Source organism: Ovis canadensis, chromosome 13, assembly GCF_042477335.2.
Source record: "Ovis canadensis isolate MfBH-ARS-UI-01 breed Bighorn chromosome 13, ARS-UI_OviCan_v2, whole genome shotgun sequence".
Lineage (NCBI taxonomy): Eukaryota > Metazoa > Chordata > Mammalia > Artiodactyla > Bovidae > Ovis > Ovis canadensis.
Window position 1 is genome coordinate 69,939,969 of NC_091257.1, and position 1,149,533 is coordinate 71,089,501.

Sequence of the window (1,149,533 nt, forward strand, 5' to 3'; positions counted from 1 at the left end):
CTATGTCAGCAGGGTGGGGGCTCCCCTACACTGAGACACTGAGGCCGCAGGAGGGGATATACAAGCCAAACCCCAGACTCTGGACTCCTGCCTCATCCAGGCTCTCTGCTCACAGACAGCACACTGTCCAGCCTATGGGGGGGTCACAAAGCCTCACATTTCTGAGCATCCTGGATGTGTGTGCCTTCTAGAGAGACAGGCCTGGCCATCTAGGACACCAGTCCGGAAGGAGGTGAGCCGAGTGGGAGAAAGGAGCTTTGGGGAACTTCTGTGTAGAGCCCTGGACCTGGGGGCTGGCCAGCCCAGCCCATGGCACTGGGCACACGTAAGCGTGTCTGGACCCCCTCCAAGGTACAAACTGCCCACCAGGATGCCCAAGGGTCCGGCCTTCAGTGGGCACCCTGGAGACTGTGGCCTGTAGGCTGGGCACAGAGCAGGCAGAGGTGGACCCTCCAGAGCTCCAGGGACAGAATGCTCCTGGAGGAAGGCCCTTGGCTGGGCAGCACGGGGGTCAAAACCATCTGCTCCTCATTGGGGTCAACCCAAAGCCTGGTAGCCTCAGAGGTTTCCCAGAGCCCACGCCCTGGAGGCCTGGGGGAGCCCAAAGGTGGCCAGGCTGGGGTCACAGGCAGGAGACACCAGTCTGTCAGGGGCATCCAGGAACCTGTCCCCGGACCCTCCTCATCCGGGAATGAGGGGACTCCAGCCTGGCCCCACCCTTCTGGTGCCCTTTCAGGTCATCTGGCCTGTCCTCTGCCCTCCCAATGGACTGTGCCAGCCCACAGCCAGGGGAGGGCTCTGGACTGAGCAATGGCCCAGAGGCCAGGGAGCTCTCTCAGCCCCAGACCTGCTGGCTTTATAACCCTTTACAACCTCCTAATGAGGCCTCCCCTCAGCTGGTCTGGGTCCTACCCCGCAGGCCTGGGCTGGACCAGGGCTGCCAGCAGCAGCCAGCAGCAGCCAGCAGCCGCCTTGTCGTCTGCCCCACAGCCAGCCTGGATGGACAGGGTACATGTTTTGGCCAGCTGGGCTCTCCAGAAGGCATCAGGGCAGCCCTGAGGCAGGGAATATTCCAAACCACAGCCTAGCTTCTCCTGAAACCTCTTTCTGCCAAAGGGAGACAAACACTCCCAGCAAGGAGCAGAGAGCTCAGCTTCCTCCTCCCCACGGGACATTGCAGTTTCTCCTCCCCACCAGAGAAGCGGCGTCGGGGTGAGAGCTGGGATCCAGGACAGCGGTCAGGGTCAGGCACAGTCATCTGTTACCAACTATGATGTGATGATGCGGCTGAGTGTAATGAGGGGTGCCCCTCGCAGCTGCTCCTGGGGAGTTATAGTCATGGTTAGGACTCAGCTTGGGGTACGGCGGGTGTGCCCATGTGGCCTGGACTGTGGGCCCCACAGCTTCCCTGCAGATGGGGCTGAGCAGGGTTCCTGGGCATGACATCAAGGTGGGGGGAGCGCAGTCTTGAGGGTGGGCTCCCCTGGCCCAGGCCCCACTGCAGGGGTCTTATCCCAGGGCTTGGTGTGGGGGGGATCGGCTGGACCCCCTACCTGGGTTCAGAAGCACCTCTTTCCCACTTGTGTCCGACCTCCCACAGGTCCCGGGGCTCCAGTTACTATGGGGCTGGGTGGAGGAACTCTGCGTGTGGGGTCCTCCCGTGGGACATGGTCAGAGCCCAGCAGGACAGAGGGGGTCAGGTTGCCTCCACACCCCTTCCCGTGAGCTGCCTCCACACACCACCCACCTCCCAGGACTTGGTGTCCCTCTCCTGTGAACTTGGGACAGAAGGCTAAAGCAGCCTGTTTGGGGTGGGGGGAACTGCATTACGGACCTGTACCCAAAGGTGCCCAATACATCTGGGAGGAGAAAATGAATGCCAGTCCATCTTCTTCTCTCCCTTGCTAACCACATGCTCCTGACTGACCCCTGGGCCTTGGAAACTGACCCTCAGTTTTCCAATTCCTAAGTAGGAAAGGTGGCTGGGTGGCCCAGGAGTCAGAGCAAGACTGAACACCCTCGCTGGGCCAGCTGAAAATGACTTGCTGGAAATGTGCCTCGGGCATCAGGCATGAAGGTGGGCAGAGACGGGCCTCTCTCCCCTGCCCTGCTCCAGCTGGGGCACCTAAGTGGGCACAGGGTGGGGGCCAAGTGGGCACCTCACTCAGCTCCTTCCACCACATTGCCCTCTGCCCACTTCACCAGGCAACGTGCCTCCCCCCTCACCCCCAAGCCCAGGCCACCAGTTGCTCAGGGCAGCTGTCTCCCGGAAGCCGCTAGCCCACGATTAACCCTCCGCATGCTGGCCCGGCTGACTCAGCGCATTCTCAGGCGGCGGCCCCTCCCTCCTGGCTGCTCTGTGCCCTCTGGACAGCGGTGGCCTGGTTGCTGGGAGGTTCAGAGGGCTCCTGCCTCTCACCTCTGTCCCCGGGCCCCTCCATGGGTGTTGAGAAGCTGACATGGGGGGTGGCCTGGCTGGAGGGTTCCCAGCCCCAACCCCCAGGATGCCAGGCCACCAGAGCTAAGGGGGTGCTGGTGCCAGGGCCAGAGCGCACTGCTGTGATGTGTGTTACAGGGGCACCTCTGGGCAGTAGGGAGGGCGGGGCAAGGACAGGTCAAATCCCCCATCTGGAAACCCTGCTACTTCCCAGAGGCAGCGCTTCTCTCAAGGGGTCATAAATTAGCTGGTGAGCTGGCCTGTCAAGGCACTGGGGACTCTGGATTCCTTCCGGTCCACCTGCCCCTCCTCCATCTAGGCCAGGCCCTCTCCAACTCAGAGGGTCTCTGGGGAGGAACCACCTCTTCTCCCCCTCCCCCAGGTGGAGTTATAGAATAGCCTGGGAGCAGAGGGAGATGAGAGAGAAGGGAAAGGAGAGGGAGGGGAGGAGGGAGCCAGCCCACACTGCCTGCCTGTCTCAACTCTGCAGAGAAGCTGCCGTCCAGCCCCTGGGATTCAGGATTTGCAGGAGGCCAGGGACAGCCAGAAAGATGTGACCAGTGGTGTGACCTTCCGGGAACAACTACTGGGGCAGGACCCGCCAGAACCAGCTGGCTGCCACCCCACGCACTTACTCGACTCCCCAGGACTGTCCAAGGGGTCCCACGTGGGACAGACACCCAGCTGGCCTGGCTCATAGACTGGGGACCCTGCCAGCCCAGCAGCTGCGCCAGCCCCATCAGGGCTTCCCTTGAGGCGGATGTGGGCCAGGAGCTGAAGGAGGGGAGGAGACCCACTGGCAGAAGCCACCCGAGCGCAGAAACAGCTGGGACACGATCCTGAGACACAATCCTAAGCTCGGCCTCTCTTCCAGCCCCGTTTCCCCAGTGTCCTTGAGCACCTGCCCTGAGCCTGAAGGTTCCACTAGCAGACAGAGATGGTGGGGTCCACAGTGCCTCGCAGCAAGGAACCCCAGGCACCAGGGTGGGCTCACACTTGGTTCCTCCCTTCACACAGCAGGTGCTCAATGGATGCCCTCCTTTGCAGCCAGTCTTCCCGGCGCCTACGGGGCTCTGAGTATCCTCCCCTCACTGCAGAGGGCCCCACTTCCCCGTTCTAGAGAATTTTTAAACCATAACCTGCGCAGGCAGGAGTCAGATGGGCTTGAATCTGACCTGGCCCCTCGCCAGGGAGCACGGAGTCTCCCTCTGCAGATCGGATTGTCTCCGGGGCCACTGCCCACCGCTCACAGCCCTCAGAGCACCTTCCTGCACACCTGCTGGACGAGTCAGAATGGGGGCCAGCACCGTGCGCAAAACACCGAAAACCCGCCGGCGAGAGGCGGCCAGGATGCGTTGCGCTCCGCGCTTCACATCTCAATCCCAGGGACTCAGCGTTTGGGCTCCCGGGCTGCGGTCACTCGGCTCGCTCTGCCGGTTCTGGGGTCGCGGGTGGGGACGGGCTGGGCCCGGACTGGACCCGAGGCGAGCGGCGCCGAACCCGGGACCCCCGGGGACCCTCGGCCGCCTAGAGGTGCTCGAAGTTAGGGAAACAAAGAGCGGATCCGCTGGACCGAGAGGAGCGGGCCGGCGCGTCCCGGGCCGCGGTGCTGGAGGGCGCAGGGGGCCGCCAGGAACCAGGAGCCACGCCCCGGGGCCGCCTCGGCGTCGCGTTCCCACGGCCAGGCCGAGGTCAGCAGGTGTCTCCCTTCCAGGAGGCCGGCCGGGCCGGGGTCCCAAGGGTTAAGGCGGCCGGCCGCCCCTCCCCCCGGCCTCCCCCGCCCCCTCCCCGGGGCGCGGGGCCGAAGCTCCCGGGCGGGCCGGGGCGGGGCCTGACGTCCGCGGGCGGAGCGAGCCGAGCCCGGCCGGGCGCCGCAGACCCGCCGGGCTCCCGCCTCGCCCGCAGTCCCCGAGCTGGAAGATGGCGAAGCCCGGCGCGCGGCCCCGCGATTCCCGGGGCCCCGCGCCGCTGCTGCTGGCCGGACTGGCGTTGCTGGGCGCGACGCAGGCGCGGGCGCCGGGCGGTGGCTTCAGCCTGCACCCGCCCTACTTCAACCTGGCTGAGGGCGCTCGCATCGCCGCGTCGGCCACCTGCGGCGAGGAGGCCCCTGCGCGCGGTGCCCCGCGCCCCACCGAGGACCTCTACTGCAAGTTGGTGGGGGGCCCCGTGGCCGGCGGGGACCCCAACCAGACCATCCAGGTGAGCGAGGACCTGAGTTCGGGCGGGGGTGGTGGGGACGCCGGCTCGGGGCGAGCACCGGGCTCAGACTCCGAAATTCCAGCCCGACTAGCCGAAGAGCCCAGATACGCACCGCGGCTGCCGCCGCCCGTCCCAACGCCCCAATTCTGCATTTCGGGGGATGGAAGGAACCCCAACTCGGCCCTGCGGGTTCAGCCAGAGAAGTGCGCTTCCCGCTGGGAAGGCGGCACGCAACCGTCCCGGGCACGGCCAGCACCGGTCGAGTTCGGCAGCAGTGACGAGCTGGACGGGAGGGGCTGGTGCCTGGTCCCCGGAGGCCCCGAGTCCCGGGATCCCGGCGAGGGCGGGACTTGGCCTCCGTGGCCGGCTGCCTGTGGGGAGTGGGCCGACCGCGCCGCCTTCCTCTGGGACAGGCTGGAACCTGCTGGTGACGGGATGGGCCAGGGATGGGGGCGAGGGGGCCAGACACAAGGAGTGCTAACTCCGGCTGGAGGGTTGAAGCTCTCCCCCCGGGGTTTCTAGGGAGTCGGTAGGACCCTCGAGGTTGGAGGGGGACAGACCGGGGGTTTTTTAACTGGGGATGAGAGCTCGGAGCTGAGATCAGGGGCACCTCTCTGCCTGGGGGCGGGGTAGGGCCAGCTCCGGAGGTTCCCTGACACTCCATGCTGGGCCCTTCCTCCCATCCCTGCCCTACCTTAGGGAGAGTCTGGGGGCCCCAAGGCTGTTGTAACCTGAGCCTCAGCCTCCAGGGACTTGCTGCCACCTTCCTGGTAGGAGAGACTGGGGGAGGGGAGGAGCCGTGATGGGGGTGATGAATGAGGGAGGTATTGCTGGGGCCCCTTTATAGGGCCTGCCTGCCCATTCCCCTTGCCCCCCCAGTCCCATGGGGGTGGGTAGAAGTGAGAGGGGGGTCCTGGTGGGGCAGTGTTGTCTGGGACAGAGTGTCATCTCCCTTGGGCTCCTGAACACACCTTTCTGGACTCATGCTCTCCTGAAAGCCCTGCCCAGCTGAGGGTGGGGGGGGGTCTCAAGCCCACGTTTCAGGTGGGGAAACTGAGGCCTGTAAAGCCCCAAAGCAGACCAGGATCTGGCTAGGGTGAGCGGGGCCACCTGGACCCCTACCCTGGGCCCTTAGTGTCTTTGGGTGACATCAGAGGGGCCAGGTCAAGAGGAGGAGCTTGTGGGGGACTCCAAAGCTGCCCAGAGGGCCTGGCTAAGTGCCCGCCCCCAGATGCTCAGCTGGGATTCCACAGCTAATCAGCTCAGGCTCCAGGCCACCTCCCCCTGCCCACCTGTGCTGCCTGCCCAGGCCATTGAGGGAGGGCTGCTTATTACCTCCTCACAGTGTTTAAAGGAGCAGCCCAGGAGCTGGTAGCCTATGGCCCAAGGCCCTTTCCTTAGCTGTGTGGCTTCCCCCTATCCCAGTCTTAGGCTTCTCATCTATAAAATGGGTACATCACAAGGGCTGCCTCACCTGAAGCTATGAGCTTGGCCTGCCTGAGGAGCCTGGGAGGCGGTCTGTCACACAGTGACCGCTTGGCAAGTGGCTATGGCCGTGGCGTTGCAGGCAAGGGCCCTGAGCAAAACTTGAGTCCTGCGCTCCCAGTCTAGCAGGTTGGGGCTGAAGCCTCACTTTAAAAGTCTGCAGCGCTCAGCCATGGCAGCCCTGTTTGGAGGCTGCCAGCAAGGCCGGAAACACCAGTGAGCAGCCTCGGTCGAGTCACCGGACCTGCTTCCCCGTCCTCTTAGGGGACGAGGTCTGCTCACCACCCTGGCCTCTTGCTGGGTTGGTGAAGGGCCTTGTCTCCAAGCACCTTCTGGAGCTGAGTGATCAGGCCCACCTCTCCATCCCAAGAGCCCAGTTTTGTGGGTGGGTCAGGAGGGTTGTGTGGTCCACAGCTGCAAGCCAGCAGTTCCTCGGGTCCCCTGGGGGGAATGGGGCAGAAGCTGGCTGGGGGCATGCCACCCAGGGCACAGGATGAGCCCTGCTGTACATCAGGGCGAGGCAGTCCCTGTGGGCAGCTGGGGCAGGCAGAGGGTAACTTGGGGATCTGGCCCTGTGACTTCAGGTGGGCACGTGAGAAATTCTGGGCTGGCCCCAGCACTGCAGGGGAAGTCGGGGGCTCAGCTGCCAGCATGGTGACTCACTGGGAGGGGAAGTCCTTATCACTGCTCCTTGCTTCCTCGTTCCGTTCCCAGCAGGACCCTCTGCAGCGGAGGGGCGGAGGGAATCTTGTTTCCCCACCCCTCCACCCCTGGCTCCATCCACTGTGCGCCCACGTCAGGCGGCCCTGCTGTGGCCTCAACTCTCTGGGTGGACCTGAGCAGACATTTCCATTGTCTCCCTTGACCAAGGCAGTCTTCTTTGGAAGGCCCACCACCCCAGCCAGACGGCCCTACCCACCTCCTCTGAGAGCCCCACCAGGCCCAGACAGCTTGCACACATGTGCTCGGTGTTTCCCATGATCCTTTCTGAGCCCACCCTCTGGGAGCTCTCACAGTCTGGGACCCGGAGCCTGGGTTCCTCCATCTGAGCTGGTGGTACAGCTTGTACAGATGGTGCCCCTCTTTTGGGGCGCAGCCAGATAAATAAATAAAATAAATAGAAAAACAAGGCAGGTGCACCCCACCCCCTCGCCCCCTCTGCCCAGGGAGGCAGTAAATGAAGAATCGCCAACAGCCTCATGCAACAGAATAAATAAAGCAGAGTGGTGGGGGGTGGCAGGTGTCAGGTCAGCTTCTTGGGTGGTCCTACACAATGGGGCCCTGCTAAGGAGTGACAGCTGATCTGGAGATCAGGGTTCCAGGGCCATAGGGAGAGGGTAGAGGGGGGGTCTCCCCAAGCACCCAACACAGGGGGTCCTGCTGCTTGGCGGCTTGGCGCCTGGGCTGCCGCCTCTTGGTCTCACTGTCCTGGGTACACGGTGGAAGCTGTGAACCTGTGTGTCCAGGGGCGGCAGGGGCGCACCTTGCGTGGGTGGAGGCTGGGAGCTCTCAGGCTGCCAGGCCTGGGAGTGGGGACAGGGCATCTCCCACGCTCCCAACTCCTAGGAGGAGGTCTGGCCCCCTGGGAGGCTGGGAGGGGTGGAGTGGCCACATTTCCCAGACGCGGCCTCTCTGGGCCTCAATCAGTGCCAAGTCTCCGAGGGCCGCCTTTGTGTGCGAAGGGAGAGCAGGTCTGGTTTCCTCTGGGCTGGGGGGTTGGGCCTCCGCTGGGCCAGCAGCCAGGGCCCAGCGCTGCCCCCTACCCTAGCCTGGGCTTCCAGCACCTGCTCCTACCCCATGGGGACAGCAGGCCGGGATGGCGCTGGGAGCCCCTGTGTCCCCCGCCAGAGGACAGGGCCCCGGCAGGTGGCTGGACCGTGACAGAAGCAGCTGCCAGGGCCCGCGTGGGATCCATTAATCCTGCAGTGGCTGCAGCAGGTGCCAGCATTACGCCCACTCTTCAGACAGGGCAGTGAGGCTCAGCCGCTGCTAGGATCTGGCCGGGTCCCAGAGCTCGGAAATGGCAGAGCCAGCAGGTCCTGGCCTCGTCTGCCGGCTGCCCACGTGCCTGCCCTCTGGGGCCTCCCCACAGGCTGCCTCCCTGGAGACCCTGCTCCATGGCTTTGGGTGAGAGCCTGGCAGGGAGGTTTGAGGCATGGGCTGGTAGAGGTGGGGAGGGGCACACACTGGGCCTGGGCCTTCTGACTGTAGCCCCACCTTCCTCCCTCTTTAGGTTTCCACTGGGCCCCATCCTGTGCCAGCCCTTCTAAAGCCCCCTGCAGTGGCCAGTTTTGTGGGGGGGAATGACATGTGACTTGCCCCTTAACCAGCCCTTTGCCCTTCAGCTCGAGTTACACTGGCCTTCTTGCTGTTTGCTCCTAGTTTGCTCTTCCTGCCCCAGGGCCTTTGCACAGCCAGCCCTTCTGCCTGGAGCATACCCTCTCCTATGGTGTAGGACTTGGATGCCACCTCCTCAGGGAGGCCTACCATGATTTCCCCACCTGCACTGGGTGCCCCTCCCCGACCCGCTCTCCTGTTTCCTCTATGGCAGGTGTGATCGTCTCTCACATGAGCTGTGTTGGCACCCAATGTGTGTTTGCCAAGTGAAAGAGTGAAAGGCAGACAAGGCTCTGCAGGCTTGGGGTGGGCCCCATGGGCAGGGGTGGGAGTGACCAGAGAGGCAAAAGGTCACAGCACTCCTTGGCCATCTGACCACCTCTCCCCCACAGGGCCAGTACTGCGACATCTGCACGGCTGCCAGCAGCAACAGGGCTCACCCCGTGAGCAATGCCATTGATGGCACGGAGCGCTGGTGGCAGAGCCCACCATTGTCCCGGGGCCTGGAGTACAACGAGGTCAACGTCACCCTGGACCTGGGCCAGGTACAGTCCCTGTTGCATCTGCTGCAGCCCCACCCTGTGTCTCTGGCCGAAGGGCTCCCCTTGGGGCATGGACTGGAAGGCGGGGTCTCCACCTAGAGTGGGCTGGGAGGCTGAGCTGGACTGGGCACGGATGGACTGCTTGTAGCAAGCTCAGCACGGACACAGGCGTGGCAGTGGGCACCTTCTGTTGTTCTCTCAGCATCCTCATGGTTCACAGCAAGGCAGGAGGCCAGATGGGGGGGCTTCCCAGAGGTCACATGGAGAATTAGGGTGAGGGGCACTGGGGGGCTGACACGGAGGTGGGGCTGAAGGCTGTGGGCCCTGTATCCCTGGCCAAGCGCCCTGGTGTTTACTCAGAGGAATTCCTCCACAGGGAGCCAGGCCTGCTGGGGAGTGGGAGGGGCTGCAGGAATGCACAGGCCAGCGGAAGTGGACATTCCTAGGATACCTGTGCTTTGGGGGCCACCCAAGGGTTAGGTCTCCCCCACTCCCAGCCAGGCGGGCAGGAGGGTATCAGGCATTTCCCCCTTTGGTGGATCTGGGCTGGTTCAGGCTCACAGGCTGTGTCCCGCTCTCCACATGACATTGTTAGGTGTCTGGCCTTGGAATCCTGGCTTGGGAAATGGGCCAGCAGTCCCATCGCCTCCTTGGGTGGAGTGGGGCAGGGGTGGCAGGTCGATGAGGCTGAGCCCAGAAGCAGCCAGCTCTGGGCCTGCCTGGGCATCAGGCTCAGGGTTGATCCTGCTTGACCCCATGCTCACCCCTTCCCTGGTCACAGGGACTGGGGAAGGAGCACTGGACCATGAGGCCAGGGGCCTGAGTCCAGGCCGGCTTAGCCAGCATCCTGGTGCGTGACCTGGTGGGTCTCTGCTCCTCACTGGGGCTCCTTCCTGCTGTCACCTTGAGGGCATCCCAGGAGAGGCGGGGACACATCTCCTGGAAGCCTGTCTGGGTGGGAGGCAGGCCCTGCAGGCGGGTTTAGTGGGCAGTGTTGGTTGCCTCCTGCCCTCACCTGGAGGCCTGGTGGGCAGGGGGTAGTGAGGGGAATGGGTTTGAGTCCCAGGAAGTGGCTTGGGAGTTCCAGGGGAATGGAGGGGTGGGGTTAGCTGTTAGGCCCTGGAAGGGGCTCCCTTCCCAGGCCCTGCAGGAGGCCCCTGGGCTGCCAGTGCTGTCTGGCCCAGGTCTGGGGGGCGCCAGGCACACTGCTTTTCAGCTCACTGGGCCTTCACACCTGTGCTCTCATCCCTTCCGCCGGGAGCATGAGAGGGACCTCAGCGACCCTGTGTGCCCCAGGGTGCCCCTGTCTCTGGCACTGCCCTAGAGGGGGTGCCAGGGAGGGAGAGGGGTACATGGACTCTGCCCCTGCCCCGGGGTCAGCAGGGGAGCTTGTGCTGAGCCGCTGGGTCCTTCTTGCCCCTCCTCCTCTGTGGACAAGCCTGGCCAGGCTGGGGCAGGGCAGGGGTGCTCTCTGGGCACGCAGTGATCTGGCCTCCCGAAGCAGGTGGGCACAGTGCCCTCCCGAGGTGTGGTGGGTGGGGGCAAGGGGGAGCTCGGACAGTGCTCACACCACCCAACCCCCGCCCCGTCTTTGTGGCCCCCTGAGCCTCAGTGTCTATCTATGTGAGACAGGGATGCAGAGGCAGGCGGGACATTTGCCCTGCAGACTGGGCCTGCGCTGGGCCAGGGTTTCATTCTATGTGCGTCTTGCCCACCAAGACTCGGTTTCCCCAAATGTTAAAACGACACAAATGGAAAAGCGACCGTTTCCAGCCCTGCTTGGGGGGAGATCGACTCTCCCACCCGCCCACTGCTCTTCCCCTCTCTCTCCCCTATTCCCTCTTTTTGCCACTCTCCCACCCATCCATCTACCCACCCACCCACCAGCCCATCCACCTAACATCCATCTACCCGCCAACCCTTTGCTCTTCTCATGTCCCCACTCCTCCCTTCTTCCTTCTCCTTTTTATGACTTATGGAAGCCCCCATCTTGGTTAAGGGGATGCCAGCCTTGGTTGGGGCGGGGGCAGGGGAGCCTAGGACGTGCCCAGTTGTGTGCTTTGGAGTTGGGTGGAGTGGAAGCACCCAGTGTCCAGCTCCGTGACGAGAGAAAACCCTTTCCTGGGCATGTTCCTGAGCCACGGTGGAGTTCCAGAGATGACTGCCACATTCACCATCTTCCCTTTAGGAAAAGGAGCTTGTTACCTCTTCCTCCCCAATTCATTGCGTGATGACTGGGTCCCTTCGGCATGCCCTGCTCGTGGGGGTTGGGGACAGAGACCAGGCTCCTCATGGGCAGAGGTGCCCACGGGGGTAGGAAATGGGGGCTCTGGAGGATGGAGGGGGCACAGGCTGGAGTGCTGGGGGAAGGCGTTTTGGAGGCGCCCTCACAGCGACCCTGGGATCTACCTCCCCAAGTGCCCCCAGTGTGGTCACGGGAGCAGCTGGCCTGCAGCCAGACTGAGGGTGTCTCGGGCAGGACCCTCCAAGCACACTGGCTGTGCAGGGGGAGAGAGGCCAGTGGGAGGGGCCTGGGGGTTCCCTGGCTTGGGGACTGGGCCTTCCTTTGGGGCGCAGGTCCCCCTGGGGTGGGGCTGGGTCTTCTGTCGGAAGGCAGTGAATGGGCAGTGAGGTTGGGCCCTCCCCCTGTGGCGGCTGCCAGGGGCCTTTGTTCTGGGATGTGAAGCGGATGCCCCAGGAAAGCAGGTGGGGGCAGGGCAGCTGGCCCTGGGCATCAGGAGGACTTCCTGCCCTGGGAGGCCAGGGAGGACCGCTGGCAGCTCCTCTTCCTCCTCACCCCGGGGGTGGGGCTGCGGCTGGTGAGGCCTGGTCCCTGTAGCGTCCGTCTGTCCTGGGGCCTCGAGGAGTCTTCTCCCTGTCCCCTCATCGCCTCTGACCTTCCCCAGGATGGGGCAGGGGTTACTGCACTCTATTCCCCCCATTTTGCAGATGGAGAAAAGGCCCCAGGAGTGAGGGCCTGGCCAAGAAGGGCGTGGAGAGGTCCAGGCCTCCACTCCTGCCCTGCTGACCTTGGCCAGGACCCCAGATCTGAGAGGACAGTCTGTGGGGCTGAGCCTGTGAGATGCAAGCCTGAGAGGGTCTCTGTGGCTGGAGACCGAGGGGCCACTGTCCTGAGTCCCAGTAGTGGCCTGCCTGGGGGTCCTCCAGGGGCCAACGGGTTCTTGCTGTCTCCTTTCTCCCCCTCTTGCCTGCCTCAGGCTCCCTGTTCTGAGCCTCACCTCTGTGTTCCCAGGGGGTCTTAGGGAGCTGGGCAGGGTGAGTAAGGGCTGGTTCTGGGGGGAGTCCCCTCCCTCTCCAGACGCCCCCTGGTGGCCCAGCCGTTGGGGAGGGCCTCTCCCCAGCAACCCCCACCTGTGGGCTCAGCCCTCACTCCTCAGATGCAGAGGCAGGCGAGGAATAGAGGTCCCCTTCCAGCTGTGGGCTCTGTTCTCTGCTTGCGCCCTGGGCGGGATGGCCCTTTGTCCCAGCCCTGAAAGGCCAGGCCTGGAGGGGAGGAGACTGGAGACCAGGTGGACGGGTATAATGGAGGGAGGTCTGGGCTGGCAGTTGGGTGTAGGCGGGGGGGTTGGGTGGGAGGCCAAAAGTGTTGGTTGGGGGACTGACTGTTGGTGAGGGGTCTGCCCTCCCTGAGGAACAGTGGGGAGGCAAGGAGGGCACCAGCTGCCCCCCCACCCCTACCACAGGGGGGTTGGAGCACCAGTGTGGAGGAAAGGCTGGGCCGACTGCCTCGGGCCCTCCTCTGGACGTGGGCTGTGAGCACGTGCCTGGGCCTTGCTGCTCATGAGGGCCCCAGACGTGCTGGCTGCTTTGTGGTCAGGACACCCCATGCAGCTCTACCCTGCCCACCCTGGTCCCGGGCTGTACCCCTCTGAGCTGGTCAGTCCAGGGCTCCCTAGGCAGGCAGCCTGGCCTGCTGGGTTATGAGGTCATGGTCACTGGCCTGGCTGGCCAAGCCCAGCTGGGCTCTCAGCCATGTGGGCAGCGCCCCAGGAGGGTCAGCGGGGTTGCTCAAGGGAAGTGACCGGACGTGTGGCTGAGACCGGCCAGCCTCTGGTTACAGGTGCGGGGGGGTCTGGATCAGACACAGCCCCTTGGGATGGGCTCCCTGGGCGGGGTGAGAGCGTGGGGGTCTGGGACAGCCTCCCCACGGTGAGTCGTCAGGCCAGCAGGGGTCCCTTCTCTCCTTGTGGGAACTGGGAGACCCTGCTCAGCTTGTCCCTTGGCTTGAAGGACGCAGGGCCAGAGGGGCTGCCGGGGGCTGGGACTGGGGGCCATTTGTCCTCCGCCCCTGCTGCCAGTCTCCCCAGCCATCATGGCACGCAGCAACACTCCGGCCTCCTCATACTGAGCTCCCTAGGCTCTTTTCTTCTGTCTGTTTTTAAACAAACGCTGTGGCATTGGCGTTCAGCAACACAGCTCACACTGAAGTCTATAAACTGTTTGGGTGTTGGGGTCCTCTTGGGATAAACTCCACTTCCTATGGCCTGAGGCTGGCCATCTGGCCTGACCCGGGCCAGGCTGCGGGGGGGGTGTGGGACAGAGACAGGAGCTCTGGTGGGGGTGGGGTGGGCCTGAAACCCCTCCCTTCAAGGCAGGGGTCCCAAGATAGCATATGGGTTGGGGGGTGGTGTCTGAACTCCCTCCCAAGCCCAGCTGCATTGAGGTGTTTGCCCTTCATCTGGCTGGTGAGCTCCTATAGAGCTGTCAGATTGCCCAATTGCTGAAAATCCCCCTACTTGCTCCACTCTACACACCGGTGTGTTGGGTACCTGGCCCCACAGAGTCAGGGCTCCTGGGGCCTCTGCCTGCCCACTCTATATTTCCAGGTTTTATTTTTCTTTCCAGCACTGGCTTTTCCACTTCTGGAGTGGCAGCCATGTATGGCCTGTTTTCAGCTCCCCATTGTGTGTTGTGTGGATGGCCATTCTTATTTACCCAGCTGGGGGCCTGAGTTGACATTCCCACTAGGCTACCCCACTCCCCACCTCCCGCTGTGGCGTTTATGTTTATCAAGGTTTCCAGATGGGGTCTCCGGGGAGAGGGCAAACCCGGGGTGCTAGCTCAACTAGATTCAGCACACAGGGCCCTGAGGCCAGTCCAACAGTCTGGGGTGGTGGTCCAGGAGGTCTGGGTGCCCCTGGGAACAAAGTGGGGGCTGGTCCGGACGCCTGGTCTAGGAGGGGCTTCCTGCCCCACCCGGCCCGGCTGGGACCCTGGCCCATCCCTGGGAATCAGCATGGGGCCCTGCTTCCTGTGGGGTCAGGCTGAGTCACAGGCTGCCTGGTGATTCATGCTGGTGGCCCAGCGGGTGGGGGCAGGGTGCTCCCTACCCAGGACAGGGGCACAGGGCCTGGCTTGGGGCAAAGGTGGAGTATGCTGGCCCTGATGACCTTGTGCTTCCAGAGGCTCCAGCATCAGCCCTGTCCTTGGTACATGGGTGCCTGAGCCCAGGAGGCTTCCTGCCTGCTGTCCCCTCCTGCACCCCTGTCCCTCCTGGGGGTCTGCAGCAGCAGCTTCCTCTCTAGCCCTCCCTGTGTCTTCTGACTCCAGCCCATCCCTTGTTTGCCCTCCCCACCCCCCAATCTCTGCCTCTGGTGTGGCTCTGGGTGACCTCTGCTTGCCTGCAGGAACAGGTGGCCTCTTCTCTTTGGAGACTCTCCGAGCCTTCACAACCTTTCTTCAGGTCTTGCACCCTGACCCCTGGCCTCTGACCTCTGCTGTGTTTGTCCCACTACTCCCTGCCCACCCTGGACCATCTAGCCACTGAGGCCTGGGATGCACCCAGGCTCTCCAGGCTCCGCCACCCTCTCTAGGCAGCAGTCACAGGGCAGACCCCCTCCTGGCAAGCCTGGCCCTCCGAGGTCAGGCTGGGTAGGGGGGGCTGTGGCCAAGAGGCGGGTCCGGCTGCTGTCCTGGAGACGTGCCTGCCCCAGAATAGCCAGATTTTTAAAAATAACTCAGGAGGCTTTTGTTTGGCTTTTGCTTTAAAAGACTTTTTTCCTTTTGCGCAGAGCTCTGTAGCAGCAGGAAAGGTCAGGGGAGCTGGCAACTGAGCAGAGTGGAGCGGGTGGGGACGGCATGGGGAGGGCTGTGTCCAGGGAGGCCAGGGGTCTACACTCGCTCCGGGTCATGCCTGGGGCGGCTGTGCGGCTTCCCGAACTAGACTGGGGACAGATGGGCAAGCTGAACATATGCCGTCCCGTCCCTCCAGCCTGCTGTGACAGTGAGACAACCAGGTGGACAGATGGACAGAAGGCAGGGGTCTTCCTTGGAGCGCACCCAGAGGGCTGGGCCTTGCGCGGGGTCGGGGGGGTGGTTAGTTTTCATGCTGCCCCTGTCCTGCCTGATTAGCATCTTCGAGTCAATATTTGTGCAAGTGCTCTCAGCTGGGAAAAATGTGTGCAGCCCGCCGACCTGGGGGAGGGACCAAGCTGGCCACGGAGGGTGCAGCCTGGTGGCCTCGCTCAGGGAAAGGCGGGGGTGGGCCCCACGGGGCTCGGAGCAAGGCTTTAATCTCTCTGGGGGCTTTCTGTGGCAGCCATGCTGCCACCCCCAAAACAGCCTATGTCCAAGTCCAGTGCACACTGAGACCCCCACTCTTGCCGTGTCTCCCTTCCTCACGAAGATCCCTCCTGGCACAGGGGCCGTTTGCGGTCCCCAGGGCTTCCTGGAATGCCTGAGGGGTTGGCCAAGGTGCCTGCCAAGTGTAGGGTCTGTACCCCTAGAGGCTTGAGCCCTTCCCCTGACTGGGCAGGCCCAAGTGGAAGATGACCTCAAGGCCTGGCAATGGGTGAATAGGCCCTCACCCCCCTACACAAGCCCGGGGAAAGGCCTCTCCCTGCAAAAGCCAGGCCTTCCCGGAAGGGCAGGGTTAGGAATGGGCGTGTCTCAGGGTCCTGGGACCTCACAACCCAGGTCCCCTGCCCCACCCCCCACGCCTGGATTCTAGGCGCCTGGTCTCCTGTGGGCTGGGCCCTGAGGGGTCCGTGGTCCCCTCACTGTCCAAGGGGTTACCACAGCAGCTTCAGGCTGATCAGGGGAGGGGGTGACTGTGGGCACTGGGCAGCCCTGGAGGGGACCCCTGCTCTGTCCCTAGGTTTGGGGCCTGGCTGACTGACAGACCAGCTGGTTCCAGAGCAGTGGACACAGGAAGGGGCCTGTTCCCCTGGGCTGGGCAGGGCCTCACTGAGGGGACAGTGAGTGGCCTGAGGTGCGATGTTGCCCTTGAGGCTGGTGAGCAGTTCAGAGCCCACCTGTGAGCAGGTCTGGCATGGGGGTGTGACGGAGGGCCCCGAGGGGTGGGGAGGGCATCGTCCATGGGTGGGGTGCTCACTAGCTGTGTCTCTGCCCTTCATCTAGGGCCTCAGCTCTCCTCGTGTACAGACTGGGCACCGGGCTCTCCACTGGCCCTACCCAGGTCTCCTTGGAGCCCAGACTTTGCCCATAGAGAGCAGCTCAGAAAATGGCGCCTCATCTTTGGCTTTGGGGCAGAGGTGGGGGAGGAGGAGGGGTCATTGGCCCTCTAAGCTGAGGTCTGGGGCATGGGACAGGGGGATATCCAGGCATGCTGACCTCTGGCCCAGAGGAGAGAGAGAGAGGAGTGAGATCAGATCGAGACCCAGGGACGGAACAGTAGAGGTCAGCCTGGGTCACCTGGCGGGACCTTGTGGGGGTCTGGGTGCCTCTGGATGAACAGCCTCCCCTGTCCCCCTGGCCAGGTGCTGCCCTAACAGCTTGGCCCAGCAGAGCTCCAACTGCTGACTCCTGGGTTGGCAGGGTCTCCCTGGCCCAGCTTTGGGAGGGCCTGTTTGTCTGTCTCTCCTCTGAGGCTGCACACAAGCCTGTGCCAGTGGCCTTGTGTCAGTGACAGGCAGAGGCTGGGCCCTGGTGGATCCTCGCTGCCTGCCCCTGTGGCCGGTCAGTGGGTGAGATGGGCAGGTCCTGAGTTGGCTCTGAGGATGATGGGGTCACCAGGATGACTGTGACAGGGGCCCCCATCCTGGGGAGGGGTTCATCGGCCTGTTGTACAAGGAGGCCAGGCTCCTGGGAGCTTGGGACATCACCTGGCCACCTTCCCAGGCCAGCCACCAGAGCTCTGGGGACAGTGGGATGAGCTTCTGCCATCACTTTGCCCAGTCCCACTGCCTGGGGCCCTGTAGACAGGCTGCCTGCATGTGGGCCCTGTCTGACTTCAGCCCCCATCAGGCTTGTGTGCAGCCTCAGCTGGGGTGGGACTGGGGAGGGGGTGCGTCTGAGCCCTAAGTCACCCTCAGGCCCAAGAGGGGAGCCCTCCAGAAATGCTGGGTTCTGCTGGTCATCTCTATGTCCCTGGTGCAGGTCTCAGTGGCTCTGGGCTGGCCTGTAAGCCGAGGGGCTGCTCCCTGAGCCAGCTGGCCCTCTTACCTGGGGGTGTCTGGCCCCTGAGGGCAAGCCCACAGATATCCCTGGAACCTCACCTCACAGGGTGGGGGCGGCCCTCCAGGTGTTTGGGGGCCCCACATGGCATGGAAGGGGTCTCAGGGGTGTTCACCCACCATCCGGCAGGTTTTCCATGTGGCCTACGTGCTCATCAAGTTTGCCAATTCCCCTCGGCCAGACCTCTGGGTGCTGGAGCGGTCCACAGACTTTGGCCACACCTACCAGCCCTGGCAGTACTTTGCATGTGAGTCTCCCGGAATGAGGGGCGGGCAAGGGGGGATACCCTGGGTGAGTGGGCTGCCAGTATTGTGCTCTTAAGGCCTCTGGATACCAGGCCTGCCCTCACGCCCGGCTTCTAGGTGGGCCAGGCTGTGGGGTGCATATTCCTGAAGGCAGGTGGGGGTTCAGTGCCTTGCGTCCCTGACATGGCACTGCTGGGTCCATCTCCTAGTTCGCTGTGGACTGGCCTTATGCTCCAGCAACTCCGGAGGTGGCAAAAGCCACCAACTTAGCAGCCCCATCAGGAGAGCACGGGAGCCCTGCGCCCCTGCTCACTGGTTGGCCCTGCCGCTTGCCACCCTGACCAGTCATGTCCATGCAGCTCCAATTGGGTGGTCCTGGAACTTGTGTCCCTTTCAAGCTCCAAAGCCCAAGAGTGAGTGCAGGGCAGCCCTGGGAGGGACAGTCAGGATGGGTGCCCTAAGGGTGGGATTGGGGAGGGACACACAAGGGGACACTCTGCAGAGAGAAAGGCAAAGGCCTGGACGGTCAGCTCCTCAAGGTTGGGCAAGTTCAGAGCCTCGGGGCAGGGGCACCCTGGGTCCTGACGCGCCCTCTGGAGGAAGCTGCGATGTGCTCCACGCTCTGTTCAACGAAACCCCGAGGGTGGGCCGCCATCCTGCATTCCGGTTGATGCTTCCTCCTGGCTGAGGCCATGGGGCTCCGGGAAGACAGGGCGCTCAGGGCAGCAGGGCACTGCCTTCTCCCAGGACTTCCCCAGGGCGCCGAGCGCTCACCCTAGGCATTCCCGCAGCCTCCAAGAGGGACTGCCTGGAACGGTTCGGGCCAAGGACGCTGGAGCGCATCACGCAGGACGACGATGTCATCTGCAGCACGGAGTACTCGCGGATCGTGCCTCTGGAGAACGGCGAGGTGGGCCGAGCGAGACGGCGCGGGGCATGCGGCCTGGCGGTCAGTGCCGGCACCATGCCCCCGCCTGATCTGCGTCCATCTTCAGATCGTGGTGTCCCTGGTGAACGGCCGCCCAGGTGCTATGAACTTCTCCTACTCACCGCTGCTGCGTGACTTCACCAAAGCCACCAACATCCGCCTGCGCTTCCTGCGCACCAACACGCTGCTGGGCCACCTCATGGGCAAGGCGCTGCGGGACCCCACGGTCACCCGCCGGGTGAGCGGTTGGGCAGGCGGGGCTGCGGGGTTAGGTGTGGGCGGGGCCCCGTGGGGCTGGGGCTGCTGTGGGCGGGGCCACGGGGGCTGGGGCTGCTGTGGGCGGGGCCACGGGGGCTCGGGGCAGGAGTGGGAAGCCTCGCGCTTACGTTGCGGGCCCTGCACAGTACTATTACAGTATCAAGGACATCAGCATCGGCGGCCGCTGTGTCTGCCACGGGCATGCGGATGTCTGTGATGCCAAAGATCCCACAGACCCCTTCAGGTGAGACCTGCAGCTCCCTGCTCATCCCCCCATCTTGTGCTCAACCTGAGGGAGAGGAGGCCTGGTTTCATCGCCCCTACACTGGCCCCTCGCCCCGCCTTTCCCCATGGCCTCAGTTTCCCTATGTGCACAGTGAGGTAGAAGGGCAGGGCTTAGTGTCTGGCTTGGGCCTCTCTGCCCTGCTGCCCACAGAGGTGGAGCCTTACCTGGACCTGTGACCCAGCTGCCCCTCTGGTAGAAACCCCAGGGGAGTCTGAGGGAGGTAATTGCCTGAGGCTGCATGTTCCTGCCCTCTGGGGTGGGAGGAGCTCTCCCACCTTCCTTGAGGACACAGATTATACACTCCCTGCCGCCCCATCCTGACCTCCATCCTCGACACATGCAGGGGCAGAGGCGAAGCCCAGAGACCCCACTCTGACACGCTCAGCAGAGGCCCTGAGCTCAGCCAGTAAGGCAGGGCTCAGGAACCTGCGTCTTTAACAAGCTGCCACTGGTGCTGTGTGCCTAAGTGGCTCCAGCGCCGTGAATTCATCAGTGAGCGCTCAGCTAAATTATCAGCTGGAGCCTGGCACTAGGCCAGCTCTCCTCCGGGCTCGGCAGTGGATTCATCCGTGTGTTCACGCCTCCCTCCCTCCTTTTCCCTTCTCTCTTACCTCCCACCCTCCCTCTCTCCCATCCATCAGCAGCTGTGTGTGGAGTTAACACATGCTAGGCTGTGTTCCTGCTCCAGAGGCACAGGTGGGCTTCCCGCCCCACCCCAGCAGCCCCAGTTCTGGGCAGGCAGGAAATGGGAGGCCTGTGCCCAGCACAGGGGTCCTGGCAGGGCTGAGGGCTCTGGGATGTAAAGCAGGTCCAGGGCTGAACAGGCGGTGCTGGAAGAGGCAGCAGAGCCTGCCAAGGGAGCCTGAGGCCAGGCTCCTGCAGCCCCCACCCCCTGCCAGCCACCTCCTCCTGCTGCTTCCCTTGCCTTGACATCGTGCAGCCCCCTCAGTTCTGGGGTTTATCACTGTGTCCACATCCTAGTTGATAGGGAGGTGGATGAAGCCCAGACAGTGCAAAAGCTCACCCCTGTTCTCATAGTCAAAAAACACCAAGAGGTGAACCCTAGACCTCCTCAGGCATGGCTGATGGGTCTGCAGGGGGAGGGGTACGATCAGACTGGTGCAGGCCCCCAGGACCTGTGTGGCCCATGCAGCCTCAGTGTGGCCCTGGGCGAGGATTCCTGCCCACAGCTTCAGGTGCTGAACCCAGACGCAGTTGGTTGCTTTGGGAAATTAAGTGCCAAGTGGGACTCGTGATGGCTGGTTAGGGCGCCAGCTGGGCGGCCAGATCAGCCCCGGAGGAGGCAGGCCTGCCCATGCCTGCCGGGAGGGCGTCGGCATCCGCCCTGACTCACCTGCACCTGGGCATAAACAGAGCTCTGCTCACCCTGCAGAGCGTGTGGGGTGTCTCTCCCAGAACCGCAAGTGCCAACACCCCTTGCTCACCCATGCCCCGCAGCGTCAGCCCGTTGTGTCCTCCCTGCGTTGTGTCTGCTGCCTCTTCCACGAGGGCTCTGCCCTACCAGCTGCTTGTCTCTGCCCCTCAGCCTCTACCACCATCACCTCCACCCCCACCTGCTTCCTCTCTGCCCTCTCTACCACCATCATTCTGAGTGCCGACTACCTGCCCAGTCTGTGCCCAGCCCTCAGTCACTCTTCTCCACCCCTCGGTTTGGAAGTCACGTGTTTTGTTTCTGTTGTGTCTTAGTCTATTCAGGCTGACAGAATGCCAGAGGCTGGGTGGCTTATAAACCATGGAGACTTATTCCTTACAGTTCTGGAGGGAGCTGAGGCCCCCTCCCTAGTTCATAGGTAACTATCTTCCGGCTGTGTCCTTGTAATGTGGGAGGAGCAAGGGAGCTCTCTGGGGTCTTTTTATTTTTATTATTTTTTTAAGATTCCTTTTTGTTTTAAAGCATTTTATTTTTGGCCGCGCTGGGTCTTTGTAGTTTCTTGGGAGCTCTCTCTAGTTGCAGAAAGCGGGGTCTGTTCTTACTTGTGCTACTTGGGCTTCTCATTGTGGTGGCTTCTCTTGTTCCAGACCACAGGCTCTACGGCACACGGGCGCAGCAGTTGCTGTGCTGGCTGAGTTGCCCCACAGCATGTGTCCTTCCGGAACAGGGATTGAACCCGTGTCCCCTGCTTTGGCAGGCGGGCTGCCAACCATTGGCTCTCCAGGGAGGCGATAGTCATAGTTTAGCTGGCTGTAGAATTCCTGGTTGATGGCTATCTCTTTCAACACTTGAGAAATGTCATTTCACTGTCTTCTGGGTTATAATCTTTAAACACTCTCTTTTTATGGTTTCAACCTGATTGCTCCATGAAGTGAAGTTCCTGGGTTACAGCCCTGCTGTTGGTTGTATTGACTGACCCCACTGGGTTGTTGCTGTGCAGGTTTTCAATAGGGCTTCACCCGTGTGGTGACCATGTGCCCTAGATTGGGAAGAATCCCTCCAGCGTGGTTTTCCAAGGGCTTTTGACAGATGCCCTAATCTTTGTGTTAATTTCCTGGTTAAGGGGTACACTGACAGTGTTCAGTTCAGTTCAGTTGCTCAGTCATGTCCAGCTCTTTGCAACCCCATGAACCGCAGCATGCTAGGCCTCCCTGTCCATCACCAACTCCTGGAGTCCACCCAAAACCATGTCCATTGAGTCAGTGATGCCATCCAACCATCTCATCCTCTGTTGTCCCCTTCTCCTCCTGCCCTCAATCTTTCCCAGCATCAGGGTCTTTTCAAATGAGTCAGCTCTTCACATGAGGTGGCCAAAGTATTGGAGTTTCAGCTTTAACATTAGTCCTTCCAATGAACACCCAGGACTGATCTCCTTTAGGATGGACTGGTTGGATCTCCTTGTAGTCCAAGGGACTCTCAAGAGTCTTCTCCAACACCACAGTTCAAAAGCATCAATTCTTCAGCACTCAGCTTTCTTTATAGTCCAACTCTCACATCCATACATAACTACTGGAAAAACCATAGCCTTGACTAGACGGACCTTTGTTGACAAAGTAATGTCTCTGCTTTTTAATATGCTGTCTAGGTTGGTCATAACTTTTCTTCCAAGGAGTAAGCGTCTTTTAATTTCATGGCTGCAATCACCATCTGCAGTGATTTTGGAGCCCAGAAAAATAAAGTCAGCCACTGTTTCCACTGTTTCCCCATCTATTTGCCATGAAGTGATGGGACTGGATGCCATGATCTTAGTTTTCTGAATGTTGAGCTTTAAGCCAACTTTTTCACTCTCCTCTTTCACTTTCATCAAGAGGCTCTTTAGTTCTTCACTTTCTGCCATAGGGTGGTGTCATCTGCATATCTGAGATTATTGATATTTCTCCTGGCACTCTTGATTACAGCTTGTGTTTCTTCCAGTCCAGCGTTTCTCATGATGTACTCTGCATGTAAGTTAAATAAGCAGGGTGACAATATACAGCCTTGACGTACTCCTTTTCCTCTTTGGAACCAGTCTGTTGTTCCATGTCCAGTTCTAACTGTTGCTTCCTGACCTGCGTATAGGTTTCTCAAGTGTAGATTCTTGAAAAATCAAACACCAGCCACAGGGCCTTGGTTGCGGATCCTCAGTGCTGCCTCTCCAGGCTGTCTGTGCAGTCCCTGTGCAGGAAGGGAGGGGCTCAAGTGGATTTGGAGCTCTCAGTCTCTTCTTCTTGCACTGACTCCTGCGGCTGGCTCAGGACTTGCAAGCAGTGTGGTACTGGGCTGGATACGGCCCTGGGGTGGGGCTGTGCTTCCCCTTTGACTGAGTTGTGGAGGTGTGTGCTGAGGGGAAGGGTGGTTCTGTGCTCAGTCCTCAGCTGCAGCCAGCTGTCCCCCTGCCCACTGAACCAGCAGGAGCTGCTCTCCAGGACAGTAGGCTGGATTCCAGCCCTCTGACTGGAGTCCACCCTCAGCTGGAAGAGGAAGCAGTTCTTGGCCACTTGCCCCTGGGGAGGAGCCCTGGGTAATAGGGGTGTCTGGCTGAGCCCAGGGCTGCCTGCTGAGCAAGACCCAGACCTCAGAGTTGACCCAGGAAAGCTGCAGACTTGGCCTGGGTCCTGGCTGTGATGGGGAGGGTGTAGCTGGAACCTGAGGGGCCCAGGACTCAGGCTCACCTGTGGTCAGGGGCCACACGCACTGACCATGCCATGCTCTGCCCCAGCTTCCATCCTCCATGAAGTCCCAACACAGCCACTGCCTTTCTCCGGTCCCTCTGGGACCCCGCTGGGTCTGAGCCCTTCCTGTGCCCATGTGTCCCCTACAGGCTTCAGTGCGCCTGTCAACACAACACATGTGGGGGCTCCTGTGACCGCTGCTGCCCCGGCTTCAACCAGCAGCCATGGAGGCCAGCAACCACAGACAGTGCCAACGAATGCCAGTGTGAGTGCCCCTCCACACGCCCGCACAGTGCTCACACGTGCTCAGATGTACTCAGATCCACACAGTGTACTCTTGTACTCACATCACATTCTTAATACTCATGTACACACACGTTTGCACACGTGCTCACACAGTGCATACAGCATTCATACATATTCACACATGCTTATACACGCTCAGAAGAGTGCTGTTGGCACATTCAGGCAACATGGCACACTCCATCACCTGAGTCTGGGATCACCTGCGGTTTATGGGATGTGCCTGGGGGTCCCAGTCGGGTGGGGTCACAGAGGCCTGCCCACAGCTGAGCCCCTTGTTCTCCAGCCTGCAACTGCTATGGCCACGCCCACGACTGCTACTATGACCCGGAGGTGGATAGGCGCAACGCCAGCCAGAATCAGGACCAGGTCTACCAGGGCGGGGGCGTGTGCATCGATTGCCAGGTGGGTGGGGCTGTCGCCAGGTCTGTGGTGCGGGTCTCGGGTGGGCAGGGTCCGCACAAGGCTGGGGGCAGTGGGTTCCTGGACTCAGCGGCCCTGTCCTGTCACAGCATCACACCACGGGCATCAACTGTGAGCAGTGTCTGCCTGGCTTCTACCGTTCCCCAGACCACCCACTCGACTCACCCCATGCCTGCCGCCGTAAGTGGGGGTGACCAGGTATGGTCAGGGCGGGGGTGTCCCAAGGGTGTCCAGGAGCGGGGTGTGCCCAGATGGGAGCTCCTGGGGCCTTTGCAGCTATCTGGGAGGCTGTGGCTCTCATCCCACATCCCAGGTCTGAGGGGAGGGCAGATGCTGACCCTCCTTGGAGGCCTGAGAGCTTTGAGCTTGGGGTCCCCTGACTTGCCACGCCCATTTAGGCTGCAACTGTGAGTCGGACTTCACAGACGGGACGTGTGAGGACCTGACCGGCCGCTGCTACTGCCGACCAAACTTCACGGGGGCGCGATGCGACGCGTGTGCTGAAGGCTTCACTGACTTCCCACACTGCTACCGTGAGGGCGTAGCTGGGGTGGGGGGAGTGGGCAGGCACCTGAGTATCCCCCGATACTGGGCTGGAGCCAGTGGGGAGGGGTGGGAACCCTTTCATCCTGCCTGTACCACTGGTGATGTGGGGAGACCCTGGCAGCCAGGTGCTTACCCCACCTCGCTGACACATGCTGTATCCTCTCGCAGCGGTGCCTTCCTCCTCCCACAATGACACCGGGGAGCAGGTGTTGCCTGCCGGACATATCGTGAGTAAGTGTCCCTCAAGATCCCCATCTTGCCTGGGTGGGCCACACCCAGGCCCGCAGAGACGGGGGTGCAAAAGTAATTGTGGTTTTGCACTGTTGACCTTTGCTGTTTGATATTGGAATACATTTTTAAATGTAGTTATGCGGTGCGTCTTTTAATGCACATTTCTTACTTCATATTCTTTTTGCTAATGACTTATTGAAAGTTGAAAGTGTTAGTCGCTCAGTCACGTCTGACTCTTTGTGACCCCCATGGACTGTAGCCCACCATGCTTCTCTGTCCATGGGATTTTTCCAGGCAAGAATACTGGAGTGGGCTGCCATTTCCTTCTCCAGGGAATCCTCTTGACCCAGGGATTGAATTTGGGTCTCCTGCATTGCAGGCAGTTTCTTTACTGTCCCCAGGGAAGCCCTAATGAGTTATTACTTGCTGTTTGTGAAAGTGAACATTGCTAAGTCATGTCCGACTCTTTGCAACCCCAGTTTATTTTATATTTATTTTCGATTAGGGAAATGATATTAGGCAAAAATCAAATTTCAGCGATTTTCTTATTCGAGTTCAAAATGGGTTGTAAAGCAGTGGAGACAACCTGCAACATCAATACCACATTTGGCCCAGGAGCTGCTAATGAACATACAGTGTGGTGGTGGTTCAAGAGGTTTTTCAAAGGAGACAAGAGCCTTGAAGATGAGTACAGTGACCAGCCATCGGAGGTTAACAACAACCAAGAGAATCATCGAAGCTGATCCTCTTACAACTACATGAGAAGTTGCCAGCTAACTCAGTGCTGACCATTCTACAACTGTTCAGCATTTGAAGCAAATTGGAAATGTGAAAAAGCTCAGTAAGACAGTGCCTAATGAGCTGACTACAAATAAAAAAAAATCTTTAAGTATTGTCTTCTCTTGGTCTGTGCAACAACAGCAAACCATTTCTTCATCGGAATGTGACGTAAGACCAAATGTGGATTGTATACGACAGCCAGTGACAGCTAGTTCAGTGGTTGGACCCAGAAGAAGCTCCAGAGCCAAACTTGCACCAAAAAAGGTCATGGTCGCTGTCTGGTGGTCTTCTGCCAATCTGATCTACTCTAGTTTTCTTTGAATCCCAGCAGAACCATTACATCTGAGAAGTTTGCTCAACAAATCGATGAGATGCACCGAAAACTGCAATGCCTGCAGCCGGCATTGGTCAACAGAGAGGGTCCAATTCCTCTCCACGTCACACAACCAACACTTCAGAAATTGAATGAATTGGACTGAAGAGTTTTGTCTCACCTGCCATATTCACCTGATTTCTTGCTAATCAACTACCACTTTTTCAAGCATCTTGACAACTTTTTTCAGGGAAAAATGCTTCCAACAACCAGCAGGAGGCAAAAAATGCTTTTCAAGTGTTCATCAAATCCTGAAGCACAGATCTTTATGCTATCAGTTCAGTTCAGTTGCTCAGTCGTGTCCAACTCTTTGCAACCCAATGAATCGCAGCACGCCGGGCCTCCCTGTCCATCACCAACTCCCGGAATTCACTCAGACTCACGTCCGTCGAATCAGTGATGCCATCCAGCCATCTCATCCTCGGTCGTCCCCTTCTCCTCCTGCCCCCAATCCCTCCCACCATCAGAGTCTTTTCCAATGAGTCAAGTCTTCGCATGAGGTGGCCAAAGTACTGGAGTTTCAGCTTTAACATCATTCCTTCCAAAGAAATCCCAGGGCTGATCTCCTTCAGAATGGACTGGTTGAGTCTCCTTGCTATAGGAATAAGCAAACTTACTTGTATTGATTGTAACGGTTCCTGTTTTCATTAATAAAGATGTGTTTGAGCCTGGTTATAATGATTTAAAATTCACGGTCCCAAACCGCAGTTACATTGTCACCAACCTGATATTTCCATTTTGTTCACTTTTTCTTTGGTTCTTTTAATTTTGTGCAAATAATAGATATGCATTCTAGGAAACCTAAAATAATATAGGAAAGCAGAAGGTTAAAGAGAGTTATCCAGAGTTGCAACTCCTGCAAACACTGCCTCCTCCCTCTGCGTGTGTACTGTGTTCTTATAAACATCCACGTGCACTGTCTGCACTTTTGTGTAATTGCGCTTTCCACCCACAGCATCCTGTAAACACGTCATTTCACACTCTATGTTATGTACACAGATGTAGTTCTTGTTTGACCAACTCTCAATTCTTGGTAATTTAGGTTCTTTCCAGAGTTTTTAAAAATAACACCATAGTACACATCCTTGCAGCTAAAGCTTTCCATGAATTATTAACTATTTCTGCAGGACAGTTTCCTAGAAGAAGGTTTTGAAACATTTTTGGCTGCACATTGCCAAACTGCTCTCCTGGCAAAATCGTCTGCCTGGGTGGAGTGGCATCATTTGTGTCACTCGTGTCAGAACGCTGCTCTCTCTGCACGGCAACATTCATTATTACAGAAATCTTAAGTTTTCCTGGAGTTGGGGTGTACCTTCTGGTTGGGGGCTTAGCAATGTTGAATTGGCCAGTATTTTCCTTTCACAGCAGCTCAAGATAGTGGTGTGTCCTGTAACTGGCTCTTAGACCTGATGGCATTTGGTGTTTCCTTGGTCTTAGCCGTATTTCTTTGCCTCGTTTGAGTCTGAATCTTCTCTCGTGTTTCTGGGCTCTTCCTGTTCTTTTCACTTGTGAGTTTCCCTTTTGAGGTTGTGGCTCAGTGTTCCTTTCATCCGTTTGCTGCTATAAGCTCTTTCCACGTGGACTGTAGTATCTCTGCCTCACGAGTCACATGCTTTTCTCCCAGTATGGTAATTTGCCCTTGTTGTTATTTTCTTCATGGGAATCTCATTAGACCATGGACATCTTAGGTGATGGTTTTAATTTCTTTTATTCTGCAAGTTCATTTTCTACCTCATCTTAAGTCAGTTTTGGTTACTTATGTTTTCTTAGTAAATTTTATTTATATCATTTGGATTTTAAAAGGTGTTGGCATAAAGTTATACACAGTATTCTGTACGCGATTTTCAAATTTCCTTCCATTCCTTTTGTCTGTTTCTCTTTTCTTTCCTGCCTTCATGAGACAGAAGTTTGCTGAGTTTTTTAGTGTTTTTGAAGTGCAGCTTAAGGTTTATATTGATAAGATCTGCTGGAGTTTTTCTCTGGTTTGGGAGAGAGATTTTACTTCCTAATATAGAAAAATTTGAGCTAAAATCTATGTTTCTCTCTTCTCTCTTTTGTTGAACTAAATCAGTATGTTAATTTCAGGTATGTAACGCAAAGGTTAGGTATTTCTAGACATTGTGAAATGATCACCACAGAAGGTCTAGTTAACACCTGTCACCACACAGAATTATAATTTTTTTCTCATGATGAGAACTTTTAAAAAAAATTTGGCCAAGAACTTTTAATATCTACTCTCTTAGCTACTTTCAATTATGCAGTACGTTATTATTAACTATTGTTGCCATGCTGTGGGTCATATCCCCATGACTTATTTACATTTTATTTGGAAGTTTGCATCTTTTGACTCCCTTCACCCATTTTGCCCAACTCCCAATCCCCACCTCTGGCAATTATCAATCTTTTTTTTATATCCACAAGCTCAGGGTATTTTTAAAGAGTCAGTGTGTGTGTATTTTTTAAGATTCTACATATAAGAGAAATCATACAATATTTGTCTTTTTCTGCTTTCTTTTGACTTACTACCATTTTCATGGTTTTTTGAATTATTATTACTTTTAGTTTCTCTTAATTTTCCACAAAACGTTTAAAGCATTTTTTTCCTCAAGCAAGGCTGATTTTATTCTGCAGGAAAATGTCTGGAGACATCTTTGGTTATTATGACTGGGGGAATGCCACGGTCATCTAGTGGGTAGGGGCCAGGGATGATGCTTAATGTCCTGCAGAGCACAGGACGGACCCACCCCCACAATAGTCATCCAGCACAGAGTGGTACTGGTGCCAAGGTTGAGAAACCCAGGGGTAAAGCTATGAATTTGCTTCAGAATGTAGCTGTGGCTGGGTGTAGCCCATAGAGTTGATGTGCTGTGTCCTCACTGCTGATCCTTTCAAACTGTCTATCATTTCAGTTTTCGTTTCCCTTTTCACCCGAGTTGGTCAGAGCTGTGTCTGTCACTCCCGGTGGTTAGATTTCCGTTCTGTCCCTTCTTTTGATGGTTCTGTTCTGCTTTACTGCACCGTGGTTGGATTTGGTAGCCTGGAAATTTCTACTTTTTATCTTTGGGTTTTGAGGTTTTCTTTCTCACCTGGAATGTGACCCCTTTTAGACTGTCCAAGAATGTTTGACAGGAACTTGTGTTCTCTGTGGGAATAGATTTGTACACCTACGTTTATTAAAGGACATGTTAATTATGCTATTTAAACCCACTCTGTTCTTAGTTTTTGTCACGTTCTGGGAACAGTGTATTCAGTCTTTCTCTCTTTGACACTGGTTTGGCCACATTTCCCTCCCAATTTCAATAGTTAGTTTTCAGTACCTCTGGGCCGTGTTTATCCTCCTCTTAGAGCTTTGGGTTTTCAGCATCTCTTGGGGGGCAAGTCCATTTCTTCCACACACAACATCCTTCCTTGTCTCCATTAGTGCTCATGCCTGGGCTCACCACACTACGCGCTGTCCCTTCTGGAATCTCTTTATTTCTTATCCAAGTCCTTGGTTCAAGGTGCATTCTTTCAAAAGTGTGTGACCAGATTCTCCTTCAAGAGTCAAACTGATGCCTTTGGGTTTGTCTCATGAGAGGAGATGAGGTCTGGCAGAGGGACCGTGGCTGCTATTAGTTCGGGCTTGCCCCTGCCCCAACTGTATCATTTCTTTCATTCTGCTTAAATTTTTCCTTTCTTGACTTTTGCTGGATTGACCAGCAAAGCATGTTTTGGTTGGTTTGTGTTTTCTTCTCTGAGGGTTTGCAAGTTCTGTTTCTATCTTCTGGTCTGGGCCAAGATTACCTTTATGTTTTGACAGATAATGAACCATTATTTTGTACTGCAGTCACAGAATTAAAAGACAGTTGCTCCTTGGAAGAAAAGCTATGACAACCCTAGACAGCATTTGCTGACCAAAGTCCATATAGTCAAAACTCTGGTTTTTCTCGTAGTCATGTACGGGTGTGAGAGTTGGATCGTTATCAAGACTGAGCACTGAAGAACTGATGCTTTTGAATTGTGGTGCTGGAGAAGACTCTTGGGAGTCCTTTGGACAGCAAGATCAAAGTAGTCAGTCCTAAAGGACATCAACCCTGAATATTCATTGGAAGGACTGAAGCTGAAGCTGAAGCTTTAGTACTTTGGCCGTCTGATGTAAATTGCTGACTCACTGGGAAAGACCCTGGTGCCGGGAAAGATTGAGGGCAAGAGGAGAATGGGGCAACAGAGGATGAGACTGTTGAATGGCATCACCAACTCAATGGACATGAGTTTGGGCAAACTCCAAGAGACAGAGAAGGACAGGGAAACCTGGCATGCTGCAGTTCATGGGGTTGCAAAGAGTCGGACACAACTTAGCGACTGAACAACCAACCATTATTTATTTTATGTCAGTAACAAAAATAGCTTTAGTCCCTTTTTGTGCATCAGTTAAGACATCTAGCACATTTTTTCTTCCTTCTTCCTAATCTCCAGAATTATTTATAAAGAGTAGAATTTTCTCTCCGCTTTGTTAAGATTTTGTTTTTGCTTTTTCTCTGGTTATGTCAACACCTGCAGTTGACTTTGTGTCCATATTATAAATAACTAATTATGTGTATGTAAAATGCTCCTGATTTCATTGCATGCCACTGTTTTCCTAAAACATCCCCTTTCCCGTGTTGGCCTTTTTAAAGTCTTTTTCACTGTGCATGAGTGCAGTGTCAAAAGGCAAGGAAAGGAGTCTGTAGAGAAGGGAGGTTTTGAGCGGGGCAGCTGCAGGGCCTCTGAGACCCCCATCCCACCCCTGTCCCCCTCCAGACTGTGACTGTAGTGCCGCCGGGACCCAGGGCAATGCCTGCCGGAAGGACCCGCAGGTGGGACACTGCGTGTGCAAACCCAACTTCCAGGGCACCCACTGTGAGCTCTGCGCCCCTGGCTTCTACGGCCCAGGCTGCCAGCGTGAGTCCAGCCCTGGCCCTGGCAGCATCCCCTCGCAGGGCCCAGGAACCCGGCCCCTCTGTGACCTCCTCCTCCCTGCAGCCTGCCAGTGCTCCAGCCCCGGCGTGGTGGACGGAACCTGTGACCGTGACTCGGGCCAGTGCATGTGCCGGACAGGCTTCGAGGGGGCCACGTGTGACCGCTGTGCCCCCGGCTACTTCCACTTCCCCCTCTGCCAGTGTGAGTACGGCACCCCCAGTGGGCAGGCGGGAGTGGGGTTGGGTCTGGGCTGCCGGCTCAGGGCCCCTGCACTCTCGGTCTGCAGTGTGTGGCTGTAGCCCCGTGGGGACCCTCCCCGAGGGTTGTGATGCCACTGGCCGCTGCCTGTGCCGGCCAGAGTTCAACGGCGCCCACTGTGACCGCTGCCGCCTGGGCTACCACGGCTATCCCGAGTGCCACGGTGAGCGGGTGGCTTTGGTGGGGCTCTGGGCAGGGGGGAGGGCCACCGCAGGCGCCCAGAGCATGACCCCAAGTCCTCTGCAGCCTGCGCCTGTGACCCCCGGGGATCCATGGACCAGCTATGTGGGGCAGGCGGGCTATGCCGCTGCCGTCCTGGCTATGCGGGAGCCACCTGCCAGGAGTGCAGCCCCGGCTTCCACGGCTTCCCCGACTGTGCTCGTGAGTGCCCTGGTGGGGGGAGGGGGTGGGGGCAGGGAGGGGAGAACACATGCTCTCCACGTGCTGACACCCTGTCCTCCCCCTCCTCTAGCCTGCCACTGCTCCCCCGAAGGTTCCCTGCATGCAGCCTGCGATCCCCGCAGCGGGCAGTGCAGCTGCCGACCGCGAGTGACGGGACTGCGGTGCGACATGTGTGTGCCCGGGGCATACGACTTCCCCTATTGCGAAGGTGGGGCTGGCCCCGTGTGTGTGTGTGTGTGTGTGTGTGATGTGCTGCGTGTGTGTGTGTGTGTGTGTGTGATGTGCTGCATGTTCCCACGACTGTTGCAGTGCACTGTGTGCTCTCTGTTCACGCGCTGCATTCACGTGAGTGTCCATGTATTGTGCATGTGGTCACGTGCTGTCCATTTATTCATGCTTGTTTATGTGCTTTGTGCGAGTGAGTGCTCATTGTGTGTTCACAGCTGTGTGATGGGGGAGAGCACATACCTTCACAGCTATGGGGACTAGGGCATGAAGGCACGCATGGTTTCTTGCCTGTTCATACATGTGGAAGGCATGTGTGCCTGCTCCCATGGGGCCTCAGGTCCTGGCCAGGCCTGGGGAAGCCCTCGGCCGTCAGGTCAGTGGCTGAGTAATGACTGTGGCTTGGGCCTCTCTCCACAGCTGGCTCCTGCCATCCTGCTGGCCTGGCCCCAGCTGACCGTGTCCCTCCCGAGGTGAGCCCAGGGCAGCCCTCTGGTGCTGAGGCCTTCACTTCTAGAAACCATCACTCACCTGCTCGGTTGCCATGGCAACCTCAGAGCCCATTTGGTGCCCTGGCTGGGTGATGCTGGAGATGGGGCCAGGCTCCAGGGCTGAGGGTTTGTGCTAGGAGGGCAAGGACCTGCTCTGACCCTCAGTCTCATCCTCTCCCAGGCACAGGCCCCCTGTATGTGCCGGGCTCACGTGGAGGGGCCAAGCTGCGACCGCTGTAAACCTGGATTCTGGGGGCTGAGTCCTAGCAACCCTGAGGGCTGTACCCGTGAGTCTGCCTGGAGTGGTGTTAGGGTACTAGGGGAGACCCTGCGGAGGGGAGGGCTGGCTCCACAGTGGCCAGGGTGGAGATGGAGTCCAGCCCTCCTGCCCCTCGTCCCACTCTCAGCCCTGCTCTGCCTCTCCCCCAGGCTGCAACTGTGATCCCAGGGGCACGCTGGGTGGGGCTGCCCAGTGCCAGCCGGTAAGTCTGAGGGCAGAGGTGCCGGGGCCATGGGAACAGAGTGTAGGGACCCTCCCAGGCCTGGTCCCAGCTTCTCCCTCGACCTCCAGGGCAACGGCCAGTGCTTCTGCAAGCCCCACGTGTGTGGCCAGACCTGCGCGGCCTGCAAGGACGGCTTCTTCGGGCTGGACCAGGCTGACTACTTTGGCTGCCGTAGTAAGGCCCACTGCTTGGCCCTTGGACCACGTGCCAGGGAGGCAGAGGCCCAAGGAGGGACACATGGGACAAGGGCCAGCCAGGGTCTGGGTGTCACATGGCACTCACTGAGCCACTTTGGGTGCCTGACCAGACCTGGGCTGGTGTGGAGGGGCTGCAGATGTCACCCCATCCTTCTCCCCGTCCCATACCCTGGCAGGCGTCACTCACCAATCCCAGGGCCCTTGCCCTAAATCCTGACCCTCTGCTGTCCAGAGCCCCGGGCAGATCCTGGTGGCGGTAGCACTCGTCTTCTCAGCCTGGGTCACCCTTGACGGAGGGTGGATGGAGAGGAGTCCTAAGCGGGGGGCTGCGGGAGGAGCATGGAGGCCGTGGGGCTGGGCCTCACTCACTCGCTCCCCCATTGCAGGCTGCCGGTGTGATGTTGGCGGAGCGCTGGGGCAGAGCTGTGAGCTGAGGACGGGTGCCTGCATGTGCCGCCCCAACACCCAGGGCTCCACCTGCAGCGAGTGGGTACCATGCCCCAGCTGGGCTGGGGCAGCAGTTTGTCCACTGGCTTCTCCCTGGGGACTCTGGTGTGCGGTGCAGGGCCAGTACCTGTCCCGCCCTGACCGCCCCTGCTGTGGCCAGGCCTGCTCAGGACCACTATCTCCCTGACTTACACCACCTGCGCCTGGAGCTAGAGGAGGCGGCCACGCCTGAGGGCCACGCTGTGCGCTTCGGCTTCAACCCCCTGGAGTTCGAGAACTTCAGCTGGAGGGGCTATGCACAGATGACACCCATCCAGGTGCGGGTTCAGTGTTCCTGGCATGATGACTGGCAGAGGGTGGGTGCGCCTCTGAGCTCATAGATGTGGACTGAGCATGACCAGGAGGGGCCACCCTGACTTTCTGTGCCCTCCAACCCCACTGCAGCCCAGGATCGTGGCGAAGCTGAACCTGACCTCCCCTGACCTCTTCCGGCTCGTCTTCCGTTACGTCAACCGTGGGCCCACTAGTGTGAGCGGGCGGGTTTCCATGCGAGACGAGGGCAAATTCACCACATGTCCCAATTGTGAGTGCTGGGGCTGCCCCCTCCCCACCCAGCCCCTGCCACATCCCCCCTCCCCACCCAGCTCCCACCACATCCCCATGCGTGGGTGGGGAGGCCAGGCCTCTCCTGACCCTGGGGGGTTGGTGACCGTGGCCTGCAGTGGCCGTCTTACCCCTGCGTCCAGAAAGCCCACTGTCCCCACCCCCAGGCACAGAGCAGAGCCAGCCCGTGGCCTTCCCACCTAGCACCGAGCCTGCCTTTGTCACTGTGCCCCAGAGGGGCCTGGGGGAGCCCTTCGTGCTGAACCCTGGCGCCTGGACCCTGCTCGTGGAGGCCGAGGGGGTGCTCCTGGTGAGGCAGGGCTGAGAGGGCTGGGGTGGGGCCCGGCAGGGGCCACAACACCTAACCTCCCCCCTCCCCCCAAGGACTATGTGGTTCTGCTGCCTAGTGCCTACTATGAGGCGGCCCTGCTGCAGCTGAGAGTGACCGAGCCCTGCACGTTCCAGCCAAACACCCAGCGCTCTGGAGACAAGTGAGGGCCAGTCTGGCGGGGCTGGGGTAGACCTGTCCCTCCCGGTGCCCAGGCCACCTGCCCTGTGCTGACCAGACTGTGTGTCCCCAACCAGCTGCCTGCTCTACACCCACCTACCCCTGAACGGCTTCCCCTCCGCCGCTGGGCCCGATGCCCTGTGTCGCCATGACAACAGCCTACCCCGGCCCTGTCCCATGGAGCAGCTCAGCCCTGCACACCCGCCGCTTGTTGTCTGCTGGGGCACTGATGTGCGTGTCCCTGGGGCCCCTTGGGGACAAGTAGGATCAAGCCCTGGGGAGGCGTGCCCTTGGCCTGGAGGATGAGGGTCCGTGTTGCAGAAGGGACATGGGTACAGGGCAAAAGAGACGCAGGCATGGCACAGATAGTGGCTCAGGCAGTGCTTGCTGCCTTCTGGATTTTGACCTTGAGAGTCAGTGCCTGGGACCTCAGCTGTAAATGGGGTGAGGGTGGCCCAGTGCTCCAGCTTATCATGAGGGGGTGGCAGGTCCTTGGTTCACTTCAGGCACCAGACACTCTACAGTGATGAGGCTGCTGGGCCACGATGGGCAGGGGAGACTCAGGGTGAGCACAGGCTGGAAGGTCGAGTGGCCACAAGAGGAGTGCCTCCAGCAGCAGGAGTGGTGGGCACGCAGGCCCTGAGATGGGAGGACGAGGCTCTGGGCACAGAGCGTGGGAAGGGCCGTGTTTGGGAGCACCCTGTTCTCTTGGAGGGGCCTGGGATGGGGCCTCACATTGCCCTATCCCCCCAGGTGGACGTCCAGCTTCAGGTGGCAGTGCCTCAGCCAGGCCCCTATGCCCTGGTGATGGAGTATGCCAACAAGGACGCCCGCCAGGAGGTGGATGTGGCAGTGCACACCCCCCAGAGGGCCCCCCAGCAGGGGGTGCTCACCCTCCACCCCTGCTCATACAGGTGTGTAGGGAGCGGGTAGAGGGTGTGCGCTGAGCTGCCCTACCCACTAATCACCTCTGCCCACCCCCCCAGCACCCTGTGCCGAGGCACCGCCCTGGATGCCCAGCGCCACCTGGCCATCTTCCACCTGGACACGGAGGCCAGCATCCGGGTCACAGCCGAGCAGGCACGGTTCTTCCTGGTAAGGCCCTGACCCCTCACCTGCATGGGCTCCGGGACCCCACTGCAGAGCTCCATCTTTCCAAAGATTTAAACATGCACAGAAGTAGAGTGTGGTGAGCCTGGATGCCCATTGCAGGCACCGCCCTCAGCTTGTGCTGAGTCCAGGCTCTTCCAGAACCCCTCCCCTGCAGGTTTTTTCCTGTGGGTGTGAAACGTGTATTTATTTATAAAGAATGCCTGTAGTCAGTTAAGGGGAACTATGATGAGTTGGAGCCAGGGTAGAAAGAAATACCTTTGTAAATTTTTAATTTATTTTCGGCTGTGCGGGCTTTCTCTAGTTGCCGCGAGCGGGGGCGACTCTTTGTTGCCAGGCGTGGACTTCTCCCCGCAGTGGCGTCTCTTGTTGCAGAGCACGGGCTCTAGGGTGTGTGGGCTTCGCTTCAGCAATTGCGGAGTGTGGTCTCCGTAGTTGTGTCCACGGGCTTAGTTGCCCCACAGCATGTGGGATCTTTCCAAATCAGGGTGGCAAGCAGCTTCGTTACCACTGAGCCACTAGGGAAGCCCAGAAAGAACAATCTTAATGAAAGGCCGCTTTTTGGTGTAATTTACAAAAATGCCACACCGTGTGAGCATCTTAGGTCCTGAAGCTTGGGACTCACTAGCATCGAAGTAACTTGCTTCTGTGTCCTCCTCACAGAGTTGGAAACTAAATCCCAAGGTTAACTTGGGTTTGCAGGCCTGTTCTGCATCACTAAACTCCGTGCAGTGTTAACCCTTAGTTTGATGCCCAGAACCAAGCATACGTGTTTGTTCAGTAAGTGACGAAATAGATGACAATTTTTCTCATCAGAGTATTACACAGTTTCATCATTATGTTTCCCTAGGCTTTAACAGTTTTATCAGAGTAATATGTGCAGATTTTATAAAAGCTTCAAATATTGAAAAGACCTGCAACGAAAACCACAGTCCCACACCCCATCTGCCGTGTCTCATTCCTCCTTCCAGAGTCTGTGTGTCTCTTCCACGTTGCTGAGTGACTCATGTCACATAGCTTCCTCCTAAGTTTTTGATGCTGGAACCCCTGTGATTCCTTCCTCACACACACAGCCCTGCAGTCCTGGGCTGGGTTGCTGTAAACTTCCCATGGAGCTATACCCACCGCCCAAGCACGATTTTCCCGCAGCACCCAGGCCAGGAGGCAAGACAGCCCCACCCCAGATGCCCCTCGGCCCCCCCGCCTGTGGGCACCCTGGACACTGGTTGTGCGCCTAGTGTGCCTCTTCTGGAACCTGCCATACTGGAGTCACACGGATGTGCTGTCTTCTCTGCTGGCGCCGTGTCGGGGTGGACTGAGCTGTCGTTGTAGTCTCACAGTCTTCTCTCCGCTGTTTAGGGTTTTTCTAGACACACTGTGAGGTCGTGTTTTACCATACTTGTCACATGTGTTTCTACACCTTGGGGACAGCACAGGGCGGAGACGCCTGCTCACGAGCCCTGGCTTGCAGAACACCTGCCTGTGCTGGGTCCTGCCCTGGGACCACGGACGGTGGGGAGGGCGCAGGAAGAGGAGGTGTGGCCTGGGGTTGGGTGGGGCTGGAAGGCACTCCAGGGCCCAGAAACCTCGGTCGAGGGCTGGGGTCTGTGTGGCCAGAGGAGAGGCAGGCTGAGTGGGGATCAGGGGCTCAGTGCCAAGAGCCGGGCCAGCCTGGGCAGGTGTAGCTGGGTTTCACCTGCCTTCACACCCACACCATCTGCTGCCCACAGCACAGCGTCACCCTGGTACCCATGGACACCTTCAGCTCAGAGTTCGTGGAGCCCCGAGTCCACTGCATCAGCAGTCATGGTGCCTTTAGCCCCAGCAGGTAGTGGGGCTGGGGGCCTGGCGGGGGTGGCAGGGTGGTTTCGGGGACATGGGAGCTCACCGGTGTATCCCCTGCCCCAGTGCCGCCTGCCTGCCCTCCCGCTTCCTGAAGCCACCCCAGCCCGTGCTCCTCAGAGACTGCCAGGTGCTGCCGCTGCCGCCCGGCCTCCCGCTGACCCGCTCACAGGAGCTGACACCGGGCGCACCCCCACCTGGGCCCCAGCCCCGCCCCCCCACTGCTGCGGACCCCGATGCGGAGCCCACGCTGCTGCGCCACCCCCAGGTGAGGGCCTGGCCAGGACTCGCAGCCTCGTGGGCACACCGCCCCTCCTGGTGTGGGCTCACCGGAGCCTCTCCCCGCAGGGCACTGTGGTCTTCACCACCCATGTGCCCGCCCTGGGCCGCTACGCCTTCCTGCTGCACTGCTACCAGCCCGCTCACCCGACCTTTGCTGTGGAGGTCCTCATCAACGGGGGCCGCGTCTGGCAGGGTGAGCAGAGAAGGTGGACCCCTGGGTGAGAGGGCTGTCAGGGGTCCACACGGCTTATACAGGACGTGGATGGGGTGCAGCTGGGTCCACAGCTCACGTGGCCACAAAGCGGGGCCCATCCCTAGCTGTGAGTGACAGGGCCACACACCTTGTCCTGCCCTCGGTTTTCAAACGGGGTGCCCCAGCCCATATCAGGTGCAGCCCCTGCCCCTCACGTCTGTGTGGTAACTCAGAACTCCCCCACCACGTGCCAGGGTGACTGAAGGCTCCCTGGGGACACATGTCCATGTGTATTTGTTCCCTTCTGCTCTGTGGGGCCCAGAGACCTGCATCTCACCGGCCCTTGCACGTGACCACTGCCAATTCATGTTGCACGAGTGTGCCCGGCCTTTGGGCCTCTGGGCGGGTCACACATCCGTGTCTTGTTCACAGATACACAGTCCACAGTGGCACGTGCTGCCCGTGGGTGCCCCCTCCTCCGTGGTGACTGCAGGGGTCCCTGGACAAGGCCGTGGGGCAGGGGCGGTCTGCATGTGGTGGGTGTTGACCTACTGTTTCTCGCCTCCAGGCCACGCCAATGCCAGCTTCTGCCCCCATGGCTATGGCTGCCGCACGCTGGTGGTGTGTGAGGGCCGGGCCATCCTGGACGTGACTGACAGTGAACTCACTGTGACCGTGCGTGTGCCTGAGGGCCGGTGGCTCTGGCTGGTGAGTCGGAGGCTGGTGTCTGTCCTCCACCCATCATACCATTAGAGGTTACCCTGCCAGGGCGTGTTCCCTGCTCCTTACAGGCGACTCTGAGCCCAGTGCCAGGGCAGGAGCATCTGGGGACCTCCAGGCCCATCTTGAGAGGCCCTGGAGGTCCATGAGCCAAGATGACACCCACCAGCTCCTGGGGGCCCTGCTGGTCAGAGTGGCCTTCTTGGAGGAGGAGGCCTGGAAGGAGACGGGGGTGTCTGGCAGAAAGGGATGGGGGCACCAGGAGCCCAATTACCTCTTCATGACCTGTTCCTGAGCTTCTGTTTGGCAAAGGCCGGCCTCCCCTCTGAGTGACCAAGGGAGGGACCCATAACCTGGCAGCCTCGCTAGGGCCCAGGACAGGGTATGACGTTATCCGGCCGGATGCTGGCCTACGGGAGAGAAGCGCTGGGCCCACGGGAGGTGACTGGGCCTTGATGCTCTAGGAGTACGTACTGGTGGTCCCCGAGGAAGCCTATAGCTCCAGCTACCTGCGGGAGGAGCCCCTGGACAAGTCCTACGACTTCATCAGCCAGTGCGCCACCCACGGTTACCAGATCAGGTGGGCAGGGCTCGGGGCTGGGGGTGGCGGTGTGCAGAGGTGTGGCTGGCTGGCAGCTGGCCTCACCTCCTCCTCTCCCCCAGCCCCTCCAGCTCATCTGCCTTCTGCCGCAGCGCCGCCACCTCCCTCTCACTCTTCTACAACAATGGGGCTCGGCCGTGCGGCTGCCACGAGGTGGGCGCCATGAGCCCCACATGTGAGCCTTTTGGGGGCCAGTGTCCCTGCCACGCCCACGTCATTGGCCGCGACTGCTCCCGCTGTGCCACCGGCTACTGGGGCTTCCCCAATTGCAGGCGTGAGTACCCCAGTCCCGGGAGTGCCCAGGGGTGCCCGCCAGGCAACAGTGGTCAGGAGAATGTTCCGAAGCTGGTGGACTAGCGCTGCCTCCTCCTGTCTGCGAGAGTTGGGCCTTGTGCTGTTGTCTGGGAGGTCCTGGGGACCGGACAGCAGTTTTGAGCACCTGACTTCACATCAGAGGAGCTGCCTGGGACTTGGGGCCTGGAGTGGGTGGATCCAGGCTGGGGTAGGGTGGCCTCGCTCCCCACCCCATGTTCAGGGCCACCATCGGGCCTGCTGACCGGGGGCTGTGCCCGCACCCACAGCCTGTGACTGCAGCGGCCGCCTCTGTGACGAGCTCACAGGCCAGTGCATCTGCCCGCCGCGCACCATCCCGCCAGACTGCCTTGTCTGCCAGCCCCAGACCTTTGGCTGCCATCCCCTGGTGGGCTGTGAGGAGTGTAACTGCTCGGGGCCCGGTGTCCAGGAGCTCATGGACCCCACCTGCGATGTGGACAGTGGCCAGTGCAAGTGAGTACCTGCGCTGGGGGTCTCTGTGGCCTTGGAGCAGTCCCGGATCCCCTGCCAGCAAGCCCTGACTCCATCTCTGCCTGGCAGGGTCTCCTGGGGCTCAGCAGCGCCCTCCCCTCTGGCTCTTGAGGGTTCATCACCATGGTGGGGGGACACCTCTGGTCCCATCTCAATATGAAGGGCAGGTGGAGGGAGGCCCAGCCAGCTCCTGACCTCTCATGGCAGGTGCAGACCCAACGTGGCCGGACGCCGCTGTGACACCTGTGCTCCCGGGTTCCACGGCTTCCCCAGCTGCCGCCCCTGTGACTGCCACGAGGCAGGCTCTGCGCCCGGCATGTGTGACCCCCTCACAGGCCAGTGCTACTGCAAGGTGAGGGGTCCACTGGCCCGGCCTGCTCCTCACCCCATCCCTCATCTTGTTTTGTCAGCTGAAGTTCGTCCTTTCTGGGAGGCTGGGGCCTCCTGGAATACTTTGGGACAGCCAGCTCAGTTGCAGGGTGACAGGCAACACTGGCTGGACCCCCTGCACATGGCTGACTATCCTGCCCTGCCGTGGCCTCCCACCCTCAGGAGAACGTTCAGGGCCCGAGGTGTGACCAGTGCCGCCTGGGGACATTCTCACTGGATGCTGCCAGCCCCAAAGGCTGCACCCGCTGCTTCTGCTTCGGGGCCACTGACCGCTGCCGGAGCTCAACCTATGCCCGTCGTGAGGTGTGTAGGCAGGCAGGCAGGGACATGTCAGCCTGCGTGGATGTTGAACATGAGCCTGTGTGACCCATCTGTGTGCCCCACAGTTCGTGGACATGGAGGGCTGGACACTGCTGAGTGGTGACCGGCAGGTGGTACCCCACGAGCGGCAGGAGCCGCTGATGCTTCGCGCAGACCTGCAGCGTGTGCCCGAGGCCATCCCTGAGCTGTACTGGCAGGCCCCACCCTCCTACCTGGGGGACCGGGTGAGCAGCCAAGTGTCCCCTGGGAGGGCACCTCGAGAGGATCCAGGGCCTCCTGGAGGCTGAGGGCAAGCAGGGAGGGAGGAGGCTCTGTGAGGGTGCCCGGCCCCACCCGTACCCCCAGCCCCAGGGTGCCCAGAACCACTGCTGTCAATCGACTCCGGGGCCCCTGGCCTGAGTCTGGCCAAGTCGCATCTCTCTGTCTGGCCTCCAGGTGTCGTCCTATGGTGGGACCCTCCGCTATGAACTGCACTCGGAGACCCAGCGCGGGGACGTGTTCAACCCCATGGAAAGCAGGCCAGATGTGGTGCTACAGGTGGCCAACCAGGGGATCTTGGGGGGGTGGGCAGTGGGCACAGCCAAGCTGAGACTGTAGTCAGCCAGCTTCCTGGCCCTCATCCACCCACCTGCCTCTCCAGGGCAACCAGATGAGCATCACGTTCCTGGAGCCGGTGTACCCAGCGCCTGGCGATGTTCACCATGGGGAGCTGCAGCTGGTGGAGGTGAGCGGTCGTCCCTGGTCCCCAGGGCTGCAGGGCCTGCTCCCTGTGATATAGAACAGCGTCGAGGAGCAGGATGGGTCAGCTCCTCCAATGCGCTGCCCTTGTGGTTCCCTCTGCACACTGCCCACTCCTGTCTTTTTCACCTGTTTCTTTTCTGGCGGGGTTGTGTCATTCCTGATGCTCAGCCTGTGTCCTGACTTCAGAGCTGTGCTGTCTGCTCTCCGTCTGTAGCCTGTGCATCTTTTTCGCAGATCCCTTCAGGATCTTAGAAGTCTTATCCTCAGTAGCTCCAATCAATGCTTTTGTGTTTGCAGTCATTGTTTTTGTGAGTTGTCTTTGTCTCTCAGGTCAGGAGTCGCTCACCTGTACCACATGTCCCCCCGCCTCGCCTCATGTGCTCTGAGTGCCCCCGCCCCCATGGGAGGGTCTGTCCTGGGCTCCTGCTGTGCCCTCTTGTGGCCACCACAGCGATCCCTGTCATGGTTACGCAGGGGAACTTCCGACACATGGAGACCCACAGCGCCGTGTCCCGCGAGGAGCTCATGATGGTGCTAGCTGGCCTGGAGCAGCTGCATATCCGTGCCCTCTTCTCGCAGGCCTCCTCGGCCGTCTCCCTGCGCAGGGTGGCGCTGGAGGTGGCCAGTGAGATGGGTGGGGGGCCTCCAGCCAGCAATGTGGAGCTATGCATGTGCCCTGCCAACTACCGTGGGGACTCATGCCAGGTGAGGCAGTGGAGGTGGGCACCAGGGCCAAGTGGTCCCCCTCCCCGGCCCGCATGTCCCCGAGCATCCACACTTGGCCTCTGTCTCCATCTCACCCCACTACTCCTCTTATACCTCCTGGGCACCACCCTGCTAGCAGCCAGCCTTCCCGCCTCAGGCTGAGCCGGCTGCTTTTTCGACCATCTGCTCATCCACTGTCAGCTGCTTCCTGCCCGGCCCCTGTGTGCCCTAGCTGGTCTTCACTCATTTAGGGCCCAGTTCATCTTACATCCACAGTTCACCCAGACAGCATCCACTTCACCTCCTCCCCATCTCACCTGTGGGGCATCCCTCCACTCACTTGGAAGTGTCTAGAGGAGAATGGGGGTTGGGGGTGCCCTGAGCCAGGGCCTCTGTGTGGCTTTGTGGGCTCTGACTTCGTGCCTTCAGCCCGTCAGGGTCAGGACCCCTAGGGCTGACCTGTGAGCACGGTCCCTGCTCTGCCCCCGCGTCAGGCTGGCCCTGCCTCCTTCCCTGACCGCCAGTGCCCACCCACTCCAGGAGTGTGCCCCTGGCTATTACCGGGATATCAAAGGTCTCTTCCTGGGTCGCTGCATCCCCTGTCAGTGCCACGGCCACTCAGACCGCTGCCTCCCTGGCTCAGGCGTCTGTGTAGTAAGTGGGGCCCTGTGGCGGGCGGGAAGCAGGCACCAAAGGCACAGAGGAGGGAAGGCCAGGGCACCTTTGGGTCCCTGGTTGTGGGTATGCTGAGGTCTAGGCAGGGGTGGATGCCCTGGGCACAGACCCTGCAGGGCTGGGGGTGAAGCTGGTGGGAGTGAGGCCTCCACTGTGGGTGCTGAACTGTTCCCTCTGCCCAGGGCTGCCAGCACAACACTGAGGGTGACCACTGTGAGCGCTGCCAGGCCGGCTTCGTGCGCACTGGGTCCGAGGACCCTGCAGCCCCCTGCATCAGCTGCCCCTGCCCCCTGGCCGTGCCTTCCAACAAGTAAGCTGGGCCAGCCATCCCGGGTCCCGACTGTTGGTTGGTGGCCCAAAGTCTTTATAGACCCAGAACGGAATACTAGCCCCATACCTGGTTGAATCAACACTGCCCTCTGTAGAGGCCAGTGCAGCCAGATGGGCCCATGAGGTGGGGACCCCAGCACCTGATGCCCGGCCTGGCCTGAGTACACAGGTGCTTACCCAGAGAATGCCAGTGTGTGATGACCACTTCCATCTTTGCAGCTTTGCGACAGGCTGCATCCTGAGAGGGGGCCGCACCCAGTGTCTCTGCAAACCCGGCTACGCTGGGGCCTCTTGTGAGCGGTGAGCTGGGTGGCAGTGCCTGAGTGGGGCAGGGTCTGTTTGAGGGGCCCAGGGCACTGAGTGCCTGAGCCAGCGCCGCCCACTGACCACGCCTCCCCCCCAGGTGTGCACCGGGCTTCTTCGGGAACCCCCTGGTGCTGGGCAGCTCGTGCCAGCCCTGTGACTGTAGCGGGAATGGTGACCCCAACATGCTCTTCAGTGACTGCGACCCCCTAACAGGCGCCTGCCGCGGCTGCCTGCGCCACACCACCGGGCCCCGCTGCGAGAGCTGCGCCCCTGGCTTCTATGGCAACGCCCTACTGCCCGGCAACTGCACCCGTAAGCGGGGAGGTCAGGGATGAGGGGTGTCCTCCCCATGTCCTGGGCCGAGGCCAGCATGGATGGTGTGGACCTAACCAGGGTGCCTGAGCTCACGACCAGGCACCCCCATGGCCAGGCCAGAGGTTGTTTGGAGACTCTGGCCTCTCCTGAGGGTGGGGGTTCCCAGGAGGACTCTGGCAGGGCTCCCCAAAGGGCTCCTCTGGGGCTGAGCCTGGGCTGCAGCGAAGTTGGGCACAGTGGGACAGTGAGTAGGCAGCTGTGTGGTCTGGACCTGGATGGAGCAGGGAGGCTGTGAAAAGTAAGTGTCTGGGGGCTTCCTTTGGGGCAGGAAGAAGGTGCATGTGGAGTAGGAGCCTAGTAAGGGCTTCCGAGGGCTAGGAAGAAGCTAGGGTGATTTCCCAGGGTGACTTTCTGCAGGATGTGACTGCTCCCCATGCGGGACAGAGGCCTGTGACCCTCACAGTGGACGCTGCCTCTGCAAGGCCGGTGTGACTGGGCTGCGCTGTGACCGCTGTCAGGTAGCACTGCCTGGGAGGGGCGGGACCTTGATGTAGGGGCAGGGCTTGGTAGGAGGGGTGGAGTTTGTGGGTGGGGCTCAGGGTGATAGGGGCAGGGCTTGTTGTGGGTGGGGCCCGGTTGGAGGGGCGGGGCTTTGTGTGGGCGGGGCCTCATGGCTCCAGGGCTGAAGGAAGGTGGATTTTGAGGGCTGGGCAGAGCCGTGACTGCAGTCTGTGCCCCCAGGAAGGACACTTTGGCTTCGAGGCCTGCGAGGGCTGCCACCCATGCGCCTGTGGACCAGCCGCCGAGAGTTCCGAATGCCACCCCCAAAGTGGGCAGTGCCACTGCCGGCCAGGGACGGGGGGACCCCAGTGTCGCGAGTGTGCCCCCGGCCACTGGGGGCTCCCCGAGCAGGGCTGCAGGCGTGAGTGCGAGCAGGCGGGGTACCTTGGGATGGCGAGTACCCCCAGGGTCCTCAGCCAGCTACTCACCCTGCCTCTCCCACCCCTCCTACCCAAGGCTGCCAGTGCCAGGGGGGCCACTGTGACCTGCACACGGGCCGCTGCACGTGCCCTCCTGGGCTCAGTGGGGAACGCTGTGAGACCTGCAGCCACCAGCACCAGGTGCCCGTGCCAGGAGGACCTGGGGGCCACGGCGTGCACTGTGAAGGTGTGTCCCTGCCCTGGCCACCGGAACACACCTTGCTCACCCTGCCCTGGGGCAGTGCAGGTCCCAGCCCCCTGCTGACCTGGTGACCCTGACATTCATCTTGACTTCCAGAGCAGCCCTCTGGCCCTAGCTCTCTCTCTGTTTTCTGAGACCCCATAACTGTCCTCCTGTTGATCCTGAGACCCCCATGCTAACCTCTGACCTCCCACTCACCTCATCACCCTCAGCCCAGCTCAGTACCCCTGTTATATCTCTGTGAGCCCCAGTGACCATCTCTACCATGCTGACGCCCCTGTGACTCCCTGCTGGCCCCTGCCCTCCCTGCCCCCCTCACCCCACACCCACCTGCCCCCTGCCTACAGTGTGTGACCACTGTGTGGTCCTGCTCCTGGATGACCTGGAGCGGGCCGGCACCCTCCTCCCTGCCATCCGGGAGCAGCTGAGTGGCATCAACGCCAGCTCTGTGGCCTGGGCCAGGCTGCACAGGCTGAACGCCTCCATCACTGACCTGCAGGTACTGCCCTGCCCGACCCCCAGACACCCTCTCCTGGCCCCCAGCCTTCCTGGCCCCCAGCCTACCTGTCCTGGGTCACAGGCTCACCTTCTTCTCCCTTAGAGCCAGCTCCGGAGCCCCCCGGGCCCCCATTATGAGACCACACAGCAGCTGGAGGCACTGGAACGACAGATCTCAAGCCTTGGGCAGGACACTCAGCATCTGGATGGCCAGGCAGGCCCCTGGGGACTCCCGCCCCAGAACCCCTTGGAATAGTCCTCCAGAGATGCCCCCACTCCCTCTCAGCAAAACCCTCCCTGAGAAGTCTCTCTCCTCAGGCCCCAAACCACCCAGAATCACCCCTGACCTCGGCTCAGGCTCAAGGTCCCTCCCCAGGCTCCCAGGCTTTCCTCAGCCAGCAGGGGCTGAGGCCTGATGGGGCACTTTGTTCACAGGCCACCAAAGCCCGAGCCCAGGCCAGCCACCTACTGGACAGCACCGAGGCCACGCTGGGCTGGGCACGGACGCTGCTGGCAGCCGTCCGGGCTGTGGACCTTGCCCTGAACGGTAGGCACTGGCCCAGCTGGGCGGGTGGGGAGAGTTGAGCAGAGTGATGTTCTGAGCTGAGGGCAGAGGTGTGCCTCTGGGGGCTTGGCCTCTAAACACACTTTGGGGTGTTTAGATAGGGAGATGGCGCCCTGGTCACAGAAACAGCAGGTCCGAGTAGGGAGGGGAGAGGGGCAGCCCCCGTGGCCAGAACAAGAGGGCAGGTGGTCCCTGCAAAGTTGTAAAAGTGGTGGGTGAGCCTTAGTTAAAACCTGACACGTGTCACAAGAAGAGATCAGAAGGGACCAGGCCCAGGATAGGGTCTAGAAGATGAAATTGCGACTGAGCGCTGGGCTGGGAGGAGGGCTGGTTAAACCAGGGGACCAAGGAGTGGGCTGAGCAGAGGGAGTGGTGGGGGTGTTGCCGTGGGGGTTGCGGGAGGCGAGGCGACATGGACCGGAGGCCAGGCAGGCCTCAGAGTCAGGGCCTGCCAGCTCATGTGTGGGGTGTCTGAAGAGGCTTGGCCAGGGGCTTCTGGATGGAAGCTAGTGGGTAGAGTTCTGCCTGGCAGCAGGCTAGCCCTGGGCCCTGACAGCCCGTTCCCCAAACCCCCACAGAGCTGGAGTCCCAGACGGACCGCCTGGCACCAGCCAATGCCTCAATCCCATCGGGTGAGCAGCTGCGCCGGGTGCTGGCCGAAGTGGAACGGCTGCTCCAGGAGATGCGGGCACGTGACCTGGGGATTCCACGAGCAGCCGCTGAGGCCGAGCTGGGGGAGGCCCAGCGATGTGAGTGGGGTCCTCCCAGCAGGGCAGAGTGGGAAGGGCCCTGGGGCTGAGGCCAGTCCAGACTGGCGTCCCGTCAGCTTGGTAGGGCGGATGGGGGCTGGCAGGCACTGGGGGGCACCGCCCGAGTGACCATTCCTACCCTGGGCCTTGCCAGTGCTGGACCGTGTGCAGGAGCAGCTGACCAGACGCTGGGAGAGAAACCAGGCGCTGGTCACACACACCCGAGACCAGTTGGCCCGGCATGAGGCCGGACTCATGGACCTGCGGGAGGCCCTGAACCGGGCAGTGGGCACCACACGGGAGGCAGAGGAGCTCAACAGCCGCAACCAGGAGCGCCTGGAGGAAGCCCTGGTAGAGAGCTGGCCCTGCCCCCTCGGACTCGTCACCCCGTCACCCCTACCCCTTTACTTTCTCACCTCACCTCTGTTCTGTTACCTCCCATGCTCTCCCCATCATCTCCAGCAACGGAAGCAGGAGCTGTCCCGGGACAATGCCACTCTGGGGGCTACTCTGCAGGCTGCCAGAGACACCCTGGCCCGGGTCTCTGAGCTTCTGCGTGGCATGGACCAGGCCAGGGAGGTGAGCACCCCCCTCCCCAAGGGCTGCATACTCAGTGGGGGCGGGCACACCCAGATCAGGTTTGGGTGAGCAGGGATGGGGACGAGGGTCCCCCCTTACATACCCCTCACCCCAGGAGTATGAGCACCTTGCTGCCAGCCTGGACGGCGCCCGGACACCACTGCTTGAGAAGATGCATGCGTTCTCCCCAGCGAGCAGCAAACTAGAACTGGTAGAGGCTGCTGAGGCCCACGCATGGCAGCTGGACCAGCTGGCGCTCAACCTTTCCAGGTATGGGACCCAAACAGGATGCCGTGGGTGGGGCAGAGCTGGTTTGCAAGGGCTCTTCAGCGGAGCAGCTGTTGTTCCTGTAGGGCTGGGCAGAAGTTGGGGCCCAGGTTGGCAGATAGGAGCAGAAAAGGTACACTGGGCGGTGGAGGGTCATGACCTAGGCCGGGAGTCTGGGGCCAGCAGGCAGGCAGGCCTAGCAGCTGTGATGGGGAGGCCCGTGAGCTGGGCTGAGCCCCCACTCCAGCCTCAGACCTTCCCCGGCCTCCCCTCACAGCATCATCCAAGGAGTCAACCAGGACCGCTTTATCCAGAGGGCCATTGAGGCCGCCAACGCCTACAGCAGCATTCTGCAAGCTGTGCAGGCTGCCGAGGGCGCTGCTGACCAGGCCCGGCAGCAGGCGAGCCACACGTGGGCGGTGAGGCCCGGACCCTCCCACACCCACCCCCACCCGCAACCCTGGCTGCAGCCCCTGTTCCTGGCAGCCCCTCCAGGCAGGGCTAAACCATATCCTATCCCCGCGTCTGCAGATGGTGGTGCAGCGGGGCCTGGCGCCCCGGGCCCGGGAACTGCTGGCTAACAGCAGTGCCCTGGAGGAGGCCATCCTGGGGGAACAGCGAAGACTGGACCTCGGTGAGAGTCATGTCCCAAGGGGCATCCCAGCTCTGTGGGACTCTTGCCCTCCAGCTACGTTGTGTGGGGGTTCGTGGATTGTCACTGTGAGAGTCAGGCTGGCAGCTGCCATGGGTGTGAATTTTCTCCACTTCCCCGGGCGAGTCCGCTCCTGGAGCCCTGCAGAGGCCCACCCACCCTGACTTTGTGACCAGGCCCCAGGACGTGGAAGGGCCTGGGTAGAAGACACGAGGACCAGCTGATGGTTCTGCTGTCCTGGCTGAGGGCCGTGTGTGTGCCAGGCCAGGGGGGAGGGCCAGGCGGGGGTGAGCACCTCTGCTGTGAGCACCTCAGGGTGCTGGTTGCCATGCACAGTGGCTTAGCTTTTCTGAGTCTCCATTGTTTCACCTATAAAATGGGGACGGTTGCATTTACTGTGGGCCTAGGAGGCTGCTCTGAGACTTGGGGTGCAGTGCTTTCCCCCAAGCCGATGGCCCTTGTATCCAAGTGTCTCCCTCTGACTGTGTGTGTGTGAGCCTTAGCTCTCCCTGGTCAGGAGAACTGAAGTGGTGGTGCCTGTACTGTGGGGGCAGGGGCTCCTCAGGATTGAAGCTGTCTCCCCCACAGCACGGGCCACCCTCCAGGACACTGGGACCCAGCTCCGCGATGCCCGGGCCAGGAAGGAACAGCTGGCGGCCCGTGTCCGGGAGGTGCAAGCCATGCTGGCTATGGACACAGGTAGGGTGGGGCTCCTCCCTGCACTTCACCCACCTCTTGTCCCCAGAGCTGAAGGGGCACCTGCCCACACGGGCATCACCCCACCAGCCCTGCCTGTCCAGTGGGGTCACCATCCAGGAGGGAGGCCAGAGTGGTTCCAACCCTGGGGACTCTCCCCAATCCTAAGGACTTGCTTCTGGTCGGGAACCAGACACCAAACAAACGTCACCCCCAGCGTCAGCCTGGGTAGCAAGTGAAACCAGGAGGAAGGGGGAGCATTTGGAGAGAGAGGACACGGGGCGGGCGGGGAGGGTACAGGTGTTCAGTGGGCTCAGAGGTGGCAGCAGCAGCAGAGGTCAGTGTGGCTGGAGCTGGATGCCCAGGAGACACTTCAAGGGTCCGGGAGCGCTCAGAGCACAGGAAGGATCCCTGCTGACTCGAGAGGGACCCTGCCTACCTGGGGGCCATGGGGACTCTGGAAGGACCTCAGGAGAGATGGAGTGGCGGGGCGGGGGACCCACCAGGGGGAGATGAGGCGGAGCTGACTCAAGCAGGCCTCAGGGGACTCAACTCAGGCGTGTGGCTGGCACAGGAGGGCTGTCTATCTGGGAGAGGGTGGCAGGTGAGTCTCCACCACCCTGAGGTTCTCACAAGGCAGGGGGGTGGGGGTTAATTCCCTGTTGCTGGTTCTGTCAGGGGGTCTTAGTGGTCTCCCCAGATGGGGATGAGGGCCCCCCTCACTGAGCCTGCACACGGTCCACTGCAGACGAGACAAGCAAGAAGATAGCCCATGCCAAGGCTGTGGCCGCTGAGGCCCAGGACACAGCTGCCCGCGTGCAGGCCCGGCTTCAGGACATGCACCGGAATGTGGAGCAGTGGCAGGGCCAGTACAAGGGCCTGCAGAGCCAGGACCTGGGCCGTGTGGTGCTTGATGCTGGCCGCTCAGGTGCGTCCTGGGGCACAGTGCCCCGACAGTGGGTGGGCCAGGGTGGGCAGGCCAGGCACGCAGGACCTCCTTCCCCTCTGTTCCCTGCCTGCAGTGTCCACCCTGGAAAAGACGCTGCCACAGCTGCTGGCCAAGCTGAACCTCCTGCAGGACCGCGGGGTACACAACGCCAGCCTGGCTCTGTCAGCCAGTATCAGCCGTGTGCGGGAACTCATTGCCCAGGCCCGTGGTGCAGCCAGCAAGGTGGGTGCGAGTGCCAGGGCCAGGTGAGCATCTGGGAGACCAGGAGGCGGACACTGACAGGCCGTGTGTCGCCACAGGTCAAGGTGCCCATGAAGTTCAACGGGAGCTCAGGGGTGCAGCTGCGCACCCCTCGGGACCTCACCAACCTCGCCTCCTACACTGCCCTCAAGTTCTACCTGCAGAGCCCAGAGCCCACAGCTGGCCAGGTCACGGGGGACCAGTTTGTGCTGTACATGGGCGGCCGCCAGGTAGCAGGCAGGCCCTGCGGGCTGGGTGGAGCTGGGCCCCAGGCTGGCGCAGGTGGGGTGCCTGAGGCCCTGCCCCACTGGTCTCCTGTCCCCCAGGCCGCTGGAGACTACCTGGGTGTGGCTTTGCGGGGCCAGAGGGTACACTGGGTGTACCGCCTTGGTGGGGCAGGGCCTGCGACCCTCAGCATCGACGAGGACATTGGGGAGCAGTTCGCAGCCATCAGCATTGACAGGTAGGACGCCCAGTCCCCACAGCACTCCGCCACCTCCGAGTGTGGCCACGTGTCCACACCTCACCTCCCACCTCTGCCCTCAGGATCCTCCAGTTCGGCCGCATGTCTGTCACGGTGGAGAATCGGATGGTCCAAGAGACCAAGGGCGACACGGTGGCCCCTGGGGCTGAGGGGCTGCTCAATGTCCAGCCGGACGATTTCGTCTTCTACGTGGGGGGCTACCCCAGCAACTTCACGGTGAGCCTGGCCGGCCTGGGTGCGCAAGCCACCCTGCCCACCTGTCCCATGAAGTCCTACTTAATGTCTGGCCCGAGCTCCCCCTGGGGTCTGCCCTGACCGCGCACTGTGCCCACAGCCCCCCGAACCCCTACGCTTCCCCGGCTACCGGGGCTGCATTGAACTGGACACACTCAACGAGGAGGTGGTCAGTCTCTACAACTTCGAGAAAACCTTCCAGCTGGACACAGCTGTGGACAAGCCTTGTGCCCGGTACGTGTGGTCTGAGCCGACCCTCACTTTGACTCTGCCCACCCTCAGCTGACCCTCCCACTTCTGACCGGCAGCTCCAAGTCGACCGGGGACCCATGGCTCACAGATGGCTCCTACCTGGACGGCTCTGGTTTTGCCCGCATCAGCATGGAGAGCCAGCTCAGCAACACCAAGCGCTTCGACCAGGAGCTACGGCTCGTGTCCTACAGCGGCATCATCTTCTTCCTGCAGTATCAGGCATGTCTGCTGTCCATGCCCCTATCCTACCCCCACCATCCACGCCACCCGCCTGCCAGCTGTCCATGCCCCTGCCTGCCTGCTGCCTGCGACGTCTCCCCTGCCCACCTGGCTGTGCTGACCCTCCCCTTTCCCCAGGACCAGTTCCTGTGCCTGGCTGTGCAAGAAGGCAAACTAGCGCTCCTCTATGATTTTGGCGCGGGCCTGAAGGAGGCCGACCCGCTGCAGCGACCTCCGCCACAGCTGACTGCAACCAGCAAGGCGGTAAGGCCAGGTCCAGAGGAGGCCCTGGGTGGGGAGGGACAGTGGGGGTCGCAGCTCCTCTGAAGGTGCCCACCTATGCTGGCGCCTCCCAGATCCAGCTGTTCCTGCTGGGGGGCAACCGGAAGCGCGTGCTGGTGCGCGTGGAGAGGACCACAGTGTTCAGCGTGGAGCAGGAGAATGTGTTGGAGCTGGCCGACGCCTACTACCTGGGAGGCGTGCCGCCCAGCCAACTGCCTGCCAGGTGAGCACTGGCCTGGGGTGGGGGTGGGGCGGTAGGGCCTGGGGAGGCCACCACTGCGGCTCATCCCATGGACACTGGTGCCTGCAGCCTGCGGCAGCTCTTCCCCTCTGGAGGCTCCGTGCGAGGCTGCATCAAGGGCATCAAGGCCCTGGGCAAGTACGTGGATCTCAAGAGGCTGAACACCACAGGCATCAGCGCCGGCTGCACCACTGACCTGCTGGTGAGCCCCCTCCCGCCCCCGGCCGCGTGCATGCCCTTTCCGGCTGCCACCGCAGGCCCTCACGGTCGCCCTGCCCACAGGTGGGACGGGCCATGACTTTCCACGGCCACGGCTTCCTGCGCCTGGCACTCCCCAGCGATGCCGTGCCCCTCACGGGTGACGTCTACTCTGGCTTTGGCTTCCGCAGCAGCCAGGACAGCGCTCTGCTCTTCCAACGAGAGTCCCCGGTGCGTCTGCCCCACCTCCAGGGCACCAGGGTGGGGGCGTGTGGCCAGAGGGAGTCTGGGCCCCCAGCCTGGCTCACTGACCCAGCCGTGCTCCGTAGGGTGGGCCATGCGAGGTGACCCTGCAGCAGGGTCATGTGACCCTTCGGCTGGCCAGGACTGAGCTGAAGACACAAGAACGTTTTGATGATGGGGCCCCCCACTACGTCACTTTCTACAGCAACAGCACAGGGTGAGCCTGGCTTACCTGGCCTCTTTAGGGAGGGGGTGCAGAGCTGAGGGTTTAGGGACAATACTCTGCGGGTTGGGCGGCAGGGCGGGGAAATACCACTCTCCCCACCAGGGTCTGGCTCTACGTGGACGACCAGCTTCAGGAGATGAAGCCCTACCGGGGGCCACGGCCCCAGCCTCAGCCCGAGGGACCCCCTCAGCTCCTCCTCGGGGGCTCGCCCAAGTCCAGTGACATTCGTAACTTCAGTGGCTGCATCAGCAATGTTTTTGTGCTGCGGTGAGTGGAGTGGGCATGGGGCTGGGGGGGGGGGGGGCAGTGTTTGCTGGCAAGAACCTGCTGACTTGGCCCCAGCCACTGACCTGCACCCCTCACCCTCTGCAGGCTCCTGGGGCCTCAGCGCGTGTTTGACCTGCAGGAGAACCTGGGCAGCTTCAACGTGAGCTCAGGCTGCGCCCCAGCCCCTCACACCCAGCTCCTGGAGCAGGTCCCGCAAGGGCTGCGGGCCGCCGTGTCTCGGAAGGTAGGGTACAGGAGGGGTGTGGGCGGCGGGGCTGGGGTAGGCAGAAAGCCACCTCCTCATGTTCCTGCACCCCCATCCGACTCCCCCTAGGCTGCCCGCCGAAGCCGGCAGCCTGCCCAGGACTCTGCCTGCTTGCCACCTGGGTCCCTCAGGACCATCCAAGACGCCTACCAGTTTGGGGGTCCCCTGACCAGTTACTTGGAGTTTGCACATGTTCCAGCCTCCCCCAGTGACTGGTAAGCCTGGGTGGGGACCAGGGTTGGGGGTGCCACGGTGCGGTGGAGGTAGGTAGGGCACAAGGCTGATGCCCGTGCTTGGCTTCCAGGTCACAGCTCTCCATGCTCGTCCGCCCACATGCCCCCCGAGGGCTCCTGCTCCTTGCTGTCCCCCAGGCAGCCAGCAGCCCCTCCCTAGTTCTCTTCCTGAACCACAGACGTTTTGTAGCTCAGACCGAAGGCCCTGGGCCCCAGCTCCGAGTCCAGAGCCGCCAGCGTTCACGCACTGGCCAGTGGCATACGGTGAGGGACTGGGAGAGGGGACACGGGGCGGGAGGTAGGGGGGCATCTGGGAACTCCCACCCTGATGTGCCTCTCTCCACCCCCAGGTGTCCGTGCGCTGGGAGAAAAGTCGGATCCAGCTGGTGACAGACAGGGTCTGGGCCCAGAGCCAGGAGGGGCCAGGCTGGCAGCACCAGGGACAGCAGGGCCCCCAGCCACACACGCTCTTTGTGGGGGGCCTTCCTGCTGGCAGCCACAGCCCCAGGCTCCCAGTGAGCACCACCTCGCCCAGCCTCCCACCCCTCCCCAGCCAGATGCTATCCATCTTCCTAGCACCCCAAGGGCCTGACCCCAGCTCACTCTCTGTTCCCACAGGTGGCCATCAGCAGCCCTGGGTTCAGGGGTTGTGTGAAGAGGCTGAGGCTGGATGGGCGGCTCCTGGGGTCCCCCACGCGGATGGTGGGGGTCACACCCTGCTTCTCAGGGCCCCTGGAGAAGGGCCTGTTCTTCACAGGCAGCGGGGGAGCCGTCACTCTAGGTCTGTCCCTGATTGGTGCCCTCTCAGTCCTCTTGGGGTGGCCAGGGGGCAGAATAGTGACACCAGAAAGGGTGGGGCCTGGGACCGAAGCTCTCCCCCTCACGGCCCCTCCTTGCAGACACCCTGGGGGCCACACTGCCCGACGTGGCCCTGGAGCTGGAGGTACGGCCCCAGACAGCCACCGGCCTAGTTTTCCACTTGGGCCAGGGCCAGACGCCCCCATACCTAGAGCTGCAGGTGCTGGGGAAGCAGGTAAGACAGGTGTGAGCCGCAGCCTCAGGGTGGGATCGGGGCTGGCAGGGCCCTCCTGACTTCTCCCACCCTAGGTCCTGCTGTGGGCAAACGACGGCGCTGGTGAGTTCTCCACGCTGGTAACACGCCCCGCAGCACTGTGTGATGGGCGCTGGCACCGACTGGCAGGTGAGCCGGGGCCTCTCCCAGTGGGAGGTTGGAGACACTCCTGACCCCCACCTGCTGCAGAGTCAAGCCTGGAGGGACTCGGCAGGGGTCAGCCGCAGGCCCCCAGCGGGGAGGGTGGCAGGGATTTAAAGCCAAAGAAATAGGGTGAATACCCCTGGCCCTGTGGCTGGCAAGATCCTCCTGGCCTGGTCACAAGGAAGCTGTGCTTGCAGTGACCAAAGGCGGGAACGTGCTCCGGCTGGAGGTGGACCAGCAGAGCAACCACACCCTGGGCCCGGCGCCGGCCACCTGGGCCAACACCCTGGTGCCACTACATCTTGGGGGCCTGCCGGGTGAGTGCGGCCTCGGCCTGGGGGCAGGGAATGAGGAAGGCTGCCCTGGGCACCAGGCGCTGAGGTTGAGAGCGGGGAGCCCAGGCCTGATGAGACACGAGCCTCTGCTCCAACCAGGCCCTGTCCCTTCCCTCAGAACCCTGGAAACGGCCTCCCTACAACGGCTGCGTGCGGAATCTGGTGCTGAACCAGGTGTCAGTCACCTGGCCTCGAACTGCGGGCGTGCAGGGGGCAGTGGGGGCCAGCGGCTGCCCAGCCACGTAGCACAGCCACCCCCGGAACCCCAGCTGACAGCTCCAGCAGCCGCACGAGGGGGTCTTCTGGAGTCAACAGGCGGTCTGCCTCATCAGGCAGGGTCTTGTCCCCCAGAACCCTCAGCCCCTCCACCCAGCGTGCAGACACCACCACCCTCAGCTGGCTTCTTAGATGAAGTCTGTATTTATCTAGACTCCAGATTCTATGGGTAATAAAGTCTTATTTCTGGGAGTGGTTTTAAGTTATGTCTGACTTCCTAAAGGAAAGGGTAAATAACACTGTAAAATGGGGGTTTGTATTTTTTACCTTTCAATTTAATTATGAAATTTCCCTTCCACCAATATTCAATAATAGGAAAGCTATAAATCACTGGCCCCCCTGCTTCTTGAAACAAAGATTAAAAAGTAACTTGTGTAACTGAGTGTCGACTTTAAATGTAGAAAAAGAAAAGCAGCCCAGCGGGTCTGGAGGCCCGAGCCCAGCACGACTGTCCCTCTGAGTCGGAACGCAGGCCCAGAGGAGCTTCTTGCACCCAACTCCCGTCAGCCCACCCTGGCACGCAGACAATCCAGAGTTGGCAGATAAAAGAAAAGACTTTTACTGATTAGCACGTTGGGGCAGAGGTGAGAGGGTGTGATCACAAACGCCACTACTGAGGCCAAATGACCTGGGGGTTGAGCCCTCGTGGCTGCAGGCAGCCTAATCCAGGCTCATGTCCTCTTCTTCGTCCTTCTTGTCCTTCCCATCACCCTCCTGCTGCTCGGGGCTGGCGCTATTCTGCATGGCTTTGGCAAATGCTTCCACGTCTAAAACGCATTAAAAAGCCTGACGTGACCTTTCCAGCCCCGGGCCCAGCACTGCTGACCGGGGGACGGGAGGTGAAAGCTAGACAGAGGCCAGGGTCATCGGACTAGGCATCCTCTGCACATGGGGGAAGCCTTTCTTTTCAACTACAAGACGACAATCTCTGCCTCACCTGTGGCTGAGGGGTGGGGGCGCAGGTACTTACCACCCTTGTTGGCGGCCTCCACAGCCTCCGCGGGCAGCCCAAACTGGCACATGAGGGGGCCCAGCTGCCCTGAGGCCAAGGCCGCACTGAACATGCCGAGGGCCTGTGGGAAGAGCCAGGCACCTGAGTCCATGAGAGCGCTGAAGGGGACCTCAGGAACCAAGATGCTTGATGCCAGGGGCTGTGCTGCAGGCAGGCCAGTGTCCCCTACACCAAGCTTCCCGCAGGACACCTGGGCCATGTGTCTACCTGCTGGAACTGGGGTGAGGTCAGCGTGTTCTGGATCTCCTCCGCAGTCTGCGGCAGGGACTCCCCTGATGGCAGGTAGGGCAGCAGGCGCTCCTGGACATCCGCGTTGGCAAGGATGGGGGCCATGATCTCAGGTGTCAGCACACTGGCCAGGTCAACTAGGGCACAAGCAGTGGCCGTCAGCGGCTGGAGGCCAGCCAGGATGCCCATGAGGGAGGACAGTGACACTCAGATGTGGAACTTCCAGGCGTGGTGTGGTGAGGTGAGGTGAGGCGAGAGGCAGGGGCGGAGGCTCAGTGTTACCTTGTTGGCCGCCTCCTGGCCCAGCCGGCACACTCATGGTGGCCAGGATGCTCTGCAGGTCGCTGAGCTGGATGGGCTGGGCGGGGCTGGCTGCTGTGCTGGCTCCATCACCTGAGCTGGGTGCAGGGCTCGGGCTGGTCGCTGAGGCAGCTGCTGGAGCGGAAGGGGCTGGGGTGGCGCGAGTGGAGGAGGTGGTGGAGGACGGGGTAACCGCTGCTGACTGGCTCCGGGAGCTGGGGAGAGCGAGGGAACACTGGAGGGCGACATGCCCACAAACGTACCACAACACATCTATCCTGCCCCAGACCTCCTTGCGCTGCCAGGTCTCTGGGAGAAGTCTGAACCATGAAAAGGACAGAGCCTCCCCAGGTGCCTACTCTGTCCTTCAGCATCTCCTACGTCCAGCCTCTGTGAAGGAGGCAACACCTGGTGAAACCAGAGAGCCAGGGGTGAGGCTCACCTGGATGAAGAGCTGCTTGCCGGAGGCCCTCCGCTCCCCAGTAAGCTGGCCAGGCCCGGCCCGGTCAGGGCCCCCAGGCCACCTGCAAGGAGCAAGGACACGCAGTTCAACACTCACACCTGGCTGGAGGCCCCCTCCCCCACCACAGAGCAGACCCACCCAGCACTACAGCCCAGGGACAAGCAGGGGAAGGAGCAGAGAGAGCCTGTCTGCGGGGGCCCAGGGCCGGACTCCTCAGGCGTGTTCTGGCAGCTTAACCCACTAAATCTATCACTTCTCCATCCCATGACACTACCAACGCACACTCCCTGGTTCAAGGACAGAGTCCAAATTCAGTACAAAGTAACAAGCATTTCCCCAACAGACAAGCCAACCTGGGAGACCAGGGGGCCCAGGCAGGATCCCTGTAGCACATTCTTAGGCCCTGCTCCTCAGCCAGCTGTGCTCCCCTGAAGTATGGAATTGTGTCCTCCCTGGGGGCCCTGGAAGGCCTTGCCTGCCTGGTGCCAGGTCAATCCCTAAGGCAAACCAGGTCCCTGCCCAGGGAAGCCAGCACACAGACATGGCTCAGACAGAGCTGACTAGAAGCTGCAAGCTGCCCGACTCTGTTACTAAGAGGCTCCCAAGCCCGCGGCGTGTTACCCAGTCCTCCGAGGCCGGCGGGTCCGATGAGCTGCATGAGCTGGCTGTGGCTCATATTCCCCAGCAGGCTCTGCAGGCCACCCTCCCCTGCAGGACAGAAAGTGCTCAGATCGGGGCTGCGGTGGCCAGGGGCCTCCAGCTGGGTCTGCCCCCACCCCTCTGCCGCCACCAGGGTTCTGGGGGTGGCCCCCATCTCAGCTGCCCCTGAGCTGTGCGCTGAGTGTCTCCTGCCAGGAGCCAGCACAATAGGGTTCACAGATGGGTCACCAACTGAAGACAGGAGCAAGGACCAACTCCTGAACCGCCCCAGGGGGCTCCTAACCTGGATCCTCCACCTCCACTTAGCCACCGGCCCACACCACCCAGGGTCCACGTCAGCGGAAACCGACTCCAACCTCACAGCACATCCGGGAAGGTGACCATTACCGCCCAGCGCAGACAGCTCGTGGCCTCCGCTCCCACTCGCCCCCAGGGCTCCGGGCATCGGTGGGTTGTTCAGATATTCGTTGACTTTCCGGCAGTGCTCCTCATCCTGGTCCGTCTTGGGCTCCTGCAGGGAGGACACAGCAACAGGCACAACTGAGCAGCTCACCCATCTTACAGGGAGGAGACTGACGCTCTAGGAGCACTTGGCACACAAGTAACCCTATCTTCCAGGATGAGGCTCTTAGTGTGACTGTCTGAAACCACAAATCCCAGATGTCCCTGGTGGTCCAGTGGTTAGGACTTCACCTTCCACTGCAGGGAGTGAGGGTTCAAGCCCTAGTCAGGAACCTAAGATCCCACATGCCTCAGGGCCAAAAAAACAAAATATAAAACAGGAAGCAATATTGTAACAAATTCAATAAAGACTTTTAAAATGGTTGTCAAACTTTTTTTTAAATTAATTTATTTTTTACTGAAGGATAATTGCTTTACAGAGTTTTGCTGTTTTCTATCAAACCCCAAGTCAAAGTTTGTTTGTTTGTTTTTTTAAATAAAACCTCAAATCCTTCAATGCATGTAATGCTGTAAAATAACCGTTATCACACCACTGTCACCAACCAGCCCTGGCCTGCAGCCCTCCAGAGTTAGCTGGGTGCTGACGATGAGCACTTGGACATGCAGGGGGTCATCAGGCAGCATCCCCCTGAGGGCACCCCCAGAACTTCGAGACAGAGCACCCATGACGGGTGCACTGCCATCCAGAGAAGCTTCCAGCCTGGGCTTATGACCCTGGAGGGGGCACTGGGAGACCAGCAAACCACAGGCAGAGATGGGGCCCAGCCCAGAAATCACTCCTGTAAGTGACCCAGGGATTTGCAGCCTCGAAAAGGCCCCCAAAGCCAAGCTACACACTCTGTACTCTGGCAGAGCCCGCTACAACAACCCCCACCCCACACACGGTGACACTCTTGAATCTTTTGGTTCCATGGCAAGCAGGGTCAGCACCAGCTGGTAACTGAAAGCAAATTCTACCATTAGAACAGCTAATTCTGATAAGCTGGCACTTTTCAAAAATTGTGTTTGAAAATAAAGTAACATAGGTCAATCAAACAACAGTATTTTCTGGGTACCTACTATATGCTAAGCATTGAGCCTGGGTCTCCTGCATTGCAGGCAGATTCTTTAGCGCCTGTGCTACCAGGCAAATCCTTTATTTTATACACTGAATAGAATTAGAAAACAGACCTAATTACTGCCTTCGTGGAATACGACTTGTATATGAAGGGGTTTTGGGGAAAAAAACCCCACAGAAACCCAAAGGCCCCATGAGCAAATTTCTAACCTAATTTTATGACAAGATTTTAAGAGAAAAAGTAAACAAAACCTGCATACCTGCATCCAGAAGAAGAGTCGTTTGGACCCTGCCTTAAACTTGAGCACGTAGACCCTCCCGCTGGGGCACTGTGGCACGCGCTTGAACTCACAGTCATCGGGGAAGATGATCAGATCCTAAAGAGAGGCACTGCTGGGCCCCAGGACGTCCAGAAACACAGGCCAGGCCAGGGCCTGGGGCTGTGTGACGGGCTGGGCAGAGGCCCCGGGACACAGAGACCAAGCCTCTCACCAGCAGGGTCTGTGCAGGGCAGACAAACGAGGGTCACAGGCACCCCAGGAAGGTCGTGAGGGCCAGGAGAGGGGCCCGGTACTGAACAGGGAAGGGGGGTTTCCGGCTCCTGGAGGATTTTTGATAGAGATGTTTTGGGAGCAACATTCCAAGATGAGCTAAAAAGTCAGCCCTGACCTGCTCCTGAACTTAACAAAAGAAGATACTGTCTGAATAAAATGACCGCTAAAGAAAGCTTTCTAGAGGGCTGTGATCAAGGTCAGGATTTTTACACGATTTCTCCAATTTTAGGCACCCGATCATCAGAGCTTTACACATACACCCGGTGACAGACGAGATGGACATAATCGTTAAGACCAGAAAGCCCATAAACAGATCTACATACCCCACCAACACACTCCCAAGTTGTCAACCAGTGGTTTCAAGCCCAGAGTGCGGTGTCCTACTGTGAAGACCACGCTGCCCTGACCGTTGGGGGGCGGCGGGGGGGCGGGGTAGGTGTCCTCAAGACAAGGTTCACTCCCAGACACTTACATCTTCCACGTTCCCCGATGTCCTGTCTTTCCAGCAAAAGTGAATGAGGGAGTCATCCGTCTGCTGAATGTACACAAGCCCTTTCCGTTTATCTGGGGTGACGGTAGTTCCTTTTAATGACATTTTTCCGGCCCGAAACTCCACCAAATACTTGTTGGAGGACCCACGGGAGCCTGGCACCAGGCTTGGAAACAGAGCTCCTGAAGTCGTCATCCTAAAAGAAGCACCACCGCGCAGGCCCGGTCACGACCGCGGACACCCTAACGTCCTCCTCCAATGCTGCGCTCGAAGAGCAGAAGGAAAGCGCTTCTCGCAGCCGGGCCAGGCCTCAGACGCCCGACACCTGCAGCCAACTCATTCCGGGGTGGGCCGGCCCACAGGGCCAGGTTCTCAGCTTCTGCTCCCGTTTCTCAAACCCCGAAATTTACCTGTGTATCTAAAGCGCATGGCAGCTGGGGACCCTCGTCAACACCACGTTCCGTACATTTTAAATAATCTATTAACCTGCGGCTCCGAAAGATTTAAAACCTCGAGCTGGGCAGACAGGCCGCTAACACGCTGGATGGCAAGCCAGAACTAGGCCTAACCCTCGCTGCTACCGGACACACGGCCGGTAAACTGCAGCGCGGCAGGTTCGCTTCCCTCAGAGAGAAAACCCGAGCGAGCACCTGGGGAAACGCGAGCCCGGCGGCCGGCGAGGACTTTGCGCGGGTGAACACCCACTCCCACCCGCAGGCCCCACCGCCCGGCACTCTCGGCTGCGGGCGCCGCGGGCCCGGGGCGGCGGCCGGGGTGCCCGAGAGCCCCAGTCCGCGCTTGCCCCCGGCCTCTGCAGCCCCAGCCGACCCGGCGCCAGCCCGGGGACCGCCGACGTCGCAGGCCCCGCCCCCGACCACCCCCATAACCGTCCCCGCCCCCGACGACCCCGCACCTGGCCCGCGCCGAGACTCCGCCGAGAGGCGCCGTCCGGGTTCGCTCTTCCTCCTCAGCGCCTGCCGGGCCCCGCCGGAAGACCCTGCTCGCCCCGCCCCGCCCGCCGCTCTCGCCGCTGATTGGGCTCCGTCAGGAGAGGGGCGGGCGCTAGTCTGCGGGCGATTGGCGAGGGCCGCCGCCCGTCTCGCCACCAGGCCCGCCCCCGCGCCGGCGGCTCTCTTCCGGAGGAAGCGCGGGCCGGGGACCCGCGGGCCAGAGCGGCCCCTATTGTTGCTGTGTCATAGGGGAGCGGCGGCGGCCCCTGGCGGCGACGCCGGGAACGGCGAAGCGGTCGCAGGCAGAGCGGCTGGCGTTGGATCTGGGACCGCGAACGGGGCGGGGGCACCTGCGGGGCGCGGGGCAAGGTGTCTCAGGTGTGCTGACCGTGCGGGACGCCAGGTTCCTAGACCTGGGGAAGTAGTTGCCGGCTAAGGGGAGGGGATGTCATAGGACGGCGGGGCCGTGCGGTGTCTTCGCATCCCTGGGGGAAGGTGACTGCAGCCCTGGACTCAGGTGCGTGGTCCCAGCGTCCTCCCGACGAGCGATGGTCTCCTGGGAGCCCGTGCGACTCACAACGCCGCTGCTCTGCGCCCCCAGACCCTCTTGAGAACTACCTTCCACCCTCCCTGTGCCCTGGGGGGTCCCCCAGCCCCCGCAACAGTGAAGGCGTGACTGTGTCACCATCCTCCCCGACCCCCTATAATCTGCCGACAAGGCTGCTCCTTCATTCCTTGTCTGGTGTGTAATGTGTAAAGTCTGAACCGAATGAAATCAGCTGTCCTGCACACACTGGAGGAGGGGAACGGAAGCGCTGCCCTCCCATTGCCTTTACTCCCCTTCACTTACACTTTGTAGTTTCTGCAGAGCAGCACACACCTGGAGCCCATGCTACAGATGATGTGTGACTCCCCAGGTTACAGTCAATGGGGTTGCAAGAGCAGGACACGACTTAGCTGGCCCCTACCACCAGCACCGCAGAGGAACCTGGTGGGCTACAGTGGTCCATGGGGTCTCACAAGAGCTTGCCACCACTTAGCAACTAAACCACCACCATCATCAATACGTAAAATCCATTTTAAAGCTTTTTTTTTTAAAGGTATAAAAGTGAAAACTATTCTTTTATTCAACACTGTTTTAAGATGTATCCATGTTGACACATGCAGGTCTAACCTAGTCTATCTTACCTCCTGTGTAACATTCTGATGGATAAAACACCACATGTTCTGTACCCACTGCTTTGTGATCTAAAGAGTCTCTCTCTCTTTTTTTTTTTTTTTTGGTTTGGAAAAATAGAGCTGGTTTTCATTTTAAAATATTTATGTTGATAAAAAATGTGTTTTTTAAATTAATATTTTAAAATTTCTAATATGGTAAATATCCATAGATAAAACCCATGTATGCAAAAGCTCTATGGGGATCCTTGATAGTTTTTGAGAGTCTAAAGAGTTCCAGAGACCAAAGTGATGGGAACAGAGACCCGTGAAGAAATTCAGTGGCCTGTGACTGGGGTCATGACATCCGCAGCAGTACCATCCCGCGCACTCTGTGAAACCAGGAAGAAGACAGTAAGAAAACCACCTGGCTTCCCTGAGAAGGGACTGGCAGGCAGGGGTCAGTGTCCAAAGTCTTGGGAAGTGCAAAAGCTGCCAGCAGAGGCCACAGGGAAAGCAACTTTCTAGAACCTGAAGACACTTCTGGGAAGTGACTACAGTGGGGCCTCCAATGAGTACTTCCTTATACCAAACCAAGGGAGCTTGTGTCCTGGGAGGCTCAAAAGAGAAAGCTTTATACACTTTCACTGGTTTCTGTGAAAAACCAGTAAGGAGACAAGCTACCGGCAGATGGCCATCGTGGAGGCCAGTCCACGTGCCCCCACCCCCCACCCCTGCCCCAGTATGGACTCTGTGAACTGGGCCCTGCAGCAGAAAAGCAAACCAGTCCCTCTCCCTGAGCCTCGGCACCCTCCCCCAGGTGAAAGGCAAGGGGTGCAGTGACTGTGGGCACAGGGAGGGTCGACAAGGAAGCTGGCAAAGAAGTGCCCGGACATCTCCTAAGGAGGGTGTACAGATGGCCTGATGTGCAGGAAAGGATGGTGGACAGCATTATTCATAAGGGAAATGCAAATTAAAACACATTAATTCGGTTCAGTTCAGTTCAGTCACTCAGCTGTGTCCGACTCTTTGCGACCCCATGAATCACAGCATGTCAGGCCTCCCTGTCCATCACCAACTCCTGGAGTTCACTCAGACTTACGTCCATCGAGTCAGTGATGCCATCCAGCCATCTCATCCTCGGTCGTCCCCTTCTCCTCATGCCCCCAGTCCCTCCCAGCATCAGAGTCTTTTCCAATGAGTCAACTCTTTGCATGAGGTGGCCAAAGTACTGGAGTTTCAGCTTCATTCCCTCCAAAGAGATCCCAGGGCTGATCTCCTTGCAGTCCAAGGGACTCTCAAGAGTCTTCTCCAATGCCACAGTTCAAAAGCATCAATTCTTCGACGCTCCACTTTCTTTACAGTCCAACTCTAACATCCATACATGACCACAGGAAAAACCATAGTCTTGACTAGATGGACTTTTGTCGGCAAAGTAATGTAGCTTTTCAATATGCTATCTAGGTTGGTCATAACTTTTCTTCCAAGGAGTAAGCGTCTTTTAATTTCATGGCTGCAGTCACCATCTGCAGTGATTTTGGAGCCCCCCCAAAATAAAGTCTGACACTGTTTCCACTGTTTCCCCATCTATTTCCCATGAAGTGATGGGAGCAGATGCCATGATCTTAATTTTCTGAATGTTGAGCTTTAAGCCAACTTTTTCACTCTCCACTTTCACTTTCATCAAGAGGCTTTTTAGTTCCTCTTCACTTTCTGCCATAAGGGTGGTGTCATCTGCATATCTGAGGTTATTGATATTTCTCCCGGCAATCTTGATTCCTTCTTGTGCTTCTTCCAGCCCAGCGTTTCTCATGATGTACTCTGCATATACGTTAAATAAGCAGGGTGACAATATACAGCCTTGACGTACTCCTTTTCCTGTTTGGACCCAGTCTGTTGTTCCATGTCCAGTTCTAACTATTGCTTCCTGACCTGCATATAGGTTTCTCAAGAGGCAGGTCAGGTGGTCTGGTATTCCCATCTCTTTCAGAATTTGTACAGTACTTGTCTTTTTTGTGACTGACTTTTGTCACTCAGCATAATGTCCTCGAGTTTCATCCATGTTGCAGCACGTGTCGGAATCCCCTTCCTAAGGCTGAGTAATCTTCCGCTGTAAGTATGTCTGCATCACGTTTTGCTTATGCGTTCATCAGGGCAGGAATGCTTGGGTTGTTTCCACGCCTCAGCTACTGCGAATAATGCTGTTGCGAACGTGACTTCCCAGGTGGAGGCTGTGGTAAAGATCCTGCCTCCCAATGCAGGAGACATAAGAGACCCTGGTTTCATCCCTGGGTAAGGACAATCCCCTGGAGAAGGGAATGGCAACCCATTCCCGCATTCTTGCCTGGGAAATCCCACGGACAGGCTGCAGGCTGCAGTCCATGGGGTCGCAAAGTGCTGGACACGACTAAAGTGATTAAGCACACATGAACATGACTGAACAAACATCCCTTCAAGGCCCTGCTTTCAGTTCTTTGGGGGTAAATACTCAGAATGGAATTGCTGGATCATATGGTAATTCTATCTTTAATTTTTTGAGGAACTGCCATACTGTTTGCCACAGTGGCTGCACCATTTCATTCCTACTAACAGTGCACAAATCTTCCTGTTTCTCCACATCCCTGCCCAAACTCGTTTTCTGTTTGTTTGTTTTTTTTAATACTGGCCATCCTAATGGGTGTGGTATCTCATTGTAGCTTTGTTTTTCATTTCTCCAGTGATTAGTGATGTTGAGCATGTTTTCATGTGCTTATTGGCCATCTGTTTATCTTCTTTGGAAAAATGTTTATTCAAGTCCTTGCCTATTTTTAAATCAGCTTTTTTTTGTTGTTATTGAGTTTTAGGAGGTCTCTGTATAGTCTAGATATTAATCTGTTATCAGATGTTTGATTTGCAAATATTTTCTCCCACTCTTCGGGTTGCCTTTTTACTCTGATGTTAATGTCTGAGGCACAAAATATGTTTAAATTTTCATGAAGCACAACTTGCTTATTTTTCTTCTCTTGTTGCCCGTGGCTTTGGTTTTATAGCCAAGAAATAACTGCCACATCCAAAGTTGTGAGCTTAGTGTTCTATCTTTTCTTCTAAGAATTTATTGTTTAGGTCTCACATTTAGACCTTTGATACATTCTAACTTTTGTAAATGGTGTGAGGTCAGGGTCAACTCCATTCTTTTGCATATGACGATCCAGTTTTTCCAGCACCATGTGTTGAAAAGACAGTCCCTCCTCTCTTGAACCTTGCTATTAAACTGTGTATGTTGATAGTGTTGATGGTTACAAGATGGAATGTCAACTGTACACAAGGGTATCACTGTGTGTCAAGGTTTGAATTCCACTTCTTCCACTCACCTGCTGTGAAGCCTCAGGCAAGCCCATCTCCCTGCACCCCCTCTTCCTCCTCAGTGGGTGGGACTGGATGGTAATTTGGGGGCTAGGCACCCAGGACAGGAGGCTCAGGCTATGGCAGGCCTGGGTGCTCTGTGGTCCCCATCGTCAGACATGTTGGCCATGGTCGAGGCCCCACCTCTATGTACGTGGGCATTCCCAGGGCAGGCCCGGAACTCTTGTGGATACTGGATAGCTCACCCTTCTGGAAAGCACACAGCCACTGGGCACCTAGAGCAGTGGTCGGGCACAGGGACCACCAAGTCAAGCTGGCTGACACTGTGTTCTGGGTATTTCATTGCTTCTGGCAATGGGCTCCAGCCCCCGGAGAACCCAGACCCCTTCCTCCATCTTACGTGCCCCTTAGCCCCCTCTTCACTGTAACAAGTGTTTTCTGAAACAATGTTTGCTGGGTCAGTCCTACAGGACTACAGTCCAAACGTTTGTCGCCTGGTCTCCAGGACACGTCCACAGCCAATTTAGAGTCCTTTCCAGAGAGGCCAGAGCAGCAGACAGTGAAGAAGTCTTCAGTCCAAAACAAATGTCAGCTGCCACCCTTTGCAACGAATCTCTATTCAAAACCAGGGTTTAACATCTATCTCCACTGACCTGTCCAGTCCTCCCCCTAAATCTGCGAATGACTGATTCCGTTTACATGGATGAACACTGACAGTTACTACATATTATAAAATTATGACAATAAAGCTACTTCATTACGTGTTTCTTGCCTGACCTTTTCCTGCTGCATGGATAGGATGAACTGTGCCTGCAGCGATGGAGGGAGGACCCTGTGTGTTGTCACCCTCTGCAGAGACCAGGGAGCCCTTTGCCAAGCCTCTGGTCCAGGACAGCCAGTTCAGAGAGGGAGAGGAACAGGGCCTCCAGGCAAAGGCTGACTGTCCAGGAAGCTTGTACCAGGAGATTTTGAAATGGTGTCTTCACTTTGTGAAACCCTTATGCTGAGAACACACAGGACAGTGAAGCCCAAAGATGACGAAGATTGAGGGAAAGGCCCCCTAGTGTCCTGCAGCAGGTTATAGGCCCTGCTGTCAAGGGACCTGATCTTCATGCCCACTTTGGACACAGGAAGGTCCTTCAGAACATGAAACCAGGTTCAGCAGGAACTTTCTGTTGACTGGACTCTCCTGTGGGGCCAACAGCTCCCCTCCGGCCACAAGGCTTCACTGAGCCGGCCCTCCCCTCCTGGCACAAGGGTCGACAGGATGCGGGAGCTATCCTCGCTTCTGATTTTTGAAAGATTGTTAGCATTGTAAATGGCAACCCACTCCAGAATTCTTGTCTGAAGAACCCCATGGACAGAGGAGCCTCGCAGACTCCTGCGTCCGTAGGGTCACAGTGTCAGACAGGACTGAAGTGACTTAACATTAGGATTGCAAATGATGTCTTCCTGGTGGATGCTCGAGGCGCACTTGTTTTCCTCCTGAAAGAAAGCCACCTGCTGCGGCAACCTGAGGGGCTGGGTGGCTGGAAGATTCTGGGCCTTTCTCTCATTCTGTTCTGATTTCCTGGCCTTGGAGCCTGAGAAGGATGGCGACACCTCTGACTGGACACCTCCACACTCACTGCAACAGGTGGTGAGCAGCATCAGCAAGGGCTGTCCAGACACCCAGAGGCCATCAGCGCTGGGCTAGGTGCTTCTCCCCGAGTGTCGAGCAGGAGGATCCTTTCAGAAGCCCCAGCATCATCTCTGGGGACAAGGTCTGAAAGGGAGATGCTGCTGAGAACACAGTCAGAGCTGATCCTCGGGGCCCTGCTGGTGCCATTGCCAGCTCCGTTTGCCTGGGGAGGCTGTGATGACACCTGGTCATGTGTGGCCAATGCCCTGTACAGACCTGTGAGCCTATGAAGGAGCAGAGGTCAGCCTGGCACCTTCGTTTTCCCCTCACAAAGCCACCACACCGTGGAGTGGAGGGGCCTTGCCTTCACGGAAGCCTGCAGTGGCCAAACACAAGCACTGCCTATGAGGGCTGGGCCCGCTTCTCTGATGCCTTCTTGTGACTGGGGGCCATGCCCAGTGAGAAGCCTGCCAGTGCTGGGGCGGCCCTGAACCTTGACCCCACCAGGGGGAGTAGCACCCCACCTGGAAGGGACCAGCCTGTGTGGCTCAGGGACCCAGACACTGCATTGGCCCCAGCCCTGGATGGCCTGTGAAGTCTGGTCAGCTCCAGTGTGCATGCCGCAGGTCCATCAGCCACCATGTCGTCTGAGTGGCCAGCTCCCCAGTGGCTCTCAGAACCGTTCAGTGAATCAACAGACACAGAACTGAACCTTCAGAGGGAGCAGAATCAAAGCCTGAAGGTCTTTGGATGAACTGGGCCCTACTTTTCATCCCACAAGGACATTCCAAGGTATAAGGTTGCTCTGAAAACCACCCAGGCCCTCCATCCAAGCCACGATCACACACTGGGGGCCCACTACAAGGCCATGCCTTCCACACACTGGTCATGGGGGGTCGTCTCTAAAAAGCAAATCTCACGGAAACACTCTTTTATTAGAGAGACCCCTGACGTCCCAGTGCATCACAGTGGCCAAGCTGAGAGGCAGCTCTGGTGCGTGTTGAAAACTCGTGCCGCCCGCGCTTTAGGGTCCCAGGCCATCCTGCCCTTTCTCCTTCCACTTGAATCAAGCTTGAAGGAAGTGGTGGTGGGGACTACGTAGTGGGATCTGACCTCGGGGAGGACCCAGGGATGCAGATGAAAGTGTTGGTCGCTTAGTCATGTCCAAATCTGTGCGACCCCACAGACTGTGTAGCCTGCCAGGCTCCTCTGTCCATGGGATTCTCCAGGCAAAAATACAGAAGGGGGTCGCCATTCTCTTCTCCAGAGGATCCTCCTGACCCAGAGACTGAACCTGGGTCTCCTATACTGCAGGCAGATTCTTTACCATCTGGGCCTGCAGGGAAGTCCTCAGAGATGCAAACCTTGCAGCAAATTACCGGAGTGGTGAGAAACAGGACAATCCATGAAAGCTGTCAAACTGCCCTCAACACCACCACTCTAAAACGTGCCCCGGGTCCCCCAACCTTACACTCCCCAGAGGAGCAGTCTGTTTCAGTTGCCGGCCCCCACCAGGGGCCCAGGGCTCCTGATGCTAATGACCAGGTGTGCCAGCACCTCCTCTCTGCAGAACCTGACACCACACGTACCTGGGGCCTCTGTGTGGTCTGGGGGCCTCTGCACGCTCCAGGGACCCAGCTTGGGTCCCGCCAGGCAGATGCCCTGGAACTCGACCGTGGCATCATGCCTCCAGAGTCCAAAGCTACAGAATCAAGCCTTCAGAACAAGGGTTCACTTTTAAAAGTGTTTTAATTACAAATGTGGTTTTGAAGCCAGGACACACAATGCCGACACCCTCTTGCTGAGAACCCGCACTGTGTACAGCTGCGTGTGTGTGCACGCATGTGCTCGTGCACGCGTGCACACGGCAGATTGTCTTCGATTCAAAGAGCTCTGCCACGGCCAGTGGTGTTGGCATCTCTACAGAAAGTAAACAGTCACAGGGTGTAGATGTGTGCGGAGGCGGACACGCACAGCGGCGAGGACACCCCCGAGGCGGGCCACACATGCATGACAGGAACACGAGTGCTGCAGGGACAGGTCGACTGCCGTGCGTGCGGGACTCACTCTGTGTGAGGGCGTGGCCTGCAGCGAGGGGGAGCCCCAGGGACCAGAGGGCTAGGAGCCATCTGGGAACTACTGGTCAGAGTTTCTTGCCACCCTCGTTGTCATGGTAATGCTTCATTTTGGACAGTGTAAAGTGGTGATTAATGCCTATCTTGCTCTTCAGCGAAGTATTATTCAAGTAGTTTGAACTTAAATATTTTCAAAGTAATCTTTACATTATTGAAAATTGATAAAAAATACAAACTCTGACAACTTTTCATTTCATTCAATCGACTGCTTTGAAAACCTCCACTTCTGTGTTACTGTGATCTAGAAAGCAATTCCTGGCCTGTATAATGCTCCTGGTGGCACTTTTCTCAAGATCCATCTTTTCCTGTTACTGGTTCAGATTTAAAATACTTTCAGAAACCCTTTGCCACTGCATCACGAAGAGGAATATGGACCCTTCCCATTACTTCCTTTATTTGTAACTTTTTGTAATGAAGAGGGTGCTGTACTCTACACCAGCCCAGCTCGTCCTGTCACATAAAGGGAACTGTAAAGACGGTTCCTTCCCAAACCTTAATGGAAACATGATGATCCCAAGGGAAGTTTTATGAAGAGGCTGCAACAGTAGTAAAATGTTTGGCAATCAAAAGTTAATTAGAATTAAATCCTCAACCAGGGACGGTGCGATCTCCATGAACAGTCATGAGAAAAGCTGGTTTCTGTCGTGGCGGAAGCTCAGAGCAGCCGCTTGACGGAGTCCAGCCTCCAGGTCTCCGGGTCTGGGGGCCGGTCCGGCCTCTCAGTAGATGTCGGGGCAGCCTGAGAAATCCCGCTCGAAGTAGCCCCCCGCGTACAGCCAGTCGGGGGTCCCAGTGTAGGGGTTACTGCCTCGGTGAAACCACCTGTGACACAGAGCAGGCGGTCAGGAGGCCGGTTCTCCACTTGGGATCATGGCCCCTCCAGTTAGCATCGCCACCGTGCATGTCATCTCACGTGCAGCCCAGGCTGCAAGCCGCCGTCTCATGGGACACGGGGGAGCTTCCGCTCAGCCCCAGGAGGGCCTGCAGCCCCTCCTCACTGCCCCCAGGTGGGTGGGTCTGTGTCTCCCCCGCCCCATCCCCGTGGCCGCTGGGTGCCTCACCGCGTCTGCCACTCAGCCTCCTCCCGGGCCCGCTCCCTCCGGGCCTCCCTCTGCTTCTCCTCCAGCCGCTCCTTCTCCTGGCTTGCCAGATCTAGGTGCAAGCACGGGGCAGGTCAGGGACCAGGGCGACAGGCAGAGGTGAGGCTGAGAAAGTGGGTGAAGGACACCCCACACACCCCCCACCCAACCCCAGGGGGGAAGTCACACACAGGGAACCATAGGCAGTAAGTGTGTGGGAAGCCAGACCCAAGCCCATGGCCAGGCCCAGATCCCAGGGCAGCCAGCAGCCCACAGAGGGGCTGTGGGGTAGGACAGGCACTGGGGGGGACCCTCCACACCAGAGACTTCCAAATAACAACTTTTGAAATGTAACCTTACTGTCTGTTGAACCTAGTAAGAAAAGTGGGGACTTGTATAATATTTTGTATATATTGTCTTTCATTTCATTTTTCTAGTAACTTAATCTTATTTTATTTATAAAAGAAGTGGCCTGCAGCAAACTAGAAGCTTTACAACTCTTCCCCACAGACGGTTTGAGACGCACGCCGAGAAGATGTGACGTGTGTTCAGTTAACAAGGATATGTTCCTTCCCCGCACCACCCGCGTGGCCAGGGCTGGGCGCCCAGTCAGCCCCCGATGCGAACACGCACCCATGTTGCCGTTCTCCATGCCACGGATGTCGGGGCGTAGCCGGCAGTCGGTGGGGGCCAGGATCTTCTCCATGCCCGTCTCCAGTTCATTGAGACTCACTGTGAAGCTAGTGAAGTTGTACATCTGCGGGGCAGGCACAGAGGCGTTACTATAAATGATACTTTTTTCCACACTTGCCTGGGTCTCCTCGGGGGCTCATCCTCTCCACCCCTACAGGAGGCACCCAGATTCTCACTGTGACATCTGACCTGCACGTCTGTCTCCTCATGCCCCAGGGGTCCGAGAGGAATCTCTACCTCAACCCCCCTGTGGTGGGGTCTGCTGCCTCCTGATACCCAGACCTGGGGACTTGCCTCCCTCCAGCCACTTCTGCTCTGGCCGTGAAGCCTATGTCCACAAGTGGCTGGAGGGGCCCCTGGTCCTTCAAATGACCCCACGGGTCCCCATGTCATGCACAGTAAGAGAGGAGATTGGACCCTGGCTGCTCCCTGGCCCAAATGCGGCCCTATGGCCAATGGCCCTAGCTCCCTAGTCCTTGCTCCATGTACCCGTGTTCCCAGGAGGCCCACATCCAGCGCATCAGACCAGTCACTCTGCTGTGTGGGGCTGGGGTCCTTGCCCATCTGTCCTCAGGCTCTACTCCCAGGGACCTGGACCCACCTACTCCAATCCAGTAAATGTTCACTGAACCAAAGAAAAGAGTGTGATTTCTAGTTTTTACTGTGTGTGTGTGTATATGATTTTTAAACAGAAGCTTTTTCTCTATTATCTTATAATTTGTATTCCACTGAAACTGCAGCAGTGGCTGTGCTGAGATAATCTATTTATCGCTGAATGTTTGTTTATTTTGCACAGGCTGTGGCTTTGCTTAAAGGATGTGACAAAAAATTTTTAAAAATCTATGGTACACTGTATATATATTTTATATATAAATGATACAGAATTTATAATATAAATGAAATTTATAGTAAATGAAATTTACTATGTATTTATATTTTATATAAACATTACTATATGTAATATAATAATTTTACCACAGGTAACAAAATTATAAGCACAATTTTCAATTTTATCATAGGTAACAAAATTATAAGTGCAGTTTTCCAAAACAAATATCAAAATGCATTTAAGGACTGAAATTGACAAGTCAGAAAAATTCTCTCAAAACTGGTTTGGAAACCCTTTCGGTCAGACACAGCTGGTGTAGACACAGGGTTCTCAGTGTAACCAGGTCCTGAGGTATGTGTGGATGCCTGAGCTGAGTGCTGATGGGTGGGGGTCATAGGGGTCAGAGGGCAGGGTGCCCCGAGGGTGACAGGATGACTGGGAGCCTGGCTAGGGCCGGAGGCACAGACCTGAGCGGAGTTGGGGGGCCGGGTATTGACTCTCCAGAGTAGCTTGCTGCCTGGAATGACCTGCACCGTTTCCTGAGACTCGGGCACAGTGTCCGCCACATCGCCATCAGCCTTCTCGGGGCCGTCGTCCTGAAAGACACAGCACCCACTGCCCCCGGAGCCCTGGCAGACCCTCCCAAGCCCCCGAGAGGGCAGCAGGCACCATGCTCCTGGTAGGAGGGCCCGTGTGGCCTCCTGAGCATGACTGGATGGGACAGCACCTTCTCAGGCAGACAAGGGCGCCCCCAAGTGGCCCTCTCCCCCCACGCTGCCCTTCTGCGCACGTGGTGACTTCAGGGTGTCTCAGCGTCTCTAAACTAAGCCCTCGCATGGGGTCACTTCTCAATAGAAAAGTACAACTGCTACTTCCTTTTCAAAAGCAGTGGGACCTGGAGAAGAAGAGTGGCTTTCAGTTAGCTGTGAGGGAGATACTTAATTACAACAAGCACAGCCTGGCAGTCTTCCCTGCCTGCGGGTTATGCGGTGTGGCGCCAGAAGCTAAGTGAAGACACAGGGCAGCGGTCTGCACCCCCATGAAATGCTCCCTCCTTGGGATGCCACCCCGAGGGGCAACACAGGCAAGCAAACGTATTAAACATGTCAGCAAACAGATTTAACATCTGCTCTATGGTCTTCAAATGGAACTTTACTTTTTTTTTTTTTTCAGTTTAAAGGAGTATTTTTAGAAAAGATGTCTAATAGCACCTGTGAAATATTACAATATAAAAACCAACAGGGAAGTCCCAGGCAGTCCAGTGGCTAACACTCTAAGCTTCCCCTATAGGGGGCACAGGTGTGACCCCTGGTCAGGGAACTGAGTTCCCAGATGCCACATGCCTCGTGGCTTGGTCAAAAACAAAACAAGAAATAATAACAATCTCAGCAGAAGTTGAATATTCTATGAAACAGATATTGAACACCTCAGGTTTGGTACATTCTAATTCATCATCTAGAAAAACATGACACTTCTTTTGAACTATTGCCGCTAGTTTTAGGCTCAAGAAGAACTAGTCTTAAGATGATCATTCTTGGGTTTTATCACCTGGAACTCAGAACCAGAAATGCAGAAAGGACATCCACTTGCTCGTCTACTGGGTCTCAGCTAACAAGGTGCAGGGACAGGAGAGGTATCAAGAAATATCCAGAAGGAAATGGAGGCACCCTCTGATTCTGCCAGGTAGGGGGGTGGGTAGAGGTACCCCAGCGCCCGGCCATCCAGAATCAGGCGGACAAGCACCCTCGCTCTGAGAGACAGATTCTGTAATCTATCCCCTCCAGCTGGACCATAAAGGCACTGCCCAGCCAGGCCCCCTCACCCTTGCTGGGGACTTCCCCACTGCAGCCCCGTACCGGTTTCGTCTTCCGCAGGGAGTCCCCTCTTCTCTCCTGCTTCCTGAAGGACTCGTACGCGACAGGGTCTATGCCCCACAAGCACTCCGTCCACTTGCCATAGATCATGAAGAGCTTCTTTTTGCTGGAAGGAAAGGGAATTTTTAAAAGCAAGTAACGTGATCATTAACCATTCATCCAAACATGCAGCACCCTAACTTGACCCAGAATCAATCCTCATCGTCAGTCTTCTTGTAAACCCTAGGATACTGCTGGTGCAAACATGCAGACAGAAAGTTCCATTTCAGTATAGCCACTCACAGCTTTCAGACTAACTCTTCACACTCCTTTGCCAAAGCAGGACAGAGAAAACAAGGGTACAAGAACCTGAAGGGCTGCGGGAGGCAGATGGGGTGAGAACAAGTGTGTAACGTAATACCCTGTGAGCCTGATTGTCATTTTTAAAATACACTACATCTTTAAGTACCGCGTGTCCTGCAGCCCCTTCTCTATATGTCCTATAAACAACCCTCTGCACATACAGCTGCCGCTGCCTCTTCAGCTCCATAACCTGGAGTCAGACCCCCATCGCTGTCCGCCCACAGCCTCCAGAGAGGGCGCTCTGCATGATTCCCAAGGAACAACGCATGCTGTGCCTTGTTCTCCTTTCCTGCATCTTCCTGGGTGAGCAGGGAGTTGCCCATGTGCTCCTGGAAGGCTGTGCTGGCAGCCGAGGGCCATGCTGGGAGGGCACCTGTGCCTCAGAGGTTGGGCCTGGAGGGTGGCAGGTGGGGACACATGGCCGGTCCTGTGTGTCCAATTTGGGATGGAAAACCAGAAACTTGGAGCTGGGCTGGTGCAGGTGGGTGTCCACTGCTGCAGCCCATGTCTGTGAGCCAGCTGACTGTGGTCTATCTCTGGGCTGACTCCGCAGGGCTGGTCAATGCCAATCCCCCTAACAGGACTGCTGTCCTGTGAAGCCACATGCCAAGTCCCAAAAGATTTCAAGGGGAGAAGTGGTCAGGGTCCTAAGTCTAAGGGATTTGAACAGGTGAACATCTGCCACCCAACAGAGTGGGACAGAGCAAAAGCACCCACTGCTTTACACTAGGATTATTTCTACAGGAAAATGTACATATTTTAGGAGCTGAAAGGAATCTTATGGCTGTTATGTGGTCCAAGTTACTTGATGGAAAAAAAGAGAGAAACTGAGACCCAACACATAGTGTAACTAACCCAAAGCGGAGAAGAATCCCCCAAACTTGTTAAAATACTACTGGTCATTTCTCTGCTCACAGAAACTTGAACAAGTCCCACATTTCCCGACAGGAACAATAAAATCATGTGGAAAAGGATGCCCGTAAATGAGTGTTTGGGTTTTGCCTGACAACCATACTGAGCCCAGCAGAGAGAGTGAAACATGAGGTCAGATTCTAAAACCATGATTTCTGCAGAAGATGCATGCACGAACTGGGCACCTGTGACCTGACCTGCGCGGGGATCTACCTTTTGTCCTGAATGTACCCCTCCACTTTGTGAAGTTCTTTCCCAAACAGTCCACACGGTTTAAAGTGAAGCACACACTTATCTCCAGTCCTGCAGGGAAGACAAACACAGGCTTCTGTTGTGGATGGGAAATGTCCAAAAAAGGCGAATCAAGGGGGTAGGGAAAGAGAGAAGGAGAGAGAGATGGAGGGGGAGATAGAGAGGGAGAGACAGAGTGAGGGGAAGATGGGGAGATAGCAGGGGAGAGAAGGGAGCAAGCAAGAGCTCGTACAAGGGGCTCCCCAGGGGGAGGCAGCATCAGGACCGCATGGATGGCCCAGGGACCTTTCCAGGGGACAGAAAGCTTCGAGTACTGCCTGGTGCTGATGGTTACACAATTCGGTAGATTTACTAAAAGTCATTTACATGTCTACTTTAAATGGGTGGATTTTATGACATGTAAATTATATCTTAACAAAGCTGTTAAAAAACAAAGCAAACCAGCCATGAACTTCTAGGAATAAGGCCTGACAGACTGGACAGTGGCCACTGCTTTCACCGGAAAATCACACCATTCTTGAGTGTAGTTTAGAACTCCAAACCAAATCAACCATTGCAACTAAAAACACAAAAATAACAACACGGAGCACTGACGATGACTTTGACCAGTGCTGGCCAGAATCAGACCCAACTGCAACACGGGTGGTGTCTCACGGTCAGCATGGCCCGTCCGGAAGCCGAGCGCACTGGGGACCAGGGAGGGCATTAGGGAGCTGAGGGCGGCATGAATACACAGCTGAACGCCAGTGGCCAGTGCCCTGGGTGCCCCATCGCCACCCTGACTCGCAGCATCTCAGCATTGGGCCCGTTACCTGTGGTTTAAAATCTCCACTGTCCCATACTGCTCTATCCAGAGCTTGCCGATAATCACGTTGTGGACACAGCACGTAGGGTTGGTCCAGGTGTATGCCTCCTTATGTCTGAAATACGCCAGAGAACAGAGATACCGCGTGACCCTAGAAGCCAAGCCCAGACAGAATCACACCATAATAGACTGAAAGCTGCAGAAGGGCACAGCACAGCTTTGAACTCCCGAGCGGTGGCTACGTCTTTAGCATTCATTTGAAATGTCCTTTGTAGACAAGTTAATCAGCAATAAAAGGCTCCAACAAAGGCAAGAAGTTTCCTGTGAAGTTGTCAACAGAACAGCCCCCCTACCCATCCCCGCCCTGCCCTGTGGGAACCACAAGGTCCCTAGCGAGCCTGGGCCCTGGCCTTCTGGGGCCGATATGAGGCGGGGTGGGTGCTGGGGTGCAAATGCCTTTCCCATCAGTCAGGCCTCTTGCTCCCTAGGTGGGCTTCCTCAAGGAGAAAAGAAACCTCACAAACGGGCGGGGAGCGGAGGGCCAGACCCATGTCTCAAGGGAGGCTGTGTCAGAGCCACAGTTGAGGGCAAAAGCCGGCCCAGGGCACAAGCATTTCACGAGGAACACTGGGAACTTCTTGAATGTCCTGGAAACCCAAAGCGTTCACGGACAAGGCTTGCAACTCTGCAGGTCCCGGTGCCCTGCCCCTAAAAGTCAAGAGCGGGTGACCAGGAGGCGCTGCCCTGGTCTGCCCCGAGATGCAGGGGTCTGGGATGGAGACTGGGGAGCCCATACTCCTCTGGCCAAGTGGGGCTCACAGGAAACACAAATGCCATACAAAGCTCCCACAGAGCTGCAGGCAGCGAGGCTCGTGCTTCAGGGAGCCGGCTGTGCCCCTTGGCCTGGACCGTCCACAACGGGTTTGCAGTGCCAGGAGGCTGCTAGAGACTCGGTTTCTGCCTGGAGGGTCTTTGATCAATGTCAGATTGGGCATGTCTGGATTTAAATAGATTTAAAGGTATGCACACATCCTTGAAGATGGCCCCTCCATTCTCCTCCCCTCCTGGAGTTCAGACCCTCGACCAGCACATAGGCTGTGGTCACTTCTGAGGTCAGGTGATGAAGGACACGTCTATCCTGGGGCACCCCTCCTTGGTCCCTAGCTCTGGGGGGTGCCCATGTCCGGCTGTACAGCTGTGCAGAACAGGGGGGCGGCAAGCAACCCAGGCCTCCGCCAGTGGCCAGGGAAGGGAGTGCGGGAGCAGAGGCTCTACCTGGTTGTCTTCAGGGGTTCATCCAGCCCGCACCCCAGCTGCACCAGCACAGAACCCCAACAGAGCCCCCACATCACCCCCAACACCACACGAGGACAGGACTATTTCAGGCTCTGAGCTGGGCTGTCTCACAGCAGGGGATGACGACCACGACCAGGGATTGAACTGCAGAGACCAGGGGAGAAAAAACAGGACCCACCCAACCCTGTAAGGAGCACACCCTCTGCCCCAGGAACCACCGCCCCAGCGAGGCCTCCAGGCTCCCTGGAGGAGCGTCCTGCGCTGCAAGGCTGCCTGCCTGGCAGAACACCATGAACCCTGCACCGCACAGCTCCCCACTCACTTGAGCAGCTCCAGCGTGATGGTGCCACGGGGCTCTGCTTCCACGCTCTTCCCCCAGAACTTAAGCTTCGGATAGATGGAGCCATGAAATAGGAAGTCCTGGTGGAGGCCCTCTGAGTAGAAAGCACTGATCGGGGGGTGGTGGCTGACCTGCTCAGATATGAATCTGAACCCTAAGTCTTCCCTGGAAGCAAAAATGAGGAAAAGAAAAGAAGGGGAGGGAGAGACAGCCAAAGGACCTTGTGAGTGACAGCAAAGCCCATAAAATCAGTCCCGCACCTCCCTCCCCAGGGAAACCCACAGCTCAGCACCTGCATGTGGGGTGGAGGACCCACAGAGTCCCTGACCCCCACATCTGGGAGGGGTGCTGGGCTTGGCCTAATGCTGACCACACACACACACACACACATGCACACGCCGTGCCCCTGGGGCCATCATCAACACACAAAACAAGCAACTGTGCGGAGAGGCCTCCTGCCCTGACGCCCTGCCCACCCCTGTGCTCTTAGGACCAGCGACTCAGAGGCCTGACAGTAAACTGTCACCTGAGTTCTCGAGGGACACCCATTGCCCAGTAAACCCAGAGGAGGACTGTCAAGCCTCTTTTCAAGGCTCCCAGGATGTTTGTGATGAAATGTCTTATGCCCCAAGATATTCCTGGCCAGGAAATAGGATTTTTAGTACACTCTCTTTTTCAATAAAAATGTCAGTTTTTAATTGTTCCAGAACTCTGAATACACCTACAGCTATAGTCATTAAAAATTATAAAAGCTCAACCACATAATTACTAACTTAACTGGAATCAGAATTTCCAATCATTACAGAGGAAGGAAAGTTGAAAAATTAGATTTTAAAAGGTTGCCTACCAAGGTATGTAATTTACAAAATGAATACTTGTCTAAGAACAGAAAGTGTTATTTTTAGTTATCCATGAGCAAGCTCTAGGGACAAAACGATACTGGTGAGTGGCCAGTTTAGTTACATTGCCCAAACAGGAAGATGGCTGTCTCACACGCGTGGCATGCGGCAGACACTGGAAGCGTGACTGGGAAGTTGCAGCCTGACACAAGTGTAGAGAGTGTGTCAGTGTTCCCTACGAGTCTGTGAGGCTAGTTCAGCCCTGAACTATGCTCTGAAAGAGACGGACACTGGGCTGTTGCTACGTTCAGCGCCTTGGAGGGCTTGCATGCTTTTAATTCCCCTGCTTACTTTCCGTTGTCTGGACTCTTAATCTACTATCCTTTGATTTCTCTTTTCTGGTATTTCAATGATGCTTTTAATATGCACAAATGCCGAAAACTCTCTAATAGCTACATAAGGGCAGAATCTCAAATACTGGACCAGAGTATGCTGACCAGAGGGAGGAAGCTCTTGCTCGAGAGGAATATCTAAGGAACATCTACATGAATTCCAGATACAAGTGCCCCCCTGAGACTGACCCTCAGGCCAGCCTTCCCCTGCCTGGGCTTCAGCTTCCCTGTTTCTCAAAGGAGAGGGCTGTGCCTTAAGGTTCCTCTTGCTGTGACTTGCCGCAGCCCCAGACCACCTGCTGCACTCCTGTCGTTTACAAGGTCCCTGGCAGCACACAGCATGCTTTCTCCCAACTCATCTGGCTTTCTCGAAGAAAATGAGATGTGGAGAAGGGGTCCTCCAGCACCCAGTGCCAGCTAGCCTCTAAAGCACACTAAAACCCAGGAGGACCCCCACACAGGCCCTGTGCGCGGAGGGGCCGCTGCTGAGCCATCCAGGACGAGCCAGAAAAGGTGGAATCTGAAACTGGCATGAATGCTGCCTCCCCACCTGGGAAGAGATGTACGTGCAGGCTGCCTGCATCACTAAGATGACAACTCCTCCCCGGATGGTCTGAAAGCAGTGCTGACAGGCACACCTCCGCACACACTGTAAACTCTGACACGTCTGAAGGGCCCATTCTCAGCCGCCTAGCACCCCCACACCCCAGCATCATCTACTCACCACTGGAAAGACTCAACCATTAACAACACATGCACAGAAGGACCCAAGAACTACAGCCAGAAGTCTGTGGTTCTTTGAATCCAAGATTAGTCACACAATACACCACTGTTTTATAAAGATGCTGCAAATTACAGTAGGCCACGCCCACACACACAAGCACCCAGCAGCTCTACACCCCACCATCCCCTCTGTCCCTGAACCTAAGCTAAACGACATGTAGGTTAGATCCTGAGCCTAAGCCACACATTCTGGCCATCCCTTCTCCATTCCTGAGCCTAACGCAGTCTTCGGTTTTCAACTCGGTTTCTCACGAGAGTTCTGTTATGCCATTAACACAACACCTCTCTAAAGTGAACAATTTTTCCACCCACAGGAGCCCCTCAATTCAGCCAACTGGAGACATCCATGCTGCACAAGGACCCTCCTCATCCGTCACCAGAGTCCTGTGCCCAAGACACCGCAAGGGTCCCATCCGCTTACCTGATGAGCTCATACGTCTCCCCCAGAAGCGGGTTGAAGGGCTTGCCGGTCCTCTCCCACTGGGAAGCCACAGCCGAAACCGCAAAGGCCGCCACAGACTGGAAGCAACCACAGGCCAGTGAGGGGGTGGCACCCAGACACGCGCTTGGGGTGACTTCTCAGTCTCCCGCTGGTAACGCATGTGAAACCACAGAACTTCCGGGGAAATGCTGTTTATCACCCACCACTTCCTCAAAGCCACAGAAAGCAGGAACTCTGCCATCTCCCATCCCAGTTGGGGCCTGCCCTGCAGGCCGTCTATCACACATGTGTCCACACACTCACATGGGACAGTGGTGCTAAAAGGACCCAAGAGGGGCCAACTGCCAGCCCCACACCCCCCTGCAGCCCTACAGGCCCAACCGACAGGAGGCCAAGACGACACCCGTGGAGAATGTGCCTGTGGCAAACGCCTAGGACACTGGGCAGGACAGCTCCCCAAAGTCAGTATGAGCTGCTCTGGCCCTGCTCCCAGATGTCCCACTGCTGAGGGCCCGGGTCCCTGTCCCCATGTGGCCAGTCAGATTAAGCCACATTCTTAACTGTTATGGTCTGCATGCAACCAAGCACAGTGCCAGGTGCCCCCCGACGTGAGCTTGCCACCCACCTGCATCCTTTCCAGGGACTGGGGCTGGCGGGAGGCTCTGTGAATTAGGTACACATGTTCCATGTACTCTGTGATCCGCTGCAGGAAACTCAGGGGCTCATTGAAGGCTATGGGCATCGTGATCTTGGACAGCTCCTAGGAGGGGCCGGAGAGGACCCGCTCCATTAGCAGCAGGCTCTCCCTACACCCGCCCCTCCTCTGAGCACCGCTTCTTGGAGTCACAGCCATCTGCGCCGGACAAGATGGTGGAGGCCTCTGGCTCTCTGAACTTACCAAGCCGATGCACTTCTTCAATATGCTCCACACGCTGAAGTCGCTTCTGGTAAACATTGGGGCAGGCAGAGATGTCCTGCGGAGGAGCAACCAGGGCAACACGTGTGTTTCAACAATGTGAGAGTCACTTACAATGGATAGCTCTGCTCAGTGGCCCCTGTCCATCACCTTTCCGACTCTTTGCAACCCCATGGACTGTAGCCCACCATGCTTCTCCGTCCATGGGATTTTCCAGGCAAGAATATTGGAGTGGGTTGCCATTTCCTTCTCCAGGCGATCTTCCCGACCCAGGGATTGAACCCGGGTCTCCCACATTGTAGGCAGACACTTTACTGTCTGAGCCATCAGGGAAGTCCTCACTTTTTCCAAGCATTAGTGTTTCTCTATGCTGGCTCACTAGTGGAGGAAAAAAGGACCAGACTGCTGTGGAAGTCCCAGAGAAAGCTTTCTGTGCCGAATATTGGAGGGCCTCCTGGGAAATGATCACAGCCACACAGACGACCTTCCCCCATGGAGCTCGGGAGTCAGGTCGCCGCACCCCCACCCCAGGGCAGCCAGGCGCCAGCAGCCAGGAGCAGCTGCAGGACCATGGACAGAGGTCAGACAGGAAGGAGTCCCACTCAGAAAACATCTCAGAAGGAGGGGGTTCATGTTTGGGAACGCATGTACACCGGTGGTGGATTCATGTCAATGTATGGCAAAACCAATACAGTATTGTAAAGTAAAATAAAGTAAAAATAACTAAATAAATAAATAAATAAAAAGAAAAAAGAAACCAGCTCTTACACCGCTCTGAAGCCTGTGCTTGTCTTTCCTGAGGTCCTGCGTGGCCATGACATGACAGGCCCTGGCTGTGAAGGGCCACGAGGAGGGTGGGCAAAGCCCAAGGATGGCCCTGCATACAGACAGGAGTGACGGCAGGGGCCAACGAGATGGGGAGAAGAAGGCCCGGGCCTGGGGCACGGAGCAGACGGAGCCCTAACGAGGGAGAAGCCGGGGCGCCAAGGGCCCCACGAGGCTGGGAACTCTGACCATGGGCGGGGCCGCCCCCAGAGGGAGGCACAGGGGTCACCCTTAGAGGAGACCTTTACGGTTCATGGCCCAAACTAACACACTGGAGAGAGGAAGGGCTGCTGCACCCTCACTCAGGGCTGTGTTACCACCGCCTGGGAGCTCTAAGAAGGGGGAGGCACAGGATGGGACCTGTCCAGAAACAGTGAAATCTGGGCAAGGAGCAGGCAGAGGAGGTGCCCACAGGAGGCCCAGTGTAGGAGGACAGGCCGGAACACAGGAGCTGGCAAAGCTGAAGGCATCCAAGACACGTCTCCAGAGGCCAGCAAGTCAGGCTGGGGGACGGATATGGGAGGAAGAGGGGATGCGGCACTAGGGCCAGATTCCGGGGGATGGGGGATGGGGGGAGCTGATGGCTGAGCTCAGGCCGTGAGAGCAGGCAGGAGGTGCTCTGGCAGCTCAGGGTCCCGCTGGGTCCAGTACAGGGCAGAGGCTGGGGTGAAGGTGGGCTCCCTGGGTGGACAGAGGCCACTGCCACCATCCCAGGGGCTCACCTGCTTCCTGTCTGTCCCACCTGAGTCCTCCCTTCTGTTGGTGAACTCAGGTCAGTGTCACTGGAGTCTGCTCCCATCAGAACCCAGTGGTGGTGGAGAGAGAACAGAATGTGGTCTCGCTGCACCAAACAACCCTCAGAAACTCTCAGGGTCAGAGGTCAGTGTGACAGAAGGACATTCGGGTAACAGTGAGGGCAGGCTGTGTGCAAACATCAGGGCCCCCTGGAGCTCAGTCCCGCAACCCGGAGCAGGCACAGCTGCCCCGTCAGCTTATGGACGGGAGTCAAGTTGATCACCATCACTGATCTGTAGGGCCCACCCAGAGGCTGGCTGAACAGGCCCTCGATCTGCCCAGTGACGCTGGACAGGATGTTCTCAGCTCACAACTTGCACCCGCAGCATTTCTGGGGCAAGTGAGTACCAGTGTGCTGGGAGACACTAAGATGTACCCACGGGACAACCTACCTGTGCTTCTGAATCCCATTCTCCTGAGGAGGCCCGTCCCCAACTTTTCCGATCCCATTACTTTTGCTGGTGTCCACATGAATCACGCCAGTGAGTCTCTGATTCGCCTCTGAAAATTCCCCGGAAGAGTTATCAGAGTCAAAGCCTGTGTGAGACAAGCAGAGGATGATGTGGCAGGACTTCACCTCTACGGATTCTCATTGAAAGCAGAAAACCTGAAGCTCTAAAGTGTTTCTAATGGACACAGAGTAATTAATTCCACTTGCCAAGAGCTGCAGACGGAGGTGGAGAAAGAGGACTGCTCCCGGGGGCTCCCCAAGGAGGACCCCACCCTGCCACCGACACTGTACACTCCATGGTCCTTTCCATGTGGGGCGGCCACAGGGCATGAGAAGTTTTCTCCCATGGTCATCAATGACTCATGTCCTCCAGGGTGGTCACACCTAACTCAGGCCACAACATCCTCCTCCTCTGTCCAAGTTTGAGGTCAAACTCTGCATCATGTTCTGAAACATATCTGCTGTAGTATTTCTAAGACCAAGCATCGCGCCACCGCATCAGCAGAACCTAGCCAACCTATGAACAATAACCCAAACTGTGGATGATGGATGTGAACCCAGAGAATACACAGTACACGGAAAACTTGGGGAAAATGACCCATGAGGACTAATGCGAAACACAGGCAGCTGTCTCCTGGCCCGTCCAGTCCCTGAGGAAGGTCACAACCCTGGGCAGACTCCTGGGTCTTCTCCACCGGGAAGACTTTCTCCGAGTGGCCAGTGACCAGGGACAAGGGAAGTGTGTTTCCTTTTGCTCCAGGACAAGCCTGGAGGGAGCTGTGGCTGCCAGGTGAGCCATTCCAGCTGGAGCAGGGGCTCCTGACTGCTGACCCCCAGCAATGAGCCCACGAGGAGCACAGGGTGGGCTCCTGTAACAGCCCCTCATTTCTGAGTGGAAAGTGGGGCCCAGTGTGAAATACCTGGGTGGCTGCTGCTACACACAAAACATAAACCACCTTGCCACTGATAAGCTTCCTTGAGAAAATGCAAAAATACCTTCTTTCACATTCTTCTCTATTGACAGATCCCCAGCATGTAGTAGCACTGAAACCGATGACACAATGAATTTGAAAGGATATAATTTAAAATAATCAATACCTTCTGAAATAGCCTGTCACCTCTAGTTTTTGCTAACCATCCCCAAAGTGACACCTGTTGATCCCCAGCATAAATGTGGGTCTAAACAGAGCCTGAAACAGTCCCAGCTTAGGGTTGCTGAGTGCACAGGTATCCCTGTATCCCTCAGGGCCAAGAATCTAGGCCACCATTAAGTAGAAAGTTCGTTTAGATCACAGCCCTGGGGTGGGCCCCAAAAGACAAGGCAGCTTCTCCCTCACAAGTGCCTGAAGTCTCGTCTCTAGTGAAGCTGATGCTCCATAACAGCTTAATCATCTTAATACTTAATACACAACGTTTCTTGTTATTACACAAAGAGAAAATACAGCCAAGGTGCAAGCTTAAAGCATCTATAATCTGATCACTTAGAGATACCCATCTTCGACAGGTCGGTCTGACTTTTTACAGCCCTTCATCTGTACATATTCTCAAGTGCTTTATTTAAAAGCCTTTCAAATTGAAAGGTACTGATTCTTAGAGGGAATAATTGCCCACTGAAGTCATCCATTCAGCAACTGCTGGGTTTAAATATGTTTTAATAGAGTCACAAAGTAAGACAGACTCTAAGACAGGGAAGTACTTGCTGGGCATTTCCTTGCATTGGGAGACCTCAGACTTTTCATCTTCCTGTTGCTTGTTTGGGAATCAAAGGACAGTTTGGTTCAGTGAACCAAACTGCCTCCATCTAAGGGACTTGTGGAAGGTCCCACCGTGCAGAGAGGCGCTGATGGAGTCACACACACATGGCACCCCCAGAGCTCAGGGCCTCTCCAGGGAAAGCCCTTCAGGAGAGCCAGTCACACTGGTCCCAGTAAGAGGGCACCTCCAGGAGGCTCCTGGGTGAGAAGGCCTCACTGAGGTCGGGCTCTTTTGGTTGCAGACATGGTCCCTCTGCCGGGGCCAGGTGGACTAAGGGCGTGATTCCCCGACAACCAGCCGCTAGGTGGAATTCAGCTGCTAACAATCACTGATGAGCGGGTGGTTGAGTAGACAACACACTTCCCAGGAAAACATGTCTACTGGGAACATAGCAGCTATGAAATCTCGGGAGATGACTCAGTGGTTCAGCCTTTGAGAACAGCGAAGGGGAGCACAATGCCAGTTCCTCCTGGGGCTTCAGACGAGAGTAAGTCGATCACCTGAGGCTGCTGGCCCTCAACTGCTCCAGCCCTTCCCTCGGAGAAGTATGCAATGAACGCAGGCAGCGTGCGGCAGGGCTCCAGGGCTCCAGGTGTCCCAGCAGGGGCAGCACAGGTGTCTGGGGACAGCGACCACCACCAGGCAAGAGCCTCCTGTCGCGCTGGGCACCACACTCTCTTGAAACCAACCATGGCAGGGCCCCTCTGACAGCACTGGGGAGATTATCACTGAAGAACCTGGTGGCAGTAACATTTCAGAGCCGCTGTTTCTATGTCCCCACATCCAAGAGCAGGCCGTGGACTGGAAGAGTCCCCTGAAGTCCGTCTCCACCAATAAGAACCCTCAGCAAGAAAAGCAAAGTGATGCTCCCAGTGCTGACAAGTGGGTGGAGGGCAGGGGGGACATCTTGAACTTGAGTTTGGGGGCCCCTCAGGAGGTGACAGGAGGAGGAGCGGGTGCTCTAAGCAACTGTGGCCTGACCCAGCTTGGCCTCTCCTGCCCCCCACCCCCTGCCACCCCAGTCACTCACACATACACAGAACACCCACCCCACTAGCCTGGGTACCAGTGTTCACAATGGTGTTTGAAAAGCGAAACAGAACTGAACATTTTTTTTTAGAACTGAACTTTTAACACAGCAAGAGTTGCTGTGGAAGCAAATAATCTACTATTCCCTGGTAGACTTTAAGTGGTGCGAAACAAGATATAAGACAGGACAGTAAGGTTTTGATCATTATAAACAATATAAGGATGCTGACCATCTCATTCAGGAGCCAAATAAAAATATTTACACCTGAGGGCAACCCTTTCAAAGACTGAAACACACAGTTGCCCTTTCATGTTATCTCCTGCAGTCCGAAGTGGATGTTTTCCTCCAAACCTGGGCCAGGACAAGTGCTTTTCCTGGGAACACATCACCCTTCCCTCTACATGGCTCTCCCAGGCCACCCTCATGTCCCCAGGCTATGTCTGAGGCTGGGGTCTGAGGGCTTCGTGCTCACCATCTGGCCTCTGCACTGGCACCCTCTCCGCTCACCTGTGACGGCATCGAAGAACTCCTCCTCTCCGTTCATCCTTCAGCAGCCAGGCGCCCGCCGCCTGATCCAGAGGGTCCTCTACTCAATCATTGTACTGAATCTACATCGACAGTGTAAGAAATTTCAAGCTGCGAACTTTTTAAGGTAAAAATCCAATAGGCACTGGAGACCTACAGGGGAAAAAAAATTTTTTAGTGCATTTAGCTTTCAGAAGTTGTATTGTTTAGAAACATTTAAAAATACCCATTCACTATCCTTGAGTTCATCTTGATTACATCTGAGCAAAGAAGTAAAAGGAATGACCTCACACAAGAGGAAACAGTCACATCTCTGTCCATCAGTGGGCACCACTATCTGAAGTTACTTTAAAAGCCACTGTCCACTGAAATGACTAATCTGGGGTCACGTGAACAGTTCAAAAGGCCAATTAGTGAAAGTGAGGCGTCCACACATCAAGGCCCCAACACACCTTTGCCACTGTGTATTTTCACCAGAAGCTGGAACAAGTGGTTATAAATAATGCAAAGTTCTGTTAAAACATTCATTCCACAACAACCTGAAACCAATTTTCAATTCTGGAAAATTAAGACTGCTGTGTAAGTTCACTGTCCTCAGCATAAACTGTAATCAACTTAAATTTTTTCAAAATTATTTTAGCTCAATATTTTAGAACTCATGCATATTAACTTCTCCCTTATGAAGCACAGTGTTTCATTAATGGCAATAGACTGTCCCCACAGGTTTGATGTTCTAGGAAAATCAGCAGAGACCCACGGTTCATTCACTGTGTGAGGCAGGCACAGGACTGAGCGCTCCCCTCCAGTTCTGAGAGCAGTTCCAAAGGAACAGGTGGTCCCCCAGTCCTTGGAGCCGTCACATGGCACCTGGTGTCACCTCCAAAGCGTTCATCTCAGGCTCCATCCTGAGCACAGGTGAGCGTCTATGTCATACAACCAACTGGGGTTGGGTTTTCCATCCTTCCTTCCCCCCCAGGAAGCTCTTTCAGAGTTTCCTTTCCTTCCCCACCTTCCTAACCCGCAGGCATAACCACACCCGGGCAGCTTCAGGAAACAGCCATTCAAAGCCTCACTCAGTCATCCATGCTGGTTCTGATTTCCTTTTGGCAAATAAGAGAAGTTACTGCTCACTTCTGACTCTTCTCTGATGTGACAGGCCCCACCTACAATATCCAGCATCACACTTGGGCTCCAGAAGCCACAAAGCGGAACCAGGGTTCCCTGGAGGAGAAATGGCTGAGCCCAGAACTGGGGTCCCTCTAGAGGCAGCAGGAAGCTGGCAAGACTACTTGAGTCAGGTCAAAAGGCTCAGACGAACCTGCAGAGGCTCCACTGCGACCGCAGGTTCCTGTGAGCCCTGAGAACACCCAGAGTAGTCACCTCACACATTTAAGTCCCTGGGTTCACCGAGATGCTGAAAAAGAAATCGAATGGTCACCACTGGGTGGAGGACGCCAACACATTCTTCTGAAAACTAGGACATGCAGGAAAGCATCAAGCCTTTGAGTTGCCTTCCTGTGCAGGCTCTCTGCCCCACTTTTTAGAGGCGTTCCTGCTGATGCATGAAGGACCGGGCTATGTCGATTCTGTGTGCAACCCTGACGAATTCCCATGTCTGAGTACTGGCCACCCACGGCCATGCCATCACAGACCCACTTAGGCTACCTGCCTCCTCCTCGGGAGTCCTGCTAAGACAATGGACCCTCCTCCAACCTTAACTACCAACCTAAGGAACACAGAGAAGACATGAATATGCCAAACTCCACCAAACGGACATGGTGGGCAACATCCAGACCCTGGGAAAGCACACAGGATGAAGCCCAGCTTCTCCAACCAATAAATCACACACACACACAGTGGCAGGTAAAGGGACACTGCCCTATCTCGAGTGAGATGACAGTTTCAAGGGTACAGACAGATGTCAGAACCCATTGGGCGCTTTCAATATGTGCAATTTAGGGAACTCCTAGTGGTCCAGTGGTTACGACTCCATGCTTACACGGCTGAGGGTGCAGGTTTGATCCCTGCTGGAGGAACTAAGATTCTGCAAACTGTGCAGCATGGCCCAAAATAAAACTAAATAAATACCTGCAATTTACTGTATGTTAATTACACCCCCTAGTTCAGTTCAGTTCAATTTAGTCGCTCAGTTATGTCCAACTCTTTGCGACCCCACAGACTGCAGCACACCAGGCCTTCCTGTCCATCACCAACTCCCGGAGTCTACCCAAACCCATGTCCATTGAGTCAGTGATGCCATCCAACCATCTTATCCTCTGTCGTCCCCTTGTCCGCCTGCCCTCAATCCTTCCCAGAATATGGGTCTTTTCCAATGAGTTAGCTCTTCACATCAGGTGGCCAAAGTACTGGCGTTTCAGCTTCAACATCAGTCCTTCCAATGAACACCCAGGACTAATCTCCTTGAGGATGGACTGGTTGGATCTCCTTGCAGTCCAAGGGACTCTCAAGAGTCTTCTCCAACACCACAGTTCAAAAGCATCAATTCTTCGACGCTCCACTTTCTTTACAGTCCAACTCTCACATCCATACATGACTACTGGAAAAACAATAGCCTTGACTAGACGGACCTTTGTTGGCAAAGTAATGTCTCTGCTTTTCAATATGCTATCTAGGTTGGTCATAACTTTCCTTTCAAGGAGTAAGCGTCTTTTAATTTCACGGCTGCAGTCACCATCTGCAGTGATTTTGGAGCCCCCAAAAATAAAGTCTGACACTGTTTCCACTATTTCCCTATCTATTTGCCATAAAGTGATGGGACCGGATGCCATGATCTTTGTTTTCTGAATGTTGAGCTTTAAGCCAACTTTTTCACTCTCCTCTTTCACTTTCATCAAGAGGCTCTTTAGTAGTTCTTCACTTTCTGCCATAAGGGTAGTGTCATCTGTATATCTGAGGTTATTGATATTTCTCCCAGCAATCTTGATTCCAGCTTGTGCTTCTTCCAGCCCAGCGTTTCTCATGATGTACTCTGCATATAAGTTAAATAAGCAGGGTGACAATATACAGCCTTGACATACTCCTTTTCCTGTTTGGAACCAGTCTGTTGTTACATGTCCAGTTCTAACTATTGCTTCTTGACCTGCATACAGATTTCTCAAGAGGCAGGTCAGGTGGTCTGGTATTCCCATTTCTTTCAGAATTTTCCATAGTCTATTGTGATCCACACAGTCAAAGGCTTTGGCATAGTCAATAAAGCAGAAATAGATGTTTTTCTGGAACTCTTTTGCTTTTTCCATGATCCAGCGGATGTTGGCAATTTGATCTCTAGTTTCTCTGTCTTTTTTGAAACCAGTCTGAACATCTGGAAGTTCACGGTTCACGTATTGCTGAAGCCTGGCTTGGAGAATTTTGAGCATTACTTTGCTAGAATGTGAGATGAGTGCAATTGTGCGGTAGTTTGAACATTCTTTGGCATTGCCTTTCTTTGGGATTGGAATGAAAACTGACCTTTTCCAGTCCTGTGGCCACTGCTGAGTTTTCCAAATTTGCTGGCATATCGAGTGCAGCACTTTCACAGCATCTTTTAGGGTTTGAAATAGTTCAACTGGAATCCCATCACCTCCACCAGCTTTGTTTGTAGTGATGCTTCATAAGGCCCACTTGACTTCACATTCCAGGATGTCTGGCTCTAGGTGAGTGATCACACCATCGTGATTATCTGGGTTGTTAAGATCTTTTTTGTACAGTTCTTCTGTGTATTCCTGCCACCTCTTCTTAATATCTTCTGCTTGTTAGGTCCATACCATTTCTGTCCTTTATTGAGCCCATTTTTGCATGAAATGTTCCCTTAGTATCTCTAATTTTCTTGAAGAGATCTCTAGTCTTTCCCATTCTATTATTTTTCTCTATTTCTTTGCACTGATTGCCAAGGAAGGCTTTCTTATCTCTCCTTGCTATTCTTTGGAACGCTGCATTCAAATGGGTATATCTTTCCTTTTCTCCTTTGCTTTATGCTTCTCTTTTTTCACAGCTATTTGTAAGGCCTTCTCAGACAGCCATTTTGCTTTTTGCATTTCTTTTTCTTGGGGATGGTCTAGCTCCCTGTCTCCTGTACAATGTCACGAATCTCTGTCCATAGTTCATCAGGCACTCTGTCTATCAGATCTAGTCCCTTAAATCTATTTCTCACTTCCACTGTAATCATAAGGGACTTGGTTTAGGTCATACCTGAATGGTCTAGTGGTTTTCCCCACTTTCTTCAATTTAAGTCTGAATTTGGCAATAAAGAGTTCATGACCTGAGCCACAGTCAGCTCCTAGTCTTGTTTTCGCTGACTGTATAGAGCTTCTCCATCTTTGGCTGCAAAGAATATAATCAATCTGATTTCGGTGTTGGCCATCTGGTGATGTCCATGTGTAGAGTCTTCTCTTGTGTTGTTGGAAGAGGGTGTTTGCTATGACCAGTGCGTTCTCTTGGCAAAACTCTATTAGCCTTTGCCCTGCTTCATTCTGTACTCCAAGGCCAAATTTGCCTGTTACTCCAGGCGTTCCCTGACTTCTTACTTTTGCATTCGAGTCCCCTATAATGAAAAGGACATCTTTTTTGGGTGTCAGTTCTAAAAGGTCTTGTAGGTCTTCACAGAACCGTTCAACCTTAGCTTCTTCACACCCCCAAAAGATACTTAAAGGCACAGATATCATAACTGCATCTTTTAAACTGCTCTTATTTTTTAGAGCTATGCGCTGAAACACATCGGATAGAACGACAGCATGTCTGGGAGTTTCTTCAAAATGACCTGGGGAGAGGGCGGGGTGGTTAAGGGGATGAGATGTGCCAGGAGCTGGTGAACTGCTGGGTGTGGAGACAGGCTCATAGGGGACCATGGCGCTGTGCTGCCTGCTTCTCTGTACCTTTAATATCTCCCATAATAGAAGGCATGTTCAAAGCCGTGGTATTTTCTTTTTATATGCTCCCTTGCCCATAACAAAAGTCCCAATGTTAAAAGTAAATCAATCAAAACGCATGGAAAGTCTTTAAAATGAAGGTCAGGCTTAAAGTAAGATGTCAGGCTGGACAAACACTGAAGACAGGAGCTGAGCAAATAGCTGGGACCGTGACGTGGCTGCAGCCCTGTGACCCTGCCATGCAGATCTGTGGTCCAACTACCACCAGGTACCCGAGCCCCATATACGAGGCGCCACGCGTCAAGGCCAGAAGCCTCGCAGCCACCTCAGACCTGCACATACCCGCAGGTGCACAGCTAATCCCACCCAGCATCCAGGCCGTGCCTGGGGGTGTCGTCCTAAAAGCCACACACCTTGTACGGTCTTCACTGTGCCAGGAGAAACCAGCCACCACTATGGGATCAACACAAGACAGCAGTGATCTACCTCCTTCAGGACAGAGGACATGCCTGGGAGGGACAGCCCCCGAGGAAGGCCTCTCCTGAGTTTGGGGGGGACCAGGGGCAGGGAGAGTGGGGCCCCAGGGGCATGGGGGCAGGGCATCCTTGGTCCCACCTCAGTCTGGCTGCCCACCTGACCTCTTCTCAGAAGTCTTACGGCTGTGGGACCCTCCATACTCAGTCCCCTGCTGAGTGGCCTCTGACCCCAAGGTGGTCCTTGCCCCCGACCCAGCCCACACTCATGGAGGGACCCTAAGGTGGGCAGGGAGCCGAAAGCCTCCACTCCACTGTATCTGTTGGGCCTCAGAGAAGACAGGGTTTCAGGAAAGGACTTTCTTTTTCCAAATCAGCTGCTTCCTTTTCTAAGTCCAGGGAAAAACGCAGAAAGTAAGCTTCTGCTGGACGTCTCTGTGGGCCTCCAGGGACTCTCCCTCCGCAGCCCCTCCTCAAGCCCCGCAGTCAGCATTCCCTCCAGGTCCCGCCAAGGGACAGCCAGGGCACCCTACTGCTTTTAGGTCCCCACAAGGCGCCTGCCCCTCCACAGAGCCCCTCACCTCTCTTCAAGGTGCCCGCCCCCAGAGTGCTGCCCCGTGCCCCCAGGACCCGGCTCCAAATGCGGACTGTCCACCACCACATATACGAATACCCGCACTCAAGCCTTACAAACCCATCTTTACATTTTCTTAGAAAAACAGACCTAGTCACTGAGGAATAAGTGGCTGGCTTAGGGACCTGGTGGTTAATCTCCAAGGTCGACTCAGTAAAGAGTCAAACTGTGTGTTACTTCTCTGCTCAAAAATGAGCAAGGCAACCTAGATGCAATCTTCACAAAGAAAGAAAAGCTCACCAATAATTTGAAAATTTTAAAGCTACTTTTGCAGTTAAATGTCAATTCTGAATTTAAATTGTCCAAAATAATAAAAATTTTATTTAGTAATTTAAAAATACATTAGCAAGCATCAACCAGATGGAAGATAAGAAACAGACGACTTGAACAACACCATCAACCAATTAGATCTAACAGATGTATCCAGAACACTCCACCCAACAACAGGACACACCTTCTCAAGTGCATGTGGGACGTTCTCCAGGACAGACCATATGCTAGGCTGCAGACTATGTCTCAGTAGATTTTAAATGGTCTGTATCACACAAAGCATCTTCTCTGACTATAAAATAATGAATTAGAAATCACTAACAGAAGGAAAACTAGAAAATTCACAACGTTCGGAAATTAAGTAACATTCCTCTTAGGAATTCTCCGGTGGTCCAGTGGTTAGGACTCAGCTTTCACTCTCAATGGCCTGAGTTCAATCTGCCTGAGTTCAATCTCTGGCCAGGGAGCTAAGATCCCACAAGCTGCCTGGCACTGCCAAAACAAAATGAAAAACTATCTTAAACAACCAACAGATCAGAGAAAAAAAACTACAGGGGAAAAGTAGGAAATCCTTATAAACAAATGAAAATGAAAACACAACACACCAAAGTTTATGGAACGCAGCGACAATAGAGCTAAATGGAAACTATATAGCTACCAACACTTACACTAAAAAAATAAGATACCAGATCAATAACCTAACCTCACAACTTAAGGAAGGAGAAGAACAACAAACAAATGTCAAAGCTAGCCGAAGGAAGGAAATAATAAGAATAGGAAAACAGAGGAAATCAGTGAAACCAGAAGTCAGTTCTTTGAAAAGATCAACATAATCGATCAATCTTCAGTTAGATGGACCAATAAAAAAGAACAGTTAAAAAACTAAAATCATAAATTGAAATGGGGACATTACTCATTCTACAGAAACAAAAGGATTATAAGAAAGGGCTATGAACCCTGCAAAACTGGATAACCTAGATGAAACGACAAATTCCTAGAAACACATAAAGTACTAAGCCTAAATCAAACAGAAAATCTGAGCAGGCCAATCAGTAATCAAAAATCTCCCAACAAAGAAAAACCCTGGATCTGACAACTTCAAAATTCTACCAAACATTTAAAAAAGAACTAACATGAATTCTTCTCAAACTTTCTCCCAAATTAAGAATAGACACTTCCTAACCCCATCTATGTGATAAGGTAAAGACCCTACCAAAAAAAAAAACTACAAACCAATATCCCTTACAAACACAGATGCAAAAGTCCTCAACATACTAATAGATAGAACACACTGACACACATTTAGCAACATATTAAAGAGGATTACGTGTCATAACCAAATGGGATTTACTCGTGGAACAAAAGGATGATTCAATACGTGAAACTCAATTGATGTAATATATCACATTAATAGAATGAAGGGGGAAAAACCACATGATCATCCCAACTGATGCAAAATTCAACACCTTTTCATGATAGAAATACTTGACAAACTGCAATGGAAGGAGAACATAATAAGGGCCAGATAGGAAAAAACAACAGTAAATATCATACTCAGTGCTGAAAGCTTTTCCTCTAAGATCAGGAAACCACTGATGCCCACTTTCACCAGTTCTAGTCACCACAGTACTGAAAGTTCTAGGCCGAATAATTAGGCAAGAAAAAGAAAGAAAAGTCATCCAAATTGGAAAAGAAGAAGTGAAATTATGTTTGCAGATGATGTGATCTTATATAGAGAAAACACTAAAGATTCCACAAACACATACTAAAAAACTATTAGGATAAATTAATTCAGCAAGGTAGCAGGATACAAACTCGACGTAGAAGAATCAGTTGTATTTCTACACACTTACAGTGAACAGTCTGAAAAGGGAATCCCCAAAACAATCCTTTTTACAATGTCATCTAAAAGGATAAAGTTCTTAGGAATTAACCAAGGAGGCTAAAGACCATACGATGAAAACTATAAAACACTGCCAAAAGAAATGAAAAACATAAGCAAATGGAAACATATCCCACGTTCATGGATTGGACGACTGAGTATTAAGATGTTGATACAATTCAAATCCATCTATAGATTCAATACAATGCCTGTCAAGCAACAGGATGTTTTCTACAGAGATAGAAGAATCCATTCTAAAACTCATGTGGAATGTCAAGTGACCTTTAATAGCCAAAACAAACTGAAGAAAGGAGAACAAAGCCAGAAGACCACACTTCCTGATTTCACAACTTACTACAAAACTACAGTAATTAAAACAGTGTGGTACAAGCCCAGAGACCAATGGAAAAGAAGAGAGTCCAGGAATAAACCCTCACATATACAGTCAATTGACTTCTGACAAGCAAGTGTGCCAAGACCATTCAAGAAGGAAAAGACTATCTTTTCAACAAACGGTGCTGGGAAACTGGATATCCACAGGCAAATAAATGAAGTTGGACCCTATCTTATATCATACACAAAAATTAACTCAAAGTGGATCAAGGACCTAAATGTAAGATCTAAAACTAAAAAACTCTTAAGAGGAAGATATAGGGCAAAACCTCCATAACTTTGGATTTGGCAATGGTTTATTGGATAAGACACCAAGGTGAAAGTGAAAGCGGCTCAGTCACGTCCGACTCTGCGATCCCATGTACGATACAGTTCATGGAATTCTCCAGGCCAGAATATACTGGAGTGGGTAGCCTTTCCCTTCTCCAGGGGATCTTCCCAACCCAGGGACTGAACCCAGGTGTCCTGCAACTGCACCAAAGGCAGAGACAAAGAGAAATTAGACAAACTGACTTCATGAAAAAAATTTTAAATTTGTGCATTAGATACTATCAGAGTATAGAGGCAAGCCCCAGGATGGGAGAAAATATTTGCAAATCATACATCTGATAACAGATTAATATCATGACTATATAGAGAACTCCTAAAACATAATAACAAAAAACAAACAACCTGATTCAAAAATGGGCAAGAGTTGACCAGACATCTCACCAGAGAACACATCAGTTCAGTTCAGTTGCTCAGTCGTATCTGACTCTTTGCGACCCCATGAACCACAGCACGCCAGGCCTCCCTGTTCATCACCAACTCCCAGAGTCCACCCAAACCCATGTCCATCGAGTTGGTGATGCCGTCCAACCATCTCATCCTCTGTTGTCCCCTTCTCGTCCTGCCCTCAATCTTTCCCAGGTCAGGGTCTTTTCAAATGAGTCAGTTCTTCACATCAGGTGGCCATACCAATGGCCAATAAGCATATGAAAAGATGCTCAGCTCACTAATCATCAGGGCAATGCAATCAAAGCTATAGTGAGACACAACCTCACACCCTTTAGGATGGCTACCATCAGAAACAACAGAAACTGACAAGTCTCGGTGAGGGTGTGGAGAAAGAGGAACCCTTGCGCATGTTGCCAAGAATGTAAAATGGTACCGCCGCTGTGGCAAATAGTAGAGCAGTTCCTCAAAAAATTAAAAATAGAATTACCACATGATCCAGCAATTCCACTTCTAGGTATGTACCCAAAAGCACTGAAAGCAATTCTTTCAATTTTTTGCACGCCTATGTTCACAGCAGCTAAAATGTGGAAGCAACCCAAGTGTCCATCCACAGACAAAAGGAAAAGCAAAATGGGGTCCAGACACATGACAGAATATTATTCAGCCTTAGAAAGGAAGGAAGCCCTGCCACATGCTACAGCACTGAGGAACCTTGAGGACATTATGACCAGTGAAATACGCCAGACACGAAAAGACAATTACTGTGTGATCCCACTTACACGGGGACCGTAGAGGAGTCAAATTCATAGAGACGGGAAGAAGGTGGATGTCAGAGGCTGGCAGAGGGGAAATGGGGAGCTGGTGCTTAATGGGTCTTTACCATTTCACAGGATGAAAAGAGCTTTGGGGTGGTTGGTGGTGATGGCTGTATATACGACCACTGAACTGCACACTTAAAAATGGTCAGGATGGTAATTTTTATGCTATGTGTATTTTACTGCAACTTTCTAAACTGGAAAAAAAATACATTCGTAAGTAGGACAAACAAGAAATGAACAATTGTGCACAGAGCTCCACGCGCTGGGTGCCAGGCTCTGAAGCACTGCCCGGGAAAGGGAGAATTCCCCTGGGAACTGAAAGATTCTCATGCGAGACTCCCTCTGAGAAGGGTCCCAAACCCCATCCACACTCCAGCCTCAGGGGGTGCTGCTCCTTGTAACAGCTCACACGAACGCAGCCAAAGCCTTCCATCCGCGTTCCCGCTGGGAGAGGCAAGGAGCCAAGGGAGGCCAGGGGGCTAGAGCACCGGAGCCGGGGTGGGGAGCGGACTTGGGGATTGAAGAAGGGTACACAAGAACTGCCCAGAAGGCCTGGTCCCACCCCCCACTCCCACCTCCTGCTCCCCAGAGCTCACACCCCGAGGGTGGTCACGGAGCAGATGACCCCAAAGGAATTGCCGGTGAGACCCAGCCAGGGCCTCAGCCAGGGGGCACGCTTCCCTGATAGGACATGTGCTCAACCCATCAGATGCAAAAAACAGGATTTCCGTCAAGAATGAGTCAGAGACAGAAGCAAGGGAGCGGTAGCCGGCAAGAGCCCAGTCTGTCCGTAAGTCTCTCACCATCCCACAGCTATCAAGGTCAAGGTCAAACTTTTCCCGTGCACAGTGCAGAGGGCCACAGTCAGTCTCAGGCCAGTGATGGAACAGACCAGAGAGAGGTCCCAGTACTGCCCCAGGGCCTCCCCTTCCCGCGGGCCATCTGGCTGCGACCAACCTGGCCACACCCCTGAGGCTGTGCTGTCAGACCCCAGAGAGATGCTACAGAGACACTTCCACGTTACCAGAGCGCACAGGCTGGGACGACCACCAAGAGTGTGGAAGCCCCATCTCTCCTGAGTGTGAAAACCAGAGTTTAGCACATAATGGATTCCATCAGTATCTGGAGGAATTGAAGAGCCGAAGGATAGGGATGGGAAAATTAAATCTGGAAAAGGGGAACCGAGACTGCTGGGAGATGTCAACTCATTCTGGGGTGGCGCAAGTGTGCCCACAGGCTCTCCTGATCCGGCCACCCTCTGAGGAAGGAACAAGGCCCAGGGACACCACCAGTCCCAGGGCCTCCCGAGGTGTCATCCCCTCCATTGTGGCAGTGTCACTGTGGGTGAACAGTGACCTTTGTGGTCACTGACTGTTTCAGTTTTGAGATGTCCACTTTGTCAAGGAAGCCCACCTGTCTCCTGGATGCCTAACGGCTCCTACCTAGCCTCCTCCTGCCACCACGCCACAGCGCCCAGTTTCTTTCTTCTGTAAAAGAACAAGACTTAATGGATACAAGCACTCAGTTTGCACCAGTGCCGTGCTAGAAGTAGTCTCTCTAACCTACTCTGTCCGGAGCAGTGGCCACAGGGCCACAGGTGACTCTGAGCTCATGCAGAGAGGAAGCCAATGCTTACTTCTCTGTGACGCTACCCAGCTGAATCCCTTCCACTCCAGTGGCCAATGTGGCAGGTGGTGTCCCTCCCAGAGAGAGCGCTGCGGGGCCTCACTGGGTTGGGACAACATGGGGACCCAGGAAGTTCCGGTGGCCCCACTTGGCCTTTGCACACAAGTCAGGTGGTAGCAGCAGAGCTGGCCTGGTCCATGCAGGCTTCCCAACCAGCCACAGATGGAGCGCAGAGAAGAGTATCAGGCCAAGCCTGCCCTTTATTCTTATTTCCAAAGCTGTCCTGGTTTTCACCTGTTGAACTCACTGAAATGTGCACTTCGCTACCTGCTGAAGAATGATCAGGTTGTCACGCTCCTGAGGCTGGAAACGCTTGGTGGTGGAATAAGGTAAACACCCCACTCTGCTCCCAGCAAGGCCTCTCAAAAGGCTGGCTGTCATCTGCAGAGCACCTGTCCACATGCACCTCGGGGACCACAGGGAAGAACCGAGGGTGGCCTTTTGGACACTGGTTCCTTACACTCGATGGAATCTGATTGAGTCTAATTGTGCCTGAGGCTCTATCAGGGTGCTCTTTTAGGGCAAAATGAGTACGTGTGTATTTTCTGTCTGTGGACTTTCCACAACCCTGGCCTTCTGCAGGGTGGCGTGATCTTCAGCAAAAGATGAAGATGCTGCAGGGACCTCAAAATGTCTTCGTTGAGGGGTGAGAGTTAGGGCAAGGGGCCAGAGCAGCCTAGCCCCAGAGGCTCCCATCTTGTCCATGCCAGCGAGCAGTTTACAGTCAGCACACAACTAGCCGAGGTTGTTAGGGGTTCAGGCAAGAAACTGAAAGTTTCCAGACTCAGGAAGGTAAGCAAACCTCTCTGCTGTGTAAACAGCTGCATTAATCACCCACTGTTTACCATTCTCCACCCCACGGGGCAAACCAGTCCGGTCCCAGGAGCCACACTTCCTGCTGGGCCTCAGCAGCAGCTGAGACCCCCGTCCACGTACTTGTCCACGACAGACTCAGTCTAGTCCCATGCGCCCCCCACCCCCACCCCTGGGATCCAACTGCTCCCTGTGCAGTGGTGAGCACCAGGACAGTACGTCTTGGTAGGCACTTGGAGGACACACTGATGACCCAGCGCACAGCACTGCAGACGAGGACTGCACGGGATGAATGGATGCTCTTCTGTGCAAATGCGTTTGTTTGAATCAACACAGAGTGAAACAGAGTGGTGTGAACGCAGGCTGGGGGTGTGGGTGAGAGAGCTCTGGACAAGAAGCCCGTTCACAGCCTCCGGGGCTGTGTTCACACAAAACCACAAGAGCCGCAGCCACCGTGGAGGCAGCACACTGAGGGCCGGGAAAAATCAGGCCATGGCAGTGCCCCTCCTGCAGCAGGTCCATCTCTCATGAGCAGGACCACAGCCTGGACACGTTGTGGGGGAATGCTCCAGATGCCATATCCATCATGGGGCAGGGACCAGTCTGATAGCCTCGCCCTTTCGCCTCCTCCCTCTCCCACTCCAGGTCCTTCCCCATTAGCTCCCGCCCAAGTAGGACACACTTGCTCGCTCCCCTGACCGGTTTCACCTGCTAAGAAATTCACCATCCAAGTCACGCCTACCCCAGGCACTTCCTGAGCACTAACCAAGGTCAGGAAACTCCACAAATTTCTAACCACCCCACCCCTAGGAAAAAAAAGAGAGAAATGAAAAGGGAAAAATTGCAAAGTTCTGTTTGAGTTCATTCTTTTCCCCAGGAACCTGATTCAGACTCTTCATTCAGTTCTCAAAGCAGGGGCAGCAGGGGTGGGGAGTGGAGGTGGTCCCTGATCCTGATCCAAAATGCGTTAGGACCCTGTAGTTAGACCCTAACCCCTGGCAAGTACACCAGCCCCGCTGGAGTCACAGAAGTAGGGCATACACACGACCCAGGCCTCCCGCCTAGGAGCCCGAGGAGGTGAGGTCTGGGCCTGGAACCTCCAGCTTTTACACAGTTGCACAAGTTCTTCTGGTAAGAAGCCCTGCCATTGAACCCACAGCACCCTACCTCTAAGACGGACTTCAGGGCAGCCCTGGGCCCTCCAGCCCCTCCCTCATGTGCTGGAACATGCCCCGTAGTTAACAGAACACAGGCACTGGTGCCCAACTGGTACCAAGCTGGGCACAAGATGCACTGGCCCTCCCTGGTCACGGCCCCAGTTCACAACTGTCACTGCTGGAGCTCTCTCTGAGGTGCTCCTTTTCACCCACAAAGCTTCCCGCTTTGGCCGTCAGAGCACACACCTCCCTGGTTTAAGGCGACAGTGGAACTCACCTTTCAGCCAAGCATGGTGGCACAGGCGCTAGGTCACAGCTGATCTTTTCCCACAACCAGCATTTCATTTGTTCAGTAAAACACACACCCACCCCTGCCCCCCATGGCTGCCGTCGTCTTTTCTAGAACCTGGGTTCAGGAAGACTTCGCACAAGACCATGTCTCATGCCAGGCTCTCCCCCAAGAACCTGTGTACCAGCGTGGAACCGTGCTTCCCAGGCACCTGTCAAGGCTGGTGGGCCCACCGCTCAGATAAAGGTATAAGCTCAAGGTCAGACAGGTCTGCCTCACCCAGAGCCACACAGACCATTCCTCCTGCCATGACCCCAGAGCCCAGGGGTGAGCAGACTTCCTCCCCCCTAGGCCCCCAGGCTACAGGCCGGGCTGGTGCAGGGCTAACCGGGCCAGCATTGACTCAGGGTTTGCATATCAAAAGAAATCCTGCAAGAACTCCACCGATGAAATGAGAAAGCAAAGAAAGAGACACACAAACATCAGGCAGAGAGGTCTCCACACCTCCACGTCTCTAAACACAGTCCTTTCTGAAGGCTGACCTCCACTGTCCAGCTCTTCGCACAGGTTACCAGTTGAAAGATGGTGATGCTTTGAAACGCTGCCCAATGACCCCAAGTGCTTTTCTGAATTTGGAAAAAAGAGGAAATAAGAGCCACAAAGCTCCTGGATGGGTTACAGTGACCATTTCATTACATGTTTGTTAAGGGGAGCTACCGGTCTGAGTATTCCACACACGATTCCAGCCAGAGGGCAATATGGCTGCAATGCCAATGCCTGGGATTTATCAGCAAAAATGCTTTGACAAGTACACACTGCAGCAGAGACACAAATTAATCACTGTGCACAGAAACTGCATTGAAAGTCCCAAACTAAGACCTAAAATACTAATGATTCTTGGAATTTAAGTATTTGTAAATAATCAATTATGTTCAAATGCTAACTTCCTCCCAGTATCCATATCAATTCAATCTTAAAGTGCACTAAAGTTTCTGTCTGTGGGTATGAGCCCCAGGAGAGATACTGCTTGGGTCCAGGGGTTTTCCAAACAACTCCACCTGAATAGTCATATCTTAAAAGTGTTACTGTAGCTCATTTCAATAGAACTGCAGATCTACCTACCAACAATTTCCCTGGCTTCCCTTCACTGATAAGTTGCATTTGTCTGTCTGTGTCAGTGTCGGGAGAGGTCAATTTCAGTGCTCTCAGGTCTACGACAGAAAGTCTACTGAGAATCTACTACAGTGCCAGGTCCGCTCAGTTACACTTTCACATATAACCTACGCAATAGCCCACTTCACAGGCCAGCACCCTTGAGGCAAGAGCAGATGAGTAACTTTCCTCCCATCAAAGAGAGCCAGGGGGCCAGAACCCGAGAGCCTCCGGCCATGTCAGGGAAGATTCCTAACCTCTCAGACAGAACACTTTAGCCACCTGAGGACCAGCAACACAGCCCTTGCTCAAAGATGCAAGCCTTGCATGCCTTATACCCCACACAGCCAAACTCCTAGGAAAAGATGGGTGTTGGCTTTTCACAGGAATACTAAAGAAATCATTTGAAGACAGTATAAGAATAAATAAAATGTTTCCAACATTTCATAATTAGCTGAAGATTTTACCAAGATTTGTACCAAGATCTTTAAAATCAGGCTGGTTTTAAGTATTTATCCAAGACTCGTTTGCCAGCATTTCCTGGAGGGCCTAGATAAGATGCAGTGGGACAAAGGTCAAGTGGCACTTTTTAAACACTGAAATGACACTGCTTCTGAAAATGGTAGGCCAGAGCCTGACCCCTCTGAATACACCTGGGATGAAAAAGGAAAGCCCTCAGTGCACGGTTTACAGTCTTAAGTTCACCGCATCAAGCTCGCACAGAAATGAATTCAAAACCAAGGCTTGGGCCCAACAGCATATCCATCCATGTCACCCCCGTCCCCTCAACTTGCCCTCTCACAGAGTGAACGTTAGTGGCTTCCCCACTGACTGCAGAACTGGGCAGCAGGCAAGGTACTTGAGCAAAATCCTGGATAGCCAGTGGAGAATTTCTACTTTATTTCAGAAGAAATTAAATGGCTTCATAAACATTCACGCTCACCCCAAATGAAAATCTATCAGTTATGTGTGCTGCAAGAAACAAAGTTCTGACACACAGTAATGAGGCAATTAAACATTCCAAAGAAAAACGCTGAAGGGACCTTGAAAAAGAAAATGTTGGTTTTTAAAAGGCACTACAGAGAGGTATTTAAGGATGTGGACCCTGGAGCCAGACTGCCTCGGTTCAAATCCCTGCTCTATAACTTACTCCTATGTGATTCAGAGTAACTTACTTAGCCTCTCTGCTTCCCTGGTGGCTCAGACGGTAAAGAATCCACCTGCAACGCGAGAGACGTGGGTTCGATCTTTGGGTTGGGAAGATTCCCTGGAGGAGGGCCTGGCAACTCACTCCAGTATTCCTGCCTGGAGAATCCCCACGGACAGAGGAGCCAGTCCATGGGGTTTCAAAGAGTCAGACACGACTGAGCCGACTAAGTACACACACTTCACCTCTCTGTTCTTCAGCTTTCTCATGACTAGACACAGGAAAATGGAACTAAGGAAGAGTCTTGGAGGCTACTGTGAAAACCACATGAATCAAGTGAATATAATGTGCTTACAGCAGTCCTGGACAACACTTGTCAGGTATTACTGTCATCTTAGGTAAGAGCTTATTAACAGAAGGACAGGTGAAGCAAACAGACAAAGGAAGCTCTAAGGAGATTTCGGTTGTCCACGGACTGAACGACAGCACCCTGCCAGGCGCTGCGCAGGACAAGGAGCAAGTGCAGTCCATAAGGTTCCTGTCCCCAACCAAGGGGCAGAGAGTTAACAACCGTGCACCTGCCACATGTCAGAACTGCTGCAGACAAGCGTTTCTTCTGCTGTCTTATCAGCCCTGCCAGGAACATGGTTATGTGTCACAGAGGAAGGAACTGAGGCCAGGAGTGATGGGCAAACACTGCCCAGGGCACAGTCAGCAAGGGCCTTCGCTCTGCCACCAGGACAAGGAGCCACAATGCCAGGGTCCCAGGACACTGCTGCTCCCCAGCCCCACTGGATGGACAGCACCTGCAGCTCACAGCCAGGCATGCAGCGGGCACCCCAGAGACGTCTGCTGAACTGCACTGAGTGAGACCACGTCTCCTAATGTGCGAAGGCCACCCCAGCAAAGGGACTAAGGCACAGGATGCTGCTGCTGGGAGGTCCAAAACTTGTCCTAGACTGACCCCAAGGACAGGAACCCAGCTTCCTGGGAGGTGATCCTCACACTCAAGAGTGCCAGGAACATCCTAACACTACCCGGCTGCTTCTCCCAGAAAAACCTGGGAAGACTGATTACTGATTACCCAATAGTCTTGCTCTGGGCTTATTAAGTCTCAAGATTTATTCTGCTGATTACTGAAATGTAACTGCAGAGAGAAGGAAGCTTTTAAAATCAGATTACATATCTAATTTATCTAACATATGTGTTAGGTGGAGAGCTCTCTGCAGTAAGTACAGTCTGCTAAGTTGACAAATTAAAAACAAAAGGAAGAGCAGGGGAGGGGGTGGACATGGGCACAAAACCTCGCAGGGCCCAGACAAACCCACAGGTGGTCGCGAGGCAGGGGAGAGGAGGGCAGGAGAGGGAGGGCAGGAGAGGGAGGGCTGCACCATGAGCGGGGACACTGGCTCTTCATCCCGTGCCCTTCCAGACTGGTTGACCACAGACGCCGGCTACCTTAGACACAAGGGAAAGTCGGGGGTCCCGCCACCCCTGCCCAACGCGCCCCCCGACTCATCTCTGCCGCTGAGAGGGGCTGGAGGGCGCCCGAGCCCGCTCTCCAGTCCACTTCCGGGTGCGGCGGCCGGCTGTCCAGCACCGAGGCCGCAGTTGCCCGGAGACGCGGGGTCTGAGCGGCCGCCCGGGACCCAGGCCCGCCGCCCCCGCCCGCGGACCGTCCCAGCCGCCGGCCGCCAACTTTCCTCCCAAGTTTCCTCGGACCCAGGACGCGGCCGGCGGGCTGGCTGGCGGTGGGAAGCCGGGCGGGCCGGGGCTGGGGTCGAGGCCTGGCCAAGAGGCGGGGGGCGCGAGGCTCTGGCTCCCCCCTAGCCGGGCCCGGCCTCCCTGTCGCCCGAGGCCCAGGCCCGCCCGCCCGACGCCGGGCGCGGTTCCCGGGAGACGTCGGGGTCCCGACCAGGTCACTCACCTAGACTGCTGTCCCTCCGGCGCCCGCGGAGTCCCGCTGCCTGCCCCGCCCCCGCCCCGCAGGCCCGCGACCCACTGACACCGAGGCGGAAGTGCGGCCGGCCACCCCGCCGATTGACAGCCCGCGTTCGCCACTCGCTGCGCCCGGCGCCGTCGCGTCGGCCCCCGCCGGCCCAATCAACGCTCGACCCGAGGCGGCTCTGGAAGGCGGGAATATGCTAATTACGTCGCCAGAGAGGCCCCGCCTTCCGCCCCTCAGGAGTCCGGCCCTTGCGGAGGAGTGACGATGCAGAAGACCAATCAAAGAAGGGAAAGGCGGGATTATGCAGATATAGACGCGAAAAGGGTGGGCGAGAGGAAGGAAGGGGCGTGGCTGGGTGAGCTGAGTTTACAAACAGCGAGTCAGGTGGCCGGGTCGCTGCTGCTGCGCGCGCTCGGGCCTCTGCACCTGCCCCTCCCAACCCCCCGAGGACTGGCGGAACCGGGAGTCACCCTTCAAAAAACTGCCTTCCTCAGCAGCCATGCAGGGCTTCTCACCGTCCACCCTCCGTGCCATACCTTTCACCACTCACCAAAACCCGGCGCCAGTTTACCCTCCTGACTGTTCCCTCCTTTGTTTAAAACCTTTGGGGGCTCTTACTGACTGCTGTGGCTCCACGGTTAAGCCCATAAGCTCTGGAGTCAGATCCGAGCTTGCATCCTTACCAGCTGTGTGGCTGTGGGCAAGTAAACTAACGTCTCTGAGCCTATGAGTACCAAGATTTCCTTTGCAAACCAGGTTTCTCCTACCGAATCCCATCTAAGTCTTAGGTCTGATTTGGGGTGAGTGGGGTAACATGAATCAGGCTGACTGCTGAGAGTTACAGCAAGTGGTTCAGGGGTGAGCAGGTTACCCTGTCCTGGCCAGTGAGGGTCAGTACTGGGACTTTCACTGAGGGTCAGATAGCTCAGGCCAGAGAGAAAGCTGAGGTCAAATGACTCTCCCATCTACCCACAGACCTCCACAGAACTAGACTAGGTGAGAGAAAGATGTAAGTCTGGGGCTACTGATGGGCATCTTGTCACCGTGTGGGGAGGGGCCACCTGGGGATGAGACTAACCCAGAGGAAAGCAAGAGCAAACACCCCTGGCTCGCCTAGAACCAGCTGCCACCTTGGCAAGCTCTGTCTAGACTTTTCAGGCATGTGCGTGCTAAGTTGCTTCAGTTGTGTCTGACTTTTTGCCACGCTATGGACAGTAGCCCACCAGGCTCCTCTGTCCATGGGAATCTCTAGGCAAGAATTCAGACGTGTGAGTCACCACGTTTTCCTTTCTGCTTAAGCCAGTTTGAAGTGGGACCCTGGAGCCACAAGAGTGCTGACAGACCTCCCCAGTCGTGTGCTGGGCTCCTGCTCCTCACCGACTCCTCCACAGCACCAGCCCCCCTGGGCCTTTGCACTCCCTCCTCAAAACACTTCCCCACTTCCAGCTGGGGTGCCGTGAGGACAAGCCTCGGCTGCCTCTGCAGCCCCATGCATATGAAGGTGCCGCCTGTAAATAGTGGGGCACAAGCAAGTGCAGCACGACCAGGGCCTGAACTGCATTTCTGGGCCCAGAAAGCCAGTTGTCCCCATGCCAGGGTCTGGCCCTGGCTCACCGGTGGGCCCACTGTCAGTGGGTGCTGGAGACGTGCGGGGACTGAAAAGGAGCTCTCCCAGCCTCTGCTGAAGAGAAAAGCTGGGAGGGAGGCGGGGCTCAGCCTGGGAAACAAAGGCATTGCCATGGTTACCTCTGAAGAAACCGACTCCAGCCGAAGAGGGAAGGGTGCAGTGTGCAGGCTCCCAAGCCAGGACAAGGACAAGGCCGGTTGCCACGGAGATGCTCCACAGTTTCCCTCGTGGGCCTGGCCTGAGTCCAGCGCAAGGTCTGTTACTCTGACAAGCCTCTAAGACTCTGACCCCCAGGCAAAGGACATGCTCTTGAGGGGTTCGACCAACCAGCCCACTCCTCAGCCATGAACTCCAGGGGTGAGTGCACAAGGGAGTGCTCAGGCCAGGAGACAGGCTGGGGTTAAATGAGCCTCCTGTCTTCCCGTGGACCACACTAAGCATGGCCATCTCCGCCCTGGCCTTAGGAGTATGGGTGGGCTCCAATCCCAGGTGGGTCCCGTGGCTGGGGTATAGGTTCATCCCCTTCAAACAAATGCAGCAAACTGGGTTCTGAGTGTCAGCTGTTGCTTCCTCTTTCCTGTGCCTATGGGTTGGACAGGAATCCCCCCCCTAGCTAGAAGCTGCAAGGAGAGTGTCTTGGGACCAGTCAGGAACATTTTTCATGACCATCACTAGGTCAAGAGGCCAATTGCAGAGGCAAAATTCTCCAGGAATGGGCTGAAAACTAGGAGCAGGAAAGCAGACAAAGGGTGTGGGGCCAGACAGTGATGATGAAAGCTGACACTAGTTTCAGTTTGCAACAGCCAATCCAATAGATACTGTGGGTCATCATTCCCACTTCACAGATGAGCAAACTGAGCCTCAAGCAGGGAAGTGACTCACCCAGACCTGCAATGAGGAAGTGGCCCGACCCGGGGTGTTCCTGCTTGGCCCAGCCCCAGAGCTTGCCAGAAAGACAGAGCCCTGCCCAGACCTCCTGGACGAGGATCTACATCTGAAATAGGTGCCCAGGTGTTCCTGGAGCTTGAGGGGCATGGCTCGTGGCCAGGACATCAGCTGATTCCTCTCCCATGGTTGCAGGGGTTATCGTAGTGTCCCCCTTCATCCTGAGCACTCAGGCCTAGCTTGGCCCCAGTCTCTTCAGGACCCCAGGGTCCATCCTGTGTGTGCTCTCAGAGTTTGAGAAGTGCTGGGTGTCTGGTCCCACTGCAATTGCTCTGATTAGACCAAAATCAGACCAGCCCTGCAGTCATGTCTGCCTGTGACCTTCCTCTGACCCCAAGTTAACATGGCTGGAGCCTCCCTGTCCCAGCTCCTTCTGAATCAGGATCAGATGATATTGTGGCCCACAACTCCTCTCCCCTCAGTCGCCAACTGAACTTGTGGGCGCAAAGCCCTGCATCCTGGGCCCCAGAGGCCCCAGTGTGGGGGAGCATATGCCCTCACTTTGCCCTCAGGAGGCACATTTAAGTGCATCATCCTCCTTCCTTCCATCACTTCAGGAGGCAGAACAGAGATCATCGCTCCCCCTTCAGAGGTGAAACTGAGGCTCAGAGGCCACGAGCCATGCCCTCCAGGCTCCAGGAACACCTGGGCACCTATTTCAGATGCAGATCTGAAGGTCCAGGAGATCTGGGTCAGTGGTCACGCTGCCGAGCGGGCCAATGGAGCCAGCCCTGCCTGCAGCCCACTGCTCTGTCCCCAGCTTCATAGTTTCCTTTCCAGCAGGTTTCTGAGCCTGGGTGAATCTTTATCTCTATCTGTGGCCAGAGCAGCAACAGAGCTAGGCATCCAAGCATGCCAGGTGCCTGGGGTTGCCGACCTGGCCTTTGCCCTTGGGAAGGCCCCCTTGAGGTCACTCCTCTCCCTGCCCACTCTCCTGCTCCACGGAGTGGAAGTTTCCTCTCCCCTTCTGTGGAATGCTAGGAAATCTGTCTGGATGCATCCTGGGTGAGCAGAGGGCGACTGGCCCCTGCGGCGGGGCCCCAGCGCTCACGTGGCCCACGCAGAACCTTCCGCACACAGCTTTCAACTCTCCTTTGCAACGTGACAGCGCTCGGCTTCCCCACCGTCGGAGAAGAGTATTTTTAGTTTTGAACCCACCACGTGGAGAGAGACAAGTTATCAATAGCAGCGGCAAAGGGCTTTTTCTTTTTTTTCCCCATGGCTTTGGGACCTGAGCAATCTGCACCCATTAAATTCTGCCAAAACAGGAAAAAAAATGTATCCCTCTTATAAACTTTTTACCCCGTGCCTTCCTCGCTGCTGCAGCTTTGCAAACCAACTCTTCCCTAGGTGGATCCCACCCAGTTCCACAGTGCTCTGCCCCCATCCCCTGGGGCTCTGCAGCCCCACGTTGCCCCACAGAAACAGGAGAAAGGGCAGAGCAGAGGAGCTGGCCTGGAGCAGGCAGGAATGAGGGACCGGGTGGGGTTGGGGTGAATTCCGTGCTGAGAGTTGACATGGGCCCCACTTCCAGCTTCAGTAGGAGCCCTAGCACTTACTGAGCGTATACTGTGTACCCAACTGGGGGCCAAGTACCTTTGAGTGCGCTCTCAGTTAAATGCGCTGTTCCCCTTCTGAAGGGTTTCCCAAATGAGGTGCCATGGAATCCCAAATCTGGCTGCTATTAGGTGATTCGAGAGGAAAGTGTTCCTCCATCAGGCAGGTTTGGGAATGGTATTTAAACAAAGCCAACAAGTGTCCCTCTTCTCAGGGCCCTTCCCACTCTGTTGGGTGTGGATCCCCCAGGACTCAGGAGAGCCTACAACAGACCCAGGATTTACTTGAACTGAACTTTTTTTTCCCTATGGAATGCTTTGTATGACTCTGAAGTGGCCTTCTACCTTGTTGGGGGGACATTTGGGCCCACTTGGCACCTGCTTTTTAAGATTAGTTAGAGCTGCATATATGAGAAAACCCAGAATAATGGAGGTGCTAACAAAACAGAAATGTACTTCTTTTTCACATGACGCAAGCCTGGGCTGTCCAGGTTTGGCAGGTACTCAGTTCCTACCTTACTGTGTGCTGTGTGCTATGCTAAGATGCTTCAGTCGTGTTTGACTCTTCTGCAACGCCACGGACTCCTCCAGGGACTCCATGCAACTCCCACCAGGCTCCTCTGTCAATGGGATTTCCCAGGCAAGAACACTGGAGTGGGTGCGGGATCAAACCTGCATCTCTTACATCTCCTGCATTGGCAGGTGTGTTCTTTACCACTAGCACCACCTGGGAAAGCGCTTATTGTATCGCTCTTCTAATACCGGCTTCCAGCCTCAGTGTCACCTTACAACACAAAATGGCTGCTGGTGCTCCAGCCATCACATGCATACTTGACCAGGAGGAAGAAGTGAGGAAAAGAACTACGGCCCCACCAGGTGCATCGGCTCCCTTTGAGAACCTGTTCCTGAAGATAACACTAGGTACTTCTGTTCACATCTCACTAGCCAGAAATTTATCCCATGCCACTTGGTGGAACAGTAACATTCTAGCTAAGTGCATTTCCAGTCTGAATAAAACAAAGGGGCTGGGGAAGAATATTATATGTGGTCACTTGTCAGAGGACCTGTCTACTGGCCTTTCCTGACAGAGACCCCTGAGAACACCCAGAGGATCATGTGTGGCCAGGCCTGACTGTGGCCTGTAGGTCTCCTCCAACATCCTCTGCAGGCTCAGAAATGCAGGCAGATACCTGGCATGGTGTGGGCTCCCAATAGCTGCCCGGAAAGAAGGGGAAGTGCCAGCTGCAAAGAGGCACTCTCAGCTCACACCCTGTGTGCCTGCTGCATGCCCAGCCTGGTGCCAGGCAGGAGCCTCAGTGTTGTCCCTGGGCTGAGCCCTGGTTTCTGTCTTCCTGGCTGTGCCCTGACTGCTGAGCACTGCCTGCCCTGCTGGCCCTGCGCTGGGTGCTGGGTGCCATCATGAGCAGGCATGGGCCCAGGGACTATGGGGGACCTGCAGGCATGCAGGGTTGCTCGGGTCCTACTCTCCCCACCCTTCCCAGGGGCTCACGTGGAGTGGGAGAGGTGGAGGCGCATCTGTGTGCAGGGGACCAGTGGAGCGGGTGGAAGCGGGAGGAAGACAGCTTGGGCTGGGTTAAATTTAACTTGTCGGAGTGGCTGGCCCGGCCAGGGGAGCTCCAGGCACCGAGGTGGGAGGGGGCAAAGTGTAAACCTGCCCAGGAACAGGAATGGGGGTGAATCATTCTTCTGCCTGGGAGCAGCCAAGGCCAGTGGGGAGGGGGCAGGTGGCAGCTGCCCTGGCTCCCTTCCTGGCAGCCAGCGGTCGGTGGGGATGGATGGAGGCCTTGCATAAGGGCATTTGGGGACTTTTGGAGGTTTAGCGGTGCTGCCCCCATTCTATCCCTGGAGAGGAAGGCAGGGAAGGGGAGAGGAAGAGGCAGCTAGCAGTCTGTGCCAGGTGGTCACAGCGAGGGGGGAGCCTGCCCCTGGGGGTCGCAGCTGGAGGTGGGGGGAGAGGTGGCCACCGTGGTGGGGGCTCCGTCTCGGTTCCCTGCTAGCTTCTAAGGAGGGGACCACATTTTAGTCTTGCACTGGGACCCACACCTTCTGTAGCCATTCTGGGGAGGATTCGGGGCAGGAATTGGGGCCCATGGGGTGCTAGCTTTTCACTTCCGGGGCCACGGGACTTACAGGCAGCCAGCCTGGTGGCTCCGTGCCCTCCAGGCAAGGGGGCTGGCTGGGCAAGCAGGCCAGGTTTGTTCTGGGAAAGGGGCTGATAATAGGCCTCATGCTGGGCAATTGTCCAGCCCTGCCCCAGCCACTGGAAGGAGGTCTAGCCAAGAGTCCCACGGTCGGGGGGGGGCTTGGGCTTTCAGGACTGGGGCCCCCCTGAGGCCCCCCTGAAGACCGAGTTACCCTGGCACCTTCCGCCATTCACGGGCCTCGGGAACCCACGCTGCCTCCTGGGCTCCTAGCTGAGCTACACATGGCAGGTTCTCCACAGATAATCTGGAGGCCAGCAGGCAGTTGTGGGAGTGAGTTGGGCAACAGCAGTGGGCTGGGGTTGGGGAGGAACCTGCAGCCCCCAAGTCCAAGCTCAGCCACTTACTCACACAAGACCTCTCCAAGCAGCCTGTTTCCCCAGTGGTGAGGCCCTTGTAGGATCTGAAGGCATGGGCGTGGACCCCTGTGATGAGCATCCAATGCTCCCAACCCTGTATTCTAGCAAAGGCCCCAGAACCTCCCACATGTTGATCCCACCTCTGGCCCCATCAATGGCAGGATACTGGAACTGGAGACCTCACTACCTCATTTTGAGATAAGTAGTCAGGCCATGGCCTTGGGCAAGAGGCCCCCGCATCTGCTGCCAGGGCTGTGAGTGATGGGATTTCAGCCTGGAGGGGCCACACCAAGGGGAGAGCTGGGCTGGGAGACACAGGCTCATGAGAGTCGTTGTGCTCCTGGATCCAGCCAGGCCTGAAGGAGGACCACCACCAGAGAACCATCAGATGCATGCCCTACTGAGCCAAGATTTCCCCGCCCGCTTCTCCATGCGTGTCAGGGAGACCTCTGTCCATCTGGGTCTGTCCATTTGGGCTTCCCAGTGAAGAGCCTTACAGTGAACTTAGCTACTTGTTACATGAGCATTTCCAGCTCTGCATGAATCAGCTGGTCAAATTTAGAAAATGTGAGAGGATTATGCAATGCCAGGAAAAAGTGGACCCAAACTGAGGTCTGCCAGGGGCGTGGGAGAGGGGGCAGGGGTGTGAGGGAGTGGGGAGGAGTGTGAAGGAGTGGGCAGAGGTGGGAAGGTGGGCAGGAACTGGGACAATGGGCAGGGGTCCCACTGGGGTAACCAGCACCCAGGGCTGTGGGGAGGGCGCAGGTGGTCCCACTGTGCCCCTACAGACAGCAAGGCTCTGGTCGGGGGCTAGGACTTTGTGGTTCTGAGTCACAGCCCAACGTGGCCACTTTCTATTCGTGGCCCAAGTCAGGCCAGCCTCCCAGCGCAGCCACCGGCCAGCCGGGCCTAAGAAAAGCCAATGGCTTCTGAGCAAAGGCCCCCAGCTCCCAGGGCAAGACCCACAGGGTGCTGCTCCTGGGACCCCAGCCTGTGACCCTCCGGCCCCTCTGTCTGCTGAGCCCACTCCCCACCCCCACTCCCACCCTGGCAGAGGCTATCCGCTTGCTTCTGTGTTGCAATCTCTAGCTGTGGGTGAGTGTGTGCAGAAGTGCGCGTGTGTGTGTGTGTGTGTGTGTGTGTAGCCAATGAGTGACTGAGACTTGTGCCCAGGCTAGGGGAGGGGGCTGATTCTGGAGCAATCTCTTGACCCCATGACCCCTTCCCTGATCGAGAACCTGGTCCCACAGTCAGGACCACTGTGGAGAGAAGAGGACATTTCTCTGGCCTGTCCCTACAGGGTGGGATGGAGGAACCCCACCCCCGCTGGAGTCAGAAACACACCCACAGACACACACCTATGCACGTGTGCGCTCAGACACATACACTGACTCGTAGACACACAGCCAGGTCCCTATGCACACACATACACTGAAAAGCACCCAGACACATGTGTACAGAGACACATACACACATATAGTCACAGACACACATAGGCGTACACAAATGTACTTACACATACATACAGACACGTGTGTACACACCTCCTTGAGGACTCAGGGGACATCTTCATTAACTGCACCCCCCAGCACTGAGCCACTTGGTCAGTTATTTTCCTGACAGGCACAGGCTCCCCAAAGGGCTGCCAGAGCACCTGGGACTCAGGGAGTAAACAGAAGCGCCGCTCTGGGACTGGGCTTGTCTCCTGCAGGAAGAAGCTCCCAAAGTGGGTCTCGTCTTCTGAATCCACTGAAGGCTGCCTCGTGAGGAAGAGAGACCCAGGGCTTCCTGTCCCCCCGTCCCCTGTAGGGTCAGGGCACTGTGCTTGTGCCTGGGGCTCACACCACTCTTGCATGACATACCCACACACGCATGCACACACATACACTCATGCTCTCTGGACCCCAGTACACAGCAGTCGGGCCAGATGGGGAGACCTAGAGTAACCCTGGGGGTTTCTGGGAGGGGAAAGTGGCGTGGCGGGCAGGGATGCCTGTGCTGGGAAGAGAAAGAGGTGGCCTGTGGTTCCAGGGCAGGGCCCAGGGGCCCCTGATGGGTTCTGGGGAGGGGGCTGCCGGCCTCTCGGCCTCAACCCCAGAGCAGAGTAGGGCAGTAGCCAGGCAGGTGGTGCCTGCATGGGAGTCAGACCCCTATGATCCCAGAATGCCCAGCCCAGCAGTCACCCAGCCCCCTGCCCCAGACCAACTACCCTACCTGCACTGTGACCATCCCTGGGGAGGGCTTCGCTGGCCCATGAACGGGCGTGCTGCCCCAGCCCAGCACACCCAGCCTCAACCCCAGGCATGGGGCTGCAGAACAGACTGGGGTCACCTGGCCCAGGTCATCTCATCAGCATTGTTACCAGGGCCACCCCATCTGGTCACCCCAGGAGAGGCCCAGACTGGGGCAGGAACCCAGCAGGGCAGGCAAGCCAGAGTAAGGTCAGTCAGGATGATGCCTTTGGGCTCTGGGCTGCTGTGACAGTGGCACTGCTGGGCACAGGGTGCAGGGCGGGGACATGCTCTGTGGGGGCAGGGCCTCTGGGGGCAGGCAGATGGCAGCCAGCCAAACGTCCAGACAAAGCTGTGGCTCAGAACCCACCCCCAGCCCTTGCCTCACACTCAGACTGCAGGGCTGAGACCACAGCAGGAAACTTTGGGGTTGGGGTGCAGCTGTAGTGTGGGAGAGGATCTGGGGGTCAGGCTGGGCAGAGCTGGGCATCCCCTACTGCTTACACATGTGGGCCCACACACACCCACTGCCACAGCCCCTCATCAGAGCAGCCTGTCCCCCCTGGCCTGGCTCAGTGATCCCAGGGGTTTTGACACTTACTGTCCAAGTCTGATCAGGATCTGGTCTGCAGGCCCTGGAGAGTCTTGGCGGGACGCACGGCCTATGCTTGGCTCAGGCCCCCAGTCCCAGTGACACATGATGCTGCTGATTGGGGGCACGGGCGGCCCCATCAAACACTCCTGGGGCTGCAGGGGAAGATCCCAGGCTGGGACCAGCCCCCACAGCTGGATCTGGGGGCCTCCTGAAGCCACACGCCAGCCCACACCCAGCCCCACCCGGAGCTCTGGAGAAGGCACCCCAGAGAAAGGTCCCCCTTTGCCCTTCTTTCCTGTTTTCTCCTTGGTTTATGCATTTTTAGTGCATTGAGAGAACCTGCAGAGATGCAGCTGGTTTCATCCACTCCCTCAGCAAAGACTGGACGGCCAACCCTGGACAGGGGGAACGTCCAGAGCCACAGGCCTGGTCCCAGAGGGACTTCCAGAGGCACAGCACCTTGTCCTCGGAGAAGAGCGTCACTACCTCTTTGCCTCCCCCTGCACCTCCCCTGGGAGCTGTTCACATGCCCATAGATCACACCTCCTCCAGGGAGCCTTCCTGAGGTCCCTGCTCTTGTGCTAACATCTCTACGGGCGGGCACTGTCTGTAGGAGGAAAGGGCAGTGGGTGAGAAAATTCAGACTCAGGATCCGGTCCCCGCTCTGATCAGCTCCCCGGGCTTTCCATGCTCCCTCCAGCCTGAGCCATCTCCCCTCCCACCATGTGGAAATCAAGGCCCAAAAGCTCTGTTTTCTGGAGCCATTGATGGTAGACCTTGCCTCTGAGCTGGCAGCGCTGGCTACAGGAGGGCTGGGCACAGACTGGGTGCAGAGAGCTGTCAGCCTCCTTCCTGCAACCACTGCTGGGGAGGAGCCCAGCCCCTTCCTGCCCAGGCCCTGCAGTCCTGTGCAAGGAGCTGCCCCTCCTCCCTCAGTCCCTTGCCTCACTCCCCTCACCCTCTCACCTCACTCTTGCCCAGGACTCTGCACTCACAGCAACCAGGCACAAGAAGACACAGATGCCCAGGGAGAGCCATCGCTGCATTCCCTGGCCCAGCTACCCCATTCATGAACTTCATCTCAGGGGTCTCCCACTGGGCTCTCAGTGTCCAGGTCCACTGTTCCCCCAGGACCAGGCATGGGCTCCCTGGGCACTGCCAACAAAGACGCTGTCTGGGGAAGTGGCGGAGACACATGGGACCCCCAGGGGATGACCCCCGGGGGTGTGGTTCTAGTGACATTGACTATGTTGCTGTAAACACAAACAATGCTGCCGCAGCTGGCCACCAACACTATCCATGCCAAGCCAATGGGGCTAATTCTGGGGCTCTGTGGTCACCCCAGAGTAGACGAGAGCACAGGAGAGCAGCCTGGAGTTGCAGGGAAGAGTTCTCAGGGGAATGCTCACTCCTGGGAATGAGCTGAACACAGGGGAAAGACAGAAGTCGGTATTTGAGCTCCTAGATGCAACTCTGTTTGAAGCCCAGTTCCTGGACTTTTCAGCCTTGGCCAACAATAAATACTCCTTTTCCTTAGGCTTTTTTGAGTTGATTTGTGTCATTTGCAGCCAAACCACAACTATATCCTCGTTCTCCTGTCCTCTCCTCCTTCCTGCCACCAGGGCCCTGGGCCCAGTTCAGTCTTGTCCCCAGAGACAGAACACTCAGCTTTTCTTTCAAAGTGGTGGCCTCAGGAGCCATCCTGATCACACCCGGGTCCTGAGCTCATCAGGACACAGCCGGAGCTGGCTCAGAATGTCACCAGGAGAGAGAGGGGAAAAAAAAGGAAGATAAGGAGCAAAAAAAGAAAAATCTGCATTCCCATATTCAGATGAGCTTCTGCAGAATGAGTAAAAGCGAAGAGGAGTCACAGCACTCGGCCCCAGAGTGCTGACAAGCACCCTGGCAAATGTGCCCTGGCTGGAGAGCAGGACAGTTGCCCACAGCAGGTCGCTGGCGGCTCCACTGTCCTCATTATTTCTCATTAGCGGTCTGTGTCACCACGCAGCAGGGAAGGGCTCTGTGGGCACTAGCCCAGGGCAGGCGGTCCCCTGGAGAAAGGTCTTCCAGTGGGGCAGCTGGAAGCAGAGCCGCTGCCCGGGGACAGCGTGGGGCGGCCAGTGCAGTGAGACCCAGAGCAGAGACCGCACACACAGAAGTCTGCACCACGGCCACTGGGGAGATGCCTGAGAAGAGGCTGGTCTCGGTGGGGGCATCACCTGCCCTCTTCTCAGCAACATCCCTGTGGAGGGGCCTCTGAGCAGCTCACCTCTGTGCAGTGGTGGTGAGGCAGACAGCCCTGTGCCGCGGCTGGTCTCCGGGCCTCAGCTGATGCTCAGCCCCTCCAACCTCCACTCTCCAGCCCACAACCTCCTCGCTGTCACCTCTGCAGTTCTCAGAGGGCTTCCTGTGAGAGTTACCACAGTGCCAGGAGGGCCCTGATCCCGCATATCTCCCAGCCACTCTGTGTACCAGCAGCGCCACCTCCCCCTGCCAACTGGGGCCAATTAGCCCTAACAGAACCAAAAGTCCTCCTCCTGACAGTTGCTCCCTGGGTCCAAGGGTCTCAAAATGCCAGGGAGGCAGCGGTGGCCCCCCAGCCCCCTGTCCTGGCACCCTCCATCCCCTGCCTGGGGTCTTTTCTCTCCCTGGAGCGCACGGCTATCTGAGACACTCATCACTTAGCTCCTCTGTTATGCTTGTCTCCCTGCATCAGAATGCTTGATACTCTGATAGTCTGTTGTTGTTTAGTCGCTCAGTCGTGTCTGACTCTTTGCAACCCTATGGACTGTAGCCCACCAGGTTCCTTTAACTATGGGATTTTTCAGGCAAGAATACTGGAGTTGCCATTTCCTTCTCCAGAGGGATCTTCCAACTGAGGGATCAAACCCATATCTCCTGCATCTCCTGCATCAGTAGGTAGGTTCTTTACCACTGAGCCATCAGGGAAGTTCCCTGATATTAGTAAAAGCTCACTAAAGCCTAGGCTTCCCTGGTAGCTCAGCTGGTAAAGAATCCGCCTGCTATGCAGGAGACCTGGGTTCGATTCCTGAGTTGGGAAGATCCCCTGGAGAAGTGAACAGCTACCCACTCCAGTATTTTTGCCTGGAGAATGGGGTCGAAAAGAGTCAGACACGACTGCACGACTTTCATGGGGAAGGAAATGGCAACCCACTCCCGTATTCTTGCATGGACAGAGGAACCTGGTGGGCTACAGTCCATGGGATCGCAAAGAGTCAGACACGACTGAGCGACTAACACTTTCACTTTCAATAAAGCCTTGTTGGGTGAATGAATGAATGAATGAGGCAGTCAGTGGATAGGCTGCTCCTCTGTGAGGCCTTGCAGGGGGTCTGTTTCTCTGATCTAGGGCTTACATGGTCAGGACATTGCTTCCTTGTTGGACTGGACATTTTGAATCCCAAATGCTGGCTGTTTTGATAAATGGAGAAAACTCAAGCTGCAGGCCATAATCTCCGAGGATGTCCTGGTGAGCTGAGAAGAGGGGCCTATGTCTCCTACCCTCAGCCAGCCTTTCCCGTCGTCTTGGGGAGGGTTCCTTGCCATTCTGGGGTTTGAATACCCCTCCTTGGGACAGAGACCTCATGGCAGGAGGCTCCGTGGACAGCCACGTGGGGACCTGCCTCATTCATCCCAAATTGCCTTGGCCAAGTTGAACCCAGCACAGAGGACTCTAGGTTCCCGTCCACCCGAAGTCAAGGCCCCCAGAGTTGGTACCTTTGGTGACCTCAGAGGCCTTGATCTCAGGGCTGGGCCAGGAGTGTGGCCATCAAGAGAAGGGCCTCTGTTCTTGTGTGACTTGGGCTGGTGTCTTCCTGGGCTCTGTGCAGGCTGCTCGTCTTATCACCTTGTAGGGAGAATGTGGGGGCTCATGAGGTCATGCGTGTATATGCCCATAGGGGGCGCTCACCGCACACAGCCACGGCCAACCTCAAACCCCTGGGCCAGCTGTGGCCTTCCTGCTTCTGATGGCCTCCTTTCCAGGTCTCCACACTCTGAGTAACTCCCCCAGGGCACACAGCTGGGTCCCCAGTGCCAGGGTCTGAGCTGAGTCCACCTCCCCCGATTACATCGCTGCTCCAGCCGCTGCGGTGTGAGGCCACCAAGGAGAGCTGGAGAACACTGACAACATATGGAGCTTGGCTGAGACTGTAAAGGGGCTGCCCTCTGCTCAGCCCCTCTCCTTACACCCCCTGACTCAGCCCCCACCCAGGACAGCAGCTGAGGCTGGGGAACAGGCTCCCAGCTAGTGAGGAGATGGCCACAGCCCCTCTCCAAACCCCCATCCAACTCCATCTCCAGAGACCTGGGGAGGGGATGGGAGTGTGCCCACTACTAGCTAGAGCCAGCCCTGGGATGCCCATGGCTGAGCACAGGGACGCGAGGCCCTCACCCAGCACCAGTGATGCGGGAAGGCTTGGACGGTGGGAGCGCCTGGCTGCCCACTCTATGAGCTCTCTGCCTTGGCTTGTCTACCCACCAGCTGGTGCTTGCTCCTGGTGCAGCCTGGTCCACTGTGAAAGTCGGGGTGCAGTCAGGAGGAGCTGAGGGAGCCTGTAAGAGGGGCAAGACTGCTGGTAGTGGGGAGGTACTGAGAGAGGGCTTGGGTGTGGGGTGGTGAGCTGGAGTCTCAACAGCTCTCCCCCAGCACAAGTTGCAAGAAGCCATAGAATCATCATGCATCCTCTGGGGCTGGGATGAGGGGCGAGGGTCTCCTCCCTGCAGTCAGCCCTGGGGAGGGGGGACAGGGAGCCCAGCACCCCTCACTCCCCAAAGTTTCTAAAGCACCTCAGGGCTAGAGGAGGGATATGTCCCAGCTTGATCAGGAAGCTGATGTAAGTGTGGGGGTGCCCGTGTGTGCCAGCACCTGGGGTCCCTCTGCAGCCCCTCCCCCAGCCTCCCGTCCCTACCCCCACGCGCAGACGCGCCTTTCTGTTCTAAGGCTTCCGCGGATGTGCGCTGCTGGCAACTGAGCGGAGTCGCTGCTTCCCTCTCCCTCGGGCTGTGTTCCCTCGCTGTCTGCTGTCTGATGTGTGTGTGTCTAACTGCCGTTCGTGGGTCCCCCAGCCTGACGCTGGGTGGCTGTTTCCCCCGTCTGTGGGTGTCTGTGTGTCTGCCTACGGGCGTGTCTGTCTCGCTGTTTGTGTCTCGTCCTTGACCCTGTCTATCCGAACGCTTGTGCCTGGGGGAGGGGGCGCTCCCTCCTGCCTCTCTCCCCCCAGCCCCTCCCGCGGGCGCTAACGCAGCGCGCCGCCTTAGCTGCGCCCGGAGCGCAGTGACCTCGTCTGTCCCCGCATCAGCGACCTCACCACCGCGCTGTCCACCGGGGGGGACCCCGAGGCTGGGTGCCAGGCCGACGGTCGCTTTCCCCCAGCCTACGGCCCCCTGAGCTCAGGGTGGGCACGCTCCCTTCGCGGCTGGGTTCGTTGGTTCCCCATCTTCCCTTATGTAACTCCACATCTGTCTGCGCCTTGCAGGTCACCCTGGACCCTACCCTGGGTCCTGCCCAAGGGAGAGTGAGAGCCAGCGTCCCACCCATATGGGGGGTGGAGCAAACCCCTGACCAGGGCACCGGCTATCGGAGACCCCTCCCATCCTTTCTCCTCGGGAGATTCCTTTCTCCGAGTCCTGCTTGCTCGAAGGGTGAAACGAGGAGGGGGTCCCATGGGGGCAAGTTCCCCTGAGCGCGGATGCAGAAGTTTCCCCTCACTCCCACTCCGGACCCCCTCAGGCGCCCCAGATCCCGATGAGAGCCAGCCAGGGGTCACCGGGACGGAGGGCACGGGGCAGGTCAAGCGGCCCAGAGACTGGCTCCTGTGTGCGCGGGCGGTTGACCGCAGGTGAGCCCCCAGCTCGGGCGACCGCCGTGCCAGGCTCTTCGCCAGCCGGCGTGCGCACTCGGGCTGGGGCTCCGGCGGCCCGGCGGGCACGCGGCGCTGTCCGTGGTGCTGCCGGCGCCGGGCGGGGCGGGGGCGGGGCGAGGGCGGCAGCCAATGGCGGGGGCGCTGCGCGGGGCGCGGGGGGCCGCCGGCTGGCCTCGGGGCTCACTCAGCTGCGCGCGGCACTCCGGGCGCACGGACGCTCAGGCAGCGGCGCCGGCTCCAGCTCCGCCCCGGGTCCGCTCGGGCTGCAGTGGTCCTGCCGCTGGCCCGGTTCGGCTCAGATTCCGGGCCGGGCCCCCTGGGCGCGGCCCGCCCCGGCCCCCGTCTCGGCGCCCGCGGACCATGCGCCGGGCACCCAACGGGGAACCCGGCCGGGCCGAGAGCCCGCAAAGACCAGGCTCCCGGACCGGGGCCACTCCTGGCCGCCCGGCTGGCGGTCCGCACCCTGCCCCGCGCCCCCGCGCCCCGTGAGCCGGCGGGGCCATGGAGCGCTCATCGCCCGACGGGCCGCTGAACGCGTCGGGGGCGCTGGCTGGCGAGGCGGCGGCGGCGGCGGCGGCGGGCGGGGCGCGCGGCTTCTCCGCCGCCTGGACCGCGGTGCTGGCGGCGCTCATGGCGCTGCTCATCGTGGCCACGGTGCTGGGCAACGCGCTGGTCATGCTCGCCTTCGTGGCGGATTCGAGCCTCCGCACCCAAAACAACTTCTTTCTGCTCAACCTCGCCATCTCCGACTTCCTCGTGGGTAAAGCCCCCAGCCCCCTCCAGAGTCAGGGGCGCCCAGCCGGGTCGGATCAGCAGGGATTGGAATGTGGACCTAGGGTGCTTTTCCTCGGGGACACACCCCGCTAGGAAGCCAGGCCTGGGTAGGGGGTGTCCAGGACTTTGGGGAGGTGGGCACAGGCGAAGTTCCTTGCCTCCCGGGCCCCGGGACTGGGGCTGGGGAAGGACGTCCCCGGGGAAGGGGTCCGAGCGAGCGGACGCTCAGCAAGGCGCAAGGCTCTGCGGCCACTGTGCAGCGCGGGCTCCTGCGCCGTAGCCAAACAAAGGCTGCAGCGGACTCAGGACACGGGGAGGGTGCTGGGGGGAGGGTGTTGGGGGGAGGCTGGGGGGAGGGGACGTGGAAGGGAGATTTTTAGAGCCGTGTTGGGGGAGGAGGCCGCGGGGAAGGCGGGGTTGGGGAGATGCTCTGAAGCGCGCGCTCTCACGTGTCCGTGCGCTGCTGCCGGCTGTGACTGGGAGGGGGGGGGCGGGGGCGGGGCGCAAGGAGGGGGCCGGAGCGCCAGACACCTGTTGGGGCTGAGAGGAGCGTCTGCCAGCTGCTCAGAGCGGGGCTTGGCGTTGGGAGCCGCCCGCATGGTAGCAGTCAAGTGCCCTTTGAGTCCGGAGAAATGTTTTCTCGGCTTCCGAGCTGATGATGAGGAGCTGCCCAAAGGCCAGGATAGGAGCTGGGGTGCAGCGGGGCGGAGAGGAAGGAAATTCTTCCTTCCTTCAGGCACTGAGAGGACTAGCAAAAGGCCAGGAATGACGCTTTGGGTCTCCTTGTGCCCAGTGGGCCCTACCGCTGGAGCTTTTTCCTGCTCCCAAGTCCAGGAACACAGTGGGGCTGGGGGTGGGTCAAGGGTTGGAGGCCAGGTGCAGGGCTCAGAGCATGCCTAGGAAGGAGGCGGAGGGGGGATTGCTGGTCCCAGAAAGGGGCCCATTATGTGACCCCAGGTCCTGCTTATCTCCCAGCTGTGGGGGGGGGTCTGACCCCAGGCCCCTGCCCAGCCATGGCCCTCCTTTCCCACAGGGGCGTTCTGCATCCCACTCTATGTGCCCTACGTGCTGACTGGTCGCTGGCCCTTTGGCCGGGGCCTCTGCAAGCTGTGGTTGGTGGTGGACTACCTGCTCTGCACCTCCTCTGTCTTCAATATCGTTCTCATCAGCTATGACCGCTTCCTGTCGGTCACCCGAGCCGTGAGTCTGGGATGTGGGTGCCCATGTTCACTCTCAGGGGGCAGGGTGGCCAGAGGCGGCCGGGAGACGCAACAGGCAGGGGGTACGGCCACTTCTGAATGGGCGGTGCTGGGTGGGCTTGGGATCTGCTCACCTCAGGCACTCTGTAGCCACCTGCCTGCTCAGTAGCCATCTGCTGCCAGTAGGATGGGTCCTGGTTTGGGCAGAAGGGGCTGTCTGGACCTGAAGGAGGGGGTCACTCCAGCCTCCACCCTGGAGCAGGTCCAAAGTCCCTGGAACTAAGGGACTATCTGGGGCCGAGGGCCCTTGGTAGGACCTCCCCACGGGTGTGTGTGCCTCAGAAAGACAGGCTCCATGAGCTGCCCTGGGTGTGGGTGGCCACACTTAGGGACCCTGGACTGCCCACACTTCCCATGTCAGAGTCACGCAGGCACAGAGCTGGCGGCAGCACTGCCCCAGAGGTCAGTCTGGTGCCATCTCCTCTGACGGCTCTGCCAGGCTCCCTCTGCCAGGGCTGTGTGTGTCCTAGTCTAGGGAGGCAGTGGGTCAGGGTGCAGAGAGCATGGGTTTGGAGTCAGCTCTGCCCATGGAGCCCCTCCACCTGTGGTCTTTCCTGCCTGACCTGAACCATCAAGAATGTAGGGACCAGGGTGGAGCAGCTGTGAAGATTAAATGAGATGATATCAAAGATGCCGAGCACAGAGCAGGGCACACGATGGGTCCTCAAAGGACTGGACAGTGACGTGACTCCTAGGGAGCACACAGCTGGCAGGGGGATGGCTTGCAGGCAGCCTGGCACAATATTAGGATTCTGAGAGGCGGTTCCGAGCCCATGGGAGAGTCACAGGCCTCAGCCTACTGGGGGTTCGTGGAGGATAAGGGAAGGCGTCTTTGCTGAGGAGGGCCCTGCACAGAGGCCTGGAGGCTGCCCGGAGCTCTGGGCAGCACTGTGCCCTGGCTCAGTCCCCTTGCCTCCTGACCCAGCGTGTCCCGCCACAGGTCTCTTACCGGGCCCAGCAGGGTGACACGCGGCGGGCGGTGCAGAAGATGGTGCTGGTGTGGGTGCTGGCCTTCCTGCTCTATGGACCCGCCATCCTCAGCTGGGAGCACCTGTCTGGCGGCAGCTCCATCCCTGAGGGCCACTGCTACGCCGAGTTCTTCTACAACTGGTACTTCCTCATCACGGCCTCCACACTTGAGTTCTTCACCCCTTTCCTCAGTGTCACCTTCTTCAACCTCAGCATCTACCTGAACATCCAGAGGCGCACCCGTGTCCGGCTGGATGGAGTGCGCGAGGCGGCCACCACCGAGCTTCCACCCGAGGCCCAGCCCTCTCCACCGCCCACTGCACCCAGCTGCTGGGGATGCTGGCAGAAAGGGTGCGGGGAGGCTGTGCCGCTGCACAGGTACGGGGTGGGGGTCAGCGAGGTGACCCCGGGCCCTGAGGCCGGGGAGGTGGCCCTCGGGGGTGGTAGTGGTGGGGGTGCCGCGGCCTCACCCACCTCCAGCTCCGGCAGCTCCTCAAGGGGCACCGAGAGGCCTCGATCACTCAAGCGCGGCTCCAAGCCGTCCGCGTCCTCGGCGTCCCTCGAGAAGCGCATGAAGATGGTGTCCCAGAGCATCACCCAGCGCTTCCGGCTCTCGCGGGATAAGAAGGTAGCCAAGTCGCTGGCCGTCATCGTGAGCATCTTCGGGCTCTGCTGGGCCCCCTACACGCTCCTGATGATCATTCGGGCCGCCTGCCACGGCCACTGCATCCCCGACTACTGGTACGAGACGTCCTTCTGGCTGCTGTGGGCCAACTCGGCTGTCAACCCTGTCCTCTACCCGCTGTGCCACTATAGCTTCCGCCGGGCTTTCACCAAGCTACTCTGCCCCCAGAAGCTCAAGATCCAGCCCCACAGCTCCCTGGAGCACTGCTGGAAGTGAGCTGGCCTTCCATGGCACCCAGGATGCTTGAGGCCACTGCCATCCCCTCGAGGCCCTGGGTTCCTGGGCAGCTGGGCCTTCATGTACACCTGGCCGCCCTGCAGGCGTGTGCTCTGCCTTGTTTCTGGCCCACCCTAAATGCCATGGCAGCCTCTCAGACCATCCGCTGGCAGTGGAGGCAGGCTGGTGGGCAGCTGGAAGGGCCCCTGCTGCGTGAGCCAGAATGATGCCACCCAAGACCTGCTGTAGCCCAGGAGGGACAATCCAGGGCTCCCAGCCACTCTGTCCACCCCCACGGACAGTGTGATGGCTGGTCATGTCCTTGTTTCTCACAATTACTGCTCAGTGTTCTTCCCAAAGCAAGTGCTTGGCGTGTGCTCCAGGCCTCTGGGGCCAGCGCTCGGCCCCTGCACGCACACACACCTGCACACGCCTGCACACCTGTCCTGTCCCAGACAAGCCCTGGCTGCTGGCTTTGCTGCTGTCCGTCCCCTGCTTGAGGCCGGACCCGGTCCTTCATCCCTCCTCCCTCCAACTTTATCTGCTCCCAAAGTGCCGGGCGCTCCCCAGGAACCTTGCTCGCTGCAGGTCTCTGCGTCTCCATTCTGGGTGTTTCAGGAAGATGGAGAAGAAGAAAACACGTCCGTGAACTCGGTGTTCCTTAGATGTTTAATCAAAAGAGACAAAACTGCTGAGGAGCTTGGGGCTGGATTGGCAGGTGTGGGCTCCCACGTCCTCCTTCCTTGTGTGCCGCTTCTGGCTGAGCCGAGCCAGCTGCTCTGCCCACCGTGCCCCCAGCTCGGGTACTGGGCTCCGACTGGAGGCTCTGAGGGTGGCTGGAGCCCCAGACGCTCGATTGTCCAGAAGGCTGCCCCTCCCGCTCCATCTGCTCAACCAGAGTATCCCGGTTTGGGAGAGGGAAAGAGCCGAGCCCTGAGAGTCCTCTCAGGGCAGTCGGAGGAGCCCAGGGGCCAGGTGCCAAGCCCAGCAGAGTGGCTGCTTTGCCGAATCCTGTGCACTGGCTGGCGCTCTGCATGCTCTGCTCCCCGCACCTCTGCCGTGCTGCCCCTGCAGACCCTGCAGTCCACACAGTAAAGTGTATTTTTTTATTAGTGCTGATTCCTGAGGACTTCATGGGGGTGGCCAAGCATCAGTTGGAACCCACGGGGACACAGGAGCACCCAGGCGGGCATGAGATGCAGACCTGCCCCTCCCTCCCGCCTCAGTGTCTCTTCAAGCGGGGGAGGGGGAGAGAAGACAGCCGGCAGTCATACGAGGGTTTAACCCCAGTAAGGGACATGGTGCCCCAGCAGTGCTCTGCCCGCCACTCCCTCTCACTTCAGGCTTGAAAATAGACAGCACAGCCCCCACCTGCTGCAGCTTGTCTGCTCCAGGACAGAGGTTCTCACTGTTCTCAGCCATGGGGAGCTTTCAGGGGTGTAGGGGCTGGAGCCAAGCTCAAGAGGGTGACGGCCCAAGGTGGGGAGGCATCTCTGATAGAGTGGCTTCCTGGCCATGGCCTGGAGGTGGGATGAGTGTGATGGATGGGGACAGGGAGGAGATGATGAGGACGGTGCTGGGTCCGTTGGGCTCCACAGAGGGGCAGACACTGGCCCAGCTGCCCAGAGACCACTTGGAAAGAGGGCAAGACCAGCTCAACCTAGGGCGACATAAACATGGGTGGGTCAGATGCCACTGCCTCCAGGAAGCTTTCCCTCCTTTCCAGCCACGAGGGCCCTCCCTGCTCTGACCACGGACACCCCCTGCTGTGCCGGCACAGCGTCCACAGTCCTGACCATGTCCTCTCTTCCTCTGGCTGAGAGATGCTTGGCGGCCTCGGTGCCAGCCTTACGGCTGGGTGCCATGGCTCCCGAATCCAACAGTGAGGTCCAGACAGTGCTCCCACTACAGCAGGGGCGCAGCTATTCACAATGTTTAAAACCCACAATCTTCCTCTTCTAGACATTCTCTCACCAAGCTGTTACCCCTTCCCTTCCATGATCTCTGTCCTCCAGAGAGACCCCTCTGGTCCGGGCAGGGTAACAGTCTTCTTAGTGGCCCAAGGGAGGGCCAAGCCTCGGGTCCGCTCTGGGCCTGGGCACTGTCGGGAGCTGAGCACTGGGAGCGGGGAAGTGAGGCAGGGTCGGCAGAGGCCACCCGCTGCCTGTGGCTGGAGCTTGGGGAAGCTCTGGGCCCTGGGGTGAGGCTGGCCACTGACCTTCCCTGCAGCCCTGCAGACCCGCCTGGCCCCCAGTCTGTGGGCGTCATCTCGCAGCCCAGAGCTGTCTGGAGAAGGACAAAGAACCCATTCTCTGCAGCAGTGGGCGCCTCTGTGCTGCCCGCACAGCCAGAGCCCACACTGCCCCTCAGCCCGGCCCTGCTAAATGGCTACAAATTGGAGGATAAAAGTGCAGGCTTTCAAGCAATTTTGCCTTCAATCTCTGGCAACTGCCGCTCCCAGAGCTCCCTTGCAGGGGTGGAGCAGGAGAGAAGAAAGACAGAGTCTATTGGGTTGTGTCCCGCCACAAACAAACCCGCCAAGGGGGCCTTTCTCCTTGGATCCACTGCTGGGAGCAGAGACAAAGCTGAGCCCAGAGGCAGGAGCTGCCACCCTCGTGGGCACCACCCACATCGGCAGCTGCTGTTTATTGAGCACCTACTGTGTGCTGGGCTCTGAGCCAGCCATGGGCTGGTGGGAGGCAGGTAGACAAACAACTGGCCCATAAGTAGGGCTGTTCCCACGGGGGTGGAAGATGGGGTTGGGGGGACCAAGAGGAGGGGGCACCTGGCTCATCAGCCATGGGGACAGGGAGCCTGTCTGCAGAGCTGTTGTTTCATTTCTTTATTCCACAAACCTCCACTGAGCCTACTGGTGGGTTTGAGCCCATGGGCTGAAAGAAGGGCATGTAAGTGAAAGGGACCCAGATGGGCAGCAGTGATGCCCCGGGGCCTGGAAGCCGAGATAAGGAGGGTGACCTTGCTTCTGAGGACGAGGCCTCCAGAGAGTGAGCCTAAGGCCCTAGGATGGAGCGCAGTCTGGGTGGCCCGGCTGTGTCAGCCCAGCCCTAATAGTGGGTACCTGGGGAATTTGTAAGGACAAGTGCAGAGACTGGCAGAGCCACACAGCTGAAGAACTGGGCAAAGGCCTGAGGCAGGGTTCTGCCCTGGGCACTCATGGGTGACCTGGCTCCCCTCAGGGCCAGCCTTTGGCCCTCAGGGAAGCAGGGCGCAGGGCCAACAGATCTCAGGAACCCCCCTCTCCAGGCTGGCACTGGTTCCATCTGTTTGGCCACCCCTCCCACCACGGTGCTGGCTCTGGGAGAGCCCGCCTGGGAACTGGCTCTGTGCAGCTGCTGGGTGTGGGTCCTTCCCACCCTGGGGTGAAGTTCCCAGGAGCCCAGCAGGCAGCTCCCATCTTTCTACAAAAGGTCAAGTTACTCAGCAGTCCTTTGGGGCATCAGGGTCATGATGAGGGAAGCCTGGGATCAGCTGGCAGGACTTCTGGAGGTCTGAGCCATGGGGAGACCCAGCCTATCTAGCCCCTGCCTCCACCTCCCATTCTGACTCGTGGCTGGGCTCGGGGGTACGGGAACCTTTCTACCAACATTTATTGGAGCTTGTGTCCTCAGGGACTCCCCACAGAGAGGGGTGGGCTCAGCTCCACACTCAGTAGACCCTGAGAGCTGGCGCCCTGGAGGCTGGGCAACTGGCTCATATCCCACACTCAGCAGCCAGTAGGGGCCAAGACTCCATCCTCCTGCCCCCTGGGTCCCTCCGGGCACCAAGGGGGGTGTGGTATGTGAGTGGGTCTCCACCCCACTGTGTCCTCCTGGGACTCACCTGCATCCCTGGATGACAAGTACAGTGGAGAAACCTGCCTGGCAGTGCATCTGGGAAGGGCTCCCATGAGCCTTGGGAATGAACTCAACTGTGCTGATCTTAACCCAAAGCACACAGTGGTGTCTGCTCTATGTTCTGTGTGTGGTGCACAGGAGCTGGGAGAAGTTGCCCTTTTGGACCCAAGAAAGTGGGAGAGAGAAGGGAGAGTTAGGAAGGAGGGTGGAGGAACCTGGACCCAACCACCCAGGTCATGTGGAAAATGTGCTTCCACACATTGGGGAAGCTGAGGCCAGGGCAGGGGGCTGCCCCTCTGGAAGGCTAAGGGGACACCCCACACTCTCCCACCTTCTCTTCCTCTCCTAAGCCCTACTCTGGGCACCTGGAAACACACACACTCCTGAGCAAGTCCAAGGCCTCTCGCTGCCCAAGCCCAGTGCCTTCTTCTGGTGGCAGCAGCTCCTGCTTTTCCTTTGGGAACCATCCCCTCTTCACTCCAGTGGGTCTAGGGGCTGACACCATCCCTGGGCTCCAGGACAGCTGTGGGTCCCAGGTGTGGCTGCAAAGAACCACCGGGGGAAAGTTGGGGCAGTGCACATCCCCAGTGTGGCCAGACAGCAGCCGTCCTGGGACTTTGGGGGCCCTGGGAGGCCGATGCTCCCCTGCAACTGGGGTTGCTGGCCTGGTGGCCTCCAACACTGTTCTTTAGAGGCCTCTCCATGGAGGGAGCACGCCTGCTGCAACCAAGGCAGAAGAAAGCCACGGAGAACTGGCAGATGGCTTCTACCTGCTGCTCTCTGAGCACCTGGATCCAGCCTGGACTGAAGCTAGCCCCTTTCGGTTTCATGAGTCAACAAACGCCCCTTTTCCTAAAGCCAGCACAAAATAACATTTTGTAATGTGATGACCCAGCTTGGTATTCCTCTGTCTTGGGGTGGGGGAGGGGAAGGAAACATTCCTGCTCATGTCTTTAATAAAAAATGGGGAAGTGAGTTAATCATTTAGTAAATAATAATTAGTTGTTTGTGATGATTGTGGGCTTCCCAGGTGGTGCAGTTGGTAAAGAAGTTGCCTGCCGATGCAGGACACCTAAGAGACAAGAGTTCGATCCCTGGGTCGGGAAGATCCCCTGGAGGAGAAAATGGCAACTCACTCCAGTATTTCTGCCTGGAGGATCCCATGGTCAGAGGGTTCTGGTGGGCTGCAGTCCCCAGGGTCACGAAGAGTCAAACATGACCAAGCACACAACACAACAGCTGATTCACAGTGTTGTGTTACTTTTAGGTGTGCAACAAAGTGATTCAAAGATGTCGCGATTGTTGGTAGGAAACAATGACTGTTGGTATGTTCAGTGTAACATACCGGCTGTAAGGAAGGAAGGGCAGGATGCCAGGCTTTTGGCCTGTGACATCCTTCCCGTCCACAGGTCACCAGGAACTCTGCCTTGGCTTAAATTCCTTCTCCACTAAACAGGGCATCCCACACAGCACCTAGCGTCCTGTCCCCAGGGTGGCAGGCTCTGTGTCCAGAGGAGGTGCCTTGCTGTGGAGCTCGTCAGACACAAATCTCAGAGGGGCACAAAAATATCCTTCAAAAGAGAAAGAAGAAAGACAGGAGAGAAGGGAGGGGGAGGGAGGGGGAGGGAGGGTTTGGAGCAAGGGGAGGAGGGGGTGGTAGTGCTGGGCTAAAAATGCATCTGTGACATTCCAGAGTCACCGGCTTCCAAATTCAAACACGTCAAACTGGGTGATCTGTAAACGCTCTGCTTTAAATGCTGGACAGTCCTCAAAGAGCTCAGCAAGCCCTGCTTCTGAGCAGAGGTAGGTATAGGATAGGGACTGGCCTGCCCTCCGCCCTGGGCCCCAGTTTGGCAGAACCCCAGATTCCCGAGTAGCCACGGGGGTGGACCATTCCTTGCTGGCCCCTCCCTGATGCCCTTCAGGGCCCAGGGCCTTCTGTGTCAGCTGAGGCTCTGCTCTGCCTGGGAATTGTCTGCCCCTTGTCCCAGCTCCTCAAACCTATTAATTCATACTAAAGTGTGATAGGCTGACTACTCCAGAGAGGAGAGATGTGCATTTTAACAGAGAACCATCTTTAAATCGAAAGGAGTCAAATTCTAACCCAAGTGTTTCAGACTGCAAGACACCCCGGGTGGGGGAGGGCCGAGGATGGATGGTGTCTGCACACCGTCCTGAGCTCCCGTGGGGCCCTGAGTCAGAAGCTTATGTCACTGAGGATCCCAGATCATTGAAAGAAGTCAGTATCCCTCAGTCCAAGCTCCTGGATGGAACCCCCATGCTGGGTCAGCAGCTCTGTGGCCCACACAGAGGATTCCTGGGACCAGCGCTGGGTGGTCCCCGGAGGCCCCCTAAACAGCTATGGACTGCAGACAGCCCTCTGTGGTCCTAATGAGCCAGCTGGCCCGACCTCATTAGGGGAAAGCAGCCATGTGGGCCGGTGCCACCATCTGAGGGAGGGGGTCACTACTGCTGGGCCACCCAAGGACACCAGGGGGCAGCTGGCTGAAAGTAAACACTTCGTGCTGCCCTGGCATAGGTCATCAGGCTGGGCCCTCTGCCCCTCCAGGGATGGGAAGAAGGCAGGACCCTGGTGGGGTGGAGCCTCTCCCCCAGGTGGCCCAGTCCAAAGCCCCCCTTCCAGGGCCAGTGGCAACACGGATGTGTTTATGCAACCTCCCCCTGCTTCATCCCTTCACTCCCGCCGTCAGATAAAACAGTGCAACCTGGATTTCAGAGTCACAACAAATAATCTGGTGGCTAAGTACCGCATTCTTTGTTTCGAGTCTGAAATTCAAATCTCACGGAGGTGGTGACTCTCCCTGTCTTCGTGGACAATGTGGGGGAGGGGCTGAGCTCTGAGGACCCATCCAGCTCTTTGGAAGCTATGGGAAGGGCCTGCGGATGGGCAGCCGGTGGCTGCCTGTGGCCCAGACTTTAACAGAGGACCATCTTTGAATCGAAAGGAGTCTGAGCATGGATAGGCTTGGCCAGGGACAGTATGCTAGCATCTTGGGGGCATGGCCCTCTAGACTCCAAGGCTTGCTCTGTCCTTGGCCATGGGTCCCAGAAGATCCCACATGGGGAAGGGGCTGTGTACCCAGGGTGGGGCTGAAGTAAGCAAATTTAAGACCCCAGGCCAGACCACGGGTGTCCCTACTCTGTTGGACCTTACAGATGCGTCCCAGGCATATAGATGATAAAACCAGGCAATTAGGGGTGGGTGACAGGCATATCCCAGTGCCAAGTGTAGTGGGCTCCATGGGCTAGGCAGCCCACCCAGACCACAGTGAGGCAGAAAGCCTGCCCTTCACCCCCACCTCCACTCCAAGGCCACAGCAGAAAGTGGAGACATCTCGTGGCTCTGGAAAAATACCGACCCACTGCTGCCTGGTTACTTCTGACAAGGAAAAAAAATTTTTTTTCTCAAGAATTAAAGGTTTACAAGACAGAGAGACCCCTCCAGGTGGCCCTCTTTGGGTGCTCACACTCCTGTCGGCAGCTCTGGCTCCACCCAAGGCCTGTGTGTCCCCTCTGCTCTGTCTGCCCTGTTGCCCTTTCACAAGAGGAGACACCCTGGCCTTGGTGGGCCTGAGCATTAGAGCCACCCTGTGATGAGATGGATGGTGTCAACAGTGCCTAGCACATGCTCACCTGCACGTGTGCATGTAATTGCATGTGTGCACACAAATGCGTGTGCTTAGTTCTGCGTGTGTTTTTACTGTGGTCAAATATATGTAAAACTTACCCTTTTAAGTGCACAGCTCAGTGGCCTTAGGCACATTCACAGTCGTGCAACTATTCCCAACATCCACCTCCAGAACTTTCTCGCCTTCCCAGACTCTGAGTCCACCCATCAAACCTCAAGTTCTGTGCGACTTCGTCACATGATAACATGACCAGGCACCTCACGTGCTTTCAGAGCCATAGCCACCTCTCCACCCCCAAGCCTGATCACCACTGACCCGTCTGACAGAACCCTCAGGGGTGGTGCCCGCCTCTCCATGACCTTTAAATGTTCCCCCCCATCTGTAAACACACTGGTGTGTATCCCCACACACATGTTTTACCCAAACTACTATGGGCCCAGCAAGTCTGTCCTCCTGCCTCTGGTGTCCTGGCCCTGGGATGCAATGCAAACCAGTGAGCTGTGTCTCAAAGAGCCACGTGGTGGCCGATGAACATACCAAGGACCACGTACCCACAGGCCAGCATGGCCCAGGGCAGGGCCCATGTAGGTGAGTCTGGCTTTGATCAGATGGTTGCGGGGCCACCAGCTGGGAGGCACTCATAGGGTATCTGAGGAAGGGCACTGGCACACAGAAGCCTGGTTTCCCAGAGGATCCTTACTGGAGGGTCCCTGGTGTTGCAAGGAAACAGCTGGAGTGGTGGGGCAGGGAGCCCGGGGGCCAGGGGGAGTCAGGCCAGGCAAGGGAGAGGGTCGCCAAGCAGGGGTGGGGCAAGGATCTGTGCATACAAGGATAGGGCCGCTTAGGCTGCTGCATGGGGAGATGAGGGGGCATCAGCTCGGTATGAAACAGGGTGCTGATGGGGCTGAAGAGGACCCCAAATTCACATCAGTTGGAAACTCACAATATGACCCGATTTGGAATCAGGGTCTTTGCAGATGAATCGAGAGTAAAGCAGGAGGGAGGAGAGAGCAGGGAGGCGCTGAGCCCACTGTCATCCACGGGGGAACAGAAGGCCGAGGAAGTGGAGAGAAGACCTCAGGGGAGGCTGGTGGCTGAGCTCCGGGGAGATGGAACCAGTGGGAAGGGATGACGCTGGACAGACACCACCTGGAGGGAGAATGCTGCAAGAAAACCCAGGACCCCACAGCCCATGCCCCGATGGCCCGACACAGACCCAGGGAGGGTACAGGGATTAAGTGTGAGAAAGCAAGTCCCTGTTCAGGGCCAGAGATCAACAGGTGATGCTCCAGGTTGATCAAGGTAGTAAGAGCTGCTCAGACTTCAGAGCAGGTCACTAAGCAAAACAGCCAGAAGGGGCAGGTCTAGGGGAGCTGGGACGGGGGCTGTGGCTTGGGGTCCACCTGATCTTTTAAATGTCTTTAAAAGCAACCTAAAAGCACTGGATATCTGCCACCACACACTTGCTCATTCCACAAATGTACTGGTGCCCCTGATGGTCAGGTCCTGAGGCTCTGGGGGACACAGCGAGAACTGGACGAGCCCCTGCCCCTGCAGTGGGGTCCCTGGCGGGTCAGCTACACGGGCATCTTGAGCGTCTCCGCCTCTGAAGAGTGAGCGTGGCGGGGGCCCTGTGAGCAAGATGAAAGGCCGTTGATAATTAAATGCTACTCAGACCTGGCTTTTACTCTTTGTGGTGGCCTGAAAGAACAAACAGATGCAAAACCCATCTCTGGTTTCCAGAACACAAGGATCTCTGAAATTACAAGACATTAAAATAAAGCTTCGGGTAAAGAACTCTTGTTCTTGTCGCAGATTTGATGTTAGATCAAAATGGAATTGCTCCTGAAAGCTGAGGCGCTGGCTTATTGTTTGAGGTCTGCCCAGCCCCCATCATACAGAAACAATGTGGGTTTGAGTGATCCAGAGGCTCAGATGCCTTGAGACCCTGAGGCCAACTCCTAGAGGGCCTGTTCCTCTGCCCCTCCCTCACCCCTCAGGGACACGTCAGGGGCATCACACTTTAGCTGGGGGAAACAGATGTGTGGGCTTGTCTTCATTAGGGCATCTGCAGCTGGGGGACCCTGAGGTGTGGGTAAAGCTGCCAGTGACACCTAGCAACACAGACCTGCCCCTGGCCATCCTGGGGCTCAGGCTGCCGACACCCTGCCTGCAGCCTGCAGTTAATAACCCACCATGAGGCCCAGGTCGGACATTGGGAGCACTCAGTCGTGAAGCTCAGCTTCCACAGAGCACAGCACCGTCTGGGATGACAGAGCGGGCGTCACCCTCACTGATGCCCTGTTTCTTCACAGCTGGGCACCTGCAAAAGCTTCCTCACCCCCTGCCTCACGCAGCAGACGGAGCATCCCTGTGAAAGGGTGCCAACAGCTGTGGAATCAGAGGCCCACCTCTGCCTCAGCTGCCACCACCCGCGAGTCAGCGCTGCTGACGCTGGCTCCTGTCCACGTCCCATCTGGTGACGTCAGCCAGCATGTAATCCCTGCTATTAATAATTAGGGGCCAATTAACACAGATGAGCCCATTGCAGCACGTCACTCACACGCAGGTGGGTGTGGAAGCACTGGGGAGAGACTGGCAGGGGCAGGAGCGTCCGCTGCCGAAGGGGTCTTGTCCCAAGGCAGGGGGTGTGTTGGCTGGGAGTCCCAGGTTGGCAGGAAGGCCCCTGCACCAAGGCCTCCCAATTCCCTGGGGCTCCTTCCTCATCTCCAGTTGCAGCTGGCCTGCCAGGTGCGGCCTCCTCTGCTACCACCGCAGCGGCTGGCGGCCGTGCTCTAGCTCGGTGGCCACATGGCGGTCATGCAGTTCCTTCAGACGCAGCAGCAGCTCCTCCAGGTTTTCCCCGGTGGCTGCCGACAGGGCGATGGCCTCCTGGCCCAGACGGGCCTGCAGCTGGGGCAGCCGGGCCCTGGCCTGCGGGAGGTCGATCTTGTTTGCCACGACAGCGTAGGGTCTCTTGGACAGGCCTTCGTCGTATTGCTCCAGCTCATACTTCAGGTCGTCCAGCTGCGTCCAGGGCTCTGGCACCGAAAGGTCCACCAGGAACAGGAGGAAGGGGCAGCGCTCGATGTGCCTGAGGAAAGCCAGGCCCAGGCCCCGGTTTTGGTGGGCACCCCGGATGATGCCGGGGATGTCAGCCACTGTGGAGGAGACAAGCAGACAGTCAGGAGGGGAGCCCGGGGCCTCTGGGCACTGAGACTTTCCTTCCAAAAAGTATCTCATGAGTGAAGTCATTCAATTTTCCGCCTTGCTGATTCACCAGGCCGATTCCATCTGAGGCACTGCAGCTTCCAGTCTTGCTAATGCTTTGAAATATTTGGGTGACTGGCATGATGACAGATCAGTCTAATAAGAACTACTTAACACATTCCAATCTCTCTGGCTTCAAAAGTGATTCAAAAAAGGGGAAAACGGCTTCCTGTAATCTATTAATAATTTGATTACCGATAGAAATTATGATAGAGTCCTCTGCAAATATAAAGTGCTATACAAACCACGTTGCCAGCAGGCTTACTATTTTTAATGGGTACATTATCTTCTGGAAAAAGTTTTCTTCTCTCAAAATGGTACAGGGAAAGCTTTTAAAATCACATGTTGTCCACATGACTGATGCTGCCGAATTCCCCGTAGATGGAAAAGAAGAATAGAGGCGGTGAAAAGGAGTAATTTCCTCAGGTTTGAAATTTAAACTCAAATTCCCGAACTGCCACTAACAGATGCCTGGGGGAGGGGGTGGGAAGCAAATCTAAACCGATTTTGATAAAGAACTATAATTTTTCAAAGAAGAAAAACAAGGCTGCATGTAAGTTACATAAGCATGGCTCTGAATTCCACCATCACCCAATCCTCTGAGAGATCCTACCTGCTATCTGCTGGTGGTCCTCGTAGTGAACAATCCCCACGTGGGGGTTCAGGGTCGTGAATGGGTAGGAGGCCACAGCGGGCCTTGCATTTGAAATGGCCCGGAGAAGCGAGGACTTCCCGGCGTTGGGGAACCCAACCTGGAAGACAGTGAAGACTATCACCACAGAGTCTGTACCTGGTTGGGTAAGAGAGTCTCAGGTTGGGAACGGGGGACAAGCAAGAACAGGGCTCCTAATGAAGCCAAGAGGAACTGATAGGAGAAAGCGGGCTGCTCGGCCGCCATGATGCACAAACACCCACCAGTCCAGCGTGTGCCACCGTCTTGAGCTCCAGAAAGAGGATGCGCTCCTGGCCCGGCTGTCCGGGGGTGCAAGTTGTGGGTGCACGGTTGTCGTTAGCCAGGAAGAAGCGGTTACCCTTCCCCCCTGCCCCGCCCACTGCTGCAATGAACTCGTCTCCTGGGCGCGAGAGGTCAGCCAGGACTTCATTTCCCTCCTTCACCAAAGTGCCCACGGGGACCTGAAACACAACAAAGTGTTTTTAGGGGCTCCAGAGAAGGGGGTACTTCAAGCTCCCAGAGGGAAGAGGGCCCTCAGGGTTCTGTGGGGCAGGCTGCACAATGGCTTCTCCCAGTAGCGCTTCTATAGCATCAGGGTGAGCAGAGCATCTGCGAATGAGAGCGACGCTGAGGGTGTGAACCCACTGCTCACACGGAGATGCCCCAGGGGGTAGGGCAGGGGAGGCTTGCGGGGCTGCAGATAGGGACTACGGACCTGTGGGTCCCCCTCACTGGAAGACAGAATCGTCTCAGGACTGTGAACAGGTCATAGGTGCATATGGTATGAAATTGACACTGAGTCCCCGACTGGGGTTGCTCTGTGGAAGACAGGCCCCTCTGGGCCACTCGCAGGACCTGGGAACCCGACGGCCCACAGGGTGGACAGGGGACCCCACGCCTGGCCTACCCGAATGTAGAGGACAGCGCCATTCCGCCCAAAGCAGTTCTTCCTGCCGCCGTCCTCGCCGTCAAACCCTTGGTACTGCGACAGGACAGAGGACAGAGACTTGACCTGCTGGTCAACTGGAAGTCAAAGCGGGAAGCGTCACCGCCCTCTGTGTTAAAGGCAGACCCGTCTCATCTCGTAAAGTTTCTCTTGTTCAGATTAAGAATGCACACGGGATGAAGTCACAGCAAAAGTTACCAAACCAGCAATGAGACTTTTCGAAAAAGCTAAATTCTTATTTTCCTTTAAAAGATACTACAGTTTCCAAAAAATTCACAACTACCCACAATATCATTGTGATCTGAACAGCTGTACTTTATTATTATGCTGTGAATGGCTACTAACTCCAAGTGGACTGGTTTGCTAGGCCTTTGTGCTCCATGTGTTTAGGGGCGATCAACACCCTTTTAGCACTTGACTGATAGTAACAGTAACAGATTTAACCCTTGGACATATGGTACCAGAATGTTAGATTCTCTGATAGTCTTTATGTTCCTGAAACGTTAAAAAAACAACAAACCATCAAAGTTGGTTTGAAAGTTGGTTTGGGGTAAAATATCTAAATGTGAACATCCACGTAATTTAATAAAATGATGTCCACACATCGGTTTTGAATTCAAATTCCTGTTAGGGCAAGAAGGTGCAAACTCCCCATCCAGAGATGACAGACAAGAGTGAAGTTCCCCAGCTGCCCAAGGGCACCTGCCTCTCAGGATGACATGGCCCCCGTTGCCTCCATCACCACCGTCAGGGCCTCCAAACTCCTTCCGGGGTTCACTGTGAAAGCAGCTCACCCCATTGCCTCCACGTCCCCCTCGGACGAGCACTCGGCGATGATCCACAAAATGCCGTTTCTGCAGAGAGCACAGGGTGCCCTGATTGGTATTAACTCCGCAGTCCTTCCAAGGACCAAGCAGCCATTTGAAACGTACCTTTTCTACCTAGGAAGAGCTTTAAAATTAGATGCTAATGATACTAACATTGTTAATCTCTCCTAAAATGCAAATATAAGAAAGAGTTCCCGGAAGTCACTGCTATTTGTAGGCAAATGTAAATTCACGACGCAGATGTAAAGAGTGGTCAGCGTGGAATACACGCCCCAGAAACAAACAACACTAACGACCTAAATACAGCACAGCACAGGAGACACTCCTTAAATAAAGCATCTTCCTAGATTTTTTTCAAATAGAAACACACTACTGAAATAACAGACCTTTACTAACGAAGTTTCTGTTCTTCAGCATGAGACACTTGAGAGCGACGGTCCCTGGGCCATTGCCAGGCTTCCCGCTAAGAGCAGAAGTCTCTGGCCAACTGAGTAGGTCCACATTTTTAAATGTGGTGATGCAAACCGAGCTCCAATCTGTGAGCAAGTTCTTCTCCAGGTCCCTAAGGGAGCTACAACCGACCTCAAGAATTAGACCTAACCGACCAGGCTAATGTTTAATAAATGTTCACTGGCACAAGATGTCCAGCTGCCCAAGGTGCCAGGGTTCAAGTTGGGGCTACCACCCCAGCCCTGTCCCAAGAAGCCTGCCTGCTTCCCACAGGAGTGCACAGGCAGATGTGGCCGCCCACACAGCCCCTCCGTGGGGACCAAGGCATCTGCATTTCCATAAGCAGATCTTTTTTTAAAAAAGGAAAACACACAAATATTTTAAGATGCTCTGGCACCACCACATGGAAAAACCATGAATTACTATTCAAAAACACAATGCATAATTTTGAACACGAGGGAAAGCAACCTGATGGGAAAAAAGCATAACTGATGAGCACTGAACAGAAGATAAAACTCAGAATCAGTGCTTACATTCCAGGGAGGAGACATAACCATTGGAAACCTGATACATCTGAGTACACTTACTGACTGCCAAAGTAATTTTCCCACAGGAAGTACTCTCTGCCCTAATAAGCCTCATGTGGAACCCCCTACTTAGGAGAAAACAAAGTGGTCTTAAACACATACATTTCTTCAATTTGATTAAAGATCATTCATATTTTAAATAGGTTTTGGTAAACAGAAGAACAAAAAAGTGTAAGACTTTGAGAACTATAAAACTAAACATCTATGCGCCCCCTCTCCAATGTTATAAATTAAGAACTATTCACACATATTTAAGAATATGAAAGTGAAAAGTGAAAGTGTTAGTCACGCAGTTGTATCTGACTTTTGTGACCCCATGGACTGTAGCCTGCCAGGCTCTCCTGTCCATGGAATTCTCCAGGCAAGAATACTGGAGTGGGTAAGCCGTTCCCTTCTCCATGCATTTAAGAATATATGTAATACTTATCTCAGACACATAGGCTAGTGATACAGGAGTCTGGGCACCCTCCTGGTGAAGGCAGAGAATACCCAGAAGGGTCATCACTTCTACCACACTGGGTACCACCTTGGGGCCACCACAGTTTTGGCCCGCATGGTACTTGGTATCCACAGGCCTTCATCTCATGTCCTCATCTTCAAGGATAAATGAAGACAAGATAATGGGAGCTCAAAACAACACCCCATGACTTCCAATGAGGAAACTGGAGGCAAATCCCTTCAGGGTTTCTAGAAGTCTCACCAGTTTTTTCTCCGAGAGTGGCTGCTTCCTGGGTGGTTCCTGGTGCTTGGTGCAGTCCGCACAGCTGACTGAGAGCAGTCTGGGAGAAGCGCGCAGCAGAAGAAGGCGGCTGGGCCCATGGACCATGCGGGCTGCTAGCATCCAGCACCCCACACCCTCCAACACCGCTTGGGGTCTCACTGAGAAAAGCCTTGAAGGTATCATAACTCCTTAACAAAAGGCAAACTGGTAAAATAAGACATCTGGTTTAAACCTGAACATGAAATTGAAACTAAAGAAGTGTGGGTTCCTGGGCCAAAAAAATCCTGATCTACGTTTCTGAAATAAATGAGCCCACGAAGGAAGCTCTCACCTCACTCACCACTTTCCACAGGAGTCAGGCCCTCTTAGCCCATATGCCACTTGGAAGGAGTTCCCTGGTGGCCTAGTGGTTAGAATTCTGGGCTCTCACTGCCAGAAGCCTAGGCTCCCTCTGTGGCCAGGGAACTGAGAGCCCATAAATCTTGAGGACAACCCCCGCCCCCACGCCAAAACAAACCCATTTGTTTCTTACAACCCTACGAGAGATAACACCGCATACTGGATTTTCCCCATTTGCTTTTCTAGACTCCTTTCCCACGCTGCTGTTTCAAGAGAATACCCTGCAGGACCACCCTCAGTTGCCTTGCTGTTGGGCAATGGCTGGATGGAGTAGCAAGAGCTGGATATCGACTGAAGGCTGCACCACCAGCCAAGGAGGCCATGTCTACGCTCCTCTGTCCTGGTCCTTCTCCTTACCCTGCGGGCGTCCAGGAGCGGCAGCAACGCCATTGTCACCAGCTCCAGATAAAAACATCAACTCTGCTGTTTCCCTGAATGCTCCCCTTCAAATGGGGGCCTTTACACCCTCCTTAAATTGTCCTCAAGAGACCGTGCCAGGATTTCGGACCCTTACATTTTGCACGCCCATTTTAAAGCAGTGGAGGCTGAGACTCAAGAGAGGCTGTCACTTGCCCACTTCACGTAGTATCCTCACTGCACCAGTGATTCACAGCAGTGTTCTTCAAATGCGGGACACACACACGACCACCGTCCAGGGCACCAAGGCAAAGGTCATTTTTAAAGAATCAATGTTGTGTTTCTTAACTCTGGACACGTTTCCGCTGCTAAAATCTATGTGCCTGAGAACTATCATTTAAAAGCGTGTTCTCCTTTCCGCTCGTGTCTCGAGAAGGGTCCTCTACAGAAGGAAGCCCCCTCCTGACGGACCGGGGTGCCAGACCAGGACGAGTCTGAGAGGTCCAGCCTGCCCCGAGCTGCCCCCAGAGCAGGACGCTGCTTCTGCAGAACTCTACACCCGTGTTCACGCTCACACTGTTCTGTGCGACCGCGCCACCGCAAATACAGAACAACACCCGCGAGGACCTCGGCCCGAGGGCGTCTCCGGGCTGCCGGAGCGCGCCCACGCGGGCTAAAGGGAAGCAGGAAGCCCGGGCCAGGGACTCGAGGGCGCGCTCGGTCCCACTCCTGTGCCCTACCCTCTCCCACGGGTGCCCGGACGCTACCCACACTCACCACTCCGCGGGCACGTCACTTCCGGGGCCGCCTCCAGGGATCACTTCCGGGACCGGCCCCGCCTGCGCAGGGTTCCTCAGCGCGCATGTGCGAGAGGGGGCGGGGCTATGGGCGTCCTGGGAGAGCCGAGGAGGGTTTCCAGCAGGTGGGCGGGTGTTTCCTTTGAACCCAGGAACTCCGACACCGCCGGCCGGGCAACCCTCTCCCACCGCGGCTTGCGGCTCCCCATCACCTCACGGAAACTCAGTCTTCAGGTCGGTTCTCGAAGAGCCAGTTTATTAATCACACCAAAGGCATAAAACAAGACGCCAAAGTCCGACTGAAGAGAGAAACGGCGGATGAGGACGGTTGTCCGAGGACGGCCTGTGCTCGTGAACGAGACGGGGCGACCTGCCCGGTCACGGCCGAATGGTCAGACGCCCACCTCTGGCTCCGAGGTTGAGCGGCCGCCGGCGCTCAGCGACCGCCGAGGCGAGGCTCCGGCTGGGCGCGGGAGAGATGCTCGGTTGGCCGTGCCGGGCCGGAGATGCCGAGTCCAGACGCGGCCGGGGCGGGGTCGCCGCCCGGGCGCCCGCACCTCGGCCGGGAGACCAGGCGGCACCGACCGCGCCGCGCGGACAACTCGCTTCGGCCTGAGCTGCCGCGGACAGAAGAGACACGAGAGTGACGAGCCGCTGGCATCACTCCCCACATTACATAAAAATGGACGGCACGTTAAATAAACATTTTGTTATTAATCATTAAATATATTAACACCAACAATCATGTATAAATTAGGAAATAAATGTACAAACTATTTCACAAAGTGCTTTTTAAAATATATACACAACATTCAAGAAATTCTTAATGTAAGACATTTCAGATTGAAGTTTTGGGATAAGATTTTTTCAAGTGTCCTTTTCCTTCAAAAAGTATTAATACAGCACTTAAAAAAACACACACACACACAAAAGGCATATTCCCATATTGGCAAAGAATAAAAATAAACTATTTTCACAGTTCTCAAATGTTTTAACATTTTCAACAGGAAATTTTAATCCCCGATTGAGTTTGCAAATTACTTCTATGAAAATTGTCAGGAAAGAACAGAACAAAATGAAGGGAAATGACTCCCTAAATTGAAATTGCTAATGTCTGTGTCATTTAGCAATTAAGGGCTCTCACTTAAGTAATTTAATATAGAGATGTATTTTTTAAGCCCTTACTAGTATTAAGGGTTTCTAAAACCCGAGTCTACAAAATAAACATTTCTATCCCACTGTCCCTGTGATTCTGTCTCCACAGGAGAGGGCAGAACGTCCTAGAACAGGCCTTGTACTGGACCCCAGCTGTCCCTTCAATGAGCCCTGGTGCTTCACCTGTAAAACAGCAACAGTAACTGTCGCCATGCTCCCAGTGGGGACGGAATTCATCCTGCTAGAAACACATAAAAAATGTCTTCTAGACTGCAAAGCATCCAATTATGCATAAAGTACTACCTTAAAATTTTAAAACATAAGACTTCACTAAAACATCAACTTCAGTAGACTTGATATCAAGAATTGGATTTTTTTTTAAAATTTTTTGGTTCTTGGAAATATGTCAGCATTTACCCAAAGATGTTTTTAAAGGGACCATAATAAATATGGGTATTATTATCCAAGTAAAGGTTGATAAAATGTCTGTATGACTTACTAGTGAAATGTATAACTTTTCCTTTGACCTGACTTTTCCACATGAGCTATCTTTTTAACATTTGCGCAGAATTTAAATGGCATTTAATGTCCTAGGAATGTAAAAACGACTCAAATTTCTCTACGTTAGAGCTTTCCTTCTTTTTAGGAAGAACACAGTGAAATCAGTGGTGTTCTCTTTAAGATGTGAATTTCAGATATTCCTAAATGAAAAGGAATGCTCGCTTGGCGATCTGAATAAGCAGGTCCTGGAAGAAGTATAAAATAACTTGCCAACTCTTTGGAGAATTTGGTGTCACTATTTTAAATTATGAATTTAGAATTGAGCATATTACATATTAAAATTCCAGAAACGACTATCCGATAAACAAGGGTCAAACCCAAAGTAATTCCAGAGGACTACCCTCTCCTTCCTTCAGTTAACACCACTCTCCCTGGGTGAGGCTGATCACAGTTGCCTTCTTGGATTCCTACTTATTTGGAACAAAGTCATTGATCCCTCTTTACTTTGTAATACAAAAACGTGTAACTTTTTGGATAAACAGAACCAGTGACAGACACAGGTAAGGAACGAGGTCTGGAAATCAAGGTTCAAGGCCTCTCCAAGTGAAGCTTATTTATCCTTTCCATTGGGTAACAAAGACTAATGCAAACCACAGAAAATGCCTGCCCAACTCCCCTGCCTTGAGGCCCAGGAAGAAAGAGGCTGCCATCCAGGGGCAGTGCAGCCAGTGAGAGACAAGTTTACAACCCCCAGTACAAACATGAGAGGAGAGTCAGACCTCAGGTCTGTTCATAAGAACATGCGGACTGTGGCCTCTGGTAGGTTTGTCCCATCACTGGGCAGAGAAGACTCCAATGACAAAGGGACCCCTAAAGCTAGCTAGAAACATGGATGGGGGGACAAAAAGGGACAACCTCTCCGTTGTATGGACATACAATACTATACACAGCACCAAATATGTCACACCATCAAAGCGCCATCTGGCACCAGCGTGCACGCTCGGTGTCCTACCCCACATGAAAAGTGTGCGCTTCACAAGCAGACGCTGCGTGAGACGAGGGGCAGCCTACAGGTCACAGCCCCTCAGAACTGTCACTGGCCTGTCCATCCTGGGCGGACATGCCACCTCAGGATTCCTCATAGACACGGGTCCTTCACTGCTGGTAATTTCCGTACTGGCCCTGCAAGAGAGCAAGACACAGATTATACTCCGACAGGTGAGAGGGTTCACACCTGAGGATGAGACAGATCCCACCTCAGCCCACACCCAGGGTGAGAGGTGGATGGGGCATGGTTGGCCAGCGACCAAATGCCTCAGCCTGTGTCCATGAGGCAGGTGGGTAGCTAATGTTCTGGAAGCCACCATCCAGGCTGAGAGACTGATTTAGGTCAGTGGGTGGAAGAGGTTGGTCCACGTGGTCACACAGCAGCTGACCGCACTGGGCCTGGGCCAGGTACCCGCGTCACATCCCCACCTGACCCTGCTGTGAGCAGGTTTGGGATGGGCTCCCCAGGTACACTCCCCTTGGCACTGCTTCCTACATGCTCACCGGAACGTTCCAAATGCCAAAAAGGTTTGCTTCCCTAATAACTCTGCCCTGGGCTTGTTTACTTCTTGTTGAAAACTCGTTCTCTATGTATAACTGGCTCATTCTTTATCTCTCTTTAGGGAGCAGAGTGAGAAGTATTTAAATAATGAGATATAGGACCTTACCTATTCACGTACCAAGAGAAAAACATCCCTAATCCATACAGTGCCTTAAGGTTTTATTAGCCACGTAAATAGTCGTTGGTGCCTCTGACCTACCACATAGTCACTGACGGATAGTCACCTCTTGCCCGGGACTGTCCTCCAAGGAGACTCCAGAGTGCCCAGGACCCGTCTCCTCCCACCTACCACCCTGCTCCTGCCTGAGACAGGTCCAACTGTGACAGGCAAGATGCAAGCTCTACAATCTGCCTAGGTGCCATAACCTGCACTAGACAGACACTGCCAACTGGGGCAATCACGTGCGGCAACAGACACTGCCACTGCCAGGCATGAGGGAAACATCCGAGGTGAGAAAGGACGAGACTCTGGGCGAGTTTAGGACACAAAGAGCCAGCTGTGTCTGACTGAAGTGGCAATTTTTAAAAACCTTACAGGCTCAGAGAATTCATGTTCTGGAGGAACCTGGGGAGCCAGCCTGTCCCATTTTATTATTCCTCATGGCCATAGGGGAAACCTTTGTCATATGTGATGCACAAGGCGGGGTGTGGGTCTGGAAACGGGCAGAAGGCTTGCCTGCTCGTAGCCATAAGGCCGCTGCTGCTGGGCGGACGGGCCCGTCTGAGATGCACGGTAGCTTCCGTACTGCTGGCCTTGTCCCTGCTGGTAGCTGGAGTACTGTGAGGGGGCACCCTGGGCAGGTCCTAGAACACAGCAGGATCGTGAGATCACCCCCCAACACCCTCTCCCACAGGTCCTCCCAAGCCCCTGAGACGTGCATTCCTGCTAATTCAGTCGTGTCTGACTCTTTGCAACCCCATGGAATGTAGCCTGCCAATTGGAGTAGGTTGCCATGTCCTCTTCTAAGGAATCTCCCCGACCCAGGGATCCAACTTGCATCTACTGTGGCTCCTGCATTACAGGTGGATTCTTTACAGCTGAGCTACTGGGGAAGCCCCTGAGACATCAGCACCCATTTTTCTACCACATTAAACCTGAGTAGTGAAAGCACCACAGCTGGCGGCCAAACCTGCTATGCCCCCATGGCTCCAGCTATGCCTCCCCCACATCCAGACGGGGACTGGGGGCCACTGTCAGAGCGCTAGACCTGCTTCTTAGGACCAGTCTACACAGTCACAGTTATTACTGTAAACACGAGTTAAATGTACAGCAAATGGCGAGAACACAGGCAAGACAATGATGGTGCCTCGAAGCCTAAGTGGACAGGGAAGGCGGAACTGACAAAGGCTGAGGGGTTTTTCCAAAACCAGCCTGATGGAGGGTCTACAAAGTGCCTGCCTAGCCCTCTTCAAAGTGCCAAGGTCAGGAAAGACAAGGAAAGTGCGAGCAACTTGCAACCCAAGGAGTTGTGGAACCCCGGACAGTCCAGGACAGGAAAGGACATGTAGGTAGGCCCATGAGGTCTGAAGAAACGGGGTTCAGTCCACGGCCACACACCAGCGCTGGTTTCTTAGCTGTGACCATGGGGCGCTGGGAATAGAAGAGGTTAGCCATGGGGAACCATCAGCTTTCCCCATAGCTTTTCTGGAAACCTACAGCTGTTTCAAAATAAGACGTGCGCAGGCACCCATTGAATGACCATGCTCCTACAACCCCCACCGCCTTACCGTAGCCTTGCTGTTGTCCGGGGTAGCTCTGCTGGTTGGGGTACTGCTGTTGGGAGTACGTCTGCTGCTGGGCTGTTCCCTGCTGGTACCCTGTCTGCTGCTGGCTGTACTGTGAGTTTCCTGCAGAGGGAAGTAGACATGAACTTGTTTCCAGAGAGCAATGGCAGCTCCATTGTCCTCCAAGGTATGGGCTGCTTTGGGTTCCATAGATTGACTCTATTGCTCCAGCACCTTTTCTTTTCCACAACAATACAAATTATTTTACTATACTTCTCTCTTACTATCTGATAGAAATACAAATATACGGCCAAAATGAAAAGACTATTGCAGTTAAAACAAAGCCTGATACCAGGGCTTTGAGGTCCTGACCCTGGGGACCTGTGGCCTTATTTGGAAAGAGGGTCTTTGCAGATGTAATTGTTAAGGGGAAGCCATACTGGATCAAGCTGGGCCCTAATCCAGTGTTCCTATAAGAAGGAGATCTGGACACACACACAGGGAAAGGCTGTGTGACTCCCAGAGTCCAAAGGGACCCCACACGTTTCAATGCAATTTCGTTTTACAGGCAAATGTGCAAGCCAGTTCAGACCTGTAACGTGTTTTTCCTCTGACTTCATGGATGAAAAGATGTAGAAATTTGCCTCTGTGTTCTTCATCTATATGTGGGTATAGTCCCAGAGATGTTTTAGGTTCATTTTTTCTTTTTTTTTTTTTCCAAAGAAAATGCCTTAATTCTCATTTTCAAAACTCTTAACTAGCCAGCCAGCACCCATGCTAAAAGCCTCATTTTTGGAAGAAAGCTCACAGTAAAAGTTGAGAGAGTGGTAAGCATATTAACAAATAGTTATCAAGGGTTAAGAGCGAGTGTTAACAACCATTTAAAAATCCTACACCTACAATGGAAAAGAACCTAAGAAAAGTACATATGTAAATATATGTATATATGTATAACTGAATCACTTTGCTGAACACCTGAAACACAACTCTGTCAATCAACTATATTTAAATAAAATTTTAAAAATCAATAAAAATTAAAAATATTTCTACAAAGTCTTCCTAACGCAGGTCACAAGAGTTTTAGATTGGTGTAGAGATTAAATTCCATTCAGTTTTCATAGTGCCTTTATACAAAGACCAATTTAAGCCTAGTTGCATTGTTTTCTTTCAAATAGGGCTTTGCTCTTCACCACCACAGTGCCTGCCCTTTAACTTACAGTATGTCGGGTCCTACTTTGCATAAGACTCCATGCTCTAGCAGGAGCAGCTGGAGGCTCTAGCAGGAGCAGCTGGAGGCCGGGGGCCCAGGAGTGTTTACTCCTCTGTGGCATCAGAGAGCCAGTGAACAGCCTGCCCAGAAAGGAGAGCTGTTTGTTGTTTTGTTTTTGTTCTTTATTCAAAACATATTCTGGAAGTAAGAGACAGAGGCACCGTGACAAGAGGCCAGGTTATGAACAATGGAATCCAAATAACCCATTTTTCTACATTATTTTTCCAGTTGTAAATAACTTTCCTTAGAATAAAGTAAAAAAACAAAAAACAAAAAACAAAAAACTTTCCTCTTCTAGGAGTTATAAATTGTAAGTATTTAAAAACTGGGATCCTGATAATGTACATTTAAAAATAACAGCTTTATTGAGAGCAAATTCATGTGGAAAGGCTTAAAACCCCACTAGGAAGTCCATTTCCAGCTGCACACAAAGAAAAGGAACACACTGTAATATGGGCAAACTCTTCTCCAAGGTGGGCTCTGAGGAGCCTGTGGGTCTTTTTAAAAAATTATCTGTTTCTTATTTGGCTGAGCCAGCTCAGCTGTGCTGTGGCATGTGGGATCTTTAGTTGTGGCAGGTGGGATCTAGTCCCTTGACCAGGGATCGAACCCGTGTCTCCTGCACTGGGAGTGCGGAGTTTTAGCCACTGGACCACCAGGGAAATCTTTCCTCGGTCTTTCTGATTGATCACCATCTAAGGAAACACCTTGACCTCTGCTCCCTCCTCACAACCATGGCTGGTCCCAGCAATAATGGCCAATGGGACAGCTGATGGCCAAGGAGGTGTCAGCAACTGGTGGAGATGTGGGTTCACTGTCCTTGTGTCTCCTGAGAAGTGCACCAGAGACTTGGCAGGTTTCTCCAGGGTTGCAGAGTTTCGGGGCCCATCTGCACGTTCTCATGTCTTACAGTCCTGTTCTCCTTCTGTGGCAACAGGTAAAGGGGCTAATTCACAGCAGCAGCTGCTGAGGCCTGGACACAGCAGGTGTGCAGTGAGTGAGAATGCAGCGCAGCTCTCATGCACCCAGAAAAACCTTCCCTTGATCCAGGGCCAAACCCCAGGGGAAGATGGGCTGGTTTGGACAACTCTGAAACAAGAGGCAGGACTCTCTGAACATGCCTGAGGAGTTCTCAAGAGGGTCTTGTGGGAGCAGCAGAGCCAGGGAGCCCAGATTCTGCCCTTCCTGGAACAACCCAGGGCTTTCCCACCACTGGGGCAGAGACGACCACTTCCCTTGTTTTTCTGCTCCTTTTCATTTGTTTCTATCTTTAAGAATATTGTGACAGCCTATGACGTGGCCATGAAAAAAGGAAACACTCATTGGTTAAAGAAGAGGCTGGTGTTAATAAATGTGGTAGGAATGTGGCCACAAAACAAAGGAACAAACCCATGATGGTGACTTGTCTATAAAACCTTGTCGTCAAGCACAGATGAGCCTCGGGGCCTGAGTGGCACCGAATGCCCACCCACAGTCACCACTGCCGTCGGGAGAAACTGAGAATCGACCTGAGGACTGGGGGTCGGGGGCAGATCTGCACAGCCACAGGGTTAGCACTTTGAATTTCAACAACAGCCAATAATGTTTACTATTTCGAAGTTTGACTTCTAAATGGACAGATGCATTGATGCGATTTGAAATCTAAAAGCAAACCCAGTCCACCCGCCCGGCCTGGCCTTATCACCCCCGAGTCACTTCGATCGCTGTCTCCAGTATTTCTCGTCTGTTTATGGTGGGTGGGTGTGCTCTTAGCACTCATTGTTTTACACAGAAGGCAGCATCCAGATACTCTGGTGCTGCACACCTGGTATGACCCAGGGGACCTCCCACAGCAGTGCCCTGGACATGCCACAGTGGACACTGGCTGTGTCCAGCCTCTGCTCCTGCAAACCTCATGGAGAGAAAATGCCAGTGGGACGTCAAGGTTTCCATGGAGGGCTCTGCCGTGGCCCCGACAGCAACCCTGTCCCACCCATCTGGGTTTGCTGTGCCCCGGACCACTTCTCGGCCCTCTCACTCCAGGGAACCTGCAGGGTGCCTGTCTCCTGTGAACAATACCAGGACCAGCCACCTGTGTCTCTTGAGGTTCCTCGTTCCCTTGGGGGACAAAGCTAATTATGGGAAGGTTCTTTATGTCAGCTTCAAGCCACCCCTAATCACCCCCACCCAACACCCCTGCCTTTCTCAGGGCACTGACCACTCCTCTGAAAGAAACACCCCCACCTCCCAACCTAAAAAAGACCAGGCAGGCCACCCACTGAGGCGTGGCCAGTACCGTGTGTGGTCCTGTGCGAGGGTCACTAACCAGGTGGAACAAAACATTTCCAGATGCAGGAGGAAACCATGCTGTCTGCCACACCTGCCCTAAAAGAAGTCACTGGATGTTTTAGCAAAGTCCTCATCAATTATGGAGGGTGAGTGGTTGTAGCCCAAAGCGAGGGTACAAACTGCACTTGAGACTTCGACAAGCCCTCCCTGGTGAGCAGCGTGGGGGCTCTTCCTGAGGAGGAGGCTGAGCCCAGCTTTCCTGGAAAGGGTGGGGAAACGGAGGTAGTGTTTACTGGGGACAGATGGTCAGTTCAGGAAGACGAAGGCTCTGGGGACGACGCTGTGACGGTACAACGCGCACGTGCTTAGTGCCGCTGGAGTGTGCACTTAAAATGGCTAAAATGGTAATACTATGTGTTTTTACAATTAAAAACAGGTCACCTCAAAAGTCACATTTTCTAGTCACTTGTTCCACTCGTATCATCTGTCTTTTCTTTCCTGGGCCACTGGCAGCCCTGACATTGTCCCCACTCCTGACCAGCAGACTGGGGGCCCTGGATGCCATCACCCATGAGCTTATTAGTGGCCCCTCTCCTCTCAGGGTTTCCTGGGGGCAGCAGGAAGTCCTTTCCAGGGCCAGCTTGGTGCCATCACCTTGGCGGCTTTATCGGCACCCGCCCCATTTCTGCAGGCCCTGTGCACATTAGGCCTGGAGCTCACAGCCAGCTGCCTTACCGCCCTCATAGTAGTGCTGCGTGGAGTCCTCAAACGACCGGTCGTAGCTCTGCTCTGTGTAGGATGCCGGCTGGTAGGCGTAGTCGCCATGTCCTGCAAGGAAATGGGGCGCCGAGCAGTCAGCAGAAGTCCTGGCTTCCCAGACCCGGGGAAGACCACATGGACTCAGCCATCAGGTCGGGATGGCGTGCCCCTGGATGTGGGTCCCGTGTCCTAGATTGAGCCCGTGGGGGCTCTTCCTGCTGTCTGGCAGCCAAGGTTCCTTTAAAGTGCAGATGGCTACCTGCTCCTGGGGCCAACAAGCCAAGGTTTACAGAGCATACTTGGTGCCCCATGTCCGACACACACGTGTCCGTTAGCTCTTAAGGTTGCTATGTGGTCACCATCCCGTCGCCGACTCCCATTGGAGTGTGTGACCCCTCTGGTCTTGGCCACCTCCCCACCACCCACTGCCTGACCTGGTCACACATCCCTGCATGGGGTCCTCCCCAAATCCCACCTGTCCTCTGCAGTCACTTTAAGACATCTCCACAAATCCTGATTTTAAAGATGCCGGAACGGTGACACGGAAAAGGAAAATAACCTGCAGAAGGTGTAACTGAGCAGCTGGGAGGTGAATGTTACGAGACATACAGTTGGCTCGGGTTCATCACCTTCCTGAAGGCACTTCACCACGAGCTCATATCCATCCTTCGGATATTTGTGTCCATCCATTCAGAGGACTGTGCCCCCAAGCCCCAGGGAGCCCAGTGCCAGAAGCTTCTCTCAGCAGAGACCAGCCCCCACCCTCAAAGGGGACTCCGGGTGCTTTGCTGGCGGGGGCGCTGGGACTGAACTGGGAACAACTGGGGAGTGCGGACAGATGCCAAGGAAGTGGGCCTCACCATCGGGGTAGTACTGCTGGCTCATGGGCTCCGAAGCAGCCTGGCCGTGGCCGTATTGCTCACCGCCGTAGTACTCCTCCTGGCCCAAGTACTGCTGGGACGAACCTGGGGGGACAGTGCTGATGTCACCTCCCCGAGCCCCAGAACCTCCCAGACGGGCCCACTCAGAGGACACCCCACAGGCCCACCCAGGGGACCCGGGGCCCTGCCGCATGTCCAGCCCCCAGGAGCCGGGCTTCCCACAGCAGCCCTCCCCGCACTGGTTCCCTGTACCAAGGGCGGCCTCACCTTGCTGGGAGGGCCGGTAGGGCGCCATGGGCCGCTGCCCCATCACGCCGCCCCCCTGCCCGCTCTGGCCCATCATGGCCATGGACTGGCCCTGGTAGTGCTGGCTTCCGCCCTGGGCCGCGCTGTAGTGAGACGAGGCTGCCTGCTGGTGCATCATGGACACTGGGAAACACGACAGACCCCAGTAACCCAAGCAGTTCCCAGGTGGTGCCTCCCCCACCCCCAGCCCAGCCTGCACCCTCACCCCAGGCTGCGGCTTCCACAAGGCCCCCACAATGGGGCCACATCACCCTTCCTGCCAAAGTGCCTTTGGGTGACTCATAAAATGTGAAACGCGGCCCCCACCCGCTGGTCCCAGAGAAGTCTGTTGCCCTGCCCTCCCCAGACGGTAGCCTCAAAGGGCCCTGGGGGGCCCTGCCTGCCTGTCCTTTCCTTCCACCCTGCTCGGGACCCTCCAGGCAACGCTGTCCAGCACAAGGTATGTGAGCCACATCACGGAATGAAAAGAAACAGGTAAAATCTATTTCAGCAACATTTTATTTGACTCAATATATCCCAGACAGGTTGTTCTCAGTATGTAAGTAACATAACGAGAAGCAAGGAGTAATTTCACACCTGTTTCTGCTCGAAGCTTTGAAACTCACTGGGCACCCCAGTTTGGACCCAGCGCTTCCTGAGTGCTCAAGGCCCCAAGCTGTCAGGCAGGGCTCCTGCCACCCCTCAGCATGCCCTGCATGCCTTCTGCCTGTGGGAGCCCTTCCCTGTCCTCCCAGCACAGGGTGGGGGGGGCATGCCACCACCCTTCAGAGCCTCCCCTGAAGCTGCCGCAGGAGCAGCCAAGCCCCCTACCCACCGGGCCTGTACCCACCAGCCCCGCCCCTCAGGGAGCTGCCAGAGGAAGGGGCATGGGCCGAGCGGGGCGGTACCTGGGTTGGACTGCATGTTGATGTTGGCCCGGGACACGTAGTTGCTGATGGCGCCCTGGCTCTGCAGGGGTACACTCTGCGAGGCAGGGCCCGAGTGGCTGTAGCCGGGCCCCGAGCCGTGGCCACTGCCCGACATACTCATGGAGGTGGTGGGCAGCGTGCTCTGTGCCGTCTGCTGCAGGGACACGTGGTTTGGACCTGTGGGGGGTGAGGGGGTGTGAAACCCACAGAAGACCGGCTCTGAAAGACACCCCCCACGAGTTTCCTTCAGGTGACTGTGCAGGGGGGAGGCTGACCACGGTCAGCAACCAGAGAAGGACGCAACCAGAGAAGGAAATGGCCTGCTTCCCATCACATGAATCAACCGTCCCAGTGGCTGCTACCAACTCTCAACCCAAGGACAGGACACCTGTGCACTCAGGTGACCAGGTGACACACGCCGATCTGCAGGGTCACAGCCAATCTGGGGCTGCAACAAGGGCCCTACCCCCCTACCCCGTGTCACCCGCACACGTGTGCCCGCAGCAGGGCCTCCGGCAAAAGGGGGTCTCCACCGCAGCACCAGCCACTGGGGAGCCCAGTCGGTGACCCACTTGCTTCCCAGAACCAACCCAAGCCCGACACGCCGGGGCCACTCACCGTTGCCGATCTGGGCCTGCATGAGGGAGGAGGGTGGCAGGCCGGCCCCGATGGCATCGCTGAGGCTACCCTGCGAGTGCAGGCCCTGGGCTGAGCCGCTCTGGGACAGCCCTCCCGGGCCCAGCGTCATGCTCTGCGTTGGTGGCTGTGGCAACAGGAAGGTCAGCAGGAGGAGGGTTAATGCGGAGAATGGCCTCTAGACCATCTCATCCAGGGACTCAGCCATCCCAAGACCTGCAGCCACATTTGCTGGCTGCCTAGCAAATGTCTCTAAGACAGACCACCGCTCTCATATAGCTGGACAGCTCAGGCCAAGACAGAAATGCTACTCCAAGAGTTCCTTGAGCTTTTCAACACACACTTTGAAGTTCAAAGCTGGACCCCCCCCCATTCCTGGGACTCAGGGAGTTGCTTCACCAGCCCCAGTCATGTCCACCTCACCTTTTCCACACCCTTCCCCACCCGCCTTGGTCTCTCTGGTAGCCCTGAGCCCTTGCACAGCCTGTCCTGTGCTACAGTATCAGGCTGCCAGGCGCCCTGCTCCTCCTCCACCCCCAGGCCCACCTCTGATCACAGGACTGAAGATGGAGCTTCCAAGTGACCCCCTACCTATCCGGGCACCCTCATCTCCCAGATCTGAACCAGAGAGCAGCCCTGTAGCTTTGGACCAATGGTGTCTATACCTCCCCCTCCCCCAGCCTTGGTGGGCACTCACAGCAGGCAGCAAAGACTGCATGTTCTGGTTGGAGTCTGCGATCGTGGCCAGGTAGACCAGGTTCCGGTGTAGGATCTGCTGGTACCTGCAGACGGAGGCGTCGGTGAGGGGAGGAGCCTGCCCAGCCCTGCAGCCAAGCCCTGGGGTTGGGGGGAACAGGCAGGTGGCACAGCGCTCTGCAACCCAGAAAGGGCCAGGGGTGGGGAGGGATACCCTGACCTGGTACCACTGAGTCTGTTCAGAGGATGGAGGTGGAGGTGAGTCAGAGGGATGTGGGGGCCAGGGAGACACAGGAGGGTCTGCCAGGGGGCTAGCCTCATCGGTGGACCCTGGCACCGGGCTCACCTGGTACCCCAGCCCTCGAAGAGGCAACAGCATCCATGAGAGCAGCTCGTGAGCCCCCCTGCACCCAGTCCTGGGCCCCACAGTGATCCGCTCTCCCCTACACTCGCATTTCCCTCCAAACCCGCCCACCTCTCCGCGGGGAGCCACCCAGGGGGAGCCGACTCAGCAGCCTGGCTGACCCCGAGGCCCCACTCTCTCGGGCCACCGAGCCTGAGGCAGCTGGGAGGGGTGCAGGCGGTGTGGCCACTCACTGGGTGCACTCGGCCGTCTTGCCCTTGCTCTGATAGTCCAGGATGCACTGGATCAGGTGATGGTTCTCATCCAGCATCTGAAGGAGAAGCAGACGTGAGCGCGGGAACATGGTGTGTTTTCAGGTGGTCTTTCAGGGGGCTCAACGGTACCATCCCACAGCTCATGAGGCCCAGTGGTGCCATCAGCAGAGCTGCCCCCTCACGGCCCGAGCCACCAGGGCCCAGCACTTTCCACATCCCTGGGCCAAGCCCGCAGCCCCACAGGGCCAGGGTCCATCACACCCGGCCCCACCCAGACAGGTCCCAGGTTGTCAGTCTGCAGAGGAAAACCCACAGCCTGCAGGACCTGTTCTCCAGGGTCCTTGAGGGTGGACTGGAGTCTGGAGAATGTGAGACCCACAAGTAATGGCCGTGTGGGGGGGAACGCCTGGGGGAGGCATTCTCCAGAATGCCCCCACTTGGGGACAGCACCTGGGACAGCCTTGGAGACCAGGAGGCGACAGAGGCTGCAGAAAAGGTCACTGCGTGGGAGTGTGGGAGGGGCTCCCAGAGACGGACCAGGAGGCGGAGTGGACACTTCCCATCAGGACGTGGGGCAGAGATGGGGAACCCAAGCACTGAGGGCCTTGCCCTCCCTGCTCATCCCTTGAGCCTTTGGGCTTGGTTTCTCTTGCTTGGCTTTTTTAGTTACAACCTCCTCCTCTTTGCTGGGCTGTTTTCCCCACCGTAGAGATGATGCGCCAAATTCTGCCATTCCCACGCCGGCGGAGGGGCCGACCCGAGATGGGGAGCCACAAGGGGGCGCTGTGGGCCGGGGTTGCCTGCGGAGCCCAGCGCAGGCAGGCTATTAGACCAACGGGGACTGGGCATCCCTGCCATTTGCCCAGGAAGTCTTTCCCAGATTAATTAAGAAAGGAAAACAACCACAGAAGGCCATGTCCTCTCCCTCTCAGAGCTGCCCCTAAAAGGCACCCCAGGCTCTACCTCCTAGGCTCCTGATGCCAGGCAAGAATCCTCTCCCAAAGTCACATGCTTCGCATGAACCATAAATCCATTTCAGCATCCTTCCTGTCTGCTCAGAAAAGGGGGGACGCTAAGTGCTCAATGTTGCTATAACGAGCAATGACAGGAAAACCATAGGTTGAGACGTTAACCAGCTGTTACAAACATTTTTGTAGTTCTCATAACTATAAGAAAATGTTACACTGTTAGAATTTTTTAAAAACAAGGTACTATCTCACTTCATGGAAAGCAGAAGAGGAAAAAGTAGCAGCAGTGACAGATTTTATTTTCTTGGGCTCTAAAATCACTGTGCACGGTGACTGTAGCCATGAAATGAAAAGACATTTGCTCCTTGGAAGGAAAACTATGACAAACCTAGACAGTGTATTAAAAAGCAAAGACATCACTTTGCTGACAAAGGTCTGTATAGGCAAAGCTATGGTTTTTCCAGTAGTCATGTATGGATGTGAGAATTGGACCATGAAGAAGGCTGAGCACCAAAGAAGGCTCATGAAGAAGGCTGATGCTTTCTAACTGTGGTGCTAGAAAAGACTCACGAGAGTCCCTGTGATAGCAGGGAGATCAAACCAGTCAGTCCGAAAGGAAATCAACCCTGAATATTCATTGGAAAGACTGATGCTGAAGCTGAAGCTCCTATGCTTTGGTTACTCGATGAGAAGAGCTGACTCATTGGAAAAGACCCAGATACTGGGAAAGATTGAAGTCAAAAGAAGAGGGAGGCAGAGGATGAGATGGTTAGATAGCATCACCCACTAAATGGACATGAGTTTGAGCAAACTCCGGGATAGTGAAGGACAGGAAAGCCTGGTGCATTGCAGTCCATGGGGTTGCAAAGAAATGGGCTTCTTAACGGAGGCCACTGCATCTGTTGTTGCATCTCACAGGCTTAGCAGCTCCATCTTCCTGGATCAGGGATCAAACCCATGTCTCCTGCATTGGCAGGTGGATTCTTAGCCAGTGGCCCACCTGGGAAATCGCTGAAGGAGACTTTCTGAGAATAATCAGACTCTGGGAGAGACTTCCCCAAGGTAGATGACCCAGTTCTGACTGAGACGTTCTGAGGTATGACCTGATCCTGAGGTGGATGACACTCCCGAGGGGAGATGGCCCAATCCTAAGGGAGACTTCCTGAAGAGGAACGTCCCAAATCAGACAGAGATTCCCTAAGGAGAGACAGCCTGATCCATGAAAAGGATTTCTGAAGAGGGATTACCCAAATTCCAGGGAGACTTTCTGAAGAGAATGACCTGCTCTGAGGGAGATATTGGGGGAGGAATGACCTGATCCTCAGGGAGACTCTGAGCAAGGATGACCTAACCCTGAGGAAGACTATCTGAGGATGAGTGTCGGGATCCTGAGGGATACGGTCTCAGGAGGGATGACTGGATCCTCAGGGAGACTTTCAGAGCAGGAATGATCTGATCCAGGAGACCTTCTGATGAGGATAATCAGACCCAGGGAGAGACTTCCTGAGGTGGGATGACTCAGTTCTGACAGAGATCTTCTGAGGAGGAAAGACCTGATCTTTGAAACACTTCCTGTGGAGTGACGACCTGATCCTGGGTAAGCCTTTGGAGGAGAGATGATCTGATCCTTAGGGAGACTTGCAAGAGGAATGATCCGATCCTGTGGGAGACTTTGTGAGGAGGGATGACTGGATCCAGAGGGAGACCTTCTGAGGTGAATTATTTGGCCCTGAGGGAGACTTTTGGATGAGAAATGAGCCAATGGGGAGTCTTTCAAAGGAGGGGTGACTCAATCCTGAGGGAAGCACTCTCAGGAGGGATCAGCCCACCTGAAGGGAGACTTCCTGAGGACTGGAGACATCCTGAGGCATATTATCTGAGGGAGCTTATGAGTCCTAAGAGACTCTGTCAGAGGAAGAATGACCTGATCCTGAGGTATACGTTGTGAGACGGATTACCTGATCCTTAGGGAGACTTTCTGAAGAGAGACGACCAATTGCCTGGGAGACTTATAGAGGTGATGACCTAATCCTGACAGTGCCTGCCAGAGGAGGGACCACCTGGTCCTGAGGTGTGTCTTCTCAGGAGAGATAACTGGATGCTGAAGAGGAGCTTCTGAGAAGAAATGAGGCAATCCCAAAATATGCTGGGGAGCAACAACCCGATCCCGAGGGAGACTTAATACACTTTCTTAGCATAAACAGGAAAAGGCGTCTTCCACCCTAATTGAGTGCAGTGTGTCTGTGTTACTTGTATCCGACTCTTTGTGACCCCCATGGACTGTAGCCCGCCAGGCTCCTCTGTCCATAGGATTCTCCAGGCAAGAATACTAATGTGAGTTGACATTCCCTCCTCCAGAGGATCTTCCCAACCCAGGAATCGAATCCGGGTCTCCTGTACTGCAGGTGGATTCTTTACCATCTGAGCCGCCACAGAAGCCCTATTGAGTGCAACTGACCCATAATCTTCAAAATGTCAAAGTTTTAAAGGCGAAGATAGAAGAAGAATTCCTTACTGGGAAACTGAATACACACGACTTGGGATTTTCTTTTCCTATGAAGCACATTTTTGGCATAAATGGGGAATGAGAATTAGGTCTACAGACCAGATAACAGTCCTGTGTCCATGTCAGCTCCCACATGCCCATCTCTGTTCTGTGGTTATGTCTTTGTCTTTAGATAGTGGTGCTTGGACATTTGGACATTTGCAAAAGTCAGTTTGCAAATCTCAAACGATTCTGGCAAAAATAATATTTATACACAGGGCAGGGGGGCAGAGAGAGGAGGAGAGAGCAAATGAGGCAACATGTTAACTTGGGGAAATCAGCAGGAAGAGAATATGGGAATTCTTTTAAAGGTTCATGTCCCACAAACCTTTTTTCAGGAATCTGTAAAATGATGTGTTCCCATAAAACAAGGGAGCACATGGCAAAAGGGGAAGATCTCAGACCAACACAGAGGCCTAAAGAATGGGGACCACGGTGGAGGGAGACCCAAAGAGGCCCAAGAAGAGTAGCCCTGAGACCATGGACTTGACAGATTACCTGAGCTGAGCTTTCCATGACTGGGAGAAAGTCTAGGATAAAGTAGTGAGAGACGATTTAAAAGAAAGTGAGATTGCCAACTCCAGGGGAAAAAAAAAGACTGGACAGGAAAAATGATCACACACAAGATTGTGCATGGAACATTTACACTATCACAACCAGAGGTGGATCAACCACCAGGGGCCATCCTGGGGCAATAGGAGCACTTGTGTGTGGTGGAAGAGGGAGCATGAGAACGAGCCATGACCCCCTTTGCTTCATGTGAGAGCAAATGTTGGGGACTGAATATCTACTGTCCCCCTAAAACTCCTCTGTTGAAGCCCTAACTCCCAATGTGATGGTGTCTGGAGGCAGTACCTTTGGGAGGTGTTCAGGTTAGTATAAAGTCATGGGGGCAGAGCCCCCATAATGCGATCACTGCCCTGGTGAGAAGAAGACAACACCAGAGCTTCCTCTGGGATGAAGACGGCAAGAAGGTGGCCGTCCACAAATCAGGGGGCAGGTCCTCGCTGGGCATCAAATCTGCCACCACCTTCGTCTCAGACTTTCAGCCTCCAGGCTATGAGTGGACTGAGTCAACAGACAATCCTTAAAGCTAAAATCATTCAAGAAGCAGCCACTTGGTTTAGCAATGGTGAGGGCAAGTGGTGCTGCTGGGAGGTGGAAACCAGCATGGGGGTGGAAAAATGACCCTGAATTTCTAATACAAGCCCCACAGCACGATTTGATTCTTTATGTGCAGATGTGGTTTTGATGAGTGTAAAATCTAACCTTAAAACAAGAAGTAAATGACCAGAGGGAAACCCTGGCTCACTCCGGATTGGAGACTACAAACAGATTTTATTTCCTATGTAAGTGAAAGTCACCTCAGTCATGTCCGACTCTTTGTGACCCCATGGACTATATAGCTCATGGAATTCTCCAGGCCAGAAAACTGGAGTGGGTAGCCTTTCCCTTCTCCAGGGGATCTTTCCAACCCAGGGATCTAACCCAGGTCTCCCAAATTGCAGGCGGATTCTTTACCAGCTGAGCTACCAGGGAAGCCCAAGAATACTGGAGTGGGTAGCCTATCCCTTCTCCAGCGGATCTTCCCAACCCAGGAATCGAACCAGGGTCTCCTGCATTGCAGGTGGATTCTTTACCAACTGAGCTGTCAGGGAAGCCCTGATATTTTCTGATGGACTGGAAATCCATTGGGGTCTCCCTGCGCAGGTTCATATCCTGCCAACTACGTGGTGGTTATCTGTGAATCAGTTCCTTCTTATTCCCTATATGTGTTTATTAAAATTTCTAAGAGAGGCATCTGTTACTGTTACCATTTAAAAGATGATTCTATTATCTTTAAGCTTTTTTTCTTGATCTTTAAAATTTTTATTTAACTTTTTCTTTTTAAAATTTTTTCATTTTATATTAGAATATAAATGATTTACAACTTTGTGTAAAAGGTAATTTTAAAGAGTCTGGGACTGCCGGGGCTGGGTGGGTCCAGGGGTTCACTTGTTCTTTTTCCTACCAGTGTGCCCATGCTAAGTTGCTTCAGTTCTGTCTGACTCTTTGCAACCCTATGGACTGTTGCCTCCCCCCAGGCTTCTCAGTCCATGGACTTCTCCAGGCAAGAATACTGGAATGGGTTGCCATCTCCGGCTTCAGGGGATCTTCCTGACCCAGGTATCAAACGCTTGTCTCAGGCATCTCCTGCACTGGCAGGGGCATTCTTTACCACTAGTGCCACCTGGGAAGCCCCTTTCTCTACCAAGTGTGCATCTAAAAAGTGTGTATCCTTAATACAAAGTTGAAAAATAACGACAACACTTACACTGACAGGGAGATTAACAATCTATTTCACATATTTATTGCTGTCTTATGAGCTTTCTCACAGGAGATCCTGTGTCTTCCTGCACCAGAGGGCATGCCCCTTGCTCTCTGCCCTCTTGGGAAGCCTGGTTTTTCATAGGTTCAGGGGGATGGGGCAGGTGATGTCACAGAGAAAAGAGCTGGAGACTCATGAAGTATAAGAGCTGAAACCCAAGTGCCAGGTGTGGCCAGGGCCTCTGGAGGCAAGAATCCTGGGGTAGACAGTAGAGAAGGTGGCAACACCATTTGGAGAAGCTGGTGCTCAGCATTGAGGGCCACGACTACCAAGTGATGGTGAGATCCCATCTCTGAAGGCCTATCCTAGACCCAGGCAAGCATGACAAGGAGGTGGCCAGACCCCACCCTTGCTTGCGATGGAGTGGGCAGTAGGTGGCTGGAGTCAGGGCGAGTCGGCCACGGGCACATATCTGCTTGGTGCCACAGGCGGCTGTGTGTCAACTGTGATCTTGACAGCAGGGATCCAGGAGCACTCAGCAATGATGTCTGAGCCATGGCTGGAAAGCCGACCAGGCACACACAGGTGGAGTTGGAGGTAGGGCAGCCTGAGTGGCAGGGACGGCCCAGGCAAAGGTGCGGTAGAGCAGGGCACATCCGAAAGCAGAGACAGAAGTTTTAGGAAAGTGCAGAAGAGGATGTGGTGGAGATGGAGAACCATGGAGCGGCTGGGGGAGGGGGAGGCCTATGCCCAGCAGAGGGTGACCTGCTTAACCGCAGCCTGGATGGGCTGCAAAGGCCAATGCGACCAAGTTCATGGGACACAGGGCACAGCTGTTACTTGTTGCGTGTCACAAATGTCCCCATGCCCCATGGTGAAAACAGCGGCTTCTTAGTTCTCATGATTTGGGGCCGTCGGGGAGGTCTGCCGCAGGTCTCTCCTGGCCTCCGCTCTGGCATCGGTGGGGCTTCCTTGGCATGTGGTCACCCTGGTGGTCTCAGGCCCCAGTGGGCAGCCAGAGAGCACAGGTCTCATCAAGCCTCTGTTGTGCTGGCCGCTGTTTCAGTGGTCAGAGTACCGTGAAGCAAAGCCTGGGGCCACCGTGGGGGTGGGAACACAGGCTCAGAGCTGGGGTGGCCCCACTCAGCTGCTGTTTCTGTGACAATCCACCACAGGCTTTACCAGGGACTGGACCTGGCTTCCAGGGAGGTGGTGACCAACCTGGCACTCTGCTGCCCATGGGGCTGCCTGGAGGTGAGGACACAGGTGATGAGGCAGGGCCGGCTCAGGGGCCGCTGACGCCACACGTGGGGTCCTGACTGGGTGGGTGAGGGATTGAGGATACCAGAAATTTGTGAAGGGGAGGGACTAGGGGCCCTAGAGCCCACAAGAGGGTGGGGTACAGGGACTGGAGCCATCAGGGAACCCTGGAATAGGGGCACAGAGGGGCCTGGAGGCCCTGAAACTTGCTGCCGAGGGGGGATCAGGTCACCCCACAATGGGCAGAAAAACCCTTCACAATGTCCTTGTGCCTGTTCTTGTAATTAACAAAGGCTGTGCCCTCAAAATGGGAAGAAATTCACGGATGTGCTCAAGTGCCGGTGGGCCCAGGGGGAGGGTAGGCCTCCAAACCCCCACGCTTGGCTGCCACTCCAGCCAACCTCGGCTGTTCTGGAAGCATCTCCCTGTCCCCATTGTGACACATGGGGAACATTTCCGTCCCGCTGGTCTCCCACCGTCCCTGTCTCAGCCACAAAGGTCCCCCCTCGTTGTTTCCTAAGCACCAGAGAATTCCACAAAACAAACACATGGTACTCAGGGGCTTCTGTGGCTACAAAAGAGACCACAGTGCATGCCTGCACACGTGGGGTCAACTCCATGTGATAACTCCTGGGAGCCACCTGAGCTGTGGGAGGGATGACTAGAGAGCTGGGTAAGCGTCCCCGGGTGGCTGACCCCCCTCCCACCATGGTTCTCAGGGCAGACATTCTGCTAACCCATCAGGGCTCCTTCCTGCCAGCACACAGGCAGCTGCCACCCGCCAACTCAGAGGATAACTAGGAGCCCCAGGCCACAGACCCTGCCGATGAATGCTGACAGGACCCCTTCCAACAAACATCTGCCTGATGGGTGAATCTGTGAATGGGATGTGTGGGTTTCAAAAACCCCAAACCTTACTCCTATGGTGTCCTTGGGAGGGCTGGCCCCGCCCTATGGTCCTCCCTCTGTGTCTGACACGTGTGTTCAGACTCTAAGGACATGGTAAGGCATGTTAACATGGTTGTGGTTGTTCAGTGGCTCAGTTGTGTCAAATTCTTTGCAACCCCATGGAGTGTAGCATGCCAGGCTTTCTTGTCCTTCACCATCTCCTGGAGTTTGCTCAAACTCATGTCCATTGAGTCGATGATGACATCCAACCATCTCATCCTCTGTCATCCCCTTCTCCTGCCTTCTATCTTTCTCAGCATTAGGGTCTTTTCCAGTGAGTCGGCTCTTCACATCAGGTGGCTAAAGTACTGGAGCTTCACCTTCAGCATCAGTCCTTCCAATGAATATTCAGGGTTGATATCCTTTAGGATTGACTGAGTTGATTTCCTTGATGTCGAAGGGACTCCAAACAGTCTTCTCCAGCCTACAATTCAAAAGCATCAATTCTTTGGTGCTCAGCCTTCTTTACGGTGCAACTCTCACATCTGTACATGACTACTGGAAAAAACATAGCTTTCACTATACTGACCTTTATTAGCAAAGCGGTATCTCTGCTTTTTAATATACTGTCCAGGTTTGTCATAGCTTTTCTTCCAAGGAGGAAGCATCTTTCTATTTCATGGCTGCAGTGACTTCACTGTCCTCAGTAATTTTGGAGCCCAAGTAAGTAAAATCTGATCTATTTGCCATGAAGTAATGGGATGAATGCCATGATCTCAGTTTTTTGAGTGCTGAGTTTTAAGCCAGCTTTTTCACTCTCCTCTTTCACCTCATCAAGAGGCTCTTTAGTTCCTCTTCACTTTCTGTTATAAGGTTGGTATCATCTGCATTTCTGAGGTTATTGATATTTCTCCCAGAAGTCTTGATTCCAGCTTGTGCTTCATCCAGCTCAGCATTTCTCATGATGTACTCTGCATATAAGTTAAATAAGCAGGGTGACAATATACAGCCCTAAAGTATTCCTTTCCCAATTTGGAACCAGTCCGTTGTTCCATGTCTTGTTCTAACTGTTGCTTCTTGTCCTTCTTACAGATTTCTCAGGAGGCAGGCAAGGTGATCTGGTATTCCCATCTCTTTAAGAATTTTCCACAGTTTGTTGTGATCCATGTTAACATGCACGCAGCTGCAAACATATGTCCATCCTCCTCAAGGATGTGGGGCCCCCATATTATTCAGTCACTGTCACTCTGCCCCTGTGGGCCTGGCTCCCTTCCTTCTTCACAGGACCCTGGACTCCTGCAGTTTGGGATCACCTACCCTTCAGGATCTACTCATCGCTTTTGCTCAATGTCAAGAATACCATCAAAAGGCTGAGACCATCACTTACTTACAAGGTGGCTCGCCTTCCTGTACCAGGTGATCACGTGTTACCATAAGTGCAGTTGAAAGGATCCAACCATGTCATCTTCCTTAAAACAAGGGACCCGAGGCCTGGGGGTGGAAGTGGGGGTAGGGGGCGCTGGGCTGTGAGCTGCCATAGCTCCACCCTCACTGCAGACCCCACGGCCCACTGCCCATCCACCAGCCCTGCAGTCCCAGCACAGTCACCCATCTGCTCAGAAGCCGTGCTGGCCAAGGGGCTGGGGCCACATTTCAGGAGCCTCAGCTGCACAAACATATAGCATCTTTGCCCTGGGGCCTTCTGACTCCTGCCATGTTCACGCAGCAGGGCACACAGTCATGGTGCCTGCCACAGATGAGGCGGTCCAGACTGGCCCGACGTTGCCCAGGCCTTGCCACTTGTGGACACAAGAACTAGATCCCCTCACTGCGGGGTGGGAAGGTGGCTTCTGCTCAGAGCCTGGGGACTGCATGGATGCTGTCATCCAACTGCCAGCACAGGGCCCGCCGGCCCGGGGAGCAGGCTGGGGCAGAGGGCCGGGGCCCCGGGCAGGGCACAGTGGGGACACCAGTGAGTGAATGTCAGAGGGCCCCTAGCTGCCTCCCCCTCCCTCCCCCTCCCGGCTCTGCAAGAGAGACACAGCCCTGAGGAGGCGGGCTTGCAGAGGGGCGGGGGGTGTGGCCTGTACTTTATCCAGAGGCTTCCATCCTCCACCAGGGGGCTCCCAGGACAACACCTGGGTTGGGGCAGTGCCTGGGCAGAAGGGCAGAGGCTGGGTGGGGGCTGTTCCCTCCCTGAGAACACCCACAGGGGCTGCACTCAGAGCCTCCACAGCGCAGGTTCAAGTGCGCTCAGGGGCAGCACCCTGCCTCCCCACCCAGGGCTGGTCCCAGAGACCACAGTGAGGGGACACCACCACTTCCACCCCAGGAGACCCTTCCCAGGCCTCTGCTCACTGAGGAGAAAGTGCTTTCAGTAATTACTGCCTGAGATGATCAACAGCAAAGTTCACAGGAGGCTCCGAGTCCCCAAGACCCTCTCAGTTGCGAATTAAAATGGCCAATCTACCTCCCCCATGAATTAGCCTACATTGTTAAGGCAAGTTTCAGGTCTGAGAGAGTACAGGGCACCCTCCCCCGACAATGGGTCACCCCTTACCCCTGTGCCCCTACCCTGCCCCTGGGCACAGAGGTCCTTGGGGCCGGGCAGCCACCCTGCTGGTCTCTCTTCAGTGCCTGACCCGCATCAGCAAACACACAACTGCCCACCCCTCCATAAGCTCCACGGAGCCTGTCTCCCCAACACAAGGGGCTCGGGTGCAAAGGGACAAGATGCTATCCCTGCTCTTCAGCTGAGGAAACAAGCTAAGGAAACCAATATAAACAGTGATGATAAAATTCCCATTTATTAAGCAACTACTATGTGCCAAGCAACAAGGAGGCACCCACACGTAGGCCAAGGCAAAGCAGTCAAGGTCCCCTCCAACATGCCCCAGCCCAGCCACACAGGCTGCAGAGACAGCAGCACCCCAACCCCCACCAGTGACATCCAGAGTATGGTCTTGGGTCCCCAGCCGGAAAGAGCAGTTCAGGGCGGGTCCTGGCCTATAGGTCAGCTGGCCAGGTACAGAGTCACTGGCTTTTCCTGGGGACACTGCCCACCTCCAACTCAGACCCTCTGGTCAAATCATGTCCCCCATGGTTCTCATCTGCCCTCACACTACGCTTGGTCACTGCAAGCAAGACCACTGAGTGCATGACTGAGGCACCCCTAATCAGGCTGGCCCTTCTAGCCCCACCAGTTTTGGTGCTTGATGTGAAGAGCCATCCCATTGGAAAAGACCTTGATGCTGGGAAAGACTGAAGGCAGGCAGAGAAGGCAGCAACAGAGGATGAGATGGTTGGATGGCATCATCGACTCAATAGACATGAGCTTGAGCAAACTCTGGGAGATGGTGAAGGACAGGGAAGTCTGGCGTGTTGCCGTCCACGGGGTCACAAAGAGTCGGACATGACTGAGCCACTGAACAACACCTGCTCTACTCCCTGCAGACCACAGGCGGGACCACTGGTGACTCTCAACCATTGAGACCCTTCCTATCCCCACTCTTTGGTCCTCCTTATCTGATATGCCTCTGCCGCAAGTGTCCTCCTTTAGGAGCTGAACTGTGTCTCTCAAAATAACCTGGTCAAGTCCTATCTCCCAGTATCTGGGACCATGGCCTTATTTGGAAACTGGGGCCTTGGGAAAGTAATCAACTTATATTTGAGGTCACATGGATTAATGTGTTAGTTGCTCAGTCACGTCTGACTTTTTGTGACCCCATGGACTGTAGTCCATCAGGCTCCTCTGTCCATGGGATTCTCCAGGCAAAAATACTGGAGTGGGTTGCCATTCCCTTCTACAGGGGATCTTCCTGACCCAGGATTGACCTCAGATCTCCTGCATTGCTGGCGGATTCTTTACCATCTGAGTCAACAGGGAAGGATTAGGGTAGACCTTAAATCCCACACCTGGTGTCCTCATGAGAAGAGGGAGATTGGACATAGACACATAGGAAGGGGGCCAGGTGAAGATCGAGGCAGAGGTCAGGATTATGCATCTGCAGGCCAAGGAGCTCCAAGGCCCACCAGCAATCACCAGAAACTCAAGAGAAAAGCCTGGAATAGATCCTGGCCTGGAACCCCAGAAAGGAAGCAACACTGCCAACACCATGGCTTTGGGTTTCCAGCCCTTGGAACTGTAAGAAAATTAATTGCAGCTGTTTTAAATGACCCTGTTTGTGGTAATCTGTTATGACAGCCGTAGGAAGTGACTACTACTGCCTATCCCAAACACTTGACTGATGGAATCAGGGTCACAGATGTTCCAGCACATGCTAGGCACTGACACTGTGCCAGCCTGGGGACACAACAAGAACGGGTCAGCAACACAAAACTTGGGAGCCCAAGTGACATGTCAAAATGCTGCCCTTACCACATGACTGCCAAGGGTGCATAAGGAAGGGGCATTTCAGTGAGGCCTTGAAGGTTGAGTAGGAGTTTGCCTGGCAAGCTCCTATCCAAACATACTCTAAGGACAAGAGCGTACTCCCTGCTGTCTCACTACCAAGTAAGCTTCCAAGGAACCCCTGGCTTTTTCTCAACGCTCTGAGCATGAGCACATACTGTGGACACAGCTCATGAGTGCAGAACATGTATCTCTGATGCCCTCTCAGAATACCAGTAAGAGAGCTCTGCGTATATACACTGACAAAACACTAAGGTGACTACACAGACCCCTAGCCCTAAAAGGTCAAACCAGATGACAGCCTAAGCCGAAGACCCATCCCCAACGGTCAGCATGCAGACCTACCCTGCGATACAGTCTTTCTGATCTGATGTTTGGGAGCAGTGCTCAAACACACACTTCTGCCTAGAGACTTGCAAAGTGCAAAGAACTGGATAAATGCTGACGCCAAGGCAGCTTCAGGAACAGTGACTGCACTCGTCACACTTAACTCCAAAACCCAGGGTCCTCAGAGCCCCTTGGGCTGCCAACATCTGCATCTGGGTCACATGCTTGACTCTCTGCCCAACCAAGAGTCTGACACAGAGTGTCACTGTCAGGGAAGACCCTGGACCTGCTGTCCAGGTGTGACTCCTAGCTCTATCGTGTACCAGCAGGCACGCAGCCTCCCTATACCTGTCTCCTGATCTGTAAAATGGGGATGATAGTAACTTGAGACATTAAACGAGTTGAGACCTGCAAAGCCCTTAGAATAAGGCCAGTGAGCACCCCATAAGGGTTAACCAAACAAATAAGAATGCTCTACTTTTAAACCTGTATTTCTCCTGCTTCTTAAGTCCTCTCTTCCCCATTTAGCATTTATGAGGCTCCTCGTTTGTCAAAACCAGTCACGGCAAAAGTCGTCTCAAACAGTCAAGAGGCTGAGAAGTCCACCAGGTTCCCGCAGGTCATCAAGGAAGAAGGGCCACGGCCATTGAAGTGAATCCCTTCAGGGGAAAAACAGGCTCACAGAAAGCAAGGCATACTGCAGAGGACCGCAGGTTAGAAAAGAAAGTAACATAGCTGTCAAAAACACCAAAAAAATTCAAGCGGCAATGACTAACACTCTCTTTCTTCTGAGCTTATCTTCTAAGGAAAAACAGTAGGAAAACTGAAATCTTTATTTTCATAACTTAAGGCTTTGTTAAAGGTGCCCCCAAACCAACGGGGAGGTTATCTCTAGAAAACCACAAGGCCGAACTTAAAGAACGTGGGCAAGGCTGTAAAGCGAATGTGTAAAGTTTCTGTTAGGTGAGAGGCTAGCTAGCTGTCACACTGAAAGACAATTTGACACGCGAATAAGGGCAGCAAGATCTGGCCGGCAGGTCGGCCCCGGGGTGTAGCGCGCTCCTAGAAGGGCTGCGGGGCTGCTGAACTGCGTCCCACCCTCTGGATGCGCCCCTTTGTGCCTCCGAGTGCCAGCACTTAAGGGGGCGGTAGGGGCCGGCTGCTGGGACCTATTCCTGTCGCCCCGTGCGCCCCTCAACCAGTCAAGGTGCGCGTAGGGGCCAGGGCCGCCCACCACGCAGCGCCACCGCTTTCGCCAGCGAAGCGGATCCCCTGTGCACGCGGGGTGGCCGGCGGACACCACTCGGTGGGCGCCTGGTCCCACCGCCCTGCACCCCTGCCCATGGACTGTGGCCCCAAAGATGGTGAGTCACCACTGTGCCCGTGCGGCCCGCAGTCGATTCCGGGTTGGATCCGAGGATACCATCCCGCGAGCAGCATCTTTCGGACACCACCCCTTGGGCAGTCTGTTCCGCCACCCTGCGCCCCTGCCCGGGGCCCCTGGTCCCGAAAGCGGCGGGTCCCCACCGTGCCCGGCGTGGCCCAGGGTCATTCCCGGCTTGGATCCGCCGACACCACCCCGCGGGCGGCCCCGCGCCCTGCTGACGGCCCACGCTCGCCCCCGCCCAAGCTGGCGCACGTCGGCGGCTAAGCGCGCGCGGGGCCCCGGCGGGGTCGCTGCGGTCGCCTGCGCCCCGGCTTTGTTCGCTCCCCGCGTCCGCCGGCTACCTTCGACCCGCCGGGCGCCCGCCCGCACCCAGCGGCTCCCGGGCCCAGCCCGGGGCCCCCAGCCCACCTTCTGGATGGTTTGCTGCGTGACCTCGCCTTTGCCTCTCGGCCGGGCGGACGCGAAAGCCACCGACATGGTAGCGGGCGCGGGATCAGCCCTAGATCATCGGGGTTTATTCTCCGGCTGCTATCGGCAGCCGGAGGCGCTCATTCTCCGCAGTCGCTGGGGGGCGGGGGGCGCGGGGGAAGCTGCATTGTGGGCTCGTCCGCCCCGCCGCTGCCGCTTCGCCCTGAAGCCCTCCGCGCCCCTGTCTCGTGCGCCGCCTCAGGTTGAGGCAGAGCCCCGCACCGCGCCCCCGGGAGACCGCTCCGTGTCCCGCGCCCAGCCCGCGGCAGCCGCGCCACCCCCCGCGCCCGGCCGCCGGTGGTTCGGCCGGGCCCCGCCCCGTTGCGCGCGCACGTCAGCCCAGCACCGCCTGACGCCCCGGAACGCCGCCTTACGCCGCTAGCGTAATCGGGGGCGCCGGGGGCGGGCGGGCGCGCGCGGCGCCGGCGCAGCAACGTTGTGAATCGCCGGCTGCGCGGCCGTGAGTGTGCGCTTTTCCCGGGCCCGGTCGCGTCGTTCCGCAGGCATGAGCTACGACCGCGCAATCACCGTTTTCTCGCCCGACGGCCACCTTTTCCAAGTGGAGTACGCGCAGGAGGCCGTGAAGAAGGGCTCGACCGCGGTGAGCGGGGAGGCGGGGCGCGGGGGGCGGCAGAGGCCCGGGCGGCTGGGTGGGGCCCGGGCGCGTCTCGCCGACCCGCTTCCCCGGGGGCCACGCTGACGGGCGCGCAGTGGTTCGGGGCCCAGGGAGGCATGGTGGCCTGGGGCGCACACGGAAGCTGGGACTGGGGCGCCACTGCGAGAAAGGAGCGCCGCAAGCGGCGGTCGCGAGGGCAGGCCGGGCGGCTCTCCAGGAGCCGGCTTCCGCGTATGGCCGAGCGGGGCTGCTGGTGCCGAGACAAGGGCTCTGCTGGCTGCGGGCTTCGCTTCCCCGCGCCGTGTCCAGAGCCGAGCGCGCGCCTGCCGCCGACGCCATCTTGGCGGGAGCCCCTGCGCGGCCTGGGGGGCCTGGGGCGGTGCGAGGGCGCGGGGCTTAGAGAGGCAGGGCCCGGCCCTTGCTAGTTCCCAGGCGCTCCTTGAAGGAGTAGGTGGCTGGGGCGGACAGAGTCTGGACAGCTCCCAGGTAGCCGACTCCCCCCTCCCTGTCGTCCCCCGCCCCCAGAAAGTAGTTGCCCTCCAGACCCGGGGCGATCTCGAGAACAAAGGGCCGCCGGTGTCGCACCGGCGCTGCAGTTCCCGGGCCGCCGGCGCGGCGGGCAGGCTCCCTCCTGGGTCCGACTGCTGAGTCCTCCCACTTTGGACCCTGCCCCCGACTCGGGTCCTGTCGCACATGAGCGGTCTGTCATTTAGGCCGCTGCTTCAGGTGTGAATACCTGTTGTCTTTAGGATAACCTGTCAGTTTATCAGTCAAACTGGATGATGGGTTTTTGTGTTTTTTGTTTTCCTAATCATTTAGTGTTTCAGAGGCCTGAGTAGGCAGAGACGGTTGTGAATTTTGAAGTTTTTTTTATTTCGTGAATCTCGAAATTAAGGCCCCCAAATCCACTTTCTGACCTACCTCAGCTCAGCTTGAAGACTACTGGGGGAATGTCAGCGGACACCCCTCCACCGTGGGCCAGCCAGATGGCTGCCTCTGCTTGCCCTGACTGCTGCCTCTGGGCCTGGCCTTTGCAGACAGTTTATGAGAAAGCTCCTTGAAATCTGAAACGCTGCCACATGGTGCTTCTTTGCATGGGACATGGAAATTTCTAAGCATCCAACAGGGCTCGGACCTGGCTCCCCACATTGAAGAATTAGCTGGCCCAGGTGCCTGTAGGGCCAAGGCTGAGGTACCCTGTCCAAACTGAGAGAAGTTGCTTTTACAAGTGATTGTCTCATTTGTGTCTGCTGTGCTTTGAGTGGGTTAACTGGCAGCCAATGTGGTTTCCCCCCCATGTATTTAAAACATCTTTTTTTCTGCTATAGTGTCAGCCGTAAGCAGAGAGCCATGGGTCTCCCAGTAATAGTTGATGTGTTGTTCATCTGATACCATTTCAGGCACTTCTCCACCGCTGTGCACATTGATTTCAAAAGTGCAGGAGGGGAGTTCCTTGGTGGTCCAGTGGTTAGGACTCCGTACTTTCACTGCTGTGACCCAGGTTCAGTCCCTGGTCGGGGAGCTAGGATCCCTTGAGCCTGGTGGTATAATGAAAAAAGAGAAAAAACAAGTGCACAGGAGAGAGAGGGAAGGGTTCCGGTACAGTTTCATAATCACAGCAACACTGCTTTTGGAATACCTGACTTCACTGTTAGGGATTCATGCTCAAGCTTTACAGAGACTCTGATTCACTGGGTTGAAATGACACATGTTCACAAACATATGGATTATATAGCAGTTTTTCCTCAGTTGTGTTGTAACTGAAACTACACATCAGTATTTTAAGGCACAAGGCTAGGTGCCTAGATGGTGATGCCTGGGCTAGCTCTCCCAAAAGTGGATTAAGGCCCACAGTTTGCAGGGTGTGCGTGCCCCCACAGGGGTGTTCACAGGACCATGTTAACATCTGCTCTTAGTGCTGTGTCTCTGGTGGCAAAACCTCTGGTCAGTTTCATAAGTGCCCGGTTGATATTTATTGAAGGTCGGTGTTCGAGGAAAAGACATTGTTGTTCTTGGTGTGGAGAAGAAGTCAGTGGCTAAACTGCAGGATGAAAGGACAGTGCGGAAGATCTGTGCTCTGGATGATAATGTCTGCATGGCATTCGCTGGTGAGTCTGGGGCCAGCACTGTGTCCCTGTCTCTTGGAAGAACGGCCCTCTGGAGGTTAACCTAGTGAAAGGGGTATGGGGGGCATGTGATTGGGTAAACCGAAATCGTATAAGAGAAAGATTTGGCCTTGAAGAAAAGGGCTGGCCTCAGTTTCAGGGGTACGATCCTCCCCAGGAGGCTGAAGCAGAGGGGCTAAATGAATCAATGGTTCCAAAAAGAGGGGGTGTGCTGTCTCCTTATTGCTGCTGTCAGGAGAAAGGTCAGCTGTCCACAGTTAACCGTGTACCTATGAAGTGGGGCAAGCTGGACAGCGCCCTGCTCTCAGGATGTGCAGTGTTCTTGCACTTATGTGGTTTCACTCATTTCCTCCTTCAGCAGGAAGATCCCAGTTCTCATAGAGACTGACTTGTCAAAGACAGTGTGTGTGTAGCCTAGCACCCATAGCTCCTTACCCATGCAGCTTTCTCAGAGGATTTCACAGAGGCTGCTGGTTCCACTGTGGGGCTCAGAGTAACCTTGGTGCTGCCTGTCAGGACCAGTTTTAGAACATGCCTGAGGTTATCTCCTGTCCATTCATGTGATCTGCGCCATCCTTGACAATTGTCCAGATGAGGCATGGCTTAGGGGGCGTTGTCTTTGTGATCCTTGCAGGCCTTACTGCTGATGCAAGAATAGTCATCAACAGGGCCCGCGTGGAATGCCAGAGCCACCGACTGACTGTGGAGGACCCGGTCACCGTGGAGTACATCACCCGTTATATTGCCAGTCTGAAGCAGGTGGGTGTTCCTGCTGTGGCTCGGCTCTGGTGATGAGCTGTGTCCTGGAGCGTCCTGCCACGGGACATCACTGTGGGCAAATCGGGAGACTGCACTTGTTCCACAGGCACAGTCCTAACCTTGACTTCATCTGCAGTTTTACTATTGTGTATCCTTTTCAGTGGCATTTGTGGTGTTTTTATTTAGTGGCCTGGAGTAGTCCAGATTTATATTTCTAGAGGGACATGATGTAGTTTTTGTTTAGTTCTGAATGACCTGTCACCAAATAATTGTGAAGGGGCTAAAAGCCACCCCCGCTCTTGGTGAAATCTTAGTCACCTGTGAACCTGGTATGTAGCCAGATTGTGTTTGCTGTCAAAGTAACTCCAAGGAACCCCAGCTCCACGCGGCAGTTCTGTTCTTTCTAAGAATGAAAATGTAGCACAGGAAGGAGGAATGCTGAGAAACCATGGGCTCGTTTTATTTTTCATTTGAATTACAAGTAACCTAAACGTGGGCTTATTTTCATCCTTTTGTTAAAATGTGTGTTTGGAACACGGTGCGTTTTATTTGCTGTGGGTTCTGGGCAGCCTCCATGAGGAGGCTGCAGTGTCACTGCGTCTCTTTCTCCACTAGCGCTACACGCAGAGCAATGGGCGCCGGCCGTTTGGCATCTCTGCCCTCATTGTGGGTTTCGACTTTGATGGCACCCCCCGACTCTATCAGACAGACCCCTCGGGCACATACCATGCCTGGAAGGTGAGTCCCTGACAAAAAAAGGGCTTGGGGCCATCTTGCCTGTAGAAGCAGTTTTGGAGGCTGTTGGGACCTTGAGCTGGCTTCATCCTATAGAGGGATGTACGCATACACACGTTGCGTGCTCATGACACTTGTGATGTGGAAGCCGGGAAATTGTTCAGTGTTGATGTTTGGGAGCAAAGGATAGTGAGCTGTAAGGACACGTGGCGTATGCAAGACGGCCATGTGTCTTTCATTAGAATCCCATTGGTGGGCATGAGCACCAACTCCAAATAGCCCTTTGCAAAAAGAAGCCATGGGGCAGGGTCTCCCCCAGCCCGGCTGCCTCTCCACAGCACGCGGGAGCAGGGTGGCACTGGCTGTCTCTGGATCGTTGCATTCTGTGCCATGTAACACACACCCCTGTTCCAGGCCAATGCTATAGGCCGGGGTGCCAAGTCAGTGCGTGAATTCCTGGAGAAGAATTATACTGACGAAGCCATTGAAACAGATGATCTGACTATTAAGCTGGTTATCAAGGCCCTTCTGGAAGTAAGTTTGTATTTGAAACCTGGGCAAGATGAAGACACCCATGCTGTGGTGGTGATGGTACTTGACCTGGGGAATGGACAGCATGGGATGGAACAGCCTAATGTGTAGGCAACAAGGAGAGGCGCAGGCACTCACGGTACCACCAGGCACCACTTTGGTGCTGTCAACTCCTTTATACATCTGGGGCAGTCAGGGTACCAAGTGGCTAAGTTGGCCTAGAGTTCAGACTTTCTGAGGCTCAAGCTATTGCTAGAGTCAGAATTAGAAGAACTGGGAATAATGGATGGGAGCTGTGAGGTCTTAGAGTTTGTCAAGACCTTGGAGGTGCTGGGGGTGAAGCCAAAGAGGCGGAGGGGGATTACAGCTTTAAGGCTAGGCTGGGGCCCAGGCATCAGGCCTCGGTGATGGGGCAGGCTGCGAGCAGTTGGCAGGGCCCTGAGTCCATCTGCCCGCAGGAGGAGGGACAGCAAGCCTGCCCAAACCCAGCTGTGCCAAGATCAGAGGAGTGCAGATAGCTCACAAGGCCGCATCAGTGGGCAGCCGGGGCACCCCGTGTCCACCCCTCCCCTTGTGCAGCAGTTCTGGGTTCAGGTTCACGGGGCACCAAGTCTGGTTGAGGTGGGTGAGGTGTCTGACGCTCTTTTCTCCCCTCAAAGGTGGTTCAGTCAGGTGGCAAAAACATAGAGCTTGCTGTCATGAGGCGAGATCAACCCCTCAAGGTAATCACCAAGTTGGTTTGCTGTCCTTCTCTTTGGGTGTGTTCCCAGTGGTCAGGGCAGGGGGCAGTGCATGTTCAGAACCGCTCTAGCACCAAGAAATGTTCTTTCCAAGGGTCCCCACACACGTGGAAAAGAAAGCATTCCCACATTGACCATCTACACGTTGGTTCCACCTTGTCCCCTGGGTTGGCCACATGTGGCTTCGCTCTCCTGTAGAAGCAGCCAGAGGGGGCATCTGGGACTTAGGTTTGGGGGCACCTTGTGTGGCTAATCATATACTATTCCTTTGGTAGATTTTAAATCCTGAAGAGATTGAGAAATACGTTGCTGAGATTGAGAAAGAAAAAGAAGAAAATGAAAAGAAGAAACAAAAGAAAGCATCATGATGAAATGAAATTTTGCTTGTAACGATTTTTAAATTCAAATCATGGCTGATTTCCAAAAGGATACATATGCGTTTCCATTCCACTTATCCATACTGTCCAAGTGTCCTACAATAAATTTGCCTATTTTTTAACCTTTCTTTCAGAGGTGATTGCATCTTTAAGGTGTATGGCTAGCTTTTTAGGGAACTTGTTCACTTTGGGTCTCTGGAACATTCCTTTCTGCTCCTCACCAGGGTCTAAGACAAGGTGATGGTTGAGTGGATCCCTCCCTTGGGATTTGTGGAAAAGCTGTACAGGGCAGTAGACAAGAGGCACCATGGAGGCAGAAACTTGGGGTTTCTCCAGTTTAAGGGTTCTAGACACAGAATGACCATTTCTTCTCACACTTTGTTGTAGTCCTTGATGAATGTATGACATCAGGACACAAGGACAGACTGCGCTCAGTTTAAACCTGGAGCTCACTTAGCGCAGCTCCGGAACTGGTCTTGAATTTCTGGTTCTAGTAAATCAGGTCAGCGTTCCTGTTTTGATCCTTAAGACTTCTGGTTCCTACCCCCACCCCCTTTTTAACCAGAAAGATTATCCTTCTTTTAGCTTCCAGCCCACTTAGAGAGTAAGTGATGGTCCTAAACTTTGCCTGGGTAGAAGAACCCCTTCCATCCCCTTTGCCTGCATGGCTCTCTGCCTCTTGTGGGCTCTACTGCCAGCTTTAGCAATGGCATTGCCTTTTGGCTTCCATTGCCACAGGAGAACCCAGAGAGCTCTCTTGAGTCTCTGGGCTGGTGGTCTCTTCTGACTGCACTGGTAGTACTCCAGGGCTCTGCTCTGTCTCGTCTGTGGCTCTTCTTGAACTGAGTTCTCGGTTCAGTGGATTATATCCACCCATCAGACTCCCGAAGAGAACAGGGTGATCCAGGGGCAGGACTTGGCACTTTGACTGCTGAGGGACCCCCCCCATTCATTCATTCACTCCCTGATTGGGAACCTAAGATCCCATAAGCCACACAGCACAGCCAAAACAGTGAAAAGGCCTAGATACATTGTAAACTCAGCCTGAAGTGTCACAATGATTGTCAGTTTAAATTTTTAATAGCAAGGTTGGTCATAGGTGGTAAACTGACAACTATATTTAGAATCTCTAGCAGAGAAATACTTGTTGAGCTTGAGTGTGGAGTCACCTACCTAGTTTAGAACTAGTGTTTAGGCTGGTTGTATCCAGCAGGTCAACTGTGGAAGGTATTTATTTTTCACTGGTCAAAGGTGTCAGTCGCCCGAATGGAAAGTTGCCAAGAATTTGTTCAAATTCTGCAACTACCACCAGGGCTCAGGACCTGCTAGAAGTGGTGGACTGCCCAGAAGAGGACGTTGGCCAGAACACAAGGCTTGGTCCACCTGCTGCCTGGCCCTGCCCTGAGACTGCCTTTGAGAAACCACCTGCATGCCCATTAACAGTGATGTGAGGCGCTTCCACCTCGAAGCGGCCAGATCTCTGCTTTTCTCTGTGGTCCGAGGGTCCAGCCCTGTAACACGTTATAAAGCATCAACATGAAGTTCTGGGGGTGTGGAAGCTGCATTAAGGCAGCAAGCCTTCTGAAGCTGGTTCTTTAAACCAGTGTCCCAAGCGTCCAAAGAGCAGGATCACTCACCCTAAAAGGGCCTGGCTGACGGCCCACACCCAGACTGACCAGGTCTTGCTCACAGCACCAGGTGTCCCCAGAGATCTGACCAGCTCAAGGCCTGAACAGCACACGCACAGCATGCATGTGGGACAGGCATGTTAACCCTGATGTAATTTAGGCAACAGAATCAACAGGACTATTTCTAGAGCAAGAGAAGAGTTTTAAAGGTTTGCGTGTTTATTTATAATTACAAGTTTACATTACTCCAACAGAGCAACCCCATTGCTATGCTCTAATTCTTAGCCATGAAGTCCTACAAAAATAAACCTAAGCTTTTACAGTAACGTAATACAGAACTAAAACCTTTATGCCTACTTAAAGGGATTTAGTTACCAAGGTGCTTATGTTCACCACAATGCCCTGTCAGAGGGAACATGCTTCTACTAAAGGTCTCATGCAACGAATTTATATTCCCACCCTCCCCTCCACCTACCAGTAAAACAAAAACATGGAACTATTTACAACTGAGAAGAAATAATGCTCTCGGTCGATCGACCTCGCCAAAAAAAAAAGACTGGCTCATTTCCAAGTGGATGAGACACCGAACAGTGTTCGGCCTGAGTCCACCACTGACTGGCCCAGGTCAGGGACTGGCAAAGACAGGCACGCCACAGAGGGGCTTGTCCTGGGTGTTCACCCCCAACCCCGATTCCTACAGAACCACACTCCAAGTGACAGCTCACCACAGGAGCCCCCCACCCCAACCCCACCAGCCCCTACCTTGACATTGCCCCTTGGGATATCACGGTCATCTGCTTTGCTTAAACAACATGATCTGTGGGACACCGCACTTTTCCCTGCCCTAGGCCCACCCGCCCCCACATGCCCCCGTGCTGGCCGTGCCCAGCTCCTGGGCCCCACCTGTGGCAGTGGGGGTGCCAGGCCAACAGCATCCGCGGCCAGTTGAGTTACAGAGATGCATTTGGCTGCTGCATTTGCCAAATGAAATTTGGTTCCACCTTAAAGTCAAAGCTGTCCCAGAAAGGTCACAAAATGAGGATCACGCTTTCGCTCCAGAACCTTTCTACAGATCACCAAAACCTTACAATCAGGCTGTGCACAACTAAAAAGAAAAAATAGGCTAGGACACCTCAAAGCGGTCTCCCATATACACTTCCCCAAACAAGAGGTTCTAAGCCAGACCACATCCAAGTTCAGTCCAAAACTTAAGTAGTAGTGTGGAACTTTCCAAACTCAGTAAACGAAGTGACCATGTCTCTCCCAGTAAGTGCAGCGTTCTCCATCGTCCTCGTAGACACGGCCTGGCACCCGTGCCGCTTCAGCAAGAGCCTTCGAGAAGACATGACACCTGGTTAGTGTCTCACCAGGCAGCTCCCCAGCCCAAGCCCAGCACATCCTGGCTTCCAATGAAGAATGTGCTACTCAACCTTCCCCCAACCCCAAGTCAGCCAACACAACTTGAGGTCATTGCTTTTGTCCACACTGGGGGTCAGGAGGCAGCTCCAGGTCCCACCTGCAGCTCACGTACCATCCAGACCCCAAGGGGCACACGTGATCCCTCGACCTAGTTAAAGATGCAGACTTGGGGGCACTGCAGGGCCAGGCTGGGGCTAGCCCCAGCTTGTAATCATCTCTCCTGACTGACCACACTAGAGGAGGAAACACCCCACCCTTCTGTGCCTGGACCCTCACTTTGACAACCTGGGGCCTGAGTCCTACCGTCCCTGAGAGCCCCCCAAGTGATTCATTAAGATTAATGGGGCCCAGTTTGGCCACGATGCTAAAGGATCACGAAGCCCCCTCACTTACCTTTGGCTGCCTCGTTACACCCTGCCGGTCCCAGCTCTGTGGGAAGTCGGGTTACGGCGGGTTGCACCGTTGCCCCTGCCCCCTCGAAATCCACCCCGGAAACTACGGCCTCGGAGGAACCTCCCTGACACTCCGAAGGTCTCCGTGTTGAGCTTCCTCTCCTCAGCCCACGTCGTCCGCCTGGAACTGAACCACAAACAAAAAACGTGAAACTGACTGCAGCAGACAGCTCCTCACACAGCCTGGGGAGGAAGGACAGATGGTGACTCATCACTGGAGCCATGGGGGGCAGGGGGGTGGGGGCAGCGGCAATCCAGTCAGGACCGTGGAGCTGGAGCCTCTGCACTGCAAGAGTTCCCAGGCCTGTTTCCCACTGGACAGGTCTCTCACACCTGCAACCTCTTAAGGCCAGCACAAGGCCGCTATGTGCTCGGGGAGGGAAGACGAGCCTCTTCCTTTCCTTTCTGCTGCACCCCCAGCGCCCACTACTCGAGTAACGAAGGGACCTGAGTGTCCACACCATGCTCATCCTGCAGACTCCATTTACTGTCTAGCATGTTCCTGGGCAGCACCTAGGCATCAGCTGTTGGGTATTAAAAACAAAGCACATACGAGTTCCCGGCCTCAAGCCATCAGGTTTAAGAAAACCGTGGACACCCTTGCCAGCTGCCTAGGTGGCAAGGGCCTCAAGCCAGCAAGGTCAGACCAGGAAGCAGGCCCAGGCTAGGTGGTACAGAACTGAACATCAGCAGTACCAGCAGGGAGCACTTTCCACCCCCACCTTAATGGAGAAAGGGCAGCTAAGCAAAGAGGTGCCTGGACCTGGGTCAGATCACTCTAGCACCAGTGACCACCCGGGCTCCCAGGCCCCCACTTACTGCTGGTGCCACTGGGGCTACTGTATGCATGATGGTAAAACTGTGAATGGGGGCCCCAGAGATCTGCCCTGAACCTGAGATCTGGGTTTGGTCTCCATGGGAGCATGCCCTAGTCTCAAGAGCGCAGGTACACCAGCTCCACACCAGCTCCCCGAGGGCTTGCCTGGTCCCTCAGTCCCCCAACCTGGTTTTGAGTTCAGAGGAGATGTTGTCAAAGAAGGACTTGGACTTGTCGTAGTAGCAGTTGGGCCCCAAGTGGTCCTCCTCAGCAGGGGCCTCGTCACTCTGGGTCACCACAGCCAGGTCCTTCTCTTCCCCTTTCTCAGCTTTGTCATCTGCACAGAGAAGCGGAGCACTGAGATGCCAGGGAGCAAACCAAGCCCCTTCTGCCAGGACAGGTCCCCACTGCGCCACTCTGGCTGACTGAGGCTTTGGGAAATGCCCGGAGTGTTCTGCACTGAGTGAAAGCTCTTCTGCTCCTCAGGGCTGGTCTCTTTCACCCCACACTGTCCCAGGCCCTGCAGTCTGCTCTTGTCCCCCCTTCAGACTCCTCTCCTTGCCAGGAATTCCTTATATGACAGGCACGCCTTCCCACTGACCACCATTCCCAGCTGCCCCTCACCCCCAGCTATCTTTCCTTGACCCACGCTATGGACACTCCTGCGGGGAGGGCAAATTTTCAGACCTTTAAAATTCAGTTTCTTCTTAAATTCCTTGTCCAGCTCTTCTCGGTTGAACTGGGCATTTGCACTCTCAAAATCAAAGTCACCTTCAAACTTGATTGTGTTTTCCTTGATGTTAGTTGGACGGCTTTGCCCTCTGGAGCGGTTCCTTGTTCGTCTGTTCCCTGTGAGAAGAAAGGGTGGCCTTGGCTGGTAAGCCACTAACCCAACATTGCTCAGCGTGAAACAGTAGACCAAGAGGGACAGGATACATGGAAGCCACCTCTGAACCCGGCCCCCTTAAACTGTCGCCCACGGGAAGCAGGCAGGAGCAGAGAGCAGAGCAGGGCCCCCAGAACTCTAAGTGGTGACCACTGTTACCTGAGCGCCGCCTCTGAGGCCTTCTGTTCTCGTCGTTCACCTGCCCTTGCGTTTGCACAGCTGCTGGCTGAGCGACATCTAAGGCACAAAAGGGAAGAGTTTAAGGCCAGCGCCCGCAGAGGCAGAGCCCAGCAAGGGACGTGGGTGGCACCCCCAGGGGACACGTGGCAAGAGGCTGCCCTGCAAAGCCTATAGGGCTTGTGAGGTGTGGGGCCGGGGGGGTCTAGTTAAAAAAAGGGAGATCCCCCCAGGAAGCGCTGTGCCTATGAGAACATGAATAAAGACCAGGCGAGAAAGCAGTTAAGTACCAGTGGTGGCCTTGCTGCTGGGTGGGGCCGGGCGCCCATTGAGCTGCATGCCCACGGTGCCCTTGCCAGGTAACAGCTTCTTGGAGTTCAAGTTATCAAGAGATCCAGTTTGGACGGCCTGCTCCACCATGGGGCTCTTGCCAACTGAGACAGACGGAAAGCTGGCTCCTGAGTTGAGGAGAAGAAGATTTAAAAATGGAGAAAAGAAGCAAGCCTCACACCCCGCACCCTGATACTTGTCTCCCAAATGGTGAGTGAGGCAGGAGAGGAAGGCAACCGCCTTGAGAAATTCTACCAAACGCAGCACAGCCCCGACCTGTACCATCCCCTGCATTGAGTCTAGGCAGCAACAAAGCCAGCAGGCTCCCGTAGTTAGGGCACCCCGAGGGAAACCCGTACCACCACGAACACCTCTCAAGTGCCTTAGAAAACGCTTCCCCCAAACCACATAAGCTCTAACCCCGTGGGGGCTTGACAGTCCTGAGATGCTGGTGAATTCACAGTCTGAGAATGTGTTTCACTCTGGGCCCTGCTGGACAAGAACCATCTCAGTTTGGCATCTTCCACAAACAAAATGCAGTGGTCAGCCTTTGAAGTTAAAAATGCTAGAACACGGTCATTTTTGCTTAAGGCACAATAAAATCAAAAAGGATGAAGCGATGAGAGCTGACTATAGAGAAGTGACAGCCTGCGCTCCTCCCGTGAAGGGTCCTTGTTAAGAGCCCAGGGTTCCCAGGCTGCCCCTGGAGCAGGCACTGCAGGGGTCTTTCCCCACCCCGAGGCATCCCCAGGCCTGAGGGCAAGAGAGAAGCCCCGGAAGCCAATCTTGGCAGAATTCCCAGCTGGAAGGAGGGGCTCAGCCACAAGAGGAGGCCAGAGGGGAGGTCAGGCCGTCTCCCCTCCCGCGTTCCTGTGGGCACTATTCAACAGACGGCTGAAGACTAGGTGGAGGCGCACAGACTTCTGGGACAGAATGAGCCCTAACCATGGAATAGCCATGTTCGGAGGAGCAGCCCAGCACACATGAGCACAGGACAGTCTACCTTCTGCTCCACAAACAGAAACAACGGTAAGAAATTCCTGGTAAAGATCAGAAGTACTCAGAAGCCAGGCCCTACACACAGGTACTTTTTTTTATTTTGGCCACACCACAAAGCATGCAGTATCTTAGTTTCCCGACCAGGGATCGAACCTGTGCCTCCTTCAAGGGAAGCACGAATTCTTAACCATTGGACTACCAGGGAAGTCCCCACACTGGTACTTCTAAGTGTTCTCTGTGGTGGCATTAATTAACCTCGACCACTTCCTCTGACAATAGCGTCACTGAGCACGGCCTTCCCGCAACAAGACACAGCTGCGTCCTACCCACCCTGTAACCAGACTGGGCAAGAACCTTGGGCTTGTTTGCCTTTCACAAAAACAGACCAGTCAAACTATCTTGCCCTTAGAGCAGTTCTAAGTAAAGAGCTCTAAGAACCACCAACTATCTCAGGCAATTTTTAAGTGGGGAAAACCCATCACTACAGCCATAGCTCAGATCCTCTGGCATCCATGCAGGAAAGCAACACAAGCAGGTTAACAGACTGACAGTAGTTGTGGGCTGTAACAGAAGCCCCAGGCACCATTGTGGACCGAGTCTCTGCAGTGGTGAGGGCGGCGCACAGCACTCTCGTGTCAGATTGCTGGTGAAAGGAGAAGGCCCAGAAAGGTCAAGAAACTCCCCCAAGTGCAGGCACCCAGCAGACAGGTTGCACAAACCAGTGTTAATAAGCCAAGGATCAGGCCCACTGTTCACCTGGTCCACAGCTCAGGTTGGCCACCCAATTTTAATGGTGCTTCTTTCCCCAAAGATAGCTGAGGCCCCCGATTCCTCATGCCCTGGGTGGTGAGGAAAGTGCCACATGGATCCCAGAGCAGCAGGCGATCGCCCTGCAGTCTTCCCCACCAGAAACCCCAGAAAAGGGCCTTCTGAGCAGAGATAATTACGGTATAGGTGGCAACAGGCCCTGGACTCAGGACGAGTGAACAAAGTGCACTGCCGGTTCTTTCTAATCAGTCATTTAAAACTGTGGGAGTCATTACTCCAGGATCACGTGCAGAACCACACAGAAGCACTTGAACTGATCCATGGGCTCAGCAAGTTATTTGCTACAGCTACTGTCATTCTGGGCTACTGGTTTACCCCTCGCTCTTAGCTCGCAACACAGCATGCAGTTTTCCAAAACTGCTGTTACCCTTGGAAGTGAGCTGGTGTGGCTCTGAGGACATGTCAAGCTCTGAAACAGGTTGTGGAGATGGAGAAGAACTAGGGCTGGAAGCCGCGGCTGAGGCTGGAGGGCTTACCAACTTTTCTAAAAGAAGATAAAGGAGACAAGAGCAAACAAGAAAGCACACAGGTGAGTAAGGAGAGACTCTGCTCACACCCAGCAGGCTCTTTCACGGGGCACTCTGATCACACAAGCCTCATCTAGGAAAAGGGAGCCAGGTGAGAAGGGCTCCTGCACTGTGGGAGCAGTGGTCAAGACAGCAGGATTCTTACAAGCATGACTCATGAGCGAAGTAGGCAATGCCTGCAACTCTGTGGTCTGAATACACTGCAAACCTATGGCCAGGTAACCCTCAGTCTATGCGTGTAGAGGAGAATTTACTGAGCCGTGGGGGAAATTTCACTTTTGAGCAAAGCACTGACAGGAGAATGATAAAAGGATAGAATAGGTGGGTGTTGCATTTAACTTTTATATTTATAGGCTGACAAATGTGTAAGTGGTTAGAACTCATCTGTAATTACACATATCAGTTATTTCTTCCTTGAAGCAGACGTACCACCACTTCCACCCAGACACAGGCTATTTTAAAGGAATTCTGATTCGATTCATCTGTTTCAAAACTCATACTGCTGCCTCTCATTCATTTGAGGAATTACTAATTTCTCACTAGTTGAAGGGGCACTGAGAAAGGTACATTACGCAGTGTGCACTACAATCTGGATGTGACAAGAATACAGTGTCCCCACCACCAGGGTCTGTGCCCATCACCTGGATGTCAGCACAGGCAGTTCACAGGTGGCAAAGGTTACTCACCTAAACCCAAGGAAGCGGCATACTGCTGGCTAAGCAGGGAGCTGGCGGCCAGCTGGCTGTAGGGCGGCATCCCTCGGAAGGGGCTGTAAGGCACGTGTGGCTGGAAGGAGGAGGCCGAGCCCGAGCCCAGGGAAGACTGAGCAACGAGACACACAGGTGAGAGCAGCGCAAGGCCTCCCGTCACCCTGCCTGGAGAGCACCGTGCAGACCAGCAAAGGCAGCCAGGCTGTCGGCCTGTGTTCGCAGAGGCTGAAGTGGTACCGAGGCGCATGAGCCTCCAAGATGGTCTCAGGGAGCTCAGAACTGCCCTTTCCATACTTTATCCCCAGCTACACCAGTCTATGAAATTCTAACACGATCTTCTTCTAACACTATGAACCCCTCTAATGGCCCCCCGCTGCCTATGACTAAAAACTCAGAGGACCAGGGGCATCGACTAGGCCCTTCCCCCAACATTCAGGGGCCCAGCTGTGCCACTAGGGAACTGTCTTCACGCATCTCCTCTCTGGCTCCCCACCTTCAGGTAGACTGGTGCCTGGGCCCCGCTGTCTCTCAAGGACTTGCTCAGGTACTTCCTTCTTGTCAGCTTCCTAGGGACACTCATTCCAAACCTTTCCAAAGTCTGGCCTGGGGCTTCTTTACGGGCTCCACAGCCCAGAGTGCAAGCTCCTACCTCCCAGGGGGCACACTCAGCCCCAGAGCCTCCTGCAGTGTGAACCCCAACAGAGTCAGTGACTGTCGAAGTTTACAAGTCAAGAAAGTATCAGCCTGGGCTCCCTAGTAATCCAGGGCACATGCCCTAACGCAGCAGGCAGGCATGTGGCGTGAAACCTCCAACATCAATGTTCCACAACTCTGAATACAATTCCTGGACAGTGTGGAAAGAGCGAGTTCCACTGACCCAAGTCCCTCCAAGCATCTCTGCTGCTCATAGCACGCCACTGGGGCTTCAGGCTTTCCCAACCTGACACTAAGGACAAGCCCCCCAGGTGCATATCAGTAATTTCCCCTAGAAGCATCTCGCCCCAACCCCTCCCAGCACACCCACCTCCCTCTTCAGTACACCCCACTGCATGCTAGAGGAGCTTAAGACCTCCCACAGAACACCAACCGTCTAGACAAAAATTCAACTACTTTTCATGAAAAGATCATTTTTTGAGTTGAGCACTCTGGCCAGATGACACCAAGTTCCACTTGGAAACCAGCACCTCTTAGAAACAATGTCCACAACAGAAACACAGCGAGGCACTTACTTGAACGATAGCAGGATCCTGAGGGAGCGTGTGCTGAGCTTTCGGAGGTTCACACACAGTAATATCTTTGATATCACTTCCCCGGAAGATGATGTACTCATAAATCTCCTCTCTAGGGGGGGCAGGCCTATCTGTGGGACGGTCTTCAGTACCAAAGGACCTCACTTAGGGGTTGAGAAAAAGAAGGGTTAATTTGTTGTCCTCAACCAAGTGCATTCAATCAGTCCCCTCCTAGGAGCCATCCACAGCACCCAGTTTCCATGTTTCAACTAATACCCACCCACAATTATCAATGGAGAAGATGCCATTATCAACTGACAAGACCCCAGCTGTCGAAGCTCCAAAAAGTTCTAGGTCACAAAGGACAAGGAAAGATTCATGAAGCTCAATGTTCTCACTTTCAAATACAAGCCAGCACTCTCACAAAATGAGTCGTCTGGTTTGCAGAACCCCCGTTCACGTCTGACTTAGCAGGTTAAACGGCCCCAAAGCTGCTTTTTGATTGAAACTTCACGACACATCAGCCCTGGGGAGTCTGTTTTCAACTGAGAAAAGCTGTGGGTTGAGTGCTATCCCCACCCTTCTGTCCACAACCAGCCTGGGAGGAGCTGGTAGAGAAACAATGGGAGGGGGGGCCCTGAACATGGACGCCCACCAGCAGTGTCACGGTCTCCTAGAGGAACTTCCTAGGGGGTTAATCCTTAATGGCAGGGTTCAAGGAGCCCAAGCAAGTGTCTCCTGGGATCTCTGAGGCACAGATGGGCTTGAGGCTGCCTCTAATTTGAGCACACTGAGGACCAGGGACTACTCTGGGCCTCAGGTTTTCCAACCAGGGTCTCAGGCCAAATGCGGTCAAAAAGTACAAATAATTATAATCTTATAATACTAGTTAGTAATTAGTACTTATACTAACACAATACTAACAGTACTTGTATCAACACCTCCTGGAGCAACGCATCCATCAAAAAACTTAACAACTAGTCTTTGGAGGACCTATTCCCAGAGCTGGGAACTGACTGCGACCTAAAGGCCTGGGGCTCTAACACAGGAGCGTGCGCGCTACGCCTTGACCCTTGAAGTCCATGACAATGTCCTTAGCCTAACAAGACCCACCAACCACACGGGGCTTCTGTAGACCTGGCTGCACGCAGCACTTCTAGGAGGCAGGGGAACCACACTAGTTACCTTCCCGGAGGATGAAGACAAAGGAACTTTGGGGCCACCTCCTGCCTCAACACACTCAGAAAGACTCTGGGCTCCAGCAGAGGCACAATGCAGCCATCTTTTCCCTAGTCTCCCAGGACTTCAGTGGGGTTACCAGCACCCGCAGGGAGGAGTCTGTCACCAAAGGATAAACCCACACACCAAACGTCTGAATTAGAGTAGGAAGGCGCTTTCAAAAGGAGCACCTAGCCGCAAACCGATGCTCTTATCCTGGCAGGAGAATCCATTAAGACGTGGTATTTGTTCAGGCTCAAGGCCCCAGCTGCTTAATAGGTTCCAGAAGGGCTTGCAGGAGTCGTTTTCTCACCCCCTGCCCCCACAGCGTCCCGGAGAGGCCCGGCGAGACTCGGGTCTGCCCACCCCCCCCATCCCTCCCTTCCCCTCCCCTCCCGCCAGGGACCAGGTTTTCTCGGCTCCCGCGGCCCTCGGCCCTAGGGCAGGCAACCCCAGCAACGCCGAGCCCCCACCTACAGAGGTGGGCTACGCCACCGTGGAGAACGGGGGGCGGCGCCGCGGGAGCTGGACCCGCCCCCACCTCCCCACCCCAACTCCGGGCTGCGCGGGGCGGCCGCTCACAATTACGCCGCCTCCGGGGCCGGGGGAGCCCATTGTGCGGGTCGAGCCCCGGAGGGCTACAGCGGGACAGGGGCGGAGGCCGGGGGCGCCGCGGGGGCCGCGGACCGGATGCGGGGGCGCGCAGGGGGGCGGGGGGAGGGGCACCCCGGGCGGGTGAGGCGGGACTGGGGAAGGGGCGCGCTGGTGAGGTGGGGGTAGGGCGGAGGCGCGGACCCGGCTGTTGGCGGGGGTGGGGGCCGGACGGTTGGGGCGGCCGCGGGGCGCTACCTTTGGCGAGCGCCACGGTGGAGTTGTCCGTGTCGATGGTGTAGAGGATGCCCTCGTAGCGGATTTGTGCCTTGGAGATGAGGCTGATCTTGCTGCCCAGGTACGGGGTGCCCGAGGAGCCGCTCATGGCGGCGGCCGCCCGGCCGGGCTTGGCCCGCTCGCCTCCGCGCGGTCGCCTCGTCGCCCTCTCCTCGGCCTCGGCGCCGCCTCACCGCCGCGCGAGGGCCTGCGCGGGGACCAGCGAGCGAGCGGCGGAGGCGCGCAGCCGGGGGCTCTGAGGGGAGCGCGGGGGAGGAGGGGCCACAGCAGCCACATCCGGGGCCTGCGCCGCCACGCCCCGCCCCCACACGCTGGCCGCCCATTGGATCGCCTCGCCGGCATCCCTTTAAATATGGCCGTGCCGCCGGCCTGGGGGCGGGCCCGCGATCTGCTCCTGCGCAGCTCGCGCCACCAGCCCGGGCGGGCTTTTCCCTGCTTTCCGTCCCACTTCTCGGCTGGCTCCCGGCGGGCCCCGCGCAGGGTGGTAGCACGAGACGCGACTGGCAGGACTGGGGGAGGGGTGGGAATCGGCCGGGGCGGAGCGCGCGTGCGCGGGAGGGGCGGGACACATGTGTGGCGAAGGGGCGGGGCGCCAACTTCTGCCTGCGGCGCGTGCTAATCTTCTCGCCACCCAAGGGCAGGGAGCCAGTGGACAGTTCACGGTTCTCAGTTTCCTCTTTATAGCAGCTTGCAGGACATCTTTCCCCGGCCCTGGGCAGGAAGGCCAGCGTGCGCCTCAACTCTCCCGTTCCCCAGGGGTGAAGATTAGGGGCTCCCTTCCTCGGGGAGTGACGGGGGCCGAGGTCACTGACCAAGGAAGTCGGGGTCACTGCCCGTGGGGTGAAGGTGGGAGGCCGGGGAGGTCTCTTCCTTGAGGGTAGAAGGTAGGAGGCCAGGCCATAATCATTGCCTGCGGGGTGGAGGCGAAGGGTCGTGGGGGAGGGTCTCTTCCTCGGGCGGAAGAAGACAGGTGATCAAGGTCACTGCCTAGGAGGTTAGGGTGGGGGCTGCCCCTCGCGCGTGGGGCGCCGTAGTAACTGCGGGTAACGAGCGCTTCCGGCGAGTTGGCCGCTAAATATAACATGCTGAGCGCATCTTCTCCTTTAATCCCGCCCCTCCCCCTCTCCTGCGGTGGCGTTCCGTGTCCCTTAAAATAAATCCCAGCCGCGCCACCAGAGCCTCCGAGCCCCGCCTGACCTGGCCTGCGTGCCTCCTTGTCCGGCTCCTGCTGGAGGCCTCGCAGTGAGCTGGGGAACCGGTCTCCCCTCCTGTTCGCCAGACCCCTCTTTCCTGCACAGCCCTGTATTTTATGGGTGGTTACGTCTGCACTTGCTTTTTTTTTTTTTTGGTTGGTCTCTCTCTTGACATCAAATCAGAAGCCAGTATTGGGTCGTGTAAAAGCTTAATGAGTGGTGACCAGCATTTTATAAAAACGAAACAGAATGAGGTGGAGAGCATCTCAGGGAGAGTGCTCTGGCTCTGGGAACCGTTTATTTCAGGTACTCGTATTTAAGTGGGTACTTGACCAAGATGTAAAGTGCGTTGCTTGCAGTAAGTGCCCAATGAAAACGTGAGAGCCACCGCTGTGAACCCCTTACCACACCATGCACATCAGCTCTGACTCCCCATTTTACAGAAGAAACCGAGCCCGGGTGTGGGAGGGTCACGCGGCCCGCAGGTTGCAGATGCCACAGACTCCTGCCCTTGTGAACCCCCTGGTCCCACAGGCACCCTGCAACAGAACAGTATTGGGTTGGAGAAAAGGGAGCAGAGAAGAAGCAGAAGATAAGATGAAAAAGTCTTCAAAGTGTAACTGCTGAGATTTAGCTGTGCTTCTCTGCTCCTGGAAGTGCACTGGTGAGGTGACCCCTGGGTTAGCCCAGCTCAAGTAAGGTCTCCAGGCCTCCAAGCGTCTGCCCATAGGCGTGACACGGCTCTCCCTCAGCACAGCACCGTCTTCCCCAAGGCGTGCCTGTGTGCTACAGTGCCCCCCAGGTCTCCTGAGCACCTCAGTGACCATCTGGCCTGGGGTCCCCTGTGCAGCTGATGCCCCCCGGCCACTATCCAGGTCCAGAACATGACTTGCCCAGGTCACAGGTTCTGTGGCTCACACATCTTACCACAGCTGTGTGTGCGCGGGGCAGGAGGGCAGGTGTGGGGGGTTGGGTTCACCAGCTCCTGCGTTCACCAGCAGGAGCCGACTCAGCCGTGGACAGGGGCGCTAGGTCATGAGCTCCAGGGTCAGGGCAGGGGCAGTGCCCGAGACCTCAGAGAGACGACTGGGCTCCCAGTGTGCAACCGGCTGGTTCCTGGAGGACGTCAGTCACTGCAAATGGCAGGGCAGGGCCTAAAAATACACGTGGCGCACAGGTCCAGGGAGGCTGGCTGTGCCATTCATTCCTTGGCATCCTGCCCACAGTGGAGGGCACTTGCAAAAGGACTGAGAGGGGGAGCAGTTGTGTGGGGCCTACATGTATCTCAGGAGTCCATTAGTGTGGTCTGTTTCTCAAATGAGGACACACCCCTCCAGCCCCACCACCCTAAATAGAATTCCACAGTTCCCACCTGCTCAGTCATCACCAAGCCTTAGGCTCCCAAGCCTGGGGATGTAGTGCGTGCTAGGTCGCTTCAGTGGTGTCTGACTCTTTGCAACCCTGTGGACTGTATCCCGCCAGGCTCCTCTGTCCATGGGATTCTCCAGGCAGGAATACTGGAGTGGGTTGCTATATCAGGGGATGGTCCCAACCGAGGGATCGAACCCACATCTTTTATGTCTTCTGCATTGGCAGGTGGGTTCTTTAACCACTCGGGCTACCTGGGAAGCCTGGGATGTAGAGAGAGGAGCTTAGAACCCAGAAGACTCTGGGTAGATTAGACTCCCTACCTCAGTTCCTCCTTTTGCCAGATGGAAATGACAGCTGTCCTGCCCCTCTCACTGGGAGCATGTGAGGACCCCAGAAAATAATGTTTGTGATGGGCTTTTGATAGGTGCTGGGGCTCTGCATGGGAGGGGGGGCGGCATGCAGAGGACCACAGAAGTGGCTGGCTAGGTTTCGACTGCACCCACGAGCCACACACTAAGCCCTGGTGTTTGGAGGAGAGTGTCCCTTATTAAGGGCTTCCCAGGTGGTGCTAGGTAAAGAACCTGCCTGCCAATGCCCAAGAGAAGCAGGTTTGATCCCTGGGTCGGGAAGATCCCCTGGAGAAGGGCGTGGCAACCCACTCCAGTATTCTTGCTTAGAGAATCCCAGGGACAGAGGAACCTGGCGGGCTACAGTCCATAGGGTTGCAAAGAATCAGACATGACTGAAGAGACAGCATGCTCACACACATGTCCCTTACTAAGGATGAGTGTGAAGCTACACAGAACCCTGCCCAGGGTTCCATTGCTGCCTGTGTCCTGCAGCAGGTGAGGGGAAAGTTGCCACAGAAAGCCACTTTGTGACTGATAGGCAGCTGAGAAAGAATTCCTGGCCTGGCCACTGACCTCACAGGTATTATGGCTTAGTCTCAAAAGCAGAGACATTAACTTTGCCAACTAAGGTCCGTCTAGTCAAGGCTATGGTTTTTCCTGTGGTCATGTATGGATGTGAGAGTTGGACTGTGAAGAAGGCTGAGCGCCGAAGAATTGATGCATTTGAACTGTGGTGTTGGAGAAGACTCTTGGGAGTCCCTTGGACTGCAAGGAGATCCAACCAGTCCATTCTGAAGGAGATCAACCCTGGAATTTCTTTGGAAGGAATGATGCTAAAGCTGAAACTCCAGTACTTTGGCCACCTAGTGAGAAGAGTTGACTCATTGGAAAAGACTTTGATGCTGGGAGGGATTGGGGGCAGGAGAAGAAGGGGATGACAGAGGATGAGATGGCTGGATGGCATCACTGACTCGATGGACGTGAGTCTGAGTGAACTCCGGGAGTTGGTGATGAACGGGGAGGCCTGGCGTGCTGCGATTCATGGGGTTGCAAAGAGTCGGACACAACTGAGCGACTGAACTGAACTGAGGGACTTCCCCAGTGGCTCAGCGGTAAAAGAAGCTACCTGCAATATAGGAGCCACAGGAGACACAAGTTCAATCCCTGGTTGGGATGATTCCCTTGAGGAGGTCATGGCAACCCACTCCATTATTCTTGCCTGGAGAATCCCATGCACAAAGGAGCCTGGAGGACAGCAGTCCATGGAGTCACAGAGTCAGATAGGACTGAAGTGACTTAGCATGCATGTACATGGCTTAGTAGCAGCAAAACAGAACAGATGAGTTGTTAGTAATAGATAGGTGGTCATAGATAAAGCCGGAATCGAGTCTATGGTCTGAAGCTGGGAACGTGCCAGCAAGGCAGGACCTTGCCTGTCCCCTCCTCTCCTCCAGGACCTGATGCACGCATGGGAAGGGGAGATGTTCACCCTCTGAGAGGGAGACATTGCCCAGAGAGAGTGAGGAGCCAGGAGGGGGCTGAGGAGTTACAGGTGGGCTGGGTTGGGGGCAGGGGGCTGGCTTTGGGAGTTTTCCAATCTTACTGGGAGTCTTCCAGGCAGTCTTCCAGGGGTTGGGAGGCCCCGGACAGGTGTGCTCAGGGCCTCTGTGGTCTGGGAGTAAAGACAAGAGGAGCAGGGTTGATCCTGCACAGCCAGGCGTTCTCCTCAAGTTCTCATCTCTGTGAATCCAGTGGAAGTGCATTCCCTGCCCTGGGGCCTGCAGGGCTGTTTTCCCTGGAGGCTCCCAGAACTCTGGTGGGTTGAGGTTCATTCATCTTTGGACCCCCCTGCCCTCCTTTCCCTTCTCCATCCCTCCCTTCCTCTTCCATCTCCCTCTCTTCCCTCCCCCTGCCCCTTCCCCATCTCCTCTCCTCCTCTCGCAGCCCACCACCTACCCAGCTGAGTCTCCTGGTGATGAGGCATGCTGTGGGGAGTAAACAGAAGTGTACTTGGGGACTTCCCTTGTGGTCCAGTGGCTAAGATGCTGTGCTCCCAATGCAGGAGGCAGAGGTTCAATTCCTGGTCAAGGAATTATATTCCACAAGCTGCAACTTAGAGTTCACATAACCCAGTGAAGGTTGAAGATCCCTCCTGCTGCAAAGACTCAGTGCAGCCAAATACTGTGTTAAGAAGCAGACCTAGCTAAGCAGCCTTAGCCCGCCTTTCTAGGGCCAGCTGGGTGGGGCAGTGAGCAGAGCTGAGATCCTGGCAGACCCAGACACCTGGTCCCTGAGTATCAAGGGGCTTCGCTGGTGGCCCAGTGATTGGGAGTCCACCTGCCAGCGCAGGAGACATGGATTCGATTCCTGATCAGAGAGGATTCAACATGCCTCAGAGCAACTAAGCCCGTGTGGCACAGCTGCTGAAGCCTGCGTGCCTGGAGCCTCTTCTCGGTCACAAGAGAAGCCCTTGTGCACTGCAACTAAAAAAAGCGCGCACAAAGCAATGAAAACTCAGTGCAACCAAAAATAAATCTAAGAAAAAATAAAGAGCCCAGGAACAACTTAGGCAGTACATCCCGGGACCCCTTAGCCACCCTCACCACCCAGGGCTGATCAGGCAGACCTGGCTATGTTCTCCTAACCTCTCCGACTCCAGCATTCTAGAGGAAAGTGGGGACCAGGTTGTGGCTCATGTTCTGAGGATGGAAAGTGTGAGCACCAGGCCAGCAAGCAGGAGGGACCCTCTTAACACCTCATCCTGGGTCACTCTCGTCTGCTTGCATGCTCAGAGCCTCCCTGAGAAGGGTGATAGGAAGGGTCATTAGGGACCAGGGCCCACCATCACACAGGGACGGTGGAAGGAGGTTGAGGTCCCCGGGCCCCCTGCATCAGCAGCTGGGCCCACCCTACTCATTCCACAAGGCCTTCCCCACCCCTTCCATACACCTGGGCTCCCTCACAACCTTAAGGAAGAAGAGGTGTCCAGGCCGGAGAAGTCAGTGGTGAGCATTTGACTCCTGAGAGCAGGGTGGGAGGAAGACAGGTTTCAGAGTGGAGAAGGAACTTGCCCAGAAGCAGAGCCCTGGGGCACCATTCCTGGTGCCTCCCACCTCACCTCCTTCCTTGTGCCCTGGGCATCTTCTGCCCACATTCTCCTGGGGTAGTGAGCCACCGGCCACAGTGATGGGCAGGCCCACGGTTCAGGTGACCTGTCCCCACCCCCTAAGAGCCCCCATGCCAGGCTCTGGGTCCAGCGCAGGTTTGGCACGAGGCACATGCAACATTGCTGTTTGTCCGGCTCAGCTTGTAGGGAGGCTGCCAGTGCTCCATGCCAGCCACCCAGCCCTGGCCTCCTGGTGGTTCCCAAGGGGAGCTCAGAAAAGGGATGTGGGCAGTGGGGCAGGGGGCTGTAGGGAGGGTCCCCTGTGCTCCCCTGAGCACATGGCAAGGGTTGTTTTTATTTATCAGTAGGTCTCTAAGGGCCCAATGGTGATGCCTGTGTCTGCTAGCAGCAGGTGCTCTGGAGCGATCTCACAGCAGAGCTGGTGACTGGCTGGCAGGAGATTGGGTCAGTTTGGGCACCACACGTAAGCAGACCATGGTCGCATAGACGGGGCCATGAGAGAAAGAGACTCAAAGAACCCACGCTCTGATCCCCTGTATGGAGTCACAGGCCTGCACGATGCACACAGGCTGTTGGAGGTCAGGATGGGGTCCCCCAGCCTGGGGGTTGCCTAATGATGATGAACCCAGCCTGGGCTAGATGCTCAGCCAGGGTCACACGGCTAGTGAGTGGCCGGGCTGGGATTCTGATCTGAGCGTCCGGCTTCTGAATGTACACCCTGCCTCCTGGCGTTCCCGGTTCAGCCCCTGGGGGAGAGACCAGATGCCCTCTCCTCACTCAAGGAACCCTCCCTGTGCCTGCGCCCGTGCCCAGGGCAGGCTGTCCTGAGCTGAAGCTTGGCGGGGGGTGGGGGGTCATTCCTTCATCTTCCCTCTCTTGACCCCTTGCAAAGAGTGCAGGATGCCATCCCAGGACGTTGCCACAGTAACCCAGAGACCTCCCTGGAGCGTCCTAGAATGTGAACACCCCATCAGCTCCAAGGCTGGATGCCTGCTTTTCTTTGCACCTGCTGATGATACAGGAGTGCAGGCCTGACACAACCGCAGCTCCAGGAATGAAGTCGTGTAAATAAGCAGTAGAGGGCTTCCCAGGTGGCTTAGTGGTAAAGAATCCACCTGCCAACACAGAGCATGGGGGTGGGGTTTGATCTCTGGGCTGGAAGATCCCCTGGAGAAGGGAATGGCAATCTACTCCAGTATTCTTGCCTGGAGAATCCCACGGACAGAGGTGCCTGGCAGGTTAGAGTCCATGGGGTTGCCAAGAGTCAGTCTAGATAGAGCAACTGAGCACACGTGCAGAGACGGTCCAGCCCCTGAAGCCTGTGGTCACTGCAGAGCTTGGGAGCCAAGCTGAGGGCTTCTCAGCTGTGTGCTGACACCCTTACCCAGCGAGAGGCTGGAGTGTGGATGGGGAGCATCTTGCCGGGCCCATGGGTACTTTGGCTAGTGAAGGTCCAGTTTGTTAACACTACAAACCTTCTCTTCTGTGGCTGAGGAGGAAGCTTTCCCTAGGAAGATGCCTCCACCCAGAGCTGCTTCTGGGTTTTCCAGGAGGTCCCAGCACCTGGATGGGGTGTGTGATGCCAAAAACACACCCCCATGGCTGGAGTTGCTCACACAAGCCACTGCAGACGTCCACGAGTGTGTATTTGTCTTTCCCAAACAGCAAGCATGAGAACCGTGTTTGCCTTGGGAGTCTCCCTGGGTTCAGGGAAGTGTTTTCACAAATAGTGTTCACCATGCTCCCTGGAGCCTCAGGGCCAGCAGTCCAGAGTCTGGTCTCTCTCCACACTGGGCTATACTGAACTCACGTCTATTCATTTCTTTGTTTAGCAACATTATTGAGGTATTATTTACACACCATAATATTCACCCATTTAAGGTGTTCAGTTCAGAGATGTTTAGTATAGACACAGAGTGGTGCAGCCATCACCACTATATAATTCCAGAACATTCCAAACCGGGGTTTCCCTGGTGGTCCAGTGGTTAGGATGCTGAGCTTCCACTCCAGGGGCAGGGGTTAGATCTCTGGTCAGGGAACCCCGCATGCTGTGAGGTGCAGCCAAAGGGAAAAAAGAAAGGTCAACACAGCCGCCCCAAACACTGTAGCCATTAGGATCCACTTCCCACTGCACTGTCCCCCCCAGGGTGCAGGCAATCATTGTGGATTTGCCTGTTCTGGACATTTCCCATCCATGGAATCGTATACTGTGTAGGTTTCTGTGACTGGTTGCTTTCACTAGGCAAACGTTTATAAGTGTTTTCAAGGCTCATCCAGGTTGCAGTGTGTATGAGTACTTATTTATTTCTGTAACTGAATAACATTCTGTTGTAGGACAGTGCTTACGTGTTCACCCAGTTGATGGATATTTGGGTTGTGTCCACCTTTGAGCTACTGTGAATAATGCTGCTATAAACACTGTGTAGAGGGCTTTGTGTGGACATATGTTTTCATTTCCCGAGGTATATACCTCAGTAGAATTGCCTGGTCATATGGTGAGTCTATGTTTAACATTGTGAGAAACCACCAGACGGTTTTCCAAAGTGGCTGCACATCTTTCTGTTCCCACAGCAACGTGTGAGGGCAGCCGGTCCTTGTCTGATGCTATCTGGGGACAGGGTGTCCATGTCTCAGCAGGGCTATTCCTTCCATTTGGGGATGAAAGGCAGTTCCCTGCTCAGATGGGCGCCCCAGCACTGGGTGTCCACCCCTCTGTTAGCAGTCGCCGAAGGGGCAGATTCATGTTCAGATGGGCAGGACAAATAGAGGTTTCTTTTAGGACGAGCCTTGGGAGGGGACTGACAGCCTGCTCCTGGGAGAGCTGCCCTGGGGTTGCTGTGTATACAGCCCGCCTTTCATCCCAGTCAATCAGGTAGCACACGAATCATAGGCCTTTGGCCCAGAGTCCCCAGACCTTACAGCTCCAGGTCTTCAGGCCTGTGGGTCATCATCCCGACCATGGATATAAGCAGACCTCTGAGGTATTGTGGGTTCCTTGCCATGCCACTGGAATAAAGCAGACATCAGAATACAGGGAGTCGTGAATTTTTTTTTGATTTCCTAAAACTTATGTTTAGGGACTTTTCAGGACTGATGCTGAAGCTCCAATACTCTGGCCACCTGATGCAAAGAGGCAACTCATAACACTGGGAGATAACAAAGGACAGGGAAGCCTGGCATGCTGCAGTCCATCGGGTCACAAAGAGTTGGACATGACTCAGTGACTGAATAACGACTGGTAGTCTAGCAGCTAAGACTCCATGCTCCCAGTGCAGGGGGCCTAGGTTTGATCCCTGGTCAGGGAACTAGATCCCACATGCCACAACTAAGACCTGGTGTAGCCAAATAAATATTTTAAAAGTTATGTTTACACTATAGTCTATGAAGTGTGTAATAGCTTAATGTCTTAAGTGAAAGTGAAAGTGAAGTCGCTCAGTCGTGTCCAACTCTTTGCTACCCCATGAACTGTAGCCTACCAGGCTCCTACATTCATGGGATTTTCCAGGCAAGAGTACTGAAGTGGGTTGCAATTTCCTTCTCCAGGAGATCTTCCCAACCCAGGGATCGAACCCAGGTCTCCCACATTGCAAGCAGACGCTTTACCGTCTGAGCCACCAGGGAAGCTGGTGTCTAAAGAACAATGCATATATCTAATTTTAAAATAATGCTGTCTCAAAAATGGTGCTGATAGACTCGCTAGATGCAGGCTTTCCACAAAACTTCAGTTGGTGAAAAATGCAGTATCTGCGAAGTGCAATAAATCGAAGCATAATTAAGCAAGGTATGCTTGCAGGATGCAGACTGTGCACTCTGATTTCTGCACAGAAATGTAAGGTCCATGGAGCAAACACTTTGAAGGAGTGCTCAGAAAAAAGGACAGCAGCTGAAGTTCACATTTACTGAGTGTGTGGTGGCCAGTGTACCAAGCAGTCTCCATCTACACGTTTGATGTTTGAAGCAGTGCTCTGGGGGGTGGAGTGCTCTACAGTTATCCCATTTTATAGACAGGAGAGCGAGGATGAGGGCAGTTACAGAATGTACCTACCGTTCTAGCTATGTGTTAGTTGCTCAGTCCTGTCCCACTCTTTGTGACCCCATGGACTGTAACTCACCAGGCTCCTCTGTCCATGGGATTGTCCAGGCAAGAATACTGGAGTGGGTTGCCATTTCCTTCTCCAGGGGATCTTCCTGACCCAGGAATGGAACCTGAGTCTCCTGGATTGCAGACAGATTCTTGCTGAGCCAGGTGCAAACCCCAAACCTTTGCTGAATGAATAAACCAACCCTCCCCGGTCATCCTGCTTGTCATCACATAATGGCCAGGTGAGAGAGTCTCTGGGAAGCAGATGCTGAGATTAATGAGGGTTCAAAGGTTATGACTGGGGTGGGTAATGCCTCTTTGAGAGGAGAAGCGGAGGAAGTTGGCATAGGCTGGGACCTGACCAAGTCTCCCTGCTGAACAGAACTCTGGAGTGCAGGTGAGGAGTCCCATGTGGGCAGAAGTGACCAGGCCCTAGGAACACAGTCTCGCTCAGGGGCTGACTGCAGCCATTCTGAGAAAGGCACCACCTCTGTGAAATCTGAGGCAGACCCTAAGCCTCTAATGGCTGCGGGCAGTCTGCTGGCCCCACTCTATGGGGCAGGGCGTCTCTTTGGGAATGGAGATCTGTGTGACCACAGTCCACACTCTTGGGTGAACAGGTTCGCTCCCTGGCACACGGGGCTCCTCCAGGGGTTCTTCAGTCTCTCTTCCTGGGGATACTTGGGTGAGAGAGGGAGGTGGATGTGCCCCTACTGGTCTCGACCCCTCAGCTGGTGCTCAGCCCCTCTGGTCTCCACTCTCCAGCCCACACCCTCCTCGTTGTCACCTCTGCAGATCTTAGGGGTCTTCCTCGGGGAGTGACCCTCACCCTCATTCCAGAGGGTCTGAGCCTGAGTTTCTGTTCCTTCTCATGTTGGGGGCGCTGCTCTGTCCATTCATGGTAATGGTCATGCAGGGAGCACCATGGTGCCAGGGACACCACTCCCCAGCCCGCAGACTTCACAATATATGTCAGCCAAACCTTGCAGTCCCTCTTCTCCAGTATTGTCCCAGCTACATTTGTGACTTACTTCTGGTTACAGGCCTGGAGGCCTGGAAAGCATGTGGAACGGGCATCCGCTGTCTTGTGGGAGAGAGTTCCACATCCCTGCTGGGGAGGGGGCCACATCTGTAGGCTCAGGTGGCGGAAGACCTCTGAGGAGCCAAATTCTGCATGCACACATTCAGGTCCCCACCCCCACTCCCCAGAGTCCCAACCAGGGTCCTGATGTAGGCAGAACAGTCCTGCCTCGGGTGAGCACTCAACCATCTGAAGTACAGCCTCTCTGGCCACTACGTTTGAACTTGAGTGTTTTCTGCTCTTGGACCTGAGATGGGGATTGCTTTGAAGTTGCTAATGAGATTGCTGGCCCTCACACTCTGTTCTCAATTATTTAACTGCCCCCAGCCTGTCATTATCACCTTAATGTCAATGTCTCTTAAGTCAGCAAGTTAGTTAAGGAAGGTTCCATTCATTATTTCCTCCCTCCTCCGGATGAGGCAGTGCAGCCCCCTCCACCAGCCTCTTTCCCAGCCCCTTCCCTCAAGCCATCCCTGGGGTAAGTGTCCACAGCTGGGCCCCGGGCCAGGGATAGGGTTCTTCTCATTGCCCCAATAGTGCGTGGTCCCATCCACAAGTCCACCCTGCTGCCTTCTTTCCTGGACAGCTCCACTCCCAGTCCCAACTTCTCCAGGAAGCAGACACTGAAATGGAGTTGGGAGTGCAAAGGTTTCTTGGAAAGAAATACCTGTAGAGGGGAAAAGGGAGGCAGCAGGGTTGGGCAGGAGGGACCACCAGTGGTGATGTGCTAGCCCAGAGGGTGGCTTGCAAGCACTGGCCCATTGTAGGAGTCCCACGCTGAGCAGAAATAGCTGGCAGCGGCTGGGATCACCTGAGAAGAGAGTGACTTGGGTTTGCAGCTAATGGCTGGAGGTTCTAGGTTCACCCTGCTCCTTGCAGCTGGGCTGTGGTCCTTTCCCAGAGGGCTGTGAGCAGCGCATCTCTGCACCTGCACAGAGAGGGTGTCAAGAATCATCCCTTCCTGGGAAAACCCTCAGCATTGTCACTTTGGGCTGGCTTGTCAAGAGTAACATACTCCCTGTGGGAGACTGGCATGGTCCTGGCCGTTCTCTGTGAAATGCAGCCCCACCCAGATGTTTAGCATCTTTTCATGTTCTTATTGGTCTTTGTATATTTCCTTTGGAGAAATGTCTATTCACATCATTTGCTTGTTTTAAAATTGGGTTATTTGTCTTTTTGTTATTGAGTTGTGATAGTTCTTTATATATTCTAGATACAATTCTCCTCTAAGTGTGATTTAAACTTTTTCTGTCATTTTTTCCCCATTTTCTTGTCTTTTGAAGTGCAAAAGTTTTAAATTTTGATGATATCAAATTTATCTTTTTTTTTCTGTTGTTGTTTATACTTTTGCTGTCATATAAAAAAATCACCTAATCCAAGGTCTATATGTGTACTTCGCTCCAAGAGTTTTACAGTTTTTGCCCTTACATTTAGGTAGCTTAGATAGTAAAGAATGTGCTTGCAATGCAGGAGACTTGGGTTTGATCCCTGGGTCAGGAAGATCCCCTGGAGAAGGAAATGGCTACCCACTCCAGTATTCTTGCCTGGAGAATCCCATGGACAGAGGAGCCTGGTGGTGGGTTACAATTCATGGGGTCACAAAGAGTTGAACATGACCGAGCAACTAACACTTTCACTTTTTCTTTTTAAGGTCTTTGATCAATTTTGAGTTAATTTTTGTGTCTAGGGTGAAAGAGGGGTCTAGTTTTATTCCTTTGCATTGCATGTGGTATGCAGTTTTCCCAGGACATTTGTTTAAAAGACTGTCCTTTCCTCATTGAATTGTCATGGCACCCTTCTCAAAAATCATTCGATCGTTCATATGAGGACTTATTTCTGAGCTCTCTTTTCTGCTCCATTGGTCTCTCTCTCCATACCCCAGTTCTGCTCTGTCTTGATTACTGTGGTTTTGTAATAAATTTGAAATTAGGAAGTGTGAGTCCTCCAACCTTGTTCTTCTTTTCCAAGATGGTTTTGGCTATTCTGGGTCTCTTGAATTTCCATATGAATTTAAGTATTCCTTTGTTGATTTCTGAAGAGAAGTCACCTGGGAGTTTGATAAGGATTGTATTGCATCAGAAATACCAATGGTATCAGGGCAATGCAAATAAAAATCAGTCTGGGAGAGACTTCCCCGGTGGTCCAGTGGTTAAGGCTCTGTGTTTCCACTGCAGGGGACACAGGTACGATAGCTGGTTGGGGAACTAGGATCTTGCATGCTGCATGGCACAGCCTAAAAATTAATAAATACAATAAAAGATGCTGAGTGAAGGAAGACAGACACGAAGGAAGACATGTTTTGTATGATCCCATTTATGTGAGATGTCTAGACTAGGTAAATTCATAGGGAGAGAATCTGGATTAGTGGTTGCCAGAGGCTGAGAAAATAGGAGATGGGACTGACTGCTTACAGTTTTCCTTTGGGGTGAAGAAAATATTCTGGAACTGGGTAAGGGTGATGGTTGTACAACACTGTGAATGCATTAAATGCCACTAAATTTTACACTGTAACAGGTTGAAATAGTGAGTTTTATGTTATGTGAATTTTACCACAATAAAAAAAATTAACCTTCACACACAAAATAAAACATTGGGAAAAGAGAGAAGTCTGTAATTCCACTGGCCTCAGGTCCCCAACCTGGCTGCAGGAGTGCATGCTATGAGAACTCAGGTGGTGGTCACTTGGGGGAGGGGAGCCTGAGAGGGGGGTCTCCGGGGTGGTGGGCACCGTTTTGCTCCGTGATCTGCTGCTGGTGATGTGGGCGTGTCAGTGCGAGAAGTCACTGAGTTGTGCTTTTTTTTTTTAAGTCTGTGTCTTTTTCTTCAAGCACAAGTTAAATGATGAAAAATCAAGGAGTGCTTCTCTTTTGCTTTGTTGTTTTTTTGCTTCTCTCTTTTTAATGATAGAAGAACAATACATCCATTCGAGAAAATGTGGAAACTCCAGAAAAAGCACAGAGGAGAAGGGAACCAACCTTGAGCTCCTCGCCATCTTTCCAGTCTTTTTGCAGACAGCCCTGGGGCTCCAGGGCAGCGGGCAGCACAGTAGCCGGAAACTGGTGAAAACCAGCCCTCTGTGGTTTCTGGCGGATGGATCAAGCCCACTTGGACCTGGTGAGCTGTGTCTAGAGTTGGGGGCAGGCCTTCTCTCCTGGTCTCCAGGTCATGTCTTTTAGGTTTAAGTTCCTGCTTTGATTCTTTCTCACGCCCTCAGGTTCATCAGGGAGAGCCGATGGGGCATCAGGCTCCTAATGAAAAGATTCGACCTTTTGCACTCAAGAGTTGGGCTACCTTTTTGCTTTATAAGCTTCAAAAAAAATAGCACGTGGGTTCTTGGGGCGGGACATTCATTTTGCAAGTGGTTTCTGAATGACACAGTCCATTTTGATAAAAAAAATATGACTGGCAAAATAAATGCATCGTCATCGTTTAGTGGCTAAGTTGTGTCCGATTCTTTGTGACCCCGTGGACTGTAGCCCACCAGGCTCCTCTGACCATGGGATTTCCCAGGCATGAATACTGGAGTGGGTTGCCATTTCCTTCTCCAGGAGATCTTCCTGACCCAGGGATTGAACTCAGGTCTCCTGCATTGCAGGTGGATTCTTTACCATCTGAGCCACCAGGGAAGCCCAAATAAATGCATATTGGCATCAATTTGGGAAAGGCTTTAATGTGTGAGCCTCTCCCAAAGATGCAATTCGCTGGCTTGTTCTTGACCACTAACCTCATTCTGCATGTGCGACTCCCTTTCCTTCTCCCCAGAAAGGAGCCAGTGACTCATTTCGCTCATTCCCCGTTTTTAGGGAATCTGAGGGAAATGACGGGCATCCCGGACATCTTTTGTATGAGAGCAGCGGGTCTTAACTTCAGTGGGAAAGACCATCATTCGAATGATTTTTTTCAGAATGTAGGTGGCTGCATCCCACCCGAAGCCTGTGGACACACCCCCCACAGAGAGGCTGGATGCACCTGAATGCACACCTGTGCAGGTGCAGGCACCATGTGAGTCTGTGCGGGTGTTTGTTTTACCTTTTAAATGCTAAGTGTTTCATGCATATAAAAGAGTGTATATATCACAATGCAGGGCTTCCCAGGTGGCCCTAGTGGTAAAGAACCCACCTGCCAATGTAAGAGACTTAAGAGATATGGGGTTGATCCTTAGGTTAGGAAGACCCCCTGGAGGAGGGCATGGAAACTCACTCTAGTATTATTGCCTGGAGAATCCCCATGGACAGAGGATCCTGGAGGGCTATGGTCCATAGGGTCGCAAAGAGCTGGACACGACTGAAGCAACTTAGCACATATCACAATGCATCTTTTAACTAACAAGAAGAAAGTGAGCGCCCTTGTCCCCACCATCCAACCTAAGAAGTAGGGCAACATTAGCACCTCCAAGCTTGGGAACCTTTTTCAGTGGAAGGAATTTCATTCAATCCACCCCCTCTACCTTGCTGGGCTCCTGCCCCTGAGTCTGGGGTGTCTTTGGCTTCAATTCTTCAGGAATGAGGGGAGTGCTGCCTGGCCATGTAGGGCAGGGGTGGCAACTCATGGTCCCTCTGCTCTGGACACTGTCAAGCAGGGCCCAACTTCCAACACCAGGTCTGTACACTACAGTTGCTGGGCAATCACCACAAATTAGGGGTTCCCCTTTAGGAAGATGGCATTAAACACTCACGCTTGCGTGTGCTCACTCAGTTGTGTCCGACTCTTTGTAATTCCATCGACTCTAGCCCACCAGGCTCCTCTGTCCATGACATTTTCCAGGCAAGAATACTAGAGTGAGTTCAGTTCAGTTCACTTCAGTCGCTTAGTCATGTCCGACGCTTTGCGACCCCATGAATCGCAGCACGCCAGGCCTCCCTGTCCATCACCAACTCCCGGAGTTCCATCTCCAGTGGATCTTCCCGACCTAGGGATCAAACCTGTGTCTCCTGCATTGGCAGGTGGGTTCTTTACCACTGAGGCAATACTCACCAACACCTAACTGAATGATTGATCCTTGGCTTCTAGGACCTTCAGGTTAGTTGGTATAGTAAAACCTACAAGTATAAAATAATTAGAGAATGTTGATGAGGTCACTTCTGGGTAGTTTATCCAAAAGAACTGAAAGCAGGGGCTTGAAGAGATATTTGCACACCTGTCTTCATAGCAGCATTATTCACAGTAGCTAGGAGGTGGAAACAATGCAAGTGTCCACCAGAAATGGGGAGAAAGAAAGGGATTTGATGAGAGCAAATTGCTGTGTTGGGGACTGTCCTGGCCTGGGATTTAGGAACTTTGTGTTTCCTTCTATGTCTCCATTTCCTGGTGGCCTTAGGCAAGTCGGTTGCCGTTGCTGGGCTCTGGGTTTCTGTCTCTCAGAGAATGAGGGGTATGTTTAAATCTTTCCAGCTTGGAAAGCTGAGTACGCAAAGCCTGACACATTTCCTCATTGACTTTCACTCAAGTGTGACATTTACAAAAAAACTCCACACGTCAACACATTCTCTCAAACCAAACATGCCATGTAATGCCATTGAATGAGTGGACCGCCATTTGTTTATCCATTTCACTGGTGATGGAAATTTGGGTTGATTCCAGTTTGGGGTGAGTCCGAACAGTGCTGCTCAGACTGTTCTGGTTCTTCCACGGGACACATAGGACTTTCATCTATTGGGTGCAGGCAGAGACTTGCTGGGCCCCAGGCTGAATGCCTGCACGGCTTAAGCAGAAATTGCCAAACAATTTATAAGGTGGTTGAACCAATTCCTACTGTCACTTGCAGATCCTCCTCCTCCTCGCCAACTAGATGGTGTCGGTCCTATTGAGTATGGTCTTTCTGGCAGGTCTACAGTGGGTTTGGTTTGCATTTTCCTGGTGACCGATGAGGCTGGCCACTTTTTATATTCCAACCAGTCTTTTTATCCATCAGAAGTCCTATCCCATTTCTCTGTATTGCACATAACTTCTCCCACTCTGTGGGCTGCCTTTCCATTCTTTACTGGTGTCTTTTTAATAATTTATTTAGTTAGTGATTTGGGGTTGCACTGGGAGCAGGCTTTGTCTAGTTGTGCCGAATGGGGGTTACTCTTTGTTGCGGTGTTTGGGCTTCTCACTGTGGTGGCTTCTCTTGTTGCAGAACACTGGCTCCAGAATGCTGACTCAGCAGTTGTGGTACACAGGCTTACTTGCTTGGAGGCATATGGGATCTTCCTGGGACCAGGGATCGAACCAGTGTTCCCTGCATTCCAAGGCGGACTCTTTAATCACTGGACCACTAGGAAAGCCCCTTCATGATGTCTTTTGATGAGAAGCTCTTAATGTAGTCCAATTTATCAACTTTTTTCCTTTATAATGTTCAGGACTTTTCATACTTATTTTTTTAAAAAGACCTTCAACAAAATGAATGCCCTGGCAGTCCAGTGTTTAGCACTTGGTGCTTTTCCTGCTGTGGCCCAAGTTCAATCCCTGTTTGGGGAACTAAGGTCCCATAAGCTGCATACCACAGCCAAGAAACGGACAAAAACTTTACATGTTCTGAGGTTATAAGTCCGTTTCCTTCTATAAGTTTTATTATTTTACCTTTCACATTTAGCTCTTCAATTTACCTGGAGTTGATTTTTCTGTATGGTGTGAGGTTTGTTTTTCACCCTTATGGGGAGCCATTGTCCCAGGGCCACTGGGGGAAAAGACCATCCTTTCTCCGCTTCAAGGCATTGTCCGATATGTCATAAGTAGGTTGACTAAACACATTGTGAATTGTTTTGAGGCCTCTGTATTCATCTGGCCTATTCATCTATTCTTGCACCAACCCCTCGCTGTCTTAATTACTATCACAGTCATGATATCTGGTAGTGAAGGCCTTCTAGGGTTGTTCTTTAAGATTACCTTGGCTGTATTTGACTTTTTACATTGCCATATAAATTTTAGGGCTTCCCAGGTGGCACAGTGGTAAAGAATCTGTCTGCCAATGTAGGACAGATGGGTTCAGTCTGATTCAGGAATATCTCAGATGCCTTGGGGCAACTAAGCCTGTGCGCCACAGCTACTGAGCCTGTGCTCTAGAGCCCATGCTCGGCAACAAGAGAAGCCACTGCAATGAGAAGCCCACACACCACACCTAGGGAGAAGCCCAGGCTCGCCACAACTAGAGAAAAGTCCATGCAGGAATGAAGACCAGCACAGCCAAAAACAAACAAATAAATAAAATTATAAAAATTTGGAATTTGCATTTTTAAAATAAGTAATATAAACTAAATTCGTGCTATGCATTGCTTATCTTGCAGCCCACACATTTTGATATGCTATATTTTCAGTAAAATTCAGTTGGAAGTATTTTCAGAGTTCCCTTATGAATTTTTTTGACCCATGGTTAGTTAGATATTTCCAAATATTTGGAATTTTCACCATTTTGTTATTGATTTTCTTATTCTTATTGTTAGCTTATTTGTTTTTCTTTTTTGGCCACGCCATGAGGCGTGTGGGATCTTAGTATCCCGACCAGGGATTGAAACCACACTGCCTGCATTGGAAGAGCAGTCTTAACCACTGGGCCACCACTGAGCCAGGGAAGTCCCTGTTATTGATTTTAATTCCAATATAAACAGAAAACATATTCTTGCATGATTTCAACCTTTTAAAATTTGTTGGGATCTGTTTTATGGCCCAGCATTTGGTTTACCTTACTGAGTATACTATGTGCAATAGAAAGGAATGTGTTGGATGTAGTGTTGGATAAATAGCACATCAAGACAGTTCTATTCCTGGGTTGGGAAGATCCCCTGGAGAAGGGAAAGGATACCCACTCTAGTATTCTGGTCTGGAGAATTCCATGGACTATATAGTCCATGGGGTCGCAAAGAGTCAGACATGACTGAGCTACTTTCACTTTTACTTCGCAAGACAATTCAGTGTTGTTCAGATCACTAGTGTCTATCCTGAGATTTTTGCCCATTGATTCAATGGTTGTTATAATCTCCAACAATGGGGACTTCCCTGGTAGGACAGTGAAAAAGAATCTGCCTGCCAATGCAGAAGACACGGGTTCGATCCCTGGTCTGGGAAGATTCCACATGCCGTGGAGCAACTAAGCCCATGCAGGACAACTGTAGAGACTGTGATCTAGAACTGGGGAGCCACAGCTACTGAAGCCCGTGCAGCTAGAGCCTGTGCTCCCCAGGAGAGGCCACTGCAGTGAGAAGCCCCTGAAGACTCAGTGCAACCGAAACAACAAAACTCCGGCAATTGTTGAATTATCTATTTTTTGTTTTATTCTGTTAATTTTTGCTTCATATGTTTTGAAGCTATGAGGCACATCAATTATGATTTTTGTCTTCTTAATGAGTTAACCATTTTTCATTAGGGCAGTGTCTCTTTTTATCTCTGACAAGCACTGTGTTGAGGTCCATTTTATTTGACGTTAATACAGCCTCTCTAGCCTTGTTAACCTGTTAGCATGATACATGGTTCTGAAGTGTCTCTCAAAAAATAGCATATGGCTGAGTCTTCCTTTTCTGTCTTTTTAATTGAAGTGCTTAATGCCTACCATTTAATATGATGATGAAGTTGGTGAGATTTAGGTCTATTGTCTGTTTATATTCTTTCTAAAATGTGCTGTTTTGTTTTCTTTTAGATTATCTGAATATTTTCAACATTCTAATTTATTGATCAGATTTTTAACTGTGACTCTGAGTTAAACTTTTTAATGGTTGCTTTAGGTATGTCAAGACATATCGTTAACTTTTCAGTCTTCTTTGAGGTGACATTGCACCACATCACATAAAACACAGAACCCTTTCACTAGCATAGGTCCATGTTTTGCTATAGCTTTGCTATAGTATATTTAAATGCAGGAAAACCTCCCACAATTCAGTGTTACACTTTTGCTTTAAATAGACATGTATTTTAGAGAAATGAAGAGGAAAAATATTCTTTCATATTTATTCTGGTATTTACTGTTTCTGATGCTTGTCATTCTTTCCGGATGACCACTGTCTATCTGGTATCACTTTCCTTCAGTTTGAAGAATTTCTTTCAGCATTTCTTATAGTTTAGGTCTGCTGGTGATGAGTTCTCTTAATTTTCTTTTATAGTAAAATATCTTTATTTACCCTTATTCTGGACAGTTTGAAAATTTGATGTTCTACAAAAGGGTTCGTGGGCTTTCTTTCAATACTTGAAGGTGTTGGTCTACTTCCTTCTGGTCGCCATAGTTTCGGGGAGAAGTCCACAGTGTCATCTCACTGTTCCCTGCATGAGACGTGGTGTTTTCCAGAAGCTGTTGTTGTTTACTTGCTCAGTCGTGTCTGACTGTTTTGTGACCCCATGGACTGTAGTCTGCCAGACTCCTCTATCCATGGGATTTACCAGGCAAGGGTACAATATTGGAATGGGTTGCCATTTCCTTCTCCAGGGGGTCGTCCTGACTCAGGGATCGAACCCTCATCTCCCGGGAAGCCCTCTCCTGCAGCTGCTCCTTAGATTTTTCTCTTTACACCTGGCTGCCAGCTGTTTGTGCTGTGCTTGTGTATGGTTTTGATTCTTAGTTGGGGAATTCTGGAATTCTTCAAGTATATAAATTTATGCCTTTCACCAAATATAGAAAATTCTGGAAATTATTTCTTCAAATACTCTTTCTTGCCTTATCCTTTCCTCTGTTTTTGTGATTTTTGTTGCACAGATGTTGATATTTCAATACTACTCAGTATTACAGAGATCCCTTATGCTCTTTTAATTTATTCCTTTTTCAGATTGAAGAAATTCTATTGATATATCTTCAAGTTTACTGATTTATTTCCCTCCGTCACTCCACTCTTCTGTTTGGCTTATTCAGTTAACTGTATGTTTGTATATGTGTGTGCTAAGTCACTTCAACTGTGTTTGACTATGACCCCACGGACTGTAGCCTGCCAGGCTCCTCTGTCCATGGGATTCTCCAGGCAAGAATGGAGTGGGTTGCCATGCCCTCCTCCAGGGGATCTTCCCAACCCAGGGATGGAACCTGGGTGTCCCACATTGCAGTCAGATTCTTTATTGTCTGAGCCACCAGGGAAGCCCAACTTTATGTTTAGAAAATTTTAACTTTCAGTTATAGAATTTCCTTCAGTCCTCTGTTGTAATTTTTATTTTATTTAGTTTTGGCTTCACCACGTGGCATGTGGGATTCTAGTTCCTGACCAGGGATCGAGTCTGTGTCTCCTGCAGTGGAAACTCAGGAGTCTTGACCACCAGACCACCAGGGACGCCCCAAGTGTGTCGTTGAGTTTAAAAAATAATCTTTTCACTTGTTAAAGTATATTTTTCTTTACATGAGTGATTATAATACTTTAAAATTTTATTTTGCTAATTCTGTTATCTGGGTCATATCAGGATCAATTGCCTTTTTTTTTCAGGATGGCTTACATTCGCCTTCTCTTTATTTAGTAATTTCAGATTGTGTCCTGGATATTGTGTTATTTTGTGTTGACACTGGATTCTCCTACACTAACTCAGAGTGTTGATTTTATTATTTCTGTGTTTGTGTTAGCACACAGCAGATGACTTGGTGGGACTGACAGCAAACACTTTCCCTTGGACAGCAGCTCAGATCTCATCTCAGTTCTTTCATTCTTAGCCAAGATGCTTAGAGTCTGTCTTACGCCTGTGTTCTAATGTCACCTGGAGAGTTAGGCCCAGATTATAAGTAGAACTGGGGTCTCCCCTTCTCTCACTCCTTCCTTTCTGGGATGCCCCCAAATACTTTCCACAGGGTATCACTGCCCCAACTCTATCTCCTGGCTCTCTGGCCAGCAGGCCTGCAGGTGTTTCCTTGGTGTTTATCTGTTGAAGCTGAAGCTCCAACATTTTGGCCCCCTGATGGGAAGAGCTGACTTTTCGGAAAAGACCTTGATGCTGGAAAGACTGAAGACAAAAGGTGAAGGGGGCAGCAGAGGATGGGATGGTTAGATAACATCACTGACTCAATGGACATGAATTTGAGCACATTCCGGGAGATAGAAGAGGACAGGGAAGCCTGGAGTGCTGCAGTCCATGGGGTCACAGAGTTGGACATGACCTAGTGACTGAACAACAACAATCTGCAGTTAGACTAGAAGCTGTGAAAACAGGCAGCTCACCCTGCCATTCTCTTCTGAGTGTTAACTCCTCTCTAGCATCTGCCTGTGCTCATGACAGGGATTCCAGGTTAAGTGCTATTTTGTATTTTGTCCAGAGTTCATAGTGCGATGGGAGGTCAGTTCAGTAGTTTACATACTGGAAATGGAAACCTAGCTTGTCCATTTCTGTGAAATGATCTTGCCTGGGATCTTAAAATCCATTTGTATGGAATCTAGATTATCCTGGGGAGAAACAACATTTTTACAATATTGAGTCTTTCAATTCTTGAACTTAGTATATCCCTCCATGTATTTATTTTTTCTGTAATTTCTCTCAATCATGTTTTACAATTTTTTGGTCTGTAGGTCTTGTGCTCTTCCTTCTTAGTTCTGTATCAGGGTATTTGGTGATGCTGTTTCAAGCTAACAATGCCTGTGACCACCAGAAGCTGGAAGAGGCTGGAGATTCTTCCTCCATTCTCCAGAGTGTGGCCCTGCTGACACCTTGATTTTGGACTTCTGGTCTCTAGAATTGTGAGAACAAATTTCTATTGTTTTAGGCCCTCAAGTTTGTGATAATGTTACAGCGGCTGTAAGAGATTCATGGAGCTGCATTTACAATCAGTTATGTGTTACTGAGCTTGCCCCTGGGATGCGGATCCATTCTTGACCAGAGCACAGCCCACTGAGGCTGTGTTGCTGGTTGGGACCAGGGCCGGGTCACCAACTGCCACCGGGCTGTATGTCTTTTTTCAAAAAATTGTTTTATGGTGTGGTATTTTAGGCAGACAATAAAAGCATAGGTAACATGCTGTATATCTTTCACAAATATAGAACACTGAAATTAGACTTGTGATTATGTTTATTCTTATATTTAAGAGAACGTGTCTGATATCTTCTCTATTTTATTGAAAAGACAATATACCGCTTAATAAACCCGATAGTCCCACACAGCTGCCAGCCTGGGAGGTCTCCTTTTTGCTCATGGCTTTGGACGTTTGCACCGCTGTGGGTGGCAACGATATACTGTTTTGGGGTTCTGCCATTCTCACTTAACAGCAAACATTTTTCCATGTTTAAACCTGGTGTGTATATTGACACTCGTTTTCGGGCCCGTTTTTCTTTTCATGCTAGGTGGAATTTTTGTTTCAAACTACATAAGTCTTACGGAAGCTTCTTGTGGGAACAAAACCATGCAGAGATATTCAAAGAAAATGCTCCAGTCCCCAGGGTGGCCAAGGTTAACAGTCTGGCAGCATCTCCCCGCCCACCATAGGGAGGAGGGGAGGAGCCACGTGGCTACCGCCCCTCCCCCACTCTCCAGGGCAGGCAGGTCTCTGCAGGGTGTCCGAGACGTAAGAGCTGCCTAAGCTGTCGGTAGCCCCCACCTTCCGCTGGGGCGCAGAGACCCCGTCTGGAAGTGGAGTCGCGGCGGAGCGGGGTGGGGAGGGAAGACGGTGCACCGACGCTTCACCTCCCACTTCCTGCCGGACCGGAGGGCGCCCCGGAGGACGCTGGGGGTGATGTCAGCACCGCTGCGGCGCGGAGGCCTGGGCGGGGGAGGGGCCCCGGGGTTGGAGGGGTCCTGGCGGGCGGACCTCTATGGGAAAGCAGGAGGGGCCCGAGACGGTACCACCTGCTCCTTTCACTTTAGATCCCAGTAACTACAGGGGCGGGCGAGAGGGGACCCCCCGTCCCCCCCACCCCGGGCCTGACCGTCTCGCGTCAGTCAGTGGTTTGCCTCGTAGCACGGCTGTCACTCTTGTCCCGACTCCGATCTGGGTGTTCTGACTGCAGATCACGGTGTACCCCTCTGTTTCCCACTACGGCACCCGGGGCCTGCTTTTGTTTGGCTCACTTAACATTTTCTGATGAGTTGTCAACATTAAAGATCAGATTTTACACATATTCCCACATTTCTGCTCTTGCTCGCAAACCAGATCGTCGGCCCCCGCTGGGCTCAAAGCCCGGTGGGGATGGGACCCAGGCACCCCGAGTTCAAGGTACCCCCAGCCCAGGTTTGTTCCACCCTTTTCCTTTCCTGTGTTTTGAGTAGTCAGCTTCAGGTGCAAAATTCCTATTCTCTCTTTGCAGGGGTTCCCCGACGCGGTCGCCCGGGGAGGCCCCTTCGCAGGCTCCAACCCCCGCGCTCATTGTCTGAACCCGCCCCGGGAGCTGGGCTCGCGGGGGCCGCCGGCTCTTTTGTTAGGCGGGTAGAAAAGATCATTTGTGTGTCAACAGCTTCCCGCATTGTGCTGCGGGCCGTGTGACTGCGGTGTGGCCTGTTCTGCCGGAGGCGCTTCTCTGGGTCTACCCTCCTCCCTCCTCACCCCAAAAGAGAGAGGAAACCACTAGACATGTACTAGAATACCGTCTTTCGGTGAAAAAAACAAAAAACGCAGGCGAGAATTTCAGGTGAATTCTTCCTACAGAGAAGGTGCTCGTAAGGTTATTTTAAATAACTTACTTCGTCAAAAGGACAGAACGGGAGAGAAGGACCCCAGGAAAACCTCCAAGCTGGACGCTCCCTTTCCCTACGCGAGCTGCTGGTCCCGGCCGGCACCACCGTCTCACCCAGTGATTTACAGACACTCGCGGCCAGGGGCCGCGCAGCCGGAGGAGATGAGTCACCCTGGCGTGGCCTCGGGCGCCGACCCCTGCCCCGCCCCCGCCGCCCAAGCTGCGGACATCACGGCGCAAGACGCCCGGTCTCGGGCGGACCGAGGCGCCGGTCCGGGGGGCAGGCCCGCGCTCGCCCCGCCCGGTGCCCCGAGCTTCGGGGCCTGCGCCCGCCCGGGAGCAATGGCGACGACGCCCAGGCTACCTCGCTGACCCAGCCCCCAGGCAGTGCCCTCACGGGGTGCCGGGTTCCCGCGGGCTGCGGCGGCCTTAGCTCCGATATAGGCGTCCCCGCTCCCTCGCCCGCCCGCCCGCCCGCCCGGCGATCCCATCAGCTCCGGCCGCAGCCATTTTGGAGCAAGCGGAGACAAAGAGCCAGTCATTGCTGCCGCCCCCACCAGGCCCCAGCCGCGGTCCCCGCCCGTCTTGTCCTCCGGGTCGTCAGCCTCTGGCCCGTCCGGCAACCTGCACCCCACCATCCCCGCCAGACCAAGGACTCCCGGGCCCCCAGCCCACTAGCCCGCAAACCCCCGGCCGCCCGCCCGCGCCTCGGCTTCTGCCGCTCGCAGCCATTGGCCGCGCCTTTTAAGTGCACGGTACGGCCAATCACGGGACGCCGGGCAGCCGGGCGGGGGGGCGCCGCGGCCAATGGTGAGGCGCCGGGCGGCGGGCGGGGGCGGGCACGCCGCCGCGCCTGCGCACCGCGTTGCCACCGCCCTCCCCCCCGCCCGGCCGCCCGCGCCCCCCGCCCGGCCGCCGCCCCCGCCCCGCCCGGCGCGCGCCGCCCCCCGCCCGCCCCCGCGGCCGCCCGCCCGCCCGCCCGCCCGCCCGCGCGGAGCCTCCTCCCCGCCCAGCGCCGGCCGAGCGGCGGCGGCGGCGGGCCGAGGAGGAAAGATGGCGGCGGGCTCGGATCTGCTGGACGAGGTCTTCTTCAACAGCGAGGTGGACGAGAAAGTGGTGAGCGACCTGGTGGGCTCGCTCGAGTCGCAGCTGGCGGCCAGCGCGGCCCACCACCACCACCTCGCGCCCCGCGCGCCCGAGGCGCGGGCCGCGGCCGCCGGCGCGCTCGGGAACCATGTCGGAGCCGGAGCCGTGCCGGCCGAGGGCGCGCCCGCAGCGGCGCCGGAGCCGCCCCCCGCAGGTAGAGCGCGGCGCGGCCTGAGCGCGGGCGGCCGCCGGCCGGGCCCGCGTCCTCACCGCGCCGCCCCGCTTGTCTCCGCAGGGCCCGCCGCGAAGCTGAGCGCGCTCGAGGCCGGCGCGGGCGCCGGGGCCGGAGCCGGAGCGGGCGCCGCGGCCGGGGCCTGCCCGCCGGGGGCAGCGGCCGCTCCCGAGCCCGCCGCCAAGCCTGCCGCCCGCAACGGCCCGCCCGGCGGCCCCGGCGCCGCGCAAACTTTGAATGGGAGCGCCGCGCTGGGGAACTCGCTCCGCGCCGCCGCCGCACCTGCTGTCAGCCTGCTCCACAACGGGCCCGCGCCCGCGCCGCCGCCGCCCAAGCCCGCCGCCGCCACTGTCATCCAGACGCCGCCCTTCCTCGGCGCCCCCGCCGCGCCCGCGCCCCGCGTCCCCTCGCCCCCCGCGGCCCCTGCGCCCGCCGCGCCCCCTGCGCCCCCCGCGCCCGCCGCCGCCGCCCCGCCGCCGCCGCCGCCCGCGGCCGCCAGCCTGGCCCGGCCGCCCGGGCCCCCGGCCGGACCCCCGGCGGCCGCGCAGAACGGGGGCAGCGCTGCGCCCGCGCCCGCCCCCACGCCCGCCCCCACGCCCGCCCCGGCCCCCGCGCCCGCGCCCGCCCCGGCGCCCGCCGCCAACAGTCAGCCCGGGCCCGCCGCCGCGCCCGCGCAGGTGGCCAAGGCCGACTCGCCCAAGACCGCGCTGCAGCCGGCGCCCCCGCCGCCGCAGACCCTGGCGACCAGCTGCCCGGCCGGCGCGGGGTCCGGCATGATCCTCGGGCCAACTATGCAAGGGGCACTGCCCGCCGCCGCCGGCCTCCCGCCGCCGGCCCCGGGCACCCCCACCGGGCTGCCCAAGGGCTCGGCCAGCGCGGTGACCCAGAGCCTGCCCAGGACGCCCTCGGCCACCACCGGCGGGATCCGGGCCACGCTGACGCCCACGGTCCTCGCCCCACGCCTGCCGCAGCCGCCGCAGAACCCCACCAACATCCAGAACTTCCAGCTGCCCCCAGGTGAGTGGCCGCGCCGCCGAGCGGCTGTGTGTGTGCTCCCCAGCCGGGAGTCCAGGAAGTTGTCTGGCTGGCAGGACGCGGAGGTCATGAAGCCCTGCCGGTGCGTCTCTGCCCCGGTCCGGGCCGGTCCCGGGCCTGTATGTGCTCTAGTGTTGCGTGATGTGGCTGCTGGGGCCTCTTAGCTGTGCGGGGCTTGGCTTCTACTCTCCACTTTGGGTTGGGGAACTTTCTCTGTCGGGACTTCCGCCGAGTGGGCCCTCTTCTCTCCTCCTGGCCTTGTGTGTCCCTGCCCGGTGCCCCCACAGTGGACAGCAGTAGCAGCTGGCGCTCTCGGGACAACTTGCTGGGTTATTCAGTCTGGGCCGGTGACTTCCCCACGTTTGGCTGTTCTCTCCCTGGTTTCTGGGATCAGGCATATGGTTTGTGTCCTCACTGAACTCTTCTGCTCTGTTACTGGGCTGGTCTGTGATTGGTGTCCCCTTCTGGTGGTCTAGGGACCCCCTTTCCCGGTGAGGTCAGGGGAGTGACGCCCCCTCCGTGAGGCTGGGCAAGCCTGCGTGGAAAGCTTTTGCTCCCCTGCTGACACCAGGATGGCAGAGTTCCCAGGTGAGCTTGTAGGGATCCCGGGGCACACACCCTTCCTGGTCACAGCCCTTGCCTCACGCGGCTCCTGCAGTCGTTTTTCAGCACTTCCCGTAGTGGCCGTGTGGTTCTGCACGGAGTCCTCACTTGGAGGACGCCCGGTTACCTTGATTGTTACCAATGCAGTCAGCGGTGGGCTGGGGCTCCCCGTTCAGTGAGTCCTTTGGAGGTACAGATGGTGTAGGAGGACAGGCAGTGTCTCCAAACCTACACTCCATCTTCTGTTCTCTGGGCAGCTTTTTAAGGCTTTCTAGGTCCCCGTGGCATTAAGTGTGTCCCGCTGCTTTCTTTCGGGCTTGCTGGGCAGAGAGAAACCCCAGCGCTGGAGGCTCCCAGTCTCTGCTTCCATCCCCGGCCTGGCCTGCGTGGACGCAGAGCGCTCCTCCCCTGCCGTGTAGTAACGTGTGCTGGTGGCAGGAGCAGTGGAAGCAGCACCGCCTGTGTGTGCGTCCCCTCGTGCTTTCCGAAGCAGCCGTTGGTCACCTTGAGAGGATTTCAGCGTCTTAGAAGGAAGGTCTTGTTGTCACAGTGCCGTGAGGTTTGGCGCGGTGGCGGCACCTGGCAGGGATCTGATTTCACACCACAGAAGGGAGGAGGCAAGGTTCCAGCCAAGAGTGCTGTTTGGGGGTGGTCGTGAGGGCTGCCCTGATCCCAGGAGGAGGTGATGTGAAATAGGTACCTGAGAGGTGCAGGGTGCCTCTTACAACATGCTTTGTTTTTGAGTTTGTAGGAGGTTTTCATTAAAGGTTCTGTTTTGCACATTATGTGTATTTTGACCTTTTAGTGGAAAATATGTTTGATTTCTAGTGACGCTTAAAAAAGAGAAGTCATGGTGGTAACAGGTTATGTAAAACGTCAAAATACTTTTTAGTTACTCATTAAAGTATCCCCTCAGTGGTTCTCAGCCCCTGCCCCACTCCTGGCCAGGACAGTTCCCTGCATGACGCTTTTGTTCTGAAAACTGTCAGTGAAGTTTGTGAGTCAGTGGAGCTGGTGAGGCTGGCGCTGTGCCCGCGGAGGAGGCCCCCCGGGGCACTCGTGTGATGCCTGTAGGTGTGGCGGTTTGGGGCTGACTGGATCCCCTCGCCTCTGCATAGGTGCAGCCTTCACTGCCTGCCGCCTTCTGGGGGAGGAAGCTGTGGTTCTGAAAGGGCGCCTCTGTCAGCTTTGTCATGATTGACCCTGGACGCACTTTCATCTCCTGTTCTACCGGCGGTGTTAAGGATGTCTGCATGTGACAAGTAGGCGACTCCTTGAAGAAAACTGTAAAAGTGCTGACTCTTTGCATGAGTTCTCATGAGTCTTTGCGGTAGTCCCGTGTGTGTGTGTGTGCGCGTGCGCGTGCGTGTGTGTGTGTGTATGAGTAGAGAACAGCTCATGTTGACATTTGGGTGACAAATGCGGAGAGCTGTGCTTTAAAGGGGCCAAATGCTTTCTAGAAAATAAACTCACATCCATCTCTTCATGCTTCCCCTACCCCCACAGTCGATCCGCTCATTTGGAGCTCTGATTAATTCTGTTCCATCATTTTAATAAAAGCAGGAGCAGAAAAAGCATAGTTAAAACTACTATCAGTTCCCCACAACAAAGTACTTTCTTTTAAATAGTACAAATTAATTTTATAAATCAAAGTGACAGATTATGAATATTCTAGTTACCTCATGTAATTGATCGATTGGAAGACACTAAGTTCTACTTGAGGTCTCCTGTTCATTGAAAGCTCTCATCATAAAAATGTATAAAGCAGAGGTGGAATTAACTTGTGAAAATAGCTATCGCCTGGCTGATAATGCACTCTGGTTAGTACTCAGGGGTTAGGGGTGGGCAGGGTTTTCAAAGCTACACATAGGTGTCAAGTGAAATAACAGACTGTTGGCAATTGAGTACCGGTGAGAGAGGCCTGCCCCACTGTCGGTGGGTGGTGGTGATGGAAACAGAGGGACAGAGGCTTCACAGAGTCCCTGAGGGCCGCCAGGCCTTGCGTATTTCATCCTCCCAGCCCACTGTGAGCTCCTGTTGAATTTGGTTTCAGTAGATTCAGTTTTGATGTCTTTGTCAGGATGGTTTTGTAAAGAGACGTTGATGTTATTGTGATTAATTTACTTGTTTGAAGGAACCAGAGTCTCAGTTTTAATCTGCTGTGGGGAATATTGAGAACACGTGAGTCTTCAGAGAGATTGTTGCAGCAAAGGCGGTGGTCCCAAGAACAGTGAAGAGCACTAGTTAGTTCTATACAGCTTAGAGTAGTCATAACATAAAAGTAATATTATGATTGTAGTTGAAAGGAGAGAAAAGTGATATGACACCAAAATTAGCATGTGCGCAAATGGTTTTAAGAGATCTTTTCAGATAGGTGTTACGTTAGAGATGCTCATTTCTAAAGGTTATCTTTTGTTGGCAAGTTTGCATTTTCAGTAGTGTGTGTCTCTGTCTGCTCTGCTTTCATGGAGAATTTGTCCTCCTGTGATGCTCAGGTTTGGCTGAAGTACAGTTCTCATTCCAGGAGAGAACGCCTTTCCTCTATATCCTGGCTTCAGGACTGACTTGGCATGGGGCTGACTTAAGATGAATAGTCTTAAGGTGGCTGTGCTTGGAAAGACGGGGTCTAGGGTGGGGTTCCCATCCTCGGTGAATGGAACTGTTGGATGGTGGGGAAAGAGGAAGAAGAACCTGGGGGCCAGCTTCTGTGTAGACCGGGTTGAGTTCTGGGATGGTCGACTCTGAGCAGGATGGCAGGGCTTGGGGCTCAGGATGTTCTGGTGGCCGACTTCTGCAGAAGTGTTTGGCACAAGGGATAGCCTTAGGAGTTTATATGTTGTCACTTGAGGGCACTCTTCACCTGGGACAGAAGACATGGTTTCTGGGGCCTCAGTTTCCCCAGGTAGAGAGTGGGCTTGACCCTGTTGTGAAGGCTGTGAAACTGCATTGGGATGAACTGTGCACGACTGTCAAGTAGTGTTTATTCACATGCTGTCTCAGCTCCCTGGCCTTTGTCATCAGCTTCAAGCAGTACGTCCTGTGGATGTAGCCGAGTCTACAGGATGGCGTTATTCCCATCAAAACTGCGCCCAGATTGGATAGGTTCTCAGCACCCTGGGGAGCCTGGTTCTGTAGGTGAGAAAGTTGCTGAGGTTTCACAAGTGGGCTGCAGATCTGGGGGATGTGTCCTGACAGACATGGGGGACACAGAGTGCAACTCTCTGCGGAGAGAGTAGACCTGGGTAGGGGCTCACTTTAGGCCAAAGGCCTTGACCAAGTTTTCCTCTTGATGTACTTAGATAACAGTAGGATTTGAAAAGAAGGAAGAAAAATAACTTTGGGGCAGCTCTGCTCAGCGACAGATGAGGTGATGTCTCTGAGGTCACTTCTCCACTGTCAGCTTGGGGGAGGCCCTCAGTGGACAAGCAGGCGGTCCCTCCTCCTCGCTTTCTGCCCCACCTTCTGTCCTGACTGTCCCCGTCTCTTTAGTGTGGACATAGCTATCTTGGTGATGTGGCCTGGGATGATGTCCCATGCCCACATAGGTGTCTTTGGAACTGATGATCCTCACATTTTAGCAGCAACCAGGAAAGGCACCCCCAGGCCTTTTGGGGATGTCTCTTCTCACTGCTCACTATGCTCCAGGGCAGTGAACCCTGCCGTAGTGGTGGAGTCACTGGAGTTTGAGAAGTTTGAGAATAGTCAGTCCTGCTGCAGGAGGGGTCAGTCCTTATGTTAGGGCTCTGGAAGGAAGCAGATAGGAAGATGGTCTCCTGGCTGGTGGGTGGCCATCCTGTCTCCCTGGATGGTGGGGGTGGAGCCTGGACTCCTCAGATACCTTCAAAGTTGCTGACTGGTGGGCGCTGGGCCCCCAGCGGTGGGGTGGGATCAGAACAGGACTGGCCCGGTTCTGCCCTGCCCTAGCTTGGGAGGTGGCAGTGGGAAAGAGCAGTAGGGGCAGGCGCACCTGTTTGTTTCTTTGAAATCGTAATGAGATGACGGTGGTTCTGACATGCTTCTTGAGCCCATTGCAATGTGTAAATGTAAGCTTTCCTCGTCATAAGTGATACGTCTGAAGAAAGCTTTTTTTTATAAATCACTAGTTGTGTGTGAGTTGATCAAAACATAATTAAAACTGTTTTTGAAGATCTTGAAGCAGAGATTTGAAAGGACTCTGGAGAAACTTGCCTGAGCTTTGGGGTAATTTGCATCTTTCTCAAAAGCGCTTTTCCTTGTCTTCAAGTTGATAACAAGCAGGAGACTCAGGTTTTCAGATTGTCTTGATTGACTCTGTCGCTGCTTGGGGCTCTCACCTCTGAGATTTGTCTTTGGCTGGAGGTTGGCAGCCTATTGTTTAATCAGGCTTTTGATAGTAACAGGACAAACTGAGAAAGAAAAACAAGTGAGAGGGGAGCTGCACAGGACCCTCCGTCCTGGGTGTTGTGTGCCTGGCGGGTGACTGCATTGCGCTGTTTCCTTTCGGGCCTAAGGGGTCATGGCCCCTGGTCTGTAAATTACAAACACTGCACTTCAGACCATCTTAGAATAATTGCTCTTTAACGCCGAGTGAAGTAGATTAAGTGCTATAAAATTATGTTTGAAAGTTGGAAACTTTATATTTCTAGGATAGGGCCATGCAAGCTTTAAATTAACAGTTTTGAATTTTACATATTCTCAAATAGCTACACCAAGAAATAAAACCTTCGGAAGACAAAGTTGTCCACAATTTAGATTCCTCCCTTGCTCCCAGTTTGAGAAGCGCATGGATGCCACACCTGTTTCTTGTCTGGCTGCCCGCCTGGCTGCGCTGCTGCTCGGGGGTGGGTGGAGACTGTGTGTGGGTGGAGGGGGGAGCCCCCCACCCTCCCAGCGTGGGCTTCCTGATGGACATGACGCAGGCCTGTGAGCGCAGAGCCCCTCTGCAGCCCTGCAGGCCTGTGAAGCTGGGTCGGACGTTTGTCCTTCCCTCCCCAAGTTAGAGCCTGGATGGGACCTTTCTGTGTTTTCCATGTGGCCTGGGAGGACAGGACATGCCTGCTGATGTTGAGCCCCAAACTTGGGAGGTATGTGACCAGGTGAAGAGGAGGGTGCAGGGGGTCGGTGCTGATGCTGGGGAACTTGTGTCCTGGAGGGCTTGGTATTGTTTGAGTATCGTCCTGCTCCAGAGATGGGGAAATCCTAATACAGTTCTTCAAATTGGATGTTGGATTTCAGAACTTAGGGGCAAGTGGTAAGAAGGTTCTACCTTGTGAGTGACTTGTTTTGGGGGTCAGTGGCCTGAGTGAACACTGAATGGACAGGGCAGGACTCAGAGACCTCAGTCCCCTCCCCAGTGCTGGGTGGCTGGCCTGCTGGTCAGGCAGAAAGGGCCCGGTGGGGTCAGCAAGGAGGCCACGGGCTTTGGAGAGGAAGTGTATACTGTGCTTACACCTGAGTCTCGGGGTCGGGGGGAGAAGGCAGCTTTTCTGCTCTTTGTGCTGAAGTACGTGGACAGCCACTCAGGAAAGGTGTACAAAGGAGTTTGTACAGCTCTCACAGGGGGGCTCGTCTTCATGAAGTTTGTTCAGATGAACGCCAGGCGTTAGTGAGCTCAGCACGGAAGAGACAGGCCTGTGTCGAGCCTTTTTGATCTTGTAAAAATGCTGTAAAATAATAGCATCTTAAGTATCACGGTGACTATTCAAAGAGTTATAAAGGAATATGTTCTTGATTTTGTAAAAATAAAACTGTGTTATACAAATTGTTGGTCACTTGAAAATGATTTCTTTGCCCACTTGTTTTTTCTGATCATAAAATTAGTTTTATTCATTATAGGAAGTTTGGAAAGAGAGGAAAAGTGTAAGGAGGGAAAAGACATCACTTGTAACCTCACTTTGTTGGCCAGGTCTTATTTTGGTGATGTCATCTCAGCCCATGTCGGGTGCAGAAGTGTTTCTGACTTTTACCGAGTCGGGGTCACCCCATAAGGGCTGCCTTCTCCTAAGTTTTGGGTGTGGCTCCCACCCCTCAGTGGTCTTTGAAGTTCCCTTTGGTGCCCCTCTGCCTCGGGCCAGCACTTCATCTCAGCACCGTGACACCCTGCAGTGCTCATGTCCACTGGTCTGGCGTGGCTGTCCCGTGTCCACTCTGTGCGCCTGCTGTGCTGAACGTTTTCAAGTCTTTGATACTGGTGTCTTTTGAAGGACTCGTCTGTTTACGCTTTTAAAACCGTGGTGTTTAGAAACATGGCCAAAATGTGACTTTTTAGAAACCAGCAGTGTTCTAAAGATTTCCTTTAGCAAGTCGTATCTGGTTTCGCGTCTGGATTCTTAAACTTTGTGAGGGTAATTAGGCCTTTGGTTGATGGAGGTGTTGGTGGAGACTGTGTCCTGCTTTCCAGGCGTGGACTGAGCGAGTGAGCCAGGCTGCTGTGGATGCTAGCCTCCAGGCTGGGGCCCCAGACCCACAGAGCCCCTGCTGTTGGGGGCTTGGTTTTGCGGGTTTCTTACCCCAGGTTGATGAAGGAGTGGACAAGGGACCAGAAGCCCTTCCGAGCAGGCAGTTGAGGCCTGGGTGGTGAGAAGGGAGCTGCATGCTGCTGGGGACCTGGGTTCAGGAGAGAAAGGAGCCAGTGCGGGGACTTGAGAGCAGGTCAGGGAGGAGAGCCCAAGTTGGGGGAGCCATGGGGGCTGGCTGGGGGCCGGCTGGTCACAGAGCTGTGCATTCAGAAGTGCTGGGGGTTGAATTTATTCCAGGGTTCTCAGCAGGGCAGTGGTCAGATCTGAGCTGTGTTATGAGAGCACTTTGTGTGTGTGGAATACAGGGGTGAGGTAGGTAGAGGCAGGTTGGCCAGCAGGGGTTGGTGGTGGCCAGGGAAGCATCCAGGCATAGGCAGGCAGCTGGGCCTGGGATGCCAGTGTTGACATGGAGCATGGTGGGCCTACTGATAGGTTGGAGGTCAGGGGTAAGGACAGGGCCTCCTGGGGGCAGTGAGGTTGGGGACTGGGGTGACATGAAAGAAGGTGGAATATTCCCTGGGGGCCAGTGGGGGTGGGCACAAGTATGCTTGTTTGGAGATGTTAAATTTGAGATGTCTGTTTGTAGAGGAAATGGAGGGAGTTGAATATAAGCAGAAGATTGAAGGAGAGGTCGGAAGAGGTCAGAATTTGGGAGTTGTGGTGTTTGATGGAATTTTTCGTCGTGGGGTCACCCCCACGGGAGCCTCAGTGCAGATCCAGAGAGAGAAAGCTGCCTTCTGGGACAAGGTGGAAAAGGGCAGACCCTGCTGGGCAGAGGGTAAGGTGGAAGGGGGGAGTCTGAATGCTGCCAGTCCTTCTGGGTAGAGTATTTTGTGATGTTGGACGTTGTCACTGGGGAAGTGCTGTCCGCTGGCCTCTCTGCCTTGTTATGAAGACCCCCTAGAATGAATGTCAGTACTCTCCTTGTGGGGCTCGAAGTCAGCGAGCCCAGGTGTGTGCAGTCCTTGACTCCTGCCATGTGCCAGTGGGTAGGCATCTGTAGGTCTTCAGGGGCCTGTTGGTTTCTGGAGCTGATGGTTCCCTGCAGATGACCTCCTTTGAAGATGCTGAGACTGGAGGTGAGTCGCTTTTCAAGGACCTAATGGCCACTTACCAAGGGCCTGGGATGGGTGCTGCCCTCTTTCCGGTATGCCCTCTGGGCTGTGCCCACTGGAGCAGCTGGTGTTCAGGGACCAGGCTCTGCACAGGGAAAGCCTGCATGTGGAGAGGCTGTCCCAGGGAGCATGCTCGCTTCCTGTCTGGAGAGCAGGCGTGGCAGGGCATGGAGTGCCCGGCTGTGGGCTTCTCCTGGCGGCAGGAGCTGTGCTCCGTGGTCCTGGCTTTGAAAGGCCCTTCATGGCCCCTGCAAGCGCTCCGGTAGAGGCCACCCTGCTGACTGGGAGGGTGAGCTGTCAGGAGGCACCCTGGCCTCGAAGGGCAGAGGCCACGGCTCCTCCAGCTGGGCCCTGAAGGCACAGAGCTGTTTCGGTGGACAGTCAGTGGCCCTATTCGTGGCCCCACAGGCCAGGGCGGTGATTCCAGACCTTGGCTGCTCATTGATCAGCAAGCATGAACTGAGCACCAAGTTCAAGTCCGACCTGGTGCTGAAGCAGGACTGTCCTGCCCTCAGGGAGTGCCCTTCTGATGGGCGGGGCATGGCTGAACCTCTGCGGATCAGTGGGGGTGGGGCTAGTGGAATGTCATTTCTGAGTTGCCGTGTCATTAGTCACTCCCTCCCTTGGTGTAATTTCTCAAAATAGGCTTTCTGCCTGTTCTGTTCAGTTCTGGATGCTCCGCAGTTTCCTCTGCTGCTTTGGACTGATTAGATAACAAGTCAGGTTTCATGCCGCTTAGTGACGTGTTTTGCAGTTAAACTCAGTTCAGAATGTCCACCTTGAAAGTCCTCGGGTGATGAAGACAGCCTCCAGCTGGGCCATGGGGATGATGGGCAAAGAGCTCATTAGGGATCGTGTGGGTCCAGGCAAGGCTCCCAATCTCTGTGTGCCTTGGCAGCCTGGCCTGGGCCCTCGTGGGCCGACTCTGCTTTCCTTCCATGCTGAGCAGTTGGGAAACCACACGCCTCTGAGTGTCTCTGAGGCTGCGCTTGGGGGTAGTGTTGGCTTGGTGACCGTGGAGGCTGCCGGCTGCTGGGGACCTGCCACCCTAGAGAGAAGTGTCCTGTTCCGGCCTAGCCACCACAAGGTGGGGCAGGCCGTGCAGGGACGCGTGGGCACAGGCAGAGCTGTCAGAGCATCTGAGCCCCATTCCCTGGGTCAGCACAGCTGGCCAGCAGGAGTAACCTGTGTGCAGGGAGGGGGGGCCCAGGGTGAGCCCACTTTCATGGCTGTGCAGGGACACTACTGGGATCAGTGTGTTCCCACCTGTTTTGTGTCGTGTGTTCCTTCACTTGAGGGCAGTTGTCCAGAGGATGGGCTTGAACCCTCTGAAGGTGTGGCTTCAGAACCCATGGCCCCTGGCAGAACAGGCCCTTCCTCAGGACAATGGGTCTCTCCTGAGGCTTGTCTCCAGGAGCTCCAGACAGCAGGGCAGCTGTTCTGAGTCTGTGTAGGTGGGACTTTCTGGGAATTACCCGTTGGTCTCGATGGTGGTCTCATCAGTGAAGCAGGGCACCTGGGCCTTGCTCTGCCTTGACTTCTGTGTTGGCATGGTGCTCATGTGGGGAGTCCCGGAGACCTGGGGGTGTTTGTGGACAGTCCATCGTTTAGCAGACTGGCCGAAACTTCAGGAAGCATTGGTTGAGACGGAGGCCAGTGGAGGGCAGGGGGTGTTTGGATGTGAGGTGTGTAGAGTTGAATGAGTCACAGTCTCTGGTCATTTACCAGTTAAATAATCACCTGTGACACCCCTGGCAGGAGACCGGGGTCTCTGCCTGCCTCCCGTGTAACGGTTGGACCCTACCTCCCCAGCTGCGGCAGCCTGTGTCCCCACTTGTGGTCACCACACCCTCGTTTTCTGCTCCTACCCGCTCGGGGCATCTTGCTATACATAGCAGAACCATGTGTTGGATTTTGTTGTCCCTTTGTAGGGAGAGCTGTGCTGTGGGCCATTTTCTGGGGCCTTGGATGTTATGGTGCAGGGGTGCCCCTCCTGTAGGGTGGGTGGTGTTTTGTTGTGTGGGGATCCTTGCCCCAGTCTCCAGTGGGGGAGCAGGGGGCACAGACCTGTTGTGGGAGGAATTGTCATCCAGGAAGCGTTGCCACTTCCCAGCAGCGTGTGGGACATCCTGCGAGCAGGCCAGTGACTCCCTTAGGAAAGTCACATGCTTGGTTCTAGAAGTTTGAGTTTGGGTCGTCTACCCACATGAGTGTGAGTTAGGAAGTGGGTTCAGGGCTGGGACCTAGAAAGGGATTCTTAAAAGGGGGATTGCTCTTCACACCACAGGGACTGTGTGCTCACCTGGTTTGGGGGAGGGTAGGATAGCCGGGAGAATAGAAGCTGCCAGAGATGGGTTCTGGGTGTTGTGACCCCTAGAGGGTGGAACAGGTGGAGCCTGCGAAGGATGCTGTGGAGGAGAGAGGGCAGCGTGCGTCCCAGCCACCGGACTGCCAGGGGATTCCTGTCCATCTACTCTCTCCTCCTCTTGCGAGCTTAGTACCTCTTAGGTTCCTTTACTCTTGGTTTAGAGGGTCTTGGAGTGGGAGGAGATTGTTCCACTATCAGCCAGTCACTCAGAGGCTGTTTCTCAGGTGGGGTTTGGGGCTCTACCCTGGACTGTCCAGTTCAGTTCAGTCGCTCAGTCATGTCCGACTCTTCGTGACCCCATGAATCGCAGCACGCCAGGCCTCCCTGTCCATCACCAACACCTGGAGTTTACTCAAACTCACGTCCATCAAGTCAGTGATGCCATCCAGCCATCTCATCCTTTGTCGTCCCCTTCTCCTCCTGCCCCCAATCCCTCCCAGCATCAGAGTCTTTTCCAGTGAGTGAACTCTTTGCATAAGGTGGCCAAAGTATTGGACTTTCAGCTTTAATATCAGTCCTTCCAATGAACACCCAGGACTCATCTCCTTTAGAATGGACTGGTTGGATCTCCTTGCAGTCCAAGGGACTCTCAAGAGTCTTCTCCAACACCACAGTTCAAAAGCATCAATTCTTCGGCGCTCAGCCTTCTTCACAGTCCAACTCTCACATCCATACATGACCGCAGGAAAAACCATAGCCTTGACTAGACGGACCTTAGTTGGCAAAGTAATGTCTCTGCTTTTGAATATACTATTTAGGTTGGTCATAACTTTTCTTCCAAGGAGTAAGTGTCTTTTAATTTCATGGCTGCAGTCACCATCTGCAGTGATTTTGGAGCCCCCAAAAATAAAGTCTGACACTGTTTCCACTGTTTCCCATCTATTTCCCATGAAGTGATGGGACCAGATGTCATGATCTTCGTTTTCTGAATGTTGAGCTTTAAACCAGCTTTTCCACTCTCCTCTTTTACTTTCATCAAGAGGCGTTTTAGTTCCTCTTCACTTTCTGCCATAAGGGTGGTGTCATCTGCATATCTGAGGTTATTGATATTTTTCCCGCCAATCTTGAGTCCAGCTTGTGTTTCTTCCAGCCCAGCGTTTCTCATGATGTACTCTGCATATAAGTTAAATAAGCAGGGTGACAATATACAGCCTTGACAGACTCCTTTTCCTATTTGGAACCGGTCTGTTGTTCCATGTCCAGTTCTAACTGTTACTTCCTGACCTGCATATAGATTTCTCAAGAGGCAGGTCAGGTGGTCTGGTATTCTCATCTCTTGAAGAATTTTCCACAGTTTATTGTGATCCACACAGTCAAAGGCTTTGGCATAGTCAATAAAGCAGAAATAGATGTTTTTCTGGAACTCTCTTGCTTTTTCGATTATCCAGTGGATGTTGGCAATTTGATCTCTGGTTCCTCTGCCTTTTCTAAAACCAGCTTGAACATCTGGAAGTTTACGGTTCACATATTGCTGAAGCCTGGCTTGGAGAATTTTGAGCATTACTTTACTAGTGTGTGAGATGAGTGCAATTGTGCGGTAGTTTGAGCATTCTTTGGCATTGCCTTTCTTGGGTTTGGAATGAAAACTGACCTTTTCCAGTCCTGTGGCCACTGCTGGGTTTTCCAAATTTGCTGGCATATTGAGTGCAGCACTTAAACAGCATCATCTTTCAGGATTTGAAACAGCTCAACTGGAATTCCATACTAGCAAAAGTAGATTAAAAAATAATAATTTTTTAAAAAGCATTTTTAGTTTCACAACAATTTGAGGAAAATCTAGCGATTTTCTATACACCCCTGCCCCCAACACACACAATCTCCCTCAGCATCCACAACCCCCACCAGAAGATGCATTTGTTACAGCTGGTAAGCCTGCATTGGCGCATCGCCCACGGTTTCTAGCCGGGCTCGCTGCCGTGCTGTGCCTTCTGTGGGTCTGGACGAACGTGTCATGCTGCGTCTCCATCACGACAGCGTCACACAGAGTGCTTTACTGCCCACACAGTGCTTGGTGCTCCATCTTGTTGTCCTTCTTCAACCCCTGGCAATCACTCATCTTTTCACTCTCTCCATAGTTTTGTCTTTTCCAGAATGGCATATGCTACTGCTGCTAAGTCACTTCAGTTGTGTCCAACTCTGTGCGACCCCATAGACGGCAGCCCACCAGGCTCCCCCGTCTCTGGGATTCTCCGGGCAAAAACACTGGAGTGGGTTGCCATTTCCTTCTCCAATGCATGAAGTGAAAAGTGAAAGGGAAGTCGCTCAGTTGTGTCCAACTCTTAGTGACCCCATGGACTGCAGCCTACCAGGCTCCTTCGTCCATAGGATTTTCCAGGCAAGAGTACTGGAGTGGGGTGCCATTGCCTTCTCCGAGAATGGCATATAGTTGGAACCATACGCTATTGCTGTTTTCTCTGATTGGCTTCTTTCTTTGGTAATATGTACTCAGGGTTTCACCATGTCTTTGTCATGGCTTGATGGTTCATTTCTATTGATCACTCTGTGACGCTCCACCATCCGGGCGCTCTACTGTTTGTTTATCCATCACCTAGTGAAGGGCATCTTGGTTTCTTCCAAGTTTTGACACTTCCCCATACGGCTGCTGTAACGTCCATATGCGGGTTGTCATGTGGATGTAAGTTTCAGCTCTTTCGGGTAAATAGGAGCAAGAGTTGCTGCATTGTATGGTAAGAAACTGCCAAACTGTCTTCCCAAGTGACCGCACCGTTTCACATCCCCGCCAGCAGTGAACGAGTGTTCCTGTTGCCCCACACCCTCACCAGCACTCGGTGTTGTCAGTGTTCTGGGTTTCGGCCTTTCTATTTGGAGTGTGGTAGCATCTCGTTGCTTTTGGAGAAGGCAATGGCACCCCACTCCAGTACTCTTGCCTGGAAAATCCCATGGACAGAGGAGCCTGGTAGGCTGCAGTCCATGGGGTCGCTAAGAGTCGGACATGACTGAGCGACTTCCCTTTCACTTTTCACTTTGATGCATTGGAGAAGGAAATGGCAACCCACTCCAGTGTTCTTGCCTGGAGAACCCCAGGGATGGGGGAGCCTGGTGGGCTGCCGTCTGTGGGGTTGCACAGAGTCGGACACGACTGAAGTGACTTAGCAGCAGTAGTTGCAGCAGCAGCAGCATCTTGTTGCTTTAATTCGGGTTTCCCTGATGACATACTATGTGGAGCATCTCTCCGTGTGCTTGTTTGCCTTCTGTACTTTGCTGAGATACCTGTTTAGGTCTTTGGCCTATTTCCAATTAGGTTGTTTGTTTTCTTGATGAGTTTTAAGAGTTCTTTGCATATTTTGGATTACAGTTTATCGATGTGTCTTTTGCAAGTATTTTCTTCTCCCAGTCTATGACTTGTCTTCTCGTTCTCTTGATATTGTCTTTTGTTGAACAGATGTTTTCACTTTTGATGAAATTCAGCCTATCAGTTTTCTCTTTTATGGACTGTGCCTTTGGTGTTGTATCTGAAAAGGCATCACTGTGCCTGCATCACCTAGGTTTTTTTCTGTTATCTTCCAGGAGTTTCATAGTTTGCACCTTACATTTAGGTCTGTGATACATTTGAGTTCATTCCTGTGATGGGTGTAAGGTCTGTGTCTAGAGTCATCTTTTGCTGGTGGAGGGGTGTCCAATGGTTCCAGCACCATTTGTTGAAGAGACTGTCTTTGCTCTGTTGTGTTGCTTTGCTCCTTTGTCCACGATCGGTTAACTGTGTTTATGGGGGTCTGTTTCTGGGCTCTCTGCTTTGTTCCATTGATCTGTTTATTCTTTCCCTGAACCACTCTGTCTCCGCTACTGTAGCATTTTAGTAAGTGCTGAAGCCGGGTACTCACTCCTCCAGCTCTGTTCTCCTTCAGTGCTCTGGGGCCCGTGGTGGGTCTTTGGCCTCCTCTCCATGTGTACTTCAGAATCTGCTTGTTGATACTCATGAAATAATGCACTGGGATTTTGATTGGGAATGTGTTGAGTCTACAGATCAAGTTGGGAAGAACTAACATCTAGACAGTATCGAGCCTTTCTCTACATAAATGTGGAATATCCATTTCTTCGTTGATTTAGTTCTCCTTTGACTTAATTCATCATTGTAGGCATTATGTTAGATTTATAACAAGTCCTGAAAGATGATGCTGTGAAAGTGCTGCACTCATTATGCCAGCAAATTTGGAAAACTCAGCAGTGGCCACAGGACTGGAAAAGGTCAGTTTTCATTCCAATCCCAAAGAAAGGCAATGCCAAGAATACTCAAACTACTGCACAGTTGCACTCATCTCACACACTAGTAAAGTAATGCTCAAAATTCTCCAAGCCAGTCTTCAGCAATACGTGAACCGTGAACTTCTTGATGTTCAAGCTGGTTTTAGAAAAGGCAGAGGAACCAGAGATCAAACTGCCAACATCTGCTGGATCATGGAAAAAGCAAGAGAGTTCCAGAAAAACATCTATTTCTGCTTTATTGACTATGCCAAAGCCTTTGACTGTGTGGATTACAGTAAACTGTGGAAAATTCTTCAAGAGATGAGAATACCAGACCACCTGACCTGCCTCTTGAGAAATCTATATGCAGGTCAGGAAGTAACAGTTAGAACTGGACATGGAACAACAGACCGGTTCCAAATAGGAAAAGGAGTCTGTCAAGGCTGTATATTGTCACCCTGCTTATTTAACTTATATGCAGAGTACATCATGAGAAACGCTGGGCTGGAAGAAACACAAGCTGGACTCGAGATTGGCGGGAAAAATATCAATAACCTCAGATATGCAGATGACACCACCCTTATGGCAGAAAGTGAAGAACTAAAAAGCCTCTTGATGAAAGTAAAAGAGGAGAGTGGAAAAGCTGGTTTAAAGCTCAACATTCAGAAAACGAAGATCATGACATCTGGTCCCATCACTTCATAGGAAATAGATGGGAAACAGTGGAAACAGTGTCAGACTTTATTTTTGGGGGCTCCAAAATCACTGCAGATGGTGACTGCAGCCATGAAATTAAAAGACACTTACTCCTTGGAAGAAAAGTTATGACCAACCTAAATAGTATATTCAAAAGCAGAGACATTACTTTGCCAACTAAGGTCTGTCTAGTCAAGGCTATGGTTTTTCCTGCGGTCATGTATGGATGTGAGAGTTGGACTGTGAAGAAGGCTGAGCGCCGAAGAATTGATGCTTTTGAACTGTGGTGTTGGAGAAGACTCTTGAGAGTCCCTTGGACTGCAAGGAGATCCAACCAGTCCATTCTGAAGGAGATCAACACTGGGATTTCTTTGGAATGAATGATGCTAAAGCTGAAACTCCAATACTTTGGCCACCTCATGCGAAAAGTTGACTCATTGGAAAAGACTTTGATGCTGGGAGGGATTGGGGGCAGGAGAAGAAGGGGATGACAGAGGATGAGATGGCTGGATGGCATCACTGACTCGATGGACACGAGTCTGAATGAACTTCGGGAGTTGGTGATGGACAGGGAGGCCTGGCGTGCTGTGATTCATGGGGTCGCAAAGAGTCGGACATGACTAAGCGACTGAACTGAACTGATTTCATTTGTTTGATGCTAACATAAATGATATTGTGTTTTTAATTTCAAATTACATTTATTCATTGTTTGTTTATAGGAAAGCAATCGGATTTTATGTATTAACTTCGTATCCTGCAACCTTGCTATAACTGTTCATTAGTTCCAAGGAGTTGTTCGTTTTTTGGTCAGTTCTTCCGGATTTTCTGCATAGATGATCATATGATATGTGAACGAAGGCAGTTTTATTTTTTCTTTTCCAATCTGTATACTGTTTATTTCCTTTTATTGCCCTGGCCAGGACTTCCGGTTTAAAGCAGTGGTGAGAGGGGGGCATTTTTGCCCGCACCAGATCTTAGTGGAAAAGCTTTGAGTATTCAGTATGATGTTAGCTGTCAACTGTTTATAGATTATCAAGTTGAGGTAATTGATCTTTTTTCCTGTATTGAGACTTTTTACTATGAATGGGGATATTTGGGGAGCCTCCATGGGACGCTAGGGGCACACACTTGGCAGGGGAGGGCTGAGGGAGACCCCCTATCCTGTCCGGGTCTCTGTCCCTGAGCGAATCCAGGGTTCTGAGAAGGGCATTTCTGGAATGCGCGTCCCTTCCTTGGTCTGGGGTTCTGGTGGCAAGGGCCAGTGTTGCAGCCCGAGAGACCTGGCCCCACCTGAGCCCCAAAGGGCTTTTGGGACTTTCAAGGGTGAATTGGGTGTTTGTGTTAGAAAGTGACCCTCCCCACCCGGGGTGTCCTGCTCTGGGTTGGGGGTGGGCTGGTTCCCATACCCCATGGATAGTGAGGAGGGAGGTGGCTGCTGGGTGGCTGCGGGGTGGGGGTGGGGGCCAGCCTTGGTGAAGGGCTATGAGGTAGGTGGAAGAGTGAGTCTGGGGGATCCCAGGAAATAGTGGCGTGGGTGCTGCTTGTCCGTCAGGCAGCCACGTCTGAGTGTCTTGGTAAGGGAGTCCGGGCGCTGTGTTGAGACGATAGATCTCTGGTCCCCTTGACGTGTCGTTTTCCACAGGACTAGAATTTGATGGCGGATGCTTGTGTTCCCCACACGCTTGGTGTGGAGACCAGGGGTCACTTTTCTTACGGCAGAGCCCTGCTTGTGCAGGTTAAGCACTTTGCGGTTGAACGGTGTGAGTACTCCCTTTACAGAAGAGAGAAGGGCTTGTTTTCTCAGCGTCTTGTGCGATGTCACCACCCCCACTTGTGAGTCTGGTTCTTTACAACCAGGCTGTGCCTCTGGAGGTCTCCCTGAGGGCAGCAGCTTCACCAAGGATCCACCGACGACAGTGTCCTTTTTCTTTTGGGTAGGGTCTTCTCTACTTGTGCCTGAGTTTACAGTTTCCTGTTCACGTCTAGGGTTCCTGTTTTAGGGAATGTCAGGTTCCCTTGCTGGGAACAAGTGTGAATGCTCGTTATCTTTAGAAGTCCTGCTCTCAGTGCCTGCTGGCTTCACTCTGAGAAGGTGGTGCCTCAGGGCTGAGGACAGCAGTGAGGAGACAGCTCTGTTCAGAACGGCAGGAGTTTGCAATAGACATAAGACAGATCTTGAAAACGGCTGGCAAACACACGCGCAGTCGTCAGAGGAATTCTGAGGAAGGCCCCTGTGGGGTCCCCCACTCCGTCTGCTCCCACTGAGGCCGGTAGAGTGAAAAGGACTGAGCGCACCTCCAGTGGGCGGATGTGTGGGGGTCGTTTCAGAAGTGGCCTTGGTAAGGTACACGTTTCCTCGTCTTACAAACCAACCAGGTAAGATCTGGTCTCTCAGTTTATTTCCATTGTAGAAAATTCGGTGAACAGGGAAAAAGTGCGGGAAAAGAATGATTATTATTAATATGTACTATTATTTCTGTCACCAAGAGGTCATTATAATAATCTCTGACCCATTGTTTCTTGATGTCCAGGATTTCCCAGGTCCTTAACTATGCTCTGGTTAACATGATCTTAATGGGTGTGCATGTAAGTGACCCGTCATTCACTCTTCAGTACTAGTCTAGTGCCAGCTCTGGGCCAGGCCTGTTGTACATGATGGGACCCTGCGGAGAGGGAAGATGTGCTGTGGCGGGCAGGAGCGTGCGTGGGGTGAGTGGTGGAGGGTGGGTTCTTCACGTGCCTGTGTGGGCGGGCTCTTGCTCTGGGAACGACCCAGATGCTTACTGTGTCTTCTCGTGTGTGTTTCCTCATGGTCTTGGCTGTGTCTGGGATTGGTCTGTGTGTTGTAAGGCAAGTGGCTCACACCGCGTTTCTGGAGGTGCCTCCTTCTTGTTGTCCCCTGTCTCTGCACTGGGGGCCAGGTCGGGTGGGGATGGCTCTGCATTCTGTCCTGCTGGGCTGTGAGTGCTCACTGTGTCCTGTGCTCTCGGGGTCCCAGGCCTGGAGATGAACTTTTCCCAGCAAGATGGGGAATGGTCTTTAGAGGAAAATGGCTCTGGAAAAGCCAGGGGCTGGGCCTGGTCTCTGAGGGGAGGGGCTCCTCTTGGTGTTTCTAACATGGGTTACCCGCCAAGTCTTTGACACTGTGTGTGTATTTATAGTGTTAAGATTTCATTTATTTATGTCTGCGCTGGGTCTTCACTGATGCACAGAGGCTACGCTAGTTGCGGTGGCTTCTCTCGTGGAGCATGGCCTCAGTGGTCGTGGCGCATGGGCTGCAGAGCGGATTCTTATCCACTGTGCCACCAGGAAAGCCCTTCTTTGCAGTTGTTTATATGTTCAAGACTCCATTAAAATAATCTTTTCTTTTGTTCTGTGCTACCAATTTGATACATGGTTTACTTTTTTTCTATTTTTGTTTTACTTTGTTTTAAACGTTAGTTCCTATTTTTTTTGTTTGTTGTAATTTTGTATTTTGAATGTGTGAAACATTTTCAGACATTTCCATTGTATGAATGCTGAGCTTTTTAGAAGGACTTTCAACTCTAGTCCCGCTTTCTTCCGTTCCCCTAGAGGGATATATATTAGTCTGTGGGCCCTCTTTTCAAGTATGTCTTTTTGTAGAAATAAATATGCACACAGAGATAATATTCTTTCTCCTCTTTTTTCTGTAGGTGGCATATACATCGACTTGAATCTTGATTTTCTTTTTTTTAGCAAATCATCTAAAGAGATCATCATCTAGTGACGTTTTGATTGAAAAACTACATTTTATATCTAGGATACTCTGAGAAGAAATCATTTTTTGTAGTGATACCTTTCTGCATGTTCATACACTAAAACTTAAAAGTACATTTGGAGGGGGATAGTTGAAAATGACGTTTTTCATTTTTCAATGAAATGAATGATCAAAGGTATCCATCAGCATGGGTCTGCCGGCAAGTGTTGGGCTGGAGGTGGAGGGCAGTCCTGCCTGTGGAGGGCAAAAGCCCAGTGGTTCTGGTCCAGTCTGCTGTGCACTGGGAGTGGGGCCTCAGCTTCCAGGGTGACTTGGAAGTCTGGTCTGTGATGTTTTAGGGTTGACAGGGCTCGTCTTGAAACACTCATCAGCACACGTTAAAGTCTTTTTGGGGTATCTGCATGCAACAGAGTGGATCTGTTTTGAGAACACAGATGGAATTTTGGGAAGTGGATGCCCTGTCTGTCCCCCATCACAAGACGCAGGATTCTTGGTTACCCTAGGTCACCCTGGGCCCATGCAAATGTCCTTTTTGCTTTTCTGTCACTGCCGTCTGGTTTTGCCTTTCTAAAATTTCCTGTGTATAAAGTCATGTGCCATGTGCTTTCTGGTGTCAGTCGCTCTTCCCTCCATGCATGGTTTGAGTTCACCCATGTGGCTGTGTGTGCCAGTGATGCGTTGACCGTGCTGAGCAGCATTGCACGTTTGGACACACGCCGTACGTTCATCCGTTCGTGGTGGGTCACTTCCTGCTTTTGACTGTGACGATCGACACTGTAACATCAGTGCCCTGCCTTCATGTGGACATGTGCGTAGACACGCTCTCCTCCTGCATGAATGTTAGGAGTGGGATTGCTGAGTCGTATGGAAGTGCACGTCCAGTCTCATCAGAGGCCACCTCACTGCTTTCCTGAGTGGTTGTGTGAATTTCCGAGAGTTCCTGTTGCTCCATGTCCCAGCCAGGGCTTGGCATGGGAAGGCTGCTTCATCTAGCTGTTCCAGTGGATGTGCGGTGGTCTCTCACTGTGTTTATTTTTTAAAGTCTCTCTTATTGAGGCATAGTTTTCATACAGTAAAATTTACCCTTCTCAAGATATAGTTTTGTGAGTTTTAGCAAACATAAATTATGTAACGATCACCACAGTCAAGATAGAGAATTGTTCCACAGGCTGAAAAAGTTTTTCCTTTTGCCCCTTGCCTCGGTGGTTAGCTGGTCATCTGCCCAGTCTCTATGATTTTGCCTTTTCTAGAATTTTATATAAATGAACTTACACAGTGATAGTCTTTTCTGTCCGGCTTCTACTTAGCAGAATACTTGTGAAAATTTCCAAGCTGTTGTGTATATTGGTATATGGCTTTTTGTTGTAAAGCAGTGTTCCGTGCAGTGGATGGATATGGAGTTTTATTTGTCCAGTCACCATTTGGTGGGTATTTGGGTTTCCCGCTTTTGACTATTAAGGATGGTGCTTCTGTGAAGCTGAATAACTGAAACTAGCACAGTATTGTCAATTTGACACACATAAGAAAAAAATAATATGGCTTCTGTAAACTTTCTTGTCAATCTCTGTATGGACATGAGTTTTAACTTCTGCTGGGCAGATGCATAGGAGTGGGACTGTTGGATATTGTAAGTGAATGTTAACTTTTTAATCTGCCAAGCTCTTTTCCAGAGTGGCTGTCCTATTTTACATTACCACCAGCAATGTATGATGGTTGTTTCAAATCATTTCTGTTAGTATAGTATTTTAAATTTTGGCTGGTTTCTTGGGTATGTGATGCTATCTCATTATGGTTTTAATTTGCATTTCCCTAATGACTAATGTCGTTGAGCATCTTTTCGTGTGCTTATTTTTCATTTTCCTATCTTTCCTGAAGTGTGTATTCAGTTGTTTCACCTATAGTTTTTAATTGTGTTGTTTGTTTCGTTATTATTGGTTTGGTAAGAGTTTTAAAAACATAGATACAGTTGCTCTTCTATCAGAATTGTTTTATAAGTGTTTTTTCTTAATCTGTGTTTGCCTTTTTATTTAACAGTATATTCCAAAGAGCAAGTTTTTAGTTTTAATGAAGTCCAGCTTATCAATTTCTTTCAGTGTTCACATTCAGTTCAGTTCAGTTGCTCCGTCGTGTCCAACTCTTTGTGATCGCATGGACTGTAGCACGCCAGACTTCCCTGTCTGTCCATCACCAACTCCCGAAGCTTGCTCAGTCTCATGTCCATCGAGTCGGTGATGCCATCCAACCATGTCATCCTCTCTTGTCCCCTTCTCCTCCTTCCTTCAATCATTCCCAGCATTAGGGTCTTTTCCAGTGAGTTAGTTCTTTGCATCAGCTGGCCAAAATGTTGGCGCTCCAACTTCATCATCAGTCCTTCCAATGAATATTCAGTACTGATTTCCTTTAGGATTGACTGGTTTGATCTTGCAGTCCAAGGGACTCTCAAGAGTCTTCTCCAACACCGCAGTTCAAAAGCATCATTTCTGCGCTCAGCTTTCTTTATGGTCCAACTCTCACATCCATACATGACTACTGAAAAAACCATAGCTTTGACTAGACGGACCTTTATCGGCAAAGTAATGTCTCTGCTTTTTAATATACTGTCTAGGTTGGTCATAGCTTTTCTTCCAAGGAGCAAGCGTTTTTTAATTTCATGGCTGCAGTCACCATGTGCAGTGATTTGGGAGCCCAAGAAAATAAAGTCTCTCACTGTTTTCATTGTTTCCCCATCTGTCTGCCTTGAAGTGATGGGACTGGATGCCATGATCTTCGTTTTCTGAATGTTGAGTTTTAAGCCTACTTTTTCACTCTACTCTTTCACTTTCATCAAGAGGCTCTTTAGTTCTTCTTTGCTTTCTGCCATAAGGATGATATTATCTGTGTATCTGAGGTTATTGATACATCTCCCAGCAATCTTGATTCCAGCTTGTGCTCCATCCAGCTCAGCGTTTCTCATGATGTAGTCTGCATATAAGTTAAGTAAGCACAATGACAATATACAGCCTTGACGTACTTCTTTCCCAGTTTGGTACCAGTCTGTTGTTCCATGTCTGGTTTTAACTGTTGCTTCTTGACCTGCATACAGATTTCTCAAGAGGCAGGTCAGGTGGTCTGGTAGTCCCATCTCTTTAAGAATTTTCCAGTTTGTTGTGATCCACATAGTTAAAGGCTTTGGCATAGTCAATAAAGCAGGAGTAGATGTTTTCCTGGAACTCTCTCATTTTTTCTGTGATCCAGCAGATGTTGGCAATTTGATCTCTGGTTCTTCTGCCTTTTCTAAATCCAGCTTGAACATCTGGAGGTTCTTGGTTCACATACTGCTGAAGCCTCGATTGGAGAATTTTGAGCATTATTTTGCTAGCGTGTGAGATGAGTGCAATTGTGTGGTAGTTTGAACATTCTCTGGCATTGCCTTACTTTGGGATTGGAATGAAAACTGACCTTTTCCAGTCCTGCGGCCACTGCTGAGTTTTCCAAATTTGCTGGCATAATGAGTGCAGCACTTTAACAGCATCATCTTTTAGGACTTGAAATAGCTCATGTGGGAATTTACATTATGTCTTATCAAAGAAGTTTTTGCCTGACCCAGGGCACAAGGGTTTTCTCCCATGTATAGGATTTTTTTGTTTTTAGCTTTTACTCAATCCAATTCAAGTTCACTTTGGGATGTTGGTAAGGTAAGGGGTTGAGATTAATTTTCTCCCCATAGAATATTCAATGGTACCTATTTGATGTCTTTGTTTATGGATTGTATTCTGATCCCATTTGTTTATCCCTGTCTACAGTTCTTGATTAGCACTTACTCCTTCATAGTAAGCCCTTAGCTCAGGTAGCATCAATACTCTGAGTGCTCTTCTTTTTCAAAAATGTTTGGAGCTACTTGTTGTTGTTCAGTGGCCAAGTTGTGTCCGCCTCTTTGTGACCCCATGGACTGCAGCATGCCAGGGTCCTCTGTGTCCTTGGAGCTAGTTGAATTTCTTGTAGTTCCATGTAAGTTTTAAAATCAGCTTATCCATTTCCACAGATAAGTCTTCTGATATCTTGCCTGGGATTGTATTGAGTCTGTGAACCAGATTTATGATAATTGACATCTGAAAGACATTGATTTCTGATCTGTGAACATAGAATACCTCTCCGTCTATTTAGATCCTTATAAATGTTTCTCTCAGAATTATGGTTTTCAGTGTTTATGTCTCAAACATACTTTGTTAAATAAGCATATCTTTAAGCATTCATGTTTTTAAGCTACATAAATGGTACTTAAAAATTGCAGTTTCCAGTTACTTGTTATTAGTATTCAGAAATAAAATTGCTCATTTATTGACCTGTATCCTGTGGCTGTGCCTAACTCATATATTAGTTCTTCTGGCAATTTTATGGATTCTTTAGAGTTTTCTACAGAGACAACTGTTTTGTCTGTAACAGAGAGAGGTTTCCTTCTTCCTTTCTGATCTTCATACCTTTATTTTTCTTCTTGTTATATTGTACCAGCTGGGACCTCTGGTGTAATGTTGAATAGAAGCAATGGAAAGGGACATTTTTGCCTTGTTTCTGATTTGGGGGGGTCGTATTAGACTTCTTCATAGGTGTCCTTTAGTGGGTTGAGGGAATTCCCTTCTCTTCTTTGTTTGGTGAGAATTTTTGAATGGATGTTTAATTGGTAAATGCCTTCCATGTTCATGTGTTGAGATGTGTGTGTGTGGGTTTTTTTTTTTTTTTGGTCTGTTAATAAGGTGTTACATGGATTTAGTTTCGAATGTTAAGCCATGGTGCATCCCTAGGATAAACCCCACTTGGCCATGAAGGAGTATCATTTTGTGTACTGTTATATTTGATTTGCTGGGGCTTTTGTGTGAGTTTGTGAGGGCTGCTGGTGTTGCTTTCCTGCAGCATCGCTGTCTGGCGCTGGTACCTGAGGGATGCTGGCGACTCCGGTCTGCCTGCAACCACGCAGAGCTCCTGTGGGTCTTCATCCCTGACAGCACTTGGTGTTGTCAGGCTTTTCAGTTCTTCAGACCTAGTGCGTGTGAAGTGCTGCCACGCTATTGTTTTAGTTTTCATTTCCTTTTCCTCCAGGATTGAGGAAGTGGACATTATGTTGTACACTGCTGTTTGTGGGTATCCTTCTGTGAATGTCTGTTTATGTCTTTTTGCCCAGTTTTCTTTTGAATTTTTCTGTTAATCTGTAGGACTTCTGTCTGTATCGTGCTTACGATTCCTCTATAGGTCATGTAAGTGACCAGTTGTCCTTTCAGTTTACGGCTGGTCTTTTCACTTTCTTAATGGTATCTTCTGATGAACTGGAGTTCTTGATTTACTGTAGTGGAGTCTTTTTTTTTTCTTTATGTCAAATACCTTTTCCAGTCATATTTAAGAAGTTGTTTCAAACCCCAAGGTCATAGGTGTGGTCTCCTGTGTTTTCTTCTAAAACTTTAGTGTTTACTTACGCTTTTATGTCTGTCAACCTCCTGGAATCCGGTGTGCATATGGCACGTGAGAGTCAGTTGTCCTGGCACTGTTTGTTTGCAATGACCTTCCCTGTCTTGGTGATCTGCATGTCCCTTCTGTAGTATTTCTGTTTTTATGTTATGCAGGGGTCTGTCTCTGGACTGCCAGGATTTTCTCTTCATTTGTTTTTTCATCAGTGCCATCATGTCCATAAATCGTGTGGCTCATGCCGACTCTTGGTGTCCAGTGGAGCCAGTGTCTCACCAGGTTCTTCCTGAGAATTGTCTGTGCTTGTCTTGGTATTTTGATCTTGCGTATACATTTTTGAATCAACTCTTCGAGGCCCAGGTTATTTTGATCAGAATTGTATTAATCTGGCTATGGTTTTTCCTGTGGTCATGTATGGATGTGAGAGTTGGACGGTGAAGAAAGCTGAGCACCGAAGAATTGATGCTTTTGAACTGTGGTGTTGGAGGAGACTCTTGAGAGTCCCTTGGACTGCAAGGAGATCCAGCCAGTCCATTCTGAAGGAGATCAGCCCTGGGATTTCTTTGGAAGGAATGATGCTAAAGCTGAAACTCCAGTACTTTGGCCATCTCATGTGAAGAGTTGACTCATTAGAAAAGACTCTGATGCTGGGAGGGATTGGGGGCAGGGTGAGAAGGGGACGACAGAGGATGAGATGGCTGGATGGCATCACTGACTCGATGGACGTGAGTCTGGGTGAACTCCGGGAGATGGTGATGGACAGGGAGGCCTGGTGTGCTGCGATTGATGGGGTCGCAAAGAGTCGGGCACGACTGAGCGACTGAACTGACTGTGGGTCAATTTGGGGAGGATTGCCATCCACAAACAGTACATATGTATTCATGAATATGGCATATCACTCTACTTAGTTCTATATCTTTCAATCAAATTTTATCATTTTTTTTCTATTATAGGTCTTGTGCATGTTTGGTTGGATTCATTCTAGGACACGCTAAAGTTTATTCTGTTATCGTAAATAGTAGTTTTTAAAATGGCGTTTTTCTAATCCTTTATTGATGAAGTGTTGAACTGCAGTGGAGTTTCGGATACTGGTTTTAAATAAAGCAGTGGCACTGAGCCGTTTCTTCTAACCTGTATGTGCAGTGGCTTCCCTGGTGGTCCAGTGGCTAAGACTCCCGCTCCCAGTGCAGGGGGCCTGGGTTCGATCCCTGGTCAGGGAACTAAGTCCCTCTTGCTGCAACTAGGACTCAGCTCAACCAAATAAATGAGCAAATATTTCAAAAAATGCGTATGCAGGTTTTGGGGTAGGGGTGTTATATGTAGAGAATACTGTTGTATTCAGTTATGACAGGTTTATTTCATTCTCGTCCTCATGTTCCCTCTTCTCGACCCGTTCTCTGGTCTGTGGGGTTTGCTGGGATCGCTGGTATGGTGTTGGGTAGATGGGTACTGCTTCCACCCTTGAATTGTTCCTGATACCAAAGGAAATGCTCCTGAGGATTTACCACTGAGGGTGGGAGTTTGGAGGCTCATTTCAGAGAGTTAGTGAGGTTCCTTGTCTTCCAAGACTGTTTGTTTGCTGTTCCTGGCGGAGGATATTTATTTTCTAGTCCAGTGGATTTTGAGTTTATCAGATGCCTCTTCTCCTGCTGTGGGGTTCCTCATCAGCTCCTCACCTTCCTGGTCCTCTGGCTTCTCCTGCAGACCCATGACCCTCACCTGGGCCCAGGGCCCTCCTGACGGGTGGCCGCAGGTCTTGGACCTCAGCCCTCAGTCCCCTTGGCTCTCTTCTTGGCGTGCCCCTGGGTGGTCTTTGCCTGCCATGCTGCAGTGTGGGGTGCCCTGCCTTACCCCTCCTGACACTGACCCCCTCTCCTCCCTCCCGGGTCGTTTTGGGGCCCTTCAGTTTAGACCAGGAGTGTGCCCTGGTTGCACCGAGCACTGGACACCTTCCCCCTGTAGCATGGCCCTGGCATCGACGGATCAGTCACATTAATCGATAGATGGTTGTGTAGATGGGAGGCGGTGGGTTGTGGCTAGTGCCTGCCTCACCCCCTGTGTGGGAAGCCCCTGGCCAGTGTGCGTTTCTGGTTTTTCTCCAGGGCCCCACGCAGTCCAGCATGACTGGATCCTCCGTGAGTGTTGGCCGCAGTGAATGAACGAAGGTGGTTCAGTCTCTGGTTTTGATTCTTCCTCTCGGGCCCTCTGATGAGTGAGGGCAGGTGGCTAAAGTTTGCTGTGAATCCTGGACCGTGCACATTGTCTGCCACCTGACCTTGGTTCCCTGGAAACCGTGCCCGGTTCGCACTGTCCAGATGTCTTACAGCACGCAGACCCACCCTGGGCTTCAGTTGGCTGCCACAGACCCAGGCCCTGCGCCGGCCCTCGGTCTGGATGCTGGAGCCCAGGGTGGGGTGGGGTCGGGGCAGTGGGCCACGCGTCCCGCCTTCGGCTCTCAGATCAGAGCAGCCCCTCTGCTCTGGCCTCTTTGGCTGAAGGCTGACTTACTGAGCCCTTGAGCATGTGAGAGGGTGGAGATGGACACATCTGTGGCGTTCAGGCTGGAGAAGCTGGTACTGACGCGTCCTCAGAGTCAGAGCCTGCTGAGCACACTCTCTGGAAGAGGGGTTCTCATCCCTTATTGACCTTGAGAAGGGCCTGAAGGTTCCTCCAGAGCGTCCTGTGTGTTCCTCTCCTGCCGTGTCTCTGGAGCGGCTCTCGACATGCACAGCTTTGTGGAGAGAAGGGGGTGCTTCAGGTCCCTGCCTCCTGGCTGCACCCCCTCCCCTGTTCTGGGAGGAGCATCTGCTGGTTCTTTTACTTACTTACACACGTTCTTACCCCCAAGAAGGAACAGAAAGTGAATAATAAATACAGAAGATAAAATTAAGGGAAAGTTTGAGGAAAGGGAAGATAAAGGAAAGATAGGGTGGACTGGGTTGAGTGGAGAAGTGCCCACCTGGGGTCTCTCGGTGCTGTGTGGCGGGGGCTGGGGGCACAGACTGGCTGCTGCTAGTCAAAGCGAAGGGAGCAGAGATCTGCAGGCAAGAGGGATTGCGTTGAGTCACGCGTGGATGCAAGTTGTCTGCTAGCACGGAGTGTTCAGAACTCGGGACGTGGGTCGCAGTGAAGCATGTTCTGGCTTTCTTCCAGAAGTTCGGGGAGGCTGCAGGCAGAGGCCCCAGGCCCTTGGGATGCTGACTGACCTCTCATCATGGCCGCCCTGGCAGCCGATGGGCGCAGGCTTTCGGCACCAGCTCCAGGGTGCAGAGGGAGGTTCAGGGCCTCCAGAAGAGCTTGGGGAAGCCTCTGAGACCTGTGGGTTGCAGGACTCTTGAAAACCTGAGGGGCTGAGAACCGCTCTGGGCTGACTGAGGTGTGGACAGCAGAGAGGCAGAGGGGGATCCGGGCCAGCGGCACACTGCACAGAGGCGTCCTCCACAGGTGCGTGGAGAGGCCCGCCGGTCATACGGTGGTTTCCCGTTTGCTGTGCGTGGACGTGCGGGGGTGAGGGCACTGGGCCAAGGCACCTCGTCGGGTAGCTGCGTGGATGCGTGCCACCGTGTCGGGTGAGGCCTGTGTCAAAGCTGGAGGGAGACCTTCCCTCCGTCGTGCTGTGCCCCTAGGGGCACACACCATGTCCTTCTGTGGCATTGTGTTCCTTCTGTCACCCAGAAAGGAGCGAGGTGACAGGCACTTGGAGCCACAGAGCCGGCCCAGGACACAGGAGGCGAGTGCAGCGTCCGAGACGGGGCGGGGCAGCGCTGGCTGCTGAGGCTCGCGGGTGGCGTCCTCGGTGGTGGACCTCGTGGAGGAGGGCCTTGGGGAGGAGGGAAGTGGAGGCCGCCCCAAGGGTTGAGAGGACCTCTGGGCTGGGGGGCTCTGGCACCCCGGCACTTCTTGGGGTTGTCTTCCTTTATGGGGTGTCACTGAAGTGACAGGGCGGTCCCAGTGCTAGTCTAAACAACGGTGAACCTGGGTCTTTCCCTGGAGGACAATACCCTGAGGTGTCTAGACCGGGTTTTTGTCTCTCAGGTACATAACTGAGTGCACACACGTGACTTTTCCGTGAGCTGGTCACGTGTGTTGTGGTGCCATTGTCTTCTCACATCCCGTCCCATCGCACGTCCAAGGCACGCGTCCCTGCTGGCGCACAGGTGGGCTGCGTGTGGGCACGTGCAGCAGGGGTGTGGCTGCCTGAGCCCTGAAGGCGGGTGCCGCTGCACAGGGACCCCGCACTGCAGTGGCAGGGTCCAGGGGCATGCACCGCGGTGTTGGTACGTGCCCCACACCCCTGCCCGTGCCAGGGCTGAAGGTAGAAAGGACACTGAGCTGTGTCTGGGGGACGGTCCTTGCCTGAAACCTGCGAGGTTAAGCATCTGCTCTTTGGCCCTTTGTGTTGTTTTTGGGAATTGCTTGATGGACATTTTTATGGTCAATTTTTAAAGTAGGTAAGACAGTTGTGGTTACTGACTGTTTAGTCAAGTTTGGGGTAAAGTTTTGTTTTCAGAAATTGTACTCTAAGCAGGTCCATTTCTGAATTTCAGGCTGTGTGGACGTGCTTGGTGTGGGAAAGACCCCCTCCAGCCCTGACCCCCCACCGCCCACCTCGTCCTGGTACTTATTCTCCAGCCTGTCCTGTGGGGACAGCTCTGCTGCCGTGTGTGTGCACAGCAGTCAGCTTCTTTTCTTTCCTTATTTTTAATTGCAGGGTAGTTGCTTTACAGTGTCGTTTGCTTTCTGTTGTACAGCATGAATCAGCCGTAAGTACATGTATGTCCACCTGGGAGTGAGGTCCTGAGTGAGGCCTCTGAGGCCCAGTGATGCCTTACCTTACTTAGAGCCGATGCTTGGTTTCACAAAATTTTGAAATTTTGTGTGATGTGAAGTGAAAATCAGGTGTGGAGTCCTGAATCTCCAGCCGTGCTCTGCCATGACCCTGAGCCATGTTTGTGTGGGGGAAACCTGACTTGGAGCTGGAAGAAGTGGGTGGGGTCTGCCTGCCCAGGGCTTTTCTTGTTGTTTTTAGATTGTTTTATTTGCGCATTTACTTGTGGCTGTGCCGACTCATTGCCGCGTGGGCTTCGCGCTGGTTGCAGCGAGCAGGGGCTCCTCTCTAGTTCGGTGCGCAGGCTTCTCGTGGCGGGGCTTCTCTCGTGGCAGAGCACGGGCACTGAGGCTGGGGGCTTCGGGAGCTGCGGTTTCCGGGCTCTGTAGCACAAGCTCAGTAGCTGTGCTGCATGGGTGTAGTTGCTCCCAGGCATGTGGAATCTTCCAGACCAGGGATCGAACCCGTGTCTCCTGCATTGGCAGGTGGATTCTTTGGCACTGAGCCACCAGAGAAGCCCTGTTGTTGTTTGTTTTGATCAAAGGTTTCCTCACCTTCAGCTTTGAAAGCACTGACAGTGCAGGCAGGCAAACGCTTCTTTACGTTTGCAGCAGTCTTGCTCCGCCCTCAGTGCTCAGGTCCTGTGAGGCTGAGGTGAGGCCAGGACACAGGAGCCCCGCCTCCCACACGTCTGACCCGACCACCAGCCTTCCTGGAGTCTGAGCTCTGTGGGTTTAGGCACTTTCTTTTAGGTGGTTTAAAAGGCAGGCAGCCCTAAGAGTGAAAGAATGTTTAGGCTGTAATTAAGTCAGCGTCACTGGTATCTGTGCTGGTGTCTGGCTGAGTTTGCTTCCGGTAGAGTAGTTGGGGGACCCCGTCCCACAGGCACGTGGTAGAGGGGCCCCGGCAGGACTGCGGGTGGTGTGGCAGGAGGTCCCCGTCACACCCTGGCCGGTGGCTGTTCTCTTGGGCGTGGGTCTCAGAGATGCTCCACGAGGCTGGGCTCCTCTGCTGCTGCTGTGGCCTGGGGTCTGGATGGTCCAGACCTGAAGTCCCTCCCTGGTTCCCTGCATGACGCTCTCGTTCTCTGGCTGTGTCACGCCTCTCTGCATTCCTCTGCTTCTGGTCTGATTCTGGCTTCTTCAGCGTCCATGTCAGGGTTCAGGGGCAGTTTTATTTTGCATCTTGGTGATGGAGGGTCTGCTGTTCATCGCACCGTCTCTGCAGACTCTCCGAGCCATCTGGCCAGTGATGGTGCTAGCAGTGCTTGTTGGGGGTGGGTGGGAGGGCAGGGAAGGCTCTGGCCCCTCCAGCCCAACTGCTGTTCCCTGCTTGTGCCAGTGCAGCTGGGCCGTTCGCCAGGCCTGGGACCCCCCCCGCCCCCCCAGCTGAAGCCGAAGGACATGCCTGTGTCCTGGGGGAAAGGGCGGGGCTGAGCACTGAAGGCCATGCTAAGAATGTCTCCCCAGAAGTGGTGACTTCCAGGTGGAGGATCCCAGGTGGAGTGGAAAATGCCTATTTGTCGTGTAGCTCTGGCTGACCTACATTTTGGTTAAAAATACAGTGAAAAATGTTGGTATGAAAGGGATCAGGGAAACTGTAACCTTGGGTACAAATGCTGGAGTTGATCTTGAACTCTGGTTCTTGGAGGAGGGTGGGGCTCGTTTAGCCCTAAGGACTGTTGTTGTGCTCGGGCTGTGACGAGGATGTGCCCCAGCCCCACCCCACACCACAGAGCTCCCTGCATTCTGTGCCTGTGGGTGCCCAGCCTCCCAAACAGGTGGTGTTGTGTCTGTCTTAGGTATGAGTACACGCAGCACGGCCTTAACACGAGTGCTGTGGGTTTATGCTGCGTGTCTTTCTGTAAAATCCTGAGCTCTCACAATGACAAAAAGTATAAAATTGCCTGCCTTCATCAATAAAGAAATTATAAATACATTTTGGATGAAATACGTAGCCACTGAAAATTATGGTTTTGAAAAGAAAACACCAAGCTGAATATCAACAGAATTACCCCAATTTTCTTTACGGTTATCAAAACACATATGTTGTACACGTGCTCATAGAACAGAGGGTGGAAAGAAACTCAAAGTCTTGTAGCCAGAGGGGGCGGGCTCCTGAGAGTTCCGTCTTCCGGGTTCGTCTCTGCGTTTCTCAAGTCTGCCCTCATGAACGCTTGTCTCTGCACTAAGAAGGATGTTAGCATCATCTAACATGGAAGTTTGAGTGGCTTTCTGCTGTGTGAGCTCGCCGTGTCATGCTTGTCGCTTGTGCACACTGGCTGGTTTTGGTTCCAGAGCACTCTGAGTTGGGGGTGAGGGGTGCAGGGAGGGGCCTGGTGGGGTCCATGGTGCAGCCAGGCTGCCAGGGTGTGTGTGCGGGGGACCTGGGGGCTGTGTGTCTGTAGGGCGGGAGGGTGGCGCCTGCAGGGGCCCTTCCCTGACCGCTCCCAGAGCTGGCTTGGCGCCGGCAGAGGGATGACGGCTCAGATGGCCTCCTGGTCCTCCCTGGGGCCAGAGTGCTGGGAGTCCCAGACAGGGTGCTGCTGTTGTGAACAGAGACGGTTGCTTTTCTGTGATCTTTTATCTAAAGTTTGTTTAAGTTACATTTTGAGACAGTTGTGTTTCTTTGCCTTTGAGTGGTACTGCAGAGTCATCTGTTAGAAATGAGCATTATAACCATTTTATGAGGTCTAGAGAGTGTGATGATGTCATGACTGTGTGGCACATTCTCCCAGGTGTCATAGGCATGCCTGACTCCACTTCTTTCGGAGGCAGTGGCTGTATGCGTGGTACCCAGGGAAGCTGCCACGCCTCTGGAGCTGCCACCCATAGAGCTGCTGGCTGGTTCCACCTGTGGCCCTCATGCCCGGAACAGCTGTCCTGGTTCTCTCTTTCCCGGGTCTGTTCCCACTGGAGACGTTGTGATGCCGCCGAGAGGTCTCATCACTGTGAGAGTCCCACGTCACTCCTTGGCAGGAGCTTTGCCTCTGTCCTCAGCTTTCACTCTCGCTATCGGCACACTGCATGGCCCAGTCTGTTTTTTTTAGACTTTTGTGTCCAAAAGACCACTGTCACTTGATTGGCATATTAATCACATTGCTTTTCTCGAATGTTATTTAAATATTCCTTTGAATTTCTGCGAACATGATTTTTTAAGTAAATAAGCAAGTATTCGATAAAGTGTAGGCATCAGTTTGAAATTGGGGTGTCCAGCTGTGGAAACTGGGGGGCCTGCTGGGCTGCCCTGTTCCCTTGAGTCCCTGTGATGAAGGACTGGGGTCTCTGCATGGTGCCTGAGTGAACTGGTGAGTGAGTGGCTGGGAGTGTCACCAGGTCCCCTCTTTTGGGGCCCTCAGCACAAGCATGGGCCAGGGTTGATGACCGTGTAACCCCCTTGAGCTGCCCTGTGGCCTGAGCCTGTCCTGGGCATGGTGCAGACTTCTCAGGGCGTGGACATCAGTTTCGGCTGCCAGCCTGCCAGGCCTTTCTCTCCTCAGTGCTTTCACAAGCTCCCAGGTTTTAGAGATTTCAAAACAGTGAGTTATTTGCAGCAGCTGTGTTTTGTTTTGTTTTGTTTTGAAAATATGGCTTATTGTCTTTCAGTTCAGTTTAGTCGCTTGGTTGTGTCTGACTCTTTGTGATCTCATGGACTGCAGCACGCCAGGCTTCCCTGTCCATCACCAACTCCTGAAGCTTGCTCACACTCATGTCCATCGAGTTGGTGATGCCATCCAACCATCTCATCCTCTGTCGTCCCCTTCTCCTCTTGCCTTCAGTCTTTCCCAGCATCAGGGTCCTTTCCAGTGAGTCAGTTCTTTGCATCAGGTAGCCAAAGTATTGGAGTTTCAGCTTCATCATCAGTCCTTCCAATGAATATTCAGGACTGATTTCCTTTAGGATTGACTGGTTTGATCTTGCAGTCCAGGGGACTCTCAAGAGTCTTCTCTAACACCACAGTTCAGAAGCATCAATTCTTCAGCTTTCAGCTTTCTTTATAGTCCAACTCTCACATCCATACATGACTACTGAATAGCTTTGACTAGACGGACCTTTGTTGGCAAAGTAATGTCTCTGTTGTCTAGGTTGGTCATAGCTTTTCTTCCAAGGAGCAAGTGTCTTTTAATTTCATGGCTGCAGACACCATCTGCAGTGATTTGGGAGCCCAAGAAAATAAAGTCTCACTCTTTTCATTGTTTCCCTATCTGTTTGCCATTAAGTGATGGGACTGGAAACCATGATTTTAGTTTTCTGAATGTTGAGTTTTAAGCCAGTTTTTTCACTCTTCTCTTTTACTTTCATCAAGAGGTCTTTAGTTCTTCTTCACTTTCTGCCATAAGGCTGTTGTCATCTACATATCTGAGTTTATTGATATTTTCCCCAGCAATCTTGATTCCAGCTTGTGTTTCATCCAGCCTGGTATTTTGCATGATATACTCTGCATATAAATTAAATATGCATTATTGTCTTTATTTTAGTTTTATTTTAAAATTTATTACAAGTTTTAAAGTTTTATGTTGGAGTATAGCTGATTTACAATATTGTGTTGGTTTTGAGTATACAGCAGGGTGGTTCAGTTATGCATATATTCATTTGTCTAGGTTATCACAGAATATTGAGCAGGGTTCCCTGCACTGTACCGTAGATCCTTGGCACATTGTCTGTTTGAAAAGATTCAGTCATTTATCTGGCTGCTCCAGGTCTTAGTTGTAGCATTTGGATTCTTTGGGCTTTGCCAGTGTCTCCGTGGTAAAGAACTTGCCTGGCAATGCAGGAGACACAGGTTCGATTCCTGGGTCAGGAAGATACCCTGGAGGAGGAAATGGCAACCCACCCAGTATTCTTGCCTGGAGAATCCCCTGGACAGAGGAGCCTGGCTGGCGTGCTACGTTCCTTGGGGTTGCAGAGTCAGACACAACAGAGCATATTTATGTACACTTTAGAATTCTGTGGTTTTGGCATACAGACTCTTCAGCTGTGGCATGTGGGGTCTAGTTCCCCGACCAGAGGTTGAACCCGGGCCCCCTGCGTTGGGAGCTGAGATCTCTTAGCCACTGGACCACCAGGGAGGTCCCAGTTATCTATTTTTTGTGTAGCTGTGTGTATATGTTAAACCCAGTCTCCTAAATTACCTTTCCCCACTCCCACCTTCCCCTTTGGTAATGGTAAGTTTACTTTCTAAGTCTCTGAGTCTGTTTCTGTTTTGTCAATAAGTTCATTTGTATCAGTTCTTTAGATTCCATATACAAGTGATATGATATTTGTCTTTCTCTGACCTACTTCGCTTAGTGTGATCATCTCTAGGTCCATCCATGTTGCTGCATATGGCATTACTTTATTCTCTTTCATGGCTGAGTAATACCCCATTATACATATGTACCACGTCATCTTTATCCACTCATCTGTCAGTGGATACTGAGGTTGCTTCCTCGTCTTGCCTGTTGTAAATAGTGCTGCAGTGAGCATTGGGCTGTGTGTATCTTTTCAAAATACAGTTTTCTCCAGATATGTGCTCAGGAGTGGGATAGCAATCCCTAGATCATATGATAAATTTGTTTTTAGTTGTTTAAGGATCTCTGCTTAGATCTGCCCATTTTTAAATTTTTTGTTTGTTTTTTTTTGATATTGAGCTGCATGAGCTGTTTGTATATTTTAGAGAGTAATCCCTTGTGGGCTGCATCGTTAGGAAATATTTTCTCCCGTTCTGTGGGTTGTCTTTTTGTTTTGCTTTTTCTTTTGCTGCAACATGGCTCATTTGAAAGGGTTGTCTTGGAGGGTGCGCTCATAACGGGCAAACATACAAGTGGTTCTTCTGGATCGAGAGTTGCAGATGTGACCCTAGGGAAAGGCTGTATTTCCTGATGTGATGGTGGGTGTTGAAGGAGCCAGGACCAGCAGCTCCAAAGACTTCTCAGATGTGTACATTGGATGGAGCTCCCGTCTGGCTCAGCAGGGAACACCTGTTGTTGTGATGGCTGGCAGAAGGTTCTTGGCCTTGAGGTTTTCAGCTGTCCCTGTGGGGCTTCCCACTCAGCGGGCTCCTTGGGCCACACCCCTGTCCGGCTGAGTCCTTCTTCTGTGGGGTGCTTTGTGCCCACCCTCTGCGAGCCTGGGTTTGGGGCGAGGTGTTCATAGGATTCCCTTTCAGCCCCATCGCTAATCCGTCATGGGAAATTGTGTGAAAGTTGTGTTACTGTTTCTAATGGAATCTAGGATGTAATTGGTGCTGGTTTTAGAAGCTAGAATTAATGTCACACTGCCTGCTAGGATTTGGTTTCCAGTGATGTAGCTGGAGCCCCATGAAGGGTGAGTGGTCCTCCGTGTCTTGTGTCTCTGTTGGGGAGGGGGATCCCAGGTCACCATGGACACACAAGGGGTCCTGTTCCTGGAAGGAGTGTCTGGGCTTCGGGCACTCCAGGCACGGCCCCAGGCGTGTGAGTGGTGGGCAATGCTGTCTTGAGGTCCAGCCTAGTACCCAGGGATGGGGACCTGATGGGAGAAGAGGCCAGGCTGCCTCCCCCAGAGCCAGTGGCGGGCTTGGGATGTGACCTGCTCCTGGGCAGGACTCGGGTCTGAGGCTCCAGCTGCGACCTCTCCTGAGACACCTGGTGCCTTGTGCACTTGGCAGTCAGGCAGCCCATGTGGGGAGCACTCTTGGCCATGGGGGTTCTTGCCAGGCCCTGGCCTCCTGACCTGCAGGCCGGTGCGGGGTGCTGTGGGGTGGACGAGGTGTGAGGAGCTCCACTTGCCTGGGTGATGGCTACTCCTTGAATCGGTGAAAACTCCTCTCATGTCTCTGTCGTCCTGTGCGCCATCTCTGCTGGCAGGTGTGCTCAGAGCCCAGGGATGGGGTTCACAGCAGCTCCCTCTCCTCCTCAGGGCTGTTGGCTCCCTGTGGAGTCGGGCCCTGGGGCGCATTCCTGACACCAGCCCTCTCCCCCGCCCCCCAGGTATGGTCCTCGTGCGGAGCGAGAATGGGCAGCTGCTCATGATCCCTCAGCAGGCCCTGGCTCAGATGCAGGCCCAGGCCCATGCCCAGGCACAGCCGCAGACCACCATGGCGCCGCGCCCGGCCACCCCCACAAGTGCCCCTCCCGTGCAGATCTCCACCGTGCAGGTGAGCACGCGCCCAGCCTCCGGGGGGTTGTGGGGGGTGGGATGGCTTGGCTGCCCTGGGAGGAGCTCAGGTCTCCACCTGCACCCCTCCGCCACACCCCCTCCTGTGACACCCCTCCTGCGCCTCCGTTTCCTCCTCTGCAAAGTGCAGATCCTGCCGCCTGTAGGTCCATGACGGATGGTTAGGACACTTGAGCACGGGACCCAGTGAGTCCTGAGCCTCGTTAGCTGTTGTGACCAGGGGGTGCGCAGAGGAGCTTTGCAGAACTATGTTAAACAGCGCCCCCTACCACACATAGATGTGTGAGCCTTGGGGGCTACTCCCCCCACCCCCAGGCTGTGCCCCCTCACTGAGGCTGTGACAGGAGGACAGGTTCAGTGCCTGGGACTCTCCCCTCCCCCAGGTTCTGCCTCCTGGTGCCTTTCTGTCCCTTCCGAGCTGGTTGACTGGGCAGAGACCAACATGGAGACTAGAGTGGTCCTGACGGCTCTGTCGTCCTGTGACTACAGCCGCATCCCCTGGAGTTGGTGTCCTGCGCTGTAGACAGAGGGGCCCCTCCCTGAGCATCTGAAACAGCCCTGAGCAGCTCCCAGGGTCTGTGGAGGTCCGTTCCATCAGATGTTTATAAGATGTTCACTTTGACTGTTGTGTGATTACAGGAAATCAAAGTGTTGATTTCCCAGACACACGCTTCCCTTGAAGACCATGTGGGAGGCTCTGCTAAGGAGTGTGTTACAGTTATATGGTGACAGTTAGGGGGCTTCACTGACACTGGCGCCTACCCTGGGGGCCCAGGTGTGCTCTCTGTGCTGAAGAAAGGACCGTGTGGTGTGCTGCCTCTCACTTCCCAGCTTTTAGGCAACAACTCCTTGTTTTTCAGGCGCCCGGGACCCCCATTATTGCACGGCAGGTGACCCCAACGACCATAATCAAGCAGGTGTCTCAGGCCCAGACGACGGTACAGCCCAGCACCGCACTGCAGCGCTCGCCCGGGGTTCAGGTGAGCTGGGGGCTGGGTGGTGCCCTTGATGCTGGGGTCAGGGGTCGGGCCTCACGAGTTTGGGTGCTGGATGCCAGGGTTCGGGATTTGGGGCAGGAGATGCTTTGGAATAAAGTGCCTTTTCTCTGCCCACCGGTGCAGGAGAGGCCAGGCTTCTCTAAAACTACACAGAGTTTAGCACCAGCCGCACTTTCAGAAGCCTCTCACTGTGCCCGAAGCGCAATTAAAAAACGTCACCTGCTGACGTTTGATGGTGCAGTGTCTCTGGAGCAGAAACAGTCTACATAGTGTGTGTGTGTTGCACCGAGGAGGCTGTGTCCTCGCTGTGTGTGTGTTACTGTGTGTCGCTATTACAACACCCTCCCTGGTGGGTGCCGGCAGCTCGGTGTGGGGGCTTCTGGCCCTGATCCTGAGTGCAGCCAGCTTGGCCTCCTCACTCGCCTTGGTCTCCCCGCTTGGCCTGGTCTTGTCCTCATCTGTCTGTTGGTGCCCGCAGCCGTAACACTGCTTTCAGAGCAGCTGGAGGGCCAGTTGGTCCCAAGTAGACGAGCTCGGTGGTCTCTTCCTGCGACAGGAGCTGCATGGCAGTGGTGCTTCCTGGGGTTGGGAGTCGTCTGGCCGAGTTCAGCCTGGTTGGAGTGTCTGGGGCTTCAGTTGTAGAGAGAGGAGCCTTTTCTGAGAAGGTAGTGAAGCTCACAGTGAGCGTTTGCACCAGGCTTATCAGAACAGGTTGTCTGCCGTCTCAGTCTTGTCCAGGTGGAAGGTGTTTTCATGGGGCTAGTGGGAGCACGTGTGAGGGGAGCATCTTGACAGAAATGAAATGAAAACCTCCAAGAACGGGATGTGCCCTGGCTGTTTCTGATCGTCCAGAAGCAGCTCTGCTATGCCTTCTGGTCGGTTCTCTCCCTTTTCTTTCTCTGAAGTTTTTTATTTGCCATTTTCTTGTTACAAAAGTAGTAAGTGCTTAATGTTACAAGTGAAAGAAAACATCAATGATAAAGAAAGCCCACCATCTCTTCTGACTGACATTACTCGTGGGAAACCAGTGTTTACAGCCTGAGGTTGCAGACAGCTGCCTGCCCAGGGCCCCCCTGTCCCTTTGCCCGCCATGAGCAGCACCATCTGAGCACCTCCTGGAGGGCAGGCTCCAGGACCTGCTTTGCTGAGAGCAGCCGCACGCGAGTCATGCTCAGGGTTATACTGCCCCCTACTTTCCAAAGTCATAAGAAAGTTTGAAAAATTGGAGAAGTCTAGATTTTTACATTGGAAGAGTGCTAATTTACAATAAAGAAGCCGTGAACTTGTGTACGATTGCTCACATAGGGTTAGGAATTGCGAGAGTTTGACGAGCCCAGTTGTTGTTTGGTGTCTAGTTGTTCGTTTGTTTAAATGTATTTGTTTAGCAAAGTCACCCCTCCGTCTCAGCACCAACTACATTGAGCCCCTGCCTGGTCGAAAACCATTTCCAGAGCGTTTCTGGATGTGACTCGCTTTGGGGGAGCAGAGAAGGGTGTTGTGGCAGCGGAGGGGAGCCTGGGACCCCAGTGAGTCCCGGTGCTGCCCTGTGGGGGGAGGTCTGCCTGTGTGACACACTGGATTTCTTGTCGCCAGCCTCCCTGCACGAGCCAGGGGATGGGCTTTTCAGTCTGTGTCTCTGTTTTCTTTTTTTCCTTTTAATTTCTGAAATGTGATCTGGGTGGCTATGAAAAGGTTACTTGTCCTGGCCTCCCTGTGACACTCCGGATTGACTCCTGATAGCCAGGTTCCTTCTGGCCGTTGGCTTTGCTTCTGTCAGTTTTTGCTGCAGGTGCAAAGCGCTGCTTCCTTGGTGCTCAGGGTGGCAGCTCTTGGGGATACAGCAGTGGGGCTGAAATGGTCCCTTGAGGTCTCAGGTCCTGTGGGGCCTGCCCGCTGCGGGGAGTCTCACGGAGGCCATCTGTTTACCTCATGCTTTGGATTCTCGTAGCCTCAGCTTGTTTTGGGTGGCGCTGCTCAGACAACCTCACTTGGGACGGCGACAGCTGTTCAGACGGTGACACCTCAGCGGACGGTCCCAGGGGCCACCACCACCTCGACAGCTGCCACGGTGAGAGCCGCCTCGGGAGCCACGGGGCTGTGTGTGGTGGTCATGCTGCCCCAGCCTGCACGTGGGGAGCCATCGGGGTTTCCATGGCCCCGTACATGACGGGGTCTGAGGGCAGTGGCCTCTGCAGGGCCGCAGCGGGGCTCCAGCATCCTGCATCAGGCTTTCGGACTGTGGGAATGTCTGTTTGATGAAGCCCAGAGCAGCTGCATTCAGGGACGACGGGGCCTGCACAGCAGTTGTAGCCTGCCAGAGCAGTGGCATCATCCCCTTCAGGTTTATTTCCAGCAGTTTTCCTACATGTGGATGAGTGTTTAAACCAGTGGGATTGTGCTCTATTTGTGATTTAAAACTTTTTCATGTTTCTTTGCTGAGTGTTTTTCAGCATCTTTTTTAGTAGCTATGTCATGATTCTGTTCCTTTTATTGTGCACTTAGGTATTAGTTTTTCTTTATGATAAGCAACATCACAGTGAATGTCTTGTAGATTGTCTTTTTGCATTTATCAGTTACATTTCTGAAAGCATTGCTGGGCTAAGTGAGCTGTGAATTTGATCTGTGCCTTGGGAGCACATGTTTTGGCTTATACTCCCATCATCAGGCGATGAGAGTAACTGCATCTTTCTGAAAGACATTTTAGAGAAGAAATATACATTTCTTGTATGATACGCAACAACTTAGTTAAACCAAAGGCTATGATAACAGTCTGCTTTGTAAGAGTTTTTCACTTATACCTTCTTAATTTCTATCCAGGAAACTATGGAAAACGTGAAGAAATGTAAAAATTTTTTATCTACGTTAATAAAACTGGCTTCGTCTGGTAAACAGTCTACAGAGACGGCCGCTAATGTGAAAGAACTGGTACAGAATCTGCTGGTAAGAGCCCACACGCCGGCCCCTTCCTTAGAGTGCAGTACTTGGCTATTGGCGGGGGTGGCGGCGGCCGTAGTCTGGGCCCCTCTCCCCTTGTCCGGACACTCTCACCCCTGGCTTCTCGGAGCCTCGCACCTGGACAGCTCTCCTAGCATCTCCTTTTCCATGTCAGTCACTTGGTGTGCTGGCCACACAGGAGTGATGTGAATTCACCAAAGAGATGGTGGGTGTTTTAAGGGCTTTCCCTCTCATTCCTCCACGTCTTCTACGGAGGGTTTTGAGTGACTCGGAAGCGGAAGGCAGAGTGACGAGCTGTTGCGGGCCAGCTGAAGGCTTTGCGGGTCCTGAGTTCTTACCTGGCTTTGCATCTGCTGTGCCGTGTTGCTGCCCGCAGCCCCTCCCCAGTCTCATAGGTATTTAGTCCCGATTCCTGGACATAGCCTGGGAACCTGGAGACCCTTGCAGCCCCCAGGCTCCTGGAAGCTGAGTCCAGTGTCACCTGCAGGGCTTGGCCAGTCGTCAGGCTCACTTCTGGCTGCTGCCTCCGTGTCGCTGTTAACCTGGAGTCCCCTCCTTCCCCCTTTCCTTGCTCTCGGTTTCTTTGTCCAGGAAGCCTGGTGGTTTAGCACACGGGCTGATGGCCATTTCTGTCCTGCTGCCGCTGGGTTTGTCAGCGCTGACCCTCCGCTTGCAGCCTCCTTTCCATGCCATGGGCTCTAGCTGGAGGGCAGCTGCCCCTGTGCTGGACACGTGGGTTTGGGGCTGGAAGGGAGTGAAGTTGCGCTATCACAGCAGAAATGATCACTTCAGACACGCCTTACATATTTTCAGGAAACTAAGAGATTGAAAAACAGTCTCACCTCCTGAGAGGAGCAAGAACTCCCAGCTTTTTGTTTGTTTCAATTACAGTTTACCTTCTAATGAACCTTTGTAGTTAAAACATGCTGTTCGTTCTTCCCACGGCCCCTTGTCTGAAGCCCCTCCGGGGACTGGAAGCACGGGCTCATCTCACGTCTCTCTCACTTCCCAAAAGAGCCTGGCGCTGTCCCCCTGTGCTGCGCCCTTCTCAGGGTTCTGGGACCCCCATCCTGCCCTCTTTGCAGCCCTGACTGCTCCCTCCTTGACTTGGGCCCAGTCAGTCCCGGGCTTGGAGGCTGGTGGGAGGTGACCCTGCGTGAGAGGGTGCAGGTAGGCACCTTGTCTCATAGGACTCCTGGGTGTGGGCAGAGCCAGCCGGGTCGGTGCTCACGCCTCCAGGGCACCTGTGCTGCCCCGTCCCTGCCCACCTCTGGTCCTCCCGGGCTCATGCCCGCTTGCTGTGGCCCTTCTCATCTGGGCACGCGCTTCTCTCTCTGGCGCCCCAGCTACTCTGGGGTCTCAGTGTAGGTGTGGTCTCTCCAGGGAAGGGTGTCGCTGGCCTGCCTTACCTTCTAACTTGGTCTCAGGGGTACCTTTAGGCTTGTCTGTCTCCTGGCAGAATGCCTGATGTGCAGTGGTAGTAAGAAAGTTGAGGAATGGCACAGTTGAGCCCACAGCCAGGAGGGAGGAATAACTGTTTGTAAAACTTGAGACCTGGAGAAATACTGAATAAAGATACATGTGTGCAAATTTGTATTCACAGAGGAATTTTAATGTGAATTTTGTCTTTCAGGATGGAAAAATCGAAGCAGAAGATTTCACTAGTAGGTTATACCGAGAACTTAATTCTTCACCTCAACCTTACCTTGTGCCTTTCCTGAAGGTAATCCGAAGCCCGCTGCGGGCGCCCAGTGTTGGGTGGGGGTGGGCGGGCTCCTCTGGGGAGGGGTGGACTCGCACGGTTGTCACCCGTGCATCTGCAGCTTTCAAGCCCCTGAGGCAGGCTGTCAAGTTTTCTTTCTGGAGGCTTTCCTGTAAGTTTCGAGACCCCCACTGCTGCTACCACAATGTCGTGTTGCACCTGAGGATCCAGAAGGGCCCTGTCCCCTTAGAGGGCGGCCAGTATGCCCGAGGCTGAAGGGGGCCGCACTGCTGGGAGGCAGGTGTCGCTCAGACGCCTCTGCTGCCCTAAATGTGCTTTAACCGCCTGTCAGAAATGCCGCTTCTGGTTGGTGTTGAAACGTTTCCAGCCAGTCCTCACTGAGGGTGGCCCTGCCCAGCGGCAGTGACAGTGTGGGGTGCTGACCCTGGGCCCCTTGAAGCCCCACACCGACGCTGGGGCCTGTTCTCAGGGTCCTGCGTTTTTGGGTCAGAGGAAGGGGTCGTGCTGCCAGCCGACCCCATGTCTGTCTTTCCGCCCAGAGGAGCTTGCCCGCCTTGAGACAGCTGACCCCCGACTCCGCAGCCTTCATCCAGCAGAGCCAGCAGCAGCCACCGGCCTCACAGGCTACCACTGCGCTCACCGCCGTGGTGCTCAGTGGCTCGGTCCAGCGCACGGCCGGGAAGACGGCGGCCACCGTGACCAGCGCCCTCCAGCCCCCTGTCATCAGCCTCACGCAGCCCACACAGGTGGGCGTCGGCAAGCAGGGGCAGCCCACTCCTCTGGTATGAAGGCCGAGCCTTGCCCTGCTCCCCACCCGCCCACCTGCCCACGGCCCAGAGAAACTGGCAGGGGGAGTTTGGGGTGTTAAATCCTGAGCAGTGAACTGTCAGGTTGAGATGAGGGCCCTGCAGGTTCGTAGTTGATTTCTCAGTAAAGCAAAGTAAGCCTGTCGGTTTCTACCCTCTGGCATGTCCGTTATCTGTACGACGGTTCAGGGTGTCCCTGGGTTAAATGGACACAGCGTGTGTGTGGTGCATCTCAGCCGGGCGTTGTCTTCAATCAGGAGCCATGGCCCAAACACACGGAACCAACGCAAGTGCTGAGTGTTGGGCATGTCAGTTTTCATGGCTTAGGACCCAGCTCTGCAGCCATGGTTTGGGGCCTGGAGATTCCCAGGTTTGCAGCTGCTGATGGTGGATTGGTGTGTGGTTCCGATCCAGGTTCTGGCTGTGCAGCTGTGGAGAAGGCGTCTCTGCTTGAACCTGCTCCGGCAGGCAGGTGGAGTTCGCCAAGCATAGAGAGGCAGTTGCTGCTTTTTTTTTCTCTCCAGTTTCAAAGGGGTTTTGTTCCTAAGTTGCGTGTGTGTGCTCAGTCGTTGTGACCCCATGGACTGTAGCCCTCCAGGCTGCTCTGTCGATGGGGATTTCTGGGCAAGAATACTGGAGTGGCTAGCCACTACTCCTCTAGGGGATCTTCCTGACCCAGGGATCGAACCCGTGTCTCCTGGACTGAAGACAAATTCTTTACCTCTGCGTCACCTGGGAAGGTCCTTTGTTCCTACTGTTGTTTATCAGTTGCTCAGTGGTATCCAACTCTTTGCCACTCCGTGCACTGCTGCATGCCAGGCTTCTCTGTCCTTCAGCATCTCCCAGAACTTTCTCACATTCATGTCCATTGAGTCAGTGATGCCATTCAACCATCTCGTCCTCTGTTGTCCCCTTCTCCTTCTGCCTTCAGTCTTTCCCAGCATCAGGGTCTTTTCCAGTGAGTCGTCTCTCCACATCAGGTGGCCATAGTATTGGAGCTTCAGCTTCAGCATCAGTCCTTCCAATGGATATTCAAGGTTGATTTCCCTTAGGATTGACTGATTTGATCTCCTTGCAGTCCAGGGAACTCTCAAGAGTCTTCTCCAACACCACAGTTCAAAAGCATCACTTCTTCAGCTCTCAGCCTTCTTTATGGTCCAGCTCTCACATCTGTACATGACTCCTGGAAAAACTAGCTTTGACTATATGGACCTTTGTTGGCAAAGTGTGATGTCTTTGTTTTTTAGTACATTGTCTAGGTTTGTTATAGCTTTTTTCCCGAGGAGTAAGTGTCTTTTCATTTCATGGCTGTAATCATTGTCTGCAGTGATTTTGGAGCCCAAGAAAAGAAAATATGGTGCTGTTTCCACTTTTTCCCCATCTGTTGGCCATGAAGTGATGGGACCACATGCCATGATCTTAGATTTTTTTGAATGTTCCTATAGACAGTTAAAATATTTAATAAAACAATGGAGGTCTTTGTGTTACTTTCATAGGTTGTAGAGTGTGTATTTTATGATAACGCCCAACTGATACTCAGGTGGGTGATCAGAGTCATGAGCGGAGTCCTGGTTTCTCACCTGCTCAAGTTGAAATCTGTGTTACTTTCTGCCTTCGTTGATGGTGAGGGAGATGGGCTCCACAGAGATGGAGAAGTGTCTGCTGGCCACGGCTGGAGCCGGTGTGCCTTGGGCCAGTGTGAGGGCAGGGCTCCCTGAGCCCCTCTTCCAGAGGGGAGGGCTCTGCTTTAATCATGCTTCATTGCAGCAGAAAGATGAGACACAGCAGAGTCAGGCACTGCGATCATCACCTGCTGCCCTTGAAGCCTGTGGGGACAGGAAACCCTGAGGTTTTCCCTGAGCTTGTGCCAAAACGTGGCCTGCACCTCTGGGGGCCACCGTGTATCTGTTCTTCCGGATGTTGTGAATTTCCACAGGATTTATCGCAGAGATAATGTGGTCCAGGGCACCGCCCCCCCCAGCCTCCTCCTCGAGTGCTTGTAGCACAGGGCAAGCCCCCAGGTGACTGTTGTAAAACTCAGAAGCTGGGTTTTGAGCATCTGGCCTGAGGCTGTGGTGGGTCTCAGGCGGCCCTGGCACCCGTGCTGGCATCTGGGGAGAAGCTGCTTGTTCCCGCTGGTTCAGAAGCTCTCCGGACCGTGTCCCCTGGGTGCTGACCTCAGGGCCCCACATGCGGCTCTGCTCCAGGAGCTCGAGGTGGTGTGGAGGCACTAGACCTGGGGTACCATCCAACCTGCTTGGTCCCTTTGGACGGCCGGGACCCTGGGCTGGGGATGGGTGCCGGCAGCCCCCTTGGGGGTGGGGGTGTGTGCTCACGCGCCCCGCGGGCTCTCTCCAGGTGATCCAGCCACCACCCAAGCCTGGAGCGCTGATCCGGCCGCCGCAGGTGACACTGACGCAGACGCCCATGGTCGCGCTCCGGCAGCCCCACAACCGCATCGTGCTCACCACGCCCCAGCAGATCCAGCTGAACCAGCTGCAGCCAGGTGAGCGCCTGACCCTGTCCGCCTGGTCCTCATCACTGTGGCACTCACAGCTCAAGCTTGGCTGCTTCACATGTGCCCTTCAGTCCCCACCCTGGCAGCATGGTTTTTAGAGGACGGGATTCCTTACCAGCAGTCATTCTTACACCTCGAAAAGTTTGATGAAGTGCAGGAAAATAAGTGCTTGAGAGAGGCTCCCTGCATTTTTACTCTAGTTTAGAGTTAGTAACGGTGTTTCTTACGGTTTAGGAATCTTCCTCGTGGCGGGTTGGGGGTAATGGCCTCCCTCGGCCCACTCAGCCTTGGCGCGAGTCTGTGCAGGGGGTACACTCTTGCGTCTTGCTCTGCAGTCCCTGTGGTGAAACCTGCTGTGTTACCTGGAACCAAAGCTCTTTCTACTGTCTCCGCACAAGCTGCTGCTGCACAGAAAAATAAACTCAAGGAGCCCGGGGGAGGCTCGTTTCGGTAAGGAGTGTGCACTAGAGGCGCCAGAGGGAAGGCCACGTGGGTGCCGGCCTGTGCCTAGGAGCAACTGCTCTGTGGCACCTTTTGAAGCTGTGTTCCCTCCACGCTCAGCTCTGATCTCCATGCGTGTGTTTTCCCACTAAGCAACTCGGGGAGGTTTGCTGCAGACACAGGGTGGGAAGGCAAGCCAGCTGACTCTGTGCAAGCTGGCAGGAGGTTTGTTTCTGAGATACGACGGCTCAGCCTTCTGAGTGCATCTTGGTCCTCATAGAGGACCCATCCTGTGACCTCCCATCAGTTTCAGAGCCTTTAGAGGTTCTGCACTCTGGTTTCTTGACGGGCAGCTGGTCTGAGTGTTGCCCTAGGAATGGCTGTGTTATCTCCTCTGGTTTCAGTCTAGAGGTGGTGAAGTGTGCACATGTTGGGGGCCTGTTGGTCCTTCCCTTCACAGACGCTCCGGCCCCAAACGGTTAGGGAGCAGGCCTGGTGTTGGCAGCACTGGGAGCCTTCGGGGCCCACATTAGAGCTGGGCTCCAGGCAGGACGAGGAGGTGGGGGCCAGGCAGGGTGGGAAGGATGCTCATGAGGGTGAGGGAGGTTGTGGAGCTGGGAGACACGTCTACTGGTGGGTCAGAGAGGAAAGAAACGAGGGCTCCCAGAGGCCATGCTTCCTTCTGCAGGTGAGGGAGCCAGCTATGCAGAGCAGGTCAACCAGATGGGCCTGGTGGGGTTGGGTCCCTGCTGAACAGTCAGGTGACAGTTCTGGGAAAGCCACAGCTGGGGCTGCCCACCTGCCCTGGGGCCAGTGATACACAATGGCAGCAGCACGCCCAGCGCCCAGGTCTTGTTGTCTAGAACCAATTCTTCCACAGTGACCAGGTGCTTCGCGAGGCTGCAGGTTCCAGGCGGGGGTCAGGAGGATGCAGGATAAGTTAGTGCCTTTCCAGTGGTTAGAAAGTGGTGCTCGAGGGTCAGAGTTTCGCAGAGTTCTACCCCTCATTGAGTTAAAGAGTCGCTGCCTCTTGTTTCCTGAAGGGACGATGATGACATCAATGACGTAGCGTCCATGGCTGGAGTGAACCTGTCAGAAGAAAGCGCGAGGATATTGGCCACAAACTCTGAGTTGGTGGGCACCCTGACGAGGTCCTGCAAAGACGAGACCTTCCTACTCCCGGCACCTCTGCAGAGAAGGATATTAGAAATAGGTACAGCCCTGGGATGTCGGCCCCCCCGTGTGGGCTTGGCGAGGACCACAACTGCATGCTCAGTGTGGCGCTGTCCTGGGCTGGGGGACACACCTTGTTCCTGGTCACCTGTTTTGCCAGGGCTGTGCTTTCCATGGGGTGGAACAGTGGTGGTCTCAGGGAAGCAGGTGTAGACCCCCTCCCCTGCAGGCCTGCCTGGGGTGCCCTCGGGTTGCACAAAGCCATAACCAGTGAATAAGAGGAAGACAGTGAAGGGAAGAACAGAGCTCCAGTGATGGTAAAGTGCTGCCTGTCCCCAGGGAAGAAACATGGCATCACGGAGTTGCACCCAGACGTGGTGAGTTATGTGTCGCATGCCACGCAGCAGAGGCTGCAGAACCTGGTGGAGAAGATATCGGAGACGGCCCAGCAGAAGAACTTCTCTTACAAGGTAACTGCCGTTTCCCTGGGGGACACTCCCTGTTGTTAGGCAGCCAAGTGTCCAGCCTGTTTCGAGTTTTCCCAGAACTGGATTTGGGGAAGAGGCTACTGCTTTCAGCCTCATGGCACCCTTGGGTGCCATCCACCTGGCTGGGGAGGAGGATCCCGAGGGGACCTGGCCTCTGGGTTAAAGAGCTGATCTGCTGGTCCAGGCAGGGGCCTCTTCAGCTCTGCAGTGGGTGGAGTCTTCCACCCATTCTACCCACTCCCCCGGAATCCTTGCACCTGAGGCCCCAGCTGTCCCTGTAGAGCCGAGGGGATCCCGCCCACCTGTGACTTGGAACAGCACTCCGTTTTGTTCTGTGGAGGTCCACTTTCAGGGCACCGTGGAGCAGCCAGGTGCCTGCCGAGCCCTACCAGGCACTGCCTTCAGAACAGCGTTTGGAATAAAAGCGTGTAGCCGTTTGCTTTAAAAAAAATTTTTTTTATGTTACTATAAAAATTTCAGCTGTCACTTAAAAAAAAAAATCAAGTGATGTTCGGTCCTGGATTTTGGCACCAAAAAAAAAAAAGTGATGGCCAAAGTGTGTAAAATGGAAACTTCCCTGTGAGCCCCAAGGAGACTCACCTGTGATGGCATGTGAGCGTCCAGAGCACTTATCAGATGTGGAGCTGGGAGGTGGAGGGGGGACGTTGGAGTCTGTGCACCAGCCTGGGGATTGGGCCAAGGGAGGCCGGAAGTGGTACGCTGACTGTCTGGCTGGGCTCCCAAGTTTATGACAAACAGTGTTTTCACTTTTTTGTAGGATGATGACAGATACGAACAGGCAAGTGATGTCCGGGCTCAGCTCAAATTTTTTGAACAGCTTGATCAAATTGAAAAACAGAGAAAAGACGAACAGGAAAGAGAGATCTTAATGCGGGCAGCAAAGGCAAGTGCTTGCGGCTCACTCAGTTTTCCCATCTCCATCCTGAGTGCCCACACACACGCTCGGGGTGTCCGGGAGCCAGAGTGCTCACATACACACTCGGGGTATCTGGGAGCCTGAGCACTCACACACACGCTCGGGGTGTCCAGGAGCAGGAGCACTCACACACACGCTTGGGGTGTCCAGGAGCACTCACACACACGCTCGGGGTGTCCGGTAGCCGGAGCTCTCACACACACGCTCGGGGTGTCCGGGAGCCGGAGCTCTCACACACACGCTCGGGGTGTCCGGTAGCCTGAGCGTTCACACACATGCTCAGGGTGTCTGGGAGCCCGAGCGCTCACACACACGTTCGGGGTGTCCCGGAGCCTGAGCGCTCATACACATGCTTGGGGTGTCCCGGAGCCCGAGCAGTATTTGAGGGTGACCTCATGACACGGTGCATGCGACAGGGAGCATTCCAACAGCAGCGGCCACTCACTGTGTGGGCAGGTCCCCTAGCTGAGTGGAGCCCTGCAGCCACCATTCTCATGCCATATCACATCAGATTCTGCAGTTGGCAGACCTGCCACAGGCCACATGATGGTTCTTCTGTCCAAGTGGTATTGATTTTCTCAAAAATGTTTGTTTTTTGTGATGATAAATTTTCATCTTTTGGCCAGAAGCATTTAAAAAATTTGACATTCTCTGTTGTAAGACTTAGATTTTGTTATGTCACGAATAAGATAACATGTTTGTCAGGTGAGAAATGTTTAGGTCATAACTTATTTTTCTTTTTTACCTGTTTGAAAAAATAGTCTCGATCCAGACAAGAAGATCCAGAACAGTTAAGGTTGAAACAGAAGGCAAAGGAGGTAAGCTTTTCTAGTCCAGGAACCTGCATGGCACACTGGAAAGTGTGTTTGTATTCAGCCTGAACGCTGATGGGTAAGAGAGGGGCTGAGGAAGTGATGGCATACCTGCAGTGGGCCTCCACATAGTGACTGACACCTCTCCAGGTGTTTGCCTGTGCAAACCGTTTGTGTCCTGCTTTTACATTTCATGGTAATTTCTCATTCAGGGTATCCGATCTCTATACTCTCAAAATTTGCTCATGTTTTCTGAGCTTTAAAAAAATTTTTTTATTATTGCTTTACTACTTTTTTGATTGTAAAATATGCTTACTGTTTAAAAAAAAGTCAAACTAAAAGTTTAATTTAGAAAAATATGGAAAACCCTTTGGTGTCTGTAAGAAAGACAGACTTACTACTTTCTTCTTGTAGTAAGAAAAAGGTTCATGAAATGACAGTCTCTGTTTGCTTTTCAAAACAAAGATGCAGCAACAAGAACTGGCACAGATGAGGCAGCGAGATGCCAACCTCACAGCACTAGCCGCCATCGGGCCCCGGAAAAAGAGGAAAGTGGACTCCCCGGGACCGGGATCGGGACCAGAGGTACCACTCGGATGCAGGGACAGGGGCTGGAGGGCCTCGGGCATCAGCCTCCCGCTCACCCTCCAGGGAGTCAGGCTTTCGCACCATTTACATGTTGTCTCACCGCCCTCAGAATACGTTTTACATTCGATGCTTTATATCAAATCAGCCTATTTGTGGGTGTCACCTGAGCCATCCCTTTGCAGGAGGCGGTTTGAAATCTGTAGCTTATACAATGAGTTTTAGGCTGACTTTGGAGACCATGCGGGGCAGTCAGTCAGCAGAGTGACCTTCCTTGAGGTGTGGACGTGAGGTGAGCCCAGATCCCAGCACGAAGGAAAGCTGTGGCCTGGTTCTGTTGGTCCACATTTTGTTTGCTCTTGTATCTTTATATATAATTACAAACCCTCCTTTAAAGTATCATGATTTTCTTCTTTAAACTGCCAGTTGTGAGTCTCAGGACGAAAGAGAATGTTGTCTTTTATATTTACCTGCTGACTTGCCATTTCTGATGTTTTGTGTTCCTTCCTCGAGTTCCAGGTTTCCATCAGCAGTATTTCTCTTTGGCTTGAAGGACAGCATTTAGTGTTGCTGGTAGTGCAATCTGCTTGGTGATGGGATCTTTCAGCTTTTCTTTACTTGAAAGTGGTTGAATTTCCTCCTTAAAATTTTGAATGAAATTTTCCCTGAATAGTCACAGTTTTTTTCTTTCAACTCTGTTTTTTTAAAGTTAATTTCTCTCACCTTCTTGAATAGGCCAAGCAAATCCAGATACGTATAACTAAATTTAATAGAATGACAGATGAACAGGGATAAGCGATGCTGAGAATTTTAGCTGCCTTTACATTTTCCCTATTTCCTGAGGCCTGATTTAGTGCTGGTCTCTCTCTCTTTTCCGAGGGAGCTCCTATTCTCATTTAGCCGTGTTATCTTGCTCCAGGTCACCAAGAAGATGGGAGGTGTCCCAGTGTGCTCTGCAGAATTACAGAGCTCTTATTCTTTCCTACACCTGAACACAGCCATGAACGTGTGACCATCTGCATCCTGAAAGAAGTTGTTGCATAGTATTTGGGGTTCCACTGTGGTTTTCAGTCCTTGTTTCCTGTTGGTCATGAGTTTCAAGATGACGGTCTTGCTTCTTGGAAGTCTGCTGTCTTTATTTGTTTAGACTTGGTTCCCTTGCCCTCTGCTGGGGTTTCTCTGGGCTTCTTGGGTCAGTAGCTCACTGTTTCTCCTCAAATTTGCAGCACTTTGGCCGTTAGTTCTCAAACCTATCTCTGTTTCAGTCTTTTCCTGTGGGGTTTCCCAGGTATACCTCTGTTAGTTCTCCCGATATTGCCCTGTGGGTCTCAGTCTGTACCTGTTTTTCTGTAATCACTTTCTTCTCTGTTTGAGACCGGATAACCTCTGCTGATCTATCTTCAGATTCTCTGTCATCTTGCCTGTCCAGTGAAGTTTTCCTTTGTTGACGTATTTGCAGCTCTGGGATTTCTGCCTAGATCTTTTTTTTTTTTTTAATCATTGCTGATTCTTTGCTGAGATTTCCCTGTCTGCTCCTTATTGAGGCCAGATTTTCCCGTCATCCTTGGAGCCTCTTTGTAAAAGCTGCTCTGACGGTTTGTCACATGCAGCATCTGGGTCATCTTGTCTTGACCTCTGTTGACTGCCCTTCCCTGCAACTGTGGTGACAGCTTCCTGTCTCTCTGCATGTCTAGTCACTGCCACTTGCATGCTGGACGTTGTGAACGATGTATCATCATCCTCTGAAGAGTGTCAGTGCTTGTTTAAGTTCAGCAACTGGCTGCTCATCTTGAACATGAGTGTTTTGTGTCTTGCTTTGTTGTTCAGTAGGGTCTGTGGGAATCCACCCAGCGGGGCTCAGTCAGCACATTTGCCTTCCCTCTGAGGTCAGGGTGGGTCTTGCATAGGGTATGATCCTTACTCCTAGGAAAGGCCTTGGCATCTTGACTGGACACCGGGAGTGAGGACGTCGGGTGGGCTGTACTCCAGCAAGGACCGTCACTTGCGCGTGTTTTGGCTACGTCACACGGCTGTTTCATGGTAATCTTAGTTCCATAAGTAACTGGATGGTTAATACTGACTAGTGTGTGTGGGTATCTGTTTAGTCATTTGGTTTTCCAAATCTTATTCTCTGTTGGATTCTTTTGGGATGTTTCCTGGGGGCTGAGTTCCCCAGATTTGTGCATGTTGACGACAGTTTTGATAGCCATAAAATTCTTGGCTCACATTTTCTTTGCTTGAGACTCTTCCTTGAGTAAGTAGTTACACTAGATATTTTCCCCTGGTGTAAAAGGTATGCTGTCTGTCTGATGACTGCCTGGTTTTATTTCTCTTGTGTTTCATATGCTCTTCTTGCCTGAAGTTGCCCACAGAATTCTTTTCCCTCAAAAGGTGGTTGTTCTTGGGGAGAGGTTGTGTTTGTTCAGCATGCAGTTCGAACGTTTTTGTATTCGGGAACATCTTCTTGAATGCCGTTTTTGTTTTTGCTTTCCTCTTCAGAGATTCCTGTTATTTTTATGTTGTGTCTTTCATATCTCCCGTCAGTATTTGCCTGTTCCCTTAGATCGTTTTAATCTCTCTCTTAAAAAGTTTGGTGCTTTTTCCAATTAAAATAAATAAATTTATATTTAAAAAACAAAATTAAAATACTTTAAATTATAAAGTTTGGTGCTTTTTGTCATCCTCACTGTCTTCTTTCTTCCTTAGTGTCTTGTTTTATTTGCTCCTGGGCTCTTTTTTAGTGTAGTCTTCATTTCTCAACTGAAATTCTGTTCTGTTGCCAATTTTTCCTTGACTTTGTCAGCTTATTTCCAAGTTTTGCTGATTCGGATTTACGTTGTTCTTTCATGCATTGTATCATTTTCTCAGTGCCTCTGTTTGGAAATAGACATGACAGTTTTGATCTCTTCTTGTGTTTCTGGTGTGTTCCATTATCTCTCTGGGTGGTGTTCTGCTCCGTATTCTCATTTTTCCTTAGGGCAGCTTGTCTGGGGTTCAGCCTTTTCGTGGTTCACTTCCGTGTGAACTGTGCGGTCTTAAACCTCAGGAGGAGGCAGTTTGAAGATTTGCTGGCTTTGCCGAGCTCCTCTTCCACGTGGTGACAGATGTGCTGTCTGTGATTCTTGGCTCTGCCCCTCTCGACTCTCAGCTGGACCTTTTTGTCTCCTCTGTCCTGTCCTGCTCGGCTTCAGAGGAGTACACTCCTCACAGAGTCCCCTCTGTGTGGGCCCCTGGCTGGTCACAGGCAGAGTACCAGCCCGGTCTCGTGGCTGCTCTCTGGTGAACCTGCCCTTCTTCTTGGTGAAGACCCCATGGGTTTGAGACTGCATGGGTGCCCGGCAGCCTTCCGCACAGTTTTGAGGTAGTCTCCAGGCTTGTGGCTGCGTGCAGCTCGTCTCCACTGGTTTTGTTCTTTGTGTTGCTTCCTGGCGTTTGGTGTTGCTTCCTAGCTGCTCTGGATTTTCTTTGGCCTTTGGGAAGATTAAAAACCTCTGATGCCGCTGGCACCATCTTTCCAGAAAGTATTGATTAACGTTTTTCAATGTTTTCTTTTAATTTATAATAGTTTCAAATCTTTAGAAAATTGGAAAGAGCAGTGTGAGAATCTCCATATCCAGATCCTCGATTCTGAACACTTAGCACCGCTATTTCAGCACCTCTTCTCTATACACGCCTGTGCACTTGTGTATTATACATGATGTGTACAAGATCTTTTCCTGATGGATATCCCGTCACCCCTAAATGCTGATGATGCTGGACGTTACTGCTGCACCTGCTTCGTTACTACTGCACCCCCTCCCGCCTGCAATCAGGACATCACACCCTGATAGCCCAGGGTCCCCAGACCTGCTTGGGCTTCGCCACCTGTCCAGGGCGTGTGCAGTGTCCAGCTGGCATGTGCTCTGAGCCTGTGCCTGATGCCTGCATTCCTGACGGTGTTAGAGAGGACAGGCTTCTTGCTCTGTTGGGCGAGCCTCAATGTCATCAGGCCGACAGTATTGACTTCTTGTTGCTGGTGACCTTAGCCTTGATTATGTGACTGAGTGCTTGGTTAAGAAAGCAGCCTTCCCCACTGTGTAGCTGCCTAGTCCCTTGGTGTTTATTAGTGTTATGTGAGGAGGGGTCCAGAGTCACGCACTGCTCTGTCCCTGTCACCCCTCCCCTGGCCTCAGCACCCACGCATGGCTCCTGCTGCATCAGGACCTCCAGGGTAGGGGCCACGCTGTGGCGCTGTGTGTCCATCATGCCCCCACATTTACTGGTTGCCTTCTGCTGTGAAGAAGAGCCTCCCTCCCACCCTCCTCCATCCATCCATCCACTCATCACCGTGTGTGGACACATGGATCCTGCTGTGTTCAGGGGGTGTAATCAATGCTCTCGTTGTTTCTAGATTGATCAGTGGAAGCTTCTTCGAGCTGGTTCTATATCCTTTTGAAACGTTGCCCTCAACCTGTAAGCATGAGAGGTGTCCGGGTGACTGTGCCTCCCCTGCCCTCCCCACGTGGCACCTGGGAGCTTCCCTGCAGTGGAGGGTGATATTTGGAGACGAGTATCTGAGCTCTGTGCGTGCTGGTCGCCGCAGGGTCCCTGTCCCAGGCTCCGGAGGCCCCAGCAGTCAAGAGACTGGAACGTGTGTTTGTGCACAGTCGTGTGCGCGTGTGCGCCTCTGTCTATCTAGAAGGACCCTACGTGTTCCAGTGGATCCTGAAATTCTAGTCTAGGACCTCAGGGCTTCTTCCAGGCTCCTCCCCTTCCTTCCTTAGGAGTCCCTTCACAGGCAGTGAGACGTCAAGTTCCCATTCTTCTCAGAATATTTGGTTCTTTCTGTTTTTGTTCAATGTAACCAGTCCCACAACCACTCTGGCCGCTGGGTCCCTGTGCTGGCAGGGGAGGGCCTAGGGGAAGGGCATGTTGATTAAGTTCTGTCTTAGGCATTGAAATATCTACAAAGGAGACTAGCGGGGAGGAGAGTGGAGTTGGGAGGGATAGAGCACCTTGAGGAGACAGTGGAGACTTGTCACTGAAGGCCCAGGGGGCGTGGTTTCATGTATTGTTGGTGTGCCTGATTTTGGACTTTTGGAAAAGTGAGTTTTGTGTGTGATAACGAACACAAAATCTGGAGCTTAAAAAAGTCCTTCAAGTGCTTTTCTTCATCAGAGAGAATGCTTAATTTTTTCTTTTAGTTTAGGACTATATCCTTAAGGCTATGTCTTAAGAACGTTTATTATGAGCCAATTTTAGACTTGCAGAAAAGTTACATAAAGAGTAGAGTTTCCGTGTACCCCTTACTCAACTTCATGATGTGAAGTAGTGTAGTGCTGTGGTAACTGTGAACTCAAGACATTACTGGATTTTGTTTTTCAGAATCAATTTAAAATAAGTAAATTCATACTTTAGAGCAGTTTTCGGTTCACGGTCAAATTGAATGTACAGTACAGTTTTCCCGATGCCTCTGCTCCTCCGCCCACGTGCACAGCCTCCCCCATCAGCCACGCCCCCACCAGATGGTGCATTTGTTACAGCTGACTAACCTGCATTGACATGCCATCACCACTCAGAGTCCACAGTTTATATCAGGGCTCACTCTTGTGTTGTACACTCTGTGCTTTTGGACAAATGTATGTACTAATGTATCCACCTGCATAGCGTCACACACACAGTATTTTCACTGCCCTGAAAATCCTCTGTGCTCTGCCTCTTCATCCCTCCCTCCCCCACTCCCTGGAAACCCATGATCTTTTTACTGACTCCATAGTTCTATCTTTGCCCGTGTCATAGAGTTAAAACCAGACAGAATGTAACCTTTTCTTACTGGCATCTTTCATGTACTTGAATGTATTTTGGGTTCCTCCATGTCTTCTCATGGCTTGATAACACACTTCATTTTGGCGCTGTTTCATTGCCTAGATGCACATTTTACTTAAACGTCACCTACCAAAGGGCATCTTGGTTGCTGCTGAGTTTTGGCAGTTATGAATTCAGCTGCTGTAAACACCTGTGTACAGGTTTCTGTGGGTGTGAGTTTTGAACTTATTCAGATAAATACCAAGGGGCACAGTTTTGTGTAGTGAGTGTACATTTACTTTTGCTATAAACCGCCATACTGTCTGCCCAAGTGACTGCTCTGTTTCCCGTCCCCACCCAGCGCTGGATGAGCGTTCCTGCTGCTCCACACCCGCACCAGCGCTCGTGTTGTCGGTCTTCTGGGTTTCGGCCTTTCTCATGGTTGTGTGGTAGCGTCTCTCTGCTTTAATTTGCGTTTCTCTAATGACATATGATGCGGAGCATCTCTTCATGTGCTTATTTGCTATCTACATATCTTCTTGGTGAGGTGCCTTTTAAGATCGTCTTGTTATTGAGGTTTTAGGGTTCTTTGTGTAGTCTGGATTTTTTAAGTCAGATGTGGCTTTTGCACATTTTCTCTGTACTTGATGGCTCCTGCTCTCCACTGATGCTGCAGGGCCCTGTCTTGGTGTTCGGTCTCTGTAGCCCTCCGTGCTTCCTTGTCTTTCCTGACCTGACACTTTGAAGAGTGTGTGTCAGCTATTTGCTGGACAGTCTCCTGTTCTGGGTGCATTGTCAGTTTCCTCTCCGTGAAATCCAGGTGATGCATCGTGGCTGGGGTGCCGCCCCGGCCATGCTGTGCCCTCGGCGCGCCATCTCCGGAGCTGATGTCATCCGGGAGCTGGGCTTGCAGGTGTCCCTGCTGGAAAATCCGTCTCCTTTCCCCATGAGCGTCCTGTGGGGAGTTCTGTGGCTGTGCTCCCCCGACCACTGTTCCTTCCGGTCGGTGTCACTGCTCCCTGCTCGGGGCCGTGGGCGCTCCTTGGGCCTTTGTTGGGGGAATCTGCTAGCCCCACCTCTTCCATTCCTCACCTGCCTCTGTCCTGGCGGGGGCTGCAGTGGGGTCTCCTGTCCTGGCCCTGCTCAGTCACCACAGGCCCCTTGTGCTTGGCTTCTCTCTCCTCTCACTTAACCCGCCGCCCTTGGAAGGTTTCTCACCTTCCCGCAGCACAGACGTTCCAGGCTCACCTCACGTCTTCCTGCTCACCTCACGTCTTCCAGGGGTCGGCCGTGTCTCCCTGGAGCCGTGGTTCCTTTAGCTGGGACACGTGTGGGACCATGTGTTGGCATGCTGTTGAGTTTTGCAGACCTGCTGGGCAGCAGGGATACTCAGTGTTTGTGAACGCGCTGCGGGTGCTCGTTCTCAGGACAGGGTATCGGCTCTCATAGGGTTTACAGAACGTCATGGATTATACCAACTGTCTTGGCTTATCTTCATCCACCCGGTTTTGTGCTGGATGTGGAGCTCCACAGTTACCCTTGTCAGCATCTCGGTCTTCATCTACTCGCATCTCCTGCAGGTTTTGCTCTTCTGGGGGTTGCTGTGGTATTTGATATGTACATATCTGTAAGTGTTGTATCTTCATGGTCGGTTGCGATTTTTAGCATCACAGAGTGTCTGTCTGTGCCCCGTGGGCTTGGTGTCTCCTTGTCCTCAGGCCTGTTTCCCCTGCTCTTCTGTTCCCCTTGGTCTGGAGCCTCTGTTCCCCCTGGGCCTGTGGCCCCTCCTGTAGGTGCACCTCTGTGTAGTGTGCAGTGGGGTCCTGTCTTCTGAGTCGCGCTGGCAAGTGTTTTCCTATCACAGGCGAGTTAAGCCCGTCATCTGTGTTGATACAGCTGACGTGCGGGTTCAGACTCTGTCCCAGACTCTTAGGATTATGATGATGATTTTTGTTCACAGTTGCTGTGTTTTGGTGTGATGTGTAGTCTTTGCTCCCTAATTGAGATGATTGTGTTTAGGAAGGTTTGTGTCTCTGCTCTGGTGGTCGCTTCTGTATGTGTTTGGGTGTCTTTACCCCAGGTTTTCACGTGCGTCTCCTGTTGGGCGTCTTAGCTCATGTCCGCATTCTCCTCGGCCCCAGGCAGCCACACGGCCCCCCTGGAGGGTGCTGAGACCCCTTCCGTCTCACACTTTGTCACGTCCTTTCTATTTCGCCATGGCACATGGTGTCATCTGGCCACTGCCTCAGTTTTGCTGTCGCATCAGCTGTGCGTTTATATTATAAATGCTTATTTCTCCCTTCTGTGGATTCTCTGCTCTCTTTCATTGGGATGACCCTGACCTGTGGCCGAGCTCTCACCAAGCTCAGGTGCAGAGTCCCCCTCCGTATTGTGAGTTGAAACGGTTTTTCTGTGGCCTTGATGTGGAGGGCAGTCAGGTTGGATATAAAAATGTTGGTTCATGCTTGCTTTCAGTGATGTTTTTTATGCTTTTCCTTGCTTACTGTATATGGGCTTCCCTAGTGGCTCAGTTTGGAGAGAGCAACGGCACCCCACTCCTGTCCTCTTGCCTGGAAAATCCCATGGATGAAGGAGCCTGGTAGGCTGCAGTCCATGGGGTCGCTAAGAGTCGGACACGACTGAGCAACTTCACTTTCACTTTTCACTTTCATGCATTGGAGAAGGAAATGGCAACCCACTCCAGTGTTCTTGCCTGGAGAATCCCAGGGACGGGGGAGCCTGGTGGGCTGCCGTCTATGGGGTCTCACAGAGTTGGACATGACTGAAGCGACTTAGCAGCAGCAGCAGCAGCAGCATGGGTTTGGGAAAGCCTGATTCCAGGTTAATTTATCTTGGAAAACTGACAGTTTTATGAAGGCTTTGTCAAAGTTGATTTTATGGGTTAATTTTCCCAGGTGCCCACTTGCCTTGTCCATGTAGGTTTGGTTTTCTGGTTTCCATTTCTTGAAAGTTTCCTCAGATTATGGTTTAGTATAAACTCCTGCCCTCACGTTTGCCTCCCTCTCTGGGAGCTCCAATGGCTCAGTGCATGTCCCCCTTCCGTGTCTTCCTTTACCCTGTGTTTTCCTGGCCCTTTAATTTTTTTTTTTTCCTTTGTCCCCTTTCTATTCTGTTTTTCTGCTTTTCTTCTGAATTCTTACGAATTTTTATTCAAGATTTTTCTCCCCTGAGCACCTTACAGTTTATATTCTTGTATGAGATAGTTTTGTCTTTTTTTCTCATTTCTTTCTTGAGTCAGTCAACTCTCGTTTCTTTCTGGCTTTTAATTCATCTTGCCCTTATATTTTGAGGTTTTGATTCAAGGTGATTTTCATACTCTTAAATGTGTAAGTACACTTTTTTGTTGAAAGCATTGTCTTATAGTTGCTTACTTTTCCAGATTGCATTTGGCCCTGATAGGTGTGGGATTTCATTTTCTGACTTTTTGTGGTGGTTCTTGGTGGACTTGCTGATCTTCCTCTTGTTAATTTGTGGTATGGGTGTTGACAAGGTTTGTGGTCTGATGGCGCCCTCTCCTGACCGTTGTGCAGAGCCCAGTGACTTAGCTGGTGTCTGTCTTGATGAGGAGGGCTGAGGTCCTCTGGTGGCGTCCGCAGGATCCTGCATTCCCCCCCTCACTTCTTGGTGTGCACTTAGGCACCCCCCGGCCTGTTCTGGTGGAAGGAGGACTCTCTCGCTGCTGTGTCTGCTGCTTGGAGCCATGGGGGCACAGCCCCCCTCCTTGGTCTTCATGTTGTGCGGATGCTGTGTTCCCTCCCTGTTCTGGGTGGCCCTGGGGGAGATGATGGGAGATAACCGGGGTGACCTTGGCTCTCCTCAGCCAGGTGCCGGGGGTCCCTGCAGCCCTCCAGCTGCCTGTGCTCGGGTGTGGACAAGCTTGGGAATTGCACTGGTGTGAAGAGGACCAGAGTGAGCCAGGGGGTGTCTGTGCTCTTGGTACTTTGACCTATGTTACTCACCACCTAGCATATGGGGCATCCCTCAGACACCCTCTCATGGGTGTGGACCTCTTGATACTATTGTAGGGACTCTGCGGGGAGTGGTAGTAAGGCCCCCCACGTGAGTTCCCCCAGACAGTCCCCAAGAGGCTGGTGCTCTCTGCCACCTTGGTGAGGGCCCATGGCAGGTCCCTGCAGCTGCAGTCAGGTGCCATGGCCGGTTGTGCCTGGCTCTGGGGGCCTGAGGGAAGTGACCAGTGAGCCAGGCAGATTGGGGATAAGGTGATTGTTTCCACTTGGTTTCCACATTGAGTGCTTGTTGCCTGTCAAGGTGGTTGTGGCATTTTTGACAGAGTTAAGGTTACCTTCAAAGGAGACAGGAGGGGATAGCCTTTCATTGATCTCATGACAGTGTTGGAATGGGACAGGTTGAGCTCACACAGTGCTTTCAGGAGGGGAGCTGGGGTCCAAGGTTGCTGTGTTTGAACCCCACCACCTGCAAATGCGAAACAGAACAAACCTGTCACCCTCTGTGCTTGAGCCTCTTGATGAAAGTGGATGCTGGCATCTGCCGTGCAGTTTTCTGTCATCTGAGGTCACTGCTGACAACTCAGGGCCGCTTCCTGCAGGCTGGGCACTGGGTTTCTGTGGCCACCTTCTGTGGCCAGGACACCCCAGAGGCAGTCGGTCACAGGCTGGCACTCACCCCGTGACATCGGACTATATTTAGTGTCAGGCAGGAGGCCTCTGAGCACAGCCTTCTTGTTAAAGTCCATGAAAGAGTGACGTGTGGCCGCCTCATGACCACTGGAGCCTGAGACGTGATGAGTGTGGCCAGCACGGCCACGGAGTGGAGTCCCGCTGTGGGCTGTGCTAACGCCTGCTTGTCTTGTTTGAAGCCACTTTTGACTTCTGAAAAAGGTTTCATTAAAATGTCATTTACCTTGATTTCTGAGTTTTGGCATCCTCTACATTCTGTGCCTGAAGTGAGCCCTCACCCTTCTCCTAGCTGGTTTTGGTCGTTGAACTATTTTGAAAGTAAGAGCATCAAACATGGTCCAGAATTGTAACAAGTGTCACAGAAGACACCTGGCCCATGGTTTAGGTAGCGCTTTGTTCTCCGTGAGCCTCGAGGTCAGGTGGGGCCTCCCTGCCCTCCCAGCTGTCTCTCCAGACACTGGCCTCTGCCGGCTCCCCCATGTTGAGGATGCAGACCCACAGGGCCCCGGGCACAGGCCAGCTCCCATTTTCCTGGTTCCTCTCTGGCTGTGTGTTTTCATCATTGCCTTTTCAGGGGTGCTGTTTGTTTTGTACCCAAAATGCTCCTATAAGGCTGTTAGGGAGACTCAGGGAAAACTGGCAAAAAACCTAAGTAGTTGTTTCAAACACAGACAAGTAGTCACCAGAGGACTTGTCTGGAGGACGGACTGGTGATTAAGGTTCTGAAGTGGGGGGGGGGCGGGGTGTAAGGAACTCATAAATTAACAGAAGACGCATGGGATGCCTCGCCTGCCACCTGCTGGCCGCTTGCTGCACTGCGGCCTCCTCCAGCATCACAGGACTCATGGCTCCCACCTTCTTAAACTTTGAGAAAACACTGTAAAAGTTCCATTGTAAGTTTTGCACTTGAAATACACATGAGCAACTTTAACCATCAGAATACAGACACTTCCTGTTCATTCTGAATGGAAAACCAAGACTCGTCCAGTTGGAAGTTGTGTGGTTTGTGCCCACGAGTGTTGGATGGAGACGGTGACAGACGTGCTGAAATCATGGATGCTGCTGCTGCGGGGGCGGCGACGCGGCAGGAAGGCACCCAGTACCCCAGCTCTGCAAGCAGGCAGGCGCCAGAGCTCACACCTTCGGCTGGATCCCCCCGCAGGCTGACCAAACTGGGCGCCGAGCAATGCAGGCCGCTGTTAGCCCAAGGGAGTGGGGAGCATCCTCCAGGCTGCAGACGACATGGTGACCGAAAAGTCCTGCAACCCAGCTTGCTGACCGCCAGCCCGCCCAGCCCACGAGCCTGGACCTTGTGGCTTTGGGAATGTGCCTTTGTTGGCGAAGTGGGGGGTGACATGGCCACCGCAGGTGCAGTGCCAGCCCACCTGAGTCCTGGACACCGGCAATGCCAGCCACGAGCCCTGGAGCCGTTCTGCGACCCTTTGGGGCAGAGGAGCCGCCACGTTTTTCTTCTGTGCCCGGGGCCAGAGTCTGAGCTCTGTGGGGAGTCGCAGGGTTAGCATCTTCCAGTGTGTGCCTGAGCGCACCAGACCTGGAGGTGGGCGTGGGGTTGTGCCCCCTGCTCTCACCCCTTCTGTTAGGCACTGGCTGAGCACCACGGCTCCAGCAGTTGGCCTAAGCCTGTCCAGGCCTGGCTTCCTCCATAGCCGGGTTCCGTGGGACACCTATAGGGAAGCGTGCGCTGCCCCCAGGCCTGCGGTCCTGGGGTAGCACCTGGCGTTGCCCCTTCCTTCCAGCGCTGAGGGCCCTGCCTACCTCTGCGCTCCACTAACTCGGCTGTCTTCTCCTTTCTCGTCACCAGGGCTCGGGCCCAGGCTCGGCGGTCCCAGGCAGTTCCGGCGTCGGAACCCCCAGACAGTTCACGCGGCAAAGGATCACGCGGGTCAACCTCAGGGACCTCATATTTTGTTTAGAAAATGAACGCGAGACAAGCCATTCACTGTTGCTGTACAAAGCATTCCTTAAGTAGCACGGACGCGGCCTCTTAGCAGAGACGCCTGGGGACTTTTTATATATTTGCAGATTACGCCTTTTTGTAACGAGCAAATGGGATATTGTTTAAAAAACAGTCACCTCTTTACAATGGAACAGTTTTATATTCCTGTTTCTAAGTCAACTCTTCAGTATGGAGGAAAACATGTTTCTGTAACAGAGAACACAGAGGCCTGCGGGTACTCTTACAGGACAATTAAATCCTAACTCATCTTTGATTGAGTGGCCTTCTTGCCAAACAAGCCATATATAAAAACTGATGGAATCGTTTAGCAAATAACTAGCTGCCCTCTTGTCACCTCATAGCGGTTTCTACATCGTTTGTGCATTTGGTTTAGTTCAACCCGGCTTACTGCGTAGGTGTGTGTCTACAGCCAGTGACCTCATTTCACTTATTTTATTTTTGTATTAGTCAGTTGGCAAAGCAAACTGATTTTTTAGACTATTTATCTCCCTCCCTCCCCCGCCCCTCCGTTCAGGATCCTCGAGGAGCAGGCAGCCCACCGTCCGCCTGCGCCTCGGGGCTTGTCCCTCTCTGCTTCGTGGGGCCCCAGTGACGTGGCTCCTTCTGAATGTGTGGTCAGCATCTGTACAAATGCATTTTATTTGCTATTGTTTGTAAAGCTGTAAAGTTAAAAGAAATGAAAACCTTTTCAGCATAAATCTATTTTACTTGCACTGTGTTTTTTAGCTAAAAGTGAAAACTTAGATGAAATAAAATCAAAGTTGAGAAGAATCATCAAAAGACTGTTTCTCAGTGTGAATCAAGTGTTGAAAAATGGTTGGTGTATTTTGTCAGTAATTGTACATAATTTTTGGCACATAACATGAAGATGGCTATGTAACTATAATTATTTTGCTAAGAGACTGTATGCAAGCTGTGGGCCCACTTTACAGACGTCCAGAGCAAAAGCCCCTTCTTTGTACCTATTTTTTTATTACAAATATACTAATTGGTTCTTTATATTTTCAGAGGTTATTGTATTAAATTGTCTATTGATAGTACTTTTATGACTGTAAATACTTTGGCTTTCTCTGTGTGAATTCTCATGTTAGACTTTATTCGCGCGTGTGAACTGAATGCTGATCAGTATTTTTTATGGACACCTGAAAACTGTTACACCTTTTATTTTGTCTTTTAGGAAATCCCTGTCTTTCCATTTTTTCATGTAAATTTTGCACAGTTACTTGTTCATATGTAAATATTTTACTTTCAAAAATGAAGTTTTTAATTGCTATTGTTTTATATAGGATTGAAAGAAAATTAACTCCTTTATTAAAAACAAATTTATCTGTATCTGTTTTGCCTGTTTTTCCCAGTTTTCCGTTGTAGATTCTGCTGCCAGAGATTTAGCTCTGGCTCCGCTGAGGTGTGTCTTTATGAGCCACTTGTTAGGAGTCAGTGTCTATAACCCAGCGAGTCCAGTAGAAATAGCCTCACCTCCGAGGACAGGACCTGCCTCCAGAGTCAGACCTGGTGTCGCCTGTGAGGGCCCAGGAGCCGAGCTCAGGCCTTGCTCCCTGCTGGGCCACTCTTCCTTGGACACGGATGGACTCGTGCAGCGTGGACGCTGGGCTGTTGTCCGTGCAGAGGCCTGGGGCGCCCCTGGGAGTGGGAAGGTAAGGCGGGGGTGGGGACACGTGGGCGTCCTGGCCCCAGCCCTGATGCGGACCCACGGTGGTGGCGGTGGCGGTGGCGGTGGCGGCGGTGGGGGGGGGGGGGGGGGGGCTGTGGTCGCTGGAGGCCCCGCCCTGTCTGGCGGTGAGTGACAGCTTGGCCTCGATGCACTGTGGTTCCTGAGGGGGCCAGTGCACGATAGCGCAGGTCTCGCGAGAGCCGCCGCCGGCCTCGTCTGTTTGATAGCAGTTGCCGTACATGTCTCGTTGATTTTGACTGGTTTTTTGGGTCTCTCAAGATCCGTGGGGTTCTGTCAAGTTACAGCCTCAATCTGACCCATGTGTCGGTCTCCCCAGTGACGCAGCACTGCGGTTGGTCGTCTCCGTGCTGGAGGCTGAGGTCGAGACCCGGGTGCAGGCAGTGTGGTATGGAGGGCGCGCCCAGGCCTCCCCGGCTCCTGGCGGTTGTGCGCATGTCGCTGTTTCTTGGCTTGTGGAAGCGTCGCTCTTTGCCTGCTGGGCCGTTTTCTCTGTGTGCACATCTCTCTACATGATTAAATCCCTCCCTTTCATAAGATGCCAGTCGTTTGGGTGAGGGCCTGCCCTAGTCACCTCGTTTGAGCTTTGATGGCCTCTGTGAGGACCCGGTCACATTCCGAGGTCAAGTTCTGAGCTCCTGGGGCGTGCCCCAACGTGATCCTTTTTGGGCCGGGGAGGCAGTTCAGCCCATAACACCTGTGGTGCTGGCGATGAAAGGGTAGATGTGAATTTTTAGAGCCTTTTCCTGGTGGCTCAGACGGTAAAGAATCAGCCTGAGATGCAGGAGATCTGGGTTCGATCCTTGGGTTGGGAAGATCCCCTGGAGAAGGGAATGGCAACCCACTCCGGTATTCTTGGCTGGAGAATTCCATGGACAGAGGAGCCTGGCTGGCTACAAGCCCATGCGGTTACAAAAGGTCAGACAGGACTGAGTGACTAACACTTAGCAGGAAGCACCAGGGCATGATTTCCAATCTTCCCTGTGTACCAGAATGCCAGAGGTGGTTGAGTACTGAGGTCATACTTGGACTCTTCCCCCAAGACTAATACTTTGTTCTCACTAAGTTCTTGGCTGGGAAATATTGAGAGCAGGAGGTGAAGGGTGCAGTAGAGGATGAGACGGTTGGATGGCATCATTGACTCAACGGACATGAGGTTGAGCAAACTCCGGGAGATAGTGAAGGACAGGGAAGCCTGGCATGCTGTAGTCAATGGGTTGCAAAGAGTCTGACATGAATGAGCGGCTGAACAATGATAAGTTCTTGGCCCTGGGATAAACTAGTTTAGTCAGTGAAGGGCGGCAGTACTTGCGTTTCTGCTGGTGCAGCCTTGGTTCCAGCTTACCTGTACGTCTAATAGGGTCTGGTCGTCTTGCCCAGGGCCTCACCCAGGTGCAGACTGATGCTTCCTACCTAGGAATGACCCCTGAGAGAGGTGTGGCCGGCAGCTCAGAGGCAAACGTGTGTCTGTGTTTATGCCTCCTGTGAGCACTGGGTACTGCTCGGTGTCTCAACAGAATTGTTACCAGTTGTCTCAAGTCCGACTCTCATTCCTGTGTGGGCTTGGGATAGAAAGCTGTTGGGCTGGGCCAGTACCATGACCAGGATGTCTGTTCTGACCATGTGCATCTCGCAGGGAACTGCAGTGGCAGCTGGGCAGAAAGGCAGAGGAGAGAAAGCATGAGGTTTGAAGATGAAGAAGGTGAAGGCAGGGCTTTAGGCAACGCACTCACGGGCACAGAAATCCCTGAAGAATCTACAAACACATTGAAACTGAGCTGTGTATTTGGTAAGATATTGGAGTACAAGGTCAGTATCCAGAATAAAACATAATTCCCATGCACCAGAAGCAGAAAGGTAGAAAGTACAAAAGAGAACATTACCACCACCACTGAAAATATTGGGGTAGCTCAGAATATATGCAGTTAAAGATCTTTACATTGAAATTAGATGAAAGAGGACCTAAAGGGAGAAATAGAGCCCTTGGAGGGGACCCAGTATTGTGAAGACAGCAGTTCTGCCCAGACTGATTCAGTGCCATCCCAGTCAGAACCCAGCAGTTCTCATAGAAACTGAAATCTGAGTCCAGAAGCTGCAGAGGATAGAAGAGCCAAGACAGTTTGGAACAAAACTGGAGAATTTCCACCCCTGGATTTCGTGACTTTCTGGAGAGAGAAAATCATCAGGACAGCGCAGTATTGGTGTAAAGACAGATAGGATCCATGAACAAAATAGAGTCCAGAAATGCATCCGTGCGTTGTGGTCACTAGGCTTCTGCTGGTGTGAACCAGATCCCCGATGAGGGAGGCGCACCTCGACTCTACCCTCACACCGCATGCGTCGCTTCGAGATGGACCACAGGCCTGAAGATGGGTCTAACGCCACAAAGCTTCTGGGGAAAGATGTCACAGATCATTGTGACCTGGGCGTGGGCAGGGATTTCTAAGGGAACAGAAGGCACAAGCTGTAGAGAAATGACTGGAAAGTTGGAACTTATAGATCCACTCATCCAAAGGTGCTCTTGTGACAGAGAGAGGCCAAGCCAAGGACTTCCAGAAGACATTTGTGGTGTGTACTCCTGACAGGACTCGTGTCTAGAATACATTAATAGAATTTCACAACTGAGCAGTCGAAAGACAACTCATTAAGAAATGTGCGAGACCCTTGGACAGGTGTCAAGACATGCCAGTGAGCCAATACATGAATGGAACGGTGTTCACCATTACTGGTCATCTGAGAGGAGTACGTGAAAACCACAGCAAGTTGTCACCAGGTGCCCACGTTGGCTCAAACTGTAAAGATCAATGGTATCACATTGTGGGTGCCCTGGGCAGATGGAATTTCGTACGTGCTGTCATTGTGTGACATGGCGGGAACACCTGAGGAACTGTGTCACTCTTTCTGTGTAAACATACTCCATCAAGGTGAATGCATGCAAACCGGAGGGTATTTATTCAGTGAAAAAGCTGTGCTTCGTGTGTGCTTAGTCATGGTCGAATCTTTGTGACCCATGGACTGTAGCCTGCCGGGCTCCTCGGTGCATGGACTGCTCCAGGCAAGAATACTGAAGTTGGTTGCCATTTCCTACTCCAGGGGATCTTCCCAACCCAGGGATTAAACCCATATCTCCTGCATTGGCAGGTGAATTCTTTACCACTGCACCCCCTGGGAAGCCCTCAATGCAGTACTACCCGGGAGTAAAAGGAATGAACTACAGGAAGTCCCCTACATACAAACCCTCAAGTTGTGAACTTTCAAAGATGCTAATGTGCGTTCTGTCAGTGTCAGATGTGAGTGAAACTGCAGCTTACCCTCCATCTCCTATTGTTGACAATCTTTTGGCTCCACCATTTCCCACCTCCTTTCCTTCCTCCAGTTAGTAACTCTCCCTGCTTGCTCACTCGATGCCAGCCTCTATAGGCCAGCTGTAGTACTTTCAAGGTGCTGTCCTGTAAGATTAAAAGTTTTATTTTTTGTGTTTGTTTTTTTATGTGTTCTTTGTGTGAAAAGTGTTGTAAACCTATTACAGCGCAGTACTATATAGCTGATTGTATTAGCTGGGTACATAGGCTAATTTGAACAAATTGGGTTTATGAACGTGCTCTCGGAATGGGACTCATTCGTAAGTAGGGTACTTACTATACTGATGTGGTCAGTAACCTGGGGCATTAGCTCAGGTGAATAGAGGCTGGTGCTGGGGCTGAGGTGAGGAGCTGTCAGCAGAGGGAAGGCCGGGGAGGCCCACGGTGTCTGGGAGTGATGCCCAGGGCAGGGGCATGGCACAATTTTTGTGGCTGCAGAGTCACCAGTGCCACGTGAGGGTTCAGGCCAGCACACGGTTAATCATCAGGCCAGGGGCAAGGAGTGCCAGAGAGTGGTGAGCAGCTGCCCTGCCCCCAGGGATGCCCTGCAGGTGGGATGCTGCTGAGTAGGGGGTGATGGTGGAGAGAGGATGAGTTGGGGGTCGAGCTGGGTATATAAGCTTGGGAACAGACTGTGTGGGAAGAGGGGCAGGAGCTGAAGGAGGGCCTTTTAAAGATGGGAGATGACTCCTGAGGGACTGCTGGTGCTGGCAGCAGTAATTTCAGCCAGTGGTGGTGGGATGGCGCATGCTAAGGAAAAGAGAGGGTGTGAGGAGGGGGCAGATGGGGGATGTAGGGAGGGGAAGCAGAGGAGGTGAGAGGAGGGGAAGGGGTGCAGAGGGAGGGCTGTGGGCAATCTACAGAAAGGAGCTGTACGTGTTTGGGGGCGAGTAGGAAGTCAGCTCTGGCTGTTGCTTCTGGAGAGCATGGCTGAAACTGAGGCCATTACAGAGGCAAAGAGTGGTGCTCTTGGAGCACCTAGATCCAGCCATGCCTAAAGGCCCAGTAGTGAGCCTTTTTTGGAGGTGCTAGGGCAAGGTGGTGGCAAGAATTTCACTTGTCAATTCAACCAGGCCTGCAGAAGCAGCCAGGCCCTGATAACCAGCTCCTAGGAGGTTGGGGAAGGACCGAAGACCGCCCCAGTGTTACAGACCCCACCCTGGAAGGAGCCTGTCTTAAGTGTTTCTCACTCCCACCCTCCTGGTCCTTCCCCTCCTCCCCTTCCCAGGGCAAACTCAGTGAGGAAGCCAGGTACAGTCCCCAAGTCTGGCTGAGCCAAGGACCCTTCCCTCACTGAGAGGAGGGGAGGGACTGCCTCTTGGGAGGGGGTCCTCCACCAACTGTGGATGAGAGCCCACAGGGTTTTCTGGAAGAGATGGGCCTGAGGAAGAAGGGAGTCATGCAGGGAATGAGGTGGAGGGGGGTGGTGACAGCGCCAGACCCAGGCCCCTCGTTTGGGCACCTGCAGAAGGGGTGGGGTCCTCAGGCCTCACCCCACCTCATCTGCCCTCACTGGGCTCCTGGCAAGGTTGGCCTAGGGCCCCTGCTCCTGCAGCACAGAGTTGGGGCTCGCGTCCCTCCTCTGGATGCAGCTTTTTCACCTACTGGGCCTCAGTTTGTTCGTCTCTAAAGTGAAGACAGTAGTAACACCCCCACTCCCAACTCCAGGGTGGCTGAGAGGTTAACCAAGGCAGGTGTGAAGCCCACTTATTCAGAGTGTGGTTTCCATCTTCACTTCCCTGGGGAGGGTCGGAAACCTGGCTGGCGCCCTGGGTTTAGAGCCCAGAGGGCCCATTACTAAGCTGATTGCCCAAGGGGCAGCTGTGTGCCTGCCTCCCAGGTCTGTGGGAGTGGAGGACCTCTCCATTCCCCTAGAACATCTCAGTGAAGCTACCAAAATGTTATTAAAAAGCATGGGCATACAACTGTGTGTGTGAAAACACTGGTCAAGTCTGAGAAAGAAATGGGAAGTTTTTGTGCCAATCTACAGATTATAATCTAGGAGGCAGCTTCTCAAAGGGCTCTGAGGATGTCTCAGAGATGAGGGGAGGGTCAGCATAAGTGATCTTTTAAAAAATTATCTATTTTTGGTGGCACTGAGTTTTTGTTGATGCCCGTGGGCTGGTCTTTTCTTTAGGGTGGCTTCTCATCTCAGAGCATGGGCTTTAGTAGTTGTGGCTCAATGGCTTTAGAGCACAGGCTCAGTATTTGTGGCCCACGGGCTTAGTTGCTTTGTGGCATGTGCAGTCTTCCCAGACCAGGGATCGAACCTGTGTCCCCTGCATTAGCAGGCAGAGTCTTATCCTCTGTACTACCAGGGGCGTCCATGTATGTGACTTTGTTCGTGAGATGCAGGCAGCCAAGCACACAGCTTGGTGGGAGGTAACTGTTGTCTTTGAGTGGGTCTCTAGTTAATGGTTTTAGTGCTTTTCTCAGTATGGGAAGAGGCAAGAAACTGGGTTCCTAAGATTCTCTCCTAGAAATATCTGACTACCTGAAGCCCAGTCCTGCCAGTTTCCCCAGAGCACAAAGCGCCTTGCCCTGGTCTTTGTCGTGAATTCCTGTTGGGCTGTGCTGCAAGTCAGCAACTGTGGTGCTGGTGACTTGATTCTTGTAGGACTGGGTGGCGGGCAAGGGTCTTTGTGTACAGTCCCCTCCCTTTCGGCCTGGATTTCCACGCAGAGTTGGGATGCATTTCATGACCAGTTTGTCCCCCTGGGCTCATTCTCTGGTCAGGTGAGGATTTTGTTGCTGGGCACTCGATGTGCTGTTACTGGACCACACCCTGTTAACAGTAGTCAAGCCTTTGGGCCACCCAGAGGTCCTTCTCATGGTCCTCCTGGGTTCCCATGTGAGAAGTCCTAGGGCCCAAGCTGAGCAGGCAGAAAGCAGACACATGCCCTGAGATATGTCCTCAGGCCCTGAAATGGCCTGGTCCATCTCTTTTTACCACTTGAGGTTGACCAGCTGCCCTGGGTAACCAGGGACCCTCTTCCTGCTAACAGAATGGCGCAGGGCAGGGGCTGGCACCCACCATCCTGCAAAGGGCGTGTGAAAGACCTGCTGGATTGCTCCAGGCATAGTCACTGGGCCTTCATGTCCAGCATCCTCCCCCGACTTCCTCCATATCTGTAGCCTGGTCCCCAGCCCAGAGACAAGTCCTGTAACTTCCCAAGAGAGGCTGAGAATTCAGGTTTTCTTTCTTTCTGCAGAGTTGGAGGGGTGGGGTGTGGGTGACTGGCCCCGCGTGGCTGTAGGCCCAGCTGATCGGAGCCCAACTATGCCGTCTCCTCAGCTGCTCTTGACTGCCAGCCTCTAAGTTTCCATGGCAACCGTTCCAGAAATTTTAAAGGAAGGAAAAGTCTAAGCTGCCAGCACAGACCCACTCCTGGCTCCAGGTGCAGAGTGCTCACCTCCTACCCCCTGCCTGGCCACTGGGGCCAGCATGCTTCTGGAAGTTTCTTGCCCCCTCCCTAAGTCACCCCCAGAGTCTTCTACAGCGTTTGGTGGTGGGTGGAAGTCTCAGTCAATAGGGCCAGGATGCAGGGCCCACCAGCTGCCTGGTTGGTTGGTGAAGGGAGATGGTGCCTGTTTGGTGAGCAAACACCTGTGCACACCCTGTGCACACCCTGCTTGCGTGCTGACCATAGCACTCATCCCTGGGGGCTGGCCCTGCAGTGTGGGTCCCCTGGGTGCCTGTGCGCCCCTGGGCACTCTGAAATGCTCATGGACACTTGGATTTTATCTCCTCTCAGTTCATCTTCGTCTTCCCAGCCACCCACTGGGCAGGTGGTGTTGGCCCAGAGACCTTTAGGGAACTTATCCAAGGTCAGAAGCTCCAGGAGGAGCCAAGCTGGATTTTGGCCAGGCTCTGGCTACACACTCACTGCTGCCCCAGGGAGGCGGGGGGGCCTGGTTAACGAGTCTCGTCAGCTGGGGTGCCAGCTCCTTTGAGTCAGGCCATGCTTGCTGCTTGGAGCACAGTGGGGCCAGCCAGGGCGATCACTGCCCCGCCAAGATGTAGAGACAGATTGGGGGAAAACTCGCGGTAAAACCGCGAACATTCAGTAGTGAAGTTGTTGAAGGAATCCCATAAGGATGCAGACGGTGAGAACTGAAGGACCATCTTGTCTGGGGAGCTCTGTGCACAGAGGAATCCGAGGGTTGAGGACCATGAGAGCCTCCCAGGCATGCAAGGTGGCAGGCTGCTCACATGGAGCCCCGGCTGCTGGGCCCCCTCCCCACTGCCTGGCCCAGCAGGGGAGGGCTAGGAGAAGTGGTGTCCCCGTGGCAGGAGCTCAGGAGGGCCAGACCTCTCCTCTCTCTGCCGCAGTTCTTGTGTTTGAGGTAAGTTCCCAAGCAGGTGATTTATTTCCAAACAGGCAGAAGTTCCCATGGGCGCTTCCTGAGGCCACACGAGGCAGGGCCAGGCAGCTGAAAGTCAGCACCGCGGACAGCGCCCTTCAGCCGCATGTGAGTCAGGACAGCTGTGTGTGTGTGTGTGTGTGTGTGTGTGTGTGTGTGTGTGTGTGGTGGGGCGGGGTGGGGACAGGGTTGGTGGGCATTATTTGGGGTGGGGCGGAGATAGAGCATGTGGGTTGGGAGGGAGGGCAGAGGGAGTGGACATGACAGGCTGTGGGCAAGTGACCCGACACCCGGCCATCCCCTGCCCCTTTAGTGAGTATCCAGGGTCTCCTGCTTCCTCAGGGTCAACCGTGAGGACCCTTATTTGGTGAGGCCTGATGCTGTCCAGGTGAGTCAGTGTTTAGGAGGCCCCCAGGCTTCAGAGTGTCCCGCGCTCCAATCCAACGCCTGACGGCCTGGGTCAGGATGAGCTTATTGCCACTCAGGCTTCTGGGGAGCTGCTGGCCAGGGTGGCAGGTGTAGGGAGTGCAGGGTGGCCATCAGGCCCTCTCATTCCATCTCACCTCCCAAGGGGAATGACTGAACTACTCACCCCACTTTGCTCAGGGGCCCTTCCATCTCTGATGAGGCTGCTTCAAGCTGTGCTGTGGAGGGTCGAGAGAGAACTCTGCTTGTGCCCAGGCACTACCCCTCTTCCCCAGACTGAGGTGCTTCAGGGCTGTGCTTGAGAGGCCTGCCCTGGGCGCCATGGGGGTGGGTCCAGTGAGCTGGCAGCACCCCTGCCCTTGTGGATGGGCCTGCTGGGACAGATCTGTGGCAGCTGAGCCCTCCTTCACCTCCCTCACCTGGCTCTGGGCTGTTGGGATGGGGGCAGCTCCCGGGGGCATATCCCTGAGCAGATGGGGGAGGACTGTGTGCTGGGGGAGAGGGCGATTAGGGGTTGAGAGAGGATGGGAGAGCAGGAAGGGATAGCCAGGAGAGCTTAGGAGGGCTGAGAGTGCTCTGGGCTCTTGTGAGATAGCACCCAGCCTGTGTTTATCAGTTAAAATTGGGTTCAGGGTGAAAGTTTATTTTTTTCTTAAGTGAAAATTTTACCGAACTCAGGTCTGGCTGCTCACTGCTTAAAAATCAATACTGGAGTGGCACGTATTGGCAGGAATGGAAATGGTGCTTTCAATCAGGAAACCAGCAATCTGGGGAGGAGGGACTCTGTCCCCCAAAACGGAGTCCCAAGATTCTGCTTGGCCATGAGCGTTTTAAGGGGGAAAGAGGAAGTGAGGTCAGTTAATCATGGAGACGGGGGCCGGCCCCCACTGTCTGCAGGCTCGTTGGCTCCTTGTGATCTTTCCTTGGTTGCTGTCTTGTCCATGCACTTTGTTCATGAGATTACTGAAGGGGGAAGCTGGGATAGAGTCCCGGTCATCTATTAATTGCTTAGTCTTCCTTTCTGTGTCTTTGATCCATGGAGAGAACCAACAGGTTAGGCCAGGGGTTGTGTGATCAAAGATTTGAAAGGTGTGCTTGGGCCAGAGATGAGCAGAGCATGGGGGTGCCTGGTTTGAGATTAGTGACAATATAGATTTCTAAAGTGACAAGGCCAAAGGGCCTCCTGCAGAGAGTTCTTTCTTGCAAAGAGCTGCTTTCAAATCCCCACTTGTCGGAGAATTATTCCATTTCTGTGGGATCAGGGGTGAAGTCCATCTTGTGTAACTTCTGTATGTTGACATAGTGAAAGTGAAAGTTTCTCAGTCACGTCCCACTCTTTGCGACCCCATGGACTATACAGTCCATGGGATTCTCCAGGCCAGAATATTGGAGTGGATAGCCTTTCCCTTCTCCAGGGGATCTTTTCAACCCAGGTCTCCTGCATTGCCGGCAGATTCTTTACCAGTTGAGCCACAAGGGAAGCCCAAGAATACTGGAGTGGGTATCCTATCCCTTCTCCAGCGGATCTTCCCAACCCAGGAATTGAACCAGGGTCTCCTGCATTGCAGGTGGATTCTTTACCAACTGAGCTGTCAGGGAAGCCCTGCATGTTGACAGAGGGCGCCATACTCTCAGAGTGGAAGCTATTGACCTGGGTGTGTAGCATCTTTTTGCTGACGATTTTAGTCGTGTGTCGACACTGAGTCCATGACTATGTAGTATTCATTAGCTGCTGGAGCTACTCCTTTGTGACTCTGGGAGGCCTGGGAGACTCAGCTTTTCTGCAGAGAGAGGCAGGGGGTGTGGAGGGGCCTTTGTCTGTGTGTGTCGGGGGAAGGAGGGGTACAGGGTTCTGCTGGGTTCCAAAAGCAGCTCGCGGGGGTGCAGTTGCTCACCAGTCTGTCCATCCGTAGGCCCCGCCGGCATCAACCTGGGGTTCTCATTTAGTCCTGAGTCTCCGCTCAGTCCCTTATCACCCCCTCCTGGGACATGTGACTGCCTCCTCTCATGGTGTCTGCTTTCCACTGTGCCCTGATCACCCCCCGTCCGTCCCACTTGACCTCTCCCTGAGCTCCGGACCGTCTTGCTGCCAGCCCAGGGCATCCAGCCACAGGCCAGAGCTGAGTGCGGGTCCTCCCCACGCCTGGGCCGAGCTGGAACAGGGCCTTTGTGAGGGTCAGTCCACCGCCTGCCCCCCACACCCTGCCCTCACCCACACCCTGCCCTCACCCACACAGCCGTCTCCTCGTCTCTTGGCCCTGTTCTCTGTCACTCTCCGAGCCTTGGCTCCTCTTCTTCTCAGGCTCCTCTCTCGTCAAGGAAGCTTTCTCGTGGGTAGGCATCGGATTTGTGGTGGGGGGCTGCCATGTGGCTGGGGCATATGGAGGGCCAACCTGTATCACTGCCTCCTGTGGCCTCCTGTGAGCATCCCCCAGCACGTTGGTCCCAGAGTCTGCCCCTTCCCCCAACTGCTGGCTGAACCCGGCCTCCTTGATGGAGCAGCAGAGGCCCCAGGGGCTTTACCAGTGCTCACCTGTGAACTGACTTCTCTGACTGCCCTCCTGGGCCTGTATCCACATGTAGGCGAGGATAGTGACCTCTCTCTGGCAAAATGACCCAAGGAGAGGCCCTGGGGTCAGAGAAGGGGCTGCCTGGCTTCCAAGAGACCCCAGCCTGGCCTTTGTGGTTGTTCGAGCCAGGCCTTTGCTTTGGGGACAGCCAGGCCTCTGCCTCCAATCCCATGGATTGGGATTTCCCAAGCAAGAATACTGGAGTGGGTTGCCATTTCCTCCTCCAAGGTATTTTCCCCACCCAGGGATCAAACCCATGTCTAACCCTCATCTCCTGCTCGGGTCTCTTGCATTGTAGACAGATTCTTTACCTGCTGAGTAAAGAATCGGCTGAGCCACTTGGGGAGCTGGGAGGAGTGACCTTAAGCAGAATGATCCCACCCTGGGCATTGCCCCAGGGGTCTGATTACAAGGAGTTTGTGCCCCACCCCTCTTTGACTGCCTATCCCAGGCCCACAGCAGTTGCCTAATTGTGAATGTCATTTGCAGCAAGTGTTAACCGTGTCTGTGTGTGTCAGCTGCACCTGTGATTAGCTGTGATTTGAGCCCCAGAAAGGCCTGGTGGGGGTGGTTGGGGCTCCCTCTGCGGGTCTGACTGCATCACTTAGTTCTGGCTGAGCTGGGCACCCCTCAGCCTTTTGGAGCTGCTTTCCTGAGGCTGGCAGAGTCCCAGCGAGTCCAGCAGTGTCCCTGTGGGTCCCCTGGGTGGCTCTGTGACCAGCAAAGTGTGAGCCAGTGCAGCTCAGACTCAGGTCAGTAGTCAAGCGCAGGCTGCACTGTGAGAGCATCTGAGGACTGGACCCACTTGCCTTAGGGTTTCTGGCCGGCATGGGGCTGGGGCTGCAGTTTGGGCTGGAATGAAGAGCCCCTGTGGTGGGGAGAAGGTGCGGGGCGCACAGAGAATCAGAGGGGCAGGAGAATCCTAAAGCTGATGCAGGCCTTTCCTGCTGTTACGAAGGTATGTCTGCCAAGGCAGCAGGTGGGACGCACCTTGTTTAGCAGTTTGTTAGCTTGGTTTATACCTTCTAGGAACGTATATCTATCTAACCATTTTTAGATGCATGGCACTTGGGTCTTGTTTGTCCACACCCCTAGGCCTGACCCGTGTGAGGAGCCTGGTTCTGTTGAGGGCTGTGCTCGGAGCCCAGAATGGAGCCCGAGACACAGTGGGTGCTGAGATGTTTGCTGAGCGAGCAAGTCCCACTCCTGACACCAAAGCCCCTGTGTTCATCCATCTGCCGTTTACAGGGACACTCGAAGAAAAACCAGGGTGAGGCCGACTGCGTAAAAGGGGGGCTTTATTTACTCCCCTGCAGCAGCGTCCGCTCCCGCACATGACGACCCTGCGGAGCCACTGCTCAGTGTGGAACCAAGACCGCCTGGCACTAAAAACACATTGAAAACATCAACGCTCTTCCCTTTTTTTCCTTTTTTTTTTTTTTGGTACAAAATGATACAAACAACAATACAAAATAGTTGTGCTGTTGACAATTACAAAAAAAGTTGGAACATTTGTCTAACTGCGCGATGCTCAGTTGCAGTGAGAATACGTCATACTCCAGTATCTTTCCCCAGAACAACCACAGTCATGCGGGCTGCTACACATGTTGTCCATTGTCAAAAAGAAACATGCAAAAAAAAAAAAAAAGATCAGAATGGAAAAAGGAGAGAGAAAGGAAAAGCGAAACGCGTTCCAATTATACACAGAGGTGGTCCCCCCACGGATCCTGGCATCGTGGGGCCTGTCGTATATACACCACGTGGCCAGGGGCTGTCTCACAGGGCGCTCTTCGTGGGGGAGACTGTGTTTGCTTTTTTGGTGTTCCTTTCAGCCATGACAAAACCCAAGACTCCCCTCCCTGACATTTCCCCTCAGAGAGAACAGAGTTGTCTCGAAGGCCCGGATGGGTCAGTGGTGCTCACAGTAGGGAAGCCTGATGGCTGGCGGGTACCCTGACACTCTGGCTGTGGAAGGCCTGGCGCCTGGGTGTTCTAACACGTGAAACGGAAGGCCGGCTGGGCCTTGGGGAAGGGCTGCCAAGGCCTGATAGGCTTGGGGCTCCGGGCGGGGGATGCCTGCTGCCCGAGACTGGAGTGTCCTTGTAGGTGAGTCCTGGTCACAAGAACAGAAATCTCTGTGGGCACAGGACTTGCCCGAGCACCTCGCCAGCGCCGAGTCCAGGCCTCCTCTGGCTGCACCCCCTGGTCTGGACCCGTCGCATCTACAAGCTACATGAGAAACGTTTGACACTGACTGTGTAGCTAATGCTAACTGTTGGTTGGGACAGAGTTCCCGGATGCTTCTGGGAGAGGGTAGGGGTCTCCAGAGGCTGTCTGGGATGGCAGTGAGGAGGGGCTGCTCTCCAGCTGCCTGGGAGCAGGGATTGGGCCTGTGTAACACAGACAGATTGCAGGGTGGGGGCCTGGCAGTGATGAGAGGAGGAGGAGAGGAGCTGCAGGGAGGCTGGGGGGCTGGTGTTCAGGACAACGAGCTGTGGGCTGGGCCTGGCACCCCATCCCTGGGGTGAGCCCAGGACCCTGGGGACCCAAAGAGGCTTCAGGAGTCCAGTGGGGAGAGTCCACAGCTGTCTGGATCCCCTACCCCATATTCATACTTAGAACTTTGACTGCAAAAACAAACATGAGATTCCAGCTCACATCTCACCAACCCTGAGGACACTAGCAGTCCTCAAGTGGCCACGTCCCCAGGTGCTGGGACAGTCCTCATTGGCTGTCTGAACCCGAGCGATTTGCATAGCAGGTAGGGGGTATCCCCAACCTCGGCAGGCTACCCACTTAGGTCTATGAGATGGGCTGTCTGCCTGGGGGCATCAGCACATGACCCAAGCAGCCGCTGCCTCTGTCTACCTGTCCCTTCGTCCCTCCTTGGGCCATTGTGGACGAGGTCAGGATGGACCTGCCTTCCTCAGGCCACAAGCCGAGTTGCCTCCCCAGCTCAGCTCAGCCCTGGGAGAGTGGATGGAGTTAGCGAGGAGTTTGGTTTGGGGAAGACCCTGACGTCCAGTGGGGACACACCCAAGCGGATCACACACACGCACATGTGTACACTCAAGTTCATCCTCGAGGCTGAAGCTGTTTAGAAAAGAGGATGACCATGGCGTTGGGGGCAGGCCACGGGTAGGGGTGTGGACCAAAGACCCTCTCCGTGGAGAACACGGGGAGTATGTGCACCCCTGTCCCAGGTCCTCTGGAGGCCTGACCCCAGGAGCAGACCCAGGGTGGGGCTCCAGGGCAGGCCTGACGCCAAGTCCTGCTGGGGAGCCGAGAGCAGGTGAGGATTCCCCTGGAGGGGCCTCTCCAGCCAGCCCAGGTGCCTTCACACCAGACAGGCTATCCTTGGGTGATGCTTGGGGGAGAAGCTGCCCCAGGGCATTTTCTCACCCGTTTCCCTCTAGCTGCCCACCCCCTGCAACCCTGGCAAACACAGCAGGGGCTCCGGTGGGTCCTTGGGACGCAATGCCTCTTGCTGTCCTGTGGAACTGAGCCTGGAGTCTGGCTTGAGAGTCACACTGCCCATCAAGAGGGCACTTCCAGGTGTGAGAGCTTGAGCAGTTAACTGGTCCAGCAGCTGCTGGGGGCTCACACCAGTCCAAAGGAAAGGAGACTGTTCCGGCGGGCGTGGTGCAGACACGTGTGGGATGGACCGCACAGACGATGAGACTGTCCCGGCATTGGAGCAGACTTCTGCCATCCTCGTCAGCTCCCGGGCTCCAGAGACCAGTCCAGAGGGGCAGAGCTGGGGCAGACCCCAGAATCTCCCGCTGGCTGTGCTGGTTTCTGGACCCCAAGTGAGCATCAGCTGTCCCTGTGGTCGGTGCAGCCCTGCCAGTGGCCAGAGATATCCAGAGCCTTCAGGGGCTGGACTGGTGAGTGTCTGGGGGCTTTTGACATGGGGTCTCTTGGGAGTCTCATTGAGAGGGTGGAGGGCTCATGCCAGGGGTTGGTGGGATGGTGGCTGGTTTTGGTTGTGGCTTCTTGGGACACCATACTCTCTTGGACCAAAGATAGTGGGGACCTGGGTGTCTTTCAGGGTCATAGTTGGCCCTGGGGGAGGCCTAATGATTGACTGGGGGGCCCTGGGCAGCCATGGGGGACATCAGGGACGGCTCCAGCTGTTTCCAGCTTCTGGGAGTCAGGGCAAAAGTCAGAGTGCACAGTGGGTCTTGGGTCCACGGGCTTGGCCCACACCCAGGGGACTCGCTGCTGCAGAAGCTGAAGGTAGGTCTTTGAGCTGACCTGGGGACCCCATGGGATAGGAGACCCTAACTGGACAGCAAAGCATGAGGACTCAGAGGGGCTGATGGGGTTTGGACCCGTTGTTCTTCTTTGTCAATTGTCAAGCGAGTCACCCATTTGTTTTCTTGATAAAAGATCCAGAAAAAGAAAAAAGGACACATTCTTTCCAATTCCTTAATTGGTGCCTTCAGAGCTGGGACTAGCCAGGGCTGGGGGCGCTCAGGACCGGGTGGGGGGGCCTGTCTGCTTGCTTTTAGTCGCTCCTGAGTTTGAGGGAATCTGATACATGTACCAAAAGGCACTTTCATTTTTTTTTTTTTAAACAGTGCTTCTGTCCTAAGAAATTCAAGTTAAGACAGAGTGCCTCTTGCTCTCCTCAGTGCTGAGTCAGCCGCGGGTCAAGTGTTCATGCCAGACAGCTGGGGCGGGGGCAGGGCGGGGACCCCCACCACTAAGTGACATGGCCTTGGGGGTCGGGAAGGCCCGTTGCCTCCTCCAGTCCTGCTCCTCCCGTCCGTCCGTCCGTCCATCCATCCTTGCATCCAGCAGGGAGGCTCGTTAATCCTCCTCACCGCCTCCATACATGTCCGCCAGCTTCTTGAATCTGGGCCCCCAGTCATTCAGGTAGTCGTAGTCCTGGTCTCCGGAGCTGGAGGAGTCCAGGGAGCTGACGGAGCCCGCTGTGGAGCCGCTGCCCTCGTAGTCAAACACCAGCAGTGAGTCGTACGGGGGCGCCGTGGGATCATTGTCAGCTGCGCGCAGTCCCTGGGGCCACAGAAACGGGGTTAGAGTGCAGCCGGGGGACTGGAGATGTGGGGTGGGGCCCTGCAGTAGGTGCTCAGTAAGTGCTGCTCCTGCATGTCCGTGAAGGTGTCTCAGAGCTCAGAGTACAGCAAAGTTTACAGACTGGCCTGGCAGGGGAGGCGGGGTGTGGGGAGGTGGCCACACACTGGCTTCGCCGTCCCCCTCTTTCCCACAAAGGAAGATGCGGCAGAGGTGGGGCGCACCCTTGACGCCCGTGGACTTGTCAGGTGGGCACCTTGGGGTCAATATCAAGACTAGGGGGGATGAGCAAAGGCAGGGACCCTGTTGGCTGGAACTTCAAATCCCAGGTGTCAGGAGAGGGACTCAAGTGTGTGGTCAGATGGCTGCTCTGGATGAATGCCCACCTCCTAGGCCATTCCCAGTGAGGATCCTGAGGGGAGGGGCTTGACCTGCCTGCCCCTGCCACACCCCCAGGCAGGGCTCAGTGAACCCAGGTCTGACTCTGCCTCCTCATACCACCCCCTCCTCACAGAAAAGTGAGCTTTTCTGGTCCATGTGAGCAAGTGTGCCCATCCCACCCCCACACCGGACCACCCACCTCGTTGATGAAGTCGCCGATGTCTCCCGGGTGGGGCACCATGGGCCTGACTGGGTACTGGGGTTCGGCGCCCACGGGCCTCTCGTCCACCCGCCGCACCCCAGGGGCCTTGCTCAGCACATGCTCCATGGCTTCTGGCTGCTGTAGCTGGCTGAGGTCGTAGTCCTGGGGGGGGGGGGGTGGAGTCAATGAGGGGGCCCAGGTGGGGGTGGGGGTGGGGGACAGCAGGCAGGGACGCCAGGGAGGTCCATGGGGTGCATCCTTGCCTGGGTCTATCACCTGGTCTGTCCTTTCTGAAAAGCTTGCCTTGCCTCTGTCCATCAGATCCTGTCTGTCCTCAAGGCACACGTGGGGCCTGTGCCCCCAGCCCTCCCCAACCCGGGTCCACCCCTCACCTGCTCTGTACCACGTCCCTGACCTGGGACTGGTGTTACCCCACTTCGCAAGGGTCCCTGAGCTTTCCTGGGGTAAAGTGAAAGACGCTCAGTCTGACTCTTTGTGATCCCCATGGACTATACTGTCCATGGAATTCTCCAGGACAGAATACTGCACTGGGTAGCCTTTTCCTTCTCCAGGGAATCTTCCCAACCCAGGGATTGAACCCAGGTCTCCCACATTTCAGGCGGATTCTTGACCAGCTCAGCCTGGTAAGACTCACCCTAAATCCCCAGTGAGGCCCGCCCAGCAGCTCCCAGGTCCCCCTCAACGAGCCCTGGGATGCAGGGTGGCACCGGCCTGGGGTCAGTGGCTGAGGGAAGTGCGGGTGGGGGCACAGGGCCCCCCGTGGGTGTGCTTGGCGGGGCCGGGAGGGCCCCCACAGCCTCACCTGGTCCTCCTCGCCACCCCCTTCCTCGTCGTACTTGAGGATGTTGTCCCGCACATCGTCCTCGGGGTCGATGAGCAGCTGCTTGGTGTGCCGCTCCTTCTCCCGCCGCTTCATCCACACAACGAAGAGCAGGACCATGGCTGTGGGGTGGGGCTGCTGTGAGCAGGCTGTGTGTGTGTGCACACTCGGGGAGTGTGCGGAAGGCGGGCACGTGTGGCCACTAGGGCCCGTGTCTATTGCTGCGCCCCTAGTCTGGATCGGGCTTGTGGCAGACTCTGGTGGGTAGGATGCTGCGCCCCCCACCTCCCCCTGGGACCCGTCAGCCGCACTCACTGAGGAGCATGACGATGCAGATAAGGATGGCCACGATGGCACCCGTGCCCAGCCCGGCCGCTGCCACTGCGCCCACGGTGGTGCAGTCGCCGTTGTCGTCGCACGGGCACACCTTGACTTTGATGATGGACGTGTGGGACAGCGGCGGGTTCCCCGAGTCTGTGACAGTGATGGGGACGTCGTACACCCCGGCCTCCAGGTGCAGGACGCGCAGGCTGAGCTGGGCGTAGTCACCTGGGTGGGGGCGGGGTGCGCTTTGCTCAGTGGGCAGCCAGCCCTCCCTCCTGAGCGAGACGAACACAGGCAAATAGGCAAAGGCCCGGCCTGTCTGGCTAAGACACACGTAGACACACACGTACATGCGCACACACATACCACACACCATCTGTCGTCCTGTAAGGTTAAGAGACTTGGCGATTCAGGAATAGAGCAATTCCAACACGTAGGATGAAGGAATTGTTTCCTTAATAAGGAAAGCGTTCTATCAAGTCAATTAGGAAAAAAAAAAAACCCATTCCAAAGAAAAATAGTGAAGGACATTGACCAGCTAATTCACAGAAGCAAAAAACGGCAAATAGATGAAAAAATGTCCACTGGTAGTTATAAGATGCAAGTGGAAACAGGGATTTTGGCTAGGAAACTGGAAAAATGATTTTAAAACAATAATGTTGTGTTGGCAAGGGTTTGGGGAATGAGTAAATGCTATCAGAACTCCAGAACTCGGAAGCCCTATCCACCAAGGCCATGGCTAGGAAAGCGCCTCAGGGAACACGTGGTGGTGGTGGGGCCCATTGTTTGATGACTGGCTCGGGGAGTGGTCTCCATCACTTGGAGCTCTTTAAAGGACAAGGTTGGGGCCTGCCTTTGGGCCTCCTAGGTGGCTGAGCCCTGGAGCAGGCAGGGCCCCTGCCCTACAGAGAAGGCTGCGTGGCCCCTGTGAGACTGGCTCCCGACTCCACTGCTTCCCTGGAGACAGGCCGGGTGGGGCTGCCCTCCGGACTCGATCTGACTTTCTGGACGGCCGGGCAGCCAGTGGGCAGGTGCCTCAGGCGGGCTCACCATTAAGGCGGGTGACGGTCCAGTTGTTGCGCACACTCGCCGGGACAAAGGGCAGCTCGAAGACATAGGGCCCGATGTTGGGGTCCACGTCAGCATCAGCCGCTGTGATGTTGATGGCATTGAGGCTGGGCTTCTCACAGACCTGCGCCTCCTTGGGCAGCAGCTCGGGGGCGTTGTCGTTGATGTCGATAAGATAGATTTGGAGGGTCCCGGTACCACTGGCCGGGGGGATCCCTGTGGGTTGGACATGGGCAGTCACGTGGTCACTCCTGGGCCCCTGAGCCCAGGCCTGCCCAGGACACACCCCATGGCCCCACACACTGACCCTGCTGTGTGATATACACAGCGACTCAGTTGTAGACCATGTATGAGTGCACACGCCTGCTGACTACGGTCATCCTGGAGCTCCCAAGCCTAGCCCCTGCCTCAGTGCAGGCCCACGGTGTGGGTGGACTGGTGCTGGCTGGCCAGAGCTGCTCCCTCTGTCCTCTGTTTGCTGACCGTGGTCCTGCCTTTTGGTGGCATCTCCAACCTGACAGTAACAATCGTGTTTTTTGGCTGAGGTGGGCTTCAAATGGATGAGGGAGGGGCTCCGGGCACCAGTGGCCGAGGGGACCCAGCTCACAGCTCCCTACCCAGCACATCTCCCTGCCCCCTGGCGCACCGTTGTCAGCTGCCAGGAAAGTGGCCTCGTAGACGTTGTTCTTGATGTAGAGAGACTCGCGGTCAAGCACGGCTGCCGTGCTGATCTGGCCGTTGGTGGCGTTAATGTGTAGCCAGTTCGCTGGGTCCGAAAGCTTTGAGTATCTGCAGGGAGGAGGAAGGGTGAGGCGAGGGGCTGGGGGAGCCCCTCCTGCCCGCCCGCTTGCACCCTGAGCTCACCGGGGCCTCCCACTTGGGCTGGTGACAGCAGTGGCTGGAAGTCCCTGAGGAGGATGGGCTACTTAACCTCGCAAGAACCCTGGGAGGCAGATTCTCCTATCACCCCCCTTTACAGAGGGGAGACGGGGGAGCAGAGAGGCTGGTGACTTGCAAAGTCACAAAGCTTGGGAATGAGAGGTGGGATCCAGACCCAGTCTGATGCCAGATGTGGATGAATGTCCTTCAAGCTTTTCCCACCATCTTGTGGGAGGGCAGCCTGGCGGCTGGTGATCCAGCTGTCCCCGGACTGGGCCTCCCTGCCTGGGGGTGCCCCTAAGCACCCACCCAGGACTTTTCAGGTCTCAGGTTTCACTGGGCACTTTAGGCCTCTTCTCCGTGGAGCACAGGGCACCCCATTCTCAGAGCCCGAGGATGCTCTGCGGGCCCACCTCACAGCCTGCTGCATGAACCGGTCGGGGTCCACTGCTGAGAACGTGGTGAGCATAGTGCCAGTGGGCACGCCCTCCTCCAGGCGGATCAGCTTGTGGTTGGAAGGGAAGTAGGGGGCCTCGTTGATGTCCATGACAGAGATGGTCACCCCCGCCGTGGACTGGAAGGACATCTGGATTCCGCTGGCCAGGGGCGCCTGGTTGGACACCATCACAGTCAGCATGAATGCTCTGTTCAGCTCGTAGTCGACTGCCTGGAATGAGAGGCACCAAAGAGGGGCAGCCAGCTTAGTGCCCATGGGGCTGCTTGGTCTGCACCTGCTAGCTCTGGGCCCCAGAGGCCAGTGCCCAGGAATGCCGTCCCCCAGCGTCTGTATCTGGCTTCCTTCAGGGTTAGGGCAGTGGGAGGAGAGAGAGAGTGGGGTTGAAGGACCTCGTACCTCACCTTCCACCCCCATGTCATGGAGTGGCAGCAGTTGGGCTCCCTGGGGCCACAGTTTCCCCAGGTCCCCCCAAGCCAGGCCTCCAGCTCTCATCCTACATTGGGAGTATGGAGCCCCCACCCTGTTCCTGATGCCCTGGGGGGTTGTTGTCTGTCCAAGCTGCCCACATGCTATGGTAGCTGCAGGGGTAGCCCCCAAGGATGTGTCCACCTGGAACCTGTGAATGTGCTCTTTGGGCACATAGGGTCTTTGCAGGTGTGATGCAGGTGAAGGTCTTGAGAGATGTTGTCCTGGATTGAGGTGGCCGCAGTCCAAGCATTGGTGCCTGGAAGTCAGGGGAGGGAGACTTGAGATGCAGGGGGGGCCAGGTGAAGGCAGGGAGGCGGAGGTGGGGTGGTACGGATCCAGCCAAGGACAGCACCAGGAACCGGACGAGGCTGGGGGGACCCTCCCAGAGCTGTGAGAGGACGTCCTTCAGTTGTCACCCAGCGGGTCAGGGGTGAGTTATAGGACACCAGCCCCTGAGGGCATGTGGGCCCTTCATCTCTGTGGGCTTGCAGGCCCTTCACCTCTGTGTGGGCCCCTGCATGAACATTCTTTCCAGTTCACACACGTCTTGGGTGTCAGGACCCTGACTGATAAGTGCTGGTGTGGTCTGCAAGGTGTGGCTGGCCTGTGGGGTCATCTTCACCTGTTGAGGAAGACTAAAGCTGCACAGAACTACCTGGGGCCCCAAGACGTGTAATTATTTGTGGCAGAGCTCGCAGCAGTCTCACTGGACAACAAGCAGCACGTCACACTGCGACTGCACTTGAATAATTCTGCTTGGATGCATGTGAGGAAGCATGTGCCCAAGAACGTTCACCACAGCATCCTCAGTATCGTTCATGGAGGATGCCCCGGTTTCCACGGCACTGGTGGGTGGACGAGCCGTGTCGACACAGTGGGGACACTTGCAGCTGTAAGAACCAGGGCAATGCACACGGAAGTGGTGAGACCTCCAGGATGGGTTGGTGAGCAGGAAAGGCAATGTCCTCCGTTTGCTGCCTCATGTGTAAAAGGGGGAGAGGAGTGTGGATTTGTGTATGCACCTGCTTGTAGAAAGAAATGCTGAAAAGAGGGGGAAAAAACCTCGTAAAAATGGTCACCCCCGAGCAGAGGGAAGGACCCGATAGAGGGGAGTCTGGGGGCATGAGTTTGCTGCATGCTTTGCCATATAGCTTTGATTTTTGGAGCCACATAAAGTCTTGTTGTTGTGGTTCAGTGGCTAGGTCGTGTTCAACTCTTTGCAGCCCCTTGGACTGCAGCATGCCAGGTTCCTCTGTCCTCCATTGTCTCCCAGAGTTTGCTCAGATTCATGTCCATTGAGTCGTGATGCTCAATGGTAGTACAACTTCCAAGAAAATAATGACTTCTAGTGACTAGGACAGTATTAAGATTGTGAGTCCTTCATGGGATTTATTCTGAGGACAACAGTTATTGCAGAAAAGTCTTAAATTCATTTGGTCTTCCTGGTGTTAACAGTGATGTTTGGTTTGTTATTTTTAAAGCTTTTTATGTACAATCGGTTCTCTATATCCATGGGTTCCACATCTGTGGACTCAACCAACCACCAACTGGAAATATTTGAAAAAAATTCCAGAAATTTCTGAAAGGCAGACCCTGAATTTGCCACACACAGGCATCTATTTACACAGCGTTGGCATTGTATCAGGTATCATAAGTTAAAATATATGTGAGTGTGTGCAGGTTGTGTGCAAATACTGTGTCATTTAATATGAAAGACTTGAGCATCTGTGGATTTTGGTGTCTCCCTGAGCTGGAGGTCCTGGGACCAGTCATCCCATGGACGCTGAGGGACAACTGTGTGTTGTAGGTTCAAGTAAACTAACAATTAACATTGTTTGGAGCCAACCAAGAGTTTCAGTGTAAGAGAGATGAGATCAAGTATAAAACGCAATGGAGTTAAGTAAAACCATCCCACGTTCAGTTTGGATGAAGTGTTCATGTGAATGAATGGGTGAAAGATTCGAGATGGTCAGGAAGCACGTGCTCTGAAATGCGGGACCAGATGTGCCATGAGGAAGCCATCGACAGAGCTGGCACCACGGACCCCGAGTCTGTGATAGGTTGGCGTTTGGGGGGGATGTTCTAGGTGTTGAGAAATTCAAGAGATGATGCAACCGAACACAGCCTTGGGACCCTTTTGGGATCCAGACTTGAAAAACGGCACAGCAAAGAGACGGTTTTAGGAAAATGGAGAGAAGTTAGGTGTGGACACATGCTGGAGACTGCAGAGGTGTGGTTGGCCGTGCCAGGGGCCGTAGCAGTACATAGTTAGGAGAACAGAGGAGGGGATCCTAAGGTCTGGAAGCATGGATAGAGCGACACTAGTAACCAGGGAATTGCAGTGCCAGGCGCGGGCACTCCTGTCTCTCTCACGGCTAAGTGCCCTTGGAAACGTCTGTGATAAGTACTGCAACACATCTCTGTTTAGAGGGGAATTGATGGCCTCGTGGGGCCGGTGGTCCCGTGAGACCAGTGGGTGCTGGAGGTGGGCCCCCTGCGTGCCCAGCTGAGGTGCCCCTGCCCTATCTGGACTCCCACCGCAGCTCAGCCTTGGTTTCTGTGAGCATGTAGTCATAATGCCTGGTGCATCAAACTCATGCCTTCTCAGCCTCTGTTACTAAACAAGCTATGGAGCACAGGAAGGAGTTTAAGAAGGAATCTAACTGGGTGGGCGTGGAAAGGGGGCTTAGGGTGCCTGCCCACAGGAGGGCCTAGAGGTGGCGGCAGAGATCGAGGTTCTGGGGCCGACACCCTCATCTCCTCCCTACTGTCCCCTCACCACCCCTGATGACCTTGGGGGGACCCTTATCCTCTGCAGGCATGGTCTTACCTGCCAATAGAAGGGGTGTCTCCCAGACCCCCCCACCCAGAGCCCCCAGTAAGGCATTTCATCCCTCATGGCACTAACCTCTTCATGGCTGAGGCCCCCCTGCCCCCTCCCCCAAGACCTGTGCGGCTGCCAGGTCTCCACCTCCTCCCCCAGGGCCCCCCTGAGTAAAATGGGGGCCACTCCGCTTGAATACACTGTTCCATAGAATTACAGTGATTTCGTCTGTGAGCAAGTCACTGGAGGAAGTGATCTTTCTCGCATGTGTGTGTCAGGTCGTATTCCTGGAGGACGTGGCATAATGCTGCGTTTGTGTTAAAACTGTGCCACCATGTGAGCAAAGACGCCGTCCAGAGGACGGTCATGGCTGGTAAAGTCCACAGGAGGGAAAGAAAAGCGTATTTGTAATGGGGAATCAATAATTAATTGTAATGGGGAAATCAATAGGTGATTTGCTCCAACCCTTCAATCAGAGCCTGACACACTCAGCTGGTCTCTGGCCAACATGGCCACGACCCCTTGCTCAAAGCCCAGGGCCGGTCTATGCCCCGAGAGGGAGTGGCCTGGTGTGGGTGCAGGCTCTTGGGGAGGGGGCACTAGAGCCTGTGGGGTGCCCGGGAGCCGCACTGCCCCCATGGTCAGGAGGCTCCAGGGGAAGCTGCTCTGGGAGCTGCAGGGGGAGGAGGGACTGCAACCCCTGAGCTGGCCTGCTCCCTGGTGTTCCCTCCTCCCTGACCCTCCTCCGGGCACCGGGTCACAGCTTGCTCATTGCCCCTGACAAGGCTTGTTGCCTCCTGAGGGGACGCAGGAGGGGCCGATTCTCGGCTTTCGAGCTTCTGGAGCTTCAGGCCGGGTGTGGGGAGACAATGGGAGAGTTCTCTCGTGGCGGGGCAGGGAATGGCAGGTCAGGCTGGCAGCGTCCTGGGGGTCATGTGACCGGTCCTTGTGCGGCTGCCTCTGACCCTGGCTCTTGGGGGTTCATCCTTTCTGTTGCGTCTGTCTTGGGGCGGGAAGTGAGGGAGTACCCACCTTAACCACGGTGACCATGCCCTCGTTGGTGGCGGGGTCTGTGCGGATGCTGAAGTGGCCCGAGGGGTCCCCACTGATGATGCGGTAGACGGCATTCCAGTTTGGGGAGAGCGGCTGATCTCGGTCCATCACCGTGAGGTTCGCCACCACCATCTCCACGCGGTTTTCCGGGACTTCCCCTGCGTACTGTAGGGTGTCAGAAAAGACAGTGTGACGAACCCACGTGGAAGCCTGGAGAGGCTGGAGAGCCCTCTGCCCACCCTGGGGGCTGCTCTCTGCCCTCAGCTGCTTCCACATGGTGATCCCCAGGGGTCGGCCCGTCCCACGTCTCTGCCGACCCAGGGGCGTCCAGAGAGGCCCAGACTTCTTTGCATACTGAGCCCTGCCTGTGACACCCCCACACCAGGCTGTTCCCCTAAGTCCCCTCACGCTGCCCTGCTCCGTGCAGCTGGGGACCAGTGCTGGTACCTGGGGCTTATGAGAGAGTAAAATGTGGTTGTGAGACGGGAAATGAACAGGAGAGGGCAGCAGCTGCAAAGGGCGTCCTGAACTGAATTCATCGCCCCTGGGTCCCTGGGGCCTGCGGTCAGCGGCTGCGGCTGGGCAGGCGACCAGTCACGGAGCCTTGGCCCTTTTTCTTTCCTGTCACAGCTCAGTTAGGGCTTCGAGCCATCCCCGTCAGTGAGTGTGGTTCACGTGGCAGCAGTGGTGATGGGCAGGCAAAGTGCGTGTGAGTGTGCGTGGCTATTGGTGCTGGTGCTGAGGTGCTGATAGAAAGCTGAGTGCCTCTCACCAGTGAGAATCACTGCTGTGCAGACATGGCCCAGCTCAAGAGAGTCCTGGGCTGGATTTATGCTCTGCGTCAGTCTTGAAATTCTTCCTAATTTGTGAATGAGGGCCCTGCATTCTTACTTTACACTGGACCTGCAAGTCATGTGACTGTCCTTTGACCACACAGTGTGCTCTTGAGCCACAAAAGCTGGGCACAAACCTGGACAAATAGCCCTGGCTTCCTTGTGTTCACAGCAGCGCAGCCCTAACCGTGGTTACTGACTTCCAGGTGAAGTTTATTGGAAAAGGGTATTTTAATTCATGCAGGTTTAATAAAGGTTCACAAAGAAGGGCCTTAAGCTGGTAAGTCTGGTTTAGGATTTTCTTGTCAGACTTCCTCTAGCCATCATGAGGTTTTAATTTAATTTCTGGGGTTTTCAGGCACAGGGAAAGCCTCCCCCATGCCCCATGGGATACTAAGGCAGATATTTGGGAAGGGAAGGATTTAAGGAGCGTTGGAATGGGATTTCTTGCCTTGCTGATTGGTAATCCAGAACCACTCACACCTACCCACCCCAGAGGCAAGTGGACTTACTGTTCATGCCTGGGCCTTCCAGTACAGCCCCAACTCCTCTCAAGGGAGGGTCATGGTAGCACAAGAGTTGGGGGGAACAGGGAAGCCCAGCGACCCCTCAGCTGGGCTGAGCAGACGGAGATGACAGAGCTTGCCCTCCACTCCCTGGGGGGCGCCAAGCCCCCGAGATGTTGCTCTGTGCCCCCTATTCAAGCCACGACTGGTCCTATCTCAGCTCAGGTCTGAGGACCTGCCCCCTCCTGCCACCTTCTCCCAGGGCCCGGGAGCCTGGTATGGCCGAGGGTGTGAACTGCAAGGGGAGTGCCCTGACCTGGCCCCTGCCTGGGGATCTGTCCTGGCAGCCCTGTCCAGCCAGGATGTAGTGGAGCCCTGCCCGCCTTGGGGCCTGAGGGCCTGAGTTCGCTTCTGTTGGGAAGTGACATTCTAATAATTTTAATATATATTTTTTCAGTTTCTTTGTTATTTGCAGTTGGGGTTTCCAGTCTCTTCTCTCCTCTCCACCCCGCACTTTCAGGCTCCTCTCTCTTCTCTTCATTTTTCCACATGTGAGGCCCTGGGGGCTCCACAGGGAGGAAAGTCCCGGCTCGGGGATATGGGCCGAGGGGGATGGAGCTCTGGGTGGCTGGTGCAAGGGGTCAGAGGTGGGGGCGGCATAATGTCCTGGTGATTTTAATCTTTGAAGTTTAGTTTCCTGTCCGGTGAGACTGCAGCGATTTCTGTTGGCTGCCGAGCTTGGAATCGGGAGCTGACAGGTGGGAGCCATGGCTCATAATAACGGGGTGAGACTCGGGGGCTGACGTCCATCCTCCTCCACCCCTGGGAGGAGCCTGGGGCCAAGGGCCAGGTGGGACGCTGCAGCCTCGCCCCTCCTCGCAGTGCTGTGGTAGGAGCTCGTGAGTAATGCGGGGACATGCCCGTGACGCTGGCTCAGGGGAGGACCCGACCCTCAGCCATTAAGACACCTTGAAGTCCCTCCCTGGCTTTGTGGTTCACAGGTAGGCTTGGTCACCCCCTTTCCAGAAAAGGGGGTACTGGGGCTTGTCTTCTCTTCCATCTTCAGGGAACCCTGGGAACCCTGCCATAAGCTCACCCTCCATTTTAAAGATACGTGTTTTTTTTGGCTGTGCCAGGTCTTAGCTGCGGCACGTGGGCCCTTTTGTGTCACGTGGGATCTTTTAAGTTGTGGCATGGGAACTCTGAGTTGTGGCATGTGGGGTCTAGTTCCCTGACCAGGGATTGAACACAGGCCCCCTGCACTGGGAGTGTGGAATCTTAGTCACTGGACCACCAGGAAAGTCCCCCTTTTAAAAAATATTTAACCTAACTTTATTCACACTTGCCTTGGATGGGGAATAGTCATCCAGTCAAACACAGTGAAAACGAACCTATCACAGTCTACAGCTATGTACCTGCAGGACTCCTGGCCTCTTTTGGTATTTATATAATACAGTTTATTTACAAGGAAAGGATCGTTACACTCTTTACCTGTCCTGTCCACTGGCTTTCCAGTGATTGATCTATTTGGAGGATTTTCCACATTAGAATATGACAGGTCATGTCCTGTTTGTTTCAGGTGGTTCTGTTGTATTTTATTGTATGAACATATAAGAATTTCTCTGACCACCACCTTTACCACCCTCCTCCTTTTTTTTTTTTTAACAGATGAGGAAACTGGACTTGGGATGAACGTTCTTGTGCCTCCATCCTGACCTCTCCCCTGCTGAAGGCAGAGCTGGAACCCTGTCTGTTCAACTGCCAGGTCAGGCCCCTTGTGATGGAGGTCAGGTACCACCTGGTGGCATTTTTAGGGCAGAGAACAAACTTCCCTGTAGTTCAGTAGATGCTCCCAGCTTCACCCTGAGCTGTGTAACACTCAGGTGTAAAGAGGGGAAGACATTCCTGTGCTCAGAGAGGTCTGGCCACCAGCCCAAGGTCACACAACAGGAGAGACTCTGGGGGCAGAAGGGGTTTCCTGACTCCAGGAGACCCTCCTGTGGGCTTGTGTGTGGGTGGTGAGGAGGCTGGGTCTTGGGGCTTCGGTCCAGGACTGGGGCTTGGTGTGGGGGTGTGTTCTGGGGGCTCAGCCCTGCCCCCAGGGAGTGCTGAGGTCAGTGGCCTTCTCACAGCAGGAAAGCCATGCAGGGGCGGCAAGCGTAGAGCAGGCCCAGAGCAGGCAAAGGGAAAATGACTTTCAATTAACGTTTAGGAATCGGATCATGCAAATCCATCCTCCCATCTCTTCAGCTTCTGCTGATTGTTCTTGATTAAACTTGATAAAAATAGCCCAGCTGTGTGTGGGGTGTGAGCGGCCCCCACTGAGCCCAGCAGACCGTGTCCTGGGGTCCTGCTTGTCACTGGGCCCCAGGAACATGCTCCAGGGTGCCTCCTTGGTCATATGCAGCCCCTGGCCGGGGTCTCAGTGTAATTCCTGGGCTGCCCACTCTTCACAGGTGCGTATGGACCTGGGGATATCTTACTGGTCATCCCCCTGCCTTTGTGTAGATGCCCTGGTGCACACAGGGAGTCAGGATGGTTCTCCTCCCTCTCCTGTCCCCCTCCCCTTTGCTTCCTTGTGGGTCACCCAGGATTCAGCCTTTCTGGGGGCTCAGGGTGTTTGCAGTGTGGCTGGTGTGCAGAAGGGCAGATGAGGTTAAGATTAAAGGCATGAAGAGCCACAGGAGGCCAAGCTGTCAAAGCCAGACGGGGGCTCGGGACAGTGGACAGAAGTCGTCCCCCGTGGACCTTCCTTCCAGGAGCTTGGGTGTAGGGGCCATGTCGAGGCCCCCTCTGGAGCTGCAGAAGCCGGGGTGGGCGAGAGCTGGCAGGTGCAGAGGACACGGGAGCTGGGAGGGTCTCAGAGGACAGGGGTGTGGTGAGCAGGTGGCCGGGCGAGCAGGGGACCTCAGGTAGCCCAGAAGTAACCCTCTGGGTCTCAGGTGTCTCTGGTGGGAAAAGGGTAGCAGCCATTTCCCTGACGGAAAACCCTCCTCTTAGGACGAGGTGTTGGAACACGAGGCTTCACAACGTATGGCTGATTGTCCAGCCACTCCGAGGAATTCTGTGGGCAGGTCCACGGGGAGCAGCAGGTATGGAGGAAGGTGCTGGTGGGGTCGCGTGAGTGGCTGTTGTTTTTAACTGAGGTCTAGTTGATTGGCAGTGGCTGTTAGTTTCAGGTGTGCAGCAAAGTGGCTCAGTTATATGCATATACGTGTGTATTCCTTTTCAGATTCTTTCACCATATAGGTTAAAAGATGCTCAGTAGCGTTCCCTGTGGTATACAGTAGGTCCTCATGGACTATCTATTTCATCAATAGTAGTGTATATATATTCTATACTATTTATATATGGTAGTGTAGTTAGTCCAGAACTCCTCTCCCCGCTTCCCCTTTGACAACCATAAGCTTGTTTTCTAAGTCCCTTGAGTCTGTTTTCTGTTTCGTATATAAGTTCACTTGTATCATTTTTTGGATTTGACGTATAAGTGATATCATGCTGTGTGTGTCTTTCTCTGGCTGACTTCAAGGACTGTGATCATCTCTGTGATCACATACTATGGCTCATCATCCATCCCTGTGCTGTGCATGGTTATTTCACTCTTTATTATGGCTGGGTAATATTGAATCATACGTATGTCCCACACCTTTATCCATTCCCGTGTCAGTGGACACTTAGATTTCTCCCATGTCCTGTCTGTTGTAAACAGTGCGGCAGTGAACACTGGGGTATGTGCCTCTTCTCAAGTTATGGTTTCCTCCAGATATATATGCCCAGGAGTGGGATTGCTGGATAATATCTAGATCTGTGTTCAGTGTTTTTTAAGGAACCTCCATACTGTTCTCCATAGTGGCTGTACCAGTTTGCATTCCCACCAACAGTGTAGGAGGGCTCCCTTTCCTCCACAGCCTCTCCAGCATTTGTTTGTAGACTTTTAAATGATGGCCATTCTTACTGGTGGGAGGTGGTATCTCTTTGCAGTTTTGATTTACATTTCTCTACTAATTAGCATTGTTGACCATCTTTTCATGTGCCTTTTGGCTATTTCTATGTCTTCTCTGGAGAAATGTCTACTTAGGTTTTCTGCCCATATTTTGATTGGGTGGTTTTTTTTATATTGAGCCACATGAGCTATTTGTTAAGTCCTCGTCAGTTGCTTCATTTGCAAGTATTTCCTCCAGTTCCATAGGTTGTCCTTTTATTTATGGTTTTCTTTGCTGTGTAAAAACTCTAAAGTTTTATTAGGTCCCATTTTTAAAAAAAATTATTTGAAATATGTATTTATTTGGCTGCTCTGGGTCTTAGTTGAGGCATGTGGGATCTAGTTCCCTAACCAGGGATTGAACCTGGGCCCCCTGTATTGGGAGTGAGGAGTCTCAGCCACTGGACCACCAGGGAAGTCCCTATTTGTTTTTATTTTCAGTACTCTGGAAGATGGATCCAAAGATATATTGCTGTGATTTATGTCGAAGAGCGTCCTCCCTATGTTTTCCTCTAGAAGTTTACAGTGTCTGGTCTTCTATTTAAGTCTTTAATCCATTTTGAGGTTTTGTATGATGTTAGAGAATGTTCTAATTTCATTCTTCTACACATAGGTGTCCAGTTTTCCCAGCACCACTTACTGAAGAGACTGTCTTTTCTCCATTGCATATTCTTGCCTCCTTTGTCATAGATTAGGTGGCCATAGGTGTATGTGGGTTTCTTTCTTTCTGTCCGGCTCCACGGGTCTATATTTTTATTTTTGTCCCAGTATCACAGTGTGTTGATGACTGTAGCTTTGTAGTATGGTGTGAAGTCAGGGAGCCTGAGTCCTCCAGCTCCGTTTTTCTTTCTCATGATTTCTTTGGCTGTTTGGGGTCTTTTGTGTTTCCATACAAATTGTGAACTTTCTTGTTCTAGTTCTGTGAAGAATGCCGTTGGTAATTTGATCAAGATTGCGCTGGATCTGGAGATTGTCTTGGGTGGTATAGTCGTTTTGACAGTACTGATTCTTCCAGTCCACTTGGTGTCTCTCTCCATCTGTTTCTGTTGTCTTTAACTCCTTTCATCAGTGTCTCATAGTTTTCTGAGTACGGATTTTTTGTCTCCGTAGGTAGGTTTATTCCTAGGTATTTTATTCTTTTTGTTGTGATGTTAAGTGGGATTGTTCTCTTAATTTCCCTTCTGATCTTTCATTGTAAATTTGTAGAAATGCAACAGATTTCTATACATGAATTTTTTATACTACAGCTTCACCAAGTTCGTTGATGAGCTCTGGTAGTTTTCTGGTAGCATCTTTAGGATTTTCATGTAGAGGATCGTGTAATCTGCCAACACTGACAGTTTTACTTCTTCTCTTCCAGTTTGGATAAGTTTTATTTCTTTTTCTTTTATGATTGCCTTGGTTAGGGCTTCCAAAACTATGCCGAATAAAAGCGGCAAGAGTGGACATTCTTGTCTTGTTCTTACCTTAGAAGAAATGCTTTCACTTTCTCACAGCTGAGTATGATGTTAACTGTGGGTTTGTCATACATGGCCTTTATTATGTTGAAGTAGGTGTCCTCTATGCCCACTTTCTGGACAGTTTTTATCATAAATGGGTGTCGAATTTTTTCAAAAGTTTTTCTGCATCTACTGAGATGATCGTATGGTTTTTATTCTTCGATTTGTTAATGATTGATTTGCAGATGTTTACAAAGCCTTATATCCCTGGGATGAATTCTCCTTGTTCATGGCTGGAGGTCCCAGTCTTTTTTCAAATTGATTGATACTTTTAATGTGTTGTTGGATTCTTTTTACTAGTGTTTTGTTGAGGATTTTTGCATCTATGTTCATCAGTGATATTGGCCTGTAATTTTCTTCTTTTGAAGCATCTGCCTGATTTCGATATCAAGGTGATGGTAGCTTCATAGAATGAGTTGTTCCTTCATCTGAAAATTTTCAGAATAGTTTCAAAAAGATGTGTATTAACTCTTTTCTAAATGTTTGATAGAATTCACTTGTGAAGCCATCTGGTCTTGAACTTTTGTTTGTTGGGAGTTTTTAAATCACAGATTCGACTTCAGTACTTGTTATTGGTCTGGTCATATTTTCTGTTTCTTCATGGTTCAGTTTTGGGAGATGGTACCTTTCTAAGCATTTGTCCATTTTTTCTAGGTTGTCTAATTTATTGCCATATAGTTGCCTGTAGTAGTCTCAAAGAACCAATTTTTAGTTTAGCTGACCTTTCCTGTGATGGGATTTGATTACATTGTGAGAGTGCTCTCCTCCCATCGTGTTGTGGTTTCTTCTTTATATCCCTGGATGTAGAAAATCTCTTTTGGCAAGTCCCAGTCTTTTTTATGGATGACTGTTCAGCAGCTGTGATTTTGAGTTTTGTGGTAGGAGATGGGCTCGAGGCCTTCTACTCCACCATCCTGCCTTCTCTCCGTGAGGCTGTTCTATTCCCCATTCCTTTCTTGCAACCTTTCTGTGAACTTGAAATTATTTCTAAACACATGTTGAAAAAATTCCAAGGCCATTTGGAATCTGGATGTGGAAATGTCTTCAGGGCACATCATAAACAGAAAACTAGAAACGATGCAAGGGACAGAATTAAAACACCAGGGCCTCTTCCCCAGGGTAAGTCATTTTGTAACTTTAAGTTGCTGTGCTGTGTGTGTGAATGACCTAACCAAAATTCAAGTTAAAAGAGAATGATTAAGTCGGGAGACAGAATGAAAATTTGTTCCTGAAAGTTTCCAAAGATCCATGCTGAGAACAGAAAAACTCGGTAAGTGTGGGGGCTGCCTTGGGGATGGGCCTGGGGTTCTTGCAGGCTGGGGGGTATGTCTCACTTATGTCCAGACTCCCTGGATGTTGCCCCCTGGCCGTGGAGAGCCCACAGAATGAAAGCTATCCCACCCTGACCCCACAGGGCGATCTGCCATCTGCCCACCAGGTGGCACTGTGCCCTCATGGCTGGGACTGCCCTCCTCCCGCCTTGGTCCACCTGGACCTAGAGCCTGGGACTCTAGCACGGAGCACTGCGAGATTGGGATTGAAGAGTGTGGGGGCCGTGGGGAGGCAGGCTGAGGGGATGCTGACGTGGGCTCACTGCGAGGGGCTCCCCTCTCCATCCCCTGAGAGCTCAGCTTCTGGGGCCCACTCCCAGCTGCTTGCCTGGTGGACTCTGTGGCTCTGGGTAAGTGACTTAGCCTCTCTGAGCCTCAGCCTCCTCTCCCATGACTGGGTCCTGAGCCTCACGGGGTTGGTGGGGACCAAAGGTTGACCAGAGGCCCAGGCTGGTGCTGGGGGAGAGGGGCCTGGTGGTGCCCCGGGAACCCTCACTGACCACCCTCCCACCACCCACCACATTTCCGGCCAGGCAGCTGCAGGGTGGGTGTAGGTTCCTGTCCCGTCAGCACCTCCATGCCAGGGCGAGTGGACTGAAGGACACAGCTCCTTGGGAACCCAGAGGAATTGGGAGCCCGTGACTCCGTGATCCCATGGCTGTACCACTGGACCATTCCTGTGGGCACTTAGGTCTGCGGGCAACCTGGCTCGTGGCCTGGTCACAGCCCGCCGGCCGTGCCTGAAGGGGCAGGACACATTTTGTCCCCCACTGCCCTCCTGCTGATGGTGGGCTGTGGAGGGTCCTTCCAGAGGGACCTGGCATGTATGTCCCCCTGCAGCCCCCAGCCTGTCCCGCCGAGCACACCCCAAAGTGGCCGACGCTTCAGCCTCCCCCTGGAGTCTGAACGCCACCGGCCCACTCCTTCAGGAGGGGACACACACTCACTGTGCTGGCAGTGAACTCTGGCGGGTTGTCGTTTACATCCGTCACCGTGATGATGGCAGTGGCCGTGTTGGAGAGGCCGTAGTTCAGGTTCCCTTCCATGTCCGTGGCCTGAATGATGACCATGTACTGCTGGACTTTCTAGAAGGGACAAGGGGGAAGAACAGAGCAGCAGCTTGGGTATAGCTGTTTATACTTTGTTCAAAGAAACATATTCCTTGGATGGATTCAGCTGCTGCTGGGTCCCCTTCCTGCCCAGGGTATTGGCCGCAGGAAGAACATTTTCCTCACTCACAGTGGGTGGCAAGGTCTTTGCCTTCATCCCAGCACCTGGCTTTCACAGGTGTGGATCAAACTAGAAGGAAGGAAAAGGGGGCTTGGACTGTAAGACACTGAGTTTTGTAAAATTGGGGTGGAAGTTTGCAAAGAGAGGCGACCCCAGATGTGTGTCTGCAGCGACCTCATTTCTTTAGCATCTTCAGTGTCAGAAATTCAAACAAGAGAAGGAAAGTTGAGCCCCCGACCCCGTTACCTGCATACCAGCAGACTCTCTCTGCATGCTGCCTGGAAGGAGTGGTTAGTGTTCAGATACAGGTGTGGGTTTTAGGAGGCAAATAAAGCTGGATGGGGACAGTGGATTTCTGGGCACTGAAGGGGCTCCCCAAACCTTCTGCAGCCAGACCTTGCCAGGAGCCACCAGTGCAGCACCCCTGAGAGAGCAGTGCCTGGTAAGGTGTCTACACCTTCGTGGGTAGCTGCGAGTCATCAAGGGGCCTTTGAGGGTCAGTAAACTCTGGCCTGTGGATCAAATCTGTCTGCCACTGTCTGTTTTGTTGTAAATAAAGTTTTATTGGCACACAGCCAGATTCATTTATTTACACATTGTCTGTGGCTGATTTTGCACAACAGCTGAGCTAAGTGGCTGTGATGAGCTTACATTACTTGCAAAGCCTAAAACATTTGCTATCTGGCCCCTTTCAGAAGACGTTTGAGTCTCTTCAGCAAGTAGTGTTGGGAAAGCTAGACAGCCGCATGTAAATGAAGTTAGAACACTCGCTCACACCATACACAAAAAGAAACTCCAAAGAGCGTAAAGACTTAAATATAAGACATGACACCATAAAACTGTTACAAGAGAACATAGCAAAACATTCTCTGACATAAAACGTAGCAGTGTTTTTTTCCTTAGGTCAGTCTCCTAAGGCAATAGAAATAGAAGCACAAATAAACACAAGTTTTGCACACCAGAGTGAGAAAACCTACAGGTTGGGAAAAAATATTTGCAAATGATATAATCAACAAAGGATTAATTTCTGAAATATACAAACAGCTCATACAAATAAATAACAAAAAACCAAATAACCCAGTCAAAAAATGGGCAGAAGACCTAAATATACATGTCTCCAAAGAAGATATACAGGTGGCCAACAGGCATATGGAAAGATGCTCAACCTCATTAATGACTGTGCGTGCTAAGTTGCTTAGTCACATCTGACTCTTTCCAACCCCTGTAGCTCGCCAGGCTCCTCCGTCCATGGAATTCTCTAGGCACGAACACTGGAGTGGGTTGCCGTTTCCTCCTCCAAGGGATCTTCCCAACTAAGGGACCAAACCCAGGTCTCCTGCATTGCTGGGGGATTTTTTTACCGACTGAATCACCAGGGAAGCCCTTACTTATAGAGAAATACAAATCAAAACCACAATGAATTATCACCTCACACTGGTCAGAATGGCCATCATCAAAAATATCTACAAGCAATAAATGCTGGAGAGGATGTGGAAAAAGGGAACCATCTTCTGCTGTTAGTGGGAGTGTAAATTGGTACAGCCACCATGGAGAACAGTATGGAGGTTCCTTAAAAAGCTAAAAGTAGACTTACCATTTTTCTAGCAATCCCACTCCTAGGTGTATATCTAGAGAAAACTCTTAATTTGAAAAGACATATAGCCACAATGTTAACAGCTGCATTACTTACAATAGCCAAGGCATTGTGTCCATCAACAGATGAATAAAGATGTACATACATAACTGTGGAATATTACTCAGCCATAAAAATAATGAAATAATGTCATTTTTAGCAACATGGGAGCAACTAGAGATTATCATATTAAATGAAGTTAAGTCAGAGACAAATATATGATAGCACTTATATTGTGGAATCTAAAGTACAATACAAATGAGCTTAATTTATGAAAGACTCACAGAGAACAGACTTATGGTTACCAAAGGGGAAGGAGGTTGGCGAGGGAAGGATGGAGTGGGAGTTGGGATTAGCAGATACAAAGGACTACAAACAAACCGGATGAACAATAAGACCCTGCTGCAGAGCACAGGGGGCTGGATTCGATACCTGTGATAAACTGATGTTTCTCTAGCACTTCTGACCCCGACCCTCCAGGGCACCGCTGGCCTGAGGGCAGACTCAGGGCCCGATTGTCATGGCCTTGGGGTGGTTGTGGTGGGGGCTCCCCCTCTGGACACGCCGGTCACCCCCACCGTGCCCGCCCCCCCCCAGTTCTCTCTGCAGATTGTCCCTGACAGCAAACACATTCCTGTACTTCAGTAAGCACACTTAAAAGCAGTTTCCCAGACTCACAGACTTCAGAGAATGAACTTATGGTTGCCAGGGGGAAGGAGCGGCGGGGAAGGGATACTTATGGAGTTTGGGATGGACATGTACACACTGCTATATTCAAAATGGATAACCACAGGGAACTCTGCTTAATATTATGTGGCAGCCTGGATGGGAGGGGAGTTTGACAGGTGTATGTATGGCTGAGTCCCTTTGCTGTGTACCTGAAACTATCACAACTGTTAATTGGCTAACCCTCATAAAAAATAAAAAGCTTAAAAAAAAAGCAGTTTCTGCCACTGCTATAAATGGCAAACCAGCATCACCTGCTGTAAATAGAAATTAGTCCTAAACATGACAGTTTATTTCTAAAGTTCCATCTGTGAATATCTAGGCCCAGCCCACAAAGTATGGGGAAGGGGGGCCACCCAGGCCGACAGAGCCTAGAGCAGCCTCCTGTCACCTCCCATCGCACAGAGAAACGAAGGCTGAGACACACATGCAGGTGCCGAGAAGACCCTGCCCCTCTCACCTGGTGGGTCTGATTAACACAGAGCTGGGGGCTCACCTCTGCTCCGTGGGCAGGAGCCACGGGTCCCAGGAGCAGGTGGTGGCCTCAGCGGCCTCATTCTCTCCCCTCCTGCCTCGTCCACGTTGCTGTAACCACGGGGCCTCCTTGCTGCTCCTTAAACGCATGTTCCCCTCCCCCCCAGGGTCATGCAGGGCTGCTTTGCCTGCTCTGACACTGCGCCCATCAGCAAGACCTTCCCTCCTCAAATAAAATACAAGTGTGCACCTGCTCCCCCTGACAGACACCCATTCTCCTGAGACCCTGCTTTTCTTCTCAGCATCAGCACGGCGGCCCTCTGCATGTTCTTGCTCCAGAGCCCAGGACTTTGTGGTCAGAGCTCTCCCTCTGGCATCTAGAGCACGTGTACACACTGTCACTGGCGGAGGAGACCCTCCCCAGCATCCACGGTGACCATCTGCATCACAGCTTGGCTCTGCAGGCACTGGTCAGTTGCTAGTTGATTCCAGCTGTGCTAGACGCTGGCCTGGGCTGAGGATGGTGGCCAGGCCGGGGGCACACCTCGGACAGGCCTGTCCTATAGCATCTGGCACAGGAGGGGCATGGGCGTTGGGGACGCCCCTTGAGCTGACCCCCTCCACACGCCTGGCTGCAGAGATGCTTCTGGACCTCCCACAACATAAACCATGGCAGGCAGTCAGGAAGGGGGCTCCTGGAGTCAGTGTTAAATGGAGACTGCCTCACGGCTGGCGACGTTATGGGGCTGAGGCATCCAGAGTCCCATTGCGGGGCACCCCCAGGGCTCTGCCAACCCAACGTGGAAGCTCTGGCCACCTGGGGTCCTGAGGGATGAGGAGCAGGAAGGAGATGTGGGACCTCCCGTCTGACCTGCCCAGACCCTGCTCTGCATGAGCATCGTGGGGAAGATGACATGCAAGACCCGGCTCAGGAGCCCACTGTCCAGTGCAGGCAACTCCTCATTAAACAGGTCACACGTGGGCCACATGGCTGGCCGGAGACAGATGGCGCTTGGCTCCTGGTCCCCAGCTGCCCACCTCTGTTCCTACCCTGCTCTCAGTGGCCAGCAGAGGTCATTCTTCAGGGACAGTAAAGAGATGATAGGACAGCCTGGTGATTGGTTAAGTTGTGGTCCCAAGTCCATCATGAGCCTTTTAGATAAAGTGAAGGTCGAGATGGACCTGGGCCCTCTGGGTCAGGGCAGCCCAGTGCAACAACAGGTGTCCAGTAAGAGACGATGAGGGCAGAGGACACATGAGATGGGGCAGAGGCTGGAGCGACCACAAGCCAAGGATGCCAAGGGCTGCAGCGTGACTGGAAGCCAGCGGATGCACAGACCCTCCAGAAGGAGCCAGCACGGCCCAGCCTTGGTCTCGGACCCCTCCCCCCGACAGCTGGCATTTGACGGCACACAGTGTGTGGTCACCCCAGGAACCAAGGCCTCAAATTGCCCTTCCCAGGCCACTGGAGGGACCGAGGCCCCGGAAACAGCCCCATCCCCACGCTGGCCTTCCTTGAAGCAGATGGCGAGACCCTGCTGGGAGCGGCTGTGCTGCCCCTGTGACTGCCTGGTGGGAGGGAGGGAGGGAGACCCAGGCTGGAGGGCTGCGAGGAGGGACTTCACCCCACCTTGGCTCCGACCCCACAGCAAAGGGAGGGGCTTAACCAGAGCAGAGGAGGGAAGGTGCTCGCCCCGTGACACTGCTGTCGTGTGACTACAGCGAGAAGGCGCCCCTCCAGTCTTATCTTTAGTTGTGGAGTCACTGCCTCTACATTGCGACTATTATGGGCTGCGGCCCTAAGACGACACTGGAGAGCCAAACCATCTCAGAGACGCGGGGCAGTTCGTGTGTGTGTGTGCATGGGTGTATATGCGTGTGCAAGCTCGTGTTCCTGTGTGTATGCCTGTGTTTCTGGACCCATATGTATGCACGTGTATACCAGTGTGTGTGCACGTACATGTATGTGTATAGGCACGTGTATATGTGTATGTTTGTGTGTACGTGCAGTGTGTCTGTGTGTGCATGCCTGGGAGTGTGTGCACGTTGGTGCCTGTGCAAGTGTGTATTGTACAGACAACCACCACTAGACGGCATACCGGTCCTGCTTTTGGGAGCCAGGTGGTGGCAGTGGTGGGGTCCTTCTAGGCTGTGTGGTGCGGGGTGAGGGGAGTGCAGGGTGCAGAAAGAAAACCCAGAGGCCCCATGGGTGGGGCCTCTGAGATCCAGCCAGCCTTGCTGAGCTCAGACAGGTCATTGCGGGGGCACTAGGGGAATGCGGGCCAGCCTCTGCTGTGGCTTTAGCTTTAGGAAGTATACTTTACAGACTTCATAATGGTCACCTGAGGGTGGGTGGTGGGGCCCAGGTAGAACCTGGGAAACATCCCTGGACAGAAACCCTCTTCCAAATGTTCCAGCTTTACTTGTTGGGAGGGTCTAGCATGGGTAAGAGAATTGATGTTTTTATATAAAAAGCCTTCCTTGGGCCTTGCTTCGTGGCCTTAGCATGCTTGTCACCATTTGCATGAGGCCAGGGAGGGGCCCTGGAGTTGGTGGACTGCGTGGGGCTGTTTTCAGGGTGGTTCTAGTGCTTCCTGCTGGTGGATCCACAGACCACACACAGTATCCCCACCTGTCCTTCAGCCAGCCCTGGGGAATAGGGTGCAATACCATCCCCACTTTGCAGGTGATCAAACTGGATTCTCAGGTTGGAACTGGTGAGCCATGTGGCGACTGGATCCTGGACTCCAGCAACCCTCTTCTTGGGCCCCCCGGGACTCAGAGAGGACCCTGGGCCCAGCTCTGGACCAGTCAACGGCCAGCGTTCCTCCACCTCTGCTCTCCCTATGACACGCCCACCCCAGCGGAGCTGGAGGGAGGTGGGGGTGTGGGCCACCCGCTGAAGGATGGTTGTTGATAGCTGCGGCCACCAGGAGGCGTACTGAGCAGGTGCCCCTGCTGGTCAGCCTGGCAGCTGCCCAGCAGTCCCCCTGCTCCTGCCAGGTGCAGAGCCCTCAGAGCCGGGCAGCAGTAGGGCTGCAGTGAATTCATTAAAACGTGATCTGACCATTTCCAAGTTCAGGAGAAGGGAAGAAAACTGCAAGCCGGAGTCTCTGGGGTTTTCACTCACCGCCCCGTAGCTCAGCATTTAAATTTTGCAGAACATCCATCAATAATGCAGCCGGCTGGCCTGCCCCAGAAAAGCATCAAAGATTCTTGCACCCTCCACTCTCGGCCCTCTCCACTTGGGGCTTCCAGGGCACGCAGCTCGGACCCTGCTGCCCCGCTGCTCCTGGGACTGGGCCAGACTGTCCCTGGAGACAGTGCAGCCTAACCGCCTGCCTGTGTCTGGTTCTCATGTGCCCAGCCCGTGGGTGTCCTCAGGGCCTGAGAACACAACTGGGGACCCACTGGATGGGCCCTGGGTGTGGGATGAACCACAAGGCTGATGACCTGTTCACGCAAGCGCATTGAGACTTGTCCCAAAAGGGATGGAGAGTGTGGCCACCATGGAAAGTAGGCAGTGGGTCCTGGGAATTCACAGAGTCGCCTTTTGACCACAAGTCCATGTCTAGGCATATGCCCAAGAGGACGAGAACAGGCATCCAAGCAGGGGCTGATCTGTGATCACAGCAGCACCTGTCATGGGGAGTGGTCTGAACACCCACCAGTTAACGATGGGACTAGCAAATGTTTCTGTCCGCAGCAGAATACGATTCAGCCATGAAAAGGGGTGAAGCACTGACCCCAGCCACAGTGTGGACAGACCTTGAACGCTAGATGCTCAGTGAGAACAGCCAGACCTGCAAAGGCTAACGTTGTAGGAAATGCTCAAAGCAGGCTGCTCCACTGGGAGGGCCTAGCCTGGGGGGCTGAGGGTGGGGAGTCACTGCTGGCACCCAGGTATCCTTCAGGGCTAGAAAGGCCCTGAGGTAGACAGTGGTCCAGGGGGAGGGGAGGGAGCACAGTGCTGCAGAGGTGCCAAACGCCGCTGACCCACCCATGTGAACACAGTGGGCTTCACAGACCCAAATGACATTTCCAGGTGCCAACACTCCACTCCTGCCTGTGGGGTCCCCAGGCACCCACATCCCACGCTGGGCCTGCAGGCTGACCGCATGCTGAACAGCCTCACAGGGCACCCACTCCGCACCCACAGCTTCACCAGGTGGCACCACCCTGACCTGGATGGGAAGATGGCCTGTGCCTGGTGGGACCCCAGTCCATCTTCCTGGTGGCTCCAGACTCTAGGCCCAGGTCTGCTGCTGCTTCTCTTAAAAGCCACTGTCAAGAGCAAGAATCCAGGGCTTCCCTGGTGGCTCAGTGGTAAAGAATCTACCTACCAGTGCAGGAGACACAGGTTCAAATCCTGGTGTGGGAAGATTGCACATGCCTCGGGGCAGCTAAGCCCCAGAAACAGGTATGGGCCTGAGGGCTTGGGCCAATCCCGGCATGCTCTGTGGGCAGCTGCTCTGTGGCCTTGAGGGCTATGTCCCGCATGGAGAGAATCCATCAGAGATCTCAGCACAGACCCTGGCTTTTGTTTTGCATTTCTCATCTTTCTCTAAAGGAAGTGCTGTCATCTGCTTTCCCTGGGGCTGATTTCCCACTGTGACAACGTTAAGTGGAGGGAGGTGACATCTGGAAAACCCTGGGAACCCTGGGAACCAGCTGGACTCAGTGTGGCCAGGAGTGTGGTATTGAGGGTCCCCGTGAATACGAATGCATGGGCCGTGGGTCCTGGAGGGGTTGCCCTGCTCGCTGCCAGACCCCCACGTCTGCAGGACCATCCTGTGACTCAGCAGACTCTTGGACGGCACGGGTGAGGCCAGTCTCGGAGGCAAGCTGGAGCCCTGAGGCCCTCCTAGGATCACTATTCTTCTTCCCTCTGTTTTTTTTGGGGTGCAATGACTTCAGGGGTGAGGACCCAATGTGAGGGGGTCAGTGGATTCAATGGGCAATTTTTTTTTCTCTGAGACTACAGAGCCACATTCGGTGTCTTAAAAATAGTGTTTGGCAAAAATGATTCAAGGATTGCCAGTGGGATATATTGAACCCCCTTCATGGATCCCAGCCTTGTCATGATAAAGGGACTTGTGTAACTGAATGAAGCTATGGTAACTCAATGGTGCAGGGCTACACAGGATGGATGGATCACAGTGGAGAGTTCTGACAAAACACGATCCACTGGAGGGGGAAATGGCAATCCACTCCAGTATTCTTGCCTCAAGAACCCCATGAACATATGAGAAGGCAAAAAGACATGACATTGGAAGATAAGCCCCCCAGGCTGGTAGGTGTCCAATATGCTACCGGGGCAGAGTGAAGGGCAATTACTAATAGCTCCGGAAAGAATGAAGTGGCTGGGCCAAAGCAGAAACAATGCTCAGCTGTGGATGTGTCTGGTGATGAAAATCACATCCAATGCTGTAAAGAACAATATTGCATAGGAACCTGAAATGTTACGTCCATGAATCAAGGTAAATTGAGGTGGTCAAGCAGGAAATGGTAAGAGTGAACACTGACCTGTTAGGAATCAGTGAACTAAAATAGACATGAATGGGTGAATTTAATTCAGATGACCATTACATCTACTACTGTGGGCAAGAATCCCTTGGAAGAAATAGAGTAGCCCTCATAGTCAATAATGGAGAAGGCAATGGCACCCCACTCCAGTACTCTTGCCTGGAAAATCCCATGGACGGAGGAGCCTGGAAGGCTGCAGTCCATGGGGTCGCTGAGGGTCAGACACGACTGAGCGACTTCACTTTCACTTTTCACTTTGATGCATTGGAGAAGGAAATGGCAACCCACTCCAGTGTTCTTGCCTGGAGAATCCCAGGGATGAGGTAGCCTGGTGGGCTGCCGTCCATGGGGTCACACAGAGTTGGACATGACTGAAGTGACTTAGCAGCATAGTCAACAAAAGAGTCCAAAATGCGGTATTTGGGTGCAGTCTCAAAAATGAGAGAATGATCTCTGTTCACTTCTAAGGCAAACCATTCATCATCACAGTAATCCAAGTCTATGCCCCAACCACTAATGCCAAAGAGGCTGAAGTTGACCAGTTCTGTGAAGACCTACAAGACCTTCTAGAACTAACACCAAAAAAGATATCTTTTCATCACAGGGGACTGGAATGCAAAAGTAGGAAGTCAAGAGATACCTGGAGTAACAGGCAAGTTTGGCCTCGGAGTAAAAAATGAAGCAGGGCAAAGGTTAACAGAGTTTTGCCAAGAGAACACACTGGTCATAGCAAATACCCTTTTCCAACAAAAGAGGTGACTCTACACATGGACATCACCAAATGGTCAATACTGAAATCAGATTGATTATATTCTTTGCAGGTGAAGATGGAGAACTTCTATATAGTCAGCAAAAACAAGACCTGGAGTTGACTGTGGCTCAGGAGCCTGGTGGGCCACAGTCCACGGGGTCACAGAGTTGGACATGACTGTGTGACTAACACACACAGGGAAAACCACTAGGCCATTCAGATGTGACCTAAATCAAATCCCTTATGATTATACAGTGGAGGTGATAAATAGATTCAAGGGATTAGATCTAAGATCATGGCATCCAGTTCCATCACTTCATGGCAAATAGAAGGGGAAAAAGTAGAAGCAGTGACAGATTTATTTTCTTGGGCTCCAAAGTCACTGCAGATGGTGACTGCAGCCATGAAATTAAAAAACGTTTGCTCCTTGGAAGGAAAGCTATGACCAACCTAGACAGCATATTAAAAAGCAGAGACACTCCTTTGCCGACAAAGGTCTGTATGGTCAAAGCTATGGATTTTTCAGTAGTTATGTATAGATGTGAGCTGAACCATAAAGGAGGCTGAACACCAAAGAACTGATGCTTCGAACTGTGGTGCTGGAGAAGACTCTTGTGAGTCCCTCGGACAGCAAGGAGATCCAAGCAGTCAGTCCTAAAGGAAATCAACCCTGAATATTCATTGGAAGGACTGATGCTGAAGCTCCAATACTTTGGTCACCTGATGTGAAGAGCTGACTCATTGGAAAAGACCTTGATGCTGGGAAAGATTGAGGGCAGGAGGAGAAGAGGGCAACAGAGGATGAGATGGTTGGATGGCGTCACTGACTTAATGAACATGAGCTTGAGCAAACTTTGGGATTAGTGGACAGGGAAGCCTGGCACGCTACAGTCCATGGGGTCACAAAGAGTCAGACACAACTTAGTGACTAAATGACACACACCAAACTCTGCCTGGTCCAAGACCACCGCTGACCCCACTCCCCTTGATGCCTGCTATAGTCTTACAGGGAGCTCATTTTCCAGGAAAACAGATTTTTGGAATTTCCCATGTGGCCTGTCATGATGCTTCTTGTGAGTAAGGCGGGGATGCTGGTCTTGTCACTAAGAATGTTTTCCACCTGAGCTGAGTCTCATGAGTGAATTCGTAAAGTTAGTGGAGGTCACTATCATCATTGGCCCGGGGATAAGCCATCTTTATCACTCTGTGAAATCTCATCTGATGGCCACATAGGGTGGAGACGCTTGAAAAATATATGAACCATAATATGGTGAATTTGGCCCACCTTTGGGAGAAAGAAGTTTCAAGATGGTGAGCCACCCATGGTCAGCAGTTCAAGGATGGAGCTGGATGGGCAGATCACATAGCCCAGTGACTACCCTCCCTCCAGAGCACCACCTGCCTGGCTTATCAGGCCATAAATATTCTAATTAGGAGGGAGGCAGATGAGCAGGATTAGCAAGAGGGGCCCCTCCGATGATGGGGCTGCGAGAGACACTCAGCCGCTCCTGTGTCACCCCAGCTCTCCTGACATTTTAATCATGTAGAAATGCTCGATTTACATAGCTCTGCCTAATTAGACACAGTGGCAATTACGTTTGTGGATTTTCCTCCTTTCTAAAGACGGCTTACTCTGCAAACAGGAAGCCAGTTCTGAAAGAAGTATCTGCAGTGTTTCCCCACCAAGGGGAAACCTCTGTCCACAGGAGTGGGGTTGGGGATGGTCAGCATCCTTCAAAGAGAGCAGAAAGGCCCTGCCTGTGGTCCTTTGTACGTTTAAGCCACAGGTCGTGTTGGGAAACCACATGGGCAGGGCGTGGCAGGCTGAGTTCCCACCCAGCGTGGGTGCGCCCTCCACACACGTGCAGCCAAGGCCCTGCAAGGTCTGTTTCTAAGTGGAGACACACCGGCCACTGCCAGCCAGAGCATCCCACCCACAGCAGGCAAAGCGGACAGTGTAGTGGATGGTGCCCCCGGCAACCAGGCACTGGCTGCCCCAGGGGCTTGTCTTAGTGCAGTTGTATCGGGAGTGCATGGTACACAGGAGGTGCCCGGTGAACACCACCTTGCTCCCTCCCTCTCCCCACCGCCCACGTGAATGACCGTCTCTTTGGGGGAGGCTCAGAGCAAGCCCCCCAACCCTGTGTGCATTCTCTGACCCACTCCCTGTGTGGCTCCAAGCCCCAGGCCACCATCCTCGTTCCCCCAGCTCCCACTGGTCCCAGGTGCCTGTGTGGCCCCAGACAGGCTGGCTGTGGGCCCTCCCTCTGGGCCACCAAGCCTCCAGCTCACCCGTCCAGCCACACTGTGTCCTTATCCTGGCCTCACATGACCTGGGCCCTGGGGATGGAGCCTTCTTTTGGCCCCTCACCAAGTCTCTCCCTGTCCCTCCCTCACTGGAGCTGGGGACACTGGCCACCCCCTTGGGTCATGTCTTCTTGTGGGGACACTGCCCTGATGGTGGGGTACAGGGGTGCTGGGAGAGAGGCGCATGCATATGACATGGGTCATGCAGGCCCACAGGAGGGGACCCCCAGCAAAGAAGAAAAGTCCACAGAGTATCTGCCCCACACGGCTCTGTAGGAACTGCAGGTTCAGTGAGAGAAGAGGAGTCTGGGGAGCTTCCCTGAGGAGGTGACATCTGGTGAGAACATGGGAAGAACCAGATGGAAGAGGCCAGCGAGCCCGGTGGCAGGAGAGGGGAGGGGTGGAGACAGAGCCTGCGTGGTGGTGGTGGGGCCAGGCCGTGGGATACCAGGGCCGAGGAGCTCAGGGGCGGCGGGCCTCGGGTGCTGTCCTTCTGCCCTTATCCGGGTCCACCCTCCCCCTCCCTCTGTCTGCGGGGCTGCCCTTTCCTGGGCTGGGCCCTCCCAGGCTGCCCCCGCACACCTGAGGGCTCGCCCCGCAGTGGGGAAAGCGGCGGGAGGAGTGGCCAGCAGCTGTCTCAGGATAATCGCAGTGCTGGTCCGTGGATGCACTAATTAGTGCAGACAGCTTGTGCTTAATTATTTCACTTGACCCGCTTAAGATTCAGCAACTACCTGTTCTGGGGGGAGCTAGGGGGAGGAGATTTGGGTGGGGGGCAGCCAGTGAGGTGCCTATGACTGACCCAGGAGCGGCCCCAAAGGAGAGGCCGGCCTCAGGGGTGGGACTGAGCTGATCAGAGGCCAGAGGACATGAGGCCGGGCACCGCCCAGGCTGTTTCTTCCCATGTGGTTGGGTCTCTGAGAACTCGAAGCCAGGCTGGTCCCAGAACACCAGCTGGTCCATCACGTGCCGGGCAGCCAGCCGGGTGCTGCGGATCCCAAGGAGGGGGTATGCAGGAGGAGGTATGCACGCTGAACTCTCCAAGAGGTACTCCTGCCCCCACCTGGGCCCAGAGTGGGCAGCTGCTTCAGGGTCGGTTGCCAGAGCAAACAAAAACAGAGCCTGCTCAGTTAAAAGTGAACTTCAGACAACAATGGACAGTTTGTGGTATGGGGGCTGAGCTCTGAAACCCCATGGCCCTGGGCAGCTAAGAGCCCTGCAGCCTCGCCTTTCTCATCTGGAAAGAAACGCTGCTCCAGGAGTCCCCTCAGGGCAGTTTCAAGGACTAAGATGTGACGATGCGCGTAGTGCTTGGTCCGTGCTGAGGCCCCCGGGGCGCCCCACTGTCTGGAACAGGCCCTGCCACACATGAGCTCAGCACGCGCTTGCATGAGTAGCAGGCATGCCCACACCTCCTCCAGCTTCTGGCTGACCACCCGTCCTCCGTCTGTCCCATTCCACACCTGCCCGGTTATTCGTAGGTAAAGGCAAACCAGGGACAGCCCGCAGACCGCTCGCAGGGGAAAGCAGGGGCATGGTGTTCAGAGCTGCTCCGTGCCTTTGGAACCAGCAGCTTCCCCGAGCTTTCCCAGCTGGGGTCTCCCTGCTCTGCAGAAGGTCCCCTGGGTGCTGCCCTCTCTCCTTGGGACAGAGGCCCCAGAAACACCTCTTCTCTCCTCCAAGCCTGAAACTGCAGCCAGGCTCCCAGCAGGACTGCAGCAGGCTGCTCATTATCTCAAACAGGGCAGGTGATGGCTCAGCAGGCTGGGCGATTGGGGCCAAGGGCTGGTATCACCTGCTCTCGCCTCTCTGCTTCCTTCATCTGAAGTCCAGGCTCATCTAGCAATGAGCAGGGGCTCTTTAGAGGTGGTGGAGGCCCGCGAGGCTGTGCTGGGCGGGGGAGTGGATCTGCGCCCTGGGGGAGGTGGGTGGGACTCTCTGCTCTGCCAGGCTGGAGCCCAAAGTTGCCAGCATCTTGGACTCATGGTCTCCAGCACTGTGAGAGGACACACTTCCTTTGTCAGGACAGCCCTGGGACACTCATACGCACCCTTCCCGAGACCAGGACGGGGCCTCCGTGGACACCCCCGCCCCAGTCCTTTGTGGACGGCACATGATGCCATTCCCTTATAAGCCACGCCACTACCTGGACTCATTTATCTGGTGGGGATTGTCCCCCCTCACCCGCTCCTCCCTCCTGCGAAGTCAGCCCCACACAAGCAGTCACTGCCCACTACTCTCTGGCACCCTCGGTGGTTTCCAGCACAAAGTTGGTGCTCAGTGAAAATTTTTGGTTGCTCAGAACCAGTTAAACAGCTGGTGTGCAGTGTTCAGAAAAAGTGGGTCTTTAGTCCCAAAGGGGAGGAAATATAACTGATTATATGAACCTCCAAGGCTCAGAGCAAGGCCATCTCTTCTGGGAAGCCTCTGACTTCTTCATAGTCAGCTCTACCTCATCCATTCACAACAGCTTGTGGACACAGTCCACTGCCCATACGTGCAGCCCACTGCATATACACAGGGTCTACTCTATATGCATGTGCGATCCACCCCCACACGTGATCTGCTGCATATAAACACACGATCCACTGTACATAACGTGATCTTCTCCATATTCACATGCAATCCACTATATATATATGCGAAACCGACTACTTATACGTGTGATCCACTGAATATACACACAGTCCACTGTATATACACACAATCCACTTCATATCAATGTGATCCACCTCATATCAACACATGATCTACTTCATATAAACACACGATCCACATAATATACACACGTTGGAGAAGACTCTTGAGAGTCCCTTGGACTGCAAGGAGATCCACCAGTCCATTCTAAAGGAGATCAACCCTGGGTGTTCTTTGGAAGGAATGATGCTAAAGCTGAAACTCCAGTACTTTGGCCACCTCATGCAAAGAGGTGACTCATTTGAAAAGACTCTGAAGCTGGGAGGGATTGGGGGCAGGAGGAGAAGGGGATGACAGAAGATGAGATGGCTGGATGGCATCACTGACTCGATGGACGCAAGTCTGAGTGAACTCCGGGAGTTGGTGATGGACAGGGAGGCCTGGCGTGCTGCGATTCATGGGGTTGCAGAGTCGGACATGACTGAGTGACTGAACTGAACTTCATATAAGCATGTGATCCAATCATATAAACATGATCCACTTTACATAAATGTGACCCACATCATATAAACACACGATCCACACCATAAACATGTCATCCACTGCATGAACACATGACCCCCCCCTCCTCCATTCCTCTCGTGGCAGCAGCAGCGAACATCACCATTCCACGCAGGCCCGCAGTGAGCTCCCTCTGGGTCATCCTCTCCCACACAGACTGCAGGGGGAGGTCATGCCCCAGCCCCACGGCTCCCACCTCACCTCTCGGTCCAGGCCAGCAGCCACTGTCACGATGTCGCCGGTCTCACTGTTGATGGTGAACATGTTCTGGGAGGGGCTCTGCGGGGTCTGGGTCACGATCCGGTAGCGCACCATCCCGTTGGCTGTGGTGGCATCATCCGCGTCGTTGGCTGTGACTGTCATCACATAGGTGCCTGCAACAGAGATGGCAGCTCGTGTGGGACTCGCCTGCCACGCCCGCCGCTGCCCCTCGCACGCACCCCAGCAGATGTCTCCCGCAGTCATATCTTCCTGGAGGCTGGATGTGGTGCGTCTCATTCTTCACCTGTGGGCTGGACTGCTGCCAGGTCCTGGGGAATGTGTCTGTCCCTCCCCCCACCCCCATAACCCCCTGCAGAACCATGGGGGTGGGGCCTTCTTCCCAGGCTCAAGTCTGCTCTGAGGTCTCTGCTCTCTCTGACTTCATCAGGAGAGGGAGCCACCCAGGGTCAGCGCAGCCCACAATTCTGGCTCAAAACCCAGCACATTCCCTCCTGAGCCACACAGCCCAAGGCCCCAGCTGGCATGGAGGGGCTCAGCACATAGTAAGGAAACAGGGCTGTGTCCTGAAGGTGCCTAATAGGCACTGGAGGATGCTAAGTGAGAAGAGACCCTGCAGAGGGGATGCTCTGCACACGGATGCAGAGGCAGGTGGAGTAAATTCGGGGTGTGCAAGCCCAGAGGTGGTGAGTACCTACAGCCTCCCCCAGCTCAGTGCCCGTTCCCCACCAGGCGCCAGGGTCGAGGTCTGCAGAGGACACCCCGGGAGAGTTCCCTGCCTCCTGAGAGCAGGTGTGGCGTTCCTGTTGGTGTCTACCCTTCCCCACTGGGAGGCCCTGGCTAGATCAGCATACCCTCCACCCCTGGCCACAGTGATCAGGTCAGCAGTGGGCTGACCAGTCAGAGCTTGGGAGCAAGGGCATATGCTTTTTGGGGTTTCTAGGAATTCAGTGTTCCATCCCTGCCCCTGGACTTGGCTGGGCCAGCGTGTGAGGTTGGAGGCTGTCATTACTTTTTGGCAACAGAGATAGAAACTGAAGGACAGGGCCATCTCAGAGGAAACAAAGCCACGGCAGGCTCAAGTGACCACCTCTCACTGGGCAGCCCCTGGGTCAAGCTGCACCTGAAGCTCTTATCTGTATACAGAAAAAAATGAAGACTTTTCTTTATTAAGCAGTTTTAGGTTCACAGCAAGATTGAGGGGGAGGTCCCTTACGGATGCTTTGTACACCTGAACCAATATTAGAACATATTCCCCTCCTTGTCTTATGCTGTTTTAGGCTTCCCTGGGGGCTCAGATGGTAAAGAATCTGCCTGCAATGCAGGAGACCCAGGTTTGATCCCCAGGTCAGGAAAAAGGGAAGGGAAGGGAGAGGTCAGGAGAAGGGCATGGCAGCCCACTCCAGTATTCCTGCCTGGAGAATCCCATGGACAGAGGAGTCTGGCGGGCTACAGTCCACGGGGCCACAAACAGTCAGACACGACTGAACTAACACTATACTAACTTTGTTGCTTGCAACCTGGAGTTCTGACTGGCATGGGCTCCAGCCCTGCACCTGCCCCTGGGGCCTGGGGTACGCTGCCTTTGTCCTCATCTGCATGTTCTTGGTTCAGCTCCTTGTTCCCAGGTTGGAACAGTGTGCTGTCGAGGGCCCACAGGGGTGAGGGAGTGTGGACACCATCCTCCGCTGGGTCCTTCTTGAAGGTGCTGGCTTATGCTGAGGCTGAACTTGGCTTGGGGCTGGGGGCCTCCAGGCCTGTTGGGATCCAGGGTGGTAATGGGCAGGGGGCTTTATTCATCAGACACATGCTAGGCATTTGCTCTGGGCTATTGCTGCACGAGGAGCTGGGTGGACAGTGGTGTAGACACTTCCATGGTCGAGGCAGGGGTCTCTCCTGGATGCTCCTGGAGTCTCTCACTGCACAAGGTGTGTGCCCGGCAGGTCTTCTTGTGTGCCTGGCAGGTCTTCTTGCGTGCCTGTCCAGCCTCTCCTACCCCCCGTGCAGGGAGGGCCTGACACAGAGTCAGCTTTGCTGTCGACTTTAACTGAATAAAAGTTTCTCAAGGCAGATGCGTTTTATGGAAACAGAAAAGAAGGCAAACAGCAAGAGGAAGGCGGAAATCTGTTTTACAGGGCTCAGGTTTTTCTATCCTCATCCTCCAACCAGAGACTAATGGGCTCAGGACCTGCCTTTTCATGACTGAAAGACAGGACATCCTCGCTGGGTGGGGCTCGACGCTGTGGGAGGAAAGGCGCTCTAGGCCTGCAGCCCCTGCTGCCCACTCATAGAATCCTCAGATTTATAGTTTTTTTTAATCAACATGTAATCCACGCATCATAAAATTCACCCTTTTAAAGTGCACAAGTCCGTGTATTCTGGCATCTTCAGTTGTTAGGCCATTGTCAGCAGACAGTATATAGTTCCAGAGCATTCCGTCATCCCCCCAAAGAAATCTGTGCCCACTAAGAGTTTCCCCACATCCTCCTTCCCAGCCCCCGGAAACACGCGTCCACTTTCTGTTTCTATGGATTGGCCTCTTCTGAGCATGGCTTATCAATGAAATCATATACCATGTGGCCTTTGCATCTGGTGTCTTTCTCTGAGGCTAATGATTTCAGGGTTCATTCCTCTTTATGGCTGAATAATATTCCAGTGTATGGGGATGCTTAGCCCTCAATTTCCTGGTGGCTCAGCTCATAAAGAATCTGTCTGCAGGGCAGGAGACCCTGGTTCATTTCCTGGGTCGGGAAGATCCCTTGGAGAAGAAAACAGCTACCCAACTCCAGTACTCTTGCCTGGAGAATTCCATGGACAGAGAGCCTGGCAGGTTATAGCCCATGGGGTCACAAAGGGTTGGACATGACTGAGTGACTTTCACTTCACTTGCCCCTCAGTTACTGAGTTGAGCACTTGCTGTGTGCAGACTCTGGGCTCTGTGCTCAGTGTGTAGGGAAAAACCATATGGCTGTGGTCCCACCCCTAACAGGCCAGTGAAGATGGGCAGAACGCACAGGAGACAGATCCTTGGAGCTGGGGTGAGGGCTTTGGAGGGGGTAAGAATGCTTGTGTGAACGTGTAGAGTAACTAGGTGGGAGGAGACTACAGAGGAAGCAGGGCAGGCCTGAGAGATGAGGGCAGTGGGGTGGAGAAGCGGGGGCAGGACTCTAGGCAGGGGAGACAAAGGCCCTGGGGCAGAGAAGAGCTCTGGATGTTTGAGGAAAAGAGAGGTGGGGGCATGTGATGGGGCTGGAGGTAGGCTGGGCTCAAGGCAAGGATTTTGGACTTTCTTCTAAGATCACAGGGAGATGTTTTCATCAGGAGAGTGGGTCGAATGTATGTCTTAAAGACACACAGAGGGCTTCCCTAGTGGTCCAGTGGCTAGGAATCCACCTTGCAATGCAGGGCTGGGGACATCGGTTCAATCCCTGGTCCAGGAAGATCCCACGTGACGGAGGGCAACTAAGCCTGAGAGCCACAACTACTGAGCCCACACATTCCAACTGCTGAAGCCTGTGTGCCTAGAGCCTGTGCTTGGCAACAAGAAAAGCCACCGCCTTAGAAGCCTGGGCACCACAATGAGGAGTAGCTCCCGCTTGCCACAACCAGAGAAAGCTGACATGCAGCTCTGAAGACCCACCACGGTCAAAAAATTAAAAAAGTAAATAGATCAATCTTAAAAAAATATATCATTAAACAAAACAAAAGACATGCAGAGAACAGGCTGCAGGCAGCCGGAAGTGTGTGTAGGGGGGTGGCGAGGGTGGCAGGGACGACATGAACTCATTCGCTGGATTTCAGAGGGAATTGGCTGCAGTCAGACCAAGATGTTGCACACCCACTAGGATGTTTATTCCTTCATTCCACACATCTTTATCGAGTGTCTTCTAGGGGAAACATACAGAACTTCTGTGTTTTGAAAGCCATAGGAAGAAAGTCCATCGAACGCACCCACCTAGCTTCATGCAATGGCTTTTCTCAAAGAATTGTGTGTAAACCCAGTTTTAATGAATTTAATTATTAGTAGAATTTCCCCAGAGGCATTCAGTATTTAAAATAAATCCAGGAAGTCCTGTTTTTAGCAAACGGTGGACAATGTTTATTTTAAACCAGTCTTCCGAGGAAAATGAGAGAAGCTGGACCTCACATGCAATAAGAGCATCTCACTCAGGGCAGAGAGACACCAGAGGCACAGACTTGGAGGGGGCTGGCTGGAAAGGGGAGCCCAGGCCTGGGGCCGTCTTTCCCTTCGAGATGTTTGCTGATTCCAAATCTGACAGCCGAAGAGCTATATGGATCTTTCAACAGAGTAATGGGAATGGGGTGAAAATACTGAGCTTAGGGCTTGCCGTGGGTGTGTGGGGGTGAACACCTGGAAAATGCTTGAGTCTTTGGGCTAATCTGGAAGGGCAGTGCACTTCCAGGAGTGAGGGTGAATGGGAAAGAGATGGCCTCGCAGGAGCATGGCTCTAGTTAAGGTGACTTCGGTTACCAGCGTCCCAGGCAGGAGCAAAAGCACATCCTCCACAGAGACAGGTACCGTCTCACACAGCCTCAAGTCACTACGGCAACTGTTCACACGCAGGGCTCTGCCCATGATGAATGAGGCACACAGGAAGACAAAACCTGTCTGAAAACAGCAAAAGAACTGACCAGGACCAGACCAGGGGAGACTCTGATAACTGAGTCATCAGAGGCAGATTAAAAACAAATCAGCCAGGAACTTCGCTGGTGGTCCAGTGGTTGAGAATCTGCCTTGGAATGCAGGGAACACAGGAGCCAAGATCCCACATGCTGCAGGGCAACTAAGCTCGTGTGCTGCAAGTTCTGAGCCTGTGCTCTAAAGCCTGTGTGCCTCAATTAAGGTCCCATGCAGCCAAATAAAAACAAAACCCAAATCTGCTAGAAAAGATAGGATGCCCCACACTAGGCCCCTACTGCCAGTCCCCCAGCCCCCACTGGGGCATGCCCAAGGCCCTCTCCACGCCTTCTAGTCTGCCTGTGATGGTGGCTGGGACGCCCCACCCCCCCACCTCCCCGCCCCCTACCCTGCCCCACCACCCGGTGCTCTGAACACACAGCCTCTGCTGGTTCCCATCGGCCAGTCTTTATTTCCACATTACTGTCAGGGAAGGTGGATGTGGGCTCTGTGTGTGTTCTGTTGCACAAGTGCGTGTGCATCAACAATAGTCTCAAATAAAAGGAGAAAAATGTCCCTGACCTGTGAAGCTCACACCTAACAGTGCAAACAAGGAGCACAATTAATAAGTAATTGCGAACTTCCCTGGTGGCTCAATGGTAAAGAGTCTGCCTGCCAATGCAGGGGACAAGGATTCTATCCCTGGCTGGGAAGATTCCACATGCTGCCAAGCAACTAAGCCCGTTGCTGAAGGCTGCTGTTCTAGAGCCCACCAGCTGCAACTACTGAGCCCGCATGCCCTAGAGCCCGTGCTCTGCAACAAGAGAATCCACCGCAATGAGAAACCCGCACACCACGACGGTGAGTAGCCCCTGCTTGCTGCAACTAGAGAAAGCCCATGCAAAGTGGTGAAGACCCAGCAGAGCCAAAAATAAATAAATTAAAAAAAAATAATTGATGCTGAAAGTCTGACAACTGGCTGAATAAACTGGTACATTCCCACAATGGAAATCATTTAAAGCCAGAATATTTCGACACTTGAAGTGTTCATGATATACAGCAAAATTGAGAACAATCTAGTTTCTAAACTGTGTTCTTTAATATAACAATGTGTTCATGCAGAGAGGAGACCAGAGGGATCTTTGACAGACATGCTCACGGCAATCTGCATGGCAGGCAAGATGGGAGAAGGCGTTTTTTTCTTTGTGATTTTCTCTATATCTCCCAAGTTTCCTCCAAAGATTATTACTTGATGATCAGAAGGTAAAATGTTATTTTTGAAAAGGAAAACTGATGGGACTTTTTTCCAGCCTTAATCACAATTTGGTTTCCTTCAAAACAGATTCTGAAAACCTGGCAGATCCACGGCCACTGCTCTGTGGTCAGGTGACCCAGGCGTGCCCAAGTGCTCTGAGCCCAAAGGCCAAGGGCAGGGTTGCCATGGCAACAAACCCAGATGAAATATAAGTGTTTGGGGCCCTGGAACTGATCTAGGGCTCAGGGTTATTTTCGCTTCCTTCCTAGAAGAAGGGAGGGTCAGAGGTGGAAGGAGCTCCTTTCTGAAACCTGGAGAGCTGCCTGGGGGAGACAGCCTCTGCTTGTGGTCTGGGCACTCGTCCTAGCCCCCAGCGCCACCCCCAGTGGGCACTCAGAGATGGTTCCTGACTTGGGGGCCAGGCCTTGACCTGGGCAGCACCCTACCTCTGCCCCTGGCCCGTGTCCCGTGACTCACTCTCCTTACACTCGAGGGCGCCCCTTCCTAAACCCTCCAGCAAGTGTTCAGTGGCTACATCGCACCTTGGGTTGTGAGCAGGGCTGGCCCCCAGTGTCTGGGAAGGCGTGACCTGGCCATCAAGTCCCCGGCTAAGCCTGACCCTTCTCCAGTGGGGCAGGTCTGGTCCATGGGCAGCCATAAGCACCCAATAGCCCCAACGTCATGGTACACCTGCTGAGGCAGCCTGGGCCACCCATGGGAGGGAGCGGTTTGACCGTGGTACACAGCTGTGCGCTCTGCTGGGCCTGCTCACTGCAGCAGCCTCTGTTGTAACCTGGGAGTTAAGCCTCTCCCCACCAGCTGGGCTGTGAGATCCAGGAGGGAATCACCTTCTGTGGCTTTCTCCTTGGGTCTCCCTGCCTCCCAAGCAGAAAGGCCTGACTTCATCTTAACAAATGAAACTGAACATCGCTCTGCATTTTCATCTAAGAGGGCATGCCGTCTGCTGCCTGAGATGCTGGACATCTCTTTATTAATCAGGCCAACAGGAAAAGGGGGAGAAGACAGAGGTTGGGCTCTAGTGAGGAGTTCATGTACAAACGCTGCCATGCGCCTTAAAGGATTAATTTCACAAGCCTTAAATCGCAGTTTAATTTGAAAACTAATTCAGCCCCATAATTGGCTTTCTGCTCAAATCACTGAGGCTAAAGATTTAAATTCTTAATATTCGGATGACTTTCAAGTATCCGGTGCCATCTGTGCAATAGTCCGTGGCATTAGTCTCAGGGGGACCTCCACCGGCACAGAAATAAAATAAATAAATAAACAGGGCCAACTAATAGAATAATCTATTTAAGCAAAAACTCTGCGTTATATAGATGAAGGTTTCTTTGACTTCATTTGCGGCATGTAGATTTCTCTGCTATTTAATATTTTAAAGTGACATTAATTTCAAAATTTATAATATAGGTCCTCATCCAGTTACAAGGGGTTAGGAAAAGCAGAGATTCCAACTAGAGCTTTTTTTTTTTAGTAAAAATAATTGATAAGGAGGCATCTTTTCTTGGGAGGCTCGAGAGACGCCATGAGACCCGTCTGGCTGCCTCCAGGCAGGAGAGCACATGGCGACTCTGATTTCCACAGGGAAATGCTATTGTAAGGACATGGACCCCCAGCTGGCGCAGAGGGGAGAGGGGGGTCCAGGCTATGAGGATGGAGCTGTGAGGTCTGTCCTGAGCCCTGTGAGCTTATTTCCTGAAAAGTGGGGGCTGGGCAGGGTGGCAGGAAGTGTGAGACTGGAGGGTCAGCAGGATAAACCTGACCAGGGGTTGAGCCACATAGCATCAGACACCGCTGGCCGCTGGGGTACACCGCAGGCCTGGCCGCCTCCCTCTGCACAGGTGTGGACCCTCCAGGAGGCCTTCACAGAACTGATGTGCACCCTCCAGGGAGGGTGGGGGCCTGGGCACGGAGGTGCGGTCCCCACCCCCGAGCTGGCCGGTGAATCAGGATGAGCTGTCACTGAATCCCACCCTTGCTCAGGCACATGGTGGTGGAGGAGGTGATGGAACAGACAGGGTCTCTGCCCCGCAAAGGGGAAAAGCAGTGATGACAACAAACTAAGAAAATGCAGTAGTGATAGGACCAGAGTGTGCAGGGAGGGTCTCCTGGTGAGAGCAGTGGGGAAGACAGCTCTGGAGAAGCGAGGAGGAGCCAGTGTGTCAGCGGTCAGGGGGAGAATGGCCAGGCTGCGCGCGCAGCCCAGGCAGAGGCCCTGGGGCAGGAAAGACTCCTCCCATCCTAATGGCCTTTGCCCACGCATGCATCAGATACCCTCTGTAGGCCCCTACCTAGCACACCTGTCTTTTGGTTCCTCAACTGGACAATGGGCTTCCTGTAGGTGGCGCTCACGCTTTCCCACCCTGGAGAAGGGGCACCTCACACACAGCTTTTGTGTGTGCTTTTCCAGAGGGATGGTTCCCACGCTACATACTGCCCTTCTCTCCTGATAGTCGGTGTGACGCTTGGAGGTACAGCAGCCATATTGTGACATCGTAGTGAGAAATCAGAGGGAGGCAAAGGGCACAGAGATGGGGAGCCTGCCGGCTTCATGCACTCATCTAAAACGCCTCTAGTTTTAGCTGGGTTTTCTGAGACTTGCGTCCACAGTTATTCCTGACCCAGGCTGGGGAGGGGAGGCAGTTTAGCTCCATGATTAGAACTGCAGCTCACGAGCCAGATCACCTGGTTTAACTCTTGTCCCCACCTGAACCGTAGCAGGACACTCCGGGACCTCTGCCCCTACTTCCCCGCGCTGGCCCCGCCACCGCACTAGCCCCGCCCCTCACTAGCCCCGCCCTGCACAAGCTCCACTCTGAAATACCCTGATAACAGCATCTGATGCTAGTCTCTTGGGTGGTTTAACAAAGGCTGAGACCACCACCCCGTGGAGTACATTAACTACTTGATGACCATGAGTTCTGAGCACGTGTGGCCTGACCTACAGGCGCCTGAGAGTTGCGACCCCGCCCCACCCCGTGACCCCGCCAAGCAGAGATTTGTGCAGGAGCTAATCATCGCTCCCCCGCTCGCCCCCTACACCCTCACCCCCACCCCCGCAAGAAGGGTTTGGATCTCTTGAGCACGAACCGCCTGTCCTGGTTTGGAGCCGTTTCAGTGCCTGTCACGGGGCTGTACACGGTTCAGCAGGTTTCCTGTCTGGAGGCCCTAACATGGTGCCCAGCCCCCAGCGGCCCAGGCAGTGCTCTTTCCATGGTGGCCGCTAGTCAGAGCATCAGTGGCAAATGCGCCCACTGCAGGGGAGCCCGAGGCCTCCAGCAGAGACGGGGCCTCCCCGGCCAGGTTCGGGAGCCTGGGAAGTGGTTGGGCTCAGAAGCTGCAGGTCATGGGGCCCAGAGTTTTTTTATCTGTGCTTCTTAAAGAGGCCAAGTTCCAAGGAGCCGAACTTGACCTTTTAAAGTTGCGCCTGAACCCGGGAGGGGCACCCGGAGGTGCAGGAGAGCGCTTGCTTCCGGTGAAGAAAACAGTTGGCCTGGCCGAGGGCCTCCTAGGGTCTCAGCCTCTGCTCTGCAGTGCCACCCCCCCAACCAACCCCATGCAACTCTGGGAACAGGACTGGGGTCGGAGGGGTGAGTAGGGGGCCCGATGGGGAAGCCTGCTCGGCTGGAAGCCGGCGCTTACAGGGGTTCCTCCAGCTTCTTCTCCTGAACGCCCTCTGCTGCTGCCCACTGGCCAAGGCCCAGCTGTGGCCTCACCAAGGAGGGCGCCTTCCCGTCCCTCTCCTGCACATCCTCCTGAAGGGGCAGGGCCTGGAGGAGCACCTGGGCCCAATCCTCCCATCAGCTCTGGGACCAGGCCTCAGCTTGGCTCCGGCTGGCCCAGCCCAGGCTGCAAAACGGCCATCGTTCAGCCGTGGCCAATGGGGAGTCTGTGATAATTCAGAACGTCTGAGGTCTAGCTCGGCCATCAGGTGACCTGAGGGATGCAGGAACGTAATGTAGAAGACAGCTGGTTTTAAGCGAGTTTTATGGTTCAATCTGAGATTCCATCTGACAATGTAACTTGCTACCAGGGTTGTGAAAATGAACTGATATTTTGAGTAAGAACATTTAACAATAGTAATAAGTTAATACCCATTAATAGTAATCACACCATTAACAATAGCACAGGTGTCAGCTGCCTCAGGTGGACACCTTCAGCTGATTCCCCAAGGTCGGTGGTACTATCACCCCCATTCAACGATGAGACGGAGTGAGTGGCCGGCCGAGGCCTCGCCATGCCGCATGCTGGCCACAGCGGGCCACCGGGAGTCTAAGATGAGCGGCTGAGTGCCACGCGATGGCAGCTGCCAAGTGCACTGTCCCGCCCCGCGAGGATAAGGGTAGCTGGAGCCCGAAACAGCCTTTACCTCCGCTCCACTCAAGGTTTCCTGTGGAGCTCCCGGCATCCAGGGAGCAAGGGGCTGGCAGATCAGCGGATGGGAGCGGAAAACACAGAGCAAACCCGTAAACAAGCCACCTGACTTTTGAGAAAGGTACGCAAGCAGCTCAGTGAAATAGAGAAGCCTTTCCAACAGACAGCACAGGAACATCTGGGCATCCGTAAGCAAAAAATGAACCAGACTAAGTCTCACGCCTTCTATAAAAATCACACAGAAATTAACTCAGATAGAAAAGTCAATGTCCAAAAGTGAATTTCAACAGTCTATAGCATCCCTGAAATGTGAATATAATGGAGGGGGTGGGGAAAGCGCCTTTCTTGGTTAATAGATGAACAAATTTAAACATTAAGAAAAAAGAAATTAACTTGGAATGGACCAAGGACAAAAAACAAAATGTGAAACTTAAAACCTTTAGAATGCAGCCTAGAACATATTCAGGACCCAGGGTTTGGGAAGAGTTCTCAATATCCAACTCCAGTCCATCAGAGGAGAGTGAAAAATTGAACTTCATCAAAATGAAAAACTCTTGCTCCCAAAAGACCCCCTGAAGAGCATGAAAAGCATGAGTCCCAAAGTAGGAGGAATTATCTGCAGACCACACATCTGGCAAAGGGCTTGCATCTCAAATAAAGAATCCTCAAAACTCAGTGATTAAAAACGCAACCAATTAGAAGATGGACACAAGACATGAAGAGATGTCTCAGCAAGGAGAAGATGCAGATGGCAAGCACAGGAAGGGATCTCCACCATAGTTAGCATCAGGGAAAGAGAAATAAAAACCACAGTGAGGTACCACTGCACACCTATCAGAACAGCTAACACGACATGATGACACCACCAAATGCTGGTGAGGACACGGAGAGGCTGGACCACTCAGATGGTGGGACAGGAGATCGTATGGTCACCCCAGAAAAGTGTGTGGCACTTCCTGGCAGAGCTAAACACCTGGTGCCCGAACCACCCAGTGATTGAGTCCTCACGCATTTGTCCCAGAGAAATGACAATTCACATGGAAGTCCACATGTGAGTGAAAGCTCTTGGCAGCTTCATTACTGCCCCAAACTGGGACAACAAGAATGCCCTTCAAAGGGTGAATGAGGGCAGGGCATACACCCTGTGGACTTCTCAGCAATGAAAAGAAATGAGCTCAGGACACACAATTTGCCAGAGAATTATACTGAGTGGAAAAACCCAGCCCCCAAAGGTAACATGGGCTTCCCAGGTGGTGCTCAGTTTAGTTCAGTCACTCAGTCGTGTCTGACTCTTTGCGACCCCATGAACCACAGCACGCCAGGCCTCCCTGTCCATCACCAACTCCCAGAGTTCACCCAAACCCATGTACACTGAGTTGGTGATGCCATCCAACCATCTCATCCTCTGTTGTCCCCTTCTCCTCCTGCCCTCAATCTTTCCCAGCATCAGGGTCTTTTCAAATGAGTCAGCTCTTCACATCAGGTGGCCAAAGTATTGGAGTTTCAGCTTCAGCATCAGTCCTTCCAATGAATATTCAGGAATGATTTCCTTTAGGATGGACTGGTTGTGCTAGTGGGAAAGAATCCGCCTGCCAATGCAGGAGATGCAAGAGACATGAGTTTGATCCCCAGGGCAGGAAGATCCCTTGGAGGAGGGTATGGCAACCCACTCCAGTATTCTTGCCTGGAGAATCCCTCGGACAGAGGGGCCTGGCAGTCTACAGTCCATGGGGTCACAAAAGTCGGACACAACTGAGTAACTGAGAGCACACTCAAAGGTAACATACTGCTTTGGTCACAATTATATGAAAGTCTTAAAATGACAAAATCACAGATATGGAGAGCAGGTCAATGGTTGCAAGGGTAGGGATGGTGGGCAGATGGATTGGTGAGCGGGGAGCTGGGTGTTAGCCTTCTTAAATGTTGCTGTCTTGACCATGGGGGTCATGCGAATCTGCACGTGTGATAAACTGCGTGGACACACACACACTCACATACACACGCGTGCTGAAGTCTGAGTGAGGGCCAGGGCTTGCACCAATGTTACACCCTGGTGTGACCCTGCATCTTTGAGATGTTACCACCAGGGGAAGTCAGGGGAAGGGTCTGTGGGATGCCTGTATTACTTCTTACAACTGCATGTGCGTCTACAATCATGTCAAAGTGAAAAGATATCTTAAAAAGACATTTCTTCCAATGAGACCCTATCAGGAAGCACATTGAAGAACTGCCTGGAGCGGTGCTTGCCTAGGAGGTTCAAGGTTACCCAAAGCCTGGCCTTCCTGCTTCCTGCCCACCCAGGGCCAGAGATGCCTCTGTTACCCCAGGCCTCAGTAAGCACCAGGTCACAATCCTCTTGGGTTTCTTCTCGTCACATCTCAGTTGAACCTTTTTTCTGGGAAACTCTAATTTTGGTTCCACTTTCTGGTGCACTTGAAATAAATGAAACTCCATTTCTTTATGGAAAACATCTATATTACAGACATAATTTTTTATAATTATTATTAATCTGAACTCACAAGCACGGGGTCAATTTCAAAGCTAGGGAAAGAGGATTTGATGGAAAAGACTGCTTTCCTTAAGACCGGTTTTGCTGGACAGGGATGCACTCCCAGCGCCCACCTGTCCTGACTGACAGTGGGAGTGCAGAGCTGGTGAGCCTGCCCGCCTGCGTGCGCTATGCAGCCCCTCCTGCAGGTGCAGCTTCTGCCAAGAGGAATGAGGTGGTCCCCTCCAGGGGTGGGCCCAGCAGATTTGGGGGACACAGAACAGGGGGGCATCAAGGCGGGCTCTGCAGAAAGGGCAGAGTTTGGAAAGGCAGAGGTTGGATGTGTGCCTGGAAGTGGCGGGGCGCCCACCCAAGCAAAGCTCCGGTGGCGGGACATTCAGAGGGCGGCCAGCGGACGTGCCTCCCCTTCTCATCTGCAGTCTCGCATGCAGTCTCCCAGGTCTTGGTGGCCCCTGGCTAGTTCCCTCCAGGATTTGGGACCATGATCAGGAGGGGCCCGAAGGTCCCAGGCATGGGGAGGGACTGCTGCTGTGGCCCCATCTGGGTGGGGACTCAACACAGCAACCACTGCCCCCACGTGGCCATTTATATGGAATTACAATGAGAACTTCAGCTGCTCAGCTGGCTGTGAGAGTTGGACTGTGAAGAAAACTGAGCACCGAAGAATTGATGCTTTTGAACTGTGGTGTTGGAGAAGACCCTTGAGAGTCCCTTGGACTGTAAGGAGATCGAATCAGTCCACCCTAAAGGAAAGCAGTCCTGAATATTCATTGGAAGGACTGATGCTGAAGCTGAAACTCCAATACTTTGGCCACCTGATGCGAAGAACTGACTCATTGGAAAAGACCCTGATGCTGGGAAAGATTGAAGGCGGGAGGAAAAGGGGACAACAGAGGGTAAGATGGTTGGATGGCATCACTGACTCTATGGACACGAGTTTGAGTAAGCTCCGGGAGTTGGTGATGGATAGGGAAGCCCGGCGTGCTGCAGTCCATGGGGTTGCAAAGAGTCGGACATGACTGAGTGACTGAACTGAACTGAACAGCCATATGAACCAGAATTGTGTGTGAGGCCCCTGCGACTCAGCAAAGCCAGAGAGGGCTTCATGACATGGAGGGGCCTGGGGGTCAGGGAGGATGTGGGGTGACCTGGGATCTGGCCCCCAGCAGCTGGCTGACGTCCCTGCCGCAACTTCCCAGACCTTAGCTGACTCCTACCCGACTGAATCAATACTGAATATATCTTTTCACTTGTTTTCCATTAGAACATGCGTCTGAAACCCTTCATTAGCCTATCATTCTAGAGAATAATGACTAATTTCTGGCGGTAGTTTTTCCTTATCCCACAAAGGCACTGTGTAAAACCTTCTATTATTGTAATTTACTGGGGTGAGAAAAGGACTTATAGAGACTGTTTCCATATCCCGAGGAGCCTCTTGCGTCGAGGAGGTGGGCCCTGCTCTGTCTGGACATGGCCTCCTCGTCCTGGACCAGGGCGTCAAGCCAGGCCCAACGAGGTGCCGTGCAGCTCCATCCTGGCTTTGCACAAAGGGGTTGCATCTCTGGTCCCCTCTGACGGTTTTCCGGGACCAGAAATGGATCTGGGGGCACCCAGGGGCTCCGAAAGTCACCCAACATTTAGTGCAAACACTCTTGGAAAGGTGTTGAGTGCCCAGGGAATAAAGGGCCAGCCTTCAGCCCACCCAGGCCACGTCCAACGATCTGAGGATGCTCCAATGTCCTGGCTTAAAGGTTTATCAGGATTTTAGGGGAAGATAAAGCAGTTTGTTGTTTTTGTTATCCTAATGGGTAAAGGCAGTCATGCGTTTGGGAAAACTGTCTCATTGATTTGTTCGAAAATAAGATGTGGGAGGCTTGATTTTAGGCACCTTCACAGAGGGTCCTGGGTCTTGGGGAGAGAGGACCTGCCGCTTCTGTTAACAAGAAAGTCCCCCCGCCCCAACCCACCAAGCCCGACAGCCACTCTCCACCCTGCTCCTTAAAGAGCTGGCTGTCAGCAGTCCTTATTTGCTTTCTTTGGTTGTTTGTAGCTAATCTGGCCACCCACCTGCCCCTCGGGGGCCTGCAGGGGCCTGAAGAGCCCAGCCGCGGAGGTTTCTGCAGAAACAATGTCACATTGCTTTCCCTTTGCTGACACTGGGCTGGCCCGAGCCTTCTGATTCTGAGGACAATCAGTTGTAAATGCATTTCACCTTGTGGAAGCAGCAACCCCTGGAGACGGAGCTGTGACAGTTGCCTCCAGGGAGAAGAGATGACAAATGCTTGCTTTCCTGCCCCTCCGCCTGCTGACCCCTCCTCAGAGGCCCGGGAAGTCTTCCCAGGATGGGCACCCACCAGGGATGGGGAGGGCCAGCCTCTGTGATGTTCAGATGACAGGCCACACCTTTACTGTGCGTATGTTCCCAGTATTGCACAGGGCATCACTCATGAATCAAAATGGCCCTTAGTTTCTCTCAATTTCAAATGTTACCACAGTCTGAATTTTAGTGGCAGCTTCCAGCAGTCCTTAGTAGGGGCTTCAGCAGTGGTGCTTGGCTCAGCTCCACCCTGCCCCCTGCCCCTGCCTGCCCCAAACTGAGTAGTTGTCCTGAGGACAACTGCCCCCCACCCTCCCCCAAATCAGGAGACAGTGTGGGGCTGGGTTTCTCAAACCTTAGCAAGTGCAGAGTTACTTGGAGCTTGGCTGCCTCCTCGGGGCCCCACCTACAGAGTGAATCAGCGGGCGGCCACCAGCTATGCATTTATAACACATTCCCAGGTGATGCTGGGGGATCTCTGAGCTGTCGTGCCAGCATCTGCTGGGGATTAGTGCCCATGTCCACACTGAGGGGTTGGGACTGCTTGCTCCACCTCCTCAGGCCTTGAGTCCTGTCTGAGCTGAAGGGGGAGGGAGACGCCCACTTCTTGGTCTTCATGGGATCCAGAGACCAGACATTGTAAAGTGGTTGTTATCATTTATGCTGGACAGGAGTCCTTGGGAAGACGGGTCAGCTCTTGGGTCAGCTGTGAGGGGGACCAAGGGCTTCAGCCACACAGCTCACTTCTTCAGGCTGAGGGAGTCAGCCCTCTCAGGTGCTTCCCGCTATGCCCAAATGTACCCAGGAGGCCTCAGATGGCCAGCCTCCTCCCTGACCGGCCCCAGGACCTTTGCACATGCTCTCCCTGCCACCCAGACTCCTTCCCTGCCCTTCTGAGTGCTGCTTCTGATCACAAGTCAGCTCCTGGTCCACAGGTCACCTCTGCAGAGGAGCCTTCCCTAATCTACAGCCATTCCCATGACTTAGCGCCCAGAGGGCTCCTGAGCCAAATCGTTACCGCAGGGGCTCTGCTCCCTTGTTTTGGCTCCTCTGTCTGTGCCTGGCCTGGATTGTGAGGTATGTGGGGCAGGGATGCCCCTCCCTAGGGCATGCAGTGGGTGCTAAAATAAACCATAGGTGATGAGTCCCAGGTGTCATCATGGCGGCGGGGGCTGCGTGTCCCTCCTCGGGAATGTCCCTCCCTTGGGGCTCAGGGCTCACCTGGCTTGGAGCCTTCGTCCACGGACCCGTTGTACACCTGGTTGAGGAACTCGGGGCGGTTGTCGTTCATGTCAATGACGTAGATGTACAGGTCGATGGGGTTCTCCACCTTGTTGCCGTTCATGTCCACGGCATGTGCTCGGAGCTAGAAAGAGAGCAACACATGCTCTCAGGGCCAGCAGCTGCCCCCAGCGGGGATGCGCCTGACCCGAAGCCTTGTGGACCACCAAGAGCAGATCTCCCGCGACCTACAGCCCTGGGGTGGGGCGACAGAGCAGTTCAGGGACCCCTCAAGGAGCAGCCTGGGGAGTGTGGGGTGGGCTTGGGACATGTCACGAGTCTGGGTCCTCTCATCTGTGGAAATGGGAGGTGTCCTGGGAGGGTGAAACAGGGCGATGGGAGCTGGAGGCTGACCTGAGGGTCCACGCTGATGTCCATCCCTGCACCACTGATGCTGAGGACTCATGTCTACCTAGAGCAGCTGCAGAAAGGCCATGTGTGCTAACGGGGTGGGGGCTTAGGCCCCTTGCTGCCCGGAGGCCAGGCCTGGGGGAGACCCAGAGAGGAGACACAGCAGGTCCTTGAACTGGGGCATCCACTTCGAGTCTACCCTGTTGGCCATTTACACCCTGGCTTATCTTTCCTGGGGCAGCAGAGAGGAAATGGGTCCAGGGACCCTGGGGTGGAAGGCCCCACTCTGATGGGGAAGGGGCTCCAGGGAGCTCCATCTGGGAACAACTCAAGGTACAAAGGGTAGGTACCCCAACTGGGGCTGAAGGGCCCACAGGGGCTGCTCAGACTCCCCTCTTCGATTTTGGATTTTTATCTTTTATTCATTCATTCACTCATTAATTCATTCGCTCAATCAATATCTATTGAGGGCCCACCTGTGGCAGGCACTGGCTGTGCCCTAGTCCATGGCTCCATGAGATCCGGGGCTGCCCTGGGGCTTCTCACGCAGGAGATGGCCCCTGAGAAGGCACGTGACTGCAGTGACCCATGGGGTGGGGAGGAGGCCAGGCAGGCCTCTCCGAGGAGGTGATGCTGGAGCTGAGCCCTGGACGAGGGGCCCAGAGGACAGCAAGCATGGGGGATGCAGAGTGACTGAGCCACAGGCAGCAGAGAGGGCTGGAGTGGGGCCCTGGGCGCCCTGAGACTAGACGGGAGAACCACACTTGGAGGTGGAAGGGGCTGACCTGTTTCTCCAGACCAACACTGTGACTGTCACACAGCCGTGCCTTCACCTCTCTGTGGAAACCATGTCACCCTTGAAACCAAACACACTGGACTACAGGATCCTTATGCCAAGACAGTGCCAAGTCAAGGCTGCCCAGAGGAGCCTCCAGCAGGAGAGGTCTCTGAGCTGGGGGCCCCGCCCAGTTATCAGGCAATCCCCTTGGTGCCCTGTGCCCCCAGCCGCTCTGCCAGCCTTGGGGGAGGGGAGGGTGCCATCCATGACTGCAGGAGGGGCCTTGACCTATCTGCAGCCTCGGCAGACAGCCCTGTGTAGAATTTTCCCCTTGAAACCATGTGTTTGGGGGGAGCTCAAGGCGGGCTTCATGGAGGAGACGATCCGTGTCATCACAAGGAGACAAGTGAGCTCAGGTTCCTGGGACCTGCAGCCTGCAGAGCCATGCAGCTGCCCCTTCAAGACAGATCAGTTTGAAACATCACGTTTAAACATCTCAGGATGGGGTGCTGTGCGGTTGCTTCTCCTAGCCCACCGCTCCCCCAACCACCCCCGCCATCGGGCCCCTGCTCCTTGAGCCCAGTTTGCACCTCCCTGCTGTGGAAGTCCTCCTGTGGGCGGCCAGTATGTGCTTGCTAAGTCACTTCAGTCGTGTCTGACTCTCTGTGACCCCATCGACTGTAGCCCACCAGGCTCCTTTGTTCATGGGGATTCTCCAAGCAAGAATACTGGAGTGGGTTGCCATGCCCTCCTCCAGGGGATCTTCCCAACCCAGGGATTGAACCCAGGTCTCCCATGTTGCAGGCAGATTCTTTACTGTCTGAGCCACCAGGGAAGCCCAAGAATACTGGAGTGGGTTGCTGTGCCCTCCTCCAGGGGATCCTCCCACGGGCAGCTGGGCCATCCTTCATCTTGTCAGATGCGACCAGGCAATAAGGAGCCGAGCCAAAGGTTGAGGAGGCTTTGAAAAAAGTAATTCTGAGCTAAAATTAAAGTTATTATCTTCTAACTAAAGTGACACCCCGATTGGGCCGCTATCTTTAGCAGCAGGAGCAGGCCGAGTGGAGCTCTCGATGGAAAGTGGTTGGCAGGGTCTCCTCATCTCCCTCCAAAAGCTTAAAACATTTGATAGATTCTGTTGGAAATCTCTAAGAGCCCACCCACCCCTCCCTTCCATCTCTCAGGCTGGACACAGCTGCAGGCTTGGGGATGGGGGTCTGTCTTGGCGTTGGAGACAAGAAATGCTTTGTGACTTGGAGATAAGGAATGTCCTGAGACTTGCAAATCTGGGTGTCTTGTGCAGAGTAAATTTCCTGCGATGCGCTGTGCATGCCTGCTGTGTGCAGGGTCCTGTTGTCTTCCATCAGCCCTGCACTGGCTCTGGCTGGGAGTGCCCCGAGACCTCCACAGGCACTGCCTCACCTCATTGTTCACAAGAACCATGAGACGGGTCTGTTGGATCTCTGTTCACAGGCAGGGAAATGGAGGCTCAGGAAGATCCTGCCCAAGTTGATCACTCGTGGCCCCAACAGCAAGGCTTCCTAAGGAAGCCATGAAGGCGCCCTCTGGGGAATCGCCTTGCAGAGCAGACAGTGATGCTCGTCTGTCTCGTGATCACAGGCTTCACACAGTCACCTCCAGTGACCCGTGTCCACGGTCTGTCAACTCCCTCTCAGGTGGGAGATGCTGCCCTACCCCCTCAACAGCCATGATGACGGTGGGACTCAGGACAGGATTAAACAGCACCCATTGGGGGAGCACGGAGGACTCTGGGATGTAAGGCACAGGTTCCAGGTGGGAAGGTTACAGGGGTCACATCATGTGGGGGGTTGACTTTAGTGGCAAGGAGACAGTCTGGGTGGACAGAGGTAACTAAAATCAGAGCCCCACTAAAATCATGGACTTTAAACTCAAAGCGATTCCCTGGCCCACGGCAGGTGAGGAATTGGGGAGCTATCTCTCAGTCCACAGCCAAGTGGGTCTCCTTTTCCCAAATGTGTCTCCTGCCTTCCCAGGCTCTGGTTTGGGGGTGCAGGGAGAGGGGGTGTGGTGCTCTTGGGATCGAGCTGCTCTTGGGGTGCCCAGGGCTGGGGGGTCTTCAGAGTGGACAGTGACACCTGGGTGTGGCTCTGAGCCGTTTGCACCGAGGTGCAGAAGGGGCTGAGGAGGCCCAGACGGCCAGGGGATGAGGCTCACAAGTCCTCCAGCTTCAGCCTCCTGTCTGTTCCACTTCACAGGAGGCGAGTGTGTGACCCTCATAGTCATTCGGGCCTTGTACTCAGAAGGGTCTGTGTGTGGTTTAACGCTTAGCTGTCATCATCTTAAAACACGTAGTAAGCTCAGAGGGGCCCCCATTTCATCTTGTGCTGGACTCAGAAATTCTGCAGCCATCCTGAGTAGTTGAGAGAGGAAAGCCTGTGACTCAGAGAGGCCTGCCCACCCCCCAGTGGTGGGTTCTGTTCTCCGCCAGGGGATGTGGTATGGACAAGCCTGCCCGTTTGGAACCTCCCTTCTCAGGGTTCCCATCTGGCACTGCAGGCTGAAGCCAAGTGAGGTCAGTGCCGGTCCATAGATGACACAGGGCAGAGGCTGTGACTGTGTCCCCCTCACCTTTGTGAACACAATCTGGGAGCTGGGAGTTCCGATGCTCTGGCTATAGCCACAGAGGCAGCCTTACCACGTGCTGGGCTGTCCTGAACACCGCAGGGACGGTCACCCTGAGTCCTCAGAATACACGCTGAGGCAGCCTGACTGTTTCCCCTTTGCAGGAGAACATGGAGGTTGGAGGGGTTAAGGGCACAGGTCTCAGCTGCTGGGTGGGGCTGCCCACCCCTGCCCCCCAGGTCTGGCTCCAGCCCCCACCTCCCGCAGGTGCAAATGCTCATCCCACGAAGAGGAGACAGAGCCCAAAGGGGGTTGGACGCCAGGGTGGGTGGCGTGAGAGCCGTGCACCCACCGAGCTCTAGGGCCAATTGTGTGCCACCAGGCCAGGAGGCCAAGTGGAAAGTGGTGGACGGTCCCTTTAACTGAGCCTCACAGCCTTCACTTTCTCATGGTTTTTTCCTCTCCACTGGCAGCTCCCCATGAAAGCAACAGCGCTCGCTCAGAGCCGCCTTTCTGCTCTCAGAGGAAGGGGCAGAGGGGCTGGGGATGCGTGCCCAGAACTGGAGAGGTGGCAGTGACACGCCAGCTGCACGACCCCTTCCCCAGCAGAACTCCCAGCAGGTCACGTGGGTCCACGGCTTCTGACCAGTGGCTCCCCCGTTATGTCCCAGGCCCTCCCGGGATCGCCAGGGACATGTTACCAGAGCACATTCTCGGCCCATCTGCTCTGTGAATTGCACAGCCCGGGGAGGCACCCCGCAGGCAGGTGGGCTTTTCTGATGTGGACTTGGGTTTGCACTCCCCTCCAACCCCCCGCCCTTAGGAGCCCGAGTCCAGGGACACTCACGTGGTAGGAGGCTCGCTCCTCCCGGTCCATGGGCCGTGTGACGTACATCCGGCCGGACATGGAGTCGATGCTGAAGACCTCCATAGGGGGCTGGTCAGCGCCCACGCCTGTGATGCTGTATCGGATGGGGATGTCGTTGTCCTTGTCAGACCGGATCTGGAAGGGGGTGCAGACGGGGGCGAGGGAAGGTCAGGCTTCTTACCGGGACCTTACGCTCATCCCACTGGATGGCCTCACATGACGTCTCTCTCAGGGGCATGTGAGGCCACAGCCAGCGCTTGGTCCACTCTGGGGACCAGAAGGGCAGGTGAAGCCAGGGATTCACTGAGAGCCTGTACTACATGTCCGGTGAGCCCACCAGGTGACAGAGAGGAGGAGACACAGTATTCCAAGAGGAAAGGGTCTGCAGGGAGCTTGGCAGAGGTGAAGATGCCCACGGTAGAGCCTGAGTGATTGTCTGAGATGGCTGAGGACCTGGCACAAAGGGCCCTCATGTCAAACCTCCAGAAAGACAGGGGCGAGGACACAGCTCACTGCGTGGGGTTTTTAGGGAAAAGGTCAGGGCCCAAGACACTTGTGCCCCCGAGTGATCATCTGTGCAGAAAGGCAGTGGGCATGTTTGGATGTGCAAAGACACAGAGAATGTCCCCTGTTCCTGCTCTGGTCCTCCTGCCCTGCCCTGAGAGGGGGTCACAGCAAAGACTTCGAGAACAGGGCTTGCCTTGGAAATGCCCCCCCACACCAGCATCTGGACTCAGAAACACAGCCCTGAAAGATGTTGTCAATGTGGTTACAGAGCTGAGTACAGGCGCAGTGTTTATAGAAATGGTATATTGTGGAAAACAACAACTTAATAATGGTGAAAAGTGAAAATGATAGTCACTCAGTCGTGACTGACTCTTTGTGGCCACATGGACTGTAGCCCACCAGGCTCCTCTGTCCATGGGATTCTCCAGGCAAGAAGACTGGAGTGGGTTGCCATTTCCTCCTCTAGGAGGTCTTCTCTGCCCAGGGATCGAACCTGGGTCTCCTGCATTGCAGGCGGGTTCTGTATCATCTGAGCCACCAGGGAAACCCAAGAATCCTGGAGTGGGTAGCCGTTCCCTCCTCCAGAGGATCTTCCCGACCCAAGGATCAAATTTGGACCTTCTGCATTGTGGACAGACTCTTCATTGTCTGAGCTATCAGGGGAGCCCCCAGTAATGGTGATCTGGGTCCCACATCTAAAGTAAGCTAGCAAAGCCTGAGAGTTGGGTGAAGAAACGAAAGAACAGAGGGAAAAAATGCACAATTCTGTGCTTTATGTGGGTTGGAGGAGGACTATGTGGACAGCACCTCGCTTTTGACCAGATCGTTAGATAAATGCCCGACTATAGGAGACGGCAAGGACACCCGCAGAATTACACATAAGGTGCACGTCCTTCATTCAGGTGAAGCAGAGGTCCTGGGCATGCACGGGGCAGCTGGTGGGCAGGAGACCATGTAAGACAACAAGCTTCTCCGATGGCGAGAGATTGTAAATAAGCCACAGGGGCGTGAAAGCAATAGCTGATGGGGCCAAATTAAGATTAGCATAAACTCTGAATACACCTTTAGAAAAGACAATTTTAAAAAATCAAAGCCCAGGGGACCATGGCAATATTTTGCAAAAAAAATGGACCACAACAAAAACCTCAAAAAAATTCCACAAAGCAAAATTGACCAGGACTTCTTACTAGAGTAATATAATTAAAATTTAAAGATGATTTTTAAAGAGATATTTTAGAAAACATTCTGAAATAACCACAGGTTAAGAATCAAAACTGCATTTAGCTTCCCTTATGGCTCAGCTGGTAAAGAATCCGCCTGCAATGCGGAAGACCTGGGTTTGATCCCTGTGTTGAGAAGATACCCTGGAGAAGGGAAAGGCTACTCACTCCAGTATTCTGGCCTGGAGAATTCCATGGACTGTGTCCATGGGGTCACAAAGAGTCAGACACGACTGAGTGACTTTCACTTTCACTTAAAAATAGTAATGACAATGAAACAGCGAAGCCCAAGGAATTTGGCCAGAGACGGAGTCAAAACAAACCCTTAACTTCAAATATTTTCATCATTAAAACAGAATTACAGTGAATGAACTGAGCATTTATATCCAGAAGGAAAGGAATGACAAAGCAGGATATGGTGAACACCCGGGTAATTAAGACGAATGCAGAAATTTCTGAATCTGAAAACAGAAAAGTTGGAAGGGTTGATAAATAGATGCAAGAGCTGTACTCTGGGGAAAAAATTTCATAAGAAATAGATGTACCTTTGGCAAGCTTAAGAGGAAAAAATAAGACTTAAAACATCTATTTTATTCTTTATATTTTATGCGAGCCAAGTTGAAAATCCTGATGAACGGGTTATTTTTTGAGAAAATATAAAATTTCACAGTTGGCTGAAGGAAGAACAAACGTGAAGAGACTGCTAATTCTTTAGGAAATTCCTCGGCAAAGGGCTCGAGGGTCAGGGGAGCTCACCTAGGAGGTGTTTAAAGTCTTCCATAGAAGAGGACATATAGAGAAAACACCCGCCCTGGCTTTACAAATCCTCCCTGGTACCATTCTCCTAAGACCGCAAAGTAAGGTAACTGCAGAGCACTCCCCCAGGCCAGCGGAGGTGTGATGGTCAGCATGGAGACACCAGCGGGTGGGTCTACCCACCAGAGCCGCCTTCATCAGCTGAGCAGAAGGGCCTGGGTGACCAGAGAGAGTCCTGGCTAGGAGTGCCCAGTAACCTCCCAAGAGTCACGTCAAATGAGACCAGACTTCCTTTGCAAACAAATTGCTTTTACCATGATTATCTGATTATTTTAAAAATGGGGGTGATTATACAGAGAAAAATTAGGTTTTGGTAGAACTCTGTGCCTTAAGATTCTAGTCCTGTTTGTGGTATTTGAGGTTTTATTTTTTACCTTTAACTGTTAGAGCTCTTACCCGTAAGTGGACTGGATTTGACTTCTAGTTTCCTCAAATATCTGGCTACGTGGTTCCAGACCAATGCTTCCAATATCCTCCTGCCCTTCTGACTTGGAATCACTACGAACTGTGCTGCTGTGCTCAGTTGCTCCATTGTGTCCGACTCTTCGACCCCATGGACTGTAGCCCACCAGGCTCCTCTGTCTGTGGGATTTCCCAGGCAAGACTGCTGGAGTGGGTTGTTATTTCCTCCTCCAGGAGATCTTCCCAACCCAGGGATGGAACCCGAGTCTCCTGCATTGGTAGGCAGATTATTTTCCTGCTGAGCCAACTGGGAAACACTAAAAGTGAAGCTGCCCTTTTCCCAAAGCCCTGCAAACTAAGGCTGGATGAGTGGGAATGACCTTCAAGGAAGCACCTGAAAGAGCTCATGCACAGACAACCTGCATGCCTGCTGCCGTGCCAATGACCACTCAAGGTTCCCCAGACAAAACACGATCCCACCAGAGGCATCCAGACCACAAAGGTGCTGTGAGCTCGCCATCTAGAAATATTCTCGACGGGCTGCCTCCCACCCCGGGGCTCGGAAACAGGTCTGGTCTAACCAGTAAGTTTGGTTTTCTTTGGCTTTCCTAGAGATGCCTCCTATCATAACCTGATGGTATGCCTGCCCTGAAGCCTGCCCGCAACCCCGCCCCCTGAAATGAGACAACTGTTTACTGAACTGACTTCCTCTCAGGACTGAGATATAGGTTCAGGGAGATGGAGCAGCCTGCCAGCCCGGCTTCCAAGCCTAGAAACTGCTTGGGGGAGTGTCAAAGGCAGGGATGAGGGTTAGTGCGAGGCCCCTGCCATGTGCTGCTGGGTGTAGTGACGTTTGTGCTGACGTTTGGGCACTTGAGAACCACCAGCTGCAGGAGGGGCTTTCTCTGTGAGTTCCCTCATCTACCTGGAGAAGAGCCTCGGAGGGGCTCAGGTGTCACAGTGCCCCCTCCCCGGAGTGGGAATTATCCATCGAGGAACATCATTGCTACCAGTCCTGGAAGGGGGCCTGGAGGAGGGCAGACCTGTCACATGACCACACCTCCCAGCTCTCCTCCGAGGGCCATCATCTTTCCTGCAAGTCACTTCGTCTCCCCCTTTCTCTGGGTTGGGAAGATCCCCTGGAGAAGGAAATGGCTACCCACTCCAGTAGTCTTGCCTGGAGAATTCCAAGGACAGAGGAACCTGGCGGGCTATAGTCTATGGGGTCATAAAGAGTTGGACACAACTGGGTGACTAACACTTTCGCTTTTATTTCCTCTTAAACCTGAGTTCTAAGGCATCCTGGGGAGCTGCTCATTTTTCCCTGGGTCTCCCCGATGTGTACACGAGGCACACATGCTAACAAACTTCTGTTTTTCCTCCTTTTGTTTGCCTGTCTTTTATTACAGGGGTCTCAGCCAGGAGCTCAGAAAGGGGAGGGGAGTTGACTTTTCCTCCCCTACACGCCTAGTAGGAGTTACCTCAGAAACTAAGGGCAGCTTTTTCTTGGGCAGCTGATCTCTGTAGCTTGACAACCACCACAGGATGGTCCCTATGGAGGTGCCTCAGAGACTTGATAATGAACATCCTTTCCAACTGAATTTGGACCATTAGCACAAGCCATCCCCGAGAAAACTCCGCTTCTGAGAACATTCGGCTTAATAGAGAACCACTTTCCTAAACCAGCAGTGACTATTTACATATCAGAGGCGACCCCACCAGGGCAAGAGCGTGGGGGTAGGGACACTGGCCACCCTGACCATGATGGTGGCTTCCTACCGGATACACTGGAGGACGGGGAACAGAAAATGTCAGGAACAGTCGGCAAGAAGGAGGTGATGCCTCGTCACACAGGCGTCAGTGACCTGGGCTGCTTGGGTGTTGACCAGGGTCTCTGGGAGAGGAACGGGCACACATGGGCACGTACATGCGGGCCACGCACACATACGGTGTGCATGCATACGGGCACGCACGCACATACAGGCTTGCGCACGCCTGGGCCCGCACACAGGGCTCCTCGAAGTCCGTGAGGAATATCTTCGCTCTGGCTTTCTGGGCTCCTCCTCCCTCGCATCAGGTCAGGCTCCCCTGCCCCTTGTCTGCCCTAAGCAGGAGCACTGGCCACGGTCTAGCTGGATGCCTGTCTGCACCCCCAGGCTCCAAGGGGCTGCCCTCCCTCTATCAGTGCTGCCCACCTCCTGCTGGAGAGAGATGAGCGGTCCCGGCCGCCCGCCTCCTGCCAGCTCCTTGGCTCCCAGCGCTGTGCATCCCGGACACGAGGCTCTGGCCTGTCGGCATCACACATCCCCTCTCTGTCCGCCAGGGATGGTCCTTCAGGCAGAACAACATCTGACCAGCCCTGTCCAAGGCACTGAGCGGGGAGGAGTTTCGACCCAGCTCCATTCCCTGGAGTCAGTTTGTAGAAAGAGGGTCCTCTCTGGCCAAGTTCCCTCATCTCCAGATCTGGGGGGCAGGGAGCCTGATCGATTGAGGGCAGAAGGGAACTGAGAAACTGGGCAGAAACTCAAACCAGTTCTTGTTCCCAGGAGCTTGGAAGATTCTAGAAAGGCTGGTGAACTCAGAGGCTTGCTTTGAGTTTAGCTTAAGAGAAGAGGACGTAGGGTACACAGGAGGGCCCCCGAGGGTTGAGCTGAACTGGATGAAGGGGGGCATGTGAGCCCCTACAGTCCTGCAGAGACACCACCGGCCTGCACCCTCCCGGCCAGACTGCCCATCCTTCACAGGGAAATTTAATTATGAAACTGCTGAAAAGAACCCGCCACACATTTAAAGATTTTGATTTTTTGCAAAGGAATCTCATTACATCCTGACCATCAGGCCACATTCCCCTAATTCTCCAGGTGCTGTTCAGCGGCGCCTCCTGAAATACACGCTGAGTGAGCCCGGGGCTCTCAGGACGCCCTCAATTCTCCCATAGTTTACCGTGTTAAGAAGAAATACTGTGTGAATGAATTCACCAGATCAGGCGAGAGCGGTTTCTCCTTGATTTGTGGCTGGAAAATGAGAAAAACATCCCAGCGGCGTCCGGCAGGGCCATGAATAAAAAGTGGAGACGGCTTTTCCATCACCCGTCCTAGTTTTATGACGCCACCGAGGATCATGCTGTTTTGCATTTGTTATGAAAGGACAGAACAGATGGTAAAAGGTTAGTTTAAAGTGATGTCTACATTAAAATAACGTATGGTGCCTGGCCATTGTGCTCACCCAGGGACCTCGTTCTAGGGCCGGCTCCATCCTCCGGAAAGGCTGCCTGGATGGCAGGATTCCGGCAGAATCTCCCCCAAGGAGGAGGTATTTTCCTAATTTCAAATGAACTTGAAACTGGAGAAAAGTCACCCTGTGTGGTCTTGTGAATTGCAAAGGCCTTGGAGGTTTATCCCAAGAACTGAAGGAGTGGAGGGTCCTATGGATGCAGAGGAAACCTCGCCCCAGGAGGGAAAGGGACCTGTTATCCCTGGGAACCTCATTGTTGGCTGGGCACTCCCCACCCCAGTTGTTTCAACAGTGTCTTCACTTGGCCAGACAGCCTGTGCTGTGCGCCAGGCCCCCCTGCGCTGGATGGACATGGTCCTGCCCTCACGTGGTTCACGCACCAGACTGCATGTGAGCTCGGTTGCTCAGTCATGTCCTACTCTTTGTGGCCCCCTGGACTGAAGCACGCCAGGCTCCTCTGTCCATGGAGTTTCCCAGGCAAGAATACTGGAGTGGGTTGCCGTTTCTTCCAAGGTATCTTCCCAACCCAGGAATTGAACCCACATCTCCTGAGGCTCCTGCATTGGCAGGTGGATTCTTTACTACTAGCACCGCCTGGGAAGTCTCATGGACCAGAGGGATTAGATTTAAAAAGTGACAGCCAGTCAGTGCAGAATTATAAGGTGACAATTATGCAATGGGGAAAGAACAGGGTCTGTGAGAGACTCTGGAAGGACTTGAGGGCAGAGGGAATCTTTGAGAAAGTCAGGTTAGAATTGTGTGGTTTTGTCTACTGTGGTATGTGATTCCTGGACAGGCGCAGATAGAGTAACACACCCAAACATATGCACAAATAACACATGCATAAGTACACATACACACGCTGTCACACACACGTGTGTGCATGCATGCACATGACTGGGTGTCCCCGCCTTTCTGCGCTAAACCTCTTGGAAAGCGATGTTATTCTGCAGCTTAATGGCTTTGCCACTAACAAGGCCTCCCTGACCCCATCTCTGTGTCTTAAAAGATGCTCTCAAAACCCTTAGGATCAGGATCTTCCACGAGGATATAATTCTTTGGTGAAGCGTTTTAGCTCTTTCTCTTCGTGTGATATTAAACCCAGGGATCTTCCCAGGAAAGCAGATTGCAAGCTCTCATTTTCTTTACCTGGTGGGAGTTTCGAGTTGCCGGCAGCAGCAGAGTGAAAAGCCCTGAATCGTGACCGCAGACGCTTCGTTCCCCGCCTACCTCGGATTTGAGGCAGGCCAATCTGAACTTGGCCGTGACTACAGCCGGCCAGGAGAGGCAATTTCTTTTAAAATCTGACTCTCATGAGAGTCCAGAGGTAAGAACATAATTACACCTAAATGCATTTCAGCTTCTGTGGCCTCACTGGTCCCTACGTCAGCTCTCGACACTGGGACTCCTGGATTCTCATGCTGACAGAGAATCTGCATTTTCTCAGGTTCTCTGTCTGTCCTCTTGCTGCTTTGCCGGGATGGCTCCCTGTCTCCCATCTCCTCCTCCCCGTCCCCTACTGCCAAGCATTATGGCTGCCCCACACCCTCCTGGGCTGTGGGAACACAGACACCCTGCCTGACCCCAAGGATGGCAGGTGCAGGCCTAGCACCATGCACACAGTAATCACCGACTGAACAAATGAAACAAGGACATGCTGTCTGGGGGGCGGGGGCAGACATGCAAACCGACAGGCAGGGTCACAGCCAGGTGCTTTGGGAAACCAAAGTGGGTGGGAGGCCCTCTTCCTGGAGGAGAAACGTCTTCTCTGAGCCAGGAGGGAGGAGGCAGTGGGCGCAGAGGGACAGGTTGGGGGAGAGCCTGAGAGGGTGTCAGGAGTGGCAGGGTTCTAAGACCCTAGGTGGGAGGGAGAAGGACCAGCCAGTCCCATGCTTACTGTCTGACGGTGAAGAAATAGCAGGGAATTGTGGAGTGGGAGAGAAGTGGGAAGGAGAGTCAGGAGAGAAGTGATCACCCCTCCCCAGGCACCAATGAGGAGGGGAGGCCCACCCCAACTCCGTCCCCCTCCGGGGTTGGAGGAGGTGTCAGAATGGCTTTGCTCTAGAGACACCAGGGGGATGAGGGGCGTGGTGCCACCTGGTCCCCGCCTCTGGCAGGAGAGGGAGGTGTGTGTGTGTGAGGGGAGGTGGGGAGGTGGGGGGTGAGGAGGTGGTAGTGATGGGGCGAGTGGTGGGGGGTTGGGGTGGGCTGGGGTGAGCGGATAGGGTGGCAGCCTGCCCGCCACTGTGTTTATCTCTCATCCTCACTGTGTCTCGAACGCCTGCAGCGGGGATGAGCTCCCCTGTGAAGAGCAGGGCCCAGGAATCTCCCCTCCTCACCCCTGTGGCTCCTTAAGGACCAGTAAAGGGAAGTCCTAGGATGTCAGCCCCTGACCGTCAGGTCCAGTCCCTTCTGCAGATAGGGAGACCAAGGCCTGAGAGGCCGAGGACTGGACGAAGCTTTCACAAGCCATCAGGGTTCGAGGGCAGAGTTTCAGGTCTGGTCTTGGTCATGCTGCCTTCCTGGGAAGCTTCATGGGGCAGAAAGTGAGGCCGAGGAAGCTGTGCTCACTTGCACAGACAGGACACGGGGCCCAGGAGGTCTCTGTATCTCCCTAGGGTCACTTGACCCCTGATGCAGACTCAGACCCTGGGTGTTGTGCTCACTCTGGTCAGTTCTGCAAATCTGCTGGGATTGCTGAAATGCTCTGTGTTTTAAAAAGACACCACCTCACACCAGTCAGAATGGCCATCATCAAAAAGTCTACCAACAGTAAATGCTGGAGAGGGTGTGGAGAAAGGGGACCCTCTTGCACTGTTGGTGGGATGTGAACTGATACAGCCACTATGGAAGACGGTGGAGATTCCTTAAAAGACTAGGAATAAAACCTAGGATTAAAACCACCATATAATCCAGTAATCCCACTCCTAGATATATACCCTGAGGAAACCAAAACTGAAAAAGACACACATACCCCAGTGTTCACTGCAGCACCGTTTACAATAGCTAGAGTATGGAAGAAACCTAGATGTCCATCAACACATGACTGGATAAAGAAGCTGTGGTACATATATACAATGGAATATTACTCAGCCATAAAAAGGAACACATTTGAATCCATTCTAATGAGGTGGATGAACCTAGAGCCTATTATACAGAGTGAAGTAAGTCAGGAAGAGAAATATAAATATCACATACGGACGCATATGTATGGAATCTAGAAAGATGGTGCTGATGAACTTATTTTCAGGGCAGCAAAGGAGAAACAGACTTAGAGAACAGATTTGTGGACACGGGATGGGGGGAGGGTAGGAGGGAGAGGGTGAGATGTATGGAGAGAGTAACATGGAAACTTACGATACCATTTGTAAAATAGATAGCCAGTGGGAATATGCTGTATAACTCGGGAAACTCAAACAGGGGCTCTGTGACAGGCTGAAGGGTGGGATGGGGAGGGAGATGGGAGGGAGGGGATATGGGTGTACCTGTGGCTGATTTTTGTTGATGTAGGACAGAAAACCACAAAATTCTGTAAAGCAATTATCCTTCAATTAAAAAAAAGTCACCGTGGCTCTAAGGCCCAGGACTGGAACCTGATTTCAGCTGCTGTTGAAAGCAGTCATGAAACTGTAACTGAGTTCTGCATGAGGCACTGTTAGCTTGCAGCAAAGTTTAATTGAAAAGCCCTCTGCCCTGGCGCTGGGTGAGCAGTGAGATCTGGCCAGGATAAAACCGTTCCTGGTGCGTGATGGGACAGACCTGGGGCCGGGGGTGAGTGGGAGTCCAGATTCCCCCCACTCTGCACTCCTCCCTGATACATGAACATGACTTTAAGAGGCTTGACAATGTTTGTGTTTCTTGCATTTTACAAAATACTTTCCATGCACAGTGAAATTCAGCTTCCAATTATTTTCAATTAGGTTCTTGTAATGAGCAGAAAAACCCAGAATATGATGGGGAAAGGCATTTGTTGTGTAACATTGACACTGTTATACATTTCCATTCACAATTACTTGGAATTTTACAAATCATGAAAAAAATCCTCAAAGTCATATGAATATTAATAACAGCCATGAATATGTTCTTACAAAATTTGCCTGATGGGAAGAGTGAATTAGATGCTTCTCAAAAGTGTCCTTCAGGTTGTACCAAATTAACAAAGACAGGTAGCTTCTTAGTTCTGGGTATGGGACAACTAAGACATTATTGCTGAAGATGGGAGTGGGGCAGGGTCCACTCCCGGCTCTTCTGGCAACAGATTTTCTTTGGGGAGCATTGTTTCCCATTGTCTCGGTCAAGTCAAGGTGTCAGTCAAGTCAGGGGGTTGGTCAAGACTCCCTGCCCTCCCCTGGGCAACAGGCAGGCCCATGAGCTGAGTTGGCTGGTCAGCTTGGCTCTCAAGTGTGGACGCTAAGTTAAGAAAGAGTCGGGGCCAGGAAATGTGGCTGGAGCCCCCCACTGAGAGCCCTCTCCCTATTAAGACCAGAGCACTGGGCCACCTGCTGGCCAGCCTTCCCTTCCATTCGTGAGCAGCCCAGGCACTCCTGGCATGTTTCTTGGGGAGAGGGACCTGAATGGGTCCCCCCGTTGCGTTAGGTTAAACCTCTGCCTGACCCAGATGTAGACAGAGGGGCCGGGCAGGGAAGTGCTAAGCAGAGGGCAGCATCCCCGAGGTGCCAAGGCCCCCGCCTATGCCCCATCCCCTTGGAGGCCCACCTGACCATTCCATCCTGTTTGGGGTGGGGCTCCTTACAAGTAGAGATGGGGATGGGGTTCCCATCTGAGTGGTCGCCTGCGAAGAGCCAGGAGGAACAGCTTGGCCTGGGGTCTGGCTTCAGCCCCATCCCCTGGAGGACCCTGCAGTGTGGAGAGGTAAGCCTCGGGGAAGAGGTGGCCTCCGGGGGCTGCCCAGGTGAGGAGGGGTCTGTCCTCTCCTGAGGGGTCCAGCCAGTCATTAGGGAGGTTTACTGCGCCTCTTATGCCTGCCTCCTCACCTCCCCAGCCCCTACATGGCCAGCGTTTTCTCATCTATGTTTTTGCTGACCGGCCTCTTTCTGTCTCCCTCACTGGACTGTCCAGGAGGTGCTCAGGAGAGAGGGTCATGTGGCTTTCAGCAAACTGTAATTTAACACACATAGCACCCGGCCTCTAGTGGTGTTCAGTGGACGCAGGGCACCTGGACCACCTCCCGGAAGATCGAGGGCTCTGAACACAGTTTGGGCTTTCCTGCAGATTCTTGAACTTAACAGCTACCAAGGGCTGTCATTGCACAGAAGCCAGAGCGGGGACGGCTTTCCCTCTGAGCCCCCTGGCTGGAGCCCTGTGTGTCAGGGAACAGAGCCCTGGATGGGACTCTGCCTGGGCTGGAGAGGCGGGGTGCCCAGGGCAGACGGCACCCGTGGCTGGAGGGCGCTCTCAGGTCTGCCACCCACGTCCTGCCTGGTGTCACTTCTGGTCCCCATATGAGAAGTCAAATGTCTCGGGACGTCCCTGGGGGTCCAGTGGCTAAGACTGCGCTCCCAAAGCAGGTTCAATCCCAGGTTTGATCCCTGATCAGGCAATGAGATCCCACATACTGCCGCTTAGAGCTTGCATGCTGCAACTAAGACCTGAAGCAGCCTAATCAATCAATAAATGTTAAAAAGAGTCAAACGTCTTGCCAGGAATGCTTCCTCACTAATACATAATGCGTGTCCCTTCTCATTTCTGGAAGGCCCTGCACACACGGTCTCTGACAAGATGACCCCAGATGAGATCCAGTCTCTGGGATGGAGGCTATGGCAGCCAGACCACGGATGAGGCTGGGGAGAGGCCCAGATGGGAGCCCAAGGGTGAATTTTGAATGAGATCTTGTATGTGAAGCATGTGGACAGGGTTTTGTCCATAGTAAGCACTCAGAATTCTTATGAGTAAGCCTTGTAGTAAGGCAAGAGCCAGAGGCTGGATTTATAAAAACTTTTACTTTGCATCACATAGGTAATTTCTCAAGTCAGGCGACAAATGTATGAAGGAGGGAAGAAAGAAAAAAAATAGCCTCCAACTCTGGACTCCACAAGTCAAGTGAGAAAAATCTACTCTTAGGCTGTAAATGCAAACATTTTAAATGTAACTCTGAGATGAAAGAAATGGCTATTGGGTCCTAGGAGAAGCGTGGGGTTTGGAGAGACCCAATACTTAAACATCCTTCTCGAGGAATCTTTGTGTTTATGCTGCCGACACTCAGAAAATGTAGCTTCATCTTGTAATCTTACAAGGGTTAAGCCTGTTCTTACAATGCTCATGGCCCCAGTGTTATTGCACAATTTAATGGTTCTTTTATAGAATAAGAGAGAAGAGGCTCTAGATGAAGAAGGCCTTCGAATTAAAGGATTCTTTTTCTCCTTCTAAATATCCCTACAATTGGATTAAACTTGACCTGGATCTCTTGTTTGGCACTGGCTTACTATTTCTTATCAAGACCTCTTTTCTTGGAAGTTTTCATGCTGGTTAATTCCAAATAAATTAATGAGATCAGTATTAGAAATACGAACACGTGCACACACAGACTCTCATCACAGAGGCAGACAGCTCGGCACAGGAAAGAAATGAGGGGAGTTTTGCCTCCTTAGGTGAGACCCAGGACCCTGTGATGTTGCTCCCCAGGAGTCTCTCTGTTTTAATTCCTTCCACCTCTTTACATCATCAGTTCACTTAATTCACATCACAGAGGCAGGAGAGCATCTTTTGTGTATCCTTATCCACCTCTATGAGATTCTGGAGCTACTTTTCATGCTGAGTCATACCAGTTACCTGGGGATCCAGCTACCCAATGGCAACCCACACTTGCCAAGACAACATTCAGTGGAGATGCCTGTGGACACATGATGAGACCACCCTGAGGAGCCCAGATCTGAAAGCTGCAGAGGATCACGGGATTTCTCCCTAGGGGACCTGTGACTCCCAGACATCTGCTGGAAGATTATAATGAAAAGGAAAACAAGCTGATGTGTTCAACTGTGGCAAGCAGAGTAACGATTCTTAGAGACTTGCTTTCCTTGAGCAACTGCTTCCCCACCCCAAAGACACTGTGTCTTCCAATCTTTCCAATAAAACACACCATTTCTGCCTAAGAAAGCTGCCCCATAACGTGGCTCCACCGCAGAGTATTTATTGACTGAACCTCACTTTGACGTAAATTTCCTTCATGCAGAACAGCATGTCTTGTTTTCCTAAGACTTTGCATGAACTGGCAGCATAAATGTGCTACATGTATTTATTCTCATGGTGCCAAATAAATGATTTAAGTGGACATCAAGGCGTCTAGCAATTCAGCTGGGTACAAAACACACAAACTCATGGTAAAGATATTATATCGACAGTGACAAGCATGGGTTTTGGGTGAAATAGTTCTGGGTTCAAATCCTCATTCCATTATTAGTATCCACGTGGGTAGATGTGATCTCCTTTGGGTGTTTTTGTGAGGGCATTTTTGATGGAGATGATCATTAAATGAGTGGATTTTGAGGAAAGCAGATTGCCCTCTTTAACATTGGTGGGCCTCCTACAAACAGGTGACGGCCTGAACAGAACAAGAGACCGACTGACCCCAAGCAAGTGGGGATTCTCCAGCAGATGGCTTCAGACTTTTCTAGATGGGCAGCTCTCCTGAGTCCCCAGGCTGTGAGCCTACACTGCTGATTTTGGCGTGAGCCACTTCCTTATATCATAAGTCTCTTTCTTTTATATCCATCCATCTATCCATCCAAAAGGAAGTCAACCCTGCATATTCACTGGAGTGACTGGTGCTGAAGCTCCAATACTTCGGCCACCTGATGTGAACAGCCAACTCATTGAAAAAGACCCTGATGCTGGGAAAGACTGAGGGCAGGAGAGAAGGGATGACGGAAGATGAGGTGGTTGGATGGCATCACTGACTCGATGGACATGAGTCTGAGTAAACTCCAGAAGATAGTGAAGGACAGGGAATCCTGCTGAGCTGTGGTTCATGGGGTCACAAAGAGTCGGACTTAGCTGAACACAAAAATAAAGAGTACACTCTTTAGCAACTGAACAAGTTGCTAAATGAAGTCCCAGACCCTGGAATAGCTGAGATACCTTTAGGGTCCTGGCCAGGATATTGGGGACCCTGGGGCGGGCTCTGTGCCGAAGCATGTCGCCTTGGCCGGGTCATACCCCTAATGTGCCCAGGCTCCGGGAGATGGTGAAGATCAGGGAAGCCTAGCGTGCTGCGGTCCATGGAGTTGCAAAGAGTCAGACTCAGCTGAGCAACAAGAGCAACAACAATCCACCCTACTGGCCTTGTTTCTCTGAATAAGCCTGGTAAATACATCCCCTCCACTCCCACAGTGGATGGGCAGTTTGCACAGGGGGCCAGCAGCCGGCTGGGAGCATGCTGATCTTCAACCTGCTGCTCTGGCACTTCTCTGTCCAGAGATCACAGGTGGGACTTCTCTGGTGGATAAGAATCCACCTGCCAGTGAGGGGACACTGGTTTGATCCCAGGTCCAGGAAGATGCCGCATCGCAACTAAGCCCATGAGCCACAACTAACGAGCCCAAGGGCTGCAACTACTGAAGCCTGTGCGCCTAGAGCCCACGCTCCCGCAACGAGAAGTCGGGGCAATAAAGAATAGCCCCTACTCTCTGCAATCAGGGAAAGCCCACGTGCAGCAGTGAAGATCCAGTGCGGCCAAAATAAATAGATAAATTTTAAAAAGTTAGAACAAACTCACTAAAATTACAGGTGGTGCAGCCTCCTGTTATGTCCAGGGTCCAGCTGGGGGTAGTAAGCCCTTGTCACCAGGGAGAAGGAAAACTGGGCAGCTAGCTGATTTGACAAGTCCAGTGGCCTTTCGTCGGCCATGCTTGAAAACCCGTGAAGCCCAGTGACATCCTCTGTGGGGAAGGTGGGGGTTTGGGGGGGACACACCCTCTAGTGCTTCCTCAGAGAGCCTTCTACTCCCCAGCCCTCCCCACCCCGGGCCGTGCACAGGGTGTCACCACTGCCCACCTTGGTGAGTGATGGCTGAGGTACACCTCTGGGGTAGCCCTTTGCCTCCCAGGCCCTGGGAACTACAGGTATGTCAGCCCACTTTTTTGCTTTATCAGTTTTCATTTTAGCACCGTAATAAAAATTCTGATAATCTAAACATGGCAATAACTCTGCTCCATAAAACGACTGTCTCCTCATGTTACTGCCGTCATCAGAGGTGCCGTAATAACACTCACAACACGAGGGAAGATGGTTATTGTATTACAATGAATAAATGACAAAGGTTTTTATTACATGAGTGATTCTTCTAGGCATTGAGACGCTCTTTCTGCTTCACTCGCGTAATGAACACATAATTCACCAGCACATTAGAGCACTGGCCTTGCAGTCTGAAGGCACAGTCATGGCAAATAAGTAAATTATTAATGAGATGAAATCTAAAAATAAAATCGCAAAGCCCCACCATCCTCCATAAAGAAGGGAAAAAAATTTCTAGTAAGTCTTCAAGCTGGAGGAGCTGGGAAGGGACCTGCTGGCAGTGCCTCCTTGCTCTAGAACATGCGTGGGAGGGTAGCTGATCCCAGTCAGGGAGCTCCCTTCTCCCTCCCTGCCTCCTACTGCAGAGGCTGGGATTTACCACCATTTGCTGTCACAGCAGCCTTTGCAGTTCAGAGGGTCTTTGACAGTATCTGACGGGTGAGATATGAGGGAAAGTCTGGAAGGGAAATCCTGGGCTTTTTTTTTCTTTCCTTTCTTGACAATAAGCATGAAAAGATAGTTACTACTGTCATTTCTTGAAGTGGAGAACATTGCAGGAGCACTGGCAGCCCTTTTGCAACCATGAGGACACAAAACCAATAGCTAAGGGTGGCGGAGGAAGGAAATAGGAGGCTTGATTCCTTGAAGACATTGATGAGCCCATGAACTGGCACCAACTCACTTTGCTTCTCATAACATGAAATAAAGACTGTCCAGGCCACTGTAGATTGGGCACTGCTCCTTGCATGGAAAACGAGATCCTGCACACTGCAACTAAGAGGTCAAACACCTCAACTAGAAGATCTCACATGCCACAACTCAGACCCAGCACGGACAAGGAAATAAGTTAAAAATAAATATTCAAAAAACTGGGAAAAAAATTCTCAAAGGAAAAAAAAAAAAGGAATTCTGACCCATACTACAACATGGGCAAACCTTGAAGAGATTATGCTAAGTGAAATAAACCAGTCACAAAGTGAAACTCTATATGATTCCACTTTTATGAGGTCCCTAGACTAGGAGTCAAGTTCGCAGAGACAGAAAGCCAACCTGGAGGGTTTCCAGGGGCTGGAGGTTAGTGTTTAAGGGGGACTGAGTTTCAGGTTTGCCAGATGAGAAGAGTTCTGGAGAAGAAAGGTGATGGCTGTATGGCGTTATAAATGCATTTTCAAGCCACTGAAACGTGCATTTAAAAATGGCTATGACTGAGAATTTTATGTCATGTGTCTTTGACAACAGTAAAAAATTAGTTTCACATCTTCTTTTTTTCTCTTCTAAGTGTGACTGGTAGAAAATGTGAATTTCACGTGAGGTTTGCGTGTTATCTCTGGAGAGCAATGTTCTGAGCTGGGGGAGTGGCCCTGCAGCATCCTACATCTCTCCTCTGGCCCTAAGTTGCTGGGGCTGCTGGATTTGTGCTTGTTTCCTCTGGTTCTGGGGTGTTTTCTTCTCTGGGTCTCTCTTCAGGTACACTGTGCCCTGGTCAGAGAGGGCCTGCTAAATGTTGGCAAAATTGAACTGAATTACAATGATAAGATTCTTTCCTTTGCTGTTCCAAATTGCAAACCCATCCTAAAGATCACAGGGAGCACAGAGTGGGGCTGAATCACAGAGGAGGAGAAGGTGGAACTTGATGGGGGGAGGTGCAGTTTCTGGTTTTTTCACAACAGCTACTGCCTTATAAGCACAGCAAGGAGGTCAAACCAGTCAGTTCTGAAGGAAATCAATCCTGAATACTCACTGGAAGGACTGACACTGAATCTGAAGCTCCAATACTTTGGCCACACGATGTGAAGAGCTGACTCATTGAAAAAGATCCTGTTACTAGGAAAGATTGAGGCAGGAGGAGAACCGGGCAACAGAGGATGAGATGATCAGATGGTATCATCGACTCAATGGACATGAGTTGGAGCAAATTCCAGGAAACAGTGGAGGACAGAGGAGCCTGCCGTGCTGCAGTCCATGGGGTTGCAGAGAGTCAGACCCAACTTAGTGACGACGAAACAACTGCCCCACAAATCCTAGAATTTGCATTAGAGGCCAGCGCCGGGCACGTGGGATTCCCCGAGAAATGGCAGCTATTCCTAAGGCCCAGTGCCCTGGGAACCCTAAATGACCTTGGGGTTCTGTGGGGAAGGGAAGGCTTGGGGGAGGTGAGTGTGAAGACAGGATGGAGTTGGGAGAAGATGGGGCCCCCCAGTCTGGAACAAGGTGCAGCCAAGGGGAGGAAGAAGGAGGCAGTTGGTCAGAGATCTTCCCCAGAGGAAACCAGCAGATCTCGTGGGAGAAGCGGACCCCAGATTCCAGGAATCGGTGCCTGAGGACTTGACCCAAGACCTTTCAAAGCAGGTCTGCCACAGCTCAAGGTCACAGAGTCAAATTGGTAACGTGTGTCCCCACCCTGGCGTCCCATCTCTGAGAACCCAGCGTGCCTTGCAATAATAGCTAATTAACCCAGCCCCCTCGCCCCATAAATGAATATGCATTTCATCAGTACAACTAAAATAGCTCCTTTAGAAACATCTTTCCTCCTCAGAGTGCACAAAGCTGGGAGAAGGTTGGTAATTATACGTGTATCACAAGCAGTCCCAGCCCGGCAGGGGCTCATCGCTTCATATAAATTATACCAATCAGCAGCAGAGGGAAGAGACCCCACAAGGGGATGGAAAGTGGTGCTTTCCCTAACTGATGCACACAAGTACGGGATCCTGGCAGAACCGTGTGGGGCTGGGGCGGGGGTGTCATCGTAAAGTGAGAGTTGCGCTCCCACTTGGCTGCCGTCAGAAACGATGGAGATCCTCTTGATGGTGTGTTTGGAGGAGATGTGATCAACCAGAGTTAGGGGGTCTGCAGAATACAAATGCGTCTGCAGGTTTCCTTGGGCAGTGGGGGATGGATGATGTGTTTGACTGCATCTGAGAGGAACACTGGGTGCGAATACTGATACATGCTCTCACTCCTTCTGTGTCCCCCTTTCAGAAGGGGACAATTTCAAGGCTAATGCCATATTCCCTTGGTTGTCTCTGATGCTCCTTCAAGTTCACTTGGTCCCCAGTGGGCCTGGCCAAGATGCTCTTTGAGGGAAGGTCCTGCTGGGAGGTAGAAGACGAAGTCCTTGCAGGTGCAAAGACCCCGGACCTCAGGGATGGGGCTAAGAAGAGCAGAGGGAACCCAGAGGCCCACTGAGGCAGGAGAAGGCAGTGAGTGCCTTGGGGTGCAGCCACGAGGCTCCTGCTGCAATGCTAGCCTCGGGGAGTTCCAACGGGTCCCCTGACAGCTCTCCCTGGCTCATCCTAAGCAGACCCACTAGCGAGGGCTGTGAGCAAGAAGGAGAAGCTTAGAGAACCCACAGCTGTTTGTCATTAGTTGGGATGACACACAAGGTTTCTGCTTGGATGATTGGGAGGTCATGATGTGCAGAGAGCGGGTCTGGGCACCGTCTGGTCCTGGTTCCCCAGGAGATGCCACTGGGGTCTGAGACACTCCCTGGCCCCGCAGGACCTGTTCTGGGGTGACTCAGGGGCCTGTCTTGAACAAGCTGCTATGATGCAGAAGTCACTTATGGAAGCAAGTGCAGGTGGCAGAGACAGGCTCAGGAATGAGCCCAGACCCCGTGGTGAGAGTGGAAGGTGTGGGAACCAGGGGGCAGCCTGTGGGTGAGCGTCTAGTTGGCAAGATCACAGCCGTGTCTCCCGGGAGTGGCTGCACCTGCCGTCCTTTAGGAGAACTTATGTCTTTTGTCAACCTGAGATGACCACGATTGTCTCCTAAATTCTAGACTCCATCAGCTCCCATCTGCCTGTGGACAGATTTCCATGTTTCACCAACAGCTCACCAACTGCAGGAAACCCAGAGGTCACATTTGGCTTTAAATGCTCATTTGCATAAGTCCCGAAGAGCTGAGGGCAAGGTTTCCATCTATAATAGGGGCTACATTTTACGTTTCCGGTTGGCAAAACATGGCCTGTTATTATGAAAATTAACATCTCATAGGATAAAAGAAAATAAATTTGGTGTTTAAGGAAGTGGAAAATAGAATTTTCCATCCTCTCCCCCTGAGAATCTCAGCTTAATGTGGCCATCAGGATTGCTGCTTTTGTTTTTAGAAAGTCAGGGAGCCGCTGAGAGACCTGTTTGCTCAGCTGTGTATTTTTTAAAACAATTGTGTTTTTTTTGGCCATGCTGCCTGATGTGGAATCTTAGTTCTCTGACCAGGGACTGAACCTGTGTCCCCTGCACTGGAAGATGGGTTCCTAACCCCTGGACCACCAGGGAATCCCTCTGCTGCGTATTTTTACCCCTCTGAACACTGGGGAGATATTGCTACTAGGCAAACAACGATGAAAGCAAACTAACATGTTACGAGGGTTTTCAGGTCGGGAAAGTGGCTGCACCCCCTAAATGTTTCACCCCCCATGCCCCCATGCCCCCATGCCCCCACGCTCCTGTCTTCGAGTTTCCTTTCTTGCAAAGCTGCTGCAGGACAGACTTCCCCATCATACCTGGGCCTTCGACTGCCCTTGGGTGGATGTCTGCTCCAGAGTGAAGCTGTGACAGCCTCGGGAGGATCCCCAGGGGGCCGCCCTGGGAAGCTCCCATCTGCTCCCTAAATGGAGACACTCAGTTCCCAGGTTTTAGGTGACTTTAGATTCCTCTGTGCCAAGGCCAAGAGAAAGCGCTTGCTGAAAGCTCTTCTGTAAATGAGCGATGTGGGGGCTTAAAGTCAGCACAGAATTTCCAGGTAGTGCGAGACGACCCAGTTCCCGGCTCCAAACCTTCCTGTTGCGAGTGTCTCATTTGTGATCGGGGTGTATTTTGCATTCAGTAAGCTAGGATTAACAGTTTCAAAGACTTAGAAACAGAAAACCAGTGTTCCTTTGGTTTATTTTCATTCCAACTTGGAATTCCCTGGGCTGCGGCCTCCAAGGCCTGAGAACATAATCTCTGAGCTTTTTATGCCCCCTCCTCACCCCTTTACTGCAAAGATAAATCCCATTCTTGGGGGCTTCCTGGGGGTCTTCAGGACTCCTGAGTACCAAGGAGTTTGGATTCAGACTGTTTACCCTCCAGAAGTCCAAGATCAAGGCTAAATTCTGAACCTTCCTGGACTTATAGAGTCAGGGAACACCAGGTCAGGAACTCAGATTGCTCTGGAAGCAGCAGTGGGGTACCCTCCCAGCTCATGAGGGCAGAAGGTGCTGGAATTACTGCAGGGGCCACTCCTGGGTCTGGACAGACACTTCAGGGCCACAGAGGAGGACATGTGGCCCTACTTCCCGGGGCAGGAGGGCCAGGGTGGTGACCTGGGCACCACAACTCTCCCGGGAGGAGGTGTCAGGCCGGGACTGTGGTTTCGAGTCAGAAGGCTGCCTTGGGTTATGGGGCATACACCCTTTCTGCCCGCATCCTTCTCTAGCCCTTGACCTCCGCCTTGTACCCTAGGGCATGCACTCTGTCCAGCTCACACATCCCTGGAACTCAAGTGCACCCAGGTGCAGAACTTTCCAGCATCCTAGGAATACTTTCAGAGCTTGTGTTGCTGCAAAAGTAGGCAGGGGATTCTTGGTTTACAGATGGGAAGAAATTGAGTTTTTTTCAGGAACTGCCTCCCAACACCCACAACTGAGGTCACACAGGCATCACAAAGCCCTGTGCAGCGCCAAGGTGCCCCAGGCTGCTGGGCAGGGAGCACCGTGTGGGTAAGTAGGGGCAGAAAGGAGCATGACCTCCCTCAGGGCGCTTCCTGCAAAGAACTGTCAGCGTTAATCCCACCCCACCCAGCAAAGCCCCAGGGTGAGAATGTGCTTCCTTCAAAATGTTCACCTGGAAGGGGCTGCCTGTCCCGGAGGACTTGAGATGATGGCGATGAAGTGCTCATCACCCGCTAAGGAAGATGCTCAAGCACTGGAGTGAGTGGGAGCAGGAATTAATGAGGGACCACTTACAGACACCCCAACATCCTAGAGAGGTACTTATGAGTGTGGCGGTGGGGTGGGGAGAGCCCATTTTCCTATCACGTAAAGCAGGGTTTAATTGCTGTGAACATTCCCTCGGAATGGGGGGTTCTGCCTTGGGTCTCTCGCACCAGGGAGTTTTCTGCCAGTTGTTTTGGGAGGTGCCAGTTCACAGGCGAGAGGACAGCGGAAACCAAACCAAACGTCAGCAAGGATGTGGCTCCCAGGGCAGACCAGGTGCCTCCCTTGAACCCCTGGGGAAGGTCCGAAGGATTGCTTCGCCAGCCTAGGTTCCAGTTCTGCGCCTGTGTCCCGGCTGTGTGACCTCGGGTGACTTACTACATTCTCTGTGCCTTACTTTGCTTGTCCCTGAACTGAGGTGACAGTACAGATGAAAGCAGGTAACTCCTGGGATATTCTGGGTCGGGGGTCAGTCCTTGCCTACGGGCGTGGGGCACGTTTCAGATGCACGAGTGGCCCCAGAGGGGCAGGCCGGTGGCCCCCAGTCACATGCTGCAGGGAGACCCGATGTGAACCCAGAGCTCGAGCTCTAGAGGCTGGGCCCTCCCCTGGGGGGTTCTTCTGGGCCACTAGCCACAGGTGGTAGGGGCTGTGGTGGAGTGTCAGTGGTGACCGTCTCCCACCATTTTGGAGAGGACAGTGGACCAGATTCTTGGGGCCCCAGGTAGCCAGGGAGGGACGGGAGTCACACACTGGGTGGAGGAAATGAAACACAGGCTGGCTGGAGCTGGAAGAGGCTGGACGCTCTCTCTGCCCTTGTGGGCAGCTCTTCTGGCCCAGGTACTGGGGTGGGGGTGCTTGGAGGCAGGCGGGCCTGGAACTGCAGCTGCTGCCTTCGGTGTGGAACCCGGGTAGGTGACTAAGCCTCTCTGACCCTCAGTTTCCTCATCTGTGAAAAGAGAAGGATCACGAGTCCTCGTGGACACGCTCGCTCCATCCAGCCTTGGGAACCAGGAGAGAAGTGCAGCACGAAGCCCCTCAGGGCTTCCCTGGTGGCTCAGACGGTAAAGAATCCACCTGCAATGCAGGAGAACCTGGGTTTGAGCCCTGGGTCAGGAAGATCCCCTGGAGAAGGGCATGACAAACCACTCCAGTTTTCTTGCCTGGAGAATCCCATGGACAGAAGAGCCTGGTGGGCTACAGTCTATGGGGTTGCAAAGAGTTGGACACGACTGAGTGGTTAGCTTGCCCCCCGAGTGTCTCAGCAAGAGGGCGCAGTTGTCACCAGGCAAACCTGACGCGGGAGCCAGAAGCCGAGTGGGTCCCCAAGGGTGCGAGGCTTGGGAGGATGGATAAGAACTTACGGGCTCATTAGTGGATCAGCCAGAATGAGGGTGGGGGCCTCCAAAGTGCTGGAGGGAGCAGGAAGCACATTTTAAACATCCCCCTTGCAATCTTGTTTACTCTGTTAATTCTCAAAACTGAACGGGTTTGCCGAGGATGCTTAGAAATTCTGTTTGAAATCTGCGGCAGCAATAATTTAAGCTCTTTCTGTTGGAGAAGGGAGGCATACTGTGAATCTGGGTCGGCTCTAGTCTATGCAGTGCTTGCAGTCCCTGGAACCCGGACATCAGCGGCTGCAGTGGGATCCTGACTCAAGCCTTGGGCCGCAGGGCCGACCTGCTGGCCAGCACGTCAGGCCTGTTTGTTAGCAGGAGGCTGTGGTTTTTCTCGGTCTGTTTCTGCAAGTGCAGTTGACCTGCCTGAAGAGGCTCCTCTCTGAGCCTGGGGAGCAGAGCAGCTGCTCTGAAACCAAGCGCTTCTCTGACACATCTGGGGTGCAGTGGGTGGGGAGGTGGAGGAGGCTGCGTGCCTTCTGCACATGACGCAAACCCTGAGAAATTCACATGTCCGCGTCCTAACTCCTGGGATCCCCCCGGGGGCTTGGCCCAGTAATAGACCACCTTCTACAGAAATACAAAGATTATCTGTTTGTTGCTTCCCTGTTTCAGATGGTAAAGAATCTGTCCGCAGTGCAGGAGACCTGAGTTTGATCCCTGAGTGGGGAAGATTCCCTGGAGAAGGGAATGGCAACCCACTCTAGCATTCTTGCCTGGAAAATCCCGCGGACAGAAGAGCCTGGCGAGCAACAATCCGTGGGGTTGCAAAGACTCAGATACGACAGAGATTCACACGCACATCAGTTGGTTGGTGAGTGAATTATACATCAAGGGTGGGGAACATTCCTATCCAGTTTCAATACTATGTTTGGGATGGTTTGACTTAAGGTCTAGGCCATGTGGAGTAGGAGAAATCCTCTTAGGATGTTGGAAAACACACCAAAAAGAAGCAGATGTGCATGTGGCCAGGGCTCTGCCCAGACCCACCTCCCTGGGCAGCAGCCTCTCCTCCAGCTGCTGGGAGGGGGCTGAAGAGCTGCCCTTGGCCAAGTGAACCCCCTCCCATGGGAAGTTACTGCTCCCCGCCCAGCCAGCCATGGTCATGAAGGCTGTGGGCACAAGCGTGGGTGGGGCTGGGGGCCACTTTCCTCCTTGGCTCCCGGGACCAGTCTGAGGCTGGGTTCCAGTTGGATCCAACTCTCTGCTTGGCTTCTTCCCTGCTCATCCCACTTTCCTGCCTCTTCTCCTGATAACGCTACCCACCCCCCAACCTCCATACATGCACCTAAACCCCAGTCTCAGCTCTGCTTGCAGGAAAACTCAGCTAAGTGCAGGCAGCAACCCTTGAGAGCAGAATAACCGAGCAGGAGGGAAGCCACTTCTGGAGGCCCCCGGCCGGGGATACTGCTGAAGACACGCAGGTGGTGGATGGCAGAACCACTTGGGCTTCGATGCAGAGTGCAAGCTGAAAGTCAGCTGGCTGGGCTGCAGATTGCCGGGGAGGGGCCCCCGCTGGGCTTATCGCCAGGATGGTGGCGAGGCCAGGGCTCTAGGAATCCCAAGACCTCTTGGCTCAGGCAACAACCATTTCCCATTTTGCTTTTCCATTTTCAACTGGTTGATATCATCTGCTTTGCTCATGCCTGTATGGTGAGCATCCTTTTCTCACATCAAAGGAATGAAAGCTATTTATTTTTTTCTCCTTGCTTCAGATCGTTAAAGTTTGATCTTTATTACAGGCCATTGATGGTCACCGCTCTCCCTTCTGGGTGATTCTGTGTGACCCCAGCAGATGCGTTTAATGCACAGTCTTGATTAAGGCCTAACTGAGATGCTGGCATGCCAATCCTGCGTCTCAGGAAAACCTCATTTCTTAAGCCTGAGTCCTGTGGATCTTTCTTCCAGCAACTTCTCACTTCTACCTGGATCAGATCGTCAGCCTGGAGGGTATTTTTTTCTCCCTAAGAGTCTGGGGATGTTTGTGGTTTTTCGAAACGTGATTTCTGCTAGGTTCCTCCAGAGCAGTGTGCCTGACAGGCAGGAGCCGGCTGCTGATGAAGCAGCTGTCAGCGCATCACCAGCGCTTTTGCAGGGACAAGGTGCGCGTAAGCTCGTTTGATTGACTCCCTTCCAGCTCAGGTTACAAATCCCGTTACAAGAGTGGCATAATTTGCAGAGCAGGGTAATGTCAGGATCTCCAGCCTCCAGCAAGCCCAGCCTAGAAAGTGCAGAGGCCACATGCTCCTGCCAGTCCCACCCCAGGGAACAGTGGAGGGTCGGGGGCAGCGGAGGTGTAGGGGGCAGTAGCTTTGCTGAGAAGCTCTGAGACTTACAGGCTGACCAAGGGTCTGGGGTATGGAAGTTCTCAGGGACAGTGGCCTCCGATTGGTTCTGCAGAGAGCTGATGGGTTTATGACATTTGGGGTTGCTCTTGAATTGGCAGGGGGTAGGGGAGGGGGCTTGGCAGAGATGGAGGGGAACAGGGCAGGAGCTGGGCAGGGAACCTGGGGAACACAGGCAGACTTGGATCTCCAGTGGGAGAGGCTCCATTTTTCTGATTCTTGATAACTCTCCACATTGAGTGAACAGAGGAGGGATCCCGGGTGTCATGTGGGTCTGAGAATCCAGGGGGGCACATTCCTCGGGGCAGGTTGCATTCAATTTCTATTTGATTATGATCTTGACTGTGGGATTGTGGAGTGTCACTTACTTTCATTTAAAAAATGGGTCTTGAGTGAAAATAGGAATATAACAGGGTTTCCCAGGTGGCTCAGTGGTAAAGAATCCACCTGCCAGTGCAAAACACGCAGGAAGTGTGAGTTGGATCCTTAGGTTGGGAAGACCCCCTGGAGAAGGGAATGGCTACCCACTTCAGTATTCTTGCCTGGAAGATTCCATGGACCAAGGCGCCTGGCAGGCTGCAGTCTATGGGGTCACAAAGAGTCAGATATGACTGAGCAACTGAGCTCACAGTATAGCACAGGAATATAACGCTATAGCATCACTACAGGTCAGAGTCACGGTGGAATATACTCTGGAAAAACTCACCAAGTTAGGGAGAGAGCTCTGAGTCTGGCTCAGCATTTCTATTTAAATGACAAATTCTTTTTTTTTTTAATAAAGGGTTTTTAGATTTCACTTTATTTTATTGCTTTGCTTAGCTCTCTCTTATTGTGGTAAAAGATACACTATGTTAAATCTACTCTCCTAAATATTTCTACTTTTGCTGTTAAGCAGATTTGCACTGTTGGGCCACAGACCCCCAGAATTTTCCCATCTTGCAAAAGTGAAACTCTGTGCCCACTAAACACCAATCACTCCCCCTTCTCTCCCCGCTCTTGACTGGAGCTGGTTTTTACTGGCAAGAATTCTGGGAACCTACCCACAAGCAAAACCACTAAGCACACACAGGGGGCAGAAGGATGATAATAATAACCCCTGCAGCATAGCCTCATGCAGCTCCATGATGATGGGTGGATTTCAACCCAGTCTAAATCCTCTCCCCATGTCCTCCCCACACCCACCACCCTACCGTCTTCGCTGGGGTCAACCAGCGCCTCACTTGGCCAGCAGACTGTCAGTGACTGGTCTTGGCTGCCTTCTACTTCTCTGCTTCTGTCTGGAGAGCCAGCCTGGCTCCTGCTGGAGGATGGAGGCCTTCTGCTCAGCCCAACCCCCACCAAGCACCCAGGCTCGAGCAATAGTTGCTGGGGTGGTGAGGACTACTGCAGCAAGAGACACAGTGATCTTTTCAAATGAAACTCAGGTCACCCCTCCCTATAAAACTCCCACTGCCCCTGGGAATGCCCATATAACCTCCCTGTGGCCTCTGGGTTGAGCTGAAGGCTTCCCATCACCCCTCTCTGGTCTTGCCCCTCAGTCACTTGTCTGTCTTGTATGTAGGTTGTAATGTTTGCACTCAGCATTCTGTCTTTGTTCCTGAAGAACCAAGCCACGAAAAACAGCTCCAGCCAGAGATGGCCTGCTTTCCTTCACAAGTCCTCATGCATTAAAACCCAAGTTCCTGCCCTCGTCTCCTCATCCATCACCTCCAACTGGATAAGGTTGCACCTCCGCACGTGCCAGCTTTGCTTCCCCTCTTCCTTGCAAAAGCTAATTAGTCGAGGTGTCACGGACACGCGGCTATGATTACAGTCATCACTGGCTCTCAGGACCTTGATGGCTAACGAGAGGTCCCTCATTGCCAGGTGCCTCCGAGCTGGGGATCGGCTTTAGTTATGTAAACGGCGGAGATGACAGGTGAGCGTGTCTTCCTGGGTGTCATTTACAATTTGCCACAACACTGAAGATCCTAGATTAATTTGATTTCTGAATTGTGCTGACATGTCACACCCGTTGTTCATCCGGCCAGCCAACCCTGGAAAGACGGGCTGGTTGTGACAGCACACCAGTCTTAGAAACACTTCTGACCAGCCACAGAGAAAGGAGAAGCCTCCACTGGTGGAACTGGTCATCTACATTAATTCCGAGTTAAAGGTCTCAAGCCCACGGAGCACTCTCCCCGTGGCTGCCATCTCCCAAGCAGTAGCATGTGCCTTCCTGCTGGGGCTGCAGTTGGTTTTCAGGGGCAGATGGACAAACACAGGTTTTAAACAATCACATCATTTTGCTGCCGTTTTTTGGGGCGGGTCCGTTTTCCTTAGGCCTAGTTCTGGGGCTGTTCATTAAACAATGATTGCATAAAGTGGCCTTTAAGCTTATTTTGAGGGAGTGGTGATGGGGTAAATTGGGAGGTTAGGATCGACATATATACAGGCTTGCCTGGTGGCTGAGTGGTAAAGAATCCACCTGCAATGTAGGAGATGTGAGTTTGATCCCTGGGTTGGGAAAAATTCCCTGGAGAAGGAAATGGCAACCCACACCAGTATTCTTGCCTGGAAAATCCCATGGACAGAGGAGCCTGGAGGGCTATGGTCCATCGATCGGCCCACCGATCAAAATGAGTCAGACACAGCTTAGTGACTAAACAACAACATCAACAAAATAAAACAAAGAACAAATGAGAACCTACTGTATAGCACAGAGAATGCTACTCAGTGCTTTGCGGTGACCTAAATGGGAAGGAAATCCAAAAGGCAGAGATATATGTATACATATAGCTGTTTTACTTTGTTGTAGAGCAGAAACTAAAACATTGTAAAGCAAGTATACTCCAGCACAGATTAACTAAAAAATAAACTTAATTCATGGGGAAAGTGAGCTGATTAAAACAGCACCATCATAGCATATGCAGATTCCAACCGAAGGCAGAAAGTATGGAGGTGGGGTCATGAAATGCTCACCCCAGGGGCTTGACCCAGACCCCACCACCATCCTGACCCCACTGGTCCCCACAGGACGTGGTAGCACATTTGAAAGGCAAACGGGAGGCTGCAAACACTGGGAGGGAGGAGACAAAGCTGAGAAGCTGCTCTGAGGTGCAGAGTCGACGGCTCTTCTGTTGCTAATCATGGTAGGAAGGATCCTGCAAGTACCCCTTAATGTTCCGAGACGAGTTCGCTCTAGGAGGGGCAAAGCGGGGTGGAGGAAGCCCCACACATCATTAAGATCTAGAGCCAGGCCTTAATGTGCCCACGGTCTTGAAATGAGGTCTAAATGGAGCCTTTTTTCTGACTGCAGGGCACGGTGGTTATAAATGTGTCTTTGCACGGAGATTTAGCTGTATTTTTTGCAGCTGCCATTGCTGCATTTGAAACGAGGCCAAGAAAACAGATGTACCCTTTAGGTTTGCGATCAGAGTCACGGTTCTGGAAGTGCAGACTCTTGGGTGACCCAGAGCTTTGTGAGGAGGCAGTTCTCGCAGCCCTGCCCCCACCCATAGTGGTACCCGTCCCCTTGTCTGTCAGGGCAAGGTTTCCGAGTCACTGCGGCCCAGGTTCGTGCAGCCACAGATGACTTCCAGGTGCCTTGAACACGGCCAGAGTATGTCTCACCACCTTTGTCAGTCTCAGGCATAATTTTGTCTGGATTGGGGCATGCTGGTGGACCGGCCTTTTCTAGCCTCGGGTCTTGCCCAGCCCAGCCCAGCCCAGCTCAGCCCAGCCCAGTTAACCCAGCATGGTTTTGGAGCTCCTGGTGCCTACATCCCAGTGATGCCTGCCAGCCCACTGCTTGGCCGATATTATTTAAGGTAATAGTGATGATATCACTGGCTCTGAGTGTTCTGTCTTTGCTGAACAACCCCAGATACCCTGGGGGTTGATAAAGTGCTGTGGGAAAAATCCCAAGGTACTGGTTGCCCTCTTGATACAAGACACTTTCCCTGCTTGTTCCACCATGTCATTCGAGCCTGAAGAGTTGTCAGTAATTTCTCAGCTTGTCTTGTCCCCTTGCTTCTGCTTATTTTCCTGAGCACAATTACCGTGTGGCTGCTCCACACGGTTTATCACAGCGCACAAGACCTGCCCGAGGCTGCCCTCCCTTCCTGGATGGTGGGAGTTGCCAGACCTCCAGGCGGGGCCAGGATCCCAGGCTCCCTGCAGGCAGCAGAGGGAGTGGGGGGGAAGGAGGTTTCTGGACCCGATTGATTTAGCCTGAATAGCCCCAAACTCAGACACAGTAGGTATCCTGAACCCCTGTTATCAGGTGCTCAGAGAGAGGCCATAGAACAGATAGTCCTCTCAACATCCTGACTATTCTAAGGCCCCCAACCTCCACAAAGACACCAGCCAGGCAGAGCCACAGACTGGCCCACCCTGTGGTTTGGAATACAGCGACCGTGGGCTTGACAACACCCGTTGCTTCTTCCAACATCACTCACTTTCTTCCCATGGCAGCTTCTCCCCACCAGGCACCTCCTGAACCCTCCCAGAGGACCCTCCACGCCCCCCATAGCAGTGCGTCATCTGGGGCGGGCGTGTGTGTGGTGGGGGTGTTTCCATGGTCTCGGAAACTCATAGATCAGAACAAACGTCTCCTTCGTTTTCAAAATCGTCTACTGTGGTGGTTTCTTAGCAACCCATTATTAGAGGGCTTCTTGGCAGTTAAAATAAGCTCTGCCTCTCTCAGAAGTGTGGTTCTGGTTTCAAGAAGCCCAGATCCAATCTGTGCCAGGCATCCGCGTTACCTGGTGGAAGGTGGCCCTCAACCTTGTCCTCGGGGCCAGCTTGGCCCTGCGTTGCTCCCAGGGGTGGAGGGGTGGCAGATGGCCCCTCCATCACCCCACTTGGCCTCACGGAGTGCTGACGTGGACAGGTGCCACACATGCCTGCGGCTGAGATGGATGAGGCGGCGGTGGGGGTGAAGGGGCCTGCCTTCACTGTCTCCACTCTTCTCCACAAATTAAACACCTGTCAGAGGGAAAGGCTGTGCGGCGTTTCTCCAGCGGCCCCACCTCTGGCCTGGCCTGTGCCTAGACTCTGCTATGGTGGGGAACTTCTAACAGGAGTCTCCCTCAGCTCTGCAGGGGCCCGTGTGCGGGCGTCTGTGTGCATAGCTGTGTGCATGTGGGTGTACCTGCGCGTGCACATGTGCACGCACAACATATGCACACACGTGTAGGTGCACACCATATGTGTGCAGGTGGACACACACGTGTGCATGTATGTATGCACAGCACGGACACACATGTGCATATATGTATGCATAGCACGGACACACATGTGTATAGGTGTATGCACATGTGTGTGTGTGCCCATGTGCGTATATGCACGTGTGTGTGTGTGTGTGTGTGAGCATCTCTCTGGGGAAAGGGTCTGGAACTACCCTCAGATCCTCAAATGGGTGTGGATTGCCCCCAACCCCACATTATAGTTTTTCATGGCAGCAGAGTGCCTTCTGAATTATCGGGGTACAGACCCATGTGGGTGGGTTCTGGCACCCACCTTCAGGGGTGTAAACTGGCCTTGTGCTCTTCTAAACTATGGGTGTAAATGGAGCCTGGTCTCTGTTCTGGGCATGAGACTCAGGTGCACGCCTCAGCCCTGGGGAAGGAATGAGGACACCCCTCTTCCTGGCGCCTATGAAAAAATAAACAGGCCCTCTGGAGAGGGCCCTGCACCATGCTGGCCCCAGGTGGGTGCACTGGACATGGAGCCCCCTGCCCTCCCCAACCTCTGGGGCCTGGCTGAGCACAGGGGTGGTGGGGGTGGGGGTGGGAGAAGGGGAGCGGAATTCTGCTCCTTCATTTACTGAACGTCTGCTTCCCACAAACACACTGCCAAGGATTTTCAGCCTTTCTTCTTCACTGTGGATAAGAAACCAAAGGCTCAGAGTCCCATCAGAGCCCTGTGGTTCCCATGCAACTCCCTGTCCTCTGAGAGGGGTGGATCTCTGCCAGGATGATGGGAGGCTGGGGGCGGGGAGCTTGCCTGGCACCCTTGTCTTATTACAATGGGGACACGGCTCAGTGTGCAGGCGCTGGGACAGCCTGGGGATACCAGACCCTGGCCATGCACCAGGGTCACCTGGGCAGCTTCTGAACATCCCCAGGGCTCCAGCTGTCCCGAGACCAGTGCGAGCAGAGTCTATGGGGCAGTCACTGGGGCTTCCCTGAGAAACGAGCACAGTTAGGCCCATGCTGCCCACTGGTCTCCCTGCTGCTTCTAGAATTCAGCTGTGGCTCCTTAAAATGGCCTGGCCCTGTGCGGTCCCCAGGATCCAGCCCCATGCCCCTCGGCCTCATTCCTGCCCACGCTGCCCCCACGGAGCACACGTGCTCTGGGTGGCTTGTTTGGAGCCACTGGTCCCTCTGCCTAGGGGCTTTCTTGTGTCTTCTCACCTCATTGCTGGGTGGGTATAGGAGTTAATCAGATTCATGAACTGCTCCTGAGAATTTGCTGGAACCAGTGGGTGGAGAGAGACTCTCTCCTTCCATGGAACTGAGGATGTGGGGGTATGTGCTCTGTGCTGTTCACGCCTGGGGCTGAGGGGCGCTGCTGAGATGGGCTGATGTCAAGGATGGCAGATCCACAAGACGAGGAGAAAGCCACCTGATGACACAGACTTTGCCTGAGCGCCTAGATCCCTCCATTCCTGAAGCTGACACGGCTCGTCGTGTTTCACCTACAAGAGCCATAAGCCCTGAGTTTGAGAGTGGACTTCTGCCATTTGCAGGCAGAATCTTGACTCTTCTGCTGCAGACCTCCACCCCTGTCATTTCAAATTCAGGTGATGGTGGCTTCCACACTGGCCCCTCGACTTGAGATCCTTCCTCCCCCCTGAGTTTCTGAGTCTACTGCCCCTGCTCACCTGCTGGGCTCCACTCTGGGCCCCCCAGCTTGACCCCAATACATCAGAAGCTGAACTTGCCCCCAGGTGAGAGGTGGCCGGGTCTAAGCTCTTCTTATAATGAATTTTTATCTGGACAGTTTTATAATCCAGCGGCTTGGGAGGCTGGGGACACTGTTTTCTACAGATGGCCCTTCCTTTGTGGCCAAGCAGGGAGCTAGTGTGTCCCCCTCCTAGGACCACAGACAACACCCTGAAACCGTCGCCCCAGGATGCCCCACCTGGAGAATGCCTGGGTTGAACCTGGTCCATGCTTCCTCACAGCAGTGGCACGGAGGCCCCCATTTGGGTGGATTCCATCAGCAGGGGGATAAACTCAGAGGAGCAGAGACTTTGGCTGCAATCCCCCAGCCAAAGCTTCCTTAACATGTAATCAAGTTACCGTTTCACAGTTCCAAATAAATTTGAACAGGCGAACGCAAAGATCTCATTCGGGAGTCGAGCTTAAATTTAAATACCGCCTGCCTCCCGGAATTAGGGATTTTCAGGCTTTGAAATAACCAGCCCGGGGAAATTGGTTTGGACAGACTCTTTGCCTGCACGTCTCTCTCGGTGGCATTGGTAATTGCTGGCTGGACGGATTGCCACCGGCATGCCAAGTACCTGTGAGTTCCTCGCTGGCCCATAAGCACTGGGAGGTCAGAATCTGCTGGGGCCACCCGGAAGGGATCCCGCAGCACTTCACGGGCACACGGGTGAGGCAGATGCCATTGGACACCTCACTGAAGGGACTGGACGGCTCATGGATAGGTGGTTAATTAGCGGGTTGTTCTGTGAAGCATGGGGGTGGGGGTGGGGGTGAAAGAGGAGGCTCCTTGTGGTCCACAACTAGTCAGATTCCAACAGTGACATCACAGACACGATTGCCTCCCCATCTGCCCACATACAAGGATGCCAGACTCACTCCAAATAGATGACAAGGCAGAAATACCTGAGCCAGACCCAGTCTGTGAGCATTGTGCAAAGGTAGGTGGGGTGAGGAGTACAGGACCCAGCCTGCAGCACATAGGGTGCCCTCCCCCGACCAGTGGCCCCCAGTGATGAGGCTTGGGAGTCAGTGGAGGGCAGGCCTGGTCACCTGCCCCACCCACATCCACACCTGCGGCAGCATCTCTGCTCAGAAGGTCCTCAGCCCCTCGCTGCCCCGGGGCGTGCAAGGCATCTCCACGGATCTCACTTTGCTTTTCTTCAGTCGTTATCTTGTTTGCAGCCATCCTGGAGCTGGTATGGCTGACTAGTTTAAAGCAGCAAGTGAGAAACGCAAGCCATAGATTCCTATTTTTCCTTCCCTCCAACGGAGAAGCTTGTTTTTCTTTCCCCGAGTAAATTTTCCTTCAAAGAGATATTCTGCAGAAATAATGCCTTTACTGCTAATCCAGAGATGGTAAAAATGGGGATGATGGCCACCCCCAGACCTGGACACCCTGGGTTCCCAGTACACTTTGCCAGACTTTGTGGGTTCCCAGCCTAGCTCTGTGCTTTGAGCTGAGTGACCTCCAGTGAGAACCTTGGCCTCTCTGAGCCTGATGCCTCTGCTGGGAACAGACGTGGGTCAGAGTCCGCTCCTCCTCCAGGGCTCAGGGGTTGAACCGAGCAGGGGTGGTGTCGCCTGCATTCAGCCCCTAGGGAGGCTAGTAAAGGTGAGCTGCTGTGAACATCCTTGTTTCTGGGGGAGCAGGTGACACAGCCTGACGGGAAAGGGGGCAGAGACCAGACAGCACCTCCTCTCCCCCCACCTACGAGGCTCCCCACATCCTGCCTTGGGATTGACCGGCTGAACAGGGCCATGTGTCCTATTCAAAGACGTCTGGGTCTGGATCCCTGGAGTCCATGAGTGTCACCTCACAGGACAAATAAGAGTCTGTAGGCATGATTGCATTCAGGCGCTGGGGCTGGGAGATGATCCTGAATCAGCCAGGAGGCCCTAAGGTCCTTACATGGCAGAGGGAGAGAGAATTTGACTAAAGAGCAGCCAGGGGTGGGTGCTGTGATGCTGGCCTTGGAGACACAGGAGGGGCTGCTGGCCGAGCAATGCAGGTGCCTCCAGAGGCTGGAAACAGCCAGGATTCTCCCAGAGCTTGTGGACTGGCGGGAAGAAGAGGGGCCCCGCGCTCCTCGCATTCAGAGGTGCCAGAGCAGCATCAAGAGTTCACACGGATTGTCCTGAGCCTTGGAGGGTTCTGCTTCACAAGGGACATTGAGGACACACTCCTGGCCCCGAGACTTGACTGGGAAGGGCCAGAGGTGGCCCAGACCCCAAGGCTGACCCCCGATAGCCCTCAGTCTGGCTGCCCCCGAAGGAGCATTCCCTTGGGGTCCAGCTACAGACAAGGTGCTCTGAAAGAGGCCGCATGGTGAAGCTGTGTTACCTGGGAAATCCCTGACCTGAGTCAGGGTCCACTGGCCTCTGAGCACAGGATGCCCATAGAGGGGTCTCTCCAGGCACCCCTCCTAGGTGGTAGCTAAATGTCCCAGAGCCACTGCTGCCCCTCCCCCGTAGGCCTGTGACTGAACCCACCCCTCCCATGCCCACCTCTGCTGCCAGCAGCTCAAGAAGCCCCAGAAAGGCCTCTTTGGTCTGTCGTGTTCTGTCCCTGCTCCTGGCCGCCGAGCTGTGAAGCTGTCCAGCTGGGGCGCCTGAGTGTGGACGGCAGGCTGTTTTGGGCTTGTGAGGAGGTACGAGACACAGCACACCTTGCCCCCCAGGGCTGGCAGCGGGGTGGGAGCACGGCAGCCTGGGGGCGTCTGCTGCTACTGCGATGGGCCTCCTTCCACTCCAGGATGCTCCTGGATGGGGCGAGGGGCTGCAGGGAGAGGAGACAGTGTTGGGAGCGCCTTGCTGAGCTCAGCAGACATGTTTGCAGAAACCCTGCCGTCAGCCCCCAGCAGGACCCCCAAACCGAGCATCCTTGTCTCGGGAGGGGCCCACAGGTATCTCGTGGGGTGTGCCAGCCTGTGCCCCCCGAAACCATGAGGGTCAACGCAGAGAAAACTGGGGACCCAAGCTGAAGCTGCCAGGCACAAGTGCCAAATGTGAAAGCTGACTTTAAGGAAGGAGAGTCAGCCCGCAAAGTCCCTGCCAGCCTTAAGAGAATTTCGACCCAGGGCTGTTTATGGCTTACTCGAATTCTCCTGATATTCATGGGGCTATTTAAAAATAATCCTCTTACACTCTGAAACATATTAAACTGTTTTTTCCCCTGGAGTGCAACAGCTGGGTGTCAACCAACTCTCCACTTACAGCAGCCAGATGCATGGACCTGCCCCTGTAAAGTTCCCAATTTAAACGTGATTTCCCGATGGAAGCAAAAAGACAGCTATTTAGTTTATTTAAACTATTCAAATATTATCTGAGTATTTAGAAACATTTATAGGGGCTAATTATAAGAAACAGTTGATCAGGAATATAGAGGCTAGAAAATTAACCCTCAATAACTACAGCTCTGACGAGTAGCTGGTATGTACTTAATGTTACATTAAAAGCTTTTAAAATTTGCATTAAGAGGGGCTAGAGCTCAGCACAATCTCCAGGGGCCCGATTTCGAGGAAGGATCTGCCACCCTTCGACCTCTGGCTCCGAACGAGAGGGGTCAATAGGGCTAGTTTTTATTGGCTTCCCCAACCTGGGAGCCAAGCAAAAGGCTGGAAACAGCCTGGTTTTCTTCAGCAAACATTCTCCCGGTGTGAGAGTCCGCGGGGCCCACAGCTGGCCCCATGGGAGGTGTGTGTCCTGGTTCATAGCAACCTCCCCTCCTCATCCCAGAGGCTTGGCCTGGATCCCACCTGGACCTTCTTGATCCGAACCCTAGGCTCCTAGAGGCCTGGCACCAGCATCGTTATGAGCCCAGATGCACATTACTATTTCTAAACACAATCAGAGCTCCACATGAGGCAGAGCTTGCTTGATTTAAAAACCTCGGCTGGGACTTCGTGGTCCAGTGGCTAAGACTGTTCTCCCAATGCAAGGAGCCCGGGTTCGATCCTTGGTCGGGGAATTAGATCCCACATGCTGCATCTGAGAGCTCGAACGCTGCAACTAGAAAGATCCCATGTGCCTCAATGAAGCCTGAAGGCCCCTCATGCTGCAGCTAAGACCCGGTGCAGCTGAAACAAAACCAGACCTGGGCTGTGGACAGACACATTCTGCTGTCAGGCAAACGTTTACCTCTCTGTCATGATGCTTTAGGCTTTTTCGGTCATTTCTTGCCCTGGGCTTTGCCATGGTTCACAGGAAGAAAGGATGGTGTGAACCCTTCTAATTGGTGGTGACATTAGTGTCCCTTCAATGCTAGATGGAGGGGAGGGACCCATGTGGCTTCCTCACTGACTGGCCTTCTGGCCCCCAGGTACCAGGCTGCAGAGCAAAGCATGCCCCCCTCAGCCCTGGGCTGGGGCCCCGCTTCCCATGCAGCCAGGAGGGAGGCTGCCTTGTGGCAGTGTGTCCCCCCACCTTGGGGCAGGGTTAGGGGCATCCCATGGGCAGTCACCATTCACACCAGCCAGTCAGGAGGCTGCACTGTCCCAGTCCTCCTCTGTCTCCCCTCCTGTCCTGCCAGGCGCATGTCACCGTCCCTTGGGCTGAATCCCCCCATCCTGGAGCTCAGGTGCAGTTCCCGTCCTTAACTTTCCATCTCACATGCAGCCTGCTGCTGAAGGCATATCACAGAGGACAAATCAGCTTTCCTGGAGGGGATCACCTAGACCCGCCACCTGGTCTGAGGCCCTGAGGGACCTAGTTCCTGCTCTCCTCCCTGGTCAGCCTTCTTACCTCCTCCCCTTGCTGGCCACATTCTTACCGCACAGACTTCCATCCCTCTGTGCACCAAGCTCATTCCTGCTCCAGGGCCTTTGCGCTTGCTGTTCTCTCTGCCTGATCCTCGCACAGCTGGCTTCTGGCCCTATAGGAGCTCAAGGGCCTTGGGTGACACACCCCACCTGATGCACTGGTTCTGTCGCCAACTGGCCCATCCCCGCCCGTCTCATCCCTGTGCTTGATTTTATCATGGTTCCTTCCATGTTCTGAACCTCTCTCTTCTCTTGTCTGTCTCTACCACCAGCACGTAAGCTCTCCAGGACGGGATGGGACCACGACTATGGGTCTCAGTGCTGACCTCAGAGTCAATGCTGGATAGATGTCTTTGAAGTGATTGGCTAGGCCACTATTTCCTTCCAGCCTAAACTGGACTTCTCTCTAAAAAACCCTGAAATTTCCTCTAAGGAGGAATCTGGAGGAACAAACACACTTCTTTCTTATAAGCCTACTCTTTTTTGGCTGTTGATGATCTGAGAAAGCAATCAAGACGTCTTCTCTGGTCCTAAAGTCTTCCTCAGGGATTGGCGTCATCATCGAGCCCAATAGTTCTGTCATGTTCATAGTTAAGCCAAATGGATGGCTTGCCCCCAAACCTGGGGGGAATTTTCCACCACTGTCAAAAGTGTATTACCTTTGTCCTCAACGGGGAGCCTTCAAATGCTGAAAGGAATTTAATGATGCCAACTAATGATGTGGGGCTTTTGGCTTCTTCACTTTTTCCTTTACTTCGCAGGCCTTCTAAGCTTTGAAAAAGCAGCTGGAGTGTGTGTTGCTGTGGTCATGGCAGATTCTGTTTTACAGTGTGCAGGGCGCTGAGAGGGTGAGAGTCCTGGGTGGCCAGCACGGATGGCCAGATGCTGCTTAGACAAGCGGGTAGGTGGGCGGGGAGAGATGGATGGATGGACAGTCAAACGAGCGTATGGACGGATGAATGGACGGATGCGTGGGCAGACGGATAGGGGCATGGAAGGATGGAGAGAGAGGCGGACAGATAAATATACACAGGGATGGAGGAACAGGCGTACAGATGGACAGTCACTGGCCTGATAGGTTACTAGTCACCCCGACATCCTTTCCCACCAACCCTGTCCAAATCTACAGGGTAAGTTTGCAGCCCACGTTACCTTTGGATTCTCTTCTTTTTATTTACATGTTTGGCTGTGTTGGGTCTTAGCTGTGACACACGGATCTTCGATGCCTCACGCGTGTCTTTCATTGTGGCTCATGGACTTTCTAGTTGTGGTGAGCAGGTTTAGTTGCTCCCCAGCATGTGGGATCTTAGTTCCTCGACCAGGGACTGAACCCTGTCACCTGCATTGCAAGGCAGATTCTTAACCACTGCACCACCTGGGAAGTCCCAAGGATTCTATTCTTTTTAATAGGAAGCCTAAGTGTTGATTTGGGTGCTGATGTCTGGAGACAAAGTGCCCAGGCTTGGGCCCTCCCTGTTTGGCCATGGGTAACAAGCCTCTTCTCTCTCTTCTCTATCGGTTCCATCTGCTAGAGGCAATAGGTAAGTTGAAAACTCTGTGCTTCTGACCCCTGGCCAGCTCTGACCTGCATGCAGCTCCCTGGGCTGCGGGGATGATGTGCGGGGGACAGAGGTGGCCTCAGAACCCAGCGGAGCGTGGAGAGCAGGCTTCTGCCAACACATGGGACACACCACTGTGCCCTCTCCCTTAATTTGTTTCACATGTGTAGACCGTTCCTGAAGCCACGACTGAGGTAACCCGCTTCGTCCTCGTGATGCGCTGCTCAGGGATAGAGGAGGGGCGTGAGGGTGTGGGTCAGGCTGCTGGCATCTCTTCCTGGGGCGCATCCCTGCAACCTGGGGGGCTTAGGAGGGCCCAGGCCTCTGTGAGACACTGCTTAGTTGTCTACTTAAGTTTGCTTTTAACAAACAGACACTGAGGCTCCATGGCTTTTCTTGTTCTTAACGCCTCCTTCTTTGGGAAATGAAATCAGCTTTTTGACTTAAATAAGCGAGAGCCTCAACCCTGGGATTTCTTTGGAATGAATGATGCTAAAGCTGAAACTCTAGTACTTTGGCCACCTCATGAGAAGAGTTGACTCATTGGAAAAAACTCTGATGCTGGGAGGGGTTGGGGGCAGGAGGAGAAGGGGACGACCAAGGATGAGATGGCTGGATGGCATCATGGACTCGATGGACGTGAGTCTGAGTGAACTCCAGAAGATGGTGATGAACAGGGAGGCCTGGCGTGCTGCGAGTCATGGGGTCGCAAAGAGTCGGACACAACTGAGCTACTGAACTGAACTGAACTGAAGCCTTTATAGCTCAAGAAGCCCCAAAGCCCAAATCAAGCTGGTAACTCAATGGCCAAGGAGACTGGGAGGCTGAACACCTACGTGCAGGTGCAAATACCTCTTTGGACTTGGGTTTGATTAAGCAAGGGCCAGGGCTGAGGCTGTTTCCGATAGTCGAGATGCAGAGGGCCCTGTGCCCAGGGCCGTGGTGTCCTGAGACCCAGCCGCTCTTGGACGGGACTGTAGCCAGAAGTAAACAAAGCTCAGAGCAGTCTGGCTGCAAGTCCAGCCATCAACACAGCCTGTCTCTGGGGTGTCATTTTTAAGAATAACTTTGGAGATGTAGGCTTGACTGCTCCAGCATCACGGGGGCGGCTGAAACTGCAGCACCGTCTGCTGCTGTCTTCTGTAGGTTAGAGGCGGCCTGAGCTCCCTCCCCAGACGCTCTCTGTTCTGACTGGCTTTGCTTGTGAGCTGGCATCTCTGTTCTCTTGTTCCAGGGAGGGGAAGTCAGATCCTCAGCTGGGAGCTTTGTGGACACAGATTGCACCGCTCCCCCGCGGCTGCCGAGCCCCAGACCTGATTCTGTACAATTTGGAGGAAGAGTCTTCAAAATAAAATGTCTGTGGTTTGGGAGTGATTAACAGGAGACACTAAGTATCAGAAACAAATCTGTGCCTCCTGCAGGACCGCGTAACCAGGGGGGTGGGGGGTGGGGGGTGGGTGTTTCTTGTTGTCATCCCAGGATGGCAGGGGCCTATGGGCTTCTCCCCCTAGGCTCCAGGGAGCAGCTGGACAATCCCTGGACACTAGCAGTGGTGTCCTCTGCCATCTGCTCCCTCCTGAGCTTGGAGGCGTCTCAGAAAACAAAGACTGCACTGTGCGTTCTCCCTCCTCAGTGCCTGCAGGGACCCCCGTCTGTGACCACCCCAGGGTCATGTGTCCTTCTGGTGGTTGCCCTGCAACTGCTGCTCCCATCACATGCACACTGAGGGTCAGAAGCTCCAGGGCCGCCTGGCCACGGGATGGACTCAGAGTGACTAAAGGGAGCCCCTTATTCCCCGGGCATCATAAGCACCGTATTGGGTCATCCTGATGGGCAAGCCCCTTGGGACTGGGCCCTGGCACTCCTTGCCTCATCACCCTCACCCTCTTTCTGCCCATCCCATACAGCCAATCTGACCTCCTGGCTCTTCCTTCAAGACTGAGCTTTTATACTTGATGCCCCCTCTGTCTAGAATGCTCTTCCCCTTGGTATCACCCTGGTTCATCTGCTCCTGTGTTCGCTGTCATACCAGGGAAGGCTCTTGGGGCTGCCTTGTTTGATGGGAACACGCTCGCACCCCCCATCTCCTGGTCCCCCATACATAATCAGCAGTTTGCTTCTCCCTCTCCCTGAACATTAGACTCTGGGTGGCTGGGCTCTGTCTTTGTGCGTCCTCTGTGCCCGGAACAGCAGAGGGGATGCTCCGTGTGCATGTCTAGGCTTAACCTTCACCATGACCTGTCATCATTTCATACAAAAAAGGAGGCCAACACCACAGAATGAAGGGCTCCCCTTCCAGGAAAGGATGGCTGACAGCCCTTCCCAGAGGTACCCTCAAGTCTCTACATCCTCAAGCTTATCTGCAGGCCACCCACCCTGCAGCAGCCCCCCTGACTCCACTCATCAGTGTGGGAACGAGGGTCGGAAGTCAGTTTCCCTGGCAATGTCCACATAGTCCTGGAGGTGACTTAGGAGTATAAGAATAATGAACTAGTCTTGCCCACATGGGTTGGTGGGGGAGAGTGTGTGTGTGGGGAGAAGCAGGCTTCCCCCACATAGCCACCTCTTCCCTCAATTACTGGCCACTGCTCCCCGAGTTCTGGAATCTTCTGAGCTTTGATGAGCCCCACCTGGGCTCTTCCCTGGGGTCCACAGTGAGCCCCAACCATACATGTGGGTCGTGTCCATACTTATGGACATCTGGTCTGTGGACACGAGGCCTGAGGGCTGCAGCAGAACCCTGGCTGGTGGGAACGGTTGGGGAGGGGGAGGCCCTGGGAGCTGACCATTCTCAGCAGGTGCTCAGAGTCCACGTCCTAAACCCCATCCACCCAGGGTGATCCAGAGATTCTACGACTAAATTACATTTCTGAATATTAAATTAATGGTGGAAACCTAAAATATTAATATATTCTAATTGAATATTCTCCAATAAATTATCTGAGCATTTAGAGAAATTTGATTTTACTTTCATTTCTTAAGGAACTTTCAGCTGCATAAATATAGCCATTAAAGCAATTCAAGAAAGGGAACATTCTCTACTTAGATGAGGGAGCCGTAAATACAAAGGGACTTGCACGTGTCTTCTGCACGATTGATTAAACCACAGAGCCCACGGTGCAGAGGCATTCAACGGCGCTTTCTCCAGGTCCCTCTGGCTTTTGTGAGGGTAATGCATGCTCCCCTCAAGCAATTACAGGGAGGCCTGGAGGCTGTCTCGAAAGAGCTCCAAAGGCACGTTTGGTGGGGGCTGTGCTTTCAGAACTGACCTGGGGGCTGACGGTGCTGACCCTCCCCCCGCAGGGTTGAGCAGACGGTGGACCCCTCATTGCAGGTGCTGGGCACTCGTGCTGCCCCGCCTCAGCAGGAAAGGAGTGCTGCTATTTCTCTGAAACTGTTACTCCCAATATTTGAACATGTTCTTGTGGAGGGTGGAGGTGCGTCTCCTGGTGGGGACAAGCAGATGCCCAGTGGATTCTCTTCTTCAATCATTTCAACTCCTTTCATTCCAGCCCCTTCTGCTCCAGCTCCTTGCATTTCAGCGACCCATGAAACAGTGGAAAGTGTGGTGGAGGCAGAGGTGACACTTCTGCAATCTCTTCAGATCTATCTGCAAAGGAAATTCAGACACGAGCAAAATCCCGGAGCAACCCTGCTCTGTTTCTTCCCAGAGGCTGAGAAAGTCCACTTCACTCACCGATACGCATTTCTGGCTTTGATGAATAGGCCAGAAAGACCCACTACAGAGATTAGGAATTGGAGCATCTGAAGGCTCTGCCTCTTAGAAAGCAGCCCAGAAACTGCTCCCAGGTGACTCCTTGAAAGGGAGGTACACTGAGCTCGGAGGGCAACATCCACCTGGCAGAGGGTCCTGTGCGCTCAGAGGAGGGTCTTGTGCATCTGTAGAAGTTGCCTAGCCACAGGGGCAAGTTCCAGTTACACTGCTGTGTGCGTCAGACAATCACCCTGACCAGCAAGGCTGAGTCTAGAGCTCGGGCCACACTAGTTGTCTTTCCAGCAGGTCCTGTTATTGTCATATTTGTTATAACTATAGAAATTATAAACCCACAATATACTGCTATATGTTTGCTTTAAATAGTCAGCTGTCTTTTTAAATAAGAGAAAAAATAGTCTTTTATGTCAACCCACACATTTACTTTTTCCTGTATTCTCCATTTCTTCCTGTAGATCTGAATTTCCAACAGGTGTCATTTCTTTTCAGCCTAAAGGACATCATTTACTGCTTAATGTGGGCTCGCTGGTAAGGAGTTCCTTCAGTTTGTTCATCAGAAATGCCTTTATTTAACCTTTAATTTTGAGGGATATGTTTTTTCTGGATATAGGATTCTTGGTTGACAGTTTTATTTTCATTTAGCAATTTGAAAACATCATTGCCCAGAGACCTCCATCACTCCTAAAGAGAATCCAGCCCTTGCTCTCATTGTGGTCCTTGTTGTGCTTCATTTTTCCTCTTTTTCAACACTTTTCTCTCTAGTTTTAGAATTTCAGCAGTTTGACAGTAATTAAGGTATGGCTTTGTTTGTTTTTATCCTACTTAAGATTCACTGAATTTATCAGATCTGTAAGTTTGTCTCTCCACCAAATTTGGGGACATTTCAGGCATTTTTCTTATCACCTTTCTTCTCTTACTTCGGGATGCCAGTTACACACATTAGGCCACTTGATCTTGTCCTATCAAAACTCTGTGCATTTGAATCCTCTCTCTCCTGCCATTCTTCAGATTGAATAGTTTTTACTGATTGATGCACTGACCTTTCTTCTGCCCTCTACAATCTACTTTGTAAGCCCATCCAGTAAGTTTTTCATTAGAGATTTCATGCTCTCCAGTTTTATCATTTCCATTTGGTTGTAGTTTGGGAGTTTCTATTTTTCTGTTATGATTCTCAATGTATTCATTCATTCTGACCATATTTTCCTTTAAGTCCTTGAAGTATATTTGTGAGAGATATTTTAAAGGCCCGGTTGCTAATTCTGGTATCTGGGTTAGATTCTATGAGCAGTTTTTGCCTAATTATCAGTCACCTTTCCTTTATTGGCATGTCTAGTAATTTTTGATTGTATTCTGGTCATTGTAATCATTGTAGATGATACCCTGTAGAGAAGCTGGCTCTGCTGCCTTTTTCTAAAGAGTGTTAACTTGGCTGGACTGAAATTTAAATCTGTTTATCTTGCCTGGTAAGTCTCTTCTTGATTCTTTCAATCATCTAGCTGTTGCTTTTCTCTGGATTCTTTGGAATCTTCTGTGTGCATGTAAAGTTCAAGGGGCAGCTGAGGAACTGGACAGAATTTATGAGTATTTCTAGGAGTTTCCACCTATGGCTACATATTTTACAGGATTTATCCCCTCACATTCCAGCTGCTTTGTCAGTTCTAAATCCCATCTTCCAACTCCTCTGGCCAGTAAGACTGGTTTTCTAGGTGAGATCTAGCTACATTTTGATGCAAGGACAGATTGGGGTGCTCTTAAAGACACACAAACACAGGTCACACTCAGTTCTGTTTTCTTTTCAAGGGTGGAGTCCCCAACAGTTTCTGCCTACTATTGATCATTCTCAAGTAACTTCAAATAGTTTTTAGCAAAAAAATTTCCCCAAAGTTTACAACTGTTATTTGAGGAGTATTCGTCTGATATACACTACTCCTGCACTGCCAGAAACAGAAATTCCAGTTTCATTATTTCCAAGTATTGTTTATCTAACCCAACAATCTCCATAATGATCATGAAAAGTGGACTACTAGATCTGGGCACAATAGTTGAATCATTCATTCACTCAGTAAGTACTTAATGACATCTGTTCTGTCCTCATTGTTGTGTTTGACAGGTGAACTATCTCTCAAGTACCTGTGTGTTTACTGGGGAGACAGATTGATAATTACTGGAAAAAAACTGTCAAAAACTCTGCCACACAGGCAGACAATGGGTGAGGGCCTGTGTTAGTCCTGAGACATGGAGCATTCTCAGAGAACAGAGGAAGTAGGCAGGCTAGGGTGGCTAAAACACAGGGAAAACACAGGACTCCAGGCAACCAAGGATGTGACCAGAACTGGAAGCTGTGTGTGGCCCAGCATGGTGGGAGTTTGGTGCATGAAAGGCAGAGTCAGATCATGGGGTCCCATAGGACGTGCTTGGGGGTTAGGTTTTCTCCTGGTGATGACAGGGAAATGATGGGAGGGGGACAAGACATGCACACTGTGCTTTGACAGATAACCTGGCTTCCCTGAGGAGGTGTATAATGACCACATCCATCATTCATGAATGGATGGATGCCTTCAGAGTACCAGGTTCCGAGGTAGGCGCAGTGACGATTACATTGCTAGGCCACCGGCAAATGTTTTGTGGGATAACACAGAACTCATACATGTATAGGATAACACATGTATTCGTACATCTGATGAACATTTATGGAGAGTCTATCCTGGGCAGATCTGGGGTTATCTTCCATTTCCCTGTCACACATCTCATGATGCAGACCCAAGCCTGGGTACTTTTCATCCCACAACTGGCTCCTGAGCCCTTGTTCCCCAACCCCAGGTCATCCTCTGTTTACACAAAGGTCTGTAGACATCTGTGGGTGGACCTGAGGCTGTATGGTCCACAGGCACAAAATGGGAGCTAAACTGCCAAGAACACGTGAAGAAAACCTTTGACTTCAGTTGGCTGAAGCTCATTTGGGTTATCTGATGTCGAGGGGCTGGTTTTTATGACCCTTCCCAAGCCACCTGCAGCCCAGTTCTTGCTCTCCCTACTCTAGGCGAGTCTCTGGCTCATCTTCTCCACGTTGCCGTCTTTCACACAGAGCAATTATGTAAGGACTTCTTTCTGGAGCCTTCTATTCAGAGCTCCCTCTCCAGGCCGGCTCTTGGGCAAGGGCTCCGAGGATAGGTTTGGATGACTCGTTGTCTATTAAAATGCCAACTTCCAAAATTAAAGGACTTGTCTCCCAAGAGCATTGCCTGCCTCCTCGTCATCTTGAGCCGACTCCTACGGTTGCCCTGGACAACCTCTCAAGTTAACCAGTTCTGAATTTTTATTAGACTCAGCTAAGAAATGTGTCCTCTTTCTAAAAGTTTGATTTTACCCTCATTCTGAATCTTGCCAGAAGTCAAACCTAACATACACGCTAGAAAAGCGAGTGTCTTTTCAAAACCCTCCTCTAATCTACATGTGAAGGAGTCCTAACCGAGGTAGTAAAGGGACCAGACTCTGGATGACAAGTGGGAAATGGATGCCTGCTGCTTCTTGAGGCCACAAAAGGGCTGTGTATTTTCTCTCTTCTGACTCTCCAGCCTGCCTGGCACCCATAGGTGGCCCCAAACCGTTCAATCCAGAGCCCAGACAGAGCTGGAATTCAGGAGCAGGAAGGTCGCCTGTTACCCTTTGCCAGGGGGCCCCCTCCTGTGTTTTCCATGATCCTGGATAATGAAGAGCCTCTGTGCAGCTTCCTAGGGGGTTGGCTTAATGGCTGTGAACTGCTTCCTCCTTCCTTCTGAGAGGAAGCACAGCCTGGATCTTCCGAGTGGGATCTCCATGAAGTGGCTGCTTCTCCTCACTCACCACTTAATTTAGCTCGTGATTTAATTTGGGTGGGCACAGCCCCTGAGTTGTTCCATGCCTCGCCACGGCCATCACAGCTCCCGGCAGCCCCACCAGTCACAGCAACCCTCTCCTGGCCCAGGACTCCCCTCTGCCTACCTGTTATCTCTTCTCCCCTCGCAGCAGAAGGAAGGCTTGTAAAGAAACATGATATCCTTTCCAAGGAAAAAGCCTGTAATTAACGGAGGTTTTTTGGGAAGAACATTCTGCCTGCTCCTCTCCCTCCCACTTTTTCATTTAACATATTTTATCAGAATGAAATGCCTTAATGAGCACAGAATTGCAGCTGATCCCAGCTGCACCTCTATGGTCCGCAGCCGGCTTCCCGCTCCCATCAAGCTGTATTCACGCTCACTGTGACTGGGGGCTTCTTTCAGGAGCACCCCTCCCCCCTGAAAAAACACTGACAGCAAACTCACCGATTTCCTGTAGACAGAAATGGGTCAGAAAAGCACCCCAAACCCTTGTCTGTGCTACTTAAGGGTTTAAGGAGGAAACGGGGGAGGAGAGAGGGACAGAGGGCAGGAGGAGGCAGACAGTGAGCACGTGAGTGCATTTGTATGCATGAGTTTCTGGGCTGAGTTCTCGAGTAATGACTTGAAATCCATTGTGTGTGTGTTAGTCACTCAGTCGTGTCTGACTCCTTAAGACCCCGTGGACTGTAGCCTGCCAGACTCCTCTGTCCATGGGATTTCCTAGGCAAGAATACTGGAGTGGATTGCGATTTCCTTCTCGAGGGGATCTTCCCGATCCAGGGATTGAACCTGGGTCTCCTGCATTGCAGGTGGATTCTTTACCATCTGAGCCACCAGGAAAGCCTTTTGGAATCCATTGGGAAAACACAAATACTGTACAGAAACCATGACGGAGACTCTATTTTCCATCTGCTGAAGATTCATCTCCCCAAAACGATCAGCTCAGCTTGGATGCCTGACTCCGGTGGAAGCAGTCTGACCCCAAAGGAGCCAGGACAATAGTGCCAAGATCCCCCAGATGCCCTGTGTCTCGGCCACCGTGGGCGCCCAGGACAGTGTTCACCACTGGGGTGGCTTTGAGTGCTCGCTCATGCATTCATTCAGCACAGGCAGCGCCTACTGTTCGCAGCACTAGAGATGCAGGCAGGCCTGGCCTTCCGGAGGCCTGTCCTTAGATGAGTAAATAATGAGCATGATGCCGGAGCATACTGAGTATGGAGGACAAACAGCAGGACAGCAGGGTAAAGACAGCCCAGCTCAGAGAAGGGCAGTAAGTCAGGCCCCATCACTCACCTCTGCCGCCCTCTCCTCGGAGCAGAGGGACCCTTAGAGAGGAAAGGACATGCACCATTCTCATCTCGGGGAAACCTGCTGGGTCAGCGCCCTGTGCTTCCCCACACATAGCCCTCCTCCTGCGCTGGGCTGTGTACCCCAGTTCCCCTGCAATTTGGCCAGTGGGATTCTGGCCCAATTGGCATTTGCCACGTCCAGGCCTAGCCATCCTGTGCCCCTCCCTCTGGAGCTCTGAGTGACCACCCTCAAGTGACCGTTCCAGGAGCAAGAAATAAGCATGTATTGAGTTACATTTCTGAAATTGTGGGGAAGCTTGTCATAGCATCAGCCCACCCTAAGCCACCCTCTCTTCCTGCAGTCTGCGTCAGAGCCGACATCGACTTGGAGGTAGCCTCCCTCCAAGGGCTGCAGACACACTGGACGTCTGAGGAGCGGAGGACACTCTCTCTCCAAACCACAGCAACGCTTCAGACTAGAAAACAGGAGAGCTTGCCCCCAGTGACCCTGAACTGTGACCGCTGGATTCCAGCATGTGGAATGTGCAGCTCTGCTCACCTGACGCCGGACACCTCGCCTGGTCACCAGCAAGGCCCGCCATCGTCTACAAGGACCTGAGCGCCTCTGCCTGCTGCTGCTTGCCTGCCCCATGTGCAAGCTTTGTGTTAACCTGGGAGGGGCCATGTTTTCCCCCATTGGAGCGTGTAGACATCACTGTGGGTTGTGAGAAGATGTGTCCCCATCAACATGCCGGTGGGCCAGTGGGGTGGTGAGCCCCTGCCGGCCCTCCCCCTGCCATCACCAGCCACAACTTCTCTGTCCCTGGGACCCTGGAGGGGGTCAGGAGGAAAGCACACCCGTGTCTTTTCCTCCATCATCCAGCAGAGGACAGACAGCAGGACCAATGGACCCAGCAGGTCCTGGGGACCCTCGCAGGACAAGGCTCTGCCCGTGGAAGTCTCCTGCCCTTTCACAGGCCTGTGTGCAGCCTGTGAGACAGAGGAGGGAATGCCCATATGTCAGGTGGCAATATCATAACCTGGGAGACTGGGAACCAGGGCAGCAGAATATTCCAGCAGTGCTTTAGCCTGACTGGCTGTAAATCTGAGATTCCAACAATTCCTCTTCGGGTTCGGGTTGGATTAACATGCTAGAGCAGCTCACAGAATTCAGAAATGTGCACTCACTGGCCTGTCAGTTTATTATAAAGGCTGTGACTTGGGAACAATCGGATGGAAGAGGGGTGTGGGGTGAGGTGGAGAAGGGGCACCCCAGATCTCCATGTGCTCACCCCCGAGGCTCTCTGAATCCTGTCCTTTTTGGTTTTATGGAGGCTTCATCACGTCAGCATGATTGATTAAGTCCTGGCCATTGGTTCAACCTCCAGTCCCCTTTCCATCCTGGAGGTAGGGCAGAAGTATAGGTACCAGCCCTCCGGTCTCAGGGTTGGTCCCCCTGGTGACAAGGGTCCCCTGCTTTCCAAAAGTCCCCTTGTGCATAAACTCAGATGTGCTAGACAGGGTTTGCTATGAATGTCTGCAAACATCTTTTTCACTCTTATCTTTTAGGAAACTGCACAGGCTTTAGGAGTTCTGGTGAATAACGGGGATGAACACCAAACTATGTATTTCTTAAGTCACAGCATCACATGTGGAGAAGGCAGGATGATATTCATGACACGTCACTGTGGCTGTGATGTGTGTGCGGTGGGGTGTCTGACCTGGGGTCCCTGCAAAGTTTGTGGCTTCATCTGTGCGTATTAAACACCACCCTCCCTTTCTGCATCAAACATAATAGGAAACAAAACAGACAAATCAGGCCAAGGAATGAAGATGACGCCTTAATAACAGAGTGGGGCAAGGCACTCTCCATGGATGGCATTATCTACTGGAATTCTCACTAGCATTTTATCAAATTATTGCTCATATTGGGTTGCAATTTTCATTCAAAGGGAAGAAGAAAATGCTAGTTGATGGCCTTGATTATTGAAACATGAATTTGTGAAATGAGTCTTTCCCTCCTTCAGGAAAAGCAACCTCATGGTGGCTGTCAGGAGAAGATAACACCAAGGGAAGAGACACAGAACTGCCCCCCTGGCACCCCAGGCTCATTCTCAGGCCCTCTGACTTCACCAAGGTCACTGTCAGCACAGAGAAGCCATCATTCTCCATTTAGCATCTTAGTCATAATGGGGAAGAAGTGTGAACAAACAGATCAAAGGAAGATGTCAGAGGTCAAGGGCCATGACCCAAGTTCCGGTCCCATCTCCTCCCAAGCACCAGAATCGTCACTTGACAGTGACCGGAGAGAGAGGACCCAAAGCGAGCAGGCCTGTCCACCCTGGAGGATGCGACCGCCCTTATGATTTTTTTCTGTTCTGTGCGATACAGATCTTGTTACTGAAAAGGTGAAATGTTGATCTTCTCGGACACCCAGTGCAGAGCCATCCCAGGCTCTGGGAACATGCCTATCAGGCTCAATTCTTGACATCCTGGGAGGAGAAGCCTAGACGAAAGCTGAGAGCAGCCCCCTCGGCAGGAGGCCCTCCACTCACCCTCACCAGCTGCTGCGGGAAGGGCCCGCGCGAGTTCTCTGGCACGTTGATGGGCGGGATGACCCAGTCCCGTTTCTGCCTTCTCAGCCCGTTGGCGCTCTGGCGCTGTGGCCATGGCAGCAGCGTGTCTTTCGGAGGCTGGACGGGGTCCAGGACTGTGTCCTTCCTTCCTTTCTGCAGAAAGGGGGAACAGAGGCAGAGGAGCCTGGTCAGGCGTTGCAGAGGAAAAGGCATCACTCAGAATCTGTGTGTGTGTGTGTGTGTGTGTGTGTGTGTGTGTGTGATTTAATCACTAAGTCATGTTAGACTCTTTGCAAACCCACGGACTATAGGCTGCTAGACTCCTCTGTTCATAGGAGTTTCCAGGCAAGAATACTGGAGTGGGTTGCCATTTCCTTCTCCAGGGGAATCTTTCTGACCTGGGGATTGAACTCTGGTCTCCTGTATTGCAGGCTGATTCTTTACCATCTGAGCCACCAGGGAAACCCCTGGAATCTAGATCCAGGAAAAGGCTGGATGGTGTTGGGATAAGTGTGTGTGTGTGGGTATATGCTAGGGGGAAAAATTCTACCAAACCTGTCATCTGTACAAAGAAATGGACTACAGATTGAGTGGGATAGAGAAAATACAGCTGACTATTTAACAAGTAGATCAGGGCTTTTAAAGAGGAAAACAATGGGAAAAAAAGGACAAAGGAAAGTACTCATACATTTTAATTTAAAATCCTTATTTATGGGTGAATTTTACAACAAATATGCCCAGAGTTAATAACCTCACTACATAAAGAGTTCTTATAAATCAATAAAAATGGAACTTAATTATAACAGGAAAAAGACCACAAACAGATAATTACAGCAAAATAAATACAAAGGATTGATAAACTCATGAAAAATGTTCACATCTTCCAGTTATCAAACTAAACTAAAACAGTGTGTCTTCCTCACCCATCAGAGTGGCAGGAGTAAACAGAGTGAACCCTTTGCACTGAAGTGTATGCTGTGAGTCAGCAGGGGGTGATGGCTGGGGGTGTGGGATTTGGCATCACAGAGACCCTCATCCAAAGATTTGTGGACATGGGGAAAGGCCCTCAATCTCTCTAAGCTCCAGCTGCTTCTTTTATAAAGTAGGGATGGTATAACAGTACTGAATTCAGAGAGTTGCTATGGAAATTAGACTGATAAGAGCCCACGCCTGATGGGAACCACTGGGTCTGGATATCGGCTGCTCTGAAGTCATGGACCTCGTCACTGCTGGGACCAGCGTTTAGCCACTGACTTTCAAGGACCTCAGAAAAGGTCCTCGTTCTTAACCCCATAACTCCAGAGCTGAAACCTGTCCCAGTGAAACTGTGTGGACAAAACCCTACACATAAAGATGTTCATTGTAGTTGTCTTTATGATGATAGTGTGTATATATAAAAGAATAAAAATATCAGGAAAAAATTCTGGAATTCTGATAGTAGTAAATAGTAGTTAAAGGCATTGCACTGCATTCATATTTGGGGATATTACACGTCATTAGAAGTTACTCTTTGAAAACACAAAGAAATTCCATATGATAATAGTAAATGAAGAAACGGTGCCAAAGTTATAGGCGATATGAGTCCTATGATTTTTTAAAAAGTAGAGAAAAGGTTGGGAGGAAACACACAGAAATGTGAACCCTGGTCTTCTCTAGTCACCAGTGAGTTTTATTTTACTTTATTTCTTTTACCTTTCTGTATTTCAGGATGTTATAATGTGCATGAAATTCTATAAATAAGAACTCCTGTGTACATGTGGCACCTACATCTGTGTGGCCTCCAGGTTTACTCACGGCGCCCCATGTGGCTGCCTCTGCACTTTCCACAGTTCATGTCCATTTTACTCCAAGCCTCAGAGCCAGGAGGAGCACATGGGAACTCATGGTACGGAGACAGATCTTAGACCAGGATAGCCCAAGCCTGGCTGGAGGCACCTGGCCCTACATGGCCCTTCTCCAGCCACGGCATTGTCTCCACCCTCAACTGAGCTCTGGACCCAGTGAGAACCCGCTGGTCTTGGTCCGCTGTGGACAGAGAGCCTCCCTCACTCCCTTTTGCAAAAAAGTTGCATAGAAATGTTGGACACATGCAGACAAAACGAACTGATTAAAAAACAACAACAGCAACTTGTATCCTTCCTGAATGCCCAAACCTAATGTTGACTTTTCTGTTGTAGATTAGTCGCTCAGTGGTGTCTGACTCTTTGAGACCCAGTGAACTGCAGCACACCAGGCTTCCTTGTCCTTCACTATCTCCCGGAGCTTGCTCCGACTCATGTCCATTAAGTCGGTGATGCCATCCAGCTACCTTATCTTCTGTCATCCCCTTCTCCTCAGGCCCTCAATCTTTCCCAGCATCAGGATCTTTTCCAATGAGTTGGCTCTTCGCATCATGTGGCCAAAGGATTCATACTTAAGCTTCCGCATCAGTTCTTCCAATGAATACTCAGGGTTGATTTCCTTCAGGATTGACTGATTTGATATCCTTGCTGTCCAAGGGACTCTGAAGAGTCTTTTCCAGCACCACAGTTCAAAGGCATTAATTCTTTGGTATTCAGCCTTTTTTATTGTCCAGCTCTCACATCCATATACAACTACTGGAAAACCATAGCTTTGGCTGTACAGACCTTTGTAGGCAAAACCTAATGCTACATCAGCGGAAAAACCTATCTAGGCTAACCATATTCCACTGAGACCCCCACTGGGACTTTCCCTACCAGGGGCCCAGCTGTCTTCCGTGTTGAATTCCTGCATTTAAGAGTCTGCGGCAGTTAAAAATCAAAAGGTTCCCTATGTTGTGTCCCACCTTCATCAGAAGGATCTGTGCTAGGTGTGTGCATCCCGAGGTCTTGATTTCTACGGAAACCTGACATCCTCCCAGCCTTGTGACCAACCCTGTGTCTCTCATGATGATGGGCGGGGCTGTCTCTAGGCTCCTTGATGAGCATCACAGAACAGCTTTCAGGTTGGTCCTAGCTGCACGTTGCCCCTTCCCTGGCAGCCAGAAAGTGAAAGTGTTAGTGGTTCAGTTGTGTCCGACTCTTTTTGACCCCGTGGACTGTAGCCCACCAGGCTTCTCTGTCCATAGGATCTCCCAGGCAAGAATACTGGAGTGGGTTGCTATGCCCTCCTCATGAGAATCTTCCCGGGCCAGGGATTAAACCCAGGTCTTCTGCATTGCAGGCAGGTTCTTTATCGTCTGAGCCACTAGGGAAGTCCCTGGCAGCCAGGATGCAGATGACTGCTCTCCATGTGCCCTGGGCACTTCGTGGGCACGGAATGTTCTCCACCGTCTCTGCCTGCATCTTTCCTCCCTTCAAGGCCAGAGGAAGGTCATCCCTTCTCTACCAGGGGACCCAGAGAGGCCAAGTCGCTTCTGAAGTCCTCTTAGCTCATTAGGCAGAGGCAGGATCTGAATGCCGGAGGTCAGGCCTCAAGGTTGGAGCATCTGGCTGCATGCCACCCTCACTTCTGGGGTCTCTTCGTCAGGTCACATCCCCTCTAGGAGTCCTCATGTCAGCATGCGGTGGGTTGGTTAGACAGGGACATTCCCATCTAAGAGGCCCAAAGACATGGGTTTATCTCTGATTTCCCCGCAGGTCAGCTTGCAGGATAGAAATGCAAAGTGTGAGATCCCAGCCCAGACTCATGCCCTCTGGGGTGAGGCCTGCGGTGTGTGTTTACAGAGCCCTCCAGGGGACCAGGGGGCTGTCACCCTTCACAGACGTAAGATCTTGCCCCTCAGGAAATGAGGGTCACCTGTCCTAGCAACTGCCTCAGGAGACAGGAGGGAGACAGTGTTTGTTCTGAGCTTGTCGGCATGAGGGCAGCAGCTGGAATCAGCCAGAAGCACCTCGCACGATGGTGGGGGTTGGTGGGCCGGGGCAGGGGTCCCAGCCACAGGTACAACCTCTGGGAGGCGAGGACTGGACATCTGGGCTCCCCCGACGTCTCCCTGTGTGTGGTGCAGAGAACACAGGTCTACCTGGGCACCTGCTGAGGCTCACGTGAGCCTCTGAATCTCAGACTCAAGATTTGAAAGGTTTTCATCGAGCTGTTCTGTTCTCCTTTAGAAAATCTGCCTCATCCTCCTTTGCTGAGGCTACGCCTCCATGGCGTTAATTTCCCTAGTGTTGTTTAAATAAATTGCACATATTTGCTACTGTTTTAAAGCTGTGAGACAAATGTAATAACAAAATCTGGAGAAGATCGATGCCAGACCTGAGCTAGCTTCGCCGGGACGGGAAGACACACCCGCTCCTCTGGGGGAGGGACGGCAACGCCAACATGGACGAACCATCGCCCAAGGGCGAGTGCTCGCTTCTGGACCCGCAACGACCTCGGGCCGCTCAGATCATGGCTCGCAAACCCAGATGCACAGTCACACAGACGGGAAATAACGCCGTGGCCACTGTGGAGAGCATATCTGAGCAGATGACAGCAGGCATTTCCCCATGTGCCAAGGTCACCAGCGCTTCTGAGCCACGATGGTGGATGCCGGGTGAGACACAAATGTGGCCTCTGTGCTCCTGTTACTAAAAACCACACATGTGCGTGTTCATGTCCAGGCCTATATAGGCACATGCATGTATGGACACGGATACATATGTATATGTGTACATGTGTACATATGTGTGTGCTCTGTATGTCTCTCTCTCTGTATATAAGGTGTCACAACTTTCTCAGGACCAACAGCCCGGCCCTGATCCGGTGACCAAGCCCACATCCCTGGTTCCTTACAGACACTTCAGCTCAAGTCAGAGGCCTTGTAAGTGGTAGGGAGGGGCTTCTGACTGCTGGGCTGGCCTTGGATTCGGCCACACTTGTACCTGCAGGTCTGCAGAACGGTGAGCACTGAGGAAATTGCCTGGTGGTCTGGTCGGACCCTCGATCCAGCCCTCCTGCCTGCAGAGTTGGCGGCTGCGGGGATGGTGTGCAGCGGGGGGTGGCATTTGAAGCCTGACGCAGTTCCCCTGAATTCTGTACATCACTCCCTGCACCTCTGTCCTGTGAGTCTGGGTGGCTGCTGGCTCTGGGGACCCCTTGGAGCCCTGGACCCTAGGATGGGGTGGCAGGTGGGCTTCTATGGGGACACCTGGAGGGGCCAGGGCTGTCCTGCCCGCAGGTATGGCCTTTCCCCAAGAGGGCAGATGAGGGTGGGGACCATGGCTCCCAGGCATAGACGATGCAGAGACTGGACGCTCATTTGTGGAGCCCTGAGTCTGCCTGCTCCTTAATCGGCTCTTATTTACAAAGCGTCTCTCCTTTGAGATGGCCTCTCCCACTGAGTCCTAATCAATCGGTCTCAGCACTGGATTCTTCTGCTGAGGAGGCTCTGAAATGGCGAGCTGCCCAGAGGAGCTTCCCCGGGGGCAGGGAGAGGGGTGTCCTTGCACCAGGCCTGGGCCCTGAGTGAGTCTTTTACTTCCCCTGGGCCTCTTTCCCTCTCCAGGGGCCAGATGAGCTCTGGAGGCAGCTGGGCTGTGGGCCAGAGGTGGGGAGTGTCTGCCTCAGGTTACAATCGGGGGAGGTTAGGTGGTCTCATTCCCGAGTGATACAGGTGAACTACAGGGTCACATCCTCAACAGACATGCACTCTGTAAAGAAAACATCCAGTGTTTGTGTGGCTGCTTGGGCGGGTCCCCCGGGAGGGGTGTGCGCCCTGCTTTTCCTGTGGCTCTTGGGGGTCTGTGGTGCCCAGGACAGGGTCTAAGATCCTTCCAGGTCACCTTGTCTCTGGGCGCAGTGCTTCTCTCTTGGCAGGGTTTCTGGACAATCTCAGGTGTAGCATCCTCTGTCCAGGGATGAAGGGATGCACCCTCACACTCAGGAATACACTTCAATGAACTCAGGAGAGAAAGGGATGCAGGAGGACAAGGACTGTCCTCCTTTCTCAAGGGAAGGCCACGGCCCCAAGTCCGCAGACAAGCTGCACGATGCCCGCCGCTAAAATCATCACTTTTTACCCGCTCCCTGCACTGAGCCCAAACCTGGAGCCCAGCAGTGACCCTTGTGCCCATCTCCCCGAGGTGGCTTTCTCCCTAGCTCCTCACCGGGCACACAGTCTCGTTTTCTTAAGTTCCCGCAGCCCTGCGCCCGCCCAGCTCTGCTCTCCTTTCAACTAGGTTGTCCTCTGAGTCTGATTATGAGCGTAATTGAGAGCGACTCCCCGGTGAGGTCTTCAGGGACTCGCCGACATCAGGAAGAAGCTGGGTCATTTCCCTCCCATCATCGTTCACAAGTGAAAGATGAATAATGCAAAGCTATCCTGGGGCAGGTTTTAAATTATCGCTTCTTTTTTCCTTCCTATTTTTTCAAAAAGGAAAAAAAACAAGAGAGAGAAAAGTGTCAGGGGAGGACGATAGTCATACGCTCCTCCTCCGATCTATATGCAAAAACTTATAATTGGTTATATTTTCCTGTTATCCAACCACTCTCTGGTAGGAACACAGAACTATGAAGAGCTGAGTGTAAGCAAATAGGTGACTCAGAGAACACTCAGAAGTGAGCAGGGAATACAAACAACCCAGGCTCTGTCTCCAATGTAGAAACTCCTTGGCCATTCTGGATTGAGGAGGGTGTCAACTGGTTAGCAGTGGTAAGTGGGGAATATTCACCTCTCCCGGTGATGGGAGTGCAGGTGAGGGTTCCACCATGAGCCAGTCTGGGTCCTTGGGCTCTTGACTGTGCCTGAAGCAGGTGGACAGGGAGCAGGGCCCGGGACACAAGCCCAGGTCATTACACGTGGGTGCCCGACCCTTCAGCAAAGTGCAGTGAGCTCCACTGTCCTCCAGAGAAGATGGCTCCCCAGAGGCCTCTGCCCTCAGGGGATGACACGGAAGTGGCTTAAAAACTCCCAGACCACAGTGTGTTTCTTAAGAGCACCAGTCACCCCACCCTTCAAAGATGGGGTCACAGATGAAGCCTGACGCCCCCACAGCCATTGCACGAAGTTGTCGGGTCCCAGGCTGCTGTGCCTCAGTGCCGTAAATTTCCCCCACTAAAAAATTATTTATTTATTTTTGGCTGTGCTGGGTTTTCGTTGCTATGCAGGGTTTTCTCTAGATGCGGCAAGTGGAGGGGTACTCTCCAGTTGTGGTGCATGAGCTTCTCGTTGCAGAGACTTCTCTTCTTGGGGAGTACAGGCTCTAGGGTGCATGCCAGCTTCAGTAGTTAGGGCACATGAGCTCAGGAGTTGTGGCTTCCTGGCTCTAGAGCACAGGCTCAGTAGTTACGGCACATGGGCTTAGCGGCTCCGTGGCATGTGGGATCTTCACGGGCCAGAGATCGAATCTGTGTCTTCTGCATTGATAGGCGGATTCTTTACCACTGGGCTGTTAGCGAAGCCCTCCCCCCACTTTCGAGAGAATAGCATAAGCACAAGTCCACCCGATTCAATAAAAGCTAAATTTATTAGAAAATGTTCAAGCTAGCTCTCTGTGGGACCTGTCCACCAGGCGAGGTAACCCTGATGTCCACAAGGACGCTTCTTAATCAAGGGGTGCAGGGTGGGCTCCCTCCCCCCAGAGGTGATAGTGGGCTCTCACTACCCTGGGCAGCTTCTTCTGGGGAAGGTGCCCCACACATTCCATCGCCCTTGATGGGCAGTGCAACCCGGACCCTTAATGCTGAGAGACAAGGCTTCTGTGAGGCTGGAGCCTGTGACTGCAATTTGCATAAGCAGATAAGGGAGGGATGATGCAGGCAACAGGGAATCCTGTTCCTTAACCTGCTAGTCCTCCCTGCTCTCTGGTCCCTAGGCTGGCCATGTGCCTGGGAGCCATGTGCCAGCACCTCTCTGGGTGGTGGACGAGCAGCTGAGGGTCAGAGGTCTGGGACCAGGACCTGCACTGAATTTCCTGGGAGATGCGGGAAGAGGAAGTCCTCAGGTGGAAGGCCCTGGGAGGCCTGATTAGGCTGGGGCTGCTTCTCTTTCATCACAGAGGTCAACCTGTGCCTGTGAGTCTCACTCTACTACCATCTCTGGGTATCCACCCCTTTCCTTTAACCAGCGTCCAGCCCTGCCTGCTCCTGCACCTTCTTAAAGTGACCAAGATCGCTCCCAGTCTCACCGGACCCTCTTGAGGGCCTTGATATTGGGGAAGGGGGTGGCCTATCCCAGCAGAAACATGACTGATGTAGAGCTTGGTGCTCCCAGGTTACAGAATTTGTGGGTCTGTGCTCAGAATGAGACATGAGGGGATGACACGCTGTGTCTGCGTGTGGACTCACACTATGTGTGATGGATCGCAGGGGCATGAGAGTCACCCTCAACTATCAGTGTTATTTACGGCTCTCTCCCTGGTCTTTGATTCATCAGCCTTCCTGTTTCCATTGCTTCCTTACAGCTTTGGGTTAAACATGCTTCAAACAAGGAAAGAGCGTCCTACCCATCCCAACTCCCCCAAATGTCAGGTCTAGTACTGATTTTCACTGAGGATAATTAGATTTCATGAGAAAAAAAGAGAGGCACCAAAATCTATAAGATAGTTCATTCCTCTACCTCTGACTTCCCTTTCAATATACATTTAAAAAATGGTACATTTTGTTTGCCTGCAAGCATGTATATTTAAAATATTTAAGTAGGGTTCTGTCTGCAGCCTTCTGGCTGGTTTCCATGGCAGCTAAGGACCGACAGAATAAAATGGTATTTAACAAACACAAAATAAAACAACAGAAAGATAGCTCCCTTCTTTAACAAATAGAGCATGGGAGCCATTCTAAACAAACATTTGCATGAGTTTAGTTCTGAAAAAGCCCTTAGTGGAATTTTTTTTACATCCACAACACAATGGGGAAGACCAATGCCCTATCCTTGCCCCCCCAAAGCAACTATGGTATTTCTTACTTCCCATCTCTTCTAAGAAGGGGAGACTGTTTTGAGAATTCCCATAAAAGTCATGGAAAGAAAGGTCTCCTGCACGAAACAGCATGACTATTTCCTTGTGTATCCATATTTGGAAGGAAACACTTCTGTGCTCGCTGCCTGGTGTGCGGGGGATGCGGGGGTGGGGTGGAGTGGGGGATGGGATGGACTCCCCAACCCCCCGGCCTCATTCACTTGTACCCAGAACAACCCAGGAAGGGACGGGCTGACATGGTCGTCACTCATACTTGGGCAGAGGTCCAAGGACTGGCCAGGTTCATACAGCTGTGACGGCGGCTGGGGTCTGAACTCGGCCTCCCTGCTCCTCACTCGCAAGGTGAAGCCCTGACGCGGAGGGCGGATGTCGCCGGGCTGTGCCGTTCTGACACCACTGCCACTGTTGCCTAAGCAGACGGGTCAGGGACTGTCGGGGTGGGAGCATCCCTGGGGAACCACTGAGTCCTGGTTCTTCAGGCAACTTGTTTCCATCACCATCATCCTCAGGGAAGCTTTGTGTTCTCAAGTAGTTTGAAAACCTCATTTCTCTTAACAGACGCTTAAAGCACACCCCTTGCCCTCTCCAGCCTTGTGTCGCAAAATGAAGACACAAGATAATGTGTCTCCCAGGGCCTGAGAAGTTCCCCCTGATCCCACCTGGCTCTAAACCAGGCTCTCTGCACTGCCAACATGTGAAAGCAGGGCGTGCTCTGGGGGGCGTCCTGTGCACTTGTAGGGTGCTTGGGTCCACACGATGCCAGGAGCACCCCCAACCCTCTGTGACAACCCAAACTCCAGGCTTCTCCTCCTGGAGAAGACCCGAGCGCCCCACTGGGGGACCTGCTCTAGAGAGTTAGGACAATTATGTTTTGCCAGCAACGACGTAAATGAAATTACTCTTTAGTTTACAGAAAGAAGTACAATTACAGTAAGAGAAGATAAATAAATTAAATTAGCAAGTTAAGCCAAAATGTATGACTTTTTCCTGGAGTTGCAAGCAGTGGGACTGGTTGGGATCGCTCACATTGGTGTCAATTAGTGAGAAAAACGGTCTGTTTCGTCAGCGTGGATGATTCTGGAAGGCTTCGGTCAGGACGAGCATTTTGTGGGTGGGGAGGGAGGGTCTCTTCCTGTTTGTACTTGCATCTTGGCTCCTGCACAGCTGCAGGAGAGGCGATGAGGGATGCAGGGGTGTGTCCTGCAGAAGTGACGGGTGTCCCCTCATGGGAACAAGGAGGCAGAGTGGTGGACTTGGCTGGGTGGGGATGGCTTCCGCCCTCTGAGGCTTTCGTATTTTCAGGAAAAAGAGAAGCTGAGAGGGGGGAGGTGCTAGGATCCAGGTGGTGGGTACTGGGTGGTGGGACCTCCTGGAGCAGGGAACGGACAGTGGCCGGCCGGAGAACAGTGGTGAGACGCGATGGTCCCCATGGGGCGGGAGAGGCAGCCGGGCCAGCCCCTGGGAGCCTTCAGCCCACTTAGTAAACCAGCCCTGACCGGAGCCCACTCCTTGCCTCTCTCTCAGCAGAGATACAGCAGGAAGCAGGCCGGGCATGGTGCTGGCCCAGCCAGGGTTGCTGCAGAAAAAGCCTCACCCTCCCACCCTTACTCTCAGCTCCCCCCCTGGAACGTCGACACATCTTAGAATAGACACAAATACCTCTCGAAGGGCCACCTGACCTTGGCTCTGCCTAAGGGTGCTCCCCTAGCCTGAGGGTGCTCCCATCTCTATCTGCTTTTCCTATCTCCAGTCTCGACTCAGATGTTGCACTCCTGGCCCCCTGGACAGACCAGCAGCCTCTGCCTTCTACCGGCCCAGCCCTGGGCCATTCCGCACTCCCAAGACAGGCCAGGGAAAGTGACCAGTGATTGTCATGCATTTCTCCCTGGGCCTGGACCCTGGACACCTCTCCTCTGCAAAATGCAGACCCTGACACTCGTTCAAGGACGTCAGCAGCCTGAAACATGGTCCGAGTTGGCCCTTTTCCACCGTGTCACTCCTGCCCTCCCTGGGGCAGCCGGGAGCCCTCCAAAACTGCAGAAGGTGCAGCTTCCAGGGGCTAGAACTCACTCCTGCTTTCGCACTTGCAGAGTTAACAGCTGTGCCCCCACTGAGGTCTAAAACTGGCCACCCATCGCTGGGCAGGTCCACCCGGCTGTGGTCACTATGGATTTCCTTCCTGGCGGTCTGTGTGGGTCTGTGACATGGACACTCGGTTCTCGAATCCCCCAGGCAGTCAAGCCTGTCCCTGAAGCACCGAGCTCGCCATCACGCATGAATGTGGCTGCCACCCTCCAGAGAACAGGCGCATGGACAGCAGTGTGCTCGCTCGCCGGCCGTACTCTCATGTATTGGCCACACTGGGAGTCGCTGTTTCTGTCACGTGGAGGCCACCTTTTGGAAAAGCATAAAAGTACCGTCTTGCTACTTTCTGAAGGTGCATGCACACTCTGCTTCCAGGGCTCCACCTGATGACCTTTAGGTGACACTGCACGTGGCAGGCTCCACTGGCCCCCTTTGGTTAAGACTCCCAAGTGGGCAGCGTAGGGTTAAGGCATGGGTGCTGGTCCTTTGGCGCTCATGAAGGGCTGCTCGGGGGCCAGCCTTTCCTTAGAGCCTCATTGCTGGGGGGGGGCGGGGTGCGGTGTGTCTCAGAAACTGCTTCTCAGCCAGGTCCTCTCCATTCTGTGTCCTGTCACAGATCTGAGTGTCTGTGATACAGATGGGCTCCTTCTACTCATAGAGGCAGACCGTGGGGATGCGGCTTTAACACCTGTGGTCTTGGCAAGATGTCCTGCTGGGACTGGAGACCTGAGCAGCGGCAGGAAGAGGACTGGAAGCTCCGAACTCTCATCCGCCTTCAGGAGGCTACACGGACGGTGTGTGTCTCCACCCCTGGGGTCGGGTCTCCACCCGGCGACATCCCCAGTGACTGACTGTCCTGGGCCCACCACAGACAGGGGCTTCCACGGCAGACGCTTATGTCATGGTTCTGGAGGCCAGAGGCCAAGACCAGGTGTGGGAAGGGCAGTCCCTCCGCAGGGCCGAGTGAGAGGCTCGCTCCAGGCCCCTCTCCTGGAGCCTGGTGGTTGGCGGTGTCCTTGTTTTGCAGAAAGGTCACCTCCATCCTTGTCTTCATCTTCACACAGGTCCTGCCCGGGACTGTGCCGTTGTTCTGTGCTTAGTCACTCAGTCGCATCTGACTCTTTGTGACCCCATGGACGGTATCCTGCCAGGCTTCTCTGTCCCTGGGATTCTGCAGGCAAGAAGACTGGAGTGGGTTGCCATTTCTTCCTTCAGGGGATCTTCCTGGCCCAAGGATTGAACTTGCATCTCCTGCATTGGCAGGCAGATTCTTTACTGCTGCACCATAGGGGAAGCACCAAGGACTGTGTCTGTGTTGAAATTTCCTCTTTAATAAGTTTACCAGTCCCGTAGGATTAGGGTCCCTCTGCCCCAAGGACCTCACTGGAACTAATTACATCTGACAACCCGGTCCCATTCTGAGGAACTGTGGGCTAGGACTTCCCCACAGGAACTCTGGGGGCACAGTTCAGCCCAACACTTGGGGAGGTGTAAATCCCAGGGAAAGATGGCACTTTGGCATCTGGGCTTGGGCACGGGATAACGCGTGACTGAGTTTATCTTTCATAGATGCTGACACACTCTACAATCTAATATTAGTTTCATAAACAACAGTTTCCTTTTTTGCAAACTATACCCACAGGTCCTATTGACACTTTCAAGTGCTGCACAGCCAGCCAGATGACGAGGGTGCAAGAACTTGATCTCAGTATCGACTATGAGGCCGAACATCGCTCCAATTCCTTGGGGGCGATGCAGCTCTCCCGTGGGAAATATGTGACCTCATTTGCATTTTCTAATTGAATTGCTATCAGCTTTCCTGCAAGACTGCACACAAAAACCTTCTTCCAGCTTCCAGCCCTGCTGGTATTACCCACAAAAAGACGGCCTTTAAATGGTTGCTAAGAAGGGAGAGGAAAGGGAGAAGTTGCCAGGAGTTTATGGTTCACCTGACCATAAAGCTGCTTTTGCCCGCTCCCTGAGAGTCGCTGAAATAACGGACGAGGGAGACCGTGCTTGATGGGACCTGACGCGAGAGAGCAGGGATTTACGGAACCGGGAAATTAGGGGGTCCCTTTGCGCCCTCCTCCGGGGATTCGCCTCAAGTCTCCTTTCATGAGAGTTTCCTGGGACTTTTAACGCTGCAAATGGCTCCTTTGCGGCAGGCCTTTTGACTTCCCTGGTGGATCAGACCAGGGCATCTACCTGTAATGTAGGAGACCCAGGTTTGATCCCTGAGTGAGGAAGATCCCCTGGAGAAGGACATGGCTGACTCACTCCAGTATTCTTCCCCGGAGAATTCAACGGACAGTGGAGCCTGGCAGGCTACAGTCCATGGGGTCACAAAGAGTCGGACATGACTGAGTGATTAACACTTTCACTTTGTGTTTCTAGAACCTTCTACCAGCAGAACTCCCACTTGCAGAGTCCCCCTTGAACTCCCCACCTTTCCAAATCCAGCCAGAAAGCCCTCTGCATGCACTGAAAAGATGCTTTGAAATTGTGAAGTATAAAGGACCTGTGGGAAAGTGCTTGCAACTTCAGTAAACAAACACAGGAATGAACACCTGGCCCAGGTCCCCCCACTCATTCCTCAAAGCCCCCTAGGCCCGCCTCCTCCTGCTTCCTCTGTGAGGTTGTACACACACTCCATGTTGTCCACGTCTGGACCACAGTCTGCATTTCCTGGCCCTCTATCCCTCGATGCATGTCTGTGGGATTTGCCTTCCCTGTTCATTTTTGCTGCTACACAGAATTTCGCTGCATGAAGCCACCACCACGTTCTTAAACAACCTAGTGCTGATGAGCCTTTGGGTTCTTTTCAGGTTCATCAAATTCTGGTGCAGAGCTCTTGGTATGAATGGGCACATGCTTCCTCTGGGCTTGTACCTATAACCAGTGGCATGATGAAAAATACACACTTGGTCTCTGCTCCTCATTCCTGACACAGAGCTCTTGAAACCCCTGCAACCTCTGCAGTGATGGATTGACAGGGGCACCTTACCCATGGCTCCTAAATCCCTAGGAATTTCCTGGGTGATAGAGCATCTTTTGTTCTAGTGAAGTGATGCTGGGTGGGCTCCTGGAGGGGGCTGGTCACCAGAAAGTCTGAGTCATGATTAGAAACTTGGAGCCGTCAGCCCCCTGCCCACTGAATCCACTGGGGAGGGGAGAGGGGCTGAGTTGAGAAGCTGAGTTCGTGGATCCTGCCTGCGGGATGAAACATCCATAAAAGTCCCTGAGCTCTGGGGTGTGGAGAGCTTCTGGGTTGGTGAACACATCCATGTGGCAGGAGGGTGGTGCACCCATCACCACGGGGATAGAAGCCCTTGCATTTGAGACCCGTCTGGACGCCCCCTACGTAGTGCTTGACCTGGGCATTCCTTCATGATAAACCAGGAAGAGTAAGTGTGTGCTGCCCCCAGTTCTGGGAACCTTTGTAGCAAATGATTGACCAGAGGTGTGGGTGGTGAGAACTGAGTTGGACAGGAGCGAGTAATCAGGAGGAGACTCACCCCTTGTGGCCCACATGTGACGGGAAGTGGGCTTGTGGACGGAGCCCTGAGCCTTGCGGTCGGTGCTGACTCCGGGCTGCGAGGGTCAGAATTGAAATACACTAGAGAACACCCAGTTGGTGTCCATAGAAAGTCAGAGGATTGGCTGGGGTGGAAAACCTACAGCTTTTGTGTCAGAGGTGTGAGAAGAGGAAGTTTTCCTCTCAACTAGGCAAAGGTATATTCAGATTTAAATGGAAAATGCTGATTGTTATTGGAGAGGCTGTACCATAATGCATCCCCACCAAGCACATGGGAATGCCGTTTCTCCGTGTTCTAACCAATGTGAGAATTGGTACTGCCAGTCTTTTGAAGGCTAGTCATTCTGGTAGGTTTTGGCTTTTATCTGCATTGCCCTGCTGAGGTTGACATGTCTTCACACTGACCCAGCACCAGACTCTCCTCTTTCATGGACAGCTTGTTGTTTTTTAATTTTTCTCCTATCAGCTTATTTGTCTTTACATAGTGATTTGAGGCTCTCTCTATATTCAGGTGGATAAGGAAATGGCAACCCACTCCAGTATTCTTGCCTGGAAAACCCTATGAACTGAGGAGCCTGGTGGGCTACAGTCCACAGGGTCACAAAGAGTCGGACACGACCGAGCTTGCACACTCATCTATATTCAGGATGTGCCTCTTTGTCAATCATTAAAAAATTATTTATTTTTAATTGAAGGATAATTGCTTTACAGTCTTTCTGCTTTCTTAAGTAGTGATAAGTAGATTCTCATTTTTCATGAAGTCAAATCATCAACCTTTGCTGTAGTCTCTGTGCTTCATCACATATAAGAAAGCTTTCCTCACACGTCACTCCCAATTATCTTCTATTTGTCTGCTTTGTCTTGCACACTCAGAGTTACAATCCACCTGGAACTGATCGGGGTGTAGCATGGGGGTAGGGGTCAGTTGGGACTTCCCTGGTGACTCAGATGGTAAAGAATCCGCCTGTAATGAGGGAGATCTGGGTTGAGAAGATCCCCTGGAGGAGGGCACGGCAACCCACTTCAGTATTCTTGCCTGGAGAATCCCCAGGGACAGAGGAGCCTGGCAGGCTGCAGTCCATGGGGTTGCAAGGACTTGGACGTGACTGAGCGACTAAGCACAACAAAGGGGTCACTTGACTTTTCCCCTTTAGGGTACCCCATTAGCCCAGCATCACTTACGGAAAAGACAGTCCTCCTCCACTATTCTAAGCAGGCTTGGCAATTTTTTTTATTAAGGGGTCACACAGTTAAATATTTTAGACATTGCAGGTCAAGAAGCAAAGTCGAGGATATTAATTTAAGTGCTTATACAACCATTTGAAATTACAGAAACCATTCTTAGCTTGCAGGCCTCAGCAGGCAGGTGGCAGGTCAGATGTGACCTGTGAGCTGCAGTTTACTGGCCTCTGCCATCCAGCGCCACTCATAAAAAATCCAGTGTTGGCACCGTGTGTATTTGATGAGGTAAATCAAGTCATTTACGTGAAGCTGGCGAATTTTGTTGTATAAAAGTTAAACCTCCATGAAGATGAAAGTGAAAGTGAGTTGCTCAGTTGTGTCCCACTCATTGCGACTCCATGAACTATATAGTCTGTGGAATTCTCCAGGCCAGAATGCTGGAGTGGCCTTTCCCTTCTCCAGGGGATCTTCCCAACCTAGGGATCAAACCCAGGTCTCCTGCACTGGAGGCAGATTCTTTACCAGCTGAGCCTATCCCTTCTCAGAGGATCTTCCCGACCCAAGAATTGAACTGGGGTCTCCTGCATTGAAGACGGATTCTTTACCAACTGAGCTATCAGGGAAGCCTTCCATGAAGATAAGACTTTCCAAAATGTTAAATATTCTTTTCTGTACTGTTCTGTTCCATTTGTTTGATCTCAAACAGTGCCATCTAATGACTGTAGTTCTGTGGCTCTCAGATGGGGCTCCTGGGGAACATCTGAGGATGACATGAGACAGCTTTGTTGCAAACAGGGGTGGTGGGGTGCTGCTAGCATCTGGAGGGGGGCAAGGGATGCTGGCAAACATCCCACAGTGCACAGGGCTGCCCCACATCAGAGATGATCTGGCCTCAAATGCCAGCAGTGGTGAGGCTGAGAAACTGGTGTGGTTTATTCAGAGTCTTGATGTCTGAAGCACCCGGGCCTCCCATTTTTGTGTCATTCTAGGTTATTCCTGCAAGCGTGCTCAGTCGTTCAGTTGTGTCCAACTTTTTGAGGCCTCATGGACTGTAGCCCACCAGGCTTCTCTGTCCATGGGATTCTCCAGGCAAGAACACTGGAGTGGGTTGCCAAGCCCTCCTCCAGGGATCTTCCCAAACCAGGGATCGAACCTACATCTCCTGTGTCTCCTGAATTGCAGGCAGATTCTTTACCACTGAGCCACCAGGGAAGCCATTTGTATTTCTCTTTAAAAATTTAAGGTCAGCTCTTAGCCTTTCTATAGAAAAGCAAAGAAAAAACATGTTGGATTTTTGCTGAGATTGTGTTAAATCTATAGAAACCTTTGAGTAGAATTGACATCACCATAACATTAAGCCTCTTATGAACAGGGTGTATCCCTCTATTTTCAAAGATCTTTAAGTGTTCTCAGTAATACGTAGGGAATTCCCTGGTGATCCAGTGGTTAGGACTTCATGTTCTCACTGCCGAGGAGCTGGGTTCAATCCCTGGTGTGAGAACTAACATCCCACAAGCTGCAGAGTACAGCCAAAGAGAAAAAAATTGCTCTCAGTAATATGTAAGGGTCTTGTATAATTAATGCAGTTGTAATCAGTATCTGGTTCAGATTTTATTTTCTAACTATTCCTGGTCTGTTGTTAATGTTCAGTTGCTCAGCCGTGTCCAACTTTCGACCCCATGTACTGCAGCATGCCAGGCTTCCCTGTCTTTAACTATCTCCTGCAGTCTGTAGAGATGCAATTGCTTTTACATCCAGCATCCTTGCTAACATCATTCATTAATTCCAATAAATTAGCCACAGATTATTTTGGATTTTCTACATTCACAATTATATAAGCTACACATAATGCTAGTTCTGTTTATTCTGATTTCTTTTTCTTGCCTAAACTCACTGGCTTGCAGCTCTGGTGTGTGATGTAAGAGTGTCCGTGCCCTATTTTTGAAGTCAAGGAAGGCTTTGAGTATTCCAACTGTAGTTCAGATGTTTGTTATATATACTGTTTGTAAGATTAAGAATGGTTTCTTTTCCTCATTAGCTGAACAGTTTCATCTTGAATGGAAGTTAAATTTAATAATCACTCTTCAGATGATCATGTGATGTTTATTCTATTTTGGATTACTTGGATTAATGTTTAAGTGTTAAACCAAATCTTGATTTCTTGAAACAGATGAATGTGGCCATTGTTTATCCCATGTAAACATGGGGGGAATTCATGTGTGTTAAAATTTTGCTTAGGTTTTTTTCCCATCTATTCTGAGTGGACAGGCATGTAACGATCCTCTTTCTCATGGTTCTTTCAAGGTCCTTGCTGGCTTTGGGAAAAGTTCCTGTTGGTCTCAACATGGTCCCCATTTGGTTGGGGATGCCATCCCTCTTGTAGGATGAGGTTTAACTCCTTATAGCCTGGGTAAAACTTATCAGTGGAGCCATCATGGTGAGAGTAATTTTTTGTGTGTGATAAAAATCTGAACTAAAACTTTATTCACAATAATAAAACAGTTCAGATGTTCCTTTCATGTTAATTTTGGTAAATTTTATATTCTAGAATGCTATCTATTCCATCTTTGTTTTCAAATATATTGGTATAAATTGTATATAATGTCCTCAAGTGACCCTTCTAATGTCTGTGTGATTGGTCCTGAGGTTCTCTTGTCATTCTAGATAGGAATTATTTTCAGGTTTTTTCTTAGTCTAACTGAGCCGACTTCTGCCTTTGTTGATTCTATTATTTTCTGTTTCATTATATTCTCCTCTTTGTTTTATTATTCCCTTCTTTCTACTTTGTATTTCATTTCCCATTTTTATAATTTCTTGAGATGTGTTAAAATTGCTGATTTTTTGCAGTCTTTATCTTCTAATATATGTATTTAAGGCTAAACATTTCCATCTGGCATGACTTCAGTGATTAATACATCCCAACTAGTTTTATTACTCAGTTCAAAACAATCTCCCATTTCCATGTGATTTATTTTCTACCCAAGGGTTAAAAAGAAGGCATTTACTTAACTTCCAAATCTATGGGGATTTTTCAGTAATTTTCCTTTTTATCGATTTCTAGTTTAATTGTTCTGTGGTAAGAAGAACAGAAACTACACTTTGATTCTAAACTTCTGAAGCATTTTGACGTTTGCTTGACGTTTGGCTAATTTTTGTAGGTCTTCTGAGTATACTTGTAAACAATCTGTGTTTAGCAGCAGTTGGTTTCTGTGCTTTATGTACATCTCACCAAGGTCAGGCTTCTTAATTCTGTGCTTCTGATCTTCTGTCTCCTTACTGAGAGTCTGTCTGCATGTTCTATTGTTTACTCAGGGACGCTAGTTAAAATTTGCCATTGATTTCATACTTGTTTATTTGGCTGGTGTTTCCCCGCCTCATGCTCTTACGTCAAGCTTTCCTGTATCCTTACGCTTTCTAGATGTATCTTTTGCAAGCTGCCTGGTGGCGGTTTAGTCGCTAAGTCGTGTCCTACTCTTGCGACTCCATGGACTATAGACTCCTTAGACTGTGGCCTGCCAGGTACCCCTCTGTCCATGGGATTCTCCAGGCAAGAATACTGGAATGGGTTGCCATTTCCTTCTCCAGGGGATCTTCCTGACCCAGGAATTGAACCAAGGTCTCCTGCATTGCAGGCAAATTCTTTATTGACTGAGCTATAAGGGAAGCCCTGTAAGCTGTGTATGGATAGATTTTGAAAAATATATTGTCAGTTTGTTTTTTTCCAAGTACAAGAGTTAATCTATTTTTAATGATTACAATTAACAATATAATTGTAAATCTACCCCATGGGTCTTTGATTGTTATCTGCTTTTCCTCTTAATTTTTAGTTATCTTATCTTGTTCCTCCAGTCATTTTCGGTTGAGTGCTAGAAATTGTATACAAAAGAAGACAGATATAATTTGAGGTCTGGCATGATACCTTCCCCTGGAGAAGATTGACATTTGCTTCTGGCAAGTGACTAAGGACACCAGCCATCTGGATCACCTCAATCCATTTACACAGAGTGACATTGTTCAAAGGCCGTCCCTGCTTTGTAAGGGCACATCAGCCAGTGTCCCATACCGGTGCTCCTCCCTGTCCTCCCAGGCACCACCCTCGTGAGGACCCCATGGCCGAGGACCCCGTGGCCGAGACAAGCAAAGGACTCAGAGGGCTGGGACCATGCCAATGACAGCAAGAAGATCTACTATTTTTCACCTCTTTGGGGACGATGGTCTCATAGAGTCTGCACCCTGCCTGACCTCGCATCATCCCACATAATCCTCTTAACAACCCCTGGGTGGGATGTAGGCAGCATTGCCGTCCCATTTTCCAGAGTAACAAAGCTTCAGAGAGGTTGTATGCTTGTCCCAGAACATCAGCTGGTAAGCTGGAGGAGCTTGATCCAGACAGACAACCCAGGGCAGCCAGGCTCTGTTATGATGCTGGGCTCAGCTGTGCCTAGAAAGTCCCTTATTTACTCCTTTCCAGAACATCAGCTCTCCCATGTAGCAAGAGGCTGCAGTCACACAGCTCAGCTTCCCCACCTGTAAAGCAGGGACAGTGACTGTGTCCACTTTGGGAGATGTTGTGAGGATTGATGTGGACACACTTAGGGGAGGGTCCTAGAAAGTCAGGGCAAGGCTCTTTGGGTTTGAAGATAGGAAGCACGGAGCCCTTAGCAATGAAGCTGATGGGAAATAAACAAGGAAGGGCCGGCTCAGGTGGGTGGCAGGGGTGCGCCCACTGCCCACACGGTCGCGCGTCATCTGTTCAGGGTGCAGCCCCGTAGTCACCCCACGGATGCCCTTAACCTGGGACGTGGAATCTGCAGATCAGGTGCTTCTTGGCCCCGGCTGCCATGGGGTTGGAGGTGCACGCATCCTGGGGATTGTCTAATTGCAGTCACCTTCTTGGAAGATCAGGGGATTAACTGCCTCAGAAATCACTTCATTAACATGCTTGACAAACGGTGTCATTATGTTTTTAATTAGTGCCTTTTATCTGAGGCCATCCATGGGCTTTAGAGAGCCCTGCTCCTTGGCCACAAGGCACTGTTTCCGTTTCTGCATTGCCATTGCAATCGAGATGTGAGCCTTCTACTGCTGCCCTTGGCTCAGCCCTGGCAGGGAGGGGGCCTCCATGAGGGCCGTGTTGCCCACCATGGCGTGGCTGGTCATGATCACTCAGGAAGGGATGGAAAACCACATCCATCTCAGGATTTTCAACATCCTCAAGATGAGACTCATGGTCTGAGGGGCACCCCTGTTAGAAGTGTTTCAATACCTAGCTAGTTCAGCACACCCCCGAGGGCACCCAAGATGTCATCAGCAAAGGTGTCAGCCCACCTCCCAGGATAAGGCTAGCCACCGAGTCACTGATTTTCTAATCTAAATCACCTCCTGGTGGTTTAACCATATGGCTTAAAAATAAGACAAAAATGAAACACAGCCCCAGTTTTCCAAAGTGAGTTCCTCAGAACACCTGCCTTGAAAATTTTCCCATAAAGAAGGTTTCTTTGTCAAATAGGTTTGGGGAAACTTATAGACTGTGTCCCACTGGGGTTTGCTGAGCACTTTAGTTCTGTGAGGTTCTGGACAAATCTACAGAAAGGCATCTGGTCAATCTGGTCTAACCCTCCACTTCCTGTGGGCCCTTCCTGAAGGAATACCCCTGGATGCTGTCCTGACTGCCTGTCCTGCTTTACCTGCTGTGTGTCTTTTCTCTTGAACCACATGCATATCATAACACCAACGGCCACAAGGCCTCTCAAGGGTTCTCCCTCCCTATAGGTCCACCTTCATGTAGATGGACGTGCAGTTGGACCCACCATGCGGGTCCTCTGGGCCGCAATTTCTCTGCTGACCCAGCAGCCCCCAGCCTGAGGCCAACACAGCTGCTGAAACGCGGGCCAAGGTGAGCAGAGCTGGGCCCCGCAGACTCAGGAACCTAACGTGGGCATTTCTGGGGGCTGAGGAGTCTGGACCTGGAGTCCTGGGGCACACAGGGTGGAGAGGTCTTTCAGGATGTGGGGGCGGTGGGGGGAAGGTGAATTCACCCCTCCCATCCTATCAACACAGCCACGAAGCTAAGTTAGAGGGGAAGTCAGAGGGAGGGCTGGGGCCTGGGGACATGGGCTGGTGTGTTTATGTGAAGTGTGCCCTCCACCCCCGCCCTCCTCCCGTTCCTCCCCCTCCTCTCTCTCTGAATCAGTCTCACACCAGCTACCCTGCCTGCCTTGCCCGGCCAGCCATGTGGCCTCTGTCTTACTTCTCGTTCCTCTAGGCCTCGGGAGCCCCCAGGCTGAGGGGCTACAAGGTTAGGCAGGAGAGGTGTCCAGTGAGAAATGGAGCCATGAGGCTCTTGTTCGCAAAGGAACTGACCGTCAGGGTGCTGATGACCATGCCCCAAGCTGATGGGGGCCTGTGAGCAGCCCTGCTTGGGAAGGCGGGAGGTCAGAGGTCGCCCCCAAGCCTTGTGCCACCCACTCAGGTGTCTGCCTCTGCTAATCAGGCTCCGCTCAGCCACCTGAGGAGGAAGGACATGCGCCCAGGCCCTCCCTGCGTGCCGTCATGCTTCACCTTGTGTCCGGAGTGCGTGGACGAGGTCTGGGCCACCAGCAGCCTCACTGCAGCGTCCCAGCGCTCAGCCGTCTGGTGGTCCCACGCTGTCACGGTGAAGGCCACCTGCTCAGAGGGGATGCGCAGCTCCCGGGTGGCGAAGACCGTTCCGTCGGCCCCGACCTTGAAGTCCATGCTGTTGGTCTCATAGTGTGTCCCCTTGGTCCCCAGGCAGCTGCTGAACTTGACTGCAAGAGAAAGGGGATAAGGTCAGGGTGGGTGGGAAAGCCTGGTGGGCAGGTGTCTGCTCAGAGCTTATGTTCAGCTGCAGTCCTCGGTCTCTAATATGGGTGAGAAAGCGATTATTTAACTGATTGCTTGACCTTCAGGTACTGAGTTTTATCTCTGTGTGCGCTTAGCTGTGTCTGACTCCGCGACCCCATGGACTGTATGTAGCCCTCCAGGTTTCTCTGTCCAGGGGATTCTCCGAGCAAGAACACTGGAGTGGAAAGCCATTTCCTCTTCCAGGGATCCTCCCAACACAGGGATAGAACCTGCCTCTCTTTCATTGTAGGTATATTCTTTATCACTGAGCCTCCAGGGAGGTCCAGGGGTTTTTATCTCTACCTCCTGGGAATCAGCTGAGACCTTAGAAAAAGGAACAACAACAAAACCCAAGGAACTTGCTTCATTCTCTCTGAAGCATAGCTATTCTCATCTCTGCAAACTCATCCCCCTCTCCCCAACTTAACTACCACCTCTGGGCTCAGCTGGAGTCTGAGTTGACCGGGGTGGCATTCAGTGGATTCTCAAGTGACCTTGGGCAGCTGGAGCTTTCTCATGACCTGGAAGCAGGCGTGTAAGGTGGACGGTCTACTGACCCCAAACATCCATTAGGCACCTCCTGTGACTCCATCTCCGGACCACTTGTGCCCCCCTGCCCCCTCCTTGCAGGAGAAGACAGAGCGGAAGCTGCCTGTTGCCTGGGACTGCATCAGGGCCTTCTTATCCTGCACTTCTGTAGCTGCCACCTGAAGCCATGGTAAATTACGAGGCACCCACAGCCAGTGTCACATTCTGCTGATGAAAGTAACAGATAAAGTTACCTAACATTTATAAAAATGTGGGTATCTCAGCAATTATGGTGGGAGGATTGGTTTTTTAAGCAATTTCACTGTCACAGCTTACATGATTTAATTACTATTTATTCTAGAAACTAAAAAAAAGCTCCTTATTGTTAGTTCTGATAAAGTGTTTCCCCCAGGTTCACCTTTTATTGTTGGCTGCCTTGAAATAATAAATAACATGAACGTTCCCTCATTTCAAATACTTCACTCCAGACATCTCCCAGTCACCGACACCTCCCACTCATGGGTTTAATACAAAAATGCTCTTCAGTGTGATGGAGCCAGGCATCTCCGCATGTGCACAGACTCCAGGGTTCACAGACGAGGTCCTCGGGTGGAAGAGGACAATCCAGGTGACGAGTGGCTTGAGGCTCCAGGGAAATGCCCCCTGGGGAGGGAATAGTCACATTCTTTCCCAAGTGACAGGAGAATGCTAGGCTGCTTTCAGTGTACCATCGCCCAACAGTATACAAATTAAAGTCAGCAACAAACTGAATGGATCAATCATTTCTGATGCTCAATTGTCTTTGACAAAGATAAAATGACAATGCTGTGATTGCCAGAGATTAGCACAAAGTACAGAAATAAGCCCTTTGTTCTCTGAAAGCAAATTTCTAATATCACTAATGGGACTGGACAGCAGCAGGGAGTTTGCATTTCTTCCAGATTAAGTGACGGTGTTGCTGTATTTTTTTTTTTTTTTAAATTAGTGCAGAGCTTTGGCGGCATTTGAGGAAAGTGTGGACGCAGATGTCAGAAAAAAAAAATTACCTGCGTAGGCCCTGCCCCAATAGGAAGGTTGGGGCACCGTCCACAGGAGCAGGGACCTTGCAGGGGTTGGACATCCTCCATGGATGGGAGACCCTCAGAACATTGAAGATGGCACTACCAGACACGACCTACAATGATAAAGCCAGCCTTTCCATGCAGGCGCCTTTAAGACCATTTCAACCCCGGGGTCTGACTAGGACCCTCCAATCCTGAGGAGGCACAGGGGCTTTGGGACAACACAGAACTGGCCTCTGGCTTGTGTCACTGCAGGCCGGCTGATCAGCTCCACCCAATGGCTCATTTCACCACCTTGTCTGAGACTTCGAGCCCATGTCAGTGAGGAGGCGGGAGCTGGAATGTGTCTGTGGGAAGTTGGGGGCCATTCCAAGCGCACACAGAGTCGGGGAGCTGGCTTTTCAGAAGGAGGAGAGTTCAGGACAGTGCCTTCCTGGGCACTGCTGGGTGACCATCTCTCTGTCAAAGGGAAAGATCAGGAAGGCTTTTTCTTCGTGACACCAGGGGCATTCATGGCACTTCAGCTCTGATTAAGTGAGTGCCCATCTGAAACCCTAAGAAATGTGGGTTTAGATTTCTCAACATGCAAACATTGCTCAGAAGGTTACAGACACTACATCTTGTCATAAAAATGGGAAGTGAGCTCTTGGTGGGTGGGGGAGTGGGCAGACTCCCCGAGACACATCTGGGGTCTTGGGCAGGAGCTGACGCTTCACCCAGGAGCCCATTTGTATTTTCCTGGAGAGGTGTTCAAGGCAGTTGCCTCTTTATTGGTGGCTGGGAATCTCAGAGTTGGCGCTGTAGCCGGGGGCTAGCCAAGTGGAGGCTTTTACCACCCTCAGCGTATCCTGCCCAATTTTCTCTCTTTGCTTTCTCTTCAACCTACTTCCCTCCTCTTGTTCCTTTTCATTTTGGGGTCTACCTCCTCTCTGCAGGTAAAGTCCTTCTCTTTTAGGGGTCAGAAGCTGTCGGGCCGTGCACACCCATGGACTCCTCTTGGGCCAGGCCGGATGCTGTGACCCCAGCAAGAATGTCCTCCAGCCTCGTGGGAAGAAAACACCTATGCAGAGTTGCAGGCACTGGGGTCATGACCTCCTCCAGGCTCCACTGGAGAAAACTGCCTGGAGAGGTGACTGCATCTCCTTCCATCCGTGGCTGGGATGTGGACCCCCTGGTGTGCTTGCTCCCTGCAACCCAGATCGGCCACACGTCTCCGAGGCCTGCTAATTGCTTCCATTAGTTTTAAACAAACTTGACAAGAGGCAGAAGGATTCCTGAGAGAAATCAGGTCCAGTTGATGAAACACGCACAGTCACAGCCCGGGCTGCCTCTGTCCCCTTGGAGGTGTGGTGGGCTGTGAGAGGCCTGGTGGTCCTAGGGGGAGGACTCGGCCACCTGCCCAAGGACAGGGCCAGGGATAGGGGCTGATGTGTGTGCCCCTGCTGGGATGCCAGGGTGTGGAGGGCCTGTGCGGGGTGTAGCTGAACTCTGCAGTCATGCCCACCCTGGTATGCCTCCTGGGGATGCACCTGGGACCATGGGTCTGTGACCTGACCAGCAGCAGGTGCTCTGAGCACTGGCCTTTGGGAGCACCAGCAAAGGGTGAACCAGGGCTGGCGCAGGCAGAGGCTGGCTGGATGAACCCAGATCATCTTACACCCCGGCATGTCACCCATCCGAGGAGATGGGAAGCAAAGGCACTGGCCAAAGTCACACAAAGTCATTCACTGCACAAACATACTCATGGGCCCGTGGTGCCCGGCTCTGGGGATCTACCCAGGAAGACCTAGAGTGAAGGCTCCAGGTGGGAGGTGACTGGGAAATGGCAGTGTGGACGGTGGAATCTAATAGAGGGCTGGCCAAGCTGGGGGGTCCCCGGGTGGGGAGCCCTGTGGGAGGTGTGGGGTCAGCCAGCCCTTGACATTCTGACCGTCTTGCTCGACTGGGAGCCTAGGTCCCCTTCCCCAGCTGGCCTGGCCCCCCAGAGCCTGCCTCTCCCTTTAGACTGGATTCCATTTCCAAGCCCTATTTATTTTGAGAACAGACACCCGCCAGCATCCGCTCTGCTCCTGAAATGTAACTTGATGCTGAGAAGGCCCAGCGTTTACATCAGCAGCAGCACTGTCAATGGCTTGAGAAACACGTGCAAGAACCCAACACCCAGGAAACTGTCTAGATGGACACAACAGGAAAGGCTGAACACCAGGAAATTCAAGAAGAGCAGGATTTCATCTTCCAGGGGCCTCCCCTCTCTGACCCTCACCAGGAAGCCAGGAAAATGAAGTGGAGGCTGATGGGCACCCTGGGCTGGTTGTCCTCCGGCTGGGACCAAGGGCAGGGATGCACCCTGCCAGCCATCTGTCAGGGAGGTGTGTTTCCCTCTGTGCTGTGTACATGTTAGTCTCTGTCTGTCATCCTAGTGGTGTCCCCACCAACACGCCCAATGCGAACCCACTGAGTTATCGCTGGAATCTCTGTGGCCTCCCCCGCCCCAGGGCGTCCTGCATTCTGCCCACCCCTGGAAGGGCTTTGGCCCTTGGAGAAGGCAGCTGCACACACAGAGCTCCCATGGGAAGCGCCATCCATCCATCCGTTTGTGTGGATTTACAGATGCCACAGTCAGCAAGAAGCACGTCTCTGCCAGATGGAGCTCAGGGTGGGGCGGGTCATCACACGGGGTGTGGCTCCCAGGGGTGGTGGGGTGGGGGGCTCTGCATGAAGGAAGGAGCCCGGTTCTGAGAGAGCCCAACTGAGACGCACAGCGGGGAGTGTTTTCCTAGGATGAGGACCTGGTGCCTCGGCCAAGCTCCAGGGATATAAGGGTCTCCAGGAGGCCTGGGCTGGGGTGGGCTTCCAGGTGGGCAGCATGTGCAAAGATGGGGGAAGGGCGGAATCTCAAGGACTGAGAGCCGCTGTGGCGGGAGCTAGGCTGTCGGGTAAACCAGAGTCAGAGCAAACGCACAGGAAGGAGGTGCTCAGCCAGCGGGGTGACCTGTCAGTCGTAAAGAACCCACCTGCCAATGCATGAGACCTAAAAGAAGCGGGTTAGATCCCCGGGTCAGGAAGGTCCCCTGGAGGAGGGCATAGCAACCCACTCCAGTATTCTTGCCTGGAGAATCCCATGGACAGAGGGGACCTGTGGGTTACAGTCCATGGGGTCGCAAAGAGCTGGACACGACTGAAGTGACTGAGGGCACACTTAGTGCACCGGGAGGGAAGAACCACCCCCTGCCCAACTCTGGGGGTTTCTAGGAAGGTCCAGTGGCCTTTGAGGCTGAGGGGCTGTCTTGAGTGAACGTGACACCCTCTTCTGGAGCCAACGTTGAGAGAGGATCCCAGCCTTTCCCAGCCATAGAAACACCCAGTCAACTGAGTCAGAGGCCCACTGCTGTGACTTCAGAGGCGCGTCCTCAAAATTTAGCCACAGTGGATCATAGTACCCCCGATACCCACTTCACACATGTCTGCTTGCAGGAGAGGAACTCTAGAGCCAGGAAAAGATGGAGAAAAGGAAGAAAAAGAGAGGAATCCAGGAGAGGCTTCCACAAGTAGGTGGTTCACTACCCACCCAACAAGGATGCATCACCAGGGAGATGTGTAGGGATGCCCTCCGTGGTGGGGGCGGGGGACAGAGAGGAGACTGGCAGTGCCTGCACAACCTCAGGACTTCCTGCTCCCCTGTCCTGGGGGCCCCCGAGGGAGTCTCTCGTGGGTCATCCACTGAGCGTGGCTATGTCCCTGTGGGGTCTCCCATTATCCCTCAGAGTGCTGCCTGCTGACTGCGGGTCCCCGAGAGACCGTCACCATTGCCATCGCCCATTGGGAGGGCTGGAGCTGTAGCCACCAGACACAGATGCAGACGAGTGGTGGCTGGTGGCTGGGGAGTGTCTGCCAGGACATATGGGGTCTCCTTTGGGGGATGAGAAGTGTTGGAACTAGGGAGAGGCGATGACTGCTTCACACTCAAATGTACTGAATGCCGCTGGATTGTTGCTCACGTTAATGGTGAAATTTATGGTGTATGAATTCACTGAAAAGCAGTTTCCAGGGCCTTCTGGCTACTGGAAGGACAGGGAGAAGGATCTCTCTGCTTTCTGCCCCTGGAAACCCCAGTCCCCCAGGCCCCACATGCCCAGAGCTCTACAAAGCCTTCCTGTAAATAACCGCGCCCCAGGACCCCAGCTCCCCTCCTCAGGGCCCCTCCCTTCCTGGCCCAAGCACAGGTTGGAGAGAGAGGAGGGTAGGGTGAGGGGGTACTGCCCTCACTGGAGAAGTTGGGAGAAGGGGAGAGCACACCTAAGCCCTGGAGGGAGGCGAAGGCTTCAGGAAGGGGGCATCCAGGCTGCCCTCCTGGAAACAGCCTGTGTATATGAGCCACGTTCCGGGTACCATGCCCCCCTCCAAGAACCTGCGATGGCATCCCCATGTCGCCAGCATCTCCGAGGGGTGTCTCAGACCTCTAGGATGTCAGGATTGGAACACTCCCCAGAAGCCATCTATCCCACCTTTCATTTTATCAACAAGCAAACTACTCTTGCTGGGAGAAGATGACATTGTGGAATGCACTCATTCACTCCAGGAATTCCACAGATCCCCCCCGAGCCCAGTGCTACATGGGCCCCGAGTCGTTACGTACGCCAGCGTGTCCCATCCGGGCCCTGGGTACTTTTATAATGTAGCTAACCAACACCCCATATGCAAGGCATTTGTAATGTTTTAGCTGGTGCACATCTCACAGGTCAAAACCGCACATTCCGCAAGCTGGACTCAGCAGTGTGGGGCCCTGGCTCTGGTGAGTCCAAGTTGCTCCTTGTGTGCAGCCCCATAATTAAGCCCTGGGCTAAACAGCAGAGACCCGCTTCTTTTCTTTTTCCAGGACAGTGCAAAACCCTTTCTTAGGAGAATTTTCCATCCCCCATGCCCATCTTGCTAGCTCACAGCAGACAGGTGCAGCCATGCTTATCCACAGCATCTGCCAAGAATGCATGGCACCCACGAAAGGAGGCACGGCAGCCCCCCCAGCCAGGAGGATTTCATTTAACTCCCTACCCTCATCATTTTTCATTGCTCACTCCCTGAGAGGAAGGGGGCGCTAGTGTGCTGGGAACGGGCTACCCCCATCTGCTTCCTTGTCGGCACCGGCGTGCTGACATTTATGGGGGCAGCGGGCTGCGTCTGCGGTGCTGGAGACTTGAGCTACGGTCATGAAACCTCTAGTTTTATTATTTTTCTTATTAGTTGAGTTGAGAAAGATAAAATGAGCCAGAGGTGAGCTTGTAGCTGGGCCTGTGCTGAGGAGTAAATATGTTTGCCTCCCTCCTCTCTCCCTCCTTCCATCCATCACCTGCTGCACCTGCTCAAGTGGCTGCCAATCCTGAGGTGTCCTGTGTGTCCAAGTGTGTCCCCAGGGGCCACCTAAGCTGCCCCGTGGTCTCCCTCCTTGTGGTCCGAGGCTCAGTCACCAAGGCCTGTTCCATCCCACCCTGCACCCACTTCGCTTCCCCCCACTCTGTGTGCAGGAATGCTCTCTCCTGCCCAGGGATCACCCCCCTTCAGGGCTCCCTGTCCTCCAGGATATGGGGGACCATCCTTTGTTCCCCCAAGGCCACTGCCTTGCTCATGTGGCTCCAACCACTTAGGTCCAGTATGCTGGGCCCTCAGGAACGAGGCCTGCCTTCCTCACTGTGAATTCCAGCACCTGCCAAGGGGTTCCTCTAAATGCTATCGGAATAAATGCATGAGTTCTATTCCCCTTAGCTTCAAAAATGGGAATCCAGGGATACACCAAGTCATGACAAGACGTGGAGGAAATGTAAACACATGTTATAGTGAGAGCAGCCAATCGGAGCTGGCTGCAGACTATCTGAGTCCAGCGGCGCGGCACTCTGGAAAAGGAAGGGCTGTGGAGACAGTGAACAACCAGGGGCTGGAATTTACTGATGGTCCAGTGGTCAAGACTCTGCCTTCCAATACAGAGGGCGTGGGTTCAATCCCTGGCCAGGGGACTAGATCCCATATGCTACCGCTAAGAGTTCTCATGCAGCAACTAATACCTGGCACAGTCAAATACACACATAAATAAAAACAAATATTTTTTAAAAAAATCAGGGGGTGCCAGCAGTTGGAGCAAGAGAAGGATGAAAAGGAAAAGAGCACAGAGGATTTTTCACGTGGAGGAAATACTCTGATACTGTAATGGTGGATACATGTCATCACACATTGGTCCAAACCCAAAGAACGTACAGCACCAGGAAGGAACCCTAAAGTTGGCTGTCGGTTTTGGGTGGGTTTTGGGTGACGGAAGATGTCAGTGCAGGTCCATCCACTGTAACCATGTCTGGCACTAGTTGCAATAAGTGAAAGTGAAGGTGTTGTTGCTGTCGTGTCTGACTCTTTGTGACCCCATGGACTGTAGCCTGCCAAGCTCTGTCCATGGAATTCTCCAGGCAACCATACTAGAGCGGGTTGCCATTTCCTTCTCCAGGGGATCTTCCTGACCCAGGGATTGAACCCAGGTCTCCCACATTGCAGGCAGATTCTTTATCTTCAGAGCCACCAGGGAAACCCCTAGTTGTAACAATGTCCTGGGGAGGTGTTAATAGCAGGGGAGACTGCAGGGAGGAGGGGGCATCTGGAACTCTGTTTTCTGCTCTATTTTCCCATGAATCTAAAACTTCTCTAAAATATAAAGTCTACTAAAAAACGGATATTCACTCTCCATCAGACACGTCTTCTCCAGAGGAAACACTCTGTCTCAGAGATGTTAAAAATCCCATTTTAAAACAAAACACCAAAACCTCTCTGATGCCATTTCATCTATGGCAGGCAACGTGAAACCTGCCTCTGCCCCAGGTTTCTTTTATAATGAATCTAGCGCAGCGATCCAGCTACCCCAACTTCATATCCATTTTTCTCTCAAGGAAATATCAGTGGAAGTGGCAACAAGCATGCTCCCTGGTCTGGGTGACTGTGTTTTCCAGGGTGCCTCCACCCCAGTACTGCTTTGATGAGCTCCCGGGGTCCTAAGTGAGGATTCACACGCCCTGTGAATCCAGGGATGCTGCTGCGAGAGGCAGAGCTTGTCTCCCCACACACTGCCTACCACAGCTGGGACTGCATCACAAGGCTTCACTTTCAGAATGGTTCTGAGCCCAAGTAGGAGGGGTGTTTCTCCAGGTTGTGGGACTAATTAACAGTCCTTTGTTGAGGAAGATAGAGGTGCAGGTGTCTCAGGAGACAGAGGACTTGGAGAGGTGGGGAAAGGCAGCAACTCCAGCTCCCAGGAAGGTTATTTACACAGACCTTCCTTCTGCAGTGGTCGTCAGAACCGAGGTCTGAGCTCCTTGTTAGTAAATCCTACTGATGCCCCATCAGAATGGAGCCCGAGGCCCTTAAGTTGGGGGGATCCTCTGATGAAAGAGGCAGTCCCAACCCTGATGAAAGAGGAGGTTGGCGGTCCTTTTGTCTGCACTCACAGAGAGCCAGCAGGGGTAACGCTGGTGAATCTGGCTGCAGACCTGCCGACTGGCCTGCAGAGTGCCAGGTGTGGGAGATGCCCAGATCACAGCTGGAGGACAGCATGATGAGTGACTGACCACGCCCGTGTCATTCCCATGCTTAGAGATTTGGGCCATGAGGGATGTTCTTCCCCTAAGAGCCCGGTGTCACTGGAAGGGGGAAGGGGCCTGTGGTCCATATCTGATCTCAAGAATGTAGGAGACTTGCTAATAGCCAAGGATGATGGGGGGTGCTCCAGAAATTGGGAGTTGACCCTAGGGGCATGGCCCTGCCCAGATTTTTTGCTCTCTCATCAAGATTCCTGGAGTCCATTTGATTCTTTGGAAAAATGGAGGTGGTTTTTGACTGTTAAGGAGAGAAGTCTATGGGGACTTTGCCTGGTGGTCCACTGGCTAACAATCCTTGTTGTCAACGCAAGAGGCCTGGTTTGAACCCTGGTCAGGGAAACTAGACATCATATGCTGCAACTATGGGTTCGAATGCCACAACCAAAAATTCTGCATATTGCAATTATGACCTGGCACAGCCAAATAAATAAAGAAAAATAAGTAATACAGGATGCTTGGGGCTGTTGCCCTGGGGTGACCCAGAGGGATGGTATGGGGAGAGAGGTGGGAGGGGGGGTTCAGGATGGGGAACACGTGTATCGGATTTATGTCGATGTATGGCAAAACCAATACAATATTGTAAGGTAATTAGCCTCAAATTAAAATAAATTTAAATAAAAAAATAACAAAAGAAGTCTATGGGGACTTCCCTGGTGGTCTGTTGGCTAGCAGTCCATGCTCTCAATGCAAGGGTCCTGGGTCTGATCCCTGGTCAGGGAACTAGATCTCACAGGGTGCAACTGAGAGTTCTCATGCTGCAACCAAAGACTCCGCATTCTGCAACTAAGACCCAGTGCAGCCAAATAAATAAACAAAAATACACAATAAAAAAAGAAGTCTATCACCTTACTGGAGATCTGCACTCACATTCCCTGAACTAATGAACGTCCTGTGAGTTTTCCTGCGCTCGTCACTCAGGGGTCCCGCGAGGCACCTGGAGCTCACCGTTGCAGCGAATCTCACAGATCTGTCAGGACTCTGTGCTCCACACTGTCCAGGAGAGGAAACTGGGGCCCATGGCCAGCGAGCGGCAGAGCTCAGGGCTCATGGGGAGGGGCTCCTGGCTTCCAGCCTGTGCCGGAAGCGCCCTCTTCCTTCTGGGGTGTGAACATGACCGTGGTTGTCCCTGCCCTGGGGCCCTTCCCCAGGGACACAGACCAGCCAAGGGCATCATAGGCGTCATTTAAGAAGCACCACTCCTCAGTAATTTCCAAGGCTCCCCCGAGTCTTTCCATCAGCTCCTGCCACCAAGAGCTTGACATGTAAAACCACACCCAGGTGTCCATTCACAAACAGATGGTCATGACTACATTTTAAGACACCATGAGAGATATGGCTGCACGTGTATGGACAGTCTTGACCGTCTACAAGGGCAGTTCAGGCTTGTGGCTGTAATTCTGTGCACTATGGTGAGGCTGGCCTGGGGTAGACCTTTCCTGCTCTCCTGATGAGGATGGTCAGGAAGAAAGGATAAGGCTCAGGCGATCCTTAGACCCCAGGGAGGAGGTAGTGGGCTCTCTGAACAGGCTCTGCGACACCCAGGGCGGTGCCCAGGGGCTCCCTGTTCCATTTCAGGCGTGGGAACGTCATTGCCACTGGTGCTGCTGGCGATGAATGGCTATTGCTAAGCTGCACAAGGACAAGCTCACGTTCTCTTAGGGGCCCTGGTTACAGCTAACAAAGGTGATCATTGTAATAGTAAGGACTGCGGTTGCTTATAGAGATCTCAGCACCTGCCAGGCTCTGGGCCAAACTCCACACCCAGAGCACACAGCGTCCCCGCCATTTGGGAGGGACAGCTGTCACCTGTTTTACAAGTGGGGGTGGGGAGACAACCCTCACACTTGGCCTCTGTTTGGAGAGTGTCGGGGCGGGGGTTCCCAAGAGAAAATGGTGTGAGGTTGCTCCCCTGGTGGGGCTCAGGGGACAGCTGCTTGCCTGGCGGACACCCTGTAAGCTCCTGGCCGCTTTTATGCCTTAGTCTTCTTTGTGGGGCCACCCGGTGCCAGAGAAGCCTGTTGCGTGAGAACAGGGTGGGTTTGCAACGCCTTCCGTGGCCCCCTCCGTCCTCTAGCCTCGCCTTCTGCAGGCTCAGCTTCAGTGGTCTGGGGCCAGGCTCCATCCGCTCTACGGCTCCTAACACACCTGAACTGGGTGGGGGGCAAGGGGTAGGTGCTGGGGCAGACAGCAGGCTCGGGGCGGGGGCAGGGGCAGGGGCAGGCCAGAGGGCAGGCCATGGGGGACTCTTTACAACACAAGGAGCAGGACCGGCTATTTTTAGAACCATCATCCTCTGTCATTAGCTCCCGTGCATCAGGATGAAGCTAATGAAATCATTCACAATTAAGGCCCAGGTAGAGAGGAGGTGATTTCTGTCCTCTGGGGCCAACTCCCCTCCCCCTCCCCTTCTCTCCTCCTCCCCTCTCTATTCCCTTCTCCCCTCCCCACCTCCTTTGTCTCCCTTCCTTCACTCCCCTGACTGTCCTCTCTGCAGGTGAGGCCAACAGGAGGAAGGGGAGACCCTGGCTGGGCCCCAGACCTGGTTTCTGATTGTACTCCATTCTACCGAGGGGCAGTGGAAGGCTGTTTCGTGCTCTCTGTGTTTTAAAAGCACTTGTGAGCATTCCCGCTCCCCAGATCCATCCACTCACAGCTTCCTTCTCCTTTCCAAGCTCTCAGAGACTGTTCCTACCATCTAGGGAGGACGTGCCGTTTGAGGACGTGCTGTTTGAACCTGGGCTGAGGATCGGGAGGGCGGCTCCAGGTGGCACAGGGACCTCAGTCTGGTGGGTGACTCTGGAGACTCCAGCTCAGAGAGGTGGGATCAGCCTCCTGGCCATGGTCTCTCCCAGCTCCGGAGTACGGGGGCTCCTCACACACCCAGCACCATGAAGAGAGGAGCAGATACATGCTCCGCATCTGTCCATCTGTCTGTTCTGATCTGCGTCCATTCATCTGTCCAACTGTCCATCCACGTACTGACTGTCCTGGCTCACCCCTCATACGCTGCTCTCTGCTGGGCCCACCCCCTACCTCTTGAGGAGCCCCTGTTCTTCAAAGAGGGGAGACCCCTGGGCAGAACCAAGGAGATGCTCAGGTGGGGCTGCACCACAGAGCAGTTCTTTGGAAAGAGAGTGGCCACATGCTGCCCTCTGAACTTGCCAGGGTGGGCCTCCTTCCGACTCACTTTGGGCTCTGATGGTCGGGACCTGGAGACACATTCACCAGGCTCACAACGAGGAATGGTTGGTAAAGAATGAAATCAACCCGGACGTGGAAAGAAAGAGCGTGAGACACCTTGAGACACTTCTTCCTGTCACCTGTCTTTCTGGAGCACCTCATTCCTTAGCCAGGGACCATCCCAAGGAAGCAAAGGCCTGAGACATCTGTGTTGTTTCTGGTCCTAATCCCACGTCCGCATGTTCACAACATCACCGTCCACAGAATGCCCAGGACCACAGGTCCAGGAAGGAGGGGGGCAGGAATGTGGATTCACAATGTGGCTGCCATGCTCCCTGCTTCTCCCTCTGGCAATCTTCATTAGAGGCACAGGGGCCTGGGAAGTCTGTGAGGGTCAGGGGAATATAAGCCTAAGATGGTTGGACCCAAGGCTGAGAGGGGTGTCTCTGCTCCCATGATTGCTGAGCAAGGAGTACCTGCTGCTGAGAAACGGGACTCACTGGCTCCTGGGTCTCCTCCTGGGAGAACCTTGCTCTGGCTCCCAGTTCTGGGCAAAGCAGGGCACATGGTAACCGTCCAGGAGCAAGGGAGCCACACATGCCCTGCATCGGAGGGAAGAAGGATGGACTCTGTCAGTAACACGTGAACACGTACGTAGCGACCAAGTTAAGGACAGTGGCTCGGGGACACTTGTTCTGTGGACTCCTCATGACAAGTGTGACTTCTTTTCTACCGTAAATACAATGGCGATTAGAAGGATAAATGTCCAAAGCAAGTCCTGCATCTGAGGAAACTGTTGTAATAGATGCCTCCAAAACTGCTGCCGCTTCATCTCAGTCTGGGGCATGGGCTGGATGTGCCCCTGCAAGGGCTTCCTGACCTCCCTGCCTCTGTTTGCTCTTCCTCTCCTGTCAGCGGGGGTTCCTGTTGGTGGAATCTGTGATGCTGCTACTGTTCTCCCCTTGAGCAGAAAACTGAGGCTCCGGGAGGTTTGTCCATGCTTCTGCGCCCCGTTTCTCTGATGGAGGCCACTGGACAATTGTTGCTCTTGTTCCATAGCTCAGTCATGTGCTCTTTGCGACCCCATGGACTGCAGCATGCCAGGCCTCCCTGTGCCTTGCCATCTCCTGGAATTCACTCAAGTTCTTGTCCACTGAATCGGTGATACCATCCCACCGTCTCAGCCTCGTTTGCCCTCTTCTCCTGCCCTCAATCTTTCCCAGCATCAGCGTCTTTCCCAAGGAGTTGGCTCTTCGCATCAGGTGGCTGAAGTATTGGAGATCCAGCTTCAGCATCGGTTCCTTCCAGTGAGTATTCAGGGTTGATTTCCCTTAGGATTGCCTCATTTGATCTTCTTGCAGCCCGAGGGACTGTCAAGAGTCTTTTTCAGCACCACAATTCGAAACAGTGTGTTGGCCATTAAATCCCAAAGAGGAGGAGAGAGCTGTGTGCTGGGCTGGGTCTTGGAGGAATCTTTGCAGATTCCTCTCTCACTGCAGGGGCTTCACCCACCGCAGGGAGAACAGCCAGTTAATGAAGTTGATTTGGGGGTGATGGATCCTGGCCCTGCCCGCAGTCCTTGCCAGGCTCCCAATGCTCCCTCCCAGGCCTTGCCCGTGGATCTTTGTGCAAATGCAGCATTTATCCTGGGGTAATTACCCCTGGTGCAAATTTGACATGAAATCTTGATAAAGAATTGTTTTTTAACATAGCGGCAAAGAAGCTCAGCCAAATGCATAAAAATTATGTGACATTTTACTTCTGAGTGTAAATTAAAATTTGCAGAAAGGTCAATGAACCAGGGATGATTTCGTTTCAGATGATTTAGACCACGAGAACCGGGAAGGCTGGAGGCAGGGGGAGAGCTCCTGGTGTCATCCACACCTGCTGAGGGTTTGCCTGCAGGGGGCTGTCCTGCCATCCAGCCCACCACCCTGGCCCAAACTTGATTTGTTCCCTGCCCAGTGCATGTTAGAGGACTGTGAAAGAAGGTTCTGGACTTTCCTTGGAAAGCCATCTCTCAGAGAAATGCAGCCTTTGGACTAGATTCCTCTGGCTGCCAGAAAGAGAAAGTCACGTACAGGAGGCTGCAGTTCATCTCACTGAGTCCCTACTATGTGATCAGCACCTACTATGTGCACTGACTGTGGCAGGTGCGAAAGAGTGTGATGAGCTGTCTTGCCAAGAGCTGAGGCCTGGGAACCAGAGGCATGAGCTGTGTGGCCTTGGAGCACTTGCTAAACCTCTCTGATCATCACACCTGAGCCAGCACAATCACCTTCAAACCAGGGGGCACGCATCTGTACCCACAGTAAGATTTATGGACTCATTGCAGCAAAGGAGATGCCATGTTGAAATAACAACCTCTGCCTTGAAGGGTTTTGCTGTAATTCAATGAGGTGATGCACAGAACAAGCCCCACACAATTGTGCCCGGAGGCAGAAGGAAGCTGGTTAAGACTCCGTGCATCCTCCCACCCCTCCAGGGTCTGCTCTCCACTCCCAGCTCCTCTTCTGTGCTGGAGAAATGCAAGGAAGATGAAAGAGCGAGACAATAGCTTTTACAACAAGATGTGAAGGGGTAACTTTGTTTTCTAGGCTCTGCAAGTAACCAGCGCGCAAGGTCTTATCACTTTGCTTCCTTTTACAAAAGCAAGGTGCTTCCCCAGGAGCCACATCTTTATCTCAGCAGTCGGGGCTGCAAAGTGTATCTTAATTTAAAAAACAATTATGAGCGAAACACAAACTCCCAGGAATTATCCATTCTTCAGAAAGGAAGAACAAAGAGCCCGACAGAAAGACACGTGCCCCCACTTGTGGTACAACATTCCTGCGGATGTTCACAGACACTTGGGGGATGAAGATGCCTGCGTCCTGCCTGGTTCCTATTGTTTCTCTTTGGGGCGGGGGGCGGGCCATGATCTGGTGGCTTTGTAGGTGAGAACAGCCTAAACACAGCCCTGTGCATCCTGCATTCATGTCTCTAAAGGCTTTTGTGATTTAAAGCAGCAATTATATACAGGCCTGAGATAAAGACTCTGAGAACTTATCTCTCCTTGGGGTGGGAGGGGAGGGCAGCAGGCGAAGGTTAACGCTCTGGTGAAATATTTCCCCAGTTATTTCATGCAACCGTTCTGCAATATCCCTAATGTTTTCGCACATTACATGCTCTTCCGGGAGAGAAACAGCTTGTGTTTTTGAAAGCAAGGAATAAAAACCTAACAGGCCTGGTGGCTGACTTGTACCTTGGAAGCTTCTACAAGGAGTCAGCTTGCTGTTGTTCTTTTATATTCAGACACTGAAGATCTGGCTGTGTCTTTCTCTCAGTTAGTACTAAACAAAAATGGCCAATACTCAAAAGCAGTCTCTGATCAGAATGCCTCGAAGCTCCCTGTTTGGCTGCAGGCGACACTCAGGACGTGGGTACTGACCCTGATTTTGGCCTTTCCTATCATTAGGCCCTCCTCCACGTTCAATTTCTTCCCAGGGACTGTGTCTCACACCTTCGGAACTCGGGGTTCACGTGGGTCAGAGCCCAGATGGGACCGTGTGAGTCCTGGGGGGCGGGCAGCCCTTCACCACTTCACCTGCTGCCCAACTTGTTGTTCCCGTTGTTCAGTCCCCAGGTCGTGTCCAACTCTTTGTGACCCCACGGAATGTGGCACGTCAGGCTTCCTTGTCCTTCACTGTCTCCCTGAGTTTGCTCAAATTCATGTCCGCTGAGTCAGTGATGCCATTCAACCATCTTATCCTCTGTTTCCCCCTTGTTCTCCTGCCCTCAAGTTTCCCAGCATTCGAGTCTTTTCCAAGGAGTCAGCTCTTCACATCGGGTGGCCAGAGTACTGGAACTTCAGTTTTAGCATCAGTCCTTCCAGTGAATACTCAGGGTTGATTTCCTTTAAGATTGACTGGTTTGATCTCCTTGCAGTCCAAGGGACTCTCAAAAATCTTCCAGCACCACGATTCAAAATCATCAGTTCTTTGGTGCTCAGCTTTCTTTATGGCCCAGCTCTCACATCCGTATATGACGACTGGAAAAACCATAGCTTTGACTATACAGACCTTTGTCAACAAAATGATGCTTCTGCTTTTTAATATGCTGTCTAGGCTTGTCATAGCTTTTCTTCCAAGGAGCAAGTGCCTTTTAATTTCATGACTACAGTCTGCAGTGATTCTGGAGCCCAAGAAAATAAAATCTGTCACTGCTTCCACTTTTTCCTCTTTCATTTGCCACAAAGTGATGGGACCAGATGCCATGGTCTTGGCTTTTTTAATGTTGAGTTTCAAGCCAGCCTTTTCACTCTCCTCTTTCACCCTCAACAAGAGGCTCTTTAATTTCTCTTCACTTTCTGTCCAACTAGTAGGGGATGATGAGACAGAGGACGATGAAATCTGACCTCCACGGATGCTGCAGAGAGAGCAGAGAGGTGGGTGGTACATGGACTCCAGCATCAGACACCATTTGTCTAAATGGGGCAAATGGCACAGTGCTGGGTACCCGCTCTTGTTTGGATTAACTTGAATATTCTCTTGAGGTCCTGGGTCATCGGGCAACAGCCCTGCAGGTGACACAGCGGTGCTTCCATACCCGAGCGTGAGTGTCACAGTGCAGCCTGGGATATGGTGAGGTGTCTAAACATTGCCCCAGTTGAGCATTTGGTGGTCAACACAGAGAGGAGACTTCCTTTGGTCACACCGGAGCAGCTTCCTCAAGCACCCAGGTGTCCCATGTCCCCATGGTCCCACCTTTTGGGGAAGAACAGAGAGAGGAAAGGGGCACAGGATTCAGGGAAGGGACAAGTTGGTGCCTCCCCAGGACCCCAGGCAGCATCATCCCCTTTCCTTTAACCCCCAAAGGGGGCAGTGGGACTGTCTGCTCAGCGCAGGATCCGAACTTCCTTCCCTTTGACGGGGCAGGCCCCTAGCTTAGCACTTTGAGACGCATCCTAAAATCGTATCTTGAACCCGGCAATGTCTGGGGACGAGGGTGCAGGCTGTTTCATCAGGCTGCACAGGGTGCATTTTTTTGGAGAATGGCATTGAAACATGTATAATATCATATGTGGAACGAATAGTCAGTCCAGGTTTGATGCATGATACAGGATGCTTGGGGCTGGTGCACTGGGATGACCCAGAGGGATGGTATGGGGAGGGAAGTGGGAGGGGGGTTCAGGATGGGGAACACATGTATACTTGTGGTGGATTCATGTTGATGTATGGCAAAACCAATACAATATTGTAAAGTACTTAGCCTCCAATTAAAATAAATAAACTTATATTTTAAAAAAGCTTCTTTTGGGGGCCATTCTTTGTCATAGGCCCAGATAGAGGTGAGATCAGGCTCTCATGAGATGTCAGGATGAAAGAACAGGGCAGGCTTGTGAGCAGAACGGCTGTTCAGTGGACCCTGGCACGCAGAATTTTCTAGCACCTCTCTTGTCCTTCATTGCTCACTCACAAGTCCCAGGGCCATCCCTGGTGAGTCAGGGATAGTTCTGCTGTTTGCTTCCATTAGTTCATTAACATTAAAAAAATATGACTTCCTGCCTGTTCAGCATGGAATTCTGGCCTCTAGTCCTGGCTGGAAGCTAAGAGTCTCCCTCTCTGGGTGGCCAGGGGCTGGGGACTCCAGGCACTGTGTATGTGTCTGGAAGTGGTGCCCAGCATGCAACTAGACAGGAGGGCCTCTTCCCTTACCCCGGTCCCTCCCCCACGCTTGCTGCCCCTCTGACCACTCAGACTCAGCCTGTGATTGGGGACTGTCCCTGGGAGTGGACGCTCCCGCAGGGCCAGGGATGGATTGGCAGGACTATTTCTGCAACAGTGGGTCTGATACAGGCTTAAACTGCCAGGAGGCGGCGGAGGTGGTGGGGGGAGGGGGGAGGGGCTGGGGGGGGTCTTCCCATCCTACATGCTCCCTGATTCTTCCCTCTCACCCTTCCCTAGGCCTCCAGGGCGGCCGGCTGGGTCGGACCTGCTTGGGATCAGTCAGGGCCCCTGAGAGCTTCCCAGCACCTCTCCCGGCCCCTCTGCACTTTGCCCACCCCCTCAGCTCCCAGAACTTAATCCTAGAACCTGAAAATACCTCACCTTCAGGGCCAAAGGGATCCCAGATGTTTTCTAGTTAAGGATCTGGAGATGGGAGGTGATCCTTGGTCACCCGGGTGGCCCTCCCTCTCATCAGGACTCTGATGAGAGGCAGGCAGGAGGTCGGAGCCGGAGAAGGAGATGTGATGAGGGGAGCAGGTCAGAGAGGCTGCAAGACACTGCGCTGCGGGTTCTGCAAACGGATGAAGGGCTGTGAGCCAAGAATTGGCTTCTAGAGGCTGGAAAATGCAGTGCAAGGATTTGCTGGCCTGGAGCCTCTAGAAGTAGCCAGTCCTGTTGCATGGGGACAGGGCACCGGTATGGACAAGAGACCTCATAGATGCCAGGTAATAACACTCATGTGGATTAAAAAAAAAATCTATTCATTTATTGCCTGCATAGGGGCTTCACTGCTGCATGCGGGCTTTCTCCAGCTGCAGTGAGCGGGGATCGCTCTTAGTTGTGGCGCGTGGACTTCCCGTTGCGGGGGCTTCTCTTAGAGCGGGGCACGGGCTCCAGGCACACGGGCTGAGTGGTTGTTGGCTGCAAGCGCAGTCGCGGCTCTCAGGCTCTAGAGATCTGGCTCAGTACTTGTGACGCATGGGCTTAGTGGCTCCACCGCATGTGGGATCCTCCTAGATCAGGGATCTAACCCATGTCCCCTGCATTGCAGAGCAGACTCTTAACCACTGGACAACCAGGGAAGGCCCATTCATGTGGTTTTAAGCCACCACGTTGGTGTTGCTTTGTTACAGCAGCCTTGGGAGTCGGACTGGCCCTCCACTGGCTGGCATGCTCCTGGCAGGCAGGCCTGCCATCCTGGCCATGTCTCCAGCATGAAGCGGGCTCTCAGCATACATTTGTTGAGTGAATGAATGATCATCTGGTGCCCTGTTAGTCTGACGCATAGCTTGCATTTGCAGTGCCGTGGAAACGTGTTGGATGAGCGTGGCTCTGTCCACACCAGCTCAATCCAGGCCCTCTCCTCACTGCCACAGCCCACAGCCCTCCTGCCTGAGCACCCAGAGATGGGCAGGCTATGAGTTCCCTTGTCCTTGCTCAGCAACTTGTGTTACTTTAATTGCAAATTGTGTAAATTTGCACTAGAAGCTAGCGGAGAGGACCTCTCTGCCACAGGAGAGATGACTCAGGAGCTGCACAAGGATTGAGGGCCCAGCGTGGCTGCAGACCTCCTATGCTGCCACTCGTCCTCCAGAACCTTCTGTCAGGTCGCAAGGCCCTCACAGTCACTCTGCAAGACTGGACCCTTGTGAGCCCAGCGGCTGCAGCTTCTCCCAGACTGAGGAGATTCGGCTGGTGCTGTCAGGAGCTTCCACTTAGTACTTCCTAGTGACGAGTCTGGCTGAGGCTCCAGAAGTGAGCTCACCTGCCTGAAGACCAGCTGGCAGTAGAGGGGCTTCCTGCCCTTGTTTTTTTTTTTTTTTTTCTGGAAAGTTCTCTGGCTTGGTTTTCAGCAGCCTGGGCTGGGCACACCACTGAGACCAGGGGAGCTGGCCAAGAAGTGAGGAAGGCTGTGGGAGGCCCCCACCTGGCCTTCTGGTCTCTGCATCCCCGCCCCTCTCTGGCAGCCCACACACAGGTGAGAAAACATCCCGCCCAGCCCTCGCTTCAAAGTTTTAAACTCACTGTTGGTGGCGAATTTCTCACTAAACACGCAGATGGTCCTGCCCAATCCTGTTAATGGAGAAGCTCTCACACAGCTATGGAAACAGACGTGATGATCTGTTTCCCAACATTTGGAAAAAAGCCTACAGAGGTGTAAGGTGCCACACAAATGAGGATAATTAGCGTGTGCCATCTGTGGGAAAAGAAAAGACACAGGCCTCCCTCCCTGCCGTACCTGCTATTTTGGGCTCGTGAAGACTCCGGGAGCGTCTGGGGCTGGGGGGTGGTGCGCAGCACCAAGCACGGTTCAGTTCCCGGCACCCTTGCACCCTCATTCAGTCAAGGAACTGCAGGAGCGCCTCTGCCATGCTCCTCTTTCACCTTGAGAGGAGCTGGTGATAATGACTCGTCACTAGGAAGTACTAAGTGGAAGTTCCTGACAGCCCCAACTGAATCTATGGACAGCAGCTGTCCGGGCAGTGGCTGGGCCTGGCTACAGCCTCGCAGATTCGCTCACAGTTCCTGGAGAGGGGAGGTGCGCCCAAGTTCATAATGTGGACAGCCGGCCGCAGCATCCAGGTGCAGGGGTGATGGACTCTGGGGTCATCCATGAACTCAAACCTGTCTCGCCCATGTCTTCTCAGGTGCCCTGGACTTTCTTCCTAAGGCAAAGCCCACGCCCCACTGCCCAGTCCATTCTGCTGAAAGCCCAGTGTTTTGCTTTTTAATTTGGTTTCCATCACACGCTGATGCCTCTGTAACATACAGTAAAGATGAACTGCCAGGGGAAGATGGTGGGCAGGGTGTTGCTGCAGGTTCCTAAGTGCTCACTCGTGATTTCTGTGCTTGTCTAGTCCCGATGTGTAACAAACAGTCTGGGAGCCCATGTCCATCTGTGACCCCACTCCGAGCAGTGCCCACAGCAAAAGGCAGCAACACCCCGTGTGAGGCTGGGGCGAACAGCAGTGCAGCCAGGGAGAAGCACAAGGGGGCCTCAGCTGGGGGATTCCAGGTGGCTTCCTGGAGGAGGCAGCATTTCACTGAGACACAAAAGGAAGGGGTGGGCTGCAAACTATGGGGAAGCAGCTGGCTCCACGCAGAGGAGGCCTGTGAGGCTGGAGTGGGATTTGGGACAAGAGGTACCCAGGCGAGAAGTCAGGTGGCAGTGTGTGCACAGGGTGTTTCAGGGAGAGACAGGCCCTTTGACTGTGGCAGGATGGTGCACGTTGCCATCACCTGGTAGGGGACAATGATGGCTTTAACCCAGGCCAAGGCAGGGAAAAGAGGGGAGGGCATTCCAGCCTGATTAGGAGGTGGAAGGGGCTGAGCTGCTAGTGGACTGTGTGTTCTGGTGAAAGACCAAACAGATCAATGGAACAGAAATACACCCCCATAAGCACAGTCAACTCATCTTGGACAAAATAGCAAAGACAACACACAGGAGCAAAGATATTTCTTCCAATAATGATGCTGGAACCACTGGATACCCACAAGCCAAAAAAAAAATCTTGACACAGACCTCACACCCTTCACAAAAATTAACTCAAAACAGGTCACAGACCTAAATGTAAAATGCAAGCTATTAAACTTCTAAAAGTTAACACAGAAGAAAATTCTAGGTGACCTTGGGTATGGTGATGATTTATAGATACAACATCAAAGGCATAATTTATGAAAAATAATAGATAAGCAGGCCTCCTGCGATTTGCTCACAGGTGGAATGATGGGCACAGGAGAGGTCCCAGCTCTGCCAAGGGAGTGGTGTGCGAGGGGGTCCCCACTCCTGCCAAGAGGGGACCAGGGGGCCCACACAGTCTAGGAGCTGGAAGGCCAGCCTGGACCTGGAGTCGGGCTCCTGCCAGCTTGGGTTGCCATCTACCCAACACGTCTGCAGGTCACGCCTTTCAATCCAGAGGCAGGTGGTCCTTGAGGGACACTTCCCCCTGCACTCCAGCCAACAAACACCTCTCAGGTGCCTGCTCTGAGTCCCCAGGAGGCAGGGACAAACAGAAGCTCTGAGCATTCATGCAGGAAGCCCCAGAACATCCACCGCCTGTGGCCAGCAGAGCTGGACACCAAGGGTGCAGACTTTACCTGGGCCGCTGCCCTCACCGAGCCGTCTGGGCCCCCAGGAAGTGATCCCCTGAGCCGATCACCCACTCTGGGCATGGCCAGGCTGCAGATGGATGTGGGTGAGACAAGGGCTCCACAGACGCTGCTGTGGGGCACTGATTCTGGGTTCCCCAACTCTGTCGTCTTGGGAGGAGACGCACACATACCCAGCTTCCTGTCCACGGGCCGCGGTGGTCGAGTCTGCTGCTTCCCGGGGAACATGTGACCCCCTATCTGGGTCAGGGCGGCCGGATTCTCAGTCTCAGTGCAGATGCTTCCGCGAAAGCTCCCGAGAGCCTCCCAGGAGGGCCTCTGTCCCTTCTCCAGGGGAGGACACGGAGGCTCAGAGAGGTGGGCTGTCTTCTGCAGAGTCTCCAGCCCTGCAGCAGGACCTCCATCCCGCTCCATCTGCTTGAAGCCCAGGGTCCTGACCCCTTGGGGCACCAGCTTCCTCCGACCAAGCACAGGAAGGATGCTCACCTCGCTTGTTTCGTTTCCCCTTATGTGGGGCGGCCTTCTCCCTGCCTGCCAGGACCGGATGCTGTGCCCTGTATGCATGTGAGGACACCAACCTGCCCTTTGACTTGTTTTTACATCACTCTGCACACCCCACATCACAGGTTTGCCCAGCATGAGTAGGAGGGGGAGGGGATACATGATCATCACAGCTCCTGGTGGCCAGCCATCCTGGGCTCAGATGTCCTTCATCTTTATAAAAGGCACGGGTTCCCTTTATGAAGCCAAGTCCACGCTGGGTTACCCAGTTCACGGAAACTCCAGAGCTGACAGCCAAATGACACTGCTCCGGGGCTGAGCCTCATCATTAACACCTGCCCGACCCTGTTCCGCTGAAGCTCACTGTTCATCCGACCTGCGAGCACAGCACCCTGAGGAGACGTTAGCCCCGCGTTTGCTAAATGCCAGGGAGCCAACGTATTTTCTGTGAACTTGGAGGGAAGATGGGCTCTGCCGGCTCAGCTCACATCCCTTCGCAGACCCGACAATCTGTGTCCTTGCCTTTGGAAACCCAGAGCCTAGTTGGACTGGCCCCTCCGTCTGTCCTTCCTCCCCTAGAGCCTGTGGTGTGCCTAAACTTTCTCTGCTCCCAAGAAACCAGCCTTCGTCGCATGCCTTCCCCTCCCTCACTGTATCTGTGAAAACTTGTGTTACTGTTGAGAGATGTGGGTCTCCTGCAGACGAGGCTGATTGAGCTATTGCCAATGGTCAGAGCTTCACGGCTGGTGCCTGTGCTGTCCCCTTGTTCTCCCCAAGCCTCCTTCAAGCAGTAGGAAATCTAAAGGCAGGACTGACGCTTCCAGCTCTGAGACAGGGTCCTGGGCCCCTCCTGCAGAGCAGCTCACCTGAGAAGGTTTTCTGGGCAAGAGCAACAGCCTGGTGGGCTGCTCTCACTCCCCTCAGGTGTGAGTACAGGCTGTGGGAGGACTTGCTCTCTGCCCTGAGGGGAAGAGAGGAACTCCAAGGAGCCAGTGCTCCCGGCAGAGAAATCTCTAGGCGTCTTTAATGGGAAGAAGCAACGTGGAATTTACAAGGGGCTGCAAGCTCTGCACATCACATCTGGGGAATCTTGACACAACTGGGGTATTTGATTTGGCCGTTGGTGATGCGATTTTTCATTGTTGACATAAATGTGTGCAAGAGAGCCCAGCAAACGCCTAGCAAATGGAGCCTTCCAGCAGCTCTGCGGGCTTCTGCCTAATTTAAAACTTCGCTGAAGCGTCTGCTGTTGGAGACTACCCAGATGCTGGCTCACAAGCCTGGGCAGAGTGAGCTGCCAGGCGACACCACTGTTAATCCGCCTGTTATTTCCGCCCCGACTAGACCTGCAAGGGTCAGAGCCAGCCCCAAGAGGGTGGGTCTCCTGATGAAGGGTCCCTTTGAAGTGTCCGGAGAGGACACAGCTGCTGCAACCATGGACAGCTGTTGGCCACGGGCTCCAAGACTGATGGAGATGCTGCTGGGGACAGTCCACTGAGAACCACAGCTCCTGCTGCTCGGTGAGGTGGGCCTGGGAGTGGGACGGTAATGCAAGCTGCAGCTGAAAGGCTGACTGTTCTTGTGATGTGGGGTGAACCTGGTCCCCCAGCCTGGTTGGTACCTGCCACACCCCCCATTGACTGGAAGGGGCATGGTCTCTCCAGGTGACTGAACGGCATTCTGCTCATTTCATGGAATCCGTAACAGCCCCACCTGAGGATCTGGAGGGAGTCTGGGGAGAAGATGGGAACAAGCATTTCTGTGTGAAGACACACCCCAGAACTCGTGGTGGGTCTGCCTGCAGCTGGCTGGGTTTAGGTATGAAGCCCAAGTGGTGGTGTGCAGGGTGGGGGGATGCTCTGGGGTTGAGGTGTCACCAGGCAGAGGGAACGGGACTGGCAGGAAGGCAGTGACTGGCCAGGTACACCAGGCAATAAGGGAGCCCTTAAGCCCACGTGCATCTCCAGGCTCAGCAAGCCAAGGCTGTAATGAGGAACGGGGACAGGTCTCACAGGACTCAGCTTTTTCCCCACTTGGGACAGAGACCAGGGTTCCCAGACCTCGAGGGGTGTGACTGCCTGCCTGTCCACGGCAGGGACAAGGACTCAGTGGACAGTGTCCCTACTGCACAAATCTGCCCTGCCTCACCCAGACTCATGCTTGTTCACCCTTTTCGTTTTATTGGAAAACTTTAATTGGGAGTTCTGAAAGGTCACAATTAATATTTCCAAATGAAAAACACAAGTTAGAATGGGTCTGGGTAAATATTGTTTAAATCCACATCCAATCTGTTTAAAGTCAAAACAGAAAGAACAGGATTGGGGGCCAAGAAGGACACAGGGCTTGGAGGCACAGTCCAGCTGGGGCCCAGAGGGGCTCCTGAGTCCTGCGTAGGAGACCAGACGCACCCACCGGTTTCAGCGTACTTCTCTTTCCCCGCTGATCTGTGTGTGCCCACAGATGGCATCTTTCCAAGATTGGGTTGAATGCTCTGCAAATGCAAGGTCATGCCCCACCCCCATTCTCAGCCATGTTGTCCCCCCAGCTCCTACTCAATGGAAATTCCACTTCACAGACACCTCCATCCACGCCAGGCCCACTTACCCCATTAACAGTTATAGCCACCTTCCATTTCATCCACGTGTGCGCGTGTGTGTGTGTGTCACTTGTCTCCTCAAACTAGGAAAGAAGCCCCACGACATCATGGTTCCTGCACGCAGAGCAGACCCAGCACAAAGCAGGGTGGATGGTTTACAGGACGAAGGGGAAGATGGGGGCCCGGAGGCCCCGTGTCCGATTCTCAGCCTGGTCTGTGCAGTATGTGCAGCACCCAACGGCCCTGGTAGCTCTGTGAGCTGTATGTGCCTTTTGCCCAGACATTCAGCAACGAGGGGTGATATCTACCGTGATCTGCGCTCTCCCCCAGCGTCTGGCGCTGACCCAGACACATAGAAAACGACATGTCCAGTTTGCAGAAAAGAGCCTAGATGCCTTCTGCATGGTGCACGCATGCAGACACCCAGGGGGCCACCTCACACAATGAGCAGGTTGTTGGGAAAACCAGGCCTGATTTGCTTGGAGGAAAGTGACAGACGTAGATCAATACCTCTAAATTTCCATCAAGTTTGACAACAGTTAGTTGCCAAAATTTTCAAGGAGTTTTGGAAAAGATGCCAGGCTGAGGCAGGCAGACACACATGCCCGGGCCCTCTCCAGGCCTTACTGCCCGTCTCTGAGTCCACAGAGCACTAGGGACACTGTGGCTCAGGTACAGACAGCCTTCATGGTGTTGAGATGCACATTCGGATAAATAAGAACGTGTTTAATGACAAGGTGTTGTTCTTTGTTGCCTTAACTCTGATCAAGGTCGCAGAGCAATTGCCGCATCACTGAAATGGGCCTGAGGACTCACAGCTATACACAAGGTGCAGAGACTGGCACCCGAATTGGCCATGCTTGCTGCCCTGCCCTGGAAGCCTGACCCTGCTTTCCTGACACAGTGGGGTTCTGAGGGGTTTGGAATATTCTGGAGGTCACAGGGCTCTGTTGGGATTGTTCCTGTCCCACTCACCTTTGCTAAGCTGCCACCCAGGCCGCCTGAGTCCATAAGGATCACAGAAGCCTCCCAGAGCCCCAGGCTTTCTGCTCACTTCCCACCCCACCCGCTTCTGCAAGTCTCCTCTTTCCTCCTGATTTATCCTCAGCTCTGATCTCAATTGGGCTTCCCTGGTGGCTCAGAGGGTAAAGCGTCTGCCTGCAATGCAGGAGACCTGGGTTCAATCCCTGGGTCAGGAAGATTCCCTGGAGAAGGAAATGGCAACCCACTCTAGTACTCTTGCCTGGAAAATCCCATGGTGCTTCTCATCCGGAACCTGAGCGCCATGGGTGGCAGTGGTCACGGAGTAACGGAGACTCCTAGTCAGCTCCAGGCCCTGCGAGGCAGGGTGTGGGGCTGCTGTGTGTTAGGGGATCAGAAAACAGGGACACTCAGGATCTCAGAGCAGCACCTACAAAAGGAACGGACATGAACTCTAACGGAGGCCCTCTGACCTCCAGAATATTCCTTTCATTCCCCGGACAGAGAAGCCTGGTAGACTACAGTTCATGGGATCTCAAAGAGTTGGACACGACTGAGCAACTTTACTTTCTGATCTCAATTTAAGGCCTGATGACTGGTTGACTTCTGAGAGACAAGCATGAAGACCCAGGGGTGGAAGGAGCTGAAAAGATTGGGTGGGGCTGGAGAAAATAACTTGGCCAGGGTGCTAGTGACACCTGATCTGCAGAAAATAATAATGTCTGGAGTTGACAGCAGCCTGAAGCATGAGAGGCTGCCGTTCTGTCCAGAGGCTGAGATGAATTCCCCCAGGCCCCTCAACCCCCGTCACTGAAGCTCTCTGGGGTCATGGGCTGCCCCCACCCTGGGGGTTGATGGGACTCAGGTTGACCATGGGGGTGGTGCATGGACCTCGGGGACTGGCCTCTCTGCTCCAGCCTTAATGGTTGTTGCTTTTCCAGCTGCGATGACCTTTTCGGGAGGAAGGAGTGACCAGCCAATTAGACTCGGGAGCACGGAGAAGGTCAGAGCATCTATGAGGCCCTGCATGCTTTCAATTGAGGTTCTGATAAATCACACCATGGCTGAGGCTGTAATGAGGAGGGAAGAGTCACCTTTCTCCAGATAAAGACCAGGTAAACACACGTTCCCCCAACACAACTCGGAGGCTATGCTTGCAGAGCATGAAGGGGGGGTGTTCAGTGGGGTGTGTTTCCCCCTCCCAGAGGCCCTGGGATCCTCCAACCCTGAAGAATGCATGAGAGGGCAGTTTCTCAACACAGCCTCAGTTGGTCATCAGCTAACAAACCATCACAGATGCTTAGCTCCTGGCTCTAGCGTGGACCAGCGTCCCTGGAGACCTGACAAGAAGCCTGCTTTCCTTTTCCTAATGTCTACCCAGGGCAGACAGTGAAAGACAGGGAAGCTTAGCATGCTGCAATTCATGGAGGTGCAAAGAGTCAGACACAACTTAGCAACTGAACAACAGCAACCCCCAGGGCAGTAGTTCTCAGCCCTGTGTCTGGGGTGTTTTGGGGGTTCACTGCTGGGGTGGGTCTAATGGCCTCTATGGGTAGCGGTCAGGAACACTGCTACTCATCCTGTGATGCCCAGGGAGCCCCTCAGCCAAGGGGCACCTGCCCCTGAGTCAGCAGCACCGGGGCTGGGAGACCCTCGGAGTGTGTCTGAGAAAACCCCGAGGCTGATGCCCAGGACAGTGGGAACCCCATGCTGTCATGTGTCATTTGTCAAGAGGGAGATTAGAGAAGTGAGGTCACAGAGGAGAAGAGCTCTCGGGTTGGCAAGGCGTCAGGTCAGCTGCATTCCACGTCGACTCCTCTCCCGGACGCTGTGGCTTCTTTGCTGGCCTCTTCTGTTCCTTTTGTAGGTGCTGCTCTGAGATCCTGAGTGTCCCTGTTTTCTGATCCCCTAACACACAGCAGCCCCACACCCTGCCTTGCAGGGCCTGGAGCTGACTAAGGGTCTCCGTTACTCCGTGACCACTGCCACCCATGGCGCTCAGGTTCTGGATGAGAAGCACCAAGATGGGGGGCTGGACAGTGACCAGGGGTCAATCTCTCCCAAACTGTGAACCCTCAGGGCTTTCCCTGCAGCCCCGAGTGGGACCTGGCGCAAGCTTGCGGGGCCACTTGAGAACTTCTGATCCCTTGGGCGATGTGGACAGTGAGTGGCATAAAATTGAGATGGCACTGCCTCCAAGCAGGAAGGCCTGTCCAGGCTGCCCATTGACCTCTGGTGGAGGGAGGTGTGTGTCTCCTTGCTGGGCGACCCCGCCCGCCATGCAAAGTGCTAATTACTCTATGTGGGTATTAGTTCTGTGCTGACACTCTCAATCTGCAGACTTGGCTTCAAAGCATTCAAATTCTGCTCAGAAAACACGGCGGTTTTGATCTTCCTTTGCAGCCAAGCAGTAGGAATGGTGCACGTGTTTTCCGCACCTCTCCGAAGAAATCCATCTTTCACACCCTGCTTCGTGCCATATGTTGGGAGCTGAGAGAATGAAAGATTTAGCTGTCAGTCTCCGAAGGCACAACCAGCCCCACTCCAGCTCTTCCGGGGGCCTTGGGTCTGCAAGTATGACATTTCACTTAGCTTCTGTCAGCAGCATCCCCGCGCGTCGTCTCCGTGCACTGCGGAGACTTCTGAGGGTGTTCTGTGCACAGGAGAAAACTGCCTGCTAATCTCTTCATGATGTCAGGTGGGGGTGGGGTGGACTGTGGTCCCAAAAGGATGCAGGAGGTTGTGAGACGCAAGGCGGTCTCTGTGGAGGCCCTGCCTCTTACCTCCCAGGGTCCTGATTTAACCCTTCTCCAAGTGAGTCTGGGGGCCCCTGATGATCCAAGGATGCACAGCCTCCAGGAAAGCATGTTCATTTTCTAGTTTGAAACCCCAGTTCACGTTTTGTTTGGAAAAATGATTTAAATGTTGGTACTTCCTCATTGCCCTCTTGGTATTTTCACCTTGACCTAAGTGAGAAATAAATTTGTCTTCTGCATCAATACTGGGAAGGTGAACAGGCTGGTGAAAGTGAAAGTGTTAGTCATTCAGTCGTGTCTGACTCTTTGTGACCCTGTGGACTGCAGCACGCTAGGCTCCTTTGTCTACGGAATTCTCTAGGCAAGAATACTGGAGTGGGTTGCCATGTCCTTCTCCAGGGGATTGTTCTGACCCAGGGATCGAACCCAGGTCTCCCACATTGCAGGTAAGATTCTTTACCACTGAGCCACCAGAGAACAGGCTGGTAGGATTGCAAAATACTGCATCCTAAAACAATGCAGAACAATTGAGTTTCCTTCCCATGGAAGCTGGCTTGTCTTTCTGTTCTGCAAGTTCATAACAGGATGCCATCTTGGGCAGCTGAGAAGCAGTTCTGGTTGGAGGGAAACTCGGAGGTGCTAGTGACAGTATTCATTTCTCACCAGTAGCACTGGATCCTGCCCCTCCGGTGCAGTTATGGGGAGCTGGCACTGTCTGAGTCCTATCAGGACACCTTATGCCTATTGGTTTTGTCTGTGTGTGGGAGTGGACATGGGCCAGGCACAGCTATTACTCTCCAACATTCTAGCTGGAGAAGCTGAAAACCCCAGGTTAATATCCCAGGGAGTGACACAGGGTGGGTGGACAGACCCGGGGGCTAACATGGAGCAGGGGTGCTTAGGGGCCAAGAATGACGGTGATGCCGGTGTGCTCAGGGGCCCGGGTGAAGCTGCACGTGACTCTTCGCTACTCTTGCTCTGAGGATCCCAAGCCTTTTCAACACAGGTAGACCCCAAACTGCCACGGATGGTGGGCCAATCCCAGTCCCCTTGCTGCCCCTCCTGCCCACTCTCTGGGCTCCCAGCAGACGTTCCCACACAGCATCTGTCACAGCAGGTGACAGTGGAGCACAGAGAGGAAGGAATGACCACATGAGGCTTGGGTGAGTGACCCACCCCATCTCAGGCCCCTGCCCGCCCTATCTGCTGTGCCCAGCGAGTGACCAGCACACCTGGAGGTGGGTTAATAGGGTCCCCCAGGTCCCCACCTAGCCATTGAGAACCCCCAACACCATTCTTCCTAGCCTCCCTGGGGCTGGCTGCCCTCATGGTTCATTTTAATTAGATAACCGAAAAAAATCCTCCATTCATAAACCTTCCAATGCTCTTAGTTTAAGGGCTTTGAGGAAAGTGTGTTAAGTTTTGACCAATATCCAGTAGGCATTTCTGAGGCCCAATCTAGTGAGGAAAAAGCCAAAACAAAACAAAACAACACTCACTTGCTGGTAGAAAATAGAGCATTAAAATAGAATCTGAATCAATTTTTCTGATCAATTGTAGCAGAAATGTGTGTAAGTGGCTGCAAATTGAGTCTTAGGGAGCACAGATGGGTTTTTGCGATGGTGTAAAAGTTGTTATAAATTTGCCCCCTGCCCCATCACACTCAGATGCTCAGGGACTTGCTGGCAAGGGTGCGTATCTGAGAAAATATCCTGGTTGATCAATAAATGTTTATTAGGAAACGTGGCATAACACACGCTTACGGTAAGCAAATGTGTGTGATTGTACACAGATGCCGAGTTTTTTCTCATCTTATTTTCCTCTTTTAAGCCTAAAGGGAGATTCGTGTGAGGTCAGCCTATCTGTTTAAAACAGATCCTTTTAGGAGTATGTTGACCAGTCAGGAAATAAAATGCCTATGATGCCCCTGGAAATAAAGAAATATTCCTTTTAAATTCCTTGATTGAACTTTAGGACACAGCTGGGAAAGCAAATATGAAAAGTTATAGACACACACACATCTTCATCTCCCAATGGACCTAATTTTCCCTCATGTAAGAAATTTCCTTACACCAAGACAAGGTGAAGAATTTCCTTTCCTTGGCAGAAACAAAAGACTTTACTTCTTTGCAGATGCACACTATACTTAGAAATTCTACGAAGGCTGTAATGGGTTCTAATTTGTTTTTAGGAGTCAAATATTTATATATTTATATCTATACCAACACATGGGCTTCCACGGCTTAGTGGTAAAGAATTCACCTGCCAATGCAAGAGACCTGGGTTTGATCCCTGGGTTGGGAAGATCCCTTGGAGGAGGAAATGACTTCCCACTCCGGTACTCTTGCCTGGAGACTCCCATGCACAGCGGAGCCTGGTGGGCTACATGTAGTTCTTGGGGTTGCAAAGAGTTGGACACGACTGAGTGACTGAGCATGCACGCACACATTCTTACACAGACACACACACTTATATCTGCTGCTGAGTGAGTGAGGTGGGCTGGGGCCTGGTCCCTCCTCCCGCTGCAGCGGTCACAACGGGAATCCTCCAGAAGGGCAGAGTCATCAGTCTGAGAATTGTCCAATAGGTTCCTCTCTGGGAGAGATGCTTGGCCCACAGCAGCTCTGCAGTGGCTGTGGCTGAGACCTGGGGAGTGCGGCCCCTCCCAGAATCTGTAGCAACACCGCCACTTGGTCCTTGAAACCTGGAAACCTGCAGCCAGTGTCTCGTGTCTCCTCTGTCAGACCAGACCCGAAGACAGCAAAGCACAGGGCTATGAGTATGGCCAGCCATCCTCACAGGGAGGTGGGGTGGTCTCGGAAGGGGTCCCCAGGGTCATCAAGGCTCTTCACTCCCTGAACCAGGTGTACTTGGATAGGCCCCTCCAGTCCTACTGCTCGGAGTGACTTGGAGCAGCGACAGGGAGACCCACAGGGTCCTGCAGGGAGGAGCCTCGGCAGGAGGACAGGAGGGTGCAACGGCCCCCCTTCTGCCCTTGGCCACCACTGCCTCTCCCTGGGTCTGACGCCACACACCAAGAACCAGCCTCCAAGGGCACAGACCTGTCCAACCAGCCCGGCCACACCCAGCATCGCCACTTCCTGGAGGTCTCCTGGCCTCTCACCCTTGTCACCTGCTTGTCACTCAGCTCCCAGCGTTGGTCCTCAGTCAAGGGAGCTAAAGGTTGTGGGGGTCAGTGGTGGCCACTCACACATGGGTCACATAGGCAGGAGAAACTCAGCTAACCCAGACCCTGGGCAATGGCTCAAGTCATGCTGGGAGTGAATCAAAAGGAACGGCCAGAGGGATTTCAGTCTTAGAGAATAAAACACATGATCTCTGTGCATATTTCACTTTATGCAGAAGACAAGCTCTTGGAGGACTATCGCCTGACATGTGGCTGCTCTCCATGCGGCTCGGATGACAGAGACGTCCCCAGGGACATGACACATCCCCATGTTTGAACTTTCCCTGCATCACAGGCATTACATATGTTATCAGGAAAGATGGGGTTAGAGAGACGCACCTGATGTTGTGATCACTCACCTAGAACCAGACATCCTGGAATGCAAAGTCAAGTGGGCCTTAGGAAGCATCATTACAAACAAAGCTAGCAGAAGTGATAGAATTCTAGCTGAGCTGTTTCAAATCCTAAAAGATGATGCTGTGAAAGTTCTGCACTCAATACAGCAAATTTGGAAAACTCAGCAGTGGCCACAGGACTGCAAAAGGTCAGTTTTCAAGGCAATCCGAAAGAAAGGCAATGCCAAAGAATGCTCAAACTACCACACAATTGCACTCATCTCACATGCTAGCAAAGTAATGCTCAAAATTCTCCAAGCCAGGCTTCAACAGTACTTGAACTGTGAACTTCCAGATGTTCAAGCTGGATTTAGAAAAGGCAGAGGAACCAGAGAGCAAATTACAGGCATCCGATGGATCACCGAAAAAGTGAGAGAGTTCCAGAAAAACATCTACTTCTGCTTTATTGACTATGCCAAAGCCTTTGACTGTGTGGATCACTATAAACTGTGGAAAATTCTTAAAAAGATTGGAATACCCAAGCACCTGACCTGCCTCCTGAGAAATCTGTATGCAAATCAGGAAGCAACAGTTAGAACTGGACATGGAACAACAGACAGGTACCAAATTGGGAAAGGAGTACATCAAGGCTGTATATTGTCACCCTGCTTATTTAACTTATATACAGAGTACACCATGAGAAGTGCTGGACTGGATGAAGCACAAGCTGGAATCAAGATTGTTGGGAAAAATATCAATAACCTCAGATATGCAGATGACACCACCCTTATGGCAGAAAGCGAAGAACTAAACAGTCTCTTGATAAAGTGAAAGAGTAGAGTGAGAAAGTTGGCTTGAAACTCAACATTCAGAAAACTAAGATCATGGCATCTGGTCCCATCACTTCATGGCAAATAGATGAGGAAACTCTGGAAATGGTGGCTGACTTTATTTTTCTGAGCTCCAAAATCACTGCAGATGGTGACTGCAGCCATGAAATTGAACGACACTTGCTCCTTGGAAGAAAAGTTATGACCAACTTAGACAGCTTATCAAAAAGCAGAGACATTACTTTGCTGACAAAGGTCTGTCTAGTCAAAGCTATGGTTTTTCCAGTAGTCATGTATGAATGTGAAAGTTGGACTATAAATAAAGCTGAGTGCCGAAGAATTGATGCTTTTGAACTGTGGTGTTGGAGAAGACTCTTGAGAGTCCCTTGGACTGCAAGGAGATCCAACCAGTCCATCCTAAAGGAGATCAGTCCTGAATATTCATCGGAAGGACTGATGCTGAAGCTGAAACTCCAATACTTTGGCCACCTGATGCAAAAAACTGACTCATTTGAAAAGACCCTGATGTTGGGAAAGATTGAAGGCAGGAGGAGAAGGGGATGACAGAGGATGAGGTGGTTAGGTAGCATCATGGACTCAAAGGACATGAATTTGGGTAAACTCCGGGAGTTGGTGATGGACGGACAGGGAGGCCTGGAGTGCTGCAGTCCATGGGGTCACAAAGAGTCAGATATGACCGAGTGACTGAAGTTAACTGAACTGGTCCTGGGGGTGGTGCTGAGCTCTAGGCTCAGGTGGGGGCTCCTAGAAGGTACACTGGGAAGAGGCAGAGCCATGCAGTGATTGGGACACAGGCCTCTGTGGTTGTGCTGATGCTGAGCCCGAGGAGAATGGGGGTGAGGATGCAGGCCCTTCTCACGGGGCTCTAGGGAAGAGTACTGCTGCCGGGGTAAGACCGTCTTGTGATTTTTATCAGAATGAGAGCTGTTCTACAAGTGCTCAGCAAACATCACTTAGAACTAAGTTCATCCTAGCAGTGGGTGGTAGGTACAAGAAGGGGTCAAATGAAGGGGCAGAGTACAGGGTAGAGAGAGCAAGGGGGCTGCAGAGAGGAGAGAAGGGGGATGGAGGGGGGAGTAGGGAGATGGAGAGAGAGGAGAAGCAGGGATGGAGAGGGAGATGACGATGGGGGAGGGAGGAGGGAGAAGGAGGAGGGAGGCAGAAGAGGTTGGAGGGAGACAAGGACCAGAGCAGGTCAGTTTAACTTGATCTGGTGACTATTTGCACAGCAGATTTTATGATGGTGGAGAGACACAAGTGCTGGATAAGAATATTCCAGGGCTTCTCTGGTGGTCCAGAGGCTAAGAATCTGCCGGCCAATGCAGGGGTCACAGGTTCCAACTTTGATCCAGGAAGATCCCACATACCACAGAGCAGCTAAGCCCGTGCACTGTAACTACTGAAGTCTGTGCCCCCTAGAACCTGTGCTTGGCAACGAGAGAAGTGACTGCAACTAGAGAGCAGCTGCCGCTGCAACTAGAGAAAGGCCGAAGCAGCAATGAAAGACCCAGCACAGGCAATCAATCAATTAAAAAAAGAGGATATTCCAGGCCACATGTCAACTGCTAGAATTAAGGCAACAGTCCAGCTCAGGAGAGGGTCTCTGAACTCCCAGGTTGGAGGACAGGCCCCTGGGTTGCCGACCTGGCTTCTGAGACTCAGTTACAACTCGGCCAGCAGGTCCTGTGTTCCGTCCAGTTTTTGGTCTGCTGAACTTAGATATAACCTAAACGAACCACTAGCAATATCGAAAGTAAATAATAGCCAAACTGATAGCCCTTAACTAACAGGAGTTAATTTCTTTTTAGGAAAGTGGGTGCGTGCTTAGTCGCTTCAGTTGTGTCCAGCTCTTTGTGACTCCATGGACTGTAGCCCGCCAGGCTCCTCTGTCCATGGGATTCTCCAGGTGAGAATACTGGAGTGGGTTGCCATGCCCTCCTCCAGGGGATCTTCCCGACCCAGGGATGGAACCCACGTCTCTTGTCTCCTGCATTCGCAGGCGGGTTCTTTACCCACTAGCACCACAGGGAAGCTCTGTAAGAAAGGACCAGATACTATAAAATCCAACCCCAAACAACACCCCACCACCCCCCCGATGGTGGCGAGGGGGCTAAGTCTTTTTCCTGGAAAATATTTCCATGCTCTAGATGCTCAGAGACTATAGACTGCATTTCTATTTTTCAAATAAATGCTCCCTCATCAGGTGCTCGAGGACTAGCAGATGCTCCCTGAGATAAATGCCTCCTGTCAAGTTGTCCCTCTGATCAGGCTTTAAGGGAGAAAGAATTTCCAAATCATTTACTTGGGAATTTAAGGAATCTTAAGTGAGTTTGTTTCCCAGAAAGGAAGCCCTCCCCTATTTCACATTGTCAAAACTATTTTTAAATAGAGTTATTCCTTGTGCTTAAAACTACTAAAAATAATTCCCTGGCTGTTTGGTGGAATTACAGCAGCCTTGATGATTAGAGGGTGGCTTGAGTCAGCAGGTGGCCTCTGCTCCCTGGAGGACGGATGGAGGGGCTGGCAGGCTGCTAGGCAGCGCCTGCATCTCTGACGATCACACTTCCTCCCTCCTTGTCCCAGGCTGCCTCAGGTACAGACAGTTATCACATACGAGACTCCGGGTTTGGGAAGAAACTATAGTTAACAAGTCACATCCAGGGGGAGGAGGGGAAGAAAGACACTGTCCAGTTCTGTCCAGGGGATTATGTCTGGTGTCGGAAATACAATCGGGGAGAAGCCCGAGGAGGAGGGAAGGTCACGGCAGAGGCTCTTGGGAAAGGCGGTGCTTCCCTTTGGGGAGAGCTGGACAAGTGAGCATCACTGCTGCCGGCTACACTGGGCAGGGCTGGTCAGGAGAGGGACGCCCGTTTATGGTCACTGTCGTGGGAAGTACTGAGCGGTTGGGTCATGAAATGGTGAGACCAGGTGGCAATTGGTCAGTGGGGAGGGAGCAGGACCCGTGGTGGGCTTCAAAAGGAGGCTTTAATCTGACTTGAGAGCTGGAGAGGGGTCAGTAGCTAGCTCATCACCATCGGCTGGTGCTTGCACATGTGTGCACACACGGCACACACAGCATACACGTGCACACGTGCACACACGCACACACAGCGCACTCGCAGACAGTGCTTCTGAGCCTAGCCTCTCCATGCTGTCATGACAAAATATCACAGGCCGGGGGCGTACAAACAGCAGGAACTTACTCCTCGCAGCTCTGGGGACTGGACATCCACAGCTGAGGACTCAGCGTCTGGTTCCCAGAGGCCCGTCTACCTGCTGCGTCCTCATGTGGTGAATGGGGCCTCCGTGATCAGGGCTCCAATCCCATTCATAAGGCTCCACCCTCACCACCTCATCACCTCCCAAAGGCCATGTCCCAACACATCACCGTGGGGGTGAGGATTCAACACATGAACTGGGGGTGGGGGAGACACACATGTTTAGTCTCTAGCAGGCTCGCAGGTCTCCTGAGCCGAGCAGCTGTGGGGATGGGCAAACACTTAACCGGGGAGACGGCCCAGCAGGGAGACCACCTGTCATCAAATTCACGAGCAGTTTGTATAACTCCAGGAGTTTCACGGAAATTCTGGTTCTTTTAGGAAAAGCTGGCAGGACCCTTATTCTCTTGGCAGAAAAATATGGAAAATTATCAGTACAGACGCCACTGGTCTATTTTCACTGGAAAAAAAATCCCACCACCTCTGATGGTGCTAGAATGGTTCTTATTTTTGCCTTCAGTATTTATCAGAATGTTTAAGAAATGCAAAATCTCCTCTGATAAAAGGAGGGAGAGGGGCTTGGGAGGAAAAACTTTTCTCCCAGGATGCTGCCATCTGGAATGTCAAATGGCCTGAGGGTGCCATCCCACTGGTATCTAGAGGGCCATCTGCACTGCCCAGGATAAGGGAAAAGTTACACACTGGGCACATTTGAGGCTTCTGAAGTAGGTGAGGGATTACCCCAGGAGGGCTGGATCCTGGAGCTCTAAGTCAGTTGGCATCTTGGTGACCCAGGTCAGGGCAGTGGAAGGTGGTCCAGAGCATGGTCTCATACCATCCAAGGTGGAAATGACCATTGCAAGACCCCAAGCTGCACAGGCTGTGTCCAGGCTGGAAGTAAGGTGATAGGAAGGACCACGGTCTACACAGTGGCAGGTAAGCAGGGGCAGTGAAAGCAGGTGCTCTCTCCAGGGAGGCCTGACACGTCCCAAGTTCAAGGAGAGGCAGGGAGAGCAGGCACGGCTTGGTGTGCAGTCTCCTTCAGTTCCCATCCTGTGCTGGGGGGCTGTCACAACCACTTCACACCTGGGGTGGCAGATGTTTTCAGAGATCAGTAGGTGGAGGCAGGTTTTGAAGTCAGTGGGAATTTATATATGGCTCTCAGAAAAATGGTGTTAGCTAAAACATAGATTTACGAACATTCTGCTGAATGAAAAGAAGCTGGAGACAAAGGACCACATGTTGCATGACTGCGTTTGGGAGAAATCTCCAGAAATGGGAACTCTACAGAGATAAAGAGACCGAAGGTACCGTGGCTGTTGAGTGAGGGTGGTGGGCAGAGGCTTTCCTTTTGGATAAAGTATATTCCGTAAAAGGATCTGAGACAGTCTCAGCCAGCAACACCCCCGCTCACATTCATATTAAATCAGACTTACTTCACGGGCGTGTTTAAGATTAGGAGGTTCAAAGACGTGAGTTCAGTGACTGCTGGAAACTCCTAGGGGCTGTGCTGGGGGCCCTCTGAGGACCCTCCCAGGCTGTCCTGCCCTCAACACCAGTCCTCCTGCTGGTTCTGTTTCGAAGTCAGTGGCTTCTAGAGCTGTTTGGTGGTTTCTAGAGCGCTGTGAGTCAGAGGGTGGGGGCCTTGTCTGGAAGGACTCTGTCTACATCCCTGCCAAACAGCAGGTGTGAGTCATCCTGGCTAAGGAATCTGTGAGTAGGGGTAGACACCACCCGCATGGGCTGCCGGGCAGACCATCCCAGCCCCACTGGAGACACCTGCCCGTAAGACGGCCTTCTGTCTGTCTCCACTGTGAAGGAGAGCCAGGCCCCCGTTCGTCATACCCAAAGGCAGCAAGAAAATCTCTTGAAAATAGGGCTGTTAATTAGGGTCATTTACTCAGCACAGGGCCTGGCTCAGGGCAAAAGGCCTGTGACCAGTCGCTGGTGTTATGAGGCCAGTCTTCTCCAGAAAGATTTATACTATGGGCAAGCAAACACATTTTAATATCTGACTTGAAGATTACACTTCATTATATGAAGTATTTCAATTGTAGTGTTGGAGAAGACTCTTGAGAGTCCCTTGGACAGCAAGGAGATCAGATCAGTCAGTGCTAAAGGAAATCAACCCTGAATATTCATTGGAAGGACTGATGCTGAAGCTGAAGCTCCAATACTTGGGCCACTTGATAGGAAGAGCCGACTCACTGGAAAAGACCCTGATACTGGGAAAGACTGAGGCAGGAGGTGAAGGGGCCGACAGAGGATGAGATGGTCAGATAGTATCACCAACTCAATGGACATGAATCTGAGCAAACTCTGGGCGATAGTGGAGGACAGAGAAGCCTGACATGCTGCAGTCCATGGGGTTGCAAAGAGCTGGACACAACTTAGCGACTGAACAATGATGATAGCTGAAGAGTTACAAGCAAGATTCTAACCCGCTGACCTGTCTGTGCAACGGTAACAAAGCTTGGTGTTGCATATTCCCCAGCCCACAGGTGGGCAGGTATCTGCCCTCCCACCCTCACCAGTCCGTACTCCTCGGGACATGTGCTGTCTGAGTCCAGCACCCGCAACGTGAGGGTGCCAGGATGCAGGGGACCACTTGCCAAAAGTCAGCCCACGCTGCTTGGTGCAGGGGGTGAGAGGCTTTGCCCAGTCTTCCTACTGTGCCGTATATACAGTCTCTGGAACAGATTATTTCCTCTGTGACGACGGTTCCCCTTTGCCATCCTAATGTCTATTACTCACTACTTTCAAAGATCAGGATTTTACAAGACTAACATATGGATCTCAAGATTTATCATATGCCCTATACCACACAGACGTGGAAATACAGCTGTGTGTACTTGCTCACATTCCGCATATTTATACCCAGCACATAAATTCACACAAACACATTCCAGGGAGAAAATAGTGCATTGGAATCAGAGGAGGTGAGTCCTGCTGCCAGCCCTGAATGGCATGGTGACTCGGTATTTATTTTAATAGACTCCCATCTGTCATTTCCAGCTATAGAAAAACATGCTGGAGTTTTAGAAAACCAGCCAAGAGAGAGCCATTCACAATTTGTTCTTATGCATCTTTTCACACAGTGCATTTTTTTCAAAGAAAGGGTGAAGCTGGTTGGGTGAGCAGCTAACACCCACTTTCAGTATATTTGTTTATGGACATATTGTCCCACAATTAAAAAAGAAGTTCTGATGACAAAGGCCATAAGCCCTACAAATTTGAGAGTAAAACAGTTACACAGATTAGAATCAACCAGAGATTTCCAAGGGGGCTACTCTCTGGTTGCGGTGCATGGATTTTTAATTTGGGGGGGCTTCTCTTGTTGTGGGTGGGTGGGCTGCAGGAGCTGCGGCATGTTGGCTTAGTAGCTCCGTGGCATGAGGAATCTTCCTGGACCACGGATTGAACCCACATCCCTGCACTGGTAGATGGATTCTCAATCACAGGACCACCAGGGAAGTCCTTGGGACTTGTTTAAAATGAGAATCCTCATGCTCTGATACTGAATCAGAAACCCCAGGGACGGAGCCGCAGGTCTGTGTCAACAGCCTCCAGGTGGCCCCGCTGCCCAGTGGAGTCGGGGCTGGGGTCCTCGCTCCCCAGCATTGGGTGACGTTCACTTGGTTCCCTCATCTCCCCAAACTGTGATGTCTATGAATTTAAACCTCAACTTGGCTTCTTTGTCTTCTGTTTGCCTATTTTTTGAACCCCTTGTGTATGAGGGGGTGGGTGCTGATGGAGATTTGGGGGACTGGTCTTCGGCCCCACCAGCCAGGCAGAACTGGGGACAGAGACTCACCTGTGTCGGGGACACAGATGTACAGTTCTGTCACCACTGGCGGCTCACACAGGCTCATATGATCAGGCTCAACATCACAATGTCACCCACACCTGCAAAATGCCAACTTCAAATCTCTCTCTGCCTTCTCCTCGGGAAGGAAAACAGAATCATTAAGGAGGAAATCATTTCCAGAAGCAGACAGAGAGCTCCCTAGTGTAGTCACACCAACTGCACCCCATTCAAGGCTGCAAAGGGCTCTGACTTTCTTTATGCCCACGAGGCTCTTTTAGGAGGCTCTGTAGGGGCAGCCACAGCCCTGAACCTCTGGGCAAGGACGCTTAGATCATGACTTTCCTCCACGCCCAGGTCAGTACCCTGTTATCCCCTTAGGGGCGGGAGACTAACAGATTCCTCGAATCATATGCACAGGTGTAAAGTTCTCAGAATTATCTATTGCATTTTGGCTGCCTTTTGGGTGATTTAAGCCTCATTTTTACACGTGGCAGAAAATCTTAACAATTCAGAAAGAGTATTTTGTATGATTTGGACAAAAGGGAAAATGCATCCTGAGCCCTGCAGAAAGCTACTTAGTGGTGAAGTACTATGTATAATGTGTAGGTAATTCACACCCAATTATGTCTCAGATTTGGCTGTGTGTGGCTCAAAGAGAGGAAAAGCAGTGAGGATGTGAGGGTGGGTGTTTTCCCACCCTGTGAAGTCTCCTTAAACCACATTAGGGGTCTGAGTTCTCTCCCTTCAGTCTCATGACCAAGCAATTGGTTAATAAATGCTCGGGTTGAATGGGTCTCAGAGGCCACTTCACATCAAGCACATTTTCCCCTCTAAAACGTGGCCTACTGGTTTTCCAATAGAAGTGGGGCAGGAAGGGGGACACCGGAAGCAGGCTGCTCCTTCCCCAACTCCCAGAGGCCATGGTCTTTCAGAAGCATTTGCTGAGGCTCCATGAGAGGAACTGTCCCCCGGGAGACCGGTGGTCAGGCTGAGTGGCGAGGAGAGAACGCTCCATGTGTCAGCCCAGGAAAAACTCATACAGACCCCAAACTGCTCAACTGAACGGCTCGACTGAACTGGCTACTAGATGTTGAGACGTCCACCACAATATATGGTGTATAATGCTTATCTACATTGTTTGTGACTTTGAAGGTAATTACTTGGGCTTCCCAGGTGGCTCAGTGGTAGAGAACCTGCCTGCCAATGCAGGGAACACGGTTTGGATCGCTGGGTTGGGAAGATCCCCTGGAAAAGGAAATGGCAACGCACTTCAGTATTCTTGCCTGGATGATCCCATGGACGGAGGAGCCTGGCGGGCTACAGTCCATGGGGTCTCAAAGAGTTGGACACACCTGAGTGAGGAACACGTGCACTTTCGGATAATCCAGGATCATCTCCTGAATTTACTCCCACCTGCAGAGTCCCCTTTGCCACGTCAGGTGACATCATCACGGGTTCTGGGGATCAGGAGATTTACCTCCTGGAGGGCCCTTCTTCTGTCCACCGCAAGTACTGCATTGAGCTTGAGTCTGGACACAACACCGAGGTGCCATCTGGGTTATTTCTAGTTCCAAGAAGACTGAGGGAAATAACTACTGAGAAGCTCCCTGCCCTACAAGGTGGGTGACTTGCACCTACTCCGCTCCCCGCTGTCCTGACTACCACGCTGTCAGCTGCCTCATCCTGCACATCCTCGCAGCCTCCACCCCCTACAGCGAACCCTCTCCTCCTCGGGTTGCACACTCACTCCTTGGCCCCTCACCTCCCACCCACCCCACTGAGAAGACAGCCCAGCTCGGCAGGGACACGGGCACAGCCTGACTCTTCCTCGGCAGCTCCATTGGCCTCCATGCACACAGGCAAGCGCTTTGCACCTTTTCCTGGATAAACACTATTCTTGATGGCTCCCCCTCTCCTGCTGACAGAACCTGTTCCCTGTCTTGGTGGAGCTCCTTGGGAGGGAAACTCCACACGCAGCCCCACTGGGGACACAAGACCCTTGTTTGGACGATCCAGCCACCCCAGGGTCTGAGTGTCCACTGCCCAGGCAGGGATGACACCCTCCTGAGGCTGATGGATGACATCATTCCCAGTACTTCCCTGGAACCACGGGGAGAGCAAGAAGTCTCTCTGTCTTTAAACAGCTGATTATCCATTTATTGAAAAGGCTGATTTAAGCATCTGCAGTGGTGACTTTCTGGGCTTCCCAGGATGACTCAGTGGTAAAGAATCCACCTGCCAATGCAGGAGACGCAGGAGATGTGTGTTCAAACCCTGAGTTGAGAAGATCTCCCGGAGGAGGGCACGGCAACACCCACTCCAGTTTTGTTCCCTGGGAAATTCCATGGACGGAGGAGCCTTGTGGGCTACAGTCTTTGGGGTGGCAGAGTCGGACATGACTGATTGAGCACACACAATGGTGAATTCTGTCTCAACGCCTGGCTCAGTAGGTGGGAGAGATCCGCGTGATGACCTCAGAAGGACAGTGCAGGCTGGCGAGTAGCTGGTGGATTCTCACACGGGAAGGATTCCAAGTCTTAGAACCTTAGAACCATTCCTCGTGGTGATGCTCAGAGTCCTGGTGGGCATCCGAACTCTGAGGCTCTTTTCCTTCGAGCCTCTGATCAGGTCAGCTCACATCTTCTCCCGCAACTTCACATGGTGGCTGGGGAGGGTGCTTCTGACTTGGTGAGTCACCGCCTCTGGCTCCACAGGGCGTCTCCCCAGTGTCATTTAAAAGCCACAGCTGTGGTTCGGATTCCTGGCTGACTTGCTCCTCAGCAAGAATGGGTGATGCTGGGTGAACCAGGAGTGGGCAGCCCTGGCTCTCCAGGGCGATTGCGTCTTCCTGTCCTGACGCTGGGGTGGCTGGAACACAAGGATGGAAGTTTCAGGAGGGTGGGACCCACCTGAGGCAGGGCCTGCTTGAGGCTGAGGATGGAGTAACCGAGAGGAAACAGCCAGAGTGTCTTGGGCACCCCCCGAGTGCCGGGTCCTGCGGTTCCTCTTCAGCCAGGCCTGCAGGGGAGTCGCCAGGAGGGCCATCCTGCTCGCTAGGCTGCTCTGGGCCGCGCTCCGGTTGCCTCAGCAGAAGAGCCTGCTGATGCCCACTTGCTGCCAGTGCCACCTTCTGGGGCCTTGTGTCCCTCCTGTGGTGAGAGCAACTCCTGCTAGGAAGGGTGCTGTCCCGAGCCGAGAGGTGCTGGTCTCTCTGGATGACCTGGGTAGGGGCCGCCCCACTCCACATCAGTGTTCGTCTATAAATACGGCTGGCACGTTATTTTCACTAGAGCCTTTAGTGGCTGAGGGCAGGGGGGTGCGGACCCTCCTTTTGTGGAGAAGGAAGGGTATTAGTGGGAGAAGCATCCCTTCAGCACAGAGGTAGATTTGAATTTCAGGAAAGGGCCTTTCTCTGGGAACATTTCACCTGCGGTAACCTTCTGATGGGCCATCCTTTCTCACTTTCTTGCTACTCTCTAGCTCCTCTGGGCTTGAGAATAGGAGCCAGAGCAGAGGCCACTCAAGTGCAATTGAATACAGACCCCACCCTCCTGATAGAACTCTCAGTGGCTCCCAGTGTGCTCAGAATAAGCATGACGTTTGCCCCATGGCCTCCCTCCTGTGACCTGTGACCTCTCACTCTCTCTATCATTCACTCTTTCAAACACCTGTTTGGCCAGTGAGTGTGCTGAGGACCTGGAGCAGGGGAGGTTTCAGGTCGAGGGCTGAGAGCAGGGGATACAGGGACATAAAGCTAGGTGTCCCAAGTCTCACTTATTACCCCAGACCACGTCACCAAGAGCCTTGTGCACACCAGGTGCCTTGTTGGCCCATCTCTGTGCCGTTCTAGGGGAGGTCACATCACCAGGCTTGTCGCTATAAATAGGACTGAGTCCACAACTGAGGGCAGAAACACAACTCTCAGTACTCCTGGGAGGAGACTGGCTCCAGATTGGTCCACGAGGCAGACCCCCAACTCCTGGCCCAGCCCGTGGTTCCCATCTGTGCAGCTTCCTCTGGGGAGGTACAGTGGCTCTCTGACCACACGCAGGAAAGATCTCCCCTCTTCATGGAGGTGGGAACCAAGAGCTTGACTAGGAGGGTAGGGGACAGTCACCTTGCCTGCAACCTAGCTGGCCAGCCAAGCCTGGGACACGGCTTCCGGTTCCTGTCTGCATGCTAAGGTACCCGGGCCACAGCGTCCACCTCAACTGGGCTGGATGTGGGTCTCAGACCCTCCCCTCCTTGGCCTCTGCCCTATCTGCCCTGAACAAACCTCCCAGCATGTGACCTTAACATTCAGCCGCTGGGAACCCCTCACTCCTGCTGCTGTTTTCTCTGCTCCCTGTCATCAGTCAAGATCACTCTGAGATGCAGACAGTCTGAGGAACTCGCCCGCTCTGTGTCAGAGCACTGTATAAACTTTGCATGTACAAGCCGCCAGCCTGCTCGTCAGACACTCAAAGGTCAGAGATAAATCTGATGCTATGTGACCCCCATGTATCATAAGCCAGTTTGGCTGCCCTTGGCTACGTGCACCTCATCAAAAATGAACAAACAGGAGTTTGCCTGGGATCACCTACTTGCTTCCCCATCATCCCAGAGCTCTTCTAGCGCTCTTTCCAGATCCCATGAGCCCTGCTTGGCACACTTCACGGGAGGTGTTTATGACTCACTCGGAGGAGCCAACAGGGCTCTTGCACCTCAGTGGAGGCAGAATCTGCAGAAGGGACTCACCACATATCAAAGCGAATCCCAAATGTGAAGTCATCCCCATCTGGTCCGCTTGTAAACAGGCTTTTCTCTCAAACTCACGGCTGAAAACCCAGACCAATTTGTTTTTAATGTCATGTAACTGATGGAAGGCAGGAGGAGAAAGGGATGACAGAGGATGAGTTGGTTGGATGGCATTACTTGCTCGATGAACATGAGTTTGAGCTAAGTCTGGGAGATGGTGAAGAGCAGGGAAGCCTGGCGTGCTGCAGTCCATGGGGTTGCAAAGAGTCGGACCCAACTGAGCGACTGAACGATGATGACAAACTGATTGAAGATCAGAGAGTTCCGGGTCCCTTTCAGGAGTGCGCTGTCCGGCATGACCAGTGCCCAGCACAAACCATGTCCAGATTACAGCGAGTGACGCCCTGACGACAGCTACTTGGATCTGGAAGCCAAGACCCCACAAGCCCCCAGGGGATGCTACTGCCTTCTGGCTTATGGTGTGCGACCGAGACTTTTCATCAGCTCAGCAGAGCACGTGTGCCCTGGCCTTCATACACAGGTAGGACTGTCCCACACGTCCCACCTCCTGACTGTCGGCCACCAGCCACCGCCGCCAGCGACTTCTTTGCCTGGAGATCTCCATTTCTTAGCAACTAAAGATTTTTATTTACTCAACCCCAGCTGAATGGGTTGGTAGAAATAATTTCAATTAGGAAGACTCTTTTCTGTTTTTGTTCTGATTTGATGACTTGTTAATTTCAAGAAACTTCCTTTGATTCCCGCTGCCTTATCCCTCCAAACAAACATGGAAAAGATGAGACATTGTTGTGGAATCCAGTATGATGTCGCCATTTGGGGGTGTCTGCTGACTTCCCGGAAGTAAAGGAACAGAGGATTGGAAATGAGGTGGACGAGCAGAGGCATCTGCGGGCTTTAGGAAAGGGTCTCAAGAAGGAAACCCTTTTCTGTCTGCGCAGTAGGGTTCATCTCAGGGATGGGGCGCTTGGGTCTCGGATGGAAGACCTATGTCCTGGGTCCCCGACTTGAGGAGGCTGGGCCCTGCCTTTCCCTGTCTCAGAACATGGGTTTAGGGGCCGCCTGGGCCAGCTCCCAGCTCAGGCAGGTGGTGGCATTTTAACAAGCTTGTCAGGGGCATGTGGTGCGTGGCTGGCACAGCAGGGGGGTGGTGGGGGAAGGGAGGCACCAGCTCACCCTCCAGCCCGAGCTGTGGCCTCTATCTCCTCCCAGGCTGTTCTGATCTGGCTTTCGGCTCACAGCAGACAGGAAAAGAGGCCAGGCTCACTTCAGCAGCTGAAGCCACCGCCAAAATGTCCAGAGGCAAGTGTGACTGCAGCCCGGGATGGGGGGGCAGCAACGAGGGTCCCTCCCTGGGCCTTGCTCTCCCAGTGTGTTGGTTCTGGTTCTGGGGGAGTCAACGTGCTTTCGTGTGCGGACGGCATCTCAGTTGGGCAGAGGCTGAGGTGGCCCTGGGGGGTCCAGGACCACTCATCCGGGGCAGCAGTGGTCTAGCATTTGCAGACCTCAGTCACCATGCCCACCAGCATGGTGCCCGCCAGGCAGGTCACTACTCATCCACCATCCTGCCTCTTCCGCTCACACTAGCTCTGAGGTCTGCAGTCTGACACGTGCACTCTGACGGGTTCATAGCTGAAGGCCCAGAGGGCTTCCTGGGTCACCTACAGAACCTGGGGCCTCAGGCCCATCTGTCCAGACCTTTGGGTGTGGGGGGCCCATGCAGACCAGCAGTGGTGTTGCATGGGAGCTGGCCTTGTAGAGGAGGGAGGGGCAGAGGGGTCAGGGCTCTGTGGGGGTAGGGGTGGGGAATGGCAGGAGAGAGACTCACTAGACGTGTCCCTTACTTCCTGATGGCCCGCCTGCCAAGTGCACAGAGAACAGAGGTGGCCATGGAAATCTCTGGAAAGGTTTCTACCCACCAGAAGCCCCTGCTTTCTCTTATCATCCCCGGCACCTCATTGTGTTGCAGCGTCCACACCATCAGCATGATGTTGTTTTTCTTTGCACTCGGTCAGTTCATCACTGTCCATACAGATAAACACCCACACAGGTAAGTGTGTATACACACACGTGCATGCACACTCATGCATCACATATACAGACGCACACTCGTATACATTTAGGTGTGTCCACACGCACACACAAGTATGTGCACATATATGTGCATATGCAGATATCCTTTCCGCAGAGGCCTTGAATCTCTCTTTGGTAGAAAACCGGCATCACTTGCTATAAAGAACGGGTCATTGTAAGAAATAAAAGAACGTTACTATGTACTGGCCGATAGTACACAGTGCTTGGAGGCAGGGTGCCTGATGATCACAAACAGGAGCTCTGGGACGGGACTGCCTTGCTGAAATTCCGCTTTGGAAATTTTTTTTTCCCTGTATGACCCTGGACAAGTGCCTTCACCTCTCTGTCTCAGTTTCATCGTCTACGAAACGAGGGTAATAAAATAACCCATCTCACCGGGTCTTGCGAACTAAAGGGTTTGTCCCCAAAGGGCTGCGCGCAGTGTCTGCTAAAGGACAGTGTTCCTGGTCCTGTTACTGTTCTTGCGGTCGCTAGTGGGGCTGTGATGGTTCCTTCCTGGCTGAAGTTCTGTGCCCGAGGTCTATTCTGCTCTTTGAAAGAGATTAGAAGAATCAAAGACACATTTGTTGAGAACTGGCATTTTCTCCTTGAGGTGGTCAGAACAGATGGGTGGGCCTTGGCATTAGAAAGCAGATTCTTTCTTTTTAAGGCTCTTCCATCTGCGCTCCTGCCCTCTGTGTGCCACCCCTGGGTCCTCGTCCACCTCAGGGAGCAAGGGCCATCCTGGAGTCTGGACCTTGGTGTGTGTCCTGGCAGGGTGGGGGGGTCCTGGAAGTCCTGCCCTTCCTGTACTCCCCACAGTTCATCCTCTCCGGATGTTCCCCAAACATGGGAGAGGGCAGGGCGGTGGGAAGAGGCTGGGGCCACACGCAGTGCCCAGTGGCCTGGGGGCACAGGTGCTCAGGAACCTGTCCTAGCTCCTCCCTCTGCCGCCTGTGGCAGGTATTCCAGGGCCATCCTGGAAGACCAGGAGGAAGGAGAAGGGGGTTTTGCCAGCAAACGCTAATTCCTGGAGAGGCCGGGGTGCCAGATGCAGGAGCCCGTTTGCTGTCACATGTAATTAAACTCCTGAGACCATGGTCATGCAGGTAGGAAGTCCTACCACCTGCTGTCCTCTGATTGCTTCCAGGAAGCGGGTTTGCTGATGAGGGAGCCCCACACCCACACCCCTGACCCAGGAGGCCCAGACTTGCCAGAGCCTGGAGCTAGAGGCTGCCTGGCCAGAAAACGATTTTTCCAAGAAGAGCACCAAAGACACTGCCAGACATAACTTTTCAAGCTAGATAATGAGCAGCTTTTCCAGCCCGTGTTCACGGGAAGTGGTAGCAGAGCAGGGGAATGAGACAAATTAAAACAGGCCTGGACCAAGCGAGAGTTTCCTGAATGAAACATCAAAGGCAGCCCCAGGTGGGAGGCTATTTACAGATTCTGAGAGCCTGAGTTATTCATCACCATGGCCCATGGGCCATGAGGGTTCTCCCAGTGTGTGTGCTCGCCACACCTTGCATGGAGCCTGCTGGTGTCTTCACATCTACCTAGAGTGACGCAGGCTCCCTGTCTGGACTTACCTCCAGCCCCCTGCAGAAGGGCAGTCACGGGAGGGGTGGGCTTGGGAGGGAACGGGGTGATGTGAATGCTGAGCACCTCTGCTAAGTACTCAGGGACCCCAAAGTACTGAGTACTGGGGCCCTCTGCTAAGTATTCAAGTACTCCTAAGTACTCAGTACTGGGCACTTTTGCTAAGTACTCAGGGACCCCAAGGTACTCTGTACCGGCTAACTCTGCTAAGTACTCAGGACCCCAAGTACTCAGTACTGGACACCCTTATTAAGTACTCAGGACATCTAAGTACTTTGTACTGGACATTTCTGTGAAGTGCTCAATATTGGGTGCCTCTGTGAGGTGCACAGGCAGTTAGCCACCCTGTGAGATCCCACTTCCCCTCTGGGGGTGGTTCAAAGCCTGGAGTCTTACCCTGTCTTCCGGGAGTTACCAAGGAAGAGTCACACTTTTCTCCAAATGGTCCCCATCTGCCCTGTCTCACTCAGGCCAGGCTTCTGCTCCATGGGGCTCCGAGGGTGACTGTCCTTCCCTCCAGACACCTGGCCCTAGCCCGGCCACTGACATGTCTGCAGATTCCATCAATGACCATCTGCAAGCCTGGACCACCGAGGCCCAGGGTGGTCTTTGATATAAAGGAAGACAGTGGCTGGGGGCCTCCTTGGGGGCTCATGGTAGAAGAGACAAGGAAGGGGCAGGTGGGCACGGCTCTGCATGGGGAGATAGGGACCTCGGGGGACTGGAGAGACCCTGAGGGGGTTCTGTACTCGTGTGTATGCTGGGGGAGGGGTCATTCATGGAAGCAACTCCTTGGAGGTAAGTCCCAGGAGAATCTGGCTTTAAAAACCCACGTGTGTGCCTACCTGTGGCAAACCCAGGTATGTGGCTGTGGTCAACCTTTCCACAATTTAAGCATGTCACTACGAGGTTTCCAAGGAGACAGCCACTGTAGCTCATTCTGGTTCCTCTCATGGGAAGATGCTGTTTCTCTGGCTTTGTGGTCTTCCTCGTAGCTCCCCTTGTAGCCTCAGCTCCCTGGGTCCCCAGCCTTCTTCATGTCCAGCCTCCCTGGGACGTCCCCCTGATGGTGGGTTTGGCAAATACCATCCCCAGCAGCTACCCCATCCCTGGGGCTCTGTGTAGAGAGCTGACCCTTACCCGGGGCCCCCAGGACTGTGCCTGTGGAAACCAACCTCCCTGGGGGTGAGCAACCCCACTGCTCAGCTGCCTGCGAGGGACATGCTCCTTGGAAGGCAGGTGGCCATGATCTCTGAAAGTTAAAAAAATTTTTTTTTTAATTTTAAAAATATTTATTGGTTTGGCTGTGCCAGGTCTTAGTTGTGAACTCTTGCAGGCCCAGCAGGTGAACTCTTTAACTGAGGCATGTGTGATCTAATTCCCTGACCAGGGATTGAGCCCGAGCCCCCTGCACTGGGAGAGTAGGGTCTTAGCCACAGGACCACTGAGGAAGCCCCTCTGCAAGCTTTTAAAGCCAGGTGCCTCCAGGGACTCATCCAGTAGGATCTGAGAGCCCTTCCCTGGGGCTGGGTCCTGTGCTCAGAACTCTTACATGCACTCTCTCACAATTCTGCGCAGCAACTGACAGAGCGGCTGTGGACTGAGATGGTGCTTCTTGAAGTGACTTCAAGACCACCAGCCCCAGGGAATTGACAGATGCACGGTTTTGGGCCCCCCAAACCTACTGGCTCAGAAACTCAGTGGTGGGTGGACTGCCCACCTATCCTGTCCATGCATCCTGCACACAGCTGGGCACCTACCGTCACCGCAGGAGGGCACCTCAGTGTGCTTTTAAAGGATTAGCTTCTTTCACCAGCGTGGATTTAACACTGCGGGTTTCGGTCCATCACAAATCCCACGTCACACTACATTCCACTCTGAGGTGAAGGCCACGTTTATATTACTAAGTATTCTGCAAACATCTTCATCTCGAGACCCTCTGCTCAATGTCCCTCCAGCAACGCACAGAACCTGGACGCACACACGCAGAGACCAGACTTCTGAGCCTTCTGGAACGATCTCCACAGCACTGGTTTGCTTTTCCCTTTACTGTGACCTTGAGGAAGTCACAGACAACCCTGTCCTACATTTTCCTAATCTGGGAAACTAGAGAACAACTTATCTGCCTCATCAGAGGTGCTTCAGAATGGGTTTTGATAAGCGAGAGAAAAGGACATAAAACTAATAGCATCAGATAGGCATTTGTAAGCTGCTTTGAAAGTCATCTTGTGGGTTTATCTTTACAACCCCCAATCCCTCGAATCACTCAGAAACACACTCATGAAAAAGTGCACCAGTAGCCATGTGAGAGCCTGCTGAAGCAGCCTGTTTGTGGAGACCAACCTCCTCCTTTGTGACTCAGAGCATGGAGAGGAGCTGGCTCTGGTGTCAACAGTTAGGTTTGCGTGCTCATGAGTCATGGTGTGGGATGGAGAAAAAGGGGTGTCCACCAGGCCTGGCCGCAGGGAGTGCAGCCCTCGGAAGGATCCATGGTTGACCACATGTCCCTGAGATGCTTGTCCTGTAGATGGATTCAATCACACATCTGTCAGGCCCTCCTCTGGTCCAAGAATGTTCTAGATGCTGGGGGTCTCCGTGGCAGCCTCAGTGGGACTCGGCTGTTGTCAGCCGTGCCTGGCAGGTCTCCAGTGAGTGTTTCTGGGGTAGAAACAACAAGAGGCACTGGAAATCAGTGGCTACGTTAACTCGCTGCATTCTTACGCTGTGGCCCTTTGGAGAGCATGGAGGGAGAACCTGGCCAGCACAGGCAACCCCAGCCCTGGTCCACCTCCCTGTCTGCCTGCCAGGGCCTTGTCTCCAAATCTGCAAACCCTGCCGTTGGTGCGTTGCCCAGGAGAGGGCCTGTGGGAGTCTGACTCTCCAAAGTCCTCACCTCCCAGTGGGCCCATCCCTCTACTGACGGAGGACCATGCTTAGAGGGCAGCCCCTGCAGCCTCCCCGGCCCCCTCATGAGAGGCTGTCCCATTGCCCGTGACCATCACGAGGGCTGATGCCACACCTTTCAGGCCCCACACATTTGGACATTTGGAACAGAGTCATTTCAAACAGGAACAGGGTCACCTGGTCCAGGCAGGTGCATTCTTGGCCCCTGGTTCCTCTTATCAGCTGCCCGCCTTTATCTGTGTTGTGCTGGGCACCCACTGCTCACGGGGACCCTGCGATGGGATGCCAGGGACCTGTTCTGGCTGTTCCCTGTGCCCTCTCGAGCCCATGCCTAGAACAGAGTCAGCACATGAGCGAGTGAAGGAAGGACTGAGCAGGTGAGCAAACAAGCCCGCTTCCAGAGCCGACGTGCTCATGGGATGCACAAACCCGTGGGATGACAAAGGATGTGATTCCCTGCTTGGCTGAGACCTTCTGCTGAGGCTGGGCCCAGGGAAGGGGCTCTACTCCAGAGAGGGGGACACACCCGTGGTCAGAGAGGCCAGGCAGTGCCTGGGATATAGGTCACTTCTTTGAGCTGGGTCCCTAGTGCCAGTGCTAGGTGCAGAGGCCAAAAGGAAAGAGTTTGTGTGTGTGTATGTGTGTGCATGTGTGTGTGTGTGCTGTAATAATGGTCACACTTATACAGCAACCTATCTATTAAAAACTGGAGGGCACACATGGTTACAAAGCAGATGGGACACAGCCCCAAGGCTCTCACCAGCAAGGAGCCTTGCCTGAGTTTCCATGCTGGCTCCCGGCCGACTGCCTAAGTTGAGATGCACACGAGTACACAGTGCACATATGCACACTGCCTTATACGATTACAAATGTACTATTCTTACCAAGGAAAGGATCAAAGTTTCAATAAATGTAACAAAAAGAAAAGCCCTTCTTGGAGCCCCTGGTTCCTGCCTGCCTCCCCAGGTGCCTGGGAGCTGCCGGCCAGGGTGACCGCTGCTCCACTTGGGGGATCCATCTGGTTCACCTAGTCCTCTGGTCTGAAGACCTTTCTAGTCAAGGTTTTTGTGGGTGAGGTCACACTCCCTATAAAACTTTAGCTCCTGATTTTATTATTCAACCTGATTCTATAACTGCTTTATGTCATTTTTGGTAAACATTTTTGGTAAGTGTTAGAGATGCCAAATGAAACTCAATAATGGATTAACACACATCTGATAAATACGGTTGTGTAATAAATTACAAAAGAGCCAGATGAAAATCAAATAATCATGCATATGACTTAAAAAAAAAGATTACATTGCTTTTCACACAACATAAATTCACAACTAATTAACAGCGAAAGCTTCTATAGAATTCTTGAACTTCCTTTGGCATAATTATAGGAAACGAAAATACATTTTTTTCAAATGAAAAATCACCATGAATTAATATCCCAAGCATTAGCCTGGGAACATTCATCAGGTAAAATTAAATTTCAAGATTCTGTGGATTTGAAGGAATTTTTCTCAAACACTAATGACGGGAATGCAGACAGTCAGTTTTTTTCTAAAGGACAATATGACAGAACTTAAAAAACACTATAAATGTTCATTATTATGACTCCAAAATTCTATTTTTCAGAATTTACCCCAAGGAAATAACAGACAAATGCAAAAATGACTGAGTATTATTACATTGTTTATAATATTGAAAAATAAAAAGTAATATAAACATCAGTCCTACAGGACTGGTCATATTACAGTTTCCTCATAGTTGTGTGTCCAGTCATTTAAAATGATGATGTAAATTTATAACATGAGTAGCTGCTCGTGGTTTATTGAGAAACCAAGCACCTTACTAGTTAGCATAGAAAGTATCATCCCACTGCAATAAGTGAACATATATACATATGTAATTTATGGGAATAAGAACACACATAAAAGAAACTATGGAAAAGTAGTTTTGCATGGATCCTGAGGTTATGGGTGATTTTTTCCTGTATTTTTCACTTTTTCTGCCATGAATGTCTATTATGTACTTTAAAAAGGTTAAAGAAATGGTGACATTAAAAAATGTTGACATTGACTCAAACTTCGTATTATTCAGTTCGCTTTTTCTCTTCTCTGTGATTGGAGGCTGTAGTCCTAAGGACATCCTCTAAGTAAATATGTGGAAGGTCAGTTGCTATTCTCTACCCAGCACCCGTCACCCCTTGCTGTGGGACTCTCCTCTCCTCTGAGCATCATCTGGACAGCAGATACTGGGATCTGCCTCTCACCCCAGAGCTGATGTCTCTTCTCTTAACACCTGCCATCCACAATTGCAAAGGTAAATGAATTAAAAGAGAAATACCCTTTTTCACAATTGTGTTTAAGACTAAGGGAACAGAGAGAAGCCTGAGAGAGCTACTAAAATCACTGAATCATTGGAAAATGAATGAACATAGATACAATTTTGGGATTCTCTAAATAAGAGAAGAGGAGATTGGTGGAAGGCCCCTAGAGTGGGGTTGACCAGAGGGCCCTTAGTTCATCTGTGGGTAGGGCAACCTCTCCTAGGTCACAGGGCTCTTATGAGGTGAAGCCTGAGTTCTGGCTTCACCAAAACACCAGAGGTTTGAGTCCACACCCACGCACTGACCAGGTGAAGGGCTGACTGGACCGAGGGCTCCTGTTAAGATAAGTTGCTGGTCTTAAGTGACAAGGTAAGGAAGCCGCAGTTAAGAAACCAGGGCAGTAACAAGTGCATCCACCTGTTCTTGGGAGGCTCTGCACACAGGGCTGGGAGATCCAAGCAAGATCAACATCCACGAGTCTGGGAAACACCCACCAAAATGCAACTGTCATTCTCCAAATATGAAGACACAGTCAGAAGTCACTGCCTTGGCAAATCACAATTCTAACTTGCAAGAGAACCCAAATGTCCTCTCTGGAATGTTACTGGTTTTAACACCTCCTTCAGTAAGGGTCTGATGTTAGTCCTGGGTGGAAATAAATATAAGGACCCTTTAAGAACATAATTGGGCTTCCCTGATAGCTCAACTGGTAAAGAATCCGCCTGCAATATGGGAGACCTGGGTTCGATCCCTGGGTTGGGAAGATCCCCTGGAGAAGGGAAAGGCTACCCACTCCAGAACTCTGGCCTGGAGAATTCCATGGACTGTGTAGTCTACAGGGTCGCAGAGAGTCGGACACGACTGAGCGACTTTCACTCACTCACTCACTCACTCAAGAACATAATTATGCAGACAGTCTATATATGGATATGGTGATCAAACTCTTGCTGATATATAAATGAAATAATTTTCACACCAGCTATAGAGCCTAGGTTAATTGTTAGCTTTTGGAAAAACTAACACAATGCTACTTATTTCTGAATTAGCAGCACTAAAGCTTGCTATTACCTTTAAATATGGAAATAAACCTCTTCAAAAACATAGCATGTGGATGATCATAGGTTGATACAGAAGGATAGTTTTTTTTAAAGGTGAGAACTATTCTCTCTTATCAAGACTACATCCCATTGCCTGGAGTAGTGGCTGACATACAGTAGATGCCTAATAAATACTTTTTTTTGGGAAAAAGGATGACATAGTTAATAATAAAGCTTCCTGGCTAATATTAAATGAACTAGTTAATGACAATGTCAGTCAGCATTTGTCCATGTGTCCAGATACCCAGTACATAGACACTCAAATCTATACACACATGTCACAGCATAGATAGCAAACACAGCGTTCATTCAACAAGTATATACTGATTCATATAGTTTTTCTGTATAACATTCATGCTCAGCTGCAGAGTTGTGTCCAACTCTTGACGATCTCATGGATGGTAGTCTGCCAGGCTCCTCTGTCCACGGGATTTGCCTGGGAAAAATATTGGAGTGGGCTGCCATTTCCTACTTCAGGGGATCTTCCCAAAATACTGATTGCCTACTATGTTTCAGGCATCATCTTAAACATTAGGAATTCAGTTGTAAATGAAACCCAGTACTGGTCCTCATGGAGCTTATGGCCTGGTGAAGAGATTCATTGTGAATGATAAATATATAATTATAATATATATAATTACTGAATGGGGAAATGCACAGAGCAAAGGACATGACTGTAAGAGAAAACTGCACAGTGGGGCAGGGGAGGGTTTAACATACACTGAGGTGGTCAGGGCAGGCTTCTTGGAGGGGGTGACCATCCTGAAGGGAGAAGTGCCTACCAGGTGAAATGCAGGAGAAATGGCATTCTGGTAGCAAGGAGCCATAGACTCTGAGGTTAGGAGGCATTTGGCCTGCTCAGAGAAGTCGGAGACACTGTGACCATGTTGGAAAACAGGCCTGAGTGCAGCCACCAGATCATGGAGGGCCTGGAGTCCATGCCGAAGAGCCCAGGGCCCACTTCACTAGTGTGATGCCAAGTAATCGATGGATTCTGAGCAAAGCGGTGATTGACCTAATTTTTAGTATAAAAATATTGGTCGGCAACTGTGTGGAGAATGAAGGTAAAGAGGCAAGCATAGGTGATACATGAGACCACAATACCAGGAAAGGTACAAGCCTCCCAGGAGGACACAGCTAGGACACTTATCCCTGAATTAGCTGCACTAAAGGCCTATATTATAAGGCTTCCCAGGTGACTAAGGGGTAAAGAATCTGCCTGCCAATGCAGGTTTGATCCCTGGGTTGGGAAGATCCCCTGGAGGAGGAAATGGCAACCCACTGCAGTATTCTTGCCTGAGAAATCCCATGGATAGAGGAGATTGGTGGGCTATAGTCTATGGAGTCGCAAAGAGTTGGACACGATTTAGTGACAAGACAACAAAACAGCAGTTGCAAGCTCAGACGCTTCCTTCAAGTTCTCCCACACTTCCTGCTGCTCTGTCTCCCCACACTGACATGGAGCCCCTGTTCAGCTGCTCCAGCAGGAGCTGAAGCCTGAGCCATTCCTGGCAGGTGCCAAGCCTGCAAGACTCTCCCTGCAGGAAGCGAGGTATTGTAATGAATGCAGAGTTTCTTGATTCCCTGTCTCCGTTGCAGGCAAGAATATCAATTCTTCACTTCTCAACTGGAGTTTTTTGACAACTTATAAACTGTGACCTGGATGTACAACTTATAGAATCTCAAAATTCAGTTCAATGAAATAGCAAGATGAAGGCTTTTCTTAAAAAAAAAAAAAAAAAGAAGTGAGAAAGAGAGCTAAAGGATTTAGGACAAGATCCAGGCTGCATTCTTGGCACACGAGGCCCCAGAAGCACTGAGCCTGGCCTATGTCTTTGACCTTACTTCCCACCCCGTGACTTTGGGCTCCAGCCAGAGGATGGTGGTTGAATGCAAAAGGCAAGTCCCCATGTTCTGTGGGCTTTGCCAGATCTGGTGGCAGCCACAGAGAAGGGTGGATCCCAGTGACTGGGCTGGTGTGACCAGGGTGAGTCAGCACGATGGTGACCACAGTTATACTTGGACCGTCCTCAGAGGGAGGCAGGCAGTACTCTTCACGGTAAGCTCCCTCTAGAAATGCCTTGCAACAGTAATGCAATGAAGAGTGGACCCCGATCACATGGTTACAACATTATGTGACTGGCAACGGAAATTGTAGAAAACATGGAAGAAGAGAAACACCAGGGCACAAAGACTCTAATTGGGTTGAAGGGATAGAAATGTCGGGTGTAAATTGAGTGTCACGGTGTTTGGAGATGGTTCTTCTAAGGATGTATTTAAGGTTACATAAGGTCACAAGAGTAGGGCCCTGGACCTATGGGATTTGTCTCCATATCAGAGGAGATGCCAGAGCTCTTGTGATCTCTGTCTTTCTCTCTCTCCCTGCATTCAGAGAGGTCATGCGAGCACACAGCAGGATGGTAGCTACTACCCTGCCAGGAGGAGAGGCTGCACCATGAAACCGACCATGTTGGAACCTTGATCTCAGACTTCCCAGCCTCTGAACGATGAGAAGTGAATTTCTGTGTTTAAGCTGCCCAGTCCATGTGTTTTGCCATGACAACCTGAGCAGACTAATGCAGGGAAAGCTCTGTTTGTAAAATAAATAGGGAAAAATCCTGCAGTGTATCCCCTGTATAAATTCATATATTTTTTGTATTGAGTGTTCTTAAAGACAAGTGTATCTGAATCACTGGAGAAGAAAATGGCAACCCGCTTCAGTATCCTTGCTTGGAAAAGTAAATGAACAGAGGAGCCTGCCGGGTTACAGTCTATGGGGTCACAAAGAGTCAGACATAACTGAATGACTGAACACGCACACACAAACTTGAATCAACATATCTATTGTTCTCTTTTTTTAAATTTAGGTTTATTTATATTTAAAAAATAATATGCTTTGAATAACATCAAAATGCTCATCAAAGCTGGCATGTGGCTGTGATACACAGCAGAGCTTTCCAAGGTCGGGGGCACGCCTGGCAGAAGCACACCTGTTGAGCTCACAGAGTTCTCCCTGCCTCTGGGAATGAATCAGTGATGTGAGCTGAGGGGGTGGAGCTGCTGAGGGGGTGGAGCTGCTGAGGGGGGTGGAGCTGCTGAGGGGGGTGGAGCTGCTGAGGGGCGGGGAGCTGCTGGGGGGGGGGAAGCTGCTGAGGGGGGGGAGCTGCTGAGGGGGGGGAGCTGCTGAGGGGGGGGAGCTGCTGAGGGGGGGAAGCTGCTGGGGGTGGGGAGCTGCTGGTGGGGGGGAGCTGCTGATGGGGGGGAGCTGCTGAGGGGGTGGAGCTGCTGAGGGGGTGGAGCTGCCGTGCGGGTGGGTGTTCCGTGCAAGGGGCCCTTCCTGGGATTCAGGGCTCTTTGAGGAACAAGTGTTGTCCTTCCTTCTGCACCACTGAAGCAGAACCTCCCCAGGCTGTTCTCATTGCTGGTGGGACAGTCATGTTTCCTCATGACAAGGCAATTGGTTAAGTCACTCTTAAGGCCTCCACTTTGCTCTGACACATGACACTTCCTGTCTGACACCACCTCTCTCTGGGCTTAGTGAAGACTGTGGCTGTCTTGAGCTGCTGTCCATCGACTTGGAAGGCATTCGCCTCCTGCTGCACATTCTTTTATGGCATCTAGCAATCCTCAGCTGTTCTGAAGGTGCTCTTCAGGGGGTGGAGGGGGGTTCCTAAGCCAGAGGGAGGTTGAAGGAACAGTGTGCACCTTAGGTTCGCCAGTCTCGAGTCGGCTGATGGGAGTCCCTTCTGCAGTGTCCGAGCCATAGCAGTCCTCCCCGCTCCTCTGTCTTTGGGATCCAGCTTTAAGTGACAGTTTTCTGGAGTGTTTGCAGGACAGGGGAGGCTGGTTTTTCACCTTGGCTTGTCAGCTCTGCTGCTCCTGGAAGGTGGGAGGCTGCCTGTTCACGTGTAGAGCATCTCAGAAACTGGCAAGTAATCCGGGCCACAGGAAGAGGCGAGAACACAGTTCCTTCTGCCCTACTTAGGGCTTCCCTGGCTTTCAGTGGAGTCTTGGTGGGACCTCCTCACCTGCTGAAGCTGCTTGGGTGACGATCTCTCCTTTCTGCTTCTGTTGGAACTCATGCCAGCCCAGCCAGTTCCCCTTCATCAACAGAGCTCTCATGCAATCTGGGGGAGGGGACAGGCTTGGTAAGTGACTCCTTACCAAGATCTGGGACCAGCACTTCAAGGGCAAGATGGTCAGTGGCCAGGTTTGGGAGTTGGGGTCACCACGGCCGGCTCTGAACACTTGCTCCCCAACCCCCATGGCTCTGTACGAGCCTCCACATCTGCAGGGGCGATGACAGGGTCTGTTCTCAGGACTCAAATGCACACCTGAGGCCGGGGCTCCTCTCTGACCGGTCAAAATTTCATCAGGGTCCTCTGAGCCCTCTTCTCTACTTGGCCTGGACCTTGGCCTGCCAAACCCAGGTTTTATCAGAGAACCCCGCTGGGTGGTTTATGGACAATTCTCCTCGCCCTTGGTATCAGACTCCTTGAGCTGCCTTTAGCAAGAACCCCCACCCTTGTCATCTCATCAAGCTCCTCTCTGTGATCATCCCCTACTCTGCCTGCCGGCCGTGCATCCCCAGCTCTCCCTGCTGCATTTGGAGGTCAGGTCCGTCTGCCTCCCCTTCTGCAATTGAATCCAGCAGAGTCTTCTTTGCTTTCTTTAACGAGTGTCAGAATAACGTTTTCTCTTTAACTTCTGCAACATAGCAGGGGCTCAATATACTGACAGTGTTACAATATCGGCGAACAGCATAAATGAGGGAGAAAGACGCAGAGGGATCAGGAAAGGGCAGGTTCAAAGTCAGAGAACATGGTCAGAAAATCTGCAGTGGTGGGCTCACAACCAGACGTTTGCCGCCTGCTTGGTAGGAGAGAAGGGCCACTATTGCCAACAATAACAACCCAAATCACCAATTATGAAATGGGGGAAAGCCTGAGAGTGTCTCCAGATTTATCCATGGGTGCAAGGCCCCAGCAAGCCCTGCTCTTGGCACCTTCCCCTGTCAAGCTGCTTCCTTGTCAGGCTCCCCTCTGATGCCTCAGGACCTGCTCCCAGGACCCCCTCCATCACAGCTGCCAGAGCATATCACCAGCCTCAGAGGCATGGCATGAAGCAAGGAGAGCGGCCTGAAAATGCAGCTCCAGCAAGAGGCAAGTCAGACCTGAACACCCGCTTACACTGGCCTCCTGGTGCGGCCTGTGAGCCTCGGGGGAGCAGACTCAAGGCTGCCCGCCAAGCTCCTCGTGGAGACAGACACACACAAGAAACATCCCCTGAGTGGTTGCTTCGCCCGGGGTCCAGCAAGGACTCTTACCCCTGTCCCTGAACCGGGAGCTGAAACCTGCAGCGTAAGGAGTCAGTACGAGCAGAACCAAGACTCACCCGGAGACAGACCAACAGCATAGCCCAAACTCCCGCTCCTCTTCAAACATTAATCACCATCTCATGTTTAATTAATCTGCACTGAGTTTGCTGGGTGATGAAAGCAGAATTTTCTATCAGTAGAAAACACACGTATGGACTCCAGGCTCTTGTATGACTCTGCCGGCAGATCCCTGCCAAGTCTGACAAAGCTGTTCAGATCCCTCACCCCCAAGGCAACCCTCATCTTCCCCTGGGTTGTGACGAGGACTCACATCGAGAGATTACTTTCACCTTTCTCATGGTGGTACGGCTTGTACACTTGTCTAAGCTCACCGACAATCCCCTTGGGCAGTGGCAGCCATGGCGTTGGCCCTAGCAGCCAGCATGAGGCCGGGTGGCTGGTCCACCATTGGAAGCACACTGCCTTCGGTGTTGTGTCTGCATTTGCCCAGTGCAGGCTTGCCTTCCCCTCTGGAGGCTGGCCTGGTGCAACCAGGGATGCAGAGGCACCGTTTAGGGGGTCACGGTGAGCTTGGCCACAGAGACACAACTGAAATCATAATTTGTGCTCTGATGAGCTGGCTTTAAATCTCTCTGTGCAGGAAAGCCGGCCTGGCTTTCCTGTTCAGATGTCACAAAGAGCGAGAAAAGTAAATGATTTTGAGCACATGCTTTCCTCCAGCTAAAGAGAGATCTTGCTATTTTCTCTGGGATTTTCTATCAAAATCTACACTGAACATCAAAAGCTGCGGCGTTTCTTGGGGACGCCAGATCTATGGCTTTCTTTTTCCCATCAGCTCTCCCAAGTGAACCATCCACGAAGATAAAATAGCAAAAACTCCTATAAGAAAGTAATTACTTCAAAACCGAACAGAAGGCAATTATGACTAAACAGAGCTGCGTTTGGGTTCAGCATCTGACAAAGCGGCTCTGAGATGACAAAGATGGGCATTTTCATTGCCAGATAACCAGCTCGTTTTTTGTTCACAGTGGTATTCTTAATACAAAAAAAGGACATAAAATAATTGGCCAGCTAACCCCCAGTCCACCAAGAAATAAAGATGCTGCTCACAGCTCCGAGAGGTCCTGAGAAGCTCACGCCTTCAGCTCTGCGCTGAGAATATAAATTGCCAGTGGAGACCGAGATGGATCTTTAAGGAAAAATGAACTCTTCTCCTTTAGAATTTTGCAGGATTATGGCCCGTGTTGGACAAGTACAAGCTCAATTTATCCTTGACCCCCAATCGTCATGTTATACTCCAGTTTTAATCATGATGACCTACCACCCGACTTCTTTATCATGTCTTTGAAGAGGCCATGTGCTTAAATTAATATCATCAATGGCTTTATTTCAGGTTGGGAACTGTGAGCGTTGGATAGTTAGTGAGCACACAAAGGAAATGACAGAGCAGCAATCTGACACAATTGGGGGAAGGAATCAATTAATCTGATGGTACTTGCCGGGCTGGATTGCAGCACTGGCAGAGGGAGCCAGCGGTTGGCCCACGTTGGCTCCCTTGGGAGGAGGATGGGATGGAGAGCACTCTGGGAGGCCCGTGTGATCCGTGGGCACTTAACGGCACAGACCATAATTGCACTGATTACTACCACTGAAGCGGGGTCAGATACCTGTATTATAAATTCCTGCCCCTCTCGCATTTTCAGTCCATTGCCCTGCTTGAGCTTCAGATGGGCTGCCAAATGCTGTAGAATGTCCTGCGCAGAAGCAGGATCCAGGGGGATGGTCTCCTCCGGGCATTCATTCCCGCACCCTCTCACTCGTTCCAGCAGCAGCCACACCTGGACATGCTCACATGCCCCTTCTGTGCTCTACACAAGACAGCTCACATCACTCCCCTGAGGACACCATGAGATGCTTGTAATTCCCATCATCCTGTCACCTGGGACCTGAATTGGCTCCAACCCCCATCACACACTTGTGCAAGTTCAGAGCCTCTCTGGGATCTCTGAAAGTTTCTAGGGGGGTTCAGCTCTCAGGGTCCCCCCTGCTTCCACATCCACAGTATGCCTCTGTTCTGCACTGCATCATTCCGAATGTCAAAGCAACACCCTAAACCAACCCTTTCTGGAAGCACAGAGCTCAAGAGGGCAGAGAGGGGAGACGGGAGTCTGCACAGGCAGTGCACTTCAACGGAATGTGAGGCGCCTCTGCTGCCCTGGCCTGGGCACCAGGCTGGACCAGGTCTCCATGGTGAGCGGAGGGTGTGTCCCAAAGCCCAGAGGACCCACCACCTCTACGCGCAGCTGACAGCTGACAAAGACCAAAGAAAGGATCCATCCTATGGGCTACCAGTGTGGCCTGAGAACTCACACGAGGGTAAAGCAGAGAATGACTCTTACGGACCATTCAGAGCTGTGGAGAGCAACCTGGTCCATTTCAGACAAAGTCATCTGAGGACATCGATTGAGACAGGACAGGTGACCCGAGGGTAAGGAAAGGGCTGAGTGACTGTCCTGATTCTTACTGAGATCCTGAGTCTAGGTGCTGGGAAGGGAGTGTGCCAACCAGATCGAGAGAGATCAAGTCTAAGTGAAAAGAGTTATCCACAATTCAAATAGGGAAAAAACCCAAACCTAACCAATTCAGCCTGAAAACCTGATTCTATATGTTGTTATGCACACGTTTCAGGGAATTCAGAGGCTGTGAAGGAAATGGTGGGCAATTCAAAGCATCAGAGACACAAAGACGTAAGTAAACTGTGAGCTCAGGAGGCAACCCCTGGGCTTTACGACCCATGATTCATCATCGATTTTACTCCCCCAAAGGGACTTGATGTCTCCCAGCTCAGGACAGCCTTGTTTTGCAACCATTCAAATTTAGTCATATGCTTTTTATTTTTATGTCATTTTTCTTCTAATGACAGAGATGCTGTATACTGAAAGAGAACAAAGCTAGTATTTTGTAAGGTTTAGATGCTTGTTAAGATGTGAGGAAAAGTACACAGGAGAAAAATAAAATGAAAAAGAGGAAAGGAAGAAGGTGAATTAGCAGACAAGTTGACACAGGGCAGTGAGAGAGGAAGAGAGTCGTGGTTACTAGGAGGAACTAAGGCTTCAGGGTCAGGCAGAAAGTGGGGGCGTGTGTGCAATGCTGCCTCCCACGTGCTATGGGAGGAGACTGGGTGGGAAGTGAGTGATCCCGGCCTTGCTGGTGTGACTGTAAGGGCAGAAGGAGGAAGGTGGCTGTGGCCCTGCTACAGCTCTGTGTCTGCTGCGGGGGCTGCATGAATCCACATGTATGATGAACAGCGGAGAGCTGGGCCAGTGTCTGGGTTGCGACTGTGCATCACAGCTGTGGGTGGTGGCAGCCGCTGGAGGTGGGGAGTACTATCCCTGAAACTTTCCACTGATCTACAACCATTTCAAAATAAAAAAGTTAGAAAAGTATTACAGAAAAAAACAAAGAAAAGCAAAAATCAAAAGAAGTCAAGACAAACTGCAAAATCACAGGAAGACTCAGTGCAGCCTGGTCTCTGGGGTGGATCCGGGAGCCTACAGTGGACGAGAGTCCAGAATCTCTCCCTGCAATCCGGGGGTGGGGTGGGGGGTCAGTCCAGGTTGTGCGGGGGTCACCCAGGGAAGGTCAGCTGGCCGGCTGAGGAGCGGCTGGAATCCTGTCCCTGCCCCCAGGCTGACACCCCTTCTACTCCGGCTCAGGCTGTAGACTCTTCCGGTAAAGCCTGGATGAAGCTTCCTGGGCAGCTGGACACATCACATTATGAGTTCAGGCGGTTGGCCCCCAAATACATCCAGTGACTGAGGGTCTCAAATGTCTAAGGGATCAGAGGTGGGCTCGGAGCTGGGGGCATCAGGCCCTGGGGGAGATGGTGGAGGGAGAGGGAGGGGGGCAGTGGTGGGGACCTGTGACCATCATCCCCTGCCTTCCAGCCTGAGTGCAGCAGGGGCTGAAAACTTGCAAACAGGGCTCAGAGGGGAGAGACAGAAAAATGTGTTCAGATGATCAGGAGCCACTAGGGTCAAACAGGAGACACAGGAGACGAACGAACTCCATAGAGATGGAGATTCCATTTCAGTTGGTAAATGAGAAAACTAATTATTCAAGCGAAAATCCCAGTTTAAAAACCACACTTGACTTATTAATGTAATAAGAGCCCTGGCAGATCTCTCTCCAAAAGAGAAACTTCTTCTCTTTCTCAATTTTAATGGTTTGAGCCAAAGTCTCCTAGATTGAATAGAAATAGACTTTTTACAAAGGTTTTGATTTCCCCACATTCCATCTCAGGGTCCCCTGGAGCCCCTTCCTAGTGGGCAGGCAGAGGGTCAATGCCTCTGGAATTCTGCAGTAGCCCTTAGCACGAGGATCTAAATGAGGGATAGTGGCTCTTTACACTGGAAATGAGATGAGAAAAAAATAACAGAGTGACATCAAGGTTCACATCCAGGGGCAGAGGCCAGCTCTGATGAGCAGAGCAGTGGGTGTGGCTGTCTGTGCCTGGGAGGCCTGGCTCTGCATGGCAGTCATAGGATGTGGTTTCTGGGCTCAGGAGAAGTCCCTTCCCTGCCCCTGGCAGAACTCCCAAAGCCCCCACATCTCCAAGCAGAGAAATAGACCTCTGTGTCAGCTTTGAGGCCTCTCTTTGTTCAGCCACCTGCCCTGAGGTCTATGAGGTGGCCTACAGCCTGGTAGCTTTGGGGACATGGGGAGGGTGTTAGAAGGGCAGGAGCCAGAAAGACGGTACCCTCAATTCTAGTGCTCAGAAGAAGGTGGTCCCAGGTGTGTGCAAAGTGGGAAGCCCCTGGAGAAAACTCTTCCTTGTGTTCTGACCTCAGGAATTCCAAAACTGCTTCCCTTGGGTTCAGCCTCACTGGGGATGACAGTGAAGACCCACAATATATCCCTCCTGGGCAACTGGGCCCAGGATGGATGGATGGGAAGATGGGAGGATGGGTGGGAGAATGGATGGATGGGGGGATAGATAGATAGATAGGTAGATGGATGGATAGATGGTTGGTAGATGGTAGATGATGGTGTGTGGATGGATGAATGGTTGGGAAGATGGGAGGGCGGGTGGGAGACTGGGTGGATGGGAGGATGACTGGGAGAACTGATGGATGGATGGGTGGATGGTGGATAGATGGGAAGATGGATGGATGGGTGATGGAAGGATGGTGGATGGGAGGATGGATAGATGGATGGGAGGACAGTTGGGAGGAGGATGGGTGGATGGTGGATGGATGGGTCAATGGTTGGGAGGATGGGTGGATGAGGCAGGACTGCAGCTGAATTGGGAATCCTTGTGTTCTGGGCTGGTAAGGAAGCCTGGGATGGTGGCTGCGGTCTCCAGGGTCTGGGGTGAATTTGCTCTCAGAGTTCACTCTGCAGGATGTCCTGGTCTGAGTCTGTCTCCTTCCAGGCCCCTATGGGCACCAAGAGCTCTGTCAGAGGCTGTCACCCTCCTTGGAGCCCAGAGAAAGGCAGACACTGGGGTGAGACAGGGCTTCCTATCCCAGGGCTCCATGTGTTCCCAATTTCCGTGCTGGAGTCACCCCAAAGTGTATTCGTCTCCAGCAGGAGAAGCAGAGTCCTGTGTAAAGACTGAGAGCTTCTAGTAGAGAAGCTCGGAGGGGCTCAGCCTGTCTGGCTGCGACGAGGAAGGGCACTCGGGGATACACGAGGCACTAGCACGTCCACGTGGGCAGGACACAGGGTGGGCAGGACACAGGGTGGACAGCACCGTGGTTTTTGGGAAGCCCCGCTCCCGGATCTTCCCCATGGCCTCGCCACCTCTGGGAACATGGCTGACTCCAGTGATCATTCTTAATAGGTCTCCCTGTAATTGGAAGATAAACCTTCCAAGTTTGCAGCTGTCTCAAATTCATCTTTAACTTAAAAAGAAATATCAATAATTAAAGCCAACCGCAAGCACCACGGCGACACATGTGGGGGACAGATAAGGACCCGCCGAGCCTTTGATTGCAACTTGCGTCTTGGCAGATTTACTCCCGAGACCCTGCTCTGAATTATCTTTTTTATTCCATTTCTGGCACTGCCGAGAGCCCAGAGCATCCTGACTCAGCCCCTGGTGGCTGTTCCATGGGACTCGGGCAGCCAGGGAGCTCCTCAGGTCTGGTGGCCACTGCTGTCTCACTGCAAGCAGGGTGACCACCCATCCAGCCCCTTGCTCCTGCTCCCCACATGGTTGAAAACAAGGTGGGCACCTTGGGCTCTGCAGACAAGTCTTGGGCTCCGAGCTGAGATGCTGCCCGCTGGTTCAGGAGCAGAGGTGTTCGCAGAGAGAGCCCAGACATGTCTGCAATGCCTTGGCGGAGAAGCGCAAGCTGACATTCATGAAGCATTTATTAAGCCCCCCTACATGCAGTGCACTGCCCAGAACCAGGATGAAGGGTGTCCCGGACACCATCCCACCCTACAGGGAGGTGAGAGGGGGTGTGGGGTCTGTTGTCCACTCCTGACCTCACACATCTGTCTGAGGATGTGGTCAAGTGGCCACACCGGGAGGGTCTGGATGCAGAGGTGAGTGTGCTCATGGTGAGTGTGAATGTGTCCCTGCTTCTCACACTTGAGTGTGAAAGCCCAGTACTGGGCCTGAACAGTCCACCCTAGGCTGGACACACAGATTGTGGGGCTGGGGGTCCTTCCGGTCTATAGATGGTATTCTCTCTCCTGTACCTGGAAGACCAGCCAGGCTCCTGGCAGGAGCACTCACATCCATGCTCGGCCTTCAGTGAATTCAAATGAAATATGAATTCGTGAAACCTGAGTTACGTAGACAAACAGATAAACTACAAAATGAACCGGAGACCTCAGAGGCCAGTGGGGAAGCTGGATGCCAATGAGTAAGCCCGCAACGCTGTCACTGAAGAGGGCCTGTCTGGGGAAGGTGTCCAGTTGCATACGTGTCGGGGACAAGGAGCAGAATGTGACTTGAGTGGTGCCTCTCTCTACAGTGAGCACAGGACTTGTCAGTGTTTCCAACCTGACCTCGGTCCTGGGGAGAGGACACAACATGTGTGAGAGGCTCACAGATCTCTGGGAGTGAGGGCAGGTGGGGGTGGGGTGGGGAATTTCAGAGATGCTGGAAGGAAGGCAGCCATTCCAGGGGCCAGAGAAACACTGGGGCCCAAAAGTGAGGTGAAAACCCCCTTTGTGCTGCGTGGGGAGGTGGGTCAGGGACCCCTGATGGGACTGCAGAAGCTGAGTGGCCCAGGAGCCATTCCCTGATTTCCTTATCTGAAAAATGGGGCAATGAGACCAAAATTGCCCTGTTGTCAGGGCGAGCACAGTGCGTAGAGGACGAGCACTTGGTGATGCCCTCTGGAGTCTGTGACAGCTTCTGCTTTCTACGTATGGAGGCCCTGAGTATCTGAGTGTCTGCCTAGATAGCTGAGTCTAAAAAAAGACCCTGAAAAATAAACAGACAAAAATCCCCATTTTTTCTTCCTCTTTAAAATGATGTTGTTTTCACTGCTTTCAGATTTGTTTTGGTTGATCTGCTGATATTTGGTTCTCCTGATAAGCAGATGATCATTATTTCTGACCCTAATATAGCCCTGTGTTTTCCCTGCTTCCTACTCCCACACAATCTCTTTGGAACAAACTCTCACACAGACTGCTCAAAACTGTGGACGCCTCCAATACAAATCCTTAATAAAGATGCCAAGTCAGTTCAGCAAATGTCAGAGATTTCTGATGTCACAGAAGAGGGAAAAGTTCTTATTAAATCTTTGTGCATTGAATGAATTACTAATTAAACACCCAGAGGAGAAACAAATTTGTTAAAAGCGGCCCTTCCCGTGTTTTCGTGCCCAGGGTGGGTGCCTCTGGGGATCTCAGCACCACCAGGGGAGTCCTGTGGGGACTCCAGGCACCATGCAGCGGCACTCCTCGCTGGTCCTCAAGACTTGGTGGGTCTTGTCCTGGAGATGCTTACACATCCCATCAGTGATGCATGAGCCTCAAAAGGCAACTTGATGGCCTAGGAAGACCCCAGCCCCATGACCTAGAAACAAAAGCACCCACTGCTCAGGTGGAACCTCACAGGGCACAATTATGCATAACTGAGCTCAGCTTATTAACTGTGTATGGCCCTGACCAACTGGTCAACCCTCTTTCAGCCTCCTTTGCTGTGGTTCTGCAGACAGCTTCAATGCGGTCACCTGGATTGGTGGGGGCTTCTGAGACCAGTCCTGGGAAGAAGCCAGCATTCCGCTCCCTCTCACCTGGGCCTCACCCACTCCTCCCGATTCTGTAAACACGTCTCTAAGCTCTTGGTTTCATTTTCTCCTCATCAGAGAGGCCCCCACAGCTCCCTCTGGGTGATTTCCTGTCATTTTCTGGGGAATTTTTTGAGAGATTTTCTGTCCCTCGAAGTTGACACTGTCTTTTCATTTCTTATTCCTTATCCTTGCATTGAGAATCCCCATCTTCACACCCCCGGGTGTGGGCACAGGAGGTTGGCCTCACAGTCTACCCGTCTGGCCTTGGATTCCACCTGATGGACACTGTCCTTTCCAGACACCCTCAACCTTGTCTGGAACCACTTTACTGGGAAGTCAGGAGGGAGAGTGCAAGGTTCCCTGATGTGGGCTACACCTACTTCTCAGGGAAGCACTTGAAGACCAAGAAGCCCAAAGTCAGCATTGCCTGATGCTGAGACTTGGATGGTAGGGCACTGTGGGCCCACGACTCCTTGATGTGGCTTTAGGGGTGAGTTTTAGGAAAGATGGATAATAGCTTTCCTTTGTTTGGACCCTGCTCGTGAGGTGACAGCAGCGTGATGAAGGATGGTTTCATGGAACATTTACTGGGAGCTTGGGGCTTCTTGTTTCATCCCTCCTGTATCCTCCAAGATAAGACTCTGATCACCCTTAATTCACAGATAAGGAAACACAACAGCAGGTGTGTGTGCATGCTAAGTCACTTAGTCGTGTCTCTTTGCAAGCCCATGGACTGTAGCTGCCAGGCTCCTCTGTCCATGAAATTTTTCAGGTAAGAATACTGGAGAGGTTTGCTATGCCCTCCTCCAGGAGATCTTCCAGATCCAGCGATTGAACCCACGTCTCTTGCATTGGGAGGTGGGTTCTTTACCACTAATGTCACCTGGGAAGCCCCATTGCAACGGCAGGAAGAATACGCTATTAATACTTGCCCTGAGACCCAGAGTGAGGACATGGCCCAGATTTGAACCCAAGCTGTTTGGTTCCAGAGCTGTTTACAATGAAGTCTGTACTGGGGTGGGGATGACCTCTTAGAGTAGGTCCTGCCAGGGTCAGATGTCCTGAAGACAGTGGATAAACCATGTTTCCTGATTAGATTTTATTTTGTTTACAAAACACTTTACACTCAATGACTTGCTAAAACAGCTTTTCCTGTTGATGGCTGGTCCCCGGGACTGTGCAGTGACAGGTCAGAATGTCCCTAAAGATCAGCTCTGACACACTTTCAACAAATGGTGCTGATGTACAGAACAGAAAATGCAGCCATCGGATAGGACTCTCAATTAGCCTATAGGGCTCTCTTTCTGTGGTTTAATTACAGGCAATCGTGCATTTTTAGGTGTTTGGTTTTTTCTTGAAATCACTTCTCTCGTAGTGGGAGTCCTAAACACTTTGACAAAGGGCGGAATCGACATAAGAAAGAAACGTGGAATCAGCACCTTCAATATTTATTCAAAAGGGAGCTGAGAAGGGGGCTCCAGCTGGTGTGGAGAAAGGTAAACCCCAAGGTTCTCCCAGGAAAGTTCCATGTCCCAGGACAGGAGGACAAGAGGTCTGCTGGTGACAAGGTGTCCTCCACACTCTGCCACTCTGTTTAATCCTCCCATAAACCCAGCTCCATTTCATAGATGGGGAGACTGAGTCTCAGAAATATGCTCCATAATCTCCCAGCCACCAACTGGCCCAGGGCCTGGCCGGAATGTGAAGCCAGGCCCATTCCATTCCAGAGTCCAAGCTCTCACTTGACGCTGCTGACCCTGCATCCCCCTCAACTCAAGTACCTGTGCCATTAGTCTAAATGTCAGCCTGCTCCAAAGGCACGCCTCAGTCAGTTAAATTAGATTAGATACTTTACTGCTGTCCACACTGAATGCTTAGACTCGTCCCACTGCCCCAAGTGGCTTCCAGGTGACAGAGGGCCCCCCATCCTCATGGCCCAGCTCCTCACTGAACCCCCGAGGTACTTGGCTGTTCAGCCTGCAGCCCGCTTAAATTGCTCATCACTTCTAACTTGAACAAAGGTTCTCAACTGGCAGTGATTCTGCCCCACCCAGGGGACAAGTGGCAATGTCTGGAGACACATGTCAGTTTGTCCCCTCTTGTCAGCACAGGCTGACAGAGTGTAGTATTGTGTTAAATGCAGCATATTATGGACTGAGTGTATGTCCACTGAATTCGTATGCTGAAACCCCGACCCCCCTGCATGATGGTGTTTGGAGGCAGAGCCCCTCAGGAGGTGATGAGGTCAGAGGATGGAGCCCCCACGATGGGATCAGCGTCCTCATTAGGAGGGACATGAGGAAGCTTCCTGCCTTTCTTGTCCCTTGTGCCATGAGGACATGGTGAGAAGCCAGGTAGAGTCTTCACCAGGAACCCAATCTGCTGGCCTCTTGACCTTGGACTTCAACTGCCAGACTGAGAAATCAATGCTGTTGTTCACCCACCTGTCTGTGGAATCTGTTATGGTCAGCAGGACTGAGACAGGCAAACCCATCCATCACTTCCTCCCAGGTCTCCTGTGTGAAACTATGGACAAGAGTGTCACAGTCAAACTTTCCTTTTTCCACCTTTTCTGCTGCAAGTCCTGGAGGGCTGGTCCTTTCTTGAGGACAAGACCCAATTGTGAGATGACTAACCCAAGCTAATGCCAGCAGAGAACTTGGAGACCCTGCTGTAATATTAATAATTATAGTGTATACATGTAATCTGGGCTTCCCAGGTGGTGCTAGTTGGTAAAGAATCTGCCTGCCAAAGCAGGAGACCTAAGAGACTCAGGTTCGACCCCTGGGTTGGGAAGATCCCCGGGATGAGGGTATGGCAACCCACTCAGATATTCTTGCCTGGAGAATCCCATGGACAGAGAAGCCTGGTGAACGATACAGTTCATGGGATCGCAAGGAGTCAGACACGACTGAAGTGACTTAGGTTGCACAGACACATGAACTATCTTTATTTTTAAAGTAAACACCTATGTGAGACAGAAGCACACACACTTCATTTGAAAGAGGGTTTTCATCTGCAGCGAATTAAGTAAAATAGATAATTAACACATGTAAATAATACCAGCAATATGAATTAAATATTGAAGCTGTCTCTAACCTCAATGAATACATACTACTTCCAAAAAGGACCCTGAATGGTAGAACCCTGCTCGCCAGCACAGCCCCTAGCTGCTGGGTGTTTCAAGCTGGACGGCATTTCTGGCACTCTTGGTCATTGTATTTCTGCCAACTTGTGCAACCAGAGGACAGCAGTGATGAAAGCCCCGTTTGACAGATGCAGGCATCAACAACTTTGTTATTCTGATTGACTGCATGGTATTTTAGGCAAATTAACCTGTCCAAAAACATTCTTTACTGCTGCGCTCAGGCACAGATGGAAATACGAACTTGACAATTCTGGGGACTAGCTTCTCAATTAACTGTAATGTTTCAATAGACTAATGAACTTTCATTCGAGGCGTGTTCCCTGTCAGCAGAGGAGACGGGCAGTTGTCTGAGGAAGTTACGGGACGGCAAACACACTCAACAGCCATGCTCTGTGCTTGGGGGCAGGCAGAGCAGTCTGGGGGGCCCTGGGGAGCCAGCACCCAGTCTGGGGTCGTGGTCCATTCGAGGGCTCCTGTCTCACATTCCGACTTTTCCTAAAGAAACTCCAGTTCCAGTGCTGACCTTTGACAAAAGAAATGTTGGCGGTGCCGTTTTAAGAAATGCATGAGAGCAAATATTAACAGTGTGACTAGAAAACAGAAACAGATGCCAAGGACTCCCTGAACACATGGAAACAGAGAGAGGCCACAAACCCGCAGATGTGATGGACAGGCCAAACTGAGTGGGGACCAACCCAGACACAGGGAAGTGGAGCCTTGCTCCTTGGAAGAAGGCCCCTCACTAGGAGAGGGCTGGAAAGAGTGGCTTGAAGCCCCCCAGCTGCTGGGGTGCCCAGGGGATGCTGCAGTTTTGTGTCTCATCTGTCACAACATATAGACCACTCTCTACCACAACATTCTTTCCAAGCAGTCCAGTGGGAAATGGAAGATGCTGGTTTCAATTAAATGGGCTGAAATGAAAATAGTTTAAATATCTTTGCTAATGAATTATGGAACATGCTGGCAAACAGTAACCTCCACCTCTATTCTTCTGACTATATTTGCACATCTATCTATCCATCTACCCTTACCTTTTCCAGTCCTGTGGCCACTGCTGAGTTTTCCAAATTTGCTGGCATACTGAGTGCAGCACTTTCACAGCATCATCTTCCAGAATTTGAAATAGCTCAACTGGAATTCCATCACCTCCACTAGCTTAAACTCAGCAGTGGCCACAGGACTGGAAAAGGTCAGTTTTCATTCCAATCCCAAAGAAAGGCAATGCCAAAGAATGCTCTAACTACTGCACAATTGCACTCATCTCACATGCTAGTAAAGTAATGCTCAAAATTCTTCAAGCCAGGCTTCAGCAATACATGAACTGTGAAATTCCAGATGTTCAAGCTGGTTTTAGAAAAGGCAGAGGAACCAGAAATCAAATTGCCAACATGCGCTGGATCATGGAAAAAGTGAGAGAGTTCCAGAAAAACATCTATTTCTGCTTTATTGACTATGTCAAAGCCTTTGACTGTGTGGATCACAATAAACTGTGGAAAATTCTGAAAGAGATGAGAATACCAGACCACCTGACCTGCCTCTTGAGAAATCTGTATGCAGGTCAGTAAGCAACAGTTAGAACTGGACATGGAACAACAGACCGGTTCCAAATAGGAAAAGGAGTACGTCAAGGCTGTATAGTGTCACCCTGCTTATTTAACTTCTATGCAGAGTACATCATGAGAAACGCTGGACTGGAAGAAGCACAAGCTGGAATCGAGATTGCTGGGAGAAATATCAATAACCTCAGATATGCAGATGATACCACCCTTATGGCAGAAAGTGAAGAGGAAATAAAAAGCCTCTTGATGAAAGTGAAAGAGGAGAGTGAAAAAGTTGGCTTAAAGCTCAACATTCAGAAAACGAAGATCATGGCATCTGCTCCCATCACTTCATGGCAAATAGAGGGGGAAACAGTGGAAACAGTGTCAGACTATTTTTTTGGGCTCCAAGATCACTGCAGATGGTGATTGCAGCCATGAAATTAAAAGACGCTTACTCCTTGGAGGAAAAGTTATGACCAACCTAGATAGCATATTCAAAAGCAGAGACGTTACTTTGCCAAAAAAGGTCCGTCTAGTCAAGGCTATGGTTTTTCCTGTGGTCATGTATGGATGTGAGAGTTGGACTGTGAAGAAGGCTGAGCGCCAAAGAATTGATGGTTTTGAACTGTGGTGCTGGAGAAGACTCTTGAGAGTCCCTTGGACTGCAAGGAGGTCCAACCAGTCCATTCTAAAGGAGATCAGCCCTGGGGTTTCTTTGGAAGGACTGATGCTGAAGCTGAAACTCCAGTACTTTGGCTACCTCATGTGAAGAGTTGACTCATTGGAAAACTCTGATGCTGGGAGGGATTGGGGGCAGGAGGAGAAAGGGATGACAGAGGATGAGATGGCCGGATGGCATCACCGACTTGATGGACATAAGTTTGAGTGAACTTCGGGAGTTGGTGATGGACAGGGAGGCCTGGAGTGCTGCGATTCATGGGATCGCAAAGAGTCGGACACGTCTGAGTGACTGAACTGACTGACTGACCCTTACCTGTCTATTATCCATTCATCCATCCATCTATCCATCACATCTATCATCTGTCTATCTGTATCTGCTTCTATCATTTATGTACCATCTGCTAGATATCATGTGCCCATCCATCTTTCCCTTCCCTTCTTCCTTTTCCCTTCTTCCTATCTATCCATCACTCATCCATCCATCTTTCCCCTTGCCCCTTCATTCCTTTCCCTTCCTCCTTTTCTGTCAGTCCATTCATCCATCCACCCATCCACCCATCTTCTCTAACATTATCACGGCATAGAGCATTAAACATCCACACCCATGAGGAGGCCCTCCTCCTCTGAGCTTGTTCAGTCACAAGGATGTCCAGGAAGACAAACGCTGACAGCAGCTGTGGCTCCCTGCCTGGCGCCTCCTGACTTCTAGACTAGAGCCGTCACCAGCCGCAGCCACCTCTCCACCAGGCATCCTGGGAAGCCTGCAGGAAATGCCCAGGAATTCGTGGTTGAGGGACTCCATGCTCTTCCGCAGTTCTGCCCCAGCACCACGCCAGCCTGTGTCTTCCTAGAGAAGGTTCCATCTGAGATGTTCCTTCACACAGAAACTTCTGTGTCCCCCCCAAGTCACACAGCCCGCCCCTCTGTTGGGCACTTGGCTTTCAGTTGCCCCTACTTGTCCGTTCTCTGAGGGGCCAGTCTCCGTGGGAAGACAGGGCCGTGCATGTGGGGCTGTGGCCATGGGGACAACTCGGGATCCTCCCCTCCTCCCTGATGGAGATGCTCGGGTCCTGCACTCCTGGACCTCGGAAAGGAGGTGGCCCCCGACTTAGCCGGGAGGAGGGGCGACGACACAGGTGCCATGATCAGGACAGAGACGGTCCCCGGACTTGATGGGCTACACCTCACCACCACCCTGAGTGTGGAAGTGCAAGCTTCAGTGCCCTCATTCTCGTGCACACCGATCTTTAAAGAGACTGTTAGTTCTGCCGTCTCTGGAATCTCTACATTAATAATTACAAGGTCTGTTGGGAAACGAAGAGCTGGCCGGGCCCAGATAGATGCTTTTTCCTTAAGACACTGCAAAGAGACAGGAGGAAACGCCAAATGGAGGGTCCTCAGGGAGCTGACAGGCAGTGTCTTCAGCAGAAAAGTTTCCAACTATCCGCCATCCATTAACTTACTTTTCTTTACGAAATATTAATACTGGAAACTTAAAAGTTCGTAAATCAGCTGCACTTGAGCACGTTGAGGTTTAACTGATGATAAATGTTTTCCATTGTGGGAAGTTGCTCACTTACGAAAACACACAAAATATGTGGATCCATTTCCAGAGCATGGAATTCCAGCACTGTGGAAGGGCTTCTTCCAGCAAGACCCGGGTGCCGATTGGCTCTTGCACACTCTGGGCAGGCAGAAGTCAGCGTTTTCTTACTGAATTGGTCAGTAGGCAGAGCCCAGCAGTAGGAGTTCTCACTTGAGAAAGGGCGAGGAGGGACAGTGCCCCGGGTGGGGTTTGGGCAGGTGGCCCACCCCTGGGGTCTGCAAGAATAGCGCCCCTCACAACATGAGAACCTGGCACTCCCTCCACTCACCTCCCCAAACAAGAGGGTTTAGATTTTCGGTAGCTTTTTGCTCACACCCTCTGGGGTGTTTTCTTCAGCAGCAACCAGTTCTCGGGCAACAGAACTGATATACAACCACTCAGTTCCATTGGACACTAGTTACCGACAGAGAACGTGGACCGCACAGGTTCAGAGCTCAGTCGCCCGAGACCATCCCTACTTTAGACACAGTCATAAGTCCTAGGTTGTCTACTTTGCTTCTGATCAACTGGGGGTTCCCATGACCCCCTTCTCAGGTTCAATAATTTGCTAGAACGTCACCTATTATACATTTGCTGGCTTATTATAAAGGACACATGTCAGGCTCAGCCACATGGAAGAAATGCACAGGGCAAGGGTATGGGTGGAGGCAGAACTTCCACGCTGTTTCTGGGTTCCCCATCCTTCCTGCACAGCTGGGAAGCTCTCAGGATCTCAGGGTTCCAGAGTTTTTAATAGAGTTCAACCTCCAGCCCCACGCCCCCTCTCTTGGAGGTTGGTGGTGGGGCGGGGCTGAAAGTCCAAACCCTCTGAGTGCTTGTTCTCTCTGGTGAGCAGCCCCTTTGAGGCTCTCCAGGGACCTGCACTGAGTCTCCTCACTAGTGTAAACTTGTGGGGGATGGAGAACGGTCTTTATGAGGATCTAAAGTTACTCCCACCACTCAGGAGGTTCCAAGACTTCCAGGGGCCCTGTGCCTGGATTTGGGGACAAAGACCAAACATAGTTCTCTTTTTTAAAAAACATTTATTTTTATTTACTTATTTACTTGGCTGTGCTGGATCTCAGTGAATTCTTTACTTGTGGCACGTAGGAGCTAGTTCTGTGACCAGGGATTGAACCCAGGCCCCCTGCATTGGGAATGTGGAGTCTTAGTCTCTGAACCACCTGGGAAGCCCTCAAATGTATTTCTTATTCTACTGCTCACCTCCTCTCTGCCGTTCCCACTTCCCAGCAGATTCTGCCTCTACAGGACGAGACAGCTGTATCAGAGACTCATGGGCTCAGTGCTCACAGGGACCCTGAAACATGCACCCATTTAAGCTGCAGCACATCTGGAAAATCAAGTACCAGCAACTGCCATGGGGAAACAAACAGGCGCCCCTCTCCCACTGCCCCGTCCCCGATCTGAGCTTTCAAGGGTGTTGGAAACAAGCTGCAAAGAGCCCATGGACTGTGCGTCCTGGGCCCTGGGAGCAGGCTGGCCACACACACCTGCCCACGAGGAAGCCCAAGGTGCTGACAGGAGGGGTGGGTCCACGCTTGGCTGGACCTCCCAGCTGGGCTGCTCCTCTCCTTTTCATCTCTCGGAATTAACTATTTCCCTAGGGGTTTAGGCATCCAGGTCACCAGAGTCACTTCTCTTTTGAAGCCTTTCATCCGGTTTTTCTAGTGTCACATCCCGGATTCTGCTCAGAGATGGACAGTTTACAAGCGACTCTTACGAACACCCGTGTGGAGATGATGAAAGGAGATGCATGTTAGCCCCGATGCTGGCGTGTCTCCAGGGGAATCAGGGAGGGGGACGCTGCCACCTTGCACTTGTTCTGCTGCTGATCGTTGGCTGTCTGGTCGGGTCTGTGATGCAGGTGGGGTCCCTGTACTTCAGGAGGAGCCGTTCTGGACACTCGAGTTGCAGCCTTGGGTTCTCTCTGCCCGGAGGGCAGCTGTGTCTCTCTGAGCTGGCTCTGGTTTCTAAACCGCTCTGAAGGTGTGTTTGCTTTTTGAAGCACTGGGGTAAAGACTGGGGGCTGTGGTAATGAGGCTGGGACAGTGAAATGGAGCCAGAAAGTGAGGGGTGGGGAGAGAGAAGGAAGACCCTGTATTTTTCAAGAGGGAGCACTTGGAGGGGAGAACAGATGAACCTTCTCTAAGCGGGTGTATGAGAAGCATGAGCTCAAAGACCCATCTCCCTGGGCAAGCAGGACCTCTGGTCACACTTTGCTTGCCCTCTGAGAGGTGTGGAGGGCTGCTCGCATGTCATTTTCTGCTTCACACACAACACAGAGGGAGCGGTAGAGGCTTCTGAATGCTGAGCTCTCTGTAGAAAAAATGAGGTGGAAGAAGAAGTGGTCAAGCACCAGACAGGAGAAAGGAGAGCCTGGAGACAGAAGTCTGTGTGTGACCCCTTCCTCGCAGCAAATGCAAAAGCCAAGTCTTCAAGGGTCACAGAGCTCTGTGCAACACACAAAACCGTAACATCAATGATCGAAGATGGAGGGGGCTGTTTGTGACCTGGGAACGAGGAGAGAGTCTTCAAATAAGACCCGAGAGTCTACACATGGCAACAGAATGAAGGCCTTCCTTTCAGTAACATCCACAATTGACAAAGTCATCCTATGTGTACCCAGTTGGAGACATTCCACCTTGTAAAATCAATAATGTGAATGCTACCTAAGAAACCTTTGCAAAACCACAAGGAAAAGGCAGAACCAACTAAATTATTAAAATCACAAAGGATGCAAATAGAGAATTCAAAGACGGGGTGTAAGTCAAATGGGAACTAGGTATATGAGAAGATGTGAATCACAGAAATGCGCATCGAAGCAGAAAGAGGCCCCCAGTGCCCACTGGATTCAAGAACACAAGAGGTGCCTGAGCGTGGCCCCTGCCGTGCTTGTTCCACATCTGGTTTCTACAGGACAAGACTTCTATGTATCAGGTACAAGAACTCGAGGTCTCCCTCTCTGTCTCTTCCCCTTCAGTTCCTGCCCCACCTCTACTGCTGCCTTAAAATAGATCTCCTAGAGGAGGGCCATCACCAAACTCTTCTTTTCACATCTGCTTCAACTTGGAAGGCACTGCCAAAAAGTACATAAGAAATAAACCAAACAGAGAGCAAGGTGCCAGGTGGAGGTGGCCCTCTATCTCTCAGGTCAGGAGCCTGCACAAAGCCCCATACAAGCACCAGGCAAAGGTTCCTCAGTGGAGAAAACCCTAGAGGTGATTCCAGAGTAGGCAAAACCAAGTCTTTGCAGCAGTCATGTCAGTAGGTACTAATGAAGGCAACGAGAATCTTTAGAACACTCATATGTGTTGGGTGCCAAAGTAATAAGACAGAAAGAGACATTCTGCCTATAAAGGCTTGACTGGACTAATTTCAAAAGCCATAACTGCATGCCCTGGACACTTGACGTTTGAGGAGTCCATGGAGTTCTGAAGCCTGAGAGGGGAAAGTAGCGTGGGATTTAGCAAAAGCTAGAGGAACTGGGCATGGCTCTCCAGTGTTGTGCTTAGGCATGGGGTTGCATAGCTGGCCCTGCTGGACGGGTCTTGAGGCAGCTGCTGCAGACCCAGTGCTGCAGCGGTGGCCTCTGACCCTGGCAGCTGGGCCTGGCCCTGCACGGATCATGAACGTCTACTCTCTGACCTGAGGTCCTGCTTGTCCCCAGTCTGGATGAACGTATGATGGCTTCATGGGGAAATGCCTCCAGGGACCCTCAGCAGTGATGCTGGTGTCCTGCTGGCCACGAGGGCCAATCCCAGAGTGAGGGTAATGCAGTGCAGGTGGTTCATCCAGTGACTCAAGAGCGAGTGTCCTGCATGCAGGTCTGCAGGATTCACCGCTTGAATAAAATTGGTCGCTCAGTCGTGTCTGACTCTTTGTGACCCTATGGACTGTAGCCCGCCAGGCTCCTCTGTCCATGGGATTTCCAGGCAAGAATACTGGAGTGGGTTGTCATTTCCTTCTCCAGGGGATCTTCCTGACCCAAGGATTGGACCCGGGCATTCTGCATTACAGGCAGATTCTTCACCACTGAGCCCATAGGGAAGCAGAATAAAATAAGAGGAGGTGAGGAAAGCCGCAGTGGGTCATGTCAAACATTCCTACATCACAGAGCAAAACTACGTGAGAAACAACAGTGCTCCAGAGTCAGGCCACAGCTCCACAGGCTGAGGGGACAGTGGCAGTCCAGCCAGGAGTCGCAGAGACAGACCCCTGGCTGCAGGCTGGGGAGCTCTGTCCAGGGTGCTGATGACTCCTGGGTGCAGTGGTCTGTGTTGGCAACCACCCGCTGGCACTTGGGGTTGTTCCATTTGGACAAACAGTGGGCCAGCCTATTGGCGGGGAGGACTCTTAATGGACCCAGTGATATTCTTTGTTCTCAAAATGACAGCTGCAACTTCCCATCTGACTGGAGCCATTGGGTAAATTTATTGTTAGCACTTTCTAGACATGATCAAGACATCTCCCTGCCAACTGGTGTGGCTTAAAAATAAACCTACTCTTCCCCAAGTTGTGTGTGCTGGACCAGGTGTCTGTTACAGAGGGCTACACAAAGAAGGCTGGATCCCTCTCTTCCAGCCCAGGACACAGCAGCCACTCAGGGGTGGAGAGGGACAGACTTGCGGGGAGAAGGCTCATTTTTACACCAGTACTGCTTGAAACCTAACAAGGGGAGAGTTCTCGGAATGTGGAAAAGCAGGAGGGAAGCCGGATGGAGCAGGTGTGTACTGAGTGGTCCTGTCGGGAGGGAGGCCGACCCAGCATGTCAGACTTGGACCAGGGCCAGTGCTCCAAACCAGGCTAGAGACAAAGGCATAGCACCAGGCACCCACCAATGAAAACCCTTTCTTATTCCTCATGAAAGCCTCTCTGAGGCACCTTGAGTGGCCCAGATGAAAACTCAGCCAGGATTTAGAAGGCTCTCAAGGGCCCTAGCCCAGGTAAGGAGGACTCTCTTCCAGAAAGGATCTAGGGCGCCAGTCTCTCCCCAACTCTGGCTCCCACAGAGGCTTTCATGAGTCCCCTTGCAGAAAAACTCCTTCAAAAAATCACATGAGTGAGTGGGCTAAGTCACCTCAATTGTATCCGACTCTTTGAGACCCTAGGGACTGTAGCCTGCTGGGATCCTCTGTTGATGGGATTCTCCAGGCAAGAATACTGGAGTGGGTTGCCATGCCCTCCTCCAGGGAATCTTGCCAACCTAGGGATTGAGCTCCAGTGGATCTTCTCGACCCAGGGATCAAACTCATGTCTCTAAGTCTCCTGCATTGGAAAGTGGGTTCTTTATCACTAGTGCCACCTACCATGTGTATCCACATGAAAGTTGCTCAGTTTTGTCCGACTCTTTAAGACCCCATAGACTATACAGCCCATGGGATTCTCCAGGCCAGAATACTGGAGTGGGTAGCCTTTCCCTTCTCCAGGGCATCTTCCCAACCCAGTGACAGAACCCAGGTCTCCTGCATTGCAGGCAGATTCTTTACCAGCTGAGCCCCCTGGGAAGCCCAAAAAGTCACACACATTTTACTGAATCTTATTACATCAACGCAGATTTCATGGCTGCCAACCATACTGTATGTCATCGCCCCCATTTCTGCATGACCATGTTATTTAGGTTTTATGCCCATTTTTAAAGAGATGGTGAGGAAAATAATTCATGAGAAAATCATAAAGAGTGTGGGTCACCAAATGTGTTTTTGAAACAGGACTTTATTTCTTCTTAAATGGAATCAAAAAGCTTTTCCAATTTTTAAAGTCTTTTTGCATTCCAGAAGATCGTGATATTACTGAGCACTTTTACAAAAGGAAAAAAGCAGACAAATGTTAAAAAGGAAAACATCTTGGCCAGTGCCTCCTGGGTCGGAGGCAATTCCACCTCCATGGATGTGTCCACTGAAAACCCACGGCCCTCAGCCGAGCGTTGTTTGCTTTCCGTCATGTCTGTATATTCAGCTGAGTCTCTGTGTTTCGGGGCCGAGTGGCGAAGGCAGATTAAAACAGCGACGGTGTTAAAACAAGATTGTAAAGGTTAACAGACCAGGAAATGGACAAATTACCGCCAGTGGCCATGGCCAGCCCCATGCTCTGTCCCTTCTCTGTCCTGCCTCAAGTTGCCTGTCAGGCTCCTGGACCAGTTTCCTGAAAGCCAGTGAGAAAAATCTCTTCTGGACACCCCAGCCCCCCCTGCCCTCGACAAAGTATCACAGCAGGGACCTTGAGGCCAAGCTGGTGGTGGCAACATACGAGCCTCGTGCCTTCCCCACCAGCCTCTCCAAATAAGGCCACCAGAGTCACTTAACTTGAGTCAGATCTGAGGTTCATTTCCTTTACTTTCTAGGACATGTCACTTCCAGGCCCCTTGCCTGACCTCATGGGCTAGTCTTCCCCATTTCATGCAGAAGTGAACACAGGGATGGGGAACGCCCCCGCCTTCCACGTGTTCACAGCAGACAACCTGGAATTGTGCTAGGGACGCAGGAAGCCTGAGTCCAGCCCTGACCACGTGGGCCACGAGACCTGTGTTTTCAGGCCAGTCCCTCCCGCCATCTCCCCCAATTACACGGGCATCCCAGCTTAGTTCCCTTTCTCCTGAAGTGATGCCCACAGCAACGTCCACCGAGAGTTCCGTAATTAGGCCATTACCGCGAGCCACTGGGTTGGGAGCAGCCATTTGTTAAACACCTTGCTCCAGAAATGAAAACGCAAGGTCCACATGTGTGTGTGTGGGAGGGTGGAACATGTGTGCACACATGCTCTCACGCATGTGTGTGTGCGTGTGTGGGGGGAGCGTCAGGAAGAACAAATGCCAAACAGAAGGAGGGCTCCCCCCACCACCCCCTGCCATGTCCCTCACCATGGGGCACCTGGACTCCTGGATGAGCCAGGAGCAGTCCTCCCAGCTCGTCGGCAGGTCAGCCTCCCGCCCAGGAGCACGTTCAGGTCGAGGCCAGAGAAGCGTTTCCTTACACTGCCAGATGGTTCCCATTCTGGGTCCTGCAGTTATTGAAGCTGCCTCCCAGGACCGGGCCTCACCGGGGACCGGCCTTACTGTCCAGGAAGGCTCATTAGTGGCACAGGGCTGCGCAGGGCCGCAGGGCGACGCCGCAATTACGTTTGCACCACCTCCTCCGTGGAAGTTCTCGGCCTCACTGTCAGACAGTCACTGTCTCAGGAGTCTCCCTCCGGGGCTTAAAGACATGTGTTCCTGGCTCCCGACACAAGAGTTAATTGGAAAGAGAGCAGTGGCATCAGTGTGGACTGTGTGAACACTGCGGTCTCTGCTAGGATGCGGAGGAGTTGCCGTGTGTGCGTGTGTGCTCACATGTGGACGAGTGTGCATGCCGCACACCCACATGCATATACCAACATCTCTGAAGTAGACTGTTGTACCAAAGGCTTTGCTTGTCTTATCTGTCTTAGTAACCCTCAAAAAAGATTACAGGAATCAGAATTTTTACTTCTCTATCTGGGAAACTCCTCTGAAGGTTTCCTGATGCAGCTCGAATGCCACCTCCTCCGGGAAGTCTCACTCGTGTTCCCAGCATGTTGCACCCTGGGAACTCTGCCCTGAGGGGCCAGGAAGGGGCTGGGAGACAGGATCTCCTGCCAGAGAGAGGCTCCAAAGAGGTCCAATCTCTGCTTCCACCCCTGTTCCAGAGGGTGTGGCTGGATGTGGGCAGAGGCGGTGAGGTGGCGCCTAGGTAGGCACAGGGAGAGGGTCGTCCAGAGTCTGAACAGTGAGTACCTACTGTGCCCTGGGTGTCGGGAGGGCAAGACAGATGTCAGGTCACAGGTCAGGAGTGCGCAGGAACTTGGAGCTGGAGAGGAGTGGGAGTCAGGGGAGCTGCCTCAAGGAAGGACAAATGAGCAGGGTGTTGAAGAATGAGTAGGAGTTCACCAGCAGGCGATTAGGGTAAAAGTTGTCCTTGAGGTTATATTAAAGTAACTAACACAGAAGTCTCTGGCTGAGTGCTTACTCTGTGTTAGATTCTCAGAGCAGCCTGGTGACGTGGGCACCATCAGGGTTCCCACCACAGAGATGGGAAAACTGAGGCACAGCCCAGGGCTTTGTGGCAGAGAAGTGGAGGAACCCTGCCTGGCACTGAAGTCTGTGTCCTCAGTCCCCACATGCCTATGTGCTGCTTGAAGACAGCACGGCTGCAGAGTAGGTCCCATCCTCCCTGCACCAGGGAGTACCACGTGCTGGCATTCAGAAAGCAATGAATCCAGGAACTGAGAGTCGACCCCACTGCCCTCCTCTTTCATGTTCTTTTGGCCAAAAATTAAATGATGCAACATAACCTTTGTGGTTTCATGCAACTCTTGCCCCCCTCATCCTCCAATACTGCACATCCTGCACCTCAGCTGTGCTCTTACATGCCCCCAGACCCTCACCTCTACCCCGTATTTGGAGCAGAATTCTGGGAGCCAGCTGGTCTTGAGAAACATCTCTTGATAGGCAGGCCATCCGCTTGACCAGAGAGCATTGCTAAATTACAGAAAGCCTCACACCTTCCGTCATTAAACTCGAGTGAATGCCTGTCACTTCAGCTCAGCTCCAACAGTGGTTCTCTGGAAAGGCTGATGCTCTGTCCTGTGGCTGGGACTCCTGAGCACAGTGTCATGCGAGGCACAAGGATGTGGGGCTCAGCTTCCGCAGAAATGGGAGAGAGTGTCAGGAGGAGGAAGAGGGATGGGAGGTCCGGCTGATGCAGGGAAGGAGGCGCGGCCATGGCAGGTGAGGAGGGACACAGCAGGTTCCAGGCGCTCATCCACTGGTGCCTCTGCCATTAGCTCAGGGCTTGCTTCACAGGAGCCTGCCCTCTTGGAGGGAAAACGTGGTTGGAAGTCCCTTCCAACACACCCCCAAATTGGGGTCACAGTATCCACGCCACCTCCACCCAATCCCATCACCACTTGCTATTGCATGCCTGCCCTGCCAGATTGGGGCTGAGCCTCAGGTCAGTTTGTCCACTTAAGACTTATTCTGTAGCCCTCATCTCTGTCCTATGAGAGCCCTTCCTGCCCCCATACTCACCCCATTCATGTCCACTGTTGGCTCCACTTGCCTGGACAACTCCCCTCCCCCATCCGAGGACCAGATGGCCACACACAGGGGAGAACAAATCTAGGCATTCGTAGGGGGAGGTAGGGCCTGGGGCTGAAGAAGATCCACACAGTGAGGCCAGAAGCTGCCAGGGCTTGAGAAAATGCCAGGAGTAAGGATAGCAGAAGGCTTCCCCGGTGGCTCAGTGGTAAAGAACTTGCCTGCCAATGCAGGAGACGTGGGTTCCACTCCTGGCTTGGGACGATTCCCTTGGAGAAAGAAATGGCAACCCACTCCAGTATTCTTGCCTGGAGAATCCCATGGACAGAGGAGCCTGGTAGGCTGCAGTCCATGGGGTTGCAAAGAGATGGACACGACTGAGCATGCACACACAAGGACAGCAGAAGAAGAGGAGTGGATGGAGATGTGGGCAGAGCAGATGCAAGGGCCTTCCAGGCCAGGGGTTCTGGGCCTATGTGCTGTGCCTGGCCTCAGGGAATCCATGAACGTGGAGCCCAAGCTAGTCCCACCCCACCCCGGCCGGCACGCCCTGCCTTCATGCCTGTGAGCAGCGCGCCCTGCATGTTGTCCTAGGCTTGTATCTCAAGCTGCAGCTGTGGGTGGCCTGAGGGACTATGGATGGTCAGCACCACTGAGGAATTTCAGAATGTATTAGAGCCACCGCTGGATACTCTTACTTAGCAGGTTAATAAATGGTACATACATAGAAGTGTATGTATAAACATACATAAAACAAAGGAATTCAAGTGTATAAACATACACTTCTATGTCACAGACTTGTTTTTCATATTTTGATAACCACATTCCAATATAATTGCTTGCCTTTGTGATCCAACAGATTTCATTGTATGCATTTGGAAACATTGCTCTGTTAAAGGGGGGTCACAGCACAGCTCCACTCATCTGGCAACAAGATCAAGGATACAAATACCTCAGAAACAGACACATGGCAGCTGGGGGTGGGAGAACACAGAGGAAGCCCAGGTGGCCCCACTGGGGACTTAACCACCCCCGGTCAGTAACATCATGCGTCATCACTATTACTAAACTTGAGAGTTCCTGGGACATCAGTCTGTCATCTGTTGAGCTCACCACTGTGTCCCCAGACCTAGACCAGAGCTGGGGCTCATGACCCAAGAAGGGATTATGACTTTAATGGTTTCAAATCAAATAATAAACAACTTTAACTAAATGGCAGCTATGGGTTTTATTGCAAACAGCACACTTGATGCCTCTGCTCCTCCAGTTAGTGTTTCCTGTGGACACTTGGGGCACTGGGATGACTGGGAAGACTGGGCTTCCCTTGAGAAGCACCTGGCTGCATCCCCTCAAGCCATTGGGACTTGCCACTTCCTGTGGCAATGAGCTGTCAACCTTCGGGTGTGGCCGGTGTCCCCAGAGCTACTGGATCACGACCCCTCCTCCCGTTCAGCAAGCCAAGAATGCGCATTGGCCGTGGGAAATCCTAAAGATAACCCATCAGGAGCGCCTGTAAGAAGGCTCTTTTGCTTGTCAATATAAACACCTTGAATTCCTTTGTTTTGTGGTGGTGGGAAGTCGCTGGCGGGGAGGGAGGAGATTTTAGAGGCTGAGATCGGAGTTACTTTGCCCCAGTGCTTAATGCTGCTCTGGTCCCTGGAGATTTCTCAGCTCAATTCAGGCAAACGTGCCCTCTCGCTGAGAGATGTGTTTGTTCCAGGCTGTTGCTGTAATAGAGAGCCAGCATATTCCCAGAGGACCACCCCCTCCCCCTGTAGGCTCACACATTCTGGAGGGGAATGAGTGGCCTCTCCTTGCCCTGAGCCAAGAGATTGAATTTTTATGGGCAGACATTATACCAGGAGGGTTTATGGGAAGCAGTTATGCAAAACGTTGCCATCAACCCAGCCCACAGTCGTCTCCTTGAGTCAGAGGCAGAGCCTGGTCCCCAACAGTTCAATCTTTTCCACCAACATGCTCCTGAAAAGCAGCCCAGAGAATTAATCCACACGGCACAGGTCTATGGTGTATGATGCACCATGTGGCTTAGATAGAAGGGACAGCTCTGAAATCTGAATGAGCTCCTGCTTCCTCCATCCTGCATGGCACCAAGGAACATCATAGAATGCTCTTGAATCAATAGAAACATTTTCCTTAAAGAAAGAATGGTTAACTCCTGTGTGCTTCTTGTTTGTTCTATGGGACATCGAGGAGGAATGGGGTTCCCATGACTCAGCAGAGTCCTCACAAGCCCCCTCTTCCCTTCTCGGGCTTCTCTGTGGGGAATGGCCTCTGGACTTTATGCAGACAGCTCATGGGGCCTCAGAAAGGTGCCTCACTCCGGTGAGGGAGTCTGCCTGTAGAACTTTCTGTGGTTCTCTGATGAGACTGGACACTCGGGATGGGGCTGAGAGGCCACCCAGCACCCAGTCCTTCCTGTGAGCAGAGCCTGAAAGGTAGGCGGGTTGGGGTGGGGACATAGTGGACGCTGGCAGGGGGGGTTGATTAATCCCTGAATGCTTTTAGGAAGACGATGACATTTGGGTTTCCTAATTGTGAAGGAGAGGACCAGGAGGTCACAGGGAGCCGACTCAAACTATTACTGACCTCTCTTTACCTATTTCCTGTTACGCAACTCAGGCCTAATGACAGTCCCCAAATTGCAGGTCATGCTTTACGTCCCAGAGAGTGGCCAATGCAGACACAAAGCAGGTACTCAATAAATATTGGGTGAATGGATGGATGGATCCACAGTGAAGATTTAGTGAAATAATGGATGTAAAGTTCTCAGATACTAGCTATTAACTCTATCCTATTTATTGGTCTTAAAAAGGAACTGTGCCCATGTGGCCGGCCCTGGGGCCCAGGGCTCAGCTGACACAGGCTGTGTTTAACACCTGGCATCAGTGTTGAGGTCCTTTCCTAAAGCAGCACATTACTCTTCCTGCTGTATCTTATCAATTCAAGAGCATTCTATGAGGCTTCTTGGCGCCATGCAGGATGGAGGAAGCAAACACAAGCGCACACCAGGGTGTGTTCTGTCCTTGGGGCCCAGGGCCCCAATGCAGCAGGTGCTCAGGGCTGGGAGGGGCTCAGGGTCTCATTGAGCTACAGTGGGCTGTTCCCTGAGCCTGTTTACAGGTCAGGGAACCAGTCGTTCTGGAAACTCCTGCTGCGGGAGGAGGTGAGTTGATACACAGAGGAGGGCTCTTTCCTGCTGGAGCAGCAATGGGGCAGTTACTGAGAGAGATTTAAAAAAAATCTCAGAGCAGATGACCCCGTGTTCAGTCCCTTCTCAGGTGCCCATGGGGTCTGGCTCCTCCCAGGGCTGCAGATGACCTCCACCCCACCCCCACCCCAGCCGTTCTCCCCGCCTCTGAGCCTGCACCTGGCCATTTGGCTCCTTCCTTCAGTAAATACAGAATGTCTGTCTTGGGGCTTCCCTGGTGGCTCAGCAGTAAATAACCCACCTGTCAATGCAGCACACACAGGTTCCATGCCTTGGTAGGGAGATCCCCTAGAGGAGGAAATGGCAACCCACTCCAGTATTCTTGCCTGGAGAATCCCATGGACAGAGGAGCCTGGAGGGCTACAGTCCATGGGGTCGCAGAGAATCAGACATGACTGAGTGAGCAGGCAGGCAGGTCTGCTGTGTGCTTGGGAGACATCAGCAAACAATGCAAGTCCCCACGATGCTTCTGCTCCAACAGGGCACACTGTTTCCTGTGATTAAATAGCTTCCTCAAAACCCTTTCAGGGGCTCTGCTATGTCCAGTGATTTTTACAATAATAATAAGATGTTGAACCTAGAGAGTTCTGGAATGGAGGGAGGTGTGAGAACCCCACAGACTCCTTCCCCAGAGAAACAAATGTAACTGCTAAAAATATTTAATAAACAATCATTCAGCATCTTTGAAAATTGTCCTAAGAGCATAGAGCAAGTGGAGAAACACTCATCCAGGCAAAGGTCCTAAATCACAGTAGGAACAGTGTGAGTCTGAGTCTTTGAGCCCACCTGCTCCCTAACCTTAACCCCATCCCTCCAGGTCAGCCAGAGGAAAAGCCTCCATGTGAGGTTGGCCAGGAAGACAGGGCTCCCTCCTTCCAGTTCCCTGTTTAGGGCAGCGGGTTCTCCCTGGGAGGAGTAGGGCTCCAGCCTTTCTCAAACCTCCCCCAAGCTCTGTGGTGTGGAATGGCTGTTCCAGGCCAGCATGGCTGAGAGAGCTGGGGCTCCCTTCCCCCATACACCACTCATAGATCAGAGACCTGAGCATCTGGGGAGGAAATATGTGCAGATGACATATCTAATAATGAACTCGTACCCAGAATGCATGAAGAACTCTTACAGCTCAATAGCAAAAAGATGGATAACCCAATTAAAATGGGCAAAAGACTTGAATAGATATTTCTCCAGAGACCCAAATGGCAGATAAGTGAATGAAAAGATGAGCAATATCATTATTGTGGACCCATCAGAACCCAAGCGAATCACAGTCACAATGAGCTGTTCGTTGTTGTTGTTCAGTTGCTAAGTCATGTCCAGCTTTTGCGACTCCATGGACTGCAGCATGCCAGGCTCTTGCATCTTCCCCTATCTCCCAGGATCTGCTCAAATTCATGCCCATTGAGTTGGTGATGCCGTCCAACCATCTCGTCCATTGTCACCCTCTTCTCCTCTTGCCCTCAGTCTTTCCAAGCATCAGGGTCTTTTCCAGTGAGTCAGCTCTTCATATCAGGTGGCCAGACTATTGGAGCTTCAGCTTCAGCATCAGTCCTTCCAAAGAATATTCAAGAATGATTTCCTTTATGATTGATCTCCTTGCAGTCCAAGGGACTCTCAAGAGTCTTCTCCAGAATCACGATTTGAAAGCATGTATTCTTTGGCCCTCAGCCTTTCCACGATAACCTACCACTTCACATCTACTATGAATAGGAATGGATGTAATAATAATTTAAACAAAACCCAGAAGACAACAAGTGTTGATGAACAGGTGGATGCATTAGAACCCTAATACTTTGCTGATGGACTGAAAATGATGTAGTTGCTTTGCAAAATAATAGCTTGGCAGTTCTTCAAAATGTTCAACATAGGACCCAGCAATTTCACTCCTAGGTGTATATGCCAAAGAATTGAAAACATATGCCCACACAAAAATGTGTACACAAATATTTCTAATAGTTTATTCTTAAGAGCCCAAAGGTGGCAGTGATCCAAGTGTCTATCGAGGAAGAATGAATAAACAGAATGCGATAGATCCGCACGCGTTACTTTCCTGCAGATGCTCTAACAAGTGACTACTAATTCAATGGCTTCAGATCACACAAACCCATTACAGCTTTGTAGGCTGGAATCTGGAAAAGATCACAGAGCTGTGTTCTTTCTAGAGGTCACGGAGAAAACCTGTTTCCCTGCCTTTTCTGGCGTCTAGAGGCACCTTCGTTCCTCAGCTCCTGGCCCCACATCACCGCAATTTCTGCTTCCACTGCCACATCTCTTTCTCTGGCTCTGACCTGTGGCTCCTTTTTGTATAAGAGCCCTTGTGATAACACTGCACCCATCTGGATGATCTGGGGTAATTTCCTCATCTCAAGGTCCTTTTTGGGTTTGTTTTTTGTGGCTGTGCCACGTGGCATGTGGGTCCCAGCACCCCGACCAGGGACTGAACCCTCACCCCCAGAAATGGAAGTGTGGATTCTCAACCACTGTACTGCCAGGGAAGCCCCTCACGGTCCTTAATTGAATCAACCTGCAAAGTGTCTTGTGCTGTATGCAGTGATACAGTCACAGGTTCCCGAGTCAGGAGTAGACCTCTTTGGGGGGCCATTGTTCTGTTTATGATATCATATTATGAAAACCTATGCATCAATAGAAAAGCAAGAAGCACTGATAAAACTTCAAAATCCATGAACCTTGAAAACAGCATGCTATTGAAAGAAACCAGTCACAGAAAACCACATCTTTTATGATCCCATTTACATAAAACATTTAGAATACGTAAATGTATATAGATAGAAGATACATTGGTGATTGGTTGTCTAGGGTGCGTGTGTGCGCGCGCGCGTGCGCGCGCAGTGAGCGGGAGGTTAGGAGGGGAATGGGGAGCAACTGCTAATGTGTATGGAGTTTATTTTGGGGTGATGAAAAGGTTCTAAAATTATATTAATGGTGATGGTGGCACAACTCCGTGAATATACTAAAGATTCTGAATTTTACATTTTGAAAGACTGAATTTTTTGGTATATAAATTTTATCATAATAAAATGGTAAAATGGTGAGTGCCTTGGCCAAAACCAGGGTCATGAAGTCATCATGTTTTTCATCACCAAGCCTTCACTGTGGGAAAAACATTGTTTCATTAAGGAATGTCCTTGTTTAAGCAGAAGCAGAACTAATTTTATTAAACCTTAATATATTTCTTTTTATTATTCAGTGTGATGAAAGGGAAAGTTCAGATAAATACCAAAGGGAAGCATGTGCCTTGAGGTGAAGCACTTGTGTGGCTGTCTGAGTTGCCAGCTGAACTAGCCACTTTTTTTTTCATGGAAAATTATTACTTTTTAAAAGAACAACTGACAGGCGAATAGTTTGTCATGTCCCAGTGTTTGGCAGACATTTGCCTGAAGATGAACAAAGTGAGTCTGTCACTTTGAGGAAAACAACTGACAACATTTGTTGCCAGTGATAAAATTAGAGCTTTTTTTCCCAGCGAAAATTAGATTTCAGGAAATTTGTGTCTGTTATTGTGAGATTGAAAGTGTCCCAACAATGAAAGCCTTTTCAGATGAGACTCTTGGCGGTATTGACGAACGTGAGTTTTAAAATATTGTATGACTGAAGCTACACATAATACAGAAAAACAACCAATTCAAAAGACGAATCCGTGATGTTACAAGACTACTCATCGGTTGGAGACTCATTCTAAACACAGATGGGTCCATGGATTTTAATTTAATGGAGTATGAGAAGTTCAATGAGATGGTCTCAGCTTCCCACGTTGCAACTAACCTTTAGGAAGCAAACACATCAACTTCTGGTATAATATCAAAGAAGAGTGTCCAGTATTATCTGAAAAGATGATTAAAATACACTCCACAAATCTGAGTGAGGCTAAATTTTTCCATATATTTTTCAACCCAAACAACACATCACATAGGGAATGCAAAAGCAGATATAGCAGTCTTTTCCCAGACATTAAAAGGGTTTTGCAAAAATGTAAAACACTGCCGCTCTTGTCACTAATTTGGTTTTGTTTTTGTAAAATACGGTTACTTTTCATAAAATGTGTTATGTTAGCAATGTAATGGGTTTATTTTTCTTATTTTTAAATGAATTCATCAACAACTAGTTTCAGATATGTCCGTTCCAACGTTTACTGTGGTAAACATGGAAAGATTTCACCTGTATGCACAAACGCGCTTTGGGTCTTGAATAATTTTTCAGAATACAAAAAAGCCCGGAGAACAGAACACCGTAGAAGTGCTGGGAGATCCTGCTGGATGTAGGCAGGGGCGGTGCCAAGTGGGGAGAGAGCAGGATGAGGAAATTCAGAGCACTGAGGCAAGGAGACAGGCTGCTGACCAGACAGGGTGGTCAGGGCAGGCCTCAGAGGGAGTGTCTGGGGTGAGCTATGTCCTTCACATGCATACATTGAAGCCTGAATCCCCCAAGCACCACAGGATGTGACTGTATTTGCAGCCACGGTCTTTAGAGAGGTGATTAAGGCTAAAGAAAGTTGTATGGGTTGGCCCTAATCCAATATGACTGGTGTCCTTGGAGAAGATTATGACATTCACACAGAAGGACTGATAATGAAGCTGAAGCTCCAATACTTTGGCCACCTGATGCAAAGAACTGACTCACTGGAAAAGACCTGGATGCTGGGAAAGATTGAAGGCAGGAGAAGGGGATGACAGAGGATGAGATGGTTGGATGGCATCACTGACTTGATGGACATGAGTTTGAGCAAGCTCCGGGAGTTGGTGATGGACAGGGTTGCCTGACATGCTGCAGTCCATGAGGTCGCAAAGAGTCTGACATGACTGAGTGACTGAACTGAACGCACAGAAGAGAGCTGATGAGTGTGAGAACACAGGGAGAAGACGGCATCTACCAGCCAAGGAGAGAGGCCTGGGAAGACCAAGCCTTGACCTTGGACGTCCAACCTCCAGAGCTATGAGCCAATACGTTTCTGTGTTTAAGCCACCCAGATGGCAGTATCTCGGCGTGGCAGCCTAAGCAGGTCTGGGAGAGTCGTACAAAAGCTGTGGAGCTGTGAAGCGGGTGGGTCTAAGGAGAAAGGGCATTCTGGGCTGTTGGAACAGGGAGCAACAGTGCAAGTGCCTAAGTAACAGCCCCACTGGTGACTGGGACTGAATGAAGGCAAGAGTGGGAAGAGGGTGGGTGGGGACTTCCCCACTGGTCCAGTCATTAGGGCTCCATGCTGCCAGTGTATGGGGCGTAGGTTCAATCCCTGGTCAGGGAACTAAGATCTCACATGCTGTGTGGCCAAGAAATTTTTTTTTTTTTTTTAAAGGAAGAGGGTGAGTGGTGACAAGGGTGGTTGCTGCAAAGCCCTTACTCAGCTTTGAGCGAAAAGTGGACTCTGGAGTCCTGGGGGCTGATCAGTGATGGGACCTGGCCTGGGCTTTGGCTTGGTCCCTTAGCTGTGTTGGACAAGGATCGGGGTCAGCAAACTACAGCCTGCCCACCACCAGCTGATTTTGAAAATAGTTAGGTTGGAATGCAGCCACGGCCGTTCTTTTGCATGCTGTCTACGAGTGCGTTCCAGGCTACAGTGCTGAGTAGCTGAGTACAGGAAGCAAAGCTAAAAGTATTCACACTCTGCCCCTGAGAGGACAAGAGTGCAGGCCCCCCGCGTTGATGGTGGGGGTGAGTGTGGATCAGAAGACGATTCTGTCCCTCAAGCTCGGAGTTTTCAAAACTGAGAGTGATATCAGCAAGGTGACAGGGTAGGAAGCCCCAAATCCTTCTTCCACGGGAACAATCATGTAATAACGGTACATAGATCAATTGCCTTTGAGAAGAATCCAGAAACCAGTGAAGTGAGTCCGGCATCTGAGATGGACCAAGAAGAACCTTATCAAAATGGACAGGAAAAGGTGTGACATTTGCTCATGCTCACCCTGCCCCCAGCACAGAAGAATATGACTGATCAACAACTCCCAACACTTGGCTGCTCCCTTGGGAGGGAAAGAGAAGCATGAAACACTGGCCGATACTCTGCCTTGGCTGAACCTAAATGTTGACAGGGAAGGGAGCTGGGTTGGGGGCCACTGAGAACAAAAGGAATTCCATGGCAGTCCAGCGCCAGAGAGGCTGAAGTGCCACAGACAGAAGCTAGGGGGAAGTCCTCAGTAGAAACAGGCGGTCCTCAGATAGGAGGTTACATGGACCAGCAGAGAGAATCCCATCACCAGAAAAAGTCTCGAGAAGTCTCCAGAATCTTTAACTGGTGGATTGGTGAAGGTCTGTCTCTATAAGCCAGATTATAGAGACTGAGAAAGGCGGTCATTTTTTCTCCAAATATGTAAGTCCCAGCAAAGAAACATGGAAATACAGACGAACCTTTTTGCTGGGTAGGATTAGAGATGCAGATGTAAGCAATGGATGGCAGGGGTGGTGGGATGGTGGTGGGGGGGCAAACGGGGACATTGGGATTGACGTGTGTGTAAAACAGACAACTAGTAGGAAGCTGCTGTGCAGCCCAGGGAGCTCAGCTCGATGCTCTGTGATGACCTAGAGGGGTGGGATGGGTGTGGGCGGGAGGGAGGTCCAAGGGGCTGGGGATGCATGTATACATATAGCTGATTCATTTTTTTGTACAGCAGAAACTAATACAACATCATAAAGCAACTATGCCCCAAGGAAGAAAGAACAAATTATATCTTCAAAAATCAACTTTAAAGGAATGGAAATAAATGATTTACCAGATAAAGAATCCCAAATAACCATCATAAGCTTGGTCAAGGAAGTAAAAATATCAGAAAGACAACTAAATGAAATTGAGGAAATGACGCATGAACAGAATAATGTATCAACAAAGAGAAACTATGAGGGAGAAAGAAGCAGAAACTCTGGAGCTGAAGAACACAATGACGGAACTGAGAAATTCACTAGAGGAGTTCAACCTTGAACCTGACCAGGCAGGGGAGAGCCTGGAGAACTTAAAGACAGGGTATTCAAAATAATCAAGTCAGAGGAGCAAGAAGAAAACAGAATGAGGAAAAGTGAAGAGGGCGCGAGGGATTTACAGGACAGTATCAAGTGGAAATACTTAGACTTTATGGGACCCTAAGCAGGAGAAGGCAATGGCACCCCACTCCAGTACTCTTGCCTGGAAAATCCCATGGACGGAGGAGCCTGGTGGGCTGCAGTCCATGGGGTCGCTAAGAGTCAGACACGACTGAGCGACTTTACTTTCACTTTTCACTTTCATGCACTGGAGAAGGCAATGGCAACCCACTCCAGCGTTCTTGCCTGGAGAATCCCAGGGACTGGGGAGCCTGGTGGGCTGCCGTCAATGGGGTTGCACAGAGTCGGACACGACTGAAGTGACTTAGCAGTAGCAGCAGCAAGCAGGAGAAGAGAAAGCGGCAGAGAGCCTATTTGAAGAAACAGTCAGTGAACATATCCCAAATCTGAGGATAGAAACAAATACATTAATTCAAAAAGCTTGAAGGTGGCTCAGTGGTATAGAATCAGCCTGCCAATGCAGCAGACGCAGGCTTGATCCCTAGATCAGGAAGGTCACCTGAAGGAGGAAATGGCAGCCCACTCCAGTATTTTTGCCTGGAAAATGCATGGACAGAGGAGGCTGGTGGGTCCATGGGGTCACAAAAGAGTCAGACACGGCTGAGAACACACACACACACACAGACCCCCAACTCTGTTACATCTAAAGAGACCTATACTGACATCAAACTATTAAAAATCACAAAGAGAGAATCTTGAAAGCAGCAGGAGAAAAGCACCATTTCACATAGGGGCTCTGGTAAGACTATCACTGGATCCTCAGTAGAAACCTTGCTCACTAGCGGGGAGTGGGTGCTGCTTCCAAGTGCTAAAGAAAAAGCTGTCAACCAAGAAAGCAGCATCTGGCAGAATTGCCTTCAGAAATGAAACATAAGGGACTTCCCTGGTGGTCCAGGGGCTAAGACTCTGCGCTCCCAATGCAGGGGGCCCAGATTTGATCCCTGGTCAAGGAGCTGGATCCCATGTGCTGTAACTAAGAGTTCTCACGCTGCAAGTAAGAGATCCTGCATGTTGCAACTAAGACCTGGCACAGTCAAATAAATAAATTTCTTTTAAAGGTAAATTAAGACTTTCTTAGATAGACAAAAGCTGAGTAAGTTCATCACTAGACCTGCCCTGCAAGAAACACTAAATGGAGACTTTCAAATTGAAATGAAAAGATGCTCAACAGCAACACAAAATAATATGAAATATCAAACCTTCTGGTGGAGGTGTCTATATAGACAAATAAAATGCCTGTAGCATCATAATATTGGAGTATAAATCACTTTTAATTATAGTGTAGAACTTTTTTTTTTTTAAAAGCATTGAAAGTAACTATAAGTCTTTGTGAATGAACATGCAGTATAAAAAGACACAATGTGCGTCACAGTAAGATAAATGGGCTGCAGGCATGTAAAGGATAGTTTCCGTATGTGGTTGAAGCTAAGTTTGTATCAGTTTAAGTGAGAGTGTTACAACTTTAACGTGTTTTATGTAATTTCAACAGTAACCACAAAGAAAACATCAACAGAATAGACACAAAGGGGGATAAGAAGGCAATCAACATACATTATCATCAGCCTCTGGGTGTCCTAGCGTCTAAAGTGAATCTCTTGCAGACAGCATATTGTTGGATTTCTTTGTCTTTTTTGATCCATTCGGTCACTGTGTGTCTTCTAATTGGGGGGTTTAATCCATTTACACTTAGAGTGATTACCAATAGGGGAGGACTTATTATTGCCATTTTTACTGTTTTCTGTATGTTTTTTCCCTCTTTGTCTCTCCTTCCCTCTCCTACAGCCTTATTTTATGTTTTGAGACTTCTTTTTTTTTTTTTTTTTTTGCAGTGATGAATCCTTAGCTAGACTGAGAAAAGATTCAAATAACTAAAATTAGAAAGGAGAGAGAGGGCATTACCACCAATGCCAGCAGAAATACATGGGATTATAAGAAAACACCATGAACAATGATGAGCTAACAAACTGGATGACCTGGGAGAAGTGGCTATATTGCTAGAGACATCTGACCTACCAAAACCAAGTCACGAAAAAATGAATAAAAATCTGAGCACCCTGTAACCAGCAACTAGAAACGCTGGCAGAAGAGCGGCAACCCTGCCAGAGCCTGCCGGCAGACCCTTCACGTCTCCTAGGGACCGTTACTTTGAAAGACGGGTGGTCCCTCCTTTCCAGAGAGCTGCTACACCCACGTTATCAGAGCTGCCGCGCTGTCTGGATGCGTGAGAAGCAGTGAGAGGAGATCGGGTTTAACGTGTTCATCTCAGGAATTTGGTCTTGTAGGTGCCAGAATCGTCCTGCTAGAACATTCCCTGATGGCACCATTGTGCTGCCGACAGGAGGAGATGACTGTCGCCCTCCACTCTCGCGTCCTGGCCCCAGGTCCTGGCAGCTCGGGGTCCTCGCCAGTCCCGCATGACCAGCTCCCTGGGTGGCAAGGGTTGGCTCAGGCTCAGCTCCCCATGAAGCCCTCTCCCCCGCATGCCCTGTCCCACCCCACCTCCTGCCCTAGGGAGGTGCCCATTTCTCCGGGGCTCAGCCAGCTTCCCGCTGACACCCACAGGACCTGTGGGAATGGGCAACCTCCTGTATGTGCCCCCCACCCCGGCCCATCCCAATCCTCCCCACAGGCTGTTTCTTGACATGGAATAAAGCCTCCTCTTCCTTCTGAGTACAGAGGAAACGCTGCTTCCCATGAGTGCCTCCCCAGGCCAGTCAGCACCTCTGTAGCCCTCGTGCACTGACAACCTTGCAGTTTGCAGTCAGAGTGGGGCTATCTCAACACTCACCACAGAATGCAGGCTGGTGGTGGGGGGTTGGGGTGCGCAGGGCGCAAGGGCTGTTCACAGGGAACCACCAGCAGGATTCCAGAGGACCCGCCAGGACCACTCAAACCTTGACCAGGTCTTCAGTGAGCGGCTCCTGTGTGCTGGGCACCTCTCTGGAGACGTGACTGACAAACAGGCAGTGTTAACGCATTAGCAGAGCTATGTACCAGAGCGGGGAGGCGGGTGGCAGACAGATGGGCGGCATAGAGAGAACTCAGGCAGAGCAAGGGGCCAGTGGGGCAGGGCAGGTGGTGCGGGCCAGAGGCAGCCTTGAGGCTTGGGGAGCCATGTCCTCGAGACCCTGGCAGACGCTCTGTTGGACCACTGCCGTGTCCCATGGGAGCGTGCAGACCCGATCACAGGCAGAGCATCATACACAGAGCGAGGCTGGGCCTTATTCCTCAGAGTGGAGCCTGGAGATGCAGGGACCCCCAGCGGTCAGCCACAAGTGTCTGGATTGTAGCTCAACACCCAGAGTGACATCAGGACGGTGGACAGTGTGTTGACTGCCATCCTGCCTCTGACCTGGGGCCCACAGAGTCGGAGGCCCCTCAGGCCAGGAGGCTGCCCCATGATCAGAACCTGGCAGAAACCCCTATGTCCTGCCTGAAACCCCTCCAGGTGAAGCATTTCAGAAATCTACTGATTCCAACTGCTCTGTTCTTAAAATGTCCAAAGAGACTATTCATTTTCTATAAAGAGAAATGGTTTTTTTTTTTGCCAGAGAGTCAGTGTGGGTCTACGGTTGAGACATGGTGGGAGAGGGTCACCCTGTCCCCGGGGTATGGTGGACACCCGCATCTCCCTGCCCATGCGGTGCTGAGGCCCTGCAGGTAAGGAAGGTCCTCTCTTGCCCAGTGGGCACCGAGGCTCCTGGAATCACATGTAAACCAAACCTAAACCTGCCTCCAGGGTTCCTGGCTCAGGGCAGCATTCTGGCCAGTTCAGTCTGGATACCGGCCCCATTGCAGTCCCCCTCGCCACTCCCTGTCTGTAAATCTTGCATAGGGCTGACCTCTCTCCCTCTGATCCCTTCACACGAGTCTGTCCACAGCAGTTGAGTGAACACATTTCATCAATTACTTGGGTTCTTGGTATAAAATCCTCCAGCACCTCTGTCTGTGGGGCCACCGGGTTCTCTCCCACCCCAGGGCCCTTGCACCTGCTCCTCCCCTGCCCAAGGCCCCCTCCCAGCCGTCCTTCCTGCAGGAGGAACCTCGGCTGCCCCCCGGCTGGCCCTTCTCAGGGAGACCCACCCTCAGCGCTGGGGGACCCCTCGGTGCGGCTGATTACAGTTTCTGTGTACGGTGTTGGCTCACCTGCTTTTAATTGCCTCTCCCCAGAAGTCTGGGGGTCCCTGAGGCTGGAATCCTGTCTTTCTGTTTCACCCCTGAATTCTCATCATTTAGCACTTTACTTGGCACGCAGTAGTTATTCTACAAGTGCATTTTGAAAGGAAGACTCAGGAGAGCTTTGACTTCTCTTGTGGACTCACCTGTTTCTGTATGTCATTTGCTGAATTACGTAAGCTACAGGCATATTATATTCACCAACAGAAATTTTCCAGCATAAAAAAAAGAACCTGAAAATTTACACATTAGAAACAAAGTTAAATGGAAAGGTTAAAACAAGCCCAGCTTAATTATTTCCCTTCCGCAAATACTGAAAAACTCAGATGAAGAAGAAATCACTCCTGATTAATTTGCATCTGTCTTAAATCCAAACGGAGCCTTTTTGTTTTAACATCACTTAATGCTGAGGCAGAGGAAGACTTGTGTTTTTAAAGACAAATGATTTGAGTCTTATTTTTAAGTCTCCACGTAGCACAGATAATTCTAAGAAGCTTGTTTGGCAAAAGTTAATCAGACATTGGAGATTAAATTTTTCCTTTATAGTATGCCCACATTTAAAGTTATGAAGAGAAATTCTAAGTAAATAAATCACGCTTTATGAATTACTAATACCCAAGGAACAGATAAAGACATGTGGAGAAGTTGCGTTCCAGTCTCAGATGTGTAGGGACACACACATCTCTGATCTACTGTCAGACGGCTCTAAATAAAACAATTAGAGATGTTTGCATATATTTATCTTCTTGTGTGTTTGTGCGAGCGGGATGCCAAGAGTGTGCTCGGAGCTGCACAAAAGATGAAACAGGACGAGGTCTCAGCCCTCAGGGCCTACAATCAAAGTAGGGCAGATAAAACAATTCAGACATGAAATACATCAGTTGAGAAGGCTGTTAAAATTTATGAGGTGCAAGGTTTGTTGGCTTTTCCAGGAAAGGCACAACTGAGGGGGGGCCAGCTTACTGAGAACCACCGTGGGCGAGTGAGTGTCAGGAGGAAAGTTGAATAAGAGATACAAGTGCCCTGCACTGGGAGAGAGAAAGAATGGGCGCGGGTCTGTGTGGGGGCCGGCTGCGGGCGGGAAGAGCAGGCCCCCAGGAGCAGAGCCCCCAGGTAAGAAGGCCAAGGACCTGTGCCTCCGGTCTAAACGGATGACTCGGTTTCACCTCAGCGGGGGCGGGGGGGGGGGGGAAGCGCCATTGCTCAGGTGACCACTGGCATCTGGGACTGGTCCCTCCATGTAGCATTCAGGGTCCTCGCTCTGCACGTCTCTTCCTGCCGAGGGCCTGGAACTGCCCGAGAGCAGGGCTGGTCCCCCGTGTGAGTTGAAGAGAACAGAGCCCTCCCTGCCGTGGTTTCCTGCCCAGACTCTGCTTCTGGATCAGGCTGACACCTCAGACCACAGAACCTCGGACTGACGGCTACAGGCAGGAGTCGGTCTTCTCTTGGGTCCTGGGGTTCAGTGTTAGCTCTGTTAAACCACTTTGGAAAGGAACTTAAAAATCTAGAGCTTTCCCAGTTTGCAAGCCCCAGTTCCGTCTCTTTCCCAACTCTGGCTTGTTGCAAGTAACAGGTGATGAGGCAGAAGAGCCATGATCCTGGCGTCTGGGTGAGTTCTTCTTAGGCCCCGCACCTCGGAAGGACTCCCGAAGCTAGAAAAGCAAGTTCTCATAGCAGCACGGTAACATCACTTATGTCTCTAAAATGGAAGGCAAATCTGTGCACGCTTATGTATGTTTTTAACTGTGCAGGGAAGTAAACACACGAGGCAGGAAACACGGTTTCTCCAGGGGAGAATTGATTGAATGTGGGGCTGGTGCTACTCAAGTGGCACGACGTGACTTTCCAACGATAGGGAATCACTCATGTGATAACTCATGCAGTTAAAAGTGAATTTAAAACAGAAGATGCCAAAGAAAGTGGCTGCTTTCTGCTGCTTAGTTTTCCTTCAGGAAAGACGCTGAGAACTAAGTGGGCTACCAGGAGGCTGTCAGTCTTCAGGTTACCTGTTTCCTCCTCCTCCCCCCATCCAGGCTGGGGTCTTCCACACTCATCTCCCCAGGCAGGGCTAGCTGGTGCACCAGAAACAAAGTGCTGTGGAAGGTGCTGGTGGCCCGGCTGCTGGTGGGTCGGTTGGGGAAGGAGGGGGATGTGGGCCTCTTCCACCAGCACCTCCACTGCCATACCCCCCACCCCACTTCCCTTGCTCTCTGCCCAGGACTCTCTTCTGATTCTTTGAGCTGAGATAAGACTGTAATAGGAAGATGAAAGCCTTCTTCCCAGTCTCAGAGTCAGTGTTTTTTTGGTTAAACTGACTTGGAAATCAGTGTAAAAGTCCAGTGGAGGAGATGCTGTGCCCCTTTCCCCAATGAGGGTCTCCAAGGATGATGAAGTGAGCAGGAAGACAAGGGCCAAGTTGGAGGGGGAAATGCTGCTTCATTGTACTGTCCATGCCCCACCTTCTCTGCCCCACTTCAAGCTGCAGCACTCCTCACCCTCCTCAGGGGTTTCTCCCTCCTGCCACCCAGGAGCCCAGAGGCCAGGTCTCCACAGGGACCCTTCCCCACTCCTCCTCTCCCCCTCATCTTCCCCTGTGCCCACTCTGGTTCTCAGTCTCTCTACAGCAATCAGATGAAGACCCTGATGCTGGGAAGCTGAGGCACCTTCTCCAGTCCCTGCATCACCTCTGCACCTTGAATCCCACAGCATCCTTCTCCATACCTTCTTTTGCAGTCGTGGGGCACCCGGGACAGCAGTGAGGAGGACAGCTTCCCCCTCCCGCCTCAAACTCCATAAACCACACCCGCTTCATCCACACTTCTATCCTCAGGCTATTAGCACACAATAGGCACTCAGATGTCTTTTCAATGAATAAATTAATGATTGAACCACAGTGGACAATTTTTGAACTATTATTTGATTGCTTTGAGGATGTAGGTGCGCATGTTGTGTTCACGCACGTGTGTGCATGTGTGTATGTGTGTGTGTGTGTGTGTGTCTTGTCTCCCACAAACTGGTGCCTTTTCCAAAGATGGAGGCTAAGAGCAGGACCTGTGGTCCCAGCAGCCTGGGTTCAGACTGCACCTCTGCCACTCACTGCCCGAGCGACTCTGGAGGTCATGCCAGTTTCCTGTGCCTCGTATTCCTTGTCTGCAGAAGGAAGGTGCTTCATAAGGTTATTGAGAGCATCAAATGAGCTAATGTGTGTGAAGGTCTTAGGACTGTGCCAAAGAATCCATCCGCTCAGAAGAGTGTTGGCTGCAATCTTCACCATCATCACCACTAACGTCACCATCATCATCATGACTATCACTATGATTGTCATCACACCAGCATCATCATAACCGCTGTCACCATGACCATCACCATCATCATGACCATCATCACCATCATCACAATTATCACCATCGTTATCATGATCACGGCCATCATGACCATCACTATCATCTTCATTGCCATCACTCTCACGGTCACCATCATCATGATGACCATCATTATCATCACCATCTCTAAAGCTCCACCATATTTCAGGAGGGTCCCACAACACGTATTCAGTGAAATCCTATTGAGCTGAATTTGGGCAAATAATCAGAAAGAGAAAACGTCCATTGAATATGAAGACTGAAAATTAAGGGGGAAAGGATGCATAAATAACATATGAAGAAGTGATCTGCATCTAAACAAGCCTAATAAACAGAAGTGATTTGCTGGTGGGTTTAAAACCGACAGGACAGGAGGAGGAAACGGCCCATGCATGACAGGGCAGGGAAGACCCAGGGTGAGGAGGACTTCTGCCAGTCAGAGGGGAGCTGGCTGGAAATGAACAGGAGCCCATGTTTTGAGCCTATGCCGCTCCACGTAGCACTCAGCTGTGCAGATGGCGTTTCCCGGCAGAATCGCTTTGCTGGAATGTTTCAGAGCAGACCTGTGGCTGGGTGCCAGTACTGCCACTTACCACGCTGGCCACCCTGAGCCAAGATTCCTGAGCTTCAGGTCCCATTTTCCTTATCTGTGTTGTGCAGGAGGAGGAGCAGGGAGCCTGGTGTGGGGAGGGGGTGGGGCATGGCAGGCTCTGCACACAGCAGTGACCGGCTGAAGCCCTCGAAGGTGACCTCCCAGGAAAATGCCATCACCCCTCATGGGGAAGCTGCTCATCAGGCTCCCCCTGACAGGCTCCTCCCGACAGGCTCGTCCCCTCACGCTTCACAGTGACCCGATGGTAGGCAAGTGTCCTGTGGGTGGGAGAGCCGGTGGCCAGGCTGGGTGCCCTGCACTCTTCACCTCCCTTGGGCAGCCATGGCATGGACCGCCCTGGAGCTGGTAGCCTCTGTGGGTTCTGGGTTACTGCTTCTGTCACCTGGGGGATCTTCTTCCCTCAACTCATCCTATTTTGCCATTGTCTGAGTGAAAGTCACATTATGCAGGTGGCACTAGTGGTAAGGAATCCGCCTGCCAATGCAGGAGACTCAAGAGATGCAGGTTCGATCCCTGGGTTGGGAAGATCCCCTGGAGAAGGAAATGGCAACCTACTCTAGTATTCTTGCCTGGAGAATTCCATGGACAGAGGAGCCTGGCAGCTACCACCCATAGGGTTGCAAAGAGTTGGACAGGACTGAGTGAAAATCTACTGGGATACCCTGAAAACCTTCACCTCGCTGTGGCCAGGCAATGTGTGGCCCCTGGAGACAGAGCAGCGGGCAAGATTGGAGCTTTTAGGGGGAGAAATAGACTGATTTGATCCACTAAAGACAGGCAATCACAGAGTTGAAGAGCGTGGAAGAAAACTGAGTGATCTGGTAGCGGGCAGAGCAGGCACTCTGACTTGAAAGGGGGTCAGAGAGGCCTCTTTGGGTGGAAGGAGCTTCTCAGATCTGCTAAGAAGGAGTGGACACTGCTGTGGGCACCCAGGGACCAGGACAGGACACCCCAGGCCCAGGAGCAGGGGGATTGAGGCTCGGCTATCGAGAGGCATAGGGATTTTATTCCTGGAGCAGGGGTGAAGCTAGTGGAGGAGCTTAGCAGAAAGAATCCTGACCTTGTGCTTATTAGAGGTCCCTCTATTGCCTGGAAGGCTTGCATACGTGACGTGCTGTCCTAACCTGGGTGTAAGGGGGGAGAAGTCGGCAAGGGGAGGTGCTTCTAAAGCCTGAGTAATACAGCAGCAAACACAAAGCCTGAGGAATGTGATGTCACAGACAAGACACTTAAATGTGGAAAGAAGGGGAAGTGGTGATGCTGACATGACTTCAGTGAGAAGAGAGAGAGGCCGGGCTGCCCGGAGAGGAGGGGGCGCCTCGTCCACCCCCCTGCAGGCCCACCTGTTCTTCCTTCTCTCCCAGATGTGCCCACACAAGGTGGGGGCCTGGCTTTTGCCATGAGGCAGCTGGGAAGGCCTCCTTGAGGAGGGAGCTTAGGTACATATGTTTGTGCTGAGATTTGAATGACAAATGCTGGAGGACTTTCAGGGTGTTGTCCCATGATGATGACAAGACAACCCAAGGACAGGCTGGTCTGCACGCTGGTGAGACCCTAGGACTCTGAGATGGCCTCACTGGGGAGGGTGACAGAAGGGGCCTGACGCTGCCCATGGCCATCAGACTCAGAGAGAGATTTCAGGTATTGGAGAGAGTCATACTGTGGGGGCCGAGTAACAGCACCCACAAATGTCCATGTTCAAACCCATGGATGCTGTGAAGATGTCACCTTCCAAGGCAAAGGGGACTTTGCATATGGGATCAATTAAGGACTCTGAGATGGGAGGTGACCCCGGATTCCCTGGGGGCCCAGTGTTGTCACAGGTCCTCATAAGAGGGAGGTGGGACAGTCAGAGAAGGGATGTGATGACTGAAGATTTTTGCTGCTCCCTGACCATGGAGGAGGGGCCGGGGGTCCAGGAGCCTGGATGCCTCCAGAGGCTGGAAAATGCCAGGATCCAGATCCTATCATGAAGTCATTAGGAGGAACCACCTGCTGATATCTGGACTTCCAATCTCTGGAACCGTGAGATCATAAATCTGTTATTTTAAGACCCTCTCTGTTCATTTGTTACAGTAGCAAGAGGAAGTGAATACACATGGCATGTCCACTGTCGGATATTTGCAGCCAGGCTACACAGACAGCTCCTAGGTCTCCCTTATCCATGCCCCATTTCTCTCTCATGCTTCCTGTCTCTTCTGAGAACCAGACCAGAAAAGAGCAAGACAACCCTGGAGGAAGACTCATCTGCCTCCCCTTCCCTAATTCTAGCAGAGAAGCTGCTCTCTGGGTCATGGTTGACTTTGGGTTGTGTTCACTGGCTGTTGGTTTGCAGATAAGCCCTCATGGACAAGAGGCTGGGATCCAGGCCCTGGACAGACTCCGTTTGGTGACCATGACTTCGCCAGGCCCTCGGGTCCCAGACAGGCTGCCTCCTGTCACTGATTGTGGCTCAGGGCTCAGGGGGTCTCTGAGGCTCAGGGTCACCTCGACTTTTGGGAGAGTCACAGTCCTAGTGCTAAACCATTGACATGAACAAAGGGGGGCAGTGGGGAGGCTGCACCCCACTGTACATTGGCCAGGATGACCTCACTCTATGTTCCTGCACTTTCACAGACATGGTCTGCAGACAGAGACGCAGTCATCTACACAAGTCATCTCGGCTTCAGCCTGCAGAAGACACACAACAGACTGACTTCCCTTCTTGAGTTTCAGCTCAAAATCAATGAATTGCCTTCACTGTGTGGGCAACGCAGCCAAAATGAGCTGTGTACTCTGCTAATTAAGGCACGAGAGGTCTGAGCTGCATAGGCACCAACCAGGCACGCATGAAGTGGTAACTAAACACACTCGAACATTAACAAAAAAAAATAGAATTTGCCTTGACTTTATGCAGATTTCTCCCCTTCTTACACCAACACGAGTCTGTAAATCAAGGCCTTTGCCCCAGGTTGCGTTATAAACAGAAAGGTTTCGCTCCGCAAGCGGGCTGCTCTCCAGCTGATAAAGATGCAACATGCACGGGAGGGGCTGGATGAACCTCAGGTGCACAGATGTTTACTCTACAGTTTTATTTTTATTCAGAAAGTGTGTGCAATTTAATTAGCTACTTTATTTTATAAAAAAAGGTACATTTTGACTCCAAGAGCTTCTGAATGACTGCAGTAGAGGGGGAGGGACCTTCCCGGTGAGCAGCAAAGTCGCTCACCTCGATTTGACTGGACCTTCATCGTGAAGGCAGATGTCATCTGGCTTTGCGTGGAGACGTGCTGGCAACGACAGGCACCCCCCGTACTCTGCACTGGGCGTGGAGGCAGAGGACAGGGAAGTGAGCCAGACCAAGGCTCTGTTTTCATGGAATCCAAATCGGGACCTCGTGCCAAGGCAGGAGGGATTCACAGGGACGTACTCCCTGGTCACCTGGCTGCTCCTGGTCCTCCCATTCTCTCTTGTGGACAGGGTGTGGTCCTGTGGATAGGAGTCTGAGGAGTCTTGGGGGGAGCGAGTGCAATGCACATTTGCCAGTTGGAACCCACCATCTCTTTTGGGAAGCCCCTCACCTCCATTTCAGGTGGTTTTGAGCAGGACAGGCCCTCTCCCCTGGTGCCATATTTGGGCCCCAAAGAGATGACCCATGTTGCCTGCCCCTTGGGCACAGTGGTTCTGGGGTGGAACCCAGTCCTGCCAAGGGACATGGGAGAGAAAGTGTCCCCTCTCCTTCACAGACCTGACAGGTGGACGCTGTCCTCTCTTCCACTGGGTGGGGTGCAGGCACCACCTCACTGCAGGTGTGAGGAGGCAGGGCACATGGAGGACTGGAAACGGATGGGAGGATGAGGAAGAAATGATGTTGTGATGACGTGAGCTCTCATCAGATGAATGCTGGGTTTGGCTTTGAGTCCCTCATAACCCAGACATTGCACAGCAAGGAAGAGGATGACTCGTGAGGAGGTGGCCCGACAGGCAGCAGGCTCCTGGCAAAGGGACACCTCGAACTGCCACCTCCAAGGACCATCCCGTGAGGTCGGAGTGTGAATGCTGAGCTGCAGACCTTGTTTCTGACTGCTGAGCTGTGAACGGTCTCTCTGGACCTGTCGCTCATGGCTCTAAGCCCAGGCTGGGAGGGGAAACCAGCACATCCCCAGCTCCTTCGCATTAATTTGAAGAGGAAATCGGCAGCTACATCCAGTGAAGTCGCAGAACATAGTGGTATAGAACCTTCTGACAAACCCAAAAAGTGACACCATTTCAAGAAAGCTGAGTCTGCTGAGGCCCACATGGCGCTCATACATAGCTTCGGCCCCAAACTTGCCTGCCTGCCTGCTGCCAGTGGACTGTGAGCATGGCATTCTGTCTGGCTGGGGACTGGCCTCTGCTCTCCAGGCAGTGGATCCTAAGTGTCACAGCCATCCCGGGAGTCAGGCCCAGCCTGGTGGGGAGGCTACATAGGCACAGGGGCTGGGAAGGAGGGAAGTGGTTAAGGTTGTGCTTCCACTACAGAGGGCTCGGTTTGATCCCTGGTTGGGGAACTAAGCGTGCCGTGTTTTTTTTTTTTTTTTTCTTTAAAGGATAAGATGGGAGAGAAATGAAGACAAGCTTTGCCTGTTCACAGCTTTGCCTCAGGCTAGTTTGCTCCTAAGACAGTAGGAGTAGGGAAGACACTGATCAGAAATGTTAATTGTGTCAAGACACACACCTCTCCCCGCATCCTCCTGGGGCTGCCCAGGGCCACCACCAGGAAGATTTAATCAGCAAGGTGGAGCCACCTCCTCGCACAAAGGCAGCGTCCAGAATGGTGAGAACAATGGCCTCTTCCCAACATGTGGCCGACACGCCCAGCCGACCAGCCCCATTTGTCCTCCCTGAGACCCAGACCCCAGCCCACAGCATGTGTGGGGAGAAGAGAGACTCGGCTGGGCTGTGGTGGACCGTGATGGGGTCCTTCCATCACACAGACCATCAACAGGCAGGAAACTTGCCTGGCAACAAAGGTAGATATCTCCTTGAGCTTCTTGCAGCCATCAGCTGAGTTTTCAAGGCTGCTTTTTAATTTTCTACTGCACTTTATATCTCTTGCAATGACTTTTTTGTCTGGCATTAAAAATAAATAAATCTCCCAAGACCCTAGAGTCCCAAGGCTTAATGGGGCTAATTGTGGATTTGCGTTTTCAATCTTACAGACGAACTGCTTAGGGGCACAGATAAATTAATGTGCTTCAGACAAGCCCTCTTTCTTTCTCACCATTTCAAGCACCCAGGACAAGGGTGACACGTGGGTTTCTCTGGGTGCCAAGTGACAGCAGTGGCTGCCAAGAGCTCTGAGCTGAGTAGGTTCACAAGTCTCCATCTACCCCAGCTGGGATTGATTAGTGATGTCTGCCTCAGGTGAGGGAGGAAGGGTTTGCACAGATGCCATCATTTTGCCAGCTGACATCCATGCATGGTGCTGCCCAGGTGCTGAGGAGATGGCTAAGCCAAGTGGCTGGTCAGACAGGCACCAGTGAAGCCAAGAACGTGGGTTAGAGAACAAGGCTAATCCATCCAAGCTTGGTGTTCTCAGCACCAAGAGGTTCTTTATTCTCTCACAACCCTGGCGTGCCATCTACAAACACCACCGTCTGGAAGAAGGATGGAGGTGGAGGGGGTTAACAGCACCACTGGCGCTTAACCCAGCGAGAATGGATCTGAAGTGTCGTCTCGCTGGAGGAAGAAGCTTTGTTTTATGTTCACACGCACAAATGTAATAAATGTCAAGATGCAACCCGCGCTGAGAAGCTGAGCTCCCAGGAGCTGTGCTCCAGATCCTTCTCCGCTTCAGCTCACTGCCATGCCCACTGCTTCAGAAGGGAAGCACGCACCCTCTGGGTCCATCCTTCACCTCCTCCTCCACGTGTCCCTCCCCACCCCCCAACCATCCCACTCATAAAGGCTGATCCCAGGAGGAGCAGCGTCTTACAGCCAAAGCCCCTGACCATCTCCCCAGCCCCTCCCATAGCTTCTTTCCTTACTCCGACCTCTTCACTGAATTAAATCCTATTTATTCCCGAGATCCCAGTTCACATGTCCCTGGGGAAGCTTGCATCCATCAGGCCATCTAAAGGCCATGCTCCTTTATTCCTTGCTCTGTAGGAGTCAGCAAACATTTTTTTTTTTGTAAAGGGCTGAGAGAGTCACTATTTTAGGCTTTGCAGGGCATATGCTGCTGCTGCTGCTGCTGTCAAGTCACATCAGTCATGTCCATCTCTGTGCGACCCCATAAACAGCAGCCCACCAGGCTCCTCCGTCCCTGGGACTCTCCAGGCAAGAGTACTGGAGTGGGGTGCCAGTGCCTTCTCCGGCAGGGCATATGGGCACTTTGCAGTTGTTCAATATTGATGTAGTAGCATGAAAGCAGCCATAGACAATACATAAATGATGGACATGGCTGTGTTCAATAAAACTTTATCTGCAAAAACAGGCAGGAGGTCATAGCTTGCAGACCCCTGCTCTATAGAGTCATGTTCCTTTCTTCTCACTGCTCTTTTTTTCATTCCAAGTTTCAGTTGTCTGTCTTTCATGAACAAATTCAAACTCTATGAGTACAAAGTGGTGTGTTTTTTTAAAATTTTTACCACTATGATAGCTCATCTGATAAATGCTTGTGAAATGTGGCACTGAGCTGGCACTGGAGCTGTGTGCAAGCCATAAGCACGCATCCTGAGAGCTGTATGAAAAACCTCTTTCCCCCCCTCCTTAAACTGGAGAATGGGTAGGTTTGGCTCTATCATTGCCAGCTTGTCTCACTGAGGGCAGAGCCTTCATTGAAAGGGGCCAAACTGGAGGAGGCAGAAATAAGAGACACCAGGCCCAGATGATAACATCTTCCGCCCCTGGATCAGGCCATCACTGAAGGCATTGGCTGGATTTCTCTGATACTTTTTTATACTAGTTACTTTGAGTTCAGTGTGGCCACCTACAGTTGGAAGAGTCCTAAATGAAGAATTTGATTAAGGAAATATGGAGCTCTGATCCCATTTTGACACTTTTCTAGTGCCTCAGTTTTTAATGTGGTGGAACACTCCATGAGTTCATTAATAGGCATCTGAGCTGCGCTGTGGCTATTCCTGATCCATCCTGAGGCTCTGCCACATTAGTTTTCCCCTCACTGGAACAATGCCCAGGTGTTTAGCCACCGATGGGGCATATGGCAGTTGGCACAGCTACGAGAATCTTGGACTTGGCCCCACGCCCTTACGGGTGAGGACAGACCCTGCAGACGAGGGTGCACAACCAGCTCCTGCAGCAGAGCTGCGAATGCGCCCCTCCATGGAAGAGCCGGGGCTCCCACTGCCGGTGTCTCACCCTCTGACTGCCGGGTCAGAATCTGCTCATCTGACCAGAAACCCCTGCTTCTCTTATTTGGGTCATTTGCCGAGGCTCTGAGTTATGTTTTTAAAACTCAAACTGAAAATTACATTTTCTCTGTTAAGTTAATAAGTTAAATAAGATCCACAAGGTTCCAGTGGCATTCACACCTGGAGATGGAAGTGGGTAGGGCAGTAGCTGGCTAGGACCAGAGGATGCAACTCTGTGTGACATATATCACCCCACAGTGATGTGAAGGCAGTGGGCACCACTCCTGGTGTGCTCCACGGTGCCCCCATTACACAAAATACCTGCTTCTGTATTCATTTCATTTTCCTCGTTGGGGCTCATGCACCTCACGCAAGCACAGCCTTGCTTGGTGGAGCACGCATGCAGCTGTCTGCTCGGATGGCGATAGTGTGAGATCCCCAGTGAAAATATTAATCTTGGCGTGGTTGCAAGCGAGGAGATGCTCTTTTGAGTCTGACATATGGGCTGGGCTACTGAGATGAAGGGAGAGGAGGGCATTTTACCGCCACAATCAGGAGAGCAGGAGCCTTAGGGGTCAGTGAGGGAGGGGACCCAGGCCACAGGGGTCAGCTGGGGCTGCTGGTGAGAAGTAAATTCCTGGGGCACCGCCCAGGGTGGGAGACTAATTGGCTGGAATGCCCACCTGCAGACCACTGGCTTCACTGTGCCCCCACAAGTGCCCCCAGTCAATCAGCCCGAGGCTGAGTGGGACTCAGGAGCTGTAGCAATTAAAACCTGTGCCTGCTGTTCCTCCAAGGTGGGGTTGGGGTGGGGGTGAGGGTGCGAGGATGCAGGAAGAGATGGCGCAGGGAGGGGCACGGAGTTCCTGGCTGCGCTCGAGATGTTATCAGCACACAGCTTTCCCTTCCATCTGTCCTGGTTTGAGTGTATCACGATTGTGTCTGTGTGCAGTTTACGGACACAATCACAGTTGTGATAGGAGGGAATTTCTTCCAGATGAGGACCCAGAGCACAGAGGCTGTTGCCACTCTCTCTTCTGCTCCTAATGAAAGGGTGGTATTAGCAAGAGGGCATGTGGGAGGGCTGACTCAGGGCTCAGTGGGCACCAGGGCCTGGGGCCCCCTGAATGGCATGTGCCGGTAGCTCTGTGTGGCCGGAAGACACAGGCTGCCCATGTGACCCTAGGCATGCTCACAACTCCCTCCACCAGCCTTGTCTCCTGATCTGTGATGGGTGATCACACACCAGGGGGACCCCACAGGGTTGAAGCCAGGTTCCAGGGTCATGATGTACTCTTGGGACTTCAGTTTCACTGTCAACAGCATCCAGCCTGTCTCCCAAAATGCCAAACCAAGGACAGTTCCCCAGAAATCTCCAAATCCTCCACTTTTTTTGATTTGTTTCTGAAATGAATCTCAAGGTAAATGCCAAAGTGAGTCCTGAGCACTGGGCGGGGCTCAGGGGTTGTCCAGTAATAGGAGTTTCCCTCCCTGCAGTTACTAGGATGGCATTTCCTCCACCTCCCTTCATGATGGGGGTCCCACCATGATGGGGTCCCTCTCTGATGGGGGTCTCATTTCCCAGGTTTGGAGCTCAGCTGAAATGGGAACCCCCTCCCCAGTCAGCTCGCTCTCCCTAAAGGCAAATTTTATGCACAGGTGGGACTGCAGGTGGAGCCCCCATGGCCCAGGCAGGAAGGGCTCCTGTCCCCAGCTATTTGTCTGCAACAGGGACTTTAAAAAACAATTGTGGTTGAAAATTCATGGCATAAAATTGTGCATCTTCACTGTGTTCCAGTGAACAGCAGTGTTATCTCCACACACCCGTCACCAAGCAGAATCTTCTGATCCTACAAAACAGAAATGGTTCCCACTGGACGATGACCTGACTTCCCCCGCAACCCCTAGCCCAGGGCACCCATGCTCCTACTTCTGGGGACCTCAGATAAGTGGGATCCTATAGCATTTTTCCCCCTGTGACTGCTCGTTTCAGGCAGCATCCTGTCCTCACGGTTCATCCGTGTTGGCAGATGTCAGATCCCCTCCCTTTAAAAGGCTGACTAATATTCCGCTGTGTGGCCAGCGCAGTCTGGCCACTTCTCTGTCCGTGGAGCACTATAGGGTATACATTCTAAGTGGGATCTTATAAGAAGAGGGAACTTCTCAACAAACACTACACAGTCAAACACAACACACTTGGAAGAGGAAGAAAACTCCAGCTCTGGTTCCCAGGTGTCTAAGGTTTCCTTCCTTGTGGCTACCTGCGGTGTTGTGCACAGAAATGATGCTTCTGTAGTTGAGTGGCCACCTGCAGTGTTGTGCACAGAAATGATGCTTCTGTAGTTGAGTGGTGCAAACCGAGGCAAGGAAACGGTAACCACACAAGGACGTGGGGAAGGGCCTTCTACCCGGAGGTGGGGCGGCATCCCAGGGCCCAGGGGCGATCCCAGTGTACGGTCTGAGCTTCCTGCGTGGATGAGCAAGGCTGCCTGAGGATGGCCGGCAGGATCTGTGTGCCTCTGCTGATGCCCTGGAGCCTCCCACCCTCCTCTCAGGCTCACACCACACCCGGGCCCCCTCGCCTCACAGCTCGGATGACTGCACCCAGGCTGGCCCCGTATCCCATCTAAGTGAACACCCCTCCCTCCCTTGACTTGTGTCCTGCCTTTCCACCCCCTGCAGGAACACCTGGGGGAACCCCTGACCTCCACTGCGGAGAATGAAACACATGAATGTGTATTATATACACTATCACGTGTCATATATACACAATTAATCTATGGGACACACAAGCATCAAAGACATAGGAAAAGCCCATTTTTAAGCAAAGTCAGCTCAGCTCGGAGCTCATGTGACTGATCCCAAGCTCAGGCAAGGTATCCACCGGAATGTCCGTTTCCTTCTTTGATCAAGCCTGCTTCCTGGAAGCCATGGCCCTAGAATGAGAAATGCTATCAGTTCCAGCCTGTTTCACTCGCTTAGGGCTTGGCTCCAGGGAAAGCTACACCTGAATCTTGCTCTGTCATCTTCCAACGGTGGGACCCTGTGAGTCTGAGCCTCAGTCTTCTCCCCAGTAGCCACAGCATGGTGCTTGGTACGAGGTGTCACTCTGAAAGATCCTCAGGGCGTGGGGGGTGGGGGTGCTCAGGAGAACGGGGAAGGCCTTCCTGTTCCTTGCAGCAGTGAAACTGCCTCGTTTCAGCTCCTAAAGCCTCAGCTGCAGCTGCAGCTCTTGAATGCCTGTGAACTGGCCCAGACCCCAGGCTAGGTCAGCTAGGCCTGACTCCTATAGAAAGATGGGTAGGCACTGCATTGCAACTGCCTTGCAGAGGGTCTCAAAGGGGCCTCCCTGCCAAGTGGGGGTCCCCACCTGCATTTCTGGCTCTCATGGGAACCTGGGAAAACCCCCAGTCCTAAGGTTGCTGACGGTGGGGGGACCTGCTCCCTGCTGGTCCTATGCTTACCTACCCTCTGCTCCAGCAGCCCCAGAGCCTCCAGCCCTTCTGCCCTGGGTAAGTCCCGCTCTTTCCTGGGCATCTGGGGGACCATGATGAAAGATGGATGCATGCCAGTCTCACTGGCCTTAGCTCAGGATAAATATCTCTGAACTGACAGAGGCTGCATACCTGCTGTGGCCACAGATAGCAAGCCCTGGAGTCCTGTTAAGACGGGGGTCGAAATTCCTCTTCAGACCACACATAACGCTTGTTGGTAGAAGAGAGCTGACACGCCCTCCTTGGGAGCTGTTGTCTCAGAGTCAAAGTCCACACCTCAGAAAGCAGCCTGCAGGCTGGGTATTGAGCCACCCTGCAGCTTCAGGTCAGGGATACAGAGCCCTGTTTGCTCAGAGAAGCACGAGGTAGCAAGTGCGGTCGGGGGGAGGGTCCCTCAATTTGAAGCCTCAAAACACACGAGAATCTTCCAGTCTCAATGCAGTCTCCCTGCCTCCTGCGTTAGCACAGACACACTTATGCACCTGGGCTCCACATTTTTTTAGGAGAAGACCTCAAACTTCTCAATAGCCATTACACATGCATACAATTCTCTTGGAGGAGGGAGAAACACCAGCAGCCCCAGGGCGTGGTGGAAAGGCGATTAGCATTTATCACAGGAGCATCATCACATATTGAGGTCAAGAAGCTCCTCTCCCACATCTGATTCCCCTAGTCAAGCACCCACTTTATTTGGCATCACTTCCCTGGAATTGGAGTTCCAGATCAATAGCCCAACGACGCACTGCAAACACAGTCGTCCGTACCACTCCCCCTACTCCCATGGCACCCGTGCTCAGGAAGCACAGGACTCAATGCCCAGACCAAAAACAGACTACCTCTTGTCACCCACCTTTTCATTGCCATCCTCAGGGTGGCCCCAGAAGACCCTGTTCCTGGGGAGATGCAGCACAGATCAAGGCCGCAACAGCACTGGGCTGCCAGGGCCCACCACCCATGTCTGCGGCTAGGCCTGTGTGCAAGAGAGTGAACACGACCCAAAGGGCAGCAAACTGTCAGGAGCAAACATTTCCTTGAGGCCAACAGTGAGATCTCAGATGCAATGCGCAGAGGCAGGGGGATACCAGGTGTGCTCAGAACCCCAGCCTTGGCTCTGCGGGTCCACAGGGACCTTCTTCCCAGGTGCTTCCCAGAGCAGAATCAGGAGCCATATCATAACACAGTGAGTGTTTGCCTTTGAAGATGGCTATTTGTACATTCTCGCCTGGAGCCACAAAAGGATGGCAGGAGTAAAACAGATCTGCTGTCATGCATGGCCAAGCTGAGGCTCCCACAAGCTCGTGCCCATGTGCACGGGCTGACACAGGCTATGCCTGCAGCCGGTGGGAACAAGCCTAACCAAGGGAGAGGAGCTGGCCTTGTCACTGGAGCTGAGCTGCCCAGGGGTGGGGGATCCCACTAGGGCCTGCGGTCCTGGCAGGGCCACGATCTCAGGTTGATGAGACCCTTCCTCTCTTATCCTGGGAAAATTTGCTCAGCCACAGTTTACACAGAAAGACAGCTTATTTAACTTTTCAAATTAAAGCTTTAAAGCCCCTAATTAAACCAATAAATCAGAGCCATTCCTGTGGGAGGGCGAAAGGGGCCAGATGGACTCTGGATCCCTCCCTTATACCCTGCTTGAGGTCTGAGTGGCCGTGGTACACGGCGACTCTTGCTGCTCTGCCAGCCCAACTGCGAGGGATGTCCTAGGCTCTGGTCCTGCCAGACTCTGTAGGGTGGGGTACACATGGCTGGCCCCCACCAGACACCCCCAGTTCTCAGGTGATAGCCCTGGAAGCCAGGGAAGGACTGGGCACCCCCACACTGAGGCCCCAGCAGCTGAGTGGGTCAAGATTCCAGGGAATCTTGAAATTCCCTGAAGTGGGATGGGGATGGCATTGCCACCATCCTGAGCCTGGACTTTGCCCAGAAAGAGGCAATATCATCAGCCAGACCTGGAGGAGAGCTGATTCTTAAGCCAGAGGATGAAAGCTTAAAGGTGTGTGTGTGTGTGTGTGTGTGTGTGTGTGTGTGTGTGTGTTATTATTCTTTTTCTGCCCAGGTTAGTGGAGCAGGGGTTGCAGATGTTTTCTGTGCAGGGACAGAGAGTAACCAGTTTTTGCTCCGTGGGCACCAAGAACTGTTTCACAATGACTCAGCTCTCCTGTGGGTGCAGGAAAGGAGCAGAGATAATAAATAATAATAATAATAAAATGGTCAGACAGTGTGTCTTCCAAGACAATGTTGTAAGAGGAGGAAGCAGGCCAGTCTGGGCTCACAGGCCATGGTCAGTCCCTGCCAGAGCCCATCAGAATAAAGATGGTGGCCCACCCTTAGTAATGCTTTTTATTTTGTTTTATTTTTTTACTTTTAGGCTGGACTCATGCAGCATGTGGGTTCATCCTTGACCAGGGATTACAGCCCCTGCCTTGGAAGAGTGGACAACCAGGGAAGTCCCACTCCCATTACTTTTCATGGGACACTCCTAAGGAACAGGATCCCTTTCCTAATTCCACTGGCCAGGTGCTGGCTGAGGCAGGCATGAGGCTGTGCTGGCTTTGGGTCCCACTAGCTGTGTGGCCCAGAGCAATTACTTACCTGCCCTATGTTTCAGCTTCTCATCTGTAAAATGGGGTAACAGTGTGGTTCCTCTTAGGGGTGCAGAGAGGAGTAAAGTGAGCTAAGTGCATAGAAGCCCCTAACACAGCTGCCTCTTCAATTCCCACCAGTTGGGTGTGGTTTATGTACAGTTGCCGGATCCAAAGGATGGAAAGAAAACTGATATCTGATTTCCTACCTTTACTATCATTCAGAAAAGAAATAATTATTTATTTGTGAGTCTGTGCCCACCCAAGGGGTGGAGGTGGCTGGAGGGGCAGTTGTGTCCAGAAGCAAAGGCAAGTACTTCCAATGACTTATCTGGCTGGGACCTGGGGGAGGGTATGCACAGTCCCTACAGGCCCTGCAGGATAGGAGGTGCTGTCACTTTCATGCTCCACATGAAGGTCAAACAACCTGCCAGGAACGGCACTTGGCAGCCTGGACCCAGGCAAGGGAAGCTGTCACTCGTAACTCCTTGGATATAATGACACCTGGAAATGTCCATGGAACAACTTTTACCATGATGGTTACATGCACTTATAAACCTGAATCAACTGAGTTGCTCCTGAAACATTATATATATATAATATATATATCTTTAAAAGATGCATAATTTTAGAATCTGTTACCCTGGTCTTGACAAAAGTAACCAGTTCATGGGCAAGAAGCCGCTGTCCGTGGTGCTGATGCTAAGAGGGCTCCCAAGGTTGTCAGCCACCCAGTCTTGCTTCACCCAGTAACCAGATAATCAAAGCCAATGTCCTCATACGGCTCAGTTCATCTCTTCTCTGCAGACACTGCAGGGGACTCAGGACACTTAATAGTTGATGGCAGGAGAGGGAGTGAGTAGGTGTTTGAGAAAATAAATGAGTTGGTGTCAATGGATGAAAGTTTCAGATGTGTGGTGTTTGTGTTTGAAGTGTGTGCAGCTGAGGATCTCAGTGCTCCCAGAGGGCCAGCATCTGCTTATGAGTCTTGGCAAGTGAGGGGACCCTGGGAAGCCAGTTGCACAGCCCCTGGGACAGAGAAAAAGGATGGAGAAGCCCCCAAGAAGACTGTGGGTGATCTTTAACTGCAGGATCAGAAGGTGACGCCATCACTTTGCCTCTCTGACCAGTATGCTGGCTCTCACTGGTGACACATGGATCCTCCCTTCTCTGAACAAACCATATGTTTCAACGAGCAAAGATGCTCTTTCCTTGTTGAACTTCCCCCAGGCCTGCCCAACAGGGAGAATGAGGATTAGTCTTTAAAGCCACTTAGCACAGCTGGTGACTCATCAGTGGGGGGAACGTGAGACTGGCACCAATTGGTAGCCAACAGCCCATTCGGAAGCCCAGCAGTGGTCTCCATCGGGACCATTGCTCTCTGGCGGGTCCAGAGGCAAGGACGCTGCTGTGCCTGTCAGAGGACGTTCCCTGTGTCGTGGGCATGTGGGTCAGCATTAGGTTTTCCCACCACTTCGACATGATTGATACTGACTCTGACTTTCTCTCTATGCGTTTGCCCCCTTTGCGCCTCAGCTTACTCACTTGTGAAAAGGGACAGTAATAGTATCTGCCCCACAGGCTGTGATGAGGATTTGATGAATTACCATAAGTAGAGTCATGGGAGACATTAGATCAATGATTGATGACACGATGAAGACGATGTGTTGACAGAGGGCACACGGAGAGTGGGTGGTACCTGATCCCTGGCTCTTCAGCCTCTGTGCTTTCATCAAGGCATCCTCAGGGGCCCCAACACATGGTCCGACCGTGACCCTCATTCATTTCACATTTGTTCACATTTAACACATTGTGAGAGGCTCTGTGAGGGGGAAGGGACGGTGGATGGTGAGGGTACAGTGAAGTATGGGGGACAGAGGATGGTCCCACAATCACAGATGACCAAAGCATACTCTTCTCCAACCCCTCCAGCACTGAAGCAAGAGAAAGGCTTGGAGAGGAACCTAACTGCTCACGGTGCTGCTCCAGAACTTAACTTCTCCGTCTGTGCTGTCTGCATTGAAAATGGGTGACAAGATCAGAGAGAGGGCTTTGAGAACCAGGCACAGCCAGTGTGAGGTTCTCAAAAAGATGGTCCTAGGGTTCAGGACCAACTCCTTCCTGGGACAGCATTCCTGGTGTGAATGACTGAGAATTCCTCTTTGTCCTGGACATAGAAGAGAACTTCACAATCTTATACCAAAACCCACCACGGGCTGAAAGGGGTGAAAAAGATACCATTTCATTATTACCCAGTAATCACAGTTTGCCCTAGTATGCTGTTATCATTGGTTAAAAAAAAAAATTCAGAATTTAATGAAAGTGAGTAAAAGTAAAACTAGTCCATCAGAATTCCAACTTGAAAACATAACCATTCTCCTAACTGGCAATTTCTGTATAAACCCCAACCTACTACAAGAACCATTTTATTGTCACAGCTTGAAATTTGTTCTGAATTACCTTGATAATAATATAGACATCCATTCAGCAAGGCGTACCACACCGCTAATGGATCTCGGAGGCCTAATTTCTAAAATCCAGTGTTGCAGAGTTATCGTATAACTAGAATTAGTGATGCTCCACCAGAACAAAGTGGCCTGAGTTTGTCTTTACATGATTAAAACGCAGGTAGTTACACATTAATGTTGTTAACAAGACTTTTTGGATTCCAGCAGGGCCATCCATCCGAGAAGTTCACAAACAATACTTGCGCTCTCTATGGTTGCCCCCACCCTGGAAATTTAAGTGCATTCAAATAGTGCAGCGATTCCGTTAGAACAAAGGCTCAATTCAGAATAGGACTATAGATGAGGGGCAATTTTGCTCATGAATTTTATCTCCCTTTTTCCCTCTAAGCTATTGGATAACAGCCATCACATTAAGAAACTCAATTAATATATAAGCAGAATCTATCGTAAGTAGATCCAGGTCTCGCTGTACATAAAATTTACTTTCACTTGCAGGCAACCTTGGAATTGAATTGCTTTTGCACAACCAGTGTTGTCTTGGTCAAATTACATGGAATGAGAGGTCTCTTGGACCAAAAGTCAGTAATTATGGCCCGCCGCTATAGTTAAATGGGATCTGCCACTGGGTCCTGTGAGTGGCTCTGTGGGAAGGTGGCCACCCCATGCGTATATTTACTGTCTGTGGCTGCTTTGGGTCTCAAAGTGGAGTTGACATGATAGAAGCTCCATGGCTGCAAAGCCTATAATATTTGCCATTTTGGCCCTTTTGTGGAAAACATATCTCGACTGCTTCTTAGACCACAGAAACTTCTAAACCAGAGTGAGCTGCCTGGAGACGGAGGAGCCAGGGAAATGAGGGTGCCTTTGCCAGTCCAATTCTCTGTCCTCTGTCCCCACCGGGCCAGTTCTGACCTTTGTAGTGATCAGCTCATGGCTCGTAGGGTACCTGCTCACCCATGAACGCAATACCCAGAAACACCCAACAGCAAGGAGAAAACTTAATAAAATTTTCACTGACTCATCAACAGCTGACCTTACATTTGGAAAGACCCAGAAATAAATTTTTCTTTTGATAAAATGGAAAATCAATTTCCAGTGACATTTCTATTCATCAGGACCCAAATCGAGGCAGGAACCAGTGCCCCAAGAGGAGGACTAGGGTGCCCTGTGCCCTGCCTTTTTTCTGACACCCCTGAGCAGAACCAAGCCCCTGCACACCTGTTCAGGGCAGACACCAGGGTTGTGTGACCTGAGGCTTCGGCATTTCAAGGATCTACACATGTGACCTCTGGGAACAGAGATGCTTGGTGAGCAAGCTGCAGACTTCATGTGTTCAGAAGGCATGCTACCTGAAGTGGGAATCTGAATTCACAGCAGTTCCCTGTGATGGATAAGGGGAGGGGTCCTTGGGTCCATTTGTTCTCAACCATTTCTCAGTTAAGAAACATTCCAGTTCACATGTGGACTCTGGCCATTTCACTTGAAGGACTCTTTGCATTTAACACAAGTGGGAAGAGCACCCAGGGGTCCTGGCTGTTCTGAGAACACAGTCTCTGCACAGAGGACAGATGGCCCCCACCCCAACCCCAGAGCCTCTCTGCGATTTCTTTCTTCTCAATCACAAAGAGGTCTGAATGACTACCCACTCCTTTCTGAATCCTAAGGGCACACACACTGTGAGAGAACCAAGCCTGCGTCTGCCCACATCATCCTGGGTTTATTTTCTAGAAGAGAGCCAAGCTTTGAGGACTCGGTGACGCCCTCATGCACACTCTCATCACCAGAGCGCATGCTGGGGTTCCAAGAGCTCTTCTGAGAGAGGCAGAGGGATGTGTGTGCTTCCCTGGGAGGCAGGGGTGCTGCGGGCCATCCCACCACATGTTGGGAGGGTGTCTGAGCAAGAAGGGTGTGGGCCTTGCTGGGAGCTGCAGGCAGGAGCAGACACAGGCTGTCTCTTTCTTTAACACCATTTTTGATGGGTCATCAATCTCTATGCGCTGTCCCCATGGAGAAGGCATCACAGAACCGAGCTGTCACACAACTGCAAACCATGTGCCTCCCGCTAAAAACAGGACTTTGTCGTACCTCATGTAGCAATGCTGAAGATTCCTTGAGGTGGGTGGGAATTGTTTCTAAAAATGAACGCTCTGTGTGATTTAGGTAAACTTAATATGATAAAGGAAGGCACTCTGCCAGTCTAATGAGCCCGTAACTCATCGTGTGGGTCCAATTCATCCCAAACGGAACTGCTGTTTATGTGGCGTTTTTGAGTAAAGGGTGCGATTCTGTGATTCATCACATCAAATCTGTTTCAGTCTCTGCACAAATGGCTCCAGAGGCGAATGTAATCAGAAAGATGGAAAGCAGCTTGTCCTTGAGTGTGGGGCCTGGTGCTCCAGGCAGAGGGGGAACTGGGTGGGGCAGGCAGGGCTGTCCACGACAGGACACGGTGCTGAAAGGAGGGTAGACAGGCTACCCCTCTCAGCAGGCTGGGTGAGCCTCACAAACATCAGGGTGAATGAAGGAAGCAGCCTTGACATGGACCGTGCTGGGTGCTCCCCACACACAAGACTTGCCAACAACATGGGTCACTTGTGCTGAGAGGGGTTAGGCAGTGGCTGCCTCCTGGGCCGGGACTCACTGAACCAGAGGGGCTTTCAGGGATGCAGGAAAGATCCTGCCTGCCCCTTGATCCACTTGCTGGTCATATGTGCAAACTCACTTTGTGGCAATCCCGTGATCTGTGCACTGTTCTGAACTATTCTGTACCCTGTGGAACTTGCCAGATAAAATAAAGGACCGAGTTGATGTGACGAAGGCTCAGACAACACAAGGAGGAGAGGTGCTCCCTCCTCCAGCACACTGACTAAGCACCTAGTGTATGCCGTGCCCTGAAATACACAAAGTAATTATCATGTTTATCAGCTAACAGCCCTCCAGTGCCACCATGTTGACACACCTCCATTCATTACGTCTTTACAAACCCTTGGTGGGAGGGTCATTCCTAAAGGCCACCTGATGCGAAGAGCCAACTCATTAAAAAAGACTCTGATGCTGGGAAAGACCGAAAGAAGGAAGAGAAGAGGGGGACAGAGGATGAAATGGTTGGATGGCATCACCGACTCAATGGACATGAGTTTGAGCAAGCTCCAGGAGACGGTGAAGGACAGGGAAGCCTGACATGCAGCAGTCCATGGGGTCGCAGGGTCAGGTACGACTTAGCGACTGAATAACAACAACAAGGAGGAGGGAACTACTATTACCTGCATTTGTAACTGAGGAATCCAATTTATTATGTTATTTTGTTTTATTGGAGTATAATTGTTTAACAGTGTTGTGTTAATTTCTGCTGTACAGCAAAGCGAATCAGCTATATGTATATATATATCCCCTCCCTCTTGAACCTCCCTCCTATCTCCCCCACCCCACCCCTGTAGGTCATTACAGAGCACTGAGTTGAACTCCCTGTGTTTTATAGTAGGCTCCCACTAGCTATCTATTTTGCACATAAGTAGTGTATACACGTGGGCTTCCCAGGTGGCTCAGTGATAAAGAATCCACCTACCAGTGCAGGAGACCTAAGAGATGAGGGTTTGATCTCTGAGTCGGGAAGATCCCCTGGAGGAGGAAATGGCAACCCACTCCAGCATTCTTGCCTGGAGAATCCCATGGGCAGAAGAGCCTGGTGGTCTACAGTCCACGAGGCTGCAAAGAGTCGGACAGAACTGGGCGACTGAGCAAACATACACACATGCAGTGTATATATATAAGTGAGGAATCTGATCTGAAGTGAAGCCATCAACCCCACATCACATGCGTGGCAGCAGAGCCTGGATTCCAATGTCCTGTCTGACCATGGAGTCCACTCCCCTCCTCACTTTCCTTTCTCCCCTTGAGGCAGGAGACGGCTCGGCACTTGCCGCCTGGAGGCTGAGCCACATAGCTGGTTGGCCCTTTGCATCCTGGAAGCTTGGCTATTTGTCTCTCAGCATTGAGAAAATGCTCAGGACAAATGCGGATGATGCCTTTGCAATGAACAGGATGAGGGGATGAATGGAGAAGGCTACACACCCTTAAAACACATGAGGAAAGCCCTGAATTTGTGAGTCTGTCAACAAAGAAGCAACTGTGGACAAGCCTCTGCCTCAGAGCGCTCCCTGCCCCCTCCCCTTCCTTCAAAGCACCGAACTGTTCTTTAAAAGCGACACCAACGTCCGCCTCACTGAGCTGAGTCTGCTTCTTGGATAGATACCAGGATGGTGTCTGTAGTTTCTAGGAGCCTTCCTCATGCTCCTTTCTGGCATCGGCGTGCTCTGTTATCGTGCCTGGGTGTGGAGCTCACGGTGCTCTGACCGGCGACTGTGATATGTATGTTACATCAATGGCTACTGGTTCAACCTTGGGGTCAGGAGCTCTGTTTTTCAAGACCACAGGAGGATGGTTTCTCATTGTGACGTTAGAAAATGGGGAAGATATTGTTTGTCTCCTGGGCCGAGACGTGTTTGCAAAGTGGAGATTTGGCATGACTGACAATGCTGCTTAAATGACTCCTGTGGGCCTTAATCGACCCCTGCTATCTCCACCCAGCAGCAAGGCTTCCATCTGCCTCACCCCCGAAAAGCTGGAGCCATTTGTAATTTCACAAAATGAGACACAGCGCTTTTCTTGCCGAAGGTTTCAGCTCTGTAATCTTTCAAATTCATTTCCTGAACGAGCCACCTTTATCCATTAGTTGGATGATAATATTCCAATCACTTGCCAATTCCTGTAATATCCCAACTCCCCCTTTTCCCGTCTCCTAATCGGTGACATTTCCTTTTAGAAGAATAAGCATCGAGGTGTACGGTTAACTGTTCTTTAAAATCGTACAAGGTTTGGCCACACAATCAGACGCTCCTAATCGCTGCCTTTTCTCTCTGAATTGCTTAAAATGGGTGCTTTTAGAGGCAATTTGTTTACTGTACTCTGAGAATTTAAATTTCTGTAAATACACTTTAATTTTTTAATAGACATTTTAAGCCACGAAAACACAACCCATCTGAATAAAAATGTTGCCCCAAGAACTTAATAGTTTCAAAAATTAAAATGTAAACTATTCAGGAGTTGTAACAGGGAGGGATTAATGTGAACATCACACACAAACAGACCAGCTCTGTTCCTGTCCCCCGATCTTGAGTCTCTCTTCACCTTCTCCTCTTAGGCTGACCCTGGCCCCTGCCTCTGTTGCCCCCATCCCGCCACCCAAGCCTGAGTCTGGAGCCCCCAGGACCCTCCAAACCCAGGCCTGCATCCACCCCAGGGCAGTGGTTAGTTATGGGTCCTGGAGTGTTTCTCCCTCTGCATCTCCATCACCCTGCACCTCTCGTCATCTCTCACTTCTGAAGTGCACAGGGGACCTGACCTCATGTGCCCCGATGGATGACCTGGCCGCTTCAGCAAGCTGGATCCTTCCTCAAAACAAATCACAGCAAACCTGCTCAGGCCTCTGGGTGTGACTCCCGCTGATGGGCATGTGGTGTGGGGAGAGGAGCCTGTTACACCACATTGGAGGTAAAGATGCAGACCCAGAGTTGGACCTCTACAGGGCAGACTACCACCTCCTCCGCCGCAAACCAGAAGGATGAAGCCAGGGGAAACCACCAGTCAAAGAGCACTTTACACAGTGTGGACCCATCTGGGTCGGAACTCAAATGGACCATTTTTAAAGATGACATGTGAGCCCCAGGTGTGCGGACATGACCGTGGCACCCAGGGGACCAGGGGACGGGTTGAGAACCTTTCAGGTGGGATGACGATGCGGTTGGTTATGGGGGTGAGGGCGTGGAGGAACCCACCTCCTCTGCAACGTGTGTTCAAACAAATCTCCGAGCCAGGCTGGGTCCCAGAGCTAAACATAGTGCTAAGTTCATCCCTTTCAGAGCAAATGGCAGCAGGTGCTGGGGTAGGGGTTGGAAGGAGGCCCTGTCGGTTGTACTCCCCCTTCTCAAGCCTCACCACTTACAGTCACTTGCAGCAACAGAGAACTGTATCTCATGGACTCTGGTGTCCCTGGCAAGGGATTGGCGTAGCCTACACCCCCCAAGCCCAGGCCTCGTCTTTGGGGCCGGCCTTACTCCACACTCCCTGCAGGCGGCTGGCTACCTTCTGGCTCTGGTCAGTCCAATGGTCACCTGGGGCGTCAGCTCCACCTAGTCATGGAAATGACTAGAAGCAGAACAGACATCCAACAGACAGAATAGAAAAATCCCCCTGGGTCTGGACTCCCGGCACCACCGGCATCGCCCCTGCACTCACCTCACTGCCCCCTCCTCTGCCTGCTCCCCAGTGGGGTGCACTGGGCCCCACACTGACCAGAAGCCCTGTGTCGCAGAGCAGACACCCCCAGTCCCAGGAGATAGAACACATCAGGGGAAGCAAGACATCCCTTCCCTGAGTGCAAATGACACGTTGTGTTTTATTTTTTATTTATTTTACAAATATTTATACAAAGCTTACTCTATGCCAGGATGCTGTTTGAAGGCTTTTCAAATATTAATCTAGGCAACCAGCACCTGGGTCACCCTGCAAGCTCTGCCTGGCTCATGGCTGGGCTCTGAGGGCAAGGCTCCCCCGAAGAAGCCAGCTGAATGGGAGGACCCCTGCCCCGGGGCCCATCACCTGTTGCCTCTGACCTGCATCTGTCTCCCAGCATCACCCAGGGTAGTCCTCCTCTTGCGTCTACTAAACAGGCTGGTGGGAGGGGCGTAGACCGCCGTCCCTGGAGACTCGGTGTCTGTCAACACTGGGTCCCGGCTTGCAGCACTGGCACAGAGGACGGCAGAGCCCTGCTGAGCACCCCCACCCAGCAGCCAGACACCTGCCCCAAGTCTCACAAGAACACACACAGGCGCAAGGCGAAGTATGTGCATGCGTTCACACACACACGGGCACATGAAAGTATAGCACCTGTGCACACGTGCATAAAACACACACACACATGTTGAGGTGTGTGCGCACACACACGAGTGTATGTGTGTGCGATTGGTGTAGGTACATACATTTAAGTAAATGTGTATGCTTGTTGTGTGGATAGATGCATATTTTACACATATGTATATACACATATACGCACATGTGCACGTAAGCGCATGTAGGTACGCACACATATTTAATCCTTTAAACAACCCCATGGGTTATCATGTTATGTGTATAGGAACAGGTGTTACAGACATGCATGTATATAAGCATACATGTATGTGTGTATACACACCCAGATTTGTGTGTACGTGAAGCTTACACATGTGCGTGTGCACACATATCCAGCCCCGTAACATTCCCTTGCAGGACTGTGTTACGAGGGAGGTGACACGGCAGCGGCAGGGATGGGGAGAGAGTTCCAGGGCTCTGGCCCGAGGTGGCCGAGCCTGGAGTCGGACACAGCCTCTTTCTTCACTGCCAGCCTGCACCACTCTCCAGACCTCAGTCTCTCTGAGACTTTGTTCAGGCCTCAGCCTCTGTGAGACTGTGTTCAGGCCAGGGCCTCCCCGAGACGGTGCCCGGGCCGGGGCCTCCCCGAGACGGTGCCCGGGCCGGGGCCTCCCCGAGACGGTGCTCAGGCCGGGGCCTCTAGGCAGCACTCTCAACGCCCTACCAGCTCAGCTTTCAGCTAGTCTCTGCTCTGTTGTAACAAAGAGACACACACCAGCACACACCCCGACCTACCCAGATTTTCAGGTGAAGACTCACCTGAGAAGCAGGCAGGACTTAGCACCTTAGTTACTGAGTTCTGGGGGTGAGACGTTTCAAACAGGCGTCAGACAGCAGAGGTTATACATGCCAGAGGTACCGTGAGCTTGTGTGTGCTGACGATGCAAAGTGCAGGCCTCTGAAGTTTATGCCAAGTGTGCGTATGCTCCATGTGTGTCTCACACACCCTGTATCACGCACAGCGTCCACATGCACCATGACACACAAGCACACACACTCCGTGCAGCATGAAGCATGGGTGGTGCTGATCTCCGAGGGCTCCAGGAGAACTGGAAGGGCGGACCAAGGAAATGGACCTGAACCGCGACTATGGAGCGGGACTCATGTCACCAGCTGGATTTAAAAGAGAGGGGAGGATGGGGTCGGTGTGGGGGCATCCAGATGGACCACTCAACATCTGACACCAGGGCCTGGTTCTGGCGCAGGCCCAGGAGGCCAGGGAAGCCTGAGTGGGCGTTCAGCATCCCTCCCGTGCCCACGACAGACTAATAGCCACGGCCCCTGGGAAAAGACTTTTACCTCTGGCAGGCCTCTGCAGTTTGAATAAATTTCCCACAGCCTCTTGATGGATGTTAATTGCTCTTTCCTGAGTTTCCCACCACTTCCCAAATGTACACTTGCCGGACATGGCTGCAATTTCAGCATTTTAAAGGTAATTTTTAGTGTGTTGGTTGACTTGGCCTTTTAGAAAGGCTGTGTTTGTTCCCACGTGAAAACAGTTAATGCCGTGCTGACCCGAGGCTGCTCAGCCAAGTGACATGTCCCCTGGGGGAGGGGGCAGAATTGCCCCTGGGTGAGAACCGCCCATCTGGAGACCCCCTGACAGGTGGATCCACATCCTGGGTCTCTGTCCCTAGAAGCCGGCTGAGGGTCTTGGAGGAGGTGGGCCCTTCCTGAGGTCCTCGGGCCTCAGTGGTGAGCGAGGGGTAGCCATGCTGCCGTATTCTTTCAGCCCAGTTGAAAGGGCATCCTTGCTGACAACAGGGAGAGCCCACGTCCGTGTCTGAGCCTCTTCTGCAGCCCTGGTGACGTGACCGGGACAAATAGCATTCAGCTTGCCTGTCTCTTGGTGGCTTTAGGGCAGAGAAGGTACCGATTCTGCGATGCACAACAAGGGTCCACTAACACCCTCATATCATGGGTAACCAGGTGGTGTTTAGGATGCTGGCGTTTTAAAGCTGAGATTTGTGAGCGTGCGATTTGTGTGTGTTTGCTGGCTGAGCAGCTTCTTACTTCAATCTCTGCCTTGTCTCAGCACCAACATAGTTCAGATGTACCCTTAGCGTTTTGGGTTTAAAGAACTTTTTATAACCGAAGTTAGAAAGAAAACAGCACTCGGTTTGGCAGTGTCGCAAGTGACAAACGAAACCTATTACGGTTGTGAAATTAGTGAGCTGTGACATCCGTGAATTTAGCAACACTTCTGAGTATCAGCCCAACCCTGCATTCCAAGCTTCTACGAACACAAGAAACTGTCATTCTTCCAAACCACAAGAACTTGAAACATCACTCGCAGAGTCACGTTGGACCTTCCCAAGGGCTGAAGCCGCTGCAGCCCTCATTATGAGTGACAGGATGTGAACTGTGAGCTGAATGATGGCCCTTCCAATGCAAGAATCATTTAATAAAAAGAACAGAAAGACCCTTTTAAGATGCTCTGCTTATGAAATATCCCTCGTGTGGTACCACAAGTTCACTGAGCTGGTAAGAGCTTCCTTTTCTCTTATGTCAACATAGAAAATTTCCCAATATTGTGAAAAATATGAATTATTGTTTATTAACAGGGTTGTTGGACTTCCCAGGTAGCACTAGAGGTAAAGAACCCACCTTCCAGTGCAGAAGATATAAGAGACGTAGGTTCGAACCCTGGGTTGGGAAGACCTGCTGGAGGTGGGCATGGCAACCCACTCCAGTATGCTTGCTTGGACAATGCCATGGACAGAGAAGTCTGGTACAGTCCATAGGGTTGCAAAGAGTCAGACAAGACTGAAGCGACTGAGCATGCTTGCATTCACGCATGACAGGGTTGTTATTTACAAGATCACGGGGATCTCTAATATTTCAGAGACTGACACCATACACTATCTGTAAAGAGGGCTTCTAGGGAAAATTAAAGCAACGGGACAGCAAAATTCCACACTCTTCAGTCTGGCAAACATGCAATGTCTATAATGTGCTGGGGTCATTCGGCGGCAAGGACTGGTGCATGGGGGGAGGGTAAACTGCCTCAGCCTTTGCAGACAGCAAGTCAGCCAGGCCAGAAGAGTTGCAAATGCAACTGCCTGTCGACCCAGAAAATTGAGGTAATTACTCTAGAGAGAGCACTTGGATCAGGAGACGCACGAGGCTCCTCACTGCCAGGCTGCTTATGATGACATGAGCTGGGACCGGAAGCCGATGAGTCCAAACAGGGCGGCTTCTGCTATGCTGACAATCCCCAGTTCTCAGGAGCTTAGCCCCGCGCAAGGAGTTTATCTCCAGCTTAGGCAGCCCTCCAGACCTACCGCCCCTGTGGATGCTGGCTCAGCGTTCTGAGCTACTCTGAGTTGGAGGACTTCTGCTCACGGGTGTGGTGACTCGTGTGACACACAGGATCCCGCTCACCTTTCATCTCCCAAAGCACGCTGCCTGGCCACATCCGACTCCAAGGGGCAGCTTGGAGCAACTGTGTCCAGTGCTCTGGAGGGAGCAGAGGGCGGACACTGTGGAATCTCAGAAACTATGTCACACAAAGTAAGCCAGTTCCAGAATGACAGGGTGCGATGCCACATACACACATGCCGAGCAAGTCGGCATAAAAATTCAGCATAATCTCTGCACGCATACGATACTGAGAAAGTACAGAAGCATGGATGGAGAGATGCTGCACTCAGAAGTGTTGCTTCTGGGGACGGAAGGGGTTGTCACCTTTCCTGCAATGATCTTATTTCTGTAAGAGGTCTATTTGTTGTTGTTCAGTCGCTAAGTCGTGTCCGACCCTGTGACCCCATGGACTGCAGCAGGCTTTCCTGTCCTTTACCATCTTCTGGAGTTTGCTCAAACTCGTGTCCATTGAGTCGGTAGTACTATCCAACCCTCTCATCCTCTGTTGCCCTCTTCTCCTTCTGCCTTCAGTCTTTCCCAGCATCAGGGTCTTTTCCAGTGAGTCAGGTCTTCCCATCAGGTGGCCAAAGTACTGGAGCTTCAGCATCAGTCCTTCCAGTGAATATTCAGGACTGATTTCCTTTAGGATTGACTGGTTTGATTTCCTTGCCGTCCAGGGGACTTTCAAGAGTCTTCACTAGCACCACAATTCAAACGCATCGATTCTTTAGCGCTCAGCCTTCTTTATGGTCCAGCTCTCCCTGCCGTACACGACTACTGCAAAGTGTCTATTCACATCTATTAATTCTGGACCGTGGCCCTGCCTGTGTTTGCTCTGTCATTTGCACTTTTCAGGGTCGTATTGATCCTTTGGACAGATACAAAGCTAAGCAGTGTGCTTACTGAAAAAGAGAGACACACCCCACGTGGTGACACAAATGAAGGCACAGCAGAGCCCAAGGGTGGCCAGGTTAAACCCAGGGCTGGTGCTTCCTCTCTGTTCCAAGGTGTGAACTCTCTGCATCTTAATCCCTCCACCCCATGTGTTCACATTCACGAATGTTCTCTACACATTATCTCACGAGCATAAGGTATGGACTCCAGTCGCTTGACAGCAGATGTTGGAGAGTTCTGTACTTTGATTAATAACCTGAGCAAATACCTATGGCATGAATGTTGACTGGGGAATTTGACTATTTTCTGGAAAGGCACAGAGAAGACACTAAGTTCCCCTTATGACATCTTTTGGGCACACAGGTAAATGGCAGAGGATACACTATTTTAGGGGCTTCCCAGGTAGCTCAGTGGTAAAGAATCCACCTGCCAATCCAGGAGACACAGGTTTGATCCCTGATCTCAGAAGATCCTCTGGAGAAGGAAATGGCACCCTACTTCAATATTCTTGCCTGGAAAATTCCATGGACAGAGTGGGCTATAGTCCACGGGCTCATAAAGAGTTGGACACGACTGAGCAACTGAGCACCCACACAGTAAGCTATTTTAGGCAGCAGAGGGAGCCAGCAAGTTTGTCCTCCCCATGTCCTTGAACCTGGAGAGACTCCAAGGAAACTAACTTGTAGGGAATCCGGGCACCCGCTGATGCCTGGGTAACTGGAGGTGCCACTCCCCTGGCTCTGCAGTGTTGGGGTCTCTCTGACACTTGAACTCTCTGAGCAACACCAGTGCTGACCTTGTCCCTGACCCCCAGCGGGCTCCCCGGGTACTGCCTTCTGCCCCACGAGAATGACAGGGTTGGGGTGGGGAGGCCACAGCTCTCCAAGGATGGGCAGCCAGGCTTCACAGCAATGAGGCAGGGCTGGTATGAACCAGGAGGAGCTGGTAGTGGCACCAGGATGCCCACATGGTGCGAAAGGACTGGGAAGGGCAGACAGGACTGGACTGGCCCGGTGGCCCCCTCATGGCGCTGTGCTGTCTGCCGCTCTGGGGACCGTTTTCTCCAGATCTAAGCCAGAGCCGCCCTGTGAGTCTCTTTCAATCTCCATTTTGAAAGGCACAGCTGGTTACTCCCCAGGAGCCTCTGCCTAGAGTCTTCTGCAGGGAAATGCGGAGGGAGTAGGGTGGGAGGCTTGAAATTGCTCTTCAAGGCTTCACTGGGGGAGGGGAAGTGGGAGGGCCAGTACAGAGACCCTGCCGCCTCCCCTGGTCACTCCTGGCTCCTGCAGCTAAACTCCAAGGGCCCTGGTGCACTTACTGCTCAGCTGTGCTGTCCTGAATGTCTGAATCCTCCTTTGAAGGAGGGCCTATGTTTTCACTCATTCTGCGCTGGATCTCACAAGTTATGGCTCCAGCTCTGACTCTCTTCACATATAATTTCTTTCTAAAAACATTATATCTGAAAGGTTTTCTGGATGACTACAAATTGATTTTCTTCCTAAGCCTGGTGTTAGGACCATTATTTTAAATCCAGTTCTGTCCGCTCTGGATCAGCAGCCATTTTCAACAAACAGACCTGTGGACTGGATCGGCACATACAAGGTCAAGCCCTAATGGGCCCTTGGGGGGTTGTCCCCATGGCCAGGAGCCCCCGGGTAACTCAGCACACTCTCGGTGGGGCTGCTGGAGATCGAGAGGAGACCACTGGAGCTGCTCCTTGTCTAACTGACTCTAATCTGCCACTGAAGTCAGTAAATCATTAGCTCATGCTTCTGAGCCTCACCTTCCTCATCTGTGAAATGAGAATCATTATACCCAGCCAGCCTGGGTCCTTATACCAACGCAAGCGGGGGCTCGGGTGACAGAGGCCATGGATGCCCCTTGGATGAGAGGCTCAGTTAAGGCCAGGGCTCTGCCTGTATGGCTAAGGCTGAGGCTGCCAGTTGAGGCAGGCTTCAGGTGTCTGACTGCCCCAGCAGATGGGCTGGTGACTTCTGAGTGAATCGGGACCCAGGCCCCTCTCCCACCGTGCCCACAGGGGGCTGCCACAAGGGGTGGCATCCTTGCTCTATGGTATCCCCGCTCAGGAGGTCTGGGGAGACCAGGCAAGGCACAAAGTGGGGAAAGCCCCAAAAGAAAGAGAATCTGATGAGTGCAGACACCAAGGCTACTCCTGCAGCTCGGGGCCCCGTGAACGACCTCAGGGTCCCCAGAGCAGGTGCCTGTGAGCATTTCTCAGGGGGCTTGGCGGGTGCCTGGCCCCAGACAAGTCTCGAGCCTGCTTTTCACTGTTTGCCGGCTTCTCAACAACTGTACTGAACACAGAACACACATGCCCAGGCACAGACGAAGTCCTGGAAGCCAAGCATGCGGGGATTGGTTTTTTCCTTTGTGTCTACAGTTGGACCCCTACCCACTGCCACAAGGACCCCTCTCAGCTCCAGGGGAGTCACTCTCTGCCCCAGCTGCACGAGATGCAAGAGCACGTGGGAAATGAAGGAAAAAAAAATCGAACAATCTCAATAATATTTTAAGCCACAAAGTAATATTTCTATAGCAGAGTGCAAATAGAATTTTACATAATGCACAGAATAAATGCTTCTGAAAATCAATATTTCCAGCTGGATGTACAAATTAAATGATGATATTCAAGTGCGAGATTAAAACAATGATTTAAGATAGAAATTGAGTTATATTATCTCATGCCTGCCTACCGCTGAATATGTTAATAGAACAAATTTGTTAGTATTCAGTCAATTTGTCTCCCTAAACAGAAGGAGGTGGGGATTACTATCTGAAAAGCAAAAGGTTGGTGAGGAAAAAGCTCCCCAAATACATTTTGGGTGGAAAGACAGCAAAGCCAGATGCTCATGGGGGGATCAGGCGAACCTGGGTACGGCTTGTTCTTCTCCTTTAAGGAGACGTGGAGTTAATTTTCCAGATGCTTCCTTGGTCCCACCGTGCCTGTGAATGAGGCTCCCGCCTCCCCCCTAGTGCAGGGGGGTGATTAGGCCAGGCATGTGAGGTCTGCAGTGCTCAGGCTCCCATCATTGACACCCCCGGTCACGTCCTCACCCTATTTATTCTCTTTGAAGACTGGGAGGCCTGCTCTGGCCCCCGGGATACCCACTCAATAATGCAGCAGAAGGCGGCCCTGTTCACGTCTCTGCACACTGAGCAGCTCTAATTGTAGGGAAGGGTGGCCAGGGAGACTCTAATAGGGGTCATGTTGGCTGAGGTTCCCAGTTCCAAGCTGCCCTCTTGGGGCACTGGGTCTTCCCATGCATGGGTGGACCTGGGGCACTTAGTCCAGCGTGGCTTTCTGACCCATCTGTGCTGAGGGGTCTGCCTGCTCTTGGTGACAGAGGGAAGCGGCAGGCACACCCACTCAGCCTGGGGCACCTTGGAGCCGCAGCCCTGGGGGGTCTGCACACACGCGGCCTCCCTCACCTGTTGGCCCTAGGCCTGCCTTGCATTGCCTGCCCCAATGTTATCAGCTGCTGTGGATCCCCCTTCCCTGAAAACGTGCTTTTACTTTGAGCTCGGTGAAGGTTCCAACCGTGCTCGTCCTCCCTGGCTGAACCTCCTCCTTGCAGCCTCCCCACAGTCTCCTGGGGGCCTAGCCCTGGAGCCCTCTCTCCCTCGTCCCTCCCAGCTTATTCAGGGGCCTTCCTTGCAGAAGAAACCACATGGGAAACAGAAGGAAGTGAGTTCCACCCCAGCTGGTGAGCCTGGGGGACCCCGGCCCTAATGAGAAGGGAACAGCAGTCCCAGCCGACCCCTGCTTTTAGCACCATGAGACCCTGAGCTGAGAGTGGAGCGGCCTTGTGACCACAGGTTAGGGTGCATTGATGGGTCTTATCTGGAGCCGCTACATTTGCAGTAACAGTGACCTCGGAGCAGAAAACTGATACGTGTCCACCTGTCCACCTGTCTGCCCCCCGGACTGGGCCCATATTTCCTCACAGAACTCTGTGCGGCGGCGGGGGGGCGGGGAGCCATCTCCCCAGGGCCTTCTCAGCACTGATTTCTGCTCATTAGACTCGCATCTGGGACACTCTGGTTTGTTTTTAAGTGGCCAAACCATTTCTGTATGTTTACCACTTTCTTGAGTGTTTCTCTGTTTATGTCTTTTGCCCACACCTCCACTTTACTTCCTACTGGCGAGCTGCACTTGACTGGAGGGGTGGGGGTGAGGGGCTGAGACTCTGAATATTTGGCCCAGATGACGAGTCTCCATTTTGATATCTGCCCCTTGTGCTTGTCACGGTACTGGACTAATCACGACACCACCTGGGATGCCCTTTATGTGTTAAGACAAGGTGAGAACAGAGATTTTGTTTGGGCTCCGTGCCGCCTGGGGTCAGGGGATGGAGAGAGGAACCTGTCACCTGGGGGCTCGTGGAGCTGGGTTCCCTGTGGGACCACCTGGGGTCCATTCTTCAGGGTGATTATGACAGGGTTGAAAGGGCGTAATCTTCAGTCACAGAGGTGGGGCCTGGCGGTTGGTTCTGGCTTCACCAGCACTGGTTTCCATCAGCATCTCTGCCAAGGGCGGCAGGAAGACACAGGGTCAGTACAGGGGCCATTTTTGCAGGATTGCCTGGTGCTTTTTCTAGCTTCAGGCTTCTGACCAGGGCCTCAAATCTCCTCAAGTTCCCACACTTGAGTGGCACAGAAGATGAAAACAAACTTTAAAATCCCGGATAATCCTCACTTTACTAATAAGCAGTTTTATCTAAATCCTGCCTTTAAAATTGGGCTTCCCAGTCTGATGCTGGTGGAAGCGTTTCAACATCCAATTTCCAGGCTGCATTTGGACAGTGTGACCCCTGGGCTCCACACCCTGCCCGAGCCTTGTCTCAGACCCACCTGGTCTCTACAAGTGGGGATCCGGGCAATACTGCCTCCACTGTGTGCCCTCAGCATCCAGGGGCCACTTGGGAGAATGAGGAGGAGGGTCTTGGCTCCTTGTGGATGAGACCAACCCCTGCCCTCCACCAGCCCACCCATTTGAAACAATCTTTTCATTTATATTATTTAGGAAACATTTTACAACACAAGTTGTGATGTGCCAGGCCCTCTAGTGGTTTCATATTCATTCACTCAGTCCCTGTAACAACACATAGGAACAGCCCTCTATGATGCCCATTTTATAGATGGGGAAACTGAGGCAAGAGGTGGTCACCCAGTGGGGAGTTCTGGAGCTGAACCTCAGACACAGCAGCTGGGTCCAGAGTTGCCCCTCTCAGATGGCAGCCTTGGGCAGTGATTCCAATGATATTAAGGTTGTCCAGTCCACTTTCTCCTGCGACCTCTAGACATAAATATTAATCGTCCTGACAACAAGGAAGAGCAGCTCCATCTTTTAGCACTGCCTCTGTGGACAGCACCACGCCCCAGACACGGATCCGACGGATGGATGCGACTGCAACAGATGGACTGTAATATTGTTTCCACTGTCAGGTCAAGCAGAAGGCAGGCTCCCTTCACTGGTCAAGCATACATGCTCCTGGGCCTGCCTCCTGGACCAACAAACTATGGTCGGCAGAGCAGGTCCATCTGTTTCGTGACGTGGGACTCTCCTGATGCAGCCCCTTCCCAGCCAAGCATCTTTCTTCCGGCTCTGTTTTCTGTGAGGCTCTGGCTCTTTCCTGGGACCATTCTTGCTGCCTTGCTCTGTGTCTCATCCGGTTAACCTAGAGGTGCCAGGTCAGGGGTGGCATTGTGTTCCTGGTGGTGTGTGCTCCAGTGAGAAAACCCTTGGGTCCCTCCATCACTCACTAGGCAGCGTCGGCTTAGCCTGACTCCACCCACCCTACGCGGCTTCATCAATACCAGAGGACCCCAGATGTTGTCGGAAAGAGATTCTAAGAGAAGGGCAATTTGGGGCAACACCCACAACAGTCAGAGATGAAAAATAATGCTGTGAACATATTCCATGCAGCAAATGTCTCTTCAAATAAAGGAATCTAGAGTCAGAACAGGAAAATACGCTGTAAATTCTCAAGAAATCAGGCTATAGATTTCCTGTAGACGGATTCCATGTCATATGATGACACATTTGTATGAAATTATAAAAACCAATATCCATCCTGGGATTGTGCAATAAATAGAATTTATTAAAGTGCTTGTGAAGCGCCTCCAGTGAGAAATTCATCTTTGATCCAGATTTTAATAAGGATTATATAATCATAATGAGACTGTAATAAAACAGCATTACCTGAATAATCCATTTTATTACCAGTTTTATTATGAGTTTCCATTTATTGCCATTCATTGGATATTTAAAGCATATGTAAATGAAGCAATGTGAAAGATATGAGGAACAAGAATTATGGTATATGTCTATGTAAATTTATCTTCCTGATATCAAAGATCTTCAGAATTCCAAAGTTTATACAGTCAGAAAGGATCTCAAGAGAAGGTTAAAAATGTGGCTTTGGGTTTCAGGCATCAAATATGAATGTCTTGCCAGGAAAATGGCCATTCCTTCCGACGGGTATGAAATTCAGTCGTAGGATTAAAAGTAGGAGACTTTACCTGACACCAGAAAACGTTGCTTACTTGGGCCTTGAGTGGAAATCTTTCTAAAATGTCTAGCTCCCTACATTAGCAAGTATGTGGACCGCACCTAGGGCTTCCCAGATGGTGCTAGCGATGAAGAGCCTGCCAAAGTCAGTGCAGGAGACAAAAGGGACGCAGGTTGGATCCCTGCATCAGGAAGACTCCCTGGAGGAGGAAACGGCAACCTGCTCCAGTATTCTTGCCTGGAGAGTCCCATGGACAGAGGAGCCCGACAGGCTGCAGTCCATGGAGTCAAAAAAGAGTGGGACAGGACTCAGCGACTACACAACAAACAAATGGAAAGGAATCAGGTACTTGAAATCTTGTTAAGGGGGTAGGGCTCATGTTATGTGTTTTTATTGCAAACAATCAAGAACCACAGCAAAGGGACGTGGAAGCTTTTGGGGGTGACGGACATGCTCATGACCTGGATTTGGTGATGGTAATAGTAGACATGTCAACAGTTATTAAACTGCATGTATTCATTATGCACAGTGCTCTGTACACCAATCACACAATGAATGTGGGCGTGAGGGGCATAGAGCCCTGGCGTTTAGGGACTTCCTTGGTGCTCCATTAGCTAAGACTCCGCTTCCAATGCAGGGGCTTGGAGTTTGATCCCTGGCTGGGGAACTAAGACCCCACATGCCATGCAGCCAAAAAATAAAAATAAATAAAAAATTAAAAAAGAAGCTTTTATTTACGTAAAAGAAAACATGGGAAGGGGGTATCTGAGGTGCTGCTTACGTGACTGTCATTCTCTTGTGAACATTCAGAGGGACACTGCCTGCAATTTGCTCATTTTTCTGTATGTGCTGTAGTTTATGAAAAGTTTGAGAACGTTAGCCAGCATTCCCAGGTTTGGAAGTACCGCGATGGGCAGAGAGCCCCTCTGAGCACCCGGGAGGCCTCTCTCCAGTCTGCCACGTGCTGTCGCTGCTGCCTTGAGGGCAGAACACTTGACAATCAAAACTTGAGTCAATTTTCAAAGAGCTTTCCGGAAGAACATAATTAGATTAGAACGTTACATTTGTTAATTTTTCAGTTGCTCATTAAAATTGACATGTCATTTGATTTTGACAGAAACCTTTTTATCTTGATGTAGGGCTGTAGGCTTTTTTTTTTCCCTATAATAAAGCTATATTTAGGAAGTTCTGAAATATGACAACTGCAATAATGAAATGGAAACCACTCGCTCCATCATTCGTATCTAAGAATCATGAAATAAATCATCTTTCTCCATAATATTTAAAAAGAAAAACAAATGAGGCTGAGGTCTTTGTTTAAACTTTTTAAAAAATGAGACTCCGTGGGAATGAAGCGCGTGGCTCTGGTGATGTGTTCGGAACCCGAGCAGCAAGCCTGCTCTGCAGAGGAGTGGTGGGCGTGCGGACCACAGGACGTGGCTCAGGGACATCTCTGCTTCCCTCCTCACGATGCACGTGTGCTCTCACTGCAGTTGCGTCCCACTCTTTACGACCCCACGGACTGTAGCCCACCAGGCTCCTCTGTCCTTGGATTCTCTAGGCAAGAACACTGGGTTGGGTTGCCGTGCCCCTCTTCAGGGGATCTTCCCAAGCCAGGGATCTAACCCGCATCTCTTAAGTCTCCTGCATTGGCAAGCAGGCTCTTTACCACTAGTGCCACCTGGGAACCCTCACTAAGCCCCCCGGTGTAACCTGTGACATGAATGCTAAGTGACCATGCTCCTTCCTGCAAAGAGAAGAAAAGGTGGCCTTCTTCCTGCCTCGACTGTGTCCTGTCCTGTTCTGTTCTGCAGAGTTAGAACAGAAGCCTCTGGATGGTCGGTGCACATCAGACAAGAGGGAGTGGGTGGTGGGATGCTCTGGGACCCCTGGGAATGGATGGCCTGGGTCCTGGTCCCCTCCCCTGTCTTAGCCATGTGCTCTGGGGCAAGATGGCTGTTCCTGGACCTTCCGTTTCCTCATCTGTAAAATGGAAGTAGTGCAAGTGTTAACTTTGTACAAAGCGAGGTGGCTGACCCCCAGCATGTGTGCCCTCCATGGGAGCAGGTGCCCACGCGGGGACATGCCTTTCTTCCATCCTGCAGACGCATGCCTGTCCACCCTTAGTCTCTCTCAACTCCAGCAGTTAGATGGAGGGAACTCCAGGGACCCAGAGCAAGTTAAACACTGAAGACAGGCGGAGTCTTGGTTTCTGTGTGATGTTGGGCGGGGTACCTCAGCAGAGCTCTGAGCCATGAGTGAGAAAGGGGCATGCAGAGTCCCTGGGAGCTAGGGTTTCTCGGTTGTAGCCGCTTATCAATGAGGCCACAGCAACTACTTCAGAGAGCACGGGTGTGGCTGTTGTGTGGCACAAAGCACGCAGCTGATGCTCCACAAATCTCTGCTTTCCTCTCTCTGTCTTCCTTTAAGCAAGTTGCTGGTTCCTGCCTCTGGAGGGGGTTCAGTTGAAGTCTATCTTGGATACAAAGAACACACTTGCTGGGGTCATGGCTATTTCTGAAAAACCCGCAGATACCCCCACAACACCCTTAGTACCCTGCAGAGGTGTCTGCAAGAAGTGTCCAGGGCCACCCTTCCCTGGTGGGTGCCCTGCCCCCCGGATGATGGAAACAATCCAGGGATGCCCAGTGCAAACCCAAGAGTGAGGCAGAAGAAATGAACCCGCAAACATCCTCACTCCCAGTAAAACTACCACAAAAGCTCTTCCAAGTCCACAGCTGCAGCAGCTCACCTCCCCATGCTCCTCCACTGTTCTAGCCTGGTCTCCCATCACCAGAAACTTCCAACCGTGTTAAATTACACAGGGGACGAGCCAGCAAGTGGGCACTGGGATGAACCAGGGAATTTGCCCACGAGACGTCTGACTAAGGTGCCATTTGAGCTTAGTAACAACAGCGATCATTCAGAAAATGACCTCTCTGAGTCATTTCTGACTTGGGAATAGAAAGCTGGCATTGGAACCAGTCTCGCAATTTTTATTTCAACGTTCACATTAGAAAGAAGGATTATTTTTTAAATGGCAGGGAGGTGAGAGGAGGTAGAGAGAAGCCATCTTTGTGTGTGAGATTTTGGTTTCTTTTCATTAAAAGCTAGTTTGGAGAATTTGTTTCTTATGCAACCCGAGAAACCTATCTACAGAGGTATCATCTGATGAGAACTGGAAGTGGTGAGTGTGGGCTTTTTACATTTTAATTCTGGAATAGTGTAAGACTCACAGAAGTTGCAAACTCAGTGCAGAGAATTCACGAGTCTACCTCCCCTAGCTCCCTGATGACACGACTTAGTGGGTCCTTGTCCTGGAGGAGAACAAGGACAGTGTCAGCATGAGGGACCCCAGGGCAGACGGTGGTCAGATTCACCAGTTTCCATGTGTCCTCATTTTTAAGAGGATGCAGTTCATGGGCTCCATTCTAAACATATTCCTCCAACAGGGAGGTGTTCCAAGTGGAACGTGGCTGTTTCATGGCAATATTCTTCCAGCTCCCCCAGCATAAACAGAAAGTCAGTGGCAACCCACTCCCGTACTCTTGCCTGGAAAATCCCACGGGCGGAGGAGCCTGGTAGGCTGCAGTCCATGGGGTCGCTAAGAGTCAGACAGGACTGAGCAACTTCACTTTCACTTTTCACTTTGATGCATTGGAGAAGGCAATGGCAACCCACTCTAGTGTTCTTGCCTGGAGAATCCCAGGGACGGGGGAGCCTGGTGGGCTGCCATCTATGGGGTCACACAGATTTGGACACGACTGAAGCGACTTAGCAGCAGCAGCAACAGCAGCAGCATAACTGATTACAGCAGCTACTGAGTTTCAGTGACTTTGTTTCTTTGTAGCTTTAATAAATGGCACTAAGAATGATGAGACAACCCCCTGGAGAAGACAACGCACTGCAGTATTTTTGCCTGGAGAATATCATGGACAGAGGAGCCTGATGAGTTACAGTACATGGGGTCGCAGAGAGTTAGACACGACTGAGTGACTACCTACCACTACTATTATTACTAAGAGTGACTGAGGGACAGGCTGATACACTGTTGCTGGGCACAGAAAAGCCCCAGGTGTGCAACTGAAGAGCACACTTCCCCTCCCCTGTCACTCGGGGGACAGAGCAGCCTGGTGGACCTCGCAGCCCCTTGAGTGAGTCCCCTCTCCCCCACTGGCAGGGCCATGGGAACCCTCAAGAAAGGCAATGGCCTGCAGAGCCTCCCCCTACGCCCAGCCCTCCAGCCTCCCCATTTGACTCTGCAGACCTCTCTATAAAAGGCAAAGAGCTGACTTCTGATTACATAACTCTATTTCGAGATGAGCTCTTCAAAAACCTCGGTGCTGGTTCTGGAAAACAAGCAGAATTGTGCTATTTACAATATGAACACGGCTCTGCATCTGTGCCCAGGGGTCTGCCTCTGCTCCCCTTCTCCTCCTTCAGGTCTCAGCAGCTTAGGGGGCAGCTCCGGGGTCTCTCTGGGTGCTAAGCTAAAGCAGCAGGCCCCTCCCTGGGCTGCTCTAGCCCTTAAGCCTCTTATCACTTTTCATCATCACAATTAAGTGAATCCTAGCTCTGAAGGATTTACTGGAGAGTTCCTACTGGAAAAGAACTCTATGTGTGTACCCGTGTGCATGTGTCTGCAACCTGTGTACATGTAGGTGTGTATATGTGTGTGTATATGCATGTGCATATGTGTGTCCATACGTGTTGTGCGTGTCCAGGGTGCTGGGGAAGTCTGAGCTGACCCATTTTGTCACGTGGGCCCATCAAGGGCAAGCAGAACCCATCATATCCCTCCTCTGGGCCATGTTCTAAGTCAGATTCTCCGTCTCCTGTCGTAGCTGCTTGAGGTGCAGAATCACAGGTGAGGTGTCCACGTGTCTGAACTTACGCTCCCATCACTCTCTTCCTGCAGCCCTGAGAAATACCCATATAACTGCCCGGGACTTGTGTGGGGAACCGCCCTCACCTGGGCTACAGCCCCCACTGCGGGGAGGACTCTCCGTCCTCGGCCTCCTGTGAAAGGAGAGCACTAGCCTCGGTGTCACGTGGGGCAGACCCTCTCAGGAGTCATGTTATTGAAGCGACATGATTCAATAAGGCTGAGCCTCCTCCTGGGAGCCCCCAACAAGGCTCATAGCCCAAGGAAGGAAGCCCCCGCCACCCCCACAGCTCCCACACAGCATCTTCATTAAAGCAGGAGAGGTGGGCGGCGGGCGGTGGCTGGGAGGCTTGGCAGATGAACCTCAGGGCTCAATCTGATACAAGAAGCAATTTCTAGACGTCTTCTCAGTTGTTGCTCCTGTGATATTATTCTGGTTTTCTTCCCCAGATGCTGTGAACTTCTGGAAAATTAAGCTTTGCCTGGACCTCGGCCTCCTCCCTGCCCTGGAAGCCCCAGCAGGCTCTTCCTGTGGAGGCAGAGGAGGGCACTGATGGCCATGATGAGCAGGAGCTGATGTGACAGCGCTGGCGATGGCCTGACGCTCTGGTCCAAGGATGAGCCACTTCTGGCCTGATGCCAGACCACACGCATGAGCTGAGCTTGGCCTGGGATGCCATCTCTGCAGGCCCATCAGATACTCTGCAGCCCCATCAACTGGGGCGACTGGTCCATCCCACTCCCGCCCAGGGACACTGGGCGACGTCTGCAGACACCTTGGGTGTCACAACTTGGGGGGTGGAAGCAAGGGATGCTGCCGGACACTCCACTGCATGCAGGACACTCCTCACTCCAGCAGAGGTTGGCCCAGCCCCGAGGTCAATAGTGTCCAGGTTGAGAAACACTGGCTTTCTTATGCAAATATTTCTTATCACAAGTTCTTATAAAAATGCATTATCATTAAACTTTCAGAAATATGTATTTTTGAAAATAAAAATGTCCTCAAAAATTATTTAGGGTGGTGGGTCAGATGAAAAAACAAGAAAAATGCACAAGTATTTCATGAAATTAGAATAAGAATCTGAGGAATTTCCTGGTGGTCCAGTGGTTAGGACTCTGCACATCCACTTCAGGGGATATAGGTTCGATCCCTGGTCAGGGAACTGAGATCCCACAAGCCTCACGGCACAGACAATAAATAAAGGCAGATTCCTGGACACTCAGTGGTTCCCACTGCGTCCAAGTTGGGTCCCAGGAATGAGACAAAAAATAAGGAATCAGGTTTCTTTTTTTTTTTCTCTTTTTTTCATTTGAAGACTCTGAAGCAGGGAAGGATGTAGATTTCGTTTTGTTTCCCCCTTAAAATCACTTTTTAATAGATGTCCACAAACCAACTGCAACACAGCTGTATTTTGCTACCCCTTTTCTCCTCCCCCATAAAAGTTCTGGATTTAATTAATTTATCAGTGTTTTTGTTTGTTCCAGTTCAAGTTCAATTGGTTGGTTAAATGACATAATGGATATGGAGAAAAGCTTTGAGAAGGGTTAAAGCACTACACACATAGAAAATATCATATTGAAACCTGGGAAACAATTTGTCCCAACTATAATCATGGGATATTTGCATGGGTAAGTAATGACAGGCAGTGTGCATGTACTGCTTTGGTATTTTCAAACCCCTCTTGCATGCGCTATTGCATCAAAAGAAAGTGAAGCATGAGTGAGATGCAGATGTCAGTGCTGCAGAGACAGTCCACCTTGAAATTCAAGCCAAAGATCACTTCCTTTCCCTTCAATAGGTGGACAGAGTTGAGCTGAGTTGATATCTGTTCCCTTCATGTGAGAAAACCCAAGCGAAATGACTGGCTTGTCTTGGCACACATTGATCAGCAGCTCTGGGTTATTGTAAGCAATGTTCCCTAAATATTAACCAGGGTTAGTTTTACTTTTATAGAAAAGCAACATTTGCCACTAGGATCCCATACGGGAAATGGGTGCGTATCTTTCTCGTAAGGAGGAGAGCTCAGTGCTTACAGGTGATGAAAGCCATGTGGTCTGCACTGATGGTGGGGGAGACGGATGGATGGTGTGTCCTAACCAGATGGAGTCAGAAATATGAGTGCCTGCTTCTGCCCTGGCTGTTCCTGCTGAAGGCGAGTGGCCCTGAGATGCCCTGAGACCACTGTCTACGGCACTCCCCACAGAACACCTGTGATCAGCTGAGGTGTTTATAAATGAATGCTAGTGAAAATTACGGCTCTCAACTGAGAGGCTGCTGGAGGCAGAAATATTTTACAAAAGGTGCTCTCTATAAGGCCATGGAAGAGAAGGATGGGCAGGGGTGGACTTGTCGTGGGCTCTGGGTTAACCTTGGGCGTCCCAGGTGGCACTGGTGATAAAGAACCTGCCTGCCAATGCAGGAAACATAAGAGATAAAGATATGCATATTGGATCCCTGGGTTGGGAAGATCCTCTGGAGGAGAGCATGGCAACCCACATCAGTATTCTTGCCTGGAGAATCCCGTGGACAGAGGAGCCTGGTGGGCTACAGTCTATGGGGTCCCAAAGAGTCAGACACGACCGAAGTGACTAAGCATGTTCGCATGGGGTTAACCTTATAGTTCTCAGAGCATTCTCCAATCCAACCAGGAATTCACCTGAAGACTCAACAGGCTGTGACCTTGGAGAGTGTTTCCCAAGCTGCCTGAAAGTTTCCAGTGCGAATGAGGAAACTGGGCCCAGGCACCCAAGGTTAGAGAGATGGCTGGAGGGTGGATGGGTGCACGGACAAAGCCAGCCAGCTTGGGGAAGCTGGAGTCACCCACCCGTAATCTGGGCTGAGGGAAAAGCAGCAAAGTTCAGACAGAAGCCAAACCAGGTTAACTGTTATGCAGCATCTCATTTCAAGGCATCAGTGGTGGATGGAGCTGACTAGCCTGAAAGAAAGACACACTCTGAATGCAGCATGGTGGCCCAGATGGGCTTGTGAGTTGACAGTTCTGTGTGATTCCTTTCCACTTTGTTTAGAGAAGATGCTGAAAAGCTGTAGCTCACCTCAGCAGCAAGTGCCTGACTAATCAGTTGTACAGGATAACCCAACAATAAAAAATTAAAGGGAGATGTGAGGCCCTGGAGCGGATAACAAGACACACAGGCACCTGGGCGGTCAATTAAAGTTTCCACGGAAGACAGCGGCCAGCAATGAGGTGAAGGGGCAGCTGGGGCTCAGCAGGGAGCAGCTCCGCACACAGGCCCCCCCCACCTCACCCCACCACTGGGGCCTCAGCTTGCCTGACTGGAGGGGGAAAATGAATCAATTAATAAAAACAAATTACCTTTTACCAAGTTAAATAAAAGCTAATATAAATGAAGCACCGTGCGTATGGCAGATTTACGTTAGCTATAACCATTCCATTCCAGGATGGAAACGTTTTAATGTGATATTAAAAAAGATCAAATTAAACTTTAATGGATGCGACACTTGGTGTCAGAATCAGCACGGCGCCAGGCTGCAACTCCAATGACACCAACTCTCTAGATGTGGGGAGGCGCGTTTGGGGAAGGGGTTTGCCCTGTGCCCCTGCTAGCCTGTTAGTGGGTTGGCTGTCCCTCCTGGGTCTCCCTCCCCTCCCCAGACTGGAAGCACAGTCCCCAGGCCCGCACACCCTCTGTGTGTTGTGGGAGGGGGAGGTCTAGGAAGGCCCCGCAGGATCATGGTTGGGCTTGGCCTGAGCTCATGTGAGCACTAAGGCATCCTGGAGTGCTGACAGTGTTCCTGCCGGAAACGCATCCCTAGTCCTCTGGTCTACTGACCCACGTGGCTCCCTGGGAACACAGTGTCCAATCATCAAATCCGGATCTGGCAGGTCAGGATGTGGCTCACTGCTGGTGCAGACAGGGTTCACATCCTGGCCACTCCAAGACCTTGCTGATCCTCCTGTGCTGTGCCCGGGGCTCCCCCTCTGTAAAGCGGGCACATGCTCATCCTGTCGAGGTCCTCAGAAAGTTGGCAAGGTGGGGTAGGTGTGTGCTGCATGCTCACCACCAGCACACATGGTGATGTGTTGATCTGGAGCTTAGCTTAAGATGCCCTCAGATAACGAGGGCATCTCGTCATTGTCCCTTTGGACTCGTTTCTCCCTCGATGGGTTTCCTGAGAGAAGCGTTTGAGGCAGTTTTAGAAATAGTGTGTTATTGTGCTGTTGATATAGCTCCTGGTCTCAGAGGCCATCTCCATCACTCTGCAGCATGAGATGCTGAAGGTACAGGAGGGACCAGGCTGTCCTGGCCCTGTAGGAGCTTGGGGTTCTGCTGAACGTGCTGACACATGGTGTTCCTGGTAGCCCTGGGAATCAGCGACAGTTACTTGTACTCAGAGAACTATGTATGAAGAAGAAATCTAGGAGACCTGCTTTGATGGAACAGAAATCCATTCTGATGGGGATGAGCTTGAAAGAGACTAACCAGCTTGTAAGTGTTCTTAAAATCAAAGCAGATAGCATGCTGGGGTTCACAGTTGATCCCCAATATGGGGTGCAGGCCCTTCTCTGGTCTGGAAGAGCCTCCTGCATTCCCACCATGATCTCAATTCTATTTGCCCCTCAGAAGTCGTGTCCCCCACTCCTTGTTGGCTTCTAGCACAGCTGAAGATCCACTGCCCATCTGAACATTTAATTATCCCCTTCATTGTCTCACCATAGTTTGGACAAATACAATCTTATCTTCGCAACAAGGATGCAGTGGGCAGATGGGCTGGCAACATGGGGTCCAAGGAGTTGCTGGAATTTCCATGCAGAGTGACCCCTGGACTCCACAGAACCTGCAGTCCATATGGGTCTTCAGGGAGGAGCCCTGGGAGGGAGCCAGAGAACCCATTCCTGACAACTCAAACAAGAAAGGAAGCACCTCAGGCCGTAGAGCACTCTGCAGCTGTCTTAGGAGGGCTCCACTGCGTCTACTGGAAATACACAATCTCGGCTAATTAGATGGCTTTTTGGACCAGCCAGCAGGGCAGCAGCCTTCATGGACTGCAGTGTCCTTCTGTGTTAATCCAGGGTCTTTGGGATGTGACCTGCCCACATGACCAGGTGATATCCCAGAACTGGGAGCTCAAATGGTGGTGAGCAGTGGCCAGGTCCATGGGGTCTGGGCCAAGCAGACACTTTAAAGCTTTTCAATCATTTTGCAAAATGTAAAAGAAAGCCAATTACACATTAAAACAGAGCTCCTGTTTCCTCTTCTTTCAACTCCATTTGTGATTAAGGGCCTGTGCTGTGCCTGATGCTTTGATGGCACCTCTAGGATAAGAAGCCTCTGATTGCAGGTGAACAGTCCAGGCTTAGTGGGGTGCCTGACCCGTGTCCAGGCCCAAGGCCACACAAGGACCAAGGTCAACTGTGCTGAGTCTTCAGAGGGGCCCTTCCCCTCCCACCCCAGGGGCCGTCTGAGTGCCTTTCGTCACCACTCCCAGAAAATGTCGTATTTATGACCATCTAAACCCTCTTGACCACAGTTCTGGGGGTGCTCTAGAAATGATGAATATCTGGGCCAAATTCATGTGTATTTTCCCAAGGCAAAATAAATCTATGGCTCTCCATTCAGCTCCCTGCCGAGGATCACGTCAGTGCATTACCAGCCAACTTCAGCCCAGGGGATACTTGGCTCTGATAAGACCTGGTCACTCAGTTAATGCCCTTGGCCCTTGCAGGGACCCATGACAAAGAAAAGATCGGGCATGGTCATGACCTGGAGGCCAGCCTGCACAGCAGGGAGGGGTGACAGGGGAACAGAAGGGGACTCGCAGCCTGGAGTTGTCGGATTTTCTTTTCAATGTTTTTAAGAGAAAAGAAGACTGGTTGCATTTCAGGGATGAGATCTGGCTGAAGGGAAGGGAGGCGTGCTGAAGGTGGACACGACAGTGGCCACGTGTGTGCACCGTGGTTATTGACATCACGTTTCCTGAGCGTTGGGTTCTTCCCTGTAAGATGAGGGGGCGGTAAGTTCAGCATGGCCCTGGGCTGCAGCGAGAGGATGCACAGGAGGTCTGAGGATGTGCACCCCCCCAGCCCCAGCCTGTGTTCCTGTGGAGCTGGTGGAGGAATGGACACCACAGCCCCATCCTGGGCCCTGGGCGCTGGCCCCCACTGAGACCCATGCCGCTTCCTTCCTCATCCTCTCACGTCCTGCAGTATCACGGGTTGGGGACCTTGTCCCAGGCAGAGACAACAGGTGGCCAGAGGGGCAGGAAGAGGCCAGGCCTGGCTGGCTCCAGGAGGACAGTGCTCTGCTCTTCAAGTGGAAGCAAGCTGGTCACATGGGATGTCCAAGGCTGCCTTGTGAGGGGATGGCGTGGCTCCCCTCTTGGGCTTCACCCTCAGTGGAGGTGGTGGGGGTAGGGGGAGGGGGAGGGGGGCACTTAAATACTTTAATTGTGGAGAAAAAGCACTCAACTGGTATCCAGATTCTACTTTGAAAAACCCATCAGATTTTGATGGACTGAATTTATAATTTGCCAAAACAGACTAACAAGAAAACCTGAATTACAAAAAACCCAACACTGTCCCCGTGCAGGCAGTGTTCTCTCTCAGGAACATGAACCCAATGAGTTTACAGGGGGAGGCGAGGACAGACCAGCCTGCTGGCCACAGGCTCCATGTCACCAGCAACCTGCTTCTGAGGGGCTTCTGTGCAGGTGGCCAGACCACCAGGGGAGGATGCGGCGAGTCTGGGTGCTGGCTCCAGCCCTCAGCTAGCCTTCGGAAGCAGCACGGGCACATATAAGTGACTGTCGTGGAATGATTTCTCCCCTCACCCACTCCATCTCCCTCTGATGACCTACTTTCAGTCTTTCATAAGCCAGCACTTGGAGAACTGGGTCATGACAGGAGGGAGGCTTTGGTGATGCATATTCTCATAGACTCAGCCATTTAATCTCCCCTCTTCTGGGCCTGAGACAAGCCAAGGCTTATTATTCAATCTACAAACAGGTTACTCAGAGGAGAGAACGGTCACTTTAAATGATCACGGCTCATGTTTCCCTGTATCTGAGGATCCCTCTATAAAAACTCAAGGGTTTTTTTTTTTTTTGGCAGCATAGCATGCAGGATCTTAGTTTTCAAACCAGGGATTGAACCTGTGACCCCCTTCAGTGGAAGCACAGAGTCCTAACCATTGGACCACTAGGGAAGTCCCTTAAGGGGTCTTTAGAGCAGCGCACACATTCAGACAGACCACATGCGCACACTCAGATCACCACCGTGGGCGCTCTGAAGAGGTGGTTGTGGCGCCTGGGTGTGAGTCAGAGAGGGCATTGGACACTGCAGGCTGGACCATGGACAGGAGACTAGCTCTGATTTCCTGTTTGGAGTTAGTACCCTCCCTCCCCTCCCAGGAAGTCCAATGAGCTTGATTACCACGTTTGCAATCAGTGCAGATGAAGGGTGTTTTTTGTGAAAAGCCAGTGTCCCAGGAGGCGAGCTTCATAGTTCCTGAGAGCAGATAAAGAGGGCTCTTTATCCACAGGCATCTTATCAGCAGCACAGGAATTTCCCAAGTATTTACTCTCCAGGATAGCCACGGAAAAAAAAGAGTCTCACAGTTCAGCATATCGATGTCTTCAGGGCAGAAAATAGTGCTGAGCGTCCGCAGTGGCTTAATCTCTGCAGAGTGATTAGCTCTGTTTCTGATTAGGAAGCTCGGAGCTCCTCAACTCCCTGAGTGTAATTCCTCCATCTACACAACGGTCGGCACCTCACTTAACGCAGAAACCTGTTTTATGATTCAATGCAGAAACCTGTTTTATGATTCATGAGTAGATTTGTAAAGAGCTACAAATTGTCTTCAGTACACGTGCTGGTCAAAATGAAGCAATGTTTCTTTTAGGCCTTTTCTTGGTGGCTGGGGAGGGGCGTGTTTCTGAGTCTACAGTCTCATCCAAGCTAATCTGATTGAGCAGAAGCCCTTTTTAAACGAATTCTTCATTTCTGTAAGTGGACAAGAGAACTACAGTACAAGCCATGGAATACGGGGGAGGTTGGAGGGATGGAAGATGCCTTCCAGGCCAGTGGCCCCCAAGGTGGACTTCTAGGCTCTACCTGTGAAAACTGAAGGGGTTTGGGCTCTGGGGCCCCCCAGGCAAGCCTGATGCACACATACACACCAGCAGCAGAGTAGGAAGCTAACACACTTCCTGCTGAATAAACAGTATGTTCTGCTCGACTTGTGTTTTCCACCTCACGCACTTAAGGACCTGAAAGTGTTAGTTGCTTCAGTCATGTCCAACTCTGCGACAACATGGACTGTTGTCCACCAGCCTCCTCTGTCCATGGGATTCTCCAGGCAAGAATACTGGAGAGGGTAGCCAGATCTCCAGGGGATCTTCCCTACCCAGGGATCAAACCCAGGTCTCTTGCATTGCAGACAGAATCTTTACTGTCTGAGCCACCAGGGAGGAGATACTTGGGACCTACCTCCCCTAAAATAATTTAGGACACACGTTTCTACCACTTTTATCATTCACGCAATCTCTCAAACAGTCCTGCTGTGGATGGCCAATGACAAAGCAACCACAGAGAGAAAGGTGGGGCGGCCGGCCACCTGCTGGACCCTGGAGGCCGTTCCTCCAGCAATGACCACAGTGGAATGCTAAGCAGGATGCTTGTCTATCTCAGAGGAAGTCATCACCCCATCTGGCAGATCAGAGTCAGATAATAAATGAGCCCTCCACTCCTTGGATGGGAGTGAAGGAGAGACCAGGTGAGGCCTAGTGTCCACTGTAAACTTCTGCCTCCACGCTTTCCCAGGGACAAGCCTCGGGCCTTAAATCACAGTCCTCAAGGCCAAATCCAAACTCACAGAACTCAAGTCGCGACCTGTCTACAGCCACACACCACACAGCACACGTTGAGGATAGTGGTTTTTTTTTTTTTTTTTGGCTGCTCTGAGCGGCTTGTGGGAACTTAGTTCCCTGACCAGGGATTGAACCCAGGCCCACGGCAGTGAGACCACGGAGTCCCAAACACTGGACGTCCAGGGAAGTCCCCCAAGGATCCAGTTTTTAGTTGTCCTTTTTGTAAGCATCACTCGGAAGGAGCATCTCAGAGGAGAGACGTGAGTGCAGCGTCTTTCAAATCACTAAATTTCTGGGTTGGAGATCTTTCTGATCAGATTTTCAAACAACTTTAAATGAATAACATTCTACTGAAAAACACACGCAAAGCTATACAGGCTTTCAATAAGGAAATTTCAAATGCTGAATATAGATGCAGCTGATATTTACAAATGATTTCCAAATGATGTTAACCCAACCATTAGCGAAGTTTACAATTGATTTTAATGAGAACCTTCACCATATGGAAAGATCCCCCCACCCCTTTTTTCCTCTCTCCCTCCTTTTTTACCCCTAAAATATTATGTTCCTCTCCTTAGTATCAGCTGTGAGCAGAGAGTGAGCTGTCTGTCAGCCTCAGTGAGTGGTCGTGAGCTGTCTTTCCTCAGACCTGATCTGAGTGGTCCTGATTTCCCCTTTGATGTGGTGGCTGACACTGCCTGAGGCTGAGGCTGTCTAGCAGAGGCTTGTGGAGTCTCTGAATGTCAGCTCCTCCTGGTTCCACCACCCCTTCCAGATTCCCACCCTCCAGCCTCTGACCTCACTTGGCTCCCAGTCCTGCAAATGACTCCCCAGGCTCCTCATACACCCTTCTCTCCCCACCTGCTGCCTCTCCCTGTTTGGCCCTAGGAGGGAAGGTCCCCATCACCCATCACTCACATCCTCATCCTCCTTCAAGCCCACCTCCTCCAGGAAGCATTGGCTGATCTCCATTCCCCCCGCCCCACACACAGCAGCTTTCAGTGGTGCCTCCAGCTTCCAGGAGACAGCGGCTTCTCCAGAGCTCAGCCTCCAACTTGGAGCATGAAGACCAGCACTGGGGCCCATGGGCTGCCTGGGGTTGCAAATGCCTTGTGACATAGCATCCATTTCTGAATTTGCTTCCAGTCTCAGGATGACGTCATGTTCCCTGAGACTGAGTCTATTCATATATTGACTGATCAAATCCCTTTTAGTGACACAGGGATGGTTCTGACACCGCTGCATCATTAAGGGGAAAAGCTGGTGATATGGACCCTTGTACTGGTGTGCTTCTCCCTGCGAGGCAGTGTGCGCAGGACCAGCGGAAGATGCCGAGGTACTGAGAGCGACGTTTCTTCCCAGCAGTGCAAGCGTGGGTGGTTCTACGTTATCTTGTTTATACATTTTTAAAAACAGGCCCTTTATTTTAGAATAGCTTGCTTTTTTTAAAAAAATGAATTTCCTCTTTTAGTTGCTGGAACCTGGGCCCCCTGCATTGGGAGCTCAGAGTCTTAGCCACTGGGCCACCAGGGAAGTCCCAGAATAGTTTTAAATTTACTGAAAAGTTGCAAAGACAGCACAAAGAGCTACACAGTGTGCACCTGCTCTTTCCTTCTGTTAATGTCTCACCGTCACCAGGTACATTTGTCTTAATTAACAAACCAATATCGATACCTCATTATTATTAGCTAAAGACCACACTTTATTCTGGAGTAGGAAATGGCAACCCACTCCAGTATTCTTGCCTGGGAAATCCCATGGACAGAGGAGCCTGGTGGGCTACAGTCCATGGGGCCACAAAGAGTCGGACATGACTGAGCAACTGATCACATACACTTTATTCAGACTTCCTTAGTTTTTTCCGACTGTCCTTTTTGGCCCAGGATCCCATGTGACAGTGAGTCGTCACTCTCCTAGGCTCCATTAGTCTGTGAGAGTTTCTCAGACTTTCCTTGGTAGTTGGAGGATTACCAGCCAGTTTTGCTTTGTCTTTTCCACTGTACTCCCTTTCTGTTTTTATTCTCCAGATCCTGTTGTAAGTCCCTGGCTTCAACCATCAGAAATATTGATGAAATCCAATCATGACTAGGAATTTTTCAGTGAATATGTACAGAAATATTGGGAGATTCATAGTTGAGGTTATGGAAGTCTGGGGTATGGAAAACCTTGGTGTTCATTAACATGGAAAAAACTAGATGACTAAAGTAATTAGTGCTGTAACGAGCATCATTTTTTCTTAGGTGTTGATTACCACCCACTGAATAATTCTAGTGATCACACACACGGGCACTGCCTAAGCCAGTTTTATGTGATAGAAATGGTCAGCCTGCCGGATGCCATCTTATTTTCTCCATCATGTATTTGCGTCTGTGGATGTGTGGCCTGGCTACAGTCTGGGGGGCAGAGAGATGGTCTATTGAGAGTGCAGGCATGGCTTGGTGGTCCTGATCTCAACTCTTTTGGATAAAGACCCAGCAGTGGTGTTGATGGTTATATGTTAGTTCTGTCTTTAATTTCTGCGGGAATCTCCATGTTGTCTTCCTCCTGTAGGGAGAGAGGACTGGTCATCCAACTACCAAGGGAAGTCTGAGAAACTGTCATGGGCTAATGCAGCCCAGGAGAGCGACGGCCAGCTGTCACATGGGACCCTGGGCAAATGTGTAAATGAGGCGACTCCTCCACATCCTTTCCAGCTCTTGTGCTTTTCTGTGGTCACAGCCATCCTGACAGTTGTGAGGTATCATCTCCCTGGAATTTTGACCTGCGTTTCCCCAAAGTTCCCTGACATTGAACTTTTTCATATATGCCTGTTTATCACTTGCACGTTCTCTTCAGAGATACACTTGTTCGAGTCCTTAGAATGTTAGGTTAATTGTTGTTTCTCTGCTGTTGCTGTTTTTGTTTGCCATTTAATTGTGGAATTACGTATGCATTTCCGGCATTAACCCCTAACCTGATACAGGGACTGCAGATATTACCTGTCAGGTGTTTTGCAGGATGAACCCTTCATTTCCGAGTGCACCATTGTTTGTTTTTCTAGAGGGGAAGCTTCTCTGAGACATAGTGAGCCACCCCCCCACCCCACCATCACTGTGGGTTTTTTCCAAACTTCCTCCTGAAAAGGCCAAAGTCTCGAGTGCCACCAGCCAACTCTTTGGTTTCCTCGCTTGCTGAAAACCCTTCATCTCCATTTGGATTCCTGGCTTCAAACAAGGACTAAAAATAAACCAAATCTACTTACAAAATAGATGTTCAGTGAGCTAATTTAACAGCGCATTATCTGAAGACGGTTATTATAATCAAGATGGTTGTGCGTTGTTCTACAATCTCTTAATTAGATGTGGTACCAAAAGCTACCCTGGCTTTTAGAAAAATTACCTTTGGAGAAAATGTATGTATTTATAAGTGTCTCTAGTGTGTGTATATTTATTTTGAGTTGTTGCATCTGACTTGAAAAACTATATTTTGCTATACAAAACTCACACGACGTGAGGCAAAGTCACTTAGGAGAACCGAAAAGCCCCCGAACTCTCAAATGGGACAGATTTTCCCTAAAGCTGAGTCCTGGGGAAGCTGGAGGAGTCATGAGCCACTGATTTGAGTGATTTTTTTCTTCTCGCAGTGGCCTGGGGTGTGTACAGCCTCGTCTTTGATGGTGGGCTTTGACGGCTTCTATGTATATAGAAACTCCTGGCCGACACAGACTGTGGTTCCGTTATAAAACACCTGAACGCTAACCAGCCCCGTGGCCCCCTCCTCCACCCCTCATCCCGCTCAGAGTGGGAAGAGCAGGCTTGATAGATATTCGTCACCTCGGGGGGGCCCAGGGAACCTTTCTTGAATTGCTGTGAGCACTGCATATGGGGAGTCCACAAAGCCTTTTTCTTTCCCCAGATCTTGCAGGTGGGCTCAGGTTTCTATTCACCCAGGGGGAAAAAGTCTTTGCACCTAGTAGGTGCCATATAAATATTCATTGAATGATTTCTTTGATATGTTTTAGGCTAACTCATCAACTTAGTAAAATGGAGGGTTTATCCTAAAGGGGAAAAGGAAAAATAATGTTGGTAGGATTTAATGCTTCAGCAATTTTTCCTCCCTCACATTTCTTTTACCCAACAAACCCCTGAAAGTCAGCTGCAAATGAGAAGCAGCTCACCAGTGGTGAGAAATATGAACTGGAGAACCATCACACACAGCCGAGCTGTTTAAACATTTATGTTGCATCCATAATACCCCAAGTTTAAGGCTGAGCTATTACTGTAATTGGATTTTAATAAGGACAGAGAATTGTCTGGAGTTCCGGTTCCTGCTTGTACCACATCTGAAAATAAAATGCACGAGCTTCTTCACTCTCCACCAAACGTTTCCTAACTCGTAATTCTGGAAAAGACTCACTTCTATCATAATGCATCAGCTTCTGTTTACATCCCTCTATAAACTATGTAAATATTTAACACTAATAATAAAGTCACTTGATTTTTTTTTGCTGCTATTTGCACTCAGAATTCTTACCAGGGAGCAAATGACTACCAGATCCTATATGGTAAGAGGTTCATTTATGAAGCTATAATTGCATGTATCCAATTCTAAGTCTAGATTTGGACACCGTGTTTGGACTTCTCATGGACCTGGCCCACTTATACGCATAAAGGTTTCCTCTTCAAATTACCAATAGAGTTTTCCTGCCTTTAAGAGTAGGGAAGATTCAAAAAGAATGGAAACTAAAGACAGGCACTCCGTGCGGACCTGCATATGCTGTGGGAGAAGCAGCGACGGAATTCATCGGTGTGCTCGTTGGTACGATGACCGGGCTTCCGCTAAAACACACCAGACTCTGAGTTTCCTGGGAGTGAAGATGCCCTCTCCCATCACTCTGTCCCACTTTCTTCTTTTCTGCCGACTTTAATTAAAGGCCTATCGCGTGCCAGGCAGGATGCCAAGTGTGGGCAATACACAGACGAACAAAACCATTGCCCCCAACAAGGTCATGCCCCCCAGGCCCGGCACCGCCACTGGCCACTCACTCCCCCTGGCCCGGCACCGCCACTGGCGAACACGAGCTGGCTGACATGCTTCTCAGGGCCAGTGAGGGCAGGCTCAGCATCCGCGGTCCATGTGGCCCCATGAACAAGACAGGGTCAACTGCACGGCCCGAAATCGGGATGGGACTCTGTCACCCAGGAGTCCCCTCCCTCTACCTCACTGCTGTTGTTCAGTTGCTAACTCGCGTCTGGCTCTTTTTGACCCCGTGGACTGCAGCACACCAGGCTTCCTTGTCCTTCACTGTCTCCCAGAGTTTACTCAAACTTATGGCCATTGAATCGGTGACGTCATCCCAACATCTCATCCTCTATTGCCCCCTTCTCTTCCTGCCATCAATCTTTCCCGGCATCAGGGTCTTTCCCAATGAGCCCTTCACATCAGGTGGCCAAAGCATTAGAGCTTCGTATCTCCCAGACCTCATATCCCGTTTCTATTGATTGGACCCCAAAGCTTGCTCTCCTGGGGTAACGGCACACTTCTGGTGGATGAGAAACATACAGAAGTTCATGGTTGGGAATCTGGGATTCATTCTCAATCCCTCTCCCTTCAGCTGGCCAGCAGCAGAAAGTCACGCCGGTTGGCAGGCCTGCCTCCCCAGTTCTAGTCTCCATTTGGCTCCTTAGCCACCAGCTCATGCTGAATTCCAGGATACCCTGCACCGCATCAAATCTGCCCAACACGCCTCCCATTACAGACCTTCCTTTCAAGACATGAATAAAAGCAGTGCGAATTGGAAAATAATTTCTAGGAGAAACACAGCCTCCAGCCCTACATCTTAAGCAAAATGTTAAAACGAGAAACAAAGAATGCTGAGCTGTGTAATGGAAGAGAAGCACCTTCCCCACACTCGGAGGATTTTCGATGGCCTGTTTTTGTTGTTTCATCTTTTTCTCCCCATTAAATCAGACACTTCTTCTAAATCAAGCCCTTGGGGTGGAACTGGGGAAGTGATGAGAAGGCGCTGTGTGGATGGGAGGGGGAGCATGTGTTCCTGCCTGGCTCTGCACCCAGATCAAGGAGAGTGTCACCATCTACAGCCGTCGCAGAAGAACCCGTGTAACCATACTTCTGGTACCATTTAGGTCATCAATCAGGCTCCCATGGGCAGAGACACCAGGGCTGTAACAACAGATCATGCCCATGGCCGGTTATTAAATGGAGGGTCAGGAGGCTGGGAGAGTGCTTGCATTGGGGAGAACAGGGTCACCCCTCACGCCATGTGGGGTCTCCACCAGCCCAACTCTTGTCTGGGTGAGCAAACGCAGCCAAGTAACACAGCAGGGACTGTGTAGCCAGGACGGAACGGCTCTACCCCTGACTTGCTGTGTGATCTCAGGCAGCCGCCTAACATCTCTGGGCCTTGTTTCCCCATCTGCAAGGTGAGGGTGAGGACCATGTGCACCTTATGGAACCAGGAATTAAACAAGATGATGGACAGAGAGTTTGTACTCACTCTCAAATCATTGGTTATGTAGCATTACTGTCAAAGCTTTTTATCAAAAGTGAACTTGGGGTCTCACATCCTCGGCCTTACTGACACTTGGGGTGGGATGAGTCTGTGCTGAGGGGCTGTCTTGTGCGCTGGAGCATGCTGAGTGCCTCCCTGTACCGAGTTGACACCATAGTGTGTCTTCATATAGAACGGTGAGAACCCCAAATGCCTCCAGACTTTGCCAAACACCCCTGGGGTCAGTCACCCGTAGAGAAACACTGAGTTAAAGAAGGGGAAAACCCAGATGTCACATAAATAACCCAGAGGTAGAAATCCTCTTAAGATGGTGTTTAAGGACCAAGTCAGAGCATTGCTTCAGTAGCAAATGTGTCTCTGCAGAGAGCTGGGGTGAATACCAGGTCTGAAATCAGATATTGAATGGGGACTCACAGAGTTTCAGACTCGGACGTTCTCAGGTCAGACAAAGGCAGAGGTACCCTGGACAGAATCGCCAGTCTTAGCCACAGAGGTCCCCACCCAAACGGGCTCCATTCTTCAGTGCCACCTGGAGCAGTGGGCGCCGTGACCCTGGGGCGAGAGTGCCCTGTAGGGCATCAGGGAATGATGACATCTCCATTCCCAGGACGGCAGTGGCTGATCCCAGGTCAGAACCCAGGAGAGGCCACCACAGCCCAGGGCGGCAGCTGAGGTGAGTGGGGAGGGGAGTGTGGCCAGCCCCAGTTTCAAACCCCGGGCTCAGGCAGACAGCAGGAGGGGACACCCCACAGAGCCCTGGCCACACACAAGGGCTCTTGGCTCGCCTGTCCAGTCACTTTTTGTCCCTCTGAGGTGAGCCCAAGACATAACGAGTTCAAATGGTAAAACACTTTTCCTTGTGAGAATAAATGCCAATATGCACGTGAAATTTAAAAAAAAGGCCATTTTATCCATAGACTTATGAGACATGTTAAATAACATGACATAAATAATAAATAAGAATTAGCCAGTTCATTCAGAACATAGGTCCTTTTACCCTGGATTCAATTACCCTGAGGCTAATCGCTACCCCTGAATTCAAGGTAAAGCCTGACATATGTCCTTACCACATATGACCTGTGACATGTGACCTATATCCTTCCACAGATTTTAGGAGAGTTGGGGCAGGGGGGTGACCCCCCCAACATCTGGAACATCTGGGCTGCACCCAAAAATCATCCAACATTCATGCTCCCATCAGTGAGCTTGTCCAAGAAAACAGCACTTTCTCAAGAGATTTTAGGTTCCCTTTTAGTGATATAGTTATCTTATGATCTTTTTTCTGTTCCTCTTTGTCTTTTTTGAGAAGAGAGTCCGGTACATTTGCAGTTAAGTCTATAGCTGAAGAGCCTGAGATCAGGCTCCCCAGATGCAGAGCTCAAGACAGATGCCCTTCTGCTCACCTGCAGGGAGTGTCTTCTCTTCCCCAGAGGGCCCCACCTGGTTGTGGGTGTCCTGCTACCATGCCCAGAACCCAGGACCCTGCAGCCCAGCCTCATGCAGGACAACACTCCCTCCATTCTCACCCGTGCTGCCTTCCCTGGGTCTGTCTCACCTACTTCTCCAGGCACACAAGGTTCCCCGGGGACCCACCAAGCCATGAAAAGAAAATCCATCTGGGCCAAATCACCTTGGACAACAGACATGCCTTCACTGGGCTTTCGACGTTATTCTCGACCAACTACACTTTCTGCTGCACCCACAGCTGTCTTTCTGCGAGCAGAGAACAATCCTCAGCTACGTACTTTTAACATTTTTCTTTAACCAAAAGCACTTTTGAACCCTTTGTCACAAACCACAAGAACAATCTTAGGCTCCCGAGAAGCCAGCCCGAGGACAACCTGGGAGAGGGGCCACCTGACTCCCCAGAAAGTGCTCAAGAAAAACGACAAAGCACACCACCAGGCCACTTGGACAGGAGAGCTGCCTCACGCCGAGAGCAGGTCTGGGAGCTCACGCTGAGATGCTGGGCTCAGGTTCACTTGTGTCAGAGCAGAATCGAATCACTGTCCAGGCTGGCTTCTCAGGTTAGAGAGGCCACATCAGGTCCCCTTTTTCTGGTTCCCACGTGACTGTCTCACCCCTCACCCTCTCCTTCATCAGCACAAGTTTGGCCAAGAAAGAGGAGTCATGTCGCCATGGCCTGGGAAACATGAGCCCACCCTCCCTCTCACCGGGTCCACCCGGCTCACACCGTCCCGGGAAGACTGCAGAGGAGCCGGGGAGTGGAGACAGGTTCTCGTAGGTGAGACGGGCATGTGAGGACACGCGTGTGCGTGAGCAGCGGGATCACTTACCTAGGAGGAGAGAAGAGGACAGGTCATTAGCTGAGCCCAGAACCTCCCCAGCACGCATGGCGCTGATGCGCAAGCTGGACCCTAGTTACCAGAACCAGCACCCCAGGAGCCTCTGTGCTCTGCTTGGCACTGCATGAGTTCACAACCTGCTCCTCTATGTGCTCTGGGCCTCGCGACAGCTGTCGGGTGCTGAGGGTGGGAGACACAGGCTCAAAGGTGTTGAGATTTAGTTGCTGAGGGGGGCTCCTGACCTTTCAGCCAGTCCTCTCTCCAACAGCACCACCATCAACAAATTATTCCTAATGGGAGGCTCAGTGACTGGACAGGTATCCAGGTAAATAGAAACAATCGGTGGCATTTCCTAAGGAGGTTGTCATTTCACCTCTCTAGGCGCTGTTTTCCATCAGTTGTAAGTGTTCTTGTGCTTGTGTGTGTTTGCACTAAGCTGTTCCGCTGTGTCCAACTCTTTGTGACCCTATGGACTGCAGCCTGCCGGGCTCCCTTGTCCATAGGATTCTCCAGGCAAGAATACTGGAGTGGGTTGGCATTCCCTTCTCCAGGGGATCTTCCCAATCCAGGGATTGAACTTGTGTCTCCTATGTCTCCAGCATTGGCAGGCATGTTCTTTACTACTAGCGTCACCTGGGAAGCCCATTCTTGTGCACGGAAGGCAGATACAGTAACTTGTCATCTGTATGACCTTAAGCCGCAGGCTAAGGGAGCCACCGAGGACAGTGATACAGTGAAGCCTGAAGCATCAGATGTGGGGAAGTAGTCTGGATGAAGACTCAGACTGTGGGCCCACCTCCCTGACCCAGGTTCTATACAAGCAGGCCCAGCTGGCTAGGCTTGGGAGAGGACACTGCCCTGGAGACCAGGAATCTTCTCCAGGAGAAGGAGGCTCCTTCTCTCCCACCACAAGGAGCACAGTCAGGGCCCAAGCACCATGGGTGTGTGAGTAACAGCCTCCTGGAGACACACTCAGTGCCCGCTGTAAGGAGAAGTACATGCTACAGAACCTTAGGCATAATGCGTCTGCCTTCCCGTCTCCAAGGCAAGAGAGTCCACGTGGTCATCCATACGCCCTGTGTCGGGGACTTCGACCCACCGACTCAGCATCCAGGCTGGTTTGGGACTCGGGGCCACAGGGCTGCTGGTCACGTGCCTGATGGGCCCATGGTGTTAGGAGACAGGACTTGTAAGGATGAACTATGAACATTGATAGAAATGCCTCTGCTTGACAGAAGCACCACCACGCAGCCCTTCTCCTCATCATCATGTTGCTTTATGGCCCTTGAGCCCCCAAGGCCTTGCAGGCCTTCCTCTCCACATCTCCAGGGGGAAGACCACGTGACAGAATGCGGTCACTTCTCTCGGTGCTTCTCGCTACCACTAGTGGACATGGTTACGGAAGTCCCTTTGAGGTGGCTTTGTCATGGCCTGAGATGAAGCCCAGGGAGGTGGACGCTGAGCCGACCGGGAGCTGGGCGTTCACTTCTCCCCACTCAACAAGGCGGAACTTTACTGAGCAAGTGCCGTGAGCGGCCTTTGCTCACAAACAAGCTTCTAGTTCAGAGGAGCAAGCGTAACGACTTCATGATTTGTAATCATTGTGAAAGGGGCCTCCTTTGTGCTCCTTTCCGATTATGACTATATCTCTTATTATAAATTTAATTTCCATTTCTGAGCACAGCTGATAATATCCTATTTGACAAACACAACAGGGATGTGAATGGATTACTGACACCCTTCCTCCCCATGACAAAGCCAGAGGAGGCCCCGCCTGGCTGGGCGACCCCCTCCTCTCTAAGGACACACTGGAGATTCCTGAGAGGAGAGTGACGGACCTCACAGGGATGGCCATCGTCATGGCAACAAGAATGTTCATAAAATTAATAATAGTAATTATAATGGCCCAGGTGATAACTCAGTGACCCTGGAGCTGGGCTTGGCTCTGTCCTATGGGAGCTATACAGAGCTCCCTGTGGAGAGTCCCCACTACCCGTGGAGCATCACCCACAATCAGGGCCTGGGGGCTGAGCACACACAAGGCTCAGAGGTCCCAGGGGTGGGGTGGGGCAGGGTCAATCATAGGCATCTGACCTGGGGCCTGGATGGGTTCACTCAGCCCCTGCCCATGAGGTCCATCTCTGCCTCCAGATGTCCCTCAACACCGCTTTCCTGGGGACAGGAAAGGAAGGGGATTTAAGCATGAGGCCCGGGGCCCTGGGCACAGAGGAGGAGGGCGCCCTTCCAGGCTGCTGCTGGCTGCAGGCCAAGGCTGAATTCTGGTTCTGCCGCCTCTTGGCTGGGTGACCTCAGGGACCCCAAATACAATGACAACATCTTGGCCTCCTGAGCCAAGTTCAGGGATTTTCCCGAGGGACCAGGGTGTCCATAGGATGTCACTGCCTGTAACTCCTTTCCCATATGTGGTGTAGATTTCCAGCTGCCCCTAGCCATGCTGGGCAAGCCTGGAGACTTGGTCCCCAGGCCACAGCCCCCATACCCATGTGTGGTGTCTGCAGTCCTGGGCTCAGTGCCCACGGCTTCTGTCCACATCTCAGTGGGGGTGTCCTCAGGAGGAGTCCAAATCCCCAGAGCCTGAACTCCGGATGAGTCTCCTTTATGGAAGAGAGCTGGGGTAGTCAGGATCTGGTTAAAAATCGAGTCTGGTTTTTGGGAGGTCCTCTGGTAACTGTCCAATTATATTAAGAGTGGTTTTAAAAATTCAGTGATTATAAGATTGAATCACAATTTTATGTATTTTTTTGGCGGCACGGCCTTGTGGGATCTTAGTTCCCCCACCAGGGATTGAACTCTAGCCGCTGGCAGTGAAAGGCAGAGACCTAGCCACTGGACCACCAGGGAATTCCCTAGATGAATTATTTTCAAAGAGATAATTAGAAGCCTGAACCATACTGTCACCTGAGTTTGCTTACCATTAATGATTAAAATGTTGATAAATTTACAAGGTGGGGAGAGTTTGAGTGTATATTGCTGGTCATCCAGGCCAGGAGATTCTGAAGGTCCCCTTTCAGTTAACTGTGAAATCGGCCTGCTGACATCAGTCAACTGCTAACCTATCTGCCTTATTCATGTCACCCACTTTTCCCTCCCACGGCTGCTGCCTAACTTTGCCTTTTAACAACCCCTGGAACAGATTCTGCTTTCCCAGAGATTCCTAGAACAACTCCTGTGACGTCACACAGAGGGAGAGCTAAAATTCTGATGTGTGTAAGTTGCTTCTGTCGTGTCCAACTCTTTGCAACCCTATGGACTGTAGCCTGCCAGTCTTCTCTGTCCATGGGATTCTCCAGGCAAGAATACTGAAATGAGTAGCCATTTCCTCCACCAGGGATCTTCCCGACCCAGGGATCAAACCCACGGGCTTTTGATCAACCCTTCCTATATTGCAGGCAGATTCTTTACCATTTGAGCCATAACTGGGGAAACCCATAACTCCAATAAAGAACTGCAAATTAAATTCTAGAAAAATCAATGAACGTAAATAAGGAGGAAAAGAGAAATCATAAAGGGACATGAAATTAAAACCACAAACATCAAGCTATAGATTCAATTTCAAACCCATCAGTCATGAAACCAAGAGGGAGCAAACACTCCAAGCGCAAGACAGAAGTTGTCATCAGTTCAGTTCAGTCACTCAGTTGTGTCTGCTCTTTGAAATCCCATGGATTGTAGCATGCAGAGTTCCCTGTCCATCACCAACTCCCAGAGATTGCTCAAACTCATATCCGTCGAGTTGTTGATGCCATCCAACCATTTCATCCTCTGTTGTCCCTTTCTCCTGCCTTCAATCTTTCCCAGCAACAGGGTCTTTTCTAAAGAGTCAGTTCTTCACATCAGGTGGCCAAAGTATTGGAGTTTCAGCATCAGTCCTTCCAGTGAATATTCAGGACTGGTTTCCTTTAGGATGGACTGGTTTGATTTCCTTGCAGTCCAAGAGTCTCCAATACTACAGTTCAAAAGCATCAATTCTTCAGTGTTCAGCTTTCTTTATGGTTCAGCTCTCAGATTCATACATGACTACTGGAAAAACGATAGCTTTGACTAGATGGACCTTTGTCAGTAAAGTAATATCTCTGCTTTTTAATATGCTATAGAGGTTTGTCATAGCTTTTCTTCCAAGGAGCAAGCGCTATTTAATTTCGTGGCTGCAGTCACCAACTGCAGTGATTTGGAAGCCCAAGAAGATAAAGTTTGTCACTGTTTTCATTGTTTCCCCATCTATTTGGCATGAAGTGATGGGACCGGATGTCATGATCTTCGTTTTTTGAATGTTGAGTTTTAAGCCAGCTTTTTCACTCTATTCTTTTATTTTCACCAAGAAGCTCTTTATTTCCTCTTTGCTTTCTGCCGTAAGGGTGGTAGCATCTGCATATTTGAGGTTACTATTTCTCCCTGCAGTCTTGATTCCAGCTTGTGCTTCATCCAGCCTGGCATGTCACATGATGTACTCTGCATATAAGTTAAATAAGCAGGGTGACAATATACAGCCTTGACGTACTCCTTTCCCGATTTGTAACCAGTCCATTGGTCCATGTACGGTTCTAACTGTTGCTTCTTGACCTGCAATACAGATTTCTCAGGAGGCAGGTAAGCTGGTCTGGTATCCTATCTCTTTAAGAATTTTCCACAATTTGTTGTGATCCACACAGTCAAAGACTTTAGTGTAGTCAATGAAGCATAAGTAGTTGTTTTTCTGGAATTCTCTTGCTTTTTCTATAATCCAACGGATGTTGGCAATTTGATCTCTTATTCCTCTGCCTTTTCTAAATCCAGCTTGAACATCTGGAAGTTCTTGGTTCACGTACTATTGAAGTTGTCATAGAAGAGAAAAAATCAAGATCATTTCTAAAGCACACTATCCACGGGAGCTTCCCGTCACAGACAGAGCTGGTGCAAAGTGTAGCCGGGAAGATGCACGCAGGCAGCAGTGAGTGTGCCTGGCAAGGGGCTGCTCCATCAGCATCGCAGAGCAGGGCTGTCTACGCCAAGAGCAGAAGCACCTGTGTTCACAGCAACTTCCTTCACAGCTGCCCCAAACTGGCTGCAGCCTTTCCACTGGTAAAAGGCAAAGCCCACACTAGACCCCAAATCCCAAACAGGGGGCATGACCAGTGGATTCACTGTGGGCAAAGTATGATGAAAAAACCAAATTGCCTCTGTTGGATGGACCCAGGCGGGAGGGGTGGCCCACCAAAGAGCAGGAGAAAACTTTCTGGAAAACGATGCTCTAGACCAACCTCTAGGCTCCAATGCCTGATGATCCGAGGTGGAGCTGATATAATAATAACAGAAATAAAGTGCGTGATCAACGTAATGTACACTTTATCTCCATCCCTCCCTACTGGGGTCTGTAGCAAAGTTGTCTTCCAGGAAATCGGTCCCTGGTGCCGAAAAGGCTGGGGACCATGGTTTAGACCTTGATAGGACTTTGGGTTACTTGGGCATATACATTCTTCAAAGTTAAAAGGAATGCAGTTTTCTCTCTGTGAAAGCTTGCCTCAACATGTAAACAAACATGAGCTTTATTTTATGAGCTTCCTGCTGAAGAGTTTAGGGGGGACATACACTGATATCATTGTGAAATCCATCAGAAGCAAGATGGGTGCACGGATGGAAAGGGGGTGGGGCTGAGGTGAAGCCAACCGGCAGCCTGTGAAGTGTGGGCTTTACACGGTTGTTATGTGCAGGATTTTTGTGGTGGGTGCGCTTCTGTCAACTGTCGAGTTCACTCAGCTTTTCTGCAGGTTGGAAATATTTCATAAATACTGGAGGGAAACCCTGGAGTTGCTCCCCTAAGCAGCAGGTGCCTGGCATGCTCTCTTCTCTGTCTCCTGCTCACGGCCCCTGGCTCCCTGCCCGTCCCTCTAGCCTTCCTTCACTCCACCTGGCTGTCCGTCTCCTGGACCCAGGCCCCCTCAGCCTCCCCATACCTAGGGGATCCCTGGCCATTCGACCCCTCCAATGCTGTGTTATCAGGGGCCACTGGTGGCCTCCCCGGACAAGGCTAGGTCTCCTCTGTCCACGGATCTAGACTCCCTTGCACTATGGTCCCATGCTTCCTGTTGTGTTTTGTAATTAGTGGTGTTTTGTGTCTCCAGGGGCCTGGAGCTGTGTTTCTCCATGCCTGACACATAGAGGTGTGCAACAATCAGTTCTGAGTAAAACAAATGAGTATATCCCCCTCTCTCTGTATCTCACTTCTACGTGACTGGTGTTGGGGTGTATAGGATCATGTTTTAATTTATTAAAACAGCAGGTATATCCTATCCGGGGGTCTCCCCACCCTGGACCGCCACACCTCGCTTTATAAACTCAAGTCTCTCTCTATTCTTTCAGCCATTCAAGGTATATTCCTTGGGCAGCCCCCCTCCTGCCTCAGCTTCCCTGGTGTAGACACTCCTCCTGCAGACAGACCACATCCAGAGAACATGGATTAAGTGAATAAATGTCACTCCTATATTTGTGGTTAATCATGCTAACCTAGCAGCCTAGAGGGCTCCACCTTCTAAAGAAAATGAAGCCAGAGAACGGATAAAGAATTCCACCAAGTAGGGAATAACGCCAGTTTTCAATAAATTCCTTCTCTCCCATGCTTTGTTCCCCCAAATTGATGGCTTTGACTAGATGTCTCTTAGAAAAATTCTTAACTGCTATGTAATAAAATCTATTAGGGAATAATTCCAGTTCCCCCACATATAGATTTTTGTAGATATAGAATGTTTTAGGAGAATTATTCTCTCACATGTATTTTATTAAAAAGCCTAGCGCTAACCATCCCTCTTCTTAAAGCAAAATTACTACCTGCAAGGGAGTAGCTGTTTTTGAAAGAAAGGAAGGGAAAAAAGCCCTTCCAACTGTGTCTTTCTGTATCTCATTATAAGTTGTTTGTTAAGTACTGAAAGGATAATGGGTAACAATGCATTTGTTAAATGACAAAATTTCAAATATGAAGATTCATTTACGGTTCCTTTCATAGCAGTGTGTGATTTTCTAAGTCTATTCAAGGTTTATAGATTTTATGATTTGCACACAGAATGTGAGGGCAGAGAGGAAAATTTTGCTATCAAGTTTAGAAAAAATAGCAAAGATGAAGGCGGAATTGTACACAAAACTTCTCTAAACTTTTGGGATGAACAGAAGCTGTGATTTCTAAAATGACCAGACTGTAGGGGCATGTGGCCCCTGGGACTCACGGGGACTCACTCACGGTGTGCAAGGACCAGCCCAGACACCACTCTTGTCAACCGGCTCCGGGATCGAGTTACCAGTAACAAGCTACAATCCGATGGCCATTTCCCTCCCTCACCATGTCTCGTCCAGGCAATTTAGCTGTGAACTGTCTTGGCCACACACGCCTAGAGTCTCACGTCTGTCTCTGTTTTCTTGGCATTCCTGAGGTGTCATTGGTACGTGAACCTACACCAGACGCACCTTGGACACTGAGAGGTCACGGAGAGTGAAGGGTGATGCAAGTTGGGCCGGGAAGCGTCACCTGAGCGCAGGTCACACTGAGATCAGAGCCCACTCACCTGTGCAGGTGTGTGTGCGAGCTCAGCATCAGCTCCCATGCAGGACGTGACAGGAAATGAAACACAGGCTAAGTTTAGGAGAATAAGCTACGGTGACCTGTTAAAGGAAAGCCCTAGTAATCCTTGTTATTGTTCAGAACTGCTACAAAGCGGCAGCATCTTTTAGCAGACAAATAGCACTTGGCTCTAACAGGAGGAATCAGGGAAGCCCTGATTCCTTACCCAGAAGGTAAAGAATCTGCCTGAAATGTAGGAGCTGCAGGAGTGAAGGGTGACATCCTGCATGGGAGTTGATGCTGAGCTAGCACACACGCCTGCACAGGTGAGTGGAATCTGATCTCAGTGTGACCTGGGCTAAGGTGACCCTTCCCTGCCTGACTTGCTGTCCCCCTTCACACTCGAACCCAGGGTTCGATCCTGGGCTGGGAAGATCCCCTGGAGAAGGAAATGGCAGCCCACTCCCGGATTCTTGCCTGGAGAATTCCATGGACAGAGGAGCCTGGTGGGCTGCAGTCCAAAGGATTGCAAAGACTCAGACGTGATTTAGTGACTAAACAACAAACCTAGAAGAAAAGAGGTCCTTGCTGGACTGTGTTGGCTGTGCACGTTCGCTGCCCAGGCCAACTAGATACCATGGTCTTAAGTGTCACCTGACTGCCTCCTCTCTCTACTACCTGCCATGTGGAAGCAGGAAAGAACGTGAGTCCTCCAGCCTGGGGCCAAAGTTAGGACTCCAAGGGGAGGGCAGGGAGCCCCATTTTCTCGTCCAGCCTCACGGTGATGAACTGCAAACCCAAATTCCCACTGGGCTCCTGCGTCTCGGTAACGGCTGGAATCCTCGGTACACGAGCACCCCTCAGACCCAAACAGGGAGGTGGTCATGAGTGAGCATTCTTCACCTGGGGCAGATCCACAGGGGGAGACCCCTTCGCTGCTGCTTTGGATAATAGTTGACATCACCCGAATCACGGCTTATATTTTCTCTAACGTGTATCCACCCATCCTTCCCCTCCCCCATCAACCCAGCTCATTTTGGCTGACATCACAGTAGCTACAGACTTCAGAGTGCTTTGTCCCTAACCATTTCACCATGCATGCCATTAATGAGAGTTCCATATTTCATTTATGTTTCTTTTTCGATATGGAGTGAAATGTAAAAATCTTAGGTGTGACAACGGCAGACCCCTGTGTGAGGCAATCCCCTGTCCAGACAGTGAACATGCCCCAGAAGTCCCCTCACTGCCCACTCCAATTCCCATCACCAGCCAGGAAAACACCCTGATAATTTTTTCAAACCGTCCATTGGTTTGGCTTCTCCTGGAATGTCACATAAATGTATGTCCTCTATCATGTGAGTTTCTTTCTACTCGGCATGCTTTTGAGATTCATCCACTGCCTGTGTTAGCAGCTTGCTCCTTTTCATTGTTGAATAGAATTCCATGACACAGAGATACCTGTCTGGTGTTGGTCACCTGGGCTGTGGGTTTGGCCTACTGTGAACCCTGTTATAAGCATTTGGTCTTCTTAGGTCCCCTAGGAGAGAAAAACTGAGCCAAAGGGTGGTGTGTGTTTGATTTTCTTTTTGATAACAGTCCATCAGGAACTTGTGGGTGAAACAGCAGTTCTCAAGTGGGGTCCATCATTAACACAGATTCCTGGCCCTCCACCCACTGACTCAGGAGCTCTCTGAGAGGGGCCCGAGGGAGCTGTAGGTTTCAGAAGTTTCTCCAAATAATTCTGATGAGGGGCCATGTTTGGAGACCACTGGCCATTCAGCTGGGTTGGGTTCTGACTCTGAGACCAGCTGGATTGGATTCCAAAAGCCAGTTGCTTAACCACCGTACACTGGCAAGTACTTGAACCTGTAAGTTGAGAGTCACGGTAGTGACCACTTCCTAGGTTTGCAGGGAACACGAAAACTTCATAAATGCCCAGCGCTTAGCGTCTGACCACAAAGCACAGAACACACTGCTACATTATCAGAACCAACTGACATGTCCACGCAGCCCTGGTCAAGGATTCAGCTCAACTCCAGCTGTGATGCTGGTCATGGGTGCTCGCCCTTGGGGAACAGGGAGGAGCACGTCAGAGTAGTTTCAAGTTCAATGCTACTTTGTCACAACTTTATCTGTGAACCAAGTCATCACTGCTGTGCCCAAGTCTCACCTGGGTTCTGTCTGCACTCCCAGGAGATGCGGGGAGTTCCTTGGGGTAATGGCTGTCAAGCAACGAGACCTACAAGGGACCAGAGAAGGACAAGAAACTGATGCCTGGAGCCAGTACAAAGATCTTTAGTAGAGAGACCAAGGGTGGATCTCAAGGTAGCACCTCAAAGCATCAAGTGATGAAACACCTTCCTTTCCCAAACTGATGGATGAATATAGAAAGGAAACTTGAATGTATACAACAGCCAGACAAGCCAATATCCTGTCTTTGCATCTTTAAACAACATAAGCGCTCTTGGGTCACACTGGTCCCAAGACACACTCAAAGAGTGGGTGTGCACCTCTAAATTCTCACCATCTTGGAGAACACTCAAGGAGCAGAAGAAAGCCAGCAGGAGGGTGCTCTCTGATTTCTTTAAAAATTATTGCAGATGTTTTCAGCCTCACAAGTTGGGAAAGTGAGGGACAAGCTCCTCAAACATCAAGAGCCCAGGAGCCGGCTTCTCTTACTTTTGGTCTTTCCTCATTCAGCCAGCCCTCCCACTACCAGTCAGACTCCAGGACGCTTTTCATGGAGGCTTGTACTTCAGAATTTATCCCACAATTTAAAATAAATTAGCCCAGTACACATTCTGCCGCCAGCATAATTCACGCCAACGGAAGCGATCTCAGGGCAATCACCCCTGCAGGATGTCTTTTAGCCAAATCCACTTAAAAGGATCATTCCAGGGGGATCCGTGCAAACTTCAAGCATTTGTTTATGGAGGCACTCAACACATGAGTTAATTTGGAAGGTTCTTTAAAGAAATTAAAAACGGCTCCGTTCTATTAAAACACTCTGAGTTTTGGTGATGGCGGCTTGTTCACTCACTCCCTGCTCCTTGCAGAAGGTCAGGAGGTGAACTGTGGTGAAGGAAGCAGGTGTCAATCCATTTCTGAAAAACTCCGGTCATGAGTGCTAACACCAGGTACATACTAGTGGTGAGTACGGCTGCAAACTGGAAGAAGTAAACCACACGGAATTTGCCAAATCACCATGTCCCCCCCTCCCCCACCACCCCCAGCACCACTGACCAGACCACTTCCTTCTGATCTGGGCTGTAAGAAGCAAACATGGACGCACTGATGGTGGCCGAGGACATGGGCATCCCCGTGTCCTCCCACTGGGAGAGCTGATCTCTACTCGTCATTTTCAGGCCCACACGTGGCTGACAACACACAGACATTCCTGTGCACGAGGCTTAGCCATTTTGAGTTGCACTTCAATTACAAAGTGGCACGTTGACCAGTCCTTACCAGGTGGACCTGGCAGCTGGGAGACCCAGATGCTGGGTTTTGACGAATGCTGTTGGAGGACGAGCATTTCAAGGTGGATTTCTGGCTGGAAAATCGAGGGTACAGGACAGGTTAAACTGCCAAAGGGCTGCCGTGTCAGCTGGCAGCTCTCTCTCTGAGGCTTGTCCTGGGAGGAACAGTGAAGAGTAAGGGTCGGGAATTCACGGTAGGCTAAGCTCTTTAAAGGGTGTGTGTGTGTGCTCAGATGCTCTGGCTGTGTCTGACTCTTTGCGACCCTATGTGACTATGGGATTCTCCAGGCAAAAATATCTGAGTGGGTTGTCATTTTCTCCTCCAGGGGATCTTCCAGACCCAAGGATTGAACCCATGTCTCCTGCATTTCAGGCAGATTCTTTATCACTAGTGTCACCTACAAAGCCTTGTTTAAAGGGTGGATTGGGTAAGTTAGTCACTAAGTCATGTCTGACTCTTGTGACCCTGTGGACAGTAGCCCGCCAGGCTCCTCTGTCCATGGGGTTCTCCAGGCAAGAATACTGGAGTGAGGTGCCATGTCCTTCTTCTGTTTAAAGGGCTGCTGCTGCTGCTAAGTCACTTCAGTCATGTCCAACTCTGTGTGACCCCATAGATAGCAGCCCACCAGGCTCCCCCATCCCTGGGATTCTCCAGGCAAGAACACTGGAGTGGGTGGCCATTTCCTTCTCCAATGCATGAAAGTGAAAAGTGAAAGGGAAGTCGCAGGTAGACCTAAATCAAGAGTCTGGGATGAACTTATACATATTACTGTCTATAAGACAGATAAACAACAAGGACCTACTGTAGATCACAGGGAACTCTACTCCATATTCTGCAATAAACTAAATGGGAAAAGAATTTGAAAAAAAAAAAAAGATATATGTAAGGAGAAGGAAATGGCAACCTACTCCAGTATTTTGTTTGGAGAATCCCATGAACAGAGGAGCCTGACAGTTGCAAAGATTCAGACATGACTGAGCCATTAACACAGATACATGTATATGCATAACTGAATCACTTCGCCGTATATCTGAAACTAACACAACATTGTGAATCAACTAAAGTCCAACATACAAGAAAAAAAAAAAAAAGGCAAGTTGAGACATGCTCTCTGGGTTGTCTCCCTAAAATCTTGCTCCCGTTTATGTTGTTGTTATTCAGTCACTAAGTGTGTTCAACTCTTTGTGACCTCACAGGCTGCAGCACACCGGACTTCTCTGTCCTTCACTATCTACTGGAGTTTGCTTAAATTCATGTCCACTGAGTCAGTGATGCTATCTAATCATCTTATCTTATCCTCTGTCATCCCCTTCTCCTCCTGCCTTCAATCTTTCCCAGCATCAGGGTCTTTTTTGGCTCTTTGTATCAGGCGGCCAAAGTACTGGAGCTTCAGGGAAGTCAGGGGGTTGGCACATGACCGCCTTTGTCTGCAGTAAGTCAGTGACCATTAGAGTGCTGCATTCGACCTACCAGCTGCAATCTGACCTGCCTTCTCCACTGTGGGAACTGGAGGGTGGCTGGGGGTCCCAGCAGGGACTGGACGGCAAGTGACTATGACCCATCACAGCCTGGTGACCCATTCCAAACCTGGGCTGAGGGGCTGCTGTGTAGATAAGCCTGTTTATAGCTCCAGGAAATATCTGTGGTGTATGAACTTTACAGCATGATATGAGGGAGAAGGAGAATGAAAGAACACAGCAGAATTAGATGTGTTGCCTTCAGCTGGGTTTCTTCAATGTGTTTCGTGGATTTTTCTGGTTCATAAAATTTCACAAATGAAAAGAATTGCCCATCTTGGAGGCAAACACTTGGCATTCCTCTTTGGAAAGTGGCACATCCTGGCTTTCTGTGCCTCAATCCTCAGAGAGAATTGTTTAAGCACGTGAGCTGGTGCATCTGTGGTTTGTAGGTCCAGGTATAGACAGAGGAAACCGTGCTGAGTTCCTGTGTTGATCCTCTCGATCGGAGAGAACCCAGGGTCTCTGCCCCTGTGTGGCCCAGGACTGACAGGGGAGCAATCCAGTGGCTGTTTCCAGTGACCGTGGCTGGTGGGCAGGGGGTATGTCGCTGAAACCTCCACTTGGCAGTTGGTGGGAGGAACGGGGTCCAGCTCTGGGCACTGAGGCAGGGACAGCTGCCTGGCCCCAGATGGGCAGCAGTATGCAGCCCATTCTAATTCATTCCACAGCCACCCTGCCCTTGGCTACAGCCAGTGGTCTCCTTGAACATTGGCACAGAGCAGCTTCACTGAGGCCCTGGACAACAAGTGCTATCATGGGGACCTCGCACCTGCTCACACCTGGGCAGTGTGTAGTGGAAAACTATCCCCTGAGGTCGGCCCCCCAGCTGTACATTCCCAGGACCCAACACAGTCCCCAGGCTCAGGCACATTTGTGGGTGGGATCCATAAATATGAAGAGTCTGGTGTGCTAGCCTCAACCTCCATGCCATGGGATATTCTGGATGAGGCTGTGGGGCTGTGATCCACAGGAGCTATTCAAGACCCAGCCAGAGAGAGAGAGAGAGAGAGTGGGGAAAGAGTGAGAGTAAATGGGTAGGCTTCTCTGTCGCCTTGTAATTATGTTAGAGAAGTAAACTGAACACAGTCCCCATCAGGGAGAGTTTCAGGAGCTCAAGGCTGCCAACCACATCCTGCATGAAACAGGGGTGCTGACTTCAATTGTGAAGAACCCAAATCCTTGGCCAAAATCATCAAAATGGAGTGTGGCATGCCAACTCATTTCATGAAAGGAAGCCACCCACTGGAAAAGGATGAACTTATTTCTTAGCAGGGTTTGGTCTACCGTATTTATTTTTTCATGCCTAGTTCCTGGGTACTGCCCAAGAGTCTTTTCTTAACCCCAGGAGGAAGCACGGATGACTCTGTGCTCTGATCTGATCGGATCTGCTCTGAAAAGAGAAGAGATAAGACAGGTGCCAGGAGGCTTTGAGGGGCAGTGATTAGGAGCTGGCTCCATACCATGAGGAAGAGAGCTTAGATCCTGGCTGTGCTGCTCTGCAAGTGACTTCACCTCTCTGTGCTCCCAGTGGGCTGCATCCACCCTTTCCCAGGGTTGGTCTTCAGGTTTTCATGAGAATGGATGTGATACCTTTCCAGGGTGCCCACCAGGGCAGGTGTGCCCAGCAGACACAGGCGACTAAAATTACTGAGGACAGACTATGGGCAAAGCCAGCCCAGGGTCTCAGGCTGCTTACTACCTGTTGGTGGTGACAAAAGGAACATGAGCTGGAGCACCCATGGTGGCAAGTTAGTGGAAGATGAGCAGGGCTGATGAAGAAGGGAGCAGAATGGACTGTGATGGCAGGACTCCTCCACTGTGGACGCTCTGAGCTGAGGGTCCAGAGGAGCAGAACTGCCCAGTAAGGTGGTCGTCAAAGGCTGTACAGAGGAGGTGGGAGCTGAGTGGGTCTAAAGAGTTAGTAGACCCTCAGGAAAGACAAGAGTGCACAGCTTGGAAACGGGAATACTAGGGTGAAGGAAGACATGGTGGCTATGTTTTATTCACAGGGTGGATGCAGTGGGGGCTACTGTCTGGAGAGGCCACGCTGGACTGGCCAGCCCAGTGGGGTCATGGGCAGCACAGATGTGGAGGCTGTTGGCTGGCCATTCCCTGTAGTGTGACGTATCTCAACTGCTCTGTGAAGTTGAAACAGACCAGTTGTTTCCATGAGCATCTCCTTATGAATAAAAGAAAGGCAAACTGGGGACAGACACACACAAATATTTTGAGAAGTGTTGGTATGAGTGCATTTTGGCGTCATTCTGCTGCCAGATCTCTGATAACACCTGGCATGCTCAGGGCCCTGCAGAATCCTTCCTCTGTTAATCTGCATTTTGCAGCACAGGCGGCTGTGCACAGAGAATCCAGCCACTGGAATAAACAGGTGCAATGGGGCCAAAGGAAGCTGAATTCCAGAGGCTCTGAAGCAACGGGCTCAGTTCCTAAAAAACAAAGCCTCAGACCCCTGCTTGGGACCAGCCAGCTGGACCTCAAGAGGGAGATGGAAAAAGAGATGAGCAAGGAGACAGAGTCATGGATATGGATGGACCTGCAGAATAATCACCTGAGAACACTGTATAACTAAAAATGCATGCGCACTTTACAGGATTTGAAAAGCATTTGCTGAAGTAGTTTGGTTTCTAGGGAGGGGAAAAAACATTTTAATGCTTTCTTTTACACATAGAAATGCACAGAGAGCTAGGATGAGAAACAAACTATGTCTTGTTTTAACTTGCTATTGCATTTTTAGCATCAAATTAGCCCTCTAAGCTGTTGTTGATGCCGACAGCCAGCACATTTTAGCCTAGGCTGTGCTTCAGAAGGGAGGCTGCTTGACTGAATGGTGTGGTTTTTGCTTACTCAAGCTTTGCACACCCTGGAAGGACATGTCTACTGTATACACCTAGGACATCACTGTAATGCACCTGTGTGAGTGCCTGGACAGCAAGGGGGTTTAAAGAGATGCACCTCCTCTAGATGTGTGAGGGCAGCAGAGCCAGGAACTTGACGGCTACTGTATGATCAGGCTGGAATCATGAGATTTTTATATGCACAGCACTTCATGGTTTCTGGAGCATTTTCACAGCAATGTGTGGACTAAGGCTTCTCCACCCCAACCCCATTCCTCCACTCTGGGGCCACATCACTCTCTGCTGGGGGGCATCCTGCCTCCATTGGCCACCCCACCCTGAGTCTAGTAGCAGCCTGCCACCCCACCCCAGCTGTAACAACCAAAACTGCCTCTTGACCTTGCCAAACATTCCCTGGGGGGCAAAACTCTGGTTGAGAATGGCATGAGTTTACTCATGATGCTCTGCGTCTCGGGGTAGAGATTTGGCATTGAGAGACTTGAGTTCTAGACCAAGGTGGTCACTGCCTTATACTGACCTCTGGCCAAGTTTCTCAGACTGTGTGCACTTGGGTTCATCTATTTGGGAAACTGATGGATAATTCAGAAAAAAATCTGCCTTGGGAGTGGGATGAACTTAGCCCTGGGCTAAGTATTGCTCTAGTCCTGCCTCTTACAAAGGACCAAACTATTTCCAGATGAGTTACCTGTGCACCAGAACAAAGATTGAGATTATTAATAGGTACACAGAAATGCCCACATCCACCAAAGCAAAACTCAAAATATCTGGCATCCAATGAAAACACCAAACATACAGGGAAGCAGGAAAATATGACCCATAATAAGAAGAAAAAGCAATCAATAAAGAGGTCAAAGTGAGAGCTGGTTGACAAGGACAGTAAAAAGTTATATGTCTATCTGCATGTTCAAGTAGGTAGAGGAAAGCATAACCATGATAAGACACAAAAATGACCCATATCAAAGTTACACAGATGAAAACTACAGCCTTTGAGATGAAAAATATATTTGATGGGATGCATAGATTGGACACCATGGAGAAATATTGAACCTGAAGGTATACTAATAAAAAGTATCCAAAATGAAATACACAGAAAAATAGAATTAATGGGACAAAGAGTCAGTGAGCTATAGGACAACTCTGAGTGGCTTGATAAGCATGTAATTATACTCTCCAAAGGAGATGGTGCCAGAGGGACAAGAATATTTGAAGAAATAATGACTATGAGTTCCCAAATTTGATAAATACTGTAAATAAAAAGATTCAAGAAGCTCAATAAAAGAACCTCAAACAAAAGAAATATCAGGAAAACTAGGCCAAGGCAGCTTATGATCAAACAGTTTAGAACCACTGATAAGGAGAAAAATCTTAAAAGTATGTGTGTGTGTGTGTGTGTGTGGGGGGGGGGGGGTTAGTGCATTATATCATTAGATTAGAACAAAGTTAAGAAGGATGGCAGACTTCTTGTCAGAAATGATGCAAGCCAGAAATCTTTGGGACAGTATTTTTCAAGTATTTAAAGACCAAAAAAAGTAAAAAACTTCCAACCTAGAATTCTACATCAAGCAAAAATGGCAAAATGTAGACTTCCTTAGAATTCAAATGCTGTAAGAATTCATCACTAGTAGACATGCACCATAATGAATGTTACCGGAGGTCCTCATGACAGAGGAAAATGGCACCAGAAAGAAGTCTGGATTTACACAAAGGAATGACAAGCCCCCAAAATGGGAAGCAGAAGAGACAGCTCTTCCAATTTTATCTCTATTTAAATGATAAACAAAATATAGTTTATCTCTGTTATGCATTTATCACATCACCATGGTTTCTTGCTTCTGTGTCTGTTGACTCTGGTCTTTGACCCCTGGACAGAGGAAAGTAATGCATATTCGTTTTATATCCTTAGCAGAAACATGGAACCTGGCACACATCAGACACTTCACTGTTTGCAGATAACATGATCTTCTATATAGAAAACTCTAAAGACTCCCCCAGAAAATTACTAGAGCTAATCAATGAATATAGCAAAGTTGCAGGATATAAAATTAACACACAGAAATCCCTTGCATTCCTATCCACTAACAATGAGAAAACAGAAAGAGAAATTAAGGAAACAATGCCATTCACCATTGCAATGAAAAGAAAAAAATACTTAGAAATAAATCTGCCCAAAGAAACAAAAGACCTATATATAGAAAACTATAAAACACCGATGAAAGAAATCAAAGATGACACAAATAGATGGAGAAATATACCATGTTCCTGGATCAGAAGAATCAATACAGTGAAAATGAGTATACTACCCAAAGCAATCTATAGATTCAATGCAATCCCTATCAAGCTACCAATGGTATTTTTCACAGAGCTAGAACAAATAATTCCACAATTTGTATGGAAATACAAAAAACCTTGAATAGCCAAAGCAATCTTGAGAAAGAAGAATGGAACTGGAAGAATCAATCTGCCTGACTTCAGACTATAGTACAAAGCTACAGTCATCAAGACAGTATGGTACTGGCACAAAGACAGAAATATAGATCAATGGAACAAAATAGAAAGCTCAGAGATAAATCCAAGTGCCTATGGACACCTTATCTTTGACAAAGGAGGCAAGAATATACAATGGAGAAAAGACAATCTCTTTAAGTGGTGCTGGAAAAACTGGTCAACCACTTGTAGAAGAATGAAACTAGAACACTTTCTAACACCATACACAAAAATAAACTCAAAATGGATTAAATATCTAAACATAAGACCAGAAACTATAAAACTCCTAGAAGAAAACATAGGCAAAACACTCTCTGACATAAATCACAGCAGGATCCTCTATGACCCACCTCCCAGAGTAATGGAAATAAAAGCAAAAATAAACAAAAGGGACCTAATTAAACTTAAAAGTTTTTGTACAATGAAGGAAACTATAAGCAAGGTGAAAAGACAGCTTTCAAAATGGGAGAAAATAATAGCAAACAAAGCAACTGACAAAGAATTTCAAAAATATACAAGCAGCTCCTGCAGCTCAATTCTAGAAAATTAAATGACCCAATCAAAAAATGGGCCAAAGAACTAAACAGACATTTCTCCAAAGAAGACATACAGATGGCTAATAAACACATGAAAACGTGTTCAACATCACTCATTATCAGAGAAATGCAAATCAAAACCACAATGAAGTACCATCTCATGCCATTCAGAATGGCTGCTATCAAAAAGTCTACAAACAATAAATTCTGGAGAGGGTGTGGAGAAACGGGAACCCTCTTACACTGTTGGTAGGAATGCAAACTAGTACAGCCACTGTGGAGGACAGTGTGGAGATTCCTTAAAAAATCTGGAAATAGAACTGCCTTATGACCCAGCAATCCCACTGCTGGGCATACACACTGAGGAAACCAGAATTGAAAGAGACACATGTACCCCAGTGTTCATCGCAGCACTGTTTACAATAGCCAGGACATGGAAGCAACCTAGATGTCCATTGGCAGACGAATGGATAAGAAAGCTATGGTACATATACACAATGGAATATTACTCAGCCATTAAAAAGAATGCATTTGAATCAGTTCTAATGAGGTGGATGAAACTGGAGCCTATTATACAGAGTGAAGTAAGTCAGAAAGAAAAACACCAATATAGTATACTAACACATATGTATGAAATTTAGAAAGATGGTAACGATGACCCTGTATGCAAGACCTCAAAAGAGACCCAGATGTAAAGAACAGTCCTTTGGACTCTGTGGGAGAAGGCAAGGGTGGGATGATTTGACAGAATATTACTGAAACATGTATATTATCACATTGTGAAACAGATCACCAGCCAGGTTCAATGCATGAGACAGGGTGCTCAGTGCTGGTGCACTGGGATGACCCTGAGGGATGGGATGGGGAGGGAGGTGGGAGGCAGGTTCAGCATGGGGAACACATGTATACGCATGGCTGATTCATGTCAATGTATGGCAAAAACCACTACAATATTGTAAAGTAATTAGCCTCCAATTAAAATAAATAAATAAAAAAATAGGAAAAAAATTTACTATTAGAAATTAAAAAAAAAAAAAAGTCTGATGGACTAACATACACTTGGGGCTTCCCAGGTGGCACTAGTGGTGAAGAACCTGCCTGCCAATGCAGGAGACATAAGAGACTCGGGTTCAATCCCTGGGTTGGAAAGATCCCCTGGAGGAGGGCATGGCAACCCACTCCAGTATTCTTGCCCGGGGAACCTCATGGACAGAGGAGCCTAGTGGGCTACAGTCCATGGGGTTACAAAGACTCAGACACGACTGGAAGCGACTTAGCACAGCACAGAACATTAGCATACACTTGGTGCAGGCCCCATGCACATCCTTGTGGACAACAGTAATATATGATGCATCACACCTGGATGATCTGCTGGATGGCAACCAGATTTAGCCCTGGGTATCCAACAATCACATTGTTATGGGCTGACCCCTAACCCCTGTGATGTATATTGTGTGACGGTATTTGGAGGAAAGCCTTTGGGAGATCATTAGCTTTAAGATGAGGTCTTGAAGAGGTGCCCTAATAATGGAATTAGTATCCTCATAAGAGGAGGAAGAAACGTCAGAGCCTCTGTCTCTGCCATGTGAGGACATGCCCCAAAACTCGCATCTGCAAGCCAGGAGGACAGTTCTCACCAGGAGCCCAATCTTCCAGCATCTTGATCTTAGACTTCAGCCCCGACACCTGTGTGAAACTGTCTGCAGTTTGAACCCCCTAATCTATTGTATTTTGTTACCACAGCCTGGACACACTAAGATCCATATAAAATGACATGTCCTGTTGTCACGTTTGAGACAGAGCAGAATCCCCACTGCTCCACTGTGTCCACAGCTGTCCCAAGCTGAGGGCCACTTGGGCACTAGTTCGGAGGATGAACACCCAGCTCTGGCCTGGCTGCCTGGATTCTACTGCCCTGGCACCGACAATGGCTCCTAACATTTCTTCTCCTGCTCGACTGCTCTCCCGTGCACACCAGGCTTGTGGTAAGCAGTGGGCGCGGCATCTGGATGTCTGGACCCAAATACTTGAGGAGATTCTTCTTTATTGTCTGGGGTGCCAGTTACAGCTCTCAATTTAGAGGCATATTTTTGTGCTCTGAGCAGTTCCGATCCCTGCCAGCAGACGGGAGGAAATGTCACTCCTTGTACGATTACAGACAGCATCAGCGCCCGTCTTACAGGAGTTATATTTACATCTCATAAACGATGTTGGTGCTTTATTTTAAACAACTAAAGCTCTGTGTCTGGGGGTAGGACTGGGAGAAAGGAATTATTTCCCAGCCCATGAAAACTCCTACAGAATTGAAAGGTTCTGCTTGAGAATACTATCTCTTAAAGCTTTCACCCAGCAACAGGGTTGTAAACTGCTCCAGGAGGGGAGTTGCCCTCCCCTGGGAGAGAGCCTTGCAATCTTTTTTATGAGCAATGGGATGGAAGGAGGGAATGCTGCTCCCGGGAGGGTGTTCCTGCTGCAGAACTGAGTTCCCCTCACAGTTGCTGGATGAGTCATTCACTGGGTGTTAAGTGCAAGGTAAGAGGGGGACCCGCTCAGGAAAGACTGATGACTAAAACAAAGGCATATGGGGTAACGTGCCAATCCATGCACATCTCTTTCCATGTGCTTGTGTGCTTAGTCACTTCAGTCGTGCTCGACTCCTTGCAACCCTATGGACTGTAGCCCGCCATGTTCCTCTGTCCATGTGACTCTCCAGGCTAGAATACTGGAGTGGGTTCCTGTGCCCTCCTCCAGGAGATCTTCCTGACCCAGGGATCGAACTGCATTATAGGTGAATTCTTTGCTGCTGAGCCACTGGGGAAGATCCTGTTCTCCTGCATTCCACCCTAAAAGTGTTATATGGATTTTAAAAGACCAAGTGAGGGTCAGTCAGTTTGGAAAAGTACTGAACATGAAATCCTGCTTTTTTAATTAACAGACTATTTTAAGAGAAGTTTCAGAGCAAAAGCGAGCAGAAGGTAGAGATTTCCCCTTATACGCCCTGCCCCCTCACATTCACAACCACCTCCATTACCCACATCCTGCACCAGATGGTGTGTTAGTTACAACTGATGAACCTGTGTGGATATGTCCTCATCAGCCAAAGGCCGGTGCTTACATTTGAGTTTACTCTTGATGCTGTATATTCTGTGGGTTTGGATAAATGTACAGTGATGTGTATACACCATTATAGCATCATACAGAGTAGCTTCACTGCCCTAAAAATCCTCTGTGTTCATCCCTCCCTCCTCCCACTCCCTGGCCACCCCTGATCTTTTTACCGTCTCCATAGTTCTGCCTTTTCCAGAGTGTCACATAGTTGGAATCATACAGTCTGCAGCCTTTTCAGATTGGCCTTTTTCACTCACCAATGTGCATTTAAGATTCCTACATGTCTTTTCATAGCTGACAGCTCATGTGTCTTTATTGCTGAGCAATATTCCACTGTTTGGATGCACCACCTCTTGAATAATATCATGGTGCTGCCGAGTGTCAGAGATTATGAATAAAGTTGCTATGAACGTCCACGTGCAGGATTTTGTGTGGACATAAATTTCAACTCCTTTGGGTGAATGTGAAAGTACGTGATTGCTGGAAATTCTGCTTTTATCTAAGAAACTGCTTCCCAGGTGAAGAGCATTGGATGTAACTGCCTACCTTGCAGATTCATTCTTTCCGAGGCCAGTTGAACAATGAAACAGCACAGTCCAGTGCTGGCTGTCCAGTGGAATTTTCTTTGGTGATGGGACTGTTCTGTATCTGCCCTAATACAGTAGCCACAAGTGGGAGCTCAGCACTTGACACATGGCTTGTGTGACCGAGAAAGTGCTTGCTCACTGTAGTGCACTTTAATTTCAGTGGCTGCATGTGGCTAGTGGCTCCAGTGCTGGGAGGGGAGGGTCTATTGGCTGAGATCAGAGCAAGTAGGGTGGAAGCTGTGCCCAGGTGTAAGGCATGCTTCTCTCACCTCCCAGGCTCCCTGCTCTCTCAACTTTCTCCGCCTCTGGAACCAGGTGGGTGGGAGGGATCTCCCCGTTCCCTGAAGCAGGAGCCTCATCACATCCGTCTCCGAGGACGCTGTCCCTGAACCTCCCCTACCTAGCACCCACTCCAGTCCTTACTGCACGGGTTCTCAAGCATGGTTCTTGTAAACACCTGTTACTGGCACAGCTGTCCTGACCAATATCTCAATCCCTCCTCTTCCTGGCAGCTTCAAGCACCTGCTTCCTCTCATGCTCCACTCTTAACCCCGGGGCACCCAGCTATGTCGACAAAATCTGTGAGAATTTTTGCAGATCTGGTGCTAGGTGGACAAGGTGGGGAGCCCCTGTCTCACTGTCCATTTTCATGTGTTTACATTTCATATATATACATGTCGTGTATTTGTTCAGAAAAAGTAGATGAACACCTCTATGTTTGGAGCATATATTCAAAACACACACACAAACACTCACACTTTTAGATCAGCTGGACAGGCAGTGAATGTTTAGGAAATTTTCACTTTGACTTCCATCTTCCCAAGGACAGAAACCAGGACTCAGACCTCCCTACTTAACAGAATTTTTCCTGTTTCAAGGTTCAACACAAGACTGAATCTAACAAAACACTTGTTGAATAAGAATTCAAAGAAACAGCAACAAAATGTTAAAACTCAAGTCGAAATTATATCTAATGTGAAATTATGCAATTGGTCTCTAAGTCTGAGTAATACTCCAGCAAAGAACCATTAACTAGAACCAAGCTGCCCTGAGTATGTTTATATCACTGCTATGAGCTGCAGCATAGTCCATCCAATAACACTAATTATTAGTGTTACTGTTCCTGGGATGACAACACCCAGATCCTTTTGGTCATTAAGGCTCACTCTTGCCCCTTGCACAGCCTGAGTTCATGATCCTGACATCACCTGAAATTCCATCTCTGCATCTCAGATGCAGAAGCTATAGTGCTCAAGGAAGATTTCTTGCAAAATCAGTACACCTACGCCTTGCAAATTTATCTCACAAGCAGTGTTCATTTGTAATCTGTGATGAAACAGCAGCACACAGGCACACAGAGGCCCTGATGGAAGCAGCGAGGAGGTTTATCGGCAGGCGTGGAGCTTAGTTTCAGCTTCTCAGAGTCCAGAGCTGTGGGGGTGGGGAGGTAGGGCGAGGGAGAGACAAGTCCTACAAGGACAGAGTGAGGGTGGGGTGGGGGGCAAGCCTTCGAAACTCCAATTCAGAACACCCGCATTTCTAGGCAGTTATTTTGGTGGAGCAGAATTGCAGGTCTGGGTGTCTGAAGGAGGTTGGGACTGAAGGAGGCTGGGGGTGGGGGTAGCGAGCATTTCTAAACCCCACCTCTGTGGTTCAGCTGAGTCTTCTCTCCAGGTATGAAGTCAGCAGACACAGTTACAGGTTCCCAAGTGCCTTTCGGTCCTGGGCTCAAAGTGATGGGGAAAAAGAAGTGGCCGCGTTGTGTCTGACTTCACAGCACACACATCTCCTTTGTGCAGTGAATCCGAGGCTGGTTTATACACTGCAGGCTTCTCAGATAAAGCACATCATTAATTATGTGGGGGTTGCTATAACCAAACGGCATCACAAATCAGAAGTGAATAAGAAGACACTGCTTCTGCTGTATTTGCCTCGGGAATTTTAATCTATCCAGAGATGGTGGAAGTAAATTATATTTGGAAACAGGTTTCTAAATGGACAACGAAAAGCCCTAAGTTTACAACCAGACCCTGCAGCTTGCACTACTGATAAAACATTCTGAAATGCTCGATAATGCTGTAAAATCTCACTGAGGCAGAAGCCTCAGACTGCTCTAGAGTACTTGCTGGTAGCATCTGCCACAGCAGGAATTTTCTTAATAGAACATATAAAAATGCCCCAGGCAGGATCAAAATTTAAAAAAAAAGGATATTTCCAGAAAAGAAAATGTTGAAAGCAATCATAATTATGTCTTAAAGAGAGGGTTTGATTGCTTCACCAAGTCACCCAGGGCACAGTGATTATAAAACTCATCTCTCCTCCAATCTCAGGTAAGAGGAGCCCTCTTAATAATCTAAAAAGTATTGCTGTATCTCTCCCAACCTCTGTGAATCAATGCTATTTACAACCCGAGGGTACTGCATTTCTTTTGTATCAAGGAACACTAATAATAATGTACTGTTCCATTACAAAAGAACATCTCACCGAATGGATGTTTTCTGAAGACCCAGGAAGCAGAGGAAGTTTAAAACTCATCCTGTATGACCCTCAGCAAAAGAGCCTGGATCTTTACAGAGAACCAGAGTGGTCCAATACTCTGTGCTGCTTGTTACAACAGAGTCCAGAAGAAGAGCCATAAAAGCATGAACTGGTGTGTAGCAAAAGAAGCGAGGAGAAACCCCACCAGTACGTAGTTATGCCTTCAAAGCTGATCTCCAGTCACCATTGTCTTTTCCTGCTGTGGATGTAAAAAGAGGTCGGTGTGTGTGTGTGTGTGTGTGTGTGTGTGTGTCCTCACACGCGTGCATGTGCGTGTGTGTGCTTGTGTGCCTGTGTTAGTTATTCCATGCTCACTGCCTTATTAAAGTTGTTTTAACAAAATCATACAGACTCGGTGGACTTTACTCCCACAATGTATTTTATTACAAGGGCATAGAACCGAGAACTATAAGCAATCTGCTAAATGAACCAGAAATTCAACTTTTTGCTTATGAGTTAAGTTATGGTGTCTATTGGTTAAAATGTGAGCTCCAAAAGTAGGTTATTTCTAGAAACAAAGCCTTAGGTTGGAGAAAATAACACTGTGGCTGAGATAAGGCAGGAGACCCATGGCTCATCATAAGAGGGGCCCACAAGCTCTCTGGACACAGCCCTCGTGGGTGGGGTGTAGCCAGCTGTGTGTAGCGAACTTCTAAGGACACGATGGAGCCCTTTGATAAATATCTAGAAAATGTGTCAGCCTGTTGTGAATCACAACCACTGTTAAAAATTTAAGTGTACAGGGCTTCCCCAGTGGTTCAATGGTTAAGAAATCTGCCTGCCAATGTAGGGAACATGGGTTCAATGCCTGGTCTGGGAAGATTCCACATGCCGAGGGGCAGCTGGAGCTGCTCACAGTCTGTGGAGCCTGTGAGCCACAACTACTGAAGCCTGCACACTCTAGAGCCTTTGCTCTGCAACGAGAAGGCATCACAGAGAAGACTCCACACCTCAACTAGAGAGTAACCCCTGCTCACCACAACTAGAGAAAGCCTGCATGTAGCAACAAAGACCCAGTTTAGTACCTTCCACATATTAAAGTGTGTAAACTCACTATGTGAAAAAGAAAGTCACACAGTTGTGTCCAACGCTTTCTGATCCCATGAATTGTAACCTGCCCAACTCCTCTGTTCATGGAATTCTTCAGGGAAGGGAGTACTGGAGTGGATTGCCATTTCCTTCTTCAGGGTAAGGCAACCCACTCCAGTACTCCCTTGCCTGGAGAATTCATAATACATTATATTAAAAACAGCAGTAATGAATACTCAAAATTTCTTTTTAATAACTTCACTATTTTCTACTAATATCTATCCTACTGAGGTTATTTCAGTTTATTTTATGCAAAGGTAGAAATATCATATGATGATGTGCTATTTTCATCTCTTTGCAATTATACCTCAACAATGTCATGTTGTAGATTGAAACAGACTACAGAATGACACCCTGGTAACCAGAAAATTCTGTCTACTCTTACCTCTCCAGTCCTAAGAGACGAGGATGTCATTAACCATTTACCAAAACATTGCAGGTACAGCCTATCAATTTCACATCATACTTTTTAACTGGAAAAGAATTAAGTAAAAGCAAAGCTTCCATGCAATCTAATTTTATAGGGGACTCGCCAAGTCTCTTTTCTTGCAAAAGGGAAATAGATGATTCATACTTGAACACAAAGCAAACATTATTCAATTCTGCTTATCGGGAAAATATCAGCCAACGGTATTGTTTGCTAAAGAAATTCATCAGTCAATGTTGTAGATTTAACAGAGCAAACCATAACAGGCTCCACGAATAATGGTGGCTTCCTGGGAAGTGGAAAAGTCATGACTACAAAAGTATTCGAAAAATTCCAACAGTTAAGCTGTGTAAGAAGGGCTTCCCTGGTGGTTCAGACAGAGACCCAGGTTCAGTCCCTGGATTGGAAAGATCTTCTGGAGAAGGGAATGGCAATCCACTCCAGTATTCTTGCCTAGAGAATTCCATGGACAGAAGAACCTGGGGGGCTACAGTGCATGGGGTCGCAAAGAGTCAGACACGAGTGAGTGACAAACACTTTCACTTTCAAGGAGGCAATAACTTTACACAGGGAGTGGTCTGGCCTCAGACTCTCTAAGCCCTTGGGACATCCTCCCTGATAGGAGTCTTTCTTTGCGTGGGGGCCTTGGACCAGCCAGAGAGTAACAATGCGAAAAGGGTGGGGGCTTTGGGTCACTGCCGGGGATGCTGGAGATGAGGTCAGCCACTGGGCAGTCATGTGATGGAGCTGGCCAAGATTCTGGACTCCAAGTGAGCTTCCCAGATTGGCACTATTCCACGTACCACTCAGCGACGCTGGGAGAACAGCCTTGCTCTGTCTCCCCAGAAAAACCATGCACTCAGTACCCTCCCAGAATCTGCCATGAGTCTTCTCTGGACTGATTTTAATCTGTCCTTTTGAGGTTAGAAACTGTAACCATGAGCATGACAGTGAGTTCAGTGTGTCCTGAGGTTAGTCCCAGGGGCTCCCAGACTCTGCACTTGGTGTCCAATATGAGGGTGGTCTGGGAATCTGTCCCCTCTAACCTCCCAGCTGGCCACCTTCACAAAGACCACCAACTGGACTGAAAAGGTGAGCATGGCTCGGAGAGAGCCATAGACTCCACCAACCCTGCTCTCAGTAGGGTGGCAGGGTGTAGAATATGTCACTGAGAGTCAAACATTGAGGTCAGGGGAAACCTTTCTCAACCCAGTCTTTTCATATTCGGGATGACGTTTCAGATAATTGACCACAGAGCTCCTCAATGAATGGAAAGTGTTAAGACTCAAGAGCTCAGAAAGAAAACTTTCAAAAAGGACTAGTTGAATTGGAAACTTGGTACTTCATATTTAACACATGGTAGCTGAGTGAGAAGACTTCCTTTGCTGGTTTTTATTGGTTTGATTCAGGCTTAATTTAGGTGAAGTGGTTGTGATTTTGAGAGTCTGTAATAAGGAGAATGTGACCCCTTCCCCGAGGCCAGTTTCCTCATCTGCAAACCAGAGATGGGTCCAATTTCCCCAACGGTTATTTATAAGGAAATAATGCTGTGATGGTGTATTGAAGAATCTGGCACAGAGCAAACACTCACACATGGCAAATACTATCAACATCACTGAGAATATCATTGCTTTGGTGGAAAACATGGACAGAGACAGGAATTTCAAACCTGAATGAATGTTTTCAACAACTATTAAGAAACAACAATTTGACTGGTCTGCCTCTCGAATAGGATTAATTGTCAGTTCATTGTGGACTGCAAGGAGATCAAACCAGTCAGTCTTCAAGGAAATCAACCCTGAATATTCACTGGAAGGACTGAGGCTGAAGCTGAAACTCCAGTACTTTGGCCACCTGATGCAAAGAGCCGACTCACTGGAAAAGACCCTGATGCTGGGAAAGATTGAAGGCAGAAGGAGAAGCGGGTAACAGAGGATGAGATGGTTAGATGGTACTGCCGACTCAATGGACACGAAGTTGAACAAACTTAGGGAGATAGTGAAGGACAGGGAAGGCTGGCGTGCTACAGTTCATGGGGCTGCAAAGAGATGGATGCAACTTAGCAACTGGAAAACAACAACATTGTCACTGTAAGCAGGATGCTGCAACCTGTAATTTATGAAAAGCCTTTTCTGGTCCTGGATGGTGGTTCTGACATGGTGCTGAGTCATCTGCTGTGCTTTTCTTCTCTTGGTTATGAGATATACTTCGTGTTTGCTCTCTTATGACAACTGTGCTGTAGCCTCTCCCTATTTAGTCATAGTTTAGAGGGGAAAAAAAAATCATGGGGAGGAAATGTCATTGAATAGGACTGCAGCAAAATCAACTATTTTGGTAAAGATAATCCAGCTGTGTTCACATATTGTCAGACATCTGGAGAGAAGCTTAAAAAAAATCATTCGAGTCAAACTGTCGGATGTCTGGGCCTGCATGAATGCAAATGCTGCTTGCTTCTTTGCAAATCTCTGACTAAATCTTTAAGTTTTCAGCCTGATGTTGTGGAGGTATGCGGGTAGCTATAGAGAGAAATAAATGAAAACTTGCTTCTCCTTTGGTGGACAGGAGCATGTTACATGCCGTCCACACACTGAGCTAAATGTGATGCAATTTCACAATTAAAGACTGTTCCAAGGGTTAGTTCCATCCTATTTCCTCACCATTCCAAACAAGACACTTCCTCTACCTGCGAACTCATGCAGGCAAAGTCACTTGGAAACCGGAGACCAGAGGGAAGTCAACATTTGTCCGAAAAAGTAAAGGAGAGGAAAAAGGCTGTATTTTCTACCCTATAAAGGAACATGCTAGACTTGAGAGCCTGTCATTCTGGTTTATAGTCTCTAGCAATGTGACCTGCTCACAAGTGAAAATCAAGTTAAAATGTTCAAGGATTGACAGAAACAAAAACCAGGAGATAAATATTCAAAATCAAAGTAAAGCCGTTGAACTTCGCACCGCCAACAGTTCAGAGCAATGCTCACTGAGATGCCATTCTTCAGATGCACCCAGTCGCTGTGTCAAGTCAACACGTGTGGACCGTTTACAGAGAGGTGCCCGCACCACCCAGTGTGGTGACGGAGCCTCCCTCCCCAAGTGCAGTCATCTTTGAGACAGTAAAAGGATAACTTTATTATAATGAGTACATTTTGCTATGAAATATTGAGCATGTTTGTATGGAGGGAATATAGCAGAGGTTTATAAAAAGATAACCAGGTTTGATTCCCACTTGCCCCTCGCCACTGTCACACCTCCCTGGAAAGTTTTCTGTTTAAATGCATAATTCCAACAGAAATTCTATTCTTCCTGAATGCTCTGATAAAAATTGGAAAGCCGCAGGTTAGCTAGTCTCATAGAATCAAAACACAGACTCTCCAGCAAACCCCTTCCTCGTTCCCAGAGGGATGGAAAAACACACAATTCCCTACCCCTTCCAGCTTTCTCTCTGTCTGATCAAAGTCCCTGCTGACGGTCACCTGGGATGTTCAAACACAGCCTCTAAATGTGTAGGCATATGAAACTCGCGCACACGTTTGAAGGTCTCTGCACACACGCAGGACTTGCTTAATAAAGGATCCAAATTCAACATTTTCAGACTCTTAGCTTATTAAACAGGGAAAATGTAAAATGCATGACCTGGATAAAAGAGCCATTCTTCTTACTGGGCTTCTTTGTTCTCAGTGAAAATTAGTTTGGTAACAGCTCCGAGTCCACAGCTGGTGGTGAGACCCACCCCTCCACCATTGGTGGATACTGGCAAGAGGGTCCCCTCTGCTTGGGAGGGGGCCTGGGCTCAGGGAGTGGGAAGACTGAATTGCTTCTCCTACAGGGAACAGTGGATACATCAAGTTAGTTAGTGGACTGTTAATAAAGCTGGATCCCCGAGACCTCGTGGTCCAGCTGGTAGCTCTAACCTCAATGCCGAGATCCAGGGAAGCTGTTGATGTTCACGTTTGCCCACATCAATTAACCTTCTCGAGTGTTACTCCCTACTCAGGGACAAAATGCTGTGTGCATAGGCAAAATGAGGGCTTGGCCAGGCCCTCAGTGGTGATAAAATCCCAGCATATTCTGATCAACAGCCCACCTCTGGATGGTCGTTTCTTAACTGAATTATAGGGAGGCATTAACCTCTCTTCTCCTCTGAGCTGAAAATGGCCAGGAACATGCTCCAAAAACTTGCTCTTTACATTCAATCTGGACTCCATGTGGAGGGTAGAGAGATCACCTCCTGAATATCTCGCCTGGAAACCAACCTATTGGACCTTAGAGCACATCATATTCTGCTCGGCCATCTGACTGCAGCAGGACTTCCCCCATCCACCGGGCACTTTCTCCCCAATACCAATCAGGGCCCCCACATGCCAAGTTTCCTAGAAACTAACAGCCCCTTAACTCCGTTACATTAACCATAAACTCTTGGGCATAGTGACATTAGAATGGAAAATTAATTGTTCAGGGGAGGGTCACTGCCGTGGGCTTATAGTGAGAAAGGCTCAAGTTCAAATCTTCGAATTGTCCTTTCCCCTTTGACCAAGATTGCTGCAATGTTCCCCTCCAATGGACCAAACTCTAGGCAAATTTCTTTCTCACTATGGGCTCCTGACCTCTGTTTCCTAAGAGCATCTACTTAGAAACCTTGTTACTATAAACTCTTCCTCTGTCCCTCTGACAGAACAGGAATAACTTTATCAAGGACCTGAAATGAATCACTGGAGACTGGTCGGCTTAGTCTCTGTGGGCAGAAGGCACCTAACTCTCACAAGGGACAATTAGCACACCCAGGTGGTCTACTCACAATGCCCACTTAGCCCCAGAGCTCTCCAGGACCCTGCCAACACCTCCGCTACTGTTCCAGCAGAGTTAAATTCACATCTCTCCCCTCTGTTACAAGAGTCTCGAATAAAGTCTCCCTTGCCTGTTTCACTCGCCTGGTGCAATTTTCTCTTTTGGTTCTGGTGCTGTGACTCAGACAGGACAGGACTCATTACTGGATCCAAGTTCTCTCACCCAGGACCTGGGCTTCATCCCTGAAGCCTCTGTTTTCCCTCCTGACTGAGCGCGATCCACTGATGATTCCGAATCCTGGTCCAGTGACCTGGATGGCAGTCCGTTTGAGGTATGGGCAGGACAGTTTTGATTCTCAGGATTTTGAGCTCACTCCTGGGGTGGGTTAGAGTCTCGGGTGTATTTGCTTGAGAAGAACCACTGGTTTAGAAATGGGAAATGCTCACTGAGCTCTCACAGGGCTGAACTTTGGTGCTTGGTGCTTCGGTTGTTTTGTTCAGTCCACAAGTTGCATCCAACTCTTTGCCACTCCGTGGAGTGGGATTTAGCAGATGCTGTTCCAGGAAGACAGCATTCAGATTGTCTTCACTGCTGTTACTCTGGTGCCCCACAGGGACTCTGACACCCTTCTGATAGCCTCCTCTGCAGACTCTGTGTCATTTCGATGGTACCAGATGCCTACTTCCCTCCTCTTTGGCATAGTTCTGCTGAGACTAATCTGACGTCAATAGAGAAAGGGCAGGGAGACAGCAAAGGACAGATTGGTTCTACTCCAGGTTTGTGGAAGGTCAGTATCACTGTGAGGAGGGAGGATGGAGTGGAAGTCGGGGGCCTGCTGGGTGGGGCGCTCACTGCAGGAAAACTGTCACAGGACTTGGGCTGGTGGGGTAAGGGAGGGAGAGAGGGATGGGTCCCTGATGTGCCCAGATGTGCTGCCAGAAGATGGGGAGAGAGGACTGAGTGGGGTGCCCGGAGCCCTGGACTCAGAAGGGAGAAGGTAGGGCAGACTCTCGGAACAAATGTGCTTGGCGACCTGGCAGGACCCCTAAGGTTATAGTAGCAGTAGTTTAATTGCTACAGACTGTCTGACTCTTTTCAACCCCGTGGACTGTAGCCCGCCAGGCTCCTCTGTCCATGGGATTTCCCAGGTAAGAATATTGGAGTGGGTTGCCATTCCCTTCTCCAGGGGATCTTCCTGACCCAGGGATCCAACCTGGGTTTCCTGCATCGGCAGGTGGATTCTTTACCGACTGAGGCAATAGTCCGATATTATGGCTACTTAGAGTAATCTCATTACTTTCAGAATACAGATTCAGAAAAAGATTAGAGATTCCTTAGAATGAGGACTGTTGGGTCCTCTGATTTAACAAACAGGTAAGAATAAATTATTTTTCGGAATCTCAACTTTTGGTATACATGTGTCTCTTTCACCTTTGAAGATCATTTCTTCCCCTTTGAGGACTCCAAGTAAACCCCAGCCATGCATGTGCCTGGGCAGGACCTTCGTGTGTTACTTTGAAGGATTCAGAGTGGTGTCTGAATCACTGAGCTCTCAGGGCATATCTGTCTTTATGAGGCCTCGGTGGATATGAAAGCAGAATTTCAACCGTAAGTTCTAATCTGTAACGAGATTTCAGGAAGGCTGATGGAGGAGAGCATTCATCAGCTGGCCTTCCAAAGCCGCAGCACTCCTAGGTTAGTTTCAGATTTATTCACTAATCCGGCTAACACCTATTCCCTGACAATTTTCTCATCAAAAAGCCTCACTGTCACTCAATAATTTCAAGCATGTGTGAGTGCCACCCTGGAGCCCGAACCGGGAGTATGAACAGTGGCAATCCTTTTGTCAACTCAATTTTTAATGGCGTCTTAATTTTTCATGGACTTTGCTACCGGGTTTTGCCTTGACTCCTTGGCCCTGGGAGCTCACACAGCCTTCTAGTGCTCTGGGCCCCAAAGTGCTGAGTGATCCCTCTCTCTTCACTCGCTAGTCAAGTGTAAAGAGCATCTGAGCTCATTCCTTCAGATTCCTCTGCAAACAGCACACGTCTCCGGCAGGGACGATTCCAGGTCAGTGCACAGGTTAAGTGAACAACCTCACAAATGCAGAAATGACACAGGAGGACAAGACACCGATTCCAGAGGGCGGCAGTTTACGGGGGAGGTAATCAAGCACCCGCCCCTGCATGACCTTTCCCCGCCTGGGGCTTCTGCCTCTCCCAGGCATCCATCTGGACTGGCCCTTGAGGCATCACGTCCCCTTTGCCTGGAGCCCGTGGCTCCTAAGAGGACCATTTGGGAAGACACCTTCACAACGGGCCTTCAGTCTCCTTTCAGAGGAAAGAAAGTCACTTCTAATTTCCTATAGAGACATTCTATGGAGGCTCCGTTCCAGTGCTGGCATGTCAAGTTCTGACAGTCAATATGTTATTTTTCAATGAACTAATGTAGTTCATTAACCCTGCACAACTGACAATTAAGAGAGAGTGCTGGAAAGCTTTGCTTTTCTTCACACCCCTTTTAATTGCAAGAAAAGTGGGGGGGGCAGTGGTGGGGGGCTGTATGCAAGGCTGTCTTCCTTCCTGATTCAGAATTCCAGATCAGGGGATTTTGTATTTGTTAATCCAATTTGCTTCTGAAATTGCCAATATTTTTACAAGACATTTTGCATAAAATTGCAAGGGTGGGGTGGGTGGTACAACACTTTTTTTTTTAAGTTTGAATTTAGATGCGTACATCTACAAATACAGCCCAGTTCTGTGTTAGAGACAGGGTCCTTGGTGAATTCTCACAGGGAATGTCTCTGGGAACAGGCGCAAACAGACTGGAGCAGGACACTTCCTGTCGGGGTATCAGTGGAAGGGGTTCCCCTAATGGTCCATCGTCCCCAGCCCCCGAAGTCTGCTGTCTCCTTGAAGCCAAGTTCAGAACCCATTGCCCCCTCACCCATGGCCAGACCTCTCTCTCCTAGAGAGCTAGCTCGGCTTCTTCTCAGTGGTCCCTGGGACCCCCATGCAACCTGTGCCTTTCCTACAGGGCCACCTCCCATCCCATGCCTGGGGACACCTCTGTTTACACAGGACACTGGCTGCCTGGCCTCTAGAATCCCAGCAGGCTCTGTCCCCACATACAGACCAGGTTGCTCCCAAGGCAGGTGAGTCTAGGGATTTGGGGCTCCATACTGCATCCCTTCAAGGCAAAACTCAGATACCCTGGCCATTCCAACAAGGCCAGGCTTGTTGGAGTAGCCATCATGATCACCATTCTTGTCATCATCACCATCATCAGCAACAGTCAGAGTTCCAAGACCTTAGAGGACCTAAGTTCCCTTAGAGGAGTGCAGATCACTGAGGGGCACGCGGGGCCAGAGGACCGTTGCGCTGACCCTGACGCGGCTTCTTCCCTCGCTACCACCGTCACATCACTGCCACTGCCATCACCAACCTCACCACCACGACTGCCACCTCCACCGTCACGTCACTGCTGCCACTGTCCCCATCACCACCAGAACCATCCTCATCATCACCACCACGACTGCCACCTCCACCGTCACGTCACTGCTGCCATTGTCCCCACCATCAGCACCACCATCCTCATCACCACCGCCATCCTCATCACCACCGCCATCCTCATCACCACCACGACTGCCACCTCCACCGTCACGTCACTGCTGCCATTGTCCCCACCATCAGCACCACCATCCTCATCACCACCGCCATCCTCATCACCACCGCCATCCTCATCACCACCGCCATCCTCATCACCACCACGACTGCCACCTCCACCGTCACGTCACTGCTGCCATTGTCCCCACCATCAGCACCGCCATCCTCATCACCACCATCACAACTTCCACCTCCACCATCACGTCACTGCTGCCATTGTCCCCACCATCAGCACCGCCATCCTCATCACCACCGCCATCCTCATCACCACCACGACTGCCACCTCCACCGTCACGTCACTGCTGCCATTGTCCCCACCATCAGCACCGCCATCCTCATCACCACCATCACAACTTCCACCTCCACCATCACGTCACTGCTGCCATTGTCCCCACCATCAGCACCGCCATCCTCATCACCACCGCCATCCTCATCACCACCACGACTGCCACCTCCACCGTCACGTCACTGCTGCCACTGTCCCCACCACCACCATCCCCACCACTGTCGTCGTCGCATCACTGCCATCACCAAACTCTCTCACGGTGGCTCTCTCTGCTACTGTCTCTGGCTTTCTCCACATTGGTTGTTACCTTTAACAGAGCTCCTCTGAAGGAGGTAAACAAGCCGCCCCTCCCTCCAGAGCCGGCACCGCAGACGTGAAGCTCTGATGAGCAAAGGAGATGCTGTCAGACTCCAAGGTACTCGGAGAAGCTGGACCGCAGTGGCCCCGGCCGCAGAGTCTGTAAAGACTAATTGTTTCTTGACGAGCCGCATGGTGACTGCAACAAGGGAGGCCGGTCCACGAACTCCATGTAGGTACCAATCGCTTTCAAATGACTGTTTCGGCAGAGACTGTAAACATTTGTTTGCCCTCTTTTAAAGAAAATTCACGCTCTGAAAGAGGAACTCTGGTACAAAGAGCCTCTTGCCAGTCAGTAATTTTCTGACAAATTAAAACACCGATTTTCCTTTGTGCGGTGAGTTTCCATTTATTACCCTATTGTGAATCCAGGCTTCTCCTTCTCTGGGTGTTAACTTGCTCACTCTTAGGAGAAGTTTTCCTATTATTCTTGGAAGTGTCGCTTCATTTAAAGAACAACTGTGTCTTCACATAAGTATATATAATCACACGAATAGTACATGCAACACGCAGGGCGCACGCCCTGCAAGGAGGACACCTAGAGAAAGTTCCTCAGAGGCCTCATCATGGGAGCTGCCTTCCCCGGAATCTTGTCTTCTGAATATGCACAAGCTCTTTGTGCTTCCATTTTGCTCGAGGCTGTCTTTCGTATTCCAAAGTCCATTCATTTACATTATGGTGACTTAAAAAAAATAATATAGCTGAGCACCTTCAGCAGAGTTTCTCAGCTGAGCACTCTTGACCGTCTGGCTGGGCCATTCTTTGTTGTGGGGGCTGCCTTGAGCTCCTAGGAAGCTTAGCAGTATCCCTGGTCTCTAGCCACTCGATGCCAGTAGCACACTTCCCCAAGGTGACAACCGAGAATGTTCTCAGGGATTGCTAAACAATCCCTGGTTGAGGCGGGGGGTGGGGGGTGTGAAATCAGCTCTTGAGAAACCGACCTACAGTAAAACCTCACGTTCGTACATAACTTGGTGATTTTACAACAGCCAAATGATGATTTTCACCCACACATTATCAACACATTCTACTTGGAAGTGGGAAGGTCCACCCATCCTTAGAGTCCAGAGGTGGTGAAGTCAACACATAGGTTGGGCAGCTGGTTCCTGAGGGTTTTCCAGGTAAGGGATGTTAAATCCATCCAACTATCCATTTATCCATCCATCCATCCCTCTCTCTCCATTCATCCACCCATCCTTTATCCATTCATCCAATCATTAAGCCATCCATGCATTCGTCACTCATCCACCCATGCATCCTTTATCCATCCATCCTTCACCCATTCGCCCATCATCCACATCAATTCATTTATCCCTCATCCATCCATCCATCCATCCTTCATTCACCTGTTCACGTATCCATTCATCCCTCATCCTCCTATCCATCCTTCATCACACATGTCGGTTTGGCTACTTCACACCTGCCAGGGCTCATGCTTCAGATGAAATTTAGGACTAAATACAGCTCTTGAGGAAGTAACTCACAGTTGAGCACAGTGGCTATTTGAGAGGTGGTACTATCCCAAAGAACAGTTTTGGAGATATAGGGGCATAATCTGGTTATCCCACGTCTGGTTGCTCTGAGTGGTTTGTGGGCAAGGACTTGGATGTCAAGGTGTTCTGCAAAGCCTGAGAAGTTCTGTTTGTGCTTAGTGGTATGGCCCACTGTCACATCCTGCAAGTCTAGAATTATTTGAGACTAGAGTTTAATTTTACGTATAAGCATCCCTGGTTTGGCAGGGTTTTAAACTACATTGAATTTTTCAGGAGTGAAATTGCCACAGAAACAGAAGGAAGGCTGTCCTTTTGGTTGTCAGAACTTTCCAAGAGTTCGTCGCCATCAGAAAATTATGGAGCTGAGGCCCTTGTGTCAACCATCAAACATTCCTGTGTCCAGAAACATTGGCCCTTGTCACCCTCCCAGGGGCTCCACAAACAAGTCACAGGCCCCTCGCCTCACCTTCTCTACCTCCTGAGGGTCTGATGCAGAGTTGTCATTGACTGGACACTTCTTTACAATGTTTGAGTGGATGGAATATTAGAGAGGGTCATGTAGCCCTGGGGCTGGAAACTTCCACCAGGTGGAGAGGAAAGGAAGCCTTGTGGGTGCCTGGTGGGCAGAGGGTGGAGGCTGTACTAGGAGCCCAAGGAAGGGTGAGGCCCAGCTTCTCTCAGGGAAAAGACTTCCTTGCCATATGCAGAGAGCTTATTTGGGGGAAAATGATGAAAAATCTACAGTGTATATTCTGAGCCCATCACCAATCTGCCTTTTCCAATTATGCAAAATAAACATCCCTGAACATGGTCGCTGCTGAGACCACTGCCTCCAGTGCTAAATGCTGGCCTGGCCTCTTGGGGCCCCGCCTTCTGCTTCCACCACCTTGGGGTGTCAGGACCACTCTGGCTCAAGGATCTCTTTGCAGTGAGCGGGGGCAGGGTGTGCCGTGGCCAGGGTCCATCCCAGAACTCTTTCTCACAACCACATGAGGGCTGGATGACACCTAAACTCGAGAGGCCTGGAGGGAGGTTGTGGCTGATCTGGTGGGTGATTCTGAATGAATGTGTGATGCCCTGGTGAAGGCAGGGTACTCAGGGGGCAGATGAAGAAGGCGGCGCAGCTGAAGCCCTGAACATACACTAGCCACAGGCCAGGCCTGCAGAGGGGGTCCTCACCTGAAGATGGATCCTTCCCTGCAAAGTCCCCGGCGGGAGTGGAAACCAGGTGCCTGGCCGGTTAGCCCCTGGCTGTAACCACAAGCAGGGTCATTCCCATGAGAGTTGTAGGACCACATGCAGGCCACTTGAATGGACTTTTCTATGTCTCAGACTGCATCCCACAATCCCATTAAGGGAGGCAGATAAATTGCTTGGCTTTTAAATAATAGAAACAAACCCACAGTCTGCACACTCTTCCTCCGTGGAGCCAGGTGCTTCCCTGGACCTGGCCCCACACGGGCACCCCATGAAGCCAGGGCTATTAGCATCCTCCTCAAATTGAGATGGATACTGAACAAGGGTGGATCCAGCTACTCGCCCAGGACTTCATGGCGAGCAGGATGGGAGGGGTATGGACACAGACACCACAGGCTGCCACCCTGTCTGGCGCTCTCCTCTCCAACCCTGCCCCTCCAAAGTGAAATCTGAGTTCCCTTGCTGTGAACCTGGCTCTCCAACCCCCACTAACGGCATGATCCCACCCCTGAAAGATGAATGCTTCAACCTGACAATTTCGAGAACTATAAATTGTTCGTGTTCCTAGATATCAAATGATGACATTAAAATTACTTAATTTAATATCCTCAATATACTCTTTCATTGCTCCCCCCCTCTTCCTTTCAAAAGTCTTACAGCTTGTTATAAACTGGGATAATTACTTCCCAGTAAGTTAGATCTTCACTTCTTCATTTGCTTCTTAATAAAACCCTTTTCTATACGGTTAGCTTGGGAGAGGACGCATCGTGAGTCAAACTTGAAGATGTTGCAGGATTAAATTAAATGCCAGCTCTGTGTTTGCTGCCATGTGTTATGACAGAAGAAAGTGAGTTGCAGCTGGGAGCCGGGGTGTGAATAGATGGAGGGGAAGAATGGAAAGAAACAAGAGTTCCTGGTTTTTCTCTTTCCATCACACCCCATCCCCCCTCTGTCTTGTCTGCCTCCTCAGGTCTCTCTTCCTGAATCACACACCATGGATGCATGACAAGCAAAGTTTTGCACGTATCAAAAGAACGTAGCTGAGGATTAATTGTGAACAAAGAGCCAAGCAACACCCCTGATTTCCCTGCCTTCCTTCATGGGGAAGGTGGAAAACCCTTCCACAACCGTGGAAATTTGGAAACGGAATACATCAGCACACACACACACAGCCAGCCCACCCGGTAAGATGCTTCAACAACCATCTCTGCCTTTGAGATTCATTAACCAAGGCGACTTATTGAGCCTGCCCCAGAATGCATTATTCACAGGAGAAGAGCTGCGTTGATAAATATGGAAACCTTGCCTATTCTGCAGGGTGTGAGTGCTTTTACATAAACTCCCACTAGGATTAGCAATCTTTTCAGAAATCAAACGACACACGTAAAGCTACTTAAAGTCTGGCTTTTCTTCTCCATCAGGCAGTGTAAGGGAATCTCTAAATGAGGAACTAAGATCCATTACAGGCCAGTGGAATCAGGCATCATCTTGTATAATTTTCCAACACATGAGATTAATTCCAAAGACGCCTGGAGCTCGAAGTGTAAATTCATGCACTGGTTTGCGGCTCAGCCTGGCAGGACGAAGAGCTGTGCATTTGATTGCAACCTGGGCACAAAACAGTGACAGCCACAGAGCTCTAAGTGGGGCCTGAGCTGGTGACAAACAAATAAACAAACTGCATTAGATGTCCAAGGGTGCCTGGTCATTGGGCCAGGGCCAGGGCAATTTTCTGGAGGATGCAAAATGAGTGTATGTTAGGCTGATGATCGAATTTACATTTTTTAAAGTGAGCTTAAGTGTTGGGCAATTATCTGGATAATTAATTTTCAAATGGCTTCTGCCTAAATCATCTAAGTGCCCGTTAGTGAGGGAGAGGCTAAAAGGAGGGGGTCAGGTCTTGGGACAAGCAGCAGTGGAAGACCTGGTCACTTGGGGGTGAGTCTCTTCTGAGGATGGACCCTTGGGAGAACAGACCAGCCTGGAGGCTAGAGGTGGTGATGGTAGTGGGGAGGGCTGGGGCTGGAGCTCCTGTCACGGGCTCAGGCCAGGTCCTTCCCAGGAATTGTCCTTGTGATAGGACCCTTGGCCAGGAGACACACATATGTCCCTCTGATCCTCCAGTGATACAGTCATGTTTCAGAGGTTAGGGGCTGGTACAAACCACACTCCATCGCAGGGAAAACTGACTTACTTGAGCACCAGGGGTGTTTGGGGACAGGCCCTGTGCTCTATCCTTTGCCTGGGGTGACGGGCTGGGGGTGGGTCTCTGCTTTGGGTTCAGGCCTGTGTGTGTGCATTCTTGGGTTTTGTTTAGGCTCCCTGGGAAACACCAGTTCCCCATCCCCACTGGTCTAGAGTTTGAAGCTCAGGGTCTCACAAAGCCCCAGTCCTGATGGTGGGGGAGGGGGAGAAGTGGGACCCTATGGAAACTTGGGGTCTTACAAAGGCCCAGTCCTGGGGAGGGTGGTGATCCCATGAGTGGAGTTCATACAGAGAGAGTCCTGACTCAGACTCAGGTTCAACATTAACAAACATGGCCACCGAGGACTATTTTGGAAAGCATCCAAGATTTCAGCAAGACACTCTCAGTCATAATGGCATCATCGTCAACACTGTAGAAATTAACACACCCTCGTTTCCCAGTCTAAATAGGGGGGTGGGTTAGTCAATGACCAGCCCTACTGCAAACTGCTCACCCCTCAAAGCCTAAACAGTTTCTGCCCTTTAATGACAGGGACACTGAAATAAAGCATATTCTGAACTGATTAGAGAAATTGCTTCATAAACTATTATGGAGTACCACAGAATCTAGGCAGCTCTTAAAAATGGGTGTCAAAAACTATGTGCAACATGGGAAATAGCCACAGTCGATAGATGAGTTGGGGCAAACCAAAATGGTTTGGAATAATTTCACTTTTGTAGGTTTAATGAAAAAGCCTAGAAAGGATATCTGTAGATCAAACTATCATTGGTGATTTTACATTCTTAATTCTTATCCATTTTTATTAAAATTTTCTACCATCGATATATATTACTATTAAAATAAGTTTTAGAAAGCAATAAAAGTTGTTGTAATCCTTCCTTTTCCTCTTATTAGGAGACTGTGAAAAATTATCATTTAAGAAAGATGGGCTTTAGGTTCAATTAAGAAGTCTTTGCCAGGTCACATGAGATGGAGCCTGGGACTCAGAAGGCAGGATGGAGGATCCTTATTAGCAGAGGGACCTAGGGGACAGGCAGTGTAAAGATTAGCTGCTCAGAGAGCTGGGAGAAAACTGAGAGCTGAAGGGGATGTAAATGAATGGCTTTAATTTCTGCCTTCCTTGGGTTTGGTGGCAGCCTGCCCGGCCATCCATACTGACCTTTGCTGCCAGGTCCCTCCCTCAGGGGAGATGAGTGTGCCAGACTGCAGGCCTCTGAGGACAGCCTTGGCTGAGGTTAAAACTCAGGTACCCCTCAAGGCAATGAATATTAAGCCTGGATGTCCTCCAGCCCCCGTGCAGCCCACCACTGTGGGCAGATGCCATCCTGATCCCACTGGCTTCCCAGGAGGCTGTGTGTGAAGTGACAGAAGTTAATGAGAACCCAGGTTTTTAAAAATGGTGGAGAAAACCATTGCATATTCACAACCCAGCAGACCTTTCACATGACCTGCTGCATAATCAAGTCACCACGGCTGTCTTTCAACGAAAATTTAAATATTTCAGGGCTTTTTGATTACATTTGTATGTGTGTGTGCTGTTGTTGTTATAATTATTGCTATTTCTCCATCACTAAACTCAAAGATTGACCTAAAAAAAAAAGACAATGGCCTTTTCAGAGTACGGAAAAAAAAACACCCCAACAACAAAAAAACACCCTCGGATGTGTGTGGAGTGCCTATTTGTATATTCATTAAGCAGAGCTGCACATGCCTACAGGGAAAGTTCACCATAACAAGGTTCAGCACAATCATGGTCTCCAAGGCTCAGCTATTTGAGCCAGTTCCTCCCAGCAGCACGGTAATAACACAGGACTGACTATCCCTCCAGCTCCTATAGCAGCTCAGAGATGCCTTTGTCCTTTTAAAGCACCCATTATCATCCCAGAGAACACAATAGGTGTTTATTGTATGGAACCCCCAACACAAATGGAAATAAAAAACACATTCTGGAGGAGATTAGAGGTGCCTGCGACGTGATGTACAATTAACTGTGTTCTGTCGGGTGTGAGCAGCAAACGACGAACAACCCACATTTCTAGCATTTCTTTTTTCCCTCCATTAATTTCTACATTTGGCTCATAAAACATTCACATAATGCCTTTCTGGTCTGGGAGAGTGCAGGTTTGTTTAATAAAAAACTTCTCATGGAAACTATGAAAGCGCCTTCTTCAGAGTCAGCGGAAGGTGAAACAAGCCCCTCAGTGATGGTGACCCGGGACACGTGGAGGGGTCAGGTACCAGGCTTCTCAGGGACGGGCACTGGACCACCCACTTTTCAGACCCTTCAGGTCCATTTCTAAACTGGCTACACAGGGAAATCAGTGTCAAGTGAAGGGAAGGGGCACGAACGTAGACATGAAGACAGAAACTCGGGAAAGCAGGCGATTTCAGAAGAAGGAGTTTCCTCCCTGGTGACAACAAGACAAGGGGAGTAGAAAAATGAGGGACGTGGAACATCAGGGGCAAAAAGAGCGACGAAAAGTGAAGAGAACAAGGGAAGCGAACAGATCAGAGAATGAAACGGAGAACGTTAGAGACACTGAATGACGAAGGGCAGATAAGAAAAGGCACTTGGGAAAAGATGTGGGAAAAGACGCGACAACAAAATAAGTGAAACCTTAAGTCAGAAAACGTGACTAAAACCAAAAACCAAAGGAACCAGGAGCCAGATGCGCAGGAGGCACAGGAGGCAGAAAGGTTGGTGAACAGCACCGAAGACCCACACAAATCGAACGGGGAACACATGTACTTTGGTGGGAAAAAATAAGCAAATCCAAAAAGATACCTAATTTACAAAGAAAAAACAAACAGTCAATAAATTAGTGGCAATACATCTTCAGTAATGATGGCACATAAAAATGTAAACAAATCTTTTGTCTTGTATCACAGGTCTTCCCCTCGTGAGCTGGCAGAAGTGGGTCTATCCTTATTGATGGATATGTACCCTACCTGTGCCTCTGACATGCTGGGATTCCTACAGTTAGTGAACGTTCACACCTACTGGGCTTTCTGAGGGCACCTCAGCAACAGGGGTGGCAATCCTTAGACATATTCTCAATCTTTAGCCCCATGACTCAACCTCAGGGAAATGATCAGAAACTCACAGAAAACATGCACAGGATGGCCATTCTCCCTAATAAAAAGTGGAAGCAAGCTAACTTTCTAGAATAAAGTGAATCATTTCAACAGTAATAATCCATATGATGGAATATTTATGGAGTTGTGAATGTCTGATGACCTGGAATGTGAGATGAGCCGAATAAAAATGTTTGTTTGAAAGGGTAACTCCTGATTTGGTTTAAAATTGTTTTGAACTATGGGTGTGATTAAAGTGTAAAGGTTTTTCATTGGAAAACTAACTTTCATAGTATGTGCTCAGACTACAGCCTGCCAGGCTCCTCTGTCCCTGGGATTCTCCAGGCAAGAATCCTGGAGTGGGTTGCCATTTCCTCCTCCAGGGGATATTCCCAACCCAGGGATTGAACACATGTCTCTTGTGTCTCCTGCATTAGCAGACAATTCTTTACTGCGAGTACCACTTGGGTGATCTCAACTTTCATAGGCAAAATAATTAGTCAAATATTTACTTGCATAGCATTAAATCTTGCTCCATGATGTCTTTTTAAACATATAATTGAAACAAGGTAAATTTATGAAAGTAGTTTTCAGAAAAATAGCAGTTGACTATTAGGTCTAAGAAATCTTTTATAATTAATCCTCTTGGCCAGTGGTGCCTGGTATGTGGCAATCTTTCTCCTCCCTAATTCAATTATGAGAGTCTGCGTTTCTAGGTAATCTCAGTAAAACTCACCCTTCTAAACATCACCCACACTTCCTGATCTATTGGGTGTGCATAAGATCACAAGTTTCTACGTTCTATAAGTCAATATCTGATTAATTGTTTTGCTTATGAAAATTACTACTTTCCCAGTTTAAAAAACCTTTACACTGTAATCATATTTAAGTGGGGAATATGAACCATATCATTTTCCTAAAAAAGTCTGAGAGTTTGTCATCTTTCATTTTTAGCATCTTTCATTTCTTTCTCTTTTTATAGTCCAGTATGCAGTGACAAACTTTATTAAACATATTTGCATTTTATTGTCTCTCTTTTATTTAGACATATGGATTCCACTGTTTTTATGTCTTAAAAAATCATTGAGGAATAATTGACAAATATAGCTGTATATATTTAAAGTGTTAATGTACTTCCCCGGTGGATCAGATGGTAAAGAATCCGTTTGTAATGCAGGAGACCTGGGTTCGAAACCTGGGTTGGGAAGATCCCCTGAAGAAGGGAATAGGTATCCACTCCAATATTCTTGCTTGGAGAATTCCATGGACCGAGGAGTCTGGCAGGCTCTTTTTGCATCCATGGGGTTGCAAAGAGTTGGATACAACCGAGCAACTAACACTTTCACTTTTTGAAGTGTTTTCTTCAGCTGGTCCTAGGACTGCTGCTGCTAAGTTACTTCAGTCATGTCCGACTTTGTGCAACCCCATAGACAGCAGCCCACCAGGCGCCCCCGTCCCTGGGATTCTCCAGGCAAGAACACTGGAGTGGGTTGCCATTTCCTTCTCCAATGCATGAAAGTGAAAAGTGAAAGTGAAGTTGCTCAGTTGTGTCTGACTCTTAGCGACCCCATGGACTGCAGCCTACCAGGCTCCTCCGTCCATGGGATTTTCCAGGCAAGAGTCCTAAGCAATTGTAAATAAGCTGCCCAAGTTTCCCTGGTCTCAATCTGTCTTTCTGTCTGATACATTGTAATGAATCTCCAGGTGCCAGAGGGAATGAGATGCAAGGGTAAGGGTTCTTCTGGAAGAGAAAGATACCAAGGATTTTCCCAGACCCCCTCCATCAGAGACAAGTGGTAGGGCTAGCCACCCGCCCCCACATCTAATCCGGAAGAAGTGAGTCAAGCCAGAAATCACTGCCTTGAACACCAGACTCAAGGAACATGTACATAATCCATGGGGGATGCCCTGCATTTTGCAGCAGTATACTTCTGCAGTGTGTCTTTTTTCCCCCACTAAAAAAAATTTAGAACAAGCTAAATATAACACGAACCAGGTGGATTTGAAGATGGTGAGAAAACCGCATCTTTGGAGCTAAAATTGACATCGTCATGGTCCCTGAGCCTAGTGCTGACTTGTAGGAGGCAGGTGAAAGAGGGATGGGGAGGAAAAGATGGAAGGAGGCGGGGACACAACAGCTCTCTCTCAGAATCCGGCCCTTCTGTCATTAGCACTTCTGTCTTCCAGTAGGTAGGCATGTACGGATATGAGAGTTGAACCATAAAGAATGCTGAGGACAAGAGAACTGAATGTTTTGAACTGTGGTGCTGGAGAAGACTCTTGAGAGTCCCTACCAGTCAATCCCAAAGAAAATCAATCCTGAATATTCATTGGAAGGACTGATGCTGAAGCTGAAGCTCCAATACTTTGGCCACCTGATGCAAAGGGTCGACTCATTGGAAAAGACTCTGTAGCTGAGAAAGATTGAAGGCAGGAAGAGAAGGGGACAACAGAGGATGAGATGGTTGGATGGCATCACTGACTCAATGCACATGAATTTGAATGAACTCTGGATTATAGTGAAGAACAAGGAAGCCTGGTGTGCTACAGTCCCTGGGGTCTCCAAGAGTTGGACACGACTTAGTGACTGAACAACAACTGTCTTTCAGGGACCCTTGTCAGGTTCAGCCTTGGTATGGGCACTCTTGCTGCCCACCTGGAAGGGGCTGGTCCCAGGTGACCAGGTAGGGTCAGCCTGGGCTTGGTCAGCCAGACCCTTCCTCCAGAGATGGAGTCTTGAATACTAATTGGTGCCTGAGTGGGAGGGTTGTGGGCACACTGTGAGGCTCCAGACAGGCCAGGCCAACCCCTGCTGCTTCCACAGTCCCTGATGGCTTGCATACTCTCTGTTTGCTAGAGACGCCAGAGTCACTTGTAATTCCTACAGTCAGGAGCAGGAAGGCGTGGAGGGAAAGAAAAGAATGGGATGAAGCATTCTGGGCACCAAGAGGGGTGTGAAGAATGCTTCCTTAACATACACACACCACACGCACCACACCCCACACCCCACGTGCAGCCCAGTTCTGCAAGCCTGGCCCGTAACATAAAGGGAACACACTGTAGCCTTCAGATACGTTCATGTTAATAACTTAGGCAGCAGTCCTCTCTCAAAATTAGTATCTGCTCCAGAGGCTCCCAGCTTCTCTTGTAAAAATAATGGCAGTTAATAGGGAAGGGCTGTCAAGCACCCCGACTCCAGGTACCGTTGGTGTGACAGCTCTGTGATCGGGAGAAGAAAGGTATGCAGAGACAAAAGGAATAATTACCATGAGCTACCAGCACCAGCCCTGGATTTAAATGTTTAAATGTTTTAATTTAAAAGAACAATGGCGCCTTGAAGTGTCTTCACAACCAGTACTGACAACCTGCCATTTATTAATCAGTGTTAAATAACACGGCTCTGGGTTTGACACCAAACATCAGATGATGTGTGATGATCCCGAAAATAGCAACCATGTCCCAAAGCTGATTTCCAAATGACTCTGGCATAACAAGGAATGTTTATTGCACCGATTAGAGAGTGTCAGTCACTCCTGTGGCAATCACAGTCCAGGGGAGTGAGACTTAAGTGTGCGGAGACTTTCAGTAAATCCAGGTGCTTTGCACACAGGTAGTGAAGTGGTTGGTCCTTGCCCCACCCCACCCCATGTCCTCCGCCCGCCTTTTGTCCATGGAAAACTTGAGCCAAAGAATAAGTATAATCAGAGAAATGAGAAAATGCAGAAACAAAGAAAAACAGTCAAAGGAGCCCAAATAATAATAATGCAGTCATTAGGCACAGTCAAGGACCTTTAGTTCAGGTACTAAATGCCAAGTGGAAGAAGTTAACTATGATGACCAAACCGCAGCCGTGACACGAAGCTGCCACAATTCTGAGAACTGGGAACAAGCTGTAACTAAAGATTGACTGTGCCTAAAGCAATCAAGATGGCACTTCTCACACCACTGATGACCAATTCCAGGATGACTGTCAGAGCTGACTATGCAGTTTCTTCATGAGTACCCTCCCTTCGTCTATGAAAGCTCTTATCCCCTGATTGTCAGGGGGAGGAGTCAGCCTTTGAACAGATATCCGCCCCCAACCCCCACCCTGGATACTGGCATCCTAAATAAAGCAAACTTTCCTTTCCACCAGCCTGGACTCTTTAATCATTTTTGAGCAGCGAGTGGCCAGACTCCACTTCCGGTAACAGTAGGGCTTGGGCCATTCCAACCATGGCTCACAGGATAAAGTCCATTTAAAAAAGGCATATTACTAAGGCAGTGGTTCTCCATCAGGGGCTGTTTGGTCTCCAGGAGACACCAAGCAATGTCCAGAGACATTTTTGATTGTCTTATCTGGGGAGGGGGAGGCGGTGCTGCTGTTATCTGGTGGGTGGGAGCGGGGTCTACTGCTGAATACTCTCCAGTGCACAGGACGCACCCCCCACCAACCACCACTCGCAGAGAATGATCCAGCCCCCAGTGTCAACAGCATCCATGCTGAGGAACCCCACAGGGTTGAAACCCAGAAAATGCATTGTCACAAGTGTGTGTTTCTTCTAATCAGCAAGAAGATGGTTAAAAAGCTTCTTTGCTACTTATTTTCTATAAGGGACTACATGTTCACAAACCCTGGGCTGCCCTGACCCCCATACTTCTATCTGGAAGTCACTGACAGTGGCTGAGGCCCCAGTGAACGCAGGTTAATGTCCAGCATTTTGTATCTCAGTCTCTGGAATGCAAACTGCCGATCCAAAGGCACGCCACTTAAATGCAGGTGCATGTACGCCCCCAGAGGGAGAAAGCCCTGAAACACCCCAGTGGGCCCGTCGGAAATGCCACTTTTACTTAAAATGGTGGTTAGCTCTGCAGTAATTTTATTGGAGTTCTCAAAATCTGTTATTACCTTCAGAACAAACATTTTCTCAGCAGGATGATAAGCATAAAGGATACAGAGAGCTTTCATCGATCTGACAAGGATGATGTTTGTTTAACAATATGTTCCAAAGGTACGGCATTGGGAGGGTCTCATGTTGGGCCATGTTCGATCTAAGTTGGTGACATGAGGTTCTCCACCCAGTGCCAGCCAGCTCTCCCTGCTTGTGGTCTTTGCAAAAAGTGCACTAACATGCCTTTAAAGGCATCTTGAATAAATCCTCGTTTACTTGCTCAATTTAGCAAAGACTGATAAAATCCATCCTGCTGATTAGTAGAAGTGAAACAGTAATAACAGTGTCTAGAAGCCAGGAGGCGCTTGCTCCTGGGTGGTCCCTTGTGGGGGTCGGAGGTGAGCTCCGGGCCGTCGCTCATAAGGACACCCAGACACACAGGACTGTCTCTGAACAGGGCTTGTGTTTCCTGAGGATACATTTTCTAGTTGATGGGGGTCGGGGGGAAGGAAACCTGGGTCAACACACTGCAAAATGAATTTTTTTTGACTCTTATGAACCAAATGGTGATAAAAGGGCAGTGGGAAGAAGGAGGTTTTCTCTCTTTTGGTCCATACAATTCATGCTGCTGACCCGCCATGAGGGCCTTGCCCACTTCTGGTCGGCTCATCATGTGATCCTGGCGCCACTCTCAGCCCTGGGGTGTGAGGATCTGCCCACTGGGGCTGTGATGGGTGGTCCCCAAAGATGGCAGACTCATTTGGAAACAAGGGGCTGGTGAGGAAGCACCCCCTGTCTCCCGTTCCCTGTAAAATCCCTGATTCTAGATTGAGCCCTGTCTCTGGCCACCTTGCCTGGGGACGCACACTTCAGCTCATGCGAAGGCCTGGACCACATCAGGGATTCTGCTCTGACGCCGCATTTCAAGTCACCAAGCCCACTCCAAGGAGGTGCTCCCTACTTTAAGAAGTGCAAAGAACCATATCTTCTCCCTCCAAGACTGAAGCTAGAGAAAGAAAAGTCTTTGCATTTCTATGTGAATGCAACAGAAACTTCCGTCTCCTATTCAGTTCTGTGCCGATGCCTACATGTCTTTCACAGGTACCTGCAGGTGCGCTCACCAAAGCACCTGGTGCTTTCCCCAAAAGAAGGAATATATCTTCCTTGCAGGGGCAGTTCTTTGTCTCCTGACATGGAACCACACCTCTCACACTCCCTACCCTGTGTCAGCAAAGCACATGGCAACCTGGGACACCTGGTTCCCCGAAGGTGCTGTCTTAATCCTTTAAGGTCTCAACAGTTCTCTGGATGAACATGTTCTATCATTGGCAGAAAGCTGATTGTCGCTTCAGTGATTTTCTGGTTGAACTTTGCCTTCTTTTCATTTGTTAATAATTGTGAGTGTAATTCCGGAAGTTTCCAAAACACTCTCATCATCTTCATGAAATGCAGCATTTTTGCATTATTTTGCTCTGTCATTTTGTGATCAACTTACTTTGCAATTATGGTTTATTATGGGCCACTTGCCACACTGGGCAATCAGTTAAGACTGACCTAAGGAGAAGGTGCGTCAGGCAGAGACCAGCAGAGGAACTCAGCACATGAGTGCTCTGTACAAGGAGGACCTTCTCTGCCCCCAAAAGCCTTGTAACGGGGGTGAGGGGTGGGGGGAAATAGTGTTGGGGTGTGAGGGCCCACCCACTGGGGCTGTGGTGGGTGGTCCCCAAGGATGGCACCACTCATTCTCCCTTATCTGTGCTTGCCAGCTGCTCTCCCTCCTAGCTGTTGTCTTTGTTCAGTCACTAAGTCACGTCTGACTATTTGCGACCCCATAGACTGTAGCATGCCAAGTTCCTCCGCCCTTCACTATCTCCAGGAGCTTGCTCAAACTCATGTCCATTGAGTTGGTGATGCCATCCAACCGTCTCATCCTGTGTAGCCCCCTTCTCCTCCTGCCTTCAATCTTTCCCAGCATCAGGGTCTTTCCCTGGACGGGGATGCTAAGCCCCTCTCTCTGAACCTGAACTGGCCACTGACTGCTCTGACCATCAGAATGCAGAGCGAGGGGTGTTTCTATTCTCCCGAGACCCAGTCAGGAGTCAACTTCCATCTAGAGCCTTCGGTGAGGCTCTCTTCTGGGGACACAGACACCCACTATGAACCTAGTCTCCAAGCTGTGGGAAACCTGAAGCTCCAGCCCACAGCCCCAGCCAATCTCCCAGGTGATGACTATGCATGCGCCATCTTGGATGTCTGGACTCACAGCCTGGGGAGACCCCAGCTGCAACCACCATCTGACTGCAGGTGCCAGGGAGCCCCCACGCTGAGCCATCCAGCCAAGCCTGTCCACAGATGGGCATCCCACCACAGTCCCACAGGACGAGGGGGATGCTGTGTCTCAGGGCCTCTGTGTCTGCGGAGGTTTGTTTGTAGGAACAGACAACCAAAACGCACACTTCAACACTCTTCTGAGCGCTCGCTCTTAATAGACAGGCCGGCATCTTCAGTAACATGACGTCAAGCACCGAGACTGTTTTGACCATTTTGACAAAAAGTCAAACTATTTTCCAGTTAAGAGACAAGTCTTTTAAAAGTTAAAAATATATTCAGTCAGAACAGTCAACACAGAAGACAAACGCTATGCTGAGAGGAAAAAATAAAATAAGCGTTCAAACGCTTCACCCAACATGTTTCCGCTGTGTGTATAATAATGGAATTTCGTTTTCTTGGTGTTTTTAAGTGAGTTCCGTGTTTGTTTGTTTGACCAATTTGTACTATTTGTTTGGGGCACTGGAAATGGGCTGGACTCCTGCTCTTAGGTCACTGCAGATACTGTTGATTTAATAAGATGCAGCATCTATATTTTGTTGAGGATCTGTTTTAGGACAGGGCTGGGTTTATCCTCTGGGTGAGTTGCTTCCGCCTCTTATCAAAACAGGGTTGCAAAGTTTCACCAAAAGCTTTTTTGAAGCACAGAACATTCTCCCTGATACATAATGTTTTCATGTCAGCTTCCCCAACTTATTCGCTTCAAGTTCTGACACTCACATTTTGCATAAGCTGAGATGTTAAGATAGCCACAGTTAAGGACTATGGCCAACCAATTATATCCATGTGTCATTTTGCACTTTTACAAACCCCTGATAAAAAAAGAAAATCTTGAAGAAAATACTTCACACAGAAAATATTTATTTTAGAGCAAAACGTGTCCAATTGATTTATGAGGTCTTTGGTAGAAGAACAAAACACACGCTATAAAACTGGGATGTAAAGAAAGCTTTCCTGGCTTTTCAGAAGAATAAGGCTCACAAGATGGGGGGGATGGGTTTCATATTTTCTAATATGAATTCTTCACGGAGGCTGCATTTTCCTGCTGGTGGGGATGTTTATTTTCATGAAAGAATAAACTGAAGAAACAGTAAATCTTCTCAAGTGCTGGGCCTTTCATGTAAGCCATAATTGGTAAAATGTGATCCACAAATTAGGGAGATGTATGGAAATTTTGTCTGGTTTGGAGCAGTTAAAAAATTTTACTTGTTTATTTTAGTATTTCTTTGGCTGTGTCCAGTCTTAGTTCCATCATGCAGGATCTTTTGTTGGGGCATACGGACTCAGTAGTTGCAGGGCACGGGCTTAGCTGTTTCAAGGGATGTGGGATGTTAGTTCCCTGACCGGGGATCAAACCTGAATCCCCTGTGCCTTGCAAAGCAGACTCTTAACCACTGGACAGCCAGGGACGTCCCTAGTCTGGGACATTGAATCAGAACTGTTGAAGAGATTGGCTCAGGTACTGATAACTCCTGCCCAGTGGTCTGCACTGTTGTGGGGAAGAAACGCTGCTGGAATTCAGATGTCCACCTGTGGCTGTCTCCTTGTCCTGAGGCAGAGATGAGTAGTTGTGATGCACATTGGGGGCACAAAGCAGAAGGCATGAACTATCCAGCCTTAACAGAGGATGTTTTCTGGGGCTTCCCATGTGGCTCAGTGGTAAAGAATCCTCCTGTCAATGCAGGAGATGCAGGAGACATGGTTTTCAATCCCTGGGTCGAGAAGATCCCCTGGAGGAGGAAATGGCAACCCACTCCAGTAGTCTTGCCTGGAAAATCCCATGGATAGAGGAGCCTGGCAGGCTACAGCCCATGGGGCCCCAAAGAGTTGGATGTGACTGAGTGACTAAGCACGAGCGTGGACTTAAACTAACCGAGAGCAGCCAGTGCCTTTGGAATTCCGAGTGTGACTTTAGTTTTCTAAGGGGACGGCACAGACCCAGTGGAATTTCCCATCAGTCTCAGGGGAATGTCTGCACAATGGGAGGGTCCACAGCGGAGTCATCACTATAGGAATCCCAGCGACTTAATCCCCCTTAGATGGAGCGCAGCGGACCCGAGTTTCACAATTGAAACCACCAGGCAGTGACACGGGAGCAGAAGAAAAACCCTCTCATTTTTTTGTTACCTGAACACACGAAGACCCATTTTTAAAAGTCAACCTGGCCGGTGGGCTCTCTCTCCCCGCAGTGTGGTCCGTGTTGCTGAAACTCTGATTACAACTGCACTCAGGATGAAAGGAGCGGCCCCAAAACCTCACTTAGCAATCAGTGCCCGGGTGGCAGCTCGCTCTGCCGAGGAGGAGGGGGCGTCTCTGCTGGTCACAGCGATTTTGCTGTGTCACAGGAAGAAGCTGGCAGAGCTGCTATTACGGCAGCTAAATGCTATCATTTTAAGCACCATTCCAAAGAAAATGAGGATCTTGCCAGAGGAAAATAGTAACACACCAAAAAGGGGGAGAAAATGACATCAAGGTAAATAAACAGATTCCTCTCACGGGCCTAGGATGTCTTCTCTGGATGAGAAACAGTTAAAAAGAGCAAGAGACAGAAGTGGTGGTAGGGTGCTCGTAGGGTGGGGGGGCCTGCACTCTGATCTTCAAAGATGCGTTTTGGTGGACAGTTTTTCTCCTGTCTGCTCCCAGGTTTGCCACTGGCTCTGCTCCTATCACTCAGGCTGATTGCCTCCTTCCAGTATTAATATTTGGGAAGTGCCCCTGTGTTCTAGGCACTGTGCGGGGTGCTAAGATACGGCAGAGAGGAGAAACAGGCAAGGCCCTGCCCATTCCGCGCCCGCTGAGCGCAGCAGACAAGAATGGAACAAGCACACTGTTGTGCAGTAAGAACTGGGCCTTTGTCCCTGGTCCCTGGCAGGGAGCTTCCAAAGCCCTTGGGATTTCCTGAGTGATGGAGTGTCTTTGTTAGACTGATGAGCTGACTCACTGTGGGCCCTAGTTTAGGATGGGGGCTGGTCACCAAAAGGACGAACCGCAGGCCTGGAGAGCTGGGAGTCTGAGCCAGCCTGACCTCTGGGGCAGGTAGTCACAAGGCCAGTGATGCAACCAACCACGCTGGTCATGAGCCCCAGTAGGAATGCTGACACAGAAGCTCACTGGTTGGTGAACACACTGATCTGTGGGGAGGGGGTGCCCAGATCTGAGGGGATGGGGCTGGACAGGATGCCCAGCTTCCTAGACCTCACCCCACACACACTCTTCATAGTAAAGCTGTAACCCCAGGCTGCCTGCCTGAGCTCTGCAAGTCTTTCTACTGAATATTGCATCTGGGATGGGGACATGGGGCGTCTGTAATTATATCCCAATTGGCCAGAAATGCAGGCAGCCTGGAGATGCCTCAGGACTTGGGGCTGGCATCAGAAGAAGAGGAATCTGCCCTTGACCTGTGGGGTCTGAGATAACTCTGGTGGGCAGTGTCAGGATGGAATTGCAGGACCCCTGGCTGGTGTGGGCTGGGCTGGGCTGAAACATGGTTCATGGTGACATGTGTGAACAGTGCTGGTGACAGGGCTGCAGAGAGGGGACAAGGTGAGTCAGACCTGAGACTAGGGGGGCCTGACCCAGAAGGAGAGGTCAGGGCAGCTTCCCTGAGGACCTGAGGGGTGAGCAGAGCCAACCAGGCCAAGAAAGGGCAGAAGGAAGAGCTTGTGCTCAGGCTCTGGGGCAGGACTGAGAAGGGACAGTATGGCCCAAAGGTCAGGGAGGAGGTGACCCTGAAGATCAGGGAGGAGGTGACTCCCAAGGTCAGGGAGGGGGTGGCCCCGAAGGTCAGGGAGGGTGTGGCCCCAGAAGTCAGGGAGTCCCCTACTAGCACCACAGGCCCAGAAGGACTCTTCCCCACACCTAGATGGGTGCACTGGGTCCTCTTCCCTCCACGGTGAGAACCTACAGCCTCTGGCACGTCCTTGTGACTAATAGGAAGACATTGTCTTCTGGTCCCACGCTCTCTGTGACCTCTTGGTATGGCAGCTGTTGAAGGCTCTGAGCTTGTCCTCACGCACAAGCCTCCGGAACAAAGTGGCAAAGTCACCCAAAGGACGGACTCAGCGGTCAGGCCCTGCAGGGACTGGGGGTGGGCAAGAGCCATGAGGTGACCAGGACATGTGACCAGGACAGTGAGGTGACCTGTCTGGGGACAGACAGTGAGCAAAGTCAGGGAGGCCACAGCGGAGCCCAGCTGTGTCCTGTGGGCTGAGCCGGGCTGTCAGGTCTCACCTCACATTTGGAGCAGGAGCTGCCTGGGCCTCCTGGAGAGGAGAGGGCTCGTGTGGACAGGGCAGGGCCTGTGTCAGCTCAGGCCTGTCCTGGCATCTTGCTTGCTCCCTCCTCCCGGGCCCTCGGTCTAATGTCCCTTCCCACTTGCGTCTTTGAAGCCCCACTTTCTGTCCTTCATCCCTTCACTCTTCTATGCACCAGGTCGGGGCATGAGATGAGGCTTGACTGGATATCCCTGGAGGGCGAGGGGCCCAGCAGAGCCCTTCTGGGGACCCCAGTCCTGGGTAAGAGCCTCAGGAGTGAAAACCTGGGGGCTGTGCTCAGGGCAGGAGACATACCAGGTCTCACAGTTGCAGGTCCGAATCCTTCTTCCTCTGCCTCTGATGGCCAGACCCGGTTGCTAGAAATGGGCTCACAGAGAAATTCACACCTGGGCGTCTTGAAGGTTCACACAGATCACACAGATGCAGATGCCGTAGTTTCTTCAAAAACCAATCTTATGAATCCTATAGCCCCATGGTTTCAGAATAAAAATCATGTCTGCCTATACAATTTGGCTTGAGCAAATAGTCAGTCAGTCCAGCTTCATACATGTGGGCAGTGGTGAGGGCAAAGGCTGCACCGAGAAAGAGAAGGAAACCAACTCACATTTCGTCTATGCTGTGTCATGGGAGGGGGGCGGGGGTCCAAAAAGCCAAGGATTAAATTACCTGAAACCCTAACAAGACAAACATTAGAAAGAAGGTGTGGAAGGAGCAGGAAAAGGAAACTGGGGCCAAAACGAGGGGCAGCCATGGAGGAAGGAGCCCCCAGGACCATGCAGGCTGTCTGGAGGCTGTTGCGGGCCCGGCGCTACCTTCCTGCCGTCACACTCTTAAGATGTGTGTCCTGAGGGTGAGGAGGTGGGGCTGGGCCTGGAAATTAAGCATCCCGTGAAGCATCTAAGAGTTCATCAAGTCCCCTAATACACTTAAACGCACGAGAAGCAAGTACCTGCTCCAGGACAGGTGCCACGGAGGCGATTTCCACTGCCGTATCTCACACTGAGCGCTCTGTACAGCTGGCCTCCTCTTGGCTCAGGAGAGTGGATTAGGTGGGGAGGAGCCCGAAGTCTCTAATGCAACCTGATCTAGTCTCACTGCACACGTGGAACGTGCCATCTATCTCATAAATGCATCGCAATGTTCCACAAATCACCCACGTTTATCCCCTGAGACGTCTTTAACTCGGGGCTTAGAGTTACAAATGAATTCTCCCATGGATCTATTATTCTCTCAAATGCAGAGAGAGAGAGCCCGGGCTCATTCAGCGCTTCTCAGAGCTGAGCTGAATCGGGTAGTGCATAATCTGATGAGGACCTTCAGAACCAGCATGGAACCATGGCCAGTATGAACTGCAAGCCAGCTCTTGACTGGGGTCAAGTGTAAGTTCCATGAGTTACTGTCTGATGAGACATCTGACACTTGTAGGGACAAGTGACTGAAGAAGACTTATGTAGCATCCACCCTGGGACAAAGTTATGGTTTTTCCAGTAGTCATGTATGGATGTGAAAGTTGGACTATAAACAAGGCTGAGCACCAAAGAATGGATGCTTTCGAATTGTGGTGCTGGAGAAGACTCTTGAGTGTTCTTGGGCTGCACAGAGATCAAACCAATCAATTATAAAGGAAATCAACTCTGAATATTCAGTGGCAGGATTGATGCTGAAGCAAAAGCTCCAATACTTTGGCTACCTCACGTGAAGAGCCAACTTTTTAGAAAAGACCCTGATACTGGGAAAGATTGAAGACAGGAGGAGAAGGGGAAGACAGAGGGTGAGATGGTTGGATGGCATCACCAACTCAATGGACATGAGTTTGAGCAAACTCTGGGAGATAGTGAAGGAAAGGGGAGCCTGGCATGCTGCAGTCCATGGAGTTGCAAAGAGTGGGATACAACTTAATGACTGAACAACAACAACCCAGGGACAAGTCCCTGAAGAATGACTGATCATAGAGAGTACAACCAGACTCCCTGGGAGAATATCTCCTCCCAAGGGTCAGGAGACTGATGGTCCTAACACAAGAAAGCCATACCACCCAAGAAATACCCACTGAAACACAAAGTTGGTGGGTCTCTACATGAGCTGGGTTTAGATGGAAATATCCCCTGGAAATATCCCCTACTAATATTTAGTAGGAAATGGCAACCTACTCCAGCAGTCTTGCCTGGAAAATCTCATGGACAGAGGAGTCTGCTGGGCTACAGTCCATGAAGTTCCCCTCCTGAGTCTCCATGGAAATGAGAATTAAACACCCAGGTCTCCCATGACGCATTCGTCAAAAAGGCTATAATTTAAAGGACTGACCATACCACCTGCAGGGTGGGACTCTCAGGCTGCCGGCAGGAATATAAAATAGTCCAACCACACTGGAAAACTGCAGGGAAAGTTAAACATAACCCCTCCCAGGAGCTGTCCCACTCCTAGGGGCTCACCCAGGATGGCTGAAACATACCAGGCTTGGATCCAAGTGCTCAGAGCAGCTTTATTCACCACAGCAAGAAACTGAGAAACCCATACACAACACCCACCTGCAGGTGAACGATAAACCAAGTGTGTTTCCATACGTGGGAATACTGCTCAGCAACAGAAAATGACAGATACACAAATAACTCGGACAGATCCCAGAGTCATTAAACAGGGGGAGAGAAGCCAGGCACCAAATTATTCCATTTCTATAAAATTATACAAAATGCCAACTAATCTATAGTGACAGTAAGCTGATTAGTGTCGCCAGGGGATGGCAGAGAGGAGGCTGACTGCAGAGTGGCTGAGTGAGCTTTTCAGATGGGATGAAATGCTCTAAATCTTGGTTATGGTGGTGACTTCATGAGCGTGTTCATCTGTCAAAATGCATCGTTGGAATGTACACTCCAAGGATCAGAATGTATTCTATGTAAATTTTATCTCAGTAAACTTAATTTTTTTTTAAAGAATAATTTTGGCCAAACAAGGTTTTCTCCTACATTGGAACTTCAGGTTTGTCGAGGAGATCTTCCCCATTCAGTACTTTATGACCTGGAATTGTGGGGGAGAGGGGTTTTGCTTGTTTGTTTAAAAGAAAACTGGGCTTCCCTGGTGGCTCAGTGGTAAAGAATCTGCCTGCAATGCAGGAGACCTGGGTTGGATCCTTGAGTTGGGAAAATCCCCCGAAGGAGGAAATGGCTACCCACTCCAGTATTCTTGCCTGGAAAATCCCATGGACAGAGGATTCTGGTGGGCTACTGTCCATGGGGTCGCAAAGAGTTGGACATGACTGAGCGACTAACACTTTAAAAGAAAACTACTTCAATGAGCCTTTAAAATTGAGGTCCATCCACCCCTGAAGGATGTGCTGTACTTGGCAGGTGATCCCCAGCACGTGTACAATTTCACTTCTGAATGACGAAGCGGCATGTTACAGCTGAGCAGAACAACATGGCTCTAGAACAACCCTCCATCGGTGCTGCTGGTGGCACCTCCCTGGAAGCAGGGATCTCATCTCAGGGTGTTTTGGGCTGTGGGCAACTCTCATTACTGAGCAGACAGAACAGTTTAAAACCCAGTTCCGTAGCGAACCTGGAGCCTGGGGGTCATCAGCACACAAGAGCTCTCGGGCATCTTTCTCTATCTCCTGGAAGGTAGGAAATAAAGAATACACTTTTAGCTAAATGAGAGCTGAAGTGTATTGGAGAAGTGTTATGAATTGTATGCAGGCCACCAAATAAAATTCAATTTCAGGTGATGGGAAGGTGAAATGTTTCTGGAGAAGCCGTTTTGCATATCACACCAGACAGCAGGTATTAAGAAGGGGGGCGGGCCTTGGGACGGATCTGGCAGCGGTTGTTTCCTTCTCTGTGCTCCTCTAATCGCACAGCTGCAGTGTTGATTCAGAACACGACGGCCCATGAAAAATGTCACCGTCGTGTCGATGGTGCGGATCTGCCGGCAATTGCGGCGAGCAGTCGCTGCACATAAAGGGTGATAAGGCACTACATCCTGCCATGCTCAGCAGGCTCCCCATTTCCTGCTGCAATTACACATCAAACTGTTTTAGCTTCACAAGCTTCGGCACTATAAATGGCCTGGAGGCAGAAGGCCGCCTGGCACGCTGATGAGCAGGCTTCAAAGCCGAGTGAAGACTCACGTTCAGGGCAGGGGCAGTGAAGAGGAAGCTACGGAAAAACCGTATCACTCCCATCTCTGCATGTTCACACCCAGTCCACAAGCCCTTAAGACATGCCCTAGAAATCACTCTCTCATTAGCTCTGCTTAGTCCGATTAACAAGGGTTTACGGGAACGTTGTCAAGTATCATTGCAAGAGCCACGGCACAAAGGTGCTGGAGAGCTCTCAACGCCCCGGCCCTGGCATCTCTGGTGTGGTCCCAAACTGAGCAGAGCAGCTCCTCTTGGGAGTTTGTGAGGAACTCGGGATCCCAAGACCTGTCCAGGGTCCACTGACTCAGAGTCTCTGGGGTGGACCCATGTTTGATCTCTGGGTCAGGAAGATCCCCTGGAGAAGGGAATGGCAACCCACTCCAGTATTCTTGACTGGAGAATCCCTATGGACAGAGGAGCCTGGTAGGCTACAGTCCATGGGGTCGCAAAGAGTTGGACACCATTGAGCAACTAAGCACAGTACAGCATTCTCTTGTTTTTAGATTCTTTTTCCATAAAAGTCATTACTGAGTATTCAGTAGAGTTCCCTGTGCCCTACAGTAGGTCCTTGGTTATCTATTTTATATATTTGTTATTTAGTCACTAAGTTATGTCCAGCTCTTTTTCAACCCCTTGAGCTGTAGCCTGCCAGGCTCCTTTGTTCATGGGATTTCCCAGGCAAGAATACTGCAGTGGGTATTCATTTCCCTCTCAAGGAAATCTTCTCAACCTAGGGATTCAACTCATGTCTCCTGCATTGCAGGCAGACTCTCTACGGCTGAGCCACTGGGGAAGCCCAATTTTGTATATAGTAGAGTACACGTGGAGCATCTTGGTGGCTCAGTGGTAAAGAATCTGTCTACAATACAGGAGATGCAGGAAACGTGGGTTCAATCATTGGGTCAGGAAGATCCCCTGGAGGAGGGCATGGCAACCCACTCCAGTATGCTTGCCTGGAGAATCGTATGAACAGAGCAGCCTGGCGGGCTACAGTCCATGAGGTCACAGAGAGTTGGACACGACTGAAGTGACTGAGCACACACACACCCAGTGTGTATATGTCAACTCCAATCTCCTAATTTATCTGCCCTCCACCCCATGTTTCCCCTTCAGTAACTGTAAGTTTGTTTTTGATATCTATAAGTCTGTTTTGTAAATAAGTTCGTTTGTATCTTTTAAAAAAATTAGAATATGAATGACACCATATGATATTTGTCTTTGTCTGAATTGCATCACTTAATACGATCATCTCTAGTTGGAATTCACAACTAGAGCTGGGATTCGCCAAAGGGGAACAGCAGGGGCAAAGGCCAGGGGCAGAGACAGAAAGATAGCCAGGCCTGTGGAGCGGGGAACAGAGGTGGAAGGGTCAGACTCACACGTTTTCTACAGGGCAGGAAGTGTCCAGATTGGAAGGTTAGTGGGTAGAGGGTTCTTCTCTTTCCCAAACATCAGGAGCATCAAGATGGCCAGCTGTTACGGCCTGACCGCTGGGCCAGGACAGTCGGGGCTCTGCACACGGGGAAGGGTCAGGCCTCTGGTCGTACATTCAGAACAGAGGCTTCCTGAGCTTGACCTCTGAGGGGCCTGAGGGACAGGGTCAGGTCCAGGTGTGTGCCCCCACCCTCACCCCACTGCACACGCACAGTCTGTCTCCAGACGCCCCGGAACTGTTTCAGCAGTAAAACAAACAGAGCAAGTCTGGAGAAACCCACTGACACTCTGGGAAGTAAGCAACTAGAGATGCTTCCAGGTGTACGGTGCTCATCTCAGCATCCTCAGATACCAGTATATAAACGTGCTGTGGCTGGAGACGGGCCGGTGTGTGAGGCAGTTACTGGTAACAATCAGCTCAGACGGGGATGTGCAGATGGCCTGACGGTCACTCCTAAAGCGCTCGCTTGCACCCACGATATTTCCAGAGGAAACGGCTGGCGCTTTGGTGCATGTCCGTCCTATACCCCACAGCTGGTTCAGGTAGAAACAGTGACCTCAGCAGGTTTGGTGGTATGGGGAGTGGGGGAAAGGGGAGAAGGGGAGAGCTGGTGTGGAAAGGAGAGGAGGGAGGAGGGAGGCCTGGACTACATGGCCCCCAAGAGAGGCCTCTCCTTTAGGAGAAGGAGCTGGGCTGCAGAATCTGAGTGTCACCTATAATGCTGTGGTCAGCTCTGTGGGCCTCATATTTCTCTGCTGAGCAGTAATGCCAGGCTGGGCTGGTCCTGTGTCTTCAAAATGAGAATTTCCAAACACCTCCTCAATTCTGCCTCTCCCTGGGTCCACAGTCATTCCATCCAACACGTGGGTCAGCCCCAGAGATGTGCACCCCTATGTCTGTGCACAGATATTCAATCCTCCCCAAGGGCAGCGAGTCAGGACAAAACAGTCCAGATTTTACCACCTTAAAAATACTGCCTTAAATTAAAATGCATAAACCCGTATCCCTCAAATCAATTCAGAACTTTGTGTCTGACATTCATCCATGACAAAAGCTCTCCAGAAGTGGGCATGGAGGGACCATACCTCAGCATAATAAAGACTACGTGTGACAAGCCCACAACTTACATCATAATAGATGTTGAGAAGCTGCAAGTTTTCTCTCTAAGGTCAAGAACAAGACAAAGATGCCAACTCTCACCGCTTTCGTTCAACATGGTATTGGAAGCCTTAGCCAGAGCACGTAGGCAAGAGAAAGAAATAGCAGGATTCCGAATTGGAGAGGAAGAAGCAAAACCGAAATAGATCAGGGCCCTATCATTCATTTCTACCCTGCAGGTCCTTTGTCTGCCTTTTGTCTGTGGGAAAATTTACTCAAAGAATAAGTTTAATTAGAAAAGTGAGAAACGTGGAAACAAAGGAAATCAGTCAAAGGAGACTAAATAACAATAATGTAGTCATTAAACATAGTCAAGGACCATTAGTAGACATTTTTCAAAAAAAAAAAAGAGATAGAGATGGCCAACAAGTGCACGAGAAGATGCTCGGCATCACTAGTCTCCAGGGAAATGCAGATCAAAAAACCACAATGAGATGTCACCTCACACCTGTTAGGATGGCTGCGTCAAAAAGACAAGAGTTAGCAAGTGTTGGCGAGGATGTGGAGAGGAGGAATTCCTTGTACACTGTTGGGGGGATGTAAGCTGGTGCAGCCCCTATGGAAAACAGGATAGAGGTGTCTCAGAAAGTCAAAAGTAGAACAACTATATGACCCAGCGACTCCAATTCTAGGTATTTATCCAAAGAGAGTGACAACAGGATATGGAAAGGATATCTGCCTCCCATGTTGAGTGCAGACTTACAACAGCCAAGACATAGAAGCAATCTAAGTGTCATTAACAGATGAATGGGTAAAGAAGATAGCGGGTATATACACATGGAATATTATTCAGCCTTTAAAAGGAAGGAAATTCTGACACAAGCCACAATGTGAACAAACCTTGAGGACAATACGCCACGTGAAATAAGCCAGTCACAAAAAGACAAATACTTATAGGGGGTCCCGAGAGAAGTCAAACTCATAGAAAGAAGACTTCCAGATGAGGAAGTTGACGAGGCTGCTACAGACCCAGATGCCCAAGGGGAGATACCCATGTGGGGCCTGAGGACAAGCATCTCCCCTTAGGTTGCTGACATCCAAAATATGGCAAATTATCTTGTCCACCAAACTGGCCACTTCACTGACTTTTGAGCGGCAAGCAGCCAGCCCTCACTTTCAGTTACACTGTGAACCAGCCCCAGTCACCCTTGGTTCATGCCCTGCACACAGATTTTCTTGTTAACATGCACTGAAATTCCCTTGTTTTTCTTAGTATTGACTAGACTGCTTCACTGGTGGCTCAGTGGTAAAGAACCTGCCTGGCAATGCAAGAGACAGGTTCAATCCTTGGGTTGGGAAGATCCCCTGGAGTAGGAAATGGCAACCCACTCCAGTATTCTTGCCTGGGAAATCCCATGGACAGAAGAGCCTGGTGGACTACAGTCCATGGAGTTGCAAAGAGTCAGACATGATGGAGCGACTAAAAACAACAGGCTGGACTGAAGATAGATAGTCACCTGCCTACCAGGATTCAGCAGTGAGTCAGGCTGGGCAACCCCAGAAGAGAGAGTGTCTGGTGCCTGCAGGGGAGGGTCAGTTGTCTCAGTGAAGAAAAGCGTCCTCTGTCTGCTCTGCTGAGCAGAATGACAGGGCTGGGCCTGGCTCTTCTGCTCTAAGGGTAGGGGGGGTGGGGTGGGGGGTTGGTCTCATTCACCTCTTCTAGATGAGGCAGGTGGCTGAGAGAAGGGAAGGGATGAACCTGTGGTCACACACTGAGATGAGGCCTCATCCACTGAATGCTCTGCCATCCACGGTCCTCCTGCTGGGTCAGGCTGCGGAGCGAGTGTACTGCTGGTGTCTGCCCCGTGGGCCTGACCAGTGTGTGGCCTGAGCCTCTGTCCACCCTGCCCGTGCCCGCTGGCCGCCTGCTCTGCCTGCCCATGTGTGGCTGCAGCTCAGCCACACATGCCCCACCATCCACATGCTGCTTGCCTTCCAGGTCTGGCACTCACTGCTCACTTTATTTCCATTTAATTTTTTTAGCTGAAAACTTGCTTTGCACCAGAGTTTCATGAAATGAGCTGCCCGGTGTAGATGCAGAGCATATGGTGGGCCGTGTTGGGGGGTGGCTGCTGGCGGCATCTTTGAGGCCGTGACACAGGGCGCCCAGCCGGCAGCTGAGCCTCCGTGTGGAAGCTGGGCCGTCTGACCCTGTGGGAAAGCTGCCCGTGTAAAAACTAAAATAAAGAAGATGAGAGAGTCTCACTTGAGGTTGTGCCAAGGCAATTATCCAGGCATAAGCTCTGCTGAGGTCTTTCTGTCTCAAAAGGCAGCTTTTCCTCGCATGTGGGAGTGACTAATGCAGTTCTGAGATCAGACTCGCCCTAGATAAGCCCAAAGGTGGATCTCTGGGGGCCCTGGTCAGGACACCACGCAGTCTCCTATTCTGATGGTGGTACAGGATGGTGAAGAGTAAGAACGTTAGATTCATGAAAGGAGGGACACTGTCAGCCTTGTTGACTGCAGAATCCCCACCATCCAGGATGGATGGAGGCATGAATGGATGGATAGATGGATGGAAGAAAGAATGCATGAGTGGGTGGATGGATGTTATGTATGTGGGATACACTGGATGGATGAATGGTGGATGGTTGTTTGCATAGATGGATGGATGGATAAGTGGGTGGATGGGTGGATGGATGGATGCATGGGTGACTGGGTGGGTGTTTGGATGGATGGATGGATGACAGATATATTGATTGGATGGATGAATGAATGATGGATGTCTGGATAGATGGATGGATTAGTGGATGAATGGGTGGATGGATAGATTCATGGGTGAGTGGATAGATAGGTGAAGAATGGACGCATGGGTGGGTGGGGTGATGGATGGATAGATAGGTGTTGGATGGATGACTGAGTGGGTGGGGGTGGTGGATGGGTGGATGCATGGGCGGTGGGTGGATGGATAGTTACATGGAGGAATGGATTCATAGGTGGGTGCGTGGATAAACAAGTGGGTAGCTGAGTGGATGTATGGATTATGGTCTCAAGGTATGATAACTTACGGCAAAGGCACTGAAGTGTCACCAGGCTTCCCTACAACTCTAGCCTGTCCAGTCCCAGTGTAGAAGAAGCTGCCTGATCCAGAACTCAGACTTGCTGGTTGAGATCCCTGCTCAGTTTTGAGCTGTGTGCCCTCGGAGCAGGTTGCCTGACTTCTCTGAGTTTCCTAGCTCTCATCAGGGAAAAGAGGGTGAAATGACATTCCCTCTAAGGTCTGTGCAAGGATGGCCTGTGGTCTATGAGTCCCCAGACATGAACTACGGTTATTAGTGTTCTTAAACACCGAATATTCTCAGCTACTTAATGCCGTATCTTTGGTAGCTTTGATTGATCCCCTTTCAAAGTTTCTAAACTGGGAACATTAAAAAATAAATGACATTTCAGGGCCATGGGGAAATTGCAGTGTTATAGCACAGTCCCTAAAATCTTTTCAGAATGATTTCTGGGGCTCACATCTCTCATATACAGAAGCTCTTTCCTACTTAGGACATGCTTAGTAGTTCTTATCCTGCTTCCTTTTAAAATAACTAAAATATACGAAGTGAAGTGACAGCACACACCGAGCTCCACCCCAGGTTGGAGGTGGTTGGGGCCTAATTTCTGACGTGCTCGGGCTCTGCTGAGCATGAAGCCCTTCCTGGGCCCCAGCGAACCCTCATGTTTTGATGCTAATTTTCAATTTGCATCTTTAAAAAGGTAACATTTGATCCAGATGAGCTGGTCTGGTCTGAAATATTTATCTGTGAAGAACACATTTTAGTTCCTTCTGGGGAGGGAGGGAGCCCCTTTCCACGTGGAACATATTTAAAGAGCGTTATGGGGGTGTGGCGTGCCTCTCTCCAAATCCCAGCTGTTTCGATGTCTCTTCGCCTGTTCTGACTCTGCTATTGAATGAAGGACAAGCTCAAGGTCAGGGCCATGCATCCCATGGTGGCTGCAGGGCTGGCATGGGCTTCTCTGAGGTCAGTGATATATTGGAAAGTCCCTGTTGGGGTCGAGCCCAGCTGGGCCCTAGAAGCCAAAGGCACCGTGCAAATGTCCACGATGCTGCCTCTGACAAAACTGCCTGGTGGTTTTCTAAGCTGCTCAGCATGCAAAAGTTTAAGTGTCACACTCGGGAGTGAAGAAGCAGATGGACACACTTTGGGTGGCCCCAGTGGACCTGTCCCCCTGGTAGTTGTCTGGCTGGGCAACCTGAGGACGCACAAGGGACCAGGGCACCAGCGGTCACAGAGAGCTTCATCCCATAGATGTCTGTAAGCAGCCCACCCTGCAGACTGTTAGCATGCGTACTCAGTCATGTCCAACTCTTTGCGACTCCATGGACTATAACCCGCCAGGCTCCTCTGTCCATAGGATTCTCCAGGCAAGAACACTTGAGTGCATTGCCATTTCCTTCTCCAGGGGATCTTCCTGACCCAGGGATCAAATCCACGTCTCTTATATCTCCTGCATTAGCAGGCAGGTTCTTTACCACTAGCACCACCTTGGGAAGCCCACAGACTGTCAGAGGCCCTGTTAAAAATCAAGTTATTCCACCCTCCAAAAGCATGTACCTTCCATGGGCATTGTATGCAAAATGAATCAGAACCCAAGAAGGTCCATAAAACAGGGCTTCTGTCCACCCACCTTCTGCTCCAGGCCTCACACTCCATCATGGCAAACCGACACCAGAATCTGGCTCTTTACTTATCCCTCTGAGTGTGAGGGTGTCAGCGCCACATGGACAGTGCAGTGTCCGTCAGGTGACCGACCTTAACTTTCTTCTTTTTCAAAAAATATGTACTGATGTGTACTCATACACAGTGCTAATGTGCACTGGTTTTCAGGTGACAGCGTGAGCATTCTCACAAATGCAGGTGCCTGTGTAAACAACACCGTGATGCCGACCATTGAACATGGCCAGCACTCCTATCCATTCACAAGTACCACTTCCCCACCAAGGCACCTCCCCTACTATTCTATCGCCATCAATTAGTGTGGGAGCCAGAAGGATGGTCCCCAAAGATGTCCATGTCCTTGTCCCCAGAACCTGTAAAGTTGTGACTATGTGACAAGAGGGACTTGGCAGAGGCCACTAAGTTAAGGGCCTCGAGGTGGGGAATAATCCTGGATTCTGGGTGGGCCCAGTGTAATCACAAGGGTCTTTGTAAGAAGGAGGCAGGCAGGTCAGAGTGAGAGGAGCACAGGCGATGGTGGAAGCCCAGGATGGGGTGATGTGGCGCCTGTAGAGGCTGCAGAAGCACGGAAGCCGACTCTCCCCCGGAGCCTCCAGAGGAGCAGGGCCCCAAGGACCTACTTTAGATGCCTAACCCCTGTGACTGTAAGAGGGTGAATTTAGGTCTTTAACCCACTATGTCTGTTAGCTTGTTATAGCCATAGGAAGCTAGCACAGAAGGTTTGGCCTGTTTATCAACATCATGCAACGGGAATGGTCGGTGTGTGCTCTTTGGGGTCTGCTTCTCTTGCTGGTGACCCACATGCATGGCGCATGAATAGCTCCTTCCCTCCACTTCAGTGCTGCATCCTGAGGTACACCTGTGCCCCAGTCTTTTTACCCACTCTCCTCTGAGTGTGCACCTGGGCACCTCCCGGTGTTGATCATATATGAATAAAGCTTCTGGGACATGCCTGAACATTTTTAAATTACTTTTTTGTTGTGATATATGCACTCATTTCTCCTGTGAATATCCCCAGGAGTAGAATTGCTAGAGAAATTCTTTATAAGAAAGTTTCTGTCTCACTTTGGGGAAAGCTGGCCAACCCTTGTGTGAAGTGTTTGCACGGATCTCCACCACTATTCATGAGCCACGAAGAAGAGTACAATTCTTCCACACATTCGATGACTTGTAATTACAACTTCACCACTTCTTCACTGAAAAGTGGCTCATCTGAATGATTACTCAGGGTTGAGGCCCTTGGATTATACTTCTATTTCAGTCTTGGTTTCTCCTGCTCTCAGCCGCAGACATAAGAGTATTAACTACTTTAATAATATGAACACGGGGGCTTAGGGCCATAGCTACATGTTTGTGGTTCAGCCACTCTGATTTCTTATCCCTTGCTTTTGAACACGGTCCCTAAGATCCTGTGTGGGCGCTCAGGTCCGTCTCTAAGACGTGGGACCCAACCCATGCTGGGAAGCATCAGTGCTGTAGGGATGGTGGATTCCGGGGCACTTTATAAAGCCTGGGGTCTCCTTGCGGGACGGGAGTGGTAGCAGCAAGGCGTCCACGGGACGGAGAGAGAGGTAAGTCTCCAGGCCCGAGGAGGGCAGAGGAGGGGAGTGCAGTTGGTGTGGCTTTTGGGGGGTGGGACCAGAGCTCCTGCATCTCCTGGGGAGGCAGGTGCAAAAGATGGGGGGGCAGACAGCTTTAACTGTGGTCGCCAGGCCCTAAACAAAATCAGCCTGGAAAAGGTGTTTAGACTGTGTCTCAACTGTGCCCATGATTTTCTTGACAATGTTCTTCCTAAAAATGACAAGACCTCCCCCACTGAAAGTCCTCAAAGCCTGGATATTGGGCATTTCCTTTAGGAAAGGAAGCAGGTTAACAGGAAACCTGGCCTTAAGGGAACAAGGTGCCTTTTCCACCCAAACCCCTGCCCACGCGGCTTCCTTCCTCAGTCTCGGCCGTGTGGAGAATCATCACATCTCCTTGCGTGACTGTCACGATCACCGTTAAGTCTTGGAGCCCTGGGTCTGAGCCAGGTGCACTGGGTGCCACTGGATATTTTAGAAAAGGCAGGAAGCATGAAATTTATCTGATGCCTCTACATGAAACCATTCCACCATCAGGGAGAGTGAAAGGCATGAAAATTAGACAAATCACCCCAGCTTTCCCCAGAAGCGCCATTGTTTAGGACTTCACAGCTGTCCTCATTGTTTTCAGAAATTAAAACAAACAGAAAGAGAGCGAAAAGAGCAGAGGAACGAGGTGGGGCATGCAGGGCCTCATTCCGGGAGCCGGGAGGAGAAGCCCCCGTGCGACCAGAGACGGTGGGGGTCGTGGTCCTACGCCCCTGCCTGCCTGGCCTCCGGGCAGTGTCTGGGCATCCTCCCCACCCTGCCTGCCTGGTACGTGGCCCATGGGACTCCCGGCTGCACTTTCTGATCAGCAGCACGTGAAAAGACATGGTCCTCTCATTAGTCTTTAACTGAGGTTGTCAGTCACCTAATTGCTTCAATAAAATATAATTAATTAAGAATAACATATGGAGATATTTCCACGTGCTGAAGATCACACACTGTGATTTCTAGATTCTTCCTGATAAGCTGTGTCCTGCCATCCACTTTCTTGTTGTATTTAGCTGAAGGGGGAAGCAATTTCACAGTTAAAGATGGTGCTTTCCATTTGCCCTTTGGATTGAGGGGACAAAGAGAATTTAAGATTTACTATTATTTTGCAGAACAAGTGTCCCCTGGGAAGCCCGGAGCATAGGGAGAAACTGCTTGAAGAGAGATGCAGATGGGGGAACGTGTGAGGAGGAGCACCTGGAGAACAGTTCAGAAGGTGATGCTCTGAGATCCGGTCAGAAGTAAGTGAGGTGGAAAAGGACCACTTCCTGTTGTCTGGATCCAGCTTACATATTTTCCATAAGGTTATTTAGTTGGAGTCATTGCACCCAGAGCGGGGAGGGCAGCACAAAGTGGCCACTTTCCAGAGTGCCCTGAGTTCTAGAGAGGTGACCAGAAGCCACAGAGCACGACAGCAAATGGGGCCAGTACTACGTGCCCCTGACTCATCATGTCCAGGAAAAATAAAAGTTATATAGCAGGAAAGACTGTGTTAGGTTTAACTGAACACACAGACACTCCCTCAAACTTGTAAAGGTGTATTTGCTCATGTCAATGAAGGCCAGGGGTGTGCAATTCAGGTGATTACAGTGGCCAGCAGGATGATGTAGACTCAGCCTCCTCTTTCTCTGCCCTTTGTACCTGTGGTTTCCATCCTCAAAGTCCCCTCACGGTCCAATGTGGCTGCTGGACCTCCAGCCATCACTTCTATGTTCCACACAGGATAAAACAAGGAAAGAAGGAAGTTGAGGGGCGGGGTCAGGTATAAGGAAAATTTTGCAAAAAAAAAAAAAAAAGGGAAAAAAAAAAACTTTAAGTCCCACGAAATATTTTCGGTGGGAACTTAATTGTCTGGTGAAACCTAGCTACAAGGGAGTCTGGAAACAAGCCTTTTGTCTGGGTAGATTATTTGTCCTGAGTAAATCTGTGGATCCGTAGACAACAAAGAAAGGGAAAGGGATGTTCTCCAACAGACTCTGCCATGGCGACCAGTGAGAATGTGGCTTAACCTTCCTGTTTTCTCATCTGTAAATTGGTCTAACACTCATTCAGGTAAGACAAGTATGTGTTTTAAAGCTAAAGCTCTTTGCAAGCACTCATTATTAAAAAAAAAAAAATCCATTCTGCACCAAAGAGCTAAATAACCAAGGCAGACGTGATAAGGGAGACTTCCAGCCAGAGCAAACTTCAGCTGACACCACTGGATCGCCCACCATGCATCTGTGAGGTAGAGCTGTATCAGAGCTGCAGGAGCCAGGCTGTCCCACCACCGGACCTGAAGGTGATCCCATGTCCCATGATCCCTGCCCCTACCCCCATACTGCATGGCTTCAGTTTCCCTGGAAAGGCCAGTTTCTCTGGGTGGCCGTGAGTCTAGTAGTTTTGGCCAGTGGATGCTCTGGTCATGGGTTCCTCCCAGTGGGCACGTCCTTGCAGTGGTGACTAAGGAGTCCTTGGGCTCTGGATGGAGCAGATAGCCTGGATCCCTGCCTGACTATGTGGAACAGAGCCCTCCAAAAAGACATAACCTTTGATATTAATCCTGATGTTGGGGGGGTGTCTGTCCCCCACACAGACCCCACTCCCTCTGCTTGTCCAGGCTGCTCTCAGGAGAGCACCCCTCTCCTTGGGCTACTGGAGCTCAGTACTGCCCTCACCCGCCTTGGATCAGCACTCACGGGCTCCGTCCTTTCCCTCCTTTCAACAAGCACTTCTGGATTCAACTGTGACTTCTGGGAGACACTTGGTTGCAAGCATGGTTTCAGCAGCCTTCAACCCGGGGAGTTGTGCTGGACAGATAGAAAAGCATTCTGGCCTCCAAGGGTTTCTAAAGTCGAGGGGGTGAAATCCTCCTGGAGAAGACCCCTGAAGATGGGGGTTTGCTCTGTTTTGTCACCAGGGCTGTGAGAGTAAGGTGAACTATACTCCATGTCAGTGTCCTCTGCAGTCAGGCCATGATCCACCATAGCAAGGGCTGTCCCTGCATGGGAACCTGTCTAAAGGGGACAGGAAGGGGTCCAGGGAGGGTGCCCAGCAAACCCTTGCTCCACCTCTGGCATCTGGAATGCTGTGTCCAGCAGGGACCACTGGGCTCAGGGGTGGCCCTGTGTGCTCACAGCTCCCTCACCCTAAGGGGCACAAGTCACAGCCACCACTTGTCTGGGCGCCGGCGAAGGGCAGGCGCAGAGTTCATTTCACCCTAGTTTCTCCAAGGCTCAGCATCACACATGCAAGCAGGCACCGAATAAGGCACCGGTTATTGTTCATGACAAATGTAAATGCGGTTCCTCTTCCTTGTTCTAGAGAAAAAGGCCAGTGGGTGGAAGAAAGGAGGGATTGTAGACCAACTTCCAAGAGTGGACTGTGTGTCTGAGGGTCATCCTGATTCATGAAGTGTTGGTGGCCGCGTCGAGGTGGTCTGGGGGACCCGGAGCGTGAGAGGCCATCCCAGTCAGTCACCGTGACCGAGTGGCCTGGAGGGACCGGCTTTCACTGACCAAAGCTGTCATGGTTGGGACCTGCAGCCACAGCTCCAGGTCACTTCTAAACAAACATCCGTGCAGCAAGTTTTGATAAGAAAACCAAGCAAGAAAATGGATACTTCATAGCTTTTCCAAGAGCTAGGATGTCGTTTGGTGAGAATATTAATGAGAAAGCCAGTTTGGAATGTGTCCAAATCGAGTGCTTTTCTGGATTCTGCATCTGAATACATCAGCTCGGAATGTACGATGCCCCAGAAATATGTCAAAAGCAATCCTCGCTCAGCTGGAGTCTACTGGCCCAGGGCAGGGGTGTGCAGCCTGGATGGGCCTGCCTCTCCAGTGTATAGAGAAGGCCACTGGGGTCACTGTGCGGGGTGGGCTGGGCGCCGTGCCCCAAGCTTTGGGGAGGTTAAAGCACGTGATTCATAAGAAGATGCAGGCAGAGGAGGCTGGCCATCCTCATGTCTCTGACCTCTCTGGTTTCCTCTCCGTGAGAAACGACAGGGTTGCCAGTGATGCACGGCAAGTGCAGCTCCTGCCCGCCCATGTGCACCCTTCTTCCTATCAAGTCAAGTCTCAGTGGCTCATGTAGAACATGGCCTGCTTCTCTCAAGAGGCAGGTGGTTCCTTCACCCATGGCCGGCAGTGAACCTATGAAGCAGACCAGGTCTGTGATGGTTAATGCTGTGGGTCAGCTTGGGCCTTATGTTCTGTCTAGGTATAGCAGCCTGCAGGTGGCCTGAGGTATTTGGGGATGAGATCAACATTGAAATCAGGAGACTCGGAATAGAGCATAAGGCCTTCCATAACCCAGGTGGGCCTTGTCTAATCAGGTGACACCTTGACAGAGAAAAGCCTGCAGTGCCTTAACAAAGAGAAAACTTCCTGCCTTCCAATACAACTACACCATCAAATGAGCTCTTCCTTGGGTCTCCGGCCCTCTTTGCGGATTTCCCCCATCATGTGAGCCAAGGCCTTACAATCCCTCTCTCCCCACCTATACATCCTACAGATTCTTTCTCTGGAGAAGTTACTAATGCAAAGTTCCTCATGCTCCCTTTACCCTTACAAGTCTCAAGCAACATGATTCTAGTCTTTTCTTCTGCTTCTTTATCTGTAAATAGCACTCTTGGGAACATCATCTCTCCTCTACATAAGTTGCAAGAATCCAGGATGCAAATCTATCATAATGCAAAAATCAAGCCTCCGTAAATATTTAAAGCTGAAAATCTTTCATGGTACATCATCAATCCCAAGATAAATAAGCCAGGCTGATCTACTTGGATGCACATTCAATGCTAATGTGAGAACATGGGTCTGTAAATGAAAACAGCAAGCAAATCCTGCAGAAAGGATGACTGTGAGCTCACCCTCCCAACGGTACAAGGTGTGCGGAGCTGCCGCTGCTCAACGTTTGGTTCTCTGTTGCACAAGTAAGGTCCCTGTCCCCTAAAATATCCATTTCATGGATGGGGTGCTTAAAAACCAGCAACCTCAACACAGCCAGGCACTTACAGAATTGTCTTCATAGCCCGGTTCCTAAACTTTGACACGTGGAAGAATCTCATCATCCCTTCCTCCATTCACACACCACCAGTTTCCTAAGGTAGGTGTAGGGCCCATAGGCACTGCCCACACAGATGCCAACTGGATGGTGGTCCCTACTCAGGCAGAAACTATTTCCTTTTTTAAAAATTTGTTCATTTATTTGTTTGCTGCATTGAGTCCTAGTTGCTTCTTACAAGACCTTTCGCTGCAGCACAGGGCTCTTTAGCTGCGGTGCACACGCTTAGAAGTTATAGGTCTGTGGCATGCGGGATCCTAGTTCCCCGACCAGGGGTCAGACCTGTATCCCCTGCATTGGCAGGCAGATTCTTAACCTTTGGGCCACCAGGGAAGTCCTAGAAATTATTTCTTTTCCAAACCCAAACTGTAATTTAAATGCTTATACTTCATGTATCAACATTTTAAACAAGAAAAATATACAATGCAGCAAGACTATGTCTGAAGAAAATGACAAGACCTATACAAATTACCAATTCCAAGGGCAATGCAGGGACACCCAGGAACCAGATATAGGTTTCAAGTTCAGTTCCGTCAGTGTATCAAGGTGACCCTAGGTCACCTTGAGCCTACCTTCTAAAGCCTCTATTTCAAAATACATGTGTTCAGGAAAGCATATAATGCTTGCAGAAGGCCAGGACATCCAGACTGATGGATTTTCATAAAGCAAACCCGTCTGGGAACCCCTGCTGGATGGGAGAAGGCCTCTAGAGCTGCCCAGACTCCCCCTCCCAAAGGAATCACCCCCAGAAGAGGCTGTATTTTCAGAGACTTCCCAGATGTTTCTGATTTCAATACATATTTTTATCAAAATTCTTTTCAACTAGTTTAAAGAAACCCACTAGATCCCTATCACCCCTCCCCAGTCCTATGGCATCAGCCACTTGGGGTTGTTTCCAGGGCTGAGATGGGGTTACAGGTGAGGCAGTGACAGGGATAAAGGGGAACCAATACCCTTCTGGTACCTCCACATGGCACTCAAGGCTCTGAGCCTGAGGAACCTGAAAGGACTGAGCTGGGAGAGACTAGCACACAGGGTGAGTCATTCTGGGGCTGTGCCAGGCATGGACCCTGCCACATAGCCTGTCTGTGGTTCAGATGTGGTTAAAACAACAGATTGCCCACCCGGCAGAGGGTTGGGGGCAGGATATGCACCTGCTGTGAGCACCCAGGTGAGCTGTTTCTATGCAGGTGGTCTGAGGGCAGATGTACCTGGAGAGACCTTGGTCAGGTGGCCTTGAGAAACAGCCCTCAGCCCTTGGCAGCTGTGACCCTCACAAGATATCACTGAGAGACCAGAGTGTGTTCTAGATTCTTCCCAATGATCTGAGAAGCTCATTAAAATATAGACCCCTGGTCTCGCCTATGGGATCTGCAGAGGAGCAGTCAGGATCCAGATGGTCAACAAGGGCCCCTGGTGGTTCAGAGGTGGTGCACTTCATGTTTGGGAATCATTACTTTTCCAGAAAGGGCCATAGCGTAAATATTTAAGACTTGGAGGGCCATGCGGTCTCTGCTGCAATTACTCAACTCTGCTATTGTGTAAAAGCAGCCACAGATGATACCTGACAATAGGCTGTGTGCCAATAAAACTTTATTTATAAATTCAGGCAGAGGGCCAGATAGAGTGGCCCCACTTTTAGCACTATCTGTTAGCCGCACTATGAACACCAAGACCCCTGAAAGCTGAAGGGGTACTGCTCCAGCTATTTCAGGAAAACTACAAATAAATGAGTGGGACACAACTCCCCTCACACAGACCATCCAATCACCCATCTTGACTCAGGAGGCCTGAAGGATTGCAACAATGACTCCAGAGAGGCTGACAGTGCTGCCAAAGAGCTCCATGGAGGAACAAGGCAGACTTGATGAAATCATCCCAAACGTGAAATTAATAAGACTCTCTGGATTTAATATGGATTCATCCCCACCTCATTTGTGACAGAGCTCGCCCTAGGTGTTTATTGTGCCAGAAGACATGCAGATAGTAGACTTAGGAAGACCTTCAAAAGCTGTGTTTAGAACATTAGTAATATTATTAATACTGTCATATATATATGTATATATATACACACACACAAGCAAAGGTTCTTTTACTGTTCACAAATTAAGTAAATATCTGTCTTTCTCATCCTTTAATGTGTCCATTTATGTTGTGTGTTTTTACTAGATAACAATAATACAGGAGCTCCTGCATATAATTTATAAAGTAACAAATATGGGCTAAGTGGTTGGGTCTTTACCTCTGGGTTTGATAAGCACTGATCAGTGATGAACTCCCAGCATGTCTTCTTTTTACAAAGCCTCGAAATTTCAGGCCTAGGAAGAGGTGAAGGCCCTAGAAGCTGAATGCAGACCCCCAGAGGCCCTCCAAAGGTCCAGCCCTGCCCTGTCACATTCTGCCCCTCCCGGTCGGGGGTGGGGGGAAAGCCCAGCTTCAGATGGAGAGGTGACCACCCCTAATTCACTGGGAGATGCTGGCCTCTGAGCTTGGAACCATGGCTGGGGATCCTGCAAGCTCTGAGCCCAGGGACTGATCTTCACGAAGTGCCCTGGAGATGCTGCGGTCACTGTGGGCATGGGGAAGGCGAAGGGAGGGGACTTGAGGGGCTTGCAGTCCAGTGGCTGCTGAGGCTCCTAAAGTACACAAGTGTTTGTTTTGGCCCACGCAGTGGCTGTTGTGGTTTCTGCGTTTTTTAATATGAAGCTTCCAACATTTAAAAATGGAAAGATTCCCCATAAAATGGATTTGACTCCTTTAGAGAAGTTGGTCGATGTGGTGGTTCTCGCTCAAGGATCTGCAGTGGGGAGGGGCTGACTACTCAGATGAGGCATGTCGCCTTTGGCTGCAGACCACACCCCTTCCCCATACTCCGTCCCCACCCCCTCCTTACAGCAGTGCTCAGGGGCAGCCTCTCACTCTGTCCCTCCGCGTCCCCATTAGAGTGGGAACATGGAAAGCCAAGGCTCTCGAGGTCCAAGTGAGCAAAACTTTTGTTCACGGAAATACAGCCACCTCCAGACCCCAGGGCCACTCCCCTCACCTGCTGAGAGAGGCAGGCAGGGGTGGGACAGATTTTGGTGGGGAATGAATCCTTGAGTCAAGTCTTGACAAGTGAAGGAGAAGATATCAAGGGGGAGATGACACACCTGATGGAGGGACTCAAGGTCGAAGGTATGGTCCAGGGGAGGTGGTTGGAGAGGAGAGAGACTCTCCGGAAATTGCCTGCTTCTCCTGAGATGCAAACCAACAACAGCACCTGGGAACCCCTCCAGGTGAACAGGCAGTCCCCCCCCCCCCCCCCGCTTCCTCACATATATCAGAACACACAGCACAGTGCTAGATCAATAACAGTAATAACCACAATGGTAATAACAACATGATCACTTGTGTAAGTATTTTATATTATGATACCGACTTCCCTGGGGCTTCCTAGGTGGCACTGGTGGTAAAGAACTCAGCTGCCCACACAGGAGACTTAAAGAGACTCTGATTCAATCCCTGGTTTGGGAAGATCCCCTGGAGGAGGGCATGGCAACCCGCTCCAGTATTCTTGCCTGGAGAATCCCACGGACAGAGGAGCCTGGTGGGCTATAGTTCACAGGACTGCAGAGTCAGATACCACTGAAGTGGCTTTGCACACACGCATGCAGGGGCTTCCCTTGTGGCTCAGTGGTAAAGAATCCACCTGCTAATGCAAGAGACAGTTTTAATCCCTGGGTAGGGAAGATCCCATGGAGAAGGAAATGGCAACCCACTTCAATATACTTGCCTGGGAAATCCCATGGACAGAGGAACCCAGTGGGCTACAGTCCGTGGGGTCACAAAAAAGTCAGACAAGACTTAATGACTAAACAACAACATGTATCACACATGAGCATGTGTGATACATGCTCACAGACAAACATCATCACACTGAGTGAACACGATAAGATAGTATCAGTCATGATGATGATTGGACAGTGACCGGTTCACTCTTACTGAGTGCACACTCCGCCAAGTGTGTTACAGACCTGCTTGACAGGTGATGGGAGCTCCGTGCATTTGCAGCCCAAGTCTGTCTTGCCAGTAAGGGTGGAAGCAGCTTACACTGCGTAATCTCCAGGTCAGGCAGCCTAGGTTTGAATCCAGGTTCTGCTGCTTCTTAGCTGTATGATCTTGGGCAGGTTACTTAACCTCTCTGAACCCAATATTCATCTGTTAGAGATATTCTAAGAGTAACTACAATACTCTGCACACTGTATATGCTAATAGTAAAGTGTTGCTTGGACCACTGCCCAGCACATGCGAGAATTTAATGAAGGCTGGTGTTGCTGCTGGTGGTGGTGGTCGTCGTCATCCTTATTAATTATTGAGCATTTATCCCTGGCATAATGCCCACCTCCATACATGCATTAGCTCACTTAAGCTTCACAAGGGCCCAGCAAGCTGCACTCTTATTTTCCTGATGTGATGGGGAAGTTGGAGGCCCAGAGTGGTAGGAAAAAGCAGCTGGGAACCCCCCGCCCCCAAATCCATGCTGGCTCGACTCTGCCACTGGGGGCATCCCAGGTGGCGCTATTGGTAAAGAACTCACCTGCCAATGCAGGAGATTTAGAAATGTGAGGTCGATCCCTGGGTTGGGAAGATCCCCTGGAGGAGGGCATGGTAACCCACTCCAGTATTCTTGCCTGGAGAATCCCATGGACAGAGGAGCCTGGTGGGCTGCAGTCCATGGGGTCGCAAAGAGTTGGACATGACTGAAGCAACTTAGCACTCTGCTCTGCCGCGGGTCTTCCTTACATGACAGGCATGGAGCAGACAGCTAGCATGGGGCTCACCTATAGTAGTTGTTCAGCAAACATCTGCTCAGAGATGGATGTGCTAGGTATAGATTTCATTAACTCAGAACTCTCAGTTTCACGAGAGCAGCTTCTCTCAAGATGCTCCTTTCTGCTGCCAATCAGAGCTTCCAGGGTTAATTCTGCCAGTGCCTGGGTGTTCCCCGGATCAGAGGGGCTAGGGGTTGTTCATCATCCCCGCATCAGATACTCTGTAAGGAAGGCCCCCAGCCCCACACAGTGATGGGCCAAGTGCTGCTCTGAGTTTTCTCTCGAGGGGCTCAGGGTCCCACATCAGGGGACAGGAAGATGCAGCCGCCCCAGGCTGCCTCATTTGAAGACCAATTAAACAGCATTGTCAATGTCACCAAGACCTCGCTGTAGAGAGCAAACAAAGGCCTCAGGTCAAATAAGATAATAAAAAGGATTTTCCTATGGAAAATCAGCGGGAACTGACTCAGAAAGAAATTAGAAGCAAAATGAATTGCACTAAGCACAGACTGGGCCCAGCGGGGGGCATATGTGTCACCACTGCCACCATCTGTCCCCTTGGTCCTTTGGTGGGTGACACAGACACCCCTGGCCAGGGCCCCTAGCCTCTCCAGGGATGGACAGGCCTTTGAACCTTCTTCCCCACTGAGGAGAATTTGTATTGGTCAATGCTATTTCTGAGTCAAGTGACACAGGAAGATAGCAGCGGGGAAAAGTGAGGGCTAATGCACTTGACATTTCTGCAGGAATCTTGGGGGGCTGATATTTCTCCACCCCTGCCCCCCACCATGAAATAAATGGGCAATATTGAGTTTCTGGTGAGTGCTAGGAGAAACAGTCCCAGGTTCTTTGAAAATGTCAAATTTAACAGCACAGGAAAATGTCTTTTGAATCAGAAGATGGGAGCTCAGGGGAGTTGAATTAACAACAGAGGACAACATTTTACCAAGTAATAGGACCATATTTCCCCTTTATGGGACACTGCTCAGGGCAACACTTAATCTCTGGAGTTTAATGAACTTTTAAAACTACTCGATAAATACTCAAGGCCATGACAAGCGCCGTCACAAGATAAATCCAGCCCTACTTCAATGGACTATATCATTTTGTTATTAAAAAAGGTTAATTTTCATATTCAAGGAACTCAGTTCTCTGGAAAATAACGTCAGAGTCTTGCATGTTCCACTCTGGCGGCTCCCCGTGAGGGCGCATACTGAGTGATCCGGGTGATTCAGAGTCTCTCAGGACACGTGGGCACCTGCTTCCACAGAGGTGGGGTCCTCGGCACACAGCTGCTCCATCACCATGGACTGTCCTGCAGCTCAGGGGTCTTTACCCAAAGTCATTTGAGCTGCAAAGCTCTCTGGGCATTTTTTAAAAGCCCACTGTGAAGCTTAAAGCCATGCTCACTGCCCCCCCACCCCTCCCATGGTGGTTAGACGGCATCATCAATTCAATGGACATGAACTTGGGTGAACTCTGGGAGATGGTGAGGGACAGGGAGGCTTGGTGTGCTGCAGTCCATGGGGTCCCAAAGAGTCAGATGCAACTTAGCGACTGAACCACCCCCACCTTATATTCAGGCCCTAGAATGCATCCTGAGCTCCCAGGACAGCTTCCTTTCATGCCAGGTCTGGGGGAGGCTGGGGACCTGTCTACTCTCCTCACTTCCCTGTCTACCAGGATCATTTCTGTTCACCACTTGCAGAGGGCAGCTTCCTTGGCTGGTTCCACATCACCTTCTACTGGATGCAGGAAGAGGGAGGGTGCCCAGCAGAAATGATCCCCCCAAACCTGCAGCCAGGGTGTCTCTCTCCTTTCCACTTCTCTGTCCACACTGGCAGGCCCAGGAGAGTTGCCTGACACAGCAAGTCGGATGCAGCAAGTCGGATAATTAGGGACAGACTGTGTCCTCCACCGTGACCGCCTGACCCCCAGGCTCAGAGGAGGGCAGTCCACTAGCACAAAAATATCATCTCCCTATCTTTTTTTATTATTTATTTTAATTGAAGGATAATTACTTTACAATATTGTACAATGGTTTTTGCCATTACTTAGGTATAAAAAGGAAAGCATTTGAGTCAGTTTTAATGAGGCAGATAAACCTAGAGCCTATTATACAGAGTGAATAAGTCAGAAAGAGAAAGACAAATAATGTATATTAACGCATATATATGAAATCTAGAAAGATGGTATGGATGATTCTACATGCCAGGCAGCAAAGGAGACACAAAGGTAAAGTACAGACTTTTGGACTCAGTGGGAGAAGGAGTGGGTGGGATGATTTGAGAGATTAGGACTGAAACATACATATTAGCATATGTAAAATAGATAGCCAGTGGGAGTTTGAAGTGTGATGCAGGGCACCCATCTTTTAACCTGAGGATCTTTCTGCTTATGTCCCCAAAGGGAGAGAGTAGGAGGGGAGCGGAACCAGCCAGAACAGATACACCAGAACTGGTTGGTTCCCACAGGAAACGATGAGGATGGATGTAGACCACACCGCGTTGTCTCAGCTCACACACCTGGGCCCTGTGCGTGGGATGGGACTTTCCCGCAAGGCTGTAGGAACAGCCCTTAGAGTGGTGGGGACTGCGTTCAGCCCTGACCATAGCCCTCAGTCCATCAGAGGGGTTCAGGGGGTGCATGGAGTGCGGGGGTGGCCCCTTGCCCTGGCTGATGGGCACCAGTGATGCTGCAGGTATCGGCCGAGCGTGTTCTGCCCACGGGCTGCACAGCCCTGTCCAGCCCGCCTGCTTCTGGGCCCCGAAGCAGCACTACAGTTCAGACCTTCTCCCTAAATGATGCTGGTTCTGCCCCTTTGGGTAAATTCCTAATTTCCTCAGCTCACTTAGTGGCAAGCCAGAATGGGCACATCTCAGGGGAGTTTTCTAGAATATTCTTTGAGTCTGCACAGGCTCCGGGGCCTGAGAACATGTTCAGAGACTTCCCATGGAGGACAAAACCAGCGGGTCGGAGGCTGTGGACAGAGGATTCCTGAGAGTCCCTAGTGCTCCCTCTCAGCTCATATCAGTTAATAATACCTCTTTCATAAGTTTTAATTACACAACGATTTTAGACTTTGGGAAACTGACACAATGAAAAGGAAGAAATGGCTTCGTGACCTAGAATGGGGGTTCTCAAACTTGGTGCTGCTGACATTCTGCACGGATCCCTCTCTGTGGGGAGGTGTCAGTGGGGAGAGGGCTGTCCTGTGCATTTGGAAGGTGTTTAGAAGCATCCATAGACCCCACCCCCTAGATGCCAGCAGCAACTCTCCCCTCTATTTGTGACGAAAATGTCTGCAGACATGGTCCAGTGTCCCTCAGCCCAGCTGGGATGTCCTGATCTATACAACCACCCTTGCATGTTGGCTGGCATTCTTCCCACCTTTTCTCTACATGCTCATCAAATAGAACACTCAGGACTTCCCTGGTGGTCCAGCAGTTAAGAATCTGTCTGCCAAAGCAGGGGACATGGGCTTGATCCCTGATCCAGGAAGATCCCACATGCTGTGGGGCAACTGAGCCTCTGTGCCACAGTTACTGAAGACCACACACTCTACACTCTGCGTTCCACAACAACAGAAGCCACCGCAATGAGAAGACCACACACTACAACAAAGAGTAGTCCCTGCTTACCACAACTAGAGAAAGCCCGCGCGCAGCAACAAGACCCAGAGCAGCCAGAAATAAACAAAATTTTAAAAGTATTCATTCCACAGGCGTTAAGCATCTACTACGCGCTGGGCTTTGGAGTGAGGTGAGAGAGACACTCTGGTGAGAAAGACAAGCTCACTTTTTTAAGGGAATAAACATATTTGCAAGTTGTGCCAAGTGCTAGGAAATGCTCCTTGGGACACAGATGGGACTACAGGATAACGAGGTCTCTGGCACAGATCAACGTGGAAAAGTCATGCTGTACCAGGAGGCAGAGTCCAGCAGATAAACGGGCAGAGTCCGCCAGAAGGAGGGGCGGAGTCAGCCAGGTAGCGGGGGTGCGGAAGAGAGGCCCAAACTTGCCTCCACTTCTGTCTTCCTTGAGCTTCCCTGGTGGTACAGAGGTTAAAGCGTCTGCCTGCAATGTGGGAGACCTGGGTTCGATCCCTGGGTCAGGAAGATACCCTGGAGAAGGAAATGGCAACCCACTCCAGTATTCTTGCCTGGAGAATCCTATGGACGGAGGAGCTTGGTGGGCTACAGTCCACGGGTCACAAAGAGTTGGACACGACTGAGCGACTTCACTTTCTGACTTCCTTGCTGAAAGCCACACTCAGAGCACAGTCACAGTTTGGTGGGGCCCATGGCTGACACTCTGCCCTCCCCGGGAACTTTTGGTCATTTTCTTTCTTTGAAAACAAAAACAAACGCCACCAAAAAAACCTCCATTCTTTTATCCATAGGTATTAGAAAGCTTTTAGAGTATGTCCTCAACTCGACACTTCTACTACTTAAAATATCTCCCAAGGGCAGAGAAATTCAAATGTAAAAAGATTTAACTCCGAGGCTGTTTATCCCGAAGCTGTTTATAATTGTGAAAAATTGAAACAACTTTCAAGTCCAAATATAAAGGATTAGTTAAATATAGTACGTTGTGCTCACACAATAGCATAATTGAGGTTATGTTTTGGAATATTTTGTTTTTATGAAACTGCTTCAGGAGATGCTGTTAAATGAGAAAAAGCAGACCATAAAAGTGTAAAACGTGTCTGCCTGTGTGATAGTTGTGTTTATAAATGCGCAACATCCATCAGTTGTCATGATGTTTAAACATCATGTCAATTGTCCATGATATATTTAAAATTTGAGTTGTAGCACAGTATGCAGTAGTTCTGTTTGTGTTAAAAATGACAAGAAGATAGAAAAATGGGCAGAAGAGATGAGTAGGAGCATCATAAGTAATATGGATGGTGCTAGGTCCACAAGATGGTAAACCACATTCACTGCCTGTAACACGGACATCGGAAGTCACGGGATCATCTCGACCCAGTTCAGTGCACAAGGCTAGCAGCCCAGCATCACCAGATTGGGAGAGGGCATGATGGTCAGGCTCTCTCAGCTGGGGTTCCTGAGAGTGCACTTTGGAGAGCAATCAGGCACAATTGCCACATGTGGAAATTCTGAATTCCTCAGCCTCTACCCAAGCAAGAGAACTCACCTGTGGGTCCATGGAGATGTAGACCATGGCTCACAACTGCAAATGTGTCTGATGAATACACACTGGAGGGTGGATAAATTGTCAGACTCATACAACAGAGCCTTAGATGGTCAAATGTACACTTTCTGACTCTTACCAAAATAATTTTGAGTGAAAAAGTCAGTGATCAAGGATTACATACAAAGATCTCCATTTATTAAAATTAAAATAACCAAAATCAAAGGACATATACTTTTCAGTGAAACATACAGATGTAATACAACTATATGATTGAGAAGGCAAGCTGGGAAGAGAGCGTAATTTAGGACAGTGGTCTTCTGGGGGCAGGGGCAGTGGGAGGTGAGGACAGGATGTGGGGGAGCAGCCGTGAAGGTGGGTACAAATGCCTATGGTCTTGTTATTTAGGGGGTTATGACTAAAAATGAATTTGTAAAAATGAGAATGTGCCATGAGCCAAGTGCTAGCATTCATTTAATGCTATACTTAATTTAGTGTGTGTATCAGCTAGAAGGGCTGTCTGCTCTGTCAGCAGGGTGCACTAGCAGCCTTGGAGATGGGGTGGGGCGTGCATCTTTCACCTTCTATCATGCTGACCTGCAAGGTTTCTCTTTTCTCTTCTAACCATGGGTGTTTGTTATTGTTCAGTTGGTAAGTGGTGTCTGACTCTTCACAACCTCATGGACTATAGCATGCCAGGATTCCCCTGTCCTTCACCATCTCCCAGAGTCTGCGCAAACTCATGTCCATTAAGTCGGTGATGTTATCCAACCATCCCATCCTCCGTTGTCCCCTTCTCCCCTTGCCCTCAATCTTTCCCAGCATCGGGGTCTTTTGCAATGAGTTGGCTCTTCACATCAAGTGGCCAAACTATTTGAGTTCTAGCTTCAGCATCAGTTCTCCCAGTGAATATTCAGGGTTGACTTCCTTTAGGATTAACTGGTTTGATCTCCTTTCAGTCCAAAGGACTCTCAAGAATCTTCTTGAGAAGAAGCTTGAAAGCATTTATTTTTCGGCTTTCAGCCTTCTCTCACAGTCCAACTCTCACATCCGTATATTTTTATTTTCTAATTGTTTTTTTAACAAAATAGCACAATTTAAAAGGAATTCGACCCAGTAATGTAAACCCAAACAAGAACATGTAAAATTGGTCACAGAAGGGCTGGGTGAGCTCTGCCCCTCAGGTAACATGGGCATGGACTGCCAGGAGGGCCAGTGCTCCCTCCTTCGGGTGCCACCTGGTCTTCTGGAGAGTCTAGCTTTGATTTCTGTGGTGCTGGAGAAGACTCTTGAGAGTCCCTTGGATTGCAAGGAGATCCAACCAGCCCATTCTAAAGGAGATCAGTCCTGGGTGTTCTTTGGAAGGAATGAAGCTAAAGCTGAAACTCCAGTACTTTGACCACCTCATGCGAAGGGATGACTCATTGGAAAAGACTCTGATGCTGGGAGGGATTGGGGGCAGGAGGAGAAGGGGACGACAGAGGATGAGATGCCTGGATGGCATCACCGACTCAATGGATGTGAGTTTGAGTGAACTCCGGGAGTTGGTAATGGACAGGGAGGCCTGGAGTGCTGCAGTTCATGGGGTCGCAAAGAGTCGGATATGACTGAGCGACTGAACTGAACTGAAGAAGCCCTTTGGTGCCTGCAGTTCTAGGCTCTGTTTCCTGGATACACAGAATTTTAAGGTCAATAACTACAGTTTCCTGAGCTGAGCTCTTCATTTATGCACCAGGCACTGGACTTCAGCAAAGCTAGATCACCCTGACAGTGATCCCAGGGGCTCACGCATCATCCCTCATCCCCAGGGGGAAGTAAGACATGTCCAAAGTGAAAGAAGCTATCTGAGCCTCTGCATAAAGGCAGAACTGGGGAAACCACGGTCCCCGTGGCCCCACAGCACCACCCTGTCTCGTCACTGGAGACCTTGAGACCTTCCCTCCTTTCTTGTGCCCCCAAAGCAGTGAGTGGTGTAGCATGGGCTCTGAGTATTCTAGGACTGCCGTAGGAGGGGTGGTGGGAGAACGAAGTGAGCTGGAATTATTTAGAACATGCTGCAGAGACAAAGGGTCAGGCAGAAGGTCAGAAGGTCAGGAGGGAGAAGCCATGAGACCTCTCGACACAAGCCCAAGGACATTCTGGGGGCCCCAGCTCACCAGCCAGCTCCTAGACTGAGGGTGGCACACTGACCCCCAGTCTCCTCTCAGGCTTGGGGCTCCTTTATCCCCTGACCTGGATGAGAGGCCAGCTCTTCAGTACGGGCCATGTGGGTCTTGGTTCTGACCCAGTTCCTACGCTGTGGAGTGACCCTGACTCCAGCCTCATGTTTCTGACCCTGTGTCAGTCCCATCCACTTTGCCACAGTGCCCCCTGCCCCTACTTGGGGTCACGTAGTGGGATGAATGGTGTCCCCTCAAAAGATAAGTCACATCTGGATCCTGGGAATATGACCTTCTTTGGGAAAAGGATCTTTGCAGGTGTGACAAAGCTGAGGATCGTCCTGACTGGGGTGGGCCCTAAGTCCTGTGACGAGTGTCCCTATAAGAGGACAGAAGACGGGACACAGAGACCATGTGACAACGAAGGCAGAGCTTGGAGGGATGTGGCCACAGGCACATGGGGCCCCTGGGCTGGAAGAGGCTGGAAGGACCCTCCCCTGGACGTTCAAAGGGAGCCTGGCCAAGCCAACACCTGGGTTTCAGCTGTTGGGCCTCCAGAATGGGGAGAGCATGCACTCTTGTTGTAAAGCTACTCACTTGGTAATTGGACATGATCCTAGAAAACCACCACTGCCTCTGCCTCTTTTGTGGTGGTGATGCAGACCCTGGTAACCTGCTCAGGGGGACATCCATGCCTGGGGCTGCCTCCTTCCACAGCAGGGTCTCCTGTCTGCCTGCTCACCTGCACCCCTTGCAGAGCCTCCGTCTCTCTTTCTTATCATCATCCTGATGTGAAAGTGACCCCACACCCCAGCCTGGTCTTTACACAGTAAGTCAGAACCACCAAGCCTGAAAATTCCATTCAGCATCTAGATAGCTAACAAGTGAACTCTGCTTCCAGTTCTCATTTCTTATTTTTATATTTGCGCCTCTAATTAAAGGAAAGATTTGGCCAGAGGTATCAGATATCCCTTCTATTAGACATTTCTGCTGATAATGGCCATGTCTTTAAATTGTTTTCTGAAAGACATCTTCTGATTGAGGTTTTCCCCTGTAACTTGATTATGTAAAACTCAAACTGGGGGGGAAAAAAAGAAGAAGTAAATAACTTACATTCCTTTGAGTGGGTGGGTGGGTGGCTCAAATTTTCAAAGTGGGACTTTCCAGGGCCCAGGCCCTGCTGGTTCTGTTGGATCACCCCTTAGAAATGATGCTGCTTTGTTCTGAGCTTCAGTCCACCTTGGGAGGGAGTGTCGAAGCACATTCTTCCCTCCTTTCTCCTCCTCTAAAAGATCTTCTCACCAAGTGAATGTTTTTGTTTACCGTCATCTGCTGGTTCATGTGCGATGGACTAATTATTTCCGCACGGCCTAAAACAAGCCCAGAATAATTGTCTACAATTTTCTGCACTTGCTTTCTCCCAAAGAATGTGTTTTTCTCTCTTAAATTTCAAAACCCAAGTTTCTGATTAGGCTCTGGTGATGTCATGTATAAAATGAGCAGGATTTCGTATCCAGTGTCAATCACAAATGTCCTAGTGACCTTTCTGCCCTCAGGTGTCCTTGGAAGGATAAATAACAGGGAGCCTCATCCAGCGGGGCTGGTGGTGTAGGGGCTGGGACCACAGGCCCTCCCTCCCCCTCCACACTTAAGATGCTCCATGCTGAGGCCGGCCCAACCTTCCTCTTGCAGAGAGCACCATTCTAAATTTCCATCTGCCGCCTTCAGACGGTGGCGATATCACTTGGCACCGCTTGTAGTTTTCAAATATTTGCTAGATTATAAAAGACTAAGAAGTGTTGTCACTACACACACACTTGCCCACGTCTCCCCCTCCCCCGGGTGATCGGTGCTGGTGGCTTCTGAAGCAGGTGCAGCCGCGAAAACTCTGACGGAGCCCAGATGCCATCTTTCCTTGCAGAGCCCCAAGCTTCTCCTTGGCCAGAGCTGTGGTGGGCCCCACCCCCTTTTCTCGCCGTTAAAAATCTCCGAATTGTAAAACCGTGCCCATATTGAGCCATTTAACAGTTCATATGGTCTTTAAAATGCATGTCGTGTGACAGAGGATCTGGATTTGTGAATGACAGCTTTTTATTAGAACTGCCTTCCATCCTCAGGAAGACCGCATCGTCCTGTCATTGCAACTTGCCAACAGCATCTTGAGGGACCCAAGATGGGTTTATGTGGGTGGGAGGCAGAACAGGAGAAGGAGAGTCTGCAAAGAGGAGCCCCTGAATCTCGGAAGTTTATGCAAAATGGACAACGCATCTGTTCACAGGCATGGAGTCTGTGAGATGACGGCAACTCTGTGACAAGGCCCAGAACAAGGGGAGGGGGTGTGATTAACCGGCATGGTGTCTGTCCAACCACTGAGGCAGTGATAAAGGTATTAATTTAGCTTCACACATTAAAGTATGTATAGTAAGATGGATTTTTAAACAGTTCGGTGTGGCATAACCTTAATGCAGTGTATTAAAATCATTCATTACGATGAATAAATAGCTTAATGAGACTGGAAGCATCGACCAGTCTCCCCGTAAATGTGTGATGAAGTGAAGCAGGCGATGTCTGTCACCGAATATAAATTACGCAAAAATAATACTCTTAATACCTTCTCTCTGGGTGCATTGTTGCTTTTGTTGAATATTCAAAGGGATGGCTTCCCAGGACAATATCAAATTAGTCCATGTAATAAAAAAAAGTTTGCCACAAATTAGCTACACAATCCTTATCTGCATAACTCTCCGCTTCAAACAAAGGCCAATTACAGTCTGGTTTCCTTTTCAGTGATTTGTGCCTGCTCTGAGGAGTGCTACCTGCTATGAGTAATTCTTCTTTTTGTTTCACGTTCCCAAAGTTGATGCTTCACTTCTCAAACTTGCAGCGGGGACGTCAACAAAGACTGTTCCACCACAGGGGCAGTGACTGGAGTCAGTTAAACAGTGAGGACAGGAGAGAATGCCATTGCGGGTTTTCTGTTGCTCCTTACTTAGAAGGATGCTTAGTCAAATAAGTGCATTTAAATGAGGCATTGGAATATCATTTTTTTCTTTTAAAGGTAAGAGCATCCTTCTCTCCATTTTAGGTTTCAAGCAGTGGCAGTTAAGCTATAAACTGCAGGGACTGGCAGAGTATTTAAACACCAGCACTAACAGTGCCCCATCCCCCACAACGCCTTTACCCTCGGGAGATGAGGTTCTGAATTTGCTTAATGACCGTCAGAATTTCCTATACAGATGTAAACACTGGATCAACTTTGATCACCATAACAATCACGGATGTAACTGTTCCGTCCTGCATGGTAAGCTGGTAGAAGAGCAGGAATATGCCACTTGGCTGACTGCCCAATAAGCCAGCTCCATTCTGCAGGGGCTGAGAGAGCAGAGCTCTTGCTGCAGTCCCCCAGACCCAGGCAACGGGCTCATTCTGAAATCACTGGCATGTTCTACATCTGATCTCTAGACCCTTGGAAGGAGCAGATGCTGAAACACACATGTTCCAAGCTCCAGTTTTAATCTGTCAAAAGGAAGCACCCCGCCATGCCAAGGGCAGGCAAGATGCTGCAGCCAGGTATCCACTGTTGTTGTTCAACTGCTCAGTCGTGTCCGACTCTTTTTAACCCCACAGTCTGTAGCCCACCAGGCTCTTTTATCCATAGGATTCTCCATGCAAGAATCCTGGGTAGGTTGCCATTTCCTTCTTCAGGGGATCCTTCCGACCCAAGGATTGAACTCGTGTCTCCTGCCTTGGCAGGTGGGTTCTTTCTTCATTACTGAGCCACCAGGGAAGGCCCCGGCATCTGTATGATCTCCTAATTTTCTCAACCACCTTAGCCGGCATTCTCAAACTCTTTTCATAAGTGAAAGTGAAAGTGAAGTTCCTCAGTCGTGCCCGACTCTTTGCGACCCCATGGATAGTAGCCTACACCAAGCTCCTCCATCCATGGGATTTTCAAGGCAAGAAGTACTGGAGTGGGTTGGCATTTCCTTCTCCAGGGAATCTTCCCAACCCAGGGATCGAACCCAGGTCTCTCCCATTGTAGACAGATGCTTTACTATCTGAGCCACCAGGAAAGTCCTTTTATAAGTAAAGGAAATAAAACAAAAGAAAACAGCCCTGAGCTTAGGATGGTGAAACTTTGCTTAAAGTCACATAGCTATGAAGGGGGACCTGGGATGTAAACACAGTCTCTGATTGGAAATTCAGCTTTGAATGAAAATTATACCTTTGGGACTTCCTTGCCTGGTGGTCCAGGGATTAAGAATCTGTCTGCCAAGGCAGGGAACACAGGTTCAGTCCCTGGTCCGGGAGGATCCCACATGTCACAGGGCAACTAGGCCCATGTGCCACAACTACTGAGCGTGTGCTACAGAGCCAGAGGTACTGAGGGCCAGTACGTAGGGCCCGTGCTCCACAACAAGAGAAGCCACCACAGTGAGAAGTCCACGCACCGCAGCTAGAGTAGCGCCCGATTACCACAACCACAGAAAGCCCTCTCAGCAACAAAGACCCGGCACAGCCGCAAATTAAAAAAAAAAAAAGTAAAAAAGAAAATTAAGCCTCCAATGTAAGGACTGTGCCAACTGCCCGTTTCTCGCTTGTGATACTGAGCTGATACAAGAGTCATGTGACAGGTTACAGGTAGGGGACATTGGGTAAAGGGGCCTTTCTGTACTCTCTTTGCAACTTCCTTGTAAATCTATAATTTACCTCAAATTAAAAGTGTACAAATTACAGTAAACCATCTTTTTATACCTCTATTCAAAACTGTACATGGTGGGTTGAAAGATATGTTCATGTCAAGCCCTGGGGCCTGTGTAGGTCATCTTATTTAGAAAAAGAAAGTGTGCAGACACAATTTAGAATCTTGAGATAAGAGAATATCCTGGATTATCTAGCGGGGCCCTAAATCCAGTGAGAAGCATCCTTATTAGAGACGCACAGGAGGCGACTACGACTGCCCACTGCTGTGACAGCAGCCGTAGGGGCTCAGTCCACTGCACTCTCCAGCTTTAAAAGGAAGGCGCTCCATATCCTGTTGGAACATGTAGAACCATTTCCCCAAACGTAGCCGTTCAGATTTGGACCAAGCAAAACCGACACAACATTAAGAGCTAAAAGTACAGTGGCCACAGTATTGCTCACACATAGGGACGCATGGGGACCCTTGACCTGCCTGCCCACTCCTTACGGGGTCCACACTGACTGCTCTTCAGCCGCAGGAGTGGGCCCAGGGAGGTTCAGACCCCTGTGGCTGCCACCTGAAGAGTCAGACAGGAGGGACAGTAGTGCCATTTACAGGGTGCCGAAAGGGTGCCTTCAACTTGGAACCGGTATTCCTTAATTCATAGCAGCCTGGATGCTTCTGAAAGGGACTTGAAATGAGCTCAACAAGGAATTCTTTTAGGGAATTCAGCGCACACTTGGGAGACCTGATTAAAGGTAAAGTTGGGAAGTGACAGCGGTCAGTGACCTACAGAAAGCCATCAGCGGGTGGTTTTGTTTCAGATCTGAGCTGAGAGGAGAGAGGCCAACTTCCCTCCTGGACAAAAGCTCAAAAGGCTGTTAGAAGTTGCAAGAGGTCAGTTTTACTCAAACCCTCCAGGGGCCTCCGGATTTTGATATGGGGATGGTTTCTGTCCCCATACCCACAGGGGAGGCCAAAGCAATAGATCCCCACCAGGTGGGATGGGAGGACACTGAGGTCCAACACCATCCAGAGCATCCCAAACACCCCTGGAGTCAATGACATTTCAAGGTCACCTTAACCATCACTTCTCATTGAAGTGGCACTTGGCAAAGTCTTGATGCCAGAGGATTTTGCACTGAGGCCAGGGATGAAGTGGCAGAGGAGGGGAAGGAAGGGCAGAGGCCACCTGACAACTCAGCCACTGACTGCAACACACGGGGCCAGACCCTGGGGACCTGCTGAAGCCCAGGAGCCCCCACCTGCGGCACTTTTTAAAGGGAGTGGGAAAAGCAGAAGCAGAGAGCAGGCCACAAGAGACCATGCTCCTCACGCTTCTTCCTCAGTTTTAGATTGAGCCACAAAGTCTTCAGTAATTGCAGAATGCTGCTTGCAAAATATGTCACCAGCGTCCCCTCCAAATCCCCAGTTGCCTTGGCAACACAGAGTGAGCGACAGCAGCCGCCCGTCATGTGTGGTGGGTGCACATGAGCATTTTGAGCATCCTTCCGCTCCAAGCTCGCCTGACTGGTGTTCACGGTAGGGCTGAAGGAGATGAGACAGCCCTACAGAGAGGGGAAGCACGCCCGTTCATGGGGACCATCCAGGAAGCCAGTGCGACTCAGACACCCTGCAAGGATGTCTTCTGGGAAGACATGGAAACTTCTGGAAGGGGAGGTGGTGTTGGGGGTGTCCCACGCTGCCTGCAGCCCTGACTTGGGAGCATGAAGATGGGAGACTTGGAGAAGTTTTGTCACATTCCTGATGTGGAAGTCTCAGCACCCTCGCCCCAGGGCTCACTTGAAAGTCTGTGCTGGTCATGTAGAAAGGAGGGCCCATGCCAGCCACACGGGGAAGAACACACAGGACATGGCTGTTCCAACACCAGCCCCTCCCCCACGATTGATCTGAATTCTGTCCCCGGTAGGTATCTTCCACGATTATCACGCCCAAGTCCACCCCTCCGCCTGATCCCCTTGCTCCTGCTGTCTCTGTCTTAGGACCCCAGGCTTGTCCTGCCTCCACCCCTGCACTGGGGCCTCTTCTCTGACTACGAGAGTTGGCCTCCCTCCCCAGGCCTTGTCCGAGCCTCACACCCTAGAGGAGGTTGACCCCTGCTATGGCCTTCCCTCTCCGGAGACCTTTTCTAATAACACACACATTCCTCACCGCAGAATCCCACACCATGGGATCCCAGGGCAGTTCTTCCTTGTGGCCACTTTCTCATGGATTCTATGCTCATTTCACCAACCCTGTGGGGATGCAGATGACAGAGCATCACCAGCCTCTCTACCATATTTACCACCAACACACAACTACAGTCGCCACCTGGACCACAGTCTTTAATATCAATGGCATCACCCAACCACCACCATTGCCAAACCCATCTCTACCACCATTACCACCTTTACCTCCGCTATGAACTATGACCACCATACCACTCTCAAACCAGTTCTGTCACCACTAATATGATCATCACCACTTCCATCACCTCTGCTATGACCTACAATCACCACCACCATCCCAACTAATACTGTGGTCATCATCACCGCCATCACCACCAGCATGACCACCACCAGCATAATGGTTACCACCATCACCCAGTATCGCCTCTATCACAATGACCACCACCACCACCACCATCTAACTTCACTGGGCCCTAAATAGACATGAAGCACATGCTTTTAATCAAGTGCATCAGTCACTCGGTCATGTCTGACTGTGCGATCCCTCGGACTGTAGCCCACCAGGCTCCTCTGTCCATGGGATTCTCCAGGTAAGAATACTGGAGTGGGTTGCCATTTCTTTTTCCAGGGGATCTTCCTGACCCAGGGGTTGAATCCAGGTCTCCTGAATTGCAGGCAGATTCTTTACCATCTGAGCAACCAGGGAAGCCAATGCTTTTAATCATAGGGTTTGCCAAAAAACTCCTTTGGGTTTCTCCATAGCATTTTACAGAAAAACAAATGAACTGTTTGGCTAACCCAGTGCCAATCTTATGAAAACACTGTGAAGTGGGTATTTTTATTCTATTTTGCAGCCCAGAAAACAGAGGCCCAGACAACTGAAGTCACTCACCCAAGGCCACAGGGGAAGTAAGTGGTGGAGCCAGGACAGTCTGACTCAAGTCAGCACACTTAACCCCAATCCCAAGTGCCCCCACCACGCTCAGGACTCCCAGGGAAACGCGCTAGCCGTGTCCAGACCTGCCCCTCTGTTTGGTGATCCCACAGCTCATCCTCTCCCTGCCCCCACCTTGGCCATCGCCTCCTCCGAGCAGCCTCCCTGGATCCTACGCTTGGAGGGGTTGCACCTCTCCTCTGTAGGGCATGGTGCTGTGCTCTTCTTCTCTCAGTCTTTCTCTCCTGTCAACCCGTGAGCCCCTCAGGAAGGACAAGCCACCCTACTGTCAGACGACCAGCACCGTGCTCCATTCCTGGTCCACAGCAGGTGTTTGATGAATGTTTAAAAACCCAGAAAGGCTCATCTGTCAAAGCGGGTTGACTCCCTACAGTCAGGGCTACTGTATCTTCATAGCTCTAGACTCTCCCAAACCCCTCACGTGCACCCCAGCCCCAGGCACCCACACGCACTCCCAGGGAACCCCCTGCTCTGGGTGTATCAGTCTCCACACCTGTTTCTGCAGAGGCCTGGGTGTCCCACATGGTTAATGTGAGTCCAAAGACTTTACACAGCCACACACACATTTCCACCTCTTCACGCCACACGCATTTGCATAACTTACACTGAGCACTCACGTTGCCTTTCATGTTTTCAATAGTACCCAAAAGGGAACTGTGAGTGTGATGTCACAGCTGACAAAACAGCCCCAGATATACCCCTACACAGCTGGCCAAGGTCACTTGGCAATTCAGATGCGAGCCTGGCATGAGAACCCATGGCCCTGGTGTCTGGTTTCTAATCCTGTTTGGCGGGGAGGTCAGAGGTGGTATGGGATTGCTATAGTTTTATCTGCTGCTTTTTCTCCATTAAGTCCAAGTGGTCCTGAGAGGCCCAGGACGACATCCATTATGAGAAATGTAATAGGAGAGACTCTGCTGCGTTACCTGTGAAGAACAAAGAATATCATTGCTGTTTTTAGAACAATAAAAGGAGCTTTTGAACGAGTCTCCAGGAATTCAGAATGGGCGGTTAAAGGGCACAGCCCGCTTCATTCATCTGATGCACAAGAGTGCAGCCAGCCTTACTACTCACCTATCTGTGCCAGCCATCCCCTTGGAGTTGTGACTGTCCTGGGTCCCAGACTTGGCTGGTGTTGAGTGTCACATGCACAAAGGCACATGACTTTATCTTGGGCCACAGGACTGGGTGGGCGCGGTGACAGCACAGGGAACCCACCCCGGGCCACCCCTGCCAGCAGGAACAAGCCCTACAGCCAAAGCCTCCACTGTGTTAGAGAATAAGGCAGAAATCATGATTTTTATGAGAATTATGATTAAGTGTTGACATGTGATGAAGAAACAAAAATCTGAAGCACAAGACATGTAGAAAACGCAGATCTGGCCAGCCAGTTTGGGAGCTGCTCCTGGATGCTCTTACTTTATTGAGAGAGGCACCTGCCATCCCTGGTGCAGGGGAAGCCACGGCATCTGCAGGTAGATTTTGTGAAACTGCAGGGAGCACAGCGCCTGCAGAGTGTAGCGCCTTCAGGGCACAGCTCCCGGCAAGGCCGCCTTGACTGACAGACAGTCTGTGGCTGAGTGCCGGGCTTGCTGGTTTTCTTTGGATGTGATCACAGGAGCAGGAAGGGCTGGGGTGCTGGGTCCTGACACAGCCGACTGTGACTTGGGCCATGTCGTGGCCATGTGACTGCAGGATGGGGCTGAGCCAGACACGAGGCTCGGGGCCTGGGAGGACGTGGCATTTGGCTCCCGGGGGTGATAGGGCAGCCAAGCTGGTCACATGCTTCTTTTTGGGCCAAAATGCCAGGCCAATAAGAAGTGTGAGGTGGAGACAAGATCCCAGACAAGAGCACTGAATTTAGATGTGCGTTCATGTAGAGCGATTTCTTTAACCTGAACTGGACAGTGTGTTTACAAACACAAGCTGCCAGCCTGTCACTGGATCAAACCCCACGGTGAGTCAACTTCACTAGACCAGCCCGTGTGTGTCCCCAGATGAACCTTGGCAGAGGTGAGAGGTGGAAGACTGAGCCACGTCATGGCAGGGCACAAGCTCAGACTCCAAACCTGCCTCCAAGATGTGCCCAACTCTGCGTGAAGCCTGTTTCCTGCAAGGAGGCTCGGCTGGGCTCCCACAGAGCAGATCTGGGCATGGCCCTGGGTCCCCTGGGAATGCACAGCCCCCACTCTCAGGGCCGGGTTCCAATGACCAAGCTGGAGCGGCACACATTCCATTACGGCGAGGGGTGGGCCCTGCAACAAAGGCCTCCCAGGCCCTGCGGGGGCCAGGGTGTTGTTCAAGTGCAGAATGGGCCAAAAAGCTGAAACGCCCCAAAGACAGAAGAGGAGTCTGGAGGGCAACCAGGTGGCTGGTCTGCACCATGCTAGCTGGACGGCATTTCCCAGTGGATGGAGGCCTGGCAGGATGAAGTATGCCCCCATGTGCCCCAGTTCCGGACTGGGAAGCAGTGAATTTATTGATGCCTCCTGGATGCCAGTGTGGGGGCTGTCCCAAGAAGAGTCTCCGTCTCTGCCACCTTCTCAGGACAGCAAGCCCCGAGGTGGTCTCTGCGAGACGCCACAAGGTGACAAAAGTGCTCCCAGACTTCCAAACTCAGTGTGGAGGCCCGCTGGTACTGCGAGCACCTCCTCTGACCCCCCCGCCTCCCCATCGCTGCCAGAGGCTTGTGCAGTGCTCTGAGCACCAGGCTGCAATCAGATTACACGCTCCGGTGCCCAGCCCTGCACGCTGCACACAGAACGGAGCCATTCATTAACACCAAGGCCAATTAAAAAGCAGGCAGGCTCCCAAATTAAACCCCCAAGCTGTGCACTTCCACTCTTTCCCAGGAAGTGACCACCACCCGCACAGCTGGCATCCTTGGGGTGCAGGCGGGGTGAGGAGGAGAGAGAGGGGGCAGCGGGCACTCTGTTATTCCTGACTTGGACAGGAGGGCCACCATCAGTTCCCAGACCCCTTTCGACTTGGGCATAGCACCAAGCCCCACTGCAGCCCACTCCAACCCAAGTTTTATGGGGTCATTTTGTGTATTCTCATTAAAGGGCTTAATATTCAGGCAATGGGGAAGGTGGGGGGAACTGCTTTCTCATTAAGAGTCTCTGTAAAAACAAAATTGTAAACATTTACCATTGAGCTATTTACAAAGTAAGAGATGTGATCAGTATTTAAACAGTTCGCTGGAATGACCTGTGTTACCCTAACGTGGTCATGTCACAAGTCTGGGTTGGCAACATCTGACTCCTTCTCCAGGACTTTAGAACCAATGGAAGGATGGTCTCTGACCTTTTAGGATGAAATTCCCGGCCTTGGTGCAAACAGTGACCCACATGAGGGCAGAGGCCTGCCAGTCAGTGGGAGGAGGCATGGTTATGGGAGATGCAAAGGCCTCTGGATGGCCTGGCCTTGGGGAATGCCCCCCTGCTCCCTGGAACCCACCACTAGCCCCCTCCCAACCTGAGGGCATCACAGATACCACCATCTTATTCATCTTGGAGCCAGGAGCTTCTTGAAGACTCAGGGTTCATCTCAGGTCTCCACCTAGGTGCTCAGGATGAAAGGACAGGGTCATCTCTGAGCTTCCCTTCTCCCGGGACCCCCCAGATCCATCTCCAGAGTATATCTGAACCATCCATTCCTCTTCATGTTCCCGCTGCCCCTTGCTTTGCTAAGTGTGGGCCTGCAGCATGGACGGCAGCCCCATCTGGATGGCACAATAGCCTTCCCGGCTGGAAGAGCCCGCCTGATCTCCAATCAGTTTTCCCATCAGCAGCCAACAACTTATGCTCCAGACCCAGGTGGTTATGGCGCTGTGCTGTCTGGAACCCTCCCCCAGGTTCCCCGACATCCAGGACAGACTCCACATCCTGCCTGAGCTCTGAATCCTGCCCCTCCCCACGGTCCCCCAGCCTGAGATAAAGCACGGCCCCTTGCTGTCCCCAGGACTCTGAAAAGCTTCCCGCTGTGGCCAACTGCACCTCTTCTGTGTCTAATATGTGCGGCTGTGGCCGGTACCTTTACCTCGTTCATGTCTCAGCTCAAACGGTGCCTTCTGCAGGGGTCCTCTCTGACCATCTGATCTAAAGAGCTCCCTGGAGCCCATCTCTCTCAATCTGACATTGCTCACGTACTTTCTTAAACTCTTATTTCAATATGATTTCTGACTTAAAGAAAAGTTACAAGAATATGACAAATAATTCCTGTATATTCCCTTCACATAGATTTCCTCAGCCCCATTTGCTTTATTTCTAACAAACTCTAATGTATGTTTTCTAGAACCAAGGTCACCTTCTTAGACATCCCAGTTTAGATATCAAGATGAGGATGATAATGTTGACTCAATATTATAGTCTAGTCTACAGATCTTACCCATATTTCATTAGCTGCCCCAAGGATGTCCTTTAGTAAAAACAAAAATTAAAAAAAAGGAAAAAAAGAAAAAAATCCCAGATCAGGCACTGAACTCCGTTGCTTTCACTCACATTTTCTCTAACCTGCCCATGTAATCAGTTTTTGCATTGCATGACTTGGGCATTTTTGAAGGGCACAGGCCAGTTCCTGTAGAATGTTCCTCAGTTTGAGCTTGTGTGATGCTTCCCCAGGAATAAGTTCAGGATGCTTAAAGGACATCACAGAATGATGCTGTGTCCTTCCCAGTGCCCCATTTCAGGAGGCAAGTGGTCTCCATTTGCTCCGTTTCTGCTGATGTTAACTTCAATCACTTCATAGGTCAGTGTCAGCCAGGTTTCTCTCATGTAAACTCACTATTGATTTTATAAACAGTAACTTCAGGGAGGTATTATATACACATCCTGTTGTTCCCTGACTTTCATCACCTAGATTTAGCATCTACTGGTGCTTCCTGCCTGAATCAACTGTCATTACGCGCTTGTCAAACGGTGATTTTCTGGTTCCTTCACTCACTCCTCACTCATTAGGTGTCATTCTGCTGTAAGGAGGCTCTGCCCCTCCCTACCACCTTTTCTTTGTCATTTTGGACTCAAGGATTCTTACTTTATTCAAAAGGCTATGACCCACTATTGTCATCATTTATTTTTGATTCTCAAATAGCCTAGAAGGGGCCAGCAGGAGCCCCTTAAGGCTGGTCCCGTGTCTCTTCACCACACCCCCTGTTGTACACATTGTTCCTCTTAAATCGGCTCTCTTAGATGTAGCTGGAATGCTATTTATTGATGGTTTCACCATCTGGAGCAGAAAGAGCAGTTAACCAGAGATAAGTATCAGATCTGTTTAGATCCAGCGAGCTGGAGGGAGCAGGTATTCACAGAAACCTTAGGGAATACTTCAGGAGCCCCGCCTATAACTAACACTGGGTCCCCATGTGACAGGTGCTGTGATGGGCAGTTTGACTCTTGCACACGTGTGAGTCACTGACTGGGCAGACTGGGCCTGCTGACTGGACACCTCAGCCAGTGACGAAAGAGTGGGGTGTTGAGCGAAAGCTGGCCTCCTTGCTTGCAGCGGTTCTTTTTTTCACTAATTAATTTTTATAGTTCTTTTTGGCCACACTGGGTCTTTGTTGCTGTGCAGCTTTCTCCAGTTGCGGCAAGCGGGGCGACCCTTTGTTGCACTGCTCAGCCTTCTCAGGGCAGTGGCTTCTCTTTTTGCAGAGCACCAGCTCTAGGCACGTGGGCTTCAGTAGTTGTGCCGCACAGCTGAGTTTCTCTGCAGCACATGGGATCTTCCTGGACACGTGACTGAACTTCTGTCCACCACATTGGAAGGTAGATTCTTAACCACTGGATCACCAGGGAAGTCCCCTTGCAGTGAGTTTTATGTGGCTCCTTAGAGGGTGCCCAGAGGGACTGAACCGTAGCTGCCCAAGGCCGTGACCCCCATTAATATGCCCTCTGTTGGTTTTCCTCCTTGCTTGGTCACCCTTCCCTAAGCTTCCTGGCCTCACTTCCTGAATAAGCTGCCTGTATCCCATCCTTGTGGCAGGCTCTACTTGTAGGGGATTCTAAGCCGAGACGGAAACCTCATCTTGAGATGACCCCCAAAGCTGCAAACATGACTCTTGCTGGAGATGAACTTGAGGCAGGAACTCAGCAGTCAGTAGGGTAACACGTTGGACCCGCTGGTTCTCTAACTGCCGAGGAAAACAAGCTGGTCACCAACAGTGTTCATGCTCACAAGTACACATGCATGTGTACACCTTCATGCATACACATTCACACATGTGAGTGCACACACACAAACGTGGCCTGGGCGTGTGACAGTTAAGTTTTACCAAACAATCAAAGGAGAATTTTAATTTTATGCAATCTTTCTACAGAGTAGAAAAAGGGGGAGCATTCCCCATTTCATTTCACAAAACTGTCATAACCTTGAAACCCAAATCAAGCCAGAAAAGTACAAGGAAAAATTCAGTTAATCTTCTTCAATAAAGATATGAAACTTAGTAAATTAAATACAGCAAGTTGTCTCTTGTGGCCAAGCAGAGTTTATCTCTGTGATGCAAATGTGTTTATTAATGCAATTTTGATATGAACAGATTAAAGAGAAAAATTACAAGATTATTTCAGCAGGAGGAAAAAATTCCAATAAAACGTCATAGCAAACTGGGATCGAAAGAGAACTTCCTTAAGCCTCATAAAGAATATCTTCTAAACCAACAGCAAACACCATCTAATGATGAGTCCTCTGAGCCTTTAAATGAAGAGCAAGACCAAATTACAAAGTTATTCATGTCTGCAGTTAACACAGACGGATCGACACGAAAGGACAAGCAAAGGTACAAAGATGGGAAAGAAATAATTAAAAATTGCATTATTCATAGATGATATGATTAATGACATGGAAGAACCCCAATTAATCTACAATTTATTAGAAATAAGAAACTGAACAGATTGCTAAATACACTTTTACAAATGTTCATTGCTTTTCAGTACCATAGAACGGGTAGAATATTTAATTTAATAAGAGATGGTGTTTCTAACCACATGAAGAATATGAAGTAACTATGAACATCTCTAAGAAGAAATGTACAAGGACTTTAGGGAGAAAATTATACAGTATTACAGAAAAAAATAGAATATTTGCATAATGTAGAAATAAATCTCTAGAGTTAATATGTTAGTTCGCATTTGATTGGCCTTTGGCTTCAAAGAAATGCTAATCAGAATTTCAGAATCGTTTGTAGAGGGGGTTCCAGATTTCTACGGAGGAGCAAAGGATGGAGAACAAGCGGGACAGTCTGGGTGGGAATGAAGTGGGAGTGTGCCCACAGAGCTCTGAGACTAAGAATAGGGCCTTGTTAATGTAGCGGGGGCACTGGTGTAGGTTTCAACAAATGAAAAACCCAGAAACACATCCATGCATGTACGAAAAGTTTCCACATAAAGAACTTGTATTGAAAATTAGAAGGGAAATGAACAGTTTCCTGATCCACAGTCTGGAACAACCAACTTCCACAAAGAATGAAGTAAAATTGTATTTCTGTCTCACATGGCTCACAAAACCAGTTTCCAAAGGTTGAAGAACTTAAACATGAACTTTTGGAGAAACCTTAGAAGCAAACACAGCAGAGTATTTATACAACCTTGGAAGAATTTCCTAAGTAGTACACACACACACACACACACACACACTTATCAATATACACAGAAGACTACTGATAACTTCCCCAGCACCCAAGTAAGAACTTGTGTTTACCAAAGGATACTGTAGAGACAGTTGGAGGACAGGACATGGATGGGAGAAAATAGTTCCCCAAACAAGTCTAATAATAAAGAACTAATATCTAGAGTATGGGGTTCCCAGGTGGCACTAGTGGTGAAGAACCTGCCTGCCGGTGCAGGAGACACAGGAGACCTGCATTGGAGTCCTGGGTCAGGAAGATTCCCTGGAGGACATGGCAACCCACTCCAGTATTCTTGTCTGGAGAATCCCATGGACAGAGGAGTCTGGCGGGCCCCAACCTGTTGTGTTGCAAACAGTTGAACACGACTGAAGCGACTTAGCATGCATGCATCTAGAATATATTAAAAACAACTATAGATCTGCCAGAAAATGATGGCAGAAAAATGAGTAAAAGACCCAAGCTGAAGTTTAACATCAGAAATAAAAATGTCAAACAAACAGGACAAGATGCTCAGCCTCATTACAAATTTTGGAAATGGGAAATATCATCCAACAGCAAAACAAACGTCTTTTAAACATCTGACCAAAAACTCTGAAAAGTATTTGCAGCAACACGAATTCTAATACACTGCTGGTGGGAGTGAATATCTCTTTTCCCAATCTCTTTGGAAAACAATGTGATGTTTTCTATTACAGATGAAAGTGAGCCGGTCTCAATTGACAAGCCAGCAGTTCCATCATGGGTCTGTTAACTAGGGAAATTCTTACATGTCGACACTAGAGCATGAAATAAGAAAGTTCAGAGAAGTGTCATTCATAAAAGGAAAAAAACTGGAAACAAACCAACTGACCATTAACAGGCAGGTGAATATGTTACAATGAATTCATACAAACTGTGTGAGAGTTGGACTGTGAAGAAGGCTGAGCGCCGAAGAATTGATGCTTTTGAAATGTGGTGTTGGAGAAGACTCTTGAGAGTCCCTTGGACTGCAAGGATATCCAACCAGTCCATTCTGAAGGAGATCAGCCCTGGGATTTCTTTGGAAGGAATGATGCTAAAGCTGAAACTCCAGTACTTTGGCCACCTCATGTGAAGAGTTGACTCATTGGAAAAGACTCTGATGCTGGGAGGGATTGGGGGCAGGAGGAGAAGGATGAGACAGAGGATGAGATGGCTGGATGGCATCACGGACTCGATGGACGTGAGTCTGAGTGAACTCCGGGAGTTGGTGATGGGCAGGGAGGCCTGGTGTGCTGTGATTCATGGGGTCGAAAAGAGTCGGACACAACTGAGCGACTGAACTGAACTACACTGAACTGTGGCTTTTATAACAATGAATAACTTAGAGCTACAACATGAGGGAGTCACATAAAACATGTATTTTTTTAGTTTAAAAAACTGCAGGCACAACCAGATGCATACAACTGCCGTTTGTAAAAACATCAGAATTATGTTTTCCAGATGAGAAAGTGGAAGCCCAGGGATCTGGTGGGCTTGCTCCAGACCACAGGGGCTGCCCTGGGATGTGAACCTAGTGGCCAGCTCCAGAGTCTACATGGTTAATTGTTTTCTAGGCTGGTTCTCAGCACTGAATGAAAATAAGCCAGATCAGAGAGCATTTGGTACAATTTTCCATTTTTATAAAGCTCAATCAAGAAGCAAAACAAAACAATGAGTGTTATGGGAAATGATGAACAGAACATTCATAGGCAGGCAGGGGATTCTATTGGGCGGGTAACTGTCTGTTTTTATTGTTGTTGTTCAGTTGCTAAGTAGTGTCTGACATTTTGAGACCCCGTGGACTGCAGTACACCAGACTTCCCTGTTCTTCACTATCTCCTGGAGTTTGCTCAAATTCATGTCCAATGAGTCAGTGATGTCATCCACCCATGTCATCCTCTGTTGCCCTCTTCCTCTGCCCCCAATCCTTCCCAGCATCAGGGTCTTTTCCAATGAGTCGGCTCTTTGTATCAGGTGACCAAACTATTAGAGCTTCCGCTTCAGCATCAGTCCTACCAATGAATATTCAGAGTTGATTTCCTTTAGGACTGACTGGTTTGCTCTCCTTGCAGTCCAAAGGACTCTCAAGAGTCTTCTTCAGCACCACAATTTGAAAGCATCAATTCTTCAGTACTCAGCCTTCTTTATGGTTCAATTCTCACATTCATACATGACTACTGGAAAAACCATGGCTTTATGTTGGGAGCTTATTTTTCTATTCTTTAAAACATACTCATATACTTTTGTTGGCATTAAATACTTCGTATGTTGTTCAGGAGCCATTTCAGGGGAAAAAAAGCTAAAGTAAAAAAAACCACACAGATGAAATCAAAGGAGAGAAGCTTTCCAGCCTGGCCCCTGATCCAGCCTGGAAGGTGTATTTACAGGTATACTAGCTGACGACTGTGATGGGGCAGGTCTGTGTATGTGGCCCAGGGCAGTGTGTCCTCAACCTCACCCTGCATCAGAACCCCTGGAGGTCTTGTTAAAACACCATGCGGGTCCCCACACCAAGAGTCAGAGTCAGTAGGTCTGCTGAGAACCTGAGTTCCTAACAGGTGATGCTGACACTGCTGCTCTGGGGACCACACTTGGAAAACTGCTGGGAATCGTATGAGCCTCTGTGTTCCTCATTATCTCTGGAAACAGCCTAAACATTGCTCAGGTTTGAACCAGAGGAGTTTCTCTTTTTTCAAAGTCCACTCGGTGGAAGCAAGGCGTAGGTCAGGTCTCCACTCTCAGATTCTAAAGCAGCAGCAATGTGTGCACATTACTGCATTGTTTGTGGACAGCACGTACACCATGGAAAGGCCCACAGAAGACTTTAGTCCAGGAAGATGGTGAGTTATGAGCTGGCTGACTGGGCCCCAAGCTCCCCTTGGAAGCACTGTCCTGACTGTAGAACAGAGACAGGCCCAGGCTGAGCCCTGCGGAAGCAGCTGGAGGAACCCCTCCCACCCAGGGGCAGGTCTGTGTGTCAGACCCAGGGCAGCGGGTCCTCAACCTCACCCTGCATCAGATCCCCTGGAGGTCTTGTTAAAACACCACGTGGGTCCCCACACCAAGAATGGGGGACCCACTACAAGGCTCCTGGGGCTTCAGAAATGCTGGATCTGAAGGTGGGAGAGCCCTCAGAGGCATCAGTAGATGGAGGGCAGAGGGCTTTGAGGATCCTGCCACCTTGTCCCCACCCACAGGCAGACACCGCTGGTCCCTCAGCACCCCTTCCAGATGCCCTGGACACTGCCCTGAGCACTGGGGGCTTGGAGCTGGACACACAGAAGAGTGGATGGTTGCAAAGCCCCTTCTCTCCTGGCTTTGCAACTGCACCATTTCCTGGCTGGACACTGGCTCTTTCACCTTGGACCCTATGCTCCTGTGGGTCTGGCACCTGCTGTTGAGCAGTTATCTGCTCATGGAGGAATTGGGCCAGCCTCCTTCACAGGCAGTCACCAGAAACCAAGTTAGGATGGGAGCGTTTCTTTTCTGAAAGCCGACAGACAGATGCCGCACAGATTAGGAGGAGGTCCCAGCATCATGTCTGGGACTCATCTGCTTTGATCACCAGTGCTGTTCCCACCTCCCCCTGGAAAACCGCACCCTGGAGGGACTTACAAATACTCACAACACAAGGCGCCAAGACTCTGTCTCATCTCCCAGTTCCTCAAGTTCACTCTTCTCTTTTTGACACATACAGTCATGAAAGCTAAGATATGATTTCTCCTCCTCCTTCCCCTGCCCCAACCCACTCACGAGCTTGCATGTACACATGTCTAGAAGGGGCTGGAAGGGGCTCCAGAGCATCGGGAGAGCCCCATGCTCCCTGCCGATGGAGAGGAAGCTTTCAGTGGCCTCTTCTCTCCAAATCTCAGCCTGACAAACACCCTCAGACCCCCAGGCAGAGTTTCAGCCTCAACATTGATGCCCCTAAACTCTATGATGCTGGTCATCCTCTTGCCCACGTTCTCTGAGTCTCTCATCTCCTAAGGCTAGACCAGAGCTCACAGGTTGCCCACTCTCCTGGAATCTAAATTCTCTTAATACCTTGTTCAGAATTCCTCAGGCTGCCTTTTTAAAAAATGATTTATTTAATTTATATTTTGGCTGTGGTGTGTCTTAATTGCTGCAAGAGGGCTTTCTCTAGATGTGGCGAGCGGGGGCTATTCTCTAGTTGTGGTATGAGGCCTTCTCATTGCAGCGGCTTCTCTTGTTGCAAAGCATGGGTTCTAGGCATGCAGGCTGTGGTAGCTGCAGTGCACGGGCTTAGCTCCTTTATGGAATGTGCAATCTTCCTGGGAGCAGAGATGGAACTGGTGTCCCTTGCAGGGCAAGGTGGATTCTTAACCACTGTGCCACCCTCCAAGTCCCTGTTGCTGCATTTTAACTCCCTTCCTTCTGATAAAACTCTGTGGAAGTGGGAACATCCAGGTTACAGGAACATCCTGCTTCTCCTTGGGCAGCAGGTTTACAATTACCAGTTCACTGGTGTACAGATCTTATTTATCAGAACCTTCTTCCCAAAGTTGATCTATATGCCTTTGATTGTTCTAGCTGCTTTTAAATAGCTTGTGTCAAGATTTTTTTCTATTCTGTGTCGAATGCAGAAAGCCCCATGACCCACAGGCCTCAGTATCTGGTCCAGAACTGAGCCCTAACAAATATCTTAGTTCTTCTGGCTCACCTCTTCCTGGACTCCTTCCCCAGGTAGCCTCTTTCTGGTCTTGGGACAACTCAAATTAATCTTCATTGCTGTGTTCATCACAACCTGCTTTGACTATGGCACCCTAGATCCTGAACTCCAGAACAGGGAGGCTCTTATCTCTGCAACCCTGGGCAGAGCCCTGAGCCTAGCTCACAGCAAACAAATAAATGGGAACCACCAAAGAATGAGTGAATAATGGAAGGAGGGATCCAACCAGGAAAATACCCAAAGATCCTGACTGTGGCTGCCTCCAGCAGACGGTGCACAGCACACGCCAGCCCCGATGGCATCTTTTCTGCTTCCTCCCACCAAAGGTTCCTTCTCACCTCCTCCTTGTACCCCTCACCCCGCTGAAATGTCCTTGAGGATGAGGAGCTCATTCTTTAACTGTCTGACAACTCTGGTCATGCTGCACCCACAGGGCACACGTCAGCGTCCTCTGCTCTTCCCAACAAATCGAGAGTCTCAGTCCCCCAAGACACTAAACACACAGACACTGTCTCCAAGGCGGCCTCGCTCTAATCTGAACGCCTCTGGTTATAATTTGGGCTCAATAGGAAGAGAAAAATGTGTGTGGAAGTTTACTTCTCTTCAGAACCAGGATCTTGCCAAGAGTTCCAGATTTCAGCTTTTGGATGTTATTTGTTGTTCCTTCCAGAAAGTCATCGTCTCTGTTAACATTCCTTCCAGAGGATGTGTTTGATCTGTTGTCTCATTGCAGCTTATTATGGCTAATTGCTCAATAAAGAACTTCTTTCCCAGGCCTTCCTTCTAAAGTGCCATCTCGCGGGGTGGAAGTGCTGTCTTCCTCTTTTGATTTCCCTCCATCACAAGCACTTTCATCAGCACCCGCCACAGACTCTGGTGGGAGCAGTGAGCGCAAAACGAAGCCTTACGTTTCCTCTTTCCCTCTGCCGTTCTCACTAATGCTGAAAATGAAGCACGTGGGAAAGGAGACAACGGCTCCTAATCCATCGCCCTCCAAAGAAAGGCACCGGGGGTCTGCCAGTGCCAGGGCCACGGGCCACATGCTTCATTTACCGCTTTGTGGGCGGAACAAAGGCTGCAGCCCAGCCCTTGGGAGCCCTTCAAACCCACCCTGCGGGGGGCGGTGAGAACAAGCCAGGCTCATCACCCAGGCCAGCTGAGTGCTGGGAACTTGGGAATTGTAAAGGCACATGTTTCTTGAGTGAACCCGGCACTTGGACCCCCATGCACTTTATTACAGGTTTTCCCAGGGGAAGGGAAAGGGAGCATCATACATTGACCCACATGGGCACATGTACACACACATAAGCACAGGCACACACACATACACATGAACATGGACACACAAGGACATGCACACATGAGTACATGCATATAAGCACAGGCATGCACACACATGGACACACACGGACACACATGGACACATGCACATATATGGACACACACACGAGCACACACAAGTACACACATGTACACACATGAACACACAGGCATAGGCACATGCACACACATGTGCACACAAGGATACATATGAGCACACACACAAGCACAGGCATTCACACACATGGATGCACACACATGGACACACACGGACACATGCACATATATGGATACACACACGAGCACACACATGTACACACATGAACACACAGGCATAGGCACATGCACATACATGTGCACACAAGGATACATATGAGCACACACACAAGCACAGGCATTCACACACATGGATGCACACACATGGACACACACGGACACATGCACATATATGGATACGCACACATGAGCACACACAAGTACACACACATGTACACACATGAACACCCACATGCACAGGCACATGCACATACATGTGCACACAAGGATACATATGAGCACACACAAGCACAGGCATTCACACACATGGATGCACACACATGGACACACATGGACACATGCACATATATGGACACACACACGAGCACACACATGTACACACATGTACACACAGGCATAGGCACATGCACATACATGTGCACACAAGGATACATATGAGCACACACACAAGCACTCACACACATGGATGCACACACATGGACACATGCACATATATGGACACACACACGAGCACACACAAGTACACACGTGTACACACATGAACACACAGGCATAGGCACATGCACATACATGTGCACACAAGGATACATATGAGCACACACACACAAGCACTCACACACATGGATGCACACACATGGACACATGCACATATATGGACACACACGAGCACACACAAGTACACACATGTACACACATGAACACACACAGGCATAGGCACATGCACATACATGTGCACACAAGGATACATATGAGCACACACACACACACGGGCACACACCCGCACACAGACACATGTGCACATGTGCACGAAAGACATAAGAGACACACAGGGATACACAGAATTTCTGGGGAATGTGCAGAGTGACCCTTGTAATGAGCCCTCTTTCCTGCCTATGAAAGTGAGCCCAGGACATGAGTAAATAACTCATTGGGTTTAAGAGGGCCTTTCCTGTGGTGCTAGAGTGTGAGAGCTCATTGTTTCTTTACAAAAAGAAAGCCAAGATAAGTCACTGACCCAGAAACTTCCCTTGGAATTAATGAACTCAGGCTGCCAGGGAGAGAAATATGGGCCTGATTCTTCGCTGGCAGCTCTCCGGGCACCGCTGCCTGCTCTCTGCACCCCCGCTGCCCCTCCTGACCTGGATAGGCTACGGATGTCAGTGTGGTGCACCCTCTGGTAGAGGCCCATCCCCTGCCGTGTCCCGTGTCGGGCGCACTGAGGCCGGGTACACAAGGAGCAGGGCTTGTCCTTCTCCCACCCCTGGCTAAAATTTACAGAGTGAATTTGGCAGGACAGCTCCCTGTGGAGTGCACAGTTTTACATGGTTTTATGTGGTTTCTTCTCCTTCAGCTCCTGTGTTAATGGGATTGTTCCCATTGGTAAGAATTATTGTCTTCAGCCTGAGGCCAGGCTCACCGTTGCCTTCAGCCTCTGCACTCAGCCCTTAAGAACATAAGCGAACGCGTTCCCCAGACAACGTCTGTGTGAGTCTGCAACCGGGAAGGGTCATATACTGACCCTCTCCTGGAGAAGCACAATGCCATCTGCTCACAGGGACTTCAGGTTTCACCAATCAATAGTGTAAGGCTGAAGATTTTAAAGGTCCTGGTTTAGACAGCAGAGAAACAGTAAGGGAGCTGATGGGCAATCTATAATTCATTCAGTCTTTATTTGGCAAATGATTATGGAATATTTACTCTGCACGGGGGCCCTTGGATAGGCATGGGGATATTTGAAGAAACAGCTAGGCCTGTGTCCCACCCTCATGGGGCTTACGGTTCAAGGGAAATACCAATGGGCAATGAGAATAAGTCTTAGCTGATGGCCCATGTGCTGGGCTTGGGGCTTAGTGCTTCCAGGAAGTAAGGGGGCAGCAGGATGATGACCCCGCTGAGCTCACAGTTTGGTGGGTGGTGGGAGAGGCAGATGGCACCACTGCCCATCCCAAGCTAACAGCTCAAGGAGAGATTCGGGCCGGGGGTGTGAGCCTGAGTGCCGGAGCCAGCTCTGCCAGTTAGCTCATGGGATCCTCTCAGACTGTGTGTATCCAGGCAGAGGGTGATGGGGGTGATTCTTGTTTATTAGCATGAACACGTCTTACTGGAACTAACGGTTACAAAGCTAGTATCTACAAACACTTGTTGTTCAGTCACTAAGCCATATCCGACTCTTTGCAACCCCATGGACTGCAGCAGGCCAGTCTTCCTCGTCCTTCACTATCTCCCAGAGTTTGTTTAAACTCATGTCCATTGATTCAGTGATGCCATCCAACCCATCTCAGCCTCTGTTATCTCCTCCTGCCTTCATTTGTTCCCAGCATCAGGGTCTTTTCCAGTGAGTTGGTTTTTTGCTTCAGGTGGCCAAACGACTGGGACTTCACCTTCAGCATCAGTCCTTCCAATGAACATTGAGTGTTGATTTCCTTTAGGACTGACTGGTTTGATCTCTTACTGTTCAAGGGACTCTCAAGAGTCTTCTCCAGCACCATAGTTTGAAAGCACCAGTTCTTTGGTGCTCAGCCTTCTTTATGGTCCAACTCTCACATCTGTACATGTACTGGAAAAACCATAGCTTTGAATATATGGCCCTTTGTGGGCAAAGTGTCAGCAAAACTGTTCTAAATGTTGAACATAAAAATCTTTTTTTTAAAAAAAATTACTAACTACCACCAGTGTTTAGTTACATAGGTGCTGTAGGGAGCATCAAGGAAAAAATACAAAACAGAGCCACAGTTCTTGCTCTCAGGTGTCACTGCATTAACACAGGAAAGAATGAACTGGCCTGCAGTCCTCGCTGGAGGGGGGTCTGTTTCGTGGGGCCTGCACAGTGTTCTGCATGACAGAGGATGAGCTGGTTGGATGGCATCATCGACTCTATGGACGTGAGTTTGAGCACCCTCTGGGAGTTCGTGATGGACAAGGGAGCCTGGTGTGCTGCGCTCCATGGGGTCACAAAGAGTCGGACACGGCTGAGTGGCTGGACTGACTGACAGACTGCACAGTGTTCTAAAAACAGGTGAATTAGTTGCCAATATTTGACAAGAGAGTTCACATTTAATTCCAGATTTCTGTCTTCTGAAAAGTGTGAAGAATGGGTCATCCACGCTGGGCCCACGTTCAGGGCTGATGTGAGTGAGCATAGGGTGGGTTATGGGTTGCCCAGTATCTGTGGTTCTCCCAAGGGCACCGTTTGGTCACCGCAGAAATGGGAACATGGGACCATGATGGTGACAAGAGATGACCACCACCAGCATGGCGGACAGCTCCTCATACCTGAGACCTGAGAGAGGGAGGGATGGCTTCTGGTGGGGGGAGGGGGACAGGGAGAGAAGCCGAAAGGCTGCCCAATAGCACAGGTAAGTGATAATGTGCGGGATTCTCATGAGATACTGGCCAGCCATGCCCTTCTCTTCCTGTCTCACCCAACCTCTCCCAAAGCCAAGAGTGATGCTCAAAGTCCGAGGAGAGGCATGAACAAGAAGGCAGGTTTCCACCCAGCAGGACAGGATTTCACGATGGTTCGGCTGGCCATGCCTCACTGCTGGAGGTGTGCTACCTGGAGGGGGCATCGGGTGAAGGTGGGGGCTGTGTGCTGAGAAGCACCCAGTGCAGGACCCCATGGGGAGCAGACCCCCTCTGTGGATGAGGATACCCTGAGGAATCCAAATCTGCTAGTGGCCTTCTTTTATTAGCACCATGCTCTAACCATCTGAGCTAACCAGCCAACAGACCCTGCCTTTCTTAGAACACTGGGTCCTTGAAAGAACCACCTCTTTCTCCCAAGCAGCTGCCAAAGGAAAGGTTGAATTGGAATAATCTCTTTGAACTTCATTTTACATTTTAAAAATATGTCCAAAAAAAAAAAAATATGTCCAGTGAATCCCAGCCTCGATCCAGTCTCCTGACTTTACATAAGTGTTCCAAAAACTGGCTGATTTTCAGTTGCTTTGGCTTAATTTTTTAAAGGGATATTTTCTAATAGATGGAAAAAAATTCCTTTTCATGCTTCACTAATGCAAAAACAGCTGAACCAATTTAGCTCAAACTTTCTCAATAGCTTGTTACAATCCTAATTAAAATATTCACATACGGCTCAAGCTTTGGGGAACATAATATTGCACTGCCAATCAAATTCTGGCTGAATATTTACAACCAGCTAAACAGAAAAGCAACTGCATGGCTTTCATTCTTTGTTGCCTCTTGAAGAAAATGTAGTCAGACAATTAATGGTGAGGGGATTAATGCAAGTCCGGGCCGTGGCATTTCTCCGCTTGGCTTAACTCATAAACAATTGGGCATAAAGCCTCTTGGGGCTCTTGGCTGGAACTGGTGGGGTTCACACAGAAGACCTCATTTGCCCAGGATCTCCCAGGAAACGGTGGCTCTTAACTCGGGAATGGCCATGCTGCCCGGTGGGAGAGGGTGGGCACCATCAGGGAACAGACTTGGTAACAGACCAGTTGAGCCAGCCTCCAGCTGCAGGACCCTGGGCAAGAGGCTGGGCCCTCTTCACAGATGGGCTCCCCATCTATTTGGTGGGAATGATAACAGTCCCCAGTGAGAGATGGCATGTCCCAATGCCCCCCTGGGCATACCATAAATGCTCCATAAATGTCACTGCTATATCTGCTCATTCCACCTCAGTGGAACACCCTGATCAACAAAGTCAAATCCCTGAAGTGAAAAATAGCAAGAAAAATAATTTAACCTTGCTGGAAACAAACTTTTAAGCAATTGCATGGTAAGCTTCTTGCCTTCTGAAACCCTGGGATGCTCTCCTGACAAGCTGATCATTTCCAGAACAATCTATCAGCATCTGGTTCCCACTCTATGGGCTGTGAAGAAGAGAGGGGTTTTCCAGATTTCCTAAAGCTTTTCAGTTCTTGTGATGGCTATGCGTTTGCATGTGTATGTGTGTGCTGATAAAGGTTAATCAGTCACTAAGGCATGTCTGACTCTTTGCAACCCCATGGACGGCAGCATGGACTGCAGCATGCCAGGCTTCTCTGTCCTTCACTAACTCCTGGAGTTTGATCAAACTCATGTCCATTGAGTCGGTGATGCCATTCAACCATCTCATCCTCTACAGACAGATTGATAGATACAGGTTAGATAAATAGATACACAAACATATATATACGTATATATATATTTATATATACGTATATATATTTATATACGTGTGTGTGTGTATATATATATATATATATATATATATATATATACACACACACGTGTGTGTGAGTCACTCAGTCGTGTTTGACTCTGTGACTTCATGCACTGTAGCCCACCAGGTTCCTCTGTCTAAGGAATTCTCCAGGCAAGAATACTGGAGTGGGTTACCATTCCCTTCTCTAGATATAACACATAGATCGTGTATACACCCACACATAGATGTATGCATCTCTACATGTTTCCCTGTGTCTTAACCATCAGCTCCTATTTCCCAGTGTGTATCTGTAGCCCTATGTTTCTTGCCTGAAACCAGGAGACCAGACAGCTTTATGTGGCTACAGCAGAATAGTCTCTAGATGAAGTTCCCGCACTCTCTGATGGACTCCGAGGTTCCCATTTTGGATGCAGGTGGCCTCTGCTTCATTTTTAGTGTTTCTCTTATATTTGAAAGTCCCCACAAGAGGAAGATTGACCTGCATCCCCTCCCCACCACCTCCTTAGCCCTGCTGAAGTCCCTCCTTCAGAGCCCCGTGGACGTCTGAAGCTCTTTGCACGACCATGCCTCACTACACACTTTCCTACGTGGCAAAGGCAGAACAGGAGAAGAGTCTTCTGCCCAAGTCTTCCTCACATTCTGCTTTCTTGCTTCTCCAGGGTCCACAATTCTCCCGGGAAGAATTTACTGCCTGTTCAGTGTTTACTGCCTGGACATTAAAGGGTTAGGGTTATCTGCCAAAGGGACCACAGTGGAGTGCCTTCCTCCCTGCTCAGTGAACACAGCCACATTTCAGGAATTTTATTCCCACAGCGGCTGCCTTGGATGTGCTGAGTGTGAAGCTGAAACCTCAAAGCCAGCAAGAATTAAGTTGGCTTTGCTTTTCTTTATGACCAAATGGCCTATAAAATGTTAATGCATGGCTCCTAATTAATAGGGCGTCCTTAGGTGTGGGAGCTGCTTGAACACAGTCAGGCAGGGGCTCTGGGCTCTGCTATGCTCCCCATCCAATGCAGCCCTGGCCAGTATCACAAACTCAATAGTTTGACCAGGAATGCAGTCATCAAATTTGGGACAGTGATTTATATCAAAGAACCAGCAGCAAGTACCATCTGGACATCTGTCATTTGTAGGTATTTTGCTAAGCTCTAAATATGAACTGTCCTGTTGATAGGTCTTCATAAGGGCCCACTATCAGAGTGGGTAGCCATCTCTAGTGAACATATCAGGAAGCTGGGGTTCAGAGAGCATAAGTTGCTAATAAGAGATGAGGCTTGAAACACAACAAGTAGGGGACCCCAGCTCAGTAGAATACCTGCTGGCAAAACTGTGTCCTTCTCACTGGCATGGGGCCTGTGGGGCATGGAGTCTTGAGCCTCAGCCTTGGCACCGTGGACACTGGGGTCCCTGTTGGTGGTCTGAGGTTTCCTGGGCACCAGAGGCTATTGAGCAGCACCCCTGGCCTCTACTCACATCCTTGCCGTCATGACAACAATATCCCCAGACATCTGAGAGCAAAATCACCCCTAGCTGAAAACTGGGGCCATAGAGTCTTCAGGATCACTGCCCATGCTGTAAATTACTAACTCCCCGCACCTCGAAACAGGAAAACAAAGACTTTCAACATTGACACAGGAAATAAGTCCTCTAAACCCAAGGCAAGATGAAAATCCATCATTCTCCATTGTGCCCAAAGATAAATTTCTTTAATGTAGCCAAGTGAAAGAACAGTTTTCATGTTCAGATGTTCCTAAAGTGGCACATCCCAGGCTCTGACTCCTCTGTTGGAAGGTGAACTAGGACAGATCATAAATATTGCACTCTCATCAACTTTCACAGACCAAGAGGAAAAAAAAGAACAAGACAAAGAAGGCAGAATTCACCAGAATTAAAAGCCAGGCTACAAGAGGAGTGATTAATTTGAACCGTATCCACTTTCAAGGCTGTGGAATAAAATCCGGCTTCCTGTGAAGACTGTGTTCCGTGGATCATCAGTACATTAAGATGGTTTACAAGGGAAACGGCTAGATAACGGTGGTGAAGTGAATTTACAGGCCAGCACTGCAGGCATTATGCAATCTCCGTGACTTGGCATCTCGCCGGAGACTCTGACATTAATTTTAATGGAAGAGGCGACTGTTAGTGGGGAGTCAGGCTGCCTTGGAGATGCGCAGTGGCCCGAGGTTCCAGGCCCTGATGCCTTTACACCACCCTTGAGATCCCCCCACCTTCCAAACAAGCTTGGCTTTACTGGAGGAAGGATCAAAACTGTCATTTAATTCCACAGAATCTGTACGGTATCAAATCAAACTCAGGAACTGGGGTGTGTGGGGCAAGAAAAGTAGGGGGTTACTCAGGCAGGTGAGGCCACCCTGCCAGGGGTCAGAAACCAGGGGAGCAAAGAACCTGGTTCTTCCGTGCTTCAAGTTGGAGCTGAGGAAAAGCAGGGTTCTGTCTCCCCAGTGGTAGGGGAGCAGGAAAGCCAGCTGCCAGTTCCCCCAAGGCCTGAGTCCGGCAGGACTTGGGCAGAATAAACTGATTGTGCCTGTTGCGCTTTAAGATTTCAAGGTTTTCTGAGTCCTCTGACCTTCTGTGCCAGGTGAGAATGGAAAATTGGCCCCATTTCTCACCTTCCGAGTGGCACCCCTTCAGAGGGTATCAAGTTATATGCTGTGTTGTTCAGAAGAACTCAGAAGAGCAGAAAAATGCAGGTAATGGACTGCCAGAAAGTGAACATAATGTGCGACAGATAGGAAATTAACATATAGCATATGTAAAGAGTTCCTGTGAATCAATAAGAAAAAGCTGTTCCCCTGAATATATTCAAGTAGTGACATAAATGGTCAATATAAGACATGAAACGTTCAGCCCTACTGGATATCAGAGAAATAAAAACTAAACCGGAATACAACGCCTTAATTACCAGATGACCAGAAATTCAAAGGGCTGAGAAGACAAGCACTGGAGGGGTAGCCCAGAAAGAGCACACTACGCACCCTTGGGGGGCACGTGGACAGGGGGAGCCACTTTTAAAGAGGAATTCTCAGAGCTTCTCACATCTTTAGATGTGTTGTCCACAATGTAGAAGGACATTGGTTGTAATAAGGGACAACACAGCAACAATCTAAATGTCATCAATAATAGATAGATAAGTTAATGGGACATCCAACTCATGGGATATGCTGAAATTATTATTTTTTTTAATCGGGAAAACTATATGTTCTAAAGGTAAGTATTCCAATAAAAATGAAGCTTAAAAAGCAAGTTGCAGAAATCTATGTACAGTAAGGTCCATTTATCCTAGAGTAGGATGTACACAGGTTCATCTGTTTATGTAAATGCATTGGAAAGTGGCCCCTAGTCATCTCTGCAAAGCGGAGTGAGAGAGGAGGGGTGAACGGGGGCCCTTAGGGTTTGCTGGTTACTCACCCCATTGTCTGTGACAATGACAACATATCACGAATGATTTGTGGGGTGGAGGAGAGAACGGGTAAAATTATGATGCAATAATTAAAAAAAATTAAGATGGTAGATGGAAAGGGAATTTGTGGAATAGCGCAGACTTCATTCAGCATTTGCTTTCTCTACCTCAGAGACCCACTCAAGCGACACTGAGGCTTCTTGAGCCACATTTAGAATTCAATGTATTTCACACCAAAGTGGGTGTTGGCTGGCAGAAAGGCCGGCCCATGGCCCGCACAGCCTTGCCTTCCTCTGGGACCTGAGCCCCTTTGGGCTGGAACCTGGAAGAAATCGTCGCTCCTCCTGGAAAGCACCCTCCCTTGCCGTGACACAGGAGGGGACAGTCACAGGGCTCATGACTCCTCCCGCAGCAGGCGGGTCTGCACTCAGGGCCGCAGTGGGCCCCTGGTCTCACTTCAGATCTGCTCAGCCTGGGGCAGATTCTGAGTCTTTTGTGATTCAGTCTCCATTTGTACAATGTTTCCTTTCAACATTATCTTTCGAAAATAAAGAAAAGCAACATGCTCATGGAATAGTAATTCCAAGGGAAGCGTAGGCTTTCAATTCCATAACTTTCTTCTGAGACCACAAGGTTTTCTTGCCTAAAACTGAGCCTCTCCCTTGAGGCCGCATGCAGGGGACGGCTCCAGAGTGAAGGGCAGAGATGCATCAGCCGCAGCGCCCGACTCATGCACCTGGCTGGGGTCTCCACCAGCCTCGGGAGTAGAGGAGTAGGAAGAACGGACCACGGCTGTTCAGGGTCAGAAGTCTAATCCTGCCATAGGCTCCTGGCTACCCTGGCGGGTGTGGTCAGGTCCCTTCCCTCTCCTACTGTCTGTCCCCAAACTGGGCAGGGTTGAGATCTGGGCAGGGGCTTCTCTGGCTCACAACACTGGGGCGTGCTTGTTGCTAGGCTGCCCATTCAGAGTGCAATGCCGCCTGCTCTGGGCTTACAGGGGCTGGGCGCTGGGCAGATGACCCCAACCTGGCTGCTGCTGGTCTCCTGGAGTAAGTGCCTGGTCTCCCTCTTTTCAGCTCATGCTTAATTTCTGAGAGGGTCTCTATTGTAGACAGATGGGTAAGACTTTTCCTGTAAGCTGTTTATAGATGCAACTGTGCTAATCCTCAAAACAACCAGGGCTCACCACTGAGCTCCTGAAATGGAAAGGGGCTCTGGGGGTTGCTGACCCCACCAGCCCCCTGACCAGAGTGTGTTTGCTCCTGCCCCTAGCCTAGCAACCACATTCAGCTGACAGAAGAGGTAGAAGATGGTGGAAAACTACTCTGCTTGCCCTCACTCAAGGTTGCTTGGAAGGTTTTTCCTCACCGACCTTGTAAATTAACTGGCTCACACTTCAAGTGGCTGTTTTTTCCCCAGGATTCAGTTCACAGCAAACATGAGCCGGTGCTCCAGAGGGTAACTCCCTGGAGTTACCAGTTATCATCAGAGCAGATGCAGCACATTTTACCCACAGAGGGTACGGGGAAGAACTGGGTTACATTCTGCCTTCTACCTCGAACCACTATCCCCTCCTGGTACAAAGCAACCATGGTCAGAGTGGGCAGGGTGCTCTGGGAGACCAGCGGGTCCCTCACCAGCCGCTCGTGATGATGACGATCTGTCCTCTAGATCCCAGGCTGGTTCCAGAGATCGGGTCTATGACCTGTCTCTAGAGTGCCCAGAGATGCACTCAAACCACAACAGAAGGCGGGTTCCCAGCACAAAGTCCTGGACACCATGGCTACACAGCATAAAACAAGTCAGGAAGCACAATACATTACAGGGTGATCGGACAAAGCAAGACCACCTGTCACCTCTCATCAGCCAGAGAAGCCCTGGACAGCCAAAAAAGGACCCAGGCTGTATCCTTCACAGAGGTGGAGGCTTGTGGGGCATCTTTGGGCTTTTTATAAAAAAAAAAAAAAATGTAGTTGCCTTATAACACTCAAAACAGAGCTACCATATGATCCAGCAATCCTGGGCATATACTGGAGGTAACCATAATTAGAAAAGATACATCCATCCTAATGTTCATAGCAGCACTATTTACAATAGCTAAGACACGGAAGCAACCTAAATGCCCACTGACAGAGGACTGGATAAAGAAGATGTGGTACGTATATACAAAGGAACATTATAGTCATTCCAGAAAAAAGAATGAAAGAATGCCATTTGCAGCAACATGAATGGCCCTAGAGGTGATCAGACTGAGTCAGTCAGACAGGGAAAGACAAAGACTTGCAATATCGCTTACATGTGGCATCCAAAAACCACGATACGGATGAACTTATATACAGAATAGACAGAGACCCACAGACAGAGAAACCAAACTTACGGTTAGGGGAGGAGAGATAAATTAGGAGTTTGGAATTAACATATACACTGTTATATATAAAATAGGTAAACAACAAGGACCTACTGTATAGCACAGGAACTGTTCTCAATATTTTTAATAACCTGTAATGGAAAAGAATCCAAAAAAAGAATAGAATATGTATGTATTTATACATATATATATATATATATAATATAGAGAGAGACAGAGATGCTATACACCTGAAACGAATACAACATCGTAAATCAACTAAATTCCAATAAAATTTTTAGTTTGAAAACAAAAAAGCAAAAACTAGGAGTTTCTAGAAACCCTGTGTTAATTATATTTAAAAATCAAAACAGTTTTCTCTTCCTTATAGGAAATGAGGAGCAGTTATTAGCTGTCATCGGATTGCTTATTTCAAAGCCAGGAAGAAAGTCACTTTTGAAATGACAAATCGTATTTCCGAAAGTCTTACTTTCACTTCCCACCTGTCAGTCCTGCTGGGGAGCCGTAACCTGCAAGGCATTTGGAGATATTTGGCCAAATCGTCAAAAGAAGAGACCACCAAATGTAAACTGATTCTGGATTACTTAGCCAAGGGAAGAAAAAGAAAACTGAATAGAATAAAGACAATGCTCTCACTGGAAATTCAATTTTAAGGTTAGAGAAACTTGGGGCAGAAATCAGTCTTCCTCCTTTTTGCTAAAGAGAATTGTTCGAGGGGGCTATTGTTCTATTGGTCCGAGGGGCAAACGATGTCCTCCTGTCTCCTTACTCTGTCACTTTCAATGTGGACATTTCTACCGTTACACTGAGAAAATAGCCCAGTGGACATCATCATGTTACTTGTCCACTGGGCTCACTTGTACTACACAGAAGAAAGTTTTCTCTGATAAACACAATTGAGGGTTTCTTGAATTTTCTTCAGTCATGGAAAGGGCTATCCCTAATTTTACACAATTGCCATTCACTCTGGTGGGAAGACTTGGCAGTCCCAGGATAAAGTCAGTAATTCCAATGCTTACCTTCACATACCCCAAGACATCAACCCCAAGACATACCCTGGTTGGCCACGTAAGCTGGAGCTGGGGAGCCAGATGTCTTGATCCAAACCAAGAAAGCAAAGCCTACCCACTCAAGACAAAGACTGTCTATCCAAGACAAAGAGAAGTGAGCTGACATTTCACAAGCACTCAAGCTGGGTGTATTTGCTTTGTTAAGTGTCTGTGATTCCTGACTTAGCTGAATGGAGTACATCCAGGTGTGTGATAAATGGCAACAACCTTCAGAGTATCTCTTGGCCTTCATTACAGGGGAAACCAAAAGGTCTAATTCATTTTAAATAACATGGACAGCTGTCATTAATGATTCCTTCTGTGATCTGTCACAGATATTTATATTTAGTCATCATAGGAAGAACTGTGGGAGGTCTATATCCTGCCACTTTTTTCCCCCTTTGGTTAAGTATGAAGTAGGAAAAATGTGTTGACTTGTTTTTTTTCCCTTTAAGCAAACTCCAAGCAAGAACATTTAGAATAATCTAAAACAAAATGTTCTTCTAACTTGATCGCAGGCTTGTTGCTAAACACAGGTCAGCCACCACACACAGACTACAAGGAACTAGCAGGACACGTCCATGGAGCATTCTTGCTTGGTGCTTGCCAGGTCAAGCACAGGTGGGAAACGGTTCTTTTAAATTAAAGGTAAGGTCTTGGCTACACAGGGCATGAAACACAAGGCTGACATCATGAAGGTCAAACTCTAATAACCAGATGAGTCGGGGGTGCTGCGAGGTCAGGATCTACATGGGGTCCTGGAAATGAGGAACCCACAGGCTGCTGAGGGGACAGGGGTGACCAAGGTAAAGGATCATGTAATGTGTGGCTGATCAGGTGCATGTGCCCATCAGTAGGGAACAGGATAACAGGTGGACTGCCCCGTCTGTGGGTGTGTGATGGGGATGAGGGGACAGACAGGCCGCCACCTGGACATGGAAACAGAAGAGCTTGCATCCTGTCCTGAGGCACCCCCCACGGCCTCTCCCCTGCAGTATGCATAGCGGCAGTACTGGTTCCCCCTGACCCCTACTCCACCACTGCTCCTATAACCCACTGTCCGCATGCAGCCCCTGGTAAAGACCCTCCAAAGCCTTCCCACTTGCTTAAGATGGAACCCAGGATCCTCACCATGGCCCCAACCTCTCCACTCACAAACCATCTCCTTCCCTGACCCACTGTGCCCCAGACACAGGACCTTCTTGTCCCTTTAGGATTTCCCATCCGTCCCTGTCTTAGTTCCTCTGCCCTTGCTGCCCCCTCTGCCAGAAACAGCCCTGCAGCTTGACTGAATCCACGCCTGCCCCCACCCTCAGGGCCCCAGCAAGCACTCAATCTGAGGCAGCAGGCAGTTTCAGTCATACCACCTGCTCTGCTTCCTTCATCATGCCCTCCTGCATGAAATCACCTCACTCAGGTACTTCCTGGTGTGTTTTTTGCCTCTCCCCTGAGAGCATGATCCCCACGAGGGAAGGAGAATTTAGAGCTGAAATGACCAGGGAAATAATGGGTCCAGAGCAGGTGCCTGAAAATGTACTGGGTGGAAACAGTACCTTGGACAGCACCCTGGACAGCACTCCACACAGTCCCTGTCCTTCAGGCAAGCAGGGCATCCATTTGCCCAGCACAGAGTCCGTGTCTCAAAGCACAGGGTCTCCTCCTGAGGATTGGGGGGTAGATGGTCCTTAAACATCCTTTCCTGCTCCCACTTGGGTGCTGAGCACACGGGCATCGACCAAACTCTCTCTTCCCCCAACTGCAGTTAAAGGTGACGGTGAGCCTGACAGTTTACTCCACACTTGCTCAGTTGGATAAGATGAATAAGTGATCAGCAGTGTCCCAGTTACGCTGCCTTCCGTGGTTATTATAGATTCGACACCCAGGCATCCCACAGAGGTACGGCTCCTTCATCAATGCGGGCTTCTTTTAGCCCACGCTATATTAAGCTGAGTAAAAATTAAACACTGACTGTTCAATGAAACATTATATTCCCAATGAAACTTGGCTAGTTAATTACAGGGACTAACACTGCTTTTAAGAACAGGAGGGTTTGGATTTCACTGTGCTAATAACTGCCTGGGGGTGTCACGTGAAGTTTCAGAGCTACTCCAGGTAAGGAATTACTGAAGAAATGGCATGCTATCCATCTCCATTTCACTGGGGGAGAAACAGCACTTTTATAGATGAACATATCTAACGAATATGTCAACAATGAGGGAAACAAACTAGAACTGGCACCAAATGCTCATACCAATCTACTCATGTTTCTCATTAGGAGAATACTCTTGGTAGAATTCATTTACCAGAAGGGACAGCTAGGAATCAGATGAAAGCATTTTTGCCCCTAACATTATCAGAGCATAAGGACTCTAACCCTAGATCCTTGCTACAATTCTACTCATCACACCACAGAGTGGAGTATCATAAAGGGTCCTAGACGCCAATCCTACAGAGAGCTGGTGACAGCATGAAGTTACTTTGTTTCAAAGGAGATATACCCAGCACCTCAGAACCCGGTGATTCATTGTTACATAATTCTGCTGAGTTTTGTCCCTTTAAAGGGTGATTTCATATAGTCAACTTTAAACATAGGAAAGTCTTATTTTGAGTGTGTGTCTATGAATTTTTGCTGGCATTATGCTGCTGCTAAGTTACTTCAGTCGTGTCCAAGTCTGTGCGACCCCATAGACGGCAGCCCACCAGGCTCCCCCGTCCCTGGGGTCCTCCAGGCAAGAACACTGGAGTGGGCCGCCATTTCCTTCTCCAATGCATGAAAGTGAAAAGTGAAAGTGAAGTTGCTCAGTCGTATCCGACTCTTAGCGACCCCATGGACTGCAGCCTACCAGGCTCCTCCACCCATGGGATTTTCCAGGCAAGAGTACCGGCATTATAACTCTCATCAAAAATTAAAATATTAAAGTTGAATAGAAGACACTGAAAAATAAGGACTGAGCTGAAATTTATAAGGAGAAATTAACGTAAGAAATGTCAAAAGGAATAGAATTTTGTAAATTAGTAAGTACCAGGGAAAAGCAACTCCTTGCTTCTTAAGGAATAGGTAAGCCAACCTCCGGCTATCTTGTCACTGGGAAAAATGGCAAACCTAGAAAACAAAGATGCTTGAGGGCATCCATAAGAAAGGAAGAAACGTTTCAATGAGTCACCCCTTGCTGTTTCCATCTTACCACTTAGTGTATACAGTATTTTATTGAAAATTACCTCAAATCCCTTTTAAATGTGGATAAAGAGAATAAAGACAAACCAATAAATATGGAAAACCCAACAGAGTTGCTAAGCAATTTCCAAACACACGAACTAAGGGCATATGAATACTCTTGCTCATGTGGGAAAGAAGCCTTACATCAAGTTCCTTCCAAGAAAAGCAGAAAACTATACACCAAGAGGGAGGTGTCCATGCCAGCACTGGCCAGCACTGTCCTCTGAGCCCACGAGGCCAGCATGGCCCGCCTCCTTCTCCCCGTCAGGCGCCGCTATGCCTCACACTGAGCACTCTCAGGAAACTCCCAGGAAGACCTCGGGACATGTCAAGATCTGCCATGCCTCTGAGGTTCGTCAAGAATTCTCCTTCCTCTGGAATGTGCCTTCTTCACCCTTCACCGAGATACAGTCCTTCAGGTCTAAGTCCAGTTGACTTCTCAGGGAGTCTCTCACTGTTTATTTGCTTTTTATCTCAGCCCTGTGTCCATCTTACAGATATGAGAGTTGGATCAAGAAAAAGGCAGAACGCTGAAGAAATTGATGCTTTTGAACTGTGGTGCTGGGAAAGATTCTTGAGAGTCCCTTGGAAAACAAGGAGATCAAACCAGTTAATCCTAAAGGAAATCAACCTTGAATAGTTGCTGGAAGGACTGACACTAAAGCTGAAGCTCCAATACTTCAGCCACCTCATGCAAACAGCTGGATCATTGGGAAAGACCCTGATGCTGGGAAAGATTGAAGGCAGAAGAAGACGAGGGTGAGAGAAGAGGAGATGGTTGGATGGCATCACCCATTCAATGGACATGAACTTGGGCAAACTCATATGGTGAGAGGCAGGGAGGCCTGGCATGCTATAGTCCATGGGGTTGCGGTGTCAGACATGACTTGGCAACTGAACAGCAACAGTAGTGTCCAGCAGACGTGACTGGCTGCCATCACCGTGATGGGCACTCTGCTCTGTGGTGCTGACACAGTGGCTCATGCCACCTTGGACCTGAGAGCCTGACGGTTATGCATCAAAAGTTCCATCCATTTATAACATGAGCTTTGAAAAATGCCTTGAAGAAAAGCACAGTGCCTGAAGAGCAACACATCCTCAGCCAGGATTCCAGAATAAAGAAGTCACTAAGCCATAGTGTTTTCTGAGCAAGACCTTTCTTGAAGTCACGGAGCCTGAGGTCATTTGTTACTGCATTCATAACTTACTGATGCTGACTGATTCCAGAAACATGGAAGGCTTTTCTGCTGGGACACAGGGGAGGGAGGAACAAGCAGACAGGGGAACAGCTGCATGAGTTGTTGCTGGACTCTTATCCACAGACACAGACCTAGTCCTCTAAACATATCCCAGCTGTGGGTTGAGATCTGTCTGGCTTCCCACGTGGAGACACAATGCATACACACGCCTGCACACATACATCCCCACAGAAACGCTAAAAAATTCTAGCTAAATATTGTTCTTTTTATGTTCTTGGCTCCCAGCCAACCGTCTGATATAATCTGAATGGAAATTATTTTTTGGCAAGGACTATGAACCTGAAGTTCCTTTTACCTTAATTCCTAATCATTTTGCATCTCATTTTCTGGCCCAAAACAGATATTCATCTACTCAGGTCAACGTGACGCTGGCTGAGTGAAAAAACTCTTCAGGAACATAACAAATTCCACGAGAGGTCATGAGCAGATGCCCGCTTCTTAGGCTACAGCACAAAGAGCATCCTCCACCTACCCCAGCAAGTGGAGTGCGGAGATGACACCAAGAGGCACTCAAAGTCCTGTGGATGGATGATCACGGAAACACTTCCAGAAGTCAGGCAGAGCAGCCTTTTCCTAATGGTGAGGTCATTCGTGAGGGTCAGAGGAAAGGTACTGCTGACAGGCCATGGTTCAGTTCAGTTCAGTCGCTCAGTCGTGCCTGACTCTTTGCGACCCCATGAATTCGCAGCATGCCAGGCCTCCCTGTCCATCACCAACTCCCGGAGTTCACTCAGACTCACGTCCATCGAGTCCGTGATGCCATCCAGCCATCTCATCCTCTGTCGACCCCTTCTCTTCCTGCCTGCAATCCCTCCCAGCATCATGGTTGGATGACTTCAAATATTTAGGATTCTTCAACTTCTTCGTGTTACTTTTTTTTTTTAAGGCTAAATGGTACAGTTGGGTGAATTTCATTTGAGATGCCACCTTTACGTGTGGCCAGAATTGCCATGCAGAATTTTAAAATAGAGCACTTTCCATTTGTGACTCCATCTGGTGTCCCTAATCCGGCTCCTGCAGCTTCGGTGATATGTGGGAAGCCACTGCTGAGTCAATAAGACAACCAGGGAAGTGGTCGTGCAGGGGGCGTCCACATTCAATGTCCACGTTCCTCTGCCGTTACAGAACAGACAGTCTCAATTATGCAGCTGGGTCTTTAGAACCTGTGCTCGTCCAGGAAGTTCAACCTCGCCATTCTTCAGACCAAGTGGCAGAGATGCATGATCCTGTCACAGTGTCACTCAAGCCAGCAGGCCTCTCAGACAGTGGCCTGTGCATTTCTAAAGAGTTTTATGATCTCTAGACCTTGGGTTAAACATCCAGGCTTCAGCATCTCCCTGCCGTCCACTAAACCTTATGCACCTAAATGGGTCATAAAAATGTGACAAACAGATGCGTCTACAAGACCCTTCATCAGTCACTTCCACTGATGCAGCTTCCTATTCGTAGCATGCAGCAATTAACCAACAAATGTGTTTACCCTCTTAGAAGGAGCTCTGGCTGAGGAATCATGTTATTTACTCATCTTCTCACTGCTAGTTTCCAAGATGGCTAAGAGTCAAGATCCCCATTTCCTTCCTCAATTCCAGCTTGTCTTAAATAAAGATGTGCACACATCAAGTGAATGAAGCTATGTAATCTTTTCCAGACATTTCCATCAAACCAAGGGAATGCCATGTGTGGCCTGCTTCACAATTCCCAAATTTGGTCACTGCTGGCCACATAGTTCGCTTTGTCACTGGAGTCCCTTATTCTCCCTCTGAGTTTATAGAGCTGAGTCAAAAGTCCCATAGTAGCAATAACAATTACTAACATTTATTGAGATCAAGCCATGGACTGAATTTTGTGTTGAGCACTCACTCCACCTCTGTTTGAAGCACAGCCAAGGGCAATACTTCTGCCACGTGATTTCTGCCGTGGAAATAGTGGAAAGTGCACAGAACAGCAACGGAGTCACAGGCTGGGATGCGCCTGCACGGCGCTCATCACCCATCGCTCTAAGCCAGCCAGCGGCCAACTGCAGCACCCAGGGTTGTGTCTGATGAAGTGAAGTCTGGGGTTTCATCCTCACGTCGGAGGGAATCAGGCCCCCCTCTTCAATGGAAGGGTTACTCTCAGTTCCACGGGGGACACAAGGATGCATCTTAGAGTTTGGATTCTAAAATTGTGATCATGCATCCGGCCAATAGGCTCTGTGCTGAGCAAACGCCCCACGTGATGGGCAGTGCCATGGTATTTGGGGCTTTGCAGGGAAACAAAATCAAATGCAGATCCAGAGGGCCAAGAAAGGACCATTTGTTTTAACAGCATGCTCTAAATTCTTGACCCGGAGATTACTTTAGAAGGAATAACTCTAATACGAGTCATCGTAGAATCTGATCAAAAGAATTCAAAACACCCTCCCTTTGGCAAGATCCGTGACAGATGGATGCCTTGCCTGTGTTTATCCACCCAAGGTGGCCTCCCTTATGCAGCAAGCAGAGGGATGCTGGTTGGTGGCCACTGCTGGAGGCTCCAGCCACGGGTAACACATCCATATGTTCACGGACACCGTCTCTTCGATGCCCCACTGGCTTCATGACCTCGGGATCAGAACGAGTGTCCTTCCTCACCCACCTGTCGTCTCCTAATGGCCAACCTCCATTCCTTCCCTACCCGTGGGTCCTCTTGTTGGGATTACCCATATAGTTAAATGGTATTTTCTACTCTCTCATTTGATTTAAGGTTTTAAATGATGGGATTACATTTACCTGGGTTTTTAAATTATGTCAAAGAGGCTTTCTGGGAATTATGATCTCTTAATTAACTCATCTTCTTAAACTCAGAATGCTCTTTATATTCACAAAATGAACTCGGAAGCAAAGAGATGGCATTTAAAATGTGCAAGTAACTAACTCTTTAAGAGAGTGACTAATTCAGAGGGCTTTTCCCTTCAAACATTCTAAACTGGTTGCTCTATATGGGGTTCTGAATTCACTGCTCTGATCTGAGCCTGGGTAGGGTCCCTTCTCAAATTCTCAGAGATAATGAATCCATGTAAGGTATCTGATGGGAGGGGAAGGAGCTGCAAGAATACCAGAGTGTCCATGTCACAGGTCTGGGAAAGGCAAGGAGTAGGCAGAAAACGTACATCACGACCTGTCTCAAAATCCTCTACAAAGTCCTGTAATGTCTTTTGTGCACTTAGCACACCCCAATTTTCAACGAGACCCAAGAATTCCACCTCTTCTGAGGTTCTGATGTTCTAAAACAATTATGTAGAATCCCTTCAAGTACACAACATGACCAACAGTGTTTATTTAACTATGAAAGATCTCATAACCTACAAACAATAATCACACACACACACCACCTAAATTTAACAAATAATAGCCCTCACATTGGCTATTAAAAAAAAAAAATTTGGCCGCACCACATGTGGGATGCTACATCCTCAACCAAGGATCTAATCCTGCCTCCTGCAGTGGAAACATGGAGCCCTAACCACTGGGCAACCAGGCAAGTCCCGAGCATGCTGGCTTTTAATCTTTGGGACATTCCCATGTTACAGTGGAAGCCCTCGCTGCCCACCCTCTTGCATCCTGTCTCCACCTTCATATCAGTTACCACTGTTTGAAATTTTGTTGGTATGTTGGCTTTCTTCATGTTTATGCTTTCATTCCATATGAAAATACAGTATTTGAGGGCAATCTGAAACATCACGTTAATGATACCGTTTACTCAATATCACTGCAATTTTTGTGTACATTATGTTAGAGATTTATCTATGGGGATAAATAGAGAGAGAAATAGTTCATCACAGAATTACACTGAATACGCCACATTTATTCTCCTATCATTGGACTTTTTGGCTTTGTTTTCGCCATTATGAATGTTTTGACAGCAATGTTCTTGTGCATTTTCCTTGGGGACATGTTCAAGAATGTGTCTGGGGGATATATATATATATAGAGGCAGTAAATTCACTTTAGGACATCCACAAACATAAAATGAAGGATGGGATTTTCTCTAAGATTTTCTAAGATGATGCTATCTTGGTCCTAAGGATTGTTAAACAATTGAAAAATAAACACTTTTCAGAGAGACATTAGTATAATGACGAAGTCCCTATCAATTCCATCTTAAGTCTTAGCATTGGGAAAGTGCTTGACATTATTGTTGAAATTAAAGAATAATGGTTAATCAGGGGCCATTGAGGATAAAGGGTCAGGTCTACTCCTGGAGAGCAGGGCAGTTGATCCTGGGTCAGAGGGCCAGACAGAGGCAGGAGGGGCGAGGGCTGGGTGGAAGAAATGGTGACAGCCCCGTCCTAGAGCCCAGCTGCCTGCCTGCTGGTTCTCTGATTCCCCTTCTCCAGGGAACACGTCTTCATGGTGAGAAAACCAGCCTGCCTCATCCTCCCACCCCCATTCTCGCCCAAGCCTTATTTACAATTGCTCAATCTGCCAAGACAGAATGTTCTCCTTTGAAATGTTTAGTTGCAGGAAAAGCCTTTTTGCTGGTTCTAAACCCCTGGTTTTCTTCTCCTCAGCATTTCCCCCATCTCCCTTCTTACAGTATTTGATAACGAGCTTCTTCAAGTGCTTTGAAGCGACATCTGTAGAAAAGGAACAGTTGAGCCAGGGTCAGCAAAATGGCTGACATTTCTCTCCTGGGTCAGACCAAAAAGGCAAACCCAGCCTCACAATTTTCTTGGGAACGGCTAGAGGTGATGCTATGGGAACACGGCTAGAGATGATTCTCTGGGAACAGCTAGAAGTGATTCCAGAGGTTCGAATCTCTCCCCCTTCCTGGAGGCTCTGTAAGCCCATGGCCCTGGTGCCCAGCCCTGGGACTAGAACCTCATCAGAGACCCCAGCGAGGAGAAAGAGTCCTTGGGTATCTGCCCAGTTAATAAGACGACTGTAAATGCTATTGTGAAGTAACCAAACTAATTAACCCCCTGCTGTTTGAGAAAACTAAAAACCCCGGGGCAGAAATTCACACATTTCAAAATTACCAGGAGAAGGAAGGAAGGAAGTGCCGTTTCTATCTTCAGAGCCCTGCGACTCGGTAGTATGGCACCGTTTTGAAAGCAGGAAAAGCAAGCACAGTAAAGGAGAAAACCTCGGCTCTAAGACAGAGAAATCTTAAAGATGACAAAGCTCACAGAACAGGATGTCAGACTTCCAAATGGGGAGGACGGGGCAGCCCGGGTGTGGGTGTGTGAGTGGTGTGAGTGTGCAAGAGGACATCCTCAGGGAGAAGGCTTCGAAAACAAACCACCTAGACTCCTGAATATGAACACTGGAGATTTAAGGAGTCGACCCAGAGTGTATCTGCCCAGGGCCTCCATCACCAGTATCATCATCATCCTTATCTTTCTTATCATCAGCAGCATCACGATTAATATCAGTCCTCTATTATTCTTATCATCTCCATCATCAGCTTCTTTATCACCACCGTTTTCATCATTATCACCACCATCATCACTATCATCATCTTTGTCAACTCCATCATCTCACTGCCATTATTTTCTTCATCTTCATCAACACTGTCATCCCCATCATCTTATTCTTCCTCATCGCTACCTGCATCATTGTCATCATCACCTGACAACGCACTCTGCCAGCCACATTCAAGAATATACCCCCTGCTGCTAATGCTGCTGCTGCTGCTAAGTCGCTTCAGTCGTGTCTGACTCTGCGCGACCCCATAGACGGCAGCCCACCAGGCTCCCGCGTCCCTGGGGTTCTCCAGGCAAGAACACGGGAGTGGGTGGCCATTTCCTTCTCCAATGCATGAAAGTGAAAAGTGAAAGTGAAGTCGCTCAGTCGTGTCCGACTCTTAGCAACCTCATGGACTGCAGCCTACCGGGCTCCTCCGTCCATGGGATTTTCCAGGCAAGAGTACTGGAGTGAGGTGCCATTGCCTTCTCCGAATATACCCCCTACTTTACAGTAAAGCCCCTGCCACTCAGAGAGAAACAGTAACATCTGGGTCAAGGGGCCAAGAAGCACAGAGTGAGGATTCCAGCCTGGACTTGCTTTTCTCGAGCTCTTGCCGGGGAGAAGGACCATGGTTTGTCCCAATCAGCCAGACTGAGGCTGAAATCTAACTGCCACCTGGAGTGCCTGTCCTCACTGCCCTGTGTGAGGGGATGTATTTCTATACTGGGTGTTGTTTCCATGAAGAGAGGCAGGGAAGGAAGAGAGATCCATCCCTTGAAGGTCCAGTGTGGGGAGGAGGGCAGACAGAAATGCCCCAGGCCCACAGGGCTGGAACCCTCAAGGACTGATTCCCGTCTGATTCTCAAGGACTTGGGCCACCTGTCCTCTGCAGCGAGGACTGGAAATTCTAAGTAAAAACCTGCTCTATTTCAATTAAAAAGAAGCTGCTCCCTACACACACGGAGGGCTGGATGTGGCAGGCATTGGCTTACTTCCAACAAACACATAGTGAGGACCTACTGTGGGCATAGGATTGGCACTGACCAAAGGAGAATGAAGGGCTTCCCAGGAGGTACAGTGCAAAAGAGCCCACCTGCCAATTCAGGAGACTTAAAGAGATGCGGGTTCGATCCCCAGGTTGAGAAGATCCTCTGGAGGAGGCCATGACAACCCACTCCAGTATTCTTGCCTGGAGAATCCCATGGACAGAGGAGCCTGGTGGGCTACAGTGCATAGGGTTGCAAAGAGTCGGACACAACTGAAGCAACTTAGCACAACACATGCAAGGGAGAATGAAATGGGCCCACAAAAGGCCTTCCTGGAAGAGAACAAAAAGGAATGGAGAGAAGACTGGGCAGAGTGCTGGGGACCAGGTCCTAGGAGGTCACAGGACAGGAGAATCACTGAAACACTCTGAACCGCAGTGATGCTACTGATGGAGGAGGAGTTAGCAACCTCCCTACGTGCCATGTTTACACATGCCATCTGAGTTCATCCTTGAAATGACTCTTGAGTGAGGCAGGCTGCTCTCACCCCAGTGTACAGATGAGAAACCCAGGCTGAGTGGGCAACTCTTAGCACAGTCACTCTGTAAACATCCCCGTCAGAAGGTAACAGCCCTGCACAGCTCACTCCCCAGCCACCGCCGGGCCCACACCCTGCTCTGTGGCTCCTGGCCAGGGCAAGGCCCTGTGAGATCTCCTGTAGTCTCTGCTTGGATGATCTCCATGCAGGGAGCTCTCCAAGTCTGCCCAGGTTGCGCTAGTGGTAAAGAACCCCCCTGCCAATGCAGCAGATGCAAGAAATGCAGGGTCAGTCCCTGGGTCGGGAAGATCCCCTGGAGGAGCAAATGGCGACCCACTCCAGTATTCTTGCCTGGAGAATTTCATGTACAAAGGACCCTGGGGGGGGGGGGCGGTTACAGCCAATGGAGCTGCAAAGAGCCGGACATGACTGAAGTGACTCAGCATGCAGGCATGCATGCACAATGTATGAACCCCATCTTGCTGTGAATTTTATGCAGATTCTCTCACAGGAATCTGATTCTGGATATTCAGGAACAATCGTTGGTGTGATTAGGGTCCTGCCAGGACCACCTCTGAGCAGACAGACCCCCTTGCCTGGCTGAGTAAGCAAGCGGGCATCCACACCAGGTGTGCAGTATCCATGGTGAAATAATCACACTTTGAGCATCACAAAAAGGTGCAATTAGATGCTTTAAATAGCAGATCCACGTGTCCCAAATCTCTAAACGCTTCATGTGTGGCTCATTCCTAAATTTTTGAACAAAGTGAATATAATTACCTCTGATGTCCCTTGGACCGCAAACACTGTGACGTTGTTACATGGGAGGAAACCGCTGATCTGGACCCGGCTCCTCTGTCCTCTTGGGCTGGGCAGGGAAGGACAGAATCAATGCAGACACTGGACATTTGTCCAGGCCCTCACACCCACCGCTGCAGGGCTGCCTGTCCGATGCCCGAGCTGTCAGATGTCTTCTCTCATTAGCGTCCTGTAGCACCATTAGAGCTGCCATCATGCTTATTAATAAGATGCAGAATGCCTCTCACATCCATTGAGGAGACACTGAGGTCTGAACGGCGACTGAAGCTCCTCCAGTTCTTTGCAGTAGCTTCCACCAGGGAGGGGGTCTGGGGGCTTCATCTTGACAAGTGAGAAGGAATGTCCCTGCTCTCTTTCTAGGGTTCTTTGTTGGGAGTTGCACACTGTCTGGTCCTTCACCCAGAAGGTGGGTCTCACTCCCATCCCATGGGGCAAGCCCCAGTGGGTGGTCTTCATCCCGTAACTGTCACTAGAGTGTGTTTTTCGATTTTTTGTCTCGTCACAACAAAGATTTGGAGTGACAGACACTAAAGCCCCCTCGGTGTGTCGCAGCTCTCAGGTCTTGGATAGACTGTGTTATAGCTCTCAGGTCTCGAATGGACCGTGTTATAGCTCTTAGACAAATCAGTGTTACAGCTCAGTGTTACAGCTCTATTTTAGTTAGAAGATAGCAGGAAAATCCATCTTCGAGGCGTGAGGGCACGTCGATCTAAAGACACGAGAAGAGCGCCCCAGCATGCAGGAGAGAGAGACAGAGCTGGCGTTGGCTCCTCTATTTATACGTTTCTCTCTCCCTGGGCCTGTCCTGTGTAAACTGGGCCAGCCAGGAGTGTTGTTTGTTTTACCTGAGGTCCTCACTCCGGTCCTCATTTGTCCTGTAGCCACCGCTATTTTGGACTCCTTTTCCCTGTTGTACCTATCTAACAATAACCATCTGGGGTTTCAGAACCCCTGATAAGACCAGACAGGGAATTCCAGGGGATGAGGCTTCTGCTCAGCGCCTGCTCATCCAGGGAGGTCTGAGCACTTACTATGTTCCAGGCATGGGCACAGAGCACAAGGCTGCCTCTTGACCACAGAGCATCTTGTCTCCTGGAGGAAAACAGACAACAAACCAACGGAGGGGAGCAGTGGGTTCAGAGCCTGTGAGTGCTGTGAGGACGCAGGAAGAGCACAGCGCAGAGAAAGCGGGAGTGAGTGAGGAGCTGAGGACCACCCGCTTCAGACCACAGGTACATACTGGGGACACGGGAGGTCAGGAGAGGGCACTGCAGGCCTGAGAGACGAATGAGCCTGGGCACACGGGGACCTGCAGAATTGCTAGAGTGTGGTGACTCACTGTGGGGCGGTGGGGGGTGGGAGGCGGTCAGGAAGGGCAGGACAGGTAGTGTAGTTGGGGAGGGCTGCGTGGAGACAGGAAATTGATGCTCTGGGGCCATGAGATGTCCCCAAGTCGCAGGAGCCACCTCTGTCCCCACGATCTGCTGGGTGACAGAGCTATCAACTCTTGAGTTGGCTGAGCCTTTTCCTAAACAGCCCAGGACTTTTAGGACATTTAGACTGAGACACAGGGTTGTAGACACAGGCTGTGGGAACACAGTTCTGGGTGTTGGGCAGGGAGGACAGAGAGGGTGCAAAAGCGTGTGGGTGTCCCAAGGGGAGAGACCGAGGAAGGGGCTCAGGCAGTTCACCCACCTGGAGGCTGGAGTTTCACCCTCATAACCAGTAAGGCAAGTCCTTCCCACCTGGAGACTCCACAGTCACGTTCACAAATGGAGTGGCCAGTGGGTAGTCCTCTTCCAACTTGGGACTGGTCACAGAAAAAGGGACCCCAAGTCCCGGCTACTCAGGAAGAAAGAACTGAAAGGGGGCTCCATCCAGTGGGAAGAGAATGCAATCCTAAACCTCTAGGTAAAGCGTCTGCCTACAATGCGGGAGACCAGGGTTCAATCCCTGGGTTGGGAAGATCTCCTGGAGAAGGAAATGGCAACCCACTCCAGTATTCTTGCCTGGAAAACTCCATGGACAGAGAAGCCTGGTAGTCTACAGTCCACGGGGTTGCAAAGAGTCAGACACGACTGAGCAACTTCACTCACTAGTGCCATGTTAGAAAAGTAAAAACAGAGGAGAAATTGATTTCCCTAATGTTTTATTTAATCCAATACAGCTGAAGGAGGAAACAGAACAGGCTCTCTCTTGAAAGCAGGACTCCATCTTTGGCCGGACTGTGGACTTCGAGCTATATGCCCAGTATCTATGGAAACGACATACCAACTGGAAAACCAGGCTCCTGGAAGGAAGAGCCCCAGGGCTCTCCATCACCTAAAAGAACACCCTAATTATCTGTGTAACCGAATAGAATCATACATTCTATTATGCTTGTTGGGGTATGACCACAGGCCTATTGATAATTGTCCACTGTGAACTACGGAGGCTTAAGGCATATGATCAAGGGTTAACTTTGATTGTATCTTTCTTTTTCCTTTGTTCAGACTAGTTTCAGGGAACCTTATACACTTAGGGTATATAAGGTTTTCACAAAAACTGGTCGGGGTCCTTGGCTAAGAGGAGACTCTGCCTTGGGCCCGCTGGTGTAATAAACTGCACTCCACTATCTGCATTGTCCTTCTGAGTGAGTTTGTTTCCTGGAATGCTTGGCTACAACACAGCAAAAAAATATTAGTTTATACACACACACTGCACTAAAGGTTATTAGTGGGAGTTGTGTGAGCTTTTCCATGCAACAACTCAGGAATCCAGTGTTTTCTACACTTGCCTGCCCACCCCTCCCCCCATTACCCAGCCTCTTTGTGCCTCAGAAGCACTGTGTTCTGAGTGGTAACGCTGGAGCTGCTTGGAACATGCTCTCACAGCAGGTCTCCCAGAGAGCCTAGAGCTGGATTTCAAGCCACTCTGCCACAGGCACCATAAACTCTCTATTACTGGCCTGAAATGTCAACCTGGGACTCGGGCACAGGTGTGTGGAAGCCATAGAAGGAAGACAGCTCTGCTCACCACTTCACCCAGAGCAGCCTTGCGTTCCCCTTGGGGCCCTGGGCCTCCTCCACCCTCCACCACCTGGACACACACACTGGTCACTGGCGTGGCCCCTGCACTGAAGTCAGCCTGGCCACCTGGTGACCTGTGTAGCACACAGCACCTGCAGGGTCTCAGTAAGGCAGAGCATGAGGCCTCCTTAGAGCCCGTGCTCCGGCGACACCCAAACGGAGGAGGCCAGCTTGGGATTTGCCAAATGTTCAGGAAAGAGAGCTTCACCACCCCACCCCCAGCCCGGCCAAGGTGTGTGTGTGATTGGAGCGTCTGTTGCGCCTACTTCTGCCTCTTTTCTTTACAAGAGTTGCTGAAATGCATCTAAAAATAGTTCCTTGCTTTCAAAAGGCCAAGCCGGCAGTGGACACCCAGGTAGCTTCTTCAGAGGGGAAGAGCCCCTCCCTTCACAAACAAAAACAGAGCCCAGCTTGGTCCAAAAATAAAGACTCCAGGTTGGGGCAGGTGTGGCTGAAGCTTTATTCCAGAAAAGGTTCTAAGGCGACCTGGGTCTGGAATGGGAGGGGCCCAGACCCCCATGGGGCAGAGAGGAAGCCACCACGGGACAAGCACTAAGACCGAAGGTTAGTCTCAAAATAGCCAGGAACAGGGTAGGGCCCAGGAGGGGCTGGGGCCTTATGAGCACGATGGGTAGCATCTGCGAAGAAGGCAGATTTTTTACCCTGAGATGCCAGGTAAGAGCCAAGAGTGTAATCAAGGGTGCTCACAACCAGGGGAGGGACCATGGAAAGTCAGTCTCTGAGTTAGCCCAGAGTGGGGCTGCGTGCAGGCAGAAGAGCCCTGGGTCACCACCCCCAACCCAGGGCAAAGGGAAACCCATAGCATTCCCTCCACCTAGGAAAGGGTCTGAGCCAGGGCTGGGGAAGTTCTGACACACGCAGGACAATGGGACGCACCAAGCATCCCCCAGGGCCAGTGAGAACAGGAAGGAGACCCCAGGGCCGGGAAGCGCTCTTCCCAGGGGGTCAGGAATGTCTGGCCCCCTGTGGGTGGCCTGGGGCCTCTGAGCTCCTGCACTTGTTGGGGGCGGGGCAGGGGAGAGGGGTACATCTCTAAGGAAGGACCGTGATCTGAACACCAGTACTGCATCCCAGGAGGTGCCCTGAATTCTTCAGGGCTGAAGCTGGACCTGGCTGGCACTGAACCCATAACCATGATGGAAACCGATATGCCCAGGAACTCTGGGTTCTTTCCACATCACCACTCTGACACAGATTTACATGTTCTAGGTTCTCTCCAAAGAGCCACCAAGACAAGCCTACATCCCAACTGGCTATGCTGTGATGGAGATAACTGTGGGGGCAGTGCCTGCTCTGGCCTGCTCTGTTCAGTGTGGAGGGCATGATTCCATATGGATCTGTGCTTCCATCCAGGACTGACCTGTCAAGAAAGACCTTTTCAGGCCAACAAGTGCAGAATCCTAAATACATCCTAAATACATCCTAAACACAGGGGCTTGTACAGCAGTGGGCAGGGCTGAGGACACCTGCAGGGTCCCACCATGAGCAGCAGGTGCTGCTGCCCAGAAGGCAGGCAGCTGAGGCTAAGACATAGGGCGTTCTTGACCTTTTTTTTGACCACACCATGTGGCATGTGGAGTCCTTGTTCCCTGACCAGGGAAGGAACCCATGTCCCCTGCAGTGGAAGCAAGAAGTCTTAACCACTGGATCACCTTGGAATTCCCGACATTAGGTGTTCTTGAAGGACCAGCAACAACAACTTGAACTTTGTTGAGCCAAAGCCCAGGTCACTCTGCTGACAGTTTAAATGACCGTCCAGGGTCTGTGGGGTGGGAGGGGATAATTTCCAGGAGGCGAGCACACGTCTGAAGGCAGGAGAGCAAGTGAGACTATTAACACAGGAGCAAGACCAGCACCCTCCAGTACATACACCCAGGTCACAATTTGCACTGAGAATTAGCATACAAAGTGCTTGTGCATATTTGTATTACTTTAACATATAATGGGAAATGGGATCACTATCAACACCTAATAGAAAAGGTAAGCTTCCTCCTTGTATTGTTTAAATAATACAGAGTGAAGTAAGCCAGAAAGAAAAACACCAATACAGTATACTAACGCACACATATGGAATTTAGAAAGATGGTAATGATAACCCTGTATGCGAGGCAGCAAAAGAGACACAGATGTATAGAACAGTCTTTTGGACTCTGTGGGAGAGGGCAAGGGTGGGATGATTTGGGAGAATGGCATTGAAACATGTATAATATCATATGTGAAACGAATCACCAGTCCAGGTTCGATGCATGATACAGGATGCTTGGGGCTGATGCACTGGGATGACCCAGAGGGATGGGATGGGGAGGGAGGTGGCAGGGGTGTTCAGGATGGGGAATACGTGTACACCCGTGGCAGATTCATGGTGATGTATGGCAAAACCAATACAATATTATAAAGTAGCCGCCAATTAAAATAAATTTATATTAAAAAATTAGCAATTCTATTAAAAACCAAACCAAGTCCACTATGAACAATCCACAACAGGAAACAAAAGGCCCTTCCTCTTGCCCCCTGCCTCCCCAGAGGAACATGTTATCTTTCTATCAACCCTTCCAAAAATGTTCTATGGATATACTAAAACATAGGCACAAATGTCAAACAGAGTCCCCTACTTTCCACACACAGGGCCCTAACGAATTCATCATCTTGCAAATTTGCTGTTTATCACATAAGGTCAGTTATGAACCAAAGTTCCACGGCCACTCATAGAATTAAACCTCATCTTTGATAGAGGCTGGCTGATTTTCTGTTCTGTGCTAGAGACAGTTCTTGACTGATAAAGAGTGTGTCATTTCCAGTTTCCTATAATAAATAACTTTTCAGTGACTGCAACTGCACGCCTGGCTGTATAGATACAGAACAAGAATCTAGTAGTGAAGCTGTTGCATCAGCAGTGTGCCCACCTTACGTCTGATGGATGTGGTCAAGTGACCATCCATAACATAGAATACACATCTCCCATCACCACCTGTGGCCAGAGTCCTCCCAGCCTCCCAGAGCTGTGCCCCAGTGGTTTAATCTTTGTCAATCTGAGCGGTGAGATTGTAGGTCAGACTTTTAGTTTGCATTTACATGAAAGTGAGCAAGTGCCTTCAAAATGTTTCTCAATCATCTAAAATCCTTTCCCCCCCATAGCTGCTTGTTCACATAACATAGCTATAAAATCACATAATTTAGTTCAACACCCCTGCCTCCCTTCCCCAACAGTTTGAGCTCTTTGTCCCATTGATTTTAAAGAGCTCTTTATTTATTAAGGAAAACTGTCAAACACATAAAACCATTTTCCCTAGGATTCTCTTTTTCCCATAAAATTTAAATGGTATGCTTTTGACAGTCAGGAACTTTAATTTTTATATGGTCAAACATGGCTGTCTTTTCTTATATGGCTTCTGGGTACATGAATTTTTCAGATAAAGTATGAAACTTCAAAGCAATTACTTGCTTCCAGCATACCACTTCAGGAGATGTTCACAGAATCCCAGGGCTCCCCCTCCCCCTCCTCTGCTACAGGACTGCTCTGGGAATGGGGATGGAGAGGACACCTTAATCCTGCTCGTGAGGGTAGCTCTTAAACCTCACAGCCCATGAAAATGCACCTAGCAAACAAGTTATTTGAAAATGACATTCAGGAAGGCTACACCAGAAATGGTTATTTCATGTAACTCACTAACTCCACAGCTGTAGTATCTTGGTTCTTCAGATGCTTCAGGATTACTGAGATGAAAAGTCATAAGAAGGAACATGTCTTGCATTTACCCATGCCCTTGTTCCACAGAAAACCAGATAAATTTTTTCTCTAAGAGAATGAAAAACAACTCATTTTGTGCTCCAGGTGGATGTGACCTGAGAGATAAAAGTCTCTGTTCACAGACTTAGAGAATGAACTCATGGTTACTTGTCCACACTGCTATATTTAAAATGGATAACCAACAAGAACCTACTGTATAGCACCGGCAACTCTGCTCAATGTTACCTGCCAGTCTGGATGGGAGGGGTTTTGGGGGAGAATGGGCACATGTATATATGTATGGCTGAGTCCCTTTGCTGTCCACCTGAAACTATCACAACATTGTTAACACAAAATAAAAAGTTTGAAAAAAGAGAAAAGCCTCTGAATTGTAGAATCTCACCCCCAGTGCTCTTGGGCAGCCAGTGAGCCCCTCCAACATGCACGACACGGGGTCCCAGGGACCCCTGCACGATGCATGTGAGCCTTCTGGGTCAAGGAGTAACTGAAATCCATGAAGCAGTGTAGTATTAATGCTCCTAATACTGTCTCATACTCAGTCTCTGAAAACCGGTCATCTACTGCGTATATAGTAACTCAGGCCCCTACCCCATCTGAGTAGCCAAAATTCTACTCCTCTGAGCTGGCCAGACAACACGTGTGCTGTGAATTTTCAGGAGAGACCCACTGCACACTGGGGAGAAAATCGTGTATTTCATAAGACAAGAAGAACCCCTTTTCTTCCCCCTAAGCAAGCTTCCTGTTATGAATGCAATTTTGCAGCCGTGAGCGAATATAGTTCAAAACATGTCACTCATTCATCTGCTCGATCGATATATATTCACAGAAACCTACCGTGAACTCCACTCTGGGCTAAACTCTTCCTAAAACAAGTCACTTAAGTGGAGAAGTCTGTGGAGAGTAACTATGAATTACCTGCCTAAATAAAGATTCCATGAGGGAAACTCAAAAAGAATCACCTCATTCCTCCAGTATATTTGTCACCTGAAGTTAGTGTCTGAAAACAGAAGGGAAAACTGTTCCAATCAGTCCCAATCAACTTCGTATGTCTCTGGGATCACCTGTGTACAGATGGCCCCTGACTTAATAATGGTTCAATTTATGATGTTTTGACTTCAGGATGTTGCTAAGGGATACATGCTCAGTAGAAACCAGAGGCTTTTGAATTGTGACCCCCCCAGGTTGGCAGTATGCCACAGTCCCGTGATCAGGAGGGTGTACAAGCAACACACTTATACTCACTCTGGACCCAGACAACCACTGTCCTTCACATTCAGTACAGCATTTAGTCAACATGAGATAGGCCACATTTAACTATAAGAGCGATTGAATGGACATGAGTTTGCACAAACTCTGGGAGACAGTGAAGGACAGGGAAGCCTGGCATGCTGCAGTCCATGGGATCGAAGAGAGACACAACCGAGTGACTGAACAACAACTATTAAACAGGTTTTGATTTAGATGATTTGGTCCGACCATAGGCTGATGTCAGCATTCTGAGCACATTTAAGGTGGGTAAGGCAGGTGGGTAGGTCAGGTGCATTAAATGCATTTTTCACTTAAAATATTTTCCGTTTACAATGGATCTGTCAGGACATAATCCCATGTAAGTTGAGGATGATTTGTATTAGGAATGGTGATTTCTCATCTCCTGATGGGCATGGAATAAGGGATATTGAGAGGTGTGGGAACAGGGTGCTGTGCTGACAACGCCAACTGGGTGAGTCCAAGGAAAACAACGGCCAAGGTCACTGGGGGCTGCCCTCCCAACGCTCACAGCATGCAGCCCTTTACAGAGATAAACCCTCAACATCCCTGAGGACAGAGCATACTGTCAAACCCTCCACTTAGACCAGGGCTCCTGGCTTTGCCTTCACTCCAGGAACTTGAACTCTGTCCCCCACAGCCTGCTCCCCACGCGCACTCACCCATGCGCACACATGCACACACTCCCATATGCAGAGACACATATGAGGACACACTGAGACACACACACACGCATATGCAACTTCTCGCATTTTCTTAAGGAAAAGTCTTAGCCTCAGCATTCCAAGGCTCTCATTTTAGGAGGCATAGGAAAAAGGCAAAAGGAAAAAGCACCGAGGATCAAGGGTTTTGGTTGAAAGGCGACCTCACCTTCAGAATCCACAAGAGCGGCTATGCCTCCCCTCCCCCACTCTCCTAAGGTGAAACCCGCCTTTCCCAGATCAATGAGACCATGTACTCACTTCCCAGGCAATTAACTGGTCTAATTTGCAGAGTTAGATAACCGCCAGAGCCCTCTGACCTCAATCGACTACTAACGAGACCCACGGAGCCCCTGTCTTCCTGGAAATGTGCAGTGGGGCTGGTTTCATTTTTTTGACAACTGGCCAAAGGCCAGACTAGCCAGGTCAACACTGCCCCAAGGAGGATCCAAGTGTGGAGAGCCTGGAGGAGCTGGTGGTTCCGGGGCTGGAGACAGACCGCAGGCCACTTCCCCACGCTGGGCAGGAAGACAATGCCTGCCCTGCCCCACGGAGGGAGCCAGGCCCAGGCCAACGTCCAACCCCAGCGCCCCTCTCCAGCCCTGTCCTGCCAGCCCCGTGCCCTGGCCTCGCCCAGCTCCTTTTTACACTTGCTCCTCCTGCCCTACCTTCGTCCCTCTTTTGCCTTCTTGGCTCCTGCTCACTGCTCAGATCTCGGCTAAAGCCAGGTTTTCCTAGCAGTAGGAACATTCTGGCTGTATAATCCTCTGTCCTGAGGGGGCCGCCTTGATAACTGCAGGAGGTTATCAGCATCACTGGCCTCTACCCATCAGATGTGAATGGCACCCCCTCCTCTAGCTGTGGTGAATGTAAACGCCTCCAGGGTTTCCAGGTTCATGGGGGCAGACGAGCCCTGGCTGGAGACCACCCCGCATGGCAGAGGTCCTTCCCCATCCACCCCATTTTCCCTGGCCTCCACTGCTGCTCCTGCCTTCTTCTCCAAGGTCAAGGGATTAGTGTTCTCGACGGGCCCACTGGGGTCAAGAACCAGCACATTAGTTCCTATGCTGAACACAGTTGGCCTCTGGTAGATGTCCTCAAATACTGGCTGAATGAAAGAATGATCACAACAAAAACAGGAAATAGGGAACCAGAACACACACACGTCTGCACCTGAGATGCTCAGGAAGAGACTTGCTCTCGGACCGCCTGGACACGCTTAGGTGCTGCTGTACCAGCAAAACAGGGGCCCCAGAGCAATCCAGCCATGGGCCTTGCCCCAGAGACACTGAACCAATAGGAGCATTTAATCCAGGCATGAGCCCTGCCCCAGAGACACTGAACCAATAGGAGCATTTAACTGGAGATCGTCTCACTGAACAAACTGGTGGCACCTGTCTATGTATGGTGGACGGCTAGTTCTAGGAGACACTCACCTTGCACAACCGACACTTCATCCCCATTGCACTCTCCCAGCCCGGCAACCACCCGCCACGTGTTCTAGTGAGCCCAATGCTGCGTATGCACCCAACAGACCTGAAATCAGCCTCTCAAAGAGACATCTGCACGTTTGTGCAGCCCTGTTCACAACAGCCAAGAGGCAGAAACAACTCACGTGTCCACGGATGGATGAATGGACACAGGCAATTTAAAATCTGCAATAGTGAAAATGCAAGCTAGTCCTACCTCTTGGCCACAATAAAGAAGGAAATTTTTGACAGCTGAATTCTCCAATCTGGAAAGTATCAGAAACGTCAACATATCCTGTTGACCCTGCACACACGGCCACACCTGTACACAGAACCAGCCATGGCCAAAGACACTGGCTGGAGGCTGGGGAAGGATCTTCTGCTTAGCTCTCCCCGCTCAGAGCCTGGGCAAGTGGCAGGCACAGGGAATATGAGCATGTTTGTTGAGTGAACGAACAGATAAGAAGCATAACACAGCTCAAGAAGCAGACTAGCTCATCGGTTCAAGCAATGACCACGCAATGTTCCTTCTCTGTGCCAAAGGCCAGCCCAACAGGACACGCTTCCTGACCTCACAGAGCTTACAGTTTTCTCATCAGGGGCAATGTTCAGCTGAGCGTGTAAGCTGGGGTGAATGAATCACCCCAATTCCTTTGTCTCACTGTGCCTGGTAGAGGATGCACCCACGTCACAGCCCCCAGATGTCCTGATTCATGGTTTATTAATGAAGCTGTTGAGTGGACAAGGCTTCCTTAATAGAGAGTCAATATTAATGCTAAGAGATAAACAAACAGGTGGGCTACCCAAGAGGTGCTAATGGTAAAGAGCCCACAAATCCAGGAGATATAAGATGCAGATTTGATCCCAGGGTCAGGAAGATCCCTTGGAGGAGGGCATGGCAACCCACTCCAGTATTCCTGCCTGGAGAAGGCCATGGACAGAGGAGCCTGGTGGATTGCAAAGAGTTGGACATGACTGAACAGGTTGAGCAAACAAATGGGTAAAAAGGAAGGGAAAAAGAGCACTGCTTTCAGAAATTTTTACATTCTTAGGCTTTTATCATGCAAAGCAGGTCCTAGATGAAATCAAGCACAAGGCAAACTAAAGATCTTGCGTGCCACAACTAAGATTCGGCACAGCCAAACAAATAAAAATAAACACAGCTATATTTTTAAAAAAGCGTTTCCCAGGTGGCGCTAGTGGTAAAGAACTCATCTGCCAATCCAGGAGACATAAGATGTGGGTTTAATCCCTGGGTTGGGAAGATCCCCCGAAGAAGGAAATGGCAACCCACTTCAGTATTCTTGCATGGAGAATCCCATGGACAGAGGAGCCTGGCGGGCTACAATCCTTGGGGTCGCGAGAGTCAGACACAACTGAGCAAGTAACACACACATATTTTTTAAAAAACCCAAGGCAAAGCTGCATCCTGTGTGATGACAGGGTTGAGACTCTGTGGACAGTGGACTCACTGAACCAAGTCAAGTCTGCTACATAAACTTTAAGATTCTGGCAGGTGGGGTGGAGATCTACTTGACTTGTGGCACCAGGTCAAGCCTCGTATGTAAATTCTCTGCTTGTTAAACCTGTCACCCATCCATCTGGAGTGACTGCCCCGTTCTCAGGTCATTCCTGGCCCTCTGTGTGTGGTATCAGTTTTTGAATCAACTTCAGCCCTCTGTCTAGAGCTGTGGTTCTCAAACAGGAGGCTTCTGCCCCCAGGAGACACTGGCGTGATCTGGGGGCACTTTTGGTTGGGTGCTACTGGCATGGGGTGGGTGGAGGCCAAGGATGCTGCCGGACATCTGACAGTGCACGGCACAGACCTTAAAACAGAGAACCACCCAGTGGCGCCCAAGCTGGGTACCCAGCACCTGGTCTAGAGCAAAAACAGAGGAGGCCCTGGCCCCGCACGGGACCTCAGTGGGATGCCCTACAGCTGCAGCCTTCCAGCCTCCACCAGATTGTGTGGCCAGGATTTGCTAATAAACACTTCAATTCAAGCTTGATTCCACAGAATTACAGAGCAGGCGCCTGGAGGCCGGGCTGCTCTGGCACCTTCATTTATTGGGTTTCAGAAATAATGGAGAGCGTGATAGACTTACAGTCCCACAACAAGCTGTGTGCTCTGAAGGCTGCCCTGCCAGAAGAGGTGAGGTGGCCATGCCCACCTGGTTCACCTCCCTACCTGGCCTGCACCTCAGCTCTATCATCCTAAACAAATAAGACAAGAGATGGATGGTTTCTAGCTCTGGGCACCCTCTCAGAGACCTGCCCCCACCTCCGCACACTATGTGGGGCAAGGCCATCCTAACGACAGTGGAGTCCAACTTTGCTTTCATCCTCTTTTACACGGTCAACACTTCTTTGCTACCAATTAGCCAATCTGTTTGATCAAACCTTACTCCCAGCCGTCAGCAGCATTTGTGTCCTACTAAATTAATTGTGCTGAAAAGCAACCACTTCTCCTGTAACGGGCAAAGCGATCCTGCTTAGAGAATGCGGCATATGGTGGACGGGCAGAGGCGAGCGGCAGAAACCTGATAAGAGGGAGTTGATGGCTTTATTCTCCCTTCCAGCCAAAGGTCTATTCTACCTCTGCTGGATAACACATCGGTTTTGCCATCTGAACCTGATTTAAGGGGAAAAGGGACTTTTCCAAACTCGTTAGAGCCTTCAGATTATAAACTTAGTTAAGCCTCCATCTGTGAGGAGCGGGGCCTCTTCCATCTCCGATGTTCCAGAAAATCAGATTTTTCTTTTCTTAACTCCTCCTGATGGAATGGATTTTGAAAAATGCTGATCCATCAAAAAAGCCCCTCTGAAAACACCCTTCCCTTTGGAAAATGAGCTTCTATTTCCTGTGTCACAGGTTTCCCAGAGACAGGCAGATCCAACCCCAAAGATCCAAACCAGCAATGGGGAGGCCAGAGGACCTGGGTACAGGCATGCAGGTAGGGAAGTGTCTGGATCTCCCTCCCCCGGGGTGACCTGCATGCCAAGGCCACCTTCCCAGGCCTCAGGAAGCCCACCTTTCCTGGACCTGCTCCCTGCTAACCCACCCCGAGGACAGAGCGTGATATCCTAAGGACCAGGTCCAGTGCACTCTCCCCTCATCCTGCCCCTGCTGCCTGGCTCCACCAGTTCTTAGAATCATTCCTTCTCAAGCTCTTGTCCCTGTTACTTCTCTTTCTGCTGCAGGAGATGGAAAACCTGACTCCGAGTAGTTTAAGTCAGAGTGAGACTTGTATGATTTTGCAGCTGCAGTCTGACCATATTCTCATCGGTGGGGTCACTGATCCCAAGGACAGCTTCCTCCCTCCACTCTGAGCTCCCTGGGAGCACCACCTCTCCTTCCAGACACCAGACTTCTCCAAGGCATCCAGGAAAAGTTTATCTTGCCCAGGAACCCAGAAAGCCACAAATGTTTCACTGGCAATGTCTGATCACAAGCCCACCCCCACGTCATCACTGTGGACCCAGGTAAGAGAGGTGCTGCTGACGAGGCTGGGTCTCCATGGCCCCCATTTAGCCTAAGTCTGGGAGGACCCTCTGCAGGCACATAGGAGTTTTCTCAGACACGAGACATGAATGGAGGTTCTATTACCAAAGATCCCTGAATGGATGAGGGATGGACAGATAGACAAACCAGATCCCTCTGCTGCCCAGGCTGCCTCACACCCCTGAGATCCAAGGAGTGAGTTCACTGCACGCCCAGGGCACAGCCTCCTGAGGCCCCTGACCCCAAGCATTGGTAACTGTTAATTCCTTCTTCTGAGGTTGTCCTTCAGATCAGCAGAGATGACAGGGTGACCACTGTGCTTGGAAGAGGGTCTGGGGAGTCCCTGTGATGGAGGGCTCTTCCCTCACACAAGTGATCAGCTTTTACGTGCTATGATCTACCTGGGAGGAAAGATCTACTTAAAAAAACACAGAGACAAACCACTTCTGGGACATGCCCGGGCCACAACAGGGGGACAGTCCTAGCTCCTCTCACACAGGCTGAGACAAGTCGGCCTCCATTCCCACGTGAAATTAACAGCTCCCTCCCCTTGGTTCTAAAAACATATTTACCCAAGGTCCACACAGCGTTGAGAAGTGACTCCTGGCTCCCCAGCAGGCCTGTCTGCACTAAAACAAAGGTGCCAAGGGCAGCCCAGCAGGAGCCGGGAACCCAGAGAGACGTGCACCCTCCCTAGGGAAATCCAGCCGTGTTCACGCCGTGCTCACCAGGGCACCCCCTAAGCCCACTTCCCTGCTGGCCCCTGGTCTTAGGCCCTGGTCTCTCCCCACAGGCTGGTGCCCTGGGCCCAAGGGTGGAGGGGAAAGTCACCACAGAACAGCAGCAAGGACTGTTATCCCTGCTCTTGGCTAAACCAGGCCGGTGTAGTACATGGGATTAGGGAGGAAGAAATAAGCAGATTCTAGACACGACTAGGCCCTGATAAGCCACAACATGAAAGTCACACTGGATTAGGGCCAGCCTGTAGTAAGAACTCCCTCCCCCCCCCCCCCCCTCGGTGTTGTCGGCCTGGTGTTCACTGTGCAGGAACTGGTGTCTCATCTCTGGAAGGCCTGGGGGTGGGTACTACCCTGGGTAGTGTGGAGGGGTGGGGGCTCAGCAGGAGAATATCATGCTTACCCTAACTACTGGGAGGAGTGAGGCTGTGTGTATGCTGGGGGAGGGTGGCCGATTGAATATTGAAGGAGGGAAGGCAGTGCTGGCCTGGTCAGCTTCCACGTAGCTTGGGGGTTAAGCTCTTTCTTTGCACTGGGGGGTCAACAGCAGGCAGAGGATAAGGGTAGGAACTGCTGGGTTGAGAGGAAGGACAGGAGAGGGGTGAGGAGGTGCCAGCCACCCCATGTGTCCCATCAGTACAGGGGCTTGAGGTCCACTCTGGAAGATGGCCGCATGCTGCCACACTTGGCCCATCCCTCCAAGTGTCTGCTGTGTATGACGGGAAACACAGGACCGAGGGACGTGGCCCTGCCTCCAGGGTTCCCAGCTCACGGGGCAGGTGGAAGGGGAGACATGAGAACAAGGAAAGTGTAAGTTGCTCAGTCATGTCCAATAAACCTATCCCTTCTCCAAGGGGTCTTCCCGACCCAAGAATCGAACCTGCACTGCAGGCGGATTCTTTACCAACTGAGCTCTCAGGGAAGCCCTGAGAACAAGGAAGAAAAGGTCAAGGCCGGAAGAGTCACTGTGCAACCGGGGGGGACAGTGACTTTTCCTGACCCTGCAGCTGGGGCGGGACAGGTACCGCAGACACTGCGGAGCAAAGAGCGCTGAGCTGCTTGAAGGCACCCCGCCTGCTCAGGGGGCTGGTCCATGGGTTTCTCCTCTTTTTTTGTATTGACTAGGTCTGGAATCACTGAATAAAAGCACAAAACCATTTCTCTGGCTCTTGGCATGTTTTGTCAATTTCCTTTCTATTTCAATTTAACATTTCTGGATGTAGTATAAAAAATGCTAACTCAACAGATTTGGGCCAGTTTTCAGTAATATTGCTTAAAAGAAAAAGAAGACTTTGTGGAATTGGTAGGACAACAGTGGCAAAATACTGTTTTCAGGGCATTTCCTTGGTTACTCGCGAAACTGAACGCTTTTCGCTATGGTTATTAAAGATCTGCTGTTGTGCGATATTTCTCTTTAAGGTTTGGTCTGCCTTTCTAATTTGGATTGTCTCACCAATTTATATTGCCTCTGTATATTTAAAGGTGAGAAATTCTGTGTCCTATTTATCAAAGTGATTCTTCCCAATCTGGCTTTTATCGTGAACTTTTTTTTTTTTCTTTTTTGTTTTCAGATCCAGCCATCTTTTCTTTTCTGATTTCACCTCCTGCTTTTCTGTTCAGCAAGCATGTTCCTATTGCTATTCAGAGCTCAGATAAACACTCACTCCTTCACCTTTTTATCTAGTTTTTGTGTTTTAATGGGCTAACTTTAAGTATCTGCCCACTCAGCTGGGATTCAACTAGCTCTTCAGCTCACCCAGAAGGTCAGACCCTAAGCCTCCGGAGGCCACCCCCGGCCCCTCCTCTTCCTCCTCCTCCTCCTTTGTGTGTCTGGCCTAGCTCTGATGGGGGTGGGGGTGGGTGGGGGTGGCGGAGGGCTGTATGTGCCTCTCTCTGTCTCTCTCTCTGTCTCTCTCTGTCTCTCTGTCTCTCTCTGTCTCTCTCTCCAAGCCCAGTGGCAGCACCTTGGGATGAAGTGTACCTCCCATCCCAATCCATCTGTTGAAGTCCCAACCCCATTACCTTAGAATGTGACTGCATTTGGAGAAGGGGCCTTTGAAGAAGTAGTTTAGGTAAAATAAGGTCATTAATCCTGATAAAACAGAACTGGTGTGTGTTAAGAGGAGGAGGTTAGGACACAGTGCACAGAGAGACAGCTAGGTGAGGATACAGGAAGAAGATGGCAATCTACACATCCAGGAGAGAGGCCTCAGGAAGAAGCAACACTGCTGAGCACTTGGTCTTGAACTTTCAGCCTCCAGAACTGAGAGAAATACATTTCTGTGGTTTAAACTCATCGGGTCTGTGGTCCTTCGTTATGATGAGCGGGTGCCCGGAGCAGATGGATATAGGAAGACTCCTGATCTGGCTGGTGGGAGAGGACCCACCCACTGGAGTGAGAAGCGCCCAGTGGCTGGAGCATGGGGTCTGTCCATCACCTGGGCTTGGCTGTTTTGAGACCAAGCCAGCTGTAGATGGCCCTGTGCTGGCAAAGTTAGGGGTCAGCAGAGGAGGGCAGATGACCTGAGCCAACCCACAGGCACGAGCCTGGATGATGACTGTGCTATCTCTGTGACCAGGAGGAAGGTCCCCCACCCCCACCACAGACACACGACTTTTCAAAACTGATCTGGACGAAAGTGAAATTGTTAGTTGCTCAGTCATATCCGACTCTGTGACCCCATGGACTGTAGCCACCAGGCTCCTCTGTCCCATGCATTCTCCAGGCAAGAGTACTTGAGTGGGTGCTATTTCCTTCACCAGGGTATCTTCCTGACACAGGGAAGCCACATTCAACTCCAAGATCTTCATGGAAGACAGTCACCACGTCTAAATTCCCTAAAACTTTCTTGCACTTTGTTCTGTTTGCTGCTACATTCAGGCCCTGGCACTCAGTACACAGTCAAAAAATATTTGAATGTACACAAATCAATCCTTCCACTGCTCAAATCTTTTACTAAATATTATAATTAAGGTCACGTGTTTCCTTCCAATAGAGGCATGAAAAACGATTTGGGGAAATGGTTCTGGAAGCTTTATGACATCTCAACTGTTTCTCTTTCTTCCTGTTTGTCTGTATTTTTCCTTTTGTTACTTTGCCGTCTGCTTACAACACCCACCCAGCCTGATACAAACTACCTCAAATAAACATTCAGAGCAGAGAAGGTGGTGTCCACGCCAAGGCAGCTGAAAGGGAAGAGGACAGCTCTGCATGAGTGGTCCCTTCTGAGAGCAGGGGGTTCAGGAGAGGTGCTCCCCTGAGTTGCCAAGAATGGGGAAGCCCCTGGCCTCCCACCCCAGCACTCAGCTGATCTCAGGACCGGCTCCAAGAAGGTCACAGGATCTTCCGGCACACCTGCCCCTGGAGCAGGGCTGGCCTCGGGGTGTGCAACGCTCACAGTTACAAGGTGCCCGGCATTGGGAAGGGCTCTGCTTGGTTCAGTGCTCTGCTGCCACCGCTGTGAAACTCTTCACGATTCTTGCACAAGGGGCCCCACACTTTCATCACGTACCGGGCCTCGCAAATCTGCAGTCAGAGCCCGGCTCCGACCCAGGTGGGAGCAGAGCAGTCTGGGCACAGGCTCACCTGCTGTGATCCAGATCACCAGGAGTCCATCCTCCCGCCAACTGTGGTTTGCAGGCCCTGCTCCCACGGCCAGCCTTTGAACGTGTCCTGAGCAACTTCAGATGCACAGGAAAGGGCTATTTCAGGTACCAAGACAGGTTTCTGGCAGCAAAATCTAAGCTCCAGAATCCAGGTGCCCAATCTCCTTACCTGAAATCATCAGAGGCAAGACCTCGGGGTGGGGGTGGCGGTGCCGGAACAGACCCCATCAGCAGAGGGAAACCACGTGCACTGGAGAACTGGAGGCACCTCACATTTTGTCTGGTTTGTGCCAAATGGTAAGCCCAGCTCCCCCCCTTCCTCCAGCCCCCAGCATAGGCAATTATTTCGATGAACAAAAGCAGCAGCCGTTTCAGCAGAAAAAAATCTCAGAGGCTGCTGGTGTGTCTGACTTCTGCCAGGATTTGCAGGTGGACAAAGATTAATTGTCTGCGAAGCTTTCTTGCACAATGCAGCTCGAAGGAGGGTGCCACTGGACTTCACAGCTCCCTGCCTCCCTGTTCCCACAAAAGACACTGGATCCTACCAGTTCCAACTGCACAAAACCAGTTCCACTCACTCAGCCCCACGGCTCGAGGCAGTTCTGTGACAGCTTTGGGTAAGTGTGCAAGCACACGGCGTTTAATATCAAAATACTCATTTGCAGAGCCCTGGAATATCACAGTGCCCCTGGCAGTGCAAACTTGTGTGAAAACACATTAGGTACACTTAGAACCAGGAGGCTCACTAGGAATGGACTAAATGATACAAGAATATTTGCATTTTCCCCCCGGGGTGCTGAGAAGAGAGTGAAAAAGCTGGCTTAAAACTCAACATTCAAAAAACTAAGATCATGACTTCTGGTCCCATCACATCATGGCAAATAGATGGAAAAAAAAAATGGAAACAGTAACAAACTTTATTTTCTTGGGCTCCAAAATCACTGCGGATTGTGACTGCAGCCGCGGAATTAAAAGATGCTTGCTCCTTGGAAGAAAAGCTGTGACAATCCTAGACAGTGTATTAAAAACAGAGACACACTTTGCTGATAAAGTTCTTTTTCCAGCAGTCAGGCACAGATGTGAGAGTTGGACCATAAAGAAGACTGAGTGCCAAAGAACTGATGCTTTTGAACCGTGGTGCTGGAGGAGACTCTCGAGAGTCCCTTGGACAGCAAGGACATCAGACCAGTCAATAATACAGGAAATCAGTCGTGAATATTCATTGGAAGGACTGAGGCCCGAAGCTGAAGCTCCAATACTTTGACCACCTAGTGTGTAGAACTGACTCACTAGAAAAGACCCTAAGGCTGGGAAAAACTGAAGACGGGAAGAGAAGTGGGCGAGGGAGGATAAGATGATTGGATAACATCACTGACTCAATGAAGACGAATTTGAGCAAACTCTGGGAGGCAGTGAAGGATAGAAAAGTCTCGTGTGCTGCAGTCCATGGAATTGCAAAGTGCCAGGCACAACTGAGCAACTGAACAACAATCTGGGTGCTGAGTTCAGACCTGACACACTTCATTGTTTCCACCTTTCACTGTAAATGAGAATTCCTGTCCTTACACTAACACAAGGAGGGCTGTGCTTCAGAAGTTTAGTGCAGAAGCTTAGCACATGGCTGTGTGGTGGGCCCTATGTGACATTATCTGGCATGGCACTGTCAGGAAAACCCAAGTGCTTATCAGTGTAGACCGGACAGATAAAATATGGAGATGCACAGGAAGGAGAGCTCTGCCGCAACGGAGGTGGAAAAGCCACGGGGAAGCCAATATCCGATGACTTAGAGCTTAACCAAAGAAGCTAGAAGCATGAAGAAAGATGAGACAGTATTCCACTGACCTGAAGTCCAAAATCAGGCAAAATAGGACGTGCAGCCAACCCCTTTGGAAGGAGTGATGACTAGGAAAGGCCTCGGAGTGTGGGTTCCACTTAGTCCCTTGGTAATAAGTCTGGTGCTGGTGGCACCATGTGCTTGGTTTAAAAAGTTTCGCCATCTGAACGCTCACAACTGATGTAATTTTTCTGCATGTGGTCAATAAAGAGTTTTTAAAAAGCCTAATGGCACTGCAGCAACATAACCAATCAACCATGTCCTGGAGTGTAAATGGAAGTTTTGAAGGAACCTGGGATGTTTTGGCTGTGATATTCTAAAGCAACTTGCTGAGTTGAGATTCTCAATCATCATTCTTCCCAACAACTTTGGAAAGACCCTTAAAGTCAACAGATGAAATTAAAATCCTCCATAACAAAGGGAAGTGGGGAAGCTTCCCTTTGGGGGATAGGCGGGAACTGAGTAGACAAGGCCACTCCCTGAGCTGTGCTAGTGTGGCCGCTGTTCATAAAAACATTCAAGGGCCTAGAGTGAAAACAGTAAGGGTGCCTTCAGAAGGCTCATCAAGTTCAAGAGCATATAGGCCATAGATATTTATGGCCCCATAGGATCCATCTGAGGCTCCGATTTTCTCATTCGAATCCAGGTGTATAGACACACACCATCCTGCCAGTTATCCTGAGCTCTGAGCTCACCTACCTAGTGGACACTGGCTGAATCCATGTGGGATGTGGAGGCATCCTTCACCTGCTTCTTCTATACAAGTGGACATGATGAGCACCTAATCGTGGCAGCTCGTTCTCATCTTGACATGCTAAGTGGCCACTTCGCTGCAGGTGAGCAACAAGCCAGGCTCCTCAGCAGGTGCAAACTTGTGTCCATCAACACCTGGGATGCTGTCAGACCAAGGGGAGGAGGCAGGAGAGTTGAGAACTCTGTGGGGGTGGGAGGGTCTGCCCCTCCTTGGCCCATGGCCCCTTCCTCTTATCACTTCAACCTCTGCCTCCACTATCACACCCACTACTAACTCTGCCCTCCTCCTTCCGGTCAGAAGGGGTCTTCCGGAGATCACCCCCCACCTCCATGTCCTTAACCAAATCCCACCTGCAAAGTCCTTTTTTGTCATGTAAGGTGATATATTTGCAGGTCCTGGGGATCGGGACACAGCCATGTTTGGGGCCATCATTCAGCCCCTTACACACAGACACCAGGTTGAGTCTGGAAAGCAGGTGTGTCCCAAACCTTAGACTCTCCATCAGGGGTGCGCAGGGCCTGGTGAGGGGACCATCTGCCTCACGATGACATGGGGGGTGGCATTTAATCATGCAGACCCCCTGTCCCCGCCCTGATCTCAGTCAGAACCTCTGCAGGAGGACAAAGGGACCCTACCGATCCTGAGAGAGTAAGGTTCATGACCATAGACTTGACACTGAGGTCACGAGGAAACACACACATCAAACACTCCCTCTGCTTTCAGTCGTCAATCTGAAGTTACACACCAGGCTGATCACTTTGGCTCGTTCGACTTTAGAAAGACCTGCCTGTAATGGTCTGGAAACTGCATAATGAGTTGACAGACAGCAAACCCACCTGCGGCGGAGTGCGGACCCGGCGCGCGGTGCAGGAGCAGAAACTTGGCATGGCCCCCCACCTGCACGGTCAAAGTCACCCAGACCGGCTCCCCGGCCTCACACTGAAGCAGCCTGCAGCCAAGGGGTGCAGATAGCAACTCCGTCAGGCTCTGATACCCTCCTTTCCCCAGCAAAATGTGCACAGCTTTTGAAGGGGATTCTTATTCTTGTCACTTGGATCTGACTGAAAAACTACACTAATCTTTGCTTTCCTCTGAGTTATCCTTTAAGCACTTAAGTTTTAATTATACCTAAGTCTACCTGAAGACGTTCTGGGAAAGCTCCAGTATTGTCCGTCAGCAACGGAACACCGTGTTAGAGTGCGTGTAGTTTCCAAGCCCCCAGTTGTTAATGAAATCCCAAACATTCAGATTTTAATTGAACTAGATAAAGATTAAGAAGCTTAGCAGCAGCTGGCATTACGAATTAGTTCTCAGCAGAGTTTTATGTTGTACTCTAAATCATCGCCTTTGTAATCGTCCTAAATTGTCCTTTATCTTGCTAATGCAGATACGGTTCTCAGGGAGCATCAGGCTTCCTGTGTCCCCAACTGCCTGGAATATTTTGATGTGTAAAGTCTTAATAGTAATTTTAATAATATTGTGATCTACATGTATGATGTATATTCAATAAATTCTTACACTAATTAGAAAAAACATCAAGGCCTTGATGTGCCCTATTTTTAGAGACGAAGTTTATTGCCTGAGTATCATTTCTGGAAACTAGCAGAGAAGCAGGAGGACTCCCTTGAGGGGGTCTGCATGGGGCGGGGGGTGGGGGGGAACAGCATGGACTCAGCAGACCAGATCTGCCCTCAACATTGGTGACAAACATCCCCCGCCCCCTCCAGGCAGCCAGCATGGGCAGACCGCGATTCAATTAAACCAAATTTGATTCTGGGCCCTGGGGCTGTTTTCCCAAGTGGGGCGGGTCAATGTACTTGAAGTGTGTTGACATAGGCGCCCTTGAAAATGCACAGGGGCTGCTCCCCAACTCCTACATCCATATAACAGTGACCTGGAGGGGGCCAGTTATGGGAACAACTACAGAGACAGGCAGCCTCGGGGTTCAGAATCCACAACAGGACATGCTTGTTTGCTGAACAAATTAAGACACACATGCTTCCATAGAATGCTATTTTTAATAATATTCCTTTATATGAACTGGTCCCAAACCAGATCCTCCTTCTAAAGCTTCATCTCAAATGATCACACCAGCAAAACAGCAGGCTGGGATGCTTGCTGCAAGCACCCACCCCAAAGAGAAGACGTGGGCTGACGTTTATGGCTGATTTCAAAGGGCCCCTTGAACTTTTATAGGCTGCTTTTCTTTGCCTTTAGGCCTCATCATTGTCTGCATATAGAATGTGGTTCTATTGAACTCTCACAGGGCAGTATGTGGAGAGGGTGGGTGGGTGGCTGTGAGTGTCTGAGGGGCTTCAGGAGAGAATCCACTGTCACACCACTGGGATGACAGGAAAATGACACCCGGGCTCCAGACGCCAACCCTGCATGTCTGGAGTGATGCCACTGATCAATCATCAATGGAGTCGGGAACAGGAAACTCACCCAGAGCTCAAGTTCCTCCCTAAAAGTCACTCCTGGGTGTCATCAAGAAGGTAAGTTACCAGCACGCAGCTGAACCAACACTTTCATTCCACTGTGGTTTCCTCGTGGCCTTGCACAACTGCAGTATCCCCAGCGAATTCTAGTCCCAGGGCTCCCGTAACAAAGGACCACCAACTGGGGGGCTTCAGAAAACAGACTTGACTCTCTCATAGGCTGGAGGACTGAGGTCACTCTCAGGGTGTGGACAGGGCCAGGCTCCCCCTGGCATGTGTGGGGAGGGTGGCTCCTGCCCTCCCAGGCCGCCCTTGCCTGCGGACACATCACCCCACTCTGCCTGCACTGTCCACCCCACCTTTGTGGGTCTTTACCCAAAACTAGATTAAAGGTCCTCTTCCTCCCTACAAGGACACCAGTCGAGGGATTTAGGGCCCACCCTAATTCAGTGTGACCTCGACTTACCTTGATTACATCTGCAAAGACCTCCTCCCTCCCTGCCCGCCAAATAAAGCCATACTCAAAGTCCCAAGCAGTTAGAACCTCAACATATATTTGTAGGGCACACAATTCAACCCCGAATATTCAGTGATATTTAAAATGCTGCCACTGGGGCTGCAAACTCACAGTCTTCAGACACCAACTCTGTTCTTTCAGAGCATCTCTAGGCCGTGAATTTAGACAAGCACCATGTTCACCACACACAAAGACCTGCTCTTACTTCTGCCTTTCCCGTGAGCAAGGGGGACTCGGCAGCTATGAATTTCAGACTCCTCTGCAGCCCACCTTGGAAACGATTTTCTTTAGTACATGTTCTTTTAAATTTATTATTTTTTTGGCAAGAGAAGATGGTGATGATTGTAGTAGAATTTGAGGGTCCTGTGGGTGCCAGAAGGCTTTGAGTGTCTGCCACAAGTAAACTGTTATTTCTCGAAGGAGAAGCGGTGTTGACAGGTCAATGTCAGGACCTGATCCTCTGATGGTTTGTAGCAATGAATGCCAGCCTGTTGTCCTGCAATACCTGGAGGACCAAAGAGGACTGGCTGGTAAGAATGTTCCAGAAACACAACCCAGGAGAGAGGAAGGCGGCCAGGCTATGGGTTCTTGGTGCTCAGAGGGGACTCGATTGTCTAGGATGATTGATCACTAAAGCACATGGACTTCAATATAATCCCAGCAAATGTATACACACATGACTTCATTGATCTCTTGCCAGTTCAGAGCCTGTGGCCAAGAGGAATGTGGGTGGCCTAGGACCAAGACACTCTGCTGGTGTCCAGGGTCAGGCAGCTGCCAAACACTGGCCAGGAGCCCCGCCCTTGGACAGGTCACCTCGATGGCATCACCTTCTCCCATTTCTCCAAGCCCCACCAAGAGAGCTCCCTGAATGGCAGGATTATTGAAATCACCACCCGTGAGAGCCAAAGCTGTTTTGGGTTCCCCAAAGCAGAACAGTGTTCCCCCAGAGCTGGTCTGAACCCCTAAACCCAGAAGAAAGTGGAGCAGTTTCCAACAGGAGGCATCACGGTGCCTCCTCCGGCATAAGAAGCACCTCCTGATTGCCATTCAAGCCACACCATCATCCTGCCTTCTCTCTGGTCTCCCCACAGACTCAGGGAAGTTCAGCCAAGGGCACATATTTATTAGATTAAAGGAACATACTAAAACAACGGGAAACCCGCTAAAGGGTCTGACATGTACTAATGTCTCTATCACACACGAGACCTGGGGAGCAGAGAACATGCTCACGGCCTTTGCAGCAAGGCAGGAAGACACGAATCTCCACTCAGTGGACAAGTAGGCAAGCATCTGCTGTGCACCATGCACTGTCTTTGGCCCTGGGAAGAGCAGTGACCGAGGCAGACAGACCCTGGCAGGGATGGCCTGTCAATGGAGTGATGTGCATGAACTCAAAGGCACCAGCTGATCACCAGAAGTCACCTTCTATGGATGTTTATAGTGAGCAAGACCTCCACCCATGGCACTGCTTTATACCAAACACAGACTCTCTTTGCATGACAAGGCCAGTGTTTTTTAATGTTTTTTAAAAAGAGGGACACACATTAGGAATACCATAATAATTGTAGGCAAACAGGTCCTGCTCGCTTAACTCAGCCCCCAAGTCCTGCCAAAAACACCCCACAGCTCCAGAAAAAAAATCTACTGAGTAATAACCATTATGAAGACACTCAATCCGTCCATCCTTCCTTTTACCCATCCTCACACACACCCACTCACCCACCCACCCATCTATCCTCCATCCCTTCATCTATGAATACACCTATCCATTCATCTACTTATCAATCTATCCATCCACCTATGAATGTACCTATCCACCCATCCATCCAGCAATCTATCCATCCATGAATCTATGCATCCATCCATCTATCCACTTATCCTTTTATCTGATTTGGCCTGAAATACCCAGTTTAGGGATCTTCAGCCAAATCTATTCTCTCCTAAATGCTGTCCAAATACCCACCCAGAGCTCGTGCTCCAACATTTGCTGTACAGGGAATTACCTGGCAGTCCAGTTGTTAGAACTCCATGCTTCCACGGCAGGGGGCACAAGTTCAATCCCTGGTTGGGGAACTAAGATCCCACAAGCCTTGTGGTGTGGCCAAATAAGTAAGTAAGTAAGTAAATAAATAAATAAATAAATAAATAAATGCCTGACTGTACTTTTAAAATGTGCTTTACAAACTGCGGCCAACAACCTGATAAGCATGAGGAAGCTTCTAAAACAAAATACAACAGAATGGAAAACATCCATGGTAATTATATCTCTACTAGGAAGGCAAATACTGTTCTATGAGATTTTGTTATGTGTGTATGGGGGAGCTGTTTACTGCTTTACATTTTAAAAGTCATTGTTTTCTATAAGTCATGGTCAAAAAGCTTTGAGAACCTCATCTGAACTGCATATTTCATGAATGTAGGAACCTTATCGCTTTGTTATCTCCAACTGCTCCAGAGCTGGGAACTTTGGCAGGTGGTGGGACACGGGGGACACACACACACACATCCCTTATTTCTTATGACCCCTAAAGGTTTCAGCGTGGTAACCTCTTAATGGAGTACACAAGTCATCTAGTCTACCTGCTGCTCATATTCCTCTCTCCTCTCAGACTCTGGCTTATCCCTTAGTCTCGGTGTAGCCATCATCCTCCTGGACCCCCCCAACCACCACCTCCTCTGTTCTGGTATAGACCCCCTCCCACAAATTCCCACTGTCCCCACTCATTCAGTCTCACAGCCCTTTCTCACTTGACTGCTGCCCTCTGGTTTATCTGTCCCTTTGGACTCGGAGGGCAGGTGCTGTGCTTATTGCTTTATTTTCTGAGTCCAGCCCAATGCTAGTGCAAAGGTGACCAGAGAGCTATGTACCAGACGGGCACATGATGTGCCTGAAGCAAGAACAGGGGCCGGGGTGGGGGTGGGGAATCCAGACATGGCGGTTGGGACAATAACTGAGGGTAAAGATAAAGGGAGTCAGCCTGCCTCCCCGCCCCGTGAGGGGCCACAGGACCACTGCTTGCAGCTCTGAGGAGTGCGCGAGTGGATGTCAGGTATGGTGACCCCAGCTTGAAGGGCTAGATTGAGGGTGAGGGGCCTTCTGGACCACCGTCTCCTTATTCTTGGCCACATGCTATTCATCTGTGTAAACAGAAGCGCCCCAGGAGGTGCCCAAGGCCACATGAGAATCTGCAACTTCCTACCATTAGTATTGATGACCCGTGAGCTCAAGCATCAAAATCACAGACTCCAAAAGCCAAAGGGACACTCTGACCATTGCTGTTAGGTCCACTCTGCAACCTTCAGGGAAGGTTTCCGGGTCTGCAAACACATCTGCATTTACGACAGCATCTTATCATCACAACAGTCTAGGAGGGGATGGGGAAATACCATGACCCTCCTGTGTAGACAACAGGCCTGGCTCCCTGTCTGAGGCCACAGACTTAATCAGTGTGCCTCCAGGCTGTCGGACTCCAGAGCCCCATGGGGGGACTTACAACTCCAGGTCTCTGTGAAAAACATGCATTAAAACATCGATAAACATGCCCCAACCTAAGCAAGACTCTTTCCATGAAGCAGGGGACTGCTTTAATTGCATCTCAAAAAACAGAGCATCTTCCTTCAGCCCACGCCCCGGCCCACACTGGCTGCTCAGTTTTCTCCCTTCTGTGTTGCAGGGACCGGACTGTGTCAGTCTGCAACCCTGTCACCTCTCCATCGGCCTAGAGGAGCCTCCCCCCTCCCCAGCTCCTAACTGCCATCTCCTCTCTGCACCTGTGCCCATGGGAGGGCCAGTGGACGTGGCCAACGCACAGCACTGTCCCTGTCACAGCAACCACATCCACTGAGCTGTGTTTCTGTGGCACTTAAACCCATGGAGCCCTGCTAGCTTTGGGGGTATTCTGGTGTCACTGTCTGTTTCATATGAGACCACTGAGCCTGTTTCGTGCAAAGGCTGGAATGCTGCCAATGTGGCTGTCCTCACCAGGCATCCATACCAAGGAGGTGCCTCCCAAGTGCTGCTAGCTGGTGGGGCTCAGCTCCCACATGGGAAGGCAAGGGAGCCAAAGCAGGCAGAGTTCATGGTTGACCTGTTCTGAAGGATGGGTGGCTGCAGAGGGTCCTCTGCAAAGCCAGAGGGTCCTTCCTTGCTGTTCACGGTGACCCTGAGCCTGGGCACGCACACGGTGGGGCAGGTGGGCAGGAGGCCCTGAGCACAGTTGGCACGCCAAGGAGGGTGGGGTGCAGTAGAGTTACCCCTTCCCTGGACCCTCATCTCCCCAGAAATGCACATGGGAGTATCTCTGAATTTTTCACTTGGCCTGGGAGCAAAAGCAACTGCTCTGTTCTGAAGCAGGTGTGTGCTGCATAAACCACTTTCTCACTATAATGGCTAGAGAGAGAGAATGAATTCCCGGCTTTTTAAATGTTTTTTGTCCTTTCCTAATAGGATCTCTAAAAGCCACTTTCCTTTAAGCCCCAGTTTACTTGCCAGGCGCCTGAGTCTGTGACTTTTACCTCGGAACATGATGATTTTATTACTGCTGAAGACGATGAATACCTTGACCCTCAAGCACAGAGAAAAGCTGGAACTGCTTATGTTTTCTTTGCAGGGCCACCTGTCTCCTCTGTGCAGCAGCCCCTGCAGGGCCAACTTGGGCTGGGGGAGAGCTGGGGTCTCATGGACACATCATTGGTGGTGTCTCCTCACCTGTAGCAGTGGTTGCCAGGGCCCTGGCAGCTGACCACAGCTCTGCCTACTCACCACAGCCCAGGCCCCAGGGCTGCTGAACATGCAAGCTCGTTCATCAGGGACTGCTCAGGGTCCACTGCCCTCCTCAGTCTCATGATAGCATGAGCAGATCATGCAATTAAGAGGCAAGCTCCTGCCTGTTCTCCCACCCAGACCCCAGCCCCAAGGATAGGCCCACACTGTCCCCACAGGTGGATGAACCACCCTGCAAATGCTGGGAGCGAGGGTGTTTGGCTGTCAGTCGAGTAACAAATGCTAGGGGGGAAAAAAAGAGTGACAAATGCGATTTTTTTCAGCTAAAATAGGTTACACGGTCCAGCACTAGGGGCCTGAACCAAAGACAGGAAAATCCCATTTTTATGGATCAGCCAGGAAGTACGGCCATCGCAAGAAAGGAGACTTTCTGGGGAAACATGTAACAGAAATCCACCAAAGAATATTTGGGAAAAATAACACCATGAGGATAGAAGGCCAGTGACTTCCCTCATCAAGTGGACTTGGACAAATAAAGTTAAAGGCTGATCAATGTCCTCAGAATCCTATTGGTTATAATTGTGTTTCATCATGTGAAACTCCACATCATTGACAATATTTCACCCCCAAATGGACTCACACCCTCCCTGGAGTATACAGCAAGGCCTCGCTTCCCAGGAGACACAGGTTGGTGGCAGAGTGACCATCTGACATCTGGGCTTGGACCATCTTTCCCCACAGAAGCCAGGACCCGTGTCACAGTTGTGCCCCCCAACGTGGGATGCTATGCGTGGGGGTTTGACCAACAGCCTCAACCGCCCAGGAGCCAGCTGGATGCTAGGATGCTCACCCAGAGGGAGGCCGGTCCCCAGTGCATCCTCCAGCAGCGTCCTCACCACCACCCATGAGTGCAGGGAGGCTGTGCAGATGAGGTGGGCCCTGGAGCCGCTGCGTATCGTGTCCCTGACCATCCCCCTGACTCAGGCTCTGACCTATTTGGAAGCCTCGGGAGGAACTGGGAGATCTCCTCCCTGAGGTGGGAGGTCACCTGGGCTCCCACACTCAACATGTGCCCTCCACTGAGCTTATTTCCCCCAAGAGCCACCGCAGGCTGAGCGACCCTCATCTGCCAGCTGCCTGCAAGGTCAATGGCCATGTATGCCCGCCTTACCCTTCGGGACGTGGGTTAGGGGGCAGCTGCAACTCTTACCCAATTCTCAGACAGGAAGACTGAGGTGCAGAGGGTGCCAGCATGGTGCCTGCCAAGTCTCAGGTTCATTCTCTGGTTCCAGGTCCCCCCAAACAGGAGAAGTCACCAATAGCTCAGGAGGCACCGCGGGGAAAACCGACGTCAGACAAGTTTCAACGCCACAAGTTGCTTTTCTGGCTTTAAGTCTTCCACCCACTTGACTTTAAACTTGGGTGAGCATCCCTCACAGAGTCCAGTTCAACCCGGGGAGGACATGAGCTCTAGCAAAGCAGGTGCGATGCCAATGTTGCTCGTGGGTGAGTGACCAGGCCCTGTGGTGACTGAGGAACAGGACCTGCTGGCCTGGTGGTGGACAGGTCACCCAATCTGGATGGCATGCAGGTGGCTTCACTCAGAGCTATATCTAGACAGCAGCCATGCCTTCGGGGTCCGTGGTACAGGGCACCCAGTCAGTGCCTCCCGGCTTGCACTGCAGGAGCCACAGGTGAGGCTGGGTCACTCATTGGTCTGAGGGGATCCCAGGGTCCCGGCTTCCAGCCTGACATGAGCATTGGAAGGAAGGTGACAAGATGCTTTGTGGTCAACTCGCCCCCCATCGGAACACCGGAGGTCCCTTCCAGTGTCTCTGCGCCTGGTGGAGACAGGCAGGGATGTCCTGACTTAACCAAAGGAAAGCCTCCTCAGCTTAAAATGTCGCCCTGTGCTCTTACCGGTGACCCAGCCTGGACCCACCCCCCTGACCCTTGACCTGGATGGAGTGTGCAGAACCAGAAGTGCAGGAGACCGGGCAGCAGGAGTGCCTCAGGAAGCCACAGGTGTCCAGCGCCAGATGCTGCAAATAAAGCACCTGCACACAGGGCCCCCCGCCCCCGCCACAGTGAACTGTCCATAGCTGCACCTGTCCTATAGCAGCAGAGATGGGCACGGCCCCAACTAATATTTGGCCCCTTACAGAGAAAGCTTGCCAGCCTTGTCCTGGCAGCCTTAGGTTTCAAACCTGGACTCCAGGCTCTCAGAAAGCCCCTCTGCCTTGCAAAGAATCCGTGCTGGGTTTCCTCCAGACTGCATGGACTTGGCTTGCTTGTTAAGGTAAATAACGGTCCTTGGTTAGACTGGGTTCCATCAAGCACACGTCAGCAGCAACTCCACCTTGCAGACACACTGCTCGCACATCTACACGTGTTACACTTGGGGACAAACTCTAGGAAGACACCAGAACTACTTGGAAGAATCTACAGAACTTTCCTGAGGGATCTCTGTGGCTTACAGGTTGAAGACAGATGTCGGGTTTCTCGTAAATGAATATCTGTGTTTGCAGGGGCCACTCCAATCGCCCCTGAGAGAGCATCTGACACACACAGACGCTTTATTTGCAAAAGCAAAAAGAGGAAGGAAAAGCAGATTTTTAAAAAGTTCCCTACCACTCTACTAATCACCAATTAAATGAATGCAAGTTTAAATGACAGAGTCTTACACCTGTCAGGCTGCAAAACACTTCTAAAAGATTGGCCATGTGACAGGCCTCAGGGCGAGAAGGCTGGGAACAGGGGGTCTCCTAAGTCCTGGCTGGGACACAAACCACCACCACTTGCATGAAATATCCTTTAGGTGCATAGATCCAGGCCCACGTAAGGAAACAGAAACTCTGAGTTCTGCCTCTAGTGAGTCATCACAAGGAAATAATGAGAGATGAGCCCTGAGACAGGTTTACACAGATTTTCTTTATGGCATCCACAGTTTCAGCAGTCAAGAATAAGACTTGTCCTTCTGTCCCTCCACCCGACGGGCACACCACACTTACGGATATGCACACAAGCCACACATGTGCACACCACACACATGCATAAACATCCATGCCTGTACATATGCACACACCGCTCACATGCTTATATGCGTGTATGCACCACTCTCACCCAGCATGTGTGTACATAGGAACACACGCTACAGCCTGCTCATATCACACCAGTCACTTGCAAGTTTGTGCACATGTGTGGTGAAGTGAAAGTGAAAGCCACTCACTTTTGTCTCTTTGTGACCCCATGGACGATAGCCTGCCAGGCTCCTCTGTCCATGGGATTCTCCAGGCATGAATACTGGAGTGGGTTGCCATTTCCTCCTTCAGGGGATCTTCCCAGCCCTGGGACTGAACCCAGGTCTCCCATATTGCAGGCAGATTCTTTACCATCTGAGCCACCAGGGAAGTCACACAAGCGTGTTCCCATATGATAACGCACCATGGTTACACACACGCACACACACGCCAGTTGATTAAAGGTGGTTGTTTGGGGAGGGAGACAAGGCCCCCAGAGGTTAACTCTTGCTTCCTGTCCTCATAACTCGGCTCCTGATCAGCCTCTTCCTCAGCTGTCTTTCTCCTCTCCGTGGCTACCTCCACAACAGTTGGAATTTTCAACGAAACATCCACATAGACCCAGACGGGGCCAGAGCACACTCACTCTGCAGGTTCTGGTGTTTTATTTGTGTTTAATGGTGGTAGCCAGGCTGGTGGACAAGGAGATGACTGGGTCTCCTCAGGACAGATGCCCATTCTGTGCTCTGTTCCTGACAGGCTTCAGTGCTGGCTGTGTGGACTCCCACCAGGGTGTCTGGTATATGTGGGGCTTGCTGGGGGTTGGTATATGTTGGAGCTGGCAGGGAGGAGAGGCCTGACCACATGCTTGACTGTCCTGGACTCCAGTGCAGCTCCATCCACAGCTGGCCCAGCCCAGGCTCTTGGCCCCGTCTGTGGACCATCTTACCATTTTCCTTCCCATTTCTCTAAAAAAATTCATCATTTCCATGGGACACATTTCATCAGCAGGGAAAATGGAAAACTGGTAACACTTGCCACAAAGAGAAAGAAAAGTGTTAGTGTTAGTCACTCAGTCATGTAGACTCTTTGTGACCCCATGGACTGTAGCTTGCCAGGCTCCTCTGTCCATGGGATTTTCCAGGCAAGAATGCTGGAGTGGGTTGTCATGCTCTCCTTCAGGGGATTGTCCCGACCCAGGGATCGAATCCATGTCTCCTACACTGCAGGCAGATTCTTCATCATTTGAGCCATCAGGGAAATCCCACAAAGTTGTCACAGAGAGAAGCAACCGTCCAAAACATTGGAAGATGCAGTGCTATGAGATCTTACCTGGACATGGCTGCCCTCCTATAGGGTACAGCACGACTGGAGGGCAGCCAAGGATGTCCCATCCCCAAGTCCTCTTCAAGGCAGCAAGGGCACACCACACACATGCACACCATGGAATCACCCAGTTGCAGGCACCCCAGGCTTTTGTTTTAATGGACTCTGCGATTTTATGGAAGCTTGTGCCTTTAAAAGGGAAATTTGTATCACTGGCTAATATCTCGCTTGTAAATAAGCACACTAAACGCAGAATAATGCCATTACACTCTTGCTCCAAGTCTGGTGCTAGCTCCCTCGGTGAAAAAGCGAGATTATCTAGAATAAGGGCATCCCAGCTCCCACCTGAGGCCTTGATGCTGGAAGGGAACGTAAAGGTCGCTTTTCCGGGACTCACTCTCCCTGAGGTGCCAAGAGATAGGACCTTTCCGGGGAAAGAGAGGAGCAGGATGAAGGGCCAAGGAATTCCAGCCGTGAGGGTGGGAGGGGGTGGGAAGGGTGGGGAGCTGGACTAGAGGCGGGGAAGGAGGGTGACAGTCACAAGAACCTGCTCACAGGGCCTGTAGGTGATGCCAGTAGGTGGTGGGGTTGGGGACATGACCCGCTGAGCAACTGGCCTTCAGTGTCCCTCTGAGTGAGTGAGGAGGAAACCGAGGGTTCTTTTGGCTGTACCACAGACCGCATGTGAGTGGGGGGACATTGGGGAGCTGACACTGGGGGGGCCTGCGGGCTCTGACAGACCTGCAGAGTCTGAACAATGTGCAGTTAAAATCCACTTTCCACCTTGGTGAGAGTTTCTGGTCAAAATAAGCTGTCCTCACTGGCACTGCTTACCTGCACCAGCCTGCTCCTTCCTGGACCACGCCCAGCCCTGGGGGCTTGGGCTGAGACCACACACCCCTCCTCACCCAGCCCCAGCAGCCAAGGCTCAGGGCCAGGTGAGGGTGGGCAGGCAGGGGTGTCCCCAGTCCTGCCCTGGTGGCCCTGGGCACTGCTGTCCACTCTGCCCTCCTCTGGCCTCCAGTCAGCATGGAGCCCTATTCCAAAGATGCCAGGCTGGGCTGTCTCCAGCCTCTCAAGGAGGTTTTCTTCCGCAGCCATAGGCCCTGGTTCAGGTGTCCCCTCCTCTCCAGTGGCCCAGCTTCCAGGGGTGTCACAGGCTCACTTGAGTGCGGCCTCCACGCATGGCTGTGTGATCTACAGCAGAGTCAGACCTGTAGTCATGGACTGTTGGCCTGAGATTCCACCCAGAGTTCTGCTGTGTTTGGCTCCTGGAACGTTAGACCATTGGGAATTTTCTCACCAGCGTCCAAACTGGCCACACATCTGAATTGGAAACAAGTCTGAGTCTGTGTCCCCCAGGACTCAGATGAGTACATCGTCCTCAGAAGCGCCCAAACCTCTACACCCCTTACTGTCTCCCCCCTGCCCCAGCCCCTGGGGGCTTTGAGGGCACCCAGCTTCCAGCATTGGGGGCAGGATCCTTCTCTGCCCAGGAGGACAGCACCCATGGGTGATTGGCCCCAGCAGGTGCACTGGGGGGATGTAAGGTCCACTGGCTGAGCTCCTTGGGCTGAGTCACATGATGGTTCCTATAGCAGTGCCTGCCAAGGGGCAGGGGAGAAGTGGGGGCCCAGACCCCAGGGAGGGGCAGGGGGCCTCCAACAGGACTTGCTGCCTGAGGTGAAAAGACATAGGAACTTCCCGGGAAAAGAGAGGGGAGGGATGAAGGGCCAAAGAATTCCAGCCACAGGGGTGGAAACTGCACTAGGGGATAAGAAGGAGGGTGACAGTCATGAGAACCTGCTCGGGGGGAAGCGGGTTGTGGGTGGCATCAGTGGGGGGGGGGGCAGGGAATCAGAGCAGAGTGGGGACATAACCTGCTTGGTGACCGGCCCTCAGTGTCCCTCTGAACCTGGCCAGCTCAGGCCCTGGGGCCTGGGTGCTCCTGGAACTGCGATGCAGCGGGGGCAGGTGTGATGGGTGAGAGGATAACAGGGAGGGGCTCTGGGCAGCTGTGCTGCTCCCCGAGACAGATGGAGCAGGGAGACCAGGAGGGCAACAGCTGGCAGGGATGCCCCCAGGGAGGGGACAAGAGCCAAGCGCCCCAGGCAGGAAGCACAGTGAGAGCAGATACAGAGGGTCCCAGCAGAGGCCCCGGGACAAGTGTGAAGAGGAGGACCAGGAGCAGCAGGCATGTGGCTTAGTCAGGAGCTTGGGAGGGACAGGACGAGGGGGGTGCATGGCCTCTGGGTGGCTGTGGTTCTGCCTCCCCAGCTCCTTCTGGCATTTTGGCAAAGGGTGCATTTGAAAGCAAGGACCGAGACACAGCGAGGTCTGGGCAAGGGCTGAACCATCAGCTGGGCAGGAGGACCAGGTGCTTGGCACCCCCTGCCCACCCACCCCAGAGAGTGTTCCCGGATGTGCATTCCATCCTTCCTGGTTGTGGTAGAGACCTATAGGGCAGCTCGAGGATGAGCGGGCATGGCCATGTGCTTCTCATCCCTAGAAATACAGGACCATGGATGGTGCTCAGATGAGAGAGGCGGGGCAGCCACCCTGGACCCGCAGCTCCCAGCAAGCTTACCACCCCTTGATCTCCTCCAGGGACTCCCACGGCACCTGTTACCATAGGTAGCAGAGACCGCAGGTCAGTCTTCACCCTCCACGTGGATGGATCCTTGCTGTCAGGACCTAAAGCCTCCACTTAAGAAGTGAAGCTGATCAGATTCACACCTTCCAGATCACAGCAAAAGTGGGCATGCAGGTGAGGCCCCGGGTGCGCCTTCTCCCTCAGAACCTCAGGCATTGCACAAGCTCACACATTCAGAGGAGCGAGTGGTGACCTAGCAGAGTTCTGACTCTCTGCTCCTGGAGGACACAGAACACTCCTGGAGACCCCCTCCAGCCCCTCCCACACTCCCTTCCTCCCAAATCGCCTCTATTTCTCTTGCACTTTGATTGTTCTCCTCCTGGAACAATAACTGTAAGGCCTGACCCGCTTTTGGGGGGTTGAACCCAATGATAGAGTCTCTGGTTCTTCAAGCTCCCTCCTCTCCACCTCTCCCCACACCTCCAGCCAGGTGGGCTGCTGCTGGAGTCCCTGTCTGCTGAGCCTTGATGAAGACCCAGTCCTCAGCCCACTGACACATCATTCTGGCACCGAGAATGAGAACTTCCCCATATGACCACAACCCCCACTACCTCATCTGGGGAGGCTTCAGGCTCAGCAAGCAGGGGAAGGAGATGAATCGATGCCGTTTTATCAGCCAAGCAGTTTGATTCCTGCACATTTAAGCACACAAGCACCTTGAAGCTTGATCCCCTCAGGTCAAAACAATTTTACAGAGATGCCCCCTTCTCAGCAGTGCAACGATACAGGCCTACCTGAGAGGGATGGAGGTGTAGGGATGGGGCACGGGTCAAATAATTTTAAAAAACAAAGCAGAAGTCTTTGGTGGGCATCCTTGGCACCCTGACCCCCAGGTGAGGAACTGCCAACCTTGCAGGTGCCCAGACCAGCAGAGCAGCCTGCTCAGCAGTTCACCATATGACAGCAAGAAGGGCTTTTCATCCAGGTTCCAACACGGAGAAGAGCACCAGGAGCTGAAATGTGAAGGTCTGTGGGCCTGATGGGCACCCAGTGTGCAGTTCCCAGTGGGGACTGCAGCTGGAGTGGTCAGCCCTGCCCTGGCTTCATCAAAAGGCCCATGAGCTGCTGTGCAGAAAAAGCACAAAAGGAGAGGCTAGCCAGCACTAAAACTCCCGGTGCAATAATTGTCATTGTTATCCAATTATGCTCAGGATACCTGAAGCTCACACGGCCCACAGAGGGGCAATTTCATTAGACTGAGACCCACTTGTCTCACTTTACTTTGATAACGGCTTAATAAATAAACTGAGTGAGCCCTAACACCGAGGTGCAAAATGAAAAATACTTTGGCTTTTCCATTTTATGCCCCTCCTTCTCTAATTATCTCGCTTTCATATTTCCTTGCTTGTCAGCTCCAGCCTCTGCCTCCTCCAAGAGGTGGGCAGAGCTATCTCCTTCCTCTTGCAAAGATCCCTCCCTGGGTGTGTGCTGGGCCAAGTTCCTCTTTCTCCATCCCCCAACACACGCCCTCCCCTCACTTCTCTGCTACCCAGAAAACACACTCAGAGTAAGACCACAATTGGGGCAGCCATGGAGGAGAGGACGATAAACATGATGTCACTGCATATTTTAATAAAACTGTGAGACAAGGGAAGCGGAAGGAATTAATTTCACTTAGCTCAGGCAGAAAGGGAGGGAGATGACAGCCAAAGAGAGCCCAGTGGAGAGATGACATTTGGATCGGGAGGCCCTGGAAGATTCCCCTCCATGCAGGGGCAAGATGAGAAGGGAGGCATCCAGAAGAACGGGACGGAGCAGGGAAGGAAGGGATGGCAGGGTTGTGCTATGTGGGCAGGTGAGTCAGTGCTGGTGCCTGGCAGGGTAGGCGCTGTGGGGGAGAAGGGAAGAGCCGTGGAGAGCACGGCATGGAGGGCCTACGACTCTCTAGAATCCACTGATAATGGGTCAAGGATGGCCACAGTCACTTTGAAATCTAGGAATCCAGAGACCCACAGAGTTCACGAAGTGAATCCCTACCACCAATGGCAAAATGAACAGCACGATGTCATAGTGACGAGTGTGCACCTCGCTTGTCCCCTGACGCTGTGGCCTTCTTACAGCCACTGTGATAGATCAGCAGGTCCATCGTCCTGGGACGGACAGATGTCCCCATCATCATCAAAACATCTGAATGGAGCACAACAGCATCGGGAGCTCGGGCACAGCTTTGTCATTTTCCTGGTGGGGACAGGAAAACGGCAGAAGTGTGGGGGCACGCTGCTCTACTGTGGCTGCTAATCCTCTCTCCCCACAAACCCCAGGTACAACACCGAATGGGCACCTCGATCAAGATCACCCCATAGATCAAGGTATTCACCCATCTAACCAAGCGCATCTCATCTCAGCTCTTCAGATCATTTAAAAGCAAAAGCATAAACACATCACAGATACAAAATCTATGGAATGATATCTAGTTCAAAACTGGAGATACGCACTCCTGGTCTTCCTTCTAGTGAGAAATGGAGCATTTCCTGCCTTATCAATAAACAAGGATGTCTCAGTCATCAGCGACTCCAGGCCTCCAAATGTGGACTTCTGAGCCCTAAGGGCATCCAGGAAGGGGAAGAAAATCTGCGTGATGTGGCTGCTACCAGGCTGTAGCCACTCCCTACGATGAGAACTGAGCAACTCAGGATGTGAAAAACATAGGACACTGGCCCCAGAGAGCTGAGATTCATATGAAAGGAATGATTTCATTGAGCCCAGACTCTTGTGTCTTCCCATACATAGAAAAGCACTAAATTCCTTAACTTGGGATGTCTGGTTTTCTTTAATTAACAATAATTCTTGGATGTTCAGACTACCTGCTCCTTATGGCAAAATTTCTATATAACCTGACCCTTCCCTCTCCTTAGAGGTGTTCTCTCAGGGCTTAAGTCCTAAAAATTTATGTGGAATAAAACATAACTCTCAACATTTAGGTTGTGACTGTTTTTTTAAGTCAACGCTAGTTTATGAGTTCAATCAGCAATGAGACTTTAATTTATGCTTGGAATTCCAGCTGAGCTATTTCAGATCCTAAAAGATGATGCTGTTAAAGTGCTGCATTCAACATGCCAGCAAATTTGGAAAACTCAGCAGTGGCTACAGGACTGGAAAAGGTCAGTTTTCATTCCAGTCCCAAAGAAAGGTAATGCCAAAGAATGTTCAAACCATCACACAATTGCACTCATCTTACATGCCAGCAAAGTAATGCTCAAAATTCTCCAAGCTAGGCTTCAACAGTACATGAACTGAGGACTTCTAGACATTCAAGCTGGATTTAGAAAAGGCAGAGGAACCAGAGATCAAATTGCCAACATCCGTTGGATCATAGAAAAAGCAAGAGAATTCCAGAAAGACATCTACTTCTGTTTCATTGACGACGCTAAAGCCTTTGACTGTGTGAATCACAAAAAACTGGAAAATTCTGAAAGAAGTGGGAACACCAGATCACCTTACCAGCCTCCTGAGAAATCTGTATGCAGGTCAAGAAGCAACAATTAGAACCAGACATGGAACAGTGGACTGGTTCCAAACTGGGAAAGGATTACATCAGGGCTGTTATATCGTTACCTTGCTTATTTAACTTATATGCAGAGTACATCATGCAAAATTCTGGACTGGATGAAGCACAAGCTGGAATCAAGATTTCAGGGAGAAATATCAATAACCTCAAATATGCAGATGATACCACCCTTATGGCAAAAAGCCAAGAGGAGGTAAAGAGCCTCTTGATGAAAGTGAAAGAGAAGAATGAAAAAGCTGGCTTAAAACTCACCATTCAAAAAACTAAGATCATGGCATTTGGTCCCATCACTTCATGACAAATAGATAGGGAGACAATGGAAACAGTGACAGACTTTATTTTCTTGGGGTTCAAAATCACTGCAGATGGTGACTGCAGCCATGAAATGAAAAGACACTTGCTCCTTGGAAGAATAGCTATGGCCAACCTAGACAGCACAGTAAAAGGCAGAGATATTACTTTGCCGACAAAGGTCCATCTAGTCAAAGCTATGGCTTTTCCAGTGGTCATGTATGGATGTAAGAGTTGGACCATTAAGAAAGCTGAGCACTGAAGAATTGATGCTTTTGAACTATGGTGTTGGAGAAGACTCTTGAGAGTCCCTTGGACTGCAAGGAGATCAAACCAGTCAATCCTAAAGGAAATCAGTCCTAAATATTCATTGGAAGGACTGATGCTGAAGCTGAAACTCCAACACTTTGGCCACCTGATGCAAAGCACTGACTCACTGGAGAAGACCTTGATGCTGGGAAAGATTGAAGGCAGGAGGAGAAGGGGACAACAGAGGATGAGACTGGTTGGATGGCATCACTGACTCAATGGACATGAGTTTGAATTGTGATGGACAGGGAGGCCTGGTGTGCTGCAGTCCCTGGGGTCACAAAGAGTTGGACTCTACAGAGCCAACTGGACTGAACTGAACTGAGCTTGTGAGTTCAATCAGCAATGAGACTTTAATTTATGCTTGGGAAAATAAAAATAGATTAATAGGATCCAAGTCAAGCTGCTAGAAGAGGTTTTTCTGTGCCAAGAGCCTGGCACTGTGAGTTTCCCTAAACAGGTTATCATTGTAACATTGTAAAGCACTAGACTTATTTTTTAAATAGCAAAACTACAATTATCTCCGCACGCCCATATCATGGCTCTGCAGTGCTCCTGCGTAACCATCCGGCTGTCAGCGATATGGCCGGGACAAGCAAGTCTGTGCCACACTAGACGGCCAGCCTTATCAAAACCCAACTGCATTAATCCTTTTCGTTACATCAAAAATCAAATAACTTCCCAGGGAGATGCTATAGTCACACCAGGGGCCATTCCACTGGGAGACGGCGAGTTGAGATTCACAGCACAACATGATAGGAAATAAACAGATAAGCGTTTGCCTCCTCGGCTGCTGGCTGACACTCAGAACTCAGGGCTCCTTCAGAATAAAACACAGGCAAGTGTCCAGAGTCACCCATGGTCTCGCCCTCAGCATCCACCATCCAGGAGAGAGACCCGGAACTTCCGGGAAAAATAGCACCCTCACCCACAATGCTTCTCCCCAGCAGCAGAAGTGTCCACTCACATGTGCGGCATTTAAGCAAGAAGGAAATAAGGTTTCAGAACTGATGGGAGAGAAATGTAGTAAGACAGTGCTTAGGTAACCACAGGAGAGATGCCTTCCTGATAGAATAACCACCTTTCAAAGTGAGAAAACAATGCCATTTTCTGCCCACTGAGCAAAGCAGCTAGACGAGGGGGGAGCTGCAGCCTCCTTATTCAGGGAGCAGCCCCTCTGCTCCCCTGGGGCTGGGGGAAGTGATTAATTAGTGCCTCCTTGAAGCTGCAACCTCAGACCAACTGGGGGACTCTGTCTGTGCACGGCACAGAATGCTGTCTTTCCAGAAGCCTCTTAGAGCCTGACAATGGACCGTGTCTCCCACAGACCTCCGTGTACTGCCAGAAGGACGGAGGCCCGGCTTGGAAAGAGCTCTCCTCTCGGTGCCCGTTCTGTGTGGAGAGGAAAGGCCACTTAGGACACAACGTTAACTGAAGAAGGAAGCCACCAAGTCCTCAAGTCCACTCCCAGGTCCCTTCTCTTCGGGTCCCTCTCCCTCTGCCTGGCACCCCTTCCCATCCCTGCCCCCAGTCAGCTGCCTGATTTAAACGTGGCCTCCCAAACCCCCACCTGCTTCTAAACCAAACCTGGGCACATCGAGGCGAGATCTGTCACCCTTCAATTTCTTCTTTCAATCAGGAAAAGACAAAACTAAGACTCCCTCATGCCGTGACGGAACCATCTTGCGGAAAGGCACAGCCTCCAGGCTGATGGTGCTGGAAGATCAAATTCCTATTTTAGGTTCAGGCGACCTCGCCCAGCGTGTGAGGCTGACAGGTGAGCACTGCGGATGCTGTGTCAGGTGAGCACGGAGGATTCTCAGGATTTAAACACAGACACGCGACCCTCCAGGCTGGAGTCTCAGAATGTAAGATGCTGGAGCAGGCCTATGGCTTCATGCCAGCCTGTGGGGAACTCAATCCTGCTCGCAGAGAAATCAGAAAGACAGCCCTTGGTCCCTCCCTTTTGCTGAGTCAGCCAGGCTGGACGAGAGGGCGGTCTTCCCTCGCTTAGGACGAAGGAGAACCCTTATCAAGGGCTGCATTTAATCCAGCAGAAGATGCTGGACCCAGAGGACACTGGGAAATTATCATACAAGGGATGGTTCCTTACTTGTTTCCTCTAACTGCAGGGCATCTGCTCCGCCATCCCAAACCTGCCTACCAGACACAGCACAGAACACCTGGAGAGAGGTGGAGGGGTACAATTCAGAGGGTTTTCCCCTCGCATCCCTCAGTCTGTCCCTGTGAAATTCTAGAAAGTTCCAGAATCTCTGTGTGCTGGAATTCCAAAATGTGGAAACAACCGCATTCTAATCCCAGGGGCTGCAACACAAGCCTGTCACAGTCATTGTATTTTTAATTTTTTTTTTCAAAATGTTACAGGAGAAATGTATTTTATTTTTTAACTATTTATTTATTTGTCTATGCTGGGTCTTTACTGCAGCATGTGGGATCTTTAGTTGAGGCATGCGAGATCTAGTTCCCTGACGAGGGACTGAACCTGGGCCCCTCTGCATCGGGAGTGCAGAGTCTTAGTCACTGGACCACAGGGAAGTCCCATCGATATCGTCATATTTAAAATCACATCACTTTGCTGAGAAAGATCCATACAGTCAAAACTATGGTTTTTTTAGTTGTCAGGTACAGATGTGACAGTTGGACCATTAAGAAGGCTGAGACCTAAGAATTTAAGAATTTATGATTTTGAACTATAGTGGTGGAAAAGACTTGAGCGTCCCTTGGACTGCAAGGAGATCAAACCAGTCAATCCTAGAGGAAATCAACTTTGAATACTTATTGGAAGGACTGATGCTGACGCTGAAGCTCAAATATTTTGGCCACCTGATTTGAAGAACTGACTCATTGGAAAAGATCCTGATGCTGGTAAAGATTGAAGGCAGGAGGAGAAGGGGGTGACAGAGGATGAGATGGATGGCAGCACCGACTCAGTGGACAAGAGTTTGAGCAAACTCGGGGACATGGTGAAGGGCAGAGGAGCCTGGTGTGCTACAGTCCATGGAGTTGCAAAGAGTCGGGCATGACTGAGCGATTGAACAACATGCTTATAGTATTTCAAATGCAAATTCCCAGGATTCCCATATCACAGACCCACAAATAGAGGTTTATCAAGGGGGACAGATCTGCTGTCAAGCATCTGCAGTTTCCAGGACTAGGAATCCAGAGCGTTTGTTAAATCTTTAAACCAAAAATACACTGGAGAAACACTCTCACCAGTTGTGAGACGCTCTCCCTTCTAGCAGAGGTGCCGTGGCTCAGCAAGAGGGAGAGGTACCTGGCGTTCAGCCTGTCCCCCTGCCCTCGGCACTCCCACGGGATCCCAGGCTTCACAGTGGATTTCAGAGGCCTCTGCAATTTTGGCGGCATGACATCTTAGGTCTGACAGGCGATTTTTTTTAGCCAGGATGGTAGAAAATTGATGTTTACCAGTCATTAACCTTTCAAGCATGTAACGTATTTTTTCCCTTACATGGAAGTATATCTTACACTTCTCCACAGATAAATCCTTAAAGGGTCCAATTTCTTTAAAAAAAAAAAAAGTGATTGTGAAGCCTCTCTGTTCTTAAGAAAACATAGTTCTATAATTTTATGGACTTTTGATCACAATTTTATTGCCTTCAACCCTTTGCTGGTCTTCAGTTTTTTATCTTACACTAGTAAGAACTACATAAGACAAGTGGTATAATCCCTTCTTTGTATTTGAGGGAAGGTGGGAAAGAATAACATAAGATGAAAATAAAGCTTTAAACAGTAAGGAGGCTTGCAGCATGGTGATGGCTACCTTCGGACACTCATTGCCCAATGATTCCAGCAGCTCATCACACCACATTATTAAATGTGATAAGACATAATCCAATCATACCCAATCCTATTAATAAACGATGGTAGTGAAATTATGTCCATGGGCGGCCTCCCTCCCCCATGAGCCTATGAAGCTTTAAATAAGCCTCTCCATCATTTATTTATTCAATTCTAAAAACATGTCTTTTGCCGAAAGGTCCCTGGCCACACATAAGAATATAAAGGTCAAGAAGGGAAAAAGTCCCCAAAGAAAACCATAAAGAATATCCAATCAAGCCACTGTCTAATGGAAAAATCACTCCTGGAAAGGCCAGCTCATCACACCTCAGGGGAAGGGCCCAGGGAGAGGAGAGTCTGGGTTATCCGCTAATAAGACCAGTGACCAGGGTACAGGCCGGCAGTGGGTCACTTTCCACCAGCCAGACTTGGCTTCCTGAAAGCCACATGTCCATCCCACTGGGCCCTCAGGGCCAGCCTGGGCATTGAACTGTCTTCTCTCCCTGGGGATGCAGCCTCAGAGGTCACACTGGCCACGGCACATGTCTAGGGCCACAGAGCTGATGATGGGGACTTTGGCCCTGCACTCCCGAAGCTTTCAGACCCTGCACCTTGAGGTGCTGGGTCTCCCTGGGCGGGAGTCAGGGCGGAGGTGATGAACAGGATGCAGCAAGGGCGGGCCTCAGGAGGCAGGCTGTCCCATTAAACAGGTGTCCCTATGTCATCTTCCATCTTCCGTCAGCGCCCCCTGCTTCATAAAAGAGGGTTAGCTATGTGTCAACCTTAGAGGGTGGTAGTTGGCACCAAAGAGGGGCTGGGTATAGTGCCAGACGAAGGTTTGACCCACAGACTGGAAAACAGAACAACTGTCTGACCAGCTCCTCAAATGGGGCCAGATGCAGGCATGGGATGGGGCACCCATGGGAGCCTGGAGCTCACTGCAGGGGTTGTGTGAAGCAGCTCACCCCATTTACAGCTTCCACAACCAGAGCAGCACAAACAGACGGAGCATCAGGAGAAAGCGACCACACAACTGATCCAGAATGTTCCAACCTGAGGGCCCCTCCCACTCTGCTCTGGCCGTCCCAAGGTTCTCATGTCCTATGCCACCCAAGCGGCCAGCTGAAACAGTGCAGGGGCCTGAGAATCCTGGTGCTCAGGGCAGTGGTCAAGCTCTGGAAGGGCCAGGGCCATTTCTATGCTAGTCACTGGCCTTTGGGTTGGTTGTGCATTGCAATCCAGAAAGACAGGATGGCTGCAGCCACTCACTCCTAGTAAGACCTGGACCCTCCTGGGGTACCCCAGGCTCCCCCTCAACACAGACCCAGCAGGCAGGGTGGTTTGCAACAGTCTAGTGGCAGTTGTGAGGAGTCCACTTGCAACATAGCCTCAGAGGTCCAGGGCCAGCGGAGGGAGGGGGGGGCGGGTAGTGTGCAGGGGGCCCCAAGGAGGAGGGATGCCCTGGAACCTGAGCTGAGCAGCTGCCTTCCTTTGCTTCCTGGGGAAAACCTGCTCACCTTGCAGGAGAGCTCAGAGGCCACGCAGCAAAAATGTGCTTGCTTGAAACAGAGAAACAAGATGCTGGGAGCCAGAAATAATGCCTTTTTGCATTTGCAGAGTAAAGCAGTTTTGGGGAGAGAAGAGGCATGTTCTATAAATGCTTTCCTGCCGGAGCGCAGCCGCTCCTTCTCGGGGGCCTCCACGTCACAGCAGCAGCAGTTAAACGATCCACTCCCAAACGTAGACCTTCAGATCAACAAAATATTTACAGTGTATCTATGAGATATTATCTGAGCTATAATCCTTGTTAAGATTCCATTTGATTGGGAAAGATAATGGGAGGAGAACAAATGTTCACATACATTTTAATTTCAATGAATTTAATTTCAATGAAACTGTTCTGTGTCAGGCTTCATAATATGAGAGCCTACATTTCTGTATTGAAGTGCCCCATTTACTGTTTTGGGGAGACGGGAACCACAGCATCCTTCCCATCGCCGACGTGAGCGGCACTGTAAGACGCAGGTTACCTGCTGGCAGAAGCCCTCATGGAAAACACACTTTGCCTTAAGGGATGCTGATCTCTGGAATTCGGAAGCTAAAAATCCTCTAGACCGGAAGCCCTCAGGCTTTAAGGAACATCAGCTTCCCTAGGAGATGAATTAAGCAGGCAGAATCCCAGGCCACAGCCCCAAGATTTCTGATTCAGTGCATCCCAGGTGGCAATAGTGGTAAAGAACCCTCCTGCCAATACAGGAGACATAAGAGACGTGGGTTTGATCCCTGGGTCAGGTGGATCCCCTGGAGGAGGGTGAGACAAACCCACTCCAGGGGGTTGCAAAGAGTTGGACCTGGGGTCCATTGGGTCGCAAAGAGTTGGATATAAATGAAGTGACTTAGCATGTGTGAGTTCCCTGAGGCTGCTATAACAAGTGGCCACAGACTTAAAATAGTAATAAAAAACTTATTCTCTTGAAGTTCTGGAGGCCAGACGTCTGAAATCCAGGTCGCAGGGCTATACCCCCTCCACAGGCTCCAGGGGAGGGTCTGTCCTACCTCTTCTCTCTTTTGGTCTCCCAGGTATCCTTGGCTTGTGGCCACATCCCTCTGCCTCCATTGTCACATGGCTTCTCCCCAGTGTCTACATCTCTTCTTCTGTCTCTTAAAAAGACACCTGTCATTGATGTGGGGCCCAGGATAATCCAGGATGATCCCATCCTGAGATCCCTAATTTAGTTGAACCTGCAAAGACCCTCTCTCCAAACACCGTCACGGTCACAGGTCTGGGTTGGTGTATCTTTTGTGCCACTGTCCAAGCAGCTGTAGTAGGTGTGAGAGGGGACCCAGGGACCTGTGGGGCTTAACCATGTCACCCAGGCAGGCAGTTCCTAGACTACACTTGGACATTCTGCCTCACTGCAGGTCAGGAAACAAGAGGCCCAGAGAAGGACGCTCCCCTCTGCTCCCCCTATGAATTTCACCTCTCCCAGGAACACCCCCTACCCTATTGGTCGGCTCAACTTGCACTCCTCACCCCCTCCTGTCCCTGGCTTAGCACAAGTACACACCAAGGGACCCACTCAGCTTTCCAGGAAAATCAAACTGTGTTTGTTGATTCAGGCAGATCAACAGTGTTCAAACTCACATTTGGGCAGCAAAACCCAATAAGACTCCTTCATTTCTCCAAGTCAGCTGCACCAAGTTTGGGTGCATACACCTGAAGGGGGAACGTGGTCTGCTCTGTGAGCCTTCCTTTCCATCTGGCTCAAAGACCAGAGAGAGAGGTCTCCTTCCTGGATGGACATGGGGTCTGTACACCCATCCTGGGAGCTGGAACTAAACTGTTCCAAATGGAAAGCGCACCTGTCCCAGGCCAGGAGAGCCTGCAGCTTCTCCTGAAGCCATTCCCTGGGTAGGTGAGCTCCCACATCCAGGGGACCCTCCTCCTATCAGCAAGGCAGGGGGTGGCCATCTCCTGCCCTGCGTGTATTTATCTGTCACTGAAGGCTTACCTTAATCCTTCCTAAATCCCCACACGCTGTCAGCAAGAAAACACACTGAAGCCGAACGAGGCGCAGTGAAAGCACCAGATCAGAAGCTATTGCGGGCTCTGCAGTCACCGTTTCCCCTTTTAGTCTCCAAAGTGGCCAATCTCCATCTCAGGACCCAGGAAGAAGCTGCCAGCCAGGGTCCTAGTTATAGACATGGGTATTGGGTATCGCAGGCAGGAGCTTCTGGACGAGGCAGGATGGGAGGAAGGCAACGTAGGCCAGGGCTCAGGGCTGCAGCTTTGTGTGCAAACAGCCTCCCTCAGCCAGGACTTCTGCTGGGCCACTGAATTGCTCTGGGCTTCAGTTTACTCCCTGAGAATGAGCGAGGGTCCACAGGAGCTTAGTGAAGAATATGCACGATGCCAGAGACTCAGCAGGTCCTCCACACAAGGACCTGCGAGTTTTCAGCACAAGGACCTGCGAGTTTTCAGCACAAGGACCTGCGAGTTTTCAGTCAGTTTCATGGCAAAAGGGCCTCTGCCGATGCGGTCAAGTTCAGCACCTGAGATGGGAGGCGATGCTGGACTATCTGGGGGGTGAGGGGCAAGGTTGTCTCAGGGTCCTTGTGAGCAGAAGATGCAGTCATTAGGAAAGGGGATGTGATGTGGGAGGAAGAGGTGTGGGGAGTTGTCCGGGTGTCTGTGCTGGCCAGGTGCTGGTATGGAGGAGGAGGGGCCGTGAGCCAGGGAAAGCAGGGGGGCCTCTGGAAGCTGAAAAGGCAGGAAATGGATTCCTTCTTGCCCCCCTCCCCGGAGCCTCCACGGGGGCCCAGCCTGCCCACACTGGATGTTAGTCCAGGGGACCCATGTTGGAGTCTCATGTCCAGAAGAGCAAGCTGATAAATTTGCGTCTTTGAAGCTGCTACATTTTTGTACCACACTAAGATACTATTACAATCCACAAACTAAGCAGATTTCTCCCTGCGGAAGGCAACATGGGAGTGGAAAGTCATGTGGACCAGACAGATCTGGTGATCTGGGGTGTGGCCTCTGGCAGAGCCCACGGGTGTCTGTATGGTATGAAATATAAGTCCACATCAGCATAGGGTACGTCCTCAATAAACACCAGCCCTGATGGAGGCTGGAGGGGAAAGGGCCTTTGGTAGCATACACTAGTCAAAGAGAAGTAGGTTTTTGTTCTGTTTCGTTCTCTTTCGTTTAAAAACAGGGGTGGGTGGACTAAGACAGGACTGGAAGCCACCAGGAGAGGGCAGCCTAGAATCTGGGCAATAAGTTACCAAAATTACCAGTCTTGAAATAAAAAGCAGACTCTTTACCAGCCCATCTTACAATATAGAACAGCTCCCTCTGAAGATGAAAAGAAAAAGGAAGTGCCAAGAGGTTTTACAAGAGCACACTGGGGAGAAATTTACCAGCCTTGATGGAAAGAAAGTCACGCAGCTTATGGTTATTTTGTATAGTGGAATTCACTCAGAGTAAGAATTGCTCCTTCAGACAGTCAGAATAACAGAAACATTCTCTGAAAAGATGAGTGCTGGTTTCCTTGCTTGCTTGCAGTTTGTGGTTAGTTCTGGCATCTACTTAACCATGCTTCAAAAAAGAGAAGGAAAGAAAGAAGAACGGAGGGAGGGAGGGAGGGAGGAACCTGGAATTGGAGGCCCCTGCAAACACCCAGAACCCCAGACCTAGGCAAAAAGGACCACCTGCAGATGGAGGGAACGACCCCCAGGAGATGGTGTGGGCAGATCAGCTGGGGTAGGTGGACGGCTTCTTCAGACCAGAGATCTCAGTTCTTCTCAGGAGGCCCATCCATGTCTCCCAGGCTCCAAGAAGCAGCAAGAGTGTTTTATGAAGCCAGTCCTGAGCCTCAGCTCAGCTCCTGGCTCCTCACGGCTCCCTGCTGTGCCCTGGACGCCGGCAGAGTCTGAAAGCCAAATGACAGTGCAGCTCAGGGACTGTTTGCTACATGCCTGGAATCAAAAACTCCTGCTGGCATCGCAGAACCCTGGCTCTTCTAATCCCAGGGCCAGCTGTGCAAGCCCAAAGTGTCCACCGAGTTTGGACTCACTTCAGATGGACCCTCACACATCAGGAGCCACGATCAAGCACTTCTGGGTGTACCAGGCCTGTTTCAAACGTCCAAGATGAGAAACAGTTAGTATGTCTGCTGCTGCTGCTGCTGTTAAGTCGCTTCAGTCGTGTCCGACTCTGTGCGACCCCATAGACGGCACCCTACCAGGCTCCCCTGCCCCTGGGATTCTCCAGGCAAGAACACTGGAGTGGGTTGCCATTTCCTTCTCCAGTGCATGAAAGTGAAAAGTGAAAGTGAAGTCGCTCAGCGGCGTCCGACTCTTAGCGACCCCATGGACTGCAGCCTACCAGGCTCCTCCGTCCATGTGATTTTCCAGGCAAGAGTACTGGAGTGGGGTGCCATTGCCTTCTCCGAGCATGTCTGAATGCCTGATAATTGCGGATTTTACCACGGTGCCCGGTGCCTGGAACATCTTGGGTGTTCTCTTGTCTGCCTGTAACTCAAATGCTCCAGAAACCAACCTATTCACAACAGAGGGAGACGTGAATGAGCTGGGCTTGGGCGTGGGCCTGGACAAAGAGGGAAGACACATTGCATGCCTTTGGGGCAATCTCTCAACCTCCGGATTTTCGATTTCTGATCCATACAATGGGAATAACTCCACCTCCCCTACAGGCTTTTGTGAGAATTCCACAAGACTTTTGCAGAGTCACCCAGTCACAGATCCAGCTGGGACTCAGGATTATAATTACATAAAGGTTCACATTCCCTCATCTTAAGACTCCATTAAAATACATATTTCTGAAATGCAAAACTCTTAATCTTTAAACTGCAGTGTGGCTGAGGCACTCATCCTCACATCTGACTGGTGTGGGCATCTCTGCAATGAAGATTTTTATTTAATGGGGGGTGATAGGAGAGGGGCAGGGGTGAGAGGGGCAGGGACGAGATGGGCAGGATGCTCTTGATCTATGGGCTTCTGGACCTAGAGTGGAAGCCCAGGCATGGACATCTCCCTCCTGGCTGCGGGGGGGGAGCAACGGAAGCAGAGCTAGGCCTGCACGCAGTGTGGCAGCCAAGGGCAGGGGGCCGCAGACCTTGGCCTCCTTCTGGTTTTAAACACGGCTATCAGGGCCTGTTTTAAACATGAGCTCTGGCCTGTGGGCAGTGCATAAAGCAGACTCCATGCTTCATCACTGTGCTGGTCTCCCCTCTTATCCGACAGAAACCACTTTCTAAACTTCCCTTTCTAAATCCCTTAACTCTGCGACCAGGCAGAATCACTGCAGGGAAAGGCTGCTGAGAAACCCCCAAAACTGGGCCCTTGACAAGGTAAGGCCGGCTCCAAAGACCGCCTGAGCATCTCCACCACAGGCTCTGGAAGTCATTCTCAGGGGCCCCAGAGGCATCGCTGACAGAAGGCAGTGAGGGCTGGGTGCTCAGAGAAGCCTCCTCTGGCTTCAAGAGCAAGGAATGTCCTGGCCACAAGCCAGGGGAAGCCAGCCACTGGGGTTCAGTCCTGTTTCACCTCCACTCTCTCCACATCTTTGTTGAGACCAAGATTCCCAGGGCATAATCTCCTGGCTTCCTGAAAGACGGTGGCTAAGGGAGTCAGGAGAGAGTTCACATTCTGTGATGGGTGGATCAGATAGACAGCCCTAGCTTACTATATTTAATGATTCGGTCATATCCTGGCCAAAAAGAGGGTTTGAAGTTGTGATTCTTGACTTCATCTGTTAAGTATTTACTGAGTGCCCAGACATTGTCCCTGCAATCCACTGTGCTGGGTCTGGATACTAACTTAGAAAGAAACAAAAGGCCACTAGAGCAGGAGTAAGGACAAGGCCCAGGGAACACAGAACGAGCAGAGGCTCAAGGCAGAGTGTGAAACAAGCTGTGAGCTTCCAGACTGAAAGACAGGCCCTTGGAGCACGCATAGCTCTTTTTGTTCTCCCCGGGGCAGGGAATGCATTTGGCCGCGTGCCACAAGACTCAACTGTGGCCTCTCACTCATTTTTCTCATCTCTCAAGGCATAATGAGTCCAGAGGTCTGCAGTTGTTCAAGGATGCCACCTGAGATCCGGTTCCTACTCCACCATCCTCATAGCCACAAGATGGCTGCTCTGCCCTAGACATTATGCCCATATTCCAGGCAGGAGAAAAAGGTAAGGGCAAAAGGCTGAAGGTATGGCCAGTGAGGTCTCTTCCTCTTCATCAAGAAAAAAAAACAGCTTTCTCACATATCTCATCTAACAGAATAATATAGGTAGATTCTGCTGACCAGAGAAAGGCCATATTGCCACTTTGGTTTAAGAATTTACTGGAGGTGTGAGTATTTTAGACAAGTCTCAGTGTGGGCCAAATGGATGAGGAGAGAAGAGATTTTGTTAGTGAGGAAGAGGGAGAGAATGGGTATCAGACATCAACCCGCAGTGTCCATTGATGCTCAGCACACGTAGTTGGTTTGTCATCTGTGCCATTTATTTAAACATTCAGAGCAGCTCCTGCTTATCTTGAGTTGATGGAGGGGACTCAGAAACACTGTAGTGTCAGTGTTTTTTGGCTCATTCATGACTTCATTTGACAATGCTGGTTGCACATCCACCACCCCACAATGCAGGCATGGCCCTGGGTGATGGGTACCCACTCAGATTTGCTCAGCATTTGGCCCACACATCTTGTGATGCTTCCACCCTGCAAGAGTTACCCGTCTTCACAGAGGAGGATACAGAGGCTATTTTCAACATACTTGTGAAGATAAGCTAGCGGTACATCTGGCCACATTAGTTACATCATGGCGAGTTCTTACATACCCATTCCAGACTCCTGCATACATCTGGTCCCTTCTCCGCCATCCCTCCCTCTGTGTGCCTTGGTACTCAAATGAGTCAATCATTTGACAATGCATCACTTGTCACTCTGCTTCAGGGAAGGTGTAGGGAGGCCAGAGAAACCTCATGCGGCAGACACTGACATTTGCCTCCTCGGCACACATTTCTCCTTTCTTTCTTCCTAAGACTCCCAAATACGCTCCAGGTAGCAACTGACTCATCTACCAGGTGATGGGCATAATAGGTCTTAGTCAGACCATGCAGTTCTTTGCTTCCCAGCCTCCCTACCTCTTTCCACGGGAGTGGCCTATGACCTAGTTGTCCCCAGTGAGAACTTCTGCAAGCATTCTGAGAAAGTGTGTACTTTCATCATACAGGGAAGAGATGCAGATGGTGCTACTGCTCCTTCCTTTTTCTTGCCTGCTACAAACTCAAATGCAATGCCTGGAGCCACAGCAGCCAGGTTGCAATGATGAGGCAACACACTGACAAACTATTACTAAGATGGTAGGATGATAAGAATAAACATTAGGCATGAGATTGGTACTATTGATCTGATCATCCCTTGACTACCTATCTCTTCGTGGTTATGTGAGAAAAATTAACCTCCATTCAAGATTCTGTTAATTGGGTTTTATCCTAATGTTGGCTGAGAACATTCTAAATGTTAAACCAGAGTGACAGGATTGCTGCCCTCATGAGCCTTACAATTTTAGTAAGAGAGAAAATATAAATTCAGATAATATACATTCTCTAATAAGGAAGCAGAGTATGGTTAAAGGCACAAGATGGTCATGAACTGACCTGGATATGGGAGAGGGAAGGCTTTTCTGAGGTAGCTGCATTAAATGAAGCCACCAGAAACAAAGCTCTTCTTTCTGTATTATCTGAATTCATGGGATAATTTTCAGATCCCCCTCCTCCGACCCAGCAGACAGCATTTTCACTCACACGTGGCCTTCTTCTCCAGGACCAAAGAGAGATATGACCCACATGTGCTGGGTTTCCACTAAGCCACCCCTTACTCTCCCATCCTTGGGGGATTTTGCTTTGAAGGGGGTCTGGGTTTTTGCAGAACTCTGCCCACCACGAGAGAGCGATGCAGGTCAGTGCATCAGCTGCAGCCTCGAGCCCGGCTGACCATTCATTATTAACAAAGCTGAGAAAAAGACACCGGCTTAGCTTCTACCCCATGCTGAACTATGGCGTGGAGAACACTTCCTTGAAGCCAAAGGAAAAGGGCTTAACAATCCTATTTTAGATACGATCATGCACCTGTGATCATGGCCATCAATGAACAATCCTGGAGCAGAATTTACAGAGTAAGAGTGTTTGCACTGACACTTGAGTGCTCTCCAGAGAAGGCATGGACGAGAACCATGAGGCGGAGTGGATCCAGGAATTACACAGCACCTAAACAAATGCCCCGTGTGCCACATGGAGCGCTCAGCCTGCCATTCAAAAGGTTCTCAATTCCATAGTATTTGCTACCCTATTGGGGAAAACTATTTTAAGCCTAATTAGCATGAAATTTTTCAAATGCAAATGCTTTTCATTTAGACATAAAACAAAATGCCACGACATTTCTTCCATCCATTTATCATAAACAAGTTAATTATTGTGTAACAAATCTCTCCTTCTGGAATGTGGATATTCAGGGCTGCTGGTGAGCTGACTGGGGCAGAGAGAAGGAGCCTCGAGGCAGTTGTTAACGGCTTACGGTGCATTTTGAATAAAACGGTGACTTCGTGAAGCTTCACTTGTCAAATTAAGGTTAAGCTCTCTCCATTGGAATAACTCAATTATAAGTAGTCATTATCTGTTTAGCGTGATTTCTACCAGGATAACAGAAATATCGTGGCACTTATTTTCGACACATGCATCTTCACTGTGGTCTCATCTTTGCAAAGTTTTCTATGTAAATAAATTTTTATCTGCCCTAGCTCAAATGTATGCAGTGATAGCTTTTGCCTCCACATGTGTAAAATTACTTCTAAGATATAAAACCTCTCTGTCCCTGAGCACAGACAGGAGGTGGCACTCACAGGTGAAGGAGATGCTCTGTGATTTTCCCCCAACCAGGGTTGGGTTGGGACACTCATCTCAGGGGTAAGTGCTTGGACTATGAGTTGTGTATCCACGAAGCCCATGAGCTGGTCCAAGTTCACCTACCATGATGAACTCCTGGGGCATACGGGGCAGGCCAGCATCCAGCCAGCAGCTAAGGCTTCCCTACCACAGGGGCCAAGGGCAGAGGGTCAAGTCAGCCTGGACCTTCGCAGTCCACCAAGAGAGAGGGATGATGCTAGCTGGAAATTTCTCATTTTATTATGAAAAGCATGAGAATGTGTCATTCTCTTCCATGGCAGGTGGTAGCACCTGCTGTTACAGAGACAGAGGCAATTTTTCTTACATTCCTGAGTAAAACTGATACTACAGGATCTTATCAAGGTTAGCTCCATATGGGGGAGGTGGCAAGTATGCCAGACTCTGGACACGCAAACAGCTGGACCAAAGTGAACTGCTCCTGTTTTGCCTGCAGTACTATGCACGTGTGGGAGAATCTTCTGGGCCTTTTCCGTGCATACACAGGGATTCTCATAAACCCACAAATCCTGAAAGGCGGTCCACACTTCCTAAAATGACATGCACCATGCAATTAACAGAGCATCTCTTGAAAACTCTTCCCATAGACGCCCACTCCTGCAGCATATACCCATCCTGCTTCTAGGCCCACAGCCAAGAGGTTGGGTTTTTTTTTGTTGTTGTTGTTTAATAATCAATGAAAGAAGCAATAGTATCACATCCCCTATTTTGACAGTTAACTCAGATGACAACAAATAAGTTAGCAAAGTTGGACTAAGTGCAAAATAAGATCCTGATTCATATAACCAGGCACACCCTGTAAGTCAACGAGCTGTCTCCACAGAGAGGATCTGAAGAATTCCCCCACTCTGTGCGAGTCCCTCCCAACAAAGGATCTGCTGGGGGTGGGGGTGGGCAGAAACTCTGTATTCCCTGAAACAGAAAACTGGGGACAAAGTCAGCAGCCTGAGTGTGGATTAGTCATGGATACTGAAACTCAGCTTTGATGCTTCTGCTAAAGTTCGTTCCATCCATCACTTTGAAACTGGCTGAAATCTACTTCTGGGAAACTAATGCACGGAGGGGAGGCACAGGGTCGAGGTATTTGCCGTGCCATTTTAAAACCTCAAGGAAGAAAGAATTGATTTATTCCCCCTCCCGTGTGAATAAAAAGTTTAACTAGTTTGTCTTGAGAGGGAAGCAGATCGCTATGCAGGAGGATCTATTGTCACTGGAGTTCAGAAGCTGCCTCTGACGTCCCCGTCACGAGTGTGGGCATCGCCCTGCAGTGACAATGAAGCTAACTGGCAGCTCCCTCCTGCATGTGTGTTTCCGTGTTGTCAGTAGGACAGTAATGAGAACGCATGCCATGTCTGAACAGAACGTCTGTGGGCTTATTTACCGCATCCCCAACAACATCGTCTGCTTTATCATGCATTGCAAAGCAGGGATAATTTAAGAATCCAGAATTTCATACACAAAAATACTTGGTAAGAAAGTCTCTCTCTGAACATTATTTGGGTGACACTATATCCGAATTCCAATTTGTTGCCCAGGAAATGATTCACCTCACTCAAAAATGACAGGGACTCTGAATCATTCACCTGTGATGCAAAAGGCCATTTAGGTCGACTGATCTGCATGTCCACTGACCTCTCCACCTTCGCTTCACATAGAGCCTGGCTCAAAGCCAGTCCTGCCTCTTGTTCTGCAGGTGGCAATGTCTCCCTAGTCCAGAGTGCAGTATGCGAATTCATTCCCACATCCGCCTTACCTTTGAGGACCTTCTCTCCTTCCAGAATATTCTGGGAGATTAATGCTGTGTAATCTTCTTCAGAGAATCCAGCCTTGCAGGTCTCCCTGGCTGTAAGATCCCCACTGTGGGCCTGAGAATGGAAATAAGTGAGGTTAGAAAAAACACAGGTTCATAGAAACTGCATCCAACCCAAGTTTAGTAGGGCCTGCTGTGTTCAAGGGCTCCATTATGCCAAGCCTTGGTCCACCAGAGTCTCCACTCAGACATAACCCAGGGTCTGCCTCTGTGGTCACATTAGCCAGTGACAGGGGCATGCAACAGGGAGGCCACGCTGGTGCATGGCAGGGCGGAGGGCCTGATGGAGCCTCACCAGCACCTCGCAGAAGGGAAGGTCTAAGGACTGTCCATAATAGGGAGGCAAGAGAGCCAGGAGTTAGCCAATGGAGACATGGGGGAGGGGAGGCCAAGGGAGCAGGCCCCTGCCAGGGCCATGTCCCCTCCCACCCCAGCGCTCAGGCTTTGGGTGAGGTGGAGCAGGCTGTCTCTTCCCTGTGGTGCCGCAGAGGAGGCAGAGGGGCAGGGATGAAAGCAGATTCTCAGAGACTCAGCTCTGAGTTTGGCTCTCAGGGAGGCTGCAGGGAGGTGGGGGAGGTTTCTACAATCCAGTCCTCTCCCCCGACTTCCTGGAGGCTTGTCCACTCTTGGAGCCCCCATCTCCAGCCTAACCAGGCTAGAGAGCTCCCGTAATTGACCGAAAAAAGGTGGGTGTACTCTTGTCCTGTCCCCCAATCCCAGCACTCTGGGGTATCCTGCCCAGTGGGAGGTCTAGAACCCTGGGCGCCCAGAAGGCAGGGTGGGAAAAGGGCCCCTCCCAGGCTGCGGGGAGTGGCAGCGAGGTCAGCTGTAGGGATGGGGAATGGAGGGAGAGACTGCGTGCGCAACGGGGAAGCCAGCCCTGCGACAGAAGGAGCGCCACAGCGCCGGCTCCCTGGAGCGCGAGGAGCAGGGGCGCAGCCCGCACCCACCCCACAGTCGCGCCTTGCCTGGGCCGCCGAGCGGAACGCGCCTCCCCGCCGCCCGCCTCCACCAGCTCGGCGCGCAGCCGCCCGCCAGTCCTTGGCTCCGGAGGCCGCCCCGACCCGGAGCTCCAGGCACCCTGACGCGGGCCTGGACCCGGCGCCCCTACAGAAAATCACCGAGGGGAGGAAGAGCAGGGAGCGGGGTCACTCCTCGCGTAAAGCTCCAAACTGCGGCCCCGTGCCTGGCAAGCGAGCTCCAAATAGGACCGAAAGCGGGGAAGGGGGGACGGGGGCAAGCTAACTCGCCCAGGAAAGTTTCCACCCGCCCGATCGAGCGAGCGTGGGTCGAGTGCACCCGAGCGCCCCGAACCTCAGAGCGGGCCTCCGGCCTCGGGCACTTGTTTATTTCCGAGGTTACAACAGCGCGGCCCGGGAGGAGCAGCGAGGCCGATCGGCCACGAGAGGGGGTTCCTGCAACTCTCGCGGCCCCGCTGCCTTCCCCGAGCGGCGCCCCCCTCGGCCCTGCACCCAGCGGACGCGGAGCTGGGCTGGGGACAGAGATCGCGGGCTCCGCAGGAGGAAGGCGGGCGCGGGGACCGCGCTCCCGGTACACCTCACCCTACTCCTGCCTGGCCCCTGACTCCTCGACCCCGCTCCGAGCGGCGAGGGCCCCGCCGGACACTGGCTGCGGCCGGCGCGGCCGGGAGTCCGGGGCTAGGGTGCCCAGCGGTCCACATCCGCTGCCCACCCGCATCGATGGTCCCTGCCAGCAGTCAGAGGACGAGGACGGGGGCGGCGCCGCGTCTCGAGCACCCAGTCCCCAACAGGGGCGGCCAGACCGGGTGTCCTCAGCACCCTGATGTCCGGCCGGCTACCGCCAGCCCCCCTCGTCCGCAGCCCCGGCCCGGGCTGGGCTCGCCAACTCCGGAGGAGCGCGGCGAGCCGGCGATGGAGGGCGCGCCGGCTCCGTCAGCGGGCAGCCTGCCCCGGCGCCGGCGAGCCGAGCTCCGGGGCAGCGGCCGCGGACCTGGGGTGGCGGAGGGATGCCCGGCGGCTCCCAATTCGGGTAGAGCTCTCTGCGTCCCCCGCTCACCCATACTCCCACCTCGCTCCGCACCGCCGCTCCCCGCTGCACCGGCGGCTCCGCGCTCCTGCCTACCGCAGGCGGCTTCGCGGAGCGCGGGAGCCGGCTGGATGCAGCGGTGCGCGCGGCAGGGGCGCCCGGTGCGGGCCAGGGAAGCCCGGGAGAGCCCCGCCGGGCGAATGCGAGCCCCGCCGGCCCCGGGAGTGGCCCCACTCTGCCTGGGCTTCCGGGCGGCCGGGACCGGAGGCGGCAACTTACCCGGAGCGCGCCGGAGAGCGAGAGCAGCACGAGGAGCACGCCCGAGCCCGCGGTCATCTTCCCCGCCGCGCCGCGCCCCGGCGCCCGCCCGATGCCCGGCGCCCAGAGCCCGCTCCCCGCAGCCGTCCGGATCACGCTGCTCTGATCGCCGCCGCCGCCGTTCGAGCGGGCCGGGCGCCTCCGGCCAGGCTGCGCCGCCGCGACCGCCGCCAGGTTCCGGGAGCGAGGCCAAGTCCGGCGGGCGGCGCGCTCCCTCGGGCCGGTGCGTCCGCCGGCCTCGCAGCCGCCCGCGCCTCTGTTCCGCGCGCTCGGAACTGCAGGTGAAGCCGCGCGGCAGCCCCGCCGAGGCCCCGCCCCGCCGCCCGGCCCCTGCGCTCGCTCGCTCGGCCTGACGCGGGCCTTAAAGGCGCCGCGCCCCCAGCGCCTCACCCGCGCCCCTCACGTGCCCGCCCCAGCCGCCTGCCCCAAGGTACCACCTAGCTCGGACAGTGCATCAGGAGCCCGGTTTAGCTCATCAGGAGCCCCGGTCAGCCAAAGGGGACGAGGACATAAAGTCTACAGGGAAAAAGGTGGGGGCGGGGGAGGCTGCTGAGGTCTGAACTAGGCAGGGTCGTTCCAGCTCCCAAACCATGGGAAAGCTTTCTGGATCTGCGCGGGGACCCTCTGCTGCCTTCATCCAGCTTGAGGCCTGAGTCCACAGGGGGCTGGGAATGCCCATCTGTCTTGTACTTTTCGGTGTCTTCCCGCTAACCCAGACCCACCTCCTGGCCTCGCAAAATCTTTGGCCTCTCAGGAGTTTAGCCTTGAGACCCAAGCGGATTTGAAAAGCACAGAGGGAGGGGCTCCAGGCTGCAGAGACCCCCAGGGTGAGGAAAAGCTTCAGGTCCGGGCCCCGGTTGTGATACACCCATCAGGACCAAGGAAGGGGCCTGTTCGCGCATCAAAATACCTGGTTAGGCCTGAGATGCTAAGAAAGACATTGGAGGACTTGAGAAGGTAAGGCGGAAATTCCCTCACAGAAGAGCTGTCAGGACGGTCAGCGGGACCGGTTTGGGTGATTTCTGAATTGAAGGGACCTTTCTTTAAGGGCTCATCAAGTGAACAACAGGTACAGCTTGAAAAGTGAGTAAATGTTTATGCACGTTCCCTTTTGGTTTGGAGATTTTAAGAAAAGAGGTTTTGTTTGCTCAGATATTGCAAATGTTCTTTGTCTTGGTTTGGAGGGCTCTGTGTCCAGAATACATTAGCTCTGGTTTAAGAAATACACTGCCAAAGAGGGGAAAGAAGATGGAGTGAACTGTTGAAGCTTCTTCGGTGGCTCAGCGGGTAAAGAATCTGCTTGCAATGCGGGAGACCTGGGTTTGATCCCTGGGTTGGGAAGATCCCCTGGAGGAGGGCATGGCCACCCACTCCAGTAATCTTTCCTGGAGAATCCTCACGGACAGAGGAGCTTGGCGGGCTGCAATTCATGGGGTCGTAGAGTTGGACACAACTGCACGACTAAGCAGAGCACACAGTTGAGCTCCAAGGTCAGAGCTGACTTGGACAGGAGAGTCGTCGCACAGCTCTCCCCCTTCCCTGGACCCTGGCACCTGGGCTGGGCAGCCTGCTATTAGATTGCTGCTTTAAACTAAAGGAAGTCAGATTCTAGACAACTTGAGAGGGGCAGGCAAGTTCTGTATCTGAGAGCACGGGTCAACTTGTGGCTTCTTACCCAGGACCTGTGTGGCAGTTAAAGGGGACATCACATCAGTACTAGCCTGCCACACCTGGCCTGAGCCGACTGTCCCCAGCCTCTTGGGACAGGACCAGGGTGCCTCTGGATGTGCTGAGTGTGCCCAACTGATCTTTATGCTCAGACTCAGTGCAAATCCTTTGTTGCCAGTGAGGTTTCATGGACAGATCCACCCTCAGCTTTGTGCTCACACCTCTTCAAACACCCCGCCAATTCCCCCTTACTCAGGGTGCTTCATCACTACAGGTGGTTCACAAAGGCGAGCTGCAGCCCTTGCTATTATTCTGAAATGTCTGTCCCTAGGACCTGCCTTTGTCTCAGAAGGTCGGAGTGTGATGGAGATCATTCTCAGAAAAGGGGTCCAGAACCCAGCACTTGCTCTGCTGTGCTTCCCAAACCTGCTCAGTGCCAATACGAGAGCCAACTTAAATTAAAAAAAAAAATGATGTTGGCAGGGGTTGGGGCTGTCCTGAGGCCCAAACACCAGAGGAAACACCTCCCCGTCTCCTACTGCCGATTGTTTCAGTCTTGAGTCTGCTGAAGGGTGCGATGACTCGCAGACCCAGCAGGTCCTTCCTGCTTCTCACCAGCTTTGGGGGAGGCACACATCAGGGAGCTCTGTGTGGATTAACTCACAGAGCCATCCTGACTCCAGTGTGGGGTCTGCTGTCATCCCTGCTGGTTGTTCCCCCAGGCAGGGGGAGGTAGGATGAGGCCAGATGGAGGCAGCAGGATCCAGTGTTCTCATCCCAGCCCTGCCTACCTGGCCTGGGTAGCATTTTCCCCCCAAACTCATTTGCTGGAGGAGCCCTGGTACACAACATATGATGTCTTATGGGAACTCACATGTTCAGGAATATGGTTTCAGAAACACTGCAGTAGCTGAAGCAGGTCCAGTAGAGAGCATTGGTTTATCAGACTTGCTGTGAGCGAGGCAGAGAGGATCCACTGAGAGGGAGGAAAAGATGGGCTGAAGCACAGGCCAGTGAATTCCAGGTGACGATCCTCGAACCAGCAGCACCGACTCCCTATGGGGGCTTGCGGGAATTACAGACCCTTGAGCCACACCCAGATCATTGAGTGGGAGTCCGCAGGGGAACCAAGCCTCCCTTCACCCCTCCTGTCCTCGGATGATCTGGTTCAGCATCCTAGCAAGGCTCATGAAAAATGCTGATTCCTAGGTTCCGCCTAGGGCTTCCCTGGTGGCTCAGTTGGTAAAGAATGTGCCTGCAGTACAGAAGACCTGGGTTTGATCCCATGGGTTGGGAAGACCCACTGGAGAAGGAAACGCAAGCCACTCCAGTATTCTTGCCTAGAGAATCCCAGGGACAGAGGAGCCTTGTGGGCTACAGATCACGGGGTGGCAAGAGTTGGACGCAACTTAGCAACTAAACCACCCCCAGGCCCCACCTGAGACTGATGACTTGGAACTTTGGGGAATGGAACCGGGGGCCTGGCCTTTGTTTTTTTGACCGTGCTGGGTCTTCGTTGCTCCACAGGTTTTCTTTAGTTGTGGCGTGCAGGGGCTACCCTCCAGTTGTGGTGCTAGGGCTTCTCATTGCAGTGGCTTCTCACTTGTTGCGGAGCACAGGCTCTCGGGCATGCGGGCTTCAGTAGTAGTAGTAGGTGCCTGGGCTTAGTTCATGCCCCATGTGGGATCTTCCCCGACCAGGGATTGAACCCAAGTCCTCAGCATTGGCAGCCGGATTCTTAACCACTGGACCATCGGGATGGGGACCTGGCCTTTTAACAGCCTCTTGGATTACTTGAGCCCTAGTGTTTAGAAACCCTCATGTATCCCACGCGCCATATGCATCTCCTTGAAGCTCGTATAAATGCTCCATCCTGAACAGCACAATGGACCTACTGAATCTGGGCATCATAGGACAGAGCGGGGCAGTGGGGGGAGGTCAGCGGGGAGGTTGGAGACACAGCCCGCCCTGAGGGGAAACTCCAGCCAGCTCCACTCTGGCCAGCTGGCTGAGCCCATCTGGAGGAGGAGCTATGCCATCAGGCTGCCAGGTAAAGAACCCTGGAGAAGAGCATGCTTTTGTTTCTAAGAGAGATTATGAGAATTCCCTGGGGAGGGTAACTTGTGAGTGATGGTCCCCTCTCGACTGCGGTGGGGCTGTCGATGTTCTCGAAGACGCCTCTCTCCCACTTGTTGAGGATGCTTGCGGAAAGGTCAGCTTCGGAAGCCAATTGAATGCTTGCATGGGGACTGTTTCCCTGCCTTGTCGTCTAATGTTAATTTGTTTTTCCTCCATTTATCTTTATACACACTTTCAGTGTTAGACAAAAAACTGTTTTGTAAAGAAAGCAGAGAGAAGTTAGCGAAAGGCGGGTCCCCAGAATAAAGCAGGACCTTTGCGGAGGACTGAAGATGTTTGGGCACTACAGTGCGATCAGCCTGCTACCTGCTCAAGGAAATCTCCCCGCATGGAAGCCAGAACAATTGTAAAGGAAAAAGCGAGAAACAGACAGGCCAGCACAGGGAACCTCCGCCTTCAAGTCCAGGGAGGTTAACCCTGGAGCCTGCTGACTGGGAAGAAAGAGGAAGGCCGCTGTTATTACTGCTTTTGTTTTCACTGATGTCACCTCTCTCCCTTAACACGCGTTGATATTCAGGGTGGGCCAGGTGGCCCACATGGGGGCTTTCGAACTTTGTCTCCTGTAATCCTCACGAATGGAGGAGGTGGTCTTTCCCACCTGTCACGGATGTGGGCAAGCCTGTCCAGGGTCACGGGTGGGGTGGGGGTGGCCAGACTGCAGTTCTGCTCCAGGCAGTGGACAGAAGCCAGTGAGACGATCTGGCGGCTCTTGGGGCAGGAACCCCAGGAGGAAAGGTACACAGGTCCCTTTGTCCCTTTCCAGCCTCACCCCACCTTCTTCCTTTTCCAGCCTTGGGCTCCGTCATGCCAACCCCCGCCCCGCCTACCGCCTGCCCCCTCCCCTTCAGCAACCTGGTCTCTGGCCCCACCAGGAGCTCAGGCATCCTTCCAAGCTCCTGGGCCTGTGTCCCCACCATGCCCTCTGTCTGGGCCCCATCAGCGTTTGTGGGAGGTGACCTCTCTCTCTGTCTCAGTCAGCCTTTCTTCAGGGGTGAGGGGCTGGCTCTGGCTTCCCTCTGGCTTCGCACACAGCTCATGCTGTCTCACTGTCATGAAGCTGCTTTCTGTGTGCACCCCGCTCACAGGGCACTCTGAGAGCCTGAGGGCAGGGGCCCAATGTAGTCACTCCTCCCCATGTCGCCCAGGGTCCTGTCCCCAGGGCTTGGATGAATGAAGCAGTGGTAAAAATTGGCTTGAATCAGCAGCTCTCCTGAGCCCCTGGGTGCCTTCCTATATGCTCCCATTAGACAGAGGGGAAAACTGAGGCCTGGAGCAAGCAGAGGACTTGAACTACCTCCCACTTAGCCAGGACCTTTCACACCTGATTCTCAGTTTATCTCATGTCTGCAGTGGGGTCGGAGAAGGCAATGGCACCCCACTCCAGTACTCTTGCCTGGAAAATCCCATGGACGGAGGAGCCTGGTGGGCTGCAGTCCATGGGGTCGCGACTGAGCGACTTCACTTTCACTTTTCACTTTCATGCATCGGAGAAGGAAATGGCAACCCACTCCAGTGTTCTTGCCTGGAGAATCCCAGGGACGGCGGAGCCTGGTGGGCTGCTGTCTATGGGGTCGCACAGAGTCAGACACGACTGAAGCGACTTAGCAGCAGCAGCAGCAGCAGCTGCAGTGGGGTGGGGGCACCTCTACCTGACCCTTGGCTCTCCCCAGCCCTGGACCAGCTTCAGGAAATTTCTGAAAAAGCAAACGTCGCAGCGGATGATGGGAAATCTGGGAGGGATGTTGCTCCTCCTGGGCAACCTCGGAGGAGAGGGGAGGCTCCCGTGATGCTGAGCCTGAACCCTCGCATTACCGACTCCTGGTAATGTGAACGCGGGTGATTTCTTTCATCTCATAAACTCCAGGCAGAAGAAGGAGAATTGGGGCCAGAGGAGATGGTCCAGCTAGGAAGGTGCAGGCAGGAAGGAGTCTGGAGGTTGGGTGGGGGAGGGGCTGCAGGGAGAATGATAGAAACAAATGTCCGAGGAGAGGAAACCAATTAAATGGTAAAATAGATAATATGAGATTCAAGGGGAAGGAGAAAACGGGGGAGATGTTGGAAATATGAGTAGACTGAGAGTGGCAATAAAACACAAGAGAGACCAAGGAAATGGAAAGGAAATGGGAAATGGCTTTACAAGTTAAAGCATCTGCCTGGAGTTATGAGCCTCTCTGAACTGGAGGGTGTCCTGTTGGCTTCAGCCTGTCTGGGCTCTCAGGGGGACTGGCTTCTGCCTACAGTCACTGGTCAGATCCTTTCAAGCTATATTTAACCTGGTTTTATTATTGAACTTTGAGGGGTTACCACTGATCACTGTCTCTGGAATACCAGCAAGTCTGTCAAAAGGTGCCTGTATTTCTTGTGGGGATGGTGACAGCCCTGGTCAACTCTGCGCAGATGTGGGGAGACGCCCCTTGGAGGTGCCCCCCTCGCCCCTCCACCCCGCTGCAGACACCCTGCTGAGTGTGGGGGACCAGGGACACTGTCCTCTCCTCAGGGAGCCAGCCCTCCACTCGTCTTTCCTTCTGGGTCTGTATCTGAAGCTCTGATGGAGAGGAGGCTGCAGAGGCAGATGGATGAACCACCTGCCCCCAAAAAACATGACCTCCATTAGAGACGTACTTCTTTGGTGTAAAGCCAGATTCTCACACTTTAGGTAAGCCATCGAACCTCCTGACAAGAGTCTTAAAATATGGGTTGTGGGTGGACCCCAGCCAGCCCCAGAGATTCCCTTTTAGTGAATATCAGGTACTTTGCTCACCACTTCCCCAGCTAGGTAAGGCGTGAGACCACTTCCGAATATTTCCATCTTGAATGATTTAGTGTGACTTCATTTGGTTCCCATGGGTTGGCCAAACAACTGCCTGATTTGAGGGAGGGAAAAGTGGGCAGGGGTCCAGAGGTGGCAGGGAGGTCACCTGTTCAGGTAGGGTGTGGTAGGGGATTCTCAGGATGACTGGGAGCATCTCAGGGCTGCTGAGCTCTGTGTGTGCAATGGGAAGAGGCCTGAAAAGAAAGAAAGGGTGGGATAGTACAGGCATGGTCACAGGTCTACTCAGCAGGCAACTCAGCTCTAAAGCTAAACTCTGTAGACTTGACCCATCGGAACAAGGCTCCTAGGAGGTGCTGGGTGCAGTGGTGGAGGTGGCACTGGAATCAGATAGGATGTAGTCTTCCCGATTGGCTTCTTTCACTTGGCAACATGCATTTACATTCACGTTTCCCCCATCTTTTTATCACCAAATTAGGGCTTCCCAGGCCGTTCAGTGGTAAAGAATCTGCCTGCCAATGTGGAGACGTGAGTTTGACCCCTGGGTCAGGAAGATCCTCTGGAGGAAGAAATGGCAACCCCCTCCAGTATTCTTGTCTGGAAAATCCCACGGACAGAGGAGCCTGGTGGGCTACAGTCCATGGGGTCACAAAAGAGTCAGACACAACTGAGTGACTGAGCATGCAACACTCTATCGTACGGCTGAGGGACCTTCATGGACATCACATGGAACAAAATTCCTGTTTGAATTCCTGACCTGTAAAACTGTGAGGTACAGTCTGAGGTGGATGATTTAACACACTGAGCCGTGGGTGACTTGTTACTCAGTAGTGGTTAGCTGACTGTTACACACCTGCTGTGGAGGCGGGGAGACTGCCTCCAGTGCTGGCTCACTTAGCTGCTCGTGGGTGAGACACACCCACACTTCCATGGCTCGTGATGCACGTGAGCTCACAGGCTGTGCTGTGGGGGAGGGAGAAGGGGACAGCCCACAGAGGACAGCCAGTCCAAGACAGCCAAGTCAGCCCGGGCTCTCGGCCCCTCAGCCATAATCACAAGACTTGGACCCTGGATGTCCGACCGTGCCCCTAATGAGGTCTGTGTTCCTCGTGCAGCTGGAAGGAAGTGGCTGTTCCCAGGAGGCCTCAGCTCAGCATGCAGGCAGCCCTTCCACGCCCGCCCTTCACATAATGAAGGCGTTATTCTGATCACACTCTTGTTTGCAGGGGAAGCAAATGGGAGTTGTGCATCTTAGCTCACGTCTTCTCCAACCACAGAAGGAGACAGGGAGGAGGTGGGGAAAGACCCAAAAGAGGAGTGAAACAGTGCATTTCAAGAGGATAAACACTGGTTACACGTCCCTCCTTGGGACTCTGCCCTGAGCGGCCTGAGATGAGGTCCCTTGGTTCCTGGGAGACAAGGGTCGGCTGTGGTGAGTGGGGCCTGAAGCAAGCACAGAGGAAACTGGGGACATTCGTTGCTGGTTGTTGCTCCATGCATAGACATGTGCTCCAGAGAGGAAAATCTGTTGGGGAAAGTGGGGCATAAAGAGTCTTTATGTAGGAACCAAGCCAGGGATGTGTTTCCATCCTTCTGAAATGCCCTTCTTCCTCAACATCAGAGACCAGACCCCATGACACTGACCCCAGCCCCTGTGGAGTGACCTCCGATTGAAGGGGGGACCTCTGGGAGGCTGGCTACCCAATAGCCCAGTTGCACAGTTGAGGAAGGAAACCTTCCAAGCATGACTTTGTGGAGGTGGTTTGTCCCAATAGCTGCCTCTATAAGCTATAGTCAAAACTATGGTTTTTTCTAGTAATCATGTACAGATGTGAGAGTTGGACCATAAAGAGGGCTGAGTGCCAAAGAACTGATGCTTCTGAACTGTGGTGCTGGAGAAGACTCTTGAGTCCCTTGGACAGTAAGGAGATCAAACCACTTGATCCTAAAGGAAATCAATCCTGAATTTTCATTGGAAGGACTGATGATAAAGCTGAAGCTCCAATACTTTGGCCACCTGATGCAAAGAGCCAACTTATTGGAAAAGACCCTGACGTTGGGAAGAATTGAGGGCAGGAGGAGAAGTGGGTGACAGAGGATTAGATGGTTGGATGGCATCACCAACTCAATGTACATGAGTTTGAGCAAACTCAGGGAGATAGTGAAGGATAGGGAATCCTGGTGCACTGCAGTCTATGGGGCTGCAAAGAGTCAGACATGACTTAGGGACTGAACAACAACAAAAACCACATTAGCAGAAGTAAGGGTTAAAAAAAAATCACTTGATTATTATCTGTAGATTTGGAGAAAGTGGTTGACAAAATTCAAGATCCTTTTATGATAAAAATTCCCAGGAAACTAGGAATAAAAAGAAACCCTCTCAACATAACAAGGCCATATATAAAAAGCACACAGCTAACATCATACTCAAGGGTGAAAACCTGAAACTTTTCCTTCACAGTCAGGAACAAGGCAAAGATGCCCACTCTCATCACTTCCATTCAACACAGCGCTGGAAGTCCTGGCCAGAGCCACTGGGCAAGGAAAAGAAAGAAAAGCTATGCCGGTGGGAGAGGAAGAAGTAAAGTTATCTCTGTCTGTACATAACATGATTTTACCTATAGAAAACTGTGAATACTTCACACACATAGGAACCATGTTAGAATGAATAATTCAGTAAACTTGCATAGTTAAAAAAACCCCAACATACGGAAGTAAGTAGAGACCATCTTTAAATTAACTGTCTGCCCCTTAGTTTCTGTCTCAGGCTCTGCTTTCAGGGAATCCAGCTGAGACTAGAGGACACAAGACCTGGTCCACATGGATGTTCAGAGGGACCTCCTCCCTCGGGGCGTCTCTGCATCAGGAGAGACTGGCCCTGTGTCTTCCACAACGACAACAATAGACTCTGCAAAACCATGTTGCTGGCTGCACTGAAACTCATTAAAAGTGCGGCAGAGGCAAACAGAAAGCTTAAGCCACATTTATTTACTTATTTATAAGTTAAATGTCCAAATCCAGGTTTACTAACCACTCAGTTGACATTGTGGCTTCCCATGTGACTCAGTGGTAAAGAATTCGCCTGCCAATGAAGAAGATGCAGGAGGTGCAGGTTCGATCCCTGGTCAAGAAGGTGCCCTGGAGTAGGAAATGACAATCCCCTCCAGCATTCTTGCCTGGGAAATCCCATGGACAGAGGAGCCTGGTGGGCTACAGTCTGTGGGGCGGCAAAGAGTCGGACATGCCATCTGACACTGGGCCTCTTACATTCTAGGCTCATCTCAATCAAGGAAATCTTCCATTCATCAGGAGACACAGTCCTCCAGCCCAGCTGGCATTTTTTACTGTAATGAGAAACCCAAATATTTTCTGAGCTCCGGCTGATTCCCTGAGGTTAGAACAGAGTCAGGCCTGGAGCCTCCTGTGTCACGAGATTCGAGACAAACCTGCCACATCTAGGGGCATGTTTGTGGGCCTTCTGTGTAATTATGTGTGCTTATTTACATAGACTTTCCTGTTGTGTTCAAAACGCCATGGACTGCAGCTATGTAAAAAAGAGTAACATTAATAGTTCAACTTAAGTGTATTCACGCATAGTATTCATACATGCTTCCTCTGTTGGGAGAATGGGGCCAGTGGCAGCCCGCTGGGCTGAAAGTTCAGTCATCTGCCCATTTCTCCGAATCCAAGGTCAGGAGCTGGGAGAGGTGGAAATAAAATCTACAGGCTAGGATGGGCTTCCCCCGTGACTCAAATGGTAAAGAATCTGCCTGCGATGCAGAAAACCCAGATTTGATCCCATACTTTGGAGAAAGAAATGGCAACCCATTCTAATATTCTTGCCTAGGGAAGCCCATGGACAGAGGAACCTGGCAGGCTATAGTCCATGGGGTTGCAAAGAGTCAACCAACACTTTCACTTTTTTCAGAGGCTGTTGAAGTGTTACTGCTAAGTCGCTTCAGTCTTGTCTGACTCTGTGCGACCCCATAGATGGCAGCCCACCAGGCTCCCCCGTCCCTGGGATTCTCCAGGCAAGAACACTGGAGTGGGTTGCCATTTCCTTTTCCAATGCATGAAAGTGAAAAGTGAAAGTGAAGTCGCTCAGCTGTGTCTGACTCTTAGCAACCCCATGGACTGCAGCCTACCAGACACCTCCATCCATGGGACTCTCAAGGGTACTGGAGTGGGGTGCCATTGTTGGAGTGTTGGGTTACCTCTAAAGCAAGAGAAAGTGGGTTGGGGATAAGAGAGGAATAGGTGATCACAGTTGCAAAGAAAAGACCTTGGAGAAAACCTGCTTCCCCTTTTCATTTTAAAATAATGCATTTCTTCCGTATACACTGATCCTTTTTCATCTGACTGCCTGAGAGGTTGGATTTACAAACAATAGCACTTTAAAGAATCCTAAGACTATAAGAATTTTGAATCAGACTCTCATGGTTGCAAGGAAATTAAAACAATAGCAAAGGGTTGGGGAAATTCTGATGCTTGGTGATTCTGTTCTAAGCTGTATTATCAGAGTATTATTTTTTAATCAGAACTGAGTGAATCCCAAGTCATACTGGCTTATGTTTAAGCAAAACATGTGTTGGCTCAGGTAACCCATAAACCAAGACATAAACGGCTTCAGGCACAGCTGGATCCATGTGCTGGATAGTCTTTGCTTGACCACTGGGCTTTGTCCCCTTCTGTACTGTACATACAACTTCATTCTGAAAGAGGCTTTCTCCTTCTAGTAGCAAGATGTTTACTGTTTATGTTAGCAGCTCAATGTGTATGCCCTGCCTTTCCAGTAATACAGCAGCAAGAATCCTACGATGACCCGCATTGGACCAAGCTGGTGATCTTAGCTCCCTGAACTAGTCATTGTGCCAGGGTGACTCAATACTCTGACTGGCCAGGTCTGGGTCACGTGGCCACATGGAGGCAGGGGTATCTGAATCTCACTGATGGGAAAATTACCTCCAGTGAACACTGAGAGTCTGTTACCAGGAGAAGAGGGATGGATGCTGGAAATGGGGGACCCAGACACCCATAGAACAGTAGCTCTGAGCCCAAGTGCTCAGGCCTGGGCCTCAGTCCTTCCCTCACAACCCAAGTCAGCCCTTACCACATAAGTGTGTCCACTGTGAGTATATATATGAGTATATCTATGGGGTAAATGTCAGGGTACAGGCTCTAGGGGTCAAAAGGTCCATATATTTGTAAATTACCTAGAGGTCCATTTTGCTCTTTTTAGTAGCAGCCCTAAAAGAAAAAAATAAATAAAAGACTTGCTTTAAGCAAGCAACTTGCATCTCTGGCCAGAACCAGTTTAAGTATTCAGACTGCGGCATTGAGGACCATCCTTGTGACAGTGACTCCAGGCCGCCCTGGGGCAGCGTGGAGGGGTGCACCCCCGCCTCCCCCCGAGCTCCGCAACTTCTGCTGCCCCATCCCCTCTGCCCAGGCAGCCCAGCAGCGTGCACGCCCCTCCTACAGGGCAGAGAGCTTTCAGCTTAGATCACTGAGCAGCGACCAGCAGAGAGGGCGGTGTGGAGGTGTCTCTTCTAAATCAATAGGAAGATGACGTGTGAGACTTTTCACCTTCACAGGGTGCGGCTCCAACAGAGCGGCGCGAGCAGTAACGCCAAGACTAAATGGAATTTCAGGGGTGACGGAGGTGGGGGCCCGGGGGTGGCATAAATTCACACGCATTACAGAAAATATCGCCTGGCTCTAAAGCACTTGGCGCGGGGCCAGGAGGCGAGCAGACTGGCTTCGTGTTTACCCAGCATGCTTCAGTAGACTTTCAATCTATTTACAGGTATGCATGACAAACTGCCTTGAATGTGTGAGTTATCGGTTCTGCTATAAATGAAATTAATAATACGAGGTGGAGGAGGTGTAGTAATAGAACATCGCTGAAGCCGGCTAAGCTTGGAGACCAGAGATTAGTTTTCAGGAGACAGAGATTTCTAACAACTGCCTTGTACCGCCAATTGACCCCAGTGCCCCGGGGCTACCTGGCTAGGAAGGGGAGAGAGTGTCTCTGCAGGTGGTTAGTTTGAGTTGATGCTTCCAGGAGGGGAAGTTATCAGACAAAATTGCATCCCTCCATCCCGTCTTCTAGCCAAGGAGGCTGACATGAAACCATGAGGCTGCCCCTCATTTACAGATGGAAAAACTTAGGCGCGGTGTCCATGGGCACAGCTCCCGCCTCTCAGAAGTGACAACGCGAGGGGCTGGTGATCCTGAGCTGTCACGTGAGAATAGCCACACAACTGTGCTTCTAGCAGCCCTCAGGGGTCTGATGCTTGTCCACAGCTACATTTGAGCTTTGTGAGATTTGAGGAGCTCTCCAGTCTCATTCAGCATCAATACCTTGTGAGTGCTAGAGGAGGCTCCTGCCCCACCACCAGGCAGATGGTCTGCCTGGGTCCTTGAGGGTACACGTTGTAAATAACCTTCCCACAGTTCAGGGTGTGCATGCATGCTTGGTTGTATCTGTTTTGTGACCCCATGGACTGTAGTCCCTGCCAGGCTCTTCTGTCTGTGGGATTCTTCAGGCTGGATTACTGGAGTGGGTTGCCATGCCCTCCAGGGAATCTTCCTGACCCATGGATCAAACCTGCCTCTCCTGTGTTGGCAGGTGGATTCTTTACTACTGAGGAGGCAGATGATGCTCAGAGATGGACTCGTCTCTCCCTGTGAGCTCGGGGCAGACAGGACACACATCCAGTGATCTTTGCTCACCAAACACTGAAGATCTGCAGAAAATTCTTACAGCAGGTAGAAATAGGGATTGGCGAAGGTGATGTTTGTTTTCCTGAAACATGCAAACTCAACATGATTCTGTGTTCTCTCTGGGCAATTTTTTCCCCATTCATCAAAATATGAGACCTGAATAGTTCACCCCAAACTCATATCCAATCATGTAAAACCTCCCCGAGATTGATGGGGGTGAAAAGTGAGTAACGAGTCTGCCAATCTCTGGGTTTCCCGTGGTTCTGGGCAAATACAAATTAGGACGAACAGAAAGTGGGAGGTAGGGCGCGGCCCAGCCCTAGTAACACTGCCTCTCCCCACTCTGCTGGCATGCAGGAAGGCCTCCCATTTATTTGTCAGAGGCCAGAACACTTTATAATTATTGAAATAAAGCCGTGGTTTGAAAGTGATGTCAAGTTGCTGGCAGCGTAATGATGCTGCGGCAGACATGCTGTCAAACAGCAGCTCCGAGGGTGCAGGCCTGGCAGGGCCTTTGTTTTGGTGCTTACTGGGTGCCCATCTCTGTCAGACCCTTCAGCAGGCAGCATTTAGTTGGGGAAGATGCACTCTTTATGAGCAGTCAGAGATCCTCAAACAGGATAGAGTTGGGCTGCACCCTCAGTTTCCCCTGTCTTTGGAACTCAGTGACCTACTCACTTGATGACAAAGTTGCTGAGGCCACTCAGAGTGAATTGACCTGGTGTAGGCTGCACTGACCTGAGCTGACCCGGATTTGGCCTGAGTTTGACCATTCGCTCCCTCCAAGTCCAGCCTCCCTTGAGGCTTCTTTAAAAATACATGCTTATCTGTTTGGCTGTGCCAGGTCTTAGTTGTGGGATCTAGTTTCCCTGATCAGGGATTGAACTCAGGCCGCCTGCATTGAGGGCACAGGGTCGTGGCCCTGCAGCACCAGGGAGGTCCCTCCCTTGAGGCTTCTTGGACCGGGTGTTTCTCCTGGGGCTCCACACCTCTGAATGCACTCAGGAGAGCTTCTGGGTTGGGCATGGGAGATGCCAGGGGCTCCTCCCGGGCAGTTGGGATGAATATGAATCCGAGGGCCATGAGTCCAACACTGAGGGCTGGGACTGGGACCAGGTGAGGCCAGGGAGGTGCCCAGGGTGCAGGTGTGTGGCAGTCCTCACTCCCAGGCTCTGAAAGTGCAGGCAGCCCGGGGGACCTGCATGCCGGGGGGCAAATGCTGGGGGGCCTCCTGGCGCCTGCCTCGGAAGTGATGAGTGATAAGTTTCTCACTGTCAGGAGAGTTGGAAAGTGCACACACACACCCCACTGCTCACTACTGTGAATCTTGGTTCATGCTGCCCTGTGATGCAGTGGGAGAGGCAGCTGTTGGTGAGTCAGGACCTGAGCTCCAACTCCTCACTCACTAGAGACCCTACTCAATCAGTGACAGCATCGCAGTCACTCAGCATCAGAGGGATAACTTCAGTCCAGACCTGGTCCATTCAGCCTGGATGTGGCTTGTCCCAGCCCCTGGGGTTGCCACACAGGACCTCAATGAAAGCATCCTCCCCAGGTCCTGGAGCCTCACCAGACTGGGCAGCAGGGTGTGCCGGGGGCTCTCAGCCACTAAGTGGCGCTATGTGCAGTTCGACTGGGTCTGGAGGGGCTGCCCGGCCTAGCAGGGGGTTAGAGGTTTGGGCATCATCATCAGACCGGCAGAGATGGTCCCAGTCAGGCCAGACAGGAGGCGGCAGGAGGAAGTTCTCAAAGGAAATGAAGATGCACGAGATGCACAGAGGCGCGGGTTGCAGGGAAACTGAGCAGAGGAAGGAATTTACTTGCAAAAAGCGGCGAAGGGCAAATAAAGTGCAGAGATGGTGAGGCCCCAATATGAGGCCTTTAGTTTTTATCTCCAGGAAGTGAGAAGAAAACAGAATAGTTCACGTTTCACAAAGCTCAGGCGCGTGGGAATGAAACATCTTTCCTTCTCGTGGAGGGAACAATGCCGCTGCTTCCAGCATTGTCAAGAGACGGCAGAGGGCTGACCTCAGATTGGGGCCGAGGCTATTTTCTCACTCCATTGCTCTGTATATTTTGTGTCTGTTCCATCAGCTGAGGCCCCAGACACTGCATGGAGAGCAGTGAGGCCGTGTCTGCACAGCATCCAACCAGGGGGGAGCCCAGGACCTACAGTGAAGCCAGGGGTGCAGAGGCTGAGGCAGAAAGTTCTCCTCGGCTCCACTCACAGGGAATAACTGACCCACAAATCTGTAACTGTAACAGAGAACTCTGCAATAAGCCTGCTGTCTCCACAATCAGGACTGAAGGCCTTCCTAGTATCATGAATTCTACATTGTGCATTTTGAGGCATAGAGACCCTTCCTTTAAAAACTTTTTACTTTTTTTTTTTTTCTTTTTAAACTTCCTTTCTAAATTGTAGCTTAACTCACAGGAAGTACTCACTGGAGCAAGCACTTCTCATGCACTATCTCATTTAACCCTTCAGTCCTGCAGTGTAGACATGCCCACTGCCTCCACTTTGCAGGAGTGAACGTGGGTGGACCAAACTACTGGGGCAGCCCGATGGCAGAGCTGTGTTAGTTTTCTTCTGGATGCTGGAGAAAATTACCACAAATGCTCCCCCGGTGGCTCAGATGGTAATCTGCCTGCAGTGCAGGAGACCTGGGTTCGATCCCTGGGTGGGAAAGATCCCCTGGAGGAGTAAATGGCAACTTGCTACAGTATTCTTGTCTGGAGAATTCCATGAACAGAGGAGCCTGGTGCACCACATGCACGAATACAGTCCATGGGGTCACAAAGAGTCGTACATAACTGAGCGACGAACATTTTTTTAAACAATGAGATGTGTTATCTCACAGTCTGGAGGTCAAAGTCTGATATCGTTCTCATGGGGCTAAGATCAAGGTGTCCACGTAGCTGTGTCTTCCTGGAGATTCCAGGGGAGAGTCCACTTCCTGGCCTTTTCCAGCTCCTCAAGGCACCAGCATTCCTTGGTTCCTGGTCCCCTTCTCCAACTTCACACCCATCAGCAGTGGGTCAAGTCTTTCTACACTGTCTCTCTGTCACTGCCTCTATCACCGCATCTCTCTTTCTGCGACCACAGTGAAGGCTGGTGCTCTGCTCTCAAAGAACCATGACCTTGGGTTCACCCATATAATCAGGATCATCTCGCAGCTCAAGGTTTGCAATCGTTTTGAAAAAATAATTCTATTTATTTTTGGCTGTGCTGGGTCTTCGTTTCTGTGCAGGGGCTACTCTCTAGCTGCTGTGTGAAAGCTTCTCGTTGCAGAGCATGGGCTCTAGAGCACAGGCTCCATAGTTCTGGTGCATAAGAGCAGTTGCTTCTCAGCATGTGCGATCTTTCTGGAACAGGGATGGAACCTGTATCTCCTGCATCAGTAAGCAAATTCTTTACTACTGAGCCACCAGGGAAGCCCCAAGGTTCACAATCTTAAACACAGCTGCAAAGCCCCCTCTTGCCATGGAAGGCAAATTCATAAGTTTGGGGCATTCAGACGTGGGCACGTTTGTGGGAACAGTGCTCTGCTGCGTGCGGGTGCCCACAGCCACCCGGAGTTGTCTTCACAAGCCTTTCAGCCATCATTTCGGATGGCGATTTCACTGCTGGTTCACTTCTCCTAATCTGCCTCTCTACTCCCTCCCATTGGCTTTTGAGAGTTTTCCAGTTTCTAGCTGTAAAAATAATCGCCTCCATGTTAAAAATACTCCCCAAACAATGTTTTCCACATTCTGAACCGACACACAACCATTCAGAGCCCCTCACCATCCACCAGGGGACAGCTCACCTCTGCCAGAAATCAAAACCAAGAGCTGCAAGGTGAGAGGACTTCCCAGGGCCAGTTCTGAAAAAGACACCCCACCACTGATGTGCTCACTTGTCTGACCCACAAAATTGGTTCAGTACAGCTGGCCTGACTAGTGTGGTCATCTTATGCAGGAACTTTAGCCAGAATATTAACTCCCTTTTAAGGCAGTTTCTGCCTGATCTGATGTAATTTGCTCAGAATGTGTGTGAGATGGATTTTTAAACTGAAATTGATGTGTGGACCCTGAGCGTGTTCTGAGCCGTGAGCAGCGAGATCCTACGGCTGGTGAACAGAGGGTTGATGGTGATCTGAACATGCACCCTCCTTCAGCTGAGTCCTGCTGTTTCCCTCGGTGGGTAGAGACTATGAAATGCTGACATGGAGAGAAGGGGCCACCACGGTGGGCTAGGGACAGCTTGGGCGGGACCGAGTGTAGGCAGCCTGGCCGGAGCTCAGGAGCAGGTCTGTGTTGCCCCAAGTGTGAAGCAGACGCAGATTCCTGGGCCTCTCCCCAGGAAGTGTGGCTTCCGGCCGACATGAAGCCCAGGGGATTCTTACATACAGGGAAACTACATAGCCTTCAGCTTTACCTTTTTTAAAAAACTTACTTTATTGAAGTATGGTTAATTTACAAGTTTGTATTAATTTCTGTACGTACAGCAAAGTGACTCAGTTATGCTCATCCATTCTTTTTCATATTCTTTCCCTTTATGGTTTATCACAGGATATTGATTATTTTTCCCTGTACTGTACAGCAGGCCCTTGTTGTTTATCTGTTCTATATATACCAGCATGCATCTGCTAAACCCAAACTCCCACTCCATCCCTCCCCCAACCCTCCATGCCCCTGGCAACCACAAGTCTGTTCTATGCGTCTGTGAGTCTGTTTCTGTTCCATAGATACACTCATTTGTAGCATGTGTTAGATTCCATGAGGTGAGGTTAGATGGTATTTGTCTTTCTCTGACTTACTTCACTCAGTATGACAATCCCTAGGTCCATGCACGTTGCTGCAAATGATAGTATTTTATCCTTTTTTATAGCCTTAGGCTCCACCTCTTTTAGTTGTATTTATTCTCTATCACTCTCCTGCAACCTGAGGATGCTGAATTCCACCTGTGGCTGCCTGGTGCCAATTTTCGCCACGAGCACACTAAGTTCTGGAGGTATAAAGGTGAAAAGGTTTCAGGAAAGATCAATCCTGCTGAGAGAGACATGCAAAGAAAATGCCCAGAGTGGTGTTCTGTGGGTTCCCTTTCATTCTTGCTCACACACACAGAAGGACATGCACACAGTATGAGTCCTTTTTCTTTGCACAGAGACACAGACACACAGAGAGACACAAACAGAGACACAAGAATGGACACACGCAGACACACACACACAGACACACATGCAGACACACTTACCCTCATTCATAAATTGTTTTGCTTTAACAGCTTAAACTCCTGCAGAAAAAAAAAAAACAAAGAATAAATTAATCCCTTGCAGTAACAGAATGGACTTGGCACGCAAACTGCTCTCGTATATTTTCCCACCTCGTGTTAGATGAAGGATGTATTGTAATCAAAATGGACACAGCAGTGCTCACCTGCTAACACCCTGCGAGTCCCTTAATGTAATTAACCTGCCAGGCAGCCCGTGAGGTGCGAAGCACCTCAGTCTCTTCCATGAGACACATGAGCCTGGGGGACTGGTGTGGCCACAGTCAAACAGTAGGTGTGTGATTGAATAGCACTCACCCGGGCTATACCAGACTTATCCCTCCTGGCCCCCTACAAGCTCATTGCTGGGCAGGACGCACATGCATCCTCCACAAGCTACGCTGACCTCAGCTATGCCCCACACAGGGAGTTGTAACTTCTAAAGTTAGGCAGGGTCACCCGCCAACCCCAAGGGACACAGGAGCCTGGGGCAGGCAGAGCCATTGTCCTGCCCGCCACCCAGGAAAATGAACCAATGCTCTAAGATGCATCCTGCTCCTCCCCGCACCCAGGGAGCCACCTTCTTGGGCTCCTGGTGTCTTGTGAAGGGCTTGGCCCACCCCAGACACTCTACAAACGACAATCAAGTGAGCCAGATCTAGAATGTCATAGAGGGGTTGTTCCACTTGATGCCACTACACTGTCTTTAAAATGATCAAAATAGTAACTTTCAAACATACGATGGGGAGAAGGGCTTTGTGGTTACTAAAAATATCTTGGAAAAAATGTGGAATAGCCTCTTCTTGCATTCAAAGACGTTGTATAATTTTTTTAACCTGCAGACTAATACCCGTGATTTTTGCCCCGTAATACAGACCTGCTGATGACGGGGATGATAGCTGCAGGAGTCACTTGGGGGCCCAGCATCCGCTCCCCTCCTGGCCTTACTCCAGCTTCCTTCTGGGGGATTACCCTTACCCTCGTCACATGGGGCCCTGGCAGGAGCTGAGCCGGTGCCCACCTCCCACCCAGGAGGCCAGAGGGACAGGGCAACTACCTCCTCCCTCCACCCTGGGCCGTGGAAGGGCCTGGCCACATCTGAGTCCATCCACCCGCTCTCTGAGAATTCTGGCCTTTGAGCCCATGGCTTGAGAGTGGCAGGAATGGTGGGCCCCGCCTGTGGGACCCTCCTCATGACTTTCAGGAGCTTCCTAAGTCTGCTTCTCTAGCTGCCTTCCTGCTGGGAATGTTCCAGACCCCTCAGTCCCTGGCATCCAACCCAACTACATCTTTTTTTTTTTTTAAATGAGTTTTTACTTATGCATTAGGCTTTGTCGGGTCTTAGCTGCTGCACCTGGGATCTTCGTTAGCTCTAATTGCGGCCTGTGGGCTTAGTTGTTCCGTGGCATGTGGGATCTTAGTTTTCCAGACCAGGACCTGAACCTGTGTTCCCTGCATTGTAAGGCATATTCTTAACCACCGGACCACCAGTGGTTTTACTGCACCTGAAAATTCCCTGGTGATGTTTTTAAAAAGTACTAATTCCCAGAACCCCACCTCCATAGAAAGTATTATTTGCTAACTGACTCTTGTGATCTGGGTATTGGCATTTAAAAATCATCTCAGACGATCTAATATGTAGCCAGAGTAGAGACAACTGCTCCCAAAATAAATCCCTTCTCTTCCCCTTAAGGTGGTTGGAATCAATCTCTTGACTTGGAAGAACCCTGTGGGTTATAGCAGTGTGCCCAGGAACACGCATTGAGAATTGGTATTTACCTACATGTAGGAGGCTGGCTGTCTCTTCATTTTCTCTTGGGAGTGATGAGTGTTGACTTCTTGCTGGAATTCACAGGATGCTATCTCCCTTCCCTGTGCAGCTGCCCCAGATGATGTTCTCAGTGCCTGGGAGAGCATGTGGCCAGCTCGTGGTGTTTACTCGCTGCCCTTTCTCTGGCTTATGAGCAGCCTCAGCCTTAGCTGAGCAAATATTTAAGAGCTTCACATCCTGCTGGCACAGGCTTGGCTCCGAGATCACTTTTCAGTAGGATTGCCGATCCCCTGCGATCAATTCAGTAACTTCATAGCAAGTATGAGGACTAGGATGTGAGTGTTCAAGGAGCAAAGACAACATCCTCCAATTGAGTTTGATGGGACGTGGGCAAGTGCAACTAATTCTGGCTATCCTGTAGCCAGGCCAGAGCCTCTCAGGCTGTCATTGTCCCGGGAAGCCCAATCAGACAGCATCCTAAATAACGCTTGTCAAATGGAGGGTTCTTACTATGAGGATCAAAATGCCGACACTGGCAAGTAAATCTATAAACCTCGTTTTCCTCATTTAAAAATGTCATTCACTCTGGATTATGGTCTGGGTGCTCTGATGCATCAGGAGATGTCTGTGACTGCTAAAGTGAAGTTGAAAAATGTGAGCCTGGAATGGTCTTTATCGTGCCTAGTGACAGTGGCTACGAGGCTTGTCGTGGGATTCGAGGACGAGAGGAAAATCACCTCCCCCAGGAAGAAGAACCCGGGGAGCTGCACCTAGGACCCTCCCTTCTCAACAGACACCTGTCTACGTGTGGATTTGTTAACTCCAAAAAGTTCAATGGTCTTTATTATGAGCAACATTTTAATTGATGATTGTCATTAGCCCTTGTAGTAATTCCACATGTGCAACCAAAAGGCACCGCACATGGGCCACCCTGGGGTATGCATTTCAGTTGAGGTACAATGTGTAATGCAAATTGACAGGTACAGTAGCCGAAGAAATAGATACAGGGCATACAGACTAAAGTTTTTTTTTTTTTTTTTTTTTAATGACAGGGTGATGGATAGGCGAGAACATGTTTTCATGGAAGGATTATACATCTAGGTCCTGGAGACTGGAATGAGCCTGACCATAAGGCTGACCACCCCAAGATCACTAGCCAGTGGTCAACTCCAAGGCCAATGTCACGGACATACTTTAGTTTCACACGTTTCTTCAATTCTGTGCTGTCCAGTACAAGAGTCAGAGATGGTTACTTAAGTTTAAATTAACTGAAACGAACCTAACTTTTATCTTCCTTGGTCTCACTGCACCAGCTGCTTGTCACCAGAGGCTACCATATTGGATGGATCATGAATAGGACGTTCCAGCATGGCCAAGTTCTATTGGACAGAAAGGGTAAGCACTCCCAATCATGCTTTTTTATTGTCTCTTTGAATCTCTGCACTTTTATCTTCCATGACTGTAATAAAATGGGCAATTGCCAATGATGCTTTTATGTGTGCACAAATTCTGGCCAAAGACCGGCCCCCCTGCCTACCCCGTGAGCTAATGGTTATTGGCCAGTAGGCGGTTGGTGAATTGTACTTCTGTCTGCATGTTAAAGGCTGCTTTAGTAGCCGAGCACCCCCATCAGCATTCTGTCATATTAACCCGTACAGCTGTGAGCCTGGTGGGGTGATTAAGTGCTCTCATGCTTATGCTTCTGTCCCAGAGAATTTGAGGTAAATTCAAGGTCCCTTTGTAAGGTCCCTAAACAGGGACAAGGCAAGAAGTAGACCAACACTGGAGTATATGTTTCCCACACAGAACACTGACCTTGCAGTCCCCTCTCTCTGAGAGGAGCTGAATGGAGATCACTGGTACCATGGACATCACAGGGCAGCGGGCAGGTTGGCTTCAGGAGCTGAAATGCAAGAGGTTCAAGCCATGCTCTTGAGATTCGTACTGTGAAGACCTGTGAACTTTGGCTGAATCAGCTAAATATCTATTTCCTCAGCTCTGAAGTCAAGCATGTCCTCCCTTATAATCAAGTTTGGGTAAGGAGAGGTTGCAGGTGGAGAGAGTGCCTGGGGAGGGCTCAGCCCCTGGGGAATTGGTCTCTCCTCGTGTCCTGTGCTCTGACTGATGCAGGCCGTTTGTCTGTCAGCCTGTCTGGCTCTCCTGAAACTCTCTCTCTTTTGATGTTGAAATGCCTATGGTGAGGCAGCAGGGTCTCAGCAGCCACTGCCGGAGCTGGCTCCTGGGCGGGGCATCTCCCTGGTGGTGTGTTATCTGTCCAATTGCTTCTGGGAAGTGCAGGAAGTTGTTCCAGGCAGTGGATGCATTTGATCTCTCCTGCGGCTCTAGTGTGTTACTGCACTGGGGTGCGTGCGTGCTCAGCCATGCCCGAGTCTTTTCCACCCTATGGGCTGTAGCCTGCCAGGTCCCTCTGTCCATGGGATTCTCCAGGCAAGAATGCTGGGGTGGGTTGCCATGCCCACCTTCAGGGGATCTTCCTGACCCAGGGGTTGAACCTGCGTCTCCAGCAGTTCTTGCTTTGGCAAGCTGATTCTTTACCACTGAGCACCTGGGAAGCCCATACTTAAAAAGCCCACTTATCGTGTGTAGTTCTACAGGTTAGAAGCCTGACCTGGGTCTCGCAAGTCTAAAACCTGGGTGTGGAGAGGGCTGCCTTTCTCTCTGAAGGCTCTTGGTTAAGATTGATTTTCTTGCCTTTCCCAGTTTCCAGAAGCCACCTGCATTCCTTGGCGTGGGGCCCCTTCCTCCATCTTCAAAGCTGTCTGTGTGGGCTGAGCCCTCCCACTGTGGGGCTCAGGCCCTGCTTCTGTTGTTGGCATGGCATGTCTCTTTCTCTGGCCCCGTCTCCCTCTCCACCTCTCTTTCTCTGGCCCCGTCTCCCTCTCCACCTCTCTTTCTCTGGCCCTGTCTCCCTCTCCCACTGCTAAGGGCTGTGGTGATTACACTGAGGCCACTCAGATAACCCAAGACCCTCCCCTTCTCTTAAGGTCCCCGGATTAGCGATCTTAACTCCATTTTTCTCTGCCCTGCACCCTAGCATATTCATGGGATTGGGAGATTAGAATGTGGACATCTTGGAGGGGGTGACATTATTCTGATAATGTCTTTTGGAGGGTGACATTATTCTAAGGGGGCAGTAAAAGACAAGCAAAAATCTCTGTGGCACTTTACAGTGTCACAGCTTTAATTGGAAAATAGACCATCCTGACATAAAAAGGTTGAGATATATCCCATTGTGTTTTTCCGGTTTCTTACTAATAGAGAGGAAGGTTGACAAATGAACCAACTGAGTCATGTTTCTTTTCTTCTCCAGGAACTCATCACGATAATGCCTCCTCCAGATGCTGGTCCTTTTGCCAGGCACGAAGAAGCAAGACCAAAGTGGGTGGTTAGGGTTTTCTCCTTTTTCTGAGCTAATGATCAAGGAAGGTTATGAATTCCCACTCTTTCCTAAGGGATGTTCCAGATCTGCCCACTCTCCCTTCTGTACATTGATAGCATTATACATGTGGTACCTTTATTAATTAATTCCTTAGCCTGGAACCTTCTGTAACAATTACATCATGGCTGATGACAAATCGCCTTTATTTAATGATACTAGTTTTCCAGTATGATAGTTAAGGAGATTATTTAATGAGGCTGAAGTCAATGTTACTTAACATTGCATTACTTAACATAACATTACAGCATTATTTAATAAAACAAATTTTAAAATGATGCTGGGGAATTAGGTGCATAACTCTCATTATTGTAAATGGTTGCTGCATACCTAATTCCCTGTTCAGTGCGCTCAAATCTTGCCTCCAGCCCCTCCTCCTATGGAAATGAGCTCACCAGCATCTGCACAGAGCATACTGGGCTCAGGAATAAATAAATAACTGTGGCGACGTTTCTTTGTGTATGCAGAAGTAGCCCTGACCCGGGGAGAGGCAGTGCCTCAACATAGATTCAGTTTGACAATCAGCGGCGTTTAAGGGTCATTACCAAGGAAATGAGGTAAACATCTAATTAGTTTTTATTGACTTTCACACTCGGAATGTAAATCTTGGGAATAGGTAGGACGAATCGCTTTCTGGGGTCTCAGTCTGATGACGATGTGTTTTACTCCTAGGCTGGGAGCTATGTGCCCTCAGTCACTTCAGTCGTGTCTGACTCTTTGTGACCCCGTGGACTGTAGCCCACCAGGCTCCTCTGTCCATGGGATTCTCCAGGCAAGAATACTGGAGTGGCTTGCCATGCCCCCTTCCAGGGGATCTTCCTGACCCAGGGATTGAACCTGCATCTTCTGCAGTTCCTGTCTTGCAGGTGGATTCTTTACCATTGAGCCATCAGGGAAACCCACTATGATCACTATGTAAGTTCAATACACTTCTCTCTTTTCCACACTGAGGCTTTGTCTTCTTTCTTATCCAAGTGTTCAGGAAGGTAGTGGTCTCTGCAGCTGGACACCATCTGGGTGCTGGTCAGAGAGGCTCTGGGCATCCCCAGGGCATCCCCAAGGAGATGGAATGGAGACCTTGGCTTCCCCACAAAACAGGCCCAGAGGATGCATCACTCCCCAGATGGAAAGGTCAGAGTGCGTGGATGAAATGTGTTCTCTTTGTGAAGGATGAAGGGAGGGAGGAGAGTTTGTTTTCCAAATCCCAATTCCCAAATTCAGGAGGTATTTTTGAGCAATGTAAAGAAAATTGTCTCAGACTAAATAAAGGAAGCGTGATTTCATGCATTTGGAATCAGGCATGTGGAAGTCATTTCTTAAAGGCCCCACATACACGGTACATATTGTGCATAAAGAATTTCAATTCAGCAGTGTCTTTAAAAATATTTGTGAGAGCTTCGTGTATGTATCCTGTTGTGGATGGTCCTGGGTATGCAGAACTTCATTGGCCAGTCTGGGAGAACTGTAAGTTACAGGTAAGTAAGTAAGAGATCAAAGGTCAGAGATAGGAACAAAGTGCCAGATTCTTTACCACTGAGCCACCTGGAAAGCCCAATTCTCAGGGCAGTTCAGTTCATTTCAGTCGCTCAGTTGTGTCCGATTCTTTGTGACCCCATGAATCACAGCATGCCAGGCCTCTCTGTCCCGTCACCAACTCCCGGAGTTTACTCAGACTCACGTCCATTGAGTCAGTGATGCTATCCAGCCATCTCATCCTCTGTCTCATCCTTCTCCTCCTGCCCCCAATCCCTCCCAGCATCAGAGTCTTTTCCAATGAGTCAACTCTTTGCATGAGGTGGCCAAAGTACTGGAGTTTCAGCTTTAACATCATTCCTTCCAAAGAAATCCCAGGGCCGATCTTCAGAATGGACTGGTTGGATCTCCTTGCAGTCCAAGGGACTCTCAAGAGTCTTCTCCAACACCGCAGCTCAAAAGCATCAATTCTTCGGGACTCAGCTTTCTTCACAGACCACTGGAAAAATGATAGCCTTGACTAGACGGACCTTTGTTGACAAAGTAATGTCTCTACTTTTGAATATGCTATCTAGGTTGGTCATAACTTTCCTTCCAAGGAGTAAGCATCTTTTAATTTCATAGCTGCAGTCACCATCTGCAGTGATTTTGGAGCCCCCCCCAAATAAAGTTTGACACTGTTTCCACTGTTTCCCCATGTAGATGGGACCAGATGCCATGATCTTCGTTTTCTGAATGTTGAGCTTTAAGCCAATTTTTTCGCTCTCCTCTTTCACTTTCATCAAGAAGCTTTTTAGTTCCTCTTCACTTTCTGCCATAAGGGAGGTGTCATCTGCATATCTGAGGTTCTTGATATTTCTCCTGGCAATCTTGATTCCAGCTTGTGCTTCTTCCAGCCCGGCGTTGTACTCTGCATAGAAGTTAAATAAGCTGAGTGACAATATACAGCCTTGACGTACTCCTTTTCCTATTTGGAACCAGTCTGTTGTTCCATGTCCAGTTCTAACTGTTGCTTCCTGACCTGCATACAGATTTCTCAAGAGGCAGGTCAGGTGGTCTGGTATTCCCAACTCTTTCAGAATTTTCCACAGTTTATTGTGATCCACACAGTCAAAGGCTTTGGCATAGTCAATAAAGCAGAAATAGATGTTTTTCTGGAACTCTCTTGCTTTTCCCATGATCCGGTGGATGTTGGCAATTTGATCTCTGGTTCCTCTGACTTTCCTGGCTTGGAGAATTTTGAGCATTACTTTACTAGCGTGTGAGATGAGTGCAATTGTGCGGTAATTTGAGCATTCTTTTGCATTGCCTTTCTTTGGGTTTGGAATGAAAATTGACCTTTTCCAGTCCTGTGGCCATGGCTGAGTTTTCCAAATTTGTTGGCATATTGAGTGCAGCACTTTCACAGCATCATCTTTCAGGATTTGAAATAGCTCAACTGGAATTCCATCACCTCCACTAGCTTTGTTCATAATGATGCTATCTAAGGCCCACTTAACTTCACATTCCAGGATGTCTGGCTCTAGGTGAGTGATCACACCATCATGATTATCTGGGTTGTGAAGATCTTTTTTGTACAGTTCTTCTGTGTATTCTTGCCACCTCTTCTTAATATCTTCTGCTTCAATTAGGTCCATACCACTTCTGTCCTTTATCGAGCCCATCTTTGCGTGAAATGTTTCCTTGGTATCTCTAGTTTTCTTGAAGAGATCTCTAGTCTTTCCCATTCTGTTGTTTTCCTCTATTTCTTTGCATTGATCACTGAGGAAGGCTTTCTGATCTCTTCTTGCTCTTCTTTGGAACTCTGCGTTCAGAGTTCCAAAGCGAGTTCCAAAGCAGAGAACTCTGCTTATATCTTTCTTTTTCTCCTTTGCTTCTCTTCTTTTCACAGCTATTTGTAAAGCCTCCTCAGACAGCCATTTTGCTTTTTGCTGACAGAATGTGGTCCACTGGAGAAGGGAATGGCAAACCACTTCAGTATTCTTGCCTTGAGAACCACATGAACAGTATGAAAAGGCAAAATGATAGGATACTGAAAGAGGAACTCCCCAGGTCAGTAGGTGCCCAATATGCTACTGGAGATCAGTGGAGAAATAACTCCAGAAAGAATGAAGGGATGGAGCCAAAGCAAAAACAATATCCAGTTGTGGATGTGACTGGTGATAGAAGCAAGGTCTGATGTTGTAAAGAGCAATATTGCATAGGAACCTGGAATGTGAGGTCCATGAATCAAGGCAAATTGGAAGTGGTCAAACAAGAGATGGCAAGAGTGAACATTGACATTCTAGGAATCAGGGAACTAAAATGGACTGGAATGGGTGAATTTAACTCAGATGGCCATTATATCTACTTCTGCAGGCAGGAATCCCTCAGAAGAAATGGAATAGCCATCATGGTCAACAAAAGAGTTTGAAATGCAGTACTTGGATGCAATCTCAAAAATGACAGAATGATCTCTGTTCATTTCCAAGGCAAACCATTCAATATCACAGTAATCCAAGTCTATGCCCCAACCAGTAATGCTGAAGAAGCTGAAGATGAACAGTTCTATGAAGATCTACAAGACCTTTTAGAACTAACACCCAAAAAAGATGTCCTTTTCGTTATGGGGGTCTGGAATGCAAAAGTAGGAAGTCAAGAAACACATGGAGTAACAGGCAAATTTGGCCTTGGAATATGGAATGAAGCAGGGCAAAGACTAATAGAGTTTTGCCAAGAAAATGCACTGGTCATAGAAAACGCCCTCTTCCAACAAGAGAAGACTCTACACATGAACATCACCAGATGGTCAAGACCAAAATCAGATTGATTATATTCTTTGCAGCCAAATATGGAGAAGCTCTATACAGTCAACAAAAACAAGGCCAGGAGCTGACTGTGGCTCAGATCATGAACTGCTTATTGCCAAATTCAGACTTAAATTGAAGAAAGTAGGGAAAACCACTAGACCATTCAGGTATGACCTAAATCAAATCCCTTATGATTATACAGTGGAAGTGAGAAATAGATTAAAGGGCCTAGATCTGATACATAGAATGCCTGATGAACCATGGGCTGAGGTTTGTGACATTGTACAGGAGACAGGGATCAAGACCATCGCCATGGAAAAGAAATGCAAAAAACAAACAAACAAACAAACAAATCTCAGGGCAGTGTTGTCTAATTCCCAAGATGATGTGTGGCACCATTATACCACATGGTGTAGGCTGGGATTAGGGTAGCTATTCATAAGAGAAATAATCTCCTCTGCCCCAAAGCGATGGCTTATGAAAGATCAAAGTTGATATCTTGCAGGCAAAAACTTGGAGGAAGGCTCCCAGGATATGACAGAAAACAGTTTCATGGTGTCATCCTGTGTTCTGGGGTTTTATCTTCCTGCCCATCAGCTCAGCACACGGGGTTCATCTTCCAGACCAGTTGTTGGGCAGAGATGACTGCTGGAGTGGCAGCCTTCTGAGCTGTAGGCTGGAAGAAAGTAGAGAGGGAAGAAGGGGTGTCCTTCATTAAACCCCACATCATGCTCTTGCTTGTGTCTCATTAGAGAGAACATGGCCAGGTGTTTGGGTGTCCATGTGTGCTGATCAACATCAGGGTTTTTTTCCTAGAAAGGAACAGGGTATGGCTGAGGAATGCATACCACACATGTCATCTCATTTATCCCGGAGGAGGTAATTCTGACATAGAAGTCAGACAGGTCACAAGGATTGCAGAATGAGAGACAATCATTCCAGTGAGAGTCAATATTTACATAGTACTGAGGTTGGAGAGAAAAATGTAATGCATAAGATGTTTCTGGGGTAGACCTGGCAGAATCTGGTTACTAAATAGATTGGGTGACAGAGAAAGAAGGTGACATACTTAAGCCTGGAAGATGGGGAGGGTGGTGATGCCTTTAATTGAAAGTGAAGTGAGTGAGCTGGAAATGTCTGCAGGACATTGGGGTAGCAGTTGAGGATTCAGTTGTAAATAGTGGACAGGCTAGAATGGAAGATGGCGGCTTGGGAATTGGCAGCATATGAATTATTATCGAACCCTGGGAATGGGGGAAGTCATCCAAGGAGAGACCAGAAGAACATTGTGTTGGTGTCATGGAAAGGACCAACACCAGAGAGAAGCATACAAGACAAGTCCACAGAACAGGCCCAGAGGTGGCAGGGGCTGGGGAAGTGAGTGGTAAAAGTCAATGGCAGGGGGGTGATGGGTGGAGAGTGTCAAAAACTAAGGGCGAGGTGCAGACTTCTAAATAGTCTTCCCTTCAAAAGGAGCCAGGGCCAGTGAGACCTGATGAATACAGGTCAGGGATAGAAAGAATATGATGAAATGGGAACATCTTCTTGGGCTCAAATGGAGCAAGTGCTCAAAAATTGTTAGAGACAGAAAACAGAAAAGCACGCCATGGCCAGTCTGGGGAATGGGTTATAACATATCAAGTAAGAAGAAAACTGAAAGACTCCACGGGTCCATATGCACACAAACGGATGAATGAACGAATGAACATTTTAAAAGCTGGGGCACGTGGGAACGCTTTCTTTACAGAAAAATACTAGTGACTAAACGCAGAGGAATCAAAGAAATAGGAAACCACCACTTTACAGCCACCATAATAACTACTGATTTGGGTAAGAATCATCAATGGATGCTAAAATCACTGGATGAAAGATCATTGGTGAAGAGGGTATCCACATGCTCAAAGTCTTGTGTCATAAATCACTTATTCATTACAATGGGAAAAGGACAAATGGATAGGAGAGAAACTGGGGGACACTGTCTTAGCCAAATGCTCAAACTTAACATGGAGAATCACAAGAAACAGTAATTGCTCATATGCCCAGTGAAGGAAACATTTCCTACGAGAGGTTCTGGCCAAAAATGATGATCTTGAATCTAATCACAAAGAAATAATCAGGTAAATACATTTGAGGGATATTCTGAAAAATAACTATCCTGGATTTATCAAAAGATCAATGCCTTGAGAGACAAAAATCAAAATAAAGCCAAGGGAACTGTTTCAGATTAAAAAGGGATTAAGGGAATTTTGCAGCTAAAGACAATTTGTGATCCTCAATTGATCCTGGATTAATGTATAAAACATCTATAAAAGGTGTTATTGGGACAATGAGAGAAATTTGAATATGGACAGCATTTTAGATAATAGGATGCTATTAAGGTTGCATTTCCTGTGTGTGATAACAAAGTTGTAGTTATGTGGTTGTTTTTTTAAAAATGCATATTGATATATTTAGTAGTAATGTCCTGATAGCTGTATGATTCCAATGGTTCAATAAAACAATACACACTGTAGGAACACAGATCAATGTCTGTGTGTGTGCACTCTTCTCCTTGTACTATTTTTGCAACTGTTTATTTTTCAATCTAAAAATTTGGGACAAAAGAAGAGCTAAATGTGCACACTGTGAGATATTGCAGGTATGTGTGTGAACCTGTGTGTCTACAAACACAGCACTCTGGTGGATACAGGCATTCTGATATTCTGAACCGGTCCTTCAGAAATGAGAGCATGCACTCATAAGAACTCGTAAGGACTCTTTTTGGGTCAAAAACAAACAAAACAATCCAGAAACAAACTGGCTATCCATCCATCAAAGATTAAAAAGTGGAACATTTATAATATGGAATTTGATGCAGCTATTACAAAGACTGCCTTTTGGCAGAATGGTGGGCTAGATATGACAAATCCCACAGAAACCAACCAAAAGTGCTGGATTAGAGAGAAGAAAAAAAAAAAGGAAACCCTTTAAAATGCATGATGTGCCATCAAGAAAGTAAATTATACTTGGAGGCCAGGGACTGATTATTACGGGGAACCCAGAGAGGAGATAAGAGCAGGGAGCTGGTTCTACCTGGAGGGCATCTGACAACCAAGCGCATTTGAGCTTCACTTAGAGCCTCGGGGAAGGAAGAGAGAGCAAAGCTCGGGCTCTGTCCAAGGTGCTGAGTCAACCAAGGGCTCCTTCTATGTGAACCTGGGCCCCCGAAGGCCTGCACCCAATATAAGGGGCGGTGGAAACAAATCCTTGGGGGCTGCAAGGCCTCAGGGTAGATTTGAGAAAGAGAAAAATCTATCCTGAAATTGCTAACTTGAGAATTCAGCTTTGCAAGCTGAATTTACATTAATATCTAACCTGTAAAACCTCAAATGGAGAGTGTACTTTACTGTAGTCCTGGTTGATAATGTTCTCAAAAATCTGCAGAAGCAAAAGGAAGTCATATCATCTTCAACACCGAGCTCAAGGAACTGCCATCAATAAAGCCCTAAATAAGTATGAAGTCATTAAAAAGTTGTACTTTGGCAGGGACACCAGGCTCCATGAACAAAGACCAACAAAACAACAGACAGTGTAATAACTATGTAAATTTTAGATATTAACATTACCAGGTATAGCATATCCAGTGAGTCCATTTAGTTATTTTATGGAAATAAATTGAAAGGATTGCAAACATGGGGAAAGTGAGAGAATATAAAATGGCCAGACACATTTAGAAAAGAACCAGTTACAAATGTGAAAAAGGAGAAAGGATCAAAGTGAAAACTCAGCAGATGGGTTTAACAGTGGATTACACAAAGATAAAAAGATAATTAGTTTATTGAAATATATATCTGAAAACATTATCCAAAACATCTAGCCCAGCTAGACAGAGATGGAAAAAATATGAGAGGAAAACTGACATGAAACATGAATGGCCAAAGCTAATACATATGTACTCAGAGTTCCAAATCAAAGGAAAGAAGTAAAACTGTGGGGACAATAATTGTCTGTACAATGGCTAGAATTTTCCAGAACTGATGAAAGACACCAACTCACAGATTCAGTAAGTGCAATTAGTTATCATCAGGATAAACACATTTTAAAAGCCCCCCACAACTCTAAGCACATTTTAGGGAATCTGTTGAAAACTAAAGACGAGATCAAATCAGTCAATCCTAAAGGACATCTGTTCTAAATATTTATTGGAAGGACTGACTGATGCTGAAGCTGAAGCTCCATTACTTTGGCCACCTGGTGTGAAGAACTGACCTATTATAAGAAACCCTGATGCTGGGAAAGATTGAAGGCAGGAGGAGAAGGGGATGACAGAGGATGAGATGGTTGGATGGCATCACTGACTTGATGGACATGAGTTTGAGCAAGCTCTGGGGGTTGGTGACGGACAGGGAAGCCTGGTGTGCTGCAGTCCTTGGGGTCGCAGAGTCGGACACGACTGAGCGACTGAACTGAACTGAACTGAGAGACAAGATGCACTCTTTAAGCAACCAGAGAGAAAAGACAGATTGATCATAGATTTATAACAGTTAATAGGCAATTGATGGGCTTGTCAATCATGACTGTATAAATTCTTCTTGACAATTTCCTACAATATCTGAAAAGAATTGTTTTTTGCATGTATTCCTTTAATCCACATTGAATTGGTTTTGCATATGATATGAGTTAGAGGTGTAATTTTTTTCTGCAGGAGAAGCCAATTGCTTGTCACCATTTATTGAAAGCTCCATCACTTGTCTATCTCCACTCTGGATTCCTACCTACCAAGCTTTTACTGAAACATCCTTTGAAATTTTGCTTCCTGATCTTTCTGCTCTAAATATATGTCCCTTGCACCCAGAAAGACTGCATCATCAAGACTCACCTCAAACATGTTTCTTTTATGATTTCCCTTAATTCTTTAAAGAAATCAATTAATCCTGCAGGCTACACAATATATAACCCATAAGTTATGTAAGTTATGTCATTGTATCACTTTTTACATCTTTAAAAACTGTGTAGAATCATATCTCTGATGCCAGACATGGCAAGACTTGAATCTTGGCTCTGCCTCTTTCAAGCCACTAGGAATCTGAGTGAACCAGAAAAACATTGAATTTGAAAAAGATACCACTGTCTTCCCAGGCTCTGGGTTGGAGATCTGTATGTCAAAGGAACACGTTAACAAGAGTTAAGAATACAAAATATAGTGAGAGTTGGTGAGAAAGCAGAGAAAAGGGAACCCTTGTGATCTGTGGGTGGGAAAGTAAATTGGTTCAGCCACTGTGGAAAATAGCATGGAGTTTCCTCAGAAATTAAAAATAGAACTACCATATATTCTATCAATCCTGCTTCTGGGTATATATCCAAAAAAATGAAAACAGAATATCAAAGAGATACATGCACTCTGGTGTTTGTGTGTGTGCATGCTCAGTCCTGCCTGTCTCTGCGACCCCATGGACTGCAGCCCACCAGGCTCCTCTGTTCATGGGATTCTCCAGGCAAGAGTATCGAAGTGGGTTGCTGTCTTACTCCAGGGGATCTTCCTGATCCAGGAATTAAACCTACATCTCTGGGGACTCCAGCACTGTCAGGCAGGTTCTGTAATTGCTGCCTTATTTTACAATAGCCAAAATATAGAGATGTCCTGTGTGCATCAACAGATGAGCTGTTAAAGGAGATGTAACTCATGCACACACACACACACACACACACACACACAGAGGAATATTACTCAGTCATGAGAAAGAACATCCTGCAATATGCTATAATACGGGTGAAACTTGGACACAAGTCAGACAGAAAAAGACAAATACTGTATGACGTCACTTAAAGTGGGATCTGAAAGAGCCAAACTCATAAAAACAGAGTAGAGTGGTAGCTACTAGGGACAAGATGAGCAATAGGATAGATTTTGTGTCAGGGCACAAACTTGAAAGGACTGGTAAGCCAGTCCTAGAGATCCAAGGCACGATATAGTGAATACAGACAATTCAGTTCAGTTCAGTTCACTTCAGTTCAGTTCAGTCGCTCAGTTGTGTCCAACTCTTTGCAACCCCATGAATTGCAGCATGCCAGGCCTCCCTGTCAGACAACAATATTGCATTAGAATCCTCAAACTTAGATCTTAATTATTCTTACCACTAAACAGGTAATAATTATGGGACTTGATAGAGGAGTTAATTATCACTACAATGACAATTGTAGTGATACAATGCAAGTGATCAAATTAACATGGACACCTTACATGTACATAGCAGTATATGTCAAATATGTTTAAACTAAAACAACAAAAATAAGGCTCAGATGGTAAAGAATCAGCACAGAATCTGCCTGCAATGCAGGAGATGCGCGTTTAATCCCTGGGTCGGGAAGATCCCCTGGAGAGGGAATGACAACCACTCCAGTATTCTTGCCTGGAGATTCCCATGGACAGGGAGGGGAGCCTGGCGGGCTACAGTCTATGGGGTTGCAAAGAGCTGGACATGACTCTTCTTTTTTTTGGGTGTTAGTTCTAAAAGGTCTTGTAGGTCTTCATAAAACTGTTCAACTTCAGTTTCTTCAGCCTTACTGGTTGGGGCATAGACTTGGATAACTGTGATACTGAATGGTTTGCCTTGGAGACGAACAGAGATCATTCTGTCGTTTTTGAGACTGCATCCAAGTACTGAATTTTGGACTCTTTTGTTGACCATGATGGCTACTCCATTTCTTCTGAGGGATTCCTGGCCGCAGTAGTAGATATAATGGTCATCCAAGTTAAATCCACCAATTCCAGTCCATTTTAGTTCCCTGATTCCTAGAATGTCGACGTTCACCCTTGCCATCTCTTGTTTGACCACTTCCAATTTGCCTTGATTCATGGACCTCACATTCCAGGTTCCTATGCAATATTGCTCTTTATAGCATCGGATCTTGCTTCTATCACCAGTCACATCCACAACTGGATATTGTTTTTGCTTTGGCTCCATCCCTTCATTCTTTCTGGAGTTATTTCTCCTCTGATCTCCAGTAGCATATTGGGCACCTACTGACCTGGGGAGTTCCTCTTTCAGTATCCTATCATTTTGCCTTTTCATACTGTTCATGGGGTTCTCAAGGCAAGAATACTGAAGTGGTTTGCCATTCCCTTCTCCAGTAGACCACATTCTGTCAGACCTACAAGACCTTTTAGAACTAACACCCAAAAAAGATGTCCTTTTCATTATAGGGGACTGGAATGTGAAAGTAGGAAGTCAAGAAACACATGGAGTAACAGGCAAATTTGGCCTTGGAATGTGGAATGAAGCAGGGCAAAGGCTAATAGAGTTTTGCCAAGAAAATGCACTGGTCATAGCAAACACCCTCTTCCAACAACACAAGAGAAGACTCTACACATGGACATCACCAGATGGTCAAGACCAAAATCAGATTGATTATATTCTTTGCAGCCAAAGATGGAGAAGCTCTATACAGTCAACAAAAACAAGACCAGGAGCTGACTGTGGCTTAGATCATGAGCTCCTTATTACCAAATTCAGACTCAAACTGAAGAAAGTAGGGAAAACCGCTAGACCATACAGGTATGACCTAAATCAAATCCCTTATGATTATACAGTGAAAGTGAGAAATAGATTTAAGGGCCTAGATCTGATACATAGAGTGCCTGATGAACTATGGACTGAGGTTCTTGACATTGTACAGGAGACAGGGATCAAGATCATCCCCATGGAAAAGAAATGCAAAAAAGCAAAATGGCTGCCTGGGGAGGCCTTACAAATAGCTGTGAAAAGAAGAGAGGCAAAAAGCAAAGGAGAAAAGGAAAGATATAAGCATCTGAATGCAGCGTTCCAAAGAATAGCAAGAAGAGATAAGAAAGCCTTCTTCAGTGATCAATGCAAAGAAATAGAGGAAAAGAACAGAATGGGAAAGACTAGAGATCTCTTCAAGAAAATTAGAGATACCAAGGGAACATTTCATGCAAAGATGGGCTCGATGAAGGACAGAAATGGTATGGACCTAACAGAAGCAGAAGATATTAAGAAGAGGTGGCAAGAATACACAGAACAACTGTACAAAAAAGATCTTCACGACCCAGATAATCATGATGATGTGATCACTAATCTAGAGCCAGACATCTTGGAATGTGAAGTTAAGTGGGCCTTAGAACGCATCACTATGAACAAAGCTAGTGGAGGTGATGGAATTCCAGTTGAGCTATTTCAAATCCTGAAATATGAGGCCGTGAAAGTGCTGCACTCAATATGCCAGCAAATTTGGAAAACTCAGCAGTGGCCACAGGACTAGAAAAGGTCAGTTTTCGTTCCAGTCCCAAAGAAAGGCAATGCCAAATAACGCTCAAATTACCGCACAATTGCACTCATCTCACATGCTAGTAAAGTAATGCTCAAAATTCTCCAAGCCAGGCTTCAGCAATACATGAGCTATGAACTCCCTGATGTTCAAGCTGATTTTAGAAAAGGCAGAGGAACCAGAGGTCAAATTGCCAACATCCGCTGGATCATGGAAAAAGAGAGAGTTCCAGAAAAACATCTATTTCTGCTTTATTGACTATGCCAAAGCCTTTGACTGTGTGGATCACAAGAAACTGTGGAAAATTCTGAAAGAGATGGGAATCCCAGACCACCTAACCTGCCTCTTGAGAAATCTGTATGCAGGTCAGGAAGCAACAGTTAGAACTGGACATGGAACAACAGACTGGTTCCAAATAGGAAAAGGAGTACGTCAAGGCTGTATAGTGTCACCCTGCTTATTTAACTTCTATGCAGAGTACATCATGAGAAACGCTGGACTGGAAGAAGCACAAGCTGGAATCAAGATTGCCGGGAGAAATATCAACAACCTCAGATATGCAGATGACACCGCCCTATGGCAGAAAGTGAAGAGGAACTAAAAAGCTTCTTGATGAAAGTGAAAGTGGAGAGCGAAAAAGTTGGCTTAAAGCTCAACATTCAGAAAACAAAGATCATGGCATCTGGTCCCATCACTTCATGGGAAATAGATGGGGAAACAGTAGAAACAGTGTCAGACTTTATTTTGGGGGGGCTCCAAAATCACTGCAGATGATGACTGCAGCCATGAAATTAAAAGATGCTTACTCCTTGGAAGAAAATTTATGACCAACCTAGATAGTATATTCAAAAGCAGAGGCATTACTTTGCCAACTAAGGTCCATCTAGTCAAGGCTCTGGTTTTTTCTGTGGTCATGTATGGATATGAGAGTTGGACTGTGAAGAAGGCTGAGCACTGAAGAATTCATGCCTTTGAACTGTGGTGTTGGAGAAGACTCTTGAGAGTCCCTTGGACTGCAAGGAGATTCAACCAGTCCATTCTGAAGGAGATCAACCCTGGGATTTCTTTGGAAGGAATGATGTTAAAGCTGAAGCTCCAGTACTTTGGCCAGCTCATGCGAAGAGTTGACTCATTGGAAAAGACTCTGATGCTGGGAGAGATTGGGGGCAGGAGGAGAAGGGGACGACCCAGAATGAGATGGCTGGATGGCATCACGGACTCGATGAACGTGAGTCTGAGTGAACTCCGTGAGATGGTGATGGACCGGGAGGCCTGGCGTGCTGTGATTCATGGGGTCGCAAAGAGTCAGACATGACTGAGCGACTGAACTGAACTGGACATGACTCATCAGCTCACACCTTCACCTTTAAGACTTACTAATACTGAACTGAAGCTTTCTGCCTGAGTTGTCAAAGGAATGAATGCATTCAGTGTTATTCAGCATCCATAACTGCAGTACCCAAATTCACCCACATGCTCCCCCCTGTGTAACTTCAGCAGCTTCCTGAAACTATGTGGGGTGTTTCTAAAAACTACCCACAAGGAGCCCATTCCCAGGCATCCAATGTTTCAGAGTTCTACACAGAGTACAGATTGTCTAAACACCCACCACAGCCTGTAATTCTGTGTGTATACGTGGTGGTAATCTAGGATAGCTCAGTTTACAAGAAAATTCTCCACGTGTTACAGGACCCCATTTAAATCAATTCAACAAGTGTTCCTTTCTTTTTAAAAAGATATTTATTTTTAACTTATTATTCATTTGGCTGCATCAGTTCTTAGTTGCAGCCCATGGACTTTGTGTTGTGGTGGACAGGCTTCTCTAGTTGTGGTTTGAGGGCTTGGGCTCAGTAGTTGTAGCTCTCAGGCTTAGTTGCCCCATGGCATGTGAGATCTTAGTTCCCTAACCAGGGATTGAACCCACGTCCCTTGCTTTGAAAGGTGGATGCTCAACCACTGGATGGCCAGGGAAGTTCCCAGCAAGTGTTTCTTTAGTGTCTGGTAGAAACATAGCTCTGAGTCCAGTAAGTGCTCTGGAGTGAGCAAGAAATGAAGAGAGACTGAACCTGTGGATGTTTTGAAACCTGAAGAATTATGTCAGGTGTTACAGAAATTGCTAAACGTACGGGCATTACAGAAACAGGTCACAGCCATTGCACACATTTTCCCAGAACCTGTGATTTGTTCTTTGGTTTTACGTTTAATTTTGCTGTGGTAGGAAAATGTCGTTATACGAAGCATTCCTATTATGATGTGTCGGGGGCTTTGTGGGGAGGATACACACAAGCCATGAGTCTTCCTATCTCTTTTAGAGGAATCTTCCTCAGTGATTAGTAACTGGGAAGTGTTCTGTGGATTCTTGAAGGCAAATAAGAAGTTCTTCAAAGCTAGGAGTCTTTTGGACCTGTTAGATTTTTGTCAGTGCGGTGTTTCTCAACTCAACTCACCGGAGTGGCTTTAAAAAAATACTCTCACACACTTATTCCTGGATATTTTGATTTAATTGTGTGGGGGTAGTATTTTCAAAAGCTTCTCAGATCTCTTTATATTTTACATATCTCTCTATAATGTTTTGATCCTATGGAATATAGTTATAATAATCATACTAATGCCCATCTTTTTTTGCTAATTCTAACATCAGTTCTGGATTGGTTTTAATGAATTATTCTCATTATGGGTAATGTTTTGCTGCCTTTTTGCAAGTCTGTTAATCTTTGTTTACATGTCACACTTGTGTGTTTTTATCTTTTTGAGAGCTGCATATTTTTATATTCTTTAAAAAAATCTATTTTAGTTTTAAAGGAAGAAAATATTTTAATTACACTTAAAATTAACTAGAACCTTGTGCTTGTGCCAAGGGAGATTCCTGTGAGGGTTGGAACATTTCTGATGAATGGGCCACCCTGGCCATAGCTGATGTAATTGCTTCAAACCCCACCTGTGGAGGTCTGGACCAGAGAAGAGGCTGATTCCTACCCAGAAGAATGACCTGGGGCCAGCAAGATCTAGCCTGAGAATGTCCCCACAGCCTCTTATTAATATGTTTAAGTATTCTTTTCTTATAGTGCAGCTGAGTTACTTGGAGGCCGTTTAGTCCTTTTGAATCTTTAATGACGTCTAAGATGGCTTCAGAGTTGTTCTGTCTAGGGCTAATTTTCTTGTGTCTATTGATGCAAAAGTTTCTGAACAGTTTGTTGAACACTTTGTTAAACACCCAATGAATCCTGAGTTTCTTCAACTTGGCTGGGGGATAGAGGTATTATTCTTGGCCTCAGGTGGACAACTGTCAAGGTTCCCTCCATCCTTTCAGGTAATTCTCTCCTTAGCCACAGGTAAGTCCCTTACCTGTATGTTATTACAGTACTCAGCTGAATATTCAAGGGGAACTCCCAATTGGGAGCCCTCCAAGATGCTATTTTTGTGAATTTCCTTGGCTTATTCTGAAGTGAAACCAAGGCTGATAACATAACCCAGGCTGAATGGAGCAAAAATGGTCATGCAGAGATGGTTTGCTCTTTACCTTGCTCTGCATCACTGCATTTTCTCCCTTTTTTAACTTTCAATGAACTGAAGATTTATCTGTCAAGAGCTCTGTTGTCATTGTTGAATGACTTTGAGATGGACAAGCTAAACAAAGCAACAAACCAAACACCAATTGTATTAAAGAGACTTCTACTAAAACCATGGCAAAAAAAAAACAAAAACAAAAACAAAAAAAAACCTCAATAAAAGTCTCCATTTGAGATTGGGAGATCATTGTCAGTGAAATTTGTCTAATTAAACTAATTAGCTGCTTTTTTCTTTGTTATGTTATTGTTGTTGAGCCAAATAATAAGCTTTGTGAAGAAATAAACAAACACATACTGCTTCTTTCATTCCTCTCCAAAATGTTATCTTGCCTCAAAATCAACAAGCACTTATTACTGTAGTCAGCAGTTCTTGACTGAAAGGAGGATAGTGACATCAGAATGTACAGAAACAGAGAGTCTGTTCCTGGGTTTTGTATTGCAAAAGTCTAGGTCCTTAGGCAAACAGAAGGACTTGGGGAATAATTGGCAGATTTGGGAGCAAACAACAAGCAGACTTTCCTACCCTTAGACAAGAAGAGAATCCTTGGGACCATGCAGAGTTTGAGATGATGGAGACGTTAGGGACCGTAGGAGCCCTTCCCCTCTCTGAGTGTCTTCTCACAGGGTAAATTAGCTGCAGACACAGGGTGAAGGGATTGTGTGGAGGTAAACATGCCAGGCTTCTCTGTCCTTTCCCATCTCCCTGAGTTTGCTCAAACTCATGTCCATTGAGTAGATGATGCCATCCAACCATTTTGTCCTCTATTGCCCCATTCTCCTCTTGCCCTCAATCTTTCCCATCAAGGTCTTTTCTAATGAGTCAGCTGTTTGCATCAGGTAGCCAAAGTATTGGAGTTTCAGCTTCAGCATCAGTCCTTCCAATGAATATTCAGGGTTGATTTCTTTTAAGATTGACTAGTTTGATCTCCTTGTAGTCCAAGGGACTCTCAAGAGTCTTCTCCAACACCACAGTTCAAAAGTATCAATTCTTCAGTGCTCAGCTTTCTTTGTAGTCCAACTCTCACGTTCGTACATGAATACTGGAAAAACCATAGCTTTGACTATATGGACCTTTGTCAGCAAAGTGATGTCTCTACTTTCTAATACACTGTCTGGATTTGTCATATGTTTAATTCCAAGGAGCAAGCATCTTTTAAGCATCTCCAGTTTGAGAAGCTAGAAAGCTACAAAGCAAGGGCATGGATTTTTGAGATTAATCCTCCTACCATGGGGTTCCATGTCAGTGCAGACATGTTGGGAAAGAAACCCATGGAAAGAGAGAACTAAAATTGGACCTCCAGGGAAAAGGAGGGTTTGGCAAGGAGGGGCTTCCCAGTGAGGGGCGTGGCCTGAGCAGAGAGTTAGCACCAGGCAGGAACCTGGTGAGTTTGAGCAGAAGTGGGTTTGCTGGCAGCTGTGGTTATTCTAACAAAACCCTGACTGAACCTGGGCTCTGTAGACCCAATTGCAATTTACACTTTTCTGTCAGGACAAATGAAAATGACTGTTTGATCTTTAAGTGAATATAATTTTCCAGCACCCATAAGGTATTATTGGTTAAACAGAAGAGAGGTGTAGTAAATTTCCCAGCAGGAAACAGTGCCATTATTCTTTTCTATGGAAAATAAATACTAAGTTCTAAGTGGTGTTTTTGGATGCATCCACTGAGTCGCTAAATCAGCCAGGCCTCCTCTCCACTGTGTCTCGAATGGGTGATAGACAACCGCTGAATTACTGCCGGCAACTGGTAATTTTGCCATCCACGGCCTCGCTCTGCTCATTTAACGTTAGGAAATCTCAATACTTTTGTAAATGACTTAAAATATTTGACATGTATGTCTCGAGTCTTTGAATACTGTAGAGACTGTGGAAAGAAGTCTTTGTTTAAAACTCGGCTTTTGAGGAATACTGAGAATGGAGCTTCAGCATCAGGAAAAAAAAAAGGTGTGAGGAGAAATCAAGGCAGCAAAGCCCCGGCTCCAGCTCACCTGTCCTGTCGCATCAAGTTCAGCATCACACGCCTGGACATATTTGGGAGGTTAATGAAATAATGAGAAGACTGCTGCCTCCTAAGCCCCTCATAGAGAGAAAACCTTTTCATTGCTGAGAAATGTGATACCATGATTTCCACTAACGATTCCCATGGAAGGCCAGTGAAATTCATCACAGATGCGGTCAGGATAATTATAGATATTACTGGCCCTGCAAAACCATTCCATTCCAAACGAGGCATCGCTTTCTGCCAGCAGTTTTAAGATCTAGGAGGTGAAGGGACATCCTGAGAAGCAGAGTTAACGACAATTAGAAAGAAATGTCTTTAGAATTTAGACCCTGAGATCCCCGAGGTACCCAGAAGGATTTCAGAGAATGAGAGATCTGTCTGGAAGCTCAGCCTGAACAGAAGGAAGACTCAGTGGTGAAGGGCGTGCCTTTCTGTGCAGTCCTGCCAGACCACGGCACTGTGCTCCAACCTGGCTTCCTACTTTTTGTGGGTGAAGCTGAGTGGGGTGGAGGTGGCAGAGGGAAGCTTCTCGGTGATTCATAAAGGCACAGACGCTCTAACTCCATCAGGCGGGTTGTAGTTACAATCCCAGGACACTCAGGATCTCTGAGTTCTCTTCCTTAACCAGGAGGAAGGGAGGAGTTTTCCCAAGGACTCCCAAAATTGTGCCTTTGGCTCTAGGTTACTTGCTGCTTCTTATCTGATCTGTACTAAAAATCCAACTCAAACTGGTGCAAACCATTCGGGGAGATTATCGGCTCATGTAACTGAGAAGTCTGAGTGAGGGACTGACTTACTGCAGATTTGTTTGTACGTGGGGTCTTGCTGGGGACACATGCATGTCGGGCTGCTTTACCATGAGTGACAGTAAGCTTCATTGTTGGCATTAAGAGGAGGCTTCCAGATCCCTCCATTGTGTACCTATATTTTCCTCTATTAACCAGCAAGTAACCTGTGGGGAAAGATTGAAGGCAGGATGAGAAGGGGACGACAGAGGATAAGATGATTGGATGGCTTCACTGACTCAATGGACATGAGTTTGAGCAAGCTGCAGGAGTTGGTGATGGACAGTGAAGTCTGGTGTGCTGCAGTCCACGGGGTCCCAAAGAGTCAGGTACGACTGAGCAACTGAACTGAACTGAACTGAACCTGTGGGGTTACAATCTGGTACTGACACATCTTCAACCCCCATTAACCTTTTCTGGACAGCTTTGCAAACTTTATACTAACTTGCACCAAGTTGGGTGTCAGTATGGACCTATGGAGGAGAAGGCAAAGGCACCCCACTCCAGCACTCTTGCCTGGAAAACCCCATGGATGGAGGAGCCTGGTAGGCTGCAGTCCATGGGGTCGCTAAGAGTCGGACACGGCTGAGCGGTTTCACTTTCACTTTTCACTTTCATGCATTGGAGAAGGAAATGGCAACCCACTGCAATGTTCTTGCCTGGAGAATCCCAGGGACGGGGGAGCCTTGTGGGCGGCTGTCTATGGGGTCGCACAGACACGACTGAAGTGACTTAGCAGCAGCAGCAGCATGGACCTACGGGGCTTCCTTGGTAGCTCAGTGGTAAAGAATCTGCCTTCCAATGTGGGAGATGCCAATTCGATCCCTGGGTCAGTAAAATCCCCTGGAGAAGGAAATGGCAACCCGCTCTAGTATTCTTGCCTGGGAAATCCCATGGACAGAAGAGCCTGGAAGGCTACAGTCTGTGGGATTGCAAAGAGCCAGTACTAAACAACAGCAAATGGACCCCTCCCTTTTCTGAATTGACTTAGTTCTTTATCATCGTCTTTTTTTCGCATGGCCCTATTGTCACAGCGTGACCATTGGGAGATTGTTGGACTAGCTTCCTTTGTCCTTTTAGTACTTTCCCCAAACATTTTGGAAAGAATTCTTGCTCTCGGGCAAGAAGATGTTCCAGGACCATCTTGACTTTATTCTCCTGCAGGACGTCAGATCAATGGCTCTTTGAAGAGCTCTATTCCTCTTACAGACGACTAGTATCTGGATCAAAACCTGGGCAGATCACAGTGTCCCGCATGAATCCCAGGGGGAAGGTACTTATTGTTTAAAACATGAATTCACAATTTAATAATCACATCACTAACACTATCAAACACTTTTTATTCTAAGGTTAAAGAAAGGAATTTTTGCCTCTGATGTTTATCTACATGTTTCACTGAAATTGCAGCAGTAATTCTTACCTGTGCATTGACCCTCATGCTGTGGGTTCCTAGTTGACCTGTCACTTCTTTCTGGACCCAAAGCTCATCATTTGTTTATTCTGGGAGCCCCTTGGTGCCATGCCTGGAGCTGTGTCCTGGGCACAAGACATGGGTGTTAGACCTTGAGCTTTGCTGACTCAGAGGAAGGTGGTGGTGGTCGTTTAGTCGCTAAGTCATGTCCGACTCTTGCGACCCCGTAGACTGTAGCCTGACAGGTTCCTCTGTCCATGGGATTTTCGAGGCAAGGATACTGGAGTGGATTGCCATTTCCTTCTCCAGGGGCTCTTCCCGACCCAGGAATCGAACCCAGGTCTCCTGCATTGCAGGTAGATTCTTTACCGACTGAGCTATGCACACACACAAGTACTTGTGGTGAACCACGAGAACCAAGTAAATGATGTGAAGCTGGGCCCAGGCTTGAGGCAGAACCTGGGAGGTCAGGACACATGGCCACTTCCTCTGTCTATCAAGGGTCCATCATCTTTTTTTAAAAAATAAATATTTATTTTAATTGGAGGTTAATTACTTTACAATATTGTATTGGTTTTGCCATACATCAACATGTATCCGCCACAGGTATACACATGTTCCCCATCCTGAATGCCCCTCATTCCTCCCTCCCTGTACCATCTACCTTCTCTTCTCCACTTTGTTTCTGTGCCCCCCCCACCCCCCTGTCTCTCTGGCCACTCAGCATCCCCTTACCCACACAAGCACTGCTTTCTAACTCCTTCCTGGTCCTGTCACCAGTGCTGGGAGTGAGGGTTCAGTGTCGTGTGGGTGGCCTTTTGGGCTTGAGTGGCAGCAGATTCTCCAAGACAGGACTGTGGTGAGTGAGCTGATGGTTTGGTATATCCAAAATAACCCTGCTGGGGACATGGAGTCTACAGTCTAGGTGCTCAGGAAGACTGTCAATGCTTTCCCATCTGGGTGTCCTGGTACCTACTTTCCACCCAATCCCTTCAATCTAGTCCTGATTCTAGGACACATGGCCTGGCTCATTCTGGTGAACTTTTCCCTTCAGAGGATGCTGTTCCCCTACAAGGATACTCCAGAAGTCGAGGGTCCGCAGGAAACCCCAGGAACTATTACTACTCAGCTGAGATTATGGGACTTCTGTCCTGAACAGTTTCAGGAGGCCAATGGCTACTTCCTAGACATTTTTGTGATGGATAAAATAAGCATGTGTGTATGAAATCTAATCCTTATGGGGGATTCCATGTAACTGACTGACATGTTTCCAGAATTTGTAAAGGTGATTTTTGAATATTCGAGACTGGTTAGTTTCTCCTGAAATATTCAGTTCAGTTGCTCAGTTGTGTCTGACTCTTTGGGACCCCATGGACTGTAGCATGCAAGACTTCCCTCCCCATCACCAACTCCTAGAGCTTGCTCAAACTCATGTCCATTGAGTCAGTAATGTCATCCAACCATCTCATCCTCTGTCGTCCCCTTCTCCTCTTGCCTTCAATCTTTCCCAACATCAGGGTCTTTTTCAATGAGTGGGTTCTTGGCAACAGGTGGCCAAAGTATTGGAGATTCAGCATCAATCCTTCCATTGAATATTCAGGAGTGATTTGCTTTAGGATTGACTGGTTTGATCTCCATAGTTTGGTCTGAGGTCAAACAACAGGGAGGGAACACAGTCGCGCCCAATCAACAGAAAAATGGATTAAAGGTTACTGAGTATGGCCCTGCCCATCAGAACAAGACTCAGTTTCCCCCACAGTTCTCTCCCATCCCAGCTTCCATAAGTCTCTTATCCCTTGAAACATAGATGTTGCCGGTTAATGAACTCATGTCAAAATTTTAGAATGTTGTATTGAGATACTTAATTTAAAAGTAGTTTAATTAAAAAAATGAACATTTCTTATATTCTGCCAGCTTCCCCGGTGGTTCAGCGGTAAAGGATCTGCCTGCAGTGCAGGAGACGCAGGAACATGGGTTCTATCCCTGAGTCAGAAAGGTCTCCTGGAGGGGCTGATGGCAACCCACTCCAGTATTTTTGCCTGGAGAATTCCATGGACAGAGGAGCCTGGCAGGAAACAGTTCATGGGGTCGCAGAGTCGGATAGAACTGAGCATGCAGGTACGCCACATCCTAGGAATACAGTAAAGCAAGACATAAATCCCCCATCTAAAACCTATAGAACATAATCCCCCCAAACTAGGAGAACAACAAAGAACCACAATAAATGGAGGGGGAAAAAGTCAAGCAATAAATACGCCTGTCAATAGATGGTGAAACAGATTGAATAACCACAGCTGCGCAGAGGAAAAATTGGTATTTGTTGGGAACAATTACCCTTCAAGCAACTTGATTCTGGAGGATTTGTTCAAAAGAGAGTCAATCAGAAATAAAACAGCTGCTTTTAATGGGGGGAGAGGGTGTTGTTTCCTACTGGAATAACTTGTATCGAGGAGAGAGAGGACCAGAGAGGAGTAGGATAAGCTGGGTCACCAGGTGCTGCAGACACAGAAGATGCAGTGAAGACCCCAGACACTCTGAGCCAGGGAAGGCCCCAGACAGTGCCCCGGGGGAGGATCCTGGACAGCCTGACCTGGGGGAAGGCCCCAGAACTGCCCAGCTGTGACTTCTCTCTCTATCCTTCTGATGAAATAACAAACTCAGGGAAATTAATTTTCCTAAAGGTATGTAAGTCCAAGTGTGTGTACCTGGGTACTCCTGCATCCTATTTGCATGCTAATCTCAGCCAACACCCACAGGATCATTGAAAAAGCAAGAGAGTTCCAGAAAAACATCTATTTCTGCTTTATTGACTATGCCAAAGCCTTTGACTGTGTGGATCACAATAAACTGTGGAAAATTCTTAAAGAGATGAGAATGCCAGACCACCTGAACTTCCTCTTGAGAAACCTGTATGCAGATCAGGAAGCAACAGTTAGAACTGGACATGGAACAACAGACTAGTTCCAAATAGGAAAAGGAGTACGTCAAGGCTGTATATTGTCACCCTGCTTATTTACATCATGAGAAATGCTGGGCTGAAAGAAGCACAAGCTGGAATCAAGATTGCTGGGAGAAATACCAATAACCTCAGATATGCAGATGGCACCACTCTTATGGCAGAAAGAGCAGAAGAACTATAGAGCCTCTTGATGAAAGTAAAAGAGGAGAGTGAAAAAGCTGGCTTAAAGCTCAACATTCAGAAAACTAAGATCATGGCATCCGGTCCCATCACTTTATGGCAAATAGATGGGGAAATGGTGGAAACAGTGTCAGGCTTTATTTTTTGGGGCTCCAAAATCACTGCAGATGGTGACTGCAGCCATGAAATTAAAAGATGCTTACTCCTTGGAAGAAAAGTTATGACCAACCTAGATAGCATGGTAAAAAGCGGAGACATTACTTTGTCAACAAAAGTCTGTCTATTCAAGGCTATGGTTTTTCCAGTAGTTGTGTATGGATGTGAGAGTTGGACTATAAAGAAAGCTGAGTGCCAAAGAATTGATGCGTTTGAACTGTGGTGTTGGAGAAGACTCTTGAGAGTCCCTTGGACTGCAAGGAGATCCAACCAGTCCATCCTAAAGGAGATCAGTCCTGGGTGTTCATTGGAAGGACTGATGTTTAAGCTGAAACTCCAATACTTTGGCCACCTGATGCAAAGAGCTGACTCATTGGAAAAGATCCTGATCCTGGGAAAAATTGAGGGTAGTAGGAGAAGGGGATGACTGAGGATGAGACGGTTGGATGGCATCACCGACTCAATGAACATGGGTTTGGGTGGACTCCAGGAGTTGGTGATGGACAGGGAGGCCTGGCGTGCTGTGGTTCATGGGGTCTCAAAGAGTCAGACATGACTGAGTGACTGAACTGAACTGAATTAAACTCAGGAACAGGATCCCAGGTGATTTGAATGGCTAGGGCATTCTCTAATTTGATGATGGAAACTCAAGTCCTGTTGAATGCTTACCATGTAGGTTCAGGGTGAACTGTTGATTTTATTTATGCTTCACCCAGAAGGATCTGAATGCCTGATGGGATCTGGGATCCAGGCACCCAGTGGCTCTGCAGAGAATCAGAGCCAGTTTTTATTGAGTACCTACTATGTGCTGGGAGTTTTGCTAACCTCGTTTTATCTTCAGCCCCAGGAGGTGGGTGTTACAGGGATGAGAGCAGGGCTCAGAAAGTTCACAAAACTTAAGAATGAAAGCAAATCAGTGGAAGCATGGAAGGGTGAAGGAGATGGTCTAATTTAAGCCACATCTCTAACTCCCAGGTGCCCCCCAAAGGGTGCAGAGCAGGTGAACGTGGCTTACACCGATGTCAGAGCCTGGATTCTGCCCGCTGCCTCCTCTATGTCGGTTACCTTGCTCAAAGTGTTGGAATGCAGCCGAAATCTCCCTCCAGATCAAAACAGTCTGTACCAGATCTTGGGGAGAACTGAATCTCCTTGTCTTGTGGTGCGTGTGACAGCAACAGCTTGACAGTCTGTGCTGCAAGCAGGCCTGTTTCCTCGAGCACATGCATTCCTAGCTGATGCTTCAGAATTCTTTTCAACGTGGCACTGGGACTGGGGTTAGAAAGGTGGGAAAAGGCAATGTGAGCTGTGGGTACCACGCTTAAAATCCTTGCTCCATGGATCTCCTTTGCAGTGGGATTCTACTTCCTTTTTGAAGACTACGTGATGGCCCGCCCTAAAATTTCCTTACTTGATAAATTATATGTTTCTTTAGATCTAGCACTTGCCAAATTTCAATATTAATTGTTTGCAAGTCTCTTTTCAAGCCACAGGGTAATTATAGCTATTTAGGATTTATCACCATTGTTTCAGTGATGCGCTATCATCGTCTCTCATGTTTTGCCTTGAGCATAAAGAAGCTAAACAAAGAATTTCAAAATGTTAGCAAGAAACATCCATCCAACAACACATGATATGAAAATGTCGGTCTTCAGTCCTCCACCCAGCTCTCCCATTTCTTTCAACAGTCTGTTAGAAGGAGCTGCTGTGTGTGTGTGTGTGTGTGTGTGTGTGTGTGTGTGTGTGCGTGCACGTGCACGCTCGGGTGCTCAGTCATGTCTGACTCTCTGATCCCATGGACTGTAGCCTGCCAGGCTCCTCTGTCCATGAAATTCTCCAGGCAAGAATACTGAAGCGGGTTGTCATTTCCTTCCCCAGGGGATCTTCCTGACCCAGGAATTAAATGCATGTCTCCTGCACTGGCAGATGGGTTCTTTACCACTTAGCTACCAGGGAAGCAGAAGAAACTGCTGGTCATCATCAAATCATTCCAACAGAGATGAATGTTTAGAAATGGCTCATCCCACACTTTTCTCTGGGTTTGTCTCCAGAGTTTCACAGTAGACCTGAATCCATTGATAAAGCTCCCAGGGACTGTTGGACCAGCTGGTTCTCCTGCAAAATACAGGAGGAAGTGTTGATGACATTCATTGGGGAACAAATGCCCCTCCCGCAACCTGAACATGCAAGTTAATTTTCCACCACAAGTAGCCCTGGGCGCGATGGACCCCCAGTGGTGCCCAATTCTGGAGAATGCTGGTCTGCCTTGGATACCTTCCAAGGAGTTAATTACCAGAGGGTCACCATGGAAACACATTCTTAACTCGTGAGCAGAACCCGGGTCGGCTGGTTACTGAGTCCGTAACTTGTAGGAAGGCAGGTGCGTATTCTGTGCCTTAAATCAGAGCTGCAGAGTTTCATCTAATAAGGCTGGCTGCAGGGGACCTGTGGACCCATGTGTGAGAGAGGAGCATCAGGATGCAGAGATGACCTGCGTGTTCAGCAAAGACCAGCCTCTTCTCATCTGCAGTCTCTTCCCTCTATGTCCTGCCCTTTCCCTTGAACCTGGGTTCTCTCTCTTTCCTCTTCAGACACAAACATTTGTTGAGTCTCTGTATCATGCCAGACTCTATGCTGGGTGCTGGGAAAACAGATGGTGAGAGACATGGAGGCAAAGGTCCCTCCCAGAGCTGGGACCACAGTGACGGCCACAGGCAGCAGACATACGAACAAGCCAGCAAGATAAAGCTGAAGGTGCATGTAGGATGTGAGTGAGGGAATGTGTGTGTGTGTGTGTGTGTGTATGTGTGGTCTGCGTGTGAGTAGCCTGAATCCACATGTGCATGACTGTAAGTCTGTGTGTGTTTGTAACTGGGTGTCTGAGCACTATTTCTGGTCCAAGTGATCTAGCCAGAAAAAGCTTGGTCTTGTAAGGAATAAAATAGACTAAGTATGGCTGGAAGACTGTGATCCAGGACAAGAGACAACCCCTGGAGAGGGCCTGATGGTGGGCGGGAGGAGTGGACACCCCCATGAAGGGGCAGAGGAGGAGCTGGCGGTCTTGTTGAAATTCAGACGCTGGTGCAGTAGGCTTGGGGCAAGGCCTGGGGCCCTGCATTTCCAACATGCTCTCAAGTAATGCCCAGCCTGCTGGCCCCTGGACCACACTCTGAGAAGCAAGGTGTCTGCCTCCTCATGCAGAAGTTTCTAGCTTGCCACACTGCTCAAGATGATGGCCTTTCTGCATCTGGGCTGCCTGGATGCTGACAGAGGATGGTGTCTGAAGGTCTTGGGTAAAAGTCCCAAGTTTCTGCAAATGCTGACTTTTGTGAGAACTGGAAACTTCTGCCTGATCTCCTCTCCTTCATTTCCCCAGCCTGCTCAATACCCCAAGTGGTAAACGGGAAATGCCCAGCCTGCTCTACTGTGCTGAGCCCAGTTTTTGTAAGTTTTTGAAGGATTTATATTGGGATAATTTAGATTTGTGGAAGAGTTGCAAAGAGAGTCCGGAGAGCCCCCCACCCCCTACCCCTTCTGTCACCCAGCGTCACTTAACAGAGACCTCTTTCAAAACCACAGTTCAGTTGCTCAGTCATGTCCGACTCTTTGAGACCCCATGAACCGCAGCACGCCAGGCCTCCCTGTCCATCACCAACTCCCGGAGTCCACCCAAACCCATGTTCATTGAGTCGGTGATGCCTGCCAACCCCTTCTCCTCCTACGCTCAATCTTTCCCAGGATCAGGATCTTTTCCAATGAGTCAGCTCTTTGCATCAGGTGGCCAAAGTATTGGAGTTTCAGCTTCAACATCAGTCCTTCCAATAAATACCCAGGTCTGATCTCCTTTAGGATAGACTGGTTAGATCTTCTTGCAGTCCAAGGGACTCTCAAGAGTCTTCTCCAACACCACAGTTCAAAAGCATCAATTCTTTGGCACTCAGCTTTCTTTACAGTCCAACTCTCACATCCATACATGACTACTGGAAAATACAAAGCCACAGGCATTTATCAAAGCAAAGAAATGAGAACCATTAATGCCATACAAATAACTCAACTCCAGACATCACTCAGTACTCCCTGTTCCTGGTCAGAACCAGGATGGATGCCAGCATGGTGTTTAGTCTCCCAGGTCCCCATGTCCCTTCCTATCTATGACAACCTCTCAATGTTTTTTTGTCTCTCTTGACCTAGAAATATTTGAAGAGCAGTGGTCATGAGACAGGCTGGGACCTGGGACTCTTTGCTGCAGAGCTTGCATCTGGACAAATGTCTCATTGAGCTATAAAATGCAAAGAAGTTATAAGGGGATAAAAATAATCAGGTGTGTGCACAGTTAGGGCACATTATCAAGACCTCTCCACCACCCTGCCAGTTGCCACTTTTGAAGAATCAAGAGAAAAACTGGGTACTATGCAAGCCTTCTGCACTCAACACCACCTAAAGGGTGGGTAAACCTTACTAAGCCCCCCTCCAGCCTGACCCCTGGATACACCCCTAACTTCACCCCATGTAAGGGTACTCATCCCTGTACTGGTTTTGTCATACATTGACATGAACCCACTATGGGTGTACATATGTTCCCCATCCTGAACCCCCCTCCCACCTCCCTCCCCATCCCATCCCTCTGGGTCATGTTCGACTCTTTGAAACCCCATGGACTGTAGCCCACCGGGCTTCTCTGTCCATGGGATTCTCCAGGCAAGAATGCTGGAGTGGGTGGCCATTTCCTCCTCTAGGGGATCTTCCTGACCCATAGATTGAACCTGAGTCTCCTGTGTCTCCTGCATTGGCAAGCAGATTCTTTACCACTAAGCCAGTTGGGAAGCCCATAAATGACATGCTCCTATAAACAGTAAGAACTTACTGTATAGCACAGGGAACTCTTCTCAATATTCTGTAATGACCTATTTAAAGTGAGTGAAGTCGCTCAGTCATGTCCAACTCTTTGCGACACCATGGACTGTAGCCCACCAGGCTCCTCCCTCCATGGGATTCTCCAGGCAAGAGTACTGGAGTGGGTTGCCCTTTCCTTCTCCAGGGGATCTTCCTGATGCAGGGATGGAACCCAGACCTACATGGGAAAATTTTTTAAAAGAGTGGATGTATGTATATGCATAACCAACTCAATTTGCTGTATAGTAGCAACTAACACAAAATTTTAAATCAAACTATACTCCAGTGAAAATTAAAAACAAAACAAGAAGAACAAAAGCAAAATGTTGCATAAATGGAATCATACGGTATATTGCCTCTTGACTTTGGCTATTTCCACTTGGCAAAAGGTATGTGACCCATCCATACTATTGTGTGAATTGATCACTCATTCCTTTGTATGAGTGAGTGACAGCCGCTCAGTCGTGTCTGACTCTGCGACTCCGTGGACTATACAGTCCGTGGAATTCTCCAGGCCAAAATACTGGAGTGGGTAGCCTTTCCCTTCTCCAGGGGATCTTCCTGACCCGGGGACTGAACCCAGGTTTCCTAAATTGCAAGCAGATTCTTTATCAGCTGAGCCACCAGGGAAGGCCAAGAATACTGGAGTGGGTAGCCTATCCCTTCTCAAGCGGATCTTCCCAACCCAGGAATCGAACCAGGGTCTCCTGCATTGCAGGTGGATTCTTTACCATCTGAGTTAACAGGGAAGCCCAATAGAGTATTATTCCTTTTCACAGATAAACCACTGTTTGATAATCCATTCACCTGTTAGTGCGTATGTGAATTGTTTCCAATTTGGGGCAATTAATGAGGTGGATGAAACTGGAGCCTATTATACAGAGTGAAGTAAGCCAGAAAGAGAAACACCAATACAGTATACTAATGCATATATATGGTATTTAGAAAGATGGTAACGATAACCCTGTATACGAGACAGCAAAAGAGACACAGATGTATAGAACAGTCTTTTGTAGTCTGTGGAAGAGGGCGAGGGTGGGATGATTTGGGAGAATGGCACTGAAACATGTACAATATCATATGTGAAATGAATCGCCAGTCCAGGTTCAATGCATGATACAGGATGCTCAGGGCTGGTGCACTGGGAGGACCCAGAGGGGTGGGATGGGGAGGAAGGCGGGAGAGGGGTTCAGGATGGGGAACACATGTACGCTCGTGGTGGATTCATGTTGATGTATGGCAAAACCAATACAATATTGTAAAGTAATTAGCCTCCAATTAAAATAAATTTATATTAAAAATAAATTAAAAAATAAAATATAATATATATATATATTTTACTGTATTGGTGTTTTTCTTTTTGGCTTACTTCACTCTGTATAATCGGCTCCAGTTTCATCCATGCATAAGATAGAAAGAATTGAACTGATTGATATAAAATGATAAATAAAGATTTTTCTAGATGTGCTGATAGGTGAAAAAAGCAAATTCCAGAATGTAAATATTATTGTAAGACAATATCATTTAAATAAATAATCATCCTTCAATTAAAAAAAAAACAACACAAAAAAGAATAACACTCATAAATAGACTTGCAGACGTAAAGAATAGACTTATGATGGCCAGTGAGGAGGGCAGTTTTACCATGTGTCTCCTTAATGATTAATGATGTTGGGTATCTGTGATACTGAGATTCCTGTGAGATCTAGGAATCTATGTTTGCTTCAGGTCTTTGCCCACTTTTAATTGAGTTGTTGAGTTTAAGAGATCTTACATATACAAAACATATGTCTTTTATTAGACATGTGATTTGAAACTCTTTTTTCCAAGTGTGTAGCGTTTTTTTCATTCTCTTAACAGTGTATTTCACAAAGTAAAACCCTTTGTTTTTAAAAAGTTCAATTTACCTTTCTTTTGTTTCCTTTTAAGGTGTGTCATAGCTATAAACTCATTGTCAAACAGTTCAGGTAGATTTTTCTCCCTAGAAAATCTCTAGAAGATGTTTCCTTCTAGAATTTTAATATTTTATGTCTTCCAGATATTTAAAAACTAAGAATATGCATTTGTTTCTCTCGCCCCCTCCCCTTTCTTGGTAATATCTTTGTCGGGTATTGGAATTAGGATAAACCTGGCATCATAAAATAACTTGAGTAGTGCTCTCTTTAAAAAAAAATTTTTTTTTGGAAAATGTATCCCGATTTGGTAATATTTCCTTCTTAAATATTCGATTGAATATGTCAGTGAAGCTATCTGGATCTATTTTTTAAAAGATTTTTCACTACTAATTTAGTTCCTTAATGTATATAGGTCTATCTAGATTATTTATTTCTTTCCAAGTTTTGGTTGTTTTTGTGTCTTTCAAGAGATTGGTATATCTCATTTCAGTTGTTGAATTTATCATCATAACTTTATTTGTAATATTTTCTTCCTTTTCTTAATATCTGGGGGATTAGTAAAGATGATCCTTCTTCCAATTTTGATATTGATAGTTTGTGATTCACTTCTTTTTATGTTTCCTTTTTTATTTTAATAAAAGTATTAAAAAACTTAATATTAATGTCTTTATATTTTAAATGAATTTCTTCTAGACAGAATATGTTTGAGTCTTCCCCTTTTTTAAATTCAACCTGACAGTCTCTGTCTTTTAACTGTCTTTCATTTAGACCATTTGTATTTAAAAAATCATTGATAACATTGGATGAAAACGTACCATTTTGTTTGCTGTTTTCTGTTTATTTCACTTTTTAAAACTATTTCTCCCTCTCTCTGCCTTCTCTAGATTTAACTAACAATTCTATGATTACATTTTGTTTTTTCTACTATGTATTTATACATCTCAATTTTTTAATGTTAGCCTTAATATTTACCATTGACTTAAAAAAAATCTAAGTTCACTTTAAAGAAATATGATGCCCACTTCATATGTAGTATGAGAGACTTACGGAAATAAGTTCCTAATTTTTCCCTCCCATCCTTTGTGTCATCCTTGGCATATGTTTTACATTTACATACAAACATGTGATGCTTGGTGTGTCTGTAATAAGATGCAAGCCCTCACCCATGTCTGTAGTCACATGCTCTCCATGCTCATGCTCACCCACGTTTGGCCTTTATCAATTAATTAACAGTTTAAGTTCAGTTCAGTTCAGTCACTCAGTCGTGTCCGACTCTTTGTGACCCCATGGACTGCCGCACACCAGGCTTCCCTGTCCATCACCAACTCCTGGAGCTTGCTCAACTCATATCCATCGAGTCAGTGATGCCTTCTAACCATCTCATCCTCTATTGTCCCATTCTTCTCTTGCCCTCAATCTTTCCCAACATTAGGATCTTCTCCAATGAGTCAGTTCTTCGCATCAGGTGGCCAAAGTATTGGAGTTTCAGCTTCAGCATCAGTCCTTCCAGTGAATATTCAGGACTGATTTCCTTTAGGATGGACTGGTTGGATCTCCTTGCAGTCCAAGGGACTCTCAAGAGTCTTCTCCAACACCACAGTTCAAAAGCATCAATTCTTCGGCACTCAGCTTTCGTTATAGTCCAACTCTCACATCCATACATGACCACTGGAAAAGCCATAGCTTTAATTAGATGGACCTTTGTTGGCAAAGTAATATCTCTGCTTTTTAATGTACTGTCTAGGTTGGTCATAGTTTAAAGCTGAATTTTATTACAGTATATATGCTTATTATAATATATGTGAATTTTATTACAATATATACAAGATATCAGACGACATCTGCTCTGCATAAGCAAATGTCTGGAACTTCTTTTTCCCTGCATGCTGTCTCTCTCCAGGTTTTGACTTTTTTGTTTGCTCTGCAGTCTAGGTTCTTTGATGGGTTCAAGAGAAGTCAGTGGCTTGCAGTTTGTCTGGTCCTTTATTTGTTATAAAGGTGGAAGCAATAATCTGTCCCAGGTCTCTCCATCCCTGAAGTAAAATCTGGAGTCTGTGACTCCACTTTGCTTGAATTGTATATCACTCTCTCTCAGTGAACAAAAATTCCATTACAGAAGCTGGATCTTATCTGGCTATTTGGCTGGTGCCTCTTCTAAGAAACTGTCAGCGTAACTGCCAAGGCTCCTGAGTACCTACCAACTGTATCTCACACTAGAGTCTGTAGGATGCTATATCACCTTTCTATTATTTCCAAGATTTCATTCTTTTCACTTCCATAAAGGAAGTCCTATGAATTCTGCAAGGTGCCCTTAGGATAGCAAAAAGCCTGGAATCAGCCAGATCTGGGTTCAAATTCCTGTTCCACCATTTTCCCTTGAATGACAAAGTCAATTTTTTAAATCCCTCTAGGTCTTCCTGGGTGGGGGAGATTATGTGTAATTACACATTATTCCTTTCACATAAATGACAACTGAGGCAGCCACCATTTGGTTTTGTCTTGTAGAGTTACTTCTATAAGATAATCCATATTTGAATAACTCCATAGAAGCATCAAGTCCAGTTTTTTTGGAAAGAGTTAGTAAACTCCAGTGAAGCATTCAATCCTTTTCGATTCCAGAAGAGCTGTGTCCTCATCCCCTGCCTCCCTCTCCATGGGACAGAACTGCTTCTTGGACAATGTGCTCCATTCCAGCCAACATCCCCTTCATCTACCCTGATACTGAAGTTCAGAGTCTAGGAACCATTCCTAAAGCTTCACTCTCTTATTCAATCCATCTTCAAACCTCATCTCCCTGACTCTCCTGCATTTACTAGCCTTGGTTCCAAAAGCACTGTCATCCTTCCATCAGGCCTGCAACCACCCCCGAATGGTCTTCCATGCAGTGTTCCCTGCTCCTCTGCCAAGGGTTCTTTCTTAAAGGGACTCCTGGTTCCACGCCAAGCCTGTGCTGATTTCCATTCTTTGATTCCCACCATTGTCCCTGGTGGTTCCCCTTGATGTGTTCTGTGGCTCCTGCACCCCGATTTTTAGTTCTATTTTGTTTACCACAACTAGCTGAGACCTCGCCACCAGCTTACAGGAGGCACTCAATAAATATTGGTCACGTAAATGAATGAATGCATGAGCAATGAATGAATGAATGAATGAGTAATAACAGGAGTCTCATGTTGCGGAAGAAGGGATCCAAATTCAGAAGGAAATAATAGGAACTCTTATAGTCAACACTGCTATAGCACTTATCCTGTGCTCACTACTGCTTTAATTAAGTAATTTAACACATGCCAAAACTTCAAGGCAGGTGCTATTATTTTTGTTTTATAGATGAGAAAATTGAGACCTAGAGATGCCTACTAATTTACAAAAGTTGTAAAGTAAGTTGTGTGTCTATTTATAGAAATCTATAAAAATGATTGAGTTTATATTACAAATGGGAACAAGTAATTATTAAAAATTAAAAACAGTACTAATGAAACACTAACAACTCAATTCTATGCTGAAGCATTAATATTCAACTAAATGCGTGAAAACGCCCAAAGATCATTCTGATAACTCTTCAATGCTCCTGCCCAGGGTGCAGAACCATGACTATAACCAATGTCTTCTGAGACAGGAGTGTCTGGTCTCTCCACCATCAGGGTCCTGGTTCTTAGAGGGGCATTTCTTTCCTGAGAGCAGTGATGAATCCCAACACAGGTATCCAGACTCTTGGGATTTGTTCAAGCTGGAAGGAGCCCTGGCCTGCGTTACCCTGTGCACAAAGGCTGTGATCCCTCTTGCTCCCCTTGAGTGTCACCTTGCCTCCACACATCCCAATCAGTAAGCCACATGGTGTGTTGGGAGGTGGGGTGTGGCACTCAGCAGAGGTGCAGCTCAGAACCTTTGCCCATGGTGTTTGTTAAGCTTTCCCCAAGGCATTTGTTTAAAATTTGATCTTTCAAAAATGCAGAGTTTGAGGTTAATTCAAGAGAAGGAAATGGTTTCCCAGGTGGCACTAGTGGAGAAGAATCCACCTGTAGGAGATGTAAGATCTTCCCCCGGGGTTGGGAAGATCCCCTGGAGGAGGACATGGCAGCGCACCCTAGTATTCTTGTCTGGAAAGTCCCATGGACAGAGGAGCCTGGTGAGCTACAGTCCACGGGGTCATAAAGAGTCAGACATGACCGAAGGGACTTAGCACACACAAGAGAAGGGAGCTGATACTGTTCAGAAACGGTGCTCTCAGGCTGTTGTCCAAAGCTGTTGAGTGTTTGATGTGAATTCTCAGACGTGATGAGGATGCAGACACATACACACACACACACACACACACACACACCTTATGTACACTATACAAATTCATGTGGTGTTTTACGTGCATGTAAACAAATATATATATATATACACATATGTATAAACACGTATCTGCATATACACATGGAAGTTACCTTGGGAAGCAGTTTGGCAGTTTCTTAAAAAGCTAAACCTTATACAAATCTAAAATTATTATATTGTACACTTGAAACTGATATGTTATACGTCAGTTATACCTCAGTTAAAAAAGGTTAAACCTACAACTAGCATATGGTCTAGATTTTCTATTCCTAGGCATTTATAGAAAAGAAACATATGTCTGTACAAAAACACATAGATGACTGGTTGTAGGTATTTTATTTGTTGTGGCTTTTCACTCACTAAATCATGTCTGACTCTTTTTGACCCCATGGACTGCAGCCTGCCACGCTCCTCTGTCCATGGTATTGTTCAGACAAGAATCCTGGAGTGGGTTGCCATGCCCTCCTCCAGGGAATCTTCCTGACCCAGGGATCGAACCCAAGTGTCCTGTGTCTCCTGCTTTGGCAGGTGGGTTCTTTACCCAAGAGTGCCACCTGGGAAGGCCCCATTTTATTGGTATTAGCCCCCAAATGAAAATAACCTAAATGTCTATCAACAGAAGAACTGATAAACTGCCAGGCATCCATATAATGGAAACTTCTGGTGATAAAAAGGGATGAGCCCGTGGGCCCAGCAGCAGTGTGGATGGAGGTGAAAGCAATTATGAGAGTGAAAGAAGCCAGACAGCACTGAATACGCCCTGTGTGCTTGCACTTACATAAAACTCTGGAAAATGGAAATTAATCTACAGTGACAGAGAGCAGGTCAGTGGTTGCCTGGGCAGAGAAGCGGGAGCGGAGAGGAAGGCATGCAGATGGGCGGGAGGGAGCTCCAGATGGGGATGTGGTCCAACATACATAAATAGATCAGGCGTGGTTTCACAAATGTGTCCTGTGTCAAAGTAACACGTACCACACTTTAAATGTGGGAAGCTTATTAAAGGTCAATTATACCTCAGTGAGACCAATTTAAAACATCCTTGGTGGGCTTCTTTCCCTCATTATATTTCAATCTGCAACCCCATACTGACTGCACAGTGTGCTGTGCTCAATTGCTCAGTTGAGTCCAACTTTGTGAATCCCATGGACTTTAGTCCACTAGGCTCCTCTGTCCATGGGATTCTCCAGGCAAGAATATTGGAGCGGGCTGTCATTCCCTTCTCCAGGGGATCTTCCTGACCCCAGGATCAGACCGGCCTCTCTGCGCTGGCAGGCAGGTTCTTTACCACTAGGGCCAGCTGGAGTGGTCCCTCAAATTAAACGGGCTGCTTTTGGTAAGTGTTTAGGTTGCTTCCAGTCTTCTATGATTATTTATGCATATGTGTCTTTGTTCATTTAGTCAATTATTTCTACAGCTTGAATTGGAAATGGAGTTGGGTCAAAGGAGATAATTTCTAAGAGATATGGTCTAACTGCCCTGCTAAGTTAAAAAAAAAAAAAGAGAAACTGAACGAAACAAAGCACAGTGTAAAGATGTTCTGTGGGTTTACTCTCTCATGCACAGATTTACTCTTTCCCACAACCTTAAGCAGCACGGCATCCAAATAATACGCTGACAACCCTGCTATTTCCCTTAAAGATGATAGGGTGGCTGACCCCAGGCTGGAAAGGGCAGGGGCGTAGCTGGGGCACGCTGCCATGGAGGCAGGTCCCAGGGGGACCCATGAATAGGAAAGGTGGTGACATCATGCCTTTAAAAAGTAGCTCAATTCGTAAATGGACAAGTAGGAATTATCACTGTCAAGACAAGCTCTATTTTCAAACAATCGCTTGTGAGGTCGGGCAGGGGCACCACCAAGCTGTACCATCACACAGACCGGGCTCCTGTGCCCAGTGTCAGAGGTAATGGCAGATGGAGACCCTCAGCTGTCTATGCAGAAAGAGCCCTTCCTCCCCTGCCCGCTGCCCAGAGGCCAGCTCTTGGCAGGGGGCTGTTTCCATCTTTGTCCAGCGTGGTTCTGCTGCTTGTACTTGACCTATGGCTCAGATTTCTGAGATGCAGATTTGCATAAGCAGCTGGGCTTCCACTCGCTGTTTGCAGTACAGCTCATCAGCAAAGAGGCGGCTCTTCCCTTTCCCTCACCAGGACCCTCTCTCTCTGTCTCTCTCTGACATATACCGCTCCTCTCCGCACAACCAACACAGAACAAAGTCACTTCCTGGTGGACTTCACAAGCCTAGGGTCCTTTCTGTCCACAAATCCTTTCCATCTGCTCTTCAAGGCAGATGGAGGATCTGGCTCTGGGGCTTCCAGGTGGGGCTGTCAGGATTTGCTGAGGCCTCAGGCTCTAGAGTCTGATTCTGAAGCCTGTTTCATAGGATGCAAGTGGGTTTTTATTTCAAAAGACATGTCTCCTGAGCTGCCAGAAGGAGGTAGGACCAGTAGAAGATGTTGGAACTTGAAATATGACGCGAAGACTCATTGGAAAAGACCCGGCTGGGAAAGATTGAAGGCAGGAAGCAAAGGGGGTGGCAGAAGATGAGCTGATTGAATGATGTCACTGACAAACTGGACATGAATTTGAGCAAATTCTGGGAGATGCTGAAAGACGGGGAAGCCTGGAGCCTTGTAGTCCATGGGGTCAAAAAGAGTCAGACACGACTGAGCAACTGGACAACAGTCTAAGGGGATGCGTTTCCTGGGTTCTGATGGAAGGTAAAGGAAAGTTGAGATTCCATGTTTCTCCTGTGTTTTGACCCCTAGTCTACATTTGCCCACTTTACCATTATTCTTATTTTGAGGAAGTCATTTTCATCCTGATATTCTAGAATGCTGCTTATGTTTTGAAGGGAAGTTTTTAGAGCAATGACGTTGTCTTCCGTGAAATATCTGAATTAGGTGGGCAGGCTTTTAAAATCCATTTCATTAGGTACTTAGGGGTGCACTTGCAAACACTCAGAAAGACCTCGGGGAAGAAAATAGCTTAGGAGTACTTAGAAATGAGACTGTGTCTTGCTTCTTCTTGCAGGTTCTGATAGCCGGAGGTAGGAATGCATCTTCTGTTCCAGGAGGAAATCGAGACAGACGTGATGAGCAAACCTGGAACTAGGTGATGGGAGGGGCTTCCCCCGAGGAGGACAAGCGAGACCTCTGAGCATCCACCACACCCCAGGGATGCTGACCAGCCTGCCGGGGAACCAATACATCACTTCAAGGGTGGGGTCAGTGCCCTGAAGGATGTGACAGGGTGGGTGTGGGGTAAGGACCAAGCTGGGCAGAAGGGACAGAGCTCTGGTAGCTCCTTGACCCTCCCCCATGAACCCTGCTGTCCTCGGGATGTACCAGAGGTCCTAGGGCCCATGACAGTTGACTGTGCTCACCTCGTCCCCCTCCAAGCTTGGGATGCCCTATCCCAGAGTCACCACTGACCACAGAGGGAGTGTTTACACGGTGGAAATCGGCAAACCCTGCAGATCAGAGCTTCCTGCCCTGTCTCCTGAAAGCTGGATGTTGACACTGGTTGGCCACCCCTGCCCCAAGGGCTCTCTCTGTCCCCGACGTCTCCCCCCCCCCCCCCCAACTCCCAACCCATGCAGCTGACTACTGTTGGCAAGGAGCAGCCTGTCTCTACAGTTTGGGTCATCTCCCTGGGCATCCCTTGGAGCTTGGACGGTGGGTAACACCCAGCGTCACGTTTGCAAAGAGCTTAGGTGGTCACAGACCTATCAGGAGGGGGCCTTGAGGGAGGAAGGAGCCCCATGTGGGTTGCGTCTCAGGAAGCCCCTCCCCTGGGATGTGCTGCAGATAGACCCTGGGAGGGTCACACAGCAGCCGCAATGCACTGGAAGCAGCCTAGGAGGGAGACACAGGAGCAGAACACGGAGGGGCTTAGAGAAGTCCAGAGTCTGGTGGGTAAATTGTAGTGGGTTATCCCTTCTGAAGGGGCTTCCCTGGTAGCTCAGTGGTAAGGATTCTACCTGCCAATTCAAGCAATGCAGGTTCAATTTCTGGGTTGGGAGGATCCCCTGGAGAAAGGAATGGCAACCCATTCCAGGATTCTCTGGAAATTCCATGGACAGAGGATCCTGGTGGGCTACAGTGCATGGGACTGCAAAGAGTAGGACATGACTAAGTGACTAACACACAACCCCTCTGAAAATCAGAGTGAAATAAAGGGAGATTAGAGGGGAGACCATGGATGCTAATGAGCATGTAGTCGTTCTGAATATGAGAAGTATTGGATTACGGGAATAACCAAGAAAGAGCTTGATGAAATGGCTTATTTATATTTAAGCTCAACAAGATTTGTAAAGTAGCGCACTGGTTGATTGATGACTCTTTGATTCAATCAGAAGCTTATGGAGAGCAAACTGCATGCTGGGCAAAATGTGCTGGAGCTGCAATTGAACAGATTAGATGAGGGCCCTAGTTTACTGCCTGGCAGGAGAGATAAGAAAGAATCTAATAATGACATCAACAATTGCAAATTGTAGCATGTGTGAGCTTTACAGACAGAAGGGAGCATGTGCAAAAGTCCTGGGGTGCAAGTGAACCTCCCGCCAGGAAGGGGCAGAGTGACCAGGCTGTGGGGGTGGACAGGCCTGAGGGCTGAGCTGGCCGTGACACCCAGGCTAGGTCTTCGGGTGACAGGGAGCACTGAGGGCGTAAACCAGGCAGGTGGGCCTTCAGAGGTGATGTGCTAAAGCCCACTGGCAGGAACGCTGTGGAGGGACAGGCAGGCTGGTGGAAAGTCCTGGAAAGAATAGCTCCCCACTCTTCACATCCTGGTCTTAAACTCCATGGTTCCCAGGGCCTGGGAAGTCGCAGCCTGACACCTGGTTCCCCAGCTCACCTTGTGATTTTCATAAATGCAAATTCAAATACTTATCTGCTCTGTAAAGACTTAGTGAGTTTAAATAACCATCATCCCATCAATGAATTCCAGGGATGTTGGAATCATCATTCTCACAGATAGAACAGGCATTAAATCCACAGGGGAGTCATTAAAAGATGGCTCTTTCTCTCCATTTGACCAAAGCGGCAGCTGTAATGTATTTATTCAGGATTTAGAAAATAGAATTCAATTAGAACTGAAATGGTGTTAAATTAAGTAATTCCTATTGTATTTGTCTGACAGACAGGGGTGGCCTGACCTGGGAGGGAAGTGCCCCTCTTACGCCCCCGGTTCCCTTTCAATGGCTGACAGAGACCACTGGATCCCGTTTAACCCGTTAAACTCTCATTTAATTCTGTTAGTGACACCTGAGAGCCATGCAGGTTTATTGGTGCAATTTGATAAGTTAATAGGAATAATCTTCTTTGTTCAACTTCTCTGGTGGGACTTCACTCATGCAGTATTACTGTCAGGCACAAGTCATGTGGCTTGATCATGTTCCCTTTAAATAACAAGGTATAATGAAACGATAAAACAGATGGAAATGGATATGCCAGTTCCCTTTTTATTTTACTTTTTACCGTGATAGAGTTTGAGATTTCGGTGACAAGGAGACTTTGAGCTATTTGGGAAGAAGCTGTTTCAATACCTGCTTCGTTGCAGCTAAATTCTTGGTCGCTGTCTGCCAAAAAAGGGTAGATTTCAGGCAATTATTATGGACTTGAAGACAGAATTTTCTAGCCAATTAGAAAACAAAATGAAAAATATTCATGGTTTAAAAAAGCCCTGACCACTAAAGAGAAAAAAGGAAAAACACATGGATTTGGGGTTTAGCTGTCTACATCCTGTTAATGCTATGCTCAGTCACTTCAGTCATGTCCGACCCTTTGTGACCCTAAGGCCTGTAGCCCACCAGGCTCCTCAGTCCATGGATTCTCCAGGCAAGAACGCTGGAGTAGGGTGCCATGCCCTCCTCCAGGGGATCTTCTCGACCCAGGGATTGAAACCCAAGTCTCCTGCATCTCCTGCATTGCGGGTGGATTCTTTAATGCTGCACCACCGGGAAAAGCCCCACCCAATAAGTACTTCAAGCAACTATTCAATTTCTCCCTCTGCTGCATAGTCACAGTGTAATGTGAATATTCAGATCCTTTACTGGGACAAACATTCACACTCAGGGGTAAAACTTGCTCTACAGTTACAACAATTACATGTCCAAATGTGGATTCTGAAGACATGAAGAGAATCCTGAATGGCAGACTGCATTTTATCCATTTGAGATTATAGCTAGAGTGTGAGATATGTTGGTAAAAATTAGGGTCTGCTCCCACAAGTTACCATTTCTTTCTATAGACTGAGGATCAAATGCAGTGACATCTTTTTCTATGCTTAGAAAATAAATGGTGGACAGTTTGGTTTTGAGAGGAAAGGGGATGGGTGCAGGGCTTAGAACATCACTGTGCATTTCTGAGCTTGGTGTTGAAATCAGAGTGTGAATTGAGACAAATGGTAAGAAATGTTTGCAGTCCCTAGACAAACAGCAACCTCAATGCATTTTTCATACATGTAGACTTGGCAGTTTTCAAAATGCCTCTCACAGAAATGGCTAACATATGATAAATACCCCATAAGACATGTACAATCCCTGTGGAGCTTCAGGAAGCAGATGGTGTGTCTGTAAAAATAAGGATCAGGCGAAGAGAGCAAAGGGGAGTGGGCCTCGGAGGCTCCTGTTAGCAGAACGCCACCCACCCAGAAGCCTGAAACCCTTTGCTGATCCAGAGAAAATTCTGAGTTCAGATGAAAGGTAATTTCACTGGAATACACTGAGGAAGTGATAACTCATGACGTGGACTTTTGTTGCTGGAACATGTAGGTTCTCACTTTTCACTGCAGGCACCGTTCAGAGAAGCTCAAGCTGTGGGTGCTTCCTCTTGAAGAATGAGGTCACCAACTGGAAAACTGGATCAAATCTCATCATCTCAAATAACCAGCCAGGAGTCTTGATCCTGGCTAAGAAGGTGAGAGACCAAAGAGGAGGAGATGCCATCCGTGGTTGGTGCTGAGCTCTAGTAGGTGGCTCTTTTCTGGACATGTGGGTGGCGAGTCTGGCCTTCAAAGACATGTACGTGCCATTTAATAAGAGATGCACTCAGCTTCCTGCTGGAGGGCAAAGGCTGTGAATCCCAGACAGGAATCCACAGCCCCTCCTCCTCTCCAGGGTCAACCATGAGTCCCAAGCTTTTGCTCAAGGAAGGCTGAGCTGTGCCTCCAGGTATCGATGCCCTTCCTTGATGTGTTGTTCAGTCACTAAGTTGTGTCTGATTCTTTGTAACCCCACGGACTGCAGCAGCCAGCTCCTCTGATCTCTACTATCTCCTGGAGTTTGCTCAAATTCATGTCCACTAGTAAGAGATGCTATCTAATCATCTCATTCTCTGCTGACCCCTTCTCCTTTTACCTTCAATCTTTCCCAGCATCAGGGTCTTTTCAATGAGTTGGCTCTTCACATCAGGTGGCTAAACTATTGGAGATTCAGCTTCAGCTTTAGCTTCAGTCCTTCCAGTGAATATTCAGGGTTGATTTCCTTTAGGATTGGCTGGTTTGATCTTTGCAGTCCAAGGGACTCTCAAGAGTCTTCTTTAGCACCATAATTGGAAAGCACCAATTCTCCAGTATTCAGCCTTCTTTATGGCCCAGTTCTCACATCCATACATGACTACTGGAAAAACTATAGCTTTGACTATGCAGACCTTTGTCAGCAAAGTGATGCCCTGTACATTCTGATTATCAAGTGTGCTTGTTATTTCTTTGAATGCCCTGTAGTTTGTTCCAAAGGAGAGCCCATTGGCTCTACTAGCAGTGTGGTCACTGGCGGGGCCAAGTGTCCTGCAAGCCCACATTAACCTCGAGAGGTAGCAGCTCTGGCAAAGCTGTGGCAACAGAGGGTCAGGATGGGAAACCAAGAAAATAAATACCTCCTAATCGAGTGCTGGTGCCCCTCTGGGTTGTGGGGGCAGTATCTCCATGTAGTTTATTAACTTAGTTAAATCCATATTTCCTTCCTCAAGAGTAGGAATCGTGATAATAACCAAGTCCACGAAAGAAAGTAAAAGTTTACGATTGTGAATCATGAAATGCTTCCGATGCCAGGAGCAAACAGCGCAGCGACTCAGGCTGTTCAGTGAGCCCTTTGTCTCGTAACAGGTGCTGGGTGCCCGCTGGGACAAGACTTGGGTTTCCTGTCCCTCTGGCAGGCATGTATGTCCACGTGCACATTTTGAATCAGTTCCCGAAGTGGACAGGCCATGAGAACTATTGCACAAACCTCTATTTTCCTAAATCATTGTTTGAGAAAAATTGTTCTGAGTTTTCAATGCGAGAGCCAATAGCCATCCAGTTTATTGTGCCACATTCAATCAATTCCTGAAAGTCCTGGGAAAAACAGACTGTACGTAGTAATAATAATCATAATGTCTGTTTGCCTATCTTGAGCTGCATTTTTACGTTACCTTGTGGAATTCTTAAAAGCAGGAGTTATTACTCTAAGGTTAGAGGTGAAGCCTAGAAATAAAATAACGTTCCCAGACAATGAATAGGGGTACAGGGTTTGCATGCTATGCACTTGAATTGTTAACTTGAACGGCAGCTTCCCCACCACGTTCTGAGTGTCAGGCACTGTGTTAAGCATGTTATGTGTGCAGTCACTGCTCCCTGGGTGCTCAGGAATTGTTGCTGATCGATAAGTCATGTCAGCATCAGGGAGAGATCACTGCTGAGAGGATGGTTTCTGAAGTCCACTTTTCCCCACCGAGTAGACAAACCCTCTGAGGGGCTCTTATAACAGAGACAGGCTCCAAGCCCCTTGGCATACTATCCTTATCTTCAAATGTAAAGAGATTCTACCCCCCTCAGTAACATCTTCAGTGTGGTACCTTAGTTCTACACCCAGGAGACAGGCAGTCTGTTCCCATGATGTTGTCAAGTTCAAGGTCACTCGCCCATTTCTCGATGTCTTCACCAGTTGTTCAGTTAGACCCAGGCTGTGCAGCAGGCTCTGTGTCAGGCTGCACTTTGCATGGAAAATAAATGCCCCCCCCCCAAAAAAAAATTCACAGCTTCCAAGCCGCATGGTTTCAATCTTTCACTGGTGATTTAAATTTTAAAATGTTTCTGTTATAAACCCTGAAGAATGGTTTCTTCTGGGTTCATTTTAAAATCGCCCTGTAACAATCCTGTTCCTGGAAATATCAGTCAAACTTAATAATAGGAGAGTTGAAAATAGAATGATAAAGACTTTTCTAACACTTCTTTCCCCCATTTAAGTTAGATGACAATTTTGTTTACTTGGTTCAAGTGAAATTCCAGTTGCATTGTGAGCTTTTAGCAAAATGAGACATTTATCTTCTCTCTGTACAACATGGAGCTCACAAGCTCCTGTAATCTTGATATAATCTTTACAGAGGTCCATAAAGAAGGCTGCCACGGTATATAAACCTATCACGGCCAGGGCAGCCTGTTTCTCCCAGCTCATGGACCAAGTGATACTGAGTTTTCTCCTTGGTCCATTAGGGAAGAATTTAGTGTTAGTCGCTTAGTTGTGTCCAACTCTTTGCAACACTCTGGACTGGAGCCTGCCAGGCTCCTCTGTCCATGGGATTCTCCAGGCAAGAATACTGGAGTGGGTAGCCATTCGCTTCTTCAGGGGATCTTCTGGAGCCAGGGATCAAACCCAGGCCTCCTGCACTGCAGGCTGATTCTTTACCATCTGAGCCACCAGGGAAGCCCTTAGGGAAGTAGATGCAGCTGATATCACGTGTACATTTGATCAAGAGTCCTCAAACTCAAATACCACTGCGGTCAGGCAAGACATACACATAAGTAAAACACACTTGGTGTGAAGAGAGAAGGGAACTCCTCCCCCACCCCCACTGTAGCTCTAGCATCTTCTGGTCACATGGGAAGTGGGCACCATGCTGTCAGATCTTAATTTCCCAGGAAAAGCCAGGAATCCAGACACTTTATGTGAAATCACCTTAGCTATTGGCAGGTCATTAAAAAAGCAAAAGGAAAAGCATCGCACAAGCCAAGCAGAGCAGACCAGCAGGCCAAGAATGCCGGCGCCCTGCAGCCTGAGTTCCTGCTCCATTCTGAGGTCAGGTTGGATCTGAGCATCTCCCTGAATCTCATCCTCGACAGGCTAATTATTCTGAGCGTCTGTCCTGGACATCGTGGCTTTTATACTCACATGTTCTTGCCTTGTTTTTATTAATACTTCTAGTTCCCCACTTTACAGCTCTGCCTCACGACCTGTTGTCACCCAAATTATTATTATCAGCAGCTGGATTTGACAGGTTTTCTCAGTTCTACTCCCATTATTATTTCACTCAATTCCCCACCCCACCCCCTTTTTGCTGTATTGTATACATGCACAAAGACATATTGGGAACTTCAAATGCATTCAGCACCAAGCAAGTCATTTAATACAGTGATCGCTTAGTGCCCTTTGCAACAATTGCATTTAAAATGTATCGTTCTTTTATTTACTGCTCTGGTCCACACTCTCCACTTGATGCTAACATTTCTTGACTTACCATTCAATCAATAATTCCAGAGAACAATTGGTTTCCCTGAACTCTCCCACAAATGTCCTTAATTTCCTTGCTTTAATTCCCAGAGTCATTCGTATTAACTCCCCAGTCTAGTGAGATTACAGCTTTGCGGCTCTCAGCTGTTGGCTGAAAAGGACCCATACAAAATGCTAAAGATACTTCAACTTGTGTTTCTCAGTAGGTCTATAGCATCTTCTCTTTCTGCCTCTTATTTTTAATCCTTCAAGGCAAAACTATTTAATGTATGTGTTTGAAAGTAATCTCATTTTGAATTCATATGGGCCATCATTTAAAAAATTACCAAGCCACATATGTACCCAAAAGTATGATAAACACCAGGCCTATTTGGGATATGGAGAAACTTAGAAACTCTTTCCTATAAATTTTCCATGAGGATACATGCTGGAGCTAGAAACATAGAATGCCAGTGGCAATTGCTTTTCCTAGCAATTTGCTTTTACAAATAAAAGATGTGCTCTCAAAATTGGATATTAACAGTATACAGTGGAAATTGACATGAGCAATGTTTCCACACCGTGTTGTTAGGATTCCAGGTGCCGGCAAAGAGTTGGCTCAGTGAAAATCAATGATTTTATTAATATATACAGGACCCAGCTCCTCATCCTGCTTAGAGGCTCTTTAATGAGGTCGATGCTGCAAACACAGGGTTTTGAAAAAAGTGAAATAAATGGCATGTCAGTTCTGTTAAGTCATGGTTGGTGCTGTATTTTTTCCCTTTTCCTCCCCAAATGGAGCACACTAAATAACCAGAGTCCTTGGATGTATATGGTCTTGTTAAAAGAGGCTCCTGGATCCTGAATTAAGTCACAAAAATGAGGTTGAGACAAAGCTGTATGTGCCCCCCAAAACCACCCAAATGCCCAGATCTCTTGGTCCTTGCACAGTGGGTTCTCTCCAGCATGCCCAGCATCACAGAGCTCATTAGTGTCATGATGGGTGTGAAGTTAACATCCAGAGCTGTTGAGAGATCTAATTAGATGGAATGACTGATTGTTAAACACTTTAGGCTCTGGATGGCACTCACTTTGCAAAATAAATCAAGTTTCCTATGTATGCGTCTGGGTCTCGTGGGCTGGAAGAAAAAAAACATGCAACCCCGTATTTGTCAGAGAGTCACCACAGTTCTCATCACTAAGGTTAAAAGTACATTTTGTTGTTGTCAAGGGTGAGCAAGAGAACACTTTGACTTTACCTGTAGCTCCTTAGGCAATACTATTTAGTTACCAAGTTTTAACTGGAATATTTTATTCTTCTAAGAGAGGAGAAGCATGTAGAGTTGGGGAGATCCCACTTCCATCCCCTTCTTTCTGTATCTCCTTTTTTAAAAACTAATTTTGTTTATTTTTGATGATGCTGGGTCTTTGTTCCCGTATGGACTCTTTTGTAATTGCATGAGAGGGGGCTACTCTTTAGTTGGGATGTGTGGGCTTTATCACGGTGGTGGCTTCTCTTGGGGAGCACAGGCTCCAGGCTGAGAAGGCTTTGGTAGTTGTGGCACATGGGCCCTAGAGTACATGCTCAGTGGTTGTGGTGCATGTGCTTAGTTGATCTGTGGCATATGAGACCTTCCTGGACCAGGGATTGAACCTCTGTCCCCTGCCTTGGCAGGCATATTCTCTACCACTGAGCCACCGATAGAGAGAGAAGCGCCCCCTCTTTCTCTGTTTCTAATTGGATACTTCAAAAGTGGGACATGTCATATCCTGTTCACAGATGAAGTGCAGTGAGAAGTGCCATGACTCAGTGTCTACTCCAAAACCACAGCCCCTCCAGAGCACAGGCAGTCTGTCTCCGGGAGAGATGCCGCTGTGCGTGGGGCCTGGGCTTGGATGGGAATTCATGACCTTCGGCGTGCATTGGTTATTAAGATTTCAAAAGTGTTACAGTATGTTGTCACAATATTATGTCACTTCCTCCCAAAGTACGGAAGACATCATGACAACATGTATCTCATCAGACTATTATCCGTGGAGGCTGATTAACGCAGACAGCCGACGGGAATCCTTCAGGTACGGGGAGCGTTCCGAGGGCTGGCATTCCAATGAGACTCATACAGATGGCTGCACTGACATCCGTGCCCATTTCTTTGGAAGAATTTAATTTAGAGCAAAGAGAATGCTTTGTTTCTCCTGTGGCTTCACTTTCTGAAGCTCATCCTTACCCGGGCAGTCTTTTCCTTAAGTTCATGGGTCAGTTCTATTCCACAGCGATACCAGCATGAGTGTGCAAGGGGATGTGCTATACACAGTGTTTAGCGTGACCTTGTTTTTGTTGGGGGATTGTGAGTCACCATCTCACAGTGCAGGAGTGGAGGAACAGGCGAGTGCATTGTGGTGCATTCCTAATGGAGTACGATGGACTCATGAGACGGTGGGACGATCCCATGCACTGATGTGGGAAGGGGCCTAGTATGTTGTTGTGTGAAAGCAAATTGTAGGTTGATGTGCATCGCTGAATCTTAGTTTCATTAAAAAGATTGTAAGAAACCCAAGTTTTCTGTGTGTGGGAGTGTGTGTTTTTTTTTCTGCATGCAAATCTGTACATGTGTTCACATGTGTTTACATGTGCGTAAGTGTGCACATGTGTGTACAGGTGCATTGTGTGCATGCTTGAGTATACACCGTCTCTGTGTGTGCATGTGTGGATGTATGTGCATGTGCGTCTCTCTGCGCTTGCGTGTGAGTACACACGTTTAGGTGTGTGCTCACGTGTGCACTCGTGCCTCACAGAATGTGTCTGGACAAACACTCCTGCCTGCATCAGGCTTCTGTTGTCACTCCATAGACAGCTTTGCATTTGGGTGGGGCTTTCACTTTATATATGACTGTTCTCTGCATTTATTACAGCTGACCTGGATTATTTTGTAATAAACACAAACGACCAAAAACCTACAGCACCAGGGACAAAAAAGGTGTAGTCCTTCTGGGGTGGGAGAAAGTGAAGCACTTGGGAGGAAATATTAGACCAGCTCCATCGTGAGATTTGGTCTTCTCTGATGGCTCAGTGGGTAAAGAATCCACCTGCAATGCAGGAGATGCTAGAGAAGCAATTTTAATCCCTGGGTCAAGAAGATATCCTGGAGGAGGAAAATGGCAGCCTGCTCCAGTATTCTTGCCTGGAAAATCCCATGGACAGAGGAGCCTGGTGGACTACAGTTGAAAGAGTTGCAAAGAGTCAGACACAACTGAGCAGCTAAGCACACATTGTGAGATGTGTCCAATGACACTGTCTGGGGACCACTGCTCTCCGCTCTTTACAGAAGGAGGTGGCCACTTCCACTGGGCAGTGGCCGCTGGGCTCTGTAGGGGAGAGAATCCCCTCTTTAGTGTATGAGGGTCTGCAGACTTGAGAATCAAGAGCCGGAGCTTGTTGTATCAGCAGAATGAATGATAAGCATCATTGTCATCATAATCTCTCTCCTCGGCTTCCTTTCGTTTTCCAGCCAAGCAGCTGAATGGAGAAGGGAGGAGGGTGGACCTTGCCGCACAAGAGTCCCTTCTGAACACACTCAAGAGGGCCCAGAGGTAACTCCTGGCACCTCCCCTCTGTTTGTCTGCACTTTGCAGAGTTAACACTTTTTAAAGCAAGGTGGCCTTGCCCTCCAGGGCCTGCGGCTGCTAGGTCTGGTCTCAGATGTTTCTGGCTCCTCTCTGACTCGGGGGGCTGGGAACCCCTGCAGGGGCTCGGAGCATGGGGATGCGTAGCGCTGGAGCCCCGAGGGAATGGACAGAGCCCTGGCATATCAGGGAAGCTGCTTGTGGGTTTGCTGCTGGAAACAGCTGCCAGGGGACCCCGCCCTCCTCTCTGGGGTGTTTGCAAGAATCCTCAGGCCTTCAGAAAAGGAACTGATGAGAACCCAGCTCAGGCAGGTACATGCAGACAGGAAGGTCCACAGGTGAGTGGGGATGACACAGTCAGGGTCTCACGATGCCCAGACTCACCTGTGAGGGCAGCTCTGGGACCTGGCTCTCCCAGTCTCTCCAGCACCCTACCCCCTCACTCCCAGGACTCAGGGCTCACAATCTGCTGCAGTGGCCATGGAGGCTTCCCTGTCAGACAAAATGTGAAGCTCAGCCCAAAGTGATGAAGTATGTGGAGTGTGTGGGTTTGTGTGGGAGAACACGTGTGTGTATGATTGTGTAAGTGTGTGCATCTGTGTGCGAGCATATAGGGTGGAGCTGGTGGTGGATGGGCACAACTGAACCAGGTGGATTGAAAGGGGGGAGGGTGGTTTTCCAAAGGAAGACCAGGTGACACCGTGCTGGATGGAGGCAGGTGACCCTGCAGGCCCGGCCCCGTAGAGATGGGGTCAGGAGAATGACCTCATGGCCTATAGGGCTGTACAACTCTGGGGCTTCCCCTTCCAGAAGGACTGCCCTGCTCCCAAAGGACCTTGTCTCCAGGATTTGAACTTGAGACCCCAGAGCTGATTTCCTCAGTCCCAGAAGCAGGGCCTCGCTCACCTGCAGCCTGCTGAATGAGAACCTCCCTGTCACTGAGACGTAGGGTATTTGAAGACACTTTGGACGTGGGTCCAGCCACAGTGCAGGCTTTAATTAGGATCCCTCCTTGTTAATCAGGGTAATCATCGCCAGCGTGGTGATTTATCGGCTCTTCAGGGGCCTTGCCTTGGCGCGGTGATTAGACCTGTTCTGACAGCAGCCAGGACACTTCTTCATTTTAATGACAGAGGAAACAATGTTTGTGAAGGAGATAACTTCATCCCTCCCTCTCAGTGGATGTGGGGCTTTGAGCTGGGAGGAAGAGCATCCTAGGAAGAAATGAGGGCTCCTCCTGGAAGCCAGGGCAGGGGTTCACTCAACAGCTGGGGGAGTAACCTCTGATTGCATGTGCCTGGTTGAGGGTCAGACTCATTTGAGCTCTGGTCTTTGACCTATGCTCTTGGCCAGCTGGGAAAACATATGCACCTCCTCCCTAGAACCAGTGAGTCTGTGACCAGGCAGGGCAGGATGTGGGGCCCTGGTCCAAGCATGTATCACGGATGAAATACCTTGGGGGTAAAGTGAGTATTTAGAGGTAGCCTGGTTCTCTTTTTACCGCATCCTGCTCAAAAACCTTATTCCTGACAGTTTTGCAGATAAGCTGAGCTGGCTTTCAGCAGAAGAGCCCTGAATGTGGGTGTTTCTTGCATAAGTGGATGCATTTGAAGCATCCCCATTTGAAGCACTCAGTACCTGAGGGGTGTGATCAGCCCGCTGCTCGATGGAGGCCTGGCCGACACGTGCTCTGGGGCTTCCAGGGCAGAAGGAGTGGTGGGCAGTGGTTATCAGGATGCCCACAGCCTCAGCTTTGGTGGAGCCTCTATCTTGAGATACAAGTGTCCTGTGTGCCTGCTGGGATGGTGACCCCAGAGTCATCTCCAAGGTGCCCAGTTACTGGAAGGGGTCATGTGCACTGACCCAGGGCCAGTCTCCTGCCAGGATGGTGAGGCCCTTCTGATGGAAGCCTCAGAGGGCAGAAAGGCCAGTGGTCACTCCCTCAAAGCGAGTTGGGTAGACCAGGGAGCAGGGGTGGCTAACAGTCAGGACTTGCTATTACCTGGCCATTCTGGCTGCAGGCATGCACCTTGGACATCATCTGTGCTATGGAGGCCTGGGCAGTACCACCTTTCCATGGCTAGATGCAGTAGTTAAAGCTCTGAGAAGTTTAGGCAGCTCGGGGGTCATGAAGTGGTGACATGGCGGTCCCCTTTGGTACTGGAAGCAAGCACAAACCCCAACTCTTTCTTCCAGTTGCCTGGATTTCTGACTGTGAACCAGGACTCCACCCCTTTGCAGGGAGAAGTGTCAGCCCCAAGGGTACCATGAAGGGTCTTTGTTCCTCCAACTCCACAAGAGTCCTGTGCACACTAGCCAGACCCTAAGGCCTCTCAGATGAGTTGGGGAGGGACCCTGGTAGATGTTGCAGGGAGGCAGGACTGGACTCCACTATCTGGACTTGGAGGAGCTCCTGCTGTATTGTGGGGCATATGGGAGAAGAGAACTCTGGGGTTGGCCATCATTTAGGTACCAGGGGCAAAGATGTTTTTGCTTCTCTCCAACTCATCAGGAGTGTCCAGGAGCATGTCTATGAGTGAACAGGTGCTGAGCAAGTGAGGGATTTAGTTTCTGGGCAGCAGTGCATGATGGCACACATTCCTCCTTCCTGGGTTGGTTCTGTGTCCAGCAGAGAGCATCCAAAACTGAAAGAGGAGCCTCTGGACAGTCATAGGCTGCTTGGCATCCGGCCAATTACAGTTATCAATAGTCAGTGATCTAGAACTTGGGGCAGGCCATTCTGACTCGTTTTATGTTTATAACTCTTAGAAAGAGTGTGTGATTTACTGTTAGTGTTTCATCTAGCTGTGGGCTACATGCTCCCATAGTATCCTTGGCTTGGTGATTTGCAAAGAGAGGGCTATTTCTGCTACAGTTTGCACTGGAGACAGGAAAGCAGATCCCAGCGAGCAGATTCCACAAAGGACAGATAGGAGGAGAAGGAGGATGATGGGACAGAATGATGCAACTTCCATAGCCGATGACATGTGAGGAATGTAACACCTGTTTGTTGCTGTGAAAAGGCTAATCCCCCTCTGCAAACAAGGGCTGGTAAGACACATAGAGCATTTGCCATCATTTGAGATGCATGGATGCATTAGTGGGCTTTGCAGTGGTGATGCCTAGATATTTGGTCAAACATTATTCTATGCATCTGCAAGGGTGTTTCTGGATGAGATGTGCTGAGTGAACTGAGGACAGAAGATTGCCCTCCCCAGTGTAGGTGGGCCACATCCAATCAGTTGAAGACATGAGTAAAACAAAAGGCTGAATAAGAGGAACTCCTTTGTTTGACTGCTGAGCTAGGACACTGATCCTCTCCTGCCTTCAGGCTTGAGCTGAAACAGCTTCTCCAGCTCGTTGATGGCAGATCTGGGGATTTCCAACCTCCATAATCATGGGAGCCAATTCTCTACAGTAAATCTCTTTCTCTCTCTAAACATCCTGTTGGTCTGTTTCTTGGGGAACCCTGATGAACACAAGCCTCCAGGGTGGGCCATCCGATGGCAGCACTGAAGAGACTCCGTGCCCATGCCAGGTCCAGGATAAAGTGTGTATGGAGTGGGGGTTATAGGGCCCCAGACCTGGGTATCCACCTCCTGACCTGGGCTCATTGGTCATTTTACATACCTTCTTTTCCAGGAACCATAGTCCCCTGAAGGGGGCTCTATGAAGCTTCCACTGCAAGCTCAGTTCAACCTCCCTGGACTTCAGATCTCTAAGGAGTATCCCTGGGGCCACATCCTATGTGAGGGTGGGACCTGAAGCCCCTTGACCACTCAGGACTCATCTCCATCTTCATCTTCTGGTTGGCTCTGATTCCTCATGTTCAAAAGCACCAACTGTTCCTGGGATTCCCAGGTGGCTCTGTGAAAAATCCACCTGCCAATGCAGGAGACACAGGGGATGCTGGTTCAATCCCTGGGTTGGGAAGATCCCCTGGAGGAGGAATGGCAACCCACTCCAATACCTTTGCCTGTATTCAAATGTCTCCATCCTGTTCAGAGGGACCAGCTCTTCCTCATCCCCTCTGGGACTCCTCAGTGGATCTAAGCTCTCCTCAATCCTGTGTTCTCCAGGCAGCCTCTCCATGAGGCCCTGCCCTTGGGACAAGGGCACACGTGCATTCTCAAAGTGAAAGTGAAAGTGAAGTTGCTCAGTCGTGTCTGACTCTTTGGGACCCTGTGGACTGTAGCCCACCAGGCTCCTCCCTCCATGGGATTCTCCAGGCAAGAATACTGGAGTGGGTTGCCATTTACTTCTCCAGGGGATCTTCCTGACCCAGGGATCGAACCAGGTCCCCCACATTGCAGGCAGATGCTTTAACCTCTGAGCCACCAGGACAAAAATGCCAAGTCCCCAAAATCTCATCCTTTCACAGGAGTGTGAGATGCCCATGACATTACACAATTTGCACAGAGAACACAGTTTGGATGGCTGCCTGGCCTCTACTTTCACTGAAAGTTCTGAGTCAGTGACTGTTCTTTTAAAAGAATTACAATTGCTCCCAAGTTGGCCTCACCTTGAATTCAGCCCATGGGAAAGTGCAGGGATCCACTTATTAAAAACAGGTGGAGAGAGCAGTGAGCTATCTTCTCCCAACATAGAAGTGTGGTCAAAGGGAATTTTATGTTTTATTTCTGTGGTTTGGAACTATTTTATTACTGTAAGAAGCTACACGATTTCATAATAAATCTTGAGCGCAAGTTAATGCAGTTTGTAATTAGTACATAGTAAGAATTTATAGGGAAACGCATGTCCCCTATCCGCTTGGAATCAGTGTGTGCCCTTAAGCAGGTAATGCCTGTCCCTGGTAATTATATTTGTACTGAGGTTTGTCCATTAAATCTAATTTTCCTCCTAAAGATTATAAAGAAATGTTTTAAGCCAAAGCTTGCCTGCATCACAAATTCTGAAGTAGCAGAGTCCACATTAGTGACAATTTCCTTCATTTAGAGTTGTTATCAGGGACCTAATCAGTTACTCCTGGCTGGCTGGGTTCTGTGTGCTACATATTTGGAGAAAGAACAAATGGAAGTGCATTCATTTTGCTGAATAAACAGGTAAAATATGTCAAGAGCACAAACACTTATTTTGCCTGAGGCTTATAATATCCTGTTCCATGTCTGTTGCAGAAAAGAGAAAAAAACACATTTTGTCTTTTGATTTATAATTCATACGGTTGGTCTTCTGATGGGCTCAATTGTTAATGTTTTCTTTTTGTAAGACAGGGTTTGAGCAACGTCAATATTTTAATGTTGATAGCTAATGCTTGCTTGACATAATTTGTATAATATTCCCTTTAGAAACTGAAAGGAAAAGAAAGCACCTTTCCTGAAATAAAGTTTTAGGGGATGAAGATATCCGCCACATTCAACATTCAGGATCCATTTATCTCAGGATTTTAAAGAAATATTAGAAATATCCACAGTGGCAAGATATCACTAGCGCAGTCTACAAGATAAATTAGAAACAATGGTATCTCGCCTTTGATTTATTACCCAGAAAATGTAAATGCGATTCTATGAATATTACTCAATGAATGAAAAATGCCAAGGGTAGTTTACTGTGATTATTCTAGGCTAAAAACTCTGTCCAGTTGTTCTATCAATAGTCCGGTTGCTAGGAAATTTAGGTGGCATCCTTCTCTTGAAGAACACTGGACATTTTATCCGTCTACTGGCAGAGATGAGAGGAGCAGAATGGGCTGTATGTGACTGCCAACAGGAGGGCTGTGATTTCCCAGCTGAAAGGTTTTGCCGGGCGGTGATAGCTAAGGTAGTGCAGAGTATAGCAAAATGTTGAGCACCCACCCAAGCTCAGTGATAATGGTGGTTTACCTGCATTTCCTTAGGCTAATATTGCTGGACTCATGAGGCCACTCTCCCCCCTGGGCTGGTGGCCCCTGTGTCTGATGTGAAAATTGGGAAGCAGCAGCAGTATCCACTCTGTCAGAGAATTATCATGAAATTGTCTAGATAAGCTGTTCAGAATTGGTGCATTTTGCACAAGAGTAAAGATTAAATAAGGGGCTTCCCAGGTGGCTCAGTAGTAAAGAATCTCCTGCCAATGTAGGAGACATAGGTTTGATCCCTGCGTTACAAAGATCTTCTGGAAAAGGAAACAGCAATGCACTCCAGTATTCTTGCCTGGGAAATTCCATGGAGAAAGGAGTCTGGTGGGCTACAGTTCATGGGGTCACAAGAAGGAAATGACAACCCACTCCAGTACTCTTGCCTGGAGAACCCCATGGATTGAGGAGCCTGGTGGGCTACAGTCCACAGGGTCTTAAAGAGTTGAACATGACTGAGCAACTTCACTTAGCGACTAAACATCAACAGCATCACCATTTAAGCACTGTAAAAAATTGAAATTAAAAAAAGAAGTGAGTTCCTCAGGGGCTTCCCTGATAGCTCAGTTGGTAAAGAATCTGCCTGCAATCCAAGAGGTCCTGGTTTGACTTCTGAGTTCCCCAGAGGGGAGCACAGTTTCACATCTGACAGGTAGGGGCTCTGGTTCTCCTGCAGGCTTCAGGGTGGGAGGTCTTCCCTTTCCTTCCTTAGTGAGGCTGAGACTGCTTGTGGGTTTCAGACTCTAGAGGTTAGGAGTGAGAGTGGGTGTCTCTGGTCCTAATGCCCTGCTTTGTTTCGAGTACTGCTTAATCACATTCTCCATTTAACCTTTATCCTGGAGCAGAGCCTCATTCTGGAGGTACACTTCATTTTCCAAGGAGAGGAATTTTGTCTAACTCAAAGCATTTCCATTTCAAACAACCGTGGAGCCCAGTGTGGGCCATTCAATTCTGGCTGAATCACTTTAGATGCAAGTGTGTGCTCAGTCATGTTTGACTCTTTTGTGACCCCATGGACTGCAGCTCATCAGGCTCCTCTGTCCATGGAATTTTCAAGGCAATAATAATGGAGTGGGTTGCCATTCCCTTCTCCAGGGGATCTTCCCAACCCAGGGATCGAACCCATAGCTCCTTCACTGGCAGGCAGGTTCTTTGCCAACTGTGCCCCCTGGGATGCCACCTAGACTCTAAACGTTTCTTTAAAAGTACAGTGGTGAACCAGAAAATTACTAGAGCTAATCAATGAATATAGTAAAGTTGCAGGATATAAAATTAACACACAGAAATCCCTTGCATTCCTATACACTAACAATGAGAAAACAGAAAGAGAAATTGAGGAAACAATCCCATTTACCATTGTGGTGAGAAGAATATAATACTTACGGATAAATTTACCTAAAGAAAAAAAAGACCTATATATAGAAAACTATAAAACACCGATGAAAGAAATCAAGGATGACACAAATAGATGGAGAAATATACCATGTTCATGGATCAGAAGAATCAGTATAGTGAAAATGAGTATACTACCCAAAGCAATCTATAGATTCAATGCAATCTCTATCAAGCTACCAATGGTAATTTTCACAGAACTAGAACAAATAATTTCACAATTTGTATGGAAGCACAAAAAAGCTCAGATAGCCAAAGCAATCCTGAGAAAGAAGAATGAAACTGGAAGAATCAACCTGCTTGACTTCAGACTATACTACAAAGCCACAGTCATCAAGACAGTATGGTACTGGCACAAAAACAGAAATACAGATCAATGGAACAAAATAGAAAGCCCAGAGATAAATCCACACACCTAAGGACACCTTATCTTTGACAAAGGAGGTAAAAAATATACATGGAGAAAAGACAATCTCTTTAACAAGTGGTGCTGGGAAAACTGGTCAACCACCTGTAAAAGAATGAAACTAGAATACTTTCTAACACCATACAAAAACATAAACTCAAAATGGATCAAAGATCTAAATGTAAGACCAGAAACTATAAAACTCCTAGAGGAAAACATAGGCAGAACACTCTCTGACATAAATCACAGCAAGATCCTCTATGACCCACCTTCCAGAGTAATGGACATAAAAGCAAAAATAAGCAGATGAGGCCTAATTAAACTTAAAAGCTTTTGCACAATGAAGGAAACTATAAGCAAGGTGAAAAGGCAGCCTTCAGAATGGGAGAAAATAATGGCAAACAAAGCAACTGACAAAGAATTAATCTCAAAAATATACAAGGAGCTCCTGCAGCTCAATTCCAGAAAAATAAAATGACCCAATCAAACAATGGGCCAAAGAACTAAACAGACATTTCTCCAAAGAAGATATACAGATGGCTAATAGACATATGAAAAGATGTTCAACATCACTCATTATCAGAGAAATGCAAATCAAAGCCACAGTGAGGTACCATCTCATGCTGGTCAGAATGGCTGCTATGAAAGAGTCTACAAACAAAATGCTAGAGACAGTGTGGAGAAAAGGGAATGCTCTTACACTGTTCATGGGAATGCAAACTAGTATAGCCACTATGGAGAAAAGTGTGGAGCTTCCTTAAAAAACTGAAAATAGAACTGCCATATGACCCAGCAATCCCACTGCTGAGCAGACACAGAGGAAACCAGAATTGAAAGAGATGTTCATCACAGCAGTGTTTGCAATAGCTAGGACATGGAAGTAACCTAGATGTCCATTGGCGGACGAATGGATAAGAAAGTTATGGTACATATACACAATGGAATATTACTCAACTATAAAAAAGAATACATTTGAGTCAATTCTAATGAGATGGATGAAATTGGAGCCTATTATACAGAGTGAAGTAGGTCAGAAAGAAAAACACCAATATAGTAATGCATATATATGGAATTTAGAAAGATGGTAACAATGAGCCTATATTTGATAGTGAAAGAGACACAGATATAAAGAACAGATTTTGACTCTGTGGGAGGAGGCGAGAGTGGGATGATCTGAGAGAATAGCATTGAAACATGTGTATTACCTCATGTGAAATAGATGACCAGTCCAAGTACAACTCATGAAACAGGGCACTCAATGCCAGTGCACTGGGACAACCCAGAGGGATGGGATGGGGAGACAGGTGGGAGAGGGGTTCAGGACGGGGGGACATATATATACCTGTGGCTGATTCATGTCAATGTATGGCAGAAACCACCACAATACTGTAAAGTAATTAGCCTACAATTAAAATAAATAAATTAATTTAAAGAAAAGGTACAGTGGTGAGTGTGTCTATTAATTTGTCAATATTCAAAGAATAGGAGTGCCTCTTGGGTCCTCAATAAATTACTAAAAAGAGCTGAACCTGCGTGCACGTGGCCCAAGGCTGCCTATGTGACATGTCTGTGCCATTGACCTGTTGTTTCCAGCTGGCCTGAGTCTCCTGGCTTTTCTTTCTCAGTGGGCTTTGGTGGCCTTGATGAGATCCTGAGAAGCAGCGAGGGCCCTGATGATACACGGAGACAGCAGCCTGTCAAACAGCGTGGAGACAGCAGGCTTTGAAAATAAACTGAGAAAGATAAATAAGGATACAAATCTTCTAAAGCAATAAAGAAGACTTTGACATTTCAGAGCCAATATGGTATCAGAAATAGATTTTTTATCTCTATTTTTCATGTGCCCTTCAGTCTATAGATCACAATTCAGTAAAGCAAATAAAAGGGCTGATGTTCTGGGGTCTGTATTTTACACACGATGAAGACATCATGGTAAAGCCTTCTCTTATACGTCGGTAAATAAAAGAATACTATTACAAGAGGTAATCAAAGAAATAAGAAATATAATCGCCATTGAGGAAACAGACTGCTGCTCTGGGCAGGCTCTCAGGAAAGGCATAGACACCAAGGCAGGATGAATTTGTATTTTCTCTTCATGGTTTGCTATGTCTGTTGCTGACATAAATAGAAACCTAGTGCTTCTGTGTCCATGGGACTGAGCATCACACAAATCACAGAGCCCAGCATGGTTCCTGCTCTGACGCTGCAGAATAAACATGCCGAGTTCTGGGACTCTCAGCTAATGCACCCTCTAGGGCTTTCAAAGAGTCTGGGGACTTGTGATGACCTGTATCTGGGGGAGGAAAGGTCAGAACCGAGACTCAGCCAAGGAGGAGGGTGGGGGTGACAGAGGCAGGCATGTGTAGGAGGGGAGCTTGGTGAAATGAATCCATGTGGGACAGATATAACAGCAGGCACCTGCTTGGCTTCCACGTTGGAACAGCCCCTGGGTCCCCAGTTTCTAGAGCATTCCTCAATGTTACCAGACCAGCCACGATGGTCTAGGTACATCGGTGAGCTGTACTTGGTCTCTTATAACCCACACTCACCCCACTTGATCCTCTCCTCAAGTTAATCTACCCAGCATGGTTCAGTGAAGCATGCCGCTGTCTTATAGCCATTACCCTTGGGGGCTATGTTCGTGGGGACTCAGCACCCCGAGTCTGGATCTTGCTCCCTTGGAAAGAGTCATGACTACAAATAAGAGTGTGGTCCTCCCCTTCCCTTTTTCTGAAATGTACACTGGTTGGGGTACTGGAATCCAGCCTGTGGCAATGTGGAATTCATAACGGCAGGCTACAGACTCAATAATAAGTCCCAATAAAAGGGCAGAATACAGACCCAATAAAAGTCTATGAAAGGGTCAGTATGGGTTCAGGGACATGCCACTCAAGGAGGACTTGCTTCTCGCTACACGTGGCAGCCTGAGTTTGCAGTGAAGCCCTTGGGATGTCACCCTACCTTTGTCCCTTCTCTGTCTGTCCTCGCCTCTTGAGATGGTCTGGGCACTGGCTTTTTCCACTGGGTAGATGGCTTTGTGGTTTTCTCCAGCTTTCCTAAATCTCGATATGTTTTGCAGAAGTAAAGGATGGCATAATTTATCACAGTTGAACATGTGCTTTGTTCAATGACAGGGTAATTAGACATTCTTTCAGCAGACACATTAAATATATACTTATGCATTAAAGCTCTGTGTCTCCGATCAGCGCTGCTGATTTATGCTTTATGCTTGGATCTTAGCCTGTTGATAGCCATATAAAACGAAACTTGCATGCCAAGACATAAAAGTGACAAGGAAGAAGAAATGGCTTCCGTATGTTAAGTCAAATTAAGGGGAGGGGTGGGAGGTTGTCTAGGGGGATGGGGACACATGCACATACATGTGTATATATATATATATGTATGTATGTCTATGTAAACACTTAGCCCTCCTGAATAGACTGGGGCTTGAATCTTTTCTCCCTTCCTCCATAAGTATTAATTATGCAGTGATCAAAATAATTTTGCATGCATAATGCTGACCTCTTTCACTAGAGGGCAACACAACTCCAGCTTCAGGAGCCTCTACCTCTGCTTCCAATGACAGGAAGTGTTTAATAAGATGCTGCACGGGTTTTATAATGAACATCCTATTAATTTTACATAAGTGCAAAGTGACTTTTGAAAATCCAGCGACACTTCTGAATACACATGACTTGGCCTTCTCAACAGTTGGCAAGAAGCTGTTCCTTCATTTTTTCCCCTGTGGACAGGGCACCACCCTGTTTTCACTTGGAGTGCATTCCTACAAGAGGGGGGGCACTTCCCAAGGAGTATTGCATGCATGTTAAGTTGCTTCAGTTGTGTCCGACTCTGTGATTCTGTGGACTGTAGCCCACCAGGCTCCTCTGCCCATGGCATTTCCCTGGCAAGAATACTGGAGTGCATTGCCATTTCCTTCTCCAAGGGATCTTTTCAACCCAGGGATCAAACCCACGTCTCTCATGTCTCTTGCACTGGCAGGTGGGTTTTTTACCACTAGCTCCACTTTTCAATCTCACCCATGCCTGCCTGTTCTGGAGCAGAATGCCATCTCAGCATCCCAGAAGTACATGGCAGAGGCTGAGCTGTAGCTTGCAAAGGCTCCTGTGGTTCTGCCACTCTCTGAGCATCTCAGGATAAAGCCTGCTCTCTGAGCATGCTCCTGGCTTCCTGCTCCATCCCTCCCTCTCACTCAGCCTCAGGAGGGATTCTTGGGGGTGGGAACAGTGGTAGGAGCTGCAGGTTTCAAGGTGTGGATCTGTGGAACTTTGGTCTCTTTTAGGAGCCTTGGAGTTTTATAGGGAGGATCCAAGCTGATCTTCATCTCTGCTCCAAACATTGAAGGTAGTTCATCCACCACCAGAACACACATCAGCTTTGCTTGTTCAATTTTTAAAAGTTCATTTGCTTTAACAAGTGGGGCTCCTGCAGTTCTCTCCAACTTGTCAGTAAGGAGAACCTACTTGCCACAATGCTCTGCTGAGGAGGAAAACCTTTAAAAACCCTGAGAAACTGATTATATAGATTCTTCCAATTGAAACCTCATTACAGAAATATGTCTTTCTTTCCCAAATATGTTAAAAAAAGTTAGGAATCATTAGAGGAATAAAACAAAGCTGCAAGTTCCGAGTCTCTGTGCTGAGTGTTACATATGCAGGAAAAGCACTGAACTTCTTTTTTGAGAAGCATTTCAGGCCAAGATGAATAATGAGGCCCGGTTCTCCTTTGGAGGAGAAGCATGGCATTCTACAAACACCCTTACTCAGCATTTGTAGTTTTGCTTCCAGAAATAACCATGGCCTTTTCTCTGAAGTGAGTTCTTTGAAAGAGGAGCTCAGGTTTGTAGGGCAGCTTTATTTCCAAGGGGATGGAGGATGTGTGGGCCCTAGGGAGTGAGGAGGGGTATAAAGACACACGTGTATTTTCTCACTAGACAGCTGACACCCTTGGAGAAATGGGGGATGGAGACTGTGCGGTTGTGAAACAGATGAGAACATCCAGGGTGTCTGCGATGTGAACTTGGTGTCCTGACACTCCAAGCCCTTAATAAGTGGCAGCAATGTGAGCTGCGTGCTTAGTCACTAAGTCATGTCTGACTCTTGTGACCTCGTGGACTGTTCTCCACCAGGTTCCTCTGTCCATGGGACTCTCCAGGCAAGAATACTGGAGTAGGTTGCCATGTTCTCCTCCAGGGGATCTTCCTGACCCAGGGATCAAACCTATGTCTCCTGCATTGGCAGGTAGATTCTTTACCTGATGAGCCAGGTAGGATCGGGAAGGATCTGGGAAAACCCCCAGAGGCCTCCTTGATGCTCTTGCTTTCTCCTTTCTCTCTTTTCTGGACACCCTGCTATGGGCCAGCAAGGCCAGAGGCCATGCTCATAAGTCACGTGGGTGAGATGCGTCTCTCTCTAGTGCTTCACCACTTCCTTTGAAATGTAACTCATTATACAGAAGCAGAACTAAATAAAAAATACTCCAGAGAGGGAACAGATTGTTAGCTATAGATTAGAAGCGCAGCCTAATCCTTCACAAGCATTAAATATTTAACATAATCGCACCACAGGTGCCAGGAAGATGTCGGCATTGTTTAATTAGACTTAATTAAACATAAGGAAAACTCTAATACTAATTCAGTTTGAGTTTTTTCATCGATTACAAAACCTCCCCTCCAAGGTCCCTGCATATTGGCTGTATTGCACCTCACCCTCTATTAACTAGAAAACCACTGGGTAAGAGTTGAAAAGTCAGGCAAAAAGAATAGAAGGGTTGTCTATAAACAACAGTACTGTATATGTAAGGACCAAAGAAAAAGAATGTTTTTACAATAAAGGGATTGTGTGGACACTTGCCCACTACCTCATGTCTCATTCTTGATCTGAAATCTTTTAACTGAGAATGGGGAGAGTTGGAACTTGAATTGTATGGTATTGTGAACATTCTTTGGTATTGCCTTTCTTTGGGATTGGAATAAAAGCTGACCTTTTCCAGTCCTGTGGTCACTTCTGAGTTTACCAAATTTGCCTGGCATATGAGTGCAGCATTTTAACAGCATCACCTTCTAGGATTTGAAATAGCTCAGCTTGAATCTGTTCATACATACATACGTGTCTGTGTGTGTGTGCGTGCGTGAGCACGTGCGTGTGTGTGTGTGAAGGAGAGCATTAAGACTGTACTATCCACACTGGAAAGCTAATGAGAAATGTGACAAATCACCCCTGGACCACATGTTTTCAATACGGACTCTAAGCCCTGTTAAAGGGCAGCCAAATACATTTGCTACACAAAAGAAATGTTTTAACATTTAGTATGTATCACTGAAATAATAACCTTTCTTGATAGCAATGCCACAGTGTGAAATTGTTTTAATTTCCTGCACCGATGTCTCCAAAGTGAAAAAAGAACACAGAACCTCAGATGAAGTCATGCGAAACATGATGTTTAATAACTATTTTTTTTAAACTTTTGCTGCTATAGCACAATTGCAAATGCACATTTCTCATATGAAAGAATGTATGTTGATTATAAGAAAGTTGGTGTTTGTCTCCAGGTCAACAATACAGGGTTTGCAAACTAGGACAAAAAGCTCTTTGGTTATATAGCACCATTGATATATAAATTTAATTCTGAGAATTTCATCTTAAAGAAATAATCATGGATACCCCCAAAGATTAACTGGACAGATGTTCATTGCAGTGTTGTTTAACATAACAGAGAAAGAGAAATCATCTAAATGTTTAATCTGTACCTAAGAATTAATAAAATATTATATTTTAGAAAAATATTTCATGCCACAAGGAAGTGTCAACTGGAATCTAGCTGCCATTTTGGCTTCAAAGCACACAGATACTGTCTTCGGACTTTTGTAATTCCACACAGATGGGAGGCAGGAGTTTCACCCCTTCAGGAGGTTAGCCAGAGGGAGCGGAGGTCTCCTCCCACTCCTGGTTGAATGAGCCCATGCCCAGAGCTGGAAGAAAACCAGTGAGATGCTTCTGCCCAGAATGTGGAGGCCTGGTAGAGAGACAAAGGCTTGGGGTCCCTCCAAGGTTATTTGGGGCAGCTGTGGGAAGGGTGGCAGAGAAGGCAATGGCACCCCACTCCAGTACTCTTGCCTGGAAAATCCCATGGATGGAGGAGCCTCGTAGGCTATAGTCCATGGGGTCACTAAGAGTTGGACACAACTGAGCGACTTCATTTTCACTTTTCACTTTCATGCATCGGAGAAGGAAATGGCAGCCCACTCCAGTGTTCTTGCCTGGAGAATCCCAGGGATAGAGGAGCCTGGTGGGCTTCCGTCTATGGGGTCGCACAGAGTCAGACATGACTGACACAACTTAGCAGCAGCAACAGTGGGAAGGGTGGATGTCTTGCGTCAGAAGACAGTTGGGGTGATGTTGGCCTCTGCTGGGCTGTTGGGTGTTGGTTCCCTTTTACTGGACATCTCCCAAATCTATATTGTTTTATGCCTTTTATTTTGTGTTCATTTGTTATAACAGGCATAAGAAAACCATATACCTAAAGCTCATATTTTCTGAGCCTGTACCTGAGGTCATTGCCTTGGCGCAGGTTTCCTTATCTTTTAGGGTGTGGTGGTCATGCAGTTCAGTTCAGTTCATTTCAGTTGCTCAGTCGTGTCCAGCTCTTTGCAACCCCATGAATCGCAGCATGCCAGGCCTCCCTGTCCATCACCAACTCCCAGAGTTTACCCAAACTCATGTGCATCGAGTCGGTGATGCCATCCAGCCATCTCATCCTCTGTCATCCCCTTCTCCTGCCCCCAATCCCTCCCAGCAACAGGGTCTTTTCCAATGAGTCAACTCATCACATGAGGTGGCCAAAGTACTGGAGTTTCAGCTTCAGCATCAGTCTTTCCAAAGAACACCCAGGACTGATCACTTTTAGGATGGACTGGCTGGATCTCCTTGCAGTCCAAGGGACTCTCAAGAGTCATGCAAGGAAACCACAAATAGGGAGTGAGTAAGGAGAAGGGCAGCCCACATGGGCCTTGGATTCTTGGATTCCAGTTCTGCTCTGGCTGCGGGTAACTTTCAGAGGGATGCTCACCTGCTCCCAGCCATGGAGCAGAACAGAGGTGGCATACTCTCATCGTCTCCAATCATCTAAACATTTTTCAGAAGTCAAATTAAGGTAAAATTCAAGGAAAAGCTTTGAGGTTCTTTAAAGATTTCACCAAGATGTTAACGGAAAACATGGAAGCAATGCACTTTTAGGCAAATTCTTTACGGTTCAATTCAAAAATTGATATTTTTATTTATTATATTTTACAGAAATTAGGCTGTGCCATAAAAATAAAAGAGTGCAGTCAGTATGGTGCCCTCTCCCTCCCAGAAAGTTTTTTTGAATTTACAGTGTGTGGTTGCCAATTCATGGTGTCAAAGAGTGGAAGGAGAATGGAAGAGTTTGTTTGTTTTTTTCAGCTCAATGCTTTAACAAAATAGTTGAAAAGCATTTTTATAATGACTTCTGACCAGTAGGGCTATCATTTGCAATGACTAGAGTCATTCCTTCAAGTGAAATGAGGGTTAAGTAAGCCGGATCTCATTTTTTTGGCAGGACTAGGGCCCTCCTCTGTAAAAGATGGGGAGAGGGTGATGGGATCAGGATGCAGGGGTCTGATTCCAATTGTGGGGGCCCACTCACCTGGCTGACTGGAATCTTAGAGTCCCAGACTTAGCAAATGCCACTGGCCATTTCATTTCTTGAATTTTAGTCTTGGTCACAATTTTCTGTGCAGTGTGTTCAAGGGCTTGAGTTTGTCTCCCAGATAAATTGCTTTGGCTTTTCTAGAAATATGGATGTTAGCAGCAATTGTATGAAATAGCTTCATCCCAAGAACAAGGAGGCTTACAGAAGGGAAACTGGGAAGACTCACTTCTAAGAGCCATGGGTCCCCTTTCTGTCTGGTCCTTGTGCCAGGAGGAGTGGCCTCCTCTAGAGTCACCCACTCCTCATCACTGAAGACAGAAAGCCTTCACCAGCACCGAGGAGGAGTCACACAGGGCCATCCTGAGATGTGGTGATCCGGTCACTTGCCAGGAGCTGGTCACCCCACCTTGCTCACTGTCCTTCCTGGCTGCTGTTCCCACCTTCCCACATCTGCCCAGTCTCTCATTCTGACTTGGCACTCGACTTCTCTGATGGAATTCTGTGACCAGAGTCGTCTTCTTGTCCTACAATAAAAATGTTTCACCCTCTTCCAAATTGCACCAAGTCTTGCTTACATGAAAGCATGAATCTGAAGACACTCGTGGGACCTGGGATATGAGCAGGTGATGAGGCCAGAATCTGAGTAAGTGATGAAGCCGCATACGCCGACTGTGTCTTACTTTCTGGTTTACACAAGTATGCTGCTGAAACTAGCTCTTCTGGGGCTGGCAAGATTGTCAAGTTTCCCCCAGCCTCTGTCCTCATCTGTGAAATATGAACAGATCCTGCTCACACTCCAGAGATGTTGTCCGCACGCAGCATGGGACTTGAGATGTTTAAGACACTGAGCTCTGCAGTTCCACTGTTGTGATTTCAAAGCCTCCCTCTGCCCTAAGAGCTGGACCATCTTAGGCAAATGTGCAAACTCTCGGACAGTTAATATTCTCATCCATGAAAGCCAGGCCATTGCATCTATCCTGCAGATTGTTTTGAAGATTAAATTAACTGGGATTTTGTAGGTGAAGCCTTTGGCGTGATGCCTAAGCAAACTCTGAATAATGGATCTGGCGATGGATATTTCATATGCTCCCAAAGCCCCAGGTAAGTTATTTTTAACATCATTTTAAGGATGAAGAAACTGATTTAACACATTCATTTTTACAGAAGTCACGAGAAACCTTCCCCTCCTGGTTCCTCCACCCCTGCTGGCCCAGACGGTGAAGTTCTAAGACTTAACTCTGATCATGTCAGTTGCCTTCTTTAAGATCCGATCATGGATTCCCATCACTTTTAGGGTAGAGTCCAAGGGGAACATGGGGCCAGGTGACTAGACCGTACGATATGCAGACAGACGTATCTCCATCTTGGTTTGCTCCTCTGGTGGTGCCCTCCACCCTGACCCCCTGATTTGCACAGAGTTCGTGCACATCTAACATTACCTCTGCCACCATTTCTCATCCGGATGATTGCAGCAGGCTCTGTGCCCACATCTCCCTCCCCATCTGCTCACACAGTAGCCTGTTCAAAGACACATAGGACCAAATTGAACCCTTGAAAATTTCCACTGCTCCCCGGGTTCTAGAGATGCAGCAAGATTGCCAGGTACTTAGTGGAATGTCCAGGACCCTTGGCTGTGGTATGCCCACCATCCCTGTATCTGCCCTGCCAAGCCCAGTTCTGGCATGTTACAGGACTGTGTCAACATCCCTGGGGGTGACTGTGCTCTGAGATGCTCCCAGCGGACAGGGGAGGTCAAGCGCTAAGAACCTCCTGGAATCTTAAGCAGTCCTGGAGCCTGTGGCTCTCCTGTCTCCTGAAGGGTGATTGTTCCTCTCTAAAGAGGTACTGAGCACAAGTTCAGTGGTGTCCAGACCTGCACCTTGGGATCACAGAGGCCCAGTTATGGAGCTGGGAGACATGATCCCACTGGTAGAATCCAAGGGTTCTTGGATCCCTTAGGTCCACTCTCTTCTAGGAGCTGACTCCCTAGCCTAGGATTTCCAGAGCCATCTGAAAAAGTACATTCTTGGAAGGTTGGCCTCATTCAGGATAATAACACTTTATTCTATCATGAGAAGGTGATTCCTTAAAATGTAGGCTAAGACTGACATTCACACACAAACTTATTCAACAAGGAAGAGCCAGAATCTCAGTCTGTTTAACATCTGACACCCAAGCAAAGGAGATAGATCTTTACAAATATTTTTATCGGGTCCCCTAGAAGATATGGTTTTTCTAGTAGCCATGTATGGATGTGAGAGTTGGACCATAAAGAAAGCTGAGCACCAAAGAACTGATGGTGAATTGTGGTGTTGCAGAAGACTCTTGAGAGTCCCTTCGACAGCAAGGAGATCAAACCAGTCAATCCTAAAGGAAATCAGTCCTGCATATTCATTGGAAGGAATGATGTTAAAGCTGAAATTCTAATACTTTGGCCACCTAATGCAAAGAACTGACTCCTTAGAAAAGACCCTGTTGCTGGGAAAGATTGAAGACACGAGGAGGAGGGGAAGATTGAAGACAGAGGAAGAAATGCTTAGATGGCATCACCTACTCGATGGACATGAGATTGAGCAATCTCTGGGAGTTGGTGATGTACAGGGAAGACTGGTGTGCTGTAGTCCTTGGGGTCCAAAAGAGTCAGACACAACTGAGTGACTGAACTGAACTGAGAATCACCATACCATGCTGATTTTGTGTCACAGAACCAAGGGCAAGCTGAAGTTGTACCTGTGATGTGAGAAGGAGCACTTGGCCCCTGTGCAGACAGCACACTCCTGGAAAAGACGGGTGAGTCACAGGTTTCCAGTTGGCATACTGGGTGGAGTGAGGACAAGACAGGGCACAGCCTCCCCTATTCTTGGGCTTACTGCCCTTGGCCTCTCCCTTCCACCCCTGGGCACTTCTGGCCCCTTGGGTCCTTGAAGACTGGGCAGGGAACCAGGCTCTGTCTGGCTGAGGCAGGGTGGGACAGGGGCTGTGATGTACCTTGACTTGCTGAGAGCAGAGGGACCTGACATGCCCGTGATGCAGGGAAGTGAGCCTGGCCCCAAAGCCTCCAGTTCCTGGGAGAACTGCTTCCCTGGCAACTTTCCAGCACAAGCCAGGGTGGGTGTAAGATCAGACTGACCTTCTCAGACCCTCCATGTTGGAAAATACACTCAACTTTCCCTCCTAGGCGTGCTCTGGAGGGAAAAGCAGAGACAGTACACACATTACAGGTGAGATTATGAAAGAAACTACAGGGTCCTTGCATCATTGGTGCATTTGACAGACATTCAATAAGGGAGGCCTGGGGGAGGCTGGGTGGGATCCCCAGCTGGACGGCCCATGTGCTGCCTTAGCATTGGCAACGAGGGAGCAGCGTTCAGCCTCCCTGATGTAGCACAAAATAATAATGAAGAACTAAAGAATAATCTATCAAATTAACATATTTAAAAACCTGTCATCTTCAATACTATTGGGGACATCGTGTGCTACAATCATGGATTTCTGACGGCACCATAAATTGGCCTAGTTCCTTGGGAAAATAGCTTGATGATAGATAAAAATAAACATAACAATATCAGCAGGCTTAGACACGAGACATTTAGCTCCCAGGAACTCATTCCAAGGAAGAAATCATAGGACTAATGACAGTTAGGAACCAGCCCCTGATGTGGGTTCTTCCTGCAGGAGCCAGAGCACCTGAGCAAAATACACGCCCTCCCAGAGACTGCCATGCCCCCCAGATTACAGTGGCAGCAGGTGTGACAATGCAAAATTTGACCCAGAAGTATAACTGTGTGTAATGGTTCATCCTTACACGTCAGGAACAAGAGGGATTCCAGAAAGGATGGAAGCAGCAACATTATGTCAGTGAGCAAAAATGAAAAGAAGAGATGAATGTCATCTTAATTTTGTTTAAATTATTCACCTTAATAAATAAAGGGTTATCTATAATAACCAGGACGCAGAAGCAACTTAAATGTCCATCAACGGAGAAATGGATAAAGAAGTTACGGTATGCATATGAAATGGCATATTGCTCAGTCATAAAAAGGAATGAAATAATGTCATTTGCAGAGATGTGGATGGACCTAGAGACTGCCAGATAGAATGAAGTTAGTCAGAAGGAGAAAAACAAATATTGTGTGATATCATTTATATGTGGAACCTAGAAAATGGTACAGATAAACCTATTTGCAAAGCATAAATAAAGATAGATATAAAAAACAAACTTATGGATACTATGAGGGGGACAAATTGAGAAACTGGGATTGATGTGTCTACACCATTGATACTATGTATAAAATAAATAGAGATTCCGAGGTGGCTCAGTGGTAGAGAACCCACCTGCCACTGCAGGAGACACAGGAAACACGGGTTTGACCCCTGGGTTGGGAAGATCCTGACCAGAGAAGGAAATGGCAACCCACTGCAGTATTCCTGGGAAACCTCATAGACAGAGAAGCTTGGTGGGCCACAGTGTGTGGGACTGTGAAGAGTCCAACAGGACTGCATAACTGAGCATGCACGCATAAAATGGATAACGAATGAGAACCTGCTGTAGAGCCCTACTCAGTGCTCCAGGGTAACCTAAATGGAAAGGAAACCCCCAAAAGAGGGGATATATGTATATGAACAGCTGATTCACTGTATTGTACAGCAGAAAAGAAGAAAACCTTGTAAAGCAACTGTATTCCAATAAAAATTAATTAAAAAATAAGTAAAGGAGAGAAATGATGACCACACGAGCAAATAGAACAGATGACAGATCTGGTCCTGGTGCCTGGAATAAGCGCTTGGCAGCAGAGTTATCCCCCCCCACATCAGCTCTGGAACGGCTTGCTTGTGGCCACTCAAAATGTTTGCATGATTCTACCCACCTGTGCTGGGCTCCCAAGGACCCAGAGACCCACCTAAAGTCTCGGTTAACTCATGCCCAGTTTGGTCTTTTTTTTTTGTTTCCAGCCCTATTGCTGCAATGGCGCCATCTTACTTACAGAGCAGAAGCACTTTCTCCCTCGTCAGTTTTTCGCTGTTGGGATCCTTTGAGCATGAATGGTGTCACAGGAAGCCAAATTGCCTTCTTCTCTTTTCATAAAATGTCTTCTGATTCCTCATCACTCCACTTTGAAGGGCACACAATGAAGGCATTCAAGCTGTCTCCACGTGGACCCCCGCATAAACACATTGTAAATGGCTTGATTTGCTCCAAAGAGCCGACAGCTATCTCACGGGGAAAGTAGCTTGGAGATATTCATGCGGGTTGAATCCCCCCGAAGTCAGATTTCAAGGACCTGATCCTTTCAAAAGCAAGACAAGCAACTGAACCTTTGTGAAAAAGCACCGGTCTAATAGCTGCTGTACTTATTATGGGCGTTTAACGACTGCATTCGCGAATTATGCACCGATTAGTTTTCACTTGAATTCTGCCTTCCTGTTTCTTTTGACTCAGGAAAAAGGAGAGTGGGGTGGGGAGAAGATGCCACTTAATCTCGGCTTCTCCTTCAGCTCCGCACGGCAAACACTCATCAGCCCCATACAACGCCTTCCACAGCCACAATAAAAGCTGGAACCACAAAGGGCCCAGAGTAAGGAGACTAATAAAGACTGATCCACCAGGTAACCCAAGTTCTGAGCTAAGTCTTCAGTGGCAGGAGGGCAATTCATTAATTTGCCACCCCCCAGAACAAGCTTGGAATCAAGTTCAGATTTTTTTTTCTCTTTTTTTTCAGGCAGATTCAAAAGAGTCAGGGAGAGAAAGCTGCCTTTGAAATTTCTTTTCATCCAAGGCGGCCTTAATCACACCTTTGAGGGCCCTGCTTGGCTGTGTTAATAACTGGGCCCATGTGGGCACCCACGCTGTTCATTGTGCAGCTGGCTCTATTATTGGGTATGAATGTCCGAGCATAACAAAGTGGCTGTTGGTGCTTTTGAAATGGGGACAGCGAAGCTGCAGAGATGCCCAGACAAGAGGACAAGAGGAGAGAAGCAGGTGTGCATGGGGCTCAAGGCTCTGGCCACTCGGAGGCTGTCTTGGGGTGAATAACCCCGCTCCCCAGCTCAGCCGTCCATCCGTGGAGTGCTATGTAATACCAGTTAGGTGGTAAGCACGGCCTCACTTTTAACACCCTTGGTGGGGACAGTTTGGAGGAGGAGAGAAGTGAAATAACAGCCATGATCCCTCTAAGTATGACTATGGCCCTGGAGACCCTGAAGGCTGCGAGTGTCCGTGGGTGCCGTGGAACTAGCCACTCTGGCTCCTCGACAGGCACATGCCATGGTCTCACTGTAGCTGTAGACTCAGACGCCATGTGCGAGAGTCACCAGGCTTAAGGCATCCAGACCCAGGTGAAGCTAGAGAGAGAAAGGAAGTGAGGGAGGGAGGGAGGACGATCCAAGAACTGACATCAAGCAGCCAGAAGAGGAGAAGCCACGTGGGTGGTGGTGGCGGGTGGCCAGCCTCGCATGTCCTGTGTCGAAATCCTCAAGCACACACAGGTCCCCACGGCCATGCTGCCAGCGCCACATTCTGCAGGACGTAGCCCAGAGCATCATGACCAGGAGGAGGAGAGAGCCTTTCTCATTCACAGATTGACGAGACTCTGTATGTTTTAAATCAGAAATGTGTTATCAACGGGCTTCCCAGGTGGCACTAGTGGTAAAGAACCCACCTGCCAGTTCAGGAGATGCAAAAGACATGGGTTTGATCCCTGGGTTGGGTCCACAGGGTCACAGAGAGTCAGACACAACTGAAGCGACTTCGCATTCATGCACACACCTTATCAAAGTCCCCTGATTATAATTATGTGTCTTTGGAAACAAAATCCTTAGAGTAGGCTCTGGGTCCTGACATCGAGAGGCACTGAACCTCATCACAGGGGCCTGAGAGCTCCATCCAGGGCTCTACATTGAGCTGGCTGGCAAGTAGAATGATTCACCAGTGTCGGGAAGCCTTGAGGACAAAGAGACCACGCCGAAGGGCAGCAGCTGAGCTCAGAGCCCGGGCCCTTAAGGAACGAAGTGGTACTCACAGGACAGACCAGCCGGAGCATCAAGAGAAAGCTGACCCACACTGGTCAGGAGATAAAGCACTGGGGCAGACCTCCGGTGCCTCTGTTTGGGCAGCCAACCTCGGGTCATATCAGGGGCAGGAAGACACAGCCACGGATGCTTGGAAAGAAAGAGCATGTTGGCTGGCATATCTAGAAGATACATGGAGTGGGTGGGATTCAGTTCAGGTGTGAGTGGTCCTCTGGGCTCCTGCTCTGTCTGGTCCCCGTGGAAGCCAGGTGGATACCATGGCAGTGGCCACTCTCCTATTCACACCCAGAAGGGCTTGTATCAAGGCCCTGAGATCCTTCCTGCTCAGGGCTGCTCGAGTCACAGGTGAGGTCCCCAGATGCCTCGGTCCGCCTGGAATGAGGAGATTGTACTGTGTACATTGGTGGTTGGGTCCCTCCAGCCTCTGTCCCCAGGGTGTGTGCCCCAGCCCTGCACCCACTGTGACCACACATGACCTGAGTCTGATGCGTTCAGGCTGACTGATTGTGTCCATTCTTAAAACTTGAGAGAGGGGCCTGCCCCACTCAAGTGGCAAGGCTGTGGGATACTAGGCCTCTTCCAGGGTTGGAGGGGGAGGGTAAGAGACCACAATATCCAGGGGCTCCTGGGAGCCTGATGCAGTCTTTCTCAGACCCTTGACCCGGCAGAGTTTGGAAAGCCAGCTGCCTCCCTCCAGCACTGGGTCAACCACATGGTTAGAATCAGTGACAATCAAGGTTGGTTCTAAATTGGTTTTTAACACCTAACTTTTAGAAACATCAAAATCTAAGAGTGTGGTACTTATATAGATTTTTTAAAAAGAGCCATTAATTACTGAACATTTCTAATGTATACAAAAGTAGAGAGAATGGTACAAAGATCTCTCAATATCTACAGCCCAGATTTGACAGTGATGGCAAATGTGTTTTGTTTCCTGTCTCTGGGGGGCATGTAAGCTTTGAGGAATAGAAACAGATTTCTAGAGGAGGGAGGCGCAGTGGTTGGAGGGCGGTGGGTTAGGTTCCTGCTCTACAGGGTTTGGCCCTTGTCTGTCCATTCTTGGACATTCCCAACCAGAGGACGTCCTTGGGAGGCGAGCCATTTGATCTTTCTGTTGTTTTGAATCATTTTCAACCTTTGATTTCATCGCTGCGAGAGTCTGGTGAAGACAGCCGAGAGTCTTATCCTGGGACAGAGGTTCCCAACCTCCGGGATCTAGAGCCTGATGATCTGAGGTAGAGCTGATGCAATAATAACAGAAAAAAAGTAAACCATAAATGTAATGTGCTTGAATCATCCTGAAACCATCTCCCCAGGGCCCCAAAATGTTGTGGACTGCTGTCCTAGGAAAACAGGCAGAGAAATATGGGTTTGGCTTTTACTAGAATTCTCTTTATTTTGGAGGATGTGAGTGGTGACGGCTTGTGCTAACTTGCTCTGGGGGCTTCTTTATCTGCTCAAAGAATGGCCATGCCCATAATCTCATCAGATGTTTGCAAAGGCCCAGACGGGGAGCTGTCACATCTCCACTTTATTGAAGAGGAGGTGAGACACCTCTCAGACCACAGGGTGATTTAATGCAGGCCTGGGTTAGATGACTACACACTTTGCAGGGTCTGATCTCATGACAGGTTGCTTAGGGTCACGTGTCAGGTACTCATTCCCAAAGGAGTCTGGTTAAGAGTGACTTTCAAGTTTGTTCTCTCTTTACTTGCCCAAACCAGCAGTTTTTATAACCCTTTATATAACCCTTGCTTGTCTTCTTTCAACAAGATTTGGTGGTCAGGATTGTGTTCATTCCAAAATGCTTTCAGATGCAGCTGTTTATTAAAGTGCCAGCAGCAGTGATTAATTTCAGATGTTCTGCAGTATGTTTGAGCCGGATGACTTCCCCGGTTCGAGCTGCAGTCTGCAGCATTGCACTCTGCCAGGGCACACCCACTCCTACCCATGTTTGCTCACAAGATGCATTTATTTAGCCCAGGGAAGATCTGTCCGTAAGCCCAGCGTCCAAATAACGTTCAGGCCATTTGGCATCTTTACAGACAAATGGCACTTCTTTTAAAAAAGGCACTGAAATCTGTGGGCTCACAGTCTGCATTAGAATCTCTAAAGAGGACATCTGCTAGCTGATATTCCAAAAGTGGTGATTGATTCTCGATGCTTAAGTCACATCTGTATGGGGACGGCGGGTGGATGGGCTGTGAACTCTGGCAGAAAGCATCTGTCAGCAGCCAAATGCAGATCCGAGTTTATACAGTGTGGCATGCACAATGGTGTCTGACAGTGGACCTTGCTGTGGTTTAGGAAAGAAGCACTCAATTCACATTTCAGTAGGAGGAACCAGCTCCTTGACCTCATCTCTCTAACCGCAAGGTGTTGGAAACAACGCTTAGCAGAGTTATTCACATGCTCAGTCCACAGGTTGGAAAAGTTGAACCAAAAAAATGGGGCTCTCTGTGGAGCCTAAATGTGTCTGGAGAGGACAAGCTCCTTGCAGAAGGTCAACAGGGTTGAGAGGGTCTGTGGCTGAGGGAGAGAAAGCTTTGCGCCTGAAACACTGGTTGGCAGGACTAACTCGTGGTCAGTCCATTCCGCAAATGAACACTCTGCTGCAGGACCAAAGCCCTGAAATCTAAGATAGTTCACTTCACTGAATTCAGTTTGCAAATTTATCAATTGGGTACATTACCTAGGTGCTAAATGCGTCTGTATGAACTGCTAATAAAATGTGTAGCGATTCCAGTTGCTACTGGTTTCAACAACCTTTGAGGATATTTCCAAACAGTTTGGGAGGATAAAAATACATCCTGCGTATTTTGAGTTTTAGGCAGGAAGAACCCTTCCCTGGAGCCTCTGTCCTCACAGGACTTCCCCCTTCTGTGTATCTCTCTGTGATCTCCCCGCTTCCTATTCCTCATGTGTCACTGGGTTTAGGGTGATCCTAAGTCCAGGGCAACTGCATCTTAAGGTCCCTTAAGATGCTTGACCTGACTGCATGTGCAAAACCCCTATTTCCAGAGAGGGTCACATTTGCAGGTTTGGGGTGTTAGGACTTAGGTGTAATTTGGGGATTCACCATAGGCTCCTAAGGGTTTCCCTGTGGCTCAGTGGTAAAGAATCTGCCTGGCAATGAAGGAGACCTGGGTCCACGAGTTTGATTCCTGGGTAAGGCAGATCCCCTGGAGGAGGGCATGGCAACCCACTCCAGTATTTTTGCCTGGAGAAACCCATGGACAGAGGTGTCTGGTAGTTAGAGTCCATGGGGTCACAAAGAGTGGGACACAACTTGGTGGCTAAATCACCACCATCACCACACTAGGCTCCTAAACCGGGTGGGGCTGGAGGTTGCGGGGTGATGTGGTGCCCTCAAGGGGTCAGCATTCTCTTGTCCTAGGGGATGTAGAGAAAAGTCTGGGAAGTGAGTGGTTCAGCTTCCTGAACATGTGCAGTGGCTGTGGGGGCTAAGCATAGGAGCTGACCCTACCCTACTGACCCCTCTTCTCTCACAGGGCTTCAGCACCTGGGGAGCTCCAGGTTGAATGCTTTTCTTAGGGCATGTTTTCTTGTTACCTCATCTACTGGATGTGTGTGTATGCACGCTCAGTCACTTAGCTGTGTCCGACTCTGCCACCCCATGACTGTAGCCCCCCAGGCTTCTCTGTCCATGGAATTCTCCAGGCAAGAATACTGGAGTGGGTTGCCATTTCCTTCTCCAGGGGATCTTCCCCACCCAGGGGTTGAACCTGTGTCTCCTACATTGCAGGTGGATTCTTTACCACTGAGCCACTGAAGAAGCCCCATCTACTGTACACAGATGACGAATTTTCAAGGAATTAGACTAAAATGCACTTAACACTAAAGCTATTTTAAACTTAATTTCAATTAACTTCCTTATGAATATCAATTATCACTGTACGGTAGAATCGCCGGTTAATAAGCATTTCCAGCTGATGGAAAGCCAGTTTGAGCGGCTTTATCATACACAGTGCAGGGCCACTCGGAAAGGCCCGTTATGCCATGTGTTGTTTCTGCAAGAACTTTAGACAAGTCTAGCTGAGGACTGGCCACAGAGTTTGCTGGTGCAATCCCCCGCCTTCCCTAGGACTCAGCTTCTTCACCTGTGAGTAAGTGTAATGATGCCAGCTCCACCGAACAAAGGTTGCTGTGAGAGTGCATACAGAGTGAAGCAAGTCAGAAAAAGAAAAACAAATATCATATATTATCAAATATCATCTATTAACACATATATATGGAATCTAGAAAGATGGTATAGAGGAACCTATTTGCAAGGCAGAAACAGAAGCACAGATGGAGAGAATGGACTTGCGACACTGTAGGGGGAGGGGAGGGTGGGACGAGCTGGAGAAGAGTATTGACATACACATAGCAACGTGCAAAATAGATCGCCTGGTGCCCTGTAATGACCAAGAGGGGTGGGATGGCGGTGAGGTGGGAGGGAGGCTCAAGAGAGAGGGAATGTATGTATAAATTCAGCTGATTCATGATGCTGTATAGCAGAAACAAACACAATATTATAAAGCAATTATACTCCAAGGAAAAAAAGATCCTGTAGTAACATTTGCTAATGTTTGCATAGCATACACAGTGAGCCATTCTGATGGCTTATTATTTTTCCCCACAATAATATATATTATAATAATACAAGAATGATTTTATTATTGTTCCCATTTTATAGATACCACTCCACTTTACAGATGAGAAGACTGAGGCTTCAGGAAGGGCCTTGTGGGGATGACTTGCTTTAAGACCCAGCAGGTGGAAGTCAGGCACTTCCTGACGCTCCGGTGGGCTTAGGGAGGGAGGCTCCATGTCCTTGGCTCTCTGTGAGGTTTCTCCAGCAGGAAGCAAGTTGGCTTCTGGGGGGCCCGCCCTCCAGGCCTGCTGGGACTCAAACCTGTCCTGTGTTAAGTCAGTGCTGAGTGAGTGAGGTCAGTGTGGAGCAAGGTCTGTAGCACTTGAACCTCCAACTGCTAGTTTGCTGCTCTTGGGTCCTGGACCCTCCTATATGACTGACCTCTCAGCTCCACACCCCTGGGATGCCCCTCAGGCCAATCCCCAGCAAGGACCACGGGGTGAGAGAGCACCCTGGCTGGCCTAGGTACGGAATTGTAAACTAATGAACTCACCTGGAGTTCTAATGGCCAAAGTCCTGAGCTGTAAATAGAGTCCTTTTACTTCAATATATCCTGCTTCTGGTTTCCAAGGCTTGTATCTCTTATTTTTTGGCCTCATCTCTTGGCATGAGGGATCTTAATTCTCTGACAAGCCAGGGATCAAACCCTTGAATCCCTGCAGTGGAAGCGCAGTGTCTTAACCACTGGAGCACCAGGGAAGTCCCAAGCCTTGTATTTTTTTTTTTTTGCTTTTTAAAGACAAACATCTTGTGATTTTGTAGAGCAATTCTGTCCTTCGTGTTTCTCATTTATTATTTCTCCTCAGGATTTCTTCCAGGGCAGAGCCTCTCCCTCGCCCCCACACCCACCAGGAACTGAGACTAGAAGGAAGTTGTGGTTCTGAGTGGGCACAGGCTGAGAGAAACATCCGTAGTGGTGGGGAAGTGTCCGAGCTGCCTGAACAGCTGCGTTTGCTGGGGGTTTGCGAGTTCGAGCAGCATCCAAGATGAAGGGCTATATGGAGGGAGGGGTAGGGAGCTCTGGAGCATGGGCACTTCCCCCCACCCTGAAAAGGTTGTGATTGTTTTGATGAACACCAACTTGTGCTTTTCTAGTTTATTATTTCCTTTCTTTTCCAGTCACTAATTCTGCCACATCTTTTGGGGTTTCACCAGAATTCACCAGTGAGCCCATCTCAGCTGGGTCCTTTCTGTTTTTTGAAAGGTCATTACTTATTTCCTTAGATATTGGCATTCCCAGGTGGTGCAACAGTAAAGAATCCACCTGCCAATGCAAGAGATACAGGAGATGCTGGTTCAATTCCTGGGTCAGGAAGATCCTGACCAGAGAAGGAAATGGCAGCCCACTCCAGTATTCTTGTGTGGGAAAGCCCATGGACACAGGAAGCCTGGCAGGCTACAGTCCATGGGGTCTCATAGACTCAAACATGACTGAGCAATTGAGCATATATATATATATATATATATATATATATATATATATATATATATGCCTTTTCATAGAATCTATTTCTTCTCATGTGAATTTTGACCAGTTGCACCTTTCAAGGTATTGGTTCATTTCATCCACGTTCTCCAATTTGTGGGCACAGAGTTGTTGATAATATTCCTTGATTAGCCTTACAATGTCCATGGTATCTTCAGGGATGTTCTCTCTTTTCTGATATTAGTGATCTGTGCCCTCTCTCTTTTTCTTAGTCTGGCTAGAGGCTTATTGATTTTTTTGATCTTTTCAAAGTATCAGCTTTTGTTTTCATTGATTTTCCTCTATTGATTTCTTGGTTTCAACTTCATCGGTTTCTGCACTAATTATTCTTATTTCTTCTGCTGCTGCTTACTTTGGATTTAATTTTTTTCTTCACTTCTAATTTCCTAAAGTGGAAACTTTGATTCTTGATTTTAGGTCTTTCTTCTTTTCTATTACATGCAATCAATGTCATAAGCGCTGCTTTCACTGCCTTCCACAAATTTTGGTTAGTTGTGTTTACATTTTCCTTTAGTTAAGAGTATTTTAAAATCTCTCCTAAGTTTTCTTCTTTGGCTTATGTGCTGTTTAACAGTGCATTGTTTAATTTCCACACCCTCTGAGATTTCCTGGTTATCTTTCTGTTAATGGATTTTGAGTTTAGTGTGCTGTGGTCTGGAGGCAGACGTAGTGTCATTTCTATTCTCTTAGATTTGTTAAGGAGTGTGTCGTAGCCCAGAGTGTGGTCTATTTTGGCAAATGTTCATGCGAGTTGGAGAAAAATGTGCAACCTTTATTGTTGGATGAAGTTGTCTCTATCTGGCAATTACATCCAGTTGAGTTCAGCTGCATCCTTTCTGATTTTCTGCCTTTTGGATCTGTCCATTTCCAAGAGAGGGGGTGTTGAAGTTGTCAATTATGATAGTGGGTTTGTCTATTTCTCCTTACAGTTCTATCAGTTAGTTTGATGCTCTGTTGTTAGGCCCATACTTGTTAAAAACTGTTGTGTTTCTCAGGAAACTGGCTCCTTTATCATTGTGTAAAGCCCTTCTTTATCCCTGATGACTCTCCTTGCTTTGGAGTCTGCTTTGTCTGCAATTATGTAGTGACTCCTGCTTTTCTGTGTTAGAGTTGGTAGATTTTTCTCCATCCATTTGCTTTTAATATGTCTGTGTCTTTACATATAATGTGGGTTTCTTGCAAACAGCGTGTAGTTGGATCTTGTTTATTGATGTACTCTGACAATCTCTGTCTTTAATTGGTGCATTTAGGTCATTAACATTCAAAGTGATTATTGACATAACTGGATTAATATTTAGCTACTCTATTCATCAGGGCTTTCCTGGTGGTTCAGATGGGGAAGAATTCACCAGCAATGCAGGATCCCGGGGTTCAGTCTCAGGTGGTGCTAGTGGTAAAGAACCCACCCACCAGTGCAGGAGACACAACAGACGTGAGTTCAGTCCCTGGGTCGGGAAGATTCCCTGGAGAAGGGAATGGCTACCCACTTCAGCATTCTAGTCTGGAGAATCCCATGGACAGAGGAGAGTGGCAAGCTAGAGCCCGTGGTGTCACAAAGAGTCGGGAGACGACTGAAGCGAATTAGCATGCGCACATGCACGTATTCATTACCATTCATTACCATTTCCTGTTTATCGAGCTCGTTGTTAGCCTTTTTTTGCTTCTACACTTTTTATGCCTCTCGTGTTAATCAAGCATTTAGTATCATTCCATTTTCTCTCATTTCTTAGCATATCAGTTATACACCTTTTTTAAAAAAAAAATCAAACAACTCTTTTGCAATTGCCCTCAAGTTTTTAATATACAGTTACCATTAACCAAAGTACACTTTCAAAGAATACTGCATCTCTTCATGAACGGAGTGAGTACCTTATAGTAACACAATATTTCTAATTCCTCTTATCCCTAATATTATGTTGCTATTCATCATATATGTATATATACACACAAGCATATATATATATACACATAAGCATATATATATACACATAAGCATATATATATAACTTTCCAGGTGGTGCTAGTGGTAAAGAACCTGCCTGCCAATGCAGGAGAGAAAAAAGATGTGAGTTCAGTCCTTGAATCAGCAAGATCCCCTGGAGGAGGAAATGGCACCCCACTCCAGTATTCTTGCCTGAAAAACCCCATGAACAGAGGAGCCTGGAGGGTTACAATCCATAGTGTTACAGAGAGTCAGACACGACTGAAGTGACTTAGCAGTTACAAATATATATAAGTAAGCAAACATAAATCAAATACATTTTGCCATTATTATTTTGTGGCAACTGTTATCTCTTAGATCAAAGAAGAATTGGAGAAATAAATTTTTCTTTTACCTTCACTTATCCTCTCTTCAACGTTCTTCTTTCCTTATGTAGATTTGAGTTTCTGACCTATATTATTTTCCTTATCTCTGAAGAATGGCTTTAATATTTCTTACAAGGCAGGTCTACCAGCCCAAATGCCCTCAATTTTTGTTTGACTGAGAAAGTCATTCTTTCTCCTTCACTTTTGAAGAATAATTTCACAGGTTGAATTTTAGTCTGGTGGGGATTTTTTCTCCCTACGCTTTAAATATTTCATTCCACTCTCTCCTTGATTGAATTGTTTCTGTGGAGAAGTCGGATGTAATTCTTATCTTTAATCCTCCATGGGTGAGGTGTTCTCCCCTCTGGCTCCTTCAGGGTTTTTTCTTCATTTTTGATTTTCTGTAGTTTGATGGTGAGGTTCCATATGTAGTTTTCCCCCAGTGTTTATAATGCTTGGTGTTCTCTGAGCTTCCTGGGTCTGAGATTTGCTGTCTGATAGTAACTTGATGGGGGCTTTCGAGGTGGCTCAGCAGTAAAGAATCTGCCTGCAATACAGGAGACACAGAAGACGCGGGTTCTATCCTAGGGTCGGGAATATCCCCTGGATAAGGGCATGGCTACCCACTGTAGTTTTCTTGCCTGGAGAATCTCATGGAAAGAGGAGCCTGGTGGGCTACAATCCATAGCATTACAAAGAGTCAGCCATGACTGAGCAGCTAGCACTTTCTTTTCTTCACATGGTGATGAGGAGTAGGAGAGGGGTACGATCCTAGAGCCTGTGATTAGGTCGCTGTCTTTCGTGAGCTTCTGTCTCTAGACTGTGAACTCCTCCAGGGTTCTCATTTTTCTCTCTCCTTTGTGAGAGACAAAGGGGCAGGGTGATGGGAAGAGACTGGAGCTGGTTGCTTCCTTTCTCCAGCCATGTATGTGTTTAAGTGCCCAGTCGTGTCCAACTCTTTGTGAGCCCAGGGACTGTATCCCTCCAGGCTTCTCTGTCCATGGGGTTCTCCAGGCGAGCATACTGGAGTGGGTTACCACGGCATCTTCTAGGGGATCTTCCTGACCCAGGGATGGAACCCAAGTCTCTAATGTCCCCTGCATTGGCAGGAGGTTCTTTACCACTAGCACCACTTGGGAACTCCGCAGGTTAGGTTCTGGTTAACTAGTTTCCCTTGAGGTCAAATACTGTTAAGAAGAACAGAGTTCTCTGGAGCAGTCAAAAATGGTTCCTTTTCCCCTCGCCTTGCTGGAAGCCTGAGGGGATTTTTCTCTGATATTTGTTACAAGAGGATAGTCAAGTTCTTGGAGGTGCATCTCACAGTATGGTGGGGGACCTATACCCGGGTCCCTTGGGGTTTCCACTCAGCGTCATTCACACTGGGCCAACCATCCCATGATTCATGAATTCAGTCCAGGGTCTCCTGCCCCTGCACTGGCTGCTGCCCTGGAGATGCTGGGACTTCCTGCATTTGTGCGTCTCTTCAAATTTGGTGGCAGCATTTGCCTGTGTCTCCCTTTTTAAGAGCCAAGAAGAATCACTGATTTTTCAGTGTGTTCAGCTTTTCACTTGTTAGTATTAAGTGGTGACTCCCAAGCTCCTTCCATGTAGAATTGGAATCTGGCCAGTTCTTTGTTGGTAAATATTTTTCCCTGATAAATGCCTGCAAATCCGTACCTTTGACTCTGAGCATCACTAGAACAGATCTTAGTGGCCCAGCTGGCGGACTGTGTTCCCTCTGTCAATTACTGTTCATTGACAGTGACCATTCCCACTCTCTAGCCCTTCCCCACAACCTTCAGGCTTCCTCTGCTCTTTGTATCACATGAAACATCCTTAGTCATCCATGGGTCTCACCTGAGTGCACTAAGGTTCCCAACTTCCAGGGGAGCAAACTGAGCTTCAGAGAGGTCAGAGGCTCTTCAAAGTTACCCAGACAGCAAGTGGTCATCTGGAGTCCACGCTAGGCGCTACACGAGCCCAGCTGCCTGCTTTCCTGGAGGGGCCACTGCAGGGTGTGTGCAGGGGTGCTCACAGCTGTCAGCAGCCAGCAAAACAGGCCTGAGAACAGGGCTTCTGATCCCGCTTCTGGGAAGCTAGGGTGAAATAATCAGGGCTATTTTTAATGTGGCATTTTATCATCTAATCTACGGAGGGGAATGTACGCAAGTTTCCAGAGTAACAATTTGGATGTCTTGTTTGGAATTAATATCTTGCAGCTCTTAAAGCCTTGGAAAAAAATTGAGTATTAGTCAGGTATTTAGTTGCTAAGAGACGATGCAGAAGCAGCAGGCCTGTTCAGAGGAGACCATGGAAATGCCACTCACCATGGGGTTTGAATCGCTGGGTTTGTAGAAACAACAGCTCTATCCCTCCAACCACCAGGGCATTTTTTAAACAAAGAAGTTTCCTCTGACCCTTTTCATGGTCCCCTCATTTCTACACTCAGTCCCGAAAGAACGAAGGCCAAGCCCAGATCTGCTCATGTTGGAGGAAGGAAGGGCTGGGGGATGGGAGGGTCTTTGCTCAGTGGGCACCGTGGTCCACTCCATTCTCCCCTTGCATCCCAGACTAGACCTGCAGGCCACGGTGTGGACGCTTGACCTGAGTTGGGACAATCAGATTCTGTACCCTGTGAATTTGGACCTGGGTCCGAGAGACTGTCATATGGATGTCTCTCCAACACAGACAGGACTGGGTGTCAGGGGTGACTGGGCACACGGCCACTGGCTGGGAATCAGGTGGAGGGTGGGAGTGGATCTAGGTGTGCAGAAGCCCAGAGAGGCAGATGGAGGGGCTGCTTCTGCCCAGCCTGCACCCTGCACCCCGGGTCCCGTGGGACATGGGGATCTTTGTCCTGAGTTCTACCTCTCTTGGCTTAGGCAAGCTCAAGAGGTTTTCTATTTCTTGCAACCAAAAAATCCTAATTAATCTCCACCTGCTATTGGAGCATGCTCAGAAACACACCGTCATCATCAATGTTCTCCCTGGAGACGCGGACGTGTGAGTCTTTGGTTTTCAAGTATCCTGAGTCTTAAATCCTGGACTCAATGCCGCAGCCCCTCAGGGTTCTCTGAAATCCTGGTTAATCTCCTTCTATTTCTCCTTCCCTGGTACACCTGCCTTGGCCTCATCTCCAGAGCCCCAGGTGACACGAATCACTGTCTCTCTGCAGAAGAGACACTGGCCGTCATCAGAAATGCAGGTTGGTGATAACTCAGAGTGTCCTGTGTGAAGAGTCAACTGCGGGAGAGTAGTTAAGCATGGAACTTGTTGAGGTCTGCATCCTGGCTCCATTATCCACAAGGCTTACAGCACTGGGCTTATTATCTCACTTTTTCTAAGCCTCACATTCTGCATCTGTATATGGAGGAAAATAATACTCTCTGGTCTTGAGGATAAAAGGAGGTGGTCTACTGGTCTACTAATGTCAGTTGAACTGAGTCATTCCCACCCCAGCCAAATGTTGGGGTCCTGGCCTCCAGGACCAGAGAATGTGCCTATATTTGAAGAGGGGGTCCTTATAGAGGTAACTGAGTTAAAGTGAAGTCATGAGGGTAGATTTTAAAACAATGTGTCCTTCTCAAAGAGAGAGTTTAGGCAGAGGTATGTACACAGGGGGCCTTCCCAGGTAGTGGTAAAGAATCTGCCTGCCAATGCAAGAGACACAAGAGATGTAGGTAGGATCCCTGGGTCAGGAAGATCCCCTGGAGGAGGAAATAGCAACCCACTCCAGTATTCTTGCCTGGAAAATCCCATGGACAGAGGAGCCTGGTGGGTCTCCAGTGCATGGGGTTGCAAAGAGTCGGCACAACTGAGCACACGTGCAGGCACTCAGGGAGAACACTCGGAGAGGAGACCCAGGAGATGCAGGTGCAAGTCGAGGAACAGCGAAGATGCCAGTAGAGCAGCGGGAAGTGGGGAGAGGCCTTAAGCACATGTTCCCTCACGGCCCTCAGAAGCAGTCCTGTATGCGCCTCAAGTCGCTGCACATTCCGGCTGCGGTATCTTCCAGCATTACCCTCTTCCCTCTGATCCTGAAGGGCCCCCACCTGAAACCCCATGGGGAGTCTCTCCTTCCCTCCTGGGGGAAGCTCTGAGGAATCCAGCAAGTCTCAGGATGCTACAGTGGAGAAGCCAAGCCCTGAGCCACATGGAGCCACGACTTAGCATGTTTCTGGAGGGTCCCCGGGTACCCTGCTCTCTGCACTGCACCCACTGAAGACTGAATCCCTTCCATGTGACCCACAGAGGAGAGTCTGGGTCAGAGGCTGAAAGAATGAGAAGAGAGACCCCAGGAGGCGGACATGGGTCACCTCTGGAGGCTGTGGGGCTAGAGGAGACGGGAGGGTGAGAGAAGCCGTCTCCCTGAGCGCCTGGTGACCAAAGAGAAATAGCCACAGCTTGTGCTTGGCTCCCCACAGCCAAGCCCTCACTCAACCCGTCCTCTGGACTCTGCCAGGCTGATTATTGAGTCTTGGGATGTATTTTTATTTTAGCTGGTGATGCTTATCTGTCTAGCCTTCCTTCCTAAAGTTCAGGGCATCTTCCTTCCCAAAGTAACAGGAAGAGCCTGCCTGCCTCCTGCTCAGAGAGGATTTTGAGGATCCAGGTCAAGAAAGCTAGGGAGGAGGGGAAGCCAGTGGGAGTAAGGAGGGGTGGGGAGGCCTGGGTACTGCTTTCTGATGCCCTGGGACATGCACTCCTCCAACCAGAGGTCAGAGCAGCGAGTGCAGCCTCTTGGATTGCCTGTATCTTGGCTCGAGTCTCCTGGCTAACAAGCAAGAGACAGGGAGTTCAGCTTCTCCACAGTCCTGCCAGCCATCCCTGTCCCCCGGGCCCGGGGGGTCAGCCGAGTGTCTCTGCAGCCTGGAGGTGAGCGGTGTCACCGCAGCCACTGCAGGTTCCCTGAGGTCTTTGAAGCCAGAGTCCTGCTCAAGCTCAGCCCTGCACGCACTGGAGACAGAAGGACGGCCACTTTGACAAGGGTACTGGACTGAGGGGGCACCACTCCGGCCTGTGTGGCCTCCTCTAGCTTTCAAAGCTTATCACCTGGGACACTTGGAGTGACATGCTCTGGAGACCCTTTCCAGCAGCATCCAGAGGAAATGGTGGCCCCCCCCTACCCCAAATCTCCCTGCCTCCCTCCTCCCATCCCTTCAACTCACAGCTGCCATTTTCCCATTTCCCCTGTCATGGCAGCACATCAAATTGTGAGCAGGTTAGTGATGCCTTATGAAAATGTTTCATATTCCTGAGATTCAAAACTGCCATCATGCAAGGCGTTCCCATGGAGATGGTGCAAACAAAGTAACTTTCCCAGTGGTCACTCCCATCAGTGACATCTGGTGGGTGGTGAGGCTCCAGGACAAAGCAGGGAGGCAGCAAGACTCACAGAGTAATCTCTCACCCATCCTTTCCCAGCCCATTGGTGATCCTAAGCATCTTAGTAACAGGAGTTTCTGTTTCAGAAACCTAGCTGGAGAGAAGATTTGAGGACATTCTAAAGCCCCAAAGATTCTCCAACCTCTGATAAAATGAAAACCAGTGCAACCGCTTCAATATGTTCATTCTCTTTGCTGTTAAGACAAAGCAACCCTAAATCATCACATTAAAACAAACAAACAAACAAAAGACCATAAAACATTTTAGCAAGGAAATCGGGAAATCCCCTGAATGATGTGTTTCTCCCTACCACAGGATGTGGGCGACAGCAATATTTTCAGAGGTGGAATCTCAGCTAGCCAGCGAGAGGACCAGAGGATTCTCTCTGGTCATGGTGGTCCACTGAATAATGGTCCCTAAAGGTGTCCACGGCCAATTTCACGGAACCTGCGGTTGTGTCACCTGACTTGGCGAAGGGTCTTTGTAGATGTGCTCATGTTAAGGACCTGGATACGGGAGTGGATCCTGGGTTATCTGCTGGCCTTGATGTAATCATAGGATCTGTATAAGAGGGAAGCAGGAGGGTCAGAGTCAGAGGGAGAGATGGGGAGATGCTGTGTGCTGGCTTTGAAGATGATAAGTCCATGAGTCCAGGGATGTGAATGGCCCCTGGAAGCTGGAAAAGGCACAGAAGAGAATTCTCCCCTGGAGCCTGGAGCAGGGTGCCGCTCTTCCTGCTCACATCTTGTTTCTGGGCTTCTGACCTCCAGAACTGGGAGCAGGTATGTCTGTGTCGCTCTAATGAAGTTGGTTGTAATTTCTTACAGCAGCTCAGGAAATAGATGCTGGAGTCCAGTGTGTACTCCACACCTTTCCCTCCAGTCCTCTCCGCTCTTCCCTCCAAAAATACGGTGGGACCAGCTAAAGGCTGAGGGCAAGGAGGCAGAGGGCAGGAGGCACTGACATGCATGGCCAAGAGCGTTCTTCTTTATTCCCACCGGCTTCCTTCTCTTAGTCGCACATTTATCCAGGTGACAAGCTAGGCATTTGGGGTGGGGCTGTGTGCTTCCCAGAGGTGTGGAAGGTCAGTGAGAGCAGACGCTCAGTCTGTTTGTGCAGCCCACTACCCACCCCCCACCCCCAACACCTCCACCAAGGCACACATGTGGACATACAGTAGGTATTTGTTGGTGAAGTGAAGGCATCCTGCTACACCCAGACTCTTGGCTGTATCAGGTCAGTAATTTGCTTGCATCCAGATCAAAAAGAAATAAAAAGAATGCATTTAAGCAGTGTCAGTGTGCCTCCACCATGGGCAGCCAGGCTCCCACCTGCCCACTTCTCACCCTGTGTTTTCCTCCCGTGGCTCAGAACAGCGGGACTTGCTCATCTGGGGGAATCGCCTTCCTGTGGGAGTCCTGGCTGAATCTGATATCCTAAACATTTTCATTAAGGGCATTCTTTAAGGTATGCATTATCACCCTGGGCAGCAAGTGCCAGGCTGCTCGGAGTGAATTACTATGGTTAGCACCTGAACTCCTGCAGCATCGCTATGGCTCTGCATACAATTCAAACCATTTCAGGCACTCAGAGAGAACTCAGCCTTTTGGAATCATCCAGGGCTATCACACAGGGTGAGCTGGTGGGCCCGTGCAGTGTTTCAAGGGGCAGTGACCTACCCAGGGGGTGATGACATTGCATCATGTCTGTCCTGGATCAGACCAGACCTGAAATTCACCTGCTTTGAGCTAAGACCTTGCTTTTGTTGCATCTCTTATAAAGTATCTTGAATGATGTGGCATTTGCAGCATCAACTTCTCTACTCTACAGTGAGGAGAGGTCAAGTGTCTTTTCCAGAGTCCAGCTAGTAAATGGCTGGCTGCAGTTTGCCCTCACAGGCTGTTGCTAGAATCCAGATTCCCACCCCCACCTATGTCTCTGCCTACTATAGGTCACCACAGAATTCACAGATGTAAACTTAACACCCGTCAGTCCTAAAAGAAATCAACCCAGAATACTCACTGGAAGGACTGATGCTGAAGCTGAAGCTCCAATACTTTGGCCACCTGATGTGAAGAGCTTACTCATTGGAAAAGACCCTGAATTTGGGAAAGATTGAAGGCAGGAGGAGAAGGGGGCCACAGAGGATGAGATGGTTCGATAGCGTCTCTGACTACATGGATGTGAATTTGAGAAAACTCTGGGAGATAATGGAAGACAAGGAAGCTAGGATCGCAAAGAGTCAGACACAAATTAGTGGCTGAACAACAACAAAAACTTAACACAAAGAAGAGATTGCCAGGTGAGACAGTCTCACCCAGTTAGGTAGTGAGTTCCAGGCCCATAGAAGCATTCAACTAGGGGGTAACCCATGGCTCCAGTCAGTGTCTTCTGAGCGCAGAATAACCTTCCTAATTTTGCCTCCATAACAACACAATTAGACTTTAATCAGACCAGTCCCCTCAGGAATAACAGGAAGGGGCACAGTGGGACCAGAGCTCTGAGCATCATGAGTCATTTGTCTACTTTTTACAGTATCACATGCCTAGGATTTTGTTAGCCTTTATGGGTTTCTGCTGTCTGGCAAGAAGGAAACTCCCAGGCTTGGGGCAGGGCTGGGGTGCGGGGTCTACCTTGCCCTCCTCACCTGAAACAAAGGAACCCCAGGGCTACAAGTGCAGAGCCATCACTTTTGAGTTTTCAGAAGACAGTTATGGGACTTCCCTGGTGGTCCAGAGGTTAAGAATTCACCTTCTAATGCATGGAGTGTGGGTTCCATTCCTGGTCAGGGAACTAAGATTCCTCATGTCATGCACTGTGACCAGAATTTTAAAACAAACAAACAAAAAGGCAGTCACTTTCTTGATTTCTTTTTTCCCCTCATTAAAAAGCGATCCACATCCATGTCATCAGGAACATCAACAGAAGACACAGACGGGAGAGAAGCAGGAACTCCTGACCTGCCTGCTCCTCCCCCAGACTCTGTGAATGCGGGTGGGCACAGGGGAGCCTCTGAAAGGGCAGCATAACCAACCTCTGAAAACAGTGGAATATTGGCAGCCTGGATTGAAATACTTCTGGAAAGTCATTTGTTGGTTTGGGAAGAGTTCCAGGAGCCAGAGCCAACTAGATCAGGTAGAAGAAGATGGCTAAGAGCATGCATGCCTCTTTCCATCAAGCAAATATTTACTGAGCATTGCTCTCTCCAGGGCCTTCAACACTCAGAGAACAGCGAGGCGATTCACTTGCTTTAGCAGGACTTACGGACAGTGAGCAGAGTGGATGGTGAAATGCAGAGCATGTGGGATGCTGCGTAAGAAGCTGTGCTTCCATGGACAGGAATGCCAAGTGGCTACGCTATGCCCTCCACTGGGACATCCTTACAGAGGTCACCTTGTTTCCTTATTCATGGATAAAGGGCTGATGGAGTGACAGCCTGGTAGAGTCCAGTGAAGGGTGGTGGGGATGGCACATGCCCAGCACACAGTGGGTGCTCACACTCATAGCTGGTTATTACCCCCTTGCAGGGACAGTCATCTCACTCACTTTCTGTCCCTGCCACAGAGACACATGTGCACGCACACAGGTGATGCACTTTACTCAGAATAATCCTAAACATAACAAAGCATGGTGTTTCCTCAGCGGCAGAGATGGGCGCACCCTCTGAGAACCAAGTCTGCTTATTTTGCACCTGTGGGAGCATCTGGTGGGTCCACTCTGGGAGACAGTGAAGGACAGAGGAGTCTGGTGTGCTGCAGTCCATGGAGTCACAGAGTTGGACGTGATTTAGCAACAGAACAACAACTGGTGGGCCATTCTAAATACATCTGGCCTTCCCATCTTGGCTACAGGAGACGGGCCCCCTTGTGTCATTCCAAAGCATCAGGAGGGGCTGACCTGTCTCAGGGTCCCTGTGTTGGGGGGCATCTCCCCAATGTTCTGAAGATGCTGACCCATGGGCAAACTGGCTGGTGTGGGCTGAGGACACAGTGGAGGTAAAGAGAATGGTCCCTTTCGACCACTGTGTTTTGACCATTGTAACTCAGATGAGGTTGTTTTATGATTATCCAGTTAGTGCTTCCTTGTCCCCAGGAAGTGCACGTCTGACTCCAGAGTTGACTTAGGGATACAAAACACGGAAATGCATCATTTTGCTCCCTTGAGGACCCACCTCCAGCTGCCCGTGTTTTCAGAGATTCTGCTTCACTGAGCTTTCCTGGAAACCCATCATTTATCGGATCCCACGGGCTCCCCAGAGGAGCCCTTGCAGGTCACTGTTTAAATGAGGAGAAAATTGGTTATAAATCAACTTAATTTTCAAAGATATTAATCCAAGGAGAACCCAATTTTGTGTGAGACGGCGGCTCCATTAGAAAGTTACCTGAATGGGTAAGAAAAAAAAAAACAAAACCAAACCATAAATGTATCTCTTAAGTTGGAGTCAGAGAAACATTTTAAATTGTGCCATGATTACATGTTCCTAAATGTTTCTCCACATTCGCTCCCTTCTTGATTTCCTTTATATTGTCAGTTTGTCATAATGAGGAAATACTGCAGGCAGGAGGAAAATGGCAGAAGCTGTGTTTACGTGTTGTCAGAAGCTCAGAGCAACTCTGACCCTCTGCTCTTTCCTTCCATCCACTGGGTGGAGACACACATTCCACAGGGTGGGACTAAGGGCTCTGGGCAGAGGATGTGCTATGAGTCTTTTAATTCTGTGGGTCTCTGTAGAGACTCTGACTCCACCTGGGGGTGGGTGGAGAGACACTGGTCACCTCGGTTCCTCCTTCAGGGGCAGTAGAGGGACCTGGAGCCCACCCTTGGATAGGTGGATGGATGGATGGACAGCCCTGTCCCCAGGGTGGGGGACAGGGAAGATGGCCCCTGAGACTGGAAACCACATAAGTGGGAAAGTGAGAAGCGCGTCTGGGGAATGATCAGTGAATGAAGGTTTTATTTGAGTTTGAAACCTGTTCTTTATGCATATGGATTTCCAAGATGTGATTTGGTACCCTGGGGCCAAAGAAGGTATCTGCTCTGAGCTCTTCACGGCAGCTCTTCAGCTTGTTGCTAATCTCTGGATTGTGTAGTCTGTGGTACCGCATTTGCAGTATTTTATGTATTTATATAAATATGACATTTTCTAATTAAAAAAGAAATTCACATTTGTATGTACATTTGGGAAAATATAGGAAATTATTAAGAAGAAAATTGAAGTCTCCAGTCATCCTAGCATTCCTGTTTGCCTCCTTTCAATATCTCCTGCCAGTGTTTGGGTTATAGGCGTGTGTATGTGTGTGTGTGTGTGTGTGTGTGTACAATGCAAAACTTAACCGATCTTTTATTCACAAATCTGTCTCTTGCTTTTTCCCTTCTGTTCATATAAAAGCATGAGCATTTTCCATGTTCTCAAAATATTTTCTGAGGATGAATTGGTGAATTGTGTCATAGTTCATCATGTGGCCATTGCGTCATTTTTGGTTTGTTTGTTTTACAACTGGTCTCTTCTTGTAGGGCATTTCAGCTATATGGAATTTTTCATTAATTTGTTGCAATGTCCATCCCGGTACCTAAGGCTCTGGCTATGGCCTTTCGGTAAATCAGTGATGTTTCTAATGGAGTGATACTGACTGTCACTCTGGTCTCAGAGACTGGACACTGGGAAATGTGATTATGCCCAGCTTAGACAGATCCTGACCCTCTCTTTAAGTGGGGGCTCCCTGCCAGCTGGGGGTTGAGCCCATGCTGAGCCCACAAATGAGGCTGGTTAGAAAGAAGGGGTTTGTAAATGGCTTATGCTGCCTTTGGTTCCAGACAATCACAACAGGATGGATGTGGTGCTGACTTCCAGATGAATAGGAGCTTTTTCAGAGATGTGAAAAGAGAGAGAGAGAACAGGTTAGGAGTGGCACGTCAATTTCTAACTGAAAGGAAAAAAATTGATCCAAAGTAAAACCCTCATCATTTCAAATATCAGTGTTTTTTTCTCCAGTTTTGTGTTGTGTCCAGCTGATTAGACTCGGAGGGGTTTCAGGACAATCAAAGCAGAATCACTCAAAGTCCACTAGGAAGACGGAGCCTCTCAGGGTGGTCCCCATGTAAGCCCAGCTCCAGGCCAATAGCTCCACCTGCCGGAGGAACCACTTGGGGTCAGATGAGGGAAATATTTGGCAGAACATGACCCCAAAGCTCTCAGGCAGATGATCTTGGTAGAACTCGTGTCTCTTCTGGAAGGTTGTTTAAATGATGCTTCCCCAAGACCAGATGGGCTGATGAGAAGTGGCTGATGTCATGAGGACCCATCCCTCTGTTTGGGGTCCATTGCAAGTGGCTCAGAATAAAGGTGAACTTAGGATCAGGACTGAAGGAGATGTTAGGGAATCTAAGAATCTGAAGATGCCAGAGTCCCACGGTGGGCCTGAGGGAACCTGGGGTCTCTGCCTCTACTTCCTGTTCGCCGCTGCTTTTTTCCACTTCTCCGAGTGTGTGGGGCTGAATGTGGCGTCCTTAGCATTCTCTTCTATACCTGCCATTGCACTGAGCCGCTGGTAGGCTTGGACAGATCTCTTTCTGCCTCAATGATGTGTCCCACAGAGGGACCACTGATGGGCTCGCTCTGGGCTGGGTGACCATCTGTCTCTATGGCCAGAACTGTAGGGTTGACTCCTCCAGCTCCTATAATCTCTTTGGCCCTTTATGCCCCCAAGGTCTGGATGGCATGATGCCAGGAATCTCCAAGGAACCTGAGGTGTGCTGACCTCCCGTGACCACCAGGACCCATGTCCACTCTTCTAAAATGTCTCCAGCAAGAGTGGAAGGTGCAGATGCAGGCAGTCTTAGGGTTTCCAAACCACCAGGACTGACCTGAGGTTCGGCGGCCAGTTCCTTACAGCTCCAACTGAGACGGCGCTGCTCCTCTTCCGATTGAGCCTAAAGTATTGTCCCCCAGCCCCTCTCCCCTTCCCTGACTTGTCCCTTCACTTGCACCAGCCCGTTTGAACATGTCGGCACATAGGGTTGTTGGTTACACAAAAGGTATCATTAAGTGCGATTGAAAATCAAACTGCTATTTCATTAATGGACCCATTATCAGGAAATACAGTGGTATTTGAATACCTGGCTGCGGTTACTATAGATACTCCTCTCCTTGGGTTGCACTTCAAACAAATCATCGGCGTAGCATTTCCCAAGCTTTGTGCACCCGTGAGTGTTCTTTGATAGACGTAATTATCCCAGGCGTGCTAGATGATCTTTATTCGAAAGCTTCGAATTGATGAAAAATGCTGCAAATGCAGATTGTAGAAGGGAAAAAAAGAACAGTGTAATTCAGATCCTATCAGGCATTATTATTCCTCAAAAAAGTGAAAATCAGCGGGTCCATTACCTGCTCCTGGTTCTTATTTGGAACGAGCTGTAGGGAGATGACCATGCTCCACTCCCCCCAGAAATTCTGGCAGTCACGACACCCGGAGGTGGATGCCCAGTGGCCTGGGTGCAGCCGTAATGATGCTGGCATCTAACATGGCTGAGGGGCTAACCTCTCTTCCCTGCATGTTCTTGACTCTTGGGAACATGTGAGATGGGAAACAAGACGCCCAAAGACAGAGAAGCTGCAGCTGAGCAGAGCTGGATGCATGTAAAGCAAGGATGGGAAAATGACTTCGTAACGTTCTCTCTTTCCAAGTCTAGAGAATAAGAGAATTAGAGTGCAGCCCGGAAGGGCAGCTGATGAGGTCCCCGGAGCAATGGGGCAGAGGGAGTCGTCAACGCTCTCTGGGCCTGGAGTCTGCCCCTGACCGAACTTGGGACTCAGAACCCCATACAGAGGTAGCTTTCTCTCTGTTTGGGTTTTACAGTCATGACACCTGGTTCATGAAGGAGCTGGTTCCTCAGCTCAGGTTTGTCTCCAGGGGTGACAGGTGGTTCTAATGGGATGTGGGAGGAACCCACCAAGTCCACCAGAGCGACTTCTGACACGGGCTAACAGAACAATGAGGCCAAAGGTGTGTTGTCCGGCTCCCTCACATCCACCGGGGAGCGCAGAGGATGCCACGTGCTTCGTCATGTTGATAGCAGGGGTATTCACACCACAGCGATCGGCCGTAGGAAAAGAACACCGCAGTGTGACTGCTGTGACAAGTGGGCTGCTGGCATTTCCCAGGGATTGCCTGAGAGATGGTGAAACCGGTGGGAATGGGGATGTCTTTTGTTTCCCATAAGCCAGTTAAAGGACCTTTCATGCTGCTTGCAAACAACTAGTATACAGCGTGTCTGGTCAAAGCATTTCAAGGGAACGCATCAGGATAGTTTCCTAACAGAGCATAGGGAGGGGTAGTGAACAGGCTTGTTTAGGCTGTGTCACAGGATGAAGGGTAGTCTGAACTTCTGCAGCAGAGCATGGAGAAAGGAGGTGATGTGATGTTCAGAGCAGAGTTGCTGGCTGGATTTTCAGTGATTCCAACCATCTCTTTAAACATAAAACTGGTGTCTGGGAGGTACATTTGGCTGAGACTGAGCAGGTGGCTTCGGGAGTCAAGAACATGCAGGGAAGATGGGTTAGCAGCTGAGTCTCAGCATCCGACGGCTGTTTTTAGGGATGCCTCCCTGCCTCTTCTCCTGACGTCTGCAGTGTGCTCCTCTCAGGGTACAGGGTAGGGCCTGAGAAGGCAGGTGCGTTTGGTTTTCCTGATGTTACAGTCCAACCTATTACCTGCATGGGCTGGTCTTATCCCTCATTTCCCAAACTGCGCTGGGCTCTTGTCTTTGAAATGGCTAAGCCCGTGTGTCCCCAACCCTGTCAACAGCAGTGCAGCTGGAGTTGATCAGTTCCCTCCTGCCTACTACCTCTCTGCAGCCCCAAACCCCTACCTATTCACCCCCAAGCTGCTGTCAAGCTCCTCCTCAGGCCTGCTTGATGCCACACTGCCCTTCAGACCATGGGCAGATGGTTCCTTCAAAGCATGAACTTGGGTACTGTCACTCCCTTTCTTGAACTCCTCTGGGGGTCCCCTGGTGATCGCAGGCATCTCTCATTGCCTGGCCTGGGTAGCCCCCCTCTCCATGGCATCACCTTCTTTCTCTCCTCTCTCAACCTTGGCCCCGGGGGCGGGTCCTGACATCGTCTTCATACACCTCCTGGTCCGTTCAATGCTGTATCCCGCCATCCCTCCCCAGGGGAGCTCCTGCCCATCTTTTAGGCTCACTTCCAACATCCCTTCTGTTTACCAGGAAGCATTCCCCTGGCCCAGTGGACAGTGAAGGAGCTGCTGCTCTGTCTCCATGGCGCCCCAACCCCTCATCCACCTTGGTGACCGACATGGGCCATGTTGGCACCACACCCACACCTCCTCCTTGTCTGCATCCTGACCCATCTCTGCCAGCCTGTGCCTCTCTATCTAGGGCCCTCCTGGTCCCGCACAGTCCCCACTTCGGTGCCCGGCAGGCCAAGTGTCAGATAACTAGGGCCTCCCAGGAGTGGCTCTCCAGCCATCTATCTTGGGAGACTGTCAGGAAATCCTCTGGCTCCCTCAGCCCTCAGGACAGACGACTCGGAGGTGCAGGTCTCCCGGGAGACTATCCCAGGTCCCCATAGTGGCAGCTGCCTTAATGGCACACCTTGATTGACTCCCTTCTACCCGGATCTCCCTCCAAAATAAACATCTGACCTTTGAATCCTTGCTCAGGCTCTGCCTCCGGGGGAGCCTAAATGAAGGCAGGGTCCCTCATCAGTCTGCTGTGGTCCCTGCTCTGAGCTCACCAGGGGCGAGCTCCTGCCAGGCTGGCTGCTGCAGCCTTCCAGAGCATCCTTCCTGGACATGTGGCTCAGCTTCAGCCAGTGCCCGTGAAGGGAGCACATGTGCTTCTCTCACTCTTCAGCCAGCCAGAGAATCAAAGGAAGCTGGCTGGCCTGCGGAGCCCCCTGGTTTTGGGCCTACTTGTGCCCAGTTGTTTGCCTATCAGAGGAAGAATGGGCAGTTGTTGCTGAAGGCACTGTTGTTTAATACTTTCTCTTCCTTTATGACTGAGGGTGATATTCTAAGCTTTTCATAGAACTTACAAACTGGTGGGGCCAGGTGGGGTGGAGAGGTGGACACTTGTCTTTAAAATACATGGGTGATCTTGACCCTTCTCTTGTTAGAGAAATTCACAAGCTCCTTGGCATTTGGGATCCCTGCTAGAAACATAGCCCTGTAGCCATTATTCCTCTGACTTTAATTAAATTGAGAATGATATCTCACCTGCAAGATAAGCCAAAAAAAATAAAAAATAAAAAGAGAGAGTGAGCAAAACTAGGAGATGTCCTTGTTTCTCTCTACTTTAGCTCTGTGCTGTGAACATTTTTTTTTAAAGGGAAAAATTCAGATTATTTATTGACTGAAATCTAATACAACTTTTTTCCTTTATTAATAATTATCCTTATTACTATAGAAACAGTACCCAAACAAACAGAAATTACCTGCAATTTCCTCTTGTCAAAGTTCACTCAGAAGAGTGGGCAGCTGAAGTGAATACCCAGGAATACTTGAAAAATTATATAATTATCTACAAAGTGTACTAATGGTGCTAAAGCAAATGGCTTTTCATTTCTCATGCCATCTTTGACCTCTTAGCACAAATAATCCCAGAGAGAGAGAGACTGCAACCACTTGCTCGCTAATGGGTAGGGGTAACTGCTGTGAGATTTGAAGCTATTTCTGGCAATTTCTGATAATTAATTATCTGAAATAGACAAGAGTGATGCTATATAGTGGACGGAGAGGAAGATAAGACTGCAGCAGAGATGATATTTGGAGCCTGTTCAGCTTAGGGGAGACGGTTCTGGGACAGATGGGAGGGCCCCCAGATGTGGTGTGTTTGCTCCCCCTGTTCTCAGGAAATTGGCCGGAAGAATGGGGTTTCTGATGACTGGTTCAGATGACTTCTCCCTGGAAGAAAAGTTAAAGAGTGCATTTTAGGTGGTTGATAATATGCTGAGTAGGTTAGCAATTGCCGTTGATATAGGGGCATTTCAGCAGGTCCAGGGGTCACGAGCGTCACCACAGAAGGTGAAGATCGCCATCTTGGGGGCCGAGAGATGGAACGACTTGCCGAAAACAGTTCAGTCTTGATCAAAAATGGAATTTCTGGGCTTCCCTGGTGGCTCAGTGGTAAAGAACCTGCCTGCCAATGCAGGAGACACAGGTTCCATCCCTGGCCCAGGGAAATCCCACATGCCTCAGAGCAACTAAGCCTGGGAGCCACAACTACTGAGTCTGTGCCCTAGAGCCTGGGAGTTGCAACTACTGAGCTGATGTACCACAATTACAGAAGATCATGCACCCTGGAGCCAGAGCTTCCTTACAAGAGAAGCCGCTGCAGTGAGAAGTCTGTGCACGGCAGCTAGAGAAAAGCCCATGAAGCAATGAAGACCCAGCACAGCCATACATAAAAAAGTAAAATAAATAAAATTTAAAAAAAGTAAGACATGGGCTTCAACATACTTCTATTAGACTCTATTAGATGAGTTCAGTTTGTGAAGTGAATGAAAGTCGTTGAGTCATGTCCGACTCTTTGTAACCCCATAGACAGTCCATGGAGTTCTCCAGGCCAGAATACTGGAGTGGGTAGCCGTTTCCTTCTCCAGGGGGTCTTTGCGTAACAGGGATTGAACCCAGGTCTCCCTCATTGCAGGTGGATTCTTTACCACCAGGGAAGCCTGAGTTCATTTAGTTGAATAAAAAAACAATGGGGACAATGTGGGGAACTTTCTAATATCAAACTGAACCTGCTCAAGTCTTTCTGCAAGTTTGATGATGTCATCAAAACCTCCCTTTCGACAAGTTGAAATTAATGAAGGTTGCGACCACCTCTGTGCGTAAGAACCAATGGATCATGAAAGAGGGGAAGCATTTATTCAGAATTCTTTACCTAGGACTCCCTTAAGCTTCCTGGAGAAAAAAAATATCAGATCACAGTTGGTTGTTGCCCTTAGGAGTCTCAGATTAGCCCACTATGTTCATGCATGAGCCAGTTAATCAGCAGTTCAGCAGGGGCTTGCTTGTAAGGAGATGGAGGAGAAGAAGTGGCTGTGGGCATGGTTTCTGGCCCAGGCAGGGGGCATAAGACCTCTCCTCCTCTTAGGGCTGCGACCTGAGTGTGAGACGCTCCTTGTTGTTCACCACAAACTCTGAAGCCAAGAGGAAGTCAAACGCCCGCGAAAAAGAACCTTCTCTCTTTAGTGACTGAAGAGGCTCAGAAGTGAGGGGTGTGGAGTCAGTGTTGACACAGAGCTGGCTTCGAGTGGAGTGGGGAGGCTGTTTAAATAATAATAAAACACTAACTGAATGGGAAGATGCATTTGTGTGTTGGTTTCTGAAATGAAAGACGCGGACTGCTTTGCCTGTAATTGCTGTCAGGCTTTAAGCAAGCCTCTTTTCAGAACTCTCCTTTTCATGTGCCCGTGAAAACTGTTACCAAGCAACAAAGCAGGTCTGCAGTGGTGCGAATTCAGGAGTGATGGACGCAGAGACCTTCCAGCTAGTGGTCCCTGAGTGACGCCTAGGCTCTGACTGGGGTGGGGCCTGCCTGATGTTCAGGATGGGACTGGGTTGGTGGGGTGGACAGGGCATGAGGTTAAAAGTATTATAAATAAATGAACAGATGTGTTTTCACACACCACAGAGAAGCTCTGTATGGTCTGGGTTTTTTTTTGTTTGTTTGTTTGTTTTTTTTTTTTTTTTTTTTTTTGCTGCAAAATGGTAGCATCTAAGGGTGGGTGTGCATCTCTTTGTGGGGACAGTTGTGTCAAGTTCAGTCTTGGCCACCCGAAGCTGAAGGGAAGTCCTGCCTCAGGACTCCCTGGAGACCTGAGAACAGGGTGGACCTGAAGCCCCAGGCCAAGCACAGCAGTGAACTGACCACCAGGGGCCTGGACCCACTCAGTCTCCCTCAGTAGTACCTGCAAAGTCAATAGGTCAGGTCCCACCAGCACCAGCTTGTCCCCTCTGAGTTGCTGCTCTGACCTGGCCTTCTCTGTGCCTGGAAATCCTTGGAGGCTGATCCAGCTCCTGCGCAGCACTGGTTGTACTTGTCTGAAGGCGTCTGAGGGAAGTTCTCCATTGTTTCTCAGTTGTAATTCCCTCCAGCTGGAGATTCTCATCTGGGGACTTCCTAGTCTGATTCTTGGTCACCGGCTGCCTTCCCCGGGAATGAATTTTTCCTTCAATGTGAATGACTCATCCACCGCCTTTGTGGTTTCCATCACATCCACCTACCACAGCTCGCTCCACTTCAAGACACAGCAGTTCACTTTCTAGAAATGCAGACAGACAGATATAAAATAAGCGAGGCAAGCCTTACAAGAATAGAGAGTGGACTTTAAGTGTATAACACACGGTCACTCCTGGATGACGAACATGGAGCAAAAGAAGCCTGATGTGAAAGCGCACATCCTGTGTGGTTCTGTGGATGGGAAGTTCAAGAACAGGTTCGGGTTGGAGGGCTGACCACCCAGAGCACAGAGGAACATGGAGAGTGCTGGAAATGTTCTGTCTACACCTGGGGGCTGTGGGCGGGGGGTGATTACACCAGCAAGGTTTTGGGACTCTTAAGTGCTCTGGACTCTCTCTTGGTAAGTTGTCCCTCAGTTTAAAAGAAAAAGGAGACCCAAAGTCCCTTTGACTGGGGTCAAAGGCAAGGGCCTAAACCAGTAATTTGGTTTGGGCCTTTGGCAAAATCAGAGATGTTCCCCTCTGGGTTGGGACTAGTTGGTTACCTTGGGGGAAGACAAGGGGGAAGAACTTTCTAGAGATCTCTCCAACCTCAGGGGTATGGTTCCAGAACCTACCACAGACCCAAGACCCAAGATGCTCATGTCCCATCATGGGGACTCTCTATTGGATTCTCTGCCTCTGTGGAATCAGCCAGCTGTAGATCCTGTAGGAATAAACGTATTCATTGAAAAAAAAAACTCAGTATAAGTGGACGTGCACAGTTCAAACCCATATTATTAAAGATCCAACTGTAAATAGATAAGCCATAGTCAGACAGATAAATGACGGATAGATTGATGATCAATAGATGATAGATGGACAGCTTGTTGTCCAGTTGCTCAGTTGTGTCAGACTCTGCCACACCATGCACTGCAGCATGCCAGGCTTCCCTGTCCTTCATTATCTCCCAGGGTTTGCTCAAATTCATGTCCATTGAGTCAGTGACGCCATCCAACCACCTCACCCTCTGTAGATAGATATAATGGAAGAATGGACCATAGAGGTGAAACTGATCAATTAGGGCCCATGAAATCTTACTGCATTCCTGCCTGCTCTGGGCCTGGCCAAGGTGATGGTGGCCTGGACCCGGGCAGTGATAGTGAAAATGAGAAGTGTTCAGAGTCACTACGTGTCTCTCAGATAATTCTGGCCAGATTAGCTGATCCACAGGAGGTGGGCTGGGAAGGGAACAGAGTCAGTGCTGACCTGGGGGGCTTGTTCTGCAGTAGATATCCATTTCCTCTTACCCAGTGTCAAGAGCATGTTGGCCTCTGAGTTTCCAAACCCTGGTAAGTGCAGCTTCTCCTCAGGTGAGGACAATCTCCAGGACAGCCAGGGCCAAGCAGAAGAGCAGGTGGGTGTGTCCATGGGGAAGCTGGCTTAGGTCTCTAAGAGGAGCTGTCATGGACCACTGGAGGACCCCTGGAGGACCCCTGGAGGCTCCTGACTGCAGACATGGTCCCTTTGACATCAGCCTTCTGCAGCATCTGTGGGGAGTGGGGTGGAAAGGGATAGGGAGGGGATCCCTTTCTGAAGCAGGCTGTCTTCCCTTGTGTCAGCTCCTCAGAGCCCTGACACCAGGACTCTCCTTGCAGAGCGCTTGATGGAGATCAAAGCGTGTGTGTGCATCCTGTTATCCCGGAGCCTGTCTCCCCCCTGCCACTTTCAACGAGATTTTCGAGTCATTCTGGGCACCTTCAGAGGAAGCAGTGCTCTCGCTCTGGCTGGCTCATATGGAGCAGCTCAAAGAGAAGTGTCTTTGAAAGCTTCCCCGCCTGTGTACTGCTTCCCTGAGAGCGGCCTGCTTTCCTGGGCTCCTGGCTCTGGCCTGCAACTCTCTGATCCATCTCATTTCCAAATCCTTTGTGCAGAGTCCTAGCAGCCGGCTCAAATGGAAGCAATTAGCTTCAGTGGGTAATTAGGCTTCTTTGCTGGCACTGGGCTTGAGCTGCAGGACATAATCGACGATTTTTACTTCAAGTCCACTTTGTATCACCTCTCCCAAACCTGAATCAAATGGTATGGTGTTTAGAAAACCCAATTACATTCCAAGAGCTTCCAAAACACTCACAATATGTTCTAATGAGGCTTCTTGCCGTTAGCTTTAACAATGAATCTCTTCCCTATCTTTGCTATTCAACATTTGCCTGCTTATAAGGACTTAAAAGCTGATGCTCCAACACTTTGGACACCTGATGCGAAGAGCTGACACGTTGGGAAAGACCCTGATGCTGGGAAACATTGAGGGCAGGAGGAGAAGGGGGCAACAGGGGATGAGATTGTTGGATGGCATCACTGAGTCAGTGAACATGAGTTAGAGCAAACTCTGGGAGATAATGAGGGACAGGAAAACCTGGCGTGCTGCAAGGAGGAGTCACATGAGTCAGACACGACTGAGGAACTGAACAACAAAATACAAAAATATCTCCTGACCACCCTGTATCCTATCACTGATCAGCCGCAGGGTGGGGAACTGAGGGTGCTGCTTTGGCAGCTTGGGTCATACATTTCACAAAGGGGAAGACAGTGAAGATGAGGAGGGTTGTCTTAGAAAGATTTCACAAACTGCACTGAAAGGTGATCTTAGGGGTGAAAGAAGAGGAACTCATGAAAATTCCCATGACATCACTTGCTAAGACCCCACTTCCTACCGAGGTCACCACCTTCAGAGACATGGCTCCTATTAATGTAGAAAAGGATCTTTGCAGAGTCCCTGAACTGTCAGGCATCCCCACCTCTCCTTCCCAGACATTTCTGTTCATTGCTCTTAACTCTGTTCTCTACAACACACAGTCTGGGAAGAAACTCTATAGAGTGGGAGCATTTCAAGCATGTGAAGGGACATCTATGACCTTGAGATGCCTTCTTGTTGCTGGTCACACACTCCTAGGTCCTCCAAAGATTCTGTTCACACTTGTGTCCCCTGCTTGGACAGGGATCCACCAGCCAATACAGTGGCTTTGTGCCAAGGGAAAAGCATCCATCCATGTGGGTGAGCTAAGCAAAGGCACTTCTGGGAGGGGTGGGGGTGGTGGTGCCTGTGGGCGTCTGGCTGAGCCAAAGGCATTTCTGTGCTGAGCAAGAAGGAGACCAAGGACATGGGGAAATTCAACCCCCATTCATCCTGATGGTCAGGGTCTTTGGATGATGCTGTGATCTTGCCAAGAGCAGGCACTCATGTTCTGGAAGTTAGCAAGTGGAAGAGCTGGTTCTCACACAATAGGGATGGACATTCATTGGACAAGCAAGCATCACAGGGATGCACATGAGGAAATAGCATCTAATGGCCGTTTTTACCTTGGGGTTCATGTTTGTAGAACCTGAAGGATGAGGAAGTCAGGAGAACAATAAGTCATGGGAAGTGCCACCCTGGGGAGGAAGGGACCACAACTGCTTTGGGACCTGGTAGGGTCCTGGCTCCACCACTGCTCGCTTTGGTCACATGTTTACTCCCCCCCTAGTCTTGGTTTCCTTGTTTATAAAACAGGTGGGTGATTCACACCCACTTCAGAGAGCTGTTCTGAGAGACAAAGGCCATGATTTCTGTAGTGCTGCTTCCTAAACTTCTGTGTCCCATATGTACTTGTGGTAGGATTATGTCATCTAATTCATGTTTGGCCAACATTCAGAGCATCTTGAATTTGCACAGAGAAAAAGCACTCAGGAGCATGGTGAGAATATTGAAAGGCTCGCCTTACTTTCTAGGAAACAATATAGGAGCAAGGTGGATCTGCTAGGACTCAGGGCAGGAAATAAAGACCACTTGAGGAGGTAGGAGACAGTGACTTAATATGAGGAGTCAGGTGTTTGTGAACTGGCTGGACAGGTAGGGAAGTGAATGCTAGTGATGCACAGACCAGCCAGCCAACACAGACCACATGTCCTGCAGAAATGACCTGCCAGGGGGCTATCACCTTGCCTACCTTTGGGAAGGTGGGAAATCAGAAGACCCACTGATCTATTGATGACATTTGGGAGTGTGATCTCCCCATCTGAGTGCTAGGCTGTGAACATAACCACCAAGATTCTCAGGCTTCACCCTGACCACCACTTCTTGGAATGCAGGCTGGTGACCTCACACAGACTGGTTGAAATCAGACAGAAGGAGCAAGAAGATGCTTCCCTTCCGTGTTCTACATCCCAAGGAGAACGTCTGACAGGCAGAACTAAACACTTGTCACCTGTTGCTGTTTAACAGGTTATCATAAATTTAGCACATGTTAATCATCTCGTAGGCTCTGTGGGTCAGGGGGCTTGGCTTGGTTCTCTGCCTTGGAGTTTCTTAGAGGCTGCAAAGAACATGCTGGCCAGGACTGGGGTCTCATCTGAAAGCTCTACTGAAGGGCCTGCTTTCAAGCTCACTTAACTGCTGGCCAAGTCCATTCCTCCAGGGCTGCTGGACTGAGGTCTTGGCTTCTTGCAGGCTGTTGGCTGGAGGCCATGCTCAAGGGATTGTTGGGGCCACCTGAGTGTCAGCTTACTGCAGAAGGGAGTCTGGAAAATATAGCTTTTGGCTGATCAACATTGGCAGGACAGGAAGCACTCAAGAAGGAAGTGTGAATGGATACCAAGTTGCTACTGACTGTATCAATGGGCAGGAGGAAATTAACACCCAGCACAACAACGAAGACCTTCAGTGGATCTAGTCTGGCAAATGCTGCCTTCCCTACCTGCCTGTCTGGTGACTATTAGGTCTTTGCAGGTCGAGCGGTGGCTCAGAGGCCACTTTCTACAAATGCCCCTGCAGATGAGCCAGGTCAATGGAGCAAGGCCACATCCTATAGCTGGAAGGAGCCTTCTGCTCACAAAAGAAGACAGTATATTAGAATCAGTAATACAGCAGCAACCTGCAGCCCCTCCGTCCAGTCCTGGAGTCTCCACCTGGACATCACTCATCTCTCTGGCCCCAGGATCCTGATCTGATAAACGGGATCATGACAGTCTGTACCTCCCAGTGTGGTGAAGAGCTGATAACCATAGAATTATTAATGTTTTAAAATAATTGAGCACTTAGCACATTTTCCAGAGCATGGTAAATACTCAAAAAGCATTGGCTATTTTTATTTTTCAGCCAGATGCCCTCTTTCCCCAGATGAAGAGACTGGGCCAGAGGGCTAACTTGACTTAAAGGTTTTCAGTAGCCGAATGGTCCTGTGGCTGGTTAGCTAGTGGTGACAGTGAGTCCAGAGGCCAGTCCTGCAACCGTCTTTCCATCTTCCTCAGGAGAGATGTTTCTAATAAAATAGACAATCCTTTCCCCTGTTTAGGTTGAAACATACGTGACTGGGTTTTAGTGCTTTAAAATCATTGCGTGTTGACGAGTTATGGAAGACCCACTCCCTTCTACAGCCTGCTTACCTGGGCACACGTATGGCTGGTGTTCATAGAAGTCCCTGGCTCCTTGATCAAGGAAACACCCATGCCTTGACCTCTGCCCCAAATAACCCTGGATCTGAAACTTAAGATCCTTGAAACTCAGGCAGAGGGTCAGCTGGTTTCCTGTGATGAGTCTTCACTAGAGAAACCCAACAAATTTTTTTTCCTGATTTACTTCAAGTTCATGCTTCCAAATGGGGTTTGTTTTGGTCTCTGTATCCTGCTTGCTGGTGTTTCTCTGACAGACATAAGCTGGCGTGACTCAGATCCTTCATTAACTAGGCTGAAAGGGACAATATCTATCACTGACGTGCAGTCATAGGCAGATAAGTCCTGGCCATGGTTGCACTCTGAGACTAGCAGAAGGGTGAATAGATGGTAGGCAAGGGTTGCAGCTCTTGAGCTTGGAGGTGACATTCTAGCATCTTGAGATGGCCTTCGAGGCCAGTGAGAGAAGACAAGTCAGTGTACGACCCTAGGGGGCCATTCCCCAGCTGAGAGGTGAGCAGGAAGCCCATCCCTCAACTCACATCTAGTGGTTCCAGCTTCTTGGTGACCCTGAAGGTCTCTGGGCAGGATGGAGGATGGGAGGAACTCTTACATCCACTAACAGAACACTTCACTGGACCCTCTTCTGGGGACACTCTGTAAGAGTCCCCTGCGGGGATGACATCACCAGTGTTAGAGTTGGTTGAATCTTTGTGTTTAAAATAAAATGTGTATGTGTGTGTGGGGGTTGAGTGCACATTCAATTCACGCAGAGAATTTTAAAACAAGAACCCAGGCATCTTGCAGGGTCTCTGTTTAATTGGTCCAGGGTGGGGTCCCGTCATTTGTATTTTTCAGAACACCCTGGGTGATTCTAATACTCAGTCCAAGTTGAGAAGCCCTAGTACACACAAATAAGCTTGTACTCAAAAATCTCCCCATGTGTACAATTTTTTATTCACTCATCCACAAATATATACTCCTCCTATTTATTACCATGCTCCGTATGGTGACAGAGAAGACCGACATCAGGCCAATGGCTCACTGAGGAACAGGGCAGATCTAGACACCTTCATATACATCCAGAAGGGACTGGCATTTGCCAAAGAGGCTACTGAGAATGGGAGGGGCTGGATGATTTTGGTTCAGGGCAGGTACGTTCTGTTTGGGCCACAAGGTGAGAGATTTCAGCTTGGGAACCTTGCAGTGGAGAATGGTAGTCACTGCTTGTAGTGGGAACCCAGTAATTTCGAAGGAGGCATGGTGGGTTAAGCCTCCCACACATCGGGTTGTTCGGAGTGATCCCATTATACAGCCTCATGGGAAGATGAGCCAGGATGATAAGACCTGAATGGGCAGCTGCAAATAGAATGCCAGCCTGTGTGTTTTCTTTTAGACATTCAGATTCATTTCATTCCTAGTGAATTTCCAGGGGACACAACATGATGCACTGGCAATTTAGAGCGATATTGCAGGGCCTGTGGAATCAAATGGATGGAGGCTGCCCAACCTGTTCATGCTTGAAGGCAGCACCTGGCAGCATGGGGACAGATGGCTTGCGGGAAGAGGAAAGACCAGAGGCAGATGGCCCTGGGTTCAAACCCAGTTCATCCTGCTTATAGACTGTCCCATGTAAGGCACACACCCTTATCTGCACCAATAAGAATTCTGACAACTGCCTCTCGGCATCACAGTCAGGCCAGAGCTGAGCCTGTAAAGTACCAGGTGCCACAGCTGATGCACAAGAGGTGCTTAATGAACTGTAAACATGCTGGGTTTGTATCAGCTACCTACTGCCTCAGTGCTGTGTAACAAACCATCACAAAGGTAACAGCTCCAGGGAACCACTATGCAGTCTTTTTCCACCTGGGTACAGGTTGACAGTGTTGCTCTGCTGATATGAGTCAGGCTCAGTGGACTCACCGGAGTTGTCTTGTTCTGAAGTTGGCTGCAGGTGGCTGGGAGCAGCTGGACCAGTCTCCACTCACTTTTTTTCTGACAAGTTACCCTGAATATGTTCTCTAGGGAGTAGCAGGGTCAAACCATGAAGGGAGATGCCCAAGTGACTTTTCCAGTCTCTGCTTGAGTCACAGATGCTAACATCCTATTGACCAAAGGTCACCTGACTGAGCCCAGCATTCACAGGAAGGAACAGTCCTTGGACAGAGTATGGGACGGTGCACAGGCAGCCGCTTTAGGGGGCAACCATACTGTCATGGAGTTTGTGGGAGAAAAACTTGGAACTGGGAAATATTCTACAAATTTCCTGTCCTTTCTCCTTATCCTGATCTGAGGTTCTGTGATAACCAGTTTGATGAAAGGGTGCATATGCAAGTCATGCAGTTGATGAATGTAACCAGAAGACCGTGACGACTAGGTAAGCCTGAAGAGGTGGAAGCCAGAATACAATATGGAGTCCAGAAGGCTGCAATGACTCAAAACCAAGCAAAATGATAGAATGTGCCTTAGAAATGGCAGAAAAGCCTCCTCTATATAAGACCCTTCAGAATGCGTCTGTTGAATGCACATTTTTCTTCTGCAGTTTTCTCAACAGTAAACATCGAAATAATTGAGCATTTGCTGTTCAGAGATGCCTTTTGTGTGAGCTAATAAATGTCTTCCCATCTTGTGTTTGGGGGAGAAGTTCAATAAAAATGGTCACAAATGATGAATGCTGCCCACTGCCAAGATGTTAATTGCTTCATTTCAGAGTCTAAACAGTGGGTCTTCCTGGGCAGCCACCCTCCCAGGACTGAAAGGCTAACTGAGGAACAAAGGCTGAGTGGTACTTGTGGATGATGGACAAACCCCTAAAAAGAGGAGGATCCTGAGAAGAGGAGGATCCTTCTCAGAGCTTCTCTGGACCCTGAACTTCCCTCTTCCTTCCCAGAAAGTCACTAACCTGTGGGTGGCTTGGGGGGACAATGTGTTGACTTTTTGCCCACAAATCAGTCTCCCTTATTCCTTGAAGGAATTCTCCTTTGCTGCTGACTTTGAGAGCATCATTGCTGGGTTTAGCCAACTGGGGACAAGCCTCCCAAATCTTGACTTCCTCCCCTGGGATGCCCTAACTCATATCTAATTAGACTTAAAAGGGAACGATTTCTTCGGAAGAAATCAACAGTTTCCTCTGCATGCCAGGCTTGTTTTATGACATTAAATGTTTAAATAAAAAAAAATTACACATGCATCATGAAATGCTGATGGAGTGATTATTTTTATTTTGCATGTGGGGATTACCAATTATAGTTCCTGGATTCTATGCAGAGTGGAGTGTGTTAGTCCCTGCCATCTTTCTGGGTGATGCAAAGGCCCCCCCGCCCCCCAACCTGGCAGCTCTGTCTGTGTCATGATGGTTCCGGGAAAAGAGAAGAAAGATGAGGCTGGGTGCGGAGGGGGAACTAAGTGCCCTCAAGGGGTGGGAAGCAGGGAATTATCTCCTTTATGCCCACTTTCACTCAGCCAATTAGCCCTCCAGGATAGTCAGGTCCTATGCCCTGCATTTTCGTGGCCCTTCAGGGTCTGCTGAGTCTCTGGCCATGGCCAGTGGTTGAGTGGAAGTGTCTGTGTTTAAGCCATTACCTGCTGCTTTTTGCTCTCTGACCTGGAGCTCCATGGAAATTCCTTAAGCCTCAGTTTCAACATCTGTGAAATGGGCAGTTGCCTCTCCTGCTAGCAATACCTGGAAAACCAAGACAGGGCTTCTGAGCACTTATGCCTATTGGACCCTGGTACAAGCCCTGAGCTTCCTTTGCTGGTCTCCTGAATGTGCTGGATAACTCAATTTCTTTTTTTAAACAGTGGCCAAAACTGAGGCTGAAGAATCAATGCTTTCCAACTGTGAAACTGAAGACTCCTGAGAGTCCCTTGGACAGCAAGGAGATCAAACCAGTCAGTCCTATAGGAAATCAACCCTGAATATTCACTGGAAGGACTGATGATGAAGCTGAAGCTCCAATACTTTGGTCACCTGATGCGAAGAGCCGACTCATTGTAAAAGACCCTGATGCTGACAAAGATTGAAGTTAGGAGGAGAAGGGGGCAACAGAGAATTAGATGGCTGGATGGTATCACTGGACATGAGTTTGAGCAAACTCTGGGAGATGGCAAAGGACAGGAAAGCCTGGCATGCTGCAGTCCATGGGATTGCAAAGAGTTAAACACAACTCAGTGACTGAACAATACTCAGTTATGTAACTTATAAAGTTCAAAAGCAGAAGTGGGAACCCGCTTGGTCTAATGCAAGAGTTTGAGCTCTTAATGCAGATAGTCAGCCCTATGCCATTGACCGCTGAGCTGGAGGGGCAAGGCTATCCTTTTCTCACCCTAGAATGGCACCAGTGGGTCTATCAGTTCTCCCCTAACTGTAGATTGACCAGTTAACTATGAGTTAGAAGAGTTACAAGCTCTAGGAATTGAGCTGCTATCTGCCCATCACCCAAGGATTGCTCATCTGTGCTTTAAAACATCACTCCTCAGTGGGAGTGGTGGGAAAAGGCAGCATAACACAGCAAAACACAGATTTAAAAAAATTGAAAAGCTGTTTGTTTTGCTTGGTAAGTGTGTCTGAAGCTGATGGAGCAGCAGCAGGTTCTGAATCTACAATGCTTTTCCCGACTGCCTGTTCTCAGCATGGGAACCTGTCCTTCAGCCCTCCGGAGCCTCTCATACACCATGCTGTGGAGTGGGGCCAGCAGAGGTGCATGCCTGCCGCTCCAGGAGTGGGTAAAAATGCAAATCCAGGCCCTTGAAGTCATAATCCTGTTGGAGACATCGCCTCCAGTTGCCATGGTGATGATTATGTTGTCAGAGGATTATCATTTCCTGTAAAGGATGAGTCCGGAGAACCAGACCAACCTCGAAGAAACAAAAGACCTTGTTCATAAACAATTGGTCTGAAAATTAAAACAAAACATAAGGAGTAACACATTAGCTGGCAAATGTGTGACACCCCAGATTCTTTTATTCCAAATAACATGGTTTTCAGGTTTTTAAGTTCAAAGCTTGTGTTAGGGGGGGAATTCTTTTAAAAGCCATCACAACAAGAGAATAAAAGGGGGGAAACTTAATGGGAAACATGACAGGAGAGCAGAGAAAATACAAAAGATGAAATATAGCAGATAATAGAACAAAAACATTAAATGGCTTTTAATGAAAGGATTACCCTGAAAAAATACAACTGAACAGGAGCAAAAATAATTTAATTATTTTATTACAAAGAGAAAGCAGATGAGTTGTCACTTGTAAAATTAATCCACAAATTTGAGCTAAATTTGGAAAGAGAGTTTTTGGTGCAGACACACATGGATGGAAGGACCCCATTTTGTCAATTGATTTTTTTGTCAATACATGTAAGATGAATATTCTTCAACAACCCTATCAGATTATGAATCGACATGAACAATCGAATGTCAGTTAAGCATTAGGTGTAAGCAAAAATCTTTCAAAAGTTAAGCTGAGAAGTAAATGTGTTTATAGGCATCCCGGTATTTCATTCAAAAGATTTCATCAGAAGACTGTTCTGCCTTCTGTCCTGTCTCAAATTCAGATCTCCCCACACATTGTGAAGAGCCCGCTTAGGAGCTGGCTTCTGGTCAGCATGGCATCACCTAGCTTGAATTTCAGTTTCGCTCTGCACTCTCTTCCTAGATCAGAGAACGCTCCATCAGTGCTATTTTTGAGGTGTATTCCATACCTATGTGGAGAAGGCAATGGCACCCCACTCCAGTACTCTTGCCTGGAGAATCCCATGGACGGAGGAGCCTGGTGGGCTGCCGTGAGGTCACACACGAGTGGGGTCGCACAGAGTCGGACATGACTCAAGTGACTCAGCAGCAGCAGCAGCAGCCATACCTATGAACTACCCAGGCTTGTCGTCGCTCAGTCTCTCATTCGTGTCTGACTCTTGGCGACCCCATGGACTGCAGCACTGTCCTTCACTGTCTCCCAGAGTTTGCTCAAACTCGTGTCCATTGAGTCAATGAGCCTATTGAGGCTTCGACTCATGTGTATCCATCAGCACCTGCTACACTAGTCTCAAGTAACGAACCTTCACTGAACCCAGAACTTGGAACAAGTGTTTCTTTCTCTTGAGTTGGTGGGCCACCAGTCATAGTTTTCTTTACACCTTTGCAGAGGAGACACAGGGAAGAAAGAAGACCCCGTGAAGATGCAACCATAAGAGGCTGGAAGAGGCAGGAAGGATTCTAGCCCCCCTACCTGAGAGCTCGGCTCTACCCATACCCTGATTTCAGATGTTCATTCTCCAGAACGATGGGGGAATTCATTTCTACTGTGTGAGCCCCCAGCTTGTGGCCCTTGGTTACTGCAGTCCCAGGATACACACAGGTCATGAGTAGGCTTTGCTTCCAGACAATTTTGGCCTTGCAGGTATCCTGAGATCTGGCCAAGAAGAGAGAGGCAGGGTCCAAGGATGCTCACCTGAGACCATCTGGCCCCCAAGGCATGTGGCAGGATGTCCAGGTGGCAGAAACCAAGCTGACATCTCACTGATCACCTACTTTGTCAGCTCAATGGCCAGATCACTGTCGTGGTCAAGACAATTGCCGGGCTTCTATGTGCAGAGTTTCTTATCAAGCGCACACCCATGAGAGGCTTGGATGTCCCTGTTCCCATGTGACAGGTGAGGAGCCTGAGGCCCGAGGCAGCAAATCTCCTTCCAGTGCCCAAGCCTGCATCCACTACTTTGGTGGGGGGTGGGGGTGTGTGTGGAATAGATTCCCACAGCCCCGCCTGCAGCCCCATGCACACAGCAGGTGTTCAGTAAATGCTCACCACGGGAAAGAATGAGTCCTACATGAGGTGTCGGTGGAGTTCTTTTATTTTGTTTCAGGGGAGTCTTCCTAGAATACAGGGCAGTGCTACGTCCCAGGGAAGCTGAACACGTGGTACACAGCAAGGCTAGCAAGGTGGGAGCTCGAACAGTGACACTCAGGCTTCTTGTCCTCTGTCTGCCCTGCTGTCTTTCCTCCAGGGCCCAGGAAACTCGATCCCAGAAACCAAGAGAGACATTCAGAAGACGGGATCAGTTTCAAGACCTGTCTTTGCTCAAACCAAGTGGAGGCAAAAGACGCCCTTGTCCAGGCAAGGGAATGGGTGAGAGTCTGAACCCCCTGAGAAGGGGCTGGGGCATCTCTGGCTCCTCTGCTGGTTCTCTGAGGTTTTCCTGAGTGAATCTTCTATGGTTTTCTTTGGAACAGCTCTCCCAAAGAGGAAGTGTCCTGGGAGATCTTGGGAAGGTCATTTTGTTCATCATCTAATTGACTGAAATTCATTAAGGATGAAAAAAAAAAAAAAGGGAAAGAAAAGAGAAGAAAACGTGGCCAGAGAGAACAGAGACCCAGGGACAGGAAGCAGATAGATTATCAGATAAAGCACCACGAGGAGATGAGGGAAGCGTTGTATTTTCCTTTTCTAATAACCTTAGTTAATATGCGATGATCAATCACACCATCACAGGCATTTTTATCTCCCCTGAGTATCAATACGAAGTGGCGCTGACGTGTTCCCAATACAGCCCTGAAAGGCGATGGGCGGGTACTTGTCTCTGAAAGCCTTGGACCTTGATGGCAGATCAATGATGTCAAAACCTCCTGCTCTGTTGTGAAACCAACTCTGATGATGGTAATTAAGCTGTGAGAGTTGGTCTGGCTGAACCCAGCACTCTCCTGCTGCAAACAAAGTTCTCATCGATCAGTCATTTTTTATTTTTAATATTCATGGATTAGCCACACTCTCAAAGTACCCCATTACCACATGCATGTGAAATGAGTCCTTCCCCAAGACCCAGAGGTCCTGGTTCACCGGCCCCAACACCACATCAGGAAGGCGGGTTTCCAAGTGGACCCAATGGCTTCTGCAAGGTAGGTGCTGGCACTTTTGGTGGAGCTTTCAAGTAGCCAGAGGTCTCTGCTCACCTGGGTGAACCCTTCCTCCCCCTGGGGAAGTCAGCTCTGCCTGTGGTCCCCCAAGAGATGGAGCCACTTTGCTGAACCAGACCCCGAGGTGGAGGAGGCCACAGAGACACCTGACATGTCCTCTAACCATCACGGTGTGCACCCTAACCCACTGTGTGGTCACGCACTGGGAAAGTGTAAACATCCAGGCAATGGGTCCATAGTGCACCCGCCCCAGTCCCTTCATCATATCCACCCCTCAGTGCCTGATGGAGTCCCTTACAAACCCATCTGCTTTCTGAAAACTGGAATGCCCATCTGCCGGGGGCCTGCCCTCCCCTGAGCTCTCACACCACATTCTTGTCCTCAAATATTAGAAACTCATCTTTTTGATATATCTTACTTACCTAGAACTGCCTGGTCACCTAACTGAGATTTATTTCCAAAATCTCATTTGGAAAAATTAGGGAGATTATTTCTTGGGGAAATATTACACATCACAATGGGAGAACATTTTATTTCAGAGAAATGGTTCTTTCCCGTTTGATTTGCCTTTAAGATCCACCCCACAACACACGCGGAATCATTTCTGACAATTCTCTCATCAATTCGGTTTCCTCCAGCCATGCACAGAGAGACTGTGCTGGCATGCACCATAAATCACATCTGTCTGAGAGGGCATGGAAGGTGCAGAGAAACGAGGTCTCCTCTGCATTCAGAGGGAAGCTTGGCATGGGGATATGGCCCTGGGAGTGTGTGTGTGCATGCATGTGTCTCCCAGAAGGACCTGGGGGCAAGGAGAGGACCCAGAAGATGCAGCTCAAAGGCTCCGAGGGGACACCACCAATCATGGTGCCACCACCGTGGGGAAGGGCCCAGGGCCCTCTGCTCTCTACAACCATCCCTCCCTTTAACCTCCTGTGTTAAACACCCTTTAAGTCCTTGATGAAATAGCATTAATGATACCTATTCAGATGGACACAGTGAAAACTACGGATGAAATAATGTGTTGCCAAGAATCTGGGGCCACAGGGGCACCGTTCATCGCTGGTGGGAACACAGAATGGAACAGCCATGCTAGAGAGCCGATTGGCAGTTTCATCACAAAGGTGCACACCCAATGACCACTGATCCAGGACTCCTGGTCCTTGGTGTCACCCTGGACAAACAAAAAGAATGTTCATGTAAAACTTGTACATGAATGTTTATAGTGATTACCCCAAACTAGAGATAGTCCAGATGACCTTCACTCAGGGAGTGGGTGGATGAACACACTGTGGTACATCCAAATGGTAGAATATTACTCAGCAATGAAAAGGATTGAACTGATACTCACAACAACAGGGGTGAACCTCAGATGCACTGTAGTTAACGAAGGAGGCCAGGCTCAAAGGCTTCATCCTATAAAACATCACTCTCATGGCGAAACTGTAGGAATGAAGAGGTGCCACAGATTAGGAGGAGGAGGTCCTGAGGACAGACAGGAGCTGAGGGTGATGGATTTGCCTGCGTCCTGACTGAGAACGTGGAAAAGCTCATTGAATCTGACACAGAAAGGTGAATTTTACTGTATGCAAATTAAAAAAAATTAAACTGAAGAACAAAGGGGAAAGAAATATTTCTTATGATTGGTTGGACTTCCAACTCGTTCTGTTTCAGCAGAGTGACTGGTAGAGACATCCATACTTGGGGAACAGCCTCCTCACTCACCGCTGTAACCGTCCTGCAAGGCTATCTTTCTGGCTCTGAGATTGTTTGGATGTTTACAGTCAGCATGGAATTACCAACCTGTGATGAGAGTGGAGGTCTGCACAGACAGATTTGCTTGTTTGGGATCCATATGTGAGCGTCTGAGAGGAAGCTTTCAGCTCAGAGGTCTAGGGATGAAGAAAATAGGCTAAGAAAATGCAGAGCCAGGCAGATTCCTGTGGAGGTACAGGAGACTTTCTGCAGGTAAGAATCCGTGGCTGCAAGTCCCCCTAGAAAATAAACAATATTAAAAATATAAATAAATGATAACTAACCAGAACCACGCCAGATAGAATAATTATTCAGATTGTGCATTTCTCTTTATTTTCCACCCCCCTCTGCTTGAAGACTAGAAGGTAAGAGCTGTACACATCAGTTACAGTTATAGCACTGAGACACAAAAGACTAACTCAATATCTTAAACCTAAGCGGGAAATTCTGGAGATTCCAGGATGGCTGATCTGGTGACCGATGATGTACTTAAGGACAAGATTTTTTTCACCTTTCTGCTCTGCCATTGTGTTGGCATTCATTCCTGGACCTGCCCCTCATGGTCACAATGTGGCTGCAGCAGCACCCAGCTTCTCATTCTCAGAAAATACCACCCCAGGGCAGGAAGAGAGGACAGCCCTGTGCCTCCTTTTAGGAGGTAGAAAACCTTCTCCAGGAGTCCCTCAGCCGACTGTCCTTCATGCCTCAATCTCAATCCCTGTGGTCACAGGCCAATTATTATAGGAACTCCTAAAGTGATCACCATCCAGAAGAATGGTTTAACTAATCAAGAGTTAACCACCCCCCCGACTCTGGGCTGGAGCGTGGTCCCCAACGTCTCTAAATTAACAGTCATCTTATGCATGAACAAAACATATTTTTTTTTTCTAAACAAGGAGGCAGGTTTGGGTCAGAGGTATCTGCCAACTTCTTTTGTGGCTTTTACAAAGTAAATCTCATAGAATTATTTTGTCCTTTAATTTGGGACACATTACTCTACATCTTCATAGTGTGCTGGATTAAAATAAGAAGGTGACTGTTGCCTTAGATTCAGGATAAGAGGCATCTGACAGCCATATGATCCTTTAGGAGAAGAATTTGTAGGAGGTTGAGGGGGCATTGAGGGTGGTGAGGGCACTCTGGGAAAGGACTCATCATGAGAAGTGATGATCGAATAATGATCTTCAACCACCAAGAAGTTCTGTTACGTTTTACGTGGCTGCTCCTAAGACAGATGGGAACTTCTATATTTAGAAATATGTTCAACAATGAGGATTTTCATGGCAACCAGAAAAATGTTTGGGGATGACTCTTCAGTTAACTTTAATCATTCATTCATTTAGTTAACGAGAATATCTTGCCCCAGCCCAGCAGTTAACTGAGGCCTTCCATGGTGCTTTTTGAAAAGTAGGAAAAGAGGGAAAAGGAATGTGAGACAGAAAGATGATATAGTCTGACAGAACTAGACCCGAGAGATAGAGGGCTGGTGAAGGGGGGGGGGGGGTGCGGGGGGCAGGGGAACACCAGGAGTGATGGGCAGTCAAGTACATGGGTGAATCCTGTGCTGGGCACTTCTGGGAGACAGGAAGAAAATGAACCAGATCTTGTGTTTTAAAATCTTCTCATCCATCAGGGAGATAATACAAGTACACTTAGAATCATAATGTATTATATTTGTGATAGGTGGTTGGAAAAAATCGGGAAGCAGTGACCTGTAGCTTCAAAGAACTAAGAGCACCTCCTTGCCTAGGGACAGAGGGAGGCTTCTGAGGGGTTGGGGTGCGAGCCACACTTGGTTTGTACACAGTTGTTCTGATTAACCTCCAATGAATGAATGGGGGAGAGTTCTGGATATTTCCTGGGATGGAGGGGGATGATGAAACAGATTTACTATAAGAAGGAGTCAGGTTGTGTCCTTTTATAAACCAGGGTGGGTTCTGCCTTAAATAGGCCACTCACAAATTTGATTGACAACCTGCTCCCACTGGTCGTTATGCTTAGCATTCATCCTCCTCCTCATCCCAGAAACACGTACATCTCTAATTCACCTGGGCTCATCATTCCACGGGAAGCACCTCATTTAACAAATTATTATAGTAATAAATGTGTTGCCTTCACCAGCACAAACAAGAAAAGATCTTGTAAGTGAAGGGAGAAGGTCGAGCGTCAGTTAGTTATCCAGGAGAAGTCCTTCCTGCCATTCTGGAAAATCTTTGGGCTATCAAGCAAGCATCACACACTGAGCAATCACTTGACCCCACACCTGGGAATGAGTTAGTCTGGATCAACCCAGTGTCAGCTGGGCAGGTAGAGAGGCGCATTCGTTCCCTGTTCCCATCTTGCGTAGACGGCCACATAAAACTCTCAAGTTCTTAAATTTCACTTTGGATTTAATTAAAAACACCAAGGTCATTCACTGACTATTCCAGCTAGTTAGGAGGTCTGTACAATTTTTATGGGAATCCCATTAAAGTTCACCGCAGATATGTTAAAAATGCTAACTGTGCTACAGAAATTTCAAACCACTTTATGTGACTTCTGCCATGTGGAACAAGGGCATCAGACACCTACAACATCACCTCAAACTGAAATCAACTGCAGAGTCCGGCAGTGGTGGTATTCCAAGGACGTCCATGAGGTCATCATGGCAGGAATTGACTCCAAGGAGACCCAGCTCCTTTGGCCTTGGCTGGCCCACCCCCAAGCTCAGTCCATGTCCTTCCTGACTTGCAGGCAACAGATCCAGGGCCTGGGCACCCCTGAGCAGTCCTGTCTGGTGGCCAATGGCCATGGGTGACTATGGGGCCCTTGAGATGTGACTCATCTGGAATGAGAGGTGCTGTGAGAGCAAAGCACACACCATATTTTGAAGACTTGGTGCAAAAAATAGCCTGCAAAATGTCTCATGAAGATGTTTCATGTTGATTACGTCTTGAAGTAATAGCACTGGAATCTATTGGGTTAGATGAAATGCATTATTAAAATTAGTACTGCCTGTTTCTTTTCACCTGTTTTGATGTGGCTACTGCATAAGTTTCTCATTGCACTGCAGTGCCACCAAACGCCCCCATGCTTCCCCAGCTCACTTCCTCCCATCAGTCTGGGAAATGCTCCATTTTGCAGTGAGATGGAGGCCCAGCTGTCCCCTTGGACATGTCTTCTGGACCAATCTGTCCTCCTGTGTAAGAGCTTTGGAAAACGACAAACAGGATATACAGCCCCCTCTGTATGTGTTTGTGCTCAGTTCCACAGTCTTGTCCAATTTTCTACTCCATGGACTGGAACCCACCAGATCCCTCTGTCCATGGGATTCTCCAGGCAAGAATACTGGGGTGGGTTGCCATTCCCTACCCCATCTGCATGCAGCTGCCTTAGCTGACACCACCATCCATAACCCCTGGCTTTTTGGGTCGAGGAGAGGGGTTGACCATTCCGTGAAGGGAAAGGATCAACTTTTGTGCAGCCACCAGGTTCTATCAGTGTTGTTAATCCCCTTGCACAGATGAAAATGTGGAGACTTAGGAGATGAAAGAGCTCTAAGATCTTAGAGTCATCAGGAGGCTAGATTTAGGCCAGTCTGACCCCAAGCCTGATTCTTTTGAAGTAACATAGCATGCATGACCCCAAGCCTGATTATTTTTGTTTCTAAAAATTGATGTTTAAAACAGCTTCACTGATCAGCACAGCTTATCTGTATTTTTCACACACTCCCCGTGAATCCTGAGCTCTTGGCAGGGAGTGAGAAGGATAAATATGATCACCTCCTTCTACCTGCCTGCAGGTAAGTGACAGCCATCACCTTCATCTTTTCTTTTTTCGTCTCTCTTTTTTCAAGCTGACAAGAGAGGGCTGCCACTTCAGCTCTCTGTGTAAGATCTTCAGGGATTCATGTCTCCCAGAATTTCTCAGGATCCCTTTGGTCACTTTCTTGTTCTGGGAGTGGACATTCACAGAGAATTTGGGTCTGGCCTCCGGTAGCTTCATTTGGAGGCCTCTGTGGCCCTTTGTGAATTAGAGCTGCCCAGCCAGCTCATTCAGTGCCTCTCATGGTCATTCAAGGATGAGGGCATGGGTCTTGGGGTCATTCTCCTGGCGGGTGGGAAATGAGGCCAACAGTGGAGAGAAGCAGACAGTTCTGAGACTCAGGCACCATTTCTAGAGTCCAAGATCCTGGCTCCCCTGTCCTGAGCTAGCCGAGGCTTTTGGACAGTTTTAAGGTCATGACTGGCTCTTGGGTGAACAGCACCAACTGCTGCCACCCTGGTCTTCATGCCCTTTGGTGGGGATCCCAGGCCTCCATCTGCCCCCGGGGAGTACTGTTCTGGATAGTCTCTACACATCATCTCCTTCCCACAGTCCTGCGGGAGGTCAAATCCCCTGCTTTCCAGAACCGGGTCTAAGCAAGATGATCACTTGGCCCAGAGTTCAGGGACTCAGGGTTCAGGCCCACACACAGAGCTATGTCTCATGCCGCCCCACGCCCCACTGCTGGGCAAGTTCAAGGGGATTGGAAGACCTTGCTTCCTCCTCTGTCCTCTTCCTCCTGATTCCCGCTATAGACACAAATCTTAGCATCTCCCAGGAAGTGACCCCTCATTTAGCACAGAGCACTCACACTTACCAGCTTCCCTGGTGGCTCTATGGTAAAGAATCCACCTGCCAATTCAAGAGACACACATTCAATCTCTGGGTTGAGAATATTCCCTGGAGAAATAAATGGCAACCCACTTCAGTATTCTTGCCTGTGAAATCCCGGACAGAAAAACCTGGAGGGCTATAGTCCAGGGGGTCACAAAGTGTCAGACATGACTTAGCAACTGAGTTCACAGGCACTCACACTTACACCAAGACACACGGCAGGGCCAGCATGGCCTCTTCCTTTCAGCCTTGGCTGTGGGAGCAGGTGGGATCCAGGGAAGTGCAATCAGCTGCACCCGTATCACTGCTTCTCCAGTCCTGGTTCCATCTGATTTGCTTCTCCCTCCACTTCAGACCAGGGTGGTCAAAGGAAAGCATTTTGCTTCCCTAAAAGTAACTAAGGCTTGGTAATACTGAAAAGAGCCATTTGCTCTTTTCAACAGTGTCTACTGTTGAAACCACATGGAAATTAAAGTCTTATCAATTATAACATAGAAAGTCTCTTTCAATGTAAACACCCACATGCAGTTTACTTTGGGAGTGTGTATATACACAGCGGATATCAAACATATTCAATGATCATTAGTGATGGGCCACTGAGGCTTCCGGCTGGTGCCTCTTTGGGCTGAAGACGCTGCTAGACTGTCAAGATGCCTGGCACGGGGGTCCTGTGCTCCTTTGCATTGTTTCTGGATTTACTCGGAGGCACTGAGGTCCTTGTTCGTCAAGACTGGAGTGATGGGGAGGCACGTGATCTACCCCAGCTGATCTGATGGCAATATTTGTGCATGCTCAGTTGCTTAGCCATATCCAATTCTTTGCAACTCCAGGGAGATTGCAGGCTCCTCTGTCCAATGGATTTCCCAGGCAAGAATACTGGAGTGAGTTGCCATTTCTCCTTCCAGGGGATCTTCCTGATTCAGGGAAAGAATCTACATCTCCTGTGTCTCCTGCAATGGCAGGCAGACTCTCTTCCACTGAGCCACCTGGGAAGCCCGTTAATATTCAGTTAAAGATGCTAGAGCCATCCTGTGACTCATCTCTGCAGAACAGCCCTGGTGAAGTTGCCACCCCCTACAGCAGAGGCTACCCTTCCTCCCTGCCCTTCCTGCTGCTTCTCAATGTCCAGCTCCAGGTCCTGAGCCCCCAGGCAGGCTCCCTCCAGCCCCTGCCCGAGTGCACTTGATCAGACCTTACAATTCCCTTTTGTCCTGTAACCCCACATGTACAGCCTTAGGTGTTTCCCTTCCAGCTGTGTTGGCAGCATGTGGTCAGACAGAAGGCCCATCTTCATGAATTTATTCACTCATTTATTTAGCAAGTGCTATTGAACAAATCTGTTATTGATCTGTCATTTCCTCCATTCACAAAAGTTGTGGTCAAATGGGAGTGATAGACAACGAACAGTGGAAAACAAACATATCTGTGAAAAGCATCCCAGGAGCCCCTGGGGGGTTAGTGAAGACCTGGTCTGAGCAGTGGACCAGCCCAGGCTCAAGGATGCTAGGAACACACTTGACCCATGGTTTATTTAGCGGTTACTAAGTGCCTGTACTATGAGGCTCTTTATCTCATGCTCTTGCCGACCCAGTGTCTCCCTTTTCTCTAAATCAGGAAGCAAGGCTAGGGTGGAGGCAGAAACTCAACTGGCTGTCAGAGGAGACCGGGTCCTGAAGCAAGGCGGCTGATTCTGAAGTCCGTGCTCAAGGCCACGGCCAGGTTGGGTTCAGGTTTCTCCATCAGAACTGCTGTGTCCCATGATGTCCTAGGGAGGAAGCAAAATTGGCCCTCACAGTTGTCTCCACAGACCAGAGGAGCAAGGGGTTTCCTGAAGTCATGTGGTCTCAGCTCCTATTTTTCAAATGGATGTCAGGCCATTGCCTCCTGGGAATTTCTGTGAAGTGTCAATGAAGCAATGAGTACGTGAAAATTCCAGGAATCAAGCCAAGGACAGGCCCAGGGTGGTTGCTTAAGAGAGAGTGTGTGTGTGCTTTGTTCTGTTTGTTTGTTTTGTATTTTGCAAACCTCCTGCGGGTGCTGTATGTCTTCAGTCTGCATAAACCGGCTGGCAGCGCCCACCAAGGCAGAAAGGAAGCGGGTCCCCCTGCCCTTGCTCTCTCCCCACAGGGAGAGTGGAACACTTGTTTTATGTTTCTTTAATTTTGGTGAGTCACGCCCACTTTCTCTTCCTTTTTAGCACATTTGGCTGCCTTTCCCAACCTGCCTTCTAGGGGGTCATCGTTTCTTTTGTGATCTTGATGCTGATAAAAAACAAAAACAATAAAAAAGGCCATTCCAGGCAAGCAATCCGCTTGTTTATTGATTTGCCACGTCAGGTTCTTTTATGCAGACATACTTTTTACGATAAAACTTCAGACTTGCGTTTTATGACAATAAATAATACATTGGGCTTTCTGAGCATTCCTGAGTCCACGTGAGGTCCGAGCCAGCTCTGGCTTCAAGTTTTCAGCAGGTCCTGTCCCCCTACAAGTTGCCAGCTTCCAGAGTTAAGATCAATTTTCTCGTTTTGAAAGATGAGCCATGGCCAGCTGGAAACCACCATCTCTAATTGGCAATTAAATTCCACCGCTTGCTTTTTTATACAATATCTTCTCAGCTGAAGCACCTCTGTCATCCGGGGAAACAGCAGCCCCACACCTTGACCAGAAGTTTTCACACTATTCTGACCTTCATCCTGTGCCTGACGTCCCCCCAGGAGGGAAAGCTATGGTTGTTGGAAGGGCCACAAGTTTTCTGGGAAGATAAGTGATGGCTGAGCCCACAGAGGAGGAGATGCTCCCCTGAGAAGGAGGGTTTTTTCCTACCAGTGCCTCACCAGCCCCACCTCCGGCTGAACCCAGGATTTCTCTTGATTTCTGAAGCAATGAGATTCTCTGCTTGTGGGGGCGTGAAGAAGCAAGGCAGGAATCTCTTGCAAAAGAAGAAGCATTGGTTCCCGAGTTCTGGCAGGGTGACCCCTGGGAGTGAGGGTCTGCCCAAGGTCCCACCCTGGATCCACGCAAAGGTTGGTGAGAGTTTCCTGGAGAAGCAGGGGTGGAGAAGGACAGGTGATGGGCAGACCGGAGCCCAGTGGGGGAGGAGTATTCCAACCTTCATTTGATGGCTTGTGTTTCCTAAACCACCGCCTTCCCTCTGGGCCTCATTCATGTCTAGCTCCACCAGGGATTATGAAGCCCAAATCCATCTCCATTATGGCCAAAGGCCAGTGCCCACAAAGCGATTAGAGCTAATTAATGACTTCCTGGAGAGCATCCGGTGTTCCCATAGCACCTTCAAATCCTGCTCAGACTCTTGTCTTCAGCCCCACCTGGAGGCCAGGGTGGATCTGGCTGGGTCAGGGCCTTGTGATGGATGCGGGGCAGCAAACGGGGAACTACGGTAGTAACCGGTCCTGCAGCCCCCACAGGCATCTGCTGCATAGTTATGCGGGAAAAGTACAAGTTCTTTGGTGATGATTACAATCTTAGTGGCTCCCTGGACGAACCAATCACTTCCTGCGGTAGTAAAATGAACAATTCATCGCAGATTATTTGAAGGCAAATCACTTTAAGTGTAAGAATAAAAAGACAAATTGGCAATTGGATTTTGTGTGAGAACATAAGTGGATGATTTGCATTGGCGAGTGTGCTGGGAAAACTTAACGATGCTGCGGGGGGAGGAAATGCTGAAAGGAGGTCAGTCCAAGACGTTGTCATTTCGGGACTTCTACATGGAACCCTGGAAGAGGCCCACAGGCCAAGGCACGGGCTTTCAAAAACCTCCCTGCAGTTCACTTTGCCAGAGCGAGGGACCAGCTTTCATAACGGGCTTAGCCCGGGAGGACCCGAACAGCTTGTCAACAATGTAACTGATTTTTATACCACACTTTTTAATGGGACAAATATTGATGTTGTCCAGAATAAGTCTTTCTTGGATTGCATCCAGTTCCCAAGAGCAACTTTGATGGAGACGGCGGCTCTATTAGTTCCAATTTTGCAGGGTGAGCCCGAGAAGCAATTGCCTCTTTAAATTGCCAAGGTCTCCCGGGACAGAAAACCAGCGCTCTGTTGAAAAACATTCAGAACGAGCCTGCCCCCTCCGCCGATGAAACCTCTTCTCCAGCATATTCTGCTGTATGGAAATCTCGTTGATGGAATTCCCAGGGACGCTATTCGGAATAAGCAGCATTGTGAGAACTGATACTATTGCAGCCTCTCAGGGAGCAGCACCAATAGGGTGCCCCCATCCCCTACTTTCCTGTTCTTTCTTAAACAATTATTTTTACACTCACCTTGGGTCTGGAGGGTAAGCTGAGCTTGCCGACCTCATACGGTTTACTGTCAGGAAGGAGATGCGGTTATTGGATGCAGATCCCCAGGAGGCTGAGAGGCAGCACTTTGCCGCAGATGGGCCTGGTCCCAAGGGTGGCTGCTGGACTCTGGGAAGGAAGAGCATTCTGATTCTCACCTCCTGGTTCCAGCATCACACTCATTTGCTGCAAACACCGCATCCCAAGTGGACACTGCCATCACCAGCCTGTGAGGCAGAAGGAGAGGCTTCTGTCTTAATAACAACCTTTTGGTTGAATGTATTTGGTATAAACTAAGTGTAAAGCAGCTCTGTTTGCTACAAGACTTTTCAGAATGTTTCTCAAGCCAACATGAGCATCGCTGATCTTCCGGGTGAGGTGGGCTGTGTTGGGGTGCAATGTGTCCCCAGGGCTGCCATTCACTAGAGGCTCTTTTCTCAACTACATTTGCACACGCCCTCTGTACCTGATGGTCTGCTGGGCAAACACACAAGAGTAGAAGAGCCAAAGTGAAGAAAGATGGCACACAGAACCCAGGGGGGTGGGCGCGAGAGTGGGCTCAGGGGCACAGGAGCCAAACAGACCAGCCTGTTTAGAGAAGCAGCGCTAAGATTCCCGGCAGCTGCAGGGCAGTTTTGTTCTCAGATGACAGAAAAGTCTTTGTGGAGACCAAGTATTCCAGGAGCCAAACTCAGAAAGAAGGGCTTCTTCTGTTTGTGCAGGATCATCCGGGGCTGGAAAGCCAGGGCCCCGACAGGTCTATGTCAGAAATTAGCCCAGAGCATCTGTGTGGACTGTCCAGGCGAGCTCTTCCCTTCTGTCTGTGATTTGCCAGTGTCTACTCAGCAGTGGGCAGCTTGCCGTCTGGGACACTGCTGGGCAGTTGCTAGGTACTCAGAAATGATGACTGAAAGGAATGCACCCATCACTGCAGAGGGTCAGCTTATGATTTTGAGAATGGACGGTGTGACCTTGTCCATGGTGCATGGTTATAACCACCGGAGAACACTGACTGCTGGGGTACGCTAAGGGAAAGGCTCTGGATTAGGCTCTGAGCCATGTTCTAAGTACCTGCATTCCTGGGTCCAGGTGCTACAACGATGTGCCACAGACTGGGCAGCTGAGACACCAGGCATTTACTACTCACACTCCAGAGACTGGACATCCCATCAGGGTGTCTGAGGGTCAGATCCTCCTGAGGCCTCTCTCCCTAGCTTGCAGGCAGCTGTGTTCTCACTGTGTCCTCAGGCACCAGCATCCCTCATCTCTCTGTGTGTCTTCGTCCCCTCTTCCTATGAGGACACCAGTCTAAGAGGTGATGGTCTACCTTAGAGACCTCTTTTAACTCGTTTCCTGTCTGAAACCCTAGCTCCAAACGCAGTCACCCCAAGTGGTACTGGGGGGCAGGACTTCAGCCGGTGGATTTGGGGGGATGAAGCACAAATCCAGCCATGCCACCAACACTCCTAGGTTGGTCCATATATGGGTGATATGACTCCAGTGTGTGCATGTGGGAGTGTCCTTGTTCTTGGTCACACACAGAGCAGTGTCAGAGTGAAGCTGTAACTCAATCCTGCAGGACTGAGATGCGTGAGATGTATAATAATACATGTCAAGGGGGCTCATCCAATTCCCAGCATTAGGGCCCCTTCCCACTCCTCCCTCTGCCTCTTGGCTTCCTGTCCTCCAGGAGAGCCAGCCCCCTGAGCTGGGGTGGGCTCTGCCACTCTGGAAGGTGTTGCCCTGTCCCCAGCTCCAGCCCATATGACCTGCTGCCACACCGTGGGTCTGGGCTGCTGGCGGGTCCCGAATAGGAGGCTTCAGCCTGGCTGGGGCTGTGAGGATGCACAGGGCCCCTTCCAGGATGAGCAAAGCCTGCATCTCCACCTTGCACTGTGAGCTTTGCAGGGGTGTCTGAAACCCGAGATGCGAGACCAGCTTGCTCAGCCTGGTGGGATAAACTCAGACACAGCCAAGCTCTGTAGGTTCAGCCTCCTCCTCTTACATGCCTGTATATACATTTTCTTTTCAGATAGCAGGTTTGCTTTATTGACTTGGAGCTGGCCAAGCAGGGAAGAATATGTACATAAAAATTTGGAGGCTACACGCAGTGTCTCGTTGTTGGGGAATAAATCCACTCTGATCTGGCCTTCTTCCCAGCCAGGTATAAACAAACAACCTCACAGTTCAGTCCTACTATTTTCGACAGATGACTCCAATCTGACACTAGGTGGATGCTCGCTGCCCCAGGCATCGGCCGTGCTGCCCTGAAGAAGCCTAGGGCACCACTCTGGACGATGACACTCGCGTCTGCACCTGTCATGTCACTGCTGGGAAAGGACAGTGGGCCCGGAACTCACAGGGAAATGGAGGTGCCTCCCTGGTGGGATTCGGGGTCTGCATGGAGATAGGGGCTCTTAGGCGAGGGGCTGGTTTACCCTGGGAGTCACGGGGGTAGGAGGTAAGAGTCTGAAAAGGGGGATTCTGGCTGTGGTGAGGACCCGAGGGAGACCAGAGCCCAAGACCTGTGTCCTCCTGGCCCCTTGGGCTGGGAACCCTTCATTCTGCCTTTTTAAAGAAAAGCAAAGAGTGATCATCGTGTGAAAAATGCACTGGCTGATAAAAAAGGGAGGGACTTACCTGGTGGTCCTGTGGTTGAGGCTCTGTGCTCCCGATGCAGGGGACCCAGGTTTGATCCCTTGTCGGACACGACTGAGCGACTTCACTTTCACTTTTCACTTCCATGCATTGAAGAAGGAAATGGCAACCCACTCCAGTGTTCTTGCCTGGAGAATCTCAGGGATAGGGGAGCCTGATGGGCTGCAGTCTACGAGGTTGCACAGAGTCGGACATGACTGACACGACTTAGCAGTGGCAGCAGGAAACTAGGTCCTACGTGCCCCAAGTAAGACCTGGTGCAGCCAAATAAATTTTTAAAAGGTGTGCTCAGAGACATCATTTTGCCAACAAATGTTCTTATACTCAAAGCTATGGTTTTTCCAGTAGTCATGTACGGATGTGAGAGCTAGACAATAAAAAAGGCTGAGCACTGAAGAATTGATGCCTTCAAACTGCGGTGCTGGAGAAGGCTCTTGAGAGTCCCTTGGACAGCAAGGAGATCCAACCAGTCACTCCTAAAGGAAATCAACTCTGAATATTCATTGGAAGAACCGATGCTAAAGCTGAAGCTCCAATCCTTTGGCCATCTGATGCGAAGAACCGAGTCATTGGAAAAGACCCTGATGCTGGGAAAGATGGCAGGAGGAGAAGGGGATGACAGAGGATGAGATGGTTGGATGGCATCACCGACTCAATGGACACGAGTCTGAGTAAAAATCTGCTGTTTTCTCTGATGGGAGGAGGGTTTAAAGCCACCGAAGAATAGTAAGGATTGTCTCTGAGAAGAGGGGGTCACAGTGCTTGTCTACACACTTCAGCCTCAGCTGGGGTAAGGGCCACACTCCCTGAGGTGGCTGGGGTCCTGCGAAAATGGCAGGCTGTTCACAGGCTGGAGCCAGTGGCCAGCGTCCTGGGATGAATACCAGGAAAGTGAGAGCCGCGCAGAACATTACCCAGGAAAACCCTAGCTCTGCGGTGGCCCTGGGCTGGGCCAGGGAACGCGTGCTTCCACTCAGAACAGACAGTTCTTGTAACTAAGCACACTTGGGAAGCACAAGAAGGGAAAGGACTTAAGTCAGGAACAAGAACATGTAAAGCTGGGAATAAAGACCTAAAGAGGCATCAAAATAATAGTCTAAGGACGTGAGACTGAAAACCACAATCAGCTGCACATTCTCAAAACTCATCCACTCTAACCTAACACAGTGGGTCTCAGGCACATTTATCTTTTTATTTTCACATGGATAAAGCAACAGAGAAACAAAGGAAGTGTCCGTGTATTATCCTAAAACCAAAACATTTTCTCTGAAGTATCAGCCATAACGTTTAACTACTTCAGCACTCATCAAATGCCATTGGTGCCCATGTGGCCTCTGTGAGTGGGGACGTCAAGCCATGTTATTCAACTAAATTATTACGATGCTGTCGCTGTTGCTGAGTTGCTAAGTTGTGTCTGACTCTTTGTGACCCTGTGGATGGCAGTATGTCAGGCTTTCTTGTCCTTCACTATCTCCAGATTTGCTAAAACTCATGTCCATTGAGTCAGTGATGCCATCCAACCATCTCATCCTAAATGATTACAATAGTAACCATGTATTACTATAATATAACTATATATTTTTACAATAGTAACTATAAATCATTACATATTATTACAATAGTTATCACTGTTCATCTTTATGATGAAAACAGAACCAAAGGTAGATCGGGTTAAACAAATCAGCACGGGCCTTTCCTGGAAGTTCCTGGGCCTTTCTCCGACTGCAAAGAAACCAGCCAAGGGGACTTAAGAATGTTTTTGAAGGTTGGTCACCTTCAACATGCAAAGTGGTTACTAGAGGTAAAAGCAGGAATTCTTAGTGGGATGTTAATGTGTGTGTTGGTTTCTGGAATTTTCTCTTCCTGAGTCTGGAGAAGGAAAATAGCAGGTGCTGAGTTCCCAATGGATCTGACCTCGATACTGTGACAAGCTGGTAAGATGCTTATAGCCCGGCAGTGTTGTTCTGTCAAACACAGATGTGAACATGGACGTGAACACGGGCGTGAACATGGGCGTGGTCATGGACAAAAACACAGGAGTGGGCATGGACACGCTTCAGAGGGTGACAGGGCAGACTGCCGCTCTCCACGCACAGCTTCATCCTTGCCTGGACTTTCCTCCCACAGAAACAATCACCTGAGACCATCCCATCACAGAAGCACCCCTTTCTGACTGCCTCTAATCCAGAGCAAGACTCCACTTCCTTAGTGGGTATGGATCCCCTGGGTGTGTGATGTCCCTTGCTATAGCAGGTGACAAGCCAGCACGTTCCTCTGTGGACATGTCCGGGACATCACATCGCCAAACCCAGAAGAGAGCTGGCCCATTGGTCCAGCTCACCCAGGGCCATGAGCCCAGCTGAAAGCAGAAGGAATTTGAGGACAATTCAGCTTATGTTGCAGATCAAAATCCGAGGATCTCAATCAGGCTTGAGGGTGGCCCAGTGATGAGCAAAGAGGGGAAGGAAGAAAGGGAGGAGAAGGTTAGAGAGAGATACACAAGGGGAGAGAGAGAGAGAGACAGAGCCACCTTACCCTGGGGAGGGGCACAGATCAAGGGCCCTGGGCTGTAGCCCAGGGTGTGAGCTGTCATCTTGGTCCAAAGCCCCAGTGCCCTTCTGCTGTGTGATGCGCAGTAGTGGTACCCAGGATTTCATCTCCCTGCTTGGACAGAGAGCATGCCAGCCGTAGCCAGCAAAGACTGAAGCCAGGTGGTCTCTCCAGTTTCTTTGCTTCACTTAGGATCCCTGTGAAATTCAAAGGACCCTGGGGATTGGCAAGAGGGCACAAAAGAGCTGAGCTTCGTACATATCCAAGTTTGCAGCTTCAAAGTGCGACTGCCCTCCCAGTGGCACCTCTTGGAGCAGCTCAGATAGGTGACATAGCCAACCATCCATGGGGCTGCCATCTTTCAGAACAGAAACCCTGGCTCTGTGCTGGGAAAGACTGGACTCTTTTCCCAACTCGTTGAAACTGTTTTGACTCAGTCTTTAAGTCTCACAATTAATCCATCTTCTGAGCAAACATCTTGCACCAGCTGAAAACGTGCGTGTGTGGCAAGAGCGGGAATTGTACGTCTGCCGTGTGGTTAGTTGTGCTGCTCAACACAAAATGAACACAGTCAGTGTGAGCCCAATAAACCTTTCTTGTCAACAAGAGGCTCGCCTCTTTAAAAAGAGGCCCACAGCTTGCTCCCCTAGCCAAACCCTTTGAAAGCTGCAAATTCATAAATAACGCCCAAAATAGAATTTCAACATTAACTGCTTTACCCAAGGTGTGAAACACTTAGCACTAAACAAACCCTCTCGGCATAATTGTTATGTAAACAGTGGGACTGAATATAACCAGGGACAGACAAAGAGCCTGAAGGATCGTGCAGATTTGTTAAGATAAAGCCCTAAAGGCTTCTGCTCAGCCACTTAAATCTACTTAGGCCAGGCAGTTTCATATTTGGAGCGTGGGTTTTCTTCTCTTTGTTTGAATTCAGAAGACGGTGATGGCAAACATATTTTGATTGGAGGACTTACGAGGGTTCAGTCTAAGCTTATTCTGCCTTTAGCGTAAACAGGAGAAATGACCCAGGAATCTGGGGATGTCACAGCACCTGAGGGATGTCCCACATGCCATGTGAGGTCCGGTTCACAGCCATGCTGAAAAGATCTGAAAATTTTCTATCAGGAATGTCTTATAACATCAGCAACCTGACAAGCAAAAGATCTTATAAAGGAGTCCATTTCCTCTGTTCTATGTAGAATTAAATAGTGTGCTTGAAAAGCACAAGTGTGTTTATTATTTTGGGGGATAAGAGAGAGAGATGCCAGCTGAGACACAAAAGCTTCACTTACATCAGTATTCCTTATTTCCCCATAAAAACTCATATGCAAGTGAAGTTTTTTTTTTTTTAATGGCAAAGGAATAAATTTACACTTCGACTCTTAAATACATTCATTCTCTCTGAAAATTCATCTCCACAAGAGTAAGCATGTGTGTAATATTAAAGTGAAAACTGAAAGTGTTAGCTGCTCAATTGTGTCCTGCTCTTTGAGACCCCATGGACTGTAGCCTGCCAGGCTTCTCTGCTCCATGGAATTCTCCAGGCAAGGATACTGGGGTGGGTTGCCATTCCCTTCTCCAAGGGATCTTCCTGACCTGGGATCAAACCCAGGTCTCCTGCATTGCAGGCAGATTCTTTACCATGTGAGCCACCAGGGAAGCCCAATATTAATATTAAAGAGATTAAAAGGTACATTGTCATTAAAAGGTACTTAGAATTGCCATTTTTAACTCCAAGTCTGGCCAGAACAATTTGCCTGTGCTTAGCCTCACCTGCAGCCTGAAAACATGCCTCCTCTGTCCACACCTACCCTCCTGGCACCAGATGCCAGGCCCATGGAGAATTTCATGCCAGGAAGAGTTAGAAAGCATAATTTGCTAACATTCAGTTCTTTTGTGTTGCATCTGAGTTTCACATTAAGCAGTTTGCACCTCAGAAAACATTATTGGATTTATGTTTCTGAAAGTACTTTTCATTATTCATATTTAAATTATGTTCCTTTGAGAAGGAGATAAAGCCTGGAAATTTTCATCAAGAGACAAATGATGAAGGTAGTGAAAAACCTCAGCCTTTTACTATTCGAGGTATAAGACATTCCAACAGTAACCAAAATACCGAAATAGCACAAAGTCTGACTATAATGTGTCTAATGATGCAAGGAATCAGACGGGTTACATGCAATAAACCGCCTATTTAAAACTTTTGACATTCGATCACGTTGACCAGATGCTCAGCTTTGAGTCTAAGAGGATGTCAATCCATCCTGCTCCAGGGTTTGGAGAGGCCAACGCTCTTCAGGTGTGCTGGACTCAGGCACAAAGTGTGTCTAACTTGCCAGACAGGTGCCCAAACCCAGAACACCCAGCAGGGAAAACATGTTTTTCTTCATGGGAAGAAATTGTCCTGAGGGAAGAAACAGAACTCCAGCCATCAGCACTGTTGTTGGGTCGTCTGGGGTAGTCTTTCATAAAAAGTCAAATCAAATAAATAAATACATAAAGGTGTCACTTTTCTTTTAAATTCTTGTAAAAGCAATGACCCAGAATAAACTCTTCTTTTTAAGAGAATTTAAAAAAGCATTTGAGTTTGCTACCACAAAACCAAACAAAAACGGTAGGGTGAAATAATCCATTCTTGGAGCTTTATATTGGGGTGTTATTGTTGGCTAGTTGCTCAGTCTGTCTGATTCTTTGTGACCCCATGGATTGCAGCCCGCCAGGGTCCTCTGTCCATGGGATTCTCCAGGCAAGAATACTGGAGTGGGTTGCCATGCCCTTCTCCAGGAGATCGTCCTGACCCAGGGATCAAGCCCTTGTCTCCTGCGTCGCAGGCAGATTCTCCACTGAGCCATCAAGAAAGTCCTTCTATTGGAGTGGTGGATGCCTTAGCTTTGATTTTCTGCTGAGCTAGGAAGTTCACGAGGAACCCATCACAAGGACAGAAGCTACTCACCTGAGTGCTAACTAGGAATCAGGCACTACCCTAAGGCATAGGATGTGAATAATACAGGAGATCACATAGACGGAAATGAGGAAGCACGTTCCGTAACTACTCAAGTTTCCCTAACTGCACACCTTGTCTGGCAGCTACCAGCTGAGACTGCAGCAGGGAGTGTCCCTTCCTGCGTGGGCTCTTTCCAGCCCTGGCAGAGGAAGCTCAGCAATGGTCCCCTCTCTGAGGTTGTCAGGGAGCAAAGCCCCTTCAACATCCTGGGTTTACTGGAGCCTGTGAAGGGCTCCCAGACTTTCAGAGTGTACCCACATCTTTTTCTGCCTGGTCCTAAGGGTGACTTCCACAGCCTGCTGTTAAGTCATCCAGGAAGTTCTCGGGACCCTGTGACTTTGAACTCCCTTCCTTTCCAACCCCTTTGTGCTGCGAGGCTGTGAGGTGCGCTGGGCAAGGCCTGTCCCATTGCATCTTCTTTATAGGAGCACTGGGGCAGGTCCCGCCTTGATACCCATTCCACAGATGCAGAAACTGAGGTACAGGGAGATGAAGTGCCACCCCACCCCCAGAAGCATTTCACAGCCAGCAGGCAGAGGCCTCAGGATCCCAATCTATTTTAGCTGAGCACTGAGCCTGTGGTCCAACCCCACCCACCAAGGCATGACCCCCCCAAAGTTTGTGTTGATGAGTATGAAGTTTTCTCATTTTGGACCCATGCATCTCTCTCCAGGGCTAGACTCCCAAAAGGCACTCAGTGACAATTTACCACTGATACTTTAGTAAGTGCAAGGGAGAAAAGAACTCTTTTAGTGAGATATAGAGACCAGACAAGTGTCTGTTGTGGAGGTGGTGGGGGGCGCTCAGGCAAGAGCCTCTCAAATGGATTCATTGACCAGCTGACCCCAGCACCATGTCCATCAGACACCCTGAGAGGGGGCTGCTGGTGATGCTGGTTTTGGCCTCACTGTAGACTTGCTGCGGTAGCTTGAGGAATTGGAATGGGCCCAGGAGCAAGACCTTGGGAACATCGTCCCCTTCATCTCCTGGAGGTAGCAGGTATCCTTATTGTCAACAAGAAACGAGTTACATCCTGTGCTTTCTTAAAACCAAAGCCAGGGAGCAGAGGTACCCAGAAGTCCTGAAGATAAATATTCTCTTGAGATAAAATGTGCTAACATTTGAAGGAAATAGCTTTTTGGTGCAGAGTGAAGGGTAAAGAACACACAAATTGTTTGGGGAGTCAGGTGAGAGCCACGCTCCTTCCAGAAGGTACAGTCCACTTCCTTGGAATGTTTATGCCGCAAGGAGGCCTCATGGCGGATAAATAGCCCCTCTGAGGTAACAGATCAAAAGTACTTACGTGCAGATAAAAGGATGAAATACAGCTGTAATTCTTTGTTATGGGATTTCTCGAGGACACCAAGAGAACAAGGTTAAAAAACGTTAAATGTTAAAAATGGAAAAGGACAGGAAAGAAAGAAATAGATGTTGCAAGGTTCACCAGTAAATAAAACCACGGCTTCTGAGAAAAGTGGCTGTCACATGTTGTGGCATTTGCTTGGTTTTAAACAAAACCAGGAAGAGCTTTTGGGTTAAACATGGGGGTTTTGACCTTACGCTTGGCCTAGGATATGAAATTCCAGGGAATCGTCCCATGAAACATCCCTCTTTAGAATGTGGGTCATTCGTACTAGAGCAACGAAAACCTGGCAAAGCCAAGGACCCCCCTCAGAGAGCAGGATGAAGCAGAGAGAGATGCCAAACGCTAATCCTTACCTGGAGATCACAGTGCATCTTTTACTGGCCACGTGGCTCAATATCCACTGGTCACAGAGAGCAGGTAAGAGGAGGGTCTCAAAGCTTTGGGTTTCATCTCTCTCCTGTGGGCCTGCCTGCCACCCAGTCCTGAACCTGCTGCATCCCCAGGTCCCATGCCTGAGATGCCACCTTCCCACCCATTGTCTCCGGGATCCACACTGCATGTCGGTTTCACTTCACTGGAGCCTCTGGCTCCTGCACACTTGGTCTGACCTGAGAAGAGAGAAAACCCTACTCAAGCCCCTCTGCTGTTAAAACCTGGGCTCTGTCTCTTTGCTGAGAGAACTCCCGATTTTGTTGTCTTATATCTGCTCCTTTCTTTCCCACTGGCTGGATCGATTCCAGGCCACCTGTAGCTGCACCTGTGTGTCTGGAAGGGCCGATCTTCAGGAAGCTGGATGAACCAGGCTGTCCACTCTCCCCTAAGTGACTGTTTTGCTTTTCACCAATCTTTTGTCTGAGTTATTTTCTTCCTATCTTCCTATTTGTAAATGTAATAGATCCTTAGACTATTGTTTTGAGGATTAAATATCAGTCAAGTTAAGGTTAAAGGATGGCAGAGGTCAAGTGAGTTTGATGGTAGAGAAGATTATGTGTGTGTGTGTGTGTGTGTGTGTGAGTTTTGTAATTTGGGTGCACAGAATGGGAGATGGCACCTTGGAGACTAACCTCCAGCTGGACCCTGGAAGACCTCATCCTCAGAGATGAGACTGAATAAGACTGACTTTGCTGGGAAGACAAGGAGGGGAGATGAAGAGCTGCCATCCAGGCTGTAGAGCTGAATGGAGGGAACCTGGGGAAGAGGACCCTGGGGGTCTGGACTGTAGCTGCATCATTAAGCCCACCTGGGCTCAGCAGTGTCGGGGGAATCATTGCATTATTTTCTTTTCTTTTAAACTTGTGTTGTGGTTCAAGTTCTGTCTCCTGTTCAATTCTTAATGTTATCAATGACATTATCATCTTTTGTCATTCTTTACCAAGCTTGCATTATCTTTTCATGGAACAAAATTTAAAACATTTTTATCTTTCTTGAAATCTTTCATCATGGGAAAATGCCTAGAAAAATATGGATTACTGAAAAATCAGAAGGAATGCAGACTGGGGCCGTGAGATCTAATTTCACATCCTCTTCCCCAGTGGCTGACGAGGATGGTGACTGTGATGTTGGCCAGGCTGTGCTCAGAGCAGGAAGGGACTGGCCGCTGTGCAGACAGCTGGGTGCTTCTGGGTGGAGGCACCGCCCCCCACCCCCACCCAGTCCCCAGTTCCCTCCTGGATGGAGGGAACAAGCATCTGCTCACGTGTGACAGGAGGGGCACAGTGACCTTGATGAACTCGGCAGATGTTCTGGGGCATCAATGACAGCAGGACCACTGGGGATGATGTTCATCAGCAGCAAAATGAACAGATAAGTGGCGTGACCCGCATGGGACCCCCAGCACGGCGGCCTCCAGAGGGAGACATCAGTAAGTCACAGAAGAAATGACGCGTGCTTTTTAGTAGAAAGTTCAGCAGCATACAAGGTTGTGCGAACACCAAGGGATCCATCCAGACATAGCAAGGTTAAAAAGAGAAGAGGATGAGAAACACACATTTCATTTGATTTATATTATTTGTTTAACTTGGAAGATCTAATTGGCTTTATTTAATTTTTATTTTTCTTATTTAGCTGTTATGTTCATTACTATTTTTAAATTGAAAATCTAGTTGAGTTTATGGAGTGCTGCATGAATGGGGCAGCGTCTCATCTCCTAAACAGAGAAGTGCTCCTGAGAAGTACATCTTAGGTTGGTGGTTTCTTCTGCGAGGAGGGTGCTGAGAGCAGAGGGGCCTGTGGGCGGTTGTGAGCAGGCTGGCTCTCCCATGACTGGACGAGTTGCTATGGGTGTCATATGCTGTGCTTAGTTGCTTAGTTGTGCCTGACTCTTTGCGACCCCATGGACTGTAGCCCGCCAGGCTCCTCTGTCCATGAAATTCTCTAGGCAAGAATACTGGAGTGGGCTGCCATGCCCTCTTCCAGTGGATCTTCCCTACCCAGGAATTGAATCCAGGTCTCCTGCATTGCAGGTGGATTCTTTATTGTCTGAGCCATAGGGAAGCCCAAGAATACTGGAGTGGGTAGCCTATCCCTTCTCCAGGGAACCTTCCCAACTCAGGAATCAAACTGGGGTCTCTTGCATTGCAGGTGGATTCTTTCCTATCTGAGCTACAAGGGAAGCCCAGGCGTCATATCATTACTCACTATTATGTAAGCTGTACCTACTCATCACACATACCTTTATACACTAAGAAGAAATAATGACGGAGGAGGGAGTGGTATGTGTCAGGCATGGTCTCGTGGACCCTCTAGGTTCTGCTGAAGGATCTATAGGGCTCTTGTCCATGAGTCAGTTGGGTCCTGCTAAGTCACTTCAGTCGTGTCTGACTCTGTGCGACCCCATAGACTGCAGCCCACCAGGCTCCCTCCGTCCCTGGGTTTCTCCAGGCAAGAACACTGGAGTGGGTTGCCATTTCCTTCTCCAATGCATGAAAGTAAAAAGTGAAAGTGAAGTCACTCAGTCGTGTCCAACTCTTCGCTACCCCATGGACTGCAGCCTACCAGGCTCCTCCGCCCATGGGATTTTCCAGGCAAGAGTACTAGAGTGGGGTGCCATTGCCTTCTCCTCAGCTGGGTCCTACAGTCACTGAAAAAGTCTTTCCTGTTCACTTGAAAAGTCAGACTGAGCTGGGTGTCCTATTCATCAAGTTGCTGGCAAGTTGCTCCACAAGTCTTGAGTGGGGCTCTGACAAGCAGGGGTCAGTTGGGGAGAAGTGTTTGCCACTTTTTAAAAAAGATGCCCCTGGTCCCCTGCTCCCCCTGACATTCCCACAGAGCCAGAGATGCCCACCCTCAAGATGACAGACTGGGACATAAATAGTTTATAACCTCAAAGAATATTGGGCTCACAAGTGGCCATTTGGGCTGTCTTGAGAGCTGCTCAGTGGCTGAAAAATAACCCCCTGTGACAGAGACACATCTCAAGACAAATCTTTTCAGGGCAGTGTCTGCCAGAGACTTGTGGGCACAGAGGCTGGCAGGGATGTCTGCAGGGGTCTGACTGGGTAGCTGTCAGGATCATAAAATATTTAAGAGGCAGGTGTGATTCCAGGTGATCTCTCTGCCCGGGAACATAGCTAAGGGAAGACACAAATCAGTAACCCCTCCTAGAAATGACTCAGCCTTGGGGAGCTCTGCTTCCTGCTCAGCTGACCCGGGGGAAACAGGGGGCTCTGGCACCTTGGGGCACTGTGGGGTCATGGAGTTGGACTTTGGAGGGCTGCAGGGTGGTGACTGGATCTGTAGTAAGCTGCATGGTTTGTGATCACGTGGGGACATGTCCGGGCTTGATGCCAGGTTCCTATGTTAACAGCATTCAGGATTCATGAGAGATCCCTTCTTTGGGAATTACACCTGCTTCTCTCACAAAGGTGCTCGTGGTGAGGGAGGGGGTTGCTGCTGGGGATCAGCCTTGCGGGTGATGCAGGTAGTGGAGGTGTCAGTGGGCATCGCAGGGGAAAAGTGGGCATGTTCCACAGGGATACTGACAGAACTTCCCCAACTGCCTGTCTGGCATTGGCCCCTGATTTTGCAGGGAAGGTGGTCCCCCCTTCTCCTACCACCCCTGGCTGCCGGGACTTGGATGAGGACTTGCATATGCTTTATACTTCAATGCCAGACAGGCTGAACGTTCCTCCCCAAGAACAAAGCGGGTGCTTGAGAGAGTGTGAGGGACAAGGGGGCACATTAAGCCCTTGACTTGAAAGCTGCTGGCCACATTTTCAGAGCTTAATTGAAATAACTAGTCAATTATCACCTCGAAAGACAAAAGACTGAGAAACGGTGACCCATAAAGACGAGGAATGCTGGGGAGGAGGAGGGATAAATGAGGAGATTTAATTGGGATTAACATATCCACACTGCTATATATAAAATAGATGATCAACAAGGACTTACTGTACAGCCCAAGGAGCTCTGCTCAGTACTCTGCATGTGTGTGTGTATGTAAGTCACTCAGTTGTGTCCAATTCTTTGTGACCCTGTGGACTGTAACCCACTAAACTCCTTTGTCCATAGAATTTTTCAGGCAAGAATTCTGGGGTGGGCTGCCATTTCCTCCTCCAGGGTATCTTGCCAGCACAGGGGGTGGAACCCACATCTCTTGCATAGGCAGGCGGGTTCTTTACACTAAGCCACCTGGGAAGCCAAGGTAATTGGGCTCATAACTATTTCAAAGCACAGATTGCCAATATCTCCACATCAAAGAGATACTGAAAGAAGAAAAAAAATGTAATCCTAGCAGGAGACTCCGAGGTCGACTTGTAAATTAATACTGATAATGACAATGATAGCAAAATTGAATACCTGCTACCTGTTCTATGTGATTGCGGGAATTTTGTTTGTTTGTTTGTTTTTTAACAAAGGTGGTGCCATTTAATCCCTACAAAATCCACTGAGGCAGGACTAAATGTCCTTATTTTAAGGTAAGGCCCTGGAGGCTCAAAAAGATTCGTTAACTTGCACGAAGTAACAAGAGTGTTGTTGCTGTTCAGTCGCTGAGTTGTGTGCAACTCTTTGTGACCCCATGGACTGTAGCACTCCAGGCTGTCCTTCACTGTCTCCAGAAGTTTGCTCAAACTTATGTCCATTGAGTTGGTGTTTCCATCCAACCATCTCATCTTCTGCTGCCCCCTTCTCCTTTAGGAAGACAGCTCATGCCTCTCTCCTGATGTACTTCCTGAGGATGAAGTCCAGATGTCCAAGGCTGCCTGGGCAAGAGGGTCTTGTGCCCACTTGATAGACATCTCACGGTCTACAACCAGGTTTATAACTTTCACATCACAATACATCAAAAAAAAAGTGATGAGAAAAGGCATCATACTCCATCATCCTCTCAGACCTCATTTGATGTGGCTACTGGGCTCAAGTGAGCTGGGAGCCATCTCATTTCCTGCAATGCCTACCTGTTACGATGAGTGCCTGTCTCAACAAGGTCCAGGTATAAAGACATTTATCTTCACGGTAGGAGACCTTCTCTGGGGTCAGTGTTAAGACATAGCAGGGACTGAAAGCAGTGTCTGTCCTCCTCAGCGGTAGGCAAGAGCAGGCAAAATCTTCCTAGATGTCTCTTTTCAAGCGGGAAAAAACAAAACATTTGGAATATGGATATATTTCTTTGTCAATTTGTGCCTTAGAAATGCAGGCTATCAAAGTCCCTGGTTTATAGAAAAAAGCCTCGAAAATCTCAAATTGATAGTTAAATACTTAAAAAGCATTCAACAATAGACTAGATTGACATCAAGACTATTTATTCAGCACGTTTCTTTTTCATTTATGATTCTTTTTTATTTTATTATTATTTTTTGATAGGTTTTTTTTTTTTTTTTTTTTTTTTTTTTTTTTTTTAGAGAACTTACTGTGGCCAGGCATTTGGCTAAGCTCTGGAGATGTGCAGGTGTGCCAGAATTGGCATGGTTCTCATAGTCATGAGGTTCCCAAGTGGCTCATTTGGCAAAGAATCAGCCTACAATGCAGGAGACCTGAGTTCAATCCCTGGGTCAGGAAGATCCCCTGGAGAAGGCTACCCACTCCAGTATTCTTGCCTGGAGAATGCCATGGAGAAAAGAGCCTGGCAGGTTACAGTCTATAGGATGACAAAGAGTTGACATGACTGAGCAACTAATACTTTCACTTTCTTTCATAGTCCTGAGGTTTTTAGCCTAGTGGAGTTGGTCCTGAATCAGACAGTCACACAAATGGTGACACACTACACATTCTCCCTTTTGGATGGGAACTGGGCTGTGGTGTGTCCCTCACTACCACGTCCATCCAACATTGTTCTGAAAGTCCTGGCCAGTAAAGCAAGGCAAGAAAAACAAACGAAAACTGCCACACACACAGAGTGAAAATAAAGAAACAATACTGTTGCTGTTAGCAGTTGACATCATTGTGCACATTCAAAAAACACGGTGTCTGCAATAATGACGACTAGAACTAATAAGTGAATTTCACGTGGTCCTAGGATGCAAGGTGGAGGTGGGGACATTCTGAGATGACTCCATCCGTTTTGCACCCCCCCCCCCCCCGACCCTGTGTTATGGCATGGCTCCATTGAGAGGTCAAGTCTATGGCTCTCCACCCCTTGAATGTTGCTGGGAGTTCATGATTTGGTTGACCAGTAAGATGACATGGACGTGACAATTTGGGGCCAGGTTATAAGAAGAACCCTTTCTCAGGGGAGATGTCCAGCCACCAAGTGAAATATCCACATACTCCAAGGCCACCATGCTCTGAAAAGCCCATGGAGATGCTACACGGAGGATGAGACATTGTGGAAGGGGAGAAAGAGAAGGGAAGGGAGCCCAGGAGCCCTCAAGGGCCAGAGGAGCAAGGGGGTCTGAGCTGACACCAGGTAGATCAACAAGGGTGAAGCCTTTCCTCAGCCTGTGGTTTATGAACATGTCGGTGAAGCGCAATGCTTGGGTTAAGTCAGGTTTTGGGCACCGGTGCGGCCTGTGCCCAGTAGCTGTCACGTTGGGCAGCGGGATTCTAGAAGAAAACCTGAGAGAATGGCTCTGGGACACCAGTAGGATGCAGAACACAAAGAGCACTGACCACTGAATAGAAGCTTGATTTTTAAAAATGTCATCAAAATGATAAAATTTGCCTATCAAAAAACATTCTCAAGAGAATAAATAGGCAGATCTACTATATGGTCGAGGGAACTATGCTCAGTATTTTGTAATAACCTATAAGGGAAAAGAATTTGAAAAGGAATATATACATACATATACATATATATATATATATATATATATATATATATACACACTCTTATATACATTCCTGTACACCAGAAACTAACAGGATATTGTAAGTTAGCTATACTTCAGTAAAGAAAACCAATTTTAACAGATTAAATAGGTAACTCACAAAGATAGATAAACATTTGCAATGTATCCAGCTGCCAAAGGACTTATATCCAGACTACCTACAGAATTCTTACAAATCAGCAATCAAAAGAGAACGAACCCAATAAAAATGGGAAAGATAGTTTAACACCCACTTCACAGATGAAGCTGTACACATGGGTGGTAAACAGAGAAAAGGGTGCCCAGCGTCATCGGCCATCAGGAAAACTCAAACGAAAGCCATAATGAGATGCCATGCATCAGAATGGTTAAAGTATAAAAAAATTCTTTTAAAGTGCCAAATGTTGGAGAGTATGTGGGGTGAACAGAATTCTCCTACAGAGCTGGCAGGCGTGCAAAATAACACAGCCCCGTGGAGAAGAGTTTGTCAGTTTCTTGTAAAGTTAAATATATGTCATCCTTATGACCCAGCAATTCCACTTTTAGATATTTGCCCAGGAGGAATGAAAAGCTATGTCCACAAGATGACTTTTACAACAATTTCTATAGAAGGCTTATTCATAAAAACCAGGAACTAGGAGCCTGGTAGGCTGCCGTCTATGGGGTCGCACAGAGTCGGGCACGACTGAAGCGACTTAGCAGCAGCAGCAGCAGCAGCAGGGGCATCTGAATGTTCATCAGTCGGAGGGTGGAAACTTGAATTCTGCTGTATTGTATAGATGAATGCTGCTGTCAAGAGAAAGAATCTGCTGGTACATACAATAGCATTGATAAAGCCAGCCACAATGGAATGTAGGCTGAGTGGTTCCACTTGCATGATATTTGAGACTAGATGAAACTCATCCATGGAAATCAGAAGAACCATTGCTTCTAAGGGTGGGGCTTGCTTCCTGAAAAGAGAAAGGGAGAAACTTTTTGAGTGACTGATGTGTTCCAGCTGGTTTGGGATGGTATATACAGTTGATGTGTTGTTATGTGCCTAGTTGCTCAGTAGTGTCCAGTTCTTTGTGACCCCATGGCCTATAGCTCACCAGGCTCTCTGTCCATGAGATTTTCCAGACAAGAGTACTGGAGTGGGTTGCCTTTTCCTACTCTAAGGGATCTTCCCAACTCAGGGATTGAACCTGCATCACATGCCTCTGCAGATTCTTTACCACTAAGGAGAAGGCAATGGCAACCCACTCCAGTACTCTTGCCTGGAAAATCCCATGGATGGAGGAGCCTCGTAGGCTGCAGTCAGACTAGGGAGTCGCTAAGAGTCGGACATGACTAAGTGGCTTCACTTTCACTTTTCACTTTCATACACTGAAGAAGGAAATGGCAACCCACTCCAGTGTTCTTGTCTGGCTAATCCCAGGGACGAGGGAGCCTGGTGGGCTTCTGTCTATGGGGTTGCACAGAGTCGGACATGACTGAAGTGACTTAGCAGCAGCAGCAGGTCTACCTGGGAAGGTATATACAATTGATGGGTGTGTGTAATTGTCAGACATATTGAATGGACACTTAAGATCTGTGCATTTTAATGCCCGTAATTTATACCCCAATTAAAATGACAGTCACATAGATAAAGGTGTGTATGTGGGATTCTGCAGGGAAGTTCTATGACCCTGGAAACTTGTAGCAGAGGAATCTGGTCCTCTGTTCCCTGAACAAACAACCTTTGTACTGAGACATGAAGGAAGGCTAGACCTTAATTCGCAGAGGTGGTGAGGGCAAGTCTGAAGTCTCATCCAGGGATGTTTCAGTGTTTGGAGAGAGAACAGATGCCTGTGACCATCCAGGATTTTGGTGAAAATTCTCTCTTAAGAACAGGATGAGGGGGGTAAGGGCTTCCCAGCCTGTGCTGGTTTTAAAGAACCTGCCTATCAATGCAGGATACATAAGAGACTGGGGTTCAATCCCTGGGTGGGGAAGATCCCCTGGAGGAGAGCAGGGCAATCCACTCCAATATTCTTGCCTGGAGAATCCCATGGACAGAGGAGCCTGGCAAGCTATAGTCCACGGAGTCTCAAAGAGTTGGACACGACTGAGTGGCTAACACACTTATATTCCTATATATGCATATATGTATCTTCATAAGCAATTATAAGAAATACCACAGAGAGATCCTATATGCCCTTCACCATCTTTCTCTGATGGTAACATTTTGCAAAACTCAAGCAGACGATCACAGCCAGGACATCAACAGGATATATATAATCCACTAATCTCACCCGACTCCTCCAATTTTACCTGTACTCACTCCGCTGTGTGTGTGTGTTTAATTCTCCAGAGTTTTATTCCTTATATTTTAAATGTTATATCTCTATTTGAGTTTCACTTATTTTCCCCTAACAATTTTACAAATTAAAGGAAAGGGAATTGACAAAGAAATTGCAAGCTCACATAAACTTGCCTGTTAAATTAATGATGTGGGACCCACCCATTGATCTATTGTAAAACTTGAAATTTCTTAATTGAAATGGGGACTAGGGGAAAAAATATAAAAATCCACCATAAAAGCTAATGGTACAAATGGATTTCTAACATCCAAATTATTTAGGGCTCTAATTAAATGAGTGGTGGAAACTTGCGTCCTGGGTATAGAACCACCATGAAAATAGATTCCCTTCACAGTAAGGGTTAGCACCCAAATTTGTTGTCTTAGCGAAGTTGTTAATGTCAGCAATGTCTTGGGGACAGAGAATGAGCAAGGGTCACTCAGTTCCTATTATTTCAAAAACAATGCTTTCTCTCGGTGAACATACTCCTAAGTACACAATATATTTTCTCGGGAGTAAAACGCAGATGACGATGATGAAGATGATTGTCTATCTTTATTGAAGGCTCACTACTCACCTAAAACTCTCCTTAAGGGATCTTGAATAATAACAGAACCACTGCACGGTGGAACATAAGGAGGCAGAGTGATGTTCAATAATTTTCAAGGTCCTCGGGGGTAATGGCAATGCCACAATGCAAACACAAGTCCATTCAACACATGCATCTTAGTTTTTAATTGTTTCAGCATTTGCCTCTATTCTATTAATGTAATTAAAACACAAATTGGCTCAAGATTATTAAGTGAAGTTCCTGGTTTAGGTGTCTTGCCTCTGGGCCCTCCAGTGGACAACTTGGGCTTCCTGACGGCATGGCAGCTGGGCTCAGAGAAAGCCTCTCCAGAGGACAGGGTGGAAGCTACCTCTGAGGCCTGGCTCTGACTTCACAGATCACTCCTTCTTTGTTGCTACCTGTCTGCCTAGATTCAAAAGGAGGAAACATAGACCCTTCTACTTGTGGGGAGGAGCCTTAAAATCTCCTTAGCTTGATAAAACAAATATTAAAATTAAGAAAGTATCTTAATCAAAATGCAAGTCTAAAACCCTGCAAGGGCAAGCCACAGAGACAGAAAAGATATGCACAGTATATTTAACAAACAAGGGTCACATAAGCAAAGTATGCAAAGGACTTCCGCGAATCATTGCCAGAAGTCAGACAACTCAAAAGACAGATGTGGAGCATGCCCTCTAGAATGATCTTGTAATAAGTTTAATGGAGATATTTTTCATGGTGAAAGAAAAGTGAAAGTGTTAGTTGCTCAGTCATGTTCGACTCTTTGTGACCCTGTAGACGGTAGCCTGCCAGGCTCTTCTGTCCATGGTAAATAGATGTTATCTTGCAAAGGAAGACTTTAAGAAAAGCAGTTCTACAGGGTGGGGCTGGTTTGTGGGCAGTTTGTACAAGACACTCATCTCAGCCCTGGGCTAAACAATTTTCCAAGTGTAAAGCTACAGTTCTACTGACTCTGAGTTATGGAAACCAAGGGCTTTCCTGATGGCTCAGTTGGTGAAGAATCTGCCTGCAATGCAGGAGACCCCAGTTTGATTCCTGGGTTGGGAAGATCCCCTGGAGAAGGGAAAGGCTACCCACTCCAGTGTTCTGGCCTGGAGAATTCTATGGACTGTGTAGTCCATGGGGTCGCAAAGAGTTGGACATGACTGAGCGACTTTCACTTTACAGAAACCAAGACAATATATAACTGTTCAAATCAGTTTACAAATAGTTTCATGATGGAGATTATCTATTATGATGAATTTTATGAAATGGCTTTGTTTCAAATATTATCTTGAAAGAATTTAAAATGTATTTTCAAAGGTGATTTTAACTTATTTACACACGTACCATTATTCAAACCTTAACCTTTAAACAAATAAAGCTCCCCCCACCCCAATTCTCTTAGAGAACAATGCGTGGAGCTATTACTGCAGCCGTTTATGGAAGGTGCCATCTGCCTCACTCTTCCAGGAAGTTCATTCTCACAAGCAGGCACAGCACCTTCTTGGGGCTCCAGGAGACCCAGTCCACATCTGTACGGCACAATGGGATCATCTCTCTGTATTGATAACTCACCCTGCTCTGCTCCTTCTCTGAGGCTGTGGAAACTGAAAGTGTTAGTCACTCAATCATGTCCAACTCTTTGCAATCCAAGGGTCTGTAACCCTCCAGCCTCCTCTGTCCATGGACTTCTCCAGGCAAGAATACTGGAGTGGATAGCCATTGCCTTCTCCAGGGTATCTTCCCAACCCAGGGGTCAAACCCAGGTCTCCTGTACTGCAGGCAAAGTCTTTACTGTTCGAGCCATCAGGGAAGTCCAAGAACACTGCAGTGGGGTTGCCACATCTCCCTTCAAAGAATCTTCTCCACCCAGGGATTGAACCTGTGTCTCCTGCATCGGCAGGTGGGTTGGCTACCTGGGAAGCCCCAGGCTATAAGCAGTTTCAGGCTTTGCAGATAATCAATTCATCTCTATACTCCTACTTATTAGCATGGTACCTGAAAGAACAAGTAAACAAAACATTTTTGATCAGTGAAGGGATATTTGAATAAATTAATGGAACACTTCTTCTTTCTCTTTTTTTCTAATTGCGTGACTTTGAGAACGTTGTTCAATGACCTTGATTGTCAGTTTCCTCATCTGTACAACTGAGAGGACAATGTCTGAATCACAAGTTGAGTGAAGACTCAAGGGATGACCTATGCAGAAGTGCTTACAAGAGTGAAGTGCAGGGCGGATGTGACCTGGACTTGAGAGGGTGCTGATGGTGGGGGGTGTGAATGATAGATGACGGGGAGGTACCAAGTGAAAGATGAACAGGAAAGGAACTACATGGCATTTCCCAGGGAGGACACCTGGGTGCCAACCATAACTTAAAAAAATAGCAGATGATCTTCAAACAATTGTCATTTAGAACAAGCAAGAGCTACTTTATTGAAGATCTAAATATGCTTCCCATAATTAGTTCTCCACTTAGCTCAATAAATTCCCCTGTAAGCATATAATTCATTATAAATAAATATTACCATGGAGATGCCATGATTATAATAATTTTAGAGTGTTTACCCTATATGAATGCTTATTAACAGTATGCATTTACCATTGTGTAGTAAATGTCTGAGCTTTCTAATGAGCAAGTCTTTTCATGTTTATATTCTGATTATTATCTTCACAAGCACAATCCTGCAGACAGAACTGGGAAGCAGTGTGACATCTGAGGAATGTCCTTGATGATGGTCTCACTGATTCCTTTTTATTTCAGTTTAGCTCAGAGGTTCTCCAGAATCTGTGAAGAAAGCCTTATTTTCATAACAACACTAAAGATTATTTGTCTCCCTTACTCTAAGTTTTTTTTTTTAAAGTGAACAGTGAGGTTTGGGGGTGCACAACAAATAGAGTGATGTCATCTGATGGCTAAGGGGTGATTGCTTTTTCTGGAGATTAAAAAATTTTTTTTCTTACTTTACAATATTGTATTGGTTTTGCCATACATCAACATGAATCCGCCATGGGTATACATGTGTTCCCAATCCTGAAACCCCCTCCCACCTCCCTCCCCATACCATCCTTCTTGGTCATCCCAGTGCACAAGCCCCAAGCATCCTGTATCTGGCAGCGAACCTAGACTGGTGATTCGTTTCTTATATGATATTATACATGTTTCAATGCCATTCTCCCAAATCATCCCACCCTCTCCCTCTCCCACAGAGGCCAAAAGACTGTTCGATGCACCTGTGTCTCTTTTGCTGTCTTGCATACAGGGTTATCATTACCGTCTTTCTAAATTCCATATATATGCATTAGTATACTGTATTGGTGTTTTTCTTTCTGGCTTACTTCACTCTGTATAATTGGCTCCAGTTTCATCCACCTCATTAGAACTGATTCAAATGTATTCTTTTTAATGGCTGAGTAATACTCCATTGTGTATATGTACCACAGCTTTCTTATCCATTCATCTGCTGATGGACATCTAGGTTGCTTCCATGTCCTGGCTATTATAAACAGTGCTGCGATGAACATTGGGGTACATGTGTCTCTTTCAATTCTGGTTTCCTTGGTATGTATGCCCAAAATCTTCTCAGCTTTACTTTGGAAAAGACCCTGATGCTGGGAAAGATTGAAGGCTTGGGGAGAAGAGGATGAGATGGTTGGATGGTATCATTGACTCAATGGACATGAATTTGAGTAAACTCCAGGAGATAGTAAAGGACAAGGAAGCCCGATATGCTACAGTCCATGGGGTTGCAAAAAGTCAGACACTACTTAGCAACTAAACAACAACAAACAGCTTTAATTTCTTATATGGTAAATGCATATAGACGCACAGAAGAGTTTGGGTCTTTTTGCTCATTTCTAAGCTTTTTGCTCAGTTCCATAGACTCTAATGTTTGACAAACGTGATCTTAATTGTGTCCTCCAATCTCATGCCCAGATCAGATACCTCCTCTGTCCTGGAGGTACAGCAGTGGGTTTAGAAGACTGTGGAGAGAGATGGAGATGGAGGTGCTGATGGAGAGATATAGATGAGAGAGGTGGGGGCTAAGAGAGACCGAGACAGAGAGGTGAGAGGGGGATGGAGAGAGAGGTGAGTATTACTGGGTCTGTACTGGTTATTCCTCCTGTATAACAAACCATCCTAGAAATTGGTGACTTAAAATAATTGCCTCAAAGCATAAAAATAATATTTAACTCTTGATTTTGAGGCTCGGCTGTGGGGCTGGGCTGAGTTAGGTGATTCACGTGTTCTCAGCTGGGCTCTCTCTTCTCTCTGAGGTCCACTGCAGTTGCCTAGGCAACCCCTTCTTTTGGGTGGCTGATATCCACTGTGGTACCTGGGATCTTCTCCATGCAATCTCTTCTCCTCTGGTAAGCCAGACAGGCTTGCTCTGTGAGCCAGGCCAGGTTTCAGAAGATCGAGCAGAGCCTCTCAAGGCTTCAGAGGCTTCCAAGTGTAGCCCCTCTTGGCCCAGCCAGCCATAGTTCCAGCCTACTCTGAAGGGCTGAGAATACAGGCTCCCTATCTCCACTGGAGGGGCAGCCAAGTTCCCACAGGGAGAGTCCTGACAGCACCAAGTGGGACTGCTTTTGCAAACTGTCCACCACTGGCCCTCACTCTCTGCCATTGTCACACCGGAGCCTCCTGTGCACTTAGCTGTCAACCCGGCTGTCCCAAGGGGAGCAGTCAGATGGTCATGTCCCCTGACAGCCAGCTTCTGTGTCCACCAGTTGTTTTAGGCAAAATCATATAACTTTGTCTTCAGAAGGTGAACTCTGCACTTATTTAAGTGGTGGTATTTGCAAGAAACAGATGTTTGGAATTATAACCTATTTTTCTCAGAATCAAGGACAATTCAGGTTCCTTAGACTGTCTTCTGAAATGTGCATTGTGTTGATGGAGTTTGGACTTGACCCAGAAACGGGCACCTGTGGGTACTACTTCACAGCTTTTGACAGGGAGGTCCTTAGAGTAGAATCAGAATGATGTCTGACTCTCATCAGTCGTTTTCAAATAATTGTAATGCATAAAACACAGCTGGAAATGTGTGTGTGGGGGAACCTTTGAGTAGCTGGATGGTTCTTTATCTCAGCATCAAAGTGGGCATTTAAAGGTAATCTCCATGCTGCAGGAGGCATTTGTTCTAAACTCGATGATAAAACCCAAAGTGTTAGTGTGATTCTGTGGCCAGAAAATACAGAATTTCAAGGAAAGGAAAGGATTTAATTTCATTCTTTCTCTGTATTCTGGGTTGTCTTTTTTTGAAATCACGATGTTTGAGTTTTTAAATAAATGTTAGCGTTTGCAATGACACCATATGGTGAGCTAACATCAAAAGCTTTTTTCCCCTTTCCAGGATGCTGGAGAGTACAAACCCCAAAGCCATTCTGGGCGATCACTGAGCTCCAACAAGCACCCCGGGTGCCATTGATAGCAACATGGATGCCATTACTGAAGTATCATTAGGAGAGTCCAGAAAAAGTATCCTGGAAAATGAACCACTTCTCAAACCCACAAATCAAAGCAGAGTCTCCAAAGGATTTTAGTGCCCAGAAATCACAAGTCTGTTCAAAAGACCGTTGTGCCTGTGCTTTCTGGAAGGTTCTCCTGGGCTCCTGAGTTATGGTGAGGTTAAGACTGATCAGCTGCATCAGCTGTAAGTGAAGTGAAACATGACTTTGCATCTTGAGGAAGCATCCTTCTGAGTTACCATTTGTCCTGCCCTTGGTTGCCCGTGGAATTATCACATGAGCATGAAGTCCAGAGGTGGCTTGTTTCCTACTGCCTGACCCACTCTCAGTGATTTTTGGTTGCCTCACTTGGTTATGCCAATAAAGCTGAGTGAATAGCTGTTGATTTGTTATCGATTCTCCCTGGATGGATTTGAGGTTGTGTTTCCAGTGATGGGTCTTCAGAGTGGGAATATAGTGTGAAGGGAATCCTTAGCCAATCTGGGGAGACTCGAGGGGTCCCTTCCTCTTCCTCATGAAGCCCGCACTATCAGATCTGACTGAATGTTGGTGCAGCTGTTGGGAGGAGGAAAAGGTTATGTGTCAAGTAGAGGAGGGAAGTCTGGCTCCAGCCCAGAGCAAGGTCAGGCTTTGACTCTGATGTTAGGAGTGTGAACACAGATGGCAGGGCATTTTCAAAGCTTTTTCCATATTATTCACAATTATTATTGATTTTTCCCAAACTTAGCTTTGGATATGGCAACCCACTCCAGTGTTCTTCCCTGGAGAATGCCACAGACAGAGGAATCTGGCAGGCTATGGTCCATCGGGTTGCAAAGAGTCAGATACCTGACTGAAGCGACTTAGCATGCAAACATAGCTCATTGCCAGCTAAGGTCTCGTCAGTGAAAAATTCCAACGCATAAGCACTCCATCTCCCATGGAGCGGGTGTTAGGGAAAGCTGGAATTGTCCCAGAGCATCTAAAGTCTTGACTCAGCTTTTCTTAGATTCTGTTCTGGAAAAATTTCCTGGCTGAAATTTTTAGACTTTGGTGAAGGGAATATTAATCTTTGGATCTTGTTTGGAAATTGGTTGTGGTGTAAAGTTGGAGGAAGAATGAAATGGATCTTCCAACTTCAACAGAAACTTCAGTAGTTAAAGTCGGGTCTCCTCATATGATTGGACATGCACTGTTGCAACATTACCAGTCAAAGTGAACCACTCTCACAGGTGAGCTCTGTCTTGGCGACTCTGCTTTGCTCATCAGAATGTCCACTCACACCTGTTCCTTCGTATTAGACTTCTGTTGGTCCCAACACATTTTCCCTTATTTTCTGTATTTTTAAATTTAATTTTTATTGGAGTATAGTTGATTTGCAATGGTGTGTTTGTTTCGGGTGTACAGCAAAGTGAATCAGTTACACATATACATGTATCCACTCTTTTTTAGATTCTATTCATTACAGAGTATTGAGTAGAGTTCCCTGTGCTGGTCCTTATTAGTTACCTATTTTGTACATAGCAGTGTGTGTATATGTCAATTCCAACCTCCTGATTTATCCTTCTCCCTTCTATAGTTTTATTTAGCAGATTTTCATGACATTCTTGTTTCTACTTAAAAAAGAAAATCTATATCTTTGGAAGAATTTTGAAAATCTGAACTAAGACTGAAGAATAGTTTAAAACCATCTTTTGAGCAGGGAGATTTTGGAATTCTCAGCCTGATTTCTCAGGGGTTCACACGATCCGCTTCAGATCTCCGAGGTTCCTGAGGCTGCCTCCTTGGTACACAGGTCTTCCATCCTACCTTTCTAAGGTCCTTTTGTGGACTGACTTTCTGGACAACTTAACTGAGCACAGTGTAAGGAGTGTGTTACTCGCTCAGTCATGTCCTACTCTTTGCGACCCCACGGACTGTAGCCTGCCACCAGAGCTAAAAGAAAACTTTCAGAGATTTGGAATTTTTTGTTTCTTCTATTAAATACCCATGGGATATTCTGGGAACATACATTTAAAAAAATCATTCACCAGGCATCAAAATTTCAGACATGATTTCCTAAGTTGTGGCAATCTGGAAGGAAAGAAATTTTGAAACTCAATTGTGCTCCTGGTGAGTGCAGATGGAAAGAGCCTGTAACCCAATTCTCAAAGCTATTGAGCTTTTATCAGTCAGCGTTTGCTGATAGAGAAACTGCTCAGCAAATCTCTCTCTGCAAAGGAAGCTTACCTAAGAGAACTGGAAGGAAGGATTCACCCTTGTAAACCTTAATACTCCTGGTACCAATCTCCATAATGATTTCCTACATTTCAAAGGATTTCAAAAGACACATGCCCTTTTGAGGGAGTGGGTTGGGGAGAAACAGGAATACATTTGGGGTTTTCCCTGGTGACCCAGTTGGTAAAGAATTCACTTGCAGTGCAGGAGACCCAGGTTTGATCCCTGGGTCAGGGTGATCCCTTGGAGAAGGAAATGGCAACCCACTCCAAAGTCTTGCTAGGAAAATCCCATGGACAGAGGACCCTGGTGGGCTACAGTCCATGGGGTTGCAGAGTCAGACAGGGCTTAGAGACTAACCCATCAGGGACATATTCACGTATCAAAGTGGACCTTAGGCAGCTCTGTTGTTTTTTGCAGATCATTTATCCCATAGGGCTTCCCTGGCGGCTCAGACATAAAGAATTCGCCTCCAGTGTGGGAAACCTGGGTTTGATCTCTGGGTTGGGAAGGTTCCTTGGAGAATGGCTTCCCATTCCAGTATTCTGGTCTGGAGAATTCCATGGACAGAGGAGCCTGGCGGGCTACAGTTCATGGGGTTGCAAAGAGTCGGACACAACTGAACGATTTTCACTTATTCTGTAGGTGTTCCAATTTTGTAAATAGTGAAGATGGACTGGCTTTTGAGTTTGGTCGTTGGCATAGTCTGAAAACTCCTATACTTCTGAAGATTAAAAACCTCAGCCTTATTTACTTAGTGACTGGTTCCTGCCTGGCACAGATCTCAGCTGGGAAAATATCACTGCTTTGCCCTCAGGGTAGGATTGTCACTGTTTCCTCTACAGAAAACAGAAACAGCCGAGCTCTGTCAGAATGTGTTGAAAATCAATATTAAAGGTGCTTTTTAAAACGTTAAAGAAAAAGTTTTAGGATCTTTCCTCCTCCTCCCTTCACATGGAAATGACAGAAAAAGAGCACTGTTTTGAGATGAAAACACATGGCCTTTTAATGCCAGTAACTCAATGAATATCAGCTGCTGCTTTGAGCTATACCAACTCTTTGAGCCTCAGTGTTTTCACTGGAAAATGGGGGTAATTACAATTTTGCTGTAAGGCTGTTGAGCAGATTACAATCAGATACATCCCTATGTCCATGACAAGCATAGAAAAGTGTGGATTTTTCTTGATTAAAAGATTCTTAAGTGACATAACAAACAACCAAATGTGATTTGTGCACATTGTCTGTATTTGATCTGAACACACCAATTATAAGAAAACATTACTGGGGCAATTGGAAAAATTTAAATATGAATGTTTTTTGATGATGTTAGAAGAGGACACTTGCTTTTCTACATCTAAGAATGTACTGTGGTTTATAAGTAAATGTCTCCTTCTGTTAAGAGAGCAGTACTGAAGTGTTAGGCTTCCCAGGTGGCATAGTGGTAAGGAATTCACCTGCCAATGTGGGAGATACAAGAGATGCTGTTTCGATCCCTGGGTCAGGAAGATACCCTGGAGAGGGAAATGGCAACCCACTCCAGTATTCTTGCCTGGAGAATCCCATAGACAGAGGAGCCTGGCGGGCTACAGTCCATAGGGTCTCAAAGAGTCAGACACGACAGAGCACACCCTCACTGATGAAATGTCAGGAATTCCCTTTTTAAAGTGCTGAAGCCCAAAACAGTTGAAGCAAATATGGCTAAATAGCAATTGATGCTATATGGAGGTTTATGATGCCATTCTCTCTTTTTTAGTGTGTTAGAATGTTCACAATGAAAAGGTGAAAAACAGTCCTACATGGAAAATTCCTCATGAGGGAACTTACAGATGTTTCAGGCCTGGCAACATGCAGTCATTCCTGTTGATCAGCAGATATTTAGGGTTTTCTCTTTCCTGATGAGAGAAGGGAATGTAGATAGGACAGGTGTGGTCCCTACCCTCCGTGAGATGCTCTTGTGGGGCAGGCAAGAGTCTATGTTGCAATTAAAGATGGAATGAAGGGCTCCATTCTGCGGCTCCACTGAGTAGAGTTTTCCAAAATGTGGAGTGTATATGGGTCTGATCACACAAGGTTTAGATCCCAAGTCAATACAGATTTTGCTGAGTACCCACTGGATGTTGAGGGGAAGAGGGGGTGGCTCTGGTTCCTTGTCCCTCCTGTGGCTGGACTCCCCACCTTGGATGAGTCAGTGCCCGGTTTGCAGCACCTGATCCAGACTCACATCGTGGGACTTGCTGTGGCCAGTGGGAGGTGAATGTACAGGACCCGAGCTGCAGCTGGGGGCTGTTCAGAGTGGGGTGTGTTTGCTGAGGCTCCCCTGTCCTTGCAGGATGACTTGCCAGGTCTGGACCCCAGAGGATGCAGATGCATCTGGGGGTACCCTCACCACCAGCCTGTCAGCTGATATCTAGCTCCAACCAAATCTATGCTTGAATTCCAGCCTCTGAGTTTCCAGACAGATTATTGTCGACAGATACAGGGTTTGAACAGGGAGGCTGTGAATTCTGTGAACTCTGCCTCTTAGTACAGAGAGCTGGTATATCTTCATAAATACTTAGGCACTATGAATAGGAAACTCACAATGAGAGGAAAGCAAGAGGGTTTTTCAGGCTATTGGAGCTGCTGTGAACTGGCCAGGAGGGGTTTGCTTTGGTTTGGGTGGTTTAAATTTGTTAACATTTCAATATTTGAATGCTCTGAACTCAGATTGACTATGCTTCTTTTCCATCCAGAGAACTTTATGAAAGACTGAGTCATGTTTGGATGGACCATCCCCTGGAGGTCACCCAGGGGAACATCATCTGTGCCTCCTTCTCCTTCTGCGACCTCCGCGCCTCGAAGCGGTGGGAGGCCTTCCGCCTAGCCTGACACTTGGGAGCAGGAGTGGGTGGGGAAGGCCGGTACAGCCAGTGTGGGGGCAGCAGCCGCAGCCCCCGGCCAGTTGGAGGAAGCTGTGCTCCTCCACGTACTCCCGGAGGGGCCAGAGCCACAGCTTATGGAAAGAGAAGGAAGAAAAAGCCCGGGAACTCCCAGCGGCAGTACCACATCCAGGCGTGTGATGTCAGCTGACATCGGTCAGGTCCCATTACGAGCTGCCGTCCCCCTGGGCAGATGCGACCTGCTGTGTCAGCCAGAGACACAGGAAAGTGAAGGGAAGACGAACTACCCACAGCAGCTCCGGGAGCCGGTAGGAGGGAAGATTTCTCAGGTACGGTGTTTTCTTCATGTGTTAAAGAAGGTGAAGGCGGATATTTCAACAATCCAGAGTTTCTGGCTGGAGCTGATAACTGGAAAAAATAAGAGGGATTCTCAACTTTCTTAGATCTTGAGCTTATAACAGCATTTAAAAAATCCAAATGTACGGAAAAGTAGAGAAAGTGGTATCATGGGTTGCCACTCAGAGGTCCCCAGGTGATCATTTTGTTCCCAGAGTCACTGTCCCTCTGTCCCTCTGCGGTATGTTAAGGTATATCCCAAGCCCCAAGATAATTTGCCTTTAAATACTCAGAGATACAGGGCACTTTCTGAAATGACTCCAACAGCATTAGACTGTATAAATGCCTGGTAGCATTTCCCAAGGCGCCTGTGTGAGAACCTCTGGGGTAATTGATTAAAACACTGGTTCTAGGGCCCCGTGCTGAACTCACAGAATCAATTTCAGTCATGACACCTGGGATGTGTATTTAACCCTCCTCACCTTGAGTGATGCGCCAGCCAGTCTAGGAACCCCAGGAATGCCTTGCTCTCAGCCCTCCTTATGGAGCCCACCATCCTGGCCCCAGGTCTGGGTGAGCTGTGAGTTGTCTAAGCTGCTTGTCGTTTTTGAGTGTGAAGGGTGTAACATTCATCTGTGAGATGGGGCATGATGTTCACCTGGTCCTTCCCATAGTGACATCTTCCTTTTCAGGAATGTTTCCAAGGGTTTCCCAAGACTGGGCTGCTCTCCTGGGAGGGAGGACCATGGTATATGCCTCCCACAGCCTCTGTATTCAGCGCAGTGTCAGACCAAGAAAGCTGGACCAAGCGTGCAGATTTGGGGATAGGAAGCCTTGCCTGACACACGAGATAGCATGGGGCAACTTGGGGCTGGCATCTTGACTTTCACCCCTTCCTCCTGGAACTGCCGAGCCCCTCCTTGGAGCATCCCAGAGAAGAAGACAAGCTGTCAGTGGAAAACTGCCTTCCAGTTGCTACCGGGAGATTCAAACTTGCAATTACTGATAATAAAGAAATGGAATTGTGTGAGGCGAGATCCCTGGTTAATGTTTACTTTGCACTTAATAAATGTCAGACGCAGAACTAAGCTCTTTATGTGCTTTATGTCATTTAATTCTTTCAGCAGCCCTTTGAGACAGAATATTATAATTTCTGATTTCCAGATGAAGAAGCTGAGCTTCATGGGGGTTCAATAAGCTGCTCAGAATCTCCCAGCTAGGAAGTGATGAGTAGCTGGCACCCATGTCTGTAACCGTCAGTGTGGAACACCCACCAACAGGGCAGAGTGGAGTGGTTTTTAGCCAATGATTATTTTTCTTCACTAAAATTGTACATCATGCGCAGAGCGCAGCCCCTGACTTCAGAAAATGGCATTAGCTTCTGCAGCACAAGGTAAAAAATTTAAATCAGATTAGGAAGCGCGGTTGCTATGGTACCAGGAAAGTACACTTTCATGCAAAGCAATTTAATAGATGTGAAAATGTGTACCTTCTAACAGAAACACTATATTTTAGAGATAAAAATCCTCCAGCAGGCAATGGGCTAACAGATAGGCCTCTCCGAGGCCTGGTCCTTTCTTGACATCACTTCCTGCCTCCTCCCGGTAGGGACTGATGTCAGGGGGATGGTTGGTGGCCTCGTGCTGCAAAAGGTGAGGCCACCTGCCTATTTTCATCCTGCGTGCAGACTGGGTCTCAGCCCAGCTTCCCAGGACCCAAGGGACACCCCATTCAGCCATATGTGCTAGCTTCTCTACCTGCTTCTGCCTCCACGGCTGCCCTGGGCGCCCAGGTAAAGGAGCATCGTCTCACTTTTGCCTGTTCTACCCGGAGCCCAGGGACACAGTCTGACAAAGTGCTGGAGGCACCTGCTCGGTGATGGGGGTCCTTCGTCTGTGCCCGAAGTTGGTCACGTTCTATCTGTGAAAACTGGGACAGGTTACTTAGCCCAAATCTCTGTTTTGTTGCCTATAAAATTAGCTCATTAATTAATCTATCACCCCATGTGATTTTATTGAGTTATTTTTGACATATAGTTTCAGGTATACCACCTGATAATTGAATATATGTATGTATTTCAAAAATGATGACCATAGTAAGTTTAGTTAACATCATCATCTCAGATAGCCACAAATTATTTTTTCTTGTGATGAGACCTATTCTCTAAGCAGATTTAAAATATAAGATCCAGTGTTATTAACCTGGGTCACTAGAAGGCACATTAGTCTACTCTTAAGATGGTTTAAGCAGACTAAATCTAGCCTGGGTTCCCGACTCACTAAAGCTTACGGTACACAGCTGCAGCACTTGGCATGTTTGCTGAATAAACATGCTTCACTTCTCCTCCTTGCTTGGCGCATCCTCCCCAATCTCACCAGTGCCCGGATCTCCACAACCCACCAGGAAGCGTCCAGTAACTAGCCCGCTGCTCCAGCTCACCTTCAAGCCATGACTGTGGTCAGCCCCTCTGTATACCTGTTTGGGACCTTTGAATAAACTGGTCTAAGACTGTTTCCCCCTCTTTTCTCCATCTTTTTCATACTTACTGATTCTTCAAATCTCAGTTCAAATTCCACTTCCTCCAGGAAGCCCTTCCTAATCTCCCTAACGAGGTCAAGTCCATTTTATGTGTCCTCGGGGGCCCCACATTCCTCTCCCTGGTAGCTCTGTCACTGTGCTTGTTGGATCCACACCTTTCTCCACAATCTACAGAGTCTACTCTATGAGGGCAGGATTTGAATCTGATGTTTCGTCACTATTTTTTTTTTCCTGCATCTCCTTGCAGAATTGAGCGTATAGCAGGCATCCATGACTACCTGTTGAATGAATGGATGGATGGATGGATGGATGGACCAATCCAAGGAAAGCTGAATATGAGTTGAGTATTGTATTAATCTGTGTTTTGCAAAGAAATGTAATAGGATAGATTGATCAACATATCATTTTTCATCCATCTACCTATCCGTGTCTATCCTTACACCTATCTATTGTCTATCTACCTACCTACTATCTCTCTCTCTCTGCCTGTTATACATGTACCTACCTATCTAAATCTCTGTCTACCTACTTGCGTGCCTATCTGTCTATCATCTATCCAGGGAGATCTATTATGAGGGATAGTTCGCATGATTATGGAGGCTGAGGGGTCCCACACTCTGCTGCCTGAAACTGGAGACTCGGAGGAGCTGGTGGCATACGTGCAGGCTCAGGGGGAGAGAGGACGAGGGGTCCCGCTTACAGAAGGGACCAATTCTCCCTCTGTCTTTGTTCTGCCCAGATCCTCAGCTGACTGGACGGGCCCGCCCACATGGGGGTGACCATCTGCTCTACTGAGTTTGCAATTCAAATCCTCGTCTTCCTGGGAACTGTTCTCCCCCCACCACACACACTACAGTATAATGTCTAGTCTGGGCCCCCACCAGAGCACACCCTGGCCCCTCGAGGTGGTGGAGTCCTCTATGGGATGCGCCTTGGGTCACAGAGCACACCCCGGCCCCTCGAGGTGGTGGAGTCCTCTATGGGATGTGCCTTGGGTCACAGGGGTGGCACCTGCCACTTCTGCTCCATCCCCATCCTGCCTAAGCCTTGCCCACAACCTATGCTGTGGACCTGCCCCTCTGACCACAAGCTCTGGTGCTCGGGAGGGTGAGGAGCTACCTGGGGGAGGCGAGCGACATCCAGGCTCCCTGGGGAGGGAGAGGCAGCCTACTCCCTCCCCACTGCTCCTGCAGGTGGGGAGATTCAGGCGGAAAACCATCACGTCATTTCCTAAGAGTCCTGGCAGGAAGCATCACAACTCCAGCTGAAGTCTGGAAGATAGGATTGAAATGGGTCCTTCTCCCTCTGTAAATTAAAAGTGTTTAATCCAGTGTAGGAGATAGGACTCTGTGTTAGGAGAAGAGCGTGATGCATCCACAGACCCTGCGATCGATCGCCTCGGAAGGGAAAGCTGCCCGCTGACTGCTTCCAAGACTCAGGACGCCATCTCTGTAACGGCCTCTCTTATGAACCAGATACCCTCACTGTGCCTGCCTTTTGGGCTCTCATGTGCCCTAAATAGGAAACAGAGCTTTGAAGGCTTCAGCCCTGTGCGCCACTTGGGGGCAGATTCATTATAAAGAACGAGAGCGCATGTCTTCTGAGCACTTGCGTTATCGGACATGCATTCTCCCTTTTAATTTTTATCACAGCAACTCAGAGAGGAAGTTCCTTTTGCTTTTTCCATTTTGTAGATAAGGAAATGGAGCTTCAGACTAGGCTATTCCTAGCCCAAGGTCACCTGTCTCGGACACGTGACTGCAACATCCCTCGGGTGGGGAGATGGATGCTATCAGCCAGGATGGGTTTTCAGAGTGGGAAATAAAGATCTACCAGTGAATGAGAGCAGGCCTTTTATCACAGGCAGAACACGGATGAGACATGCACAAGGCCTTGAGGGACAGGGCCCAGTGTCTCTGGGGCCAGCGGGTGAGGAGGGACTTGGTGGGAGTGGCCTGTGGACCAGTCACCCCACTGCCAAGACACGGTCACTTTTGTCTCAGCTCTTGCCATTTCGGAACTTGCACATCAGCTTGAGTAATTAGTATGGCCGGGACTATGTCGCTTATGCCAGTCAGGATGGCCAGCACTTAGCAGACCTGTGACATATAGTATATACATTTGGTGGCATGGATGGATGGAGGGAGAGACGGATGAACAGAAGGCAAGGGTAAGGGCAATGTGTGGAGGGTCTGGAAGGATATGTAAGAAATGTGGGCTCTGGGGGTCAATGCCAGGTCATCCCAGGACCTAAGGCTGGGCTATGCTATAGGTTGAGTTTGGAAGACCAGTTGGGTTTGGAATCCAAGATGGCAGAAATTACACCTGAGCACAATTGGAAGAGGAATGGGTAATTTGCATTTTTGCAAGTCTCTAAATCTTTCCAAGTCCAGTTCCCCTCACTCCCTCCTCATTGTCCACCCAACCCCCTAATTCCCACCAAGTCTGTTTCCCACCTGCCCCTGCAGCTGTACCCTCCCCCGCCACGAGCCTCTGAGCCCCCATCTTCTCTACCCAAGACCTTGGCTGCCTCCAGCTGGCCATTTTTTCAAGGCTCTTGCTCCCTGATTCATCCTCTGCAAGGCAGCCAGCCTGACCCTCACCCTGCTCACCACCAGCTACCCCTGCTCACCGACCCCCCACCCTACACTCACCACCTCCCACCCATGTTCACCACCCCCGACCCCACGCTTCCCCACTGCCCTCTCCGGGCTTCTAGCCCTGGGCCCTCGGTGGTTCCTTCTGCTTGCTGATCCCACTTGGTCTTGGGTACTTGGCAGACACCTGGATCTCGCTCCACTTCCTTCCTCTTGAGTGTCTGCCCCCAGCTGGAGTCTCTAGCAGGTCCCCAAGTCCCCAGCAAGTCTCCCAAGACCTGGCTGTGTGTTCTCAGCACCAGGGCCCCCTTGCAGCTCCCATCACACAGGCTGTGCTGTGATAAACATAAACAGTCCATTCCCCTGCTCAGCTGTGGCACCCACGAGACTTGGAAAGTGCTGGCTTGTCCACCGCTGTGTCCCTGGCAACAGGCCTGGCTCCTACAGGGAGCCGAGAGGTATGTGTTGAATGGACAAGTGATAGTAAAGGAGGTGCCATGTTCTCGTGGAACGATTCGGCTGCTTGAGGAAAGGAAGGGCCCTGACCCACGTTCCTGGTTTGAACCCCTGACTCTCCACTTACCACTGAGTTTCCATTTTCTCTTTATAGAAGGGGCTGGGTGGCGTAAGGAATAGAGGACATTTCTCAGCTCCTGGCACATGGAAACCATTCAGTACACCTCTGCTGTTGTTGATTTAAGGGAAGAATGGCTGGATAGATATAGGAAAATGGCCTGTGATTCAGATCAGAGCTGAAGTCGCCGTCACGCTGTCGGTCTTCTGAAATTAACCTGTGTATGAAATTATATTTTCTCAGTGAATACACACGTATTGTGCAGTGATGTTTAGTCTGTCCAAAGTCGTATTTATTTCATACATGGGCTTTTCAACAAAACTAGAAACTAAGTTAAAAACAGTTGTTAAGATGCTGACTTTCTGACAAAAGCTAACCATTTGCTAGGAATAGGTTTTTGGAGTGCTAGCCAGACTCCAGTCCAGAAATATCCATACCTCTGTCTGAATATGGGGTACCTGGTTGTGGGAGCTCCAGGTGGTGTGAGGCTGTGGTCTCCAGGCTGGGACAGCTGGCCTTTGGGTCCTGGTTTCATGACTGTGAAGCTGCGCAACTTTGGGCAAAGTCCTTAAACTCTCTGGGCCTCAGTTTTGTCCTCTGTAAAATGAGAATAATGAGTGTCCTTATCTCAAAGAGTCGTTGTAGGATGAGTGTGAAAACGAATATGGTGCTTAGAACAGGGTGGGGCACACAGTACAAGCTCAGAAATAGTTTTTGTTGTTGGTTATGTTGTTGTTAAGTCACTAAGTTGTATCTGATTCTTTGCGACCCTATGGACTGCCACAAGCCAGGCTTCCCTGTCCTTTACCATCTCCCAGAGCTTGCTCAAACTCATGTTCCTTGAGTTGGTGATGCCACCCAACCATCTCATCCTCTGTCGTCTCCTTCTCCTGCCCTTTGTTGTTGGTATTGCTGTTTATCTGAGCAGCTTCTGATTGACTCAAGAATGAAAAGGATTTCCTGTGTGTCTGAGAACTCAGTTTCTCTGTCAGCGTTCCCATTGACTGTCTCTTTGTTTCTTCTCTCAGCAGGTCAGCTCCATCAAATGTATTTGGAATGTTAAGTTTTAAGATCTTCATATACTTATCTTTTTTATGCAGTATTGGTTTTGACACAGATAGAGGTTGAAATTCAGTTACTGAAAATTAAAAAATACAAAGAAGATTTAAAAAAAAAGAAAAGCCAGGGAGGTATTCTCTGGCAAAAGACAGAACAGCAGGGAAAATGGCTGCAGGAGAATGAGGGTTTCTTTTGAAGCATCACATGGAATGCAGGCTGGATATTAGCAAAGGGAGGGCACTAATGGGAAGTGACAACAATGTGACAACTGACAGAACAGCTGAGGAGGAAGCCAAGGTTTCCTCGCCACACCACCACTGAAGGTAGCCAAGTGGAAGCCCAGAGACGCAATGAGGAGGCGGCTGGAGTGAGGGCTCGGGTGAGGTGGGGCAGAGATGCAGGAGAGGAGGTCAGGGGCGAGAACCTGGGGGCTTCCAAAGACCTGGGGACCTCCAAAACGATGACAGGCAAAGTAGGATTGAGCCATAAAATAAAAGAATAAAATAGCCATGGCTCGGAAGCGGCCTTTCCTGACTCAGTGGCTGTGAGATCCGCCAGCCCCACAGCAGGCTGTGTAAGTGACAGAGGAGGTGGCAGCACCGTCCTCCTCCCTGTCTTCTCCACCCTCTCTTCTGTCCCTGATCTGTCTGGTCATCGAAACGGCACCGGGTCCTGGGCGCTTGCTGTGGGGTCGGGTACAGCTGCTGGTCACCCTCTGTCCGCTTACTCTCTACAAGGAACCAGAGCATCTTTATCTCATATCTCAAAGCTGATATCTCCCCCTTTTATAGATGAGAACACTGAGGTTTGAGTGACTTGCTTGAACTGACACTCGCTTACACAGTGGTCAAGACAGGATTCAGACTCAAAGCTTGTGCCCCAAATTGTGTGCCTGCTGTGAATGTCAAGGCCTTAAATACAAGAAGTTTCTGTTTGCAATACTTGGTAGGATCCAGAAATTAAACTGCTCGGCATTTGCTCAAGACACACGAAAGCATGTGTCTACATAAAGGTAAGTGCTGGGCATGCTCAGTCATGTCTGACTCTTGCGAACCCACAGACTATAGCCAGCCAGGCTCCTCTGTCCATAGGATTCTCTGGGGAAGAATACTGGAGTGGGTTGCCATGCCCTCCTCCAGGGGATCTTCCCGACCCAGAGATCGAACCTGTATCTGTTGCATCTTCCTCATTGGCAGACGGATTCTTTTACTACTGAGCCACCTTTGAAATAACCTCCACTGAAAACATTGCAACTGCCCACCAGCAGGTGAGGGATGGACACTCACACAGCGGGGTTTCATTCTTCTACAAACAGGAATGACACCCTGATATGAGCTCAGCTTGGATAAACATTGGAGACATTATGGCAGGTGATAGAAGCCGTATACAAAGGACCACATAGTATACAATTCAACTTAGATGAAATGCGCAGAAAAGGCAAATTTATAGAGTCAGAGATAGGATACGTGGTGTTCTGGGGCCAGGGGTAGGAGGAGGTTGAGTGCAAATGGATAGGAGGGTCTTCCTGGGGGGATGAAAACATCTGAAATGACTAATGGTGACGGTCGCACCCCTCGGTAAAGTCACTGAAAATCGTTGAACTGTGCTCTTGACCTGGGCAAGTGTGATATGTAGGTCTATCTTCATCAAGCAGCTGAAGGAAAATGAAAAGCAGCGCTGTTTCATTGTCTTGGGTGATTTTCTCTCCTTCTTCAAAAATGAGGCGGGGGGGGGGGCATTGGCAGTTCCCTGATCGTTTGGAGAATGTTCCCAGAAAATGAATAAAACATTGAGCTCCTTCCGTGCAATGTTCTCTGTGACATACTGGGGAGCAGAGAGCTAGAAAGACCCACATGATAAGACAGCGCGGCCCAGGGAAGGGCTGAACTGTCAAAATCAGCTCCATGGCCCATGGAGGTGTCAGCCCTGTGGACTGGGCGCTCTGCTAAGGCTCTGCAAGGTCTGGGTCTGTGCTTTCTGACTCAGTCTCAGCTGCTTATAAAACGGTGGATGTACTTGATTTCTGGCAGCATCTGGCTAAACAGTGTCTAATTGTTGCTGGACCCTGATGCGTGTGTGTGTGTGTGTGTGTGTGTGTGTGTGTGTGCTAAGTCACTTCAGTTGCGTCCAGCTCTTTGTGATCGCCATGCACTGTAACTTGCTAGGCTCCTCTCCCCACAGGATTCTGTAGGCAAGTATACTGGAGTCAGTTGCCATGCCCTTGTTCAGTGGATTTTTCAGGCACAGGGGTCGAACTTGCATCTCTTGAGGCTCCTGCATTGCAGGTGAATGCTTGACCTCTGAGTCGCTGGGGAAGCCCTGGTCCTCTGAAACAGCTGGAGAAGGGTGAGTAAGTGAGCAATTGCATCTTGTTTGTTTGAAGCAGGGGCCTTGGGTCTCTTTCTCCTCCACTCAGATCCACCCACACTCTCCCTGACTCCAGCAGTTCCTGGAGCTGGAAATGAGATGGAGGGCTATGGGTCCCCCTCCCCAGGTCCTAGGCATCCACTGCCCCCCTTGTAGGAGCTGTCCAGATGCTGAAATCCACGTTCTCTGTTCTCCTAAGCAGATGGCTGCGGGGGGAGGGGGGGGCACTATAGTGACACCATTGAACACAAACTGAGGGGGTCAGCTGGGCCTGATTGAACCAGATGGCACTCTTTCTGTGGCAAGTGGCTGCAGTGACCATGAGAGAATTATAGGAACTTGTAGATTCTTCTCACCAAAGAGTCCAAACAAAAACCTTTCACTGCACCCCACCTGGGGGCTCAAAGATGTCAAGGCTTGAAGCTTTGTTTGCTATAGGTGGGCACCCCTCCCTCAACTCTTCTCCCGGGGTGCTGTAGAGGGCTGCCTTGGGAAGCAGGCTGATGGCATTATTGCAGAAACCAGTACTCGAGAAAACAAGCACCATGCTTGGAGAGTTGGAGAACTCAGGTTTATTACACAGGCGGGCCCCGAGGAGTTAACACTCCAAGCTCTGAGCCCCAACAAAGGGGTTACAGAGTTCTTATACACGGACAGGCATGATTAAGTAGGTTTGCGGGTTTGCAGGGGCCCGGTGATTGCAAATAGCAGGACAAGGGTGAGTGAGATAAGTCCAGTTCCTAGTATTGTGAGTCCCACTTTCTGAGACCCACGTGATCCAGACTTTGCAAGGAGCAAGCTGAGTTACAGAAGCAAAAGGAGCAGGAGGTTATGTAGAATTTCAACTTTTCCTCTTCAGCATCATACTGTCAGGCAGTGTGGAAGGATGGGGAATCTTCTGGAATTGACTTCCTGTTAAAGTCCCAGGATGACCCATCTTCGGCTGTGCTCCAGGAGGTCTGTGCCATGCAGTCTTCCCCAGGGGACTGCAGAAAAGAGAGTGACAAGCCTGGGCTCCCCCCGGATCTCAGAGGCTGAGCAAGGTCTAAGGATAGTGTCTACTGGAACCTTAGTGAAAGAAAGTGGCACGGACGCTGGACAGTCAAAAGCCACTGATCCCTTGTGGAGCCATTGTCCACCAAGGATAGGCTTGAGGATGAATCTGGGACCTGTCCTTGAAGAAGACAGGCTGCTGCGGTCTCCTAAGGAGGTGAACCTTTTCTCTCCCACACCCCTGGGTGATGTCAGAGTGAGACTCTCTGTCAGGATGTTGGTCCTTGGAATTCACTGTGGCCTGGAGTTGAGTCCCTGTTTGCCACAGAGATAAGTTTATAGATTAAAAAGCCTCCAGGAAGCGTAAAATCAGGGCAGTGCTCCAGGACTTTCAAGAATGTCTATTGTATGGAAATCCAGCCAGCTGCCTGCTCTAGGGAACCGGAGAGCAGACAGGACAGAAGGAATCTACTGGCCCCACCTCATTCCTCCCCTTCTCCCCCAACTCCACACCAGTTTCTCAGATCTACAAACAGTCATTCTGGCTGGAAAATGACTCTGGCACTGCCATGCTTCCCCCCACACCCCTGAGACACACAGCTGTCCAGGGGTCTACAACCTGACGTCCGGGACTCCATCCTGCACTTCTGGACTGCTCTGACTCCTACAGGCGGCCAGTGTGCCCCGTGTTCTCTCCCCACCTTGGTTGTGAGCACACAGTCCTCTGTCCCACTGTCCACAAAGCCAGTGCAGTGTCGGCTCCTCATGGTCTCCCTTGGATGCTCGTCCTACACAAGTGATGCTCTTTTGGAAAAGGTGGACCCATGAGCACGTTTCATTTCACAAACCAGCAGGAGGATTGAAGCCCCACTGAGACAACAAAGAGAGAGCCGAGTGAGGGTTTAGGGTGGGGGCCTCTCGCGACCCAGTGAGCATGAATGCTGCTTCTACCCTGAAAGGGGGGTACATTTTTCAAGGCATTTGTTTCAACAAGGAGCCAATGGCAGAACTGATTTTGGCAGCTCCTTGTTACTTTTTTTTTTTTTAAATTTTGATAGATCAGGTAATGCCACAATTTGATTCCTATTGTGCCGAAGAGAAGGCAGAAAATGCTTGGCTACGTGTCTTCTGTTTCCGCTTCCAACACTGATGACGTCCTACATGTCAATTACCTTCTGAAAAGCTACACATCAAAGATGCAAACAAGGATGGGCTGATGGTCGTTGGCTCAGACAGCAGCCACGGGCCTGGGGGCACCACGTTTGTGCCCTGGTTTCACATGCTCGCTGCCTTTATGGGCGAGCAGGGTCTCAGGATTCACCTGTGACGATGGTCTCCTGTTTGTTAGTAGAGGGAACCTGACTGAAATACACTCATGTGGAGCTCAAGGTTACTTGCTGGCAGTCACCACTGGGTTCATCCCTTTGCAGGGAGCTGCCAGCAGTTGATGCTGTTCATAGTGCCCGGGCCAGTTTGCATGTGGCGTCACAGAGGGGACAGAAGAGACTGCTTGGGACTGTCTGCCGGCAGGACTGAAAAGGATGTCATATCTCATTGCAAGCTAACAAAATTCACTGAGCGCTGAGCTGCAAACTGCGGGGCTGGGACCTGCCAAGGTGAGTAGGACACGGCTCTTGTGTCCCAGGAACTCTTGTTTTGGGGTGGAAAATGGTTTGCACTGGCCTGACTTAGGTCCAGCCACTTGTGTCAGAAAACCAACATTAACAGCATCTTCAATGGGTAAGGATTCACCCTTTCTTAGTTCAGGGCTCATTCCTGCAAACCCATGGAGGACCAGGTGCTTTGTCAGCAAAGGGGAGGGTCCACCCAAAAGAGGCCTCCCTTGACGTGTTCCAGGCTGGCTACCTCCCGGCCATGCCTGCTTCGGGGAAGACGGCTCTTGTAAGTCAAGTTTAGCTAGAACCCACCCATACCTACCCATTTATACATTATCTGTGCCACTTTCTTGTGCTGCAGGACAGAGCTGAGCAGTTGTGACAGAGACCATATGGCCTACAAGGCACACATATTTACTTTCTGGCTCTTTACAGAAAAGGACTGCCAGTTCCCACTCCAACCGGTCCTGCTCACACCCATCTCTCTGACCTCACAGTACATCATCACCTTTATCCTCTGGCACAGTTGAGGGTCTAGGAAGCAGGTTGGGGGACCTCAAGGGGCTGGAAAGGGGATGCATGACCCTCTGGGCTAAGATGTGTCAGCTGGAAGGAGCATTTTTCCTGTTATGGTGAACAAGATCACTCTGGGCTTTGGGCTTAAGAGAAAGCAAAGTCAGAGCTGGGTCAGGTGTGTTCCAGGGCACGGTCTTCACATCACTAGAGATGTAGCTTAGTTAATAGCCGTGGGCTGTGTGGGCTTCCCTGGTGGCTCAGTGGTAAAAAATCTGCCTGCCAACTAGGAAACAGAGTTCGATCCCATGGTTGGGAAGATCCCCTGGAGAAGGAAATAGCAACCCACTCCAGTATTCTTATCTGGAGAATCTCATGGACAGAGGAGACTGGCGGGCTATAGTCCATGGGGTTGCAAAGAGTTGGACACAACTGAATCAACTTAGGACACACACACGCAAACCCAAGGTATGGGGTTCTTCTGAGGATTTAATGAAATCATCCGAATAATGTTTTGCTCTGAGTGTTTGGCAGACAGTGAGCCTTCAGTAAGCAATATCATTCATGCTGAGGGCCTCTTATCCAGGGAGGTTTCATTACTTGCAGCAGAAGAAAAGAAGGGAAACAGAGGGAGAGGTGGTGTCCCAGACTAGCGGAAAGAGCAGAAGCTTTCAACAAGGAAGCTCACACTGCCCCTGAGGAAATATTCTTTGTTCTGTTGCGGCCCCTGGACTCTCCTTCATCCTCTAGCATCTTCCAGGAGATGTCTGTCTTTGTCAGAGGTTTTCAGCCTTTGGTGGGAACTTCATGCCCAAGGAGAAACAGAAGGAGAGCAGTTACTACCCTTGGAGCAAATTCTGCTGTTAAGCCTCTGCTTAACTCTTTTGGATGTAAAAGTCCTTTAAAGCTATTTTTGAATCTAATTTTATATTAATCTTTTAATGTGATTAGATTTAATCATGAGTCTTAAATCTCTCAAGTTGAATGTGTGAGCATCCATCAAACCTGCTCTTGGAAATGCCTTCAGGTGGGTTTAAGGACGTGCGTTCTTCCTGCCCTGGAGGCTGAACCAGTCATCCTGTTCCTAGAGACACTGTTCCTCTTTGCACATGGAACCGGTGTTGTGTCCATGGGAAGGATAAGCTGATTCTGATACCCTCGTGGAGATATGCAGGATGAACGTGTTAGCCTGGGTCTCCTGCACAATGATGCTAAAGCCTTCTGGGCATGAAATGGGTCTCTTGGGCAGAATATCCACGGTCTCTCTACCTGTCTCTAAGGGTGCTTAGGGTCCGTGGTTCCCATTAAACTAAAATGATATCAGAAGCTGGTACTGTGTGGATTGTTGGGCTCCCTTTATGGCACTTGGCTTCAGGTAGGCAGGGAGCATGTTTGCCCCCAGGGGACATGTGTCAGTGTCTGGAGACATTTTTATTGTCACACCTGGGAGGGGATGGTACTGACATATAGTGGATGCTGATAGACATCCTTTAGTGCACACAGCAGCCCTGCCACTGACAGTGATCTGCTCCACCATGTCAGTGATGCCGAGGAAGAGAAACTCCAGCTTATAGTAACTGACTACATTTTACTGAAACAGATGTGACTCAGAACATCCATCCTGATAGTCAAATTCAGGCTTCAGAATCACTATATTAAGGAAATGTTCCCTTGGCACTCTTTGTGACTAACCTAAACTCCAGGAAAATTTCATGGAAAGTCTGATTTGAGTATCAAGGTCCTGGATGATGCAACAGTCTCTTGTGAAGTTGTACAGATTCTCATAAGGAGAAGCTTTGTTCCCCTATCTCTATCCTGCAACTTTAGTTTTACCTGTTCTGAGAGTTAATTCTCTGTCTCAGCTTGACTGGGTCACAGAGTGCCTGATATTGGGTCAGACATTCTTCTGGATGTGTCTGTGTGGGTGTTTCTGGATGAGATTAACATTTGAACCAATTGATGGAGGAAAGCAGATTGCTCTCCCCAATGTGGGTGGGCCTTGTTCAATCAGTTGAAGGCCTGAATAGACCAAAAGGTTGACATTCATCAAGGAAGAGGGAATGCCTGTTGCCCAACTTCCCTTGAACTAGAAAAATCAGTCTTTTTTTTTTTTTTTTAACCATGGTTGTTGAGTGGGAGCTTCACTTCTTGGGTGTCAGGCTACCTGGCTCTTAGCACAGGGTTTCCTGGGTCCCCAGCTTGCCGGCTGCAAACCCTGGGACTTGTCAGCCTTCATAATCCCAGGAATAAATCTTGTATAATAAATCTCTCTCTCTGTATACAGATTCTATTGGTTCCATTTCTCTGGAGAACCCTAATACACATGTATTGATTTTTAAACCTGTTTTTATTTCTGCATAGACTTCTTCTTCGTTTGGTTTTTCTTTTCATGTCACTTTTGCCCTGACCATTGCAGTAGATTCAGTGTCTGTGTTTTGCTTTTGTTGGCAAGGGATCACTTTTCTGGGCCACTCAGAAGCTTCTAGCTGGTGCTAGTGGTAAAGGACCCTTCTGCTGATACAGGAGATATAAGAGACACAGGTTTGATCCCTGGATCTGGAATATCCCCTGGAGAAGGAAATGGCAACCCACTCCAGTATTCTTGCCTGGAGAATCCCATGGACAGAGGAGCCTGGTGTGCTATACAGTTCATGGGGTTGCAAAAAGTTGGACATGACTCAAGCAACTTAGCTCAACCACCATCCACTCACTGTGCTTTGGGGAGGGGACTCAGTTATTTCCCACCTGCCCTTTCATCTGTAGCATCACACGGTGATTAGTTAAGAGTCTATGTGTTGCTCCTGAAATGGAATAACAGAACCTACCTACACATATAATTGAATAAGAAATCAATTTTATGCCCTAACTGTAATATAAAGGTCAAAGGAAAGGAAAGCAATTTATAATAAGATGCGCATTTCTAAATGTAAATGTGCAGGAGAAAGTGCCTTGGGGGACACCATGGATAGTTAGCTGGTTCTTCCCATGGGTGAACACAGCATCTAAAAAAGCTGAACAGATGAAAACTAGCTATTTGGAAATGCAAACCTGTCAGTGTTGTGGCTGTCGGAGACAAGAGTGTAAAATGGAGCGAAACTCCTGGTGACGCTTCCCCCACCCTGATGAAAAACTGTGCCATCTTCTCTAGGTTCACATGGAAGTTATGCTCCTGGAAAATTCAGTGTGTCTTACAAATGTCTGTGCTCCATGCAAACTGGTATGAAGACACAAGTCTCAGATGATTGTTAACAAGCTTATTCCTCCGTGAGTATCTGGCTGGACCTATGAACACTGTGGAGGATGGTGTGCAGGCCTTCACCACACAGGGTGGCCCAGCACCCAGGCACACAGCATGACGTCGGTCATCCCTGAGTCTCCCCGGCCCCCGCCCCCCTACACTGCCCTTCCAATGTCAGCTGCTGCTGCTGCTGCTAAGTTGCTTCAGTCGTGTCTCACTCTGTGCGACCCCATAGATGGCAGCCCACCAGGCTCCCCTGTCCCTGGGATTCTCCCGGCAAGAACACTGGAGTGGGTGGCCATTTCCTTCTCCAATGCCTGATAGTGAAAAGTGAAAGTGAAGTTGCTCAGTCATGTCCGACTTAGTGACCCCATGGACTGCAGCCTACCAGGCTCCTCTGTCCATGGGATTTTCCAGGCAAGAGTACTGGAGTGGGGTGCCATTGCCTTCTCTGTCCAATGTCAGCAGTACCCTCCAATTACTGTGATGTCCAAGGTGCAAATTAAGGCTTCCCTGGTGGCTCAGTGGTAAAAAATCTGCCTGCCAATGCAGGAGATGGCTTCTATCCTCGGTCTATGAAGACTCCACATGCCATGGAGCAACTAAGCTTGTGCACCACAACTACCGAGCCTGCGCTCCAGAGGCCGGGAGCTGCAACTACTGAGCCCACATACTAAGCCTGTGCACCACAACTACTGAGCCTGTGCTCCACAACTACTGAGCCTGTGCTCCACAACTACTGAACCCACATACTAAGCCTGTGCACCACAACTACTGAGCCCGTGCACCACAACTACCGAGCCTGCACTCCACAACTACCGAGCCTGCGCTCCACAACCACTGAGCCTATGCTCCACAACCACTGAGCCTGTGCTCCACAACCACTGAGCCTGTGCTCCACAACTACTGAGCCTGCGCTCCACAACTACTGAGCCTGTGCTCCACAACTACCGAGCCTGTGCTCCACAACCACCAAGCCTGCGCTCCACAACTACTGAGCCTGTGCTCCACAACTACCGAGCCTGTGCTCCACAACCACCAAGCCTGCACTCCACAACTACTGAGCCTGTGCTCCACAACTACCGAGCCTGCGCTCCACAACCACTGAGCCTGTGCGCCACAACTACTGAGCCCGCGCTCCACAACTACTGAGCCTGCGCTCCACAACCACTGAGCCTGTGCTCCACAACTACTGAGCCTGCGCTCCACAACTACTGAGACTGTGCTCCACAACTACCGAGCCTGTGCTCCACAACCACCAAGCCTGCGCTCCACAACTACTGAGCCTGTGCTCCACAACTACTGAGCCTGCACTCTAGAGGCCGGGGACTGCACCTACTGAGCCCACATACTAAGCCTGTGCACCACAACTACCGAGCCTGCGCTCCAGAGGCCGGGAACTGCACCTACTGAGCCCACATTTGCAGCTATAGAAAGCCCATGTACCCAAGAGCTTGACCTCCACAACAGGAGAAGCAGAAGTGTTAGTCTCTCAGTCGTGTCGGACCCTTTGCCACCGCATGGACTGTAGCCTGTCAGGCTTTCTCTTTCCATGGGATTCTCCAAGCTAGAATACTGGAGTGGGTAGCCATTCCCTTCTCCAGGGGATCTTCCCAACCCAGAGATCGAACCCAGGTCTCCCGCATTGCAAGCGGATTCTTTACCAGCTGAGCCACCAGGGAAGACCCTGCAACAAGAGAAGCCACCACAATGAGAAGCCTGTTCACCACAACTAGAGAGTAGCCCCCACTCACTACCACGAGAGAAAAGACAGTGCAGCATTTTGTAAATAAAATTACAAAGACGCAAAATGCTCCCAGGGGCCTTGAGTCCCTGCTGGGGGCCACAGAGAGGGTAGTGTCCTTTGGCTGGAATCAGACTAAGCCTTTCCTGCTGGAACTAAAAGGAAGGAGGTTATGGGGCTTGGGCTGCTGTTGGTCCTTTAGTCCCTCACACACAGGAAGCCCAGAAACCTTAGCTGTGATGACAGCAAGAGGAGGTGAAACAGGCTGGAAGTGCAGAGGGGGAGGACATGCCATTGATGCAGACCCTGGATCCAGTGGTACCTGAAGGCGGCTCCATCTCTGCATCTCCCTAGGAACCTCTGAGTCAACGGTTCCGTCAGTTTCTGTCACTGCAGAAGATGAGATGGTTGGGTAGCATCACCAACTCATGGACATGAATCTGATTAAACTCCAGGAGATAGCGAAGGACAGGGAAGCCTGGCAAGCTGCAGTCTGTGAGGTCACAAAGAGTCAGACACAATTTAGCAACTGAACAACAGCTGTCAAAGCAACCAGAGGGATTAACCAGTAGCAGTGAGTATCACACTGAACGTTCTTTCAAAATAAAGAATATTAAGATGTACAGACTGAGAATTTTGGGCAAAAGCTTCCTCCCTGAGTCCCATTACACAAAAGTGCCCACTCTATCACATAGGTGTTTCAAACACAACTACGTAGCCACACTGGGAACTCCCGCTTTGTTTTCATCTGGTGATATTTTACGTTTTTTTCCTTGGGCTGTGCTTTTATCCCCAATATCAATTAGTCTTAGAACTTATTTTCACAAAACCTTAATGTAGGTAAGTGCTGGGGATGATCTAGGGCCGGTCAATTATTTCTGTGGTAAGTATAATCCAAGATTAATTATTTTTGAAGTCACATGCCAAATGCATTTCACTCCAGAATCTATGTTTCATTGGCAATGCCTTCAGAAAGTGTGTATTAATATTTTAATGCAGAGAAAGAGGACAAGAAGACAGAAGACTTATTGCTGCTGCCTTGCAGTGAAATTGTCACTGCCACATTCAAATAGGCTCTAGAACCGGGAGAGATTCCCTCGCAGGATTAAAGGGATCGGGAAAAATGAAGCAGCTCAGGGGTGGCCTGCAGAGCACGTGTCACCCATTTGTGTTTGTACGGTATTTGCTTTTGTTTCTTAGGGAGATTATTCTAAATCCTCATGACTCACTTGCATCTCTGCATCGGTAAAGGTAAATTCCTCTTTAAAGAAAATCAGTATTATCGGTTTAACCTTCTAGCATGATCCGTGTGCAGAGGCCCTTCTGTGCCTCCCAGAGAAGACCTCGCTTTGTCCTGGGATACAGTAATGAGACCTCGTGCCAAGCAGCTTCTGGAAGCTCCAGGAGCAATTGTGACTTTTCCTAATCCTTCCACGGGAACCGGAGAGAAATCAGGAGGATTTTCTCCAGGCTTCCTCTGCTGATAACTAACCTCTGGGCAGAAAACTGGAGCCAAAAGAGCCTTTTGTCATTTCTGTTTGAAATGAGATGCAACTTTCAAAACTAATCCTGAGAAGCCGGAGATGTTAGTGTCTACCCAGCACATTGTATATATAAAATCAGAATCATGACAGAAGGATAATATAATCACACTGCTATAGTGTGTGTGTGTGTGTGTGTGTGTGTATGTGTGTGTGTGTGTGTTGAAACAGGGTTGAGAAGAGCTGACTTATGAAATGTTTTAACATTTAAAAGTCACGACAGCAAACCTCCTACATACATAAGGCAAGCCCTAACATACCTGGAAACCACACAGCTTATTTTCAGCAAGGTAAATAGTGCTTCAGAATCTATGTGCTTTGCTTTGCAATGAAAACAGTGGCATGTTCTAAGTCATTTTAGTCACGTCCAACTCTTTGCAACCCCATGGACTGCAGCCTGCCAGGCTCCTCTGTCCATGGGGATTTCCAGGCAAAATTACAGGAGTGGGTTGCTGTTTCCTTCCCCAGGGATCTTCCAAAATGAGAAACTGACCCACATCTTTTGCATCTCTTGCAATTGCAGGCAGATTCTTTACTATTTGCACCTCATTTTAATTCTGTAATCACTGTCTTCACCAGATAGGGTTTCTCAATAAAGGGTAGTTTTCTCTCTCTTCTGAGGACCAGAATCCAAACACATCACCAGAACTAGGTACAAGTTTTTCACATTCCCCACAAAAACTGGGTGGAGAAACAAATGGATGAAACTGATTCAAATACTTCCAGAAAAGTTTAAATATAAACATGTGAGTCAGATGCTTATTAACTTTTCTAACAGAAATTTTGGCTATGCCTCTGCAAATATGTTGAATTCAATATTTCTGCAGGTGTTCTAATGCCTGTTTGCTCATGACAGAGTTCCCCCTGGACTTCTTATTTTAAGCGTGTTTTCATTGGATTTATCACAAGGCAGTTGCTTTTCTCAACACTCCCCCTTCCTCAGCCTTGTGTGATATCTAAAAATATCTGAAGCTCCTTTTTGTAAGTATCTCTTGTGAGTGCGTAGCTGTCACTTCAGTCATGTCTGACTCTGTGCAACCCCATGGACTGTAGCCCACCAGACTCCTCTGTTCATGGGATTCTCCAGGCAAGAATACTGAAGTGGGTTGGCATGGCCTCCCCTAGGGAATCTTCCCCATCCAGGGATCGAACCTGCATCTCTTATGTCTCCTGCATTGGCAGGGGGGTTCTTGACCACTAGCACTACCTGGGAAGCTGTAAATATCTCTTAAACATCTATTTGTTTATATGTATTTGAATCACTGTGGGCATTTCTGGGATGGAGAGGACAGGACAGAGTTTTTCTTGTTGGTGGCTTTGAGTGAATGATTGTTTCTGTAGAGAATGAGACCAACAGAGAAAAAGTCTCTAGCCTTAAATTAGATCCTTTATATTAACAAGTACATGGAATCCACTGACGTTTCAGTTTGGGACCCCTGAGTGGCTCTGGCTTTAATTGGCTTCTGTCCTGACTCACTCACTTGACCAAGAGCTCATTTCTGCCCTTTCCTCTGAGTGCTCTCCTCCACTCTGCTCCTAAGAACCTCTTTATTATGAAAATCACTGGCTTTACTATGGACCCTCCAATAATCTCCTGTGATGGATGGGAGCTGGGGTGAACAACTGATTCAAGAGAAGCTGGTTTCCAGGCAGCTGCCATTTCTACCGGCTGCCCTTAGAAGGGGCCCCATTCCTCCATGACCAGAGCCAGTGATGCTTGCCTCTGTACCAGGCTCTGCAGTTCCACATGGAGGAGCTTGTGCGGGGAAGCGGATGACCTGGACCACACGTGCTGATGCCCAAAGACAGGCTTGTCCCCAGAGGCCCCCCCCCGACAAAGCTACGAGGGTTGGCTGAACATGAAAGATGCTTGGCCAGAGTTCTTATTCAGAGAGAACTGGGACTAGCACAGCTTGTCATTTGAATGACAAGGGGCTGAGCCAGGACATCCTGGGCTCCTCTCTGAGGTCACACACACTTTATTATTCTCGAGGATATCCTTGGTGACTCGTAGTGCAGACGCAGAGTCAGCTGGAGCAGGCTGGAACTTCAGAACACTGCCTGACGTCCCCGGTCCTCTGCTCATTTGAAAAGTGGGGGGCAAAGCCTGTTACCTGTGGAAGGAGTGCCTGTGATTTCTGTTTTTCCCTGTTGCTCTCTCCTTTTCTTCCTGGCTGTGGTTTTCTCTAACGCACCCCACCTCCCTTGACTCTCTATCCTTAAGGGTCCTGGTTATCACTTGACCTTGGTCTGGCCAATTAGAGTCAGTGAATGGCACTGGAGATCTGGATCCAGTGGAGCCTGAAGCCAGATTCCCTCTGCATTTTTCTACTGTTTTGTGCCCTAGTGAGTTTCCGTTTGGTTCCCATCACCTGCAACTTTAAAGAATGCTTCTCCAAGCTGGGCATTGCTCAGGGTCTATATATATCTATTATATGTATATGTATATATATATCTGTTTGAATGTTTCATTCTCTTCCCCTTGCAGTACCCTGACTGCAGTAGCCACAGAACATAAGTTGAATCCATGCAGCAGTTCTCAAAATGTGGTCTCAACCAGCAGCAGCAGGACCTGGGAACTCGTGAGAAATACAGATACTCAGACTCCACCCAGATCGGCTGAATCAGAACCCCTGGATGTGGAGCTGAATCAGAACCCCTGGACATGGAGCCTGTGGTGCGCACTTAAGGAAGCCTCCAGGGGACCCTGAAAGTGAAGGTCGTTCAGTCGTATCTGACTCTTTGTGACCCCATGGACTACATAGTCCATGGAATTCTCCAGGCCAGAATATTGGAGTGGGTAGACTTTCCCCAGGGGTTCTGATTCAGCTCCACATCCAGGGGTTCTGATTCAGCTTATCATCTGGGTGGAGTCTGAGTATCTGTATTTCTCACAAGTTCCCAGGTGCTTCTGCTGCTGATCTGAGACCACATTTTGAGAATTGCTGCATGGAATCAACTTATGTTCTGTGGCTACTGGGAGGTATCAGTCAGGGTACTGCAGGGGTAAGAGAAGCAAACATTCAAACATCTATATTTCATATATATATAATATGTATGTATAGTTTAAAATAGAAAACATTTATGTTGTAAATATACTTCTATTTTATAAACTATATATTTATAATTATATAAATAAATATATATTATATAATGGAATAAAATTATGTTTATAATTTATAAATATATAATTATATTACATATAAATAATAAATATGTGTTTTAGACAGATCAGATTTATTATGTATTATATGAAACTTGTGGCTTTCCCCAGTGGCTCAGACCATAAAGAATCTGCCAGCAATGTGGGAGACCTGGGTTCGATCCCTGGGTCAGGAAGATCTCCTGAAGAAGGGAATGTCTACCCACTCCAGTATTCTTGTCTGGAGAATCCCATGGCTAGAGAAGCCTGGCGGGCTACAGTCCATGGGGTCACAAAGAGTCAGACACGACTGAGTGACTAACACTTTCACTTTTCTTTCATATGAGACTTATACACAAAGGATATATATTATATCTACTAGGGATTTTCTATATGAGATTTCTATATTTAAATATAAAGAGATTTGTTATGAAGCATTGGCTCATGGAGTTAAAGAGGCTGAGAAATTACATGGTCCACCCCCCACCAGCTGGAGGCCCAGGAAAGCCAGTGGTGATGTTGGCTGACCAGGAAGCCCTGAGACCAGGTGATAAGTCTCAGCCCAAGGGTGGCAGAAGACCCCAGTCCCACTCAGACAGTCAGGCAGCAGTGAATCCCTGCTTCCTCCATATTTTTGTGTTGCTCAGGCTTTCAGGATAGGGTCCATCCACACTGGGGAGAGTCTGCAGATTGAAATGCTAATCTTTTGGAAACTCCCAGAGAGAGCTTTTAACCAACCATCTGGGCCTGTGGTGGCCTGGTTAAATTGGCACATGAATTAGCCACTCTTGCAGCCAAGGAACCTGGTTGCCTTGTGCCCTGAGACAGTGATGCTTCCCCAAAAGAGACCCATTACCCAGGATGGCAGAGCCAGGGGTGTGAGCCCGGGTCAGAGTCAATAAGATCAATGATGGAATCGGGCATCTGTGCTCAGAGTGGAGTGAGGCCCAGACCCAGACCGCTCAGGGCCAGGACACAGAAAACAAAACATGGATTTATCAAATTACCCTTCACTAGAGAGTGAATCAGAGACGGCAATGACATCCCACTCCAGTACTCTTGCCTGGAAAATCCCATGGATGGAGGAGCCTGGTGGGCTGCAGTCCATGGGGTCGTGAAGAGTCGGACATGATTGAGCGACTTCACTTTCACTTTTCACTTTCATGCATTGGAGAAGGAAATGGCAACCCATTCCAGTGGTCTTGCCTGGAGAATCTTGGGGACAGGGGAGCCTGGTGGGCTGCCGTCTATGGGGTTGCACAGAGTCGGACACGACTGAAGCGACTTAGCAGCAGCAGCAGAGAGTGAATACGTGGTAAGAAAAATGCATGAGATGGGAAAGAAGATGGAGCAACCCTCCTTTATGTCTATTCTTTCTACACAAGTATGAGTTCATGCTACATTGCTTCAGGTGTGCCTGACTCTTTGCGACCCCATAGATTGTAGCCCACCAGGCTCCTCTGTCCATGGGATCTCCCAGGCAAGAATTCTGGAGTGGGTTGCCATGCCCTCCTCCAGGGGATCTTCGCTGCTGCACAAACTAGACCCCTGAATTATTAATCATATACCAATCTAGGAATGTCCCCAGCCCCCTGAGTGATTTCTGAAGCTATGAAGGAACAGATTTTCATTTCTTTTCCTCTGCCCTTCTCTTCAGTGATTTACTAAAAAGGCTGGAGGTCTTGATTTTCCCCCCAAGAGTTAGTGACTTAAAGGCTGTCACTGGGCTCAGGCACCTCTGGGTGGTGACAAGTACAGGTGACACTCTGACCTCTCATGCGACTTTCTCAGAAGTTGGTGGGTTCCCAAGCGAAGCGGCTTCAGTTATGTTCCCATTTGCAGATGAGACTGTTCACTCACATTCCATCTCGTTATGCCCTGCGATTCAAACCTGTGTGGGAACAGTCAGAAATGACCAACAGCCTCACTAATGAGCTGACCCAAGAAAACCTCTCACAGAGAGTAGCTTCGGGCCCTTAGGAAAGTTTGGATACTCTCAAGTTTCCTGGTAACTCAGTTTTCCATCTGAATGTTATTTTATTTTTGCAATTTTGTTTATTTTTTTGGCTGAGCCACATGGCTTGCAGGATCTTAGTTCCCCAACCAGGGATCAAACCTGTGCCTCCTACAGTAGAAGCACGTAGTCCTAACATTGGAATGCCAAGGAATTTCCTGAATGTTATTGTTATCCAATTTTGGGAGTAGGTATACATGCAATGGAGAAGGAAATGGCAACCCACTCCAGTATTCTTGCCTAGAGAATCCCAGGGATGCGGGAGCCTGGTGGGCTGCCATCTATGGGGTCGCACAGAGTCGGACACGACTGAAGCGACTTAGCAGCAGCAGCAGCACACAGGCAATGAGGTTAATATTCTATACATCTCTATCTATCAATCTATCTTTCTATCCCTTCAATCTAATCTACTGCCAATATAGCTATTTAGCTTGTAAATGCTTTGTTTTGATATAAAGAGATTTCCTTGGTAAGTTGTTTTCTCCTTTGTAGGGAGGTTTCCTCCCTCACCTAATGTTGCCAGAAGATTGACATTTCCAGACAGTGGGTTGTGCTCGCCCTTGATCCTCCAAAATGCTATGAGTTTGTTTAAATTATCCTATTTGTAAAAGGTCTTTGCTTCTTTGTTGTACATTGTTGTTGTTTAGTCACCAAGTCATGTCCAACTCTTTTGTGACCCCATAGACTATAGCCTGCCAGGCTCCTCTGCCCATGGAATGTCCACATCCTCAGGATGAGCCAAGGGCATGGGTGTTGGTTTCAGGACAACTTGGCTTTGAGTCTTAGCTTGTGATGAAAGTGTTAGTTGCTCAGTCAGATCCAACTTTTCGCAGCCTCATATCACTGCAGATGGTGATTGCAGCCATGAAATTAAAAGATGCCTACTCCTTGGAAGGAAAGTTATGATCAACCTAGGTAGCATATTCAAAAGCAGAGACATAACTTTGTCAACAAAGGTCCGTCTAGTCAATCCTATGGGTTTTCCAAGTCATGTATGGATGTGAGAGTTGGACTGTGAAGAAAGCTGAGCACCGAAGAACTGATGCTTTTGAACTGTGGTGTTGGAGAAGGCTCTTGAGAGTCCCTTGGACTGCAAGGAGATCCAACCAGTCCATTCTGAAGGAGATCAGCCCTGGGTGTTCTTTGGAAGGAATGATGCTAAAGCTGAAACTCCAGTACTTTGGCCACCTCATGTGAAGAGGTGACTCATTGGAAAAGACTTTGATGCTGGGAGGTATTGGGGGCAGGAGGAGAAGGGGACGACAGAGGATGAGATGGCTGGATGGCATCACCAACTTGATGGACGTGAGCTTGAGTGATCTCCGGGAGTTGGTGATGGACAGGGAGGCCTGGTGTGCTGTGATTCATGGGGTTGCAGAGTTGGATATGACTGAGCAACTGAACTGAACTAAACTGGGACTGTAGCCTGCCTGTCTTCCTCTGTTTATGAGATTCTCCAGGCAAGAATACTGGAAGGGGTAGCCATTCCCTTCTCCAGGGGATCTTCCTGAGCCAGGGACTGAACCTGGGTCTCCTGTATTGCAGGCAGATTCTTTACCATCTGAGCTACCAGGGAATCTCCCAACTGACGGAGGGAGTCTTTTGGATTCTCTGGGACTCCTACTGCTGTTAGATAGAGTTGAAAGCAGTCTTTACTCCCAGAGAACTTGAGTGACTGTTGCCCCTTAGGTGCCACTCATAATGGTCAGCTGGGTGGAGCATCATGCTGCCCTAAGAAATGGGCTTTGAGACTAACAACCCATAATGTGCCATTGGTTGTCTTCCTAAGGGCATGGTTACTCCTCTTCTGACTTTAGGAAACCCCATTCCTGTTCAGGCAGCTTCATGCCTTGAGCAGCCAAGCATCACCACCTTGGTCTCATCCCACCCATTTCCTGCAGGCTAGGTGACTCATGGGCATGAAGTTATTCCTGGCCAGTGACACATGATGGGGAGACTGGGGAAGGCTGAAAGGTGTTTATGTCCTGATTGAAAGATAGATGGCAAAGCTGATCCTTCAGGACATGTAAACATAGGGCTATAAGCCCAGGATTAACAGCCCCAAAGTGGCAAAGATGACAGAGGAAGAGAAGAGGATGAGTCTGGGTCCCTGGTGGACCACTGCACCACACCCAAGAGTCTCTCCTTCCAAACTCCCTGCTACACGAGAAAATTACATGTCTTTCCTGTTTGACAAACTCTTAGCTGGTGATTCTGTTGCTTACATCTGAATATGTCTTAATGGATAGAATCACACAACCAACCCTTAGTTCTCTACCCAGGCAGCCCTTTCTCATTTCCCCTTTGACCTCCTGAAATTACTTCTATGTCCAGAGCCAGAGAGATAAGATTGTGGTTCCTACAGAGTGAGCCCCTGTTCATCCACAATAACTGGGAGCCAGGAGGGTGAAAGAGAGAGTCAGGGGTGAGATAGTAAATTCAGAGAACTCAGCTAGTCCTGCTTCCCTAGGCGATTTCTTCCCAGTTGAACTCTCTGCACTTTTTTAATTTTTGCCTTGTTCTTAATGAAGTCCTTAGTTGGGCAAACTGCCTAGCAACTTCAGTTGGCAACTTGACCCTGGAAAATTCCTTAATTAAAAATAATGTGATTAATAGCTAGGCGTATATGTGCTAATAAATAAACTTTAGCTGAAAATAAAATTTTTGAGACTCCGGGGAAGGGTTAATTTTTTGCTTTGCCTGGGAAGTCTAGGGGCACCTCTTCTTTTCTAAAGAAGAGGACAGTAAAGACAAGTAGCCCAGGGATCAGCTCATTAGGGTGCTTAATAGGTGCTTCATGAATTAATGAGTAGCAACATAGACACATTTTTGAGATATGGAGACAATTAATGAAAAAGAAACCAGGAGGAGGACAGTGGGGTTTCCCAACTTGGGACCTGGGGTGGCACTGGGGCTCTCATCATCAATACCCTTTGTGTATTGACCATTGTTCCAAGACAGGGGGTATCAGATATGGGACGAGCTGAAGCAGAGCCAAGGGACTAATGGAGAAGGTTGACCTTGGGTCTCCCTGAGAGCTGGGGAATCAAGGTCAACTGGGGAAGGAGGAAGCTAAGTTTGTCCTTGACTACAAAATTTTATGCTATGAACTCCACAGACATCTGGGGAACCCTCATTCTCCTTTAAGGGGTCTGTAAAGTCAGAACTATTTTCATAATTACACTAAGACAGTGTTTATCTTGCCCTGGGATGACGTGTGCATTGATGGTCAGGAGCTGTGGTGGTGAGCATTCCGGACTTCTGGTGGGGAGTACTGAAGTTACTATCTTCATCTCCAGGCACTTCTGCAAAGTGAAGCCATGCCAGTTTCACTTAAGGATTTCCTTGAGGGAGCAGTAAAAGTGTTAATTTTATTACATTGTGACTTCTGCATGCTCTGATAAAAATATTGTGTGTGATGACTTGGGAAGCACAAAACACTTGTCCTCAAACCAGAGCTCAAGGGTTTTCTAGAGGAGAAGTTTCTTGAGGATGTTTGAGTTGCCAGCTGAACTGTCTTCCTTTTTTCCACAGAAACAGCATTTTTCCTTGAAAGAATATCTAACAGGTCAACCGTAGTTTTTCAGACCTGGGTACCATGTAGAGTTGTTGTTTCTCAGTCTCTACGTCATGTCTGACTCTTTGCAACACCATGAACTTCAGCACCCTAGGCTTCCCTGTCCTACAGTATCTCCCAGAGTTTGCTAAAATTTCAGACTTGCACTGTACCTTATCTTTGGGAAACTAGTGCTTACTGATTTTTGGTTTAGTATCAGAGAAGAATGTCCACAACCACCCAAAGAGACTATTAAAATACCTCTCACTTTTCCAACTAAATATCTGTGTAAGGATGCCTTTTCTTCATGTATCTCTCCCAAAGTAACATGTCATAACAAACTGAATGCAGCGCAGAGGCAAGTTCCCCACTATCAGATGAAGTAGTATTACCCTTTTCAAAGCTGGCCTTTCACTGGAGCCAGCTGGGTCCACAGTTGTCTCTGATAGGGTTGCTTTGAAAACCATGAATGGAAGTCAAGTCACGCCAATGCCTGACACTTTCTACAAAGTCACCTACGACTTATTTGTTTAGATCAGATTTTCAAAGGGCAAGACAGAGTGAGCTCTAGGCTATTATCTGTCAGTTCATTCCTGAACTGAACATACCATACCTGCAAAGTTTACACTGCTTCTTCTAGGATGAGTCAGCTGGGCCTACATCTGAGAGTCATTTAATTATAGCATTGGGATTTCACAGTAAGCTTTCAGGGTGGATTTTGGACCTTTGCACACCTCCTTCATAACAGCTTCTGTCCACTGGAATTGCCACCTTATGCAAAGTTGGGAGATGACTGACTTTTCTGGCTTTGGGATAAGAGGTGTGCGCACGTGCTTAGTTGCTCAGTTGCCTCCAACTGTTTGTGACCCCGACTGTAGCCCGCCATGCTCCTCTGTCTATGGCATTTCCCAGGCAAGAATACTGAAACTGACTACTGTTTCCTTCTCCAGAGGATCTTCCCAGACCAGGAACTGAACCCATGTCTCCTGCATTGGCAGGAGGATTCCCTGAGGCACCAGGGAAGCCCTGGAATAAGATAGTTAAATTTTGAAACATTCAGTCATGACTTCTTCTGTTCAAGAAGAAGTCTTCTTCTGATTTACTTAAGCTCTAAGCCTAGTTTCTCCATTTGTAAAAAAGGGAATGGTGACTGACCTGACCAGTAGTCCTGTCCCAAGGTTTTGGTGTGGTGAAGCCTATAAACAAAATATATATATATATGTATACTCATTAAGTATGTATGTTTATGTATCTATTTATGTACATTTTACATATATGTATGTGTTTATGTGCATATATCACACACTTTACATTTAAGAGGCGACAGAGGATGAGAGGGTTAGATGGCATCACTGACTCAATGGACATGAGTTTGAACAAACTGTGGGAGATAGTGAAGGACAGGGAAGCCTGGCGTGCTGCAGTCCATGGAGACGCAGAGTCGGACACGACTGAGCGACTGAACAACAACAACGTTTACATGCTTGTCATTGTCAACGTTTACATCACTGTCGCTACTTCTGTGCCCTTTCACTGTGAGGTTCTGAAAGGTGGAAACATGTCTTAGGTGCCTGATATGTCCTCAGCAACTGTTTATTGGGAGGATTTTCTTCAATGGGAGGAGAGTTCCACTGTGTACATCAAGACATCCATTCTCAGAATAAAGCCCCTCTCCCTCCTTCCTCCAGGAAAAGTGGATGCTTTGTGTGTACTCTGTGTGGTCACTACCAACAGCTCCAACATCACCTTGGTGGGTGGCAGGGCAGAGGAAAGGCAGCCTCTGGTGGGAGTGGCCACAGAGAGGTGGCATGGTCTCCCAGGGGAGGAGACACAGAAAGGCGGCCTCCACAAGGCCTGGTGATTTGGTGCCTGTCCGAGCACAACCACTGTGAGGCCTCCTGGTTAATTTCCATTTTGATCTGTCAACTGAACTTCAAAATGGGGTGTGAAGAAAGCGAAACTCAGTGGCAATCTGATTGACCAGGATTAAGGTTTAGGCTTAATCATGTAAACTAGGCTTAGACATACGTAGACATGTGTGTGTGGCTTCCTGTGCATGTGTGTATACAGGACACTGTGTATGTGGGATGGGGGGTCTGGGTCAGTGTCAAACACAGGACTCACCCAGGATTGCCCTTTAAGGTGGGAAGCTCTGCAAAGACCATGGACATGGGAGTTAGACGTGGCCTGAAACCCATCGCTTTACCACGGCACAGACTTGGAAAATGATTTCCTCTGCCCTGGACTGAATTCACTCACAACCAAGTCAAAAGGTTGGACTTCTGACTTCTGACAGCCTCTGGTCACCCTGACAGCCCAGAGACTGTAAGATTCCATGCTCTCTCCCCACGTGTTTGTTCCTCTGTCAAACAAAAGCAAATCTGGGCTTCACTTAGGAGAGATTTAATTTGAAAAGACAATTGCAAAAAAGAAGAAGATGGTCTGGTGGTAATCTCTGAAGGCTTCTCAGAGGTCAGACAGATGGGGTGGGATAAGCTGCATCCTCAGGAATGTGTCTCTAGTGGTCAAGCAGGGCCCTGTGCCATATCAGACTGAGGGTCGGGCAGGGACCAGGGAGGAAGAGGCTTAATCATCTCTGTTACGGAGGCCAAACCAGGAGTTCACACTTAGAGTTGCAGTAACTCTAGCACTGGTCAAGGTTTTGCTTCTCTCTAATACAACAGGTCTTGGGGATGTAGGGGGCGGGTACTGAGGTCCAGGAGTCAGGGCCTGTCCACCTCCCCACCTTTACTTCTGGGCATGACCTTTGCCTACATGGCAGGAAAATCCTTCCGGCACATATCCTTGTATTCCAGGCAGGGTACAGCTTTGTCATTTTATTCGAGAAGTGACTTCCTTCCTAAAGACTGGATTTGTGAGCAAAACCCCTTGGCTAGAATTATGTCACCTGATCTCTCCCGGCTGCATGGAGTTCTGGAAAACCGAACATAGCATAAAAGTGACCCCCCTCATCCTTGACTATTGAAGCCTTGTCTTTTAAAATCTAGTGAATTTACTCTACAAGGCTGTGTTTGTTTTAATATGAAAATGATATATTAAGTACTCCCCAATTAAATAAGCTTTTTTCTCCCTCCAGCACTGGATTAACATTGAGGGCAGCCTTGTCCATGGGTGACCTTGAGGACTGCTGGGCACAAGCCCTTGGAGACGCACTTTCTTGGACCCTCCCAAGATGTACCAGGCAATTATCACTTTATAAACTCACAGTTAATTAGACTTCACAGCGTTGAAAACATGGACCCCGGGAGATCTGAATTTAGAAACGCTATGGATTTTCAGTCCAGAGAAAAACCTGTGTTTGGAGAAAAATAAGTTAAAAACATAGCTGTGGCTAAAAATGCCCTAAAGAGAGATATTGATTATTGCTTGATACATCAAATTACCAGAAATCTCAGGATTTTCAAAAACAAAAGCTGTGAATGAAAAGAAGACCGTTTGGCTTCTGCATGCTTGTGTGCTGGAGACTGGTGGGAGGTGTAGGAAGTGAGGAGGGAAGAGCTGCTGTCTCTTTGGTGTGGGAGAGACGGTCTCCTTTGCATGGAGACAGAACTGCTGGCCCTTCTATCTCTCCTTGAGGGACGGAGCCACTCAGAACTGGTAGAGCATCTTGTTCTTCTTGCACTCACGTACCCACCTGATAAATCACTGCTGAGCTCTCCTTATTCATCAGATACTCACCCAGGAGCTGAGCATAGGTGGCAAATGTTAGAGAAAGACACAGTCCTTATCAGCAGACAAATACACAAACTACTTTTAGAGAATGATGAGCACCAGGGTTTGTTAATAAATAAAACTGGATAATTATTGCAGCAAAAAGTGATTCTGGGAGTCGACGTCAGCCGGGAAGGTCCAGGAAGCCTTCTCCGAATAAATGGTATTTAAACTGGATCCAAGCCAAGGAAGGGAAAGGCCACTTACTGTCAGAAGGAGAGGATGGCAACTGCCACTGTCCCGTGGCCTGCTGGAGGAAGTCCTGCAAGGCCGCTGGGCACAGGGAACAAAGAGCAGGTGGAGGGAGGCGAGATCAGAGAGAGGGGAAGAGGTCAGATTAGACAGGACCATGCAGGCGGTACTGACAAATTTAGATTTTATTTTAAACAGGCACAGTGGCCTTTCTATGAAATGTTTATCAATTTAGTCTGAGTTCTATTCTCTGCAGCCACAGAGAGCTCTTCCCCTCCACTCTGTTGCTGTTCAAGTAAATGCACACCCCTGCCCCTGAGCCCTTTCCTCAGTCCTGCAAATATTCCAACTGGTGTTGCGGCATCTTGCTATTCTCGCTGCTCCTTTTCTGCTGGTGACCCTGAATTGGTCACTGTCCTCACTATTCCTGTTGGAAGGCGCTGTCTGGACGAGTGCTCACCCTTCCTCTTACTTTCTCAGTCATCGCTGGATCCTGCATGGCACACATGCACTAATCTCAGCGCCTCTGAAGTTGCTGATTTGTTGGGTTCAGGCCTGTACTTAGGAGCAGAGGCTCCAAGAGCGCTGAACGCCTGAGGCTCTCTTCCTGCTAAACATTCAGATTCTTGCAGTTATTTCCAAGCTTTGTAATTCTACTGAATTCAGAAAAGAACAAAACTCACAAAAATCCTCATAATAAAAAAAAAAAATAGGAAAGGAAAGAACATGTCTGTGCCTACTGGTGAGCACTGGTATGGTAAGATTTGTGTCCGGGAGAGGTTCGGGTGGATCCCTTTTTATCCAAATGAGGTCAACTTTCGCTTTTCTCTTCCTTAACCAGCTGCCTGCTCACTTGTGGGTTCTCCTGGTGCCTGTGATGAGAAGTGTATTCCAGTGTAATTACAGAGATGACAGGTCAGGGCACACAGGTGAGAAGAGCAGACATGAGGAACAACCACCTGCTCAGGGCTGGTTGCCTCAAGGCTTAGCTCTGAACCCTGATTGAACTGAAGGACCGGAATCTCATCCTGGGAACCTGTCTGGAGGGTCTTTGTTAGTGAAGCCAAGAATGGCCTTTCCTGCCCATAAAGCTGAAGTCTCTTACACGATATAAAATGAGAAGATCATAACTGTCACTGATCGAGCTCTCGCCATGCCTGCAGGGGACCAAGTGCAGTGCACATATCCTTGGTTTCATCTCCACATAGCGAAAGGGTAGGAGCTGTACTCCACATTCACAGGGATGATCTCAAGGGGGTGAAGTGTCAGGAGTCAAATCTCAACAGTCTTCTCTGAGACCCTGGCTCACTGAGTCCTCGCCCATGTGCTGTATTCCTCCCAAGAAGGAGCAAGGTCCCAGCTGATGCTGCTCCAGGGACCTGGAGCTGGGTACAAGCTCTCAGGAACAAGCCACAGCCACAGGTCCCCATCAGTCCATCAGGTGCTGAAGGCCTCTGCATCTTGTTACCATAGATACCGCTCCCCACCTCATATAGGAATATTTCTGCATGCTGCCTAGAAAGCAGTGCTCCAGCTGTATCAGCTGATGGCTTTCACGATGAAGCCATCCTTTATTAAAGAGAAAAGAAAATGTTAAAAACATTCTGAGGAATCATACACATTTGACTTTTAGCTCTGTGCCTGGGGCTCATTTTTCTTTAATTTTTAAATTTTATATTGTAGCTGATTCACAATATTGTGTTAGTCTCAGGTTTACAGCAAAGTGATTTAGTTATGCATATACATATGTCTATTCTTTTTCAGGTTCTTTCCCCATATAGATTATTACAGAGTATTGAGTAGAATTCCCTGTGTTATACGATGGGTCATTGTTGATTATCTGTTGCACGTATAGTGATGTGTGCATGTTAATCCCAACCTCCCATTTCATCCCTCCTCATTCCTTCCTTTCCCCCATGCAACCACAGTCCATCCTCTAACTCTAAGTCTTTTTCTATTCTGTAAACAAGTTTGCCTGCATCATTCTTTTAAGAGTCCACATATAAATGATACCATATGGTATTTGTCTTTCTCTAACTTCCTTCACTCAATATAACAGTCTCTAGAGCCATCCATGTTGCTGCAAATGACATTATTTCATTCTTTTTTATGGGTGAGAAATATTCCATTGTATATGTACACTTGGGTCTTCCTGGTCGCGCATTGTTAAAGAATATGCCTGCCAATTCAGGAGACGCAGGGGATACAGGTTTGATCCCTGGGTCAGGAAGATTTCCTGGGGTAGGAAATGGCAATGCACTCCAGTATTCTTGCCTGGGAAATTCCACGGGCAGAGGAACCTGGTGGGCTCTAGTCCATTGGGTCACAAAAGAGTTGGACACAGCTGAGTGATGGAGCACCACCGCCACTGTATATACCTTCAGTTCAGTTCAGTTGCTCAGTCGTGTCCAACTCTTTGCAACCCCATGAGTCACAGCACGCCAGGCCTCCCTGTCCATCACCAACTCCCGGAGATCACTCAAACTCACGTCCATCAAGTCGGTGATGCCATCCAGCCATCTCATCCTCTGTCGTCCCCTTCTCCTCCTGCTCCCAATCCCTTCCAGCATCAGGGTCTTTTCCAATGAGTCACCTCTTCGCATGAGGTGGCCAAAGTACTGGAGTTTCAGCTTTAGCATCATTCCTTCCAAAGAACACCCAGGACTGATCTCTTTCAGAATGGACTGGTTGGATCTCCTTGCAGTCCAAGGGACTCTCAAGAGTCTTCTCCAACACCACAGTTCAAAAGCATCAGTTCTTCGGTGCTCAGCTTTCTTCACAGTCCAACTCTCACATCCATACATGACCACTGGAAAAACCATAGCCTTGACTAGACGGACCTTAGTTGGCAAAGTAATGTCTCTGCTTTTCAATATGCTATCTAGGTTGGTCATAACTTTCCTTCCAAGGAGTAAGAGTCTTTTAATTTCATGGCTGCAATCACCATCTGCAGTGATTTTGGAGCCCCACAAAATAAAGTCTGACACTGTTTCCACTGTTTCCCCATCTATTTCCCATGAAGTGATGGGACCAGATGCCATCATCTTCGTTTTCTGAATGTTGAGCTTTAAGCCAGCTTTTTCGCTCTCCTCTTTCACTTTCATCAAGAGGGTTTTAAGTTCCTCATCGCTTTCTGCCACAAGGGTGGTGTCATCTGCATATCTGAGGTTATTGATGTTTCTCCCAGTGATCTTGATTCCAGCTTGTGCTTCATTTATTCCAGCATTTCTCATGATGTGCTCTGCATATAAGTTAAATAAGCAGGGTGACAATATACAGCCTTGATGTACTCCTTATATACCTTAGGTCTTCTTTGTCCATTTCTTCTTTTGATGGACACTTAGGTTGCATCCATGTCTTGCCTATTGTAAATATAGGTGCAATAAACACTGGGTGTCTAGGGTTAATTTTAATATAAAGGCAGCTCCATATAGAGTGAGACATCTGAGCTCTGACTTCCAGAGACAGTGCAGTACAAGGGTGGTGGGTAGGAAGTGCCACGGAGCTGTGGCCTCCTGGACAAGAGGCAGGACAAGCCCACCCCTGCACACCCTCCTCTCAGGTTGGCAGCGGACAGCAGCCCAGCAGGTCAGCTGGGGTGGTCTATCACCCTGAAGGGTGCCTGGCTTCAGCTGGGGGGTCTGGCTGGTGGACACACCAGCAGTCTGGGGATGGTTTTGCTGATTAAAGTGATGGCATTTGTGAGTGGTCCCCAGAATTGGCTCCATCTACCTGCTGGCAGGGCCCAAGAGATGGCAGAGAGTTGGAAAGTGAGGGGGAGCCCAGTGAAGGTCTGGCTTGTGACGCACCCCCAGCTGTGCTCTGAGGGCTCTGAGTATCCCTGGTGTCCACTGGAACTACCTGGAGCAGTTTAGGGATTCCAGGGCGGGATGAATCCAGGCCTGAAGTTAGAGATGCCAACTTGGAGATATTTTTTCTTAAGCTATAATTTAGATACAGTAAATCACAACCTTTTTGGTATGCAGTTCTGTGAGTTCTGACAAATGCCTACAGTCACATAAGAAGCACAGTCAAGATATGGGATATTCCTACCCTCTCTCTCCCCAGCCCCTGGCAACCATGGCTCTGGTCTATTTCCTGTCCCTAATGGTTTACCTCTTCATATAAATTGAATCATTCTGTTTGCAGTGTTTTGAGGCTGGATTTTTCCAGGGAGCACCAGGCATCTGAGATTCTTTCGTGTGGTTGAATACATCAAGAATTCTTTCTTTTTAGTGCTGATGAACATTCCATCAATTTGCCTACCAATTGCCCAGTTCAGGGACACTGGGTTTGTTTCCAGTTTGGGGTGATTTTCAGATGAAACTTCTATCCCTGTTTTCATAGATTTGATCTTTGTGTGAACAAAGGTCTCTGTTTTCACTTTGCTAAGTTTCTAGGGTTGGGGTTGGGAGCATAGTTCAGTTCAATTCAGTTCAGTTGCTCAGTCCAACTCATATGATAAGTTTAAATTTATAAGAAGCACGCATCTGTTGTCCAGAGTGTTTGCATCATTTTTCATCCTGCTGGCGAAAGATTAGAGTTCCTGTTGCTCCATGTCCTTGCCAGCATCTAGCATTGCCAGTTTTTAACAATCTGACAGTTCTAATAGGATGTGGTGGTGTTGTCGTGGTTTGTGATTTTCATTTCCCTAATGGCTAATGATGCTACCTTTTACATGCTTATCTTCTCTTTGCTGATATTCTTCCATGAGTTTCCACTTATTTTTTAAAAGAATTTTTTTATGTGGACCATTTTTTTAAAAGTCTTTATTGAATTTGTTACAATATTGCTTCTGTTGTTTCTGTTTGGGTTTTTGGTGTTTTAACTCCCTTGACCCTGACTCCTGAAGTGAGGATTGAACCCTCACTTCCTGCACTAGTAGAAGTCTCAACCACTGGACCGCCAGGGGAGTACCTGAGTTTTCATTTAAACTTTTGTTTTGCTGGCTCTGTTTGCCTTCTGTATTGAAGGGCCTCTAAAGGTTTTATGGTGGGGAAAAAAATACAAGGAAAATGACATATCCTGATGATACAGATGGGAGGACAGGTAGAAGGGGACCTTTCAATGTTGCATTTGGTAGTTTCTCCAGAATTGTGGATTCAGGTCTGTACCCAGTTCCTTTCAGGGTAATGGTGATGGTGGGGCAGGCAGCTCCCCCAACAAAGACCCGGAGGGTGGCCACTGTCAACTCTGTTCTCTGCATTGTGTTTAGAGTAAGTCACCAGTGTTTGACCGTTGCTGTCTGTGCAGCAGATGACAGAGCTTTAATCATGCCAAATGACTTCATGATATTTATGCTAGCAGCAAATAGCTGTATTTGTTGGCTAATAAACACTTGTTGCATATACATAAAACTCTGTCTCTGTCCTCTAGGACCTGTGTTGGGTTTGGAAAGTCAATCTCCATGTATTCAGAGAATTAAAAACAAGATCTGTGACACTGACTGTGGGAAGTGCACAAGTTAGAGTTCTACAGATGGTAGGGGTTTATGGAGGTTACGAGGATCTACTGGGGGGAGACAGGGCTTGAGCTGGGAGTAGCCAGAAGATGGGCAGAAAATCCAAGCTTAGGTGGGTGGGTGTGAACGAGATATATTAGGGAGACAGGCTGGGGGACACCAGGTGGCCCGAGCAGCATGTGGAGGGGGCTGGGCAGCTGAAATTAGAAAGGGAGGAGAGAGGAAGGCTGAGTGATAGGGGCTCCCTGTCTCCAGAAGCAGGGAACTGGCCTCAGTTTGATTAGGTTCATGCTCTCCAAGTCTTGTATGGGTTTTGGTAACAGACTGGCTGAGGTCACAGGGATCATCTCAGAAAATACATCTAGTGCATAACGTGCCCAGATGTCAGATTTCTGGTAGGCAGACATCATTCCAACAGGAAACGTCTGGCATTTCATCAGATAAATCAGTTCAAACCAAGAATTTTGTGATGTCAGGCGAAAAAAAAAAAAAAAAAAGAGGAAAAATTTCCAGGCTTAATTAGTAAAGTGCCTTTAACACGGAACTCCCATTCATTGAAATAATTATTGTAGAACTTTTCCTTCTATTGCATACTTTGAGACGTTCATTCCAATATGTTGCAGTTAAATCATTTTTCCTTTATATTTTTTGGCCACTTCTCTAGTTCCTGAAATACCTCCTCCTTAGTTTCTTTTATTGAACAAGCGATCCATATGTGCATTGATTCGATTGCAGCAGAAACAGTGCTACTTTCAAGTGGGTTGTGGAAACAAAATCTATTTGTCAAGACTCAGTCCATGGTCTCTAGCTGGTGACGAAGCCTCCTGGGAGTCTCTCTGTGAGGGATTTGTGAATAAGTCTATGGTGGGGTGTTTGCCTGTTGTCACCCAGTCTGCACAATCGAGAAACACATAACAGGGCCAGAAATGAGGCACAACGTTGACCCTTGCCCCAAGCTCCACCAGTAAAATGGCGGCAACCTCATTCCCCTGTCCTGTGGTTCATGGGATCCTGGGGTGTTACCATGCTGTGGTCACAGGATATTTGCCTTCTGTGGGTTCAGTGGGCTTCTGGGCTCCATGCACCCATTCTAAGGTCATGTTGAAAACTTTGCTTCCTGAGACCCCTAGAAGCCCAAGACAAGACATACCCAGCTGGCTCTGGACACTGGCTTACAAGGATAGTCCTATAGTTGAATTATTACTCTGGGTCCCAGAAATGAAGGGGCGTCCCAGGTGGCTCAGTGGTAAAGAACCTGCCTGCCAGTGCAGGAGATGCAAGATTGATCCCTGGGTCAGGAAGATCCCTTTGGGAGGAAATGGCAACCCATTCCAGTATTCTTGCCTGGGAAATCCCATGGACAGAGGAGCCTGGTGGGCTACAGTCCATGGGGTCACAAAGAGCTGGACACAACTAAATACATATGCACCCAGAAATGAAAATACAGACATGGAACAGATTCAAACCGAGTGAAGTTTCTGAGGGTATTTCTGGAGCTCTTAAAACTCACGCTTCAGGGAACCCCTATCATTTATATTTCCAAAGGTCTAATCCATTAAGTCTGGTGGCTCAGACAGTAAAGAATCTGCTTGCAGTGCAGGAGATTCAGATTCGATTCCTGGGTTGGGAAGCTCCCCTGGAAGAAGAGAATGGAAACTCACTCCAGTATTCCTGCCAGGAGAATTCCACGGACAAATGAACCCTGGCTACAGTTCATGGGATCACAAAGAGTCGGACATGACTGAGTGACTAACACTTTCAGCCCATCAACTGAGGTATAGCCATCCGTGTGGGCCTCTGTAGTTGTGCCGTGGGAGTTTCAGAGCTGGCTGGCTGTCCCTATGTCCAGCCTTTCATGTTGATCTTTGCCTCAGACAGAGGTCTGGGGGGTCACTCCTTTAACTGGCCCCATGAATCTCACTGAGGTTGTCTTTGGGACATCATGGTTTTTCCACTTGACTCCGCATCCTGCAGTCAACGTGATCGCCCTTCCAAAGCTCCCTTAGACCAGGACTTGGCAAGCAGTGATGCTCAGATCAAATCCACCCAATGCTTGTTTTGCAGATGAGGTGCTTCAGGCAGCAGGAACACCTGACTGTGGTGGATGTCCAGGGCTCCACCTTCAGGAGCTCTGTGCATGCCCACCTTGGTGGGGGAAGGGCTGGCGGGCTCTAGGTGGGGGCTCTGTGGACCAGGTGGGGTTTTGCTCCATCTCATCTCCACGGTGCCTCTGGATCCCAGATCACTCTGTTCTAAATGCGCACTACCTATGATTTTTCCCGATGTGCATGTCACCTGGGTAAGGGCCTTTGGGAAGTTTCCTGGGGTTTAAAGGTTCTTAGGAAGAACCAGAGACCTCCTCACCCTGTGATGCCTCCCATGTAACTTCCCCCCACCCAGGCTCCTGGCTTTCTCTTTATTTGCATTCTTGTGAGATTCATAATTGTGTGAAATTGCATGAAATGTGTAGTGCATGTGATTAGCTCTGCTGCTGGCTATAGGCAGGTACAGTGTGTTTGTGTGCCTGTTCATATATATATATATATATATATATATGGTGATTTTGAATTTAATGATTTTTGCAGGTAAGCCAGCTACAGCTGGAGGGGGTGTGCAGTCACCACAGTGAAGCGCAGCAGTTTTCTGGGCAGCCTGCTTCTGCTCTGTCTCATTCCATTGCCCGGTGATCCGGCAGCCTCCACATGGAGAGGCTTAATTGGGAAAGAAAGAGGAGGTTTGGAGCAGGTCATTTCTAGTCCAAAGGCAGCCCTCATTTCTGCTCATGCTGACTGATTCCTTTCCCCTGTCCCTCCAAGGCTAGTGAAGGGCACACAGGTCAGGGAGACTCTCAGACCACCCCAATCACAGGCAGTTTCTTAGTCCAGAGCCCATCCTTCCAGTGGTCTTGAGCTATGAAGAGCCAGGTCAGTGTGTCCCAAACTCACCTTATTATGAGAATCATTTGGAATGTAGGTGAAACATGTATGGGTCCCTCCCTGGAGAGTCTGAATCGGTCTGGGTCGGGGGCTCTGGAGCCTGCATTTCATTTAACATTTCTGGGAATGTTTATGATGTGGCAGGTTTGGGGTGAAAGTGGAAGTGTTAGTCACTCAGTCCTGTCCTACCCTTTTCGACCCCATGGACTGTAGCCCGCCAGGCTCCTCTGTCCTTGGGATTCTCCAGGTAAGAATACTGGAGTGGGTAGCCGTCCTTTCCATCAGGGGATCTTCCTGGCCCAGGGATCGAACATGGGTCTCCTGCATGGCCGGCAGATTCTTTACCGTCTGAGTCAGCAGGGAAGCCCAGTGAATCATAAGGCCAGCTGACATATTTTCTGTGCTCGCCTCATAGCCCATCTACCCTCTAAGGAGGGGTAGAAAGAAGGAAATAGAGGCTTCCTGGTGGATCTCTAGGCAAGGCCCCTGTGGGAATGGATGTGGGAGGAAGCGTGGAAGCAGGTGCTTGGTGAGGGGTGCTCCTTCACTCACTCCACGCATTCGTTCAAACTACAGCATCTGTGCACATATATCCTCTTCCGGATTCATACCCATACCTGATCTATACTAGATGTCTATATCCATACCTTTGTCCGCATCAGCATCTGAATCTGTATCAAACCCGGATCCACATTATATTCTTCTCTCTATTTGTAACTAAGCTCTGATGCGCCAGGCACGGGGGATCCCCGTTTGCTGGTTGGAGAAGTTCCTGACTTCAGGGAACTTGCACAACTGGGAAGTCAAACACACAGCACCCAGCGGTGCAGCCCAGGGTCCCATCAGAGTCTGGGTGGGGTTTTAAGTACAGAAGTGGTTAAAGGAGATGGTTCTTCAGGGCTTATCTTCAGAGTGGAAACACATCTGCAATTATATTTATTTCCCCAAAATATCCATACTCGTCAAATCTACAAAATCAGACCCCGGTACCTTAAGCTGCTCTTGCTATGGTCTTTTCCAATTTGAGCAAAATAAAAATAACAATAATAAAATAAATAAAATAAAATCCTTCATCTTGTCATGCCATGCTGTTCAGAATCGACAAGTGTGATGGGGATGTGTAACTTTTGGGGGATCCCTTATGGGATGTCACACCATACGGCCAATTTTCTTTGGTTTTTAAATCATTTTGTTTGTTTGTTTTTGACTGTGCTGGGTCTTCATTGCTGTGAGGGTGTTTTCCCTGGTTGTTGGCAAGCAGGGGCTACTGTAGTTGTGTGCGAGCCTCTCGTTACAGTGGCTTCTTTTGTTGTGGAACGGAGGCTCTAGGGCTTCTGGGCTTCGGTAGGTGCAGCAGGTGGGCTCAGTACTGCAGCTCTCAGGTTCGATTGCTCTGCGGCATGTGGGATCTTCCCGGACCAGGCATCACACCCAGATTCCCTACGTTGGTAGGTGGACTGTTTACCACTGAGCCACCAGGGAAGTTCCCACACAATTTTCAATTATGACAAATCTCTTAATCAGAGTCTCCAGCCTACAACACATATTTAATTTATGTCTCGGGCCTGCAATGCTGATTTAATTTAGGGTCTCTGTTTTAATCTGTAAATTAAATGATAAGAGGGGCTTTGTGGTGGCTCATGCACATTAGCACTCTCCTGCTCCCTCGAGAATCCCTGCTGCTCTCAGGGGACCCACACAGAGCTACAATGATCCTTGTACGTTTCTAAGACGTCTTCTAAGTGCGGAGAAGCTCATGGAAGGTGTGCAGTGAGGATGTGATAAATGGGAATCTGTGAAACTTCCTTTCCTGAGTGATACGCCTTTCTTTCTCATCTCTGAAACGTTCTCTTCCCTTAAAGATTTTTATTTTCCTCTCCTTCCACTTTTGCAGAGGCATCCATGTTACCACTGACACTGAGATTGCCTGAAAAATTATCTTGACCATCAAGACAAATGTGAAAATGGGTTTAAGATGGAACTTCTGGACATGGTTAAAATGTGAATCATTTGGAAATGTGAGTTTCACAAGGCAATGCAGTTAAGTATCTAAGCTTTCAAATGCCAGCAACTTGCTCTTGTAGCTCCAGGTAGATGTGGTTCTTGAGTCAGGATCAGGAATATAGGTTATGCCAAGAGGGCTACCCTGCCTGCCCCACTGCTGCGAGGCAGCTCATAATGGAATTTAACATCAAAATGAAGGGCTTGACCTGCTCATTCAGTTCCGCACCTCCAGGTTGAAGCCACCTGCCTGCATGCGAGGAGCAGTGGTTAGAGATCAAACAAAGAGAATCATTTTATCAGGGCATTTTACTCCTGTTTCATTGTGACAGAGGAAAACACACGATAAGCTGTTCGTAATCCAGTTGCCCTACTTGTCACTGTTGCAAAACACTAAAGGAAATACTTGCCCAGAAAGACAAACACACATCAGACACACAATGCAAAGCTCACGTCCCCTGCTTGCCTAAAATCCTTCTCCCTGAGTGGGACTCTTATTAAGAGCTTGGGTGTTTTTGGTTTGTGTTAGTAGTTCCTTCTAGAAATGGATGTCTATATAGATTTTTCTTTTTTTTCAAAACCTTGCCTGGAGAGTATCCCATATCCCATGTCGATACCTCTTTTCATTGCTAAGGGCTGTGGAGTGTCCATGCTCACAGCTGCACTTCTCCAGTCCGTTACTGACAAGCTCCGAGGGATTATTCCACGTCTTGTGGCTGTAAGGACGCTGCCTAAACTTCCCTGGTGGACAGTTGCCAGGACAGAGTCCTTGCAAGGGGCTGGATGTATCAGAGGATTTGTGTGGATTAACACCGTAGAGATGCCAGGCGAGGGGTGTATGGGGCTCCTGTGCCTGGGGCTCAGGAGGTTGTTGTTCAGTCGCTCAGTCGTGTCTGACTCTTTGCAATCCCGTGGACTGTAGCATGCCAGGCTTCCTTATCCTCCACCGTCTCCCAGAGTTTGCTTATATTCCTGTCCATTGAGTCAGAGATGCTATCCAACCTTCTTATCCTCTGTCGCCCCCTTCTCCCTTCACCTTCAATCTTTCCCAGTGTCATGGCCTTTTCCAATCGGTTGGCTCTTCATATCAGGTGGCCAAAGTATTGGCATTCAGCTTCAGCATCAGTCCTTCCAGTGAATATTCAGGGTTGATTTCCTTTTGGGAGAGCTCCTAACTGTGAGGGAATCTGGGGTTCTTGGCAAAATCTTTGTAGAAGAGCTGGAAAGGAACCATGTTCAGGCTGCTCGCTGGTGTCACCAGCCTGTCCCCAGCCAGCCCTAGCTGTTTCCCAGCCTAGGGGCATGTTCTCCGGCACAACTTGGGGAGGATCCCAGAAGCTGCAAAATTAAGCACCTGCATGGAAAGTGGGGACCCAGTGTGACCCTAGATGCATCTGTTTGGTGGTTGTATGACTGGAATAGCAGATCAATCTTCTGAAAAATAGGTGCAATTTAATCAACAATAAAGGGTAATTGGAATGACCATATACGACCCTTAGGAAAAATAGAGTAAGAGGATGATGGTAAAAGGGATGCTGAAGAAAATGCTGACGCTGTGGGAGGAGGGGGTGGGAGGAGGAAGGAGGGCCAGGATCGAGGATGCTGTGGCAGGCCTTGCTCACTCAGAAACAACCTGCAAGCCCAGGAGCAAGACGTCTGTCTGTCTGCAGCCTCATTAGAGTCAGGCTCTTAATGACGTGAGTGAGGGCCAGTCCTGGAAACAACAGGAAACACAGAAGCGCCTGGAGAGCGAGAGGCACATTTACAAAGGATCGAGATGCCCTGACTGAATCCTCCTCGGCCTCTTCTGAAAGCTGGGGCTGGATTGCCAGAGGATCCCTTTTGGCCTGGTGGGTAATTACCCAAATTTGGATCTCTTTGCTTCAAGGTACTTTTTAGGGAGCTCAGGAGAGAAGCAAGTGCCAGAGACGTTTCCATCATTGCCAAGCTGATCGTTTATATAATTTCCAGGATCTTTCATCTGGGAGACCGAGCAGGAGGAACCTTTTCAGGACGTGGTGGAGGTACTTGGGATGATGGGGGAGTGCGGCACAGAGCCTGCAGCCCCTGGGCTCCTGGCCTCTTCCCATTGGATCTTTTCTTTGAAGCTCTCCCTCAAGGTCTGCAGTTGTGCCTCTGCTCCTGTGACCATGTATTTAAAATTTTATGTCAATGTTCCTGCTATGCAATGTGTCTCCTGCGCTGAGGTTGGCCATCCAGGACTCCCAGGACCCCCAACAGCAGGAGGTGGGCACCCGGGACTTGCAGCTGGAGGGTGGAGGTAGACCCCCAGCTCCACAGTGACCAGCCCAAGGTCCTGTGACCTCTCTGTACTGTGTTTTTCCTGCTCTGTTATCTTCATCATGATAACCAGGGAGCCAGGATGTGTGCAGAAACTTCAACGAGTGCTTAGTTGCTCAGTTGTGCCCGACTCTGTGCTCCCCCATAAATTGTGGCCCTCCAAGCTCCTCTGTCCATGGGATTATCCAGGCAAGAGTATTGGTGTGGGTTGCCATTTCCTTCTCCAGGGGATCTTCCAGGCCCGGGGATCGAACCTGCGTCTCTTGCATCTCCTGTACTGGCAGGTGGAGTCTTTACCTCTGAGCCACCAGGAAAGAATCTGCCTGCCAACACAGGAGACACAAGAGATGCAGGTTCAGAGATTATGAATATTATACAAATGTGGAATAAGAATATCCTTCCAGTTGGACAGATCTGCCCAAGATTACAGAGCTACTCAGGGCTAGATTCCAGGTCTGTTCATCTTGGAGCCTGTCCTCGGGGCAGTCAGGAAGGTGAGGGCTGGAGCCAGAAGGGCCAGAGAAGGTGCAGATGGGGATGTAGTCTTAGTTGGAGACTCTGGAGACAGTCTGCCCTCACTGAGCCCTCAAGCAGGACATGCACCTGGACCTGGCCCATGGTCAGGGACCTCCTGTCTGTATCTCCACTCCTAGGAGGCAAGGAGGCCCATGTCAGGTAGCTGCCATTGCCAAGACCAAGGCTTCTGAGATGGGGGTGTCTGAGGCCATCAGCAGCCGCTGTTCCAGCACTGGGTGTGTACCAGCCCATTACAGTGGTCTGGATGGGGTACCACAGCACCCATTACCCCCTGAATTGCTTTTCACCAGAATATACAACATAGACCATATGTTCTAACAGTTCATACAGGATCTAATAATCCAGTATGGAATATAATTTGCAGTGAGAAAGGAAAATCCAAAGCCATTTTCCCTGTTTAATTATCTTCTCCTTGATGGAAATCCATTAGTAAATTTCGTGGAGGGGACTCCCCTGGTGATCCAGTGGCTGAGACTCCACACTCCCAATGCAGGAGGCCTGGGTTCGATCCCTGGTCAGAGAATTAGATCCCATGTGCCGTAACTAACAGTTTGTATTCTGCAAATAAAACCCAGCACAGCCACATAAATATATACATATTTGTTTTTAAAAAAGAAAAAGAATGCAAAGTTATGAAGTATTGGAAGGGCCATCTCCTTGAAAATTCTTAGGCTAAATATGATTTGTTATTATTGTTGTTGCTGTACTCAGTCATTTCTGACTCTTTGTGATCCCATGGACTATAGCCCACCAGACTCCTCTGTCCATGGGATTTTCCAGGCACAAATACTGGAGTGGGTTTGCCATTTCCTTCTCCAGGGGATCTTCCCAACCCAGGGATTGAACCGGCATCTCTTGTGCCTCCTCTATTTACAGGTGGGTCCTTTATCACTGGACCATATAAAAGAAATCTTTGTTCCTATCCTGAAGAGCCTAAAATCTGGTCAGCCATGCGTGAAAGGCATTTCCTAGACTGTGTACTGAGGGCTCAGATACTCTGGGCTCCAGTGATAGGATAGATTATTATTCCTGTGAGTTGTTCATGGAAAGTTAATGAAGCTGGAGTTGGGCCTCAGATCAGGGTACAGATGCAGGCACCATGCAAGACGGAATTGCAACAACAACTGGAACATCCTCCTCACACCTACTACTTCCTCCTTCCTCTGAGTTCTCTGGCGTGGGTGTGAGAAGTCCTCCATTCTCTGTTTTCCTACTTTGAATCAACAAGAAAGGATTATCCTATTCTATCAGAAAGCTCATGAATCGTAGTCCTTTGGAGAAGAGAGGCGAGAAGTACAATCTGATTAGAGACGAAATCAGGGCAACAGCTTGTCAAGCAGTTGGTTTACAGGTGGTCCCTTATACGTGGGGATGTGTGGCGAAGGCCGCCCAGCACTGCTTCTTGCCTGCCCCTGTGTTATCTCATCTCTGTGGGAAGGCTTATGAGTCCTAAGAAGAAGAGAAGGGGGTTTGTGGAGAAGCAGATCGGGGAGGGGGGGGGAACAGAAGAGGCCTGATTCTGGTTTGTTTGTGAAGGACACTGTATTTCCCCCGATTCACGCACGTCCACAGAGCCCTCCTCAGACGTGGAGCCAGGATGAAGGGACCTCAATACGCCTGATGCCTGGACATCCTCTCCTCTGACAGGAGAGTCTCATTGTGGTGGGGTGTCTCACTCTCTTAGCCCTGCTCCGTCGCACACACATGTGCTGCTCTGTGTGTGACACGGGCCTGGAGGACACCAGGAGGTGGAGTGGCTGACATGGAAACCTCAGAGTTGGGCGCTGAGCTCATGAAAATCACCATTGCAGACACTCCTGGCTGGCTGGTTTTATATCAGGCACTCTTTACAGTGTGTTTAGGTTCACACTTTTAACTCTCATGAAACCCTTGTCAAGTAGGACTCACTGTGGCCCCTGTACCATGTGGACAGCAGATGTTAGATGAGTCCCCAACACAAGTCACAGCTGATTAGCAGCAGAGCTGAATTAGGACCCAGATGGCTGGCCTGGAGGCCAGGCCTGCAATCCCTGGACTTCACTGTAAACGGGAAAAAAAAGGGTTCCAAGAAGAACTCCACTTTCTTTTCTTTTAATATAAATTTATTTATTTTAATTGAAGGCTAATTACTTTACAATATTGTATTGATTTTGCCATATATCAACATGAACCTGCCACGGTGTACATGTGTTCCCCATCCTGAACCCCCCTCCCACCACCCTCCCCAAACCATCCCACTGGGTCATCCCACTGCACCAGCCCCGAGCATCCTGTATCCTGCATCGAACTTGGACTGGTGATTCATTTCACATATGATAATATACATGTTTCAATGCCATTCTCCCAAATCATCCCACCCTCACCCTCTCCCACAGAGTCCAAAAGACTTCTATACATCTGTGTCTCTTTTGCTGGCTCGCATACAGGGTTATCGCTACCACCTTTCTAAAAGAGGCACAAAAAACAAGAACAAAAACAAGTGGACACAAGACAGTGGCGTTCTCGGTGCCTGGAAAGAGGCCAGTTGCTCCTCGGCCTCCAGGGCAGGGCTCAGCTTCCTGCACCTGCGGGTCTTCTGCCTCAAGAGGGACAATGAGGACAGCAGCTGAGACATGTTCAGGGTCAGGGCAGATGGGAACGGACACGCGAAGGAGGGACTTGAAATCGAGGGGGGCCTTGGGAGTGCTGGCTGCGGACCTCCTGCAGGGTCACCCTGGAGAGGGGGCTTCCGGGGCTTGCCTGAGGCTTGAGGGCGGGTCAGCCTGCCCCCATCGCTCCCTCTGCTTCATCCCAGGGCCGCCCCTACCCTGTTCCTGCTCTTTCTCCCATAACCAGAGCCACCTGACCTTCTCTTTCTTACACTCAGTCTGCAGGTGAGCCGACGGCCGGCTGGGATCCCGCACCTCCCACCCTGGCCACCACCACCACAGGCTTGTGGAGCCCTCGGTGCCCTCTGGACCCAGCTTCAGTTCCTTTCACTCTCACTGAAGGCTCTCCATCTCTCTGGGACCTCCTCCCGGTCCTGTGACCCTCTCTTTCTTTTGGTGTCTAGCTAAGTTAATAGGGCGGCTGAACCCCATCATAGCTCATGCTCTGAAAATGCTCATCAGAGCATCAATAATGCTTATCATTACCCTCTCCCAGCAGCCATCATCCCAGCTGATAAGAAAACCCCACTGGAAAACCCAAGTCAAGGAGACTTTCTGGCTTCTGGCATCTTACAACCCTCTAAATAAGGGGAAAAGTTCAAGTGAGTGTCATCACTCCTCAGCAGAGAGACCCTTAGGGTTGTTTCTCACCTCCATCCTTCTGGAGCCTGACACGTGGACCTGAAACAAAGGAAATTTGAAATGGAACTGAACTTAGTTCATTAACAGAGACACACGTCTTGAAGAATTTGAGAAGGACCAGATTCTCACTTCTCTGCCATCTTCTCTGTGAGTCTTCTTAGGAACATGGCCTTGATGAATACTTACACTTTCACCACCAAAAAAGTATTCAAGGGTAAGCCAGATATTAAGTGAAACACTCTGTTGACCCTTGAAAAATGTCTCCAGCTTCCAAACAGCAATCCATAAAATCATGCCAGAATTACCAGGTAGCCCTGTTGAAGTGATGGAGGAAGAAAGAAAGACATGATTTTGGAGAGAATAAAGTGCCACCAAGATCAGTTTTAATCCTGGTCTAGGTGCAAACAAGGCAAGGATGTGGACACTGTTTTATAATTGATGCAGTGTGCGAAAAGTTATCTGTAAAGGAAATCATGCAAAAGACAGTAAATTAAGCAAAGCTGCCCCATAAATTTGGATTAAGTCTTACATTGATTTTAATATTTAATACATCATCATGAATTACATTTTCATAAACCATGAGAGCTTTAAGAATCTGCTAGAGATGGTGATGGTGATGATTTTTCTTCCATTAAAACCTTCCTTTCCATAAAGCATGGAGTTGGTTGCATTTTATTCTACTCTATTATAAAAATAAAATCTCATTGACCACTGATGTTGCTGGATTTAGTCCAAGGCACAGAGGACAACTTCAGTTCATATATTACCAGAAGAGCTCAAATTATACGCCAGAAGGATCAAGCGCACATGCTCATTCCCTCTTGATTTATTCTGTGATTCTAGAGAAAATTGGCTACAGGGTCGACAATAAAATGTGATGTGGTAGGAGATGAAGGTCTACAGAGCCAAGGGTTCAAAGACCAGAATGGAAAGTGGTTCGAGTCCTGTATTTCTAGGGGCAAACCTCACCATCTGTAAGCCACCAGCAGATAAAAGGCACGTTCTCAGCTGATCGAGTGGGTGCAGTGGTGTTGGTTCATGAACTCCCCAAATACGTATGAATTCGAACCTCATAAGTCACTTTAAGTTTAGATTAATGAATCCAAGATGAGGTTGAAGGAGGAAAAAATATGTATCACAGAATGACCAACTTAAGGAGCTTATAATTGAATGAGACTCAAGATTTAGGCATATGAAACAATTTCATCAGAAACATCAATGACACCTGCCCTTTGAAACACTGCTCACGAGTGTCAGACGCTTGACTGGTACCAGTAAGCTCAAAGGTGATCTTAGAGTTCTTAGAGGTCAAAATCAAGTCAATAAGTTCAAGGGAAGACCCATGGATCACTGGGCATCAAGACTTTCGGTGCCAAGTCAGTTCTGTAGAAGCTTGGAGGCTGAGTCACTGTGTGGAGGAGGGTTGATTAGGGAAGGATGGAGCTGAACCTGGAAAAGGGCAGGTGCATGTGGATGGTGGAGAGGGTGGGGCTTTCTGTAGGTAAGACTAATGTGAGCACAGTCACCAAAGGAAGGGAAAACGGCCTGCAGGATCCAGCTGAGAAGAGTTCAGATGTGTTATGGATTGGGTAATTCAGAGATCTGTTGGACCTGATAAGGGATAACCTGGGAGCTCAGAGAAGAATCAATGCCATGAGGAAGTCAGGAGCCATGTTCAGATGACACTGTGGTGCTGACATGACAGGAGGGGGATTTTGGAGGGTCCCTGAAAGCTATGACAAACCTAGACAGCATATTAAAAAGCAGAGATACCACTATGCTGACAAAGGTCTGCATAGTCAGGGCTGCAGTCTTTTCAGGAGTGATACACAGATGTGAGAGCTGGACCATAAAGAATGCCGAGTGCCAAAGCTTGATGTTTTCTTGATGTTTTTGAATTATGGTGCTAGAGAAGACACTTGAGAGTCTCTTGGACTGCAAGGAGATCAAACCAGTCAATAGTAAAGAAAATCAACCATGATATTCATTGGAAGGACTGATGCTGAAGCTCCAATACTTTGGCTACCTGAAAAGACAAGACTCGTTGGAAAAGACCCTGATGCTGGGAAAGACTGAAGGCAAAAGGAGAAGAGGGTAGCAGAGGATGAGGTGGTTAGATAGTATCACTGACCCAATGGACATGAATTTGGTCAAATTCTTGGAGACAGCAAAGGACACAGGAGCCTGGTGAGTCACAGTCCATGGGGTTGCAAAAGGTTCGGACACAAATGAGCGACTAATACACACATACACAGCAGAGGAATAAAGTTAGAAAATTTAAAAAGGAGCAGAAAGTGATGGTTTGGGAGGAAACTGCTTCAGTGCTGGATGACTAAGTTTGCGGTCGCATGGATTCAGATCAAGCAGGCATTTGAGGAGGAAAGACTTGCCTATTCTGAAGAAAATAGCATTTCCACACCAAATTTCTCATTTTCCTGAGAATTAAAGTTTGCTTCCATTTTGCTTTCAAAATAGTCACTTGACATTTCCTGAGAACAGGGCTGCTCTTCCCTCCTTGAAGATGTTCCTAAAGAGCTAGAGGTGCCCTTTTCACCACGGCCTTGCTAAGATTTGCTCAGAAGCAGGCCGGTCAGTGCTATTCCTGTAAAATAAAGCAGGGAGGTCACCTCCGCTGCTCTAAATGTTGTCCTGCGACAGCTGGGAACCCAGTATTCGCTCTGGGAAGCCCCTGCTTGAGCAGGTAAAGATGCCAGGTGGTCACAGGGGCGGGACCTAGCTCCCCTGTGGAAAGCTCCTCAGCTGTGCCAGAAGGCTGTCATTTCCCAGCCCTGGGCAGGGTGGAAAGGCCAGTTGTTTCCTAAGGGGGCACAAAAGTTATTTCAAATTCCTAGGAGAGATTTGAACAACTTGGGCTTGAAATTAACATGACAATAAGGTACCCACAAGTTGTAAACCTTGATGTATAATTCTGTTCACCTTTTCTCAATGGATGTGCTGTTCTTTAACTTTTTTTTTTTTTTCAATCTTCAGGAAGTTCTTCCTTGTAGAGATTTTAGAAACAGCAAGGTTGCCCCTTGATTAAAAAAAAGAACCTAGGTCCTCTCCTGGCAGGTGGGTGCTGAGATTGTTGACCCCTGCCTGTGTCCCACATATGCATGGGGTTATAAGGAGTAGCCCTCAGCCACAACTGGTGTGAATTGGAGGGTGAACATCCCAGCTTCCTAATCCCTCAGGTGACGTCATTGTCATTCTGAGCTGTGTTCTCTACTCAGTCCTAGAATTCACAGCAGAATTGAGTCTCAGCTGCTCACCCATTTATTTATTATTCAATAAAGTCTTCATTTTGTGATGCTTTTTTATTGACAGAAAAATGACAAAGAGAGTCGAAAAGTTCTCATACATCCCACTCCTAGTTAGCCTCTTCCATCAGTTTGTTTTATTTATCACAACTAGTCAACTGGTATCTACGCATTTATAGCATCAATTTGTACCCAGATTTTAGCTAGCCTTCCTTGGTTTTGACCCAATGTCCTTCTTTCTGTCTCAAGGTACCATCTAGGACAACACATTACATTTAGTCATTGTAGCTCCTTAAGGTCCTTTAGACAGATAGTTTCTCAGACTTATTTTTTTATTAGCTTGACAGTGTGAGAAACGCCGGTCAGGTATTTTACAGAAAGCCCTTCAGTCTGGGTCTGTCTGCTGCTGTTATTTTCGCAGGGTGAGAATGGGGTTATGGGTCTTGAGAAAGAAGACCACGGAAGTAAAATGTCATCCTCATCACATCTCATCAAGTGCTCATGCTGCCAACCTGACTTATTACTCTCTCTGTTAACCTTGGTAGTGTTCGTTGGGTTTTAGTTAGTGTTCATTGGGTTTCTCCATTGCAAAATTACTTTTCCTTCAGCTTTTCACAGTCTTCAGAAGACAGTCACTGTGCATGGCTCATACTTACGGAGTGTGGGGTTATGCTGCACTTACCTGAGGGAGAAATAGCTCCAAGTCCATCTCTCTCTATTTATCTATCGTCAATCTATCTCTCTCTCATTTCTTCTGCACTGGGCATTTATCTTTCCCTCCTCCCACCTTTCTCAACCATTAATTTATACTTCTTTATTTTGTAAAAACTGGCACACTGATTTTAAAGTTTATGTAGGAAGCAGAAGACCTACACTCTTGCTTCCTACACCCAGTGCTGAGGAAGAGGGGAGCTGAGACCTGACGTACCCACTTTCAGTTGTTCCATAAGCTACAAAGATCAAGACAGAGTAGTGTTGATGGAAGCACAGATGCAGGGCCAGTGACGCAGATAGGAGAGCCCAGAAAGAGACCCACAAAATACGGTCAACTGATCTTTAGCAAAGAAGCAAAGGCAATGTGATGGAGGGAGGCTAGACATTCCAACAAATGGTGCTGGAACAATTGGATGTCTGTATGTGAAAATTAAAAAAGTAAATAAGTCTAGATGCAGACCTTACATTACATCTTTCACAAAAATTAACTCAGGATGGATCATAGGTCTAAAAATAAAATGGATTAAAGGTAAAAATAAAACAGATTGCCATAAAACTAGAAGAAAATAATGGAGAAAAGCTGGGTGACCTTGGATTTGGCATTGAGTTTTTTTGAAATAGCAGCAACTTTCTTAAAATTAAAACCATGTGCTGTGTGAAAATGACTGCTACGATAATAAAAAGACAAGTCAAGTGTTGGGAGAGACACCTGCAAGCCACATATCTGATGAAGAACTTGTACCCAAAATATGTAAAAAACTCTTACAACAATAAGGAAATAATTCTAAAAAATGGATAAAGGATTGTAACAGACACTTCACAAGTAAAGATATATGGATGGCAAATAAGCATATAAAAATATCACACTCAATGTCATTTTTCATCTGGGAATTACAAGTTAAAACAGGGAGATGGCACCACACACATATTAAAATGACTGAATTCTGAAATAACAGACAATGACAAATGTGTCAAGGATGTAGAACAGCATAACCTCTCATTCATTCCTGGTGGGGATGCAGAATGTTAGAGCCACTTTGAGAGGCAGCCTGGTAGCTAGAGAAAGTCTTACCATGCAACCCAGTAACTATACTCCTATTTACCCAATTGTTGGAAAACACCTGGGCATGGTTAATGTCTACAGGAGCTTTATGCATAGTCACTGAACACTGAAAGCAATCAAGTCGTCCCTCATAACATGAATGGACAAACAGATAGTGACATTCAGTGGAATATTACTCAGTGATCAAAAGAAATAAGCTCTCAAGCTGTGAAAAGTCATGGAAGAAACTTAAATGCCAATGCTAAGTGGAAGGAACCAGTCTGCAAAGACAACAAACTGTACGGTTCCCATTATACAATGTTTTACAAAAAGGCAAAACCACATTGACCGAATATTACTCAGGGGTTCAAGAGGAGGAGGAAGGAAGAGATGAAGTCCGAATATTTTAGAGGAATAAACCATTCTGAAGGAGATCAACCCTGGGATTTCTTTGGAAGGAATGATGCTAAAGCTGTAACTCCAGTACTTTGGCCACCTCATGTGAAGAGCTGACTCATTGGAAAAGACTCTGATGCTGGGAGGGATTGGGGGCAGGAGGAGAAGGGGACGACTGAGGATGAGATGGCTGGATGGTATCATGGACTCGATGGACATGAGTCTGAGTGAACTCCGAGAGATGGTGATGGACAGGGAGGCCTGGCGTGCTGCGATTCATGGGGTCGCAAAGAGTCGGACACGACTGAGTGACGGAACTGAACTGAACTGAAACCATGCTGTGTGATACTGTAGTGGTGGATATAGGACATTTTGAATTTGTCAAAAGGCATAGAACTTAACAGAGCAGACAGTAAACCTTTATATCCAAATGTTTAAAAAATCATTTTTTGCATTTTCTCTTTTTCCTTTTTATTTTTTTATTGAAGGATAATTGCTTTACAGAATTTTGTTCTTTTCCGTCAAGCCTCAACATGAATCATCCATAGGTATACATATATCCCCTCCTGTTTGAACCTCCCTGTCATCTCCCACCCCATCCCACCCCTCTAGATTGATACAGAGCCCCTGTTTGAGATCATTTGAAAGGACTCCAGAAAGGAATGAAGACTGTTACAGGAGAATCTAAGTACATTACAGCTACAGGAAACAGGTTTCCTGATGGGCATGGGGGTGAACAAGTCTGTTCCTATTGACTGTTTCCCAAGAGGGTATGAAATGCTATCCCTATGCTGAAATGTAACGATGGGGATCAGCTGTATGCAATGTACATAAATGGGTATCAGCTGATGGGAACCAGGTGGCTTACTGCAAGGGCAGGAGATTGCAGATAGGGAAGGTCAGAACGAGCCATGTGGTCATGGCTTAGAGACACCAGTGTGAACTCATTGTAGCTTAATACAGATACTAAGCAATACTCTGGGAAACATTTATAGATAAACCCATATACATCAGTTGGTGCCTATACTCATGTTGCCTTGCTTGGTCAGGTGAGAAGGCCTGGAAACAATGGCCACAGGAGAAACGAGCATTCCTTGTGCCAGATCTTAGTTTCCACACTGTTCTTCTTGGGAAAGTGGCTCATCCTAGGGATGAAATAGGTACTGTATCAATACAAGACATGCCTAGGGAATCTTGCAATGCCAGAAAGGAAGGGAGTGCTCAAAAAAAACCACACTGATGGAGACTTCTCTGGTGGTCTGGTGGTTCAGATTTGCCTCCTGCCACAAGGGGTGTAGGTTTGATCCCTGGTTGGGGAGCTAAGACTCCACATGCCTCATGGCTGAAAAACCAGGAGCAATATTGTAACAAATTTAATAAAGACTTTAAAAATGGTCCACATCAAAAATATCTTGAAAAAATATTTTTAAAAATCACATTGATCCAAGTATGTCAAATACCACAGGAGCCAACTGAAAAACTCCCAGGGGCTAAAGTTGGGACAATACAAGCAACATAATAAATAAGGGAATATTGGATTATAATACCAGTTACAAAATGAATATCTGTCAGCCCATATTGATGTAAATTAATGATTAAATAAATGAGACAGATCTGCGCAGAAGAATTTCAAGTAACATATGTATAATAGATACTCTGCCCTCATGGGTAGAAGCGCAGCTCCCCTCTACTTGCCTGTTGGCTACACACAGGGACTTCCTTCCCCAAAGCCCACAGTATGGAAACATGGAGGAAAGAATAACTTTTCAGCAGAGAAATCTGTCACGCATGACCTCAGCCGGATGATTAAGTTCGAGACAGTGAGGTCATGCTGATTTCACATGCCCTTCATGGGATGTGATAAGAAGGGCGCTTGGCCTGTGCAATCTTCCAAAAACCCATCACTCCAGTATAAACAGGAGAAAACATCAGACAAATTCCAGTGGAGGGACATCTCAGAACATACCTGACCAACACACCTCAAAGCTGCCAAGGTCATCACAATCAAGGCAGTCTGGAGGCGCTTCCACAGCCAGAAAGAACATCAGGAGACCAGAGAGCTGAATGCAGCAAGGTGCCCTGAGTGGGATCCTGAACAGAAAAGATGTTTGCTAGAAACTCAGGAAATCTGGATAAGTCATAAATTTTAATGATACATCAATATTGGTTGCTAATTGTGACAAGCGTACCATGTAATATAGGAGGCTAATAAAAGAGAAAACCGGACATGGGGCTTTTGGGAACTCTCTGTAGTATTTTCTCAATTTCCCCTTATATCTGAAAGTCTACTATGTTTTTTAAAAATGTTCTCCAGTTTTGCTCAAATGCTGGGTAGAGTTTTCAGACAAATGAGAATTTTGATTATTAATCACGCCTCTGGCATTTATTGGATGCCCACAAACACGCCACACACTTTTCCCAGCTTTGAGAGTGGAGTAAAGAACAATGAGATGAGGTTGTCATGACACTCGTGGTCTTTGCTTTGTGCTCTGGGCACTTTTTTGTTTTGTGACACTTCTATTATTCTGCCTGGTGTTTCATTTGTGAGTGACTTTGTTTTACCCTCTCCTACTGATCATTACCCCTATCGAGGGCTTCAAAGTCCCAATGCAGGCTTCCCTGGTGGCCCAGTGATAAAAAATACACCTGCCAATGCAGGAGAATGGGCTTGATCCCTGGTCTGAGAAGATCCTGCATGCCTGGGAGCAACCAAGGCTATACACTACAGCAACTGAGCCTATGCCCCAGAGCCTGGGAACTGCAACTACTGAAGACTGTGCACCCTAGAGCCCAATCTCTGTGAAAAGAGAAGACACCACAGTGAAAAGCCCAGGTACTGCAACTAGAGAGTAGCTCTCATTCATTGCAGCTGGAGAAAGCCTGTGCAGCAATGAAGACCCAGCATGGCCAAATAAATAAATTGTATTATCTGAAAAAAAAAGTCCCAATGCCTACTGAAATGCTGTGCAAAGAACATGTAAGTAATAAATTCCCTCTTTTATTTGTCAAATGCTTATTATATATCTGCTCTCTGCTGAGCACCATCCTAGGTCGGAGCTCATGGTCAAAAGACATTGAAGAGAGAACCCCACCTTCTTCCCATGGGATGAACACATTCATGAAAACAATCCATGGTAAACAGGGCAGCTCTCAGGAAGCCAAGGGCCTGAACAGCTGTGAAAGGACCGTTTTCTCCACTTTCAAAGGAGTAGCATCCACCTCTGGGATAAAATGCAGACTCCAGGAGTAACAATCTCCAGCCCACTTTGAGCTCTTGGTTTCTGACACGGGTAACACCGTTTACCCATTCTCTTGCTACTAATACATATTCTCATATGCCGATGTGGGCATCCCTCAGGGTTGGTGCAGGTGCCGTTCTGTGCTTGGTACACTGATTCCTTGTGGAAGATGCCTCTGGAGGTAGGAGACTTAGACTCCTACCTCAGCTCTGCCACTCACAAGTTATATAGCTTTGAGGGAAAAATAAAATAAAAACTAATAAAAACAGGCAGGTAAAAACCTCCCAGGACTTTCCTGGTGGTCCAGTAGTTAAGACTCTGTGTTCCCAATGCCAGAGGCTTGGGTTCCATATGTGATCACAGAACTAGATTCCACATGCTGCAACTAAGTGTTCGCAGGCAGCTCAGTGGTAAAGAATCCACCTACCACGCAGGACAGGCAGGTTCTATCCCTGGGTCGGAAAGATCCCCCAGAGGAGTAAACTGCAAGCCACTCCAGTATTCTTGTCTGGAGAGTCTCATGGACAGAGGAGCCTGGCAGGCTACAGTCCATGGGTTGCAAAGACTAAACGACAACAACGCCACAATGAAAGATCACACATGATCAAAGATCTTGTGTGACTGCCTGCCGCAGCTAAGACCTGGCTAACCAAATAGGTAAGTAAGTATGTAGGCAAATAAATAAAAATTAAAAAAGTAACCTCCCAGTTTTAAATCCACCATTCTGCTAAATGGTTGGATTGTGAAAAAGACAAAAACCGTGCTCACGAAGGGTCCAGAATGGTGCTTGATAGCTAGGTGCATGTGTGCTTGCTTAGTAGCTAAGGCGTGTCTGACTCTTTGTGACCCCATGGACTGTAGCCCGCCAGGCTCCTCTGTCCATGGAATTCTCCAGGCTAGAAGACTGGAGTGGGTTGGCATGCCCTCCTCCAGGAGATATTCCCTACCCAAGGATCGAACCCATGTCTCTTATGTTTCCTGCTTTGCAGGTGGATTCTTTACCACTACCGCCACCTGGGAAGCCCCTGGCAGCTAGATGCTACCCTGTAAATTGATGAGTATGAGAACTGGGGAGGGGTTATCAGCTTGCAAGCCCTCTTGCCTATCTTGTTGAAAGAACCAAGTATGTCCCATTCTCTGGGCACTGCACAAAAAGGAAACATGAGTTTGATTTGATCGCATAGGTGGTGCCCACAGAATGTGTCTGCTGCTGCTGCTACTGCTAAGTCGCTTCAGTCGTGTCCGACTGTGTAACCCCATAGACGGCAGCCCACCAGGCTCCCCTGTCCCTGGGATTCTCCAGGCAAGAACACTGGAGCGGGTTGCCATTTCCTTCTCCAATGCATGAAAGTGAGAAGTGAGAGTGAAGTCGCTCAATCGTATCTGACTCTTAGCGACCCCATGGACTGCAGCCCACCAGGCTCCTCTGTCCATGGGATTTTCCAGGCAAGAGTACTGGAGTGGGGTACCATTGCCTTCTCCGAATACATCTGCATCCAAACACAAAAACCAAACCCCTCTGTTTCCTAACCTGCTGCACTGAACTTGGCGCAGCTGCTACGTGGGAGGCAGCAGGTCAAGCCAGCCGGCCTGATCAACACCACGTAATTAATACACAAAGCGCATGGCACAGCACTGCCTTTCTAGGGCTCTGTCCATCTCTGTAAGAGAAGAGGCTACCAGCTTCCCTGCGGTGAGTCCTCGGAGGTGTTCACTCTGGTGCTTCTTCCACCATCTCCATGGTTGGCAATGAGTCAGAGACTGTCTCTCCAGGGCAGTCTTGTGCTTCCCTTCATTTTCCCAGCCCTGTTCAGTGTGCATTGGGGCTTTTGTGAAGGACTCTAATTGTTTCCAGGAATAGGTGATGTTGCCTTAGAAAGCTGAAAGCCCCACCACGTCCCTACTGAGAGCACTCGTGGTGCATCCCCCTTAAAATATGTAAATATGACACAGCCTCTGTGCAGAACGCACAGCCTGGAGCTCTCTGGGATGAGTGCACAGATTTGAGGGCTTTCTGACAGTTTGAGCGCTGGAAACAAGGCCGAGGAGGGAGAGGGAGGTAGTGAGGAGGGGAGAGAGGTAGGGGGAGAGGACTGGAGAAAGATGTATGGGAGGCAGGCGGCTCAGAGCGTCACATTTCTCTTCCTTAAAAGAGACACCAGAGTTGACAGAACCATCCTTTTATTTCTGTATTAGGATCTCCAGAGCATTCTTATTTAGGTAGCAATCTTTTAGAAAAGATACCGTTTTCAGCAAAACACACAAACACCTAATTCACTGGGGAGATATTTGCCACGGTGACTTTGTAGATGAAGAGCTATTGTGTAGTGTTTTGTGAACAAGCCATTTTCTTTTCTTTTTTTTTTTTTTTTAATTTTTTTTTTGTTTTTGTTTTTTTTTATTTTTAGTTTTTTATTTTTTACATTTTAAAATCTTTAATTCTTACATGCATTCCCAAACATGAACCCACCTCCCACCTCCCTCCCCACAACATCTCTCTGGGTCATCCCCATGCACCAGCCCCAAGCATGCTGCATCCTGCGTCAGACATAGACTGGCGATTCAATTCACATGATAGTATACATGTTAGAATGTCATTCTCCCAAATCATCCCACCCTCTCCCTCTCCCTCTGAGTCCAAAAGTCCGTTATACACATCTGTGTCTCTTTCCCTGTCTTGCATACAGGGTCGTCATTGCCATCTTCCTAAATTCCATATATATGTGTTAGTATACTGTATTGGTGTTTTTCTTTCTGGCTTACTTCACTCTGTATAATCGGCTCCAGTTTCATCCATCTCATCAGAACTGATTCAAATGAATTCTTTTTAACGGCTGAGTAATACTCCATTGTGTATATGTACCACAGCTTTCTTATCCATTCATCTGCTGATGGACATCTAGGTTGTTTCCATGTCCTGGCTATTATAAACAGTGCTGCGATGAACATTGGGGTACATGTGTCTCTTTCCATTCTGGTTTCCTCGGTGTGTATGCCCAGCAGTGGGATTGCTGGGTCATAAGGTAGTTCTATTTGCAATTTTTTAAGGAATCTCCACACTGTTCTCCATAGTGGCTGTACTAGTTTGCATTCCCACCAACAGTGTAGGAGGGTTCCCTTTTCTCCACACCCTCTCCAGCATTTATTGCTTGCAGATTTTTGGATCGCAGCCATTCTGACTGGTGTGAAGTGGTACCTCATTGTGGTTTTGATTTGCATTTCTCTAATAATGAGTGATGTTGAGCATCTTTTCATGTGTTTGTTAGCCATCCGTGTGTCTTCTTTGGAGAAATGTCTATTTAGTTCTTTGGCCCATTTTTTGATAGGGTCGTTTATTTTTCTGGAGTTGAGCTGCATAAGTTGCTTGTATATTTTTGAGATTAGTTGTTTGTCAGTTGCTTCATTAGCTATTATTTTCTCCCATTCAGAAGGCTGTCTTTTCACCTTGCTTATATTTTCCTTTGTTGTGCAGAAGCTTTTAATTTTAATTAGATCCCATTTGTTTATTTTTGCTTTTATTTCCAGCATTCTGGGAGGTGGATCATAGAGGATCCTGCTGTGATTTATGTCTGAGAGTGTTTTGCCTATGTTCTCCTCTAGGAGTTTTATAGTTTCTGATCTTACATTTAGATCTTTAATCCATTTTGAGTTTATTTTTGTGTGCGGTGTTAGAAAGTGATCTAGTTTCATTCTTTTACAAGTGGTTGACCAGTTTTCCCAGCACCACTTGTTAAAGAGATTGTCTTTACTCCATTGTATATTCTTGCCTCCTTTGTCAAAGATAAGGTGTCCATATGTGTGTGGATTTATCTCTGGGCTTTCTATTTTGTTCCATTGATCTATATGTCTGTCTTTGTGCCAGTACCATACTGTCTTGATGACTGTGGCTTTGTAGTAGAGCCTGAAGTCAGGCAAGTTGATTCCTCCAGTTCCATTCTTCTTTCTCAAGATTGCTTTGGCTATTCGAGGTTTTTTGTATTTCCATACAAATCTTGAAATTATTTGTTCTAGTTCTGTGAAAAATGTGGCTGGTAGCTTGATAGGGATTGCATTGAATTTGTAAATTGCTTTGGGTAGTATACTCATTTTCACTATATTGATTCTTCCAATCCATGAACATGGTATATTTCTCCATCTATTAGTGTCCTCTTTGATTTCTTTCATCAGTGTTTTATAGTTTTCTATATATAGGTCTTTAGTTTCTTTAGGTAGATATATTCCTAAGTATTTTATTCTTTTTGTTGCAATGGTGAATGGAATTGTTTCCTTAATTTCTTTTTCTACTTTCTCATTATTTGTGTATAGGAATGCAAGGGATTTCTGTGTGTTGATTTTATATCCTGCAACTTTACTATATTCATTGATGAGCTCTAGTAATTTTCTGGTGGAGTCTTTAGGGTTTTCCATGTAGAGGATCATGTCATCTGCAAACAGTGAGAGTTTTACTTCTTCTTTTCCAATTTGGATTCCTTTTATTTCTTTTTCTGCTCTGATTGCTGTGGCCAAAACTTCCAGAACTATGTTGAATAGTAGCGGTGAAAGTGGACACCCTTGTCTTTGAACAAGCCATTTTCAATGGTTGCATGCTGATGCTGTCTTGGTGGAGACCACCCCACCGCTTCCAGTAGATTCTTGGCCTTTTGTCTCTACTTCCTACAGAGTACTAGGCGTGGACTTATCCCTTAGAATCCAGAAAAGCAGGTCCTGGGTGGTGATGGTAAATTTTTTGGGATAACTGATTTTTCTGCTCCAGGTAAGCTGTCAGCAAGAGTACGGGTATGGAAAGTCAAGTTTCAGATGCAAGTGACATGCATCTCAAGAACTGAAGTGGGTTGCCATGCCCTCCTTTAGGGGAACTTCCTGACCCAGGGATCGAACTCAGGTGGCCCTCTCTGCAAGATTCTTTACCCACTGAGCCACCAGGAGAGCCCATTTCAACACACCAAAAAAATATAATACTTATGAACACCTGCTCAACTACTAACTGGCCAGCTAAAAACCGCTTTTCATGTACTTACTGTTTATTCATGCATCTTTGGAGAGATGTCTACTCAAACCCTTTGTCTGTTACTGAATAGAGTTGTTGTTCTTGAGTTTCAGTTCTCTGCATATTCCGAATGTTAGTCCTCTATCAGGAGTATGATTTGTAAGTATTTTATCCCATTCTTCGGGTTAATTTATACTCAGTAGCTAGTGTCTTTTGAGGAGGAACTTGTTTCAATTTTTGTGGAAATCAAAATATCAAAGCCACAGGATACAACCAAAGCAGTTTTTAGGAGGAAATTCAACTTGTAAATAGGGTCATTTTGTATGAGAAAGATTTTCAATCAATAACCTAATCTTTCACCTTAAGAAACTAGAAAAAAGAAAGTTAACTAACCCCAAAGCAAATAGAAGGAAGGACATGATCGAGATTTAGAGTGGAGGGACTTCCCCGGTGGCCCAGCGGTTAAGGTTTCCTCTTCCAGTGCAGGGGTGCAGGTTGGATACCTGATCGGGGAACTGGGATTCCATGTGCCTCCAGGCCAAAAACACCAAATCATGAAACAGAAGCAAAATTGTAACAAATTCAATAACGACTTTAAAAATGGTCCGCATTGTATTGGTTTTGCCACACATCAATATTATAAAGTAAAAAAAAAAAAAAAAGTCCATGTTTAAAAAAAAAGAGATTAGAGTGGAAATAAATGAAATAGAGAGTATAAAAACAACACAGAAACTGGACAACAGTGAAGTGGGAAGATTACCCTGAAAATCCTATAGTGGTATGACAGTGTTTGATTTAGGTTAGTTTCATGGAAAACAGTCTTTGAGAATGTGCATACACAAGGAAGTTTTCAGAGATTCTACATGCCTCAAAGGAATTCACTACAAAAACTGGCATGAAAGATCTTGTCTTCTTTTTTTTTTTCTGTTTCTTCTCGTGCACATGTGGAGAGAACAAGCCTGTGTTTGTGGAGACAAGCATATGCAGCAAAAGGAATTTTCTCTTGGCAAAATTCTTCAGGGACTTCAGAAACTTTGGATCAAAATGCCATATGTTCTTTCTGATCGTTTCCATTCTTCACTCTTCATCTCCATCTCTCTCTGTATCTGTCCTTGACTATGCAGAATGTGATTATTTAAATACGTGCATGTTTTACAATGTTGATAGCTTATTACAAAACCACATTCAAGGAAGCGTGCCAGCTTATTTTCATTCATTTTTAATTTGTCCAATCTGATACAGTGGAAAGGGTTTCCTTACTTTGTTTGACATTACATTTCCCTGATTAATTTTGATTGATAGTTTAAATGTATTTCCTCTTTTGTAAAACAAATGTTTGAGTTCATTGCCCATTTTTCTATTGGACAACATACATTAAGCATATTTCTAGTAAAAGGTTATTAACCCTTTGTTATGTACAATGCAAAATATGTTCCAAATTTGTCTTTTAACTTTTAAAATTTTGGGTATTTATGCGTGTAGTGTATGTGCTTTTGCTTTGTCAAATCTGCCAATATTTTGTGTTTGGGATTTCTAATGTCATACTTAGTAAAATTCCCCTTCTCGGCAAGACTACATGTTGTGCAATTAAATTTTCTTCTCGTACTTTGATTGTTCTTTTTTACATTAAAATGTTTGTAATCTGGATGAGATTCTGAAATGAGTTTCTTTCTTCTTAAATGCTTGGCTTGCTTCATCCCCTCACCATTAATGTAATGAGGCCTCCTACATTAACATGGCTGTTAAATCAAATTCTTATAAATTAAATTCTATTATGCTGAAACAGATTCTTATTCTGTTAGTCTCTCTCTCTCTCTCTCTCTCTCTCTCTATATATATATATATATATACCTTGATACTTTTGCCACAATTTTGTTTGTGTTGTGGTGAAATACATATAACATAAAATGTACCATTGCAACCATTTAAAAAACATACAGTTAGGTGGCATTGTTTCACATTGTTGTGAAACACCTCCAGAGTTCTTTTCATCAGTACAATCTTTACCGTACTATTTACATAACATCAGAATGCATCTCAGACTGACGTTTTTCATTTTGAATTGGTCTTCCATTTGAATTGGTTTTTCAGTTGAGAAAAAGACCATTTGAGTTGGCCTTAGTTTTGAACTAGTGTTCCATCTGAATTGGTTTTCCATGCCAAAACCGCAGGATAAAACCAAAGCAGTTCTTAGGAAAACTGGTCTTCTGTTGAGAAAAACAGACAGGTTTTAAATCAACTGTTTTCTTATTGACAGACTTCCTCTAATTTTTTCCCTGTCTCCAAACAATGATGTGTATGTTTCAAGGAGTATTTAGCCATCAATGTAATCAAATAGTTTAAATACATATGAACATCACTTTGCTGTCACCTGCAGGTAAGTGTTCTGTTTTCTTTGGGTCTTGTAGTAATTTTTGTGCAATTTCTTTAATTTTCACTTCTGTGAAAGAAATCCAATTCTTTTTGAATTCAAAAAGGCACCTGGTTGGAAAAAAAAGAAGTTGAACTCCCCTAACAGCCCTGCAGAGGTTATTTAATGCCTCGATTTCTAAGAAGATCATTTCTGCAGGGTCAGACATGGCAGGGAAGCCCAGAATGTCCCCTCTGACTTGGAAGGAAGACTTGCTGTGAGGTGACTTCTCTGACAAAAGACAACAAATAACCTTCAATAAATCAACTCCAAGAAATGTACTCAAAGAGCCAAACCAATAAATCAAGCTCAACAGCTCTGGAGCGAAATCCCAGACTCATTCCTTTCTGCCTCTGAAGCCCTGGCTGCAGGTCATTGTCATGGTGGCTCTAGCAGGGACCCCGACTGCAGACCTCACCAAAATCATGTTCAGTTAACCAGCCATTAGCACCACCATCCACACTGCCATCATCCTCAACGCCATCATTTTCTCATCAACGGTCATCCTCCCAGCTGTCATGTACCACGTGCTTATCCTGTGTATGACCTTCTGCTCAGAGATTACGTGTATTACGTTATTTAAATCCCACAATTATGTACAAGGTCAATGCTGGCATTGTCCCCATTTTGTAGATGAGGAAACAAAGTCCAGAAAGGTGAAGATTGTTCAAGATTATATGAAGATCTTAGTTTCTTGATTCTTATCACCGTAAATCCACTGGATAAGGGATTATTTGTTAACTTCATGATTCACTTTGAACATCACTGGCTCATTTGGATTAAGATTTCATAGAAAGGCCAGCTGTAATGATAATACGATCTTGGCTTTTGTGTCTCAGACTGTGGTCCCCGAACTGGCAGCATCAGTACCGTCTTAGTGTAAATGCTGAGTCTCAGGCCCCATCTCAGAAGCACAGAGTCAGTATGGGCATTTTGTTTTATTGGAATGTAATTGCTTTACAATGTTGTGATAGGTTCTGCTGTACAACGAAGTGAATCAGCTGTATGCATACATATATCTCTTCACTCTTGAGCCTCTCTTACCCCTATCCCACCCCTCTAGGTCATCACAGATCACTTAACTGAGCTCCCTGTGGATATAGCAGCTTCCCACTACCTATCTATTTTACACATGGTAGTGTGTATATGTCCAAAGAAGGCAATGGCACCCCACTCCAGCACTCTCGCCTGGAAAATCCCATGGACAGAGGAGCCTGGTAGGCTGCAGTTCATGAAGTCGCGAAGAGTCGAAGACGACTGAACGACTTCACTTTCACGCATCGGAGAAGGAAACGGCAACCCACTCCAGTGGTCTTGCCTGGAGAATCTCGGGGACAGGGGAGCCTGGTGGGCTGCCGTCTACGGGGTCGCACAGAGTTGGACACGACTGAAGCTACTTAGCAGCAGCAGCAGCAGCAGTGTGTATGTCAGGGCTCCTCTCTCAGTTCATCCCACCTTCCCCTTCCCCCTCTGTGTCCATAGTCAAGCCTCCCAGGTAATTTCAGAGCAAAATGAAGCCTGAGAGGCTCTGCACAAGTACAGACCACTGTGTTCTCTGCAGACATAGGTCTGAAACAGGCTTGTGACTTGGTTCTACAGGGATGAGGGGCTTGGGACACCTGTCAGACTGACTCTCTATAGTCTCAATCTCATGGGCAAAATGAAGGATGGATTGTGGGGCACAGGTGTTACTGATTCTTTGCATTTGGACAGCAAAGAGCATGTAGCCAGTGCCTCTGGGTCAGTGTGGAGGGCTGGGAATAAAGTCCTAATAGGACCCTTGCCTTGAAGGGGTCAACTCCAGCCAAGTCCCTTCATGGTGCTGCTTTGCAAGCCTGACTCCCTCTTCATGCAATGGTGTCTGGACAGATACACTGAGTCTTTACCTCCACCAAAGGAAATTGACCGCTGGCTGTGTCTATTGGGTTTTGGGTCCTTGAAATCTTCATGCCTAAGTTAGGAATGTAGAATGGGGTCTGCCTTCAATCCAGGATCATGGCAAGAACAAAAACACCAATCAGAGTTCATGTAACAAATGGTGACAACTGACTGGAAGAAGGCTTGCAATACAGGGGATAGTGTTTTGCTAAGGTCCTCCTGCTGGCAGAGGCGAATTAACAGCCCCATCTGTGAGATCCTGCAGGAGTGTCATTTCTCTGCTTGTAACTCAGATTCTAGGTTGAGAGCATGTGATTGTCTCAACTTGGATCTCCTGCTGGACCTGTAGCCAAAGATGGCACGAAAGTGGGGAATGGTTCCACTCAGCTGAGTTCAGCAGGGCTTTCAAAGGGTTGGGCAGTTTGTCACCAAAACTTGACCAAAAGCCAGATAAACACCCAGACCTACTCATGCATCTGGAACAATTACCAGCAGAACAACTGTGTCTCTAGGAAGGGCAGTGCCTGTGTGCTGAGGGCCCCTACTGGGTCCAAAGATGTCCTGGAGCAGGAAGAGAGGACTGTCACACCATTCGATGTGCTCCTTGGACATCTGAGTTGAAGGTACACGTTTACGCTCCTATCATGAATTCTTTGGAAAATATCATATCAAATTTTAGTAAGCACAGATGACTTTTTAAAAGAGGAAAAAAAAACCCCAATAACTACCTACAATCCCTCATTACTAATATTAACACTTTGTTGCGTAGTCGCTTAGTCATGTCAGACTCTTTGTGACCCCATGGACTGTAGTATGCCAGGCTTTCTGTCCTTCACCATCTCCTGGAGCTTGCTCAAACTCACGTCCATTGAGTCGGTGATGCCATCCAACCATCTCATCCTCTGTTGTCTTCTTCTCCTCCTGCCTTCTATCTTTCCCAGCATCATCGTCTTTTCCAATGAGTTGCTTCACATCAGGTGGCCAAAGTATTGGAATTTCAGCTTCAGCATCAGTCCTTCCAATAATATTCAGAGTTGATTTCCTTTAGGATTGACTGGTTTGATCTCCTTGGGCCCCTTGAGACTTGAGATATATTTCCTCCTAGCTATTTTTTATTCACTTCAGTCATGTCTGACTCTTTGCCACCCCGTGGACTGTAGCCCACCAGGCTTCTCTGTCCATGGGATTCTCCATGCAAGAATATTGGAGTGGATTGCCAGGCCTTCCTCCAGGGGATCTTCCCCACCCAGGGATTAAACCCGCATTTCTTACATCTCCTGCATTGGCAGGCAGGTTCTTTACCACTAGTGCCAACTGGGAAGCCCATTTTATGCATAAAATCATACTTTTCAAATATTTAAAAGCAGATCCTAGGACTCAGAGCCTGAAGTGTCCTCTCTGTCAATCACTTTATTATGATTTTTAAATTCTTGCAGCCCAGCTTCTCCAGGTGGACGTGGGGAGATGCCACTGTTACTTATACATGCGCAACAATGGCTTTAGCAAACTCAGGCCTTCCCTCATAAATAAAATCTAATGATTGTGCGACGTTCTGTTTTCCTATTGTCAGGAGTGATGGGAGCATCTCATTCGCGAAGAGTCTTGGGAAAACAAAATCTGTAGAAAACTTCATGAGATCTCACCCTTTGCCCCTCCTGATGTGGTGGTACTATTGCTGATGACAGACAGCTGGGGCCATCTGGGGACAGGCCACGCTAAAGCAGGGGTGATCTGGCATCACTGTAAAGTTCATGAGAGCTAAGCCCAGGGCCAGGGGTAAGGTCACCAGTGCCCCAGCTTGGGCTGAGGTTGTCTCTCATATAGCACAGGAGTTGAATTCTGCGAAGAAATCATACACTTAATCAGGGCTTCCGATTCTTGGGCCATTTGTGCTCAGTTCTCAGATATAGCATCCCCTTTAGGGTGGCTTTCCAGAAACACTTCTGCAGGGTGGTCACTGCCCATGGAGAGTAGCGGCCACACCCTGGAACATCCCTAGGGGCTTCGGTGGCACATCACTCAAGGCGGGTTACCTGCACACCCACCCACAACCTCTAGCCCCAAAGAGGTGCGCTAGGGACCCAGACTGCATGTGTTCAAGGCCCCATGACTACCTGGTGACCTTGCTGGGCCTTAGGTTCCTGCCTGCAGAAGGCTGATAATAAGAGTAACTAATGTGTAGGGTTGGCAGGACTCGGGCATCACAGCAGGTGGAGTGCAGGTAGACATCTGGTGGAGTGTGCCTACCTGGGTGCTGGACTTCGTGAAGCTGCGGGAGACAGTGAGAGCATGCTCCCTATCCTGGGGCGCTGGGGAAATGGGGTGGAGTATCAGGACCGCCACTTCTGCCTGGTCACCTCTGTGAGCACAGGGGCCACCCAAGCACCTGCAGGACCTCTTCCTTCTCCCTCCTCTCCTCCCACCATCGCCTGCCTCTCCCTGGCTTTCTGTGCTCCCCTCACCCTGGATATCCATGTTCTTTGACTCTCATCCTTCTCATCTTCTGCTCCTTCTTCCTGGCGGTTCCTCCTAAAGCTCTTTGAATGGCTCATCCCCCACCTCCTTGAGATCACTGCTAGAATTCTGCCTTTTCCCTACTCTGCCCACTCCCCCACCCCACCCAGTGACTTTCTATTGTATTCGTGCATTTTGTTTCCTTTACGCACTGTCATCTGAAAGTATCTTGGTCATGTGTTCCCTTTTGACAGCTTTTCTCTAACCAGACCACGTGCTCCATGAGAGCGGCGTTTCTTTTTCTTTTTTCACTTCTTATGTCTCCAGTGCCTGAGACAACCTGCTTATACCTGGAAGTCGAGAAATGTTTGTTAAAAATGTTGTAAAGTAATTAGAATCCAATTAAAATAAATAAATTTATATTTAAAAAAATGAATGAATCTTCCTGAGCCTCAATTTCTTCATCTGTAAAATGGACTTAAAATAGCAGTTGTTACATGGGTTTTCCTGAGAACTGAATAAGGCAAGGCAAGCACAACTGTCAGCTCAACCACCCTCATTGAGGGTTCAAGTCACTAACTTCACCGGTATTAACGTGGTTGAGAAAGGTGCACAGCTCTCCTTGATACATGGTAAGAATTATCAAAGTGACAAAGAGGGACAAAATACAATTGGGGTTCAGAGAGGGGAGAGAGAAGAGAGTGTGTGTGGGGCAGAGGGGGCATAGCCTTCAGGGTGAGGTTGTGTGTAGGCTCGTCCCTGGAAGACAGCAAAAATGATGACAGTGGAGGTGCTGGAGGGACAGAAGCTTCTGGTGGGGGTGTCTGCAGCTTTAAAGGTGTGGTTTGGTGACGTGCCTGAAAGGAGATGCAGAAGGGTGCCGAAACACGGAGATGTCCAGTGTCCTAGTGAGATGCCCAGAGAAGACGGATGAGCCAGCATGGTGTTAGCTGTTCAGACGCACACACACAAGACAAACGTTCCTCCCCTCATTTGTGTCGGGCAGGAGAATAGGACACCAGCTGCAGAAATGATCCAGAGAAAGGCTTGTCATTTCTCCAGGGTGAAAGTTCTCCCTGGATGAAGGAAGCACAACCAAGTGTGAGAAAGAAGTCCTGAATGAGCTTCTCCCACAGTTTCTCTTCCCTGAAAGCAGCCTTCCTGCTCCGACAGGAACCGCTGGCGTATCTGGAGCCGGGTGATTTAAAGGGCTGTCTTTGGACTCAAGGTTTGCACCTGTGGATTTTGCATATGGGGCGAGCTGCAGGTGCACAGACATAATTGCATGTCAGATCCTGTTGCCTGGTTGACAATACATCTTTCTTTTTGATGAAAATGCCTCATCACACATGGACGGTGATGGGCTGCTCTCCTCCTGTCCTGCACACGTCCCTCCCACCTTCTCTCCAGTAGCACAGGTGTGTGGTAGACCACTTTGGAAAACTGGGGCTCACTGATATTTACCCAGCATGAAATCTGGGAAGGGATCCTCTTTGGGGTGAGTGAACCCCAGGAAAGTCAGGGGCTGACTGCGTTGGGGCTGTGATAAGCACCGAGGAGGGAGAAGTGCTTGGAAGCTGTCAGCCACGCTTTCGGCTCCTGCCTTCCTGATTTCCAGCTAAATCAAGATGAGACTTGCCTGATGTTTGCTGTTAACTCATGAGGTGGCTCTGGAAGGCAGCCACCTTGGCCAAGCCTCGCTCCTGTCACGCTGAGAAACCACAGCAGTGCCACTATAATCCATCTTCCAGGAAGCGGAGAGCCAGGGTAGAGGTGACAGCTTGTGGGGGGCCCAGCCGTGCAGTTGCCCTGCCCTAGCTCTGTTCAAACCATCACAACAATAACTTTTGTGAGACCCCCAGTAAATTTGCCATGAACTTGCCATAAATCAGGAGCATTTTAATGACCTCGACTCAAGTGCCATTTGCAAGAGGAGAGAGTCACGTGGGCTGAGTTGGCCAGGGTATTCTGAGAAGGGGACACCTGCATTCCTGGCCCTTCCTCCTCTCTTTCCATGTGGCTCTCCCTGGTTTTGTCTGAGATACAGAAGTGAGATGTATTTTCTCTCCTCCTCTCCAAGAAATACGACTGCCTGGAAAATTCCCCATTCCCTGGACTGATGGCTGAATGGGCTTTTCTCCATGGAGTGATGTTCTCCAGCAGGAAAGGGAAAATGGAACTTACAAAGAAAACTTTGTGATGGAACAGAGAACAGAAATTAAGGCATGTGTGCTTCATGAAGCAGCTTGAAATTCACTGTGTGTAGGGTTTTTTTTTTTAATTTTTTTAAGTAGAAAAAGTGTTAGTCACTCAGTTGTGTCTCTTTGCGACCCCATGGCTCTTCTGTCCATGGAATTCTCCAGGCAAAAATATTGGAGTGGGCTGCCATTTCCTTCTCCAGGGAGTCTTCCTGACCTAGGGATTGAATCTGGGTCTCCCGCACTGCAGGCAAATTCTTTACTCTCTGAGCCATAAGGGAAGTAGAATCGTTACTTAAATTCATTTAAGTAGACTTGCTCTTAAATCCACGAGGGCATTGAATCCTCACAGCTAAGCTCATTTGGGTTCCTTTTTGGTCAACTTTTTATTATGGAAAATTTCAAATGTACAAAAAAGTAGAAGGCATAGCTCAATGATCCCTGTGTTCCCATTACCCAGCGTCTGTGATTGTATTTGAATCACTTTTTAAAGACTTAATTTTAAAGTTCTCAGTTTGCTTTCTGAAAACGGGTCAAAGAGCATTGCTCAGAGACGGCTGGGTTTTCACTAAATGTGAGCTCGCACCAGGGTTGAAAGTCTAAATCACCAACCATCATTCTTCCTTTAGTCCCTAAAGTGGACAATCAAAGGGAATGAACATCACCATGCTGGGCATCGGCAGGGGCCTTGCCTTGGAGAACAGCGAGTGTGTCAGAGGGAAGGAGGTCGGTGATCTTTGGAGGAGAGTCCTGGGTGCCCGGCTGCCTTGGGCTCCTGTCTGACACCGGACACTGTCTCCTCTCCTTCCTGGAGAGCATGGGAGACACACCCTGGCAGGTGTTTGGAAACCAAGGAAAGAGCTGCATGCATGGCTCCCAGTTTTACCTGTTAAATGTGTTACCTTAACCCTTCATCTGCCACAGTGGGACTGGGAGGGGAGGGTGTGTTTATAAGAAAAGGACTGGACAGAGGGTCTAGGTGGTGGACATCAGGGGGGCTGTCAGTGCTTTACGAATAAAAACAAAAACTTGGGAACACGCTAAGTGCCTCCAATAAGCAATTGATTATATAAGCTGGGATTTGTTCATACAATAGGACAGCACTTCCATTTTCAAAAATGATTGTGTATTTAGTTCTTTGGCCCATTTTTTGATTGGGTCGTTTTATTTTCTGGAATTGAGCTGCATAAGTTGCTTGTATATTTTTGAGATTAGTTGTTTGTCAGTTGCTTCATTTTCTATTATTTTCTCCCATTCAGAAGGCTGTCTTTTCACCTTGCTTATAGTTTCCTTTGTTGTGCAGAAGCTTTAGGAAGATGGCAATGACGACCCTGTATGCAAGACAGGGAAAGAGACACAGATGTGTATAACGGACTTTTGGACTCAGAGGGAGAGGGAGAGGGTGGGATGATTTGGGAGAATGACATTCTAACATGTATACTATCATGTGAATTGAATCGCCAGTCTATGTCTGACGCAGGAGGCAGCATGCTTGGGGCTGGTGCATGGGGATGACCCAGAAAGTTGTTATGGGGAGGGAGGTGGGAGGGGGGTTCATGTTTGGGAATGCATGTAAGAATTAAAGATTTTAAAATTTAAAAAATAAAAAACTAAAATTAAAAAAAATAAAAATAAAAAAAAAATGATTGTGAATATCTACACCTGTGGGGTTTTCACAAAGTATTTTTCAGAGAAAAGCTAGTTGCTAAGAAGCACAAGATCTACTTTTGTAATTCATGTACACCCCGTATTTCTTCATACATTGGACACAGCCAAAACGGGTGTAAAAAGTGAAATGTTCACATGGTTACGTCTGTGTTTCAGAGTTTGGGGATCTAATGTTGATTTTCTTTTTTGTAACTCGTTGTCACTTCTGAATAAACGCACACACTGCCCTTAAGACACATTAGTTTTATACACAGAAATGGCAAGTCTCTTAAATGAAAATAAATCTCCAAATGGCATTAGCAAGGGTGGGGTCCACAAGACCCTTGGATGGGGATTATACCAGGAAATAGAGCAAGCGAATGATGTGGGGATCCTGTTTCTTGCAGGCTACACTGTGCCGCCCTCCTCAAACATTGAACTTGTTTTCCATAAAGCTCTTTATCTAATCGAGAGATGTTTTCCCCAAGTGTGTTTGTCATTTTTCACCACCTGTCAGTTTTGATACAAGTATCAAAACTAGCCTTCTCTGGTCTCAGGCATGTCTCATTATCTCTGCATTTACAGCCAACTAATCCAAGAATGCTATCTCCCCCTTGCCTGTGGGTTTCAGAAGCCTGAATATGTGGAATTGGTGTAGCCTCCTCGGCCAAGATTCCTCTTTCCCAAAGAACAACTAGGGATTTCTGCCGAATGTCTTCCCTTTCTCATTTAAAAAGTGGATCCGAAGCCATTGCAGGTGGCTGGTGGGAGCTCCACACATCTGTCTCATTTCGTGAAAATCAGCTCACACTTCAGGAACATCATTTGGGAATCAGTAATGTCTGTTTCAGGGAGAACCTATGTCTTTTTGTGGCACCAGAAGGAGAATTTCGAGTCACGGGGGAGTGGAATGAAGCAAAGGAATATGTTATCTAAATTAAGCCCTCTTAGACCATTTTTAATGGTGATAAATTGGGAACGTTGCTAAATGAGACTGAGGCCATAACTCATGTTGGACGGTATGAAGAAGAATTTAATTTAGCTTTATCTTCTTAGAAAAATCCCAGGGGAAAAAATCACAAACTGAAAATGGTGATTCTTGGAGAGAATGCATTTCAAAACTGGGGCATTAACTGCCCTGAGACAATAGTAAGTACTTAAGCTCCCCTCAAAATCACAGTAATGGATCATTTAAAGGCAATGTAAAATTTTCTCCAGTGGGTCCACTTAATGACTGACAAACTTAAAGGACTATATCCTGGCCGGTGTGAGAAGCTTGAAGATGTTTATTTGTTCCAGGAGGATTGAACTAGCTTAATTCCACTCAACTTTATGTAATGTTGAACTCTTCTACTTTTCATCAATTTAGGTTCCCAACACCTCTAGATAAAATATATAATCCTCACTTAATAGACTAGAGGATTAGAGGCACTTAAGCTCTCTTAAAACCACATGTCTGGTTTTGAAAGACCTGTATATGGACCCTGTGAAGTGTTTATCAATGAATTGTCCACAAACCACCTGCCCACAAGCCTACATAAGAAGCTCCGAAGTGGTTTTTATGCTCACGAGCGATTGAAGAAAACTGGGCCAGTGAACACATGAAGTCTAATTCCCCTTCCACCTACAGCAGGAATTGTCACACTTCTCTGTAAAGGGTCAAATGGTAAATCTTTTAGGCTTTGTGGGCCATATAGTCTCTATTGTAACTACTTAACTTCGTTGTTATTTAGGGTGAAGGTAGCGAAAGACAGTATGTAAGCAAATGAGCATGACTGTATGTTAATAAAACTTTATCTACAAAAACAGGAAGTGGGCCAGATCTGGCCCATGGGCCATAGTTTGCCAACCCCTGCTCTAGAGGCAGTCTCCCATGGACTTTAGCTTCATGCCACTGTCTTCACCATCACCATTATCATCATCATATCACATCCTCAATATCATCACCACCATCACCCTCACCACCACCATCATCAAACCATCGTTAGTTATCATCATAGTCGTGATCATCATCATTATGTCGTCATTATATCATATCATCATGATCACCTCCATTATCATCCACACTCACCATCCCTGTGTCACGGGAGCAAATGGCATTGGCGTGCTCCTAGAGCTCACTGCTACTCTTCTCACTTGGAACACTCCTCTAGCAGTTTGAAATATTGCCACCTTCCTTTTTAAGGTATGTAGATTGTTTGTCCTTCATTGCTAATCCTAGTCAGTCACTCTGAGTAGAAGAAGGGATCTCTTTAAGGCCATGAGATTTAATCCAGAAAACATAGATTGATCTCACACAAAACTCTTCAGGAATTTATACTTGTTTGTTATGGGAAGTGGGATTTCCCTGCTCTGATCCCACACATCAAAGTCTTTATAACTGGATTGTTTGGAGGGGCTCCCTGAGCACGATCATCTTGCCTCTGTTTATGACCTCCATCTTTAGTCCCTGTCCCATGCCAGGAGTTAGTCTGTCCTTATTTTTGAGTGAGCAGGTGACAGTTTAGTTCCAGTAGCATAAGCAGTATTTCCAGGTGGATCAGCTGCGCCCAGGCCCATCTCAGAGAGCAGGTCTCAGTATTTTCATGGATCTTGCCAGCACATCACTGGAGGAAACCTCCCTCAGCTCAGATGACACTCACAATCCAGTCTAGAGATTTACAAAGGGTTTCTTCTCAGGAACAATTTTTGAGGGCCAAAAAACTTTGGTATCTTTCGCTGGAGAAGCTGAAATCTCAAAGCATCACTAAAGAAGTCAGCAAGCATTAAATGGGATCTCTGCCGTGACATCACAGTGCCTCACCTTGTCTGTAACATCACTGAGCAGTAAATTGACTGCCCTTCAAGTTTTGTCACTGTTTTAATAGAATTAGGACCTTTCCTGACTGTGTTCATTTATATATTTACCAGGCAGAGTTTTCCAACTCCAATCTTTCTGTGGTACCCATGTAACAGTTCTCTTGCCATTACTCTTACAGCAATTTTAGCATCATTATGCAGAATGATCTGTTTGTTTCCAAGGCAAACCATTCAATATCACAGTAATCCAAGTCTATGCCCCAACTAGTAATGCTGAAGAAGCTGAAGTTGAACGGTTCTATGAAGACCTATAAGACCTTTTAGAACTAACACCCAAAAAAGATGTCCTTTTCATTATAGGGGACTGGAATGCAAAAGTAGGAAGTCAAGAAACACCTGAAGTAACAGGCAAATTTGGCCTTGGAATGGGGAATGAAGCAGGGTAAAGGCTAATAGAGTTTTGCCAAGAGAACGCACTGGCCATAGCAAACACCCTCTTCCAACAACACAAGAGAAGACTCTACACATGGACATCACCAGATGGTCAACACCGAAATCAGATGGATTATATTCTTTGCAGCCAAAGATGGAGAAGCTCTATACAGTCAGCAAAAACAAGACTGGGAGCTGACTGTGGCTCAGACCATGAGCTCCTTATTTCCAGATTCAGACTTAAATTGAAGAAATTAGGGAAAACCACTAGACCATTCAGGTATGACCTAAACCAAATCCCTATGATTATACAGTGGAAGTGAGAAATAGATTTAAGGGCCTAGATCTGATTATATAGAGTGCCTGATGAACTATGGACTGAGGTTTGTGACATTGTACAGGAGAGAGGGATCAAGACCAACCCCATGGAAAAGAAATGCAAAAAAGCAAAATGGCTGTCTGCAGAGGCCTTACAAATAGCTGTGAAAAGAAGAGAAGCAAGAAGTAAAGGAGAAAAGGAAAGATATAAGCATCTGAATGCAGAGTTCCAAAGAACAGCAAGAAGAGATAAGATAGCCTTCCTCAGCAATCAATGCAAAGAAATAGAGGAAAAGAACAGAATGGGAAAGACTAGAGATCTCTTCAAGAAAATTAGAGATACCAAGGGAACATTTCATGCAAAGATGGGCTCGATAAAGGACAGAAACGGTATGTACCTAACAGAAGCAGAAGATATTAAGAAGAGGTGGTAAGAATACACAGAAGAACTGCACAAAAAATATCTTCATGACCAAGATAATCACGATGGTATGATCACTCACCTAGAGCCAGACATCCTGGAATGTGAAGTCAAGTGGGCCTTAGAAAGTATCACTATGAACAAAGCTAGTGGAGGTAATGGAATTCCTGTTGAGCTATTTCAAATCCTGGAAGATGATGCTGTGATAGTGCTGCACTCAATATGCCAGCAAATTTGGAAAACTCAGCAGTGGCCGCAGGACTGGAAAAGATCAGTTTTCATTCCAATCCCAAAGAAAGGCAATGCCAAAGAATGATCAAACTACCGCACAATTGCACTCATCTCACGTGCTAGTAAAGTAATGCTCAAAATTCTCCAAGCCAGACTTCAGCAATATGTGAACCATGAACTTCCAGATGTTCAAGCTGGTTTTAGAAAAGGCAGAGGAACTAGAGATCAAATTGCCAACATCCGCTGGATCATGGAAAAAGTGAGAGAGTTCCAGAAAAAACATCTACTTCTGCTTTATTGACTACGCCAAAGCCTTTGACTGTGTGGATCACAATAAACTGTGGAAAATTGTTCAAGAGATGGGAATACCAGACCACCTGACCTGCCTCTTGAGAAACCTGTATGCAGGTCAGGAAGCAACAGTTAGAACTGGACATGGAACAACAGACTGGTTCCAAATAGGAAAAGGAGTACACCAAGGCTGTATATTGTCACCCTGCTTATTTAACTTCTATGCAGAGTACATCATGAGAAACGCTGGGCTGGAAGAAACACAAGCTGGAATCAAGATTGCCGGGAGAAATATCAATAACCTCAGATATGCAGATGACACCACCCTTATTGCAGAAAATGAAGAGGAACTGAAAAGCCTCTTGATGAAAGTGAAAGAGGAGAGTGAAAAAGTTGGCTTAAAGCTCAACATTCAGAAAACGAAAGTCATGGCATCTGGTCCCATTACTTCCTGGGAAATAGATGGGGAAACATTGGAAACAGTGTCAGACTTTATCTTTTTGGGCTCCAAAATCACTGCAGATGGTGACTGCAGCCATGAAATTAAAAGACACTTACTCCTTGGAAGAAAAGTTATGACCAACCTAGATAGCATATTGAAAAGCAGACACATTACTTTGCCAACAAAGGTCCATTTAGTCAAGGCTATGGTTTTTCCAGTGGTCATGTATGGATGTGAGAGTTGGACTGTGAAGAAAGCTGAGCATGAAAGAATTGATGCTTTTGAACTGTGGTGTTGGAGAAGACTCTTGAGAGTCCCTTGGACTGCAAGGAGATCCAACCAGTCCATTCTGAAGGAGATCAGCCCTGGGTGTTCTTTGGAAGGAATGATGCTAAAGCTGAAACTCGAGTACTTTGGCCACCTCATGCGAAGAGTTGACTCCTTGGAAAAGACTCTGATGCTGGGAGGGATTGGGGGCAGGAGGAAAAGAGGACGACAGAGGATGAGATGGCTGGATGGCATCACCGACTTGATGGACATGAGTTTGAGTGAACTCTGGGAGTTGGTGATGGACAGGGAGGGCTGGCATGCTTGGATTCATGGGGTTGCAAAGAGTCGGACACGACTGAGCGACTGAACTGAACTGAACTGAACTGAAGCGGATGTAGCCTGGCTCTCAGCTCAATGCTGCCCTGACGGAAACTGCTCTTAAAAAATGCATCTGGATAATTTTGTGTGTCCACCAAAGTTTGTTAGTGCACCCTTGGAGAGGGCTGTGGTACCCTATGTTGCCTTGACAACTGGATGAGAATCGATGATCTGGGGATTATTGGATCTTGGTTCCCATCATACTCTCCCATCACCACACACTATTTCAGGAATCAGACTTAATTACTTTCTAAATGAATACAGGTCCTTTAAAATTCAATAAATATACCCAATGGAGTATTGCTCAGCCATTAAAAAGAATACATTTGAATCAGTTCTAATGAGGTGGATGAAACTGGAGCCGATTATACAGAGTGAAGTAGGCCAGAAAGAAAAACACTAATACAGTATACTAATGCATATATATGGAATTTAGAAAGATGGTAATGATAACCCTGTATGTGAGACAGCAAAAGAGACAGATGTATAGAACAGTATTTTGGACTCTGTGGGAGAGGGAGAGGGTGGGATGATTTGGGAGAATGGCATTAATACATGTATAATATCATATAAGAAATGAATCACCAGTCTAGGTTCGATGCAGGATACAGGATGCTTGGGGCTGATGCACTGGGATGACCCAGAGGGATGGTATGGGGAGGGAGGTGGGAGGGGGGTTCAGGATTGGGAACACATGTATACCCGTGGTGGATTCATGTTGATGTATGGCAAAACCAATACAATATTGTAAAGTAAAAAAATAAATAAATAAAAATGAAGGGAAAAAATTCAATAAAAAATGTAAAATACTTTAATTCTCTGGAAGCTCAAAATATAAAAGAAACTGATGCTTCTTAACTACCCACTGTGCCTGAAATTGTGTGGAGACGAGCTCACCCCTGAACAATGCAGGGGCTAGGATGCCAAAACTCCAAACGGTCAAAAATGTCTGTACAACTTTACAGTCAACCCTCTGTATCCACAGCTTCACATCCCTGTATTCCCTCAGTCACAGACTGCGTAGGACTGTAGCACCACTTCAGTGAAATTAACATTTAGTGAAAAAAGTCCACACATATGCAGACTTACACAGTTCAAACTGTGTTCAAGGGTCAATTGTATTTTCACATGTTTTCTCCTGAAATACACACTATAATTTGTTATATATGACATTATTAGGTTGTTCTTCTTCCCATTTTGTGAAGGCTGTCAGAAGTTAAGCAGTTTACATGGACAGGTAGGGAGTGGAGCCAGAAAGGACCCTGCCTGCCTCACCGAGAGTCTACGCTTCCCCTCTATGCCCAGCTTCCTGTCCCCACCATGCCCTGAGGGGACCCCAGCTTACAAGAAGGGACCATGATCCAGTGGCTCTGGAACCCCCTGCAATTCCTACCCTGACAATCTCCAGACACCCACCATGAGCAGCTTCAGAGTCTTTTTCTATAATGAGACTTCTAGAGAGGCAAGAAAACACCCAAGAGACAGAATACATTTGATAAGACACTTGCTAAGAGGACGAAGGGAAGTAGATTGTCATAGACCATCTCCTTCATCCTCCTCCTCCATGTCCACAGCAGGCCTTTCTAGAGTGTTCTTGCTCTGCTCCACATTTCTCTCTGAACCAAGTAGGGTGCACACTGGGATAAAGGAACAAGGTTCTAGAATGACTTGCATGTGGCTCCAGGCAGGGTACACAGTCTTCTGACCCCTGCTGGGGACTCACACTAGAGCCCAACATGGGCCCAGAGCCCCAGAGATGTGGCTAACACTGGGGCTTCAGAGAGAGGCCAATCCAGCTCTGGGCTCTGACTCTTGCTGGGTGACCTTGAGCAAGTGACCCAACATTTCTGAGCTTCTGTTTCCTTGACTGTGAAACAGGAGGTGCTGGAAGCGGTTACCATCACATGTGACAGTACATGGGCCAGTGCTCAGCAAGGAGTGATGGCTCATTAAGAAGAGGGTATCAGTGCATTTACTGATTGAATGATAGTGACTTTTTAATCATTTTTTGGAGAAGGAGTGCATTCATTTCTGGGGGCTTGTAATGAATGATCACAAACTGGGGACTTAAAAGAACAAAACTGTATTCTCTCTCATCTCTGGGGCCCAGACATCCAATATCAGGGTGTCTGTGGACCCAGCTCCCTCTGAAGACCCCAGTGGAGGCTCCTTCCTTCCTCTGCCAGCTTCCAGGGGCTGCCCAGTGCTTCTGGTTTGGAGGGGGCATCGCTCTGGTCCCTGCCTCTCTATTCACCTTGTCTTCTCCTCTGTGTGCTCTCAGGACCACCCACGTGGTGCTCTCAGGGCCTGTCCACGTGGTCCGGGAAGACATCCTCTCAGCATCATTAGCTCACTCACATCTTGATGTTCCCAGGTTCCAGAGATTAGGATGTGGACTATCTTTGTGGGGAGGGGGGCAGTAATCATTTTTTTGCTTTGCAAAAGACTTAAAATAACCCCAACATTAAGATGTGGGTCTTTCATGTTCGGATACTGGAACACGGTTCATGCTGTACCTGCCCTGGTTCTGCAGAGACGAGTGGGGAGGGGCTGAAGAGAGAGTGAACCCCAAAGTCCCCAGCTCAGAGGCCGCCTGTAGACCGCGTTCATGCAGGTAAGAATGAGTGATTTCCTGCAAGCCTCCTCAACCCCTGCACCCAGCTTCTCATTTTCTCCCTGGTCTCTCTGTGCCCCAGCATTTCAGTGGGTGTAAATTGCATAGCTTCTTCTGGGAGTTGAGTTGGAGGATGAGGAAAATGATAGATTCTCTGAAGTTTGTTGGATTTTCGCTTATAGAAGCACATTTTCTACCTGAGGCACCCTGGGAGCTCCCCGGGGACTAGCAGTTCCTTCTTGATCCAGGAGACATGTTTACGGCTGAAGGAAATGGTCCCACGTCGTTAGGAGATCTTCCCCATGGACTCTTCAGCTGCTTGTTAGATTGGTGGGTCAGAAACCCCCGGACCCTCGGCAGAAATGAACTGCTCAGCAAAAAATCAAACTCATTTAATTTAAATTTAATTAAAGTTGAAGCCATGCTTTTTACTCTTTGGTCCTAATTGTAATAATTTGCTGCACACGGTCACACAGGAAAACACATGGTGATTTTCAGAGGAGAGGGCATGCCAATGGATCAGCTGAGGCAGGAAGAAGGGTTTCAAATGTTTTCTTTTTGTTTCAAACCTTCCAGTAATTGATGGTTTTCTAATAAGGGGGCCATTCAGAATGGAAACCACTTTCTAGCAAACAAATAGATCTCAAGGGATGACATTCGTAAAAATGCATGTGTGATGGAAAATTTAAAAAGCTGCAGAACAGTAAAAGAGGCATCAAAGGGGAAAAAAAATTGTTATTGGGGTAGATGATATTTTAGAGTGAATTTCAGTGTGTTAACCCGAGGAATCCACTCCAGTATTCTTGCTTGGAGACTATCATGGACAGAGGAGCCCAGAAGGCTATAGTCCATAGGGTTGCAAAGAGCTGGACACAAGTGAAGCATCTTAGCACACAAATGCATTAGCTGTCTATTAGCTAACCCCAGGAAAGTGAATCTTACAGTGCAGGTGTTTGGAAGCAGGCCTTCCATGAGGCCCTAAGGAGGCCAGGATCCTTTGGCATCAGGGGGAGCCTTTTGTGGGTCCAGGGTTGGATGGTTGTGGCCTGGGGTGCCAAATCCACCCATAACCTTGGGTACAAGTCAAGTGTTATGGGTGCCCCATCACACCGTCATTTACCAGTCTCTGGCTGCTTTCCCAAACCCACAGCTGAGAGGAGACACCAGTTCAGTTCAGTCACTCAGTTGTGTCCTACTCTTTGTGACCCCGTGGACTGCAGCACATCAGGCCTCCCTGTCCATCACCAACTCCCGGAGTTTACTCAAACTCATGTCCATTGAGTCGGTGATGCTATCCAATAATATACTCTGTCATCCCCTTCTCCAACCACCTTCAATCTTTCTTGGCATCAGGGTCTTTTCAAATGAGTCAGTTTTTCACATCAGGTGGCCAAAGTATTGGAGTTTCAACACCAGCATCAGTCCTTCCAAAGAATATTCAGGATTGATTTCCTTTAGGATGGACTGGTTGGGTTTCCTTGCAGTCTAAGGCACTCTCAAGAGTCTTCTCCAACTCTACAGTTCAAAAGCATCAGTTCTTTGGCACTCAGCTTTCTTTATAGCCCAACTCTCACATCCATACATGACTTCTGGAAAAAGCATAGCCTTGGCTGGACGGACTTTGTTGGCAAAGTAATATCTGCTTTTCAATATGTTGTCTAGGTTGGTCACAACTTATCTTCCAAGGAGCAAGTGTCTTTTAATTTCATGGCTGAAGTCACCATCTGCAGTGATTTTGGAGCCCCCAAAATGAAGTCTGTCACTGTTTCCACTGCTTCCCCATCTATTTCCCATGAAGTGATGGGATCAGATGCCGTGACTTTAGTTTTCTGAATGTTGAGATTTAGGCAAACTTTTTCACTCTCGTCTTTCACTTTCATCAAGAGGCTCTTCAGTTCTTCTTTGCTTTCTGCCATAAGGGTGGTGTCATCTGCATATCTGAGGTTATTGATATTTCTCTGAGAAGTCTTGACTCCAGCCTGTGCTTCCTCCAGCCCAGAGTTTCTCATAATGTATTCTGCATATAAGTTAAATAAGTAGGGTGACAATATACAGCCTTAACATACTCCTTTCGTGATTTGGAACCAGTCAGTTGTTCCATGTCCAGTTCTAACTGTTGCTTCTTGACCTGCATACAGATTTCTCAGGAGGAAGGTCAGGTGGTCTGGTTTACCCAACTCTTGAAGAATTTTCCACATTTTGTTGTGATCCACACAGTCAAAGGCTTTGGCATAGTCAATAAAGCAGGAGTAAATGTTTTTCTGGAACTCTCTTGCTTTTTCCATGATCCAGCAGATGTTGGCAATTTGATTTCTGGTTCCTCTGCCTTTTCTAAATCCAGCTTGAACATCTGGAAGTTCACAGTTCAAGTACTGTTGAAGCCTGGCTTGGAGAATTTTGAGCATTACTTTGCTAGCAAGTGAGGTGAGTGCAATTTGCGGTAGTTTGAGCATTCTTTGGCATTGCCTTTCTTTGGGATTGGAACGAAAACTGATCTTTTCCAGTCCTGTGGCCACTGCTGAGTTTTCCAAATTTGCTGGCATATTGAGCGCAGCATTTTCACAGCATCATCTTTTAAGATTTGAAATAGCTCAACTGGAGTTCCATCACCTCCACTAGCTTTGTTCATAATGATGCTTCCTAAGGCTCACTTGACTTCACATTCCAAGATGTCAGGCTCTAGGTGAGTGAACATACCATCATGATTATATGGGTCGTGAAGTTTTTTTGTGTGTGTAGTTCTTCTGTGTATTCTTGCCACCCCTGTTTAATATCTTCTGCTTCTGTTAGGTCCATACCATTTCTGTCCTTTATTGTTCCCATGTTTGCATTAAATATTCCCTTGGTATCTCTAATTTTCTTGAAGAGCTCTCTAGTCTTCCTATTCTGTTGTTTTCCTCTGTTTCTTTGCATTGATCACTGCGGAAGGCTTTCTTACCTCTCCTTGCTGTTCTTTGGAACTGTGCATTCAGATGGGTACATCTTTTCTTTTCTCCTTTGCCTTTCTCTTCTCTTCTTTTTACAGCTATTTGCAAGGCCTCCTCAGACAACCATTTTGCCTTTTTGCATTTCTTTTTCTTGGGGATGGTCTTGGTCACTGCCTTCTGTACAATGTCACGAACCTCCGTTCATCATTCTTCAGGCAGTCTGTCTATCAGATCTAATCCCTTGAATCTATTTCTCACTTCCACTGTATAATCGTAATTTAGGTCATTAGGGCTTCCCTGGTGGCTCAGAGGTTAAAGCGTCTACCTCCAATGTGGGAGACCTGGGTTCCATCCCTTGGTCGGGAAGATCCCCTGGAGAAGGAAATGGCAACCCACTCCAGTATTCTTGCCTGGAGAATCCCATGGACAGAGGAGCCTGGTAGGCTACAGTCCACGGGGTTGCAAAGAGTTGGACACAACTGAGCGACTTCGCCTCACTGTCTCGTCTCTGAATGGTCTAGTGGTTTTCCCTACTTACTTTAATTTAAGTCTGAATTTGACAATAAGGAGTTCATGATCTGAGCCACAGTCAGCTCCTGGTCTTGTTTTTGCTGACTGTGTAGAGCTTCTCCATCTTTGGCTGCAAAGAATATAATCAATCTGATTTTGGTATTGACCAGCTGGTGATGTCCATGTGTAGAGTCTTCTCTTGTATTGTTGGCAGAGATTGTTTGCTATGACCAGTGTGTTCTCTTGGCAAAACTCTTTTAGCCTTTGCCCTGCTTCATTCTGTACTCCAAGGCCAAATTTGCCTGTTATTCCAGGTATTTCATGACTTCCTACTTTTTCATTCTAGTCCCCTATAATGAAAAGGACAGCTTTTTTTGGGGTATTAGTTCTAGAAGGTCTTGTCAGTCAGTTCAGTTCAGTCGCTCAGTCATGTCTGACTCTTTGCTACCCCATGAACCTCAGCATGCCAGGCCTCCCTGCCCATCACCGACTCCCAGAGTTTACCCAAACTCATGTCCATTGAGTTGGTGATGCCATCCAACCATCTCATCCTCTGTTGTCCCCTTCTCCTCTTGCCTTCAATCTCTCCCAGCACCAGGATCTTTTCAAATGAGTCAGCTCTTCGCATCAGGTGGCCAAAGTATTGGAGTTTCAGCTTCAACATCAGTCCTTCCAATGAACACAAGTCAACTTCAGCTTCTTCAGCACTACTGGTGGGGGCATAGACTTGGATTACTGTGATAGCGAATGGTTTGCCTTGGAAATGAACAGAGATAATTCTGTCATTTTTGAGGTTGCATCCAAGTACTGCGTTTTGGACTCTCTTGTTGACTGTAATGGCTACTCCATTTTTTCTAAGGAATTCTTGGCCACAGTAGTAGAAGATGTAATGCAGAGGTGACACCAAGTGGCTACAAAATCTAAGACCTATCTGGCCCTTTATAGAAAATGAAACCGACAGGGCCTGGTCTAGGGCTTCAGTCTTCAGTGGGACGCCTTCTGCACATGCATGGCTGCCACCCCAGTGAAAGATCCCAGGCTTGTCCCCAAGGACATGCCCCCTGTTCACCCAAAGGGCCCAGGGACCCAGCATTTGTCAGAGTTGACCTCACAAGGGACATGAACTCTTTGGACCAGGAGTGGAGGTCAAGGAAGCTAGATGTACTGGCTGAGCAGCAAATTGACCAGTTCTTCCTCACCACCCCCTCTTGCTGGCCCTGGGGGCTCCCCAGCTCCCTCTTGACTGCCTGGCCCCTTCCTCACATGGCGTGCTGCTGAGCACCAAGCCCAGGAGGTAAACCTGGGTTCTGTCCAGACTCCAGCCCTTCTAGCTGTGCCATGCTGCGGGCCAATGGCTTACATTCCCTGGCTTTGGCTCTTCTTGGATTAGAAGGTGGCGGTGAGAATGGAATTGGAAAATGGTGTTAAAGGTGTGGCGTCTGGCCCTGGGGAACTGCCCCATACATGTTGGGGATTTTTATTATTCTCAGCAGACCAGGCCACGGGTGCACGTACACAGGGTCATAATCCCAGACTGGGGAGCTTCAGAGGATTCACAAGGGGGCCGGAACTGGGCTGCTGGACTTGGGACCCCCTGGCCAGTTTGACCTTCTTGTTTCTTGAATGTATCATGCTGGTTCCACCTTGCTGGTCCCACTTGCTGTGCCTTCTACCTGAATCTACTTCCTCCTATGTTTTTGCAACTCTGGCTTCTTTTCACCTTTGAGGCTCCAGTTTGAATATTTCCTGCCTGGCCACTGGTCTAAAATGTCTTCACTTATTTCTTATTTCTTTTCTCCTGGTGAGTCCCAAAGCTTTATTTACTCCCTTCATAGCATTTATGGCTTATGATGAAGATCTTGATCTTTCATTCATTTAGTCCTTCTTTGTCTCTCATCTCCATCAAAGAGAAACTCTGAGAGAGTGGAGCCCTGGAAGACTCCTTTGTTCAGAGTGGGAGCCTCGCCCCCGTGATCTTGCCCCACACAGAGTAGAAACTCAGGAATCTCTGTCAACAGGCTCAGCAGCCATGACTAGGGTGGCCAGGAAGGGAGTTAGGCCATCAACAGGAGGGGGTAGGGGGCTTAGGGTGACCTCAGGTGTCTTCTGCCTATAGTATCTTGGGCTCCCTGACCCAGATTGAAGCTGGATCTTGGTGGTGAGAGCACCAGATCCTAGCCACTATGATCCTAGCAGTCAGTGATGAGGGCCCTGGCCCTCAGTTTTGGAGAAAAGCATTTCCATAAGCATGGAAGGTAGTGAAGCAAATGAAGTATTTATTAAGAGGAGAAAAGAGTACCATATGTGTGGATGGACACTCGGGCAGACTCAGAAGGAGAGTCCCTGAGTTGCTGAGTTGCACCCTTGTGGAAGGGTCATATGGGGTATCATAAATCACTCATATGGGCCATTTCTCCCAGTTTTCCTTTGGCCAATCATTTTGATTTGTCTGGTTCCATATTTGGCATATCTCAGGATCCTCCCATGTGGGCACACGCATCTCTTAACCAAGATGAATTCTACCACAAAGGCCTACGGATAGAGTATCCCTCGACATTACTCCTGCTTTGACTTCTGAGGAGTCTGTCTGCACACATGTGGTCGAGGAGGTCTCCTGACTTTGGGAATGAGAAATATGTGGTCTGGGCAGGGCCCAGTCTCCTCCCTTAACTGTCCTGCTGTTCATCTTTTGGAGTTGGGGTCCAAAGGGAATGAATCTCCAATTGCTTTACCCTGGGAGGGGGGCCATCTAACTCCTGGCTCAAGCAGAGGAACTGGAACAAAGATCACAGAGCCATTTAGCATGTGGGGCAGGAGCAAAGAACATGACAGTCGCTGCTGGGTTCTGAGGAGAGAGCCCCGTGTACTGGGCAGTGCAATCCAGCATGGACCCCACATGTCCTTCTTGAGACTGATTCAATGCCTGCCTTTCCATGAGTTCCATCCTCAGCTGCCCTGAGCTGCTGGGAGCAGAAATGTTCCCGTTGTCTGTCAGAGCTGCCTGAAGAGTGAATTATCGGGCAATTTCTGACAGAACATTTAGGAAGAAGACATCAAATTTAAGAGGTTACAGTGGGTGTTTGGAGGTCAGAAAAATTGGGGAATGACTTCGTGATCTTTCTTCTGCGGAGGCAACACAAATAATGAAATAAGAAATGGGTGAAAGCTCAAGCCCTTTTTCTCCTCTGTGTATTTTAGGCAGCATAAAAACATGTCTTTAGAGCTTTCCTTGAGTGATTTAAAAACCAGATGGAAACCGGCAAACAGAGCTCATCTGTCCTGATAACGCTGTCATTTATGTCCTGGGTAAGTGAGAAGAGATGGCGGCCCGGGCTTCTTGCTGGATGCTGAGGGCAGAGTGTTTGGCCTGCAGCTAAAGCACAAATAATCTCTATGTATGATGGATCCTTCCAATAAGCAGCCCCTGCAGAGCAGGATCAAATCACAGTCGTTAGCTCCCAGTTCTCTTTTCAGATGGACGCCTAGGCGTCTGTGTGGCCAGCGCCCTGGCATCCGTTGAGGGAGCTACCGGTGATTTCATTCATCCACCATCTTTCTTCTCTATTGCTCTTTCGGAAACATAACAGGTCAAGTTGAAACTTCAAGTATGATGGTTGAAAGAGGCAGGAAAAAATATCAACTGAGCAGCATTCACCATCCAGCCCTAGGTGTGGGGTGATGATAGGACCTCGGCAGCACTTGCAAACCCGGGGGGTTTCGTGGGCAGAGGCAAGGAAAGAGGCAACAAATATGTATTGATATTGAACCTCCACCTTGATCCTCAGATGTGCAGAACTGGATTGACGACGACCCTCAGTTTGGATGAAACATCGCCGCCATGGAAGGAAGTCTTTTTTTAAATTTCTTTATCCTCTGTGCTCAGTCTCAGTCTTCTTCCCAAGAGGTGTCATTGCCTGTGTTTAAACACCATCAAGTGTATTTTGTGGTGATTCCATCCAGTTCCTCCTGTCTCTCTTCCTGGTATCATGGGGATGCTCCGTATGGATTCACACTTCGTGGTCCTTCCTTTTAACCCATAGGAAGCATCCACACTGCTCTTGGTCTCCCTCACACTGAATTTATCCACTCCTCTCCAACTGGTTGGGCTTCCCAGGTGGTGCTAGTGGTAAAGAACCCTCCTGTTAATCCAGGAGATAAAAGAGACAGGGGTTCAATCCCTCGGTTGGGAAGATGCCCTGGAGGAGGATATGGCTGCCCACTCCAGTATTCTTTCCTGGAGAATCCCATGGACAGAGGAGCCTGGTGGGCTATATATAGTCCATGGGGTCACAAAGAGTCAGACACGACTAAAACAAGTAAGCACGCACTCTCCAACTGGTCACATAGATTACTTCTGTTATCAAAGTAATGTTGCGATTGACATTCTGGTGTTCATTTTTTGTTTGTGCCTCTGCCAAAGTTTCTCTTTCTCCTTGACAGCAAAAGTGGAAGATAAATTTTCAGTCACAATGAAGGAACATTCTCCTTGTCACTGGAAACTTCCCAGTTGTTTTTCACAACTGTGGCTGCAGTGCTCACTCCTGCTGTAGTTCTGATAATCACCTACGTTCTGTTTCTGACATCTGGACGTAAACGGTGTGTCTGAGTAATTCTCTGATCCCTGTCAGCTGTTTCAGGTGTTCACCCTTTCCTTACCAGCCTTCTTTCCATCAACTTGCTAACTTGCTAAAGTTCCCTTTGTGTTCTCGATATTAATACCTTGTCAGTTATGTATGCTGTAAATTTCAACTTCAAGTATTCATTCACCAATGGCTTGAAGCTCAGGTACCTTTTATTATATCTCCTGAGTGTGTAACACAGAACACACACTCCATGTATCTCACCCAGTGAGCAAAGGGGATGGAGAACAGAATAAAGGAAGAAGCAGAGTGGATGTACAGGGAAATCAGGGTTTGGAAGCCAATCAATTCTAGCTTGACACTGCCCCACCCCAGGGTGGGGTCCTGACCTATGACTTGAGTTTTAACATCCCTCCTCCAGGGTGTGGGTTGGGAAACTTGCAAGTAAAGAGCCTATGTGTCAGAAACACTGGAGGGGAAATGTCTACGCAGCAGGAGGGAGAGAACTGGTACTTAAACTCTGGAACCTGAAAGAATTTAGATTACAGACAGAGATAGATGATAGATAGGAATATAGATAGATGATATAGCTAAATAGATAGTTAATATAGACAGGTGATAGAGATAGATGATACACAGAAAGGTAGATGATATAGATAAACAGATAATATAGACAGATGAGAGCAATAGGCGATAGATAGATAGATGATAGAGTAGAGAGAGAGAGAATGGAGCAAACAAGCTCCTTCATAATTACTCATTTATTTTTTGTATTTCCCTGATATAAATAGAAGTGAACTTAGCCATTAAACAAAAATAAGCATTTAATGGCATTTTAATAGGATAAAGATGGTGTATCACTTAGGATTCCACTTTGCCTACATCCCAAATGCACACAGTGGGTAAAGTGAACCATTACTGCATCCATAGATGTGTATCTGTGTATTAGCCTTTCTTCTGTGCATATTAAATGAATACATGCAAAAATGATAATAGCACTTATTTTTAAGTGTTGGAATTATAATTCAATTTTATTTTTTTCCCTTTTGCTTAACATTTTCCTACTTTCTGTAGAGTTAATATGCAATTATGGGCATGATAATAGAATATATTTAACTAACATTTATGGAGCCTACAACTGAGAAAGTGCTTGTGGTATGCTAATGAAAGACATGTTGCAAAGTCATGTCTCTGTTCTGATCACAACTGTTGTTAAACCAAAATGAACAGAAAATAGACAGGAAGGGAAAATGCCTGATGCCCGTGACCCTTCTAGCTGTCTGCTACTGGGGGGTGAGTTTCTCTTTTCATTGTTTTTCTGCCTCTTTGCGTTTTTGAAATGTATTTATTAGCCATTTGTTACTTTACTTTGTTTAAAATGCCATAAAATCCTGGAAAACTTTCAAAGGAATGTACAATATTTTTCAGGAAATTCTTTAACTGGAAAATTCCACATCCTGTCCCTCAAAGCCTAGGTTAGCCAGGGATATGATAGGAGTTTGGTGGATCTTTCACACAGCTGGAGATCCCCATGGGAAGCTGCTCATGTGAGTGTCAGGGCGTGTTGTACACAAACACACCAGTGCTCCCTCCAGTTTAAGCCACATAGGCACCAATTTGCCACCTGGAGAATTACGTGGCCAGTGTCCTGTTAGCACTGTGATGGGAGGGTGGCTGCCGTGGGGACGGACCTTCTCTGCCTTTTCCCTCATCGGTCTCTTGTGGCTTCACATACGACCCCTCCTCTTGAACTGGAGCCTGTGCTCCATCACCTCCACCGTGACAGGGATGCAGGGAGTGGATAGTAACTAGCTTGGCCCCTCCAGGGCACCTGCTGCCTCTGGTGACACAGGGTGGGCGCAGTCACTGCAGAACACATGGGAGCCTGGGTGGGAGGCCCTGTAGGGGAAATGCCCCAGTTTGGGCTTTGTCTCAAAAGCCACTTTTGAGTGAGTGACGACCCAGAGGGATGGTACGGGGAGGGAGGAGGGAGGAGGGTTCAGGATGGGGAACATGTATATACCTGTGGCGGATTCATGTTGCTGTATGGCAAAACCAATACAATATTGTAAAGTAATTAACCTTCAATTAAAATACACACATTTATATTAAAAAAATAAAAAGACAAAAAAACCTTTAATGACAGAAAAAAAAGCCACTTTTGGAAGGGCACCAGAAATGAAAACTTTCAAGTCTCCCAGGTGGACCCAGACAGTGTCCTCTGACAGGCAGCCTTTGAAGGTTCCTCCTCTCCTGGAAGACCCCATCCCCACTAGGTGTGTGAGCTCCAAGTCCAGACCCTCACTTAGTTTTTTTGTAAAGGAAACAAACCTCTCACAACAAGTCATTGTTTCATCTTGTTGTATTTTATCAGGATTTTAAAAAATCGAGATATAATTGACATATGACATCGTGTACGTTTAAGGTGAACCAGGGTTTCCCAGGAGGTGTTAATAGTCAAGAATCTGCCTGCCAATGCAGGAGACGTAAGAGATGGGATTCAGTCTCTGGGTGGGGAAGATTCCCTGCAGAAGGGTATGGCAACTGACCCCAGGATTTTTGCCTGGGGAATCCCATGGGCAGAGAAGCCTGGTGGGATACAGTTCATATGGTTGCAAAGAGTCAGACATGACTGAGCACGCATGCACGCACACACACACACACACACGTACCATGTATTGATTGGATGTGTTTATACATTGCAGTATAACTACCACCATAGTGGTGTTAGCTGACACCTCTATCATGTCACATAATTATCTTTTCTTTTTTGGGGTGAGAACAATTAGGATCCAGTCTCTTAGCAAGTTTGCAGTTTACAGTACAGTCTTGTTGACTATAATGACTGTAATGACTAGGCTCTGCATTAGATCTCTAGAACTTACTCATCTTCTCACTCTGAGCTTGGGCCTGGAAACATCTTCCCCATTCCCAGCCCCCAGCCCTGGCATCTACCCCTCTAATCTGTCTCTATGAGTTCAGCTCTTACGATTTCCACATATAAGTGGTATCATGCAGTATTTGTCTTTCTCTGTCTGACTTATTTCACTTATCATGCCCTCAAAGTCCATTCACAGATGACAGAATTTTCTTCTTTCTAGTGACTGAATAACATTCCATTGTAAATATATAATTTTATATACTGTTTTCCATTATATAATATGAATTTGTATTATGAGAGGAAGTGAAGCACGATATTTGAACCAAATACTGGACCTGCCACTGAAGTTCTAATGTCTTCTCTGCCACTTACCTGCTGTGTAAACTGGACAAGTTATAAGTGCTGTGTATACCTTAGTTTCCTCATCTCTAATACGGGAGCAAAAGTAGCTCACTGTGAAGAATGAATGAGTTATTACTTTTAAAGTGCTTAGAACAGTGCTCTGTATATCAAAGTGTTAGTCGCCCACCATGTCTGACTCTTTGTGACACCATAGACTGCAGCTTGCCAGGCTCCTCTGTCCATGGGATTCTCCAGGCATACTCCAGGAATACTGGAGTGGGTTGCCATGCTCTTCTCCAGGGTGTCTTCTTGACCCAGGGATTGAACCCAGATCTTCCACATTACAGACAGATTCTTAACCTTTTGAGCTACTCGGGAAGCCCTGTATATAGTGAAGGCTTAATAGGCAGATTTGTCATCACTAACATTGCCATCACCACCATCACCATTGTAATCATCATCACTGTCATCATCATCCGTGGTGATCGTCACATTGGTTTAGAGTTGATGCTTTGAACTCTTCTGGATTCAGGTTTAAATATAAGGTTCATACCTACTAATTGTGAGATCTTATGCAAGTCCTCAGATCTGTCCAATCCTCAGTTTTTCCATTAATATAGCATATAACAACTCTCCAATAAAGGATAGTTTTAATGATTTAAATAAATAATAATCCTATGTGCTGATCATGGTACCAGATACAGAGTCAATGCTTAATAAATGATGTTTATATATTAATATATAAATAAGCAACTCCTGCAGCTCAATTCCAGAAAAATAAATGACCCAATCAAAAAATGTGCCAAAGAACTAAACAGAAATTTCTTCAAAGAAGACATACAGATGGCTAAAAAACACATGAAAAGATGCCCAACATCACTCATTATCAGAGAAATGCAAATCAAAACCACAATGAGGTACCATCTCACGCCAGTCAAAATGGCTGTGATCCAAAAATCTACAAACAATAAATGCTGGAGAGGGTGTGGAGAAAAGGGAACCCTCTTACACTGTTGGTGGAAATGCAAACTAGTACAGCCACTATGGAGAACAGTGTGGAGATTCCTTAAAAAACTGGAAATAGAACTGCCTTATGACCCAGCAATCCCACTGCTGGGTACACACACCACGGAAACCAGAACTGAGAGAGACACGTGTACCCCGGTGTTCATTGCAGCACTGTTTATAATAGCCAGGACATGGAAGCAACCTAGATGTCCATCAGCAGATGAATGGATAAGAAAGCTGTGGTACATATACACAATGGAGTATTAAACTCAGCCATTAAAAAGAATACATTTGAATCAGTTCTAATGAGGTGGATGAAACTGGAGCCGATTATACAGAGTGAAGTAAGCCCGAAAGAAAAACACCAATACAGTATACTAACACATATATATGGAATTCAGAAAGATGGTAACGATAACCCTGTATGTGAGACAGCAAAAGAGACACAGATGTATAAAACAGTCTTTTGGACTCTGTGGGAGAAGGCGAGGATGGGATGATCTGAGAGAATAGCACTGAAACATGTATATTATCATATATGAAACAGATCGCCAGTCCAGGTTTGATGAATGAGACAGGGTGCTCAGGGCTGGTGCACTGGTGTGACTCAGAGGATGGGATGGGGTGGGAAGGGGGTTCAGGATGGGGAACACATGTAAGCCCATGGATGATTCATGTCAATGTATGGCAAAAACCACTACAATATTGGAAAGTAATTCGCCTCCAATTAAAATAAATAAATTTAAAAATAAAGTAATACAATAATATATACTGATAATAATATTATATTGATACATACTATATGTGCACATATGTATAGATTCATTATTGAACATATATACATATATAAGCTTATGCGTACCTGCCTATTCTAGTCAGCTTTTCCTATTATGCTTTAACCTAGTAACCCATGACACTTTTTTGTTGTTGTTCAGTTGCTAATTCATGGCCGACTTTTTTCAACCTCATGGACTGCAGCATGCCAGTCTTCCCTGTCCTGCACTGTCTCTTGGAGTTTGCTCAGATTCATGTCCATTGAGTTGGTGATGCCATCCAAACATCTCATCCTCTGTAGCCCCCTTCTCCTCCTGCCTTCAATCTTTCCCAATACCAGGATATTTTCTAATGAGTCAGCCCTTTGTATTAGGTGGCCAAAGTATTGAAGCTCCAGCTTCAGCATCAGTCCTTCCAATGAATATTCAGGGTTGATTTCTTTTAGGATTGACTGGTTTGATCTCCTTGCTGTCCCAGGGATTCTCAAGAATCTTCTCTGAGTAGAATCTATTACCCAATTGCGCTTGAAAGGGACTCAGAGAGATAGGAAGTCTTTTGTGATCTTTCATTCTTGCTGCCCTGAACTTTTGTATTATTAAATAATTAGAGGGTGGTCTGTAGAACAGGCTGGGGGTCAGCCTTGATTTGAGGATATTCCCAAACTCAACTGAAAACCAGAATGCCCCAATATGTGCCCCCTGGGGCCCTGTAGGACCCGTCTCTGTGCCCCTGTTCTCCAGCTCAGCAGCTGACCCCTGCTGCTCCTTCCAGCCTTAGAAATCAAAGCCAGTGAATTTAGCTGCTGCTCATTCTCTGATCAGTCCCCCTTTCTGCATCCCTCTCTCTGTATCCATCAGCCTTTTCTTTTCTCCTTGTTCCCTGTACTGCCCCCAAGAACATGCCTCCTAGTAGCTAAAAATATCTCAGCCCCAACACTGCCCCTGAAATCGCTTCCAAACTTTCTAGGTAATAGAAATCCCCCAGGGCACTCATTAATGGTTCAGACCCTTCAGTCTCAACACAGAAAAGAGTGAATCAGAATCTCCAAGGAAGATGTCTAGAAACCTGATGTATTTCACTCTGCCCCAGGTAATTCTCACATCTGTGCGTGATGAGGAACGGCCTGTGAATGATGGGATGGAGGCAGCGACCCAAGGAATCCTACGTGGCTCCAAGCCCCCACCTCCTCCCTGCATGACTTTTCACTCTCCAGGGCCCCTCATATAACAGGTGTTCAGGTAGATACTTGTTGAATGAAGCCATGAGTGAATCCGTTAATTAAACGTGACGGATGGTCCAGCAGCCCCGATCTGTGGACACTTCTCCACACGTATCAGGCTGGTTTCCGTCCCCACACTTGTTCTCCTTCTGTCATCCACACATTCCTATCAGCAATCTGGGACCACTCCCTCTCTGTGCTCTGCAGATAGACTGGTGCACGGAAGGGCCTCTATAGATCTATGTTTCTATTTATGTGATGTTTCCCGTTAAAATGAGCTTCCTGTGACAGAAATCTCCTTCCCCACCTGTGCATCCTCGGCGACTACACAGTCCCCACCACACAACAGACGCCGCATAAACATTTTTGCATTGATGTGTGGGTGTCCATGGCGATCCCAGCCAGTCAGCCCAGCTTGCCAAAGAAAACTGCAGTCCAAACTGCTTAAGTGACATGCGTAAGTGACACAGCAAAACACAAATTTCATATATTAATGCGTATATATGGAAGGTAGAAAAATGACTCTGATGAATGTAGCAGAGAAGGGATTCGGGGACAGAGCGGGTGAAGGTGAGGCGGGGGACGAACTGAGACAGTAGCATTGACATGTATAACACTATCACGTGTAAAACAGATAGTTAGTGGGAAATTGCTAAATAACAGGGAGCCCAGCCTGGCACTCTGTAATGACTTAGCAGGGTAGGAGGGGAGGAAGGCCCAGGAGGGAAGGGTTATGTGTACAGTTATCACTGGCTTGTGTTGTTGTAAGGGCAGTAAAAAAACATAAAATTATAGTCACTTTCCACCAATTAAAGAAGTGTAAAAAATAAGAAGAAAAAAGAATGATTCTCTTCAAATGCCCAAGCTCAGCAAGTGTTTACCGTCACTGAAATAACAAAACATGTAAGTCTAAAATTTGTGTTGCAAATATTTGGCTCCAAGCCAATCCTGTGGTTCTTTGGTGACTTCCTTGAAGGCTTTATGTCAGGTGAGATGGTTCTTTTGGTTACAGCCATTGGCCAGTCTCTACGTCCAAGCAGGTTGTTCTCCAATGGCTGGCTTGCCATGTTGGAAACCCACGCTCGAGGCTGAAAGAGCTTGTAAACATCATTTATCTTGGTGGGTATGGAGCCCATTGCCACTGTGTGAGCTGTCAGCAATACCATCCTTGCTTCTGCATGTCCACAAAGGCAGCTCTCGAGACTGGAAGCTTCTTTAGCCGGGCAGAAGGCCAAGCGGGGCGAGCTGGCGAGCTTTTTATCTCGGCTCTGAACTCGTGCTCTGAGGTTCAGACTTAACTCAGATTCTCACATGTTGGGGAATCAATCATTTGAAAAGAGCATTTGTCAGCATCAGTGTAACTCCTAGAAAAGGAGATTCAGCGCCTGCCACTGCCTGGCAGCAGACCTTCCGAGGTGGAGCACTCACACCTATGTCGTGGGGAGACTCGGTCCGAAAGAAGAATCACTTCGATTTTTATCTCTGATGTGTTGTGTCAATTTCCCAGGGGGGAGTCTTCACTTCTCTGGAGCCCTTGATTTTTCAAATACCACAGACCAAGGGCTTGTAAAAAAATATGCCAGTCTATGTGTGTCACGGGTATGAATGTTACTCACAGAAAAAAAAAAAACTTTTTAAAACGTGGGTGTGTAAAAAGGTAGCTTTATTACATTTTCCATAACTCAATTTGAGTCTGTGAAAGCCCACATTTCCTCTAATAACAGACAATTAGTGGAGTCACTTGCAAGGTGTTCTAACCAACCCTGTCATGTCTCTGTTAATTCAGATGCAAAATATCGTCACATTCAAGGTTATAAGCTGCCCTATTAGGTTTTTCTGTCTTCCTCATTTCTAGGGTTAATTTATGTCCCTGGGGACCATGGCATGTCCCCTAGTGGACCCCGTGTGGATTTCTGGGCTTGTTCTGTGACTGCCCTTTGCCACTTCCTGTCCCAAATATAACTCACCTCATCACAATACCTGCTGTTCTCAGCTTCTATATCCCTCTGTCCTGCTGCACAGGCTCTCTGGCAGGTGCTGCGCACCCTCCATGTGCAAACTGCCAGCTCCTTTGGCTCAGGTGACTTTTACTGGGCATCTGTGACCTCCTTCTGGGCAATGGGAAGCTTTGGCTCGTTTCTTGAGTCCCATGAAGAATCAAGGCTGTAGTACTTAATTTGCTGCAGTAACACATAGTCCTGAAACAATAACAACAAAAATGACCAAGTTGCACGTTGGGGGCTGCGATTCATGTGCTGCTCTGATTGATGTTTTTTTCTCATCCTGCGACCTGGCTGAAGATGATGCTCCTGAAGGTGACATGCTGTCCTTGTGTCACATTCCAGGCACTGTCCTGGGTGACTGAGGGGGACAGAGGGGTGATCTGGGCAGTGTTGCTGACATCAAGTTTATTTACTGGACTAAATACGACACTGAACTATCAGCCCACACATATGCACATGCTTACACTATAAGACAGTGCAGGGCACTTACTCACCACATGTACAAAGCACACCCAGCACGGAGGAAAAATGGCAATGGGAAAAGGCAGAGAATCGGTCAGAGTTCTAACCGTCACTGCTGAAAGTTAGGCGGATGTTGAGGCAGTTTAATGCAGCCCATTGTCCAGTTTGCAGGTCAAGAAGCAACAGTCAGAACCAGACATGGAACAAAGAACTGGTTCAAAACTAGGAAAGAAGTATGTCAAGACTATATATTGTCACCTTGTTTATTTAACTTATATACAGAGTACATCATGTGAAATGCCTGGCTGAATGAAGCTCAAGCTGGAATCAAGGTTGCCGGGAGAAATATCAGTAACGTCAGATATGCAGATGACACCACTCCAATGGCAAAGTGGAGAGGAATTAAAAAAGCCTTTTGATGAAGGTGAAAGAGGAGAGGGAAAAAACTGGCTTAAAACTCCACATTCAAAAAACTAAGATCATGGCATCTGGTCCTATCATTTCATGGCAAATAGGGGAAAAAATGAAAACAGTGACAGATTTTATTTTCTTGGATTCCAAAATAACTGAGGATGGTGACTGCAGCCATGGCATTAAAAGATGCTTGCTACTTGGGAGAAAAGCTATGACAAACCTAGATAGCATTTTAAAGAGCAGAGACATCACTTTGCTGACAAAGGTCCATATAGTCAAAGCTATGATTTTACCAGTAGCTTTGCACAGATGTGAGAATTGGACCATAAAGAAGGCTGAGTGCCAGAGAACTGATGCTTTTGAATTGTGATGCTGGAGAAGACTCTTGAGAGTCCCTTGGACAAGTCAGTCCTAAAGGAAATCAAGCCTGAAGATTCATTGGAAGGACTGATGCTGAAGCTAATGCCCCAATATTTTGGCCACTTGATACGAAGAGTAGACTCATTGGAAAAGACCCTGATGCTGGGGAAGATTGAGGGCAGGAGGAGAAGGAGATAACAGAAGATGAGATGTTTGGATGGCATCACTGAGTCAACGGACATGAACTTGGGCAAACTCCGGGAGATAGTCAAGAACAGGGAAGCCTGGCATGCTGCATTCCTTACAATTGCAAAGAATCGGACACAAGTTAGGGACTGAAGAATGACTACAAGTAAGGGGGGTCCCTGTTAGGGAACATGGGAATCATGGCACTGGTTGAGGCTAGCCGCTCATGGGCCCTGGCTGGGTGGGTGACGCTTGCGCTGTGGATCTGCCGTGGAGCCGGGGCCGGGTGGAATGAGGGGAGGGCTGTGTTTTACAGGCTGAGACAGACATGGCAGACAGAAAGGCCCGGCCTAGGAAGAAGCCCCTTTGTTCCTTCTAGAATGAAGATCAGTGAGGAGGTTCTTGCTCCAGGCTCATCCTCACCATTTTGCTTAATGTCAATGTTGAAATATTCAAACTAGCTTTTTAAATGCATCTCTGGGATCTGGAGACATATTTTCAGAAAAGTGAAAAATGGATAGATGATAAAAGTGCAGAACATTGTCAGGTTTAGGAAAGTGATTGTGAGGATGAGGAGCCGTCATAGCCAGTGCATATGGCCTAATTCTAAAAATTAGCTCAGAAAGGTAGAAACAGATCTTTCAGCTCCCAACCAGGGTGGCTGGCAGTAAATAACTCAGAGAAGCTTCTAGCTTCGTTACAGGGATGGTGGATCAGAGACCACTTCACTTACTTGCATCAGTGGGGCCACCCCCAGCCCCAGCCCCTCATGTCTGTTGCTAAGTTCAAACAGGACCAGCTGGACACAGTGCCTATCAGAATTCCTTTGGCTAAGGCATTATTTTAAAATTGAATATTTTAATGAAATGATGCATATGGCTGGTTGGGATTTGTATTGAATCAGCGATATTTTTAAGCCATATTTCATTTTGAGACTTGAAGGAATCCTTAGTCTGCTAACAATTTTGGGGTGTTTACTCTGGAGAAAGCAAAATCTCCCTCTCTCCTCTTCATGGTCTTGGAATTAAACAGCCAAGCTTCTAACACAATATTGTAAATCAACTACATTTCAATAAAATTTGAAAAACAGCCAAATTTCTATGGAATCCTCAAAGGCTGGTGATTTTGATGAACCCCATTTTAATGCTTTAAATGTGAATTTTCTAACAACATCCAAGACTGTGTTTATTTAATCCTCATAAAACTATAATATTGCATCGAATAAAGAAAAGAGAGCATTTTAAAAGAACTGGGGCCAGAAACTATTTTATTACTGCTTGCCTCAATCCCCAGTGATCTAAACAAACATTCTAACTAGAAACCTTAAAGAATACTCTTAAGAATAAAAGTGATAAAACACTCAAAACAATTATAGGAAATGGGCACAAAAGCAACTCCTTAAGTCACAATAAGTGTTATAAAAATTCACCAAAAGAGATGCCTAGTGAGATCAGGACTGAACATTTTGGCAAGTGATTCGAGAGCTGAGACTGTGCTGTGAGTTTATCTCCACAGCAACAAGCATAGTTTCTTTCCTCAGCATTATTCAGTAAGAGTTTGTTGAAGGAATAAGTGGCTGGCTGGCTGGGAGAAGTGTGCAGATATTTATCAAGCACCTTCCTCAAATAATGTAGAGCCCAGGCCCAGAAGGTCAGGTCTTGATGGGCAAAGAGCTGGGGAGAAGTGCCTCAGTATGCTAGCGTCTGCCATCTACTCCTCTGTAAGATAGCCTTTGGGGAGCAGATGCCAGCAGAGTTGTAAGCATGAAGTCGTGGCAAAATTATCACCTGGATTTACCCCATGCAACTATCCCCCAGCTCTTTCTTCCTCCACTGTCCTCTGCCTATCTCCTTTCGGCCCCTTGGACCAATTCTACGTTCTCTCTTTGTTAGTTCTGTCCTGCTAAATGTCAGAATGTGTTTTAGGAGAACCAGAAGGGCTTCTAGCAGCCTGACTGGATTCTCCAAGATGGCCTCATAAGGAAATTGTTGTTGTTTGATCACTCAGTTGTGCCTGATGCTTTTGAGACCCCACGGATTATAGCCTGCCAGGCTCCTCTGTCCATGGAATTCTCCAGGCAAGAATACTGGAGTGGTTTGCCATTTCCTCCTCCAGGGGATCTTCCTGACTCAGGCCGCAGTTGCTAAGTCGCTTCAGTCGTGTCCGACTCTGTGCAACCCCATAGATGGCAGCCCACCAGGCTCCCCCGTCCCTGGGATTCTCCAGGCAAGAACACTGGAGTGGGTTGCCATTTCCTTCTCCAATGCATGAAAGTGAAAAGTGAAACTGAAAAGTCGCTCAGTCGTCGTGCCTGACTCTTAGCAACACCATGGCCTGCAGCCCACCAGGCTCCTCTGCCCATGGGATTTTCCAGGCAAGAGTACTGGAGTGAGGTGCCATCTCCTGACCCAGGGGTGGAACCCGAGCCTTCTGATTTTCCTGCATTGGCAGGTGGGTTCTTAACCACTGAGCCACCAGGGAGGCCTATCAGGAGAAGAGGCCATCAGACTTGTCTAAGAATCAAGGACCTGCTGTGACCTCAACCAGTGCGCACACCACAGAGAGATTATTAACCCAGTATCTCAGGTCCAGCTCCTAAAAGTAGGGTTGAGAATGTTCTTAGCGTCCCTCCACATTTACCACACTCTAGGATAAGCAGGAGAGGAGTCTTAACCAGGTAAATACACTGCAGAATCTAGCCTACAAACGCAGACCTCACATGGAATTCATCAGTGAATACCCAAGGCTCTTACTATGGAGATGCGTCAGTACCAAGCTAAGAGGAAACTGAGGATCCTCTTGTGGGCCAGCGTCTCCCCACATTTTGACCCCAAATTTATAATATACATTTCCTTAATATCCAGAACCAGGAGATCAACCAAAGCCAAGACTGTATGCATTTTAATAACAAATAAGTAGAAGGCAAAGAATGTTATCTCTATCTCCATCACACACACACACACACACACACACACACACATCCCTACAAAACATTGCCGCAGCAGGAAATGGCCCACACCCTAAACCCCAGAGCTGCACAGGGACTTTGCAGATGACTTTGAGACCTCAGTTAATGACTTTGAGAAAGGACATTATCCTGGATGATCTGGGTGGGTCCAATGCCATCACAGGATCCTTATAAGAGGGAGACAGAAGTAGAGGTTGGGCAAATGTGATGTGAGAAGGACTCAGCCCACCTCTGCTGACTTTGGAGATGGACAGAGGGGCCTTGGGCCAAAGAAGGTGGGGGGCTTCTAGAAGCCTTGAAAAGGCAAGAAACAGATTCTCCCAGGAGCCTCCAGGAGATAAGAACCCTTCCATCAACTTGGTATTACCCCAGTGATACCATTATCAGACTTCTGACCTCCAGAACCGTAAGACTGTGAACTCATGTTGCTGAAGCCACCACATTTGTGGTAATTTCTTACAGCAGCCACAGGAAACCAACACATATCCCCAAAAAGTAGGAAGTCAGGCGGCAGTGGGTCCCAACACAGGGCCTGCAGAAGACAATATGTCAGTGACCATGACCGGAGCCACTTGGACATGCCAGTGACCTCTGAGTGCCCAGCTTGTCACTCTCCCTAACAGGTTTAACCAAGGGGACATAAACTGCGGCCCTTCTATGGGACATTTGCAATTCTATGGAGAAGATTGTACACCAATCTTCAAGGCTCAGAAGAATAAATCTGTCATGGAGCAGCAGGAACACAGGGTAGAATTTCTGGAAAGGAGTGTCGGGACCTCAAATGACATGGGGCCTTTCTGCTCCCTGCTCTCAGCACCAAGTTCCTTGGTGGCAGACTCCCTGGTCCAAGACACAGCAGTATGCTGGTTGGATTTTTTAGACCAAACATTAGAATACCTGGTTGGACCGCAGCAGGGAACATTCTAGGTCAGGGCTGCCCTGTGCAATCTGTAGCTCACAGCCACTCTGCATCCATTTGAGGTTGATGAAATTTATCCGAAGCACTCTCCAGAGTGTGCGCACTTTGCTTCCAGAGGCACGTGGTGCCCTGTGACCCTGGGATCTCACACTCTGTGCATTCCCTGGCTGTGACCGTGGCCAAGCTCCTGGACCTTTTTAAGCCTCCGTTTCCTTATCTAGAGAATGCAGATGGTAACTGTGCTAGCATTTTAACACCTGTGTGGATCAGATAAGGTAACAGATGCTATGCACAGCATAGTCCTCCACTCATGGGGAGCTCGGCTCTCATGAACGTCGGTCTTCTGGGCTTTCCAGAGAGTTCTCTTTCACGGAGTGCCCAGTGACTTTGCAAGGCTCATCGCCAGCCTGGCTGCTCTCTGGACACTCCTGTTTTCTGAAACTGCCCTGGACAAGCTCACCTGTGAAGGTGGTAATAAATGCCGAGGTGTTTTGCCTGGGACTGAGTTTGGTTCTGGTCAGGTGCGAGTAGGGTGGTCAGGACTGGAAGGACTAGAAAGGAATGCAGGGATATCCCGACAGGCCCAAGGGGACACCTTTTAGGCAGGTAGGGTCCCCTGGAAGCCTTTTGCCCTCCCCATCTTCATCTTATTTTTGTCTCTAGAACCTATTTTTCCTAAGGAAACGCAACTGGGCTTTTGCCCAAGGGCTATTCTGAAAACACAAGAGCCCAGCTGAGGGTAGAGAAATAAAGTGACTTTCCACACTGTGAAAATCCTTCTGAGTTACTTTCCCCAAGGTTTCTATAGCGACCCCTCCAGAGAAAATGAGCTCCTGACTGTGGCCGGAGTGGACGAAACACAAAGCAGGGACTGGCAGGCAGGAACGCAGGTTAACCACAAGGACCTTTGTGTTTTTATGCAGAGATCTCACAAGGAAAAAATGGAATATTAAAAAACAAAACAAACAGGCTCCAGTAGCAGCAGCCTGCCACCTGTGCTTGTCAGGAGCTCACTTCTTGCCCCCAGGCTCCCTTGAGTTGGTTATCAGTGGTTTAGGAGTGTGGTATATACAGGAAATCATGACGTCAACACCGGCCCCCTCTGAGGTGGGCTCTGCGTTTTTTCTGCTTGTCCAGGTGAGTGACACAGAAGTCAGTCTGGAGGATTCCAGGGCATCATTTAGGGTCCCGAGTCATTTCCACTGACCCTTTAGCTCAGTAGCTTTTATTCAGCAGAATCTCCTAAGTGAAGTTCTCGACAGCTTGGACAGGTGTCCACACCTGCTCTCTCAAGCCTGGGTACTTGCTGCTCCCAGGAGTCATCTTGGTCAACAGCAGAGACATGTGTGTCTGAGCTCTCATGGAGAGTGTTCCAGTTATTAGGAAATAGGCTGAGGCCTGAGTCTGTGCTTCACTTTTAGGAAGCACTGTCTTCATGAAGGTGTCTTCCTGTTTCCAGGCTGAGATGTGCTCACCTGGCTGATGGAGGGATTGAGAGGCACCTGAAAAGTGGGTTCAGCATTCAATGTGCAGAGGCTAAAGTGTGCTTTCCCAGGAGGCTGCAGTTGCTCTGTGCTTGTTAGAACCCAGATGGACCAAATGTGACCAAAGGGCTTCCCCTTTCTCTCTGCAGGTCCAGCCCTCCACCTCCGTTGCTGCCAGAGCCTGGAGAGACATCTGGCCTTAGACATTAGTTCTCCTCCTTCTCACTGCCCAGTGCTGGACCACCTATTGATGCTCCTGCAAACACACAGCCTTCCTCCCGTGCTGGCCACCCTCCCAGCTCCATAGCATTGCATGGAGCCTCTCCAGTCTCCTGGGAAGAACTCACCCAGCACCCGGCCGGTGCTCAGCTGAGGCTCAGAATACATTAGCTGTCTCAGAATCAAAGTCCGCTTGTTGACACAGGGCTCAGTGAGGCCGTTCCGGCAGATCAGGGCTCTGCTACTCAGCTGTCAGTCAGCCTGCGGAGGCAGCCTGGGGCAAGTGACTCAGGACAAATGCGCCGAGCTCCCACGCAGCACAGAGCCTTCTCAGAGGCTGAGAGAAGAAACTGAATAATTTACCTCCAATTCTGTCACCTTCTGTTCTCTGCCACCAGAGAAGATGGTTTGGGGCATGTGGCCATCCCAGGTTCCCTCTGCAGTGCATGCAGGCCCGCGTTTACTGGCATGGAGGCTCTGTAATTAGGGTGGCCGATTCTGATGTCTTCCAGGCCCTGCTACATGGGGGGAGTAAGTCTCAGGCCCCTTGAGGTGCAGGGCAGGTGTGTGGCTTGCATCATCACTTGAAGTCACAAAGGATGACCTGACTCAAGGAACCACAGGGAGGGGCATGGATGAATGCTCTCATACAACTCGGGGAGAGTCAGAAAAAGCTGCCTGGAAGAGAAGGGACGTGTCTCTCACTGGAACCTTCACCTTGGCGAGTGGCTGGGCCTGTGGCTGGGAGTGACTGCCCCCTTCCATTCCCATGCTCTGCCCCTGGTGTTCTCACTGCTTCTCCACCTCCTTTGGGTTCTGGGACTCACCCTGCTACTCAGACTCCTTTCTCCTTGAAGCTGTGCCACAAATTTCTTACAGAGGAACTCCATCACCCGTTCTTCCCCCCCCCCCCCAGACTCAGAGGGCTCTGGTCACACGTGGTTTCTTGGCTGCAGGGTGCAGGGTGACATCTCCATGAAGCCCGGCCCTCCTCTCTGCCCTAAATCTGCCAAGTCATGTCCCTACAGCTCAGAAACCCACTGCACCTGCAGGTCGCTGCCACGGTCCTGCGGTTCTTGGGTTCTTTCCCTTGAGGTGAGACCCAGCAGGGCACAGACTGCATTTCAGCACCAGGCCCGGCAGATTTTAACCAATGAACAGATTAAGTCAAACGTGTACACCTGTTTGGGCTTCCCCGATGGCGCGGCGGTGAAGAATCTGCCTGCAGTGCAGGAGACGCAGGACATGTGGGTTTGATCCCTGGGTTGGGAAGATCCCTGGAGGAAGACATGGCAACCCACTCCAGTGTTCCTGCCTGGAGAATCTTATGGACAGAGGAGCCTGATGGGCTGCAGTCCATAGGGCTGCAAATAGTTGGACATGGTTGAAGTGACCAAACACCCACGCACGCACGTATGTCAGTTTAATTACTGGATCCAGAGTTGACGTCAGTAACCTTGGTTGCCTGGCTGTTCTCTGACGGGATCGCCTCCCTCAGGCCACCTCTCCAGCCCTGATCACCCCTCCCACCTCCCGGACAGGAGGCTACAGTCACTCTAAAAATGGTACCCTCTAAAAATTCCCTCTAAAAAAGGACACTAACCCACCCCTTGCGGGCCCCTGGCAGGTGCGAAGCTCCAGTCTGGTTTCTAGTACTTCTGAGACAGAAGCAATTCAATCCATTCCCCAGCCGGATGTAGCTAGAGACGCCGAAAGAGGCCAGGTGTAAAACATATGTGTCAGATTTCCTGGAAAGGCGGCAGGTGTACATGCCACTTCAAAGACGGCTTTGTAGATTTAGGGAAATAGCTTTAAGCCTGTTATGTCTTCTCCCAGAATGACTCTCTTCTCATTTGCCACATGTATTAGAGCAGGAGTTGTGTTTTTATTCCTGTGGTTATCCGATGGTGTTTGTATGCCCCACCAGACTGTATGATCCTCTGGGGCACAGGACTGTTTTTATTCCCCTATTTACCTGCTGCCAGAAAGTCTCAGGCATAGCATAGGTGCTAAGCAAATATTTATTGAAATAAAATCTCTCCACTATATAAGTATTTATGAACAGAATTGTCTTATTCACCATAAAATTCTCTGTTGATGTTCTCCAGGCTCACATTTCTTGGCCAGCAGTGGGGTGCTGATAAGAAGCTTTGTTCTGTATACAAAAATGCTTAAAACTTACTTTTGAAATTTATGTTTCTGAAAGGAACTTGGGATGGTTGCATTTTTTCTTTCAGGATATAAAGACATTTTCTTCCCCAAAGTAAAGACTATGGATGGTAATAATGATTAAAAAAAAAATAATAAAGTGTTCTTTAACTCACACAATCCCACTGCTGGGCATACACACCGAGGAAACCAGAATTGAAAAAGACACATGTACCCCAATGTTCATCGCAGCACTGTTTATAATAGCCAGGACATGGAAGCAACCTAGATGTCCATCAGCAGATGAATGGATAAGAAAGCTGTGGTACATATACACAATGGAGTATTACTCAGCCATTAAAAAGAATTCATTTGAATCAGTTCTGATGAGATGGATGAAACTGGAGCCAATTATACAGAGTGAAGTAAGCCCGAAAGAAAAACACCAATACAGTATACTAACACATATATATGGAATTTAGGAAGATGGCAATGACGACCCTGTATGCAAGACAGGAAAAAAGACACAGATGTATATAACGGACTTTTGGACTCAGAGGGAGAGGGAGAGGGTGGGATGATTTGGGAGAATGGGAATTCTAACATGTATACTATCATGTAAGAACTGAATTGCCAGTCCATGTCTGACGTAGGGTGCAGCATGCTTGGGGCTGGTGCATGGGGATGACCCAGAGAGATGTTGTGGGGAGGGAGGTTGGGAGGGGGGTTCATGTTTGGGAACGCATGTAAGAATTAAAGATTTTAAAATTTAAAAAATTTAAAAAAATAAAATAAAAAAAAAATACTTTTTTTTCCTGATCATGGATGCAATATTATTGTAGAAACTAGGAAAAAACACAGGGGAGTTTAAAAAGAAAAAAGCAAACATTATCCTTCCTTTCTCCCTCCCTCCCTCTTTCTCTCCCTCCTCCCCTCCCTCCTTCACTAAAAACATTCATCCAAGTGTTTACAGTTGCACCCAAAGAGAAGGTTCATCTCCTCCAAGGTATCGTGTTTTGACCCAAACAGACATTCACTCTTCATAATTTCTAAGGTTCTCTAATGGTTTTCTGTCTTTCCTTTTGGTTCCCCTTGCAATACCTTTAGTGAAAATGAGTAAGTGTCCCGTTTTGTCCCCTGTAATTAGCCTTTTGTTCCAGACCATTCTTTTCTGCACAGCTTTGCAGTTACTCTTATCAAATAAGATCTTTTCACTGTATACTAGGGTTTATAAGCTATTTATATCTTACACATTTTTCCTTATGCCAGTATCAGTAGTTGTAATCCTTGAAATTGTATAACTTGTAATCTAATAACATCTATTAGGTTAAAGCGTCTGCTTCCAATGCGGGAGACCTGGGTTTGATCTCCCCTGGAGAAGGAAATGGCAGCCCACTCTAGTATTCTTGCCCAGAGAATCCCATGGATGGAGGAGCCTGGTGGGCTACAGTCCACGGGGTTGCAAAGAGTCGGACACGACTGAGCGACTTCACTTTCACTTTCATTAAGTGCAGGCATTCTGCTAGGTACTCGTGTATTATGGTTTCAATCTTCACATCACGTTGATATAGTTGTTGTTGTTGTTGTTGTTTTTTAATGGGAGAAATGAGACAGAAAAAAGTTAGGAAGCTGGCTAAGGTCACCTAGCTGGTAAGCCAGAGAAACGGCATCTAAGCTGAGACATTCAGCCTGGAGCCTGTCACCACTATATTCACTTTTCAATCACTATTGTCAGTAACTGGAATTAGTGGGATGCTTCAGGTCTGAATAGGGTTCTATTCAGGCAGCTTTAACTTGCCTAGTTGGGTAAAGGCTGCCCTTCACAGCCAGATCCCAGTGGTTTCTTAGAAAAGGTGAAGTCCATGCAGGTGATGTGCTCTGACTCCAGGGATGAAACTGGAGGTGGGCTGACCTGCATGGAGGACACTGCCTCAGTTCTCACATTTCGATCTTCACAGCAATCTCCTGGGAGCTTCTGACAGGGAGTGTTCCAGAGCTTCAGTCCAACTGGGTAGGTCAGGGTGGAGCCTGGGAACCTGCATTTTAAACCCCCTCCCTGGGTGGTTCTCACTTAGGAGGTCTTGAGGGTTACACTCTCAGCAACCTTATTCCTCCTGTCCATTCAGCTGGGGGATGGGGTTTTGGAACTCAGGTGATAGACTCTGGGGACAGCATTCAGAACCTAGGACATGTGCTGGAAGGAGTCTGAGTTCGCTGGGACTGCAATATCAAATTCACAGTCTGAGCAGCGTCAACAGCAAAAACGTGCTTTCTTGCACCTCTGGAGGCTTGGTGTCCGAGATCAAGGTATGGGCAGGCCTGGTTTCTGCTGGGATCTCTCTCCTCAGGTTACAGATGGCTGCCTTCTTGGTGCGTCCTTGCATGGCCCTTCCCTTCCCTGGTGTCTGTGTGTCCCGATTGCCTCTTCTTATAAGGGTACCAGTCAGGTAGGATTGATGTGAAGTCGTTCAGTCATGTCCGACTGTTTGCGACCCCATGAACTATAGCCTTCCACGCTCCTCCGTCCATGGGATTTTCTAGGCAAGAACACTGGAGTGGGTTGCCATTTCCTTCTCCAGAGGATCTTCCTGACCCAGGGACTGAACCCAGATCTCCCGCATTGTAGGCAGACACTTTACCATCTGACCCATCAGGGAAGTCTGGTAGGATTAGGGCACACCAAATGGCCTCATTTTAACTTAATCACTTCTGTGAAGGTCCAATCTCCAAACACAGTCACAATCTGAGGTCCTGGGGGCCAGAGGAGTCTCAACACGTGGATTTGAGGGGGGGACATTGTCCCCCATGGAAAAGGATCAGGCAGAGGCAGCAGATGGCAGGACAGTAACTTACTATTCAAAATCTCTTACTGCCCCCTAGGACCCACTTGGTGCTATGACTATGAGAGCAAGGGGAACTCCGAGCCAACTGTGCAGCTGGAGGGATGATTCAGAGGGCCTGAAGTAAGCATGATGCTCAGTGGTTCACCGGCAGCCCTTTAAATTTCAGCTATAGTAATGCCGCTTTAAGTGCTCTTCACTGAACTGATTCACCTGGTGACCTGCATGCTCCTCTTCTCTATAAAAGTATGGAGGAGCTCTGCCCCCTCCGCCCAATGCCCACAGCCTGCAGCCCACCCCCAGTCACTCAGGCCCTTCTGGATCTTCCAGCAGAAGCACCTGCTGAACAAGATTTGTTTGTGTTTGCTCCAACATTAATTTATGTGGTTGTACATCTTATCGTAATTATGCAATTTGACTAAATACTGTGTGAGCCAATGAAATGAGAGCACAAAAAAGGGGTTGTTTTTATGAGAATGAAGGGAAATGTTTTGGAGACCGAGCTGTCAAAGAGAAAGTGCTGTCGAGTCAGGCACAGAAGCAGAAGCTGTCAAAGACTGGGTGGGGTAGGAGTGTGTATTAAAAAGAAGGATTGTGCACAGAAGTGATCTTCAGCCATCTTTCTACTCTAAGGAAACTGGTATTGGACAACATTAACCATGCATCAGCCTCCCAGGTGGAGCTAGTGGTAAAGAACCCGCCTGCCAACGCAGGAGATATAGAGACGTAGATTTGATCTCTGGGCCAGAAAGATCCCCTGGAAGAGGGCACGGCAACCCACTCCAGTATTCTTGCCTGGAGAATCCCATGGACAGGGGAGTCTGGCAGGCTGCAGTCCATAAAGTCGCAAAGAGTTGGACATGACTGAAGTAACTTAGCACACACACATACAATCACGCATTGTGATGGCAGTGGCAGGTTTATGGAAGACAAACATTTAAGAAGCGCAGTTGGTGGTACTGCACTTGAAGAAGAGACTTTGGTTTAAATTTCACAAGATTGGCTAATAAGTGTGCATTTGCATGTGTTAAGTTAAATATTTTTAGATTGTGTAATTTTTAATGAGTATTAAAAAGGACATTACAAATCAGAGAAATCACTTTGCCCTCAAAAATCTGTCTCGTCAAAGCTATGGCTTTTCCAGTTGTTATGTTCAGATGTGAGAGTTGGACTATAAAGACGACAGAGCACCAAAGAATTGATGCTTTTGAACTGTGGTGCTGGAGAGGACTCTTGAGAGTCCCTTGGACTGCCAGGAGATCAACCCAGTCAATCCTAAAAGAAATCAACCCTGAATACTCATTGAAAGTGCTGATGTTAAAGCTGAAGCTCCAATACTTTGGCCACCTGATATGAAGAGCCTACTCATTAGGAAAACACACACACACACACACACAACTCTGATGCTGAGAAAGCTTGAAGGAAGGAGGAGAAGGGGGTAACAGAGGAAGAGATGGTTGGATGGCATCACTGACTCAATGGACATGAGTTTGAGCAAACTCTGGGTGATGGTGAAGGACAGAGAGCCTGGTGTGCTGCAGTCCATGGAGTCTCAAAGAGTTGGTCTCAAAGACTTAGCAACTGAACAACAGTTTATAATAAGTTCTTGCTTTAACTGACTTTTCCAATGAACATACTTGCAACAGCACCTTGTAGAGGTGGTGAAGAAAGCAAGTTCTTCACTGAGCTTTCAGGAAAATTAAGTCAGACAATGTTCCAGGGGCACTGAGCTGAGTGCCTGGCAGTGAGAAGCACTTGGGAATCAGTGGTGGTGACCAGTGGCCATTCTCTGTAGATGCCTGTGCTTCTGGTCCGTTCCTTTGGCATCTTTCTGAATGGGATGAGGCTTCCCTGGAGCAGAGCTTCAGGTGTAGGGTTCCTGCCTCCCTGGTAAATAGAAGCATCACCCAGGGGTTGATTTTCTTCCTAATAGGGGGTGCAGTTGGGTTTCCTGCACACTCTCTCACAAGAAAAAGCACCTGCATAGTAAAGACAAAAGCCTGACACCAAATAAACCTTAAACCCAAGTAGGAAGAGAAGAGAAATGGGCCGATGACTGAAGAGAATGAAAAGATAAATGGTGTGGCACACACTGAATTTTCAGAGAGGAGGTTGGACCTTTTCCCCATAAATTTTGTTTTGTGTACTTTCCTTGAAGCAAAGAAGCAGGGGCCCCATTTCTCCGTGGGGACGGATCTGTCCTAAGCACTCTGAGTCTCCTGTAGGAGACACGCTGTCACCCCCACAGTGTCCCACACAGGGTACCTGGCCCTGGAAGTTGGTCTTGATCTCGGTTGGCTGGATGCTGGAATTCACTGTTTGAGAGGAAGGTGGGTCAGGCTTTCTTCTCCTCGTTTCCATGGACTTGAGCTGAGATCTCAGGGCTCTTGGCTTCACAGGAGAATGAAAAAACATTGCTCTTCAGACCTGGATGTGTCACCTGAAGACAGCTGTGACATCCCCTACCTGGAAAGGTGTCCTTTCAGTGTCTGGCCAGCCTCTTCAGAGTGACCGCCCTGCTTGCAGCCTTGACTTTGGAAATGAAAGCAGGCGTCTCTGAACAGCACTGATGTGTGCTGATAGATTTTAAAAATAATCACAATCCTCCTTGTAAATATTTCACTTTCAAGCTTTCCCAGAATTAATTTGAAAAAACAACAACAACAACCCACCCAATCTCTCATAACAATATTGCAGAAAACCCAAAGTGTTTCATTTCATGGTTAATTTATTTTGTAATTATAGATCTGTTGGTAAACAGTACAATAACATTTTTTTCATTTTGCTTATTTATGCTGTTTATGCTCTGGATGTTTTCACTATGGTGTGATAACTGTTTGTGAAAGAAGCTTCCTAACTACATTAATTCAAATAAAATTATCTGCACTTCACATGTACACACATACACTGTTTATGCATAATCTGAACTCCTAGGAAGGTTTTTTTTTTTTTTTCAAGAGAAGGGAAAATGCCTATTATCCATTTTTAATTTTTAATTAAAAATTCACATTAAAAAGTAATATTAAATCTCATATGCCCAATGTAAAAAAATTACAGGAGCACAAATATTTTCATTTTAAACTTGAGATCTCTGTGTCTACTTATTTTAAAAGATAAATAGCTATCCCAAATTTTCTTGTGGCAGTTGATTATTTTACAATATTTTTTATCATCATGGGCTTGATTCAAGGATAATTGAATGCAGGGAAGGACATACACACACAAGAAAATCATTGAAGTGCCCAAGTCAACAGTTCTTGTCTCTGGGAATGTGTGTGTTTTCTTATAGATGAGTGTACACACTGCTTTGCACCCTCTTTTTATCTCACCAGTGATCTGCGGTGATACTATTCCCAGCTCAATACTGTTCTCCCATTCTTTCAGGCAGCCTACTTGCCCCATCCAGGTGGTGGAGCAGAGCTCACAGAGCCCAGTGTCTGTCCTCAGACACTCTTTGTTTTCAATTCTGACCCTGTTACGAACGACAAATCGGAGTTTTCAGAGCTGCAGTCCACACAGACAGGTCATTTTGTAATCTTGCTTTTTCATAGTTTGTGTAATCATCACGGTAATGGATAGATAATATTCTTTCGTACTGATGGATGTAATTTCTGAAGGTATGCCCCTAACTATATCCAGCAGTTACAATTTCTACTTTTCAGGACAGTGCCGCAGTTCGTAACTTTGTGCACGTATCTTTGTTGTGCTGTTGAATCATGCATGCAGCACAATTGGTGAGGGCTGGGATTTCTGGGTCAAGGTCTTGATAATCTTGAGAGTCCTTGGGTTGAGCATCCATTTCTTTCCAAAGGCCTTATGCTCTGTTTGCTTTGAAGGGGTAAAATCATTTCATTTCAGCTTTAATAGCATCGGGGACTTAGTGCTTTATTTCTTTAATGTAAACTATTTTTAAATGATTGGCTGTAAATTCAGTTGTGCAGAATTAAAATGACTTCAGTGTTGAGGATGGGACCGAACACTCTCACTGTGTAGCCATCCTGGGCTCAGCTCTCTCAGATGTGGAAGGAAGGCTTGTTGGAGATGGTCTGTTTCCTTGTCTCCTGGAGATTCTCCCTGAGACTATTATTTTAAAGCAGTTGCTAGTTGGAGGGGAGGCACTTCCTTGAAGGTTAATGGGCAAGAGTCGGTGTTGGCTGTGCCAGGGCTGGTACCCCAGCATGGACTCACGGATGCTTTTCCTCCCCACCGATGATCCCTCGTGTGTGCTTGGACCACCCTCCAGAGCTCCAGACAAACCAAGTCACGTACTGCCTAGATTCCACACCTGGGGTGTCTGATGAGGTTGACAAGAAAAACAAAGCTGCAGTGGGCCAGGGTGTCCTAGCCTCTGAAACATGAGAGCGTACCATCATCGTAAGAAGTGCTGAAACCACAGGCGAGGCCTCACAGCCTCCTCTGCAGCATAAACTCCTGAGCTTCCATCCTGACGGAGGCTGAAGGCAGAGATGGACCCCAGTTCCTGGCTGCATCCTGTGGGCCCCCTGGGTCTGGGATAGGCACCCCTAGTGGTTCTTCTCCCATTTTTAAAGTTGTTGTTGAGGGAGGAGGTGGCACATGACAAAACAGCTTCAAGTGAAGAGTTGGGTGTCAGTTGTGTATGAGAAAAGAAGTTTTACATGTTATTTTTAGCTGAGTCGGTAAAGAATCTGCCTGCAGTGCAGGAGATCAGGGTTTAATCCCTGAGTTGGGACGATCTCCTGGAAAAGGAAATGGCAACCTACTCCAGTATTCTTGCCTGGGAAATCCCATGGACAGAGGAGGCTGGCAGGCTGCAGTCCCTAGGGTCGCAAGAGTTGGACACAACTTAGCGACTAAACAACCAAATCCACTATTTTATGTATATTGTTTATCAAGTTAAGGCTATTTTTGAAAATATCTTTAGATAGTAAATATCTTTAAAAAGCAGTCAATGTAAGGTTGATTTGCAAAAAAAATTTTCAGTCAATAAGACTGCATAGGCTTCCCTGAGGTCTAGTGGTTAAGAATCCGCCTGCCAATGCAGGGGACATGGGTTCGATACCTGATCCAGGAAGATCCCATATGCCACAGAGCAACTAAGTCCATGCACCGAACTCCTGAGCCCATTTTATGCAACTACTGAAGCCCAGGTGCCCCAGAGCCCGTGCTCCACAACAAGAGAAGCCGCTGCAATGAGAAGCCCCTATACCACAACTAGAGAGTAGCCCGCACTCACCACAATTACAGAACACCCGTGGTCAGTCCTGAGTGTTCATTAGAAGGACTGATGTTGAAGCTGAAACTCCAATACTTTTGCCATCTGATGCGAAGAGCTGACTCATTTGAAAAGACTGTGATGCTGGAAAAGATTGATGGCAGGAGGAGAAGGGGACTACAGAGGGTAAGATGTTTGGATGGCATCACCAACTCAATGGACATGGGTTTGGGTGGACTCTGGGAGTTGGTGATGGATAGGGAGGACTGGGGTGCTGCAATTCATGGGGTCACAAAGAGTCGGACACGACTGAGCGATTGAAATGAACTGAACTGAACTATGGATAGCAATGAAGACCCAGCACAGGCAAAAACAAATAACTAAATACATTAAAAAAAAAAAAAAAGACTTCACCTGTCATGGCAGCAGGAGGAAGATGTGGGGAGCGCTCACTTGGAGGAATGGTCTTATGGAGCCCTGGTGTCACAAGGCAGGCACTGTTGCCTTCTCTGCTGCCAGAGGCAGAGAATCCTGAACCCTGAGAAGTAAGTCAACACTGATTCACCAGGAGAGAGTGGGGAAGCAGAGGGAAGGCTCCTAGTTTACAGGATCCACTCTGCCCCTCACTTGGGGTGTCCCGCCCACACTGGTGGCACCGAACCTTCCATCCCTGTTCCTGCCAACCAGACACTGAACCTGTGGACCTTGGCTGCCACTGGTGAACATCTGGAAGGGAAGAGTTACCGGGGGAGGCGGCTCTATTTCTCTCAAGCCCGTGTGGATGGCCACTGGGATGCCAGATTCCCTGGGTATGTCCTGTCCCCCAGCCCGCAGCCTGGGGCTGGCTCAGCACCCCCTTGGCTGGATCTGAGGGGCTGCTTTGGCTGCCCTCCCCTTGGGTTTGCCCACTTCGTCACTGTCTACCTATCACTTCTCTGCCCAAGCCTTAGGCCGACTGTCTGGCTTGTTTGTCTCATCCCCCCCACCCCCCTACTCTCTAGCCGTCTGGCCTGCATCCTTTCCTTGTCTCGCTCATACTCTCTCTGGGCCAATTTCATGCTTTTTGTTGTGTTGACTCGCCTTTCCCCCGAAAGTCCCTTGTGTATTTTCTGAAGTTAGAGGCTGAGTCATAAGTGCCTGGGATTCCCTGTGCCCATCACAGATCCTGACCCGTAACACATCTATGGGCATTTACATGAAGGATGTGATAATCAGCCATAACCATGACAAGAACAACGCAAGTCCTGTCTAAGCGGTTCCTGCGTGCGTTTACCAGGGTGCTGTCTCATCTCACCTTCACAGTAACTGTGAGAAGGGGCCCCAGTCCTAATTTGTAATCTGGATAAATCTTCTAGAAAATCACAGATGTAAATAAAAGAATTTGACGAAACTTCCCTTTTGCCCTTGGGCAAAATCTCCCATCTTGTTTGTTGGCAATACAAGCAAGACGCTGTGAAGGTGTTCAATCCGTAAGAATCATCGCTGTAGTGCAGCGTGTGTCCAGCTCTCTGCTCTGCTGTAGCTTGCACATCTTTTCCCTTTGCTGCTGGAGGCCAGGGCCACAGCACCCTCGGTAGACCCCAGCACCCCCGGTGCACCCCAGCATTGAGCTGCCCTGCCACCCAGCTACCCCTCTTCTGGGCCGGTACTAAGTCAGAGGGAACAGCACCATCTGCTGGGACTCTGGCTGAATACCAGGCCAACTTTACCGCCTCCAGAGCACCCTGGAAAGGTCACTTAGGGGGCAGGTGACAACCCCAGGTAACAGAAAGGTTGTGTTAGAGGGCAGTGTGCAAGGGCAGAGCTGTCCCAAAGCTCCCCACCTCAGAGACCTTGGCCACAATTGCAAGTCAAAGAATTGGGCGGTGCACGTGTTCTTTTAAGAAACACACTTCCCCCTTTTTTCCGAGAACTTTTAACACACTTCCTCAAACTGATGAAAACCTCTTTATAAAGAAAGAGTAAGAGGTGTGAGATTCTTCCAGAGCTCCAGCTTCAGTGAGCGCAGAGCTCACCTTTTGCCTTGCAACAAACAAACTATCATCTTTCTGAGCCACTCGTTTGCTAAGCCACTCTCTCTCGTTTTATTAACAGTTGCACCCTTAGTTTACATGTGTGTGTGATAAGTTGCCTCAGTAGTGTCTGATTCTGTGTGACCCCATGGAATGTAGCCCTCTAGGCTCCTCTCTCCATGGGATTTCCCAGGAAAGAATACTGGAGTGGGTTGCCATGCCCTCCTCCAGGGGATCTTCCTGATGCAGGATTGGAACCTGTGTCTCTTAACTCTCCTGCATTGGCAGGCGGGTTCTTCACCACTAGTGCCACCTGGGAAGTTCTCCTTTTTACATATTTTGACACACGTCATCTTCTTTTGAAATAAATCTAAGACCACGTTACTCTCTCTGATCACGAAGAGCCCCAACAACACGAGGATTCAATCCTGATTTCTTTCTGTGGCCTCGGGTCCTGCCTGCACCTCCAAAGGCCTCTCCCAGTGGAATCTCCCCGACCTGACCTCTCCTCTCCTGTTCCTCCAAAGGGCTTCACTTCCTTACATGTCAGCCCATTGACCTAGAGTTTTCCTTTCGCTGTGAGCTGTCCCCACCCCCGACACGTGTTTCTTCTGGAATCTGTTGTCTTGGGGTCCCCAGCAGGCTACCCTACCCTGAGCATCAGACGTGGTGTCGAGTACAGACCAGGAGCAAAGAGATGATGCAGTCACCTGGCACCTTCTATCTAAGGAGAAAGCACCCAGGTAAGCATGAGCTGCAAACCCGCCAGCCAGGCTCCACACTCCTGTGCGAAGGAGGGGCTTGGGAGCATGTTCTGACTGAAGACATAGGTTTCATTGAGTTGAATGAAAACCGTTCATGTGGTTTAACATGAGGACTTTGATGGCGGAAGGCCAACTTCTGGGCCTTCTCTGTCATTTCAAACCACCCTTCCTTGTGTCTGGTTCTTGAACCAGTCTATTTCTCTAAATATCTTTAGGTTATCGTTGAGTGAGAAAACATCTTCGATTCTTCTCTTTTCTATGCAGCCACTCTCTCTTCAGCCGATGATCTATTGTTTATATAACTCTTTGGAGAAAATAATTTTTGATGAATTTTAAGTTGTTTTGACCATGTATTTGGGCCAAAAACAAAATTTCAGCAGAAGTCTAAAAAAGTATTTCTGTTCCTTTAGACACTTTCAAGAGTGTTCCTCTAGAGCTGGGATAGGCAGGGTTCAGTGTAAAGCGAGTGTATTTGTTACCTTTGGCACAAGTGCCCTGAGTACACGTCTGACATTGCTGTGGGCAGGAAACCTGGCATTGCTGTGGGTGAACAACACAGGGCATCTCACCTCACATGGAACTGCCAATGTGCAGGGGAGAACCGGTATTGACCAGGTGTGTAACTACGTCCTTAGAAGTGTTCCAGGACCTATAGGAGCTTAGGACAGAGGATGTTAAGAGCTTTGGAGAAGGCTGCATCCTTGAGGAGGTGAAGGTGATGCAGGAATGATGGCAGGTGCAGGGAACAGGGTGCCAGGCAGCGGGGACCACATTGACAGCACATAGGAGGAGCTGGAAGAGGAGGGAGCTATTCCTGAAGGAGGGTGGACAAGCCTGCACAGAGAGGTGGGCAGCAGCCTGTGTGCCATAGTAAGTAAGAGTTTCAAACTTTGGGAAATCATTAAAAGGGTTTATAGACCAATGTCTTTATCAGGTTGAAGCTTCTAAAAGATGATACTGGTTAGAATGAAGAATGGGTGGAGGAGCCAAGAATGGGGCAGGGTCTCAGGCTCTGTGCAGGGGTGAAAGGTCAGGCTGAGGGAGGCTGGTAGCTGCAGTGGGATGCAGAGAACAAGGTTCAGAAGTTCTTGAGAGGAGAACAGTCTGAGGTTCTAAGTTACCAGTAGGTCTTGGGTGGGGACTGTTAATGATTGCAGGGAAATCCTAACCACAGGGAACGATGCCTTTCTTCTTGGATTATCACCAGGCGGGCTGACCTAGAGGTTGACACGGTCCTATTTGCAGTATTGACCCAGGGGTTCCGAACAACACCAGTGTGCTCGGAACGGTTCAGAGCATTGAGATCAAAATCTTCTCCCCATTGGTGCAGAAGGCAAGTCCCAGAACTGAACCTACATGTTACCTAGGGCCTGCTGTCCATCAGGACCACAGCATGACTTGTGTGCGGGCCCCGGAGAGACCCTCTAGAGGCACTGGAAGAATCAGGGGAGGGGCGTCTGAGGAGAGGAGCCCACAGACAAGAGGAGATCACAGTATGTTGGGTGAGCGTTCAGCCCTTTTATTTGAAAATTCCCTCTGACATGAACTGGAAGTTCAAATTGTCAGAGACAGCTTCCGAGTTCTCTGGAGAAAAAAATAACAAAACTCAAGCATATCCGCATATTCTATCTTAGAGATGTGGTGGATCTATCATCCGACAATGAGTTTTCTTTGGTTTTGAAGTAAAAGAGCAACCAAGCATGTCTTCTCCATAGAGAGAGCTGCTGAATTTTGGTCCAGCCAGAATTCGCCAGCAATGTCACCACAGCAGAAGATGAACTAAGTTCTCTACACCATATTTCAAAGGCAAATGATAGAGGAGCTAGTTTCCACATATCCCTGATCTCATAAAACAAAAAGTACAATTTATAAACATTTTTAACAATCGGTAATCCTGAAAGACAAAAAAAAAAAATGAGTTTTTAATCACCGATACCCAAAGAATGAACACAGTATCGATTCAGGGTTCATTAAAGCTTATGCATTTAATGCTGTATCTTTTCTCCCTTTGAACTTTGATGCATGAGACTTTGGACTGTATGGGTAAATAAAATTGGGCATAGGATGCGAGCTCGCAACATGGAATTCATTGTGGGCCCCACCAAATACGAATGCCAAGAGAAAACAAATGAGTCTGCCCTCCTGGTGGAGCCATGAGAAATGATCAATATTTCATTATATGGTGCTCTGAAGACATTTGAATAGCTCATCTGTCCTATTTATGCCAGTTAAAATGAATTCAGCCTATCAGGGCCAAATGCATTTTTAATGTTTCTCGTTACCTTGCAGGGAAGCGGCGGCAGAAAGTCCATCTTGCTCCGGGCCGTATCCTTCATTTCATTATGGGCTATACATAAACTGTTTACGTGCAGGTGACCTTTCCCTACTGGAAGCAGCATCTGTGTATGTTAACAGAATGAATGCATGGAACGGCCTCTGGTGGTCACTTTGGCGGGTGTGGGCTCTGTGTGTCTTGCTTAGAGGAACTGCTTGGGAAAAGAAGGCAGTGTTTACATGAGAGATAAATCCTCCCGAATCTTGATGGGTTCTTGTCCATGGCAAAGAGGCAAAAGGCACTGAGTGTGGCAGAAGACACCCACTGTGTGCTGAGAGCAGGGCTAAGGGACTTTTGGGCACTTGTTCATACAACCCAGCAGCAGCACCACCACCAAGATGGAGTATGTTCTTGACTTTTCCAAGCATGTTACATCATCCCCTCCCACTTCCCCTGCCAGGCCTCACAGAGGAGGAGATGGGTGTGTATCCCGTGTCTCTGACTGCAGGGCCCTCTGACTGGCCATTAGTTTCTTTGAATGATGCTTACTTGCAGAGCAATCATATTCTCCGAGTAATTCCTAAGGGCATGACAGGTTCTGGAGGACAAGCTTCTTCATAGGGAGTTTTGTCTTAGTAGGAATGATCCAGAGGACTGGAGGTGTGGAGATTAGACTCTGCCTGCTTTTAGCTCTGAGCTGGATGGCCAGGGCAGTGTAATTCTCCCATTTCCTTTCCTCGGACGATGCCTGCATCCCTGCCGGCCCCCGCTGCAAAAATCAGCATCCTCTCATGTCTCCATTCAACAGCATGGATGTCATCCCGTTACTGTTCATGCTCACATTTCTCTGAGAGAGGGCCCTGTGGGTGAATTTGGAGGACTCTAGAACTTGGTGTACAGATTGCAGAAACAGTTATTAACGTTTTTTCTACCACGAATGGAAAAGGGATCTGCAAACACAGGTGGGATACGGAGCAGAAGGGTGACTGTCCTGCAGGGAAATTTGTCTGCATTCCTCTGAGTTAAAATGGTAGGTTCAAATGGCCCTGCTGTTTCACCGACATACCTGAGGATGGTTGTATTCCCCACAAACAGTGGGAAATGAAGGCTGTGCACCTCACGCCATTGTTCCAGGTGGGCCCTTATTTATTTTGGTGGCTGATTATAGTTTGTCAATAGAACGAGGCAATTTGGTAGATCAGACTTAAAATTGTAGCATATCATGCTCAAAATAAATCTCAGACTATTCACCTTTTCAGCAAACATCTGAAAGGCAGTTATTTTAAAGACTAAGGAGCAGCAAAATATTTCTTTAGCATGCAAATAAAGGTGTGATAGCACAGGTGTCACCTTCCATAGAGCGTTCGCTGGAACCTTGAAACGTGTTTCACGTGATCCCAGATGCTGGCTAGCAAGCAGCACTGCTTCTGGGTATCATTAGAGGAAAGTCATTGTTCTCCAAGGGAGTGGTGAGTGACTCTCTCCATTAAACATGAATCCCCCATCCCCTTTCTCTCATTTCTGGGCGACCACTATTCCACTTTCAGTTTCTATGATTTTTAAAAAAAGAAATGTTGGCTACACCCCAAAGCATGTGGGATCTTAATTCCTGGACCAGGGATCAAACCAGCACACCCTGCCTTGCAAGCACAGGGTCTTAACCCCTGGACCTCCAGTGAAGTCCCTCAGCTTCTGTGATTTTGATGACCATGGACCCTTCCTAGAAGTGGAATCATTTAATGTTTGACTCTCTGTGTCTGTTTTATTTTGCTGAGCATAACGTCCTCAGAGTTCATCCATGCAGCAGCAAGTGACAGGCTTTCCCCTTTTCTAAAATGCATCACAAAATTTCTTGATCGGTTCATCTGTCGATGGACATTTGGGTTGTTTTGACCTCTGGCTGCTGTGAATAACACTTCTGTGAACAGGGGAGCGTTTGTATCTGTTTGAATCCCAGCTGTCATTTTCTCTGGATGTAGACCCTGAAGCACAATTGCTGGATTGCATGGTAATTCTATTTTTAATTTTTCAAGGAAAAAATTTAAATTATTTTTAATTTTGCACACTGTTTTCCGTAACGGCCGAGCCATTTCCATCACCACCCACAGCGTACAGAATTCAGTCTCTGCGTTCTTCCCACACCCACTTCCTGTTCTGGGATGGTGGGCACCCATCATGCGGGTGAGGTCTGCTTCTTGAAGGAGCTCTTGTTTATTTCACCTGGATAACTCAGATAAGGCCGAGGTGCATGGAGGCAGCTATGCCCCACATAGCTGGAGCTTCCAAGGAAGTGTCAGCTTCTTATGATGTGTCCTGGGGTGGGGACACAGATGAAAGCTCTGCCTCTGGCTCAAAGGCCCTGGTCCATCCCAGCAGACAGTGGGCAGGGACCGTGGCTTGTCTGTCAGATGGGCCAACCAGTAGCTGACTACCACGCCTGCCCCAGTCTCTCTCAGTTGGGGCTGTCACTTCTTTCTTTTGGGTCAGGGATATTCCTGTGAGTTTTCTTTTCTGACTAAATATCATATATTTTCTGAACTTTGTTGTTGTTGTAGTTTAGTCGCTGAGTCATGTCCAACTGTTTGCGACCCCATGGACTGCAGCACGCCAGGCTTCCCTGTCCTTCACTATCTCCTGGAGTTTGCTCAAACTCCTGTTCATTGAGTCAATGGTGCCATGCAACCATCTCATCTTCTGTCACCCCCTTCTCCTCCTGCCTTCAATCTTTCCTAGCATCCAGGTCTTTCCAACAAGTTGGCTCTTTGCATCAGGTGGCCCAAGTATTAGAACTTTGGCATCAGTCCTTCCAGTGAGTATTCAGGGTTGATTTCCTTTATCTCTCCAGAAAATCATGGCTGCAATGGTTCTGTGATTTCTCTTTAATGAAAGACACAGCAATCTGAATAGCAGAGAGGGAAACAGTGGACAGATCACCATGTCACCTGGAGGAGTGATGCTGTTTTCTAAGATGGTAGATAAACCAGTCTCTGGCTCACAAATAGACCAGTTCATGTTAGGGACATGGTTAAGATTGATTCCTGACCCATGTTCTGGAGTCAGAAGGAGGAGGAGCTGAGAACAGAACCCAGCCACAATTAGTTGCTTCTCCTTATAAACCAAAACATGGAAAATTCTGGAAAGAGCTTGAGTCATTTCCCCTTTTAATTGTTTCTTTAGAAACACAAACATGGCAGGAATTGGAGACACCAGGAAAATAAAATCCAGACATAGGCCAAGGAAATGCCAAGTAAAGAGATGTTTTAGAGATGTGTTTCCTTCTTTTTCCTCCTAGATTTTCTCCCCAGTTCACATTTGTGTGTGTGTGTGTGTGTGTGTGTGTGTGTGCTCTTTGTTGTTTCTTTTTTTGAACTGAGGGCTTTGAAAAGGACCCAGCAGAGAATGCAGTCATGGTATTGTACACACCATCACAGGGAAATCGCTTTTCGAACCACACTCTGTTCTGGTTTATTTTTCTCTGAATATTAACTTGCTGTGTTGTGAATGATTCCTTGACAATTGGAGTTGCAGCTCAAATTCCCAAATGGCTTAAACATCCGCGACCTCACCGGGCAGGTTGAGTCTGCAAGACAGGAGGATTCTCTCTGGACACCTGATCCTCAGACACTCACACAGCACGTGGCCCCATGTCCCAGCGCTTTGTCGGGTGTGAGTTTGGTTACACAATATTGTGGGCTCTAGGGACTTCACTGGTGATCCAGTGGTGAAGAATCCACCTTCCAGTGTAGGGGATGCAGGTTTGATCCCTGGTCAGGGAACTAAGATCCCACATGTTGCAGAGAAACTATGCCCATGCGCCAGGACTACTGAGCCCCAGCACCACAACTATAGAGATGCCCACATGCTTCTGTGAAAGTTCTGCATGCTGCAAAGAAGGCCCAATGCGGCCAAATAAATGAGCAATTTTCAAGAATTGTGGACTGCAGTGCCTGGTGAATAACTGGAGCAGGGGATCCTGGGAAGCTCTTGGATTTAAATGTGCAATCAGCGACAAGCCCTCCCCTCTACCCATGCTCTTTCTTTTATGTTTTGCGTTTATATTTGACAGCCAGGACACTGATATTCCTTATAAGAGAGGAAAACGGCCATCCCCATGTGTAAGGTAGCAGGTGTCTAGAAACTCCATCCCATCCCCTGCACACGTGGCTGGTTTCAAACCATGTAGGGAAGAAGTGTCGCTGCAGACACATTCCCCTCTGCAGTCACCACTTTCATCTGCTCGGGGTACAATGTATTGGGACAGGCCCAGGGATGCGCCAACTCCTGTTGATATTGAGGCTTGCTGTTCGCCAGTGTTCTAAGCCTCTGACATCTTCTCACACAACTTAAAGAAGGAACATTGTTTCCTCTCTCCCTGGGTGGGTCCCAGGAAGACCCAAAGAAGCAAATAAATTGTTTATTTATTTGGCTTTGTTGGGCCCTATTTATGGAATTCAGGATTTCACTGCAGCGTGGGGGCATCTCTATAGCTGTGGCACTGAGGCTCAGTAGTCCTCGTGTGTGGGCTTAGTTTCTCCGTACAAAAAATGGGCACCTCTCCCCTAGAAGGCGTGAAGCCCCTGCCTGGTGGGGCAGAGGGCACTGGGTTCTGTTTTACTTCTTCACGACGCTTTGCCAGGGAGGATTCTCTGCCACTTTGGTTGTTTCCCCATCTCTGTTATTCCAGGTTAGCCTGATTTGATGGGAAACCCCTTCGTGGTCCTTGGAGTTTGCAAATGCGGTGCCCTCTGGGCTTCCCTGTGGCTCAGAGGTTAAAGCGTCTGCCTGCAATGCGGGAGACCCGGGTTCAATCCCTGGGTCGGGAAGATCCCTTGCAGAAGGGAATGGCAACCCACTCCAGTACTCTTGCCTGGAGAATCCCATGGAGGGAGGAGCCTGGTAGGCTACAGTCCATGGGGTCACAAAGAGTCAGACACGACTGAGCAACTTCACTTCACTTCACTGGCTGCATGGGTCCTCAGGGACATTCCTGCTCCCCCAGGGGAGCAGCCACCTCTTCATAGGCACTGATTTCACATTCATGTCAAAGCGCAAAACAGATGTGGGGTGAGTCTTAAGGTCACTCACGAGCTTTGGCTGCAGAGAAAGGATCCATACTAATTGCCAGACAAAGCCATTGTAGGCAGTGTGCAGCAAACAGTGAGCTCGAGGGTGTCCTTGAATCCATGGGGCAGGGACTCCAGGGGACAGGACGGGAGACAGGATTGTGGGAGGTCGTGTGCGTCCCTGTTGGTGATGCTCCCCTGCCTTCCCCCTCCTCTCGTGACTCATGGGGAACTCCAGTCTTGACACGAGCCTCTCCTGGGACTCCTCTGCCTGCTTTCTGGGCCTCCACCTTTGCTGTTTCACCTTCCCAGTGTCCAAACACAAAGCTGCATCAGGGAGCTGCTGTGTCCTCTCCAGGGAGGACAGTGATCTCTGTGAAGCCTCAGAAGCTCCACTCCTGCTCCACTCAACAAAGTCTGTATAGACCCGTGCTTTCCACGTTGCAGGGTGAGCATGAAAACCCCAGGGATCTTGTCAAAATGCAGATTTTGACATGGCAGGTGTAGGGGGGCCTCCTCAACCCCGAGGTTCTGTGTTTCTTATTAGGGGTGCAGAGGTTGCTGTCATCACCCATGCTGAGTCCACCAGCTTGAGTAAGGACACAACACACCTCCTGACAGAGCACCCCCACCCTGGTAGGTGTGCCTTTCCTCCCAGCCACTCACTGGAAGCATCACCTGCTCAGCAGGGTGCTTCCTGTATTGGGGATAATGTTGGTCATGATGAGTCACAGTCAACAAGACAGAACTAAGTTGGGTACCAGGTGCCTTGTTCCTATGCACGATTCCAAGTGGGCAGGCTATGAGTGTCCCCTTTTACAGATGTGGAAACTGAGGCTTGGATTAATTATCTGCCAAGCTCATGGCTGAGCTAGCCTTTGGGTTGGGTATCTCTGTCTGTATTGTCTCAATGAATGTGATGAAACATGGTCAGACTTCTGCCTTGGGGAAGATGGAGTAGATGGACTGCCTCCATCCCTCTGTTAAGTTTAGTGAAAACCCACCAACAGTGTAGGAGGGTTCCGTTGTCTCTGCATCTTCACCAGCAGCTGTTATTTCCTGTCCTTTTGAAAAGAGTCACTCCAACAGGTGTGTCGTGATACTGCCTTGTGGTTTTGATTGCATTTCTCTGGTAACAAAGACGTGGAGCATCTTTTCATCTGCCTGTTGTTCATCTGTACCTTCCTTGAGAAAAAGTCTGTTGAGCTATTTGGCCCATGTTTTAACTGGGTGTGTGTTGTTGTTGTTGAGCTGTACAACTTCTTTACATATTTGGGATAGTAACCCATGATCAGATATGATTTGCAAATAGCTTCTCCCATTTGACACATGGTCTTTTCATTTTGTTGCTGGTTTCCTTCACAGTGCAGAAGTTGTTTTTTTTTTTTTTAATTTGATGTAGTCACATGTGTTTCTATGTTTATGTTTAAAATCTTCCAAAACTAATGAGTGAATTCACTGTGGTTGCAAAATACATGATAAACATAAAAATTAATTTTATTTAATTTTAATTCTGTATCAAATACAGAACACAAGACTAACAATGCATACATAGACATCAAATTAAACTACAACACTACTTGCAATTGTTGAAATAGTTAGGTATAAATGTAACAACATGTGCCTATGACTTGTGTGCTGAAAAACTATAAGTGCTGTAGCTGTTGCACTCTTAGGCATTTATGCCAGAGAAATAAAAACTTGTATTTGCACAAATCCCGTGTGTTAATGTTCATAATAGCTTTACTCATAATAGTAAAAAATTGGGGAAAGCCCACATGTGTGTTAATGAGTGAAAAGTGCATCCATACCATGTAATATTATTTGACATGCACATACAAAATTGAACTATTAATACTAAACATAATGGTAGATGAAACTTCAGAAAACTATGATGAATGGAAAAAGATCCCAAAAGTTTACCTCCAAACAATTCCATGTATATAAGCTTCTTGAAATGACAAAAATTTATAGAAATGGAGGACAGATTAGTCATTGCCAGGCACTGAGAAGTTAGGGGTAGCACAGAAGATGGTGTGGATATTAAAAAACAACATGAGGTTTCTTAGGGTCATGGAAATGCTCTGTATTTTGACAGTATCAACATTGGAGCCCCACAAGGAGACTTACCACAAATTTGCATGATGCTACTACTGTGGGAGTACATCAAGGCTGTGTATTGTCACCCTGCTTATTTAACTTACATGCAGAGTACATCATGAGAAACACTGGGCTGGAATAAGCACAAGCTGGAATCAAGATTTCCAGGAGAAATATCAATAACCTCAGTTAGGCAGATGACACCACCCTAATGGCAGAAGGTGAAGAGGAACTAAAAGCCTCTTGATGAAGGTGAAAGTAGAGAGTAAAAAAGTTGGCTTAAAGCTCAACATTCAGAAAACGAAGATCATGGCATCTGGTCCCATCACTTCATGGGAAATAGATGGGAAAACAGTGGAAACAGTGTCAGACTTTATTTTGGGGGGCTCCAAAATCACTGTAGATGGTGAGTGCAGCCATGAAATTAAAAGACTCTTACTCCTTGGAAGAAAAGTTATGACCAACCTAGATAGCATATTCAAAAGCAGAGACATTACTTTGCCAACAAAGGTCCATCTAGTCAAGCCTATGGTTTTTCCAGTGGTCATGTATGGATGTGAGAGTTGGACTGTGAAGAAAGTTGAGCGCTGAAGAATTGATGCGTTTGAACTGTAGTGTTGGAGAAGACTCTTGAGAGTCCCTTGGACTGCAAGGAGAGCCAACAGAGATCAGCCCTGGGATTTCTTTGGAAGGAATGATGCTTAAGCTGAAACTCCAGTACTTTGGCCACCTTATGCAAAGAGGTGACTCATTGGAAAAGACTCTGATGCTGGGAGGGATTGGGGGCAGGAGGAGAAGGGGACGACTGAGGATGAGATGGCTGGATGGCATCACTGACTTGATGGATGTGAGTCTGAGTGATCTCCGGGAGTTGTTGATGGACAGGGAGGCCTGGCGTGCTGCGATTCATGGGGTCGCAAAGGGTCGGATACGACTGAGTGACTGAACTGAACTGAACCACTGTGGGAAACTAGGCAAAAAGAACAGGCAATCTTTCTGTGTTTTCTTAAAACCGCTTGTGTCTCAGACTTCCCTGGTTGCCCAGTGGTTAAAAATTCACCTACCAATGCATGGGACATGGTTTGATCCTTGGTCCAGGAAGATCCCAAATGCCAAGGAGCAACGAAGCTCATGTGCCACAAGGGCTGAGCCCTAGCTCTAGAGTCCAGGAGCGGCAACTACTAAAGCTTAAACACCTAGAATCTGTGCTCAGCAGCAAGAGAAGCCACTGCAGTGTGAAGACTGCACACCACAGCAGCGAGTGGCCCCTGCTTGCAGCAACCAGAGAAAGCCAGCACATGATACATGAAGACCCAGTACAGCCAAAACTAAAATCAAAATAAATAGACTAATAAGTAAAAAGAACTGCATGTGACTCTACAGCCATATCAAAATAAGATATTTAATTATTTAAACACTCACTGATAACACCTGAACTAACACATCAGTGTAAATTAAATTAACTACCCTTCGATTTTAAAGAGTCACTGATATAAGGATTCTTTACACAGCTGATATGAAAGCATTTTTGAACCCAAACCTCCCTGAAACTAAGTGTAAGTGGAGGCCTGTCAGTAAGAGAATCCAAGAAGAAATCTAATTTGGTTTTCACATGTGACCAATCAATATTTGAAATCTGCACAACTGGTTGGTCTAAAATAAATCTGTCTTCAATGAACTGGAGAATGCAAATTCTGTTTTTGAAATTGTTCTGGGGCTGACAAACAGAATGAAAAAAGGAAAAGGAAATTCAAGAAAGTGGAAAAAGCTATCTACCAAAATGAGTATAAAAGTCAAGGAAAACAGATCTTATGGAAAGAGGCCTTCCAGAAGGAGTTGACCCAGATGCATTTGATAGAAATGAGTAAACATAAATTGTCTTGCTTATATTGAGAGAGTTTGACTTAAAACATAGTTCTTCGTATCATCTGTATCAAAGTTTATGGTGAAAATGGTGATGGGTCTTCTGAGACAAAGCTTCTCTATTTTATTAACTGAGACATTTTGGTGTTTAAATATTTTGGGGAAGAAAGTCAGTTTTCTCTAATTGGTCAAGGAGGGACTTTTGTAATAACTGTATCAAGGATTTACTCTGCCCAAGAGCTCCTCTGAGGTTCCATCAGTCCACAGCACATAGCCTGCCCTCATGGGATTCATGGTCCACCAGGAAGCTTGCCTCATTTCATTTTCATAGTAAGGAGCTACTCTATTTTTATCTTACAGTTTAGTGGTTCTCAGCTGGGGGTGACTTTGGCCTCCTGGGGACACGTTGACATGTCTGGACACATTTTTGGTTGTCCCGACTACAGAGGTGCTATCCGTATCTAGTGGGAGGAGACAAGCGATACTGCCATCCCCTCCTCCCCACGCAGGACAACCCCACAACAGGAAATGATCTCAGTGTCAACTGTGCAACCATTGGGAAGTTATTACGGCCGAAAAAACAACTGCTGAGCAGCCAGTTCACTCTGGCCAGGAGCCAGAGACCAGCCTGTTGGCAGCATGGCAGAGTCGAACCCAGGTCTGAGCAGCTGCTCTGAAAAACAGCAACTTTGCTGACTCTGCATGAAAACCTTGAACAGTCGGTTGCTTGGAAGCACCTGATTTGGGGGTGAACACTGTGGGGACCGAAAGTCAAGAGCCTTGAGCTGAAGACCTGGGGGAGTTCTCGCATAATCCCATGCTGTTTGCATTTTTCCAGACCTCTCCCCAGATTTCTACCTTGGCCTCTGCTGGTCATTGACTCCTCACTGATGTCTTTAAGTTTGGTTCGGGCTCTGCAAGCTCTCAAGCAACAAAAGTGAAGTTGACTTCACTCTGGCCCAGAGACGGCATAGCTCCCCTACAATGTATGGTACTTCTCTTCCCCCTCAACTCAACTCCTTCATCCCATATTTTTTTCTTTTAGTTTGAGCAAAAAGATGAGAAAAATGAGACCAAGAGAACATATTTAAAACTAATCTAACCATAAAAATCAGAGGTCACCACCACCTCCTCTCAGAGCAAACAGCACTTTATTACTTTCATCTGTGTCGGCTATTGAACCTCAAATTAGTTCAAAGGAAACAGAGTGCTTTGCTGTTTCTTTCTCTCTTGCTTAAACAAATAGTAGCATTCTCAGAAGAGAACATGCGCTACAGCGAATTACGTTATTTTCAATAAGTTCCAACAGTGCTGCTATAGTAACTGTCTTAACCATGATTAATGTAGGAAACATTAGGAAGACATGTTATTATTATTCTAAATTAGGTTTTGCTTGAATTAATTGTTATGCATGGTTACTAAGATGTAAAAGAGTTTCTGAGTTGCTAATTGTAATATTCCTTCTTTGGAGATGAGATGGGTAACGCAACGGCACCCGCTGAATGATCTTTAGTTTGACTATTTGCCTACAGGCCAACATGTTATTTAGTCAGTAGCCTGCTAAGGAACTGTATCTTGACACCCATGGAGGTTTTAGCTCAAGCCTTTCTTTTAGTGTTGCCCACCCACTTCAAGGTTGCAGAAGAAGCACAATGATAGTTACAATCACATCATTTTCACAGTGTGTGGGGGGAAGGGAGAGAGGGAGGCAGCCCCTGTCTGAGTCAATGATACCCTTGCCTTTCTCTTTTCAAATCTCCTTTTTATCAGTGATGATGGGAACAATAAAAACAAGAACGTAAGAGGCACCAATTGAGCAATGACCATATGCCAAGTATATAGCAAATGCTGTCCATGCATCCATTCATTGCACAAACAATGGTGGACTGTATGCCACATGCAAGATGTGGTGGGCACTGCTGAGGGACTAAAGGATGCTCTCTCTGTCCTCCTGGAACCTACACTTTAGGGAGACAGACGAGGGGTATCTCGAAATAAGTGGGACCTGGAGAGAGTGGGTGGAGGCAAGTCAGAGAGTGTGGGGATATGTGGTCAGACATTGCAGAACCTCCTATGACATTCAGGGGGATTCAGTTTTTCCTGTGTAGAGTAGAAACCAACTCATGGGGCTTCCCAGGTGACGCTAATATTAAAGAGTCTTCCTTCCAATGCAGGAGATGTAAGAGACACAGGTTGGATCCCTAGGTCAGGAAGATCCCCTAGAGGAGGGCATGGCAACCCACTCCAGTGTTCTTGCCTAGAGAATCCCACGGACAGAGGAGCCTGGAGGGCTATAATCCATAGGGTCGCAAAGAGTCAGACATGACTGAAGTTTCTTAGTATATATATATACAACATAGCTTGAGATAAAAACCAGCTCCATTTGAAGAATGAACAACAGGTTTGAGTTGATTCACAAAAGATGAATCTCAATCATCCAAGTACACAAGGAGGACGTCACATTATTCAGTGAGTAGCTACATGCAAAATAAAATGAGGTCACACTGCTTGAGCTGGGGAGGAATTTTAAATCTGGTGATACCATGTGTTGACAAAGATGTGGGGAATGTTAACATCACCAGGAACTGTGAGGCAAATACCCTGACAATCAGCCAACCATTACTTAGTCAAACAGATCATAGGAATATGCTCAGAACCAGCCATGCCTTCCGTGGTTCTGTTTGTCGATGCGACCGTCACACAGGTTTCCAGCGGGACACACACAGGAGTGGGAAGGGAAAGTGTGGTGGGTGCACACCCTCACCGTTAAAGAGGAGATGCATGTCCTGTTGAATGGATAGATCTGTAAATATGGAGACAAGTAATGCAAGAAAGGGAGAGCTGACAAAAGGCCAATGTGCATTCTCCAAGAATGCACTCAGGCGAAAAGGTACATGCAAAATGAAGGTAGTGTTACCCTTTCTGGGGAGGGGATGGGAGCCATGGGGCAGGAGGAAGGCAGGCTTATATTATACTGACAATAAGCACTAGGCTCTCTGACTGATGCTATGTTTCACACAAAATATTTGGAGAATTTTTTTTTACTTTAAGATTCTACTTGGCCAAAGAAGCTACTAATCTAGGACTTTAGTCATCTTAAAACTTGAAACTAGAATATGAACTCCCAAAGAGCAAGACCATGGCTGGCTGGGGAGGAGTATGCGTTGTTTAGTCACTTCAGTCGTGTCTAGCTCTTTGTGACTTTATGGACTGTAGACCACCAGGCTCTTCTGTTCATGGGATTCTCCAGGCAAGAATACGTCAGTGTGTTGCTGTGCCCTCCTCCAGGGGATCTTCCCAGCCCAGGGATTGAACCCGTGTCTCCTGTGTCTCCTGTATTGCAGGTGGATTCTTTACCCGCTGAGCCATTAGGGAATTATAAGATGCACAAAACTGCTTAGGAAATAGAAGTTACTGGGTCAGCAGTATAAAAGACTAATTAATACAAATGAATACAAAGTCGATATTTTTTCTTATGGATATTCCTTCAAGCTCCATTATGCTCTTCTAAGCATTTCTCACCATTGGTCTTCAATACGAGCACATGTGTTGGCTTCCCTGCCACAAACCACACTCTGTCCTTGGGGTGTTCTCACTTCCCCACTCGTCGACCTGGGTCATATTTGCACACCCTTAGTTCTTGACTTGACTGTCACTTCTTCAAGGAAGACCTCCTGACCTCCAAATGAGGGCAAGATCCCTGTTAAGTATCTTTCTCTCCCATCCGGCATTCTTTGGCTGGTGACCTGTCACGAAGATAATTATATAATTATTGTCTAACTATTTTTAATGACTTTCTCTCCTGTTGGATCCCCCAAGCCCAGGTATTTGTCCTGATGTCATGGACTCCCTTGGACCAGACATCTAATATGTAATTTATAAATTTTATTGCTGGAATAATGAGTTGGAATAAAGGAAAAATGAGAATTAGATAATTTTTCTTCTTTTGAACAGCTTAAGTTAAAGGCTTTGAAAGGGCAGAGAGTTGAAGCTGTAGTGCTAACTCGCCTCTCCACGGACTTTAATTCTCAGCCCAGCCCCTGACCTTCATTAGCATGTTCAAGGGGCAAGTTATTAATGGGGTCTCTGAATTAACACAGATAAAAAGCACTTTTCTCCCCCAAAGTTTCCCAACATCTAGATGAAGAGGGCAGGCAAGGTTCACTTTCAGATCTCAGGGCCTATTTTCTCCTCAAAACTCATCAGATATTTTTGACCATAAACCTTCTTTCAAGCAATTTGGTAAACAAAGGTTTAGACTCTAAGAAAAAAGAACATGAGATGTTTATTCCTAACTGACTGGAAGCTTTCTAGTGTTGGCGTGGACTGGTGATCTAAATTGTGGGTGGTGCGTGTGTACTTGTCTACTGTCCCAAGAAAATATTGGTCTCCAGAGCATGGCCAGTTCTATGGCTTTCTGTGGTGTCTGGTGGTCCAAGCCCGGGGGGTTTAGGGAGAAGACACAGGGGTGGGAGAAGCTTAAGTCATCTGGCTCTAGATTTGAGGAGGTCTGCTGTTTCTGGCTTCCCTCTTTCCATCCTAAGCTTTGACGTGGGAAATAAGATGCCAGGCAGGATCCTTTGTTCATTACTGCCTTATTTGTGCTGTTGGTTAATTGCTTTTTATTATCTGTTGAATGGAATAATTTTGTGCACAATCCACTGAATTCTGCTTTCTATTAACATTTTATTTAGAAATGCTTTGTACTGAATGGGTTTTATGAGTGACTGTGTGTGTGTGTGCCTGCATAGCTTTATCTAGCAGTAACTGATCCACTGCCAACAATTAAATCTCCAAAACTCAGGGATTGGGGATATATATTTTTCCAGTCCAAAACCCAGTGACCTTCTTTACCCTTCCAGATTCACTACGCTTTCTTATAACATCGGCTTTTACATGTCCTTGGGGCAATTTTGTCACTTTGAAAATATATTTTAAACTGAGTGATATTTTGGCAGTACACAGGCGATGTCTTACATGTTAAGTGTATGTCCTTGCTTTAATGCATGTCATATAGAGATCTTGGAGGGATGCCTAGCAACCTTCCCTGAAGACATACGCAGGGAAGACAATTTTCTTCCACTCTCCTAGGCACATAGGATCTGGGTGTGAGGATCTCTCAAGAAAGACAGAGCCAGCTAATGGTTGTTTTACACCATTTCCATTAAAAATTCAGCTCTTGCCCAGTTGCATTTATCCAATTTTCTTCATCACTTTTAACCCTGGAAGCAGAACCCTAGCCTATTGATGGTATAGAACTTGGGATGTTTAAATAACTCTATATTACATAGTAAAGCCCCAACTTAGGGGGAAAAAAGTTTCACAAGGTAAACTCTACAGCCACTCTCCAGGTGTTTAAATTTAAAGTTCTCAAAAAAGTACAAATAATGGCTACCTGAGGATTCGGAGGAGTAACCTACAGCCAGCATGTGTGGATGGCAAGTCAGACGTGAGAAGGGACCCATGCAGAGGCACGTTTTCTGTTGTTTTTTTCCTCCTGATTGGTTTCCCAGCATTGACTTCAGGATGGCCTCAGCTGCCGCTCTGCATAGCAGTGAGCACACATGAGCACCCAAAACCGGAAAAGAACCCCCATCGTTGTGGGCAGATTTTCAGGAAAATGGGCCCCAGCATGCCAGGGAATGAGAGACAAATTAATCTTTTTTCATTTTCTATTCTTTCTCTTCTAGCCCTACCTCAAGCCCTGCTAAACTTTGGAGCTGTGTGTTGGCAATGAGGGAAATTCAAATGCTGAAGAACCCCTTAGTCCTCACAGAGAACTGGGCAAAGGATCCCCAAGAGGGTAGAGAGAGCAGGAGGAGAAGAGGCCTGGAGAAGGGGTCTCCCAGATTCTGGATAAACCAACACAAGTCTCTGGCTTCCCCTCCAACAGCACAAGTGCAGCAAACACCAGAAGCAGCACGCAAAGAACTTAACTATGATGCGAGTTACCTCAACTTGCAGATGGTCCTGGGGGTGCATGCAAGAAGCAGAACCAAAATAAACTCACATTACTGCCACCTCTTACAGAATTTACACTATGTGGCAGAAGTTGTAGTCTGAGGCTAACTGGGTTGATTACCTGGCAAAATGATGCAAATCACAATAAGCTTTACCTGGAGGATTGTAAGCAGTCAGAGAATAATGTTCAGAATGCAATTCAGAACAGCCTAATATACAAACCCAAGAGAGACAGGACCAGTTGTCAAGGAAAGCACTACCAGTTATGATCAGAAATGACCAGATAAAGATAGTAAAGCAATTATTTGAACTATATTCTATCAAGTAAAAACAAACACACTTGAAATAAATAGAAACACAAATTTCTCAGACGGGAAATGAGTAGTATGAAAAAAGAATCAAATGAAAATGTTAGAAGTAAGCAGTGAATTTAATTTGAGGTGAAATTCACTAGATGAACAGAGTATTAAAATGCAAATACAAGAAGAACTATTGGGTTTGAGGCTAAACCAAGAAAAAAAAAATCCAATCTGAAGAACCTAGAAAAAAACTTAGTAAAAATGAACAGCATTTACTGGATGATATAAAAATTCTAACCTTTTGTCTGTTATCAAAAGGAGAGGAGAGATTATTGCAGGAAAAATTAACTAAATGATAGAAGAAGATATCTTAAATTTGGTGAAAGCCAAATTTATAGATTAAAAAACTAAAAAATAAACTAAAAAAACCAAACCCAAACCCTCAAAACCAAAACCTCACAGACACACCTTAAAGTGCTGAAAAATAAAGAGAAAGAAAAAAACATTGAGAAAACAATTTGAGAATGAGGATTCTTCATCAGAAATCATGGAGGTCATCTTTTCACTCACTTTAGTCTCTCAGGCGTGTCTAACTCTTTGTGACCCCATGGAGTGCATCACGCCAGTCCTTCCTGTCCTACACCAACTCCTGGAGTCTACTCAAACTCATGTGCATTGAGTCAGTGATGCCATCCGACCATCTCGTTCTCTGTCACCCCCTTCTCTGCCTGCCCTCAATCTTTCCCAGTATCAGGATCTTTTCAAATAAGTCAGCTCTTCACATGAGTTCACAAAGTATTGGAGTTTCAGCTTCAACATTAGTCCTTCCAGTCAACACCCAGCACTGATCTCCTTTAGGATGAATTGGTTGGCTCTTCTTGCAGTCCAAGGGACTCAGATAAGAAAGCTGTGTTACATATACACAATGGAGTATTACTCAGCCATTAAAAAGAATACATTTGAATCAGTTCTAATGAGGTGGATGAAACTGGAGCCGATTAAACAGAGTGAAGTAAGCCAGAAAGAAAAACACCAATACAGTATGCTAACACATATATATGGAATTTAGAAAGATGGTAACGATAACCCTGTATGTGAGACAGCAAAAGAGACACAGATGTATAGAACAGTCTTTTGGCCTCTGTGGGAGAGGGAGAGGATGGGATGATTTGGGAGAATGGCATTGAAACATGTATAATATCATATAAGAAATGAATCTCCAGTCTAGGTTTGATGCATGATACAGGATGCTTGGGGCTGGTGCACTGGGATGATCCAGAGAGAGGTATGGGGAGGCAGGTGGGAGGGGGGTTCAGGATTGGGAACACATGTACACCCGTGGTGGATTCATGTTGATGTATGGCAAAACCAATACAGTATTGTAAAGTAAAATAAAAAAAAGAGTCTTCTCCAACACCACAGTTCAAAAACATCAATTCTTCGCCACTCAGCTTTCTTTACAGTCCAACTCTCACATCCATGCATGACTACTGGAAAAACCATAGCCTTGACTAGACAGACCTTTGTTGGTAAAGTAATGTCTTTGCTTTTTAATATGCTGTCTAGGTTGGTCATAACTTTCCTTCTAAGAAGTAAGCCATCTTTTAATTTCATGGCTGCAGTCACCATCTGCAGTGATTTTGGAGCCCCCCAAAAGAAAGTCTGTCACTGTTTCCCCATCTATTTGCCCTGAAGTGATGGAACCAGATGCCATGATCTTTGTTTTCTGAATGTTGAGTTTTAAGCCAACTTTTTCACTCTCGTTTTTCACTTTCATCAAGAGGCTCTTTAGTTCTTCTTCACTTTCTGCCATAAGGGTGATATCATCTGCATATCTGAGGTTATTGATATTTCTCCCAGCAATCTTGATTCTAGCTTGTGTTTCACCCAGCCCAGCATTTCTCATGATATACTCTGCATATACGTTAAATAAACATGGTGACAATATACACCCTTGATCCACTGCTTTCCCAATTTGGAAACAGTCTGTTGTTCCATGTCCAGTTCTAACTGTTGATTCTTGACCTGCATACAGGTTTCTCAAGAGGCAGGTCAGGTGGTCTGTGATATTGAACGGTTTTCCTTGGAAACAAACAGAGATCATTCTGTCATTTTTTTTTATTATTGCATCCAAGTACTGCATTTTGAACTCTTGTTGACTCTGATGGCTACTCCATTCCTTCTAAGGGATTTTTGCCCACAGTAGTAGATGTAATGGTCATCTCAGCTAAATTCACCCATTCCAGTACATTTTAGTTCATTGATTTCTAGAATGTCAACGTTCACTCTTGCCATTTCCTGTTTGACCACTTCCAAGTTGCCTTGATTCATGGACCTAACATTCCAGGTTCCTATGCAATATTGCTCTTTACAGCACTGGACCTTGCTTCCATCACCAGTCACTTCCACAACTGGGTGTTGTTTTTGCTTTGGCTCCATCCCTTCATTCTTTCTCGAGTTACTTCTCCACTGATCTCCAGTAGCATATTGGGCACCTACTGACCTGGGGAGTTCATCTTACAGTGTCCTATCTTTTTGCCTTTTCATGCTGTTCATGGGGTTCTCAAGGCAAGAATACTGAAGTGGTTTGCCATTCCCTTTTACAGTGGACCACATTTTGTCAGAACTCTCCACCATGACCTGTCCCTCTTGAGTGGCCCTACACAGCATGGCTTGGTTTAATTGAGTTAAACAAGGCTGTGGTCCATGTGATCAGATTGGCTAGTTTTCTGTGATTGCGGTTTCAGTCTGTCCGCCCTCTGATGCCCTCCCTCAGTGCCCACTATCTTACTGGGGTTTCTCTTACCTTGGGCGTGGTGTATCTCTTCACAGCTGCTCCAGCAAGGTGCAGCTGCTGTTCCTTACCTTTGACGTGGGGTATCTCCTCTCGGCCACCGCTCCTGACCTTGGACATGGGGTATTTTCTCTGGGCCACTCCAGGGCCACGTAGCCGCCACTCACCTTCACCAGAAATCATGGAGGTCATCTTTAAAACCCCCAAATAAAGCAATTTTCTCCCCAGACACTATGCTTAATGATTAGAAACTAGAAACATTTCTGATTAGGAACAAGACAAGGACACCCACTCTCACCACTATGGTCCAAAATTGTTCCCATCCTGGCCAGCACAGTGAGAGGAGGAAAGGAAGCAGAATATGTACACATTGTGAAGGAAGACCTAAAGCTCTCTTTGCTCGTAAATGCCAGGATTGTCTGTGTGAAACGTCTTTTCAAACGAACCACCCTCTCCCCAAACCCTGGAATTAGTAATGGTGAATGAAAAGGTCATAGAATATGAGATTAGACTAAAATATGAAAGTCAAATATATAACTCAGTCTCATCATGAGAAGGGGTTTTCCCTGATAGCTCAGTTGGTAAAGAATCCACTTGCCATGCAGGAAACCCTGGTTCAATTCCTGGGTTGGGAAGATCTGCTGGAGAAGGGATAGGCTACCCACTCTAGTATTCTTGGACTTCCCTTGTGGCTCAGCTGGTAAAGAATCCACCTGCAATGCAGGAGACCTGGTATTGATCCCTGGGTTAGGAAGATCCCATGGAGAAGGGAAAGGCTACCCACTGAAGTATTTTGGCCTGGAGAATTCCATGGACTATATAGTGCATGGGGTCGCAAACAGTTGGACATGACTGAGCAAGTTTCACATCATGAGAAAACATCAGATGAACCTAATTTGGCATACGAAGAAATAAGGAGAGCCTGAGAAGCTATCACAGACTCAAGGTGAATTAAGGATACATGGTGAGTTATATACATGCTTTGGAAATTAATCCCTTATCTGATAAATGGTTTACCAATGTGTTCTCCCGTTCTGTATGTGGCCTTTTCTCTCATTGATGGTTTCTTCTGCTGTGCAGAAGCTTTGGATTTTGATGTAGTCACATCTATTTTTGCCTTTGTTGCCTGTGCTTTTGGTGTCATACCCATGAAATCATTGCCAAGATCAATGTTATGAAGCGCTTCCCTGCACTTTTTAAAGATCCCAGTTATCCAATGGATTTGGAAAACCCACAAAATGTGGGGAGGGGATCATTTGGAACTGGCGAGTCCTGGATGGGAGAAGAAGGAAACTGACAGTCAAGGCAATCTCCAGGTGCTGTTGGAGCTCTTTGCTCTTGAAAATTTCTGTGAAAGAAAGTCATTGCATCAATGAAGGACTCCATCTGCTTAATCTGGAACTGAGGACAACCTCAGATTGGGGGCAAAAGGAAGGAAACTGGCGTTTACCATCCCTGTCTGACTGATACAGACTCAGAGGCCATTGGTGATGATAAATATTGGAACACAGCCCAATCCACAACCTTCCCAAGTGGTCCATGAATTTAAAAAATGAAAATCTTGCCATCACAAGCAATCAAAAGTCTGTTCACTCACTTTTATCATTCCAAGGGGAGAGATCAAATTCTGTGATGTCCTTGGCAGGTGGTGCTTTTAAAAACAGACCTCTAAGGCAAACGTGTCTGAATGAATGTTTAGTCTTCTCTTTCTTCCACTATGGGCCAGAGAGCAGAGTTGGGTCCAGAAAGGAAGAGCCCAGAGAGCCTGGAGACTGGGATACGCTCTCTGCTCAGACTAATACTCAGCAAACATCCTTGATGTCTTGCACTTGGAAGGGCCCCCACACTCCTACCATAATCAATAGAAAGGGCTGAGCTGGTGCATTTTCATCAAACAGAAAAAGGTGGAGAAAGAAAAAGGTACAACAACACATACTTGGGGTGAGATTTCTGTTCTAAGCACCAAGCTGGTTTTAGCTGCTTCCCTATATAGGCCTTACCTGGTGGTGCAGATGATAGAGAACCTGGCTGTAATGTGGGAGACCTGGGTTCGATCTCTGGGTCAGGAAGATCCCCTGGAGAAGGGAGTGGCAACTCACTCTAGTATTCTTGCCTGGGGGAGTCCATGGACAGAGGAGCCTGGTGGGCTACAGCTCCTTATACCTTATGGGAGTTGCAAAGAGTTGGACACTTTCACACTTTCCCTAAGTTACCTGGCGCTGTTAGTAATTACTGTTTCAGAGAAAAGCTTCCTGAAACAATGTGTCTCCTTGTCTGAGCTAGCCCTAGCTTTTACCCTTTCCAGAGAGCGCCTTTTATCTGGAAAATGCTAATGGGACCGACCAGCAAATACCTGTAACACAGGGCTGGTGAGGGATCTCTGGGGACCAGGCATGTGGATCGAAGCTCAAGGAGAAGTTCAGTCTGACTCTCTCTGTGGCCAATATGCGTTACGCCTGTAATTGCTGCTAAAAGTTCAGGGTGGCATTTCACTCATGCGCCTAAAATAGTCTTCTTGGGGTTGCTGGATGTAATTTGACAGTGGTTAAGGTATAAGGGGCAATGATCCCACTGAAATCTTGTCTAAGTCATTTTGATAAGTGAACTGCCTTGCAAAGGCCCCTTAATTGCTCCCATATTCTTCAATTGTTCCGTTTAGCTGGGTCCTTTAAAAGGTCATTAATCAATCTCTAAGGATGGGGAAGGTTTTCCATTTTGCTTGCTTAACAAAACACAGTGCTAACAAACTATCTCCCACTTAATTTCAGATTAGCTGATACCAGGGTGCCTGGTACTAACAGGCAGTCAATCTCTTTAATTGTGCTTTGGAGAATGTGTCTGCTCAGCTTTGGGTCGATGGACAGGGACCTAAAGTTTAGGGTTTGGAAGGAAGATCTCTTGTCAGGACATGGGAGAAATCGTCAGCTGGATGCAGCTTATTTGTTCATTTGATCTCAAGTTTGATGAAGGGAAAAAAAATCTGATGCAAAACTGGAGAGAACAGGCCAGTCTGTCAACTTGTATTCACACAAGGCATAGAGCTGTGCTTCAAACTTGGTTCTTTTGTGTTGAAAGATACCCAGTGATCTCCAACCAAAGACAAATACTACTGACATTTTGGACGGGAGGGTCCTTTGTTGTGTGGGGGCTGTTCTGTGCATCATACAGGGTTTAGCCACATCTCCAGCCTCTCCCTCCAACCCTAGTCATGACAACCAAAGCTGGCTGCAGACACTGGCAAACATCTCCTGGGGACAAAGCAGCCCCCATGGATTGAGAACCACTGGGCTAGACCAAGGGTTCCCAACCTTCAAGATGCCAGATAATCTGAGGTGGACCTGATGGAATGATAATAGAAAAAAATGCACAATAAATGTAATGCTCTTGAATTATCCCCAAACCAACCTCCCCAACCCTGGTCCATGGAAAAATTGTCTCCCATGAAACTGGTCCCTTGTGCCAATAAAGTTGGGGACAGCCGACTAGACCACAGAATTATGCTTAGCCTACATGTGCCTGGAAATGGTTCATTTCTCAAGATAAATCTATAACATACAGTAAATATTGACTGTGTCTCCTCCACTTTTATTTGGTAGATATAGTGGCTTCCCTGGTGGCTCAGATGGTAGAGTCTGCCTGCAGTGTGGGAGACATGGGTTTGATCCTTGGGTTGGGAAGATCCCCTGGAGAAGAGATTTGCTACCCATCCCAGTATTCTTGCCTGGAGAATCCCATAGACAGAGCAGCTGGCAGGCTACAGTCCATGGGGTCCCAAACAGTTGGACATGACAGAGCAATTTTCACTTTCATAGTGTGCATAGACCTCATTGGGGTCTTCTCTCCTCTAGAGTTGTCACATGTATGTTTAATATATGCACTTTTATATCCGTGTGCCTGTAATAGCCTATCTCTTGGTAGCCTCTTCATTAACTATCTTTAGGGAAAAATGAGCAGGTCTGGCTGATGGAGATGAGAATACATGTCAACCATCTTAAAACCCTGCTTCCTTGTTTACTTTTCAGTGCAGCAAGAAGTCAGAGTGGAAGGCCCAGGGGTGAGCATTCTGTCTGTAAAGTAGACAGATCAGGTGTTGAGAACCGGGTCTCCTGCCTGGTGTTGAGTGGATTTGGGAAATCCTCGCAGCCTCCCTGTCCTTGGCATCCTTTTCCTGCAGATGCAGTCCTGCCTATGAGGTTGCTATGGGCCCAAGGGAGTTAACGTGGGCAAAGTTCTCAGACTGGAGCTGGCATGGAGGGAGATGCCTAGGCGGGCTGCCTGCTGTCATGTGGGCATCCTCATGGGGTCACTTGGATGCTGTCCATTCTCAGGCCTTTTACTCATCAGTCTCTGTACCATCTGTGACTCTCCAGAGACCAAGGCCCCTGTGTTACCTCTCACTGTGTGTCTAGAGCCTTGCTGAACGCCTAACACATAGTAGACACTCAAAGGATGATTATTGGAGAAACAGGCGCGAAAGTCCCAGTTTGGGCAGAGGACAGCTTCTTCGTGAACTCAAGATGCCCGTCCCAGGACGTGAACCCATGTGACACCACCCCGCCTCCCAACAAGGGCCCGTCACATCATCGAGCACAGCCATGACTCCTCCCCTCTTCCCAGCCACACGCTTCCTGGGTCAGAACCACCTCCACACGTGGGAAACAATCAGCCATGAGTTGACCACCTGCTTCTACTGTGTGGCTTCCCTCCCCTTGGGAAGGAACTGTTCCTGGAAACGTATGGGAAACTTTGACGCTTTTGCTCTAAAAATAATAAAGAGAAGGTTTACATTCCAGGGGGGTATTAGAAAAGTGACTTCAGATTAACACACAGATATAGAGCAAATGTTTCTCTGTAAGGGTATTTATATAAAAACAAGGTAGAGATTGGCTGGAGTGAGATGTGGTAGTCTGTTTTTCTGTTGTTGCTTCTCTCACAGAAGGTAATTATAGTTCTGGGCATTTTGCATGCACTATTGTGTATCTTGTAAAATTGCAGAGAGCATGAGGGAAGCTGGTGAGATCCTGCAGATTTGGCTCTGTTCTCCCGAAATCAAACAGAAACAGAATTCTCGATGTTAAGGCTTCAGCCAGGATGGAGGCAGGTGGGGAGAGGGGAAGGATGCAAGGCCTTAACTAGAGACGTGTAAAAAAAGCTCCTCTGTAGCCTTGATCCAAGCAGGAGGCTCGTCCACTTTCCTCTCCTGTTGGAAGTGGGGATGGAAGGTGGGTCAGATTCTGGGGTTTTCAGGAGTCTTGAGGTTACCTCCAACAACATAAATATTCCAGCAAGACTGGACTGCTCCCTTTCTCTCCCTTTCATTTCAGCTCACAGCCCCAGAAAGAAAACACCCAGTGGTCTGCCTCAGGGCTTCAGCAACTCTTGGAAATAAGCAATTGTTGGGGAGAGAAACTCCCTTACCTGATGTTTGATCATGAATAAATGAAAAGGCTCTGGATCACAGAGGAGTAAGGCAGTGGTTTCTGCTTGGAAAACTGAAGAGGGTTTCAATCCTTTACCTGCCCTTTTGACTGCATGTGTCTGTGAGCATCTGTGTGTGCGTGTGTGTGTGAGCATCTGTGTGTGCATGTGAGCATCTGTGTGTGCATGTGTCTGTGAGCATGTGTGTGTGTGTGTGTCTGTGAGCATCTGTGTGTGCGTGTGAGCATCTGCGTGTGCGTATGTCTGTGAGCATCTGTGTGTGTGTGTGAGCATCTGTGTGCGTGTGAGCATCTTTGTGTGCGTGTGTCTGTGAGCATCTGTGTGTGTGTGTCTGTGAGCATGTGTGTGTGTGTGTGTCTGTGAGCATCTGTGTGTGCATGTGTCTGTGAGCATCTCTGTGTGTGTGTGAGCATCTGTGTGCACGTGTGTCTGTGAGCATCTGTGTGTGCGTGTGTCTGTGAGCATCTGTGTGTGCGTGTGAGCATCTCTGTGTGCGTGTGTCTGTGAGCATCTCTGTGTGCGTGTGAGCATCTGTGTGTGCGTGTGTCTGTGAGCATCTGTGTGCACGTGTGTCTGTGAGTGTCTGTGTGTGTGTGGCAATGATTACACATTAATAATGTTTTGACTTCTCCACTTTCAATTTCAGACCCATTATCATCCAGAAACAGGTTGTGAATTTAAGCGCCATTCAACTGAGGTTGACAAGCACTATTGACAGCAAGAGTCTGTTTCTAAACCTGAAAGTAGAACAGGTCGTTACACTTCCAAATAGACCCTACATGACAGACAAATCGGAGACACACAGAACTTACATGGGAAGGCTTTTAAGATGGTCCAGTTCTTACAACACAGGACATGGGTGGCCCCCAAGGGACACTGTGGCTTCGAGTCCATTTTCAGGAAAACGTATTAGAAATTTTTGTGCTGTCATCCAACGTTAACTAGATATTAACAATGAGGGTCCCAAAATCAGCAGTACTGATTTTCTTACTGAAAATTCTTATTATCAGAATAATTAATATCAGAATGTTTTCATGTGAATCAATAAAATAAAAAATGTTTTCATGTGAATCAATAAATGTATTTTGATTCTAAGTTAAACAGTAACAAGTCTATTTTGGTCCATATATTAAGTCATTCTGTACTATTTAACAAAAATTCAGAACAATTAAGTAACTTGCTTCAGGCCAAGCAGCTATTTAGAGAGAGAATCAGGCTGAGGATTTGGGTCTCCTGAGACCTCGTCTAATTATTTTTGTCTTGATCAAGAGGAGAATTCATATTCATGAGGATGGAAGGAAAACGGAAATCACTTTTCTGTTTTTCATTTTCTGTCTCCTTGCTCCTCACGTAGTAATGGCTTTACATAGAAAGACAAATAACACATGTTGAAACAACATACACACATATGTGTTCAAGACAAATATATGTTTTCTTTAAAAAAAATTGCATATTTTCACCTGCAGTGAATTTCTTTGTTTTCCTAAGTCTTCTTTCTCACTTGTGCTACTCTCTAGAGCAAAATGAGCTGATGGAAGAAAACATTTTAATACAGATGATGAGCACAAGACCAGGTAATTTGATCACTGGAGGCCACCCTCCTTCTCCCCAGCAAACTTAAAGGAAAAATGACATGAATGAGCCAGAATTTGATTTTTTTTAAAATCACGCCCTAAAGGATGAACCTAGATCCTTCAGTACTTTATTGCAAGCCCTGAGGTAGATTAAAATGAGTTTATCTTCCTCCTTTCGAGTCATGACACATGTGCAGAAATATACATACGCCTCTTTTTCCCAAGCTCTGTCTGCTGACTCTCTGGCACAGGTAGCAGCAACTGTCTGCTGCTGAATCCTTCACTGGGATTTGGGTGGGCCTGGGGTCTGAGGATCCCAGGAAACACCAGGAGAGTTAAGTTTGTTCTCCAGAAATTGAACTGGGCAGCTCAGGACACTGCATGAGGCTAAGTGCAGCCCAAATCAGCAATTCATCTATGAGTATTGAGCAGTTAGCTTGAGACTGGCCATTTCTGCCTCATGGTCTTATATTCAGGTCCAGAAAGATAAACCAAAAAGATCACCAATATCATTTTTCTTGGTTGCAAGTTCTGTGCACACTTGCTGATACCTAAATTGATAGATTTGACTCGACTCGTTTATACTTTTTTTTTTTTTTTTTAGCATATATGGGCCATATAACCCAGTGCTGGGCTCAGGGCTGCAACAGGCTGTGGTCAAACCTCAACCTTATATAGAAATTAGGCAAGAGAAATCTGAGCTTGGGGGGTGGGACTGGGGAGGAAAAGATGTCAGGGAAGGGTTGCTACAACCTGGGATGTGATGGGATTGGGCCCCAGTGGTGCCAGGCTGTGGCTGGGGACTGCTGCTGGGTGCAGAAACATCTTCATCAGACCTCAGTCCTTCCTGCTAATCCCCTTTGTGAGGGGCAGAGGGCTGGCTGGAGGCGTCCATGACTTTGGCATCAAGCAAGACTGTGAAAGTTTTTCCTAGGTGGTGCTAGTGATAAAGAACCTGCCTGTCAATGCAGGAGACATAAGAGACACAGGTTCGATTCCTGTGTCTGGAAGATCTCCTGGAGGAGAACATGGCAACCCACTCCAGGGTTCTTGCCTGGAGAATCCCATGGATAGAGGAGCCTGGTAGGCTACAATCGACAGGATTTCAAAGAGTTGGACACAACTGAAGTGACCAAATGTGCACATATCTTCTTATTACAAGCGGTAACGACATAAACGTAGAGTAAATAATGCACTTTTCTTTGAAAACAAGTTCTGTAAGTGACACAGGTGATTCAGTCAGAAAGAGGTCAGGAAGCGATGACATCGTTTCATGGGTGCAGGATGAAAACGTCTCCCATGGGGGCCGCCAGCCCATTGGTTCCCATTGGGGTTCAGTCCTCATTCCAGAGCGGTCCCAGGGCTCAAGGTAAGAGACAAGCATCCTGGCTGCATCCCAGGTGCACAGGGCGATGCCATCCACAAGGGACGAGACAGAAATTCCAGAATAGCCTGTCTCTTGCCTGAGTGGTTGGAGGGTAAATGCAGGCTGTCAGGGGATGGTGTGGGTTTCCTGGGGAGTGTTTACCTACACTCCCTCCTTATTGACAGTTTCTAAACTAAACAGCAAACCCTTTTCAGAAATACCTTGTTAGTAATATAAATATCAGCCCACACGTCTTTTAATTTGAATGATAAATATTAAAATATCAAACACCGCCTTGTTTTCTATATTTAAAATTTACACACAACTCTCTCTAGAGGTGGAAAGGAAGGGATGAGAAATTGAGAGGAAGGGAGAGAAGGTCGGGGGTCACAGACTCCACGAGCTGCCCATTTTTCCCCTCTCCCATCCAGGGCACACTTATCAAGCTTCCCTCATTCCTGCTACAGAGGCTTCTGAAAATACAAAGCAACTGACGCCTGACTGGCTGGAGTTGGGGGGTGGAGATGGGGGGCAAGTGCTCCAATACAAGCTCAGGTCCTAGGGACGATTTTTGTGTGTTATAACCCAACAGCTTTTAAAAGTTTCAAACCATGTGACACAATATTTCCACTGCTAGCCATTTTTCCCTTGGGAAATAATCAATGAGGTGTATAAAGATATCTGTATGAAGATATTCTTCACACTGTTTTTATAACAGAAAAAGCAAAAAGCAAGGGATCAAGAGTCTATAAGGAAGGTGAAAAGGTAGATGGTTAAATGAACTATATTTCCACATTCTAAATTGCCACAAAATCTTTTTGTGAAATCTGAGAACTTCCTGAATTATTATGTAGGAATTTTTGTTTCTTAAATAGTGCTTAGGCCTAATCTTCCAAAAGTAAAATTTTATGAAATCATTGGGTTGATATGCTACTTACTATTTTTTTCAAGTACAAATTAAAATACATGCATAAATAAATTTATATTTAAAAAATAACACAAAAGAAGAAATATATCTAAAAAATACATAATGATTAAGACATCTTTATCCATATATAATCTAAGGTCCTCTTGGAAATTAGCAGTAGGAAAACATTGCATATTGGGAAATATTGATCAGACAACTTCCATTGTGTCACTTTACAGTAATTGAGACGAGGCTAGAGTTTTATATTTACTAACAGACAAGTTTATTCCACAGATGTTACATGTTGCTACATGCCAGCAGTATGTTTTGTCCTAGAAACACAGGACAAAATTCTGAAGTTCCTGGCAGAATGAAAAAAAAAACCAGATTATAAAACAACATGTAACTTGTTACCTCATTATCACAAAGACACACGTGCATGCACAAACTGTGGTTATTCCTGCACACTGAGATTGTGGGTGACGTTTTTTGCACATACATACTGAAGGGCTTCCCTGGTGGCTCAGTGGTAAAGAACCCATCTGCTATGCAGGAGGTATGGGTTTGATCCCTGGGTGGGGAAGATCCCCTAGAGAAGGAAATGACAACCCACTTGCATATTCTTGCCTGGAGACTCCCACGGACAGGGGAGCCTGGCGGGCTATAGTCCACAGGGTCACAAAAGAGTCAGGCATAACATAGCATCCAAACAACAACATAGAGGTTCTACTTTATCTCAGATAAAGATGGGTGACCGCTGCTCATAAAATGTAAAAAAAAATTAAAAACGTTAAATAGACTGACGCATCTCCTCCTCTGAGGGTGAGAGAGCAGCACCCTTTTAACAGCAGGTACAGCACCCACTTGTGAGTTTCTTTTGTTTAAGAGCAATTACTTTATTTAGGTTCGAGGCATGATACTGGATGCTTGGGGCTGGTACACTGACATGACCCAGAGGGATGGTACGGGGAGGGAGGAGGGGGGGTGTTCAGGATGGGGATCACATGTATACCTGTGGCAGATTCATGTTGATGTATGGCAAAACCAATACAATATTGTAAAGTAATTAGCCTCCAATTAAAATAAATAAATTTATATTAAAAAATTTTATTAAAATATAATTGATTTACAAAGTTGTGTTAGTTTCAAGACTATGGCGCAGTGATTCAGTTATACATATACATATGTATCTATTCTGTTTTAGATTCTTGGTCACAACAGGTTATTATAAGACCCTGAGATTCTATCATATCCAGTTTGGTTCATAGGGGATCCTCAGTGGTGAATCCCAGGGACGGAGGAGCCTGGTGGGCTGCCGTCTATGGGGTCGCACAGAGTCAGACACAACTGAAGTGACTTAGCAGTAGCAGTGGTGAAAGCCAGTTTCTTCCACGATCTAGAAATGCTGGTGATAGTTCTGTGTCACCCTCCCAGCACAGGAGCTCCCCACCTGGGGAACACTGTGGGAGCCGGACATAGGCAATCTCATCTGGTATTTAGAGGCAAGGTCTGGGCTCAGAGGCTCCAAGTTCTGATCCAGGTCACATTGTGACTGGTCTCTCTCATTTCCCCACCTGACCACAGAGACGCTCAAGACCGGGTTCCTTAAATGATTTCCTTGGTTTTATAGCACAAAGATGGGAAAATAGAATCTCAGTAAGACTTCCCTTCTGTTCTCACCAGGACATCTGAAAACTGTCAAGGGCCTCTAATATGCATTCTATGCTTAAAAAGGAAAAAAAAAAAAAATGACAAAGAGAGTTCTGGAAACCAGAGCACCCAGAGAGGATGTGACTGGATAAATTTACCTCCTGCTCCTTCAGGGCCATTTTCCCCTCTTAAATGCACTTACAGCCCATTAGCTCCTGGCGGTTTCCTCATGGAGAAATCAGGGCTATGAGCTGTGAGCGAAGCCCCCTGACTGTAATACTCCAAACCCTCCAGTCACTTTAATCCTGGTCCAGGTGATCACCACACCGTTTGTGTTTTCTCTCAAGAAATGAGTGTTTAGACTTTTAGCAACAATCTCAGAAGAGGGTCTTAAAAGAGGCAGCCTTGGTCAGCAGAATTCTGAGATGGCTTCAAAGGTTCCTGTCCCGAGAGCTTGTGCCCTGGTGATTCCTGCTTGTGAGTAGAGCAGGACCATTAATAGGATGGACGGTCGCTTCTGTGGTTAGGTGACATTACATTGCAAGGGTGAAGGAATCCTGCAGATGATGAAACTGAAGTTCCCAATCAAGGGGCTCTGAATTCACCAATGACAGCTGATCCTGGGTGGACCTGGGATAACCAGGTGAGCCTTTTAGAAAAGGAGCTGGGGGTCAGAGCGGGAAGAAATCAAAGGGACTGAAGCAGGAGAGATGCTCACCTGCCTCACTTGCAGAAGCAAGAAGCCAGGAAGCCTAGAGGAAGTGAGTCTGTCCACAACCACCCCAGCTCAGAAGTGGACCCTGAGCCTTGGCCCCACCCAGAATGTTGATATCAGCCAGATGAGACCCTAAACAGAAGGCCAGCTAGGTCGTGCTAGAAACTGTGGTCACAGCAGGTGCTGTTTTAGGGCACCGGGTCTGTGTAAATTTGCTACACATCACGGATGGCTGGTGCGGGGTACTTCTTTCTCTGCAGAGCACAGAATGGTGAGGAAGGCCTTTCACCCCAGCTGCAGGGCTGTATCCTCACTTATTCCAGCACTGTGAACCAGGCAGGCCCCACTTTGCCAGGAGTGTCTCAGCTTCTGGGTCATCATCCTCAGGGGCTGTGAGCCATCCCACTGGGAGACCAGAGTGATAAGCACCAAGTATGAAGAGCACTATGTATGTAGATGGTTTTCCACAGCCCTTTTATGTTTGGGCTTCTGCGGACCAACCATCAGTTCCAGTTTTTCATGTTTGGAAAGACTAATAGAAATCCATCATCACTATTAGTGCTTTGCCTGGTTCTATGCTGATTGTCCAATTTCTAGGGTTTATTTTTTCATCCTGGCTGAGTCTTCACAGCCAACAATGTGGTCTTCGCTGGACTTCAACGCCAACAAACATGCTTCACCAAACTATAACAAACACATCAAGCACACCCCACTTGAGGGACATTCCCCAAAATGTCTAACAAGGACTCCTCAAAGCTGTCAAGGTCATCAGTAATAAGGAAAACCTTCACAGCCAAGAGATGCCTAAGGAGACGTGACATCCTGCATCTGATCTCAGAACAGAAAAAAAGACATTCAACAAACACTAAGGAAACCTGAATGCAACACTAAGGGCTTGCAGTAATGATAACAGATCAGCATTGGTTCATTGACCAAAGGGCCATCCTAATGTGAGATATTAATAATGGAGGAAATAGGGTGAGTGGTGTATGGGAATTTTTTGCTTTTCCTTCCCAATACTTCTACAAGACTAAAACTATTCTAAAAATGAATGAAAAAGTATTTAAAAACACAACATGATAAGTTTTGAAGCATGCCATTAGATTATCTTTATAGAAATATATTCAAATAAAATACCAGCCTTTTCTTTAGAGATCAAGCCACTTTTGAGGGGCAGGAGAGCTGGGAGGACGCCTTTTCTTGACAAGGCTAGTTCTTGGCAGACTTGCTTCCTGGGAAGTGTTTATTACAATGATCTGTACCCAACACATGACAAGTCTGAGGCTTGAGCAGGTCAAGGCCACCTTCCTGCCATGCAAGGAAACAGGAATGAGTTCTACCTGCACTGCTGGCCCCAAGGTCATTTTAATTAAAATAATCATCTCTTTGATGAAGGGTGAATCATTTAAAGAAGAAATAGAGGAAATAGAAGTTTTCCCTCTCTTCATCTGGGCTTCCCAGGTGGCGCTGGTGGTAAAGAATTCACCAGCCAATGCAGGAGATGTAAGAGACACAGGTTCAATCCCTGGGTCAGGAAGATCCCCTGGAGAAGGAAATGGCAACCCTCTCCAGTATTCTTGTCTGAAGAATTCCACAGACAGTGCAGCAATGAATCAGTTCCAGAGCACGTTGAGACCATTTGAATGATTGTGTGGAACTGAACATTGTTTTTTATGTCCCTTCTAACTGAACTATTAAAAGATAGATTAAATGCCAGGACAGTGCTGGATATTTACAGAAATTGCTGTGTACAACGTCATAAAACACCGAGTCCATGAGAGGAGGCTGTGTGTCCTGACGGCCCATGGGCACCACATGTATCCTCAAGGATGACCATTCACCCCTGTTGGTGGAGGTGACTGCCTCAGGGAAGAGGTGAGATAAACCCTCCTATGTCTTGAGCCAATAACAACAGCAGCGCGTCCCTCTGTTTTCTCAGCCCAGAGACATCGTGTGGTGTCTGCAGCTTCGCCCACTGAGAAACAAGCTAGCAGAAATGAGCCAGCAAACTTGATGTTATCCAACTTTCTGCAAAGCAAATTTGCAGCCCTGGGCACTGTGGGGAATTTTAACGTCCTGTGATGTATGGTGGGCGACTGGACCTGGGACAAGTTTGGGAACAACGTTAGCTGAGGGGCCCGCCAAGATGGTTTATTAATACACATCTCATCTATGGATCAGGGTTATAAACGGACTACTGAACTCCATTTAAAGTGTGTTCCTGATTTTATCTTGGTCCAGTTTCTAAATCAGCTGAGAAACTCCTTGAAAAATAGAAGATGAAGTTTCTATGGCAATGTGATTTGTTTTACCCCCAGAAAACCACACGAGAAGTAGAAACCATCCTGACCCACCTCCTACGGCTGCCTTGCCCCCTCACGGCCCGGAGCTGTGATCCAGCAGCACCAAGAAGGTGTGGCAAGTGGGCAGAGCAGCCAACTCAGTAAAGGAGTCCAGGTAGGACTTGCAGAGGAACAGACATGTTTCTCACCTTCTGAAATAAATGACGACTCATCGCAGAGTCACACAGAGCTCCAAATTTTAATTACTTAAATCAGTGTGCTTTTGATACCCCCTCCTCATGATGCCATATTTCCTCTTTTTTTTTTTTTTTCCAGTGGTGGTTTCTGACATTCTTCTGTCGATGACTCTTCAATAGCTAATTGCAATTTTGGTGCTCTCATAGGAGGAGATGAGCACATGTCCTTCAACTCTGCCATTGTGAACAGAAACCTCTATTTCCTCTTGTGGGAGGAACACCAATGCCAAATGTGTAGGTTGAGTCCAGTTAAAGCTAATTAATCCCAAGGTTTCAGGTTGGACCCTGACCATCCACCTCACACTCCAGGATTGACCGTGATCCCAAAAAAGAGATGGTGGCCCAGTTTGCAGGGACTCATTTCCAAATCTTACATTCTCCTCTGAGTGGGCTGGGAATGCACAAGGGAGTAAGGTGGTGCTCTCTTTTCATTACTTCTGCTGACATTCTTGGTTTCAGGGGGAGGGAGGGTTTTGCAATGTGATAGTCAGGTCCAGATTTGCAAGTACAAAACCAAATTTTAGGTGCAAGGGTGCAAAACAATATTCCACTAGACAGGGCTGTCTGTTCCAATCAACTCTGTGGAAGGGAGCAGCAGGCATGGACTGTACCTTCTCCTGGCCTGTCCCCTCCAGGTGGCATGTAAATTAGCCGGCAGAACGCTCTCCATCCCCAGGAACTATTTGTCTCCAGCAAGTCCTGACTTGGTTGGGGTAAGGTCATCTCTGCCTCCTGACTCCAAGACGCTGCTGAGAAGTGAAATCCCAAAGCCAAAGGAAAAACAGACCTTAGAAGTCTCAGCATACCAAGTTACATTCTAGCCCTTAGGAATTCAGAATGCAGAGTGGGAGGCAAAAAGCTGATCTCTGAGTCAGGGGGGAGATGACATATGAGCTGGAGCCAGCGTCCAGAGAAAGGAAGACACTGCCGTTTAGAGAGCGGCAGTGACAGGAAGGTCCTCTGGGCTCTGTCTGGCTCTTTTCAGAGGTCCCGCTCTGCCGGTCCAGGCACGAGGGGTCTCTGAGGCATGCCAAGTCCTCATAAGAAAGCCCCCTTTCTGCTGCCTCTGATCTGTTCTGTTTTCCGAGAACCCTCCCTTCTGAGCTTCTTAAAGCCACCTTCTTTGTTTGGTGGTTGGAGTCAGCAACCACCAAGCCCACAGCTTGAGTTAGAGGGGTTGTCTTCCAGAGCAAGTTCACTACTGAGGAGGGGATGAACAAAGGTGGCGCCAGCCCACGGTGGGCTCCAGGAGGTTTGGAGGCCAAGAGGCTCCGCAGAGCTCTTTTGCCCTATGGCCGGTCCCACCAGCCTGGCCTTGGAGGGGTGCAGGGATGCAGCTTGTGGCCAGGCCCTGCCTCAGACCAGCAGGGACATGACCCAGGAGTGTGTGTCCAGCTGCCTCGCATGCCACCACCTCCACCACCTCCATGGCTGTCACCGTCTGTAGACCCCATTTCTTTTATCCAGCACATGACCTCTCCTGCAAGCATATCCACCAGACGTCTACTGGGGGGACATCCTGTGTCCTCACTTGGGCACTGGCAAAGACTAGCGTCACCTTAATCATTTCTGTGCACTCCCTGGGTGTCAGCTGCAGTACTGTATGCTTACTAACTCATTTAATCCTCAAGCAGCCCTACATGGTGGTTACGATAACTATTTCCATTTTACAGATGAAGAGATGAGCCAGAGACACACCGAAAACAAAAGTAAGCATGAAGACCTGAGCGGGGATGGCTAGTGAAAACCCACAGAACCTTCCCTGACAAAGGCCTGGATCTTGTCCTGGGCTGGGTAATACCCAACCTGCACCCCTGTCCACGGCACACACTGGTATCACCAAGCAACGTTCACATCCCCAGACACAAAATATCACCGAGCATCATGGGAATATCCAGTGGGTCTGGTGTAAACTACAGGACCAGCCAGGACTTCATAAGGAGTTCAGCTGGTAAAGAATCCACCTGCAATGCAGAAGCGCCCTGGTTCAATTCCTGGGTTGGGAAGTTCCCCTGGAGAAGGAAACTGATACTCACTCCAGTATTCTTGCCTGGAGAATCCCATGGACAGAGGAGCCTGGCAGGTTACAGTCACGAGTCTCAAAGAGTTGGACACGACAGAGTGACTAAGCACAGCACAGCAGAGGACTGGACACTGCATCTTAACCACACTGAAACACATGACTGCCATTCCCCAGGCAGCCTGGGCTGAAAAGTTCAACACTTTTAACAACTTCGGTTCCAAAAAACTAGGAGATGAAGAAAGTCCTCATGCTCCTTATGGCTACACAGACAAGGGAGGCTGGGAGCAGGCAGAAAGATAACAATATTTCCATATCAGGCCAATTGTTATCGTTGATCTGCACCAAAAATAACCACTCTTTTGTTCATGTATTCATGTCTCCATCTACCAGGCTTTTATTGAGGTTCTGCAGAATTCAATGCAGATTTTTCCAAGAATACAAAGGTGGCTCAGGATTGCGTTGAACTCTTGTTCTTGAGACAATCACAGTTCAGCGGAGAAGAAGTTGCACAGACATAGCATGAAGGAGGTGGAACCATGATGAGAGAAACACAGAGGAAAGGACCACAGCGGGGGCGAGGGGTCACACTTCCTGTGGGAGTCAGCTTGATGTGGGCTCCGCAGCGGCAAGTGGAGGGGCCTGTTTGAATGCGGGGACCGCAGGAGCAAGGGCTGATGGGGAAGGAAGGATGAGACATGTTCAGGTCAATGGTGAGTATTTGAATTTCTGTGAGATCATCAGCAGACTTCTGAAGGAAGGTTTGGTTCATTCCTAGAGGCCTTGATTATTGGGCTAAGAAGGTTAGATTTTATTCTGTAGCCTTAAAAGTTTTCTGACCTTTTTTTGTGGTGATAACCTGAATGTTTCTTTAGGTTGATTAATTACATAATTATTTTTTCAAGTTCAATCTGTCATTCAGAACTTTGGAACAAATAAGCTAACAGTTCCTCAGAGTTATGCAGCATTTTTACAATTTCTAATAATTATATAATTTTGTAGTAAAATGGGCCAGGAGGGCCTCGGCCAGCGTACACTTGGAGGACTGGCAAAGAACGTAGTTTATTGACTCATCTGCTTGGGAATGCTAAGAAACAGGGCTCACTTCAGGTGTGGCTGGATCCAGGAGCTCCAACACTACAGGGCCTTCATCTCTCTCTCTCTCTCTCTGTGTGCTGCTTCCTTCCCTGCTGGCTTCATCCTCTGGAATATTGTTTCCAAAAAGAAGCAAAAATGAGTCCTGGCTGCTCTGGGCTTCCGTGTAGCTGAGCACTGACAGCTTTAGAAGCAGCAATCTCTCTCCTCACAGGATCTGTATTAATCCCTCTCCCCAGCAGAACTTGACCTGTTTGGACAGGATCAATCCCATTTATCTTGTGTCTGGCCCTGGACCAGCCACTGTGTACAAGTACTGAAGATGCTCTGACTGGTGGGTATGGAGGGTGTGATGACACCAATGGGGGAAGAAGCAGGGCTTCAGAGGAATTGTGTCAATCCAACAAGAGACATTCCCCCAGCTCAGCAGTTAGAGGCTGGCACACAGCCTCAGAGTTCCCGCCCTTCAGGACCAACCTCTCCACAATTCCGCAGTGCTCTGTGAAATCTCAATTTTGCACGCATCTTACTGCATGATGCTTAATTATGTCCGTTTGTTTTCCCAACCGAGTCCTGAGGTCCTTGAGGGCAGCTCCCTTCCCCCTTGATCTGTGTCTCTAGCCCAGCAGAGTGCCTGCTCCATATTAAATAAAATGCATATTCTTACGGAAAGTCAGGAGAGCGTAGGAGCACTGGAATGAAGAACACAGGAGGGATACTAAAGAAACAGATTGTGTTCCAGAAATCTCAAGTCAGATTCTAATATTTGAAGAGCTCCCTCCAGGCACAGGGAACACTCGGAGAGCTGGAGATGGCACTATTAAGATGAAGACCGGAAGTCTTGGCAAGAAACACGGAGGAGCAGAACCTCTGTTTCAGATGTGCACCAACATAGTGAAAGCAGAAGCCTTGAAATTACATCCGCCCAGTAACAAGGCGGGTGTTTCCCTGGGTGGCTCAATGATAAAGAATCCACCTGCCAATGCAGGAGATGCAGGTTCAATACGTGGGTCAGGAAGATCCCCAGGAGAAGGAAATGGCAACCCACTCCAGCATTCTCGCCTGGAAAATCCCATGGACAGAGGAGCCTGGAGGGCTAAAGTCCATGGGGTCACAAAGAGCTGGACATGACTGAGTGACTTAACATGCACACTCACGATAACAAGCAGCAAACCCGGTGGACGCACACGTGGGCTCTGTTGGGGATGCACTGTTTGCATCCACAGCCCTGGAAGATTTCCTCTTTAAAGTGCCTGTGAATGTCGGCTGTCTTCATCTCAGCCATGCGCTTTCTCACATACCTTAAACAAACTGTGTTCACATCTTTCCATGCACAGAGGCTTGGTCCACCCAGGTACGCATGTGCCCCTGGGCTTTGGGAAGCTGTGTGGCTGTTTTGTGTGTGTGTGTGGGGGGGGGTCATTTCCAGCTTTGGGCAGATTATTTCTCTCCTTAGGAGCTTGAATAAGTACCATGGAATCAGACACTCATCCTCTAAGATGACTACAATGACGAGTGCAAAGCAAAGCTCTTCATTACCGAGAAACTGACCAGGCAGAGGGAAAAGAGCCCTTATGCATTCCTGGAGAGCTGAGAGCATTCTTGTTTATAGTCACTGTGCATGAGTGTCCATCCACCCTCCCCCGCCCCCCGCCCAGCGGTTGTCAGGAGGTGATAATGAGGGAAAATTGGGGCACATTCGGGTTTTGTCTGGTTTTTAAATTAATTCCATCACACATTGATGTAGGCAAGTGGCCTCTTTGCCTAATTGATAATTGTATATGCCAACTAACTTACCTCTGAGGGTCATTCTCAAATTCTAACCATGTTTCCATGGTGTCTCTAGAGAATCAAATTCGTTGTAGGTTTGCCAAATTGCACTCTTGTCTCTCCTGGAAGCCTCAGGCAGTGGTTCCACATAGGCCACACTGGACACACATTTCTCCTGCAGCGCCAATGCCAGCTGAGCCTTGGTTACTCAGAAGCGTGTCCTTCCTGTCCAGAGCCCTCCCCAGAGCCTTTCTTGGGTCCATCCTGTTATTGTTGGATTTCCCACGGCCATCTCAGGCATGCCATGCCCAAGGCTGAGCTCACCATCTTCCCAAGCACAGTTTGTCCTGCTCTCTCTAAGTTGCTCTAACCTGCAGCTTCCTGCAGCACCAGTCCTATAACCCCAGGTCCTCTGGGCCTCTCCACTGGCCCATCTCTGTCAACCATGGTCCTCTCTCTCCCCAGGTGCCCCCCATGTCGCCTGACAACACTTTGCAATCTCCAACCTCACGGATTCTATCCCATCTCCCCTGGCCCATTCTTTCTCTGCACTGCACTGCAGCCAGAAAACTTGAAACATCATCTCAGGCCCCTGCTTGGCTGCCCTTAGGCGGGATGTTAATTTCTTACAAAGTTGTACAAACAGCTCCTGAATGATCTGGCCCTTCCACTCCTGGAGCTTACCCAACAAAAGCTCATACCTGCGTCCACACACACACTCGCACATGCCTGTTCCCAGCAGCCATGTGCATCATAGCACCAAAACAGAAAGAGTCCTTGTGTCCCCAGGTGGGGAGTGGATAGAAAGCTGTCACACGTACACAAGGGGGGTACAGTTCGGCAATGGGAAGCAACAAATGAGCACGGCTGTGTGATGGATCTGGACCTCAACTCAGATGGAAAGCTGCCTGACACAGAAGCATGCACACGTCCCATGTGAGCAACACAAGTAATCTATAGAGACCAAAGCAGAGTGGTCAATCCCTGGGATGGGGGAGGGTGGCATCAGAGGGATGGGTCACAAGGAAACTTTGGGGGCCATGGGAAAGCCTCATATGTCAATTCTGGTCCTGGTGACATAGGTGTGTACATGTGTAAAAATGTAGGGACGTGAGCACTTAAAATGGATGCTTTTACTGTATGTGAAAACAATAAATTTTTAAAAAAAGAACAAAAGAAAATAAAAACAAAAACCCTCCAGGGCCCCTGATTCCTCCTAAAATAGAACCAAATTCTTTAACAAGTCTGCTGAGCACAATGGCCTGGCCTCTGCCCTGGTACCCACCTTGCAGCCTCCATTTTCTTCCAAACATAGAAGGTCTGCCAACACCCATGCTGACCCCCTCTTCCCTGCTTTGCTCAAATTTTCCTTTTGTCTGGCCACCTCCTGTATGTCTGTCCTTGGATTTGTGCTTAGTCATCACCTCCTCTGGAAGTGCTTCTCACCTGAGCCCCGAGGCATTGCCCAGAGATGCTGAGCACACGCCCTGCCATAGCCCAAGCTTCCAGCCCTCTGGCCATAAGCCCTGAAAGCAGTGGATGTGCCCTTCCCTGGCTATGTCCCAGACCCCTGTAATGATCGTTGGTTCAATGAAGGAATCAAGGCCAGGAAGCGTCTCCAAGTCCACCAGTAGGGGGATAAGCCACTTATACCCATGACCTTTGCCCTGCTCCTGTCCCTGTGCCCCTCCCCACCCCCCGACCTGATGCTATTATTCTGGAAGACTTGCCAGGAGCTTGACTTTGAGACACCCATTCCCCACGAATGCATCTCAAATACCACCTGCCTGAGACCCTGTTGTCTCGTTGTCATCTTAGCCTCGTCATGTGGAACCAACATGTAGACTGGTCCCGTGACACATCGGCCACTGGCTCCCAGGCGAAGGTCCCCGAATGACTTCAGGGTGCCCAGCGCCTCCCCAGCCACATGGAGGAGGTGGTAGCTCCTAGGGACAGGGGCTTCCTGGGGAGGAAAATCAGAACATACTTTTCCAGCAGGATCTGTGAAGGAAACACACAGAGCAGCTTACCCTCCCCTGCTTAGATCAGCTTGGCAGGTGGAGTAGGGGGCAGTCCAGCATCTGGGCAGGACCCTGGCAGGCGACACGGGTCAGTGGGTCTCCTGTCAGACGCTGTGCTGCAGGGATAGATGTTGCAGACAGTGTCTGGGTCCTCAAGGCAGCATGGGGCTGTTCTGCATCCAGACTTCTTTAACATGACCCTTAATACAAAGTTTTTAAATTTTTCATGAAGGAAAACCAAAAAATTAAATTAAAACTGTTAGGAGTGACCTTCTGATAAGCAAGTGCCTGGACCCACCAGCCCTCGTGCAAGGAGGTACAGGCTTCAGTTTTCCCATACTCTCTGGCCAGAAGAAGTCAGGCTCTAATTAGGGCTGAAGTCAGTTTCATTTTTCAGGGTGGTCCCAGGAAACACTGGAGCTTGTTTTGAGAGGCAGGTGTCAGAGCTTGCTGGCATCTTGCGTGCTTACTTCGGGTTGTATTGGCTTGAATATTTTATATTTGCCCTCATGAAAAATTAAGCCAGAATGTTCTTACCCTTTAGCAATGCTCTTTATCATCAGGATTGATAAAGAAGGTGAGTTCCAAGGAGTCAAGAGGTGCTTATAATGTGCTCAAGATTCGTGAGATGCTGAAGGCAAGGGATGCTGGGTCCCTCGAGTGCACCAGCTTCTCCTCCTGCTCCAGGGAGTCACTGCCTGATGTTGGGCTAGGGCTGCAGCATGGAAAGGGGGCTGCCCACCAATTGGAAAGGGCCCTGAAGACAGGTCATCCTGTAACCCTTGGCAACTTTTGAGCAATAGCACAAGGGAGGCCTGGGTTCTTTCCTGACATGGGTTTCATTTGATCACCCTTATCATGTCTGTGGGATGATACCTTACCAGCACAGGGCTGTTTTCTGTCTCACCATAATAACAGGATGGTTAGTTTCCTTTAAGTGGAAAAGAAGACCACTGAGGCAGGCAGAATAATAGTCCTGAAAGACTCCCATACCCTGATCAGCAGAACCTGTGTGTATGCCCCCTTACTTGGAAAAGGGAATTCTCAGGTGAGATTAAATTAAGGATTTGGAGATGCAGTGCGGTTAGGGGCGGCTGTTATCTTGAAGAGGAAAAGTGAAAATTTTTACAAAACCTCCTGCTCATTCTGCCTCTGTAACTCAGCTTGCTCCTTGCAAAGTCTGGATCACATAGGTCACGAAGTCTCAGAAAGTGGGGACTTATCATACTAGGAACTGGAACTTATCTCACTCACCCCTGTCCTACTCTTTGCAATTGCCCAGCCCCTGAAAACCTGCTTAATCATGCCTGTCCATGTAAAGGTCAGGCATCCCCCTCCCTGTCTTGACTACTGTTCCTGCATGTGTGAAACCCTTAGTTTAAACCAGCCTATTAGCAGCTAGTGTTGCCCACTATAGTCTGTCTATAAAAACTCTGTAACCCCTTTGTTTGGGGCTCAGAGCTTGGGGTGTTAACTCCGCTGGACCCACCGGTGTAATAAACCTAAGTTCTCCAACTCTCCAGGTGTGGTGCTTGGTTTCTCGATGATTGGTTTCTGCAACAATCTAGGATTATCTCCATGGGTCCAGGTGGACAGAGAGGGAGGTGGGAGGCTCAGAGCCTGAGGGACACAGCAGGAAAGAGGCTTGAGAGGCTGTGCTGGCTTTGAGATGGAAGGGAATCACAGTCCCAGAAATGTGGGCAGCCTCCTGATGCTGGAAAAGCCAGGGACTGGGATTCTTCCTAGAATCACTATGTATGGGTCAGGGGTCCCCAGAGAAAAAGAACTGATAGGATATATAGATACAGGTAGATGATAGATAAATAGATAGATAATAGATAGATGATAGGATAAATAGAGATGACGGATGGATAAATAGAAATGCTAAGACTGATGGGTGGATGGATAGATGATAGAGATAGATAGACGATGGATAGATGATAGATAGATAGACATAAGAAGAGATTTATTAGATAAATTGACTTGTATATTTATGGAGACTGAGAAGAACCACGATCTGCTCTCTGCAAGCTGGAGAAGCAGGGGAGCCAAGGTATAATTTAGCCTGAGTCCAAAGGCCCCAAGTGTCAGGGAGTTGATGACATGGTGATGGAACTCCTGCTCTGGGTCCGAAAGCCTGAGAACCAGAAGCTCTGAGGTCTAAGGGCAGAGAATAGGGAAGTTCCAACTCCTCCTTTTTATTCTGTTCAGGCTCCTGACATATTGATCTGATGGGCCATCCCCTGCACTCAGTCTACTGATTTACATGCTAATCTCTTTCTGAGACCCCACCCTATCCCCCACCTAGGTACAGACACACCCAGAGTGAATGTACCACCAGCTGCTGGGCATCCCTCAGCCAGGTCAAGTCCACAGAACTTTAACCATCACACTCCAGAAGGAAAGCACCCTTGTCGATACCTCGATTTTAGCCTAGCAAGACCCATTTCAGACTTCTGATCTCCAGCACCGTTAAGATAACCAATTTGTGTTGTTTAAATCGCTGAGCTTGTGGTAATGTGTTACAGTAGCAATAAGAACCCCATACGCTCACTTATTCAATACACACGTGAGGTGGATGAATGAAAGCATGAGTTTGCTGAGATACAAAAGCATTTCTTGTTATTTGCTCTCTACGATGCCCATGTGCATACAAACGATTAGCTATGAGCCCCAATTCTACCCGGTCAGGGTGCCTGGCACATTGCTTTCCTTTCATCTAAGACATGGACAACGGTAAGTTGATGGCAAGACCATCAGTGGGATGATGCATTGAGGGAGAGTCACTTGACACAGTCAAGTACAGTTACCCCCAGCCCTGATGACCCACACATTCCCAGAGCCTGACACACAAGGTGGGGCTGAGGCGAGTCCTGTCTAACCTCCTTGCAGAGGAAAGGCAGCCTCAGGAAAAGTTAAGCAAAGTTAAGAAAATGACTAGGGAAGTGCTTCAGCAAAGCAATCCTGTTTAAGGCTGGAGTAATACCAGCTGTTAGTTTCCCAGGTGTGTTTCTCAGAGCCCCGGGGAGATCAGAATCCTGGCAGCCAGTGTGGGGCGCCCACAAGGAACATTACAAAGCATGACTCATTAATGACTCACAGAACACCCACTAGGTATCAAGAAGTCACCTGGGACCACCTACAGTGACAATCAAGACATTCACGTCACCACTTCGAGGATCAGTCAGTGATAGCCTTTGCTAATGCTTGGGCTCTGCTGCTCAGAAAATCGAGGCTGGCAGGAGTGTTTCCATGTTTCATAGCCAGAGATGCCTCCAGTCCTGACCTGTTCAGTGAAAAATAGGCCAAAACGAAAGCATATCTAACAGGGAAATGAATGGGGCTGACTCCTGGTCAAGCTGGACTGGGGTCTCACAGACTGTCAGGACTCTGACCGTGCCCCCATCCTGAGTGTCCTTTCCACTGCAGGAAAGGCACTTATGGGGAGAAGGAGCTGCCCAAACTCTAGGCTGATGGAAACCAGGGATTTCTCTAAGTCAAAATACTGCCCAGTTTGACTTGGACTTTCAAATACTGCCTCCTCCACATCCCCCAGTCCTGAGGGGGCTTCTTCCTGTACACTTGGGTTGGCCTTGATGAGGCCCATTTATCAAGCATCTACCATGTTTCATTAGGGCTTCCAGGAGACTCAGTGGGTAAAGAATCTGCCTGCAATGCAGGAGTCACAGGAGATGCAGGTTCGACCCCTGCATTGGGAAGATCACCTGGAGGTGGGCACGGCCACCCACTCCACTATTCTTGCCTGGAGAGTCCCACGGACAGAGGAGCCTGGCGGGCTGCAGTCCACGGGGTCACACAGAGTGGGACACACTGAAGCAACTGAGTAAGCTTGTTTCATTAAACTGCTAAATCCATAGCCCCTATGAGGGCGGGGATCTTGGTGTACTCACCTGCTCCCACAAACCCCAGTTCAGTTCAGTCGTTCAGTCGTGTCCGACTCTTTTGACCCCATGAACTGCAGCACACCAGGCCTCCCTGTCCATGAACAACTCCCAGAATCCACTCAAACTCATGTCCATTGAGTCGGTGATGCCATCCAACCATCTCATCCTCTGTCGTCCCCTTCTCCTCCTGCCCTCAATCTTTCCCAGCATCAGTGTCTTTTCCAGTGAGTCAGCTCTTCACATGAGGTGGCCAGAGTATTGGAGTTTCAGCTTTAACATCAGTACTTCCAGTGAACACCCAGGACTGATCTCCTTTAGGATGGATTGGTAGGATCTCCTTGCAGTCCAAGGGACTCTCAAGAGTCTTCTCCAACACCACAGTTCAAAAGCATCAATTATTCTGCACTCAGCTTTCTTTATAGTCTAACTCTCACATCCATACATGACCACTGGAAAAACCATAGCCTTGACTAGATGGACTTTTGTTGACAAAGTAATGTCTCTGCTTTTTAATATGCTGCCTAGGTTTGTCATAACTTTCCTTCCAGGGAGCAAGTGTCTTTTAATTTCATGGCTGCACTCACCATCTGCAGTGATTTTGGAACCCAGAAAAATAAAGTCAGCCACCGTTTCCCCATCTATTTGCCATGAAGTGATGGGACCAGATGCCATGATCTTAGTCTTCTGAATGTTGAGTTTTAAGCCAACATTTTCACTCTCCTCTTTCACTTTCATCAAGAGGCTCTTTAGTTCCTCTTCACTTTCTGCCATGAGGGTGGGTGTCATCTGCATATCTGAGGTTATTGATATTTCTCCTGGCAATCTTGATTCTAGCCTGTGCTTCCTCCAGCCCAGCGTTTCTCTTGATGTACTCTGCATAGAAATTAAATAAGCAGGGAGACAATATATAGCTTTAACATACTTCTTTTCCTATTTGGAACCAGTCTGTTGTTCCAAGTCCCGTTCTAACTGTTGCTTCCTGACCTGCATATAGGTTTCTCAAGAGGCAGGTCAGGTGGTCTGGGATTCCCATCTCTTGAAGAATTTTCCATAGTTTAGTGTGATCCACACAGTCAAAGGCTTTGGCATAGTCAATAAAGCAGAAATAGATGTTTTTCTGGAACTCTTTTGCTTTTTTGATGACCCAGCAGATGTTGGCAATTTGATCTCTGGTTCGTCTGCCTTTTCTAAAACCAGCTTGAACATCTGGAAGTTCATGGTTCACGTATTGCTGCAGCCTGGCTTGAAGAATTTAAAGCATCACTTTACTAGTGCGTAAGAAGAGTGCAATTGTACGGTAGTTTGAGCATTCTTTGGCATTGCCTTTTTTTGGGATTGGAATGGAAACTGAATGAAAATGTCAGTTATCATTCCACAAACCCCGGGTCCCAGTCAGTTAACACCTGCTGAGTGAAGATGCAAATACCAGCAAATGCCTGACATCGTCACCTCTCCTTGCACAACAACTTTCAGGGTCACCACACAGGAAAGCTATTGGAAGCTCAGAGAGTCAGATGAGCTGCTGAAAATAATGGAGCAGCTAGCAGACACATGACCAGTCCTTTCCAAAACACGCTGTACTGCTTCACGGACTGCCTTGCAAGTTCACGTGCTCATTCATCCACTAGCCGACGATCCACTGAGTACCTGCTCTGCTATTTCACTGGAGGTGTCTGTGAGGCGTGTGTGACTTGCGTCCCGATCTGTGAAATGGCCATGATCATGGTACCTACTCCCAGGGCGGTGTGTGCTTTGTTGACACAGCACGTGGAAGGACACTTGAACTTGCACTGGCCCAGGTTAGGTGGTCAGTCATTTTCACTCTCCTAGAGTCTGAGTTCCCTGGGCCAGAGATCTGGAATCATTTGCTCCTTTTCCCCGCACTGATCCAGACTGGTACATAGACAGATTCCATGTTGACTGAAAAAAAAAAAAAAAAGCACACACCATTATGTGTGTGTGTGTGTACGCGCACGCTCAGTCACTCAGTCATGTCTGATGCTTTGCCACCCCATGGACCTGTAGCATGCCAGGCTCCTCTGTCCATAGAGTTATCCAGCCAATAATACTGGAGTGCATTGCCACTTCCTCCTCCAGGAGAGCTTCCCAAGCCAGGGATCAAACCCATGTCTCCTGCATTGGCAGGTGGATTCTTTACCACTGAGCCACCTGGTAAGCCCACATATCATTATAATGAATTACAGTTTCTATTCATCCCACTAAAACCAATTTACAAAGAGATCAATTGGAACAATGCAGAGGAGCTGGAGTTGTGTGCAATGCTGCATTGTGAGAGAGCATTCAGAGGGGCTGAAAACCTGGCCGGAGAATTTGAGCCCCTTCCTGGAAAAGGCACTTCCCACAGGGACTATCAGTGACCCAAGGGACACATGGGCTTTTCCCTAAGGCACCCAGATGATACTCTGAAGATGCAGTGTTTGAACAGGAAGAACTGATGACATTCTGCTGGATCTGACCTTGTTGATCTTAAACTCTCCAGCATGCTGTCACTGAAACAGTTCAGGTGGGTACAAGGCTCGCTTTTTTCCCAGAATGATTGCAGATCTCCAGGGCTTTGAGATGAAGTGACAGTTATACATATTACCAAAAGTGTATTATTATTTTTTAATGTGGAGGAAAGAAGAAGCTGAAAGAAAGAGAGAGAAACGGCAAATGAAGGAGAGTCCGTAAAACCTCATTAATTCTGAGTTGGGTAACCTGAAATTTGTGAACATTCAGACATGGGTCAGAAGGAAGATTCCTTTCTCCTTGTTAAAAACTGTTCAACAAATGAGTTGTGAAGTCGGGGTGATTACAGAAGGTATATGTTGGCTTCTGTAGGAGAACAAATTGCTTTCAAGGTCACTGTGGTCACAAACAGATGAATTGGAAGAGAACAAATAAGAATTCTATTTTGAATTCCTCTCTTTAGTTGTTAGTTTCTTGATATATTTACTCAAGAAGAATAAAATAGCACGCATCTAAAAACATTTTACATCCTGACTTTTTCACTAATTAACACTGGTCTTTTAATTTAGTGGAATTTCTTTGCATGGATGTTTTTCTTCAAAGGATTCTAAGCCTTCATTTAGACATGTAGTGGCAATGCAATTCTAGAAAAACTGTATTAGTCATGAGCATGATGGAGGTAAAGATGAAGTTCTGTTTCTTGGGGAGTTGGAGGGAGGAAGTTGTGATAGGCAGATGTGGAGGGGGTCTTTGCAAGTGGTGCTAGTACTAAAGAACCCACCTGCCAATGTGAGAACCACAAGAGATGTGGGTTCAGTCCCTAAGTTGGGAAGATCCCCCGGAGCAGGGCATGGCAGCGCACTCCAGTATTCTTGCCTGAAGAATCCCATGAACAGAGGAGCCTGATGGGCAATAATCCATAGGGTCACAAAGAGTTGGACAAGACTGAAGTGACTGAGCATGCACGCACATATGGGAGGGGAAGAAAAGTCATGAAGATTGTGGAGTCCTTGGACTTCAGAGGAGTCAGGGGAGCCTGCAGAGTGGGGAGGGCAGGATCTCGCCCTCTCACTAATCCAGCTGAGCCGGTCACTTTTCCTAACCATGAGCCAAGTTCTGGAGGATCAGAAGCTGAGATGGAGTTTGGGGTGCAGCAGGATGATGGTTTGGGTGTGCCCTTGGGTTCCATCTTGTGCAGTAGGAGGATTGGGATGGAGGATAGGAAGACATAAACAGTTTAAGAACCTGCTATGATGGAGCTGCAGCCACTCCTCACAGCTATGGTGCTAAATCAACCCATTAAGATTCTGCTTCTGCAGCAGAGATGACTAGGTCTTTATACTTCTGCATCCATCCATCATCAGATGGCACTGTAGGGGGAGGGGTGCTTGCGGAGGAAGTGCTCAGTCCCTGAACTGGCTGCTGGCTGGAGGTCACCTGCCCACAGCAACCCAAAAGCTATTGGGAAGGGTGGTCTGGACAACTCACCCCTTGACTCCCCAGATTAGCTTAGTTCCCCTTTCTCTAAGATCAAAACAATATTTCTGCCTCTTTGGAACCCTGTGAAGTGGAATGGAAGACTCTGATATAGTGCTTAGCTCAGTGGCCATTATGGACTGAATGTCTGTGTCACTTGGGAATTTGTACATTGAAACCTAACCTCCAATGGGATGATTTCTGGACATGGGGCCTTTGGGAGGTCATGATGGAGCCCCCAGGAATGAGATTAGCGCCCTTGTAGAAAGAAACCAGAGAGTTGGTATCTTCTTTTCCTACTAGTTGGGATAAAAGGAGAAGCCAGTGATCTACAACCCAGAGGGAGACCCTTCTCCAAGCCTGGCCACCCTGCAGGCTGACCTCGGACCTCCAGTCCCTAGACCTATGAGGAATAAATGCTTGTTGTTTAAATGCCACCAGGCTCATGGTATTTTGATATAGCAGCCTGAGCTAAGACATCGGCACTCAGTAAAAGTGAATGAATGTGAAAACCATGATAATTTTGTTGTTGTGTTGTTTAGTTGCTAAGTTGTATCTTTTACAACACCCTTTGACTGTAGCCCACCAGGCTGCTCTGTCCATGGGATTTCTCAGGCAAGGATACTGGAGTGGTTTGCCTCTTCCTTCTCAAGCAGATCTTCCTGATCCAGGGATCAAACTCCTGTCTCCCGCATTGGCAGGCAGATTCTTTACCACTGAGAAAATATCATTATTATTGTGAATGTTTATAAGAACCATATTATTATTGTTATAGAATGCTTACAGTTAATTAAGCATATGCAATCTCACCATTCATCATTGCTCAGTGAATTACATCCATGTTACAGGTGAGAGTCACAGGCTCAGGAAGACTGAGCACGTGGCAATAACCAGGGACTGCCCTGGAAGCTGAGATAGCACACCACAAGTCTATTCTGAAAATTCTGTGTGATCCTGCCTCTCAGGCACTGTTTGAGGTGACTCTTAACAGCCTCCATATTTTCATTGACTTTTCTGGTCCTGCTAGATGGATGAGTGCTGGGGTCCAGCCCCAGTGGATCCAGGGAATTCAAAGCGAGGACGGCGTTGGCGAGGAAAGACTTATTTATTCATTGATATAAGATTAGATTAAGAAACAATAGTGTAGTAGGACAAATAAGTGGAGAAAGAGGGCTGAATAACTTGGATTACGTGGAAGACCAATAACATTCCAGACAAGGAATTTGCACCATCTACGTTGGGCCACCAGCACTCGCTTGAATATCTAAGGGTGCCTCGCCTTAGGCTCCCTTTTGCGCGGGTCTTAACAGCCAGGGCAAGTGAGTAGACTTGGCGAGCCTCCATGCCCCAGGTGGGAATTCAGCCTGAAATTAAAGTAAAGAGGAAAAAGAGAGAGACACGGGGGAAACCAGTCCAGCGACTGCCTCCAGCCTCTATTGTTCAGAAGGCCTTTTATACTTTTGATAAAACATGGAGATCAATGGGTAACACAAAATTATGCAGTGTTAGCAGTCCAGACTCTTATTAAAACCAGGCTTTTCTCTCTGCATACCTAACTGTATACACAAGTCTTAGGTGATTTACATCATCTGGCCAAAAGGGCCAATTAACATTTTACAGCCTTTTTTCTGATAAGGGTTTGTCAACCAGAAGACTTATTTGTGTTGATCTTCCCAAAGTCTGGTGCCATTCTCAGAAAGCACTAAATAAAGTTACATTCTTACATAGCAGGGACACAAGAGGAGTGCAGTGATATACAACAAAGAGAAAAGTAATTAACTCAAAAGTCTAGTGTTGCTAACATCAAAACTATTATATATCTTTTTCCATATCCTGTATTCCATCCTCCCAGGTGCCTAAAAGATAAAGAATATGGAGGCCTGGTGGCAATCATTGAGTCAACAGTGAAAACCCTCTACCAATATAATTTTTAACTTTTTAGAAAAGGCTCTGTATCTTTAAGATGCTTTTAAGCTTTGTGCCTTTCACAGTTGGAGGACTATAAGCAATTCACAAGCTGTAAGAGGTCTGGGGAACCTGTTAGGCAAGCTAGAGAGCAATCAGAGGGGGTTTAACTGAAACATCCCTTTCAAATGCAGAAGACTAAAGCCCTGAGTTGACTTTTTTCAGAGAATATCAGAAGAGTGGAAAAGCAGTAAGATTCTTATTTGGGGGGGGGGTGGCTTGGATGCTCAGGAAATGCCAGAGGGAACTCCTGAAGTCTGATCATGACCTTGCGTATGTCAGCTTCCTTCCTCATGGCCTTGTCACGGGCGGAATTCCTCGCGCTGGCTCCCGGCCGATGAGCACTTGTATATGAAGTCAAGGCAGTGATGGGACTTCCCTGGATACTGTTTCCAATGAAACAAGACCCTTCTTTCCTTTGGTGGTCACTCAGCACTTGTGAACTTTTTCACCCCATTGAGGAACCAGCCCCTTCAGTTGGAACACAACTGCTCCTGCTTATAAATTGCACAGCAGTCTGTGATTGTCTAGAAATTCAAATGTTTCCAACTTCAATGTAAGAAGAAGAACATTTCAGAGGATGCTTTTTTATCCTCATGGCCTCAGCATCAGAAGCACATGCATAATTTAAAAACTACGTATTTTCAATTATTGTGAGTTTCTCAAACAAGAGGCTTTTTTTGTGAATGTTAAATGCAACTAGATGATCATTAAAATCTTGCTTGTGTTGACATTTCCTTCAGCTCTAAAACTAAGTTAAATTTTTTTAGTAGTAAATGAGACCTCTTGGGAAAAGTGCTTCCAAAGAAAAGATTTAAGCAGTTTTTTAGCAAAGAAAAAAGAAATAAAGAATGGGGGAGCGAAAAGGAGAAATAGGTTTCAATTTTATGACTTGTTTTGGAATCAAAGTCATGGCCAGTATCCCACGGAGATGAAAATTATTCCAAGCCGGAGGAACAGGGCTGAGAATGTGTGTTTCCATGAAATGTACTGACATTATGATCTTACTAATGCATGCTAATATCTAGCCAAAATTGACTACATAACCAAAAGCACTGGGCAGTCTTATCTAAAATATCAGATACATATTCTGATTTAATCTCATTATTACAAAATTAATTCAGATCTTTGTAGGATGTCTTGAAATGCCTTCCAGAAATAACAAAACTGACAGCCTGATAAATCATATTTCAGTGGCACCTTAGTGAAAAGTCAGAAGAAATCAGTTTGATCCTCCTAGATGAACAGTTCGATGATCAAATTTCTTCCAGCTTTTAGATTTGACGTCTGTAAAAATATCCCACAGTCTACAGTGATGCTGAGGCATGTCAAGAATCACATTTCCCTGGTTGGAATAATTGATTTCTCACTAAATTCCTATACATACAAGTTTTATTTCTTTCAAGTCAAATTTCAACTCCCTCATCTGACTTTCCAAGATTTGTTAAATGTCTGTAAAACTGAGAAAGTTGAATTTGTTTTCAACTTAGAAAGCCAAGAACAATCTCAAACATTATAAATGATTCTTGATGGTGGTCCCTAACATTCCTGGTAATGCTCTCAGAAAGGTTGGCTTGATGTCCTGTAACTTTGGGGCTGTCTTTAGATCCAGATGAGGGAAGTGTGGCTTCTGAATCTCTCTTTGGGAACTTTGTCTCCACATCTGACAGCCAAGCACACTACATAAAATGCAGACGTGATGGTAAACATAATTTTGTCATGTCTTGATGGCAGATTCCCCTTTTCACTTTTCCTTTTCATTCAAGTGTTTTGGCAATAAACAAAAAAGTAGCTGCCTTGCTTTTTTCCAAAGTTCTCAAAATATTCCTATGACTTTCTTTGCCTGTTCCATCCTAAGAGTCCCTGGGGAACCTTATTGCTTTACGGCCAAGGCAACTCTGGAGCCAGACTGAATTTCACGCCCACATCTTGTTAATTGTGGGGCCCAGGAAGAGTCATGAGACATTTAGGGGCTTTAACTTCCTCGTTTGTAAAGTGCAGTTATTAACAGTATTGACCTGCTGGGTTATTATCAATTAAATGAATTAATACCTGCTAGTGGCTCAGACTGCATGTGACACACAGTAAGTATATGACAGCTATTTATTATCCTTGTTGTAATCTTGAGAATGTGGAGCTTTCATTTGAGGCTTTGATTTATTCCTTTGAAAATTCTATAGCTCTCTACAGGCTAATGGTCAGGTGACATAAGAAACTTTTCTCATCTTACCTTTTATCAAATGACTATATTTGGTCATATTTTCAGCTCTTTTGTTCTGAGAATCACACCTTATGATGCCTTAATCAGCAGAATCTGAAACAAAGTTTCCATATCTGTATGGAAGGAGATTATATTAATACTACCAATAAATACTGCTATACACCTACACTCATTTCCCGTTACACAGAGGGCATCAAGCAACGTCTTCTGGTTGAAAAAACAGACACCCTGAAGAACAGAAGCTTTATGATTAAGATTTCAGTTCAGTTCAGTTCAGTTGCTCAGTCATGTCCAACTCTTTGTGACCCCATGGATTGCAGTACATTAGCCTTCGCTGTCCATCACCAACTCCCAGAGCCTGCTCAAATTCATGTCCACTGAGTCGGTGATGCCATCCAACCATCTCATCCTCTGCTGTCCCCTTCTCCTCCTGCCTTCAATCTTTCCCAGCACCGGGTCTTTTCCAGTGAGTTGGTTCTTCGCATCAGGTGGCCAAAATATTGGCTTCAGTTAAAGGTTGCATTTTTGCTTTAATATTAATATCTGTATGGATTTCTAATAACAGCTTCTAAAGAAGTTCCTGATTTGTTCTATATGTTCTTTAAATTTCCCTGCATAGGCTGAGTAGAATGGATACATTTATAAATCTGTCTATTCAACTCCATCCATTCAAGCAATACGACTACCCACACACACTGACGCTGTCCTAGGTGCTGAAGATACAAATTATATTATCTCTGCAGATGTGATGGAGCCTGCATCCAAGGCTGCAATGAAGCAGTCAGAAAGAAGGGTGGCTATAATAGATCCTGCTACATTAGAGAGTGTATGGTTTATAAAAGACGTGAAACCAGAGAGTGGAGATAGAGGTTGGTGGTGGTGCCAGGGAAGTAGTTTTAAAAGGTGGTTAGGAAACATCATTTATGGGAAGAATTAAAGCTGTGGGTTTCTCTCATGACTCGGTAAAGAATCTGCCTGTGATGCAGGAGACCTGGGTTCCATTCATGGGTCAGGAAGATCTCCTGGAGAAGGAAATGGCAACCCACTACAGTATTCTTGCCTGGAAAATCCCATGGACAGAAGAGCCTGGTAGGCTCAAGTCCATGGGGTTGCAAGAGTTGGACATGACTTAGCGACTAAACCACCACTACATTAAAGTAGAAGTCTAAGTGATAAAAAGGAGACCTTCATCTAAAGATCAGGGGAAGTAAGTTCCAGGCTATGCGACAGCAAGTGTGGGGTGTTAGTGTGTCTGTATGTTGCATGTATGTGTGTGTGTGTGTGAATGAGAGATAAAGAGAAACAAACCCATTCCAGTATTCTTGCCTGGAGAATCCTGTGGACAGAGGAGCCAGGTGGGCTGCTGTCCATGGGGTCGCACAGAGTCAGACACGACTGAAGTGACGTAGCATGCATGCATGCATTGGAGAAGGAAATGGCAACCCACTCCAGTATTCTTGCCTGAAGAATCCCAGGGATGGAGGAGCCTGGTGAGCTGACGTCTATGGGGTCACACAGAGTCGGACACGACTGAATTCACTTAGCAGCAGCAGCAGCAGAAACAAAGAAAAAAAATGGTAAATTAATCCTAAAATCAGTTCTCCCTAGGTCCCCTTCTTCCTGTCCCATGGGTAATAGCAGCTCCATGCTACAGCCTGTAAGATCTTAACCGCTCAGGACCCACCACTGGTATTGGACTCCTGGCACATCACCAGGCTATAAGTGAGGTCCCAGGACACGAGTTGAGACAGAGGAGATCCTCTTCCCTTTACAAGGTGGTGCAGACTCCTACAATCTTTGCAGGTCTGACTTAGAATCTGACACTTTGCTCTCTCCCTAAGCCCTGAGAGAGGAAAAGAGAGTTCTCCAGGCTAGAGGGAGACTGGTGGGGGTTTAGGCACTAAGTCATGTCCATCTCTTTGCAACATCATGGCCTATAGCCCACTAGGCTCCTCTGCCCATGGGATTCTCCATGCAAAAATACTGCAGTGGGTTGCTGTGCCCTCCTGCAGGGGATCTTACTGACCCAGAAATCGAACCCGCATTTCCTGCATTGCAGGTGGATTCTTTGCCAAGTGTGCCACTGACAGCATTTCAGTTTCTCACAACAGCCAGACACAAACAAGTAAATAAGACAAGCATGGACACAGCACGGAGTCCTTTCCTAACTAACCAAAGAAGAGAGATACCCAACACCTCTCTCTATGCTTTGTTTACTTCTTCTTAGTACTCTTGGAATGATACAATAAATTATTTCAGTTCAGCTCAGTTCAGTAGCTCAGTCGTGTCCGACTCTTTGCAACCCCATGAATTGTAGCACACCAGGCCTCCCTGTCCATCACCAACTCCCGGAGTTCACTCAAACTCATGTCCATCGAGTCAAAAGCAGAGACATTACTTTGCCAGCAAAGGTCTGTCTAGTCAAGGCTATGGTTTTTCCAGTAGTCCTGTATGGATGTGAGAGTTGGACTGTGAAGAAAGCTGAGCACCGAAGAATTGATGCTTTTGAACTGTGGTGTTGGAGAAGACTCTTGAGAGTCCCTTGGACTGCAAGAAGATCCAACCAGTCCATCCTAAAGGAGATCAGCCCTGGGTGTTCTTTGGAAGGAATGATGCTAAAGCTGAAACTCCAGTACTTTGGCCACCTCGTGTGAAGAGTTGACTCATTGGAAAAGATGGGAGGGATTGGGGGCAGGGGGAGAAGGGGACGACAGAGGATGAGATGGCTGAATATAAATTAGTTTAAAAAGAATTTTTTCCTTATGTTGGGCATACATAAAAGCTAGCAAGAAAATTAAACAAGTAGAGTGAAAAAAAGATTGATTAGAACTTTTGAAAGAGAGAAATAACATCCTTTCTTCTGACAGGAAATGCCATCATCTGATTGTGGGCTATTAATGTGCCATTCGTATCCTGGAAGAATATCATGTTAGCAGAAATTAATCTATCAGCTTCTACGTGGTGACCAACCCTGTCAGCTTAATAGCCACCCAAAAAAACTGATGATGTGGAACCAGAGTAAATAGCAATGTAAATAGAGATACACCGTGGTTCTTTAGATGCCTGAGTAGATTAACCTGATTATTGATTAGCTGGCTTGTAAATTAATGAGTTATCCCTATTAATTATGTGTGTGTCTTCATAAACGTCCTCATTGGATTTTCTAGTGATGAAGCGAGCTAAGTAAAGAATAAAAGGAGGGTGATGCCACAGGCAGAACCGTAGGAGATGTGTCTGAGTTTCTATGGGCAGCTCCCCCAGGGCATGGCTCCCTTTTCTGTCTTCTCTAGGGCAGTGGGAGGGTCAGGGCTGACCATCTGCCAGATGGTCACTCAGCCTTCAGCTCCACTTCCTCTGAAGGTGGACCCTCCGTCCAGTAAACACCTGCATTGCCCATCCCAATGGTGCTTGTGGGGCATTGATATTCATTGTGTTTTCTCCATCTTGGTTAACAGCCACAAGCCTGTTGAAAGCAGAGCCTGTGACTGATTATTCTCTTTCTTCCTTGGTGCCCAGACAGGGCTGGAAGTAGGGTGGGACCGCACTGAGTGTCAGCTGAGTCAAGGAGCTGTGTTTCCATCGTCAGAAAGCCTTGGTTTGGGCCAGCCTTGGCAGCAGCCTCATACGCATGCTGCCCAGAGGATGATGATTCTGGTATAATGGTCGTGCAGGGGGCCCTTTGTATACCCGGAGAGCTGCAAGCTGAAGCATGTGGAGGGAATGCTCACAGTGATCCTGCCCAGCTGTGAAGTTCTCTTCATAGATCGGCTTCCTCACACCCAGCCCCCAGCCTCCAGCACCTCCTGCCTTCCTGGGCATCTGGTACCACTGTTTCCTGCATGAGATCCCAGCTCTGATTTACCCATCAGGCACTTCCATTGCTTTTGGTGAATCATCTGCCCTATGTCTTACATAAACTCTGACATTTCAGAAAAGAGACACACCCTTCTCTGACATAAATATTTCCCTGTTTTAAAATTATATTTTGGAATATTGTCATACGCATGTGGGAAATGAAGAAATATAACAGTGAGTGATGAGTGATCCATCATGAAATAGGCATCCTGGCCATTAGCATTTTGTAAATTCAACTCCACAGGATTGTGTATAGAAAACTACAAATTGTGAGATGATTGCCTCCATAGGGTGTACAGTCACACCGCTCGCAAGCAGAGCTTTCTGGCAGAACTCAAACAGCTTGTATTTGCCTTTTCACCACATCTACTTGAAGTGGATGGTGTGGCAGGAACTGCGTGAATCATCTCCTTGGTAGCATGACACTCTCCTCAATATTTCATGGTGGGGCAGAGAGAGAACAGGCTGTCTGTCCCCAGGCTCAGCTGTGCCGCTGGTCACAGTGTGATGGGAAACATCTCTTCCCATATCTGAGATACAGCTGCTTTTTCCTCCTTGGTGGAGGACAGATGAAATAAGCACCAGGGTTCCTACCAGCTATGAAATTCTGTAATTCCATGGGGCTTCAATAAGGGGGCAGTAGGCGTGGCTGTCTACACATCTGCTGGAACTTGAGAGGATGAAATGAATACTTGAGTTCCTCTTTGGAGACGTCGGATCCCAGCAAAGCAATAACTGCAAACAGAGTGCTTGGAACAGTTGTACGCTGGACGAGGTGTCGCACAGCAGAGCAGCCTCCTCGATGCTGCCTGGGGAGCTGTTACTCTGTTGATGAGAATCATTTATCTTTTATCTAACCCCTGTGTGCAGGCAGTGAGATCCAGAAGAAATGGCATTGTTTGTTGGATTAAAACTCAGAATGCATCATCATAGAAAACCAGGGAATGGGTTTCTCACAATTTTTTTTTTTACTGTATATATTTTAAAATTCCTAATTTGACTTGTAATTCAACTTTTTTTTTTTTTTGGCTGTGAATGTGAAGGCCTCAAGTAGGAAGAGTCAAACATTAATAATTCAACTGTTCTTAGGGAGGCAAATCCTCTGCAAGCAAAATAAGGCAGATTTGGACACATAAGAGGAGCTCTGTAAAAGTTCCACAAATAAAAAGGGTAGATGAGTGAGTCAGTTCACAGCAAAAACAAATGGTCCTCTATAATCATGAATTCATGGATTTCCAGTTGTTTGATCAAACAATCAATGGATGACCTAGGATTTTAAGCTGTAATGAGAGCGTATTGTTTCAGCAACGCTGAGTTTAGTTCCTAGCTCACTGGCAAGGAAACAGGCATCCAGGGAAAAGGCAAAGGCTGCTCCAGGCTTTACTTATTATCTGATAAGCTTGTAATTGGAGTCTGTCTGCTCACCGCCCAAAAGCCATTGTTGAAGCCAAGTTGGTGGAAAGGAAAGTTTGCTTTAGTTTGGATGCTGGCAACTGGGATGGAGGGAAGGGGTAGATGTCTGTCCAAAGGCCAACTCCACCATCACAACCACCCTACCCCTGACAATCAGGAGGCAAGTGCTTTTTATGGGCTGAGGGAACTGACTACATGCAGAAATAGTATATTCATCTCTGAGAGTCATCTTGAAATTGGTCATGGGTGTTTCATTAGTATCATCTTGACTGTTTCGAATAGTTAGTCTTCAGTTTCAGGGTCGGTTTTTTCCCCATTTCTTTGAGGACAATTCTCAGAATTGTCACAGCTTATGCCATAGCTATAGTCTGATTATCATGATGTTAACTTCTTCTATCTGGTGAGAGTTTCAGTATCTACAAGACAGCTCACAGGATGTGGCTCAGAATATTGTTATAGCCCTTGAGGAGTAACTAAAGATCCTTGACTTTACTTAAATGGGTACATTATTATTATTTGGTTTCCTTTGACTGTTTTCCTTTGTTTCTGCCTTTTTCTCTGATTAAACTTCTTCTTTGGCTAAAGTTTTTCCACAGACAAGAGGCAGGCTGAGGTCATGGCAGGGGGTTGTGGGGGGAGGTGTTGAGGGGTGGCAAGAACCTTAAGATCCAGCTCTGCTTCAGTAAGACGTAATGATTTTCTATGCCATCCCCTGGAGATTCTACCTGAGTCTGGGATGGGAACCCTGGTTCTCAAACTTGGACACATGTTGGTATCACCTGGAGAGTTTTTGAAACACTGATACCGAGGCCCCAATATCAAGGATTCTAATTCAGTTGACACGGGGTATGAACTGAGCATAAGTTTTTTTTTTTTTTTAATGTTCTGAGTGATTCTAATATGCAGAGAAGTTTGAGAACCACTGCTGCAGACTGAACCAGTGTCACAGGTGACTCTTTATGACCACCTAGGAGGGCAGCAGCCCAGTGCATTACCTGGGCTGCGGCTGTGTGGCTGAGTATGCAAAAGGTTCCTGAAGAAGTTTTTGATTGGGAACGTCTGATGCTGTAGATGGTCTTGCATCCTTCTTCACGGTTGAAAAGTAGAAAATGAAACATGACAAACGGGCTTTTTTTGTTTTGTTTTGTTTAAACATTATTTATTTATTTATTTTAATTGGAGGATAATTACTTTACAATATTGGGATGGTTTTTCCATACATCAATATGAATGGGCCATAGGTACATAGTACTCATTATTAGACAAATGCAAATCAAAGTCACAGTGAGGTATCATCTCACACCAGTCAGAATGACCAACATCAAAAAGTCTACAAACAATAAATGCTGGACAGTGTGTGGAGAAAAGGGAACCCTCCCACACTGTTGGTGGGAATGCAAACTCATTCAACCACTATGGAGAACACTATGGAGATTCCTTAAAAGACTATGATCCAGAAATCCCACTCTCGGGAATATACCCCTAGGAAACCAGAATTGAAAAAGGCACATGTACCCCAATGATCACTGCAGCACTATTTATAATAGCTAGGACATGGATGCAATCTAGGTGTCAACTGGCAGATAAATGGATAACGAAATAGTGGTACATATACACAATGGGATATTAAATATACAGCTGCTCTTGCAAGAAAGAAAATAAAATCTGTAGGTGCAGTAAAAACAAAGAACTGAAGAGATAGCTGCATTCCTACCCTGGAGTGTTGAAGAGAAGGCAGGTGATGGTCTCAATAATCTTGGGCAGGGGTTCTAAATGCCAGCTCCAGATCAGAATCATCTGGGGAGATTTTAAACCATATTAGTGCCCAGTCTTACTCCAAATCTGTTAATTAAATATCTGTGTGGATGGGGCTCAGCCGTCAGGCTTTGTAATAAGCTCTCTCCAATGATTCTAATATGCAGCAGGTTGATTTGGGTTTTAATTCTCACATTAAAGTCAGACATGAACAAGGTTGCTGATTATCACTACATTATTCAGCATCACAGTGGACATAGTTCGACACGACAGGAATGACTTAGCAGGCATGCACAAACAGTAGAAAATAACATTACATTAAGTTCTATTTTAAAGTGGTATTCACAGCACCAAAACTGCCAAAAGGTAGTTAAGAATAAAGCTATTGAATCTAAAAAAGAATAACCATATATATATATATATATATATATATATATATATATATATAATCAATTCAGTTCAGTTCAGTCACTCAGTCATGTCCAACTCTTTGCCACCCCATGGACTGCACCACACCAGGCCTTCCTGTCCATCACCAACTCCCAGAGTTTACTCAGACTCATGTCCACTGAGTTGGTGATGCCATCCAACCATCTCATACTCTGTTGTCCCCTTCTCCTCCCACCTTCAATATTTCCCAGCATCAGGATCTTTTCAAATGAGTCATCTCTTCTCATCAGGCAGCCAAAATATTGGAGTTTCAGCTTCAACATCAGTCCTTCCAATGAACATTCAGGACTGATTTCCTTTAGGATGGACTGGTTGGATCTTCTTGCAGTCCAAGGGACTCTCAAGAGTCTTCTCCAACACCACAGTTCAAAAGCATCAATTCTTCAGTGCTCAGCTTTCTTTATGGTCTAACTCTCACATCCATACATGACTACTGGAAAAAACCATAGCCTTGACTAGACAGGCCTTTGTTGGCAAATTAATGTCTCTGCTTTTTAATATGCTGTCTAGGTTGGTCATAACTTTTCTTCCAAGGAGAATCTTTTCATTTCATGGCTGCAGTCACCATCTGCAGTGATTTTGGAGCCCCCGCCCCCCAAAAAAACTCTGCCACTATTTCCACTGTTCCCCCATCTATTTGCCATGAAGTGATGGGACCAGATGCCATGATCTTCGTTTTCTGAATGTTGAGCTTTAAGCCAACTTTTTTACTCTCCTCTTTCACTTTCATCAAGAGGCTCTTTAGTTCTTCTTCACTTTCTGCCATAAAGGTGGTGTCATCTGCATATCTGAGGTTATTGATATTTCTCCTGGCAATCTTGATTCCAGCTTGTGCTTCCTCCAGCCCAGTGTTTCTCATGATGTACTCTGCATATAAGTTAAATAAGCAGGGTAACAATATACAGCCTTGACATACTCCTTTTCCTATTTGGAACCAGTCTGTTGTTCCATGTCCAGTTCTAACTGTTGCTTCCTGACCTGCATATAGGTTTCTCAAGAGGCAGGTTAGGTGGTCTGGGATTCCCATTTCTTTCAGAATTTTCCACAGTTTATTGTGATCTACACAATCATAGGCTTTGGCATATTCAATAAAGCAGAAGTAGATGTTTTTCTGGAACTCTCTTGATTTTTCCATGATCCAGCAGATGTTGACAATTTGATCTCTGGTTCCTCTGCCTTTTCTAAAACCACCTTGAACATCTGGAAGTTCACAGTTCATGCATTTTTGAAGCCTGGCTTGGAGAATTTTGAGCATTACTTTGCTAATGTATGAGATGAGTGCAACTGTGCGGTAGTTTGATCATTATTTGGCATTGCCTTTCTTTGGGATTGGAGTGAAAACTGACTCCAGTCCTGTGGCCACTGCTGACTTTTCCAAATTTGCTGGCATATTGAGTGCAGCATTTTCACAGCATCATTTCTTATGATTTGAAATATATATATAAATGTATAGTAATGTAGTGTTAGTTGCTCATTTATGTCTGACTCCTTGTGACCCCACGGACTGTAACCTGCCAGGCTCCTTTGTCCATTGACTTCTCCAGGCAAGAATATTGCAGTGGATAGCCATTCACTTCTCCAGGGGATCTTCCTGACCCAGAGATAGAAGCCGGGTCTCCCACACTGCAGGCAGATTCTTTACCATCTGAGCCACCAGTGAAACCCAGTCCTTTGGATGATGTTCACATAAAGAGCTGGCAAGATCTAAAAGTTCCATTGGCTTATCTGGCTTCTTGGGTCAATAAATTGAAAGGGAGCAATGGTGGAGATCAAACCAGTCAATCCTAAAGGAGATCGACCCTGAATGCTGATGCTGAAGTTGAAGCTCCAATACTTTCTGCACCTGATTTGAATAGCTGATTCATTGGACAAGACCTAGATGCTGGGGAAGTTAGAAGGTGGAAGGAGAAAAGGGCAACAGAAGATGAAATGGTTGGATGACTTCACCAATAAAATGGACATGAACTCAGACAAACTCCAGGAGATGGTACAGGGAAGCCTGGTATGCTCTAGTCCATGAGGCTACAAAGAATCAGACATGACTTGGCAAGTGAACAACAGTGGTGGACACCTGCATCCAAGTTTGGGACTGTTGCTATAACCCAAGTGAAAGGAATCCAGGGAATTGTGATGGAGGTGGCAAGAAATGGTCAAGTTTTGGATACATTTTGAAGGTAGAACCAATAGAATTTGGTGAAGAATTGTCCATGGAATATGAGAGAAAGGGGTGACTCCAGGTTTTGGCCAGAAACACTGGAGGAGAGTGTTTGCATTGCCTGAAACGGACAAGACCATGGAACATTGGTGTAGGGGGAAGTGTAACAGGGGGTTGGTTTGGATCTGTACAGTTTCAGGTGATAATTAGATTATCACGCTTAGTTGCACGTGAAATTCTGGAACGGAGAAGGAAGTGCCAGAAGTTTAGGCTAAAAGTAAAAGTTAACGATGTGTTAATACACGATGATGTTTTAAAACAGTGGTCACAGGACCTGAAGAACTTGGAAACTTGTTAGATTGCAAATTCTTGGGTCAACCCTAGATATCTGGGGACTTCTGAAAGCTACTGAATCAGGGACTCCATGGGTAGGGGCTTGAGATCTGTGTTTAATAAGACTCCAGGCTGTTGAGATGGATGCTGGGGTTGCGGCTCTGGTTAGAGGGGGAAGATTCTGCTTGGATAGAGAGACACCTGTTCCAGGCACTAATGCTTGGGTCCTGCTGAAACTTAGAGGACAGGGCAGGGAGAGAAGAGAGAACCAGCCAAGGAGATGAAAAAGAAAGGGAGTGAGGTGATATGAGGAAGATGGAAATTCTCCCCAGATAGATGCACAGATTCCGTGAAATCCCAAAAGAGTCTCAGAAGTTAACAGAGCTTGACAGCTGATTCTAAAAGTCACATAACAGAGTAAAGGGCTAAAGATGGATAAGACAATTGTGAGAAAGACTCAGGCAGGATTAACCTCAGCAGAAATCACAAGAGCTGTAGGAGATTTGTGTGTGAGAGGAGTGCAGTCTCAAATCAATGGGGAAGGATGGACTTTTTAATAACTGGTATGCAGACAATTGGCTGGACATATGGAAAAAAATATATTTAGATCCCTACATAACACCATACACAAAAATATATTCCAGATGGATTAAAGGCCTACATGTGAAAGCAAATGTTTAAAAAGAAAATATAGGATAATATCTTTATCTCACTGGGATAGTAAAACCAAAAATTTCTGATAAAACAATTGATACATTTAGTGACAAACTTTTACATATTTGAATGACAAAAGCCAATTTCACAGATTGGGAGAAAGTATTGGCACTAGTGGTGAAGAACCCACCTGCCAGTGCAGAAGATGCAAGAGATGTGGGCTCGATTCCTGGGTTGGGGAGATCCCCTGGAGGAGGGCATAGCAACCCCAATATTCTCGCCTGGAGAATCCCATAGACAGAGGAGCCTGGTGGGCTACTAGGATCACAAAGGGTCAGACACGACTGAGCAACTTAACACACACATGTGTTTATGATAAATTTGTTCCAATCAAGATACAAACCCTTCTACACTGTACTAGGCTGCTCTTTCTCTCAAATATCTTCCTCTCTTGAGCCTGCCCTCCATTGCCCTCCACTTCCGATGTCTATTTATTGAGGAAAATGGGCCTTTTGTTTTCCCTTCTGTAAGCTGGGGATCAAATCCCCCGGTGTCATTTCACACGGTTTCTCTATCCCCCTTATTTTGTGCCAACTTGTGAACTGAAACGTAAGTGTGGAGGCTTGATTACATCACAGTCTGTGTGTGGGTATGTGTGTGGAGGTGTCGTGGGTGTCGTGTGGGTCTACGGTGTTTGTGTGGTGTGCCTGTGTTGGTCTGTATATGGTGCGCTTATATTTGTGCTGTGGTGTCGGGGGGGCTGTGTGTATGTTTGTGGTGTGTGACATGATGCGGTGTGTGTGACTGAATGTGTGGTGGGGCAGGGGGAGAGAGAGAGAAGGCAACAGAAGGCTGAGGCACTGGGGTCTGGGGCGGGGTGGGGAGTTTGGAAGCCAGTTGGGTCTCAGGAGGGTAGATGGTCCCTCCACGGAGCAGAACTAGAGGGGGCTCTTGCATCTGTGGTTCCCAGTTAATGCCTAAGGCACCCCACCATGGTAAACATCCAAACTTTCAGATGAGAATCTGCATTCCGGGTCAATGGAGCCTGGGTCTGCCTGGCACAGCTGGAACAGATAAGACCTGAGATTTCATTTAATTCAACCCCAAAGTCTTGGTTCTTCCCTTCACCCACCAACTTGAGCTCTCCCCACTCACCTGGTCCAGGGCCCCATGCAGTTTCCAGGTCCCCTGCCATCAGAGGGAGGAGGAGGGGAGGGAAGGGCAGAGGAGGAGACAGAGATGGACAGGCGACATATGCTGAGCCCTCTCCCGCTCAGCCGGGGTTGGTAGGGGGGTGGGGAGGTTGATGTAAGATTCCAGGATCTCCCTGCCCCCAAAACTTTCAAGCAAAACCTTCAGGACTGCCCACAGTCTGCAGCAAATCTGTCAGCTTCACTCACAGGTTTGAAATGAGGTTGTGTAAAGTACCACCGTGGAGGTACCATCACATGCGCAGTTTGCTTCTGAACTTACTGCTGGCTAGAAACACAGCCTCCAAAGCAGCCTTTTCATTCCTTGCAGTTTGGAGTTTGGTTATTTAGAACAAATGTGCTGGCAGGATACTTCTGGGTTTTGGGGGGGGATTTGACATGGCGGGGACATGGTTCTGCTCCATGGTATGAAATCCATCAATCAGAAGTCCTTTTTAATGGGTTCTTCAGAGGGGTCTGTATCACAGCATGGCTATAAATAAACATGGGGCTTAAGGGGAAATGGGCTGTATTGCCTTCCTGTGTGCCTGGTGGCTGCCAAGGGGTGAAGAACTGTTTCACTCCTCCTTTCCTGCCCAGTGAGCCCGTACCACCTACATTCTTGAGGGTTTGAACTAAAGGGATGAGGATACAGAGATCAATAAACTAACAACAAGCTAGGGATCCTGTTCTAAGGGAGTGTGCGAGCAGTTCCAACCAGGTCCATAAATACTAATGAGCATCTATCCTCAGTAGAGGGACATGGTAAACCAGGGATGGGGTGTAGGCTGGGTTCACACAGCTTTCTCTCCAGCAGGAGATGCAAAGAGGAATCTGGGAACAAAGAGTCAGCTGTGGATACGTGCATGCCTACCCTCTCCCAGAGGGTGTGGTGGAGACTGGTGCCCTTAGAAGCTGGTCTCTTAGTTGAGTCTTTGCAGGGATGTGCGGAGGTAGGAGGCATGGAAGCAGCTTCCTGCAACTTCTTCCCGCTGCCTCGTCCTGCACCAGCTTCTGCTCTCAGGCTCCAAGTCTCCAGCCGTGTGGGATTTCAAGTCCTGGGAGGTTATCCTGCTTATTGAACTCCCCATGTTTCCTCCCCATGGTCCAGGGTGGAGGGAACTCTCCACATCAGCCTGCTTCCTATGTCTCAGCTTAAACTTGATTCATTTTGAGAAAAATCTAACATGATTCAATCTAGATGTGTCTACTCCCCTAGGAGCCCACATCACCCATCTTTCTCCTCCATAGACCTCATCACCTTGGTTAATAGCTGACCAGAGTCTCTTTGCAGGTGACCAGCCTCCACACTGAAGCAGGAGGCATTGTGTCTCATTTGTTGCAATGTTCTAATTGCCCAGGACAGCACTTGAAATGTAGGAGGCAACTAATAAATGTTTGTAATATGAATAAAGGGATACTCACACGTAAAAATGAATGATATTATCATGCCCTCAGGGTGTAAAAGTTTTGACCAAAAAAAAAAAAATGGCAAAAGTGGCTACGTGGATGAATTAATAAGTTGACTGGTATTGGAGAAAATGTTCTTTGGATGATAAAACAGTCATTCCATCTCCTTTCTCCCTTGATGCCACAAAGACTTGAAAATTAAATATTAATTTTCTCACTCCACTACACTAAGGGCCGACCACAAAGCAAAGTTCTGACAAATAATAAGGCAGAAATATGATAGGGGCATCCAGGAATGCAGCTTACTGTCTTGTAAAAGAAGTCAGTCTGTTGTTGGTGCTCCCCCTTTCCCGCTAAACATGGATTTGATGGCTGATGTGGTGGCAACAACCATCTTGTGATGATGTTCAACAGATGCGCCAAGAGTCAGTCCACAAGAAGAGTAACAACAGGAACTAAGATAGAATGAAACTGGGTATTCAGCAGCATCAGTAAGCCAGCGAATTTAAACTGACAGCCAACTACCTTTTGACAACTTACAGTGTAAGACAACAAACTCCTGATTGTTTCAGCCATTATTCATTCAGATTTCTTTAACTCATAGCTAAACATGCTTCCAACTGGTATTGATAATGGGATGAGGTACCTGGCATTTTATGTTTCAATTCTGGACCAGGCTATGGGTGAATTCTATATGGTACAAAGGTACTGAGCAGAGGTGGGTCAAATGAAGAAACAGGACGTAAGGATGATGATCTTTGATGGACTGCCCCCCCCCCCCCCGGCCACCTCCCCCAGGCAGAGCAGTAATCCTTCCGCCTACACCCAAGGAGGTTACAGATGACACAGTAATGGCTACAATTGATTGCTTATTCTCTGATCTGCTGCTGCTCCCTCTAATAACCCTCCTTGGAAAAGATAACAGCTTTTATTAGGCTCTAAAGACACGGAGGACCTTGATGATGCTTTCCAGACTTCCTGCACGTCTGCGCACAGCAGGGCAGCCCTGTGCAGGACAGCCATGTTCTGCTCAGTGTCGGTGAGGTTTTGTGACAAGAACTCATTTTGGCCTCATAAGTGCCCAAACCCAGGGGGCCACCTCGGGCCCCTCTCTGCCATCTGTTCAAGGACCCCTCACCCGGCATTCTGAGCGACAAATTCCTCTCCTTGGAGTCCCTCCTATCCAGACTCATCCTGGAGCCTTCTGACGCATGGTCTGGACAGAGTCCAGGCTCAGTACACAGTCTGCCCAGTCACAGAGCACGCTGTGATTGAAAATACATCCCGTAATCCCCAAGTCTGAGTGCTTATATTGGCTCCCATAGAAGTCCATAGCACCTGAAGCCCTGTTTATTATTTCCTACTCTCAGAAAAGATGTGCTGAGCCCGGGGTGTCGGGCTGGCACCACACACCCCGAGCACTGCAGTGGGGAGGAAACCACAGCTCCTCCTCTCACAGAACTGCGCTGGGGAGACAGAGGCTAACCGCCTATCCACATCCAATTACGACTGCAACCGCTGTCACAAGGGAGCAGCCGGGGGGTTATAAGGAGAGGATGCGCTGGGTGGCCGAGAGCCCTCTTCTGGGTTTGCAAACTTCTGTGTCCTCACCTGGCCAAAGGGGCCAGGATCCTTGGGAGCTCTTTCATAAGGGCACTTCATCCTATTCACAAGGGCTCCACTCTCATGATGTAATACCATCCGTAAAGCCCAAGGTATCAATACTACCACCGTCACCTCTGGGAGTCAGGATTTCAACCCGAATCTGAGGGAGATACAGACAACCCGACTAGAGCAAAGTACAAGATGGGTGCCGAAGCCACGATACGTCTTCACATCACTGTGCCCAACGTGCAAGGTAAGGAACCAGTTAAAGACGGAATCTCCTGAGGGTTGGAATGTTGGCTTTTCCGTTTTCTGGAAGGTGGTTTGTTGACTTTATGAGGAATAACCAGGAACTCAAGCCAACCAACCAAAAAGAAAGAAAGAAAGGAAGACCAGCGAGCACCCCTTCTAGGGGCAGAAGCGGAGATGCATCCACCACACCGTGTAACAACCATGTGTGTGTGCTCGTTGCTGACTCGTGTCTAACTGTCTGTGACCTTGTGGACCGTAGCCCGCCAGACTCCTCCATCCATGGGAGTTCAACTATTCTCCAATATAAAGTAAAAATTAAAAAGAAAGAGATTCATCCAGCTTCTTAGAGTGTTGACTCTTTGGGGGTCTCCCCATGCTGTCTTTTCCCTTCCTCTCCTCACTGCCCGCCTTCCCCCACCCCACCCCCTCGCCCGCCGCGCCACAGTGTAACATTTAGGATAAAAACAACAGAAAGATGAGAGAAGCCTGGAAGGAAGTTTGGTGATCAGAGTCCTGCCGTTGCCACGACTCATTCCCTTAATTACACTGAAAATCGTTCACTCTGCATGTTAACATGTTTCTGAATGGCGGGGCTGCAGAAAGCCTGTGGGGTTTAATAAATTATGTAGCATGCATTTTCCTTTACCACGATTAGTGTTTACTGACCAGTTTTCTAAACAAATATATATATATATATATATATATACATATATATATTAGAATTCAGGGGTGGGGAAATAGCTAGCGAAACAGACCTCATATTTGTGAATAACTTCTTTATTCACTTATCTTTTATCACAGTGTTGAGACTGACTTAAAGATGATGAACTGACTTTTGGTCAATGAGTTTTTTAACACCCCCCATCTAAAATATGAATATTTTTCAGTGTGCTAGCTGCAAGGATTGGATGGCTCTGAAATGAAGACAAGGAGAGGGAAGGGTGGATAGTCACAGCCTCTGCAGTCATTTGGAGTTGAAGGTGCCAGCTCCTGGTGAGGGGCTCAGCAGGAAGAGGCCACCTTGCTGGGGGGAGCGGTGAGGGTCCCAGCCTCATGCTCATCAGGAGACGATGACAGTGGGGGTGATGAGAAAGTCAAGACATGGCTCAGACTGCTGACCCATTAGGAAATTGTAAGGCACATTCTATAATGTGACAAAAGGGTGCAAAACTGGAGTGACACTTAATCCTTGTGTCTTTCTATAAAAAACATCTTTCTATAATGAATATTAATTTCCAAGTCTTGCTGTAAAAAAAAAGAAAGAAAGAAAGTGTAATTGTCACTCTGGGGCGACCAGCAGTTGGGACTGAGATGAGGAGTCTTATCTGCATGGTGCCCAAGGGGCTTTACTCTGCAGGAAATGCTGACAGAGGTTAAAAGACCCCAGGTTCTCCACTCACGGAGCTTGCACATAGTGAGATGCACTCTCTCCTTGGCCCTCTAGCTGATTTGAAAAATATTTCTTCTGCTTTCTTCAAACTCCTGAAGCAGAGAGACTAGAAAGAACCTGACTGTCCTCTGGTCCAAGTTCCTACAATGTCCTCTTGCATTCAATGTGTTCGTTTAGCCCTTTATCCCTACGTTCACTCTTCATGCACCCACCGTATGTATTTACTGTATATTCTCTACTAAACATTCTCTACTAAACATTATTTAGTAGAGATAAACATATCTCTACTAAACATTATTAGGAACCCTGGTCCTTGTGTTGGGCAGACACTAAATGCTCATCAAGGGACTTTGTGAGAAGAATGTAAGGACCTTGAAGAGCAGCCCCGGCCAGTCAGGTTGGCTCCATCTCTGCCTTCCCAGAGCCCAGGGCACCTCATTGCCCTGCTCAGAGCATCCTCCCAGCCCTGACTCAGCACCTGCCGTACAGCAGATCTGGGCAAAGGGAGCCTTGGAGGGGAGGAAACCGAGGGGAAAGGGGAGTCGACAGGGACCAGGGAAGCAGGTGCCTTGTGCTCTCTGAGGGACAGCAAACCTCCAATTGACCCTCAAGGCCACACTGTCAAATCAGCCAATTCCACAACAGGCCATCCCCTTGGTGAGTTCCTGTCCTGACCAGGAGTAGCTGTTTCCCATTCAGTAACCAGATGTGCAGGCCCCTGGATCTGGGTCCCAAGGGCATTCATCTTTCCTGCCTCCCTGGCCTTTATCAGCCTTTCCTCTTCTAAAGCTCCAGCCATATGATCTCATGAACACAAAGGTCCTCTGTTACACCAGACAGTTAAAAAATTCCTAGGGGTTTTCATTTCCAGTATCCTGGGGTTGCTGATGTCCAGAGCCACACTAACCCAGGCTGGCAGAACTCTGAGGAGTCTGATGCAATGACTCTGACTGTTCCTTCTTTCTCCTTAAAAGAGGATGAGATAGCTGGAAGCTCTCAGGAAAGCCCAGCCTGGCCACCTGGATCTCCTGGGAGAGGCACCGTCTTGCCCGCCTATGTTTAAAATCAGACTCGGCCTCTCAGGTGGAGACAACAGGCTGTACTGAAAGCCCTCTCCCTTGAAAATTAGACCTGAGCCCACTGCTTCATAAGAACTGCATATCCAAGAGCGTGGCTGATTGCCATTGCCCAGGAGGATGTCAGGGTTAACGAACCTGGGCTCCACACACATTGCCACCCATGAGCTGAGATACCTTCAAAAAGCCCCTTAACCTTTCTGCACCTTCATGGCTTCAGGCGTGAAATGAAGGGATTAGGGGATGGCTGGAGCCCTTTCCAGAAGTAAATGGCCATGATTTGGCCCTGATTCGGGGTCTTTTCCCAGCTGGTCCTGGAGGAAGAGGGCAGGTCAGAGGTTTCAGAGATACAACGACAAGCATGAAATATCAGCCAGTTGCACTGGAGAACCTCCAATTACCTGGGAAGGAAGTTCCAGTCTGTGTGCAGGGCCTCAATTCCATTCTGGCATCAACAATGCTCCTCTGAGCTGGGAGCCTGGATGCCCTATATATATTTGTTTTTCTCTTTTTGACTTACTTCGTTGTCTATGACAGACTCTAGGTCCATCAACATTTTTACAAATGACTCACATTTTATTCCCTTTTATGGCTAATATTCCATTGCATGTGACATAATTTTCATTTTTAAGAACAGGAAGGTGATTTGTTTAATGAAAAGTAATATGAAATAAGTGGCTGAATCTGGGCAAAGGCATGAGAGTTGTTTCCCCTTCTTCTCCTTCTGTTTCAAAAAAAGGTGAGCAAAGTGGGAGATGTAGCAGGAACTCCCCACCTCTCTTTCTTGGGAACAATTCACTGGAAAATTGTTCCCTTGGCCTGGAGGCTCTAGTGACAGAGTTCATGACATGAGGGGACAGAGTCTAAACAAGGGAAAGGAGGCATTTAGGCAAATATTAAGCAATAAGTGAGATCTGCACAATCCCTGACACAAATTAATTAAGTTGCTATGGAATGTGGCTCAAAGGTAGACCAGAAGGCAAAGGTGAAAATGGCCCCAAAGAGCAGAATGACGAAAAATGTAAAAATTAGAGGAAAAAAAGGCCTGGAGAGTGTGTGCCAATGAGGGCGATGCAGGGCAGTGAACCGTGTGTGGCGCGGGGACCAGGGCAGGAGGAGGCATGGCTCTAAAGATGCTCTCAAGGCTTTCCTCTCCTCTGATTGATTTAGGATTTAGTAAAGCCCTCGGAACCCTGTGCGCATCACAGGAGAAGGCAGGGTGGCCTTTAAGCTCAGGGAGGATTCGTGGAATTCATTGACAAGATGGGTGTTTGACTGCAGTGAGGCCTCCTTCTCCCCGTCTGTTAAATATTATTTTAAAAATATTTTGTTCCACTTACACTAACTAGCCATCTGCTCATGCAAATAAGCATGGGGAAACAATTGCAGCCTGGCCTCTGGGTGTCAGGTGGAGAAGTCTGAGAGGAGATGCACAAGGGAGTGTGCCAGGGGGTCCTGGTGGAGCCCCCCACCCCTCCCGGTGTCTAAAGATGCCTGATCAGTGCCTGGCAGACTCAGGAAGTGGCTGCTTCTAGCGATATTGTCTGTGTTCTTCTCTTTGTCCCCTGTGGTTTGGAAGCAGGAGAAAGAAGGTGTCTGAGAGTTTGCAAGTGGAAAGGGTTGTAATGTGTCTGCCACCACTGTAATTCTCCCTTTGGGGAAATCTCCTTCAGCACGGATGCTGGTAAAACATCGAAACAGAGCAGCCTGGAGAGAACCCTGTGACCGAGAACTGAACACAGATCTGGCTAAGTCCATGCTGGTCCCTTTGCGTCCTGCAGTACTGACCCAGAGGGACTGTTCCATGGAACTGCTGCCCTGGCACACAACCCTCCCACTGATAGGAACCCCCAGACACAGGAATGGGCTGAAGTCATGTCAGGATGGTGTCCCTCCCGATCTCCATCCCCTGCTGCCCACCAGGGACCAGGGTGGAGAACAGAGCTTTGCTTGTCCACTCAGGTTGGAATCGGGCACTGCAGGCCCTTAGCCCAGAGGGGAGGCTGTGTGTCGGGTTGGCCATTGTCAGCCTTGTGGGAGAACATGGAGTCAGCAAGTGGAGGAGATGCGTGGAGATGTGCACCAGGCCAGAGAGCAGGTACAGACTCCCAGACACATGCAGGGTCGTGAAGGTGGCACACAGCTGCATACAAGCCCAGAGAGAGCTTCAGAGGAAGAGTAGTAAATGGATGGGCAGAGACGGAGGCAGAGGCTTGGAGCAGGGCTGGCGCAGACCCTGCGGTTCAGAGGAAGCCTCCTGGCCACAAAGCCCTCTATGTCCAGCTCCATCCTTCCCCTGACCCACTGCACGTCCAGCCTGTGGCTTCAGTGACACAACCCCATATCTTTCCAATAAACCCACCCTTTTGTTCTTCAGCTACTTCGAAGGCATGTCCTTGTCTGAAATATCTTCACCTGTCAATAGACCAACTGACCGGGTGCAGCCATGTCTCTGAATTGAGTTCAGCATCCTCCCTGGGCCTTGCAGAGAGGTCTAGATGCTCCTGCTTCATGTCTGAGCCCCACTCTGTTCCCAGAGCCTGCTGGATTTCACAGATCCAGAGCACACCTGCGGGCCTTGCTCCCAAAGCTGTGGCCTGACAGAGGGGAGGCCCGGTGCTGGACCGAGCCTGGGAGAGCCGGGGAGAGCCGGGCCGTTGATTCTGATCAGGGGAAAGAGCCAAGACATGTCCATTAAAGATGCCTGAAGAGAGATCTGAGCCCCTCAAGTGGTGATGCAGGATTAAAACGACCCTTTAACATACAGACTCTGTCACCAGGTGGGGTCAACTACAGGATTGTTGACAGGATGTGTCTAGTTCTTTTAAATGAGCCAACCAGCCCCATTACGTCTCCTGTCCTGCCTCTCTTGGAGTGGCTCCCCAGGTTACCTTCTACTGACTGATCCCTCCATCCTGGAGCAGCCAGGTGCCAAGCCACTGGGCACCTCCCCCAGCGCAGCGGAAGATGCTACACTCACCATGTACCGTGGCAAAAGCCCTCAGCATCACCTCTCTCTCTCCGTCACTAACTGCCCACATCAGAGCCAGCGTTGCAGCCAGAGACTCCGCCTCCATGTTCCCCATGTCTGTCCACTTGTCTCAGTCCCACGTTGCCACCCTGGTCAGGGCTGACGTCCATCATCTCTGGGATGATGCTGACAGCCTCCTGGTGGGTCTCCCTGATTCCCACTTGTTCTACAATCCAATCCTTAGGGTGTCTCCAGGGAGATCCTTTGAAACGTAAACTCCCACTTAAAGCTCTGCAGTGGCTCTGCTTAGCACTGGGAACAACAACACTCAGCCTCCCCAGCATGGCCCATCCAGGATGCCTGCCTGATTGCACTTTTGTTCCCCCTATCCTGCCTGCCATCTTCCGGCCTGGTCAGGTCTCAGACCCACTAAATGTGTCCCTGCTCGGGCTACCAAACCCACAAGCTGCCATTAAGTGTGACTCAGCCTCCATGTCCTGCCCAGGTGTCTCCTGTTCACAGGCTCTGCTCAAATATCACCTCCACTGAGAAGCCCTTCTTGACCACTCCACTCACCTTGTCATTCTCTATAATACCCTGACTTGTTGTCCTTAATGCACTTAACTGACCTGGAATGATGTCATTTAGATATTTACTCAAATTATCTATGCCCCTCACCCGCCACTGATACGTACAGTCAGGCAGAGCAGAGCTGATATCTGTCCTATTCGCAGGGTACCCTGGCATAGTGCCAGGCACAAACGGCTTGCTCAAGGCATAGTTTCTGAATTAATAGCTGCCCACCCTCTTTGTCTGCTTTTTGCTTAGTTAGCCTGTCTCGAGTCTTATCAGTTTTATTGAGCTCTTCCGAGAGCCAGCTTTTGGCGTCATTGTTTTTCTCTATTGATTTCCTGTTTTCAATTCTATTGATTTCTGCTCTAACTCTTTTTATTCCTTTTTTTCTGCTTATTTTGGATTTAATCTGCTCTCCCTCTTCTAGTTTGCTAAGGTGGAAACTTAGACTGTTGATTTTAGGCCTTTTTCTTTTCTAATATACCTACTCAAGGCTACACATTTCCTTCTCAGCCCTGTGTTCACTGCAACCAAAATTTCTGGTAAGTTGTGTTTGCAGTTTTATTTAGTTCAAAATATTTTAAAATCTCCCTTGAGGCTTTTCTTTTTCTCTGCTTTTGGCCCGTGTTTTTTTTGTTGTCGTTGTGTGTTTGTTTGTTTGTTTTTTAGAGCTGTGTTGTTTTTTCTCCATGCATTTTGGATTTTTTTTTCATTATCTTTCTGTTTCTGATTTCTAGTTTGATTTCACTGTGGTGTGAGAGCAGGCATGCTATGATTCTATTCGTTTAGATTTGTTAAGGTGTGTTTCATGGCCCAGAGCTTGAGAAGAATGTATTTTCTGCTCCTGTTGGATGAACCTGTCTATAGATGTCAATTACATCCACTTGATTGATGGTGCTGTTGAGGTCAACTATGTTCTCACTGCCTTTCTGCTGGCTAAATTTGTCTGTTTGTAATAGAGGGGTGCTGAGGTCTCCAATTATAACCGTGGGTTCATCTGTTTCTCCTTGTAGTTCTATCTGATTTTGCTTCAGGTAGTTCGATGCTCTGTTGTTAGGCACATGCCTGTTAAGGATGGTCATGTCTCCTGTAAGAACTGATCCCTCTATCATTACATAAAGCCCTTCTTCATCCCTGATGACTCGCTTTGCTCTGAAGTCCGTTCTCTCTCACATTAATGCAGCTATCCGTGCTTTCTTTACACATGTCTTTATATTTAAAGCAGGTTTCTTGTAGACAATACAGAGTTGGGTTACGTGTTTTGATCCACTCTGTCGATCTCTGTCTTTTGAATTGGTGCGTTTTCCCACCAGTTCAAAGTGACTTGGGAGAGAGTTGGACTCATGTCTACCATGTTCATTCTTGTTGGTTATTTGTTGCCCTGGTTGTTTGTTCCTAGTTTTGTCTCCCACTCTTTCTCTGCCTGCCATAGTTTTCATTGAGTAGTTTATGTGATTGTACACCACTTCACAGATGACGTGAGTACCTTGTCATAACAAAACAATCCTAATTCCTTTCTTCTGTTGCCTATACCTCACTTGTCACTCCCTTCACCTCATACATGTATGCATACTGCTCAGGTCACAGCGGACTCAGTATCACCCCAAGCTTGGATTCCCATTGGTGTTTTATAGAAGTTCACTGCTGTTGCTGGTATGCTGGGAAAATGCCTAGTCATGGAAATGCTACATACGGCTCTAGGTTTTGATAACTTCCTGTGAAGCTACAGGGTCTCATTCATGTTCTGGTGAAGAAGACATGATGGGGTTTAAAGAGACACAACAAGGGGTTCCCGTCTGTGAGTTCTGACATTGTCCTACCCATCTGTCTGATTTTTTTTCTGTCTTCAAAGGCTGTGGCTTATTATTGCTTGTATAAATACATTCCCAATGAAGAGAAAATTAAATATGCATGTGTTTTCAGATTAAGTATGCATAACAGAGTCCTAAAAAATGTTTTAATGGAACAAATCAGCCAATCTCTCATGAATATTGTAACTTGGCAGGGGGCAGTTCAGGTAACTTCTAGAATTGTACTTGTGTTCTTAAATTAAGGAAAGGTTAAGGGCTGAGGTGGAGATTGAGACTGTTTTATCCATATCTCCATCTATATCCATATCTATATCTATTTGTTTCCCTGGTGGCTCAGGTAGTAAATTCACCTGCAATGCAGGAGACCCAGGTTCAATCTCTGGGTCAGGAAGATCCCCTGAAGAAGGGAATGGCAACCCACTCCAGTATTCTTGCCTGGAGAATTCCAGAGACAGAGAAGTCTGATGGACTACAGTCCATGGGGTTGCAAAATCAGACATGACTGAGTGACTAACACACATATCTATGTCTATGTCTAAGAGAGACTTCCAAAGGCTCATGTGGCTTCTAACTCGGACCATATCTAGGATGCTGATGAAAACCACACAATTGTGAAAGACCTTGGTCCATTTGAGGGTTTTAGAAAAAAGCATCCCCACCCGTTTTTTTGAATTCCTCTGAATTAACTTTCTCCTGAATCCAATCCTGGGCAGGGGTTCTCAGTTCTGTGCCCAACTTAGCATCAGCCAGGGGAATTTTATAAATACAGTGGTGCTTGGACTCCACTCTAGGAGATTCTACCTGTCTTGCTCTTGGATACGGCTGGACGTCTGCATTTTCCATCTTCTGAGCAGTGGTGACTGAGAAGGAGCCCACGTGCACTGCCAGCACTGGGCTCGCCAGGAGGAAAGGAGGTGGGCTGCCTGTGTACCAAAACCTACGGAAGCCCCTTGATAAAAGAAATACTTTACTAATATAGTTTTTCCCTGTAATACTACTTTAGAAGACTCGATGGTGATTCTTGCTCTCCACCACTGGCTTTTTGGATGGATGCAGAGGAAACCAAGCCCTAATCTCCAATGTGCACTGAACAGTTCACTGGGAGACACAGAGCTTTGCCTCCAGCATCACCCCAAGCAGATGCTTCCTGGGCCTTACTGTTCTATGAAGTTGCACAGGGACCCTCTATAACGTGCAATCTGAGCCAGCAGCCTGAGGTCGTGCATCTCACAAGCTGGCAGGTGATGCTGACACCCTTGGTCTGCAAATCCCACAATGAGTAGCTGGTAGACCACTTCCTTCTCAAACTGGGCTTAAAGAGTCCTGGGCTAAGGAAGCATTACAGGTAGACCAGCCACAAATCCACAGCACCCTAGCCCAGTTAATGTCCCCGCCCCCTCTCTTAATATCACCGTGCTGGAGAGCCGCTCCCAGTGGGAGCAGAAGTCAGGTGCCAGGAAAAGTCAAGGTAGATGCAGCTTCACTTCTTTCCTTCTCCCTTTCATTTTTAGGGATGTGGATATAGACATGCTGCCGCTAAGTCATGGCAGTTGTGTCCGACCCTGTGTCACCCCATAGACGGCAGCCCTCCAGGCTCCCCCGTCCCTGGGATTCTCCAGGCAAGAACACTGGAGTGGGTTGCCATTTCCTTCTCCAATGCATGAAAGCGAAAAGTGAAAGTGAAGTCCCTCAGTCGTGTCTGACTCTTAGCGACCCCATGGACTGTAGCCTACCAGGCTCCTCTGTCCATGGGATTTTCCAGGCAAGAGTACTGGGGTGGGTTGCCACTGCCTTCTCCGGATATAGACATAGATATAGATATATAGATATAGACATAAACAACCTTTCTTTCCCCCCTTCCACTCCCTAGATATTCCTAGGAAATAGCAAGTGTGTGGATCAAGTCACTGATTTGAGCAAAGGGTAAGTGAAGAGCCAAGGCCAGGCCACAGCAGCATCACACAGGTGGTCCTTGCCCTTGTGGGGCCAGTGAAAGGGAGCCCCAAATGACAAGACTCCAATAGACCCCTGTGGTCAGGAGACTTTCACAGTTGACTGTTCAAAAGACCAAGAATAGCAAGAGATGAGGAATCCAGTGATCTTCCTTCAAATGATTTTGGGTTGCATAAACCTTTATTTTCACCAAACTAAGTAACTATGATTGCTTTTCATAGATAATTGCTATTTTAATAAGATATGCACTCTAATATTTTCTTTTGTCATAAAATATATTTCTTTCACACACTTTTAAAAAATCTATGTGAAAAATGAGTGTGACTTTTGGAGGTCTTAAAACAAAATATTTCTCACTGAGATAAATAGGACCAGCTTCTTAATTTGATATTTTCTCTCTTAAGTGTGGCAAATGAAGTTGGAGATGGGTACGTGTGCCTACATAATGCTCGTCCAATAATGAAGATGCTTGAAGACACTGCGTGAGTTACAGGTGATTCTTATTATCCGTGTGTCCTCTGTTTGTGAAGCTGCCTACTCATTACGTTTAATTTGCAATCCCCCAAATCAATACTTACAGCATTTTGACGGTCAACTGCAGACGTGTGCAGAGCAGTGAGAAATGTGGGTCACCAGTGGGCATGTTCACAGCTGATGTGCAGCTAAAAGAGACCTTCAGATAGTGACCAGAGGATGGATGGAGACCGGAAAGGACAGTGCAGACAAGTGTGAGAATGTCCAGCTCTGGACCATCTGGTCAGGGTTTGGATTCAGACTCCGGCACCATCGAGGGGGCAACCTTGGGCAAGTTACTTAACACTTCTGAAAGGTGCTCTTTACAAAGTAAAGAAAATAGAATGTACTAGGATGGGTTGTTTTTAAGATTTAAGATGATTATATAATAAGAGGGCGATAGAGGATAAGATGGGTGGATGGCATCACCGATTCAGTGGACATGAACATGGGCAAACTCTGGAAGATGGTGAGGGATGGTGAAGCCTGGCGTGCTGCAGTCCCTGGGGTCCTGAAGAGTCAGACAACTTGGTGACTGAATAACAACAAATGAAATATAGAGAGATAGAATATTCTATCTATACATGATCCCCTAGTAGCCATCATTCAGTATTCACTACTCCTGGGTTTGCAGGGAATTTATAAGAAACCTACTGTTATTAATTATGAAAACCAACTACATATTCTTTTGTTTTTCTTGAAGCAGCATTTTTTCAAACTGTAACCTCCTGTAACTCTATAAGATGCCTCAGAAACAAACAATCCACATGATATCAGTTCAGTTCAGTCACTCAGTCGTGTCTGACTCTTTGGGACCACATGGACTGCAGCACACCAGGCCCCCTGTCTGTCACCAACTCCCGGGGTTTACTCAAACCCATGTCCATTGAGTCAGTGATGCCATCCAACCATCTTATCCTCTGTTGTCCCCTTTTCCTCCCACCTTCATTGTCTCCCAGCAACAGGGTCTTTTCAGATGAGTCCTTTTTTCACATCAGGTGGCCAAACTCCAGTTTCAGCTTCAGCACCAGTCTTTCCAATTAATATTCAGGGTTGATTTCCTTTAGGATGAACTTGTTGGATCTGCTTGCAGTCCAAGGGACTCTCAACAGTCTTCTCCAACACCACAGTTCAACAGCATCAATTCTTTGGTGCTCAGCTTTTTTTATAGTCCAACTCTCACATCCATGCATGACCACTGGAAAAATCATAGCTTTGACTAGATGGACCTTTGTTGGCAGAGTAATGTCTCTGCTTTTTAATATGCTATCTAGGGTGGTCATACTTTCCTTCCAGGGAGCAAGTGTCTTTTAATTTCATGGCTGCACTCACCATCTGCAGTGATTTTGGAGCCAAAACAATAAAGTCTGTCACTGTTTCCACTGTTTCCCCATCTATTTCCCATGAAGTCATGGGACTAGATGCCATGATCTTAGTTTTCTGAATATTGAGCTTTAAGCCAACTTATTCACTCTCCTCTCTCACTTTCATCAAGAGGCTCTTTAGTTCTTCTTCACTTTCTGCCATAAGGGTGGTGTCATCTGCATAACTGACGTTATTGATATTTCTCCAAGAAGTCTTGATTCCAGCCTGTGCTTCACACAACCCAGCATTTCTTATGATGTACTCTGCACATAAGTTAAATAAGCAGGGTGACAATGTGCAGACTTGACATATTCCTTTCCCGATTTAGAACCAGTCTGTTGTTCCACGTCCAGTTTTAATGGTTGCTTCCTGACCTGCGTACAGATTTCTCAGGAGGCAGGTCAGATGGTCTGGTATTCCCATCCCTTTAAGAATTTTCCACAGTTTGTTGTGATCCACACAGTCAAAGGCTTTGGCATAGTCAATAATGCAGAAGTAGATGTTTTTCTGGAGTGCTCTTGCTTTTTCAATGATCCAGTGGATGTTGGCAATTTGAGCTCTGGTTCCTCTGTCTTTTCTAAATCCAGTTTGAACATCTAGAAGTTCACAGTTCATGTACTGTTGAAGCTTGGCTTGGAGAATTTTGAGCATTACTTTGCTAGTGTGTGAGATGACTGCAATTGTGCGGTAGTTTAAACATATTTTGGCATTGCCTTTCTTTGGGATTGGAATGAAAACTGACCTTTTTCAGTCCTGTGGTCACTGCTGAGTTTTCCAAATTTGCTGGCATATTGAATGCAGCACTTTCACAGCATTCTCTTTTAGGATTTGAAATAGCTCAACTGGAATTCCGCCACCTCCACTAGCTTTGTTCATAGTGATGCTTCCTAAGGCCCACTTGACTTTGCTCTCTAGGATGTCTGACTCTAGGTGAGTGATCACACCATCGTGGTTATCTGGGTCATTTATAGTTCTTCTGTGTGTTCTTGCCACCTCTTCTTAATATCTTCTGCTTCTGTTAGATCCATACCATTTCTGTCCTTTATTGTGCCCTTCTTTGCCTGAAATGTTCCCTTGGTATCTCTAATTTTCTTGACGAGATCTCTATTCTTTCCCATTCTATTGTTTTCCTCTATTTCTTTGCATTGATCACTGAGGAAGGCATTCTTATCTCTCCTTGCTATTCTTTGGAACACTGCATTCAAATATCTTTCCTTTTCTCCTTTGCCTTTCACTTCTTTTCTTTTCACAGCTAGTTGTAAGGCCTCCTCAGACAGCTATTTTGCCTTTTTGTGTTTCTTTTTCTTGGGGATGGTCTTGATTCCTGCCTCCTGTACAATGTCACAAACCTTCGTCCATAGTTCATCAGGCACTTTGTCCATCAGATCTAGTCCCTTAAATCTATTTCTCACCTCCACTGTGTAATTGTGAGGGATTTTATTTAGGTCATACATGAAGGGTCTAGTGGTTTTCCCTACTTTCTTTAAGTTTGAATTTGGCAATAAGGAGTTCATGATCTTAGCCACAGTGAGCTCCTGGTCTTGTTTTTGCTGACTATATATAGCTTCTCCATCTTTGGCTGCAAAGAATATAATCAATCTGATTTTGGTATTGACCATCTGGTGATGTCCATGTGTAGAGTCTTCTCTTGTGTTGTTGGAAGAGGGTGTTTGCTATAACCAGTGCATTCTCTTGGCAAAACTTTTTTTTTGCCTTTGCCCTGTTTCATTCTGTTCTCCAAGGCCAAATTTGTTTGTTACTCCAGGTATTTCTTGACTTTCTACTTTTGCATTCCAGTACCCTATAATGAAAAGGACATCTTTTTTGGGTGTTAGTTCTAGAAGATCTTATAGGTCTTCATAGAACTATTCAATTTCAGCTTCTTCAGAATTACTGATCGGAGCATAGGCTTGGATTACTGTGATATTGAATGGTTTGCCTTGTAAATGAACAGAGATCATTCTGTCGTTTTTGAGATTGCTTCCAAGTACTGCATTTTGGACTCTTTTGTTGACTATGAGGGCTACTCCATTTCTTCTAAGGGATTCTTGCCCACAGTAGTAGATATAATATTCATCTGAGTTAAATTCACCCATTCCAGTCCATTTTAGTTTGTTGATTCTTAAAATATCGATGTTCAATCTTGCCATCTCCTGTTTGACCATTTCCAATTTACCTTGATTCATGGACCTAACATTCCAGGTTCCTATGCAATATTGCTCTTTATAGCATTAGACTTTACTTCCATTACCAGTCACATCTACAACTGGTTGTTGTTGTTGTTTTGGCAACATCTCTTTATTCTTTCTGGAGTTACTTCTCCATTGATCTCCAGTAGCATATTGGGCACCTACTGACCTGGGGAGTTCTTCTTTCAGTGTCCTATCTTTTTGCCTTTTAATACTGTTCATGGGGTTCTCAAGGCAAGAATACTGAAGTAGTTTGCCATTCCCTTTTCCAATGGACCACGTTTTGTCAGAACTCTCCACCATGACCCATTCGTCTTGGGTGGCCCTACATGGCATGGCTCATAGTTTTACTGAGCTAGACAAGGCTGTGGTGCATGTGATCAAGTTGGTCAGTTTTCTGTGATTGTGATTTTCAGTCTGTCTGCCCTCTGATGGAGAAGGATGAGAAGCTTATGGAAGCTTCCTGATGGGAGAGACTGACCGAGGGGGAAATTGGGTCTTGTTCTGATGGGTGGGGCCATGCTCAGTAAATTTTTAATCCCATCTTCTACTGATGGGTGAGGCTGTGTTCGCTCCCTGTCATTTACCTTGGAACAAACTATGGTGGAGGTAATGAAGATAATGGCAACCTCCTTCAAAAGACCTATACATGCACTTCTACACTCAGTGCCCCCAACCCTGCAGCGGGCCACCGTCAACCCAAGCCTCCATCAGATACTCCTGGATACTCACGGGCAAGTCTGAGTCAGTCTCCTGTGGGGTCACTACTCCTGTCTCCTGGGTCCTGGTGCACACAAAATTCTGTTTGTGCCCTCCAAGAGTCTGTTTCCCAAGTCCTATGTAAGTTCTGGTGGCTCTATGGTGGGGTTAATGGTGACCTCCTCCAAGAGGGCTTATGCCACACCCAGGTCTGCTGCACCCAAAGCACCCGCCCCTGCAGCAGTCCACTGCTGACCTGTACCTCCACAGGTGACACTCAAACACAGTTCTCTCAGAACTGTGTCTCAGAACTGCCACATGAAATACTGTTGGCAAATTCTGAGCAGTGTATCTCCTTGAGGATTCACAACTCACATTAGCATATTAAAGGCTCTGAAAAGTCCTGCATTGGTATGTGTGGGGGTGATATTCATCTAACTTTGTTTAATTTGGTGTTGTTCAAAGATATTTGCATACTTAATAGATTTTTTTAAATAGGAAACTGTATTAATATACCGAAGAATCTGTAGTGGTCTAGGGAACACATTGGGAGAATGATCAACACTTTGCCCATGAAGCAATGTGTACTTCAGGAAATAATGAATCTGTCATCATTATAATAGTTTCAGTAGAGGTGGAATAACTTTTTTTGACAGAAACATCATAGAGAGTATTTGAGCATCAGGCCTGAAGATTACCCTAGAGAAACTTACAGGACACTATTTTGTATGGTGATAAAGAGGATAAGGTATAAGTCAGATAGTCCTGGGCGTCAATCCCAGCTCCATCTCTTACTGACTGACCAAGTGTATGATTCAACCTCCTCAAGGTTCAGTTCTCTGATCTTCAGATTGAGTATAATAACAAAGCCACCTCATCAGGCTACAGTGAAGCCCATAGGAGGGAGTACATGGAAGGCATGACTGTTTCTATTAGAAGGTATCTTTGCTCTTCAGGAACTTACAATTCTGGGCAATTCTCTCCCGCATCACTGAGGTTCAAGTAGTGAAAGTCTGAGTTGTCGACAGGGAAGATTTCTTCACAACAGTGAATAAAATCATTCTGAAATGATAGAAAAAGCTGTGATCCTGGGATTCTGAGAAGTCTGAGTTCTTTCTGGCAGTTGTTGTTACAATATTGACACGGGTGAAGGAGGATGGCTGCTCTGTGCAGCTAGAGGTGTCCAGGCTGGTCTGTGCATTTCAGTGATTAACATCGAGGTCCTGCAAAACAATAAACAGTTAAAGCTGGAAAAGAAATGATATGGAGGGACCTACATTGTAGGGCATCTGGGAGCCAGTAGCTCCACCCCAGCGGAAATGGATTTAGACAACCCTCCCGAGCTGCAGAAACAAATGGCACAGTCCTTATGAAAGAATATTGTAAGGGCATGTAATTCAAGCATGAACACAGCCTTTGGTGAAAGTGGATAAAGGGATTAACATACGGATGAACCCCAAGGGGAGGCACCAGCCACAGTGCAAAATTAGATTGGCTGGAGACAGGAGCTGAGGATGTATTTTACTACTGTCATCCAGGAAACAAATTAGTCTTCCAGCTTCAGTGTTTGGAACCCACTCCCAGCTTGCTCAGTCACTGAGAATAAAAGAAGAGTACAATATATTAATATGGCATCAGTAAAATGAAAATAATCTAAGCTGGTCCACATTGGTGATGTTCTGTGGACAAAACTCCATGTGTGTGTGCTATGTTGCTTCAGTTGTCTTTGACTTTTTGCAACCCCATGGACTGTATGTAGCCCACCAGGCTCCTCTGTTTATAGGATTCTCCAGGCAAGAATACTGGAGTGGGTTGCCATTTCCTGCTCCAAGATAAACTATGAAAGTGAAAGTGTTAGTCACTCAGTCGTGTCTGACTCTATGCAGCCGCATGGACTATAGCCTGATAGGCTCCTCTCTCCAAGAGATTCTCCAGGCAAGAACACTGGAGTGGGTTGCCATGCCCCCTCCAGGGGATCTTCCCAGCCCAGGGATCGAACCCACATCTCTTACCTCTCTTGCATTGCAGGCAGATTCTTTTACCACTGAGCCACCGGGTAGCCATACTATAGAGTACCTTAGTGTATAATTTTTTTTTTAATGGCTATATTTGGGTTAGTAAAGCTTCTCAGATCTGTCAGTTTCGTGTTTTATTAGCTTTGAAAAGTTCCCAGCCAATGTAATGTTGCTTCGTTCCAGTTTCCCCCCTCCACTCTTCTGGGAACCTGATTGCACGCATGTTCCTCCTTTCAGCAGCCCAGAGTGTCTCCCACCTTATTCTATTCTTCCCACGATCTGTCAGTCAGTGACCAAGACTGACACTGACATCTCCCACTTCTCTAATTCTTTTGGCATCCAATCTATGTTCCATTCATTGACTTGTTCTAAAATTTTAAGCATTTTCTGCAATTTCCAATTGACTCTTTTTTAATAATTTGCAGATTCTTTGTAGAAATTCTCAATGGCTTCTAACTCCTTGAACATGATAGTCATAGTTTTTTCTTTTTAATTCAGTGACTCTCATTTCTGGATCTGCTGTGAATTTGTTTCTATATTCTGTTTCTACTGCTTTTTGTACATGTTGTCTTGCCATCTCAAGGTGCCTGGTAATTTTATACTGTGTGCCAGTCATTGTACATTTATAATTTTTGTAAATGACTTAGGTCCTATTGGATTCATTTTATGTTTGGGATCATCTCAATCCAAGTTCAATAACTGAGACCATTAGGTCTGCAAAGGTTATAGTGACCAGTTGATGTCTAGCTTATTTCAGTTGAACTTAGACAAAAAGCAGCTCTTAATTTCAGCTGACTTTCCTTTATCTTATCCCACTAATTCCTCGCTATCTTGTTAGCTTTCTGCTGTCCTCTTAGAGAAGTTTTAATATGCTGTATGCATTTTCTAGCTGCCCTAATTTGAGGGTTAGCCTTTACTTAATCTACCATTTAAAGAATGTTCCTTTATTCATTGAATACATATATGTTGAGTCCTACTTTGTGCTAGGAACTCTGTTAGATGCTGGCTATTCAGTGGTGAGCCAGAGAGAGGTCTTGCCCTGTGGAATCAGTCATCCAGTGCCCAAGGTTAATTAATGACCTTTGTGCCTGTAGCACCTTAGAAGGGTAGATTTGAAATGAGTCCAGAAATATCATCATGCTCCAGCGATCTGTTGGCACAAGGAAGGATGCTAGGGTAACTTGCAGCCAGTGCATGGAGGACAGTCCTGTCCATCTTACCATGAGTATTTGGCGTAGAAAGTGAAATAGGTCTTCTTGTGCCCTGCTCTGGCAACACTGCACACCAAACACAACAACTGTGCTTTGTCCAATTCTGACTGGTCCTACTTATGGTCTAACTGTGGGGAGAGGCACAAAGGGAGATGGTGAAAGAACTTTCTGTGAACTATTTAAAACGTAAACACTGTTGATAGCCCTGAGAGCCCCATGGCACTCCGAAGCAACACTGCTCCCTCATCACGTCATTCCCACATGTTTACACTAGCGCTTCAAAGGCCCATTAGATCTAAACCCTTTGATGTATGACCAGCTACTTCAGCGGTGACTTTCTGTGAGCTCAAATCTATATCCAATGGGAAAAAGGACAAATTGGCTCTTTCATCAAACACTTTCAGTATCAACTCACAATGAACAGGGACATTTCCCTGTGCTTAAAAGCTACATGATGAGTTTATGAGCAGGACAAAGTGAATAAATATTCAACCCAGGAGCTTGATTAGAAAACAAATCAGTACTACATAAGCCGGGGCTGTCTCTACAATTCTCTTCAAGCTGAGTTTTTCCAACATGCTCTCTCCCTGGGGGCTGCTTGCATATGGTGTGATGAGAAGTCATTGAGCATCTCCTGCTCCTTGGCCTGCGGGGTGGGTCTGGGGATGGTCCATGGCCCTGGGATGCTGCAGACATGCTGCTGAACAGACTCTGAAGAAGACTTCCTTTGCTATGTATGAGAGATGATCAGTAATGGACATATATTTATGATGTGAAACTGAACAACCAGATCCCCAACCCATTTTATTTTCTTTTGGGCCAAACTGATGCTCATGATAGCTGCTGTCCCCATGCCTCCTGTCCAGGGTCTGTACTCTCTGAGCAGGTGGCGAACATGGGCCAGGAGCTGTGCACTCAATGAGATTCTTTTGCAATGGGTGCTGGCATCTCCTCTCCCAGCCCGTCTTTGAAAAGAAGTACCATCTGCTCAG

At 50.0% G+C, this 1,149,533-nt stretch overlaps 10 protein-coding genes, 2 long non-coding RNA genes and 1 other non-coding gene across 22 annotated transcripts; 6 read left to right on the plus strand and 7 right to left on the minus strand.

The window, feature by feature from the left end:
- Positions 1–4,276: 4,276 nt before the first annotated feature.
- Positions 4,277–55,546, plus strand: LAMA5 (laminin subunit alpha 5). The gene is made up of 80 exons (XM_069546790.1): positions 4,277–4,636; positions 8,851–9,003; positions 17,566–17,683; positions 18,473–18,591; positions 18,677–18,847; positions 19,014–19,111; positions 23,407–23,522; positions 23,847–23,965; positions 24,073–24,163; positions 24,382–24,516; positions 24,698–24,760; positions 30,693–30,833; positions 30,915–31,052; positions 31,138–31,272; positions 31,356–31,490; positions 31,582–31,719; positions 32,157–32,209; positions 32,409–32,514; positions 32,657–32,709; positions 32,799–32,904; positions 33,314–33,413; positions 33,535–33,691; positions 33,819–33,957; positions 34,145–34,287; positions 34,362–34,468; positions 34,563–34,716; positions 35,239–35,399; positions 35,472–35,580; positions 37,326–37,423; positions 37,504–37,705; positions 37,786–37,912; positions 38,481–38,620; positions 39,097–39,212; positions 39,296–39,507; positions 39,815–40,019; positions 40,245–40,389; positions 40,590–40,730; positions 40,814–40,972; positions 41,184–41,285; positions 41,389–41,472; positions 41,964–42,194; positions 42,735–42,848; positions 43,052–43,179; positions 43,419–43,499; positions 43,603–43,817; positions 44,238–44,338; positions 44,562–44,742; positions 44,838–44,987; positions 45,350–45,501; positions 45,604–45,714; positions 45,936–46,047; positions 46,644–46,814; positions 46,969–47,165; positions 47,277–47,393; positions 47,509–47,663; positions 47,938–48,079; positions 48,192–48,294; positions 48,901–49,011; positions 49,757–49,936; positions 50,031–50,179; positions 50,257–50,427; positions 50,524–50,660; positions 50,744–50,897; positions 51,016–51,149; positions 51,224–51,386; positions 51,525–51,650; positions 51,743–51,891; positions 51,979–52,111; positions 52,192–52,338; positions 52,437–52,567; positions 52,679–52,843; positions 52,949–53,087; positions 53,178–53,323; positions 53,413–53,605; positions 53,692–53,856; positions 53,960–54,122; positions 54,241–54,374; positions 54,449–54,542; positions 54,755–54,874; positions 55,011–55,546. The coding sequence occupies exons 1-80, from the start codon at positions 4,358–4,360 to the stop codon at positions 55,136–55,138; spliced, it is 11,061 nt and encodes a 3,686-aa protein (XP_069402891.1). The 5' UTR covers positions 4,277–4,357; the 3' UTR covers positions 55,139–55,546.
- On the minus strand, positions 35,851–43,518 carry LOC138417087 (uncharacterized). The gene is made up of 3 exons (XR_011247988.1): positions 41,616–43,518; positions 41,377–41,515; positions 35,851–36,113 (listed from the first exon to the last, which is right to left on the minus strand). It is a non-coding gene; the product is annotated as an uncharacterized lncRNA (long non-coding RNA).
- Positions 55,547–55,703: 157 nt separating the features above from the next.
- Positions 55,704–61,518, minus strand: ADRM1 (ADRM1 26S proteasome ubiquitin receptor). The gene is made up of 10 exons (XM_069546791.1): positions 61,308–61,518; positions 60,377–60,590; positions 59,611–59,727; positions 58,219–58,342; positions 57,793–57,879; positions 57,151–57,232; positions 56,691–56,923; positions 56,388–56,545; positions 56,139–56,241; positions 55,704–55,935 (listed from the first exon to the last, which is right to left on the minus strand). Exons 2-10 carry the CDS (start codon positions 60,587–60,589, stop codon positions 55,829–55,831), a joined length of 1,224 nt encoding a protein of 407 aa, XP_069402892.1. The 5' UTR covers position 60,590; positions 61,308–61,518; the 3' UTR covers positions 55,704–55,828.
- A 7,674-nt stretch (positions 61,519–69,192) lies between these two features.
- On the minus strand, positions 69,193–105,185 carry OSBPL2 (oxysterol binding protein like 2). The gene is made up of 14 exons (XM_069546774.1): positions 104,996–105,185; positions 86,755–86,925; positions 83,404–83,548; positions 81,374–81,449; positions 81,101–81,235; positions 80,455–80,552; positions 78,002–78,184; positions 76,391–76,498; positions 75,540–75,629; positions 74,055–74,178; positions 72,666–72,794; positions 71,310–71,433; positions 70,659–70,749; positions 69,193–70,419 (listed from the first exon to the last, which is right to left on the minus strand). Exons 2-14 carry the CDS (start codon positions 86,789–86,791, stop codon positions 70,317–70,319), a joined length of 1,443 nt encoding a protein of 480 aa, XP_069402875.1. The 5' UTR covers positions 86,792–86,925; positions 104,996–105,185; the 3' UTR covers positions 69,193–70,316.
- Positions 105,186–120,646: 15,461 nt separating this feature from the next.
- HRH3 (histamine receptor H3) lies at positions 120,647–125,451 on the plus strand. 2 transcript variants are annotated; one of them, XM_069546776.1, is made up of 4 exons: positions 120,647–121,196; positions 122,244–122,410; positions 123,410–124,179; positions 124,928–125,451. In XM_069546776.1, exons 1-4 carry the CDS (start codon positions 120,938–120,940, stop codon positions 124,986–124,988), a joined length of 1,257 nt encoding a protein of 418 aa, XP_069402877.1. In that variant the 5' UTR covers positions 120,647–120,937; the 3' UTR covers positions 124,989–125,451. The 2 variants fall into 2 exon arrangements, with proteins under 2 accessions (XP_069402877.1, XP_069402876.1); XM_069546775.1 differs by having other exon boundaries at positions 120,862–121,196; positions 123,410–125,451.
- An 8,057-nt stretch (positions 125,452–133,508) lies between these two features.
- MTG2 (mitochondrial ribosome associated GTPase 2) lies at positions 133,509–141,518 on the minus strand. Of its 8 annotated transcripts, none has more exons than XM_069546781.1 (8): positions 140,851–140,888; positions 140,231–140,336; positions 139,297–139,521; positions 137,439–137,586; positions 136,694–136,809; positions 136,029–136,247; positions 135,727–135,865; positions 133,509–135,004 (listed from the first exon to the last, which is right to left on the minus strand). In XM_069546781.1, the coding sequence occupies exons 3-8, from the start codon at positions 139,498–139,500 to the stop codon at positions 134,610–134,612; spliced, it is 1,221 nt and encodes a 406-aa protein (XP_069402882.1). In that variant the 5' UTR covers positions 139,501–139,521; positions 140,231–140,336; positions 140,851–140,888; the 3' UTR covers positions 133,509–134,609. The 8 variants fall into 8 exon arrangements, with proteins under 8 accessions (XP_069402882.1, XP_069402884.1, XP_069402886.1 ...); XM_069546783.1 differs by having other exon boundaries at positions 140,290–140,336; positions 140,851–140,870; XM_069546785.1 differs by having other exon boundaries at positions 139,297–139,505; positions 140,851–140,869.
- On the minus strand, positions 141,106–169,079 carry SS18L1 (SS18L1 subunit of BAF chromatin remodeling complex). The gene is made up of 11 exons (XM_069546788.1): positions 168,705–169,079; positions 154,182–154,258; positions 153,586–153,670; positions 152,871–153,015; positions 152,232–152,429; positions 151,306–151,467; positions 151,018–151,122; positions 150,134–150,226; positions 145,864–145,983; positions 144,812–144,939; positions 141,106–143,708 (listed from the first exon to the last, which is right to left on the minus strand). Exons 1-11 carry the CDS (start codon positions 168,771–168,773, stop codon positions 143,682–143,684), a joined length of 1,209 nt encoding a protein of 402 aa, XP_069402889.1. The 5' UTR covers positions 168,774–169,079; the 3' UTR covers positions 141,106–143,681.
- On the plus strand, positions 168,192–174,775 carry PSMA7 (proteasome 20S subunit alpha 7). Its single transcript, XM_069546789.1, has 7 exons — positions 168,192–169,365; positions 171,362–171,488; positions 172,141–172,265; positions 172,881–173,003; positions 173,415–173,534; positions 174,191–174,253; positions 174,547–174,775. Exons 1-7 carry the CDS (start codon positions 169,270–169,272, stop codon positions 174,637–174,639), a joined length of 747 nt encoding a protein of 248 aa, XP_069402890.1. The 5' UTR covers positions 168,192–169,269; the 3' UTR covers positions 174,640–174,775.
- Positions 170,831–170,902, plus strand: TRNAE-UUC (transfer RNA glutamic acid (anticodon UUC)). The gene has a single exon. It is a non-coding gene; the product is annotated as a tRNA-Glu (tRNA).
- A 1,699-nt stretch (positions 174,776–176,474) lies between the features above and the next one.
- LSM14B (LSM family member 14B) lies at positions 176,475–187,080 on the minus strand. 2 transcript variants are annotated; one of them, XM_069546777.1, is made up of 10 exons: positions 186,718–187,080; positions 184,651–184,814; positions 183,398–183,533; positions 182,552–182,668; positions 180,318–180,485; positions 180,010–180,087; positions 179,652–179,813; positions 179,151–179,301; positions 178,089–178,274; positions 176,475–177,608 (listed from the first exon to the last, which is right to left on the minus strand). In XM_069546777.1, the coding sequence occupies exons 1-9, from the start codon at positions 186,842–186,844 to the stop codon at positions 178,103–178,105; spliced, it is 1,275 nt and encodes a 424-aa protein (XP_069402878.1). In that variant the 5' UTR covers positions 186,845–187,080; the 3' UTR covers positions 176,475–177,608; positions 178,089–178,102. The 2 variants fall into 2 exon arrangements, with proteins under 2 accessions (XP_069402878.1, XP_069402879.1); XM_069546778.1 differs by lacking the exon at positions 182,552–182,668 and having other exon boundaries at positions 186,718–187,079.
- A 25,401-nt stretch (positions 187,081–212,481) lies between these two features.
- On the plus strand, positions 212,482–277,671 carry TAF4 (TATA-box binding protein associated factor 4). Its single transcript, XM_069546792.1, has 16 exons — positions 212,482–212,791; positions 212,873–213,826; positions 250,276–250,442; positions 251,323–251,442; positions 253,409–253,528; positions 254,278–254,400; positions 256,049–256,138; positions 256,678–256,920; positions 259,303–259,450; positions 259,798–259,912; positions 260,947–261,116; positions 261,416–261,546; positions 262,343–262,468; positions 263,263–263,319; positions 263,779–263,898; positions 276,184–277,671. Exons 1-16 carry the CDS (start codon positions 212,545–212,547, stop codon positions 276,349–276,351), a joined length of 3,099 nt encoding a protein of 1,032 aa, XP_069402893.1. The 5' UTR covers positions 212,482–212,544; the 3' UTR covers positions 276,352–277,671.
- Positions 277,672–277,694: 23 nt separating this feature from the next.
- On the plus strand, positions 277,695–305,916 carry LOC138417091 (uncharacterized). Its single transcript, XR_011247989.1, has 3 exons — positions 277,695–277,994; positions 285,774–285,864; positions 305,297–305,916. It is a non-coding gene; the product is annotated as an uncharacterized lncRNA (long non-coding RNA).
- CDH4 (cadherin 4) lies at positions 290,167–768,326 on the minus strand. The gene is made up of 16 exons (XM_069546793.1): positions 768,043–768,326; positions 765,700–765,811; positions 419,514–419,740; positions 397,269–397,442; positions 347,478–347,633; positions 342,838–342,982; positions 326,487–326,659; positions 311,388–311,525; positions 302,269–302,454; positions 297,901–298,154; positions 297,255–297,397; positions 296,591–296,824; positions 295,532–295,765; positions 295,199–295,338; positions 294,373–294,537; positions 290,167–293,774 (listed from the first exon to the last, which is right to left on the minus strand). The coding sequence occupies exons 1-16, from the start codon at positions 768,097–768,099 to the stop codon at positions 293,568–293,570; spliced, it is 2,745 nt and encodes a 914-aa protein (XP_069402894.1). The 5' UTR covers positions 768,100–768,326; the 3' UTR covers positions 290,167–293,567.
- Positions 768,327–1,149,533: the final 381,207 nt, after the last annotated feature.

Bases quoted from the DNA above. Each gene is read 5' to 3' on its own strand.
- OSBPL2 (XM_069546774.1), bottom strand. From the start codon at position 86,791: ATGAACGGAGAGGAGGAGTTCTTCGATGCCGTCACAG. The intron at 81,450-83,403 runs GTAGGTTGTCCC...GCTCCTCCGCAG, and splicing joins AATGGGATTCAGAAGCACAG to GACATCTCTGCCTGCCCCAA. The intron at 72,795-74,054 runs GTACGGGGCTGC...TGTGTCTTTCAG, and splicing joins CCCTGCGGAAGACGAAACCG to GACGACGGCCCCGAGAAGGC.
- ADRM1 (XM_069546791.1), bottom strand. From the start codon at position 60,589: ATGACGACTTCAGGAGCTCTGTTTCCAAGCCTGGTGCCAGGCTCCCGT. The intron at 56,546-56,690 runs GTAACACTGAGC...CTTGTGCCCTAG, and splicing joins GCCAGGAGGCGGCCAACAAG to TTGACCTGGCCAGTGTGCTG. The intron at 55,936-56,138 runs GTAAGTACCTGC...AATGCGTTTTAG, and splicing joins GGAGGCCGCCAACAAGGGTG to ACGTGGAAGCATTTGCCAAA.
- LAMA5 (XM_069546790.1), top strand. From the start codon at position 4,358: ATGGCGAAGCCCGGCGCGCGGCCCCGCGATTCCCGGGGCCCCGCGCCG. The intron at 35,400-35,471 runs GTGTGTAGGGAG...CCACCCCCCCAG, and splicing joins CTCCACCCCTGCTCATACAG to CACCCTGTGCCGAGGCACCG. The intron at 48,080-48,191 runs GTGAGGCCCGGA...CCGCGTCTGCAG, and splicing joins AGGCGAGCCACACGTGGGCG to ATGGTGGTGCAGCGGGGCCT.
- HRH3 (XM_069546775.1), top strand. From the start codon at position 120,938: ATGGAGCGCTCATCGCCCGACGGGCCGCTGAACGCGTCGGGGGCGCTG. The intron at 121,197-122,243 runs GTAAAGCCCCCA...CCTTTCCCACAG, and splicing joins CATCTCCGACTTCCTCGTGG to GGGCGTTCTGCATCCCACTC. The intron at 122,411-123,409 runs GTGAGTCTGGGA...GTCCCGCCACAG, and splicing joins TCCTGTCGGTCACCCGAGCC to GTCTCTTACCGGGCCCAGCA.
- PSMA7 (XM_069546789.1), top strand. From the start codon at position 169,270: ATGAGCTACGACCGCGCAATCACCGTTTTCTCGCCCGACGGCCACCTT. The intron at 171,489-172,140 runs GTGAGTCTGGGG...TGATCCTTGCAG, and splicing joins TGTCTGCATGGCATTCGCTG to GCCTTACTGCTGATGCAAGA. The intron at 174,254-174,546 runs GTAATCACCAAG...TTCCTTTGGTAG, and splicing joins GGCGAGATCAACCCCTCAAG to ATTTTAAATCCTGAAGAGAT.
- TAF4 (XM_069546792.1), top strand. From the start codon at position 212,545: ATGGCGGCGGGCTCGGATCTGCTGGACGAGGTCTTCTTCAACAGCGAG. The intron at 259,451-259,797 runs GTGAGCGCCTGA...CTTGCTCTGCAG, and splicing joins GCTGAACCAGCTGCAGCCAG to TCCCTGTGGTGAAACCTGCT. The intron at 263,320-263,778 runs GTAAGCTTTTCT...TTCAAAACAAAG, and splicing joins TGAAACAGAAGGCAAAGGAG to ATGCAGCAACAAGAACTGGC.
- CDH4 (XM_069546793.1), bottom strand. From the start codon at position 768,099: ATGACCGCGGGCTCGGGCGTGCTCCTCGTGCTGCTCTCGCTCTCCGGC. The intron at 302,455-311,387 runs GTGAGTGTGTGT...GACACCCTACAG, and splicing joins CAGAGTTCACTGCCAGCACA to TACGCAGGGGAAGTCCCGGA. The intron at 297,398-297,900 runs GTGGGCCCGCAG...TCCTCCCTGCAG, and splicing joins TTCATGCAGCAGGCTGTGAG to ATACTCAAAGCTTTCGGACC.
- LSM14B (XM_069546777.1), bottom strand. From the start codon at position 186,844: ATGAGCGGCTCCTCGGGCACCCCGTACCTGGGCAGCAAGATCAGCCTC. The intron at 180,486-182,551 runs GTAACAGCAGTT...TCCTCAACTCAG, and splicing joins ACACCAGCTCACTTCCAAGG to GAGCCAGCTTTCCGTCTGTC. The intron at 180,088-180,317 runs GTACTTAACTGC...TTTGTGCCTTAG, and splicing joins CAGCAGCAAGGCCACCACTG to ATGTCGCTCAGCCAGCAGCT.
- MTG2 (XM_069546787.1), bottom strand. From the start codon at position 139,500: ATGATACCTTCAAGGCTTTTCTCAGTGAGACCCCAAGCGGTGTTGGAG. The intron at 136,810-137,438 runs GCAGGTGCCCTT...TTTGACTTCCAG, and splicing joins GGGCCATGTCATCCTGAGAG to TTGACCAGCAGGTCAAGTCT. The intron at 135,005-135,726 runs GTAGGATCTCTC...TCTCCTCCACAG, and splicing joins GGACCACCAGCAGATAGCAG to TGGCTGACATCCCCGGCATC.
- SS18L1 (XM_069546788.1), bottom strand. From the start codon at position 168,773: ATGTCGGTGGCTTTCGCGTCCGCCCGGCCGAGAGGCAAAGGCGAGGTC. The intron at 153,671-154,181 runs GTGAGTGGCCAC...CTCCGTCTGCAG, and splicing joins AAGACGGCCGAGTGCACCCA to GTACCAGCAGATCCTACACC. The intron at 152,430-152,870 runs GTGAGTGGCCCC...CACCCCCCACAG, and splicing joins GCAGGCCCAGATCGGCAACG to GTCCAAACCACGTGTCCCTG.